Source organism: Passer domesticus, chromosome 3 (genome assembly GCF_036417665.1).
Source record: "Passer domesticus isolate bPasDom1 chromosome 3, bPasDom1.hap1, whole genome shotgun sequence".
Lineage (NCBI taxonomy): Eukaryota > Metazoa > Chordata > Aves > Passeriformes > Passeridae > Passer > Passer domesticus.
Window position 1 is genome coordinate 26,738,785 of NC_087476.1, and position 1,153,433 is coordinate 27,892,217.

General features: G+C 35.6%; 5 protein-coding genes and 14 long non-coding RNA genes across 63 annotated transcripts; 13 read left to right on the plus strand and 6 right to left on the minus strand.

The window, feature by feature from the left end:
- Positions 1 to 610: 610 nt before the first annotated feature.
- On the minus strand, positions 611 to 21,841 carry LOC135297972 (uncharacterized). The gene is made up of 4 exons (XR_010359918.1): positions 21,756 to 21,841; positions 7,583 to 7,669; positions 7,123 to 7,206; positions 611 to 3,384 (listed from the first exon to the last, which is right to left on the minus strand). It is a non-coding gene; the product is annotated as an uncharacterized LOC135297972 (long non-coding RNA).
- Positions 21,842 to 25,684: 3,843 nt separating this feature from the next.
- On the minus strand, positions 25,685 to 48,620 carry LOC135296213 (uncharacterized). The gene is made up of 4 exons (XR_010358262.1): positions 46,979 to 48,620; positions 45,332 to 45,488; positions 31,213 to 31,320; positions 25,685 to 26,710 (listed from the first exon to the last, which is right to left on the minus strand). It is a non-coding gene; the product is annotated as an uncharacterized LOC135296213 (long non-coding RNA).
- Positions 48,621 to 67,953: 19,333 nt separating this feature from the next.
- Positions 67,954 to 75,208, plus strand: LOC135296212 (uncharacterized). The gene is made up of 2 exons (XM_064412280.1): positions 67,954 to 68,087; positions 74,657 to 75,208. Exons 1-2 carry the CDS (start codon positions 68,049 to 68,051, stop codon positions 74,750 to 74,752), a joined length of 135 nt encoding a protein of 44 aa, XP_064268350.1. The 5' UTR covers positions 67,954 to 68,048; the 3' UTR covers positions 74,753 to 75,208.
- On the plus strand, positions 75,067 to 80,989 carry PTP4A1 (protein tyrosine phosphatase 4A1). The gene is made up of 5 exons (XM_064412279.1): positions 75,067 to 75,207; positions 76,384 to 76,476; positions 76,852 to 76,982; positions 78,418 to 78,492; positions 79,567 to 80,989. Exons 1-5 carry the CDS (start codon positions 75,103 to 75,105, stop codon positions 79,682 to 79,684), a joined length of 522 nt encoding a protein of 173 aa, XP_064268349.1. The 5' UTR covers positions 75,067 to 75,102; the 3' UTR covers positions 79,685 to 80,989.
- Positions 80,990 to 89,454: 8,465 nt separating this feature from the next.
- Positions 89,455 to 141,368, plus strand: PHF3 (PHD finger protein 3). 13 transcript variants are annotated; one of them, XM_064412289.1, is made up of 18 exons: positions 100,600 to 100,724; positions 107,921 to 108,057; positions 109,369 to 109,485; positions 109,715 to 109,789; positions 110,047 to 110,208; positions 111,275 to 113,090; positions 123,702 to 124,026; positions 125,077 to 125,254; positions 126,778 to 126,928; positions 127,055 to 127,211; positions 128,233 to 128,349; positions 130,287 to 130,418; positions 130,843 to 130,975; positions 131,459 to 131,651; positions 133,227 to 133,374; positions 134,467 to 134,556; positions 135,710 to 135,905; positions 137,056 to 141,368. In XM_064412289.1, the coding sequence occupies exons 5-18, from the start codon at positions 110,067 to 110,069 to the stop codon at positions 139,227 to 139,229; spliced, it is 5,952 nt and encodes a 1,983-aa protein (XP_064268359.1). In that variant the 5' UTR covers positions 100,600 to 100,724; positions 107,921 to 108,057; positions 109,369 to 109,485; positions 109,715 to 109,789; positions 110,047 to 110,066; the 3' UTR covers positions 139,230 to 141,368. The 13 variants fall into 13 exon arrangements, with proteins under 13 accessions (XP_064268368.1, XP_064268357.1, XP_064268364.1 ...); XM_064412291.1 differs by lacking the exons at positions 100,600 to 100,724; positions 107,921 to 108,057 and adding an exon at positions 90,684 to 90,700; XM_064412290.1 differs by lacking the exon at positions 107,921 to 108,057 and having other exon boundaries at positions 100,584 to 100,724.
- Positions 141,369 to 141,640: 272 nt separating this feature from the next.
- On the minus strand, positions 141,641 to 939,482 carry EYS (eyes shut homolog). 5 transcript variants are annotated; one of them, XM_064412281.1, is made up of 50 exons: positions 939,344 to 939,482; positions 852,138 to 852,994; positions 849,868 to 849,981; positions 809,270 to 809,463; positions 807,294 to 807,421; positions 802,282 to 802,396; positions 788,867 to 789,026; positions 784,699 to 784,797; positions 774,188 to 774,292; positions 773,786 to 773,925; positions 767,104 to 767,270; positions 759,082 to 759,335; positions 748,498 to 748,602; positions 675,559 to 675,672; positions 673,203 to 673,325; positions 660,321 to 660,425; positions 635,452 to 635,574; positions 634,188 to 634,301; positions 632,910 to 633,023; positions 632,355 to 632,468; positions 616,710 to 616,907; positions 614,236 to 614,357; positions 589,025 to 589,146; positions 568,688 to 568,947; positions 561,175 to 561,271; positions 559,925 to 560,032; positions 559,200 to 559,345; positions 548,540 to 548,711; positions 547,939 to 548,017; positions 535,916 to 536,115; positions 480,012 to 480,136; positions 476,330 to 476,454; positions 472,803 to 473,055; positions 401,478 to 401,668; positions 399,678 to 399,766; positions 383,566 to 383,716; positions 355,518 to 355,630; positions 330,919 to 331,148; positions 285,396 to 285,560; positions 277,998 to 278,151; positions 248,658 to 248,766; positions 245,631 to 245,851; positions 193,637 to 193,809; positions 183,358 to 183,540; positions 178,057 to 178,223; positions 177,722 to 177,866; positions 171,022 to 171,196; positions 163,714 to 163,886; positions 154,395 to 154,556; positions 141,641 to 144,413 (listed from the first exon to the last, which is right to left on the minus strand). In XM_064412281.1, exons 2-50 carry the CDS (start codon positions 852,892 to 852,894, stop codon positions 143,215 to 143,217), a joined length of 8,952 nt encoding a protein of 2,983 aa, XP_064268351.1. In that variant the 5' UTR covers positions 852,895 to 852,994; positions 939,344 to 939,482; the 3' UTR covers positions 141,641 to 143,214. The 5 variants fall into 5 exon arrangements, with proteins under 5 accessions (XP_064268351.1, XP_064268353.1, XP_064268352.1 ...); XM_064412283.1 differs by lacking the exon at positions 849,868 to 849,981; XM_064412282.1 differs by lacking the exon at positions 784,699 to 784,797.
- On the plus strand, positions 160,749 to 169,231 carry LOC135296220 (uncharacterized). Of its 2 annotated transcripts, none has more exons than XR_010358269.1 (3): positions 160,749 to 160,819; positions 163,725 to 163,895; positions 169,160 to 169,231. It is a non-coding gene; the product is annotated as an uncharacterized LOC135296220 (long non-coding RNA). The 2 variants fall into 2 exon arrangements; XR_010358268.1 differs by lacking the exon at positions 169,160 to 169,231 and adding an exon at positions 164,402 to 164,516.
- On the plus strand, positions 205,167 to 209,522 carry LOC135298260 (uncharacterized). Its single transcript, XR_010360273.1, has 3 exons — positions 205,167 to 205,298; positions 207,716 to 207,784; positions 209,483 to 209,522. It is a non-coding gene; the product is annotated as an uncharacterized LOC135298260 (long non-coding RNA).
- LOC135297973 (uncharacterized) lies at positions 256,062 to 262,530 on the plus strand. Its single transcript, XR_010359919.1, has 4 exons — positions 256,062 to 256,124; positions 258,693 to 258,763; positions 260,209 to 260,296; positions 262,272 to 262,530. It is a non-coding gene; the product is annotated as an uncharacterized LOC135297973 (long non-coding RNA).
- On the plus strand, positions 308,024 to 310,673 carry LOC135297974 (uncharacterized). 3 transcript variants are annotated; one of them, XR_010359922.1, is made up of 4 exons: positions 308,035 to 308,279; positions 309,271 to 309,411; positions 309,877 to 310,026; positions 310,239 to 310,673. It is a non-coding gene; the product is annotated as an uncharacterized LOC135297974 (long non-coding RNA). The 3 variants fall into 3 exon arrangements; XR_010359920.1 differs by lacking the exon at positions 309,271 to 309,411 and having other exon boundaries at positions 308,024 to 308,152; XR_010359921.1 differs by lacking the exon at positions 309,271 to 309,411.
- LOC135296217 (uncharacterized) lies at positions 412,598 to 434,339 on the minus strand. The gene is made up of 4 exons (XR_010358263.1): positions 434,211 to 434,339; positions 433,887 to 434,014; positions 419,643 to 419,735; positions 412,598 to 413,337 (listed from the first exon to the last, which is right to left on the minus strand). It is a non-coding gene; the product is annotated as an uncharacterized LOC135296217 (long non-coding RNA).
- On the plus strand, positions 430,609 to 493,227 carry LOC135296221 (uncharacterized). The gene is made up of 3 exons (XR_010358270.1): positions 430,609 to 431,390; positions 492,080 to 492,157; positions 493,036 to 493,227. It is a non-coding gene; the product is annotated as an uncharacterized LOC135296221 (long non-coding RNA).
- Positions 570,326 to 601,631, plus strand: LOC135296218 (uncharacterized). 3 transcript variants are annotated; one of them, XR_010358266.1, is made up of 3 exons: positions 570,326 to 575,576; positions 576,686 to 576,749; positions 601,441 to 601,631. It is a non-coding gene; the product is annotated as an uncharacterized LOC135296218 (long non-coding RNA). The 3 variants fall into 3 exon arrangements; XR_010358264.1 differs by lacking the exon at positions 601,441 to 601,631 and adding an exon at positions 593,436 to 593,779; XR_010358265.1 differs by lacking the exon at positions 601,441 to 601,631 and adding an exon at positions 577,530 to 588,287.
- Positions 703,210 to 709,542, plus strand: LOC135296219 (uncharacterized). The gene is made up of 3 exons (XR_010358267.1): positions 703,210 to 705,261; positions 707,640 to 707,747; positions 709,407 to 709,542. It is a non-coding gene; the product is annotated as an uncharacterized LOC135296219 (long non-coding RNA).
- LOC135296222 (uncharacterized) lies at positions 796,940 to 802,275 on the plus strand. Its single transcript, XR_010358271.1, has 3 exons — positions 796,940 to 797,238; positions 799,932 to 800,007; positions 801,166 to 802,275. It is a non-coding gene; the product is annotated as an uncharacterized LOC135296222 (long non-coding RNA).
- On the minus strand, positions 859,696 to 874,579 carry LOC135297975 (uncharacterized). 2 transcript variants are annotated; one of them, XR_010359923.1, is made up of 3 exons: positions 874,497 to 874,579; positions 861,329 to 861,419; positions 859,696 to 859,833 (listed from the first exon to the last, which is right to left on the minus strand). It is a non-coding gene; the product is annotated as an uncharacterized LOC135297975 (long non-coding RNA). The 2 variants fall into 2 exon arrangements; XR_010359924.1 differs by having other exon boundaries at positions 861,355 to 861,419; positions 874,497 to 874,554.
- Positions 874,681 to 876,749, plus strand: LOC135297976 (uncharacterized). Its single transcript, XR_010359925.1, has 3 exons — positions 874,681 to 874,779; positions 875,002 to 875,174; positions 876,738 to 876,749. It is a non-coding gene; the product is annotated as an uncharacterized LOC135297976 (long non-coding RNA).
- A 29,860-nt stretch (positions 939,483 to 969,342) lies between the features above and the next one.
- LOC135296225 (uncharacterized) lies at positions 969,343 to 1,000,300 on the minus strand. The gene is made up of 8 exons (XR_010358287.1): positions 1,000,186 to 1,000,300; positions 995,514 to 997,418; positions 979,081 to 979,223; positions 976,213 to 976,292; positions 975,672 to 975,758; positions 974,812 to 974,898; positions 974,252 to 974,312; positions 969,343 to 969,712 (listed from the first exon to the last, which is right to left on the minus strand). It is a non-coding gene; the product is annotated as an uncharacterized LOC135296225 (long non-coding RNA).
- Positions 991,598 to 1,050,964, plus strand: LOC135296223 (uncharacterized). 23 transcript variants are annotated; one of them, XM_064412301.1, is made up of 8 exons: positions 991,598 to 991,725; positions 997,177 to 997,276; positions 1,000,578 to 1,000,722; positions 1,002,683 to 1,002,733; positions 1,018,447 to 1,018,494; positions 1,044,518 to 1,044,555; positions 1,047,533 to 1,047,590; positions 1,049,962 to 1,050,964. In XM_064412301.1, the coding sequence occupies exons 1-8, from the start codon at positions 991,709 to 991,711 to the stop codon at positions 1,050,228 to 1,050,230; spliced, it is 726 nt and encodes a 241-aa protein (XP_064268371.1). In that variant the 5' UTR covers positions 991,598 to 991,708; the 3' UTR covers positions 1,050,231 to 1,050,964. The 23 variants fall into 23 exon arrangements, 8 of the variants coding, with proteins under 8 accessions (XP_064268371.1, XP_064268374.1, XP_064268379.1 ...); XM_064412304.1 differs by having other exon boundaries at positions 1,050,031 to 1,050,964; XM_064412309.1 differs by having other exon boundaries at positions 1,044,518 to 1,044,550; positions 1,050,031 to 1,050,964.
- The last annotated feature ends 102,469 nt before the right edge of the window (positions 1,050,965 to 1,153,433 follow it).

Sequence of the window (1,153,433 nt, forward strand, 5' to 3'; positions counted from 1 at the left end):
AGAATCTGAGCATCAGATCCAGAAACTGATGGAAGCTTATTTCAGATATAGCACAACACACACATTATTGCAAAGAGCATTGTTTGGTCGGTAACACTCGTCATTTCACATCTTTGGGAAATAAGATAAATAAAGACAAATCACTGCATCTCCTGAGAAAAATCCAGGGGTTTATTAAAAAAATGGCTTCTATATATACATTCAGAAAAGCAATTTCTGTAACTAAGCCATTGTAAAAATCTGCTTTCAAATAGATATGGGAGTATTCTTCCTAAAAAAAAAAATCCTCTCTACAGTCTTTCTAGTCTTTCCAAAACAGAAAAAAACCCAAAACCAAAACCAAAACACCCCAAACAAACAAACAAAAAAAACCCCAAACCACCCACCCCCCCCACCCCCCCAAAAAAAAAAAACCAAAAAAACAACACCTACAGAGGAAGGCATCCTCAGAAGGAGAAGTATTCTGACAATAGAGAAAAGGGAAAATAAAGTTAATGGAATATTGTTTATTTTACATGTATCATTGAATTATGCATGAGACATTATAAGTAGTGAATTCCAAATTCCTGAAAACCCAGTTTTCATTTTGTTTTCATTTCATATTGGCCATAATAAGAAAGGGTGAAAAATTAAAGAGCAATATTTACTGCTTGATCAGGAACACTGCTGTGAGAAACAGCCGTGCCGTGCTCATCCACCCCTTGTTTCCTGACAGACAGATGAGATGGGTTGGAGCAGATCTGCCTCTTAGGCTTGTCCTAAAATGCTTGTCTCATCTTTCATCCCCTCCTCCTTTTCCAATTCATTACAGAAGAGCCTTCTCCAGTCCTTAAACCCTTCAAGTAGGTGTGAGAGGCCTTGAGATGGTTTCAATTTGGCATTAGCATAAATGTGCTAAAAATGTTCTTTTTCTAGCTATACTGGCTACAGAACAGTTTTTAACATCATTAAAAGTAAACCAAATTTCTCAAGGGCATGTATGGTGCAGATTAATGTTTTCACATTCATATATATCCTTTGTGGCATCACAGGAAAGGGAGTCTGAGAAGAACACCTCAAAAAGGTGTTTTCTGGAGGAGAAACAAAGATTTACACAAAATAATCCCTTTATTTTAGAAGTAAAATTGATACCGTGAGTTTGCATAATTATTTCATTTGATGAAACATAAATATACAGGGCTTTAACCACAGTTTATCAAATACCAATATAAAAATCTAGACACTTCAGAAATATAATACAGAACAAATGTCACAAAAGTGGTTACTTAATACTTTAGCTACAGATACTTTGTATGCACTGTCTATGATGAATAAGTGCTAATGCGAAAGTGCAAACTACTCATTATCCCATTAGTACTTCTTCAGCAGCTAATAAAAGAGAACCAGCTTCTCTGGTAACAGCTACTGCCAACTCAGGGGAACGATCTGCTGGTGAGTTGATGGGAGCCTTCAGACAGACTTCACCGTCATTGTGGCTTTAAACTACTTCTGATTACAGCTACTTACAAAAGGGTGGATTTTTTAATGTATTTTAAAAAATAGTTAAAATTATCACTGCTTGTACTCTCCTCCCATTTAATTTGGTTCTCCAAGAGGAAAAAATTCTATATGCTCTGAATTAACATAATTTTAAACAGCAAAGAATCAGGCTTTGTAGCATCCATGAGGAAAATATTTTTTCTCCTGACTAGTGCAGGTTACATTCAGTTGCTAAAAAACATTTTCTCCCATTTCAGAAACCTTCAAAATAAAAAGCCTTTTAAAGCTGTTTAGCATTCCTATAATGTGGAGATTTCCAGACTGGTGCCAACAACACAGTACTGTATGGATACACAGGTTACAATGTGTTTTGGCAGACCTATTGCAGGAGTCTTTAACCAAAAGACTCTTGAACCCTCCAGTTTCAAGGCTGGCAAAAGAAGGTGTTCACTAAGTCTCTTCCATATCATCATAAAGTTATTAAGTTCTGTGCTAATACCTAAGGCTAGTATTACAATGACAAATGCAGAATTTGAACATTGAAATCCCTTCAAGTAAATCTAACCTAATGTGCTCCTTCGCCATCAGGACACATTTCTTTTACCTCTAACCCTGTGTCTTGCCATCATTAATAAACAACACTGTAACTTCTATTCACAGGCCTTTTTCTTTGCATTTTTTAAAAGCTGATATATTATTCAGCATCAAGATCAAAATATTTCAGCTAATTAAATTCCATATTGCCATCTAGTAAAACAGATTGTTAGGGCTTAGATTTGCATTGCAATCTCAACTACTGTAGCTACATTTCTCCTAGGTCCTCTTAAATTTTCCTCATATGGCTTTCTCTTCCTGCATTCTCAAAAGGTAGACACAAATGGTGCTCACATTGAATTGGAACCAAAACAAGACCATGACTAGAAGAAAAATTCCTGAGCCCTGAGTTCTATCTAATACACCTTCCTTCTCCTCCTTCACCTCTCTGCTGGCAATGTACACTCACTTCCCTGGCAGTCATGCATTGCCGCAGCGCAGCTGCTGGGGTGGGTGAGCAGCCATAGAGCCATGCAGCAGTTAGAGAATCGTGCCCTATTTCCTCTACATGCCTCTTCCAGCACAGTATCACATGGGAAGGCTGCCTTGCAGTGTGGCCCTACTCAGAGCTCGTCACCCTATGGGGAAGTATGACCTGTGAGAGGTGCTCCAGCATGCAGGGCACAAGACACTCCTTCCAGTGAGCCTTGTGGCTGAACCTGGCCCTGCAGACTGTAATTAGCAATTAATAAGGATTACAGTAAATTCAGGTAGTGCTTGACATTCTAATCCTGCAAAACACATCATGTGAGCATTAGTACCATTGTTGCAGTTTTACAGCTGCCCCTGTAATTCTGTCTCACTATGACATGCTCCCTGAGGTGAACCACAAGGAGCTGCACAGCAGAAACTGCATAGCAGAAGCCCTGACACCATCTGTGGCAGCTGGGATTTTCTGTCTTAATATACCACGCAAATTCCTGGCAGATGTAACAGACCTTACTTGACACAGCAACACAGCAGTATCACTGGCTGAGCACAGCAACACAGCAGTATCACTGGCTGAGGTTCTGTAACTACAGATATTTGCACTCTGTGTAAAACCTTCATGATTTAATCTGGAACCACACTAGGGAGGCCATGAATCCATGCTGGAAGAAGGTTTGACGGTTACCATTAGTTGTCATCATGGACCGTGACCAGTGCATCATCATTTGACTCTTTTTGCCTCTTGTTACTTGCCACCACCCTCCACAGATATATTTTTCCATATACAGTCAGTCTTCAAGAGCCTTTTGACATTACACCTACCAACACCACTTTAGCAGAAGGCTGGAGAAAATTCATGGCATCTTATGGAATCTTATGGCCCTCTAGGGAAACACAGCAAGATATTCATTACACCTCAATCACTTCAATTTTTCCGGGATTACCCCTGCTTGCTGGAAAAAGAGGAAGAAATTGTCTCTTAATAGACTTGGCCTTTTACTTAGACTTAAGATGGGAGTTCAGATGTGCCTCCACACAGCTTCCAAATTGTCCCACTTCAAAGAGATGGCCAGCTGCCGTTAAAGTGCACTAACACTACAGTGAGAGGTGCTCCACAGCAAGGCATGGACTTAAGCATGGATATCCAGTGTCTCTAGGCGGTGTCCCAAAACAAATGGAATAAGAATGTTTACTGCCTCTTAAGGTAAATGAAAACTAAAAACCAACTGTTCATATATTTGTAAACACATTTCTGCTGAATTTTTTCTCTTTGATGTATTTCAAACCTTTGTAACATTGTTCCAGATGTCTGTAGTCCTGTTTCTGTGCTGTTAACTTGCCATCACAGTTGAAAATCTCATTAGAAAGAAAAAGTAAAGGGAGAAACATTCCTCAAGTACAAGAGGATCAGACTGATCCAACCTCTCTGCAGTGTGCAAACATGCCCTGTGTGGTAGATGATTTGTCAAGTATTTTTCCTGAGGAACCATCAATGGTTTCTTTGCAGACAATTATGCAAATCGCTGAAAGTACTGTATGAAAATGATTATATTTAGTATGCATTAACAATATTCAATGCCATTCATTCTGTAATCCCTCATTTTCTAATTATATGTCCAAAATTATATATTTTTATATATATGAGATAAATAATGATAAAATAATAGTATCTTCTACTTTAATTGGCACTTATAAATTGGCAAAATCAAAGAAATCAAACAAAAAAAAAGCATATTTTCCCACATAATGTACCTGCTTGCCAAAAACTCTTTATATCCACTAACTTTAGGGTTTTTCTCAGGTAACATCTGGAATCTTAAATCTAGAGGATATTATCTTTCAGATTTTCTTTCCAATTATTTTTAACATTCTATAGCTGAAGAAGAATTCTGCACTGGGTGTTATGCTTACTTTAAACTTTGGTGCACCTGATGATTAAAACTTGACAGAAAAATTATTAGCCTAATTACCTAGATATTTTAATGTATTTGTGCTATGACATAGTTCCAGTACCCTTTATTTTGATTCCCTTGGTAAATCTGTCCACTCTGAAAGTAAATTCTCCTTTATGCCATCTGCATGCATAAAACATTCTGGCTTACTTGTATTCATATTCTTTTTTTCCTTAGTAGATTATTTGTGTTCACACATAGAGCATATACTCCTTCTTCATTCAATAAATTATAGTTATTCAGGGTACAAAAGATATGGTTTGAAATCAGCTTATAGATATGGCTTGAAATCAACTTATGCCTGAATGGATTTAGATATGTAATTCTGCTCCCTTTACTGATGCCCTTAATAACAATATTCATATCTGTGTTTGATGTATATTCAAATATGTGAGGTTCAAAATTAAAAGTAGGAAGCATTTCTTTGCCAAGATGGAATCAAGCACTGAACAGGCTTTCTAGAGAAGTGTTTCATGTCCCTAGACTGTCAGTATTTGAGGCATTTGGACAATGGCCTTGATAATAGTAACTTGCAACTTTTGGTCAGTCCTGAAATAGTCAGACAATTGGACCAGTTGGATTATACAGCACTTCCAGCTAGAACTATTCTATTCTATTCTATTCTATTCTATTCTATTCTATTCTATTCTATTCTATTCTATTCTATTCTATTCTATTCTATTCTATTCTACTGCTGTTGCTAAATGAAGAGATAACAAAGATGCTTAGTGCTCCTTGTTAAAATTGCTCTGCTTGATGTAAGCTGATTAAAAAATCATTGGGTCAGACAAAGAGAAATAGCATGTATAAGCTTAAATCTCTATAACTAGTGAAAGATTCTTCCAGACAGACGGAGAAACAGCTTTAATCTCTGTCCTGGTAAAAATTATATACTTTAAGTTGAGGCTGTTTTCTACTCACCTTTTCTGCCAGTCAGGTTTTAAATTCTGTTAGCATAGAATAGATGCAGTGGTAAAATTAAGAATCTCTGCTTTCATTTAAAATATGCATTTCTACCATGTTTTCAAAGAAGCCTTGAAAGCAAGCTAGTGTGAGAGGAAACAGAAGGGATAAAGGAGTACTAAATTCCTAATCTTTCAATCCTTGCTGGTAATTTAACAGCATCAAACAAAAAGTAGCTGCCGTGTTCTCTGCTTACATTAGGTGGCACTATCCTCACAGAGTTATTGTTTATGTAAAAAAGCTTAAAAACATTAATTCTGAACTTATGTCAATTCGAGTACAAAATACCTTGATAAAGTTGATGCTTGAATTGAAACTCAGAGGAACATCTGACATTATTTAGACAAGAAAGAGTACTCCGTTTTTGTGTCAAAGAAATCTCCTTTGCTGAAGAAAAGGTGCAAGGAATAGCTAGTAGGAAAGCTGGAATGCTGATGGATTTACCCATAAACCTTGCTCTGTAATAGGCTTATTAAGAAGCCCACAATTCACTCTTCATCTCTAAACAGGTTTTGTTCCCAGAAAAATAATAGGGAAAACCTCTTTATGATTCAACTTATTTAGCTGGGTTATGATATTTTGCCAGGAACTATCCATTCTCACTTATCAGTGGAAGAATTTCTGAAAAAAGTTGAGAATTTCCAATTCCACTTTGCAACATTCAACACTATTTCATAGTGTGGTTCTCCTTGCATTAAAATGAAGCTAGTACTATTAGAAATGGAATGAAGGAGAGGGTAAATGATAAGAGTAACTAACATCAAATTCAATTAGGATCAGCCTCTTCTTAAATCATCTCTGTGTCAGGCTAGGCATGGACTTAGGCATGGATATCCAGTGTCTTTATGTGGAGTCCCAAAACAAATGGAATCAAGTAAGAATATTTACTCTGTCTTAAGGGAAATAAATAAAAAACAAACCCTTTTTATATTCTTAAACATATTTATGCTGAATATTTTCTCTTTGATGTATTTCAACACTTCGTAACAGTGTTCCATATGGCTGTAGTCCTGTTTTCATGCCATTAACTTGCCATCACAGTTGAAAATCTCATTAGAAAGAAATTCTCACAAGACTCATGACACTAGGGCTCCTGAACTTGAGGAGAATTCTTGTAAGAGCTTAGCTTTAAAACTCAATGTTTAGTTTTATCAAATTTGGAAAATTATATACAGTCCATCAGATAGAAGCAGGTAGGTATGAACTGCCTAAATATTTTAGGATCTCAAAAGAGAAGCAACTTTCTGTTTCCTTGTTCCATCTCTAGGTTAATATACTAGGAACTCATTAAATCAGTTTAAGTAACCTCTTTGTCATGGCCTTAGGAGCTAGAATGAAATTTATAAAGGCAAATAGATGCTATTTGAAATTTTCATCCACGTGTCTCACTGCTCTTATTGCTGATGATCCTCTGATACCAAATTTCACCCCAGTGTGCATTTGTGCCATTTACCAAGGTTCACAGAGACAGGTGACTCAAACAGCCTGTGATGAATATCCCTCCACTCTGTTTATGTCAACTCAAAAACCAATGACAATTCAAAGTTATTACCTTGGGTAGATGATTAAGGTAAAAAGAATGCTGAAGTACGGAAGGCCCTAGATACCTAGCCATGAAATTATTATTAAATCTATTATATATTACCGTATATGTATAATTATCATATTTTATTATTATTAAATCTATGTATAGTACAGTATGCACGTAAGCCTGGACGGATTACAGGATGCACACAGTCTGTTTTCTTGCCCATATTGCTGCTTCAGAGCTGAATCAAGGATGACTGATCTATTTATTGAAAACAAAACCAAGAATTTGTCTCAAATAACAGTGATAAAAGTTAGAAAACATTGCAAAGTAATTGAGTATGCATTTTCTATTGCTCAAAAAAAAATACATTAGTGTCACTGTTAAAGTGTTTTCAAAGATGTGCAGCAAAATGTTGCTGAAAACTGCTTTTAGAAGTTCCTTTCTACGTTCCTACCGTTTGTAAGATTGTTTACAGAGCAGATATAATGGGTCACTTGGAGAATGGTAATACATAGCTGACTAATGCATGGCATTTATACAGGTTACAAGTAATCTGGATGTGTTTTCAGTAGAGCAGGGTAGTCCTAGAAAACGGATTTGCTCCCACAAACCAGTGTATTTCTTACACACTTACTGAGGTAATAATACAGTCCATACCCGGAAGGCAGAGGAAAGAATCAGAGGCTTGTTCTATAGGTTGTTACTGGGACAGTATCTGCAGCTGTAAAAAAGAGTCTTGGCTATAAAAAACCAACCATGTCAGCCAAAAGCAGTCAATACATGCAGCAGCACATACTGCTGTACGGAATAAAGTGAGTGTTCCTTCTTGCTGCAATTTTGCATATTTACTTGAGCCAGGTAATAGAAGTAGATTTCACAAATGTCATTTATCATTTGTCCTAGTGCTTCAAGCAAACATCCTTAAGGCTGAGCCACTGAATGAAGTACTCATCACCTACTGGAAGTAGGAACTGGACAAAGTAAAGCTGTTTGCTGCCTCTGATGCCTCCTAATACACACATTTAGTGTTTCTACCCTAACCACTGAAAGACCACTGGGTCAAGGCTATACAAATAGATTTCTATACTGCTATTACTGTTCTTTTAATCTTTTAAATAAGGATTATTTAAACTTTAACAGGTATTCTAACAATGGTATGGAAACTTCCATGTGCATGACAGATGAATGGATTGAAGGCACACCCAAATCAGTTTGAAAGACCCTCTAGTAGTGCACTCGTGGACCATCATTCTTCCTTGCCCATAATGGACTGTGTTTTGTACATGTTCATGTGCCAGGTGGCATTCAGGACTCAGAACAGGCCAGGGATCATTTCTAATAAGTGGCATAAATATATCAAACCCATTTTGGAAGGCACAAGCTGTTAGACATACGAGGTGAAGGAAGAAGTTCCAATCAGCCTGAGGATTCAAGAGCTGTTCTTGGCAGTATTTACATACTGATTTACATTTAATCCAACAGTGTGGATTAAGTGTGGGTGGAGGAGGAGATGGTGTAGCACATAAAAGGCTATCAAATATGTTGCTCCTATTAGCTCTGCCATGGCTCTTTGAAAGAATTTGGTTGCCAGATCATTTCCTGATACTCTGATAAGAGCAGTGAGGGACTTGCCCTTCTGTGTCACAGTCCGAGGTCATCACTTAGTGCATTTTGAATCTCTGTAAGCTTTTTGTAATAAGCGAAACAAAATTGGCATAGATTGTTAAATAAAGACATAGCATAGGTGTAGTTTCTGACTGATTTTCCTTGCTGCCTTATCAGGCCAGACCTAACATATCTTCTCTAAGCAAATTATTTGCAGTGCCATAGGCAAGTTTTCTTTCCCATATCCAGTCCAATGGTTCAAATTTCCATTCATAAATAACTCCCTTTACCCTGTAGATGTTTCTAATGATAAATGAATACTATTCGTAGATAAAATGAAACTTGATATTCAACAATTTCCTGACCTTTCAAATACAATCCAGAGAAGTAATGAGGAAAGACTCCCTATCTGCTTAGATGAGGAGGTGCCAAATCCCCACTTCTTTACTACTGATTCCGTGTAATTTAGAAGACAATTTTTTTTCCAGTGATCCATATAGCAGGTTGATCTAGTCTAGCATATAAACTCTAGATGTAGGAGCCTGAGGCAAAAGTCATTACAAAAACAGCAAAGAGGAGCCTGACCTGCGTTGCAGTGAAGATTCCAAGGCAAACTTCATGGACAGAAGTGCTCTGCAAATCTTTCTTTTACTCAGATAAGCACCACTCTGTGTTGGTTCCCCTTCTAGACACAGAAAGCCAGGATAGGGTTAAAAGTGTTCCAAGACATGGAAAGATTTTCTGAGTTCTCCCAAAGTCATTGACAGAAGCATATTTATTCTGTGAGAAAAGCACGTGTTACACCTGATCAGCCAAGAGTAAAACGACAGCTTAAAGTAACAATGAAGCTTGCAAAGTTTTTGTGGAAGATATCTAAAAAGCTTAAAGCTACAGCTTGCTCACAACTTTCCTGAACCTGTATGAATTGTAATTGACATAATCATTATGACCTCAAAAATAACTGGGAGGATTTTCACAGGCAGGAAGGAAGGTGTTGCAGTAATGAACGACATAGGGACCCCAGGCAGGTAAAAAGGTGTGCTCCTTATTGCTAAAAAACTGACCTTTTTAAACAGTTATCTGGTTATCAGTTTACATCATTTTAAAGCACAACAAGCCCAAGTGAGCCAATGACCATACACCACAATGTGGACATGTGGCTGTCACACAGCATGTCTCTCACATCTCTCATGTCTCTCTACCCCTATTCCAGCTGAGTCACTCTCCCATAGTTCCCTTCTACTTAGCCTAAGTAACAGGCCAGAGCCGTGTTACAAGGCCTTCCTTTTATAAAACCTTACCTATCGGTAACTATTCCCCCTTCTTTGTTGATGTGTTGCACTGCTAAAACTGTCTGCACCAGTAAAGCCATTATCTTATAAAGACTACTACTGATCATTTGCTGCACATGAAATATAATCCATGGGATACATATCACAATCATTAAGAACATACCAAGGATAACTATCCTATACATTACAAAGTGTTTAAACCATGCCTCAAAGCAGAGGTTTTCAAGCTATGAAGACACCCCCTCACCAATCACCTCCATCGTGTTACAGTAGCAGTTTACTGAGCTGCTTAAGATTACTGATACTCTTATAAATGGACTTTGAATGGTCACTTAAGTTCATGCAGCACATGCCGTCAAAATCTTCGCACCTATGGCCATGAGCCAGCAGTAAGAAATCAATGGCTGCCTTGTTTTGCAGTGTTGCATATTGCAACGATTTGATGTCAATCAGAATTGCTGAAAGAGCAGCACTAGTGTTGTTAGCTTCCTTTGCAAGCCAGCAGCTGAGCTTGTTTAAAGAAGACAAAGCATGAGCAGTACCAGTTGCTGGTGTTAAGCTGCCAGAGATACATTCTGCAGCGTTCCAGAAAGTCACCATCGGGTCGCACTTGTCTCTGAGAACCCGTGTGCTGCGCCTGACCCAGTGCTGTGCTGCAACTGTTAGAGCTGTCCAATTTGGATGAAACAAGGTTAGTTGGCCAATAGTGCAACAGCTTTGCCTGGTATACCTTTTTACTCCCTACACATTAAGAACAAGTCCAAGACGAGAGCAATAGCACTGATGCTGGATATCAGTCGACTTTCCAAGGTTCGATTATACCACAAGGAAGTATTGCTGAAAATACCTTTAGGAGAGACATCAAAGTTAACACTGTTCATATGAATATCAAATGTATCATCAATGTAAAAGCCTAGCAAGGTCTGCGAAGTCTCTATCATATCTAGTTCTTGTGGCTGTGAGAGCAAAGCTGGAAAGACATGCATTCTTCTCAGATCACTGTACCATGTCTCATCCCACCCTGTGTTCTTCCACCAGGTGTCCTGTCACCACCACCTGGGCTGCCAGATACTTGGGGCCATGCAGTTTTGCTGCACGTTTTCATTGTACAGCTTACCAAAACGCTCCTTGCCAATGGGTACCCCTGCCAAGCACGTGTGAAAGGGATCCCCAGGGGTTGCCACAGCAATGCACCTGGTATCAGTGTGCATAGTATTTGCAAGGGTGATCCATACATTTGTGCTGCCCAGTGTAGGGGGTAAGACACTCACAGTGCCTTCACCAATCAGGATGATGCTAACAAATTTCATGTGGTGACCTGTGGAGACACAAGTATAACCCCTTCCCCAATTAACAAGTCTAAAGGTCCTGCCCACTGCCCTTTACCATCACTGGAGGCCTGGGATGAGCCTTTGTATCAAAAGAAAATTGCCTTTCACATGCTGTTTGGCCAGCTCCATCCCGATTCAGGAAATTGAGAACATACAGGGCTTTTGCTAACCTGTTTGCTAACCTGTATGCTAACATATCATGTGGGCACTCCAGGAAGGCTTATTTTTGACATGAGAGCTATCTCTCTGCCAAATGTAGAATACCTGCAGGGTGGTGCTGGAGAAATTTACAGAAAAGACCTCAAAGTATCAACACAAGCAAAGTGGCACTTCTTTCCTAGGCTCATTTATTGAAGGAGCTGAATTATTTGACTGAAATATTCTGGAATTCAGCCAGCAGCACAGGAAAGATATGAAACATATTGGCTTAAACTTGGTGTTTCAGAAAGGTATAAACAATTAAAATCTGTATGGTATAATGGGAATGGAGGCTGTTTTCAGTGGTGTCTTCAGTGGTGCATAGTGAGTGGTGCTGCTACACCATGTGTAACAGACAGACAGAGCTCTCACCCTGCTGCGCCTCTTTCTGCTATTGCAGCAGGGAAAATGATATTTTGGTAGAAATGCCAAACTAGTGTAAAAGGTCATTAATGATCCATTCTATGTAATATTAATTTATGCTCCACTTAGCATTCCATTTTAATTAGTAGCTTAAGAACCAAAGAGGAAATAAGCATCATCCGAGGGCACTCCTAACATTATTCTCTGGGACATCTCCACAGTAGACCACAATCCTCCCAACAGGCTGAGAGACAAGAAAATATTTGAGAAGTAAGTGATATATATCAGTCTTTCCTCTATGCCAGCTAGCAAGATGTACATGCCACTATGACTCAGCAGCAACAAACCTGCAATTTCCTCAGGCTTTGGGCATTTGACATTAGAATGACTCATTGTCCATATGGAGAGCTGAGGAGTCATTTGTATGACTGCACTAGAGCATCTTTGAAAGAACTTAGGGAAACAACTGTAGTTCCAAGGTGGTTTTTTTCTGATAAATTTTCTTAGTTATTTCAGTTACCTCTCTGTGATTGTTTTATCAGTGAGATACTGCTGCTGATGGTGGCTCCACAACTCTTACAAAACAGTATTGCATATCTTCTTAGAAGTTCTTATGGCAGCATCTTTCCACCAAATCTTTGACATTTGACAATACTAAAACAACTGATACACAAATATGTTAATGTAGGTCGTCACTGAACTGTGGGGAAAGGGAGCTGAGCCATACCCTACAGACCATGGCATTTTACATTGCTAGGAATGAGAAGCAGATCCCACTACACCCAAAGAACAGCCTGCTTTCAGCACCAGAGCAGCACCAACCTTCCTGGCACAACCACACAGCAGGCTCGAGGACCTCCCTGCTCCATGAGGAGTTGAAATTAAAAACATGTGCTAAAATAAGCAAATCGCTCCACCCATGGTTTGGAAGGTGGCCACAGCTGTCCATCCTCAATCAAGAAGTGCCACACAGAGCACAAATTTATTCCATAGAGGAACCACTCTTTGTTACTCTTTCTCCTTCATCAGGGCATCTAAGCATTAACACCTGGACTAATATCCCACAAAAAATAACATATCCCTGTTGTCCAAAGTTCACCTACATCAGGCTTTGATGTCAGTGATCACATGAACAAGAGGGTTCTAATCTGACTGAGGTTCTTAAATTGTCACATAACAAAATATTTCAGTCACCTTTTCAAATCAATAAAGTAACTAACTACAAAACTACAATGTGAATATAATATCACTTAGGTTGGAAGCTCTTTTGCTGTCATTTACTATTTCAGCCATACAACTATGGCACTGCAGCTGGTGTGTGACCATCCATGGGGAATGCAGGCTGAAGAATTGAGGTCTGACACTGGAAGACAGGAAATGTCAGATAAATTATTTCCTGTCAACCTTTATTCTGTTCCTTGTACAATTGTATTTCAATTCAGTCTTTAATTAAGTAATCATATTCTATTCTTCCCCTTTTTTTGCCTCTAATGTTTAATGCAGAAAATTAATTCACATGGTAGTTAGATGTAGGTCTCATGGGCAACTCTTGTTTGTGGTGCTCCCTAGCTTCCGTGCAGCTTGATCTTTCATCCTCAACTATATTTTTTGCAGGTTTGTTTTTTATTACATGTGAGCTATTATAAAGAGATAACATCAAAATTAGGTGCTTTTGAGTGCCTTTTACCACAGCTTTGCAGGTGGCTAGCAGAGGCACTTTTTGCTTTTTGTGTATCCCAGGCTTGAACAATATACAATGACATGAGAAAAGTTTCAATATCTTGGTTGGTCTGTTTCCAGACAAAAGCTATTTCTACTAAACAATTAAATATAATCATTTTTCATGTGGGATGCTGCATTTGCTCTGAAAATTGTAAAAAAAAAATGTGATACAAGCAGCTGAGCTGCAGTTCTCACAAGACATAAAAGTAACATTCAACATAAAATTCCCATAATTTTAAACATAAAAGTTTGAGGTTGAAAATTGATGAGGTAGAGCTTACACCTGAAGCATTCAGTATTTCACTGTAAAGCAAATATATTCTTCAAGGGAACAAAATCAATCCTCCTACTAATTCTGCTTCCAAGTGTCTGCCTGCATTATGTGAAAATGTTACCAGACAATGGCAAGTCAGCACAGAACAAATGAAACAAAATTCTCTTCTCAGTATACTCTAACTTCAACATGAATTTTAAGAGAAGAAACTGTAGTTTTGCTTATATAGCCTGTATCAGGTTCTTTCTTTACAGTTAAAATGAACATTTAAGGGTGGAATGACCTCCCTGAAGAATACTATGTTTCTGTCCCTGACAGTCCATGTCTCCAAGTATTGGAAATACAATCTTTTTTTCTTTTTTTTCTTGGCAAAGGAAGAAAATCTGATATTTGCTGTTTATGTTTAATGCCTGCTTAAAAGCATCTTTTCCAACAAATCACTGATCAAAAAACCTGTAATCTTTTTTGATTGTCCTGAGGAAGTTAATCATTCTGCTTTAGTCTATGGATGATATAATCCAGACCTCAGGTTTGCACTTCATAGAACTGTGTGATTCAGCTGTCAAGACTACTTCTATTTTTGTGTGTCCATAACTTCAGCCTGTGCTTGTGGGTTTGCTGCAGTGTGTGTTTGTCTGCATGCAGAGAGATGTTCTTCATTTTAGCCTCTCTTTTCAGTCTCATAACTAAGCCTAAAGTGAGACTATAAAAGAAACCAAATACTCCAGGACTCTAATGAAAGACAAAGCTTTCTTAGATGTCATTAACCTGTGAAGCTATTTAATCAATCAAGGAGATTCAATGCTACCATATGGAACATAGGAAATATTTCAGACAAACTGTTATTATGTTACAAACTTTTGGCTGATGGGCTTTTGTATTAAATTCTTTTACAAATATTGAGGAAATCCGATTTTTCAATGTACAGCCCTGAGATTTTGTTATGGCTCACAGCAGATATCCTGTGCCTGGAGCTAATAAATAGCTGTGACAGCAAAATTTGCAAGGCAATACTGTAGATTCTTATGGCAGTGTTTCTTTCCAAAAGCTATTGAAATATCTTTTTCTCCACTAAAGTCAGACATTTTATCAGAAGTGGTTTGATATATATTGTCTATACTATCTAATTGCTGTATTAGTTTATAGGACAGGGAAGCTACTGCACACAAGATGCACCTCAAACTAATCTGCTCAAGAAATGGCACTTAATAATTGCTTTTGCTCACCTTTATCAAATCCACTACTGTGCACTGACTATGACTCTTTCAGACAATCTCTGTTGCTTTATGTAAACATTTCTTGAGAAAAATGTTCTCTCTTTATGGTGTAGTTATAAGTTATTTTCTTTTTATTGTGTCTCTCATTTTTATTATTATGAAAATAGACGTGCATGGAGGCAGGTTTTTTATTATTTGAGAATTAATCAAAATACTACCAGGTTTTTTGCATTTATGTAATTATTTTTATGTTTGAAGAGCAATAAAATATAAGTTAACTATCTATCATAATACTATACCACAAATTAATTCTTTGTCCATGAACATCAAAAAGGTATATGTGATATTGCAGTAGACTGTCATGAACAATACAATTGTAATGCATATGTTTATGACAATTTTACCTGAGAAATAACTGTACCAGGAGGTGAACTTCAACTCCTTCTAATAAACTGAGGAAAAGCCAGCAGAGCACAAAAACTTATTGACCTTTACTGCCTTCAGACAATTGCTGCTTCCTGCAGTCCTGCTTTGGAGTTTTAATGTCATGTGTAAGTGAATCTAGGGTTCAGGAATGGGATCCTGCTTGCAGAAGATACCAAAGGAAAAAAAATTTTACCAACATACTTGTCCTCATTTTGTTGCACAAGTTGTTACAGCCATTGCAAAATTATCACAAAGAAGCATTTTTAGAGATTAATTATCTATCAGAATAAATCATATTGTTAGCTTTTAGTGAACAAAACAGCTAAACAAGAATGCTTCCATCATTTTTGTGCCTAATGAAGCTTCAGACAGCTATTAATTTACAGAGGCCTAGCACTGCAATCAAAACTACTATCCCTTTAATCTTCATTTTCTCATAATCAAGGCCTTGAATCAAGTTTTTCAATTTTCTAGTACAGTCTACTTTTTATAAATACAGACTGACTTCTGTCAATGATGTAAGGGGAAGTACAGACCACATCATGTATCCTCATGATGATGTTTCCTATTCCTCAATACAGGCATATCTTAATCACCTTTAAAAAGTCCCAATTATTTCTGCTTGAAATCCCCATGAAAAGCAGACCATATGTCACAAAATAATGTTTTCTTTACATTGATCCCCTTACCTACAAAGCAAACATTTCATCATTGATGCTCTTTCTCTTTTTCTGTAAAGCAGAATTTTCATTTAAAGAATTTCCATGTGATTTAAAGTATATTTTAGACTTTTCAAAAAATTCCTCAAAACCTTGCCTAACTCCATGTCCCCAAGCCAAGTTTCAGATGTATCATAGAGGATTTTTTGGTTAGTTCTTTCTTCCCTAGAGGAATTCATAGAAGCTTTTTTCTTCTATGTGCTTGAAAAACTGAAATAATTAAAATAATTTTTGAAAAAAACTTACAACTTCTTTTTGGTTTTCTGAAATTCACCTGCCTAACAATTTTGCCTGTCAATTTTGATGATAGAAGATAAAATTAGTGCAGAAAAATAGTTATTTTTAATAGAAACATCCGTGCCCTTCCACATCCCCAATTATATTTAGTTCTATGAGAAAGTAAAAATTTTGGAGCACTGAAATGTCTGTTTTAAATGTTTTATTGTCATGCAAATTAGTCTTCTTGGCCTATCTCAGGTCAATGTACCCAACAACAAACAATGTACCTTTGTTTAGAAAATTTGCTGCTGCTGCTGCTGGTTTGCAAAGGTAATTTGCCTACCAAGTTTGCAGGTCATGGCCAAGTCACCAAGTGGTGCTTTCTGGCTGATTAAGCTGTGGGACACGTTCCAGTGAGCAGGTCTGAAAGCACATGCTGACCCTATCTAAATCTTTATCCAGATGAAACCTGGGAACACCTCAGCTCCCCCCTGCTTCCCTCTGAAGGCAACCTGGGAGCCTGGCCCAGAATGTACCCAGCCTGTGCTGTGGGTCCTCACAGGAAATGCTTCTTCCCCTTTGATCAAACATAGCTGAAGCCTATGAACACAGATGAAGGAAGACTTTTGTTTAAACAGCTTTTCATTACAAACACAAGTTCTGCAAAATCTGGAAGGCCAATTGAAAAATTATTTTTTAATGCAAAACACTGAAACATGACAATTCCCTTTATCATGAACATAAAGGTTTGCTACACAATGAATTCTAACTATATCTTCAGGAGCCTTGTCATCTAGAAGCTGTAATACTCCTTTGCCTCCTAGGAAGCTTCCTGGACAAATAACATTTTCCATGATTTACTGGAAACATCCTTTCCTACAGTGAAGAATGGCATTTTTAAATGAGAACACAGATTTCATCTGATGAGGTTTTAATTCTATTCCTCTCTTTCCCCTTATTAGACCATATTTCTGAGGTGGAGGACTGGGACATCCAGATCTGAAATTCATTCACACTTCACAAAGTCTTCAGGCACAGTTGGGCCTTTAAGAGACATGAGTTGCAAAATGATGCACCTTCCCTATGGTAAATTCACAGCATCTGTTGAGCACCCTGTCATCTTTAAAGTATCCAAAGTTGTGCCTTACCCTAAAGACTGGCTATAAAGTAGAAAGCACACAACACATTTTCTCTGACTTCAGATTTCAGTATACCACCCACTGGAAAGTCCTGGATCCATCAGCCCAGGCACACACTTGGAAGCCCCAGATTATTTACAGATGATGGGCACAAAATTCCTCCCCCCCCACCCCGCCTTTCAAAGAATCCAGGACCCAGCAGGCAAAGAAAGCCAGCAGAATATTTTGATGTGAAGTTGAGGTCCAGAGATTAAGAATGGTGATGATGGGCAGAGACCACTTGCTGGTTTTACTGCTTGGGAGGATTAACACAGAGAATGTTAAAATCGGTTAAAATGTATCAAAATCTGAGCTAGCTGGATAGATGGGCTGAGGTCAATGGTATGAGGTTCAAGAAGACCAAGTGCCAGGTCCTACACTTTGGCTAGAACAACCCCAGGCAGCACTACAGACTGGGGACAAGGTGGCAGGAAAGGGGCCCGGTGGGAAAGGACCTGGCAGTGCTGGTCAGCAGCAGCTGAACACGAGCCAGTGTGTGCCCAGGTGGCCAAGCAGGCCAATGACACCCTGGCCTGCACCAGCAATAGTGTGGCCAGCAGGACCAGGGCAGATTGTCCCTCTGAACTCAGCACTGATGAGGCCACACCTCAAAATCCTGTGTACAGTTCTGGGCCCTTGTTGTAAGAAAAGACATTGAGGGGCTGGAGCCAGTCCAGAGGAGGGCAACAGAGCTGGTGAAGCATCTAAAGAGTGAGTCCCATGAGGACCAGCTGAAGAAGCTGGGAGTGTTTAACCTGGAGAAGAGGAGGCTCGGAGGTGATCATATGATTATCACTCTCTGAAAGGAGCCTGCAGCCAGGCGGGAGTTGGCCTTTTCTCTCAGGCAAACAGTGACAGGATAAGAGGAAATGGCCTCAAGTTCCACCAGGGAAGGTTCAGACTGGACATCAGGAGAAATTGTTTCACAGAAGGGGCTGTTAATGGAATGGGCTGCCCAGGGAGGCGGTGGAGTCAGAATCCCTGGAGTTGTTCACAAAATGACTGGATGTGGTATGTAGTGCCACAGCCTAGTTGACAATGTGGTGTTTGGTCAAAGATTGGACACCATGATCTTGGAGGTCTTTTCCGACCTAATTCCGTGAAATCATAGAATCACAGAATCACTAGGGTGGAAGAGACCTTAAAGATCATCAAGTCCAACCCTTGCCCTAACACCTCAACTAAATCATGGCACCAGTCTTTTTATAAACACATTTGGGATAGTGACTCCACCACCTCCCTGGACAGACAATTCCAGTACTTTATATCTCTTTTGTTTAAAAACATTTTCCTAATATCTGGCCTGTATTTCCCTTGGTGCAGCTTAAGACTGTGTCCTCTCATTCTGTCTGTTGCTGCCTGGACAGAGAGACTCCAACCCTCACCTGACTACAGCCACCTTTCAGGAGGTTGTAGAGAGCTGCTTTCTCTCTTTAGTCAAACTACTGTTAGTTCAGTAATATTCACTAATCTTCTTAAGGGATGACTCGCATCCAAGCCTGAATTTCCACATATTTCAGTCTGACTCATCACTGTTTAAGTTGGAATTGTTCTGTCTCACAGTTTTTGCAAATACACTGTCATTCTTTGCTTACTCATATTAATAGCTTTGCCATGGCCTCATGTCTCTCCCCTCAGTACCTTTCCAGCATCTGTGGGCAAAACCCAATGTTTTCCGGTTGAGACAGGCTGGAAGATTTATTGCCTCCTCCATGAAAGAGGAATCTTTCCTCCTCAGAAAAGCCAGTCACAGCTTTATCGCTACTTGCTGCTGAAAGTACACTACAGTTGATCTAAAAAAGCCTTGGAAGGTGATTGAGAATTAGAGCTGCTGGCAAAGCAAAGAAGTGGCAGTCACTCCCTGCCGCCTCCAAGAATTCACATTCTGCAAGGGGGATTTTCCTCTCATTTAAGCCTGAAAACATTCCTGAGAGGAACAGTTTGTCCTCAAGTTGGCATAATGTTGCATTAAACATTTGCCACTTACTGTTCTGCAAGCTGTTAAGCTTCCTGTGAAAGCAGTAAGATACCACAGAAGCACTCTTTTGTAAACAGAGTCCTACATCATTTTATTAAAGAACTGTGGCAATACTTATCTGGGAACAAAACAAGGGGAAGTTGCATCACTATGTGGGCTGTAAATAAGGCAAGGGGAATTATTAGCCTAAATTAACACAGAAGAACTAATTATATTCAGCCGAGAAGTGTTTTACAAGGAAGAAGATGAAAGAGGAAATTGTAGTTTTCTTTACAAGGAAAGATACAACTTTAATGATAAGCATAAGATAGGATATACAGATTAAAAGAAAGGAAGGGTATAATTATAATGCGAAATAAAAAGAATACCAATGAAAATTTCAATACACTCTCAAAAAGGCATAGAAATAAAGGAGAAATGTCCTTATTACAAAGATTCTGGAGAACATTCCAAGTGAGCAAAAAGTCCCTTCTTTTATAACTGTACAAGGATACCAGCATCATACTTGGCAACATCAGTCCCTTGCTTTGCTAAGGCCATTTCTATCCTTACCCAATAAACCATAGATCTTATTAGGAGTCTTGAATGATAACCCTAATTACTATGTGCTTTACAAGCCCCCTACTGCTAACAATCCAATTACAACACAAGAATTGACAGATAAACACAGAAGAACATCCTTTAGTGAATCCATGTGGTACCTTCTAGCCTTGAATCTCCATAAGAATGGGAAATCATGTTGAAACTTTCTCATTCCCCAAGACAGACATTGGTTGAAAAACACCTACATCCTAACCACTACCATCTGAACTATAAATGCATTTCTTGCAGGTTTCTGTTTTTCTGAGTGGATCTCAGTAAATGTAGCACAGTGAAAATCCTGTACTTGTCTACATCTCTGCAAATGTGATCAGGCTAAACCTGCTCAAGAGGTGGCAAGTGAACAGTTAAATAAACCAGTTAAAGCACTGCACTACTTTACAGAAGATTAAACATGCCCAGAACTTTTTTTTTACCGAAACTGGCTAGACCAAAATATCTAGAATGGCAGCACTAGTGACCACTCTGTCTCCAAAGCACTGTAGATTACTTTCAAACTGCCTGGAGGGAATAGTGTCTGTTCTGTACAAACTCCCAAGTAGTGCCCAAGAACTGCTGGGAGGAGCCTGAGCTGATCCAGCCCAAACCAGGGACAAGGTTAATGATCTAGCACTACAGATGACTGAGTTTATTACTCTGGAAGATTCAGAGTAAGAGACACCTCCCATGGCACTAACCTCAAGGAAGCCATGAGCAAGAATTAATCAGAAAACAATAGTGCTTTCAAGGATTTACTGCAAAAGCACATTCATTAGACTGCACCCCTGAATGTACCAGAGGCCAAAAACAGATCAATAGTCCAGAAAGCAACCTCCTAAAGGAGCTCTTGTTCAGCAGAACACTGCTTGGAAGGACAAACTCAGGACTGTAAGTTCAGAAAATACCTTCTTTGGTAAGTTTCTACAGCAAGGCAGCTGAGTGCTGCAGCAGGGGAGGCTGAGGAGGAAGACAAGGGCATCCCTATTTACAGACAAGACTGCACCAGAAGTGCCTGACTTACATAAGCAATTTGTTCTCTTGTTTGTGTAAGCAGTTCAGCTACACCACAAATACCGTCCTGAGTACTCAGGTGAAAAGTACTTGCAAGTCATTGTTCTGAGAAAATGCTCTGAAAAGCAGAGCCCAAGGCTGTGACATCAACTGCAGACCTCTGTATACCATGACTGGATGCTGGTGAGTCATGGCATGCATAAAACAGCAGCATTTGGGAAGACCTTCATAATCAGGTCCAGTAAAATTTATTGTTCTAAATTTGCAATTAAGTCCGTTTAAATTGGCATAATTAGGAGAACCTGACTCATAGCCTCTTTATAAGTGTGTTTTTAAATCTCATTTATAAGATAAATGCATCTTCTGTTTCTGAAATGACATAAATATTACTTTTTTTCTTAAAATGAAGCTATGCTTCATTTCACCCAGTAAAGAAGCCAAATCCTAGTTTATTAGTACTTGGTCTATGTCTGGCTGAGAAGTGAATCAATACCCTTAAATCCTGCCCTAAATGAACTTTTGTGCAAAGTTGTGTCTTACAGCACAGCTGAGGATTTACATCAACACACTGACTCAGATCCTGCCTGGAGCCACAACTGGATTTTTATTGCTGTTAGAGAGACCAGAGACTTTCATTGGTCCCCTCCCTCTTCTTTTTTTTTTTTTCATAAGAAACCACCAATTCTAATTCTAACCTGGACTGCACAGCAACTTCTCCTATGTCAGGGGAGCTGGCCTGGGGTGGCAGCTGGATGGGGCTGCACCGAGCGGGAGCTGAGAGCAGGGCTCACTCAGCAGCGTAAGGAGGCGTCGCCAGGCAACGAAGGTAACCATGGATACCTGCATCCCCGGTGGCCCGCGGGCTTCTGAGATTAGTCATTCATCTGGAAAAACACTTAAAAAAATAAATAATAATTAATGTGTTACAATGCAACACTGTCTCTGCATAAATGTTGTTATAATGACGCGGTTCAATTTAATAGAACTTACTTTACTGGGACCTGGTGTTTGCTCCACCTGAAGACTCTGAGAACTCTAGGTCATAAAATCATGGAATCACAGAATAGTTTGGATAAGAAGAGAGCCTAAGGGTCATCTAGTTCCATGTCCCCTGCCATTGGCATGGACAACTTCCAATGACCAGATTACTCAAAACTCCATTCAGCCTGGCTTTGAACACTTCCAGTGATGGGGCATGGTCACTCACTTTCAAACATTGTGAGCTGCAGCATTAGTGACAGAACCAGATCTCTGGCCAAGGGTCACATGTTTTTAAATCCTTCATTAGAGAAATACCCTGAAGCTTAAAATGCTACAAGAAAAGTAGTAAAGTCTTGGAGTCTCTGTGGTCGAGATGACCCTGAGGTGTTAGAAAGTCACTTTTTCCCAGCCCAGCGATTGAAGAAGGAGTCGGGATTCCTCGGCTCTAGTTTTCAAGGTTGTTTATTTTTCCTTATCTATAACATTCTTTTTCTGACCTGCTGAGGTATGTCTGGCAGGTTGGTTCATGGCACACTGACTGCCCTTGGGGCGGTGTTAACATTTTATACTAACAACTATGTGTACTTTATTTAGAATAATTTTCCAATACCTATCACCTATGTTAGACAGTCTGTCTCTACTCTAAACCAATACAAAAGTGCCACCAGCACAGCACAAGATAGAGGCCAAGAAGAAGGACAGAACACACCCAGATTACTCCATCTTGTCTCTTGAACGCTCATTCTAAAACCCCCAAAATTCTACTTTTTTCACCCTGTGTCAAATTAACTATCATTCTACTTAAACTCTCATCACTTGTACACCTTCGTACAAAGCTGGTAATTTTTTCCATGGGTTGAAATCAAAGGCACAGGTGTCTTTGACTCCATGCCAAGGTCTCTGAGCCCCTTGTCAGGGTCTCGAGTCCTCCAAGGCAGCCAGAGGAATGTCCTGGGTTCCAACAGTGGAGTTCCTTTGCGTAGAAATTGCCCAGTGAGACTGACTGTCCTTTCCCCAGCAAGCTGGCATTGGTGTTTGGTTGGAAGGTATGAATGCTGGCTGATTAATGTCAAAGTTGCCAGTAATCATGTGCCCACAACTAATGCTCTCCCATATTTCACGTGTTGGAAGTTTCCAAGTAGCAAAGGCGGCTCAGAAAGAGCAGCATCCTGGAGGCCACAGAGTAGGACAAAGAGCAACCGAGGTCACCAAGCACCTTCCTTTCAGCTCTTGCAGGAATGTGATTGTGGATAAATATATGTGCACAATTTTAGCAAATCTAGAAAACCTCCAAAATACTTTGCAGTCTGTAGCCACTACACCCTGAGCAAAATTCCCTCTCAGCTCCAAGCCAGGGAACCCATTCAACCCTGTGTTTATGTGCCTCATTGCACACATCACCTGCCATACTGGTATTACCAGTCTCTTTCCTACTACTTCTTTCCCCTAATGCTGAATACTTGAGTCAATAAAATCAATCTGTAGTTGGCATAGGCATTTACAGGAGCATGGATTTGTCCTTGCACAAGTGGTGTACTCACAGTGATTAGCTCAGTCATTCTGGATAGGGTCTTGTAAAAAAAATTATTGATTCCTGGGTGTTTGAGGAATGTTGATTAGAATTAGAGTTTACAGCAACAGCTCATCTTACTTCATCAGAAGAAATTGTGAAAAATATATCAAGGAGATCAGCTGCTTAATAAAAAATAATCTTTCTTATCTGTGATATACTGGCCATTTAAAATATTACTGCAAAGGAATAAGCAAACCAAACAATGATAACACACATGCTATATATATTACCTATCTTGCCTTAATTAAAGTAGTTTACTTTGTTTACTATTGGAATGAGGCAGGCCCTGTGACTTACTTTAATCTGCTTATTCAACTTCTTTATTAAAATCATGCTTTTCAGCTGTGATCACTAAAGCACATAATACACACTGTGAACAAAAAGCTTATGAAAATCTGTATAAACTATTTTGATCAGTCTTAACAAAAAGTCGAATTTGGCTTCAAACAATGAACCTTTTTTTCTGTGAAGCCTTTTAGAAAACCCCACTGCAAAAATTCTGAAGCTGAAATGGTAGCTACTGAGGATACAATCTGCTTGCTAGAAACATTTAGAAAATTTTATTTACTGAGCATCGTAGAAAAACAGAAAAAATTTTCTGGATTCATTTGTACATTTGCAATACCGACACAGTCATAAACTACACTTTGATCAATCTTGTGGTTCAGCTTCACTGACGTTGACGTCCTTGGACAAAAACACTTGAAGTAGCTCCATAGTTTAATACGTTTTCCTTCATGAAGCCTGAATTTATACACACATCTATGCAGTGTCCTTGCAATCTCACACATACTTGCACAGTTAGCAGAGATTCTGATTTAGCAATCAGGAAAAAGCTTTTCCTCAATCAGAGTTGTTAAGAAGTTGAAGCGTGAGCAATGGGGCCTTTCATTGTAAATGATGCATCGTGGAGAGCGAAAGGTTTTAGACGAGATAATTAGGATTCATATATTTTATGTTTAGATAACAGCCATCTAAAAATAACCCAAAGAAAGTCTGGAACAAAAGACACTATAACAGATACATATTATCAAAACTTATTTGATTTAGTTGCTGGACTATAAATCACATGACAAATTTATTTTCACATGACTGCCCAGACTTTCTGCTTTAGACTGGCTCAGAAATGCCTTGGCCTTTCTCATAGTGTTACTGAATTTCTTCTCCCCAACCCAGTCAAAAGCAGAGTCATATCAGGAATAAATTATTTACTAAGTAAAAAAAATTATATTCCTGAACATTGAAGTTGATAAAGCCTACTTTCATTATAAATCTGTGCCTTGAACTTGTTTGATTTTGGCCAGACAAGGCACAGGAAACACTGCTTTTCACAAACTGTGCTGCTCAAATGGAGTTTTTCGTTCCAGGCTTCAGGCTCCCTTTTCATGCACATTCTAATAGAGCATACATTCCTGTTGCAGACTTTAATTAACAGACTTCCTCTCTTCTAACTGTTAATTTATTTGCATAAATCTTGGGGCTTAATTGTTTTTGAAATGTTTACCACTTTATCAGAGTAGTAGAAGTCAGACAGGACTTTCCAGTTATTAGGGAAGATTCAAAAAAATCACCATCTATGCAGAATTACCTCACCACATGCAGTTGCACAAAGCTAATTTATTTTTGACAAACAGAAAACCCAAACCGAAAAAGAAAAAAAATTATAATTGTGGATTCCAAGACTGTTTTATTTTTATTATAATCTGGCTTTGGCTTATTTGTGCCATTATCACCTGGGAAGGCTTTGAAGACTGATTCCTGGTTCAGATTCCCCAGTGACAGCTATTAATCTCTTCATATCTAAACTATCTCTTAAAGGATGGAAAGCTTCTTTCCCACATCTTCTCTTCATTATTACCTATTCACAGAACTGTTGGAGTTGGTTCTGAATGCTAAGCAGGAGCAACTCATCTTGCTAATGAGGACAAACACAACACCAGTACAACAGTGACTAGATTTAGAAGAATTTTCTGAGGTGATAAAACTGGTTCTTTACACAAAAAAGTGCTGAATATTCCCATGGAAGCAAAGCAAGTTTGCGTGTTTCTTGTACATCTCCACAATATTTATTTTTGAACACAGTGTTGGAAAATACAGCTCATACAATGTGATCAAATCAGTGTTTTACATTTTAAACTGTGTTAAATGGATCCTATTTCACCCCTACTGAGATTGTGGCTGAGAAAAAAATTAGATTTCTCCCCAAGAAAATGCCTGGAATTGTCTGTTTTTCTTAATAATTTATTTCACTACTTAATGTCCTTCAATTTAATAAGCCAGTATCTGTAATAAACTGCATTATTAACATCTGTTTTCACAACACTTTCCCTATGGGGTTCCATGAAGCCCAGCACTATGGCACATAGTTTGTGAAATACAACAGTTTACAGAAAAATTCAAGCACATTAGAGTCAGGGTGGCCAAAATTGATCCTATAATCTGGATTTTGGTGCTGAATGTGCCTGGACCAGAAGTGACTTCTCATGCTACTTAGATTCCCTCACCTGCAAGCAATATTACAGCTGCTGAACACAAACAGGACCCTCATGCCTTATGTACACCAAGTTTGTCCACATTTGGTGCCTTACAGTGTGCAGTAGCCTGGGAGGGAAAACACGAGGGCCCATGTGTCTTCAGCAGTGTTTTCCCAGTTCCCAGTCTGAGTTCTACCACACCCATTTAAGGGACATGGGATAAAAAAGCACAAACAGTATTGGGAATACACATTTCCTCATTTTACATGAGGTTTTGTCTTCCTGGGTCCATGATTTTTTTACAGTCTTTTTGGCATAGTGATCCAACTTCATCTGCACTGTTGATTATCTGCCAGCCTGGTGCTTCCCCAAACTCTGACACAAGGAAGATGTGGGTTCATCACCTCCCAGAACAAGGGTGATGGCCAAGGTCTTGCATTTCTTGGGCAAGTGCTCTAATTCCCCAGCTGCTGAACAATGGCAAGTATTTCTTCAAATGCAACTCAGGGCTGGGAAATTCCAAGGTGGTATTCCTGCCTGCAGTGAGTCCCTCCATGACAAAGTTTCAGTCTCTAAACAGAGTGTAGCGTAAATGACCAAGCTGTGCCCAGTGTTCATCCTGCTGAAAAAAGTTTTTAGATCTTAGGAAAACACAAACTTTTAATCAGAGGTAAAAAGCAGCTCTGGCTCACATAACAAGCACAATGCAAAATTGCCAGAGCTTGACTCCTCAGTGATGGGTCCACTATAGTGGCAAAGTAACAACCTCCCATCTAAGATATTTAGCAACAATATGATGTGGCAACAAATCAAGCGTGGTCTTTTCTGTCCACTGTAACACTGATACAGGTCAAGATGGCATTGGCCTTTTTGGCCACCTGGGCATACACTGGATCATGTTCAGCTGCTGTTGACCAGCACCCCAGGGCTTTTCTGCTGGGCAGCTTTCCAGCTGCTTTGTCCCCAGCCTGCAGTGCTGCCTGGGGTTGTCCTGACACAAGTGCAGGAACCAGTACTTGAGCTGATTGTACCTCATTCTGTTTGTCTTGGTACATTGACCCAGTCTAACCAAATCCTTCTGCAGGTGATAAATCAGATTAAATTTTCATTGGGGAAATGTATGGAAGATTTGATATTTGTCATGATATATTATTCTTTATAAACACAAGTGGAACACAATAAAGACAAATATTCTAATTTTGTATGTAAAAGCATCTGATATGTATTTATACATATCAAGTATTTATATACACTTAAGGAAAAAGGAGGTAAAAACATTCCCCATCTAGCCATCTTAAATTAGGAGTTAGGCTCATACATTTCACCAGAAATACTGAGAAATCTGGAGGATGAGCAATTGGCAGTTAAAATTTACTTAAATCAAATTGCAAGATAACTGTTGTTTAATATTCTACTTCGATGTAGCTCATTTTCTGCTTGACACATCTCTTAAAAGCTGTAAATTCAGAACTCAGTGAGAATCTGAAAGCACAGATTACTCATCACCACCTAATTTGCTAGGGATCACAGGAAAGTACATTTTTATTCCACTATTTTACGCCACATCTGAGGCATACATATTGTAGTTTAGGTCACAAAGTACATGACAGTGAAAAGGTAGCATTACAAATTTAACAAATTATACAGGAGTGATCTTTTCTTAGATGGTTGAAGATATTGTCAGTCCCAGGCTGGTCATCTGTCTGTCTGTCTGTCAGTCACTCTGTAGGAGGCTGTTGGTGCAACCTGTGAGCAATCCCCAGTTGACTTCAGGCAAAAGTGCTTGGACTGGTATCACCTCTGTCATGAACTATTTTGTCAGTCTTGTCTGAAAGTAGATTAGAAATTGAATGCACAAGTGTTTTGGCAGCCAAGTCACAGAGAACTAAATAGCACATTTGGGGCCATTAATGGCTTCAGCTGAGACAGGTTCAGAAGAGACATTCTGAACAGCCTGGTTGATGCCTTTCATGTAATTTGACTTCCTCATCCAAAGAGTCTGAACTTTCTGCAGGCAAAAGATTTGTACTAGAATGTGTTTTGAGTACCTTTCTGCATCTCCCATACCCAAAAGTTTTCTAATTATTTTTTTCTTGGTTTATTAAAGCAAATGGGACCACATGTGGTCATATTCATGGGCTGTGACAGTATATGGTGCAAGGATCTTTCCTTCCAGGAATTAAGCAGTGGTGCAAAGTTGGGGTATCACTTTCTAAGTGACCTGTACACACATGACCCCATCAGGCACAGTGCACTCCAGGGTTTATGGCAGAACAAAGCAGCCAGAGTTACTGACACAGAAATGGATTAGAGAAAAGCAAAACAGTGCTGAAGAAACAGCACTGTTTCTGCTGGTCAAAGAAATTACTTTAGAGCAGCATTCCTCATCATCCAGACCTGAATATTGAACTGCTTTTATAAAAGCTTCTGCCATAGCCACATCCCTGGACAGCATATACTGAGCTCTACAGAACACTGCTTGACTCATTTTATTACACTTTTTTATTACTTTTTTTCCTTTCAGGTGGAAATATATATTTTTTTAATCTAATGTTTCAACATGACAGTATTCGATTATGCAGAGCAAAGAATTAGTCAATAGAAAGTGGCATTTAAGCATTCTGTGAATAAAATATGCCCACTGTTGGCTTCATTTTTCTGCAGGGCTGCATTTTTTTTTTCTTTTTCTGCAGGGCTTCTTTTTCTTTTTCTTTTTCTTTTTCTTTTTCTTTTTCTTTTTCTTTTTCTTTTTCTTTTTCTTTTTCTTTTTCTTTTTTTTTCTTTTTCTTTTTCTTTTTCTTTTTCTTTTTCTTTTTCTTTTTCTTTTTCTTTTTCTTTTTCTTTTTCTTTTTTCTTTTTTTTTCTCAATTCTGGCAAAAATTTCCCCTTGAAATTACCAATTCCAGCTGCCAAGCTGCAAACAGACCTGAAACCTGTGGTGAGATGCATTGGGACACAGCCAACACAGAGAGGTCACCTGGGAGCTGGGGGTGGCCCCAGCATAGGGAGCACCATGAGTAGAACAAAGCCCCGTGGAGCAGGGACCCTCAACAGCCACAGCACGAGATGCACCAGCCCAGAGGCCACCCAGGGTGCTCAGCCAGGAGCACTGGGGTCCATCCAGGACACCAGCCACCTACAGCAGAGGTCTAAGTTCCATCCAGGAGACAGGAACACCTGCTCCACAGCTCAGGCTCAGGAGAAATAAAGGGCAGGGGTCCTGGGGGAAAGGTGGGGGTCCCAGGAAAGGCTCATTGGAGCCATTAAAGTCAACTCATGCTCTCAGGCCCTGACACGTCTCACCATGCAGCAGCAGCAACACTTATTACAAGTCTTTTTTATTGCAGTTTTCTTACAAGTAAAAAAAATTCAGTCCCAGGGCTATACCCATATCAGTGTTATCAAAAATATCTTACAAGTTTGACAGTAGAAAGTTTTATCTGATATTACATTTCATCGATCTTGAAAACCTTCTAAATGATTATTCTATATCTTAGTACTGGATATATCAACACTGGACATAATATCTTATCTTGCCATGTATTAAACTATTATTATCTATCCCTTATAGATGTTTCAGTTAAGGTCTATGCTGCTGGTGCTGTGCAATATAAAATAGAAAGTAATTTTTTTATCTCAGCAGAAGTTCTTTAAACATAGCACAAGGCATTATAATAAATACAGTACATTAAATACAGTTAGTTGTGGGGAAAAAGGGAAAAGAAAAGACAAAGGAAGTCAAATTGTATGTTAACAAAAGGCAGCAAAATGAACCTGCAACATTTTGGTTTAATTATTCAGTTGAGAATCATACCTAGTTGTCAGAAACCCCCTTTGGATGTTTATTTTCAGTGATATTTCTGGAACACTGTTTCAGCTCAGTATAAAATTTAGCTTGCATGATTGTTTTATTTCTTTTCCATGAAAAAATTTTCTAGTAATAAGAATTCCTGGCACTGCATTTAAAAGAAAAATATTTTCTTGATTGCCCTGGGATCTGACCTGGCATTATTAAATGTCCCCACTGCTGACTGGCTAAGGTAGTGTCTTGCAATAATGGAAATTAATGGAAATATACAGGTCTGCTGTTTCTGAAGAGAAGCAGCCAAGAAATGTGAGTTTTACAGGAGCTACTCTGCTCTTCTGAGATGAACTGGGAACACAGATATCTCTGAGATACTCTCAAATTGTACAGATCTGCAAATTTGCGGGAGGAAATATATAATAGTCACAAATCTTTAACATTTACAGAAGATAATATATAAAATATATATTTATATATATTTATTTTATATAATATATGTATTTTTATATACCAGATATATAAATATCTGGTCTGCTAGATACCCTTAATTTGTAAATAGCCTATAGAAAAAGGTAGAAGTAGGGAAAATGGAATCATCCCCAACACAAACGAATGCTAAAAAGAAGTTGTCTAAAGTCAGCCAAAAGGAACTATTTTTTTTTTAAGGCAGTCTGATCTCTTTTTTGGACATTTGGTTCCTTTCTTAAACCAGTAGTTAAGTTCATCTATCCCCAGAGATCAAAAGCTAAGACTTACCCAAAACAAATGAAAACTGAGGACACAAATCTAACCCTTAAATTTTATGCATGAACATTAATTTGATGCCACATTTCTTTTAGCAAGATGGAGGTGCAATCTCATCACTATCCACTGCTTGAGGAAATTCAAGCCCAAATAATTTTGGATTGTACCTTGAGCACCAAACAATGGACTAACTTAATAAAAAGGGTACTTGCCACCATCTTGCTCTAGTTGTCATTGTACACAGAAGAACATAGTGATTTGGCCACAAAATACAAATGCATGAGGGAATATGACAAAGTTGGCATAAGCACTGTTTTGGGCAAACAAGAGAGCAACACCTCTGATACTTTTCCAGAGGCGTTTTACATATATTACCTATGATGCTCTAGTATCAACATTCATCACAGAAGCACTTCAAAATTCAGGTCACTCTTCTCCCAGAGCACAACCTAATTATTACCCTATGGGATAAAGATCTCTATTGTCTTCAGACTTCACGGCTGATGAAATGGTCTTCATTCTCTGAATGCTTTATTTCCAGAAAAGGAATGAGCAGAATAATTTGTTGCTCTTACCACTGTCCACAGTAGGCTGAAAGCAGACTGCAGCAGAGCAGATAGAAATTATCCTTTCCTGAGATTTGCACATCTTTTAGACATAGTGTATCATCAGCCCTACAAAAACTGAAAAGATAACAATTGTTATAAAGAGTAACAATAAAATATTTAATAACGATAAATTCCCTGAAATCTGACATGGAAAAATTCTGACTATTTTTTGTTGGAACCTTTACTTACTTTCTGTTCTTGTGCTTCTATATGTGTTGGCTTTATTCCCACAAGTCACCCACAGGCTAAGTGAGTCTCATCTATCCATCTGTACCTGACTGAAGGGCAGGGAGCACTGCTTCTCACAGCAGGAGGAAAATTCCAGGCAAATTAAGGCTTTTGGACTCTTTAATACCTTTGGCTCTATTGTAGTTACTTTTGGCAGGAGGAGGATAAAGTGTAGTCTAAATCTTGGGATTTACTGAAATAAATATAAGGAGGTCAAAGGAGTAGCTCTACAGAGTCCAGGCCAGCACAGTCATGGATGTCAGATGATATTTAAGAAACCAGGTATCCCTAAAGTCAGCTTGCATACTCCAAAAATATCAGTAACAAGTACAAGGGCAAATGTTACTCAGTTTTAGATGCAAACTATTGCAGACTGACTGCTGAGATGCTTGTGCATGTAACTGGGTTAGAAAATATTCCACTGTAAAAACTTCTGGAATTCTGGATAATTTTCTGAGGGAACAATATATGTGAATACTTACAGATCTCCAAACTTTTTTCCTGGTTTTGCACAGTGAAGCAAAGACACACTTGGCACCTATTTCCTGCAGTTAATGTGCAGAAAACATACATTCACATTTTGTGTCATTTCTCCTTGTTTGTTATCCCATGATCACAAAGGGGATACTTTTATCAATGTGCACCAGTATGTCTACCCCATAAAGTAAAGAGCAATAAAATAAATCAAGAGAGGCCTACAGGAGAAAAAGTATCTCTGTTGGGTAAACACAGTGTCTTGTGGAGCCAAGAATATAAAATACACAAACTGTAGCTCTGGTGCCCAAGAAAATGGGAAGAGGTTAATCAGATTCTCAATCAGACTAGCTTCTCATAAATTTGAAGACCCCTTTTTTAGGGTAGCTTTCTATGAAGCTGATCAATCTTAGGAAACTTCTGTTAATAATCAAGACATATTAGTTGCAGTGATGCACATACTGATATTTATCTCTGGTTACAGTGATATCCAAGTCCTCTAAATTTTTAGTTACTGTAAATCTCTAGACACTTCCTATCTATATCATGATTTTAAAAAGTACATTTCCCATCTTTCATCCTCCCATGTTAATCATCTACAGGGTTGCTCAGCCCACTGAACCATGAACAGGCAATCAGCTGAATACATTGCTTAGAGATACTCAAAAACCAGCTTTCTGCTACTTAAACTTTTCTCCATGACAGATTAGAGTCTTGCTGGTTTCAAGTCAGGACTTTTCAGAAGTGTAAGCATGGCTGAATTCCACCCCCAAGCTAGAACTATAAATTATTTCTATTATAATGAACAATAATTATCTCAATTAATCAGTATTTAATCTCCTCAAAGAATTTATATTTTTCAAGAAATTTTTCAAAAGATTCTGTCACAAAGGCTCTCTTAAAAAAGTTCAGTATCAAGAGAGGAAGAAGGAAATTCCTCTCATGGTAGCTAGTCAAAGAACAATCAGCTAGTACTAGAAAGAAATGGCAGGTTTTTCATAAAGAAGGTGCCAGAAGAGTCCCTCAGGTATCTGTGTTTAGACATATGATATTAAACATATTCTTAAATGATCTGGTTAAGAAAAAAAAAGTGAGGAAAAATCTCCAAATGGAACAAAATTAATTACAAGAATCAGCACTGGAAATAACAAGGACAAATTTCAGAATGGCCCTATATGCTCCTACATATGCATGATAGAGGGGCAAATAAAATTCATCATTCATGAAAGCAAATCCATAACTACCATTGAAGGGGAACAAACCATAAGGTCACAAACTTAAACTTATAAATACTAGACTTCAAATGATCATGAGGAAGGTGATTCTGGAAGAAGATCTTATGTAAAGTTCTCTGAAAATGTATTTTCAATGTTAAGACATGATCAAAGCCAAAAATAGAATATCAAGAACTATTATGAAACCAGTAAAGAATCAAATGGAAACAAGGTACTGTGATCCTACCCCAAAGAGCCACAGTAAAATCAGAAAATAAATGTAATTGGAGATTTGGAATTAAATAAACTAAAATTCATGGCAAAAAATGGGGAAATTGGAGATAACTATGAAAGAAAAAAAAAAAAAGAAATTCGAGAGAAGTATACAGAAACTGTTAAAGGCATAGAGAGGGTGAATAGGGAATAACTATTTATTATTTCCCATAACATAAAGACAAGGTGGAACACAATGAAATTACCAGACAGCTGGTTCAGAACAAAAGGAAGTATCTTTTCATGTGACACATGATAAAACTGTAATACTCATTGCTATAGAAGGTTGTGGATGCCAGAAATATAAACAGGCTCAAAAAGAAATTAGACAAAATTAATGGATGAATTAATGTAAGATCTCCATTCTGAAAGCCCCAAAGTCAGACTGGTCAAACTTATAACCATGGGAAAAACTAAGTACGCCCTTGTCTTTCTCAAAATATCTACTAGTAGCCACTGTCAGAGACAGATCAGTAAGATAAATAGATCTAACAAAGTTGTTCTTATACTTCAACACAAGAATTCAACTCTTGTTTTGTTAGATGTATGAACTTCATTCATATTCTAAAACAGATTTTTTTTTAAACTCATGGTTAGACTTTTTATTAGTGGCTAGATAGAGATTGGATGGTGGTTGCAAGCTAGTGATGAAATCACTAGTTTGATGTTGTCTCAACTCTGGAACTGAGTAGAAGCTTTTGTCATTTGATGGCTGATTTGTATGATAGGGTCAGTCTGATTCCCAGAAATGAGATGGTTTTTGGATGGAATCATACTCACAATAAAACTCTGAATGAAAAGCCCATGAGTTCAGTATACTTCAGCCCTCTTCGTTAGCAGGGCACGTGGATTGGGGTACATCACAAGGCCTGCACTCACAACCTTGTGTGTAAGGTTGGCACTGGCAATCTTTTATGCAAGATCTTAGGATGAGCTTCTGTAACCCCTTTGTAATGTAACAGAAGAGTAATTTTCCAAAAATTATTGATACTATTCAGGATTATTCCCTGCACCTAATCAGTTCTCATGCCTGGAGCCCTTGTCTAATTTTAAGTAGTGTAGGGAATGAAAATTTCAGACAATTTCTCCTTTCCATGGAAGAGCTCCAATCTAGAGCATAGCAAGTGACAAGATAGGTATTAGTGGAGGGAATATGAGTGGAGCCCATATTAGCAGACTTCATTACTTTGAGTGATGAGGCTGAACTGGAGTTTTGCCTATTCTTTTAGTATGTGATTTCCTAAGATAAGAAGGCATTGTGCTGTTGAATAGCTAAGGGAAGGTGATAGCCAAGGCAGGAAAAGGAAAAAGAAATGGAATTCTTTCACAGCTTTATTACTAATGCTTAGTTTACAGGATGCCTCCTAAACAATGTGAAGAGCTTAGAAACTATTGAAAACCAATCATAGAATCACAGAATATTAGATAGAAGAGACCCACAAGGATCACTGAGTCCAACTCCCGGCCCTGGAGAGCACCATCCCCAAGACTCACACCTTGTGCCTCAGAGTATTGTCCAAACACTTCCTGAACTCTGTCAGGCTGGTGCTGTGACCACTGCCCTGGGGAGCTGCTCCAGTGCCCAACCACCCCCTGGGTGAAGAACCTTTTTCTAGTATCTGACTTAAATTTTTCCTGACACAACTTCAAGCCATTCCCTTGGGTCCTGTCAGAGGTCACCACCTTCGGATGTTCTCTAATAGTTAACAATTTTCTTATACTGCAGCAACCAAAACTGCACACAGTACTCAAGGTGAGGCCACATAACTAGTCCAGAAAAGAGTACTACTGAGACTTCTTGCTAATAATCAACAATTTATTTTGTCCATGCTGCGTAACTCCTTTTTATTTTTCTGCATTGTTTTCATTTTCTCATTGTTTCAAGGAGAAAGTGTGCTTTCTCCTTGGCTATTGTGAGAAATCTAAGTATGGCAATAATTATTTTGTGGAATATAATTGTTTTTCATCAATGTTGTTCAATAGTCTTGCTTGAAAGACAGGCAGATTGCAGGACATGGATTCTGAGGTGTATTTTGCTCTGTAGAAACCATCACTAGCTATTCAGATACCACAGATGATAAACCAGATAGAGACACAGAAGGGATGTTAGATAGATCAAGTTTAGATGGTTTCAACACTGAAATCCATACCTACAAGATTCCAAGAGAACAGAATAAATAAGACTGTTTAAAAATAGTTTAGAAAAATTTTGTTGGGAGGAGACAATCTCTTGATTCTTGTTAAATTCCAGATAGTCTGAGACGTGACTAGGATCCTTTCTGCCAGTTTGTGCTTACTGCACAGCATCGTTGTAATTTAGGCACCAGATCGCTGCAAGTTTGGCATCAATGTCAAATTTTTACTTACTGCTGAAATGGGGCTATGAAATCTGAGGTCCAGAAGAATAGACAGCAGTGGGAGGATGGCAGGAACTGCTTGCACAGACATGGCATGGGGGTTGGATTTCATGGTGATCAGCATTTGAAAGACAGCAGCAAGCAGCTAATCGTCGATAAATGACTGCATTCATCAGTTCCACAGGGCAAATTCTAAGCTAATGATACTTAATTTCAATAGCCTGCTACACAATCAGACAGACTACAAATTAAATCTTTTAAAATTACAGCTTTCTTACAACAAAAGCAAACAAATAAATGAGAGAAAATAATGTTTTCATTTGTAATGTTTGCACATTGATAGATTTCTGAGGTTTAGATTGACACAAATGCCACTTAACACTTCTGCACTCAAAGAAATAGATTGATTTAGCTGAAATATTGTAAGAGGTTTTCACTCCAGCTATCCATTTCTGTCCTCTCAGGAGATAACTGCTTACTTTGCACAAAGTTGCAAGACCAGCATACCACTAAATGTCTTGAACATATTTTCTTAATTCATTTGTTTTACTAGTTTTGCTATTACTTGTTACTTAGAACTGAAGTGCATCTGCAAAAGGTGTTAATTTTGTTATGCAAATTTTTGGTAGGCTGATGTATCTATAAAATAGGAAATAACATATTTCAATCCTATTTCTTATTCTCTCTAACGATATGAACACATCACTTTCCATTACACTTTTGTCTTGAACCTTCCCCATTGGTCTGAAATAAGCTTGTTCATCAGTTTTGTATTTCTATCCTGCTGTATCTTCTATGTCTTGAGAGGCACAGAAATGAATCATTTAATATTGTATATACTCACAGAGGTGTTTCTGCTTGTACTGTGGCTACACTTTGTCTTTGCCATGTAATGATTGCTTGTGCAAACTCTTTGAAACCCAGTTCCTAAGCAAAGAAGTAAGGCAAGTATGCTGCCTCTCATTTTTTTCCTGTTAGGTTTTTAACACTGAGTTTTTTTGCAATAATAACCTGTTGGGAATGTCAGAGTTTATTAGACATTAAATACTTCATTGGCAAAGCTGGTCTACAGCAAATATTTTGATAATCTGCTAATAAATGCATTCTGATAAATGTAACCTTACATCCTGAGTAGATAGTAAACAAGAAATAACTGCACATTGGTGTCTTTCAGATGCTGATACCTCACCTGAAACATCTTCCTCTAAACAAGGGACTACTTGCCTAGGGACTACTGGATCAGGCAAACCACAACAGTTGCCTGAGAGCAGAATAGCATAAGTTCTGAGATACAGGGCCAGTCTAATGGAATTACACACTTCTGTGGATACCTTTTATCTGCATCTCTTGTGAGGTATTAAAGCTGTATTCAGGCTACTAACTCAGTGCTCTTAAGTTTGACACCATGAGTGCAGAGGAGGATTAAATGAATGTTTGAAGCTGTTACTGACTTATGCTGTTTGCTTCACACTTTCTTTGAAGGACAACCATGGACACCTCATGATGTCAGCAAAGAAAGGGCATTTAAAGGTTTGCAGCAAATCAAATCAAATCTTCCAGATTATATGAAAATGCCTTCATTCTTTCTGGGGATGGTGGCCTTGTTTCTGGGTTTTTTTAACAGCTTTTCTGAAGAGCGCACAACCATCCTCTAATGTGTAAGGCTATTTACTACAGCTGAAACCAAGGAAAATTAACTTCAGTGTCAATAGGGAACTCTACAGCTAGCTCAGGTGAGCAGTACTGTTGTTTCTCCTCCATGAGTATGCAAGGGTCTCAATCTATATGTGCTTTAGCTTCTAACTTTTTTCCAATTTATGGGCACACAACGGGGCTCTGGGTGTTCTGCAAACAGGGACATCTTATGGGTTGGATTTAAAATCTATTCTGCCTCAAGAGATATAATTATGAAGTGATCACTATGATCCTACCCCAGGTCCCATTTTGCCTCTGGAACTGTGTCCTATCCACACAAAGACCACATATATCACGTATATCAATGTCCTTGTCACATTACAGCCACTCAATGACTGATTTCACAGATTGAACATAGTCTTTCCTTCATGTGCAGGTACCAAGCTTGTTCAAACAGTCACTTGACCTATCCTATCATCTCTGTAAATTTTCCTCCCCAGCAGAATCAGTTAATCTCCAGGGAATAATAACCCCCTCCTTGCAGAAGGACATCTAGCTGAAAGAAACCTATTACCAATCATAGTAGTACACTTTGCAAAACTTTGCTTTTCCAGTGACACCATATTCCAGATGATACTATTTCTTGCCTGGATGCTTGCCTGTCCTCGCAATATCATATTTTGATACACTATTAGACAAATGGATCTAGTCTTCTCTTGGATTAAGCAAATGGGTGTTTTCTTACCCTTACCAGGCCACTTGCCTCCCTTGCTGTGCTACGGTTCACCATGGCCTTAGGTACTCCAGGATACCAAGGAGAAAGACACACCTAAGCTCACAGCAGAGCATGGCAGGAAATGAAATCAATTTTCCCATACCTAACAGAGGCTCAGGTAAAAAATTTCTAGCAGTCACTCTTTCTTCCTTAGCATGTGATACATGGGAATGTCACTATCCTCATTTAAAACTTCTGCATCAACTCACAGTCATTCCAGTATAACTAACACCCATTTTTCTCTTTAAAAACTCAGAAATTGAGTGGAATGAGAATGGGACCAACACAGATGGTGATGAATGTCTCAGCCAGACAGTAGGTCTGGACTGCACACTTTCCTTTCTCTAAGTGTCCCACTGAGCTCAGAACAGATTCAGAGGCTGGTACTTACCTGCAAAAGCCCTTCCAGGGCAATGTTTATGTTCTCACTCCAGCCCAGGTGGGAAGTCAGACAGAAGCAGTCGCTGCATCTGGTAGACTCAGCTTCCAGGGCAGCTGCCTCTTGGGGCAGCAGCTGAGCTCTGAAGCAAAAAGCATATGAGACATGCTGGATATCACAGATTTGTGGAAAGTGAATAGAAGATTAGTGTGTTGGTTTTGACTGGGACACAGTTAGACACAAGACAAGAATGATCACACGAAATACACAAGATAAACTAGCACAAAATCATAATACATGATTTTTCCAATGCAAGCAGGGAGCCTTCATGACCTGACCTTGCAAGCACATATTGAAATGGGTCCTAATCTGCTCTACCAGATAATCTGGCTCTGCACAATAAAGTATAACTGTTCTTATCATTAAACTTCATATCTATGTCTAAAATCAAATAAATCCTATGTTCTCAAACCTTTTTTATAAATTCATGTTCAAATTACACCTGATAGAAAACACAGACTGCTTTGTGTTAATGGAACACAAGATTAATTTTTATTACCACTTCCTGAAAAGTATAATCTGAGAAAGAGCTTTTGCTTTTACATCTATTTTCATACACCAATTTGAGAGTTTTCCCCTGACTAACAAACTGTGTTGAGTAACAAACTGTGCTGCCCAGAGAGGTGGGCAACACAGTATTCAGAGCCCCATCCAGTCTTCTCTTGAATACTTCCCCATCCCTGGAAATGTTCAAGGGCAGATTGGACAAGGCTCTGAGCAACCTGACCTAGCTGAAAATGTCTCTTCAGGGGGTGAGACTAGATGGCCTTGAAAGGCCCCTTCAAACTAAAACTATTCTATGATTCCATAAGAAACAATAAAGCAAGAGCTAAAACAATGTCTCGTGTTGATGGCAAAGGACAAAACTGACAGCAACCAAACTGAGAATGACTGAGGAATGTGGTTTTGCCAAGATCAGAAGGTCTGTGGTTGATAACAGAAGAATGGCAATAAAGATAACATCTTGTTGTATATATCATTCCTGTTATTCTAAAAGCAAGGCAGTCGGTAAGCTTAAGATAGCTCAAATAAGGAAACATACAATGGGCAACCCATTGTCTAAGAATTATGAAAAGAGAAATTAAATTCTGAAACAGAAGAATCACCCTGAAATAATGTTTGATTTTGAAATGGTAGTGAGAAGCAGTCCAAAGAACCCATTTGATATCACCAGTAAGTAAGAAAGGAAAAGAAGTAGTGAGGAAACAACAACTGTATCTGTCCCCATTGCTATAAACCACAGATGATCCTTGCCAGACCACTTAGACAAACACATTTGTGCTTTTATGTGGGTATGAGTACTCACTCATAAAAAATCTAGGGCTGACTGAAAATCTAGGGTTGACTGAAATCAGGGGGTTTAAATAATTTTCTCTAAGTTCTCACAAGTAGTTTTCTCCATAAATTTCCTACAAAGCTGAAGAGAAAAAGGATGTGACCATACTATGACATCAAACACCTAAATTTAACTGTTACAGGTATCTATGCTGTGGAACTGTTTTATTTGCTAGTAAGGCCATAGCCTTAATGTCTGCTCTGAGGTGAACTAAATTGCTCTTTTGACTCCAACTGTGTTGATTACACTTCCATTGACAATAATGGGGCCATAGGCATGTCTATATGCATCTAAACATGAAAAATCTAAGTGGAAGGATCTTAATATCTAGCCCAGTATCACTGTTTTGTTCTAGATGTCATCTTTCTTTGCATGTGTCTCTAAATCACAATTTAGCAATTTTTTTTTTATTAATGTCTCTCTATTTTACAGTGTAGACAACATTTTTTATGTGACCAGTTGGTATTTTTTACTACTTTGTTCAAGTAACAGCATGAAATATCCTTAATTTATGCTAAAATTATGTATTTCTTGAATTCATGTTTCATTTTGTGCAGTTGAATTTTTTCACACTTTTAAAAATTGACATATTCATAACTGCTCTAGTTCTTTGGTGTTATTTATGCTTAATACAAGAAGGTTAACGTTGCCTGGGTTAATACTTCCTGAAGGATTAACAATGTACAGATTATGTAAGGTGAAATTCAGCGTATCTGGAGCAATTATTTGCTGTTTAGCTCACATAAATTTTCCATTTTTCAGAGATAACATGCCATGGAAAAATGTTCAGGTATTTCCATTGAAATAGAATGGATTGCATTTAACTTTTTATAGTGAGAGTAAACACCTGTTCTTCAAAGTCCTGACAACAATGATATCTGAAATCTTTTGTTTAGGCACATAGCAACATTCATATTTAATGATAAAGTAAATTCATCCGCATTTGGCTGCTGATAGTTTAAGCGCTGAATTAAATACTTCCTTTTTCACAAGAATGTGATTAAATCTTTTCTTTCTTTCATGCCACTCTTGCTTGTAAGCTCACTATGACTATACAGTTGTGAGAGTACACGTAGAAATCAAACTTTGGGGTTTTATTAGCCAGTTTTTGCTGTACCTATGCTGTACCTTAACTTACATTTCTATGTTTCTTTGTGTGTGGTGTTTATTGTACAGTCCAAAATCTCATATAATTCAGTATGCAGATAAATTCTAACAAGTCTTGTAGCTTGCAAAATGTTGTTTTTTGAATCTTATTTACCCATCTTAAACAATAGTTGATTTTAGAATAAATCCAAAATCACAGAATGGGCCAAGTCAGAAGGGACCACAGTGGATCATCAGGTCCAGCCTCCCTGGTCTAGAAGGGTCATCCTAGAGCAGATGTCAGAGAATTGCATCCAAATAGACCCTGTGCCAACCCTTGGGGACCTGCCATTCAGCCAGTTTTCAAGTTCTGATAATTCTTCTTGCTGTTACACACAAGTACCCTTCAAAACTTCATTTTGATTGTATTTATGTTTGCCTTGATCTGGTCACTACAGAGAGCTTCAGGAAGAACAATCTGCTTTGCTCCCTCACAGTGGCTGTGGTATGAAGCCAAGGAAAGAATACTGCACTTGCAGTGCAGGAGGAATGGGAGTGCTTCCTCCTGAAGAGGCATCCCCTTTCATCCCTTTAACTGGAGCTGGAACCTGTGGAGTTTTCCAAAAAGCTTGGCATCCTTCCATCCACACACCTTTGACAAAGCTGAACATGGATACAGATGTGAGCAACCTAATCTGGTTAAAGGTGTCCCTGCTCACTGAAGAAGGGTTGGAACCAGGCGACTTTTCGAGGTCCCCTCTAACCCCAACTATTCTATGTTTCTACACCTTCTTTGCTGATTATAGTGCTATAGTGTTGGGTATTTCTGCACAATTTTAGTAAAGATTTATATATTTTCATTTACACCATGAAGCAGATGTCTAAGTACAAGGGAAATGCATGCTAGAGGTGATAAAGAAAGAGTTCTCCTAGTCCACGTATATTCTGACCATGATATAATGCACACATGAATTTTGATAATAATTGTTTTTTCATGTTTGTCAGGAGAGGCATGATGTAAAAAACATCTATGGAAAATGAAAGAGGAGTGGCAGAACATGAAACTCTTTTCTTTCTTGATTGCAGTAACAGATTTGGCTTAACCCGTTGCCATTTAATTTTGCCAAAAATGCCAAAAGTCACTACGTAAATTACCCTCAAGAAGAATTGTCCTAGGCCTAAAGTTTGAAGTGATTCTTTTCCTGTTTTGATACATATCTGCCTACTGTGATTTTGAAATAGATGATTTTTTTTTCATATGTAGCTTTTATCCATAAACTGATTTTACTGGTTTGTACCATTTTGCCAAGCTCAAAGTCTTTATTTTTCAAATTTAAAAATATAAAATATATACTAAAACTGAAATCTAAGCCTAACTCCCTTATAACCCACTTTAAAACTGCTCTGTTGTCTTTTATTTTTCAACAAATAAATAATTATTTGATAATCTGAAACTGTTCAAATGTGTCTTTTTCTCTCCTAAACCTAGCCCATATTCTGTTGATTAAGGTGGTCTCACAGAAAAGGGGAAAATTGCCTCAGATCCTGATATATTAAAATGAAATTTATTTTTTTTTACCTCCCACATAAGTGGAAAAAAACCCCAACATTGCTTTTGTGAGGAAATTAAAATATCCACTACCACACACTGTAAAAGTCTTTCTATCATTCATTGGAAATGGTATAAAAGCATCCTCTAAATTGGTCCCCAAAAAAAAGACAGCTGAAAAGATGCCTGGTTTGGCAATCCTGCAGGAGATAGTTTTCAGTGTAGGTGAAAGCTATGCAGTGTTGTCCAGTTATCCAGTCCCTGCAAGGGGCAGAAGCGGGTCAGTGGCAGAAGTTCACACAGTACATGAATTGCAGGATTATGTCTCTGCAAAGCTGAAGAAGTTGTTTTACCTGAGTGAAAGATTTTTACATTAAGTACTTTTTGGTATTAGACATTACTGCCTCATTTAATGGAGAGAGCCATTATCTGCCCACCTTGCAGGGACTGTGGGGAAAATTCATGCCTTAAAAGTTGCAAGGTTCTGAGTTCAACACATAAATAATGGCTTGCCTCACTTTCTAGGATAACACACTGTGTTCAGGACCTATGAGAGATGCTGAGTCTAAACAGATGGACAATGCAAAATAAGAAGCTGGAAAATTTACAGATGGCACAGAAATATTCTGAGGAATCAAGCCAACATTTTCAAGTTTAAATTCTCAGAAACCATGCACACAGTGAAAGAAGCACCTTTGAAGGAAGCCGCTCAGAAGTGTTAATTCCACCAATGCAGACTGCCCCTGATTATTTATTTCAGATTTAAATTTAGTTTTAGGACTTAAGTGAGTATTCAAGCTTGAAAATGTTTGCCTGTTGCTCATTAATGCTTCCAACTAGGAGTAAGGTGGGTCAAGCAAGTCATGCCATGACTATGAGTCAATCAGCCTGACTCCCAGGTATCAAGATCATTTTCATTATCTAAAGAAGAATTAGAGCATCCAGCACTTGTTACTCATGGGCATCAACTCGTCATTTTGGACAAAAGTTTGTTCCAGGAAAATAGCAAACATGACAGTCTGTGTTGATGTAGAAAACACTTTACTGCAAGATTCTCTTTCCCTTCTTTTAGTTTTCTTATTTTGCTATATTTAGTTTATCTTTTCAATTTTTCTCATTCTATTTTTTATCTCATTTAACCTCCTCCTAAAATTGTATTTCCAAATGAGTCTCCTATTTCTCTAATCCTCACTCAGTAACTCCTACAATGGTGTAAATAAGGCTTTGGAATCAGTGTACTAAAATTCTTCTGTGATTGACAAGTGAATGGATAAAGTGCATTCAGATTTCTGAAGGTGGTATTTCCTACCTCTGACTGACAGAATGAGTTCAGGACAGATGATTTTAACTTCCTCTCATTTTTTTTTCTTCTTTTAACCTAGCCCAGATCTTTATTTTTATTCAGTGCCTTACAGGACTAAAATTTCTCATTTCTCTTCTTTTCCTCCTCCTGTTCTCTTTCCCAGTGATGTCTTCAAAACCTTATCTTTCAGCTTTCCTTTTTTTAGTTCTTTAAGAAAAATATCAATTTAACTTACACTATTTCTTTATGGTTTTTATTAATATTTAAGAAACAAAGCACTCTGATGGTGCAAGGAAGGACTTTTTAAAGTTGAATACAGTCATACAATTTTAAAAATTGATGACAGAGAATCATACAGTATTTCACTTAGTTTATGGAGTTCAAAAAATAATGTTATGCATTTTAGAACATGTATCAAAGCATCTGGTTATATATGTACACAATGAATAGACATAGAGCCATATGGAAGGATGGGCAGGTATGTGTGTCTGTGGATATATATTATAATTTCAAAAACAAGACTATGAATATGAAATGGAAGTCTGTCATAAAAACAGATAAAGGCCCCAAATGACTGAACTCTTACTTTCCAAAAAGCAGCTGGCTTATGATTAATTTCTGTATTTATTCCAATAAAATAGAGTGGTTATTAATTTCTACCCATAAATTAATGCCTTTGAGTCGTCTTTTTCTGCACAGGTCATATGGCAGCACTTTTTTTTTTTTTTTGAAAAGAAGATAAAAGTATAAAAATCAAGAAAATGTCAATGTCTTACCAAATTTGGAACAGTTTTGCTATTGCTAAGGGTAAATTCCATGTACTTTCAGCAGAATTTGTCCTGCAGAGTTACGGATTCAGTCCCAGTATTTCCAGTGTCTCACCATGACAGACAGAGAACAGTGCACTTGTAAATAAAGCCATCTAATTAAACCCAAGACATTTCTTAAATCATAGCATATTTGAAGAACAATTAATTTTCTATGCCAAAGCATTATGAACACATGATCTTTGAAATTTATTCCCGAAGTAAATTTGGAGACAGACAATCATATCTTTTTGTGGAAAGAACAAATTTTTTCTAAATGTTGTATCTTCTATTTTAAAGCCTTTGACAGTATGTTTAGAATAACTACATGTCAGACAGTTATTTAAAGGAGAATGAGAAATTAGCAGTGTGTAATTCAGAAAGGAACCAGAATACCACTGAGTTTGGAAATCCAGAGAAGAAAACCCCTCTTCCCAGCCAAGCTTTGCCTCATTCATGATTGCTACACAGCAGCAGTACTCCTTCTCCCGGGCAGTAAAAGAGATTTTTATGGAACAGTTGGTTGAACAGGCATTTTCACCTTACCCTAAGTTACAATGAAGAAAGAAGAGTTTATTTGAAGAAAGAAGAGTTTATTTGAAACTACTCACAGAGCAGTTTGAAAAACTTCCCATGTTGTTTTTCTCAATCCTCTGTGGGTCTTGGGCAAGCAAATTGGAGGATGGCTTTAGAAAATGCCAGTATAGCTCGGACAGAACATGCATTCTCTTGATGGAAGAATCCCAAGAGGAGCAGCAGAGCTGACATCTGAAACACATAGGTTATGAAACAACACTTCAGGGAGTGTAACAGAAGTGGATTTCACAGCCATGCCTCAGCTAATAAAGATGAAGTGCAGTACCTACTGTACTTAGTAACTCTACTGGAAAGTTAGTTATTGAGATCATATGGAAAACAATCCCATTTGCTGACAGCTTTTCAGATCACTTTCATTTTCATGCAGAGTGAAAAGAAAGTAGATTTTTTTTCCCCCAATTAAATTCTGTTGAAACAACCCTTTAAATTTCAAGAACTCAAGTGTGATCACTAGTAATAATTAGAGAGCCCTGCCAGAAATTCATCATACTATTAAATTCTGCTGAAGATTTATGAAAATCGACACGTCTGAGAAGTATTTCAGCCATAGTAAACTGGATATTTGAACACCTTTTCATTTTAATGAAATTAGTTCTTGTTATAATGTAGAAAAATAATGTAAATGCTACCACTCCTCTCCAGCAACAATGCAACCGCTTCAGTAACATGGATCCTATTTTGCAACTTCTCTAAGAAATTAGTTTAAAGGAATGGGAGACAAACGCAAAGGACAACCAGAGATATTCTGTGATACTCATTCTTCATGGGTTAATTCAGATCTCTTGTTTTCAGAAATTATAAATTTTTTTTATTTGACATTATTTTTATTATTTGCTATCATATTTGCACTGATGTTCTTTTGCAGAAATTAAAGTATTTTGGACTTGTACTGATGTAATTTGAGGCAGAGTGAAGTCCTAGAATTAGAGGGAGGGCAAGTAGCTGAGATAGCCATAGCCAATACTTTCCAGTAGAAGTTGGATCAGATAACTTTAACTTGCCAGTTAAAATGTGTTTAAACAAATGTGTTTAGGATGACAGTTTCCATACTAAAAATCTGCCTGAGTCTGAAAGCTTTTAGAAAAAATAGCAATAATACTTTGGTTATTTGCAAGAAGGAAATAAGGAAATCCAGATGGTTTTCTAAATAATAATAATAATAATAATAATAATAATAATAATAATAATAATAATAGTAATAATCTGAGGTATTTTCTTGCCAATATTTTAGCCCAATCTCACACTTCCTGTCTTTCTCTCTTCCTTTATGACAGGCTGAACCTGTCCTTGTGAAATACCATCTTAAATGGCCACATTATAAACTTTAAAGTCCCACTGACACATACCCAGAGAGACTTGCGAAAGAGAAGTCAAAATCCTTAGAAATTCCATACTCACTGAACACATTTAAGCTATACAAGACTTGTAGTGATGAGTAACCTGTTCCTATATCATATTCACAAAGTGAATGATTTAACACAAGTACACATTTAGATTTTTTTTTTTTTTTTCATTTTCCTGGCTGTCTCAGCTGTTCTGCCTGGGACAAGAAGTGAAAACTGCAACCATATAACCTGTTTTTTTTAAGTATTAAGCACTCACACTGTAACACTTGTTAGAGGAACCTCTGCTCTAGACATATGGCTTACTAAAAATACTACCTTATTTGAAAAATGAGGCCTCAGTCTTCTTGGTTAGATACATGAAATTAATGGATCCTTTTGACCTTAACCTCTCCATATTTCAGCTTCCTTCACATCAGATAAGGGTAAAATATTCCATCATTTCACATGGCATAAAGTAATAAATCAATGCATTTTGTGGTGCTTCCAGATGCAAGTGATACATCTCATAGAAAAATCTGTGAGAAAGGCAATGATTCAGAGAAGAATTTCAATAGTATGCACTGTCAGCTGTAATGAATTAGGTAATATTTTAAATATGTGCTTCTGTGTCATAATACATAAGCATTGTGATGCCAAATAAAGACTGTAGATGCATTTTTCATTTTGGCACTTACAACCTTTTCAGTGCTTGGTTTCTCAACCTTACTCACATTTTTATGCTTGTGCATATGCCTGTAGTTTTTAGAACAGTGGATTTTGCTTCTGCAGCACGATAAGTCTGTAGTTAATGACAAGTTCTACAGACTCTGGATAGAAAAGGACTTATTTCTGAGTGCCAAAATTGTTTTTCCTTGTAATTGTTATTAATCACTCCTGAGAGTACTTTACATTTACAGTTTTTCTCACTGTATGACCTGCCTTGCATGTTTGCAACTCCTGTGTGAGCTAAAGAGACACTGAAGAGATAATGTCCCTTACTGTTCTGCAACATAGTCTTTCAGCTGCTGACCATCAGGAAAAATAAATTATCAATACAGTAATGGAGAAGGGATTCACTCTCACTACAGGCTATGAAATCACATAAATGAACAGCAGAACACATAACAATTTATCATTTCTTGCCATTTCACCTCTAAAGGACATTTTTACTGCACAATTTGTTTTAGCATCACTTGACTTTGAAGGTTAGAAATTTTTGTCTGTCCTACATGGCCTCAGACTTTATAGCATTTTTAACTGTTGCCAGCTAAAATCAGCCATATAAGTATGTCCTTGATGGTAAATCCAGAGACGTGAATGGAGTTAGGAATGTGAATGGAATGTATTTTCAACTTTCTTTTGCCAATGGCTTACTTGTACAAGGGCTTAATTAATTAGGAATAGATTAACCTCGTAAGAAAGTGCCATATTTACAAAAACAGTGTCTAAGGAAAGTCACAGCTTGATGCTTCAACTAGAATTGGAATACACTAGAAACTGCAGTATTCAATATCTTAGAGTTGATAGAAAACTACATATTCATTTCAATACCAGAGCTAAAGCCAACACAGAAAAAGACCAAAAGTAATAGATGCTGTGGCAAATTTTGCAGGAAGAACTGTTGTTTTATTTGTATGCTGTTCAAGCAGGCAGATTTCTAGAAACAGCCTTTTAAAAAGTGCATAGCCAAAAAGACTGAGTCTCAACATAATGACAGCAAGTAGGTCACCAAGAAAACAGCAACACAACAAAAATAAAACAGAAATAATCCCAAAGAGGAAACCTACACACAAAAAAACCCCCAAAACCAAACAAACAAAATAAAAAAACCTCACTCAGGGATCTAGCTGAAACAATCATTTAAATCCTAATGAAAAAGAAAAAACAGGTTAGACAAAATAATTTCTCTAAGAGAGGTCAGTATAAATCCAGATCAACAAAGATTAAAATAGAAACAGGAGAAGTTCACCATAGCAAATCACTTTTACAAAGCAAAAGTCCTTTATCTCAGTGTTAAATGAGAGACAAATTAAAAGCATGCAGAGAAAATAATATAAAAGAATAACTGCAACCTTTGGTGCAATGCATGAAAGTTAAGCCTGGAAAACTATCCATATTTTAGCAAATGTAAAGATCAAACATGCGAAGAGAAGATAAACTTTTGATGAAACCTGTATGTTAGAAATATCCCAAAACCCCAGACAGAAACAGAGTCCTGTGTACAGAGAAACTATTCTAAGCAATGCAGTAAAAGCAAGATACAGATAGAACTTGTTTTATTCATTTTAACTTTTCCACAACAAAAATGATGGGGTTTTTCAATAGATTTACTTTCCTGCTGCAAATTTATCCATAATAAAGGTTACACAAATTATGGGTGTTATGATAGCATGCAAATACATGTGTAGTAGGCATTAATTAGACATAGTAAGCTTCTCAGGAACAAATAAAACGCCACAACAAAAGAACAGCTTTTAAACATTATACCCTAAACTTGCAAGAAGTTCAAATTCATTTGACTGTGGACTGCATTGTGGTTCCCATGTTACATCAATAATGGCAATGTTTTAAACTTTACTACAAAATGCATAGAAACCAATTGTGCTACAGCTAGAAGAGAGTTTGCATCACACATTGCATCTAAAATGCTTCATCAGAATTCCCAAAAGACAAAAGGAACTTTAAAAACACATTGAAAGATAACAGGACCATGCCATCAGCATTGTTCTCCATAAATTCCCTGTAAATACCATCCAGACAAATGTGCTGTTGCAGGTCTGACTTGATCACATGTCTAATCTGCCTGAACTTTTCCAAATCTTCCTCCAGAGATACAAATGGTTTTATTTTGTTAGAATATTATCCAAAAACTGTTTCCCCTTTAATTTTTTCTATTTGATATCTAAATAAGATAATGATCATGATTCCATCAAGTAAGCATAAAAATGTTTGCAACTCTAAATAGCTGCCATCTTGTGACTTCAGTTACTGAGAAAGTCCCTTAATATGGCACAGAATTAACAGAAGGCATGTAAGTGATAACCAATGTAAACAGCACTGGACCAACTCAGCTCATGGCATAACAAATACTTGTAGGATGTACCTCTAACATGAACTTCAGAAACAGACTCCTTAAGAGGTTTCTGCCCCATTCTTCTCCTTTTTTTAATAATAATTTTCTATTTACATCCTACTGACTTAAATTCCAAGGTCCTGTCTGACTAAGCTCTGACCTCAGGAGAAAACCTCTACTGCACAAAGTTTCCATTGAGTCTTCAAAATTAATTCAGGGACATAGCATAGATAGTCTACTCTTTCAGCTACTCAATGATTTATTAAAATTATGCTGGTCTTAAAATATATCAGTATTTTCTTCTCCCTCAGCATACAAATGATTCAGCCTTATCTAGGGGCATGGAGACCTTACTTAGGAGTAAGGATGAGGAATACAACACATATACAAGCACTGGTATGTGAAAGATAACTTTAAGCTAACTTGGGCAAGTTCACCAGCTGTCAGTACTTCACTATCCCAAAGGCCAGTACTAAGAATTTAATTTGATTATGGACATTGAGTTGAAAGAGAAGTTACAGTTGGATTCTAGGCTTTTCCAGCCACTAACAAAAGTTTAGGAGGTCTTTGCTACAGATTGCTCACCTACATTAACATTTAAGCAGGTAGAGAATATAAATACATGCAAAAAATTGCTGAGCTTTTAGAATACGCTCTGTGTTTGTAGCTTTAGAATGTTAAATAACTGATTTGATTTCCTTTTACCAAAGAAGAAAGAAAGTTTGCTTCAACATGGCATTTTTACACACATTAACAGTTATTTCTTCTAGTAAAATCTCATAGATTAAAAAAATTCTCAATAAGGAAGTTTCTAACTTTCTAGTTAATCTAGCCTATTCCTCTATTAATGAAATATTAGCAATGTTAAAAAAGAAAATATTTTTTTAAATATGTATTGAAACAAAACCAGCTCTCTGTGAATATCAACATTTGTTCATTTCTATAATTTACTTACAATTAGCAGATGGCAAAATCATTGGGTTGTTTTGTAATTATATGAGAGTACAAGTTTACTTAATCCTCATGGATATCAAAAAGGATATTTACCCACTTTTTTTTTTAACTTCATGTTTTTATGCTACTTTTCCATTAGTTCTCTTGACAATCTGCACAGCTGAATTGAGTCTCTCTTTGCCTTTCTCATCTCAGGTCTCCAAATCACTAGACAGTGACAAAAGGTGCTTGTCAACTATTAACAGGGAGTTGTCTGCACTTGTTTTACATTTTACAAGTGCTGCATAAGTTGCATTAATGGCATCTTAAATGGTATTTTGCAGAAATTAAGAAGCTATCATTTTCTTAACTATATTTTCCTAGTCATAACCATGGAAGAGTTAAAAACAGTAATTAGTCTGGTGCTGACTAACTCCTCATTGCCTCTGAAGACACTTGTGTTAAATCAGTTATAAACATATGTTTAAAAGTTATTTTAATAATGAACTGAGCAGTAATGTATTGATTTTAATTTCAGTTCAAAAAGTTTGCAAATCAAAACTGCAAACAACTTTTTCCATCATTTTAAGATGGGAATAAAACAGGTTGTAATGTAATTTTGTTGCTATGTTCAAATGAGAGAAAGTATCTTACCAAATGTGAAGAGTTTTCACAGAATCAAAAAGCTTTTTCTGTAGAAAACATAAAATTATATATTTTAAATACTGTTTTGCAACATCTCTTTAGCAAAGGTGGGTTCCAGTTGCCTGTTCTAGTTACAGAATCTACTAGTTTGGTAGGAGCTCAAACTAGTGCTAAGTCAATCTGCTTCTGTCAACTATTTCTACAGAATTTTAGCCCAGTTCATCCAAAACATATGAAAAAAGACTTTTTTTTTTTTTTGTTGTTTTCTTCTTCTTCTTCCTCTTGCAAGTCAGTATTTGCCAGGAAATAATTCCAGGCCAAATTGCTCCAAGCCAAACACCATAGCTCTTAGTGGCAAACAGGCTAGAGAAGGTTTTTCTAAGAATTTTCTTCTATGAAGTTTTGGAATTGTATCTCCCTTTGCAAAGAGCAAATAACACTGGAAAATTTAGTTTCTCCACTCCTTTGTGCAGTGTCTTTTTTAACCTACAACAAAACAAAGGAGAAACAGAAAAATAATATCTGAGATGGTCATTTGCAAGCAAAATGCAAACCTGCTAGAACTGCACTGAATTTTCTACTAGTGCAAGTTTTTTGGAAGACCTGGGGTTTTTTTTCTCTTAATGCATCTAACCATCTCACTCGGCCTCTACCCTCTTCTAAAAATAACTCAGTATTGTAACAACCACCTTCTGGCTCTCTCTGGTAAATGGCCTATCAACTAATTTCACAGAGTTAAAATTAGAGGCCAAAAAGCTTTACTCATCTTGGCAAGAAAAAAAAGTCAAAAAAAAAAAGAAAGAAAAAAAAAGAGCACAGCTTCACAGCTTTTCAACATAACTTTGTTTATTTTTATATGTAAGAAGACATAAATTAAATGAAGCCAAGCCTGTGTCTGCAAGACTTCAGTCACCAAAATACCAGGAGCATTACAATCATAGAAACAGGAGTCTGTAGAGGCCATCCCAATTTAGCTGAAGTATTGCTCTCCTGACACTGTCATCCCATAAACACAAAGCTCTTCCTATTCTCAGCTCCCACTCGCAGTTTATAAATAGCTGTGGTGCGTTGTGCAAAAACAGGTTGCAAACAACATGAAAGGAGCCAGCAGTTGGAAACAACCTACTTTTTTCCTGGGGTCTAATTGCTGTTTGTACTGCTGCAATGACCAGAGTCAAAGCACTTCAGTGTCCTGTGTGCTTTATAAATGAACTATGTCCTTTCCCTCTTCTACAGGATTTTGCGTCATTAAATTGGTGGCCATTAATATAAGTTGATCATAGAGCAGTTGAAATTAAAAACAATCTTCCTTATTTTTTTCTCCATACTACCACTCCTTCATGATTCTCCAGGCAACATTTCTGACTGGCACAGACACAGGAAGTGAATGTTTGGTGGAATGAAGGCAAAGGAGTACATACTGTCACTACAGCAATTAGGAGGTACCCTAGGCCCCAGTGGCAGCAGGAGCACAAAGAGGACCTACCACTCGCAGGCACTGGCACACAGCCCATGTCGTCTGGGCTGCCTGAGGAAGGGCGTTATCAAATTGGACTTTGTCTGGCCAAGACTTGTGGGACAAAGAGCAATTTGTATAGGAAGCAATGATATTGAAAATCCCAGTAGAGAAATGCTGGACTTCTGCCAGTCAGTGTATTCAGAGCATTGGGAACTTTTAAAGTGGTAAGTTTCCCCTCACAAGGGAACTGCCCTACACATGTACTCCTCTGCTTTTATTTTTTCACAGAGATGCTATTAACCTTGCAAAAATCCAGTAAGCCTCTAGTAAGACAGTTCTTCCCCCAGAAGTTCAACTAGGTCTGCTCTTAAGACTGAACAGCACCTGTTTTTCCAGTAGTTTGCTCCTATGCCCTCCCTGTCCCTGGTATTTTCAAGTGGACACTTAGCCTAAAACCTCATTGCATCCTCTATTTAAAGAAGATCTGAAAAGAGACCCAATAAAAATATTCAAACAGCTGGTCCCAGGAGCAGCTTTCAAAACTGAGGGTTTGGCAACCACATGACATATATAGCACATAGTGGTATGTAAGTGACTAAGAATGACAACACAACGTGATACCCTGCTGCCCAGACCATAAAAAAATCCTAGGATAGTGACATGTCTGAAATCCATCCTGTCCAGAAATGTTGTGTGTGATGCCAGACAACATGCCAGACAGGCACTCCTGCCCCTTTACAATCCACAGCCATCAATCCTAGCTTGAGAGTAGGCTGGAGCTGTATTTATTCCTTTCCTTCTACACTGCAATGACACAGCTCCTGCATAACTGCCTTGATGTTAATATTCTGCTAAAGGAGGGAATGTTTTAGATTTATATCTGCCTTCAGACTCATATATATATATATATATATATATATATATATATATATATTTCCTATTTTCTAGAGAATTTCCTAATTGACATGCTAATGGTAGGTGGTAAAAAAGTTCCAGAAAGAATTTTAAGAATTCTAAAAAGGTTACAGAAAAAATATCTAAATATTAAAAAGGAGGAATAGAAATAATGAGGAATTTGCAAGCCAGTCAGCCAGCTGCAATTCTCAGAAAAAGCATTGTAATGAACAAGCAAACAATATGAATTCCTTTAAGAGACAGCCTAAAAGTTTTTTAGAGAGTCTCTAGCTTTAATCCAATTTAATCTCCTTCTAAACCAGGCCGAGATCACACATATTAACTTACAAAAAGTTTCTTGACACTTCCATATTATTTTATTAAAAGCAATCGTGCAAAAACATGGAACTAAAGGAAAATAGGCACATAAACATTTGGGAAACCATTTCAACTATTTATTTTTAAATTAAAATTAATAATTCATTGTCCAATATGAGAGATGGTTGAGTATAGAACCACAGAAATTTTCTTTATACCAGATTCTACTCAGTAATGTGAATAAGTAAATTATCAAATAAAAAAGTAATTTGTTAAAGTTATACTTTATATTAGGCTTTAGAGAGTACACAAGCAGACTGAAAGGCAGAATCAGAATTTGGTTGCTTGAATAAATTGGAGGATAGGTCAAGAGAAAAAAAAAATTAAAAAGAAGACAAATGCAAAGTATTACTCTGTTTAGAGTTTACTAAAAGTGCAACTGCAAGATGACTTGGCAAAATTTCCTCAAAAAAAGAACCTGTAATTCACTGAGGTTCATCAACCAAAGTGAATCAAGACTGTCTTACCATTGACATAAGACATACTGACATGCATAAACAACAGTATTGCAGATACTATATGAGTAATATTTGACTATATTAGTAAATTCATATTAAATGATCCATTTTGACCTTTATAAGTTAGGGAAATATTTATTGAAAACCAAGGCATTTATGCTGCATGCCTCTTTTTTTTAACCAGATTACTAACTGCTACCAACGGGAAGCAGGGCATTAGCAAAGTCTTTCTTTACACTCTTATTTCAGAATAAAAACTTAGACAAAAAGTAAATAAAAACAATTATTTAACTATTAATAGTCTATTTAGACTTTTTAAAAATTGCACTTCCAATTTACAAAGGCCTTAATACAAAGATCTGAAATTATCACATACTTAGTCCCGTGAGCAGAAAAAGTGTGTACTTACATAAAGTGAACTTAATTTTGGATTATAGGACTTCCCTCCCAAATTACAGGGAGATGTCAGACTTTGATAATCAAACTATTACCGGCATCAAAACGTGTAGAAAATGGTGCTTCCTAAGGTCTGTATTTCATGTTAAAAGGCCTGACAAAGGTAAACTCTTTGTCCAAAATTATACCTGAATTATTTAATTTCAACACTGTGTATGGTTGAAATATTTTTGAAAGCATGTTTAAGGACTGTGCTATTGAACGTTTTAGTTAAGCAGAGGAAAAAAAGATTCAGTCTGGCTGAACGCCCCCAACAGAAGGCAGTAAACAGAATCCAAATTCCTTTTTGTTTCACACTAACATTATATCTATAGTTCAAGTCAAGTAAATTCACAGCACAGAGCTTCATTAACCTTACAGTTGAGGGTTTTGTCCCTTCTGAATTGATATTGATTTGACTGCTAGCCTTTTAGAGTTGAGTCTTATGCCAGATTGTTTAAAATATGTTTGAAATATATTAGACCTCCTTGCCTTTTAAAATCCATATTTTAGAAATAAATTACTAGTTATTAATGCATTTTTCCTAGAATGTTTGAGACTTCTGTTTAAATCATTACCCATAAACAAACTGATGTAACTTCCTACTCAGGAGAAGAAGACTGGCTACTAGAATTCAGAGCAGAATTCATGATGGGGCAGTTGGTGTACTGGACCATTGATGATACTGCTCCTTTGCGATTATAAAACACAAATGATCAGTGAACCAAAGACCAAAAGAGTAGAAAGGCAGACAATTCACTGACAGGTTGGCATGTGTACTTCAACAAAGGTTTTTACATCTTGTTGGAGAAGCTCTGGTCACTCATTATGTACTGAAGACATTGTGCAGTCTGAGAATTAAGGGAGTCTTCTAAGAGATGCAGACTCAAACCCCAGAAGAAAGATGAGAGGATTAAATTGAAGGTCTTGCACTCCTATCAAGTGTGCTGATCCTTCAGTTTTAGGCCAATACAGGGACATAGTTGTATTTGGAAAGCATGCGAGGCCCTTTGTTTTCTTTTGTTGGTCTTTTCTCTTTTCTTTTTTCTTTTCTTTTCTTTTCTTTTCTTTTCTTTTCTTTTCTTTTCTTTTCTTTTCTTTTCTTTTCTTTTCTTTTCTTTTCTTTTCTTTTCTTTGAAGTACATAAATTATTTTATGTCAAAAAAACCTTTTAGTGCTGCAAAAAATGAAATGAAATTATGGTGGATTCTGTTCTTTGTGGTTTCTAAATCTTCTCAAGGAAAGGATAACAAAAAAATTAACCTATTACTTAGGACAACTCAAAGCATCAGTCAGAGTATGGGAACAGATACTGCTCAGAACCGATTTGGACACATAGCATGGTTTTAGACAATGATGAGGTACTTTTTTTGGATAGGTGATATATTAGAGCCATTGGTAAGGAGCATTCATGCCACTCTGGACTGGTAGGATTCAGGTTACCTCATTTGACCAGTTTGAAATATAGGCGCTTACCCTAATTGCTCATTCTTTTTTCTACAGTCATGATAAATACTGCTGAAAAGCAATTTATCCCATCTTTAAGACTTATGCCAGAACAGGATTTATCAGCCTCTAGAAGGACTTCTCTTGCTCTCTGAATTATAGAAAAAGCCTAGACTACTCTCTCACATTTGACACCTAACTTATGGTAGGAAAAGGAAGCTGGATGTCTCCTACTATGGCAGGTTTCTATGAGGTGCAGTCCAACATTAGTTAGTCTGTTTTTCCACTTGAAGGGAAATTATTTTGATGTACCTTTAGTTAAATATTTGAATTTGTGTAAATACCAATTAATAAATTTACTTCTGATTAGGGTATTTTATAATTTGGTTTCCTGTTTTGTGTTATATTATGCAGACTAATGAGTTTCCCTGTAAGTCACTCTCTTAAGGCAATGACAGTTACTTTGGAGATAACACTTTACATAATTTTTTCCTAATAATAATATGACAGAAGAGAGACCATAAGGATACAAATATGTAAACCGGAAAGGACAGGTGAGGTCAGGGGAATTTTGTAAAAACAATATAGAAGAAATATAGAGCATGAGGGAGAAGACCAACTGACCCCTAAGATTAAATGTAAAACTGTAGTCCTGATAATTCAGAAGGGGGAAATAGAGAAATACATTTTCTGAGGCTGAAGTCTGTAATCCTTGAAGAGTGTTCTAAAGAACACTGAGGTATCTGGGTGCACAAGACACAGGCTTGAGATGACAGGAATAAATACAAAATAAATATGCAGTCTTGGGGCAAAGATAAATAAAACAATATTGCTGGTACCTATAATGCCAGCAGACAAAAAGCAGAAGGAAGGGTTACCAAACACAAAGAAAGCGAAAATCCTTAAAAATACAGATCTTGTGCTGTAAGTAGAGAAAGCAGTACACAAAAACAGTTAAGATAATTCATAATTGCATCAGTGAAGAATGCATGCTGCTTTAGTTTCTAGAGAATGAATGGATTTGAGTGAAGCACCATGTGAACAAGAAAATTGTAAGCAGGAACTTTTAGGACCCTTTTTTCCATGACCATGATGGATGAATGGATAATTTTAAAAATTAATTTTGTTAAAGCACTGTTATCCTCATAGTGTTAGGCTGAAAAGTGTTTATCAATTGACAGGAGCAGTTTGCTGACAATTTAATTTTTTTTTTACCTGTAGGCTGTATTGATATCTCTTCTCTTTTTGAGTAACTATTCAACATTTTTAAAAATATTTTCTTAGAAACCATAGTATCTTTTGGAAATGTATTTTTCTTTAAAAATATTAATTTTGTGGTTATAGTCAAGAATTTTATCCCCATGTTTGCCTATTTTTTCCCCTCCTTTTGACTGCAGCCTGGTTAAAGAAAGTCAGCTTCATCCTCTAAGAGTTGGCCAAACTAATTCAAGTTTTATTTCTCCCCACTATGGTTTTTGTCTGCTGCATTTTTCAGTGAGCCATGCTGACTCCTACTGATTCCATTTTTTGTCTCCTAGTCCTTCTCATGTTTTGAACAGGAATCTGTAATGTGTAATTAAGGGTGTGAATTCCCTTTTGCTGGGACTGTCTAAAGTTGAGCATCCCCAAGCAACTAGTCCCTCAGAAAACAGGACTTATGCTCTAAAATAATATAGATAATTTTGAAAACTAATCTTTTAAACTAAAGGACAACTTCCAAAGGCAAAATATACTTTTTGTTTGATCAGAGATGAAGTCAGTTATTTGTTTTCAAAATTAGTATCATATGCTACATTGTGCCTGAATAAAGCAGAGTAAAATCTAACTAAATACTTCAGGCTATTTACTGAAAGAAGACTAAACAGGATAATGTTCTTCCCTAAATAAGGATAGTGAAATTAATAGAAACTGGGATATAGTACAGGGAAAAAGCCCCAAAATCTGAGCAGTGAAAAAGTATTTATGATCAATTTTATTTGTAATGGTAACTTTAAGAAAAAAAAGTCAAGGTTCCTGCATTACCTTGCAATGTATTTTATTCATTTTGGAGAGAAATTGGTAGCCCTTATCTTGTACAAGCAGTGCTTGGTTCTGAAAGCTGCTGTTCAAGTCGAGGCTTACTGGATCACTAACAGGATGAGAGGCTTCAGAGAACATAAGGATGAGAACTGCCTTCTGAGTCTTACAACAAAGGCAGCAGAGCATCCACTGAGCAGCATAATGAGCTTGTTTCCAGAGGTTGTCTCCAAGTTTGTAGTGTTAATCCTTAAGAATAGTGTCTGTAATGCTCATTGCTTAGACATTTGAAAATGTCTCCAGACTGCTTCTTGCTTGCTTGAAAATGATCAAGTAAAATTAGATCTTGAATTGTATATTGAAATTTTATTATGTTTTCAGCAATGGAGTTTATTTAAATACTGGCATTTCTAATAAAATTACAAGCTACAAGAAAGATGTCAGTAAATTTTGGGGTCTATTTTCTTTTAAATTATATTTTATGTAGTGAAAATGTGAGAGTCTGCTTCTAAGCATCCTTAGTTATCCTAAAGTACTGCAGAAAAAAATTATCAGTTTTACACTAATCTTGTTTGCATCCTAAGAATTTTTTGTAATAACTAGGAGGCCTCTGCATCAAGGTTCTTTTGATATTTGAAATGTTTCCATATGTGACAAAGAACGTGCAGAAAATAGTTGCTCTACTGGCAGCTTGAAGCTTCTTCACTTTTTTCTATGATTACAAATATTGTTAATCTGAAATACTTGTTAAGGCCTGTTTAGTGAGACTAAGCACTTAGCTCCATATCTGTCTACTCCTTTTTCCTCCCTTCCAAAGGCCAGCTTCAAGGACACGAGTTTCACTACATACAATTATCCACAGTGGGGTGTGTCACACGACATTTTCACATCTACTCAAGCAACCTTAAACCAAACTATCACCAATTATCTGTACTTCCATAAACCAAGTACATCCTGAATACACAATGGTGCACTTGCTTACTCCAATGGTTATTATGATATCCAGTTTACATAGTGCCCTTCTGAGTGGTGTGTCTCTAGGAACAAAGCAATCAGATTATTTTTCCTTTATGGCTCTAAGGCCAGTGGTTGTTTTAGGTTGCCACCACATACATCTGAGGTACTCCTGGCCCTCACAGCTCTGACTATTCCCCACTAGCATCAAAAACACATTAAACATGTTGCCCCAATTCTAACTGTTTATGTTATGATGCAGACATCCATGTGACGTTCCATGTCTCTTGGACAGAACCGAAATGTGAAATTACCACCATAACATTTTCATGACAAAATGGGAGTTCAGGAAATTGCTGGAATTGTTACTCTATCCCCAAGAATACACTGGTGTTTCAAGAAGGAATTGTGCAATTCTACAATGAGAACATTTAAACACAGAGAGGGAAGAGTTGTAGAGGCTCTAGAATTTTGTATCTAAGCAGATGTAGAAACAAATGTGACCCACTTTTCTTGGTGTGGGGATGCTAACTCTCATTATTAAAAAACAATTATCCATGTGGCATCAGAAACATGCTGAAGCAATAGTTTCAGAGAACAGGATTATTGCTGAAATGCATATGCCTACAGCTGGTAGTTCTGAGAGCACATATGAATGAGTATGTGAACTGCAGGAATATTAGACAGGAACATACAGTTTTGGGCTTGATGGCAGGTTCAAAAATATTACTTTGAAACATTTTAAAAAGTGAGTGGCACTAGGGGCACAAAAGAGGCAGTTCTGCATAAAGAAATTTACACAAGCAAACTACAGTGTATTCAGTTACATTTTCAGTGAGGTACAGCTCCCTACCATTAGTTTGGTATGTATTATTTTGACCAATAGTCAGCTGACCAAAGTAATATTCTGACTATGCAAGCCCTGGGGAAAAAACCAACATCATCACACACATAGCAAAGGCTGGTGCAGAGTTTGTGTGGCAGATGGGAAGCAAAATAGCCTAAGACCAGGAGTACCATTGGAATGTCATCTATGTCACAAAAAGTACATGTTTATTGATAGCCTGACACAGTGTACCTGCTCTAAGACAAAACAAAAGTATTTTTTTATGACAAAGACTTAGCATATTTTTGAACTGCTGAACCAGTTTACTCAAGCAAAAGGCAAAAGAAATTAGGGATCCAAAAGAATTCCAGCACTAGACCATGGAGGCTGACAGTTCTCAGATTCTTTCTTGTTTAAATCCAAATACAAAAGCCACTACATTTTCTTAGGATATTTGAAGAATTACTTATCTTTTCCTAACATCTTACAGCTTCCATCTTGATTTTTAAACACATGTAATTTTCTTTGTTTAGATTAATAGTAGTTAATCTCGCTTGTGATCTTTAGATCATAAGATTACACATATTTTGGTTTCCAAGTGATTTGCTTTTCCTGTTAAATTGAACACAAGTATATCTCCCTTATAATATAAGACAATTATAATACTATACAAAAGAGAAATGTTCTGTAATGAGAACATTTAAACACCAATAGGGAATAGCTGCAGAGGCTACTACTAATCAAAGAAACAACAAAAGGACATGTATAGATATCAAGAAAATATATGTTATATTTTCTATGACATGTTCTAAATTTCTTCTTGTATAATTTTGTCATTTAATGGTATAAGGTCATATTTGAGCATGGAATAGAATTGCAATAGAGCTTCCATTACCAACTTTAGCTTATATTTTTCTATTTTTAATTCAATTCTCATAAATAAAATGAAAGGCAATGTTTTTAACAATAATGGGATTCCAACAGTAAATGACAAGATAAACTTGTAGTCCAGTGACAGTATAGCATATCAGCTAACAAAAGAATATAGTGAGTTATACAAGTGGATGTGCAAAATTTTCCTGTCTCAATAAATTGTTATTTTGCTGCACAAAACAACAACAAAACCCACAGAAAAATCAATGAGCATTCCTCCCTAGCAACAGAGGGGAAAAAATCAGGAGCGGTGTGAAGAGGGTGGTGAACAGGCAGTAAGTGACTGATAGCTGTAGTAATCTGAACAGACTCAGCAAAGAGATTGCAGTTTATTTCTGGCTGCAGCACTAATAATGCAAGGCAATAAAATATGTGGTTTACATTTTGAAATGTAAATACATAAATGAATTTTCACACTTATCCAAAGAAACTTTTTAAAAAGGAAAAATTTCCAGTCCTTTTAATTGCCGTATGCTCTTGTAATTGCCAAGAACATATTTTATATTACTATTAAGAGTACTGGTTTAGCAGTTTTCATTGCATTGTTGAAAAACTGTAACGCACAAAAATGAAGTATTTCAACACCAGCTGTATAGGATCCTTACACCAAAATTTCCTAAAAAGTAATAGTAAATATGGAAAGCACTATTAGCAGCTAAGGCTCTGTTTGTCATCCCTGTGGCAGGGCTATGATTTGCCACTAACATACTTGAGAAAATATCCCCAGGCTGTCAGCTCAAACAGCTTCCTGAGATAAATGCTGAGATATATCCAGAATGTCAAACCATTGGACTGTTCCAAAAAGGGAAAAAACCTAATTAAATCAAAAATGTCTAGTTTTCCTAGTGTAGAGACTTTTACTTCAATAGGAATAAAGTAGCAGATATGTTGTAAAAGAGCCTAACAACAGAAAACTTACCTGTAAGCAATATTGTGCAAATATTTTCTGAAATTATTCATCTTTATAATTACTCCTGTAATGCTTAAGTACCATCTACTCAGATTACATGTTGTCTAAAGTCCTATTATGAATGTTGAACTTGCCAAGTGACTATTACAGCATATGCCTGTAAAATATCATAATTTCTTCAGTCATGAAAAATCCTTCTTTAACACATCTTCACAGTTTTAATACAACCTAGGTATTATGGAGACAATTCTTTTATTGAACAGACAGAAGCAATATGAGAAATTCAACAAATGTTTCCAGAAAACAACAGAAAAAGGCTTCACATTGGTTGCATTTGTGAAGACTCAGTGGTAGTGTTCTAATCCCTCTGACCAGTCCAGGGCTAATGCATATAACCAGGGCTCCAGAAAGAAACTAAAATGACCTTCTCTTCAAAATACAGAAACCAGTTTTGGAGCTGAAAATGGAAAATAATTGTCATTATCACAAAACCATATAGACAAGATCTAGCCCAAGATCATGAAACCAGAAACCTTTAGCATAACCCATTTTGTATATGAAGTGCTCACTTCCATGAATGGTGAAAAGGCTGTGTTAAATCCTCATAATGAATTCAGAGCATTTTAAAAATAAATATAAAAAGCCAAACAAATATGAAGAATCCACTGCAAAGTCTTTCAGTTTTGATAGTGTGCTAGAGCATCACAAATAGACTTCCTAGTAAAAACCCTGTATCCCTCTTCTAGCTCATCAGCATAGAAATGTCCACAGCAGAAAGGCTCCCCTCTAGCACAGGTCAGTGCCCCCCGTCTCGCAGCAGAGCAGGGCTCCTTAGGTGCTGTTTGCCAGCAGTAGAGGGCTCCATGTGTGCTCGAGACCATGGAAACAGAACCGCGTCCTGAAGGTGCTACTGACCGAAACTGGGGACACAGGAGAGAAATTACCTAATGTTAAACAGTCATGAGACTTTTTAAAGAACCAAGCAAAATAAAGAAGCTTGAAAAAAGATTTTGACTGAAGACATCCATCAAAAAATAAAGAGGAAAATATGCTGGAGGGGAGAATAAATGAGACCAAACTGCAGAAATGAAGCTGACATAGTAAGAACAGACAACAGCAAGAAACGCAGGATTTTGCGGGTTTTTATACATACAACAGAATTATAATCAGTGGGAAATTAAAAAGAAGCATTCATTTAAATTATTTATGTTATTAAACTTTAGAAATATTAAAAGCAGAATTTTCAGTTAAGACACAATATAAGAAATTCTACAGCTCCATTGAGATAAAAATACCATAAAGATTTTGAACTAATTAAAAAAAAACTGAAATAAAGCATTTTTACTACAAATCTTCTTTTGCTGCTAAATTTGCACTTCAAGATGTAAAAATCTTTATTTTACAGTTTATGATCTCATGTGCATCACAGCATACAAAATTTCACCCAGTAACTCCTGTACTGAAGCCAGTAACTTGTATATTCAGTAACTTCAGACCAAGTGAATTTGTCATACATTTACAAACCAATCCACTCTTCAAATTAAAAAACCTTTGGGGCCTATATTTTCACCTTGTCAGATATCACTGATCTACTTTTTGAGTTAAACAGGAAGAGTCCTCTATGTGCCTCACATTCTTTGAACATTTTCTGCAGATTTGCATTCTCAAAAACCTATCACTTTCTCTTCTATGACATGGCTGTGGACCTACCACTCTCAAACACAATTTGACACTGCTCTGCAGTCCCTTCCACTCCATTATCCTGCTCACCAGAAGATCACAGAATCCAAGAGACCCCACTGAACTGAACCCAGTCTGAAGAGGGAGGCAAAAAAGGGCTAAGAGGTGGGCCAGTAAGTATAAACAAAGGAGTAGGTAGCAGGGCACACAAAAAATGCCATACACAGGCTCCAGATGAATTGGTTGGGATTTTATGTATATCAGAAAACCAAGTAAGGTCTGTGGTCAACAGATTTGCACATGGTAATTCATTAGTATTGATGCTATTAAAAAAATCCTCTATTCCTCACAATGTAACTATCTAAGGATCACAGAATGATCATTCTTATTGTTAACAAAGCACTGCCCTGGGAGTTCATATTGACTCCTCCATTATCATCCCTATACTCCTTTAAGAGTAACAAAAGTATTCTTGAAAACTTATAAATCTTGCTTGTGTTCCTTGTTCTAGGTGTATGACTTTGCAAATGTCGGTACTAAACTGCATTTTTGAGTGAATAAAAGTTACTAAACAGCCTAGATTACTCTGAAGAACTATGCTGGCATCGTTGCTACTCGCTATTCATCAGTATTTGCATCAGTCACACTTGTTTTTTAGACTGATCTTTGATTACACTCCTTTGATAAAACTGTTTGAAAACACAAACATGTAGTGGTACAGCTATGCAGTTACTTTTATGCCAATCTTGTAATCTTATCAAAGCATTAAGTCAGCTTTCTTAGCACTAGCTGTTTTCCCTAGAACTACATTGATTTGCATTACTTATGTTCTTTTCCTTTAATTATTTTTTGTTTTAATGTGCTTAGTCATGTATGAGTTTTCTATTAGATGACAGTCTAAGCCAGTGACAGTCAACTCACTTCACATTTTTACACATTGTCATGACATAGGCATTACCACTACCTTCAGAAACGTCAACACAAAAGGCTACAGTAAATATCAGAGATCTAACCAGTAGAACTTTAAGTGTATACATTAATTCTATGCATATAGACTAGTAATATACATGCCATCAAGACCTATATAAAAACCCCAATTCTACTAAAATTTAAAATAGGATTAGTCCATATAGACACAATGAAACTATGTCCACCTGAACAAACTCAGATTCTCACATTTCTTTCCAGTATAAAATTGTGGGGTTTTGCCCTAATGTTCTGCTACAGTAGACCCAGACAAGTATTAGGAACAACTGACTGATTTTTAGAGGGACTGAAGAAGCTAAGTGTCTGCAAAAGACAAGGATATCAATAACCAGTACTTTTATTTAGTTTTTGAGTAATATTTTTATAAGTTGCTATATAAAGATATGTATTTAAAACATACAAGTAATATTTTAAAGTTTAACTTCCATGAATGCCATAGAAGTAGCATTCTCAAAAAAGAACATATATAGTGACAATGAATTAAAACCATTTCAAAGCAATACATGGTCTTGATGTGACTACATGTTGAAAACGACTTCCTGTTCTTGTCCCTCTGACTAAAAAATAATACAATGGAACATTTATAAGTACAGAAAGGTTGACAAAGATGACCAGAAATAAAAAACTTCTTCCTAATTATATTAAGATTCCCCTTCTTTACAAAAATGACTACCAAAGCATATAAAATATTTACACTTTTACATAAAGAGTATGAATAGGGATTTTTTTTTTACTATTTATTTTTACTATCCTTAAGAGAAAATAAAGCAATCATAAGGTATAACTCACTATTTGAATTTGTGAAACTTCGGTATACTTTAAATTGACTGTTTTACTGCACAACTGCCTATTAAAACTTTCAAAAACTCTCAAGAATAGTCGACTAGGCAAGGACAGTCCATACCCACATTTTGATTTTCATTCCCACTGCCTCAAAAATTTATTCAAGCTTTTTCCTGTTATAGCCTCTTATCATAAAACTTGTATTAATCTTCTTAATTGCACATGATGGTCATGATCACATCTTTGCTTTTTGTACTGGTAGTATCAATCTCTTCTGATTATACCCCACAAATTTCTCTTTCCAAGCATTTATTTCTTTCTTATATTTAAAGTTCCTTAGGAGTGTCATCTCTTTCTGCTTCCTCAACCCGCTTTGTTTCATCACTTCATTAACTGGCACCTTGTAACTATCCACCTGTCTCTCTCTCTCCTACACATACCTCTGATTCTGCCTCATATTATATGAAATAAGAGATTATTGCAGTCTCTAAGTATCTCTTGCCACCTCAGATCATAAAATACAGGAACTGCACAGTAAGTGACAACTAGTATGACATAATTAATCACAACTAGGGGGACAAGATAGGGTCAATCTAATAAAAATTATTAATATATTGTTAAAATGATCCAGCCATTCTTTACTCAAGAAAAAAAATCCTTTTAGACCAGAAGTTTTCAGAGCTAAATATTTTCTTCTTTGGGTATATAATTCCAGAGAAACTGACAGATATTTTCAGTGTAAACTACCATGCTAGAGCACTCAAAGGATGTTGCAGCAGAAAGTAATTTGATTTTAAAATCCTGATCTATTTATTGTGCAATGAAGCAGTAAACAAACCCTTGCATTGTTGGAGAAAAAACCAAACAGCATGGATTAAAGCAGGTAAAGAGCTGTTTAATCACAGACTCTGTGATTCAGAGCAAATTCCTGAAACTTTACTAATGGAAGAAGTTATGTTGACTTTATTTCTTCATTCCCAAAACCTTCCTATCATTGCAACCACCGAAAAGTAAACAATATTCTAAGTACCCATTCACCTTGGGATCTTATTTTACAGGATTCTGATCACGTTTTCAAGAAGTTTTATATGGAGAAGTGGAAATAGCTGTGGGTTCACCAGACACGTGCCCTAAGTCAGTAAATACTAACACAATGTAAATAAATACAGCCCAGATCTATTTATAGCCCGGAGAAGCTAAGTACATTATCCTAGCAGAGACAGTGGTTAGAGATTAGCTCACGGCCTCCTGAAGCCAGGTGGAGTGAAAGAAAGACAGTACAGACATGTTCTGCATAGACCGTGTCTCACCATCTCAGATACCATGAAAACCTGCTCTGGACAAGCCACAGCTTATGCAGATTCTACAAACCCAGGACATTTGAGCAGAATCACAAACCAGCCATGCCTCTGTACAGCGCAGTAGTAACTTGAGGAGACTCAGAATGGGGCTCTTTATTTTTTATATAAAAAACCAACTACTGCAAGCTCTTGTAATCTGTAAAGCAGCAAAAAAATATCATGCAGAAGAAAGACTTAACTAGTTAAATACAACCAGAACAGCTCCAGACGAACCCAAGCTAAAAATAGGCGGTTATTCCACAAAGCTGGCAGTGACCCACATGGAGGTGTTTCCCGGGCTGGCAGTGTCCAGCCGGGGACTGCCGGCCCTGCCGCTATCCCTGAGGCGATACCACCGCAAGTCTGCCTTCCGGGAAGCCCCGTGCCCGGGACAGCTTTCCCAGGGGCGAGAGGGAGCGCGAGGCTGAGCGAGCCCTGTTGTTCCTCACACCGCTGCTGGCCTCCTGGGCGGAGCTCCCACCTGCAGCACAGGGACCACTGTCCTCATCTCGACTTAACAGACACGGGGTAATCAAGCAGAACGCTCTAGGAGCTTCCCGTCGGTACTAAACTCGCCAGAGCGGTTTTACAGCCCGCGGGCGAAGGGGCCGACGGATTAACCCCACGCGGGGCCGGCGCTGCGCCACCCCGCGTCCTACGGCCCGCGCGGGAGCGGCTCTCCCGCCTCGCCCCGCCACGGCGGGCTCAGGGCTGCCAGCGGGCCGGCCCGCACGGGGAGCACCCTGGAACTCTCCGTCCCGCGGGAGCGGGGGCTCGCGCCAGGCGCTCCCCGGCCAAGCCAGCGGCGCGAGCGGGCGGGGCGCGCGCGGTGTCCCGGCGCGGCCCCGAGCAGCGCTCCCCGCGCCGGCCCCATTCACCAACCGGTTCCCGCCGGCCGCCTCCGCCTCTCGCGCCCGCCCGCCCCGCCTCCGCCCCGCCCCGCGCGGCCTCGCGCCCGCCCCAGACGCGCCGATGGCGCCGTTGATTGGCTGGGCGCGGCGCTCGTCAGTGACGCGCGCGAGGGGCGGGGTCCGGGGCGCTCGTGCGGGAGGCGGCGCCGAGTGTCGCTCCTGGTGCAGCCGCGTCCGCCCGGCGCCGCCCGCAGAGCCGCCCGCCCGCCGCAGCCGCTGTATGGTCCTTCCCCGCGCCGCCGCCGAACCCCCGCCGGCAGCTCCGCGGCCTCCAGCGCCTCCTCCTCTTCCTCCTCCTGGTTCTGCTCCTCCTGCCCCCGGCGGTGGCGCCCGCACCCCGGCTGTATGATCAGGCTACAGTCTTCAATGAGTAACCATATTCCTGTGAGTGCCGCTCGCCCGCGCCCCCCGCCCCGGCCCCTCGCCCCGCTGGCCTCCCGGCTACCGCGCCTCTCCCCTATCTCCTCCATATTGTCTCTTTGTTCTGTCTCCGGGGCCGCGCCGGCTGCGGGCGGCTTCTCGAAGCGCTAGGCTGCGGCTCCCCTCGGGCGGGCCGCTGGGGAGCCGAGCCCGCCCGGCTGCGGCACGGCTCGGCCTTCCTCCCCGCCGGCGCCCCTCTCCTGCCCCCGCCTGCTGGCGCCCCTCTTCCGTCCTCCACCGAGAAAGGAGGAGGTGGCGACCTCTCCGCGGCTCCTGGGCGGCCCGGCCCGGGCACAAAGCCGCTTTGTGAGCTCGGCTGCCGCTTGCCCCGCCCGCCGGTCCGGCCTTCTCCCTGCCGGGCTCTGTGCGGCGGAGTCCGCCGGTGCAGGCCGGGCCGCCCGCCGGGAAGGGCAGCGCCTCCGCGCCCTGGGCCGCGCCGGGAGCCCTCTGCCGGGGGGAAGCCGAGCCGGGCGGCGGCTCCGGGGGACAAGATGGCTCCGCGTCGGGAGCCTGATCGAGGCGTGATGCGAACCCGTGACCGCCGCAGTCGGGGCGGCGGCCCGGCCTGGCCCGTGGGGCGCTGTCACGGCGGGGACGGTGTCTCCGCACCGAGGAGACACTGGGACACACCGGCCGGGAGCCCGGCACCCCGCGGCTGCGGGGCGGCCGTAGCCCGGGGCTGTCCGGACAAGCCGGGGCTTGCCCGCGGGCGGCTGGCTGCCAGGCTAGTTGTCAGGCTTGGCTGGCGCTCGTCCCCTGCCGCGGCCCCACGTGCGCGGCGGCGGCCGGGGCGAAGGCGGCTGGGCGGCTGCTTTGTCTCAGCCGTGCTCGGGCGGGGAGTCAGTGCCGGCTGCGAGCGAGGACGTGAGTCCTTTCCAAAATGAGCTCTATGCAGTAGAGGTGGGGTATGCCCGAACTCGGGTGTGCAGCCGGTATTGTTCGGTAGGAAAAGTCCGCAGCCGAGTCATTAAGTACATGTTGGAGCGGATGTTCCTGTAACAATCTGCCTGAAGCCTCGAAAGCTCACGAATACGGTCAAGTACCTTAATTTTGACCGAAACTGCTTTCAAGACCTTGCCACCTGTGTTTTCAAGGAAGGCATTTCCTTCTGGAGGTCGATCGTAGTTCAGCTTTGGAAGATTTGACTTGCTGCTTTTTGGTTTGTTTTCCTTTTAACTCACCTGGTAATCTCGGTGCCTGTGCTGCGTAACATCTGTGACTACAGGGCACAGTGTGTATCTGTGCAGTAAAAAATCAAACAAGGTACGGCTTGCTGGTGGTACTATGCCCTGCAAAAGTAGGGAAGCAAGAAGGACAAGGAATTAACAAAATCAAGTCGTCTACGACAACAGAAGCAGGATTGTTTGCTCACTGTTAGCCAGCTATGCACATTCCAAGTATTATGAGCTGACAATTGTACAGTTTGGGTGGCATGAAGGTTCTGTAATCTGATGTTTCTTATTTCTCCTGGACACAGCTTTCCAATATGTCTACCTGCATCTGCTAAGTCTTTCAAAAGCAGTGACTCAGAAGTATGAACAGTGTCTCTTTGTAATCTCATAAAACTGCCAAATCAGGAAACCTGAAGATTACACCTAAATGTCAGCTCATATTATTCCATTGATGGAACAGCAAAGGGTTTTGAAATTGTCTTAACAGAACAGAGTCGTTTCAGGGGGAAAATGTGGAAGACGTAATACAGAAATTGCACAGCCATGAGAGGAAATATGAGAATGAGAAATAAAAAGTGTGTGATGGATATAGCAAGAGCCAAGGCAACAGGATGTCATTGTCTTACTGAAACTAAACGTTGTCAGTAAGACAGTAAATAAATAGTAGTTAGTCTTATCTAATAACTTCTATTAAGTGAAACTTTCCTGTTCTGACAAAATACATGCCACATAAGAATGCTGGATCAGTCCCAACGTGTAGGCTGACTGTAAGCAATCACTTGTTTTAAACATTAACCAGAAGACCCAGATAAGGGTATTACTGAACCCTAAACAACAGATTGTCACCTTCTTCGAAAAATTAAAATTCATTCTACTGGATCAATACAAGAAAGAATTCTGTGTTAAATGGAAGTCCTTACTACTTTCTTCTCAGTTGCAACTTTTTGCTAGGCATTCATTACTTAATTAAACTCGATTAAATACATGCAGACATTTATTGCTGTATGTGCTATATTTCTCATGCTATTGCTTAAAACATAATGAAATAATTTTTGACAGGATTTTCTGCTATTGAAATGACAGTGTTAAGTCGTTTGGAGATTCCTTGCTTTTAGAAACTCAGGAGAAAGTGCTAGACAAGGGGATGGATTAGTTTCTGTGATGTCTAATTTTTTCCAATATCTGTTAAGGCTTCTTTGCATGTTGTTTTTGTGGTCCAAGCAGAAGAACTTTGAACCAAATCACATGGCTTGGTTTCATCATCTCTAAAAGTTGCATTGACTTGTTATGCAGGAAGTTTTGAGATAATTTTTTCTTCCCCCTTCTTGAACCACAAGAATATCCTTCCGGCACAGAGCATGTCACAGCAAATTTATGATAAACCTTTGGATTCTCCCTTCCCATTGGTGAGATATGAATGTATTTTTATAGGCAGTGGGTCACTTTCTGTGGTCTAAAATGAACAGTGTTATCACTGGATATTATAAGGACAGGCATTTATGTACCCAGTAGATGGGGGGTGCATCTTGTCAAGAGTACCGTATGAAGGTGTGCCTCTACCTTGTTTAATGGCTTTGCAGTTTGTACCCCTTACCCTCCCACTCTTCCCCGTCTGCTTTGGCAGTTGCTACGGGGGCTTTGAATAGTAAGAAGAACTTGGAGGTATTTGTCATTCAGTATCTTTTTGTTGGGTAGTAAGTTAGAACAATGAACTTCCTTGCAGGTGTTCTTAACTTGATGTGAAACTTAGTTTATTTTAGTTTTCTGGTGTTAGTCCTGTGGTTTCAGTAGGTGAGTGTGTGTAAGGTCTTGACTTAAGAGATTGTGAGACCATGTAGTTGGTTCTGGGTATAAATGTTTTCAGTCTGTGAGTCGGTGGATTGAGTAACCGTGAACAATCTTGCACATCTTCTGAAGGTAAAGTGTCATATAACTATGTTAAGAAGTGCTTTTGTTTGCATGCTTTTCAAGGTGCAACCGAGTTGTGAACCAGAGTGTCAACAGCGTGGGATAACCTTGCATCTCTGCTTTCCCCATATCAGTAATGAATTAATAGATTACTTTTGTAAACCATTTTTGTTAGACATGAGTGATTGTTTCAAACCCCAAATAAACAGCCATGTGAATCTGCTTGTCAGTGATGACAGATCTGTCCCAGAGAAGGGCATGAATTAAAGCCTTCCTTTTCAAGATGCCTTCCTCCTGCTTGAACAGACTATTCTCTATTTTCTATCTTGAGTTGTAGTGGATCATGCAGTCATAATTAATGCAGCTGTAATGGACAGGTTACCTTCTCTCAATACAGGGTCCTGGTATATTAACCCTAGTTTTGTTTTCGAAGTTTATTTTGGTGGCTCTTAACAGTCTAAATGTTGGGCTTTCTATTGGGATAGAAACTGCTACTTTTTCCAAAATCCTTCAGTGTTCAATTTCCTCAAGGAAAATTTATATGTAAATTGAAAAGAACATGCTGGTTTAACATACCCAGCTTGATGGTACAAACGATGTTAAAGAGCCTTTTACTCTGTTAAAGAGCCTTCTGCCTTCAATACTACACGTCTGAATTTCACTTATGCAACTTTTTGCTTTCATGCACTGTCTTGACTGTTTTGATAGCTTACTACCTAAACTGTGTGAGACGATCTAGTAATTTTAAAGCTGTATTTCCAGGCCTTTTGAAAGTTCATGACATCATTTGAGTTTCCCAAAGCCCCAGGTCATCATAATTACTGCAACACTATTTTTTTGTAGTGGATTTCTTATCTTCCAGGTCTTTTTGCTGAAGCTGGATGAAGCCTTGTACTATGGCTTAGCTGCATAACAGAAACAGCATGCCCATATACTACTCATCTTTAATTTTAATTTGACTCCCAGAACATAACGAAACTAGGTTGGCAAAGCTGTCTTGGGATAGTACAATGTGTTTCTGCCTAAAGGTTGCCCTGTCTGAAACTTTTCTACCAGATTGGTGAGAAGTGACGGCATTCACATCAAAGTAAACTCTGAGCTTTGGTCCTCTGTAGTGTGGCAGCAGTGGTTGCCAAGGCAAACAGTGAGGCTTAAATACATGCTTGGTTAGGTCCTTAGATGTGTGAATTACTAAGGTTCTGATGTGTCTAATACTGACTGTTGAGTCAGTAATTAACAAAATTCCTTTGTAAGGGTTAATAACACATGGAACTGAAATGTAACATTGCATAATCTACTTGCTTCTGCTTTGTATAAGAATTTGAACTGTGCACTTAGTTTCTAAAATGTCATTAGCAGTCTGCATTAAAAAGAAGGATTTTTTGCTTAACTAATTGTTTACTGCCTGCCCTTTTCTATATTTACTGGTTTGCCTGGTATCTTGAGTACTCCTAGTTGCAGACCTATGACAGCCTGCCTAGAAGCCTGGATGAAACCTGGTTACTCCTTTCTTCCTACCTGCTGTGGCATGGCGACACGTTAAATGTTCTTTTCTCCCCAAAAGCTCCTTTTTGCCAGTTGAAAGGTTTTCACCCTAATGACTCCATTCTGTGTCCTCAAGCTCACTTGCATGCATTTGTGTTTCTTATAGTCCTCACTCCCTCATCCTTTAGCAGAGCAAGCGTCTGTCTATGATTCTTCTTAGCAGTCTTAAGAAGAGATCGACAAGAGATCTGCCAGTGCAGTGCAAAAAACAGCACAAGACCTTGTGCAGCTATATCTGCTTAAAGCTGCCCTGTCCTTTTCTGCTGTTCTGCTTCTTAAACTAATTGAAAGTGACTTTAAATCAGTTACCTTCAGTTCTTTTTATTAGTTGCTATTTTAGCCGTTCCCTATATCTGGTCCTAGGAGGCTTTTAAATGCACTCCTGCCACCTTGCTAGAGCATGGCTGGTGAGTCAGATGATGATTCTTGGAGTTCTTCCGAGTCTGAATTCTTCTGGTTCCTGTTACTCTGTTGACCTTTGACTTAAGAGGATCCTTCTTACTCCTTTTCCATGCCTATTATATTTAGAGTTCTTGCTCTTTCTCAAGTTGTTAAAGGTAAATACTGAAGTAGCTTTTTTTACTAGAAGCTGGCAAACTTAATCCTGTAGTTTGCATCACTACCAGGTGATGGTAGTATTTCTGGAGTGGAAGCAAAGTGGATGTGAAATTGTCATCTTAGTTTCTTTCTGTTAACTTCATTCTCATGTTTGTTGGTGGGTTGCGGTTTTATTGTGTGTTTCTTTGTTTTTGTGTTTACAAGTCATGCTGTGACTTAACACGCACGTTAAAACTCTTACCAGGAGTAAGCTGTCTGAAAACATGAAAGTAGGTTGTCTGATCAACATAAATAACTTATTCTGCTAAATATTTGTAGAATTGATTGTGTTTCTCTCTAATACCTAAGTATATTTAGTGGACATGTGGTTCAACTTGTACTTCTCTTTTGGAAAACAGAACTCCCCTCTTCTTCCCTCCTGTGCCCTAGACAGGTATAAGGAATAATACTGGTAGAGTAGCTGGGCACAAAACCTAATGCATCTATCTGCTGTAAGGGTTTTACGAGTGTAAAAAGCACATATGGGTGGTTTGTTTGCAACATCTGCTAATAAACACACACCTTGGAGCAGTTCATTTGCTATCTTAATTCCTGTTTGCTTCTTCCAGTAATTATATATATAAATTCAACCATAGCTAAGTAGCATACCAGTGGACAGGAATGACCTGTTCAAGAAACTTGCCTGTGTATGTTTTTAGCTAGAGCATTACTGTTTTCTGTGTATATTAATGAAGTCATGGTGTAAAAATACTGTTAAAGCATGTGAAGGTTGCCATTGGTCTTTAGCCTTTAGTATGTGAAATGTTCCTTTGTTAGAAATGTGTGTGCCTCAAAAGCCTCTGTTCAAAAGCCCACATTGTATTGTTAGGCCACAAAGACTGCATTTGCTTTCAAGGCCTACTACTTGAGTCAGGTGGATTTATATGCATTTTTTTCTGTAACTTTAGGTGCTGTAACTTTAGTAGATATTGTGATGTCTCTCAATTCAAAGTGGAGAAGGCAGTTGTATTGGTATCCTGGAAGACCTATTTTTTTATAAAAATGAGGTTCTTAAAACTTGTAGCTGTGTTTAGCACATCTGAAATTGGTATTTTAATCCATTACAGGATTTGGTGTTGCAAAAACCCTACATGGAAACTTTGTAATAGGTAAATGTATTTATTTTCTAGTAATACATGCTAAAAAAAGGTAACAAGATTCTTGCACAAACCTAATTCTTGGAATAAAAAATAAACCTTGTGAAACTGCTTAGTTGCCGTGTTTTTATTTTTTTATTTTATAAAGCTTGATGTCTTAAAACTTTGTTTCACCTGTACTCATTATGCTTTTCCCCCCTCCCTCTCTTTACAGCAGTTCTGTGGTGTTCTTGGTCACACATTTATGGAGTTTCTGAAGGGCAGTGGAGACTACTGCCAGGCACAGCACGACCTCTATGCAGACAAGTGAACTGTAGAAATCCATTACTACTCCACCAAGAAGCCCCCCTAAGAGTGGTTGACCAGGATAAGAAGTGTTGAATTGAAATCGGCAGAGCATTTACCAACGGAATTCAGACCTGGATGGGGTAAACCTCAGTGCACTGCCTTTCTTTTGCCTCAGTATTACTGGATTGAAGAATTGCTGCTTCTTGTTAGGAGGTTCATTTCATTTCCCATTGCTCCCAACGTCATACTTCCAAGCACTGAGAATTTCACGTGGAGTATAGTGAAGTAGACTTCAGTTTCTCTACATCACTTCTGTATTAGAATTTTTTTTTAATCCTTTCATAATCTTGTTGCATGTTTAACTAAATCAATATGGCCCGAATGAATCGCCCAGCTCCTGTGGAAATCACCTACAAGAACATGAGATTCCTGATCACACATAATCCAACCAATGCAACCTTAAACAAATTTATAGAGGTAAGGCCGGTACAGAATTCTTACTGATGTATTTTTTTAATCCCTGAACTGCATGCTATATTTATATATAAATAAATATATATTTACTAGCTGATAACTGCTGTAAAAGCCATATGAGGAGGTACTATGACTATATATTGATTTTTCTTTTCAAATACTGGTGCTGTGCTTTGAAGATCTGTAGACAAATCTGCAGATATCTGCAAATGTGCAGACAAATCACATATACTTTGGCCTTCACAAATGTAATTCTGAGAGTGAAGTAATAATTATACTGTCTAGTACATGGTACGTTAAGTACATTGTTTAGGTCTGAAAACAGGAATTATCTGGCAGAGTTATATGCAGAACAATACAAACATCTCCTAGTGGTAGGAGCGCACATTCAGATTGGGCTGAGGTAGTGTAACACTTCATTGCACTTCCTGCATAGTGATACATAGTGTGGGTCAGAACCTTAGGAACTAGTAACAGGATTGCAATAGGCTTGCACTGCCTAGCTTCCTTCACTATTAGCAGATCGTGGTTTTAGTTTTACCCCATCCCTCACCAGTGTAGCTTAAGAGGACCCTCTGTGTCATAGCCTCTACGTGAGTGAAATTTGTGGCAATAGGCTTAGACTGCACTCAGAGCTGCTGAAGCTACTTCAAGTGCTTTGGTACATGCTGCTGACTAAAGCCAGTGGCTTAGCATATATTGCTAGTACTGAATTTATCATCTAAACCATGTATTTAGCATGGAACTATTAAGTGCATGGTTGTATAAAGTGTGTGTGTATGCTAATAAGTTCCTTATAGAGCTACTTCATGGGAAGGTTCAAGTTTGCTTTGCAAACCAGGAGCCTTCATGTTCCTTTAAGATGAATGATCATTTGGAGATGGACTACTTGATTAATCAATATTTATCAGGATCTGATTTTAAAAGAAAAAAGTCTAATCCAACATAACAAAACTTAGTCTGCATGTAAGACTATGTTTGCAGAAAAGCCTAAAGTATCTGGTGTCAGCACACAAGTTTTTAGTCATTTCAGCTTTCTGTGTCTTTTCAGGATGGCAAGCATTTGTATGAGTTTTGCTACTGAGAATTTTGGAATGAGTTACTAAGTTAGCTTATCCAGAAAATTAAATGGTTAAGTGAAACTAGTTTACTTTTACAGCATTTTTTTCCACTCCTTAGGAACTTAAGAAATACGGTGTTACCACAGTGGTAAGAGTGTGTGAAGCTACTTATGACACTGCTCCGGTGGAAAAAGAAGGCATTCAGGTTTTGGTAAGTAGTGTAAAAGCAGAGTTCGAAACCAACGCATTTTGCTGTTCACTCTAACCCCTTTCCCCAAAAAAAGATTATTTGCCACCTCTTTATTAACTGTAAAAGTGTATTCCAGCAACTGATGGAGGAAAAAGATGTGGAGACATCTTTTCTTGTCAGAAAAAAAAAATTCAGTTGTGAGCTAAATCATGTGATCAATGAAAACTGATTGAGAGGAATCTATTTGTAATATTGCTGTAGTTAGACTGCTAGAAAATTGTAGGTTTGAGTGGTTTTCTCAGCTATCAGCTCTTTGTCCATTGTGCCCCCTCCTTTTTTTTACCTGTGCATACAGCTTACAAGAATTCTGTATGTGTTTGTCACCCTGTGTTCTAGGACTGGCCCTTTGATGACGGTGCTCCACCATCCAACCAGATTGTTGATGACTGGCTAAACCTCCTTAAAGTTAAATTTCGTGAAGAACCTGGTTGTTGTATTGCTGTACACTGTGTTGCTGGTCTTGGAAGGTGGGTGAAGTTTTAAAGATGTGTTGAATTGTCATCCCTCACCAGACTTGTTAAGATGCAGTGCAAAAGTTTACTTGGGCCAAATGTAAAATAGTCACATATCCAGTATTGGAATGACCTCACCCTTGAAAGTAGTTAAGATGGCAGAAAACTGTTGCATGTATTTATTAAAGATCTTTAGGTCAAGAGATGATGGTTCAATCAAAGCTCTCACAAAGTCTACAGAATTAAGTTAACAAGTATATTCTTGTACCGAGTATGTTGTTGAGTGCCCCATTGAGATTTTTCATGTTTTTCCCTAATGGATTTAGGTTTTTGTGACTTGTCTGCTTTCTCTCCATCTCCATTTCAGCAGTATTGCCAGTCTCCTTGAACGGAGGGCACTGTAACCATTAACCACAAACAAGTGGGTGGTTCTGGCACATCAAGACCAGCTTTCATCCACAACCTATCTGGGGGTTGAAAAGTGTTTTCCAAAGTCCCAAAGCTGTTTGTCTCTAAGTGATATAAAAATTTCTAGGGATATGCTACATACTCATTTCTAAGTGATAGGAAAATTTTTTGGGATATTGCTAAATATTCTTCTCTTAGTCCTGTTCCTTCTGTCTGCTGTCCCTACTGTAGTGAACTTTGTAGATGAATGCTACCAAAACAAGTCCTCTTCTGCTGCTTAGAATGATATTGTTTTTTTCCTCAAAACGGGACAGTTAATTAGTTGAAGACAGTTCTATCTTTCTGTCATGTAAATTTCCTTTTAAATCCTTGAACATACGAAACAACTTAAAGTTACTACTGTATGCACGAGTCTGTTGCTAGTATATGCTGTGAGGTTTAGTCTTGTGGTTTTTGGGGGGTTTTTTGAGTCATAAATTGCTAATGTATTTGAGTTTGATTTGAGTCAAGCTTTTGTAACTGAAAATTGATTCTATCAGAGGAGGAACACCATGGCAAACAAGGAAATTCTATGGGGAGTGTAGCAACCTGTGGATTGCATCTGTTCTCAAAATTTGTGACACTAGTTGTAGGATTTGTCAGTTCTTACTGAACTCAACCTCTCTTCTGACTTTTGTTTTGGCATCCTGACTGCTTCTAATGATGATTTATTTTGGAGAATAAAAACCCATATGCAACTCTTCCTCAGAATCAATTGATTTGAAACAAATGGTTAAAGACTGCTTGCATTTTATTTCTATTGTTCTCTCATGTACCTAAAGTGAGATGAACAAAGCTAAGTTTGACCAGAGTTAATTTAAACCCCTATTTAATGAGAATGGCTAACTCAAAACCAGGTGATATTATGTTTCAGTGAATATAGGAATGCCTTCTGCCTTTTCTGCTTTCCCAGTGAAGAAACATCATATATGTAAAAAAAAAACCTAAATTGCTTTTCTGAGTATGCTTTGACAAAAACTAAACTGTTTTTTTTTTTAACCAGAGCTCCAGTCTTAGTTGCTCTTGCACTGATAGAATGTGGAATGAAGTATGAAGATGCAGTGCAGTTCATAAGACAGTAAGTGTGATGCTAACGTGTAGCTATTCCCAAGATTCAGTATGTTTCCTTGGTCACTGTAGGAAATTCTGAATTGTCTTTGATGCCTTTTTTTTTTTTTTGGGTAAGGTATTTAATTTAGTACAGCTGAAATTGTAGTGCATACAGTCAGAGTTGTAGGATTTGGATCTGTGGAATGGGTATTTTTCTGTTGAAACCAGAATCCATGCGTAATTACTTGAGGTTTAAAAAAAAACCAGAACAACCATTAACAAACCCCCTAACTTTCAGTTAGATTTGCAGAGTTCTCTTTATTTATTTTACATCTGAAAGGCAGAATACCTTTGCCTGTTCTGGTGATCTACTGAATGCTAACATTTCCTTGGATATTGTAATCAATGTATGTAAGTTGGAGGAGAGCAGTTTTAGTCTCAATGTTTTAATTTCTCAGGTTTCAGGTATATTTAAAAGAAGCTGCATCCATTATAAACAATAACAAAACACTTCTTGCATAATTGCCTGGCCTTAGAAGAATTGAATTCAGCTTGTACTTATTGTATATGAAATAAGGAATAGGTAGCCAGGTACATACTCCAGTCAGGCAACATGTACCTTTTTTTCACATACATACAGTTTGAGAAAACAAGGGAAGCTCAAATTCTGTTCAGCATCTTTATTATGGGGACTTTAAATGTTTATGTACTTTCTTACAATTGCCATATTCTTCATAATTGTTTTGAGAGAATGAATAACTTCAGCTCTCAAGAAGACCATCTTGCATCTGCTCTATAGCTTCCTTTTGAAGTTTCTTCTAAAAATCTTAATGTAAAATCTCTGACTTTGCTTATCATAGGCTAGAACACTGTCTAAAATGCTATGTACTCCTTTGAGGATTTGGCCCAGCAAGGTATTTGTGAAAGGAAGCTACCACCCTCTTTCCTGGCACTTAACTTCCAATTATTCTTACTTTGGTTACAGCCTTGACTTAAAGGTGGCTTTTTTAAGTGACCTAAAAATATTTTTATCTGGTTGATGATATTATTTCACTGGGCAGTAGATTAATGTTCTGTTTCAAATCTGTTTTTTTCCATCTAGGAAGCGGCGTGGAGCTTTCAACAGCAAGCAACTTCTGTACTTGGAGAAATACCGCCCCAAGATGCGTCTGCGCTTTAAAGACTCCAATGGTCACCGAAATAATTGTTGTATTCAGTAAAGCTCAACAGCCTATAGTACTTCTTTGGAAATAAAGGATGGAAACTAGAATTAAGCAGACTGCATGCCAAAGACATGAGTCTGGTATTTTTTAGTAGTAAAGGAAGCTTCCTTAGGAGTATTTATTAGGCTAAAGGCTCAGTAGAAATGCAACTTCTGTGTTTAGATAAATATCTGTCTATTTGGAGACCCAGTAAATGTTTTTGCTGTACCCTGTTTCTGAGCTGTCTCCTTGTTCATTAATTATCAGATCAAATATCCTTTAATCATGCCATTGAGTCTTACTGACCTAGTTTCAACTACTAAAAATTGGGGTACTAAAATAAATCAATCTGTAGAGAGATTAGGTGCCAAAATACCCAGCATATCAGCTACATGTTTTTCCTTAAAATGGGCATAGTTCTGATGATGTGAGAACTACCAGCTTATCTGGACCTTACTATCTTTTTTTCTACAGTCATTTCAATATTGAAGAATATGGCCTCTAAAAGTAGTCTTGCCTGCTCACGGTATGTTTTGTCTCCCACAATCGCACTAGAATTATCAAGATTTGCACAGTCTGTCTTTTTAATACTATGAATTACAGCAACTTTTTACCCCTGCATCTGTACTTTTCTGTTACCTGAACCTCTCCATATTACAAGTCATTACTCTGGTTATTCATGTAGAAGATCTTTTAAATTGTACTGAAGCACACAAGTCTTTAATGTCTCCAGACAAAAAGCCTTACAGTAAAATTAATGTTGGCACTTCATGTGCAACTTAACAGAGGGCCTGAAAAGGTTGGGAGGGGCTATTTAATATTTCTAGTAAAATGTTGCCTTTGTCTTGTGCAGGAAGTATAGAATATGCCCTTTACTTTAGTAAATATTTTTTTAAAACGTAGAAATGCTTTGTTATTGTAGCTAAAAATTCTTAATCAGAAAATTTCTGAAAAATCTTGTAGTTTTCTTTTACTGTACCTATTGACAGTTGTTTACCAACTATTGCTTTGTTGAAAGTGTGATCTTTTTCTTTTCTTTTCATTTTTCCTCCTTGAGTTTCTGCTATGACTTGGGCAGACCTCTGTAATATTTTGTATGCCTTTCAAGCTGCGTAACTTAATATTTGGATACTTGATAATTTGTTTTATTATGTAATTGATAAAATGGTGATGTGTATTAATGTTAGTTCAACCATATATTTATACTGTCTTGGGAATGTGTGGTAATAGTTCTGTGGGAGAAATACTTTTGCCAGTGTTCACCAGCTTGTAAAATCTAGTGCGAGAGCTTAAAACATCTAAATAAAGACTGAAATGCACTTACGAAGTTTGCTGAAATGCTCCTCACTTTCACTTATTTTTGTGTACTATGTTAGCAACCTTGAGGTGCCTAAATTCAGAATCTAGTCAGGCATCTGTTTTCTTTTTTTTTTTTAAATCTGGGCCTGAGTGTCCCCTTTGCTGTAATGTTTGCTGTTTGTTTTACTCATAAATAAATGTGGATAAAAGTTAATGGTAGAAAATGCAGTATTTTTTCAGTAGCTTACTTGTGACTTGCTGTCCTCAGTATTAAAACAGCTTACTTAGTGTTCTTGAAGCTGTTTTTGCAGTAAAGCAGAAGAGGATATGCATCAGTAAAGCTTAGAGAACACTTGAATCAGTACCATTAGAATTCAGGTAAAAATAGTGTGATAGAGTGCTTCGTTGTCAAGACTGAAGCTATGTACAAGCAAGATGTTCTAAAAAATGCGTGAGATTGGAGTTTCCAGAGTGTTGACTAAATTCTGACGAGAACTAGAAGGTGCTCTTAGTAGCCAGCTGAGGTGGTTGTGTGCATATCTGCCTAAACTTTGGTTAATACATCTCTTCCTTTCTAAACAGTGAGGTGGGATCATAGTATATCAGTCAGTGAGATTTCTGAAGGATTGCTTTTGGAGAAGTTACAGCCTTATTATAAAGAGCACTGTATGATTTAAAAAGCGTAAAATATATCACAATCTTTGAAGCAGCAAAATAAACTTTGGATCATCTTTCCTCTGGAAGCTGAATGTGGTTTAAAAGGTATTTTTTAATGGAATACAGCTTCATTTGACTGAAAGAATGAGATGTTATGCAGTGACATCTAAAGTCATCAATGTTTCTGTTGTCAAGATGGACTAGATTATAGGAATAATGACAAAGACAAAATCTTCATATATTCTGTAACTTATGCTAGAGTGATTGATGTAAATACTGGTTTAACACAGATCAGTATCCAATTCAAGTTAAGAATTCTGATTTGGTTGCCCATGAAAATAGAAGTCTGTAAAACAACTACAAGTAAAATGCCTGGAATTTTTTAAATTAAAATTATTAATGCAATTTCTGTGCATAGATCAGATTTTGCTCTGTCTACAGAATTCATCATGGCTAAGGAGAGTTGTGTTTCAGTTACGAGCTCTGACACATTAGTGATGGAAGCTTGGTTCATTGAACTGTAAACTTGAGACTGGCTTGACTTCAATTGATTTCAGTAAACAAGATGAAAAATTTGCATGAGCGTGTTTCTATTGAAAGTCAGCTTCTGAACTCTCCCTGTTTAGACACGACTCTTAGGAACAGAACATCTTTCCCTCTTTTGTAACAGTACTTCAGTTGTGAAGATAGGATAGCAGATGGAGCTACATAACACAAGTTGAATGAAATTCCATGTAAAGGGTGTGGGTGTGTATATATATATATATATACACACATATTTACAAATTCAAGTGAATAAATGCTTAAGCAGAATTACTGTATCTTACGGCTAAAGCCTGGCGTTGAAAACAGGTTTTAATGTAACATTTAATTTTGGATGCTTTCAATGTGTAACTGCTTAGCCCCCTCAAGAGGTATGTTGTAGTACATTCCTGTCATCTGCTAGACTGGTTTGTGCCGTGGACTTAATGGCTTAGATAATGTGGCATGTAAATGGTGGCAGTGTTTACAGAATTCCATAGCATGTAGCAGAAATGTTCATGGGAAACGGGGTGAGAGTTTGCAATTAGTGCAGCAGAAAACTGATGAATTTCCTATATTGTTCTGTCATATGGTCCTTTAAAAATTTGGAGGAAAAGTAGTCAAACAAGGTACTTTGTTACTGATTATCCAAAATTAGGTATAAAATTGAATGATTTTCTTGAATCTAATTCTTAGAAGTGTTGAGCAGTCAGTTTCAACTTAAGTCTGTAAACACTGTACTTAAATATATATGAAATTATGTGGAAGTCTGTTTATTAACAGTCCTGAGCCACTTTGGACTGGACTCAAAACTAATTAATACTTCTAATCTCCCTGTCTTCAGTTATCGGTGTATAAAAATCCATTCTAGTCCTTAAATTAGTGGGGCGGTTCTTGAGAGAAGCAGTTATTTCTGAAGTAATCAGACCCATCTGCTTTATTGCAGAAGAAACAATGAGAAAATGTGTAATTTGGTTTTGAGGCTGAATCCAAGGCTAGACTTAAGGTCTTTGGCAGTAAGAAAAGTAGTAAAGCTCTGCTCATTTATGTGAGCATTGTTTATCCTTACAAATGAGATGGGGGAAGAAATCTGTAATTAAATAAATGTATTTGAGAGGGCCAGACTAGGGGTTCATAGATTACCTTAATTGTTTTTAAGCTTCTGAGTGCTTGACTGCAGCATTAATAATACTGTTTTTCTTTTTTTTTTCTTTTTTAATATGTGCAACATGATTTAAGTAATTACTGAGAGACAGTACTCAAAACAGTATCTTAGATTTGCTGGGATTTTGCTGTGTCATTAATAAGCGAGTATTTTCTGTCAGTATTGGGAAAGTTATCAAACCAGAGATGGTGTTGTTCCAAGAAGATTACTATTACCTTTTTGTATAATATTTGTGTAATTCCACTGTAAAAAAAATAGTAATACTTCCCAAGTTGAATTCAGTTCATAAAATAAGGCTGAAATTTGGTGGGGTTTATTAATAGCTAGGAGGGACTTAACTGAAGAAATACAGATTTCTTAAGTGAAAGGAATTTTGCATTTAGGCATATCTCAGATCTCCTATGCTAAGAGATACCTAAAATAAGTTAGATGAAGAGAGAGCATATTCTGTAAAGGCAACATGGGATGGCAAATTCAGCTTGCAGTATTGGTATCTACAGGTAGATTAAATAAAATTCACCTAACTTCTTTAAGTGCAGTAGTTCAAAGTGTCAGGTAATGTATTTCTCTCCACATATTCTGCTCTTAATGTGTAATAATCATTGACAATTATAACCCAATTTTATCTTATTAATATGGGTTTATGCTACAGGTAACCACAGCAAGTGGCATTAGTTTTGCCTGCATGACTGCTGTTCATTTTGATACATACTGTCCTAATGCATTAACAATTATCTCAATAACAACACAAGTTCCCTATCGGTTGAAAGCCTCTTTGTGAGGTAATAGTGTTTAAATAGTGATCCGACAAGAAACGATAGGGACAGTGCCAGAAGATCAAATTGCCTGCTTCAGTTTCTGATTCAAATGAGAACTCTTAGAAGAGTAGCTGAAGAAAATCAGATACCAATGTTTAGATACATAGGAATGCTCAAGACAGAAATACTCACATAGTAGAACACATTCAGTTTCAATATTACATGTAAAAACACATGTAGTATTGAGTGTGTCTGTAAAAAAACCTAGATGTATAGAATGGGTATTTTCTAGTGGGCTAGAGTCTTAATCTCTGGTGGAGTAACAGCAGTAACTGGTTCTTATCCTTTTATAAATTTGCACATGCTTTATCATCACGTTCCACTGATGCTTGTTCTGAAGAGGACAGAACTTGAATTACATTTGGACTTTAGAGGAGCAAGAGTTACAGGTGATGAACCCTTCCCCATTCATAGGAACATCGTTATGATATGATCTGAACAGGACAGTGCTGCTCAGCATTGTTACGCACTTCCACAGTGCTAGTAGGAAGCTATACGCATTGAAGAAGTTTGCCTTCTTCAATTCCCCAGTAAATCTGTGTGTCTTTAGGTAGGGCATGCAAACCCTGAACTTGCCTTTAAAATTTCAATTCAACTCTGACAACTTTCAGTTCTTCATAGTAAAAGCACATAAAGACAAGAGGGCCATAGCAGATGTGCAAAACCATGGAGTTCCCTCATACTGCAAGTACACTCATCCCTTTACACTTGATATACAAGGTTTTGCACAGTAACCTTGTCTGTTCCCTGTCTGTCCCAGGGGTGAGCTATCCTACTCTTCTCTCCCTGGTTTTGTACAGCAGTATTCTTACTTCTCCCTGCCTTCCAACTGGGACTTCCTTGTAGGATGCTATGGAGGATGGGTACTTGGCTGGAGCTATACACCCCTGATGCTCTCAGATCTACCTGCTACCTCAGGCCACCCTACATGGAGTGTTTCTGCACCATGTCTTTATTCAATAGACAGAATTTTGCTAATGGGCAGACTTTTTTTCCAGGTAGACAGTTGCTGGCTGTTTCCTATATTAAGCTAATCAGTGAGATAATTTTAAAATATCCAATCACTTTGTGTTGTTAAGGTTATCCTTCTGATGGAGAGCATGTAAACTTTGCCATATTTGTGTTAAATCACAAACTTTTTTACTTCTTCTACTCTCATACTTCATACAGTTGCCTGATCTTGAGTTAGCTCTTTGCTGCATAAGGTTTATTTCATACACTGAGAGTCTTTACCTCCCCAGTTCTTGACCTTATTTTGTTCCTGTTTTCCCTGTCTAGAAATTCTTAGTCATTTGTATTTCACTTGTCTACTTCTCATCAAAACTCCCTTCTGGACTTCCTTAATTCCCACCTGGTTTTCTTCACTGCAAAAAAAAAAATAAGTACTGTTCAACATCACTTGATGTTTACATTCCTGTCTCAATTGTCTTTCAGCACTAGCAGAGTATTTATGCTACTTTGAAGTTGGGTCTCAATAAGTTCTATTCCAAGCCCTTTGCCTTGGAAGAGGTTCTGAGCCGAGTCCAGGAAGGGAATTTGAATTATCATATGTTGTTGGGTTGAAGCATTAGGACATTTTTGAAGGAAATCCTCTAATTGTGCCATTAAGAATATAGAGTAATTTAGACTGGACAAAACATTAGAAGATGATCTAGTCCAACCCCATGCTTGAAGCAGGGATAACTTCACAATTAAATTATGTGTTATTTAGGAGCCTATCGAATCAAGTTTTTAATACGTTCAAGGACAGAGATAAGAGCTCTTTCCCAGTATCTGTCCCTCAGCTGAAAACTCTTCCCTTGGGAACTATTCAGAATCTTCCCAGATGCAGTTTCCCTGTTTCTCACATTTTTTCACTGTGACTTTCAAGACACTGTCTCTTCCTCTCTACCTTCATCTGCCAGGTAACTGACAGAGGAAATTTGCCTCCTCAGTCTCATCACGAGGGTGTAGAAGCACAATACACCCTATGCTCTAAGCCTCTAATAATCTCAGTGGCCCTCTACCAGGGTTCCTTCCAGTTTGTCAATATTTTCATGTACTGGGGAACTGGACACAGGCTACCATATGATTGCCTTCATAGAAGCTAAAAATTAAGGTAAATAGTATTGGAGTGAAATCTCAGCTATTCAGAGAATTCGTAACCAGCAGCACTTCCATAGACAACCACCTGCAACTGGTGTCTGATTTTCTGGGATGTCTTTTTTTCAGTCTTGAATGTGTGTATTGTGTTGAATAATGCTTAATAGCTTGTAGCTTCTACACCTTTTACCTCTCTACATAAATCTACCCTTAGTCATAAAATCAATGGCTAAACATCTTTTGCCTTTATCCACCCGGCTCTATGGGTAATTTTAAAAGCCTCAGTCCCTTTCATGCATGTTTTTCTGCTGCTTTCTAGAGTAGGACACATAACTTATGTTTGATCCAACAATGGCAGCTGCTAATGAGTCTTTTTGTGGGGAAAGAGAATTATCATGTCACACATAAATTTGGTGATAAGTGAGTAAGGGGGCATATGTTACTGTTCCTGTACTAACTAAAGCAAGAAGGAGGTAGGAAATTAAAGGGAAAATAGTGTCAAATTGGATATTCTTAACCAAAATATGTGGGTTTCCATTATGAGATTAGAAAATTTTAGATTATTGGTTCTTATTGTTCTGCATTTGAAAAAGTCAATTCTTATTACACAAGAAATAGAAAAGATTTGAAGAACAAATATTTTTAAATTTTGCTAAAGATATAATTCACAATAACTTAAAATCTACTTCAAACAAGCTAACTATGGAGCCTCCTGAACTAGTGATATTGGCAAATCCCAGGTATTGTGAGCAGAGTGTCTGCTGTTCATCCTGACAAAAATCATGGCAGTGAGCTATGAAAAACAGTTATCTAATTATTAAGGGGTACCAATGTAGTATTTCTGACTCTTTCAGAAAACAGTAATCAGAAAAAAAATATTAGCTTGTTCAATATTGTAAATTCAGCAGATAAATGTAACTGGTGCTGGAGTACCTATCAGTTTATTTCAGAAGTCTAACTCTGCTTTGTATAACATTTTAAATTATGCAATTTACAAAGTAAATGCAGCACTCGGGTTTTAAAATAATTTAAATCAAGTATCTTGCAGACAAAAGAAAGATGTTCCCGTGAGACACTGTTTGAATAGTTAATGGCCTACTGCTGTAACATTTCTCAGCTTTTTGAAAGTAGCAAATACTGCCCTACGGCAGGGCACTGCCATACCCAATACATTCTTTATCCAGATAAGCACATGGAGCAATCTAACTCCTTGCCACATTTTGACAACCCAAGCATAATTAATAGTCAAAAGCAATCCATGTTTAACACCAGTGTGATCATAATCTGACTGCATAGAGCATATTTTCAAAAATTCCATTTAGACCAAAAAACATGGAGACTATAAAGAATATAATTCACAAACCTCTTGGGAAGAATTGTGGATAAATACAGACTTGGAACTACAGGCAAAGAAACTGCCTTCTGCTGCTTTTTCTTGTGTTCAGGGCACTAGAAGACTTAAAATAAATAGGTGCTGGTGTTGGCTGTTACTTGTCTCTGCCCCAGCACGGGAAAAAGTGGTTCTGGGGAGGCCGTGCTCTCGAAGAAGGAGTCTGGACTCTTGCTTTTAGGTCTTCAGTCGAGTTTATTATTTCTTATCTACAAAGATTTTCTGTCTGTCCAGCCGAGGTCTGATCAGCAAGACAGCCACAGGCACTCTCCCCCGCCCACGAGGAGGTTGTCTCTTTTATAATGAAAACTACTTATTAGATATTTACCTTTAATTCCCAATACTTTCTGCCCTTGTTGGCAAGTGTACTCTTTCTATGAACCAATCCACACATGCCAACATCATCCTGAACATGGATGCCAAGGAGAAGAAAGAAGAAGGACAGGGCATGCCCAAATTCCTCCATCTTGGGACTCCTGATCCATGCACAGAATTCTAGACCCCCCTGTACAACACATAAAACCCCCCTGTACAGTGCATTCTAACTTAAGTTCTAACAAGTGAACAACATCCCCTCACCATTCAGACCTGAAATTCTCTCATCTCCTCACCTTCAGGTGTCATTTCTTTAAAAGGATCAAAGTCAAGCCACCAGGTACTTTTGGCAACATTCCAGGGCCTCCGAGCCCCCCAAGGGTTGTCTTGGTAGCTCTGGACATCCGGAGTGATGTACTGAGTTCCCACAAATAGGTTGCTTTTCAATGGAAACAACTTGCAAGATCTGTACTACTACCAAGTAGCTCATGTATAAAGGGATCATGTGATAAAAATATTGCTAGGGAAGATAGCAGAGGGTCAGCTGTAATTGTATACACCTGGTGTGTCACTGTACACAAAGGCCTCTGTAATATCTACCAAATTTGCTATTGGGGTGTTTTTTCTTTTTTATGCTGAATTTCAACACAGGTGCTTCAGATGGTCAAGGTGATTACATAAACAGAGTGGCACAGTATGGCCATGGCAAAAGAAAAGTGCACATACTCTGTTAAACTGAGATGGGTCACTGGAGTTATGTGACTTCTGACAGTGTAAAGAAAAAACTGAATAGAGCAGTGAACAATGACGAGATTACCAGCAATGCTTTGCCTGCTGCTTGTGTCAAAAGAAATGAAATCAAAAGGGCTGAATGCTGGAAAATTTGTGCAATGCAAATTCTGCTTCTGACTTTTGCTTCAGAAAGTAATTTCATTTCTTTGTCTAATATCAACAGTATTTTAGAGGGTTAACACCTTGTTGAAAGTTCTGTGCCTAAAAAGCCTTTGAAGAAATTAGTGCAACCAACCCAGTAGTTCAGTTCTGCACCATCGTAAGAATTCAGGTTGTTTGGTGGTTTTTTTTTTGGTTTTTTTTTTTTGTTTTTTTTTTTTTTTTTTTGTTTGTTTGTTTGTTTGTTTGTTTTTTGTTTTTTTTTTTGTTTTTTTTTTAATGCTTGCTTTGGAAAGGAGAGAGACCTACTGAAACAGGGAAAATATAGGAAGAAAACTGGAAAAAACCAACTTGTGGTAATGTGCATAACTAGCTTTGGAAGGACAGGGAGAAAAAAAATGCTGCATAGGTTTAAAACTGCTCCACTTCAAAACTGTTCTGTTGCAAATACCTTGTGTATTGCCTGTAAATACTGCTGTGTTACCATGCCTTCAGTTTAATGCTTCCTTTCTTAGCGTGATGCCAGCAAGTGAAGCATTCAATGTATTTCAGCCTTCATGGCACCACAGAAAGCCCTAGAGAATACAATCTCAAAGACTCAAAACAGAACTGAAAAAAAGGAAACTACAGGAAACAATCCGGTTTTTGTCCTTATATAGTTTTTATTTCATTACAAAATACTAGGAATATGTAAAGGCAGCGTTAATATAGTAATACATAACGAAATTCCAAATTAGATTTTTAGAAATACTAAAAATCAGTTTCTCTTTTGGATGTGCTGAAACTTGGTATATGCTAGAACCAGCCTGCACTGCATTTCATGCCAGCCATCACAACTGAAAGCAGTGTAACGAATGCAGCATTCAGCCAATGCTGTAACACAAATTAGGAAACAGTCCTGCTCTTTGGTAACATCACGTGGAGACCAAATTACTCCAGGTTCTGATGTCCCGACAAACGCACACCGCGACACCCCCTTAGGTGTCGATTCGTGCGAATGTGCGCCACAGGTCCTGCAAGGCACGCATACAAACTGTTACCAGGAAAAGGCGAAAACGCGCCTGCACCAACAGGCAGCATGACACACCTCTGCCCGGGACCGAGCGACTGCGGAGACTTTCCTGTCCAGCACCTAGGAACCAGGAAGAGCCTGGCGCACGGGGAGCTGCAGGAATGTGCCGGGGGCCGACGGCGCCCAGGACAGATTAACAAGCAGGTTGTATAATACGGGCTGCGCCGAGGCGGGGGGATGGCAGCTGCTCTCCGAAGACAAAAGGCCACATCATTACACACGCACTAGTCACACCATGCGTGTCCTCAGCCAGGGTCTTAGGGGAAAGCCGCCGAGCCTGCCGCCGCCCTCCACCCGCCCTCCCCTGGGCCCAGGCAGGCCCGTCAGGCGCACGGTCCGGCCCGCGGCTGCCTCCGAGCGCCTTGTGTATTGCGGCCCCCGACTCCAGCGAGGGCACCCAGGACACCTCCGGCTCCGCCAGGAGAGCTGGTTCCGCTAAGGGAACCTTTCTGGAGCCTGTCCGGGCCAGGGCCACCGGGGCAGCTCAGTCCCGGCCCGGGATCCCGCGGCTCTGCCCCGCCCCGACCCCTCCCGCCCGGCGCCTGCGCAGCGCGCGCGCCCCCGCCCGCCCCCATCCCTTCCCTCCAACAGCGCCGTCACGTGAGCGGCCGGGCCCGGCGCGCCGGACGCCGCGGGGGCGCGCACCGGCGGGGCAGCGGGCACGCGGCCACACCGGGCCGGGCCGAGCCGGGCGCGACCACCTGGGCGGGGGCAGCCCGCGCGCGCGCCCCCGCGGAGCTGCGCGCGCCGCCCTCCCTCCCTTTGGCGCGGCCGCCGCGTCCCTTCCCCCGCGGCCGCGGGGCAGCGCTGGGCGGCGGAGCGGGTGAGTTATTGCGGGCTGCGGCAGCGACGGGGCAGGCAGGGAGGGCGGGCGGGAGCGGGGGTGGAGGACCCCGCTGCGCTGCGCGGCCTCTCCAGCCTTATCCGGGCCGGGCAGGGCCGGGCCGGGCCTGCGGCGGCAGAGCCGCGGCCTGTGCTGGCCAGGCCCGGCCGGGTGCCGAGGGGCGGCCCGGCGGGACGCGGCAGCTTCCACCGCGGGGCCGCGGCACGGGCTGTGCGCGGGGGCGGCGCCGCCGCTGGCGCCTGTGCGCAGGCCACCTGCGGTCCGGCCGCGGGCCCGGGGGAGCTCCCCGAAGGTGCTCCCCGGCCGCCTCGCTGTGCCCGGGTGCGGCCCCGCGGCCCCGGCGCGGTTGTTGCGGAGGCTGCCACCCGCGGGCCCCGGGCCAGCCGGGCCAGGCCACCTGGCATGGCGCTGTGGCCCCGGCCTCGCTGCCTGCGGCGGCCGCTCCCGCCCCGTGTCCGTGCGGGACCCTGCCGCAGGCTCCTTGCCCGGAGCCGTGTTGCTGCTGCGAGCTCGCCCACACTGCCTTCCCTGCTGTTGCTACGTTTCGGTCCTTGTACGTTTGTCTCTTGTCACCCCTTGAGCCGCTGATGCCATGTTGTCCCATACCAACGAGAGAAACAATCGCCAGTTTAGACCCTGCTCTTCTTGCTCTTGGTCTGACCTGTTCCGGGTGCTTCCTCCCGTCTTTTAAACTTAGCATCACCAACAATTTCTGTGTTCAACTCCTGTGTATAGTACCCACTGTAGGAAGTGCGAGAGGAAATGTGGCCATCAGCAGTGCTGTGGGATTCAGTGGCCTGGTGGTATTTCCAGATCCTAATCTGGGATGAGGTGCTGTTTCTGGGACAGTGCGTTTATTGCTTGGTACTGGGATGCACGTAATAACTCTGAGGCTTTGGAAGAGGCATCGCTCATGTGATTGCGAGTGTTCGTTCTGTATGGTGTGCGCAAGGGAGACCTGCTAGAGCCGTGAGGGCAGCGTTTGGATGAAGAGCATTCTGTGGCATAGTTTAAATTAGTAAAAATAGCTTATGGAGTGAAGCGTAAAAACCAGTAAGGAAAGACAAGAATCAGGGGTGACAGGAGCTGTACCGTGCGAATTGTAGTTGTGATTTCTTTTATGTAGTTGTTAATTCATTATGCAATTTTTATGCAGTTGCTGTTATCAAAATGAATATTAGCATCACTAAACAGTGGAAATATTTTAGGATTAAATGTAAGGATGGTAAACATATGGCATCTGTTTAGTACCACTAATTCATGGTTTGTTTTGCTTAATAAATTAACCTGTTGTGGTTTGGGACACAATATAAGGGAGCCTTGAAAACGTGGGTTTTTATATTTCCTGGAGTAATTCCACTTCTGTTTACACTTAATGCATGTCCTGCAATGAAACTCTTCTTTTTTTCTGTAACAAGCAGCTTCTACTTTTAATTTCTATAACTGGCTTTAAAGATTATGCATATAAACATGGAGTTCTGAGCACCTATATTTTTTTTCAGTTATTGTTGCTTGTTACTCAGTCATTCAGCTTTTATGTGCCTTGTACATTTGCAAACTGAAAGGGCATCTAACTAACAAACCATGTTGGCTAGATTTAATTTAACACAGTTCGCTGAGGTAATTCAACACAGTGGTAAGGTGCTTTATGGAAAACAGAAACTCTACAAATTCCAACCTATTGTATTTCTACAACCTCTCTTAAAAAGAGACTTACCTCTACCACTTGTGTTGTTCTCAGAGTTAAGCTGATGAATTTCTTTAATTGTTTTAATTTTTTTCCATTAATTTTTCCTAGTCAATTTAAATATTGTTAAATACAAGCTTTAAGGAGAGCTGTGTTATATTAGAAGCTTTTTTTATGGTAAGGGGATATTTTTGAAAGGTAATGCTATAAAGTAGCAATGATAAAGTTCACTGAATTGGGGTATGAGAGTTCATTTTATAGAAGCAGAAAGTGAAAAATACAGACAGCTTGTCACATTCTTCTGGGTGGTGTCAATATAGCTATGTGATGGATGGCATATTTCTGTGAAAAACTTCGCAAGGCTTAGCCATTAAGCTTTTAACTATTGCTAATAAAAATCCTAACAAACAAACCCGAATTCTAATAGGTGTTTCCAAATGAATCTTCATGAGAGAGACACTGACAAATTCAAAAGATATTACAAATGAAGCTATTGTCTCTGTGACTGACAGATAATCACAGAGATAATCAGTGTAACCTGCTGCACAATTTAGCATTTTTTACTATATTCCAGCTGAAAATACTTGAAACAAGTATTGAGAAACCTGAGGGTGGAAGAGTTCAAGAGAATAGCACTCAGTAGTGTGGAAATACAATCTCTCCTCATCTTTTCTTTTCAGTGAAATGTCTCTTGGTAGTGAACTTACAAATTCCCGAGGTATATACAGCAATGGAGAGAGTCATAAAATTGTGTATGGTCTTTGATTATGCCTAATTTTGGTGGTATTCAGGAGTATTCATTGGTGAGACAGTCCAGCAAAGGAAAACAGAGTACTTAATGTTTCACAATGTAAAAACTTCGCATTTTACATTTACATACTCTCCATTTCCCACTGTGAAGGTGTTTTTTGACATAATACAAGTTTTAGTGAAGCAGTATGTGCCTCTGAGCTATAAAGTGAGGGTGTGAGAGCTGTTTTTTTGAGGAGAGGTTATACTCTTCAAAACATAACTGTTAAGATGATTTTCAATGATACAATTTGATATTTTATGATTAAGAAAATGTTTCTCTATTCTTCCTGCATTTCTTTGTCTTCTAATTAAATGATTTTTTTGGAAATTTACTTTTCCTTTCTGTTCACTGAGGTATGCAGTGACGTACAGTTATGGCTGGTGAGTGAGATATAAGCAGGGAAGGTTTAACAAAGCAAGTATCTTGAGCTGTCTGCTTTCTTTAAATACCATGATAGCAAGTAGTAAGATATGTGGTCTGTCATTGAGGGGAGCAGCACATAACTTTAGATCCTCGATAGATTTTGGGAGGTGATTATTATTATGTCTCGAGATTTTAGTAGCAAGGGGTTTTGTGTCCGTTGGTGTCTGAAGACTTCAGAGTGAGGTAAACAGAAAGATAGTATAGAAGAGCTTCTTAACAATTAACAAAATGCTCAGATTTACATTTCTTGTTTTTTAGTCTTTAGTGGGGCTTTGTTTTGATGCCACTAAAAGCTAGATCTTAAATTTTAAATGAGGGATTAAATTAATAAATAATAAGTAGGATTTACATAAGGGAACAGGTGGTGTATGGATACCTAATGGGTTGATGTTTCAGTGTATAAGTTTGTCAGCGAAGTGTACCTGGCCCTCCTTTACTCTAGTACTGATGATTCAAATATACCTATTCGCATACGTGTTCCTGTTAGGCAGGTTTTTGCCAGTGTCCTGGTTTTTGGGAGATAAGTGAATGAGGAAGGTCAAACTTGATGATGCTTAAAAATTAGAGCTCAGTAAACCATATTCTATATAAGGGTTATATCTGCCTTTTTTTTTTTTCTTTTGACAAAGGATGCTGAAATCTTCTTTTTACCTTCCAGACATGTTTTTGTGGCTAGATGGCTGTCCATATGCTCATAGATCACATTGTTTGTTCTGTCAAAAATATTTTGTGGATTAATTTAATTCTCAAGGACTGCCCCAGATGATGGGATTTGAGCTAAAATGAACCAGAGCAGAAAGCACATTGATATGAGAGTTGTAAACTCACCAAAAAGTTGTCAAGTTGATATCTTCTTACTGATGCTGCCTCTGATGCACTGTCTGATATTGATTTTTCTCTTTAATCGAATGATGTGTTTGGACTGTGAATGCTATTGGGTAAAATCTCTTGCTACAGAAGATGTTGATCTCTGCTCTGGCTTTTGATGCTGTAATATCCATGAACATAATGCATGCAGCTTCTGGTGCTTAAGGCATGGCAACATGGATACATGGCAACTTAGTCTTAATTTCCAATTAGGTACTTGGGAGCTTAAACTTTATAGTTTGTGTAGGAGGAAGGAGGAGGACGGTAGTAAAATGTGCATCAGGGCTTTGAAGTAGCATTGTTTGGTAGGTGGGTTTTAAGTGTCAAGGTATCAGTAAGCCTATGGAGTGGTCTGATATCACAGCTCCAGTGAACAAAGGTAGACATTTCATACCTTGTGTGTCCTTTTGGGTTCAGCAGTTGCCGCACAGCATGAGTAAAGGTTTGGTTTGTGGTTTTTTTGGTTTTTTTTTTTTGAAAGCTGCTTGTGTTGTACCTAATTGCATGCCAGTTAAGATGCAGTTCCTCTCTTTTGATGAAAAGTTTTTCTTCAGTTATTGTTACTTATTCTTCTGTAACAGTGCTGAGTCAGCTTTTCCCATTTGTTTTGATATCTAAGGTGAGAGTTGTCCAAATAGCATGTTCCTTTGGTTTAGTCTCCTTCCAGAGTTTGCTGCTTGAAGAAGTGCATATAATATGGATCTTTTTAATGGCGTCTGTTAGAGTTGTTGCAACTAGTGCTTGCTGTTGGTCATTTGGTGTACATCAGCGCAAGATCCCGAGACCAAGTGTTGTATTTTGAATGTTGAAATGTCTCCCACGTAGTCCAGTTAATAACTAGATGTACAAAAGCTTTTAAAAGCACTAGACAGATTTGGCAAATTGGAAGTGACAGACACATTCAGAAAGGTACTTCAGTGAAATGGAAGGAATTGTAGTATTGCTATGCTATCTTCAGCAGTTTCAGACTCACTTATTCAGGGAGGTCAATAAAGAACACACCACAACAGTAGATAGGCTGTTCAACATCTAGGATTCTGAATATCCAAAATAAGCAGTGTGAGGTTGTTTATTTTTTTTTTCCCTTCATTAGGTTCCCTCAGGTTTTTGCCTGTTCTTGTTCCCAATTCAGGCAATTATTTTTTTGGTAAAATATCTTTGTAGAAATGTTGTTTTGTTTTTTGTTTTTTTTTAAAGTACAACTTCTGAGGACTTTCACAAACCAGATTTATTTGTAAATTGACAATTATTAAACATACAGAAGGTTCTATTTTATATTACTATAAACTAAAATATGAAAGTCAAGTTTAAAAGGTAAACTGATATATTAAATTCAACCCCTGGCCAGAGAGGGAAGAAAAGAGAGTAATTATGGTGAAGCCTGACATCTGCTTTGTAGAATAAATGTGTGACTACTGTAATAATATGAAAAAAATGAATGTAAAGGAAAATAAATAAAACAAGAAAATATCAAGAAAAATGTATCATATATCCAAATATGTAGTTGAAAAATTAAACCTTAACATGCTGCAGTTTAAGGGAGACTTAGTTTAAAATGCAGTCAAGACTATGCTTGGCCTGTCTATCAGCTGAAAAGCACAAGGAATACTTAGTGGTAAGTACAAATTATAATCACCCCTGCCTGAGGTGGATTTTAGATAAGATGATAGAAACATGTGGATGCAGTTGGAGATCTGCACTAAATTATTTTTCTCTGGTGTGATTAAGAAAATAGTATAACAGGAACTGAAGTGGTTCTTTGCCACTTTCATAGACAAACTAAACAATGAAAAAGCTTAAAGATGTACAACATCTCTTGTCCAGTTTTTAGTCTTCCTTACCTTCTAAGATTAGTTTGGAAGGATACGCTTGTTTGAGATTTCAGTTTCTTTGCTTAGCAAGTGAGCATTCTGACTATTTACCTTTTAATTTTAAAAAGTCATGCAGAACTGTTAAAGATGTAATCAAAATATGGTGAAGGGGGAGAAGATAAAAATGTGCTGTGACAGATCCTACAGTGTGTTTATTTCATACCAGATTTGTTGGGATTTGAGACAGTATTGTGGCATACCTGGCTTAATAAACTCATTCAACAGTGGAAGAAATTATTTCTTTTAAACTCAAAGACTCAGACTGTAGAAGGAAACAATGTTGAGAGCATGAAGAAATTTTATGGTAAACATAATGTAGGGGAAATTCTAGAAGTCATATTTGGCTGTAGTGCTTTCTAACAGGGTTGTTTATATTATTGGATCACTTAATGACAGATATTGGTTGGAGTTACTTTGTAATTGTTACAATATTACTTCTTTAATTGTTGCTTCTGTTTTTACAGTGGAGGGGCTTATAGAAGCAAATAATTTTCGAGGGTGTAAGAGGAATGTATTTAGTGAAATGAAGAGAATGCTCTCTATACTTCAAGCTTTTCTTGATGGTGAGCTCTTCTTTTACCCAGACTCCTCCTGCGTGTTGCTGTGCTGTAACAGTCTCACTAGGTGCTCTGATGCTCCAGGAGCCAGTGGGTGGGAGAAGTTTAATTGAGCCTGACTTGGACTTGATCCTTTGCCTCATTTATCAACACTCCTCACTGGTTCTGCGTGCATAATACTTTCCATATTCTGTTGCTTCTGGTTAGCTACCCAGCGGGAAAGCGCTTGTGCATGGCTGTGCGGTGGGAGTACGCTCGGAATGTGCGCATCTGCTGGGAGCCTTGCCGAGGCACTGGCCACTAGGGTTCAGGGGGAGGACACAGCTATGTTCCAGTGGAGTAATGCATTCTTCCTTTGAGGGGTTAGGATTATCCTTGGAAATAAGTGAGCATGAAAATCTTAACTGTGATTTTACCTCTACCTCTGGCTATTTTTCCTGATCTTCAAAGTGTTTCAAATGCAAAATAAACCGTTCAAAATTCATACACCGAAGGCATTGTGCAGGGGAAGATTTTTTTTTTTCTTGCAGCAACTGATTTTAACAGCTGTCTATGTTTATCTTTCATCCTTAGTCCCAAAGATTCTACACTTCTTATAATAGGTAATCTAGTAATGTTAGAAATAACTTTTTTAAAGTAGCTTGGTAGTGTACCAATTATGAAAAGAATCACAGAGTAGTTTTTTGACCAAGGTAAAGCAAAATTTTGATTTTTATATATTTTGCTGGCATAAACTTTGTATTTTAAAAATGGTAGAATGAGTTCTTTAAGTAGTATTAGTATTTACTAATACTCTTAGTAGAGTCCTTTGTACTTTTACTCTTAGTAAAATACTAAAGAGTACTCTTAGTAAAGTACTCTTTAGTATTTTTATGCAAGCCCCCTGGCTTTTTGATGCAAAATTTGGGTAGAACTTATACTTGATCATAGGCTTGTGCTCCAGGAATAAAGTTTTCAGTAAAATTCCTCTTGAATTTTCTCTGCTAGCTACGTAGGTCTCATTGAAGGTGTCTCTGGGCACTGCATGTATAGTTGCTTTGACAGTTACTTCTCAGTGCTTTTTGTGTTCTGAATGGCTGCATGGTAGTCTTAAAAAACTGTATGTAATCTTTTTCTTCATCACATCACTGAAGACAGGTAAATTTCTGTTAGGAATTTTTGTAGCAAGAGCTAATATTCTTAAGTTTTACTTCTTAACATTGCTTTTTATGAAGTGGTCATCACTGCTTTGGGAACAACAATGTTTGAGTAAGAAATATATAAATGTTCTCCTAGCCAGAAAAAAGGCTTGGGATATGTTATTGTGTCTTCAAAGCCTTTGCCACTTTTTAATGTTGGATACAAAGTGTTTCTTGCATTCTCACAATATGTAGGTGTTCTATTGCAGTGTCACTGACACTTGTTAATGTAAGGGTTCACCATAATTTTATCCTGTGGCTGTTATTCTTGTGCTCAAGTAATGCTAATATGAAAAAAACCCAAAACATTATTACAGGAACGTGCTTTAAAGTACTGTATTGGGGCATTTGTAATGATTTTCTTACTTAGAGCCACTGCATCTCTTGTAGGTTATTCTGTGTAGTATCAGGTTATTGTAACTTCTTGGTATAAGAATAAAAACAGATTATACCATGCAGCATAGTACTTACTCCATTAGTTTGCTTCTTCATTTGTTGCCAGATTTGGAACTTCAGAAACCACGGTGGCTGTTATAGGTGCTAGTTGGTGTGGTGTATATGTAGATGCACTGCATTGCTTAATAAAAGCAGTCAATTTTTTTGATGAGGGTGCTTTCAAATTGACTTACTGCTGAAGTCTATTATCTCTTTACTAAATGCACGTGATTTGGCCAAACTTCCCTTCTGGCTGCTTGGTCAGTAGGACCTTGTGTGTTAGACAGCTTTGTTGTGGTTAGTGTGCAGAAATTGGAAAGATACCATGCTCTGCAGAGACACAGTTCTATACTGATCATTGCTTTCTTCTGACCTGACCTATGGGAGAAGGAAGAAAGACTGTCATGTTTGAAAATAAAACCTCAACAACCCAAAACCCCACAAACAAAAAAAAACAAAGAAACCCCATAAACAAAATGAAACACTGTTCATGTTAAACCAGTAGTTTTTGTAAATTTGTGAAATAAAATGCACAAATAAGCTTCAATTTGTAGCAGAGCCCTTACATGTATCTGGTTAGGATATTCCCAGTTGATTGCTAAAACAGAATTGCCCCATTTGTGTGTCCAAGGAAGCATACTTAATATTCTATTAAGCATGAGTAAGTACTGGATTTATTTAGTGGCAGGTTGCTGGATAACCATCTAGAAAATAATTCAAGCACTGCAAACTCCAATTCTCACTTATCATTTTCCTTTAATTAGTGTGTTCATTCTCAAAAAATAATAATTGTCTCGTGTGGGAGGAGGATGATGAAAGAAGGAGCAGGAAAGTATTTTCGAAAGTGTCCTTTTGCTGTTTCCAAAAGCTTTAACAGCCTTGTGTGCCAAAACCTGGCCTTTGACAGTAGCCTGTATGCCAAATTAAGCCGGCCGTACTGCACTGCTTCATGTTCCTTACCTGTCTGATCATATTTATTATACCTTTCTCCACTTTGAGTAAATGCTGAAGCAAAACTTCCGAAGAAGTGTTTTGCTGACTTTTTTCCATTCTGTTGTTTAATTATACATACTTACTACTTAAGTCTTTGCTTCAGTAGTTGCACTTCTGCTGCATTGCAAAGATCTCGAAAATAAGGAATTCCTTGTAAAATGCAATTGCTATCTTTGTATACAATTCCTTAGGTAGACTTCTAGAAGTTCATTTAAGCTTCTTCAAAATTGAAGTTTCAAAAGGCTTCTCCTTTTGTTGCCAGCTCAGAATTTTCATGTACTTGATTGAGGTTAGATTTTTGTATAAAATTTATGTAATTTTATTGACTGTATTTTATCGATGAAAAATAATAGCAATAAAACCTTGCTGTTTAAAAATACTAACTTGCTATGAAGTATGTGGTAGTTGCTCTTTGAACAGAAATACAGTTCTTCTCAGTATTATGCCATATTAGTAGTGTGGCACACTCTGGAATCTTCTCAGCTCCATTGATGTTAGTGCAAGCTGGCCTCACATTTTTACATTTAAAAAGAGGACCGTCATGGTCACAGTGCTGCTATCTCCAGGTTCGCTTGTTCTTGATATCCTTCTCCTCTGGTGTCCTACCTGCTTGGCCTGGTTAAGATTTTAACACATTTTAGAAAGGAGTTGTTTAGCTGCCTTTGTTATTCACACTCTGTAGAAGTGTCAGCACTGGGATGCTGATAGAGGAGATTAGCATGGAATTTCTGTTAAAAATAATCAGGGAATTGATTTTTCGTTATGCAGTGAGCCATACTAAGCCATAAGCAGTTTTTAATTGGTTTTTATAATTCTGAAATACTTTAAGCATTCTTTATAAAACACAAGAGCCAAAAAATTTGCTGGTGTCTTAGGTGTTTTACAATTTGTAGCTTATTTTCTTATGGTATTTTTCTTGTCTTTCTATAGGGTTGAAAGACACACAGGAGTCTTCATGGATATAGTTGATACATTTAACCATTTAATTCCTACTGAACAATTAGATGATGCCCTATTTCTAGAATCCAACCTGGAGAATGAAGTCTGTGAGGATTTTAGTACAAGTCAAAATGTCTTAGAGGATTCGCTGAAGAACATGCTCAGCGATAAGGATCCTATGCTAGGATCTGCAAGTGCCCAGTTCTGTTTGCCTGTTTTGGATAGCAATGACCCCAATTTCCAGATGCCTTGTTCTACAGGTAAATCTTAAAATTTTTTAAGATTACAATTTGAAATACTAGTTTCACTCTAGTACCAACCCTTTTTCATAACGTAGAAATAATAAGTTGGGATTTCTGTCACCTTGCTGCCCTTTTTCAATGTGCTTCATACATGCTTGGCACGTAAACTATGTGCAGGTCTTGTTAATTTTGTAGTGTAACAGTCGAGGAAAGCTCCTTGTGTGGATGAGAAATGGCCTAGGCCTTGTCTGTCAGTTACTCCCAGTGAGAGTAAAGATTGGTTTAGTGTAGGTACTGTGATCACTGAAGTCACTGGTTGGCCTAAAAAATACCCTATTTCTGGATTAGCAGTAGGAGCAGGAGAGTTGTACAAATTACTGCTCTGACATCAGGGTTACTCCGTTAATGCTAGGCCTTCTGGTACTGAGATTCTGGATTCTGGTTCTGGATTCTGGGTTTTGCTTTGGTTGGCTTCAAGACCCTGGAATGATAATAATTTTTTTTCTTTTACTGTTTGGAATACCTGATTTGGGAACAATTTAGACCAAAGTTTTAAATAAAAATAATCTCAGAATTTACTGAGTAATTTTAGAAGAGTAAAGAATAAATGATGATCCAATCCCTAAAATTATTAATATTTATGAAGAGTTGGAATAATTACACTGAATTTGATGCTAGAGATAAAAATATACTCTGTTCTTAGTGGAGTTCTTTATCTGACTGGAAGTTTAAAAAACATTATTTTTTAGCTTCACTAGCAACACTTTACTAGAAGTGTTGTAGATTATTGCAGTTACATTATCTCAATATTTAATTTTTTTGAGTGCGTTTTATAACTTTCTGAAAGTCTTTTTAATTTCCTTATATAATATATATTTTACTGTTACTAACAGACTAAATTTTCACCTTCACTAAATTAGGTGGTATTACATAATGGAAAACTGTAAATCAAAGGTTATACTGTTTAAGGTGATGAAAAGTGAGCTATCAAGCCAAAACAAGTTATTTGGCATTTTTTTCTTACTTCAGAAGAACATTTTTGAGGCCATCTTTAATTCCTTTGTGTACTCTTGCAATAGTCTGTATTTCTATGCATTTTTCTCTGTAACCAGCCAAACAACAACCGTATCACTCTCAATATGCATAAGACTGTATAATCTACACAACTAAGCCAAACTCCCTCTCACTTGCAAATTCTTTGGTTGTATTGCATCTTGTGCATCCTCCAGTAAACCTGTTCTGCATTTAAAATTCTTGAATTAACCGATAGGGTACAGCTGGTTATTTTGGAAGGTATGGAGAAACTGTCAGGTGTTTCCTGGCATGTATTTGTCCTGAAAGTGATCAGTAGTGCAATAATTAATACTATTAATACTTAAATAATCACAATTCAGTTTAAGGTCCTTAAAAACAATTGAGCTAATGCATTTTACGTGGGGGCTACTACTTCAGGCTGTCAGAAGACTAAGGGATTCAAAGCTGATTTGATTTATGCTGAGTTTATGAATTTAATGTATTGTTTTTAAATCTGAAAGCACCAGTAGAGCCACATTTCAATGAAGTAATTAAAATGTGTAATTTGGAATTAATGTAGGTATCAGAAAGAACATGAAATGTTCTTGTTGTTGCTTGTTCTTTGTAGGTCTTGATAAGAACTCTCTATTCTGACATGGCAGGACTGCTTAAAATTTGTAGTTAAGAATAATGAGTATCAGTTTAAAGTACGGTTTCCTTGCTTGTCTTTTTTCCTTGAAAGTTCATATAGTTGTGATTTATTTGATTTGTCTGACACTGTTGGTGATCTAACACTGTTGATGTAGTCGACTAGTAAGAATGTGGTTATTCAAGATGTGGTAGTACCCTTTGTACGAATAAAGCCATGCAAAAGCTATTTTTCCCAGTTTAGGTGAAAGCTCATGGGTACACCAAGTTCAATTTGTCTAAAAAGTAAAAAAGCATAACTCTCTTGACAGAACTGGCTTCAATATATTTTATATTTTGCATTACCCATGCCTAGACTATTGAACAGTTTAAAAAAGGGAGCAGAGTGCTCATTAACATTAATTCACAGGACTAGCAAAGGACAGATTTATCATATTTGATGCTTCTTAATAACTAGAATGCATTCTGTTTTGTAGAACTTTAAAAGTGGTGCAGGTTTCATGCTGCAGCTTACTTGATCGCAGTAAGCAAGCCTAAGAGATAAAGGTAGTCGTAGTTAAACTGAGCACAGGTGTTATAGCTAAAATGGTAATCAGGTCTTCTAGATAAAATAGAGGAGCAGAAGGCATGGCTCCCTAATACTTCTTTGAAAGCAGATTTGAGCTGAGTTCAGGAGTAGAAAACCTATGCACAAACAAAATACTATCTTTATATGCCTTTAACCTGTGTAAGTGTGAAATTTCTTATGTGGACATGAGTATATGAGAAGAGCTTGATTCAGGCCTGCTTCTTACCCACATGCCTACTTTATCAAGATTGTGACATTTTCTCTGCTTTATCTTGGACATCATGTTTTTTTTTTTCCAAAACAAAAAGCTCTTCTCTCTTGCTCTTATGTTGTTTTTGAGTGTGGGTTTGCTTCCTGCTCTTTTTCTTGCTGCTGCATGGACATCAGTTTTTGTTGGGAGTTTTTATGGCCTGATCCAAAATTTTTACTCATCAACATGTTTTGCTCAGCTTTAGGGTTTATATTGCGCATCATTCATCAAGAGCTAAGCTTTTTGTTAATACTAAGCTCTTTTTGTGGTGAGTTACCTATTGCCTGACTGTATGTGATGGATACTGGTAGCAATTGATTGCATGTCCTTTAAACAGTTCAAGTGCATGCCTATAAGAAATACAGAGATGTCTATCCAGAAAACAGTAAGTTGAATTATAACTACATCTCCTGGGGAGAATAGTAGCATAGAATCATAAATGATGTGGTTTGTAAGGGACCTCTAAAGATCATCTAGTCCAGCCCCTCTGCAATGGACATGTTCAACTAGATCAGGCTGCTCAACCTGACCTTGAGGGTTCTCAGACATGGGGCATCTACCTCATCTCTAGGCAGCCTCTTCCAGTGTTTCACCACCCTCATAATGAAAAGGTTTTCCCTTATATCCAATCTGAAGCTACCCTCTTTTACTTTAAAACTATTACCCTTGTCCAATCACTATAGGCCTTACTTAAAGGCCTGTTCTTATCAGCCCCTTTCAAGTACTAAAAGGCTGCAGTGAGGTGTCTGCCTATTCTTCAGGCCAAACAGCCCCTACTCTGCCAGCCTTTAGAGCACAGGTGCTGCAGCCTTCCAGTCATTTTTGTGGTCTCCTCTGGACTCACTTAACCAGGTCCATGCTGTTTTTGTACTGAGTGTCTCAGTCAGCAGTACTGGTATATGACAAATAGAAGGACAGTGACAGTGGATGTTTGTTGCCTATCTCTTGATAGGCAGAGCTATATCAGTACCAATAAAGCAGTCTCATGTTTATCTCTTGGCCTGAATCCAGATTGTGCTGGATTGAGATAGTTTCTTTAGTTAGATGACATTGTTGGTCAGACAAAGACCAGCAGAAACCAAAGACAGAACAGACCAAACTTGCTGAGTTTGCTCTGTAATTAACACTGAGTAACAGAACGGGGTTAGAGTCATAAAATGGGGTTATCTTTTTAGCTTTGATTGAATAATTACATATTTAGAGAAGAGAACAAGATTCTTTGTGGGTGACCCTGGTTATGACTTTGAGCAGAGGTAGACATAACTCTATGACTCTCACAAGCTGAATAGGGTAGAGGTCAAATTATGCTGAAATCCTTTTAGAATTTGTTAGCGAAGGGTGACTGCTAAACTATAAAGATGTAGTTAGTTAGGTTGCCGGTTTCTGGAGCTAGACTGAGGAGAATGCTGGTTTTACAGCACAGTTAAGAAGTTCTATTACCTCTGTGAATCAAGGTACAAACTATGCACGTCTTATTCACTGCAGCTCATAGAAGCTTAGCAATTAGGGAGGGCTCTTCCTGTCCTGAAGTAGGTATCAGAAGAAAGACATCGTGTCCATAGTAGAAATTCATATAACTGCTCTCCTTGCCAGTTAAAGGACAGAATTGGAGAAAATGAAACTTTTGAGAAATAAATGAAATCCAAATTCTTGAAGCAATCGGAAGTGTCCCAAATCATGTTTTAGGTGCCTCTCTGCTTCTTTTTCTTGGTTTGATTGGGTGGTTGTTCCTACAAGCTGTGCATGACCAATGTGGAAAATTATATTGTGTAGGACAGCTCTTGGCTGTCTTAAATGTTTGAGTGGGGTGAGTGGGTGTGGAAGTATTCTTTTGTGGTTGTGTTGATTCTTTTTAACCTTATTGAGTAATTCATTGATAAGAAGTGGAAACTCTGAAGTTTTGAATATGACAGAACTCTTTTAAGAGCAACACACTTCTTTCAACTTTGAATGGTACCCTAGTGATAGGTTTTCTGGTTTTGTTCTGGTTTTGCTGGACGACATGCTAGAAGCTTATCCACCTGTGAGCATAGCAGGTCATACTGGTTGCATGCCAGTGAGCTAAATAACTTAGCATTCATACTAAATTGGTAATTCTTGGTAAATTAAATTGGTAATCACTAGCAGTGTAGCTTTTCAGGATGTCATTTACTGGGGTAGTTTGATTTGTTATAATACAGGGAATGGAATTTTAATTGGATAAGATTTGGAGACATTTCTAGATTTCGTATTAAAATCAAGCTTTTAACTCATTTAGTTTATGGGTATGTTTATCAAATCAGGTACTTACCATAAATGATAAACAAGACTGATGCTGTAAGAATTACAAAATGTACAAAATATGTTAGGGACATCTTTTTAATTGCCCTTTTTTTTTCTGTCCCTCTGAATTGCTGCTGGGAAGGTGTTTCCCTAAAGTGCAGTCTGCTTTTTCTAGTTTTAGCCTGCATTTTCATGAGTATTGTTGAAAGCAGTGTTACCTCTGCTAAAATCATTGTTACCTACTAAATCTTTGAAGCCAAACCAATTTTTTCTTTAGCTGGTGTGATGTCTGGATGTGTTAGGTATTTTGGGCTCTTTTCACTAAGGCCAAATGTACATGTATTTTTCCTCCTACATTTGAAGTAATTTTGAATGTAACTTTGAGATTCCAAAATTTGGTTTATAGTTGTTTCTCTCAGTTTTCTTACCTCTTTATGCCTTCCTTCTTCCAAGCTGTCCATATGAACAACTACACAGTGTTTTATGACCAGGCTAGTAACTCTTCTGTATAAAATTTAAATTTACTGTATTGGTATTGAGAATCTGGAGAATATTTATTTTGTGCCTTTTTCTGTTTGTGGGTGGTAAACTACCTATATTCCCCAGCGTAGGTCCTTCTGAAGTATTTAATTCTGCCTTTGGGTCAGTTTCGTGGGTGGAGAGAGGTTGGATCTGTACTAAGATTTGCAAAGCAATTTAGATTAGCTCTCTGATTTGTGAATACATGAAGACTCCCTTCTTAATAAAATTAATTAATTTACATTAAAGTGCTTGGTTTGATGTGGTGTTTTTACTTTGTTATTGAAATTCGTTTTTCTGCTCCCTATTTCCAATGTAACAGGCTTGTTTCACTAAAGAACCACTATTCAGTAGGCTTGTGATGTAGCTCCATCTTTTTAATAAAATGAGCATGCAGTTCTGTGTGAAGGTATATGCTGTATTAAGTTTATTTATCCTAGTTGATTTTCATATATCTTTATTCTAAAAACTGGAAAATTGCCTCTTAACAACGCACACGTTAATGGAGAATGGGAGCAAGTGTTTAGTTAATATTTCATGTTAGTTACTGTGATTAATTTCTTTCACTGGACAGTCAGCTCAAGGTACTTGCAGGCAAATTCTCAGTTCAATGGATTACAGACAAACTTTTGTAAAATGGTTGGAGTTTGATGTTTCCTTATGTAAGTTATGTCATCAGTCACATAATTTCTTTTGAAAATATATCTTCTTTTAACAGAATATATTTTTAATCTTACTTCTTGAACATATGCATCTCAAATGTCAATAGGAAAAAGGTTTCTCATAGAAAGTATACCATCCTCATTTATGTTCTTGAGACTTACTGACAAAATATCACTATCTTTATATGTTTTGTTGTTTCACTGGAGTTTGTTAGCTGTTCTGAAGGCTTACCTAGATGTGTTAGTTACTGCTTTAGACTGTAACTGTTCTTTTCATTGAAGATTTGTGTTACATCTCTGTGTTATTCCCATGTAGTGCAGAACTTTTACAATGTTCAACCATTTCCATATAATCTGTGATGCTTATATGGAATCTCCTGTGATTTGCACATTCCTACCATTAGTGTGATTCAGCTGGACATAATATTCTACAGCAGTGCAAAACAGAAACAGCAGTAATGTTCTGTTTGGTGTGGTTACCTAAGCAAAAGAAATGTTAGCAGGGCTAACATCTACAGAGAAGAAATTCATGTCTACACTTGATATTTACCCTGGTCAGTGTGTCAAAAAACTGAGTATTTCTATTTTAGTTGTGGCTGAAAATAACGGAGGAAAGTCTTATGTTAATAAAAATAAAGATTTATAAATGTCATAGTTTTTGATGATGTAGTTAGGAGTGTTTCCTTTTCCTTACGCTCTCTTTCACCAGAAAGTAAAGCTTGTTTTCTTAAGTTTTGCATAGCTAAAGAATTAAAAAATGGTCATGCTTTTGTTTTAGCATGGGGAAAACATTGCTTTAAATTTGCAAGTAGACTGTTTTTACTGAATGTTGTTCTATTATGGTGTAGCATATATAAAAGTGAGTCAGTAGTACAGCCCAGCAGTTTGGAAGTTTAGACACTTGGCAAGTAATAGAGAAACTTAAAATATTAAGGTGAAGGTCAGTGGTGCCTTTTCCAGTGTAAATATGTTGAATGTGACTTGTACTTTTCTTATTTGCAATCTGTTCAGTTGTACACTGATGTACAGCTCTTCTATTCAGATAAGTTTTTTCTTTATTCCTTTTTTATTTTTTCCTGTTTTATTTTTTAAATTTCTATATTGATGCTGAGATAATATTTAGATACTTGTTACTAAGATAATTTCTGCTTTTTTTGTTCTTTCTGATTTTGCTTTTGTTGGTTTACTTTTCCTAGGGTTGTTTTTTTACCTCCACTTCATCTTCATAATTTACTTTCCTAGTCCTCTTTATATCTATTGCTGTTCTCTGTCATTTTTCTCTTCCCAGCAGGGTCTGTGTGGAATGCTCCTCATCAGGGGCCTCATGAGACTGTCTTTACTAGCTGAGTTGTAGCTCAGGTGGTTTGAAATTAGCAAGATTCTGTGCTTCAATTCCTCTGTAAAATTAAAGCTACAGCACAGAGTCTTGTAAGTATGAAAACACTTTAATTCTAATATTTCACACTGTCTGTCAATAATGCACTGAATGTGTCACTTGTTATTAATAAAGAGGAGGGTGTAGAAATTCCATAACTCGAGCAAGAATGTTGTAAAGCCCAAGACTAATGTCAGCCCTTCAACATGCTCCAGAGTTGTTTCAGAAGCTGTCATAGTAGTTTTTATTATTCATGCTGTCTTCAACAGTTTAGTAGTTTAGTTCTCACAGGAAGAACAGAAGTGGATGTGAAAGGAGTCTCTTCTGTCACAGTCTGTTCCCAAAAGCCAGTTTCGTGTTTTGCAGGAACACTATGAAAACACAAATACCAAAGTGCAGAGCTGCTGGGAGGATATAATCTTTGAGAACACGAGATTGGGCAGCTGGAGTTAGAGTGAGGGTCCTTCTCATTCAAGTTTCCATCTTAGACAATGTCCAGTATTAAATACTTACTGGGAAAATAATGTCTAATGGTGCACTGTACTTTTTTTGCCAGTGTGTCCAGTATGTAGCTTATAGCAAATAAGTGATAAAGGAACACTCTTGAGTGGAGTAAGACCAGATTTATCAGCCTCATGCACCTTGCATGTGATATCTGTATGTTTGTAAACACACACAGATATAAAGGTGGCTCTGTGGATTGGAGAATGGAAGTGGACAGTAATTGCCACAAACACTTTTCCTTGTAATTGATGTGTACAATGCAGTAACTACAAATAATGGTTAAAATAAAATAAATGACCACAAATTGTAAGCTTAAGAAATTCCTAGCTTTCAGCTCCTGGCACCTATCTGATTACAGAGGTTCAGAATGCTGATTGCCTGTGCCATGATCAGCCTTCATTAAGAGGCTGATAAAAAACTTTCTAATATTTGAAATTCTAACATGTTGCTAGGTTACTTTATTTTTTCATTTGTTTTTTAAAATTGCAATAATTTCAAACTTGAGAAGGACCAGGAGTTGACAGATTTTCTGAGGTGGTCTAAAAATTCTAACAATTTTTAATTTAACTTCTTGCTTTTTTACTTTTCTGATTGTTGTGTTAATTTATATAATTTTAAGTAAGCATTTTTTAGGAATTTTTAGATATCTTAAATGTATCATGTGAGTTTATCTTAAAAATGCTTCAAGGTTGTGTCTTAGTAGAGAAAAACAGGCATACTTGATTGTTTGGAGTCTCTGTTATATTTGTCAGACCTTCCTATGTGTTTTGTAAAGTCAGTTGGGTATTTGGCTTGATTTCACAAATTTTGCATCCCATGGGGACGAGGATTCATTAATCACACATAGGATCTTTAAATAGGAGAGGCTACCACTGCAAGAACCAAATTTAGAGCAAGTGAGGAGAATGGCTGGTGTAGTGACCTGACTGCCTCTTAGGAAACCTGTTTTCAGGAGCAACCTCTGGGACCTTTCTCAGGTTAGTGGAGGATAGGAGTTCACCAATGACAATGTTCCCTGTCTCTCCTGGGGGGGTTAAGTGCTTGCTGTACTTAAAACGCTTCCAAAAAGACATTACAGGCACAGATATGTGATATGGGTGGGGCTGAGTGTTTCAAAATGGTATCCTGTCAGAAAACTGTGATTTTTACACTCTGCACTTCTGGATCAGCTCTTTTTGCTGTTTACCTTTCTTCACTTTTTCTTAGGTGGGAAGGGACAGTGAGGGGCAGCTGATCCTCTAAGACTGGGGACCTTCCTGTGGCAAAAAAACCCAATAAAATGTGAGTCCACAAAAAAGCTATGAGGACTATCTACAGAAGTTTTAAACTATGGGTGATAGCGTCTTCTACACTGAAACTGCCTCACATGGGAGTGTTCTGTCCTTTATTTCTTCATTTATTTTCTCTTTTGTTTGATTTTAGGTGGCAAATTTATTTTTTTTTAATGTCTCTTCCCCTGTCTTGCTAAGCATTATAGCTGCAACACTTTTTGACCATTTTAAGTTTTAGGCTCTTTATTGTTTGTTTGTTTTTTCCAGTGACTGGTCTTGATGATACTATGGATGAAGAAGGAGTTAAAGAGAGTGGTAATGACACCATTGATGACGATGAGGTTGCTTTGCCTAATAGGAATTTGAGAAGCCGTGCTGAAGAAGCATCAGTCACATCACCAAGGAAATCACCACGTTTAATGGCGCAAGGTGATTATAGATTGTGTTTGCACAGTTGAAGTAAATCACATCTTTAAAATCCCACCCCCAGCATTTATAAATTTAACTTGATTATGTGAATCCCTATATAGAACATACAGAATATATACACTGCAGCTAGAAGCTGGCATCCATAGGGTATGAGTCAATTAGAATCTTGCTTATGGTTATTAAACTAATTTTTGACATTTTGATCCTTTTACTTACATAAGATTAATAATGTGGTTCTTCACCAACAAAAGCATGATAGAGTTGCAAAACAGCATTGGAATATTAGGTTAGCATGTCTCTATTCCCAATTTAAGTTTTGATTCTGTTTTTATTTGCATATTTTTGTTTTACTTTAGGTTATAGTAATTTAGTCAAAAAGTCTTTAATCAAAATATCTCAAGATACTTAATATTCTATTAAAATACTTTAATTCTTTCTGTTAGCTAATTTATTATAGTTATGAGTTTTCTAATTTGTTGAGCTGGAGTTATTTACTTCTCTGCTTTTGTCTCCTATAGAGCAGGTTGAGTTAAAAAGATAAAATTATTTAATATGGCGATCAGAATTTAAATAAGAGCCTGTGGTACAAAGCTGGTGATTATGCTGTTTAGAAAGCCACTGGAATGGTTACTTGTTTAGAAAATATAGGTTGTCATCAGGTGAGAATGTGACTGGATCTCAGATTTGTAGGCTGTTTTCTAAAAGATTTTTAAGCTTCGGTTATATTTCTAATCACAATATAGCTTGTGCAATTTTTGTTTGAGGTAGAAAAGTAGAGTTAGTTTTGATTTTCTTTCTATTGTTGCTTGTGTTTTGTATGTACTACTTAGAAATTCCATAGCTTTTAGAATAATGGGGTTTTACATCCAAACTATTTCAGTGTAAATTTGACATGCAAGTAATGTAATTTTGGGAGGGTTTTTAAGTTTAGTAAATAACGGAGTTTTAAATCCTCTTTGTATCCAGTAAGCTAAATTGGGGTAAGTCACTTTTGTTCTAAGCAAATCTTGTATTTGCAAAAAGAAGGAAGCAGAATAGCTAAGAGATTTTCTTTTTCCCTTCCTAGAAGCAGTACGGAGTCTGCGTCAGAGCACGCTAGCCAAGCGTTCAAATGTTGCTCCTCCTCTTAATACCAAGAAATCATCTGTAAAAAGTGGATCTGCTCCAAAAAATGGACAGAAACAAGAGAAAAGTCCAGTTAAAGAGACAGATGTTGCTGCACGCTTGAAAACAGAGCAGCCTAGAGAGGTTAGGCGTAGTACAAGACGATCAGGACAGGTGGAAGGAACAGCAGCAGTAACAGCATCCCAAAGTAATACAAAATGTCTGCCTGGTCCTGAAGATGTGAAAGAAGTAAAGTCTGAAACCTCTGAGCAGGCAAAAGTTGAAGAAACATCCCAAGAGTTAAGTTGTGCTAATTTAACAGAACCCTGTTCTCCTTCTCCTGGAGAAACAAAGGAAATAGTAGAGGTTGCAGTGAACACTGACTCTGGGAGTGCTGAGTCAGTTTGTTCAGTATCTGCAGATACTGAAACGATTCCAGTTAAAAATGAAACAAGTGATGTGATTGATTCACTGGGCTTGGAAAATTCTTCAGAAGAAAAGACTGATAATAAAGCAGAGGAATCAGAGAAGAAAGCAGAAGAGCATAATCAAATTGAAGTAACTGGAAAAGATAATGATTCATCTAGTGCTTGTGTGAATACAGATGGCATTTGTAAGACCTTTTCAAATGTGTCCAGCTCTGTGAAAGAGGGGGTTGATTGCAGTTCAGGTTCCCACAACGTGGAAGTTCGTGATGAAAATATATTGTCAGTAAAGGAATGTGTAACAGAAGCTGGAGGTGATGACAAGGGAATGGAGAAAACTGAAACTCCATCTGAGAAACTATTGGACAGTACAGACTGTGATAATAAAGACTTGAAAAGCAAAGAGTTTGCTTCTGCTGATGCAGGAAATAGCATTTTAGAAAGCACTGTTGTTGACCAGTCAAGCCAAAATGTACAGCAGATTTGCAGTACTAAAGTAGAAGGTACAGAGACATCAAAAATTCAGGATGATGAGAAACAAACTGGTATTTCAACAAAATGTGAAAAGACCATTGGACCCCAGCATTGTAAATCTGTAGTACAGAATAAACAAAATCTGACTGCAGGTACTCGGCAGAAATCTGGTTCAGTGCAACAAGAATTGACACGGTCAAGAACAAGAGCTGGTGTTGCTGTTTCGGGTGTTCACAGTCCCTCTTCAGCAAGTCTGAAGCGAAATGCAGATGAGCAAGAGAGTCATCAGCATCCAAATAACCCAGTTAAAATTAGAAAGAAACAATCTGATCTGGGTTTGAAAGCAAAGAGTAGCATTTCAGGGGTTACTGTAAAAAAACAGACCAACACGAAGAAGCTAAAGAAAATACCCCGAGTCCAGGCTTCTGGGCAAGCCCAGAAGTCATCAGTTCAAAAAGGAAGTGAGAAATCTCCTACTCGTCAAAGCTGTTCTAAGGATACCCACCACTCTGTGCATTCATTGTCAGGTCATGTTTCACATCCTGGTCAGAAGCAAGCCAGCAAACATCAGCTTGCAACTGGGCTAAAAGCAAATAACTCTACAAAGGAAGAGGCAGAGACTAAAGATCCCTCTGTTGCAGAACATCTGAAGGAGGATGATAAGGAGAAAAACAAGTCAAAAAGAAATGATAGGAATCTCCAACCTCGCCAGAGAAGAAGTAGCAAAAGTCTTTCACTTGATGAACCTCCGTTGTTCATTCCAGATAACATTTCAACTGTTAAAAGGGAAGGCTTGGAACATACCTCTGCTAGTGAAAGCAAACATATTTGGGTGCCCAGCAAGCAGTGTGGCTTTTGCAAAAAGCCACATGGCAACAGGTGTGTGTGGCAGTGTGTTTTAGGAATTTATCACTGGTCTTGGAAGGTAATTTTTTTCCTTCCGCCAAATGTTTAATGCTGCTTATGTCAAAACAAAGTCCTAGTCTTGCAATACAAGTCTGTATGTAATACAGTCGGTTAATTTCCTTTGCACACGTACTTTTTTTTTATAATTTAAACAGAGCATTAGAAATTAGTTTGGACCAAAAGTTTGAATACAAATGTTTTATTATATGAGTACATATTTTGATGAATATATAATTCTTCTGTGTGGTTTAATTATGCACTTCAAACTTGACTTTCTTCATAGAAAAGAAATTAGATATCTGTATTCCAGGTTGTCATTTCCTTCTTTCCAGAGACCTCTTAAGTGGAAGGATCACCATCAACGAAAAAAATCAAATAGTTGTTTGCTTGTGACTTTTACCTGGTACAGGTCCAATTCTAATAGTAGAGATACAGAGATTTTTTTCACTTGTGTAATCATTGCCATGACATTTCATGTAACTGTAATTAAGTAATTGCTGGGGAGGAAAGAAAGAAGAACATGAAAAAAAACCCACAAAACTTCCATGTGGGCATATCTGAAATTGCCTTTAAACATAGTAATGAAGTTGCAATCTGAAGTTGATACTATCTCTCTGTGGCAAAATTTGTTCTATACAGTAAGTGAGCTGAAAAAGACCATTGGGTTTCACTAATGATCTGTTAATCCAAGAATAAGAATTCCTTTATTACACATACTGTTTTAATATTTAAGTATTTTTTGTTGTGGTTCCACTACTAGACTAGTTTTTAGTTCTTTAATGTCAAACTGAAGATATTTGTGATTAGCTTATGAGAAAGTTTCAGTAGTAACTTTTAGTGTTTGTGCTTTAGAACTCCATACATCAGAGTGAAATATGGAACAATTACCTTTGGCACCTGAGGAGTTTTTTTTGCCATTTGTTTGTATCTAAGAAGCCCTTCTGACCTTTATTGACTCATTGTATCATATTTGAAAAGCAAATACATGAAAATTAATTTACTGTACAGTAACTGCATCATTGTGGCCTACTAGAAGAATTAGTAAGAGGTTTACTCTGCCTGGTTGCTGAGGATTACCTGATTGAAGGGGTGCTCATATTTAGTTCCCTGTGGTTTTATTAAAAAAAAAAAATCCTTTTATTATTAAGACTCTCATGATCTGTGTCTTTGTAAGAGTGTTTCATTTTAAGCAAGTTGCATTTCCTTAGTTTTTGTCATCTTAGGCACTTCCATGACAGTTAAACTGTATGAATAGCCTGTATTTCAGTGAATTGTTTACATCCTAAAAAGGCTGCTTTCTGGATAAAAAAATGCTTCTGTAGATATTTTTAAAGCAAAATATGATATTTGTAATTTAAACTACTTGATAGCTGTTAAAAATGCAGCTTTGACTTGAATTTGTGCTATACTCTTTCTGTTTTTGCTAATATTTTAAGCATTCTGTGGTTTGGGGTTTTTTTCCATGTCTTGTTAGAGTTCAGAAAGTCTTGATTTTTATTACTAAATGGATCTAACCAGTGTGGGAAGATGTGGCAGTGATTCAGTTAGATCTACTTATTTTAGTTTATAAAGTCAAAGTAGCATTACAGAAGATACAGGGATACACAGCAATATAGGATTAAGTTCAGCAAACCCAGTTTTGCATTGCCAGTTCTTCCTGCTGCCAGAAGAATAATATAGTGTATGAGTCACAGCTGAGGTTGCATTGAGACAGCCCATGAGTTGCCACAGATGGTAATTACAGGTATCATCAGTTTTGTAATGCCAGTCTTCAGTGTTTTAGGGCATTTGTGTTGGAATTGTGTTATTTTTTTATGTCTGCCTAGCAAAACTGTTGGTACAACCAGTGCTTTCAGCAGAAGATAATCAGATTTGCTAAACATAGAAAGATTTTTTTAGCACATAAACACAGAATTTTTGTATATAACACAAAAAGAGAGAGACACAGTAGTGGAATAAGGAAACTTGCACTATTGAGCTTCATGCCTAATAACAGAAGATTTGAGACTGTCAGTGCATGACTTTTTATCATTACTAGTGTAAGTAATAAAATTTTAATTTGTTCAGATTATTTTACTTTTTAATTTTGTGCTACAAATAACTTAAACCTTGCAGATTCACTTGCTGTCCATTAAGATACAAGAGGAAGCAAAACTTGTATCTCCTATGCCTTGGCATTTGGTCCTAATTTAACTATTACTGCAAGAAAAAGAAAATATTTATAGTACAGTGCAAAGGAGAAGTGTACGATGATAAATTTGCATTCTGTCTCTTGGAAACCCATCAAAACTATCAACATTTACTGTAATGAAAAGGGGATTTTAATTTGCTGTTTGGACTACTTTTCAAGGAAATGTGTTTTCCTTTTGAAACCACCTAGCTGGTCACTCTTACCCTTTTTTCTCATTGTATAAAAGAAAATGAGAAAGAGTAAGCCACAAATGCTGTCAAATGGCTGTATGGTCAAGAAATGTCAAAGGCAGAACTAAGATCTGAAACAACATTTTTGTTTATAGTTCTATAGTTATTTCAATTTTGGAAATTTTATTCAATGCTGTGGTACAAATTGCTTATAGGAAAAGAAATTAAACTGAAGTTGCAGCCCTCAAACTGGGAAGTGATTTGCTAAGAGCTTTGCAGGATGTCATGTTAAAGTAACATATTTAAAATTCAGGATGCAGAGTAGTAGTCACTTGAATCTTTGTGTATTCATCTAATAAATGTAAAGCCACTAACTTGTTATTGTAATACCAAGCTTGGAGAGTTAGTTCAGGTTGAAGGTAACGTGTGGAAATCATGGCATCAGCTTTCTTTGTGTACAGAATTCCCAAAGGTCAGTGCTTGCTTAGGCCTTACACATACACAGTGTAATTTTACTCTGCCTGTTAGAACAAGAGTAGAAGGATGGTACTTTACTGTTGTTTTATTTCAGATCAGCACGTGGCAAATGGAGTAAATTTATATCTTTAGCAATACATGTAGTAATTTGCTACATGCAAAGTCAAAGTATGCTTATCTTGTACTGCACATAGCGTGGGTTTAGGAAAGGAGGAATTCTGTTTTATGAACATGAGTTTTGCATGATCAAAAAAGTTTACAAGTTATAACTTCTTGCTTTGTAAGAGGCACTGCTTGCTTGCTTTCTGTTAGTAGATAATCGTTGTTTGACACCTGAGCTTTGAACAATGACTTCATGCTCTCTTTTCCATTTGTCTTGAAGTTTATAAGCTGTAACCATCATAGCTGTTCTATATATATATACTTTCATTACTCAGAGAATGGGTTGCCAGTGTTTGGCTTTAGGATTCTCTCAGCTTGTTTACTTGATGTATTGTGATGTATCTTTCCTACATAACTAAAAAGAATTACTCTTTCATATGAGAACTAAATCTTGTGTTTCTGCACAAGTCAGTTTTGGAATTTTCAGCATATCTGAAAGGGTATTTTTTCAGTTCAAGGTTTGAGTTGTTGTTACTCATAGTATTATTTTCAACATGTTTGACTTTGCCAGTGTGTTCCCATATTGCTGTCAGATGTTTTCTAATCAGCTAATACCATAAATCATATGCAAAATGTTTCATTTATCTATAGATGAAAAGTGTGTATGGATATGCATATCACGTTGAAAAAGTTTAGATTGAAGTTACTACTCAAATTCCTAATGAATCCAAGTGATGCTGAAAATACTAAGCTTTGCCACAAACAGTACTTACATTTCCAGAAGACAGGTTAAAGTTTGTTATAGGTTAGTTGAATTTTTAAAATAATTTGTAATTTCTTGGCATAGTGCAAAATGAAGATGGTAGCTCTGCAGACATTGAGAAAACTGCTAATGTAAGATTTCTCTGGTTTTCACTGTAGATGTTCAAATTCTCTGCAGCTGGAAGGCTGAACTCATTCCTTGCTTGTGCAAATAGACAAAATCTAACAGGCATTTTTCAGATTGTCTCCCTTGTCTGTAGTCTGTCTTTAACAAGAAGTTTGATCAATTTTGGATGAATAATTCATAGTATACAATTCAAGATACTCAATTTCTAAGCAAATATCTTAGAAAACGTTATTACAGAGCAAGTTTGTAACTTATTTGGTGATTTCCTCTTTATTTCAACAGTTCCAAGTAAGATTTTTTTAATAGGCTGTGGAAGTTTGAGGTTTTTCTTCTGGTGTTTTTTGGGTTTTTTTTTTTTCCTGGTTTTGTTTTGTTGTTGCTTGGGCTTTGATAATCCAGTTTGAGTGGTCAGGCACAAACTGACCTCAAACCTCACAGAAAAATCAAGTGATACAGGAATATATTTTACTTAGGGTATTTCTTCCCCAAACATTTCAACTATGCTTTAATATAAAGGAAAAGTTAATAAGTTGTAAAAAGGTAGTTAATTGGAAAATGCTGAAGTTAATTTAGCAAAGGTGTACACTAATTCCTGATTTCTTGCTTATATTAGGTATATAATTCCTAAAAAAGTTCCTTTGGAACTGTAGTACAGAAAAGTACTTTGGCTGATGGATGCAAACTGCAAACCATTTTTACCCATACTAAAGATTATTAAGAGATTTGTGTTTTAAAAATAGTGCTAAATGTGAGTAAATTATAGTGGATCTGGGTTATCAAACTTTTTGTACAGGCAGTGCAAAAGAGAGTGGTTGAGAAAGGAGCATCAGACTCCAAACTTACAACCATCTGTGAATTACACATGCATACTTTTTTTAGGGTGGTGATGCCTGGCATCAGTGGATAGTATACAACAAACAATTTGTTGTGAGAACATTCTTCACAAGGAACAGTAATTAGAATAATAATGGTGCCTGAGTTCTAATAAACGTCCATTAGATAGTATGAGTGTGTTAAGCAGCAGATTATGCAAGACATCATCAATTTATAGTAATGGATGATGCTTTTAAATTTCCTGCCTCTGCTCCTGCTTTCTTCTTCTGTGAAAAGCCTTGCAACATTAAAAGCTATCATGCTTTTCCACCCACGGCTGTAGAAAAACTGAATGACAGTGTAAACAAAACAACATTGTAATGTATAATTAACAAAGGAAAGGACTCCACTGTGATTTTTATTTACGGTTACGTAATTGCACTTGTAGATTTTATATAGATTATGTTACTATGCTGCAGTATTGGCAGGATTATTATTAATACCAGCGGCATTAAGGAATCAAGTGAATAGATACCATAAGTTGTCTAAAATAGTTTCATAAAAGATGAGCATAATTACAAAGTGCTTATAAATGCAGTTTATAAAGCATATGATGCTTATCCTGCAACATGCAACATGTGTAGAATCCACTGGTAATGGAGCTTCCTTTAATGATTATATATAATATGTATATTTGTGTTTGTATATATATGAATAATTTTTAGTGCAGGTTTGTAATTCATATTAGGAAACATACTCTTATTTTCAGGGTTTTGGGAAAATTCAGTGGTTTTGGCTTTGCTGTTTGGGATGTTTCATTAATTCATCTTTAATTCAAAAAGCATAGGGTTGTTTGTCTTCCTGCCGCTTCCTTTTTGGAGGGGGTTCCTGTAATCTAAATAGCAAAGAAAATTATGTCTTTAAGAAAAAAGAAACTTCTGGCATAAAATGTGGGTTATTGAAAATTAGTACTTAGGCAGCAAGTTTGCAGTGTCTTTTTCATATGCAAATTCCATGTAAAGAGATCTGCTGCTAGTGATTGAGATAGGTTTGTGGTTTTTTTCTAGAAGATCAGAATTTGAAAAATCATGTCACTTGTATTAGACTTTGTCAAAAAGGAAGCAAGTGGAACTGCTCATGTCTCTGTGCAGTGCAGATTTTTTTTTTTGACAGACCATATTTCATTTGAGCTTTGTATCAAGCCATGCTACTTCACTGATGTGGAACATACACTCTGCTAAAGCTGACTATCTCTGCCATGCCATGAATATCTTGTCCCTGCTTTAACATTGGCTGGACTGTAGCATCAGTGCAGCAGAGAAACAGTTGAAATATTAATGCAAGTTTACAACAGATCTGTAGAAGATTGGTGAACAGTGCCATTAAGGGATGAAGTGCAGATGGGAGACTTGCTTTAAATACTGAAGTCTTTAAAAAGTGAGCAGTGGGTTTACTCCTGTTAGGTGAGTTTGTGACTAGGGTGTTACTTTGAACAGCTTGGTTTGGTTTTTTGAGGTTTTTTGGGTTAAGTTTTGAGTCCTGTTGTGGTATTTTTCCCAATTGCTATGTACCACAAACATGAAGGATTACAGAGAAGCAGTTGTTTCAAAACTATATGATTTTCTGTGGCAATGCATTATTAATTAATCTTAAAATGCTGATTACTGTCCCACACTGATGAATAACTCTTGACAGGTCCTGATTTTTATTTTGCTTTACTCAAGTATAGCTTTACAATAAAAAGCTGTTTTATGAGTAAGGTGGTTTCTGCCCATTTTACAGTAATGCTTTTCTCTGGAAACTTGCTGCTGTTACATAACTTGAATATATGAGGGTAATTTTAAAATGTGGTCCATATATTTAGAAAATAAATTGTCTTGAGTTTTTCATCTAACAAATGAGTTTAATTTATTACAAATAACACACCAAAAGAGGTATTTCAATCCTAAGAGAGATCATGGCAGGTTTGTATTAATTATTCTGTCTATTTTTATGTTTCATCTGTTACTTTCTGATTTTAATGTGTCTCTTTTTATGCTGACATGTGGACTACCAAGGGAATTCTTTAAAGGAATGAAACTTTAGCATACTCTATGCAGAAGTCCCAATGTGCTATAGTATTGTGTGCTGTCACCTGTCAGTTTTTTTAAAATTTTTTCTTCCAAAAAATATTTTTATATTAAAGTCCAATGAAAACAAGTCTTTCATTAAATGTGACATGATTTAATATTTTAAAATATACTTTTCTTTCTCTTTCAGCTTTACATCTTCCAATCCAGCCTTACAACATGGGTAAAAGTCCTGCACTTCAGATTTGAAGCAATCTGCAGTCAGAAACTTTGATGTTTTACTCTAGTCCAAGATACCAGAACTGCTTCAGTCAAAAATAACAACTGTGCAAAAGGACATCCTTGAGCCTTCAAACCAGGCTTCAGTTTTTCTTGACTCCTCTATTTAGTTTGAACATTGCCCATTACCTAATCATAATTGCTACAAATCATAGTTATTTTGTGTGCAGATGAGCGAAACAGGCAGAGATGTAGAAGTGGCCATATGGTCAAAAGGATTATCTAAATTACCAATATCAAAATCAGTATGTTCTCTCCCAGCCTCAAAAGTTGCAGTCTTGCATTTGACTAGTGTGGAAAAAAAGTCCCAATTAGTAGAAATAGTGAAGTTTTTTTAGGCAGGCAACACCAGTATTTTGATTACCATTTCGTATAACTAGGTTTAAGCAAAACAACTGTAAACAATACATTGTGTTGCATTGAACAGGCGTCAATATTTCCTACAATTCTTTTTGTAGTCTTGGTTTCTGAATCCTGAATTTTGAAGTTTTGTTGTGTGTGTTAAAATACAGTGTAACTGAAACCTTGTTGTGAAGACTGGAATGAAGTCAAATGAATCTTCCATCTTCAGTAGTATGCTTGAATGACCTCTCTCTCGGTGTGCAGTCCTAGCAAAAATTATCTTCTCTGAGCTGAATTCATTGTAGGGTTTTTTGACTTAAAATTTTTATTATTTATTTCGTAGACCTGAAAATAAAGATTTAATACTGGATACCTATCCTGGTGCCTTACTTACACACCATCTCTATTACCCACCTTAATATGTGTGAGCTAAGCTGAAAAATCCCATGTGCTGTCAGTTTAAAGTTGAAGGTGTGCAGCATCTTGTGTATTTTAGTTTAATCTCTTCAGCAAATATCCATTTTCTAAATATGAATCAAAAGTTTGTTTTGGTTAGTGAATGCTACAATCTGTCTTCCTCATATAGCAAGTTAGTCTCCAATGCATGAATTTACAAACTGAGGAAAAAAATACATATATTTTAATAAAAATTCAATTAATAGCAGTGTGGTGTCATGATGGTGTATTCTTGTTTTCCTTTTTTTTTTTTTGAACCACAGGCATTAATTCCTTAAGACACCAGAACACCCTTTAAGCATGATACTTTGGCTGTGTGGTTTGACTTTATTGCAGCTTTTGCAGAAAGTCTCACATGGGGAATTTTTGTAACCAGTTTCATTGTTCCCAAAGCTTTACTACTGTTTTATTGCAGTGGTACAAGATGTGTTCTGTGTAAAGCACCCACTGTGGACCCTTGCAGTTATGAAATAGGCACTCACCTTATATTTTCTGCCCATGCATGTTTGGCTCCAAGCACTCAGAAAGGAGCAGTGAGCTTTGTGTTGCAGTCCTGTCACTTCTTTCTTGTTTTTCTGTTGTGTCTATAAATGCTGTGGTATTACTCTGCTGAGACCATCAGAAGTAATTGTGCCCTAACATTACCTGTCTTGTTTTTGCAACTTGCTGGAATATGAATCTGAAAAGATTGAGATACTGACAAAACATGAAGGAACCTCTGCCTTTCTAATTAAAATTATGAAGTAGATGGGCAGATGCTGTTTGCTAGTGACAAGTAATACTATTAATGTACTTGCAGCTCAAAAAAAAATTCAAAATAAGAAAATACTTTTCTTCCCAAATGAGTTTAAAAACCAGTTTCTTCAAATCTAGCAAACATCATCATAGGCTTTTTCTCAATCTAATGGACCTCTAAAACTTCTCAGACTCATTTTGCATCAAAATAATATTTTCTTCAGCAGAATCTAATCCTGACATATTTTGAGTAGGGAGGGACAGAACATAATGACGTGTTTTTCTTTTGTTTCAAATGTTTGCTGTTAATAAGACCTTTCATCTCTGAGGTAACAGTAGTTTGAATACAATACCTGAATGAAGCCACCTGGAACATTCATTTACAGTTCTGGAGAATGAGAGTTGCTCTAAGCACATCCTGTAATGTTTATATGGTTCTACCAAGTAGGTAAGTCAGCAGATAGCAGATCCTAGCCTGAGTGGGGGCATACCTAAGTTAGGTATCATTTTGCTTAGAATCACCTTATGGAAGGGATCTATAAGATATTAGGTTAAAGAAATAGGGTTTGCAGGTCAGCGTGTTTAGCTGTTAAATATATTGCTGAAACAACCAAGTTGTCATGAATTACTTTTTCTAAGTCAGGTATGTCTTCTATGAAATTCAAAACGTAGGAATTCAGTAAATAATTTTTTAGTGTTACCAAAGAACTCGTACTTTGTTTAATACACTTACATTCTTTTTGGATTTTCTTCATCTGGACTATATGTTAAGGTACATATCTTGAATATAGTTTATGTAAGTATAAAACAAAATGAAAAGAAGAAATAAAAATTAAACAAAAAAAACCCCCAACAAACAAATGAAAAACAATGAGCAATCCCCCCTGCTCCCTGCCCCATCAAAAACATGAAAGGGGAAAGAGAATGTAAATGGATATCGCAAGAGATCTTCCTACATCCTTTGAAAGCTGTTCCTTGGTGCTGGGTTCATTATTTTTAAAAAATAATTCCTACCACCTAAGTCTCCTGAAGAGACTAGTTGGTTTTTAGCCTGAGAAACTTTGAAATTCCACATCATTCCCAAATACTTGAACTGGAAATTGTACCTATCAGTGCGATTAGGTGTTCGTCATACCTGATGAAGTTTTCAAAATGCTTCCTCAAAACAGTCAGAAATTATGCTTTTATTTTAGACCAGGTGATCTTCACAATGCTTTGAAAGTACTGTCTGTATCTAAAATTGATTCTGCTTTTAAAATAATGCAGTTAAGTGAGTTGTGAATTGAAGGGTGTCCTTTAAAATGACTGTCTTTTAGTGTTTGAAGCATTCTTTAAATAACTTAGCTCTGAATAAAATGGCTGAGTAGCGCAGAAGTGTGTACCATGTTTAAAAGAAAACAGTCACTGCAAGCTGGACAGGTGGTTTTGGAAGCCAAACTCCTGGCCCCATCTTCAGCAGTAAAGCGAATGAAAAGCAACTTTCTAGAAATAATTTAGTAGTGATGGTCTAAGGAATGAGATATAAAAAACCAACTAATTTAGAATAGGTTGATATGCCCATTGTGTTTGTCAAAACACCTCATACTGCTGTGGAAGATTGCAGCTGCTGATGGGTTTGTGATGAATGATGACAATCATATTTGTAGGCAAGCAAGGATATTATCTTGCAAGAAAAATTTTCCCATATTTTCAATCAAATTTACTGTTTCTGAGAATTGCTGGATTTTTGGTTTTGGTTTTTAACATTCATAAGAACTTTTATAGTAATCTGAAAAGAAGCGTGGTAGGATTTGGAAGCAAGTTACACAAACACAGTGAAGTTTGATAGTCTCTTGGACTACTGTAAGAAGCAAAAAGTTAAAAAAAAATACCTCTTGGGAAGATCATACCATGTTGTAAGGCTGGAGATGGATGTAAAGCACCAAAGAAAATCACTTACTGGGTAAGAACAAATAATTGAGATGCACAAATCAAAATGGTTACGATATATCCTTCTGAAGGTGCAGTATCTTTCATAGTCTTTCACAGTTTTCACTGACTTATATTTTACTTTGTTTTCAGGTTTATGGTAGGTTGTGGTAGATGTGATGATTGGTTTCATGGTGATTGTGTTGGACTGAGCCTTTCTCAAGCACAGCAGATGGGTGAGGAAGATAAAGAGTATGTATGTGTGAAGTGCTGTGCTGAAGAAGACAAAAAAATGGAATGTTTTGATCAAAATGTACCAGATACTCAAGTGAAACTTGAACATAAAGAAGAAAAAGTAATTGAGTGTGAAAAAGTGGGGGTGTCAAAGCAAACACCTATTTGTAATCTAAATACAACGACTGAAAAAACAAAGCCAACAGAGGACACTGGGAAGCACAAAGTCAAAATCTTCAGACGGGTGAGTCTTATTTAATGTTTGAAGTTCTCTTAATTACTGGGGTTGTAAGGTTTCTGTCTGTGCCATTGCCAATTAATAGACCATGTTTCAGAAATCTTTGTGAATCTAAATTATTTCCAAAGTTACTTTTTAAGTAGCTTGACTCTTTCAAGAGGGTATTGCTAAACTCTTCTTATACTGAGCAGGGATATGTTCACATCATATGCGTATAGAACATCCTGAGTTGGAAGTGACACATAAATATCGTTGAAGGTCTACTCCTGTATGTGTATATAAACCTATATATATATATGTATATATATAGGTTTATATATATACAGGTGTAGAAAGAAATGGTGAAGAACCTAATGCATATTTCTTTCAGATTCCTAAACATATTATAGGACATCTGTCAATTTGCTGTGTTACAAGCTTCAGATAAACAGTAGGAAACAATACAACAGTATTTTAGTTTTGATTGCTTTTATTTCAGATGGTATATAGAAAGGAATGGTTAGTGCTTTGATTGGGGTTTTTCTACTTTTTTATGTCTAATTTTACTAACCAAAGGATAATTTACAAAGACTATTGAGACAATTCTTTAGTTTGTTAGTATATAATGTCATATTCATGATGACATAATCATCAGTAAGCCTGTGTTATTTCTGAGTAGTAGTATTGAAATTCTGGAGTGTAAACTGTTCTTTTTAATTTTAATTTACATATGCTTTCTAAACATCAGTGATCTATGTAGCTAAAACTGGTTAAGGGATGTTCATCAGTATCCCTGACCTTTTAAAATAACTTCAAACTTAATGGTTGTCAGCACAGAGCTTAAATGCAAATTGTCTGTGCTGTATCTTGAGCCAATATTTAAAAGAGATTGTTAAGCAATGCTTGGCAGTAATTTGGGATATTGTTCAGTAATTCTTTAGAAAACGATATGGTGACACATCCAGGGGATACATGGTACAGTGTAAAAAGGAAAAAATGGGAAAAATAGGTGGTAATTACGTAGAGGTTAATTGTAGCATTCAGTAGCATGCTAAGATGTGTAAATGTTTCTTTCAGGAATCTGGGGATGGGAAGAATTTACCAGAGTCCAGAGACTCAGATACTAAAAAAGGGCAGCATGTTCCTGCTCGGAAGGGATCACAAACTACTGCAACTCCTCGACGGTCCCCTGAAGATAAAAATGAAAAAATAACTAAAGAATCCCTTAGTACAGTGGAAAGGTCCACAAAATCAGGTACCAAGGTTTGGGGATGTCCTCCAGGCTGCAGTTCACATCTGTGTACTGTGAAGGATGATACCTTTCTTTATAACATCAGTTTTTCAAATTGTGTTCCATAGTGGACCTGATGATGATCTGAAGAGCTGTTTGTTTCCATAACATTTATGATCTTTATTTCTCATTTCTTTTTCAGTTTTATTTAGTAGGTAGATGTGTCCTAGGTAGACGTGTGTTTCCTGTTTCAATAGTAGAGGATGCTCACATGATCAAAAGTGGGAGAAAAAGTACATAGACATCTCTGTATTAAACTTTATTTTACATTGTATGAGACTTTGAAATACTCTTCCGTAAAATACTATGAAATGCTTTGGATACATAAAACTGGTTTAATTGCTGTATAAATTATATTTTGACTTACTGATGTATTTTGATAATAATTAACAAATTGACAATTTTGTCAACTCATTTCAGAGGAATTATTTTACTTGCTATGTCATCAGATTTTCATATAAACTTCATTTGAAAGGTTGAAGGGACATATTTACCCTCCCAGCAACCTTTGTCCTCTCCCCAGCTGCCATCCAGGAAGTATTTTTCTTCTAAGGTCATTATAATGTGAAGTTGTTGTTATTTGGGATTGAAATCTCAGCAGCAAAGCAAGTGAGATTTCATGTGAGAACTGTGTCTTTTACTCTGAAACTCAAGCTTTGAATTTTTGTTTAAAAATAAATAACTTAGCTATTCTGGTCTTTTGCCAGTGCTGAGGCATTCTAGAAATCTTTATCAGTCTTCAATTTGTTGGGTTTTTTTCTGAATATAAACTGAAAAAAATAATATTACTTAGTTCCCATTTCTTCCCTGAATTGAAGGGTGCTGCTCAAAATTAGTGACATGTTCACATGCTGACACAAATGAGCTTTCAGTTGACTCTCTGAAAATCAGTAATTTTTTCTTTAATGATTTTAGTTTGATTAGACTTATCCATTATTTGAATTATTTATGACACAAACCTTATAATGACCTTGAGTGTTACCTGAATCAGAAGATGAGATTATTATAATTGAAATAATTTTGATGACTAACAGATGCAGAAATGCTAAGTTTAATGTAAAATGGTATTTTAAAGGCTTATTGTGCCTATATGGGCTTCATACTATATTATTTCTTAGTTTATTCATTGAAAAAGGAATCTATGCTGTTACAAAACTTAGAGTCAAAAACCATACTTAAGATCAAGCTAATGAGCACTGGTCATCTTAATTTAGAGTAAATGAAAATACTGCAAATCAAAGGGCAAACTCCCTGTTTCTGCTAAGGAAGTTTTTGTTCTGGATTAATCTAAGTAACATAAAATCCAAACCAAAGAAGAAAAAAACCCCAACCAAACACAAACCATCCATCCTAGCGGTCCAGTCCTTCTTGAGGATCAATTCTTAGCAGTTTAAAAATAAAATTTCATTAAAATAATTCCATCAGTAGCAAAAGTTTCTAAATAAACCTACTTGAGTATTTTCCAATTTTTAACTGTGTTTTGATAGGTGTGCATGAGAAACAAGAAATTAAGAAAAAGAAAAATGAGAAGGGATCCATTAGTGCAACACACCTGCCAGCTGTGCCAGCTTCCAAGCCTTCTGCTGATCAGATAAGACAAAGCGTTAAGCAATCTCTTAAGGAAATTCTTATGAAAAGGTAAAGATATATTAAGAAATTAAATTATTAATTTGTATTTATAAATAGTTTCCTTTGGAAGGCAAAGGAAAAACTGTTAATTATTTGGATGCATTTTGTAATTTTTTCCATTTTATTCTCTTACAGATTGACAGACTCCAGTTTAAAGATTCCTGAAGAGAGAGCAGCAAAAGTTGCCACAAGGATTGAAAGAGAGCTATTTTCTTTTTTTCGAGACACTGATGCGAAGTATAAGAACAAATACAGGAGTTTAATGTTCAATCTCAAAGATCCTAAAAATAATGTATGTGTGATTAGTCTGTTGTCCTTTGCAGAAATCCTTGATTTGTTGTAGATTAAAGGAACAGTCTTCAGTCTAGGAACATTATCAATCCTCCTGCAGTTTAACCAGTTTGGGTTTTTTTGGTGTCCGTAGTTTTTTGATGTTGTTTGTTCTTTGGGCACTGAATGTCCTCTGCGTTCTTCCCCATCATTAATTCTCCAACTACTTGCTCCCAGCATACAGTTTTTTTTTGTTTGGTTTCAAACTGTAGTAGATATAGCTTGCCTAGTTTTTGTTTCTCTTTACTGCTGATACGTTATTTAGATATTCCTGTCTCCCCCATAATTCTTTGCTGTTTACTACACCTACTGTTTTTCTGTCCAGGATCTCCTGACTCTGCTTTTTGACACCCAGATTTCTCAAGCTTGGTCTTCACTCTCTGTTCTGCTTTCTATGAGCCCATTATTTTAACATCATACCTCCTCAGCTTCTGCCTTTTGTCCTGTATCAGTTATTCGATCAAGTTACTTTGTTTGTAGTATTTTGCCATTACAGTTAGCCAGTTGTGAGAACCTCTATCTTAACTTTTATCTTACAGTTAACTACTGTTTGCTGATACTGCTAAAGTAGTTGGTTGTCTTGTTTTTTACCCTAGGATTTCATTTAGTCAAGAAGCACAGATACGTTCTTTGATGGCTTCTTCTCTTTGTTGTGTAATGCAGAGGATTTGCACCTTTAAAAACAAAAACAGTGAATTGAGTTACTGCTGCAGTGGGCATAAACTCTTACTCCTTTGAAGCAGCAGTTAATTATACATTTAATCATTAAGGGTATATGTAGATACATTGTTATGTAGAATAAATAGATCTCTGGAATTAAGCTTTTTATGTATCAAGTCTAGTACTTCTTCCTGGAGATAATTACAAACCCACACACTCCATTTAGCTGTACAGAGTGTGTTGCATGTTACTTCTCTAATTTATTTCCTGCTGCGAACTATTTTTGTCTTGATAGCAACAGTTACTTTTCTTCTTTCTTCTAGATACTATTTAAGAAAGTACTGAAAGGAGAGGTTACTCCAGATCATCTAATAAAAATGAGCCCAGAAGAACTCGCTTCCAAAGAGCTGGCTGCATGGAGACAGAGAGAAAACAGACATGTGAGATTTGTCAATTTACGTTGCTTATTTGACAGCCTAAGCATGTGTAACTTCTGTTTTCAGGTTAAGTGTATGCAGAAAGAGCAGAATGGATGTTGCAACCGAGCAGGAGGATCTCTGTAATAAATTCAGTACTCAAAACCCAAAGATGTTGATAGGACAGAAGTGAAAGGACTGTAGTCAGTTCCTGAGGGGAGGAAACTGTGCACTTTCCTTTGCCTTGCAACTTTGTTGCTGCTGGCTGTTTCTTCTTTCTGTCTCAAAGAAGGCTTCTTTGTCCTTATTTTCCACAAGATTTTAAAGCTGTTGCTGGAGCTTTAGAAACATCAGTTTCTTAAAGGAGAAACAGATATTGGACAAACCAAACCAGAGTGAACTGGTGTTGTTTCTAACTTACTGCTGAAGCATTACAAATCAGTCCCCAAGAAGTAAATCCATAGCTGAAGACCTGATCTGCCAGTTGGAAAAGCAGCCTAAAGGGACAACGAACAAAAAAAACAGGCAGCAAAAGAAACCCAAGAAAGTGTAGGAAGTTTACTAAGAGGACCTCTATTATTTTGATAGAAAATTCCTTTTTGTTAGACATTGCTCCATTTATTTGTTGGGCATTTAGTCTGACGATAATTGCAGCTGCTTAGAAATGGCCATTAAAAATTTTATAGTTTACAAAATCTGGATTTAATGTTGACAGGATCTTTGGTATTTATATTCCACATTATAAAACCTAAAAGCATGATGTTTGGGTATTGTAAATTCATCTGTGTGCTCAGAATAAATGTTTGGTATAACTAATAGTAGAGTGGGATGCTGTTTTAGAAACTGCAGTGTGCTTTGCAATAGTAGTTATTCCTGTGTTTTGTCCTTGTCATTGCACATTGTGGCTAGACCTGTTTATGAATTACAACTTTTTGCTACTTTCTGTGGAAAAACACTTGTTGATTATCTTGTTTCAAAGGCCTAGAAAGAATGAAAAGTTTGTTTATTCTGTATCTATCCAAAGCCTATCTTTTGTAGTGGAACTTTTTTACTTTTATTTTTATAAACATCAGTGAAATTCTGAAAAGAGACCATGCAAAATAAAATTTCATTGCTATGAGAAATATCTTCCCAAAAAATGTATGCTGCTCAAAAAATTGCTGAAGGCTCCTAATTATTTCAGAGAAATGCTTCAAAATTTCTAGAAACATGTAAAACAAATAGCGATCACTTGACCATATTTTTCATGTTAATATTTAAGCAAGGCATTGAGACTGCTACTTAATAATTTTTTTTTTATTTCCCCAGGATGTTCAAAAGTATGTTGATATTTTTCAGACAGATAAAGCAATCATAGAATTCTTGTTTCCTTAGTAAATTAGGCTTGAGATATTTGGCACAGCCAACACAACCCCTTCCTGGTGTAAGAAATGGAAATGTACTTTAAGAGGCAATATTAGAAATAATGGTTTATATTTTATTTTATTGCAAGAAAGCAAAGCAGCAGTGCTATCGGAATTAGTATCTCCATTACTTTTAAAACTATCTTTAAGTTTTTTCTTGAGGTAAAGCATTAGGTTTATGTACTAAAAACCAAAATGTTGAAAAATAATACAAATTTGTACATATTTATATCCTGTTACAGGAAAATAATCGAAGTATTTTTTTTCTTTAGCTCTTGGGAAATCAGAATTACTGGTATTTTAATTCAGTGTTGAAGGTTTGCTTTATAACTTATTTAAATGCATGCCTGGTAAGTACTTGCTGCTATGCTGTAGGAGAAGTTAGACAGGCTGCTTCCATGTTTGCTTTTTATGAAACTACTTGACAATTGCAAAATAAGAATGTATTACTTTTCTTCCTAGAGGGTTTCTGAATTGCAGTACTGTTCTCTCTTATATTTCTGAATTTTCAAATTTTACTGCATGGGAATAATTACACATAGCTACTTGTTTTCACAGACAATTGAAATGATTGAGAAAGAGCAGAGGGAGGTTGAAAGAAGACCTATCACAAAAATTACTCACAAAGGAGAAATAGAAATTGAAAGTGAGACACCAATGAAAGAACAAGAGGAAGTAATGGAAATTCAGGTAGAAAAGAAAGCATGGCATTACAGTGTGTTTAGTACATAGGCAATATGGTTGTGAGGTGTTTTGTTTATGATTCTGTTGTTCAAGTCTATAATTATCTGATACTTTTTATTTTATCTTAACTGACTTCTTGGCCTGGTGATTTTGTTGGTTTCTTTCCTTCTATGTTGTGTCTGTGTCTGTATGATGAATTCTGGTAGTAGCAGAAATTAGAAAATATTCTGAATGGTATCTGAATATATTTGAGAATACCAAATAGTTATTTTAATGAATTTGAAGACTTTTTGATAGAATTTTAGGCTGTGTAGCTGAAGGAAGAGCTTTATGTCTGAAGGGAGGAAAATGCTATAAAATAATAAACAATGTTAGGAATATTAACAGAGGGATTAAAAAACCCTAACTGAAATGTGTTTGACTTTCTTAGGAACCTAATACAAAATTGTTTGAGAAGTCAGAAGAAGCTGAAAAGGATAAAGAAATAAATGAATCTGCATCTCCGGACACCACAAGTCAACATAAAAATCATCTCTTCGATCTAAACTGCAAAATCTGCATAGGTAATTTGGGAAAGCACATGAAAATAAATAGATGGTACTTCTATAATTTTCAGTCATAAATCTCAATATACCTCAAGAATTTAAATAAATGTGGGTTTTTACTTAGCTTGCTGATGAAGTTGTGGAAGGAATGTTTTACTTCATAATTTACAAAAGAGACTATTAAAAGGATAGTCTATTGGCATAAACTTGTCTTTAAAAAAACAGCTTCAGAGAGTGCAATCCCTATGGTGGATGTACATACTACCGTTGATTCCTCATTTCTTTATTCTATGCCATCATAGTGGCAAAATTGTGTTTAGTACTGTATAAACATAAACAATGTAATAATTTATACAGGGTATAAACATGTGTAAAATATGTGTCCTATCCCACTTCAGTGGCAGTATGTAGTATTTTTGGTGTGTCTTTTCTATGTTCAGAGGAAGTCCTCTTTTTGTTTCTTTAATAAAAAATGAAACCTGTTTTGCTTCCTTTCTGCAGGCCGAATGGCACCACCTACTGATGATCTGTCAGGGAAGAAGGTGAAGGTGTCTGTTGGGGTTGCACGGAAGCAGTCTGACAATGAAGCAGAGAGCATTGCAGATGCACTCTCCTCCACATCAAGTATTTTAGCTTCAGAATTACTGGAAGATGATAAGCAAGACTCATCAAAGTCATTCACACCTCTCCCAAAGTAATATAAGCTGTAGAAACAGTATTTTTAAATGAAAGACATTATTAATCTTGTTTAGCTATTATGTCTAAAGCTACGTTTTTAATCACGTTCCATTAATCCATTTGGGTACTTGAAGTTGTACACCTTTTTAGAATGGAGTTCTCTGCTGAAGTAAACACTGTTCATTTATATACATAACACTACATATATTGTTGTGATTGCAAACTTCTAATTACCACATAGTTTACTTTTCCCGAAAAGCCAGTATTTTCTGGTGCAGCAAGGTTTAAAAACAGTTCATATTACAAAAAATCAGTATCTAAATTTCATATTGTCTTTTGCTGTTAAGGCACATAGTGTATATATAGTGCTGCATTTAAATAAGCATGTCTTTGTATGTGCGTATATATAAATTCAGGGAATTTGATATTGCTCTAAACAGAGCATTTACACTGATAAATCAGGCTAGTTTCAAATTCCAAAGTAGTGCTTTTCTAGAAATGGCAGGTAACAGCATAACAGCAGCTTGTTTGATGTTTTGCTGTATTTGCTGTCAGCTCTCTCTTCATTTTCTTCCACTCAGCTACTCGCTAGAAATGAAATTGCTGTTTATGAGGCTGTTTCTTTCTGGTGTGAGAGAGGCTTTTCGAGAAAAACGTCCACTCCCAATTGTTTAGAATTGACCAGAGTTCATGCTGAAATTTTGTCTTTATCAGGACAGTGTGGTCTTTTACCAAGGATAATGAACTTTGGTTTTTTAATAGCTTACAGCAAGTTCAAGGTAATTTCCAGTGTAGACAGAAATAGATAGGTCACAGTGTTACTGTAACAGCACAACATCTGGTACTACTGGGCAGCTTAAAACTGCTAATAGCGCGCCTAGAATATTTTGATAGCAGCATGTTGAAATGTGTAGTCTTTATCATAGGGAAACTCTCAGGTTGAGAAACATTCTCCTGTGAAATTATTTAAGTCATCCCATTAATTTCTTCAGCTGCTTTGTTGACAAAACTAAGGCTTTTTTTCAAAGGCAGGAAAACCAGTTTTTTACATGTGGAATTAGGAGGAGGGACTCACAGAGGTTGTGGAAGTGATGCATAGATGAGAAGACACGAGGAGCCAGCTCATGGTGCAAGGAGAGAGTAGGGTGACACAGGCATTTAGCTGGTGGACAGACAGTGGTGGCACAAAATGTAGGAATTAGGAAAGCGGTATAGGCCAGCAGGCAGTGTGTTTTCATCTTTTACTTGTGGCAGGGGAACATCTCTCTGGCTCTGCAGTACCTGTATGCATTTGTGTCCTCTTGAGTATAGCATTTGATAGTTCTCAGACTAAACAACATCTCTGTTTTTAAAAAATACTGACTACGGAACTAATGTGCTGCTCGTCTGACTATTCCTGTACCATAGAGCTACTCTACTGGAAGATAAGAAACGTGGTTGTCTGCCTGTCTTTTTTGTTGACGCTTCAGTATGCTTAACTGAAAAAGAAAATTCTTGATAATACTATATTTCTATGATAAAGAAAAATTAGGATTTACACTGATATATCATGCTGTAAACTGAGTGGCCTTTTCGTTTGTCCTTTTTTTAGGTCAGAAACTCCTGGTACCGTGGAATGTGAAAGTTTGTTTCTGGCACGCCTGAATTTCATCTGGAAGGGCTTTATCAATATGCCTTCAGTAGCAAAATTTGTTATTAAGGCTTATCCAGTTTCTGGCTCCTTTGAGTATTTAACAGAGGTATTTATATTTATTGAAAAGAATTAATTTATTAATTTTACCAACTTATTTACCTTGTAGGCTGATATTAGTATAATGATGGAAGACAGTGAGGCATGATCATTGTAGTGAATGAAGTATTTGTGGGAGGACATAGATTAAGTCTATATTTGTAAGTCAAGCATTATTCATTACATGAACCTCTGGTTCATATTCCCATCTATAACAGTAACCTGTGTAACAGAGGGGGATTTTTTGCCCATGTGTTGGCAATTCTGGTCCTAACCTTGCATTGTGTAACTCAATTGTCCCTGAAAGAAAAGGTTTATGTAACATTCTCTTCTGTGTCTGAGAGAGTGGAAAAGCATGTAACTGCTTATAGTAGTTGTCTTCATGTCACAAAATAAAGATCAGAGAGCTTAGAAGGCACAATTTTCCTTCTTGACAGCTACACAGGATGCATCAGCTTTCTAATTAAAAGAACTTAGGTCTTCTGTTAATAAGATTGTCTTTACTTTGCTGTAGATCTTCAGGGAAGTGCAGGCCATGCAGTAATCCTTAATACTAAAGGATAGTTATATGAGTATGATATGCTTTTCAAAACCCTTTGACTTTATTTAAAAAAAAATATTTTTCTGAAAGTCTGTTTATTTTGCTTAGGAACAGTGAACTCAGTAGTATCCAAGAATTTATATCTTTGTATACATGCACATGGTTACGTTTTCGCCTCATGATGACAATTTTGAAAGTTTATTATAAACATCGGTGTGGAGTTCTCATTGTGGTGTGATGTGATGAATAGCTTGAGTGTTCCCAGAGCACAGTACAGTTGTGTTTGCAGTTAATGTTACCAGAAAGGATAATTTTGGCAAGGTATAGATGAACAGTATCGAATGATAACTAATTTATTACATATCATTAACTTTGTATTGAAAATCTAAAATGTCCAAAATTTAATTTTTTTTTCTGTTGTAACTTCTATTGATATTTTTAAATTACAATTTAAGAAATAAAAGAACTAAGTATGTTTTGAATTTTTATGAAACAGATACTGGATGAAGGACATATCACAAGATTTATTTGGATTCACATTTCTCTTGTCCTTTCTCATAGGATTTACCTGATAGTATTCAAGTAGGTGGGAGGATATCTCCCCACACTGTCTGGGATTATGTAGAAAAAATAAAAGCTTCAGGGACCAAGGTAAGAATTTTACGTAGTAAAGACTTGCTGTTCAATATTCATCTTAGTCATCCTAAAGATACTTGGGTTTTTTCTCTCTGAAACATTTGCAAAATATGTGAACTTTAGGAATATCTCGTGGTTATGTTGAATGGCATGGGTAGCAGCTGCTGGCATTTATATTCTTCCTACCTAACCTTAAACTGTCACCTGCTGTTTGAGAATACCTGTCTTTGTTTGACACAGTAACTCATCAGGAATGTTTGGATACCACTTTACCTCTCAAGTGTTACCCTTTCATAGGGTAGTGTTACATTGTGCAAAACCATCTCAGTGGCTCTTTGACGGACTTGTCCCACTGTGTGCTGGTTGTCCTTGTGCTGGGGAGCCCAAAACTTGAAAGTCCTTTCCAGGTGGTGTCTCACAAGTGCTGGATAGAAAGAAATAGCTGTTCTGACACCCAGATTGCAGTAGGCCTTCTTGGCATGGATGCATCACCAGTTCATACTGGGCTTGTTCACCAGGATCCCCACATCATTTTATGCCAAGCTGTTTTCCAACCAGTCAGTCCCCCAGCCAGTCCTGGTGCATGGGGTTACTCCAGCTCAAAGTGCAAGATTTTGCATTTTGTCTTTGCTGACGTTGACAAAGTTCAGTCTTTTATTTCAGCCTGCTTAGGTGCCATCTCAGTTTTGCAGAGACTGTTTTGTCTAATCTTCCAGGCTGTTCAAAGAACATCAGCTCCTGAGCTGGGCTTTGGGCATAATTCTGGGATCTGAATACTGGTCTTCCACTATTAGTAATGGATGTCTTGGACACAACAGACTACAAAACACAGCTTTCTAGTAATGTTAAGGGTAGAGAATGGAATAATTCATTGGAAGCTGGCAAGCTTCCCAGAAACTTGTTATTTAGCTGGCTGTTAAAAATATTGGCTCTTTTGTCATGTACTTCAATTAATTTTTTCATACTAAATGCTTTCTACTTGTTTTATCTAGTTCTGAATTGTTTTTGGCCATGTTTCTGCTCCTTTTGTCTCTTCTATTCTCTGCCATTTTGGCGTGGGTTTTACTCCTCAGCACTGCTCTTTTAAATAAAGAGCAGTCAGTAAAAAAAATAATGTTTCACAGAAAAATATTCTTGACCATCTTTTTCCCTCTCATTTTATAAACAGGAGATCTGCGTGGTTCGCTTTACCCCAGTAACTGAAGAAGATCAGATCTCCTATGCACTGTTGTTTGCCTATTTCAGCAGTAGAAAACGTTACGGTGTAGCGGCCAATAATATGAAGCAAGTGAAAGATTTGTACCTCATCCCTTTAGGTTCCTCAGATAAAGTCCCTCATCACCTTGTGCCTTTTGATGGGCCTGGTAAGTACAGCTTGGAATTTGGAATTTTATTATCATAACGTTACTTAAAGAAGTTGGCAACAGAAATATAGGAGGAAATAAAATTTAAAAATGCTGGTTTATTCAAATGTTTAATGAGTTTTCCATAGTATTATTATATTAGTTTCCTTGAGAAGACACTAATTTCCTCTTGCTAGATCATTGTGATACACAAAGATGAAAAAATTAGTGTTTACAACCTTTTTTTTATGTCTGCTATCTTCTTTCTTTATTCTAACACAGGAGGCTTTGTAGGTTTCAATGTCAGTAAACTGAGTCACACAAGTGGACTATGGTAGAAGGCATAAGTTCCAAATTGATACTCTCAATTTAAAGTAGTGTTTTTCATTATTTGAATTGTTTGTATCTTTTTTCTCAAGTATTCCAAAGTTCTTTGCAAAAAAAATACATTGAAAGTTTAAAACATAGATGGGCAAGTCCTGAAATGGCGCTCAATTGATCTGTGCACCTGAGTTACTTTACATCAGTTTAGCTTGGTTATAAAAATTTGTGGATGATCTTTCTTTTTGAGATAGGCAGGGCCAAAATGAAGAGAGAATGAGCTACAACTCATTTTTCTAGCATTAAATAGAACAAAATAGATGGTGAAGAGGTGGGTAATAGTATGCCTTGAAACACAGCACCTTTCCTGGAATGAGGGAAACATTTCGGAAATTTGCTCTTGGTAAATCTTTGAAGAAGTATGTCTAACACAAATTGATGAGGAGACTTATTGTTTGCAAGTGCTCTGTTTACTTTTTTTCCCCCCTATTATGCTTTGCTACCACTGTTACCATGTTGTAGCTGGGTTGGACTTACTTGATGTTTAACTTCTGTGCTGTTTCTGGTGAGATTAGATGTCCTAGCTATCTCATATTCTCTGTTTGGAAGTTATAGTCTACTTGAACCAATCTTAAGTTGCAGTGTTTGAAGTCATACTTTTAATACTGGAAATACTTTTTTTTTTTTTAAAGTGTTGTTAATGTTTAACATGACAAGCAGAACAATTTCAAATGCCATAAGATTAATACTTTTCATAGTATATTTAAGTATGTGAGGGTTATTTTTGTTAAAATTATTGCTTTAACCAAAGTACAAAGAGATGATAAATTGCTGTTGCACTTTTGTACAGGGATTGAAATACATCGACCAAATTTATTACTGGGATTGATAATTCGCCAGAAGATGAAGAGGCAGATTACTGCTGTTTCAAGTGTTACCAGTAGTTTTGCAGATGAAGCTGCTGAAAGTACCTTGAGTAGCTTGCCACCAGAGAAGAAAAGCAAGCCAAACAAACCTGAAGTCTCACATCATGATTTGGCACTAGAAGAAGAAGAGGAAAATAATTTTTTTAATTCCTTCACAACTGTGCTACACAAGCAGAGAAATAAACCACAGCAGTCTAATGCAGATGATGCTCCAGCAGTTATTGAACCATTGGTGGAAAGTACCAAACATGAACCACCAAAGCCTCTCAGATTTCTTCCTGGAGTCCTGGTTGGATGGGAAAATCAGCCTTCTACTCTGGAGCTAGCAAATAAACCATTGCCAGTGGATGATATTCTTCAAAGCCTGTTGGGTACGACAGGGCAGGCATATGAGCACAGCAAGTCAGAAGCAGGTCCTAGTGAAGACATACCATTATTAAATGAACAGGCAACCTTGAAAGAAGAAACCATGGATGTTGCTGAGGTAACTGCTGAAGTTGGTGAAGCAAAGACTGGTTTGGATGATCCTCAAGAATCCACTAGTGCTGGTGCAACTGCGGATGCAGCAGCTGTAGGGACCTCAAGTTCTGCAAAAAGTGCTGGTTCTTTGATAGGGCTGAGTCTTAAGGGAAAACCTCCAGATGTTTCCACAGAAGCATTTTTAGCAAATTTGTCTGCTCAGGCACAGAATAAGGAAGCTGAAGAAAGTAAAGAAAATGACTCAAAGCGACAGATACCGGACAAGGATAGCGTTGCACAGGAAGTTAGAAGGAGCACAAATTCCAGCTTTTCTTCCTCATCAAATTCAGGAAAAAAGCCCAGTGAGAACAATGTTAATGTAGGCTCTGCTGAGGGTACTACTGCTAATACCTCTAAATCACCACCATTTATTAATCTTAAAAGAGACCCACGACAGGCAGCTGGACGAAGCCAGCAGACTAATATTTCAGAAAACAAGGATGGAGATGTTAGCAGAAATGAAGACCGACAAAATGCTTCAGGAAATGATCAAGGAGAACCAGAGAATAAACAACTTTCTGGAGAAGGGGCCTTAAACCTGTATCAAAGTGAGGCACAAACCACTGAGACACAGTTCAGTTCAGCTGCAGCTAAGGCAGATAACGCAGTTGCATCACAAGCAGAAGATACCAAACACTCGCAGGAAGATGGATTGATGCAAAACATTGAAACAGTGAACTCATTTAGAAGGGGACCAGCCGTAACTTCATCTCATTTTGAAACTGAAAACTCTTCTCGTTCTGAATTTATTTCCAAAGTCCCAAGCCCTATTGCAAGTGGCAGCTTCCCATCTGTTGGACCTCCACAGCAGAATTTTCAGCATTCTAAATCTAATCCACCTGGATTTCAGTTTCAGGCTCCTGCACCTCATAACTTCCCTCCACAAAACAACCCTATGTTTGGGTTTCCTCCTCATTTACCACCTCCACTTCTTCCTCCTCCTGGCTTTGGTTTTCCTCAAAATCCGATGATGCCATGGCCACCAGTAGCTCATTTATCAGGTCAGCCACCACAGTATGCCGGACCCATTGCACAAGGGCTACCAGTGGCTCACAAACAATCAAGGTTTTTGGGACCAGAAAATTTTTTTCCGAATAAAGACAGTAGGAGACCAGAAAGACGCCACAGCGATCCTTGGGGCAGAGACGAACAGCATTTGGAGAGAGGATTCACTAGAGGAAAAAATGATCGACAAAGACTTTACAGTGAAACCCATCACCAAAAAAAAGACAGACATGAAAAAGAGTGGAGCAACGAAAAATACTGGGAGCAAGACTCTGAAAGAAACAGGCGCAGAGACAGAAACCAGGAAAAAGAGAGAGAGCGGAAGAGTAGAGAGGAAGGACAGAGAGACAAAGAAAGAGTGCGATCCCCACACAGTGATAGAGCTGCTGATGGAAAAAGCCCCAGAGAGACTAGAAATCCAGAAAAAAAGACAGAGAAGCCTAAAAGTGATGAACAGGCTCATGAAAAAGATAAGGAGAGGGAGAAAAGCAAAGACAAGCATAGAGAACGAGAAAGTGAAAAGAACAGAGAGAGACATAGGGACCACAGTGACAGAACTAAAAGCAAAAGGTAAAAAGATGCAGGCAGTCTTTTAAAATCCTATTTAAATAAACTGTTAGAGTAATGTCATAAAAGTTTGTATGACAAAAAAAAGAAGAGAGCCTGCTAGGATTGTGCCATCGTTTTTTATTCTGTGTTGGTGTTTTGCAGAAACAAGTCTGTGTTTTGGTACCACTCAGTGTACCAATACTCATCCTTCTTTTCATTATACCAACTGTCGCTAGAAGTAGGAGTTTAATATTTTAAAAATTTTACATTGCTGTATATTCAAAATTTTAAAGGTTTCTTTTTATTAATATGCAATAAAGGCTTAGGAATTTTCTTAGCTGAGGAAGTTGGCTTTAGTCAAGTCTGCAATATAGTTACTGCCTTTGGTAATTTGTGCTCTCTTCTGTTTTAAGATGCCCTGATAATTTTCAAGGTCGTTTTCATACAATACCCTTGTTTTTAAATTGCACTGTTTTTAAAGACTGCAGCAAAGCCTCAGAATCCACATGTTAAACAAAATGTAATATGCTTGGTGGTGTGAAGAGTTTGGGGTTTTTTTTAAATTATTCAGTAGTACAATAAAAACTCAAGTATATTTCGTTATATTATATTTCAAGGTTTTCCTAAGCATATGAAGCAGTTTGTGACCAGAAATTGGAAGGCTGAGCTGCTCGAATGTTATTTCTTTAAACTGCACTTGTTTTAATAAGAAAGCATTTCTAACCTAAATTCTTGAAAATTATTTGTAGTAGTAAATTCATTTCTCCCACCATTATCCATGCTTCAAAAACTTGAATACCTAAGCTTGTACATTACTTTGTGTTTTGCTATCCTTTTTACTGTAAAATGTAAATATTTTAAGGGATATTTTGATTCTAAAATGATAAAACTTTCTCACATACTGTGTGTGTTTGATTTCATAGCTGTGAAACTGTAGGCTAAATGAATATATAAGGCTGAATCACAGAATTCCACATTTGTTGTACACTTTATAGCTCAGTTTGTTTTGAGTTTTGGAGAACAAAGAGGGGGGAGAAGGGCAAAAGTGTTTGTACACTTGGGACTTCTGGTAACTTGGTATTTTGTGGGCTACCATCCACCAATGCCAAACAACATGCAAATGTGAAAACAAAATCACCTACTCTTAATACTTTTTAAAATACACTGGGCATATTATTGAGTCTGTCAGAAACAACAAAAATATTCCACAGTATAAAGAAAAACTGAGGTTTATTGTTCTGGTTTTCAGTGTTTTGTTTTTCCACTTCGAGTACACAACCTTACTATGCTGCTGACAGAGCATTTTGCACTTTGCTGTAGAAAAGCCTCTTCTTTCAAGAAAAGTCTTCCCAGTTTAACAACATCGTAATTGTTAGTTTTCATTATGAATATATTTTAAGGTAAATTTTTACTTGGATACCTTGCAAGTAAATTCGTGGTCAAATTGGCTAAAATTAAAAATCTTGCACTGAATATAGGAGGTGGTAGACTTTTTTTAAGTGATAAGTTTCTTCAACTCATCGTTGAGAAGACTAATTAAAAAATTCTCAGTACTTAAAATGACATTCAACCATCTTTAAAATAAAATTAGTCTTTTCCAAATAAATTCCATAGTCTGTAAAGCAGTAGTGCTGTTGAATATATCTGGTAGTAATATACATGTGTTTTGTTGTTTAAATATTTGCACCAAGTTCTGTAGGTACAGAAATGCACCAAAGCATTGTTCTCATGTTTGGAGTAAGTTTTAAATTGACAGCTCTGCATATGAAGATTTTCTTTTGATCCATTCAAAAGTATGGTCACTGGCGATCTTCCTCTCACATGTGCATCCATATCTGCTCTGAAAATAAACTGGAAGCAGTGAAAATTGCAACTGCCTGTATGGAAAGGATTTGAATGCTTTCCGCCAGAACTACCAGAAATAACTTGTTTAACAGAGTATGTAAACATTTTTCAAGTTTGCTGAGTGCTTTGCCACCTGCCTTGTGTATGTAAAACCTGAAGAGAGCCACAGTAAAACAGCTCTTGAGGGAGAGTTTTGTTAAGTGTTTAAATTAACAAACAGCAAAAGTCTCCAGGATTTGTTCCTAGGATGTGAGTTAGTGTAATGGGAATAAATCCTGCTGCTACAGGAATAAAGGATTTTATTTCTGCATTGCCTTCAGTCACTCTCCTTCCAACATTTGTGTTAGCTGGAAGCGCTCTGATTACTTGTTCCTTGTTTTACACCGAACCACTGCTCAGATCACACAAGGCAGTGTGAACTGCTGAGGAACTGCCAGTACCCCAGAAGCCCCAGAGAGAACAGGATGAACAAATATGCTCCCTTCTCCAGCACCACATGGCTATAAAAGGCTCTACTTAGAGAAACTGGAAGAGAAGAATCTGGGGACAGCTCAAATGCCAGGTGGGCTTCATGAGCTGCATTTTGGGAAGAATTGCAGAAGCTCTGTTGCATCAGGCTGATCAAATGGGGGCTCAGAGCAGCTGAAGATAGAATGAACCTCACAAAGATGTTTGCAGATGCTTAATAAAACGTCCTAGGGTAGCTCCCATGCACATTACTTATCTTTAAGTCACCTGTAACTGACTTGACAGTGCTTTCATTGCTACAGGTTAAGTGTGGTGATGTGGAAGCAAGTGTGTGTCACGTAGTTTTAGGTGCTTATGGCCTTTGCTCCATAACACAGACCCCATCCTCACTTCCCCCTCCACCCCAAAATAGTTATTGTTTCTGACAGGTGCATGCTGAAGGCTTGCATTCAGTTTCCATGCAAGGAGGTAATTTGCTATGTGCTTTTAAACAGTAGTAAAGTGAAAGAGGAAAAGATACTAATCAATCACTATTATTTTTATTTAATAATTTTACTTATTTAGTAAGCCAGCAGTCAAATGATAAATGTAGATGCCATCGTACATTATTGGTATAAGCACATTAAGATAGAATTTTAATTTCTTTATTGCTTCCTAAAGTAGAATACAACACAGCTTTATGAGAAGGAATTGATTTTTTTGTATTTGTGTATGAACAGCTCTAATGATTTTTGAGATTATCAATTAATGAAAAATATATTTGTAGAAATTTGGTTTACTATGACCAAAACCTCTGTACTCATAAAATTTTGAAATGCCATTTAGGGCAATATAAGTCAGAAAGGTGTACATAAAGTAGAACAGTTCTTGGACTTTTTAAGGTCTTAAGAATAAGAGTTACTTCTAGGCAGACTGCCACATTCCAGTTATAAATCATTAAAGCCAAAAGTTTTCATGTGGTCAAATAGGGGAGACCTCTGCTGGAGAAAACGAGGAGGCCTGTTTCCTCTCTAAAATGATGTATGTTTTTTGTTCTTAAAATTATTCTTTAAGAGTAATATTTTAGCAGACTTAAGAGAAGCTTGAGTTCTACCCTCTTACATATATACATACAGGATGGAGACAGATAAGGGAGGGAGAACAACTTCATTGCCTGATTAGAGTCTTTGTGGGCTTAACAAGTAATTATAGCTGTTGCATTTTTAAAAATTCTCATTACAATAAATGTGGGTTTTGCCTCAAGCACACTGTTTCTTCCCCCACCAATTTCAGTTTTTAGACTAGACCTTAACATTAGAAAAGAAACATTTTAATAATATTCAAGAGTTAAAGAAACAGGTAACAGTTTTCTGTTCTCATAAAGCAACAAACAACACTTGAATGATGGTTGGCTTTATAAGCTAGTCCCTACCCTTTTTTTACAGTGCTATTTCCAGCACAATAAAGAAAAAAACCCTTCAGACTTTCCCATTATTTTAAAGTAAATGCTAAAAAGTATATATAAATAATTCTAGGAGGAAAACAATTGATCATACTTTATATGTATATGTTATTAATACTCCACATAAACTTGTCCCTTACTAGTTTTTAAGTGCTTTCCTATGTTGGTTGCTGAGTCATACACTGCCAGCTAACACAATTAACAGGAGGAATAGGAATTTTATCCTTTTTAAAAGAGTCTCGGACAGTTTTTTCAATTAATTTCCAGAATTTCCATCATGAATGTTGTATCCTTCTGCTTTCATTAGCTGAATCTTTTTAGAATCTTGGAAGAGCACTACATCTTTAATCTTACCAATGAATTCTTCCGTAAAAAGCCCTGTAGTGACTATATTGACTTTCCTGCCAATTTCAAACCCACCAAAGTAGCAAATGCCACCATAGTTTAAAGCAGTGTATTTCCTTTGTGGGTCAATGTCTTCGAAAAGGATTAGTTCCTCATCAAGATAAACCTTAATACAAGTTTGGTTTTGAACTACAGTTGTGAAATGCCATCTTCCATCAGAACAGGTTAAATACTTCCTATGAATTAGAGGAACAGAGATTCTTTCTCCAAGATTAATCACAACTTTTAAAGTTCCATTGGCAAGACCAATGGCAAGGAAGTCATTATCTTCATCTTCACTTTTTCCCATCCAAGCTATTAAGCCTTCAGTTTGATTAGTAGTAAAATTTAAGGAAAGGCGGCTGTACTGGAGGTCTCTTTTTCCATAAAAAGGATCTGTGTATTTAATGTGGGAGTTACCAACAAACTTTGCTATGTAAAATTTGATTTTGTTATCACAGTACTTACCTGTCCAGCCTAGTGCACATGCACAGGAATATGAAAATGAAGAAGGTTGAGGAATACAAAGCCCGTGAGCCCCACACATGTTTTGTGAACAGTGAATAGATTGTTCACACTTGGTCCCTGTCCAGTCTCTTGGGCAAGAACAAGAAAAGCCTGAGTTTCCAACTTGACATGTTCCATTATTTTTGCACACAGTGTAACCACAATCTGTTCCATCACAGTCACCAATGTTGGCTCCACCCTTGGGGTCAGTCACAGTAAGATTCAGTTCCCTGTTGTTTATAACAATTTCTCGAATACAACCAGTGAAACCTGTGGGCTCATTTTCTATTGCCATTGGATTAACAAGGTTTAAGGAGGATACCCCTCCAACAAAAAAATCTGAATGTGTGTCTAGTGCATTCATTCCAGGACTAGCTTTCTGAGTAACGTTGATCCCATCCAGGTCCAGGTAGCCTTCATTACCAACTCTTCCTGCACTGAGTAAGTGCCATGTATTTCCATTTGTGTGGACCTTCTGAAGGGTCTGTAGGATGACTGTTCTGTCTCCAAGGTTGTAGCGTAACTGTGTAAATCCATTTACTAATGATATACATAGAAAGTCACCTGTAAGAAAACAGTATAAAATATTTTTAATTTTTAGAGGGGTGCACTGAAGAACAACATATTAATGATTCTGATGTTTTCATGCCTGCATTTCCTTGTACCATCATTATATCTAAATCACACAAAGAGAAGTGTTCCCTGATGAGCTGCTTTCAGCCTTTTTTTTTTTTCTTTCTCATTTTTGGAAAGTGAGCTTATGTTTGCCTCAGAATAAAAAGCCCAGCCTTCTGAAATGCTCTGCTTTTGTGCAAAAACTAGACAACTGAGGTAGGAGGAAACAGGATCACTTTGGTGTTCAAAAAGTGTGAATCAGTGTTCCCATGGAAAAGAAAAAAGTTTTGACCAAGTTACGAAGGCAGAAATACTCTCAACTTCAGTATGTTGAATAAAGGCTTGATGGATTTGTCAGTTTAATGAACAGTTTTGTCTGCACCAGACATACTCTGCTTTCCCTGAAGGCTCCTTTTCACAACAGGGATGTTTTGGGTTTAATAATGTGACAGCTATAGGAACAGATATGCTTTTTATTGCATTGTTCTTCTAGAGGCCTTTGTGACAGGAAGTATTAGAAGGGAGTTCTCTCTTCTTGTACTATCAGTGTTTCTGGCCTTACAGGCAGTGTAAAAGGAGAGAGAGTATCACTTAAAACTGTACTTCCAAGCATGAAGAAGGAAAACAGGGAAAGGATAGTAGGAAATGGGAGCTGGAGAAGTTTGTAAGGACAGCAATAGAGCCTAATAGGGGAAGGTGACAGGGAAGCAGAAGAGGACAGCAGAAAAGTTTGCAAATTAAAGTTATGTTCTCAAATTTGTTGAGGTTTGTCTGTTCAAATTAACTTTTATATCTTACTTTTGGAAATAATAGGCATCAGGTTATTATCAATTAAATACGTTTGTTAAATTTGAATGCAAGCTTTCGTGATAGTTACCAGTCCAGTTTCCTTAAAGATTCAGCATTCCTAGGAGTGGACCTATGGTGAAGTTTGCTTTCATGTGTGTTTAAGTTTTGAGTATTTCTAATACTTGGATTACATTGCTGGTAATTGAATGGCTTAATTTACTGAAGGCTTGTGAAAATTGCCAAAAATTACACCTCCCTATTCAAGAGATGATCAGGTTGCAATTTAGGCAGGCTGGAGATGTTTCAGTGGTATTAGTGGCTGTAGAGTGCATACTTCATGCCTCACCTTCCCTGCTCCAGATGCCCATGCCAAGAACAAGAGAAAAGCTCTTCCTTCTTTCAACTCTGGTAATAGCAGAGCACTCCCTTTTAGCTTGCTAGTTGCAGTTGTTATGATCTGGTTTACTTCCCTGTATTTGGTGTTCTTTTCGAGGACCTTCCTTGTTTCTTTTTTTCCCAGAAAATTAATGTAATTTCCTTCACTTATGATTTCTGCTGCTTAGTAATGTGGCTTTAAGTGCTTGATTTTTCAGCGCATAGTTTGTATGCACTGATCTTGCTTTGTTTCAGCAGTGTGCATAATCTGCTTGTCTATGTCTTTTATCAGGCCCTCAATCCTAGGGTGGGAAAGGAGCATGAGGAAAAGTTTCTGAGCTACCTCTTTGGCAGCCTTCAATCCCCTCCCCTCTCCTCCCTGGACATGCAGACTTGTGTAAGGACACAAGTACTCATACTTTGCTGTCTAGGAAGGAGGAAAACCTCTGACCAGGGTTGCTGTTGCATCTGACGTGTAATCAAGACCTGGAGAAACTGGAGGTTCTCCAAGACTTCCTGGCCTGCAGGGGAGGGTTTTGGTGGCTTTGCACATTTGACAGTGATCTGTTTTGGAATCTTATTTAGTCGTATTGCAAGAAAACAAATCTGTGTTACTGAATCTGCTGTCTACAGTGTAAAGAGGTTATCACTGAATATTCTGTTCTGGCATAAATTTGAAGACTCTCTTCAAACTGGAGTAACTTCTACTTCTGAACAAAAAGTTACACTTCCAGTTTCACCTCTCTCTGAGGCCTTTCTTACTCCTCTGGTTAGACCCTCTCTTTTCACAGATGACTTGCAATTTTAGTTATTGGCAAGAACAACAGAGTGTTGAGATAAATTTTAGGATCTGAAAGTTGATCCTAGGGTGCAGTCATTATTTCTCCATGAAGTTTATAATAGGTATCATAGGTACTACTAGGGACAACTGGCTGAAAACATCTTAGGACTGTCATGTAAAGTGCTGTGTGTTCACTGTCCAAGAAACTTCCTCTTAAAGTGAAGGGGAATGATGGGCTTGTCTTTGATGCTTTTCAATAAGTATTTTCAGCTGAGGATCTACATCTGCCCTGTCTCTGAGGGCCAGATTGCACAGCTGGAGCCTGTGTGGGCCGATGTCATCATAGGAGTTGTAACACCAGTTTAAACAAATGTCATTCTTGCAACTGATTTTCTCTTCTCAGCAGTCTGTATAGGAGACCATGAAGCAGGGTGGTTTTTTACTATTTCAATTTGATCGTAGCTCAGACCTGCCTCATTTAACCTGTGGCCAGAGACCTTTCTGAGGAAATTGACTTTGGTTAAGCATGAAGGACGTGACGTCCTTAGTTTTTCCAGCACTAGACTGTATAGCTGGTCCCTACTTCCTTGAAAAGACGATCTGTGCACAGGACAGACAACTTTACTTCTGGCTTTTTAGATTAGCAGCTCATTTATTATGGGCTATTCATCTCCATCAGTGGCGTCATAACAAAAACAGAGAGACTCCTGAGACAGGCACTCACAGTTCTTTTGTTCTGCATGGAAGTCTTTGCCCAACCTGTTGGATGCAAGGAACTGTAAGGCAACCTGTGTCAGTAAGGTTGAATCTTTTTTTGAAGTAGGCCATTGTAGCTTTGCTAGGCCTTTAAACTGCAACATGTCAAGACCCTGGGCATTGAACAAAATTATTAACAACATTCAGTTCTGTTCTTATGCACCTTCTTGCCCCTGTAATATTCCCTGTTTCACTAAAACAGTGATTTTTTTTTTTTATAGCCCAAATGCTAATTTTCCCTTCTTCTCAAGGGAAGGGAATTTGTAGCAGATATTGCCTTAGGGAAGAACCTGTTCTGGAAATAAAACAGCACTTCTACCTGCAAGTCCTAGTTTGGGGTTTTCACCAAGTGACTGAAGGTCAGAGTTGCTCTGCCTCAAAGTGGATTGTCTCTATTTCATATTAGAAGCCAGAACTCCAAAGCAGGGGTGAATTTTTCTTCGTAACTTTATTTTCACATTTTTCTCATGTGTACAAGTCTCATCTGCTGCCATATTGAATGTCAGAATTCCCAGAAGGCTGGTCAGCCTTGTGTCTTGAGCTGTCAGTTCCTAAAACTGGGAAATAATGAAAAGTCTCCTAAAATTACATCCAACTGCTACTGTGAGATCTGGATTATCTGTAGTAGTATCTTCTTATATGACTCCTTATGATTAATTCTGAGTGCATCACAAAATTTTTTCAGCTTGCTACTAATATGAATATGTATGTAAGTCTCTTCAAGAAATTGGTTACAGTCTCACAGTCAAATTCTAAGTGCTTCCAAATTGTGACAATGCCCTTTCATGTTCAGTCTTTATCTGGACATGCAAATGTGTCTGTATACCCTTATTCTAAGATCATGCTCAAGTAGTATCAACTCTCCATGCTTCTATGTTACCATAGGAAACTCATGTACATCGTAATTTGTCAAAACTGGTACACTTGGAAATGCATTCTAGGAAAATTGCACTCTCTTTGGAGATGTCCTATTCAGGCCAGAATCATCACTGGAATAAAAAATGTGGTAGTATGCAATTAACACAGCTGTGTTGGGCAAAGATCTCTGCATTTACTGCCTACACTACCAAATATGCCTGATACAGATGTATTTCCTAGGAGGGATGAATACAGAGTGTTTCAGGCTGACACACTATGAGCTGGAACAGCATTCTGGATGGTATTTTTAATATTTCTGTTTCAAGGTCTCTTCCCCACAGTGACTTCAGTCTACCTTTGTGCTCTGGTATGTGTGTGTGTAAGGAAAGGCCTTTCTTAACCTGTTAAAAGAGTACCTGAGGTTTTTCCTATGCTCCACTGAAAATTAAAAAGGACTTCCCACTTGTTTGCCAAAGGAACTTCCAGAACATATTTTTAAGTGACTTCTGTAGTACTGGATGCAATCTTGTACTCAGTGGTGTTCACTTTTTTGCTGCTATTGCCACAGTCTCAGTGGTAAACAGATGCAAGTGTCTCTGAAGTCTCTCTGTGTGCTCAAAAGTCACTGATTAGTCCTGAACTACTGAAGATCTAGATTCCTTTAAGCCATGTGTTGCTTGTCTTTTGTCTCATCCTGTGTTACTGAGCAGGAGCCTCTATGCTAAGCTGCAGATAGAGGCTTTGATGAGCTCAGTGGTTCAGCAGTTTCTTGCAGCTTAAGCATCCCAGGAGCCCTACACTGTGGTTTCCTGGTTACTGAACATCTACAGTCTTGGTTCCTTTATTTGTTTCAGAGCCCTGAGACAGCGCCTCTGGGTGTATGTTTGCATCTGTGCCCTCTGTTGGTTTTACCTCACCCTTCTGTCCTCTAGCTCAAGCCCAGAGTGCCAGTTTCTATCACTGTGGCATTGAGTAGCACTTCCTCCACTCTCCTTCCACCATTCTTTCCAGAAGTTGTTATTGATCACTGGCACCATCTTGGTGGCAGGGCGAACATTTGGGCCTTTTATCCTCATAAGCAGTAACAGTCATGGGAATCACTCCCAATTAATGAAACCTCTTACTCTAGGTTCTGCTATGTGCTCATCTTCATTCCAAACTGACCTTGTTAAGCCACTGTAATGAAGTGCCTGTGTCTCGAGCAGTATTGCTGCCTTGTGTTGGCATGATGCATTCTGTAATCATCACAGCTCCAAGAGCTATCTGCTCACTGCTCCTTCCTGCCTTGCTGAGCTGAGTTCACATTGCTTTCATTCTTTTTTTTTTTTTCATCATTCTGTTCTTCACAGTTTTCCTCTCATCCTGCTCTCCTGTGTATTCCATGGACCTGAACCACAATCTCTTACACTGTCATGCCATACATATTCTCCCAGAAGCAGAACTTTTCTTGTCTAGAAGGGGTTGAAATAGCCCTATCAGCCTCCAGCTGGATGGCTACAATCTGTGGCCAAGGAAGGTGATGCACGCTGGTGTCCACCTGAGAGGGAATCTAACTGACCAGTGGTTGTCCTTCACATGCCTCCTGAGCATTTCCAGTAGCCAGAGTAAGGCTCAAGGCCAAGGAGAGAAAACAGGGAAGAAAAGGAAGGGCTATAATGGGGTAAAATGAGGGAACAAAGAACAGAGAAGAGATGAGCCTTTTTCCCCACCCTCTGCAGCTTCTGCTGTTAATTGCTAGCTGGTAATATGTCAACATGGTTGAAACTGCCTTCCTTTAAGTTTGTTAACCTTGTCTTTGCCTTTGTCTGAGTGTGTGCATGCATTTAGGTACCATCTGGCTGACAAGGTAAAGGAGCTTGTTGCAACTGTTGTAACTTGGTCTTTTACCTAGGGGTGACCATATCCAGTGCCCCTTACATGCACTTAAAGGAGTTACCATAGATATGCTTTCATAGATTATTATAATTTATTCTGCTCCATGTGTGGAGTTGTAGCTCATGCAAGACTGAAAACTGATGTCAAGTCAAGCCTGTATATTTTTCAAACCATGTTAAAAATCAGTGTGTCAATAGGTAGAGTCCAGCTTCAGTTTGGAGCACCATCCCATAGCAGGAAAGGCATAGCTGGGATCCAGAGCAACCCTGCAGACAGTGATGCCCATGCATCTACAAGGGATAGGCACTTATCTATTTGTAGATTAGACTATTCGGCCTCACCTTTCCAAAATGCATTTACTCTTTGTGAAGAAATGCACTGTGCTTCCTTTAGTCATCATTGTCACCCTGGCACATTTTGGCAGCTGGAAGGAGCCACCTTCCTTCAGCAGCCTCAATTTGCCAAACGTTTTTGGTTTGCTTGCCAGTGTCAAATGAGTAACAATAACACTTCATATGAAACAGATTTCAAGACAGTGGGGATGTCTGTTCTGTCACACAGCTGGCTGCCAGTTCTGCTTCCTATACTGCAGTCTTAGTCCATACAAATGATTCCAAAACTAGTACAAAGCAGAAATTATGTCCCTGTCAGCTAAGGAAATATGGCTGCAAAAAGAAAAACACTTAACCACTCGAATTCCTGTTTTAAAAGTGAGCGGGCGATCAGTTTCTTTCGGATTAGGAAAATAATACTCGTGCCTTTTAGGTATTTAAAAGTTCTGAATATTTCCAAAATATTTTAGTCCAGTTCCATGATTCAGTTTTCATCATAAGCAATGTTTTAGAAAATCATGCAGACATCACATACTTGTATTGGCATTCTCTTATTTTCATGTTATAGATTTATAAACTGAAATGCCTTAAATACCAGGAGTTAAAATTTTTAGGTTTTTCAGACCAGGTAGGTGACAATCTGGCTAAAGAGAGACAGAGAACTGCTGTTGTAAATGTTGAGTGTCAAATTTAGCATGAGTCATCCAATGACTGACTTCATTCTTAGTCACCTGGCATGACTGTTCGTTCTCATCTCTTTGGGGAGCAAACCTTTCCATCACCCTGGCCTGAACTCTGGAATAATGCAGGCAGTCTATGGCATATTCCACTTTTGCTAGGTAAAGCTTCAGTAGTGCTGTGACTCAATAAAAAAGCAAGGCTCCTTTTAAATTGCCTTTTACTCAGAGTGCCAAGGCCTCCAAATAGATAGAGTGGCTGCTGTGTAAATGGACTGACTTATATACCTTTTTCAAGCACTTGGTGGGCATCCAGCAAGCCCTGTCTGAATTAAAGGCTGTTTAATCATTAGGAGTCTCATGCTTTCATTGGTAAAAATAGAATGCACTGCCCTTGAGAAAATGTGAAGTGAGCTGGCCTTCTACAAACTGTGTGCTGGACTCCACATGAGTTCCATGGTGTTTGCAGAGACCTTGCCCAGATGCAGTGCATAGAGCAAGTAGTCAAAAAGGGAATAATGTTCCCTTGTCTTCAAGTTTCCTATCTTCAAGTTTCTGAAGTCAACTCAATGTTGGGTTGGGTTTTATCGCCAGCTTATTATTAATATTGACAGCCACATAAATTTTGTCAGACTTTGGAAATTATTTTCTTAGGGCCTGCAGAAATCCGTAGTACCATACTTAGAGTCATGATGCACATTCAGAAACAGCTGACAGAGCAACAAAATGGATGACTGATAATTATAGGAAATTAGGCTAACAGATTCACAGGATGTTTTCCATTTTATGCCAAATTCTGAGGTGTTTAAATGTGTGTACTGGAGTAGTGATATTCTTAGAGGAATAGAAGCTAGAACCAGCAGATCAACTTCAGAATAAGGAGACTTGCCCTTTCTAGAAAGTTCTCTCGTGTTCTTTGGGAGGAACAAAGCTGGAAGAAATGTTTCAACAGAAGTCTTATGTTTTTTTCTTTACCTACTAAAAATGTGATTTTATTGTTAATGATGGGAGGATTATTTGGTGGTATATGCTCCTGAAGGAAAAGTCCCAGTGTAGTGTTTGTATGGGTGACAAACCAAGCTGATGCATAACTGTGCTACTCAGTATCAGTGCTAAATTAGCTGCATAGTCAGCTCATTAAAAAAAAAAAAACACAAAAAAAAACCCCAAAAAAAACCCAACCAAAACCAGCATTGCCTAGTGAGGGAAAAATTCTAATTATTTGCTATTAAAAAGAAACTTTAAAAATAAAATCCTGTGATTTCAGCAATTAATTTATTAACTCTTACATAACTGTCTAGAAGAAAAAACTTTATTTGAGTGCTTTCTAAACTAATCTTCAACAGAAAGCTCTATCTCATCTGCTGGCAGCTAAGAATACTTCTAGGTCTTTCATCAATCTAATTCTGGCCTGGATTTGACAGGATTATATGAAGGCAAAAATAAAAAGCCAGGTGATTGGTTTTTCCTGAATTTTTCAAAATTAGAGGATAGTGAAAGTGGAAATAAGAAATTTGTAAATAAATCTCTCTGTATAAGAGATATTTTAGGAATTTTATTTTGCAGAATTGCTATGATTCTAGAAAGTGATTGAAAGAAAATATTCTTTCCTGTGCAAACTAAACACTCAGAAATGTCAGGAGAATGAGGGCATGCTCAGGCTACACCAGTCCTGGCCCAAGTTAAACATACTTAGCACTTTCTTTGATGCTTCCAAAGAGGTATTTAATTTCATTAGATGCTAGCTGCTTCCATGACCTTTGACTATTCTTTCTGAGAGAAATCCTTTTCCTCTCCTATTTTTCATGGCCCATGTAATGCTTTATTTTATACAGGAGTGAAAAATTCACCAAAAATCTCAGAATTTGGCCTGTTAGTAATAGAAGTATAAAAGATTAATTGTAGAAGACAGAGCTCTTTGTTAATACATGTATTTTTATTACAGATGCTCCATATATTTTTCTTTGAAGCTTCTTCTCTGTATGTGGTTGCAATTAGAATAAGGCAAACAGGAGTTGTCAGCAGTGTATGATGCATTAGCAACCTGTTGAAACATCTGTGTACACAGTAAGGTGCTGGTACATTGGACATATCTGTGTTTCTATGAATTTGTGGCTTATTGTGTTTATTGAAGTATCTTAGAGCTTTAGACTTTGAACAAAGGAATGTAAAAACATATGATCAATAATTAACTTGTTTTGTCATATAAAGCATCATTTTTGCATAAACTACTGCTTAATACAAGAGAAAAATCTACTCTAAGATGATGTTATGGATGACACAATGCTTCTGTTTAAAATCCTGCAATCAACATTTAAATGCAATTTAGTATGTTAATAAAGTAACTACAAAAAATGTACACCTTAAAGACTAAATTTTAGAACGTACTTACACTATCAAAGTAGGTTTTCTTGACATGAAGTTTTAGGAATATTAATTTAATAAAATTTAAAATACTTCTATAAATAATTTATTTAGATTTATTTGTCACTCTGCATATCTGGGAAATGCAGAACTTGAATGTTTTACATGCTGCACAGGCACACTTTTCAACATTATATAATAAAAACTACACTTCTGAGAAGCCTCGTTTGCTCTGTTCACTTTCACTTAACTTGTTTGGTCAGTTTTTATATTGCTTTGGTTTTGGTAATTTAAAAGACTGGGCCAGCTCCCCAAAGTGAGAATCTTAGTGTAGCTTCCAAAAAGCTGGTTGAAGTAACTTTCAGGGGGAAGTGCTTTTCTGGACCATTAAATAAGTTCATTAAGTACTTGCTGGCTTTGCACTATCTAAAACTTCAGTTTTGCATGTTTTTTCTTATGACCTTGATTTTTCACAATTCAAATCAACTGTACAATACAGTTCTGGTGTCTCCGGCATAAGAAGGACATGGAATTACTTGAGCTAGTCCAGAGAAAAGCCATAATATTGATAAGTGGACTGAAGAAACTCCCCTACAAGGACAGGCTGAGAAAGTTGTGGCTGTTCAGCCTGGAGAAGAGAAGGCTGTGTGGGGACCTCACAGCAACCTGCCAGTATCTGGAGGGGGCTACAAGGAAGCCAGAGAGGAGGACTCCTCCAGGAGTTCCTTTGTCAGGAACTACAGCACAACGAGTAACGAAAATTTAAAAGTGAGGGAATTTAGGTTAGGTATTAGAAAGGCATATTTTACTGTGAGGGGGGTTGGACACTGGAACAGGTTACCCAGGGGGCTTGTGAATGCTCCATGCCTGGCAGTGTTCAAGGCCAGCTTGGACAAGGCCTTGATCAACCTGGTCTAGTGAAAAGTGTCCTTGCCCATGGCAGGGGACTTAGGACTTGATGATGTTTAGGGTCCCTTCCAATCCCTTAACGTTCTACAGTTCTGTGATAAAACCCAGCCACCATGGGCAATGAGTTACAGAGACTGAATGCCTGAATCACCCCATTGTACTCCCTTTCTTTTACACAAAAGTACCTGGCTGTGTGATGGAGCAAGCTGCTTACCTGAGTGAGTACCCAGACGCTGTGCAGTGTAGAACAGGATACCATCTGGAGAGAGAGGCTGGAACTGCAGTTTTATATGGGTCTTATACCGGATATAAAAGGGTGCAAATGACATCCATGATGATTCATTATTTCTGAAGGATGCATCACTAATGGAAATATCTGCAAAATGCAAGAGGAAATGTCTTCTGAAAGATATTTTGAGAGGACTTCATTATTATGGAACCAGTTATTTTGTATAGTACTTAAATACTGTACATAATACTTCCCATTCTTCCCTTTTTACAGAATAAAAATAACCTAGATACAAAATAAAACTTAGATAATAGCAAATCAATGCCATTGTCTTCTGGGTTCCTTATTTTCCTCAACAATCAAGGCTGCAGTTCTAATGCAAAATATGATCTTGTTAGCACTCATTTTCAAATAAGTATAAGTGTAAATTTCACATTGTTTAAAAATTGAAATGCAAAATACTGTTGCAGGAGTCAAAATAAACATTTATTTTCTCACCACACAGATGAAAATCCTAGTGGAGGATTTGTAATGTAACACAATTGCTTTGTGTGTTATAAGAATATAACTTTTAAGTGGGAAGTGTTCATTGATTGTTACCAAAATTTATTTTTACGATAATCATACTGAGATGTTTGATAATTCAAATTGTCCTATCTTATAGTGAAAGAGAATACTCACACAATTTCATTAAGTATACAATTTCATTGTTTTATAGTAACTTGCTCTCAGTCAGATATCCCTTCAGGATGCTTGAAATGTGTTCGGAGATACCTTTTGCTATCTTTCCACACTCAAGTTTTCTGCCCAGCATCTGCTGATGAGCCCACTCACCCCCCAGCTGCCCCTTGCACTGCCTATCACAGATGGGCCTTGGATATGAGGCTGGAATACAGCTAGCATGCTGCAAGCTCTTGTGCCTTTGTCACACCACCTCCCTCAGAATAGGGTTCAAGGTGTCCCTGGTGGACAGTGTCCAGCACGCAGATGCATCACTAGAGAGGATCCAGATCTCTCACCTGTTATCAGCATAACCTGACCTGAGGGTGCCTCTAGAATGGGCAGTAACTGCACAGCTGACCTTTTTATTAAATCTCCCTGGTAGATTGCAGATAATATTTCTGAGGAAGGTACGTGGATTTGATGGCACAAAAATCTCAGTAAGGCTAAAAGTAAGTTTTAATCACTGGAATATCAATTATAATGGATTTATTAAATGCTTGAAGGATCAGAATCAGGCTTTTTATGGGCTGTTGTTCAGTCTATGTATATATTCTCAAATCACTCCCATCCTAAGTATCACAATAGCTGTTATGCATGCTATCAAGGCTAGGCAGTGTCTGTAGTAACATATTGCACAATATCTAAAGCACAAAGTTCCTGGCATCTATACTTAAGGATTCACAGAAATAGAAGTATTTAGAATAGCAATTACCCTCAATGATAAATTGTAATAAAGCTTGCTAAACAGATTTGGTGCTGTACTTTACATCACTAAAACTTATAAACACTATAAGATACAAAAGACAGAGTAATACTTATTATTACACATGGATTTTTTTTTTCAGTAGGTAATACAAGGCTCTTCATTAGTATTTAAAATCCCTATACTGATGTCTTCATATTTAAAAAACAATCAGTAATAAGAATTCATTTTGTACATAGACATTTTTTCTTCATGCACAATTTGTAAGTCAGTCTCCCTTTAGATTTTTGCACAGTGAGACTTACATGTGGAGGAACTGTGCCACAGTGTTCAATCTTACATGAAAATGTGCTGCTGCTTAAAAGGCCGCCTTAGGCAAAGGGTGTAATGAGGTGTCTGAAAGTCTCTGTGGCAGATTCAGTTTCACTTTATCAATGTAGTTAATTCTTTGCTGCTTGTGGAGGAAGCCTGGACAATGACTAGTGTGAGAGCAAAATCAGCAGGATTGAAATGCTACATTGCTTGTCATTGAGAGGGATATGAAAGGAAGATTGGTATGATAAAAAGCCTTGAAGCAGAGAAAGAGAACAAGGATAAAAGGTGATTTTATAGTATCACTCAGGGAAAGAATTAAGTCCATGGTTTCATATTTCGGATAGAGTATTAAAAAATAAGACCCACAGCTTCAGCAACAGATGTCAGAATTCTTTAGTAAGGAGATATTATCCTGATTTATAGATATCAAATACAATACTCTATTTAATAGACTTCATCCCGGAACTTCTAAGATACAAATATTTTATTTTCATTAGCTTTAAAAAGTATGCTTATTCTCAATAAATGCATCTTACAAGTGTCAGAAAGTGACATATTTTGCCACAATGCAGCAGGAAGGACTAGAATGACTTACAGTTTTCTTGTAAATGGCCTGTAGATCCTGCGAGTACTGATGATATGCATGGAAAAAATCTGGTTTGATAGGTCCATGGAACCCATCCATGCACACATATCCCAAAACAGAATGCATTCATTCTACCACAGTGCACAGAGGTGAGCAGTATGAAATTTCATTTTTGCAAAATTGCTTCTATAGACAGACAAACTTTTAAGGTGAAGAATATGACAATTTAAGCTTTTCAATTTTCTTTTATGGCAGGCATATACACAACTAACACATCAGAGGGTGAGGTACTCTAATGATGTTTTCTTGGCAGCAAACTTAGTTCTTTACCTAAGATAAGAAAATAAAAAGTTCAGCTAAACTTGCACAAGACAACGCCTGTGTTACATATGCTTACTCCTGAGAAACTCTTTGCTAAAACAAATGAGATAAATGGATGCCTTTGCTGATCCTATAAGCTAAATTGGTAGGAACTTTGCTGTGTAACTACTGCATTACTCACTAGAACACTTAGCACCGTGGGATGCATTGTAACTACAACAGGTATTTACACAAATACTTCTGTATCTGACTAAAGGCTCTGTTTTCTAAGCTGAATACTGGTGTCTGATGATGCTACACAGAATCACAGCATGGTTGGAAGGGACCACAGTGCACCTGGTCCAGCCTCCCTGCTCAAGCAGGGTTATCCCAGAGCCCATGGCACAGGATTGTGTCCAGACAGTTCTTGAATATCTCCAGTGACAGAGACCCTACAGCCTCTCTGGGCAATCTGTTCCAGCTTCCATCAAGAAGGCAAAAGGAAATGTGAGTCACTGATGAGAGGAGTGAGTACCTAATAACAAAAGACATAGAAAAAGCCATTTCTGGCTCATTTCTTCACTTGGTAAAGCCTGATGAAGCCTCTCCATGCCTGATAGCTGAGCTAGGGCAAGTGAAACATCAGTTCCACAGTGATGAGGCAGGTGTTGAAGTCCAGACTGCAAATCAGTCTGTGAGTCAGGGTCCAGATCAAGTGGGTCTTGATGCTGCTACAGTGTAGTTCAGCACAGGATCATGGGGTATTTAAAGCTGTTCCTGGAGCAATGCAGGAGGAAACTCCTGCTGGAGGTCCTCAGCAAAGCTGTCATTGGGACCAGACTCAATCCTATGGCCTGAGAAACGCTCTCAAAGCTTTAAACTAATAATGGGAACTTAACATATTGAACTCATATTTAGACACTTAAATCTAGGTGCTTTGATTTAAAACCAGTTCCCACCATTAACTACCTACCTACCTACCTACCTACCTACCTTACTCGGAACACCTTCACAAAGTAAGGTGGCAAGCACATTTCCACCTAATCATTCATGCCCATACAGGAAGTCTAAGTAATTTCAGAGTCATTCTGCTAAGTGCTAGTTAGCTGGTTGGATCTTGTTCTTACTCAGTTGGGTGAGTGGAGGGAATGGTAAGTAGATGATTGAATTTCTGTTGGGACATCACATCCCATGATGACGTGGCTAACTTGGTGTGGAGGGTATTATCATCTCCTTCATTTTATCATACATGACTTCCATTTGGGTTTATATATGATGTATTTGAATAGGTAACTAATTTTATTCTACTTGACATTTTAAATTATGCAGATAAATATTACAAATGCATGTTTCCTTGTGCCTGCCATAAATATTAAATTTACTGGACTGTTAATGATAAGCCTTAAAGCTTAGATGGCTTTTCAGGTAAAATTTAGACAAAGCATTTTTTCCTTATGCGACATGAATACTGTGGCTACTACTTAAACATTTTCTCATGTTGCCACAAATTTTCAAAAAATGTCACTAGAAACAAAGCTTGATGGGTTTGGCATTGCTCAAATTACTAAAAGACAATAGTGAAAAAAGTCACAGTGACTCAATGACAAATTGTCCTTGTGGTTAAACATAGAAACAAAAGTGTCCAAATGGTAACCATGAAACAGACCGTGCAAGTCTAACCACGCTGTCAGGTAAACCCAACATAAATGTACATGACTGTGTATAGAAGGTGTCTTGACATGTACAAGTTGAGCTAAATCTTACTGTGAATTGATTTATCACACAATAGTAGTCAAAATGTGTCAAGTAACATTCTATACTATGTAGAAAGTAAAAAATACTTTTAGTAAAAATTATTTCAAAAGTAAAGGATTTTTTTTCTGTCAGTTTATCAGGTATTTTCAAAAATTTGCCAGAACAATGGAATTTGACATCAAAATAATGTGTAGGAAATTGACTTGAGCTGAATAAATATGGCCCAAGGAAGTTGTTCGCCCTTTGTTCATCAAGGCAATGGCTTTATTGCTTGACAAGTATCTCATTAAACAAGGATGGAACAATGAAAACTCTATACATTTTCTTTCAGGTCTTCAAGAGTTGTACATTGACAGGCAATATTAGCAGCTATGGAATTCACAGACTAATATGCAGTTGAATAAGTCTATTTATTAACTTGTTTCTTTGTGAAAAAGGCAGTAGCATTCTGTTATCATGCCTTGAAGACAAGAAAAAATATCATAATAGATTTTATGAACCTATGTGGCACAAACTATTCCTGCTAAAGAAAACTGCTGAATAATTTAAAATTCATAGAAATACTGTGATGAAAACCCTGTTTATTTTCACCACTGGCAAGTGCTCTCCAATAGTGCCATCTATAGAATCTTTCAAATATTACATTGCTGTTCCCTTAAATAAGAACATTATCAGTCTCTGTTATTTCACAATTAACTAATCTGAAATTGTAGGTCTTCACTCCTCTACAAAATTATCTGGGAAATAAATATACTCAGTACCTATAGAAACTCTATCATATGTGTAAATATATCTCCATGTGTAATGGAATGTCAGAGGAACTTTATTGACTTAAAATTTACTTTTGTTCAAGTTTTTCACAGTGATGCTTTGGTGATGCTGCTTATGACAAGATTAAAGACTTGATTTAATCCATTAAGATAAATGGCAAGAAAAAAAAAAAAAGGTAAGCAATAAATACTTAGATGCTAAAAGAGTGCTTCAGGGAGATATTGTATATAGTTTCTTCATCTAAACCTCCATTGCTGGCCACTGCTGGAGACAGGATTACTGGCCTCACACAGGCAGACAGTTCTTATGAGAGGAATAAGCTGCTAGAATAGGATTTAGTAGAGAATTAGAATATAAATGTAGACTGTAATTATGGATAATATCTGTAATTTTAATGTTCACATATGTTAATAATTACTATTTGTGAAAAAAGATATTGTGTTCACCTATGTAACAATGTGGTGTATAATCAAACTACCTGCTGTAAAAGGGTTTTACACTGTTTCCTCTTTCTCAGGAGGAATCATCCTTGACATTTGATCTTGGCCACTGTTTCTCACAGTAATAATCACAGTGAAACCAACAAGTCTACTATATACTTGCAGAGGAACTGAAAAAACAGGTCCTTAGAAACAACTCCCTCTTCAGAAGCCCTTTGAGAGATCTAATTACAAGGTATTCACTGGCACAAATGGAATAAGCTGGAATTTGGCATGCAAATAAATGCAGGAGACTCCCCAGACAAATTACTGGAAACTCTTGTTAAGTTTTGAATATTGTGTGTTCTTGAAATAACTAAATTATTATGCTGCTGCAGGATGAATCTTCCCTTCTTAATCAGAAGAAAAGTTAGAATTGTCTAGCGCTTCAGTTGCAAACTTTAAGTCAAGTGACCCAAAGATTTTATTAGCACCATGTTTTGATGTCATGGAAAACATAACTTCTTTAAAAAAAAACCCTAGATAAACCACTTCCCTATATTCCCAATCCTTGTGTTTATGGGAGTGCTAACTAAGAATTAATGCTGGGCCAGATCATGGCAATATTTGGTTGCCATTTCTGAACCTCAGGAGCTGGGCTGGCTTTGCTGTGTTGCTGTCACAGCTGTGACCTTTTCAAACCAGTGGAACATGATTTGCTGCTTCACGTGTCACAAAGAGTCTCGGAAGTGGTTTGAGTCCAAGTGGCAATGTTCACACCAAGTAAAATAGACTCCTCCATAAATCTTCCATTTCCTTTCCATTTCATTACCATCAAGTAATACATGTATACATTAATAAGGTTTCTGTTTGTATTACCTTTCTAAACCTTACAATCTTGTTTTATGAATGATAACAGGCTTGGACAACACAGTGCACCCAAGAAGTGGAGTTTTAAGTTCTTGAATGAGTGTATTACTCTGCCTTCCATGACAAGGCTTTATTTCTTGGGCCTGTTCTGATCTAATTTACAGCCCTGTCCTTCTTTCCTAGTGCTCATTATGGATGCTTGCCTTCCCAAAACTGGTCTTAGATTTCACAGGCATCTTCCTATTTGTCAGTCACCAGGGTGCTGTCTACCTGCTGAACCTCTCGATCTTTCTCTGAGAAAAGCAAGTCCTGGTACTTGCTTTGTCAGGTTGAAATGTACAATGAAATATTTGCTCTCACATTTCAGACTACAAAATATCTCTGCACTGCTTCCTGAATATGAATTGGTTTTGCACAGCCAATAGGACATGCAGAGTAATTGAAACTGCTACCTTCTCTTTGTCAAGTTGGTTGATTTCTTCTATTTCCTCTAAAACATATGAAATAATACATATCTTTCTGCAGCCTCCTGAGAGTATTGCTCAATTTACGTATTGTCAAGGGTCACTGTGAGATATTCAAGTAAGTCCTGTGAGTCTCGGGCCATAAGTACCATGAAAACTGTGTTCTTTCACTGGTCTTTCTCTTCCTGTGCTTAGTCTTGTTCTTAGTTTTGCAACCACTGAGCACTTGCTAGTGGAGCTCTGACATCTAAAGCTTAACCATAATGTACTCTCTTTCTGTGCTGACAGCCATTGCATCCTTGGTGGCTTGAGCTGATGCTCTAAGCAGGACTATCACAGTGAAGAACAACATCATCCTCATCTGCTCATATGCTTTCATCTCTCATCTCTCATGTACATAGTTGATAAAGAACCTCAAATATTTTTGGTGTTTGTCAAACAAGTTAATGCTCGTTCATTGACGATTTATGCCTGAGTACCCTTAATACTTGTGTTCAGAGTGCTCTTGTTTATTATTGTGGTTCTACCCCTATTGCCCCATTTTCTTGCTTCACCTGACCTGTTCCTGTGCAATCCATACTGTTGTACTGTCTTTACCAGTTGCTGGCAAACCCCTGTTTGTTCTTACCCTTTGTTATTCCACTCTATGCTTTTTTTGCCTCATAAATCTCCTATGTCTTCTTCTCACACTTTTTTCCTTCCTTCTGGTACATTCATTAGTCTTCATCCTTTAATTACCCTTTGTTTCTCCCAGTCCCTTGGGCTGTTCATTGCTCTCTGTCTCTTTTTCTTTTGGCTCCAATAACCACCATTAATCCAGAGATGAGATATTCAATCTTGATAAGCAGCTGTTTTTTAGCAATTTGACATCCACTAAAAATGCAAACTGCTCTTTGAAAAATCTCATGATAATTCATTATTCTGCCACAGAGTAAGGTGAAATACAGGGCACAAAGTTTGGTCAGGATCCATGATACCTATTCATAAAAGGAAAGCTTTTAAATAAAACAGAGGAACACTCTAATGTGTTTATCAGGTGAAGAATTACTACAAGAAAGACAATCTGTAAGAAATACAATTTTCTCTTGCTCCAATATAAGTTTTGTACTAATAATGTGGCCATCATAAGAAGACCAATATGTATTCTGGAACCAGAACACAGGAGTGTTTACCTGATTAATTGCCTGCTTTGTGTATAGCACATATCCTGATGATCAGTGTCCTGAATCCAGATGGCATTACTTTTGAAAACTTCACTTGAAATGAGAATTCAAAATTGAAAAGTTCATATAAAGAGCCTTGAACATCTGTTGCAGCAGAGGCAATAAAGCAAGCACATTCTTACAAGGAATAAGGAATTCAACAGTAACTTTCCAGAAGCTATGTTTTTCTTTAATTTGAGCCTACCAATTCCACATGTAATGGGATTTAAGAACTATCCATCTATAGGGTGAGGAAGACTGCAAATCAGGTCAAATGCAGTTCAGCTTGTCAGTTTTGTGCTTCAAACTCACACAACAAGGGAGATGAACCTTGACAGGCAGTTTGGAAAGGCAGCTATTTAACAGTAACTGGAGTTCTGCAAAAGTCTTACAGAAAGCTTCTCAACAGGAAAACATAAGCTTGTACAAAACTAACATGAATCTAAGAGCTGTGGAATAGAGGGTGTGGATTGTACTTCCTTACACACAGAGGCACTTCAGGGACTTTCAGGAAAAGCCCCTGAGCTTGCAGCACCTGTGTATCCATATCGTTGAATATTCATTTGCACAGTCTCTCAGAGAAGAAAACAGATAAAGGATTCCTTTACATGAGGGTAAGAAATGTAAAACCTGCAAACTGAGGACGTATTTTGAGCATGGCATGTTGAAAGAAAGTCAGGGAGAATAATCACTTGTGGATTTTTACAGTGATGTTTGCAACTCTTGTCATCATTATCAGTGCATCCCTACCAAACAGGCTGTGAAGTCAACAGGAACCTCTCCATTAGGATCAGTAGAAATTGGATAAGGGCCCAGCTGCTTCCCTCTTCTGTACCACTAGTGTGATCTCAAGTGTATTTTCCATAGTACTTCATTACAATGAGCTTGGGAATTGCACTATGAAATTGCTCTGCAATGCTTCCTGTCCCCTTGGTGTCTGACAAATCATGCTAGTGAATTTGGTTGATTTATTTGAAAAAATTGAAGGAAAAAATGGCATTAAATATAAGCAAAATAAGGAAATAATATCTAACAATTCATTGCTTTAAATTACTTTTTCCAACCACAAGGAACATAATTTTCTTAAATCTATTTTGTATTTTGTGTCTCTACATCACATTTAATTGATATATTGAAAAATGCTGTGGTTTTACATCACATAACTGTGTGTACAATGTCCTGTGCATTTAACATACCTTGTTCACAGTAGGTACCAGTTGTTCCAAGAGGACAGTGACATGTGTAACCACTAGGCAGTGGCACACAGGTACTGCCTTGCTGACACCGATGTGGAGGATCATGCTCAGGTTCACACACTGACACAGTTTCTGTGCAAAATGCACCTTTCCATCCAGTGAGGCAGTCACAGCTACAGAGGGTAAGTGAAGGGAAAGAATGCAGCAGTATTACCAAATGAAATCAACATGTCAGTAGCAATCTAATCAAGACATTTTCAAGTTTGGATGCCTATATTCAATAACCTGATCCAAAATGGTTAACAGAAAAAGAAGTAACCAAGTTCCTAATTTAACTTTTTTGTATCTTAATTTTATTATAAAAGAAAAAGGTATATAATAGGAAATATGGGTTTTTTTAAATATTAACATGAAAATATTAACATCTGTTTAAAAAAAAAGGGTTGTAGCTTTTGTATATTTGTTTTGCTCTAGAAATAACTTCAAAAGGCCTGGCTCATAAACTAGGAGGAGTTAAAGTGGGCATTAAATGGGAAAAGCAAGCAGCAAAAAACAGTCATAAAAATAAAACCAGCATAATGGAATTGCTAACAGTTACAAATTTTAGCTACTAAAATTTGAGTCTGTCAGCAACTGCCTTTCACTTAGTCATTGTTAATTTCCTGAATTCTTATAACTGACATATCAGCTCTAGGTTCATTGAAGCACTTGACAGAAAAGAATAGTGGATATGGCCATGAAAGAGGTGACAATCTGGGTTTCATATATCTATTATTGTAAATCTATACAAAAATAAATAATTGAACTTGTTATTGCCTGCTACACTTTATGCCTTTCATCCAGACTAGGGAACAAACCCAAAAAAGTCACACTAACCTATAAATTTAAATTAGTATGAATTCTATAGAAATTGTTAAATGCAGAATACACTTGGCATTGTTGTTTAAAATGCCCTCCTTACTAAAGAGTTAAAATTACATATATTAGACCTATTTTTATTCTAGCATTTTGCATCACTGTATGATTAAAAAGTTATTCCCTTGAATAAAAACACATGGATTTTTTCACTGGAATTTTTCTCTCTCAAGGCTAAGAATGAAAACTCATATTTTAATTGGGTTTTCATTGGTCCATGTTTGTTTGGCTTTTTGTTTTGTGCAAACTCTTGAATTTTTCTTTGCACCGAATTTCACATCTTCCATTAATCAGCCCATGGTTTCTGCATAAAACATAATGAGGAGCTTGTGAAACTGCTGTTTCACCAAACCTTCAGATCAGCGAACATGTAAACAAAGCGGCCGACAAACTTCAGAGTGATAAACAGACATTTGGAATGAAGGGGGAGAGAGGACAGGACCTTGCAAAAGCAAAAGCACCTCAATTCATCAAAGTCAGCAATAGAATGCTTTCTGTCTCAGCTATGAATGTTATGCTTTGATCCATGAAAGCTGCTGAGAAGGGGAAGTGATTTAACTCCTTGAGTGCAAATAGCAGTGCCCCTTCCTTGTGCCGTGAGGGAGGCTGCTGGAGCTGCTGCTGCTGCTGCTGCTCGTGGGCATTGTACATGAGGCTTCTCCCCCTTTCCCTGGCTTGTGTCTGCATATGTCTCTTTAAATTTCTTTTAATTATGTCTCTTATGACCTAACAGAAATCAGGTTTTTAAATTAATTTAAAAGTATTTGCACAGAGATGAACCTGTTTGCTTGCCCACAGTAGCAATGATCTATCAACAAATGAAGCCTATGCCTAAGGAAGTTGGACTGCTGTTGAGAAGTCAGATCCAAAATTTCCTAATCTTTACAGAGATGAAGAAAGAGGAAGTGTTTTAAATATTTTCCATCATGCAGCCTGCCATGCTGCTCTAGTTTTCTCTGTGTCTTCTGATTTTGGTTTCTTGTTTTTCCAGACCAGGAGAGCCCAATAGCTTGCTAGTGACTTGAGTATCAGGGATTTAAAGACCCATTTAGAATCACAAAATACCTCAAGCGGGAAGGGACTCATAGGGATCTTTGAGTCCAACTTCCTGCTCCTTGCAGAACTACCTAAAACTAAATTGTGTGATTAAGAGCATCATCCAGATGCTTTTGTATTTCTTTAGGTATAAGAGGTGAGATTCACTCTGAGATCAAGGCAGTTAATTTCATATTATATCAGGTGCCCAGCTGGGTTCCAGTTGCCCTAGAAGTATATGAGAGAGGCAGCTGTTGGCCAGGGAGACAACTTTCTGACAGACACCCGACAGAATGTTCAAGTCAGGCAATGGGATCCTGGAGTAACTGCCTGAGCTCACCTACTAATCAATTGGTGGTGACTGGGCAGGAACAGCCAGGTTACCTGGAGTGCTATCCATCCCACAAACCAGCACATGCATGGCCCTAATGATAAAGTCCTGCATTCAATTGCCTCAATACAGACTAAAGATATTTGCCTTCTTATCCATGGTGTGTTTGAGAGATGTGTGAGCCAGCAGATAAGACAGAAGAGCTGCAAAAGACTCGTGCTCCTCTGGAGTGCTCCTTTTCTGTGTTCCTATGAAGACCAGAAAAGTATCCCAGGACCTGTGTCATTAGAATGCCAGGGTTTAGACAACTGGAAAGGCCTGGATCTCCACTGACTCTAACAGGATTCTACACATTTAGCTCACCTGGAGACACTCTTAAGTTTGTGTGTCTTAGGAGACAATGTCACTGCAAGATATTCCTATTTTCAGGCTTTTTGAAGAACATGGATTAAATTCTGTAAATATCTCTTCTATACTAAAGATACCAGTATCTCAAGAGCAACTGCCATTTTTTTCCCCTCTTTTCTAAAGCATAATTTTAGGTGGGAAAGGATAGAAAGGCCTTCAAATGCAACTTTGATTTTGTGTCAGAAAAGAAACTGTATAATCTTGAATCACTTGGTTTTGGAAAGGAATCTTAATAGGATGAATTTCAGAGTAAGTATGGGGCAAAGTCAGCCAGTTCAGGAAGAAAAACAAACTCATTTTAAATTTTGGAAATTCAAATACCACTTCACGTTATGAAATATTTGTATTTAGGAAGCTCAAGGATGATTTAATTTAATGGTATTTTCTTTTTTGCTTCTTGTAAAATGCTTAAAAGAGTCATGCAGTATTCATAGAATGGTTTATTCAGGTTCAAAGTTCCTTACCAAAGCCAAAATTAGCTCTCAAACAAATAACAAGTTTCTGCATAAGCAAGGATGACAAGTGTATGTCGCTGTTGATTATGAACCAAAACCCAAAATTTTTAATCAAAATTCAGGCAACAATAAAAAAAGTAATGAAAAGTAATCTTGCACATAAAATATGTAAGAAGTGATTCTGTGTGTTACTACACAAAATCCTGATCCAACTTTCTTGAACTTTATAGTGAAATAACTCAAGATCTTAAAGGAAGAGAGAAGAATTGAAACGATTACTTAGATCCAAAATGAAACAAAAAACATTCTTCCATTAAATATGGAAAATATGCAATTTAAAATGTAATTCTCAATGCTAACAAATATGGAATTTCCCATACCTATGCAAATGTGGTGTCAAATCAAACAAGTAATCTTATAGCAGAAAAGGAGGTGTTCAGGTCTGCACATTCTGACACCTGAATTTAGGATTGTAGATGCAAGATGGGCATATACTCAATGGAGATCAGAAGCTTAATTAATTTATCAAATTAGTTAGGCCAACTGAGTTTAGGCAGATGTTTAGTGATATCTGAAACTCCCTAGGGTATCTTGTCTGACCTCCAAACACTTCTCCAGGAGGAGGTGAAACATATCTTAACATCACTTAAGTATCTCAGATAGTGCAGGGCATCTCAAATCCATATTGGCATGTATTAGCCCCCTCAGGCTGCCCAATTCATTGGACATTTCTGGATACAGTTCTTGAATTTGTTTATAGTGGAAAAATTCTGAGCAAGGAAGGAAATTTCTAAATAAGAGTGTTTTCAAATTCACACAGTGGAAAACCAGAGCATTAACAAAAACCAGTCTATCTTCAGGCTGGGAGAAAAGGATGGAGCCTGAAGAAAACAAGACTGGAAGAGAATCAGCCGTATTTAAACAAGGAGAACCATGGAATGCTGCAAAAGTGTCCTATTAAATAAGGCAAATTGGATGAAAAATTTTAGATAGCAAATTCACCCCCCAAAACAGAACCTTATATTGTTTTAAACCATTATTATTAAACAGAGAAATGTCTTTTCCCTTACAGAGTATGGAAGTTATGTCCTTATGTTCCATATTGATTCTGTCCTTGCACTGCAAATTTATTTTAATTGCATCTGGCCTAATAATGAGACCACAGAAGCTCCTTTATGGGCCACCCCACACATATGGGATATGATTTGATTTCTGGAACCTGAGTGTCGGTTGGTCTTTGAAAGATATAAAGTACTGAGAAATCCGCATGAGGCTTAGAGATATGACAGAAAACTTATTCAAGTCCCAAATTCTTCTGAAGCCACAGCAAATGGCCAAACATCTACCCAGGGGTGTCTAAAGTGACATTACATGCTCACATTTAGCAGACTGAATCCTCTCCATTTTGTCTGATCTGTTCAAACAGCACATAAGATACACTTTTTTCTTACTTCGCCAACAAGAAGTAGCCATAACACCTAGCAGACAATCTTGTTACATGTAATTTTCTATTTTCCATAATTTTGCATCACAAATTAAATAATAGGGGATATTATTGTCCCTTGAAAATTATATTCTTCATTTTAATATTCAAGTAATTCCCCTTTGTTTTGTTAAAGCACAGCAGTTGTGCTCTGTTGCTGGCCAGAATGTAAAGATTAATGCTGCATATTTCTGTTTCTATTTAAATCAAAGCATTATCCCTATAGCAACTGAATCTACAGCTTAACAGCACTGCACACTTTCTGGCAGGGTGGTGAAAGCAAGACATAAAAATAGCTCAAAACAGCAACCAAAACCTCTGGAGAGATCTCATTTCAGCAGAGAAAATATTTGAACACAAATCCAGTTCCCTCAAGGACTCTGCTCTTCAAGGAACACAGATGATTTGAAAATAGAAAGAAGTTCCCTCTGAGAAAATATATTGAGACAATGTTGACAGCTACTGCACTATGACAGAAATTATATGTAAGCTACATCCACGCCTCTTTGGCAAGGCTTCAGTTTTCTGTGAGAGGAAAAGGTGGCCATTGTTGGTACATGCATGAATATATACTTGGTGTGTGAAGACCCAGCTGAAATATGGGGACAATAATAGAATTCAGTAGTAGGTCACTACAAATTAAATGCAAACAAACAAACAGCAGAAAAACCAAATTATGCCCTCCTTCCTCCCCTCCCCCCTTCTCCTAATGCCCCAGAAATTTTAGAATAATCTGTAAACTAATCTGGAATACAAACTGCAATGATGAAAAAGAACTTTGCCTATAATACCAAGCTTGCTATATTTTCCTGTCACCAGCTGCCATTCTTGCCTGCCACCTGCTTTCCAAACGTGCTCTAGATGCTGCTTCTGGTGGTTCACCCTATGGACATGAAGGTGACTTAGCTGAGTAAATTGCTGAAGCAAGGATTTAGGTGGGTGGGTGGGAGTGGGATGTTTTAGTCCACATTTATGCTTTTTTTGGTCTTGCAATTTTGGTTTTGTATTGCCTCTAATATTCTCATAAGAGCATAAGAATACCATTATCCTTTCTTGTTCCTCAGAAAGACCAAATGTCAAGAGTTTAACAGCTCTGGGAGGATCCTTCAAAGTGCAGCAGTTGTGACATGCAGCAGTGCAACAATCAGAAAGCAATTCCAAATTATGTTTCCAAGTGTTTCCTTCATTACTGTATTTAGGAGAATATAAATACAGTCATAAGGACAGTGGGGAGCAATCTGTGTGCTAAACTTGGGGTTAATTTTCCAAATATCAATACAGCTTACTAGCTTTAGAAGAAGGGTTTTTGTACCAATTTTCTTACAGGTGAGGATTTGTGTCACAGGCAGGAAAACCAATTACCATATAATTCTCTCTCCAATACTGAGTTAGTAGATTGCTTTTAGTTTGACAGATATGTAAATGTTTTTCTTCATAGCACACAGAAGGACAGGTTTTTGTTGGTTTAAGAAGCATCATACAGAGGCTTCACAGTGTGAAGCCTTTTTTCTCATTCAAATCTGTCTCACTATCTGCAATGTTTTCAGTCAGTATCTTAACAAGTTTTAAATCAGCACTTTTCTCTTTTTAAAAAAATTATGCAAATATATGGAAACAAATGAACATATGTGAAAGCACATAAGGGGAAGCAAGCATAATTAATCTTGGCAGATACTTTTAAAATAAAAAATCCTAATCAGCAAAGGTTTTACAGCTGCATTACAAAGTGTTTGAAAACAAAATTTATTACAATAGAAGTGTTGACACTCAACAGCAATTTGGAACTGCAAATGTGCTTCCTCCTTCTGTACATACAGCCTGGGCACTCAGCTCCATCTACTCTGAGACAAAGCATGAAAGACCAGCAACTCAACTTTTGGGCAACCTCTCCTCCCCCTCTCATCCCATTGATCAGCCAGGTGAGCAGCTTAGAGATGAACTGACAGACTTTGAACAATGTTTGGAGCTCCTACAGATTTAAAATGGCTCAGAACTTTCTAATGTTGGACAGTCAGTGGTTTATGCCACAAAGGGTTTTTTAAAGGAAAATAATAATTCCCAGGAAACAGAAGTTACCTATTTTTGCCCCAACAGTCACATTTGGACATTAACTCAGTCAAACTGTCCTCTTTATTACTTTTTCTCTGCTATCCCAGCTGATCACTTAGTTTTAAAAAAAAAGTCACACATCTAATTCTTCCCATGCATTTCCCAGTAAGTCACATGCCAGTGACTTTACTGGAGCAGAACCAGCCCATGAAATTTCTTAAAAATATTCCCCAGAAATTGTTGTAATGTTATTTTAATAGTTTAATATTAATGTGTTTGTCTAACTGAATAAAATTTCATCTCCTTCCTTCCTTCCTTCCTTCCTTCCTTCCTTCCTTCCTTCCTTCCTTCCTTCCTTCCTTCCTTCCTTCCTTCCTTCCTTCCTTCCTTCCTTCCTTCCTTCCTTCCTTCCTTCCTTCCTTCCTTCCTTCCTTCCTTCCTTCCTTCCTTCCTTCCTTCCTTCCTTCCTTCCTTCCTTCCTTCCTTCCTTCCTTCCTTCCTTCCTTCCTTCCTTCCTTCCTTCCTTCCTTCCTTCCTTCCTTCCTTCCTTCCTTCTTCTGTTACGAAAACAATAAATTACCACAGTTATTACTATGCTGTGTCTAAAAACATATAAATACATATATACTTACTAAACAGTAGAGCCACTTTCTATGCACTTGCCACCATTTCTGCATTTTATTAAACTGCATGGGGAATCTTTACATTGTCCAACACTGCGACCAGAATTGGGGTGTCCTTCTGGAGTTCCTGGTGATTTGAACCCTTTATTAAGGCTGGTGCGAACTTGAACATCAAAAATGCAACCTCAAAAGTAGAAAGAAAGAAAGAAATTAAATTTAAACAGATAGCAAAAAGCAAAACAAACTGAACCACGGGACAGTGTTGACCCTCAGTGAATGCGTTCCTCTAGAATATCTTCAGAATGGGCAACCATACCATCTACAGGAGATAAAGGTAAGCTGGTAAAGGCCAGCTACTTTCTGTTCAGGCAAATGACTGGATCATCAGAAGTTCTTCATTTAATGGTGAGTAAAACAAAATAATTTCTTAAGGAATAGACAGAATATAAAGTCAGTGACTAGGTTCAATTTTGTGTTTACACACTCATGCTCTTCCAGGAATGTGTCTATATCAGATAAAAACAGTCACAAATCCCCAAAAAATATAAAACACCAAAAAGCCAACCAATCAACCAACCAAAGCCCCAAAAAACCAAGAAAAAAAGACAAGAACAGACAACAAGAAATCTACTTAATATAAAATATAATAGAATCCAGATGTCATCAAATAATATAATGCAAGTAAGGAATGTGACTTGAATTTCCATAGGCTGAAAAGGACCCCTTCAGGTAATGACTCAAATTCTTCCCTTCTCAAGTGAATGCTTCTGTCCTTGGTACACGCAGATCACGTCACACATGGCATTTTAAGGTTGACATTCTTCAGGCCCTTAATCTCAGAAAATAATTTTAAAAATTAATATATACTAGTAAGGTAAACACTTCTGGGCCTGCTGCTCGGTCCTGTGGCCAAGTGACCTGGCATGGCCACAATTTTATTATCAAACTTTTATTATTTTCCAGAAGAGTACAGCTGCATGCAGACTGCCACTGGGAAATGATCCAAAGATTATTCTAAGTCCCTGAACACACTAAAGAATTGTTTAGGAAAACAATAATCACCATAAATATTTGTCAGGGAATACTGTAATAATTTGATTGTAAAGATAAGATTTGTAAAGATGATTGAGTGTCAGTGCCTGGATCTATGCTCTGATTTTCTTTAAATATCATAATCCATTGGTGTCCCAAGTGAAAGGAGGAGCTAAAGCTTCTGAGTGAAGCAGAGGTGTTCCCTACTTGCTCCTTCCCACCAGCTGCTGCTCAGCCTGTGAGCTTTCCAGGGACTGCCCCTTTGGAGAGACTTTGCTCTTCCTGGTGCTGTCACAAGATAGTCAGCCTTGTGGCTCAGGCTGAAGTCACCAGTATTTCTGGATCATGTTTATGGCTCCATGTGCTTATTTCTATACTGCAAAACTGAAGATGATGCCATATAATTATATAATATAATAGTTTTTTGGATCAAATCCTAAATGACCTTTCAAAATATACCCCAGCACCCAAGTGATATATAGTCACATTTAAAGGTAGCCTTAAACATTTTTAAAATGTCATCCAGATCTATACATAAATATATATATAATTTCAAACTAAAAATCGGGGTTTAAACCACATTAGTTAAACTAGTACGTTGATTTGAAAATCCTCAGAACATTCTAAACATGATTTATAAAATTTAGCTGAGACATAGTGAATTCCTACAGTGCCTGAAATCACAAGATGAGTTGGAATTCAGCAGTGCTTATCAGAGGCTCTCTGCTTAATATTAGAAGCAGGGAAAGGATATGATATGATATGATATGATATGATATGATATGATATGATATGATATGATATGATATGATATGATATGGAGATTGCAAATAATCATTACACTGATTTTAAAAGCATCACTTAACATGAGTTTTTGCATGATTCCCTGAAATCACAAAAGAAGTAGACTTGCATCTGAAAGACCCAATGAATATTCAATGTGATTTTTTGTAGTTACATAATTTTTTGAACAAAATATAAGTAATATCTACAAGCAAGATAACTATTTTAACCACAGTTTCATGACAGTGAAAGTAGCTTTCTTAAGCTATTTCCATATTTCACACATTTTGTAGCTTTGTCTATATTGACACATAACTGTTAATTCAGAAACTCTTAATAAGTAATTTAAAAATAACCTAGTTTGATGATTATTTCTAATCTTTGCATTATTGCTTGTTTGCTTTTTACAGGGTTGCTTTTTTAGGCTGCCTTATGCTTGGTAAATCCTAACTAATGTTTCATCTCTTTATCAGTAGCAGATAAAGCATGTTCTGTTCTCCTGGGTCTTGCTGGAGTGCTAAGAAAAAGCAGCCCAGAGCTCTGCATAAACAATGGAAAGCACAGTGAGTCCCCAAGGACTTTAAGGTCATCATGGAAAATAAACTGGCATTTGTGTTGATGAATAGTTTGAGTGTACCAACCACAGTTTAACTGTGCCATCTAGGTTAGGAACAGTTCTTGAGCACTGGTAAACAAAGCTTGTAATAGGTACAAGAGTGTATTGGCCCAGCTGAGTTAAACTGAATCTTTTATTTAATGAGTCAGAGCAGCAATTTGAGCCTGTTGTGGCAAGCACTATACAACCTTCTGCACAGGGATCAGCTGATGGATGTGCCTTGTTTCTGACCTAAATTTCCTTAGCTCTGCCAGTTTTGGGCCCCTTTTAATGAGAGACTGCCAACTATTCTGAATAATGGAGAGCTTTCCTGACACAGCCAAGTTAGCAAGACGAACTGGAAGTTCCCGACTTTGTGAGTTAAACTTGGCGTGATTCTGAACATCAGTTTTATGCAAGTAAACAGAAATCAGACACCAAGACTGTACTCTCACAGATGGTATACTACCCCTTTTTTTGCAATCTTTTGAATTGTGTCTTCTTAGACCACACCTAGGCCTTTCTACTATCAATTTATTTTTTGACCTTTTTTACCATCAATTTATTTTACAGCTTTCACCCCAGTCAAGCAGAGCTCATAAACCACTAAAGAGCCACTAACAATGGATTAAGTAAACTTGGTTTACTTAATTATAAGTAGTTATAATTAAAATATAAATTATCATAAAATATTATACTCCACTACTCAGCTTTACATTTTGTTTATTTTTTCTGATATATCCTTATCGCACAAAGAATTTTTCCTATAATTTCTTGCTAGGATCTCTTGCCCACTTGTAAGCACTTGGTGTTAATTTGGCCGAAAAGTACACAAATCAGGCCTTTTCAATACGTACTAAAAGTGCAGCAAGAGAACTGACAGAAATGGATACATTGATAAATATTTTGTATGTGAATGAAGTACTGAATTTACAGATTTCTTAAATCCTACCTATCCTTAAATGCTTTGCTTTTCCCTGTGTTTCTTTGCTGTTTGTGAATAATGGGTTGTTGGAGTGCTGGTCTAAAAGATGGCCCTGACAGTCACTACTCAGGTCTTAGAGCTGTGACCCAAGCACCCAGAGGTACCTGTATGAATCATACAGCACTGACTGAAAGCCAGTTCAGAGCTCACTTTCCTTCTGTGACATCGGTGCTGCAGGAACATAAAGATAAGTAGTCTTAACCCTGGCAGGCTTGTAATACATTCTAGCTTATGAGCTCAAACTTTCACTGAAAGGCTATATTTGTATCTGTTTGGAACTCAGCTGTGTTCTGGCTTTACTCTATTTTTAAAAAGTGACTGCAGTACCTGCAATTTTATTTACTTTGCAAAATCATTTATGTGAAGAGATGGCTCTTTCAGCATGAAAGTGGTTCTTCAACAGTTCAGCTCTGTGGTAAGAGTTTCTTTAGCCTATTTACTCCTTTTAATAGTATTTGTGTCAAACAACAGATTAGTTCTATAGTCATGTTTCATCCTGCTTAGGAACAGGACCACAGGAACAATCAGTTGCTCCTCTTTCTCTGCTCCTCACTTATTTCTAGATGCAAGCCCTGGCTCTCCATCAGTTGGATGGATGGCTAGACTGCATCCTGCAGTCATGGTAGCACAGAGCATGAAACATCAGAACTCTCCCTCTTTTGTCCCTGATACTAGATTTCTCTCTGCCTCTTTCAGAGATGGAAGGTCTGGAAATTCAGCTGTAATTTCCAGCTTTTCCCAAATAATTCTGTCTCATTTTGTGTAGGTGAGTCATAGTGCTGAGTTGTGCAGACCTTTGAATGTGAGTCAGTTGGTTTTATACACCCTTTTCAGATTGTCCATTAATGACCAGGCTGAGTCTCTTTGGCCACAAGACTTTCAGATACCTAAACCTCACATTTGACTTTTTAGAGAATCTGCAGTGTGCTCATAAAACTCTCAAGGTCCCTTAATTACATTGTTATAGGAAATAAAAAAAGGCTGAACACTTAAATAAACCATGCCATTTACAAAAAGTTCCTGTAAGCCTCCAAGGAACCTCAAATTCAGATAAAGTGCAAAGAGCCTCAAAGTCCACATGAACTTGGCTTCTTCACCTGAGCTCTACCTTTACCAGTTTCTTCACCTTCTCACAGGGACTTTGAATGGTAATGAAACTTTGCAAATTGCTTACACTACCATCAAACATCCTTCAGCATTTCAAATTAATCTTGACGTTCTGATTTCCTAAATTAAAAAAACCCTTAACTATTGGTTATTAAATGACAATTTATTAAAAACATTTGTGTTCAGTTTCCTCCTCCTCTGTGGAAATGTCTTGAACAAGTGCTAAAGGCATGCAGGTCAGGGTAGAAAGGGTCTGAAACTGTAGCTGTACAGAGTAAAAATCCTAAATTATTGCACACTGACACTGGGGACATTTAGTCTGCAGCAGTAAGGCTGGTCTCAATATTTCTTCATCCAGTAGTGATTTCTTACAAAAGGTGAGGTACACTCTGGTGTTAGAAGCAAAATGGTTTTAATAAATCATGTCTTTAAAAGGAGCCAACAGCAGGGTTCCAAAACTCTGAGTGGTTTAATCAACTACGTACCAGATAGATTTATCTTGGCTGTCACTTCCAGAGTTTCTGTGAGTTCCCTACAGCTGCAGTTTGGCTGAAGTAAAATAGTGCAAAATTTTCTTCTCTGATAGTGGTATTGCAGTTCCCACTCTGGAAAAAAAAAAATCTATGGAGGTTTATTTCTTATCCTGAAGAGCCTGAGAACTGGAACTGGGGAGAATTCTGAGCTAGAAGAACAAATGAGATGCTGACTACGTAAGAAAACATTGGAAAATTGATCACAGGAAAGTGTAGATTCCTTGAAAGTCACTGTGCTCTGGAGAACAGAGACAAGCTGCTTCTGGGAACAGGAGCATGGAATGAATTAGCAAATATAATAGTCTTAATACTGTAAATGCTAGGGACAAAGAGAAAGTTGTTTATATGCTACATATTTCCCAAAATTTTGCAGTAATACTTCTTTTTAAGGAGCATGAAAAAATATCAATAAATAGTATGGTAACTAGCACTACATGAACTTTGTGTTTTTTTAAAAATTATTAATACTGAATTTGTAGAAATTTGGTCATTACAACACATTTGGAACATGAGGAACCTGGAAAACTCAAAATATTTTTGCTTAAGTAAAGCACTAGAAATTCCTGTTAGTCACCCCTAACATTAGCATGTCTATAAAAAAGCCCAAAGTACTTCACAGATATTGACCCTATGAAAACAGTTCCACAGACATTAAGTTTTATGATATGCCAATTTTCAATCTGCAAAGATGCTATGAAAAGTATAACTATACAATCCATGCTGCCTGAAAAGACAGAGATAGATGAGATGTTAATTAATATGACATTCTGAGTGAGAAGTTGACTATATGATATGAAATTGAATTTGCATAAATTTCAGTGTAAGAACAAAAAGTGAAGTAAATAAATAAAGCAGGTACATGGGCTTAATGGAAATGCAGTGTTTTAGTGCATTAAAGTGAGTTTTATTGCTATGATTGAATTTCATAACATACCCTCAGTTTCATAATCAAGAACTCAAACTGTTTTACTATTGCAAAATGTTTTCTTTTCATTTGAAAGGCTTTCCAGTGCTTAAAATTAATTGAAAATTTACCTTGTAAATATCAAGAACATTATTTCTTTGGAAGTAAAGAATAAAAATAAAGTGTTATGAACAAGTCCTTTTCTTCATTGCTGATCTGGTAGGAGTTGAAAACAAATTAATAAAGCTTCAATATAAGGTTTGAGGTAAACATTATTATCTGCTTGATAAATATTTGCAAAAGGAATTAGCTAAGTCCTGTCTTGAGACCTAGATCATAGTGACAGGAAAAAAAAATCAAATTTCTTTCAGAAAGAAATTTTCAGCATGAAATCTATTACCCAAACTACCACTGCTAATCACAGTGGGAGAAAACATAAACTACTTCAGAGAAAGGAAGTCCTTTCAAAGTAATGATGTAGAACAGGGACACATAAGAAGAGATTACACGACAAACATAACAATGGAAAAGTTTTATTTTAGAAGAGACAGAAAATATTAAAATTACATAGCAAAGCCTCTTTTGCATCATCTTAGTTATCTTGGTTTCTTAGTTATTATAGTGAAATAATGAAAAAGCCACAGAAAATTCAGCCAAGGAGATTCTAGTTTGTTTCCTGATAAGGGAGAGATTGTTTCAGTTGCCTATGAAAGAAAGATATACAATCTGATGCATGTATTAAATGGAATTGAAAATGGTGCAATCTTTACCTTGAAAGCCATTCTTAAATCTGGGTCCCTTTGGTAGGAGTTCTGGAGTATATTCACGATAGCCTCCTAAATAAAACTGACTGAAGACATTGAGTCCAACCAGCCTCCCAGGAGAAGTGACAGTTTTATTCTTCTGATCATCCACCTTTCAATGAAACATTAATACTTGTTACAACAAAGGGATTTGCCTTTATTTAGGAACTCCTAGCGAAGAAAATCCTCCCAGCTTTATACAGAAGCACAAAAAAAAATTTAAATTTTCCATGTAAAATGCAAAAAAACACAGAGAACACTTTCATCTAAAGGCTGTCCTTAAGGATATCCTTCTTTTTTACCTTCAGCCAGCCTTTCTGGAGATTTCTGCCAAGATGGATGACATGAATATTGAGTGTCAAATCAAGTGGTTTGCTAATGATTGTTGCTGTGCCAGAACCTAGATTGTAGCTATATACCACTCTCCCATTACGGAGGCCTAACTCCAAGAAATCATCTCCATTCAGACCTGAAAAAACAAAAGAAGGAAAACTACTTATTCCAGGATTTACTGAACATCAGTGTGTAAAATATACTCCGAATCCACCGAAAAAATAGCAAAATATTAGCCAGGAAGCCTATGAGTTTATTATATAATTATAATATTCTCTGTTTAATTTCTAATGCTATTTCCAGCCTTCTTGTGTATTTAAAATTGAAACTGCAGAGATTTTAAACATTTATAGGATTTCTGACAGAAGATTTTTCTTCATACTGCAGTTAAGTGAGTGACAAAAACCTGTCAACCCTTCAACCCTGGTGGATTTAGCAGCCATTGCTGTTTTCAACTTCCTCAAAAATCTAAAAAAAAAAAAAAAAAAAAAAAAGTTGAAATTTCAAGTTGTAGGTGAGAATAGGCCCTGACTTAGTCCTGCTCCATGATGATTTCAGCTTTCATTATAGGTACTTCAAGAGCCTCAAAACCAGAGGACACCTGCTGCTCTAAGGCAAGGGGAGTAACAGGGACGTGGATAGCTCTGAAGAAGTTCTAGCAGCTTCTATCAAGCTCCTTCAGCTGCCCTTGACTCAATAGCACCTGGAGACCTTATTGCACCTGCCTCTGATTAAGGCAGCTCTAGGATGTTCATTGATGCATTTTCCTTGGTCAGCCATGGGCTTTAATTCTTTAAGCCGTCCTAACTTTCAGGTTAGAACTGATTGATTTTCGAGTTTGCAATGAATAATTTAATTTCTTTACATTTGGGCCTGCATGTTATAAGTGTTGTTTGTGCTTTTAGTAACTGCAGTGTAAAATATCATTTGAAGGATTTTAAGTCTGACATGAAATCATGTCAGTCTCATGAGTAAGAGTTCAATTCCTGGACCTATTCCTGGTCATGCAAATAAACACATTTTTCCACTGTCCTCTTTAAAGAGCATTCAGTCTCTCTTCTCATGCAGGCAAGGGAGGAACCACCATTGTTTAGAGAAAACCTGATCAACTTGTTTCTCTTTATCAACCCCAACCTTTCTTTGTTTACAGTAAAAGAACCAGGATACAAACAATGGTGAAAGTGAAGAATGTTCTCACTTGTGCCTTAGGATGACCTGAATTGAAATTCAAAGCCATCAATTTATTTTCACAACTCTCCTGTGAATTCAAGTAATTCAGTGCTCAGTTTCATGCCCATATATAGGATTTTATTTGATATTTTCTTCTGTTTTCATAAGGCTGTATTGTTTTGTATTTTTTTCAGGGAAGGTCTCTTCCTATTTGTTACTCCAATGCCACATGGTGGCCCTCATTTAAAATGTGTGTTTTGATGCCCCTGTCTCAAGTGCATGGGAAATTTTGTTCATTTGCAAAAAATGAAATAGGTTTTTCCCCAGAAAACAATGCTGCTTATATGGTCCTCCCACTGTAGCTCTGCACACAGCTGCTTCACAGCCAAAACTGACATATTCCCCTTGTTTCATATCCTGGAAATGAATCTGGGATGTACTGTGCTTTTTCTATACAGAAGTTTGTTTTTTTCTACAGAGTTACTATTCCAATGCAATGGGCATCTATAGGAAAAAAAGGAAAAGTAAATCCTTATTCCAAACACTATAAATCCACCGCCTCTGTAGAAAGTGTGCAGCTACATTCAGTTGTATAGAACACAAACACTATTCATTTTTTATTACAATGATTTGTTCATGATTTATTTATAACTGAATGAAATCTCATTGCTTTCAGTTACACTGGCATGTTACCAGTGAAGGTTACCAGATTTCCAAACTGAAAATAACAATTCCTTTTTAAAAACCTTTACTAAAGTTTCTATTTTCAGCAGTGTCTGCAAAGTACTTATGTCATTTGACTGGAAAAACTAGGGGAAGCACATTAAATGGCAACTGTTATTTGAAAGGCATTCTTATTTTTTTAAATGCTTTTTCAGAATTAAAGTATATTAAAGGCATGCAACAGTGCCAGTACCCTACGAAACTGACTTGATAGTGAAGATAATAACGGAATCATAGACTGTTGAGAGGTTGGAAGGGACCCTAAAGATTATCTAGTCCCAACACCCACTGCCATGGGTAGGGATACCATTGACTTGATCGAGTGGCTCAAGGTCTTATCCCTGGCCTTGAACTCTGTCAGGGTTGGGGTAGATTAAAATACTGTTAATAGTTTCCATAAATGAGACAGCTTTTAACTTTAGCTATGTATTGGGACAGAATTTTATAGTAACTCACAAGAGATTAGCTATGAAATTGATGCCTGTGGTATGGGCAGAGACAACATTGGAGGGGAATCAGGTAGGGTGCCACAAGAGAATGTTAGCTACAAGAAATGGGATGAAATGGAGAAAGGGGAAAATTCAAATTAAGTATTAAAAAGTGCTTTCTTATGGAAGATCACTGGCTGTGAAAACCCTCATGCTTCTCCTGTTGAGAGTGCTATTGCTCAACACTCAGTAAATTGTTAAAACTAGAGCATCTTCTTTTTTAAATAAGTAACATTCCTTTGGTAAGAAACTGATTTTGTTGTTAAAATGTAGCGTGCTAAGTCTCCCCAACCATTTAAACGAAGGAGAAAATCACAAATTATCAGTAGCATTTTGCCATCACCTCATTGTTCTGTGTTGTTTGAGCCTTGCACCTTGGCAGGTGTGCTGCTGCCCACCCGTTGTTCGACACGGGGGTGCAGAAACACCTGTCTGCTGTACCACAGTGCCCTCTCACACACACAGGTGATATGAAAAGTAATAAAAAGCCAGATTTCTGCCTGGCAACTGCATAATAAGCCCAGAATGCTAGTATTCTCATTAACAAAATGACACCATTAAGACTTTTTAAAAAAACTCAGTTCAGCCAAATGTGATGCCAAGACCTACATTCCACAATGACTTCTGACAGTGCAGGGTACACCCTGCAGGCAGGCCTTTTTGAGACAAATGTTAGTGCAATGTATCATTTATACTTAAGCAATTTTTTTTGGTGTTCTCCTTTGGTTATTTTAATTGAAAAACAATCAGATTATTTCATACAATTGGTGTTCTACATTTCATGTTTGCATTTTCTCCATCCCAAATAAAGTCAATGAACTAATTGGCATGATTTTTGTTTGGTTATATTACATACAGTTGGAAATGTTCCAAACAGGTTTTTGAAATTCAGTTCCCAAGGGTTCAGAAATATGTCTGAATGTGGTGGTTCATTCTTGTAATTGAAAAGAATGTTCTAATGATTTCTTTGTGCTCATATTACAACAGAGTTTCTTTTAAAAAATTTAATGATGCAGACACTGGCTTTTGAATCCTGTTTTTTGAATTATTAGATAGAAAGGTTTTAGATAATTTCAACTCTGTGCACCATTTGTGCTCAGCTACCCAAAAAAGAAAGACAATATTTCATCCATCTACAAAAATTAAGGATAGCAAGTGAAAGGAAAAGTTGCCTACAAGTGCATGGTGACTGTCACAGAAATAAAATGTGTCATGATGAGAGTTCTAGCTGGATGTAGTTAAAATAATGTGAATGTAGTTCAGTTAGCAGGATCCACCAGGTTTGACCATGTCTCCTGCTGAAGTTTGTGAAAAAACTTATCAAATGCTGATTTCCACAAAGACAGAAGCAGTGCTAAGTTTTGAGTTTAAATCCATTCAGAGTGGTTAATACTGATCTGTGTTAGGCTAATTTGGGTAATCAACCCAATGAATTAAGTACCAGGGTCTCATGGCACACTAAAGTGCTGCTGAGCTGCACTAGCTAAATTTGACAGGATGTTTGCAAATGAAAAGTAGCAGACTTAATTATCTCACAGATAAACTGCTGAGCTGTTCTACACTAACAAGTTCTCGTTTGCATTGCAATACACTAACAGTCTGACTCCTGCAAGTCTGCCACAGGGAGAAAGGGAAAGAAGCCTCAGAGGGTATAGGAGTTTAAGTAAAGAAATGTAATAGAAAGAACGACCTAAGAAAATATCAAATGTATTAACATAGCAAATGAGGTCTCCCCTGTATCCTCTTGATGTGATATGCTGCAATTGTTTTGTTGGATATATATGTAACTGCATAATGCCTCCTCAAAATTGATTTTTAATAATGCATTTTGGGAGCTCAGTATCTTAAAACACCAAATAATAATTTCTCCCCTGCTTCATCCTTCTGAAGCATTAATTTTCTGATACTGCTCAGCATAAGTGTAGGGTTCCTGTAGGTCAAGGGTCATATCTGCAAAACTCATGTGATGTTTCAGATATGGTAAAAGATATAATAAAGTAGTAGAGACTTCTATTATCACACCTAAATCACTCCCCTACTGTGATAGGTTTAGACATATGACACATCATCCAACCTCCATTCTCAGTTTCAACAATTCCATAGGACAGCTCCAGACTCAAAAGTTTGTCATGCTCCAATTGTAGAGATGATTAAGATAAAAATAAGTTTTACTTCTTATGAAGTATCTATGACCTATTTCTGCTTTATGTCTGCATCAAATTATATAACATTTTTCTCAACTTTCATCAGTATTATGGCTTCTGTTTGGAGTAATACTGAGATGGACAGAACACAAGTAGTGTTACCCATGCCATGCTGATGCCATGCAGCCTGCCACAGAGGGCTGCTGTGGAGAGATACCTTAAGTATTGTTAAAATCTTGATACAAATACTCTATGTAGATCTACATAACTTGCTTCTCAGCTGTATTAATCAAACCAAACTGAATGATTTGCTGCACAGACTAGTTCAACTTATTCATAGCTAGCTTGGGTTACCTTGCATTGAGAGATCTCAGGGTTGAGGGTCTCCTATTTTATGTGAATAACACAGAGTTCAATGATCAATAATGAAATTTATGTTAACAACTGAAAAAAAGGGAACCTTGGTCTTCTGGTTTCCATTTATTTTGTTCAGAAATACACTACCTCAGATCAATTGTTGACTTCAATTACTGGAAGCAATTGTATTTCTCCTTAATAAAAAGAAATATTTATAAAACCTGATAGATTACTCTGTCTTTATAAAACAATACAGTTTTGAAGAGATTATTTTCCCACTAATGACATTATATCTTAAATAGAATCAAGAAAAACCCATGCATATTTTTATCCTACTTTTTCAACAAGAATTTGAAAGCTTGTGATAAGTGATACAAATAAAGCCTACCTTGGCCCTTTTGTCCAGTGAAAAAAATCAGGTTATCTTGTAAAGCTGAATGGTGGTTTGCCAAATGAAATTTCAAGCGAAATTCATAGTAGAAGGTGATATTTGGGATTGTAGAATAAGCTAGGAATGAGGTATAGCCAAAGACATCTGTGCCACTGAAACTTGGTTGAGTAATATTAATAGCTAGATTAAAAAAGAATAAATTCAGTGTTAGGGCAAAATGTTCAACATAAACTTATTTTTAAAAATGAATTATTGACAACTACTGCCATCTTCTGGATTCTATGTAACATTGCTACAAATAACAGTACACTAATATTTAATCAAGACTCAGACAAAAGAAAATGCATAAAGAAATGTTCTTGTTAAAAGAAATGCCATCTCTGACAGGTATTTGAGTGAAAGTGAGTACAAGAATGTGCTGATGAGGTTATGGAATAATAATTCTTCACAGGCAGAAGAAATAAGAAACAGCAACATCATAAAAGTATGAATTTGCAGCACAGTGAACACGACCTACATGAATTACAAATAAAATCAAGTCTGTACCTGTCTGTAGAGAAAACAGAGTGCTGGTACTGAGTACCCACATGGCTCCTAGGGCTGGCACCCAGTAGCCAGACTGCTGTGGTCAGTTCCTGGAGGCGATGCTCAGAGATCACATAATTATTGTATTGACAACATGGTTCAGTAAAAACAGGAGAAAGAGGAATGACAGCTTAAATCCTGAAAGATTGGGTCTGGGACTAGATTTAAAAGATTCAAGCAGTTACCTCCAACCAGCCTGCACACCAAACATGACTGGACACAGCTTAATTAATGAAGGCAGGGTGAGGGACTGGGGGAGGAAGGAATACAAATCTGCACCATGCACAAACCAGATGGGGAAACACTAGTAAAGGATTATAATACTCTCCAGGTAAATCTATATTAGCCTAAGTACATCTAAGCACCTAAATGCTTACAGGGTGGGGGAAACAATAACATATAATTGTGAAAATGTCATCACCACCTCTAGAGTGTGGAATCTGTTTCTAAATTTGCAGCCTGGGAAAGCTGCCATATTGGCACTGATGTGGCAGGCATTGCCTTGGTACCTGCATCTGAGAAAAGGTGCAGACATGGGCATGGCAAACATTTTCTAACACGGATTTGGAATTTGCAGTGGTACAGTGTGTACCGTCCCATTTTTTTGAGCACTCTCCACACATATGGCACATTATGCCTTGCTCTTGATCTTAGATAGGAGCCAGAAAATATGAAACAGTGGTTTTGTCCTTATTAGCAAGACACTGAAAATGAGTCTGACTGAGCACAACCTCAAGCCTGAGACCTCTGTGAGGCATGGACTGAACTGGAGGCACAACACAACTCCCCCATATTTAAATCTCATGTTAGTTTCAATCCACCCATATTCCCTTAGATTACTTGAACACAACTGAAGGAGTCTCAAATTCTGTATTTTTGCCAGTTCAGGAAAATATGACACACAGACTTCTCCTTTGATGCAAAGTATTTTTCTTTTCTTTTTTCCTTTCTTTTCCCCCTTTTTTATTTTTTGTCTTTATGTTTATTTAATAAACCACAAAATATTTAAGAGATGAGAAGATTTTAAAATAAAGGAGTAATTTGTGTTTATTGGTTTTTCCTTCTTCAATTTATAATGGGAAAAGCAAATTCTCTCATGTACCTTCACAGAGCCAGGTAATTTGGTTTGCTGGCAGAGATCACTGAAGAGCCTATTCCTGACAAGTTATTCCCAACAGGGATAATTCTTTATGCCCAGGATGAGATGTGCCATTGTCTCAGCTGTTTCCTTGGAGCATTCTTAGTGGGGAGTTATTTTCTTGCCTTTCTACTTGCTCCTTCAGTATAAAGCTAGATTAAAGATTGACAAAGGGCCTCCAATGCACGAAAGCCACAGACCTGTTGGAACAAGTCCAGAGGAGGCCACTAATTCGACGACAGGGCTGTAACACCTTTCCTATGAAGACATGGAAGAGTCTGAGAGAGCTGGGGCTGTTCAGCCTGGAGAAGAGACAGCTCTGGGGAGACCTCGTAGCAGCCTCCCAGTACATAAAAAGGGCTTACAAGAAAGCTGGAGAAGGATTGCATGAGCATCATATGGAGCTATACCTTCATCAGGCATGTAGTCCTGAAAGGGAATAATACTTTTTAAGGCAATAGGAGTCCCATGGGCACTTGTAATGGAAACTGTGACATACTATTTTGGTTTATGGATTCACAGTTTTCTCCACTGTGCTGAAGAAGTTTCTCACACTGGTAGAAGTCAGATGAAGTATCCAATTAACCACCCTATCCTTAGCAGGTAGGCACATGTTTGCAAATGTTAGTCCTCTCTATGCTGGTCTTTGTAGAGCAAAATGTATTTAGAAATGTTAATTAGTAATGAGTCAAAAGCTTATCTTTCTGGCTAACTCAATCTATCTAGCTTGACAGCTATTCCATATTTTATCTGTCTCTGAACTGCCACTAATAGATTTTATACCACATTTTTAATCATGTTTCTTCTCTACACCAAGTATTGTTTGTCAAGCGATCTTTATCCAATCACATAAAAAAGTGAAAGGTCATCAGTAAATGTACATCAGTGTTTGAGATAAATTTCATACAAGGACCTTCATTAATTTGATTTTAATGCAGACTAGTTTATCATACTCGCACATATTTTTAACTTAAAAATGGAAAGAAAAAGCAATAACTCTGTATGAAAAATACAATGATTGGCAAAATCATGTGAAACAAAACAGCTCCACCTTTCTTTTTATTCTCTACCTTTTCATTATAAAGCTATGGAGCCAAGACTGCAGAAAATTGCAGAACCTTTTCCTTGGAACACACTCCTTCTAAACAGTATTTGTAAAATATTTGAGGCTGGTTGAATTAGCAGAGGGCACAGCTATCTTCATTGGGTTATTTTTCTTTTCCAGTCTGGACATCATCCAAACTGATTTCTACTCTTGCTTTTGCAGTGCACAGTCTGAAGTGGTAAAGAACAGAGATGTGTCCCAATGACTTTGATTATGAGCCTTGCTCACACATTCCAAATTAACACTGTGACTAAAATACACATTGCTCTGACGGAGTACTGAAGTCTTTTATCAACTTTTTGTCCTTGATCTGGTCCTGTGTCTCTCTGTCAGTTCTATGTCATTCATCATTCTGCTTTCCTGTATTCCCAGTATTGAACAAGTAATAATGCATGATATGTCCCATTGACTCACAAACAAACAAAGACAAATAATCCCATTAGGTAAATGTATCAATATGGTTGACTACTTACTTCCCTGATATTGTATATCTCATCAGAACTGAGCACAAAAAATGGGAGTTAGAAAAAATCAACTATACTTTGAAAAAAAAATCTTAACAAAGTGAAGAGAATAAAGTGACAGAGAAAAAAAGAGAATAAAGGTTTTGTTATCTTTGAATTTTCTGTTACAAGGTAAAATTAATATTCCTTCAGCATTGACTAACAATACGTCTCAGACCACATCTTTAAAATACATTGCAAAAATCAAGACACACTAAGGGGGTAGAAAGAGATAAAGACTTCAGGCCACAGAACTGCCATCAGATTATACACTTTTTATATTACCACTGACTAACTGTGAACAGTTACCAGCTCAGTATCTGGCTCCAAGATCAGCAGCTATATACAGTGTGGGATGAATAGTATAGAGTTCTCCTAAAGATTTGCTCATATTTCATAGAATCACAGAATTACAGAATCATCAAGGTTTGAAGAGGCCTTCACAATCATCCAGTTGAGCCAAAAACCTGGCACCACCATAATCACCATATCCCCAATGTCACATCTAGATGCCTCTCAAATGCTTCCAGAGATGGTGGCTCCACCACATTCCTGGTCAGCGTATTCCAATGCCTAACTCAATTATCTCTTTTTGGTAATATCTAATCTGAATCTCCCATAGTGTAATTTATGGCCATTTCCTCATGTCCTGTCCCTTGAAACATGGCAGAGGAGACTGACCCCCACCTCCCTACAGCCTCCTGTCAGGTGGCTGCAGAGAGCAAGGAGGTTCCCCTTGAGTCTTCTCCAGACTAAACATCCACAGTTCCCCCAGATGCTCTTCACAGGACCTGTTTCCCAGACCCTTCAGCAGCTTCACTGTCCTCCTTTGGACATGCCCCAGACCCTCAATATCTTCTTTGGTGAGAGGCCCAGAACTGAACAAAGTGTTTGAGGTGTGTCCTCATCAGTGCTGAGTACAGGGGGGCAATCACAGCCCTTGTCCTGCTGGCCACACTGTTGCTGGTGCAGGCCAGGATGCCACTCACCTTCTTGGCCACCTTGGGCACACGTGGCTCATGTTCAGCTGCTGCTGACCAGGAGCCTCAAATTCCTTTCATTTGAGTAATCCTCAAACCAGTTTTCCCTAAGTGATACACAAGGCTGCTGCAAAGACAAATTTTTTGCAAAGATAATATTGAAAAAAGAATGGAAATTACTACCAAGTATTGTACTTTACAGTCTTCCAAGCTGTGGTGGGTTGACCCTGACTGGACACCCACCAAAGCAGCTAAATCGCTCCCCTCCTCAGATGGACAGAGAAAATAGAATGAGATTATGTAGCTTGTGATAAGGACAGGGAAAGGCCACTCATGAATGTGGCCATCATTAGAACTTGTGGGCCAGAATACGTCTTTAAATTTAAGGTTCTGCTGAATTCTGAGGCTAAGGTAGGGCTGGCTTGTCTGCTCTCATCCCATGACGACCTGTTGCTGTCATGGAAAAAACGGGCTTGACTTGGGGAAAAACTGTCAATCAAATGAGTGTAGGGTAATGAGAAATAACCAGTTCTTAAAATATTTGCCCCCTCCCTTCCTTTCTTCCCGGGCTCAACTTCAATTCTGAATTCTCTTCCTGCTCCCCCACGACTGGCACAGGGTGATGGGGCATATGGACTGTGGATGAGGCCTCTGCCACTCCCTCCTCCTTAATGAAAGAACTATTCATATCTTCCCCCATTCCAGTGTGGGGTTCTTCCCACGGGAGACAGTCATCCATGAACTTCTCCAACATGAGTCCTTTCTGTGGGCCACAGTTCCTCACAGCATGAGTTTTCCACAGGGTCCTGCCATCAAACTACTCCAGTGTGGGCTCTTCTCTTCATGGGTCCACAGGTCCAGCCAGATCTTGCTGGGGTGCAGGCTTCCCATGGGGTCACAGCCTGGGATCCTCCATGGCCTGCAGGTGGATATCTTCTCCACCGTGGGCTTCATGGAGGAACCCACTGAGGGGGACAGCTGCTTCACCATGGTCTTAACCATGGGCTGCTGGGGAACCTTGCTACTTAAATCCACTTTGCCCACTGGAAACTCTGGGAAGTCCAAGGAGGAAAAGATAAGGGCTTCTAGAGCTCCAGGGTGGTGCAGTGCTAGCTGAGGGTTCAAAGTGGTAGTAAAATACTCCTGATGTCTGGAAGACTGTTGTATCAAGAGTTAGTGATCCACTTAATGGGTCATTCAGGTGTATCGCTTTCCCTCCCCACCTCTAGGACTTACGGATTCCTTTTATCTGTCTTGTGACATCAGTAATCATGGAGTCATCAGTTTTAATTTGGGAACTGAAATTTGAAATAATAAAAGTGACTTCACTGCTCAGAGATGAAACCATGATTCTGAAAAACTGATAGTATAGCAGTGATATTAATAGTGTGAGAGTGTGTCTATATGTGTTTTTTACAATTTTTATGACATTCGTCACATTGGAGGCGTGGGGGAAATTAAGGCCCAGTGAAAACAAGATAACCCAGAAAATAAATTCTCTTAAACAGTAAGAAGAGCAACCCTGCAGATTTTTTAGCTGAGGAAATTCCCTTTGGGCATCTGCTGCCACCGAACTGCACAGCTCAGTCTGCAGACCCACACAGCTCTGAAGGTGACATTGAGTGCCAAACATAGCTGCACAGAAACAATTCACTTGCAGGCTGATTTTCACTCTACAGAACTCAAAGCAAGTGACTATTCCCACTTTAACACTTTGAAATTAATTTTATACACGGGGGAATGCATCCCACAAAAAACCTGCTGGAATTCTTGGGGCTGTGAAACATTACCATAAGTGTTGCTCAGAAATGTTTCAAGGAAGAACCTTACATATTGCTGTGAATGACCCTTTCCAGGGTGTGTTTGCTAAATACAGTGTCACAGTTAGGACTCTGCTTCATGTTGTCACATATATGAGCATATGTGAAACTAAACCATTGAAGTTTGGTCTAAAACACTGCAAATGACACAATTATTCATTTTAAGAGTGCACATGCCTTTGAAATCCTTCTCCCTTTAAATCTGCATTTGTACCTACACTGTGCTTGCCCTTGATTCTCAGCTCAACAGAAGGCCTCATGTTATGACTGACATCTTCCCAAAAGAGCCCCATTTCTTGTGCACCGTATTATTACAAACAATACCAGGTGTACATTTCCAGTCCTGGTGAATGAACCATTCCTGCCTCACTTGCATTTAGGAGGCCATTACCATCCCACAGTGCAATGATACACTGATATTTACTATTTAGGAATTCTGCATCTTATATATCAAAATTTCTTACACTCCTGTACCAGGAGATGCCTCTATTCTGTGCTTAGATAGAATTGTAAGCAAAAATGGAAAAAAAAGAAAACAGAAATAAAGGCTGATTACAGAGATGGTAACAATTTAAGAACTCTAATCAACTCTGTGATACTAAGCACTGGAGGAGATATATAGTGTGCAAAAACCAAAATGCAAGCAACTTTTGTTAATTTAAATGTGAAAGAACATTTATCAGACTAAAGGCTTGAATGCTGGCTGCTTTCACAAAAATCTACTGAAAAACTAGAGCTCAATAACTGGACTCAGTTTAAATTATATAGATCCCTTTATGTGCGCTTAAAGAAGCAAAGTCGTTTGGGGGAATTTCAGCCCTAGTGTCAAGGTGTGACACACCCCATGATGAGTCAACACTGGATCACCTTTTGGACAGAGGGGTGTAACTACAATTGGGTATGGGACACATCATGAGATGTAGGTGAAGAGCATTTTGGAATAGCACAGGACTTATGGGCATCTAAAAGAGAAAATTAGGTGATTTGGGGAGGAACAAGTGAGGAAAATAGAGGGATACAGAGACAATAAGGGTGAGGCACATGTAAATAGATCAGAATGCTTGTCTGGCCATGTCCTCCACCTGATCAATGTGGCCTGTACTCTCTTCTGTTTTATATTATCATTCCCCCTCCCCTTGGCCCATTGTGCTGTAGCTGTGTAGGTTCTTGAGAGACATTTCAATATAACTTACAGTCAAAATAACACGGCCATCTAATGATACAAGCAAGAAAAATATGTAGTGAGAGATAATGCATCTTGTTATGTATATTTGGAAAAATGGATATGCTTTTGGAAACTTTTATTGATGTCTGAAACAAGCATAGCATAACAAAAATAAACTCAGAGCCATTATCATCAGCCAGCTTAGACTGCAGTATGCTCCATCTGATTCAGAAATGTAAGAAAATTCCTTGTTAGTCCCAGACCTTGTCTATTTTTCCAAATTTATATAGGTTTGTCTAACAGAAGTTACTATCTGTCCTTAATTTTTGCCTCATTTGTCATATTTACAACCATCCTATAATCTTCACTTTTTGAGTGTTATGCATTTTGCATAAAATGATGTTCTTTTAGCTTGTCACAATTTGGTTTTTCTTAGTTTTTTTCTATTTCTGTTTTTTTTTTTTCATTTAATGGTGACAATAGTTTTGTTTAACCCAGTCATTCTGTGAATTATAACTTTTTCTTACATATATTGCTGTTGTTCTTAGCATGACTTCCAACCCTTAACAGATGGCAATTGGAGCTCTGATCCAGGAAAACCTGTATCTGTGGGCTCATTTATGGCTCTGTCCACATCTTTATTTATCCTTACTGTGTCTTTTGTAAATAATCTCTGTTGGAAGGAGCAGCCAAGCTGGCATGAAATTGCAATTCTATTTGGTACATTAGTTATGTTCATTTTATCAAATAATCACTGTGACATCTCACTTGTTCTGTGTTGATGAAGACCAACTAGTATTTGATAAATATTTTGATAAACAGCTTTTCTTCAGTGTTTCAGACACAGAATAGCAAGTATGAGGTTGTAATCTGAATAGCAGAGACAATATTATTGTGTATCTTAAACAAAAAGATGATTCATTTAAAATCTGTGTTTCTATGCCTTAATTTTTTATGGATCATTTCTTTCTATTAAATTTATTATCTGGGACACACATTTTGTCATAGTAAACAATTAAGTTCGCCTTCTGCTTCTGAAATAATTTAAATTGTTCTATCATTTTAATTAGGCAATCTATCATTATCTTCAAATATCTCCCAGAAGTATGGCTTTGATGCTGCTGGGGTTATCCATAAGGATACACCCATCTTCCACTGCATTGTAGCTCTCTTTCTCCCTTCTTAGCTTTAGAAAATGTGATAAAGGGCCTCTTGAAACTCATTTTAAGACTTCTGTCTTAAATGCTCAGGTTATTTCTACTCCTTCTAAATTGTTAAGATACAGTTCAATAAAATAATTTTTCATATTCCAATAATAGTTTCTTATGTTGTCAGCTGATCACCTTAGATTTATGTTCTGCAAAGCTGTGTTCTTGCCCATTTTGTTTGTTTACAGTGATGGTCCAGACAGTTTTCCCTTTCTACTCATTAAAATTAATTCTTTCTGTGCTTCTAAAGACTCCAGTTTTGTAGCCCAATCAAACAAATTAATTTCTGTACTTTCTCTCAATCTAGGCTCTCAATTTTTATGCAGTCTCTCAATTTAGAGACAATTAAATAGAAAGATCTGCAGAAGAGCCTCATTGAACAGCTACAGGGAAAAAACATTAGATGATACTCAGTGTTGACAGATGTAAATTGGGGTAGATTACAGAAACAGTCCTAGCCTTAAACAGAGAACAGTGGGCTCTGACCTCACCGTCAGCTTTCAAAGGAGTAGGTGTTGGAAATTTTAATAAGCATTTTCATGAATATGTCAGTGTACTCATAAAAGAAAACAGAAAGAAAACAGAAATGGGTTAAGTAAGGGCAGAGAGTAAGACAGAAAAATGTCATACACCACTGTATAAAGCAGTGCCATTATCAGACCTTAAATATAGCACCTTGAATCAGCTCTGGAGCCTCATTTTAAAGAGGATGCAGTGGAATTGAGAAGGAACAAAGAAATGCAGCTTGGATGACTAGGGATGCAGCAAATGAAGTCCCAGTGTATTTCTACTGTAAATTAGGAAAGGTTACCAAGAAATTATCATACATGTTTCATATATTCACTTATACTATTTGCTATCAAGTATCATGGTTAGATGAAAGCAGATACAAAATAAATGTTCATCTACCGAAAATTTTGGAAATAAAAATTTTAAATAAGACTTAAATATGTACATGATATGACAAAACCCAAACTGATCATTGTTTAATATTTATTTGAAAAGGCTCTTCATGTGTACCACTAAATAAGCTCAGAACCAGTGATTATTTTCTATATGTAGGTTTTTCAATCATTACTTCTTGCTGCATTCACTGTTAGGGGAAAGAATACCTTGCGTGTTCACACACAGGAATTCCTGACCTAGAACAATCATTATAATCAATGCTTAAAGAATAAAAGTCCTTCCTTTGTGACTTCCAAAGTGACCTATTTCCTTTGCTATATTATTTTCACTTCATCCTGTTTCACAACAAAGCACTTAGTAAATTTTAAATTGTCCTTCTTTTTGACCTGAAAAATTAATCAAATTATAGTATATAGTGGTATTTTTACAATCTAGAAAGTATTATTTCTACACTGCTTTAATATGCAAAATGTACAAAGTAATGCTTCTGTAAGCAGATGAAAAAATCAAACTACAGAAGAAATCAACTTCTCCAAAGGAGCTCTCACTTGAATCTCTTGGTTTTTCTCCAAGTGATTTACTAAAACATCAAATGCTACCTGGTATCTCCCAGCTTCTCTGAGTAAACTCTCAGATTCTTTGATCCCTCTGTCTACCTTTCTCTGGCTGGAAATTTAATGAAACCACACATGGGAAGGATGATCAGCTTAGCCATTCTTTGTGTGTGACTGGATTTTGGGCTGTGTTTTTAGGAGGGGAGGTCGTGACTTTCAGTATTTTACCTTCAAAACCTTTGACATGTCTCTTACCACAGATTTTATGAATGATAGAAAGTACGACCAATGCACGAAGAAAATCTTTCTTACCATCACTGCAGAGGATGCCAGACCTTCCATACGGACACAAGCAAACAGCATCTCGCCTGGACTTTGGAAAACATGTAGCACCATTTCCACATGGATTTTCATCACATGTTGCAAACTGGCAGAGTTTTCCAGTGTAGAGTTTAGGGCATTCACAATACCAGTTTTCTTCATCACTGACAAATTTAAATTACAACAAACAAACAAAAAATGTAAGTACCAAAAGGCATTTAAAACAAGCAGAATAGGATTTACACTTAGAAAAAATCTGTGACATCTGACTTATGATTGTCAGATGTCACAAATCTCTTTTTACTAGTGTTACTGGCATTAGACATGCCAGAATGTTTTACCAGGACTTTAGATGACATCTTCTTTTCAGTTTAATTTTAAATTTTAATTTTTCTTTCATTTGCTGTTAGACATATGTGACTTTTCTAATGTCTCACTAGTTGTTTGTGCTGTTTATTTCATAGCATAATCAAAATAACTGCTACAGAAGAACGGGTTTTCTATTATGTCTAAAAAATTGAAAGTATGTGAGAACAAAAAATGATTTTGTAAATGGGAACATTATTTGTATATTCAGGTACTACATACAGTTTGTATCTATACAGTAGGATGTACAAAATCTTGAAATATGAACACTTGCAATAGTGATCATGGCGAACTGGAAAGAGAATAAACAGGTATATCTCTGCTATCATATAACTTATGTTCTCAGTCATAGAAAGAATATTAGAACAGGCAAGGATAAAAATAAGTTGTAACCAGTCTTGAGGGTTGACAAAGCCAACATTTAGAAATGTATATATTCTGGTTATACCAATTTTTTTTTAGTAGTACTCAAAGATTGCACAATGACAGATATGGTAGGAAAACCAAAGCAGATGGGAAAACAAAAGAGTGCAAGACATTCCGATCTATGACTTATTATAAATATAGTTTCACAAAAAGTCTTATTTGATTTTTCCTTTATATTATGGCTAAAAGTAGATGACAGCTAGATAGGTCAATTCATGTGGTTGCTCAGTATTCACGTACATCCTCAATATTGAACAGAAACATATCTGCCTTTTACTTGAAAAGGTCACATGTGCCCGTGGGTATAAATGCAGAAGACATGGTGCACGTTGTATCAAATCACACTCATTGTGTTTTTCCAATAATAGCATAATCATTAGGATGAGCACTGATAAAATTTCAAATACATGTGATTTCTAAAAATTCATTATCTGCTTATAATAGTCACACAATCAGGTTAAAGAAAATAATCTGGAGCTGAAAGACCTCCTGTATTTTATAAAAGAGGGAAATAAGTAATTCTTGTGACAGTCCTTGCTCATAGCAGTTGATTAGTGTGTTCCTAAAGTGACCACCCGCAGAGCTGGGGAGTGAGGATCTCAGCTTGAGAGTCTACCAGAATGAATCTCATGAATAATGCCTCCAGACACCTTTGCAAAAGAAAATTGCTATCAGCTGCAATAATAAATTTCTGTGTGTAGCCAATTCTATTTATAGATCTGCTGCAGACAGCATGAGAGGAATCTAAATGAGCTACTGGATTGCTTTCATTTGTGCAGTGCTGAGAATCCTGCTTTCAGAGGTTTTAATGTAAACATTACAGAGTTCAGTTAATTAAAAGAGCATTAATAAACTGAATTTTTCCTGGACATCTACAATTGTGGGTGATGATTTTTAGTTATCAAATGTATTCAGTTTTTTATAGAAAAAAAGGTGGATCATCGCTGCTGACTGCCATAAGACACAGACTTTAGTCTTCAAATTTAAAGAAAAAATTTCATACATTATTTTAATGCCCTGTATATGTGTACATTGATCATTGCTTTTTATAGTCTTGCTTTTGCTAATGTGGAGACGATTAAAAATAGCAGGTTTCATAACAAATGGTGAGTAGTTTATGGTTTACAAAACGACCAATGTTATGACATTTTATTATTGGTGCTGTAAGATTCTAATAACAAAGAAGAGTGATTCCTGATAAGGCAAAGAAAATAGTTTTTAAAAAGCTCTACAAAATATAAAACTTGAAAATATAACAGCTAACCACAGAGAAAGAAAATTATCACATCCATTTCACAAGAATTAGTATTCAAAGCCCCAAAATAATGTATTCTTTTTCAAAGCACGCTGTAACTGTCCTAGGCTAAAAGAAGGACAAGTTCTACCATATTCTACTGAATTAATCTCAGATGCAAGAAACACATAATGCTCAAATGACCAAGAACTTTTGCCAGGTAGATTTCACAATTTCATGATGGTCTGCTACCCTTTATGAATGCAAGAAGCAAATGAAAGGGGACAGAAAATCAGAACAGTAATATCTTTTGCCTGTGCTGTACACCTGTGAGTGACTTCAAGAAAAACTTATTGGACAATTACATACATGAGCTGAAAAAAGTGAAAAACAAGGAAAATAACAAAATTTTGACACTGCAGAACAAGAAACAAATTTGGAATGTTTTGTGGAAATGTTATATGACCATATTAATGTTTGAGTTCAGATCCAGAGCATGGTTTTGCAGAAAATCTCCTGGTTGTTCCTTGTTGAAATGCCTTGTTCCACATTGTGTCTCTACAGTACATGAACTGAATTTCTTTCTGATGATCCTGCACCAGAAGATGGTCTTACAGCTCAGATTGCTTCAGCTGTATGGACTTGGCATTCAGACCCAGACCAGGTCTAGTGTGAGTCAAAGCTTCTTCAAACATGAATAATGGGAATGTTGGGTCCTCAGCCCTAATTGATTTGACCTGAAAATCTATGCCTATTGAACTACATTACCTACTAATATGGATGCAGATTTTTAAGCCATTGAAAGAAAATCATGCAGCCATGGTATATGTTACATACAAAAAACCCTCCAGATTTTACACTAGAGCACTGACAAACTCCAGGAGTAAATAGAGAAATATACCCCAACAGCCCCTAACTATTCAGAGACATATGAAGGAAGAAAGACACAAACAGTGAAAGCAAATGGGAAAAAAGACACAAATAATGTAGAAAAAGAGTGAAAGAGACAAGAAGAGTGATTCTAGAACACCATCACCTCATGCTTCCGGGATAATGATACAGGAAAAAAAGTGTAAGGGGGAAAAAAGTGTAGGGAAAATGAACTATTCCCTGACATTCTTATAATCCTCTGAAATGGTAAGGGACATATTTTGTATTACAATTTCCCATGTTAAAATATTCCTTTGGTCTTTGGTTTAGATATTAGATTGGAAAGAAAGTCACCAAGAAATATGATATGACATGGTATTGGTAATTCAGTAATACAATTTCTCTCCTTGAATCAAGGTTACAGCAGTGACCTGATTTAATGAAATCAAAGTTTTCTATAATATTGATTATAGCTTTGGGATGCCAACCCAGATTATAGTAAATTATTTATTTTAAATATTGCACAATACAGAAGAGGCTAGATTGTAATACATTAGTAATCCAGTTACAGTTACAGCTGTATTTAACCAGCTGTTAAAACCCTGCTTTTGATTTAAATCAATTCTGTTTTTGAAAGAAAAATTATAATCCCTCTTCACAATGTGTCACAGACATCACCTGTACTCTATTGACAGTGTTGTGTATGCCCAAAGCAGAGTATAATTTTCTATATTCCTGTGCTTTTTCCATCTCTAAAGTGGGAGTACAATGAAAGCACATGCCTTTTGTGTTGTTTTATGCAAGTGGGCTTCCCTGAAAGGTAGCATACTCAACACCCATTAATCATGATTTTAAGGTCCCTTCTAATACAAAGCATTCTATCATTCCGTGATTCCATGGTTGTACTGTGTGCCACAATGGGTTCAATATTTAATGATATAGGTTCTTTTCATGCCCTCATTATATTATCTGTAACAAAGCTATGGAAATTGGAGGGAACAGCTCCTTCAATCAATAAGTAGTAGATGTACTTCAGTTTATTTTCAAGTTGTTACTCTTATGTTTTTGTAGCACTCTTTTGTTTTAAATTACTGGAAAATGAAAGGACCATCATACATTCTCAGTTTAAGCTTTAAGTTGAATTATGCTTCATGCAAAGATTCATTAAATTGCTTTCCAGAAAACACCAGCATAATGTAAAGGCAATTACAATCTCCCTTTGAAAGCTTTGTGTAATAGACTAATCCACAGAAACTCTCTGCAACCAAAGGGATGACCTTATCTCATCAACAATCTTAAAAATACCAAAGGACAATATATAAAGGAGGCTTTTTCTTGTGCACAGCAGGTGTTTTTAGAATGTTATATATCTGCCTATCTTTCCTTTCATTATACAGCTCCCAAAATCAATTCAGCTTTCACGCTGCTTTAGTACTTTTCACTCAGGTTTCCTCAATTACGGTATCTTGTCTAGCTCTGAATGCTTTTGTTATCTTTACTGTTTCGAATCATTTTTTTCTCTGTCTGGAAGCATTATTCTGCAAGTTCTGTCAGTTCACTTTAATTTGCCTTACCTTTCACTGAAATAAATTTTGTATTGTGTTTGTGTGATCAGGTTTTGGTAGTGGCAGGGACCTACAGGGAGGGCTTCTGTGGGAAGCTGGCAGAAGCTTCCCCCATGTCCAAGGGGACATGGCCCCGTGGAGAGAGGAGCCGTGCTGAAACACATTTGTTGGCAGGACTTGTGTCCCTCTGCCTTGGGACACACACTGGAGCAGTTCTGAAGTACTGCAGCCCATAGGCCTTTGCACACAGAAGAAGTTCATGAAGGACTGTTTCCTGTAGGTGGAATCCCACATTGGAGCAGGAGAAGAGTGAGGAGCCCTCCCATTGAGGAGGAAGGAGCAGCAGAGACTTGTGATGAAATGACTGCACATTCCCCACATTCCCCACACCCCTGTGCCACTATGGGGTTGAGGTAGAAAATTCGGGAATGAAGTTGAGGCCAGAAAAAAGGAAGGGGTGAAGGGAAGGTGATTTAAGATTTGGTTTTATTTCTCTTTGCCCTACTCTGATTAGATTGGCAAGAAATTTTTTTTTTTCCCAAGTTAAGCCTGTTTTGTCCATGACAGCCTGACCTACAAGTCTTTCCTTATATCTTCTCTCCCTTCTTCAGCTAAGGAGGATAGAGCAGCTCTGATGGGCACCTGGTGCCCAGCCACACTCAACTCACCACAATTTTCTAAACTGCTTTTCTTTATATGAAGGCTGTCTTTAAACAACGACTAAATCACTAGTGAATTAAGTTGGTTTAGAAAACTCATAGGGAAAATGTTTTGAGATTGGTTGGGTGCACTCATGGAGGAACTATTTGGCTTAAAATTTTCTTTGGGGCAGACCTAGAGTTATACTGGTTCTTTCACAGATTAAATAGGCCCTCACTTTTAAATGATGCTTCTGAATTATTCAATTTGGATTCAAATATTGGAGTGGAAAGGTTACAATCCCACTTCAAAAGGAGAGCATGAGGGACAAAAATTTTCCAACAGCTTACTTGCCTCTTGTGTGATCAGGATCTCCTGTGATCACACAGGAGAAGAACATTGTGTACAAACTGATTCAACTCTAGCAGAAAATTAATTTATAGGACCCAAATAAAGATTTATCTATCCCAGTCAGACAGAAATGAACATCTGCTCTATATTACCATTAAGCATATGAGTTTCCTGGAGCAAGAACACACTCTTTAAACAATACCTAAACTGTAGAAAGTTTCTTGCAGTTTGATTTAGCTGTGATTTAGGACAGAATTTGATTTATGGAAATAATGAAGGAAGAGAAACTCTTGCTTATTGGCAGATTTTCTATTTCAGACCTTCAAAAATGCCATTATTTTCAGGAGTTCAGGATGGTTTTAATTTATTTTGCAGTGTACTAATTGAACTTACTAATACACTACTAACTTTTCAGGATTATGAAGCCTACTCTGGTGTCTTTTATAAGCACTCTCTAGAATCCATTTTCCACTCACTTGGTCAACATGCAGAATTCCATAACCATACCCATAACCACAACCATCCCATGAAGGATACGTATCCACTAAAATGTATGATACATAAAAAGTTCCTGGCTGGTAACATGTCAGCTATGATCATTCCTGTCACAAGAAGATGCACAATTGTGGTATCAAGCACTTCTAGACGTGTAACGCTTAATGACAGATGGTTAAGGATCCCTCAGAAAAATTACACAAGTAATCGTTGGTAAAAACAATCTATCTGGGCAGAAATCCATTCCCTGGCCACATCTAGGAAGAGAAATAATGATCTGTCGGGCTGGATCCAGTGCAAGGGGTATAATTAGCTCTGACATTACTCCTTTCCCCAGCCTCGGTCTTTTCAGTTAAATCTACATTTTGTCCTTCCTTGTGTTTATGCGAAGAAAAGTCAATAGATGTTGACATATGATAAACGTATTTATAAAAATGATTTTTCTTTAAAGTTGAAAGGCTATGATTTTGATAATGGAAAATTTGGACTATGTGAAATGCATCCAGGGAAGCATATAAATATTTTCAGCAGCATAAAGTTGAAGGCAGATCTCCACATCTTATTGAAGTCACATGCAGCCTAAATTCTGTTTGTCCTTCAAAAATCTATCATAATTCCTTATGACAGAGGATTTCCAATTGCTCTCAGCAGTCCCTAGGGCTCTAAACAGCCTTTGCTTCAATATCTCTACTATTTGCAGTAGGAATTGGGAATACCATATCCAAAGCAGTGACATTGAACATTGGCCTGCACCAATTGTTGCACTGCTTTCATTAAACTTGTATTGTATTCTATTATTAATTTCTATTAGAAATTTAAAACAATATTTAAGCACAAAAACACTAACTTCAATTTTAGATGAATTTATAGGTTGCAGAACTACATGACAGTATTTTCCAGGATTTCAGCCTCATTACACACCAGCTGCAGTTTGCTAGAGTAATCATGAGAAGACAGGTAACAAAATTGCAGGGCAAAATCTTTAATAGTTTGTGAAATAGCAGCATTTCCTTAAAATACACAACATAATAACTTTGAACTAAGATGGCTATATTCTAAATCCAGAACCGTCTGCCTTGGAAAGAGGAAAAAAATTATAGTGCAAATCTAGGTGGTCATTATGCTTTTCTGTCTTTATCAGTTTCTCACTGATTTCTTTTCCTGTTTCTAAAAAAGGTTTTTTTAGTTATGTATTTATTATTTTGAACTTCCATAGATGAAAACTACTCTATTCTGAATTCAACTTACAGAAAGAAGCTTCCATAACCAATTCTTGATGATGCTGTTCTACCAATTTGCAACTTTAATAATCAGTGGTCCAGCACCTCTTTCATGTCTTTTTAGCACCTGTTACCTTTTCTGTTTTAAAAACATTCTGAATCACAAGGCCTTGATCATCAGTACTTTCTTTAAGCCTGATCTATGTACAAGGCTGGAAGACACAAATCTCTTAAAAGCTCACATAAAAAGGTAAGTTAAGGTTTGAATTTGTAGGGCATCATTACCTTCCTATGGTGATTTGCCCTGTCCAACTAATTTCTTATACCTCCTGGTAATTCAAATTTAGAGCCTCCTCTTCAGTCCTAGGTACCTCTTCATGTCCTAGTTTCAACCCAAGACTCCGAGGTTTCTGTTTATAGGTCAAAAAAATGGAGATAATTTTTCCATATGCACATAACACAGTGTAATATTTACAGATAAGAATTTATGTTTATAAACATATAAAATGTATTCTAAGCCATGAATGAAAACAGCAATTACTAAAGGCTCTATGAAAAGTTGACAGCATCGCAAGTGACCAGGCAAACCACAGCTGCTTTGAATGACAAAACCTTTACCATTTCCTTTGGATATTCCTTTTCCTAACTATCCTAAAAACACTACAAGAGAGAAATTCTGAAGGAATGAACTTCATGGAAGAAAACCTGAATAGAATCTTTCTTTGACGGTTCATCTTTTCACATTAAATCTTCAACTTATTTTTCTCAATGATTGCCAAAAGAACATTTGTATGTTGCTTTTTCATTTCTTGTGAAAACACAAAATTGGGCAGGCACTCAGCTTTTTCTCTGAACAGCTAACAGAACCATGAGGTAGATCAAGAGCCACAACAGAAAGAACAAGTCCCTATGGATAGTGCTTTTCCATAGAAGGGAATGACTATGAGTCATACTGTCACAACAATATTCTAGCCTTAATGAGAAAGTTGTATCTCTCCACTTTGCCAGTAAATCTTTTACATAGTTTCTAATATTTAAATTCTATTTTTTGTCTACCCATGGGCTATGGGAACTCTTTTTTCCTACTGATTCTTTAAGTTAAGGAAGAAGATAATATTCCTCCACATAAATCATGCTTCAAACCAGTAGGCATTTGCAGACTAGCATCTGTGTTTGCCCAGTGGCCAGTGAAATGTAACCTCTTGCTTCTTCTGACTATGAATCACTAAAAATTTGATTCTATAATAACATATACATGTATATTAAAAGATGTACTTGTACCATGCCGTGGTAGTTAACATATTAGAAATGTACCACTGATCTAATCAGTAAAAATAGCACTGCAGAACCCTGCCCAGACTTTTGGACATTTTTTGAAAGAGTATTTGAGCTATAACTAAAAGTCATTTGTTAACAGAAAATATTTTTTCAAAGTATTTATTATGTATAATATTTTTTCAAAAAACCTCCTTTTTTCAACCTCAATTGAAATTGATTATGATCTATACAGAATACTGAACTACAGCCTCTAAGACATGAAATCCTAGGAATCTTGTAGGCTGAGTTAATTTCCATTAATTTCTATTTCTATTATCTATATTATATTATATTATATTATATTATATTATATTATATTATATTATTTCTATTAATTATATTATATTATATTATATTATATTATATTATATTATATATGTTATATTATGAAGATTGAGGTGATATATGAATGACACAAGCAATTGCATTTGCCATATATTCTACAGATTTATTGCTTACAAAAGATGGTAGATTAGCCAAAATTCCTTGGATGGTGCAAACTAGGTAATGTAAGTTTCCTTGCCAATGACCAAGGTGATTTCTTTCCCTCAGAAGGTAATTGAAATCTCTGTGCCTTTTCAATCTGTAGTTTCTTTGACTGTCCAGGGCTTTAACTCTAATACAGGTAAGTCCTAGAGCTTTAAATAAGACTCTGGAAATTTCCCAGCCTTCAGACTAGCGCATCATCAGTCACACGATGTGGCTGAATTGGTAGGTCATGTTTGAACACTGGTTTTCAGGAATCACCTCACATATACTGGTACATAAAGTCTAGAGTTAAATCTTATCTCAGCCCAACAGTGGTGTTTCATCACTGCAGATGTATCTAATTACACTGTAAGCATGGAATGTGTGATGCTGAAATCCAGAGCAGGAGAAAAAAAAATCTAAAAAAATCTAAACACCCTAGACCTTTATGTTGCCTAGAACAAGACTAGTAAAAATTGGTCTGCAACCAGGCCAATTCACTGTTACCTGAGTGTAGTATAAAGACTTCTCACAAAAACAAAATAGCGTTTTTCTTTAGTTCCAAAAAACCCCCATCTCTTAAAGCTCCTGGGTGTCTTTCCCCTGTCTGTCTCTCTTATCTCTTTGAGATTCACTGTCTTCCCTGTGTAGTTCAGATATTTTCTTCTGCTGTCAGGAAAAAAAGAGGAAAAGAAAGCCTCAACACTGTATCTTGTTCATCCTTTCTCTGAAGTACCAGCAGCTCTCAAAAGGAGCAAGCAATTCCTGCATCAGAGGACTTTTGTTTATACTTTAACTGAAGTGTAGAAGGTTAAGGACAACTTCATAGATTCCATCTGTCCATGGCTCTAACCAAATTTCTACAATTAATTCAATCTGAGCTATTTCTTTAAATGACATCAAAGGTAAGTCACAAAAACTGAAAATAAAAAGCAGCTAGAAAAGTAAGTGTGTATGAAGGACCAAACCTTGACCGCTCTGTCACAGTTTTCTCCTACTAAAATGAAAGGTAATGTATAGGAGAGTGCACAAAGCTTTTACAAATAGTAATTGCTTAAGCTTATACAACTAATTGACCATGAGAAGGACAAAAGAAATACTGAGTACTAGAACTACAAAATATTGTCTGAAGGGAAAAGTTAGCAATCACCGTGTGCTTTCAATTTTGTTACAATATGGTTTTTATCAATAGCTTGGGTTGTTCCATCTTGTAGGTTGACCTTTTACTTTGATTGCTGCCTCAGCTCTGAATTTCACACATTCCTGGATGATGGCTATGACTTTTGAAGGACATAAAATGCCCTAAAAACTGTAGAATCAAATACTATAAAACTCAGTGTTGGCATTTTTCAAATGTGCAAGAACTGTAACCGTTAAGCTGTCCCTTTGCTGAGAATTAGCACAGTTGGTGACGCACCCAGAGAAACTGATCCAAACTGCAACAGAAGTCTGATTCGCAGATGATCTTTATAGATGGTACAAAAGTCCATTTAGTGCACCATTTTCTCAAACAGGCCTATCTTTAAGTGCTATGTCTAGCTTGTATTCAAGCGGTCATATGAGTCAGGTCATCTGACTTATTTGCAGCAAAAGCTACAAAAGCTAAATCATTATCTTGAAAAAGTAAATTACAGGAGAATATACAACAGAGGGAAACATTTGCATCATGACATCATTAGCAGTACTGTTATTTGCTTCCAGATTCCCTTCAGAGAAACTCAGTTTCTCTTGATATGACGCTGACCCAATTCTATACTTTTATGTAGAAGAATAACAGGAAGTTATTCTGTCATTCTGTCTGTACTGGCTATCTAACCTTGCAAATTTTTGGGGAATGGAAATAAACAGTTATTTTAGATAAGACACTTGAACTTGTAAATTAATAACTAAAATCACCTAAATTAAGATGAGAAAAGCATATGTAACAATCTACGTATAATCACAGAGGATTTTAGAAAAGTTTTGTCAATAAAGCAGACAAATAATTTCATGTTATTTTCTGGATATAGAGTGTCTTTAACTAAGATTTAGCAAGGCAGTGCCTGTGACAATATTAACTTTTGAAGGTAAATGAGTTTCTTTACACCTTCTGAACACTTTTTATTTTCCAGTGTGCATCAGTATGATGTCTGTCCATGTAAAATGAAAGTACTGGAGAAATTGCTAGTAACAATCTATGTGATATTACACTGTCTCATTCTAATGTCTGAATATTTATGCATGTATAAATGCATATATATCTATGTATTCATGTATAAACTCTAATGCATTCTGTACTCTTCTAACAAAAACACTTCTGATTCAGTACCAAGGATGGTGATTTAAAAAATGTATCCATATTTTTGCCATAATGTTTCAATGTGTCTGTGGCTACACAGCACAATGAAAAGATCATGGAAGTGGAATTAGACATATTTGACTTTATTCTAATTAGCATTGCTACCACCTGCAGTGAACACATGATGGGATGTTTCATTCTGGAAGCTAAGTCTAAGCTAAGTGCTTTTTTCAGTTTACTAGCATGTATACTTATTACTACTCATTCTGTCTTCATGAAAACTACCGTAGTCGCACCTTTTCTGTAACCATTATCTCTTTATTTTGCTTTATAGGGCTGGCCGCTATGTATCCATAGAAACAAGCACAAAATGAACTGTGATGCCTTGTGGTCACATTTGTTTTGAAGTTGCCACATAAAGGAAGTAAGAATGCCTTATTAGAAAAAAATAAAATAAAAGAAAGGATTTTAAAAAAGAAGACAGAGCTCTAATGCAAAAAGAGGAAAAATTAATTTTAATCCTGCGTGTTTACTTCCTTTAGTTTCTAACAAATACATTGCAAAGGCATATTGGCTGAAATATTAATGAAGGAATTCCTTCCTTCCATTCCTTCCTATTCATTGATATCAATGCTCCTATAAGTGCAATGCACATTAAAGCTAGTAAGAGAAACTAACACCTCAGTTAGGCTGTGAAAGAAACAATCTGTTTGTGGTTGCAGAATAATTTAGTAATTAGAGTAGGTCCTTGGAGTTTTCCCAGGCTTTCAGGTTCACTTGACCAAATTATGACTGCACTATTTAAAACAGGTGATCTTGAAAATCGCAACTTTTCACACACTGTAACACAAATAGACATAATTAAAAGCAGAAATTTAATTTAAATTCTCAGTTGAGAGAAGGTGATCTGGAATTCCATTCTCTACTTCTGGACTGCTTTGCTTTAATATTAAGGATTTGTTGACAAAAAGTAACCCTGGAGTACCAACTAAACCTCAGTTTTCCCAATTTCTGCCAAATGTCTCTTCAAAGGTAGGGCCAGATTATACCAATTATTCTGGTTATACTGATTATTTCTGATTCAGAACAACAGACTCTTCCATGCTTCCACTGTTGGCTTCAACATTCTTGGTTTCTAAAGAGAAGGTGAAAAATGCTCCCAGAAAACTTCCAAGACACTTGGGTATTTAAAGGCTGACCCAAACCAGGGTCTGCAGTCCAAAAGTTAATTCAGACCTGTACCATAAATTTCCCTGGAATCCTGAAAATTTGATAGAATCTCAGGTTATGTATCATTCTTACTTTACAAGTGTAAAATTTAAGAACACAAGTGTCATCTGTGCTATCCAAATGAATTACACAACTCAAAAATGAAAATATTTTCTTTGTCAACTGATTCAATTTCCGGATGTGAGGGGATTTTCTGCAGCTTTTTAAAGACATTCAGAACTGGAAGGTAGTTCTCTGGAGTCCAGGTCCTACCATATCTGAATAACTTTCACATAAAAGAATGTTTGTCTTGAAGCTCCCACCCGTAACTGAGATTCCAACATAATCTTGTTTAACGTGTGGCAGGGTCAGATCACAGTGTGAATGTTCAGCTTGTCTGAACCAGTTGACAGTTTCATGAGGATCATTATCTTAGCACATGCTTTAATGCAGACAATGATATGATCTCTATGAAACCACTTAGGAGCTACAGAAGTTGGTAAAACAGCTGAATTTTTGATGCATGTGCTTCTTCTCTTTGAAAAAAGAAAAAAAGTTCTTCCTTTACTCAAGGCTATATAATTCTGAAAAGTTAATATTAAAAAATATACTGTTGTGTGACAAATCAGGATATGATACAAATCAAATTACTCCAAAATCAAAATAAGAAAGATTAGATTTGTCTGCAGAGTTGATAATTACATTTTGTTGTGTATTGGATATTGAAGAAAAGGATGCTAGAAGGTGGGAATTCCTGCTGAGGCACAGCTACCATTGAACTGTTTACTCTGCCATGTATATCTTCTATGCTAAATTGATGGGCATTCAGTGGTAGAAAAACAGTAAATGAAAAAATGTCATCAAAACCAAATATAGTTTATTATTTGCTTGCTTTAAAATGTTTTAAATTAAATGTGTAAAATCCTAACTTTGTTAACATTCACTTAGAACATTTTATATGTTCAATGTAGTAGTGGAATATCATAACCACTGATATAATCAGGCCAGTTTGACTTTGTATCGTCTGTGAGATAAGGTCTTTAAGAGATCTTTTGTTAGAACTGATATAAACCATAGTTGATTATAACCACTTATTAGTGTTTATTATTTTTTGCTGAACTATTTCAAATATAAGATAAACACTGGAGTTAACTACTATCTTCTATTATATGATGAGCAAATTCCTTTTAAAATCTCACTTTCCTATTGTACCTACACTGATTTCTTTTTAAAGCTGTTAAAGAGATGAGTAACTGAACCATTTTAAAATATGTTAATATTCATCATATTTTCATTTGTCAAGCTGAAGTAAAAATTATCTCGCAGTGATTGTGGGATGGGGATCTCTGGCAGAGGTTTTTGCTAATGCAGATTAAAAGACAATATTTCCATTGGGATTGAATCTGCATGATAATTGTGGAGAAAGGAGAGCAAGAACAGTTTGTGTTGCAGTTGTTGGCTTGAATCCTCCAAGATTTTACAGTGCACAAAATAATTTCTGGCAGAAATTCCTGTAATTCATATGGCTACCCTTAAGTGTATTTTCTGTGTGTAACATAATTCTGTGTCTACTAGTACTATCTAAAGGACTGTTTGTGACAAGATATCATTTATGTGCTTCCTGTGTTCCAGCACTTTCTGTGAGATGGGAAATCGCAGTTCTGGAAGAATGGAGTGATTCATTGCTCGTGTATTTCTATGGTAAGATTTTCTGCTGCTGTAACTGTTCAGCTCCACAGATGGTAGCTATGGCAGCATCACTTGTGCAGAGAGAAAACCATGCAGCTTCAGATGTTTTAGGGAAGGTTAAGTTTTTTATTATTAAAGCAGTACTATACTACCTATATATGACATTAATTACAGTTACTGTTAAAGACTAGCTCATGCACAGTGGAATTACCTGTAATAAATGCTAAAACCAGAAAAAATAGACATGGAGTGATTTCACTAAACAAAGAATAATTGAAGCTGTACAAAAAGAAATTATAAGTGAAAGATACTTAAATAATGGTTGACACGACTTAAAAAAGTATATAATATATACAACGGCAAGAAAGATATTGCTATATTTGTCCACTTTATCTAAGGGTCACCTTTATCTACAAAGTGGTGCAGCTATGCCCCAAAAAGGCAAGCTAATCTATTTAACACAGGACTCCATAAATCTCAAATTTTAGGGAAGACAAGAAAACCAGATTTTTTGAAGCTCTTTATCACTCTATTTGTTATTTATAAATTTTTTTTTGTATAGCTATGGCAGTGTGATTCAGTAAGACGCAAAGAGCACTAGAACCATGAATTCACCTATGAATCACGAGCATAAATCACAAAGGATCACAAAAAGTGCATTAATCACTCCTTCCTCCTACGTCACCACCTGCCAGGGGATGGCCACTAATGTGCACTCTCTCATTCTCAAAGAGTTGCAGGCAGTGCCTGAAATAGTATTACGTCCTGTTTTATGAAGGTTAAGTATGCTGGAGAAAAGGCATCATCCTCTTACTACCCAAGCTATTAACAATCTTCATCCCTCATTCATCATAATTTCAACAAATACTTTGCTCTGCAGTCACCGTGCACTCCTGCCTGCCAGGAAATGCAGCCTTGTCTGAAGACAAGAGTGTAACCTCAGCACATTCCTACCACCTGTCATAGTGCAACAACAGAGCTTTGTGAATGCACACCAGAGACCCTGTGAGAAAGCCCCCAAACAAAATTTATTGCAGCCAATCTGATGACAAGAAAAAAAATCCCTTCCCACTGTCTCAGAAGAAATCAACTCAATGCTCACAGAGGCTCTCAGGATGCACAGCTGTGCTCTGACCTGTCAATGAAAACCACTGATCTCCCAGCACGAGTTGTGGCTGACGAGGCAGTATCACACACGCTTTGTTTTATGAGATATGAAAAAGAACTGGTGATCTATCTGAGTCATTTTTGACATGTCTTACCAATTCACCAGAGAAACTCAGACCCCTTCCTTCAGGCAGGCAAAGCTATACTCCCTTTTAGCTTACGTGACATGAATTCCTGAAATGGAATATTTTTGCTTCAAAGAACTGACCTGTGGCCAAGCACCGTGACACCAGGCTATGTTTTCTCCCCTGAAACAATACAGGGTAGCAGAAGCACACACCATTTTTCTCTTTTACTACACTGGTAATGTTTCCTATTTTGTACTATTGTGAGCAGCAAAGATAAAAGAAGTGAAAAGAGGTGCAACAGATCAGATTATCAAGCTCTCAACATTTATTCCAGTTAGACATATTGGATAGAGTTAATATTCTGCAAAGCAGAAGGTGTGGTGTTGTATTGTGGATTTGAAACTGAAACAGTGTTAAAGTGTCAATGTTTACCTACTGTACAGAGTAATGTTTTATGTTTTCTCACTCTGAGCAGGCTGGGAGAAGGCAAGAAGTTGGGAAGGAACTAAGGACAGCTGACCTGAACCGGTCTCATATTCTAAGGGACTGTGCTCAGCAGTGAAACCTGGGAGCTCATCTTTCCAAAGTAGCTGTTGCTGGGAGGCTGGCTGGGCATTGGTCTGCTGGGGGTAAATGATTGCTTCTGCATAATTTTTTTTCCCTTTGTTTCTCTTAATTTACTAAACTGTCTTTATTTCAACACACCAGTTTTCTTGTTTTTGTCCTTCCATTTGCCCCCATCCTTCTGGAGGTCAGTAAGTGAGTAACTCAGCTGGCGGTTAGCTGCTGGCCAGGGTGAACCCACCCCACTGAGTAAGTGACAAATTCCAAATGTGTCTGGGAGCTGCAGTGTCAGGAGCTGCAATACAGGCACTCTACAGAAGTTTGTATTTGGCTAGGTACTCAAGGACAAATGATCTGCCCCAAAGACTGGAAAATCTGGACTTTGCAAGGGACATTAACTTCCAGCAATTCTTTTGCATTTTGATATCAGAAATTTCTCAGAATGAGTTCACTAGCAGGTCAAGATTTGTGTGACAACCAGGCTGCAACACATTTAATCAAGGAATAGAGAGTAGAAATGATGCCTATCCCTAAAGGTTTTCATACTCAACTTTGAATGTGTTCCTGCTGGTCCACAGCAAACTCCTTGCCCAGGTTCTGTGATGGTAAATGCAGAAAACCCACTCCCCTGGAATCTGTACAAATCCCAAGGGCATTCCCACAGAGCTGTGAATATGTCCTGTGAATACAGAAGTGTAACTGAGGGGGTCTGAGCAGCTCCCCTGGGCTGGAAATCTGTGGAGACAGATTTGCTTTTCCTGGTGTAGCCCTTGAAATCCAGGAACAAAAAGGACCACAAGGGAGGCAGGCTGCATGCTGTCAAGGGATACCATTATGCTGTCTCTGACAGTGGACATCTCACAGTAAAGGATAATTTTAATGCAACATTGACATTCATCATCCCATGACCTGCTGCAAAGGACATCTTCAGACAGATATGTTTCCCAGTCCTTAACAGATACTCCTATGTGAACATGTCTGATCACTTTATAAACCTACGTCAGCATCTTCATTGCATTGCATTATTCCACTGCCTAGGTATGAAATATTTCTTATTATCTACCTCTGCTGTCTTTGAATTTTTATCTCCTTTTTTTACATGAAGTACACAAGTTTTTTCCATTAGAAGGCAAATAATTAATGTCTGTTTGTTTTCTTATGTCTCTCCTGATGTTGTAGACATGTCACTCTTCAAACATCCCTTTTCCGCACCAGAAAACTTCAAAGTAATCTGGAAAAATTCCATTTCTTCCATCATCCTTCTCCCTTCTTTTCTTTTAATCTCATCACTAGTCTTTTTGAGAATAAAATGACAAAGTTAATGAGAAGTAATGGAGCCTTATCAATTAATATTTATGCATCATGACATTTTACCCTTACCTTCTAAGGAGTTACTCTGTACTTTCATAATTGTTACTGAGCACAGAGCTGGTCCATTTAATTGATTATTCAGAAATTGTTTCAGAGAATATTAGAACCTATAAAGTTCCAGAACCTTTCCTGAAGGGTAATAGTTGGTTGAGACCACATCCTTCCATTTGGACAGTTAAGATCTTTCCCTCTTTCAATGTGTTTTACTTCTCAGTGTGATTTACTTTTTAATAATTTTCCATACACATTTATTTATCATATGTGTTATCCCCAATGTGGAACCTAGATGAGATCAACCTCTTGCTGCTGTGGAATTCTGCAAAAATCTTTGAATTGGTGGGACTTGTTGGTAATGGTACCTACGGGCAGCAGTTTTTCTTCCAGTCAGAGAAGAGGAGGAAATGAGGACACTTGAGGGAAAACAACATGGTGGCACCAAGGTCAGTGGAAAAAGAAGGGGAGGAGGTGCTCCAAGTGTCCGAGCCGAGATTCCTCTGCAAGCCATGGTGAGGACCATGGTGAAACAAACTTTTCCCCATGTGATCCATGAAGTCCATGGGGAATGCAGAGATCCATTCACAGCCTGTGGGAAAAGTGCTCACGCCAGAGCAGGTGAGTGCCAAAGAAAGCTGTGATCCAGGGAGAAAGGAACAGACAGAGAAGGCCCCTGCTTCCAGAGATAAAGGAGCCCTTACTTCCAAATTAGAGCAGCCAATCCTTAAAAGACTGCACCCTGTGGAAAAGTGACCCACACCACAGCAGTTTGGAGAAGAGTGCCCATGGGAGGAGTCCCATGGCATAGCAGAGAAAAACTTCTCTCCCTGAGAGAAGAGAGGAAGATCTTGAGTGACAAACTGGCCAAAAAACCCCATACCCCATCTCCCTGTGCTGTCGGTGGGAAGGAGGGAGGGTCTAGGAGGGAAAAAAGGTGTTTTACAGGCTTATTTTACTTCTCAGTACTTTTCTCAGACTATGTTAATAATAATTTTACTTTATACCTTTACATTTGAACCTATTTTGGCGTTAGAGTGTTCTTCTCCCTATTTTTATCTCAACTCATGAGCCCTTCATTAATTTTTTCCCTCTCCTCTGCCCAACTATAGCAAAAGAGGGTGAGCAAACAACTTTCATGAGCCATTGGCATTTGGCCAGTGTCAAACTATGACAGCCATGGGTCAGCCTTTAGAGGTAAAGGATTGGATAATATCAGAAAAATGTTACAGTGGACCTTGAGCAGGGACAAGGGCCAAAGTGCAGCAGAAAATATTGTATGGCTGGCCTACTTACCATGAACTTAAAGAAGGATAACAAACACGGGGATCTAGTGAACTACATCTTAATTCTTTGGCATAAGCGGAATAAGGTTTGTTTTGTTTTTATTTTTAATAGTTCAAATTCTTGAATAAGTAGGAGAGCAAGTAAACAATATTAATGCACCAGCCACATGTTTATGCTGGGTTAAATGATATCTCTGTTATAGTGTAGTTGCAATTTTGTAAGGACTTAAGGAGCACAGTTGCCTGTCTCAAACACTGTTAAGACCCCAGAAGTACTTTGCTATGAGATAAGTGCAAAGTGGAGCAACAGGCCTGGCAGAAGCAAGGTCTGGTTACCAGCACATCCAGACAAAAATTCCCACTGTGGCAAACTGTGCAACTTCTTGTAGGCCTATCACCAGCCAAAGAAAGATGACCCCGAGTTATGGGGCAGATGGCACCTGTGACCACCAGTGACCACCAAAACCCCCTTGAATAGGCCTCTCTGGATACCTGGAACTTTAAGTTAAAACACCACAATGGGAACTCGAGATAAGATAAAGGTACTATTGTTTGGGTACAATCTTGGACTTAGGGAGAGGTTAACAAGGTTGGGGTAGAAGAATTTATCACTGATAAAGGACCCAATGAATACAGAATTTAGAGGGTACAAGGAAAGTCAACTCAGGAACTGTTCTGAATCATCTCTGATTGCTTACAAGGTATTTCCAATGAGGGGGGATAATGACCACCAAGTCATAGCCCTGTGACACAATAATGAATTAAATCAAGTTAAGAAAAGGCCACTTTCTGTATAGTAAATGCAGTGAAAATTAAGTCTTGCTTATTATGTCATACCCTGTCTGTTTTACAAAGCTGCTAAGTATAATCTAAGATGCTTTGAAGTAAATAGTGAATAAAATAATATTAGGTCTGTTTCTGATTGTGTCTCCATTCAAGGCAGATTAAAGCAATTTATCTCAAAGAGCTGTTGTGCAGAGATGATGAGGTTACAAACACACCCTAATGGTAAAGGGCCATTGTCCATTTCTGGAATATTAAGGAAGACATTATTATCAGTTAAGCTTGAAAATGATGAAAAACATGAAAAGAAAACATGACATCTACCTAGAATTTTGTATATGTACATTTCCATCTATCATGTTTTTTTTTTTTTCCTAGAAATCAGCTAATAGTGCTGCCAAGGCAGACAAAATTGCTAACATCCTACACAGAATTTTTGCTGTCTAGTCCCAAAGTGTCAGTAGCAACACATTCAAGTGTTAAAAATTTTCTGTAGGCAGAAGAGTCTCTTGTTTTGATGACTGTGGTATGTGCCATTCTTTATGGAAGTTGTCAATGAAAATTACTTTTTAAAACTGTTAAGAAAGCAAAGAATGAAGCTACCAAAAATTGGATGACTGCTGCTCATCTACCTTTTGAATAAAAGCTTCTGAGGTTCATTAATGCTCACTTTCTCGTAAGACCTGCTGTATTGATGCTAAAGATGAAGTAGGATTAGAATATGCTACAAGATATATGGGAAAAAATACTTGCTCTTGCCCAGATTTTCAGACCTTGGGCAAATCTCTTAGATGTTTTCACAAAAGAGAATACTTAAGACAGAAATAGCTTCACTACAACATGCCACCTGCAGAGCAACCTGATGAGATCCCTCTGCTATCGCTGCCAACTTGAGTTAAGAAAACACTATATGAAAATTTTTGGTAGTAAAGGAATTCAAGTTAGGAGCTAAACACAACTTTGAATCAGAATAATTTTTCACCTAAGGGAAGACAGGGTTTTTCTCAATGTTAAGGCTTTTCAGCTGTGAAACTGGTATAATTTTGTTTTCTGGGTGCATTAAGAAGATCAGCATGAAGCACTGTGGAACTATGATCCAGATGAGCCCTTAGTGAATATTTAAAACAAATTCAATTTTAACAACTTTTGCTGTTTGCTCACAGACCATCCAACACTAGTGATTCAGTTGAATGGACAAATATTTCTTCTTCTATTTAGCAACATTTACTTCTTGGCCTTAGTTTCAGAATCTTAGTAGGCCGGCTGGGGAGAAACACTATTTTATTGTCTTTCAACAGGGAAAGATTTCTGTTTGGAATGAAAAGGTGAAAATTGCTGAATAAAAAATTACCCTTTTTATTCTGAATTAAGAAAATTACTATGATTACTTTTGCATTTGTGTTTAAAGCCAGGCTCATAAATGCAAGCTTTTAGAAGCAAAACCAGTAATCTTGTAGCAATCCTAAAGTTTTGTAAGGGAAACTTATTAAAGGTATTTTCATGCAAATGGATGCCTGACTTCCTTTCACTAGCTTGCTGAAAATGGCCTTAATGCCAGCCAAACTAGCCAAACACCAGTGGTATGATACTGGCTTCAGAACATTCTCTACAAGGCTGTCCGAGTTCTAAGGATGTTCCCACATTCCCAGAAAACTTTTCCTTAAAATAGTATTGCCTTCATTGAAGTTCCTGCACAAGCTTTTCTAGCTTTGATGTGTTTGCCACAATAAACCCTTGTTTCAGAAGAAACATATTTTTTTCCCTAAAAGAATAGGAACTGTGGTTATTATGAGAAATCTTTAAAAAAAAAAATCTTGCATAGAACAAAATAGTTCTGCTTAGAAAAATATCAAATGCAACTCCCTAATAGTCTGAGACTTAACTTCAAGCCACTGCTGTATCTAGGTCAGATCAGAAAGGACAAAAAGGACAATAAGTAGTCGACAGGTATCACTATTATGAGCAGACATGCAAGCTTATCAAAAGCTGAAACAGATGAACATAAGGGTATACATGATGATATACTGGATGTAACATCTTAGGAAAAGATTCTCATCCACTGCTTTTTGAATAGCTGTCAATCATTAAAGAAAACAACTCATAAGGGTAGTTGTTTGAAAAATGTCATAATTACTAAATGCAGATGATAGCAAAACCTGTATAAAAATAACTTGCAAATAAAGATTGACCACCCACATCCAGTGGAATAAAAATGGTCACCCCCTGAAAGGATACCAGAGTTCATCTTTCAAAAGATGAACTTAGCTGGGGAAATTGAAAGTAAAAATGCTGCTGAAAGAAATTGATTTAACAGGTCTGTTTTTAGATTCTCTAAACTGACATAAAATTACATGTGAAAGACCGTAAAGTCAACTAAAATTATTGCAGTTTGTATGGAAATGTCACACTACTATCTACTTCACTCCAGTTTTTCTGTTGAGTCCACATGAAGACTATAGGTTCTATGCCCATTTAATTCCTTCTGAGAAAACTGTGAGATAGTATGTGCCATAATAGCAAATCCACCTTGTAACAGCCTCTTAAAATTGCTAAATATTATCTTTATGCCTTCATTTTCTTACTCCTTTTCCAGATTTTAAAAAAAGCATGTCTCTTTCCCAGTGAATTTGATGTGTCCATGAAAGTGTGTTAATGCTATAGGTTAATAATCACTCAGACAGTGCCTTGTGAAACCATTGAGGATTGGGTCCTGTTATAACAGGTATTTAACACACAGAAATATTCAGATTGAGCAATATAATGTCTGAACACCACAGCAATGGCTCTTTTGGAGCAGTTGATGAATTATGGGGATCTCAGTGACATAAACAAGAAGGCTGAATATGTCAATAGCTTGTCAGTCTTTGAAATTCATATGCTTCTTTCTCTGTAATCTGGAAAGATGCAGTGATTCATATCCCACTCCCCAAATCTGTGTGTAAGCAGAGTGACATACCTCACACACAGATTCCTTAACACAGTTCATACTGCTGAGCATGTTTTTGCATCTCTTCCACATCCCAAAAGGGTTTGTACCTCTCGAGCATGATCTGCAACATTAATTCCTGATGCTCAAATGCTTGAAAAGTTAAACAAGTCTGGTAATTTCATTGTAGATACAAATGTGGAATGAACAAATTTAGCAATTGAAAGTCTGCCCAGCATGTTACAAATGCTTTGTGCTTCTGCAATTTGTTATTAGAGTGGAACTGACTGCTTCTGACTTTGGTATCCATAGCAGTAGGCCAAAGTAGAAGGCAGCACAATTGAGAGCCTTCATCAGTCAGGTTTCAGGATCTTGTTATGACTATTTACAACATTTATGATTCTGGAAAGTGTCTGTAATGTAAACTCCATGGTCATCTAAATAAAATAATGCTCTTATGCTAATATGGTAAGGCAAAACTACTGTACAGAATTTATTACATATATTATGATGCCCTTGGTTTGGCATTATCTTAATGTACTTCACTGCAATAAGGCTCTGTACATTTGCAGTAATATACTGCAATTTTATCCAGTTACATAAAAGCTTTATTGAAATAATACTGCACAGCTTTTTATGCTATTCCTAAAATAGCAGAGGCATAATGTAACACCAAAATCATAGGCTATTTAATAATGCATGAGATGTTAAAATTATGCCACTTCTGTATTTTAAACTGTCCTTTTTTTTCTTCATCTTAGTGTCTCAGATGTTCTCTTCTACACTGTACTACTTCACCCTTCTCTGATGTTAATGCAAAGTATCATTTTGCAGCATACTAGTGTTATGTTTTTCCTACCAATCTGTAATATATTATAAGAAGCTGTTAAAGAATAAAGGACTTCCTGTTGCCCCACTTCTCAAATTTGTTTGCTTCATTTGCAAACGTCCAGAAAAAGCTAGAGTAACCAACATGTTTATCTTACTGAATACTATTTCAGACCTTATAAAATCAAGAGAAGGATTTAGGTGTGGTGTTAATCTCATGCAAAGTTTTACTGTCCTTTGGACACCCTTAGGTGTCAAAAGTTGTGTTGGTAGAAATTAGACACTCTCTGCAAGTCTAGGAGTCTGTTTTTCAGTCAGCTTAAAGATATTGCTGACATGTTAACACAGTTTACCAGGAAGGAACACCCTTTCCTCTTAACTCCTGGAGTAGTCAGGCATTGTCTTAATGGTAAAATGCATTTCTGTCAAAAGGGGAGCCTAAAGCAGTGCAATCTTTTTGCTTAGCAATATCAAGCAAACGAGATTAAAACAAATTATCTTCATCCTATTTTCCTTTGCCCCTTTACTTATTTCTTTTCTGAAATAGCCACAGACACTTGTGACTAAGCCATAAGCTTATCTCCAGATTTTTTGTTCTAAGTATGAAAAAGGCACCTTTATGCAATCCTTTAATAGAAGTACTAGCCATTATCAAATGTTTAAAATTATTGGACTGCTACTAAAACAGAAAAATACGCTTAACAAAAGCAGCTGTCAGATTCAGATCCCTTAAAAAACAGGGGAACCAATATAAGTACCAGAAGCAGATTTTATTGTTCAAAGATGAGAGAATCTGAGAATGGTTGAGGTTGGAAGGAATCTCCAGAGGTCAGCCAGTCCAACCCCTCTGCTCAAGGTCACCTACAGCCATTTCCCCAGGACCGTGCCCAGAAGGCTTCTGTGGGCTCCAGGGACGGAGACTCTAAACCTCCCTGGGCAATGTGTACCAGGAGTACCTGAGCTAATAATGTGATACCAAGCAATTTATAGTTTCAGAGTATATTTTATTGCTCATTTCTCTCCTTATTAAGATAGCTATAAGGAAAAATTAAGAACGCTGGCAACTTGACAGACAATCACTTTAATTTCAAGAAAGATTTTAGCTATTAATAATTACAGCAGTCAGTCAAATGGAAGTTGCTTACACAGGTGAAATAACATTAGATCAGGCCAAATGGACAGTGAAGGATATTCACTGCATTTTGAGCATTTTCAATGCTGAAAATACTTACTTGTCTGTTGGCTAACTGGCATTCATAATCAAATTTTCAGACTTGCTGTGTCTTGCAAACAAATGCCAAGCAAGATATGTTTTTCAGAACCTCAAACACCCAGCTATTGAACTGAATGCTTGTAATTTCAGAATGTTCCATTTCCCCAGCATTTTATGTTTCACAAATAGTTCAATTTTTATTATTTTATGTTCTACAGGAAGATTGAAAGAATATTCATAAATGTATACCTAACACGTGAAAGATCGCAGAGATCACAGATTATTCTAAGTTGTAAAGTACTGAAATTCTTTAAATGAGGCAAATGATGCAGGATCAAAATAACTGAAAAATGCCCAGTCTATTACTCAGCATACAGAAAGAGCTATGGAAAGAGCAGGGGAAAAGTCTTTACAGTAAGAAAAAATATAGTGTATTTTTTCTCCATTTTTAATTATAAATCTCAACACTGAATGGTGTGTCTCCTTTTACAAGCCTTTCCATTTTAGCTCGGCTATAGGCTATAAAATGCACTAGATGGCAGCAAAAAGCAAGAGAACAGATCCATAGTGTTAAGGTACAGAGTTGTGGTACAGACAGCTTGAATGATTCCAATGTGGAATGAAGGTAAAAGAAATTCCTTCATTCTTTTGCTTGTGCTTTCCATTAAGCAGTGCAATGCCTAAGCCAGCTGTCCATTGCACTATTCATTAATCCATGTCAAAACTGAGATGTTCACAATTGCCTTTCAGAGGGCATGAAATTCAGAGTCAATACGTGGCTCAGTGCAAAGAAGGTGGGTAACAAGCTCAGCGGTGTTCATAGATGCACAAATGATTGTGTCATCTCAACACTTTGTGTCGAATATTTCAGTTAAAATGATACTCCATATTTAAATATAAGAAAATGGCAAATACTTATTCCAATATAAGATTTTTCTTTTTCAAATTGTACTGTTGCCTCCTCTTCAATATATTTGAGTTTCTATAATTAAGATTTCAAAATGCAGTCATGCACAAGGTTCTCAGAAGTCTTATGTGTTGACCAGTACAATCTGATTACAATTGGATCTCTTCCCTTAAAAATCCCAAACAACAAAAACTACATAAAGCTGTAGTTTACAGCTAATGTAGTTTTTATTACATTACACCTAATTCTTGTCTAAAATGGTTGCCAGAATATTGGGTGTAGTACAGAGGACATTACGGAGTGTAATAACCTTACACTCTGAAAAACATTTTGAAGTTGTCACATTGTACTTGCTATGGTTCATTTTAAGGCTAATTGGATACACTTAACTGCTTGATTGCCTATACAAGAGATGCAAAAAGTTACAACTATTTTAAAAAAGAATAATATAATTCTTACTATTTCACAAGAGGGAATCCCTTAAAAATGTTTCTCTACTAATGGAAGTAGGAAGCCTTCAAACAGAATAAAGGTTAAGAGGGAAGCAATACTAATGCAAATGTGTAAAGCAGAGAAATTGCTATTTATATGGATTTTTATATTTTTATCTTTTCATATCTTCCCTTCTATCGTGGTACTACAGACAATGAACCATTTTCAGTAGCTCACAGTTTCCACCCCAGCATGTTCTCCTGAATACTCTTCTCCCACAGGGATTGCTTTGTTTAGGAGTGGAGAAATAGGGAAAAGGAAAATAGAACAGAAGGCTCTGCTTGAAGTTCATATAGTGACTTACTGAATTTCAGTTTCTTCAGTGTATACTGGAACAGGCATTAAATAATCTATTGAATAATTCAGGATCAGAGATGATAAATCTTTCTTGCAAATTTTATGTACTATTTAGCAAATTCATCATGTGTAAAAACCACAACAACTATGTTGAAATGTTGTCTTTTGGTCACTACATCAAATCTGAATTAACCCGTAGACTGTAAATTTAAACTACAGATGATCCTTCTGTCAAAAAGTAACAAGACCATAAGAAAATATTCCAGTCCAAGTGTGTGTATAAATTAATCACTGATCTTACACATAATCTTTAATACTAAAGAACATAAGTTTGAAGCTTCCATCAGGCTAATGAGGGTAAATTTTCATATCCAAAGATGAATTTAACCTGTATTTATTGTAGCATTTTTCATCAACATATTCCAACCCTTAATGCTGTGATTATCCATTTTTCAGAAAGATTGATAAAACTTCCCTACACTACAGACAAAACGGTTCTAATTATAACAGAATCAGATGGCTTCTGGCATCTCTGTTTCCATGCATGTGGATATAAATCTATGTTCTCTGTCCCTTTCCTGACGTTTCCATAACTTGTGCCATGAACAGAGCTTGGTTTTCCCTTTCCTCTGTTTTCTCAGAAGGAATTTCTTGTTGGTGCAAATTTTGCTGAATTCAACAAGTTGAAAGGATATTTCTGTTGAAATAAGCACACAGACAAACCCACATCCACTTTTTTTTTCCTAATGCTTTCTAATTAAGATTAATTTTCATTAATTTTGTGCAGTACAAACTGGAATTTTTTTTTCCTGAAAATCTAGTTTTTTAGTGAGGGCTGAAATCTATAAAAGATTTTACAGACAATTCCATGTGAAATTTTCCTCTTTTGAAATTGTTGTTATATCTATCTGGATGAAGTTACACTCTCCTCTGGAGAGATGAAGATTACCTTTTCTGTAAAAGGCTGCCAGGAATTCAGAATCACTAAACACAGCTGATGATGGTAAAGAAATTATTTGTGGATTTTGAAAAAAAAATATTTTCTTCAGCTGATGCTCTAAGGAAGAAGATCACAGCCAGTTAGAAAAAAAAAACAAACAAACAAAAAAAAAGCGCAAGATTTTACTACTACCTCTAAAGAGAAGTAACTCTTCAAACCCATTCAAGAGCGAAGGTTTTGCTGTATTTTGAAACAATTCTCCAATACAACAAATGACACTTCTCCATTTTAACTCTTTTAATTAATATGTTTAATTTAGGAAAAAAACCCCAGCAAAAACCAATGTAATCCCCAATTGAAAAACAAACAAAAAAATTCACTTTTAAGAACTTGAAATGGGGATACAAATTTGGTCATAAATTGTATTCTGACTGTATTTTGTATAATAAAGTGATTGAGTGTCTTTCTAATGTGTGAAGCTCACCATAAGTTATTGAACACAAAAGCACAATTCTTGAAGATAATAAATCAAACTGAAAAATATCCTTAAAGGATACATTTCTTTACCATTGAAGGGTGGATTTTTTAGGAAGGAAAACAGTAGTGGCTGAAAGAGGACTGAACATTTGGACAGAAAATGATAATTTATTTGGGTGTGCAAGCAGAACTGCAACAATCTCTCTTGTTTTTCAGACAGTAGTTTACTCATGTGTAAATCTGCCATATGTATTTTTGAATCTAGCAAATGTCTAATAGCTTAGCAACTAAGGCAACTAAGACTCATGCCCCAGTTGTCATTCAAAAAAAAATTTCCATATCCCTTAGTATCAGAAAAAGATATTTAACCAGAAGTGATTTAAGAAGATGAGTGTTCCTTGCTGAATCAATAATGATGATTCTTTACTACTTGGGTCTTCTGAGGAGGTTTCATATTTGAGCACTAAACCAGCATCACATAGCTTAAGAGTTTTGACAGTTTCCCTGCAAAACACAATATGCCCACAGAATACCTGCACCTCTCATACTCTCCTACAACCTCTCATTCTAAAACAAAATTGTTTTTCTATTCCTCTGCTTCCGCTTTTTAAGTAATTTGGAACTTGTAAGATCCTTTACTGATATAGTATTGCAAACCGCAATGTCTGTTTTTAGGTAAACACATTTATAAATGAAGCTTTAAAAATGCATTGTCATTTTTTTCCCACATATTTCAGAGGCTTCCTTGGAAAGAAAGTATATAGACCTGAATTGAAGAAAATTTATTTTTCTAATATAAAAAATAAATTGTAAGGAAGCTGTTAGGAAGTATTTTATAATCAACCTTGAGGCAGAAACCATTTAGAGCAAAATTGGTAGAATGCAGGCTACATAAAAACTCAAGATGGCATTAAGAACATTTATGATTGTTGCAGCAGAAGTCCAATTTACATTGAGTTAAAGCATGGTGGAATTACCAAGGGTGCATATAAGTTGAGCAGGTCAGAACAGGATCAGGGTCACACCTTCAGGTATGTCAGATGTAATGTGTAATAATGTATTATTTGAAGGATTTTCATGAAAACTGAATCAGATCAAGCGAACTGTTTCTAATCTGATTTTCACTGTAGCAGACTCAGCCCTACCCTGAGATAATAAAGCCAATGAAAAATAAAGAAAAATAAATAAGCAATGATCAGTAGAGTGTAAAAAACTTCAATCTGCAGGACCAGGAGTCAAGTAATAACTTTCTGTTATTAGTTGATTCCCAGCTTGCCAAAACACTTACACTTTCAAGACAAATTAGCAATTGATAAAAAACGGCCCCTTTACCAAGAACTGTCAAGAATTACAACCCTTAGTTGGGATTTCTCAAGCGGAATATGTATTATTACTTTCTTCTCACCATCAAATACTCCCTCAAAACTGGCACTTCTCATCTGTAATTAACAAGCAGAACGGAAGGTAAAATGCCACAGCTATCAGTGGTGCAAGTAATGATGTGAAATTGTTTCCACAGGCTCCAGATCCTTTGAGAGGAACAAAAAGGCTCCACTACATAACCCTCTCCAGACCATTTCAGACTCTAATCCTGCTTCTCTCCTACAACACAATCCTCTGGGGCACTGGGAGATCCTGAATTAATAACATTGATTTCTTTTTGCAGTAGCCAGTTGATTCAGAAAACCGCATCAATCAAAATTCGTTTTTCTATGGTCTGTTAGTAGTTCCACAGACATTTCAAGCAAGTTGCTGTGAAGAAAAAATAGCCTCAAGAATGCAACTACATTATGCAGGGACTAATAAACTGGCATCTACAAAATAAAAATGTGTTTACAGCCTGGGGTTAACATTTGGTTACGTTCAGCCGAGATAAAGGAATATTTTGACTTTACTTGACCTAGTGACTTCACAGACTGAACAGTCTAGAAAGATTTTGCTAGAACTGATCGCTGACCTTGGCTGGTGAAAAACATATATTGATGGCAACATTCCTTGCAATATACCATTTCTAAATTTTGAAACCTTTTTTGCTGTAGTTGGTAAAGTCAAGGTAAGAGTGAATAGTATAGGTACCTCCAACTCTTAATACCTTGTCTAGTCTTAGGAAGTATATTCACAATGTTTCTAAATTATGAAAGAAACAAAATATCTCAGTTTCCCAAGGGCTTCAGTTTATATTTTACACTAATTAATAATAATTTGTCTGAGACTGTTCCTTCTTATCTGTTATGCTGGCTTGTCATATTTCAGCATCTTCTCCCATCAGCCCCAGAGAAGCTGAATCAACCTTCAGGTTTTAGCACTATGTTCTTTTAAATGTTGCAGTTGGTAACATGACTTCCAATTATTTTTATGCAAATGTATATGACAACAACCCACATCTATCTTACCTCTCACTAATTAGATTCTAAGTTTTTAAAAACTTTTTCAGCCTTTTAAATTTTGCAACATGCTTGAAAAAGTATTATTTCTGTAACATTGCTCTTCTTCAAACACTGCAGCTCGGTCTTTCTAATAGTTTCCAGATAATTCTTCCTTGACATATTTCTGCTATATGATATGTCATTCCCTCTGGGCTTTTAAAGGAAAAGTATTCTCCACAAGAAGCCCAGGAAGACATTTACTGCATAGCTGCAACTGCCAAAAAATTACTATTCTTATCATATTGCTGCTTCTAAGAAAGAGCATGACTTCTTTCTATAAACTCAGATGTGCCAGTTAAAACTTGAAAGTCCAACTTCATTTTTATTATTTATTTTCTGTTTTTTTGTCCTTGGGTCTCATCTAAAGTTTGACCTTGTTCTACATATTTATAGATGCATACTATACGTAGTGCCATGAATCCTTGATGACTATGTAAAAAAAAAATCTCATTAATGTTTCAAAACAATGGCAGAAATTATTTAACATTATATCTGTCTTATCCATAGTTTCCAAGTATATTTAGAATATTCTTGGTGCAGAAGAGACAAGAATGTGACCCAAGGTGGCCAGGATGGTTTTACTAAGGGCAGATAGTGCCTGATCAATTGGGTGGCCTTCAGTGGCAGAGTGACAGCAACAGTTGACAAGGGAAGGCTGACAGATGACACCTATTTAGACTTCTGTAAGGTTCTTGAGATCATCCTTATCTCCAAATTGGAGAGAAATGGATTAGATGTGTGGTCTGTTTAGTAGGTAGGGACTAGCTAGATATATGCAACCAGAGTCTACGGGTGACCTGGATGACCACACAGGAGCTGTGCTCAACAGCTTTGTGTCACAGTGGAGGCTGGTGAGGAGCAGTGTCCCTCAGGGCTCTACTGTGGACTGGTGCTCTTCAGGGTCTTCATCAGTGACAGAGTGAGAACTGGGTACCTCATGAAGTTCAACACAAAGTCAAGTGCAAGGTGCAGCACCTGGGTGGGGATAATTCCAGACATGAGTACAACCTGGGAGAAGAGCTGCATGTGAACAGACCAGTGGAGGAGGACTTGGGGGTTCTCATGGATGAAAAGTTGGACCTGAGCCAGCAGTGTGCAGTCACAGCCTGGAAGGCTAGTGGCAACCTGGGCTGGATCAAAAGAGGAGTGGCCAGCAGGTCAAGGGAGGGGATTCTCCTCCCCTCTGCCCTCTGGATTGTTGCATCCGATTCTGGGGTCCTCAACATGAGAAAGACATGACCTGTTAAAGTGGATCCAGAGGAGACCACAAAGATGACCAGAGGAGAATACTTCCCCTATGAAGACAAGCTGAGAGAGTTGATGTTGCTCAGCCTGGAGAAGAAAAGACTTTGGGGAGGCCTCTCTGTGGCCTTCCTGTACATTAAAGGGACCTATGAAAAGGAGGGAAAAGGTCTTTTTATGTGGGCAAATAGTGACAAGAGGCAATGGTTCTAAACTGAAAGAGGGCAGGTTTAGATTAGATGTTACAAAGAAATTCCTTACTCAGAGCATGGTGAAGCATTAAGATAGGTTGTCCAGTGAGGCTGTGGATACCCCATCCCCAGAAGTGTTTAAGGCCAGGTTGGATGGGGCTCTGAGCTACCTGGTCTCATGAATAGCATTCCTGATAGGTGTAGAAGAATGTGTGCATGATAACTCAGTTGTATGGAGAATTGTAGCTTCAGGGTAGGGAAACTTATCTAAAAAAGCCCTAGTGACACCCCCTGGACCGTGAACACCTTATTGGCCAGATTGATGCTGGACCCAGGACTAGTGATATCCTTTACTTTGTCTTCCCCGTTTTAAAGAAATTCTTTTATTTCTATTACTACTAGAAGATATGGGACTAACTTATTCCAATTTCCGTGACGTAAGCTTTTTTTGGTTTTGACCCTCTGGCATTTGTTGTTCCTTTTCAACCATGGGCATTCACAAATCTTGTGTTCCTTTTCTCTCAGGAGTGGAACACCACAGACATGTAGATTAGAACAGTATTTATTTTCATATCTGCTGCTTTCTGTTTTTCACATTATATGAAAGAATATTAGACCATACACATATGACACTCTTCTTTATATTTTAATGACAATAACTAAAAGTTATTGTCAGAAAAGAGGAAAACCAGCAAGGTAGTGCAATATTTCTTAGCAGACACAAAACCTCAGCTTTTAAATGCAGTGTTGCATTGTATTAAGTCTGAAAGAAGAATGAAATGTGGGACATCATCAGAAGGTTAAACCCTTGGCTATACCAGCTGCCTTGAGAGAAGAGTGACACTGCTCTATCTCAGGAAAGACAGAGGTACATTAGTGAATTTCACTGACTGCAAATATTACCAGCCAATACCTTCTTGCTGCAAATGTGTCAGAAAGCACAAATTATGTTGGAACAGTTAAAAGGACTGAAGGCATTTTACAGGATATGCTATGGCTAAACCAAAAATAATAATAAAAAAAGGCTTAACAAAAAAACTCTGCTAAATCTAGCAAAAACCCCCAACAAGGGAAGGTAAATTACTGTTCTGCTTCTCTGATCTCTGACTTTCATGTACTTCATTATCAGTCAAATTGGCCATGAGTCTCAACCCCTGGGTGTCAGTAGCATCCCCTATTGAAGGCAGCACCGCCTCAGGACAATCTGTAGGACAGAATGGGTAACCATGGTTCGGTTGCTTCTCTTCACAGCTCAGTACCTTAATACAAACCCACCTGGCTCACACTGAAATGCCAAACTGGGTGATGAGATGCAGGCGTATATTCCTTCATCCAACACAGAAGTGGAACAGACAGCTTGAACAGGCACTGCCAGCATTATCTGTCAGAGCTTTGAATGAGTTCATCTAGAACTGGAAATTTATACCAGACAAGGGCAAGTTTATGTGACACCTTTCTTTTTGAACTCTAGGTGTGTATCTAATTGGGAAAACAAATATGACAGATACCTTAAATAATAATGCTTATGCAAGTGTATTTTGCTACAGTTTGTCTTAGAAATGTTAAATTACCACTTTCTGCATGCTTTCTGCAGCTATACATAGATAATTTGATATGTCAGACTATGTTTCTCTGGTCCTTCTTGTGGTAGTTTATTGCACCGTTACACTATATGTGATGCTACAGAATTATTTTTTAAAATCTCCTTCAAAGTTATTTTTAAACAATGGGTTCTGATGATCAGACTTCTTCATAAAACTTGATCCTGTACATACTCATTTTAATGCCCATAAACAGTTTTTGCAGCTCCTCTATTGATTGTTAAGTGCAATTTTTTTTTTTTTGTATTTTTTTAATAGTTGTCCAATCAGCAAGATAGTACTTCAAAACTAAATCAGATATTACCAAGATGCCTTGCTTCTGATGTTTTGTACGGTGCACATGACGTGCTAAGACATTGATTCCTTCACTGCACCATCAAAAAGGATGGTAATTCTCTTTTTTTTACTTAAGTAGGCTGTTATCACTCTCTTCAACTTTCTGAGAGGTGGTTGTAATCAGGTGGGGGCTGGTCTCTATCTCCAGGCAGCAACTGACAGAACCAGAGACACAATCTTGAGCTACACCTAAGGAAATATAGGCTGTATATTAGGAAAAAATTTTTACAGAAAGGGTGATAAAGTTCTGGAATGGCCTGCCCAGGGAGGTGGTGGAGTCACCATCCCTGGATGTGTTAAAAAAAAGACTGAATGCCGTGGTTTAATTGAGGTGTTAGGGTATGGGTTGGACTCAATGATCTTGAAGGTCTCTTCCAACCTAGTGATTCTGTGAAATCTGTGAATTCTGTGAAAGTTACACAGCTAGACCAAGTCAATAATTCACCTATGTTTGACAGTCAAATATGCAGAAAAGTACTTCTACAGAAGGATTTGGAATCATAGAATGACCTAGGTTGGACCTTAAAGTGACCTTTCGCTAGCCCAGTTGCTCAGAGCTCCATCCATCCCGTCCTTGAAGACTTTCAGGGGTGGGACGTACACAGCTTCTCTGTTTCAGGGCCTCACCAGTCTCACAGTAAATAATTTTTTCTTAATATCTAATCTAAACATACTCTACTGAGGAGTAAGGACATTCTTCCTTGTCCTGACATGCTCAGCATCCACATCTCCACAGGATGGGCAGACCCACGCTTCTCAGTGTTTGCAAAATCCACACCGCCTGTGAGGAACTGGTTGTGCACACCCTGCGTGTTATAAATAACTAAGTTATAAATTTCCCTAAGTTATAAATAACTTAGAGAAAGTTTCATGGAAATTTTTTCATGTTTATTAACATGCTGCAGTGTCTGATATTGTGGTTTATCAGTGGCATTGCTGATACTGATCCTGAATTCTTCGCTCACTTATTGTCACTCTTCATTAATAAATCAATAATTATACACCATGAATAAATCAATAAATACATTTATCCCAATTTAAACCACATCAATTAAGCAGCTTTCCTCTGTGAAGAATACCTGTGAAAATTTGAAGATGGAAAAAGAACTGCCAGTACAGTGTGCATCTAGCTTCTTGTACTATATAATTCTGAACATGCACAGATTGTTGTGCTTATGCATTTAGGAAAATCCATAAGTCAAAATGAAAGTACCAGCTAATTTTACACACCACTTGGAGCTAGGAAGTTGTTGAAAGCAAGCAATCTGAATTACTGTCTGAGACAACTTAAAGTTTGTCTAAATTGAGAAAATAGGTGGAGACAGAAAAAATTGCAAATGTTGACAACTGAATAATTATTAATATTGTACTGTGGCAAATTTGTTTCCAGCTGAGTCAAACATAGATGAAAGCACTTAATGGGAGAAAATCTTTGAAGCATTCAGGTATCTAAAACCAGATGCAAAGGTTCACAGTGACATTCTCTGTAGAAAAAAGGAGAGCCCTCCCTTTTTCAGAGACTCTGACTTTTCAGACAGAACTAATTGGTTATTACATAAGATTTCTGTTCTCTGAAAACAATCAAGCCACATTATTTTTCTTTTCCTTGAAAAAGAACTGTATTCAAACCAGAGAAAATCAGGCAAACATAATGCTATTTGCCAGTAGCTATGGTGACTGCTTGTAGCAAAAGGTAAAATGTTCACAGATGAAAGAAAAAACCCTCATTGTCCCTTCTGTAGGATAAAACTGAGCCAAACAAAACTATTTAATTTGTTAATATATATTTTTTTTCCCAAGTAAGTGGAGTGGGAAGGAAATTAGCTTCCTATATTTAAATGCTTTAATTGGAAAATTCTTCTAGGAAGAGTGGTATAACACTTCAGGAATGCTATCATTATATCAATCCTCTGTGCTAAAGATCACTGTAATAGCTGAAAGCTCTGTAATAATTAACTCCTTCCAGAAAGCAGGAAGATAGTGAGGAGGGAAAAATGTTAATAATTCATTAAAAAAATCAGGATTATTGACACACTACCATTATAAATAATTGAATCAAGTAAGTCTCCTCTTGGTAACATATCCTTGAGGTGCTGGATTCTTGTACATATTGATGTGGCTCTGGGACATAATATTGATTAAATCATCATTATTAAATTATTAAGTCAGATTGGGAAAACAGGCCAATTCTGTACTCCTCTATGTGTTCATTCTTAAATAGGGAGACCTGAGAATGTTTATTTGCAATTGTCCTCTTTGCACTGCACTTATTTAGAAGCCATTTTAGGCTGGAGCACAAAAAATGTTGGATTTCATGAGCTAGTATGTATTCAGCTAACAGTGGATTCTAAGGAGCACATCAAAGCATTGTACTTCACCTACATTAAATACACATTAATACCTAAAATATTGAAAGACAAATGTGACAGAAGCGGCTTGATAATAGTTTACAGCTTACAGCCTATCCCTGCTGTTATTCATCAGGCCTGCATGGTTCCCTTAGCCACTCTGTAGTAAGGGTTGCAGTGTCATTTCATGGTGAAAAGAATTCTTTTTTCCAAAGGATGAATTCTCAGACTTCTCAGCAACACATACATTTAACTATGACTGCCATCACTAGAGGCAGAACAGGTTTTGCCCTTTTCTTTGTTCCAGAAGTGGGAGGCAAGTGGATTTCTCTTTTTCCTGGTTTCACTAAGTTGCCATCCACTGGTATGACACACATATTGGTAGCAGCAAGCTAGTGACACCACAGCAATTTCTGTCCGACAGAGAATTAATCTAGCAGTCAAATTGTACTTTATTGCCCTTTTTTTCTTCTCTTGTACCGCCTTGTCTCTTATCTTCTAGCTGGCTATACTCTGAAAGGAATAATTAAATTTGGACAAATTTTTAATCAAGAGAATGGCAGTGGTTTTGGTGGTATTCCCTCTACCCCAACTCTTTACCTTCTATCCACAGAAACCACGTTAAAAGTTCCAGACATTTTTATCCATGAGTCTGAGTGCAAGTTCTTCATTGATTTCTGAGGATGATCAAGCCAAGTATGGCAGTACAAAAAACACCTTAACAACTTTTACTAGGTTCTAATTGAGACACTGTTTTTCAGATTTCCCTCCTGTTGTTTTCTGTTCAGTTCTATAATGCAGATCAATACAATCCAAAGTTATTCCGGGTAAACAAAAACTGTTGAAAGTATCCAGCTGTGGTGTTTGATTAGATTTTCATTTCAGTAGTATAAATCAGAGTAACTCTACATAAGGCAAGGAAATCTCAGTTCTCTCAAACGGTGTAATCTCAGACGTAAAACCAGAAAAAAATTCCATTTTTCTACTTTTCCACTGGCAATGTTACATCCCAATCCTGCATCAGAAGATTAACCTCCTTTATATGTAAACACAGAATTATACAATTGCTAGTTATTAACTAATAGACTATTTAGACAGAGAGGAATATGCTCTTAGCATCCTCTGTCAAGAAAGATAATTGGAGATGCTGCCTGAAAGAATATCATCCTCTGTGACTCAGATATCAGTGTATAATTTCTGTTAAAAGAAAGAAAATTTTCTCAAGAAATGCTGATTACAGGCATAAGTTAGCTCAAACAAAAAGCAGGCTGGATGATGAAGCATAGCTGGAATATGTTGATTTTATTTTTTTAATAACACAATGTGTTCCTGCAGTTTATTCTTATGCCCATTCTGCTTTCAGAAATGAAAACCAGGTCTCAAGCCTAATTTCAATATTATAAACACAAGATAAAAAATTCTGCTTTCTGCACTGCAAATGAAAATAAAGTAGCAGTGATGTGCAGGGTCTTGCCTATGTGCTTACACACCTCACTACGAAAGAATAATTCCATGAACACAGCATTTCTCCTGAAGTACGTAATTTGCTACATCTCACTGGGACTATCTGCATAAGAAATCCTTTATGGGAGTGAAGTAGCCTGATGGGTCCACACAGAGCACTCTTCTTCGCTGTTGCATAGAAAACAAAATGAAATCAGGAGAGCAGAGGGAAAAGCCCCTCAGATACCACAACAGTAGTGAAAAAAGAGAATATACTTGAATGGAAACAAGCTAGAATTTCCCATCCTTCCCATGCACACAGAGTTTGTCATGCCAATATTTACTAGGTTAAGCAGAACAGAATAATGTTTAGATGGAAGAAACCCTATATTTTCAGTATTGAAAAAAATACTGCAGTAAAGCTCTGAAACAATAAGAGCAGTCACAGAAAATGGCACACCACTGGGCACTATTATTCTTTCTCTCCTGAGGTCTTAATCTAGAGCGCGACTTTTTTTTTTTAACAGCTGGAGATATATAAATGCAAGGGGAGGAAGGACAGACGTTACAGGGGACAACATTCTAAGCATCTTAAAATATTTGCAACACACAAATCACAGTGACTTAATATACCCCAAGAAAGTATAATCTTACTTTTTTTTTTTTTTTTTTTTTTTTTTTTTTTTTTTTTTTTTTTTCTGGTAAATCTTAGAGCGTTTCAAATGTTAACTGACACAAGGTTTGTCAGAAGCTGAGTTTTTTCTCCTCTCTATGAAATTTATTTCTGCAAGCTACTGCCAGTAGGAAGATACTTTTATGAGAGGCAAATTGCTTGAGTATGCTACTGGGGGATTTACTTTCTCTGCACCCCCGGTTTTATTTAAATGTCATAAGGAGCTGGCAAAACCCAATTACTACCAGCTCTGCACAGTCTTCCTTCAGCTCACGTCTGTGATCTACTGCTTTTTGTCCAGAGGGCCCTTAGTGCTGGGTCCATTTCTCTGGCAGGGAGCCAGTGACACTCCAGCTGTAGGTGGCAGCAGCCCACAGTTCTTCTCTCTCGCAGCCTGGTGAAAGCCTAAAACCAGCCCAGAGACACGGAGCCGTGTTTTCCTCAAGAGGCAACAGGACAAAATATGGTAATAAGGATTTTTCACAGCCAAGGATTGCAGGATTTCCCTGGCAAAGAAAAGAAGTTTATGAAGCACCCATTTACTTAAGATTTTGTTTGTTGATTTTCTTTTTTTTCTTTTTTTTCTTATTTTTTTTTTTTTACTGGAGAAAAGCATTATTTTGCACACACAAGCCCTTGGACAGTGTATAATTGTATAATCAAATGTCTCCAGAGCATGAAGATGAGATTTGACACAAACCCAATATTTCTCATTTTGTATTTGATTTTATTTTTGTAAGTTGGAGCATTCTGTGGTGAGTGGCTTTGGGATGCCCTATTTTTTTTTGGGCTTCTGGCTCAGGTTGCAGTGTTCTGGTCTAAGGAAAGCTAATTGCACATGTACCTGGCTTTGTAGTGTAACTTGATAGAATACATATGCAACCATTGTAAAGGAGAAATACATATATATTGCCCAAGTTACTAAAAAACACATATTATCAAGTCTAGCTTATAGAAAATATGTGTCAATTTAACCAACCAGGAATTAGGAACTGCCCAATTCATACTAAAAAAATCCCACCCAAAAATATGGGCAAAAACTGATACTAATAAACAGCATCAATATCTATGCTTGTATACCAATTTGCCTATGAATCCACCTTATAAATATATTTTCTCCTATATACATACTATAAAGATATAATAATACTCAACTGGTTTTGGTACTACTCAAATATTTACCCATAAAAAAAAATTGATGATTTAACTATATTAGTAGGCAGATTAAAAAAAAAAAAGATATGTTCATTTCAATTACCATTTTTTTACATATTCTGCAACTAGAAAGATTAGTTCCTAACCACAATTGCCATCTTGTTCATATTAAATCACAGCATTTTACTATCAAAGTACAAAACAAATGCCCTCTCATTTTAAAACTGAGTGTTATAACTCTACATCTGCTCTTGAATCATCGCCCTAGCTTTAAAAACCTGATTGAAAACAAACAAGCAACTGTCCATAAATAAAAAGTGTCCAGATATTGAATCTCAGTATTGACTCTTGCTTTGCAGTAGCTTCTGTGTAAAACATGCTCTCCTACAAGTGGAATTCACTTGTCCTTGCTATTAAGTGAAACACAGCAGGACCCAGAGAGCATTTGGTGAAGCTGAAAACCAACGTTACAATTCAGCCTTGAATTTTGAGCTGGCATAACTACTACCTTATAAATCTGGATGCTGAGTCTCAACATTTGTAAAGCTAACAAAATAAACTCCTGATTGCTTTGTCTTTTCCATTGCAGTTTAAGCATACATACTAAAGTTACATTTCAGTGTTAAAAATGTTTGTCCACTCAAAGAATTTTAATGCCTAACAATTAAATAGGTATCTGTGAAACAGTTTGTCTACCTCATTGTTCTTTAAAGCAGGGAAATTGTAATGATACTCAAACACTGCAGCAGGATTTTAAATATGAGTGGCTAATTTGAACTTACTACATGTTTATATATTGCTTTCTTGCTCTATCATCCCTGAAACAGTGACAAACAACGAGCTGTTTACTGTGTCCTGTGTCCCACTTCAGCTGTGCTTCACGCTTTAAGTGAATCTTAAGTAGGCAAATTTCACCCTGGGGAAGGTGAGAGTATAAGTATTGTACTGCCTGAATCAGAAACCTAGAGAAAGCATCAGGAAAAGGAAATGGTTTGGAACTCTTTTCCTGTGCATTCTCCAAGCTGGGGAGTGGGAGTATTAAGACCTTCTGCCTAATTTACAGGTTTGGTATTAATCACCAGGGAGGATTTATTGTTGTTGTTTTTTAATACCATTTTTTGGATAATAGGAGAATACGTTTGTATTAGGCATGACCTGAGAGGAAAAAGGAATTCATTAAATTAACAGCTCTAAATGTATCATAAAATTTGGAGTAAAATCTCCTCATGGACTGTGTGCCTGAAGGAGCAGAGCGGGAGATTCCAACCATTTGGCAAATTTTCACTTTAATTTCTCCATGAAATCTAGTTGAGGAGAAGCTAAAAAGAGTTTTAAAAAGGCAATCCCCTTTACAATACACAATTTATTTGTTAATGGTTCTTAACTGCAAATGATTTTCAGTTCAATTTACCCTAGGTTTTTCTAAACAGTTTGTTCTCTCCACTACATTAGTATTTTTTTCCAGGTAGTGACTCTGATCCATGTAACAATATCCTGAATACTAATGAATGCAAAGAAAAAAAACCTGGCCTGCACAAAATGACAACATGATGAAAATGAGCTTAGTGTGAATTTTGGGATTTAAATCAATCTCTGAATATTTTGGTAAGATATGATGTCCATAATTAATCCCTGAAGGTATCCAGGGAAGTGCTTAAGTCTGGGTTAATGAACTACTATGCTTAGGTTTCAACCTAGAAATATAATGCACTATTTCTGGAAAAATGAATGAATTACTGGGCAAATCTGACAACTGAAATACAATCATGTTATACTAACATATTATGTTCTACTGCAAAGAAGAATAATTAATGGATATTATCCTGGCTACAGATAGTAGTCTTCATGTTTTATTTTAAGACTTGAGCTCAAAATGCTAACCTTTTGTAACTCCAACCCCTTTTCTGTGAAGAATTTGTTTAGATTGAACGTCTCTGTTATTGATGATATACCATTCTCTAGTTTATTTCTATGTATTTTCCTTTGTCTTTTCCAGACCCCATGATATGAATAATCCAGAAGAAAAAAAAATTGAATTAAAGATGTGAATAGGAGTTGGCAGTGTGTCCAGGTGGCCAAAAAGGCCAATAGCATCCCAGCCTGTATCACCAACAGTGTGGCCAGCAGGACCAGGCCAATGATTGTCCCCCTGTACTCAGCACTGGTGAGGCTGCACCTGGGTGCTGTGTTCAGCTCTGGGCCCCTCCCTCAACGCAGGGACATTGAGGTGCTGGAGTATGTCCAGAGAAGGACAACTGAGCTGCTGAAGAGTTGGTCTAGAGAGTAAATCACAGGAAGAGCAGCTGTGGTAGCTGGGGTTGCTTATCCTGGAGAAATGGAGTCTCAGAGAGACCTTATTCCTCCCTTCAACTCCCTGAAAGGAGGCTGTAGTCAGGTGGGGGCTGGGCTCATCTCACGGTAGAAAGTGACAGGACAAGAGGAGATGGCCTTAAGCTATGTCAAGAGAGGTTCAAGTTGGACATCAGGAAGAATTTCTTCACTGAATAGAAAGGTGGTCACGCACTGGAATAGCCAACCTAAGGAGGTGGGAGAGCCACCACCACTATCAGGAAGTAACTGGAGATGGCACTCAGTTCTATGATCTAGCTGGCAAGGTGGAGATTGGTCAAAGGTTGGACTAGATGATCTTGGAGGTCTTTTCCAACCTTAATTATTCTATTATTCTAATTGCTAAGATTGTAATTGAGAAATATAGAAAAAAAAGTATTTTATTTACAGGACAGCACTCACACGTCTTGAACAAATGCTGTTCATTTATATTTAATTGATAGAATTCACTCCCAATGCACTCCAGTTCATGTGTCTTTTTGGGATTTTACCTAATTTCTCAGTGTCCTCATCTTTGTAATTGGGGTGAGATACAAAATTTTAAAAATCACCATTAGCACCCTCACCAAAAAAATACTGTAAAACCCAAAAGTATCATGAAAACAGGATGATTTTGGAGAATGGAGCAATACATATAGCACAGCTATATTCAGCATATAATTTGTTTGAGTGCATACGTATCCACATGTGTTTGTATCTGTGTTTTCACACAGATATTTATCACACACTTCACAAATTCCTCATGATTACAACAAGCTCAAGGCATGGTGACTCAATAATGAAACTTCACATTCTTTTAGTAGATTCAAAGACTGTTTGGGAACAGAAAAGTGATGTCATGACCAGAGGTTTTGAAACGGAAGGCTTACACATGTCTCTGAAATCCTGAGAAAATTTGCTTGGGAATGTAGAAAGAGAACTCTAATGTGGATAAGAGTCATTGAAGTGGTCAATGATAATTGTGGTCTAAGTCGATGATGAGTGCTGAACCAGAACAGAGGTGACTCATCCACACTTAGTGAGAGTGAGGGTTCCTGAACGTTCCTGCCAGCAAAGTGAGCCTTGCTGCTGTGCTCTTCCTTGGAATTGTCCCAGCAGCTGGTTGTACTTGGCCAGACACTCAGAAGGTCACGGGGCACCAGTCTTGATCTGACCAGTGCAGAGACCCACTTCTAGATCAGTAAAGAAGGTGTCGGCTGTCTCTCCAGGGCCATGAATAACCATCACACCCCAGCCACTGGACTGGGCCAGCTTGCCAGTGCAGCCCTTATGACTGGCAGTTTCAATAACTATTTGAAACAAAACTTCTGCCTCTGAGTCACTGGTTTCCATCTGGGATTTTCACCTTGCAGACTCCTGAGGCATCCACTTCCACTGGGATTCTTTAGAACCTGATCTCATTTCTATTACAACCTATTCATGAGGGTGAAAACCTGCTAGCACTTATGTGTTCTTTTAGGTACACAGAAAAGCAAAGTATCCATTAAAGTACTCTATGAATTAACATATACTGAAGTGTTTCATGTACAGACGTGAGTAGGATGTTAAAAAACTCATATGACTATGACATCATATATATGAAATATATATCCCATATTATCATCACGGTAATGAAATCAGCTTTCAGGGAGCAGTGGTGTAGTGATTTGTATTGTTCCTCAACAATACTAGACGTCTCCACTAGCTATGGAGGGAACTAATGACCCAGGCCTTGTTCTGACCTCCTTTACTGTGAAGTAACCTGAGAGAGGTCCTGGTGAAGGATAACAGGATTTTTGTGGTTCTAGGGTCCTTTTACCTTCATATTTCCAAAGAGACAGATTTCAGAAAACCAGTCTTCAAAAGCAGTTGTTTCATACATATTTTTTATCCAAGACAGTCTTTCCTGAAGAGGGATGTACTAATTTTCTAGCAGGACACCAGGTAATTCTTAAATCTCTGGACATTTTGAGAATAAAATAACATATTGATCTTCTATGTTCCCCTTCACTTCAGAGTAATACAAAACTTTAATAAGTCTTCCCTAGGAAAAAAAAAAAAGAGGTCCCTTATCCACAACATGCAAGACTAATATATATCCTGTTATAACTGGAGTGAATTGTGACGAAGACAGTATAAACACCTTTGGTACTGGCCCATTCCAATGTGCTCTGAGAAAAATGAGGTACTAGTGCAGTTACCTTTGCCTTTGAATAGTCAGCTGGACACTTATGGATCCTTTGGCAGAATGTCTTCTCTATTTCTGTCTTTCTGGTTCTTAAAATCTGTCTTTTAGCTAGGTTTGGCTGCTTAAAAGACACCTCATCTAAATTCATTTTATGCATACATATGGAGCATGAAATTAATGTGACTGTCGTGGTACCATTATGTATATTTATCTTTTCAGATGATAACAAAGTTGGCTAGTTATATTAAATCCAAAAAAACCATGGTCTCCCATTAAAAAAAACAAAAAACAACAAACCAACAACAACCACAATTTATATTTCTAAAAGACAAACTTAAATAAGTGCTTTCTGAGAAAGAAATAATTTACAAAACCAAATTTGGTGTCATGATAACCTTCATTATCAAGGTGATACTTCATATCCAGACTTCTCAAGTTCTGTTTGAATACTAAGCATGTTCCTTGAAGCTAACAAGATACCAAAGGCAAAGAAAGCTTCTCTAAAACATAATCAAAACCTGTTCTGTTCTGTGACCTCTGATAAACTTAATTGTTTTTTTTCAATGATAACCTCCCAAACAAGGTTTCATAACAATGAAGTTCTAACCCATTCAACATCCATCAACTACACTAGAGGTTCTCAATCTGTAATTTTCAGTACTTGAAGTATAGAAATCTATAACTAGTAAGTAGGTGTGCATGTTAGGTCAGCAGCAAAGGAAGAAATGTTCTGACATGTGTTACAGATACTGCAGATTATCTGGTGGTTTGTTCACTTTCCTGGGCAGGCTGTTCCAATATATAAACTTTTTGCTTAATTTTTTCCCCTTAATATCCAACCTAAATCTCCCCTGCTGCAACCTAAGGCCATTTCCTCTAGTTCTGTCATTTATTAATTGGGAGAAGAGGGAAACACTCACCTTGTTACAACCTACTTTCAGGCTGTTGTACAGAGCAATAACGTTCCCACTGAGACTAATTTTCTCCAGGCTGGACAGCTCCACCTCCACTGCCCTTGTCTGGACACACTCCAGCACCTCCGAGTCTTACAAGGAGGGCTCAAAACTGAGCACAGGATTCAAGGTGTGGCCTCAGCAGTGCTGAGTACAGGGGACAATCACTGCCCTGTCCTGCTGGCCACACTATTGCTGATACAGGCCAGGATGACAGTGGCCCTCTTGGCCATCTGGGCACATGCTGGCTCATGTTCAGCTGCTGTCAACCAGCACGCCCAAGGCTTTTCTTCTGGGCAGTTTTCCAGCTACTCTGCTCCAAGCTTGGATCTCTGCATGGGGTTGTTGTGACCCAAGTGTTGGACCTGACTCTTGGTGCTATTGAACTTCATAAAATTGGCTTTGGCCTATGGATCCAGCCTGTCCAGGTGCCTCTGCACAGCCTTCCTGACCTCAGCAGATCAAATCTCTCACCCAGCTTGAAGCTGTGAATTTACTGAGGGTGCACACCATCTCCTCATCCAGATCATCAATACAGATATTAAACAGGACTGGGCCCAACACTGAGTCCTGGGGAACCTCACTAGTGACTGGTTGACACCTGGGTGTAACTCTGTGCACCACCACTCTCTGAGCTTGGGTCCTCAGAAAAACTTATACTGGAAAGATTATCTATGTGGGATATTGGAAAACCACTAGTACAATTAATGTGACACACTAGTCAGTTTTCATACATATATTACATGATGCACCTTATAGCAAACAATCTGAGCTCTACTATTTGTCAGGATTCATAGTTAAATGAAATTCTTGTTAAGAATCTGCACACTTCTTCTCCAATTGGACAAAATATTATGAATAGTGTTTTGAGTATTTCTACTTCTGCTTAAACATCTCACTTGCCTTGGAAAAGTATTCCATTAATTTTGCTGCTATTTTCTATTTTAAAGCTTCAAACTAGATATGCTTTCTGGAATTAAAGTTATCATAAATGCTGATCCAGTTGTGCTGTAATTTGCAGAAATAATGCTACATAGAATTTCTAGGCATTCAATCAAAACATTCCAAGATGACTGGTATAATAATGGCATTTACTGGTATTTCAATAATCCCACTAAAATTTTAGCAATGGCAGCTTCTCTGATTTAAGTAAAATTCAATAGAGATGATATATAACATGATGTGTAAAAAATTTTGTGCACAGCCTGCACATTATCCAAAGAGTCAGGAATTTGGAGCCCTATATATTTTTGGTCTTTGATTTTCTTATGTGCACTGTTTTCAGTGTGCCACTTTTCACACTAATCGGATACTAAATCTGTGGATATGAGAACATAAAAAATTGATTTTCCCACAAACATTTTTAACAGAATCACTACAATATCACCTAAATTAGAAGCAGAATGCTTTATGGTTTGAATATCACTTTTTCTAACTTGCTTGTTTTGATTATTTTTCAATTGCCAGAATTTGTTATTACAACAATATTTCTAAGATAAAATTATGTTCTGAAGCAAATACCTCATTTTAATCACTAGTAAAGAAGTTCCATATTTTAAAAATGTTTATTTGAAAAGAATAACAGTTCAATACTAGTATATACAACAAAATTTATGATTTTATATTTTTCTATGTTCCCATACATTATTATAAAATTTCCTGAGGTCTTTCAGATGTCTTGTTTAAAATCTAAAACATCATCACTTAATGCTGTCAGCTTTATGGAATATGGCTTTGATTTCTTTGTCCAACCTTTCCTCCATACTACTATAATCTGAGGAATACAATGCCTGAGAAATTAGATAAAATAAAATGGGAATCTATTTCTGATGCAAAGAGTAAGACACACCTTGTTCAGTTAATTCAGTCTTGAAACAGATATCCTAACAAAATTGAAGATTAAAACAATTTACTGTCTAGTCTTCAAGGGCTAGAAAGCAATAAATTTTAGTTTTCTGTTCTTATTTACGGAAAATTAATGGAGGAGAAATGCAGATTTTAATCAGAAAAACAGTGTGCAGAGTTTTTATATTGGCCTTAAGCCAAATTAATTCCTTCTACCAGAAATATCAGCCTAGGTAAATGAATTCTCTACCTCTTAATACCTAGTAGCAGGAAAACTAGAAATGAGGTTTATTTCTTTTGCTTATTTGACTTGTGAGAATATGATGCAACAAACACACATCCAACAGGATTTTTGGTCATTATGGAATTATCTTTCAGCCTCCTCAATTCTATTTTTTTCTTAATAAGAATGGCATTAATTTTTCCAAAGATCATGAGAAACCATAAAGGATGAACAATCTCTCTTCCAGAAAAAGGAAACAGCTTGTAAATAAATTTAAATTAATTATTTCATTCTCCAAAATCAAATTTGAATTAAGTAATAGGAAAAAAAGCAATCGATTTCCAAATGTGAATCTCTTTCTTAAGTACCAAACTCCCACTATAATATCTAATCTCATAAAAAGAGCAAGACCCCAAAAAATCAAGTCTCCTAACTAGTCTTCCTAAATAATGGTATGTGTAAGCATGAATCATTACATTATCATTATCATTATCACCATCATCATCATCATCACAACATCATTTTCTGGAGTTGTAAAATGTGAGCATCTTTGGTATTGAGAGATCTGCCTAAAAAGCACCCCTTTAAAAGGAAGCAGGTTACTTTCTTCATACAAATCAGCACACATAAGTGCATTTGCTGTAATTTCTGAAAAGTTGTCAGGGTTAACAATGCCCATCTGGAAATTTTCTTCATTTGAAGATCAACTAAGATGAATTTTAATCCCTTTGGTTTATCTTTTTGCAAAACCTGAATATGGTGGAATTAAAGTATTAATTCTGAACTTGATATGGATGCTGACTAGGATTTAGATTGGTAAAAACCCCAAAATAACTGATGTTCCCACAAATATGTTGACCTGTGTCTCCTAGTCTACGAGACGCATGTATAAAATTTTATTGATATAAATTCTGTTATTTATGATTAGCTGGTACCTTTCTTACCCAAAACCACCTACAATTAAAGCAGTGAGAGAAAATCTATGAGCAATTCTAAAAATTTGACCTGTCATACTCTCGCTAGTTTTGAAGAAATGCTTCAGTGTTCCTTAGTTTGAAGGAACCTGCATATTCTAGGGTAACAATTCTATCTTAAGGTCAAAAACACACAAACCAGATTTAACAAGTTGGAAGCAAACTGAAGCTCTGTGCTAAAAATGTGAGAAAAGAATTAATGAAGGCATACAAGCCTATCTTTAGATTAATACTTTCAGCTGAAACCTTCCATAACGCATACTTTTGGCTTATGGGCACAAGCAAATATAAATTCATTTTTAGCACATGGCTGGGAAAGGATCACCAGGACTAGCCTTTGAAATGAAAAAGGAGATTAAAAAAATTTGGAAAAAACCATTTTAATGTCTCCAAGGTCTACAGTTTAAGGTTTTTCTTTTTTCTCTTAAAAAAGCACATTCATAATTACTCTTTCTACTGTTTAATTAATATTCAGGATATATACTAAAAGGACACCACAAAATTTGTTAATTCACTTCATCTGGTCTCCTCAGCATTTACATCATAAGATAGTCTATCACTTAACCAAGTTCAACCATAAAATTATCTTGTACTTATAAGCTAACCTAACTTTGAACTCATTCTCCATTTTTTTATTAAAAGACATTAAAAATGTTGTCAGATGAACTGTAGAAAAGAATTTGGTTGAAAATTTTCATCTAGTGATCTGCTCTTAAAGGTTAAAGAGGAATTGCATGATTTCCCAGAATGCAGAAAACAGATAATTTCTGAAGTATGTTTTAAAATATATATTTCTCTATAACTAAAAAGGTACTATTCAAAAGAGACCTACATATCTAGGAAGGTATCTCTTATATTGTCAGGAGATGAAAATTGAAAATTAAAATTCCTCATATATTTTTGTTGATTACAGCATACATGGCAGTTGAAATCTGAAGATAAGCGTCTCTCTATTGAAATTTATTGCTAATTGAGTTTGATTTTTCAGTCTTGGTTAATTGATTAACATTAATGGACCCATCTGCTGCATCAATACATGGGGAATAACAACAGTAGGAATAATCACTGTGAGAATAGTGTGAGACACTGCAAACATGATTGTTTGTGGGAGCAATTAACTTTGAGATTGTATTCTACAGCATAAAAGCTAAGCTTGTGTATGTTTGCATTTTTTGAATCTTTATAAAATTGAAACCAAATGCATTAATCAACTGCTACTAGTGTAGTGGCTGACATAATTGTCAAATCATTGGTGAGGTAATTTTGTGAGTTTATTTCCCACACACAGATGTGTCCTCTTAATTAACACTAAGCTTGGTTTGCAACATCTGGCTCATATGATCAGGGTGCCACACAGAATATTAAGAGCTTCCTAGGTTAATCTTTCCAAACCCATTTCAAACACATTCAAATCCAATGAGCTTTGAATTCCATAGAACTATGTGGCATCAAACCCTCAAATTTCCAGAATAGTTGACATTTTTCCCCCTCTGAAATTAATCTGGAATTCTACCTTAGCACAAAGTTAAAGTGCTGTAAAAGAGCTAGGGAACTTGAAAATGTTTTTTTAAGAAGTAGAGCATTTACATAGTTAGATAGTTGTTTTGGTTTTTAATCTTACACATAATGACTATGTAAAAAATAAAAAATTTAGATTTCTACTGAAACATTCATCTGATGCAACATATGTTTAAACACTTTCGAAACTAATGGTTTTTATTCTATTGTGCAGGCTTTGGCTGGGATAGAGTTAATGTTGCACACATTAGCCCTCTGGTGTGGGGTTGTGTTTTACATTTGTGCTGAAAACTGGGTTGATAATGCAGTCAAGGCCTTTCTGCTCCTCACCCCACCACACCAGTGCAGAGGCTGGGGCAGCACAAGGAGTTGGAAAGAGACACAGCCAGGACAGCTGACCCCAACTGACCCAAGTGATATCCCAGACCATATGAAATCATGCTCAGGGTATCAGACAGGGGGTAAGAAAGAGGATGTGGGGCACGTTTGGAGGTACATAGTCTGCCTTCCCAAGTCACCATTACACATGCTGAAGCATGTTTTTCCGTCACCACTGCCCTGCCTAGATAATTTACGGCCGTGTCTGGCCCTTTCCCCCTTTCTGAGCTTGATCCTGATCCCCTGGCTGATGTCCCAGTCCTGCCTCATCATGTCACTATACCCAGAGATATCCCCAAACCCCAAAGCTCAAGGGCTGGGTATGTCCTGATGCCCTGCCTGGTGCAAAGTCTTGCCCTGACAAATGCCAAGGGAACACCTGATACAACCAATGACCAGAACACAGGGTCAGCTGCACCCTGAAGTTTCATGTCCGAAAACTAGGTACATTCTAATGCCTGTCTTCTTCCACTAAAATGACAAAGATTTTTTTTTCCTTTCAAATTAAAAAACTTTGCATAATCATTGTAATTAATAGGCTACAGTATAGTAATGAATAGGCTAAAGAACACTACAGTAGTATTTTTTTTCTAATGATGAGAAAAGGCAAGTAAATATCTTTTCAGAACATCTGCAAAAATGTTTCTTAAAAAACACACCTGTCTATACACAGCAATATGAGTTGACAAACTCCAGTCTTAAAAAAACATGACAAAGATATTTGCTATGTAATACTTCATGGTCTTTCAGAAGCAAACCCAATAACTATACTTGCTAAGAACCTGAAGCATTAGATGCAATATATATATAAAAAAATCTAAATATATATTTTTTCTTTTTGCCATTAAGCATCGCAATTGAAACACGTGGCAAAAATCTTGCTGTGACATCAGATAGTTCACTCATCACTCTCATGTGTGAATCCCACCAGGTCCCACAGATATATGTCCAATTGATTTAAAAACTCTCTAATCTGATTCTCAGCCACTATGTGTAAATCTTCCTTTCTTCAGACTTTCTCCTACAGGAGAGGAATAGGATTCCTGGAGCCCAGTTATCCATAAAGACTAAGGTAAAGGTGGCACTTCAGTCTTCCCTGAATCCTTTCTCCCAGAATTTTTCCCCATTCAGCAGCAAGCCTACATTTTCCTAGGTCTTCCTTTTGCTGCTGATATCCTTGTAGAAGCTTTTGGTTTTGCCCTGCCCATCCCTGCCAGGACAATTTCCAGATGGGCTTTGGCTTGTTCCATATCTGTGGAGCTGGATTTTTTCTCTATACTCTGCCCAGATCATCTGGCCATGCTTCTATCTCTTGTATACTTCCTGTTAAGGTTAGAGTTTTGTCAGTAGCATTTTATTAATCTATTCAGGCTTGCTGACAGTTGATTTCCTGCTTAGTGGATTGAATAATTCTTGGGCTTGGAGAAGGTGATCCCTGAAAATCAGTTGGCTGTTGTAGAAAATAATGAAAAACTGTGTTACTGCACAGCAACTTATCCCTGGTTTGCACATGCCCAGTCTTCCATAATGCCTCTGGGCAGAAGAGAAGTGGCCTATTTCAAAACAAAAACATTTCTGAAAAAGGCCCAGGCCAGCAGCTGGCAGGAAAGCAGAAAGGCAGGAAATAAATCCAATCCTCATGAATTATTCAGAACACAAATTCAAACGAAACAGTATTCCATAATGTCATCTGACAAGCCAAGCAGTAGAATGGCAGAGATGCAGTAAAGACCAACAGAGAAAACACAGATTCATTACTCCAAAGTACATACTCAGTTTCACCAGACTGGTAGGCAAATTGTGCGTTTTCATAAAACTGCCTTGCTTTCATTTGTGCTCTAGTCAAACAAGACTTAGAGATCAAAGACCTATTTTGTGTTCTTCGTGTGTTCACATCAATCAAGAGACAGAAAAGTCCCTCAAAAATTTGTTCAAGATCTCTTCAATCTAAGAAGGACACAGTGGCCTAGAACATCAAAAGAACTTTAAACTGTTCTGTTCAGCATTTGCCTTGAAGTACAATTTTTTTAAAATTTGGCAGCTACTTCATAAATTCTATCATTTCTAAACAGAAATGTGTTCCTAAATGCTGAGTTCCTTAGATAATGATCAAGTTGCTATGGCTTAAAAAGTTACTTGGCTCCTACTGAACCATCATTCAGCTGAACCATCATAATCTGTTCTTTCAACTCATGTCTCTTTCAGACTCCATTTCCCCTTTCAGCATGATGCACCTTAGCTTTCAAAAGTTCTTTGACAATATCTTTTCACATATGCTGAAGTGAACAAGAAAGTAACTTGTTAGTCTTTCCATAGCATGATGATGAACATTTGCACCCAGGAACACACCATGAAGATGAGTGAGGGTACACAACTGAATAAGATATGGAGTTGTTAGGAAAAAAGAATGACCTCTTATGTGCCTTCTGTCCAAACTGTCTAAAGAAATGTTCAGATTTAGTCTTGTAACAGTACTGATCTGGTTGGTTGCAAAGGAATTCTGGCTTCAACAAAATATATATCCTGTGTGGACAATGTCATTATATTTCATATCACTTTTCATGCAAGAAAATAAAGTGTAACATCTCTCTGGCTGGCATGAAAATGTCACATTTTCTATTTGAAATTATCAGGACAAAGGATTGGTGATTATTTAATTACAGAGAAAATTATAGTAATTTTTCATCCAGAATGAATGATAAAAGGGGTAAAGGAATACCTCTTACCTAGTGCAGGTTCCACCATTGTGACATGGATGATAATCACATATTGGAACATTGCAGTTCTCAACATTCCTTCCTTCAAGAGCCTCATCTATGATGAACAACTCTTTGTGGTTAACTTGAAAATCTCTAATGCATCCTTTATAGCCATGTATCTGCCCAGCACAATGATGAACCTCCTCATGAACAGGAACCTTTCCAAGGAAGATTGATCCAAAGCTGATCTGCAGAAACAAAAAGAGAAATGTGATTTGTGATATTATTGTAAACAATGAAAGAATAATAGATACTGATAAAGGAAATAATCATTACTTGAAGATGACCCAGAACTCTGACACTTTCTGAAGCTATTCTTTTAAAAAATGTTTTCTCTCTCTCTCTTTTTTTTTTTTTTTAAATAATCCTTACAAAGAGGGTGGTTTAATGTGTGTTCTTATTTTCAAACATATAAGACAACATACATCCCTTGAAACACAAATTGGAATTCCCAGCCTTAATCACAGGGAACGGGGTAAGTTTTTTACATAGATTCCCTCATCCTATATGATGAGTTGTACATTCATGGCTGAAGTTTGGTGCAGGAACACATGAAAAGCTGAAGACTTGAAGACAATTCCTTTAAGACCTGGGACTTACAGGATCCCAAGATACAGGGAATACAGGAAAAAATATTTTCATTTTTTTAATGAGTGACAGAAAATAGACTGCTATACTGAAGCCCAAGGGGGGAAAAAAGGAAGCTTTCACATTTCCAAAAGCCTGGAACATCCTTATAGAGGTGCAAAGAAACAATCACAAATTGTTCACATAGGGTCTGACCAAATCATATTAGTGCTCACTATGGTAATTCCTCTGTTGCCTGACTTAGAATTCAATATCTTAATCATCACATATAAATGATCTGTGGTTCATTTAACACTCTGAATTCCACTCCTCAAGCTAATTCCTGACTTTCTGAAATTCTGACATGGGGCTTCATCATTCCTAAGTTCATTTGCTAACTGTCTGCCAATTCTTGGGAATTGAAAAAAAATTGTACTTGTATCACACAGTGATGCATTTATTTTACTATTAGTCCAGAAAGAGGGTGACACTTAGCCCATTCAAGTCAAGCAGGAAAAAACCAACAGAGTCAGAAATTGTCACAGCATATGTAAAACATGTGAGGGGGTAACTTATAGTGAAGAGGCCCTTCACTGTCATATTCAGACACATGTGAAGAAGTAGAAACAGGAGGAAAACATCCCATTTATTTATCTGGAATTCACACATCCATATGATTTTTGCTTTGCTGTTTCCACCATTACTTTTGTCAGTCCTGGAGCTATTTTGCTGACAATTTCAAGTGAAATTTTGTGATACAATGAATGTGAATACTGTCAGATATTCTTCTACTTAGTCTCTTTCATTCTGAAGGGAAAAATAAAAACACCTACTTCTTTTAGAGCATGGATAAATTAAATGAGATTTTTCATGCCAAAGGAATTCAAAGACATTGGCTCTGCACTTGTTGAATTCATTTCAGATCACTTGACTTTATCCCCTTTCAAACAAAGCTATGAAACACCACAGTGATAGACAAGATTTGTAAGTAGTGTTTGCAAACATTTTCTCTCTGCTTGTGAATCTCTTTCAAGAATTAAGCAAAGCATTGGACTGCATGATAAAGTGTCTGTGATTAAGAACAGTGTTTTTAACACTCCGCTGGCAATACCATCTCCTTTATTATTTGGCTTATTTTACAAAAGCACTAATCTTGAGGGCAGATCCAGTGTATCACAGAACAACTTGAATAGGCTTTGCTCAGTTTCTAGCATCACTGGATTTTATCATGATGTATTTGATGTTCAAGCTCATGTTACTACACCATAATGCACATAATGCACATTCTTTCTATAAAGGTCCTGTTCTGAATTTGACTGACTTAACCAGAGTATATTTTAAGGAGACACAAAGAAAGAATTTCTGTAAGTCTTGTTAATAACATAAAAGGTTCAATATAGCATTATATCAATAACTTATGTAATACTCATATTTAACTTTTCAAATACTAATTTGAAAATATCTTCAGTTTTAGCCTGAGTAGTAAAAAGGATTATCTTGGGCAATAATGGGAAGATATTCATTAGACCTCTTAGCGATTAGAAATGTCTTTTTATTCTTTCTCTGTAAATAGAGGTTCTGGGAGATTAGGAGCAGATGTGTAAAGTGTAATAGTTAGTCGTGAGGATTTGACATTCAAAATGCATACCACATTAGGGAAGAAATTCTGTTACAAACCAGCAGTGCATACTGTGAGATGCACATCAATATTAGCATCGCTACAGATAACTGACCTGTCTTCTAGTGAAGAAACTTATAAAGCAAGCCATCAATCACAGTTCAAATTCTTGTCTAAAGACATTTAAAAATGTTTCATGCAGAAATAATCTTGCAATGAGAGAATGCATAACAAAGGCAATAAAAAGAAGACAAAGAATAACTGAAAAAATCAAGATTTGGGAAAGCTGACCTCTTGTCCATTCAGAATGAGTCTTCTGATACCAGTTTCAAAATGGAGACAGATATTTTTACAATACTATTCAGAAGCCAAGTCCTAGCAAAAAATACTGACACCAAATTATGATGATTCATAGCTGTCCTCCACTTGACAGTGTAGCTTGTAACTAAAAAGTAACTAGAATTACTGCTTAATGATATCTGAATTATTTCTAATAACCCCTTTACCCCTTGGGTAAATGAGACTGCTAATATACTTTTTTAAACTCTCATAGCATCCATATCCTTTTTATGGACTTTGTGCAGTAGGAATAGAGGCTTCAGAGTCAAATGAATGAAGAAATTAATGGATGTGTTGTGGTTGCTGGATGAGAAAAGACCTATTAGAAAGAATGATATTTGAAGAGGAATTATATTTCCTTCTTTAGAAGAAGTTAGAATATATCTATTCTCCTTTGAAAATAACTGTAGCACATATGCTGAAGAAATGTTCAAAGCAAATAGCTATTTTTTGATGTTTTGGAGACTCACCTGAGATGCTCGATGTGAGAAGGAAAGTCTGTGCTGTACAGGGGAGTTTCCATCTGCAGCCACTTCAATCATGCAGTAACCTTCAGGACTGCCCACAGGCAACATGTAGCTGTAAGGAAACAGAAGATCCCATTGCTGCTTATACTGTTGGTCACGGAGTATTCAAACCTCTCACGGCAAAGGTAAGGTGAAAGAGATGTTCATACTTCCATAAAGTATGAAAATCTTTGAACACTACTAATCTCAGTTTCATGGCTATTGAATTACTTGAGAAAAAGATGCAAGTTTCGTCCATGAATGTCCCTCTTCTGTCTGCCTTCTTGCTATTCTTGACTAGTATTTGCAATATGTACAGAGAAAAGAAGAAAAAAAAAACTTTAAATATTTAAGTGGGTATTGATAAATTTTAAGTGCTAGCTCTGGTTGACATAGTCTCCCTAATACAGAGGATTGTTGGACAAGTGACATCAATGTTGAATGATGCTGAACAGCCTGGGCTGAAATTTCTTTTTCCTGACCTACAGAGGAAACAGAAATGGAATAAGAGATGAAAGGCTGCATACCTCTGAGCAGAAATGATGCAATTATCACTACTTGGAAAGTGTGTTAGTGCAAACTTTGGTATTGAGCCTTGGAGATAAAGAAGAATGTGAGATTAAGGGAATTTGTGAAGTAAATGCTAGTGAACATTCAATAAAACACTAAGAATTTCAGCCAAGTCACTATAATTATGTTTCTGGTATATGACTTTTAAGAACAACATTACATTTTTATGCAATATTTCACAAATGCTACACAACCAACTTAAAAAAAGTTTCTGAAAAGAAATTTAATTTATTTATATGGACTATCACATTTTCCATTTCTTTTAGCTGAATGGTAAAGGTAAAGAATAAATGGTAAAGGACAATAATAGGGATCTCAGATACTGTTTTTTGTTGGGATAGATGAATGTTTATGTTATGCCATACACATCTGAAAGAGTTAAAATATTTTAAAGCCCATTGTGATCTGTACATTAGAAGCATTTCTAATCATAGAAATTACTTCAGCATTGATAAGGACAAATTTACTCCTGGAGAAAACACATCAAGATGTACCATACTCTCAAATGGTACCTTTTTATATATCACCACCTGGTTGCTTGTATGCAGCTGCCATGGCATGTTTTATTTCAGGTTATGCCTTGAGTTTTGTGTCTCTGCTTCTGTTTCTAAAGTCTTGCTTTTTCATCCTTCTCTCTGTAGATTCATTATGAAATTTAGAGTCTCAGTTTTCACCTCTGATGTTGTTGGGAACATTGTATTGACATAAATGGATATAGTACTGTATAGTATGGACCCCTAATGAATATTTATCAATTCGTTGCAGTGATTTCTGAGTGGGTAGGACAAAAACAGTGCATTTACTCACTCACCTTATAGCCAGAACATCCACATCAGCAGCTGATCCTTACATATTCATAAATCCCACCTTTCCAATGGTCATATCACTGCTAGTTCACAGCTAAATCAGTCAATATTAATTCATTGACTTTTCACTGTACTCCAATACATGGGGTTGAAATGTGCTAAATTATTTCTACCTTGTAAGCATGTAACACATTCATTATTTTTGAATCTTTCTTTAAAAGTCTGAGATGTTTGAATGGCATTTTTTATTATTGCCTTCTGAAATGTGATCTACAACTCTAGACTACTCAAATGAGTTTGAAAAATATTCTTTTTTTATTTATAATTTTTGGCTAAAATGAGTCATGTTGTTTAGGTATTTTGAATTGCATTCCTTCTTGAAAAGTCTGAAGTTAGCATAATATTTTTATTTTAAATATAGGGAGCCAGAAACAGTGCCTGCTGTTTTGAAGACCATCTGATTTGTACAATTTCATTATAAATAATGAATTCAGTAAACAGAAGTTTCTCCTTAATAAACAATGGATATATTGACAGATATTTGGTGATTTCCTTTTAGGTATTTGAAATAAGGACAGTTTTGGAGAAAGTGCTTCCACTGTTGTGTTTTCCAACCAATTCTTGAAATATAAAATATTCTTTGAATTTGATTTATTATTTCTACTCATATTTAAGTTGCTGGAATTATCTCAGTAAGTCAGAGTATATAAAGATAACTTTCTTAGATAATAGAAAATCAGGTCATTTAAGATTCTCTCTCAAGAGAAACAAACTCACAGCCTTTCCTTGATGTGTTCTGCTCTGAGTGGATACTGTAGTAGAGACCTGACACACTCATAGCAAACCCACCCTCTGCTCCTGCCTTGTTCCTGCTTTTCAGAAAGATTTCTGAAGTCTGCATGCTTCTTTTTCTAAATAACCTGTTATAGCACATGTTACAATGGTCCAGCCCACAAAGAAGGAAAGTTTAAGTGAAGTGGCAAAATTAATTAAGAAGAATGCTCATCTAGAGAAAAATAAAGAACAATGAGGTCTGTGTCAGTATGACCATCTTCAAGCAATTAGCCAGCCATTCAGCATTGTAAGCTTCCATTGCAAATGCCTCGTGTACACATTCTCACTGTTTTGTACACAGCATTTATATTGTTTTTGTCCTTTACTAGAGGAAAAAAGTGCAAGATTAAATATAGGTGCAACTAAAATAAGCCTTAAAGACTGCTTGATACTGAAAAGTTCTTTATTTTAGGAATCTTTAAACAGCACCTTATTATACAGTGATTTTGATCATTAGATCTTAACTTCACAAAGGACATAGAGGTGTTTTTCTTTTTCTCTAACATGTGGCAATGAAATCTCAAAGAGCAGAGCAGATTTGTTTGATGTCAGCCAATAGATTTGTGACTGAGTCATGAGAATAAAACCACAGGCTACAAGCAGAAACCTACTGCCCTGTATTCTGGAGTGCATGTTAGGAACGCACTCCATGCTATTTCTTCAGCATTTGTTTCTTTGTAAAGATTTCCAATGAATTAATACTTGACATTTTTCTCTGGCTTGTCATGGTAGAGAAAACCTGTCATTTGAAATGTGAACAAAATGGATATTTTTCATGCTTATGTTACCACAAAATTAGGACTGTTTGAATTTGCTAGATTACTTAAGTATGCCTAGAATAGCTTTTAGAAAGAGACAGACCATGGAAAATAATAGTCCAAAAGACAGATTTCTTAGAATATTATAAACATTTGAAAAAAAAGTCAATTAAACCATAAATGCTGTCTCAGTCTTTATTTTAGCATTAAGCCCAGAAAGTGCTACGACATGGAAACATGTAAAATATAATCATATTAGTTTTTTAAAACAATGATGGAAAAAAGAAGGGACTTAAAATATTCTGTCACAGAAATTACTCAAACTAAATTACCATTAATGTTGCTCTATAACCTGGTTATAATTTTCTTATAAACTACATTTAAATCTGTCTTAATCTTGCAATTGAATAAATGCAGTTGTATTATTTCATGCACCTCACAGAAGATTGAAATCCATTAGAAAGCAGAAAATGAAACTGATGATTTATTCTCTTGACATTTTTTCTTTATTTTTCTAATTAACCTCATATTATGAGATACTGACCTCACATTATGAACACCTGAGATGAAAGTGGCTAATCACTGACATCTTTAAATTTTGAAGCATTTTCAGTTCAGTGGTGCTTTTCACTCGTTTAGATGCTGAAGGCATTTCAGTCCATCTGCCTTGCATGTCAGTGGCATATTCTGGCTGCACTTAAAGCCAGCATATTTTTCCCTCCAGAGACAGTGACAGGAGAGAATGCAACAGGATTCCTATTGCAGGATAATTTTGTCAGGCAGCAGAATTGTGATTCATTCATATCACACTCATAATGGTAAACAAAGGATTCACAGGGAGGTAAAGAATTGGGTGTGTGAGAAATAGTTATAGGAAATGTGTATATGTGGAGGACATATGGGCAAGGTTATGCAGAGTAATCTTAACAAGTCTGGAACCATGTGAAACCCAGCCTGTTCCTGGAGATGGTACGATAAGGCCTGATGAGTTTAAATATTTATTTCCACAAATTTGAAATGAGAAGGTGTTCAGCCTTATTATTTGCTCTAGGCTTAGAAAATCATGATTTTTTTCATAGTGGCTGTGGATTTTATATAAAGTTAAGAACAAGAATTACAAAGGATTTGCTATTTTTTTACAAAAGACTCATGAACTTCAACAGGTGCAAAACAGCAGTTATAGACTTTGTCATTAATAGTTGCATGTTTATTAATTATGTGCATGAACACTGGATTTCTAACAAAGTGCAATGTGTACCTCACACACCCATGACACAATCTGGATATTAGGTATTGGATTACTTTAGGTCTGGAACTGGTAGTCAAATAAATCCTCTTAAGCTTCCTAAGATTGGGGCACCTCTAAATCTGGTATGATCTTGCTCAAGTAAATGTTTTAATTTAAATTATCATAGATTTCTCCAGCTGGAAATAAAATCATACTTTTTTTCCTTTCTAGCTAGTCACCAGGTGGCAGTAAAGGAGCACAGTGGAAAGCCTGAATGCAAAATGCCTGCTAATGTCTCTTCTAATAATTGGAAAGACTGACTTAAGGTCTAATTGATAGCATGATTGCTTCAGCTTCCAGTTATATCAAGGGAAACACAGTAAAGTATCTTAAACTGATTACATATTTTACAATATGGATGAGAATAGGTCCAGAGACTGGAACTTCTGGAAGACTTTTAACTGCTTTCATGCATTACAACTACTCAATGTAATCATGTAAAAATGGTGCATTCACAGTTATGTAAACACACTTGAGAAAGTTGAGTTTATAGCAATTATATTTTCTATATAATGCTGAAGGTGCAGCCAAATTTATAAAAGATTAAGGAGAAGTATAGCAAAATTAAATTGTCATATCAGCAGATATAAATAACCCCAGGCATTATAAAGAGAACCTTTGTTTTTATCCAAGCTAAATAATCACAGTAAGAGTGTTTCTGAACAACGACCTCACACTGCTAGCAAAGCAGGGTTTATGGTCTTCTGAAAAATTATTAGAAACTAGCTACACCACTGTCCATTTTATAATGCCATAATTGGAAGACTACAATTAGAACTACTCGCTATTTTTCTCCCTACAATCTGAAAAATGCTAGCCCAGCTTAACAGTTGAACTCAGAAAAAAAATCCCCACAAAAATCTCTTTACTAAAAAAGTATTGATATTAAAGACATAAAATAAAAGGGTCCTGCAAAACACTGAAATAGCGGCTTCATTTATACCCTTGATTTACCAGAGCAGTTGTCAAGGGAACACCTAACCAACTGTCAAGTATTACAGGTGATTTTTCAAGAATGGTGATTTTACTTTTGACTGAGCATATTCAATTCACAAGCGTGAAAATATGTATTGTGCCTTGCAGTTTTAATAATCTCTTAATACTTTTCCAAAATTCTTGCACTTACTACCTTTAATCCTCTTAAAAATATATTTCTAAAAATTCGATTATTTTAAAAACCACACCTTCACTTCCCAAAAATTAACTTTAACATAGTTCTTCCGTGGAAATGTTGTCATGTCTCTTTATCATCTTTTATTTCAGTAAGGTCAAATTTTGGTATTTCTTACCAGTTTCAATTGCAACCCTCAGAAGTGACAATTATAAAAATGAATGCTGCATTTTATGTCTGACATTTTATTTGAAATCAATGAAACATATTTCATAACTTCCAGCAATTCAACATTAATTCTCAGGTTTTCTAGCTGCTGCAAACTGACCAAATAGTAAAAGTGTACTATTAGAGGGATAGAGAAAAGGAGACCAAGGAGAAGAGTACATGAAAACATGGAAGATGGAAAACCCCAAATTACTTTGACTCCTGAAGTGTCTTGCAGGAGTCCCTTGATAGCTCTTTCTTTAGGAAAAAAAAAACAAACAAGCCACACACAAAAAGAGGTGTGTGTACTTTGGGAACATATTAGGGAATGATAAACTTCCAGCTGACTGCGGACTTGTTTGAAATTTGCTGCTCCAGCTGTATGTACATAAATCTCTGGGCCCGGTTGGGACTCATCCCAGAGTACTGAAGGATGTGGCCAGTGACATCACAGGACCTTATTCTGGGAATTATTGTAAAGCATCTGAAAAACAACAACCTCGCTGGACAGAAATACCATGGGTTCATGAGGAGAAAGTTTTGCTTAACCAACTTAATCTCCTTTCAGCACTAGGTCAGCCACCAAGAAAAAAAAGTAGATGTGGTGCATTTGGATTATAGCAAAGTTTTCAGTATTATTTCCCAGAGTATCCTCCTGGATAAAATGTACAGAGCACAGAGAAATCCATAACACATTGGCTGAACAGTTGGCTCAGAGAGGTGTTAAAAGGGGTTGCATCAGGCTGGCAGCCAGTTGCCAGTGGGCTGCTCAGGGCTCAGTTTTAGGGCCAGTGTTCTTAAATATTTTTATTAAAGATCTGGACACAGAAATTAAATACACATTAAAGTGAATTTGCTGACAACACTAAACTCAGGGGAGCTGTGGACCCCTTCTGGGGCAGAAAGGCTTTACAGAGATGTCTGGATAGACCAGAGAGCTGGGCAAGCACCAACCATCTGAAATTTAACAAGAGCAAGTGCAAGCGTCTTCACCTGGAATTGTTGTTACGTATAAAAACTGGGGTTTGAGAGGCTGGAGAACCACTCTGTATGAGAGAAATCTCAGGATCTGAGGTCATGGCATGTCGAATACAGGCCACCAGTGTACTCTGGCAGCCAAAGGAGACAACTTGGGGTGCATTAGGCACAATATTGTGAACCAGCTGAGGGAAGTCTCACTCTACCCTGTAGTGGAGCAGACGCATCTCAAGTACTGCATGCAGTTTTGAGGGGTCTCAGTACAGAGGGATGTAAAGTTATTACAGTGTACTCAAAGGAGACTGACTAAGATGGTGAAAGGCCTTGATGGCAAGACTTAAAAGGAGTGTCTGAGGTCACTTGGTTTGTTCATCTTGGAGAAAAGAAAGATGAGGAGTGACCTCATTTTCAAGGGGAGCAGGGTAAGGCAGATCATGCTCTCTCTTTGGTGACCAGCAGCAGGACACAAGAAAATGGAATGAGCTGACCTGCATCAAATGAAGTTCAGATAGAACATTAGAAGAAGTTACTTCACTGAGAGGGTGGTCAGTCACTGGAGCAGGTTCCCCAGGACAGTGGTCATGGCACCTAAACATCAGAGTTCAAGGAACATCTGGATGCTCTTAAGTGTGTAGTTTAATTTTAAGTAGTTTTGTAAGGAGCAGGGAGCTGGAATCAATAATCCTTAGGAGGCCCTTCCAATCTGAGAAAGTCAAACAATATCTTTTTATCATAGAATCATAGATTCATGGATTCAAAAATTGAATTGGGTTGGAGATGACCTCACAGATCACCTAAATCCAACCTCTCTGCCATGGCCCTTCCAGTAGGCCAGGCTGCTCAAAATCTCATTCAACCTGGCCTTGAACACTTCTACAGGTGGGGCATCCATGAATAGTCTGGGCATCCTCTCCCAGTGGCTCACCACAGTCATAGTGAAGAATTTTTGCCTTGTATCTAATCTACATCTGCCCATTTTCAGATTGAAGCCATTCCCCCTTGTCCTGTCACTCACTATATGTGCTTATAAAAAAGAACCTGTTTTCTATTTTTGCTATGGGGGTACTAGTAGAATTGAAGAAAATAAGGAAAACAAATACCCTTTACCTTCCCAAATACTACTTACTTTGCACAGAAGATGCAATTTCTTCCTTAATATTGGTATACAGGGTTTTTTTGGTACATTATACGAAATCTAAAAAAAACCAACCCAATCCAATGTTTTTGTATAAGCATGTTAGCAGCTGAAAATGGTAATACCTACATTAGGTGAAACAGATACTGTTTATGTTACATTCTACTTAGCTTGGTTTATGCTTCATTTACTCCAGCTCTGCTAGTCCAACAGTCAAGTTTACGATCCTTTAGTATACTGGCTAATGGGACTCTTTCTAACGCATATATTGCCAAGCATACTACAGGCAGCATACACCCAAGGATCATTTATTTCAATGGAATGCTTTCTTCAACATATATATTTTATGAATCATGACTTTAAAGATATGTGTTCCCAGAAAGGATATTTAAAGGAAAGTATAAATTCTGCTTTTAATAATATCCTTGAAATTCCATTTACTTCATGGGGATTTCACTGGTGTAAACACAATACATCACTGTGCTGTGACAACCATCACTGTGCTGTGACAACCATCACTGTGCTGTGACACCTCCATTTTACACATGCAAGAATGGGAATAACATAAAGATTCTGGAATAATTAGTGCTAACATTTAGGCAGAGTTTTGAAGTTACAACAAAATTGAACTTTTATTACAATCATTACCACAGTCATTATTGCTGTTCATGATCACGACAGTATTGAAAGAACAGATTGTTACAAAATTGATCCTGGCAGAACACACCAAGTCCTACAAAAATCTTGTGCTCTAATCTGAGTTTCAGGACTAGAAGTTTGTATATAGAAGAATAAATAATATATACTGTACTTGTATTTATGTCTGTTGGATCATAAGACTTCATAGTGCATATTGTGAGCTTTTTTGTCTGTTAGAAGAGTTAGTTGAGATTTCCTGCTGATAAACACCCTGTGTTTCTAAACCCAGTATCCACCTTCAAGACTGAATACCATTGCTTTCTCCTGCTTCTGACTGCTTTGCCTCAGGTTCATCTACCAACTGGGTATTTGCTGCACTTGAACAAGGCTGTTTAATTTTTGTTATGGCTACCTTTACCTTCTCTTTGAGTCTTCATTATATCAAAGAAAAAGACTTCTACTCTTCTATTCTTTGGTGCTACAGAGATGAATACTCCTTAGGGAAGGTGCTTGTGGTCTTTTGCACAGCTCATTCTTACCATGTAATCTAGCTTCTCTAATTCACTGATTTTTAATATAGGTGTAATTGCATTCAAGCAATTTTATTAAAAATTATATAATGTCTGAAAAGAAAGTTGGCTTTCCTCTTTCAGTAAAAAGCCTCCAGATAAAGCTTATGCAACAGCTAGTACAAAATATGTAAGACATGAAAATTCAACTATAATCTTCACTGAAAGAATATGCTGGTGTGAAAATAGAAAAACCCTTTTTTTTGAAGAGTCACTAGATAATAAGTTTTGGACAGTTCTTCCCTTAAATGGAGATGAAATAATTTTAGCAAACAAAATGACTGTGATAACCTATTACCTCAAAAGTCATATGCCTTTGTCTCTGAGAAATGGGAAAAGTTGTCTAGGACTAATAGGTAATACTGGGGAATTAATTTAGAAAAAGCCAAAATAGTCTTTAAGTGCAATGATGCAATATGACAGTGATGAAGACTGGAAGAATTTGGAAGACTTCTGCTAAATAATAAATAAATTTGATTGAATAGAACATATGAATGCTAATTAAAAGAGTACCCTAAAAAGTACCAACTCAGATGTCTTTTAGTCTCAAGCAAAATGTGACACTATCAAACCACTCTGACCACTATTAGGCATTTCCATCTTTTAAAGTACAAGATCACTTGTGTAGAGTGATTTGGAACACACTGAAAAGGATCATGTGTTTGGATCATGTTTCTGTTTAAGAAAACATTAATATCAGTAGAAGCAGAGTATAACTTCATATAAGAAATATTCAATATTACCAGCTGGTGAGCAAATAAACAGTGTTGTAAGACTGGCAAAATGTGAAAAGAAGTCTTGGTAAAACTTTAAATTTCAAAACCTGTCTGCATTGTTGCTTTGGTATCACATCTTAACACTATTTTTATGCTATTTATCTACCTACCAGGTAACTAAATCTCATGGATATGAATAGATTGTGAAAATAAAGAGAAACAAGAGAACAGTTTATGTACATTTAGAAGCAATGGTCTCATGTGAAGTGACTATGAGATGCAAAGATTGAAGAAAGTACGCATATACAAATATTTCTGACAACAACCAACGTTTAAAAATTTTTCTTATGTGTACACAACTTATGTATGCATAATTTGTGCTTTTTAGAATGGTTAAACCAGAACAAAGAGAAGAATAAAGGGAAATAACATATCCAAACCACCATATTTTGGGCAGGGGTAAGTTTCTCTCAAGACATTAAGAAAAAGGTGAAATCATACAAATGCTAAGGGTTCAATTATTTTAACACCTCACTAAGAAAACACGACAAAAAAAAAAAAAAAAACATTGGAAAAGTGCTTGAAGGGACACATAGCAAACAATCATCTCCCCTTCCCCTAGGAGGGCTGTCACCCCCAGCAGCAGAGAGACTCTTCTGGAGCTAGCAACAGCTTGGTATTGCACTAGAGCATAGGAATTAATTATTATGTTTAACCATCCTCAGATATAGTCTTCCATCTATTGTCTTACATAAGTCTGATCCTATGAATGAAAATTAGGAAGCCACTTGACATGTGAACAAAGCTCAATCAATGCAGTGTTGTACAGATAATTGCAATACTACAATGATCTCCTGTTGAGGATCTTTTCTTACCTATTACAGACAGAAGAAATACAGTAACATATATTACTTCTCCCAGGCAGCACTAATTAATTTTATTTTCCATACTCTGATGATCTAAAATGAACTGTTTCCTCACCTCTACACAGGAAAACTATGAGAAAAATAGGTTAAGCAATGCAGTTAATGAGAATGTAACTCTTCAATTTGAACACCAAGAGAAGGAACAATTTATATACTAGTACAGGAAATCCTGGGTAGATTGAAGAATAAAGACCTTCTATTGCCAACTAGTGGAAACCCTGAGATATTGACTGGCATATTTATTAGTACTCAGGACCAAGAGACATCCTGCTGTATTTCGGTTTTACACATATAAGTATCAATTGGGAAAAAAAAAAAAAGATAGTATTTTGCTTTCAGACTCCTTAAGGCTCATGTCTTCTAATCCTTTGTAATCTTAAGCCTTTGGACCTTGGAGCTACTGTCACATTTCTCTAATTATGACTTAGGCAAACTTTATGTGCCAGCTTCTCATAGTGATTTTCAAACAGCCTGTTCTTGGTCCCTTCTGGTGACATTCTCAGAAGCATGCCAGTAGGAAGAAAGAAATAGTCAGACACTTAATCTGTTTTATAATTCACAACTGCTGAAACAACTATATCTTCTGCTCAATTCTTCTATAATGTTCTGTGCATGCCTAATTCAGTTGAACCAATTAATATCAGGTGTAAATATGGCAAGAGAAAGTGAGTCAGGGCATACATAGCTAAAGGTAACTTCTTAAAACAGGACATTTAGTTCTGCACTGTATTGCTTAAGAATAGAATGTACAAATATATTATTGCCAAATAAAAGTTTTCTATTTATGACAAGAATTATCACTAGCACATTATTTGTGTTAAGCATTACTTGTGCTGTCACAAGCAAAGGGCCATGGAAACTGCAGAGAAGGGTAATGCACCATTTGTAACCCAAATAAAACTGGAAATGAATAACTGATCTTTCATATTAAGCCATAACACTAGTTAAGACAGTTATCTCTTCATCTGCAATCTTTAGCAACCTTGTGTCTCTCCATTTGACACCACCAGTAAGAAAGAAGGTAAGGCCTTGTCATCATAATCCCTTCAGGCCCTCTTCAGTACAGGTAAGAATAACTGATTTTTGGAGAAATGAGAGGCATCATTGCCAAAAGTGCTGGTCATGTTACAAATCTTTTTTCACAAAGCATGGACAACTCACCTGAAGTCAATAATACAAGGCAGAGATATTAAATAACACTCCCACTTACCAGACTTAAGATTTATTGATTTGTGAAGCCTAATGGCCACAGAATGTAGCCAGTTCATTGCATTTAAAAAAAAAATGGTTTTTGACAGATATTTATTGCTTTGAACACAAAAAGGAACAGAACAAAGCACACTTCTGATTTCAGAATACATTCATAAATACAGAATTGCACAGAACTTGAAGCTCATTGTTGTCATCTAAACTGTTTAAAGTTCTGTTCTCATCTTTATCTGGACCAGACTCATTATGTGTTTTGTTACAGTCTGCTTTTGATAACACATGTGCTGCATTTTCCCCCATCAGAACAAAAGCATGAGCTTTAGAACTGCTCTGTCAAAGAAATTAAGAATCTCATAACAATTTATTGTGTATTTTGTACTTGCACCTATCTATATCAAAGCATCCAACACGAACAGCTAAGAACATTTTACTAAGCTATAACCAACTATTTTTAAAGAAAAAAGAGACTGCTTTATGGTGGGGCATTTATACACATTTTAGCTGCAATCTTAAACATACATGAGTGTACAGGATGCTTATTGCCTATTTGAATATCAAAAGGCATAATATAGTTTACAATGCCATTTGGATGTGCTTCAGCAGAACCTACCTAAATAGCCAGATGTATTTTCCTAGTGTATTAGAAATGTCACTCCTACTGTTTCTGTTCACTTTGTTTGGTGATATATTTGAGCTGAAATGTGTTATTTGAAAAATAAATACTGCACAAGATTCGTGAATATAAACTGCAAAAAAGAAAAGCAAGGTAAATATAATACATTTACTTTGTAGATGTAAATGTGTATTCACAGACCATCTTTTAGGAAATTTTTTGGTTTTTTTAAACAAAATAGATTGCTTTCATCAGATTGTAGAAACAAAAAGTATGAGTTCATGAAAAAAAGCAATCTCCTATGATGTGAAATGGGCCACATTTCTTCACGGATAGTCAAAATCTTACATAGGCCTTTCAACAAGATTAAATTTTATGAATGTAAGTCATTAAGGAAATTGTGGATGTGTAAACAAGCACCATAATGCCTGTTGCTGTGGATGTAAAAACTAGTTTTGCTTACAGATGAGGTTCTTTTTTTCTTAGTTTTGATGCCAAATTTTCCACTTATATATTATAAATGCAACTACACACATATTATGTTTGGAAATGTTAGAAATTATTTCACCACAAAACTACCGTGTGATTAACTATATCATTTCAGAGAGCTGCCTAGTTGTATTAACTATGTAGATACTTTAGGTCAAGATTGAAGCACTGAAAAATGTATCAATTTATCAGAATTAACATTTCTAAGTGACAAAAATTAACTTTAGATTGTCTCTAATTAGCAACAAATTAAATCATGCAAATCTGGGATTTACCAGTTACCAGTTATATTCTCTTCTTTGTAGTGTTAGCCCTAATAGAAAGCATTTTAAATTAGTATTTGCAGAGCGGGAATCTCTGCAGACTGAGGCAAACCGTAGGAGGTTGTGCTGGAAGATTCTTTTCCTCTGAAGGACCCAGTGAAAAACTTCATTATTTCCCTGGCTCACACTGAGCAGTAAGGGATGCCATGGGTAACTGACTTCCAGACAGACAATGCAATGCTCACCAAGAAATTTTTTACCCACTTAGCTGATCTTGATATGAGGGCGTTAGGAGAGCCTTGAAAGGAATGCTCAATCTGAATGGCAGTGTATTTTGGGAAAGACCTTTACTTATCCAACATAAGTTATTTTTAGAAATTATTTTAGTTTTCATCTATGTACCCCAGAATCCTGTGAACAATAATGAATTTAATAATAAAAAGATCTCTGTAAATCTTGTATCACAGGGAAGGACCTGATGGAGATGAACAGACTTGCCCAAGATGTTGTCTGAAGAATGCCACATGTCATGTAATGAGTGCAGGTTCTGTGATTGTCATGCTTTTATTGATCTGATGTGAATTTGCTGGAAATTAGGATGAATTAATCTAAACAGAAATTGATTTTAAAGAACATACCCATTGCACTTATTAAATTGCAGCAGTCGAATAGTTGCTTGTTTTCAGTCAATATTAAGTGCTTTTCTTAATGATGAACCTGGAAAACTTCACCTGCTATGCATCTGCCTCTCATTTGTGTGCCAGAGGAAGACAGCTGGCAGGAAGATAGGGTGAGCAGATTAGGTCACCTAATTCTATCACTGTTTACATTAAACAACTATTGTACTGTTTTTTCCAAATTAAAAAACAAAACCCAAAACAAAAACAAAAATAAAAACCAAATAACTACCAAAACAAAACCAAAAGCAAAACAAACCAAACCAAAACAAAACCAACCAACCAACCAAACAAAAACCAAAACCAAACAAACAAGGAAGTAAACAAACAAAACCTCCAACCGAAATAGGCTGCTGTTTGGTCAGGAAAGAAAAAAAAAAGCCCACACACCTGTGCCTGACATATGAAAGGCAGGATACCTGCTGATGATTCAACTATAATATGTGCTGCACATAATTAGATAAGCAGAATACATTGTGTAGAGAATCAGTTATGGAAAATCTACTTCACAAGTACTTTTTTTTTTAATTTTCCCTGTCTTCCTTTTATCATAATTTCTTATTCAGAAAAGGTTGAGGGAGCAAAGGAAGTTCTATGTTTGTCCTCTGTTGTCAGAGCTGAATATTGATGCAGCAGCTTGGGCAGCTAGGCAAGAAACCAACCTTATTTGGCTTGAATCAGATACAAACTACATTGACATAAAAAGAGAGCATTATTATTTCTAGAGGGAAAACTGAAATGGAAAGAGGAAAAAGCTTATTAAGTAAAGTTTTAATTCTCATCTTTGATCAACTGAACATTTTGGAATCTTCTATACATGATATGATTTAAGGCACAGTATTTTTACAGGAGATGTTTGTTGGAGCTCATAGGAAACCATTCTCAGCTATCTGGGATTAAAATGAGCAGGAATACTCTAAGCTACTGACATGTAAAGTATTTCAACAACTCAATATGCAGTTTGGAAGAGTAAAAGAACTGAAATTTTGTCTGCTTTTTGTTTAAAGGTATGCAAAGTGATTTGGAAAGTATAGAATATGTACACCAAGTTTTCCCAGTTATTAGGCAATGTAATTTATTTCATCATCTGAAGATGCACAGTACTATTCTGTGAAAGTTGTAGGTCACAAAATGTTATTTCATGTTTAGTCCAAGAACTTGTGTAGGGTGAGATGAGATATATATTAGTTTCTTTCAGCTCATCTTGAATTTAAACTGAACAATTCTGTGCTGCTTCATTTCCCACTCAATCTAGCTGTAAATGTTTTGGCCCTTTGGTAGCCTGTACTCAGTATTCAACCTTTGGTCTACTTAACTGTCTTCCTGCTCATAACTGAGAAAAATGGCAGCAGATTTTGAGTAGTTTAAAAAGAAAAAGTACAAAAGGAAAAAACACAAAACATCATACCAAGTGAGAGCAAAAACACAAGTTCAGCATTCACTACTATAATAGTACATGACCGAGGAGATAAAAGTTACCAAAAAATCTCACAACCTTGCTGCTAACTTGTCAGACAACATGATTAGCTATAGTAAAAATTGTATGAAAAAAAATCACTTAATTACTTTAAATCACAAAGCAATGATATGAACTAATTCTTATAGTGTTGGATGAATTGAATAATGTTTGTCTTTTACACATTAACTCCTCAGAATAAGAATGAGAGGAACTTTCATAATCTAGGCCTCTCTTTGGATCCAACTGCCATAGTTGCTTGAGTGGTGTAATATTTCATATTTAATCTACTGTTAATAAAGGGCAGTTTTATTCAATATGAAACTGTGCTGCTGCCAAAAAGAATGGTGCCCAATTGAAGAAATTGTTCAGGGAATGTAACTAGTGATCTGACCTGACTAAAAAAAAATTTCCAAATCCCTCAAAAGATAATTTTGTCATCAAATAAGCAGCATTTCTACAGCAGTTCATAACTAATCAAACCAAGTTAATAACTTTTCTGTTTAACTGCCTGCTTAGTAAGACTGACATTATCTTCCTGAACAAAAAGGGCTTTAATAAGAGATATTAATTCCAAAAGATGTAAGATGCTGATCAGTGTAAAACACACACATATATATTGTCTGAAAATACATTATGTGAAATGCAATATATGCAATAATAGATGGCTATTTACTATTCCATATGAATGAATGTTCTTGTATTGGAAGGTGTGAATACCTTAATACTATTGGATTATTTTTTAGCATTCCGAGACTCTTTGCAATTTTAATATAGACAAAAAAAAAGGCCATACTGAGAGCATTTCTTTATTATTAAATAGACAATTTCACAATTATTAAATATGTGGTTTTTGTTCTGAAAAAACAGAAAAGAAAGAAAGAAACAAAATCCCAAAAATGAAACCCAAAAACTTTCTGGTTGAAATTTGAAGGTTAAAGTGTTTTAAAAGGAACCAGATGAAATTATATGGACTTTAGAAAGCATTCATAGCCCCTGGAGACAAATGTGGTATTGTTGGTTAGCAAGACCTACAATACCACATCAACCCCAGTGCATCACACACTGACTCCTAAAACTGAAAAATGCAGATATACATTTGGCATAGGCTGCTGCTGAGATTGTCTGCATCAAGCAATCAGCAAACTCCAGGCACGTGTTAACTTGAGCCTTTTTTCCTCTCATATATGCCCACCTTAAATTTCCAGTAAAACTGCTTGTGTTCCGACTTCTCCATATAAGAATTGAAGAAATGTCATTTAAAAAGCAGTAAAAGTGTCAGATTCACTACCCATGAAATACATAAAGAAATCTTGAAAGATTACGGGTTTAAGTATTTGATTGTAATAAATCCATAAAAACAAAGCAATGTGTTAATTTCTTCTTTTAAAAGTGAAATAAAAACTCAGTCTTAATAATCAATACCTTCCTCTTTGTCTGGTTGAGGATGAGTACCCTTCAGCCAAGAAAAATATTGGTCAGAGCATACCTTGGCTTGTGCCAGGCACAGACTGGCGTTCAGTTTTGTGTTTTTCACATTTGTTGTTGAGCAAAACTTATACCTGCCCCAGAAGGCAGGCAAGCATAATCCTGTTATTTTCCAGATGGATGAACAAAAGAGGTTGTAGAAGATTGTTTCTGACAGTGTTGGGAACAAAACCCAGGGGCCAAACCACATGTCAGATTTACATAAAATGTATTCAAATCAAGAGAAAATGTATTTTCTGAAGGTGTTTTGAACGGCTGCTGAGTAATTTAGTAGCAACACAGCATGCTACACTGTAGCTCTCACATTCACATCTTTCATTACTATTGGTCTGCTAGGTGCTGGCAGCTCTGACAAGACAATGTGAACTGTAGGGGGGATAAAACAATTTCTGTGACAATGTATAGATCCCTAGCTCCTAGTGTTCTCACTAAAACCCCTCAGTGCAGTAGAAGTCACATCCACCGTTGCTACAAACAGCAGAGCAGTGCTGCAAATTGCATGGAAGCTGGAGAAGAAAAACCACAGGGACACGTATCCCAAGGCAGAGGTGTGAATCAGTGCCATATAAACACCATTTGCCCAGACAGGGAAATGTACAGCAAACATGTGATACTGCCCTTGAGCAAAGCCTCCAGAAAAAGCAGTTCACAACTGGAAGAATAATTTTTTTTTTTTAATGTACTCCAAACCTCCAACAATTACATGTCAGTTTAATATAGTTCATTTGAAGTGTGAGCTCAAAAGCAGATTTGGCATTACATAATGTTTTGCTATTTTATATCAAAGTACAGAAAATCTGTTTACAAATGATTGAAAAAGTTACTTTATCTGGAAGTGCTCTGTAATGCAGCAGATATTTTTCACACCTCTGAAAAGGCCATAGCACCAGCAATGTGAGACAATAATTACTCTTCTATGTTCACTATATGCTAACACTTACTTATGACTACAAGAATTCTCCAATATACTCACATTTACATTCTGTTGAACAACAGAATACAACCTTATTCAACACAAGACAGCACTACTTATAATTCAAAAGATTTAAAAAACAGAAGTATTCAAAATAATTAAAAAACAGAAGAGGTCACATATCTGTTACAAAATTTTGCCTGCACAATTACACATGGAAGGAATGCAGGAAATCATGTTCAGTATCACTTCCCTGTTCCTTCTGTGGTGAGTTGACCTCAATCAGCTGCCAGCTGCTCACCCAGCTGCTCTCTCTCCCCTCCCTCCCAACATGACAGTGAGTGTGGGGAAGCATGATGACAAAACTCCTGGGCCAAGCTAAGGACAGGGAGATCACTTACCAATTATCATCACAGGACTCACATGGGGAAAATTTATTTAATTTATTGGCAATTGAATGTGTTTGGATGGTAAGAAACAAAGAGAAAAATTTACCTCCTGCTCCCTAACCCCCTTTTTTCCAGGCTCAGCTTTGCTCCATTCCCAACTACTGTATCTCCCCCACACAAGCAGGGCAGAAGGAGGATGGAGAATCAGGCTCAGTCTATAAGAGCTCCTTTCTGCTGCTCCTTGCCTCACACCTTCCCCCTCATCTAGTGTGGGATCTCTGTGGGTCCCAGTTCTTTCAGGAAATATCCACCTTCTGCAGCCCCCACAGCCAGTGCCTGGGCACCCACACTCTGTACATCTCCTTTCTATAACCTCTGTAGCACTTTGCTAAAATATTAAGTAATCAAGTAATGGTCACAAAATTACAAAGCATCTTTGGATGAAGCTGATCACAGATGTAGCAGCAACATCACTAACTCCATGGAAAATATGGAAAATAGATCAGCAGTGCTAAAGAGAAAGGGACAGGAGGCAAGTTATACAACATGGTGAGCAAGCAGAGAAGAAAGTTTCCCAGGCACTTTACAGTCTAAGAAAAAGCCAGGTTAATGTGTGCTTTAAAGAAAAAAAAAAACTAATGATAGTGGCAATCAAAGTGGTGGAGAGATAAATAAAATAACTTCTCCCATCTGAATTATTGATACCAAAATATAAATTCCTAATGGAATTGGTGTACTTCAGTTAAAGGAAGAGAAATTATTTCCTTCCTATGATGAGTTCCACAAATGAGTTTCTTGCAGACTCAGAAAAATGCAGTGGATGTTTCTCTCTCTCTCTCTCAGAAAGATGACATTGACATCTCTCTCTTTTTTCCCCTCTCTCTTTCATGACTATCAAGGGGGACTATTTAATAAATGTGTGTGTGAATTTTAATGAATATTCTCTTAAATCAAGTGACCCAGTTTGCAGCACCAAATTTTCTTACTGCTGGTATGCAGAACTAGACCTAAACCAGCTAGTCTTTAAAAAAACAGCTGTCTGATATCCTGTTTTGTTCTTTCTTCTCTGCCTATGTGAAAACTATGTATTAAACATCTACCTGACATTTATTTAGAAAGCAAGAATTTAGAAAAAATAAGATTATAGCTATAAAATTAAATAATAACAATCTCTGTTTCTTTTTTCCCTCAGCCCCCATGAAAAAGGTTATCTAATGAACTATATGAAACAGGGATCCCCAGGACACCTGATGTCTTATGAAAATTTCTAGTCACAGAGATGGACTGAGTATAGTGAAAAATACAGGTCATGCACCAGAAGCTCAATGTCACATTTTAAAAATTCTTTGCCTCAGAAAATGTAATCTTTTGAATATGTTTCGGAGATAGGTAAACAGTGCTCCCTCTTTAGAGTTGTCTGAACTAAGATTAACCAAACTTTTTGAAAGCACATTGAAAATTTGCTGCTGAGCTAGGAGCTGCCCACCTAGACCAAGAACTGCTCCCTTCTCAGCAAACTGAAAAAATTCAGCATAATCTCACAGCAGTCTGGACTGCATGACTTCACTGCCTGTTTCATTGTTTGTGGAGCTCTGACATCTAACTTAGAGGCCATCTATCTGTCTCTGTGGTTATTGGTGCTCATGAGATGAATCAAAGAGAGCCAAATTGGCTTGTTGAGAGATAGACACATTTTCTTGCCCTTCCCTCTACCTCTGCTTTTTTTGACATTCATACAAAGGCTGGCTGACTACTGGTTTTTATTTTCTACTGATTTTCAATACCTACAGAGCAAATAGTACTTCCTGTTGCTCTCAGCTAAGGCAAACCTGAAGAGAATTGCCAATTGTTACAAGCACACTGAACCAATTTTATTTCTGTATTGATCTTCCACATATAGAACAACAGGTTTGAGGAAGAGAATTAAAAAACTGGTTGCTCTTCACAGTTTTATTTTGTTGTTTAGCTCTTCAGAACTCTCAAATACAACAGTGTAAACTACCATCTCACTTAGGAAGAAGGCAACACAGCACCTTCATATGATATTTGGCTCTATACTCTAATGCTATAGTTCCATGTGCTGTGCCAAACCAACAGAAAGTAAAATGCTGTCTGAAAAGTCCTCTGTGTAAATCACTGGGTGGTCAGACATAGATGATGAATTTTAGAGAATTTATATACATTAGAAATGAAAAAAAAAGAAATTATAAAAATATTTTACAATATATCTAATATTATCTTTTTAAATTTTATTATTTTATTATTCCTTCTGCAATCCAGTGACTCCTTTTTTTTCCTTCTTGTCAATAATATCTAGACTGTTTCATGCGTAGTGCCTGGTGTCCTTGTAGCAGTACTGAAGTCCTTTCACACTAGCATGTATGTGAAATAACTGTTATTCCTTCCAAGCGGATCAGAAGGGCCATGCATCCCACTTCCTCCCTGAAGCTGTGGGAGTAGCCAAATATTTTGAAATCTTTGGTTTTTCACCCAGCCTGAGTCAGGCACAAAAAGATGGAAAAGTGAATCATATGCAGTCACTGTCTATGTAGAGAAACCACAGTGAGTAACCAATCACATCAGCAGTACCTGGAATGCAATGCTTATTCAGCACATAGAAAAAATTGTGTACAAGTCTGCACCATTAAAGCAGTGTCTCCTTTAATACATAAAGGGAAGGTTCTAAAGAACTTAGCAAATTTTGGAAATTAAGGTTAAGTTTAGAATTTCCATGATATAACAAAAAATCTCTTACATATGATTTATCTGCAACACTGCAACATTGAAAGGCAAATAATACAATTTTCAAAGCAGATGTATCCAGAAAAGAGAAACTGGGTTACACAGAATATTAGAACTTTATTCTTCCTATTTTTCTAGCAGAAACCCAGAGATTCTTTGGCTATTGGAATTTTAAAATTATAACACATAGCCAAATCTAAAAGTAGAAGATAAAGAAATGTGTATTATTTTGCTGTATAAGATATACTTTGATTCTGGTGAATTCACAACTTACTGTCTTTGGAGGACCCGATAAATTATGGCACAGAGAGTCAGTAAAATCTCATAGAGAAATATCTGCTGTTAACAGCATCACGCACAAAGAAAATAAAAAATAATTACTGCAATTGTCAACAGCACATTGAAACTTTATCCTTAACATAATTATTAATCTTACAGCTTGCTTTGGAAAAAGAAATTTTCTGGTTATTCTGAAAATCAAAGTAGCTATTATTTTGTCATGTTTGATAAGAGCGTCTGATAAACAGGAAGGCTTTAGAATTTTCTGAATTATACAATACTTTAGTCATGCTTTTGAAAGTTGTAGCATGAAAATCTAGCGATCTATTCACATATCTAATTACCAACATATCTTTAATATGCTTAACGATGAAATAATCAACATACATTGGAGATTACCATGGTCATTGAACATCTGATTCTGTTTAAAAATGTTAAAATTGGTATGACAAGTCTTTTAAGCATTCCTCATTAGTCGTTTTCATTTTACCACTTCTGTAGGAAAAAAATACAAAGTAAATATCCTGTCTTGAACCACTTGTTTCAAGTGGACTTTTTTAAAATCAATAACTGGAATAAATGAAGTTCAGAGTATGAATATGAAGGATATCACTGAAGTGTTTGACTTATACTAGGAAAAAATGGACATAATAAAAACTTTGCTTCATCTTGATAATATCAATCTTCATTATTATTTTCAAGTCTGATCCTCTACATTAGAGAGGGAGAATGGTGGGATGTGCACCTTAAACATAGTAAGTATCAAAAAAACCTTTCCATTCTACCACTAGTGTATATAAGCACTCTCACTGGGAAGGTATATATAAAATATAAAGTTGGACTCATATCAAAATGACCACTGACATGACGGAATTTTCTTCAGAACTATGAAATTGTTTTTCTCTCCATCATAAAACTTTTTTGTATGTCTTGCAAATTAATGGAAAGTTAAATATCCAAGTCTTTGTGGTGAAAGATTGATTATTCTGCATAGCTGTGAGCCACTTATGCCTATCAGCAGCTTTTAGGATGAGTTAATTCATCCTACAATGGTAAACACAATCCAAAGTAAAATACTGTGAAAGTTAGTGCATTTTTTCTGTGTTGCTTGATTTTGCTTTATTATGTTTAGTTAAACTCACTAATAAATACAAATACCCTTTAGCAACATTGGTAATTCAAAGGAAATATGTTATCTTAAAACAGATAATATGGTTAAAATAATAGTTATCCTTTTTCCTATAGGAAATACAGTCATCTCTAGCATCTCTTATTCTATCAACTAAAAAGTGATGGATACCTTCAGAAATAAATATTAAATGATGCTCCCTTATTTTTTTTTCAGGACATGGAACTGTAAACAGGAATTTACTAAGTCAATTTCAAGTTCATGGTTGAAGCATCTTTTTGAGCCAAACTCAGCATTTCCCCCCAGACAGAATTTGATTTAACAGAATGCCTGATTTGGCATAAAATTTAAATACATAAGATTACCAACACAATTTAATTTTTCAAATTCCATGATTGACAGGAGATTGACAGGTGTGCCCTGCTAACAGGACATTCCAAATAATATTTTCCAGTATTATTTTTCTGTGATACTAGAGACATTTACAAAATATATTTATTTCATCATTAAGACTTACAATAACAAAATCTTGAGTTTTAAGTAGGTTTGAAGCTGCAGTAATTGTAACAGAAAAAAGGGGTTATCAATGGGATAAAAGATTGTGAGAAACAAAAAAATAGTATTTTGCAAACCAATTTTTCTACTTTTTCAGCTTATTTACCATTTAACACTGAGCACTCAGGGAGGTAACCTAAAGACAAACTGTCAGTTTTTAGCTGAGTGTCGAAAATTTCTAGTGAGCAATAAATGTTTGAGTACTGCATTAATTTTTAAATTTTCCCATAAATCCATGTACTTATACAGACAAACTCCTTTAGATTAATACCTTTATTGAAAGAAGGTGAGGTTAGATGGAGTAATTATGACTCGTTGGAATTTTTCTTAAATAATGTAAGTAATCAACGGCCTCATATTTTTTCAAAGCTACATATTTGAAATATGGTAAATATATCTCGCTTTTCCTTGTTGCTTCTATGGTTCCAGGTAGGTCATATCACTCCAGCTGAGACTCAGAACTCAGTTCAGTATGGAGCTCTGGATGCCTGATGCTACTCTGTATTATTTAACTGCTCATACAGTTCACACTCTAACACTTATATAGACATGAATAACTTTGAAAAAGACTGAAGAAAACTCACACCTTGCAAGAGAATCTCAAACCTTCTTTAATCCATAGATTTTGGTGAGTATTAGCTTTCGGAATACACATCTTTATAGGATCTCAAATGGCGTTTAATGCAACTCTTTAATTTGTCCATAAGAAAACACAGCAGATAACACCTATTTTGTGAGATAGCCTTTTTGTCTGAGATAAATGTATAATGACACACTATGAACTGGAGGATGAAAATATTATAACATCATATACTGCAAACTAGTCTGTGGCGAGCCACTTTACAATAAACCATCCAAAACCAGTTAAGGATTTTTTTGTGTATCTCCTTACAGAATATGAGACACAAAAACTAGCCCTTGACTTATTATAAATATGATTTAGCAACAACCATAGCATTCATGTGGTATTAACCTAACCCTCATACAGAATGCAAACACAGCACTATACCAGGTACTAAGAAGAAAACTCTACCCCTGCTGAAACCAGGACAGCCAGCTTGAGCAGGAATGTTGGAAGGACCTCCAGAGGACCTTTCCAGCCTAAAGAATCACTTTGTCCTTCTGAGTTCTTTGGTCATTCCTCTAAGGGCAGTTAATGTAAGAAAATCTAGCATAAACCCAGAGCATGAAGGGTACAGGAATTCAAACATCTGTTCTTCAAGTCAGTAGCTAATGAGCTTGAACAGCCATAGCAGTTGGTTTGTTGGCTTTGACAGATCACTGATGAAATATTGCATACTGCTGATGAATGAAGGCAAAAAAATGTCTCTGAAAGTGGCTTATGTTTCTGAACACACTGAATGTTCTGTTCACACACAAAAGCTGAAATTGAAACAAACACAAAAGGTAATGTTTTTTATATTCTTTATGAGAACCCATTTTCTTATTTGAGTTATTCCAGATAATATGCCACATGGAATCATTTAACTAGCTGATTACAATGTTCCAAATTTTTGTAAATTTTAATTGCATATACAAGAGTTTGTATTCATTAGCTTGATTGAATTCATCTCTTATGGGACTATTTTTAAGACTGAATAGATGAAGTTATTACGTGTGTAAAACTGTAACTGTTTGATTAATGAAACTGGGATTAAGGCTTTCAGAGAACAAACAATACATAGGTGTACAGGGCAAAAGCTTTCCTACCTTAGAGTGGCAAATATGATGATTTTTATGAAATTTTCAATTGCTATAGAAAATGCAGTAAACAGAAATTCATGCAGTTGTATATATGTCCTTCTAGAAGTAATCACAAATTTTGTTCAAAATTAAGTATAATTAATATCCTAAAGCATTTCCAGTTCTATGCAGCATAACATGGGTATAATTCATCTACATGCTGATTTAAAATTCGAAATTAATATATAGAGTGTGTAAAATATACCTTTTTAAAACCACATCTAAATGTGTTTTCCTCAACAATTTTATAAATTCATATAATAAAATAAAATTTCTTAAATCTATCCCAGACTGCTTTCACTGTTAATCTTCAAATAATTTTGAAAAGGTGAGGTGTGTTAAGATGACAGCAATATTGCATGTAGTTGTCATTTACCAAATCACCTTTCCATTTCTCATTTATCACATAATTGATTATGTTGGAAATCAGTATGGCCCGTATGAAACCTAGGCTACACTATGTACCTGCTGAGATACAAAACGTGCTGCTCAGATGTTTCCAAATCATCAGAAATCATCCTATATTGCTAGGTAACTGGTAATGATGGAAGCAATAGCAAGATATAAGATAGTTAAGTTTGGGGTTTTTTTTTGTTTGTTTATTTATTTAATGTAATTTTAAGTAATACTTTCACACTATGCAGGATACCCAACACCTGTAAATAACAATAAAAATATGCACTAATATGAAAACATATATATCTTTGAAATAATTAAATTAAATAGGTAAACACCATGACTGAAAATGAGACATGTTGTATGGATAGTGATTTACATGTTTTTTTAGAAACACATTTTCAGAATGCACATGTATGAAAAAACTTTGTAGAATAGTTCAAGCAATGATTTTCTTCTTCTGTGGAAAGGGAAGAAGTAGAAGTGTAGGAAAAATCATGGACACTGATAATAAAATCATGTAACTAGTACTTAATACATTGCACCTGCCAAAGTTTCCATGTGGAGGTACAAAAACATGCTGAGGAGTTCCACATTTCAGAATGTGCCATCTGCTTTTAAAGCTGGAAGACCAAATAATAAACTTCAGCAGCTTCTGTACCACTGCATGGTCTAGGTGATAGTTGGCCAAATTAACTGGATCATGTATTTAACAAATAAACCTTTTTAAGGACAACTAAAGGTGTCCTTCTCAGCCATGAGTAAATGCTCACATCCATACTACTGATTAAAGTCTGACAGGAAACTGGAAACAACTGCTTCCAATATGTTCACTTGGAAGATACATGAAATGTAAATGTACGTAATAACATGATATAGTTCTGTGGGAATGGGCACTATGTTCATTAAATTCCAGAGAAAAATTCTGAAAGTTCTGCAGACGAATAAGATTGAAGAGTGATGTTGTCACATATAGGGAAGATTTTAATTAATGCTTGCTTGTAATCTCCTAAACGGAAAAGGACCCGCTCAATCACATCACTGTGCAGAACAGACAAAAATAATATTTAGAGACAAAAATCTAAGATGTCTAAAAATATCAGTACTCATATTTTAAGAGCGACAATCCACCCTACTATCTAGATAAATCAAAATCATGATCACCTGAGTATTTCAATCTCCTTGTTAAATTTACCTTCCTTCAGCCACTGAATTGAAGAAACACCATTTGCCCCCATGACAGTAATATCACTTTAATCACAAGCAGAGCAAATTTTACATCAGGCAAATTCATCTCAAAACCTACTCATGGGATGAAATGTGTTTGGATTAATGTTCTTTGAATAACTTTAAAGAACAAATCCATAAAACCAATCCAAACTACATTTCAAGTATGTGCTCAAAGCTTTAACTGAAAAAAACCTGTACATTCTCAATCATGAAATCACAAAAAATTACACTCAAATGAATGCACATTTTCAAACCAGTAATCAAATCATCCTAAAATAAACAGAAATGGAAACACAAATGAAACTGCATCGAAACACATTTCTATTTTCTTTAGGCAAGGCAGAAAAAAGTAAGCAATCAGAGCTTTATTGACTTTCTTCTATAAAGATGCCATTTCACAAGTATCATAAAGACAATGACTGAACATTTAAAACTCATTTAATCTTCATCAGGTTTGAGAAAATGGCCATATCTAAGGAAACTAATCATACAGTTAAAAGAAAGCAATAGCTCCAAACTATGGGAATGTATTTGTTTCTTGCACATGTGGATTAAAAAACAAAAGTTTGAAAAGGAGAAAGTCTGTTTCTATAGGTATTGGATGTGCTAGTTGTGGTGTTTAACCACTGCAGTCGTAGTTGCATCCAAAACCGGAATAGCTGTCAAAGATGATCTTCCAAACTAACTCAAAGTCAAATGTAGCCAATGTATTTTTCCCCTGTTGGAGACCTTTGAAACAGTAACAAAAAATGGTCATTTATTCTATTATTTGACTATTTTCCTGCATTATAGGGGAAAAAACCCCACACAATTTTGCAAGGAAAGCATACAGATAAAATTATCTATCTCCAACAGCCTCTGAGAACACAAATCAACAGTTTGTCATGGATTCATATTTTATATGTTATGATACAAGAGCATGGGAGGCTACAATTGCCTTGTCAAGTTTGCCTTTTCGTTTGACAGAGGTTAAGGATGACTGCTGAAGGATTACAATTTTATTGCTGTTTGCTGAAGGATATACTGCTCTCTCTATATTTTAGAAGGACTCACAAGAATAATCACAAGTCATTTTGAAGACCAAACCCATAAACTCAAATTCATGTAAATCCCTACTAGTCACAGTCTACAATCACACCTTGACAGTTATTTAGTATGCCGCTGTTTCAAAGATAGCACTATAAAATTCTGGTAAACAAAGGAAATGTGTAAATTGAACTGACAGTATTTTTTAGTGTAACAACACAAAGAACGAGGCCATAAATACAGAGGTGTTAATATTAAGATAGAAAAAGAAAGAAATAAAATTTTCAGTGTGAACTTGAACTCTACACCTAGAATCAATTTTTTGTCGTTTAGCTGCATTTGTTGCTACAATATTATTAGGCTTTGAAATCTGTATGGCATTTTAATGGCTTAAATGTATGAAGCAAAGACAATGCTACCACAGCTGATGCAGTGCAAACAATTATCTGACCAATGTCTCATACAAGAGAAGCTTCTGGGATTAAAAAACAAACTTAGAATAGTTGATTAGTATTGAGCTGTATAACTCTATTGAGTATATTCTGAGAGAAAAAAACCTCTTTATCTGCTAGATAAAAAGGAGGGGAAGTGATATACTTTTCTTTGTAAATTTTGTATGCTTTTGCAATCTGTACAAAAATCCTAAAATAACTATACTGCCAGCTAATAAGATTTGAATGTATGCTAGGTGACTTTGCTGCATTAACACTAGATGTTAATACTAAGCATAAAAGCAAAACATCCCTGTTTTAAATGTAGAAAAAAGTAATGGAGAGACCTGTGGCTGAAAAGAAAGTAAATATATAAACAAAACAGTTTCTTAAATGGCAGCTCCTACTAGCCTTCCATATATTGAAAAGAGGATTTATATTCTAACAAGTCTGTTTCTAAAAAAAGCAGTAAAGCTTATGGGTTAAGCATACAATCTAACAAAATACGCTGAACATTCTTCTCCGCATATCAATCTACTATATATAATGAGATTAACAAACCTCTGTAATTTCAGAATTTATCAACATTTACATCACAGAGAAATAGCTCAGAAGAAAAACAAAAAAATATTCAGATTTTGCTTTGATTTTTCTTTTTTGATAGTAAAAGGCAATTTAGAGAAGTCTAACATACACGTTTAAAGATAAATTTTGCAACACTCTCCTTCACAGACTATCCTCTAACAGCAAAAATAGTCCTAGTTAAGGTTTTCTTTAATTTAATTTCATAATTTGTGTATTACATTCCCTCACGTCACAAATGTTTACAGTTCAGGTGCAGCAATAAATACTTAATAATATTTAAATGATGTAAAAATATATTATCTTAATTACAGTAATTTGATATTTATATGGGTCAGAATTATTTCTAAACATTTCTGTAGTAAAGATTGAATACTTTACAATTATTTAACCTTATTAATATAAATATAACAAAAGACCCTATATTATTTCTGTTTTACTTCTTACCTAGCTTTCACTAATTGCTTGTATGAAATTCCATAACTGGAAAAGAGTTAATTCATTACCAAAGCATGATACCAATACCCATCTCAATATGATAAATGAACCATTTTGAGAACTATCTCTTGTACAAGATGAAAAATGACAGCAGTGATTAACCATTCTTGTACAACCCTGATAGTACAGTGGCAAATGTAGATATGACAACTTTTAGAATCATAGTTGTTTGGATAAGGCTTCTAAAATCACACCAAGTCCACCCTGTAATGTAAGATGCTGTTAGCATGCCCATTTTTAATTTATCTTAAGCAATAGTTTAGTCTTATATTTAGCACTAAAACATGATGACAAATCTAGTTTATTCAATGTGTTAACGAATAAGCATAAAATATGAGACCCCCATTTGTAATTTCAAAAATTATGTTTAAACAGTTTCAGTTCTCAAACTGACATAATCTGTATCTGTAAATGTATCTGGACTTTGAAGACTTGGAATGATTCATAATTTCTCCAAAGGATTGAAGTAATCTGTGTGAACAAAAATGTATTTTCAATCAAGGAGAATTGAAATTAAATTATATCTTCAAATTTATGAAAAAGTTACCAAATTTGCTTTCCAATTTTACTTGCCTTTTTATTGTCCAAAAAAAGAGCGAAATTATATTTTATTGCTCAATAGAGATGACCAAACTCTTTTAGTGTAACCCAGTTCTTACCTTATTGTGATAGGGACAAGGAAACCTTTGCTGACAGATTGGTTCAGGGATACAGTCAGAATGTTCTGAGAGTTTCCACAGCCTAATCGAACTGTTGGTCTTCCCTCCACAAGATACAAGTGAAGAAACTGCTCTCCAAAATTTTTTTCACCAGCTTTGAAAACAAAAATGGAGATAGTCACACTTCTGAAAATGTAGGACCTCACAGAACTAAACCACACTACTGGAACACCATCATCAGACACTATGCCTACGTGACCTTGGGGACTCTTCTGTCAATATACAGGACTCTTCTTGAATGAGTGTGAGAAAAAAAAAATCAGACTGTAAATCTCTGTATTTAGCTGATAACAGTAAAAAGTAAAAGAAAATAACTAAAAGACAAAATTTACTTAGTACCATTGCAGTGGCATCAACCTTACAGAGATCTTACATTAATTGAACTTCTCTCTATCCAGCAGTGTCATTAAGGCAAACAAGGATGACAATAAAAAAATTCACATTCATTCAGTTTTTCACATAAGTTATAGAAAACAAAAATTATAGGAGGATAGCTCTTATAAAGATTTAAAGATTATGAAAAAAATCACCTTTCCCAATTAATGATTTATTTCAGAGTAGAAGAGAAGAACATCAAACATACTATTACTTGAACTCTTAAAAATATTAATGAAAAATATGCTTAGAGTTCACTTCCACTAAATAGTATATTGTACATTGTAAAAATGACAGCAAAATACTTAAGTGATGAATGATACATGGCTTTTCTACAAAAAAAGGACTGACACCTACAGTTTCAAATGATGTTGGATGAATTTGTCCTTTGAATTTAACTGCAATTTACTTTTCATAAAAGGTAAGACAGTTCCTGTTTACAATTTTTATTCACCTTTGAGACAAATAGTTAAAATGTTAATCTGTTTTTTCACTGCATTTTACTATTTTAACTGTATTTAAAAAGACTCACTGACTGGGTCATGAAACTGAAACTACTGCATGTATTCTTTGGTGTACTACTGCCGCTGAACAGGAGGCCCTGGGTGCTGGCATGGGTGCTAACAGGGAGAAATCTCACGCTAGCATTTTGGGGACCCTCAGCTGTGGAGTGCCTGGGTTTGGGTGTGTGAGTCTTGAGTGAGTCTGCCCATGAACCACGAGCAGGAGGCCCTGGAGTGGGTCAGCAAGGCAGGGATCTGGGCTGGGTTTCAGCTGCTGGGTTGGAGCTCCCAGGCCTGGATCTGCTGCAGGGGGCCACAGGTCAGAACATCCTTTATTATTTTTATTCAGAAAGGTAAAAAAATAGGCCATTCTTGGGGCTTAGAAAACATACCAATTTGTAAAAACAAAATAACTTTATTTTGGAGGGAAAAACAAAAACAAAAAACCAAAAAATGATTCTTTAGATCAGAGAGAGACAGCAGTGCTTGCAACTGCCTGATCAGTTCCTTTTGTATAGTTCCTGGCAGAAACAGTTCACAATGTAAACTCCCTCCTTGAGAGCAGCTTTCTAGTCAACATTGCATTTCTTCAGTCTGTTACAAATCCTGATGACCTACTCAAGTCTTTTATGCTTAGACATATTTTGTATTCTGAATACCTAATTAACGCCAAAGCTATTTTAATTTGACTGGATTTCATGCCTTTGGCTTTTACAATTTTCTTCTACAATAGTCTGATAATTCTCTTTCAAAATATATTGCACTATTGCACTGCTTTTTAACCACCATATAACTGAAATACACACGTATTGTACTTTTTGTTTCCTAGTCTTCTCCCCTCCCTGCACATGCCATTCCTGGCATTTCCAATTTTTACCAGTAAGTAGATCTGTAAATCACATTGATTCAGAGAGAATTAAGTGGATGTATATGTACATCCACATGTCTTGAAAAAGTGAAGTTACAGATGAACAGCTTGTTTCCCTTCTTCCAGTGACTCTGTTTGTCTATTCACATTGCCCACTCGTAAAAACTTGGAAGCAGGTCCTCATTATTACCAGTAAAGTAAAAAATCTGGGACAGCTCCCTCAAAGGCAGCACTACTTCTTGAAGCTTCAGTGAGTGTTGCTGCTTGAACTTCAGTCTAGGGAGCACTTTTAAGTCACACTTACAGGTGACTAACAGCATTCTTCACATTATTTGCTAGGTGGTATGAAATCCTTTGAAAGGACAGTCCTTTAAATCTTTCTACAGTGAACATGAGGAGTAAGAGAATTTTATTCTGGCAATGTGAAAGAGCATATACTACCTAGTGCATATGATGGAAGTTACCTTCATAGGAAAAGCTCGAGTCATAAGAGAAACAGACAGGTTCTGGGAAGAGACAGAGATCAGGAAATATCTGAGTTAAAAACCTTGTTGGATATTAGGGGTAAATCATCTTGACCTTAGTAGAGATTATGTGAGGGGTTCCAGCAAAAGAATCTCAGCAATCATCCCTTCACAGAAAACGGCGAGCTGGAAGGTTATTTTTGTACATCAGTATGTCAACAAGCAGATGGCCATTGAGCTTAAATGATTCCCTGTCTAAGAGACAGATTTGAAGTCCCATTAAAATATGGGATAACCTTTATTAAGAAAGAAAATATATTTTGACACAGAGGAAGGATACTGTGAAATGCTCTACCTGAAAATGCCAGCCGAAATCAGAGATAGAGACTGCATCTGAAACACCTGAATGGCCTCTGGCCTCTGTTTATTTTCCTAAGGTTAAGGGGAATATGGGAAGATCTGGGGAACAGAGCTCCTGAGACAAAAGGAAATAATTTATGAGCCCAGCTTAGGAAAAGAGAGCTGTTGTCCTTAAGGAATGCTATAAACATGGGCTGTGATATCTGAAATCCAATTGTCAGAAGTTATAGGCTACCATATATAGCAGAAGCTAAACAATCTACCCTTGAAGGGATTGTGAGCAGCATTATGCTGACTCTCTTAAAAGTGAAAATGATGAAGTAAAACTTTACAACTGTATCAGGTTTTTACGATCACTAGCAATTTATTTTGCTTTGTGGCTAAATATCACAATTTGCTTTGTCGTGTTGATGAAATTTAATCATGCTAACAAATAAAATACTTAAGGAATAGAATAGAAATTTTACGAATGCATTCTGTAGTCAACAAATAAATCTTCTCAAACGATGGCTAATCTTTATTGGCACAAATGTAATTGTCACATTGTATCAACTATTTAAACATAACGTAACAGCAAAAAATTCCAGAGAGTTTTAGTCCATTTGCTGTTAACATTCTTTAATGTATGTATTTCTTGAATACATACTGAAATAATTATGGAAAATGTCATTATTAAGAATGTAAATGCATTTTTCTTTGTATTAAGACAGATGTATGTATAGTAATTTTCTATAAATCACACATAGACTTTTATGACATCCTATCTCTTTCCCCTTTTTTTAACAGAAAACCTATTTTTGGAAGCCTCAGAAGTCCTTAGTACTTGTTAATTTCAACCAACAATTGATGAAATTCTTGCTAATAAAGGCATCAAATAGGAAATTGTTTTTAACAACAGTATGGTACAATTTACTAAAGTGACATGCTTAGCACAAGTTATGATTCTCATATTCTGCCTATTGGTTAGCCTATAAGCAAGCTTTCTTGCTGTATTCTCTATATTTATTTTATTTGTCTTATATATATATTTGCAATAACTGCTGAAAGGTATTAAAATAATGCATTGATAATTTCTGTGTTCTTTTCTTTTTATTTAAAGGCATGTTGACATGAAAATTGAAGAAGGTACAGATTTTTATTCTTCACTGGCTAATATACTAGGTAAAGACAGATGCATGTTTCAATCCTTTTATATTATCCTTATGATTTTGACTTAAAAAGTCTTCTTATGCATACTTTCTGATACAAATTCATTTGGGTATTAGTAGCATCTTGTCTGAGATTTCTCCCTGTAATTAAATATCTAATAATTATCTGCCAGAAAAACAGATGTAACCCCACCACCACCTGGTAAAAACAGGTGTGTTTGTAAAAAGCATAATCTGAAGGTGAATTAATTAAAAAAAAATCAAAAATGTACAACAATTTTCTAGTAAACTTCATCTGAAAGAAGCATATGACTGTAATGATCTCACTATTTTAAAAAGTTATTTTGATGAATAGAAAGGTTTTTGCTATATGAATATGGGAAGCTTATTGTAACCATAATTATTAAAACATTGCTAACATGCATAAATTTACAGAATCTGAAAATGTTGGGAACATTAACCCTTAGAAATGTGTGGTTCTTGTACCTTGTGAGTGCAATAGCCTCAACTTGGCTTTTCGATGATGGTTCATTCCTTGGATGTTTGATGGTAACACAGTTTCAAAAAAGCAGCAGTAAATGCAGGAGTTGTATTACCATCAAAAACAGAAGAGCTGACAGCAGCAGCTTCTCTTTTGTAGTAGTTAGAAGTGAAAATGAAAGACAGAGCAGGGAGAAAAAATGGGGATGAAGGAAATATAAAGAAAGCATATGGGGGAAATCACAAAAGATATTTATCTGACAGAAGAATGTACAGAAATAATTTAAAAATTCTCAATTATCTGTATAGGCACATGGAGTTCATTCATAAAACAGTGGAGAGATTTTTATTTACAAATTTATATAATTTTTTTTAATATTCATGTAAAACCAAATAAGAATATTGATCTGAACCATTATAACAAGCACTTGTAATATTTGGAAAGGAATCTAATTACCAAGGAGACACGGAACTAAAAAAGAAGGAGTAAAAACAAGGAAAATGTATTGGTGCTACAAAAAGAGGGGAAGAGATAGTTAAAGTTGAAATGTAAAACAAAGATCTATCTAATGTGAAACACAGTATCAGAATTCCACAAAAATTCTGATAAGACACAGAAAGTAATGGATGACTTATCAGAATTCTACAAGAATTCCGATAAGTCGTCCATTACTTTCTGTGTCTGTGGCCCACAGCCAGGCAGAGATCCAAGATTTACTTATTTACTTATTTAGCTTAACAGAAATCTATCCTTAGAAAAAACCCTACTGTTCACTAAAAGAGCAGAATATTGCAAATCAGTTAAAATACCATTTTAGGGGTAACAAAGGGAATGAGGATGCAAGTATGACGTGCTACTGAGAACCTATGAAGAAAAGGTGAGTTTTCACGCTGTGAAAATGTACAAAAATTATCCTGAGTTCGTGGAGCTACCCCAGCTCAATTTTAGGGTGAGAACTGAATTTGTAGCACTAATCCTGACCCACACTGCCTCCTTTTCGGAGGGACAAGAAGTGAGCTGTGACACAGTCCATGGATGTCTCAGACATGGGCAACTGGAAAACAAAAAACTTCATTCTCTCATTAGTTCTCCACTAATGCCATTATATCTTTCCAGAAAGCAGAAACACTGTTATTCTAAAGAATATGAAGTCCTCAAATACTGCTGAAACAAAATCTCTGCAAACACCTGAAAAATACTATATTAACAATTTTCCATAGACAGTATGAACTAATAGCTGGACATCTTATATTAGGTTTTAATATCTAATTAGGTTAGATGCAAAATGAGTACATTACCTAGAAAAGAAAATACATAGTCTTATGAATTGGTCATCTAGCTCACCCCTAGCAATGAGCAGGAACATCTTCGACCCGATCAGGTTGCTCAGAGTCTTCCCAAACCTGACTTGGATGATTCCCGGGATGAGGAATCTACCACCTTTCTGGGCATTTTATTCCAGTACATTGCTCCCCTCATTGTAAAAAAAACATTTTATATCTAGTCTACATTTACACTCTTTTGGTTTAAAGACATTACCCCTTGTCCTGTTGCAACAGGCAACTAAGAAGTTTAGCCCCATATTTTTTATAAACACCCATTTAATACTTAAAGACTGGAATGTGGCATCTCCAGAGCCTTCTGTTCTCCAGGCCGAACAAACTCAACTCCTCTAACTTCAAAAAACACCACTTCCTCCTGAGCATAGCACAGAATCTTCTTTTTTTTTTTTTTTTTGAGATTTTTGGTTCCCAGAGATGCTTACTCAGGGCTTATGTGTAGACAGCAAGATTAACTTTGGCTGGAGCCAAATTACTTTGCAGTGATGAAGCAAACAAAATCACTAAATGCCAAATATATTCAAAGTACTTCCAATAACCTCCACTGAATTCTTCTTCAAGGGCAAATAACTCCTTTTGAAATTGAAATACCTAACAAGTATAAAACATTTTGATATAAAGAACTGCAACATCACCACTTGTCCATGATTCTTGGCAAATTTTGCCTTGCTGTAGATTAGGCAGCTGCAGCAACAGCCCAGATATAATATATAATATACCAGGATTTAAAATATTAGTTTGAAAAGAGGTAAACATTAATTTTCAGTTTGGGGCTAGAGTGTTTCACATCTAAAAAAAAATTAGTACAGATAATAAAAGGCATAATTAAATAATGCCACAAAGCTTATATTACTTTTAACCCTGGTTTATAAATATGTACATAGTTCAGGTGAATTCACATATAGTACTACTAGATTAATATAAATGCAATAAAATTTAATCACAATTATTTATGCTTATATTATCAACAAGATTTCTTGTGTAGAGAAAGCCTAGGAAGCTGCAGTGAACTGAAAATGTTCCTAATGATTTTGTCTTTGTGGAGTAAATCTATCAAATAATCTTATTTTTCTAGCTCTTCTTGGGAAGAAATCACCTCACTTTCCATGTTTTCCATTTGCAAGAAATTGCAAGATAAAATATATAATGAAACACTCAACTGGCAGAGAAGTCTATTTTTTCTTGCTGACTAGTGAAAAGTGTACTTCTGTCTCAGAAGTTTATGCCATATATTGAGGAATGAAATATGCAGACAAGAAGCAACTTTTTTATGTAGTATTAACAGGCATCCATCCAAGTCTGCAAGTATACTCTCTGGGGATCACAAAAGAATTCTCTGAAGTGTGAAATCACAGTAAGTACTTCAAAATATGGCAAAACTGCAGAACCTAAGATAGTTCTATAAATGAAGAATTTGGAACCAAGATTACAATTATAAAAAATGAGATTCAATCCAACTATGGAGAAGTTGTTTCTCTATATGTTGTTCAAAACTTCTTCAATATTTGTATTTAAAGTCATATGCTTACTATGTTCTTTCTTGTCAGGAAGCAGCATTTTCTCTTGTAAGTTATGTTTTGCTCAATGAGTCATAAATTAAAGAACTTTCCAGAGGAACACAAGGAACAATGGTTCAAATTTTATAATGCAGCATGCATTAGAATACCAAAAGGCTTCTACTGCATTTTAATGACTCATTTTGCTGTTGAAGAGGAAATGCCAGCTGATGTACACTAAAGTTAATAAGGACCTGAAGGAGCTAAAACTGATACTTAGCTTCAAGTATCTTTGGTACTCACTGTAAAGAATTGTGCCAGTTAGAGCAGTTGTTTTCACTGTCAAGTACAGAGTTGTCAGATTGCTTGTTTCCTCCCCAGATGCAGTCTTGGTATCAGATACGGATGTCAAAGAAGGTAGTTCCAAATAAGAATTTCCAGTGAAGGATGGAAAAAACAGTGCTATGTCTGAAATGAACAATAAAAAATGAATTTTATTAATTTATTACAAAATAAATTAATAAAATGCAAGCACTTTAGAAAGATCCATTTTTTTATACCTGTGAATAGCATCATCATTTGCTGAGCATGTATTTCTTTAATTTCAAGCATTCAAATCAAATACACAGAAAATGAAAAGGTACTAACATCTGCCTATTACCAGAAGTGAAAAGACCATTGTAGGAGGGATGACTGCTAGAAGATGCAAATTAAAAAGACTGTCATAAATTTTCTTCTTTACAGATGTGTCAGTACAGAACTTTTGTCCTATGACATCTCCATGAAGGAATTTTAATTTTTATTTCTAGATGGGAAACCTAGTTTTTCTTCATTTGCAGAGTACTCAGATTTGTGGGGTTTGAAATTACAAAGAGAATGCCATTGGGCAGAATATGCATTTTTCCACTACACTACTCTGGAAATGAATAATTGTTAAGAGAAAATTTTTAAGTGTGAAGGCTTAACATTTATAATGTTTATTGCATTCATTACTTTAGTCATTATGGTTTTCAGGGTTTTTTTTTACCCTTAAGACATGATAATAGTATCATGAATGCAAGAAGAAATAAACTAAAACTAATTGAGGTTAGGCAGAATGTCTTCCCAATGCCTTAAGAAACCTATTTCAGCAAAATATCTTGAAAATTTCCCAGACTGATCACCAAGGATATGAATAAGGGATAACCATCAAGAAAAAATATTTTGAGTTCAGGTAATATTTTTGCAAAGAAATTTTTAATTTAATGAACTATAACTATACAATGAATCTCTAAGTGATGATTACACATAGGCATGACTAGCATTTAAAAAAAAAAAAAGTATTTACTTTCTTAATTCTTTCTTTGTTTGTGAATCTGACCTCTGTTTATCCTCGGCTGTTTCTATTGGACTTAAGAAAAAAGGGCAAAAGGAAAGGCCTAGCTAAATAAGCACATGGAGAAGGACAATCATTAAAAAACCCCACACCCTGTCAGTAAAATAAAAACAGGATGACTGCAAACAGGATGACAGCAAAAGAAAAACAGCGATGACTAGTTATGCTTCTAAATCATAGGTCTGTAAAAGTCAGGATTGTTGGAGAAAGTGGAAAAGATATGGGATGAAAAAAGGTCAGTGGCATTGCAAATCAGAAGCAGACCTACATGATTATGAGTATTTTTTGCCTAATTAAATTCATGCTTTCAAGAGAAAACGGTACTAGGAGATCTAGCAGTGTAGTGCAGGGCCACACACAGGATTACGGGCTAGGTTCTCTTTCACATGAGGAAAGGCTGAGAGAGCCAGGACTCCTACAGCTGCAAGAGAAAAAGTTCAGGTGGATCTCAACACCTGTCTGTAAATACATGGGGATGGAGAAGGGGGAGACAAACTTCTCTCAGCAGTGCTCTTGATAGCAATGGGTACAAATCAAAACCCAAGAAATTACACCTGAAAACATGGAAACTCTGTTTCAGTGTGAGGATGGTCAACATTGGCAGAGGTTACCCAGGGAGGTTGGTCAGGTCTCAGTTCTTGGGGATTTTCAAAACCAGACTGGGCATGGTTGTGTGAAACCTGTTCTAGGTGATCCTGCTCTGCTTGAGCAGGGGGTTGGACTTGGCCTCAGTATGACGGTCCCTTCCAACCTCAACAAATTGGTGATTCTGTTATCCCTCACAAGGAGCTTCTGTGCACTCGACCTTAATTATTATTCTTCAAGTGCTGTGCCTTTGGAAATCTCAGTGTAGTTCAATACTCACAATATAGTGGTACACTGAGCAACAAAGCTATTAAAATGTCTTTTATTAGATAGTTTAAAAAAACCCAAAAAACAGTCAACTTGGAGAGTAACATCTGCAATTTATATTCTAAGTTAAAATTTATCTGTGAGGTTTCTTTCAGCTAAGTGAAGGGAAGGGGGAGAAGAATGAGGAGGGAAAGGGATCATGGTATGTCTGGGCAATCTTGAAAGGAAGGATAATCTCATCAGTCCTTTAGGAACAATAGCTCCCTTCAAAGGAGGGATCTCCCCCAAAGATTTAAAACTTTCTAGGGAGTCCAGCACCTTGCATCCAAAGAAGTTTTTGCATTGATGTATATGCAAAACTACTGAGAAAAAAATGCTATTTCAACAGTCCTGTCTACATCTGCAGTGCTGTGCTCAAAGCAGCCTAGGCTTCCATCACCAGTGCTGTGAAGTCCTCTCAGAATCAGCAGAAGAGACACAGCAAATACAGCAACTGCATCAGAAACAAATGCATACCTGGAAAAAAAAAGCCATCCAGAAATGCCAAGATGCAGAGCAGATTCCCTTCCCTATGGTCTGCAGGTTATTAGCCTGCTGATCCTTAACAGTCATTTTCTGCCCTAAAGCTGTACAACAGCTGCAATCTGTTGCAAGGCTTCAACATCAGTAAAGAGGTTACTGAGAGCACTGGGATTAGTCTTCTGCTTGGATGAAGGGTCTAAGTGGGGGAAAACAGATTGAGTCTGTGTATTAAAAATCTAAAACCTATGTCTGTGATAAAGTACACAGATAGAGCACTATGGGCAAAGCTGCCAGTCTGGACAAAATTTTTCCACTTCCCCCATTCTATTAAACTCTGAATTAGCAGAAATTCAAGTCCCATGAAGCACTGACCATGTCTGAACTCTGGTAGGATCCATGAATCAGATCCAAAGAAGGGTATCTGCTGAACTATTATGAGCTAATTCTCTACCACATAATGAGAATATTTCAGTACTGCTTCCTAGCAAATTTAGTGTTTAATATATTTCACAGGACAGGCTAACAAGAAGAAGTAGTTACTTAATTCCACCCTGGGTCCACTATCTGACACTGTCACCTCTGTCCATGATCACAAGGGACTCTTTTCCACTGAGGCAATGGTCTCCAAGTGAGTACCTGCAACCTAAGGGGTTCTCAAAACAATTAACTAGGATACAGGAAGGAAGAAATATAAACTTTCTCACATTTTAAGGGTAAAAAAAGATTACAAATAATTAAAGAGAAAAAATTTGTAAGACAGACCACAGAGCTGGGTCTGAATTACCTCACAAACACATATTGCTAAGAATTATGCTTTAACATTTTAAGGAAAGACTAATTTTCTACTGAAATAAATAGATTAGCTGGGATATTATTTACGACAATTTTCACAATAACACTATGAAACAAGAAAAAGTTGAGAAAAACCAACAAGTTTCTATTATGTCCGTACCTGATTTTGTCTTAGTCAGAAAATAAAGAGGGGTAAGGGGAAGGATATAATTTTCTACTGCTACTCAAATGGAATCAATCTCTTTCCACTCCTACCTCTAATCTTCCCTTTGCATTCTTCTTCTTTTTTTTTTTTTTATTACAAGTCTGGCTTAGCTTGAATTTGATTAAATTCTGTTGAATTCTTTTTAAAATATATTTTTCAGTCCTACAGATTTTAAGAGTCATCAACTGCACCAACCATCTCTAAATAAATTCAAATGAGAACCAAGAAAGACTTTTAACATCACAAAATCCTAGAAAGAGAAGAAATGCATTAATCTTCTGGTAGGAAAATCAGACCAAATGTCTGACTAAGCTTATCTACAATCTACAGGGTAGATAACTTCATTGAATGTACCTGGTCCTCTTCAATAATGAAAGTAAATAGCTAATCCTAGAATGTGATTATCCTCACCCAATCATGACTTAAACCTGTCTATTTCTCTCTATTTGCTATAAAAGGACTTGAGGGTCAATAGTTCAGGTGTAAACATGCATGCCAGCATCATCTGAAGGCAGATGAACAATTCTCATTTTTGTTGCTTATGCATCAGAGATAGACAACCTGCAGAAAGATTTTCCTTAGGCAAAACCAAATTAGTACAGTAGTTTTGAGTTGAAATGTTAAAGATGTGAACTGAACAGGATATCAGAGTATTTAGTCAGGGGATTAAACTCTGAATTTGCTGTTTTATCTTTCAATTACAATGGTAAACATCCTCTGAAACCTATGGACAGATTCTGTGCTTGTTCTTTTCCATCACTCAGAGAATGTAATAGAAGCACAGGTGATAAAAACTTTTATGAGCAGTGCAGCAAACCTTTTCCATTTTATCAAGAATGGAGGTGTTCCCAGCAGGCAGAAAGTCAGTTAAGAAGCAATATCAAGGGTCTGATGAATACATGATCTGTTCTATCCATGTCATGCTCACAGAATATCCCAGGCAACCAAATTTAACCACCTTAGAGTAATGCATTCTTTTATCTTATGTTCATGGTGTGAAGAAAATCAAAGTGAAATAAATATGATTCAGAAAATTCCCAGGGATTATGTCTGGTACATATGAAATCTGACTTGGGTGTTTCATAAAGCATCACATGCACCTACAACAGTACAGAAATACAGAAATCATTTCCTGTGAAATAATTGATTAGCTGAGTTCAGCTGTTTCAAGACAATAAAATATGAAACAAAATAAATCTTACCCTTGCTGCTTGCATTCATTTGTCTCAATGCACAAAAGCCTCTTGCCTGCTGTAACTGAACTCCAACATAACAAAGCACAAAACCCTTACAAAATAAAATGTACAGGCCTTCCTCTATCAGGCCAGCCTGGTGCCTTTTTGATAATGCTCTCTGCTGCCAACTGGGAGGTCTGAAATCAGATCACTGACTTAATCTCTTGCTTTGCAGACTGCTAGGGCCTTTGAATGGTAGAAAGACAGTACATTTAATAGTGAAGACTCAAGAGAAAGGCACTATGGGCAATGGGTCACACAAGCAATCCTTAGAGCAGGACATCAATTCATTTTCATTGAAGGAAACTGCCATATAAGTGAAACAGTAATAGAAGAAAAGACATTAAAAATAGGAAAATAAAGCAGAAGATATTCAGCAAGCATGCATCTGCAAAGGTACAATGAAATACAGCACAAAACAGGGATGATCAAAGGGATGGCATTGCTTCCAAATGGAGAAACTGAACAGGCCTATTCAACATGCAGAGGAAAATGTGAGTAAGAAATGGCAGCTCCATGTCTTGGAACACAGCAGGTAAAGGCATTCAATTACTCAATTATTGTCACTAAAAGGTCACAGGCTTGCACAACAAGAGGAAATTCTTGTTAACTTTTTGCAGAAAGTTTGGGGTAGTTTATTGCCAAGAGATATTATGTTGGTCAAAAGTGTATTAAAAAAAATTGAAAAATTAAGAACAATACAAGAACTAGGGAAAATAATCCACCAGACTAACAAATATAACAGAATCATAGGTCAGGACACCTTAGTCTCATTGATTGGTAGGAGCTGAAGTAATACACTTGGGGAAAAATCTCTGTTGTCCTGTTTTATATATTCTTTTTAAAGAGTGGCTGTTTTTTCTCTGAGACAGGATATTGAGCTAGCTCAATCCCTCCTGGCTTGATCTGGCTTGTGATTTTTGTGTGACTTGTTCTGCTCTGTATATCACTACTAGGATTGCATGACAGAAACTAAGAGAGATGCAGACCATTTAACATAAAAGAAATTAATGGTTTGGTAGATATCTGAAGCATACAGCAATTGTCAGCACCTAGTTCCTAGAGTTACCCATCTCCTTTGACAGCTGTATTTCAATAGTCAGATCAATGCAAATAAGTTATTAGATTTATTGCGAGAAAAAAATTGTTGATAGTTTTAGCATTCCTTAAGTACAAAGAATTTGAAGAGTTAGCTGCATGTCTGAAAAATCAAGATCATAGTAATTCAGTTTGATGTTAACATGCTTTGTGGAAAAGAGACACACAGAACAAAGAAATAAATATTTTCATATTCTTATTTTGTAGCTCACAATATCCCTCTTCCAATCTCACATTTTAGGAAGGATGAATAATTTCAATTTTTTTTTTCCCTATACCCTCAGTTGTTTTACATCAGCAAAGTTATAACTGCATTCATTTATAGAAGATCATTTAGTCAACTACTGTGTTTGTGTGAAAGGATGAAAATTACCTGTCTCAGAATAAGAAGAATTTTATTCAGTTGATGGGCAAGAAACATTATAAATGTCCAGGTGAGATGTGCTGTGTAATTATTAAATTCTGTAAATTTTTCTGGATGTTGCATAGACATGTAAAGTCCAGGTGTGTGAGCAAGTACAACAGACTGACATAAAAAAAGAAATAAAGAAAATTATTAATTCATATTTAGCTCAAGATTTTGTGAAAATAGAAATGACACCTCCACAGAAAGATAAAAAGTAGTGAAGATGTTTTGCGTTTAAAAAATCCCAAACAATCTAGTCATTGTTAGCCCAAATCCACAAACAGAATTAGCCTCTTACTGCCTGTTTTTTCATATTTTGAAAACAACACAGTGATTTGTCTTTTTCTGTTTGATTAGTTTCATCTCAAAAATTTATTACTTTTCTCCTAAGTGCATTGGATTTCGAAGCGGAAAGAATGTTCTTAATTGATACTTGTACCTAATCAGATGTATTTTACCACCTGCATTCAAAATGATGCATAAGTGCTTCTCTTTTCCTGAATTTGACATGGAGGAAATTGGGAAGCTATTATCTAATATTTTTTCAAGCTGAATATATTTGACAGGAAATATGATCTTCCTGCAAAAACACCAGAGTTTTATCTATTTTTAAAAAGCACCCCATCTAGGAGGGAAATGAATGTCCTTTATATCTTAATTTATATATTTCTATCTTTACCAATTATGGGCAAAAATGCCTAAGACAGACTCTTAATATGAAACCATAATTTAAACTGGAGCTGTCATATTGCACTGCTATATTTGGTGCTGAAATGCTAGTTGCTTTGAAGGTCACTGTAACACATATTATGGCAAAATTTAATGAAGCAAGACTTGTAAAAATCTTTTGAAGCTCCCTCAATAATATATTTGTTCTGTAAAATATCACAGATCTACTTGAACTTAGCTTTCACAGTTTTGATTCATATCTAATGAACTGGTAAAAGAAGAAAATGAAATAAAGTATTGGTTTTCAGTGGGAAAAGAGGCAGCTGTCATAATATTTTTGAAAACTCATACTTTTCATAACAAGTTGATGTACTGGAGATCGTCATTGCAATAAGCACTTTTTGATTCCACAAATGAATGGGTCAAATAGCTTAATTTTCTGTTGGTCTGCAGTGGGTCTCAGCTGACTGTGTATATATTTTATTTGTATGTTATAATTCTTATGCTTATCAAAATTCCAAGGCCTTTTTTGTTTTGTTTTGTTTTATGTAGTATGTGTTTTCAGCCATTTTAATTTTATATCTGCCATCTAAGTTTAATTTTATTCTTCGCAATGGTTCTTGAACACATAAACAAACATTCCTATCCCAAAGGATCTTAGAAATACTTGAAGAGTAATTGGCTATAAAGGTTTCATTTGGAAAAATATTCAGACTTTTTTCAGTGTTTGTCATACTTAGTCAGTTGAAGAGGAATCTTCCATCTGGATAACATTGCAGACTAATTTGTCATATGGTTGGCACCAGATATTAGATGATCAATACTAAAAGTGAAATGCAAGCTGTAGTTTCAAGAACACTAAATTTAATGTGCTCATGTAAATAGCACAGTTTATGTATTGCTACGTTGTGTATGCAACAGGTATTTATTACTTTCCTGGGAGATTTTGATGAGAATTTGATTAGAATTTCCTATTATTATTTAGCTATATAGGTACATAATTTAAAGAATTGTGTAAATCTAATCTGAGCTTGTTTTTACAGGATCAGGGTGCAAAAAAAAAAAAAAATAGGAATGTGAAAGCAATTTAATATCCATCTCTTAATTTCTTACTTCTATTAATATCTTGCTATGTCTTCCTTTGGGAATCATGTAGCTAACTCAATGGCTTGGTGGAAAAAAAATCAACAAATAATGGGCAAAGAAGGATATTTAAGGGTTAAAGTCGCTAACAAATTAAGTTATTATCAGAGCATGGATTAGAAAACAGATATTTCACTCTGTTTGCCCTTTCCTTTGAGGATTCAAAACCCAGTATTTTTCTGCCCCCAGTTTTGCTAATGCAATTTATTTATTTTAGGCTAAAATGCTAAAAACATAAAATGGAGAACTATCTATATAGACAACTTACCTATTCCTTTCCTTTATTTCCTAACATTTAGCACTGTGGTACACTGTTACACATTTAGCACTATTTATGGAATTATAAAGATAGAAGCATCACTTACATATAATGATCACTTTAAACATTTACACTACAAGATATGCAATGTTGGTCTCAGAAAAGATTTTCCAATTGATTTTTAATATATTTACTGTGTTAATATTTAACAATAATAAAAAATCTGAATTGTAGTAACTTTGATTGTTTTCTTGGCAATTACACGACAGCAATATTGGGAGAAGAATGTTCATTTGCAAATATTTATGGTTGCTTAATCCCAACAGCACTAATTTCAAAGTATTTTAGTTGGGCTCAGTGTTGTGGGCACACAAACCAGTTCAGTCACATGAAATGGCTAAAGAATATTACAATCAAGCAGGCAAATTTATCTGGATTAAAATAATGAGGTGGCCAATTAAAAAGGAATTATCTTCCATAATTCCTAATTTTTAGCAGTTTTATTCAGCCAAGCAATAATACTCTGACATCTTAGGTTTTATCTTGGCTATAGTTTTTAACTGTAGAATCCTCATTCTCCCTCTTCCAAAACATAAGTGGTAGAAGTTCCAGATGAGATGGATGCTCAGTATTAAAGCTTTCAGATCATCTGTGTGCTTTTCTTCCATTGATTTGATGTGATAGTGTTAGCAAACCTTTACTGTGGGTATAGGTGAAACAAAGAGAGAACCTCTTCAATATATCTGTACATTGCCTTGTTTGTGCCAACTCTGGCATGGATTTTTAGACAGGGCTTTGAGCAACCTCTTCTACTTAAAAATATTCCTGCTTTTTTTAGGGGGAGTTAAACCAAGTGGCTTATAAAGGACTCTTCAACCCAAACCACTTCTGATCCTATGATGTTATTAAAGCAGAAGTGAGTGAGCAGCAGACAAGACACTAAACTGCCTGCCCATAGCTGCTGCCTCTTGGGTCAGTGCAATCCTTCCTGAGGAGGAAGGCATAAGGAAGGGACAGACTGCTTTCCTGAGGAACAGAGCAAGCTCCATTTGGAGTCAAAAGAAGCCTATAGCATGGCTGTAAACACAGCATTCCCAACCCCATTTTTTCCCTGTTTTCATTCTTCTTGACCAAAAATGCCTGCCTGAATTGATTCCCAAAGGTACTAAAAGGCCTGTGAAGAAAACCACCAGTTTTGAACAGAATTTTTTGCAGCCTTTTTTTCCTTAGGAGAGCAGATCTGACTTTTGTATATACAGGGAGTTACTTAGTGATTTATGTTCCATGCAGGATAATTTTAGACAAAGATTTCTTTCATATTTTGGGGTTCTGTCTGAAAAAGCAGCACAACAGTCCTTCAACTCTACCTTTATCTAGCTTTACTTGAAAATCTGAAAAGTGGTTGCTCCAGACTAAAACACCTGGTTTCAAAAGCAGTTCTGGTACTCTTTTCCCACTCAGTGCAGAATATCACATGCCTATTGATTTCACCACAAGCCAAAATCTTCCTTTTTTTTAACTATGTAGAATTAGATTTTAGCACTATTACTACTACCTGCTTTGCATTGGTGAAAGTACATCTATTCCAGCAGGCTACTGAAATGGAAGGAGTAGCAAGGTGGTCAGTGAAAGAACAGAGATAATTTTATCCTACAGAAAAGTATGTGCACACAAAATGTTTCCTTTTCTCCATGGCTTACTGCAGATTTTAAATACACTGCTTTCAAAATAAGCAGAACTTCTGCTTGATAGCAATTCAAGTCCAGGTGTCCAAGCTACAACACTAGAATATAGTTTGGAAAATGCACTGATTGAAATGACACAAATGACGGAAAGCAAATAACAAGTTATTTTCCAGCCAATAGTTTGCCAATAGTTAAGAAACAATTTCTTGTGTACATGGATATTCCTACAAAGGATTCCTAGGAATCCAAAGGAGGTGAATAATCATCTCTTACAGGCAACAATACAAATACAGAAACATTTTTCATGGACTAAAGTAATCCTTGTTCCTCAACACCATTGAAAAGAGAATTTCTTAAGCAAGGTATGAAGCAGCAGTAGATCTCAAGTATATCTAGCTTCATTTTGAAAAACACAAAGGTACTATTAAAAAATTGCTTGATTTTTTTCTGTTGTTTTGTTAATTTTTGAGCTAAGAAATTAATCTTATGCTATCTTATTTTCACTTAAATACCTATTTTAAAATAGGTGTTTTGTGTCATGTGCTGTGTTGTGTTCTGTCATAGATCTTCAAACTGACTACTTATTTAATCGATGTCAATGATTTTCTTGTGTAGTGGGATGACTTTCACTTTATTTTTAAGGAGAAAAAGTGATAATTTCAGCAGTTTTCTGCTATGAGACAGAAAACTGTCTGTTGAACAGTTGAGCAACAATTACAAAAAAACCCCAGCACTGCAAAGCTGATACTGAACTCCTTGTGGAACAGACGGTGAACTTAAAATTTAAGATTTTAATGTTATATAAAATCAGGACAGTCTTCCCTGCAACTTGATAATGAAAAGAATGGGAGATAAATAATCATTATTTTATAAGATTTAGGAAATTCTATATATTTTGGAAGTGAGGCCAAAGTAAACTAAGTATACATTTGAAAAATGGATGACCCCTTCTGCTGCTTTGCCAAAATACTCTTCCTTACATTAGTACAAATGTCTGTGGATGGTCTGAAAAAAAAAGCCTATCATAATGTGCACACTTTGCTGCTGGTAAATATAACAGCGGAACTCACAGGACAGAGGCCTGTTTTAGATAAGAGATGCTTAGGTACAGATTTACACCATGTGAAGGAATCATGCTCCCAGCTAGAAGGAAAACTGACTACTAAAAGAAAAGGAGGAATGACAATTACGTTTAAAACATGACTTTTAAAAAGTCCTCAGACAGGCTTTTATCCCTCATACCCATCCTAAAAAGTGACCTACATGGAGCTGTCCACCTGTTTCCCCAAAAACCCAACACAGATCAGGAAGAATTTGGACTCTGTGCTGTCCACAAGGTCAAACTCCTTACTCAGTATCCAAAAATCTGCAATTGCCCTGGTCTCCAGGTCTGAGGAAGGAAACCCTACACTTCTGGACACCCATCAAGTCATCCAGGAGTTTACAGATTATGGTCTATTTGTTCTGGAGACTAATTAATTTCTGCAAGATTGAAGAACCACCTATCTCAAGTTTGCAAAAGCATTGGTGAGTTTTTGATGGTAATAATCTCAAAGTACAGGTCCCAACAACCATTTAATTTTGATTTTATTGTTCCAAATTGAAATTAGAAGAAAAAACCCAAACTTCTGAATTTTTTCCCCACAGTTGAAGAATGTATTTCTCCAGCAAATCTTAAAAACTATTCATGGAATACATTGTGAAAGTGTTAACTTTTTTACTTGTACATTTTTATTTTTTTCTACTTTATTTGTTACTTTTTCACACTGCACATTTTTATATATGCTGCTTCCATCAACCAGGAGCAGATAAAATGGAGTACATTTTTTTTCATTCTTGTTTTTAAAATGTAAATTTTCAGGCCAGAAGTTTAGATGGAAATACAGGCATAAATCCATCCAGTACATTCCAGTATTAAAGAGAGAATGGAACCAACCATAAGAATTTATATGAAATAAGAATTTATATGAAATATATTAGTTTACTTTCCATATTTAGAAATGCTTTAGAAGTTAAGTTATTTGATAAGTACACCTTTCCACATAGCAGTTTCCCAAGGATATCCTTGATGTATTAGAATAAGGAAACAAGTGAGAGTAATGCCTTCCTTTCCAAAGTAAACACTTCTGATTTTCTTCTATTGCTTCCATCCATGATGATTCCAGAACATATATTCTCACACATTCAAAGGCTGAGAGATTAATGCTTCACCTCAGGTTTGATATCAATTTTAGATTTAGCTTTCACAGTCTTTCCATCAGCTGCCTACTAAGGCAGATAGAAACACATGAGGAAGATGTTCATCAGGATTACGTGATACCAGAAATCCCAAAGTATTTGAACTAGAAAGTCTGCTGCTCTCACTAATGGAAAGCTAAAAACCCTTGCAGGTTCTCAGCTGGTATATTTCTGTTTCTGACCTTAGAGCTGCTGACAAAGGACATTATATGCAAGAGGGCTGGTCAGCATTTTTTTAACTCAAAACCACTGATGTCTACACTGCAGCAGGAGTTTGTTAGCAGAAAAGGTTTGAAACTCAAATACTTCTAACTATGTCATATAGTATAATTGGCATTTAGCAAAGTAAACCTGAAGGCTGATATAATGATAAAAAATAACCAATATTTTACAGATGGCTATTTTTTACTTTGTTCCATTTATCACTGGCTAATGGCTGATACCTATTAAATAACAGTTTATTTGCTATTTTACACTAATTTTTTTCTGTTACCTAACAGAATAGATAACATACTATCAAAATATAAAAAGATTAAATTTGCTTTTGTATAACTTATATTAACCAATAATTTAGAACAGAATTAATTGTTGAACAGGCCAGTCTTTTGCTGCATTAATTACAATGTCAAGAGCTACTTAATGAAGTTCAGTACTTTTCTTGTTGTTGTTATTTTTTCAGTTTTAAATCTCAGAGGTTCCACAGTAAATTTCAATGGCATGACTGCCCTGGTTTTGGCTGTGATAAAAGCATATCTGTGTGGTGCTATATTTTGGTTTTGTGATGAAACCTGTGTTCCTCTCTTCTAGCTTCCATTTCTCTTCCCCATCCAACTGGGAGGGAGGGACAGAGGGAACAGCTGTACTGGATTGAGCTGCCTCCTGGGCTCCTTAAACTACAACAGTGTTCTAGGAAAAATACTTTCAGGCTCTCTAGAAAGCATTGCAATGCAGGTTGTTGTCATTTTAGAAACCAACTATCAATAATTCTGAAGAGAAGGTGAAGCTCTTTGCTCAGCCTTGGATACTGAAAATCATAGCTGGTAAGTATACATCTGCCTACAGTAATAAGGCTGAACGGGAAACTTGCAAAATCATCATTGACTGGTAAACGCAAGAATTTCTAAAAATGTCTGAAATGTCTGCAGTAACAGAATTCAGAACAAGAATATCTAGATTAGAATTAATTGAGGTATCACTCTGTTGACAGTCCTCTTTGTATACCAACATTTTTTTTCCTCCAGCAAAATCTAAAAAGGCATTGAGGATGACAGGACTAGTAAAATGCAATGTGAGATATTGAAAAGGAGAAATAAAGGAGGCAGATAATATTTCTGAGAGCCATTATAAAAATAAAATGAACCACACCATTTTAACTGCATCATTTGTGCAACTAAAGAATAGCTAGAGGACGCACCAAGAATTTACTATAGTCACTTTTTGTTTCACAAGCATAGTTCAAATAACACTTTTAATTCTTTACCTCCAAAAAGTATGGACCTGAACTGTGCAGAGAGGAGCCTCTGGCTCTGCTCTTATAAAACAAAGCACAGTTACCAACAATTCCTTTCTGATAGGACATGGTACCTTAGGATGGGAAATCTTACTTAAAGTAGATGCAGGACTAGAATTAATTTTCATTTTGAGAACTACCTGCACTACTGTAATATAAATTTTCTAAATTTTTTTCCCAATCTAATAAACAATTATGAAATAACCTTACAATGTCACAGCTGTGCCACTAATGTCACACAATATCATGGTTCTCTGGTACATGAAAACAAAACCTACCTGAAAGTAGAGAATAAAACAATACTGCAATCATATTTACTGCTACTTTTAAGTACACATTCCCTGTCTGCCTTACAAATATCTGCTAGGCTATAAATAGTAATTAGGAAATTACTTATTTTTCTAATCATAGATGAAAAATTGGTGTGAGAGGAAAACACAAGGTTTAAATGAACTATCATTTGGCATAGCTCAGATGCAGCTCAGAACAGTAGCAGTACTGATTATTCCTTTGAAATAAACACAATCCCATGACACACTGAAAGGGTGACAAAATCAAAGCATCCTCAGGAGAAAATGTCCCAGCATAAGGAACACCTGCTCTTTTAACTTGTGGTATCTAATTATTAAAAAGTGCTTTTTGAGTTTTCATCTTTGAACTATATCTTAAATGTAGTCACACCTCAGATATTTTCTCCCTAACAGTCTCAGTGCTGATGGATTTCATATTGGAAAATGTAATTGCTTTTCTGGATTTACATTCATTTGGTAACAAACCTACTAAAAAGTACCACAATGGGTGAACTGCAGGTAAATGATCCAACACAGCTTTAATCCAATTTATCTGCTAAATCACTTTAATTAGTCTTGGACTGTCAGCTATTACTTCCAGATTTTTAAAACAGAGACACGAATGAAAACACTTACTTGAAAAGAAATACTCCTACACACTTTTCTCAAGTCAAATAGCCTCCCACAAAGTAAAAAAACAAGTGGAAAAAAACCTCGTGTCATTAGTATAGCACTTTCATTTTATAACTTGAATATAAGGCACAAAATAACTAACATCTGTCATTTTGTAAAATGCTGTTCACCTTTATTGTCTAATGTCTAGTAGGCTCAGACAATGAGCAGTCTTGTTTAGATTGATTTAAATTCACGTATATTTTAATGCGTGCCTATAAACTTTGAAATTTGCCATTTGGCTGTTTTTTCTGCTGTGCTTACTTATGTCAGACACAGTAGTATAAATCCAAAATAAAGAGTCTGTAAAGCAATGTACGATAGTGACTATTACCACTAAGTGTGGGCAACCATTTTAAACAATATAAAATATCATAAAAATAAACTTATTCTCTTTTTATATCTTCGACCAAAAGAATGAAAACTTTTTTTTCTTTTATGCACAGCATGTAAATAAACAATAAATGTTTAAAACTCATTATATAGTGCATGTTGCTTTGTCTCTGAGCACCAAATATTTTGAAAGTAGTTTCATGATGATCATAAAGAACAAATTGTGTGAAATAAGTAGAACACATTCAAAATTATATCCAAATATAAAATGAATTTTAAAATCATGCTGGCATTGCTAAGAGCACACAGTAGTGGTCTTGATGAGAGACCATGTTGGCTTTGTTAGACTTGCTTAAAACTGTAGAAGAGGAACAAGAGAGAAAATGATAACACAAACATAGAATAGCACCTTACCCAACCACCTAAGTCTTATAAGTGGACATAATTGCTTTTTAATTTATGGGACGTTTTCATATATATTAAGAACTGTGTGCCTCCTTTGGCAACAAATGAATTTATCTGCTACTATGACATACAGCTCTGCCATGAAACAAGAAAGAGTGGTGACTAAACTGAAACGACTGCTGTAAAAATGTACTGCCTGGTCTTCAATTTAATTACCATATTTACATAAGGAGTTGTCTAGAGTCAAAACCTTTTGATTCTTCTTTTCTTATGTTTATGTGTCAAGGAGACAAAAACACAAAGTCCTGATCAACAAACTAAGTTAACAACTTTTTCTCTTCAGTTAGAGAAGAAATCCTTCTGTTCTCCTAGGAGGTGTGGGAACCAGCCACTGCAGACCATACATTAAAGCCCTGCTAAGAGAAACATCAGAAATGGGATTTCCAAATGGAGAATTATGCAGGAGGGATCTGAATTTTTGTGCCTAGAAATTGCCAAGTTGTTACACAGGTGAAACTTGTATATGAGCTGAGCTGAAATCTTGGTGTCAAAAGAAGAAGTTGTGCAGCCACAGCCTAACTCGAGAGATTCTTTTTATGACGGGGGCTGAGTGGACGTCACAGAGGAAGAGAGAAACATAGCAAGTACACAGTGATGCTTCTGAAAAGTATTCTGCCAGCCTTCAATGATTTGCAGCTTGTAGACTTTATGGGACAAAGATTTTTCTCTCTACATTTAATGTCTCCTAAGAAACCTTTATCTCATGAATTTATACATATTGTACTTTGAACCCATGTGTAAGAAGTTGATCCTGGCTGGATGCCAGACACCTACCAAAGCCTCTGTATCACTCCCCTCTGCAGCTGGAGGGTCCTTGAGTGGAGATAATGAAAAAGAGATGATTCACCAAATACTGGCATGGGCAAAACAGGCTCTAATTAGAGACACTAATAGAATAGTGGAAAAAAAAATCAGAGTAGGATAATGAGAAGTACAATAAGACCTTAGAAATAACTTCCCAGCTCTAACTCCTCCCACCACAGTGGCACAGGGAGACAGGGAATGGGGATTATGGTCAGGTCATCACAAGGTGTTCCTGCCACTGCTCCAGTATAGGGTCCCTTCCACAGGCAACAGTCTTCTAAAAACTTCTGACACGTGGGTTGCTATTCCATGGGGTGCAGTCCTTCAAGGACAGGCTGGTCCAATGTAGATACCCCATGGGGTCACAAGTTCCAGGAAATCTGCTCCTGCATGGGCTCCTCTCTCCATGGGTCTACAGGTCCCAACCAAGAACCTGCTCCAGCACAGGCCTCCCATGGGGTCACAGCCTCCTCTCAGGCACCCACATGCTCCAGTGTGGGGCTCCTCCAAGCCTGCAGGTGGATCTCTGCATTCCCATGGCCCTCCATGGGCTGCAGGGGCACAGCTGCCTCACTGTGGGCTGCACCAGGGGCTGCAGGGGAATCTCAGCTCTGGCACCCGGAGCACCTCCTGCCCCTTCTTCTGCACTGACCTTGGAGTCTGCAGAGCTGTTCCTCTCACATATTCTCACCCCACTCTCCTCTGGCCATAATTACATCTGAGCAATAACCTTTTATTTTCTTCTTAAATATGTTATCACAAAGGCACTACCATAATTTCTAATTGGCCACCCTTTGCCAACAGGATGGCTGTCTTGGCTAGCTGGCATTGGCTCTGAAGGAATCTCCTGGCAGCTTCTCACAGAAACCTCCCCTGTAATCCCCCTTCTGGCCATGCAAACCCAATACATTCCACCCTGTGAATCAGATATATATGAATTATTAGCAAAAAGCCACATTCATCACAGAACCTACACTCACATCAACAAAACTAACTAAACAAAGCAAGACAAAAATTCCACATACAAAAGTAAAATAACATAATCAGAGCACTTAATGAAAATGGACCATTTACACAAAACCCACCCCTTGTCCCTTTGGTGCTGTTACTCAGATGTCATGTCACTCACACCATTATGTAACTTCTAGTATCTACAATTTCCTACAAATAAAAAGTCTCACTGCTTAATTGCACTACATAAAGAATACAAGCAGAAGAATCTCAAACTATTTCAGTTAGGCTGAAGGCTTCTTTCCTCTCTAAACACAGTGTCCTTGAAGCAGCAAAACCTGTGGGAAAATATGAATTCCATGAAATAGTTCTTTGGACACTCTTCTAGCAGACAAGATATTAGTTCCAGAACTGATTTTTTTTTTCTGAAAAACTTTATATTTATCTTAAGAATCTGAAAATTCAAAAACTCTGTTATAACTTTCAGCACATTTGCTGAGGATAATGAGAGAAAACAAGAAATTCTACTGTTGCCAACAACAAACTAAAAAACATCTTGATGACTAAAAAGTATATAGGCATAGCAAAAGTTAAGAAACCACCATTTCTAATGTCAAAAGAAATAAAAGACAGTATCATCTGTTGTGAAACTGGTTTCTACCAGCATAAGAGCTCAAGAAGCCCTGAAACCTCAATTATTTCTTCACAGTATGCATTCTGGTGTCATGGGAGAAATTCCTGGTCAAAACCCTCATGTTCATCCAGACACATCTACTCTTAATTTCTCTATCTGTAAATGAAATTTAATTCAGGCCCCAATTCATTGCATTTTTATTCTTCTCAATAATATTACCATCTAATGAAAGAATTGAAGTTTAACTAACTCATCTGAAAAAGAATTCCAGAAGACATACATAGACAGAATAGGAACTTGTTAATTTTAAAATGACAGAAGGAAAATCTTTTTCCAAATGAGCTACAATTTTAGAAGTAGTGGAAATGCTGATACTATATTCATGTTCATTTATGAGTTAGATGTATTAGCTTAAAATGTTACTGTTCTTCAACTGCTCATTACTATGCCCTCAAATAAGATCTAATCATATGAATGATGATTCCTTTTAGTACATTTTAGTGCAGAGTGAAACACGTTAATTTAAATCATACAAATGAGAGCATTGCAGAATCAACGTTTATCACCATGGATTACAATAATATCCTAAATTAGGATAAATTAGGAGAAAAATTAGACAGTAGACTTATGGTTTACCGAGTCTTTGAAAAATATCTAAAAATATGTTGTTTGCTTCATGCATTCAATTTCATGCTTTCAACAGCTAAATAAGTGTTCAGTCTTTTAGAAAATAGAAAATTTGGAGATTTAAAATTTTATACAAACCATTAAATAAATATTGCCTTGGGCTGGCATGTGGAAACTATGGACTTCTAAAGAACCAGAACACCCTTGATGGCTTCATTAAGCCCAAATAAGAATAATGATAATAACTCCTAACACACTCAGCAGAATCTTCTATGGTCTTTGTGTCCTGTTCTCACTTAATGAATGCTTTCTGCATTAGATTATATTTTATATTATTACAATCCAATGGCTATCATTGATAAACTCAGTTTTTAAGAATTCTTACTGTCTCATGCATAATGTATTTTGGAATGGTCCCAATCAGAATTTTTCATACAAAAGAACCCCACAAGACTCTCAAATATGATGAGGTTTGCACTGGTTATATTTCAGATAATCAAAATTGTGCTATATTTATGTGAGTGTATTGTCACATGAAGTAACAGAAATAAATTGCAACATTTTTTTTCCAGGATTCTGTGTTTTACAAAGAAATTTTAGTAGCACAACTTTGTGTGAGAAAGTCTCTGTCATTGTTATGAGACAGCTGATATTGCAGTCCAATCTCTACATGTATAACATTGAATATTGATGTAAATTGACCACTAACATTTGCTATAATAAATTTTGTTCCAGACTTATTCTATTTTCATACTTCTACTTAACACTTAAAGGTGGGATAGGTATTGTATCATGATATCAGTGGGGCATTATTTCACAATGTGAGTGTCTGTCCGAAACCTCCCTCATTTTTTGCCTCTCAATCATCATGAAAGCCAAGACCACCGGGGAAAGGAAAAGATCCTGTTCTGAAAAAATCCAGGTCTGTCTAGTCCACCAAGACAGATTATTGCCTACGGGTGTGTTTGCTCAACTCATGGAACACTGCACCCAAGGAGGGGTAGTGTGCTCTCCTTCGCCTGCATCACCTAGCAACACTAGTGCTGGAATTTCTCCACCCTTCTGACTTGGCTGGACTTTCTCTCTGGAATGACCTTCTCGATGGTCACCACTAAAAGACCCTCCATTCACCGTACATCAACCACCATGACAGATGGACTGAGATGGGAGAAGGTTCTCCCATCAAGGACTGAGACATGCGACCCCTACATGGAAAAGCTCCCCTCTTCTTCCTGAAAGGACTGAGACTGAAATCCCTACTGTAGGGTGAGGGAAGGCGTGCGTGGGGACTGAAGCAAGTTTTGCAAGCGACCACTGGACCGAGAAGACAATGGTTCTTGCCTATGACGTCTGCTGCTGACGACACCTGCTGCTGATGGACTACTGATGGACTCTTTGTACCCTTTATCAATAGACTATTTTGAAATGTGTCCCCTTCTCCCATTTCAAAAGGACTATAAAAGAGGTTAGAACTGACTGATACCCTGGAGATCTCCCCTGACGTGAAGACAACAGGCTCTTCGTCAACCGGACTTCGAGGGACTTTGTCATCCGCAGGTCTGGTAGCTATACACCTCCTTGCCTTTCCTCTCTTCTTTTCCTTATTCTTTCCCTTTTCTTCATTCCCCTTCTCTCTAACACATCTTTGCTGTGGCTATTCAATAAAAGTACATCTGTTTTGATTTTACTGCAAAATCCCCTTGTCATGTCAGTTTTTGCACCTTGAGATCAGTGAAAAAGAACCTTCACGAATCATGTCTTTAGGACGGATCGTGTCACACATTTACTAAAAATATATTTTCAGTTGTTCAGCACTTTTTTAAATGAAAAAGAACCTGAAAATTTTGACCATGTAAAATCTGACTCATTTCCAAAAGATGCTTCTAGAATGCTAGGATTTAACTGTAGAGATTTATAAGAAAATAAGAAAATTAACATTCATAGATTAAGTCTGGCTAGACTCAATTAGCTTTTATTCCGCAGAAGTAATAATAATCATCCACACTTAGAATCATAAAATGGCTGGGGTTGGAAGGGATGTTTAAGGATCCATCTAGTTCAACGCTCATCACTTGAGTGAGAATTGTTGAGGGATGTCCAGACAATTGATGTTTCCATGTTGTATGTAAAGCAGCTGGGAAGTAGATTGGGTGACACCATACATTCATGCTCAGGGAGGCAGAGCTCTGTTTGCCACACACTCACAGCACCAAGAGCTGCCCAATCTCAAGTTGCTTATACACACCAACTAACCATGGCACTGCGGACATCACTGAGCTTTCAATGATCTACATACAAATAAAAAAAATAATGGTGGTGCTATCTAATTTATGATTCATCATCAGTATCACACCATAACAAGTTGTACTATGAATAATTTTAAATCCATCAGTTATTTTGGAGGCAGATTTGCCATGTGCTAGAGATAAATGCTTTAAATGTTACTGTCAGTAATTGGCTAGGATGCTAGTACTGATAGTGCACTTGTTGAAAGTGTTCTGCTCACTCATGGAGAAGAAGCAGGGAACTTACAGTTTTGCTACATGAAACTTCAATCCTGAAAAACAGCCTGCCATTGCAAAGGATAAATAAATTTTAAGAATGATCTGTTTTTTAAATATCATCACAATTTCTTTCTTTCCATTTTAAAAGAACTCTACTAAGTACATTAATTTTACTATTAACAGTGCAGCCCAGATTTCTGTCACATAAGTATATGGCTGTAGCAGCGAAGTATTAGTTAGGACTGGAATTAGCTGTTTGGCTTGCAGACAGACACTGCCAAAAGCTATTGAAAGTACACTTAAAACTTCTAATAGATTTTATTTTTAATTTTTCATCTTTTTTTGACCTAGATGTTTGGTCAACTTGAGTGACAGTTATATTAGGCTGCATTGTGTCAGCAAAATTAACTGGTTACAAATAGATAGATTCCCATCAAAAGAACAAAATCTGCATTTGTTCCTGAAGAAGAATTGTTGCATCAGTACTCTCTTCAAATTATTGACAGATGCCCTGAAATGGAACCTGACACCTAAGTAGGCAAGCAGTAGAAAATATGTTGGTAAATACAAAGTGTTCATCACTGTAATAAATAAAATATACTTTACCCCACCAAATAAATAAAAATTGCATTATCAGGCAGAACTGATGACATGGAAGACTGAAAACAAGTGGAAATAGAACAGAACAACACTCAAAAATGAAAGTCAGCAACTGGTTTTGTTGTTTTGTCATTCTTTTAAAGGACATATTTAATGGATATTCCATACATATCACTTTATCATTTTCTAAGTTTATGGGTAAATCATAGACCAGATACATAAATAATGAAAACAATATGGCAATTTAGATATGAAGTATATGCAAGTGATGACAAACACTGAGGTGCCTTATGACGGCCAGTAGGTTTTGAGATGCACTCTGCATGGTAGTATTTTTCTCTTGTTCAAGTATTTTCTACATATTAACAGCAGTTGGAGATGTTTATTTTCTGCAAAGTTTTTATGATTAAGTAATCGTAACAGAAGGCACATCACAAAATGAGTTACAGCATATTTATTTCATGGTACCTCATTTACTGGGAGATAAGAGCCAGTTTCCTCCTTGAGTGGAAAACTTCTATGGATGATGTTGTACTGCAATAAGTTCTTTTCATAGAAACTCTCTCAAAAAATTATCCAAAAAGTGACCAAAGAAAAAGTGCACCAAGTTTTGCATCATAAAAATGGGGTATTTAGTGAGAGAATGTTTAAAAGTATTACTGTATCATATTCCCCCAAGAGTTCAAGTGAAAAAATTGCTTGCCAAGTTTCATTTGATGGCCCTGAGTCCTAAAAGAGTCACCTACAATTTTGTCAGAATCAGCAAATCTTTCATCTGCATGATGGCATAACCTGATATATCCACATCTTACACTAGAGATCCCTTCTTTGTTGATGGACCTGTATTTTATTTTTTAACCATCTTTTTCAACTGTTCAGAACATACTCTAAAATGTACTTGTCTAGACAGAGTGAAAATTTTCTTCAAACATTCAATATTATAGTCTGTGTTCATCTTACCTGAAAGCAAGTTGGAAATGCTTGTGAGACAATGGATTCCTTTATGAAGTCATGCACAGTTAGCTAACTTCGGCATATTTGTAAGGTGAAATGTCACAGAGACTTTATGAAAAATGACCTATGCCCATGAGAGAAAAATGGCACAACCATTGGAAAGAGAACAGTGATCCAGAGGTTGAAAGACTTCAGTTTTGTTTGGGCTTCACTATTAAGTGAAGATTGGCACTGACAGTAAGTCAAAATTTCCCAGCAGCAGCTGCATCACCATGGGATAATTTAAGCCTGCTGTATTTGGCAGCCTGGGCTAGAGTGACAACAAAAGCAAAGGGCAGTGCAATTGGGGAAAGTGATTTTAAAAGTAAGGTGACACTTACGAATCTTCTTATATAAAGTTGAGATAAAGCACTTGTAGATTATCCCTTTTTGCTTTTTGCTATAAATTAAAAACTTCAGTTTTTATCAGAAATGTAAGAGCTGTCCCTTGCATGACCCTCAAGCATGTTCACACCTTTCTTTATCTTTTAATCCTTCTGTATATCTCAAGTATTTAAAGTGTATCTGAAAACAAAAAAGTTGTCAAAAAAGATGTTTTCCTGCATCTTTGCTTCTATTGAGTGTTACATTAAAGTAATAATGAAAGAATTCTGTTGTTTTTGCCTTAGGCTGATGTTGCAGCCTCAATGAAATGAGGGCTCATTACAAAATTTCCTGGTTTATTATTTTTAGTGTTAAAGGAATCCAAATAATGTCAATGTGAAATATATGCAGATCTGGGCTAAACAAAATCCAATGAAATATAACAATTAAGATTCACCCGCGAGTTTACCATTTCAGCATCACGAAACAATAGACAATTTCCAAATAATCCTCTTAAATAAGAGGATTCCTTATATAGTGGAAAAGCAGTGTTCCTGCTCAAGTGTTTACACTCATGAAGAGTCCTGCACATCAGGGCAGTCAGGAAACCTACACCTTCAGCAATGGCCCAACAGGCTCAAACAGAACACACTACTGTCTGGATAACAATTACAACTCAGTTCTTGGTTTTAGCTTTGAGTTTAACTCTCCATTGGATGGATTAAACCCTGTTGACTCTCAAAAAACCCATCCTGTCTCTCAGTGCTAAAGGCAGCTTCAATCTTGTGGAGAATCCTCCAGAGTGAGAGGTGGGGAGTGCTGCCTGCCATCATCTGCCATGGGAATGTGGCTCAGTCAGAGCCAGGTATTCCCTCTCTGTTTCTGTGACACAGAGGAGCTCTGGTCACTGAGGGACAAAGAGCTTTGGGACTCTGTCTGGCTGGGAATGCTGTCCTGACCTGTCGCACCTCCTTTCCAAACTTTATTCCCAGACACCACCGCCACCACCATCAGTACTCCTGCCGAGGGGCCAGAGCTTTCTGTGAGGAGCATTTACTCTGATCTGCCTGGCTCCTCTATGAGACTGTCCCCTCTCCCCCACCATGGGCAGGGAGGCTGGTCCCTCATTAGTGGTAAGGACAGACCTGCACTAGCACTGCTCCTGTGTCTGCGTCCATTTGGTCTCCACATGTCAGCTCAGTCTCAGATGCTTTTATATCCCAATTTACTGGTTATTTATAGTGCTCCCAAGGAAAGGCTACTAGAAAAGGACTTTCTGACAATTATAAAGTGATTGCTTGTACTGCACTGATTGTATAAAATTCTGACATAATTAAATTCCTTGCAAAGTATGTTTTCAGCAAAGTCTATGACCAGTGTGGCATCACTAAGATGTTCTGCTTTCACACTCAGCTCTCTCCATGGTACAAGCTTGACTGTAGCTTTAATTGACTGCATAGACAAATGCTGTATGTAATATTGTCAAATGAATTATTTTTACTTAAGGAATAATAATTTAAAATAATATCAATATTTTCAGTGTTTGAGCTTGGTTTTAAAGTCTTGATTTAAGCCTGTCTCCCATTCTGTTTCTATAGTTTTCTGTGCAGTTGTCTCACAACTGCCTTCCCTTAGACTGTTCAGCAGAAGAGTAGTTTCAATCACTGAAGACGCTGGTCTAAATCTTAGCAATCAAAGTCTAACATTTTCTGGAGAAGTGTTCAGTGTCCTGCGCTGTTACAGCTAAGGTACATTTACAGTTTCTGTGTTTTCAGATTTGAAAAGAGTATGTATAGACAGACGGGTAAATAAAAATCTTTACACACACTTTTTTGAGTTGCAATGTCCATGAAAAATAACCCTGTGGTGATTTAAGACTGAGCACCTTCATATTTCCTAAATTCCTTTAGCATCTTATAAAAAATATTTCCACTTCTTTTGTACATCTCTTCTTTTGTAGGGTACAAACACAGCTGGTGAATCCTTTCTGCCAGTGGCAAGCAATGACAAAGGTATCCAAGCAGGCGAGAAAGCAAATGTGCAAGAGGATATTAGGACAGTTACTTCAGAAAACTCCTCAGTTTTAAGGATTTTACAATTGTCTTGCTTCCCAGATTTACAATGCCTGCACAAGAAAGAATGAGGAAGAGAAGGAAAGAACTGTGTTATCTGCTGTCCCTTTTGGCTGGGCACTGATCCATTCAGAAAACTGGCTCTGCACAGTGCTGTGTGAAGTCAGAACCACTAAGTTTACAGAAGATCCAGAACAGACTGGAGTTTTGGTGATGCAGCGAAATAGGAAGAGCATAATTGATGAGATCTATTGCTGAATATTTCTACTAGCAGGCAGGACAGTGGCCTGACAGGTGTAGAACTGACTACATCTGGCCTGGAGTGTAGTATGGTGAATAAAGTACCTATGTAGCTATACAGAGGTATGATGGATAAACAAAAACACAATGTACATTCTTAATTAATTGAAACACATCTTTTGACAGTGCATGAACAGTAGGAGTAAAATATATGCAAGCTATCACTCAGTGAGTAGCACATTTTTCATATATTGGAGGAGCAGAAGACATTGGAAAACTCATGCCATTGTTATAACAATCCAAGCCATTGAATTTTTAATCATTCAAGCCATTTGAATTTTTAATAAATCTCAAGCCATTCTCTTGAAATCTGGTAACAATAGCTAACATACATCACTAATTCTAATTATCACGAGACTATGAGAAAAAAATTATCAGGGCCTGTATCTGCAACCCCTGCCCTAAACTATCTAAATTAAGCTATTTAATAATGGATCAAATTGAAGGCCCCTTCAGAGTTTCGGTTAAGTCTTTTTTTAATTAAGGCTTACAGATTTCTGTTTGCATTAGTGAAGACTTAGCTTAATATCACAAATACAATCCTAAGTATCAGAAAAGCAGAGGATATTCAAGCCTGAGAAACTAAATCTGTGGGACCTCACTGCTTCTTTGAAATTACACTGAGGAATTTGACATCATTAGTTAGAGCTGCTGGTAGGTTTGAGCTAAGAAGACAAGACAATTGTCCACCCTGTAGAGCTCACTTTCACAATTACACCTTTGCATAGAGGGGCTAGGATGAGTAACTGCATGCAGTCAATATTTATATATATATATTTATATATAGACATGCCTAAAAGTGAGTTACCATGGCTTGTATTGTGTAGGATTGTGCTACCATAGGTTTCTTCCTATCATAATGAAGCACAGGTTTTATAGATGAACTAATTAGAACTGAAGTGTTTTCAAATATTATTGATGCTGTTTTCTAGGCTCCTCTGTTGAGCAAGCTCAGTACAACATTTTTCGAGAGCCTACTTCAAATGCAGAAGTTTCTGAGGAAAACAAAAGAGCATGCTTAAGAGCGATGCAATTCTTTTAAGGCAAATTTTGTCATATTAGAAAGTCCATGGATCTAAGCAAAGTAAGAAAGTATTTTCTGGAACTTTACACTAGTGTTTGACTAAATATTATCCCTCCAGCAGTTCAGGCTAAGTATTTTAATGACAAATTACACATTTGATCCAAAACAAGGAAGCACTTAATTTTTGTTCTGTTTGAACTAAGAGGTATGTAAAACTGTCAGTGATTTGAGGACAGGATGTTAAGGGGGAGAGTGTATAGGAATGTATGCCTAAAAGTTCAGCAATAATTTGTCACATGCTTAAAAGTTTCATCACATTAAATGTTTCTGTTGCTGTAACTGTTTGCTACATCAGTACAGCTTTGGCATTTTGTGTCAAAGAAAGATGCAACTAATATAATTGTTATATTAAAAAGATGAAAGTTCATGCATACTGGGGAAAAGTGATCCAATCACTTTATAAATATGCTTTTTCAACCCTTGTTAATTATTAGTTTCCTAAATCCTTCACACCTTTAAATCAAAGACTTGAAATATAGTTCTTGCTAAATGATTCTTGTTAGGAAAAATTATTAACATGGGAAAGAAGTTGCAGTACATTGCACATTATTTTGATCAATTTGTAGAGCAAGCACAGTCTTCTAGCCAATTTTATAGGCTGAAGATAAAGAGAGAGACATTTTTCTTTTAAACCTACAGACTATAGTCTCACTGGATATCAGCCACAAGAGATAAGTCATGTGGGCACTCACAAAACACCCAATCTTAATTAGTAGAAGAGACACCAACACACATCACCTATCTTCACTCTATGTTCCCTTGGTTCTAACTTAAAAGCATTGCAACTCCAAAGCCTGTAAAGATCTCTTCTTTCATACATAAACAATCTGAAAGACAAATACTTACTTCTAAAAAGCTAGGAAAATGTGCTGTCTGGTTAAAAGCTAGTCTTCTTCCAGTTTGCTTTTTTTCAGAAGATAAAGTTTCCTTCCTGTCAGGATACATAGCACTGCACATCAAATAAAAGCATAATTAAAAGGACAGTGGCAGTAGTGACAACTTAGCTACTTACCCAGCTGTCAAGTTTTACTTTATCTTCAAACTGCTGTACTTACAAAATTGCTGGGAAAACTGCATTACTTTACCTTCTAGTGAGTAATGTTTGCAGTGTTTTAGTTATCCCATCCTCATGCATCTTTTTTTGCCTGGAACTCTGGTTAAAATAAAGCTCTCCTATATGGTTTTCCAATGCAACTTTCCATTTTTACTAGTCTTTTTAAAGGCCATACTCTTTGAGGTAATGGTTTTAAGTGATTTACTTAGTGTTAGACCAGGGGGAAGAAATCCCTGAGTCTCCTAGAGCAGCCACACTTTTAATCAAATATAACTCATAAATCACATTTACAACTTTCAGAACTCAATCAATAAGATACTTTATAGTCTGTAAAAAAATAATCTGGAAAGTAGTAGAAGTACAAGAGGGATGTTACTAAGGGACCACACACATCGAGGCTCTGCACATTGTCTGTCTTTAGGGACTAAACTGCCAATTTTAACAATGACTGATTTGTCCCAAAACTCTAATGCATTTATAAGCAGTGCATAGTTGGCTGATAATGAAGCATTTCAGGAGGCCATAATCAATAGTACCAAAGCAGAGTAAGTTTACTGTTCTGCTTTACCCTGGTTTGGTGACTATTATTAATACTTTTCTCATCAAACTTTAGCTAAGGACTTTTGTTCTCTTGGGCAGAAGTTTTCATGGCTTTTCTCTGAAGCAATCTCCAAGTAAGTTACAGAATACCAAGGACTTCTCAATGCTAATTCAGTTACATGTCTTCCTGAAGTTTAATTTGCATATTTAATATAGAAAATTCTTCATCAAGTGTTTAATTTGTATACATAATACTGAACAGGCTCCTGTAGCAAAAATTACCCTATTACACAGTACTTCATCTAGGACTGACACATAAGTCAAAAGCAAGTTCTGTAAATTACTGCTCAAATATCTGCATAATGTCAATTATATAGTAGATAACTTTCTCATAATTTCTGGACCATGCATTAAAAAAAAAGAAATTAATCACCTCACATTAGATGCTTCAAAATGTGTTGCCTCTTTGTATATTCCCCTAATGACTCAAACATAATGTGTATATTTTGTATGAAGATTTATTTGAACTTTTTTTATGCAAGAGACACCACAAAATTGTTGTACTCTATGCTAAGAGAAAAAACCCAGAGAAATATTATCTCAGCCTTTTGAAGATCTAATGACAGCAGCTTTCATGAAATATAAACAGATGCCTGCAGCTGTTGTATCAATATTCAAATTGAACACATACTCCAGTGATACCAGAGCGTGGTGGCTAAGAGACTTTGAAGTGACAGACTACTCAATAACAAGTTTTCATTCAGATGGAAATGATCTTATCGGACTGAGTTCAGACAGCTTTGCCTTTCATTCCTTTTTGAGACATCTGCAGAAAGTACTGGCAAATATCTGGATGATTTCAGTTTTTGAAGCCAGAAGACTAGAACAAAACAGAATATGTGAGAGCTGTTAGCAGCTCTTACAACAGAGAAAGAAAAAAAATTAGGATATAATACTGATACATTAAAACTTTGCATTAGAATGTATTCCCGTTATTACTTTCAACAACTTAAATGGCAATTTTGTGTAAAGATAGATGACAAGTAAAGTGCAATCACAGCTCAGAAATCTATTTTCTAGTCACACTGCAAGTGACTTTTAGTGTTAGCTCTATGAGGGATCATGCTGTCACTCATTTAAGACAGTTCCATAGGCTGAAAATGTTAAATGAAGTTCCTAGCAGTGACTGAATTTAATATGTTTAAGTACTTAGCCTTTTGAATCAAAACTGCCAATAATTTTGCTTTAAGAAAGGACGGGAGAAATTTGTTCGACAAAAACAAATTCGCAAATAGTGAAGTTGGTAGCAGCCAAACAATCTTTGACCAAATTTAATGCCTAATTGCTCTATTTCAGTTTTAATAAGCTCTCTATAATGGAAGGTAACAAAACCTCACTGGAATCAGAAACCTACTGAGATATCTCTGTAAATAACATGAAAAGCATCCCTAATACTGCATGTCCTATGGCTTTCTGATGGACACAAGTGAACCTGTTTGTGATGTTTGTAAAAGATTGTCTATTTACAGAGCTGCTTTGTTTTGTGATCAGAGATTCAAGTGGAATAGCAGAATGTTGAGGAGGGGAGCTGAATGGAATTGAACTCTAGAAAACAACTATTTGAATCCTGCATAGCATCAATGTTTTAAGAAATAATTAGAGCCTAAATATATACACACCTAAAGCTATGTCCAAGTCTTTAAAAGATATGTTATCATACAGAGCCTTTGATTTTCTACTGATGGTATGAGGAGAGTATATCTGCTAAAGTTTTCTACACGGTTTTCTGTAGACCTGATGCTAAGTCAAAGGAAACATAATCTGGTTTGGGGTGGTCAACTTCCAGACAAAACCTCTTCTCATCCACATGGAGAATATGGCATATAATAAAATTACTGTATTTATTTATATACTATCATAATCAGAGTCCTCTGGGGGGAAGTCATACATGAAAATCTTGACAATAACATATTTTTTGTATTCAACAATTGGATAGACATACAGAGGCCTGTCTGCATGATCTTACACAGAAAAATACTGAGTAATTCAATTTCTATTCAAACTTGGCAGGGCATGAATCAGATCTGACCTACAAGGCATGATGCTGCACTAATGCACACAGATGGTAGTAATTCTGCCAAATGTGTGAATTCCTATGCTAATAAAATCACATTATTTATGATTTCTTCACACACTGCTTCAAGACAAGTGATTTTTCAGATAAAGTCAGAGCATGACCATCTGTCACTGATCATAAGGACATGCATAGAATGGAGCAATCATGAAGCATCTGGTCAAAGTATGATTCAAAAGGCTAATAAGGAAACATAGTCTGGAATATGATATGAAAAAGTTGTATCATAAACCAGACATATAGCAAGATAAGTAATACTTATAAGTATGAGATCTGGTTTTTCTTCCATTGTAAGAGTCTGATACCTGTACCAAACCAGATAAACTCTGAATTTAGATTTCTCTCCAGAGAAATTACATATCAGAGCTTCTTCGGGTTTCTTAACATGTTGAGTATATGATGTGTATCCAACTTGTAAGATGATGTTTTCTCTTGTGTAAGCCAATCACCAAGGAAGGATGCACCAAGATAAAGGTTTTTAAAAATTATTTGTATGATCAGTTCCATTGAAACTGAAAGAAAGTACATTTATGTAACCACTAGACAGGCATATTTGCTATTAATAACAAAAAGGATTTGTTGTCAAGAATGAATTATGGATACTGGTTATATATGGAGAATGTTAATATAGGAAAATTTATATTTTAAAACTGTTCAGTGCAAATGAATCCTAAAGTTACTTTTTCCAATTAATGTATTGAATTTTAAAATCCTTGAGGAAAGAAATTTTCTTCTAGGAAAATAAAGAAAAAAAAAGTCACCGATGACATGTTTGTGACTGTTCCAGAGAAACGAAACAAAAAGCTTGTGTTTTGTGAAAATACATAATGAATCAGATCCTCTGTGGCTGGTCTTAGGTACTGGGTAGAGGATTTAAAACTGTTGATCAGAAGTGTCTGTATCCCCAGTCTGATGTTTCTATTACAGGCACTGTCAGAATGAGCGTGTCTGTGCTGACGGTTACGGACAGTGGGTTCGGACTACAAGAACACTGACTCCCTCTGGGTGATCTGCTAATCCTTTGGAAAAAATGGATTTAGAATTAACCATTGTGGAATATGATTGGTGTCAAATATGTTTATTTGATGGATTACAGCACCCTGTAACACAATTTAACATTAATAATCAATGAATTAATATTCATTGAGCTTCCTGCTCTTTATGATATTGTGTTAAATTTCAAAGGCAAGTGATCTGAATTATCAGACAACCCATGATTAGGAAAGGATGTAAATAAAAATCTCCTTGAGGCAAGACTAGAAATTTAAAAGCCCATCTAGATAAAGAATGGACAAGTGAATTATTAATTAACAAGCAGAATCACATCATCACAATCCCACAAAAAAAAAAAAAAAACAACAAACAAACAAAAAAAAAAAAACAACCAAACAAAACTGCAGAAGAAAATGCAGGAAGAATTGCAGTGAGGGAACAGAATTCCAAGGTCATAGAATGAGTCTGAGGCTAATTCAAGAATACAGGTGAACTTGATTTTTAGTCTCCTATGCTATTTTAAAGTACAGTTTCTGTGTCATGCACTGTATTTTTTCAGACTACAATAGAAAATAAAATACATCCATAACTGGAAAATCAGTTATTACAGAGCATGCATTGAGCTGCTTCTAATGTCCTGACATAGTCTGCTTAAACTGCTCCTATGGATAGGTTTTTGCCCTGTGAAATGACTTTAGGTGTACTTGGAGATAGAGGCAAGGATGCTCTTTTCACTTTTTTATCTGGTTTTTCTTTCTTTCCTCAAATACACTGTGTTGACTGAGAAACAGTTGAACTCTTTGATTTGTGACAGTTCATTTTACCTTCCTTTCAGAATATTTGGCTTTGTTATTTCTTCCCTTACACTGAACATTGTCAGTGCAAGTACCCTTTCTACTGTTAATATCAAACAATTGAACAGTTTGCTTCAGGAAACTAATTCTGCAATTCTACAGGACATCATCTATCTCCAAAATTTATCTCTTTCAAGTCAAACTCTTTCTCATATAATCCAATTTCATGAGGGTATTTTTTCTTCGCTATCTTTGATTCAGCTTTATAATCCACTATGTATAGCCAAAGAAAACTATTTTTGTGGTCTCTGAGTGATTAAGTTAATCTCAGTATATATGTACTCTTCCTCCTTAAATCCTTTCCCTCTTTCCTTTATCCTTGTTGCAGCTCTGATATGACAGAGAGCACCAAGTTAAGTTGGGTGGTGGAGTCTATTCTCTGCTGTATCATATGTGTGATGGTCGAGTGGTCACAAAAACAAGGAAAATAAGCAACAAGCTCCTGCAGTTTTCCAGAGAATGGCTTATGGAACCATCAGAACAAAAAGTATAGGCCAATAGATTTTATGGTCAAAGAGAGAATGAATAAAGCACAGTGATTGCTAGTGTCAAATTGTAACATAGGTATTTGGATATACTTTCTGAAATAATCTGTCTGATAGCAGTGATCGTATTCAGAGTTTTATTCAAATTCTCCAATTATTTCCTAGCATTGTCTCTTTAGGTGGTGTATATGTTAACAAAATTTCAACCCTAAATTTTCATGGAATTCTTCCCTTCCACTTCACCATTTTTCCCGCAAAAAAAATTTAAAGATCACAATGGCTGCTAATTAAATTGAGCCCCTTGCTTGATATGATAGCATATTGGCTCTTATAAGCCAATGCTCTGCACGATCAGACATCCCAGGGTTGGAAAAGGATGTAAATAGGACCTCACAATACTGCATAGTGAAGTGTTAACTGGAAAACTCACTTTTTCCAAAAAAAAACCCACTATTTTTTCTACACATGTTGTCCAAACCCACTCATATTTTCCACAAAAAAAGAAAGAAACTCCATAGTTCAGTCTTCATTCAGTGATGATGTTATGGAAATGTTCAAGGACTTTTAAGAAAAACAGTCCAAGTAGGACTTGGAATAACATTACTAGTTCTGAAATTGCACCCAGATTTATACCAGGAAATATTACCAAGAAATAACTGAATTGAGATTTTGTTTAGTAAGTATTATCTCATTTTCAAATTTACTTTCATTATCAATTATAGACAACCACAGAGAAAACAAATTATGTGTCAATAGCACACAAAACCAAGAAGAATATTGAAGGAGTATTTAAAGTAAAAGCATTTTATCTGCTTAGCATTCAATAACACATCAGTAGCCAAGAATCTCACTTTCACTTCTATTCTCACCTACATTCCCCACTACATGGCGCACACAGTAATCCTACTGACCTGCCCTCCCCACCACAAGGACCACTACAAACACCTGTAGCCACAACCAGAGTGAGCACCTTTATCACAGAGTGCATCTCTTGCCGACTCATGCAAAATGAGGGGCTTACTTCAGAGAAATGCTACTCTAGGTGGGTGCTGCATGGCCCAGACTGCGTCTGAAAGCAGTGTGGCAGATGGTACACAACATGCTCACATATGCTTTGCTGCATCTGTAAAATTAACTTAACTTTTAACTAGTTAATTAAACTGGTCTGCACTGGAAATCAGAAATGTTTTCCACGGATTAGCAAAAGAGCAATGCAAGTTTGTAACAGTGGCCACACACCAGAAAGGAGACTTCCACCTGAGTGGAAGAATCTACAAATGAAAGAGTGACTCGGCTCTGGTAGCTGGACTACTGTGTCCACTTCTGGGCTCCTCAATATAAGAAAGACCAGGAGGTACTGGAAAGGGTCCAGCAGAGGTCACAGAGAAGATTTGGGGTCTGGAGCATCTCTCTTATGAAGAGACACTTCAAGAGCTGGGCCTGTTTAGTCCAGAGGAGAAAAGATTGAGAGGAGTTCCCATAAATACGTATAAATATCTCAAATTCTGGTGTCAGGAGGATGGTGCCCGGCTCTTTATGGTGATGACCAGTGACAGGATGAGAAGAAATAACCATAAAAGAAACCACAGTAAGTTTCATCTCAACATGAGGAAGAACTTTACACTGATAGTGGCAGAGCACTGGAACAGGCTGCCCAGGGAGGTCACATAATCTCCCTCTCTGGGGACATTCAAAATCCACCTGAGTATGTTCCTGTGTCGCCTGGTCTAGATGACCCTGCTTTGGCAGGAAGGTTGGACTGGATGATCTCCAGAGGTTTCTTCAAAGCCTAAAGGTTCTGTAATTCTGTGACAAAGAAATTGTCAAATAGAAGACGATAAAAATGTCCCTTTCTTTATATTGGGGCTCAAAAAAAAAAGACATGCTGAGTCAGCTTCTTTTATTTCTGCTCACACTGCCCTGGGGAGGTTGGTAAGCCAAAAAGGACTGTAAAAGCTACAACAAAAATGAGGGAGAATAAACAAACAACAAATGGTGGCAGGAAAAAATACAAAACAATTATGAAGTTGAAATTTAGAGATTCTTGTGTTTTCTATAAATATACAAAATAGCATATAAACAGTTTATTGCTATTTGGGAGAACAAAGCCAGAAAATAAAAAAGGATATAGTATATAGTATTATGGGGTCTGTAACATAACAGTAAGGAAGAAAAGAAGAAACAGCATTGGTCAGGGTCAGTAAGAAACATTTCTGGTTTCAAAAAAGAATCTACTTGTAATGACATTTCCCAGTATTGTCATAGATGCTTTCGGCATTTTTCTCCTTTACTTTTTGGTTTTTAGTAGACAAATATTGATTGTAACTTTCTAAAAGACTCATGAATCAAATATTTAGGGGAAAGACACTTTTTGTAAAGGGAGCACCTTTTAGAGCAGAAAATGAAAATAGCCATGCTATGAGCAAAAAATCGTGGCATAGATAAATGAAGATATTGCCGGAACTTATAAAAAACAATGTCATAGAGAGTGACTAAGCCTTACTGATTATTACAAGTAAGCTTCAGCACTACTTACAGAGTCCTGTATGTTTTTGGCAAGTTGTTCATGTGAAAAATAAGCTACAGCAATATAATAGGAAAGTATTAATCTAATGTTTCTGAAACTGTAACAATGCAGCAGGATTTCAAAGTTCTGCTACTGGGGTCAGAAGAAAGAATAAAGAATGTTGTGGTTCTGGAAATACGGAAAACATGTGGTGTATTTTTCACAGGTAACAGAAAATGCAAACAGGTGCAGGGATTGGTAAATCTCCATTTGAAGTCTCTTTTTAGCAACTACAAAGTGGCAGGCATTCCCTGCTCTGAGATATGATGATTAACACTGCAAGCTGAAAGAGTTTGTGGAAAAGGAAAATAAAAAACAGTCATTTTCTTCCTCAGAGAGTTCTGAGCTTTTATTAGCATTGCTGTGACAATTTTTTCTTTATCCTTTTAGGGGAACTTCAGCTGGATTAAGTACAATGCCGATGACTACTTTTCTTTATAACTGCTCATTTTATTTTCCTTTTCTAGATTTGTATTTTAAAAATATTTTCATTGTTCAGCTGCCCTATCACACAACCTCACAAATATGTCCTCCCTGCTGTTAAGTGCACAGTAGTAATTCCCTTTATCCTCTTCCCTCCTTCTTTTCTTAAATGTTATCAACATTTTAGCATATCTAACTGGGACCAAAGGCTTAAGAACCTTTTTAATGGACCTAAAATCCTAAACAAAGCAAAACAAACAAACAAGACTCCAGGATGCCCCTTGAAAGAAACACATTTTGAGCCAATATTTTGGATCAAAATGTTCAGTTCTGACAAAATGTATTTTTACTGTTTCTTTTAAATCTTTTGCTTCTGCAGCATCTCTGGATAAATTTTAGACCCACAAGCATCAGTGGCTGCATTATTCATGGGAATGTTCAGGCTTTAAATCTGGGCTGACATTCTTTCTCTTATTCTCAATTGCACTTGGTTGGTCTCCAGAAATGTCGAAAAATGGGAGACTGCTTCTGATTATCCAGAAATGAATTTCATATTCTCAGTACCTCTCTTGAGTGTCTCTGAATTCAACTTTAAAGGAAGAAAATTATGTAGTCTGCTGGATCTCAAAGAACAAAGAATGAAAGGTCCCTTCATACTCTATTTTTTTAATGCATGGAAATTCTTGATTTTTTTCTGCACCTTTTCTCTACATTAATTTTTTCATGAGTGGTATAAAATGCTTTTATATCAAGGGAAGAATTAATTTAATAGGAATTTCTGTAAAACTCCTGTATAAGAATCTCTAAACAGAGAAGGCTGTGTAGTAATTCTACAATGCTTTTAGCTAGACATTTGATGAAGTTCACATGTATTTAGTAAGAACATTCCCACCTTATGTGGTTTTTTTTCCTATTACAACAACTCCATAATTTATACCTCAGACAAACCTACAGAGATAAAACTTCTAAATTTTGTAACTGTGCTGCATAAAAACCCAAAACTCAGTAGCATACTCCCTTTAATACAAGAAAATGCATGTGAAGACACAGATATACAAGAGGGTCTGGACTTCTGCTGTCAAACTCTAAAATAAATTTAAAAAGCTTGTGGCTGTACACATTGTACACATTTTACTCATAGAAATATTTGATTGATTTTTGCTCTTTATTTTGCTGACATTTACCAATTTCTGAAGCCAACTGTACATATGAGTAAAAAGAAAGCCATTCATTTACAATTTCCCTAAGATAATATTAAGAATAAGGCCACATGTTGGAAAATAGCTTTGGCAGTCAGATGAATCTATAGTTTTCCATTTTAGTTGGTAGAATCTAATAGGGCTCTTGTATTTCTTTTTTCCCTGAGTTTTATTTTTCATATTTGCATATTTTCTCTAGTATTAGATATCCAAGTGTCTTTTACTGTTTGCTTACAATACAGTAGTTTGATTTTTGTCTTGTATAGGGATAAAAAATCCATTAAATAGAATTCTTGACATAGAGAAATACAAGTCATATAGGATTCTTCTTTTCTTTTGTGGAAGTCATTGTTTGAAGCACGAATGTAACAGAGAATCTGTTTGGGCAATGTATCACTCCTTTTCTCTGTTTGATGATGTATTCACTATTTTCAGTAATTCCACTAAAACACAAGGAGACTCTATATGTTGACAAGTTTTGAACCTCTCCATGTTCTGAACAGAACTTATTTACATCCATGTAGAACTTAAGTATATAAGTATATTGTGCTACTAGGAAATTCACCTTCTGAATCCTAGATATCCTGGGTTACTAAAATTCTAAATCACTAAAATGTTTTTGCTTGCCTATATATTTACTTGACTATTTTATCACCACAAACTGTTATTACTAAAATATAAAGAAAGTGCAATGGTAGAAAGAAAACCAAGATTTTATTTTACATAAAATAAGTGGCTTCCTCAGAAGTTAGGAGGCTTGAGCAGCCTCATAATGGAAACTTCGTAACACCTATATTATAAATTTTTCTCCTCTTTAAATGCCAGCATTTTAAGATTTTATGTAAATGCAGGCACCAGTGTTCCATGAAGATGCATGAAAAAGGACGTGTCAGGAACCCTTAATTAGAAATAATGTGGGGTTTCATGTTTGAGTCAGAAATTTTAGGCCAGGAAACAGCAAAGCCATTTTCTCTTTAGCCACATTATGTAAGTAGCCAACATCCTTCCAAACTGGCCACTGGCCTTGGGAGGTGGCATGAAAGAATTGGCCAGATGATATGGTCCTGAGCAGGACAATTTACTGAGGTACCTAGAGAATCCTGATGTTCACTCCACTCTCTCATCTAGCTGAAAGTTCCTGAGAGTGGTCTGGGAGCACACCCACAGCTTCACACCCTGTGTGAAGGAATGAAAATCCCTCTGTTTTCAATCACAACATTCTTGAAATCAAAATGTCAAGGTGGTAAAGCATACTGTTATCCTAACTCAGTACCACAGATGATTTCTAACTAACTATTAAATTAACTGTGCTGTAGAAGCACACACAATCTTCTATGTCTCTTTCTTACATGTTACATAATAAAGCTCAAAAATATTATTTAATACCTCACCTGCTTTATTACACAGTATCTCTTGGGGAAGAACTCAGTCAAGTGCAGAAAATAAGCACTGCCAAACTGCCAGGGGAGACACAGCATTTTTGCAGATGACTTGATTATAAGCAAGTTAGCACAACAGAACAAATGGTTCCAATTCAGGAGTTACTGAAAGAAGCTTTTCCCAGAAAATGCCATAAATGGAGAAGTAAAGCAAGAAAAAAAGCAAGTATTTGTCACTTACATGACAATGATTACCTTCAAATGAAAAATTACTCAAAGGACTGGGACATTGCAGCCTAATACATTGCAAGCTTTAGAAAGAACCAACTTTATACTGACGTTTTCGAGTGGAAAATTAAGGGAAGAAAGCTTGTTCCCTGCAAATTGTAAAAGCATCATTATTTCAATTTCTGCTATCTGTTGCCCAGAATAGAGTTTGTTATCAAATTGTTACAATTCTCATAAAAATTATTATGACAAGAAAACATTCATCCATGCACATTAAAGAAATAGTGATTCAAAAGCCAAATGCTAGAAATGGCAAAATTTCACAGGTCTGGTCCATGTGATGAGGAGATGTAGATTTGTCTACTGCTTTTATAATTTGTTTTTTCCAGAAATGTTCATTAATGCAAATCCTTATAGCAAAATGCTACAGCTATCTAATTTTTTATAAAATCTGAATAAAAATTAGCAACTTTAAACAACACTTAAAATATTTTAAATGGCACATGACTGGATGTTGAATGGACGTGAATAAAAGACAGAGGATGTACTAGCACACAACTCCACAAAGAATTTCTATAATTATTAACTTTTTTCACCACAATCTCTGAAAACAACTTAGGCCCAACAGGCTCCATAATCTATTTCAAAGAACAGACTTGTGAAATATATATTACATCTCTGTTAAATAAGAGAACCCTATAGCTCTCCAGTATAGCATAGAGCTCTATATTATATGCTATAGCAGTAGACTCTACAGATGTTCTGGAGCTCATTGGTTGTGGGTAGATGGCAGCAGCAATCATAAATAACTTTACAGGCAGCGGGACAGCAGTTTTTAAGATTTTGTTGGTGCTTTGAAGAGCTCTTTTCACATCTCAGCTCTTTCTGATTATCCTTCCTCTAGGTATAATTAAGGTTTAATCACATATTTAGTCTTAACAATCATAGAAAACTGTCACATCCCTTTACAATTTCGTTAAGTCCTCTGGAGGGATTTGAGATGCAGGTTCATTTTAAGTAATAAGCTTATATGAGTGACCAAACAAGTAACGGAATGGAGAGATCCTAAATCAGGGTCTGATGTAGTAGAATGCCTGCATCCTGAACATAAATCCCATGAATCACAGAGGTTCCTTACACTCCTAAAATTAAATATATGTAAAGCTTACATGCTTCACTGAATCTGGGACATAATATCTAAATTGGATGAAAATGTAATATTAAGTTGTATGAAAGCTCATACTTACACTTGTTTCTGAAGTGGCAAAATTCTACAAAAATGTTCAGGAGAGCATAAGAAGGATTAGTCTAAAATTGCTTCACCTCTTCCTTGTGATCTCATTTTTTTTTCCCTGAAAATCCTGTTTTTCTTTGGTTTAAAAACACTTCAGCAAATTAACCCACCTTAAAGTAAAACTGATAGAACAAGATGCAATTGCATTGGGGATATTTCAGACATCTTGAAAATGTTTTGTGAGCTAGGAGGGAAACAAGCAAGGACCATATGCTAAGTCCAGAGACTGTGAAGCTAATATGATTACTCATAGACACAGGGTATTATAAAGTGTTAACAAGTTACACTTCACAAGGTTTGCATTGTCTGATATTAAAATGCACTATATTCTCAAGTGAAAGTTCAGTGAAGAAAATTAATTTATACAATTTCCTTGTGCATTGCGCATCCAAATAATATTTCTGTTGAATTATATTGAATGGAACAGACTGTGGGAATGGCTAGCTATTTCCTATGAAAATTGCTATAATCTCAACTAGTGTATCAAATCCAGCATACAAAGTTAACTACTGGATAAATACTTCATTGTTCTTAACTAGCCTACTGTGTTCTTAATTTTCAACCCCATTCCCTAAAAGAAAAAAGACTGAAGAGAAACCTTACTACATTTTTTCAAATCTAGTGCAAAAAGCTGGAGAGTTCATTTGAAAGTTTTACATACACAAATAGCAACTGTGGGACATCAATAGGTATCTCACGAGTCTAGATATAAGCTGAGGTTAATGACATGAAATTAATGACTCTGGGAATTTATAGAAATCTCTAAACATTATTTTTTCCTGCTCACAGAGTCTTACAAGGTATGAATCATTTTGAAGGAGGACAAAATGAGTGAAAGAACCCTTGAACCCTGGAAAAAGAGAGGTTTTGGGGTAACCACATCCCATTTTTTCTTTCTGGGTGCATCAAACTGAAACCTGAATGTGGAGATGAAATTGCAATCGTCTTTTCTTAACCTCTTGATATAATTTTCACTGGCTCACTTTTCTTTTTGATTTAAAATGTCACAGACTTGTTTTAAATCATAAAGAGACAGTATAAATGTTATTAAGGAGATAAATAGTTCTACTGGAGACATGAGATTGTTCTAAATATGGCCGAAATAAAATAAATTGGGCCAAATACATTTCTTTTCAAAGCCAAAGACAAAACTCCTGATACTTGTCTGAGATGAATTATGGTAGTCAATGACACAAGCCAGAAATGTTTAATTAGGAATGACATCTAGAAAAGCATATGTAAAAGAAACTTCTAATGTTCAGGGTGATATTATCAAGTGTTTCTCAACAAATCAGGAATTCAGCAAGTGTATCCTGGGGAACAAATGCAGCAAAGTCTTTAGTGTGACTGTTCCAACCTCAGTGCCTGCAACAGCCTTCTATTTTACTGTTATTTTTGCAGCTTTGTCAAAGGAGTTGACCTTTAAGTAATGTACAAAATATACGCAGGCAACAAATCAAATTCAACAGATTTTCTGGTTTTAACACATGACATTTAAATACACTTTTTATTGAACAATTTATAAAATTTGTATGGATTACTAAAAATTTTGGAGACTTAAAAAATGTTAATCTTATAATTAACAGTCAAGGATATACTGTCTTCACACATGCAAGACACTGATATTCCAAACTATTGCTATGAACTTTCCAGTAATACACCACCATCTGCTTTCATGCTAAAGCAGAGCCATAGCAGTTTTTTTCCACTCGTGAGGGAATTTCACAATGAAGCAGATAATACAGTTTAGCTAATAAAGAAAGAATGATATGTTTAATGTTAAAGTAAAAAAGTTTATTTATACAGAAAGGAAAAATAAAAATGGGCAGTGCAGAGTACACTATCTACCCTTCATACCCTATCTATAAAATCCTCCCTTTCTATTGGATGAAAGCACTCTTGTAGCACTCACCACTGAGCAATGAAGATTAATTTTAGGTGACAAACGTATTTTTTATGCTGCATTTTAATAAAGGTTTAAAATACATCTTGTACTAACTTCTAATTTCTTATTAACTTTGGTAATTTGTAATTAAAAAATAGAAAAATGGAAATACTTGAAAGCACTGTTAAAGAGAACAGAGGCCTCAGATGGTTGCTCTTCCATGCTCTATACTATATCCTTACTTTGGCCTTGGGTATATAAGCAGTGTTGATAACTTCAGTTTCAATTTGGCATATACACTGATTTGTATGAATACTTTCCTATTTCCTTGGAAAAATGGAGATAGACTTCCATTTTCCAAAACTGTAATTTAGAGATATTTCAGAGGTATCTGCTTAGAGTAAGTACACAGTGTATTTTGATAAATTGCTACGGTCTAATATGTACATAAGGACAATTATGACTTGAATGTATTTTTATAAGGGCAGAACAACCTTATAGAGCTTACTTGTTGAGGAACAAATGCATAAAACCAAGAAATTGCATTTAATAACACTCTTAAGTTAAAACAGATCACTGATAATGACATTGACTTGCTCTTTCTCTCAAAGATGTTCTTATACTCTGTAACAAAAATAGTTAGCAACCAACTAAGTGTATCTTACTGTAGCTATTAAAGCAACAAATTCATCCATTCTAGTGAAGCCATGATATCCACAGAGGGTTTGTACGTAAAACCCTGTGTAGCTCATGTGCACTGCTAAGATGCCAGGTAAGCGTACAATGAGTTTCTTGCTGAAATTTAGTTAATGGTAGGTAAAAGGCAGATCACAAACATGATTAATGAAAATATATCGCTGAAAAGTATAGGTGTACATAACAGCATGTTATATCACAGGTATCATTAAGGAGTGAAGAGAAAATTTCCTTGACTGTCATAAAGTTTCTGTATTTCATGACAATTTACTTTCTCCATTGGAAAGTCTATGGTAAATAATTATAAAATTATTGCACATGCTTTTGTCTCCTGTAATTATGAGCTCTCTCTAGATTTCTTGAAGAACAGGTCTCTGAATATCAATGGTTTATAATCATATTTCAGTTGGTCAAATTGTGGTTTCATTAGACTAAATTATCAATCTCATTGAAAAATTAGTATTAAATAAGATCACTCTATGCTGTAGTTACTTTTCAGCTACTAAATGCAGGATCCATCAAGACATATTCTGATCTACATAAAGATGCAATGTGACAGCATGAGCTCTGGGATGCAGCTGCCCCAGTGAGCTCCCAGCCAATGAACTTGTTCAGATACAGCAGCCCTGGCTGTTCCTTTTGCAACTAGCAAAAAGGAAGAGTTCCCTGTATTGAAGAGAGGGTTTTAGAGGGTAAAAGCAGAGCTCTGTGAAAAGAGAACTTAATTCATCTTCTCCACACAAAAAAGAAAAGAAATGTCATTCTTCCAACGCTAGAACTGTTAGACAACGTATGTGGAAATATTAATCTCTGTTAATATCTCAACATCAGGAAAGCTGCAGGAAAGCAAAAGGAATCTCTTCCACTTTTAGGGACAAAAATAGATACACCATGGAAACTGGGTGTTTGGCCGTTAAAAGGATGATATGGTTGTACAGCTGAGGCTATCTTCTCCAAAGGATCTACTTGTTTCAGGGTTTCTTTAAGGCTTCTATTCTGTTTTATTGAATGGAATGGTTACTGCTGTACCTTATGCAGAGTCAGTCCTAACAATCAGAAATTTGGTTACAACTGCAAATTAGTGCAAGAGTCCCTTGCTTTTAATTCGCTCTTGGGGTAGTCATAATTCAGTCATATTTTCACACGTGGTTTTTGAAATGAAATCACAGAAAGGAAGAGAAAAGAAGTCCCCTTCATTTACACGACTAAGATAAACTTCCTTGGAAGACAAATTTCCTTGGAAGTGTAGTTGGCGGTCAACTCTTTCCAATGTATGAATTCTGCTGGCCTGCACTGGCTAAGCTGCAAAGAACAAAACCACTTAGAATGCTGCATTTTTAAATGAGCAACAATACCTTTTTTCAACCAATGAAACAGAAGGTACTTTCCCTAAAGTCTGTAGCACATGGAATTACTCCGCCCAGATAATACAATTCAAACACAGATCATGTCAGTTATCATTAAAAACAAGAAACCAGAGTAATGCCTTAAGTTTTAGCTTTCACATTTTTCAGATTTTGTGCGGCCTTGGTGTGTAACTCTGAACTTCATATAAAGTGTTTGCAAGTTCTCTTCACAGTTTAGTTAGACAAAACAATCCTTTTCCAGCTTGAGAACCAAGGACAGCTGTTACAGCCTCAGGCCCAAAAAGCATAAACAACAGCGAATTGAAGAGAGCAAACTGAGAGGATGGGACTTCATAACCTGAGGCTGTAATTGGACAATTAACCCCAATATGCTAATGGACCAAAACTTATAAAAGCGTGAAACCTCATGACCGGTCATCCATTTTGTGAACATTTTGGGTCCATCTTGAGTGTAGCACTGGCTAGGCTCTTGCGCTGGACAAGGTGTTTCCTTTAAGAGCATTTAATAAATATCTACTTTATTCTTTAACTCTGTCTAGTCTCTGTTCTAGGTCAGGCATCCATAGAAGGCCCTTGGGGGCTGAGATGAGCTGGAAGGTCAGGAGAAAGCAGCAAACACTGGTGGAAGGAACCAGTGGAGTTCCACAGAGTGCTTATGCACACATACCAATATGGCCTATTATCACAGGATGTCTGTCAAACTCCTGCTTAAATTGAACATTGCTTACTTCTGGCATAACCCATACAAAAAGCCAGAACCTGCCCTCATCCAAAATAGCACAGATGATGCTGATAAAGAGGATGCCAACTGCATTTTTTGGAACACAGAATGAAATTCTGGCACATAAAATGTATGTAAATAAATAAAAAAACTTTATTGAAATGTTGAAAACACTTAATTGAAGCACTAACTAAATATTTAATGTTTTATGGAAACACACATTTTTAGTTTCATTATTTCATGTTGCAGTTTCCACAGCTGCAGTGTATTGTAAGCAACTACAAAGAGTATCCTCAGAGACTAAATATGTGGAAAATACTCAAGGGATTAAATTTTAACACTGAAAATGTGCAAATATATGCTTTATTATAAACTTGAAAAGGCTACCTGGTAAAATAGTCTCTGATATCTAGAGAAAAATGACTTTTTTTTTTTTTTGAGGTGACAGTCAGTGACTGCTTTCACATATAGCAAGTGCAATGACCTATTTTTAGACAGTAATACAATGTGATGCTAACTCACATACACTAACAGTCTGGCAAGGGCATTCTTAACTCCAGTTGCTTTTACTTCTTACCATGGGAAGTTCATTAGGAGGATGATACAGTTATATAACCATATTCTAGATATTTTTTGGTTCTTTTCCTGTATATCAGTAATGCCCTTTAGTGTCATGAGAATTATCTACTGCAATTCATTAACCACACTACCTTGAAAACTAAAACAGTTTTTTAAGCCAGCTATGAAACTGACTCTAAAAAAGAACTTTCTGAAAAACAATAATGAAAAGCAATTACAATTACAAAACAGAAATATTGATCAGTTTGCCTTATAGCCTTGATTAATTTTACAAATAAACCAAAATTATTAAAATAATTATTTTTTATTCAAATTCTAATTATATTTATTTGATTTGCTTTATGTGCAAAAGTAGTAGAAGTATAAATGAGTTACAGAGAAAAGGAAAAGCCTTTTTCAACAAAGGATCTGATACAGTAATGGAAAAACCCCAGTCTGTAGAAATGGAAAACATAATCTTTTGAGGAAGTCAACTTACTTCTGTCACAGAAATAAAAACACTGAAAAATGTACATTGTGCACTACAATTTTGCACAAATAATGTAATGTTTTTTTCATTAACTCAAATTGCAACCCTTAGGAGTATGCCTGACTGATATCACCTAATTTACACTGCAAATAAGTATTATTCGAATTACCTCAATGAATTTGGTCCTCAGTTAACTAAAAGTAACTGGGATAAAAAGCAGAGAAATATGACAATCAATACCTCTTTTCTCCCTTTTCATCTTCAAAGCAGAATAAGACTTTCATTTCATAAACTAGAGAAAAAATTAATCACAATTACCTTTTTCACAGAATCGCCCAGTGAAATGTAGTGGGCAGTCACACTGGAACGAGGTGGCCCCAGTAGGCAGAGAGAGAGGGTGACAAGTCCCTCCATTATGGCACAGTCCTTCCTGGCACACAGATGGAAATGCAGGGGAAATCTGAGAGGGCACACCAGGGTCAGGCAAGTGAGGCACATCAGAAGAAACCACAGGGAGTGCTGCTGATAGACGTGTGGGTAAAGAGACTCTGAAAGGAGAGACAACACATCAAAACAAAAAAACTCATGAGATCTAATTTTGTTACTGCACTTAAGCTTCAATTTATATTAGTTTTTTTTTTTATTAAATAGAAATTCAGACTATACTTAAGAAAATATGAATATATAAGTAATTCCCAAATCTAGTCCCCATCCAGAAAACTAGCAAAAATAGAGTGAAGGTATTTTTTCCTGTGAGGGAGCAAGGAATAGCCTTCATGCCAGAAGCACAGTTTTTATGTGCTTTCAAAATTCATTTTTGGTGGATGTCAACAACAGTTAAAAAATAAACACAGGCTTCACTTATTAAATAACTCATTGCTTGAAGCTATCAAACCTTGTAAAGCAGTTCTATAGGAGACTTCCATACAAGTTGATAAAGCATGCATAACAGAAGGGAAAAAGCTGTAGTACAGAAACACAGTATATTTTAACTCACAGAAGTATTGGGGAGAAAGGGGAAAGGCAACAAAAAATGGACTTTTTTGGTTTAGTATCACCTGTTTGTCAACTCTGTTTGAAAGAAGCCCATATATTGGCTCCTGCTGTGCTCTTTCTTTTCTCTTTGGCACCTGCTCTTGTATCAGCTAAAACTTTTGCTTCACCATGTTCTAGAGTTGTGAATATGTCTTAAAAATAAGCATTGGAAAGTGATGATGCACTGTTAGATTGCAACTGCAGAAACAACATAGGTGGGGATGCATTCAGTGTGACATTACATTCACCACTCCATGCATCTGTCTAGCTTCTTCTTAAGTCCATCTTCCAAATTGTTAAACATATCCCATTTACATGAAAACTGATATCAATAATTTATTTTTTTAAATCCATATTTTAGAAAGTACCAACACACTTCATAATATTCTGAAAAAACTCTGCCCAACAAAACGCATCACAGGTAAATAAGTTGTCTGTTAAAGTCACTATTAAAAATCTGCTTCTGTAAATTATCAATACAACAAAAAAAAAAGGAAACATAATCAGAGGCAGTTAGGAAAGAAAAGGAGGTGGACAGAGGAAGGAGATAAAAAATTCAGGGCAAAGTAAATATCTAAGGGGACCCAAACAAAGGCACAGTAACTGAGAAAGGAGTGGAGCCTGGGGAAGAACAAAAGGGATGCAGGGCTTATGTGGCTTATGTAAAAAGAAGACGTGCAGGACCATAGTAGTAAAGAAAACATTAAAATGGAATACTTAAGCAGGGATGCATCCAAAACACAAAATAGCAAAATACACATACTGTGGTGCTTAGCAATGAGAATTTCAAGGCAACAATCTACTTTATATGAGAGAAAAGTATCCAAAAATATGGCAGTCATCAAGGTGGCTGAAAATAAATCATTAAAAATTTTTTGAGGCAGAGGACTTGGTAATAAAAGGCTTGAAAATTTTAGAAATTAAGTGACTTACTGTTTATTTCCATTTAGATGAATTGAATAATAACATTTCCATTTATATAAATACAATGAAAACAACATAATTGATGGATTTATAACAATACTTTTCTCCTAAGGGAAATAACTCTGTTGAGCTTCATGTAGGCTATTCCATTCAGAGCAGCATTAAGGGTGCATTAACATGTGTTGTCTTCTACCAGCAAGCACAGCAATTCTTCCATTTGCTAGCACAGTGAATTAAAAATGCTTAGTCACCTGCTGGGATTACAATCTCTGATTAAAAGTAAATAAACCAAAAATCTTGATTTTGTCCTCAAGCATAACCTAAATGTTGTAGAAACTCTGAACTAATAGCAGGTTTACATAAAGATTTAGACATTTACAGGATACATTTTTTGGGAGCAATTACTGGTATTTGTTGATTTTTCTGTTACTCCTGAAAAAAAAAGGTCCACAAAAACTACATAAAACCTGCGGAATGAACACAGTATAAACTAAGCTCCTATTACTAGCTATTTGAAAGACCATTTTTCTAATGACAGATAAACCTATCTGTCCACTGCAAAATTTACTCCTCTGAACCTGGTCACAGCTACTGTCAGGGGTAAAATGCTGAACAAGAGGGAGAGCTGTCTGACTGGCAGGTGCATTCTTGTCTCTGCTGAAAGCACAGATTTCCAGCTGTGGAAGTTTCACATCCCCTTTCTGATGAGAAGCTACTCTTTTTCTCTAAAATAGAATCACAGCAGTGTGCTTTAAATGAAATTTTATGAGCGCAAGTAATGCAGCGTTGCTTCATTTTTTGGTTGACATTCTAATCTGCAGAGGAGAAAGGAAAGCTACTTGGTAGGCTGATTTCTCTCTGGTTCATTTGCTAATTTTTCACAGGATGTCAGCCTTTGCAGTGTTGTTCTGGATGTTTTGCTTCTAGATGGTGCCTGACTGTGCTCGTGCCAGCGCTGCTTCCAGGCACCCCGCAGCTCTCTGCCTTTCCACAAAAGCAAGGAAGAGTTTGCTGGGGCTGGTTAGTGGGGCAAACATCTGCAGCTGCGCTCACAAGCCGTTCAGGCTGCTGCTGTGAATAAGCAATGACATTGTCTCAATGAATTTTAACTAAAACACTATTTGAATAAAGAGCTGGGAAGCATTTAAAGTAAAATAGTAATTGAGGTGTTGAAAGTTTTGACAAAGTGTAACAAAAATATATCAGGCAAAACTTGATTCAGTGTTGCTCTGCAACAAGGCCACAATTCTATATTTGTTTTTATTCTTTTTAATTTCCCAGCCTGTCACTGCCTCTCAGGTCAATAATGCACACAAAGATCTTCTAACTTGCTGCAAGCATCAACACATTGTTTTTAATCTTACAATGAGCTCAAAAAGCTGAGCTTTAAAGGTCTGCAAGCTTGTGCTTCATAGCTGAGTGCATGTAAACTTGAAATGCTTGTCTAAACATAGACATTAGTGTAATGTGAAGTCTTGTTTATTGTATGTTATATTGTTTGTCACCCCTGAGATGTATGATGAACTGAATGGCAGGAGTATAGTACTTAGAGGTCATGTTCAATGTTATGTTATTAAACCAAAAACACACATACCCAGACCAGCTGTTCTTCCTTCTCCCATACACTCTCCTCTATCCAGCAAGAGCCTGAAACTATCAGTATGTGAAGTTAGAGGCACTGCAGCTTAAAAAGTTAACAAAACATCTGGGATGCCCTGGTCTGCCTGACCTGGCAGTGAGAGGCTCAGCCTCGACAGGGCTGAGCTGTGTGCTGCCAGTTTAGCCCCTGCACCAGGGCCAGGAGAGTTGTTCTGCCTGAAGAAAGGAAGGCTCTGGGGAATCTGGCCAATTTGTAAAAATACCTAAGGGAGAATGAGAGGGGAAAGGATGGAAGCAGATGCTTCTTATTGGTGGCCAGAACACACAGCAATGAACACAAACTGAAATGTAAGAAATTCCACCTAAATTTAAGAGTGCTTTTTTTTTTTTTTTTTTTTTTTTAGGGTCATCTATTTATATAATGGACTTCAAACTGAGACCTGTAAAGACAGCAGACTTTTCCCCCAAGCAATTCATTATCAGGCTGATGGCAGATGTGTCTACAGAAGCACTCTGACATTTCCCATGAAGCAGGTGGATGAGACAAGCAATGGCACGGGAGTCCCCATGATATGATAGCATCTCCACTTCCTATATCTTCTGGTACTTACGCACTTAACATTTTATTACTGGAGTAATGGATTTAGCCTTATCTGATATGAGTAGGATAAGGCAGTTTGTATTTTTATCTTGTCCATAAAGTAGTTTGTGCTGGGAAGCAACTGATTTTCTTCGTAGTTTTCTTCAGTGTACATCTGCCATTTTTCTTAGGTTGTGACAGAACATTATTTTAAGGGAACATTTTAGAATTTGGAGACAAAATAAGGATTTTTCAAGAGCATTAGCATGCATGGTATAATATAATTTCAAAGTTTATGAAACTGAAAACAACTGCACTTCATGGAAATGGTTGAAACAGGAATAAATACCTAGTACCTTGAATGCAATTTGGCAGGAATTAATAAAGCCTTTTACAGGCTGTTTATTTCACTGTTCACAACCATGTCAAGCAGAGTACTTTAAATGGCATCTCACTGATTTCAATGAATCCACAGAGCAGTGTATCTGTGCACTTACCCTCCTGGAGACACCATTTACATCACTCAACACAGTAATTGGGAAAACAATTCAAGAGGTTTCCAGATATGGATTGTTTATATTCTGCAGTTTTTATGTGAATCTGTTTTCCTCACTCATGATAATTTTTGTTTTAGTTGGAAGTGCTGGGGGTCAGTTTTCTGAATACAGATGATATATTCTCAGGCATATCTCTTAAAAAAAATAAATTTTCAGTGTATGTTCCAGACTGTGAGCCCATCTTCCTTCTCCTGCAAGCCACAACATTTGATAGCAGAATTCAGTGATACTGTAGTTGCAGCTTTCCATTAAAAATTCACAACTGGAATAACATCATTATTTGTAACTGCTTTTGCACAAACAGAATCTCATTTAATGGTGCAAACTCTTAGCAATGCAAAAAATATATTCAATATACAATGCTGTCAAGGATGTGAGAATGAAATTAACAGCTATAATGAAGTTGATGAAAGCTCTGTTTACAGATATGAAGAAAAATGTAAACTCCAGGTTACATAGTGGGGCTAGATATGGGAAGAAATGTCAGTTACAGACAGATGAAAGTGGAAAGAGGAAAAGCAAATACATGTACTGAGACATATTCCTGTTGTTTCTTCTGAAGCATATAGATTCCATGTACTTTGCAATGGATAAATAAGTAATTGCAACAACAATATGTTGAAAGTTTAATAGAAAAAACCTTTCTAAACTAGACATTGAAGTGAGTGTTCCTTAATTGATACTTGAAGAACACCCTTAGTCCCTTAGTTTAGGACAATTGTTAAAACAATGGTTTTGCTAAAACTGAAGAACTGAATTTCCAAATCCAGTCATGTATTTCTTGGCTTGCTTGAAGAAATAAGGGACCATTAAATCTTTCAGTAGTTCACACTGATCTTTACTTAAGTGTAAACAATTACATGTACCAATGATCCAATCATTAAACTCAAAAAAAAATATAAAAGGAAAGAAGTCAAACTACTGAACACTGAGTGGACCAGTGTGCAAATCTTACACTTTCTGAAGTTTAAATAAATCTCAAATCTGTGTGAACTTCAGCTTTCTCTTCTACATTTAGTCAATAATCACAGTTGGAAAACCACTTACCAGTTTCATCTTAGCTGCTATTTAGAAAAAGAGCACTTGAAAGGCCTAAGCACTGCATCTTTTTGTTGATTTCTGCAACTACTTTTGTTTCTTGGAACTGATGGTTTTGAAAGGAAATAAATACTTTCATTCTCTCTTTTAAGATTATTTCAGCAGATGAAAAATATTATTTTGGTGTTTTTTTGTTGTTTTTAATATGACACTGTACTTAAAGTTTCCTTCTGAAAAGGCTCTGTAAAATTAGAATATAAGTATTCTGTTCCAGTCCTAAATGGCTGAGTAAATTCTACTGTATAAATTGAGCTCCTGTCACAGAGATGCTATGACAGCTCCCTCAAAAATCACAATTCCAGAATGGAGTCACTACTGGTCACCAAAGATTCTATCTAAGTTCAAGCAGTTCATCACCTCATTGATGCCATCCATAATTTAGACTACAAAATGCATGAACTACCTATGCAATATTATTGCACAATGTGTCTGTGAGGAATAGAGGAGGAGCACTTCTTGATCCTGAATATACAATTGATTTCCTAAGCAATAATTCATTCAGGCAAGACTTCTGCATAGTAGTTTTTAGGGCTATAGTAGCCAAACTTTGGTCTTTGTCCACAATGAATATTCTCCAGACGGTAGTACCCTGCATTGACTAGACAAAAACCTTTAAATGCTTCAAGAGATATACTTAAAAAAAAAAACACAGTGGAAAAATACAAATCTGTACTCATGTAAATATTCTAGCCCAAGGGATGGGTAACCATATGTGAACACTCTTCCTTTATCTATTCAACCCAGTCAATGCTTATTCCATGCAGGACACAACAAACTTTGTTTTGGTGAGTTCTTACAGCACTTCTGGAAGGTGTTTATAATTCCAACAAGCTAAGGACAGAACTGAAGTCAAGAATTTGATAAACCAGAAGAGTGCTATTATCACTGATCTGAGGAATAAAAACAGAAAGAAAGGATGTACCAATACTGGACCTGTATTTTACAGTCTCATCTCAACAACTTCTGGGAATATTTAGGAGATATTCTCTCTGACACACACGAGTAAAATAGAGGCATTCTCAGATCCTCAAAAGTGTGAGGAGGACTCTTAAGACAATCAAGACGCTTTCAGAAATGAACTGCAGGCTAGAAAATCAAAGTACCCTGATTACATTAGAGATAAAGTGCGGTTTTGAGAGTACATGCTTTGCTTTTAGAGGTCTCACATAAGAATAGTTCAGGCCTTTAAATGATTTTTACAGATGAAAAGCCTTATTTCTTTTAGGATTAGTTTCCCCATGTGCTGAAAATAGTTCTTACCAGCTTAATAAAAGTAGGGAAGATTTACATTTCTGGTTTTGACTGGGATAGAGCTATAGTACCAACTGTGTGTCTATGTTTTGTATTCCTACTGAGAACAGTGTTGGTAATATAGAGATGTTTTAGCTGCTGCCACACAGTGTTTGCACACAGTCAAGGCCTTTCCTGCTCCTCACCCCACGGCACCAGCAAGCAGGCTGGGAGTGTACAAGGAGTTGAAAGGGCACACAGCCTGATCCCCACTGCCCAAAGGGACACCCCATCAAAATCAGCTGATTGTGCTGTGTCACAATCAGCATATAAAGCTGGGTGAAGGAGAAGGAACATTTGGACTGATGGCATTTGTCTTCCCAAGTCAATGCTGCAAGTGGTGGAGCAGTGCTTTCCTGGAGGTGGCTGAGCCTCCACCTGCCTGTGGGAAGTGGTGAATTCCCGGTTTTGCTTTGTTTGTCCGCCGTTTAGCTTTACCTACTGAACTGTCTTTATCTCCACAAGTTTTCTTACTTATACATTTTGGATTTCTCCCCCATCCCACCAGGGAGGGCTGAACAAGTGGCTGAGTGGGGGTTAGTTGCCAGCTGGGTTTAAACCATGATATTTTACAAATATTACTTAAGATTCCTGGATAGAAAGAATTTTTCTATTCAAGGACTCTGTTACTGGAGAGAAATAGAAATTTAAAAAAGCATTCTGTATCACGCACTATAGAAATTAACATAAAAGGTGTCCTGAAAGCAAGATGAGAATAATATGTAGAAATTATTAGTACAGAAGGAGTTAAAAATGCAGAGTACTGTTATGTATCATCTAGTCTTTCTTCCAGACTTAATTTCTAATTATATCTTAATGCTGGAGAATGGCTGACATGCATAAACACAAACATCATTTATTCATCAGTAATTTGGCATTTAATTAAAATATTACTGCATTCTCATTGAGTGCATAAGAAAGAGTGTTGTAAATATGACAGGTCAAAAAATCTCTGCAATATTAAATGAGAGAATGAAAAAATACCCTACTTGAAGCTTTCTAAATAGAATTTACAAAATAAGGAACTAATAGACTTCATGTAATTTTTTTTCTGGGAGGAAGAAATGATTTTACGATCAATAAAGTGCATGACAGATGAGGGAGTAAACAATAGCCCACCGTTAAACTGGGTATAGGGGTTTACTTAGGAACTGATGAGAATAGAGCTGTTACCCTAGTTTATCTCGTGCGCTCTTTTGTGCCCTCAGTTCCCCCATGCCCTGTTATGTTCTCTGAGTTTCCCCTTTCACTTCTAGTAGGGAGGTTGCTGGTGGTCTGGGAAGCTTGAGTGGAAAGTCATGTTGATTCACATTGAGCTGCTGTCTGTAGTAATTGGTCTTGACTCCTGCCAGCCATGGTCCCTGTGCATCCTCTGGTATTCATCCCCAGGCACCTCTTTTATCTTCAGTAGCCTTCACTACTTCCAGGATCTTTCTTCCAGCCAGGAGGTTTACCTTCTTTCCTGGCCAGCCTTAAGTCATCTGAGACCTCAACTTTTAGCCAAAACTGATGATAAATTATGAGAGTGGCTGCTGAGCTCTTCTGTCACCTGTCTTGGGTGAATCCCATCTGGCCACCAGACTTCAGAGTGCCTAAGTGGCTCAGCAGGTCACTAATTACTTCCTTCTGGATTATAGGGGATCTATTCTGCCCCTACCAGCTCAGGCAGCTGCTTGCCCTGAGAATAACTGGTCTTTCTGTTAAAGACTGAGGTAATGAAGGAGTTAAGTACCTCAGACTTTTCCTCTTTCTAGGTGACAATGTTCCCCTCCAAGGAAATGGAGATTTTCCTTGGACCTTCTTTTGCTGCTAATGTATTTATGAAAACGCTTTTTATTACCTTTCACAGCAGTGGCCAGATTGAATTCTAGCGGCACTTTTGCCTCTCTAATTTTCTCTCAACATGACCTAATGATATCCTTGTACTCTTCGTGAGTTGCCTGCCCCTTCTTCCAGAGGTCTTAAACAGTCTTTTTGTCTTAAGGTCCTGTGAAAGCCAGGCCACCCTTCTTCCCCACTGGCTCATCTCTTGGGACGTAAGGTTAACCTCCTCTTTGTTATCAAGAGGACCACTTTGTTATTAAAGACTGTCTTCTAAGGGACTTTCTGAAATAGAGTACTGAAGAGGCACCCAAAGTCTACCCTCTGTAAGTTCAAGGTAGAGGTTTAGTTGATCTTCTACCTTACTTCCCTGGGAATTGAAAACTCTACCATTTCATGGTTTCCCCAGACAGCCTCTGACCATCAATAGTCTCTCTGTGCAGAAATACATTGTGAGATCAGCCTCCTAAATTATGCTTTTATCTCATGTCACTTTATTAACTGCAGGCTTCAGGGTCTGCTATTATTGTTTGGTCCAGATACTGTCGAAGTGTACAACCACTCATATTGATTGAAGTAGAAGGTTTCTGTTTAAGAATTAAAAACTTCAGTTTTGGAAATTCAAATGTGTGTCCTTTTATCTGCTGGCTGCTATTGTTTACAATTTAATATTTTCTTTTCCCCTAGAACAATATAATATTTTAGCATGTCCCAGTGTAAGATGCAATGCTGGTAGGTGACTTCCCCTTCTTGAAACGACTGCAAGGGTACACTAAACAATGTTATGTTCTTACTAGCAGGATCTTCCTAAAGGAAGACTGCTAAATGCTGATATAAGTAATATTTATCTTTCATACAATTGGAAAACTATTTGAATTTTGCCCCACATATGTTTTTGTAACACTCTGACTTTACCTGAGAGTGAACAAATACTGTAACTATGATGTTGAGAGCACCAAGAAGAACCATAAATAACAAAGTAATTAAGAAGTTTGATACTTATGACTTCATGTTCAATCTCTTTTTGATTCCTAATTCTCCAAGGCATCAAAATGCCACCCAATATAGTCTTTCTCCTCCTAAATATTTGAAGAAATTTCATCAACAAATAAAACTCTAGGACAGAATTTGCTTTGTCAAACATTATCTGCCTAAGAGATTTGCAACTTGGCTGAGATGGCCACCATGGTTCTCCCAGTAAACAATCTATATGCAGAGAGGTATCTCCAGCTCATCACATTTTAAGAAAAGTAACCAATTTTCTCCATTGACTAGAGATGGTACTAAATAAAACAACTGCGATGAGTGAGGAAAGATTCCTACTTCTGCTCACTATGCCAAACTTAAAATCATTTGAGTTTTGATTGTATAGCTGAAAAACATCTCAAACCACTTTTACGTATTGAAAACACATCCTGAGGACATTTCCTATCATATGCCTTTGCATCAGAGAATGGAGCTTACCTTACTTTTTTACAACCTAAAGTAATCTCCCTAACATTTTAAGCAGCTTAAGTTTGCAACGAGAGACTGCCGTTACTTTACACGTGTAACAGAATGTGACTCTAACCTAGGAAAATCTTAAAACATGGAGAGATAGTAACAGGAAACATTATCAAGACTGAGAAGTTTTATTTTTAGTGTGAAAAACTGGAAGAAAAAATAACAGTCCACAAACAAGAAATAAGGAAACTCCAGATGCCTTCTCAGCAGATTTGTGTCTTCCAACATGTGAGCAATATTCAAAACTGCACAGGAAATAAGATCAAGTGCAGTAGAAGAACATGCCACTGCTCTGCATTAAACTATTCACTTTTGATTAAGATTATGAATAATTAAGGAATAGCTAAGGAGTTGACTTTCATTGATGTATATCATTTGACAGAAAAATATTATAAATGGGTTATTCACACCCTCCCATCTTCTTATCAACCCAAAGGTTGTGAGAGGGCAAGATCACAGTGAAGTAGAAAACATAATGAACTAAAACTCTGTTATATTGAAATTATCAGGTGGCCATGCTGTTCCAGAGTAACACTGGAAATTTTAGATATTTTTCATCCATTGATGCTAACAGCTTTTTATCTTAAACACTACCTGAACCCAACTACTATGTCATTGATGAGTTGGGTTCCCAGCTATGACTTGTCAATAGGCAACACCACTTGTAAAACTAATTGTTCCTTCCTACTACAAAGCAAGTCTCAAAACAAGAGTGAAAAAGAAACCTGAGGCAAATCTAGGAGATTATTCTCAATGGCAGACAATACATCTCATTTTTACATTCAAACTGAGCTATATTTTAAGCCACTCTTTCTTAAGTAACTTTAAATCATGAAGGACAGCTATGTTTAAAGCATTGACATTAGTGATTCAGCAGGTATTGTATCAAAGCAGGTCAGATTTAATAATATCAACCAAATGCTCATCATTGTATTAACAAAACAACCTTATGAATGCAGTCAGGCAGTTAAAAGATATAAGATGTATGTTTTGCTTACTTTCTTAATTAAAAAATAAAAAAACCAAACTTGCTTTCCTTGTGAAAAATTTAAACAACTCATTCAGTAATCAAGACTTAAAATATCTAAGCTATAGATTTAAATTATGAAAATAAAATGCACCAAGGTAAGTAGACTGTGCTTTGCCATTTGCAAAGGTCTTAGGAGGGCTTTGGAGGTACAAAGGTACCTTCTAATGTAAAAAATAGTAATTTTATTCAATTAATCCAACTTGATAAAAATCTGTCAAAGGTTGCAGGGACATGTTCCCAAATTTGAGAATTTACCATAGTCTGTTTATATTAGAAAGTTATTCTGAGGGGAAAAGGTTATTTATTGTAAATAAAACTAATCTAACTTGCAACCAGAACTACCTCACCACTTAAGAGATCTGAATGTAGCCAAATTTTTTTCATAGACTTTAATTCAGTCATGAATACTTTATATCTTCTGGTTTATGAAATGTATTTTTAAATTGATAAATGCTGGAAGCCAGTCACTGATGTCACACTTGTGTTTATAGTGCTCAGAAGAGATTTAATAATTTCCTATCATTTCCATACCATACTTACTCAATTTTATAACATCAGTGAACTATGTTAGACAGTTAGTTCTAAGAAATTAATGCATTTTCAATTGACTAATGTAATTTGGCCTCCAGCCTTCATCCTTGCAGATGTAAAAATCTCACATTATATCTCACTATTTAAATAAGGATTTTTTGGCAGTAAAGGAATGCCAAATCCCTTTTTTTTTGTAAAGTAGGACTTTTTATGGGTTCTAGAATTCAGCATCATCTCCTCTCTACCTCTTAATTTTAGCATGGGTATGGAGAGGGAAAATGGAGAAATCTGGCTTCAGAAAACTGGTCAGAAGTGCATAGATCTCAAAAAATTAATGCACTGCATAGAGACAGGTGTTTTCTTAAAATTAATTTTATTTATGTTCATGTTTTCTTTTTGGCACTGTTAGCAGTTTTAACAGCTCATGGTTTTATGAGCTGAAAACCTTCCTTCTCCCCATACATAGATAAATTACCTTAGATTCCTGCTATGGCCAACCACTGCTTTATTGTAACTTCAGAGTTTCAAAAGAAATCTGTATACCCATAACTAATACTGTGTCTAGAAATTTGCCAATGACTTTAGAAATATGTGGGTATGAGCTGAATGAGAGTAAACAAATCCCAAACTTATCTTTATATTATATATGTAATTTTGAGCAAATTTTCAAAAATATACATGAAAATGTACAAATACCTACAGTTTAGCACAGATGAAGCAGCATTTCACTATTCTCTGAATGTTCTACACATTACAGAACTTGGTCTTCTAAGAGTCGGAATTTTTTCTTTTTTATAACTATTCATTTTAAAGTTTACACATATATTCTCAATTTCTTATGCTTCTGATTCCTGCTTTTCACATGCCAGTGCATTTGAAAGTAAAAAAAGGGACTTTTCTATTCTCACAAATATATCAAGGTCTGTCTTGAGTTTTAGTTATATTTCTGAAGAATTTTTTCTTTAGCCGAGAGCTGCAATTTCATTTTTAAAGAAAGAGAGAGAAAAAAGGAAAGGATACAACAGGATTTAAAGCTGTTCTTTTTCTGAATAGTTATTTCAACAACAATCAATAGCGTTGGGGTTTTTTAACTGTTATACCAGTGTTTTAAGGCTGCAGGGGGCACTGATGCACTGTTTATCTACAGTACTGCAGAGCAAGAGTCAGACAGGACATGATTAAACAGTCCTGCAGGTTACAGATTCAGAAAAAAACATATAAACTATTTATAATCAATTTAGGTCTTGAGAAATTAGGCAATTGTAAAATATTTATATGAGTTTTGGAGGGAAATTCATGTTTCTTTTGCTGGTTAATATATTTGTTTTTCTGCTGCAATCCAGTGGTTGTGGAGATAAGAATGTTTTCTTAACTTTACAGCCAAGGTCCTTTGAAGGATGATATATCTTTCTAGTCTTGCATTACTTATTATTGCAACCTTAAACAAACAATCCCTGTCCTGCACAGAAAATAAAATTTTGCTTAGCAGCTCTCCAGAGAAGCCCATTTGTTCACTGTAAGCAATAACTTCCTCATATATTAATCAGCCAATATATATACTACCTGATTCACCAAGTCACTTAGGTAAGAATTTATTGCAATAAGAAATAATTATATTTGTAAAGAAATAATTACATATTAGTTCAGTTTATTTAATATTTTCTGTTATAGAACCTAGGAGTGAGGGCATCTAAGATGCAGAGATTTCTTGATAATAAGAATGTAAGACAACTTATGACTCAGCAACACACATCAGATATGCAGCCATGTCTCATCATGTGTTTTTCATTTATTCTTTACTGCTTATTTATTCTTTAATTCCTTTCTGCACATAATCACTTTTTTTTTTTTTTTTTTTTTTTTTAATGCAGGTTACATTACAGGTCAATCTCTTCTGTTCTTCTCAGGTCTTAGCATTTCCTGCATTTACAACTGTACTAAGGTATGGCTGCTTAGAGAACCCTTTCTAGAAAGACATGAAGAATAATCTTAAAGCAACAGGAAGAAGCCACCACTTCAATTGGTACTTTGGACCAATTATCTTCACTTATACCATTTTGGGGGGTTATAGCTATTTTGGGGGGTTATTACCAATTCAGGCCTTCAGTTACAAATTTCATCCATTGCTTCTAACATGCTGGTCTCTGCAGAGCTAAAGAAACCTACTCTGCATCCTGTGCTTCTCTCCATTAAAGAAGGGTGCTACCTTTGTATACACCATAATCCCCACAGTCATACTTCAGCAAAAAAACTGAGACACTGAATTACTAAAGTATCTTTCTGCATCCATTTTTATAAAAAATATCACCAATTTCTTTGCCGGTTTTTGAATTATATCTTTCACCTTTTATGGTTTCTAGGTTCTGCTGCATTGCACATCAGGACACAATGAAATACAGTACGACCAATATCACAATCAATAGGGTACACAGAAAGAAAATTGTTCTCCTCCTTTCTTGCTCACACACACAGAAATCACATTAGTCATTTGGCTCCAGAAGCTTACTTTGAGTTGCATGTCTAATTAACTAAAAGTAACTCTTCAGGACATTGCTCTCCCATTGCGGTTTAGCCTGTTTAAAGTAATTCAGATATGAAGCTTTGTACAAAATGAATTTAAAAAAAGTTACTAATATTGCCTTTTTTTCAGGCTTTTCAACTAAATCTGCAATGTTTGAGCAATTTTAGATGAGCTTTATTTTAATTTAAATACCTTTTAAGGTATTTAAGTCAATTAAGTCAATTGCATATAATAGATCAAATTTTGATTTTTACAATACATAACTTTGTAAAGAATTTATTTTTGATTTCAAGAATATAAGAGACATTTTAAAAAAATTCCCATTTTAAAAATTTTGATTCCCAATGATTTTTTGACTTGAAACAAACCATTATTATAAAAACTTCTCTGCCAAAGAGAAGTTCAAACAGTCTTTTTAATTATGGAAAAGATACAAAATAAAGGAATATTACTTGTGATGGATTTTATTTTCTAGAAAAACACACAAGGTTTTATGATGATGATTGTTTCACTTTCAGCTTTGTTAAATAAAATTTTTCTAAACACACAAATACTTTATAAGTCACAGAGTCCATGGTCTATTCAGCAACACAGTGAAGGACATAGAATGGATACCAGCAGAATGCTGCCAGACAGAACAAAACTGAACTTCCAAACTTTTCTCTTGTCATTCTGGCTGTTAGCAGTTGAATGTAACTCTGAAGATTTCTTATTACTTCTGTACAAAATTTAAAAGTCAAAGAGAAAGTGTTATACCAATTCAAGTTTGCAGTAGGCAAATAATTTCTTTCAGAGTGACTTTCATTCTCACTGATTCTCTCTAATACGTCTCTCTTCACAATGCAGCCTGGTATAATACCAGGAGCAACTGCAGCTCCATTATGAGGCACTTTCTGCACATAACTCGGAAGTCATGGAAACCTGCTCCAAAGTTTAATTATTTCTGAGTATATAGAAAACACTTCTCCATTTCCAGGTTTCTGTAATTGGAATGACAGCAAATGCTAGCACTAAAGTTAAGTGTGACTGTAATTCAATAGAGAAAGCATGCAAGACAATTTCCTTTTCCATTTGTTTGTTTTTAGACAATTCATCATCTTATATACTTAGCCTTAACCACTGCTCATAATATATGCAAGACTAGATATATAGGGCAATATTCTTAAAGCAAAATTTTGTCAAACTATACATGCACCCATCTTTAAAACCATGTTTTAAGTGGGCAGAACAAAACGGAGATTATTTTTTCTATTCTAAGAACGTAGAAGAAAAGGATTTTATTATTCACATACCTGTTTGGCTAGAAGCCCAAGTAATTATTCCAGGAAGCTACTGAACCCTATCACTTAATGTCTTGTGTCACTAAGATAACTTTTCTTAAGAATTTAGGTAAAGTTTTCAGAGCATTTCAATGGCTATGACACATGATATTATTAATACTGTGAAAAACATATGTAGCAAAATTTTAAAAACTTTGAAAAATAGCTGTAAATTTAGCTTCTATTGTGTGAATGTGCACAAGTTTTACAGTAAAGTTGATATGTTCTCAACCTTCTTAATTCTTGGAAATGCCTTCTATTTTAACATTAATAATATTATTTTGTTTTAGGGGGAAGCTGTGCTGAAATCTAAAATGAAAAAGTTACATTAATTAATGAAAAATGTAGAAAATATATTTATAGATCATAAATCTTTAAAATATATTTTCTTCTGCTTTTCTATGCTTTTGTATTTCAAAAGCTAGTAATGTTCAACCACTGTGATTTTTTTGGACAGAATTTCCAGGGAAATATAGATATTCAAAACAATTTGGCAAAAGGAAATTAACACTGTTGATAACCTAGAACAACCCAAATTTGTAGCAATTTTCAGTGTTTCTGGAACTATGATCCTTGATATAAAAACATTCTCCTTTACTGTAGCTAAAAATATACAGCTGAAATCCTACACCTCTCCAACCATTAAATAACCACATAATCCACAGGTAAGAAAGTCTGATAGAATGCCTTAAGGCTTTTAAACTATCTCAGCAGCCTTCTAATTCTGATCGGTCCTGACAGTGAGGAAGCTCCAGGTATGGAGGATTCATTCACTGTGCTGTCCTTTGGACTGTGATGCCTCCCAGAATTTCCCCGTGCTGGTCCACTGAGCTCTTTCACATCCTTAACTCTCTTACCTCTTTCATAAGAACTTGTCATGACCCAGTGAAGAGACATCTGACAGGCAATCTCTCTCACTTCCATGATTTGGGAATGTGCTTTGGACGGATACAGCAACTTTATACACCAAGCACAGTTTGTGGCGCTTTGAATCTACTGCGCGATGTAAATAAGCCATAGCAGGTGGAGACTCTTGAGGTAACAGAAGTCTTTAACTCATATTTTTCCTTCCTAAAATACTTTGAATCTGAATCATAAAGGATTTGGGTTGGAGAGGATCTTAAGGACCAGTTAGCTCCACCTCTCCAGCGTCATTGGCCAGGCCCTCCCACTAGACCCGGCAGCACAAAGTCTGATTAAACCTGGCCTTGAAAAGTTCCAGAGATGGGGCATCCACGGCTCCTCTGGACAACCTGTTCTAGTGCCTCACCACCCTCATAGAAAATACTTTTTTCCTAACACCTGCTCTAAATCTTCAGTTTAAAGCCAGTCCCTCTTTTCACTACATGCCCTAATAAAAAGTCCCTCCTCAGCCTTCTTGGAAACACCCTTCAGGCACTGGAGTGTCCAATAAGGTCTTCCCTGAGCCCTCCCTTCTCCAGGCTAAACAGACCCAACTCTCTCAATCTGCCTTCCTAGAAGAGGTGTTCCAGCCCTCTGATTAATGTAGTGGCCTCCTCTGGATTTGTTCAAATGGGTCCATGTCATTCTTGTGTTAGGCACCCCAGGGCTGGATGCATACTGTGAACAAATTTGGTTCTAAAATATGAGTGTTCCGCTAAAAGTGACCCACTGTGGTCCCTCCCAGCCTCACCTATCCTGTGTTTCTGTGAATGTGTGATTTTATGACTCATGAAGGGACCAGTTTATATGCAATGGTTTAGCATTTGAGGTGAAAAAACTTTATAAATTCCAGTAGTCAATTTAGTAGTCTAGAGTAAGAATCACCAGCAGCTGGAGACATTAAATATTATATAAATGAACAAAAATAGATCCAAAGTCGTGACTGGAGTGCAAAACCACCCCATCAATGGAGCCTCTTGTGTTAATACATTAAATCAATACCTTATAAAATAATGAAGTACACATAAGCAGAAGTAGAAATTTCATTTATAAAAATAACTGTGAGTCCTATTCACAAAAATATTTCCTTTTTCACAGTTGTGTCAGAGTGTTTTCCAAAATATTTGACTGTGATATTATTTATTTTTAGTAACACACTGTCTCAGGCATTGTATGCATACCTCGACATATGCCTCCTTACTTACAAATGCCTCCTTGATAAATGTGAAACAAAAAAACATGGTATCTTTTAATACTTGTCTTATTTGTATCCATGCAAGTACCTGGCAATTTCAGCAGAAATCACAATCTCGTTACAATTCTTCATTACAGACACTAATGGACAATAACTGCCACTGAATTCTGTTGACAGAATTAAGAAACAATTTTCTCTGGATATAATGCATATGCCTTGAGTTAGAGAGGCATAATTAAGGTCAAGATAAACATCACCAAGTACAATTAGTAATCTCTAAATAAAGAGTTTTCCTAAAGAAGATTAATAATAGTTTTGTGGTATGCTGATGACAAACAATCTTTTCCAAGAACAAGTAGAGAAATGTAATGTTTGCAAACACACATTATCTCACCTGAATATATCTGACACATGGATTTATCTAATATCCATCAGAAACTATTTTCACAGAATACTTCAAAAGATTGCGATAAAGGGCTTGTATAACATTTTACAGTGATTTTGAGTATTTATAACAGTAGGGAAGTTTACATATGTCACTTGTTTATTTCTTCCTTTTTTTCTTTTCTTTTTTTTTTTAACACTGAGGTCTATCACTGAAAAGTCATTATCTATACAGGAATGCGAGAAGAAGAAGAAAAGGTAAAAGAGGAATAGAATTCATATATGCACAGAGAGCAGAAAGGAAATTGTACAGGATGGCAAAACTCACAAAGGAAAAGAAAATATTGAAAACAAATGCAAAAGATAAAGGAAATCAAGAAGGGCAAACCCAGTAAAAGGATGAAAGCATATGAAAGCAAGCCAGGGCCTGGAAAAGGAGTGAGAGGCAAACACACAGAAAAGTTATCAGTGAGCAAAAGCAATAGATGAGAGAGAGGAAAAAGTAACAAAATAAATGCATAAAGAAGATCAAATTCTTGTTATCACGCTCTATGTTAGAATTGTAGAGAAATGTTATTAACATAATATCGAGCATCATGCATGTGGTGAATACAAATGAATGATATTTTTGAAGCTTTAACTTCAGTTCTGTAATTCAGAAAACATTTAGTCCAATCTCCATTTTAACCAGAGAAAGCTCACAAAACCTGTTGAATAAATAAAACTAAGTAGTGCCAGTATCCTTCGTTTAATAATTTTCTACTATAATGTTGATGGGCACTGCGTATTCCTGTAATTTTTTTTTGTGATTCAGAATTAAGTGCATAACTTTAAACTCTTGAGGAGAAGATAAAATGCAGATAATGTAAGAAGTAAGATGTTGGGATGTAAGATTTTAACTGGTAGTCTCTCACATACAACAGAAGCTACATGTTTTTTATAGGATCTTGCATTTATTAATAAACTAAGATGTAAGTGAACAGAAGAGCTTAAGCTTGAACTCTGTGATTTCCCTTTTGATTTTGAGCCAGCTTGTACTTTTGATGTTAAATTTTTCAATTCGGGTGGATTCATATGAAGAAACTCTTCAAGCTGACCTGAATCATCTATGGATACTTAGGATGAGCTCTAAAATACAGCATGCACCAGCATAACCACTTGGAAAGTGGAATGGTAACAGTAGGACTTTGACAATTGACTGAAAAATAACTTTCAGCAGATGAACTTTCCCCTTTTTAAAGTATGCAGTTCATTCTGAAGACAGAAGTCAAACACCTTCAGATGCCTGGTGTCAGATGCTCTGAGTTGTGATGTTTTATAATATACTGAAAACCAGGAAGTTCTACAGTGGAAAAAATGCTGAGATATTGCACAGGAGACTGATTTCATAAAGGTGTTGTGGTCTGTGGGGATTCCTGTAAAATATCACAGAAAACTACAGAATGGAAAAGGGAGTATTCACACATCAGGAAATGGTTTGGAGTGTGTTGGAAAGTGCATGACTGAGGCAAAAGTGGAACTGAGGGCTTACTGAAAACATGTAGAGCTCTCCAAAGTGTATTGCATAGCTCCTGAGAAAATTGCCATATATTAGGAGACCCATCAGTCCTCTTGATGGAATGGACCTTGGGTAATGCACTTTCAAGAGCCTCTTTCCAAAATGCAAATAACAATCAGAGTTTTTGCTGAAATAAAGCTCAGTTTAAGCCTAGAAACACATATTAAGATAAATTAATAAGAAAACAAAATATTTTAAAAAATCTACCACAGTTCTGTCCAATGGGCCGTAATGAAGAATTTAACTTATTAGCTTTTCTCCGAGAATCCATTTCACTGTTGTACATTTGCATCCATCAGTAAGACTTCTCTTAGAAAAACGGTTAACAGTATTTTTCTGTTTCATAGATATGATTCTTTCTTTTTTTAATGAAAAAACAGGGCTTGGATAGGTACAGCTATATATGCATATGTATATGTGTATATTTTCTGTGTGTGTGTTTGGAACCTTTGAATTTAGTACATGCAGTAAACTGTTACAGTAAACACTTACAGCAATATATAGCAGTCATAGTTCCCAGGCACTAAAACAGAAATGAACTGCAGTAAACACCAGCTTTTAATACTGGGACTCAAAGCTTCATTTATATCTGTCATGTGAACTCTGTCTGGAAGTGATAGTCATTTATCCTGCAAATCTATTCCAGTAACATTTTCTGAAACACTTGAAGAATCTTTATATTGCATTAACACATTCCAAGTATCTTCCTTCAGAAGAAGAAAAAAAATAGAGATTTCATTTCTTAAAAAATGTTATCAGGGATCCTTTATTTTCAATTGTCCTTCTACTACTACTATTGTTTGTTATATAATCTCCTTCAAAAGTACCTATATATTGATAACTCTAAGGTATAATTTAAAGACAATCATAACATAAACTTTGACAAGATTTACATAACTATATAGTCTAGCATAATTCTAGAAAACTACCTGTTGGAGGATTACCTTTACTAATTGATACAATTTCAATATAACCTCTCTTGAAAACCAAAGCTGCATAGCTCAGAGTACTTTATGGCTGCCATATTGCTCTCAGAGAGTCAAACTCCTCCTGCCTATGCCATTATTCTGCCATTTCCTGTTTCACCTTGGTTACGTTGAATGGCAGGGAGTTCTGGTGAGCTCTGAGCACACTTCATCCCTCCTACCTGCTCTCTGTCCTTGTAGTATTGTGTAATAGTGTACTTATTAACACAATGCTTAAACAATGATGCATGTGAATAGCAGAAGGATCTGGGCCAGATTAACTGAGTTAAAGCCACATATCTGAAATCTCAGTGCTTCTGAGCATGCACAGAAATCTTGCATCTTTCAGAATGATAAGGATTATTGCAAGTATCTGGTCTTTAATCATATCAAATTGCCTGGTGCTGCCTGTATCAATAATCCTCTTTAATTTAAGCAGAATTTAACTCCTGTTGCCAAAATGACATGAAAGGTAATTTCCATGATGCCCCCATTTCCAATTTTGCTCTACCAAGTTAAAAAAATTCTCTCTCCCTTGTGGTGTATTACATTTGCATTAAAAATATGAATTTTAAAAGAACAAATAACATTCTTGCCATAAATATAGCATTTTAGATTGTAGATAGTCAGATATGTATGCCAATGAAACTAATATTATGGTGTAATTTTTTGCATTTCTTAATTCTGAATATTCTTTAAACAGTAATGTAAATCTCTGAGGTAAGGGACATGCAGTATATAATATCCTGTGAAAGGTACTGTCTTGTTCTGATGTAGTGATTTCAATACCTTAGAGAAGGTAAATGAACTATGTCTAAAATAAGTTTTTGCAAGCTCTTGATATTCCTTGCACATATCAGATCATCATTTTAGTATTTTAAAATACAAATAGATACAGTTAGAAAGATGGCAGAACACAGCTGAGTAAATTTCAATCCTATGAAAAAATCATAAGCTTAAAATTTACTCACAAACCCATACATTTTAAGAAGTGTCAGCATGACCACAATAAGGAAGTAATCCATGCAGCTGGAGCACCAACAAGGACAAAACCCAGCAGGATAATTTAATGGCACTAGAGCATGCTAAATATGTAAAAGCAGGACATTCAATAGTATTATAAATCTACAAATAGGTGATGATAAGTAGAAAGCCAATTAAAGAAAAACCACCACAGTAAGAACAGAAACAGTGCCACTGAGTGACAAGTTCAAGGTTGTTCTTGCAGAAGAAATTGGATTGCTTTGTCTGCCACACTGTAGAGCTCTCTGCTACTATTAAGCAGCTCCAAATGTAGCAATACTACATCTGCAGAACCATGCAAATTTGAAAATAAAATATAAATTACACCATGCTTTTTAGTAGTCACTGCTACTCATTTGCAAAGTATATAATCTATTATTTCCCTATTTAAACAACTTTCTTCAATCACTTTCTCCTTGCTTCTCAAAACAAATCCATCTTCCCCAAAAGCCTGTCTTGCAAAAGGGGAATGACAGCTGAGCTTCATAGGTGCTTTTAGGGAAGAAGACTATATTTAAAGGCTGATGATGTCAAGATGAGTGTGGGTTATACCTAAAGTGAAAATCAAAACATGACGTTAGCTGCCAGGTGTGAGCAGCCATGAAATTTGTGTCACAGGGCAGGAATGAGTAAGGAGAATGTCTGCCAGGCCACCAAGCAGTCCATTCCTATGGCGTTTTCTCCCCATCAAGGGAAATTCAGAATAATTTCAAATATCTGTTAAAATTAATCTGAATGTCACTAGACTAAGTACAACAATTTCCATTGTTGCAATTCAGCTTTTCCCAGACAGGAATAACTGTGACTTGGACCAGGATGGTGTCAGGTCTGTGTGGACTGCATGGGGCTGGACACTGTTAGACATATCTGCAGCATTCTGAAGAAGCAGGGAGGGAGAGGGAACATGTTCCTTAGCACAGAGCATTGAGAAGGCCCATTGTTCTTTCAACAACCTTTTATGTAAAAGATTATATCCACAGTTCATCTGTACAAAGTCATGTCATTTTACTCACCTAATCAGAAACATATGCACAATAAGTATTTGCAAGAAAATGTCCTAGACTGTAATCTCTGAGTTCTCATTCAAATAAAGCAATCTTTAATGTCTGTATTATACAGTATGAGCCATATTTTTTGCTGATTAACTTTGAAGGGTAGAATCAGAATCAATACAAAACTCAATAAATCTTGGTGCATAGTTCTATAGATTATAATATAACAGATAACACAGCATTCTATAATAACGAAAATTTAAAAGGAACAAAGCTATTATTTTACAAGCCACCTCTTTCAGGTCTGTATCCCTCTGTCTGTGTTATATACACAGACTGGACAAAGCTGTTCTCATTGCTTTTTTTTTTTGCTTGTTGAAGGTTATTGATACTTAATAGAATGGTTATATAAAATCTTCAATAGGACAAACTGTCAAAAAGCTGAAGGGTGTAAGCACTTGTATCAATGAGAGTATTATTAAAGGGAATGAAAGAAAGTAGAAAAGACAGTAACAGTCCTGATTTTTAACTTATACTGTTTTTACCTGGTAGTTTAAAAACCAGAACTGCCTCTTGCCTGTGATTTAGGACATCAAAGCTCTAATGCATATGCAAAATAGAGAAAAAATTCCTAATCTAGTAACCAGAGGAGACAGCAGAGATGGTTTATGATTTTTTTTCACCATGATTCTTTAAAGTTAATACCTGAATGAAAGACATGAAATAGCTTCCCCACTTGCTTTCAACCTTATGAATTTCTGTTTTGAACAGAGGCATAGTTTCACACACGAGAGTTCATGCCCTCATTTGGGAAGACACCATAGCTCTGACTAGGAAAATTTCTGGTGAAACACTGTAGAGGAAGGCAGGAGAGGAGACATTGTTTCTTTGTTATTTGCGGTTTATCACAACAAAGGCCAGGGTTTTCTTTTTTGTGCAGGATTTAGACCCACTACCATTTGCTAAATGCACTTAGAGAACATATTCCAAGCAAAATGCTTTGGGGAACTTGAAGGGTACAAAGATTTATTTCTTCATCAAACTTGGACAAGGAGATGACACTGAGCTGCTGTTCTAAATAAAAATGGTGGCCGGTCTCTGCAAGCATAACAAATTGAATTTTGTGTCCAAAGTTTTATTGGCAAAAGTTTAAATGCCTGGGACTTGGGGCAGATAATTTGTTAGACAGTCGGTTTACTGTTGTACCTTTGTAACTTTGAGTGAGATGTGTGCTCATTAAGGGGTTAGAGGTGGAGGTGAGTGCAGGGTTCAGATCTCACCGATCTTTAACTAATGATCTAGCGGGTTACCACCAGCTTTTGAGGACACGCACATGAACATTAACTGACCTATTCTATAAATTCTAGGGAAAAAAGTCTTATGCTAAAAGCCATATATAATGTCCTCCAGGAATCTAGGACATGTGCATCCTATGACTGAAATTATATTCTCTCCCGAAAGACTTCATTATCTAAAAATGCAATTCACCTCTGTTTTCCTTTGCTTTCCACTTTGCCATGTTCAAACCCATCATATTCCAGAATAGAATCCTAATGTACACCACTTCCAGTGTATGGCTTTTATTTCAATCAATGCATGACCAACAGCAATGTGAACATGCAAAACTGAAATCAATTGGTGTTTTTAAATGTATTCAGAAACAATGCTTTCCAGCATTTCTCACAATCTCTTGTAGAGTAAATGTGGCATCACCTTGTCCATATTTGTTACAAGACTAATGAAAGTCCCAAAGACACAAGTAATACACAACCAGCACATCTCCCCACTTCCCAGTCCTGTATTTTCATGCAGATCATCTTTCTTAGTACACTGTTTCAGCATTCAGGGTGTGACAACTCACTCCAAATAAGCTATCAAGTTTAATTGAACTACTCTGAAAAAAATAAAATCTTCCATTAAGAAAATGCTTTAAAAGCATTAAAGAAAGCAAGATATCTGTCTCTCTGGGGATTTTTTTTTTCTGTAGCCATTGTTGAAATTATCTAAAATGGTCACCTTGTGTAAGGAAGAAAGCAAAATCAGCACAAAAAATTCCTTAGGATTTGGAAAGGCATAGAGGGCAGTTTACCTGCAATTGTCAACATTACTTCTTCCCACAGCATTAGAGAAGCTGAAAGGTCCGACGTTATTGATTTGTACGACTTTTATACAGCCAGTGAAATTGTAGACAGGTCCAGAAACCTATAAAAGAAAAAATGCACACAGTTCTTTTTCTTGTTGACATTGCGATCAAGGTATTTATTTTTCTATGGAGGAATACAGGTCATGGGGAATGGTAAACAGGGAAGATTTGAAATTTGTAAGTGTATTACTTCCCTGCTTAAAAGATTTTCTAGCACCCTTAATCATGTTTCAAAGATGCCTAAGGAACTACTGAAAATACGAATCACTGCAGGAGCACTGAAAACACAGAGAACAGTAAGCTGTTATGCACTGCCAAGGATTCATTTTTAACAATGAAGTCAGGTTTAGATAGTTGCAGAAAGAAAAAAAAAAACAAAACATATTTTCAGGAACAATTTGCTGAAAGCATAATGGAAAGCATTAAATGCTTTTTTTAAAGCCCAACAGGAGCATTAAGCCTGCTAGAAAAGCTTTAGGGATAATAGACCAGCTAAGTGAAAAGGGAATGTTCAAAGAGACAAGGCTCTAGCAGGAAATGTAAATGACTCACCAAATCAAAATTTAACGAAGAGTAGCTCTGGGAGGTTCCAGTGACTGAACCCCTTTTTTGTTGGGGTAGATCAGAGACCCGTCTCAAATTGACTTACTTCTAGAAAATGTTTTTTAAAAAAACCCAAAAAGTGAACAGTGGCAAAAAAGGAGAAAGATCAAGCAGTGTTTCTTTCCAGGGATTCTTATGGAAAATTACTGTGGCCATCTCTTAAAATGGCATCCAAACCATGGGAATAGTAGACATGGATTTTTGGGGGAAGGGGAGGGGGCTTGGGTTTTTGCTTTGTATGATTCTGAAAATGGGAACAAGACTAGGGCATGCAAGGACATACCTCAAACTACAGATCAGTAAGTCCCAATTCCATTCAAGAAAGTGATTATGAATTACACTGAAGACCAGAATTAACATACATGTAAATGAATGTAATATACAGGGGAATAGTTGAGAGGGTTTCCGAAAAGAGAAATTGTAACTCACAGAAGGAGCACTGACTATGAGAAAAAGGATGCCTTGGCACATAGTCTTTGATTTCCATAGAAATTTAACAAGTTTCTGTGTTAAAAGATTCTAAAGTAACTCAGTCTCCCTGGGATAACAAGGAAGGCCTTCAATAAATTAGAAGACTGGTTAAAACAGAAGCAGAAAAATTGTGAGCAAATGGTGAGGTTTCTTAATATGGAGAGTCCCTAGAAATTCTCTCTGCAAGTCTGTATTAGGGTCTGTGATCTTCAACGTATTTGAGTGGCTTAATGTTTTCTGCACTACTCAGGATAGCAAAACCAAAATCCTGAGAACAGGATTTCACAATGCTCAAAAGTGTCACAATGTGCAAAATTATAAGGCATGTAAGGATGATTATACATATGAGAGTTTCTGAGCAGAGTAACTGTATAGACCAGGGATCTTCAGTCAGGAAAACTCACTGTCAATGACAGACAGAAAAGAGCAGTATACAGATGAATACAGTTTTCAGTTTCTCAACATACAGAATCAAAATTACATGAAATGACATAAATTAGTGCGAAGATGAAAACAAGGTAAGGGGTTTGCTTTTCATGCAACTCAACATTAAATTGTGGAACTCTGCCATATCATGTTGTGGATGGTACAAGTGTAAATGTGGTTAAAAATCAATCATATTAAAGGGAAGAAGAGCTGTCTCCCTCCTCACAGACAGATAGGTTGCACTAGTACAATACAGCTGAAGCAAGGAGAATTGCTTTTCTGTGTACTGCTCAACAACTCTGGAACATAACACAGTGTGCCATGCCATACACTATAAACAGAATGATCTTCCAACCCATGGGAGGGCTCAAAGAGTTTACTAATAGTTTATTGTTTATTTCCTTAGCAGCAAAGGCTTACAGGAAATGAAGACTTTAAAAAAGATATATTATTGCACTGCAAAAATGTAGAAAGTTATGTAACCATCTATAAGGCGGCATTTAAAGTCAACACAGTTCAAATGTGGCAAAGGGAAGATGGTTGCTCTGTGGAATAAACACAGAGGATTACAATGAAGCTTCCTGGAACTTAAAAAGAAACAAAAATCTTATTAAAGAACTGGATGTGAACACTCTCGTCCAAGTTAAATTTGTCCATTAAGAAAACAATCCTATTTGATATTCCACAAGGGCTGGCAGAGGTTATTCATATGGATTACAAACAATAGAGCACTCTTTCTCTTCCTCTTTTTCCAGCCACTCTGACATGGAAATAAGTGTGATGGACTGCCAAGATGGACATACACTCAGCAGCCTGCTTTTGCTGCCATCATTATAATAAGATATAACAGATAATCTTTGAAGATGCCTTGCCCTACTAAGCTTCACATTTTAATTTTTATAAGAGATGCTTCTTATTTATTACCCCAGCCTTTTATAAATAGTAAATAAAATAATTTTCAGTTGAACAGGATGAAGGATCTGTTATAAATTTACTATGAACACAGACAGAAATGGTTACAGGATTCTGAGCTGGAAACTACATGGGACCTGTAACATTGCCCCCCACCAACCCCTGCCAAAATAGTCCTTTTTCTTGGGATTGTAAAAATGAACAAACAAAAGAGAAAACAAAAGAAATCAATAAATCCAAAGGGCAGGTACAATAAGATTTTATGATAGCTACTGTGCCAAGTTCATCCAAGAGCCTGGTATAGGGAAAATTCACTATGTCAGCCTATGGTTCATTTTGCACACTGAAGAGCAAATTAGTTTGGAAATCAACATTTAGCTGCATAGTTCCCCAAACAGTATAACAGTGAATATTTTAACAACATGGTTTCCTTTCTCTCACTACTGGCTGACTCCCTAATAATTTCTCTTGCATTGATATGGGTATATTTTGAAGGTAATGTATTCCTGTAAATCAATCTTAAAATTATTATTTTTTTCCTTTTTAACTATAACTACATTATAAATATTTTGGTCAAATAGTTACTTGCATTTGTTCTGCCATGCTATCTCTACAAAAAATCAATATCTTAGAGATATATAGGAATAAGAGCTTTTGGTATATATAATTAAAATAAGCGACTTTTATTCTTCTACATTTTAGAAGAGATACCTTTTGTGTATAGCAGAATATTAAAATGTAGACTTCACATATAGTTGAGTTCCCTTCCATTTGCAAAAATACATTAATATGCTGACAAACTGTAACACTTAAATTGTCTGAAAATGTCAGGGCCAGAGCAACACCAGAAATTTAGTTTAATAAAATTTGCTATTCACAATCTATTCAGATATGTTTGACATATAGTAACCATGCTCTTTAAACGCCCTTTATACTTGACAAAAATGAGTACTGATACTTACCTTGTAGGAAAAGTTCACACATATATGCCAAATAATTTATTAACATCCCTTACTGACTAGCCCAAATTAAGCTGCTGCTAGATAGAATTAACCTAGAATGAGTTCCTAATGAAATGAACTTACATGCTGTCAATTCACTACTGATTCATAAATAATATAATGAATTTTTGGCTTATGATCTGAGTATTTATTTGAAAAGTATGATTAACTGGAAAGAACACAAAGCATAGCACAATCTTTCCTCATTTGTCTCCAGTCAAGATAAATGTTATGTATCTTAAATATTCTCACAATAGATATTACAGTGTACCAGAATACACTATTTTGTAATCTTCCACATCTTTATGATTCCTGAAATATGTCTGATTTTGGAGTCTGATTTGTAGAATTCTCATCAATATTGCATAAATGCAATATTTCAAACTTAAATAAAATAACTCAGGTGCACAGTTTGGAATACTCAAATAAAATTTGAACTTGTTTTTACTAAAACCATGGTGAACCATTTGGAAATTAATAACTCAAAAATCACCTCAACTTAGGTAACAACGTCTTTACTCCAGTTTTGTTTTCTGCAAGTGATTAGAATAATATGAAACAGTCATAATAACCTTGACATTAAGCAAGCTATAATTTAACCTCTGTCTTTTCTTTCAATTTGCCATGAAAATTTGTCTAACCATCTCAGTTGTAAGCTCTTGAAGCCTACTGCAACTGAACTTCAATATCAATCCAACTAAAGGAAAATATGAAAATCAAAAGAAATATTTAAAAAAACCAAACCAAAGAAAAAACCCACATCTAAGTTCCACGGGTTGTGGTGGTAATGCTTCCCTCTAAAGAAGAATTTGGAATTTGTTCTTTAAAGGTGTAATTTTAAAACCCATTTTCCTCTCTTAGTTACTGAATTATATACAGCACAAAATAGAAATATACAGACTATCAAATTAGCAGCAAGACAATCAGAATGGGCTTAATCCAATAGGATATTATTCTGCCTTTATATTTCACTTACTGTACACTGAAACTTGCCTGCATTCAACACAACATGCTATATATGGAACGTGTACTTTCTTCAAGCCCAAAAGTTTTCAAGACTTTGTCAAAAATCAACATTAGTGACTCAGGCATCACCTTGCTGAAAAATGTAATTTGCTGATTTAAATTTTTTAAAAATCAATTGATAAAAATTAAACCTTATTAATTTTTACTCTGGTAGTTCAAGCAAAATTGACAAGGCTTGTCTGGTCAATTTGCATAGCTACTAATGAGAGAAAGATGTACCTCCCTTTGAGAACTCCTGCTGAAGTAGACAATGGCAGGGGAGTGTGTGTCTGTGATGTATCTATACTGTTCATTACTTCACTTCCTAATATTTACTTTTAATAACTCTTTCCATACTCAGTTCAAATTTTAAATCACAAGCATTTTTATTGTTAAATAATGGATTATAAGCCAAAGAGTTTAAAGACATTTCAAAATGTGTAGGAAAAGAAAAAGTAGTATTAGCTCTCCAACAAAAGTAATAAAAGAAAACACTTAAAATATGGGAGAGGGAATATTGCTTCAGCTTCTGTCCTGGCACTAGTGTAGAAATAGGAAGGCAAAATGGGAATATGCACTGGTAAAATTGCCTACATGCTATCATATCAATAAATTGGGTGAAACACAAAGGAACTGAAATCTTCTCCATCCTAACTCATACTGACTATGAAATGAAATACTGTATAAACCTATACATAACACCGAAGATTCATTCAATTAATATTTAAATACAATAGATGATTTTACACTGATATTGTGATACTGAGCCAAGCATCCCAAAATAATTTTAATGAAGTTATACTAGTGCAAGCAAAATGGAGCTCAAGTGGTAAGTGAAATCCAGATTTTTTCATCTACCTCTACAGAATTTTTTAAAGAATTTACTGTTATTACCTTGAATCTGCTTTTATTGTATCTGCCATGGATATCGAATCCTATCACTAGAATTTGAATGAAACAAGAATGGTAAAACACAATAATATAGGCAGAAGAAGGGGAGAAAATAAATCCCTAAACTGCTTAGTGTGGTAAGGTTTACATTTCTGCTCTTCATGTCTCATTTGTTCTAGCTATTGAAATCAGGGGTTAGAAAAGTAGCAACCCTGACAGCTCTGTTGTGTGAAACCAGCAAGTCAATAGTTCTTCCAGTCCCTTGTGCTGTAGAGCAGGTAACTGAGGCTATCCTCTCTCATTGGGTCTGAATTGTCAAACCATCTCCTGCACTGCTGTGATTCACAGTGCAAACCAGACTGGTCATCTGCCTGGTCCCAGACTCAGGGGCAACCACACAACTGACATTCACATTCCTCTTGCATAATTTTTTCATCTAAATTGACTGGCAGTCTAAATCTTGTGCATAAGAGCTTCACTGTAAATATTCCATGATCTTGACAGTTTTGCTCAGAATGGTTCGTTAAACCACGAAGGATTAATTAAAATCAGTAAGTCTGAAAGATTCAAGACTACTGAGAAATTCCCTTACCATTTTTATGAAAGTTCATCCTTGGCCAGGATCCTTATATTTTAAACTTGCTCTTGGCTTGCACTGTAACAAGTGCAATGCAGCATTTCAGAAGGGATATAAAAACTCTGATGTGAAGAAGGATATTTCTAAGCTTTGTGGCTAGCAATGTCTGCCCCTTTTGTAAACAATTTCAGTGTTTATGCTTATAACCATAATGCATAATTTGATTACTGCATTTATTATTGTAATTATTAATAAATTCAATTACTGTAATTTATCTTTCTCAATTCTCTCTGTTTAATGTGGTACGACATCTTACGACATCTTGTCCCTGAGGAACATGGAAAATATATTGGCCTGAGAGGACTAGTAAATGTAGAGTGAAATTTGGAAAATGGACATACCGTTCTTGAATAGTGCAGACTCTATCAAAGTGTGGAAATCAGTTCATATCCCTTGCACTTCACCTTTGCAGAGTGACACTGAAGTCACACCTGCTAACACATTACAGCGTTCCAGCATTTAGGGAAAGGTCTTCTGAGTCCATCACCATGAACTAGTTAGCAGTCTAAGTCAGTCTCTAGCTGTGGTTCTTGTCCAATCAATAGCCAATCACTCAAATCTAGAAACATTTAACCCAAGGGATGTTTGTATCGAGCATATGCGTTTATATGCTGATGGATTTGGTGATTCTTGTGGGTCATTTTCAAGTCAGAATATTCTATTTCTAAAGTAAGATCCAGTGTGAAACACTTAGTGAATTATAGATGTTGAGTTATGAAAAAGGGAAGAGTTCTAACAAGAAGTTGTGTATCTGTCTGATTAGAAGAGATAACACCTAATCTAAAAAAATGGGTATCTTCAAAATAAAAATATGCCTATAAAAATGAAAATAAAATAGTCTTTTCACAAAAGAGGCTTTTTTAAAATGAATATATATGGTATATGATATTCAGAAGGACCTAATTTTGTCAGACTCCTAAGAAAATTGAAAATTCTTTGTTGAAGAAGAGTGAGAGGAGATAAATTTCTTTATAATTTTTCATAATATGTGCTTTTCTTCTGTCAGTACACCTTTTAGAAATATATGCAACTGGTTTGTCTGGTTTTGTACATCTTAAATACATTTTTTTCCTAGCACAATTTCTTAAGACAAGAGGTATTGCATGATAACAGTATTCCTCACACACAAGGTAAGGAATATAACAGCTGGCACACTATGCCTTTCAATAAATGCCTTCACTTCCCCAAAATACTCCAGAGAATCCAACAAGGCATATATCAGGATCAGGTGAGAAGCAGTGGTTTACAGTTTTAAGAACATGGTAACGAGGAGAGCTGCCTGACACATAACAAAGGAGCATGTTGGCATTCCAATGTGACCAAGGTGTTAGACACATGTATTTATGTAATCAGAGGTGTATCTGCAGTAGACAGATCACATAAAACATTAACCATAATGTGCCAAAATGGTGATGAATCCATAGACTTCCAAAATGCATTTAATTATCTTACTGTTGTAAAACAGTATGAATTGTTGTGCTATAAACCAAATTAGCTCTATCAATAACTAACAATTTTAAAATTTTGTTAATTTTTAATGAAACAACTGACAGGTTATCACTCTTTTTTGTCTTCTCTGTCTTTCACTAAGGTGTTACTGCCCTTGTGACAAACATAGAACATGAAAGTGTACCTATAATTCATCATATTAACATAGATTTAGATTAATGGCAGTTTAACTTGGCACAGCTGAGAAGTGGACATATAATCTGGTGTTTTATATCTCTGAGGAAACACAAACTTTCAGTAAGCAGTTGGATTTGGTGACCTAATCCTTTGGTTTACCTTGAATTTCCATTTTGAGAGATGCAGTCCTGAGACACTTATGACAATATATGTTTACCTGGAGTTTTGAACTGTACTGCCCACTCACTCCCAAATTCTGGTGTTGATTTTTGTGGAGCATTTCCTTTTGCTCTAGCTCTAAATTTATTTTTCCCCACCTTGACTTGTATACTATTCATCTACTTGTCAAAAGATACACCTAATTCTAAAATCCTCATACTTGGCATGAGTTTCATGTCTTAGACTCTTTGCCTAAAGCATTTACAAATTTTATTTGGAATTGATAGTCCCCAGGAAAACCATAGTAAGCAAAAAGATTGGGCTCACATGTAACTACATTATGCACTATATGATCTAGAGGAGAAATCAAACTATGTTTTAAAACCTGGAAGTTTAAAGTAAGTTCTTCATTATATAAAAGAAAACGCATATTAATTTAAAGTAAGTTCTTCATTATATAAAAGAAAACACATAGTTAAACACTCATGGCAGATTCTAAACTGCTCCTTTACTTGATTCCATCACTCAGATTCTGGAAGTGACTTCCCTCCTCTCCTCCCAAACACTGCTGTAAGCCTGAATGCTCACCTGTTCTATTCTTTTCGAGATGAAATCTTACCTCTTCCATTTTTACTATCAACATACGCCAGGCTGTTATGCAGGACAAGGTCAACACCACAAGGTCAGCCACTTTCCCTTTCCAGAGATTCAATGCATTTGCATTCCTTTTCAAGTATATTCTTTCTTATTGAAAAACCCCAAAACTTTCCAAAAGTCAAAAAAGGTCAATGCTATTAAAAGCCCTTTGAATGAGGTTAAAAAAAACTCATGTTCATGCAATATGTATCCTACTAAGATAAAATAATTTAATTTTCTATTCAGTCTTCAGAGAGATTACAAGTGTCATAAATAACCATATGAAGATCTGGTACTCAGAATACTCAGAACCCTCCTTTCCACTATTCTGCAGCCAATGAGGCTTCTACTGCCACATCAAAGTGCATTTGACCATGTGAAATAATTCATGTTTCTTCTCCTATCATTTGCTTAGAAACAGAAATATTAGATGAGGGTAAAGAACCATCTTCAGCAGACACTAAACATGTATCCTACATCTCCATAGTAGCAACCAATACAGGATGATAAGAAAAAGAACAGTAACAGATAACACCATTGCTGAGGTTCAGAGGTTTGAAGGCGCCTCTGGTAGTTCCCCTCTTCCAACTCCTTCCTGAAGAGGTGCCACCTACCGCCAATAGCTTGGGGTCAAGTCCAGACAGGTTTTGAATATCTCATGAATGGAAACTCTCATAACAATCAGAGCAACCTGTGCCAGTGCTCAGACACCCTCACAGTGGAAAAGTTCTGATATCCGTATGACACCTCCTGTGCTTCATTTTCTGCCCATTGCCTCTGGTTCTGTCACTTGGCACTGCTGAAAAGAACCTGGCTCTGCCCTTTTTGGAGCCTTTCTTCAGATATTTGTAGAATATTGGTGAGTTTTCCTCCAGAGCTTTCTCCAGGCTGAACAGTTCTGGCTCTCTCAGCCTTTCCTAACAGGAGAGATGTTCCATTCCCTAACCAACTTTGTGGCCATGTACTGGTGCCTCTCCAGGAGCTCCATATCTTTCTTGGATTGAGGAGCCAAGAACTGGACACAGCACTCCAGGTGTGGCTTCACAAGGGCTGAGCACAGGATAGAGATCTCCCCCCTCAACATGCCAGCAGTGCTTCTCCTAATGCAGCTCAGGATACCATTAGCCTTCTTTGCTGCAAGGGCACACTTCTGGCTCATGTCCATTTTGCTCTCCACCAGGACCTCCTGGTTCTTTATTGGAAGAAATCTACATACTCTTTCCTGTAAACCTGTGCAAACCACAGGATGCCTGATGATCTCAGATATTTCTTCTTTCATGTTAGTAGAAGACTTTCCACATGATGAATTGGCTATTGGAATTTCCACATGATGATTTGGCTATTGGAATTTCAGTAGCCATAATGAATAAGCTTTCATATATGAATACACACACACACATGCACATGTCCATGCTCCCACACAGGGACACAGAGGTTTGCATTCATGCACTCATTTATGCTGTAAATCAGGAATCACTTTTAACTAAATGTCTGGATAATCAAAATCCCTCTCCTCAAAACCAGTTAAAGGATTTCAAGGTACTCTGCTGTATGGACATACAAGATGGACAGTAGGATCATGGAATGGAAAAACAATTTTCATTTTCACAAACTGATTGTAAGACAAAAGCAGTAGCATTATTTTTCAGATCTGGCTTACCTCTGAGCTCACTAATGGCAAACATCATTAGCTTATATGAATAGTCAGGATATTCCCATTATTTCAGGTTTACATTGGCATTTCATCTTATAATTAACTTGTGTTACTTTTTAAATGCATTCTATATATGTTTTAATTTTACTTCTTCCCATACTATTCAGCCCATGCTGAAAACAATTGTCTTTAAAGCAGTATTCTGTAACCTTGTATAAGAATCTGTATAATGAGATGTGACACAATCACATATAAATCTTTTCTGTTACTAATATACACAGAGAAAACAGCTTGCTGTATTTTTATATATGGTTCTCAGAAATTTGTAATCACAAGCACAGTAAAGTAAGTAAAATCCAGGTAAAGAGAGAGTTTTAAACCACAGAAGAGAGAGATAGGCATCAATAGAGTAACTTATCTTTACTCATTTTTGTTTTCAAAAAAATTACCATTAATACTAATAAAATTGGAAATTAAAGATTTTGTGCTAATGTTTCCCACAGTTCCATTTCATTAAATGATTCTTCCTCCTGCTCTATTCTTTTATTTCCAAATCTCATTTCATTTAGGTGAAAAAGCACGAAATAATAGTTGCATTTCCAATGTAGAACAGCTGCCAGTCCCTTTGTTCTGCTCTTTTTTTTTGTGTTGCACACCAAGAATCACAAATTTACAATGTGATCATCATGTTCTTCTCTTAATAATGACTCTTTATATTACAGCAGCTTTGTCAGCCTCTACCTTCAGAGCAGAGTGCATTTCCTGCTGGCTTGGCAAATGTCTTGTTTGACCACTGTTCAGGCTGAGATATTCCCTGCATGCCCAATAGCTACATTCAGATGCTTAGATTAGAGTGAAGTCATTAAGCAAACAGCACTGAAGGGCTTATTTGCCAGGGATCAGGAATGGCCTCCATTAACTGCAGTTTTCTATAAAATCTGCCTCTGCTACATTGTTTGCTATTGGGAAAAGGAATGAAACAACACAGCAAAATGTCAAAGCTGTCAAGTAACACAAAGTTAATTTATTGTTACTGAAATAATGGAAACTGCTACATAGAAGATCAATGAGAATGGGAGATCCTCTACTGAGAATGAATGCAGAGAGAGATTGCTGATATTATTAGAGTAGATTCTAGGCAAAATCACATAACTGTATGACTAACTTAGCATGCAAAACAGAAAACCAAATGCTTTTGAATTTGATAGTCTCTATTTCCCAACAAAAAAATATATGTCATTTTATTCATCAACTAAACTCTCAGCCTAAAAAAAAATACACCCCACAAATCTTACACTGTAGATTGATAAATGTCAATGACACTACAGAAACACTAATCACCCAGATTAAAGCTGGAAGGAGCAAACAAGAATCAACATAATTTAAACAGAGTCTAGGCAAACAAAACCACATCTTCAGTGGTGGTTTTCTTTTTTGGAAGGAAAAACCACAAAATTAAAGAGATCAGATAAAGAACTGAAAACATCAAAGATGGAAGGTGTGAAATTTCCTTAATTAAAATTGTATGAGTGTCTAGCAATCACCTGCTGGAAGAGGGTACTGGGAATAATGAATACACAGAAACCCACACACAAGGAAACAGCAAAGAATATAATATATGTTGGATGTAGAAAACATAAAGAATACAATATATGTTGGAAGTAGAAAGCATAAAGAATATAATATATGTTGGAAGTACAAAGCATAAAGATTAAATAAAACTTGTCAAAAACTCAAACTGAGCTGGACCTTACATAAGTTTCAAACACGTAGAGGAAAGAAGAGTGACAGACTACAAATAAGAAACAGGACCAAATTACAAATACTGCAGCTGTCACCAAAACCCTTTGTCATATTAACACTAGAAAAACAGTGCTAAAGCTAGGGTCAGGGTTTTCCTAGACAGTTGTGTATCCGTGTGATTTTGTAATAAGCTGCATATTTCATTTGCTGCTATTTAAAATTAGCATTATGATCCCTTAAGCACAAAATTTACACTGCTAGAAAGATAAGATTGTTTTCCACGATGAGCCAAATATAAAAAAAATATAAAACGTTTCTGGGTCACAACCTAGATGGAAGACAATAGGCATCACAAGAAACTAGCAGACTGCAGCTTCAGCAGAGAAACTAAAACTACTCTTTGGAGAAAAGAGCACAGAATCTGGGCTCAGAGATAATGAAGAAGAAAATAGGATCAAAGAAGATGCAAATTCACTAAATTTCACAAAGGAAGTGAGAAACTCAAAACCCACCTGCAAGATCATGGTGGGTGGGTGATGCTTGTCTAGTAATTTTTCTTCTACTTTGTCTGACTTCATTCTGAGCTTTTATTATGAAGACATTAAACATTATAGTTTCTAGACTATTCTACCAAAATGTGGGATGTTACTTATTTTGAAGAGTTTTGGTCCTTGATTAAAGAAAACCATGCAGAGTATATCCAGATAACTTCCTGCAATTTAGGTCAAATCAAGAGGCTACCAACTGTGAGGGTATTTATGCATCCTTGTGTAAAGATTCCAAAAGAAAACCCCAGATTTCAACATTCATTTCACTCAAAGATTAGGAAAGTTGTATAACCTCATATGACTATTTTCATATAAAATATGCAAAGAGGACTTTCTTCTGGCTGCCTTAGTGTTTCATTATAAAGAGGTTGTTAGTTCCTTGTAGAAGGAATGGTTCTAACTAGCTAGTCAGGCAGGGCACTCACTTCTGGAAATACCTTTAGCACATGGAATAGTCAGGCCTAAAAATTATCAATGATACCTAACAGAAGTATAAGAGAAAATTCTGTGTGTGATTCTTTGTGAGCACACACAAATTAGCCACAGAAATCCCTCTGAGGTGACAGTGCAGTTGAGGGAATATAGTGGGTAGAGCCCAGCTTGAAGGTAAGATCCCTCCACTGCCTTGCTCCCACCCCCCATCAGGATGATAGAGAGAAGAAGGGGAAAAATGAGCAAACAGGTGAGTTGTGATTAAGACAATTGAGCAAATGAAAAACACAAAAACAAAAGCAATCACCACCAGCAGGCAGTGAAACACAGTCCCCAAAGAGTCCCTGAACAACAACTACTTTGATAAAAGTTCTCATTTTATCACTGAATGTGATGTTACATGGTATAGGATATCCTTTTGGTCACCCAGGATCAGCTGTCTCAGCTGTGTCTCTTCCCAGGCTCTTGCCCACATCCTCTCTATTCACTGAGGGGTAAGAGCAAGGAACAGAAGGAAAAGAAGGAATTGATGCTGTGTAAACAGTGTTCAGCAACAGCCAAATAATCCTTGTATTAGCAACACTGCTTGGGTCACCAGTCTAGAACACAGCACCATACAAGCTGCTGTGAAGAAAATTAGCTGCATCCCAGCCAGATCCATAGGGAGATTAATACATATTGACACATTGCATTTATCATACAAAATTTCACAGATACATTATAATGTAGTTGATGCAATTCTTACTGTGAGTCATTGCATGAAAACACAATGGCCACTAAAGAGGTTAGAGAGATGCAAAGTCATACAGACACTAGTAAAAATGGTGGCAGAGGTAAGAAATAAAAATCCAAGATACTGTACCAGAATACTGTAAAAAAAAACAAACCTGCTGTGAGAGCAAAGATTTTTTTTTATTTTTAACCATTCAGGAGGCACTCCATGATTATGGAAAACTAAATAAACTACCTTAGTGTACCTCATAGCAACATGGATGTTTTTGGTAACTGAGTTTGTATTTATAGAAATGGTAACAATTTGCTTCATTTCCCATCCAAAGCACAGAAGTTTAATTGGTAAAAGTAATTTTCAATGGGATTTAGCAGCAAATTGTCTTTTTTTTTTCTGAAGAGAAACTCATGGATTTGCATTTTAATAGGATGAAGTTACACACCCAAAGCTTCATGTTTGTGGCATAAATCTCTCTGCTGCTGAAAAAAGTTTGAGAAAAATCACACATATATAAAATAGAAACAGATTAATATTCAGATCAGTTTTTATCTATTAAAATGTGATAAGAATTTTGCATAGCATTCTTTTTGTCTCATACAATTTGAGTATTGTTGTTAGATTGCTACAGCTGCTGCCTCAAAATTTACCTTTATCAAAAAACCAAGTTAACAGATGAGTAAATTGATAGTTAAGGAAGACTAGCTCTTGATCTTAGCTGTGTGTTGCGGAGAATGCAGAAAGAAACTCAAAGCAATATTTGAGCAGTCTCATCAATTGCATAAAGAAACAGTCTTCAAGAAATGATCCTGCAGTTGCCAAATACAGAAAAAGTGGGTGACAAATCTAGGGAACTGTTGGTTGAAAGCGTTATTTGGGTAATCACAGCATTAGTTGCCTGAATAATACATACATGCTGTCAAATATATCTCTGCTGCCAAGGAGAGAAAGCATCAAAAAGGCACTGAGAGTTTTATCCCAGGACAACTCCCATATCAGTGCACACATCAAGATAAGGTATCAAGGAGATGTCTTGCCAACAAGAATGGACTGTAGCTATTGCCAGGATCCTGTAGTAATGTGCAGGAACTGTGGAATAATGAACTGGCAACATCAACCATAAACTGAAGACCTTAATATCTGATCAACCTGGCAGCTATGGGAAAATGAAAGTCCTCAGAGATGAAAAACAAAAACTGATCTTGCAGGCCTGCCAATATCATTCAAAGACAAATGATCAGCTGGATTTGAACTTTCAAATTCATATAAGCAACCTGCATGCAAGTTCAAAACACTGCTATCCTTTTAAAAATGTTCTTCAAAATGAGGAAATAATTTCCACAGAAGCAGAATCATATTTCTGTATATAATCAAATCATATCTTTGCAAATCACTGAAACAGCATCTTTTTTTCTGATAAAGTTAGGATACTTTTGCATAGGGTCCCTGTGAGAGTTGATGAGCAAAAGGCCTGGGATGACATGACAGGAAGGCATTAAAAACTCAAAAGAACTGTCACAGTTCTTTCAGTGTTTTCTTATATGAGAGATGTTTCAACCCCTTGATAATATTTCTCTCTACTGGAGATGCTGCAGTAAGTCCAGATGTTTCTTTTACTGGACAGGTGTAGGATGGGTCCCATTAATTCAGATACAAACTCACCAGTACTGAATAGAGAGGATGAATCCCCACCCATGCCCTGTGGGGGTGCCGAATTGGCTGACAGACAGCTTGCTGCCCACCAGAAATCCAAGGTTCTCCTTGGCCAAGCTGTGCTCCAGTCAGCTGACACCACAATGTGCTTGCACATGGGATTATATTTCCTCAGCTGCAGGACTTTGCAATACTCCTTTTTGAAGTTCATGAGATTTCGGTCAGCCCATTTCTCAAGTCTGTTGAGGTGCCTCTAGATGGCAGCACAGCTCGCTGGAGAATTAGCCACTTTCCAGTTTGGAATCAATCTTAGATCTTGCTGAGGGTGCATTCTGTTCTGTTATCTAGGTCACTAATGAAGAAGTTGAACAGTATTGGACCCACTAGTAAATTCTGGGGCACCTCACTAGTTACTGACCTCCTACCAGACTTTGCATCACTGATCACAGCACTCCAGGCCTGGTCATTCAGACTTATTTTAAACTACCTCACTGTGAACTTCTCTATACATCTGTACTTTGTCAGTTTTTCCTGTGATGATGTCATAAGAGACAGTGTCAAAAATTTTACTGAAGTTGTAGACAGCATCACTGCTCTCTCTTGTCCACCAAGCCAGTTACCTAACTGCAGAGACTGAGGGGCTGGTCAAGCATGATTTCCTCTTTTAAATCCATGTCAATGACTTCTGGTTACTTTCTTGACCTCCATGTGTTTGGAAATTGTTCCCAGGAAGATTTACTGCATCACATTCCCAGTGACTGAGGTGAGGTTGTCTAACCTATGGTTTTGCAGATCATCCTGCTTGCCCTTCTCAAATATGATGCTATTTCTTCTCTTCCAGCCTTCAGGAACCTCTCCTAACTGCCATGACCATTCAAAGATAATTAGCAGTGACCTCAAACGGCATCAGACAGTTTTCTCAGCACTTCTGGGAACAATACATTAAATCTCAGAGACTTACATATGACAAGTGTGTTCAAGGGATCCTAACCAATCCTTCTCGAAGAATCACAGAATTAACTAGGTTTTGAGATCAAGTTCAACCTATGACCTAATGCCACCTTATGAATTAAACCATGGCATTAACTGCCACATCTAGTCTTTTTTTTTAACACTTCCAGGGGTGGTGACTCTGGCAGTGTTACGTATTTCTTGCTCCAGAGTTTCCCTCTGGTCTTAGGGACCTTCCATCCCTGAAGGCTGCTTTTATGGTTTCAGCCTGGTTTCAGCCAGGACAGGGTTGATTTTTGTAATAGCTGTGGGGGGGCATGGCCAGGACCCTAATGTTATTCCATACCCACTACCATCATTACCAGGGGAGAGGGAAAGGAACTCTCTCTCACTTCCCAGAAGAGTGTTCCTTCAAGTTAAAAAAGGTTGTGGGGCAGAATGCTCCAGTACTTGTTTATTGTCGAGCATTTCATCTCAGTGCAGTATGACGTGGTTGCAGACATTCTTGTATTTTAAATGCTGACTGATGGGAAGAGCTTGAACAGACTCCCTAAAGTTACTGGAATAGAAAAAACTTCTGGTATCACACAGGAATACATGACATGCACTTTTTATCAAACAGATTTTTTTACAGTATATCTATTTATCTGAACATGCCCACCAGTTGCTTTTAGAAATGGAATTATATAATACTTTTTTCCTTTAATTTATCTTCTATTTCCCAAACTCTTATTTCCCTCTATAGGAAATACTAGTCAAAAAGAAAAGGAAATATTTCTCCCCTACTAAACAGAAATCTGAATTCAAATGTCTTATTAAATTCTCCAAATACAGAGTTTGTTTACATCCCTCTACTCCATATGTTTTGTAGAAATTGTCTCAAGAGAACAAGAAAGAGAAATTATCAGTGATGCCTCAGTCTTTTAATTTGCTGTGGTTGCAGTGTGGTTAGCTTCCACCATTTAGTACACACCAGTCTGAGTTCAGGCACGGAAATGATGAAATAATTAAAATGCTTTTGAGAAAAATACTTCAATAAAGCCAAATTCTGAGGGGATTTCAGTGAGATAGTGGAACAACCATCATAATTTAAGATCAGCAAAAGATTTGGAATGTTTTTTTTTTCCTTTTCTTTCTGGCTCAAATCTTCAGGAGTTTGATTTTCCCATGTACACAGAGCTCTGGTTATTTCTAGCTGCATAAAAGAGCTTCTAAAGGACACAGTTAAAGCCAGGCATATCAAAATCTCATATAAACAAGAAACAGATATAATCTATTTGGCTCAGCACAGTGATTCTGGTGAGAGTTTTGGAGCACAAACTCATTGCTCTTAATGTTCTGATCCAGTGTGGCTGCTCTCAGCCATGGCCTGTTGCACAGATGGCCCTGGGCCATGAACTTCTTAAAGTTCACTGGGTTCTTTTCTGCAAGAATATAGTGTAGCAATAATATCACCATTTTGAGTGATTTGTAGATCTGAAATAAGTGTAATGATCTTGGCATTTCAGCATTATCTAATGAGAGTGAATTCCATTTTTAATCTCAGTTATGGTATTCAGTTTGTATTGTGGACTGCTGCTATATTATATATGTGGAATGCAAATGTTTTTTTTAAAATATAGATTTGTTGATACTAATAAGATTTTGCACTTTTTTGAAGAACAGCCTTGTCAAAGTGATTCAATATTTATAACTTTAAGTATCCCCTTTAATTTGATGCAGAAGATAATCAGTGTGCAAAAAACCTGATTTCTCACCAGTAATACTTTCTGGTCTGTTGACTTAGCACAGTGAAGGATATTTCTTTATTTCTCAGTTGAATTTATTTTGTTATGGTATTAGGAGACTTTATTGGAAAGTTTAATACACATTTTATTAAAATAATATCAGTATTTGAATTTTATTATGCAAATATCAGTATATGCATTTATTATTTATTTTATTATATTATTTAATAATATAATATTAAATACATGCATATGCACATACATGAATATTGCATATGTGAAATTCTAACTTTGCTAAATCAACTCTAATGAAATTTAAAATAGAAGCAGCAAAAATATCACAGAATACAGCTGGAAAATATACATTTTCACAATCAGTATGTCTGATATTATAAACTTCAAAAATACTTCTCTTAATATCTTCCTAATAAAATATGATGTGCAACCTATAACTAATAAAATCACCCAAATTAACATAACTTTTAAATATAGACTTATTAAGAAGCATTCAAGAAATGGTATTGAAAATCTTTACACTTACCTTTTTGTCTCCTATTTTTTTTTTTATATTATAATTTTGGAATTTATTAGACGTATTAGAAACATTTATTGTACTTTTTGATTAATAGCTTAGGTTTAGATTTTACAATAACTAGCAAAATTCAAGATTTCTGTGATCTGTAAAGCTGTTCTTGTTTACGAATCACGCAGTACTAATAATGATCTTCAGAAAGAATTCAAACTTGTTTCAAGTAGATAACTTAGTACTGAATTGTCCAAAACACTTACATGAATATGTTCAGATACAAAAAAAAAAGAATTAACAAATCAATAAAATGACTATAAGCATACTGAATAACCTAATTAGAAAAAAAAAAACCAAATAAAATGTTTCACTCTTCATTACAATGCTCCCTGCGCATACCTCTTTTCTATAAGTTAATATCTCAAATGCTGCAGTGTCCAAGATCATCATCTGCAGCCTTTTTAACACAGATTAACTTGACAAGAATAACACAAGCCAGCAAAACACTATTACAAGAATGTTTTGGCTTTCCTTTGATGGTATCACTTCTCTGTATTGTTTAGCCTTGAAGATCTAACAAGAACACATTTCTAGATGGTAAAGGCTACTGGCAGACTAGTAACAAAGAATCCTACAGGGCAGCATTGGATACTTTTAGCAAAATATCTCAAGACTCCTATCTATTTATTTTTTGATCAATGGATTATGCAAGAGTGTCTATTACGGATATATAGAATGATATACCATAATTACAGAATACTGAAATTAAAATAAAACTGATTTACTAAGATAATTCCATTATATTTTTCTCCTTATCTGCAAAAAGCTTTTTAAAAAAAATCAAAAATTCACATTCAATTATACATGGCAGAACTAAATATGTTACAAAAACTGTAATATGAACATTTGTGTAATAACATCTCTCTCTGCCAAACACTAAACTGTTATTTTCAAAAGACAAGTAACTGCCTATGAAAAAATACCTGAGTTCTAAAAAAGGAAAAAAGCAGTAAGACAGTAAGAATATGATAAAAATCTTGATAGTAGAAATATAAACACTGAGATGCTATGATGCAAAAGTAAAAATAAAGAAAGGTGTAGGCTGCACCAGAAAAAAGTAATATAATAAAAGTAGTCAAACAAATATATACAAACTGGCACAAATAATTTTGCACTAAATTTTCATGCAAAATTAAAAATATTATATTAGATCTGTATTATATATCACCAAGGTGATGATAGTATTTGTTAAATACTCTGGAAGGTTAGAAGGGGTAAGGCAGAAAAGACAGTAATAACAGGGTTTAATTACTCCAAGCAGTCTGGTAAGAAATCATAACAAAATATGCTGAAGGGACTACATTTTTAGATGCTGTAAATAATGGTTTCTTGGAGCCGTTAGAGAAACTATGAGAGATATAACTCTAGGCAGATAATATGTTTCAATATGTCAAAATATAATAACTAACCCCCCCCCAGCTTCCAAAACATTAAAAAGCCCCTGACTATAATATACTCAACTTCTGTGTTCTCCTGGGAGGAAATCACACTGAAAAAGCCACCAGAAGGTTTAACTGCATCAGGACAAGGTCATTAAGGATAAAAAAAAAAACCTAGAAAGCTCAATGGGTAAAATGCTTGCAAGTTACAGAAGAATACTTTTATAGAGTTCTGCATATATAGATCATAACTTCATATGATCAAGTAGAAAAAATCAAGCATGACTTTAAAAAAATAAAGCGAAAAAAGAGGGATTGATTGTCCAAGTAGCAGAATAAAGAAGAATATTACTCAACACTTTTTGAGCCAAAATATGGGTGGAGGTTAAAAAGAGTAATATGTGGTAAATTAAATCTACTTTAAAATGTTCTGTAATATATTTTAATTTTGGCTGAAAAAAAGTACTTAAGCCATAAAATCATAAAAAATCTCAGGCTGGAAGGCATCTCACTAGATGATCTGGTCCAACTTTTCATGTATAAGGGAGTTTAGATGAGGTTATTTAACACCCTGTCCAGCTACATATTGAAAACCTCCAGGGACAGAGACTCTATCATCTTCCTGGGGAGGTTGTTCTATGTTCATCAAAACTCTCTAATATGTGAAAGCTAGGAAGCCTGGAATTGTGCAAAAATATTAGATAATTCTTATATTAAATATGCTTGGTACCCATATAGAGAAAAGTAACAAATATGATACCAGCAGTTCAAAAGGGACTGTGAAAGGCCAAAATGATGGAAGCAAACTAAAACCCAGCAAATCTATTTTCAGAAGAAAATTCCCTATATTCAGAAGAAAATTCCTGAATTTTGTATTGAAGAATGTAAGTAGCAGAAACATGGGACAATATCACATAAAGAATCCAAAATTTTGTTTAAGGAAGTTATGCTTTTTATTAATATCTCTTGAACACATCAATGGTCTGATATAAGAGGGTCACCCAAAAACTGAGCCAACCTAATTTCCAAAGATGTTTTGACATTGTTACTAAGCAAAAGGTCTTCAAGAAAATTAGTAATTTTGGGAAGTACAGGAAGGGGGTTTCTTATGTGGGTGGTGAACAAACTGAATAAAAGAAAATACAAAAATTACCAATACCAGTTGAGTTTTCACACTGGTAAGATGCAACAAATATTTCCCACTAAGTCTTATGCTGTTAAACACATTCACAAATTATCTGACAATGTAAGAAGTACTGATGAAAAAAACCCGTGCTGATCAAAACAAACTATTCAGAACAGGCAAAACATCTCTCCAGTCAAGAGACAGGACCCCTGACTTCAGAGTAATGCTTAATTATATAAGAGCAGAGCTTGCAGACCGCGACTTACCAATCTAAAGAAGAACAAATACCAGAATATGTAATAATAGCCAATGAAACATTGACATATAGAAGTATTTTTGATGATGTGACAAATATCTATTTAGTTTATAAAAGTGCATAAATATTTAAAATATCTTGAGTAACAGTAAGCAGTGCTCTTAATTAAGATAAGCATTCAGGTGATGCAAATACAGAGTCAAAGCATATCCTAAGTAGGACATTAGAAAGTAAATACATGTCAGGATCTAAAGCTGTCATGCCAAGATTCAAAAAGAAGTCAGATTCTCCTCAGGATGCAAAATGCATTTCAAACCAACAAACACCCTGAAAGAGCCTTTCTGAATATTGTGAATCACAAACCTGACAACAGAGCAGACTTAGAAGTTGTATAATGCGTGTAGGGAAAGTCAAATTAAAAGGGAGTGGCATAAATATAAGGACAAAAAATTTCATCCCATTTTTTTGAAAAATACAGATTCTGGAATTGATGCAAACAGGAACAACTCACAGTTTCAGAAATGTAGCAGTAAAACCATAATGACATTCTGGATAAAAGAGTCAACAGTGTTCATTTTCATTTTCTCTACCACTGCAGAACCTTAAACTCTACTGCATAGCTACTACAAACTAAACACCTGTATTTCATTATATCTAGGGGGAAGACTAAGGCTTGGCAACTGGCTTCCACTTAGTCTATCATTAGCTAGATCTTAAACTGATGGATCAGATAATTCCTTAAATTATATGAAATATGAAATATTCTTTGGATAATTTCTAGGCAGATTTATGATCTTATGAAAGAAACCCATAACCACTCTCCCTAAAAAAATGTTTTAAACAACATACAATTTTAATCGTTAAATATGGAAATTTCAGATGTGCTGTGGAACTACAGTAAATGTACGGACATTCAAGAACTGCCCCTTTAAGGTTTCAAACTACCCATTCTTGCTTATACCACTATAGCAAGCAGTTGCAGCCATGTAACAGTCTAGTATGCCTTGCAATCCTGTGACAGATTGGATGTTCTTTTCTTTGTTGGCTTCCCCAGAATCTTCTCAGGCTGAACACTGCAGCCCAGGGAGCATTAATTGGGTCAGGACCACTGTAATTTGCTCACATCCAATGATTACTGTAGCAGGATGCTAAAGAATCATGCACATATTATATTATTATAAATTATAGTGTGAAAGCTGCTGTCAGAGCCCAAGATTTATCAGATAAGGTGAATGCCAGATAATCAAATCTAAAGCACTGTGCACAGATTGTACTAAATTCTCCCACTGCTTTGTAATGTTCTGGCAAGGGAAATGGATCATAAACTGTTTCTAACTAGACAGTTACAGAGGGGTTACTGTTGTGTTAGTCTATGGAAGCACAGCAGCTGTAACACAGAGCAAATTGCTTTTGGATCATTCTAAATTAAGGGTCTCATTCTGTATTTTGCCGCACCTGTTTCACATTGTCCATTTCTTCACTCAATGCCACTGCATTCTGTGGATGAGTTATTAAAAAAGAAACAATGTCTCTTTGTATGTTTTAGCAGTTGGTTATTAAAATGTTTAAAACATTTTTATCTACATATGTATATACCTGAGAATATCTTAAAACTAGGCAGTACATATGATTCTGATATCACATTATCTCTTTTTCATATAAAAAAACTATATGCGTTCTTACATATGCATATTTTACACATTTGTATTTGAAGTACAAGCCCTCTAGACTACTGTGTCTGAGTGTTTAAATATATAATAATTTCCACCTCACCTTCAACATCAACACACTATGATCCTGAGCATATCACTCAATTATCTGTTGCCATTTCCCCATTGGTAACATATTGATGTCCACATGTGTATTTGCACAGCTTCCCCTTAATATTTTATCTTTATTTAGAAGATTGCTTTCCTGGTACAGAAGTTTCTTTTCCTTCTGAAACTACCCTGTTTTAATACTTGCAAGGTTTAATTATAGTGAACGGCTTGAGTTGAAAAGGAATATGAAGATATAATGACATTTCACATTCTCAATACTAAAATACTATTAAGTCTAGAAATATAAATTACTGGAACAATTATAGCAGCAGAAATAACAGTATTACTCCAGTCAGCTGCTACTGCTGTAGATATTTGACAACAATATTTAATTTCCCTTTGAGTGTACCAATCTTCTCTGCAGAGAAAAAGCTATTGTAAACAGTTAAGAATACTAAAACTAGCATGAAATTAATTATTCTGAAACATGTCTTGAGATTTCAGAAACAATACCTTTTCTCAATTTCTGATCAGAAATGTTTTTTTTTCTCTGTGTAATTTGGTTTAGCTTCATTTTCTCTTGATTTTTATGTCCTAAAAAACAGTGATCATAAACAGCTTTGAAACTCCAATGTTTGAAAAAGATGACGCTATTTAACAGTTCAAATTATTTTGCCATTTACCTGTGGCAAGTCTGAACTATTCCCATCATATTCTTTAATAAAAAAGTAGGATAGAATACAAAAATAAATAATAAACAAAGCTGGCACAGAACTGAAGGGGATTTTATTCACTGTGGAGAGACAGCAGGACAAGATGTTTGCCAGCCAGCTATTCAGAGTTCAGCTTTCATTCTGACTGCTCAGCAATGGCTTCCTAGACTGTCAGATGACTCCACTAACCTTTGCAAAGGACAGTTTATAGACTCATAAAAACAATTTCTTGCTTTGCATAAAACAGATTGCAGTACTTGAACTTGGATGAATTAATTTAAGGTGTTTCAGTGCACGTATCTGTTGCCTTGATTTCTACCCACACCCCCATTTTTCATCCTTCTGTGCCACTCAGAGGTAGGAGACAGAGTTGGGAGTGAAGCTTCTGGGACATGAAGTAAGGATTATCCACTGCCCTCCCCTTGCCCACAGGGCCAGTCTTCTCAACAGGGAATGTAAGCATACTGATCAGGCAGAGTTTCCTTTTGGTAAATCCATGCTGGTTGTTCCCAAGGATGTTGTGCTTCATTTGTTTCTGTATTAGTATCAGGAACATAATGGTGCCATTGACCTGACTGGCTCATGGTTACCTATCTTCCTTTTTTAAGATGAACATAACATCACATTTGTCTTTTTTCACTGTCATCAGGGGCTTCCTCTGATTGCTCTAGGCTTTCAGAGGTGGTTCATCACCACCTCTGAGTGACGTGTGGCCTAGTCATAACATCAGCCAGGGGTGCATGCTTATAAGTGTCTCTCTGAATCCATGGTACTTTGTATGTCTGGTTTACTTAAGTTGCCCATAAATTTATCTTGCTTTTGTGTTTCTCACCACCAGTCACAGGCACTAGGACTGAAATCTGGGAGGTCTGAGAGCTTCTGAATAGTGAAGAAATATATTGGGTATTATGGCATTGCTTCCCCAGATGTCACAGATATTATTTTAAATGCATCACTGCTTGAGGGTAAGGCTCTGATCTTCTGAAGAGACTGTGGCAGAAACAAGAGAAATCAGTAGAATTGTTGCACCTTGCCTTACATGCTAAGTGCATTCTGACTCTAAGGAATACCAAATAACAAGCATACAGAAAACAAGAAGAAATATGTAGGAAGAATGCACGGACATTTCAGAGCTGATTAGGAAAATGTATAGGAAATCATCAGAGGAGACAATATTTTACCCTGAGGGCTTTATAGGTCATCTCAAACTCCAATCAAAATGAAACATAGAGGAATGTATCCTAGAAATGAATCATTTAACATGAGCCAATTCCAGAAATACACGACTCCCATGTCAACAGTTTCTGGTACTGACAGCTAAAAGTTCCTCTTAGTCAGAAACTGAAGAAGTCTAGGGTCTGAAGTCACTGTTCTCTGCAACTTCTACAATATTGGAAGGTAGGAGACACAGAGTGAACAGCAGAGTGAACTATGAGAGAAGGAGCTAAAACAAGACAATGTATTATTAGGGGAATACTGCAGATATCACAAGGGTCATTATCAAACTTGACTCCAAGAGCGATCAGAGCACTTGTCAGAAAAAGCTGAGTCTCAGCTGGAGCAGAAATCTCCCTTGAAGCAAACTGCAGGATGAAGGTCAGAAACAGACCTGTACTGTTTCAGGGGTGAGGAAGGTTTTATAATAGAAGCCTGACTGCCTGGGTCTAAACTGATGGAAAAGAAACTTTCTGGAGTGGTTTCCTACTGCTGGGGTTGAAAAGCCCACAAAAAGTGTACTTGGACAGGCAGTTCTCCATTCCCTGACAAAAGGGAAAAAACCCAGCCTTTATAGACTATATTTGTCTTGGACCCTACAGACTTTGACAGGGAAGCCAAGGAAAATGGAACTTCCCTGAAGCTAGAAAAACATTAAAAAACAGAAAAAAAAAAGAAAAAAAAAGAGATACTAAGATCAAAGTGATACAAAAATCACAAATATGCAAAGAAAATTAAGAGAAAGGGCTGAGGTCATCTCAAACAGAAAGAAAGCTACAAGAAAGCTCAGTGGAAAACTAGAGAGGCAACTGAGAGCAGAGGATATATTTTGCCTTTTTGGGGAAGTTATAGGAACATATGCTTTCCAAGTACTAATAGAGGTTAAGTATCACCAGCTTGAGCACTTGTACATGCCCCACATCCATTACCTAATGTAGATAACAATGATGAACCACATTAATCCTGCATTAAGAATAGAATTGAACTGCAACATTCTCAAAGAAGGAATGACAATGATATCCTCAACAGAGGATATGACAATCCAACCCATGCAGGCAAAATTTTTAGCAATACATTACTGGTAAAACACTGTGTTTAATTTCTATTTGAACTTCCCTAATGTAAATTTATTGTTCTGGATTTTATTTGGTCTTTAGCTACTAAAGTGCTATTTTTCATCTCAAAATTCATCCTCATATACATATTATTACTATATCCCTCAAAGAAATTGCTTGTATACCTGCTGCAAAATACACTATGTGAATTGAACTTCTCTAAGCCTTCACTATAAATTCTTTGGGGTATCCTCCAAAAATTTCACTTAGTTTCTACAAGAAAGGTCATTTAAACATTGAAAAAATATTTTTTATATATCTCATTAGTATGGATAAATTTTTGTAATAAGTAAAATTATATACACAACTGACGATAAAATATTCCAGATGAAGGTATAGTTTGTGTATGAACATTTGAGTTAAAGGAAAAGTTGTATAACTATGAATACTACTTGATGTGTCCTTTTAATGTCAGTATGAGTTACTTAGAAGTACACTTTTTGTGAAATACTTTACAACCTAAAAAGCACTTATTCACAAGAACTTTTAAGTTGGATTTCAACAGTCCTGTCACATCATTGATTATTTTGCAATTTATTATAAGGTGAAAGCAATCTAGAAATGCTAGACTACAGTAGCAGTATCAAAAACATGCTGGTGCTTGAAATGACTCTATTTGCCTCATGATGAGATGACTTTCACTTACTGAAGAATGGAACACAAATAAAAAGGTTAAATCAGTTGCACAGGGTGGTGCCTACCCTAAAGTATGCCTTAAAAAAATGAAAACTGGACTACATATGCCCAGTTTTTACAGTGCACTGGGGAACAAAACCCCTGCAGTCTAACTTTGCTCCAGTTGTGGGATGAGACCAATCCGAAGATCCCTGTTCAGATGATACTCACACTACACCATCTGAGTGTCACAGTTTAATTTATTTAATGATGTGGAAAGCACAAACACTCAAAGATACTCTTTATTATGTAATGATGAACAGTTTTACATTCTGGAAGCACTTCTGAGAATGAGATGAGAGTTAAATAGTCCAGGTAGCAGCACAGGTTGACTTTGGATAAGCAAAAGTGAGAGACCAGCTTGGAGCTATATAACTAGTGAGGTCACTGGCACCTTATGCTAAAAATTTAATTTAAAAATGTGTACATAGCTCTAACAATAGCCCATTAGATGCTTAGTTGTGCTCCCACTTGGGCACCTGACAACATGCGACCTTGCACTGGGAGCTGTGTTGCACAGGGAGCTGTGTTGCTGGAAGCTGGCCTAAGTACACCCTGGGCATATGGTGCCAATCTCAAATGAATTACAGGACCTGGGGCTTTGATCTGTTTGCATGAGTTAGAAGAGTTTGAGTGTCATAAACTGGAATAGAAATTGCTAACTACACTCATCCTGCTTTGGAAAAAAAAAAATGAATTGGAAATCACTTAAGTCATGTGTATCTGTTACTGTGACTACTCTACCCTAAAATCCTCCATAAGAACAATTGAGTAATGATCTGCATGACCCTGTGGGTATTCTTCTTCCCTAGCTCTGTACAAGCCCCACTGCACATTACTTCTTATCCCTGCATAGGTGGTGACCTGAGCTGCATACAGACCCCAACAAATTCCAGCTCCTGTGTTCTCTCTCATTCATTAATGCAGTTTAATGGGTTAACTTTCTCTTGCCTGCTCCATTTTTACATACACCCGTCTGAGTCAGCACAGGATGCAAACAGAACCTTCTTTGTTTTGGAAAGCATTGCAGTTATACTTTTCACATCCTCACAGAACTAGCACATGATGTAACAGGTACCTCCTCTAAATTTGATCATATTTGCTCCTTTTCTCTGCCTACTCAAGGCAAAAGTTACTATTTCAGATAGTAACTTTAGACTATAATGTCCTTTCAGTTCACTTACCAAAGTCCCACACATGAGCAGTACTTGCAAGGGACCATATACATCCCTTAGATGTAACTCCCAAAAAACTCTAATTTCTATTTTTTGCAAGGTTTAAATCTTTTCAGTTATATAGTATTCAACATGCCACTCCTAAAACAATACAAATTTTAAATGAAAATAAATAATAATAATAATAAATACCTGTTTTTCTGCATAAGGATGAGGCAAACCACCAACAAATATGGATCCTGATTCAAGCCAATAAGAACTAGACCAGAAATTTCTAGTTACACTTGTATTTGAAGATAACTTCAGGATTGACATTTCTGCTTCACATGGTACCATGCCTTGCCTGCACAAATTCAGAAATAGGCACATTTTACCACCATATATTGTTTACATTACTGTCTATCTGACAAATTAATTAGGCCCTTACTAAACCAACAAAGAAAGAAAATCAAGTAAATAGCTGCTTTGTATTATGGAACTATAAATATATAAAAGAAGCTGTTTAACAAGCTGTAAGTTGACATGTCTTTGGTGTTTGAAATTCTATTAAAATGAAGCCATATTGTAAATCTGGGCAGTTTAATTGCTAAAAAAGGCAAAGCACATAAATGGCTGAATAAAAAGAGTTAGAAAATTTTGAATAATAACAAGAAGGCTTCTTAATTTGCAAAAAAGACATCAATTGAACTGAAATATTTTAAATATCCTTCTTTCTCATCACACACACACAAATCACAAAAGCAATTTAAAACAAACAGCATTTTAGAAAGTGCAGAGGTACTATAATAATCTGTATTACTTATCTTCAAAAGCATCATTTCTAAATCTGAAGTTAGTAATATTAGGCCCTGAAATTGATATATACATTCCCATTTCCCTCCCCCACTCACATACCCTCTTAAAAATGTTGCCGTTAACAACATGCATAAATTGGCAGCAAAAAACAGAAGGTAGCAAGCAAACAATTTGGTTTCTTTCAATTTTTTTAAATGATGTAGAGGTCATTTGCATTCCAATAACCAGCTGGCAGCAATCATTTTATCTTTATGTAAGAAAGTGCAATAAGGAAATATCAGAACTAAACCAGGCTCTCATGGGGGGAAGTTCTTTCAGCCTATCCTTCTCTCTGTACATGAAACAAATGAGAGTTCTATCAGGTCTATATTTAAAGCTATCCAAGTGTCTTTGTAATATAGGTGCCACGAAAAATCTATGGGAAAATAGCACATACAACCCCCACCCCCCAAAAAAAACCCCAAAACAATAAAAAAACCCAAACCAAAATCACAAACCAACCACCCCCAGCTCTGTAAAAGCAATTTGGGTAGGATGCAGTAGGTATTGTAGCAATTCAGTTTATTTCTGATAATGTGAAACAACTTTCTGAAAATTCTTACAAAAAAGATCATTAAAAGCTTTCTTAATATATTAAAAGCTTTCTTAATATATTAACTTACTGTCATACAACAATATATGGATTCTCAAATATCATTTCATAAAGTCCTCTATGTGTTTTTTACAGACATAGTGGGGAGCTAACATTAGTAACACTTGCAAACGGTTCTCTATGTTTTCCATGTAACTCTGTTCTGAGATACTTTCAGAACAATAAGCAAACATGGTTATACATATTTACAGAAAGGCTTATAAATATTTGTGTATGTAAAATGGCCTGTTCATCATATGGCAAATAACTTCAGGTGTAGAATAAAAAAATCTTGGTTTGCTGCTAAAATCAAGAATGAAGAAGAGAAATAAATTGGAGTTTTGATTCTGTGGACTGAAAACAGGGTCTTAATGGATCAATTCAGGGGATTTTTTGTTCTCCCCTCAATTTTTTTGAACTTGATAATAACTAACAGGAATGCAAAAAAGGAGCCACATATATATCTAGAATGAAGGAAAGAAATGTTTTTCCTACCACGTTTTTTGAATATTTTACAATGGCTGTATGTCTAAGAACACACACAAGGTTCTGTAACACACCATTTTCATTAATGACTTACAAAGGACATTTGCTGATAATGTATGTAACCAACACAATCATTCTCTGTAGCTCTATTTTCAATGGTGAAGCAATTTTTACTACTGTTTGAACCCAGTATGACATCTTGGATATATCATTCTACAGAAAACAGTAGCAGTGAGACTTCAAACAAAAAAACATTATGACATTGTAAATATCTAAAATTACTTCTCTTCCTGAAAGAAATGATATTGTAATAATGAATAAAAACATATTAACAAGACGGCAATATTTCAGAAATATTTTAAATCAGACTTGTTTTAATGCAGCGTAATTCTCAAGATGGAGTGGAAGAGGGTCAGGGAGGAACTGCCTTTTCATTTTAACTGTTTCTCTGATATGCTAAGTGAAGTACAGCTGCTCAAACAACTTTTCTTTTGTTTCACTCTTAATTACTATTTCTTCTACATGTTTTCAGATATTAACACTCTAACTAGTTGCATGACCATGTATGTACTTCTATCACACAAACACCATATTGATGTTGTTCTTTGCACATTAGCTTTGGACATACATTTTAGCTTGTCCTTAATAGCTTATATGATTGATATGTAAAAGTATTTTTGTATGCATATATTGAAAGAATAGTTTGAAAATAATTCCCAGTATTTGGTTTCAGAAAACAAGTTAATACAATTCAAAGCATGAGCTGCCTTTGCCCTAAGCTTGTTAGAATGTCAGCCGTGCATCTCTGATTGTGTTTGATTGAATCTAGCTGGGTCTGGCTAAATTAGAATAATTGCTTTAAACCATTGTTTAGCATTTGCTGATGATACAATCACTGGGTCATATATGCACTCTATGAAATTTCCATCAGGCTTTTAAAATACTTTTTCTACAATCAGCACATTGGGTGCTTTAAAGGTCAAGTAAGAAGACAGGGCTTTTTGCATAATTATAAATGTGGAAATGCATACAGCAACTCTCAAGCACTTTTGCTGGGTAAGCTACCAGTAATTGTGCCTCAGTCCAAGCCAGCAGTAATAGTTCACAGTTGCCTCGTTTGTAATCACACAAATGTAGTGATTAAATACTGGCCTATTAATTATAACCTGAAGATGAATTCTGTCTAAACAGTACTAAATCCATTGCTCAATGCCTCGCAGGTTAGAACGATGGAAAGGTCAGACAATAATGTGATAACTATTGATATAACAGTCCCTAAACATGGCAATGTCTGCATGAAATCCCAGTTCTTTTACATAATGGTTTTACCTTCTGACATTTTTCAGTGATGATTAAATGACATTTTTAGGATTATCATAAAATGGCAAAAAAGTAACAAAACAAATGGTAGAAGAGGAGGAAGGAAAGGGGGATGATCAGAAAAGGTATTGTGTCAGTCATGCTGTGCAGTCTTGCTGAGAATAAAAATTCTTTTACCTGTTCTTTTCTGATAGAAAAGAGAAATCTTTTGTTCTAGAAACAAGATTGAAACTTTCATCTGTCTCTAGGAATTTCACTGGAATGTGGCCATGCTAAACAAAAATAAATAAGTAACTAATACCATTGAACTGTTTATGTTGTAATATTAGCATTCAGTCTATTATACAAAAGCAACAAGATATTTAAAACATCTATACCACATATGAGTTATGAACCAGCAGGACTAAAGAAGTTTTATTATAATATATTATAAGACAAATAATCGATAATTTTCCCAATTGTATTGAAGACAATTGTTTAATTAAAAGTGAGAACATATTTCACTACCATTGTATTTAGTTATTATTTATAGATTTATTGGCTTAAAAAAAGACAACTTGTTTTTCACTCAGTATCTGGAGGTTTACATTTTCTGGTTTCATACTCAAACTCTGCCTTGCAGTAGAATGTTTATTTTTGTAAAATTATGACAAAACAAACCTCTTGTCACTACAATCAAGAGAAACATTTTCTTAATGCACATTTACAAGGTTAGATCAATTTTTACCTAACACTGGTTTTGAAATCTTTATGGGTTTTCAAGGGTGTTTGAGCAACTTTAAGAATTGATCATTTGGACCTCTCTACTCAGAGAGCTTTGCAGGTTTCACTGTTGAAGGTTTACAAAATCCAGCTGAATAAACCACTGAGCAACCTGTTCTGACCTTGGCTGACCCTGCTTTGAGCAGGAGGCTGGGCTAAAGACCTCCTGAAGCCCCATTATCGCAAAATACCCTACAATTCTACAATCCTAAGACACCTTCCTTCAGCAAAGAAAACCCCAGAAATTCCATACTAATAACAGTTACAGAATAGAGCAGAATCTCTTATTACCCACAGTAGATTTATCTAGATAAAATATATACCAATTCAGTCACAGTCATTACATTTTCACTCTGAAGTAAAATGCACAATTTTAGACCGCTCTCATCTGTTGGTGCTGACTTTGCCCTACTGAGACACCAGATAACACACACTTCCATGTTGCAGATGAACTAATTGGTCAACAACATATTTTTTCTCACTTCTCTGATAGCATGTTTCCTAGGCCTGAAGCTGATTTATTGGTCTGGTCTTAGATTTAACTGTGATTTAACTAAACAAATAAGAACAATGATGCAAATTTCTCTAATAATACAAGAAAGGGAGGAAATTAACTTTGTTTCACATTCTAAGAAATAAATAAATAAATCTAGTACCCCCTTTTCTTTTCACAGAAATGATGCTTACACTGTGGAGACCCTGGGAGGTGTATTCCCTGGTCTAGGGAGACACAAGAGTCTTCCCTCAGAAAGCTGTTAGACCCCACTGGTTCCTTCCCCTGTTCCTATGTCTGTTCCTATGTCCCTGAGCCACCCCTTCCCTATTTCCTGATTGGCACTCATCTTTGTAATGCCCCTAGACCAGGGTCAGCCCTCAGGCCCCTGGGGAGAAAAAGCTGGACCTTCCATGTATGTGCATCTGGAACTTGAATATCTCACCACGCAGTTGAATTAAACATCTGTGGATATTATACAAAGGACCCTTTTGCTTCCTTACCCTGGACTATGCTAGCAGCAATTCAGCTTGCTACATTACACAACTACACTAAAGTCCACAACTTGAGTTTAAATCCTGACATGGAATCATCCATATTTTTGTAAAGCCATCACTGTTTCTGTTACAGTTACTATGGAAGTTACATATTATCTTCAATTCTGAAACTTATAAAATTCACTGGTTAGTGCAATTCAGAAATAATTTCAAACCCACCTTATCAAACTATTTTACCATAAAAAGTTTTTATACACATTACCTCAGACTTGCCAGTTGGCCTCAGTCCGGAGAGTAGCCTTCAGACTTTAGTTTAATTTACTACTCTAGCTATAGCTAAAGAACAACTATCTATGCCTCTGGCACTTTTTGTCTTTGCAGTTTCCTGTTTCTAGTTTCTTGCTGCTCACTTCATACCAACCATAGATACTACTTACAGAAATTAAACTTGGAAAACAGTATGCACTTATTTAAAGTTGATGCAGATGTAAGTCTAACTTAGGGAAAAGTTTGGCTCGAATGAGAGTACTGTATTCAAGTATTCAGACAGCAGAAAGTTTAGAGTTGGATTTAGACTTGCAACACTATAATTTTACGTGAATCTTACAGACTTTTTAATGAAATTAGTTACATTGTGGGAATTCATATTTACATCAACTCTGCAGGCCAGTCTTATTTCTGATCACTGTACCCTGTGTTCTCCTTAATACAAGTTCTATGTTTATAACGTGGCCAAAGAAACCACAGAACACTGAACGCACTTTTAGTATCCATAAGTACCCTATGATGTTCCATAGAAAATAATACAGAGCAAAGCCTGATGAATTGGCTTGTTATTAGAGTCTTATTTTACTGTTTTTATGTTTCTGTTCCTGCAATAAACTGCTTCAGAAGATAACGGAGAAAATTTTAATTCTTGTAAGTGACTAATGATCTCTTTTGAGATCCAAAGAAAAATAAAGTAGCTATGACAGAACCATTTTTAGCATTTTTAAAAATTAAACAACCTGAGGACGAAAACTTCACAAGACACAACAGATTTGTCACTTGCATGATTCTAAATTTTAATGAGTGTCTGCTTTTTGGTAGAGTTCTGAGAATGTGTAGAATGTGATTTGTACCCAAGATGTAGCACGACTAAGTAAGTTTTTATCTTAAAGTGGCTGTAAAACAACTTTAAGATAATTTGTATCAAATTAATTGGTAGCATTAAATCACTATTAACTGTTATTAGGATCAATTTAGTGTAATTAAATCCATTGCATTCAATGATATTACAAGGAAAAGGCAGTTGCTTATTCTCTGTTGATTCATAAGAAGTTTGTGAAAAACAGCCAGTCTGGAAAATTAAAAAATATTTGCAACATCTTAAATTTTCATTTCATAATGGGTTTTGATTTCAGTTAGGATTTTTTTAACATTGCATTGATGCAAAATAAAGTAAAATTACTTAGCTGAAAAAAAGTCACATAAGTTTCAAACTTTTGTTTTAGTAGAAGACTTGATCAGTGCAAGGTAGGGTTTTTTCCTGTACTCAGACAGCCATGTAATCAGAAAGTCTACTTTCATTATTCTCAATTTATTGAAACTAAATGCAAAATACAAAAAAATATTAATGTCAAGTTTCTCTGACATAATTTCTAGGTTTTATCCATTTCAACTATTCTTTTCTCTGTGGAATCTTTGTTCTTGCTGAATGAATAAAGTAATTGCTGTGACTTTGGAACAGCAAAAGATATTCTGCCATGTATGACAATGCAGGACCAAGATCATTCCTACACAGTTCAAAAGGAGTATCATCCTGTAGCATCAGCAGTATAATCCAATGTTTGTTTGCTGACAGAAATTTTGTTTCTGAAACAAAGTTAAATTGATAATTTAAGAAGGCAAACTTCAAGCTAATATTTTAAAGAAACTCTGAAATTAGTGGAGGGCTGTGAATATATACAGTAGATATTGTGGAGCCTGGATAATCTCACTGGCATCTTGTATAGTTACAGCTGAGGTTTGAATGGCATCTATATGAGCCCTGGCAACAGGGGTCAGTAGCTAAACCAAGAAAGAAGAAGAATAAAGTGGTTTAAACATGGAAAAAACAACCAAGACTTTTAAGGTCAAAAGTGTTCCTTTGACATTCAGGCATTCTGAATTGTCTCCCTTTTGTTAGAGTAACTTATTCAAAAAGTCATGTGTTCCCTCTTTAAGGATAGACTTTATTTAGCACACCAGATAAATAGTTTCTTAAAAGAATTTTTTAAAAAATGCTGAAAATGTAGCAATAAGTGTGATTAAATAAAAGCCTTGAAAGCAAATTTATTCTCTAACTTGAAATAAATTTTCAACTAGATACAATTCGTCCTAAACAAAATCTTCTTCTTATGTCTCTTCTTTGTCTTCTTTTTCCAGGATTTTCTGTCTGTGCTGTTGCTGCAGACTCTCTGCAAGCTCCATCCTGCCTTCGGGGAAAAAAAAAGCTTATTTGCTTTCAGAAGAAGTGCAGTCTCCCTGCCTCCAGATAACTCTGACTGAAAGGGATTCATGTGGGATAAAATAGAAAGCCAGCTTCCTTCTTGCTAAGTAGGAGTTACAGTGTACAGAATTCACACAACACTCTCTCAGTAAACAAGACTGTTATACTGTCTGTCCTGTTCTTTGCATATCCTGCTTTATTCAGAGGAGAAAAGGATTGCTTGCATCATCTTTCAAATACTCATGCTGCCTCATATCTGCAGCAGTACAATGACTCTAAAAAAAAAGAATGTCCTCAAATTTCTGGATGCAATGTGCACTGGCTATCAGCATTTCTCTCCCACTACAATACGGTCTAATTATTTTAATTTCTCCATTTTCTGGACATGTCTCAAATAACAGAGTGGTGAAAAGGTATCTAGCAGACAAAAAGATCTTTGAGGTGGGAGTGATTACACTTCTTATATGTCTGCACTGCTGGCTCAGTCCTGAGCATTACCTCAATACCTGAGACAGGGTTAGCAGGGTCAGAAGGGAATCTTTACCCACTTTTTATTTTCAGCTTTTTACTGAAGTACTGGTTGGGGTTTGCCAGACGGAATGATCTGTATACATAAACTGCCCACCAATGCTGTGGATTTAGGAAGAGGTGACCACAGTAAAGTGTATCTTAGGAAAATATTTAATAGAAGGGCTTGATTTAAATGAAGTCTATGTTTTTCATAGACTTCAAACAAAATATTGATCATTTAAGATATAGAAAAGGTCAAACTAGTGGTCCCTTGGTGGTCGAATAATATTCCCTTCTAGCCTGAAATTTGAAGCCCAAGAAATTTTAGAAATTTTAACTTAGATAAAAATGGTAGCTTATGTTACCTTATGCTGCTGCATATAAATCATTATATACTTTCATCCGTAGAGAGAAAAAGAAATTCTATAAAATATTTTTTAAAACCTACACTGTTTTTTCTCCACTTAGCTTCCTTTATGCATAGCTAGTATATTTACTCCATATTAATATGCATATATTGCATAAAATACCTTGATATATGTGAAAACCTGAGTTCTTAAAATCACTTTGATTACAAAATCAAAGACTTAAGTGCATTTAAGTGTATAAAAGAAAATACTAGATTGTATGTATTATAGATGTTATATATAATATAATATAATTCAATACTAGATTGTGTGTATTATATATGTTATGTCTGCTTTCCTAAACCCAAAATCCATTCAGAAATAGGATACTGATAAATTCTATTACTTTTTTATAAGGAAAAAAAAATTATAATGCAGTAAAAAAGATCAGCTGATAATATTACTACTTTATTTAAAAGTAATAGCAATTTTAATTATTCTGGTAAAAAAATTTTGAATATTCTGTGAAATTAATAATGTGAACAATAGAGTTAAGAACTATTGTATAGATCACATGGGATAGAACACGATTTAAATACTCTTAAACAGACAACCAGTTAAAGACATATCCTGAGGAAAAGCCTGCAGCAAATACATAAATTGTTTAGACAATATCTCTAACAGAAATGACATTTGGTGATAAACAGCAGTCTGTAAGAGAGGCAAGTTGTTTATTTGCTTTTTGTAATAAAGATAGACAAAGAAAGGCAATTTCTAGTAGGAGAAAAAAGGAAATAATAATTTCTGAATCTAGAATTAGAATAAACTTTAGTTTTTCACAATAAAGACTCTTCAAAGAACAGTAGAACCATTACTTGTGGTACAGTAGTTCTACTATTGAAGCTTAAGATGTTCTCTTTAGAAAAAAAACAACTCAGCCTAACTGGTATTTTAAAACTATCCAGGATTAATAAATATGACTACAGTGATACACTGTACTTGAAACTTATTTCTGGTATTTGTGCACAGAAGTGATCTTCAGCTATAGAAATCTATGCTTATTCATAAAGGAAATTGGGTAAATATAAATTCATGGATGGCCGATCTCTTTCCTGGATAATTGTTCAGCAAAAGATACAATAAATTCATTCTCCTATTCAATCTATGTATGGATTAACCTATGCATGGATCAGTTTTCTTATCTGTGTTTTTTAGTGAAATGCTGTTAGTGCTCTCTAGCATCTACAGAGTCATTATTTCCACAGTGCTTTAAGTCATTAAAAAGGGAGAACTATCACAGAATAATACAATAATTAAGGTTGGAAAAGACCTCTAAGATCACCCAGTCAAACCATTAACCTTATATTGAAATACTTCCAGTGATAGTGACTCAACCGCTTATTTGGGCAGCCTTTTCCAATGCTTAACAACCAATACTGTGAAGAAATTTTTCCTAATATCCAACCTAACTTCCCCTGGTGCAGCTTGAGGCCATTTCCTCTCGTCTTGTTACTTGGGAGAAGGTGCTGACCTCCACCTGGCTACATCCTCCTTTCAGGTACTTATAGAGAGCAACATGGTCTCTCCTGAACCTCCTTTTCTTCCAGCTAAAAAATCCCAGCTCCTAAATAGAAAGATAGATTAAACTACATTTAAATTATAAAGTATTTATGCGATAAAGTAAAAAATAAAATTAGTCACAGGAGAAAATATTATTGGCTTGGTTCCTCCTCTACTGATCTGTGAAAGGATTAAAATCAAATTAACTCTCTCTGAATGGACTGTGCACATTAGCAGAATGAACTGGAAAATACATATGTTCTGACTAGAAAGATTTCAAAATTTTCCTCTATTTAGTGTTTTTTGATTATTACTTGGCTTCAGTTTCACAGTTCATAAATCAGAATCTCCTTTGATTCTGTTGCTTCAATCCAGCATTACCATTTCTGTCGTACTGTTATGTTCTGCTAGCAGGTAGTAATAGTGTCACTGTGTAACAGAAATCTTTAGCCCCCAGAAATTAATTGACCACTTTTTGAGCTACTTGTGCCAATAGTCAATCTATACTGTTACAAAGTTAGTATCTTTTTTCCTTTCACAAATATTTCATAATACCCTTTTTTGTGGATATTGTTCATTTTTCCTGATGATCTGTGTGATAGTTACCATATGTATTTAATGTTAAATTTCTTTATCTTTGTCCAAAATCCCCAAACCAAGATGAAAAAAGAAACCTTCCAATTTTCTTCATATTTCATTATCAACTCATTCCTATCTTCCACTTTACAAATCCAGGTCTTGACATCAGTATCAATATTTCCAATGTTTTAATTATTTTCATTCCATATTAAATGAAAATGCCTGTATTTCTAAACTAGATTCTCAAACCCATTTGTTTTCAGTGACTTAGCATCTCTGCAATGTATATTGGATATTAAGTAGCAAATACAACCTACTTAGGATTTAACATACAGAGAATTTAAGAAAATACAAATGTCATTGTATTACCAGTGTTAATACATCATAAATAAATTGAACTAAGTATAAAAACCTGTAATTTTTTAAAGTAAGCTCCTCTGATCTGGGAAAAGTTTCAGACCATATAAAAATTAGAAATTATTAGACAAGTCAGCACATGTATTTCATTCACCCCTAGTTTTACACTAGGCACTTTAGGAGGGACTGAAAACAAAGACCAACACAACTGTGGCTAAGAAGTTTGTTTGTGAGGACCCCCTCCATGACCAGTGGAGAGGTCCAGCAACTTCCTAAATCTTTTGTATTGGTAATAAATACAAACCCTTCTGGACCCAAGTACTTAAACGTCTTGCAGCTGATGCAAGTCCATTGACAACTTTCTTGCAAGATGTGAAGAAAATTAAAAGACCTGAAGCTATTTTATATCAAGAATATATTTCTCACTGCATTTTATAAATATGGGATACAGTTCTCTAACTAAACAGCAGGAATTGCTAATAATATCTTTTGACTTACACTAGTTTTTGAGGTTATGGACCGTTAAGCGTGTTTCATTAAGTAGAATATATGACATTTACATGGCACATGAAACAGATGAGTGACGTCTTAACCCATATGCTGTCAAGCTAAAAATGAAGCTCAAAGTTCTGCACCTTTTTAATAAAATAAAAATAAGAATTTATAATAAAAGTGAAATAAAAATAACTAAAGAAAAACAAAACAGAGAAGCATCTGCAGGATTTGCTACCCACTTTATCTATCACATGCTTATCTTAACTGCCTAAAAGCCCTAGGGAAAAGATGAGGTTTGTAGCATGTTGTGAAGGATAATAAATACAGGACACTTTGCACCATATGGATTATCTCAGACCCTCATAAAAAGCTGTCAAAACCAAACAATATAAAAGCTCCTGAATGAGCATATGCCAAATTCTGGCATGATTATAAAGATCTTTCTCTGACTACAGGAATCAGAAAACTTTTACATCTCAAAAGCAAGACAATCAATCACTAAAAGTCCTATAGGTTACTAGTGCAAAGCTCAAATTAAAAAAAACAATAGGAGTTAAAGAAGAAAAATAAAACACTCTTTGAAAAACAATTGCCAGATTTTGCAGTCAGCTTCCGATGGAGCGCAGCACCAGATTTTAATCCTAATAATCTCAGACAATTAAAAAAAATTCAAACATGATAGATTCATATTAAATAATGAAGTTGTATTAATGACATCTATTGCATAATCAATTTATAAGTGGACAAATTTGCTAAAGCAATTGACAATTATAATCTGAGACCTCAATTATATAAAAATATTTTTTATATAATTGAGGAAACTTTTTGTATCTGTATTAAAATGGAGAATGCTGGGGCAAGAAAAGACAAATTTCTAATATTGCTTCTGCAGTTTGGTTTGTTTCTGCAATACATATTATTTTATCAACTTTTTTGATTAAAAGATTGAAGAAGAAAAATCTTAAAGCAGTTAATGGAGGTAGTTCTATAAAGGCTGAAATGAGAAGATTGTGGGCGAACATCCCCTGCATCACCAGTAAGAAAACTGTGTCTTCACTACAAAACCAAACATGTAAAATTTCCAGTGCTTGAGTCTAACATTTTCTTCTCTTCACAATATCCTGCAATAATCCAGTCCCTGTGGGATACTGCCCATATCAATTTTTCACTGTTGCTCACTCACTTCCCTGGTAACATTCTTAAGAAAACCAAAACAATAGTCAGAAATGTGAGTGAAACAGCTGCAATGAATTTCATTACCAGGCTTAGTACACAACCACAGTAGTTTATACATGAAATGGATCTCTCAGGCACTACTCTCAGGCAAACCTTGTTAACATGATGGTTTTAGCAGCCAATGCCACAAATTAGACTAATCTGAAGCAAAAAGGTATATCCTAATCCAAATTATCCAAGATATCCCAGATTTTGAAGCAAATACATTCCTTATATTGTACCAAAATTTATTAAATTATTACAGTTTGTGTAGTCACAATATTCTATCATCAGAAAAACTGTAATTCAGCAATGCTGCTACTTTTTTTTTTTTTTAGCATGAATACTGTGGTGAACCATGAGAACTGGATAAAGGACATTGCTTGACAGCAATATGCACATTCATTTGCAAACATTAGATGGTGTGTCATTTATTTTAATCACATGAATTATTTCTGTGGGATAAAGGAAGCAGTAAAATGTTCTCCTGTAAGGAGAGAAGGAAGATACTATCACTATCTAATTTTCACTTAAACTTGTATTAAACAGCATTCACGACTTTTAAGTCTACTTTCATTTAATATGATATTGTAGAGGCATCATGCTCTTTGAAGATGGTTTATCTTCAGTTGCTGAAACGCATTGCTTTTCCTTAATTGAAAGGACAAAATCCTTTCCATCACAGGACTACATCAGAAGAGCTTCAAACAATTAAGATAACATTAAATAATTAAAATTATCATTTTCTTAAAAAAAAAAATTAATTGTTATTATCCACAACGTCTGTTCATAATGCTTAACACATGCACAACAAAGAAAATCTTGTGTTCATACCCACTATGTTACAATATGCAGAATCTCTTACGTTCCCATTTAACTTCACTGGTTTCCCAGATACCATTGTTCAAAACTTAACTTATTTATCTCACTGAAAATCAGTTCTGAGAAGATTAAATATTTGCACGCCTCTAGAAAGTTGCTGAATAAGTTACAGGAATTTTTCACCAAAGTTATTTTAAGTTTTCTTATGCTGTATTACACTGCAGTTGATTAAATGAAATGTTAATTTTATAAAACTATTAACTCATATTTCAAGACTGACTCTATCAAACAATACAAAAAATGTAAAGCATATATGTACAGGATATATACTTTATAATTAATTCAAGCACATGTGAAAATGCATGAGATGACAGTGAGAAGCAACTCCAAATCTTTCTGACATCTACATTACTAATATTTTGAATCTTAGAATCATAGAATCACAGAATTGTTTAGATTGGAAAAGATCTTTAAAGCCGTCAAGTTCAACTGTTAAACCAGCACTGCCAAGTCTGTCCAACACTAAACAATAGCTCTAACTGCCATGTCTACATGATTTTTAAATATCTCCAGTGATGGTGACTCAGCCACTTTCCTGTACAGCTTCTTTCTGTGAAGATTTTTTTCCCAAATATCCAATCTAAATCTCCCCTGGTGCAACCTGAGGCCATTTCCTTTTGTCTGATTTCTTGTTAGCTGAGGACTAGAGACTGACCCCCACCTCACCACAGCCTCCTTTCAGGGAGTTGTAGGGGGGCCATAAGGTCTCCTTTCAGCCTCTTTTTCTCCCAGCCAAACGGCCCCAGCTCCCTCAGCCACTTGTCATAAGACTCACACAATTGGCCTTGACCCATTGATTCAGTCTGCCCAGATCCTTCTGCAGAGCTTTCTTGCCCTCCAGTGAACCAACACTCCCACACGACTTGGTGTCATCTGCAGAATGTCATCTTAAAACAGCATCCAAAACTATTTCCACTCTTCTAAAGTGAGTAGAATGATTAATTATTAATTGCTCTGTAACTAGCCTGAATCTCATAAATGGTATGTATGCCTTCCTCTTCAGCAGGAAAAATAAGTGGCCGTTTTCCTGAGCTGTCCTGAAGTAATTTCCTGCAAATGAAAATTCCTTTCTTTTTATGCTCAAAAGGAAAAGCAAAATATAGAGATTAGGTTGGTTTTCTTTTGTTATGGGCTATTGTCATGGGCTGATTTAGAGACTCAAGCTATTTTCTGCTTGATGGAGTAGGGGGAAAATGCATAGAATAAGTGTATTCCCATCATGGTAATTAATGGATCTCTGAGGGATGACAGTGACATCGCAGTTTGAATGCTTCTGCCAGGGGAAAGACTGTTTTTGTAGACACTTCCACATTACTGAGGGTTCAGGTGTTCGTACTTTTGCTATTTTCAGCATCTTAAATCTTTCTTAAAATGAACAACAAAGGAATAACAATTGAATTCTAATGGATTTCAACTATAGAAGTAACTAGAAATTTTATGTCTCCACTCATCCTCTTTCTGTGTCACTTGGGATTTGTCTTTGGTATCCTCTCTTACTTGTCTTTAATGGGCTTGCAGAGTACTTGAATATTTAGTCTCTATATAAGCTGCTTAATGATTTTATCATCTTTATATCTCTTCTCTAAAAACTATTTTACAATTTGATTTCTCTATTTTGATATGGAGAGAGAGTCATAACCAGGAAACAAACAGAACTCAGTATGTTATTAGATTTTAGAGAACCTCAGTTTTATCCATGTCATCGAGATACTTTTGTTCTACTGTGTTCTTCCTGTGTTCTCCTGTAAGAGGAGCTTACACTTGCTTTAGCTTCCATTAGCATGGCTTGGTTTGCGGGGCTTCTTTTTGAGTGATAAGCACAACCACAGTGCATTACTGGCTTTTGCTCCTTGTATTAATTTGTGTATGTTACTGAGCAGTCCTAGCCATGAGTGTGGTTTAACTTGCTGGAAAAAATTATGATAGCGATGGTAACTGAAATGCAAAAACAAACTTTGGTTCTCCTCACTGAGTACTTGCTGCCAAGTACTGAAGCAGCAAGGTACAATATAATGGATACACATTCCATTACATTTCCCATAGAAGGAAGCGGGGACTGTGTTGCCCTGCAAAAGTTCTCCATTTAACAATGTTTGCACAGATATAGCTATAAAAGGCCTATTCCAGTAAAAGGTTTGTGTTCCTTCTGCATTTCTCCACAAACATTTGAAGGACTAACTTACTCCTGAGAGACAAGCAGACAGCTAGCTTGCTTTCTTTTTGCTGGACAAGATGACTGAACCTATTTTAAGCTACCTAATAGGAACTAGGCACCCAGAGAATACACTAGGTGCCTAAAGTGAACCCAAAACTTTCACTTCCAAGGCTATGGATTCTATGAGCACAGATATTTGGTCATTAGATACATCTATGTACAAAAAAACCATGGAAAGCCTACTACCTACCTCATTTTCCTACCTCATTTCATTTTATTTTCCTTCAGTTGCAAGTCTCGTTACTTTTAAAGGAATAATATATCCTGTTACGAATTGCAAGTCAGTGACAGCAATGAAAGTCATGGTGCTGTTTCTGCCTATTTATTTTCCAAGATTTTTCTATGAGTCACACTCTCATTGTTGAAAATTCAATTATTTTCTGGACTAAGTAGCTTGGAGTTACTGTGCAGCATCTTCCCCGACTGAATGTTTATGTTTGCTACAGTAAATTATTTCCATGAGAATAAATTTATTTCCACTAAGCACATCAGGGATGTGATGAGGACTGTCCAACTGTAGTCTCAAACATTCTTTCCAAGGATGTGTTGTGGCCCAGACTACCATAACATGATTTTACAGTATGTGTTCAGGTATTATAGTTAATCAGATATAATATCTGTGGGATTTACTAATGGTCCAATCTGTGTAATCTTTGAAACAATGATAAAAACAGGAAACAGTAAACTTACCTAATCTGCACACTGTACCAGTGTCCATCGTCCACTCTAGCAGTGGTAGTGATGTTTTTGACTTCTGCTTCATGACATACGTACTGGTACTACAGATTGGGAAAAGGCTTTAATTACATTACTTCTAATAGTTAAACAGTTTCAGGCATTGAAATTTGAATTTTAAAACAATAAATGGTTAAAAAAAAACTGAAGAATATCATGTGTATCAAGGAAAATTAATGTTTCATTAAAAGTTCTGGATAAAGAACCCTATTGTACAAGAAATACACAAGAACACATATATGCTTCCTAACCTGCATGAAAATGCTGTAATCTTTGTGTATTGTACAATCAGATATTATGGGTCTGATTTGCAAGGAAGTCGACCATCTGCAACCCATCAGAAATTAACACTAGCCATGGGTGAATTTTACATAACATTTTATGGCTTCCTTACACTTCCAAACACGTAATGTAGCGTGCAGGCTTGAGCATTTTGGAGCACCATTTAATTTCCTATACTAATGTGAACAAGCACTTGATTTCATGGTTTGTCTACTTGTAATTGTAGCTTGATTGTGAGCTTAGAACAATTTGTTCATTGGGTTTTAAATCCACATTTAATTGACCAGCTTTGTGAATGATTAAGTGAATTCAATTAGTTTTAACATGGCACACTGGGATCTCTGAATAGATTTGTGTCAATTAAAGTACTTTCATATTTTATGGTGCTTATGATATGTTAGAAAAATATTTTTCCGCATCATTACTTTACCATGAATACAAGTGAGATGAACTTAAAGCCATCACCATTTTCTAAATGTTGGATAACTTCCTGCCCATGACTAATCTCATCTTTTTTTTCTGTACAAAGATAGTCACAATATATTAAAAGACAAAAAAACACAATATAAAAAAATAAAATAAAAGGTAATTTTATTCTTTCTATTTATCTTCTGTTGATGTATATGTTTAGTATGGTCATGGTCTTTAAACATGAAGGCAAATACAATACAAAAAGGCTGTCTCTAACAGACATTTCACAGTTCTTACAAAAGAATATAACTACAGGTACTTTAGGAAACATTTTGTAGGAAAATGAGAAATAAGTTATGAGAAAAGTAACTTTTAATATCTTTTTATAACCTCTTTAACATCTGCCTATCTTCATAAAGCTCTAGCTTTACCTCTTCCTCAGAAAAGATGGAATAATTTGTGGAAGGAAAAGATATACCATGATAAAAACTTTACTCTTTAAAGTTTATAAACAAATGTATTCCTAGTTAGTCTGTCCACAAAAGCCAAAAGAATGTTTTTTTTCACGGATCTTGTGGAACTGTGATTTAAGTAATAGATGAAGTGAAAGATTTCTAGTTAGAGACACATGGTAAAAAGAAACACTCTATTCCCTAACAGGGTAAATTTTCCTATGACTATTCACTCAATTTCTATGCCTATGCCTGTGTCATAAGCCTTGATTATGACAATTTTAATGAAGTTCCACATGAAGAAGTTCAGTTAGTTTAGATATAAAGTACAATAACTAAATTTGTACCACATATAAAGATAAAACCTACTTTTTTTGGTTTTGTGTTTTAATGTATAGTCTTGTGAGTCTTATTGACTATATTAGGCAAAAACTGGACAAAGCAGACAACAAGTTTGACAACTATCTTCCTTAAAATACTGAAGATGTCAAGAATCTCTGTAGCTTTATTTACTATCTTCTACAGTAAGAAAATGAAAAAAATATTAAAATTTTTACAGATTCAACTTTTGTTTACTTTTCCTTCAGTGGGGGAGATTGTAATGCCTTACCTGCAAAGTACTATTATTGATGACAAGTCGAATTAAAAAATGTTGCATTGTTTCTGGGTTCTGTTCAATATTTAGGAGGAGTCCATGAGGATCATAGGTCTTAAATTCCAGGAGGATGAAATTTTGCACATTCAAATGTAAGCCTTGAAATTCCAGGTAAGAATCGCCATAGTACCAAGCATAACTAAAATCTGTGAAAAGAATTTTGAGACATGTAAGAATATAAAAACATTTTTCTTCTTCACACACTTTCTTATTCTGGTAGTGGTAGCAAAGATATAGAATAATTGTTTACATCTTTCAAGGATTCATAAATAAATCTGAAAAATGATATTGGTTTTCTTCTGTCAAAGGTTAACACTGAGAGTTTATCTAACTAGGCATAAAGATTTTTGTCAAATTATATTAAGCAAGCATATAGATCAATCCCTGAAAGACTAGGCTACAAAGATGAAAGACTTGGTACACGGCTAGCCTCTTTGGGTCAACATTTTCTTCAAAGTTTTCTTCAATGTTTTCATCAAACCTAGATGCAAGAATAAATAGGTTGGGTTGGAAGTCTTTACAGAAACTACACTGTATGGAAAGGGAGGGAGACAGTCTACAACATAATTATGAAGTTGGCATCTCAATAATATATCAAGTATTTTTTGGTGCTGGGTGAAAGATGAAAATTTCCCTTGGAAATATGCATCCATCTTGTCTGATTTATCTATAAACCTCACAGCATTCAGCACTCTGTGCAATACCTGGCAATGGCAGATGCAACTCTTACTTCAATAGAAAAAGTATGTGAATACATGGCTTCAGGCCCACCACATGACATATGACTGCACTTAAAAGGGGCTTCCTTGTATTTTTTATTTCTTCCTGTCCCCTTCTTTCTTCTCATCTTTCCTTTCCCCACTCCTGTCCTCTACTTTTTCTGCTCCCTTCCCTTCCCTTCCCTTCCCTTCCCTTCCCTTCCCTTCCCTTCCCTTCCCTTCCCTTCCCTTCCCTTCCCTTCCCTTCCCTTCCCTTCCCTTCCCTTCCCTTCCCTTCCCTTCCCTTCCCTTCCCTTCCCTTCCCTTCCCTTCCCTTCCCTTCCCTTCCCTTCCCTTCCCTTCCCTTCCCTTCCCTTCCCTTCCCTTCCCTTCCCTTCCCTTCCCTTCCCTTCCCTTCCCTTCCCTTCCCTTCCCTTCCCTCCTTTTGTTTCTTGTTCTCTCCTTTTTCTCTCCTCCCCATTTTTGCTCACTTTCCCTCATTTTTTCTCCCTTCTTTTTCTTTCCCTTAGGGTGTTTTTACAAGGGAAGAGATGTGCACATAGGTACCTATTCATATGCAACTGCAGTCTTGCACTTAGGTTTTTTCACTTGCCAGTATTTAAACTGAGATCACTACATTTGACTGCTTGTAAAGACTAAAAAATATGGGTCCTCTTTCATATTTTTAAAATGATAAGTTAAGTATTTTGATTTTTGTAGAAGCAGGTATATGCTTTAGTCTCATAGCACGCAATTATTTGTTTGATCAGCTTCATGAGACTGATAAAAATGTAAAGAAATATTAACAATTCAGCCATCTTGTGAAAATGTTGGTGGAACAATATCAACCTGTGTACGACACACAACACATAAGTGAATTATTCCATTTCACTTCAATCATATTCAAATCATCTTTACAGGGGTTTACAGTATCTTTAAAGGTCACAGATCTCTTTTTATTTCCAAAATAGGTAAAATTTTAATCTGTTGTGACAACAGCTCCAATAGCAAATACCTCACTATATATATGATTAAATTCTGAACAAAAATTATACTGGGATAAAACAAAAACTGTTGTTGAACTTTTGTGTATCACTGTAAAGGTATGCTGAATTTTATCTTTTCACGATTTTGCATTAACCTATTTACAGTCTGAGTCACTGTGGTCAAATCTCAAACAAAGCTCTTAAGAAATTCTCAGTACTATATAAGGATCATCAACATATTCATACATACAACATTCAGTAAAATAGACCAAAAATTCCAAGCAATACCATTCAATAACCAGTGCTGCAATAAAAGAGGTTTTATATTTTTAAGTGTATTTAATCCTTAAAAACTCTTTTTTGAACTATAAGCCTGTAGGTGTAAATTTCAGAAAATTAAATTAAAAAGAAAGGCACAGAAAGCTTTTTACATTTTATAGACAGGACAATTTCTCAAATAAAAGGCTTTTGAGAATTATTGCCAATCCCTAACCCTTGTTTGTTTTCCTTCCTGACCAAGCCACTGAGCTCTAAATCCTTCTCTCATTCTGTTTGCCCTGAATTGCCCCTGAATATATTCTGTTTATCCCAAGGAACCACTCAGTTATCCCCACACTCCTGAAAATCTGATATCTAACCTCCTCTTTTCCTTGATCCATTTAGGAGATCAGCTTGGCTAAAGCACAGCAAAGTTGCACACAACATCCTCTTCCTGCAGTCCTAAATCCTTCTGCTACCTTCCAAATATTTTGGAGGTGGGTTGCTTTTACTGTTGGGGTGTTTTTCTCTCCGACATTGTTCAGCTTATAATAACAAAAAAGGTGAGAACAGGTCAAAATTATGTCAGCTGTTCAGAGATTTGCTAACACAAGGTATTTGAGACTCTAGATCTCACAGAAGAGTAAAATTTGTAATCATGATGAGGAAAAAAAAAAAAGGTAGTTGTGGGAACAGTTTATTCACAATTCCTGAAACTGTAATTTAACTCTGATACCTGAGGTCAGACTGAATTATCTACTAAAATTCAAGGAAGACCAAACAAGCACAAGCTAGTGGCATCTTCCTTTAGCTTTCCATACATAATTGTAGCAAGTGCACAGACCACTGCAGACAAAACTTGCTGCTTTATTCTGACCAACATCCATTTATTTTTATCTTCATATGACAAGTGATGATGTCTTGCAAGACAATACACTCCATTAGTCCATGGATTTGAAGCCAGTTTGGCTTCTTCTGGGAAATACATTCATGCTGCTAAACAGAAAACTTCTTAAACAAATCATCTGCAGTAAAGTTGCTACAATTGTTCTTGTCCACAAATATGGAAAGAGTTAATGAGAGAAAGCACTGAAGAATATTTAGCAGGCTCAGGTTTCTGTAAAATCCATAAAAATACTACTTCAATAACAAACAGGCTACATACTTTCCCACAACAGCTATTAACATAAACTGTAAGTGTGGTTTTACTTATTAAGATTCTCACATTGTTTATAACAGTACACAGTTTCTTTTTATAGAACAAAAGCTTTTCTTATAATCCCTCTACTGCACTTAGATGCAGTGTTTTCTTTTGACCTCTGGAGTTGGCATCCTAGATTGCTTTTTGTCCTAACGGAGAGGACTCATCCCCCAAGCCTTTAGAACAAAAAAAAAAAAAAAAAGAAAAATTGAAACCGTATCTCATCTTTCCCTAAGAAGGCCTAACACTTCCTTTCCTAAGAAATAGACAAGCCCTTTGCTTTATAAAATCCTCTCAGCTTTAGCTTGCTCCCCTGCGTACATCCAGCTCTCCATGGTTTTGTGTTTACTAGACTTCATATTAATGTCTGAATGTTAAAAAATTTGAGATTCAGCTGCAATAGTAAGCAGATACACAGGCAGGTCTGAAACCCAACTGACAGGCAAGCTTCATTAACTCTTGCCACTCCCTACTGGCTTTCTCTATTCCAATGAGTACCAGCTGTATCAGTTTCAGAATGGAGGCCTGAAAATTAAAAATTTTTTGAGAGCTACACAATTGTAAGTCTTCATTTCTAAAGGCAGGTAGAGAAAGATAATAAAAACTTTTAATATGTTCACGAGCATGTGCTCCTGGTGATTGAGCTTTTGTCTCCATGTATTTCTATGTATAATGTACCCCCTGTAGTTTGCATGGACTCAGGCACAAAGAGGATTATAATAATGCTCTTCTTCTTTCTTCTGCTATTCTTTTTGTTATGTTACACCTGGGAACAAAATCCTCCCATTCAAGCTATTGGTCTTCTCTTTTTCATGGACATATATTTCACATCTTTTGTTATTATTTTAATTAGAACTGTCTAACAACATTCAAATAGAGGGCATTAATGCCTATGGAAAGAACCTGTCATGAAAAATCAGAACAATTAATTTTCTATTTGAAATTTAATTTATTTTTATTAAGAAGGAACACAAATCTCAATAGCATAAAACTGGTCATAAAAACCACTGATGTTTGTTTAAAACTGGATAATTCCAAAAGAAAAAGAAATTAGAAAAGCAAAACAAGAAAGTCAGAGCAAGGACTATTTCACAGGGCTGTCTGCAGACCCCTTGAGCCCAGCTGATGACTGCCAATGGATGTCCATGTCCCAGGTTTACACAAACAACATGCAAGCAGCAGTGCCTCCACTGGGACAGCTTGTCAGCTTCCTCCATACAAACTGCCATGGCTTCCTCAGCCAGGGTAAGCTCCTGGCCCACCACACTGGGCATCCAGCCCTGCCAGCAACTCCTGTGAGCCTGGCTGGCAGGACCTAGTGCCCTGCCCCTCCAATGGCCACACCGATGGATGGCCGTGCCACTGGCTGCCATGCGTTGCACAGTTCCCTCCCACTCCTCGCTGCTGCTCGTGGTGAGGTCCCTCTGTCCTCTGTGGGCTCTGGCAGCAGCTCTGTGTTGTCTGGTGAGGGAGTTATAGAGACAGACAAGGCAGCTGCCACCATCAGGCACAATTTTGCATAAATATGTGGAGGAGAAGCTGAGTCAGACACAGAAAGGGCCAGAGGCCACAACCCCGCAGGCAGGGATGGGTGGGCTGTTGAGACAGGAGAGGCTGGAAACTTGTGATGGACCAGCAGACATGCAGCTGCTCAGGGCATTGCTGAAGGCAAACAAGGCTTTTCAGGAGACCCCCAGAGGCAGCTCAGCCCAGAGCTGGTGGAGATTGCTGGCTTGAAACATTTCAGGCACATGTGTGGGGTAAGGGACGAGTCATGTCTTGCCCTGGCAAGGTGCTGCCCTGCTCCACACACCCTGCACCCCCAGGTGTATTTCACTGTATTCCAGCAGTGGGGCCAAACCCTGGCATGTGGGAGGCAATGCTCCACACTCTGACCCTGGAGCCCCTAACCCAGCTTCTAAGTGGCAAAATGACCAGAAGTCCCGCCAAAGGGAAAGGCCTAGGAAAGCTAATGGGTAGGTAAGCCAGAGCACAAGGCACACACAGGTCTTGACCCTACATTCTCTTGGAATTTCTCTCAGGTGAACACCACAGGAACACCACAGTGGTAGCTATATTTGTTCTTTTCTATATCTCTTCTCTCTTTCTTCTAATTCATTCTTCTCAAAGTTTGAGTAACTTAAAGTCAGATGGGTTGGAATTTGATAAGTGGAATGGGCTTAGAATTTGCTGAAATGCTATGTGAAATGCTTTATGTTGATTTAATGTTGTTCTAACATAAAAAAGTTCCCAGATTTTCTGAAGTTTGACAGTAAAGTTTTTATTTGTTTGCCCTCTTGAGAATATCTTGTCAATGTTTCTCCCTTGCATTTAACTCAAGCTGCAAAAAATGTTAAATCCTTTTAAAACACTCATTGAATGAGCTCTGGGGCCTTACACCAATCCAATCTGATGTCCTCAGAGGCTTGTCTGTCAACTTGACTGTCAGAGCAAGGATCTGGGATTCTACACAGGGACCACCAGGCTTGCCCAGCTCACAGATGTTTAACCCTTGTTACTCTTCCCTTCCCAATAACACTGCAAGGGTAGCCCAATGCACCAAGAGTGACTGCAGAGCTCTCGGTGTGGGAGGAAGGCATGGGGGGCCTTCAGTCCTGCTGTTTAGCAAGAAGCCTTAAAAGGAGGTTATTGAGCCTCCAGTTGGCTCTAGATATTAATGACAGAGGAATAAAAGAAAATAGTCTTAATTTGAAACAGGTATCTTACCACAGTAGAAATGCAGTTGCTGTCCTAACTACAAAGAATTAATCTCCCTATTATTTTTTTTAATGTCACAGAATATAAAAGAGGGGTTAATGAATAATATTAGTCATATGATGCTTTATTTTTTTTTTTTTGTTACCACTTTTATAAATTTCTGTTTCAGGTAGCCTATGCATGTAAGAGTGGGATTTGGTTTTTTTCATTCTCAATGTGCTAAAATTGCCTCAGCTTTCATTTTCCTTACATTTGTTTTTTCTCAAAAAATCTAATTTCTTTGAAGATTCATATTTAATGAGTCATTCCAATCACTCACTTTTGCATCTAAAATAAGGTCAATCTTTCCAGCAAGTCCTGAAAAACAGCCACAGCAAAATAGTCCATGAGTTTTACTCTTTACTCCCTTAAATACAATAATCTACTTCATATTTGTAACCACCATTTAAAAGGCTTTCATTTATTTTCAAATGAGTCTCATTTACTTCCATACATTTCATTGAGTCTTTTCAGCTGAAACACCTTAAAGGCAGAACAGAACATTGTTCTCTAACCATTATTTCTATTTACAGTTGCAAAGCTATTTCACTGCAATGTGCTTCACCTTTGGTTCCACATAACAAACCCACAATTACAGTGAATCCATGTTTTATGCTGTCACAGAAGTCTGTGCTGCATGACTAGCAGGGAATTATAGTTATGTTTTTCTCTCAAAGTTGAAATGTTCTCTAATGTGGCGTGTTAGACAACAATAAAATGTGGTTAACATCCAGAACGTTTGCCAGTGCAGCCACAAGTAGCTTTCAAGCAAAGAAAAACAAGTTATGAATAAACGCCCTTTACTGTTGCTTTTTCATGCTTACACAGAGCTAGGGATTTGAGTAGCCTTTGAAATTCTTCTGAAAGAAAAACATATCTGTTTTAGAGCTCCTATTACTTCACAAGATTTTCACTACTAGCCTAAACATACACATACACACATGCAGAAACACATATATAGAATTCAGGTGCCTTAAAGGTATGGAACATCAGACCCTAAATCCCAGGAAGCTCCTTTTATTTCCCTGAAGTTATTACACATCTCTCCTTTCCTCACACATGTGTCCATCATGTCTGTTGATCTAAGTTTTGATTCTCAACTCCTACATGTCCAGCAGCCAATCTGTAATGTTTTTGAGTGAGGTCTGTACTCACCTTTGCTACTCATTCCATGAAGGGGACAGTAGGCTGCATTTTCTATTAATTCTCAGTTTTTCCCTCATTCTGTTCAAGAGTTACAGTTAGAAACAACAAGAAAACTACAGATATAGTATTTTCTTACACAATGAATTTTTCAGATTTTTAAAATTAAAATGCTGGCTGCAAAGAACTGAAAATATCCTCCTTGAACACAGGGAAAAGGGGGGGGGTCAGAATCTTCTAGCAAGAATCCATTTGAATTATATTAGGCACCTGGAATACAATTAGTACAGGAAATTGTTTTATTATGGTCAGAAAACTATTAATAGTTTCTAAAGTAGGATTCTGTTTCCTGGTGAAGTGTCGATTTTAAATTTAAATCTACTGCCTGTATCTATTAATTGCAGTAATAGCTTAGTGAGATTAACTGATACTTGCTTGACTGCTGCCTGCTAGTCCCAGAAGCAATTTTTTGACTTGTGGGCTAGCTCATCAACTTATAGATAATGGAAAGAGGTATCATGTTCGTGGCAGTCAGAAGGGAATAGAAGAGATTATCTCACATAAGGCATAAAACATACATACATATACCTATATATATGTAAAAATCAGGAAAAACATGAGCAGTGTGTGGTTCTGCTTCAGCAAAAGACTGTGTGTTTTTTCTTTTTAAAATGTACTAGAAGAGACACAGAGTGGATCAAGTAGTATTACAGCAGAAATCAGGAGCAGCTCTTACCTCGGGGATAATTTGGCTTGCTTCAGCAGAACTTCACAAGCCTTGCTAAAATCTTTTCCCCCTGCTGCTCTTTCTTACAAAGCACTGGCAGCTGGCACACAGCCAGCACCAAGCCCAGTGCCACTGCCTACATGTTGATAACCCCCATGGCTAGAAAGCATTAGAGCCACCACTGGGAGAAAAGCAGTTCTATCCAAAGGAAACCACGTTTTTTGCCCTTTACTCATAAACCAACATGCTGTTTTTCAGTCTCTTACAACTAGATTTTGAACAAACAGAACTGAACTATTTTTAGCGTATAATAACTGTTTTAAAGATTAAAACAATATTAATGGTCAAAGCAAGAAGAGTTTATAATGTGAATTTAAGATACCCTTTACAGTACTATAAACTATTCCAAAGGGAGTTATTTCCCATTATTCAGAATAAAAACAATTCATGTAAATAGCAAGATAATCAAGATCTTACAATGTATTTTGAGAGCTGCGCACTTAAAGCAGAACTTTATATGCCTAAGCTAAAAAAAAAACCAAACAAACAAAAAAAAAAAACCAAAAAAAAAAAAAAAAAAAAAATCCCTTACCCCCAGTACCAAGTCCATAATATAAGCAAAATATTTCCTGACTGGAAAATAAAACAAAACCATTGTGAAATCTAGAAAAAGACCATATTTATATCTGGTCAAATCCAATGCACTGGTAGAAAAAATAGATTTTTTAAAGTTTGTTTCATGGTATTCTATTTTTCTATTACAGTCAAAAAAAATCACCTTTATAAAGGTGCATGGACTATCCAACCATGGGTATTGCTCTAAAGTGACATGCACAATAATGTTGTCTATTCTGTGCATTTAGTTGAGGATGTATGTGTGGTATCTAGCAGGAATATAATGGAACTCTGTGAATAATTTGGTCTTGTTTGAGATCCAAGTATTCAGATATCCAACATTTTGATTTAGAAATTCAGCCTGAATTTGTTTAAGATTATGCAGCTATGGGAGAAGTGAAATTCAGGTGAATTGCTGACAAGTATTTTCAGGAGTGTGCTTCTTCCTCTTGAAGGTTATTATATAAATTCTTGTGAAGGCTTTAGATTCAAGTCATGTTTATCATGAAAACCACCTCTGTCAGTCACTGATGAAATACTGTAGCAAGATGGCAATCTAAGGCTTGTGAACTACCTGTGCTTGTTCCTTTTAATTTGTAGTAATTACTTTTACCTATTAATTGTGCACATGCCCCACTAAATTGACAATGAACTTTTATCTGTTCTGCATTTGGAAGTAACTATTGTTGTATTCACCACAGTTGTGATTTTGCATATGCTCCTAACTGCCTAGTGAGCTGCAGTTAAATCAGTCAAGTGCATATTTCTGTTTTCAGTACGCATTGTTTTGGTCACACCTTTGTATGACATCTCTCAGGTGGGCTAATATCAGCTGCACAATCTGTCTTCATCTTGGACACATAAGCCTGAAAACATTCCAAACTGAAGTTGTACTTTCAGATATGAACAGCATGCACAGCATTACCATATCAAGTTGTCTTTCACAAGCTAGGATGACACTCATGACCCTGACAGCAAAGCTATGGTGCTCTGAAAAAATACTTCATTCACTCCTTCTGGTGAAGTTGGGACTAATATCTTGCATACAGTACCGTGTTCAGTATTTCTGTATCCCCCTGCTTTCCTTTCCCCCAGTTAGACAGTGCAAATATGCAGCTGTCCTATGAAAGAAATACCAAAGGCTAAATTAAGAGTCTGGTGAGCATTGTTTCTGCTTCCTTCATCTTAAATAATGTATAAGAAGCCTGCAGTCTTCTAATGCATTTTTTTCTTAAGCATTTTATAATGCATTCTTATTCTAATGCACTGGTTTTTCAGTTGTTCTAATGAAGACCTGCATGCACAAAAAGCATCAACAAAAAAACACTTAGCAAATGTTAAAAACATGAATCATTCACGGTATTAACTTCTTCAATGATGTCCAAAAAAGATAGATTCATATGACATTTTATTTTCTATTTCACTTTCTGAATCCCAGTAGTCTAGGATCTGCTAACATGTATGAGAACTATGGAAACAAATGTTGCCATTAATATTAAAGAATACAAGTAAGAAGTGAGTCAGTAATAATACACCACACCAAGATTCCAACACATAAAAATCAGTGAATGTTTTTAAGATCACACAAAAAACCTTTAATTAAAAACAGGATCGGAAAATTTGGTAGATATAATTTACGATGCACAACCTTGTAGAGAAACCCAAACTCAAAACTTCAAATAGATGGTTTATAAATTACGGATATAATATAACATACAATACTGGCTGATCCCCCTTTCTGTTTTGTATGTGATTTAGTGCCTTGAAACATACACATGTAAAATTCTTTTTTGGTATCCTTTTAATATGGGAACTGACATTTGAAAGGATGGGGAAGGTTTAGAATTTTAGTGCTGCTTAGGTAACTTACTTCAAGATATGCATTTGCATTAATTTACATGCTGAAAAATTCAACCTTACATTTAGTGTCCTAATGTAAGTACTGTAGAATAATTTCCCCTGTGTAGAAAAACTTACTGTGTAAAAGAAGGCCTTCACATTTTCTATAGAGCAGATTCTGTACGAGTCATGGGGAGAAAATTAAGTGTGCAGACATGCGACATCGTGCAAAATAATTACATGTATGTAATTTGTTGGTGATAATGAAAAATTAGTAGTGTCTTGTTGCTTCAGAGCAAATAAATGGGTTTGTAGAGGGCTTGACTAGTATCTTTGGTTAAATGCAGATTGCACCCTGAAGTAACTACATCATGGTTGAGATAGAGGTTTGTAAATGAGAATTTGTGGAAAGATCCTCATCTTTTATCCTAAGATCAAGTTAAACACAAAACTGACTGGAAACCTAAATGAGGGGACATAGCTAGATGACTTAAAAATGCTGCCTAGATAGCAATCAGGGCTGCAAAACAAATATGTTACTCATATACCTTTATCTGTGATGGAAAAGACAAGTAAATATGTCTGTTATCAAGATGACACAGACAAGGTGGCAAAACCAAGACTTTTTGCTTCTAAAGAAACTATGCAAAATACATAATATTCTACTGTGTTAAGAAAGCGTATACTATACATGAAGTTTTCCTCAAAAATTAAGATGACAACATCAAAAGCTGGAAACACTGATCAAATTTAGAATACCTTCAAAGGCACACATGGAGCAAAGAACATAAAAAGGGCTCTCCTCCCTCTGGGGTGTAAGCTAGTTGACAAATTAGGAATATACTGTGTAGTGGTTTTGGTTAAACTGGGCAGAAACACCAGTTAAGTGTAGTGGTTTTTGTTCACCAATCTGAGTTTCCCAGCCAATGCACCAATTAATGTGGTGGGTCTAGTGCTGGCCTAACACCAGTGCACCCACTAGAATTATTTACTCATTTTCTGCTGCGAGATAAGGATTAGGGCGAGAGCAAAGCAGGCTCAAACCTTTAAAAGGTATAATGAAAACTTTATTAACAGAACTGAAAGAAAATTTATAAGAAATCAGAATAAACCTTCAAAACACTTCTCCTCCCCTGCACTTTTTTTTTTTCCCCACTGGCAATGTAAAGAGACAAATATGGTGTTTTCAGTCAGTTTACCACTTTTAAAATAATCTTTCTTCAGTCCACTTACAAGTTTTTTCTGCCATGCCATGGAGACTTTTCTACAAGAAAGAGTTCTCTTGTGGTTTTAATTTTCATGAATAGCAGCTGCCCAGATATCTGCAATCGTGAAGTCCCTCCCACAATTTTGTAGTTTTCCCACAACTAACACCATGGGTCACTTCAGTTTATTGGAGTACAATTTTAAGGATGAGCTGTTATAGCATAGAAACAAAAACTTCTTTTATCTCTGGAACAGAGGTTTTATTCTTTCATCCCTGGGGCAAGGTTTCTCATTTCTCTCCTATCTCTGTTCAGGCTTCTCACTGGATCACAGCTACTTCAACATCTGCTTGCCTCAACATGGGTGCCTCTGCTCATAGCTCAACCTTCATGAATTACAGGGAAAAAAACCAAAGTCTGATGTATCAATTGTATCTTCACCATTGCCTTTCAAGAGAATTTCAGCCCAAGACTAAGATATCTCCTCATTCTCCTCCCATCTAGGATTTCACTCTTTCTTCACTAACCTATGTTTTTTTCTTTATGTGTCTTCATCCTTCCCTTTTTCTCTCACTTGAGAGAGGATCAATGTCTGCAAGTTTCATGTGCACAGAAAGAGTTAATATCTCGCTCGGGCCTGCAGATTATTATGTGGTCTCTGCTGGGCAGCCGCTCTGGCTGCATAGCTGTTTTCCAGCCTCTGCCAAAATCATGCGGACAAGAACAGAGGCAGCCCGGCAGCCCCTGCCACATTCAATTTCAGCCTGGGGCTGCCGGGCTGCCTCTGTGATTCCTCCACATGATTCTTCCGCAGGACCAGCAGGATGGCTCAGTGGCTCCTGGAGCCTGGCTTGGATCCACCTGAAGCCGAACAAAGATGGCCTGCCCTGGCCTGCTGGCCATGGTTAGAAGTCAGCGGTGGCAGTATCTCAGCAGAGCCCTGCTGTGGGCTGAGCCGACCTGGCTGCGCCGAGGAGTGAGCGTGGTGCGGCCAGCGCCGCAGCAGAGCAGGGCCAGACCCATCCCCACCAGGCCACATGGGCCATGTGGCAGAGTGGGGCCTGGCCTGGCCACTGTCCAGCCACCTGTTCAAAGGCCGGAAGCAAGACAACTTATCCTGGGATTTATTCCTTTTTAAATGTGATTTCAGAGGCATGTTCAGCTTTCTAAAGTGGTTCAACAGGGTGTCAATATTCAAAATTAGCCAGCTGATTGGTTCAGCCAAGCCAAGAAGGAAGCTGCCAAGATCCCCACAGGGAACCAGTTCTCGTGGACTCCCTCCCAACTAAAAACCAAACTATGTTAAACCACGACATAGTGTGATTCCGATAAGAAAGTAACAATGAAGAAAACATGGCAAAGATCCTGGATAGTAAATGAAAGAGAGCAGAGAGGAGAAATCAGGAATGAATAGTAATGGAATCAATCACTAGGATGAGTGGAATGTAAGTATTAAGAGCTTCAGAATAAAGAGGAATATGGATGGCATTTCTGAAACTGCGAAAAAAAAAGGCAGGATTCTGTGTGATCAGAACTCAGGTGGAAGTACATTCAAAGTGTTTATACTATTTATCTGCAACTCCAGAAGAATTAATTCAGTATGAAGAAGTCCCTGTCAGCTTTATGCTTATACTTGCGCTGAAGTAAGATAAGGCAAGTAGGGGCAGATTTAAATTTCATGTCACACATACAAAACAGAAGTAGCTCTTCTTGCACTGATGATGTGGTGTTCCACAACGTAGAGGAAAACAAAGGGATCCCTAGAAATTCTAAGAGACAAATGAGAGGCCAAGTATTTAAAAGGATCATTGTCTTCAAAGTTTAAAATTTTCCAAATAATCTTCCCAGTACTAGTATTCAGATGGATGTATTCAGACATCTTATTCAGATTTAATTTAAAAAGGTCATAAAGTAATGGCCAGAATAGAAATTGCCATACTAAAATTTATAGTTAATTCTACTTGGTCTGGAATTACTTTAAGTGCAACTGGTGCATCTTAGAATCAAGGTGGAATTAAGATGATTACAACAATATCTATACTTGATGCTATTTATCTCTAAGGTAAAAATTAAAATAAACCTCAATTCCTATTTTGCAGTGAATATGATTACTTTTAGGTCTGCAATAGAGAAAAAAATTTTCACAGAATCACAGGATGGGGAGGGTTGGAAAAGACCACAGTGGATCATTTGGTCCAACCTCCTTGCTCAGGCAGGATTATCCTAGAGCACATAGCAGCAGATTGTGTCCTGATGGTTCTTGAATATCTCCAGTGATGGAGAAAGAAGTTCCTCCTCATATTTAGGTGGAACTTCCTGTGCATAAAGTTTCTGCCCATTGCCTCTTCTTCTATTGCTTGGCACCACTGAGAAGAGCCTGGAAACATCCTCCCGACACCCTTCCTGCAAGTCTCTTAGCCTTAAATGAAGTCCACTCTCAGTTGTCTCTTCTCGAGGTGGAACAGGCCCAACTTCCTCAGTGTTTACTCATAAGAGACATGGCCCAGCCTCCTAATCATCCTCACAACCTCTCTTTGTTTTATATTTCAGCTCTTACCTTAAGAAAAAAGTCTTCTTTATATAGGCAGTCTATCTTCACATATTAGAAGCCTACAGTCATAGCTACTACAGTGGTGTACATTACTCATTTCTGCTGAGAGTTCTACCCAGGAGATGCAACTTCAACTTCTCCACTAAGTTTTCTCAAACATATTTCATTATAAAATACAAATTAATCTAAAATATGAAAAAGCACCTATTTCTCTGCTTAGATTTAGCCCTGACTTTTACCAGAGATATAGCAAGACTCTGCTGATGTCCATATTAATCAGAGTAATTATCTTCCTCTGTTCTAGTATGTGGATTTAGACCACATTGTCATCCTGTTCAGTCAATGGAGAAGAATTCCCATTTCACTCAAACCCAAGAAGACTTTCTAAAAGAACAGAAGGAAAGCCTTCTAAAAGTACAGAAAGAAAACTGCAAAGCTCCCACTACTAAAATATTCCAGATCACCATCTCATCTTGGTCACTTGGGAAATGACTTATGTCTATATGGAAAGAGTCTTGACCTAGTAGAGATCAGGAGTTTTTGTATAGTTCTATAAATCTCTGTGCCTGCAATAGCAACACCACTTAAACTCTGATCTGCTTTAGGAAGGTTTCCTTATTGTTGTGAATTTGAAAGGACCAGATCTCTATAACTTCGGGTAATGTATTTCCTAATATGCCATCATCCTTTAAAGATAAAAATTAGAAAACAAGAAGCTGGGTACAGAAGAATCACTGTTTAAAAGTTATGTTTTGTAACTTTTACATAATTTTCTGATGATTGTTTATTTTGTTGAAATTATATAAAGTAGGAGTAAATCCAGTCTATTTTGATATCTTGTGCATAGCACTAAAACCAGTTTCCATATTTATATTCTAACAAATAAAAAACTTTGTAAATGAGGTGAATGTAAAACACAAAACTAATTTGCTTCAGAAATCTCCCATATCCATGAAATGTAAACAGTCAAACAGAAATATTTGAGGAAGGACTGAGGTACAAAATTACAATTTGTATAGGGGCTGGAAATAATCTAATTTCACAGTCAAGCCTTTGCAAAATTCTTAGCTATTCCTTTTCTGCTGTTTGGTCTTCTGCATAATCTGGCAATATGCCAAGTACTTCCATCTAAATGTATTTGTTAACTTTCTCAGAAATTTAAAATTCACCTCTGGTAAGCCCATGGTTTACACTGTCTATATAAAAAACAATTTAAGAAAAACAATATTGTCCCCAATGCCTCCAAGAAAAGATTACTCCGGAAAATCAAACTACATATACTCACTTATACTTAAATACCGCATAGCAAGAATCACTGAGAATTTCTTGGTAAACACTGAGTTCTGTTTTGATAAAAAAAGCCAAAAAACTTCAAAAATAGATTATTCGGGAGCTAGAGCATCCAAATTTAATTTCTTTTGAAAGTCAGATGGGAACTGACAGCAGATATTGATAACAAAAGAAAAACCTATTATTCACACCAAATAAAATTTGGAAGAAATGTTTATTGTAATTTTGGATACAATGACATTTCATTCATCCAACTGTGTTTAAAATTTTCTTCTAAGTCTTCGTTAGATTAGTTAGGAATTTTAGGCACACTAAATGCAGACAACTGAAACAAGTAATTTTAGACACACAAAATGTAAAAACTAAAGATAGCTGCATCTGAAAGCTATTTGTATGATAAATATGATTTTCACCAAAAATATTAATGTGAAAATCACTTAATTAAAAAGAAGCACTATTGTATTTAACATTCATTATTTTCAATTTCTAATATGCCAAAAGTAACAAAACAGTTGCAATACATTTTATAATAACAGGAACAAGTTCTGTGCACACTTTGGAGAGCAACAGATATTAATGAAAACCAGAAGGACCCTGGAATAAAAAATCTTTATCCTGAAAATTGATATTAGCTCTACACAGAGAAATTTTCAGTTTAATCTATTGTATGGTGGTACACAATGTGTGTATTATTTAGGATGGTCTTTACAGTGTTAGAGAAATATTGATTCTTACTGGTGATGTCATTAATTGTCTTCATTAATTGTTTTGTAAAGGTCCTTTCTTTCTTTCTCTTTATAGGCTGGGAAATTTATAGTCAATCTGGTTACCTTGAAATTTCAATCTAGCTGATAATGACTATCAATATGACTATTTCTTTATATCTAATACTATAAATAAATATTGGAGAAATATTAAAAATATCTGGAAAACATGTTAAAATTCTCTCACAAATATAAGGAAAAATTAAACATCTAGCTTGTGTCTTTTATAGCCCACTCCTAAGTTATTATTTTTCAATTTAATACTTTTAAATTTTTTGATGCTTTGTGAACCAAAACATAAAAAATTCATCTTATGTCCTTCAAATACTCAAATTCAATGTTTTACATGAAAGTAAAATCTCAGTATTACCAATTTCTAGTATTAAAATCTTCATTCTCATGAAGGAAACTCCATGGCTTATCTTTCCATGAGGTGCATTATGAAACTTTTCCTTTAGCATAGTTTCAAATTTTATCAACTTTCTAAAGACAATACCAAAAATGACCTGATATTTATAACTTGACTGTTGTCAGTAAAATCTAATGGATATCAGCTTCTCACTGTACTGGAAATGTGTTAACACAGCTCTAAAACAGCACACTGAGCTTCATCCGAGGACTTAGAATTGTCACCCTTATTTAAAGTACAAAGCAGGCTTCTCATCCCTTGGGAGCACAGTGCTAAGCCCTCTGAAGGAATTAAAAGCATTCTCTTACACGTAGCAGGCATATTGAATACATGACAATTCACAAACATTCACAAGCAAGGCAGAAACATACATATGACAAAACCCCTCTGCCTGGAGAAGTTTAACCTGCAGCTCCCATCTTCCTTAGGCATGTCATAGATCATATACATGTCTCAATAATGCCATTCAGCAGAAGTGAAAAATCCACTGGGACAGAGAAATGGGGTGAGATGTGCAAGACATCTCACTATGGCCTAGTGAATAAGGTTGTTGCCTGGCTAGAAACATCAGAATTGTAACAGGATATTGACTACAACTGTACCACCTATACAGAGAATGGAATTTAAGTTATCTTTAACACTAAGAAAATCTATGTTATAAAAAGAATGCATAATTTTTGGATTTGGCCTGAGAAAACATTTGTAAGAATCAATAAGAGGAGATACATTTGCAAATGAAGTGTATGACAGGCAATGGTCATTTTATATCATTTGCATTATGTCTAGAAAAACAAAAAGAAAAAAATAACATGGCTTTAGTGGCATAAACCTCTTCCTTAGTCTGACAAAAAAAGTAAAATCAGATATACAATGCTTCAAACAATGAAGACTACTGTAAAAATTACCTATCTAAAAATTCAGTTTGCTAAATAAAGAATATCCTTTTGTTTCCTTACATAATTCAGGGAATTACTGATAAAACAACTCCTCTAAAGTGATCATGACCAAATCCCTACACTCTGTCCTTCTGCCCCTCAAAATGGGATCAAGAAATATGCAGTAATTGTGAAATTAAGCATTTTCAAGCAGTAAACCAAAACAAAAAGTTCCTTCTGAAAATGAAGCAGGAACCTGTCCAGCACTATATAATAGTAACCAGGAAAAGCCGTAGCTGGGATGCTAAACCCTCCTCAGCTGCCAGGTATTGGATTAAGGATTGCATGCAGATCTGTCCACCTGGATGCTGAAGGCCAGAATTTTGTCCTGGGGGTTGACATGCACAATTGCACTTTCAAAGAACTAAACAGGGATCATTATTCTCTTTTACAGCAGTTCCACAAAGGTGGAGGCAGTGGCACTGTTCATCTTTTATGCTACAAAGCAATTATTATACTGTTCAGCCAGCGGAAGATCCAGGTTAATTTTTTTCCTAGGTCTGGGACTCAGTATCTCTGTCCTCTATGTATTAGCAAATGTCCCAGCTACTAGATAGAAAGCTAGCCCAGAGGGCATTTTGTCCCTTGGAGTGGCAAAATTAATGAAAAATGTAAGTGAGGAGGAAAGTATAGATTTTGTAGCCTTAGATGAGGGCACTTATCTGAGAGAAGGGAGGCACAGGATGACTCAGATTTACTTTATGGTGGATGAGGAGAGAGGAATTTCTGCAACATGATTTACCTGAATAATTTTAGATGCATTTCTTCAGATGAATCACATCCTAAAAACATCTATTTCTCTGCATAGAGGCAGTCTGGTGTCATACTTCAGATCCTGCCATAAGCAAAAGAGAAAACAGCACTTACGTGGGGACTAGACATCAGTGTTTTAAAGGTCTCATACCCTATGCTGTGTAATTAATATGGAAATGCTGTATTAACATTTGAATTGTTATATAATAAAGTTTTCCTGTTATCTGTCCCTTTTCTTAGCTGTTATATTCATCCTTCCTGTGTCCTACTGGGTCCTGTGGTTGACATTTCAGTCTTCCTCAGCAGTGATGAGGGTGAGAGTTTGCAGGGGGTCACAGTCAGCTGTCAACACCTCAGGTCTTCACCAGAAAAACTGTCACATTTCTTTTTTCCTCAAGCTTGGTCACTACTTTGGGTTCTTTTTAAATGTTTCCCTGTGACAGCCTTTTTCCTTCTCCCAGACTGCCAGCTCCAGCCTTACAGTGGCCTGCAGCCCCACACCAGCCCCATGCACACAAAGGGCTGTGCATTATCAGGCAGTGATGGTGGTGGGGGTTGTCACCCCTTCCCCAGTGGGGCCACCACAAGGCTAAAGCTGGAGCAGGGGAGGCAGCAGCCACTGGCCCCAGCACAAGGGTTAAACCAGCAACACCCAGATCAGGCCAGAGTGAGTCTAAGCCCCTGACTGCCAGGTCAGGGCAGACAGCATATTTACTGGGCTGCACTGACTACCTAGATCCCACACAGATAATATCGTTAATCTCCAAGGTAAGTCATGATGGTGTCTAAAGTCTTGCTAAGGACTGTGGACTTTTGATGATCTCTTAAATGATCATGTGTAAGATGAACAGTATCTCTTCCAAATTTTATCAGCAAAGCTGACTTTTCTGATTTGATTAATAGTTACCTTAAATGTCCTGGAAAGCCGGGGAGAGTAAGAAAAGAAGCTGCCTGGGGCAATGTTGGCCCTAAAACTGGTAAAAACCATCCAACTGCAAGGTTCTGAGAAGTATCTATTCATCATGCAGAACAAGAGAAACTCAATTGAATGAAATATTGACCTTCATCTTCTCTCACAGTTCCTCCAATCACCTAATCTTTTAGAGAAGGAAGTTTCAAATTCAAGGAATATGAGATGACCTCAAATCCAGTGAACATAAGAATCAAGCACTACAGTTTTCTGGATAAAATAAAGTCGTACTACTGCTTTTCTGTACACTGAAATAAGAATGCAATAATTAATTTGTCTCATATATTCATTCAATACATTCCTCCAGATTTTATATCACTGATTCCCTCACCCCATTCTTTGCTGTTTGTTTAAAATTCACCTGAAGCACTAAATTATGTAGTTGAATTTTGATTACAGAAAATTATATTTTTTCTGCTCAGCTGAAGGACAGAAGGGATACCACATCAGGGTTTTACTCATCACTGAATTGTTTCTAGTCCTAGTTTCTATGTTAACCTAGAAAGTAATAATATAGGGTAAAATTTTATCCACTGATGATTCCAAACAGAAGCCTCTGACATTACTGAACCAGTAATATTCTAATTTCATATTCTATGAAAAATAATATTTTACAGCCAAGTTCCTTACACCCTTTCTTTGCTGAACAAGTCCTTAAAATTTTAGGAAATTAAATGAACCATTTTTTCAAAGCCTTAAGAGGCTGTTTACTTTTCAGTCATCAGAATAAAATGGATTGTGTCAAGAAACTTCTCTCTAATAAATATATACATAATGCCAAGATAACAAGAAAAGTCACTTCAATCCTGGAAAATATTTTAGTACATGTTCAGTTTCATCTACAGATTATTCAGGAAAAAAAGGCTATTTTAAGGTTGATTCCAAGCTAGCAGAAAACTCAAGAATACAAACATTTCATGTTTTTACTACACTGTGTTGCAAATTGTCTTTCAGATTTATCAAATCTCTCAGAAGAACTACTCAGAGGTTTGAGTATGACAAGTCCCAAATTGTGGCTGTGTTTTGATCTCAGATAAGATTTCTAGTAGAAACCTAATCTAAATAAAAACACTGTCTGATTCACCAGTGTCTCATTAGTTTGTGTAAGTTAACATATCTGCTTTTCTGCTATCAAAAATAGCAGCCTTCAATAACTGTTTAGTGTTGACTTTATGCATTTTACATCCTGTAAAGGGGAAGGGTACATACCAAACTAACTTTATTGAATTTTTCTCTATCCTTATCTATTGCTTAGTTCCTGATAGAAAGATAATGTCTCAAAAATTTCATACACATAATACTTTAACAAAATTTAATTTTGTCATAAAAGGCCATCTTAGGACTTCTTTCACAGATTGTTCAATATAGATTATATGTAATGCTGAGAAGAACCATAATGAAGAACTGCATTGAAGCTGATGAATTTTCTCATAATTAATTTTAAGACAAGAAGAAAGAAAAACAGTAGTAGTACATATTGAATACATGTAACAAAATGGCTGTGGTTGCTTGGCAACCAGCATCAGGCTTATGGGAGAGCAATAAATACCTACAGCAAGCTGTAGAGATTTTCCTATAACAGAAAGATATAGTTGATATTTCTTGACAGGTTCATTTACACTCTATGTAAATTTTGTCTGTGTGTCTTTTAGTGATGAAAAGTTTGAATTTACCTGTTTAGATTACTGACAGTGTTATATTCACTTTATTTCTTCTTCTCAATCTCTATTGGTAAACAATAGGTCAATCTCTTGAGCAGATTTTATGTCCAGCATCCTGTATGACTTTGAATGTTTTTTGGAACGCTTTCATTTGCTCATTCAAGTAACTAACTTTGGGTCATGGCTTCTGGGAAGACATTTTCAGAATGGTGTCTCTTAACCATGGTAGTGTAAATGCGTTTGTTTGCTTTTGCAGCACATCTTAGACATTTATGTGTAAAATATACCCTAGACCAAAACTCTGTTTTCTACACTGTGAGGACCAAAGGCCATTGCAAGGTCCAGACTTGGAGGGCTGCAGGGAACTATAGACAAGACCTGCATCATTATTATTAAACCAACATGTGAACTCACCTTCAGTATGAATGGCTGGGATACTTTGTGCCTGGTCTATGTGGCAGACATTTTTGTAGCTGCTGCTCTCCTCTGTATGAAAGAGTCTTGAGCTTGGCTGCTGCAGAATTTAATGAGAGGGGTAGGCAGTACTTAAGCAATAGCTGCTCTCCAAGAACATGTCCTTAAAGAGCTGAATCAAGAAGACTGTGAACTGAAACTTTTTCCTGACCTAGCACTTCATCATTAGCATAGATACAACTTTTCTTGTTAAGTGAACTACTTCAGAGTTTTGAAAAAGAAAAACAAAAACTTGTTCTCAGCAAAAAATACAATAAATTCAATTGGAATAACTTCTTTTCACTTGGAATAACTGCAAAGATGCTCCACTGCCTTCTGTGTTCCAGATGATGCAGCTAATGTGCTGGTAAAGTATTCTCTTGCCTGAAGTAGAAGTAGATAATTTCATGACAGATTAACCTTGTAGCTGCTGTTGGCTATGTCAGGTGTGTTGCAATTGTGCATACATTTAGAGCTATGATCTTCACTGAATATGTGGAGGGATTTTCTTTAAAGAAAACTAAACTCTGAACCAAGTTCTCATCATCAGTGCAATGGATGTTTAACATATAAAGATAAAAAAAAAAAGCAATCACGGTGCAAAATTACCTCTTTTTTTTGAGGTTTCTTTCTGTAATTAAGTGCAGCAAACTTAAGTAAGTAAATCTTAACTTTATCTTTCCTTTGTTTACAGAAGACTGCTGTTTATATAAATGCATTGTTCTCTCACAATTTTCAATGTTGCCTTACAACTTTTACTTTTAAGCTACTCTCTAAGGTTCAAATTGCTGTGTTTTCAAGAAAAATCTTTAAAAAGGAATGAGAATATGGCACCACAATCATGAGAAGAGGAGAATTAATTTAAAACCTACAGCTATAACTTTCTTTAAGAGAATTTCCTCAGCAAGTTAATGCTCCCATCCTGTAGACAGGTTATCTAATGATAAAGGACAGGAGTTTAAATAACACACTTCTTTCTCTTAGACACCAAGGCAAAACTCAGTAACTTACAAGACTAAAGAATCATTAAAGGGATTAAAACCAGACACAAAAGTGTAACACTACAGAATAAGCAAGAGAGTGTTTTATTATCTTTTTCTTCCACCTGACTACAGTGGGTGAGTAAATCTAAGGTAATGTAATTTGATTTAACTGTCTGTGGAGAATAGTATGAAAGTAAAGGAAGCCATAAAAGAGTAAGCAAAAGTTTAAGTTTTCTAATTATTCTGACACATACCCATATACCCTACGTTTCATTAGTACATGAATAAGATTTTGGTAGATATGCTACAACATAGACCTGTCTTTTCTGTTTAATACTTTTACAGCAAAACTGTTTTCCATTAACGGGCACATACAGATTGCGAGAAATTCTTTATGGCTGTTTACAAGAATAGAACTATTGATGGGAATGCAAAAGGAAATTCAGAATTAGTCTATGTACTAATTCCAAATAATGCACTTAGTTTTTATTATCTCCCTGGAGTTCACTCTACCTTTGGTTCATCATTTAACACAATATCACTGAGCTGTAATACTGTTCCACATATGAGAGGTTCAGCAATTTAACTGTTTTAGTGGCCTTAAAGTGATTATACCTATAATGCAGAACTAGAAAAAGCCTTTTGATGCTTAACACCTATAAACCTGTCGTTGTAGATCACAGAAAATCTATTATAGCAGTGAATACTTTCTGCTTCAAATTGAGATGAGCAGGCAAGCCTTTTATGGCAATTTGAGAGGCATTTAATGGTGTGAATCGCTATTCAGAAGCTTTTTATATATGTATTAAGTCCAATATAATACCTGAGCTTAAGAAGGTGACAAACATTAGCTAAGAATTCTGTCTCTTCTTAGGTTGTACTAAGTGTTAAGGAAAATTGCATTGGAAGACTTAGCAGAAAATAAAACAAAATGTACAATAGCTACCACATGTCATTTTAAAACACCACACATAAATGACATATTATAACATTACAGATCATGTCAAAAAAGGCAAGAAACTGTTATAAAGGACACTGGTTAACCTTGGAAGTGGCACCTGGCCAGAACAGCAAGAACAGATTGACTGGATCTGCAAGATCAAGTGGAGAAGGAAGGCTTACAAGGCCATGACCCCTTTTTACACATTGCCAGTACTCTAAGAGGTGAAAGTTCTATTTCACACAATAAATGAGATTGATCCATAGCAAGCTCTAATACAATTATACATGTAAATTGCATGTCAGTAACTAAAATATACCTGCCAGTTTATCTCTACCCACTACCTTCAAAATTCACTCTAAAATACACCAAATGGATTTTTAAAAAGGTGATAGTTCCCTGCATAGTTTTTAAATGTGTAGTTAGCACAAAAACTAACAGGTCTTAGTTAATTTAACAGATCAGCATATCAGGTATCTATTAATAGTTCAGAAAGAGCCGTTAGTTGTCCTGTAGTTGCCATGGTTTTTCAAGGCATTGCACTTGGTGGAGGTTCCATTTTTGGCTATTACATTTGTCGGAAATGTGATGAAACACTCTTTAAAATGGCAGTGTCCACTGGGCCTTGAGGTCACCTCACTTGACAGAGATTTCACAAGCTCTGAGAGTATTTTCAAAAGAGATAAATATATGAGGGATCCAAGATGTAGATGCCTAAATGAAACTACAGACATTCTAAATTCTCACTATAATCAGCGACATTGTTGCTGCTAATAATGAAGGGATGAAAACATTGTGCTAAAAATGATTTATTGCTCAGATAAACATCAGTGTCAGAGGCTGTGAGATTTTAGAGGAGCAAGCAGTCCGCCATAGCTCAAGAGCAGTCAGAAGTTTCTTCATTACAAGGCGATATATAACTTTCTAACTCAATAGACAGTCACCACAAGGTTTATTTTGCTTTTTTGACCTATCACCTTTATTTAGTTTTGCTGCACTGCGGGTACTTTCATCAAATGGGCTTCTGTCTCAGGTCTACACAAATGCTTCTATTATAACTTCTAAACTCTTAACTTAATTTATACAACCACACCCTTACATTATAAAGCTTTCACCAGCTTAGCAATACAGTTTCTCACTTAAGGCATACTTTTACTTACAAATATAGAAATATAGGTTTATGATTTTTCTGTTTAATATATGTGTGTTGTATTTTTACATCAATCTAAGCTTCCTCCAAAGCTATGAATCAAGCTCTTCAGTTTTTGTAGACATTTCTATTTTTCTAATTCCCACAAATCAGTACTAACCACTTTCAGTTACCTGAAACTGTTAGCAATACCCTCATTCACTTTTCAAAATTGAACTGACTCTCAGACCATGAATGTCAGTCTACAAATTCTTTCCTTTTATTCCTAGACATCCTATGAGAAATAGCAGAGGCCACTTAGTTTAGACCTTAAGTATAATTAAATACAAAACTGAAAATCCTTTAAGCAGAATCCTATTTTTTATTTGGAGTGCCTTGATTAAATGTTGATCGTGCAATATGTGATCTCTGTTGATATACACAAGGCTACCTTATAAATAGATTTTTAGAATAAAGAAATGAAAGCCACAAGCATCTCAGTGAAGAGATATCTATGGGAATTGAGAGCTGTCACCCTTCCTAGATATTCTGTACTAATTCTCAGAGTTGAAATGGAAAACAGATTAAATCTCAGTATAGGAGCTCTACAACTCTCATGCAAATGGATTGGCTCTGCACAGTGCATCATGATTATAGTATCAAGAATGTCAGTGATGTGTTAGAGCTACACAGGGTACTGAATCATTGTCTCTGCTTATGACTTTGAGCTAAAATTGCAAATCATGCAGGGGTCTTGTAAGAATACTGAGGTCTGGGAAACAAAATAAAGAGAAGATATTTAATTTCCAGGACATTCAAATCCAACCTGATATTTATGGTAGAAAATTTTCCAGTTTCCATTTTTGACCCCCTATTTCTGAACCTTTCTAATCAGAAATGTTCTTGAGATAGACACATAATACAGAAAGGCTGAATTCTCCTTGGGAGTCTTTCGTTTCTATACTTAGTTCATCTCAGTGATGATGTACCATTAAAATTCAGCATTTATAACAATTGACATCTCAGGCTATCAATGTTCCCCCCGGGGTGTTTTCCTCAGTAACACACCCAAGCCAGGTCTATCATATTTTCATACAATCTAACCCAGAATGAGTTCAGAATTATCCATTTACATTGAAGAATGTCAGAAGTGTTCTAAGATATCATAGGCTCATTATCTTGTCTTACTAGATCTCTGACATTCAGGAATAAATTCAGGAATAAATCTGTTCAATCAATCTATTTTAGTTGTTAGACCACTGTAGTAGTTAAGTATTAGTTGACTATACTACTATTTGCATAAATACATAGAACTAAATCAAACATATAGAACTAAAAACTAGGTGCCATTAAGTCTGAATAACTTCTTCAGCTAAAAGAAAAGCTTAATGAACCTGAGTTACTCACAATTAGACAGGAATGGCATACAGAACTACTATTCAGTCAACTGTCCTCGTTTCTGCATGGGTCATGTGGATCAGCAATTTAATTTCATTCAGGCACAAACTTGTTCTGTCTTAGTGAACAACTAAGTAACAACTTAGTGAACAGCCTTAGTAAATATGTGATCGATATTCAGGGGTAAATAAATGTAACTTCTTGGAAGACTGTGTGCAAAACAGCATCAGCGAGATGAAACTACAACCCAAGATGAACATAACCAGAAAAAAAAATTAACCTCATAAAGGTGGCATTAGCTGAGGAATTTTCTGTTCTCAGTGTTAAGTAGGCTGAAGCAGGACTCTGCTATAGGGACAGACACCACAATTTGTCCATGTGAAAAAGGGAAGCTCAAAGAATGCATGGCAGGAAAACCCCCACAACTGAAGAATGCATGGCAGGAAAAACCCCATAACTGATAATTACAATGCAATCCACATCCCATAGGCTTGCACTCCCCTTCTCACTTTCGCTAATGCTGTTTTCTGGCCCCCTTTTTTGTCAGTTTTACAAAGCAAATTGTCCTTTACAATATCAAATGAGCTTGTAGAAAACATACAGGGAAAAGATGCCTGATATTACCAATTAATATCAGTTTTATAGAATACATTGCTTCAGGAGGTGAATTGGAAGATTTATTGAAAAAAGATAACAGCAAGCTCTTAGTACTCCATCATGATATAGTGCTGAAAACAACAATAAAGCACTGCTGCCAGTAAGCTGTTTACATACCTCAGGTGCCATAAGAAACATGTATGTGGAGAGGTCTCATAGTTGCAAACGAATATTTTCCTATCCAAGCCCTACTGGTGGGGATAAAATGAAATCTAAATTCTCCTCAATTGCTTAAACCATGATGTTTCAATAATCATATTAGTCAGTAAATCGAAATACTTAGAAGCAACAGGGTGAGTTGATTATAATTGTAATAGCAGCAGCTTTCCTTTATTCATCACAGTTTACATTTTGAATATAAATCTTTTGATAGACACTCATCTACATGTATCAGAAAAACTAGAAAAATAAATCATAACTTTGCAGTTGAGCAAAGGAATAAAAAATCAGCTGGGCTATCTCCCACAATATTAATGACCTGAAAAAAGAATATGTTGCAAAACTATCCTCACATGTATACAACCTTTATTTGTATTAGACAAATTTCTTGTGGAAATTAAGTAAAGCTTTCAACACAGTCATTATGATCACCATAAGTTGTGAGGAAAAGCATAGTTTTTGCAGTGAAGAAAGACCAGGAAATCAAATTATGTCATTGATATGCCCATAATTTTTTCATTGAACCTGAAAGATTTTTACAAAGAATGATGTGCACATCCACAGGAGAGGAAAAAAAATCCCTTTTACTTTAGCATGGTAGTCCAGCTGAGTAGTACATTTTTCCTGACAACAGCATGCCTTAAAGCCATGTTGCCAAACGTCGGGTCATTTTCATGACCAAGACACAGAGTGAAGACCTGAAAAACCATACTGTTCTGTGAGAGACTGAAATGTTGATGCATAATGACTTCAAACTCCATTTGCGGAGGCAGCAGGGTGCTTTTGTGAGGCCAGGTTTGCACTCTCCAAGATGAAGAGGTGAATTTTTGGGTGTGTAGCAGCAAGCCTCATATGACAGTTGTGTGAACACCCACCACCAAAGGCAACAAGCCAGGCTTTGAGGCAGGTAAGCAGCAGATCCTGTGAGGTGGGTGGGATAGTGCTTTTTATCATGCCACCTGTTCTCCCTCACACTCATTCCCCTCCTTGGGGAAGGTCACATTCACACAGAACATTCACATTCACATGTGGGATTCACATTGTTCATCCCTTCTAATGAGACATAACTGGCTCACCTGAGCTGACCTGAAAGGCAGCTGTCATGTCTTAGAAGGTGTCATAACCCATAAAAGACACCCAAAGCACTCCCAGACTAATTTCTGAAACCTTCCATCAGAGGACTTGAAGCTCCTTCTCTCAAGGGCGGTACCTGGGTGTTCCCACCAAGCATGAGTGTATATTCACCCATTGAATTCTATATTTAATGGGTTTCCTCTGCCCTCCACAGAGGAAGACCATGACCTTCACATTGACAAGACTATGACCATAACTTTTCGACAATCAAGTCTTATCACAGATCCATGGGTGATCGTATTTTTCTATTCTTATCCTTTCTTTATCTTTTTTCCCTCATACATTTTCTTAAGTGATATTTTTATGTGTTTATGTTGCTATCTTATTATAGATAATAATTACCAAAATGGCTACATACCTGATATCTATTGCAACCAAATTGTTCTAAAATAAACCCTACATATATATATAGTTACAAACACAATCATTCAGTGTCCTTTCACTCTAATCTGCACCAAGGGGTATCTTAACAGTCTGTATTACCTCGCCTTCTGGGGCTCGTTGTAACACTATCCTTCTTGGAAATCTCACTTTCCCTTTCTTGTCCTGAGTTTGGTATTCCCTTTTGTGTGCTGACACATTTTTTTGCCACCTCTGTGGTGAAATGGACTGTGTCTCCACATATCTGCAAGATGCCAATCTCACTTTCAAAGTTTCTTACTTAAGAAACTGTACAGATTACAGGGGAAGAAAAAAAAAGTAACTGTGTCATGTAAGTTAATTGAGTTGTATCCTCGAAGTTTCACTTTTCATACCAAAAGGCAGTTGCAGCTGGAACTAAAGCATACAGATAAAGAAGCCAAAATACATAGGAGAGTGATTTAGGAAGAGGAGAAAATGTGTCCTCTTCCACAGTGTATCCTGTTCCAAAATTTTTCGGGTTTGTTTTCATTTTTTACATAAAAATCCCTACAACCAAACAAACAAACCCCAAATATCTAAACAAACAACAAAACAAATTTCTTCGGAGATCAAGGTTATAATTTATCTTCTATTACACACTTCCTTATGGTATCTCTACTTCTATTCTGACTCTTAGCAACTTTTGTCTTCTATTTAAACATTCAACACCTCAACATATATAAATCCATTCCCTCAGCTGAATGCTGGCATTATTGCATCCCCATCTTTCCATGGTTTACAGAAACTGACAAATCACAGCTCTGTCTAGTCTAGCCCCTCCCCACCCTATGTAATTGTGTCATGATTACAACATACTGTAAAAATCCCAAAGACCTGCTTAGGAACCCAGTGACTTTTATCCAGCTCCTGGATTTCTCACCAAGTTTATAGATTTACCCACCAACTGTAAGCCTTGCAAAATTACTGCTTTTTCCAAGTTTGAGTCTGCAAAAATTTTCCCTGAGAAATTTCTATTGCTATTTTTCCCTGCTAAATGTTTTTTCCTTTTCCTAAGCCTGAAGGGTTCAGGAATTTTTTGCTCGACTGTAGCTGTATCACAGCTCAGAAGACAATGAGGTAGGAGACATTACAGACACTCATAAGTCCTATGATTGTATCCTTGAGGGAAGAAGTGATAGCAATCACATGAGAGGCACTACATTTTACATCTTTCTTAAACTCAGCAAACCCTGAGGCAGGCGGAGTTAAACGCAGGTAGTTTCAGCATTCTTGATCTAACTTTCAACTGAAATAACTCTGAAAAGAGGAGCATGTTGTTCAGAGGGAATGCTATATGCTTAAGGAAGCCCTCGCAATCACTGTAACATCAAAAAAGGTTTGTATCCCCAGAAGCATACCCTTTACACACCCACACTGAGTTAGGCATGCCTACCTTGGAAAACTCAGGCTATTCTTGACAACAAAGATGAATTGGACTGATGTTAACCTCAGCATCCCACTTTTTACATTTTGCTTATGGCACAAGGTCAGATCACTTGCTTCCCTTGCTTTTGCAAAGTGACAAAGGCTGACTGCTGGGAGAATCTATTCTGCCCGACCAGTCACTGTAACTCACTAATAGATTATAGAAAGCACTGCAAAAAAACCAAGAGTATATCAGAGAAATCTGAGTAGGGTTTGTGTTAAGGGTATGAAAATCTGCAATAAGAACATCATTTCCTTTTTAATTGTGGTGGGAGAACTTAACAAATCACCATGGGTGGTGCTTCTTTAAAGGACAAATGCAGAAATGACTTGTAGGAGTTCTTGGGAAAAGTTCTGGATATTTTTTCTTGATGGGGGGGATTTTTTTTTATTCTCTGGTTTTAAAAGGAAGATCTTGTGGGCAAGGTAAGACATAGCTAAATGCATCTTAAAGCCTATTTACATTTAAAATTTATTTAAATTTTTAAATGTTGAGTTTCTGTGAATAAATAAGATCAAATCCTTTGTAATGCAAAATGATCTTTTAACAGCTAACTTAATCTGGAGATGAAATAAGCATCAGCAGAGAAATCAATTGTTGCATAAAGGTTCAGAATTCATATAGTAATCAGATTACAAAAGACAACTGATGCAATCAAATGTAATAAATGGACATAAATAAAAAGAGTGAAGAATGAAGAGTAAGCATGGTTTAGCATTAAGAAAATAGTTATAAAATGCAACACAATAATGAAAAGCTATTGGAATTCAGACTATAAGCAAAACACGGCCATTCTGGTATCGATCTTTCTGATACTAACAGGATACCTGAAGAGGACATGGAGGTAAATTTACTTGTAAACTGAGTTTAAAAAGAGTGTACTCTCTAATATATTTTTAAGTGTATAACCTAAAAGCTTAAGAATTTAATATAATTTAGCTTTAAAACTTTGTTATTTTATCGAGACTAAAATAAAATAATAAAATTGTGAATGCAAAATATGCAAGTGCATGCTACACATATACTTTCAGATTGCTGAAACAAATTTCATCAATCTGAAAACAGATTTATTAACTGTACAGTCATTTGTAAGTATCTTCACAACAATGCCATGTTTTCTAATTCTGTCCATACTAATTCTTTGTACAGAATATATATAAATACATACACATATACACACATATATCTCCACTATATCATATCACAGGGTTTATCCAGAGCTGGCACATGCACGTAAGTGCCTCTAGTATAACAACAAGCTGATTTTACCTAAACGTAGAATTTTGGAATATATTTTATTGGCTCTTTTGAATACAAAGGCATGGATTTTTACTTTGCTATTACAAAACCTATTGGATACATAATTAATACTCTCTTTACAGCAGTACAGCCCTGAATATTTTGGGATTAACATGCCGAATACATATTATTCCCAAGAATACCTGGCTAGGAGTATCAGAAAATAAAGCACTCTAGTACACATTGCTTCTCTTGGAGCCTGAAAATCTTCTAATGTTTTTATAACAGACTAGGAATAATTTCATTCAGAATGAATTTCATTAATTATGAAAGTTTATTAAATGCTCTGAATAGTTATTAATTTGTCATCTGGAAAATAATAACAAAAAAGTGGATATATAATTTTCTGCCTTATTTCCAAGCATAAGGCTTGGGTTTCAAGATATTATATGCAGCATTATCAGGTTTGGAATGAACGTGTTGCTCAACTTAGTACTTATATGCATAGAAAACTTGATTTCTCCTTCTCTTAATGCTTATTACTTTATTTCAAACTTGGCTCAAATATACTCATTATAAAATACTTATGTGAAATCTCCTCACAGATGTACAGAAGACAACAAGGCATACTCATAGCCTTGCCCTGATCTGGAGTACAGTGCAGAGGTCAAATTTTGGAACCCTTTTCAAAAGAACACGACAAGGAAAATGACAAGAGTACAATGAGCCTTTATCGGTGCTGGGCAACACCAACGTAGGGAATAATGTGCTCTGACTCCACGATTTCAGAAGGCTGAACAAATGCATTATTAAGTTATGTTATATTACACTAATACTATACTATATTAAAGAAAGAGATACTATATTAAAGAGATACTATACTAAAAAAATACCAAAGAAAAACTCGTGACTGTCTGGAGACAGTCACGACACAGCTTTCACCTACTTAACCAATCAATCTAAACAACTATCAGCAGAATCTAATTAACAAACCACTCTCAGTAAACAATCTCCATAACACATTCTACATGTGCCAAACAACAAGAGCAGCAAGTAGAAATAAGAATTGTTTTCTCTTCTTCTCTGAGCTTCTCACTGCCTTCCCCAGGAAAAATCCTGGGAGAGAGAATTATGTTCTCTCTGTTCAGAGAATGAGAATATCCCATGCCTCAGCATGTGCCATGGAAAACAGTCAGGAAAACAGTAGCAGAAACTACTGGAAAGATGCATCAGAACAGTATTCTACAGTGATTTGATTGATGGTCTGTGCTAAAATCTGTCTATGAAGACACCACATTGCCATCCCAGTGTTTCGAGAGGTAATCTACAATAAATTCAAAGATGGGAGGGAAACATTTTTATGTGGGATGCAGAGGACCTGAGGTGCAGCAGTTTTGTATTTGTTCCAAGCTACTGGTTAGACCCCAGTACTCACAGTGGCCAGAGCTGTGCACTCCTGAGCTCAGTAATGCCTGCTCATCCAGCAGGAGAGATGCATCTCAGTTAATTGTGCATCTCAGTTAATTGTGCATCTGTGTATGTGCACAATGTTTTCTTTTTTTCTGTCCCCTTACTAAATCCAACATCTAAGTGGCATGCTGTGGTGTTCCCTTATTCTTTCCTTGTGGCAAAGGGGCTCCATGTGTTCTATCTCTCAAAGGTGGGAGACAATAACTATTTACCTATGAAAAATCCAAAGGAATTGAGAACAGGAACTGATTTACTTCAGTCTTCTTGTGCTGTATCCAATAGAAGCTCCCACAAAGCAAGAATCTTTAAGAATATGATGTTCTGACAACTTCTGGACATCCTGAAATTTAGAGATAGACAGATATCTCTGTTCTCTGCCTGAAGTAAACAATGCTCTGGGGAGATTTTGTTGAGGCCTTTCGATGCTTTTTGTAGCAATGGGACAAAGGGGTAATGATTTAAAACTAAAAGAGGGCAGACTCAGACTAGATACAATGAAGAATTTGTTTTACAGCAACACGGCTGAAACACGGTACCAAGTTTCCTGGAGAAGTGGTAGATGCCCCATTGCTGGAAGCACTCAAGGTTGAATGGAGATCTAAGTATCCTGATCTAGTGGAAGACATCCCTGCTCATTGCAAGGAGGTTGGACCTTTAAAGAGTACTTCCAAATCAGACTGTCTATTACTGATTCTATGACTCTATTCTGTTCTAAACCCAGCACTGTGACTTCAATAATGGAACCAGGTATCACACGTATCACAGCCATCAGTACGAGAAATATGATTTCCTCTATATCTCCTTTGGAACAGTATTTACAAGAATATCAGAAGAAGATATAAAAGATATAAAAGAAAATCAGAAAGTTTTTTTATAGGTAGTGCTTTCCTTCCAAGCACTTTCCTTTGATAAAAAGATATGCAATATCAAGTTACTGTATTGTATGTTCCTATTACCAGATATCAAAGTCCTTTGCTGGCAAGATCTAATATATTAGGCACACATTCCACAGATGGAGAAATGGACACATGCTAAAATTACTTTTATGAAGTCAACACATCAGAAGCAGAGAGTGAAAACACAAACAAGGCACAAACTATTGATGTTTTCACTGAGACATGATTGACATTATCTTTTCTGAGAACATTAGTAAGGCAGCTGAATTTTTGGCTTGTACATTGTAGGATTCACTTGACAGTCCTCAGATACCATCATTTGTATGAGGATCCATTCATCTACTCCTCTTTTCCTTATGAAGCACGACACATCTAAGAGTGTATTCAATCACACCCCTACCCCAGACACCAATGCAACCCATGAGACCCACACCAGAATTTTTTTAAATGAATCAAATAAAAAAAGGCCTGTACTGCCAGACACCATGAATTTATACTTATTACCTGCACAGTTCTTGTGGTATAGACTGTAATGCACAGTTTTTTTCTAATACATCTTGATGTAAATCTAATTTCTGCATGGGTTGTTAAAAATGTCTAGGAAAAAAGTTATCAGTTGCTGAAGCATGCAATTATATTTTTTATTAAAAATAAAACAAATTAAAAAAAAAACCCTCCAAACTTTTTAATGTTTTTTGTAAATGATATGAAAAGAAAATACCATGAGTGTAATTTTCTCAATTTAGATATTGAATATGCTGAAAAACCAGTAAAAGTAAGACTGTTCATATTTGTTAGTAGGAAGGGGGTTCTGGCTAAAATAAATTAATACAAACATTAAAAATATGCAGCTAATCCATAAACAGTGCTTAAAGACAAACCTAGCACTAAAGTGATGCACATTAGTGAAAATAATTAGGAGTTGAATCCTACGTGGTCTTATTAATGAACCTGTTAATTACCATTCAGGATCATGAGAAATCTTCTGGATTAGTAATGATTTAAATTTTTTACCCATAATAAATAGCTAAAACGCATAATTGACCATCAAATTAACTTTAATGTCTGTCTTTTAACTTTCTTCTCCATATAAACTGCAGCTGAAGAAAGAGTGAATTTATAACATTGAACTATAAAATAATCAAGAACTAATTAACAATTCTTCTGGCAGGTCTGCTGTGCTACAGGTAGCACAAAATTAAAAATAATGAAAATGTGTTCACAGGTAGGATTTTCCCCTGGCAAATATAATGTGTAATTTATATTCTTGTGGGGTAAAGGTAAATTTGTAAATCTTTGAAAGAAATAAATGGTTAATAATATTAAATTATTAACACAGGAACTAATGAGCTTTCTATAACTTATGAGCAAATATTAGTATCTAAAATGAAAGAGGACTGGGGAGAATGGAAGCAGCTAAAACAACAAACACTTTTCTCAAATTACTCAAGTATCTGCCACATTAATTTTTTTCATTACTTTAATTCTCAGCTGCTCGGATCCTGCAATTGAGATGGACTCTACAGCAGTATTTGCACTCCCCAGGTGGCATATCATGTCCAGTAAACAAAATATAGGAAGATCCTGTGGGTGTCCAATAATATCAGCCTCAGAAAGAGCTATTTTGAGATTCTGTCATTATAAGAAAAAACTCCTGTGCATTTCATATTCTCCTTATCAGTTATTTCTACCCATACATTTTAATAATATGTTATTTGAATTTTAAATGTCATGAAAATCACAGGCATTTATAGTCTCAAGAAGAAAAAAGTAAAAGAATGAGAACATAGACAAAGCTTTTTAATATCAAATGTCTTAATTGCTAGGTCCCCTTTTCCTGAAGGAAAGAAGGAAGGAGAAATGTTAGCATGGACTAACATCTATATATAGCTTTGGAGTTTTTATTGATGGTTAACAGCAAGCATGAGAAATTAAGCTTTAAATAGATTGTCAGGAGTCCACAGGCATCATGATGTATCAGAAATTTGTCATCTGTCATCAGATTTATCTTTTGGCTACTGTAACATCTTTAGACCAGCTATAAAGTGTGCCCTTAGTCCCTACTGGTAACGTTATTCTCATGGATCCTGGTGTTTCATGGAAGAAAGGTTTATAGTAACTTTTCATATGTATGAAAACATGCTTGGCATTATTAATTGGTCCTGACACAAGCAGTATTTTTGATGTATACAACTAAACAAAAAGCCTTACTCCCTGCAAAGCTTTCATCAAATTATCTACCAGTGAAAGCTGACAAGCTGATTGAAAGTGTCATTGAAAGGGGGAGGTGATATATAACAACACAATTTTCATTGCACAAAGTGGTATTTTTAGCCTTTGCAATTTGTACTGAAACTCATTATTCTTCTCCATTATGGGTAAAGGGGAAACTCTGTAAGTGCTGAAGTCTGTGACTTCTCTAATTTTAAATCTAGCTTAAATGACTGTTTTCCACAGGGAGATGACTAAATGATATACAGCCACTCACCAGGCATTTGTCTCCTGTTCACATTTAGGGAAAACCATCAAGAATTAAACTCTGTGCAGCCATTACAATGGTAGGGATATTAAAGCTAGGACTGTGCTACATTAGATGCAACATAATGAAGGATGTTGCATAGCAGTCTGTCTAGAATTGATGTCACTGGACAAATGCCTGTGTCTCAAACACAGAGAACTACAGCACCATAATTAGGTACCTGCACTTGGTTGAACATTTTTTGGCACAATATAATCACTTGCCATCCCTTTAGCCTCCTTTTGGGAATCCAAACAGGCTGATTTTTTTATTTTTTTTTAATAACAGCAGGATTTTATTGAACTGCCCGACATACCTGCACACAAAATGATTTAACAGTACTCATAATATGCACATAGATGAGAGAACTATATTAGCAGCTGATGGGAACATGTGAAACCGTTTGAGAAGCATAAGAATCCTTTAGTTTTCTTTTCTTTTTTTTTTTTTTTTTTTTTTTGTAAGTTAAATTAAAGTAGTCAAGTGGTAAATTCAAACCAGTAAAATCAAATCACTCATAGAATCACAGAACATACTAAGCCGAAAGGAACCCACAAGGATAATTGAAGTCCAAATCCTGTCCCTGCACAGGACAGCCCAAGAATCCCACCATGTGCCTGAGTGTGTTGTCCAAGTCCTTCTTGAACTGTGTCAGGCTTGGTGCTGTGACCATTTCCCTGGGGAGCCTCTTCCAGTGCCTAACCACCCTCTGGTTGCAAAACCTTTTTCTAATAACCAACTCAAACATCTCCTGACATGACTCCAGGCCAGTCCCTTGGATCCTGTCACTGGTCACCAGAGAGAAGATATTAATGCCTGCCTCATATGCCTTCCCCTCTAGGCTCTTCCCCATTTTCATATCTTTCATTTGGACACTAACCACTCACTGACCTTTTTATAGTTTGAGGGTTGTTTTTACTGATTGTTATTGTTATTATATAATATTATTATTATTTTATATCTGTGTGCTAGAAATAAATTCAAATCAGGGAATTTCAAACAAGTGTTTTCATGAAAGTGTATTACCCATTGTAAAGGCAATGAAGCACATCTATGAATTCTCTATTTAACAAGAAATATCTAGGTATAATAGATGCCTTCAATTTAAAATAAACAATTTTTTATAAAAAAATTAAAAATACTTCAAAGTAATTTTAATTAATTCCTTCTTTATTTCAGAGTCAGTTATTTGAAGTACTTACATTAAAACCACATGATAGTAAGACTGTACTGAAAAATAGAAAGTAACAGTGTTGACTCTGCAGCACTTTTCTGGGAATAATCCCCTAAAGCCACATGGCCACAGAGAAGAAAGAAATATCTAATCCAACTTTACACATAAACCAAGTCCTATACCTGACTTTTATTTCAGTGAACTCTTTGCTATACTGTGGACAAAAAAAAATTACAGGCCATACTTAGAAGCATGAAATGTTAGAGGCCTTCCCCCATGTATACCTCTATGTGTTCCTTCAGCAAAGCCTGTATTTCTGTCTCAAGTTCCTCACTCCAATGCAAAGTAAACTGAGATATGTCTGTTATTCAACTGCAAAAACAAAAATGTTTTTGTGTGAAATGTACTAAGGGAAAAATAAGCGTGCTGCGTTGTCTCCTCTAGCTTTTTCTATATTTCAGGATTGAGACAATTCAGAACAAGCATATACAGACCAAGGTTAGTAGCACACACAAAACATATTCAGTAATTATTAGAAAGAAAATAAAACAACAAAGGTATAAGTCACACTAGAAGGAAACTGCAGAAAATTCTTTAGAAACAAATAAATTCCCATTAATAATGAGGAATTGTTTTAGGAAGGAACAGAACCACCTGTCTTCTTTCTCCAGGCTGAGAGCATTAAGATCCAAAATTGTCATTGAAAACTTGCATTTGGGATGCTTGGTTTGTAAGTATGAATTTGGAAACATGTGTTTTCCACTGATGATCACAGAGTCTAGATAGAATCTTTACAGACCCTTCCTGTAACACCTGTTCAATGCTGAGAGCATCATTTGATCCTTTCATAGGAACATTGGAACTCAAATGTTTGTCTCTCCGTTATGTATATAAGTAAACCATATATACATAAAAACCTCCCCAAAACACTGTATAGAAGGACAAAATTTATGGCTCCATAACTTCTCATCTTTCAGAGATAGAGCTGAAATTCCCTGCATAGGTAGACAGTGGTCCACATGATGGGGACCATCAACTTTACCTCTGGAATTGCAAGACATAGTTTATAGTCTTGCAAGCCAGATATTCACCATGCTTTACTTCTATAGGAAAAAAGAACAAACAACAAAACCCAAAAAAAACCCCCAAAAAACCAAAACATTGAATCATGAAAAGGAAATTTTGTTTAGATTATTGTACTGTTCCAGGAAGCAGTTAGTGGGAAAACCCAAATCCCTTTTGGCTTTCTCCCCCTTTTTGCAGTCCATTGGCAACATTGAACTCAAAAGAGCTTTGCAACACCTATCACCCCAGCAGGCACCTGTGGTCCTTAGAACAGCTCTGGCCTCAGTCATACCGAGGGGAGTGACTTGAGCAATGGGTTGTGGGTTGTTTCTATCCCAGTTCTGTACTCATCCTCAAAACACAGTCAGCTAAATGCAGACATGAAATATTTAAAGCTATTTAGAACTTCATGGAAATTTTATACTACATATAAAGTTCTCTAGAAGTAGTTTGTGGTCATCTGAAACCTGTAAGTGAACTTGAGTACTATAGCATTACATTCAGCATTTGGGTTAAAGATAATCTCAACCCATTGTAACAGAATGACTTAAATGTAGTATAAGAAATAAAGACTCCAGAACAGTATAAGATTTTAACAAAATCTACAACACAACATTATTATTATTATTATTATTATTATTATTATTATTAGTATTAGTATTATTGTTGTTATTATTATTATTATTGAGATAACTCATTTACTCAAAGCATTGCCATTTAGAAGAATGTATAATTTTGTTACACATTTACAAAATTGCCTCTTAAAAATTCTGAGTTGAGCAAGTATGCTTGCTGAGATACTAGTATGAGGAGATGGAGAAGCAGCACATCAGATCTACCCACATTGACTTCATTTAGTATTTCCAAGTGTTTTTACCAGCAAAAAGAAAAAAAGCCTTTGCAGAATGCTGAAAATCAGCGGCAGCACTTAGGTTTTTTCTCATTTCATAGTGTATATTATTATTGTAGTCCTGCCTAAAGCAGCATACAAGTTGTACTTGCCAATTTATTAAGGTTGATTAAAAAAGGAAAAAAAAAAAAATATACCTACCAGGTTTGGGGTAGGTATATTTCAGAAACAGATGGCTAAGTTATCTTGTAAATTCTGTGCCTGGTGATACACAAGTGTTCAAAAGTTCATAAGAAAATTATTTCCTTGGTGGAAAGAGGTCAGGATCTGAAAGTCAACTTGATGTCTAGTCAAGAAAAAGAACAAAATCACAAGTAATAAAGTTTCTGCAGGTCAACTTCCTTGGGCAACTTCTATGGAAGCTGACTATTCCCAAAATAGACTTTAAATTACATCTTCACAATTCTATTATCTTTAGTATGGTAGAATTTGAGGATGCAATTTGATGAGAAATCCGTTTGATAAAAGACTTTGCAAATAAAATGGAGTTCTGATGACTATAAACAAAATAGTGTTGATTATAAAACCTCAGAGACCAATTCATTAAAACTGTGCCAGTAATGTACGTGGGAACATATAAACAAGTGAACATAAAAGCAAGTTCAATGACTTTTTTTAATTACAGTCATTTCAGGATTGAATTATGTATTGAGGGAAAAGAAGGGCTTTGTACTTTCTTTCTTTTGTTTGTCCTTTGCCCCAAGTACTGGGCATATATTGCTCAATAATAATGTTACTTATCAGAGGTAGACAATCTTTTGATTGAGAGCTACAAGGTACAGACACAGAGAATTACAATATGGGATGTTTTATAACCATCAGCATGTTTTAATGATAACAGAAGGAGCCTAGTCTTAAGAAAGAGGATTGAACAAACAAAAACAGGGACTTCTTAATGCCATTTTCTGATTTCATGTACCTGTAGATATAGATGAACATGAATTGGTAGACAACCAAAAAAACTAAGCTACAGCTAATTAAGATAAAAGAATGAGGTGTGCAAAAATGAAAGACTGCTGCCAAAGAACTGTAGATAAAATGTCTCCCCATTAATATAAAAAGAAAATGAGACCACTGACAGGGAAAAAAAAAGTAAGAAGATAAGAAAACAAGTAAGAAAACTAATGTATGTCTGGAATAAGAAGGAAGTCAGTTGAAAAGATTAATAACACAATGGTAAGAGAGTGTCAAAGACAAACTTTCTAGGGCAAGTGGCAGTTCAGAAGCATTTGTTCTCTACCTTGGAATCCTCTGGCAGAAATTGCTATGCATCCTTTAAAAGATCTTCCTTCTATCACTGCGTTCATTGAAAAAGCAGTAAGTATATTGGTTTTACTATCTCTGTCTCAGGACACTTTTAAGACATTTTCAGTGAACTCTCAATGAAAATTAAAACTTTAAGAATTGGAAACTATTAATGTTAACTTGTGAATTATATTTTCCAATTTTTATTTACCATGGGTGCTTTTAGGGACCTGATTGACAGTACTATTCTAAAATTCAGAAATTCCATATTAACTCCAAAGACTATTTTGATAATCTTAGTAACTTATTGTTTTGCTTATAGAACTAAAGCTGCACAATCAAGTGTGTCTCTCAGTACAAATTTGCTTATTCTGTCCAAAACTAAGAAACTGTTTATTCATCTATATCTACCTGTCTATTTATCTATTTCAAATCAGTACATGGATAAAGTACATACAAATCTAGTAAATGGATAAAGTTAATGGATACATTCAAATTTCCAGCTTGATCAAAATAACCACAAAACAGACCTTGAGCATACAAGATGAAGGTACAAGTGTATAAGGATTGCGAAAAAACACTTCCTACAGAGAAAATTGAATACAAGCTTTAAAAAATGAGTCAGATTAAGTATGAAGAACTTCCTTGGATATTTTTATATGGTGAGATGAAATTCTCTTAGGCTTAAGGTCTGAAAAGAGGTATGTAAAGGCTTCCAATACATGCAGAGTTTTGTTTATCTTGTGATAGCCCCATCTGGGTTTGATTTTTTCCAGTTCATGAAAGCCTTCTTTTCTTCTGTATTTTTGCAGTAACATTACTATGAGCTTCAGCAAAGTTTAAGATAATATATTTTCCTGTTTTCCTTTTGTTAGTGTTTTGATTAGGATTTTGTCATTACACTTAATATACAGCTCATTCACTCTGTTTGTTCTCTTCTGATAACACACTGTGTATTTAGTTTTTCCCAAAATAATTTTTAAATCATTTTAAGAAAATAAATTTGTCTCTGTATGTATGAATCTCAGAAGGATAACACACGAAACAGAAAATTTTAATATTCAAAAATTCATGCTAGGTTGAAAGAAAAAAGACACCTATTTCTGTGTAAGCTTAGTTTTAAGCAATCCTGCCAGATGTGGGACACTGCCTTGAATTCAGTGTATCTTATAATGAAACTTCAAATTACTCAGAGACAAGTTAGAGGTGTTAAAATTAGCATACAGAGATCTTAGTACCATGTCTACAGCTGTAGACTGTTATATCTCTCCAGAGTGACTCAGGTAACAGCACATTAAAGCAAGAGCAAGAGCAAAGGATACAAGGTAATACAACCTCAGGACCTGAATTATCAAAACGTAAAATGCTTAAAATTTTGTGTCACTTTGATAAGGTCAGGATTTAATTCTTCAGTAAGAGACAGAGGAATTCATTCTGTTTTAGAGAGAATTGAGTACTTTTAGCCAGGACAGTACAGAAGAATCCAAACTGGCACAAATTTCTGTTTCACCAGGCCATAGTGATTTCACTGGAGTTTCTTGTCAAATATCTATAGATATAGATCTGTGGGGTTCATACATTTAGTTTCAGTCTATGGAAGATTTTATCCAGTCATTTTCCACACATGGGTAGCTGCTGATGACTGAAGGAGATTCTGTGACTCTCACTGTCCTATTTAAAACTTTGTCTATGATTAGCTTCTATTATGCATCAAGATATGAATTTCATATACCCTGAAAAGCTTCTCAGAGTTGTACAGAAGCATGCCTTAGAAGTTATTTTGTTTCTTAGATTCCTTTTACCAATCTTCTGGATTCTTTCAAAGGACTAGATTCACATAAAGATGCAATCATCTGATCATTTGACATGATACTGTTTAATGTTTACCTTTTTGGTTCCTGGCACAGAAACCAAATTCTCTTTGCAGGTAAATGCTTTAAGAGAACCCCAAGTCAATTAGCAGAAGAATCACAATAGGCACTGAGGAGGATCAGTGTAAAATTCATTTCCTGTCTCATTTTGTCTGCGTCATGAAGCAGTGACCTGAGTTAGACTGGAAAATCACTGTAATTAATTTTTTCATTCAGTATTTAAATCTTTACTGAGGTATTTGTTACAGATTAAAATAATTGCATTAATCTGTAAAGATTAAAAAAAAAAGGTCTTAGCAAAACAAATTCAAAATAGAATTAGGGAGTAACTGACAGTAAAGGTTTTAAAGCCCTCAATAAAACCTGCTGAGATCAGATACAGGAGAACTATGTACTGACTCCTACTTAATTTTTTTTGAGTTTTATAATTAAATATTACAGAAGTGTAAGTTCCTGTGAGAGCACAGAAGCACCTAGCTGTATATGGCTGTACTGGAGTTTTACTAGGACAACTTCTTTGAAGAAATCCCAGTTTGCCAGTCCTCTCCTTTAAAATGAGCACTCTCTTGTTCCAAATTATATTTATAACTTTTTAATTCATACTACATTGGAGCATGTTTTCTTTGACCTTCCTGCAAATTTGAATTGAAACAACAGTTTCTGTGGCAATTTTCCATCTCTCTTGTGCAGATGCAGTTTTGTTCCATACCTATCCCCCACTCCAATAATAGAAATTATTATTGAAAATTCTGATACAGCTTTTAGGTTACTGATTGCAGCTTCCTGAAAACATTTTGCAGCTCTGGTAGAACAGAGAATCTACTGACATTCAGAAACCAGGAAACTGCAGGAACCAGCAATGACAGATTGTAGCCATGGTGCCATTTGTCATGTATCCAGCTATTGGGACTATATCATTTGAACAGAAACTCTTCAGTTGATAGGTCACTGTATTTTCAGAATTTCCAAATAACAAAAGCCATTACAGAGAGCTTAAGAATGGTGTATGTGTTGGTTTTTTGGTTTTTGTTTTCTGGGGTTTTTTTACTACAGTGTGCATTAGGAAGTCTAAAAAGTAATGGCCAACACATTTATTAATAACCACCACATTCTGAGAGTGCTTTCCTCTCCTAAAACAGAGAAGAAAACACATTTTAGTGTCACAGGAGGGTATAAAGCTGTCTGTAAGCCACGCATCACCAAAACTGTAAGTTATGTACATTGCTTATAGCTCTATCTTTACCTTTTACTGTGATTGACTGCTCCTCTCTTTTACCAACACATCTTCTAAAAAAACCCATTTCTGTTGATCAAACTTTGCCTTCCCTTTCCCTCTTCTAATGAAATGTCAGACTTCTTTTCTTTCAATTTCTCTCTGATCGCCATTGTCTCCTGCTACATCACACTTACAAAATTTTCCCCCGTGTGCTTCTTGTGTATTAAATACGTTGATATTTTAATTGTTTATACAATTATGGTGCTGTTTTACTGACATTAAATTCTTTACTGGATCTAGTCCTTGAACAAAGGTCCATGTTTGCACTAAAGTTCTTTCCACAAAGCCCATGAGGTGTCAAGCATCAAAAAATGTTCTGAAAACTGATGAACTCTAATTGGTAGGATAACCAGAATGTACAGGTGCTTTTGATTTACTGCTGCTGAATGTCAACTCTATCTGACAGATCCCTTCCTGAAGAAAGGGGTCAGTGTCTTCCTCAATGTACTTGGTAGTTATTTTGTTCTTTTTAAGAACAGCAGTGCTAGAGGTACTGCAGCTGCTACCCACTTTTCATGAATTGCTCAGAGTTTATGAAAGCAGATTTCAATCTTTGTGAACTAATAATAACTTCAGAAGCTTGAAGTTATCACCCAGAGCTAGAAAGAGAGTAGCCAACTTTGTTGCAGATTCAAATCTTACTGATCTGTGCTAAACTCTGAATGCAAAACAGACTGTACTCAAGAGTGTAGATGAAGAAGAATCCTGGAATCATTACTTTTCTGCAGTGAGAGGAGGACTAGCCATGAACTGTAAAAGTGCTCAGTGCCAACTCTTTGGTACAAAAGAAACCTGATATAATTTCTTATCAATTTGAAGAAGAGAAGTACTGAAAAGTGGACCATTTTGAAAAAGCCAACATTGAAACACTTCTAGGGATGATCCAACACCTGATTCATGACTGGGGGACATATATAAAACACTACAGGGCTGTGATTTATTATGTTCCTGCTTTAGTATCTTCCAGTGGCTAGACATTGTTCAACACTAGCTGTATTTCTCTCTTTTTCAAAAAAGCTAGAAATGCTATCTTTACCTCCTGCAGCTTCACTTGTGTTCTGGTTTGAACATTTTCTCTTGGAACTTTGATCTGTGTGAATGTGGAAGAGGGGAAGGAGGCAAAAACATTCTCTCTAATTTTTTTTTTCAGAGCAAGAAGTCAGTTGTCCTAATTGAAATCTCTCATCCTCTTTAAAGGCTGCTTTTAATAAAACTGTATGTGCAAATACTTGCATCAATACTGATTATGCCTGTCTTTGTATTTTGAGAGTTTAGATATAAATTGCACTCTTCCTGGGACATTGTTTTGCTAAAAATAAAGAATCTCATGTCTATCCTGCCTCTAATGAAGACCTGGAAATGATGAAGAGAGTCACTGAAAATAATGGTCTGATCATGAGAGCAAAGGATCAGAAGTCTTGACTGAGAAGAACCTGATCCTGACAAAGAGAGATTGATAAATTGCATAATGCCTGTGTGCCCTTCAGGAGGCAAGAAAAAAACATCATTTGCTACACACGTGCACCATACAGTTCACCTAGATTTATAATAGGAATTATGATTAAGGAGAAATTTGATCATAAACAGTGGCATAAAACAGTAAAACCTGGCATAAAACAGTTACTAAATATATTCCTACAATGAATTGTAATTTATAAAGTGCAGTAAAAGTCACAGTGACAAAAATAACCATGAACTTTCACTTTATTCTATTTTTAAAATCAGATGCTCACTATGACTCTTCAGCCTTTGTGGTAAAATCTAAAATAACTCCCTCAGCCCACAGAGCTACATTTACCCCTTCAGTTTTAGCAATGGCTAAGTTTCTGAGCTGACGCCTATTACATCAAAGGAACTGAAAATAATGTAGAAGGCTTTTGCAATATTGACCTACGGAACAACAAGACATAGAAACAGAAAGGTCTCATTAGGGTCATGTACTGGTGATGTCCCACTGCTATGAATACTCAGTGGTCTGGTCCAGCATCTCATAGATTGGCAGTATAGATCTGGGGAAACAACACAGAAGGATGAACCCCTTTTTACTAAATAAAATGGGAGGAATGGAAGAATAGTAGGAGAAAGGTCTAGAAAACTATGGATGACATGAAAAATGTTAATAAGGCATTTACTGTTTTCCAGCAGAAAAAACAGGGGCATTATTTTAAATCTATATTTGCTAATCAAGAAAAACTAGCAGAAAATGCACTGGTTTGCTTTAATTTTTACATTTTTAAATTTTTCCAGTCAATATCTACTGTTCTATTCTCCCAGGATAGGACTTGTTGTAGTAGATACTAAAAATTGTCTTTGGGAAAATTAGAAACGAACTTTAGGTTTAGTGTTGAATCTAAATGATTGAGGAGTGCTTATTAGTTGTCCTGAGCCCATAAAGAAGTATACTCATTTTCTCATTTTCTTTTTTTATAAATGCACTTGAAATGTAAAGATTATAAAATGCATTGAAAAGTGGTACAAATAAAAAAATTAACAAATAAATCAGTTTTTCTTAACTTGTGCAGTTAAGAATCTGCAGCTACTGGTCTTTGTTTGAAAGCAATATTGCACATTTATTCCAGTAATTTTCTCAAAATAGAACCTGTGCACTCTTGAGATGAAGAAATACTGTCATATAACCACCACTGCACAGAAAAGCCACAATTCCAAAGGGTGAGAGGAAAGGAAAACACTGAAGAAATACTCGGAATCTGTACAATGATGGACAAAAACCAGTATATTAGGTACATATCTGAAAATTTTACCTCCAAGTGTGTAGACTTAGCACTTGCTTAGATGAGCATCACTCCTTGGGCATCCTTTCTGGTGCATGAGCTTTACCACAACAGCCATGCAGTTTTCATTAGGAACTGCTCACACTCCTTCTGGATTGCTCATGCTGATGATGACTAGAACATGCTTTGGTCATGTACAGGTGCTGCCCATTAACAGGTTAAGTTGTGTATGTGCACTTTATTGTGTTGTCTAATGCAAAACAAAAGATACAACTGCTAGGTTGAAGAAGGCAGGGGGGTGGCAGGAGCATGGGGGTGGGAAATGAGGTGATAAGAATTCCACTGGAGTTTTCTCCCCAAGAATACCCACCATAATGACACCATCAGAATTTGCAGGAAGATGCACATGACAGTGACAGCACAAGAACATGGAAAACACACCACCACCAGCAGCACACTGCTGGCTCACAGTCAGCTTGCAGACATACAGGTTCTTCTCAGCAGAGCTGCAGCCCAGCCTATTTGCCTGTTACAGGCTCTAACAATAATTTCATTGTTTCTACTTCACATATACCAGCACACTAAGTGGACTGGCAGCACTGCTTCTTCCTAAGTGTGTGCTTTTTTTGACTTCTGCACAATCTTTTATTCCAAGATTGCATTCTGCATCCCTCCTGATTAATCTAGCTACCTCTGTGTGAAACACAGCTAGCTTAATTTACACAGCCCTGCCTTTCTCTGTAATTTCAGTGCTTATAGAAAAACCTCCTCAAGTTTAAGTCTTAGCATTACTTGTATGGTTATGAGTTTGCTCCTCACAATTGTATCCCTTTTTCAAAGAAGTTCACTTGGTTTGTTCATCCTAGAGAAGAGGAGACTGAGGGAAGACCTCATTGTGCTCTTCAACACCTTCGTGCGCAGAAGCAAAGGGGCAGGTACCATCTCTTTACTCTTGTGACCAGTGACAAGAGTAAAGGAAACAGCATCAAGCTGAATCAGGGGAAGTTCAGGCTGGATATCAGGAAAAAGGTTTTTCACCCAGAGGGTGGTTGGGCACTGGAACAGGCTTCCCAGGGAAGTGGTCACAGGACCAGCCTGACAGAGTTCAGGAGGTGTTTGGACAACACTCTGAGGCACAATGATCTGATTCTTGGGGTGTCCTGCAGAGGGCCAGGAGCTGGATTTGGTAATCCTGATGGGTCCCTTCAATCTTGGCATATTCTCTGATTCCATGATTTCTGAATTCTCACTTCTGAAACATTCCTGGACATGTAAAACCACCCAGAACTCAAATATTAAGCAGACTGACCACACTATTTACAACACAAAATTATTCTGTCTTTGAAGCTGTAACAACAGTTGTTAAAACCATGTTTTTCACTCTGACTACATGTAATACTATCACCTCACTTACAAAATCAGCAGAGCTTAGCAACCTCTCTTAATATAGTTTATGCTAGTCTTCTGCATAACATCCCACAGATGCTTAGAGAGCTTATCCTGTGAGAAGGGAACCTCTTTAGTTAACTAGTCAAATCATGAATAATTATTCTCTACTTGCATTCAGAGTAATGATCTCATCTGCCACAGGAAAGGGGCATAAGAAATGTTAACAATTTTTGTATATTGATTCAATTTCTACTGTGTATATTTGCAGCCAGAAAATTGTTGATTGGGCCACTGCAATTGTAGTTTTTCAGATGTTGTTCAGTATCACTGTGACACATCTTTCTGTATGAATGTTCTTCTCTGTTGTAGAAAATAGAAGGTAGCTGATTGCTACGAAACATTCAGAACAGTATGTAAGATTATATCCTCTGTCTGCATGGAACCATATCTAACTTTCCAGAGGTAATCAAAGCCACATATTCCTCAAACTTCCCTCACCTCTTCCAGGGCCTAAGCAGTAGCATAGCTATTCTCCAATATGTTATGCTTTAAAATATATTTTTTAAAATATGGTAGCATGTACTCTGAGAAAACAATGATGAACTGCAATCTATCACTCAGAATTACAGAGCTGGTACATGCATTCTATGAAGTTGATTTTAAGAAGTTTGACAAGTTCTCCTAAATACATTTCTACTTGTATTCCCTTGCTAAAAGTGTTGGAAATAAGCATGCCCCCCCCCCCAACCCCCCTCCTTTTTAAAAAACAATTACTAAAGTAAAGAAGAGATTAGGTTTCAGAATTTTGTATCTATGATGCATTCTTATATAGGCATACTAGCAAATTCATGTAGGTTTGGAAATATTTTTCATATCAGATGCCATAAATTACCACATATTAGTTGAGACCCGCTTAGATTGTAAATATACGGAGATCTACTAGGGTGATGAGTATCATCTCATACTGAAAGAATATTAAGAACTAGAGTTGCTTGAGTATTCCTTTTCTAATTCATTATTCTATTGTGAAACAGGAAAAAAGAATGGTACTGCTTGCAATCATAATTTCTGCTTTAAGCAACCAAGAAATGACATCATTCACAGAATGTGATATTTGAGGTATTAGAAGGGAGGTTTGTTTCCCTCTACTCTTGTAAAAAATAAGGAAAAAATGAAGTACATATACATTAAAGGGTTTTGTGTCTTGTTTTCTATTAAAAGGTAGATGCTACCTGGAAATTAGGTCAAGAAAAATCACAAACAATAAAAAAGCCCTTGCAACTTCATGTTCTTTTTATAGAATTTTACTGTGTTTGCCAAAAAATATAATTTACTGTCACTTAAGATTGACATAATCCTAATTCTTTCTCATTTGAGTGAGTGAGTATGAAATATGAATAACTAAACCTCTCTGGAAAGACGTAATTGAAACATAAAACAAAAACCCTAAACCTAAGCTCACTGGGCAGTGTAAAGTAGGTACTGGCAACTGATTGGCTGAACATTTTCATGCAATTCTGTTGTCTCTGATAAAATGAACATTACACAAGTAGCACTCTCAAAATATTATTTAAAAATTAACTGAATTGTTAATGGCCCTATTCAAGTGCAATCACTATGTTTTTTTTCAAACACTATGCATAGGAGTGGATTTTTTCATTGTTTAGATGTTTGCACAAATATACAAATATACAAACAGAATCTGAACATTTATACAAATATTCTTTGGTCACATAATATCTACTGAATTTCTCCAAAGCAAATGGATAATAAAAAATAAAATATGAAGGTGCTTTCTGCTTGATCTCAAGGTTGCAGGATAGATATCAATGTTTCATAGCTCTGAAATTAACTGCTTTGTAGGATTTTTAGGGTTTTGTTGACTTTTTTTAAAGTTGTTGTTGTTAACTGATTTAAATCTCAGTTTTATATGGCAGAAAAGAATGTCATTCACATCCTGATGCTAAAATGTACTTAAAAATGAAAGCTAATTCAGCTGACTCTTGAAGGAGGACCACTTGTTTATTTGCAACAGGGTTCATCAGTATCAGAAATTACATGATTTTAAGATACTCTATACTGTGAATAAATTGATTAACTTTTGATCAGAAGTTGTAGCAGAAGACAGATTCAGAGAGAGAGACAGAGACAAGGGATAGAAACACTGAATAAATAAGTGAGCAAGGGAGGCAGTCTAAAAAGCCCAGACTACCTTTCCTTTCACTGCCATTTTACCTCCATCGTATCTGCCCCAAAATCCACTCATTCACTCAATCTAATTAATAGGTCTGGGAGTGGATAAAGTACTCAATACTTCTCCTTGACTTCAAAAATACTGAGAACATCCACTTGAGAAAATATATTGGCTCTACTCATAGCTTGTTATAAGTCAAAACACTATCTAAATTCTATATTTTTCACTCTGCAAGATCCCAAGAGTACTTAAATTTCTATATTTTGGAGTATTTTCCCCAGTGATTGCTTACATGAATAGCTTTTTTCATTTAAGTCAGTGAACATTTATCCTATTTCCTTGACATTCACTTTGTCTCCTTTCCCTCTCCACCTTCAAAAGAGTTTAACCAAAGTTTACTGTGCTCAAAGACAGGTTCTTTAATGTAGACATTAACTTAGTGATGACAGAGGGTTTATCTTCTTTGTTCACAGTTTATCCTTAGAGGGACAACTCCCAGCAGCAAAGAGGAAATATCCATAAGCTTTTGCCCTTCTAGTGAGCAGAAACACTACAACGAAAGGAGAATGGTCCTTCCTCCAAAGTAAACCCGCCCCATTGGGATAAACATAGCAAGATTTACTACCAGTGGAGAGTTTGTGACAACAACAAGGAGTGAGAGGTGTCTGAGAAGATACCTGTTTTATGTTAGGACACTGTGAGTTTTCCCACATGGTTTTGGTTTACCCATGATTTTTTTTTTCCCACAAGAAAAGACAAACAAAATTCAACCCTGTGAAAAAAAAAATTACTAAGACTTTGGGTGTTCATGAAACATGAACGATATGACAAATAGAGAGTAAAGCAGTATTGCAAGCACAGAGCTTCATAAGAAGCTTTCAACAACTCCCAGCTAAAAAAAATAAAATAAATTCCTTCTTAAAATGTAGGTTTATACAGCGGGTATTCACTGCCATATAAAGGTGCTGTATTTTCAAAGTCTTAACAGGTATTTCTATACTGAGCAAAATGACCCATGGTCTTAGAGGTCTTTTACAAACAAAATTATTCTATATTTCTGTGATTTCACTTAAATGTCTATTTCAATGTAACATTACATTTGAGATAAATTTGGATTATTTTTTACCTTTCTGGTAGGCAACAAACTTTATTGGAACATCAAGAAATATAGCAGAGTTATGATTAAGGTTTACTAAACTTTTCCCCAGCTTATATGAAGCCAATATAATTAACTAGTGCTATCTTCTCCCTATGAGAGATTTAGTAATCATTCTCTATTACTGTGTGGACCTAGAACTATTTACATTCTGAACATTTTCACATTCACACTTATTTAAGGGTGAAACAGACTAATTATTTTACAGATGTTTTGGTTTCAGTTGCTCATGCATACACCTAATTAGCCATTAGTTGCACTTTAGCCTACTTATAACCTTAAACTATCAGAATCTACTTCTGCTGCCTGTTGATTAGATTATAAGGATACTTCCCACCTTTCCTATGAAAGATGTGAAACTGTTGTAACACAGAATACACAGTGGACTCCCTTGTCAAGTTAGACAACACTAGATATTTTAAAGAGTAACGCTCTTTGGAAGTTTAGAAAGAAAGATTAGATGGGCACTACAGTCTGGTGACTAAGTCTAGGGAAGAGAAGACTGAAAGAACTGAGAAAGGATCTCACTAAAGCATATAAATATCTCAAAGATGGGTGCCAAGAGGATGGCACCAGACTCTTTTTGTGGTGCCCAGTGACAGAATGAGGAGTAACAGCCATAAATTAAAACACAAGAAGTTCCACCTCCACGTAAGGACATCTTCTCATTCAGGGTGGCACAGCATTGGAACAGGCTGCCCATAGAGGTCATGGAATTTCCCTCTGTGGAGACACTTAAAATCCACCTGGATATGTTCCTCTGTCACTTGCTCCAGGTGACCTTGCCTCGGCAGTGGGATTGGATTATATGATCTCCAGAGATCCCTTCCAGCCCTAATGATTCTATGAATCTATGGTTCTGTGACAAGCAGAGACACATTATGAAATAAACATAAAAGACAAACAGAAAATCAGTAACTTTTCAAATATAAAATAGACCAAAAAAATCCTGGAAGAGTGGGAACACGCGAGTCTTTTTTGTTAGGTATGGATAGTTTATTGGCTGTTTTTAAGAGCTACATTTGCTTTTCATTTTCTAGAGTGATTTCGGCAGAAATCCTCAAACCTTGAAAAACAGGTTTGTGTTTGACTGAATAAGCCCTTTTCATCTACAGTTCTGTAACCACTCTGAGGGAGTTCAAAATGCTCATAATGATTTATATAACAAGTTGACTCACCTCAGCTGTCAAGGACAATTTCAGAACAAATACTGAAACCAGCATAGCTACTGTAACTTTCAAACCTGACACAGATGATTTTATATTGTTGCTTAGTTTTTTTTAAAAAAAGCCTAATTGGCATATTAAATTTGTGACTTTAACTGACCAAACATATCAAAATTTTCTATGTGGTGCAATTGTTTCATTAGCCCTGCCTTAGTTAACTCTCTGTATTCCCTTTCACTAGACAAACCTACTCTGCAGGATTTTCTGCAGGGAAAGAGAATATAAGCTTTTTTGACATAAACTATATCTCAACAGCTGTCAAGACTTGGGACATGTACTACATTCTTGCTGTCACAAGGAAGCCAAAATTTTAAGCTCTGTTTCTCTAACAAGATCAAAATTTTAGAAAAGGAAAATAAAATAAGTCCCAGGTTTCATGACACACTTTTCAGTTTCTTAATCATTGTGTTGGTTAAGAGCAAGACTCCTGGAACACTTGTTCCAAGTTCTTGAAAAAAATATCTCTTGCCTGGAAACTTCTGCTCCAGGGGCTGTGAGAGAGAAGAAATCAACTTGTGAAAAAATAAGGCCGTATGCCCTGCCATGTGAAAATCCCCATTTCTAGAGAAGTTATCTCTAGAAATTGACTTCAACTGATTTTATGCCTTTCTTTGAACTACTCACAGAAAAACTATAAAGGTAGGGAAGAGTATAATATAATAAATTGTTCACAGCAGTGTTGCAAGGATCTTAAAGGAAATGAGTAACAGTCTTTCAAACAGGTCTTCTTTAAAGCAGAAGCAAAACTATAAAACTATTAATGTTACTGTAAAAGGGACAGACTATGTTGGCATGTAAGGTAAAATAAGTCAACTACTGAATTGCACTTGGACAAGCCCCAAATGTTGTTTGTTTCTTTTTTTGTTTGGTTTTTTTTTTTGTTTTGTTTAACATTGATTTATGACAACCAACCAAGATTTTTGTCATAATGAGGATGAAAATCCAAATTTTATCACAAGAAGTGTGGCAACTGTTTGATTTCAGGAGTTTTCTTTCTCCAGAAGTCCTTTAAATGAATGTTTATAGAAGGGCAAAACCAGACCAAACATGCAAATCTCTCTGCAGTCTCCTACTATTCTTCAGCTCTGATACAGCTTTGATGCCTTTCACACTAATAAATTTGGTCTTTGATCAGTCGGTATTCTATTCCATTTCTCTAAACAGAGATGGGAAGGCAGAAACTTCAAGCATTCAAGATACTAACATCTATACTATATCTTTGAAGCTATAGAATATTCAGTTAATTTTCTTAATAGTTTCTAACACTTGATTTGTTTTTTTTTTAATGATTACTCTATGCTGAGTTGACACTTTATGCAAATAGCAAGCATGAACTGCTAAAACTGCTCCTTAGTCTGTCACTGTAAAACAAGTCAGGATTTTTAAATCTTCCTTCAGTACCTGTGCACCGTTACTTACGTTCGACTTCATTATGCCATTTTATAGTACAATCCCACAGTATCATAAGACTCTTTTTACTAATCTAATTAATTCTACTAATCTAAGTTAATCAGTTCTTCAAATGACCAACTTGATTTTCCCAGTGAACTGTTTTTCATTCCACTGATTATTCCATTTTCAAGGCATTAAAAATCTTACTGGTCTATCGAGTTTCACTACTGATCTTCATCTACAATAAACACTTACTGTTTTACTGGTTCCTACCCTCTAGCTGTTCCCTTTCCTTAAAAATCTGTTTTATGGAACTCAGCAGCAGACTTCTGAAAATTTAGAAAGCTTCCATCAATCCATTATTCACACAGCAGCTAACTCTTCCAAATCTGCCAAGAAGTTTTAGGGTAGAATTTATCTTAAAAAAAAATCCCAAACCAGACATATTGATTGCTCCTAACTAGGAAATATTTAGCTGTGAGTTCACCAATTCTATTCTTAAGTATTATTTCTATTGCCTTACCTGATACAGCAGGACATCAGTCTTATGGCTTGTAGCTTCCTGGAGGTATCCTAAAACCTTTTCTGTCATCACAGTTAGTATGTTGCCTGAAACTGACTTGTCATTGAAGACATCAAAAATTTCTAATGCTCATTTTCTCTGTTTATTCAACTATCACTCATGTAGTTTATTTTCCAAAAAAGGATTTTTTGAACACTCACATGCAAGAAGGAATCCAACCTAAACGTTTCCTCAGTTTTTTGCAAATGAAGACAGAATAAAGTGCAAAAAATGTAAAGTTTTTCTGTAATGTCCCTGGCTTCTCGATTTTTTTAATCTTCATTCATCAACCTTGCTCACTGACACCCGGCTCTTGAAATACAGAGGAAAAATGTGCTAATAGATAAGACACATTGTGCTAGTTGTTCTTCAAAGCCTTTTTGATTTGCCTTATATTTTTGTTTAGACTAACAGTTTCAGAATTTGTAATTTCTAATTTTCTTCATTTAGACAATACTTAGCCATACTAGTTTCCTGTAGCACTTTTTGGAGTCCATTTCTAAGTACTCCACAATGACAGATAATCTCTATCATGGCTGCTTTAGATCTGTAGAAAAAGAGCACTAAATATTCAGAGAGGTGGGCACCCAATTTTCTAGTTCTGTGAATATAGCAGACAGAACAGACTACTGGTTTCTATTTCTGCTTCCAGAGCTGTTTCCACAAATCATAAACACATTTTAAATGCAAATGTGAATGAGATAAAAAGCATGGCCAGAAAAGCCTTAGCTGATGAAGCTCTATTCTCCTTCCTTCCCTGCCATATTCAAGTATGTTGCACTGCATAGGAGTTCCTAAGTGCTTGTATTCTTTTTAAGTGCAAATTTATACTTTGACTGTCTGTGATACTTGATATCTGCTAAGTGAAGTGACAGGAGATTAAATCAACACCATGAGGCATCACAGTGGGTGTACCTTATAAACAATAAAACATCAAGCAGACTTTAGCTAATTTGGAGACAGTGCTTTGATCATACTGAGCAGAAGAAAGTTATAAGGAACGTAACAAATAAGTTATGGATCCTGACAATAAAAAATCCCTCTCTCATTAAATCCCTTGCTTTGCAAATACTTGAAATATGTGTGTGTTTTACTTTAATTTCATAGTTAACTGCCTTTCTTATGTTATTCAATAAATATGCCTTATATTACACTTAAGGTTTCTTAAACCATATTTTTTTCCTTTGCATTAGAAAACAGAAAGTATGCAAAATAGAAAGTTATCCTGATGATAACTTCAACTCTCAAGGAATTGGTACCACCATTGCAGAACTGCTGGCTAGCTTTGCACTTTTCAGCTCAGATAATATAAACACTTGTTTACAAACATTTCAGACTCAGTTAGAATTCAGGAGAAAAGGCAAGTTTTTGTTAATTGGAACTCTAATAAAATTCTGAGACAGTATTTTTAAACTATGCATTTTTGCTTTGATCATTGTCAGCAGTTAAAAAATCTATACATTACTACTGTTTGATTTTTTTTCTGTTAAATTTAAGTGTTGAAGCATTAAGGATGAGAAATAAATTCTGCAATGAGAGCTGGTATCTTGCCTAGGGAAAAAAAAGTTACTGATGCTTCTTGTTAAGGAAGCTGCCCAACCCTCCAGGAGCCACTCTGTCAGTCACACTCACACACCTGAGCTGGGACCGAGGCCCCTTCACAGCTACACCCCCACACTCACCCAGCCACACCAGGCTTCTGAGCTGGCTCAAACCCAGGCTTCCTACAGCAGAGTCTCAGATAAACCAATCCTTAAAATAATTGAATCTTGGTGCAATAACTAAATAACGGAAAATGAGCTTGAACTGGTGCCTCTGAGGAGGTGCCTCAAACAACAGGACTCCCTGAGCTTTCATCCTCCCACTGTCCAAGCACAGGAAAGTCTGGAACCCTTGGCCCCTGCTGTCTCTTTGAGTGTCTGGTCCCCTGGCCAGGCCACAGGTCCCCAGGCCCTTTACTGTACAAAGGGTCAGCGATTCCTGACCTCTCACCTTGGGTTCATTTGTCCCACAGCTCAACCTGGGGCTCCTGCTGCAGCTGCCCACCGAGATACTGGCACCGAATGGATTCCTCAACACTTCTCATTAGGACATCCTTTGCTTTTCTTAAACAAACTCAAAAGTGAAAACAGTTCAGAATGAAGTATAGTTTAGCTATGTAGCATTTTTTATAATCAGCGTCATAAACAACCTACAGTCACATTTTCAGGGGCAATTTTTTTCTCCTGCTTCATACATTGTCAGAAATTGTCATCCTTTCATACATTGTCAGAAAAGAGTAACTTTTTAGCATTGTGGTTGGTGTACTTAGAGAGTCAATACAAAGTCGGGGTCATGAAAGGCAAAAGGACCAAATGAAAAAACTAAGAACTCACAGAAGAACTAGACCATTCTAATACAAAATGTAAGGACATAAAAAACCCTGTATTACCAATAGGTCCAATTATCTTGTATAGATTTAAGTGGGAAAAGCTGAACTTCTAGTTTGACACCATGACATAATTACATTGTCAATAGGTTTTGCTAACTTACACAAAAATCCTTATTCAGCAAAAAGCAAAGAAAACTCTAGGACCATCCAGGAAAGAGATGTATATGTGTTTGATAACAATTAATCTAGAGACTTTTTTTCAATGAATAATGCTAAAATCTCATCCAAGTTTCACAAAGAACTCCAGGACTAGAGTACAATTTTTTAACTACTGTAACATATGAAATCTATTTTCTAGTCAAACCCAAAATTTAAGGTTGTAATACATATTTTCTTGATGGCCCTAAAAATTTTACCTTCTTTGGTCTTTATATTGCAAATATTAGGAGACTAAATGTTAACATGCAAGAAAAGTAATTACTGATCAGTCCTGTCTCTAGACACAGCAATTTTAGAATATATGGTAAGTGTCACATGCAATGATCTGTAAGATCAGATGTTTCATTCAGTTGTAGACTCAGGTTGTATATTTGCAGTTTAATTGAATGGGGTTTAATATTCTAATTAAAAATAATTTTGCTCATGAATAAAATAAAAGCCAATGTGATTAATTAATTTAAATACTACTGTAACTTTCTGAGAAAGGGCAGGAAAGTTTCTATTTGATTGCTACATTGTAGGAGCTTTGTTCACTTGATTTTAATTTTGCATTTAGAATAATGTGTTATCTGCCCAAGTAAAGCCTGTTAATCTAATTTCAAGTAAAATATCAAGACACTGAAAGCAAAAGGAATAGGGAAATTCCCACAATATTCAAAGGCAGTTTATTCTGAAAAGGCACGCAAGGTAACTCCTTGTTTTTCTCCAACTAATTTGAAAAGTTTTATTTCACAGTCTCTGAAATTCTGGGATCTGAAGGTAGAAAAAAAAAAGTTGAGTTCTGATGAAGCATTTAAGAATCTGCCAGTTTTAAGACGTTTAAATGCACTACTGCAAACTAAGGCAGTAGGAATGGCTGTACCCACACAGCAACTTTCTGTGTTGGTGAGTAGAGCTCTATGCAGTTTGTTACAACAGCAAAAATCAGGGTCCTTTACAGATAGAACAGGCGCACAATTTCTTGCAAAATCTGAGCTTAAAAATAACATTTATGAAACGTACATATTATAATGATTGTAAATATAAAATTACCACCTTTTCCCAAATGGAAAATGTTATTTAAAAGTTTAGTTAGTATTTATTTATTTTTAAGTTTGAACCTTACAGTTATGCATCTGAATTTAAATTAATCAAAAACTGACAAATATTAAAGTACATGAGGATATATTTTTCCTTTGAAACACTGCACTGTTTTTCTTTTGAGCCTGCTGGGACATTCAATTATGAAATCAAATCTCACCTCATCATCTGTCGTCTCCTGGGAAACAAAAACATGTTGACCTTACCTCCCACTGCTTAGAGGGATGAGTCATTTCTTCACTTCATTTCCACAGATGAAATGCACCTGCGTAAGCAGTTGCTTACATTTTATAGGCCAATGCTGTATTATGCCCAGCAAATTACATTCCCAGGCATTGCCCTATGCACTAGGCAAATGCTTCAGTACTTGAGGAATTTCTGTTGCTTTTCTTGTCACACTTACTGTGTTTTTTCCTAGCACAAATCTTAATTAAATAGTTATCAGCAATAACCTAATCAAGCTTGTATCACACTTGCATCATAAAGGCATTTTAACTGATTGATAAATGAAAGCTGCATATAATAGTAACCTGTAGTACTACAAAACCAAAGTAGTTTTTAACCTAAGTCATTATCTAGAAGGAAAGGTTTAGAAAAAATGTTCAAAAGTTTTATAATGAATGTGTTGATTATGGGTAGATACTTTGCAATCTCATCAAGGTAACGTTTTATTAGTACAACTAAAGGTATTTTACTGCAATAAATGCTGGTATTAAGATGTTTTCATTTGAAATTAGTAGAGAGCAATGATTAACCATTCATTACAAATGTAGTGGATTAAGCTTTAATAGCTCTAAAACATAACAGAACAATGTTTATCATGCTGGAGTTCAGTGAAGTGGTTATTTAAACAGCTTTTACAAATGAAGTCTAAGAACATCTGTATTATTTGTATGACCCACACTTGCTTACCCTGCAAACAGGGCATGTTACTTTCAACAGTTGCTATAGCAATAACAGTAATGATTTTTAAGTAGTAAAGAAGGTAATGATTTTTAAGTAGTAAAAAAAGTGCTTCAGTAAAAATCACTTTAAATAACATTATCTAATGATAATTCACTGAGATGTTATTTGTTCCTTTTCCCTAATTTAAAAAATACATTTTATAAAGGCAATTTTTAGTTAATCACACTAAGGCCCTGAAAAAAATATATATAAGAGTGATATATAATAAACTGAAAGAAAGTATCAACATTTTTAGAAAGAAAAACTCAGAAAACCTAGAAAGATTTTAAAATTGGTGTAACAAAACATATACAGCTAGCTGCTAGCTGAGGCTTACATTCTGCAACTTGCATACAATAAAATCAAGTTCATGACAAGAAGCATTACACCCATTAGCAAATACTTGTAGGACTGTACACAGAACTTGCTGTTTTATGAAATGTATACCTACAGAAACATAAATATTTATAAATATATATAGGTAGTCTTATCATAACACTGAGGAGTAAAAAAAAAAAAAAAAAAAGCCTTGCCTTTCAGATGAGAATTCTGCTAATAGCATTAAAGTAGTATCTTATTGTTAACATCGGAGCTCAAGTGAATATTTCTTATATCTAGTGTTATGGATAGGTTCCAGAACAAAACAGGCACAGGCAACCAAAACAAGAAACTTAAATATCAAATTAAAAATACCCCAAATTAATGAGTGCAACATCAGCTGTATGTGGATGCACCAATAAACTTTTTATGCTTACTATATGGGAGACTCCCAGGAAAAAAAAAGTTACTCTTACAATATTATTTATTTACTAGACAGGAACTGGCAAGTTTAAAAGTCTATTATAAATAATCAGAACCATTAAAATAAGTACTCATTTTTTTATTTGTACCTTTGATAAATGTTTCATTCATCTATTCAATGGAAGTATGCACACAGTTGTACCATTTATGTTCAAATCTAAGTAAATATTTTAGTGAAGTCAACTGGTTACAAAGAAATATAATTCTAAAATGTATGAGACTTAACTACAATATTATTTACAGTTGAGAAAGAGCAGATTATAATATGTACATATTTTTCTCATTTCTGAGCCTTTACTGACTCATATTAGTAATGATGAAGTAGGTTCAAGCTAGCAGTTACTGACACGAATTTAGAAATGCATAATGTAGCCAGTATTTTTCAGATGTCAGAAATATTTCATAATATGGTAAAAAAAGGAGGTTCTAGCTATCTTAATAAAACATACAAAGGACCAGAGCTGTTACTGCACTAAAGGCATGGATGGCCCTGTTTATGTCTATTTGCTGTATGTTTCCAACATTCATTTTATATAGTTACACAGCACAAATTAACAACTCAAAGGTTTAAGAACCAAATAAAAAAAGACCTCCAAAATCCAGAAGAAATATAGAAGATACTATAACCATAATTATAAAAACTGAAAAGGTAAAAAGAACTCTTTTCAAAACTTGGGATGCTGGCATTTGCAATGTTTTCCAATACTTCAAAATTCATAAATGTGTTAAGATGCCCCAAAGCACAAATTCCATCTCAAAAGTTGGAAAGCAACAGCTTTTCATTTTATGAAAACTCAGGAATTTCTATGAGTCCGAAGATGTCCAAACAATGTGTTTGTTCAAGTGCTTTGCTGTGCCACTGTGTCAGACATGTTAGTATGCTTTCAAAGAGAATAGAAACAGAAAGAGCATGACTTTAAACTAGAAGGGTGTCTACAGCCATTTCTTTCCCATGGTCTCAAAGACCTTTCCTGTGACCCCAGCAGTAATTTGGGGATGTAGGCTGGAGTAGGCAGACAAACAAACCCAAAGGTGATGAAGCAGACATAAAGGACATTGTATTTCATTTTAAACCAAAATTCAATACACAGTTTCTCTGCCAGTAGTGCCAATTCCTGATCAGCCATACTAGCTCATGGAAGAACAACTGCAACAAATTATCCAACTGATTATCTAATATACATTTTGTCTGTAGAAGCTGCTCAAGTAAAATACAGCAAATTTATACTGAAGAGCTCCATACTCAATGTGGGTATAACTTCCACTGCATACTGTGGTTGGTGGATTCAGGTGGTTTTATTCCTTAATCAGGAGTTGGCTCTAATACATAGAGCATACTAATAATATGAACAATCTAAATCTTAAACAAAAGTTTGAAGGCTGAATTTCTAACCAAGCAATTCTTCTGTTTTTATTTATGTGAGCTACTGAGGTTCATCGACTGGACTACTGACCATATAGGAATGTAAATTCTGAAATTTTGCCAAGTCCTTGTCCTCACATATTTTTTATACAACTCCTGAAGCCACTATCTTTAAGTGAATGGAAGATAAATAACAAAGTCTAACAGTTCTTTACTTGATCTTGAGACAGTCTATTCAATGTGGAAAAAATCCAGTGAGGTTACAGTGAAAAAAATCTCCCATAACTAAGGAATTTTGGTTGAGTCAGTATTATAGAACTTGGCTGTACTTTTCAGTCTTGAACAGGTACCTATCTTTCAACATGATGGCTGTCCAGTAGTCTTAAAGAAAAGCTGTAAGATTTAATGGTTCATAATTTTAGAGGTGGTCAGGATTATAACTTAGCACCGCAGCATCACTGATAGATACTCTATTTCCTTTCTACATTTGAGGTTAAGGAAAAAAGTGAAATATAAAAGGCAAACAATTACTAGAAGAAAAAAATAACATCGACAGAAGAATTAACTTAAGAAATAAGTAGAATAATAGGCCTATCTTCTTTAATGAATGATATGGAAAAATTAAATCCCTTCACTTCTTTCCCTCTATTTATTGCCTGTTGATACAGACCAATGAAAAAATAAGTATAGTAAATGAAGTTCAATTCTAATCTTGATAATGAAATTCTTAGTTTATATTCTTTAATTTTGAAATTCATGATTTTTAATTTCAAAGAACTAAAATAAATTCAATACAAAATAAAATATTTTTTTGGCCTAAAAGAACCTGTGTTGTAACCACATTCACATAAATCTAGTCAGTATGTGAAGCTTGTTTACCAGATTTCATATAGTCACAGCTAAAAACTGCAGTTGGGTGTCTAAACAGGTACTGATTCTTCCTCTTCCAATTTCTAGAAGTACTAATGGAGAGATAGGTGGGCTAATCAGATGCAATGCATCTTGGAAGAGGTCTGTAATTTTGGAGGCTGTTAGTCTTTCAGATTTGGAAGTCATGATATTTCTAAAGGTCTGAAACATACCCTATTTATATGAAAAGGGTTTGCAGAAGCCACAGAAACCACAAACATCAGAATAATTGAAACACCTGGTGCTAAGGTTAGTTTCAGAGGAAATACTAGAACATTACATAATATGAAATTTTAAAAATGTCCTTCGGAATAAGAAATGTGTAGCAGATTTTCGAGTATCAGAGAATTTTCTTCTCTCTTCAACAGAGAAAGGAATGCATACTGGATAGGTCTTACCCCTCAAACCAAACACAGATACTAACAGTCATGCTAATGGTTAAGTTAATTCTTAAAAGAATGTTTAGATATTTTTTATATTGAGGTGTATAAAAAAATCTGTGTTTTCTTCCATACTACTAGTAATTCTGTCTGTCTTTTTTTTTAAATTCCACTTCCTCAAAGTGCTTCTATTTTAAAGTATAAAGGCAATTAAATTCCTGTCACCATTAAAAATCCTGTTATTTTTAATAATATTTACAAGGATAAATATATTCAAAATAATCCATTAAAATTGATGGTTTTCAAGTGGTGTTTGGAATCCAGAGAGGTTGCAGTTAACTGGAAACTAGAAAATGTTGTCCTGGTTTTAAAGGAGGACCCTGGAAACTACAGACCTGTCATTCTCACTTCAATGCCCACTAAAATAATGGAAAATACTATTCTGGGGAATATTGAAAAACACATAGAGGACAACACAGCCAGCAAAGCCTCATGAACAGGGAGTCCTGCTTATTAAACTTGATTTCCTTCTACAACAGGATAACTCACCTAGTCATCTAGGGAAGCCATTAGGTGTAATTTTTTGGACTTCAGCAAAGCTTTTCATACTGTCTCTCCCTCTCTCCTTCCAGACCAAATGTCCAGAATTCAGCTGGATAACTGTGCTGTGTGAGAAATTGGCTCCAGGATTTAAAGACACAGTGATACCTATGATAGAAGTACACCCTGGAACAGAATTGCTGTTCTGTGTAAGGAAAAATATTCTTTCAGTCCTACTTATATCCTGAAAGACTGGATAGGAACTAGGATTTCTAAAGGTGACTACCTTCAGTATATTTTATCCCCTCCAAACTTTCCTGACCTAATTATTGTGATACTAAATAAATTCTGAACAGCGAATAGTTCTAAAAGGTCATTCTGAAATTATTCTTTTAGAGTTAATAGTGTAAAACCTACTTATGATAGGTACAATGACTGAACTGCTATATGATTTAGTGTTTGTGACACTTTAAACTGCAGCAATTCTTTGGTATTTGAATATATGACAGTTTGCTAAAAAGCAAATCATGATCTAAGTAAGGATTAACAACCTTGCACCTGCCCAGCTTGGAAAAAGAAAAAGAACATTTACAATAAACCATGCCAAGATAGGCTACATAATTTTTTTTTCTTTAGCCCACAAAATGGAAAATAGTGACTGAAAAGCTGTAAAATACAAACTTTAGACGGAGAGCAGCCTTTTCCAGCACATAAGAACAATGAAACATTTTTCATTTGATATATTCTTGATCTATTTAGATATGCAGAATAGGCATAGCCTTTCTCTTCTGCAAATAAGCACTTAGCAACTGCATAGTTATACATAAATGGACAGTGTTAGGAACAGTGGTTTAAAGGTATTTAAGACATCTCTAATTTCTGAAGCAGAGCTAAGACAACAAAGACTTGAGAGAAATTGAGTGAAGTGAAAGAGTGAAAAATGTGTTGTGTCTTTCTATTCAAGAAGAAGAAAAAAAGAAAAGCTATATATGAAAAATTGCTGGGAGGCCAAGCCAAGTCACAAGGCAGCTTACCGTTAATCAGGCAAAATTATCTCAAGAGTATTGAGTAATCAGTTTAATCTTTGTGACATGTTGACCCATGTGACATCAAAGGAAAAAGTAGGATTTGCTTATGAAGTCATTTTATGTTTTCCATAACTGCACATAAAGATTTACTGGCTACCTGAAACAACACAAACTCTCTGGTCAAAGGTTTGAGCTGCAAAAGCCACTGTTGTTCACAATTCTAGAAGGCTGTTAAAATTTGGGATAATAAGAAGGTAAAATGGTGAGGCAACATGACATACTGTAGAAGGGATACTGCTTTACTCTTGATTCCACCAGCGTAAATATGGAAATTTTTAAGACTTACACATTGACAGAAGCTAAGGGGTACTGAGGAAGAGTACAGGCACTTTATTTTTCTTCAGGCCAATAATATGTACTATTTCAAGTCTTGTTCTTAAACGTGTCACCCTGAATATCCTTTCCCCTGTTACCTCACTGTGTATACATTTATTTTGTCTTGTCCTGACCCTATAATTTCCCCATCCATCTACATCATAAGATTTTTCTTTTACCCTTCCTATCCTACAACTTGCTTCATTGCAAACACATATCACAGCATTTTGGAAGATTTGGGTTTTTTCCTTCTTTAATTTTCCAAAGCACACAAACTTCTTTACATGTGTACACATATGACTGACCTGAGAACAAAACCGAGACTTATAGATTTTGAACAATGTTTTTCAATTACAGGACTAGAGATCTTGCACTAGAATCCAATAGTACAACCCTCTTGTTGTGCTGCTCTCTTTGGTTCAGATCCCAGGTACCATCAGAACTTTCCACTGCCAGTGAGCAGCTACACACTCAAGGGAGTCATACAGGAACCTCTCTACTACCTCAGTTAAGATGAAGGAAAAGCTGAACTGACAGTGATTACACTTCCTGAATGCTGCTAAATCATCCTTAGGGATTACTTAACTCCAGGGAATGTAACAGTGCCTCTGAGGAGCAATCTGTGCATTTGGGATATGTTTCATATTATACCAAATAATAGGTTTTTCAAATAAATAATAAGAGACAGTCTTATTCAGAGGTTCTCATGACTATAAATTCCCTTCTTATTTTAAACTGCATAAGTTGATAATTATGATTTATTTTCAATATATTCAAAATAAGCTTTAAGAGCAAAGCATAATTAATTCAATAACTGCTCTGAAATGTAAATGCAAAGTGTGAGCTGCATGGAACACCTCATATCTTTTATTTTTTCAAAGAAAAGTAATCCTAATTATTTTAGGCTCCTCAGTACACACTACACAAATGACATTTTAAGATTTTCAAAACAGTACACTTGCTATGCTGATGAATGTTAGCCCACATGCTATATAGTTCAGTTGGTTCAAGAATCTACAATATAATTCAATCTTAACATAGAATGCTGATAGTATTCAAAAAATCAAGGAAAATCTTTTGAGTTACCGGAAAAAAAGCCCATTCCCTACCCCAGAAACACTTGTATTAGTCAATGTATTTTTTTCTTATTTTGTATTTGTTTTTGTTTGTTGATTTGGGTTTTTCCAATCATATGGAAGTTAACTATGCCTGTAGGGAGTTTCTTAGAGTAATACTTTTCAAACACAGAAGATGCTATTGAATATTTCCCTGTTCCAGGAGTAGATGATGCTCATAGATCTCCCTGGCTTTGAAACTCTAAATGACAGGAGATACTGGGTGGCATAAATACTGTTCACAAATTACCTCATACCTGAAAATCAACATCTGCTGTCTTTGGCAGGTATGCCAAAAGTTTTATTCCCAATATCATGATTCTTTCTGCTTTAAAGTAGCTGGGAATATCGAGCACAATGAACCTCTGAGCAGATGAAGAACGCATAGCCTAGAAGACATTTAGATATTACTAGAACACTTTTGATGATTAGAAAGCAGAAGATATTTATATTTAAATTTAAATTAATTTTGATACAGAAACCTAGAAAATATCAAATTATGTATAGTTTTTAAATGAAATTTTAATTTCTTAAATTTTTTTCTTGTTGTGACAGCCATTTACATAGAATTCCTACAGATTTTCCTATATATCTGGCTTGCTTAGAAGTCTGAGCACAAAGAAATCTGAGTAAAAAATACACTGAAAAGTTGCAGACTATCAAAATGCTTTTGCCTGCAGGGCAGCAGGTTGCACTTAAATAAAACCAGAACTAGGCCAGGCTTGTGATTATTCTTCAAGGTCTTCTTTATCAGAACTCTGGGGAAAATGACTGCTTGTGAAAGAGGTCTGGAAAGTTACCAAGTTTGAGCTTCTAACAATTACAAATAAAGTGCAAATAATGGATAAGTGGATAACAAGTGCAAATAATGGATAAGTGGATAACAATTACAAATAAGTGCAAAAAAGTGTTCAAAGCGCTCACTTTGCATGAAATTCCATGCTAACCTACATACATAGTAACTTCACTATGTCAAAATTAATTACCATCTTGATGTGGCAGATATAACAACATGTATTTAAAACCAGCATATGATTACAGATACTGAGAACAGGGAAATTACAACGGAATGAACAGCAATATGTCTGGCCGAACTGATGAAAGACAAAGTTTAGAGGAACAATGAGACTGATGACAAATCCAGTGAATATAACATAAACAATTCAATATGATAAAGATAGATTAGGAGGCAAAGGCATCATGTAGTTTCAACATTTTTCAGAAAGCAAGTGTACCCTGCTGTAATTGAAGAGAACTTGATTAAGGAGAAAGCTGAAAAAGCACTACGTTATAAAGAAAAGCATTGAGTAAAATCCAAAACCCTGAAATTTTCTTTATGCTAAAGGTGTTTAACCAGTAATGTAATCAAAAGCAGAATTTTTTGCAGAGCAAGATTTTAAACAAAATAATACTGAACAGGAAGAGCTTTGTAGAAATGTACCAATTTGACTATTAATAATATGTTCAGAACATATTTCATATTTTAGGCAATCTTAAAGGAAATAATGAAATATTGAACACAGGCAGTGAAAGTAGGTGACTCAATAGAGGGATGAAAATCCACTTCAGTAAAGCATTTGTTTAATGTATATTTTTCTCCATAATTAATGGAAGTAAATCCAGTTAGCTGCTGTGGTGTAGCAGATGTGGTAACATTCATATCTGGTTCTGCCAGGTTTTGTCTTTCAAATGTCTTTGTGAACTCTACGATCCACATACATTACAAAACCAGAACATTCAAAGCAATATTCAATTCCTTTGCCAAAACCAAAACCTTTCTGCTACAAAGAAGCAGAATAGTGTATATTAAGGAAAGGAGAAAAGTTTGCATCCTATCCCAGAACAGATATCTAAAGCAGATGGTGCAATTTTTCTTCATTTATTACAGTGTTATAGTTTACACAGATTAATGAATGGATTGGATAGGTAAGATGAATTCCACTCTTGGTGACTAAGTAGATACTTGCATAGAAGTAAATTCTAAGAGTCTTTATAAACAATGTCTGAAAGGCAATTGACAAAATGTCGATTCTGTCCTAACCATTACATGGTACCACAGAATCCCAGAATAACTGAGGTTTAAAGGGACTTCTGAAGTTTATCCAATTTAACCTCACCTGTTCACAGTTAGGGTCAGCTACAACAGGTTTCTCAGGACCTTGTCCTGTTCAATTCTAAAGATCTCCAAGAATGGAAACTGCAATCTCCCTGGACAACTTGTTTCAATGCTTGACTGCCATAACAGAAAGGAAGAAAGGAAAGGAAGAAAGAGAAGGAAAGTTCCAGGAAAGTTCCAGGAAAGGAAAGTTCCAGGGGAGGGGAGGGGAGGGGAGGGGAGGGGAGGGGAGGGGAGAGGAGAGGAGAGGAGAGGAGAGGAGAGGAGAGGAGAGGAGAGGAGAGGAGAGGAGAGGAGAGGAGAGGAGAGGAGAGGAGAGGAGAGGAGAGGAGAGGAGAGGAGAGGAGAGGAGAGGAGAGGAGAGGAGAGGAGAGGAGAGGAGAGGAGAGGAGAGGAGAGGAGAGGAGAGGAGAGGAGAGGAGAGGGAAAAAAAGAAAAGAAAAGAAAAGAAAAGAAAAGAAAAGAAAAGAAAAGAAAAGAAAAGAAAAGAAAAGAAAAGAAAAGAAAAGAAAAGAAAAGAAAAGAAAAGAAAAGAAAAGAAAAGAAAAGAAAAGAAAAGAAAAGAAAAGAAAAGAAAAGAAAAGAAAAGAAAAAGCTTTCCTGTATTCAATTTTTATCAATTGTTGCTTACTGGGGAATTACTTGCTAGCAGATCATGGGAAACTGAAAAAGTCATACATAATTTCACAGAGTGCTAGCAGACATGTGATTAAGAACTTAAGTCATCCCCTCTGGTCACGTGAAAACATTTCTATAAAATTTTTTTTTTTTTCCTAAGAATAAATGTATTTACAAAACATTATTTGCCACAAGCAATGTCATGGGAGTGGAAAAGCACACCTGGAGACCAGATCAAAAAATATATTTTCCTGCCAGATATATCTCATCTGTCATAGTCCTTTTCTAGAGATCACTGCTACTCGAAGGAATCTTAGAACTTGCTGTAATGTATCTACTGATTGTCAGATGAGAATAGCTATTCTAAAATATATGAAAAGTACGTAGTAGCAATTTTTCAGAGACTGCAAATTTTCTGGGTGGGTCATCAGTATTTTTTCTCAAGTTTTAGTAATAAAGATTATTAATAAATACACTAAATCTGTAATTATAGACCAGTACAACAGGTTTAACAGCTTCTAGTTATACATTTCTTCTACTATGGATTGTGTATTCAAGATCTTACTCATCCAAAAGCATTTCTCACTTAACTTTCTAATAGTCTTATTTTTTCCAATAAAAAAGACATAGATTTGCTTATGCATCAATGTAAGGGCAGCTATTAGTTTTGAGGATGCATTGTTGTTCCTTTTCTATTTTCTCCCCCAAAAAACCCAATCAAACTAACAAAACTCCCCAAAACAACAACAACAACAACAACATCAAATAAAATTCCTTTTAGGTCAAATCATGATCAGTTGGAAATCCATAGTGGTATGCTCAGACAGCTTGACCTCTTGACTATAGTCACAGTATCAGGAGGCAGTTCTGGCAGTATGAATTTGATCTGTATATTTATGTATGCATACTGAGAACAGAATCTATTTAGACATGCATTCACAAGAAAATAAATGTATTCTATACCCCATAAAAATGGTTTATTTGTCTTTTGGTGCCTTTATACATATCTTTCCTTGTCTAGAAATACTTTTCTCCCCTAAGTGCTTTAAATCAATGATATAAAGTCATTTTTTCCAACACAAGCCCTCAAGCAAAGAATGAAAAGCAAAAAAGTCTCTCCTTGGCTTTATGGGTATTCATTCTGATTTATAAAATTATAGTATAAAAATGTAGACCAAAGAATCAATATTCCATAATACTTAATTCCAGAATTCTTTGGTTTTCCCGTGTCCTTTCAATTCCCTGAATTTATTTCTGAAATGTTGCAATGTTCTAAAAGTAGCACTGCTTTTAAAAAATGCAGCCATCATTTGTCTCATTGTGAAACGAGAAATGTCAAGTTAATTGTACTACATACAAAAATAATTTATCTCAAGAGATATACACTTTTCTCTGTACCTATGTTACATTAAAAATGTTGATTATGCTTATATACTATATACTCATATATTATAACTTATACTGTAATATTATAACTACATACTCAAGAGGTAGAATTACCTCCTGGGTTTATACATAAGTATGATGAAAGGAACACCTGAAATCCTGAAAAGATTGTTGTAGTGAGGTGACACTTCAGTTGCTGATCTCCTGTCAGCATTGTAGCAGTCTCCAACCTGCTTCTCTACTGCTCGAGTAGCCTGTGTGGCAGAAGGTGAGGAATGGCCATCTGTGTCAGGTACGGCAGCAGCTGCCATATCAGCGGCTGCCGGGTGACAATAAATCTCTTCCAAGCACCTGGAAACTTCGACAGACACTTTTATCTTTGTATAATAACACCCCACCACCTCAAAAAGTTCTCTGAATAGAAATGAGGAACTCAAGAGAACACCAGCTGATAAAGGCCAGAACCTACTGCAGTGCAGATGTGCTGTGCAGTCCAGGTAACAGGGTGTACTCATGAGTTCTTTATCAGGCACAGCAGTCATTTGTTTCAGTACAGTATAGCTAATATATGTATACTATATGTATAAGGCTGAACTTGAAGCATGATATCAGGTATGTAAAAATAAATGGTTTGTCATTAAAATTTTACAAATTTCTGTTTGCACAGATGTGACTTGTGCCAATAAAACCAAGTAGGATATCTCATAATTAGGAATTCAAACAATGACAACTTTTCAGTATCCATCAGGAACTTTCTACCTGAAGACTTTGCAGGAAGAAGATATACATAAGAGCACTTAAAAATATCTTGAGTCTCACTTTTACAAATAGATGCTTTGAACACAGTTAACTACTGCTAACTATGTTGATGAAAAGTAGTTCTTGAGATACAGTATTCAGCTGAATATTTCAGAAAGTAATATTCTGATTTAATGAATGACAGATCTCCATGTCTGGATCATGGAACTGGATCATGGCAAGGAATAATTATGTTATGCAGTTTTTCTCCAGTACTAGTTGAATTTTGTCTGTTGTCAGCAGTTTAACATTAGCTAATCATTTTGTCAAGTTTATATTTGTCTCTTTAAAGAATATGAATGATAAAAATGATGATTATAAAGAGATGATCTTTGAAGGAAAATAGTCAGACAATATCAACCAAAAAATGGAAGATGAGTATATGATTCTTGTGAAGGAAAAGGCAGAACAAGCAGTTCGGTCAATCAATCACTCAATCAGTGAATCCTAAGAGAATTCTGTATACCAAAACTTAGCATCCTCTAAGACTCAATTACCCAAATAAAAAACTCAAACAAATAAAAACCAATAAAACTCAAACAAATAAAAGCCAATAAAACTCAAACAAATAAAAACCAATAAAACCCCAAACAAAAACAACATAAAAAACCAAAACCAAAACCAAAAGAAAACAAAACAAAACAAGCAAAAAAAAGACCCAAAAACCAAAACAAAACAAAAAACCCCCACCAAAACAACAAGACAGGACTCGGCTTATTTTTTATACAAATAATCACTTTGAAGAGGTATATAAGCAAAAAAATTCTGAAACTATCTGTAAAGAGAATACTTGATACATGCTACCTGTGTAATACTATTTTTAAGAAAATGAAGAGGCCACAATGAAGGTACAATCTTCACAATGAAATATTGCACTTCTGTTACTTTTGACATTTTGTAAATGTTTTTAAAATAACAGGATAAGCAAATTTTGGTATCCCAAAAACATCACTACAAACAATTAGAATGGAAGAGACTTTGAGAGGTTTGTCCAATATATATTTAGTCTAGAAACATATAGGTGCACAGAAAAAGAAGCACTCAGAAAACATGTGAATTAGGAAAAAAAGAATCAAAGTCCCCATGGAGTAAGGCAAATTATCTTTCTCTCCTGCTGACTAGCCAAGGAAGAAGGGAAGATTGGCATTAGAATCAGAGATTACTGAACACAATATGAGGCATATGAAATTGTACACTCTGGAAAACTGAAAACCCAACTAAAAGAAAGTGGAGTTTTCGTCATTGGACGTGAAAGATGGTGAGAAAAATTCATTTGAGAGATAAGAGTAATTTTGCAGTTACATATAAATGCAATTAAGAAAGAATGTTGGAGTAAATACAATAAAATTAAAAGGCAATACATGACATTTAAAAAATATTATTAAAATTAATATGTTTCCAATATTCTTACTATTTTAGAAGTATTTACAAGGAAAGAAGTTTGATATATGCATTGTTCAGAAGCTCTTTCTACTCACCTTGGGATACTTCTCCTGCATGTAAATCAGGAGAGACCTGTTTAGACCAAAGTTCCATAGACACAGCCAACATGGATGGAAGGTCATTGTCTGAAATTTCAGCAGGAAACACTTCAGCCACTTCACTGAGAATTTTCTTGCTTTGGGGCATAGTAGGTAAACAGGTGATATTGTTTATTCCATCAACACAAAGAAACCCAGTGGAGCAGGAGTATATAAGACAATCATTGTAATTAATCTCACAGCTTCGTCCCTGAAAGAGAGTTTTCAAATAAAAGACATTTATGAAGGCAATTTACATTTCATAGTGATGTTAGTTAAAACTACTGCTTTCTTTTGATTCTAAAATATTTTTTGTTTATAATAAACTGTTTACATTTTCAAAAGGAAATATTATGTGAAAAATATTCCTTAAATAATTTAATAGTATAGTTGGATATTTAAATTTTAACTGAGTGACATTTTGACTCTGATTATCACGAAAAATAATTTCTCTACAGATTTGTAATTGCAAAGTATCAAAGACAATATTGTTACCACTAATAAAACCTGGTTAAAATAATGATCTTCAGATAGAATGTAGGTATAAAAAAGACTTTTTACAAAGGACTTAGCTGTCTAAAAATCTATGGCTTGGTCTGACTTGCAAGCTAATGTTCTTTCCTTTTGCACACTGCAGCCCATTGTTTGTTGTCTGTTGTTACCAAATCTGCACACAGCTGCCTTTTAATACCTTGCATTGACAGATAGTGCTTAGAAAAGAAAAAAATATAGTGGCAGTCTCAAATTGGACCAAGCATTCATTTCCTATTTTTTTATCAAGAGTAACAATTCATGGGAAGTCTGAAATATCCTCCCTAGTAATAAACTAAAAATGATTATATTCAGTGGTCTGTAAAAAGGCAAGGAATAATTATGTGAATTAAATGCATTCTTGAAGTGTGAAATAAATATATTCTGAAGTCAGACCTGAGTTCATTTTATTTTCACTTCTGTTGCAATGAACTAATAGGCTGCATGAAGAGAGACAGCTAACAGCTATCCTAGAAGGATACTACATATTTGGATAACTATTTAAAATACAAACATTTCATCCCTGAAGACATACATCTCTAACAACATATCATCATGGCATAATTTCTGACTGAATCTTCTCCTGCAACTGGAGCATATGTAAAAAAATCCAAACCTTCTGTAGAGCTCAAGAAGCATGTGTTCATTACACACTTTCCTGCAGACAAATGCTTAGATAGTCTTTCATGTCTACCTGGCTAACTATTCACACAGAACTTGGGATAACTTACATTTTATGAGATCTCTGTCAACTCTATTATATTAATTTATGATATTAAGAAACAATAGGAAGGACAAGAGAGAGAGAGGGGAAAAATGTAGACATGAAAACTGAAATTACTTTTTTTACAAGTAGTTTAAATTATTTGGGGTTTAAAACAGAAGAGTTTAAATTGGTGGGGTTTGAGTAATTTTGATACATTCACGTTGTTTCAATCAACTTCTTAATTTCTTTCAGCAAGCAGACAAGCTATCTGGTAAATTCATGGCGTCTTATAAAATCACTCACTGTGTCAGTATTCCAAAGCACAAAGGAAAAACAGGGCAATTAATACGTCAGTTTCCATGCATTTCCTTCTTGCTCTTTTCTAATTCCACACATAGAACAAATGATCAGTTTGAGCAAGCTCATAATCATTCTTAATCCTATAAAACTTATGTTTCATTTTGACTTTCCTGTGACAGATTAGTACATTTTTATGACTGCTACATTTAATGGCAAAGAGCATTTGATTACGATTTTATGACTCATAGAAACAAAGCAGATGTGGATAACCTCCAGTGTGCATGAAGGGTACATTAAGTAGCCATAGATAAATTTGATAGCACTGAAAGTGCCTGTTAATGCTTTAACAGTTTCCATGCAGGGGGATGGAATAATTTAGCTTGTGCAGATTTGTATTTAAAAGTAGGTATATGTCTGTAGATGGTTCCACTTAAAAAGTAAACACTTATTTCATATACCACTGACTATGCTTTTCTTCTGAAAATTTATGAGAGATTTCACAATCTATGCTTTATGATCCATACTTTGGATAGCAGTACAGACATAGACTACAGAAGATTTACATACACACTGTAGCTGGAGTCCTTTGAATACCTATTTCTCTGTGAGTTTTGCTGTTTCCACTCCACACCTTAGGAACCAGAACCCATTGGGACCTAACAAATATACCTCTTGAGGTGTTTAGACCACAACTTCTTATCCTTGACACTGAAGATAGGTATGTTAAAAATGTTTCTATGGTGGTTCCCCCACCGTGTTTTCTTACTTTTATATTTCTTCCCAAAGCACAGTGGAATTGGAGGGACTGAAGATGGAAAAATGAATAATGAAATAAAAAGCAAAGATGATGCATCTTAAATTTCAGGTGCTTCAAAGGCTTGTTATTTTCCTTCTGCAAGGGCTTGCTTTTTCTGCAACATAATGTACAATTAATACTCAAGCCATGAACTAGTAGAAAAACTGCCCCCATGGGTCAAATATCTATCTAGCTCCATCATCAGTGAGCTATTAATGAATACTTTGGGAAGAAAGCAGGAAGAAAACAAGCAGAGTTAGCATCTGGTAACTCACCAGATATACCATTCCAACTTTTGGCAATAAGTAAATCAAAGACTCCCTGGGCCAGGGTAACATTCAGAAGAGTAGTTTGAATAACAATTAATGTATTCTCCTTCTAACCCATTTCTGGGTTTATTTGTTCTTCTGGTCTCTACAGTGTCACACAACACTGACTTGTACCAATAAATTCTGTACTAATTGAAAAAAAATTTCTCTAAACAGATTTTAATCTTTCTCTCTGGTGTTTTATTTGGTATTCAGAAGTTTTTTTGGGTTTTTTTTTGGTGAGACATAAATGGGAAAAAAGTTGTGAATCTGATCTTCTCCATTACAATTGTTCATGTAAGATAAGCATGAATATTTCAGGAAAAAATGAGATTATTGTAACATAAGGATCAAACTGTTTCCCATATGAAAAGACTGTGGCCTTCAAGTGATGTATCCTTCATCACTACTTGACATTGTTTTGAAAGCCAGTCTGCTTTAGAACACAAAAAGGCAGCAGTTCTCTGTGGGAAGTATCAATGTTACCCATACTACTCTCTAAAATCCACCTTTCAAAAATGGTATTAATTTTTATTGGATAGTTTTTCCTTCCCAGGATAGTTTGTCAGTAAATTTAGTCATATTGTTTGCATTTTTAAGATCCATTTTTACCTACCAAGCCCTTATGGTAAAATAAAGACTTTACAAAATTGTAGACAAAGAGTCACTGGAACAGGGAGAAATTCCTGGTGAATTCCTTGAACAAAGCATATGTCACTTCTGTGATTCCATTTAGTTCAAGAAGTATAATAACAATTCTGAGCAAGCTTAAAAATAAAAAGTATTTTCTGTGCAATTTTGAACAGCCAGGTAAAAGGAAAGATAAAGAGTTTCAGCATCTCACCACAAATCCTGGCTTGCAAAAACAGGAATAACCAAAGCTGGGCTCCTTCTGAACACAGATACCATGTATGCAGGGGTTGGACATGCACTCATCAACATCCAACTCACAATGGAGGCCTTCCCATCCTGTCAGAAAAAAGCAAAGCAAATCCCAAAGCAAGACTTATTAAAATCTACATCCATTTACTGAGGGTCAGTGGAACAAAGGTATGGGTAACTATCATCCATTCTCACATATATGGAGATATATATTATGGGGTGAATTATGGGTTTTTTGGGCTTTGGTTTCTCAGAGTTGAAAAAAATAACAGAAAAAAGTTTAAAAGAGAAACTCTGAGATTACTGTACCAGATCAATGAAGAGGACATTTTCTGAGCAAATACTTTGTGTTTGAACACTATGAGACTCTGTCTTCTCACAGTTCATTAGTCAGATTACTGGAAATTTTATTAATGTACATTTCTAACTAAAATCTCCTTTACAAGTAAGTACACCATACATTAGAGGCTAAATTCTCATCTTGAAACTGTGTTTTAGATCACGTAATTTAAGTCTGTCTCGAATTTGCTCCCTGTAGGCTAAGCTGAAATGGAATCAGTCCATTTGCTTGGTAAACACAAACCCAGAACTCTGTAAAATATGGCTAGTTAATGAAGAGCACCAGACTTTCTGCCATGATATTCCCACCACCCAGTAGAGATTTGTTTTTTCTCCATTTCACTATTTCTAAACAAACTAACAAAGCAAACCCAATGGCTCCACAAGTCCCCTAGCAGTTCTTGGCTGCTAAAAATCTCGTTGCCACTGCTCAGACTTTGCCTCAGACTATGCATCAAATGGATTCACCTGCCACGTTTCAGTCTTGCTTCAGCTGCCCTGGTAGAAGAGCAGCCTGCCCAGTTAAAGACTTAACCATGAGCCTACTATTAATTCCAACAGCTGCTGTTGTTGCTTTTGAGCTGTCTGAGGTGCTGTTAGAACACAGTTTACATCTCCATGCTGCTTCTGCACCTGAACAGCCTGAAGCTGCAGGCACAGAACCTGAACATGCATCTATTATTCTAAGGGTATGGCGCCTGCTACTGGGACAATAGCTGACAAAATTCATGATCCATTACAAAATGCATTTGTCAGAGCTAAATCCATTCCCTTTCCTGGTATCACATGCTGTCACCACATGCTTCACTTTGTTCTCTGGAGGTTTTTGGAAAGCTGCAATCATCTGCCTTGTTCCTATTTTAGTCTTGGTACCATCCTTTTTCCATTTCATTAAATTACAACAGGGAATCTGTTGAGAGGTATATTAGACTACCTGCCCAGTTGTTTCCCATTGTTGCCTTTATAGCCCAAAAAATCCTCAATCCCAGCTCCATATTTCTATAGGTGAAGCTAAGAAGAGAAATATAAAATCTATTATATGTGAACAGTCAGAGACTGCAAAAAATGCCAATTTTTTTCCCCCTAGGTATTTCTACTTTCTCTCTCTGGATGATTTTTTTTCTTCTAATCCCTTACTTCAGATGTGCAACTTTGAAAAAAGTTTCTCCTCTCAAAGGTTCCCCTGCCTCTCCAAATTCATCCCTTTTCAGAGCTGTAACATTCTCATATCTTCAGCTGTTTTAGAGACTCAAAGAACATTGGAAAATACCGTATTATTAAAAAAAAAAACCCTCAAGATATGTAAAAATTATGTATATACTTAATGCATGTGTTTTTTCTTCTGTGTTTTTACCTAATGGAAAAGTGATTTACAGATCTTTCACCCCTACTAACACATGGTATTAAAAGGAATATAAAAGAAAGTCAGCCATGCTTGGGTTGGGAGTATTTAAAACATGTTAGCTGTAGGGGTGAGTTCCAAAGCCCCAGAGGACTTTCTCCTACTTATACTAAAAGTTTCTATGTTGTACAGAGACAGCAGTCACAGTTCTTGGCTGGTGAGCAATTTTTAAATGCCTATATTAAAATATCTTTGATGTCTTATTTTAATAAGCTTTAAAAATAAGGAAAAAAATGGACTTGGCAATGTATTCTGTGTGAAACATTTTAATGACTGAAAAATACATCTTTAAGTTTTTAAGTCATTAATATTGGTGGAGGGGGATATGGTCATATGCAGTACCAGGTGGATATGTAGTACTGAAGTTAGGTCATGACTCAAATTTTTTAAGATCAGAAAGATCTTTATTATAATGAATTCTGTATGAAAAAGTCCAAAAAAATTTCACTCATTGGTTCATACATCAGAACTGTAGTGTTTTTTCTGAATTATCAAGTATCTCTCTGACATTAAAAAAAGTTGCTAAAAATATTAGGCTGTAATCAACATAGTCCTACACATAATTAGCCTTTAGTAAGCCAAAGATACTTAAATTTAAGTCTTACAAGTTAGAAAATCATTCTTTATTATCAATTAAACAAACTAATAAATTGACTATCAAAATGACTGCCAAACTGACTATCATTTTACACATGCATTTGCTTCAGTATCTTCCATAATTTTTTGAAGATCTTTTTTATATAGTTTTGTAAGCTGCATTAAGACAAACTCAGAATGAAAAAAAATGCAAAAGATATTCATATGCAGTTTGCTATGTGCTTTCTTATAAATGCAGAGCAAGAATGAGTGGAAAGACTCTAGAGAATTGTATGGTATTTAACTTCAGGAGAGTTTGCTAACATGTTTTTGCTTGTAAATTGAAACCAATAATGTGAACATATTTTGACACAAAGTAACTAGATCGGATATATGGAAATATTATGGGTTAACAGACTATTTATCATCCAGATACCTAAATTATCTCTAAAATTGCCAGTAAGAAACCTTGTGTCAGTAATATCACAGAAATCATTCAGCAGCAGAAGTGAGTAAAATATTAAATAAATTTAAACTGAAAAATTAAAGTTTCAGGAGACAGGTACTCATATATTTCTTAATTTAAGAGTAATTTATGGAGCAGAATGCTACTTATGTATATGGATTAGAAATCTTACTTATGTTGAGAAAATTATTTTTGTTAGTAGACATGACAGGAGATTTTAAGCAGTCCTGAACAGATTAAATTTGTGATTGCATGACAATGCAGGCTGATTTTGACCTTTGCTTTTGAATAAATACTAAATCTCTTATGTTTTCATAAGCCACTAGATCTGTTTTAGTTAGTCTCTGTCAGAGTTAGGAAACACTTTTTAAGCAAGTGCCTTTTTTCACTCTATTTTTAATGTTTAAAAAAAATTTATTTTAACCCCTGCCAGCAGAATAAGCATAGGTATGCCTTACAACACCAACACTAAGGATAATAATCAAAATGTTAATTAAAGTCTTCAGAATTTCTTCTCAATCAATCTCATTCTATGGGTAGTAAAGTTATTTTGCTGTTAAACATTGACTTTTTGATGGCTTGGTCAGTAAATTACATTAGCAAAGATCATAAACAATAAACCTGGCTCTAGATAACACTTCAGACTCCCTCAGTGAGCTGGCTTTACTTTGAAGCCTTTCTCCTATGCTTACTGGAGTAGCTAATTCTTTTTAGATTTCAGCTTGCCAAAGAGATAGCATTTTGTACCTTATAGCTCATATATAACAAAAGAGGTTGATGTGGTTTACTAATTTTCTCACTAGTAACACTGATAATTCAAAACTATCATTGTTTAAGATTGCTCTGTCATATGGCAGTTACCTTGTTGACATTTACAAGTGTATCCATTGATATGATCAGTACAGGTTGAGCCATGTAGACAAGGTGATGAATTACACTCATTAACTTCTATTTCACAAAATTGTCCAGAAAATCCAGCAAGACACCTGAAGAAAACAACATTTCAAAGTGTCAAACTATGCATAAACATCATATAAAATAGACCTTGTGTGGAAACAATGTGTCTAAAATATGTGCATTAACAAGACATCATATATTACTTTCTGTTTCACGGTATTTTACTGGAACACTTCCAAGCTTCATGTTTTGATATATGCTGATTTATGATGGCAAAACCCATCCAAACATTTCACATCTGGACTAAAATCAAACATAACAGTCTCAATTAGAGTGTACCGGTTCTATCAAGGTGAATACAAACCTTTCTTTATGTACTCTTGGGAGATTGTCTACTAAAATAATTTATCTAAGTAACTGCAGCCTGTGTTTGAAAAACTGCTTGCTGACAAATATGTACTATCAAATATAAACTACAGCATAAAAGTTAATCTTCAGGGCCCAAGCTTTAATTATTATTGTAGTTATAAAATATTAGTTTTCTTAAAAAAAAAACTCTTCTGTATTTTTGTGGTTGTTAATTCTATGTGATAATTATATCAAAGTAGTTCCATATGATTTCAACATATAGCTTACAAGACTTACAAGACCTTTAATGAAGTTAAATTAATAAAATTTACAGATGTGTTGGATACATGGATATATTTCACATGAGACAATGTTTTCAAAGAGTCCTTTTAGTAACTGGGTGGGGCACACCTTCTATGTTGTCTTGAGTCTACTGAAAAGGATAAAGGTTTATGCCTCACTTAAGAGGGAGATGAGTGCATTACCCAAGTACCTTTGAGTAAATCCAAGTACCCATGTCACCTATTCCTCAAGGTGCTACACTGAGTGAACTCAACAGGTATAATTAGAATGAGGCACCTGCAGTTCCTACCTTAGCTTTCCACATTATGAAGCAAAAGAGGAGGATGGACAATGAAACACATGTATGTGACACCTCCTGAGCGGTTATTCAACTGTGTATCAGGAATTGTACTTTGGTCTACTTTTTCTGTGACTATTAGATTATGGTTTTTTCACTTCTTATGGAATAAACTCTGGGTAATGGAAATTTGCAATCTACCAAGAAAATAACAACAGAACAGATTTGTCAAAGTCTACATCAACTACAGATGACAGCTATGGCACACTGCTTGGAAAATAAACGAACTGAAGTGTGCACTACTACTTTTCAAATATCTAGTCATAATATATGAGAGAAAAAGGATGGAAAATACACCTTAATGAGTGCGCCATAAGCCCATCTGCTTTTTGGTTGAAAAACATTGAAAAAAATTCACTGAGAAGATACAGTTTCGTCCTTTGATCCTATTTGTAAATGTCAAAGCCCAGAAGTTAGAACACAACTTCACATACCCAGCATTAATCACCCTAGCTATCCCACCCAATCCTATGCTCGATGGGATAAGGAATGCAGAGGATGATTCGGCTCACTGAAATCTTCGTTTTCTTCATATACCTTTGTCTTCACACTGTCTACAGAGCATATTAAAGAAAAAAAATTAAAATACAAAAAAAAAAACCAGATTGAAGGGAGCAAATTTTTCCAGACATGAAAAGGACAGAAAGAATATTCTATTAGGGGAAAAAGACAACTAGACACAGGCAATACTATGCCAGTTTAAATTCAATTTAACTTCATGCTTTGGTGCAATTATGCGTACTTTATCTTAACAATAAAAAAGAATTTGCAGAATAAATTGGGAAAAAATGTACAATTGTGTAAAACATCTGAAGATAACAACTACCTATGTGTATCTAACATATTTGAGGTTGATATTTTATTCTGTAAAAGTCAAATATTGAAAAAAGATCTTGTTAAGAACTCTCTTGTTGGCTGCCTCAGTTGGGCACATTTTGATATGTGGTGTATATACTTGCTGAGGAGTAGACACCAGTAAAGACTAGAACAGTTAACTGAGCTCCTGTGGCCATAACTATTTGGAGCAAAAATTATTAGTGGAGCAGGTTGCTATAACTTCCATGGAGAATCAATAGTATGGAATCAGCTAGATATTGCAGGTTACAGCCTGGATGAACTCTGTGTAATTTCCTACTCAGAAAAGCTTGAGACTTCAGAGACTCAAGGCTCTACAAAGCCTTGAAACTTCAGAGGTATAAACTATATAACCATGGGCCTAACTCTATAGACACTGAGGTAGAAAAATATATATATATTTATATATATGTGTGTGTATACATATAAATGTTTGGGAAAATAACATATTTTGTACTGCAAGATTTCCAAATATTTATTAAATTTATAATACCATGTAAAGTGATTGTGGCACCACCAGAAATGAAAAAGTTTTACAAATAGGACTTTGCTTTCAAATTGAAATTTAGATGGAAGGCTAAAACCCATGAAAGCACCTAGATATCCAGTATATCAAGTCTTACATATATCAATATGTACAAGGTGCCCTTTTTCCAATGTCAGACATTCATTCAACTTATAAAATACTTTAGAATATTGGAAACATTTAACAAAATGTTGTGTTATTTTTTTTTGTAAAAACTGAAAAAATTGAATATTACAGTATTCAATTTGTTTCTGTTGAAAAAGCATGATGCAATATAAAAAAAGTTTCATTGCTGCAAACACAGCCATGTTCTTAACTAAATTATTCTGAGCAACTATGAAGCAACTATGAAGCAACAGCTTAGTATCAGCAGCTTTCACAAATTTCCTAAAATTGCAAAAAACTTTACACTTTATTAAGAGTTTTAATATAGTTAACTTTTCTTAGGATTTGACAAGCGCTTCAATAATATTCAGCTTTTGTGCACTCCCACCTTCCCTTCCTTCATATCTATTCCTTTAAAAAAAAATAAAAAAGTATTTTTGTTCTGCCTCTCCACATTCTTACTTCCCTTCTGTCATTCCTTCTAGAACATTAGAAGGGACAGAAACAGTAGAATCTAAAACCAACTGATATTAGAAAGTTTAAGTAGGTATGGAATATGTTTCTTGTTGCTATAAATAGAAGTAAAAATAACTGAAACACTTTGCAACATTTCTATGTGTTGTTTGGGATATGAACATTCTGTAAATGAAAAACAGAGGCTATTAGATAGCTTTCATATGAAGGTATGATCATTGCAAATCTTGTATGTCGATTACCATCTAATAGAAAACAATGTATGTCTTTATAAGTAAATGCATTTCTAGGTTTATCAGCAAATAACTCCTAGGGCTTATCTAACAAAGTAAGCTAGTGCACTGGGAAGTCTGAGCTTTTAAACTTACAGAAGGATCAACATAAGATCAATACTTTTGTACTGAAAGGCAGCATAAAGTAGTGGTCATTTGCTGTAAGAATAATGCATTCACAATTTATTTATGACCAGTTTTAGGGATGTTGACAAAGATATTTCTCTTTTCTGTCATTCCCCACAGATTTTTTTATCTCATAGAAGATGCTGACATACTGTGGTGCAAATATAATCCCTTTTGTGTTGTGCCTTTACATCAATCATTATCAGGAGTAATTATCTTAATTTGAGCATATGCCAAAGCAATAGCTGAACAGAGACTGAAAGAGGGAATTAAATGAAGGATTTTGATCTATGAAAATTCTTGCTATGGTCAAAGTAATTTTTTTTTCTTTGTTAGTAAACTTTCAGCCTCAGAGAAAATCTACAAGAATCCAAACGTCAGCTGCATTTTTCTCTACAACACTGATTTATATTCTCTTGTAACCCACTGCTCTTTGAGTCTGTTTTGTATCTCATCATTTGAGTCCATTTTTTTTCCTGTACCCTTTTCCTTCTCTCTCCCTCTTATTCTTCATCTGCCTTGTGACCTTTTACAGCTTATGAATAATTTGTGTATCAGTGAGATATGAGGTTCAGAAAAAACATGGTTTCTACAGCACAGAAGTTTATTAGGTTTATCTGGAGCAATGATTAACAGCAATTGTACTTAGAGGAGAATGTTTATGCAGTAACCTTTACCTGCTTATGTGACTCAGTCAACCTGGTAAAATCAATGAATTTTGTGGATGAGTCCACACTATGGTATTTTTTGGGGACGTCAGTTTTTCTTCATGAGAGTTAACCTTGATGACTTTGTTAATGTTTTGCTAATACCTCCAGGTTAGATAATTAGGATATTGGGCAGAATAATAGATGAGTGTGAAAAGCATATCTCCTGAGCAAATGCCCTAGCTAAAATTGTCTTGTAAATGTGCAATCTCTTTTGACATTTGTCATGATTTTTTTCCAAATCTGCATTTTCTGTCCAAAATAAGTCTAGTTAACTGCTCTACTGTAACAGGCCAGATCTGTCACTGCAAATTTACACTGGGATTGCTATACATTATTAACAAGCTATGAAAAGTCACTGGCTAAATGTCATGGATGCTGAGATATAGCAGCACCTTGAGATTCATATAGCAAACAGTTTAGTTTTAATCATCTTGGATCACAAGGAGCCTTGACATTTGCAAGGTAACTTTTTCCTTTTTAACTTCCAGTGGAATCATGCCTCTATTATCACAATCATAATTCTTAACTTCAAATGTGATAGAAAGTTTTACTGTCTAAATTAAAAAAGTGAAAAATCAATCAAACATGGACCTTATAATTCATTTAATTGATACTCATGTGCCACCTTAGAAAGGAAAAAAGGAAGAGCAAGGAAAACCAGATAATTTAACCAGCTTCAGAATTATTAGAGACATTTCCTGTGAAATAGATGAACCTTAGCACTACTGAGGCATGACCTTCATGAGAAGTATTAGCACTACAAACTTCTGCAGAACCTTTTTAATTTTAATTTTAAAGAAAAAATAATTAATTTTAAATATACCTACCATTAAAAAATGATTTCTTAAAGCTTTAAATTTTTGGCAGGGGGGAATTTTTCTAGAGTGATAAATAAAAAATTCAGTCTTTATCATACTTTGCTCTCTAACAGCTAACCTTTTGGATAGTAAATTTCAATTTACCGGAAGCCAATGCATCATTTTTGCCCTTTTAAGTGGGATTGCTCACAGACAAAATATAAAAAACCAAACATCATTTTATTTAACTGAATTTTTCTCTCAAGATATACATGAACAAACCAAAATCCTGGCCCTATCAACATTCATTTGGAAAATGAAATGTCTCATTTCAAAGTTACAATGTGATGTTCATAAAGTTCTGAATGTTCAGATCTTTTTATTTCTTTCAAACTTAGCTGCTCTAATGTGTGGGTTTTTTCTTATCTTACACATCTGCCTATCTATATTAGCTCAATACACAAGTATATTCACATGTATATGTGAAGTACTGTCATCAGGTTACATAATGAATGACCACAACAACCCATTCCTCATTATCCCTAAACCACCTGGGGAAAGAAGTAGTACAGGAGTTGGGAAAAGGGAGTGAACTTAAGCCTGTGGAAAAAAAATGATGGAATTGTGGAAGAAAAATGGTTTATTTTTGTCATTTTTTTTCTTCTGACCATCTTATTCTATTTGAAATTGGCAACAAATTCAATTTCCCCAAGTCAAGACTTTTAGCCAGTAGTTCCCTGTGTTTATTTAGACCTCTGAGTTTCTCCATCTTATTTTCTCTCCCCATCTTACTGAGGAGTGAAAGAGTAGCTGGGTGGCATCTGGTAGCTTGCCAAGTTTAAACCACTATAAGGTTCTGTGTTTCAAATGATTTCTACATAAGTAGTGAAATTCTCAATTTCTTTTCCTGACTCAAGAATTAGTTCTGTTTATGGCAATTAAGACAAGTCCTCTTGAGGGCTTGCCAGAACCTTGGTAAGGAACCTATCTCAGAAAACACTAATATAACATGAATTTCCTCATGAATTGATCTGTACTTAAGGCATATTCTGTAAAACCTGAAAAACTAAACAAAAACCTTAAGGCAGAATTATAAAATATAATTTTCAGGAATGATTTGGGGTTGTTTTTTCCTTCTATTTCTCACAATAATACAGTTGACTACTATAACATTGAACTTGGTCATATAAAAGTCTATTGACAGTAGAATCTGTTATAGCATTCTTGTTTCATCTGTTCAAGTTACTGAAAGTTTTACTTTATTTGTTTCATTAAAAGTGAGGTTAATAGCTATGGGCATGTTACTGTGAAGCTGATAGAATAGTCAGAGAGGAAGTTTTTATAATCATCTAATAAAGGCCAAGCTCTTCATTGCTTTAGAATTAACTTTTACAGGCAAATCACTTCAACTGAGAAACCTTTTTTTAAAATGTTCCACTATTCCAAACTTTGCATCACACATTTTAAACACCTTTCATAGTGAGCTTTACCATGGCCTTCAACAAACACAAAATCATGGGTGCTGGACAGGTCACATAATGAGCTTACCTTGGTAGTCACTGTCCCATGCAGGTTTTCCTGGCTACAGATTTTGGGCTTTTATCATACCACACTCAGATGCAGGAATTCCCAAAGAAACATTGAAAAAAGGAAGGTATCACATGAAAGCAGATTATCTGCTGCATGGTCGTCCATCTAGTCTGAAGACTGTGGATACTGCTGATGAAGCAGCAGACAACCCAATCAATGTGTATGATATTAAATAAATACATAAATAAATAAATATGTGCTCTTCTGATCTTGGAGTCTGAAAAACTGAGGAGAAAAAAAGAACATTGACTTCTGTGTGCACATGTGTGTGACCTCTTAGTGATTGCTGGGATCCTGTGTTGGATCAGTATGGATCTTTTTGGTACTGTGGTTTCACAAATGGGTTAAACTGATTGTCTTCCTAAGACAAATGGCTCTAAGTTCAAAATAATAAGAGTCAGCTGCCTTATCACTAATACTACTGAAAATTTCTTCTCCTGATCTCCTTTGAAGCATGTTTTTATGGAGAGAACTTGAGAAAGCAGCCACTAAGGAATTTATACAAGTCTCCTGAGAGCTTTTCGGAGATTATTATCTCTAAAACCCTTCCCAGAGGTGATGCTGATATTTTTAATTTTAGAACACTGACAATGAAGCTTTCCCCAAGCTACAAGTATAGCATATCATGTTGACTTTTTTATTTCCTTCTCCTCCTCTGTATTCTCCTTGGATGTACTGTCTAGAATGAAGCAAGTTTATTTACTCTGAAGATAAATTTCCCACAGGATGAAGTAAAAATACATTATAGCTCTCCATGGTGGTCAGGAAATGTTAGTTCTATTTTAAAGAATATTCAATATTAATCAAAAAGAAAAAAATTGAATTAGCATACTTGAGTGTGCTAATTCTGTTTTAAAAGGTATACCATTTATTCATCTAAAGTTCTGTTCTTGTCATATCAGAATCAGAGTCCCTATTACAGATCTATAATCTGAAATAACACAAGACATCTTTTTTTTTTTTTTCTGCTGTATTTCTTAGATTATGGGAGAAATCATTAAATTATTAATGCAATTTAGAGTGGTATGAAAATAGTTATTGGAGAAAAACTAATTTGAAAAGAGCAGTACCCTATATAGTACAAGAGTCCCAAGTTCAGATCTTGTAAATTTTCTGATTCTGATGGTCAGGAACTTCTCCATATTCATCATTAGTTTACATTGAATATCTTTGCAAGGGTAAAATGAATTTTAACAATGTAATTTATAGTGGCATTCTCTAGCAGAACTTCTTTTAGAACAGGAACTACAAACCACAAGGTTGGAACCTTATCCATATGTTAACTATCTTCACTAACAATGAGAACTTATCATAGGCTTACAAGAGTGTCTGACCAGCTTAAAGATATTAGAAATTTGATATGTAATTACAAATGTATAATTACCTATGATTTATATTTGCAGGGGTAAATGTAAGAAAGAATGAATTAATATATCAATACGTTGTAAAGAATGAAGGAAATAGAAGAAGTTTATTCTTTATGCCCTTGAAAGGTGATCCTATCAGCATATTGAACTGGATATACTCTACTGCAAGGCATCCTTCTTCACACAGGAGGACTGCTGCATGTAAAAGTCCAAAACAGATTCAGATTGTTTAGGCAGAATTGGAGTTGGAAGCTTTGCAACTTTTCAGCTTTCTTTTTATCAACTTTCTTCATCCTTCTTCTTAACTTGTAAAAATGTTAATAGAACAGAGAACTAATTAAGTCTATAGAAAAGAAGAAAAAGACCATGGAATCATAGGACAGTAAGGACTATATTAAGAGCTTTATTCCTGACTATAATAATATAAGTGCAATGTGGACTATATAAAACTACTTTTTAAACTACTCTGAACACACAGTGTTACCCTGGAAATTGTTGACAGTTTAATTAATTAAATTAATTAATGTATGTCATATTAGAGTCTTTATTCTCAAAGAATGTTTTGGGACCATCAGAACACATACTAAACATTTGCTAATAAAAAGTTCCATTCTTTCTAAGGTCATTCTCATTACAAGAGATGTTAAACTTTTTCAGTCCACTTGGATTCAGTCTTTATTTTCCCTATGAGAAAAGCAGATTTTACTGCCAGTAAAAGCTCCCACTGTGCTTAACATGGACGTTCTTATTAAATGATAAATTATGTACTTGCTAAATCACAGTTGGTGGGGTGTGACAGCCTTAAAGGAAAGGTTAATCTGTGGAATATCAGGGTACAATGAATACAGTAAAATAACCAGAATGGCTAAGCCTTGATGAAAATATATTAGAGCTAAGAAACTCCTTTCTTTATTTTATTAACCTGCCCAGTTGGAAACTATATGTATTTCTTCACACACCAGACACCAGTAGTGTGGGCAGAATTAAAGGAGGAACAAGAATGTGTGCGTGTGTGTGTGTGTGTGTGTGTGCGTCCTTGTAGAACTGATGAAAAGCCACTATTCAGCTGTTTGCTAAAATAATCCATATTTGCAGTGAGATTTTATATAGAGGAAAGCTAACATCTGGTCAATCCTTTCTCAAACAGAATCTCTCCAAGCTTTTTATTAATAGTTCTTATACATGAAGGAATAACTTAAGACAGGTCCTTAGCTGATGCAAACTCCCATAATATCAGTCTTGACATACCTCTCGGCTTTCCAGGCACTCATTCAAAATCCAGGATACAAAAAACCAAATTAATATCAGGCACTATTTTCCTATTCTTCATTTACTTTTCCAATGTTTTTGATTTAAATTAGCTTCTGTGTGTGTGACTGTGTGTACATGACTATGTTGAGAATCACGCACATGAAAATGGAAGATTTTAATTAATAGAGTTTACAAAATCTGTTAAGAGCTCACAAAATGTTGCAGGAGAATAGGAGAAGGGAGCTGTTATACACAGTTAACCCTTCTGTTATAAAATGTTCTGTACCACTTTAATTTTTTAGGTAATATTTAAGACCTCTGCCCTTTCCAACTCTGATAATACAGATAAAACACTCATAATGCAGAACTGTGAGCACTTCATTAGCCGCCTGCTATTTCTTGTGAAGACCAACCTTCCTACTCCCCACAGTTTATTGCTAGAATCCCCAGGGACCATTTCACAGGGCTTGTCTCAGCTGATTCTTAGTGTTAATCATTTTGGATATGAATATGTAAAAAAAAAGTGAAGTGTAACAAATTGCATTTCAGCATATATTCCCAGTTTTTACAAATAATATCAACACAGTTTTTCCTGTGTCTCACTTTTGTAGTCCTTTGGTTCAGTAAATATGGGATTGCTGAAGAAACCACAGGGTTTGTTCTTAGACTGAAAGGCTGTAGACTGGGGCTTATCAAGCCTAATTTGTCTGGACTTGTTTTAGGCTTGCCTAGAGCTTTGTTTTAGCTTTTTTAGGTTTAGTAGACTCATATCTAATTTGTTTGAGTTTTGATTTTCATTGTACAATGGTGTGCTGATATGTCTTTTTTTATAATAATTCCAATATGGCTCAGATAGTGATAACAAATAGTATTCCAGTGACACTTATTTTTGTGCATAGAATAAATTATATGGTATTATGGAATGCAATACTGGATAACAGTTGATACCTTGAAAAATATAAACACAGAATCAGATATCAAGGCTATCAGGAAATGATCACTGAATAACTACTGGTCATTGAAGAGATTATATATTTGAAGCTAGGTGAAAATGTCTTCACGAGTAACAAAAGACAAGCTTCCAACATAAATAAAACACCACTTCCATTTAAAAAAATCAGATGTAACACAGAAAAGCAAAAGAAGCAAGGTATAGGACATATTAGAAATGCTTAAAAGTGTCCCCTAGCATAAGCCCCTCAAGTACAAGAATGAAGAAGTCCTTGCTGCATTCTCTTGGCAAAAGACTCATATTGTTTAGGCTGCCCCTTGTGTGAGGACACGAGGCTTGACTCCATTTTCATCAGAAGGCTGATTTATTATGTTATATATTATATTAAAATACTACATTACAACTATACTAAAAGAACAGAGAGAAGAAGATCAGAAGGCTACAAAGACAAGAATAGAATTGGAATGAATAACAAAAATCCTGTGACTGCTCACAGCCTTGGCACAGGTGGCTGTGATTGGTCACTAATTGAAAACAATCCACATGGACCAATGGAAGATGAACTTGTTGCATTCCACAGCATCAGAGAGTTATTGTTTACATTTCTTTCCTGAGGCTCTCAGCTCCTCAGGACAGGAAAAATCCCAGCAGAGGCTTTTTCACTAAAATATTATAGCTACAGACTCAGGATGACAATAACCGCTCCTCCTGAATGAAACAAATGGAAGTATAAAGTTTGTCTGTAAGTTTCAAGCATTAAACTATTATTACTGTGATTGAACTTCAGTATTTGGATAACTTGCATGGTAAGTTTTAGTACTTCTATAACTGGACTAATATTACATTTTTTGCAAGATTTATCATTCCAATTAGATCTACAGTAAATTCCTGACTTTACATACAAAGCATGTCTCTTGACCAGTTGAGACACTGAAGTTTTAATATGACCTACTAGTAGAGGCAAAAGGACTTAAATTTTAATTGAACCTTTTTTCCCCCAGCTCTTTTTCATATCTGTAGTGTATTTTACACCTACAGGCTCTGCTGGGTGCTTCTAGTATAAAGCCCTATGAAATTTGGAAACACTGACAAAAATTAATCCCTTCCAAGTACAGACTGATTTACAAAAGTGAAGCAATAGTGTCACCTGGAAAAAATGTTACTTCACAGAATATCAGGTTGGAAGCAACCTCAAGGATCATGTGATTCAACATTTCTTGGCAAAACACTGTTTAGACAAGATGCCTCAGCACTTTGTCCAGTTGAGTCTTAAAAGTATCCAAAGTTGTCCAATCCATCACTTTCCTGTCAAGATTATTCTGGTGGCTGATTGTTTTCATTGCAAAAAATTGTCCTCCTATGTCCAACCAGAATCTCCTCAGGAGCAACTTGTACTCACAACCTCTCATCTTTTCCATGTGATTCCATGAAAAAACAGTTCTCTCAGCCTTTCCTCATAAGGCAGGCTTACCAGTCCATGACCATGACTAATAAATAACTGCTACTGTTTCTTTGGCTGATGTGAGAAACTCTAAACTAAAAGTTTTCCCATAGTGAGGGTCAGGGAGAAGGCTGGTGAACTACCACAGCAAGAACAAACTGTGATATATAAAAAATGCCTTTAATGACTAGGAAAAACTCATTTAAAATCAAACCTGTTCCTTTAGATTTCCCAAAAGCATGATGAGACAACATTGCAATCTCTCCTGATTACTAGCATTCACAGTGATTTCTGTGGTGCAGACATTTTGGGAGAGCATATAGCTTCATTTAAGAGTAGTAGAGAACACTGTCAAGTCAGTTTATTTGTCAGGGGACGCATTTGACTGCCCACAATGCAGTTAAAGCTCTTAAAAACAGCATTTCCACAGAAAAAGACAGAGCATCTTTGTGAAACAATGGACAAAGCTATAATAGTTCTTGGAGAGCTAAAAACACAATAAAAGATATTAGTGGAAAAAGAAAGAACTGGGAAGAACCATCTTATTGACTGTTTTATTTGTAAAGTACTTATTCCAGATGACAGTTGAAGAATCATGTAGAGCAACATTACATGCTGCTTCTTGGAGAGATTGTATACGTGTTAATCGGCATGAGGTAAGTGTTGATTTTTAACTAAGAGCTCCACATGATAACTAGAATTTTAGTTGATTTTCATCTTATACTGTATAATTGCAAGATCCTGCATAGAAATAAAAAATGTCTAGAATTTGTAACTAATATATACCTTCCATAACACATGCATAGGCAGTAAAGCTCTTGGTAAAAGCAGAAAGCTAAAATAGATACTAAGGAAAAACAAGAATATGTATTGAAACTGGTACTCTCAATTTTTAATGTAGATGAAACAAAAAATGTCACTTTTTCCCATATTTTCACATCTTTCTTTTTCCTTAGCACAGGATATTCCCCTTCAGGGCAAGCATACCTATTACATATGAGAAGGAAATATTTGCATCTTATTTCATCTAGTATCTTACAAATATTAATGACTATCTGTGCTAAGTTACCAATGCTGCTGAAAATGGATCGTACCTAGTTCCTGATTAAAGCTAAGAATTGGATTCCTCTTCCCATTCCCATTCCCTCACCCTGAAATGGATAGAATGAATCTAACGATAAAGATGTTGTTACATAGTGCTCAGTTATAAACTGTATTTGTAAATTTTTTTGTGGAAATAATGTGTTATCTCTCTTAATCCATCCCTTTTCACTACCACTTACATATATGCTCTCCTGTCTACTTGAAACACTCCTATTACAACGCAACTATTTTCGTATCTTCTTGGACTAAGTTAGAGGTTCTTTTCAAATTCATATCTGCCTAAGTGCTTCCCAAACCTTGATATCTGCTTTATTTACTCAACTTTGTGCTTTCTACTTGTTAAACTATGTTTAGAACATTTATGCTAACTAAAGGTTTAATTATTGCCATCTGGAGTGTGTAACGCCTTGTGCCTATTTTTGTTTTCTAGTGTTTGGTTGCCAGCTATAGTGTTATGAATGGGATTCAGTCACCTGCATAGAGATACCAAGGAGCCATTTCAGCAGTCTAATGTATTCCATCAGGCTTTTTGCTACATTTACAGAAGTTCTTAGCTTTTCCAGAAGTCCCATACCATAGTTACCACCCTCTGTGTGTCTCAGATTCAGAAGGAAAATTATGATTACACAACACCTACTGTCCTCCAATGAATGTGGTTTGTGCCTTTAACTGTTAAATACAGGCCCTGTATTGACCTGGCACTGCAAAGTCTCAGGATTTGTCTCAGCTTGTTTGGGTCTGAACTGGTTTTTCTCTGTTGGAGCATCTATGCTGCTCTCAGCGACTGTTGCTTCCTCCATTCCAGCTCCAGCTCTGGGAATGCCCCTCTGAGGACAGTGTCATACTCACTGCTCAAGTGACTGCCAGACAAATCACAGACTTTTGTGTGAGTGGCTGCATTAAAGAAACCAAAGTGGATCCAAATAATGAGAAGAAAGAAACTCTGCCAACAGCATTATGCTTTATGCTCCTCTTCACAGAGAAGTCATCAGCATCCTCCTGGCTTGTCACAGCCTACACCACATTTTGCATAAGAAAGACTTTAAATGTCAGCCTTTATTGTACAGAGAAACATTGGAAGTGTATTACACCAAATAAAAGCCCAGCTATCAAAAAAAAAAAAAAGACAAAGGAAATTTTATAAATTATATAACAACTCTAATTGCATTTGCTAATGTGTTTTTTGGTATTAACTAGACAATTCAGAGCACCAGAATGATAAAGCTAGTTCATAGCTCCACTACATATTTTGTGCTCTTTTTCTAACCCAACACTGATTGCAAACCTTTCTAGACAATGAAATGCCACCCACAGGACAGTTCCCATGCCTTCAGTGACTGCCATTGTACTCCACAGCTCAACCCTCAGTCCGAAATGCAGTGCTATGCCTGACTTTATCTGATGAGGTGAAAAGCTTGAAGTTACTGTAACACCTTCTCTGCAGAAAGTGATATTGGAAGTTAAGATCTTATGACTGAATACTTGAGAACAGCAATCAGCATTTGCATCCGAAGATTTGATTTAACTGATTTCCTGTACTTTTATTCATTCTTTTCTGGCACTCACAGAGCTATCATAAATATCTGTTGAGAAAGTTACCCAACACTGCTTTTATTTATTTCATAACTTCTTCAGGCCTTAGTCTCTTGAGTCAGCCGTGTCCTTGGTCTGCAGTACTCATGAAGGTAAGCCACTTTGCAACTGAGCTGCAAGTTCACAGAAGGGAGAAAAACATAAGGATAACTTAGAATTCCTGGCTAACATTCAGGAAAAAGCTCTTTAAATGTGTTGTGGCCTTGTAAAAAAATTATTTTATGAGTAGCAAGTTTGATGTGTGTCTGACCACTATAAAAATTGGCTGATGGGGAGTGAGTGGGGGAAAGTGGAGACTTGGAGAAGAGGGGCACCCTCCCCTTCCCAACCAGCTGACCTACCAGGGAAGAACTAACAAGCAGGATCCCAACTATCAGGGAGAGATTTGGAGAAGCCATGAGCCATGGAGGGCCCTGGAAGCTGCCAGGATGGATGGATAACGACAGCTTGGATCCATGACATGGCTATCCCAGAGTAAGGGATATCCTGCCTCAGCAGTGTTGGAACTCTGCAGGGGCAAGGAAAAGCTGCTGGATGAAACAAAAGAAAAAACAATTGAACCAACCCGGCCCCCAACCTCAGCTCTGAAAAAAAAAGCACAAAAAGAAGACAAAAAATAAAATAAGTATAAATAACTCCCACAAACAATGTGGAAGGAATGCAAGTAAAAAAAAAAAAGGCAAGCAAAAAGTTCTCTGGGATAAATGCTATCTAAATAAAAACATATCCGCAGACTGCCTGAGAATGGGATGAGAATGGGATGTCCACCCTAAAAGCTGTTCTTGTAAGAGGGGAAAATCCCTACACAAACATGCCAAAAAAATTCCCTTTCTGCCCTTCTTCTGCCCCTGGGAGCACTACCTGGATGTACCACCAGGAGAGTCACTGCCATGTGCTTGCACAAGTAGGGGTTGATGAAGGAGAAAACACCTTCCCAAAGGGTCATTGGAGGTGGAGCACAAATGTGTTGAGTCCATGCTCTGGGGCATCCCCAGAGGAGTTTTCAGACCAGATGGTAACCAGAAATGTCCTGCTTTTTCCTCACTCTGTACTGAGGCTGAGCTAGGTTAGTAGAGACTGAGTAAACTTCAGATTCTGTAAAGTTTCCTCTGGGATTACCACAAACATAATCATTTTGGGGTGATGTTTGGCCAGAACGGAACACTAAAACCTGCTTCTTCCTCCTCATGTCAGTAAATCAAATTACTGAAAACCATATGTCTAGCTCTGAACTAAAACCCTTTTTTGCCATCTAAACCGCACACCAAACTTCAGTCTCCCCAAGCCTTCTACAGTACATTTTTCAGTTGTGTAAAAGAGGCTACAGACAGATATTTTATTGTTTTCACTGACTCTGATACTATGCTGAGACATACAGAAAGGCCCAAATTGCTCCAACCTTTAAAATGTTTATGCCTGCCTTACACTACTGTTCTCTTACTCCAAACAATTAAGAATGCTGGGACCTTGCATGACTAAACTGACCTGCTCATTCTTTTGAAGTCAGTAACTGCTTACCAGATAGAAGCCATAAGTAATATGTTTCTCTTTGTGCCTCTTGCTGACAACAAGAAAAACATTAATTTGAATTCTGTGGCTAAATGTGAACTAAAGCCTTAAAAAGAAAATTACTTCGCTGCTGTTGCCCTACAACTCTCAAAGAGAAATGAAGTACTGCAGGGATTCTAGAACAGTGGCTTTCACAGAAGAGAATCATTTCAGATACAATGTGCCAATCCATAAAAAAATACTAGTTCAGCCTTTATGCATATTATGTCTCCTTGACCCTGTTCAATTCTTAAAAGGATACATATATTTACAGGACTTAACAAACACTTTGTTTCCAGCTGATTTCTCTCTGGCAAAGAAGCCACTATTGAAGCGTTACTTTTTCTTCCTATAGACTCAAAATCACACTACTGAGAGATTTATTGCTGTCGCTCTTATTATCATTTGTATGAATGTAACATCAAAATAGCCAGTTCACAGTCTGTGAGTCTGTACACATGATAAGTGAAAATTCTAGCAGTATAAATAGATGAAGCCAGAGGAATGGGAGCACAGTCAAAGAGAAGTGAGATACTCAAGGTCATGCAAAGTACAAGTGAGAAAGAACTGAGGTTTTATCCCCATAAAAATTACTGAAGCATTCCATATGGTAACCTTTTTGAAAGTAACATAAACAAGTTGCCAAATTAGAACAATCTAAATTTAGGATGTTATCCTTCATAATGTAATGTAGCTCTAGTTTAATTTTTTCAGTGAATCTGTAGTGACTTGCTAGTCTGACATAAATACAGAATAATCAGAAGTAATAATCAGTAATTAATTCTGCTGTTGGTTTATGATGATTTATACTATATTTCTATACTATATTTCCTAACAGTGCCTTATAGAACATTCAGCAGCAATGCAAATGATTAACCAACATTAGAAGAGGAGATGTTGTATAAATGAACTCCTGCCTTTTTTCAATTTTTTTTTACATATATATATATATAATAGTGCAATAAACACTGAACTAATTAATAACTGAGTATGTTTATTAAGATATGTAATAATTTCAGATTTTTACAACTGCTTTTCTCATACTAACTACCAGGAAAAAAATTAAGCCATTTCTTGTGTTTTCAAGCTGCCTTAAACACATTCTACAGATGGCATTTTTGAGTAGTACTCAGCAGTAATGATTTATAAAAGTTGCATAGAGGCTTATGAACCCCAGTTAATATTTAAAGACTGCTTTCAGTGGCAGCAGGAAATGGTCCATCTATATCAATAGTAGAAAATAGCAGCAACAAAAGTTTCCTTGGGAGGTCTGCCCTTTTGACCACAGGGCAGTTCACATATCTTGTAGAAAACTGTTCAATGGGTACCCTGGGTGCACACAGTGTCTCCTCTTTTGTTTAGGCTCTATCCATCACACCTCAAATTTTCCATATATCTTCATCAAGTGTAATGTGGTTAACCTGTGTGATAGTTTGCACTCTCCTAACCTAAAGCAGAAATATCTTTAACTGCCCTAACTTCTGATTGTATTTGTATACCTATTACTCAATAATAGTTTTGATAATAGATTAGGTCTTTTACAAGTTTAAAAAGAGAGTATGCATACACACTAATATTTTTGGATTGAAGAAAAAACAGAAACTAGGAGTTTGCCCTCACAAATATCTCTGCAATCACTGTTTTACATTTTTGACTCTTCTAAGTCCAATGTCTCAGTTGAAAAAGACCCAATATTCATTTTTCTAAATACAGGTGTCATTCTATATTGCTATATCTAAAAAAACAATCAACAAAAATTAAAGTATATATAATATGGGGATAAAAGAAATTTTTTGCTACAGTAGAATTCTACTGTCATTAATAAATGTTGATCTGTTAAAGACAGAAACTGAAAACAAATTTCAAAAGGTGGAAGTTTCATATTTTTCAGTGTTCCTTCTCTCTTTGAGGAAATAAAGTCTTATCCTTAAGTGTGCATAGGCAATACATAGGCTTTTAAGGTAGAATAAGTCCCTGTGGGTACATAGGCTTTTTCAGGTAAAATTCTAAAACAGGGAAGAGATGAAATCTTTCAAGAGCAATCACTTTTTTTTTTTTTTTTAAGATAAGCAGAAACTATATTTCTTTGTATACATTATTAATTCTTTTTCATTTTTAAATACATATATGGACTTACATTCATATAAACACCTATGTGCATATTTAAACTGACTCTATACAAGGAAACTGATTTGCCATTACAAATGCTAATGTTTGCAGATGTCTGTTACAATTTTAGCACTGTGTCAGAAGAAATGCATTTGAAAGAGTTTATTTTCTGTTCTGAGTGTTGACTTCTGAATGAATTACAAGTTATCATTCTATGCAGATTCTCCAGAAATTATTAAGAAAGCACCTAAAAAATTTTAATACTTAGACATATCCAGACATTAAATCTTCTAAATTCATGAAACCTCTTTCTAGGGCAGGAACTTGATTTATGTATGCAAATGTCTGCAACTTGAAAAGTGCATGTGCATGCTTAAGCACATGTATTATTGCTGTGACCAGATGCTTTGATTTAAATTGAATGCTGGATTTCCATTTGCTTCTGAATGAAGAAGCTGCAGAAAACCAAACAGCAGTTGTCTAAAAAGGCCAGGTAAAATGCAGCTGAGAAGTAAATCAGCAGAGATATCAGTCTCAAGCACCTTTGCATACACAAACAGGAGACACTGCTGGTTCTATGACAAAAAAATAAATCCATAGACAGTTGTGTTAAATTATAAATTGACAATTGTGTCAATTATAAAGTTGCAGATGTTTCAAAATCTGGTTATGACTGACAGTCCTTTTGGTTTTAGGCCATTTATTTCAAATGAGTTTAGAGATTTGCTAGAAGGCATAGTGTGCAAATCTATAAAAATAAAAGTGCTGGGAAATTGCTCAGGGTATTAACTATAATCTTATAATTCAACAATTTTTTTGTGGGAAAACAAAATGCTTGATGTGGCAGTCAAATTTTCTACAAAGTAGGGCTTAGCAAACAATAAATATTCGGTGGTCTTTTTTTTAGATGGAAGATGGAAACATGATAAAATAATTTATCAGAAATTATTATTTCACGCTTAGCAAGAGTCATGATTGTATGGAAATTAAGAAAATAGTAATGAGAGTGGTATTATAATGTAAATAGATATATAAAGGTTCAAAAAAGAAAAAGGAGATATGGTTTAATTTCATAATTCACTAACACTTTTGTATTTTTATATCCTCAGTATCACATTAAATCTTTGTAATGGATAAAATTTGCAAAGTAGTAAGTGTTCCAAGTAATTCTTTGTCAGGGAAGCTGTTTCTGCGTTTCTTTTCTTAAAAAGAAAGAATGGGTGGGGAAACAAACTACTACTTGGACTTGAAGAAATAGTGAACATGTGTATAAGAAAACATAAAAAGGCAGAACTGTAATCCAAGTACAAAATACGGATGCCCAAGGAAAAAAAGTAATTTTAGCACTCCTTACTAATATTTTGACTTGCTAAAAATATTAAATAAATTATTGTCATACTAAGGCATATTCAAAGTATATCTAGTTCTATATTGCAATAGATTAAAAATTTAATTTAAACATGAATCACAGGCCTTATTACATTAGCATTGAACTTTTTCTTTTCTATCCAACCTTCACTGTAAGCCCTGCAGACTAATATATTCTATGCTCAGAGGGATTGCAGCCATTAGCTGTTTAGATTTGTGGGAAAAAAAAAACCAAACCCAAAGCAGATCATGAAACTGCCTCCAACAATTTATTTATTAAGCCTATCAATTTCTCTTTAAACAAATTGTGTACATAAACTCTCATTTTTAAAAAAAAATCATGTGTTTAATCCATTATTTTTTATTTAGCAGCCAGAAGGATCACTGCTTCAAGAACCTGATCAAGCCTCACAGTTATAGACAACTATATCTGTTAGAAATTTCCTTGTTCTTCAGCTGGTTTTCTTTATCACTTCTGGAATAATGTACACATAAACATTTTTCTTCCACTTCAAATAAGAAAAAAAATGCCATATATTATGTTTAAAAATTATATAAATCATTTTGCATTTTGTTTTAACTTGATTACTCATAGACTCTGTTCTGATCAGCTAATAATGTATTCTGATCTGCTCAGACATTTTATTCTGCTAGTAATGAAGAATCCCAAAGGAAGACAATCATCATTCAAGACTATATCTTCTCCCGAGCAAGGGTTAAGCCTAATTTACTTATTTTGCAGTGCTAATAGAAGTTACAGGCAAATAGATTAATGTTTAAGTATTCAAAGAGGCCATATAGTTCTATCTTCAATATTAAACTGTTTGCCACCTAACCTGGGTATAGAAAATGTTTCCATTTATTTCCTCTAACCTCATGGTACTTTTGTAGGTGTTCAGGGAAGGAGCATTTAGATCACTTGTGACTGTGACTAGCAAGAGAGGTGGTGATGATGATAGACTACTAATGAGCTATTTAAATATGCTAAAACTTAGTTTTGTTTCTATTTTCATTATATGTTCAGTTCTGCTATACAGCAAGTACCTGTATCAATAACAATATTCAGAGGGAATCACTCTGATGACTACAAAATGTTGATACAAAAATCATATGTGGCTATACATGTAAACATAGGGGTATATCCCTCTCTATACACACACATACACACGTATACATACATGCACACATATAATCTGTATGTATTTACACACAGAAACTGGAAAAGTTTAGCATTACAGAGAAATATTCCACATATACTTTACTTGGAAGAAATATACAAAAAAATAATAATAATCTATTAATAGATAAAATCTATTTCACAATTTGAAAAAAAAGTTTGGTAAGTAGTGTTTTCCAAGCATTATATTTTCATTTTGCATTTAAAATAGCAATGTAAAATGAGTTCATTATATGAAATAATAAATCATTTTCTACTATGGTTTGTGGGTGTTAGTCTCTTCTCAAGGAAGAATCAGTGAGACAAGAGGAAAAATCATCAAGTTGTACAGGGGAGTTTTAAATTGAATATTAGTGAAAATTTCTTCAATGAAAGGGTGGTCAAGCATTAGAACAAACTGCCCAGGGAAGTGGTTGAGTCTTTGTCCCTGAACATATTTAAAGACAAGTAGATGTGGCACTTGGGGAGGTGGTTTAATAGGGGACTTGGCAGTACTGGGTTTCTGGTTGGACTCAATGACTAGGAAATGATGGCTTATTGGCTTAGGAGGGAGAAACTTGTGAAGATTTACCCAGGATTACTTGATGATCAAGGCCACTGTCATAACCATTGAAATTAAAAAGCAATGAGTAGTAAAAGCAGTGGTCCCTTAGGGGAACATGTTTGCAAACACACAATGATGCAGTGGTGGTTTGGTCTGAAATAGAGACCTGCAGGAAAAGGCCAAACAGCCACCTGGACTGGGATAAGCCAGGAGTGACTGTCCTGCTACTCCAGGTCCATGGTGCTGGACACAGCCACACTAGAGGATTTGGGGCCTTGGTGAGTATGAATATGTGTGTGTGTCGGGGGTGGGGGGGTATGTGTGCTGTAGAATAAGAACTGCTGTACTGTTGTTATACTCATCCCACAAAGTAATCTTTTGTGTTACTGAGGAGTGTGGTTCCGTTCTTGCAACCGCACCAGCCTTAATTCCTCTGTTACAATCTGTTTGGGTCAACACTACACCAACAATCAATACTAATCAAGAATGCAGTTTGCCTCACTGATACAGCTTTAAATCAGTGTTAAACATGGGTGCCTAGTAACAGAAGGTATATGGACACTGGTAATTAACTTTTTTAAAAAAACACAGCCTTATTACTAAACTGAGGAAGAAGCAAGAAGTTTTTTATAAGGTTCAGTATAGGTCAGAGTATCGATTATAGCATACAGAGCCTATAGCTCTTAAAGCTGTTAACTTTTTTTCACAAAACAGGTGACATAAAATTGTTATCTCTAAGATGTCTTTGCTGACTTCACAAATTGAAGTATGCTCAATCCAGTAGGTAGTGTACACCTAGTATTAATATATAAAGCTAGGATTTAATTTAGCAAACAAATATGCTTGGAAACCTAAGGCTCAAACTGTTGGCAAGATGTGATCTGATAGGAGAAGAATTGAAGATCAAACTGTTTGATTCTGAGAATCTCACATTCTGACTATACATTTTTCATTATTTTCTTCACTGTTTTAAACTTTAAATTAGTCATGACCTAGTTCTATGGGCAAACCCATTGCATTCAGAGCTTTGCTTTTGGAACACATCTCATGTAGTTTCACCCAAATTAATCTTATTTGTGTACTTTGAGATGGCTTAATTTTATGAATCAAAGCATAATAAATCAGTCAATGAAAAGATATTTCAAAAATGCAATCTACATAAAGCAAAACATAATTTATGCCCTTTCTTATATCTCATAATACCTAATAAACCCCTAACCAATACAATTAGCAAACCACCTCAGAGAGATATACAGTTGACATGCATAAGGACTCATGACCTTAGTGATATGAGTCACTGACCCACTGCTTTAGAGGCTGAAAACCCAGACTGCTACCATATCTGCCAGAGATCTGTTAGGCTCTTGTGAAAGTTTTGGGTACCCTAGGGCATTTGCAATGGCATTTCTATGAATGCTGAGGCAACAGAGCCTGAACTAGACACTTGAGCTCCAGGTCTCCAGGGAGGGCTGATTTGCCTTTCCAGCTGCAGCAACTGCACTGTATTTCATTGACTACAGTAGCGGCATAGACAGCTGCTGGCTGTATATTTTTTAGTCCTAATCACAGGGACATGGAAACTTAAATGTATGTGTTATTCTGAATGTAATCACAACAATGGTCTCCATTGCACACAAAAAGATACATCATCACTAAGAGTGTCTTGCCACTTTCTGTACCAAACCAAACATTAATACAGGAAGCTAATTTTTTCTTGTACTCAAATGGCTGGTCTTTGCCAAGAGGTAGAATGTTATTGCTGGAGTGATATGCCAGATTTCACAGGCTGGTCTGTGTGGATGTGACAGTTTAGTCAGAGAGAGAAAAACAGACAGCTTTCCCAGGCATTGTCCTGGGGAAAATGGTGGGAATGCACAGAGAAGGAATTAAAACAATTCTTGTCTTAAGTCTCTGCAGCTGGTGTTTGTGAACATGTGGAATGTGTTATATGTGATGTTATGGAAAGATGATGTTGTTTCCAATGGACTAATGGTGTGACAGGTGTTATTAAGAACCAATCAGGTTCTGGGTGAATGATCTTGCCTATAAAAAATGTGTGATGTTCTAATAAAGTTCGCTCTTCTGCCTTCTGAGCACGGAGTCAAATGTCACTTTCTATCAGCCATCCCTAACTCAATAGCAACATGTTTGGAATGAAAGGGACCCTCAAGATCATCTTGTCCCAACACCCCTACTGTGGACAGGAATACCACCCACTAGACTGGGTAACTCAGAGCACCTTCCAATATGGCCTTGAACTCTTCCAGAGATGAGACATCCACACAAATACAGCTTCTCTGCGCAACCTATTCCAGTGTCTCATTGCCCTCACAGAAAATAATTTCTTTCTCATATCTAACCTGAACCCATACTCCTTCAGTTTAGAAAGAGTCACTACATGTCTGTCCTGTCACTACACGCCCTTGAAAAAAGTCCCTCTCCAGCTTTCTTGTAGGTACTGGAAGGGTTTCTGTTATTACTGCCTAGTCTATCAAAGCGCAAAAAGGCTTTTTCTCCAGAGAATTCTTCCTGACTAAGAAACACCATATGAATGACAATAAGTTTTACAAAGAGAAGTTTGTGGCAGCCATGCAGGAGTCTTACCAAAGCACAGGGCTTCAAATAAGTTTGTTTGTGTGTGTGTGTGTGTGTGTGTGTGTGTGTGTTGGGGGTTGTTAAAAGGCTGTGCTCAGCATCTTATGAGAAACACTTCAGATGGAAAGATGGCATAATCGCTTCATAGCACCCGTGTTTAATCTCTGCGGGTCTGGGTTCAAACACAGAACATCAGTAATGGAATGAGATGTGATCTTGAACTAATCTGTAATTGAAATTCACTCACATTTGAAACACTCACATTATAGAAGCACTTATTATACCTTGGTAGAAATAGGACTTTACTTAAAAGCACTGCACCCATTAAATAATTTGGAAATAGAGAGTTATGGAATACTACTAAGCATCATGAGAAGTCACATAATATTAATCACTGGGAATGTTGATGTAGACCAGGTGTGGAAAAATGTGTATAAGATATAGAAAACCTATTCTTCTGGATGCTTATTTCTAATGGTCTTATACAAAATCTTATGTCAAGAATAGTAAAAAACCCCCACAATTTAAACAGAAGTAGAAAAGTTCAAAATTAATTCTTTCTTTGATAACATTTTTTCCTTAATTTTACATGAAACAGTAATTCCTTCATCAAACTGTATACTTTCAGTGAATTCTGTTTCTTATATTCATTATGCTTTTTTTCTTGTTCCCAACAGGAGGAGGAATGAATAGCCTCCTAAAAAAACAGGAAACTTTTGTGGCCCGATTTTCAATTATTCGTTCTGCTATAACTGTGTTTCAGTGTGCAGATGTTTTAATTAATGCTGTAATCCTCTTTCTTAATGTTCATTGTAATTTAAACACCAAAATATGAGAAAGGAACTGTGTTTGGAATTGACTGAATAGAACATGGAAGAATGTTTAATTTCTAAATAGAAAGTTGTATAAATGAATTTCATGTGACATACCTTGTGTCTAGGATTTGGCAACCAACTTGATATTTCATTGTCAGGATTGTCATGCCATCTGCATGATGCTTAGCTAAAGACAATAGAATATTCCATTTAGTTGTCTTCCATCTTCAATTAGGCATTATTTTCCTGAAACTGAATGGGCTATTGAAGAAATGTGCCTAAACATTTAAATTATTTCCCAGAAGACTGACCCTTAAGCATAGATCTGTGTTGTCCAAGGAAAATCAATATGAATTTCAGGTTCTTAAATTAAAAAAAAACAACCAAAGAACCAACCAACCTCTGGGAAAAAAAAAATAGCACACATATTTTCTGTCATAATGTAGGAACAGTTTTCTGAATGCATTTGAGTGCACAAGATTGTGATAACAGCAGTGACCTAAAACTGCTGAATCATAACTTACATTTAAGTCTGGGTAAAATAATAGAAGCCTTAGTTTCTGTCGTAATGTGACAGGGATGTCAAGGGAGAGCCAGTAGGAAAACTTGTCAATGTGGCCCTTATGCTCAACTGCTTTCCAGACATTATGTTACACTGTACTATTGTTTGCCTTTCAGTGTGTGATCTGAGAAACTGTCTGACTGCAAACTGGCGTGTAAATCTTCATTGATGAACTTGCTTTTGAACCACCAAATAATGTTCTAAAGACTGTTCTAAGGCTGCCTGGATCTGTTTTTTGATGCTCTACTTTTGCAAAGCAGGTCTATACCCAAAGAATTATCCTGTGGGGTTTTCCTCAAACAAGCAGGTCACTGACTAGAATAACAGGAGCTCTAATATGCCAGCTCTCTGTTTTTGACAAAAAATATACTTTAAACCTAGTAAATCCCAGTTTTTAGTCTGTACTTATGACTAACCAACTGTCACAGAATTAACATCAAAATCTTGGAAGCCCTGAAATATCTGTTACAGGCCAATACATATTTTGCTTTCATATCCTTAAAGTGGAATTTTCTCAATTTCCCTTTTAAGTCACAATCACTATTTTTTGTATGTTTTTTAAGCTACAGTTTTGGTTTGTGTATTTTTCTCCATGGACTCTGTATTTTTTTTCTTCTTTTTTTTTTTTTTTTTAAGCATTGATGCCTTTAGAATTTTTTTTGAAAGAACATGTGCCAATTTGGGGGGGGGGTTACATTCCCTTGTTAGTAGGTATCAAGGGGGCAATCCAGTGTTACCAAATCAGCTGCTCTGAACCACCTCTAGGAAGTACATATTTCATGTTGTTATCAGCAGTACTGTGTACTGTGAACATCTCACCATCTCACTCTCCTTAAACAGACATCACTTTTATGTTCCAGAAAACTTCTACATAGTAACTGCATTCAGTTTCGTTGTGACATCATCAAAAAAGCCTTCACAGATAAGATAGAAAATACTCTTTCTTCTTTTTAAGTCCTACAAAAACGTATATTAAAAAAATCAGTGGAAATATTTAAAAACTTTTCACATAACAGATTGACTCCACCAAAGACAATAATTTAAAATTAAATGTATTGATTTTTCTCTATTTGACTATAAATTGCACCAGCCTGTGCAATGTAAATATCATTCTTTGTACCTCACTCAACCAGAGTTGAGTATTCAGAAGGATACATGAAATACAGTTAGGATGGACCAAATTAGAACTATTATTACTCATCAACTCACTAATATCATATATACTTTATCCATTAGTTTCTATTATATTGATCTTAAATAGAGTTTGAAAAAGAGGTTTTGTTTTCTTCCTTGGCAGCCTATACAAGTAATAGAATATAGCAGTAACAAAACACTGCAGAAAATTCTGATAGGAAGAGACAGATAGCAGACCTCATTTGCCAGGTAGCCCATAATCCATGACCAAGCCTTTCTCATGGAAACACAAATAAAAGTACAATAATAAAGGAGTTAATATAATGGGAAAATAAATCTGTGTTTCTCTACAAAATATATTTTCTCACACAATATATTGTATCCTGTCAGACAGACTTTTATCAGCCCCTGACTCACCAAACACTCAAAAGTAAATGTTTTTACATTTATTCACTGGTTTTAAATGACATGTTTTTTCTTTCCTAGAAAAAATATAGGAAAACAGAAAAATAATAAAATGTAAATATATAATCTGTCATTCTCTTCATACAGTTGCACTTTTTTACATATAACCCAAAATAAGTTACTTTGTCTTTTCTGAAGAATTTCAAGTTAGCAGCTAAATAATTCATAGATTTCTGATAACTAGTCTCCTTTTTTTTTCTTTTTAAAACTTAATCCTGTTCTCCAAATTTTTATTTCCCTTCTAAATACAATATTCCACAGGTTTCAATTGCTAGGAATGATGAATCACAAAACTGCAAAAAAACTTCATGGTGAGCCAGAAGAGCAAAAACACAACTCTCAGCTATCTCAGGATTTTAGAGTCTGAGTAGAAATTGAGTTTTTTCTCTATGCATTTTTTATTTAAATGCTTGCCAGAGCTTAGACTTCAGTAACACGAGATCAGTGAGACGTAAACTAAATTTTGCAGAAACAGCTGCAGGTAATGGAAATGCAGTTGAGGGTATATGTATCATTCCATATGTTCTTGGTGTTTGACCAGGTAGACACCTCAATATGAGCTTTGTGAAAGGTCACTGTCTTGGATGTTCTCCAGGATACACTGGCATCCATTGTCAGTTGGCTGAGAATCTAAATTTCACAGTCCATTAGCATGCTACATCTGGAGGTCTTTATGTACATTCTACATAGCTGTATTCTTTGCAGTCTACAGATGGGGCTAGAATTAAAAAAAAAGAGGGAAGACCCTTGTTTTTCAAAATGAAAAAAACCAAGGACTAACAACTTACAGCCATCTTTATTTGTGACATAGGTACTGGTAAATATTTCAGCATCATAGAGACCAGGAAGAAATAGTGATTTTTAATTAAAAAGACTCCAAAAAAAGTAAAAAAGGTTTTAACCCCCTCAATATATTCAGCAACTTAAAATGGTGTCAAGAACTTGAATAATATAGAAAATTGAAAGAATTCTGCTTTTGGTTCACTGCTCTGCAGTCAGGTCACTATGTAAGTGCACAGTCTATTTGAATTCCCATGGAAAATATAAAACCGCCTCCATGTCAGTGCTCGAGCAGATGCTCCCACTGGCTTGAGGGTATATACTACCTATTTGAGACTAGGTTTTCCATTGACTAGTGGCAAATGCCACTGAGCCCAAAGATTGAAAAACACTCCAGTGTAGAGAACCAAATCCTTTTGAACTTATAGAACACATGGATGACAAACCTAACTCACTTTTTAAAGACAGTTATTTACCTTAACCTTTTAATAAAAAAGTCTTGTCTGAGCAAAAACAACCCTACTTATTTTTATTCATACATAGAAATTTTTCCAAAGTTTACCCTAATTTTGTTTTTAAAAACATAATTGTGAAAACATAAGCCAGAAAAGATGCCTTCTTGGTACAAGATATTAATGATATCCCAGGCTCCATTAAGAGAAGCTTTGCCAGCATGTCAAGGAAGATGATCCTTACCCTTTGCTTAGCATTGGTGAGGCCAAATTCTGAGTGCTGTTCTGTGTTCCCCAGTGTAAGAGAGAAATGGACCTACTGGAGAGAATGCAATAAAGGGCCACCAAGATGATAAAGACACCAGAACATCTCTCCTATGAGAAAAATCTAAAAGACCTGCAGCTGTACAGCCTGGAGAAGAGAAGACTCAGAAGGGGATCTCATCAATGTCTACAAATACCTCTATGGAGGGCACGTACAGGATAGATCCAGTCTCTTTTCAGCACTGCTCAATGACAGTACCAGAGGCAATGGGAACAATCTGTACACATGTGGTCCTGTTTGAACATCGGAAATCACTTTTTCACTGTGAGAATGATTGAACACTGGCATAGTTTATCCACAGAAGTTGTTGAAGTTGGAGAGAAGTTTGAAATAATCCAAACACGTGTTTGTTCAGGTCCTGGCAACCAGTTCTATGTGACACTGCTTGGAACAGGGCCATTGGACAAGATAACCTCCAGAAATCCCCTTCAAACTAAGCCATTCTGTGATTCTGTGAAAGCACTATAGAGATAAAGCTGTGTTCTGCATAGTAAAAATGACAACCCCAGTCTACAAGAAATAATACAAGTATTTTAGCTATTATAATAAAAAAAATTCCAAAAAAGTCTCACAAACAAACCCAAACAAAAAACCCCAACAAACCAAATAATTCAGTGCCACTATGTCAATCAAGTGATAGCTAAAATACAAGTGCTACCGTTTCAAATTTAATCCATGGAGGTAAATGTACTGTATGAAGATGAATTTTATTCTTTGAAGGTTCTGTTTTGAAAGGCTATCATTCAGAGTCTTAATCAACATGAATCCATACAATCCCCATTTTAAAGAATTTTTTCTTAGATAATCTACAAGAAAAAGATATTCAAACCAATACAGCAGTGATGCCATTCATGTTTGTTATGCAGATATGATAGGCTGAATACCAGTTTAAAGTCTGAAACTGAAACTGACTCAACCAGGATTAACACTGAGTACACAGCTTCACTTGAAACTTGTGCCAAAACAAAAAGTTGTTGAAATTAGTTTCTTTAATGAAAATAGATACATTCAGTAGCAGATTACAAGCAGGTAAATAAAGACCAAAAACCAGAAGGTATTCAGTTGGTTCACTAAGCTACTCTATAAGCTAATCATAAAAAGAACAAAAATTATAGGATGATCATTGGAATACTTAGCTTTACAAAGAAACATCCTACTGAGGGCAATAACCAAAATATCATGAGTTCTTTTCAGTAATTTAATGCATGAAAAACAATTCATACAAGATGCTTACTTTATATGCACACTATAAATTCATGAAAAATATTGTAAAGCTTTTTTAAAGAGCAACTCAAAAAGCTCAGGATTTGGTAAAAGGCAGCATGTACTCAAAGTACTTACAGGTACAGCACTGAAAGCACATTACAAATATGGTCAGAAACAAAAATGATCATGGGATAGACTATCAGAAGTCTCATTCTTACACTGTCTTTTATAAACAGAAAGATTTATAGCAAAACCTGTCTATCTCTGTGGATATTATGGCCTCCATGCCTTGTAGAATATTTTTTTATTTAGTTTTGTCTTATTATTTGTTTCCTTTTGCTTCAGTTAGGAAGGAAAATAGAGGCTGTCTATAGCAACATTATTGATGTGAAATAGCTTTGAATTGATATCTGTATAGACTGGGTATAGACTGGTAGCTGTCTGATTATTTTATGGAAAATAGACAAAGTTAAAACAATTTTCATGAGGCTTATTGCAAGATCTTCTCCCCAAGTAGTAATCTGAGCGAATGATTTTTACATAGGCCACTGGATTTAAGTCTGGTCTTAATATCTTCAGAGAATAATTTAAGACAATATCTGAACAAAAAACATGTTGAAAATAGTTATTACATATCTAGGGAGAGACTCAACCACTAAGACACTATGAAAAGATGGAAAAATATTTTAAAATAATTAAGCTTCAAAAGTGAGGCCTGTTCAAAATATGTATCAGTTATTAACTATCCATTTCATACAAGTAAAATATTAACTTAAAAAATATAATAAATCCGCGTTCTGCCTATTGGAAAAGAAAAGAAAAAACAAGTAAGAACCATAGCAACTGAAAGGGCAGGCTAGCAGTAAACCATTGATTTATTTCTGTATGGAAAATAATCCTGATAGAAAAGATTATCTTACTATAAAGGTCTTATACTATACATAAGTAAATTTATCTCTGAAGATTAGACCATCAAATAGGAAACTTTTTATAGTCATATTTACAGTGTAAGGTTTGTTGACTATGCCCTGCTAAGTGAATGGAAAAGTAAGCACTGACTTGTACAGAAGCAGGATTAAGCTGTAGTACTTGAGGCAATATGTACCATTTCTGTGGGGATAATTCAAGTGGCACGTTATTATAGCAGGGGGAAAACAAATTCTTCACTGAGCTTTGCTGTAGGCCTGTGTGGTTCATTTAAATGTAGCTCAACTCCAGCTTTTATAATATATGTTCCAAAAGTAAAGTAGGGCATCGGTTCAGAGTGAAGCTAAAATGTTTGTCATGTGAATTGTAAACAACAAGCAACAAGAAGAAAAATGTAATGGAAGCAAAACCACACATCTCCACACTCCAGTCTTGCTACAAAAATGTAGTTTAAGCAGAAAAATCACTCACTTTAAACAATGGAGACTATCTAATAGAAACAGCACATATTAATACTGTCAGTGTGACAGATGGTTCTGCAGTACATAATAAAGTAAAAGACATTCTGACGAGAAAGAAGATGTATCTGATAATTTGCAAATCAGAATCCTGGCAGCACAGCAAGGGGAAGACAACTGAGTGCACTTTATGTTGGTGCATCTTTAATGCTTCACATTTCAAGACAATAAAGGAACGGAAGTAAATACAAGTACTTGGAGAACTGAAAGGGGAAACAAAAAATATGTTTATCTGCTGCGAACTATATACACTGTGGCAGATTTTGGTTTGAAAAAATAATTCTACATTTCTAAATAGCTACATATTATCTGTATGTGGGTATAGGTACACATTGAAAATATTCTAATGAGTAACTTTATTCTTAAAAAAATCTTTAAAGTTGATCCATTTAAAAAGTCAAAGTTACAAGTTAGGAACAAGTAAATTTAAAACATGCTTAGTGACAATAACTTCTGTGTCTAATACTGTTGTTTTAACTTACAATGTGTACAGGGATGCTCAAGATTTTTTAATCAGTCTTCTCCAAAGGAAATCTCTTCCCCAAAATACCAGAGAGACTTGAATTATAATTTCAGATATCTAGAAAAGGTTACAGTTAGTATATATTTTTACTGCATAGTATATATCCAGTGTATATCGTCCTTCTCCAGACTGACAAATTTCAAGGTTTATTTCTTCAAAATATACATTATCTAGTGAGCTTTTCAAAGAAAAAAAATGCTATGTACAAAAAATTTTGTCTGTGATATATTTCCTGAAGTTATCAGTTTGTACTAATATTTAGTAAATTTAATGGAGCTCTATTTAACACAATTCTTTACAGACTAATCACTGAGACTCAAGAGAAACAGGCAATAATGACTCATATTTTCTTAGCATTTTTGACAACATCTATATTATTTTGTCTGTAGACCTACACAGGTATTTTGTTATGAACATCTGCTATGGACGTGGATATTGAAAAATAGTCAGATCAATGAATTTGACTTTTATCCTGAAAAAAGAGGGCAAAAAAGATCAGAGAAGTTCAGTGAAGTTTCTAAAATTTATTTTTAAATTGTGTGTATATATACATGTATTAAAAATAATAAACCACTGCTGGCAGTTGTACAACAATACAAAGGAAAAAAATGCATAACCTCAGAAGAGGACAGAAACAGCTGCTACTGAGTTTCTGAATGGTGTGTACAGCTCTCAGAAAGATTTATGTTGACATCTGAGACTGCGAATTTCCATTAGAGTCAGACATAGGGACACAACTCTCATTTACTCTCCATAAAAATGTATGAGTCCTGCTAAAGGCATTTCATGTATCATAAGGATATGGGATAAAGGTGCTCTGAGAATTACTGCTCACTTGACCATTTTATGATTACAAACTAATGGCAATTGTTAGGCTGTAAACTTGTAGTTACATTAAGTAATTTATAAGGTGAACATTATGAAGTGCTGCTCTATCAAGCCTCACAAAAAGGTAAAGATGGTGTATCTCTACCCTTTGCAAAATATTCAAGTGAAGATTTCGAGGAACCTGCACATTAAGTTATTAAGTTAAGCCTCTAGGATCCAGGTGTCTATGCGCATATAGACACCAGAGGTGACCCATGGATTTTTTGCAGAGACAAATACTTTTGTTGCAAGTATCTTCAGAAACACAGAGAAAAATGGATGACACTACAGTGTGTATTGTAAAACTGGATAGAAATTTATTGGGTTTGTATGGGCAGGTTTTGCTAACCATGGAGGTTACGGGGTTAGCTGCCAGAATCTTAGAATCTTCCTCCCTGCCTGGAAGAGCCAATCCCAGGCAGCTCCAAGACTGCTGTTGGCCAAGGCTGGCCAATTAGAAATGATGTTAATGCCTCCATGAGAACATATTTCATACAGAAAATAAGTTATTGCTCGGATGTAATTTCAGCTGGAGAAGAGTGGCTGAATATGAAAACACATGAGAGGAACAGCTCTGCAGACTCCAAGGGCAGTGCAGACGGAGGAGCGCGAGGTACTTCAGGTGTGGGAGATGAGATTCCCCTGCAGTGCCTGGTGCAGCCTGTGGGGTGGCAGTTATGTCCCTGCAGTCCATGGAGGTCCATGGGGATGCAGAGATCCACCTGCAGCCCATGGAGGAGCCCCATGCCAGAGCAGGTGGGTGCCTGAGAGGAGTCTGTGACCCTGTGAGAAGCCCGTGCCAGAACATGTTCTTGGCAGGGACCTGCAGACCTGTGAAGAGAGGAGTCTACACTGGAGTTGCCTGTCCCTGAAGGACTGTACCCCATAGAAGAGTGACCCACGTTGCCTCAGTTTGTCAAGAACTGTTGCCCATGAAAGGGACTCACATTGGAGAAGTTCATGGAGAGCCCTCCCATGGGAAGAATCCAATACTGGAGCAGGGGAAGAGCTCCTCTCCCTGGTCAGCAGCAGAAACAACCTGTAATCACCAGACCATAGCCTCCACTCCCTGTCTCCTGGCACCACCAAGGAAGGTGGCTGAGCTGAAAAGGAGGAAAAGGTGCAGGGAAGGTGTTTTTAAGGTTTTATGTTGCTTCGTATTGTCCTGCTCTGATTTTGTTGGCAATAAATTCAATTAATATCTCTAATTTGAGTCTGGTTTGCCTGTGACAGTATTTGGCGAGTTATCTCTTCCAATTATTATCTCAACCTGTGAACACTTGGTTATATTTTGTCTCCCCTGTCCATTTTTGGAGGGGAGTGATAGAGAGGCTTTGGTGAGTATCTCGCATCCAGCTAGAGTCAACCCACTACAAGCAAGTACACACTAACTTGATTTAAGTAATTACGTTTTGAAGATAGTCTAGCGAGACAAGTGACATAAAGATAAAATGAAAAGACAATTTAAAGCAAGAGCCTGCAAATTCCATTTGACAGCATATAGAAGCTTGGTAGAACTATCTAAATTTAATTTATTTCTTCAAGTAATCTATTTTCAGACATGAGACTTTTCAGAGATAGGAATTAATACTTTAGGAAGTCAAAAATGCAGAAAAATTGGCCACATACAGTCAGGTTTAAAACTTTGCTGGAGTTTGTGTAAACAGCTGCTGGTTTGGCTTTGTTAATTTACTTCCTAGTAGCCGTTATGGTGCTACCATGGTTATGGTGTTATCCTAGTAGCTTTTATGGTGCTTTTGGATTATTGCTGAGCAGCTTGCATAGCCCCAGGGCCTTTTCTGCTTCTCCAACCGTCCCACCAGGGCACAGTCTGAGCATGCACAAGTAGCTGGGAGAGGACACAGCTGGGACCGCTGCCCCAAACTGACCAAAGGGACATCCTGTACCGTATGGTGTCATGCTTAGCAATGGGAAGAGGAAGAGAAGGATATTTGGAGTGATGATGTTTGTCTTCTCATGTCATCATTACATGTCACTGATCCCTGCGTTCCTGGATATGGCTGAATACCTGCCTGCCCATGGGAAGTGGAGAATTAATTTCTTGGTTTGCCTTGTTTGTGTGTGCAGCTTTGTTTTCCCTATTAAACAGTCTTTATCTCAACCCACAAGTTTACACAATTCTACCTTCATGTTTCTCTTGACATTATAACCCAGGGTTGTGAGAGCCACTGCATGAAGCTCAACTGCCTGCTGGAACTAGCAGGCAGAAATTACAACAAAGCATTCTTCTCCAGTAAGCATTAATTAATTTTCAATGAACTGCTTTTTCATTTAAATTTACTATGATGCATAGAGATATTTAAAATATATAGCAGAAAAGCTATCCTTGAAAATATGTCCACCAGCCTTTAGTAATTTGCACCCAGTACATGATACTGGTTTTTTGGGGTTTTTTTTGCTAATGAGTGAGATAAAGCCAGTCAGAATCAATCAGAGATAAATCTAACTGGTCAGCTCACTGATTTTTTCAGTCCTCCAATTTTACACACTGTACGGTATTAGCTAGTTCCATGACTAAATGTCTGCCTATTGCTGATTACTGTTTCTAAAGAAACAGTCCTTATAGTTAATATTTCTTCCCTTCTGCAGAATAGAACTGTCATTTGATTATCTTTTTTTATGGTATTTCAAATATAAAATTATCTGGATGCATTAATTTTTCAGGATTTAGTAAAGTTGATGCTGGCATTCTGTATTGTCAAGATTATAATGATCCAGAAATAATCTTAGAATATATGAAATAATCTTTCAAGACAGTGAGACATGTCAGTCAGTGGGTAACAGCAGTAACACATCAAAACTCACACAAAGAGGTGAACATTTTTGCTGAATAAACCAAACATGAAAAATAGGATTTAAACTGAGAAAAAGGTAGCATTAGATGCATAAAAATGACACATTTCTAAAGAACTGATTGTTCTGTGTAGCAAAGTATTTTCTCTCCCAGAGGGAAAAGTTAGTTTTGCAGTCCAGTGTAGCAAGTTTTAAGCTCAAATAGCAAGCATATGTATTTTAACTCTTTGCATCCTGGACTTCAATAAAGAAACCAAATTAGAGTCTATTAGAGTCTAGACTCCTAATATATGTACTTGACATCTTGATCAACTATACCATACTTATGCTAAAGGAAGAATATTAAGAAACTAGTTATATGAACAAAACATGAGTAAGTAATATCCGGAACTGCAACTCATAACACTTAAACTCATAAGACTTAAACTCCAAATTGTGTAGGGAAGATGTTCCAAATATTTAATCTCTACAGAAACAGATATAAAATTTTGATTGTAGGTCTAAATATACTTTTAAACTTTCTGTTGTACAAGTAAGCACTTGCAAGTCAGTCCCCACTTTCCACCAGAAACACACACACAATTCTGGGTGAGATTTAATGATGATAGGGTGAAACATAGTTCAATTAAGGGTCAGGAAAGGTATTTAAATGGGCAGTTAGGAGTTAATGAACTGAAAAATTCCACAGATAATGAGCAATTCTGAGAGAAAGATACTCCAAAATTATCTAATGAGATGGCCTTAACAATGAAAGTGATGTCACTACGTATGTGAGACTAAAAATGATTTCAATTTAGAAATTGTGGAGAGAGAAATTAGAGAAAAGATAAGAAAAAATAGAAAGAAATCAGATTAAACTACCATGGTGGGACTTCCAAGGTATCCTTACATAGAGGTAATATAGGAAGTTTTTAACTTTGGAGATGTTTGTGAAGAAGCTTGGGCTTAGGATACACAGCTGTGCTGAAAATCTAGAGCAAAGACAACAGAAAAATTATTCACTTCATCTGCATTAGAGAAGAAAAGACTGCTCATATACATACAAATTTGCTAAACGCCAAGCAAATATAAGTTCTACAACAATGCAGGAGAAAAACTATAGGGAGATATCTCTCCAATATCTCTCCTGTGTTCAAATGCTCAAGTTAACTGAAAAGATGGGTTGTCACTCAGTTGTAGATTGTGACATGTATGTGTGTTTTGACCTAGAAATACAGTTTGACTGAAGGAATGTCACCCTACATGAACAATAAATGGATAGTCAACATTAATTTCAAACAAGGAATTATGCTATTTCAAAGACTTATGAAGGAAAATATTATTTATTCTGTAATTAATAAAATGTGAATTTTGAAGAAGGACAACTATAACCCAGACACAGATTAAACAGAGTTCTTTTGTCTTCAACTATATGAAGATAATAAAAACAATCACTAGATTTGTGAAACAGATTAAATAAATATGAAATATAATGTAAAATCAAAATATATTGATTTTGTACTTTATTTAGCTTTGAATATGAATTTAACATTTTAAACTAAAAATTTAACATCTTAATCTCAGTCTTCCAAGGAATATCTGCTTTTAATATATTAGGGCCAGCATTTCTTCATTTTTAATATTAGACATTAAGCTATTCTTTCAAAAACTTTTACCTGATACAGGAAGGTAGTCAGCAAGGAAATGTAAAAGGATGAACTAAATAATTTAGTCAATGAGAAAGAAAGAATTATTCAAAGACAGAACCTGAAATTAAATGCATTTCCCCTTCCTCATAACACCTGTTTTTCAGAAATTGAAAATAAAAGAATGAAGGTAAGCTGTTTTTCTCATTGCTACTTGTATAACTTGTTCAGTGTTGCCCTATAGTATCATATTTGCCTCAACACAATATTTTTAAATATAAAAACACTGGAAAAGTGCTCCAGGTACTTCAACAGTTTTTATGGCCTTACAGATTAATCCAGAGGTTCAAAAGTTTCTTTGTATCCATAAATGTTATCCTTCATAACTAATGGCTTCTTTGGCTTTTATATTCGTGCAGAGGCAAATGATTTTTATAAGAGCTTAAGTTGGAGAGGAAGTGGGACTGAACTAGCTGATCTTTTTTAGTCGGTAAAACATAAGAACTGGAGTTCTCTTAGTTGACACTAAAAAATCCTTCACTTTTGGTTTAGGGCGATACTATATCTTGGGGCAACTTATAATGAAAGGAAATATTTAATATTTAATTTTAAAGAGATACTAACACATAAAAATATGCATTTAGAAATGGAAAACATTTTCTTTCCTGTTTCTCTCTTCTAGAAATATATTGTGTTTTCTAGTGTTTGTTTAATACTCCATGGTTTTGGGAAGAAAATACAGTACAAACCTGGTCATTAGAGAGGCCATGAATAGAATAGCTGACACCAAGTTCTTTCTGTTGAAAACTACCCTGTGTTACTATGAAATGAATTACCAGAAGACAGTGTCCTTCAGCAAGCAGTTAAAGGTAAGTAATGATTATGTATCTACTTATTGCACCATTTTCAAACTGATCAAGAACATGCACAGTTAATGATACCGTGATTCATTTTCTGCTCCCAAAAAAATGCACCCAATAACAATGAACATATTGTTATTTATGAATAAAGTTTTTGGGAATGCAGTGATCTTAATTCCGCAAATATATATCAAATGTATATTTTTCTCTTATTATTTGAAATATGTCACATATCTGCTAATTTGCAGAGAAAATGAATGTTTTAATCAATCAAAGGTAAATCTTTGGTCAAGTACAGATCAATTTAAAAAATTCACAAACAAGCTTAGCTCAGGATCCAGGTTAGCATCAACAGAGGAGGTAAGAACAGGTGGATTAGACAGATCTATGCTTAGAACCTATGTGGTTCACTTTTCTTCTAAGTGATTTATTAAATATTTGAACAAAGAACTGTGATGATCATTTGACCTGAGAAATTCATAGCTGAATGATCCTCCAAAGAATTCTTAGTAAATAGATTTATTTGCTTTTTAAAAATGAAACAGCAAAAAGATTTTCTTGAGGATTTGGTGATGCTATTCTGTCTACTACTTTGACTGCTAGATACTAAAGTAGTACTTGGTTTTGTGGTTGCAGGTTTGCCTGATCACCATGTAAATTAAAAGGGAGAAGAACTTAGGTGTTCTTCTGCTGCAGGTTGGTAGAAAAAAGATGGGGATAACAATTAACATAATTTAAACTGCACAATCTTTAAAAGCAGAAATAACTTGTGACAAGATAAAACGCAGGTGGGCAAAATACCATGTGAACCCACATAGTACAAATGATCTCACATGAATTTTAAAAAAAAATTACCATACACTTTGAAGAAAATATGGAAATCAACAGGGTTAAAATTTCAGCAATACTACCGTATTTCGATGTTTCTTTTGCTGCTTCCATTTTCTTGAAAAAATTGTTCATAGCATTACCAGTGATGATCCATGTCACAGAAAATGCCATAGTGGCAGTAACAAGGCCTGTTCTAGCAGGAACATTCTTACTGTACTGATGGCTACTTCGCACAGAAGGGAACTACTTAAATGTGAATGAATAAACATCAAAGACTAATAACACAGCAGGACTTGTTCTTTACACCACCTTGTGTAGTTAAAAACCGCTATTTCGTTATGCTAATCATTTAATTCCATCTGTTGAAATCCTGCCAGCCACATGTCTAACATAATGACAGAATTTGTACTTCAGAGTGCCATTCACATGTCTACCATGCCTATGAATTTCTTCCCATGGATAATGCTATAACTGTATAAAATAAACTGTAATACATTTTAAAATGGTAGGTGAAACATATCAATGGAGCAACTATATCTTTTTAGGACAAGTGACACAATATCTTAAAAAAAACAAAAACAAAATAGGCCTGTGCCAGCTCTGCAGACTGCAGAGCCAGGTGTCTCCTCCCCTCAGCAAGTAAAACTGCTCAGGCAACTCCCAAGTACTCCCAGTGCAACATATGCTGCTGCTGCAGCTGTTACTTTGGCAGCACTGTGAGCTTAGCTCTTAAAAATGTTCTTGCTCAGTTATCATTTTGTCAGATGGCCAAGTTTCTTCCTGAGGAGAAAGACAAAATGGTTGAGGTTGAACTCCAAATATTTTGCTAGCATAGACTGATTGAAAGTGGCGGGGGGTGGGGGATATCACATTTCTAACCAACGCAACTAGGGGGACAAGGAAATCTGTGTCATTCAAGAAGGCAGTAAGTCTGGTGAAGAAAAAGTTTCTTTTGCAAGCAGGTATATCTCCAGCAGGGGGCTTTATTGGTATGATTATCCTAAAACTTCTCACAGCCATAACACATTGAGATTTTGTAAAACAAGATTGGGCAGCAGTTTTGTTTTGCTTAACATTGAAGGCTACTCCAAATAAATGTTATTAAAGTCAGAATAACCTCTAATAATAAAATTGGTCAGTTTAAATGAAGTCCTTGACAACTTTATCATGTGTGTATATTACCATGTTTACAGAGTACACTCTTCCAGATTATCTGTACAGGATGGTACAGAGAGCTGACATTCTAAAGATCAAAATGCCAGATGCTCTGTATCGAAACCTAAGATTTAAAGAGGTGATTTAAACATCAGTAAACTTCTTAACATTTTATTTCTTTATAAAAAAAAGGAGAGGGATTTTTTTACCTGGGTAGACAGTGATAGGGCAGAAGTTTAGTTTACGTGTTAGGAAAAAATGCTTTACTCAGAGGATAGTGAAATCTGGAACAGGTTACCCAGAAAAGTTGTGGATGCCCTGTTCCTGGAGTTCAAGGCTAGATCAGATGGGGCCCTGAGAAACCTGGTCATGTGGGAGACATTTTTGCCCATGGTGGAGTTAGAAAAGTTGGAATGAGGTGTTCTTTAAGATTCCTTTCAACACATCTTTTTTTTTTTTTTTTTTTTTTTTCAACGATTCTATGTTGTGTTGCAAAGGAAGCTAAACTGAGAAAATTTCTTTATGAATTTTATGTTTGCTTCTTGTAAACTTTGCTTAAAATTTTAAAATGAAAGTATGTTTTCTTGCAGATGTCTATGAGGTTGGATGGAACTCTACTCTTCTCCTCTCTAAATAGCTGTATACTCAGGCTCTGGTAGAAGGAACAATTTGTCCCCCAAAGTTCAATAATGGGTCCAGTAATGTTTAGTTTATTCGTCAATGACTTGGATGAAGGAGCAGAGACCTCCTCAGCAAGTTCACTAATAACAAAGCTGGGAGGAGTGGCTGACATCCCAGAGGGCTGTGAATATCTTCAGAAGGACTTTGACAAGCTGGAGAGATAGGCAGAGAACTGTCTGAAACTCAAAAGAGGCAAATGCAGGGTCCTGAACCTGGGCAGCTCCACACAAAAAATTAGGATGAACTCTTTTGTTGTGCAGTGACTCGGCACTGGAATAAATTGCCCAGAGAGGTCGTGAAGTCTCTCTCTGGAGATATTCAAGGACCATCTGGGCACAATTCTGTGCCATGTACTCTAGGATGACACTGCTTGAGCAGTAAGGTTGGACCAGATGATCCTGTGTGACCTCCTCCAACCTGAAAAATTCTGTGATTCACACCCTGATTTCCATTCTAACCCCCATGATAATAAGTGAGGAGGAGATAGGCAGGAAGGTGTGGAAGTTTTGACAGTATATCAACTACAATTCCTGAGTCAGGGAGCTGAAAGGATGCCGGCCACACCTAAAAAAGGATTTGTTCACTAAAGGACTCAGGATGCTTCCCTGTGTGAGCAGAAAAAACATGGATCTGAATGGTAATAATTTATGTGGGCATACTGGCACCGTCCCAATATATTTTTCCTTGTTTGTGCTAGCTTCCAAAGTCAGACCATGGCTGTCAGATGTATTTCCTGTAGCATTTTCTATTTTCACAAGTTTGGATTAATTGCAAGCTTTGTTTTGCAAGTCTGTTTGCATCACATAAGTCTTAATAGACCGATCCTGCTACATTTTAAACAGAATGCTATATTGTACTTCCCATAGTTTTAGTAATTGCTGTGCTTTCACTTTCAGTTCATGTTGTTTCTGAACAAGTGCAAGGTTCAGAGTGGCCTATGCCTAATAACTTCAAAGATCTGCCTCTAGAAAATTCAGTGTGTAAAGAATATAAGTTAATAAGATGTATAAATAGTAAATGATAAGGTAATGCATGAGAAAACTGTTGAGTGCAGAATAGATCTAATCATGGAGATACTAGATGCTTCCTGAGAAAAAGCCAGTATTCAATAATGCTTATCTTGGCTGAAATTCAGTCTTTGATACCTTTTACAATAATATGATCAATCAGTGCTTGTAAGCCCTCAAGAAGACTATTGAAGTGTCTTTGTCCTCTTGATTGGTGTTTTTTTCCTTTGGCTATTTGTATATTGTGTGAAGGATACAAAGTCAAACTAACAGGAACTTCTGAAAGAAACACAAGGATCTATTTTGATTGGGGGAAACATCAATTCAAACTGGAAACAAAGATTAATGAAAATTATAACAGAAATTTACAACCTTATTATTTATAAAATGAAATATTGAATGTGTGTCACATACATTGTGGTAATGTTAAAAGATAATGGTAATGGTGTCAAATACTTAACATTTAACATCTTCTTTCATGCCACATATATCGTAGATCACAGAATCAGAGAATGGCCTGTGTTGGAAGGGACCTTAAAAATTTGCAATCCCCTGCTATGGACAGGGGCACCTTTCATTAGACCACATTGCTCAGAGCTCCACACAACCTGGCATTAAACATTTCTGAGGATGAGGCATCCACAGTGTCTCCAGGCAACCTGTTTCAGTGTCTCATAACTCCCACAGTAAAAATTTTTTCCCCTAGTATCTAATTTAAATCTACCCGCTTTTCAGTTTAAATCCATTTCCCCTTGTTTTGTCAGTACATGTTCCTGTAAAAAGCCCCTCTTCAGCTTTCTTGTAGATGCCTTTCGGGTACTGGAGGGCCATAATTAGGTCACCCCAAAGCTTTCTCTTTTCCAGGCTGAACAATCCCAGCTCTCTAAGCCTTTCCTGATAGGAGCGGCTCTTCATCCCTCAGATCTACTTGGTGGGCTCCTCTGGACTCAGGCTAATGTCCCTCCTGTACTTGGACCTCAGAGCTGGATGCAGCACTCCATCTGGGGTCTCACAAGAGTGGAATAGAGGGGAAGAATCACCATGTCAAACTATTTCAAAGTTATTATACATAAAATAAATAGTGTGAGTAAATAGTGACATTGAAGAACCACTAACATCTGCACTACCTTCAGTTTACGCTGTTATATTTTAATGCAACTTTTTCAATGCCTACATTTTCAAAAATAAAATTCAGTAGCTCTGAATTGAAGACTGTATATATTTTCTGAACAGCATGAAGATTTCTTGTGTATCAAGTCTTCTGCCCACATATTTATAGCAGTGTACAGAAGTCATTAGTCATCATTTGCTTCAGAAACAAAATTTATTTTTTCCATGTAAAGGCGCATTATTTTTTTTACTTCCAGTGATAAGGTTTAATATAATAATTTTAACATATATCTTAAAAGGGCTTATACAATATTTGGTACTGGAAATGTGAGTTATTCATTTATTTCTCCAGATAAACACTATTTTTGTAACAAAGTTGTGTACATAAATATGCATGCATGTGTATATATATGTAGTCTTGCTGATGTCAGTTTTCATAATGGGATTTTACTGTAGGAATCATGAGAAAAGGAGATGTCTGAAATAATATAGCAAAAGCAAATGCAGAATTCCTCCACTCCCTGCTAGCTATTGTTGGTCTCCTATTTGAAGGATGGATATAGCTTGGAGAGGATTTTCTTTATTGTTTTGAAGCAGCTGGCTCTGAATCTAAAGAAAACATCATGCTGAGCTACCAGGAGCTGCATTCATTCTCATTTGAAAGCAGGTCATGCATTCATCTTTGCTCTCAATTTCTGAATAATCTCAGCAATATGTGCCACACATGCTGCTTCAGCTCTCTCAAAAGACTCATACTGGTAGCATCCCTTCGCACACTTATTAGTGGTCTGGGCTTGTCTTTCTTTTACTTCAGGTTCTAAGTTTGCACACTTGCCGCAATGAGGCAATTGCAAAGTCTGCCTATGTCATTAACTGGTTTTTTTGTTTGTTTGTTTGTATTTTTTGTTTTGGTTTTTTTTGTTTTGTTTTGTTTTTGGTTTTGATGTTTGTTTGTTTGGTTTTTTTTTTCAGGTAGAAGCATTCAGCATTTCTCTCCAAACAAAGGGAAAAATAGAATATTCACTGAAAATTCTGTTATTGCTTTTCAAAAGGTATCCACCGATTGAAGCAAAACCAAATGAACTGTCAGCATAATACTCAACAACAGATTTAACAGGGCATTTTCATCTTCAAGAGGAGCTTTATTACTGAGAACTCAATCTGGGAAGCTATTTAGATCCTATCCCCAAAGGTGTCTATTGTTCTGTATCTGTCAGTGACATATTCAAATTAGTACCCAAAAAGCTCTCAAAAATTAGGAAGCATTGATTTTTACTTTTAGGTCTTTTGTTTCTATATTGTACATCAACCAAAGAGGAAAAAGAGAGTTAGCAGGAGCAAATAGTAATTTAGCTACATATGTTTGGTATATTGTACTCTTTTCACACAACTCTAAAGAATAAATTCAGGGAAGACAATGCAAATTGGACGCCACTAAAACATTATACAGACTACTCCATTTGTTCCAGTTTGATTGTATAACAATTACAACAGTGACAATCAACTAAGGCTGATCAATCAACTATTATTTGATCTCTTCTACTGATAGCCATTCACTGTCTGTATATCTGTGCTTGTGACTGAACTACAAGACAAGGCTCATGTTACTGATTTTACCACTCTATCCAAGTAAAACATCTATTCAAATATTTAGAGCTTATCCAGCTGGGTTTATAGTGTTTGTATGTTCTACAACCTCTGCAATGTTAAGCATACTAGCTGTTGGAGACAACCTAGAGAAAACTCAGAAGATAGAGAAGGAGACAGTAAGAACAAAAAAATGCTTCTAGAAGACATACCTTGGAGCAGCCTCTTTCCAAACACATCTATTTAACTTTCCATGAAATAAGTGTGAGAGAAAAATCAAACCAACAAGCAAACAAAATCAACAAAAACAAACAGCAAAACCAAAATCACAATGAAAACAAAATCACTCAAAAAATAGCAAAATAAGCGGTGGCTGCCATACTTCAGAATAACACAACAGATTCCTTTATGGGACCTCATAGGCAGTATTATCCATGAATCCAAAGAAAATAGTAACTGATTAAATACACTTTTCCATTAGGAGGCAGGCTACCATGATCATCTGGATTGCCTTCATTTGCTGTTCAGTAACCAATAGGAAAAAGATAGATGGATTGTGCAGCTGCTATAAGAGAACAATTTATATGTTGGTGTGTGTTATTGCTATCATGTTTTATAAAGATTACCAATTTTTAAAAAGTGTATACCTGAAGTTTCCTAACTGCTTCAGTGTAAATGAAGGAATCAGCAATGAAAATAGGTATTTCTCTATTGTGCTTATATCAGTGGTCAGCCACCCACAGTTAGTTAAGAAAAACAAAGATAATTTGTGAGGAAAATATAATGGCTGTTTTGGTACTTATCACAACATGGAAATTAAAGCTGTCAGTGGCCTTGGGTGATTTATTAGCTGGAAGAAGATTAATACCATGTTTACCTTTAAGAAGAAAAAGTGGAATGGAAGACTGCACACTATAGGCCAATTATCTTTATCTCTGTCCCTGGAAAGGTCATGGGCAAGTCTTCTTGGAACCCATTTCCAAACATATAAAGGACAGAAAGTTAATCGGGGCATTTAACAATTATGAGCTCCTCAGCCACTCCTCATTGAATTTACTGTCTAGACCCTTTTTCCAGCTTCTTTGGACGTGCTCCAGCATTCTGAACACAGAATTCAAGGTGCAACCTCACCAGAGGCAATAGCCCCTTCCCTAATCCTGCTGGCCATGCTGCTTCTGATACAAGTCAGGATACCTTTGGCCTTTTGGGCCACCTGGGCACAAAGCTGGCTTGTGTTCAGCCGGCAGTCAACCAGCATCTCCAGGTCCTTTTTCTCCAGGCAATTGATTCCTGTAACAACTGCAGTTACTGTTAAAGACTAAGGCAAAGAAGGCATCAAGTACATCAGCTTTGTGTGCCTTGGTTTCCACTGTTTCCCCACTCGCATCCATTAACGTACAAAGATTCTCTGTATCCCTCCTTTTATTGCTAATGTTTCTAGAAATATGTTTGTTTTTTTATGCCACTAGGAAGATTAAGTTTTACTTGAGCTTTGGTGTTTCCAATTTTTTACCTGCATAACCTCACAGCATAGAAAATCATGGAATGGTTTGAGTTGGAAGGGGACCTTGAAGATCATTTAGTTCCAACTACCCTCCTATGGACAGGGACACTTTTAACTAGGCTAGGTAGGCATCCTTGTAAGTCTTCCTGAGTTGCCTGCCCTTACTCTTAAAGGTCACAAAAGGTCACAGACTCTCCCTTTTATTTTCCTGTGTTCCAACCACAGCTCTCTGTTGATCCAATGTGGTCTTCAACCTGGCACATCTTCCAGCACATGCACAGCATGAGACAATTTATCCATTTAATTAAGATTTTAAATAAAAAAGGAAAATTTGCATTTCTTCAAAACAAGTAAAAATAGTATTTGTTAACAATATTAGCGTTCATACAATTTCTTCCACTGTCTGATTTTCCCTACTATCTAATTTCTATTTTGTCATTCAACCATATTGTACCAGAAAAATTCTCAACAGTGCCTAATGTATCATGTCTGGTGGCCTTCCCATTGAAGAGAATTTCAGGAAACAAGCCTGTAGATTGTTGGGATTACTCACGAGTAAACTATAAATTTAATTTCTCAGTTCAAACTGTTTTTGTTTGCCAAACATGGTAAGACTTAGAGTGAAAACCAGATGCTTATATTTTTTTCCCCAGTTCCTGCCTCTCCAGAGAATGTATTACAATGAGACAACTAAGGCATTGCACAAGGTTTATAGCATACTGTTTTTTTAAAAGTTTACTATTCTAAGCTAACTTTACTGCTCCCATTGCCAAAGTAGTGCCTAGAGTGCCATCTTAATTTCTTAATCTAGCTAGCTGCAGATATGTGAAACAGTTGAGAGATTTACAAAACATAGTACAAAACAATTGTTTTCACCAGTGTGCAAGTAAGAGTGGGATAGAAAATTGGCTTGCACCTTACAATTGCACCTTTAACCTTTTCTAAACCTTGGATCAAACATCACTAATAAATGAAAAAAATGAAATAAATGAAAATAGGAGACAACTCTTTGCTGGTGAAGAAAATAATGAAACATAGTCAAAGAATTGCTGATGACCACAGTCTCTTCATTCTTTTTTGGCCCTCTTCACATGTTATTATTTTTAGTTTTTATTACACTTTCTATATCAGTTTAATATTTAGAATAAAAAAATAAATATTTTAATTCCAACAGACCACTGGCAGTAAAGAATTATATTTTATGCTCTTTACTTTCATAGCTTTGCAATTACTTACTGTTGGTCCTCTACATTTACTTGGAAAGAAAAGATGGCCGAGTCTGAAGTCTTTCTGTTCTCTATTTAATATTTGAGAGAAAATAGCAATTAAATTTCTTACTGTAAGGCCATCACAAGTAGATTGTTGATGAGAAAATGAGAAAAATAATAGGAATACTTAGTAAGAACCAAAGTACCTAGTAGCTGAAGTGCTAACAGAGAAGAAGATAGAGCACCTGCAATCATGCAGGGACAACCGTCCAGAATGACTTATACTTGCTTTGGGTAAAACTGAGTTCTGGAAGAAATCAAAACAAGGAGACATATAAAGCAATATTTATGACCTACACAACACTATTAAAAATTAACAAATGAACACTTTTTAGTGGTAGACTTGTGAGGGAAATCTTAGAAATGTTTTGAAATTTAGTGGATACAGAAATGTTCATATTCAATGCAAAAATGTTTTAAGATAACCTTTATGAAAGATCTTGAACTTATGCTTCAGGGAAATCACTGCCTCCAACCAGTTAAAATGAGACCTATTTGTGGTGGTAGATGAGTTGTGGACAAAAATCTTTTTCTACTGAATTCCACTGGCATTCCTCTGAAATCAGTACAGGATTAGATAGAGAACAAAATGAGGTTGAGGTCTGACACTAAATGGCCATTCCTATCTTCCATTTTCTCTCCCCTAATTCTCTAACACAATAATGAGTACAGAGAACTATATTTCAATATTAGACAGAAAGTTATTGAAAATTTTATCAACAATGAAAATAAACTATTACTTCAATGCTCAAAGCCTGAGGAAGATTATTTTACAAAAGTTGTCTTGTTTCTAGCATTAGTGCTTCCTAAGTTATGGTTACTTCAGCATGAAGTAATTCAAGTGTACACAGTTGGAGAAAAAAGTAAATCTGTAGCTGGGTACTACCTAGTACTATGTACTACATTATCTTCTGAAGGGAAATGGTTATTCCCCTGGGCTGAGCTCCCAGGAAAAGAACCTAATTCACCAGTGCAAATTAATAGAAACTGGGAGAACACTGATCTTTAGCTGTGTCTTACAGAACTGAAATTGAGATTTTTCAGCATGAAATCTTCAGGAAATAGCAAAGCATTTCAGGTAAACCCATAAAAAGAAAGAATATGTAATTCCATTTACACTAATATACACAGTTTATGACACTTAAGAGAAATTCTAATAGAATTACATTGTGTGTTGAATTTAGGCATAGAATACAACGCCTTATATTTATATTTAAATTTGAGTAAGTACAAATAGTATTTGTAATTACTAAAGGGTTTTATGGTAAAGAGTATACTTCCAGTATTGCTACTCAGTCAGATGCACTTTTTTATATTTATTTATAAATATGGAATAAAATTCTAAGGTAGTAACTAATCATGCTCATGCATCGTGGCATAGACATGTGCTTGTAAAAAATTGTATGGCTCCCCTGGAGACTAATTCTGAAATGTCCATTTTAAATGCTGAACTTAGATGGAAAAAACATTTTTATTATGGGCTTTAAAATGACCAATTTACCTTCATAATACCCTCTTTTTTCCCTTTCTTTTTCCCTTATCTATGTCCTTGCCCATCTCTACAAAGCATCAATCTGAAAAATAATAGGAGCTTGCTTTTTAAGAGAAAAAAATTAAAATATGCTCTACATTTTTTCAAACCTACTTCATTTTCTCACCTTTTTAAATGCAAGCTACAGTGAAATTAAATAGGCGTAAGCTGCCCTGCAACTTTTTCAATAAGTGCACTTTAAAAAGCAAAATCAAAATCAATCATTCAATCCATCAAATAACCTGCAGAAATTCTGTTGCTTTAAGCAATGACCTGAAACAGGCTTTAAAATTTTTTGTGCTACCAAGGTCAATGGACAAGTTTAGAAGAAGCCTTTTATATACAGACAAGTTGAAATGGTAATACTTCTATTTTGGTCTTAAAATAAGGAGTAATATTTTCCATTTTTTAAATATTTATTGTAACAATTTTTATTGTAAAAAGTGAGCATATCATCTAATTATTAAAAAATACCCTCAAGGATTCTACAGTAAATTGTTGTCTTGTATTCTGAGTTAGCAGACCTCATATGAAGCACAGCCTTTTTTTTTTTCAAATTGAGGGCTGTCACTCAAGATACAAGGTAGTAAATATCTTATGTTTGCAAAATGCCAGAAGGTTTGAACTCTATAAAACAGTAAATAAGGGATTTTAAGCAATAACATATTAAACATTGTCAACTGTCACATTATATGACTTGTTAATATAATGTAACCAAGTACAATAATCTTATTTTTAAGTGATGCAAATTCTGATAGGTTTGTTGCTGCTTTTGTAAACAGTCACTATAAAATGCTCAGTCAGTTAACTCTTAGCAATATATTTTGTATATGTGCTTAGAATACACATTTTGGAAAGAGAAAAAAAATGCCACAAATATCACAAAGTTTTGAAGAATAACAGCAAAAATATCAATAGTGACATGTCTTTGAACCACTTGTGTAACATGCTTTAGTATTTCATATGGTATGCTGTATAAATAAACAGCATATTTTATTGTAAAGTACTGTGAAATTTTAAATCTTTTTCTAGGTCTTGGATTTTACTTAGGCATTCATGTTTTGGGTAAGTTTGAATTAAATATTCTTTGTGTATAACTAGAAAAAACCAAAATGTTCTGTTACAGGTACATTCCCACCTGCTCAGTCCCTTGTATAATGAGGATGTGACTGTGATTCCCACCAGCTATTTTTATTTGTCTTCCATATCATAAAACCACAAAACAACTTAGTTATAAAAACAAAGCCAAAACCCCAAACTAATGCATACATAGGGTAGAGGCATCCTGTGTCTTTTAAGGCAATGAATTTTTAAAAGGTTTGCTTAAAAAATAGAATACAACAATTGACAATAGCTATTCAGATGTAAGATTTAAAATGGTTTTATTCTGGAACTGGGCAGATGGGTGATTTGTATTAGATTTGTGTTTTGCTTTTGGGTGTGTTTTTATTCCTACTAGATTTTAGTGCCTCATTTCCAGACACTGCTGTCTGCATTTTTGTAGACAATGCTAATTCTCTAGCAGATTGCACTTTACTGTTGAATTTTAGGAGAGTAAAACAATAAGGAGAATGGGTAATTTTAACTAGATTAAGTACTGCCATTGTAAATATCACTAGTAAAGGCTGAAGAAAGATAGAGCATCCATTTATCTAAATAAATAAATAAATAAATAAAGTCATGTTTTGGATATGTGTCTTAACGCCTTGCCTTTCTTCATGCTCCACTTTTACTGCTTCTAGTAATTTTCAATTTTCTATATTTCCCCTTCCTTATGTAATTAGCTAAATATCACAGTGGGTATTTAAAATTGTTTGATATGTTTGAATATCAAAACACTCACTTGAGTGACAGAATGATAATTTTCCTCTGCCTTTGCCCAGAAGCTCTAGGAGACAGGCATATTGTACACATTAAGCATCTTCAGATACGTTATTTATTAGGTTTACATACTTATTCCAAATTCTGTGATCTTGACCTTCTGGTTAATTTGTTAATACAGGCACAACCTCTCTAAAACAGATCTGTTGCCTCGTTATGACTATGGTAGATTGCAACATCTTACATGCAACATCATACAAAAAGAACAACATATATATTCAATATTCTTCTCAAAAATATTTCTAAAATAATTCTGAAAAATAATTCACTGAGAAAGCTACTTTAAAAAAAATTACATGCTAACTTTTTGATTACAGTTCTGTTTATAGTTCAAAGTGCAGGGGCTTGTTAATAGTTATTAAATGCGGTTTATTAAAGTAATTTTTTTATTAGCAGCTATCAAGTGAAGACTACGATAGACTTGCTCTTTTTTTCCCCTTATATTCTTGTCATGTAAGTACGAAAATACAGGACATGATCTGCATTTTTATTGTACTATTTCATTTGATAGGGTTACAATTAGTATTTTTCACATGAAGACACCAGCACTTGTCATTATAAAATGGATAAATAACTAGGAAATAAGATTAACATAATTTTCTATTCTTATTTATCTGATGGTAAGAATGAGATTTTGATTAAATAAAAAAGTGTGATGCAATGAAAAAAATAATGTATACAAATATTTATATGCATTTTATATATATATATATATACATATACATAGATATAAAATACATACAGTAGTATAGATACATGCAGCATGCTAACTTTGTCTAACTATTCTCCATGGAAATTACATTTGAGTGATCAGCCAGATAATAATAATACTGAACACATGTGTTCCCTTTCCTCACAGCATCACTGAAAAGTTAGTTGCTGTTGTAATGGGCGGAATAGAGGAGGAGAAAAAAAACATGCCATTGTATAAATCACAGAGTAGGTGGCCCACAGCCTAGATACTGTGTGTACTTCTTGTCCTGTTCTGTTAGCAAAGGAAAAATAGTTATTAAAAGGCCTTGAAAAAAGGCAACAAGGATGACTAAAAGTTTGTGATGGCTTCTGAAGGAGGAAGGACTGGGAAAACAAGAAACCTTTACCCTAGAAAGGAAGAGGCATAGAGCAATGTGGCAGTGGCCCACAAAAACAAGGAAAGCTTGGCTTGGAATCATCTTTTCATTCTCCTTTTCCACACTAGATATGGGATAAAGCTGGCAGCAGCAGTGGTTAAAATTTTTTAAAAGGGAGATATTTTTCCATGCAACAGATGAGAGCTGTGGATCTGTTTGCTGTACCACATTGGCACAGAACAGCTGATATGGACAGGGATCTGTGGAGGTTTCCTAGTCAAACCCTCCTCCTCAGAGGAAAAGTTTATATATGTTCAAGCGAAAATGGTGCAAGTAGACACTCACTGACTTCTAATGAACAAATAAAAACAGGTTCAGGAAAACCTCATTTGAGAGAACATAAGAAAGTACTGGATGACAAATAACACGTGCATATTTCTTTTTTTTTTTCCTGGCAATCCTCTTATGGCCACTTCTGGAAATAGCATACAGGGTTATATGCTTCTTTGATTGAATCCATACACACTTTGTTTTGTTTTCCTGTAACCTAATATATACACACAATGCAAACACTAAAATATTCATGCTTCACTAAGTGTAAAGAACTAGGCAGTCAATTATGAAATCAGCTAAATCCATCTTGTTATCTTCATATAAATGGAGTGGCATATGTTCTCATAGCTGAAACAGTGTACTGCATATATATTCATATCTCATACAAATGTGAGAACCTATTGTTTTATGACTTGCCAGTTTTAAGATATTCTAATGGTCCAGTGAAGTTCCTTCTTCCATATTAAAACATGACTTGCTTCTTACATTTATTTCAGTGTGCTGAGGAACGTAGATGCATAGCTCTGTGTAATGTATATTCTGCAACTTTGGTCAGACCTTGCAAGCTGTCTTCCACCATCTAAATGAAATGAAGCTTTACAATTAGCAATCTTCCAGCAGAAGCAGCCTTTTCTGTTATCCAGCACACAAGACCTGAGTAAGCCTCAAAACAAATACTATACTAATAAGTCACTTTTTGAGTTGATGGGGGCACACAGCTGTGTAAATGTTCCCCATGTTAAGCCGTTGAAATGCAGGAGAACTTTTAGTATATTTCCTGGAGGTACAGCTGACATGAACAATTCCAAGAATTGCTGTATTTCCCTTGGGGTAAAAGACTGAATGTTCAGTACTGATAAATCACATTTCTGCTTAAAAATACTTAACAAATCCTAAACAAGTTTGATTCTGAAAAGTAACTTTTTTTATACCTTTGCCTAAGCTGCCCTACATGACTGCACTTCTAGGGTCCTCCCCCACAACTGTTTGCTTCATACTAGTAGTATATTGTTTATCCTATACAAGCTCTAAGACAAACTGTTCTACATTACCATTTCTTATCTTATATGCTGTCTGCATACTACAGCCACAGAATAATATGTCTTCCAGACTCCAGTTTTTTGCTCATACAGCCTCTCCATGCTTGAATTGTTTTAATCCTTTTCCTAGATCCTTATAGCGGTCCTAGTTAATTATGAGGACTGCTGCTCCTTGCTCAAACAGATCAAGAAAATTAGAACACGTAGGTAATTGAAACAAAATGCTCTAAAATCTAAACTCCACATCCTTATCAGTAGAATAAAAGAATAGATAGGTGTATATCATAATGAATGTTTAAAAATAATTGCACGTTATTTTGAGGAAATGTGGAATAACATATTCCTATTTTAGACTTTTATAAGATCTCAGGAACTGAAGGAAGAAAAAATTTTTTATCAGTAATTCTGTTGATCAAATATTCACACTTACCTGTCTTGAGTATAAAATAATCTTGTAAAGATGCTGCCAAAAAAGCTTTAGTTCTGAAAAAAAATTATGTAGTCAAATGTATTCTAAAAAATTTATTTTGAAAGCACCAGTCCTCCTTTGTGAATCAAAAGATAGGATCAAACTTGTGGTGCTACACATCTCTCAGACTCACAAACAATAAATACATTAAATTATAACTTATAACAATAACAATAAATTATTTTTAAAAGATTGAAAAAGACAGAATGCCATCAAAAGTTTCCTCATTTTTCCCTTAAAAAACCCCATGTTTACAAACCCATATGTTCTGTGAACTGCTGAAAAAGTACAATGAAGCTATAATATTCAAGAACATAATCTAAGGCAAGACCTGTCATAGGACTGTTGATATTATTTTCACCTGATCAGGCTGAAAGCACTACACAGATAATCCTTCCAAGACGCTATGACTTCTGAACCTAATCAACAAGAAGTACTTGAAATAAACATTTGAAAAATGACAATGCAAGAATTAGAGGGGAAGGAAGAATGTTTTTTCTCATTATTATGCTTACATTTTGAAATCTCAACTTAAATAAACTGAATGGTCTGGGACCAAAAGATGCAAAAGTGGAGATGAGCCAACAGTGGATTAAATACAATGAGAAATTTCAGGGTATTTTATATAAACAATTTCTCTTCCCGAGAATACTTGTAACATTCCATGAAAAGGCTTTGGAATTCCTATTACACATTCATTATATCAATCATATGAATATTGGATTGAATTGTCTTCTGAAAGGCCCCCTAAGCCCTATGTTATCTTTATTATTAATCTGCTTATTCGTATATTGTTTATTGTTGTGGCAGCCAGCACGCACTTCTTTAATTGAGAAGACTGCAATACAAAGGAAGGTAGGTGGGCATCCTTTCAGATGGTAATCTGTTTCCTGAAGCACTGATTCAGTGGCAATCCGCCCAGGATAGAACTGAATTACAACTCCCAGCATCTCTCTCATTTCCAATGAGTTGTTTTATTTTTAAACCAGGGGTTTGAAGACAGAAAGATATTTCAGATAACACACAATTTGATCAATATTTCAAAGGGTATTTCTCATACTCATCTCACAAGAAGCCTGTAGGGTTGTTAATATAATTGATTTACACATAATTCAAGGAAAGTTGAAGTGTTCATTGTACTACTGAGTAAAACATCACATACATCGTAGGTGAAGCTGGCAGTGGTGCTCACAGTTAAGGCAGCCTGACACTTGTCCATTACTGGACCATTTTCACTACTTCCTGTTTTTTGATCTACCACCCACAAAATCAAAACATCCCAAAACAGGAAGACTCTAAGCAATATTGGATTAAAGTCATTTTGCTGACCATTCCACAATGTTTGTGTTGTTTTGTTACAGTAAGAGATATTTCTCTCTTCCTTTTTTTTTTGCTGCTCAATTCCACTTTTCTATCCTCCATATAACTCCTATCCTCCAGTTTGTACATGAGCATTGTTCAGACTGCTTAAGACATGTGAATGGAAGGGTACAAAAGGAGTAGGGTTCACACCGTAACATTCACAGCACAGTAGCAAACCTGACTTTATGATCTTTTTATGTTTCTTACTTCTATTTGTAGGCATTACTTGGAACTGTAGCAACTGCTGAATGCTAAGAAAGGGAATTATGTCTGTTTTCTAAAGCATATCAATATAGGAGAGGAAATCAGGTGAAAAAAGTCCTTTCCCTGGACCCCATCAAAGGAGACATATCAAATGTACTTCTTTTTGCACAATCACAACTGTATCTTACATCAACCTACCTTACATTATTATGTTATATTTTATACACTCATGAAAACCTTTGTAATCTTGGCAACACTAAAAATTCTGATTATATTTCCTTTCAAGTTCCCTGAATCTGGTTCCATGAAGTCCTCCTGATGGTCAATGCTGGGCTCAGAAGCAAGTGCAAGGTAAATATCCTTACAATGTTTGGTATAAAATCCCAAGCAGAAGAGGAAAAAAATATAAGTGATTAAATTTAATTCAGAGGATTCATCCATGAAAGATGAAAGGGTGCTGCAGTACTTAAACTTGAAGAAATGAGTCTAGAGTGAGCATGAGCTGGGAAAGAAGAAACAGGACAATGCACAGGTTTGAATTTTGAAAGTGGCCATCAAACAATAATGAACTAAACAGGTTATGAGACATCTGAGTCACAACCAAAGTCTTTGTGCAGGTAATAGCCCACTGCAGAATCAAGAGTGTGAATTACTTTAGCATGTGTTGAAAGGTGTAAGCTAAACCATAATATTTTTTGAGTTGTCATGATATAAACACTATTTAATATCTTCATCAATGACATAGATAGTGGGATTAAGGGCACTCTCAGCCAATTTGCATATGATACCAAGCTGAGTGCTGCAGTTGATTCCCTGGAGTAAAGCACCCAGAGAGACCTTGAACATATGATTTTATAGGAGAATATATTTATGTTTCTCTCTTAAGAATGTTTATAAAAGAAGTTCTTAGTATTCAATATTTCTACAAATGTAGCAATTGAAAAGGGACTTAGATATTAAAATTTGTCATAATAATGTAAACAGTCTATAAAGTAGTCTAATTTTAAAACCATATTACAAGTGTCTAAGATATAAAATTAAGTGCATTTAGGCAGAAGTCTAACAGCTGGAGAATGATGATGATGGATCTTAGGATGTTGTTTTGGATATGTCTGTGCACATATAACATGTAAATTACCTGTCATCTAAATTTGATTGCAAGTTCATTTTCCCTTTGAGTATGAAACACATGAGTACACACATAACAATAAAATAATAATTCTAAATATTTTAATGTCACTTTATGTTAGACATTTCCACCCATGATTCTGAAAAGCACTAGAAGATAACTTTCCAGATATAAGATTCTGATGTTAGCAATGAATCATTTAAGATAATATTTTTGATGACTAGATTGAGCACCAAATCCATTTGAATTCATATAGTGCACATGGTATCCGTACTGCCCTGAAATATTAACAAATCAATGTGTATTAATTTGAACAATTATACGACAGTATTCATACTAACCTGCAATGAAACATTCTTCCAGGTCCATCAACACATACACCTCCATTGTAACAAAGAACTGAGTTCAGTGTGGGCTCACTGCAAACATCGACATCAACTTCACAAAACCTGCCAGTGTAGCCACTCAGGCAAACACAAACAAATGCATTGATGGCATCTTGGCAAGAACCTCCATTAATGCAGGGAGCAGATTCACATTCCTGAGAAGAGAAATAATAATACATTGATTACACACCTTTAAAACACATTAGTTTCTCATTCACCTCAACAAGTGCAAGAGACTGAATCTGGAGATTAGAAAAAGTATTGGACTATTTTGCTGTCTGATAAATAGAAGTCTCTAATTTGATGCATTTTTTTTTTATATAGAGATCCTTTGATTACAGCTCACACTCACTATACTTGTTCTTACTCATTAATCTTGCAGAGATGCAAATATAGCTTTATATAAGCAGTCTTACAACCAAAAGTATGCAATCCCAATCATGATTAAATTTTTAAAGCATGTTTTTGAGCCACAGTCTTATAATTATTTATTAGAATTTTTTATATTAGGGCCTACTGCTGTACAAGTAACACATTAGTAAGGCAATTATGGACAGAATAAAGAATTACTTATATAAATGAATGCACACAAGCTTTTTATCAGTATTTCCTGATAAATGTTTTCTCATTATCAATTAATGCCTAATTGCAAATAGAAACATGTTTATGTGTTCAGATAATAACAATTTCCTCTGATAAGGCTAATGTAAAAATCATCAAATTCAAACCACACAAATTAGCAGCAAGTTAATATTTCTCCAGAATTACAGGAGTTTGGTTAGTGCAATAGACAGTGTAAGAAATATGTGTTTGCCCTTGATCACAGAAACCTAGTTTTTACCTGTATCCCAAAGGAGTCGTATTTTGCAGCTGCAACCCAAATTGTCTGGCTAAATCCAGTATTTTAAATTTATTTTCACACTCCCATAACTTTAGAATGTTTAATTCTTTAAGGATATCCAAGGGCACTCACATTTCCTGCAGGTAATACAGTAGCTTTGACAGACTATAAATGCAGATATCCATGGGGAATTGTGAGAAAACAACTTATTTTCCTATAAGCTCTCCAGCTGGGTGTATATAGGATGATTTATTAGTGAGCATTACATAAGCTAATTGAATTATATATCCCACAGGAAGATGGAGATAGCCCTACAGACTGCCAAAATTTCTGTGTCTAGGTTCTAGAAGTAATCTTTTGCTATATTAATTACTTTTTTCTTTTTTTTTGGCAGACAGTAGTGTTCTTTTTGTATTTTAAAAAATTCTTAATTCTCAGTTCCAGCTATCTGACTTTTCTCTATTCCATTAACTTGTCCAATCTTCTTCATTTGTATTCACTTGTATTCCACACTACAAACCCAAAATTTATTTATTCTCATTAGCAGAGTAAATTAAATCTACACTAATTACTGGATCAAATTTTTACTTAATTATGATTCAAAAGTTAAAGTCCAAAAAATACTGAAATCATCAAAGTAACTAAGGATAAATTTAAAGCTCAGACTGAAGTTCACAGCTTTGTCTGACTTGTATCAAGTTCCAAGTTGTGCGAAGTTTCAAACAACACAAAACCTTTTTATTTTCTTCTGTGAAATGTATCTTCTTTTAAGATTTTACAGTCAGATAAATGTCAGACAGTTTGTAGGAAAGAAATCACTCCCATCACTTTCTAGTACATTCTGTTTTTCATTAGACTTGCAAAAAACCAGAGTACACTACTACCAGAGATATGCTAGTCTGTACTGCTCTTTACTCATGCAAGAAAATCGTGTCAGTGTAAAAACAGAACTATGTTAAAAATGCCACAAATAACTTTATCCCAAAGTTGATTAGCTACCACACTACCACCAAATACTATAGTTTTTAGTCTAAAGAACAAGGACATGAAATGAAGTTGCAACTGAAGTTGCAAGACAACTGTTATCAAGGTTTGCCTATCATAGATCCCAGCAGAGAATGATTTTACAGCAGGACACTAGGCTGGCTCTGCAGAAAATTCCCAGCTACACTGATTATCTCAATACAAGTTCATTGAAACACCAATGCTGTTTTCATTTTGTCCTCCTTTATGTAATAGGAGATTGAATCTTAACTATGACCCCTAACCAGACAGCTGCCAAGTTGGAGCAACAATAGGGACCCACAATCCTAGAAACATTGCCTCTCTTGTTCAGTACAGAAGGAGAAAAATACTTTCTTGGTCACCTCAGCTGCCCAGTTCCCAACCTAATAATATAAAATTTTAATATTTTCTTGTTTAGAAGTGATCAGATAAGGAAAATTGTCTCTGAACAACTAAGAAAAATGAAAACTACAAGAATAACATTCACAAAATGGGCCATTTTAGCTTTTCCAAAGCACAAATTTGTTCATATATACGAGTGTCGGAATTACTGATTTATTTATACTTAAATTTGTAGCTTCTTATTTTCATGGGGTCTTTTCAATCTTTACTAAATCTGGAACTTTAATTTGAACAGGATTTGAAAAATGCATACTTTTTAAGCTTCAGAGACAAAATCTTGATCTGATAGCAAACCTCTTAAGAATTTTGCAACTTCTACCATTAATTTTCTAGAAATAAATGTTTAGGAACAAAAGAAAAAAAAAAAAGAACCAAAGTCAGACACACAAAAAAACCACCCAAAACCCAAAAATACAACCAGCCAAAAATAAACCAACCACAAAGAAAATAATACCAAAATTAAACTCCTCCCAAAAGGCACAAAAATTACTTTCAGCTCTGAGATGGACTTCTCAACAGAATTATTCCGTTTAGAAAGCAGAGAACAGGCTGAGACCTCCAGGGCCCACTGAGCAGTGATAACACTAAGAGGTCATGGGGTAATACCAGTGACACCTTTGGTCCCCAGCTTGTTTTCTTCCTCAGGACTTTGTGCAAATGTCCAGCACTCCTTTTAATTACTATTCTCTCAGATTTCTTCATTTTTTTCAAGCCCTACTTTCATTTTCAGTTTCCTCTGAGAACCCTAAAAGTCTGATTGTATGAGACTTTTAGTCTCATACCCCACCCGGCCTCACCGTCCTGCTGTGCTCCGGCCCAAGCAGCAGTACACTGCTGCAGGCCTAGCAGATGGCTTCTTTCAACACAAAATAAACTGAGATAATTTAGGTTAAAAGAGCTGTTAAAATAGCTTTATTTGGCAAGGTTTTGCTTGCAGTGGGTGGGGGGACACTCTGTGAAGGGAGGCCAGGGCTGCTCAGCTGGACACAGCCATTCCCAGCTGGACAGAGCCAGTTCCAGCCAGATCCAGCTGCCCATTGCAGGCTGCGGCTGAGCCCACAGCTGGGGCAGCAGCAATGTGTTTAGGAAGTGCCTAAAAACGTGAGGAAAAGCATCGGAGACAGGAGTGAGGAAAAGTGTGAAAAAAACCCTTGCAGGTTGAAAGGTCAGAGAAGAAGGAGGGGGAGGCAGTGTCCACCAGGGATCCCTGGGAAGATCCTCAAGGAGACCATTGTGAGGCAGGTTGGCCTCTTCTAGCCCACAAAGGACCACGGAGGAGCAGGTATCCACACTGCCACATGTGTGACCATCACACCACAGCAGGCAGATGTGCCCTGAAGGAGGTTGCAGCCTGTGAGAGAGCCCATGCTTGACCATACTCTGGGCAGAAGCTGCAGCCCCTGCAGAGGAGACTCTTCAGGAAAATGTTTTCTGGCAGGTTGGAAGGAAAGTCTTTTAGTTTTTCTTAACAGTAATTTCAATTATTCTTTCCCAGGCTGAGACTGTTTTTCTTGTGACAATAATCAGAGATCACGACCAGTCTCCCAGTCCTTATCTTGACCCACAAGCTTCTCATTTCCTCCCTCTCTCCTGATAAGGAGGGGGAGTGCAGGAGCGGCTGTGCAGTGTGGATGTGTGGCCAAAGAGAACTCACTACACCTGGGTATTCATAGGCTGTAAAACTTTTGTTTCTGTCCTATCAGAGCAAGTAACCTGTCCAAATGGAGCTGTGATGCCTAGCTTTCCTGTGGCCATCATTGCCCTTTTTCCCTTTCTGTTTTGTTTGTTCCATTCAAGGGTAGCTTCAGTCAAACCAAGGCTACAGCCGTACACAAACAAGGAAACCAGGACAGAAAACTTCTCCTAAGGCCTTATCTTCTCTTCTTGCTCTGAAGAGGTTTGTTGCTTACACTGTCACCAAAATACCCTAAAATGCTCCACCCTTGACTTCAGTCGAGGTGCTCTGTTTATCCTAACCTTCCTCACATGCATAAGGGATGCCCAATACTCACACTTTGCAGCATATCAGTGCTTCCCTTCCCAGCTCACCTTTCAAACAATGTGTGGCTTTCATAAGCTCCAATGCAAAGAAAAAAAATTATTAAAATAATTAAAATTATGCAATTGTAATTATTGGTATAGAAGTTCCAGAATTCTTGACAGCTCTATGAGTGTTCTCATGTGTACATAATCAACAAAAAACTGAGAGAGAGATAATGGCAATGCACAATTATTTTCACAAGAACTATTATAAATTGAGCATTTAACTCCCAGAGATAGTCAGTACAAAAATAACCACTGGGATTCCCCAAATCCAGATATATCCAGTAAGAGATAAGGTTCAACTTGACTACTAAGGATCAGTCACTGTAAAACTGCTAAATGTTGATCTTCCACCTCATTATGTTTTAAGATAAAGGCTTGAGGAATCTCTAAAACATATGCTCCAGGCAAATAAAAGTTAAATACAAATATTAATTTTCATGGAGATACAAGTGAATGGAAAAAACACATACTTCTAACAGGAGAACAGAATGGTGATTTTCTGGATTTATTTTTACTAAACTATGTTTACAGTAAACATAAGTACTTATTGAGTTTTTTAGCATAGCAAGGCAATTTAAAAATCAAGGCAAAAAAGTGAAAGAATATTGATATTCCTAGTTATGCAGCTCATTTAAGGGTAGATTTATTAAAAATTCTTTGTTCAAAGAATGCCATACAAGATCCACTACATGTATTAGAGTAGTAGCAATAATTTATTATTTATTTTCTGTATTTCCTGTTCTCTGAATGTCACGGTGTAGTAAATCTAGTTTGTACTAGGAAGAAAATTACTGTCCCTTAAGAGAGTCCACCTTGGCATGGCATAGTTCACTGGTTCTTCTGGCAGGGAATTGTTCTGAAATCTGGACTCTAAACAAGTGACCTAAAAAGGCAATTTGCTCAAGGCATACTACTTCCATATCCAAATCTGTGGGTGCATACTGACATCTGTTTTTGAAAGTGAGGTTATTCTGTCTAAGAAAGCCCAACTTTCTACATATTTCATTATATTATCTTCAAATTCACAATCCATAGCTTGAAACAGCTCTAGAGGGAACATATTTTGGCAAACTAATAAAAATAGTGAAAATCTATTACTTTTCAAAATAATGTGTTTGTTCAACACTGTTTCTTGAATAATAATCTGGAGGTGCATTTTGGAAGTTAGGATATTTTTTTTATTTTCCAGCAGAAAGGACTGTTTTCCAGTAGTCTGCCTTGGAAATGCTTACTAAAAATACAAAATTATTTCTAACTAATCTTTAAAATCTATTTCTATAAAAGCGATTCAATACAAAAAAAATTGCAAATGTAGACTTATTTTTATTTAAGTGAAGTTTTGCTTTGTACCAGAAAGGTAATTATGAAGTGGAATAATTCTCAAGAGAACTCATTCAAATCCACTACGGTGATTTCAGGGGGAGGTAATGGGAGAAAAGAAATGGATAAGAAAGAGATTTAAAGACAATATTGTACCACAAGAGAAAGATGTTTTCAAGAGACATGCTTCTATTCACTTAATAATAGGACAACACTATTCTCAGGTCAAAACTGAAGGCTTTTTATTAAGCAAGAGCCATGTGGCTAAGAGTTTGGAATGAAATAAAAAAATAAAGCATATAGAAAGTAAAAAAGGCTGTAAATAAATGCTTTAGAAGCTAATTAATGTTTTAAATCAAAGTTTTTTACATACAGAATATAATATGTCTATGGTTGTAATTAATGCTGAATTCAGATTTTGAAAACAATCACCTAATTTTACAATGTATATACTTTGGGTTAAATCTCAATAGTATTGATGCCATATAAGAGTATGAGATTTATACTGAGACCTTTAGATGACTGGTCCAGATATATTACTATTTGATGTTTGTCAAAACTATAAATAAAATGTATTTTTCTAACGAGTAAAATTATTACCCTATTTTTTGCAGTTAATATAATCATGTATTCATTTTGCTTAACAATTTACTTCCCAAAACTTTTTCTTTTGGTAGGTTGAATATATATACAACATCTTGAGGACTGAACATGGAAAACTTGTGTCCACCGTTCAGAATGTTGGCTTTATCCAAAATAATTCAAAAGGTGTTCAAAATGAAAAGAAGGTTTTGCCTTGAAATTTTGTGTTATAAGCACAAGGAGAAGAGAAAAAATAATAAAAATAAATTTAATTTTGAGAAAATAATAGAAAGCGGAGTCATACTGGATCAGACCAGTGCTCCATCTGCCCCAGTATTCTGTCTACTGTAGTGACAGAGGGAAAGCCACTTTAGCAAAATCTATGTCCCATGCATCCTCCCTTCAGCAAGAAGAACTGTCTAATCAGACATGAAAAACTGATGGTATTTCCCTGATGGATTCATTTATCATTCACTTATGAACCTGGTGTCTGTGACCTGCCTAATTTGTCTTAACCTACTAAGAGATGACCAGACTCCCCAGCCTTTGAGGATGGGGCAGGAAGTTCTAGGTGTTCTCTGCTTCCTCTGAAACAAAGTAGTTTGATTTCTTCCAGATATTTCTCTGTTTATTTTTATCATGTCCCTCCAATTGTCTGTTCCTCACTACAGAATTTGAGGAAGTGATTTTCCATTTATCTTCTTCTGCAGCAGTTTTCTAAATCTTAATTACATTTCCTTTCAATTTCCCCTCTTTAAAGGGAACAATTTCAGGCCTTTAAATATCTCTTTACATATTGGCTAGGCAATTCACATAATATTTACTCTCTGTAGCTTCTCTAACTCTCCTTAACGTGCAAGGTCCAAAATGCAACCAATGTATGAGCCCACCTTGGTTTTATGTAGAAGGGAAACCCTGTCCTCTCACTTGTTCCTCACACTTTTCCTGATCATGCCCAGCAAGATTTTTTGCTATGCTTTGCTGTGACTGTAAATTGAGAAAATTACTTCAGAGAGCTGTCAATAATTGTTCCAAATCTTCTTTCCAGAATTATAACTGGCAATTGAATTCAGATGTATGAGGCTATTTCTCCCTAGAATATTCCTTTACAGTGAGGCTTATCTGCCACCTTTTCCCTATTTCCATTCTGTGAGGTTCTTGCATTGGTCAAATGCAAAGAATTCGCTAAGTTTCTCTCAAGCCTTGTTTGAGTGCACATTTTGCATTTTCACCATCAAGAAATCCCACTTATTCCCTGGTTCCAGAGTTTGATAGATGTGAATAAATTTTTATAAGTTAGAGTGCTCTTTAGAAGACACTTTCAAATTTTTGGTTTAGTTTTTTGAAGTTCCTGCCAACATTTGAATTAATATGTTTTGAAAATGTTTCTATTCTTTCCATATAGGCAAACTCTCCATTTATTAAAATGCCATTTTTTCCTTGTGACAGTCTGAAGTTTCCTTCTTAAGCTAGTCAGGGGCTTTGAACAACACATTTTACCTAGGCTCTTAACATTATTTGTTAATATGCTTGTGGGCCTCACTTTTACAAAGTTAATTTTCTTGAAACTGAATATAGTAATTTAATATTCCTGGGGTTTAGGATATACTCTGTTGCTAGAGTATCTGTGATGCGAGATCATACTATGGTATCAGTTGATAGGATTTTCTCATGTCATAGTTTTATATATTATAAATATGCCTGTCAGTTGAATGTCCTTAGAGGGCTTAGTGCTTTGGGGGTGAAACTCTTCTTCAACATTCTTGTAGGTCTCACCCATTTCTTTGCTTCACCAATCTATATTATCTATTTTTCTTATTACTTTCTATTTAAAAGACTCTCTAATTCAGTCACTCTGACTTCAAACAAACTTCCTATGTCAAGGCCAGATGTGTCTGAAGTATTACATGCACTGAAATTGTCCTGTGGGTCTGTAATTACAGATATTGTGTTTTGCACAATAAAGTGGGTATCTCCCTTTCTTCCCACTCTTAGATTTACCTATCTGCATCTTGTGCATAAACCACATTTTTTTTTGCAAAGTTAATCTTAGTTTAGTTTATTTCAAGAAATTACTTACTTTACCAAATGCTTTTTAAACTAGTTAGCAATAGGTAAAAATAATCAGGAGTCTGAAGTCTCAGAGAGATATCCGCCTTATCCGAGGGTCTTTGTACATCCACCAACGCTGCCCATACCCATGTCTTTTGTGCAATCTGCCTGGTCCTGATGAATAAATATTTATTTGCTTGAAGTAGCCTCTGCGTGTGCATAAGCTGTGGTGCTTTTGCACATAAAATTAGCTGATTTTCCTGATTTACTATTTGTTTCTATCTTTTATAAAAATAGTGATAAAAGATCTGTAAAATCAGATAAAATAAAACAAATCTAGGATGCAGCCTGATCACAGCTTTCTATCACATACAAGTCAAAACAACAAGCTGAATATTCTCCTGTGTAAAGACTCAAAATGTTTTTTGCTTCTTTTTTGACAGGATGAGCCATCTTAACTGAGCATGGAAGAAGCACATCTGTCAATCATGTCTCATACATCACAGCAAACAAAGAAAAAGCCCAAAAAATTAAGAAGCAATGTCTATTACTAACCATAATTGCTATTACTGCACATTTTATTATTCTATGTTTATCAGAGAGTAAAGATCAATTTTCCATTATGTATATTCATTTTATAATTTTAAAAATATGCAAATTTCAAAGGGAATTGTGTGTATTGAAATTGATTCATATAGTGCATATATTTTTACTGTTACTTGTTTTTGAATGAATTCCATAAATGAAAGCAATGAAAACTGTAGTAGATAGGGAAGTTCCAATATACACACTCCATAATTGATATACAAAAGTTATAGGCTATAATTACAAAGTGCTTATTTTGTACCTAAAAGAACCTAAAAGTACTAGACAATCAGAGAAAGTTTTGAAGTGTATTTTCTTGAAAACTCTATAGCCACACAGGCGAGAATGAAAAAATCCAGGGTAAAAAAGAAATAAAAATCAGGACAAAAAAAGTAAAGAAAGAAGATCCAAACAACACATATACACACATAAATATTATTTTTAAACAGGTTATTTGAATCATTTTTGTTGCTGATCTTGTAATGACTACCCAGCCATTCTCTCACTCTCCCTCCTCCTAAATGACAAGGAAAGAAAAGAAGATTACAAAGCTCTTAGATTGATAAGGACAGAGATATCACTTGCCATTTACTGTAATAGGCAAATCAGACTTGACATAGATAAAATATTAATTTATGTTCAACTACAAACAGACCAGTGAGAACAGAAAAAAGTGTAAATCCACACTCCTTACCAGGCTCATCTTCACTCCTCTATTTAAGTGTTCTACTTCCTTGTTTCACCCTGAAAAGTTTGGACTGGGTAAGGAGAGAGGGATCTTAGGTCACACCAGCTCCTCTCTGCTGCTCCTTCTTTCTCCCACTTTTCCCCTGCTTCAGTGTGGGGCCTTTTCATGTGCTGCAGGATGAAACTGCTCCTGCATGGGCTTCTCTCCATGCATCACAGTTCTTGCCTACAGCCTGCTCCGGCTGGGGCATTCCATGGGCTGCAACACTCAGGCCATATTCACATGGGGTCTTATGTGGCCGGCAGTGCAGATGTCTGCTCTGGCATGGTGCCCTCCATGAACTACTGGCAAATACCTGCTCCACCATGATTCTCTTCAGGGGCTACCGCTCCGACAATCTCTGTTGCAGCATTTTGAGCTCCTCTTCCCTCTCTCCTTCAATGACTGTGGATACTGCCTGGTCGTTTCTTACAATTATTCCCCTCCCCCCCCCCCCCCCCCCACTCCTTTCTTTGCTGAATAGTGTTTTCTGCTCTTTCTTAAATATGTTTTTACAAAGGTGCCATCATCTTAAGTGAGAGGCTCAACTCTTCCTTACAGTTGGTTGGTTGGAACTGACTCAAATGGATTGTTTCCAGCATGGTGCAGCCCCTGGCCTGTTCTCACAAAAGCCACTCCTGCAGACCCCCTTCTAAACAGAATCTTGGTTCCTGCGCCAATGAAATTGCATAGCCATTAATATAAAGAAATGTGCTTTCAAGTTATGAAAGAAAGAAAAATAAAAGATATACATATATCAGATTAAATAATGATTATTTTTTAAAATGAAAAAGTGGCTGAAGCTACTCTAGAAAAAAACAATTACAGAGCATAAACTTACTATGATTATTATGATATGCATAGCCCTACACAGTCAGAAAGCCTAGCTGATCACTGTAAGAGTTGCATAGGTATATGTCTGAGCAGGATGAATGCAATGATAGAACCTTAAAATATGACATTTGCAGCATAGTGTAATCTGGAAATCATACTGCATGCAAATTGAAAGACTATCAGAAAATGAAGTTGTTACTCTGACAGACTTATCTATCAAAGGTATATGTATATTGTTTCTTCCTATGAGTTTCTAATCTATGCATTTTCAAACATCTTGCTATGAAATATGATGATCTTTTGAATATAATTTTATTATGTTTTCTACAGGTCATTTAATCTCTTGTTCTCTTTAAATGGAGAAAAGTGTAAATCATGGATGCTTCAGGAGAAAATATTACCTAAGGGTATTCTGTATTAGCATTTGCAACAAATGATAAACATACAGATTTGCAAAACCATATCTTATCATATCATGATGGGCATTCTGTAGAGCTGGATTACTTATTACTTTCTTTTTCTTTCTGTAAAAGAGTTTGGAAGCTAATATACCAGCTAGAATTACCCCTTGTGTAATTCTCATGGATTTTCAACAGAAAAATTATGGACCATACTTCCTTTATGTAATATGACACATTTTTAGTTATTTAGTACTTTAAGCTGTAAATAAAAATTATGAAAAGTCCATGCATTCAGGTATAAAGTAAAAAGAAGCTTCTATAACATTTTGGAATGGTTTTTGAAAATTCAGTAGCACAATATTAGAAACCAGCTAGCTTGAAGGAAGGTTCATGCCAAACTTTCTCATGCCAGATTTTCTCATGAGATCAAATGCATTTAAAAGGATCATATCCCAAGATCATATTAAACTCCATTTGGCAGAAAACCTAAAAAAGTCTAAATCAATTCAATACTTCCTACAAAGTATAGTCAATATTGTAAACTCTGTTCACTGTTCTGCCAGACATAGTCACCTTCTACAAATGGATTTGCTGACCATGGGAATCTCCACAGCACAGACTTATGTATATGGATCCCTTCTTGACCACAGCCATTCCCCATGAGAACATAAAACTGTTCATGAACTTCAGAAGACTAAGTGGGCAGAGTATTTAGAACCTCATGGTTTTATACCATAGAATTCTATTATTGCATGGTTTTTGAAATTTAAATACAAGCCATGGCAACTTTCAGCGTAGAACATTGTACCTTGAGATTTACTATTCAAACATGCAGCTAAATTGCAGCAAAAGAGACTCAAACTCGCAAATTAGTTAATTATACTCTTCATCCCAAACGGAGGGACTAATGATATTCAGGTAATGTCGGCTTAGCTTGCTGTGGCTTTCCAGATTTATCATTCACACTTCACCTTTAAACTTCTTTCGACATTTTCTTAATGGTCTTTTCTAATGCACTGTCGTGTAAGCAAAAAGTAATGCACTTTTCAGAATGGATTTTAAACAACTGAATTTCTGTCATATGTTTTCGATATACTGACTTCAGAGGTTAACTAAATAAAGATGAGTTTCAACGACATATTACCCTTTACTCTATAATTAAAAAAACATTTTGAAAACATACATTAATATTTATCTCACATCTTGAGCTGGTCCATCCATGTTCACAAGAGCATTGATAACCATCAATAAGATCTGTGCATCTGAAATACAAAAGAGTGTTATTTAGCTCTTCACTTATTTAGTTCCAGATACAATACTAGTAGTATCATTCCATGAATTTCAAAATAGTGGTCTGGTGTAACTAACTGTAATGCATGATACTTTTCAATCATGTTATAATAGATTTCAAATGTGCCTGCTGTGGGTGCTGAGGCATTTTGTAAGGATTTTGATTGTCACATTAGAAGACATCTTCTCATTTCAACTGTTGGCATGTAACAGATAAAGATTTTTTCTCAAGTATATTAAACGCTAATTAATCCCCACTTACTGAATACTAGTTATGGTAATGAACAAAAATGCAGGAGAAATTGAGATAATATCACTATATTACATTAGATTAAGCAGGCAACATCTGTCATGTTTAAGTGTGCTTAAACTCTTACTTTATGGAAGAACATAATTAAAAGTATATTTATCAAACATCCCATATCATTAAGTCTTGAAAATTGTTAGTTAGCTACATTATCATGGAGATAATAATAGTTAAATAAATTAGACACCTTCCATGAAGACAAGGGTTTGGCAAGCATTCATTGACATTTATCTCGCAGTTTGTTCCGATGAAACCTCTCTTACAGTGACACTTGTAGGAACTGATGCCATCGATGCAACTTCCATTGTTGAGGCAAGGAGAAGACATACATTCATCTATATTTATTTCACACCTATCACCTGTTAAAAATCCAGAAAATGCAACTAAGTTTTAAATTCTAAACTCAAACCAGCACTATATTTATTAATATCAATATTTCCACATAATTTCTTTTAGTTATATAGATTGTTCATATAGCTCATCATATTCATCAATAAATAATATCCATCTGGAATTGCCTATAGTGTAAATACCAAAAGGATGCTAATATTGACATTCATAATGAAAAATGACAAATATAAAGTGATGACATCTGATTGATGTTTGATATTTGAGTGCTGCTTGAGAAGATTAAAAATTCAAGATACCAGTTTATGAGAATTGAATAGTTTGAAAAGACAAAAAGGAAGAACACAGAATTTTCTACTTGGTAAAGAAAAACAAATGCATGATAAAAAACCAATTGATTGCCGAGAGCATACTCAAAAATGGAAAAGAATAATAAATTATCATGCTATACTAATTTACACATGATATAGAAAAAAAAAAGAAAAAAGAAAGTTGGTCTTTCTCCAGTAACTGAAAATTTTATATCTTTTTGAAAATAGAAAGTACTGGGAGAAAAGGAGAGATTTCCTTTCAGAATTCCTCAGCAGCACCTAGTTCCCTTGTTCAAGTCAATTTTGGTATCAAATATTATAAGACTATTGACAAATACTTGTTACCATTCCATAGGATTTCAGGATAGACAGATGTGAATCAAATGATCAATTAATAGGTTTATCATATGTATAACCAATAATGAAACCAATTATGTATATTAACAAAAATCTATAGCATAAATCAAAGGAATGAAAATTAACAAATAAACATGAGCAGAAATACTAAAAAACATATTGCAGAGCATATTCCAGTTACAGAAAGAAAATAAATTATTTGTTAAATAATTTCTTACAAATCTAAAAACATACTTAAAAATAGTAACTGACTGCAAAGAATTAATTTTGTCACATTGACATTAATGTTGTGAAAAGAATAACATCCTTTCAACATCATTTAAGCATTGTCTCATTCAGTCTGTTATGAGTAAATAATCTATTAAGAAAACTTTTCTATGAGTTGTGCATGGAAAACTAGGGCTCAAAAGGTCACTGAACTTGTTTTTGTTGATTTCATCTTAAGTAAGATTTATTACAACTTAGTGACTAATACCAGAGATTTAGATTTTCTATTTCTATTGTTCTTTGTGCTAGTAATAGACTTATCTCAGGCAAATATTTCATCTATATCAAGTCAAATTCAATTTGTGCTGATTGGACTGCAATAAATTTGAAAGGTTGCCACCTATTTTGAAGTATCTTTTTCTTTGTTTAGACAAGGTTTGATTTCCACTACAGAGAACTTTTCAAGACAAGATTAGACCACAGGAAACAAAACAATTAAAACAATTAAAAACTTCCTTGGTTTGAAACTTTGACAACCTTTTTTTTCATTGAATATCAATTAGGGACCTTGAATACATATGCATGGCTCTTGAGAACTATATTTTGCCAATTAATTTAAAAGTGAATACAAAAACCAGAGGGATAAAATATGAAAATATCACTGTAGCTTGTACTGTTATTTAGATATCTGAACTTTAGACTGGAGCCTGATTTCTTCTCTTTGTTTGAAGGAACATGATACTGATACTTATTCCCCTAGTCTCGGGCTCTGCTTTGGTTTTGCTTTATACATTTACTGCTCCCAGGCTTCCAGCAGTAGCCTGGGAGTGGTGCCCAGACACCCCAGCCCCTCAACACCCCATGCACACAGAGGGCCATGGTTTGTCAGGCAGTGACAGGTGGGGAGTGTCACCCCCTCTCTAGAGGGGCCACCCCAGAGCTGAACCTGGGAAGAGCAGGCAGCAGCCACTGGCCCCAGCACAGGGGTTAAACCAGTGACTTGATAGGTCTTGGCAAGGCTGAGCCTTTGCACTGCTGGATCAGTGCACAGCTGGGGCATCCCCCTGCTGAATGCAGAAATATTTACTGAAATACAAAATGAAGAAATCAAACCACACCTAAAGACACAGCAGTTAAAAATTAAGATTTAGTTGACAGTTGAATAAACTTACAAAAAGAGATATAGAACAAGAAAAACCTGAAACCATGCAAGTAAGCCTATTAATTCATGTCTGAATATAGGAAACATTATAAGAAAATTAACATGGTTGTCAATATTTCTAGAGGAGGCAATGTCTCATTGTCATACCATAGCTGGGCAATGTGCAAATATCAATTCAATATCTGTGATTTCTTAACATTGACTTTAAGAACATAGGATTTAGTGGGATCAATGACTTTATTAAAAGTCATTGAGAAAAGCTTTTAAAACTGAAAGATAACTGAAAACTTGTAATTGAAAAACAAATTTCTAAGAAACAACGTATCTCTCATTTGAACTAATACAGTTCAATATGGAGAAAATTATTGTATTGGTATTTTGCACTGAATATAATAGGTATATATTTCCTGTGTTTCCTATATTAATATAAACACACTCATATATCTTGCAGATTAAAAAAAATATGTTTTATCCAGTATAGTCATTGTTTATTATTTTAACATTTGTGATATAAAATGACATGCAAAATAAAACTAAAATAAGGAACATTTTAAGAGCTGTACTATGTGTTAAAAGGCACAAAGAAAAAAATCACTGTCAGCACTCTAAGCAATGTAAGTATAGCTTTTTTTTTAAAAAAAAAAGTTCATATTTAATTCCAAATCACACTATAACTTGAATGATTCCAGGATACACTAATATTACTATTATATACCTATTATTATTATTATTATTATTATTAGTGTTATTATTATTATTACTATTAGTAGTAGTGGTAGTTTTGTTTATATTTAGCAGTAGTAGTTGTTTTGAATTTCTTCTCCATTAAGCATGTTTTAAGTTGTATGAAATGATCTTATTTAAAATGGAAGCATTTTTATGCATTTTTTAGTGTCAAATGACAATAAAATACAAAGTTTGTTGTTCAACTAAAAATTCAACTTCTCTTTCTCTTCTTGGGACACAAGAAATCATATTTACTATGAGTGAAGCAATGTATTATTTGCATTACAGTTTAAATATTCTATCAAATATGAGAACTGTTCTGTGCTTGGAGGTTTTCCAGACCGAACTGGACAAAGACTTCATCCTGGTCTGACCCCATAGCTAAAACTGATTTCAGCAAGCAATTGGACTAGAGACCTCAGAAGGACCCTTCCAACTTGATTTATTCTGATTCAAGAATGAAATTTCCCCTGTACAACTTGACCCAGTAATCTAGTCAATAACAAAATGCATAGGATCAGAAGTATGATGTGGGTGCAAGGAAGCAGATGAAAATGCAACAAGAATGTGATGATGGTATATGAAAAATGACTTGTGACTAGAATGTATTTTATTATACCCTTGTAATTTTCTTACACTTTTTAATAAAAATCTGGTCAAATTCAGCCTCTCCCATATAAATCCAAGAGATGCTATCATGGCCATATTTTTTAGGAATAAGATGTCATCTTTACAGGAACTGTTTTAACATATAGCATGTTGTGTTCTGCAAAATAAAACCATCTGTCAGCATTCATTGCTTCAGATATTTATTTCTGTGACTGACTGAAACATCCACAGGTTCTTAAGTAATGAATTGCTTGTTTCTATCTTACTAGTTATATCTGATTAATTTGTTTCATTTTTTTCTACCTCCAGTTGTTGTGGGTTAGAAACCATATTCCCCAGTTCAGCGCTGCCAATAGAACCACGCTGCCTCTCCCAATCCAACTGGAGACACAAAAGGCAAAGATCAAGAATTGATACAAGAAAAGTTTACTGGAAATAGCAATGATATAAGGAAATTAACAATATCAACAACAATATTAATTAAAAAAAAACAATTTACATGGAAAACCCATGAAAGTAAAGAAATACTGGACAGTTTTCTCCCCCAGGTTTTCTTGACTGGAAGGACTCCCTCTCCCTGGAAGAGTGACTGCCTTTCATCCTGCTCCTAACAATGACCTGAAGTGGTATAGAAGAGCATCCCAGCCTTAGTCATACCCCTTTCTAGCTACTACAAAAATTAACCCAGTCCTGGCTAAAACCAGTCAGGAATATTTCAGTGCATAGTAAAACAAACAGCAGCATGAGAAATAGTTATTGTAATATTCTTATAGTTTATTTTTTAAATACTACAATAATTTAACATGAAAGATATTAAGTACCTTTACAACTTACACAAAGCTCAAAGAAATATCATGGAGTCACAGAAGAATAGACTGGCATTATGATATGTAATGTTCCTTTGTGGTGTTGTCACATTAGAACTGCCTAAATGATCCTGCCTCTCAGTATTTGTAGCAGAGCAATTTGTGTGGAAATTGAGATTTCAATCCCCTGGGCCTTGGTAACTCTTAAAAAATAGAGACTCCTTTAAAGCACGCACAATGATATACTTAAATTCATTCAATGATCCCTCCCAAGTTACACCAGATGAAAAGTAAAATGACTTTCCTAGTTAGCAATAATAGTTAGGGAACAACTCCAACAGCTCTGGAGCTCTTAGAAGTACATGTCACTTATGATTTTAGCATGGCTTTGATACTATCTCCCACAATATTCCTCTACACAAGTTAGGACTTTATAGTCTGGAAGGGTGGACAACTAGATTTGTAAAAGGTTGGTTGTGGTGAGCTGATTATATTCTGTCAGAAGGCCTGTTAAAAAAGGAGTATCCTCAACTCTGCCACTAGGCTTAAAACACTGGAAGGCTTAAATCTGATCTTTAATCATAAAACTTGAAGAAAACTTTGCATGTTGCAGATTCTTCCATGTCTTTTGTCACAAGGTCCCCCACCCCACTGAGAAATAGGTCCACCTTTTTTATTGGCCTTCCATTTGCCCCCAATGTATATATAAAAGACTTTCTTATGGCTTTACACATTTTCTCAATTCTCAGCTCTAGTTTAGCTTTTCCTTTCCTAATTTCAATTCTAAACACTTGGGCAATGACTTAATATTCCTTCTAAGTAGCCCATCCCTACTCCTTTCATTGAATGTGTGTTTCCTCTCTGCATCTGAGCTCAGTCAGGTGTTTCCTGTTCATCCTGTTGGCCATACCTTCTTAAACACTGTCTTCCATGAACAAGGAGGAGCAGCAATGAAGCAAAGCTGCTACCAGACTAAGACTTAACTGTTTAAAGTATGTCTTAAGGCTCTATTTAGTAGACCATAAGTCATTTTGAGAGGAAAAAGGATGTTTATGCCCTTACCTTGGTACCCAGGAGAGACAGCTAGAAGCTTCGATTTGTCACTTCAAACCAAATTCTCAATGAGGTTACACCTCACTGTTCTAGGTTCTTTCTGGTCTAGGAAATCTTTACTGAATTGTGTTCAAGTTCAACAAGTCCAGCAAAAGCTTCCCCTCCTTTCCTCACAGATCAGAATACAGCACAGACATTACACCACTTCTCAGGAAAATGCATAAAGCATATTTGTGCCATTCTTATACTGTGTTCACCAAACCTAAAGGCTCTAAAGTTCCCCAAACTTATGTAAGTACTCTAATATTAAAACTAAAAGACAGACACCACAAACTACATTTAGTTCAGAAATGCAGATCTGTCAATCTGCATGTTGCATTTGTTCTCTCAGTGTGCCAGTCAGTTTTGACCTCTTTATATGTAAGCTGTCTCTTGCTTTAATGTCTTAAGGAGCATACATCAGATTCCTCCTATCTGACTAAATAAGCGGTCACTTCAGTTAGTAGTGTAGTTACTCTTCTTCCACTGGATATCAACAGCAAGAAATGCCATGAGGCTTGAGGATTGCAGATGGAATAACTACCGGAGCTGACTGGCAGTATAAAGCTGTACAAGCAGCTGGGAAGACAAAAAGACAAAGTAAACTTCTAACTGATTAGATTTTGTGGGACTTTTTTTTGGGTGAACCTATTGTATGAAAAGTTGAGCAGTTTCCATTGTCACATAGATAAAATGAACAGCAGGGTCTGAGACTGATAATAAGGAAGACTGGGCCTCAAACCTGAAGTAAAAGATAAAATACAAGCTGAGTTATTTAAGCCAAAATTTTTATTTCATTTAACATATAACTTAAGTAAACACTTAGTCACTTCCAAATGTCAGTTTGTACTCATCTCATAGGGAAGATAAGAAAGAGAGACCTGTGCTTAACAGAATAACTATTTAAAGCTAAGGCATAATTATTGCTCTGCAAAAGTGACTGAAATCAGTGACTTCATGGTACTTAGTTATTTTTTGGCATCTTTTGGATGATAGCCAGATATTTGCCATTTGAATGAGAATTTTGAATTATTACAGCTCATTTTAACACACATTCTCTTTTAGCCACTGAAATCTTATTTTTAATATTGACTGGAGGTGAGAAAGTGTTGCTGGATGAGCTGCAAGGCACCTTCTGTAAGAAGAGACCAGGGATTGCCTCATGACAGACACAGTTTCCTCTTTTAGTTCATAACCATTCCCCCTTGTTCTATCATTATGTGGCATTTAAAAAGTCCCTCTGTAGCTTTCTTGCAACCCCCCTGTACACACTTGAAGGCTGCTATAAGGTCTCCCTGGTGCCTTCTCCAGGTTTAACCTTTTGGCCTGTCTCCACAGGAGAGGTGTTGCAATCCTCTCACTATTTTTTGTGACCCTCCTCTGGACTTATTCCAAAGGGTCTGTGTTGTTCTTGTGCTGGGTCACCTGAGCTAGACACAGATGGGAGTTCACAGGAGCAAAGCAGAGAGGGAAAATCACCTCCCTCATCCTGCTGGCCACATTGCTTTTGTGCAGTCCACAGTATGGGTGGCTTTCTGGGCTGCCAGTACACACTGCCATGCCATGTTGACCTGACTTCCCTGTCAACAACAAGTTTCATTTTGGGATTGTCCTGACCCACATGCAAGATCTTGCACTTGGTCTTGTTGAGCTTTGTGAGGTTCCCAGAGGTCCATCTCTCCAGTGTGGCAAGGGCCCTCTGGATGGCATTCCTTCCCTCCAAGCAAATGAGTACCACACAGCTTGGTGTCATTGGCAAAATTACTGAGGGGGCACTCAATGTTACTTTCTATGTTGCTGACCCATGAGATTTTTCATCTTTACGTTCTTTTTGAAAGGGACTGAAAGAACAGCTGGATGATCAGCTGGCAGCAGGACAAGCAATGCAACACATTTAAAAAAACCCAAACACTTTGGTCTCTCAAAGAGATCTTAAAATTGTTTTCTTAACCTCAAATAAAGAAAACCAGAAAGTAAAGTCTAAGGAATGATCAAGTCTTTCAATGAAGACAATTTGGTAATCCTAGAATCCTTTCAAATTAATCAATTAGAAATTAACAAAGTTCTAGTGTCAAAAACATATTCTTTTTAAATCCATTTTACAGCAGAGTTGGTACCCAGACACTTATGGTTTATACTTGAATATAAAATAAATTTTTCTTAACATGAAAATTATTTCACTTGAAGCATGTCTGAATCATCTGGGTTATATTTTGACATAAGATTATTCAGATGGCAAGATTTAGAAAAGAGATTAACACCTCAGTCATTAAACTGACCTTGAGGGCAAGAGATTGCAACACATTGTGTTTAAATATACATGCCTTTTAAAATGTTATACCGAGCATTTGAAGTGAAATTAATATTAGTGTTTTTTGCTATTTTTTTAGTATCAAATTCATTGAAATATTGAGATTGTTTCTTCTAATTTTATTCTTTATATAATTTTATAGGAGTGCACACTCAGAATGCGTCAGACAGCTTTGCATCAATGAAGATATATCTGTACTCCTAAATTGTATTTTGCTTCTAGTTTTAATTTGCTGGTTAAATTACATTTCATTTATAATTCCACAAATAGTCATGAAAGTTCCACTTGTTTACAGTGTATCTTCATATTCCCTCACAAAGAACCTTGGTAACCTATCAAGCCAAAATAATTGTTACATACCCTTTGGTGTCCTTAGATTATCAACAAATTTCCTGTATTTATAGTAACATTTACAAAATCAAAGGATTATGGAATCATGTAGAAAAAAGCAGTCCCTGAGTAAGACATATTTCAAAGACTATCTTAGTGTAAAGAAGACCATGGAAACACGGTGTTTTCTTACTCAAAATATCTGTCCTCTATGCACATTAAGTCTCATTACAAAGCAAAAGGTTTAGTTGTTAGTTTCTTTAGATTTGAAGTATAAATTCAACAGTTATTGATGTAAGCACTAACATTCAGCACTAACTCCAGCCAACAAATGCCTGTCTAGACAAAACAGATTTTAGATTCAGTGACTCACAAGGCATCTTCCATTTTGTGTTTTTATATCTAGCACTCTGATACCACCAACGTACAAACAACAAGCAGCAACAGCTATGATCTATTCTACCTAGGACTTTCAGAACTGCTTTGTGAAATCACTTTGCTTCTCATTTTGCTCTAGGAAATAAACAGTTTCATACATGCCCAGATCACCAAAGTTTTATTCTCCAAAGTATCTGGTGTAAGGGTTTTAATCAGGGTGCATTAGTGATATTTAGAGCTTAGGAAGATCATTGTTGTTGCCAGTGAAATCACGACAGAATACACCTGTGCATTTTTACTCTGAAAGGTGATCATATTTTTTAAAAGTCTATATATGCAAATCATTAGATTTTATATTAGCAGTGTGGATAACAACTATATTTTAATAGTTTACAAATTATTTCTTAAGTATTTTTTATTAAAAATCTATTTAAAATGAAATAAACTTATGAACAATGTAAAATAAATTCAAAATAACATAAATCCATGGAGGACTTAAAATTATATTTTACCTTAAATAACTTAAGAATTTAAAACAAGAGATACATTATATGCCAAAATTTCAGAGGCAACAGAGCAGAGATCAGTTTCTAAAGACTGCCTTCTCTAAGACAGTAAATTATATGATGACCAAAAAAACTATTCAGAATATCTAATAAAAGTTAGTAATTTTAAAATAAGATTGAATAAACAAAATGAAATATATTACCATAATTAGGCCCAAACAATTAAATGCATTTCAATTTGTTTCCAGTTTCCATTAATTATAAGTGTATGATATTTTAATAGTTGATGATTAAAGTTGGCAGTATATAAAACATTTTTTAAAATTCAGCTGATCATTGGGAACAATTCATGCTGTCATCTGTCTTAAAAGGGTCTTCGAAAGAAAAGTTCTTCCTGAATTACAGCTAATTGGAAAAAAAGAAACACAAAAAAACCCAGAACAAAACCCAACATCTTATCCTTGTTGGTTAAATATGTTAGAGAGAAGCACTAAAGTCAAAATGCTTTGTCAATAATGAAAAATCAAGACAAAAGTACACCTGCAGATTGCTTGTTCCTTTTCAAATTCGAATCCCCTAAGTGCTCATGTTCATGTGTCTTGTCTTTTATAAATATAACATGGAATTGTTAAAGAAACATGTAAATGAAGTTTAATAAAACTGTTTTAACATTTATTAGAAATTACATCTGCAGCACCACTGCCTAATGAACTGAAATTTCTGTGACACCCAGGAAGTACTACTTAGAACACAGGCCATCTGAAAAAAATATTGCAGGGGAAGGCTTTAAAAGATTTAGGCAGGAAAATTATATAGATTTTTTTCATTTTTTACTGAAATGTCAAGGATAATTTTGAAGAACAGTGCACAAGTGATATATGGACTCAGATTTGTGGTGAATGGAAGAAGGATATACAGCTATACAGAAATTCCCAAAACTGTACTTGTTCTTTGTTCTGTGGAGAATTACATTCCTCTCAGTTCAGTGGATGCAAATTGCATCCTTTTTTATCTTGTACTTTATGTGGTGTTCATCACAGGCTGGAATAGATAGGAAAAACCATTTTATGCAGAAAAAAATTCAGAAATTATTCAATTTGAGAAAACAACTGTAAATATTTCTGCAGTCATATGATCCCGTGTGTTTTCATGTTGCTTAAGATGGATCTATTCAAACATTGTGTATGAACTAGCTCAGCAGCACACTGAGCATTTAAATAAAAGTCAACATAATTTTAGTGAAATTTTACTGCATTTCTACCCATTGAATATTTTGTCATGACTCTGTCAAAATGTAAAGATCAGCACTAAAGGCAATGGTGTCAATCAAACGGGTCAAAAAGTCAAGGTGTTTCTATGGTGCTGTGCAAATTCAAATGACAACATAGCATTTTATTGTTTGTAAAATTTACTCTGTATCTATGGTAATAATTTTTTTTCTGGCTGAATTAAAATGAATACACAATCATTTTCTTTATATTATACAATAATTCATTTCAGCTGAATGTATGGGTGATTAAAAAAATTATAATTCAAGTCTTAATATAAATAATCTTAAACTACTTCAACAGAATTAGATAAAATTATTTTTAAATTAGTATTGATTTATCCTCCAATAAGGAGATTAATTTTGGTTCTTGCTATAATATTAAAACCATCCAAGACCTGTGAGATAAGGTTCTTGGCTGAAAGAGTAGATCATACCTGTGAATCCGGGTAGACAGAGACACCGATATCCTCCAAGCCTGTTTATACAGCTTCCTCCATGTAAACAAGGCAAAGTTTCACACTCATTTACGTCCATCTCACACAGAGACCCATAGTATCCAGGTGCACAGTTACAAATGAATCTTTAGAAAAGGAAAAATCAGGTATGTCCATGGAAGTAACAACGGGATCTATTGCAATACTTTAAAGCCTTATGAATCTCCTAATACCAAAGCAGTGTCCTTAATCCTCACCCATGTTAAAATAATGAACAGAGTTTTCTCATTTCTATGTTTCTGGAGCAAAGAGGGTGACTTACTTTTTGTTAAATTAATGGAACAATTTGGCACAGTAATTTTAACTGAAGATATAAGAAATTACTTATCGACTAATGATCTTCTGACACAAGTCTCTGAATAACTTCGAAAGTGCTGTTGAACAAACACAGTGCTTGCAGCAATCTAACAAGATAAATTTTCTTCTATTTCAGTCTTTTTTCCAAATTAAAAAAAAAAAAAAACAAAACCAAAAAGATAAGGAGGAAAAGTACAAGTGCAGAAGACCTTTTCCCTTCTATCTTTCTTTAAGGTCATATAAGAAAAAAAAAAAGAGTTAGTAGCATTTGCTTACTCCATTTTAACTTGTTGTATGGTGAAGGTCCCATCCAAACCCAGAATTAACACAAGGAAATCAAGGAAACTTGTAATTTAGTAGTAACTAACCTGTTTATGAGATCCAGGCAAGTTCCATTGTTCTTGCACGGTCTTGATAAGCATTCATTAATCTCCACTTCACATAGGGTCCCAGTAAAGCCGTGTTGGCAGGAGCACCTAACAAAAAGGATGTCACTACTTACTTTTTAGATCATTACAAAGATTCTGGAAAAATATGGCAGATGTTGAGAGATATTAATTAAATAGCACCAAAATCATGTTTACTTTTTACTGGTAACTGCAAAGGGCAGTACTTTAACAAGCAGAACTAAGTAGAGTGTCTGAAGCCTGGCCTGTAGTTATCATTAGCCGATGGCCACAGGCTTTGTGCTGACCCCACTGTGCAAGGGTTTAGAACTTGCTTTGGCCTGAGCTGCTTTTCACTTGTTTTGACACCTGCCCTGAAGTCAACTGACTGATGCCTCTCATGCTATAGCTTCAGCTCTGGAATAGCATCTATGGTGAGGGCATGAGACACCAAGATGACCACAGTGTTACGAATAACAGCCATTTGTGTTCCACTCCTGAAGGATGGGATGACATCCAGAGGAACCTAGACAACCTTGAGAAGTGGGCCCTTGGGAATTACATGAAATTTAACAAGACCAAGTGTCTGGTGCTGCAGCTGAGTCAAAGCAACCCTGATATCAACACAGGCAGGGCGACGAACAGATTGAGAGTAGCCCTGCTGAAAAGGACTTGGGGGTGCTGGTGAATGAGAGGCTCCAAGGAGGTCTGAGACTGAAGATGAGAAAAACCCCAATGTGAATATCATAGTTCTCCTGACAAAGACTTCCAGATGCCAATGACCTGCAGTAAGACTGCCAGTTCTTGAAGAAGAACAAAATCACTGATCACAGGATGCACACAGACACTGTGAGGGTAATCATAATCAAAGATACATAATTGCAAGATTTATTATATTACACCTATAACTATATCATTCATAAAGTTTTTGTATTGTTTTCCACTCAGATTGTTTGTACTATTGTAACTGGACTAACAACAACTCTGTTTTTTAAAATTAGATCCTTATGATTTTAATTCACTGTGCAATAAATTCTTGGGGTCATATTTGTGTATATGTATTACTTTTTGCACACAAGAAGATTTAGATTATAATGTAACTGTCAAACACATTACAAACCCCGCCCCCCTTCACTGAAGGTCAGCAAACATTAGACATTCAGAGTACAAAAGGAAAAGATAGATGATAAAAATCCATGTATCATATCTGTCACTGAAGTAATTTTCCTAACCTGTAGTGGTTGACCCCATCCACACAAAGACCTCCATTCTGGCATGGATGGGAGATGCACTCATCACTGTTAACTTCGCAGTAAGTGCCCTCAAATCCTGCAACACAGATTTAATTAACAGTGAATGAATGAACTCACCTACTTCATGTGAATAAAAGGGTCACAGATTCTTGTGGACATTTGGCTAACCGAGCCCACGACTAACTCAGACAATGAAAGTGGCAGCCTGGGAAACCTCAGCTGCACTCAAAGCTGTTTAAGAAAAGCCTGAAAGAAGCATCAGCAATGGCTACCTGCTCTCTTTGGGGAATTTAAGCTGCAGCTCTTTGCCCTTGGTATCTGACTGAGCTGTGTTGCAGCCATGGCCAATGCCTAGCTGTGTAGTATGCTGACTTTGGCCTACAGGCAGGTTCCCTGGCTTGACCTTGGATCTACCCAATTCCCTGTAGCCATGACTGGCCCCCTCTGCTGCTCCTGGACACAGCCACCAGTGGTGTCCTGCCTGCCTCATTCAGACTTGTGGCTGACAATTACTTCTGAAGGAGATAGCTCTTACTGCTCACTGACCCTAAGATCAGAACCACAAGTAGAAGTAACCCTGAAAGAGCTTTCTCCAACTATTTTTATTCCTTAGCTTCAGCAAGTTAATTTCCAGACAGTATATGAGGTCTCAACATAGTTTAATGAATCAGTGAGAAAAGATTTGGATAGAGCATCTGAATAAATATACTGGGGAAACGCAACCCATTTTAAAGGACAGAAAAGCTTCTTTGTAGAGTGTGGTACAAAATCAGAAATGAAAAGCTAATTCAGTAATTAATACATTAGAGAGTAGTGAAAGTTAGAGGACCTCACTATTCAAAGCAGTCAGTAGCTGAGAAAAAAACTCAACTGGTTTTATTTTTAAATGAAGACAAAATGTGATTAAGGTCTTATCTGCAGAGTACATCACTTGCATAATACATTACATTTGCCTGTGTAAGTGTTCCAGAATATGTACTAAAATGAAATATGACACTTTTAAGTGATACATGAACCCTCCCTATTTTTGCTCTTAGACAGCAATTGGTGTTCTCCTAAATGCATACTAGTGGTGAAATTCTATACATACTGTGGAGAAACTATAGCTACTCAGTTGAATTTTGCACAAATTCGGTATATTTGTTTAACATTGATGGAAAAATGAAACCATTGCAATGAGCAAACTATTTGCATTGTATGACTAATATGTGAGTGCTGATTGCAGGTTGCCTAAAGACCATTAATAGAGTTCACCAAAGTGATTTTGAACATCACTGAGATTAAAAAATTAAATTGAAACAACTTTAAATTTAGCTATTGAAATTCAGTATATATTGCTATAAATATGGAAAAGTTTCTACTGGATTCTTTATTAAAACAATAAGCAAAATTGTTAACTGTAGTATTCTAGATATTTGAATAAGCATAATATTTTTTGTTATGTTTTGTATTTGTGGTTTTCAAAGTACTTAATGAAGGTGAGGAAATAATGAAAGACCACTGTTAGAATAGTATGGTTTATTTTTATCTAGAGAAAATCTTGTCTGGAAGAATAAGTGTCTGGGTCAGAGTTGCAGAGAAAGCTGTAGAAAGAAATCTCTGCTGGTACTCCATATATGATCTAAACATGAGCCCACATCAAAGCAGTCAATATTTTTTTCTTATTAGGATTATTTCTATTCAATAACTTTCGGGCCTGACTGAAATGAGCTCTTAATATTTGTGAAAGTTTCACAACAATGTTACTATAAAACTGGGAAAATAAAGCCTGGAACATTCCTCAAACTAGCCTTTAAATTATAGTCATTTATGCTGTTATGATTTTTTTCAGAAATTGAGCATGAAAGGATACTCTCATTTATTTTCTACTCATATGTTTCACAAAATTAAAACCTAACAACAAAAACAAAACCAAATGAAAACAAAACCAAAACCAAATGTAAACAAAAAAGTCCAAAACAAACCAGTAAAAAAAAAACCAAAAAACACCAATTCCCCCAAAAAACTGTAAAAGAATTGTCATAGTAGCGAGAAAAATTCTGTCTCAGTATACTGTTTTGAAATATATCCCTCAGCACCGAAAAAAAATTGTATTCTGGATGGCTTAGTTTATTATGTGCAAATGAGCCTAAGCCAGAGAGAACCACCCATACTTTTCTTATCTGTGGCATGAATAATCTGCATCTTAATGCTGCTGAACCTTCATCTATTCCTGCCTGTACTTTGATTAAGGAAAAAAGAAAGATAAAATAACTATAAACTAGTACACCACAGACCAAGTTAAGTACTAGGCCTGGTTATGTGAGTCGGCACAAGTCACTGACACAAAATATTCAGTAGGTGTTTGATACGTGCCATTCAGTGCCAGAGAGTAAGAGCAGAAAAGATGACAGACAATACATTTCTCTGGTTTAATTAAGAAATTGGAGGGCACAGGGAATGTAAACACTAGAACTCACAGGACTATTTGTAGTCAACTTCCTCACATGTCGTTTCTCTTTCATTTGTAATGTTTGAAATTTCTAAAACTAAGTTTGATTACTGAGTGGAACGCTGTCAACGGGCACAAAAATGGAACTTTAATGAAAAGGACACACTAAAGGTAAACCGATGTAACATTATAAATAACTCACAGATATATAGATATATTTTAGCTTTATAATGCTATCACAAATAGTTTAAAACATTTATTTGTGAATGTATTGACTACATATAGATATATTTGAGGAAGTATCTCAGTAGGTTAAATTTTGTAGTAACATAACACAATCAAGACTTTCAGAAATTAAGAGAGATAAAAAACAACTGAAAATTACTACAGTTACTTGTGTTATAAAATAAAGTCTTATTTCTGTCTATTTTTAATTGTTCAGGTGGCATGAAAATTAATGATATGAGGTCTAGGAACATCTGGAAAGCTGTTACTTAAGATGAGACAGATACTGTTTTTACTTCTGCTTCTCTGAAATAGAGAAAATACTGCATTTTTCAACTCTGTCTATGTGGCTTCTGGGAGTTTCAAAGTGATGGAATATGAGGAATATAGAAGCTAAATAGTGGCTGCCACAGTTATGCTCATTTCCATCTTCTTATTCCATTGCAGAGAAATATTACAGAATTGACCCCTGGAAGTAACAGAGGATTCTTTTGCTCTAAGCTCTCTACTGTTTCACTCATCAGAACAGTGCCATGGATGTTTCTCTCCTTACCATGAAGTATTTATGAACCAATGTTTGCAAACAGCAGAGATATCCTAGCAGTCCCATAATCATTAGTTCAGGTGCTTAGACTGTTCAGTATAACATAAGTAGGTACATGAATCAAAATCAGAGGTGTGTAAAATGTTAGGCACTGTAAAAAGGCTATTTCCCCCTGTAAATTATGTATGCGCGTGTCTGAAAAAGAAATTGGCACTGAAAGACTCAGAAATCTGACAATGGCAAACTCCAATTTAAACAACTTGGTTTTCATAATCTGTTTATTATTTCTGCTTGGTATTATAAATTTTGTACATTATGATAATTTTCACTTAGTCTTGTTTTAGGCATTGGCTGAAAAATATTTTGCCTCCGTTCAAATTTCTAGGTATAAGATGCTATAGACAAATAAAAATGATCACTAGCAACTAGAACAAAGAGTAGGTGTCATGGGAAAGCTACTGACAGGAGACTGATAAAAGAGGTGAAAAAGTTCAGAGAAAATCTGTTTAAAACAAGGACTTCAGAAATTACCTTGAAGCATCAAGAATGCATTGCTTTTAGAAAGGGAAAAGTAAAAACAGGATGCATAATTCCAGTAAAAACCGTTGCTATTGTTTCTCCTTAGAGATGAGTCCTTTTCATAGATTTCCCTGGAACAATACACATAATTTCACCACACCCTAAAACTGATGGCTTTAACCTTAAGCCCCATGCATAAACCAGTTTTTCAATTTCTCAGTTTCTAGCTTTATATCCTTAAAGCTGCAATGAGCATAAATAAGATGACAAAGCTTTTGTGTACTTGTGTTCTGTAATGACATCTGTGGCTACTCTGTTCTTTCTACTATTCTCTAAAACTGTGTGCTTCCAAAAGCTATGAAATTTTTAAAAAAATTACAAAAACAAAACAAAACAAAACAAAAAAAAACAACAAAAAACAAAAAAACCCCACCCAAAACCAAAAACAAAACCACAACCACTTTACAGAAATAATAAAACAACAAGAGGCAACTGGTCAAGAATTCAACCTGCCTACCACCTGAAAGATTTTCCTAAGCTGGCTAAATAGTTGGCAGAGTGACATAAACATTTCTACAGAATTAGCCATTTGACTTTGTATGTGTGCTTTTGTGTGAAATAAAGTACATCAGAAAATAATACTTTCTTAATGTAATACTGTGGACATCCACAATCCAGATATTTCTGTTGAAAGTTCTTTCAACAATACACACATTATTATATTGGTTCAATCTCCCTTCTACCATATCTCATTAAGATGTTACTGAGTTAACACAAATGCTGGCCAAATAATCTATATTTCTGAAAAGAGTAGGTAAAGCTTTGATATGAACTCTCTCTATATGTATGCAATACCTAATGTATAATACATAGCATTTCCTGATAATTTTTCTATCACAATCCAACATGTTTATGGAAAATTGTTTCCATTGTAATAAGGAGGCTGCACGAACATCCCATCTGTATTACTTGGACCAATGAAGGAACTTCTATATCTAATTTTAAACAGACATTCATTTCTACCTTCTAAGAAGCAGGAATTCTAGGAACCATTTTAATTCAGTGATCTTGCCCTTCTCTTCCTCTCTTTATGTCAGCAACAACTCTATCTGCCTTTCCTACTAGCTTGCCTTGCTACTATACCAATATGTACCAATAATTCTCACAAAAGAGTAAATCGCAGTTAAAAATTCTTATTAAAAAACACTAGATATTTTATGGTTGTAAATTATTTTTTATCTTGTTATTCTCTGCAATACTTATATGCTTATAATTACACAGGTTGCACACCTTCTTAAAATAGTTATATTTTATCTCCCATTTAATTATTAATTAAACTTGTTCTTCATCAGTTCCAGCCAGAGAGCTGATCTTACACTCAGTAGTTGTTTGCCCTCTCATAGTTTTCCTTCATTCTGAATACATTTTTTCAGTAATTTTTGTTTTTGTCTTGGGACACAAATCTTCTCAGAATGCGTCACTATTTTTACCAAACTGTCCAATCTCTCTTTTGGGTTGCCTCTAAAAAACTAACAGTTTTGTGCTTGCATTATCTAGAAGAGCATGGTCTAATGCCTAGACTCTTGTTTATTTACCCTCTATTTTACTTATATATGCAGTTGAATTGCTCTTTGGATATTTCTCATGTAGACCTTTTATGGAATTTACGAATACTGGCCAAGACTCAGCTACAAATATTTCAACATTATTTAAATTATATAGTCTTGCTTACATCTCCTGCCTTGCTTTTCTGTTACACTAAATTTTCACTTCTATTAAGATTAATTCTAAGAATGGAGTTCTCTAATACTGGAAAGGCATGTTGATAAATTAGGCAATAAAAATTCTGCTATTTGCCCTAAGTTTTCCATTCCTCCTGTTTTCTTTTCATTTAGCGTGTATTATTTAAGGAGATTCAGTGCTAGCTATGTGATTAAACCCACATGTCCTCCCAATTGTCTTGCTCAAACCCTTGCTTATTAATTACTGGCAAAGTATTTAAGAGGGGTTTTCTCTACACCTCTTGGGAAATTTGTTCAAAACCAGTGATTCATAAACTTTTGCAATAATGGCCCTCTCTACAACATTTTTTGCAACCTTGAATTGTAATTCAATCATGCAATTGTAGAGATCATAACCTTTTAAACTGTTTAACCTGCTTCTGTGGACAATTTGACTTAAAGACATGGTGTAATACTGTTCTATGATCTATGATATGAGAGATCAGTTTTGTTACACAAATATTATCATCTACCTCTGAAGGAAGAAAACCTCTGTATCTAGGGCAAACAGTTCAAGAGGAAGTTTTACTTTAACAGTATTTATAGAATTTTAGAACTTGTTATAGAAAAATCAGACAGCTATAGTTGCTGATGCAACTTTGTTTTATACTGCAGCTAATCTTGACTCCATCACCTTCCTACCAATTTCCTGTGGTAATTCTGTCCTAAACTAACATCTTACATCAACTTTGATGCTGCCCAATTCATATTCTATCTATTATCTTCTCTGACCTAGCCAGCACATATTCTCTTTTTCTTCTAAATATGTACCACTGGTAGTGGCATAATTTATGGTCCTGTTGTACCTATTTCAGATATAGTGTTCTATAGATGTTAAAATTTGGTAAGCATTTCTACATTTTGTGATTCCTGCTGTACCACACTCAAACTTTCTAATGACCAGACTGTTAGCTAGTGGGAAGTTTAATCTACGTGCCATTTACTACTAAATTAAGTGTCTTGGATTAATCTACCAATGTTTTTGAAAAACAGTGCTTTCTTGAAGATGCTTCACTAAGCAACTTGCATAGCTCCCCAGTGATTTTTGGGTTTTTTTACCTCAGTAGTCTGTAGTAATTTTACCTTCATAGTAAAAACCCCAATGTATTATATGCTCCTCATTCCTAGATATTATATCCATACCTTTGTAGCTTAATAAACAAAAACTAATAGTATTGTCATGTAACACTGCAGTTATCTTCTAGCCTTTGTCCCTAAGAGACCCCCTATCTTTATAGGCATAACAGTGAAGACCTCAAAATCCTGCTCCAGTTTCAGTAATTGTATTTCCCCGCTACTTAAATTTTCTACCTTTTCAGTACAGTTGTTGATTAGTTAATGTATTCTTCAATGCCTACATGGAAGTGTATAGCAATGTTCTGCACAGTTAAACTGTTGCTCTGTTCCACCTTAGCAGTTCTGGTACATTGAGGGTGAGATTGTGTCTTTTAAGCCATGGCCCAGGGAAGCTGTCAGCACCTGCTGTGATCTGGTTCATTGTACATACAGGTAGAAACCCACTATACCCATAAGCAAGGGAAGATTACTTCCCTGATGTGCCAGGCCTTCCTGACAGCCCAGCAGGAAAAGAAACCATTTCCAACTTGCTCCAATTTTTGTACTTTCACCAATCTGCATACATTTTTTTCTAAATCCGCCTGTCTGTTTTGTCAATTTAGTTTGTCTTTGCTGGCCAGGTGCATGTCTATCTCTATGTCATTGTAACAATTGACTGAAAAAGACTGATTGTCAGTGCTGAATCCACAGATTTAATAAGTATTGTAAAATAAGAAATTAATAATAAGTAAACTGACAGCTGTCTTTCTAGTCTTTTAACACAACTGATAGACCTGCTGCAATTCAAAATGGTTTTATGTGCTTTGAAACATATTCTTTTCTACTTACATTAAAGATAGCGACAAATTCAACATATATTTGCAATTTTCCAAAGCACAACAGAAAATGGAAGAAATTAACTATTCCGCTTCTCACCTGTTTTGCAAATGCACATTGGATTTCCATCTACTTGTGCCAAGCAGGTTGAATTGTTTATACATGGATTGTAAGGCAGCTCACAGGGGCTGAAGCGCTGGTGGCAGAAGTCACCAGTATAAAATGGAGGACAAATGCACACAAACTGCCCCGGCTTCACAGATTCAAAACAGGTGGCTCCATTCAAGCATGGTTCAGATTCACATTCATTTATATCTTCACTGCAGTCTGGCCCTGTCCATCCTGCTGTACATGTGCATCTGCAAGGGGAAAAAAAAAAAGAGAGACATCACTGACATGGCAAAAATAAAAATTAATAGCTTGGCCAAATCACTTTCAAACCTTTTTCTTTTAAAAATAACAAAAAAAAAACAAACAAACCCAAAACGAACCAACAACAAAAACCAAAATCAATAATACATTTCTGCCACTAGCTTTTGTTTTCCTGGTAATTGTATGAGAATGCATTATGAATAAAAGTTATATTCTGGTTATTGTCCTGGAATTTATCTGAGTAAAAGCAAAATGACTTATCCTAAGTCACAGCATCACTTGGAGAACCGTCTGGTTTAGGAAATGCAGACAGAATCTTGTTTAGATAACTTTTAAGATTAAACAAGAACACAAATAATCAAATAAAAAAAATAAATCTTCTAAATGTTAAGGCTTAGAAGGACATCTTTTCATATGTGTGAAATTAGTAAGTACTTCAATTTTTGGGGTAAAGTGCATAAAGGAGCATCTCTAGTACACTTAAGAAAGTAGGAATCATGAAGGATCCTAATTTCATTTTGTTCTTCCTCTTTTGTGAATGCTTTTGTGAAGATCTGTTAGTGATAACACAGAGGAGAAAACTTCAACCAAAATCTAAATTACATCTGATTGTAAGGAACCTATCTTCATGGATTAGATAAATGGCTTTTTTTATTCACGATATACATATGTGGTTTTGTAAATTCAAAGAAAACAATTTGTGAATGTTTTCAAAGCTTGCAGAGCCAAATTTCTTCACTAGCTGCAATAAAAGAGGCTTCTATGTACTTTAAAAGTCATACATTCTTGTTAATTTCACTGTAAATAAAATTGAATTTAATTTTATTTTTGCAGCTATTTGGCAGGACAAGAGACAATATGAAAGATTAACTATTCCAGCTCTTGTCTACTTTGATCAATATTGATTTCAGGTATTAAAAAATTCAAATATATCTTCATAGTTTAATTTTATAAGAAAAATTGTCTTAAAAAACAGCTCGTTTAATGGAGAATCTGTTATGTAGTTCTGTTCTGTAAGGCACAGGTATTTCTTGCCTCTTAAGTGGCAAATTTCACCCAAACCTTCTTTCTTTTCAGATGTTTTGTGTTCTGAGTTATTTGATTGTGGGATACAATTACCATGTGTCTTGGTTTGAACTGGAAGTGAGTTTTTGGAAAAGTTGTGGTCAAACCAATCAGTGGCCAGATTTGAAATTGGCACTTGGTGTGGCCACTGGGGATTTGGATACGCCTCTGAGAACACACAGGGGTTAAAAGCAGAGCATTCTGAGAGAAACTCCCTCGGGACCCGGCAGGTGAGCTGGTCTGACCTCCTCCCCTGCCCAGCTGCGTCTGGGTGGGGGAGGCCGTGCGGCCTGAGGGAAGGGAGGCCGGAGCCCCTGCAAGAGGCAGGGGCAGAGGAGAGGAGGACATCTGGGATGGTTTGGGCAGCTGCCCCCCGGGAGAGAATGATAGAGACTGTGCTGGCTTGGAATTTGATATCTTGTGCCAGCACCACGGCCAGGAGGAGAAAGGGTGGGGGGCAGGGTGCCTGGCCGCAGGCAGACCGGGCTGAGCTTTTAACGCTTTTGGTATTGAAACAATGGAAGCTGTAAAACACTGATCCTCCCCAGCCGAGAGTTTAGAGGGGATGGAGGATGAGAAAGAAGATAGGGTTTGAGTAGATGAAGAAAATGCCAGCAGATAAGAGTGCCCTAGATGAAGGAGATGATTGGAGTGGCTTTGGCTGGACTTTTCTCTTACATAGCCATGGGCAAAACCAATTTCTTCCGATAATGCAGAGACTGCACCTTGGGGGAGGCGGTTGGCCGGAAGCCAAGAATGATAAGGCTGCGAGGAGAAGTAGAGTAGAGAGAACAGAAACAGAGGGGGAGGGTGTGGTGGAGCCCTCTGCCTTCAGCGAAGGATCTCTGTTCCCGAGACCCAGGCCCCAGGGGAGTGAATATGGGGGGGACAGGTGTCCCAAATGGTGAGAGGCGGCCACTTCTTGGAACTAGGCAAGGCATTCTTAAAAGGACCTAAGGAGCAGTTTGGATCCATGGCCGGTGGTGAGAGCACGGGGCATGGAAGGAAGATGGTCACCACAGCAGATTTTCTCCGGGCGGCTGCCGCGTGTGACACAGAAGCACAGGAGGTTCCACTGTGTTTCCTGGGGAGGCCCATGGTGCAAGAGAGAGACTCCTCTCTCCTAATGAACTGGGGGGAGCTTGTGTGAAGGAGGGTATTGGACTGAGATTTGAATGTTAGAGGTCTGGGGGGAGGAGGAGTGTTTTGGAAGTGTTCCATTGTGGATTGTTGTGTGTGTTTTTTTCTTTTTTCCCTTATATTTCTGTGTTGTGTTTTTCCCTCCATCCCCAAGTTGGAGCCTGCTTTGTTCTGTTTCTGGGTCACAGTAACCATTTTGGAAATATACCTTTCATGGGGGCCCTGGCATTGTGCCAGGGTCAAACCATGACCCGTGTCACATAAAAAGAAATGGATGTTACAAAGGAATTTTATTTATACTTTTAAAGGCCTGAGTATTTTAGCATTAAGGATTCAAAAATCAGGCTACTGTATTTTTCTCATGTTAAAAACTGACAGTCTTTATTATCAAAAAGCATTCAGACATTATTAATTAACTGACAAAAGTCACATTTCAGGTCTCATAATATACAGTACTTAAAACATACATTTAGAAATAAGGTTTAAATATTTTTTGTTTTATTCTCTGCTTATGCACAACAAATATGCCTGCTTTTTCTGTACATGGCAGAATACATTTATTATCTGGAAGCAATATCCACTGAATAACACTGCATGCCCAAACAGTGCTTTACTGAATTTTCCCTTAAGTAGTCAATATATAAAAGCATCAAACTCTTACAAATTAAGCATCTCCAAATGTCTCATAGTGAACATAGGAGAATGCTCTGACCCAACAGATGTTAATTGTTTTACAGCTGCTCTTTTTTTGTCGGCTTCTTTTATGGAGTTGTGAATAAATTACTATTGATGCACTACTACAAATTGGTATGTAGCACTTGGCTATGCTCCATTTTTAGCTTAAAAAGCTCATTAAGTGGAGAGCCTTTCACTCTGTATTAGGAGAACACAGTTCAGTTCTGACCTGGTCCAACTTTATGGACATAACTGAGGTGCAGAGGAGCAAACATTAAACACATTTCATTCCCTTTTTTCCCCTAATGAGTTTCATAGCTGCCTTGGAGCTCTCAAAACTATTCTGTGTGACTGCAGGGAACACTGGGTCACTGAAACACAGCAGTTATCTACACTGCACAACTAGCCAGTCCTACCCTGGCTTCCTGCCAGCCACCAGCTGAGATGCAACAGTCAATATTAATGCAAAGGGGACAATTAATAACAGAGCTTTTTGTACTTTATTCTGGATTATTAAAAAGAGTTACTAAAAGCCTCATTAAATATGAAAAAAGAAAAATAAAACACATAGAAGCATCTATCCTGAGGCCCAGTTTTAAGACTCAAGACAAAAGTTTAAAAAAAGGTAAGGAGGTGCTAGGACTATTAAAAATTAATTATAAATTAAGCTACTATAGCTGTTATTCTTGGAAATTAACTGATCAAGTGGCAAAAATCCAAACACTTTTTCAAAATTACTAATTTTTTTTTCACTTCATTACAAAAATCAAGATGACTTCTAGAATTCTCAGGGGAATATAAAGGCTGATACAGGCTTTTAAGAGTCCATGTAAAGATAGTAAGAGCTGAATTTCTTTCCATTGTTTTACCAACTTGCCAACATCAGTATTTTTTTTTCCAATAACCAAATCCAAATACACTCATTGATATTAGAAAATCAAGTCATGACTCTTTTATGTAAACTATTAATTTTAATAATATAAACCCCATTAACTACTTAGATTGTGACGTGTAGAATTGCTCCAATACCTATAAATCAGCTTCCATAAGTATTATCTCTTTATTTTCCATACATCTCTCCATAAATTGAAAAGCTTTCTATAGAAAAATAACCAAAGGGAGAGGGCAATGAATATACACAAATTCATAGCTTTATATTTTACTGTCTGTATTAACATTAAAGTCAGAATTAAAAATTGCAAGCTATAGTAATGAATTGTATCCAGAGAAGTAGTGTTAATGTAATAAGTTCCTCTGTCTCCATATGGTGAGTTAAGTATTAAATTTGGTTCTCACCTGCTTTAAAACTCCCTTTTTACTTTTCACATTCCAGTGAAATAGATATGTGTCACCTGCCTTATATCCTACATTAAAGGTTTTGAGGAATTAAATAACAGGGAAGAATTTTAGGAATACCTGAACTGTTGATTTTGGAAAATATTTCTGAGGTTCATCTGGACTCCCCTGCTCAAAATAGGTACAACGAAAATTTTCTCAGGTCTGTGTCCAGCCTGGTTTTGAGTATCTCAAAGATGGAGGCTCCACAACCTCTTTGTAAAATCTATCCCAGGACGTGTCCACATTTACATTAAAAAAAGAAGCATTTTTTTTTATCTTCATGTGGAATTTCATGTAGTTTACCTTCTGCCCACTACATATTTTCCTGTCACTGTATAACCCTGAGAAGAGTTTGCCTCCTTTTTTTCTTGCTCTTTTTTACCAGTTATTTGTACATATCAGCAGGAACCTCTCTAAGCCAAAACTGTTTTTTCAGCATGGTAACTGCAGAGGCAGTCTCTCCTGAATCTTCAGAGTTCTAAAGTGGCTGTCTATCAATTAGAAAATCATATTCTAACTTAGCTCTGGAAAATGCCAAAGCTTGACAAAAGCACATGTTGTGACTCTTGAGGATGGTCCTGTGCAGTGGCAGGAGCAGAATATGATGGTCCTTTTTGGTCCCTTCCAACTCAGCATCTTCTGTGATAAGCAGTAATATAGATGAATATTCCAGAGTAGAATAATCCTTTTTTTTCCTTTTAGACCTCTTTTTTTAATAGCATAAAAATGCAAGAAAACTGTCTTTTTAGTCTTCTGTATAAAAAACATTTCAGAAGATATCAGTCAGAGCACTTACTTTTACCACAGATAAAGGTGGTTTTGTAGACAAAATTGCAATATTTAAGAAGCACCAGAACTGCATTTTCCTCAGTGGTTCAGTCAAAGCAACAGGAATCCTAAACTGAACCCTCAGCTACAGTGTGCCCATCATTCAACTGCCTCTTTGACAGATTTTTGATGAGAAATGGCAAAACATTCAGTGAAGTTTAGGTCAGCCTTTTAGCCATACAATACATGCAACAATGGGCCATTCTGCAGTAAGGATTTATGGTGTTTAGTGCATTCAATCAAATCAACGAACAGCCTGAGAAACCACAGTGCTCACTGACAAATTTATTCCTTGTAAGCTAGAGGCTATTGGATCATCTGAAGTAGAGAAATTAGAGCTTGCTTTCAATACATGCAGCTTGAAATTTAGGGCACCAACACACACCACAAAGCTCCAAGGACATACACTTCTAGTCACTACAAAGGCTTCAAACACTCATGTTTCTATCTCTTCTTTCCTTCTACAAACGTGTTTTTTTCTTTCATGCTCTGAAAGTTTATTATGTTCTTTGTTCCACAGACAGCTACCAGACCTCTTTCACCAGCTTCAACCTGAAAAACTGTCATGAGTTTATCTCTGGAGTTCTTCTTGTGCTCCTAGTTCTTTACTCTCATGTGCCACCCTCAGATGATCTCAAATTTTCACCTATGTCTCTCCTCCTCTCCCCTAAATTCATTTGAGCCCGCCTTCACAATCATTACCACAATTAATTCCCTACTTTATTCCTAGATCTCTCAGTTTGTAACCAATCAAACGTGACACCAATCAACTAATTAGGGAAAGCATTAACCTGTGCTGCAGTGCTTATGCTCTAATGGAATTAACAATCTTGAGAGATATAGGACAGCAGTGGAGTAGTCAGGACCTTGAATTTTAGGAAAGGAAACTTTCAGTTGATTAGCAGTTTAGATTAGATTTCAGTATTTGGGTCCATGGGATCCCCTATGAAACTATCTTCAGGGAAGAGGGATCCTAACAAAGCTGTCACCTCTTTAAAGACCTTTTTTTTAGAGCACAGTTCTTGATTTACCCATGTAAGAAATCAGGTAAAGAATGCAGAAGACCAGCATGCCTTAGTAAGTGTCTCCTGGGTAAACTGAAGTGTTAGAAGGAAATACACAGGCCAGGAATAAGGCACATAAACCTGGAGAGAATAGGGGATGTCGTCTGGATATGTTGTAGCGGCATTAGGAAAGCTAAGGTCCATATAGAGATTAATTTGGCAAGAGCTGCAAAGAATAAGGGATTTACAGGTACATTGCCACAAAAGTAAGGTTTAAGAAAATGTACCACTGCAATAAATAAGACAGGAGCACTGGCAACATTCAATAGAAAGAAGACTGAGATATGAGATAGTCAACATTTTTTTTTGCCTCAGTTTTTACTGTTAATCTCACTTCCCAACTCTCTCAAGCTCATGCCAGGCACTGAGGCACTGAAGTCCTTCCCATCCTAGGAGAAGGTCAGGTTTGAGGAACCTGAATATACCTAAGTGTGTGGAACTCCATGAGATGCACCCCAGGGGTCTGAGGGAACTGACTGATGCAGCTCTCTCCAAAGGATTAATCAGTAAGTAACCAAAGAACATTTTGTCCACCACTAAGCAAATTGATAGGTGAACGTAAATTGCAAAAGGTATACAATAAAGAAGTCCACCTGCCTTTTTACACTGTTAGAATAAGGACATGAAGCTAAAATTAGGGGAAAAAAAACGATTGTTATCTTTGTCATACAAACACATGCAATTTTTTAATTTAACTGAGATGTAGATACTAGCTTATGGGAAGTATATACAACACCTGCAGTCTACAAGTTGAATCTGAAGTGGTTGCTAAGAAAGCCTAGATTAAGTACTTGGGGAATGGTACCAGGTAATAACAGACATAAATGGATCTTGACCCCAAACTGGAGAAGAATTAATTGTGAGGTATATTGTTGGGAAGAGAGATAAAAAGATTAAGTTTCTGCTACTCTGTTAATATTTTCTAAGGGTTTTGCATATTTGATGCATACAGAAGGCCTTCAAAGGGCCTATGTCATTTTCATTCCCTTCCAGTTCAATTGCTTCAGACTTTGAATCACTGGTTGTTTTTGTGTTTTGGTTTTTTTTTGTTTTGGTTTTTTTGGGGTTTTTTTGTTTGTTTGTTTGGGGTTTTTTGTTGTTTTTGGGGTGGGTTTTTTGTTTTGTTTTGTTTGTTTTTGTTTTTATTTTCTTGGTTTGTTTTGGTTTTTTGTTTGTTTTTGTTTTATTTTAAAGGTATACTTTATTTGTTCTTTATACTTTCCTCCCATAATTCTCCCCTCATGTTCTTCCTTTGGTAACAGTAACTAAAATTTATTCCTCATATTCTGTATATTCAGGAACATTACGCTACAAAAAAAACCCAAACAGACATATTTTAGAGGAACAGATAGAGAAAGTTGTATTTGTTTGTTTTCCATATATTTTTTCCTTAATTCTCTATTTGAAGCTATGAATTCACACAATCAAAAGGTAACATTCAGCTCAATAAGACAGCAAGCTGTATTTCAGCTTCTGCTTTAAACTCTGTTTCAGCTGCAATGCACACATTTCTGTTTCAGGAAACAGAATTTTACATGCTACAAAGGGTATTTATACTTTCAACTCTTTTTTTTTTTCATGCTGCTGATTTCTTTTTTCCATTTTCCTGAACCAGAATATAAGATACATCTTGTATCAGGCTGGATGCAACTTTCAGACTACTGGACCCCAGAAATGAGGTACACACTCATTTTCTTTTTGGATCAAACTCTTTCCTTATTTATCTCAATAGCAGCAATTGGTCCTATCTACAAGGCCAGATGAATTTACATTTTTACCTGTTTCAGCTGGTAAACACTAAAATAATTAAAAGTATCTAGTCAAACTGTCTCATTTGCATGAGTGTGCTTTAAAAGCACAAGTGCTGAATACTTTGAATACTTTTAACTAAGAAAAACAAGAAAACAAGTAAAAACTATAATAAGCAAAACTGGAGATTGTTGTCATATGGGAGGATCACTTAGGTCATATGGCCTTGAACCAGAAAATAAAACATGTTTGATATCAGTAGTTCATAGACCATTACCATGGGGAAAACCATTGCTGAAGTTCCTTCCCATCAGTCTTGCCTACTTAAATTCCTATTTTAGAAGCAATAGAAATTAATATAAAAATATAAGAAAAATTACTCCACTGTTTGGGTGCATTTTTTACTCTTGCTTTACAATTTTGGTTATTACCTAAGGTGTTAGAAAAACTGTTTACCATGTTAAAGTTTTTTAAAATAAATTAAAATTATATTGAAGAATACTGAATCATCCCTTAAAATTTAGGAGCTTCCATGTCCTGAACTTACCATGATGTACAAAAAGGATGTCATAGTAATATAAAAATTTTGGAATGCAGTTTAGCAAGTTATCACACAACACAGGGTGAAGAGAGAAAGGTCTGTTTAAATTTGTGTTCTGTGTGTCAAACAATTCTGTGAGTAACACCATTAATTTCTTGAATTACTGCAGACCCCCACAGAGAATGTTTATGCATTTTGGCATGTGAAGCTTCTCTTTGAGTAACATCCTCTATTAACTAAACCCGTATTAGACTTCCTTCTGTTCCTGACAAAATGCAAAGGGAAAAGAACATAAATGCCTTTTTATCTTACCATCTCTGGTCACTAACACCAAGAGCTGCATTCTTTGCCTGTGTACCTTTCATCCCTCACTGGCACAACAATCAGTACAGCATCAACAAGATAATTCAAGATTTCACCACACAATCTGAGAAAAAATATGTAATTTGCAGTCTTTTTAACGGGCAGCACCTCTCCAAAGATGTGTCAAGGAGAAAACCCTTAATTTGTGATAACCGAGCATTCAGATGTTGAATAAATCAGGTATCAGGATGTATTTACATTTTTCAAGGATTTTGAATAAAAAGCTTCTATCTCCCCAGCTGCCTTTTTACTTGTGCTCCTCTCTTTTAATTTAATGTCGGTCTTTGATGACAACTGGGTTTATTGCTGCAGGTATGGAAACTGGTATCCTCAGCACTATTTCCCCTTGGAAATCTCTTCCTCTAACTTAAGATTGCTGTGTAAAGAGTGTGGTTGTTATGGAAAGCAGCTCAATGCCTTTTCTTGGTTTTTATTGCTCTGATATTTTCTGAGAGTTACAGGTAACTCTTACAGTATTTTAGTATTGATTTTGAGACAAGTCCTCTTTGACCTGAGAAATCTGAAATGAAGAAAAGTGCTGTGCTGAAAAAGTAGGAGCTATCACCTGAATGCAAGTAACAGCCCCTCCAGGAGAAACATTTGTTAAATTTAGGAAGTTTAGCAATGCAGCTGTAGTTCTGCCAATTGACCTCAAAGCTCTTCACCCTATACAGAGAGATTACACTGATTGCAGAAAAGAAAAAAATGAACCCTTTGAGTAGAGTGCTCACAGTGGAAGGGACTTTGCCTCAGGGGGAATAAAGGAGATCTTTTCTGGTCTGCTCCTTCCACTACAGACGATCAAAAAAGGCCAAATAAAGGTGATTACAATTGCAATCTTTATTAGCAATAATTAGCATGGCAACATGAAGTGCTAGAGAGCATGCTCCAACTCTGAAATTTTATGAAGCATGAACTGTACAATTCTAACTGTGAAGATAGATTACCTTGACATTTGAAGAATTTGACATGAGGAAAAATGGAACATAATACACACAACTCAGAAGTCTGTGCAAATGACCTCTGCATAATTATTTGAATGGATGAGCAAAGAAATGTTTATCTCCTTTATATTGCAGTTTTTCAACTCTGCAAGTCATTTAAGCAAGAGGTCTCTATATTGGTTTTGGGGGGGAGGGGGGACAACTGCTTCCAATATTCTATGGAAAATTTTTCAGAATTATTGATTTATGTTTACCTGAGGTCTACTCAAGTTCCAAGGAAGAGAATCACAGAAGAAACAATATTTCTATGGCTTAGTCTGACATTAAAGTACTATCTGATCCAAGAATAGAAGCAAGAGTATAAGAAAACATTGATTTGAACAAATGGGCTAATATATTTTTTCCTCTCTTTTTTTTTTTTCCTTTTTTCTTTTTATTTATTCCAAACATAGAAGATATTGAGTACTTTATGCCTAGAACCAATTAGATGCCTATAAAAAACGCATAACCAAGGATAGATATTGTATTTATTATGTCAGAATATATTAGATCACAATGACACCACTTAACCAGAAAGTATCTATACTTATATATTTGAAGAGAACTACTGACACATTTTCAACACAACAGCAGTCATGCTAACTTCAACATTATAACTCAGATTTTCAAAAGAGCCTATAGAAAATAAAACTTTTAGAAAGGCTAGAGAGTGTCATAATACTGGCAGTCTAGAAAATACTTTGTAAATAGATTAAGAAGCAGAGATGTCTCTGTTTTCATATTTGTTATTGGAATAAGAAAAAGAAAATAAAAAAGGATTTTCAGAAACTGACCTTCATTAATATGTCAACTTATAACCTTTTACCATTCACCTAATAGTGCAAGTGGATTGTAACCTTAAAAAAAATACCAGAGACATTAACATTTCATTTCAAGACTAAATTTACCAAAAATCACCTAACACAGATCATGATTAGGTTAGCCAAAGAATATTTATAGTAGTAAAACCTTGAAAATTTTTTTCACGGAATGTTACAATTTCCAAGCATATAAATAGTAAAAAAGAAATTACACATCTTTAAGCAAGACAGTACTTCTTAAAGTTATAAAAAACCCAAACAAGCAAACAAACAAATATATCTGCACTGCTCCAATACTGCAGTTCACACATGAGGTAGCTATTTCTCTACTGCAGATTCTGTTAAAAAAACAAATTTGACTTGACATGTCCTGGCAAATAGCATTTAAAAAAATAGCTTTGTCCTTATAAAGATTATTGTTCTGATATAAGGTGTAAAAGCAAACAACAAAAATTATTTGTCTCCAAGAATCAGTTATATCTTTATCTACCTTTGATATCTACTGTAATGTAAACAATCCAACTTTCTTCTATGGGTGTCTTGCTGAGTTATTTCAATAGGGCAAACCTATGAAAATTTTATGACTATCCCTTCCAGATAGGGAATGAACAAGTCCAAGAGACCTACATATAACAATGGTTATAGATGTTCATAGAGAGCTGTGATTTTTTGTATTTGTAGTCCCTTTTCTCCACCTGTGACCTTCAAAGATAAAGGCTCACTTCTATAACTCTGATAGATTTTTTTCATATATCCAAACTGGCATTTAGTAGAAGAAAATATGATGGTTACTGTTCCCGAATTAGTCTGCTTGCTATTGCTGAAGAGTGAGCACTGGTTTATAGAGAATCTCTAACAGTGTACAGTCTGTAATTTCAGTCTAAATAAACTCCTATAATGCTTCTATTGATCTAACAGAGCACACACAGTGTAAATCCCAGACAAATCCAAAAAGACAATTAACTAAAATTTTATTACCTGTAGAAACTAGTGGTGGGAAAGCCAATGTTGATTTTCTAATTGTGATGTGTAGAGTTTACTTACATTGGAACCATTTAATGTATAATTTTTACATGTGTATATATGTTTCATATTATACTGTTATATACAAGCAATTATTTCTAAGATACAACTGTTTTATCTGAGTAACTCATACTTTTTCAAAAGTGGTTTTCTAAATATACAGTAATGCTCTTCTCCAAAACCAATTTTGTAGTTTCCATCCCATTGTAATTTTTTAAAAGATATTGTGACTGTTATGCTCTGAAAATAATTCTCTATTTCAAAAGAAAAAGCCTTGTAATTGAAGATGAAACCTTGGTATTCTTCTGGCTGTGAAGTCATTTCAAGATAAAATAAACACAGGTAATGTCTTGACATTAAAACTGACACATTTAATTTACAAAAAGTTTGACCCTTGACCACTTTAGAATTGCTTTAAGAACATAGGAAAAAGGAACAATGCCTATGAAACCAATGAAATCTGTTCCAAGAAGTGAAACATAGATTTCACTAATGACCTCTCAAGTCAAAGGAAAAAGTACAGTTTTAATAGTAATAAGGATGGGATCTGCACCCTGTCCTTTTATGTGGAACTGTTTATTACTGATTCTCCATGGTTCAAAAGAATATAATGTCAGCAGCAATGCCCATAATCCTTGAAAAAATTTGTTCCTTTGTGCATGTATTAGACATTGCTGATGCATGAAATATCTAATCTGTAGCTAACAAAGACAGATGGTTTTCCCATTCATTTCTAATGAGCCATTTTTAAAGTGTCAGCAGCATTTTTTGTTTATTTGCTTGTTTAAACTTCCTATTTTATTAAGGTTTTCCAAATAAAAAATGTGCACGTTCTTTAAGGGAGCAGTTAAATGGAGGGGAAAAGAACAAGCAGGAATGAGTCTATTATGAATCATGTGCAGCAGAAGCATTATAATATTAGGATTAGAAATAATGTGGTAGTGAAATCTGTCATGAAAACTTTTTTCAGACATTCTTTTTGTGTATTGCCTATCTTATTTCTATCTATTGTATTTTTAATTCTCACCATCCCACACATCATTACAACCCACGACATCTCACCCAAGATGACTATGTGGTGGCAGCATTTTTGTTATTGACCAGAACTGTAGCTACAAAAGACAAGCCATTGAATTTCAGTTTTATTGTCATTGCTACATAATGTGATGAGAGGATGAATTATGTTGAATATGGCCTTTGTGTCCAGCAATTCAGCATGTTTTTTCTATGAGGCTGTTATGGCAGCGTGTGAAGTCTTGCTAAGGTCAAAAGAAACAATCCACAGTCCTCTCATTATCTGTCAAGCCAGCCATTTCATTGAATGATATCATCAGGATGGCTTTCCCCTTCGTGAAAACGTTCTCCTGAGCACCTTCTTTTCTATCATGTGTGTGGAAACAGTTTCAAGGGTTATTTTCTCCATCATCTCTCCAGGGACCAGGGTAAGGCTAACTTGACCACAGTTGCCCAGATCCTTCTTGCCTTTCTTGAAAGTAGCAGTCATTTTCTTCATTCCTAGCCTTCTTTTTTTCTTTCTTTGTCCATTCCACTCTCTGACATTTTTCCATAACCCTTCTTCTGATCCTTAAACACATCTCCTTGTCACCAAGATTTTTTAGAGATAATCAAGAGCGGCCTCACAAGGACTTGAGCTATTACCTCAGGACTCAGAATATCTCCTCTCAGCAGCCTGCAGCTGAGAATCTCCCAGTTTGCCATCACTCATCCTTCTGGTGCTGCCTCATGACTCAGGTTAAACTGATTGAGATGCTTCACTGGACAGAGCTTCTAGGTCATCCTCTGGTACCGGGTCACTGAGCCTACTCTGTAGTGGCAGAGCTCAGATAGCACAGGACCCCTCATCCTGTTGTCAAGGTTACAAGCTTCTAGCCTTCATTGTAACTCCATTTCCAAAATCTTATGCAAAGGCTCTTTCTGGTTCTCCTTCACTATGTCTGGGATTTCAGGTTCTTGTAATTGGAGGGTCTTGGACAGAATGATATTGTCCCCATCTCAGCTTCATATAGTGCTGACTGCCTCCTGAAGCTCCTTTACTTGGCAACACAGATCCTCCTCCGGCATACAAGTGCTTCCTCCAGGCAGGGACACTATCATCAGATCCCAGCCTCAACAAGAGGTTCCAGACATTTCTGTAGCTCTAGGCCTACAGAACTGCATCCTCCCTGAGGAGCTCAGTCTGGTTTGAGGTCTCCATTGGGCTGATCTAGTTACTCCTGTGGATGGTCATGACAGTGCCCTGCAGCACCTCACTACCTAAGTACATAGTGTCCTCAGTGGAATTTCTGGCCCCTTCTACTCTGTCGGCTGTGCTCTGGGCTTGGCAGTCATATACACTCTTTCTAGCATTTGCTGAAAGCATGCTTGGCTGTCCTTAATGTGGAGTCAACTGGAAACAAAAAGCTTCAAGTCCCCATAAATCAAGGAAAGTTGGCAACAAAGCTTGTGGGACACTGCTGCAGCTTGTTAGCAGTCACAGCCTTCTGTAGCTATCCCTTCTGGGGAGCATCAGGCACCCTGAAGCTCTTCAAAGTTTCACAGTAGTCCTCTAATGACCCCAGGAGTTCCCAGGAAGCTTAGCATATCATAAGCTAGAGCCCATAAACTGCTGTGCAAACTGCTTTGTTTGTTAGCTCTGCTCATGTATTATTAGTACATTATTTGCAATGAAAGTGTTTTACTGCCCTACAGCAATGATAAATTTGGGTAACACATTACATTTCATGCACTCTTAAAGCTATGCTTGAGGTACCTTATTATTTTAGAAACTGGTTTAAAGTCCCTCCATTTAACTCATGAGTTCATCGAATGATCATTTGTGTCTCTCAGGGTGTTTGTAAACAAAATAAATTATAAAAAAATTATTCAAAATATATCACCTAATGATTAAATAGGTGGAACAATGCTATTGTTCAGGAAGAAAAACTTAATAAGCTAATTTTGGAGGGAGGGGGGTATTTCCCAGATACTTACTGTGTTTTGTTTCAAATTTTAATATTTATTGGGATTTTGAAAAAAATGATCTTGTTCTTTGAGAAGACTGTTGAGTTATGGCTAAAATATGCCCTAAGGAGTGCAGAATGTCAGTGACTGTTAGATGATGCTGAGGTGGCACAGCAATATTTTCTTATTTTGCTAAAGGCAATAGAAACCCTAAAGATCATTTCACTGTAGTATGACAAGAAGCACAATACACATTTGGAGTAGCTAGCAGTATTACCAGAGAAGAACTATAAAACACTCACTATCTGTGGAGGAAACACCTTTTTGTGTTTTCATACATTTCTTTAGCTAATTTATTAGTAAATCTCCCGATTGTCCATATAAATATTTTAAAGTTGGTTTTGAGTAAGAAATACGTACATAACTTGGTACTAGGATGAAGGAAAAAAACCCTACAACTCCAAATGAAAGATAAGTCAGAAGCACAACAGACAAATGCTTTGGGAAACGTCTCTATAGCAAGAGAGGAAGAGCTGGCCAAAGAACCCTGAAGAAATGATGCATAACAGTTGCTGCTTGCAGTAAAATACTTAAGCATTGGCATCTGGGATCACTGAATACCAGGGTGATTCCCTTCTATGGGAAAAGCTGCTTCTTGCTTTTGGGGGGAAAAAATTAACGAAAGGTATAGCAGTAGTTAAAAGGAATGTGATTAAAACCAGAAGGCACACTGAACACAACATTATAATTATAATCATATTGTGACTTCCTTTAGAATTCCATTATGGTTTTAAAACTCATTCATTTAGAGATGAAAACATCTTTAAAATGCACTGTGTAAATAGGCATGCTTTTACTTACAGATCGTTCAGATATTTAACTTAGGAATCACCTGCTTCTACAACTCGGCACAGAGCAATTTTTGCATATTTCTGAGAAAATGCAGTGGCTGATTTTGACTTTGTTTTTCTAAATAAATCCTTTCCAGAAGGGGAAAAAAGAAGTAAAACAGTATGCTAATATTCTGTAACAGTACTGTAATTTAAGTATGTGTCGCCCTGATTTTTTAAGATTTTCTAAGCCTTCTGATGTTTGCATTCTTGTATGAAACTTTCTCACACACTTTCTGTAAACAACTTATTGTTTTGCATTCTTTTATGGAGGAGGGGAAACTTGATGGACTGTTGGTTTGTCCAGTGTCCCTGGAGAGGTGGTACTTTCACCCTCCAATCCTCTGTCACCTTTGGAAATCTATAAATGTAGGAGTCAGAAAATAAACGGGCTCTTTTTCCTGTCTGAGAGCAGCAGTGTGTCTGCATCATGTTGTCTTGTGTCCTGTAGCAACAAATATGCATGACACTGAATATATCCTAATAACTTAAAACCGGTCTTTTCTTTCAGAGCTTAGCACAGGTTACATTAATGAAAAACTATTTTATTATTCTGAAAACACGTGGCTTCAAATGTTAAGGATCAAAGAGGAAAGCAATAGGGCAAGATGTTTTACTTGGAAATGTACTGAGAAAGTAACAACAAAGAGGCAGGAAAAGTCTAACCTTAGTGGACAGTATGGTTATCCAAATTGCCAGTTGGCATAAATCATTACCTAAGTAAAGGCAAAGAAAGATGATCATGACATGGTTACTAATTGAAGAAGCATTGCTAAAGAAGACTAGCACAGTTTGAGATGAGTTCTGAAATCATGTAAAATACCCTCTTCTATGAGCACAAATTATTCTTTCAGCTGGAGTCTAAAGGGAGATAGGAAAACTATGGCCTCCTACAGGACAGGATAAGTACAGAAGAGTTTAAATGGAGAGAATTTAAATACAGATGACTGTTTTGCACACATTTGCAGCAATTCTCAGAAGTGCTTAAGGAACTTGAGCCTCAAATTTTAAGGTGATGTTGGCAGTTACCAACTTTTGTCCTTGCAGAACTTAGTGGGAAGGAGAGCTTTCAGCATTTTATAACACAGCCAGCCATAACTGTGAAGGGGTAAATGGAGATCTGTGATATAGTTGCACAAACAGGATGTAAGAAAATATGCAATAAGGAAAATATAAAGGATAAGAATGAGCAGGCAGGAAAAATGACTGTCTCCAAATCAAAGCAAACAAATAAAAAAAACCCCCAAAATACCAAGGAGTCTTGATTGCAAAAATAAAATATCAGGAGTGGATAAGATAGCATGAAGAATTGGACTTCAGTTTACACTGAGATAATAAAAAGGTGTCTTAGTGAATGGATTCAAGTGCTGACAAAGGATAACATTTCTGTATTCAACTGAAGCAAACACTGAACCTGTCACAAAACATAAAAGATAAATTACATAAGAAAATATACTTAGGTAGGTCTAATTTCCTGTTTGGTATGGAGAAGTCTATTTGTATGTCATAAGCAGAAAAGCGACAGCAAGGCACCATTTTTATTCTTTATAAAAAACTCAACGACAAGAATTGACAAATGCATTTGTGAATATACAGAAAGAACTGAGTACATTGGAAAGACACTTGGATTAATTCTCCAAGTTCTAATATCATATAGATTACAGACAAGTTCCAAACTATTCTACATCATTAGAAACTCCGGTTCATCCATAAAGTTATGTTGCCTGTTATTTGGCAAGAAGTTAAATAGATTTTCACTCAAAAGTTGGTAACAGCAAAGGAGACACAGGAGGTTTAATTAGGGTTTGATGTTACTAGGGCTAAACCTCAGAATTATCAATACAATAGAGAAGAAATTTGGAATTCGGCTGATACTAGATGAATCTGTCCATAAATCTTCAGAGCCATAGTTTGAGATTTCATGTTATCATGAGGATTAAAATCACATAGCACTGGAAATAAATGCATGAAATAAATGCATGAATTTTTTCTAAATTAACTTATTTAGCATGTGCCATGAGCCAAACTGAAAACTGAGAAGGAAGAAAAAGATATTTCTCATTTCATCAGCTGAACATAAATTAAGTCAAATGAAAGGTGACATATTAAAAACTATTCACATCCAACAATTCAAGCCTGACTACTGGTTCAGAATCTTTCTTACCTGATTTTTTTAAAAATAAAAATATGCATCTGAGAAGGCTTTATTTTCCTTTTTTTTTCCTGTTGGGATGTGATTTACTTTTCTATGATGGAATTCATAAAGAAAGATACTCAGTGTGACAGATTTGGTGACACTTCAGTTTTGCCAGATAGTTTTCATTTCAAGATTCAACAATGAATAGCCCCAGATAAAGAAAATCAACTCAAAAGTGAAATTTTAAATTAGTAATTATGTTTTGTGTAATTATTGTTTTATCACACATTTGAATTTGGTAGGAAAATATTTCCTTCTTCATTATATTCACTTTCTTTCTATACAAATATATTAAAAAATATATTTTTAAGCTGTTGCACAATAAATTACTTATTTTTTAAGTAAGTGATGTTCTCAGCTGGACTTACAAATATTTACAAGAAAGTAAGCTAATGAAGAATATCAAAGCATAAAAGAAAGCTAAATTTCTCTATCCTTTACATTAATTTAAGTTGTAAGTGGTATCAAGTACCAGTCATGGTGAGGCAAATTTCAAAGAAATTCAGAGTATTCTGAGTATTGCTGCCAGCAGCTCAACTCACAGCAGGAAAATAAACAGTGCCAAAACATGGCCACAGGCAAGAAAACTTCATTGCCTATCACTTGTGCATTCTCAGATCACTTGCTGGTCTCACTTTGGTCCAGGCTAATGCCTGTCCAAAACAATGCCTGAGCACAGCTCAAGAACTGCAATGATCTTTTCTGTTAGGCAACTATAATCCAGTTATCCTGTTTTAAAAACCACATTTACATTTAAAGACATGGCTGGATTTCCTCAGGTTCAGCTATCAGTTACTGCCACTGCTTATCTACTGTAACACAAACACTTTGTCTTGTTGATGTAGCTTTTAAGAGAAAAGTATTAGTCAAGGTAAAAAAAACCAACACATTTTTTTAAATTAAGTGTAATTATGATCTTTTAGCATCTCTGAATACAAACAAGGACAGTTCTATGATTGAAATGAAATTTCTTTATAATATAAAAATAAAACATTGAGCTATACTAATTTTCCTCGGTATTGCCATGTCTCAGAGACAACTCTAGGTATCTTTGAAGATATTGTTTTGTTTGGTGTAACCTACCCTTTGTATACGATGATTCAATGGTATATCTAATTTTCCTGTTCTGTTATGTCAACTAGAACAAATAGCTCTGAGAAAAAATATGCCTGGTGCTTACACTTCAAACCAATTTTCTTGTAAATATTTTCTGTAACAGTTCTGTATTTGCAAAATCCAGAAAAAATACTTCTTGAGCATTTTTACTCTCAATAAAAAATAGAAAGTCCTTGGATTTGTGTATAAGTAGTTGACCCAACTATGAGTAATATCAGAAGAAGTCCTGTCACCTTCTGCAATACATATAATTCTTTCTGGCTGGAAAAATTGGGAAAATGTAGGGATTCATGGCTGCAGGCTTTAAAAAGTGGAAAAATATAAAATAAAGATATTTTAACAGGTTTTCTCAAGATTGCTATACTTTATTTTATTAAAATAAAAATATTTTACCAAACTAAGAAATTTTATACCACATAAAAATATAGCTCTAGGATATCACAAATCATTGTGGTTAAGTTTTGAACATAAAATGATTTGACTTAGTTATGATTAGCTATTTGGGAAATAGTTTCTCCATTGTCAACTGTAGTTAGTTTCCTTTCTGATTATTGTCTATATTACCAGGAATATAATCACTGTACAACAGCTAGACTGTGTACCACATACAGTTATTACACTGAGCTGTATATGCAGAGTCATCAGTGTCCATTAAGAATTTACAAGACTCTTCTAGTATTGACATCATAATTTAGACGAACGCTGGCAAGGAGCAAAAACTGATTACTAGATTGTTAATGGAATCTTAATCCTCATGCTACTGAAATAAAATAACTTTTAAACCATAAATGCATGCATGAAATAAAGATTGGGGTTTAAGTTAAAGAAAATATGGTTAGTGTCACACTCTCATGCTTTGTCTGAGGGGATATAAATTTTAGTTAAATTACTCTTTTGTTGGTATTTTAAGCCACAAGGTGGCAGCAATGATATAATCTCCTCATCCAACTGCCCACTACCCCTACTTTTACTCTTCAAATCATCTCTTGTGTTTATAGGGCAAATATGACAGAAAGAGAAACTATATTTTCTTTGACAAAATACAGTTCCAAACTTCGTTACTTGTTAAATGTTTTTTAAATCATACATGTTTCTTTTCCTTTTTTTTAATTTTTAATTTTACATATACCATTTATTATATCTGCTGGCTTCACATGAAAATACAGGGAAGCACTGTGTCCATGACATAAGTCGTTTGCCCATTTGTGTAATAACATTTCCTTCACAAGCTGGGAAACAAAATAATGGCTGGATTCATAAGCCTGGCCTTCCTGGGACATGAACATATAGTGAAGAGGTGCAATTCTTACCGATAACTGTTGAAAAGGTCCGTGCAGGTGCCATTGTTTCTACAAGGCTCTGAATTACATTCATTTGATTCCTTTTCACAAAATTTTCCTTCCCATCCAGGCAAGCAATCACACTGGTATCTCTGTAATACATTAAGTAAAATAAACAATCTGTTACTCTTCGTATTTTAATGCAATTACAAAAGTATTATTACTAATTGTTGGAAGACATTAACATACAGCAAAACAACAGGAGTGCTTTAAAATCTGAGTACATAAATAAATTGCCACAGCATGATGGTGAAAAGTGTAGTGCAGCATTCTGGTATCTATAGGTGTTTAGAGACTGCAAATAAATTTGTTGCATTTTAGGTTTTTTGTTATTGAAATTTGGAAACAGACAGAGACAATTACGTTTCAAAGATATATGGGCTATGATCCTCATATAAAAAGCAGAAGAAGATTATTTAATTTTCTAATACACTTAAAAAATATAATAAATTTAGAGTCAGAACTCTGAAGGGAGTCCAGATTGAGCAATTGACCCAGACCTTTCTGTAATGATAGTCTTACACTCTCCTGACAAATTAAAAGATTGAAATACTTTATTGGAGCAAAGATAACAAAAAGAAAGGAAGTTAACAATTTAAAGTCACGCTCAGTATGATTGCCCGGGAGTGCGGCACAGCTCCACTGATACCAGTGGCTCAAATGAAATTATTTACACTCATATCTGGTCAAATAACTTTTGCACCAATCAACTTGTACATAGTGTATTTGTGATTTATATTTTCTCAACTCCATTCTGCTTGTTTTGTGCTCACATTGATGAACATCATTGCTGTGCTTGCTTGGGACACACCCATGATTTCTGTGACATGGATGTTCTAAATGCATTGATATAGACTTTGAAAATCAGGATATATCTTTCTGAGTTAACATAAGGCAGAGAACATGGGCAGATGAAACCAAGTTTTGTGGGAATGTTGGTCTGCTGAAGGATAAGGAAGGCTTTTCAGAGGAATCTGGACAGGCTGGATTGATGGGCCAAGACCAGTTGTGTGAGGTTCAACAAGGCCAAAGTTGGTTCCTGCCCTTTGGCCCATCACCCCTAGGCAGTGCCACAGACTGGCGTAAGAGTGGCTGAAAAGCTGCCCTATGGAAAAGGAACTGGGGGCGTTGGTTGACAGCAGCTGAACATGACCAGTGTGTGCCCAGGTGGCCAAGAAAGCTGGTGGCATCCTGGCCTGTATCAGCAATAGTGTGGCCAGCAGGACCAGGGCAGGGATTGGCACTGGTGAGATCACATCTGGAGTGCTGTGTCCAGTTCTGGGCCCCTCACTACATGAACAATATTGAGGTGCTAGACTGAATCCAGAGAGGGACAACAAAGCTGGTGAAGGGTCTGGAAAACAAGTCCTAGAGGGTGTGGATGAAGGAGCAGGAGTTGTTTGGTCTGCAGGAAAGGAGGCTGAGGGGAGACCTTATGCATCTCTACTACTACCTGAAAGGAGGTAGTAGAAAGACGGCGATCAGCCTCTTCTCCCAGGGAAGAAGTGACAAAACAAGAAGAAATGGCCTGAAGTTGCACCAGGGGAGGATTAGTTTGTATACTAGGAATAATTTATTCACTGAAAGAATAGTCAAGCTTTGTAACAGAATGCTTTGGGAAGGGGTTGAGTTACCATCTTATAAGTGCTCAAAAAACATGTGGATGTGGCACTTAGGGACACGATTTGGTGGTGAACATGGCAGTGCTACATTGACAGTTGGACTTGATAATCTTAGACTTTTTTTCAAATGTTAATAACTTTATAATAGGAGACAGAGAGATTTTGTTATTTTAAAATGTAATACAGAGAGATGAACTTGGAAAGAAAATAATTTGCTGTGAATTGTGCCAAAGAAAGAAAAAATGTACATTTGAGACAAATTACATTACTAGTCCACATGTTGGAGTTTCCTATTACATATTGACCCTGAGATTAGCTCAGTTGTTTAGAGCATGGTGCTAATAGCACCAAGGTTCTATTCCCATGTGGGCTACTCACTTTGGAGTTGGATTTGTTCATCCTTGTGTGCCCTTTTCAGTTCAGAAAATTCTGTGATCTATGATAATAGCCACACCCAAATATCTGTGTCAAATGGTAAAAAATGGGCACTACTAATCCATACCCATGAGTAATAATCAGACACTTCTTAAAAACTGTTCCATTGTCAGGTTAGGTTTTCATATATACTAGGAATGTGAGATAACAGCTTGTTTCCAAAAAACTCTTCAAGAAATGGATTACAAAATGAGAAGTGAAAGGAGGCTTGCCAACAGTTTTGTTTAGAAAGCAGCAGCATTTTTCTAGCCCCACTAAAATTATCTCTCAATCAAATGCTGAAATTCTGTCCTTTGCATGTTTTCATTACATGAGGATTGTCACATCAAGTACAAAACCTCACTCACATTTATGTATATCATTCATATGTGCAGAAAAACCTAAAAATTCTTACACAATATTTCATCTCTGTGTAGTTTTACAGTAATGAAAGTGCAATGTTGCAATAAGCAATATATAAACAGATAAAAGGGGGTTTTATAGATACAAGTCTTTGCGGAGAAGGACCTGTGAGGTCTGGTGGACACCAACTTAGACAAGAGTCAGCAATATGCCCTTGTGGCCAAGCAGAACAAGAGCATCCTGTGCTGCATTAGGAGGAATGCTGTCAGCAGGTTGAGGGAGGTGATCCTCCCCTCTACTCAGCCCTGGGGAGGCCACACCTTAAGTGCCATGTCAGTTGTGGTCTGCCCAGCACTTATTGCAAAGGGTCCAGCCAGTAACATTACTAAAAGATTGACATATCTCTCAGATGAGAAAATGCTGAGAGAGCTGGGATTGTCTGTCAGGGCATAGCTTACACCAACAACATAAAATGACAAGAAGCTGCATAGTAGAAAGCATGTGGTGGATCAAGCAGGAGACTGAAGGACTAGAATTTGATACCTATTTATATGTTGTCCCCTTTATTTACTGTAACTATGTATTACTCTTCATTGGAGACAGGTTAAAAAAATGGTACCTTTAAGTTCCTGCAAATTTTCTTTTGTTTGTCCTCTACAGAACACAATAAATGCATCAATAACCCTATAATAACTACTGGTATTCCTTGTACACAGCTCTTCCTTGTACAATATGTAGCACAATATGCTTAAGTAGAGTGGATTTTACCAGCTGGGGTAAAAAATGTCTGATCCCTTGAACACATACCCAGAACCACATATGCGCATGACCATGTCTTTATGCAATTAACTTTGTGTATTGTAAGACAGTATCATTTAAGAGCAATTGTATATTTCCCTTCTCCAAAACTGTAAATGAAGAATTAATCATTTTCTTAAGCCCTAGTCAATGTTACTTCACTAGGAAATGGCAGCTGAACATCTGGTAAACAGAAACTGCAATGAAAAATGTTCATCACACACAACAAATATCTAGATTATGAACAAATCCAGCCTGTCCTGTGTATATCTAGGCTGATAGATATTTTGATCATACAGATATACACTCCAGATATGTTTTCCATGTCTAAAGAAAAAAACTGAATCAATTTAATTTTTAAAGATACCCATGGAGTTGTAGAATTTTTTGGGGGATTTTAAAGTTTTTAATTCACAGAAAGAACAAAAAATGCCTCACCTGAAACAGAAACACACAAAATGAAACATAGAAACTTCCTTTTATTCTGTGTGTTCCAAGTTCTTCTGCCAGATTGTTTCTTGGGGTGCAACCCTTTATCCATTAAGGCCAAACAAGATGAACCTATTGTAAGACTATTTATCATTGGCATGTAATCGGGGATAGATTCCATCCTCTATAGAAAACTCATCACAAACTCTTGTCTGTAGGAATCAGGGATTTTTTTCCTACAGAAAACCTTCATGCAACTTCATTTTGTTAGTGCTAACAGCACTTCATTTAACCTTGTGAAATAAATGTGAACATAAAAATGTAAGCATCTGTGAAATCATATTTGCAATTGCTCTAAACCATATTGAGATCCTGACATTATTTATGCAGCCTTTTTTAATTTAAGGGTCTTTTCTGAGTTGCTACTTTAGGGCTTTACTTTTAAGTTATTATTGATTTAACCACTTGCATAATCATACATATTAACTGAAAAAATTAGATTGCCATTTATCATTATGGCATTGTTTTCATTGTGCAAGTCTGTTTGCATTTATATCCTAAATAAGAAAGCTTGTTTAAAAACAAAATAGAACAAAACAAAACCAGGATATCTGCTCATCTTCATTTGGTTTAACACTTACCTTTTTTTTTATTATAGACGTCTGATCTAAAACAAGACCTACGCCAAGTGAAGTCCCAGCAAATGCACTACTTTTCTGTCTTCTGATAATGAATTATTTACCTTTTCTTCACAGGTTGTAAAAAGAGTGAATTTATTACCCGTGCTGCTCAACAAATTAAGGAAATCTGACTTCTGACACAAAGAAAATCTGCAATTAGCTCTGTTGCTGTTACTCTAGAAGACATACACGGCTTGCTCTAATACTAGTTAATAACTCTGTAATAATCAGATTGCTTAACTCACAGCAAAGAAACACCTCTGGGGCTGAGTGTCATGAGGTTTGCTATATGGTTATTAATACTGATGTTAATTGAAAGAATGATTATAATAAGTGACATAAAAGAATAAGGTGGAAAAAAATGTGAAACATGGATTCAGAGGCAATGAAAAATTAAAATTAAAAATATAATTTCTAAACAGTACTACAAGTGATTGCTTCTGATAAGACTACTATTTAAAAATCACCAAAATTTGTTACTGAATCTAATTATTAGATTAGATTAATAATAATTGATAATAATAACTAATTGATGCCTTTTAATACATTTATTAATACTTTATTAAAATTAAGACTTTATTTTACTCTAGCTACGTAAGTTACAGTCTATGTGGTGTTTTGTATTAAGCACTTAAAATTGTGAAATAGTAGGGTAAAAAGCTTAATATTAAGTACTAGCTATCTACAGAAGTTGAGTTAGTATTAGGTAATGCTAGGTATTTTTAAATACTTCTAAATTCTCTATTTTTATGTATATATCCTTTCCTATACATTTATATGTTAAAGATGTTAAGCAGTATATTTATTTGTTCTTCCAAACCATTTATATCTTTTACAACCTAAGGTATTGTAAATTATATAACATCTGATATAGAGAATAAACCAGGTTTTCTTTAATTCAAATTTTAAGCAAGGCTTAGAGGAGAAACAAAGAACATTTTTAATTTGCTTATCTCTCTAAGATTTTAAATAATTAATAAGTTACATCAACAAGAAAACATATTTTAAACACCTGGTACAAGTAAAATCACGTAAGTTGTGATGAGTTTTTGCTTTACATTACAGTAATTATTTAATATTAAAAACATTTCATAAGTATATGCAACAAAGTAAGATTTTCATCATTTTTGAATAGCACACCATTAGTAAAGAGAAGCTTTCATTTTCATTCAGTTCAAGTTCTGGCTTAAAATATGGCTGGCATCTAGACATGCTGCGTATTTATAGCTCTAAATGGACTCTATTGTAATTTGTAACCACAAAGAAAATTATCTTAAATGGGAACACTTGGTATTTTCACTGCAGGTCTCTACACACAACCATTTTATAGAATGATTCTTTGTTAAAAAAACATTATTATTGCTGCATTTGATACTGATATTTTTTGAATTACTTTTTTTGTAAATATATATTTTAGTGAAAGTTTCACTCTCTCAAAATTTAATCACAGCTAATGCTAGCAACTGGCGTCTCTTAAATTTTTTTTGGATTTCATGTTACATTAAATATGCAAATAAATTCTGGCCTATGCCTTTAAAATTCAATCAATTATTTCCATCACTGCTCAGACATGACCGACAGTTCTCAAAGTCCAGTGTAAATCCTGTTGGGGTTAGTTTTCTGTGTGGAGATTTACCCATAACATGCTTGCTGGGTTCTTTTTTCCCGGGCCAGGTGTTATAAACCTTCAAAAGGGAAGCCAGCACACCCAAGGAGAGCTCAGCTATTACTTTTGGAGGCAAATAATGAGCAGAATGGCTTCTGATGCAGTGTTAGAAACAAAAAGGTTTAATAAAAGGCAAAATAACAAACAGAAAATCCAAGCCAGATACAGAGGTCTGCCCCTGGTATCAACACATTCACAAAAGCCTCATGGTTCTTTCGTCCTCCCCTTTTCTCCCTGATGGGTCAGGTGGGACTTTTTGGCTTCTGTCCAATTAGGTGACCCAGAGTTTTTAGTGAAGCCTCTGGGGTCCTACGAGGTGGCTTTTCACCTCATCGTTGAGAGAAACTTCTGGGCTTCGTTGCTTTTTTGGGGGACAAAGGTTAGCTTTGCCACTCTGTCATTAGGGGCCACTCTCCTACACATGCTGAGGCAAGTAAATATGCAACATGGCTTTTACTAGTATTGACACAGATATACCATTTGAGTATGGACAATGTTAAACATTATGTATGTATTATTTTTTGAGAAAAAAAAAGAAAAATAATAAATTCAAATCTTTTTGAATTTTTACTTTTTAGTCAATTTAAAATGTTTATGAGATGCTACAAGAAATATGGACATTTGAAGACCATAAAAGGTATTTAAGAACAATTAATATGAACAAATATTGCAGTCAAAGTGTTTTAAAAGTTGTTGATATGAATAAGGAAAGATTTTTCTAAGGAGAGATAAAGGATTTTAGGGAAAAAATAAGATTTGGTACTGGTCCAGTCCAGCAATAATTTTATGACAACAAACCAAAGTCAGTTGGAGACCTAATTAATGATAGGTGATAAGTCTTTTTTTGTCTCTACTTCCTGACTGCTGCCATTTATTCTGTTTATACCTTTCTTTTGTTCCTCTCCTAGAGAGCTTACTAGGAAATGTGCCAATCAAATAATCTTCAACATGACAGGTGCTGAACAGTGGAGGAAAACTAATGGAAAACAACAGCCTTAGGTTGTTTGTGCAAAATAAACCAAATAACTAATCCAGCTAGCAACAGACATTTGAGTATCAGCCTTTGGTCGGTGTATCTGTGTTGACGTTTAGCTCAATTGTTCAATGACTAGAGAAAGGTCATGAACATATTCCTGTTAAACCAAAGTACTGACAGGAACTTGACCCCCATAAAAGCTTGTCCAAAGCTTTCAGTTTGCTGTTAGATCTCAGGTAAGAGGAGAGCTGTGGGAATTAGCTGTGATATTCCATAGGAATAGTCTAGGTACTGACAAACAGACATAACATCTTGCTTTTGAATTATGAACCTGGTGTTGCAGCTGGTAACTTTTTAAATAAAGTAAGAAAATGCAGAAGATCAACTACTACTGGTTTCCATAAAACAAAGCTATCTCCTCCCTTAGCATAACAGCTCATTCAAATTCAGATCTTAAGCATGAAGCCATTATCACAGCAGTACACTTCAGTCAGGACAAAGTGCCATTTTTGCCAATCTTAGGCTCAAAAGTAGGGGAACATTGAAGAAACAGGGTGCTCCAAAATTACTTCAAACTAAATATCCTTAGAAGCACCCAGAGATTCAAAATATTTGATGTCAAGTCTCCTTTTTTGAACTTTCACTCATCCCTACTTTAAATTGATAGAACATTTCATTATAATAAAGCATATTACAGGAAAGTCATTTTGAAGAATGAGAACATGTATCCCCACTCATCTGAATTTGCAACTCTTGTGGCTTGGCTGTGCTTGTTTTCAGAGATATGCCATCAATCTTCACTTTTTAAATTAGAACAATGAGCACAGAATTTTAAAACATAGTGAAAACTTTCCCATGTATTTACCTCATACTTCTAGACAGTTGCTAATGCCCAGGTAATGTGCATGTCTTTGTGAGAAAGTTCAGAATCTTTTTATCAAGAGTTTTGTCGTTCTGAGCTCAGTGTCACAGCTCCTGGAAGGACATTGCGTACCTGGAACAAGACAGGTTTGGTTTCCCAAAACAGAAATTCCAGTGTCCCCAGATTCTGAGGCACTAGACACAGCCTAGTTTTCTAGAATTTACTCCAAGACCAAAGGAAAAAATAGTGTTTCTGGTGTATGATACATGTTCTCTGTATTGGAAACTAAATATCAGCACTCTTTTCACCTTTTCTTCACTCACAACATTCCATTACTAAAAGAGTATGCAATGCTTGATAATGCATAACTGAAGTTGGTTCATACACTAAAAACTTGGATCAGTCTGTTTATCAGGGTCACCTAGTGATAGCTGCATCCACAAATGAAAAATTCATAGCAGCTTCTGATTGCAAGGGAATTTCTGTAATACTTATGGTCTCAGAATGGCTTGTTATAAGAATCAATACTTTCTGGGAAAAGCACAAATTGTGTCCAACAGTCTAATATAGTTGTTGCATAACACAATTTAGAAATAAGCCACCAAAAGTCAAGTACAAACACTCTTTTGAAATCCAAATTATTTAATGGAAAAATCAATGAGAGTTTACTTTTGAGGTTTTTTCTTAAAACTATGCTTCACTTAATAAATTTAGAAATAAGTTGTCAGATAAGAAGTAAAAGAGATGCATTTTATTTTGCCAAGTGTTCCCACCATTTTAAACATGCAGTTTCCTAGAAGAAAGAGAGAGAGAGAGAGAGAGAAAAAATGGAACTGTAAAAATAGAAACAACTGAGATAAACTGAGGGATAAGAGCATTGCCAACCCTCCTCATTTTTATAAAACTATACCAGTGTCAGTTTTTCCCTCTCTACTTTACAATGTCTCTCATACTTTGTCTTAAAAATCAGAACATGATTTTAAGAGCACCAGCTCAATATGTTAGTAATATGCTTCTCCTTTTCCTGAAAATTACAGGTTAATTATAGATTCTTCAGCGTACTAAAGGACTGTTAAGAAGAGATTTCCATTATGAAACATTTGTACAGATAAAAGGGAATAGTATTCCTACAATAAAATCCTAACTTAATACTTCACATTCAAATGTTAAGAGCTGTTTTCCCTTCTTTATCTATTTTCCTAATATAGAGTTAAAATTAATTTTAGTATTATTTAGGATGAGGCAATAAAATATCAATAATTTGTGCATTAGGTTGACTATACTGTGAGCTTAAGGAAGTAATAATTTAACAAATTATGACTTTGGATTTTATGGTTCAATCTGTATTTGGTATGGTAGAGGTTAACCACTCTTTACCTGTTAGCTCATATTTCATATGAGAGAAAAGAAGGCTTTTCTCTCCGATAGCAGGAAGTTTAAAGACTTTCATTCTAATCTTGTAAGGCTATAAAAATATTTAATCTTAGCTATAACTTTTTCTGTCTCATTTCCACTCCCTGGGAGAGCTTGATCTTATTAAGGGCAATCTTTTGCAATTTGCATTTTTCTGGCCTTCCTGGAGTTTCCCTCTTATTACTTTAATGAAGTTCTATTTCTGGATATTGAAGGTGCCTGCCTACAAGACTTCAGGAGGCTCACACTTTTTAATGGTATTGCAAACACGGTACCCACTAGCCCTATTTATTAAATCTATTACATATTATGATGCTGGTGCAAAGTTAGAGCTTTTCTTCATGCTTTGGATTTCAACAGCATATTGATGGGATCAGCAATTCATCAATAAGCCATACAAAAAGATCATGTGTGAGTGAAATTTTTATACAATGTGATATATTATTTTTCTTTTCCTATTGGTGTGATTGCAATTGTGTCATTATTACACCACAGACCCTCTCTTTCTTTTCGTCTCTTCTGCCTTATCTCCCCTCTCTCCTCTCTTCTCTCTTTCTCCCTCCTTCTCTGCACCCCTAAAGATGTATCCTGTTCTTCTACTCATGGAATTCTACCCAGGTCCTGGCAGGAACTGGATGAAGGGTAGGGTTTGTGCAGCCATTGCAGCTAATGGGATGATTCTGAAGGATGCCATAAACCAATAGGATTAAAAAAAAAAAAAAACAAAAAAAAAACCAAAAAAAAACCCAAACAAAAAACCAAAAAAACAAACCCCAGATTTAAAGTGCAAACCTAATAGAAATGTGAGGAGACAGTGGTGGATCCTGGAGGGATAAACTGAATCAGAGAGATTTAAATAAGGGAAAGCACTAAATAGGGGAAATCATGAGGCAATTGATAAGAAGTGCACCAGAACATTTTGCTGTTTTGGTATTTCATTAAGCATGCATACTCTGAAGAGAAATAAAGAATATTTGCTTACTGATATATGTGGAAAAAGCCAGTATAAGCACTCTTCTGGATTAGCTGCCACAATTGTACTCAATAACAGATGAAGAAGGAGGTTTCAATTTTCTAAGACAAACAGTATGGTGCTTATTTTGAATACAAAGCCAAATCCATAAGGAATAGTCCATCTAAAACATGAAGATGAGAAGTCAACTGGGACTTTTACATAAAAAGGAAAAAAAAGAAAAAAAAAACAAAATAAAAAAAAAGAAAAAGAAAAAAAGTAAGAAAATGTTTGGAATGACCATTCTATCAGAAAGAAATTGCAGCATAATAAAAAGTACTTGTGCAATGAAGCTGGTGAAGGGTCTGGAGCACAATTCTTATGAGGACTGGTTGTTTATCCTGGAGACATAAAGGCTCAGGGGGACCTTATCACCCCTTACCACCCTGAAAGCACAGTTAACAATGTGGGAATGGGTGTCTTCTCCTAAATTACACATGACAGGAATTGAGGAAATGGCCTAAAGTTGCACTAGGAAAGCTTTTGGTGGGATTTCAGTGGGAAAAAAATAATGGAAAAGGTTATCAAGCACTGGAACAGGCTGTCCAGGGAAGTAGCTGAGTCACCATCCCTGGAGGTACTTAAAAGTTGTGTAGATATGGCACTGAGGGACACTGTTTAGTAGAGGACTTGGCACTGCTGGATAAACAGTTGGACTTGAACTTGGAGGTGTTTTCTACCGTAGCTGATTCCATGACTCTAACTATGGCCTGGAGACATCCCCAACATACAATTTCTCAGCTATAAGCACATAAGCATTGCTGTGACTTTTACATTTCTGGAGAATGATGTTTCCTAAGTGTCCTAGTTTGGATGGGATAGAGTTAATTTTCTTCCTAGTAACTGGTACAATGCTGTGTTTTGGATTTAGGATGGGAATAATGTGAATGACATTTTAGCTGTCACTGAGCACAGCTGACATGAAGTCAAGAACTTTTCAGCTTCTCATGCTCTCCTGCTACTGAGTAGGCTGGGGGGCACAAGGCTTTAAGAGGACAAAGCTGACCCTGACTGACAGTTGTGATGCCATTCACAATATATAAAATTGGTGAAAAACTGGCCAGTTTTTGGGTAGCAGTGCAGGCCACTGGGCATCAGTTGGTTGGTGCTGAGCAATTGGTTTCATTTGCATCACTTTTCTTCTTTGGATTTAATATCTCTCTCTCTCTCTCTCTAATGATTTAATTTCAATCATTAAACTTTTCTCAACTCCCAAGTTTTCTTTCTTTTAGCCCTTCAATTCTCTCCCCCACCCCACCAGGATGTGGAGTGAGAAAGCAGCTCTCTGGTGCTTAATTGCTCTCTGGGGTTAAACCTTGACATAGAAATTAAATCTGCAGAGCATTTTCCTCTCAGCTACAGGTTAGAGACAAAAAAAGATAACAAAGATATTCTGATATACCCTTGCTAAATAAAGACTGTGTTTGATGTGTGTTCTGCTTATATCTGACAGTTTAGAAACTTCAGGAATTTTGGGGATGAGAAGAAATAGCATCATAAGAAAAAAACTATACATCTGACAGTAGCAATGAAATAATTGGGGCAATTCAAAAACATAAAAGATATAGACAACTATTGTAAGGAGGAAATATATTCAGTAAAGACAGGGGAGAAGAACCTAAGACGGCAAAAATCTGGATTTTCTTAGCATCCATGACATTCAATACACTTCAACTGGATCAAAACTGGTATTATATCAAACAACTATTGTTTATTAATTACCAAGTTTTAAAATCAATTTCTGATTTTTTTTTTTTTCCTGATATGCATTTATTTGACCTTTTTTTGTCTAAACACAAATGTAGTCTAAAATTCTATCATGCTAAGCAGTTGGGAATGGAGACTCCAGAAACTCCACCTAAACTGGTGGGGTCTTGATGCACGTCATGATTCATTCATTATGCTGAAAGCCATGATAAATATTACAATTTTCCCTTTTTTTTTTTTTTTTTTTTTTTTTTTTGGCAAAGGGATGTTCTTATTGCTAGAAGATCACAATAAAATCTTCTTTTGCCCAGTTCCTTTTTCTCTCTTTGGTCAGTTGCAATTCAGCATTACATAGAACAAACCTAAGATTCTTTTAATATCTTTTAATGAAAGGCACACAGGTACTAATAGAAATAGTATAGATTTTTTTTTTTATTGACAAAGGTTTAGTGGAGAAAAACTGAGAGCCTGGAAGGTAGCAAAACAAGCTGGGAATACAGCCAAAACCAACAGAAGTAATATAAAGCTGAGAACTTGGAAGCTACAGATGTACATAATAAGGCTGAGGAGAAAGATCTGAGTTTCTACATGGTAGCAGGTACTGTGAAAAGGTGTACTTGGCCTACTGTTCCTAATTACAGTTACTAATAAAGTTGACATATTTAAAGCATGTAAAAAACACTGTCTCAATTATTGTTCATTCCTCAAGCATGAAACAAGTATCACAACATGACTAAAAAGCATATGTCCACAGCCAGAGGAGACTGGGAATGCTGCCTAGGTAATAAAATGAAAATGCCAGACTCTTTGATATGCCTTTTGTGTCTTTCCCCTGTGGGTACACATGCAGAATGTGCATTTTTGTTCTCTATAGCACTGGGACTTTTGCTTGCAGATGCTTCTCAGTTTTGGACGTATTCAGAAATCATTTAGTGACAGTCATCCCAGATGTATAACTAACCAGCAAGTGGCAACAGAGTAAATCAAAAAGTGTATTGTGGTTTTCTCTGCTGTACAAAATACATTGTTTTTCATAACAAAAGACCAAAAAAAAAAACCAAAAAGAACCAAACACCTCCCCACTCCCCCACTCCCAAATCAGCTCAATATACGAAATTCAGTCTCTTGCGCTACATTTGTATTTTCAGACTAAGCTAATTTTAACAGGAATTTTGATATTTCTGAGCTTATTTTTAAAAATACTGCATATATTTTATTAGAGTTTGCAAACATTAAAATCAGAAATCATCTGATAATATTAATCCTACATGAGAAATTTTTTTTTCTTTCTTTCTTTTCTTTCTTTCTTTCTTTCTTTCTTTCTTTCTTTCTTTCTTTCTTTCTTTCTTTCTTTCTTTCTTTCTTTCTTTCTTTCTTTCTTTCTTTCTTTTTCTTTTCTTCTTCATTGTTTCTATATCTCAGTGATTGCATTTGAGGTAGGCTCTTGAGCAGTATTCAGCACCTCAAGGAACATGTATCAAGAAACAAAATATCTTTGTAGTACTCAGAATTAAGGAACTGAAAATAACTCCTTACTAGGCTTGTTTTTCCTATCACTAAATAAACTACACCAAGACAGATGTTACACTGAGATATAAATCAAGCATATCATGTTGTGAAGCTACCTAAGGCACCTAGGCACTCACCTCTCAAAGAAGGCATGGTACTCGCTATGGTATCTGTCAGTGCAGTGCTAACAGCTAGCTGGTTCCTTCATGGTTCAGTTCAGATCAATAGTATACCTCTGCCAACAGCAGACTGTCAGTAAGAACAGTCTAAATCTAGTTTCTGGCATCTTTTAGGGCTTGGAACAATATGCAGAGTTTTTTCAAAAAACAAATTCTGGGTTTAATTGAAGTGGTATGACGTGCACTGTTATGGACCAGTAAGAGTTAAACTCTTTCAATCACTTGGCACATTTTTTCTGGCTGTGTTAAATGGATCACTGATTTTCCAGTGGGCACAAAACCAGACAAACATATGGACAACATTTATAGGCAATCAGTACATTTTCACTTAATTTGAGTATCTCAGCTGACTAATGAGGGACAGACTTAAAGCCAGAGATTTCCAAGCTGTTGTCCATACTGAGATCACAAACTGCTGTTTCAGAAGACTTGTCCTTTATGAATCTGTTGGCCAAAGAAATTTAAAACTGACCATGTGTTCATATGCTTCTTGTTGTCACAATTCTTATGGTTCTGACTCATTAGTGTTTTAGTTTACCCAAGGACTAAGCTTTGGACATGAATTTCTCATTGGTCCTCAATTAATTGTGCTTTGGTATACAGTGGTCTCAGTGCACACAAATCCAATAACTTTTGAAAGAAACTGAAACACAAAATGTGTGCACTTAATGCGCTCCATAAGTCCAAAATATAGCAAGCTCCTCCCTCCAAACAAGTATATAGTTTACATTCAGGTCTCAATCTGCATTTTTTTTTACTCTGGGGTTATCTGTGTTGCTTGCTAACGTAGTATTACCCTTAATTCAGGTATTCTATAAAATATGAGTGAAAAAGAGAGAATTTTTCCTTTTTGAGTTTTGAAATCTGAAACGGGTTGATATTTCTGGTGCTCTGATCTACACATACTATGTTTACACACACTGTGACTACTTCATGCTTTCAGTGAAGTACCTACATAACTAAATTTACAGATCCATTTACAGAACATTTTTTGTTTAAGAAAAGCATAGAAATGTGACCTTAAGTCACATATAATATAGTGACTAGTAACTAAAAGTCTGATTCTATCCTCACACAAGTCAATCTTAAATGTTTTTACTCTAAGGGTGTATCAAAAGCATTTGAGCTTCCTATCCTTGGATACCCATTTGCACTCAAGTCAAACAGTTAAATAAATTACTGCATTTTGTAAGGAGATATTTTGGTGCCACTTTCTGCTGACATAATTTTCTCCACCTAAGTCATTTTAACAAGTGTTAAAACCACCTTTTTATAAATTCTCAATGTATAATATTTCTGCAATGCAATTCTAGGACTCCATTTTTAGTTTTTTTCTATGTCTGTAAAGCATTCCCATAAAGTTTTGTATCAATGTTGTGAAAGTTATACATTAAACTGCAGGTGTTTTGATGAGATACAGGTATCAAGTTTCGGTATTGGAAAATCATACATAAGTAGACAGGAAGGGACCTCTGGATATTGTTCAGTTCCCTTGTTCCATTGCCCTGTTTACAGCAGGGTCAACTATATCAGGCTGCTCAGAACCTCAGAATCACAGAATTTCTAGGTTGGAAGGGACCTTTAAAATCATTGAGTCCAAACCATGTTCTAACACCTCAACTAGGTCATGGCACCAAGTGCCACATCCAGTCTTTTTTTAAACACATTCAGGGATGGTGACTCCACCACCTTCCTGGGCAGATGATTCCTGTATTTGACCACTCTTTCTGTGAAAAACTTCCTCCTTAAGTCTAGGTTCCTTCTTCCTCCTTAAGTCAGCCTCATCCAGTTGAGTTTTTGATAAATCCAAGGATGGATACCACACTTCCAGGCAACCTATTTCAGAGTTACCTTTATACTAAAAAATAATTTCTTTACTTTTTAATGGACCCGGCATTATTTCAGTTTGTGGCCTTGGCCTATTTGACTGAGGACCACAGTGGACTGAGAAGTCTGGCTATGTCTTCTTCACTTGCTGGGGTGCTGCAGGGGTTAATGTACTGGCATCTCAGATAGACACACAGTCAGACTAATTTCTTAGAAAAAGTGTGATAGTTTTGTTCATGTCCTCTTGGCACCTCCTTACTTTTGTGTATAGAGAGAAGTGGGCCCTCTGCAGTCCTAACTTGTTTATCAGAAGGTCTCTCTAAATCACTTGCACCATTTGTTTGACAACTGAGTTGTCACTTCTTCATTTGATTTTGGTTGGCCAATCTGTTGTCAAAGATACTTCTGTCCCTTTTGATCGACTCAGTCCCACATCTTCCTAGCCTGAATCCTGTGGCAAGGTCCTATGGCCCTGAAAGATGAAACTCTGTTATCTATATCAGTTATGTAAGCAGTTGTTGATGAACAGCATTTACCCACACTCTTTCAAGTACTTCCTCTCATTGTCAGGATTGTAGAGAAAAACACTGGGACACCCATGTCCTTTACAATGCTTCTGGAGACATGGAGTCACCTGTGGTGTGTTCCAGGTCTGCTCTGGCCACATCATTAGTACCTACATGGAAGAGCAGCAAGAAATGATAGTCCCAGGGATGGACAAGTCTTGTTAGTCTCACCATGGCATTCCAAATCCAAGCCCTTGGAAAGCAGCAATCCTACTTAAACGACAGGTAGTACTGGCAGATGGGGGCCTTCATCCCCAGCATGGAGTCCCCCCATACTGCCACTTGATGTTCTTTGTTGTGCTGCTGAGCGCTTCAGGCTCAGCTGGTTGGGACACTTTTTTGGCATAACTCCCAGTCCCTCATTTGCTACAAGGACAGTGAACCTGTTTCACATATTCATTAAATAAAAATACATAATGAAATTAATAAATTCTTTTCATGTTTTGTTGGTTCTTGGTTTCACCTCAGGGGGAGTTCTGATGAAATTCTCTCATACTTTTTTCTTGGTTTGTTTTTGGGTTTGGTTTTTTGTTTGCTTTTTTATTATTCCCACTACAGAAAGTCTAGCAATTCCTGAATAAAAATTGTGTCATTAATTGGCATTTCCTCAGTTAGAAAAAAAGAATAAGGAAAAGAAAGGGGACAAAACATAGGTGGAATGCAAAGAATTCATGTCACCTCTGTATCTCAGTCATTTTTGTTCTCCAGACACTCAATGGTTCCACTGAGCATGTGTGAATGAGTGAAAACCAAACATAAAATTCAGAATTTTTCCCAGGGAAATTGCAGTGATATTTATACTTCAGACTACATTATAGGTATTTGATAAGAAAAAGAGTATATATTAATGTGCTGAAGCTTTTGCTTTTGCTTCAAATAATCTGCTTTGCCTATAAAAAGGAACATGTTTCTATACAAATTAAGCTCAAAAAGAGTACTAGATTGAATATGAGAGATACAGTGTCAGACTAGAACAGAATTAATCTGGATGGAAACTCATTTTATTGAGACTTTCAGGGTGTGCTGGCTGGTATTAAAGCTGTACTGAAACAAACATAGTAAAGCATTTATGCAATATGTCAAATCTTTTCCTTAGCATAAAAATTTCATGAATTATTAAAAATGTTAGTAGAGAACTCTAAATAAGCTTTCTTTTTTTATAATAGATCATAAAGGTGATGAAGATGCCTAACTATTTCAAAGCCTTGGCATTATGTCTCAAAGAAGAAAATGCATATGTAATTACTGCTTCAGAAAGCTTCTGGTTAACCACTAGTTCTGATAGGTTTATGTGCAGGTGTGTCCATGCTTAGGGCTTCAATAGCCCTTACAAAACATGTTTGAAGGCAGGACTTGAAGTGATGTGGGAGAGTAATGAGGAAATATTTAAAGTCTCTTGATTATTTTGAAAGGAAACTTTGGTCAAGGGTTTTTATTTCAGTCCAACCACATCTGGCATAATCTTGCATTTTCACAATTCCATAATAGACATGCAGAAATCAATTAATATGATTACTCACTAAATGAATTACATGTTTTCCCAGTGCTTTCAGAGTCAATTTTCCTGTAAAAGGATAAACTATTTATTAGAATAATCTTGTAAATTACTTTTTCTGGGAAATATCTCAGCATATTTCAGAATTTTATGTTGTGCAAATAAAACAGATTCTATACAACCACAGTATATATTTAATAAAATTTGGCTTTTTTTTTTTTTTCTCTGAAAGAGGTTAGCTAAGCAACAAAAACAAGAGAAACTGACTCTTACAACAGGTAACTCAGTGCCTAGTAGTACAAGACCTGGAAAATTGTCACAGTGTTCTTCAGCTCCCTCTTTTCTATTGTCATAAGTGAAAAAGGATAGGGGTCAAATGATAACAAACAAACAAACAAATAAACCAACAAACAATAATACAAGATACGGACCCTGGGCAGGATCACCTTCCACTAGATCAGGTTGTTTCCAGGGATGGAGCATCCTTAGCTTCTCAGAGCAACCTGTTCCTGTGACTCATCACACTCACAGTCAAAAATTTTTAGTCTGAATTCTTGGAACAGAATATTAAAATCTAAAGGAGGACAGATTGGAGAACTCTAAAATAACTAAAAGAAATGGGATAACAAGTCTTTCTCTGGGCTATTTTCCTTTCCATGTGCTACATAATTTTCCCAAGCCTGGAGAGGTTAGCAGCTAAAGAGACCTAATGAAACTAGGAAATGACCTCCTAGTCTTTGGATGAAAAAGATTAATACATAGCTTGTCAGTTGTACACGTTTATGTGAATTATTATTTTTTTTTAATGCAAACATAAATGAGAGACTGTTCTTTATTCCTGCAGAACTTATTATGCGAAAGCGACACCATACTGTAATTCATAATTGGTGGATTGGGAGTAACAGTCACATTTTCTGCAGAAAAGCAAACAGGTGCAAAGCTATTTAATATACTTTAAGCAAACGAAAACACCCTTGCTGCTATATGGAGAATTTTTTCATCTTTAATTAATTCTTCCAATTACTTATTGTGTGCTGTGTGGCAAGGACATATATCTGGGAAGCTTTCAGAAAGTGACTGAGCACCTATGGATTTCACCATTTAACTTCTTTCAGAATAAATTCCTTCTGGACCCATACCTTTCCATGACCTTCTGCTCTCTAAGTCGGCTAAGTACATGCCATTATGTAATTCTCTGCAGCGAAAAGTCCTTTTTTAGAATTCCCTTCCTTATGAATCAATAACATTTTTATAGTTCCAAGTCTCTGTAATACCATTGATAGTCTTTTAATGCCTTGAAAGATACAAACTCTTCATTTCCCACCTCAAGCATAGTGTTAGTCTCTATAGAGTGCACAAATCACATTTAGGGTTGTGCTTTCCACAAGCAGGCCACAATTCTCCAGCTTCTTATGTTGTGAAGTTCTTCACTGCTTTCCCTGCTGTCACTGATTTTGTCTGTCCAGCCTCCTCACTGTGGGCAAAACATAAAGCACACCATCTGGGACTACCTTCCTGTATCTTTACCGCATTGATTTGCCTTCTGTTCACAAGTCTCATTGGAAAACCAGTCTTTAACTTCCTCTTAATCTCCAATTCCTCCATTCTGTGACAGTTTTATTCATTCTGTAGAGGACTTAAAATTCAGTTTATGAAAAAGATAATAGAAGGCTTTCACTCCTATGGTATTTAATGGTACTGGTTGAAGTTACAAATTTTGATATGAATCTGCATCTTCTTTCAAAAAGATCAAATTAAAACATGTTAAAATAATGTCATAAATAAAACAAATAAATGGAAATATGATACTTGTTTGCCAAAATCATCCTTCAAATAGATGAGTAAAGCATAAATATCATAATCACTCTATCCAAGTAATGTATAATACCACAGATCAATACCAAGGACATTATCCTAAGTCAGTAAATCAATAGTTAATTTTGTGTATTCAAAAGTCTTTGACTCAACTGGACTTATTAGAGCATAAAGGAGTATACCCAATAATGACTAAGTTTTTAGTCTTTTTACTGTTATATTCACTACAGTACAAGGCAGAGGAGGGAGGCATTTCAACAGATCTTGAAAAAACATTTTATTGAAGAACTATGAAGACACTGTTCTTTTTTTTTTAGCTAATTATAAATTGAAGATGGAATATTTCAGGGATGGCAAGTCAAATCTTCAGGGCAGCACAATGAGTTGTATCAGCAGCAAAACTTTGCAGAAGAACTGCTGCAGTTGCCAGTTTTTTGGGTGAACTACAGCAGCTGTATAGCTCTTCTCTAGGATGTGTAATTGGCAATGTGAAACTTATTTGTCCTACATTCACAGTTTCACCACATAGGTACTCTCAATGAGGTCAATACATAAGTTTAAGTCACATAGATGTCAATTTGAATTTATTTGGCCTCGGAACTATTACGAGCTTGTCATTTTTTATGTACACTGGACGCCATTCATGGTATGTGGTCTGACTTTTAGTTAAGTTGAGGTTTCAGACCCACTTCAGTGGCAGTGATTCTTTGCTTTATTTAAAGCTTAGAGAATTTCCACTCCCACAGAAATCTAGAATCTTCATTGATGCACACCTATCTAACCTTTTACTTCTTGTCAAATGTCAGATCACCTGCTCTCATCACCTAGGAAGATGATCCTCCTGAAGCACTTTGAGTGCTTCTCGATGGTTTAAAATAACTTATAGGTTCTAAAGATCATTCTTATTCTTTTCTCTATTTAGCATAAAGTACAAAAAATTCTGTTTTACAAGGAACTTAAGTGTAGTGTACCAATTTAGGGAATTGTTTTAGGTTAGTCCAAAGATCTGACTAATTTCTTTTTGGGTAACTCATCTGTTAACAGTTAGCTACTATGTACTTTAGTCCTCAATGACAGAGTTATTTTCAAGTCTTTTTCACAATTTATGAAATGAGCTAAACTACTTGTTCTTGAAATTTAAACTATCTGTCAACTCTATTTTTCTTGGTATTAAAAAAAAAATAGTAATCATCTCTCTCCACCCTTCATATAAGGCTTCCATACAACCCAGAACATAAGTTCATAAAAGACCTGAGTTATATGATTTCACTTTGTTGTATGTATCCTTCCCCCCCCCTTACCAATTTAAAAACATAAATCAAACAAGAAAATATTTCTTCTTCTAGTTCAAATTAGCATCATTGTCAATTGTTTTTATTGGAAAGCTCATTTCCATAACATTAAATGTTATTGAAAGGAAAATAATTGTCTTTAAAAACAAAAGGATAGAGTTAACCACAAGAAGGACATGGAACTGCAATACAAGCATTATCATATAACTATAACTTTACCTCCAGTTTATTTTTTTTTTTTACTTGACTGTGTAGTAAGTACAGAGAAATAATAGCTTCCAGAAACAAAGCTCTGAAAGAAACATCTATTATAATTTTCTGCATGGATCTCCACATACACTGAAGTGACAGGATTTGAATTATAATTTGACATACAGAAGAACACAAGCAAAAGCTGAATTCAGAGCTATTGTGAAGATACTATTTTCTTTTCTTTTTTTTTTAAAGGCAAATACTTAAAGTTTTATGTTGTATAGATTATATACACGATTTGATCTTATATAAATCATTAGGGACAACATATCTTTGTGTATTGTTCCCCAACAATACTTTGAATTAATTATTTTGACTTTTAAATAAGAATTTGCAAATTACTCTGGTGAAACTCTACCATAAGGTGGCCATTATTCAAATGCTGGCTGGGCATCAGTGTTCATATGGAAGGTGTGAGCAATTGCCTTTGAATCACATGATTTGTTTTATTCTTTCTTCCTCCTTCTTCCTTTGCTTTTTAAACTATCTCAACCCACTAGTTTTCTTCTATTTGCTCTTTTTCTTTTGTCTTCACCATCCCATAGAAAGGACAGAGTGAATAAGTGGCTGTGTGGTCTTTAGCTGGCAGCTGGATCAACCCCTCACAAGTTTCATTCTTGTGCCTGTTCATTCTGATGCATTGCTAAGACAACATTGCTGTCTAATTTCAAGGCTCTATATTATGCCACATTACCAACACCAAAAATGAAGGATACATATTGCAAGTGTCATTCTGACAATGGTAATTCATCCTTGCCTTGAAAAAATGCATCAAAATATTTGAGCTGCTGGACTGCAGAATGAAGCTTTTATAAGAGTAGCTGATTAATTATTTCTAAGCCACCAGAGGGTTTAATATGACTGACAGTGGCTTGTTCTGACATATAATAACATGCTGGTAACTCTTGGAGAACTGGAATTTTCAGATGCAGTAGAAAATCAGAATCTCCTTATGCTGATGCATTTTTGTGATTAAAATTTGTATTTCAGCTATCCTGATCTCCCACCAGAGAAGGTTTAGACTGCATATTAGGAAAAATGTCTTCATTAAAATGGTGTCAACAGGCTGCCTGGGGAAGAGATTCAGCCACCATGCCTCAAGGTATTTACTAGGTGTGTATGTGTGGCATTTGGGGACGTGGCTGAGTGATGAACTTGGCAGCATTAGCTTGCAGTTAGAGTCAGTGATCTTGAAGATCTTTTTCAAAGTAAATTATTCTGTGATTCATCCCACAGTCCAGTTGTTTAATGCCACCCCCTACCTGGAGACCCAAGGTAAAGTCTGTGAAATATATGTTGCAATTAGAGCATATGTTAGAATTCTTTCTCATATTCAGATCTTTGGTCTTTGGTCTTGTATAATAAGGCTACTGTAATATAACTTTGAAAGAAAATGGTATTTGATGCAGAAATTATGAAACTGCTGAAATCTCCATCTGTTTTTAAATCTTCCTTTATTATGCTTCACTTACTTCCTATCCTCCAGTTTTTACCTTTTGGAGGAGGAGGAAGAGAGCCTGTATTGTTAAAAATTAATTTTCTAGGGGATTGTTAATTAATTATCTGTCCTTTTAAAGCTGCTGAAGAAGAAAGGATGAGTCTTCTTCCATTTTTATGAAAGTATGTTAATTCATTAATACTCTTTGTGTTGATCACTGAGGAATCTTGACATATAAATGGATAATATGATTTGGAAAAAATTTGGTACACTTTGATAATGAAAAAGGACATAGCATGTGAAATAATATAATCACATATAAACTGAGTAATGCAATCACTCAGTGAACACGTCTTTTAGGTCCCTTTCTAGATTCAACTTAAAAGATGATCCACATGAAAGTTATTTCAGAAAAGTGTATGATAAATGTTAGTTTAAGTAAATATACTCTGGAGAAGAATAGAGAAGGAAAAATTTAAATATTGAATAGAAATTAATTAACATTGCTATAGCAAAAGAATACCAGAAATTCCCAACTTCTTTTCAAAATAACTTTTCTACTTAGCAAACCCCATGCAAGGGAGGGGGGGACAGGGGGCGGGGTTGAGAGTGAAATTTTGTTGCATTTAAAAATGCAAAAGAACAATCCCGTAATAAAAAGAAATAGTGAAAATTTTCAATGTGTATTAGCCAACAACAAAATTAATCCTTTCACATAAATGATTGCTGCAATATTGACAACATAAGTGAAAATTTTTGAAAAAGACTGCAAAGGATCAAACACAGTTTAATATAACACCTTGCCATTAAGTTTCTACAGCATTTATTTTCTGTAGATACTAACTGTATCAACATTGATATTTTGAATGTCATGCTTTCTCAGAAAGTAGTTTGAATGCCTCTCACTGATTTGCTGTGCTGTGTTCCATTTAAAATAAAATTGCATAGGTCTGTGACAAACAAGGTGAAAAATATATAGGAACTACAGAAAGAAAAATAAACACAAATAAATCAAGGTAAAAAAAATGGATGACAGACATGAAGAAAAAATTAAAACAGTGTTTGAAATTGCAGTGAGCTACTATTCTTTGTCATGCTAAATTTTGCTCAAATTGCTAAAATTTCCTCGATCAATATTTCAACTAATTTGGTGAAGCATAGCCAAAATTCTCAAAGGGTAAAATATATTAATTTAATTTAAAAATCTGTATTTTTCTCCATTTCCGGCACCTTGTTTTTTGGGAAGAACTTTGTTTAAACTGCATATAAATCCTGTAATGAAATGCAAAAACTGCATATAGTACCTGTAATGTCAACAGTTGCAACACACTCTCCTAGAGAATAAGAAAGCACATGAATTGGAGGCATAAAATTTGTTTTGTGGCATGCTTTCTAGTGTGACTTTAAGATGGCAATATGTGTCCAGTATGGGATCTTGAAATATTAACTGCAGTCTAGTGGTAGAAAAATACACATTTACAATAGCATCCAAAGGCAATAACAAAAGTGTCACAAACTGTGGTCTCCATATAAAGCACTTGATTTTACCTAAGGTGTTGACTAGTTCTTGAAACATGTTAAAAAACCCCCTCCAAAATATTGTACAATACATAAAGTGTTCTAACTGTGTAAAGAAGAAACAGTTCTGTGAAATGGAGAATTTGAGAAAATTGTTTTGAAGCAGCTAAGTTTGGTTCAAGCTTAGGAAAGAGTGACAATTGCAGGTTACCCTCAGGATTTGTCAGAAAAAAAATGCAGTTTCTTTATGCATGTCCTGAGACAAGCAAGCAAGCAAAAACAAACAACCAACAACAAAAAAAAGCAAATCAAAAGAACCAAAGAAACCAAGCAAGGAAAACCCCCCAAACCCACACCTCTCATACACTCCAGGGTTCCTGAAATTGCAAACATCTTCAGCAATAATGCAGCAGAATTGTTGTTGTTCAGTTATCCCAAAGTGACGGTTCAAATAGTGGGAAGCTGAACTATGGATTGTGCTGCCTACATCCTCAGCAATCTTTGGTTGGTGCTTAGATGTTTAGTTCATTCTATATAGAGTAACCTACATTTAAGCTTCATAATATAAAATTGAATTCAACATTTATTTGTTTGGTATTCTCACAAATGAGCCTGTAGAAACTGGAATAAGAAAGAAAAAGCTGTCCTTTCTTCCACTTTTTCTTTTTTTAACTGGTAATTTCTCTGACAGCCTGAATGTTTCTTAAGGAAAGTATTCTTACTGTATGATCTTCATGTCTCTGTTGAGTACATTGAAAACAAATTGCTTCTTGACAGATTCCTGGAAGGAGTGACAGAGGTCATGGGCCACCTCAGGTGTTGAAGTTTACACCATGTGAATCTGTCTTCTTTCCTCTCGTGGAGGAATCAGGTGATAGAATGATTTTATTTCTAAGACATGTTATTTTTAACACACTTCATATCTCCAAAACTAATATATCTGTGGAATTTTTAAAATAAATGCTGAAGTTCTTGAAGTAAATCAGTTTTCTTGGGTAAGATACTTTTTAAGTCCTTTTGAAGCCAGTGCAATTGGTATAAATGAGTATTCCTGTCATTTATAATGAGATCATAAACACACCCAGTAGAAAATTTTCTGCACATTTTGAATTCCCTGTATAACCACATTGACCCAGTAACTGCTTTTAGATGATAAAAATACTCCTCTTTCCCACTGCCTATAAAATTATAAATAAACAAAATTACCAGTGTCTGGAAAGTATGATTATAAACCCTTCATATGTGTATGTATGGATCAAAAGGAAGTTTAGAACTCAGAAAAATATCGCTTTAGATTTTAGAACAAAAACTTAACAATAATTTTAATTAAAAGAAATTTGCTACTAACCAGATGTAGGTCAACACATGTAGAATTGTGTTCACAAGAGTTAACTATGCAGTCATCAATGTCTTGGTCACATTTCAGTCCTGCATATCCTGGATTGCACAAACAATAGAAGCCATCGACAACTGCAAGAGAGATCACACTTCAGTACTGAGAGTCATGACAACTGAAGGTAGTAAATTTACTAAGTTCCAGTTATGAATACTATCTGGAAATTATTAAGACCAACTTAAACAGTGTGGACATGTTAAAAAATTGAAATAAATTAAATGTGGTCTCAAAATATCTTATAAATATGAAAGCAAATTCATGTACTGAATTTTACTTACACAATGGAAATATTTTGATTCAAGAGTTATAAATCAATGAGTTAAAAAATGATGTTATAAGTAATGAGCAATTTTCTATCACAAAACAATCACAAAATACATATGATCCTATCTTTAAAATGATATCAAAATAAGATATGGAAGTTAAACAATGCTTGGTTTATTGGTTGCTTTTAATGTTGTTATTGTTTTTGTAAGGAATGCCTCATATTATACCACTATATTAAGGGAAAATATACTTGAGTTGAACTTTTCTATTATGTATTTCTTAACAAGATAATCATAAGAATCCTGTCTCTTTTTTTTGTCATTAGTAATCCAAATGGCAAGGAATCTTTAGAGTGCTCCATCCATATATGGAATTCATGACAGAAGAAATCACGCTTCTTGCAGGCCTGCATTTATTTTAACCTCAAAGGGGTCCCTGAGTTCTTCATTATCTCTGAGATTTACCACAGAATCTATTCTACCATCGTGTCTGTACACACAGCAGCTACTGTGTTCATTAAATGCTTCAAGTCCTTCAGCACAGGAGCATTATTCATATGCCAAAAGCTTCCCAGCTTCCTTAGAATTCCAGTTTTCTGCAGCCAGTGCACATAGGGTAGAGGAACTTAAATGTCCACATGATAAAACTCAAGCCAGAGTCACCACAAGGACAAGCTGTTCTCCAAAAAACTGGCACTTCGTCAGCATGAAAAACTTTAATACAGCTCATCTGAATTCCAGTTCAAAAGTATCTCTAAACTAATGTAGACCACATAGAAAACATCTGTAAATGTAATAGGAAATAGTATTTTCTAGATGGAAGATAAAGTCACTCACCTTATTCCCAGATCAGGAATGAGAGAATTTTCAGGACATTTTATTGAAACTGATTTTTATATTTTTATTTTTATTTTTACCAGAAGAGTTTTAGACAATGATGCATTTAGTAATTTGGGCTTAGTTCTTTAAGATCTCATTTGAAACCAGTAGGCTGATTAGGTTGTCTGCAAATTTTTCTAAAAAAATATGAATTTCATGGAAGCTCTTAAATCATCATTCTTTTTTGAAAAAGGATGTGAGGAAACAGGAGAGAGATGTAGAAGAGCACAAACACAGTTACTCAGTGCTTGAAGTGTGGACCCTAAAAGTTGAGCAGGCTTGCTTTGTATTAGGCCTTTAGGGAAGTGTTCATAGTGAGAGAGCTATTTAACAATAACTTCAAGGATACTTGCACAAATGACAAAACTGAAATCTCTTAGTAGTACTAGGAGATACTATGAGACAATGGCCAAAGTTACAGCTCAGGAGATTTGGATGGGACTGGAAGAGTGTAGGAATTGCCAGAGTTGTTAACCGGTGGAATACACTGTCCCAAAAGGTTTGTGAAATTTCTGTCCCTCTTTGAAGGCTTTCAAAACTCAGGTAGAAAAATCCCTGACTGACCTGTTCCAGCACTGTTATCAGTCTAGCTTTGTGCAGGGTTGCCTACATGACCTTCAGATGTTTTTCAGCTTTTCAGTCAGCATTTTAAGATCTTCTGAAAATTACTACTTCTACTTTTTCTTTTTTTTTTTAACAAGTGTAGAAAGTGTCAGATAGATGGTAAGAGCCCTATAAAATTTTCAAATAAGTACTCCATGCGAAACTTGGCCTGCCAATCCAGACAGAATATAGTAGGGTAATCAAGCTGCTTCTAAAACCTTTCAGTACATCTTGCAATGAAAGAGTAAGTTACACAGTTACATGCAGAAGGTAAACAGGTGCACCTTTTTACATTGAAATTAAACAGAATTTTTTGTCTTATTAGACTTATGACATGTAATGCCTAAGTGCTCTGTGAACTCTTTTTCAACACCTGAATATTGTCTCATGAAATGCACAATGTAAGATGTTTTTGGTTAATTTAGGTATCAAAGGAGACAGCACAAATCTCATTAAAATTTCTCATTAGCTATGATTCTGACCCCCGAACACAAAAACCCCAGTGCCGGGAGTTGAGGCATTTTGGCAAAAATAATCCTTCTGGTACAGGCTGTGAAGCTTCAGACAAGCTAAATTTCAGTAAATTATCCACTGTTCTCCCCAGAGCAGCTCAGCAGCTACAGAAGCTTCAAAAGAAAGACTACCCTACATTAAAGTGAGTAACCAGACTGAACTCACTGTCATAGCAGTATCCGTGGAGGCAAGGGTTAGAGCTGCACTCATTGACATTGATCTCACAGCGTGGACCTGCAAAGCCCTTCACACACTGGCAGTGGAATCCAAGGGGAAAAACGTCCAAATTCATTTCTTCTATGCACACAGCTCCATTCTCACAGGGATTGCTGGCCTCACAAGGCCTAAACTCACAGTTCAAACCTGAAAAAGAAAACGGCAAAGCTGTCAGTGTTAAAGTAATGAATATATCCCTGCAGCTGCTGTCTATTATGAGCTATATTTTCTTAATAGTCCTGGTTAAAATTGAGTAGGAGGGTCTCAGAGGTACGTAGATGTATATTACCATACGGAAACATCTATTCGCTTGGTATCATTAAAAAAAAAAAGACAATTTATATTTTGTTTATATTACTTTATATGATGCAATACATTTTAAAATCTTATAGCTATCTCACAGTTTTAGATACATAGGTATATTTTCCATCTATTATCTTAACCCTTGTGTATTGAACAGCTCAAAAATGAAATTTTTTAGAATGTATTTTAAAACACTATTTTGATTGAAGCTTCCTGCTATTTTGTCTTGACAACTTGTTGTCACAACTACCACGTGAATTGTTCATACATTAACCTATAATAGTGAACATGAATTAAATGTATGTAACATTGTATAATAATTCCACTTATCAGCAATGACTGAATAACAATTATTTTACTGAAAATATGTACTTATTTAATCATTATTTATAAAAATTTCATACAACAGAAAATCTAGCACAGTCCAATTGTACTCTTTCCTTACTAACACTCTTGTATAGCAGAGTACATACATTACATACATTTATCTGGGCTACCCAAGGAAATGTATGATTGTGGATCTTGGGTCACAGATGCCCTCATCTAAATCTTTAATTTAAAATAATTACATAAAAAGAGATTTAAAGGTCCTATAAATTGAGTCTTAATTTGTTAGAACATAACAAAACTGTTTCATGTTTTCCAGTACTGATATTGGAAATGAGGGTGGCAGAGACAACTGAGATCAAATGGGTTTCGGTTTGTAAATCTGCTTGCATTTTCAGTCAGTGCTGCTGGAGGCAAGTCTGTTCTTTTAGGCTTACTTTCAGACAGTGACTAGTGACTCTCAGGGCTGTAACAAACCGTACACAAGCCCCTCTGAATCCCTTTGAAGCCTTTCCATAACTACTGAAGCTGTGTCTATCCCATGCTTTCTGGTGGAGCTTCCCAGGGTTTGCTGTGCTCCAAGCCTTCTGCACACCAGTGCCCTTGCCTCCACTATGGTTGTGCAGCCATTCCTTTCTGCAGCAGTTTCTCCCTGTCCCAAAAACCTCTCCATTCCTCAGGCAGGCTGTAACCTTAATCTAGTGATGGGCAGTGTGACACTACAAGACAAAACACCTGGGTAATCATGTAGAAGATATAATCCACACAGTTACACTAGAGTGGGTTGGTCGCTGACTGATGCCCATACAGCCGCTCTGTCACTCCCCCTCAACAGGCAGATGAAAATAATAAGAGAGAAAACCTTGAGGACCATGATAAAAATAGGGGCATCATTTACAAATTACTATTATGGACAAAAAGAAAGAACTTGAGGAAAACTGGTTGAATTAACTGCCAATTAAAAATAGCACAGGATTGTAAAAAGCAAACACAAAGATAAACCCACCTTTCTCCACCCCTCTTTTCTTCCCAGACTCAACCTCACTCCTTCTCTTCAGACTCCTCTATCTCCTCCTTACCCATGAATAGCACAGGGGGATGGGGAATGGGAGCTGTAGTTAGTCCATGACAGCTCTTTGACCCTGACACTTCTGCCCTGTGTCAGTGCAGACAGGCCACAGGCCACAGCTCCTGCATATTAATGAAACAAACACTGTCCAAAATGTCAGCAGGATCGTAGGTGAGCTGACTGCTTACTCTAAGATTGCAATTTAAGGGCTGAATTCTAAATATTTTTAATAACAAGTACCACAAGCAGGAACAGAACTGAGGTTAAAAAAATTCAACAGCCCTTTGACCCCAGTAATGATGCTGACAAAAGAGGAAAAAATAACACAAGTTGTTCCCTGTCTTTATGCTTATGATTTTTCTGATGCAGGATGATCCTGCTACAGACAGCCAGCACTTTCAGATCTGGAATTCATGAAATTGCACAGCAAAAGAAGCCATATGGCTCATTGAGATTTTGCCCTGAAGTTTCCATATTTATCTCACAACAGCTTGACATGAGTGAAAACCCTGCTGACTCCTAAAGTGGAATACACAAATAAGCTTAACACATGGCTCACAATCCTAAATGGACACGACAGATGATCCAGTAATGCAGTACTTAATTTTCTTTACCTGGAGAAGCAGCTTTACCTTTGCATCTCCCTTCTGTGCACTTCCTTTTCTCTTTAAGCTCATTCAGGAGCCCATTTATCTGTTTTTCAGCCACACCTGCTTGAGTTCCTGCACATTGGAAAGAACTGTGCTTTGAGGAAATGGTCTTTTAAGATAAATCAGTGGGCTCAAGACAAATCCTTTTTCCCTTCAGTGCAATCTCTAATGGGAGCTTGCCAAACAGATTTCTGAGCTAATGAAAACCAGCTCACTGAAGTTTGGAATCATTATTGTGCTACTTGAATTTTGCATTTCTCTTAAGATTATGAACTCTGTCATCTCACTGCCAGTATTGCCAGAATTGTTTCCTACTTGTACATCCCAAACTTCCTGTTGCTTATTCACAAATACAGAATACAGATAAATATCTCCCCTAGTTTTCTCACCCTGCAATTACTTAAAAAATTGTCAATATGATCAATTATTTGTGTCTTTCCATGTCAGTTTTCAGCAGAAGTCAGTGTGGTAATATCCCAAGGAGAACTAATGTTCCTAAGTCTTTTTTCCAATTTCCTAAAGATGACTTAATAAAATTTTCTTGATCAAACTATCTGTAGAAGATATCCACCACAACATCTCTGTAAATGCCTTTCCACTCTGCCTGATCTACCTGAGTGATGTATCAATGAAGTTTTGCCTGTGACATTAATCAGATGTTAGCCCCCAGGATGCTTAACTTCCTATCAGCAGTGCTGGGAAAACTCTATCTTTGCCCCTGCTGCTGGATTCTCCTTGTCACCTTGGATATGCTCTGGGTATCTGCTGGCATTGTCATTGGTGCTGTCCTGGACAAGCAGCAAAAGCAAGCAAGCTCTGGTAATCAGCCAAACTCTGGTGATCTCTTCCCCACATTGAGATCTCTGACATGCAAATAAACCTCCACATTTTGATCTCTGACATGCAAATGAAGCTCCTCAGAGATCAGGTCTGGTCACCTGGTACCACTCTCCCTCAGAGAAGTGTTTTATCAACCACTGCTTTGTTGCAGTGTGATGAGGATGCATGTGTCAGACTCAGACAGCTTACTTGGCCTTCCAGATAAAACCTCTCATCCAAGTAATCAGAAGGAATCTTCTTCCAGCCTTCACAGATGTAGAGTCTCTTTCTCACCTTGGCTGAGTGCATTCTCTACCTGTCCTGATCTTCTCCTCCCATCCTGCTGCTGTGGATATCAGTCTTTACTCCTTCAGAGAGCCTAAGAAAGACTTATTCACCTTTTATTTTGTAATCACTGCTCCTGTGTAGCTATTATTCAGCAGGTCGTTCCCTTGTCAACATGGAAACTAAGCCAGGATGCATGGAGAGGAGCTCACATTCCTCTTTCCTCCCATAGTGTTCTGCAAACAGGAGCATGAACCTTGCTCAAAGTAGCTCCCCAGAAGAGTATGAATTACAGTGAAATTTGTGTAGAAATTACACCAAAACTACTTCCTGACAAAAAATAGATTTTTCCCTTTTTAAGGATTAAGGGAAAACAAATTACTTCTTTCATTCTAACTATAGTAAAGTAGAAAAAAAAATTAAATTAGCCTGACATTTATAAAGAATGATAAATGAAAATATGGCCATAAAAATTTTACCAAGTGAGGCTAAGCCACATTAATAGCAAGCCAACTTGCTATTAATATTATAATCTTTTTAGTGCCTTGTTTCAAACAATATTCACATTGTTTCAAACAATATTCAATTAGATAGTCTATGTCCTTTTTCTTCCACCCAGCTTTCATGCATATCATTGCATGAAAAATCTTTTAGTCTGCTACTGTCAGAAATGGCAAAGGTTTTATTCCTGTTCTAACTGGAAGATTGGTAAAACAAAAAAAATAAAATAATAAGACTGTCCATCTCACTCAATTCTTTTCCCTGAATCAAATAATTTGTAACTAACAGTGTTGAGAGTAATAAGTAAAAATACTATTTCCTTACTCAGAGAATCACAACTGTTGATATCATCTTAATACATTTTTGTTAAGTAATTAATTATTAATGCTAATTGATACAAGAAGCAAGAAAACAAGAAAATAAAATTGAATGAGTTAATATAGAATTTTTTTTTGAAAAATTCATATTCACACAAATATTAAGGGTGAACAGGAGTAGGTTGGATAGGAGTAGGTAGTGGTGGTTGCACACTTGCAAAACAAGCTCATTTGCTGTTGCTCTCATACCAGCAGATTTTTACAAAGCTGTAAAAAAGATGTATGATTAAGGATAAAACAAACAGAAAACAGGTTATAAGTTAATTTTTTAAAATAAAAATACCTTAATCATAAAGCTGTTTTTATGTTTTCAGCATTTTCTCTCTCTTCTAAATATTCGTTAAAGAATTTCTGTACAAATATTTTTGTACAAATGTTTTACTGTAGCCGATTGACTTCAATGCATCTATTTTGTGCTAAACCGGAAACTTCTCACTTGATCTGAAAAGAGCATGTCTGTGATTGTTGACAGAAAGTAATGCTGTGCCAGGAAAACAGTTTATAAACTGCCTTCTCTCCCTGACATATCAGAATTTTTAAATTCAGAGTAAAAATGTAATGCTCACTAAACAGGTAAATGACAAAAAAGAGAATGTCCAACAGATGAAATGTGAAAGAATCCATCAAGTCAATTAATTAATTAATTAATATGTTCAGGTCATCTTCACAACTGTTCTTATTTCCTTTAGACCGATTTTGCATTTTTGCTTGTTTAATTCTTGGCTACATTTTATTGATTGCAATAATACACTGTCTTTAATGGACAACTAAAGGCCTCTCTATTAGAAGAATCCTCAAACGCATATGCACAAACAATTAAATTAACAGTCAGCTGAAGAACAATTTCCTTTAAAGTTGCACAATATATTGCAGTAAGTATTATATGTCTTTATCAACATTTAAGCATATACTAATAGCATACAGTATGCTCCTCTGTTAGCATACTATATATCAAACAATGAATAATCTGTTTGGAAAATATTCTCTCGCTCTTTTTTTTTATTTTTTTTTTTAGGAGTGAGAAGCATAGTGCATATTTAGAAACTTCATTCTGCTGATATTAATGAGTTTGCTTTTCTTATTTAAGTATTGCTTATAATACTTCTAGGGTAGAGTTTCCAAATGAAACCATAAATGAACACTGAAAATAGATTTTATTTTGTTGAAATACACTGTCCTTTTAAGGCTATTACTGAAAGTCAAAAGCCTAATTTATAAAAATTACATAGAAAATAAATTGCCTGATATAAATTTATATTTCTTTATATGAAACTATTGATATTTGTTTGTTTTATTTGCTCAGCATAAATGTGTACATGAAATGTTTTGATGTGTAGTACTGAAGTCTCCTATAATCAGAAGTGACATCTCTTCAATGTTGCTATTCTTTATGAAAATAATCTAATAAATAAAACATTTGCTACTAACATTTTGTGGAATGAAATCTGACAACAGTTTTCAAATTCAGCATTTTACTGTAAAAGTATGGCCTGCAAAATACATCTCATTTCAGACTTATGGTACAATTATGACAATACAGTGAAAATAAAATATCTACCAGAAAAACAAGTGTGTCATTTGGATGGCAATTTCCTAAATTACAACAAGAAGTCTGGTAATGATGTTAAGTACACATTCATGAGGACAAGCAACTTTCAAGAACAACAAGAAGGTAGCAGCACCAGCACTGCGGTTTTGTGATCATAACATCATTGGAATGGCATTGTTTCATTCTTTTTTACTTACCTTTTAACAACAGAGCTGAAAGACTCTTCTAACACTGAAATGAGTCACTACTCTTTTCCAAGATAAATTAGACAAACTGAATTCTTTACAACAAAAATAAAATATATATTTAGTTATAGGAGATAACCCAGTGTTCAAAGGCAAAGTTTTATATAAACATGCCTGCCCACCCCAGTCCCTGCCCCCAATCTATATGAAGCTTACTGTTTTTCCCAAGATTATCCTTTTGTAATGAGTGGATATAACAATTTTAATTCAAAAGTTATTTAATCACTTCAGAGAAATATGTGGTTTTGTTTTCATCACCTTTACACAGCTTAGTAGCTCTTGATCCCAAAGGTTTTCATAGACTTGCCATAAAATCCCAGGAACACTAATGAGCAAGAAGTTAGATACCTAACATCTGAGTTTTTTGCACCTTTAAATATTAAATGTCTTAATGCTAAAGATAAAATTGTCTCTACTAAAAGTTCAAAACCTTGAGAAGCTTAAATGAACCTCTAAGCTTGCCATTATTTTAAAAACTGCCTGCTTGTCTTCATCTGCTGTGGGACATAAGAAAATATTTCAACAACTGAGATCATTAAAGTCCAGTAAAAGTAAATAAAAAACCCCAGAAATACCCTGAAAATGGATAGGGAACAGTAAAAATAAGTGGAACATGCATATCTTTATATTACTTGAAATTAAGCTGAGTATTATAATGTTTTAAAAACTTAATAGTTGTTTTTTTGTACTTCAAGTTTATAGGAAATTCATTATTTTCTTTGGAATCCAAATTCTACTTTTAATTAAATGAATTGCTTTGAGATTCTGTGTATAAACAGTGTAAAGACATTTTCTATGAAATCCATACTGATTTCAAATCATATATTTTTTTTATTTTTAATGGATGAATATTTGAAAAAAAAAATACTTAGCACTTTTCAAGTAAAAATACATTTCCTTAATTATATATGATAATGCAGAGCATGCAACAGTGCTAAAATAGAGTACAAGAACGACCCGCATCACAAATTTTAGAATGAAGACCACACAGAGATGTATATATTATTGCTCCATACCTGTAAAAATTTCTGTAAAGATAGAAGAAAGCAGAAGTTGAATATATTATTTAGGTGCAGTTTTTTTCTTCAAAATATACCAGTTTAAAATGAATAAACAATGAAGAAATGTCTGTATGCACATTGGTGAATTTCACATTTCACATAAAAACATGGCTCACTCTTTCTCAGAGACCAAAAGAAGTATTCCATTATGGAAAACAATTTATAAAAATTTATTTCAGACTGAAATATATGGGAATGCTTTTCTTTTCATTCTTTATTTTATCTGCAACAGCATTCATCTGAAATTAATATTAGGTGTGGGAAACTTACAGAAAACTTGTATCAAACTTATGTTTTCCTTATGGCTTAGGACTTTTGGATGTCAACCATGAATTACAGTAATGGCTGCCTTTAGTTCTGGTGGTCAAACTCTTCTTTGTTCCAAGATCACACTTTCATTTTCTTAAAGTCTGAGTGATTAGACAGATATTATTTATAGCATTTGACACCAAGATTACAATTTTATTACTTTTAGTTTCTGAATTGGCAGATGACCCTATGCCATAAATAGGCTCGCTATGTAGAAAAATAAAGATAAAAACATTTGCATCAGTAGTCAAAAAAACCCATCTGAAATTTGGTAAACTTTTGTTTGAGCAGCAGCAATTCCTTCATAATTTACAGAGCAGCCCTGGAAAAGGTAACCATGTTTTAAGTCTTTAAAAATGGTGGTTTACACATACTTTCTGGAAAAATAAGGGCCAAATTTCCATTTGCAATGAAGAGAACTTGTATCATCTCCATAACTTAAATCTGTTTCCTGAATAGAGGAACTTGAACACCATTCTCACAGAATGACTGATGAAATTCAAACCCCTTGATCAGCTGTAGGTGACTGGATTTACACATGAAGTATTCCTAGATTACTTATGGCTGTATAGGATTAGAGAATGTTTCTTGTGGATCAAGATGTGTCCCAAGTGCAAACTAAAAGCAGAGTTGAAACTGCAGCACTTATCTCACTGAATTTGTATGGACAGAGTTAAACAAACACAGTTTTTAGAGATGCCTTTGTGTTCTCAGCGCCGTTCTGAAAGGCCACAGCTCTGCTACAGACCTTGGCATATCTGCCAGACCCTTGTGGATATCTAACATACCCAAAAGCACCTAAACAGATACTAGAAATGGCTAGGAAAAAGGCTTTCTCTCTGAATTGTTTCATTTTGGAGACAGAAGCAGATGAGAATATTCATTTAGATGGCAGCTCTTAGGAACAATATATAACTGAATAGAAATATCAGAAAAAAAATCCAAAATCCTCCAGTGACTTCATAAATGAGTCAAAAGCAAGTCCCAGCTCATACTGATTTCCATTCAGGCATTAAATATCCTTTATTGTTCAAAAGCAATGAATTTCTTGGTAATATAACCCAAATATGGACATTCTGCTTCTCTTCCCTCAAAAAGCTCCTATGTGATACAGATTGCCCTTCATATATCTATGCATCAGTTTCACTTTTTCCCCTTAATAAAATTTTATTTGGCTGTTCAGTGTCAAGAGAGTGGCCAAACAAGATTAAACCTGATGTTGAACAGAGTATAGTGGTTTATGGTCTAACACACAGTTATACTAGAAAGAGCCAGAGGTCTTGCAAACCTGCCTGCTTGCATGGGGCTTGGCACAGGAAAGGCTGAATTTGGCCTATGAGCACTGGAAAAGTAATTGCTCTATTATCTCTACTCCAGCTTTTTGCCTTCATGAGCACTTACATTTCTTACTTATTATCTGTTTTGTAATTAGCTGTTCTCATAATAGAGTGTCCTGTGAAATCTCCATTATTACTCTTGTTTTTGATAGACTTAAGCTTTTTTTTTCCTGCTGAGTTGCCTTTCTCACTAGTTTACTTTCTTTTGCAACATGTTTGATGGTCAATTACCATTTTTGCTTTGATCTTAATTGGAACACATTTGGAGATGTGTCATTAAGGCTGCAAGAAATAAGTAGACATTTCCTCAGAACTGAATTTCAATTTTCCTCTACAATTGTGTTTATTTGATTTAAAAGGTCGTGCCTATTAGCAAATCTAGACAAAATACATACAGTGCATATTTTGAAAGAAGTGATGTAAATAATTTGGATACAACAATAAAAATCTTTGCTCCACTCATTAAAAACAAGTTACTAAATAACTGGTGTTTTTTCTCCTTTCTTTTAAAGAAAAAAATCATGCCAACTCTCATAGGACTATCACATATCCAATATACAGTCTCTAATTGAAACTAGAATTTTAATGCTTTCTTCCTTCCTTCCTGAGCTTTTTCTGGGATGAGTAGATTACTGGCTCAGTCCATGTGTCACAGAAATGTTGTTTGTTAGTTTCAGCCTTGCCTTAAATACAAGTGTAGAAAATGGAGAAAATTTGCACTCCTGGCGTGGGACTGCAAGATCTGTTCTTAGTTATGAATAATATCAAAGAAGAAAAAGCCAGCCTTTTAAGTCTTACTTTATCTTCTGTAAAAATGAGCTGGTCTAGAAACTAGTGAGATTCTTCACCTTTTTCATGATAAGAATGCTGAAAAGCAGCTTGCCTTATACAAGGACAAACTCGCTCTGCTACACTCTCAGCAAGGACTGCTGTCTAATAGTTGTGAGTAACTTCAGTGATGTGGCTTAAAAATGTTGTCATTTCAAATCTCTTAACAATAAGGTTCCATAAATTACTATGAATTTGGCAATTAAAAGGATATTTGAATATAGCTCAATATTCTTACAAAACACTAAAACCACCAATAAAACCAGCATGGATATAAATACAGGCAAAGCTGTAACCTTACTAATTGCAGTGGTTTTGAACATGTTTGAATTTTTAATGGGACAACTCAGTGTTTTTTGATAGAGCCATGGGAGCTTTTATTCTACCTTCTGTGAAGTTGTTAGGACCCCTAAATGAGATACAGCCTCATCATGTTTCTCACTCCTGCTCTCTACCCAAGGATTTAACATCAATTCTCTAATAACTGTGATTCTGTTATAGAAAGGCTTCAATTTTAGAATCAATATCATAGCAGAAAAGTTACTATAATAACTTGCCAGTGTATAATTCCTTCCCAGCTAGGACACTCTAATGGAATCAAATGCTTAATAATATTAATAATATTAAAATATTTTGTCTAGCATCCAAATCAAGTTTATCTTCCTTCCTTCCTTCTCCCAGTTCCAGGTGTTTGTCAGCAGCAAATGCAACAGCTTCTGTCTCCTCTGTTGCTGAAGAATTTCAAAATGTGCACTGATACAAAATGACTGATATACATGACTATCACTGTTGTGCCTCACTTATGATACAAAACAGGTGGAAGTGCAGATATTTCTAAAATGTGTATTTTCAGGTATTAATATATTACAACCAAGCAGAAGCAACTGTACCAGATATATTAAGGATAAGACTTATATGTAAAGAACATCACACAGCATTGTATGGAAGTGGCAGCATGGCCACTTTTAAGCATTTCAGCTTTAAAGCATGAGGTGTGATAACGACTTGTACTAAACAGATTAGTGGCAGAACACTGCTGAAAACCAACAGAAACAAAGAGCTGGGCTTTTATAAGTGGATTGTCATGTTTGATTAATTAGACATGTTCACAAACACATACAGTACTTCTGGCATAGATAACTATTATAAATGACAAAAGCATATTGTACAGACCTATATGATATATATAATTTTTTTTTCTCTCTTTAACCGTAGTCACAGCACAGACTCAGAGGGGATCAGTAACTTCTAGGATTTCTGTAGTTTTACACAGGAATCTCTTTCTCTTATTAGATTAATAACATAATATGGTATAGATTTTCTTCTGTTAATCAAATCTTGAGCTTCCCCAAATCAAGGTCAAAAGAATTATGATGTAAAAGTACAGGGAATTTGAAGTTCATTATTTTGTACCATATCAGGACTACAGGTAAAACTCAATAATTTTGGAAAACAGAAAATCAATTTTCAACTCCATGAGGACAAGGAACTTGGCTGAAATAGGATGAAAATTCTTCAGCTATCATATTTAGTAATTAGAACATTATTAGATGTTGACAAGATTGTTATTTCATATCTGAAAGTCTTATAGGTTCATTCCTTTTTCTCTTGAATTACACATAGGTGGACTGCTAGTACCCTCAAGCTGTTAGTGTGAACATTTGGGAAGTCAAAGGTAGTAATTTCAGTGGCAAATGTCCATTGAAATACTGGAATTTATATAAAGACCATGATCTACACTGCATGGGAGGAAATCTACTCTCAGGGGAACACTGGTAGAGAGGAATGCATTAGTTTTGTTAGGGTTACACCAGCAGCATTAGAAGATAGAATTCTCCAGTGTTCTCTATTCACATTATGAAAATTGGATTTTCTAAACAAAGAGTTGGTGCCCACAGAAATAAAACTTCATATCAGACTTGTAGAGTTAAGTCACACAACCTGGACTAGAGACATTTGAAGGAAAATGTAGCTATATATCACTGCCCAAGCACCATTTTTGTTAAAAGCCTTTGATGTCTTTCATTATTCTATGCAATCCAATGGAATGAATTAAAACATTTTTTCTAAGTAGAAAAATCTATGCTTTGAAAAAACAAAACAAAGAAACCCACTGCTCCTCCCAAGAAAAATACAAGAAACTATGAGTACACAGTAATACCTTAATTAAATTTCTGATGAATTTTCATATTAATGTACAACTATTATAAAAGTTTTAAAATATAAAAGTACCAATTCAGGATATCATAAAGTTTGCCACACATAAAAATGAGTAGCAGTTATCCTGCTCTCAGAAGACTTGAAATGTGAAGAAAGAAAAAATTTGCTTTTCCTTTTTAAAAATCATGAGGAAATGAAGGGGAAGAATAAAGAAAAAAATCAAAACTTTCTGTCTTTCTTAGTCTCCTTGTCAAAGTAACAAATAAAAATAGTCAAGGAAATAAAACCAAAAGCATGATAAATGTATGTAAGCCAGTTTCTATATATAGAATCATTTTCTAGCTTAATCTGACAGACTATCTTTTTTATGAATGCACCTGAATGCCCATGTTATGCTCTGAATTCTTTATTTCTACATTCTGTGTAAAGGGTGTCTGCTGTACATCTGATCAACTGGTACATGTTCCTGACATATGTTCCTAATAACAGTGCATGCCCTTCAAGTCAGATTTTGTGATAGAACAATCAAATCATTGCAATATACTGTGGAAATACATCTTCAGATTGCTTTCCAGGTAAATCACAGCATTCATAATGCAGAATTTATTGTTTTCCACTGAGAATATCAGAAGGAAGAAAGTCTGTGAAAATACTCAAAACCAAAACAGGTGTTCCCTTATAATTTTTGCCATTAACATCATGCATGTGCTTTCTTGACTAAGTAATTCTGTAATCTGTAATTAGTGCACACAAAGCTGTTCATTAAAATGCCCGGAATATATCCACACAATTAGAAAACTAGTTTAACTAGCCGTTATGTTGGCTTACTGTGAATCTGTTAAAGGCTACATTTGCAGCAGTTTAACACTAAATAAACAGATGGTGTGAGACCGAGGTAGCGTTTTCATATAAACCTAACCTACTTCTATTTATACCCATATAAATCTAGACAAAATGAGTATAAGAATTTGACATTGGAAGGTGTTGAACAGAGCTGTAAAGAAGTAAACAGATTCAGACAGCCTGTACCAAAAATACTATCATAGAATGGAGTCATAAAATAAATTATGTTTGACCAAAATGACCTTCAAGATCATTGAGTCCAACCTCTGACCAATTACCTCCTTATCAATTAAACCACAGCACCAAGTGCCATTTCCAGTCTTTTCTTGAACACCTCCTGGGATGGCAATGCCGGTACTTCCCTGAACTGTCTATCCAATGCTTAATCACCCTTTCAGTGAAGAAATTCTCCTGGTATTAAACCTGAACCTTCCCTGGTTCATCCCTTGTCCTGTTGATGCCTGCTTAGGAGAAGAGGCCAAGCCCCACCTTGGTACAATCTCCTTTCAGAAACTTGTAGAGAGTGATATGGTCACCCCTGAGCCTCCTCCTCTACAAGCTAAGCAACCCCAGCTCCCTTGGGCACTCCTGGTACGACTTACACTCCAGAACCTTAACCTGTTCTGTTGCCCTCATGTGCACACTCTCCAGCCCCTCAATGTCTTTCTTGTAGTGAGGGGCCCAGAACTGGACACAGGATTTGAGGTGTGGCCTCACCAGTGTTAAGTACAGAGGGACAATCCCTGTCCCGGTCCTGCTGGCCACACTATTGCTGGTACAGGCCAGGATTTCATTGGCCTTCTTAGCCACCTGGGCACACACTGGCTCATGTTCAAACTGTCTGGCCCAGGTTCTTTTCTGCTAGGCAGCTTTCCAGCCACTCTGCCCACAGCCTGTAGGGATGAATAGGGGTTCTGTGTAGGACCCTTCACTTTGTCTTATTGAACCTCATAATAATGACCTTGGCACACTGAACCAGACTGTCCCGATCCCTCTGCAGAGCCTTCCTAACTTCCAACAAATCAACAATCCCACACAATTTGGTGTCATCTGCAAAGTGATTGAGGGTGCCCTTGAGCCCTTCACAAAGATCATTGACAAAGATACTAAACAGGACTGGACCCAATATTGAGTCCTGGGAAACCCTGCTAGTGACTGGCCATCACACGGATGTGACTCCATACACTACCACTCTCTGAGCCTGGCCATCCTGACAGTTCCCAACCCAGTGAAGAGTGCACCTGTCTTAACCATGGATTGCCACCTTCTCCAGGAGTATGTTCTTAGAGACAGTATCAAAGGCTTTGATGAAGTACAGGTAGACAACATCCACAGCCCTTCCATCACTCACCAGGTGGGCCACCTGGTTAAAAAAGAAGATCAGGTTGGTCAAGCCGGACCTGTCTATCCTAAACCCACATGTTTGGGCCTGATCCCCTGGTTGTCCTGTATGTGTCATGTGATCACACTTAAGATAATCAGTTCCATGACTTTGCCAGGTGACAAGGCCAAGCTGACAAGCCTTTAGTTCCCTGAACCCTCCTTCCAACCCGTCCTGAGAATGAGCATCACACTGGTCAACCTCCAGTCATTTTTGACCTTCCCAGTTAGCCAGAACTGATGACAAATGATGGATAGTGGCTTGGTGAGCCCTTCTGGCAGTTTCTCAGTACCCTCAGGTGGATCCCATCTGGCCTTACAGACTTGTGATTGTCTCAGTGGCACAGCAGGCCATTAACTACTTCCTCCTATAATGTTCTCAGAGGATCTCAGTTACATTTTATGAGTCTTGCCAGCAGGGCTTACCTTTTCCATAAAGCATATGAGACACTGCTAGTCTCTTGAAGGATGACTACAGAAAGGTTGACTTTCTGAATTTTTAATTACTTACTTAAATATCTAAATGAATACCAAAATCTGCTGGAAAGCTGGTTCCTTTTGCAAGATGTACTCAAGAGACTAGTTTTTCTAACCATGTATTGAAAATTATTTTACATCTTCCTGCACAGAGGCAATTCTGATACTGCACTAGTCATTTACTTGTTATTGTACCGGATTTTATTCAGTAGAACATAAATTAAAACTAACAAAAATGACAAACTAAATTTTGACCATTAATTAAAATAATAAGAACAAATATGAGTGGTTTTTCATGAGCTCATGAATAATGAATTCTATTCAACCATCTTCCCCAAAGGGGAAAAGTCCTGCTGTCTCAACATACCAGGAAAATTGCCTTTTAATGGTTATTCTGGAATCCTAAGCAAGTATCATTATATTGAACTGCTGGAGGCAAAATGTGTTTATATTTAATTTACAAATCAATAGGTGCTTTTAATTGAGACTATCACTTGAACTATATTTGCTCACCACAAAATTTGTTTCTTTAAATTATTTTAGCAGTAAGTGTTTAAAATTTAACCCCAAAATTTATGCAAAAAAATGTCACAATAACCTTTGCAATTTAACTGTATTTCTTTTAAAAGTATCAAGAGAAATAATCACACAGTTTCTGGATTCCAAGATAGCTATAAATTTTTTTCTCAAAATGATAAAATAATGTAGAGAATGCCAATAGAATTAGAGAGAAAACTGTGTAGAAAATCAACCAATCTTTGTGATGGCAGCTTAATGGGTATGTACCTACTATTACCTGTGTAAGCAATTCTATTCTGTTAACAAACTGATTTTAAAGTATCAATTTTGTTTAATAAAGAAACACACCTAGCACCTACCAGATGTACAAACAATGTTCCCTCCACCTTAGTTGCAGCTGAAGGCATATGTATGGCCAGTCACTTTAAAAGCTTTGTTTGGGGAAGTGAAAGACTATTAATGCTATAGGAACACTGAAAAGCATTTAAACAAGTGATAGAAATGCCTTCTAAAGTTAATTATGTTTGTTTTCCCCTCTCCCTTGGTGTTCATTACCTTTAAAAGGATCCACACATTGGCAGAAATAATTGCCAGGTTGGTCAATGCAGGTGGCTCCATTCTTGCAGGGAAATGAAGCACACTCATCTATATCTGTTTCACATCTTGCACCTTTGAAAAGACGAAAGTTTTGAACACTTACTAAAAAAATCAGGTGTCAATTTCTAATTCATTTGCACCACAAAAATCTCAATTAACTTGTGAAGATAAGTTAATACACATTAGCCAAAAAAAGAGCCACACTACTAATTTCAGCATCCATTTTGTTCTTATATCCACAAATGCACACCAGCTTCTTTCTGAGTTGCTAACTGGTAACTAGTCTTCCTTAGGTGTGCAAGCTTTGAAGGCCTTTTTAAATGCAGACTAATTTATATTGTGCTATGTAGTTTACAGATGCAGTCAGTGTTCCAGTTAGTTGGAATGCAAATTAAGCATTAGATCAGGGCAGATAAAGAGAAATGACAATAAAGCACGAGCAAATTAGTCAATAATGTCTTAATGGATTACTGGCTGTGAAAAAAAAAAAAGTTTACTATGAAAACAACTCACCAGTAAAACCAGGTAGACAGATACATTTATAGCCACCAATAAGGTCTGCACATGATGAATTATGAAGACATGGAGAAGACTGACATTCATTTATATTTGCTTCACAAGCTGTACCTATGAATATAGAATCAAGGAAAGGGGGAAAAAGTTATTCCATGGCACCTTTAGGTAAAGACTGACATTTATTTCAACTAAATATAACTCACATAGCAGAATCTATTTGACACCCTTTTTATAGTCAGATCCAGGTGTTTATGACAGATGTTCATCTTCTGAATGATTAATTTGTTCACTAATTTTTCAAAAATATTAAAGTACAGTAATCAGTTTACTAAGACTTAAAGCAGAAAGATTTCTTTTTATATAAACAGAGAAGAACAGAAACCAAATTACAATAAGTATAATAGACAGCATTGCAGTGGTGTGAGAGGAAATACTTCTTATGTTCATGATAAGGCAAAATTTGTACTCCCAAAAAACCATGAAAAAGAAATCCATTATAGACAAGAAGAAAATTTATTTCAATGTAGACTATAAAAAACCCACATAAGTATCAAATATAAAAATACTTAATTGCTAATATTTTTCAGTGAACCAAATTCTTTATCATTTGAAGAATCATTGAAAAATTGCATCAATTGCATGATTTGGGAAGTTAAAAGCATTTAAAGAAATAAAAATGCAAGTGATAATTCTTCTGAATAGATGAGTGGTAAAAATGTACTATTTTGCACTGAGACATCTTAATTATGGATTGATTTGTATTTAAATTATTAAATATCCATGATGTTTAAAAAATTATGCTTTAAAAGGAAAATGGATACACTTTAAATTCCTGATCTAAGCTGAAATCATAGCTGCAGCTATTAATGCACCCACTTATCAAAGCTATTAAATTTTTCATATAAATTGTACAAATATGACAAAACCAAAACCTTTACCACACAATTGGATTTTTTTCTCAATTCGAGAACATTAAAGCTTCAGAATATTTTAAAATCTTGCAGAAAAAAAGTATCTCCTATTTTCAGAATTCACTGAACCCCACAGTTCCATTTTCAACAGCCAAGACACCTGTTAGCAGAAAATACCTAATTTCATGCTATCATGAAAACAAAATGGGTAATTTAGTCAAAATATACTTCTAACTGATATGTTTATGACTTCAGATGACACCCATATGTGAATACACGCATTTTATCTGATACGTTAAAAAAAATGGTGTAAAACTCTGAGTAGATTTACAAAGTTATCATTCTGTGGAATTTATTTTTTTACCTTCAAATCCATCCTGACAAATGCAACTGAAGGCATTCAGTTGATCAACACAAGTAGCTCCATTGTGACAAGGGTCACTAAGACACTCATCCACTTCAATCTCACAGTTATGGCCTGGAAACAAGTGGAGGATTCATTTCATTAGAACAGACTGCTGGCGAATCATCAGTGCAGGCAGCAACAACAAAATGAAATAACTGAGCTTAGGTACAGGGAGCTTTTAACAATGAGCCATAAATTGCCTTTGGGGAATTCATTTCTTGTTGATTAAAGGAAACAAAGAAGAATATAATGTTCCACAAATATTTTATAGAGTCCTTACAAATGTACTCAAAAACTTGAGTATTTTCAGAATTTAAGGGCAAGAAAGCCTTGAGTTTTCGTAAAATATCACAAATGTAAATATGGTTTCCAAGAAAAAAATTAAAATTATGTAATTTTTCTCTATTATATTATTTTTTCATTAATTTATTAATTTATGGGTTTGTTTTAAAGATCAGAGCAGCAAGTTAAGAGGTATGCAATCTTCTTAAAATCTCAATTTTTCTGGTTATCTCCTTGTCTCCTCTGGTGTCCTCCTTGACTATTGAGGAAGATTTCAGTGTCCTCTTATTCCTGCTTTTGGAGCCCTCTCAACATCCTTGGAGTTAGACAGGGTGGATCTGGGTAGCACAGCTGATCTGCCACTGGGAATTCCTACTGCCCTTGATTATTTCACCATATAGTTGATCAAAAATGCCTGCATGTGTATCTAGAAAGATTTTTTTCTTTTACACTGTCATCTGAAAATACCCTGTCAGTATGTCAGTATGCTGACAAACTAATTTTAATCTAATCAGTGTAATGACAATGGTCTGCAGGGTAGATGCAAACATGAACAGTTAAACCTCCCCAGGATCTTGGATGTATGTTTGGCAGTTGAGACCCTTGTTACTGCAGCCTTATTATTACAGAGAGCACAAAGGAGATAAATTAAGGCCAACTTGCATATGGCTGGGAGTTCAAACCACATCAGTGTATGACAGACACCATGTCTAAAATAGTATAAAGAGTAATTGGAGTGGAAATAGTCCCTTGTAGTCAGTAATTTTTACAGCTGAATACTTTTACGCAGCCAAGTACTTTTGTGTGCCAGGAAACAAAAGTTGTTTCTGCCTGAATCAGAGACACACTGCTAAATTATCTATTGCTACTTTTGGACAAACTTCTGTTCTCTGGTATAGGACTGACTGAAACTTGTTTAACAGCATTTCTATGAACTCACCTATAAAGCCAGGTGCACAGAAACAAAGATAGCCACCCACAATATCTTTACAGATGCTGGAGGATCCACATGGTTGTGACAGGCAGGCAGCAACATTAGCTTCACATAAGTCACCAGTAAAACCTGTTGAAAAATAGAGTAACAGAAGAGTTAGGAAATTTATTACATTTAATCTGAGAAAACAGACAAGTGATAGACCAATTAAATGTGTTCTTTTCTTATGTTTTAAAATCTTATTTAGGATAGGGTAAAATATTGCAATTTCATTGAAAGTTTCAGTTTCATACTGAAACAACTCTAAATGGAACAAACTTATAATGATAAAGTCAATGATAAAGGTGTACTTCAAATTCTAATAGAAACCCTTCAACATACAATGGGCATCAAGGAAATCATAATTTTCGTTGATGACAGAACTTTTCTTTTTGAACATACACAATAAATAGTTGCAAGAAAATATTCTTTGTTGGACTGATTTTTTTTCAAACCACATGAATATATTTAACTAAGTGATATAAAGCAGTTGAAAAATCAATCCATGTGTGTGGAGCTAGTATCAAAATGCTGAATATAAACAAAAAGTTTCAAATTTTAGACATTGTGGTTTGGTCATAAAAACTTGGTGAGCTAAAGCATAAGAAGCATAGTTTTCTGGTCTCCTATTAGCTGAGCACTTAAAATTTTCTAAATATTTTTAGTGCAAAAAAGATCAAAACAGACTAGACCAATTTATTATAATTTAACAATTGCACCATGAGCAGCCATTAAAGACTTAAACCAGAGATTTGGTTCAGTGAGTTAAATATAATGAATTCTAGTGTCTTGCAAACTTAGATACCAAGTCTGTCTGAAGATCTGAACTTCACATTTAATTTAAAAATATATTTATAAAGCAATGCCATGCTTCAGCAGCATTGGTATTGCTATGACAGATTCCAGTGTACCATTGAAATTCCTCATACCTGACATTGTGTTAGTCAAATTTTTAGACAGAGAGGAAGACTCTTTGGCCAAAGGTGTTCAAATAAATCTACATTCCTACTCTATGCCATGATAACTTTCAAAACTAAACAAAATCTAGTTTTAATAGTGTTTATTAAGTGCAGTTGACTAGAATTACAAAATTTAAGAAGTTCAGTACTGCATGGACATAGTCTTCAAACTAGAGGAAATGGAAGCCGTGTTCTTAAGGCATGACTGAAGAGCTCCTGATCTGGTAGATTTTTTAACTTTTGAACATCTTGTTACATGAAAGAAGAGAGCAGCTTCTGGCCATCAGGGTAAATTGCTGGAACATGCTGCAATTTGCAAATTCTGGCTTGTTGAACAACCCTTTGAGGCATAAATACAAGGCAATGCATATTAAAACTGCCCTACACATTCAGTCATTTTCGTTTCTATATCAGTAGATGCAGAAAAGTGACTTTAAGCTATGTTTCAATTCCATCCTAAACACCAGCTGTGCAACATTCTTGCACAGCTGAAATTTTCTTCTTTGTTGATTGCCATTAAAAATTTAAGTCTCTCATTTTTGCCTTTGTAAACAGCTCTTAACATCTGCATAATGAAGTACTACATAAACCTAATATAAAAAATTATGATAAAGATATAAAATGAAAACGTTGATCAATGATGGCAACAGCTATACACAGATTTATCTATAGTTGTTGCATGTGTGACTTTCATCAAAAAATCGATAATTAATATAGAAAAGCCAACAGTTTTTTTTTCCTTGATGAAATAAAAATTATTATTCATAATTTTATAGTTTTGAAATAAAGGTCTTAACCTATGTATCCTTTTATTTCTATGTTTTGAATTAGTTATTGAAGTACTACAGCATGTATTATTGGGCTTTAAGCAATCTGATCTACTTAAAAAGTCACTATACTAAGTTGAAGAACAAAGAGTAGTGGTTTCAGGGCTCAATTTTAATATTATACATCTGATTATGTAATAGGTTTCTCATCAAAACAAATTCAGTTGCAGTACTTAACAATACTTAACATTTCCTACAGAAAGAAATTAGTACATTTTGATTTTTTTTTCTGTTACACATATCCAAAAGATACTTCATAAGTTTAGGTAAGAAAAATTTAGCAACAGAGTATTTAATTTTTTTTTAATGCCACATTTACATTCTTGAGACATTTCTTTTTGACAAACCCAAATGCCTCATGACAAAAGTGATTTTTACTAGTCAGGCTGTGACACTTAAACTCTCCAGGGAGATCACTGAATTGTGATCCATTCTGACATAGTCCAGCCACACAGTGATTTATGGCAATTTCACTACATGGCTCCTTATATTCTGGATGGCAGGTACATCTGAAACTATTAAGTGAAACCTCACATTAAGGGTTATTGTCAGAGCCAGCAGGATTTGATGTGCATTCATTCACTCTAATTGAACAAATAGTACTTCTGGGGAAAAAGTTTTATGGTTGCTGTTGAAATTACATCTAAGAAAAGCTTAAACAGAAAAAGAAAGAAAGAAAGAAAGAAAGAAAGAAAGAAAGAAAGAAAGAAAGAAAGAAAGAAAGAAAGAAAGAAAGAAAGAAAGAAAGAAAGAAAGAAAGAAAGAAAGAAAGAAAGAAAGAAAGAAAGAAAGAAAGAAAGAAAGAAAGAAAGAAAGAAAGATGCTAGAATTTAATATATTCATGTAAAACCTCAACAACATTTTCATTGTCATTAGGATTCTTCCATAATAGGATTCTTTCATAATGGGTTGCCAATTTCTCCTTATTTGTACTGAATGCAATAATAATTAGATATAAAACCATTCCATTCACTTGATTTTTGGGATAGAGTGGTTGCAATTGTTTTTGTCATTCAACACCTCTCATAGTGAAATTCTGCTTGTGCTTGGGTCCTCTGGAATTTAAAATATAAAAATTGTACTCGTCAAAAAATTATAAAAAATTTAAAAATTGTAAGAAACACGCAATTAATAATAACTGTGTTGAACAAAATAAAGGGTAATAAAGTTGAAGAATCATCAGCTTGTCATGTGTATTGTGTTTGCTTGGCCAGGTTTTGGTAGCAGGGTGGGCGTTTACAGGGTTGGCTTCTCTGAGTATTTTCCAGAAGCTTCTCCCACGTCTGACAGAGGCAAGGCCAGATACCTCCAGGACAGACCCCCTGCTGGCCAAGGCCAAAGCCATCAGCAAATGGCAGTAATCCTTCTGCTATCATATTTAAGGAGGAAAAATCTGATTGTGCAGAGGTAATTGTGGCCAGGGAAAAACGGGGTAAGAATGAGAGGAACAGCTCTGCAGACACCAAGGTCAGTGCAGAAGGAGGGGCAGGAGGAGCTCCAGGTACCAGAGCTGAGATTCCCCTGCAGCCCCTGGAGCAGCCCATGGTGAGGCAGCTGTGCCCCTGCAGCCCATGGAGGGCCATGGTGGATCATGTTACGTAGGGACTGTCATATTTTTGTTGGCTTCAGGTGCTTATAAATAGTTCAACTTCACATTTTCTCCAGTACTTTTTTCAATAATTCAAGTTAGACCTGACAGTTCTGTACTTCACTTCTGCTCTTTTCTACCTTTATGTAACTTGGCCTAACCACAAGCCACAGCTCTGAAATTGCTCTGAATCCTTTCTAAATAGCACAGTTGAAGCTGTAGCCAAACAAAGAGATTTTACAGTATACATTTTCATTTGAACACACTAGGTTCTTCTGTAACTGATAAAATCATTAAGAAGATTATTCCGGAGTTATAGAAAAACACCCGAAAAACAGCACAGTATTGGTCACCGCTTCATGAGGGGAAAGTCCTGCTTATCAAACATGATTTCCTTTTAGGACAAGGCAACCCACTGTTGATCAAGCAAAGCCAATTGGTGTAATATTTCTGGATTTCTGCAAAGCTTTTGATACTGTTTCTCACAGAATCCTGCTGGACAAAATGTCCAGCATATAGCTGGATAAACATATCATGTGGTGGGTGAGGAACTGGCTCAGGAGTTGGGTGCAAAGGATTATAGTGAATGGGGTGACACCAGACTGGTGACCTGTCACTGGTGGGGTTCCTCAGGGCTCCATCCTCGGCCCTGTGGTCTTCAACATCTTCATACATTACTTGGACACAGCACTTAAAGGTATACTAATTTTGCCAATAATACTAAACTGGGAGAAACTCTTGACTCCCTCAAAGGAAGAGAGTCCCTGCAAAAAGACAGAAAAATTAGAGTACTGGACAATCACCAACCACATGAAATTCAACCAGGGAAAGTGGTGGATTCTGCATCTGGGTCAGAGCAATCCTGGATGAATGTACAGACTGGGGAATGAAGTACTGGAAAGCAACGCTGTGGAAAGGGTCTTGGCTGACAGAAAATTGAACATGAGCCAGCAGCGCTCTGGCAGCCAGGGTCAAGCCTATGCTGGGAGGGCATCAGACACAGCATCTCCAGCTGGGCAAGGGAGGGGATTGTCCTGCTCTGCTCTGCACTTGGGCAGCCTCACCTCAAGTTCCATGTGCAATTTTGGGTGACACAATATAAGAGTGTCCAAAGGAGGGCAACAAAGATGGTGAAGGATCTTGAAGGGAAGCCATATGAGGAATGGCTGAGATCACTTGATGTGTTCAGACTATTGCTTTTCAAAGGTTCTTCATCTATTCTTGAATATAGTGCCAACCAGCAGAACAGAACTTCTCATCAAAATTCTTTCAAAAGGAGTAAATCTGACCTTTCTGTAATTTTTTTCTCTCTTCATTCTCCCCCATCTAAAATTTCTTTCTCCCAATGAAGGCTCATGAGTGCACCATGTCTCTTTTAGCTACTTGACTTCAGTGACCATTTCTACTGCTTTTAGACAAGCTGGACCTTAAGCCACACACTTAACTGAGAAGGTGTAGCAGAACTATTGCTCTGCAGTGTTTTTCTTTTAAAAAGAAAGTCCTTTAGCCTATGCAAAGGGACACAATGGCTAGATACATCTTCTAATACTGTAAGAATATTTTGTTAGTTCCTCTAAAACATAGGTTAGAACTAGAGAAAAAGGATTAAGGAAAAACAGAGACATACTCTACACATTTTACAGTAATACACAAGACTTACAGCTATTACAACAGAAGTTTGATTACTGTACCACAGCAGGCAGTCTCAGAATCTCTCTTATTTACACTAAGAAAACACAGAATAAGTTTTTATTCTAACTGTGCTTGCTGGTTTGAAATGTGTCAGGCTATTCTATAATTTTGTGGTATGATGCATTAAGACAGCACCTAATGATGCTTTCCACCTGCAGCATAAAATAACTTCAAGAGTAGAAAAAAAATGAAAACTTTATGAAATAATATCTGTTATGAATTTTCATTTTCCAATGAGGACTGAGAAGTTGTCAATGTTTGCTGCTTCTTTTGTGATGATGTCAACATCTGCTGAGAAGGTGATACATATTGCATAACATAATTTGATTGTTATTAGGAATAGATAATTTATTACCCTGTCCTATATAACATCTTCCTGTAATTAATATGCAAATCCTGTGGTATTTACAATTCCCTTATGGAAAATGAAAAATGAGAGTTCGAAATTGCTTAATTGAAATAGTTTATGACAGTTAGAATTGAGGTTTTGAATTAGAATTTTTTTTTCTGATTGCTGCTAGTAGATCAGAAAGGAAAAAACCCAACAAACAAAAGCAATGACAAAAATATAAACAAAAATAGTCATCATTAATATGAATTACCTAACTTCTGAATTACACAGATTTTCAGTTTAACATCTCTGTAAAAAGTTCAGTGAAATACAAAGCTCCCAATGAAATCAGCACATGCAGTGGGCAATGTTGCTATTCTTCCTCAGTTAGATCTCCAAGGCAATCCATGCTTTCAGATTTTGTGTGTCAAGAATGAGGAGATAAGAGGATGAGCTGACCCTGCATTGTGTAATACAACGGTGGATTAAATAAAGAGCTCTTCAGTTCAATATGATGAATTATCTATTCCTAATAACAATTAATTTGTTACAGAAAGTAAGTTCAATGACTTTATTAAAAAGACAATGGTTTCAAGTGCCACATAAAGTCAGGTATGAATTTCCTTAGGATTGTAAACAATTTTAAAGTAGAATTTAGGAAGACAAATATAATAATAAAAACATACTTACATTGGCTTGCTGTTCATGCCATTCATGGAATTAAGATTGGCAGGCAGTAGCAAGCAAAATTTTGGTGTGGAACTACTTCTTAGAATTTGCTGATAAGCAATCTGTTTGACAGAGGCAAGGTACATAGACATTTCCTGTCATTGACCATATATTTTCTAGTCTGCCTTTTGTAAAATTTAAAAATAATATGAAATCCAGATATGATCCTTCATTTTTCATCTGATTAGAACACCATATGGCACTAGAAAAGTTGGGGGGGGGAAAGTAATTGATTTTAGTAACAGGTAAGTAAAGGAAAAAAATGGTGATTAAACCACATAAAGCAACAGCAGTGGAATTTGCTGAAGGTCTAGTAGGGCAATTTTCTTAATTGCTGAAAATTTTATGTAATATTGTTACTCCTTATTGATGCAAGTAGAGAAATAGATTATGAGAACTGAACAAATACTAATTATTTTTCAGTACATTGTAGGATCAGAAGATTTCTTGGAAAGTGAGTTGTCAGAGAAGGAAATTATTTTAGAGAAGGGTAGAGAAGCATAAAGACAGAATAAAAACATAGATAAAGAATTAAATGAGTGGAAACTTCAAAGAAAAAGAATAAATAATATCCAAAATAAAGACTGTTAATATTTCTTTATTGCAGTAGAATAAAGAGTGTTTCAGTTTTGGCTATAAAATTACACTTCTGAATTATTACTTTTTTTTTAAAAATCAGAGATGGCCAAACAACATAACAGATCATAATTTGAAAACCTTTCGATCCTTTATTAGAAATTTGAATGTATTTAGACATGTAGACAAATAACCTATTAATTATCTCCTTTTCAGAAATAGATGTTTTGGAATGAACAATTTTTAAACATTTACATCAAATATAAAAAATATATTAATAGGCGTAGCATACTAATATCAGGAAAAGACAATAATTTGATTATCACATTAAGTAATCCATGAAATGTATGATTTTAAGCCTATTGACCAAACTTTTTAGCAGTTTTCTGGAATGTGATGTCTGAAAACAAATATGATCTGCATTTCTAATGTCAGAAATGGAAAAAGGTAGAGAGGAGCCAGAGATTACATAATTGTAAATATTATTAATTTCTTATTAAAAGTGATTTGAATGGGCTCTTTCTACAACCGAGAGGTGCTTAACCATGGGAACATATTCCAAAAATGTATTAAAAAAAAAAAAAAAGAGATACCAAAACATAAGAAGCAGAAAATTAAAAATTAGTCACAATTGGCAAATGAAATCCTTTATAAAACAATGTAACATTGGTGAATTGTGAAATAGAGCTATGATGGTTTTAACAGGTCTTTAAAATAGCTGGTTAGTGTCATAATCATTCCGTTCCATCCTGTTACTGCCATTACAGTACTTTTAGAAATAAATAGATTCAAGCTAAAGGCTGTCATAGAGATATTTCCTGACCTGGGAGATTTGTAATGGGTTATTACAGTGTTCCTCAAGACATCACGCTTTTGTGTCTGCTTTTGGTAGCAGTAACTCAATGTCTTATTAGACACTTTTGAAATAAATAGTGTTGTTTTTATCAGAAAAATGTCAAATTTTTAAGTCATCTGCTAGGGTTGGTGGATTGAATTGACATTACAAATGAGCTATTAATCAATTTTCTTCCCTGTATTTTTAGCCTCATACATGACAGCATATTTTTTTAAAAAATGAGAGGAAGTTGACAATTTTTACTTGTTCTATTACAGGAAAATTTTTTTTACCACTGGCATGAAGCGCTATACTGCAAAATAGAAAAACAGGTGGAAAATTTGAATTATAAAAAAAGAAACTTTCTTTATGAAGCTATTACACTTAATAAGGTATCTTTTTAGAATATCAAGAAATTTTCCATGTGATCCCTTCACCAAATTTGCTTTCTCTTTCTTCGTAACAGGCTGCCTTAATAGCAAAATGTTATAAGAGACTTTTTAATGAGCTTTTCAAAGGGTGTTGCTCTTCTCATTTGTCCTTTCCTCCTTCCTATGATACTTTTGGATTCCACCTTTTCCTTCTGCTACACTTGGGTGCAAGTATATATACATAGTATGTGTTAATGTATAATTAATTGTTTTCAGAGTCATTTTGTGAAATTTCTTCTTCTTTCTTCATTTAATTATTTTCATTTTAAAACTGTAATTAAAGGTATATCTAGTTCAAGATTTTTTAAAAAATAATTCTATCTTGTTTTACATCTTTTTAATTTACCAACCTTTTATATATTTCAATCTTTCCATACAAAAACTCACTAAATGCTTATTTCTATAAGAGTAATATAATGAAATCTCACTGAAGTAGAAATTGCAGAGATTCATTTTCTCCTAATACCTTTATGTCTAATTTCTAACAGATAATAAAGATTAGGTTTAAAATTTTGAATCTTACTGTGCTTCTAGGAGCATTTTGGACAAATAGAAAGAAAGTACAAATGCCAGTGTATTACAGAATGCACAGTCAGTATTACATCATAGTGCACACTTTGAATACACAAAGCAATTACATCTCCCCTAGAGGAATGAGCTATTATGCACTTTTCCAGCAGCATTTTTGTTCACATAAATCTCAAAGACTTTTGTCTGCATGAAACATGTATATTAAGGTTAGCATTACAACTTCAAACATGCATGGCAAGTTAATCCAAAAGTATAATAATTGCAAGTGAGGAAACTTAAGACTTTTCTGCACTGTCCTCTTGCTTTTCTTGTGAAAATCGTGAAAGTAGAAACAGGCATGTATATCTTGAAGTTTGATTTACATAGACAATTAGAAAGGAAAAAGTGAGAAAACTAGTGATTCACGTAAAAGACAAATTAGTGGAAAAAAAAAAAAAAACCAAAAAAAAAATACACCAAGTAATGCAAAGGCACTCTTCACCTCCTCCCAATGGCCATATTGTCTCTAGCAACAGCTACTTTAGAAAACTCTTTCCAAGATTTTATGGCTGACTATATTATTGCATTTGGAATAGAATATCTCCTTGGTCCTTTGGTGTCAGCTGTCCCAGCTCTGTACACTCTGCGATGTTTTTCCACTCCAGCCTACTCACTGTCAGGGCAAAATGAGAAACTGAGATGGCCATGATGCTGTGCAAGCACTGGTCAGCAACAGCAAAAACATTCCTGAGCTAGCAACATGGCTTTGGGCATAAATCTAAAACACGGGACTGTAACTTCTCTGAAGTGGATTATTTCTGTCTCAACCCAACCCTGTATGTAGATCCAATAAATTCTTAGTTTGGGGGAAATACCCATTAAACATTAATTTTCCTGTGTATTATCCAGTCTTTCTCTTCTGATAATGAGAAGATCAGGGGCTTTTTTCCAGAGGGAAAAAACAAAGAATGGCCTTCAATGCTTTTTTTTCCCTACTTCCTAATATTGAAAATGCTATAGAATACTTCTGAATTCTTTTTCTTTATAAAAGGGAACTCCCAACTTGTGCCAATTTTAGAATTGCTGCCTTTTTCAGCTAGGTAATTTATGAATAAATTGTTACGCATAATGTAAAAAAGTTTAACTTTTTTACATTATGTGTAACAATTTATTCATAAATTACCTAGCTGAAGTTTTTACTAATATTATAAAAGGCTCCATGAAAAAAAATTAAGTAAACAATCCTACCTTCAGTGATGAAAAATGCTTGGATATGCTTAGGAATATCTTTATTAAAAAAATCTTAATTCACTAAGAGTCTTAAAACCACAGAAGAATTACTGGGATATTAAAATATATTTAACATTTCACAACTATCAGAGTAAAAACTACTAGTTTATGGAGGAGCTATAAACGTAAGGAAAAACTCTTGGGGAGGACCCCTAATAATGTTCCCTGTCACTCACTGTTTCCAGATACTGCTTTTACAAGGAGCAGCAAAAATGGCAGGTCCTGGAGACCCATCCACATAACCTCTGCTCTCCAATATCTCTGACTTTAGGTGGCCTCAGCCTTCATCCTGGATGAAGAGCCAACACAAATGTCATGGATGTGACTGTGTACAGAATTCTCAGTATTAAGACTTTGCAAAAGAGACAACATAATACAAATATATTGGCCTCTGTTTCCCTATAATATTGACTAGTAGTCAATTAACTACTGCTACAAGCAATTTTGTGCTATTTGCTATATGAATACTCAAAGTATCTTCTGTGTCAGTCTACTGAAAAACCTTTCTACAGGTGATTAGATGGAATTGTTTAGAAAGAATTCTATCCCAGTACAAGTTAGGTAGAAGAGAAACATGATTTACAAGTTGCAGAATTGAATTGTGACTTGGAGCAAGAAATAGAGAATTGGAATTTTAAGCTACGCATCAGGCAGTTGTCTTGGCAAGCAGAGCAAGAGCTTCATGTGAAAAATGCTGCACTTTCTGATCAAGAAACTTTGAAATCAAATCAAAAAATATCATAACAAATTCTGTGTTAAGGATCATTGTGCAGCAGCAATGTGAAGAATTGAATGATTTTGTAAGCTTTCTTCATCTGTAATTTTGATGATTCACTTTATTTTTTGAGTCACAGCATGCAATAGTTTTTCTAAGGTCTCTTCCTTGCGTAAAAACTTTCAAGTATAAGCATCTACTTCATAACAAGGGTTGCCAGAAAGGTTTGAAAGAAAGTACAGTCTTATTTCATGGTACACTAAACTTTAATAACAGCAACACCTTCTGAAAAGGAAGAATTTGATTTACAATTTCTCTGTGTGCATGTTTACTCTTAATCAGAAGTACTGCTCCTTTGATTCAGTGTATTAAGTTGAACAAAAATTTATTTTAGGTTGAATCCATCTTCTTATAGGATTTTCTGCTTCAAAATCAGTCTCCTTTAGTAATCATGCTAATCATCCAGTAATCCCATTAAAAAAAAAAAAAAGAAATAAATATTTACGTATTCAATTAAGTATAGCAGGAATAATACATCACTGATGCACAAATAGGAATGGGAAAGAAATTGTGTAGAAGATGTAATGTTTTCTAAAAGAGAAAAAATGTTGCATCCAGCCTACAACTGTCTGAGAATAGAAGGAAGGGAGACTATTTATGGAAAGATTATTAGTTTAGTAACTTCTAGCTGCCTGTTCCTTTTGAAACTTCCAAATATTCCGGTGTTTTAAAAGTCAAAGGATTCTTCAGTATTGACTTACAGATATTTTGGTTGTGAACTTGTCTAATCCTTTACCAAAACTTCCAAATAAATTCTCTAGTTATATCCCATTCTGTGGTAACAAATAGAGAAGTGCAATGTCAACTGTTTAAAGTTCTTTATGTTTCTAAGATTCCCTCATGCTTGTCTTCTACAAACTTAAACAGTCTTCACATTTCTGTAAGGATCTTGCTACATTCCATTGAGGACTTTTGCTGCCTTTCTGAATATTTTGTAAAAAATACAGCACCTTGTAGGTTAAAATTTCCATAAATATCACAAAAATGTGGCCCGTAAACACCTTATATATTTTAGAAAGCGGTTCCTCACTTCTTTCTCAAACTGTTCTTCTCTACTTGACCATTTCAAGACATGGTTTCCAGAAGACATACTGCTGTTGTCATAAAATATAGCCCTTGTTTTTAACTTTGTTTCCCCTCTTTTCTAAATTCAATATACACAGGTAACCATTTCCTAGTGAAATAAAAAATTAATATTCAGGAAAAAAGTGATAGTTGATAAATTCTTGAATACTCATAAAAATCTGGTTTTGGAAAAACATTTCATATAAACAAACAGTTTTATTCTTTTCAGCCACAAACTTGATAAAATGTAATGTTTTATCATTAAGAATATGCAGAACTTTTTTAGATCTGCTCAAAATGCTTACAGTCTTAAAGACTTTGCGTAGGTATCATTAGTTCAATTCAAATTCACCTTAAAGAATTGTATTTATGTAGTAAAACTGGGCTAAGATCCCTTATTTAATAATAGAATCACAGGAGAACTTGAGTTGGAAATGATGTCTTGAGGCCAGCTAGTCTAATACTCCCTCACAGTAATCCTAGCTAGATCAGGCAGCTAAGGGAACTGTCCTGTCAGTATTCAAATATGATAAAAATGATTCTATAGATGGGGATACCACAAACTTTCCAGAAAATATGTTCCAGTAGTTAACCACTTCCATAGTGTTTTTGTTTGGTTTTGGGTTTTTTTTTGCCTTAATGTTGCATTTTCCTGCATTTTGACTTGTGTCCATTGACTCTTGTCCTGAGAGAATTTTAACCTGCAAGAAAAACCTTCTTCTGTCTTCTCTGTATCCTTCCAGGAGGTAGTAGTAAACTCCAATAAATTGTCTTAGCCTTTTCTTCAGTGTGAACAGGTCCAATTACTTCAGCGTCTCCTTCTATATCATGTTCTCCATTTTCATGGTCCTTTGCTAGACTTGCCTCAGTAAGGAAATGTCCTTCTTTTAGCAGAGAATGCAAAACTTAGAATCAGTAATTCAGATGCAGTTCCACAAGTCTGTAGCAGGGCTACTCACCCCCCACAAGAATTTATCAGTTTGTTAACCAGTCAGGTAACTCAAGTAGGAAAAGCTGTCTTGTAGTGAGTTATTTTGGTGCCATGGGGTTAACGCTGGTCTGGCATCTCCCAGCTGCCAATTAATATCTTAATGTTTAAGTGATATCTGGGACAATAAATCCGATTTTGACTGACCTTTTGATACCTCTTTTTATGACTATAAAAGCAGCATCAAACTTTCACAAAGCCTGTACATTTTTCTGAAACTGTGTGGAGTTTCTCCCATGAGTAGGGATGCTTCACTGTTACTCCCTCGGGATTAAGTGAAGAAATCTGTGCACATTACTGTCATTTCAGTAAGTCACATTCAACTCCTAATCAATACTATATCTTTCTTTATTTTTAATGTCGGTCCCTTGATATAGTGCACTGTTTTCTCTTATGCTGTAATCTACTAGTAGTTTGTAGCAGGCACAAGGCCTGCAAGGCCCTGGCGGTCAGAAGCCTGAGCTAGGAAATACCAAAGTCAGCATGACTAAGGTTTTTAGAAGCCCCTCTCTTCCGCCTTTCGGACCCTGTTATCTCTCTGTATATTCATAGGTCACTTTTCCCCTGACCCTTACTATTGGACAGTTTTCAATCCCCCTATAAGGTATAAAAACCCCTAGCTCTGCCCGGTTCAGCAGAGGAGAGCTGTCAATGGAACCTTCGCGGAGACCCCAATAAAAGAACCCTGCGGAACCCACACAGCGCTTCCCTCTCTCTCTCTGCGTCTGCTGCGGCGATACCCAGGGTGACGGCCCCAGGCGAGCTAAAAGAGCTGAAATCACTAAAGAGCTGACTGCAAATCACTATAGCTGCCTGGGCTGCCTGAACCCCCCGCTGGGCGATCCTGGACCCTCGTTGAGCTATCCTGGACAACCGGCCTCCCCGCTGGGCTTCTGCCCTGGGGGCCATAGCTGGCGCCCCGAACATAGCCGACGCCCGAACAGCGAGGGGCCCCTGGGCCGACATCTGAACCGCCATGATAGCCTGGCCGCGGAACTGAATGCCGGACCTGGCATTTCAGAGGAGCAGCATTTCTTCGTGAAATTGTCACTGCCTCCGCTCGCCAGAGATCCTGGAAGGAGAAGCTCTCCGTTTTAGCAGGACTCTCCTGGACAGGAGGTCAGCCGACCCGCACCCCGATACCTGGGCACGCGAGTGTCCGCGGAGGCTGACGAGCAGACGACCCCCAGCAGAACTTTGACCCACAACAGGCTGAAAAAGTGTAAGTTTAACACAGCCTCTCTTGCGCGCAAAAAATATTTTTTCCTTGGGTCCTTTTTTTTGGGTTTTTTCTTTTTTTTCTCTTTTTTCTGCTGGCGGGAACTGAAACATGGGATCAAAGCTTAGTAAACGATCCCAGAACGAGAGAGATTTATATTCCCTAATCCTAGAAATCCTATCTTCTAACAACTTTTCTTTTTCTAAAGGTAACCTTTCAAAAACTAACCTGAAACGTTTTATAAAATGGATTCTCTGCCACTTCCCAGATACTAATACACAGACTATTACCTTAGACTCCTTTTGGGATACAATTGGGACCACGATATATAAGTTTCAAACTAACCAAGACTTTTCTGTAACCCAGTTTTTACCTATGTTTCACGCTATCACTAAAGCTGTAGAAAAAACTAACAAAAAGATTTTAACCTCAGGGCTAACTTCTGTCGAACGAAACGAAAAGTTCTTATCTCACTTAACAGAAGCGCCTATTTCAAATGCTAATGGAGGAGATAACACCCCCTCCACCCTGGATTCCAGCACTTCGCTGGGTCCTAGTGTCCCGCCATCTGCGCCGCAACCCCCCGACCCCAGGGCGCCCACGGCCCCCGCCCACCCCCTCTTCCCCCCCGCCTTCCCCTCGGGAGCCACATCCTGCGCGCCTCCTTGCTCTGCGTTATCTCCGAGAGCATCTGCGCCAGTTCCCGCCGGGACTGACCCAAACCCCACCCCTCCCCCTGCTCCCCCCGACCCTACTGGGGCCACCCCCACCCCCCTTGCCGTCCCTCCTCTCCCTGCCGCGCCCGCCCCCTCCCCCGCCCTCGCCCCCCCCCGCTACCATCGCGTCTTTCCCTGCCCCCGGCATCATCCCTGCTGCGGCAGGGGATCAGCCCGCCTGCGTACCCGCGCCCCCCCCCCACCACCGCGCTTTTGCCTGCCGCCGGAATCGTGCCCGCCGCACCCTCCCTCAATCCCGCCGCCTCCTACATCCCGCACCCCCCCTGCCCCCATACCCTCGCTGCGCAACCCCATACCCACGCTCCGCAGCCCCCGGTCGGGACCCCCCAGACTTCCCTCAGTTCTGCCCCCCCTCCCCACGCCCCCCAGTCCTGTGCATGCTGTATCACGCATTGCACGGCCACCCCGCCATGTGCCACGTGTAGCCACGTCCTGCCATGTGCTGCCTTATACCCGGTCCAGCCACAGGCACCTCTGCCAAATGCAGCTCCAGCCAGCCATAAGAAACATAAGGCACGACCTGCTAGCCCTCACTTGCCGTCATCTGATGACAGCAGTGACAGCGATTCTGATTTGGAAATAGAATATGTAGATCCTTGGGCAAAAATAAAAATGGAAGCCACACAGGCAGGGGACTGGCAATTAGCTCAGAGAATTACTGCCTTTCCAGTAGAATATAAGAAGGGGAAAAAAGGAGGTGCCACTAATAGAAAGACATGGGAACCTATTACAAATAAAGAACTTGTGCAATTAAGAAATACAGCCACAGAACATGGTAGAAGTTCACATATTTTTAGAAATTTCCTAGAAGCTACGTTCTCAGCACATGTTCTGGTACCCCACGATATTAAAAATATTGCCCAGTGCCTCCTTTCTCCCGCCGAGTACATGCTTTGGGAAAGGCATTGGAAAAAGCAATTAAAAACATTATCAGATAACTATGCTGCAGATGCTGATAAGCCAAATTTTACACTCGAACAGCTGGCTGGTGAAGGGGATTTGCAGAAACCCTCTGACCAAGCTGATACTTTACCTAAGGCAACATTACAAGACGTGGCTATAGCAGCAAAAACCTCCTTACTTCTCACCCCAGATGATTCCACCCCTACCCAACATTTTTCTACTATCAAACAAGGAATAGATGAAAGCTTTATCAAATTTGTGGATAGAATTAAGGATGCTCTGGAAAAACAAATAGAGAGCGCAGAGGCAAGAAAAGAACTGTTGTGTAAACTTGCCATGAGTAATGCAAATGAAAAATGTAAAGCAATTCTGAGAGCCTTACCCATAGACACAGAACCTACCATAGAGCAAATGCTGGAAAGCTGCACACGCCACCTGTCCACTGAAGATACAGTGGCACAAGCAGTTACTAAGGGTGTTGCAGAAGGAGTTTCTAGTGCATATGCAGTAATAGCTTCTAAAGATCAGGTCCGCTGCTACCACTGCGGAGATTTTGGACATTTTATAAAGGACTGTCCAGAGAGGTCACCTCCCAGGCACCCTCGCAATTTCCACCAAAGGCCCCAGAATCAGCAGTACTATCAGCCGCATCCGGGAAACTTCCATCGGAGCGTGGTGGGGCCCCACGCAAGGACACCAAATCAAAGGCCACCCAGACCCAGTCACGCACCATCCCAGGAGATTCCAGACCACATGAGGAGGATCCAACACACGGAGCAATACCAAAGGGAACGCGCCGTCAGCTGGTAACTGCACTGTCCATTGACTTTAAAAATAACAATGTTTATCGTGTTCCCACAGGCAAACGTGGACCAAAAGGAGGTCCTTCTAACATCCTAATTATAGGTGATTCTCTCCATAGCCCAAAGGAAATATTTGTTGTTCCAGAAGTACAAACAGTGCACCCGGGACAAGAAATCTTTGTCCAGGTGTACTGCACAGACTTACCATATTTTCTTCCAAAGGGTACCCCATTTGCACAGGCCTTTCTACTCCCTAAGAATCACAGGGAACAGCTTCCTCTCAACCCCACAGCAATGTGGATACAAGTTGTGGGACCGAGTAAGCCTGTCATCGAGTGCGGTCTTACCTGCAGAGGAGAGAAGTTCCACCTACCAGGGATGCTGGACACCGGTGCAGACGTGACCATCATCGCCCGCTCAGAATGGCCAGCACACTGGGAGCTACAACCTGTGGCAGGCATGATCACAGGGATCGGTGGAGCTACAGTTTCCATGCGGAGCAAGAACAACATCCTCGTCGAAGGGCCTGAAGGCAAGTTGGCAACCATCCGCCCATTTGTGGTAAGGGCCCCCATCACCTTGTATGGACGGGACATTTTATGTCAGTGGGGAGCCTCCCTACGTATTCCCAGTCCGGATTTCTAATTGGGGCCACTGAGGAGCGCGCACTGCCAGACACTCCTCGTCTCACCTGGAAATGCCATGACCCGATCTGGATCGAGCAGTGGCCCCTCTCTAAAGTCAAACTGCGCGCACTACACGCCCTTGTGGATGAACAGCTCGCCAAAGACCACATCGTAGAGACCACCAGCCCTTGGAATTCTCCAGTCTTCGTACTACAAAAGCCTGGAACGGACAGGTGGAAGCTCCTCCACGATCTTCGAAAAATCAACGAGGTCATCGAGGACATGGGTCCCCTTCAGCCTGGCCTGCCCTCACCATCGATGCTGCCTAGAGACTGGACACTTGCTATCATTGATATTAAAGACTGTTTCTTCAGCATCCCGCTGCATCCCCAGGACGCTCCACGGTTTGCCTTCTCCGTTCCCTCTCTTAACAGAGAGGCTCCACTCAAGAGATATCATTGGCGTTTTCTTCCACAAGGACTAAAGTGCAGTCCAAGTATATGCCAGTGGTATGTTGCTCACATCCTGTCTCCTGTTCGGGACCTATTCCCAGGTGCGATCATCCATCACTATATGGACGATATCCTGGTCTGTGCACCAGAAAAAACGTACTTGGACAAAGCGGTTAAAAGGACTATTGAAACCATAGAAAAGGCAGGATTTGAGATCCGTGAGGACAAGATACAGTACACCAATCCATGGACTTACCTTGGACTCCAGATCCGGGAACGGACCATCGTACCCCAGCAGCTCGCCATCCGAGACGACCCAAAAACCCTGAGAGTCTTACACAGTCTGTGCGGATCCATCAACTGGGTACGTCCACTGCTAGGAATTACAACAGAGGACCTCGCTCCACTGTTCAGCCTTCTCCGGGGCAAGGAGAATCTGGACTCTCCATGCACTCTAACACCAGAGGCCCGAGATGCCATCACCAAGGTCCAGGAAGCCCTGTCTTCACGCAAAGCCCATCGCTTTGAGCCCAGCCTGCCTTTCCAGTTCGTCATTCTGGGAAAAGCACCTTGGTTCTATGGACTGATTTTCCAATGGGACACTCAACTTCGAGACCCTCTACTAATCCTGGAGTGGATCTTTACAAATAACCAACCCACAAAAACCATTACCACCTTCCAAGAAATTATGGCACATTTAATAAAAAAGGCTAGAACTCGCCTCCGTTCCCTTGCAGGGTGTAAGTTCACATGCATATATTTGCCAATGACCACTGGGGATCTGGAACATTTGCTCCAGACCAATGAGAGTCTCCAGTATGCCTTAGATAGCTATACAGGCCAAATTTCAGTACATATCCCAAAACATAAGCTTTTTAATCGTGACGTGACATTTCATCTGACTCCAAAATTAGTCCAAAGTAGGACACCTCTCAAAGCTCTAACCGTCTTTACAGATGGCTCAGGGTCATCCCACAAGTCGGTAATGACATGGAGGGACCCTAAGACCCAAAATTGGGAATCTGACATAAAAATAGTGGAGGGATCTCCACAGATTGCGGAGTTAGCAGCTGTTGTCAGAGCCTTTGAGAAATTCAAAGACGAACCTTTTAATCTGGTCACAGATTCAGCTTATGTTGCTGGCATAGCTATGAGAGCAGAACATGCTCTTCTCAAAGAGGTTTCCAATCCAAAGTTATACCAATTGATTTCCACATTAACACGCTTAATTTCCCACAGAAAACAACCTTACTATATAATGCATGTGAGGTCACACACTGACCTCCCAGGTTTCATTGCAGAAGGGAACAGGAAAGCAGACACCTTAGCCATGGCAATAGAGACTGCTAATGTCCCTAACATCTTTGCCCAGGCAAAGTTGTCACACTCATTTTTTCACCAAAATGTGCCTGCCCTTATCAGAATGTTCAAGCTTTCAAAAGATCAGGCAAAAGCTATTGTTGCCACATGCCCGAACTGTCAAAACTACCAGATACCATCTGTGGGGACGGGAGTCAATCCCCGAGGTTTAAACAGCTGCCAGCTGTGGCAGACAGATGTAACCCACTTTGCACCTTTTGGAAGGTCAAAGTACGTGCATGTATCGGTTGATACGTTCTCAGGAGCAGTATTTGCATCAACACATACAGGAGAAACTGCGCAGCACACCATAAAACATTTTCTCCTCGCATTTGCAACCCTGGGAGTACCAAAGGAGATCAAAACAGACAATGGACCTGCCTATACCTCTCGTAAGTTAAAAGAGTTCTTCAGTGAGTGGGGAATACAACACAAGACCGGTATACCTGCAAACCCCACAGGACAATCCATCGTGGAAAGGACACATCAGACTCTCAAAAGAGTCCTCAATCAGCAACAGAGAGGAACAAAAATCACCTCTCCAGTTGAAAGACTTTGCAAGGCTCTCTATGTCATCAACTTCCTGAACTGTACAACCTCAGAGCCTGATCCACCAATACTTCGCCACTTTGCAAATACCACCCAAGCAAAGCTCACAGAGAAACCACCTGTGCTGGTGAAGGACCCAGAAACACATAAAGTCTCTGGACCTTTCGAACTCATCACGTGGGGAAGAGGATACGCGTGTGTTCTGCTACCATCTGGTCCAAGATGGTACCCAGGGAAAAACATAAAACCATACCTAGGCACTGCAAATACCACTTCCACAAGCAGTGACAAGAATCCTCCTGAGTCAAACACGAGACCTCCTCAAAACCAGACCAGCTCGGCCTGGAGACGAAGACGTCGCCAAACATCCACAGGTGGAGGAGACGACTGTCCCATCACACAGCAGCAGACAAACCAGAAAGCTGAACAACATTCTGTGGCATCAAGCCCTAGACCAGGCACAGCCTGAAAACAAAACTGTTCTTTGAATTAGATGTTATTACCCTTTTTTACCCTAAAAAACCCTATTGTCCCTTTTATCTGCCCTTACCAAAAGCCTCTAACCTTTTACCCACTCCCCCACCCTTAGTACCATAGAAAAAAAAAAAAAAAAAAACAGTAAAAAACTAAAAATAAAGGGGGGAGGTGGGAGGAACAGAGGAAAGGAACATGAAAGGAACCCTAACCCTCCCCTCCTACCATAAAAATAACAAGTTTTGCTTATATTCCCTATCAGAAGCCCCATTCCTGCCCAAAGATGAAAAATATCTCCGTTGGCGCTGTCCTCACTGCTGCCTGGATGTTCCTCACCGTGCCATGTGCCGTCGGTTGGATCGGCCCACAGCCGAGCCATAATGTCTGGGTAACCTTAGCAAGAACATTAAAACAGGATAACATGTGCTTATCCATGGGGAGCGTTGATAACCCACTTTCCACATGTCTAGTAGGAATTCCTTTTGTAGCCGATGATTGGCCCGCCTATAATTCAGAGCTTCTCCGCACCACAGGTAAGCGACCCCACCAGGTAGAAACTTGGGACCAGTGGACAAAAATACTGCCCAATGCTCTTGAGGAACCTCAAGAATTGGATCTGTTGGGGTCCTCTAAGGCCACCTTCTGTGTCAAATTTTACTTTAGACGTCCAAAGAATAATTTGCCTGAAATTGATCTGAACAAAAACACATACCGAAAAGACATATCGCCAATTAACAAAGCCTACAACCCTCACGATTGGTGTAATTACACTGCTCGTGTGATCTCTGTGTCCTCTCTCCATCCCAAAATTCTACCCAAGGGAACGTTTCTCATCTGTGGTGACAGAGTATGGGCTGGGATCCCCTCACGACTCCAGGGAGGTCCCTGTACCCTAGGAAAACTTTCCACCCTTACTCCAAATATTACCTTGTTGCACAATTGGAAAAAAGAGAGCGAGTTAAAACGCCACAAAAGGTCCTACACAGCATTTGATGAAAATTGCGATCCCAAATTATACGATTGGAACAAACCTAAAAAGATAGCAGTCTCTATATTCCTACCATGGGTAGCTGCAGCTAAGGCCCTGGGTGACATAAATCACCTTGGGTGCTAGCTCAGTAAGCAAGCTAACGCTACTTCTGCTGCCCTGAGTGATCTCTTAAAAGAAGAAGAAACCACAAGACATGCCTCCCTCCAAAATCGAGCAGCAATTGACTTCCTGCTGCTTGCCCACGGACATGGCTGCGAGGACTTCGAAGGGATGTGCTGCTTCAATCTCTCTTCACGCTCGGAATCCATCCACGCCAACATCCAGAAACTGAAGGGACTTGTGAAGGACTTAAAAGTAGAACAGACCCCAGACTGGGTCAATGATCTCTTTGGTCAATGGGGATTAACGGGATGGGCTGCATCTTTGGTTAAGGGAATGTTGTGGATTTTTCTTGTAATTGTCATCGTGTTACTTATGTTCTCATGCCTTGTCCACTGTTTTAAAAGAACCATAGGGAACGCCTTTTTTCTAAATACAGAAAGTGGAGTTGTAGCAGGCACAAGGCCTGCAAGGCCCTGGCGGTCAGAAGCCTGAGCTAGGAAATACCAAAGTCAGCATGACTAAGGTTTTTAGAAGCCCCTCTCTTCCGCCTTTCGGACCCTGTTATCTCTCTGTATATTCATAGGTCACTTTTCCCCTGACCCTTACTATTGGACAGTTTTCAATCCCCCTATAAGGTATAAAAACCCCTAGCTCTGCCCGGTTCGGCAGAGGAGAGCTGTCAATGGAACCTTCGCGGAGACCCCAATAAAAGAACCCTGCGGAACCCACACAGCGCTTCCCTCTCTCTCTCTGCGTCTGCTGCGGCGATACCCAGGGTGACGGCCCCAGGCGAGCTAAAAGAGCTGAAATCACTAAAGAGCTGACTGCAAATCACTATAGCTGCCTGGGCTGCCTGAACCCCCCGCTGGGCGATCCTGGACCCTCGTTGAGCTATCCTGGACAACCGGCCTCCCCGCTGGGCTTCTGCCCCTGGGGGCCATAGTAGTTCTTTAGTTTTACACTGAGTAGTAAGTAATCCTGATTAAGGTCTTTCATCTGTTGCCTCTGTAGCCCCTCAGTTCCAAAATTCTGGCTACACAAACCCAGAATGGTTGAAGTCCTCTATGAGAACTAGGGTTTCACTAGGGTGAATGTGAGGTTTCTCCCTTCTCTCTACAGAGACCCTCAACCACTTGGACTCCCTGGTGGAAGAGCCTGTACCAGACTCTCAATGAAATGTCACCTGTCCCTGTCCTTTCTTTAATCCTGACTCATAAACTCTTAGCTGACTGCCCATCCTTCACCAGCCAAAGCTCCATGCATTCCAGCTGGACATTGGCATAAAGTGCAAACGCTACCTCCTTGTCTGCCTTGTCTGCCCTTCCTAAAAGCCTTTATTCTTCCATTGTAACACTTCAGGAGTCATTCTGTTGTGTCCCTGTGATGCCAATAATGTCATAGCCGTGCAGGCATGCATCCATCTCCAGCTCAGCTCCTCCTCTATATTCCCCATGCTGCATGCATTTGCAGAGAGCCATTTAAACTGAGTTCCTGATAAAGCAAATTTATTAGCTGAAATTCCTTTGTCCTGTCTGTCAGGTGCTATATTGCCTTTCTACAGTCCTAAATACTGTCTAAACCATTGCTTTTCATCCTGTATTTTGCAGATGGGTAAATTCTTCACAAACACTGTATCTAACAAGTGTTCAAAATGGTAATAGAAAATGTTTATAGTCTGAGATTTCATATGTGTACTTCTTACAGCATTTCAGTATTCATTTCATGCATATGATCTCACTTTTTAAATACAACAGGAAGATGTTTTCATACTTATTGTTGTGTTTGTGATTTCACAGACCAAGCTACACTGACAAAATGAGATGTGACATTTGGTTTATCCACAGTGGAAGGAATGATGAAATATAGTCACAGTCTTTGCAACTGAAAAAGTAAAGCTAACTTATTACAGCACCATATAAGAATTCAGCCTTAAAAATTAGCCAATAACAATAATAATAACAATAATAATAATAATAATAATAATAATAATAATAGTAATAATAAACCTTTAATTTTCTGCATCTTGAAAGTCTATTGTAAGACTCATGTCTCAAAAGATAGTATGAAATGTATAAGTATGCACATGTATAATACACAGATACATATACTGCTATATATAATAATATCCACAAATATTTATACATATATTTAAAATATATTCTTGCCCTTATACTATTACTTAGTGACAGTGCTGGCTGCGAGTTCCTGTATTCTACACATCAATAACTTTCAAGGTATTTGCACATAAGGCTTGAAATAGCACGTATACATTTTAAAAACCTGTATAGGGACATAAAAAATTTTAAACCACTTATGTTGTCTATCCACTTTAAGTAAATATTTCAGTCTAAATACAAGATTGATCATTTTATCCTTACACTGTTAACTTGACATTGTAGAATAAGGTTTAATGCAATGTAATTGACTTAAGGTATTAAAAAACTGCAAGTGAAAGAGTATTTTGCTTCATGTTTTGCTCACTACTTTCCAATTAGCTGACAACCAGTCAGCACACAAAAAAGAAAGCAGGGAATTAAAAAAAAAATTAGTCATGTTATGCAAGTGTCACATATTAAATTAGCTGGTTATATTAAAAGAGACTACATTTCAATGTGTAAATTCTTGCCCGTAGCACCAATCCACATTGAAAAGCCACACTGAAGCATAAAGGTTCATATATCAGTATGATACTGTTTATTTGTTGGACTCTAACCTCAGAGGGTTTCTCCAACCTAACTGATTCTGTGATTCTGTGAGTAAAATTATGTATGCCACATGAAGATAGAAAATTGATCTACTCCTTTTGACAAATTCAGATATTGCTGGCGTCTCTCATCACTGCAAGTAACTGAACTGGGTTTGCACGGCACTGTTTCAGTGGGTGACAGGTACAGGTGTGGCTTCTCTGAGGAGCTGCCAGAAACTTCCCCTTGGTCTGATGGAGTCAATGCTAGTCAGCTCTGGGATGATCCACTGCTGGCCAAGGCTGAGCCAATCAATGATGGTGGTAATGCTTCTGGGATGACAGTTAAGATGAGGAGGGAAAAAATGAACCAGGCAACTGCAGCCAGAAAAAAATGTGAGGATAGCAAGAGTAACAGCTCTGTAGACACCAAAATCAGTACGGAAGTAGAGGAAGGAGGTGTTGCAGGCACCAGACCAAGATTCCCCTGCAGCCTGTGGTGAGGCAGCTGTGCCCCTGCAGCCCATGGAGGTTCATGGTGGATCAGAGATCCACCCGCAGCCCACAGATGACCTCATGACAAAACAGGTGGATGTCCAAAGGAAGTTGTGACACTTCCTGTCTCTCATTAGAGCCACAAGTGCTGCCCAAACAGGCTTCTGGCAGTATCTGTGGTCCCATGGAGAGAGAAGCCCATATTGGAGCAGGTTTCCTGACAGGAGCTGTGGGGGACCCACACTGGAGCAGGCAGCTCCTGAAGGACTGCTCTCAGTGTAAGGGAACCATGCTGGAGCAGTTTGTAAAGAACTGCAGGCCATGGGAAGGAATTCATATTAGAGAAGTTCTTAGACAACATTCTCCCTTGGGAGGCAGCCCACACTGGAGCAAAGGAAGAGCATGAGGAGTCCACCCCCTGAGGAAGAAGGAGCAACAGAAATGATATGTGATTAACTGACTGCATCCAGTGAGGGTCAACTCACCACAGTAACCATTATGACAACTGCTGTATAGCTTATCCATGTTTTCTTTCAAAATTTTAAAAATAACTTTTGCTAGTAGAGAAGATGGAAACAAAATCATGCTACTGGCAGAGTTGGTTGATTTTTAAGGCTCTCTATTCAAAAGTTTGGAAGGCAGAACTTCCAGATTACAAGTTATATTCCTTAAACAAATTCTGCTGACACCACCTGCATAACAATTGTAGCATATGCTTAAAGAATACTAGTTCATCCTTCTCTCTTTTGCAAGCATAATAAATTACTATTTAGTTGTGTGCTTATGAAAAACTTGGTTTCTTTTTTGAATACCACAGAACATTTCTCAACTAAATGTGACTTCTTACCTGGCAAACAGCTACAGTAAAATTCACCAATCAAATCATGGCAATGGCCTCCATTTTTACAGGGCTCGGAGGAACATTCATCAATATCCGTGGAACAGTTTTTGTCTGACAGAAAAGAAAATTAAACATTAAAACTATAAATCATGCTGGGAAAGTAGAAAAGTTGCTTCACAATGCAAGTGACAACTGCATAGTTTAACTTTTCCAGGTTGGAAACACTATTTTATTTCTGCTTGATGGTTTTAAAACTAGAGATATTCATAGATATAGTCGATAGTCAAGAAATTATATATTTTAATAGAATAAATATGAACAGCATTTACAAAAAAGTCCTTTGTATATTCTAGCATCACAACTCAATACCATAAATACTAGAGCTATATGCTACTTTGAAAAAAATTGTTTTAGACAGTTAATAACCTTAGTAACAATAGCAATAAAAAAATATTTCTCAAGGTTGCATTCATATTTCCAGATGAATGAAGCCGTTTCTCAGATCCAAACAGAAACCCGCAAATTCACTCAGCTGTTTCTTCATTTTTCTGCTTTTAAAGAGATTTAATTGAGCTGTAATTCAGATTCATTCAAATCTGAAACAATAAAAATGGAGGCGAATATACAGAAGATACATAGAAGGGAAAATTTAGAAGACAATGGAAGGGTGGCTTATGAAAACAGTTAACTCATTGGACATACCAAATAAAATCCAGTCTCCCGTTTCTCTGTTACATTAATTTAGGGTAATACCTACCTAGGCTATTATAAATAATACTGGGATCTTTCGGAACAAAAATTGATCAAAAATAAATGGGACAAATATTTGGACTAGGAGCTCACACTAATACCAGGGGTTCAGCCAGTTATAGAGAAGGAAAGCTGTAACTATCACTGATGTGAACAAGCAGAACTTTTGTTGGTGTTCTGTGTAGAAATTATGGAACGTTCCTTGTATCACTCAAATCAGATATACCAGACAGGTAATGAATCCCAGGGACCTCAGTCTAAGGAGCCGAATTAAAGGATCATGTGGGGTTTCTGGGGTCCCTCTTGGACAAACAAAGCTGGACAATTATAGATTCACTACAACAATAAATGCATGGATGACAGAGGGAGTTTTGTCTTCCTTAACCATAGGATGTACTGTCAGCTAACATGTAAAAATAGAATGTATGCAAAAATAAAATTAAATGGGAAGGAGAGAAAGTGAGAAGACAGAGGAAGGGAAGAAAACAAAATTAAGAAAAAGGTTTAAAGGGATGGTAGCAGAAGCTCATAGACAAGGATAATTATAGAAACCAGGTAAGACTTTGACATTTTGTGGAAAATACTGTACAGTCACATACAAATACTGTACAGGCTGTGTTAAATGATTAAATACAGATCAAAAATCCAGTAGAATCAGTCTGAAGGAACCTTAAATTTTTTATAGCTTGTGAGTTTTTCTGTTGTTGTTTTGTTGTTGTTTTTAACTAGCTAAAAGAACTAACAGAATCCTTAACAACACAGGACTTGGACCCATGGGGTATTTAATTACAAACCCATAATTTTTGAAAGGAATCATTGTTCAAAGACACAAAGATATTAGAATGCAATATTGGTAATTTTTCATGCCATAGTGGAAAAGGTAAGTTAAAGGGAAAACTGTTCTCTGACTATAAGGAAAGAAATGTGAAAAACTTAGCTGAGAGGAGTCAAAATCCATGGTAAAGGAGAGGAGGTTGAGTAATATAATAAAATATTATATAAAATATATAAAAATTATAATATAACAATAGAAAATATAATAAAAAAGGAATTCAGAAGAACTGCAAAGAATGCAGAGAAGTTCTGATTTGAAGCCTAAAAAAGAGTGAACATCTTACCTTAAAAAAGTAATTATGAAAATTGCTGTTTGCTACAATTACACAAGGAAAAACTCTTTTTGCAGCAGAAAGACCCTGGATATTAGGAAACCAACATGGCACTTCATGGCTTTCAAAGTACGAAAAAAGCCCAATTTACAAAAAAGCAGGTAGAGTTGCTAAGGATAAACTAAAAAGTACGACATAAATACGGAGGCATGAAATCAGATCAGCAAAAGCATGTAGCTGTTATAGGATGGTCAGGGTAACAAGAAATTGTGCTGTATGTACTTCATATCAAAGATGAAGGAGAGATGTGGTTTCTCATCCAGAGAAGAAGGATGGCTACTGATAATGGTAATCATACAAAATTGTTCAATGCTTCTTCTGCCTCAATCATGGTAAAAAGACCAGCTGAAAAGCAGGTCATTGTGATAATTAATACTTACGATTAAAGTGCAAAACTTCAGTGTTGAATACAGAAGAAAAGCTGTAGAATTTTCAGATGAGTTAAATATTCAGATAGGCTGGTCTGATGAACTATACCCTTGGGTACTAGTGAAAAAAACTCAATAGTTTTCTTCGTGAACATATGAAAAATAGGTAAGGTACCAGAAGACCCACTAAAATCAACCTTCAGGAAAGGAATAAAAGGCAAAGACATGAAATTAAATCCATTTGTGAAAATCCTGTTCCTGGAAGAAATATTGGGAAAAGTTTTAAAGTGTTTACTTGCAAGAAACTATAAATAAAAAATAGATCCATAAAAAATGGTTCTTATATAAGCAAATTTATTTCCTTCTACATTAAATTTACACATTTTGTAGATAACAAAATCCAGTAGCAAACGTCATGCTTCTTTTGTTCACTAATGCTATTTTTTGTGAAATCCCAGTAATTGGTCTACATAGAAACCATATGAGCATATTATCAAATGAGTAAAACTTTATGGAAAGCCATATTCCTGCATTAGTTATCAGTGTTTTTGCTACCAGACTGGATGAATGAACCACAGAGGTTTTGAAAGAAATCTACTGCCCATTCAATTCTGCTAAATTTTTTTCAACAACCTAGATGGTGGGTAGCAAAGTAAACTCACTGATGGCAACACAAAAAGGTACATTGAAGAACAGGGTTAGAAGTCTTCATGAATTTCAACCAATTGATGACAGATTCTGATATAACAAATGTAAACTGATCAGAAGAGAAGATACAAAACAGAAAATCACAAGTAGGAAAAAACATCAGAATTTTGTTTTAAGATAAATCGTTTGCTGGGCTACATAAAAAAGAACATATCCAGTTAGAAGCTTTACTGGAGTAAAGCTTCTTTTGGAGTGCTTTGCACTGCACTTTGTGCAGTGAGGTGCATTTAAGAAATTTTTGAGCCAAATAAGAATCCATATGAGCATGTTAGGAATGACAAACAGCTCAAAAGCATGACCTTGTAGGATGAACAAAACAAATGGGCCTATAAAGCCTAAATAAGGAATATTTGAATAGAAATGTGATGGCAATCATAAACTAAGAAAGTACTCTCACAAAATTCATCAGTTTGCTGTGTTCATAGTAGGCAGGGTGAGAAGTAATGCATTTAAACTGCAGTGAAATATTAGACAATAAGGAAATCCTTGTAGTGGTTAGTATAACATCACACTGGGAAGATTCTACCAAGAAAATAAGGAATTATTGGATTTCTTTAGCAAGATACATAGGTGAGAAAGCAACATAGTACATTATATGTGTTTGGCTGGGATAAGAATGAAACAGATTATAGTTAGTATTTTGTTCTAGTGTTGTGATTATATAATTTACAGGATATTTACAGGAAGGATGTCCAAAGACTTATGTTTGTGTAATGAGTTGGATTGTCTGGAAACTTGCTTTGCCTTATGGTAAAGGTCTTAAGTTATTTGGTGTGTGATAACTGTGCTCTGATTTTGGAACCTAGGGCTTCTATCCAAATCTCTGCCTTTACTCTATTTCTCCATCAAAACATGTTTCTACATTATCGGTATTCAAGGAGAGGTGAGCCCAGGCTTGCAGCAGACAAGAGAGGTAGGATACAAGTGTTAACACCAGCAGGAGGAGAAACACACAGTCTTCCTGCACACCATGAATGCACACGGTTGAAATTACAGAGTGACAGATACTAAGGCCTACCCTTCCAAGAAAGCAGTACAGCTTTTGGCACATTCAATCTGAGTTCACCCCTCAAATCTTCCTCATGAAAAAAACATAGTGAGGCAATTGAGGCATTTTATACTTCCATGTGTCTCCTTTTCTGTAGGCAAATGTGAAAAGTCCTTACTCTATTATTTCCACACTGACTTTTAAAGAGATAGCTCATTTCCACTCTCACTTCCTTTCCTACATCTCCTTTCCACAGGGCACCAAGCATATGCACCAAATGATATCTTGTGATAACTTTTGTTTAGCTAAACAGTACATTTTTCAATGTAATGCAGGCCACTTCTGGTCACTTGTAGTTTTCAGATACAAGCACAGAAAAAACCATGCAGATTAGAGCTACTGAGCTGTTGCTGAGCTGTATGTGGGAAAACAACAAAAGCAATTTGAAAAGGACTGCTGCAGACCTCAGCACATGAGCACTATTGCAGTGCTGTGAGAAAAAAAATCTCAGACATATTTAAATAAAACAAAAAGCGAACATTGATGTGTAAAATATTTCTGTATAAAACATTGATTAGAATGTTCCATATTTAAAAATAAGTGGGAAAGATGCAAGAAAAGCTACACAATTTATTCAACAACTGAAGAAAGCATGCTATTGGCAAAGGCTTAAAGAGCTCCATCTGTTTCATTTAGAAGAAACAAAACCAAAAAGTGACTTGATTACAGTGTGCAAGTATCTTTGCAAAGAGAAAATACTTGAGTAGCAAGAGCTTTTTAATTTTGTGTAGAAAAGGTAATGAGGTGCAATAGATCAAAGCTGAAGACAAAAATTTAAATTAAATATTTAATATAAACTTCTAAATCTGATGGTGATTACTACTAGAAAAAATGCTAGCGAAATACTGGCTTCTTTTCATGCATTCAAATCAGGATTGAATGCTTTCGGATTCATTGTCTGCTTTAATCAAAACTACAGTAATTAGGTTCAGTACAAGGTGGTTAATGGCCAACATTAACTTCCTTCTGGTACACAGACCTAATACAGAGCATATAACCAGCAATCTATGGATTGTTAGAAGACTTGCAGAATATATATGCTCATCCTGTAGCCCTCTCTGTGTCTTTCCTGGGAGAACATCACAGCAATCTAGTGAGACGGGTATATTTCTGTGATAGTAATAGCCTACCCTGTAGCATCGCTGTCATCATGTGAAATATGTATGTCCTGTAACTGAAGGTTTTGGAAGTTACTAGGAAAACTGGGTGCAAGGTGTTGCTCTGTTACTAGAGCAAATAGCCAATGCTATTCCATTTCTTGCCTGGTTACCAACGTGATAAGGGGGGAAAAAAAAATTATAATAGTTGTGTAAACAGCTTTAAAAATCATCATTCTGCATTTAACATTTCCCCTCCTGCCTCAAGGCTCCTCAGTAGTCTCTGGTCAACTCACTACTTAAGGAAAGAGAGTCTTGCTGTGGTGTAATGTTCCCACTATGACCACTGCAGCCCTGAGGCCCAGTACACATGGCACTGGCATTGCTAGCCACTGGTCAAGTCTCAAGCTGGGAGCAAGGGCCTCAGGGGCCAGGCTGATGTTAGCTCCATAGAATCATGGCATGGTTTGTTTTGGTAATAACGTTACAGATCACCTAGTGCCAACCTCCTGTCATGAGCAGGGACACTTTCCATGAGACCAAGTTGCTTAATGCCCCATCCAAACTGGTCCTGAACACTGCTAAAGATGGGATATCCACAGAAAATAAAGAAAAAAATAATGACAAAGAAGAATTCCAAAGAGTAAAGAAAAAAAGAGTCAACAAGATGGCACCAAATAAGACTATTATTTAGTGCAATCATACTAAAAGTGACTGTGTCATACTGTGTATGTCTCTATCAAAGCAAAGGATGGCAAGAAACAATTGTTTCATTGTCTAAAACGGCAACCCAGTATACACATTGGTATATATAATTTAGTATCAAATGCTCCAGTGTTATGTAGTTGGTATGGTAGAGGCAGTGTTGAATAACAGAGCTTTTCCAACATCAATGATTCGCTGGATTTTTTTAAGAAGAGGAACTATATACTAGAAAAAAACCTAAGCACACCCTAAATATTACCATTCATATCCAAGATGCCACTTCTGTTTCTCAAATTCATTAACAAAATGTCTGTAAGGGATGAAAAATGTGCACTGGGGAAGTTGCTTGGAGGTTGATTTTTTTCTGTGTCAGGGTTTATTCATTAATTGCTCAGGTCATTGCAGAAAATTAATTCCTAACAGGATTCTTGAGGCAGCTATAACAAAAATTTTGATTGAAATTGTGTCTTAATAGCCATATGTTATTTTTCAGGTGCACTCAGATGTAAAACGTAGAAGTGAGCCTTCACCCTGCTGGCATATTATTATGTTTCTTTTTCTTGGGCCAGGTCTCATAAGCCCTCAAAAGAAATATAATACACCTTAGGATAGCTCAGCTATTACTTTGGAGGCATAAAATAAGCAGGATGACTTTTGCTGCAGTGTTAGAAACAAAAAAGGTTTAATAAAAGGCAAAATAACAAACAGAAAATCTCGAGCCAGGTGCAGAGGTCTGCTCCTGGTATAAACACCTCACAAAAGCCCTTTAGCTCTTTTGTTCTCTCCTTTTCTACCTGATGGGCCAGGGAGGACTTTGTGGCTTCTATCCAATTAGATGTCCTCAAGTTTTTGGTGAAGTCCCTGAGGTCCTATGAGGTGGCTTTTCACCTAATCATTAAGAGAAACTTCTGGGCTTCTTTCCTTTTTTGGGGGACAAAGGCTAGTTTTGCCACTCTGTCATTAGGGGGCACACTCCTACAGCATATTACTGTTCATTGTATGGTGTCATCAATGACATTAACAAAGGAAAAATATGGAGTTAAGGAAAAATTAGGTTGATTTTCCGCAGTAAGTCAGGAAAACTAAAAATTTCAGCCACATGTTCCTGTGTCTTCTGTGTGTGTTTTAATCACTGTATGAGCTTACCTAGGCATGATTGTTTTTCCTTTTTTTTGTTTGGTAAGAGCCTCCTAACAACTGACAACAGTTTTAAAATTGAAAATCAAGCCTATTCATATAAAATTATTATTTTCCAATTTATCTTAAAGTAATTAAGTACATAGTCCTGCCCAGAAAGATATTAATGGATATTCTACATACATTATGTAATGCATGACAGTTGGAATCACTACTAAAAAACCCTACCATTATATCTGAAATAATGGGGATAAACTGGAATACAAAAATAATCTCATAACTTCTTCAGAAGAGCAAAGATAAAGTAAATTCCATACAAGCTAATTAAAGTTTTGATTGAAAAATTAACTTCTCTTTTGTCAGGTGGTTCCAACTATTATTATTCACCCTCTAATTTAAACCAATCATGCTTAGTATTTGCAGATGGAATACTCTTGGAGGAATGTGCTCATATTAAAAAACTGAGGAACTTTTCTTATATTTGAAATGACTGGAAAAAACCAATTGGTTTGCTTTTCTTTCATGCAATTCATTAACTTTTATGTATTATTTTATCAAAATTTTTATGCAATGTAATTTGCAGCATGATGAAACTTAAACAGATTTTTCTGCACTCTACTGATTTTTTTCCCAAATGTACTAACCTGAATTCCTTCCAAGCAAAGCAGGCACACTTACACATGACATGACAATAAATATTCTCTAATGACTCAGAAGTACATAGTGAATACATTTCCATGTATGCATAAATGTTGTTTATTTTCCAGCATGTTAAGTTTGCACACCCCACTGTGGGAAGCCTGCCCTCAGTAGCTTGCTATTTGCAGTGTTTGTGGCAACCAGCAGCCCATCCACGCTGCTCCAGATGAACAGGGGAAAGGAAGTCACTTCACTCCTCCATGGCCTGCTATGAGTCTGAGCTCTGCTGGCCAGGAGCCTGGGGAACCATCTCTCTCTCCAGCTGATAGCTTCCGGGTCTTGTTTTGGTTTGAAAACCCACAGTGCTTTGACTAGCACTCAGAAAGAGGCATGTTTAAATGAACTCGGTCATTAGGGAACATCACAGAAAAAATCTGGCTTTTGAGCTTCCTCAGTGATGGCCATAAGGGCTGATTGATGTGGAACAATTATCTAATGCACAAGATGCAAGCAAGACTGAATTTCTGTGTCTGACTCTAAGGATGGGTGAGCATCCATAGATCACAGAATCAATCAGGTTGGAATAGACCTCCAAGATCGTAGAGTCTAGCTTTTGACCAATCACCATCATGTCAACTTAAACCATAGCAATAAGGGCTATGTCCAGTTGTTTCATGAACATCTCCATTGTTCTTGACTCCACTGCTTACCTGTCAGACCATTCCAATACTTGACAACCCTTTCCATTAAGAAATTCTTCCTAATGTCCAACCTGAACCTCCCCTAGTGCAGCTGTGTCCTCTTCTCTGTCACCAGCTGTCTGGGAGAACTGGCCAACACCCACCCTGCTACAACCTCCTTTTGGGTAGAGGTAGATCTCTCAGGCCAGTTTTTTCCTTTGAATTGTTTGGGAAAGTACTTTTAATTAACAAGAAAAAGAGGATGTAGTGACTCAATATTTTTGTACTGTGCAGTTCTGCTGATAGTAACTAAAAGCATCCAGATCAAGCAAAATGTGTCTAAATAGACCAGCTTTTGCAGGCTTACTGAAAACAAAATTTAGAATAACACAGGAAAAGAGTACACAGGAAAGGTTTTTGAAAGCCCAGAGAAAGATATCATCTTATGTCTTGTGATGGTTTGAGCTGAGCTGCAAGACCTTGATGATATTTGTATAATTGTGGTTTTCAAATGTTCAGTGTTGCAGTGCCCACTTGCTCAGCCACAATATCTACTGCAGGATTCCTAAAGCCCAATAGTATGAGACAGAACAGAGGAAACTATAAAGACTTGATCTTCAGGGAAAGGTTTGCACATTTATTTAGTCTCTTGTGTAAATTTAAGTCAATGTGTTACTGATGGTAGATACTGACTGTTGATTCATACTGTTTATAATGGAAAACATTAATGAGACATGGGGAAAACTTAGAGGGAGGATCATTCTACATGTAGAGGATTCATATGGACCTTGATATAAGTAAGGAAGTCAGATTAAGAATTTCATGCATATAAACTACAACTACAAAATTCAGTGCTAAGTGATGAAGTAAAAACCACTTTAAAATCAAGGTTTTTTTCTACCCAGTATTCACTGGTGTCTTCTTGCTAGCATAGGGCTTATCCATATACATGAACAGCTTTGAAATCTTTCCAATAATTAATTAAATTAATTAATTAATTAATTAATCTCTTCCAACATTTAAAAAAGAAAAAAGGTTCACGATGGAACAATATAATCCCATCATTTATTAAAGATTAAAACCCCATGCTTTCTCATCCAAAACCACTGAATTACAGAGTTCTTTAGTTCCAATACTTATATTGCCAGAGAAAATCCCCTCAAATAATGACAATAGTCAGTAGTCGTATCTCATAGAAGTGCCTCTTCCTTCTCTATCATTGATGAATTCAACACACTCCCACTGATGTTTTAATTCAAAGTGTCTTACTACCTAATGGACTAAAGGTGTCCCACTGTTCAATATTAAAATTCTCTACCTCACCTGTCTTCAGGTTTGTATGTGTTGGGCAAGATGTTTTCTAATTTTCGGGGCTGGACAGTTTAACAGACTTGGACTGCCTTTACCTATCTCATCTTCCAGATGTTCTCAGACACCCTCTAATTGGCAAAATCAAATAAAAATACTGTGAGGGAAGGAGGTTGCAGTTTTGCTATCTGTCCATTTGTCCAGTAGCTCTTTACTACTGCTGTAATCCTGTGTATGCAGATTACCATGGGAGGGCATTTAAGAGCAAGCTTTTGTTGTAGAGAAAGTATTTTCCTGGTCTTTCTCAGGAGCTGCCTTTCTTGGACAGAGTAAAAGAAATTCTTGGAACAGCAAGCTCCAAAGGCTGCCAGAATTCTGGTGCTCACCCTTTCAGCAACAAACAATTCAGCTGGCAGCGGAAGTTGAAAGGGCTCCCTGTTCTTCTCAAGACCCTCTCAGATGATCTGGGTGTTCCTGTCCTTCTGTCTTTGCTCAGCAGGAGAGACTTGCTTCCTCCACCCAGCTCTGCTCCCTGTTGCACATGTTGCACTGCCTCTCCCCACCTCTGTTCTCAGGGAAGGACAAAGATCCACCACCTGTGGATCAGCACAGCCTGGCTCAAGCGGGATTCATCCAAGGCCATTCATGGAGCCCTCCTGCCCTTCCATCACAGCAGTAGTGCATGAGGCATGTGATCCTAACCAGAACTGATGCCACCTCACACAGATAGTAAACAAGAAAATAAACAATCAACCAGACCTAAGACAATTTTGTACCTGACCAGCAAAGATACTAAAGGTAAACTTTTTCTGAAATTGCTTTTAATACGATAGGAAACCAAAAGTGTGTTTAAAAGAAAATAAAAGGTAGAAATCAGTCTTATACACTTAGTAGACTTTTTCAAATGCTACTTCCTGATCAAGTCTAGTCAGAAGGCTACAAGACGTGATTGGCAGGACATTAGGAGATCTGTTGATGAACTTTTTAACATATGCTTTCATCAGAGCTAATTGTTATCAGCTAACTGCTCTGTTTATGATGTTTTTCTAAATTAATTATACAATTTCTACAATTATACAAATTCTACAATTTCTGTTTAAATATTAAGTGGATAAAAATGTTATATATATACACACTATGTTTCCTTTAACCGTTAAATAGCTTTTGAGTGTATCACTGTTACTACAACAATATATTTGCATACCATAAGTATAAATCTTAAAACTCAGAAGAACACAGAACACTCTTTTGACATTGCCTTTTGTAGAAGATAGAAGCCAAAAAATCCAGTATTTTGCATTGCAGACTTATTCTAGAGAGGCTGAAGCCTCTCTAAAGGTTGGAAGGCTTGGAGAGAGCAGACCTAATAAGATCCACAGACTGACTGTGAATTAATTGTACAAAAAGCATGAACACAAACAAAAATATTCAGTGTAAATCAGGAGGATCCTTGTCCCTACTCCTAATTCCAGTCAGTAGGCTGGCTTACTTTTTTTCTTGTGGGAGATGCACTGTCTCACAAAAAAAGCCAGTATGAAATGAGATCAATAACACATTAGTGATGGGAAGTCTCTTTCCTATTTGTGATAGGAAATGCAGGAGAAAATTGAGCTTTTTTCATATTAGCCTATTATGCAGTCATGTGAACTTCTATGACTTCAATATAGGCTTCAAGGTATTAATGAAAATCTACTTATAACTCACTTGTAACTTTTTTACTGTTTACAGATCCTGAATCCTGCTTGTCTTGGAATGAACAAGGATGTTACTGTTTGCACCAGTATGATGCATATATATCCAGAATATAGGATAAAGAGTTCCTCCTAAGGAACACATACTCCGTCCCATGCTTCCTTAGTGACACACACACATTAATTTGTAGTTCTGGTTCTATAATGTGGACTCCAACACATCCCAAAATTGTGTTGCTGTTTTTCCAAATGAACAGCTTTCCCTGCATTACCCAGTACAAACTGACTGTTACCAACAGTCTGCAAAAAAGTTAGACATTGCAAAATATACTGCAAAAAAGTTAGACATTTTCTGGTTTGATTCTAGCAGTACAGGAGAAAGTTTCGAAAGCTTCTTATTTTAATTTTTTTGCATTAAACTTCTTCTATCTATAGGAACAAATACTTTGTAATCATCTCTGTTATTTTCAAAATTGATGCAAAATAGACATACTATGCAAACTCATGACAGCAAAGCAGTTACCAAAGTACAAAGGAGCATAAGATGTTACAGGAACTATATCACATCTCAGTTTTATAATGCTGAATAATATAAGAACACTTCTGCATGAAAACTCACAGAAGTCAGAGACAATTGAAACTACCATTACTTCCACAGATTCTAAATGTCTCTATATTTTCTTAGATTCCTTTTCTCTCATCTTCCTACTTTTAACTATTGACAAAATATGAATGAAGAATTTCTAAACTGAACATCACTGGTGGTACTAACAACCTGAAATATTTACAACTAACTTAATTCTGCCTCCTCATCTTCACTGTTCTACTTCTTTAACTTTTAATTTCTCCATAATAGATCTCTTCCATTTTTTTTTTCCTTTCGTCTCAACTGGTCCCCACCCATTTTGAGCTCTTTGGACAAACTTTTTTGGCTTTTTATTACAAGATCCATTAACTGTGTATGATTTCTTAGACTGCCACTGCTTCTTTTCCTGTTACTGCTTATGACTAATGCTGCTCCATTTGCATCTCTGAAATCAGCAGCTGAAAGTCGGTGTTCAGTGCCTGACATTGATTTTTAGATGGCGTATTTTTGGAGACAGTTTTATTGATTTCCCCATGATCCTGTTAGCTGCTTCTGGCTGAAAATAGAGACTTGAAGACTGTCCACGATGCAAGAGCTATTTTCTTAAACCTATTAGACATGGCAATAATTGTGCAACTTACAAGAATTTATCATAAGGATCTGATGGCACCTTTGTTAAAGAACAAAGTGTAATCTTTCTAAAATTGTGTTCTTGTTACCATCTCCATTAAGTATGGCTGTGATAAAATCTGAGAAATATAGCACCAACTACCTGCTCACCTATGTTTCATAGACTAGGTGGTTTTGAACAATTTTTTTATTCTATGCAAAGTACAGTTTTGCTTTCCATACACACACTGCTTTCATTTTTATCATATTATCAATCACACAGAACCCTGAGTTGATTGTATTTTTTTAATGCTGAAACAAAGTGCAATTAATTTCAGGAAAGAAAATGAATAGTATAACTATTTAACTAATTTTCCAAGTTAAAAGAAATCTTACCAGTGAATCCTGGAGGACAAGCACAGCTGTAGTCTGCAACCAGGTCTAAACAAGTCGAATTGCTTTTACAGAAACCATAAGTGCACTCATCAAAGTTGATTTCACAGTTCAGGCCTTCAAATCCTTGGAAATAAAACCAAAGAGTTATACATCATTCAGCTATATCTGTGCTTTAATTTTCTAAAGCAATGTCATTAGGTCCCTTGTTTTCAATTTAGTCTTGTAAAAAATGATCTTGAATCCTTATGGATTCTCATTCTAAAAGTTTTTTCTCCACTGTTATTAATAGGAAAAAAAAAATCCTGTCAAATATACTTTAAAAGGACTCAATAAATGAAAACACAAATTTAGGATTCAGTATGTTCATTAAGACTTAAGAACTTATCAATTATGTATCTGCTGCTATTTTGACAACATTAGAGATGAAATGAAGCGGGGATTTGGATATCTGCTGTCAAAATAAAAATCAACTCTTAAAATCAGTTCTCAAATAGTTGCTTTTCTACTTTTTTCTTTATTTGTTTTACAGAACCCCTGAATTATCAAGGCTGCAAGAGGCTTTCCAGATCATCCAGTCCAACTGACAACCCAGCATCACCACACCACCCCTGAACCATCTCCCCATGTGACACAACCAGACACCTCTCTCACTCTTCCAGAGATGGTGACTTCACTATCTCCCTGAGAAATTATTCCAGTGTCTAACCACTCGTTCAGTGATTTTTTCTTAGCTAAATAATATCTAATCTGAACCTCCCCTGGCACAGTTTAGGGCCATTTCCTCTTTTTCTTTAACTAAAGACATGTCAGGATAGATAGACCCCCACCTCAATAAAACCTCCTGTCAGGCAGTTGTAGAGAGCAGTGAGGTTCCCCTGAGCCTCCTCTTCTCCAGAATACACAACCTCAGTTTCTTGTGTTATAATGACTTTTAGCAAACTCGGAGGTCCAAAAATGGGTTTTTTTGTAGTTGAAATTGCTAGAAAATCTCCTCTCCAATATCTGACTTTTCATGCTCTTGTAAATGTATTCTAATTCATGGTCATGCTACAAAATGAGTGTCATTAGTGCTGTAACAGGCCATGGCTGCAGGAAGACCATGACTAATGCTAAGCTATCAGTACCCTCAGTGCAAGCTATATTCTTATAATTTCTCAAACTGACCATAGAACCAATTTCCACTGATCCTTAAGTCATAAAACTTTAGAATTGCCCTTAATTCATTAATAATGTATAAAATAACAGCTCTTATTTGCATTTAAAGTTTAATCAGACCCATGTCTCACAGGTAACATGTAAGCCACAAAATTATCAATGTGGATGCCAAGATTTATTTTTGTATGAGCTGGTCAGGCAGGCTTAAACAGCAAAATTATCTTTTCCAAGGTTAATTTCCAGCTACTTTCCAATATCTGTTTTGGCTTCTAATTTAAGCTGACTAATGACAGAGACTGTACTTATAAAAATTATTTGTGGTAATTTCACCTCTTGTGATGAGTTTCTGAAGTTATCACCACTGGAACACCTATATTAATACATATATACCTGAATTATTATTAGCTATGAAATCAGCTACCATGAGTCCATATATAGAAAATAGTAGAATTTGAAGATTAAAAAAAAATTAAACATAGAATGTATCAAGTTATAAATTACAACCTTGGCTTTATTTTTAAATAAAAACACATTTAAAAATATTTGTAAGGAAGGCATTTATGAAAGCATTTCAGGAAGAAACTGTGATTTTAAGTGCTTTAAAACATTTTTGTTTTCTTTGATTAATTTTTTACTACAATTGCTATGTTTTCATACAGTACTGATAATAAAGAGCAGTGTGCATTTTTAAAGAAACAGACCACAGGTGCTGAAAATCGTATTATTATTCTCCATTAAAGTTCTAATAGACTTTTTTAGTGATGGCCTATTAAAGTCATTGTGACCGTTGTGGCTTGCTATGATCAGTGAGAAATATGCATATTATTAATGAAGGTAAAAATACTTTTTGTAATCTTACTGATAATGTTTTCGAAGGAATTAATATATTGCTTATTTGTGTTTTCTCCACTGCTTCAAACTTTGCTAAAATCATTATGTTCTGCCTGAAAAAAGGTAGCATTTAGGAATATATCTGTCTTCATTCTTAATTTGTCTCCAATCTTAACGATCATGGTTGTTTTGGTAGATACATTGACTTGGTGGACAAAGATGCCAAAAGGACTTCGGAAAGGAATGAATGACTTTCATGGAAAGGAAGTTTTAGTGATGACTTGAAGCCTGTCAAGAAGATGTTTGCAAACTGCAGGCACTTTTGAAAATTGTCAAAGATAATAAAAATAAATTATTTTGAACAACTTACCTTCAGGGCAAAAGCAATCATAGCTGTTGACATCATTCTGACAAACAGCACCATTCAAGCAGGGAGCTGAATCACATTCGTTCATTTCTGTTTCACAGTACTGGCCTGAAAAACCTGCAAATGAATTAAGATAAGCTTTGATTTTCTTTGTCATTATGTACGTATTAGCATGAAACATGTATTTCAAATGGTGTTCTTTAATCAAAACCCAGAGATCTTACAATTCATATTCCCCTGGAAAAGGAAACTTTAAGCCAGAGTTTCTGACTTAGATTAAAGTTAAATTTTATTCATTTCTTATTCAATATTACAAATGCATCTTGATGGAATAAAGTAAAAAATGAAGCAGCAAATGCTTCCAGAATGCAAGACATTCATAGATGTAAGAAAACAAGATAGTGATTTTCAAGTGTTTTTCTTGTATTAGAGTAATTTTAGTATTTTTGTGATATAATCCCAGAATGTCTTGGGTTGAATTGACCTTAAAGATTAACTAGTTCCAAGCCCTCTGGCAGGGCCAGGGACACTTTCCACTAAACGAGGTTGCTCAATACTTTTTCTTAAATTTTGCCACATCAATATGAGAAATAGTACATCAGTTATATTCTATCCACTGTGTTGTCCTTATTGCTGTGGAGAGTAACAAAATACAGAGGACAAATATACTGAGGCATAGCAAAGATGTGCTGGGCAAGTCAGGCCTCAGGACATGTAAAATGCACAGCTCAGTTATGGTACATAAGGGTGTTGGGTTTGTTCCTGGAAGACAGAAGGTGTACCTCATTAAAACAAAAATCTGGAGACAAATTAAACTTGCAAAAGGAAAGAGTAGTTCAGTTTTTTCATTTCTTAGAGGTACTTTGAGACGCTGTACAGGGCATGGTGCTGCAGCACCAGCAGTGGGGGTTGCAAGGGGGTCCTGTCAGGAAAGAAACACAGGGATAGAAATTGTTTGGTTGATCTACAAAGCAAAAAAAAAAAAAAAAAAAAAAAAAAAAAAAAAAAAAAAAAAAAAAAAAAAAAATTAATTAGCTTTCATTGTAGGAAAACAGGGCAGAGTTACCCAACTGCTAGATGAAGACAAGATGAATTGGTATTTTCATTAATAGCAACTAAAGGGACAACATTTATTCTGAACTATAATGAAGAATTATTCTAAGGGGCATATAATGTGAATCGAGACCTATATATTTTAATTTGTTTTGATGATACTCAATATTGAAGAAACTTTGTGGGGGTGGGTGGGGTTAGAAAATTACTGACATCAGTGAAATGAGCTTGTACTTTATACGCTTAAAATGTAAAATTCAAGGAAGAAGAAAATAAGTACAAAAATCTGGTTTGCATGTTAGTATATTAAAAAACTTCAGGAAACATTCTTTTTGCCAGTGGTTTAGAGCATTATGACCTTAATGAAAATAAAAGTTGTTAGGCATAGCTTACAACCTACTTTAATTTAGCTGTTACAGATGATTTTTTTTAAGTCTTAACAAGTTAGAACTGTTTTCTGTTTTCTGTTTGAAAATGTTAGCTTCTAACACCTGTAACTGAGAACTAACTCCCTAGCTGAAAATTAATTGAGATTGGAAACTTAACTATCTGAAATCTGACCTAAATAAGGTTTGTTGTTTTATATTTTTCTTCATTATAAGGACAGAAAATTATCAAGTACAGAAGGACAGAGAAGAGCACCCTCATCCTAAAAAATTGAAAAAAAAACCTTTTTGAAGCTGATTTTTAGCCTTTATGCCTATTCATAAATTATTTTTTGAAAACAAGACCTGGTAGAGATCTTCTTAAAGGAGCTACTGGGAAGCATATTAGGACATATTTGAAATAAATATTTAGCATTTTTATAAGTCTTGCTGAGAGTGTTAAAATGTTTTAGAAACCACTGTTGCCACTTCAGGTTCAGAAAAATGCCCACATTTAGATCCTACCATGTGAAACAGTGTGAAATCTGAGAAGTGACTCAAGAGCTCCCAGATCTCAGCAGGTCTGGCAGTGACGTTGCAACAACTCCCTGTGACAAGTCCTGACCGGGTCACCCTTTCCTGGGAGTATTGGAAATATCCAGCAGCTGCACCTGACATTCTGAGCATTTACAGCAGGACTGGCAGGCAAGGAGAAACATCACAGGGGCAAATGCAGAGCTGCAGGTTGCAGAAGCTAATTTATAAAGCTTTTAATTTACATAGTTTAGTTCATTGCTGTTTTATAAACTTATGGATTAGAAGGGAAGAAATTAAAGGCATAAATAGAATCTGCTTTTAATAGAATTTGTTGCATACAATGTGAATTATCCACTCTGAAAGAGCTGAAAGGAAAATATATTGATAGAATTTTATTTCTTTTTGTTGCATTCTGTCTGAATATGTCCTTCAGACAGAAAGCAATTTAAATGTAGTTTGTATTTTTCTTAAATTGTTTCTGCTGCTATCGAATTATTAAAATATAATATAATATAATATAATATAATATAATATAATATAATATAATATAATATAATATAATTCATATAATATAATAATGTACTTTGATTATGTTTATTTCTTGCTGATCAACAAATGACATGTCTTTCACAAATATTAAATAACATACATAAAGGGCTGAAAGAACATGAGGGAAAATAAGCTTCATTTGTATTATTGTAAAATCAAGAATGAATTTAGGAATGCTTTTAGCTACATTATAATCCATGTATTCTTACTAAATTATTTGTGATATAACAACATTAAGTTAGGCAACAAAATAGAAGAAACTAGTCAATTAAAATATAAATATTTATGCATTGTTTATTTGATACAAGTTAATCAGTTCCATACATTTGAAAATATGAAAATAAATTTCACTGTATGAGTGCTCCAAACCTTTGGGCTCTACCCTCTGATCTCATAAGATGACTCTGGCAGAGCCAATACAGTGCTCTATGAACCAGGAAAAAATTCCATTCCTTCGCCCATCCAGCTCCCCTCTCCATTAGCCAATGATAAGAGATATCAGAGATACCTATTCCCGAAAAAATATTTCCATGTAGTCAAATGAAAAGCCATGTGTCCCATACATAAATTCTTTCAAACAGTTGAGAAGGCATTTATGGGAATCCTTTTATGTAAATATGTATTGATATTATTTGTGGTTTAATCTAGAGTCTCCCTTAAAAATAATATAAAATTATATATATACATATAAATGTATAGAATAGTACAGTACTGTACAGAATAGTACAGTACGTTTTTATCTTGTCACATCACATCATAACCAAGTGGAAGTTTATCATAAGGAATTGTGTGTTTATATTAGTATTAAAAGTAGGTAAACAAATTATATTCTCCAAAAATATTTTGTTATTGCCTTCACTGAGTGGCAAATCGCTATCATCAGAGAATATAATAGATGATGCAGCTGTTGCAAACTTTCCCTACACTGAAAATGCAATGGTAAAACACATCTGAAAGATTAATTAGAAGTATTAAATTATCTTGTTTCAATTATTGCAAGGAAGGAATTCATAACTCAGAGTTTCTAGGGTCAGAACTGAAAAAACATATCACAATTATTTACTAAGGATATAATTTCATTATTTTTAGTCAACACATACACTGCAGTAAATATTTTCAGCTCTCAAGCTTTATAGGTCTTTATTTGGACTTCCTCCTCAGATGAGGATGAGATCTTTATTTCCACTGGCACCTGTCATAGTTTCCCTATCTAATGTCAATATAAGATAAAAAATAAACAGTCAAGAAAAGTAATTAAGATTTACTGCGAAGTAATTTGTGAAAGTAACATTGTTTGCAGGACTTTTACATATATGAAGTTGTTCCAAAAATAGAGTAATTTTCATAGAGTTGTAGATATTCTCTTAAAATATGTATGCAGTTATCTGACTCATAAACACATTTCATATGTAAAAGCCTCAATGTTATTTTCTTTTCTTTAGCCTAATATTAAGGGATAAATCATATATAAGGAAAAATATTTTCTGTGTGTCATAAAAAATTCTAGAAACTCTAGGTCAAATCTAAAAAATAATTTGTTTCAACAGAAATATGAAATAAATATATTTCTAATATTTAACAGCTGAGAATTATGATTCCACATTCTCATTCTTAGCAAAAAATCCTCAATGAAAGAAAAGGAAATCTGCATTATCAATATGTCAGAAAAGTGGGACACATCCTCCCTGGATGCTTAAATCTACTAGATCTAATCCTTATTCATTACTGGCAAGAAATCTTTACTATTAAATTTTATTTTTAATAATACCTGTGTTTGTAAAAATGAAACAACATATGTCTAACTTTTGTATGGCTCTATTATCTTCTACTAAATTTTACCAATACAAATGTGGTCTAGGATGATCTAGGGGTTTGAATGCAGACACTATACTTCAAAGTAATAATTTTACATAGTGGTAAGACTCCTAGACATTTTTCAAGGATGAAAGCATAAAACTGAAAATATTTTATGTTGCAGTCTTTAAAGTCTCAACACTTAAAATGTCAAGTTAAGCCAGTAACTAAAGTAGATTATATGTGAAACTCTTGCACACAGGTTATGCATTGAAAGATAAGGCGTATTGGGAAATGAACTGTCTAAACCTCAAGTAATGATGTGAGAACTCTGCTTGTTGAGATCACATTTTTTTATGGTTTTGTTCCAAAGGAAGGTCATTACTTTATTAAAAACTTTCTCTGAGGTTAAACAGCATCTCAGTCCCCAGAGCTGGTTGAATTTTAGGCAGACAAATGTCACAGTATTTTCTATTTCAAATGCATATTGGCAAAACAAAAGGAAGGGTCTCAGAGAAAAGCACGGCTTTTTCAAGAAGATGTAATGAAGATCTATCTTACAGAAAAAACCTTCTGGAACATCCTCCCAAAGGACATGGTAGGTTTACCATCACTGGAGGTTTTCAAGAGACAATTGGGCAGGGTGCTAGAAACTCTCACCAAGGCTCTCTTTCTAATCAAAAGGGATCTTCTGAGGTCCCTTTCCTACTTGGCTGTTCTATGGTTCCATAACAAAATCCAAAGCCTGTAAAACAGGCTGGTAGAATGACCAGGGAAATAGAAAGCCTGTCCCAGAACAGAGGACTCAGAAATTCTAGTTTGTCTGGTGTAGCAAAATGTAGGCTGAAAGGAGATACAAGTGTTTTTGTTAACTTTGTCAATGAGAAAAATTGCCAAAAAATGTGAACAGCTATTTAAGTTAAAGAATGAGTATCACAGGTAAAAAGTGACATTTTCACAAACAAATTTAAATTACATAGTAGAAAACCTTATCAACAAAGAGATTCTACCAGTACACACATTCATTAGAGGTTGTTCTAGAAGTACTCATCATTCTCATGAGCTTCTTAAATTTGCATAAATGAATTGTGATAACATTTAAAATTAAAGAGTGGATATAAAATTCCTTGCACAACAATTTTCATAAGATAACATGCCAGCTTTGTATTAAGAACACATATTAGTAGCCTGAATGTGATTAAAATGAATTCTCAAAAAATCAAGATTAGATTTATAATTGAACTATCACTGCACCCAATATTATAAAGAAATCTCCTCAACTGCTATAATCCAGCAAAAAGCAGAAAAAGGAGTTATTACCACTTAATCTAACATCTTAAATAATCCTCTAAATAGAAACACAGCCAGTATTCTGATATTTAACTGACATGTATTGGAGTACAGGTATAGAAACAACATAATGTAAGCAAAAAGTAATTGTTCAACTTCAGATTATAATGTATTTACACACAGAGGAACAGAGATGGTACAGGAAATCACACTGGCAACATTAATTCTGGCTTTTCCACATATTGAAATCTTAATCACTCTTTTAATATGATTTGTGGGTATATGCATACTAGGTGCATTCACGTATTAAGAAGCAAATAATAAAGTTGTGCAAGAGATACAATATAGCAAACTGCTATGCTTTTATGAAATTCCACTGACCTAGATTAATCTAGAAGACTTAAAGAACAAATCTCATCTACCAGATGTTTCAGTGTTCTAAATCTGCATATAGATGATTTGTTTTACATCTGGCCATTCAAGGTTAAGCCATTACTATCTCCATGGGGTGAAGAAGAGGAGGGGGACATCCATAATTTAGTTATCTTGTCTTCTGTAAACTGCTCTGCTTCTATAATAGGGTTCATCTAATATTTTTATTTTTTAAGCCTTCAGTTTTGTCAACCTAATATAAAAAAAGAAACCACAGAAATTTTCAGAATAAGGAAGAACTGCCACATTAAAATTATCTTGTACAAATGTCAGAATTATTTGTACAGGAGATAAAGCTTTCTTGACAGCCAGTTGAAGACTGCTAAACAAATTTCAATAGGAATTAAGAATAAACATATAGCAGACCGCACAGGTGTTCCATTATTTAAAAACAAACCAAACCAAACCAAAACAAAAGAATACAAAACAACACACCTGTATGATTTGTCCTTGCAGAGAAAAATTAAGACAGATTTGCAGGTGGAAGATGCTAGTCACACAAAACATACAGTGGGCCTGAATAGAAAACTATGTCCTCTGAAAGGATGATTTTCTAAAAAACTTTGCCAGCTGAGGCTTGCTGATTTTATTTATGCTACAGCAGGAGATGTCCCAAGCTTTTCTTTCAACGTATTCTAATTTTCCAAAATCCCATTAAATATTTGTTTAAAGATGAAAAGCATCAGAGTGGTTTCTTCCATTCCATTAAAAATCTTTCCTCATTTTCCCCCCTTTTTTTTTTTACTTTTACCATTAGTATCTGTCTTTTTGAAAGGATGTCATTACCTCAGACAAGTTTGTAAAGCCATATCAAAACGAAGGGCAAAGGAACAGCATCTGGGTACCTCCCACAGGTAAAAAGCTGCCATGACAGGACAAAGAGCTCTATTCCAAGACAGATGTTAAGCATACCTTTTACCACAGGTAGCACAGGGACAGCTATTATTTCATTTATATCTCTAGGCCTGAGGTATCTCTGCTTACATTTGTGATTTTCAGGACTTACAGCTCCAGTGAAAAGAACAGCAAGATTTATAGCTTAAATATAAGTTAAAAAAATATGAATTTGTGGAAGCAGTTGTAAGAAAGTACAACACATTTTTTACACTCAAAATTTGCCTTGGTGAAAATGCATTGGAGGTAATATAAAAGGATTTAAGGAGATGTTTTTACTTGTCATTCTTTCATTTGGGTTTCTGCTTTCTTTCTCATAGGGGTTGTTTTGGGCTTTTTTGTAGAGATGTCTTACTCTATTTTTCTAACAGATTTAAAACTGACGTCAATATAAAATATTCTTGATCAATTCACTGTAAAGAAGTGGAATGGATAAATGGCATTGGAAATAATAATTGTACATCTTGAGTCTAATAACCACATGAGCACTTTTCTGTCAAAGAGGCTAAAATTATCATGCAAGAAACTGTGACATTGTCATTGCCCAGCACATGCACAACACGGATGTCATTTTTTTCCCAGATAAGTATCTCAGGGGACATGAAGCATTGTTAAGTTCTTTTAAATAATTCAACAGTCCATTAATGAATTCACATATCTTTAGATTCCTAAGTCTATTTAAATTTGCTGTCCTCATAAGCAAACTATTCAGATCAAAATTTTACACTAGTAAAAACCCAAACAGAAGTTTAGAAATAATCTAATGATTAACCTTAAATATAAATGACAAATATATCATAGTATTTAGGATTGAACTAAGCTGAATGATAATTTTTGCCTCTTGCTGGTAAATTCAGCATAAATTCTACCATGTAAAGAAATAATGGAATCTCCCTAATTTTCCATAATTTATAGAGGCAAAGTTGCTGAGCATGAATCCCAGTGAAACTGGTTAGATTGACACCCCTGAAATTTGGTAACCATTCATCAAAATAGAAATCCTTAGTGTGATTTTCAGAGGGGAAGAAAAAGCTCAAATCATAAATGCTAGCAGACAGTAGATGATTGGGGATTTGGGTGTGGGTAAACATCTCAAGCAGAAGTCTGCAAATTTTGTCTTCATTCATCATGTGGCCTTAGATTAAATGTTGATAATATTGTAAACTTTGATAATAAAAGTTGTATTTTTTGAATGCAGTTAAGATGCCATCAGAGCATCATCCATTCAATCATATGTTGAGACTGAGAGAACTGGAAAGGGGAGGGCAGTCCAAGCTTTCAGAGAGAGTTGGTGCTGAACAACGGTAGCTCCTGCAAACAAGAACTGGTGTTGAAGAGAAGAGGTGTGGTAAGAAAGAAGTTGAAGAGCTTGACTGGAAGAAAGATCCTGAAGTATGGCAGGAGCCCGGAGATCAGAGAGATGGGGGTGGGGGGGGAAGCCAGGGTATGCACAGGGACTGTTCTTGGTAATGCTCAAGACTGATAACTCTGAGCAGCAGCTCAGCATGAAGCAGCATGTCTTTCTGCCTGAGTTTCCCACAAAATCAAACCAATGCAGACAAAGCACTGAAAGGGTGGGTATAAGTGGGATAACCAGCTACAGTAAGAGCTCTTATCTGGATTGCTCTTAAATAAAACCCATTATCCAGATTAATTTTGGACAGTCATTTGTATTGTTGCCCATGACCATGGCTGGATCGGCACCAAACATGTAATTTTGAATAGGCTCAAAAAATTTGGCTTTCCTCGACAGGGAATGTTGCTTTGCTTACAATGAAAAAAGACCATACTGGATAATACACTTATCTTTAGCACTCTTAGATGTATTATTAATATACCAAATATATTTTGTTTGCTAAGTACTCAAAGATAGTCCGGCTCATTTTCACACCCTTCTGGTACAGAAAGATGCTTCTTTCTAGTTGCATGATGAAAATGGGAGCTTTTATTAAATAAAAAAAAAATTTATCTTAAAGCCAAAGAATTTGAATCAGTGCAATTTTTTCTCTTACAGAAGCAGGATAATTAATTTCTCTTTCATCTAGGATTTCAGTGAACTGGTGTGCAACTATGGTCAGGATAAAAAAAAAGAAAAAAAAAAGCCATTGGAAAATGAATATCCAAAAAATTAAAAAAATTAAGTAAGTGTCCTCTGAGGGGGGTAACTGAGCTGTATTTAAAAGGAGAAATTAAATAATCATGAGTAAAAAAAATCCTGTTAGAGTATATTTAAAATGGCTTGAAAATCAAGGCAAGCTAAAGTACAATAAAAAAAACAAACTTCAAAATTCAGTACTGGAGTTGTAAAATGTTGGTATGATCAATTTGAGACAGCTAAACAAGCAAAGAAAATGGTTAATTGCTACGATCACTTACTACTGAAAAATGTTTTCCCCTCCCATATAAATAAATGAGTAATCTGGTTTTACAGAGCCACTGAGTATGGGCAATGAAGTCGTTATTTTTCACAGCACTGAAGATGTACTGTCACCATTTCCTGAAACAGAGGATTTTAACAGTGATGTGACAGTTTAATGCAAGACCATGGAGACCAACTGCTTTCGGTGCTGTTACAAGGTGAGATAACCATGACAAAATGATTTCTGTATGTGTCTATAGGGAGCCCATTATGAGTCTATCATTCTGGCACTACAGTGTGAAATTATGATGAGGAAAAAAAGGCATTCAAATTTGTACTGCATGACAATGATGCTCCAGCACAAGTTAATGATATATAGCAACTGAAATTCAAGCCTTTTTTTTTTCACTGTATACTGAATAAAACTACTTAACCCCAAAGTTTTTATTTACATGTAGTGCAAGAGAACTGGATATAAAATAAATTATTAGAATTACTTTCAATTAATCTCTACTAAATGTAAAAAATTCTGGTTTTATGCTGAACCTAGATGTTTCTTTGCAAATTCACCAACAGAAATTCATCTTGTACAGATAAAATACACAAACAGACCCACACAACTAGAAATCAATTATTTCTGTCCGCATAATCTAAAAAAAAAATAGAGTGTAGTCTCCTCATTTACTCAAATTTCCATTTGCTTTCTCCAATCCAATTATTCTTACACATCTCCAACTTTGAATTCTTTAAATAAAATAATTTTAATCTTGCTCTTTCAGGTATACTAATATATCTATGTATATATTTTCTAATATCTCATTATGTGCCCTTTCTCATCAGTGATTTTCTTTAACGAACCACTAATTCCTTACTCAAAGACTGTTTTCTTTTTCTCATAAATGCCTAAATTACTCAAAGTATGTTTAGTCATCATTATGGGTAATTAATATATTAATAGACATATTTTTCTAGGACTTTCAATTAAAAAATGTGTTTCATGCTGCTTCTAAATTGTAAATTTTCTTTATCACTCCTCTGTCCTTTTCCTTTTTTTCTAGAGTTCATTCTAAATTTCACCTCTTTGCATAGTTCATATTTGGTCAATTTTTTTTCTTCTGCTGTCTTCCATTTCATGCAATACTAGTCTGAATGTCCTTATTTAGTGAACAAAAATGGTAAAAATTCTGTCTGTTCAAGATAAATTTACATAGCATGAAGACTTCATTTACCATTGTTTCATATCTCATGTGCCAGGTAACAAAGTAACTTCCTGACATTGTGCGCACGGATTCTTGTTTCTGAAATAGGTGTGGGAATATGGCAGAAAGCAATGGAGTTTGAAAAGCCAATATTTCTGAGTTCTCTTAGCTATGTAGTTGGAAACTTTTCATTTAAAAAATCAGCTTAATGCTGGTAAAAATATCAAATAAACGTTTTCTAAAATACAAGCATTCAAGTTCAATGATATCCTGCAGGATTCCTAAACAATGTGACTCATTCAGCTTTTGGAGTGACCTACTTTGAAAGTTAAATTTAATTTCATTTTCCAATATATATTATATTTTATTATTGAAACTACCTAGTGGGAAAGCATGACATAGTAAATTAGGAAGGAAAGAAAAATAAATAGCTCTCTGGTAGAGTACCAGAGAGAAAAGGATGGTTTGAATGTTAATGTAGATTTGGGATGTGATGGATGAAACTTAGCATTTTGTTGTCCACACACATCCTACAACTAACTTTAAGTTTAGCTTTCTAAGCAAATTAGTAAAAAAATATATAGAGTCCATAATGCAAACAAAAATATCTTTCAATTGTAAGCAGTTTTGGCCTATCCAAACTGAATATGGATTTCTAGAAGTTGCTTAAAGATTAGTGAACACATCCTATACAAGTTTTGAATATGATCACACTAATTATATGCTTCAATTTAAAAATTAAAAGTAGGTTGAAGCTCGTAACAGATCTTAGAAAGACAGTATGTATTTCTTCATGGAAATGTTGCAGGAATCAGCTAATTTCAGAACCACCGTAAATCAAAGAAACACATAGCTGTCAGGAACTACTGAAGTCATTGAATCAGTCACCATCTCTTTTCTCACTCCTGAAAGCTTCTGACTGCGAAATAAATGCTTCCTTTGGAAGAGTTAACTTTTTCTTTATATTTCCTTCAGAAATATTTTCAGTACACTGTCATAAAATTAGCACCCGTGACAAAAAAATCAATTGCAGGGAGAAGGGAGGACACCAGAATTAAAGGTCAATATGCTGGCTAAAATGTTAGATATAGCAACAGCAGAGAATTTATTAGATAAAATGGTGTGTGTTACAGATAAACACTAAAAGTATCTAATGTTTATAAAAGAACCTGACACAGATGAAATCTTAAAAATAATTAACAAATTAAACTACTTAAATATGTGATCTGTGGTGTTACTTTTAGTAAAATCTGGTAGTTCTCCCCAGCCTACTTTGTGAGCGGGCAATCAGCTGTTTAACTGCAATTAGGAGTCAGTGGAAATCAGACACTTATGATCTTAAGGTGCTTTGGCAACTATCACCTTGAAGACAGAAAAATGAGAAGATTTCATTGAAGTATTTTTGATAAAGTAAATTCATGTGGTTAGATGTAGCATGAAGACCACAGGAAAAACTCAAGGATTAGCTACCGAGGAGCTAGTGTCTATTATCCACATGCTTTAAAAACATTATTTTGAGAATTATCATTATGGTGTATTTTAAGATAAATTAAACATTAATAAAACAAATAAAATCTGAGGTCATGTCAGACCTTGACTAGTCCCATCAAAAAGGAAGCGCAAGAGATCTGCCAGCAGATCAAAAAAGATTTATTGAATCTTTTGCACAGGGTTTGGTCTATATTCACATTCATTTCCTATCACCGATCTTAAGGCCTGTGCAAGAAGACACCTGTCTCTGTTATACAAATAAAGTAAAAAAGTACTGTGTGAGATCCTGAGATCTGCTTCAGTTGCTTTGTCCTTCCATAGTCTAACAGGACATAAGAATTTCACTTTATTTTACAAGGACTTAAACCAAATCCTTTCCATCCCTTTTGCTCAGTCCATGAGCACTGGATCATGCATAAAGCTTATCTTCCTGATTATAAAGTTTTTATTCAAAGATGGTGTACTTTAACCTACTTTTCAGTAGGTTATATATGTATTTCAATAACCTTTTCTTGTGGGTGATGAAGTGCCGCCCCAGTACCTGACCCTCATTTCCCATAGCTCTGCTCAAGTGATAACCAGTGGTATCAGTTGTGATGGGTGCACCACAATCACAGCCTATGTGAGGGAGAGAGATAACAGCACAATAGCCAAGAGCCAATCTGAGGCCCCTCTTGTTACCCAAAAATAACACTGGTCAAGATCTGGCTCAAGCCAAGTGTGATAGAAATTAACTTTTGTGGGCAGCATGAAGGTATGGCTGTAATTCAATTACCTTTATAAACATTTGAGCTCTCTTGCATGACAGTCAACTGCACAGCAGGATGTTTCTCTTAATAGGGGCACCTCTCAAGGTTACTCCTCAAGTTTGAGACACTCCTTGCTGCCACAGATCCTTAGTAAGTGATTTATTGCATATTAAAATTTGAAATTTTAACTGATATAATTGATTGATTGTGCACCCATAAACCTTTAGACATAAACATTGAATAAGTTTCAGACTAGTAGAAGATCAGTTGCACCCAAACTCCCCTTTGAGAAGAATTGTAGAATAAAAGGGTGTCCTTCCTGAATCAGAGGATATCTCCCAGATAATTTTGTCTGACTTTATTTTCTATACAATAAATAATCCAGCGTACCTTTGCCATTGAATCTTGTTAAACTACTGTCATTTTTACTATCAGACTTGGTTAAATTGCTGTTTTACATCAATAAACATATTTTTACTTCTCTCTTATGAGTGAAGACATCCCATCTGTGGCACTGTCATATCAGGTTTTTTATGAAAGGGTTTTTGCACCTATTGAAACAAAACAGGAGACCCTACTATTTTTTTTTCTCAAAGCTGTATTTCTTTATTCAAAGACAAAATTTATGTCTAGAGAATCAAATCTAGATGCCCATTTCTAAGTATTCCTACCACAAACTTGAGAGCAGTTGTGACTAGAAATTGCTGCTTTGTCCTTCTCAGTAATCCATTCCATCAACAAGTGCTTACACAGTAACTGACCAAGAGTATAACATCAGTTTAAATTGCTCTTGAACAGGTGTTCAAAATTGTGTTTGAATAGGTGATATTTATTTACTTAGAAATTATCAACACAGATGCTCTCACCCACCGTGCACATTCTTTGTTTTCTGAAATGATTTAATGGTTTCTTATACAGAAGTAGTCCAAGACCATTAAAAAGCTAATAAATAGTCACAGTGGAGGGTAAATTGCCTTTCCGGCTTTCAAGAAGCATGTGTGCAACTATAAGATAAGATGTTGTCAGTTTGTTAAAATCTCAGCACAATCTTTCCTCATCAGATGTTTATAGCAGAGCACATCTCAACTTCCTAGAAGTACTGAAGGTCATTCTTCCACACAGTGTCATGTCTTGAGAGCATGAACAAAACAGTATTACTTTTGACACTACAAATGCAAGTAATAACTTAAAAATCTTTTACTTCAGAATTGACTAATAGATCACTTTTAATTCATCTAAGTTAAAATACAAAGACATAAAACTGTGATTAATATTAAATTAATAATAAGATAATTATTTAGCTAAAATGATAAAATACTGAAAAGGAAAATGTTTTAGATAAGGGCATACTACAAAATTATCTTAAATGCATGCAAACTTATTTTTTCCTATACTTTTTAAAGCATTTGTCAAAAATAATGTGAAACTCAAGAGGTAAGATCAATTTTTACTTTTAGCTTAGGAATTAGTCCTATTTATACAGTAATCATGGAATATTGATTATTTCCTTAGTGTTACAGTTAACATTAAATGACAAGTATTCAATTTCCTACCTTTTATAGTCCAAGAAGACATGGAATCCTCATTTAAGACTCTGAAAATAATTACCTGAGTCATCCCTCATAATTAATACTAATTATAATAAAATTTAGAATAACACAAAATCTTTAGAATTTTGAAGGGAAGAGATATACATTTTACTGCTACCTCAAAAGTCCCAATAAGAGGGCTCTAGAGAATTGATATTTGTTACCTTGGCAGTAATTCCAGAAAACAATTAGAGCAAGATTTGGAGAGAACTTCGAGACAAATGGAAGGACAACAATATAATTGAAAGAAATTATCATTATTTTTAGGAAAATAAGCAATATCAAATACAATATCAGATGGTATTTATGGCATCATCACAAGTACAGTTAAGAGAAAGCGTGGTGGTGACAGAAAACCATCATAGATTTATAAATGATCAGTATTGCAAGCGACCTTAGTTCCAACACCCGTGTAATGAACATGGAGTTTTCCAGCAGAAATGTGTTTGGATTTTTTGTTTGGTTTTTTTTTTTAAATCTTGGGATCATAAAATTCTGGAAAACGCTTCAATGCCATCCAGAGTATGGGGTTCCAAGATTTACTGAAATTAAAATTAGCTTACTGAGACACAAGTGATTTTGACTGCCGTACATCTGCACAGCAGAAATCTTTTAGTCAGATATAGAAGAAGTTTTTTCTTGGTCTGAAGGTATTATGTATATTAATAATAAAAATTAAATAGGTATTAACTAAATTTGCACTTGGAAGTGGGCTGGAAGAGAATAGTTATTGATGTAGATGTACAGGTCATAAAATTCCATGGATTTGTAAGATGAGTGTCTGAACAAACAGTTCCAAAATCAAATGCTTAAACTAAGAAAGTAGGCCACACTTTCAGGTAAGGTTTAAAACATAGTTCAGAGATACCTACAAAGAGCTTATGTATAAAAAAATGACATGTTGTATGTAGGATGTCAATGTAGGAAGAGAGAGGTTAAATGTGACAAGGAAGGTACTAGTGAGACAATTATAGCAATTCTCTAACCCAGTGCTCCGGTTGGTATTTTTAAAATTATTTGTGAAGGCTTCGAATCTCTCGAATTTCTTCCTGCAAAGACAGTCTTAAGATCCACAGTCAATCTAATCTGAACAGTTTAAAATATTGCATTCAAAGCAAAGATGAAAAAGACAGCCTCTAGCAGCAAACTTCTTATCATGTATACTTTTTGCCTGTTCCAGTAGTCAGAAAAGCTTTTGATTGTTACTGATTCTGTTTACATTTAGCTGTTTATTTTTAAGATGTAAATTTGTAGTTCTGCCTTCCAGCCAACCAGCAGTTCTTGCTAGGACTCACAAAAATGGCAGTAATAGTAAGCTGTATAATTTTCTTCAAGTTTAAATGAAATCTGCATAAAATTCCATTATAATTAATCTTAATTCATTAGAGTATAGGGAACTATGTAGAAAAAATGAATTAAATATATCCACATTTTTAATGAAAACAGGCTTCTCAAATTATTTAAAGGGAATCAATAGACATATTGAATTATACTTTGTTTGTTTATAATTTTTGTTAATGTGATCCATTGACTCAACCTGACCTTATAAAATGAGCAGGCATCTGAGATGTGAACGTTTTACAGAAATACACCTTTATTGTTACATTTCTCTGAAATATGAAGAGACACATTTTCTAATGACAGTGTTTTGGGCCTGAATCCAAGAAAGCACTTAAGTAGGGGTACAATTTAGGTGTGTGAGAGTTGGTATTGATTTTAGAGGAGGCACTTATATAATTAGAGTTACTTGGGTGATTAAAAATTCTACTGGACTTGGAGCCCAATGATGAGGCATAAAATTCACCTTTATGGAGAAATTCCGTCAACAGGATGAAAAAAAATCTTACAAATATTTCAAAATAAGGGCTCTATTGTGAGCTTAAACTCAAACTTTTCATTTCTGGAGAGAGAACACCAGCCCAGCTGTAAAATAAATTGCATGGATGAAGAAGGATGTGGCTAAGTAGCAACTCTTTTTGTTTAAGATAGCCCACATTATTTCCCCTGCAGTCATCTTTCAAGCAGACCACTCCCAGAGTAAACCAAAGAATAGTCTACACCAATGAACTTTCAGAAGATGCTGAAGAGTACAGGAAACTGACATTTGAAAGTGGGAGACTTTGTATGTTGTGTTTTGGGAGGGGAATGCATGAGTGGGTAGGTTGCACACTAGAAACGCAGATATTGGTGCCCTCAGGAAGGTGCTTATGAGGCTTCTCAGATTCTGGGAGGCAGCAGCACAGTGCCTCAGATTTCTACTAAAGAGACACACCATGTCACTCAGAAATGGGGTCAGAAATCCATTGTGGCCCTAAAGACTGGAAGGGAGGATGTCCTGTAAGACTATGCAGAAGAAAAAGGCAAAGAATTAGCAGCAGAGTGGTCTAGGGCAGGAGCTGGTTGTTCGACCCTTGCTCAAACTGTGTGGGATTTGCTTCATCCTCATGTTGGACAGTATAATCAGTTCACCATTTCTCCTAATCTAATATTCATTCTGGTTCAAAGTGGGGCATAAAGCTATAGCATAGGCATTATAGCAATTTGCTGTCATTTGACATTACTGAAAAGAGGTGAGAGATGTCTGGGTCTGAGGCCTCTATATCTCTGCATTAAAAGTGTATGCTAAAAAAAGATCAAAAGATTTATACAAACATTATTAGTGGCAATAATTTAGAATGCTATAGCATTTTAGTACATGCCTTCTTATAGTGCTTCAGTATATATCTGTAGAATTTTCCAAACAAATTTCTCTCTGAGGTTACCAGAAAATCTAGATTATTGGGATTTTACCCAATCTGATTCAACCTCAAATGCCTCCACCTATTTGTTTTTCTGTTTATAAAAATACTTGTAGAACGCTTCATGAAGTCAAAGAACTGATGAAGCAGTTTGCTACAGCAGACTTATTTAAAGTTAAAACATGCTTTACAATTCAGTAATTAAATTGTTCTCATATTTTTGATTCTTGTCATTATAATTAATTTACATGATTACATAATTAATTATATGAGAAAATTTATCAGCACTACTTCTTTAAACTGTTATTTGACACAACTGTAGCTCTAGATTGCAGAAATAACTACACTGACCCTAGATAGTATTTACTCTCATCTAGTCTATATGCATTTTTCTTAATCTGATTAAGAACTGGTCTAGAAATGGTCTAAAACTGGATGTAAATATCTATACTTACTTTTGGAGTTTAGCTGTTTCACGCCTTCATTTTCGGATCTTTTTATTTAATATTTTGGTGTTAGAATAATTATCTGAAATACTTTTCTATTCAAAATACATTATCACTCAAGGATTGACTACAATCTATTCACTCTTCCTTTGTTCTTTTTTTTTTCAGTTTTGCACTATAACTTGTATTTCTGTTGGGTTTTTTTTAATAACTGCCAAAACTGAGGAAGTATTTAAAAATTCTTCCAGGCATCCAACCAAACAATCTTGTTGATGAGAGATTTTTAGGTTTCATGCATATTTTACCTTTCTCTCTTTTACAATATTGGTTTTACATTATTAGTTAAATATGATGCCAATTCCAGTTTGTTCAGATGTTTAAATTAATTTCCCTAAATGAAAGTGATATATTAGTAAGAAATTCTTTACTGTGAGGCTGTTGGGGCACTGGAAGAGGTTGGCCAGAGAAGCTGTGGATGCTCCATATCTGGCAGTGCTCAAGGCCAGGTTGGATGGGCCCTGAGCAACCTGGTCTAGGGGAAGGTGTCCCTGCCCATGGCAGGGGGATGGAATTAAATAGACTTTAAGATTCCTTCTAACACAAGCCATTCTATGATTCTATGGTTCTGTTTGTACAGATGGCCCCCACAAAGATGGCAGTACTAGAATCTTAGAACTCACACAAACAAGACAGACAAAGGAGAGAAATGGAAACAGACACACAAAAAAACAAACCTAATTTCTCATATCTTGAGAAGGTTTGAAAAGTCAATCCAAGCTTCACTTACATTATTCATAGCTTTGGCAGTGTTAGTTCTTGTTTTTACAAATGAGAAATGAAATGAGCAATGCAGTACAATGGCTTCAGAGGGAAAAGAAGAATCTAAAAGCCAGTAGGTTGCCCTGCAGCTCATTAACCACTGATGAAAATGTTGCAGCTGAATGTCTGTGCAAGATGCATAAACATAACAGAGGAAGAAAAAGAAGTTTGCAATTTCTGTAACTTGAAAATGAATGAGAAATAGTTCAAATATTGTTCTCCATGTCAGAGTCTTCAGAAAGGCAGTATTCAATACCTAGCCATTTGCAGCTAGACTCTGTACTAGAGGAGGCCCACAGCTTTATCCAAGAGCCAAAATAAACAGTGCCCAGCAAAAATCAGTATTTATCAATAAGTAAAACACCTAGCTGCATAATGTACAACAACCGGGTTTTATTTGAAGAAAAAAAGAAGCATAGGACATATGTTGCTGTGGCTATATGCTATTAAACAAGGAATTAATTCTCTACAGAGACAGATTTCTTAAAGATTTTACAGCATGTAAGCACTACAGAGTCTGTAGCATAGTTGAACCATGTGATGGATTGTAATGTTGGATTTAGGGAACAGATTTCTTAGTCATATCAGAACAGCTATAAAATTAGGATCGTTGCTATTTGGTAACATGTTTTATAAAGACAGATATATTAATCTTGGTCTGATTCCATGAATATCCACAAATAAACAGTGTGCTGCCACATGCGACTAGCATACATCTTTCCAGTTATGCTGATAAAGTCATTTTAGTCTATTATTATCGTCTAAGCAATAAGCAGTTTGAGATGGCCAGAATAAATCTATCAAACAAAGACAAAAAGCAGTAAGGTCCAAGCATCTGAAGAGTTTAGATAACTGAAAAGAGTTTCTAACCTGAAGCATATAAAACAAGGAAGCAATCCAGCAGGTTTATGACATATTTGTTTTTATTATCTGCGCAAGAAAACTGACAAAACTACCCTGTCTGACAATTCCAGTGCCAACTAACTTGTAAGTGCCAACTAGATGACTCTCCACGAAAACAACAGTTCCAGCCTGGACAGAAGTGGTTGCTGTGGTTAACCTGGCTGGAATTGGTGTCCTTTAGGTTGCTCTCCAAGGACTTGATCCCACTGAAGCCAATAGGGTTTTCTCTTTTGTTTTAAATTGGCTTTGGCTCACACCTTAACCTGCCCAAGCCAGGGACTCCATAGTGAAGATTTCACTTGCTAGTCTAACAGCCAAAGCTCAGCAAGATGACACAGTACTTCATTGGGAGGCATTTGTTAAACTTTGGATAATAAGGACTGTTTTCAACTTAAATTTCTCCACATTATCATTAAAATAGCTATAGCTGTGCATAAAATCCTCTGTCACACTATCAGATATTTCCATAATTAAATGTTAGAAGATGACTTGTCCAAGCACAACTGCTAGGTTTTTAACAGTTTCCACACATTTTCATATTTATGACACTTTCTGTGATAACTCGTCCTAACACATTAGGCAGAATCTAGTGAAAACTAAATAAGATATAGGGAAGTTAACAATTAGGTTTAAAATGACATCAGAATAAAAGGATTTGTTATAAAAAGAACTGGTCTTATTCTTTATTCATAAAATTTGCTGGAAGGATCATTATTTGTGGTTGCATATAAATGCTCAAGAGTACTTACACAGATTTAAATTTGCTAGTGTTTGCTAGAATATTAATTATGTGAAGAAAATTACACTTTGACACTCTTTTAATGACTCTTTTTGCAACATATATGCCTTAAGAATCAAAATAGAAACAATGTAAGGTTTTGTACTACAACATATCTTACCTGATATACCTTATAGATATTTTATGTTTAAGCAAATACTTTCTTTAGTTTCAGTAGTTCAAGTATTTTAGTCTCTTCTCTATGGGTATCAACAGAAATTCATCATAATTCCTCCTGACAGCTCAGTAGCAGATATGTATCTAGAATAATCACAGCTTTTTGTGTTTTAAGGCATTGTTCTGTATTCCCTGTTCAGATTCCAGTCTATTTAGGTCCCCATTGTGTGATGACAGTAAAAACAGTTAATTATATACTTTGCCAGGGATTCTTTTTCCTCATTTAATTTTATTTCTATACTGAATGTACTTAATCAAGGGTGAAAAGCATTTTGTTAGGAGTTTTATATTAGAAAATCAAAAATATCCAGCAAATTAACTGCAAAGCAGGCAGTTCCAGTTGCAAGTAGGAGTAAAAGTATGTGCATTTAAAGATAAAAAGGAAAGAAAACAATGAAAAGGAAAATCTATGACTACCTTCAATGGGTACTAGGAGGATATGTCTATTTAATTGTTTGTATGAGGAAAGATAATAGATGATTGCAGTATGGATATGCAGGCTGTCAGATTTGCTTCAAGCCAAATACATATAATAAATGCACTGAAACTTTATTTATTAATTTTGTTGATCTGACAGTAAATCAGGTGTTATAATTCACTAAATGTTTCTAGTATGCTGCATTTAAAAATTTGTGTGACTAATTATGTAAACCATATGACTAATGACTTCTCTACTGTAATTATTTAGCACATAAGATACAAGGCTTTCAAACTTTTAATGTTTAGGACTAGTAATATTTATTTAACAGGTAATAGAACCAAACATTATTATCAATTAATAAAACATAAGTGTTCTAGAAAACCCTTCACTGCTGAAAGACAATGGATCTCCTTTTTGATAATGTTCTTCTGCCCATTTCAAGCAGATGTCTTTTGATTTGTTTTTAATTCTAATTGCATTTAAGTTTTTATATATTATTACTCAAATTCTTAGCATTGCACTAATTAAAAACATGTATTTTATCTTTACACTGTTATTATAACTGGAAACTATAAAATAGGTGTATATGTCTTTCATCAGTGTGAATGGGAAACTACATTTGAGTAATAGACCTGACCAGAATTTAAAGTTAACTGAGGACTCTTGTATAATGCTGAATATCTTTGTACATCTGGGTAGCTCTGCAACAGAACAGAATTTTACAGAGATCAGCCATGAACAAACCCCAAGAGCATGTGTGAGAAGCATCACTAATTTAGAAGGGCTCTGCTGGGGCAAAGGGCTGTCAAAGGTCATCACGGTGTAAGCAGGAACTAATCTGCTGCTATCAGGAAGCAATATAATTGCGCCTTTGTCAAAATTATGACAAGTATTTGCTGTGGCATAAATTAATTTGACAAACTACAAACTATGCAGTTAGATTTATTAGTCATGCTCAGCAATTTAGAGTGGTGTGGTGACCCTTCATCCCTGCCCTGCTGACATCAATTTGTGCCTAGGTCTCAGGATGAGAACCTGTTTTTGCTCCTGTTGGATACACTTTCCCTACACAATGTATCTAAATGAGTTACAATGGTCATTAACATGTCAGCATCTAACTGGAAGAGATGGCTTCAAACTTGATGGGGTGAAAAAACCTGTCCATGCTCACTTATGCTGGGATAAATTATCTGGAATTTCAACTAATGTCAACCTACAATTCTGAACGAGAAAAATAAGTCTCATTCTTTACAGGTTATGTCTCTGCAGATTGTCCAGATCTGTTTGTTGCTACATAAAGAAAACAGATAAGGTAGAAATCAGTTATACCTTGCTGATCATAACAAAGGGCTAGTAGAAAATATACTGTATTGTCACCAAGACCTGTTAGGCTGGGGGAAGAAAAGACAGGACCCCCAAATTCTTTGTCCCTCCTCTTGCTGTAATAAAGGAAAAAAAATAATGAAAATAAAAGAGGAACTATGCAAAAATTCCACTCAGCCCTCCTCTCAACCTTTTTGTTTTATTCAGTTCCATTCCAGCTGTTGAGCTCAGATCACACCAAAAGTGATGGCTTGGGCTGAGACCATCTCTGTGTTCAGCAGCCCAAGCTGACTAAACAGCGCTATCTGAACTTGCTCCGCTTCATACCAGGAGGTGAACTAAACAGAGTGAGATAAAACTTGCACAAAGACAATATTATGGGCAGTCTCTGGACAACCTTAATGCAATATCGATTGAGGCAGCAAGGATCCTTCCTCATAGATATGGAAGATGGGTTTTTTTTAAGGATTGTTGGTATAATGGGCAAGGTTTTATATTGGGAGGGATGATACTAAGAAAACTTTTAAAAGCTTCAAATGAGTCACACAAGATGCTTCATAGGCAATGAAGATTGTTGAGAATCTGCACTGGAAGTACGGGAGGAAGAAGGGAGGTTTGGGCTGGACACCAAAAATGCTAGACCCATAACAGTCGTGGAATTGGGATATATAAAGGAAACTAATATGGATTCTCTGCACACATTTTGTTTGACCTTGCCCAAATGATTATAATAAAGAAGAAAGGAAATCTAAAAAACCTTATTACACTACCACATGAAGGAGGAGATACGTCAAATCTCTTATGTATATTTATTAAGACTGAATTTTCATTTATACCTGAATTGTAAACTGAACTCTGTCTACTATGAAATCTATAGAGCACATTTCTATAATTTCTAAATTAAACTCTTTTTCACAGGAGTGAAAAAGTGTTCATGCTTCACCTGCACTCACAAACTGATATTGTCTACAGAGCTGAGCAGAAAGTCCTCCATGTCATCACAAAGAGACCCACAACATTACTGGACACAATCAGCATCAGGAGTCTTGAATATAAACCCAAGGGAGAACAGCAGGTGCCTTGAAGCCAGCATCTGGTTGGGATTTTTTTGAATGCTTCAAAGCAGGAGCAGACTGAACATAATCAGGAGCAAAGACTAAGAGGAATCTCAGGACTTCTTTCATTATAGAGTCATGATTCTTACTGGTTTAAAATATATTAAAGAAAAATACTGAACTTTTCATCCCAGCCAGTGAAAACTGTTCTGCTGAGGACATTATTGTGAATCAATCTTCTCTTGAAGCATATTCTGATAGACAAAACCCATTTATAGAAATATTTCAATAGAGTTAGATGACTTTGAAAGAGAGAAAATATATACAATCCATTACTCCATAAGTTTACTGAATTTTCCATATATCTGTGGGTATTGTGTTCAAGGCAATGTAAGTCCTTCTTGTTTACATTACATAGATTTACAATAGAAATCCACTTCATAATATTTTTAAAAATTTAAAGCAGAAAAACCATACGTCCAGATTGCTGGAGACTAGCCATGCCAAACTCATTGAAACCATGCAATCCAGAGTACCACCAAGAGCTATTTATATATAATTTTTCCACATAAATGATCACTGAAATACTTTATTCTTAGTGTATAAAATCTCAGCCTTTGTTAAAGACTGAGATCCTTCCTACCATTTTATTCTCTGGGTACTTACTTTCACTGATTCCAAAATATTAGGTATTCTTTAGTCAGATAAATATAAACTGGGTGTGGAAATTATAGAAAGCATAAAGAAATAAGTGACACATAATAAGTTATTTAAATGATCAACTAGCATCAAATTTGCTTTATATTCTCAGAATTTTAGTTGGAGGGAAAGCCTTGAATAGGCATAGAATCATAGAATCCTAAAATAGGAAGTGTTGGAAGGAACTAATGAGAATCATCAGTTCCTACTCCTAACCCTGCACAGGACACCTTAAGAATCACAGATGTTGTCTGAGTCCTTCCTGTGTGTTTGTTGCAGAAGTAAGAAATAGCAGTCACTGTCTTGAAGTAACAGAATCTGCTTTACTGCTGGGATGTCAGTGACCCAGGCCTTCAGCAAGATGAAGCAACAGAACTAAGGCTAAAACTTCCTGCCACATAATCTTAACTCCAAGTAACAATCCAAGGGACATTTTAACAGTGAAACCCTTTACCAAGCTCTTCCAACATTGCTCCATTCTTGTTTTCAGAAGAATCTTCTTATCTGACTGCTCTGTTGCTCTTTTACTGGAGCAACAGTAATGTTTAAGTGTTTGCTTAGTGAGACAAGCAAGCTGCTGTGATAACTCTGTTTTCCACGGACTTTGTTTTGGGAAGAGGTACCTGCCATCCTATCTGATGCAGATTGCTCTGCAAGCTGAAGGGAAGAAGGATGGCATCAAAATACCCATCCAGACAAATCCACTAATATCCTGATGACCTCCAAAGGTTGTTCATACTCTCCTGTTCCTCAGCTGTCATCAAAACATGGGCAGAAATTTATATGTATATATTTATTTACAGAAGATGAAACAGGGAGCACCAAAATACTCTACTGCTGTACCCACCAAGAAAATCCTGTATACATACTAGTGGTCAGTTTAATCACTGTATTTGTATTTGAGAACAAATTTTTCTTAACTCTACATTGCCAGGCATGTCAAAATTTGTCAATCGTCTTTTACATTAGCGGTTTGTTGGGTTTTTTTTAATGGCACCAAATCAATACATTCCTTTTAACATTTTTACATCCTTTCAAGAGTTAAGATTGTTTTATCTATACATTTCCTTTCTGAAAACAGTCCCCTACAACTGTACGAGAGGACTGTGACGTTAAATCTTACTGATTAATATCAGGAGGTAAGAGGAAGATGAGAGTTTTTAATATGAAAGTTGAAATAGATATTTTGATTATACTTTCTGGTATAAAACTCTGTATAACATTTCTTCTTCACCACTTTCTCACACTGTTAAAATAAAATAGAACATCAATTCTCTTGGATCATCACTCCCATTTGACTTATGCTTATCATCTGTTCTGGATAACAGAACATTTATTCTCATTTAAATAACTCTCTTGTAAGTGGTTTTGTGCACAACTTCCAGACTCTTACCTGAAGTTAAAGTTTATTGGTGGCTACCAGCCAGGCCATGGCTGGTGGGGCTGCCTTGGCCAGCATAGCTCAGTGGTGCTCTGCACAGTGTGTCTGAGCTCCCAAGCAGCTGCTAGCTGCAGGCAACCTAAGCAAGCTCAAGTAATATAAGCTCTTAGTGATTATCAGCTCTTTGTGATTTCAGATCTTTATCTTGCTAGGTGCCACAGCAGATACCGGGAGAGAGAGAAGAAGCACTGTGTGAGGTTCTGAAGAATTCTTTATTTGGGTCTTCCATGAAGGTTCTCAGTGACAGCTCTCCTAGTGAACTGGGCAGAAATAGGGGTTTATATACCATACAGGGGTTTTGGAAATTTTCCAATAGTAAGGATCAGGGAAAAGTGACTTATAGGCTTACAGAGAGATGAGCAGGGTCTGAAGGCAGTAGAGAGGGGCTTCTAAGGCCCAGTCATCATGACTTGGCATTTCCTAGCTCAGGCTTCTGACCTCCAAGGAGCCATTGCAGGCCCTAGGCCTGCTACAAAAGTTAACATTTTGAGTCACTCTGGACATATCTTTGACTATTCCTGTAACATTTGTTTTCTTTTTCTTCTTCTTTTCTTGGTGTTGCTTTCTTTTTTCTTTTTTTTTCTTTTTTTTTTCTTTTTTTTTTGGGTTTTGGTTTTGTTCTGTTTTGATTGTTTTTTAATATACCTGATACACCTAGTTTGTGCCTCAACTTTCTGCTGCCAATGATGTGGAGAGGAAAATAATTTTTGCTTTACAACTGTAAAAGTCATCTAAAGTAGAAAACGCCAACATTTAAAATTGATAATCTGCCCATAGAATCATAGGATGGGTAAGGTTGCAAAGGACCTCAAAGATCAAGTCCAACCATTGACTTGACACTGCCATCTTCACCACTAAACATGTTCCCAAGTACCACATCTAGATATTTCTTGAACATTTCCAGAGATGGTTGTTCTACCACTTGCCTGGGCAGCTTGTTTCCATGCTTGACACCCTTTCAGTTAAGAAATTTTTCCTAATATACAATCCATCCAAGACTGATCCCCTACAAGAGCCATTTGATGTTACTCCAGACAATCTGCTTTGTAACCTTTCCCAACACCAAGATCAGACTGATAGGCCTGTAATTCCCTTCTTCTGGTCATTCTTGTAGATTGGCCTCACATTTTCTCATCTCCAGTCACCTAGGGTCGTCCTGGTTAGCCTGGACTGCTGGTAAATGATGGAAAGTGGCTTGGTGAGCTCTCCCAGCAGCTCTGTCAGTAGCTTTGGATGGATGCATCCAGACCCATGGAATTTTGTGTATCTAAGTCACGTAGCAGGTCACTGACTGTTTCTACTTGGATTAAGGGGTCTTCATTCTGCTCCCTGTCCCTGTGATAATTTATCTTGAAAAGACAAATAGAGTTACCTTCATTCATATTCTGCTATTTTTGTAGACGGTATTTATATAATGTTCTTTAGAAACATTTAAATTTGTCTTCATTTTTTCATTTCAATAAGGATTAACCTTTATTTCTCACCTCTTTGTCCTGACTTCAGAGTATTGCAAAGTTGTTTGCTGCCACAGATGCCAGGATATGTAGCAATTACTATTATGAACAACCTTACTTTTTCCTCTAACAAAGCTTAGTGCCCCTTGGCAAGGTCTCTGCACTCAAAATGTTATTCCAGACAAAGTGAACTTGATTATCTATTACTTAAAAGCTTGTAGAGTAATTTCTACTTCTGTATAGTGTGTATGATGTCCTGAATTATTTTACATAGTTTTAAAGGGAATATATTCACACAGGAAAGAGATTTTGCCTCAGAAAAATTATGTGTAGTACAGACAGCAGAAAATTTGTGTTTAAACGCTAAACATTAAAAAACGAAATGTAATTGGAATAAGAAGAAAAAAAAAGGTTGAATGGAAGGAAAAAAATCTCATAATTATTATCAATAAATTATTAACTACTTAGGCACTGCTAGCATCATAGAATCATAGAGTGATTTGGTTTGAAAGGCACCTTAAAAGATCATCTAGTCTAAGCCCTCTGCTGTGAACAGTGTTACTTTTCACTAGACTGGGTTGCTTAAAGCCCCATTCAACCTGGTCTTGAGCACTTCCAGGGGTGGGGCACCCTCAGTTTCTCTGGGCAGTCCTTTCTAGTGTCTCATCACCCTTGTAATAAAAGATTTCTTCCTTTTATCTCATCTAAACTGACAGTTTTCAGTTTAAAATTATCACTTGTCATATTGCTGCAAGCCCATATAATAAAATATCTCTGTACCTTTTTTATAAACCCTCTTTAAGTATTGAAAAGCCCCAGTAAGGTTTTCATGGAGCCTTTTTTCCCCCAGTCTCAATAATGCTATCTTAGCCTCTCTTCACAGGAAAGGTGTTTCAGCCCCCCGATGAAACTCCTGGCAAGCTCCCAACATGTTTTACCAGGTCCATGTCTGCCTTGTGCTGGGGTCCCCCGAGCTGGGAGCTCTCCTTATGAGTTCCTTCCAACCTGGTTTATTCTATGATGCTGACTCTATGATTCCATGATGTTCCAGGAGAGTACTCCAGGTGAGGGCTCACAAGAGCAGAGTGACAGAATCAGCTGCTTTGGCCTGGGGACCACTCTTGTTATGCAGTCTAGGATCATAGACTCATAGAATAGTTTGAGTTGGAAAAGACCTATAATGTCCAAAGTCTCTGCAATGAACAGGGGTAATTTCAGCTAGGTCAGATTGCTCAGAGCTCTGTCCAACCTGACCTTGAATGCCTCCAGGGATGGGGCATCTACCAGCTCTCTGGGCAACCTTTTCCAATGTTTCATTACCAAAAAGGATACAGTTACCTTTCTGAGATGCAAGTTTCTAAAACATTCCCATTTATTCATCCACAATTAGCCTCAATTCCTTCTCTGCAAGGCTGCTCTAAATCCAATTGTTATCCACACTATACTGATACAGATTGAAGACAATAACTTACGTCTCTAAGGAAATCTACATATTTTAAAAATATTTTTACTGGTAGATACTTTACCTTGAACAAGCTATATTTCGGTACTCACTAGTTTATTTTAAATTTAAATTAAAGCTAATTCATGAATGCAAAATAATTTTAAATTTCAACATAAAATCTAATGAAATAAAACTTTAAAAAAAATTATTCAGTCTAGCTAAGAAAAGAATAAGTGCCAAAACATCCATAGGGAAGTAGTTTTGTATCAGGTAGGAAGATGAAAGAGAAAGCAAGAAAGGATACCAGAATGGATAAAAATACTGATATTCCTTAACATAATCTTATATTGTAGCTTTGTTGAAAATGACCATCTATGGTAATTGTAAAAATTTAATGGTATTGGTACTTTTACAATTGTTTCCACAATTAAAATGTTGGGTTCTTTAAAAGAAAACACAATACCCTTATTGCTTTTTGATATATGTGACACTATTGATGCTTGGCTATAATGACATCAGTAAAAGAACTTGACAAATTTTAAACAAAATACAACACAGACCATATGCCATAACAAGATAATATACTTTTTTCTTTAAAATTATCCATCTCATTAAGCTAGAACATTAAGTGTATCACTGCTGTTGCAGGTTTGATGGTTTGTTTGGGTTTTTTTTTGTTTTAATTAATATGCATTAACTTATTTTGATTTTTCTAGTGAGAACTGAGTAATCTCAATTCGCTTGAGGCATCCAAAAGGACAAAAAGATCAAGAGAACAATTTGCCAACAAGACACAAGAAAAAGGCTGTTTCTCATTCATGCTGAGAACAAATGTCAGCTGTCAACTTCAATAGTTACAGCCACAAGGCTTGTCAAGTTAGGGTTAGCTGTGAAAATCAGGGAGTACTGAAAAGTCCAAGCTGGATGCAATATTCTGGTGCATTCCCTGACATCTATAGATTAGCTAATTTTGCCTCCAATTTCCAGTTCAGAATTACAAATTCTGAGTTACAAATCTGGAGTTTCACATGAGAAGGTGAAATACTGAAAGCACAATTACACAAGTCTAGGACAGGCCACAGAGCAAAGCTAATTCCTGCACAGGTGCTGTTTCTGAGTTGTTGTGTGACTTGGAAAAATCGTTCTCAATCTTTTTCTCTGTCCCTTTTAATTTGTTTTCCTTCACATGTAAATCAGTGAGTTCCCAAATACTCATGAAGCATCTAGCCAGAAGGAAAACTTGTTTAAGGGCTTAAGGGCACAACAACAGTCACAGATATTATTTATATGCTAAAACAATAAAATAAAAGAAGGAGCAATTTGCCCATGCAAAACTTTTGTGTTCTGGAAAAGAAGCTCAAATTCCAGGCAACATTTGGTAGGGTAGAACAGGAGGCTTAAGCAGGTCTGACAGCAGATGAGTTAGGTCACACTAGATCATAGATGGTTAAGGAAGATAAATCAATTTTAGAACCGATGGAATAGAAACTTGAAAAACAATAATTATAGAAAAAACTGCTTATGATATTGACAAGATATATACACTTCTCTTCTGTAAATATAATATACACCTCTCTTCTGTAAATGTTTTAACATAAAATTTATAATTTTTTTTCATTCCAAACTGTTACAATTATTAGATGATACAGCTTTCCACTCAACTGCAAGGACAAAGGAACCTGGATACTCAGTGAAATGGGATGAGAGGTGGGATTTTCTATGGTCATCAGGGCTTTCTGACTTTGGGATCTTTTTTAGGTTTCCTGGAACCTCTGCAAATTCAGTTCAAGCCACAGACATTGAAAGATTGCTATTCCAGAAGAGTAGAACTCTAGGAAAATTTCACAATCAGAAGTTTTTTTAATTCAAGATATTTCTATGAAATATTTGGCTTCTACAAACCAGAATAGAATACAGACCTTTGCCAGATAACTTACCGGTAATTCTTATGGTGATTAGGCTCATAAGTTGAGAGCATTTCAGTATCTAATTTTAATGCCTTTGACTGAAATTGATAGAAATTATAAAAGTTTACCATTCCTTAGATATCATTCCATATAAAGTCTATCTAGTAGAAATAAATACTAATTCTTATAATCACAACTTCATGGCCTTTTTTTGTTAAATGTTTTTTATCTTTAAAATGACCCTTGGGTTTGCTGTAAGAGTGTTGTAAAAAACTTTGATCAACTTTTCAAGATGCTTCATTCTGAACACTCATACAGTGAGAAGTGGTCCTTGTCATCATATGCTACAAATTTCCCTTGAAATTAGCCTTTTCATTTTAATGCTTTAATAAACTTCATGGAGAAGACCCAGCTGCCAGTATTTTTCACCTCAAAATTCAGATAAAGATTCTAAAAAAATAAGATTAACTCTCATTTAGACATTTGCCAGCTGAGAACTAAAAAAGAGAGTGTAAGACTCTGAAATTTATTGTAATGCCTTAATCAGATTATTAGTTACATTTTCTTTACTGGAATCTGTTTTAAGTCAGAATTTATCCCCAAGTTTATTCTGTGTGAGACAGCACAGACTAAAAAGCAGCATAGATCTGATTTAGTAAGATTGTCTTCAAATATTAAAACTACAGCAAAGTAGGAATTGAATTACAAGCAGAAAAATATTTTAAGTCAATACAAAAATTTTAGAAATTGTATCACTGACATCAAGAGTCATTTAAATGCCTCCTGCCCTAACAAACACAAAGCCAAAATCAAATCCAAATTATTTTCTCTTGTACAATGTCACAAGCACATACATATACATCAACTTAACTCAGGATGATACCAAATCACTCAAGACAGATTTCTTTTAATGAGGTTCCTTTTTTGTGCCAAAGATTAATATGGAAGTCATTCCTTCATAAGAGAAGAACAGGTACATATTTGAACCTCTCACTGCTGATTGTTGAATCACAGCCACTTTTCAGAATCGGAGGACAGAAGTTAGTTACCACAGAAAAATAAGTATCAGATAATACCTTTACAAATCTATGGCTTTACTTTGAAAGGTATTGATGTTTGTTCATACAGTGAAATATTTGAAGCATTAGCATGTGAGATGCATAATCTGGAAAAGAGTTCACAAAGTAGCCCTACAAGCTTTTTAAAACATGTATTAGAGAAAAGAGAATCAGTGATTATATTTTTACTCACATCGTACAAGCTTCATTACACCTAAAATAAATATTTCAAATGTCACATGAAACTCAAGGGGTGCTCCAGAAAATAGTCATACTAGTACAAGAGCAGCAGAATGTAGCTCACTATGTCTGCAATTTCAGGCAAAGTAGAAGTTGCCTCTGATTCTTATCAGGTCAGATACAGTTAGTCCTATATTTCCATGCAATGCATTACACTGAAATGCCTTTCATTACATGGTTCTGTAGTAGCTTAGAGTAGATAATTTGATAGATATGGAAAGCCAAGAGAGCTGCAAACACTCCAGAAAGTCCAGAGATCATTTTAACAGAGTTTCATCTCTGCAGAAAAGGATGTAAGGCTCCTGTAATTGAGGCATGTTTTTCTAATATGTACCCAAGAGAATGAGAGGCTACTTGGAAGCTCTGAACAATTTCATCATATTCTTGGCTCTACCAATCATAGTCTACTGTAAATATGACCAGAAACTTCAAGAAACAGCAGCTATCTTTTTTTTTTTTTTTTTTTTTTTTTTCCCCACAGTAACTTTCACTGTCTTCCAGCTGCTATTTGGACTTTATATCCACTTCAGAAAGCTCCAGGGCAACAGGCACTTTAATAGCCCAAAGAACACTTAGTCTACCTGTGGGGTGCAGTTACAAAGTCAATTCAGTTGAGATTCATTGAATCTGAATGTAAAAAACACAATAGGAAACATTATTGGTAGCTAAATCCAGCTGCACAAGATTTAAGTGTAAAGCCAAGAAGTCCATTTGCTCATACTGACTTACAGATGTTTTTGTCATAAAAATAAAGGAAAGAAAAAAACCAAACAAACTAGTTTTCTATGTGATTAGGACATGACAAAGATAGAGAACAGTCCTCTCTCTCCTCATGCAAAATCCATTTATTTCTTACAGTGCTAATTTGTCTGCCTTTTAGTTTAGCTGTATGTAGGACCAAGGTTTAAATCAAAGACCTTCATCTATGAGAGTGATGTTTATTTTTCATCATGAGAGTCCATTTGAGTGGCTCAGTTGGCTACAGAAGGTACTGCTAAAATGCTAATTTATCCCTGTCATCCCTGTACCTAAAAATAAAGGTAGCATCTCACTGAAGGAGTACATAATTCTGTGCTGTGTGGCAATATGTGAAATTACTCAGGCTGTTCTGAAGTTGAGAGTCCCAGTTTTGGGGTTTTGTTTTATTTTGGGGTATGTTCTGCTTGTTGTTGTTGTTGTTGTTTTTTTTTTGGGGGGGGGGGTTGTCTATTTGGTTTGGTTTTTTTGGAGGGGGGGCAGGTTGTGCTGTTTTTATTGGTTTTGGTTGGGCTTTTTGGGTATACAAAGACTTAGGAAACCCAGATAAAGAGAAAGCAGAATTTCTTGTGTAAAGGTTGACAAAAGCAGACCTCCACGGGTTTGGAAATTTAGCATTTTAGTACAAAATATATGCAACAAAATGTGTAAAAATACATTTGTTTTTGTGACACATACACTTGATAATAGTTGGTGAGTTTTTTTTATTCTAATTGTAATGTTGACAGGCAATACAGGAGAACAGCTCAAAAGTTTGTTTTAAAAATTTATTTAAGCTATAAATTCTGAGAAAAAGGGAAAGATCATTAACTGCCTTTGTTATCATGACTTGTTCATGCTGTGAACATGTGAAAGAGTCTTCAAATGTGCTAGGGCTTAAACTGTGTAATTTCCTTTTTGGTCTGTATAATATTTTGTAATTTTCTTTGCTTCAGAAGGTCCATTTTCTAAATGTCTCTTGTTTTGCTTTGACGATATGAAAGATAATGAAAATTATAGAAATACTTTTCACTGTTTAATTACAAAAAAAACCCTTTAAGCAACTCTTAAAGGAAAAAAAAAGGAAGAGTGAATATAAATCCCATGAGAATAGTGCTGTCTTCTACAAGATGTGATCAAAATATTATGCATTTCTGGTATATATTTCTTAACATTTACAATTAGTTTGCATATATTGAATTTGATGAGTATGATTGAATATAAAAATATTTTATAAGTAACTTTTGCAAAAATGAAATACCAGGGCTTGATAATAGGCAAATTTCTTGTTGGAACAAATAATATTTTTAAAAGATAGAATCATTTTAAGTACCAATTCTTCAGTTCTATTTGACAACAACACCCTATATGTCATACAGAATAATTAACAAATTGTCTGACAAGGGCTAGAGAGACAAGGGTTGTAGAGACAGCAAAAGCAATCTACACAAGAGCAGTGTTCTTAATAGCTACAATGTGTAACAATAATAAGGATATTTTGGCAGCAAAATGTTTCTTTTTAATGGCTTTATATTTAGTTCCAGGTACTCAATTAATTCAGTAATAGGTAGCAGAAAACTTAGTACTGTTTTCAAAATAAAATTCAATATGAATTTCAAAAACAACACAATGAGAAGAGATAAAGACAAGATAAAAAGTAATTTAGGGGAAAAAAAAACCCAAATCAAACCAATATAATTTAACTGTTCCCATTTTTACAATTGATGTTCTACAAGCTGAGTCTCAACAAGGTGGATAAAAATGCCTTTCCTCCTGCCCTGCCTATGGCATGCCTTGGGATCAGGATATGATCTGACTCTTCTGACACTGAATACTTTAATGTAAAACCACTGTTATTTTCTGAGCTATTTTCCCTCCACAATATTCCTGAATTCTTCCTTTCTTCTTCCAGTAATAAATTACATGAAGCTTTTGGCAGAAAAGAAGCTGAAAAGCCACAGACATTGCAGCTTTTAGCAGCCTTCAAAGTCAACGCACCTTTGAGTGTTACTCTGATGAACCTCATTGTTTTCACTGACATGGATTTTTAATTGGTATGCTTTTTGCTTCTTTTCACCTAATAAACATTTAAAGACAAACAGTGGCACAAGACCCAAAATTATCTATTAAATGTTCTAATCTTCATGGTGTTCTAATCTTCATATACTCATCTACCTCATTTTAATATCTTTACTTAAAATCTTTTTCTCAGTGTCAGCTGAGGCAGCCAAAGTTCCCATTCCAGTTCCTCCAGACACATCCTTGGGAAAAAAGGAGAGGGTTACAGGATGTCTAGAACACAGTACCTGCAGGTTCTTGGTTTGTTTCCTGGCTGTCTCCAGCAGGGTGTCTCTAATCAATACTCAGGTTTAATTGTTGGAGCAATTAATTTCAGGAACTGCTTCCAAAATTAAAACTAATAGAACTGAACCTGTTTGGGCTCTTTCAGCCCTACAAAGCCCTCTGTAAAAACAACAGAATACTCTGCTCTCAAATGCGACCTCATGCATTCATATTGTATTCAAAGTTAGGTAATATGTATTTCCAATTTCAAGTGATTGTGCTGTACTTAGGCCGTAAATTTTGTCCGGTTGAAATGCAGCTTTTAGACACTTTGAACTGAAAAATATTTTCTATACCTGTAGCTTGAGAAAATATAACCAAGTTCTGTGGAAGAAGCCTGTCTATTTTCACACGGATCTAGCCCCACCCAGGGTGGATACAAGTGTGTGATATATACAACAGCCCCGAGGCTGAAGCTGGATCAGGTGAGGCAGCAGTCAGTTTTTGGGGTTAAATCAAAGACATTCATCTCAGGCCATGGCCACGCTGAGCCCCTGCACTGCATCCCCTGATGGAGTCTATAATCATATTTACAGGGCTACAATGTCTGTCCTGGCACTGATCTTTTGTTCTGGTAGCAAAACATCAAATTCATAAAGACACATTGGTTTTCATAGACCCTTTCTCTGAATAAATCCTTACTCATTTAATGATTTTTCAATCTTTATTGAATGGAAACTCTTCTACCTCCTAAACAAGTTATTTTGCTTACATGTGCTAAACTTATAATGAGAATTTTTGCCTTTTATTTTTTCTAACTTATTATGAACCACAGATTTGGGAAATATGAACTCTAGAAAACTAGATAAATATAGGTGAGATACATGAAGCCCATAGTACACTGACTAAAAGTAAACAGCTGAGTAAAAGTAACATAAAATCAGTGTTGGTAAAAAATAATCAAAACATCCTCGTGTGGATGGTTTTGCATTTTAAATATGTTCTGAGGGACAGAAATAATAATAATTAATGCTTTGCATTTACACGAGACCTATCATCTGAAGATTTTGAGTTTTGCACATTATTATCTCATTAAACATTACAACACCCTTGTGAAGGAAGAAAGTGCTTTATTATAGATACTTTACAGAGGTATTAATTTAGGAAAAAACATGGAAATGCCATAGCAATATTAACCCATACTGCCATATGTGTTAGAAAGCAAATGCCACAATTTTGCCCTTTAAGAAAGAGCAGAAACAAATAAAGAAGTGATTAAAACTATTCTCGCAAAAATAGATAGGCTTTCATTTAAATTATTTTAACAGCTTTAAATAGCATTTTGGAAGGACTGCTGCAGAAGGCAAAGACAGAGAAAGGGCTGCCCAGAGAAGCAAGAGATGTTCTATTCTTAGAGATTTTCAGAAATGTACTGCACAAGATTCTGAACAACTTGTATGTAGCTCTTTTTTGATCAGAAGTGGGAAAAATTATCCCATAAAGGTTTCTTCAAACCAAATTGTTTTGTGATTTGTTTATAATACATAATACACTTCAGACATTGAACTCTCAACTACATAAAAATTTTTGATAGAAATTAATCTATGTTAGCCATTTACCAAATACGCAATGGTAAAGAAATATCCTACCACAATTTTCACTCCAAGGAGAGAATAAATCATAGATTTCCTATGGGGTTACAGGCTCCCTGGGGCACATCCACCTGCTCCAGCATGGGCTCTGCTCTCCTTCCACAGGCTGCAATGGATCTCTGCTCCCTTGGGCTGCAGAGGCACAGCTGTCTCACCATGGTCTGCACCAGGGGCTGTTCTCTGTTCCAGCCCCTGGAGCACCTCCTGCCCTTCCCTCTGAACTGGCCTTGGCATCTGCAGAATTGTTCCTCTCACTTATTCTCACTCCTCTTGCTGCAATTGGCCCTGCACAATAACTTTTTCCTCTTGTTAAATCTGTTTTCCTGGAGGCACTACCACTCTCACTGATGGATTCAGCCTTGGCCAGTGGCAGATCTGACTTGAAGCCAGCTGCTTGTGGCTCTGATGGAGAGAGAGGAAGCTTCTGCAGCTTTTCAGAGATGTCAGCCTTGTAGCCTCCCCTGCTACAAAAACCTTGTCACAAAAATTCCAGGAAATTCTTAAATTTAAATTATTTAATTTAGGCTTAGAATTTTTTTCTATCCTTTTAATTTTTATAGCATTATAGCAGATATAGAAAAATTTTAGACACTTACTACCCATATAAAACTACATATGTCCACTGAACAGTTTGATTATTGGGGTTTTTTTAGTAAATTTATAAGGATAATGATAAATAAAGTATACAATGGATAGAGTTTATTGACAGATGGGGCTTCAACTCTTTGTAGACAGAAGTGCAGTACAGTTCACTTGGTCCTTCTAGAAAGACATAGCCCTATTTACAGATACAGATAGAGAATACAGAGGACTTTCTTGTATTTTATCACTAAAGAAACCACTGCTGCCTGTTTTCTACATCATAGAGGTTTACTTACAAGCTATGACACAACACTTCATTATTTCTTCCTGATAACTGAACCCTTACATCTTCCTCTATAGACTGCTTAATCAATTTTAGACATTCAGCACTGTCCACTCCAATTTTTCATCAGACTTTTGAAAATAATCAGACAGTGTGCTGTCCTGACAATGTCTCAAGTGTAAGGGATACTGAATGTCCATACTAAACAGACTTTAGTTTGTCTATCTTGTCCAGACTAATAATCATACTTCTAGTAGACTCGAGAAGTTCATTCAACATGGCTATGTAACGGAGGCACAATGCAAATAACTTCCTTTAGCCATGCTTACTCCATCTTCAGCACTGGCTACTGGCATTATTTAAGTTTTTATATTGGGTATATTTTTAGCCTATCCTCTTTCATTATAGAGAATAAAAGAAAAGAAATTGCCATTGTTTTAAACTTTGTTTTGAGCTGATGAACCGAGACTTTTAACAACAGCAAGAGTTATTGCTTCTTTTAAAAAATGAGACAAAACAGAGCATTAGCTCACACATTAAAAAATTCTATCCTAAAGTTAGATGTCTAAAATATATTTTCCTGGTTAAAACTGGAGCTTCTAAATTACATAAGTGCTTTTGACAATTGCCTTTTTAAACACCTTGAGATTAATCTGCTTATGAATTATTGATGGTGAAAGAGAAGTTGTGATAGACTCTCTCTTAAAACTGCTGTTAGCCCAAGCGTTTAGGCCATAACTACACATATACCAGAAAAGAATTAATATAGGAAATGAGAGATACCATTAGTTTTGAAGAACTTTGAAGCACCTAAAAAAGCAAATGGATATACCAGGTTTATATTGTGAGGGTTTTTTCCAGTGCTTCTTTTAACAGTGTCAAAGTTCAATGCTAATGTTTCTCCCAAAGTACTAAAAATAAGTAAAAACAGGTAACAAAGGGAAATATAGAGTAGTGAAATGAATCCAAAATTAAAATTCAGGGACTTCATAAATAAGCCAAAAGTTGTCCTAAAAGTATAAGTATATCAGGTGCCAAATTTAAAATGGCCAGTCAATTGAAATTATTTTCCTCTCTTTTCTTTCTTTAACGTGAGTTTATTTTTTTAATTTTCCTCAGGGACAGGTCAAAACTGGTTGTGCAGGTAAGAAATAGGAACATTTGGCAGACTGAAAACATTTTATTTCAGTCATTTAATATCTACAGTTTTTTATTTATAAAAATTGTTTTTAAAAGTGTTAACTTTTAAAAACCTTTTACATTCCTACTACTTAGTTTCTTACAGAACAAGACAATGATATATCTTAAGAAAACTACAATTCTTAAAATAAAACTAGAGTAATGAAGCTGTAAATGTACAGCTTAGATTATCCTGCTTACTAATTATCATAAATAGTTTAAATTGTATACAGATTTTTTTTTGCTGATTATGTGTTCTTATAGATAAGCCCAGACTCCCAACTCTAACCACTCCCTATACAAGTTCTGAGACCACCAGTTGATGAGATCAAGGTTCTTTAATAATTCTCTTTGTTCCCAGACTTCTTATTTTTCTTTCTATGATAACATTGTTAAACTGTTTAAGAAGAAAGCTACATTGCTTCTACAATCAATCAAACAAACAAACAACAAATACTATCCAGTTAACTTTTTTTAAATGAGTTTTGACACCATAGGAAAGAATAGCAGGAAAGGTTGCTGTGACAGGAAGGTCAGCCTCATATATCAGTACATATAACGTCAGATATACTTATTCTCTGTTTCCAATTACAAATGTTGTATATTGAAACTATTGAATATTTGCATTACTTTCAAAATAGAATGTTATTGATGTCTAGGGGTTCAACCTGGCTTGCTGCTGACCTTGAACAATCTGGTTTTTCGGTTAATGATCATATGAATAGAATTAGAAGTAAAAGGTAATATAATTTACCATTCTTCTTTTTCATTGCGATACAGTAGAACAATCTTTTCTTCTTATTTTAAAATGAGTTATGGCTTGATCTAAACCCTTCTGAAAACAGCCCTTGCTTTAGAACAAAAGGAAGGCAAGCTAAATTCCATTTCATTTAGTAACAATCTAAATAATAGAGGTCATTGTACTCAATTTCAGCTCCCTGTCATGATTGAACAGCAGCTTAGAGACTTAAGGTACTTTCCAGGAAATTATATAGCAAGATGAAATCTAGTATATAGATTTGGCACTACAGGAGATGAAAAAGTTTAGCAATAGATAATGCAGTCTGTTGTAAATCTTATAAGAATCTCACTTATTTCTGTATAAGGTTGACATAGCCCCTTGGGTATTAACTGATATTTGGCATAACTGCTGTAATTTTATCACTTTTAGTATGAGATATTTTCCCCTGTTCTAAACATCAATATCTTAATATATAAAGATTCTGTGAGATAATCTGAGCAAACAAAATGAAAGTTACCAAAAATTGCTAAAAATTATCTTTATAAGCAAAAATCTCAAGGGGTGTTATTAACAACTCTTTATTCATAATAAAAAAATTTTTGACTATATAAACTATTCTGCTAAAACCAAAAAAGCTAATTATAGTTGTAGCTCATAAACAAGATTAATAATGACAACCGCATAATGGGTTCATATTAAAAAGAGAAAAAAGTCTACTGAGCAGCGAGAGCAAAAGGGAGAAAGCAGTATTGCAAACAGAGATTAAACTGAATAGAGCTTTTGACATTTATAAAAACTTCACAGGTTTTAATCCCAAGCAGACTCTGTCCTTTTTCACGTAACACTATGACATTTTGTCTGACCACTGACTTCTCTTTGCCAGACATCTTTTCTTGACTTCATATGCATGAAACAAAACTAAATCCAATATGTATTAAATAAATTTGTGTTGGTAAAGAATTTGGAGAAAAATCTAAATTTCTAAGTCTGAGACAGTAGCAATTAAAAAACTTTTTATGATATATAATTTCAGCTCATGACTCAATTCCTCCACAATCTATATGCAGTCAGATGAGCTTACTAATTAAAAAGAAAATAAGTTTGAATTCTGGCACAAAGACAGTTTCTTAACTCTTGTAAGTTAATGCATTTGAAATATAAGTTATGTATTCAAAAGTGTGTTTTATATGGTTAATTTTTCAAAAATTGTGCAGTATTCACAATTCAAAGTAATTGCAAAGCATGCAGAATTGAGTAGTTTGTTGTTGCCACTAGTATTTCATGCTTAGTCAATTAAAGTAACACTGTATTTTTTAAGTGAATGGAAACCTTAGACTTACTTCTTTTTTTTTTCTTTTTACTATTTAAAACTAGAAAAATGCCTTTCAGTTATTTCAGAATGCAGTAAATGTCTGGGGAGGACAATGGTCACAATTCTAAATTTTGCAAGATACCACATTCCTCTTGAACTGATAAGTACTCAATGCAAAAGAGCTCTATTAATCTAGAGTGTGGTTGATTGGAAGTTAAAAAGTCAAATCAAATCAAAAGACTGATATTTTTCACCCCAATTTAATTTAGAATATTTCATTCTTGAGTTCATAGCTTTTAAAAGTAATGTTCTCTACTGTAATGAAAGTTAACTGAAAAAGAGGTACTTCAACTGCCTTTATTCTGTTCTTGATGCAATGTGACAATTTATGTGTATCTTCAAAATGCTCATGCTTTCCTTCTTAAGCTGTCTTCAGAAAGTCATCTGTTACACAGTCTACTAAATGACCTCAAGGTTAAACTCCCAAAGTGAAACATGAGAGTTCTCATACCAGGATTTGAGATGACACTGGTACTGTGAATAGGCAGTAATCAGATGCCAAATGGGAAATCACCTAGAACTAGATGACAAGAAGTATCTTCAGAAGGCCATGCCTTGAACCCCTTTCTTCCCTCATATCTGACTCTACCCTCTTCAAGAGTAAAGCCTCTAAAGAATCAATCACTCTACTCATCTTTCAGTGTTTTAAGTGGTAAGACATAAGAGAGTCACTGTCTGAGTATTGCGGGCTGTAATAGACTTTTGTGACCCTGCTCAGCTACTTTGCTGCTTTCTCTGGTACTTTGACACGGCTCCATGAGCCCCATTTGATCCCAGTACCTTGTTGTGGTCATGCCATAGGAGAGACCATGTCTCTGGTGTCTCTGTGTTGTCTCCAGAATGGACTTCAGCCCTACAATGTAGGTAGGTTCACCCTTCAGCCCTACTCGGCAGTACTGTCTGCAGTCTTTCCACTGGCCTTTTTTGCTTCTGGCTGAACTTTTTCAATGAATTCCAGACTTGGTTCATCACTCACTCTGGATTGCCCTCTGCTACCAGTCCCTTGCACTGACCACAATTTTCAGCCCCTAATTGTGTAGCACTGTCTGTTCTACTCCCTGACAGTGTTCCTCTTCCTTTTTAGCTTTATAATTTGAATCACCACCAATTACATTAAGGAACATGATTTACAGAGTTTCAGATGCTGAAGCTATTTGCACTGACATAATCTATTACCAGGAGAGTGTCCTAGCCTCAAGGTCATCAAATATCTTGTGAAAGACGCAATCTTCACTTTTTTTCTTCGTCAGTGAAGAAAGAGTACACAAAATAATGTAAGAAAATGTGGAGATAGAGACAAAAAAAGAATGGATTTTTAGCCTAATGCTTAAAAAACTGTTAAGAGAGAGAGAGTTCTAATGGTTTTGACAAAACTCATGTCTTTTCAGAAAATCTATGAAAAACACCTTGCTGGTGTGAGCCAGCCAACTAAAAGGCTACAAAAGCAGTCCGCTTTGGTTCTCAGGTAAAGCAATCTTCTTGAAATCCCATGTTGTGGCTGATATGTCCCTATTTTGATTGAGTCTTGCTTTAAGATTATTGCAGAATTTAAACCTAGAGCCAGTATTACAGGATCACAGAAAGTTTTGGGTGGGAAGGGATCTCAAATCCGATCAAGTTTCAATTCCCCTGCCATACTTGGCACCTATATCCCAGTGATACCATGGAATTTAAGCAATATAAGAATGGAATTGTAATAAAAGTGGAAACTATTTTACACGTTAACTGAATACTCAAGGTGGAGCAATTTTAAGACCAAGCCTAAAGGTTCTCACATCCCTAAAGGCATCTGAAGTCTTCCAGGTTAGCCTCTTACTAGTTTGTATCTACAATGAGCATTGCAGATACTACATATCGCAGTATACTTCAGTGTAAGAGGTTAATAAAAACATATTAACATGCAGTATAAATTACCACTTCTTCTATCAGGTCAGCCATTATATATGATATAACAAGCTCAAAACAGCTTAGAGTATTGAGTCATTTTTATACCACAAATGGAGGTTCTTAATACTATATTAAATTGTTTTCTGTGCACTTATATGAGAACTATGGTGGTCTGAAAACTCCATATCAAGAAAGTCACAGAAAAGTTGCAAATATGTACATTACAGACAGAAAGAGAGAAAGGGAGAAATAGAGCATCAATTTTATAATGCATTTGTTTCAGAGTAGCAAATGTGTTGGTGTTTACTGATGTGCTGATAAGCATGAGATACTCCAGTTTAGGAAGAGAGCAAAATACATCTGTATCTGCTATTCATGCATATACATCCCTATAGGTGCAATCTTTTTCTAATGCATGAGAAATATTAAAGGCTTATGGAGAAAATGCTCCTTTTCTCAAAAAATCTCCTATGAAATTATAAATCATGCAATATTAATATCTGCAGATAGAGAAGTGTGGAATAAAAATTACCTAACACAGACATTAGCTCTAAGCAACATCAGCTAGCAAATCATCCACCTAAGATGCAGTGGTAAGGACATAATTTCAAGCTACATTGAATATTGCATGGCATAATACAAGCCATTCTGAAACAAAATTAGATATATAATTTTCTATACAGACTGCATAAGAAGTCCAATCAAACTAAATTCGTTGTTCTACTGACATATTTTTGCTATCTGTAGTGTCAGTTTCCTGCAATTTTTTCCTCCCACTGTGTTATTATTTTTGGTAAGAAAGAGTGCCACAGAATCATGAGGTACATCTTATAAAAATCAATATATTATAACAGCTATGAAACTCATTTACAAAAAAAGACTACATAAAGTTGGAAGAAGAGACAGTAGTGAGCACACACATAAATTCAAATTTGTAGGACTGTCTCTCACTTTTTTCATGTGCCTTCCATATATTTTAATTTATAACAAAGGCAGAAATTTTATGATATACAGATGACTGAGACATTTATAATCACATATTAGTGATGCCAGAACTGAAAAGTTCATATAAACTCTACAGTCCTTATGAAATAAAACAACAAAAAGAACTTTCCATCAGGCTTTCAAGTCCTATGTCTTCAATATGTTTTTCTGATAAATTTTATTATAAATTCTGGGATCAAACTGCAAAAATTATGCCATTCCAATGAAATAATATTGTTTTAAACCAAATCAGTAGGCCTATTCTCCCTCTCACATGTTCATTTGCACTTACATAATTGACGGTTACTCAAATTATGTTCTTCTTGTTCATGGTAACAAATATGTGTACTTTATACTAAGCATAGTTAATTAATTTCAGTATTCATAATCTTCAGAGCTTTCAATAACCAGAGTTATAACCACAGTTATGAATTTAATGTAAGTAAGCCTGCACATGTGGACTGAATGCCATTTATCTCTGTGCTCTGTTTTCTTCAAATTATGTTCATTCATTATGTTCTCAAGGCAGGGGGGGTTCAGTTGTGGCTTTTTTGTTTGTTTGCTTTTTCCCCACAGGTACAACAATAACATTATGTTATTCTTGAGTTTTACTAGGTTGGGTCTTTGGGTAACTGAACTTCCCCAGTCACACAATAGAATCCACTGCTCAAAGCTGTGTGTTACCCTCTAAGCAGGAATCGGAGACAACCTGCAGCTCTCAGAGTTCTGGGCAGCAAGTTATAGGAGTCAATAGGAAATAGGAAAGTGATTTCACTTCAGATATGAACGTTCTGTGTTGAACGGAGATATGCATACCCGAATGAGCACAACAAGGGTTGAAGTTAAGGGAACAAGGACTCTTTTGTCCCAAAGGACAAGAGACAGTTTTTTATACAGTTTTGTAAGAGAGCACTCATGGGAAGAAAGCATCATGTGTCTTGTCAATTAAACATATTTAAGCTTGACTATTGCAGTAGCAAGCCCTGTACAGCAGGGTTACTCCAAGATTCTTCTGCTGAGCTTCATTCTGGGAATGAGCAGCAACAAATGCAATATTCGGGAAACAAAACTTGAAAATATAAGCTTGTGTCTGATAGTTCACACAGGGTTTTGACTATACTTAATCTAGGTCAGACCTGTTTGAATTGGGGTACAGAAATATTTGTCTGAACAAGAGCTGAACACAGCTGAACACATGGTCTCAGCAGGAACACATCAGTACTAGGTTGCTGAGACTTAGTACAAACTCTCTTACATGCTTTTCTCACACTTGTAATCCCTGAATCCCTCACTGTGCAGTGGTAGGGTTGATACAGAAGGGGTTTATACAACTTGCCCAACTCATATGCTAGTCCAATAAGTAAGGCTTGGCATTGTTCTCAGTAGTGGGAGATGTAGGCTGAGAAGGAAATGAAAACTTTTCATCCTTTTTTTTCTGGATGAATGGATGATTGCTTTAGTAAGTAGGGCTGTTACAGAAAAACAAAACCAAAACCACCACACCAAACAAAAAAACTCCATATTTTTTCTCTATTTATTATTAAACAAAAATGAAAAACATGTAATTTTTCTTTGATTGATGAATGTTTTCAGTCCTCATCCATCAAATCTTTATCCTATCTATGCACTTTCCCAATGTTACTGTCTGATTAATAAATGAATACTAAAGCAGCTGAAATGTTAAGCAGGGACTTGGCTTTGAAATCTTGCTTAGTCTTTCTGATAAGAACATATGGTGCTACATATATCTGCCTAATATGACAAAAATGGTACAAGAATATTTTTGTCAATATGATCTTTGTATTAATTTATTTCTTGCCATTAATTTCTCCATCAACTGACAACCAATACCAAATACACAAACACGTAAAAATCATGAAAGGAATTAATTTACACCACCAATGGCTTTGGTTTCATACAGTAAATTCTGAGAAATACAGTGCAGTGATTCACTCAATAAATCACCATATTCCAAATTTAGCAGCAGTTGAAGTTTCTTAATTCTTTTTGCCTTTTTTATAGACTTTAAGTCTATGTGTCACATTCCTTTCAGAGATGCTTTGCACCAGAGGGAAACTACTTCTACTTCATCTGAGGCACTGTATGCTACTTTTCTACTACAGAATGTGTAAAATTGCAATAATTCATCTAGTAGTGCATTTTCAGTTTCTTTTTCCTTACTATGTCTTAATTATATCCAGCAAATGACGAGCTATACAGTTTGGTTCCTTATCACCAGACACACAGAAGCAAAATATCTTTATATGTACATTGTTCTCTTCTGACAACCCTCACAAATCTGATTTGAAACAGTTCTCTACAGGGAGCCTAGAGAGATGATAATATAATCGTTTGCAATTGGAATGTAAAGAAAATTACTGATAGGTTCATGGATGGTGCTAATAAAATGACTGCACTTCTCATTACAGGATTCAGCATTTATGAATGCGTTCTGACCTAGTTTGATATACTGAGTTCTCAAAGCAAAGATTGTTACATAATGGTACCTTCATTTAGGACCTACAGCTTGAGATACTCAAGACTTCATAAAACAATATATAGAACTCACTACTAGGAAAAAGCCTGGAATACTACGCTTACCTTTATGTAAGCTTTAAGATATCAACTGGGTATCATATGGCTGAAGTAAGCATCAGCTGAAGGGACTGTGCAATGGCAGAGCCACTTGCCCCATTCTGTGCCTGGGAATGAATGCCTTTTGAAGAGGCAAAACAGAGGATATACATTCCCTAAATATCCACCCTAAGAAATAATCTATATGCAGAATAGAAACTATGAGAATGAACATTCCTTCATCTTACTGCTTTTCTGCTGAATGGCAATTGAAATAAGGGTTCTATTAACTATTTTCCACTTGAAGGGGCATTCTGTGAGGTAACATCTGTATATGGCCTTGATACATTTATCTTGTCTAAATTTACCTGGGTACATAAGTGGATTCATACAGACAAGCCCCTCCTGCTAAACTCTAAATCCCAGCAGCAATATCCAGTCTTGTGTACAGCAAGATTAAAGCAAAAACAATGTTTGCTTTCTTCAGCATACACAAAAATCAAAACAATTATGAATAAAGAATATAGGAACATGTTAAAAAATGCAATAACATATCTGCAATTTATGTTGCAGCACAGTGAAGCATTTGCACAGGAGTACTACTACATTTCATTCTAGCACTCCAGGGAGCAGGCAGGCTGTGCCTAGCTCTAGCCAGCCCCCACACAGTCACATTCATTAGCTCCAGCCATCTCTGATCTGGGTCTAGGGAGAGTATCTGTGAGTTGAATCCAAGCCTCCTTGGCTCTGTGTATCTGTGAAACTGTACTATGCTACTGTGCCAAATGAAGAAAAAGTGGTAGATCACCACACAGCACTTCTTTCTTTTACCTAATTTCATGCATACCCCTTTTTCATTTTCTATTTCCTCCTTTTGGGTTTATTTTTTACAAAGATGCTCTCTGGGTTCAGTCATGCATGGACAAAATGAAAATGTATTAAGACCACTGGGAGCTCTATTCTGATTGAAACAACAGCCATGTAGAACTCTGGCTGCTACTAAAAAAACGGTTGATTTGATTGCCTAATGCTAGCTGAGCAACTCATTATCTTCTAATGACAAGTCTGTGCACCCCCTTCAACAGACTTCTGGATTTGGAACATTAAAAAGATGTGTAAATGACAATGGAGAGATATTTCTCCAGTACTTGGATGCCAATAAAGGAAAAGTGACAACTGTTGTGTCTACTATACTTTTAATAAATTTATGCTGATACTATTAAAACTTCAATGGAAAGAAGAGCCTACCATTTAATTTTGTGCAAAATTACATGTGATAGGCACCTTGTAAGAGTAAAAAGCCATTATTTTTCTTGAGAAAGTTTATTAGAATAAATCTAGTGAAATTAAATAGAATTCTAGCAAATGAATCTATCTCTATATTATAATAACAATCTGCCATGAACAGGCATTACAGACATACACAGCATTTCTTAAGGAACATTTTCTGTACATACTTGTACAGACTTTTTTTTAGGATGCACAATCTTTTCTACCCTCGCCCTCCTTTTCTCTCTCCTCTACTTCCCTCCTTTCCCCTTCCTCTCCCCTCTTCTTCCCATTCCCTCCCCTTTCCTTTCCCCAGCCGTTCCCTCCCGCTCAGTTACTCTTCTTAAATGTCCAACTGCAAGCATTATTATAAACTAGCATATACAGCATGTTGAAAATTAAACAAATAATACTAAGACTGTCAGAATTAACTACACAGAACTGAAAGCACAGATCCTTTAATGTACTTATTCTGAACACACAAAAAATATTAATCAAAGAGGGATATATTTGTTACTGCCTCCTGTGTGGATTATTTTCTCCTATATAGTTCTACACTTATTATGACTGATGGCAATAATATATCATCACACTCTAAATTCTGTGAATGGAAAAAGCATGTGTTTCCTGGATTTAATTTGCCACTGTCAGATTGAAAAGGTATATGAGATTATAATAGATGCATCAGAGAGTCTCTATTATGTGAATAAAATCCCAGTAAATTAATATTGGTATGATGAATTCATGAATATTTACATTGTCCTTGAAATTGATTACAAGAATAAATATTTGTACAAAATTTATCAAAGCAGACAGGTGCAAAAAGATGATAAAATGCATTTTCATAAATATAGGAATATATTTCAATGCAACATAAATTACAATATACCACTTTATTCTTTTAACTAGAAAGTGAAATTTTAATTTCAGAATATGTTGATAAACCTGGCAACAGTAAATGCCGTGCTGAAATGCAAAGCCAATGGAAACTGTAGAAGAGATGTTGGAGTACCCAATATGCAGTTATTCTGACATATAGCAAAACAAATATGTGCTGCATGTTTTAAAGTACAACTCAGTGAAGTTTAACTGATACAAAATAACGTATTTAAAAAGTATATAAATGGCAGCACTCTATGGAAAAATGCAGCTGTAAAGTGCATTTCAGAGGTTTTTCTAAAAGTCATTTTTTCTTGGAAAAGCCAGAAGCTGAGTATTTAATGACAAATAAAACAGGACCTTTATGAATTAAAACACTTATTTACCTCTAAGAATTTGGTAAGGTATTGAATTATACAATGGATAAACAGGTAATTAACATATTAACATCTGAAAAGCATATCTAGTTGTTGCTTAGAAAAGAATTCAGAGGAACTCAAATTCACTTACAGTAGTTAGATTTTAGAAAAATGGAAGTTGCCTAGTGAAATCAGGAATGGACTAATCTGGTACTGGCAGGTGAAACTGGTCATCTACAGATAGGGTTTTCTCAAGAAGCCCAAATCAACACACTTCTTATCACATAATCATCTATTAATTATTAGATCTTCAGTCACATTCATTTCACAAATGATTCTCCTGTTCATATGATGCCTTGTGAGTCGCAAAAATCACATATATATGTACTTTTTCCTTTTGTACTGAAAGGCATCATTTTTTCATATACATGAATCACATATATGAATCTTTTCATATATTTATTAAAAGCTATGTTGTTCACTATAACAGGACATAAAAAGGTTTGGATTTTTTTTTAACAAGCGGTAGAGGCATCTAACTATGCATTTGCATCACAAAACATATTTCCATGGTAAGCATAGTATTGGTAGACAAATAAAGTGGTACAAACTGGTTGTGAATGAAAAGAAATAAGGTTGTCACCCATAAAAGTTATTGAATTTTCATACTTTAAATGTAATTGGTTGGTGTACTGGGTCATGACCAGGTTTTGGTAGCAGGGGGGGCTACAGGGGTGGCTTCTGTGAGAAGCTGCCAGAAGCTTCCTCCATGTCCAACAGAGCCAATGACATTCAGCTCCAAGAAGGATCAGCCACTGGCCAAGGCTGAGCCCATCATCAGCAGTGGTAGTGCCTCTGGGATAAGGCAGTTAACAGGGGTGGACAAAAACTGCTTCTCAATGGCAACAGAAGGCAGGGGTATGTGAGAGCAACAGTTCTGCAGATATCAGGGTCAGTGAAGGGGAGAAGGTTCTCCAGGTGTCAGAGCTGAGATTCCCCTGTGGCCCATGGTACAGACCATGGTGCAGCAGCAGCCCAATCCCAGTGGAGCAGAGACACACCTGCAGCCCTTGGAGAGTCCCACATGGGAGTTGCTGAATGCCCAAAATGGCTGGGAACTCCTGCTGGAGCGAGCATGCTGGCAGGAGTTGTGTGACCCCCCACCCTCCTGTGGGGGATCCATGCTGGAGCAGCCTGTTCTGAAAACAGACCTATGCAGGAGCAGTTCATGAAGAACTGTAGCCCATTGGAGAAGTCATAAGAGAGATCCCATGCTGGAGCAATTAACTCATGACATATGAAAATGGAGGCAATGATAGAAATTTCATGTTGTGTCTAGATAAAAAATAAAAAGGTTTCAAGTATGATTGTGAAAAATAGGTTAATGATCAAAAATAGGATTATATACGTAATGATACAATTCATGGATAGTCCAGTTTAAACTTAATCAGTGATCTGAATTACTCAGAACAAATTTTAAGTGAAGTCATAATTTAGTCCAGTCTCCGGGATACTTGCAGAGCTCATAGCTACTTTTCTCTGCATTTTCATGCCTTGACATTTTCCTTTTTTCACAGACATTTTCTTTGCATTGTCTCTTCTGTCTAGGTTGTTTTTTGAAATACTGGTTATTCCATAGACTGAATTGGCTGACAGGCAGGTCCAACCCATTATTTTAAATTAAGCTTTGCTCAAATTTGACCTTAACATCACCACTTCAGCACATGATCTTTGAAGAACAGTATCTTTTCAGGTTTCTAGTACTGTCTGACCCTCAGCCAATAATGTTAATATATTTAGACTAAGTATATTCAAATTTTTTAAACAAAATTAGCATGCATGCTTTTTGACATATAAGGTGCATTTGTAATATGATTTAAAATGGCTGAGTTATAAAGTTCTTGGAAATTAAGGTTAATAATGAAATCATGGAAAGACACTCGAACACAGCAATAGTAGATAATGGCTTCTTGATGTATAAAAGAAAATTCATATTATCTTTTAAAATTCCTAATGATTTTTCATTACGCTTTCTCAGTATCCCTGAAGTACAGCTTCATACCCTCGAAGTACCATCTAATAGAGGCTTCATCCTATCACTATTTGTCATCATTTAGAAGGTGTCTCAGGAAAGAACATATTAAAACACCTTCACTTCCTCTCACTAGTTCAAGCCTTTATGGAAACTCAATTTTACAGAAATTGTATTTCAAAAAATTTATATCTGCAGTGTTACAGCAAACAAGTACTTTACCTCAGCAGGTAGCAAATCTGAATGACTCATATTTACTTGCACAAAGGTTTCTCTTCAAAGATAAAAGGACAAGGAGTGTTCTTTTATTCTCTTAGCTCCCTTTCAAGGACCTTAACAAAACCTTACTTTTTTCCCATTTTAAAAAATAGTATCTTTAAATGCTACAGCAGAAAAGTACTAACATAAACATGTCCCCGGAAGAGATATCAGTACACGTAAATTAATTCTGTATTAAATAGATACAAAGGAATTGCTTGTTAACTCTGAGAAACTGCATGAAACTTCTGGGTTTTGTGCTAATTGTAAGAAGCAGATCCATTATGGAAATAGCATCAGAAACAGTTCAGAAAGCTTCACAAGAGGCTCTGAGCTCTTGTGTGTACATTCATATTCTAAATAATTCAGGTAAGAAGCTTTTTAAAGTTAAGAAGAGAAAAGGATCACAGACAAAAATAAATCATGGATTGTCTTCCAAACTGGTTTAGTGGGTAATAGGGAGAAGAAATAGTCAGTCAGTTCAATTGTGAAGTAATTTAAGTTAGAAGGAGAGGGGTTGTCTAATTTAAGCCTCCTGCTTAAAGCAGGTTTACCTTCAAAGGTATCTAAAGATGCTTAAGACTATGTCAAGTTGTATTTGAGAAACTCAGAGGATGTCAATTCTGCAGTATCTTGGGAAGTTTTGCTAAAATTTCTGGCTAACAGCTCCTGCCATTCTGTTGTACACGTCAGTGAAAAGTCTGCTCCACCTTCTCTGTTGGACTGGAATTAAAGCCTTGACTGCTTGACTTCTCTTCCCTGAGCTAAACAAACAAAGCCTCTTGTCTCCTCTCAGCTTATGTATTTCATCTGTCTAACTGCCTTACTGATCTTTGGATGGATTTGGCTTTCCTTTATGAACATATTTCTTTCCCTGGGACCCAGAAGGAGACATATTACTTCAGCTGTGGCCTCCCCTGTGCAGGAACAACTCCCCTCAGTCAGCTGGCAATAATCTCACTAATACAGCTGTGCTGGCTCTGCCTGCCATGGCTGTGATTCCATTCATAACATCTCCTATAGTGCTGCTTTGATATTCTCACCAAGACAGTGTTAACACACTGGCATGGCTGAGCAATGCTTTCAGTGTCAAGACCTTTTCTTCTTCCCAGTCTGCCACCTCAGAGGCTGGAGGTGCACACAAAGCTGGGAGAGGACACAGCCAGCACAGCTGACCCAGATAGAGCAAAGAGATATTTCATGCCACACGATATTGTGCTTAGAAGTAAAAAATCAGAAAAAGAAGGTAGAAGTGGGGACAGGGCATTTGTGGTGTTTTTCATGGTGTTTGTCTTCCCAACTTATGTGTGCTGAAGCCCTGCTTTCCTGGAAGTAGATAAACATCTGCTTGTGATGGGATGTGGTGAACTCATTTTACCTTGCTTGCACAAAGCAAGCATTTCCCGCTTTCCCCTTCTGATTCTCCCCCCATCCCCTTGCAGAGCAATCAGTGTGCACACATGGGGGAACTTACCAGCTGAGGTCAAACTACCACAGCAGCCTTGTGTGCGTTTAGCCTTTATCACCACAAGAGTGCAGTCCTGGCTCATGCTAATTGGTGCAAGACACACACCGAGGACCTTTTCTGCAGCCCTCTTCCCAGCACATCCGCCTCAGCACTGATGCTAGGGGTCCTTTATCAGTGGCTGAACTTCCCGTTTATCTCTGTTGAACTTCCAGAGGCTCGGTTGTCTTATTTGTACATCTACAGCTATTCTACCATGAACAGCAACACCTCTCTTCAACAGACCATCTCTTTACACCAATTTGGGTCATGCATGAACCTGCTGAGGAAGTCAGATGTGGGTCCCTGAATTACTGGAACAGATCTCTCAGAGAGTCTGTGACACCTCTGCCAAAACTGGAGGTTTTCATCTCTTTAGTGGAAAAGCCCCTCAGTGGATTGATTTAACTTTCAAGTTAAATTTTATTCTGACATAGATCACCTCTTGAAGTGATCACCTCGCAAAACCTTAATTATCTGTAGAAACAGAAAATACAGCACAAAGCCTGCTTTTTCTCAGTTTTATAAAGTTGTATCAGTTCTCTAGTTACAGAAGGAATAATTAACTATTTACAAAAATAATAATAATCCAATTTTTGCAATGTTTTCATTACACCTCTGGTAGCTTTTGTTCATATAAAATTGATTTAAAAGAGACAAGACTTAGCAAATCCCTGTTTCCTGAGAGAAAAAGTGTGTTTTCTAACAGGAAGATAGAAGAAGAAAGACTCCACAATCATTTGAGAAAACCAGCTATTTCACATGTTACCTTAATTCCATCATATGGCCGTGATGAACACCATTTGTAAAACAAATTATGTTATTTACATGATGCTGTCAAGAGGCTTTCATTCTTCAGTTTCTTCTTGAGGATGATCCTAAAGATTAACATGTTCTGGTATTAACTGCCACTGGCATACCAGAAGTTTTTAAACCTCTCTGTGTGTTCTCATCATGAAAAAACCTTTCCGATCCAAAATTTCCTTTACAGTTAAAAATCATACCCAAAGGCATTCGTATAACTTCTTGTTCCTCTTTCGCTATTCAGAGATGTTAGAGTTATGGTTTTATTCATGAAGGAAGGGTCCTTATAGCTCAAAGGATATTCTTTGAAATTCTCTGAGTGGCTCAGAGATTGAGCTATTCTCAATATCTGAATTAATTGGTTAAATTGCACACTCTCTTATCTTTGCAGTCCTGTTCCAGTGCAATGGGAACCCAAGGCAGTCCAAGCTGAATTATAATTTCATGTCTAGCACAGCCACACAAACACACAGGATGCCTTAGGAGAAAGTTAAGATAGATAGAAGAAGATACAATTATTTTCTTCCAGACATCTACATTTGCTGAGAAGAAGCTGTTCATAAAGTTTTCAAATAGGATTGATTTAAAACAAAATAGACACGTAAAAATTATTAAATTAATCATTCTCTAAAAATATCTCTTTCCCCCTCCTTACTACACAGCTATGTAGTTTATCCATGACTATTTCAGAAGATGATAGCTCAAGATAAATTAATTTAATACCATCTCTAGCTAAGGAACCCATATTAGGTACTAACAAGATTGTTATTAGAGACTCTCCACGTGCTTCCAGTTTCTGATGTTGTCTACAAGGTGTGGTACTCTTTGGGCTATTCCACCAGGATGAAAGCCTCATCTTATGAAGATATCTGTACTGTTATCATTATCATTTCAAGGAAGTCCAGCAGCAGCAAAAACACCTGTTTGCTCTTGAGAGAATCTGGAATACAAAAAAATTTATTTCTAGTACACTATAAGATAAAAAGGATTCCATGGAACTTGATACTTGCAGCATTCACTTTGGCTTAAACACGTGCTTGCCCAGAATCTGATTAAGGAAAACTGAAAACTTTTAACTCCTAATGTTAAAAAATCCTGCCCTATTTTATATAATTGAAAAAAGACTGAAGCTATTAATAGCTCACATGTTTACTAGATTGATGTTAACATGACACAGTCAAGTACTTGATAACCCTTTTTTTTTCACCATAGTACTTTCACCATAGTACTTCTCCAGCTCAAAACAAAAATTATTTTACACTCATGTTGTCTGAGAATTAAATTTTCAGGAAGGAGTTCATGTATTGTGATTTACCTCTGAATTGCTTGGCACAGTTAGTTACCAATGAAATTAGGAGCAAGATCTCAATCATTCACAGGTTTATGTACAAAACTTTAATTTGTCTTAGCAAGATTAAGAAAGCCATATATTGTTATGATAAAACTCTGTACTTTTGTTGATGATAGTGCACAAGTTTGGATGCACTGGTTTATATTTTTATTTTTTTACAACTCCCATGACTAGAGTCTATGGAAGCGAAAGCTTAGAAGTGCAAGATTCAATGCAAAAAATCCCCCAAATACATAAATACACAAATACAAAAATACACAAACACACAAAACGCATCCCCCCTTCCAAGCCTGATCTCAAAAAATCCCATGTTCTAAATGTTTTGGGGTTTTTTTTCCACATCTGTGAATAGGAGGGGTGTTTGGTTTGATTTGAGATCTTTGGCCGATTTTCTATTTCCTGTGGGCGCTGCAACGTCCCTGCTCATAGTCTAGGCAATGGTACAAGCTGAGATGTTGGTATGAGAGACACTGTGCAGAGAGAACTGAGAGCAGATACTGGCCTGGCTATACCAGAACTTACTTGTACAGAGAATTCCTAGTGCACAATGTTTTCTTGCTGAGCCCTAGGGCAAAGACTGCAGTATAAATAGTGATAACAGATGTGACCTGCCTGGTAGACTACTATAAGAGCTGATCTTGTATGTGGAACAAATACTCACTGTACCTGAGTTTTTTCTCAGGTCAGTTATAGCATCCATTCTGTTTATCATTCAAAGAAAAAAAAATCAACATCAGCAAAATTATTGCACCTAATTTGTTTTGCCTTTTCACTTGAGGAGTTATATTGGGTCCTTCTTTATTAGCACTTTGGAAAAGGCAGATTGAGGCACAGGAAAGGGGGAGAAATATCTTGTCTACTGGAAGATTAAAAAAGAGAAAATCTGCAATTCAACCATTTCTTTCCATATAGGATGTATTTCCTCGCTAATATAATGGAAAATATTGTTATTATATTAGCCTATTTATTGGATATATTTCGTCATTCACATTTCCATGAAATTTTGTACTTACATGCATTATCTATAATGATCTGTCAGATTATTAGATCCTCTCTAGGAAACGGCTTGATGTAGAATGCACCAAATGATTAATTCACATTGATACTGTTTATCCTTTATGCCCAGTACTCCTCCTCCATCTTTTATCTGCATTATTGAATTATTGTATAACATTTGTACAGTCTTTAACATGCTCACTATTAAAAAGTCAATGAACTTTAATAAAATTAATTTTTTAAAATATGGCATACAGGGTATTCTCTAAGAAATTATACCTTGTCTATAAATTTTTTCCCACACTGTTTGGCTAGGTATAATGTTTGGAATTTTGTTTTAAATAAATAAATGTTTTAGTTAATAAGGAAAGCTGAGAAACCACCTCTCTTGATCTGCTCACCATCTGCTAGATGCTGCAGTCCAGGATGTGGTTTCTGGCTCAGGATGTCCATTTCTGAAGTATGAAATCAAATGAAGATATGCTGAAGTAAGTCCCACAGGCTGAAGTGCAGCTTGAAATGCACTCTGGTCCCAGTGCCTTCCCAGCAGAGATACATTCCCACCTGCTTGCAGGGGTAAAGACCCCAGCTCATGCTGCTCTTTGGGATTATTCCAGTTTCTGGACTTTGTATTCAGCTCTGTTGAACTGTTGTGATTCTTCCTGACCCAGATTTTCACGCCTGTCAAAATCTCTCCTTAGGGGCGCTCTTCCTTCTAACTAAATCACTTCACCCAGATTAGTGTCATGCACAAACTGCGTGATGATGCATTCAGTCCTGTCATCCATATAGTCTAGAAAGATATTGAAAAATATTGAACCCTGAACAAACCCAGTCATGAGTGGTTGCCAGTTCAATTTTATCTACCCTCATTGTGCATAACAGTATAGGTCATTTTGCTCCAATGCTGGTCTATCTGTGCAGTCCATTTCTTCACCAAATTGTCAGAAGGGATGTTGTGGGAGGCTGTGCCAAAATGATTTACTAAAATCAAAGAAGTAAATTCACAGCTCTCTTATAATCCAGTGAACAAACTGTTTCATCATTGAAAGCAATCAGGTTGGTTAAACCCAATTTACCTTTGTTAAATCTGTGTTGGCTTCTGCCAAAAAATCTGCCACATAAGAATGTAAACCCACACTGCTCAGTAGTCAGCCTGTCTACAAACAGCAGTGATGCTTCCAGCAGGGTGAAAGGCGGTGGTTCTCAGTCTGTGTTGACAACAAATATAATTAAAGTGTTGGTGGTGGCCTCAAGAATTCTTTCAAAACATAATTTAATCATATATATCATATGACTTTTAAAAAAATCTAAATTACAGTTCTTCACTTCCACTGAAGTGGGTGGGGAAATAATTTAGCTTTATTCTGTACCTCAATTTCTCTTATACTTCTGAGAATTTTATTTGGGTTCTTGAAAAGTTTATTGTCTTGTAATATTAACCCTCAATTTTTGAGGCAGAAATTAAGCCTTTAGCATTACTTTCCAAATATTGCTATTGAACACTATGATCACAATTTGGTATTAATTAAAGGGTAAAAGTTACTATAAATTAAAATAAATAAGACCTAAAAAGGATTCATTTAGTTAAAAAAGCAACACCATGACATAACTATATTTTAGACTTCATGTCCAGGCCATCATGTTCTTTGGGAATTAATCTCTGTTCTGATGCACGTGTCCTTAGATCTTTAATTGTGTTCAAATATAATTAATTATGTTCAAATTGAGGTAACTTAATATATAAGGGTCAGACTCTTGATCCTACAGTCCCTGTGTGCCAGGCAACCAACTTTTTAAGTTACATTCCTTATTTTCAAATAGCAGTTGAATTGTGTGACTATTAATATAATTCATGAGTGATGGACTACTAAACATGGTGGCAATTATACACTGCAATGATTATACAAGTAATCATTGAAATTCAGATAAAAGAACAAAATTCCCTAATAGCATAAAATACATTTTGATTAATATCCCTAGCATTATGAATACATAAACTGTCCTTTCAAAAATGTGTGTATCATCCAATTGTAAGGAAATACTGGAGCAGTATGTTATTTTAGCTTTTTCATCATGGCTAGTTAACAGCTTGATCCACCTTTTCGCGTGCAGGACACCATGAAGCAGATGTGAAATAAATTGATTTTCAAGTCATCTTAATAAGAATAGGTACCAAAATATACAACTAAACTCAGAAATATTTGGAGGAATTTAATGTTTTTCTTCACTGCATTTCTATTTATTTCTATTTTGCACAGAGCGTGAACCTCTATAACAATTTATTGTAATATGTTTGTTTAGTTTATAAGCTACATTTATTAAAAATACTATATGCAATTGATATATATTTAGATATATATATGAGAAACAATCACTTGAATGACAATAAAGCTTTTTTTTTGTCATATTCTTCTGTCTGACATTTAGATGAAAAGAACATTTATCAGTAAAACTGGGTGAAGAGACAGACCATTTAGAGGGAACCAGAAAGGGTATTCTGAGAAAACAAGACTACAGAAATAGAAACAGTTCTATCTTCAAGATGCAAACTATGTAAGATGTTACTGATTTTAAATATTATAAGGTCAGTTACCTTTCCTGTTAATACATAGGAATTCTGACCTGCATCTAGTCAGTGTAGTCACCCACTGAGCATGCCATCTCCCCTTACTGCAAAGAAACCCTAACACAACTTTGTCTGGCTCATAGACTTACATTTTTAATAAAAATATTTTGCACTCTATTTTTACTATTACTTTCCTCTCATGTTCTTTCCTCCTCTTGAGGAAAGTTATGGTTTTGGGTGTGTAGGTCTACTACTTTTCCCAGCTGAATGTGTTTTCTGTGTTACCATGATTTATCCTGGCCACCTCTATCTGCTGCTGGGTGTACAGTTCTATCCATCCTCCAGCTCAGCTCTCTGCAGTTTCCTTAACTTAACACCACTTTAGCCAGATCCATACCCCAGGCTTTAAAGGTATTTTTCACATTCTAGTTGCTTTCCTTAGACCTCTTTCTTGTACTGCACTGTTTGTCCAGCCAATTGCTCACTCACATTTTGACAATACACAGTTCACATTTGCTTCTGTCATTTTGTCGGGGCTAGCATTTCAATTTTAACAATCAATTGTTTCAGCAAAACAGCCTAGTTTGTTGAGAAAGTTTGACTTCAGATGACTGTTAGATGTAGCTGTGAGACTCAGAAGATGCAACACGTATCTCACAAAACATGAAGATTATAATTTAGCATTGAAATACAATCAGAGGTAGTAAGTTATGAAAGAAATAAAATGAAGCACCATGGTAACACCACTTTTTTGTTGCTGTTTGTTTGTTTGTTCATTTTAGTTTTAGTTATAAGGCATTTTTCTTCCAAAACAATTTTTTCTATTAGAACATTCTTCTTTTTTTTTCCTCAGGAAAATACAGATGAACTGTACCCAGTTTGACAGTCAAGATATTTAAGCACTGATATTTTCCCAGTGATTCTAAAGCTAGCATTTCATAAAGTATTCTCTTTTTCAAAGCTACATTCATCTTGAAAAATGCATTATTCACTATAAATAACCAGTAAAATACATAATGTTTCACCAGAATCAAGATTTCAACTTGTCTTTCTGAGGTCTTTCTAGTAAGATGCCACTTGGTAGCTACACCTAATTGTTGAACAGTTACTGTATTTTTCCAAAATAAGTATTTCAATAAAAGCAGTTACCTACAATACAAAAAAAAAAAAAAATCCCAGGACTTGGAAGCATGACTGTGTTACTTGGTCTTCTATCAGTAAGAAATTACCTTCTAATATTACTAGGGATTGTTGGGGATTTTTTTTTGGGGGGGGAAGGGGGACAGGAAGTAGGAAGTTAGCACATATTGCAGAGTAGCTATGATCTGCATTATTTCCTATAAAATGTTCTATTTGTGCAATTCTTTAGAAAAGCAGACTTTTAAATAGGTTTTGAGTGTCTCAGAGTATAGAAGTGAAAAGCTAGTTGGACCTTTCTGACATTTGTGATACTAATTTGAAAATCTGCTAAACCTCATAACATTGTAGATATAAAGAATAAAAACTCTAAACATCAGTTTCAACTTGATATACATCCTCAAGAAATCTAAAACTCACTGTTATTCTTTCCCTTGCTTTCACTTGACTCCTACCTTAAAAGTAGGAATCTCACATGCATTTCACTGAGGAATAAAGTTTGGTTGGTAATGACTGTTCTTTTGGTGATCTCAAATACATTAATTCTTTTGTAGAAAATGAATAATTAGAAGACATTTAGTACAACTAATTATTTGTCAGGATTTCATTAAGCAGAATAAATAATTATTTAATTCAAAACATGCACAGGTAGCAAGTGCAATTATCTGATCAATACACTTTCATAAATGATAGTGACATAGAAATTGGCATTTTGCTGATATTCCTGGAGATGTTCTTAAAACCATCTGCCTTTATAAAAGGCAACAAGATAACTGGTGTATTCAACTTAATAGAAGTAATTATAGCCTATCTTTTATAACAGGTATAAATCTTCCTGAAATGCATGATTTTTCTTTTCTTTTCTATAAATTCTAAAAGAACTTTCAATGAAATATTGCCTCATTATTTCTTTAGAGTCTTGACTATCAATTTCTCATTCTAAAGCCAGATAATATTTCATATGCTAGAATATATGCAAAAATCTATTATTTTTAACTTGTCAAAAAGTTATGTCCTTGTTATAAATTTCTCATATAATTAAAATTAGTAAATGGAGACTAAGAAATTATACTTTAAGCATTTAAACAGTTTATTATATTTATCCTGATACCTTTAAAAATAAACTTTTTGAGTTTAAGTTTATGTAATAAAGCTTTTTGCATGCTAAAATCTCATTAAATTCAATGGGTAATTTCAAATTCAAAAAAGTCACAGGTCTAAAAGTTCTATTTCTGTCTACTCCATGGATGGTAAAGTTGTGTTCTCATGCTTCTAATGACTGAAAAGCTCTGTTATTAGCTCTCCTTTTTGATCACAGTGGAGAATTCACAATAGACTTTTGTCTTAAGGTGGCTAAAATTGAACGTTACCTTAAATGTAGAAAAATCTAATCTATGATAAGGAAATCACAATACCTAAATATGCAATTACCACTGTCAGTCTTTCAGCTCTCAGTGAGAACTTATGTTATCTGTCCCAAGCAAAAAACAGGAAAGAGAAAACTATTCCTAAAATGCACCTTTTCAACATATTTTCTTAAAGAAACCCAAAAAAACCCAAAAAAACCAAAAACTACTAGCTCAGAGATATGAGAGAGGAAAAGAAAATTTGGATAAGTAACAGGTTATGTTGCACATATGTGATTTGTGCTACCAACCATTACTATTTACAGCAAGCATTTATATCATATAGCTGATTTAGTCCTCCTTTGCATCCTTGTGGATAAAAATCTGTACAAGAGTCATAGTGTGCATTCACATCCCAGAAGACCAACCACAAAAAAAAGCCCATAAACTCGGTAACAAACCCCAAAAGCTGATTTAAAATAGGCATGGACAGTAGAACAACAAAGGATATTCTCCCCCTCTACTCTTCCCTCTTGAAGCTCCCACCTGGATTACTGTACCCAAGTCTGGGGTGCTCAAGACAAGAAAGGCTTGTTAGAATGGCTCCAGAGAAGATCCACAAAAACTACCAGAGCGCCTCTCCTATGAAGACAGGCTGAAACAGTCGGGGTTGTTCAGACTGGAGACGAGAAGGCTCAGGGGACACATCATTGTGACCTTCCAGTACCTTAAAGGAGTTTATTAAAAGAAGGGAGAGGGATTTTTTTATACAGGAAAATAGTGATAGGACAAGGGGCAGTGGTTCTAAACTGAAAGGGGCAGGTTTAGATTAGACATTGGGAAGAAATTCTCCATTGCAAGAGTGGTGAAGAACTGGAACGGTTTATTCAGAGAGGCTGTGGTATGTCCCATCCCTGGGAGTGTTCACTTCGACTTGATAGGGAGTTGAGCAAGCTGGTTAATGAGAGGTGTCCCATGGCAGTGGGGTTTTGAACTAGATGATCTTTAAGATCCCTTCCAACCCAAACCATGCTGCATTAAAGCAATGCTAAAACAATCAGTTTATGATGCTGCATTCAGTTTACTCAGTTACATTAGAATAAGTGGAGAAAAAAGGTTTAAGAAAAAGGTAAGTGTAACTAGTGATGTTAAACTCCCAGTGTTCAATTCATAGCTATGGCTATATACATTTACCACAGCAATGGATAAAGGTAATCCTCTTTGCACTTTGAAGAATACTTAGAATTCTTTTATTACAGAAAAAGTCCAGGAATGAAATGAGTATTCAGTCTCATAAAGCAGAGAAACTTCAAGAGGGAGATGCATTCTCTCTTGTAGTAGAGTATGTGGGTGGCCATGGGTGACAAATTAGATATGAGTTTGCAGTGTTATATGACAGAAAAGTGCAATTCAATAAAGATAACAAGTCATGGAGGATGAAGGCAGTTATTCTATCCAGCTCATGTGGTATACAATCACCCAAACATGCCATTCTACTACATGTACCTTGACATCAGTGAAGTTGTTGATATACAGCTTGAGAAGATAATTTGTGTTGAAGGACTGTATATTTGAAGTAAAAAAAAAGAAAAAGAAAGATTATTAGAAAGATGTAGGTGGGTGGACAAGAGGATTACTCACTGATAATTTCCTGTATATACCTGAAGAAAGAAAATGACTGGTGGGATTAACTATTTGTTGTGCTCCTGAAATGCTACTGCAGCTCTGCAACAGCAGAGCTAAATTTATCTCAAAGCCTACCAGAATATGCAACAAATCTGTTTCACTAAAATGTTGACATATGAATGCCTTTATTAATCTTTAGAATATAACTGCATCATATTTTATGGAATGAAAACAAGGAGGAAAAGATATAGTAATGTGATTAGTTAATGTTGGTGGGCAGCCGAACACAACACAGCTGCTCACTCAGTACCCCACAGTGGGATGAGAGAGAGAACTGCAAGAACAAAAACAAGAAAAACTCATGGCTTTGGAAAAAGACAGTTTAATAGGGAAAGAAAAGCTGTGCATGCAAGCAAAGAAAAACAAGGAATTTATTGACTGCTTCTCACCAGCAGTCAGTTGCTCAACCATCTCTAGGAAGCAGAGCTCCATCATGCCCAACAGTGACTTGGAAAGACAAATATCCCTCACATCCTTCTTCCTTCATTTTTATATGCTGAGAATGATGTCATATGGTATGGGACATCCCTGTGGTTAGTTGGGCTCAGCAGTCAAGCTATGGCCTCTCCCAAGTCCTTGTGCATCCCCAGCCTACTTGCCAGCAGGGCACTGTGAGAAACAGAAAAGCCCTTGCTGTGCAAACACTACTTAGCAAAGAACATTGATATAATATCAACACTAATTTTGTCACAAATCCAAAATACTGCATTATATGAGGTCCTATGCGGAACATTAACTCCATATCAGCCAAAAAATAGAAAATTTTTAAAAAGTAAAAGTTTGTTTTTGATGACAAGGAAGTTAATTTAATGAAGAGGAAGCTAAATGAACTTGCTTAAAAAAAGAAACTTGAATTTAACCAAAAAGTTCAACTAAAGTTTAACTAAATCCCAGTTAGCAAAGCTGAATAATTCTCTTGGAATTATGTGCAATCTGTACTATGCTCTATTTCTCTCCTGGTTGATGTACAGACTCCCCATCCAGCTGTCAAAGCATGCTTTTAATTCTCTGAAAGTCCAGCTGACACAGTTGGCACAGTCTGAGTTACAAGCTTAAAGAAGAAAGCTGCTGAATCCTCTCAGGGAGTACTTGCAGATTGGTTTTGGGCTGGATTCCTCCATAAAAAGTAGAAAGAGTAACCAGATATTCAGTTTCCTGTCTAACCACAGTTTATGCAAAATAGACTGGAGAGAACAACCATGCCTAGTTATGAAGGCAGACTAGAACTTCATACAGATCTTCTGCACTGCTAACCACAATGGATTATTACTTCATTGTGTGACAGTGCTCATCAGTGATAAATATGTCATTCAAAGTTGGAGTGCAAGGATATCCTTTTTCTACAAGGATAAGGGTTTTTCCCCGGCCCTTTTATCAATTCATAAACAATAAAGAAGTAAAACACATCTGGCAAGACTGCACTAACATACAGGTGTAAAATAAATGGTACTAAAAGAAAGCAAAGAAATGATACAGTGTGATGACATATTCCCATGAAGTACAGCATGGCTTAACAACCACATTCAGGTAAATAAAACTATATTTCTTATTCAATTAAAAAAAATAAGGAAGACAAAAGAAAATTTTTCACAGGGTAAATAAGTAAGTTTACGTGGAATTCAGTTAAAGGGACATTTCATAAAGTTTCTTGATAAGAAAAATTCATCACTTATAGAAAGGATAAAAGTCAGTGCATTTTCTAATGAAATACTTCCCTGAGAAATTACATACAGACCTTTTCCATCAATCTATAATTTTGTTTGTTTAATCAAATAAATTTCCATAAGCAATTTTGATTACATGAACAGTCATAAATAGATATTAATAATAGGCATCTAGAGAGATATTATATGCATACTTTAAGTGGTATTATTATGAGTTTTTGTTTATCTGAATGTGGTTTTATCATTGATATGTAAATTGAATTTCTAGGTATCATAAGGAATCTGCAAAGATGAAACTGAAACGACACATATAACCAAGAAAGTTTATTTATTTATTAAATAAATATGAATTTATTTAACAAAATGTCAGTAAGATGCAGTCAATGGCTCAATGTCCAAGCTGAGATTAGTGACAAATGGAATTTCTCAGGGGTCACTATTTGGACCAGCATTGTTTAACATCTTTGTTGGCACTAGGACAATGGAATTTAGTCAACCTCAGGCAATTTTGCTGACTACGCCAATCTGTGTGGTGCAGCTGAGATGCTGCAGGGTAGGGATGATATTCAGAGGGACTTTGACAGGTTTGAGAAGTAGTTAAAAAATATAAAATGCAAGATTCCATGCCTGGGACAGGGCAATCCCAAACACAAATACAAGCTGGGCAGAGGACAAAAAGGACAGAAAAGGACTTTGGATTATGAGGGTATGTAGTGAGAGGACAAGATGGGGACAAAAACCTAAAGGGGTTTTTATGAAAGCAAGGGAGAAGGACTTTTTCTTTGGGTAGATACTGACAAAGACAAAGGGCAATGGTTTCAAACTGAAAGAAGGCAGATTTAGTTTAGATATTAGGGAGAAATTCTGTACTGTTAGGGTGGTGAGGCACTGGAAGAGATTTTCCAGAGAAGTTTTGAATACCTCATCCCTGGAAGTGTTCAAGGCCAGTCTAGGTTAAAAAATTTGGTCCAGTGGAAGGTGTCTCTGCAGGAGTGCTGGAATTAGATCTTTAAGGTTTCTTCCAATCCAAACCATTCTATGATGTTGTGCAGATACTAGTTTATAAAAATATCCGTACCAAAGAAAAACATACCCAGTCACAGGGTGCACAGATGAACAGGTTGTCTTAAGTGTACAGGCCATATGTAAGAAAAGATAAACAGAAGAGTAGTTGATATAATATTCTATAATTAGAGAAAATGCTGATTCTTCAACAAAAATATTTTCTTGAAGAATCAATTATCCTTGGAAAGGGATCCTGACTTAACCACGTAGATCATCATTAAATTTGATTATAACTAGGATGATGGCTAAAACTGCCCCTACATTTGATACATAATGCTTTAATAAACTCCACTGAGTTATGCAGGTGTTCTTTTCTTAAGAAACAGTTATGCAAAATTGATCATTGATGACCTTTATGTTATTGCTAACTACATCAGCATTGCTTTATTATTTTTAAAGTGAACTGTGAATCTAGTCTCAGAACATTCTGGTTCTGTTTGGACTGAATACTATATTTGAGGACTGCTTATGGAGGTTGGATGCAACAACAGATTAATAGTGTGGGCAGCCTAGGCTACAAGGTAGCTGGAGTATTAATATTATTAATTCATTTAAATTTTTATTTTTCATTGCTGAAGTCATAACATATGCAGATAGGGTGCCATTTGTCTCAAAGACTGCGCTTCAATTTGGGCAGCAGCTTCACTATTTCCATCCTGAGTTATCCTTTTAAAAGGACTGACAATTATGTTGAACATAATAAAATTGTGTGGTAGCTTTTGTGAGGTTTCATTTTATTGAACTTTTTAATTGTGCCTTATTACAGCTAATTTTAACTGTTTGTATGGACTGCAATTCTGCTCTTATCATCCTGCTACACATATCATCCTTCCTGTTATTTTTTTGATGATTCACATTTAGTTATAATACATACACGTTTTCTACTTGTCCTTTTTAGGTCCAGACAGTGGATAAAAGCATAACATTGTACTTTATTAAAATAGAGGAACTATTTTAAGAATCTTAAAATTATAATGAGAAGAATATGGAAGACAATTATGCAAATTTAAAAAAACTCAAAAATATTTGTAACGATGAAAAAATGGCATCAGAATGATGCTAAGGAGACCTCTGTCCACTTTTACTGCAGTGTCTTTAGTGACAGAGTAAATCACATCAGCTGGTATTCATCTCATCTATCTTCTGCTGGCTAAAAGTTAGTTTTCTGAATGCAAGGTCTCCCAGTTTAAACTCTGATACAAAAGACTGGTACCTGTAGCAAAATGTTCATCTCATCTGCATTACTGCTTTCTATACAACCACAAAATAGGGAAATTAAACTGTGGTATATCCAACTATTTCCTATTTTGTTTGCAACAACAAGGTTTGCCCTTCAAACAAACAAACAAAACAAAACCCATTGAACTCCCTGGATCATATTAACACTGAAAATGAAAACAACATGAAGAAAGCATGTCACATAAGTGCTCCTAATATAAATCAGGCATCATGACACTATTGTATTACAAGTAGAACAATACTTTCTGTCACATGTTGAATCCAGAAGTCTATATGAATAAATGGAAACATTTATCCATTTAAATAACATACAACAAACATGATGAGTAGCACAGGAGTAATGCAGAAATGGTTTTTGAAACCTGAGAAGGGAGGTTGTCATGGAAACAGCTGGGTTAGAAATCTTTTTGTTGCTACAATATTATTCAGCTGCTGATGCTTATTCTTTATGTTATTTTAATATATTAATCTTCCTGAACTCATCAATGACTTTAATTTTTTCAGAATAAAGAGTTAGGTTAAGAACTTTTCAGATGTAAAGAAAAGACTAATGGCATATTCATGTGTACTGAAACACACAAAAATGAAAATTTTCAGTTTACTCCTACTCTCATCTAGCTGAAAGACTGAAAGGAATGGTGAGTAAAAGAGTGAGTCATTCCCTGCATAAAAGGATATCATGACACTCTGCACAATATTTTGCCTCAAGTGAACTAAAGGAAGAAATAAACCTCCAAAAACAATCTCACCAAATTTGAAATTATTAAAATATTTATCCTACATGAATAAAACAGGTGAACTGAAAACTACAACTAACAAAACTCATCTAAAAAAGTAATTTAGAAACAAAAAATGTTTAAAGTAAGTAAAACAAACAAGTAGCAAGTTAACCAGAAAAATAATACATGTACTCAGTGACAAAAAAAAAGAAGAATTCTTTTCTAGGCTAACTAGCCTGTCTGCAAGAAACAGAAATTTAATTAGTTTTTATGAGCATACCTGCAACAAATACAAGTTTCTAAATATTTGTTTTCATAGAGAAAAAAAAGGTGAGTTACCAATGGAAGCAGAATGGAAAGGGTAATAAGTGGCACATCTACATAAAACAACCTGAAGGATGCAATGCAAAACAAATTTGAAAGCAAACCCAAAGAATTAATAGTGTTTCAATGAGCAATATAAATAGCCAAAATGAAAAAAACCATCAGGGACTAATAAAAACAATCTGAAGACTGAGCGACATAAAAGAAGAAGAATGTACAAAGAAACTTCAAGGCAATAAAACATACAGGGAATGAATCCATGGGATTGAAAATGTACATTATTTCTTGGAACAAGAGCTGATCTAAGAGTCTCCATGGATACCTTTTTCCCTGCTAAACATGCTGGTTCACTGATAGGTAACAAGTTTTCTGGATACATTAATCTTAACAAAGGTTGGAGCAGAACACAGGTCCTTTAGGACTTTCTCATCAGTTACCAGCCCTTCCATTTTTTGATAGATTCTGTGGAGAATTATTTTCACTCTATATTGAGCCAACACCATATTAGTTCCAAGATCACATATTAAATCAAGTATCAAATAGTAGCTGCATATATATCATCACTTAAATTTCCTTGGCCATTGTCTCCATCACTGAAGATGGTATGAGGTTGCACTTCTATTACAGTGAATTCAGAATACCTATTAATCAATACTGATCAGTCCTTATGTTTCCAGTGATAAAGATCACATCAGCAAGTGATGGCAAGAGACAGTGCATATAATTTTCCTCAGTATTTTTGGTACTGATAGGAGGTTTTCTCTCCTCCAAGGAAAGAAGCTGGAGTTTCTTCCAATAAAATTCATGAAAAACATCAGGTGATATTATTTAACAACACAAGATACCTTGCTGGGTTGGAACACAGGTTTCAGACTCCTTGGAATACCTTGGTTTTCCAGTGTCATCTTCCAGACAGAGCTGCTATAGGTGCAGCACTTGGCTCTATCACAGTACTGAGCAGAAGGTTTATTTAGAGCCTTTCCATTCTGCTTATAGGACTTAATGTTACAGTGCTTTCCCCATATTTCAAGAATCTTATAAATTTTTTCTTATGTTACTTGTAGCAATAAAGAACCTGAATTTAAATATTTTAGAACTTTCTTCCTACAAACTTCATCCTTTGTTGCAAGAGAGATTAGAGGACACTAAAATAATGAAGGTTCCTGTTTTTACTTTTCTTTTTCTTAAATCTGCTGATTCACAGCATTGATGCTTGTGGGTGTGTGGTAGATTCACCCTGGATGGCTTCCAGACCTCTACCCAGCTAGCTGCTTTCTTACTCCCTCTTGTCAGCAGGACAGGGAGAGAAAATTAGATTAAATATCTCATTGGTTGAGATAAAGACAGAGAAATCACTTGCTAGGGAGAGTTATGGGAAAAATAAACTCAACTTGGAGAAAATGAATCTAATTTATTGCCAGTTAAACCTAGAGTAGGATAGTGAGGAACAAAGCAAAAGCTAAAACATTTTATACTTGACCTGACCTGCCTAAAATTCAGAAATAATGCCTGTAAAGTCTCCTGTACAAGGTCATCAATATATAGCAGTAACCCATCACCCAAGCTATATTATTATACAATTACTTTCCGGAAAAACAGTTTCAGAAGATGTTCATCTAAAAGAGACACATGTATTTTACTAAGAGAGAAAAGGACTTCGGTAATGATTTCATGGAGTATCTTAAGATATTGTCTGATTCTATTTGATCTATCTGTTTATTACTCCCTCTTATCTTGAGGTGCAAAACTAAATATCATGTTCTGTCACAAAAATCCACAAAAGTAGACCCTGAACAGTCCATTACTTAATGTAACCTATACCTTTCGATGCATGGGCTTCCTAAGTTGTGTTAATAAAATAAGAATATAGTACAGGGAAATGAGAAAAACAAAATCAAAAGTTAAAAAAACAAAACTGAGCAAACAACAACAAACAACCCTTCCAAAAATAAACAAAAACCAAAGCCAAAAACCTCAATATCAACCCAAATTGCTTACAAGGAAATTATTTTGTGTAGTTATCTACTTTTAAAATTTAACTCTAGTCATTTCAGGTTTCCAACAAAGCTGAGATACAGTTATGTGCATTAATGATCTGTATGATTAAATGACCTCATTTCATCCTATTTAGTGACAATATCTTATCAACAGCAGGATGGACTACAGGAATAATTTCTAAGAAAGGTCTCAGCTGTATTACAGAGAATTGTAATGGATTATTCTTAAAGCTGCTGAAAGGGGATTTGTCATATAAAAACAGTTTGAGTATTAAAATTGACCACATATGAAGAAATTGAACTACTTGAAAGTAATTAATAAAGCATAAGATATATTTTCATAAAATGAGCTCATACAATTAAATGCATATATTTTAGATTTGATAAATATATAAAGTTCTCATTTATTGACAAGGAAAAACAATTGTGCTTCTCAAGGATGAATTAACTCGGTATGTAAGTTTGAAAGCCTAAACTAAATTGCAATTTTTGGGTCATTTTAATGGACTGTGTAGGCTACAGAAGCATTTGGGGTAGATCTGGGTAATTCTCTAGAAGAAAAAAACTGTCTTGGAAAGTTCATACAGACATAAATATGTTTGATTGATTATTGCCTTAATATAGCACAGATCAATTTGCACATTCTGTGTGCTTTTCCCACTTTAAACTCTTTAAATAAAGTAAAACTGGAGGACCACAAGTCTCAATCAAAAACATTTCTATCCGATTATGAATCTTCCCTGGCAATTTAATTCTCTTAACTCCCCCCAATGGCAATATGCTAGTTGCTCTGCATTTCTTAATCACTCTACTTTATACAGACACAGGATCTGAAAGATCCTACTTATTATCAGAGGCAGCCTAAGTATTACCATAACATTCTTGTTGAGTTAATGACCCTTGTTTATTAATCAGGCTAATCAGCTTGCTTTCTTCAGATACAACCAAATATCTACAGCACTCATTACTGTGAAGAATTCAGCCTTACATTTGTCATACCCACGTTCTCATTGGGTCAGGTATGCATTTTCCAGATGCAACACCATACCATGTGTAACCAGATGAGCTTTTGGAAAAATATATATCTTTATAATAAAAAGTGCTAGCCTTACATTCCATACAAATCCAACTTTGCATGGAAATTCTATAAGATAAAGAAAAAAATTCTATTTCCTTTCAAAACATACAGGTTTATTCTATGTTTATTATTATACAGCATTTGTTCATTATTAAGCCATGTCAAGATAATTAATTAAACTATCTTCACCCATTGCTAATGCAAAACTCCATATCTGTCTTAGTTTAGCATTAATGTTTATGTAAGAAAAACTAAAAAGAAATTAATTCTTTCCTTCTAAATTGTACTTTAAGAGGACTTATTTTTTAAATATTCAAATAAATAACAATACTGTTGCGCCATAATTTGAAGAAGAAATATTCAATGAATTTTAATTGTGATTACCCTTTTAATGTATGTAACTTCTAACTGTGGTTACCCCTGAATTTTTAGTAAAAGGTAAAAAACATTGCAGCTCACTTATGACATTGAAGAAATGTTGACATATTTCGTGCCCAACTAAATTATCTTAAGATGTATCTAGTAAAATAGAGGTACTATTACTCATAAAATAATAACATAAATAAAATTAGAAACAGAACTTTCACTGAAGACAGAGGATATATTTTTATGTTCATTGTTTGTAACATATTTGATATTGAAAGGTCAAATTTGAGAAGACATAATTATACATCTAAAATAAGGTGCAGATACTATTTTAGACAACGCAGTCAAAGCAGAAAAATGCAAAAGAAACAGCTACCCACATAATGCTTAATAATGTTATTGGGCTAGTCAAACAATTACAGATACATTTTTTTCATTTCATTTTTTCATTTTTTTCATTTACAAGAACTTAATCATTAGGAAGTATCAAAATTCTCTGTGTTCCCTTGTCTATTGCTATTGAACCCATGTGATTTATTAAATATTTTGGGTTTTATTTACTCACTATTATTTAGTTGCTAAAAAGCCAACAACTACAGTTCCTCTGAGAAGCAAAAGGGTTTTTTTTTCCAGAAATCCAGTAGTACACTGGCTGTCAATGAAGGTATGGCGGATAAATTGTCATTTTTCACTTAAAGATTAGCTCAAGTCAGCTGTGTTATTGTTTGAAGTGATACTCCTGTTAGAACTGAACTAGCAGAAAAAAATATCAAGTAACATAGCTACTTGTGATTTCAGGCAATTTACAAACATTTTTTAATCATAGCAATGTATTTGCAAGATGGTTACATTTGTTTATCTGCACCTTTACCTAGAGAATATGAACAGGGATAATAATTAATTTAGCCAAGGGCACAATTAGAATGTTTATCACATTTGTATTAAAATTCTCCTCTTTTAAGCTCATTGTTAGTTATTCACATTAGTACAAAATTTTCCCCTTGTCTAATTCAGTTTGCTATCATAATAATAATGTAGCTGCAAATTACAGCAAGTCTTAATCTTTTCACAAATAACTGATCATTTCTACAGATGACCCCTGGTTCACCATGAGGTTTTTTTGATCATTTGACTGATGATGATGAAGATCCACTGCTATACACAGCATTTTTTTAGAGTCATTAGAATGAAACTCATAATTTTAGTGTATATGTCCATTACATAAACTTCATTGTTCCAGATGACACACACACACACACACTGGGAATTATCACAAAAATTAACTAGGTAAGGAAACCTTTACAAAGTGACTGGTCTTTCTTTCAAGAAAGAGACACAGATGATTAATAATACTATGCCACAACAATTTTGTTTCCTGTCACTGACATGCATTCTGCTGTATGAAAGAGATCTCCTTTTAGATCTGTGAAAATAAAGCAGGAAGCTTCTGTATAAAATCCATTGTAGATAAAAGTGTTGGTGAACACCAACAAGAGTCAAACACAAGATAGCAAAGTGGTGCATTGAATGTGATAATCTCCATCTCAGAAGAACAAAGGAGATAATGTTTGTGTTAATGTTTTGCTACAGCCTTTATTCAGTGAAACACCTGGCAGGCTTACAATTGTCTCAGTGAAGCAACAAACTTGAAAGCTTCACCTTATCTTTGAAGATATAACTCAGTATTGTCTTCAATTCCCAACTCAGCACATAGCAACGTTAAGACATTTAAGGATCTTATGTTACTAAATACATTAAAGCTCTCTTTTAAGAAGTTATTCAGTTTGAGAGGGTTCATTGGAGACCTGTATTTCTGACATTTCTGTCAGACCAGTACTCTGACATTTCCAGGCTTTACTGATCACCATGACTTTATCCTCAAAACACCACAGTACTATACATACTTCTCAGTCCATAACCATATCAAATTAATTTTCTTGACCTTATTTTCCATAGAAACAATGAGCTTATAAATACACATGTAAAAACAAAAACCATTATCAGTAATTTATCATCCATATTTATGAATTAACAAGTTGCAAAATCAGTACCCCAGGCTCCTTTGGTCAAAACAATTTCTAAGGTTAGGAATTTCTAACCCACCCTTTTCTATGTTTTCTTAGTCAACACAATATAACATGTAAAATCTCAAATTAAACAATACATATATATAATTAGTAAAACAAAATCTTCAGTGTCATATATCTTCCTCCCTAATTTTGATTGATATTTTTGCATTGTTCTTAGTTTATTTGCCACCTGGCCTGATGCATCTTGGATGTCCCTTATACCCTCTAGCATATCTTCCAGCCCATAATACCTTGGATACCTCAGGACATTTCAGATACCATGAAGATCAGGCAACCAGATTGAGGTCATACAGACCTAAGAACAATGTTCAGTTCCTTTGGAAATTAGTAATTTGGCCAGTGAAATAGGATTTGAAAGATTGGGGGATTTATGTTTGCTAAATTTCAGAATTTTGCTGCCTAAACCATACATTTTTTGAAATAATGTACTGTTGTAAGGTGTCTATACAAATAGATACTAAATGATTTAAAATCTTAAGTTCTGTCATATTTCTTTCCCAATATGTTCCAGTATTACAACTACTTTTTAAAATCTAAGTAATCTATAATTTATAAGGATTTCTTATGACAAAATAGGGAAAAAAAACCTCTTTGTTAGTGTAAATAACTAGCTCTGTACATCTCAAAATGTAAGCAGAATGCTTGCATTGTACAAGACTTCATAGCACTTGAGTAGCAAATACTGTGTCATATTGTGCCAACTTAGGAATGATATAAAAAGTATAATGCTTACCAAAGGGGCAATTGCATTTGAAGCCACTTATGTCCTCTTCACAGGTTCCTCCATTCCAACAGGGTCTGTCTTGACACTCACTGATGCGAACAGAACATGTTTCTCCTGAAAATTTGAATTTAAAAGAAAAAAAAATATGCTGACAAATATGCTGACATGTTCAAATCATAGAGATATATTTGTAATGAAAAAAGTCTATGGGATTGTCACAGTCCACGTGGTGACCCCACTGGCCACAGCACACCATGTACACAGGACTACTGATAGTCTCCCTGTGTCTCATGAATTTTTCTGCTTCATTTGGTACAGGGCTGTCCATTTTGACAGGCAAAGTTGGAATCATTACAGTCAGAAAAACAGAAAGCTTTCCTACTGAGGTAATACATAATCCTGATGCTTTTTCCCCCCCAGTATACAAATGTACAACATTCAAAAACAATTTTTGTACAGTTTTGTCAATAATTTCTTTTCATTTTGCTCTCTGACACCTTTAAAATGGAATTGTGAAGTATCATTGACTATGAAAATAAGGCCAATACTAATTTACAGACATTTATTTGCAACAGAGCAGTTCAGCCTATGTTCTACAGCAAGTTGTCGGTACTGTAGTATTGGACAAAGGAGGAGCAAGAACAAATCACTAAAGAACATTTAATAAGGCAAAATGCAGATAAAAGGGGACAAAATAATTAAGAGCAAATCTAGGAAGTAAAGTGAAAAAATATTTTTAATTTACAAAAATTATTATTTTCATAAGTAACAGGAAAAGCTATTTCCAATGTATTGGGTTTGTGTGGCCAGATTTTGGTAGAAGGAGGAGCACAAGGATGATTTCTGGGAGAAGGTGTCAGAAGTTTCCCCCATGTCCAAGAAAGCCAATACCAGCCAAGTCCAAGATGGGTGTGCTGCTGGCTAAGGCTGGCTGGACTAATCAGAGATGTTGGTAAACACCTCTATGATAAGACATTTAAGAAGAAGGAAAAAAAGTGCTTATGCAGTTGAAACTGCAGCCAGAGAACAGCTGAGTGAGGATATGTGAGGGGAACAGCTCTGCAGACACCAAGGTCAGTGCAGGAGGTGCAGGAGGTGCTCCAGGTGCCAGAGCTGAGATTCCCCTGCAGCCCCCAGTGCAGCCCATGGTGAGGCAGCTGTGCCCCTGCAGGCTTTGGAGGAGAGCCATGCCAGAGCAGGTGGTGCCTGAAAGGAAGCTGTGAACCTGTGGGAGGTCCATGCTGGAACAGGCTCCTGGCAGGGACCTGCAGACCCATGGACAGAGGAGGAGCAGGGTTCCTGGTATGACTTGTCACCATGTGGGGTACCACACTAGAGCAGCCTGTCCTTGAAGGACTGCTTGCCATGGAAGGATGACCCACTGAAGTAGTTTGAGGAAAACTATTTCCCATGCAATGGGCTCACGTTGGAAAAATTAATGGAGAACTATTTCCTGTTGTAAGAATCCCATGATGGAGCAGGGAAAGGGCTCCTCTTCCTGAGCATCAGGAGAAACCACAGATGATGAACTGACCATAACCTCCATTCCCTGTCTCCCTGTGCTGTTGGCAGGGAGCAGGTAGAACTGGGAAGGAGGGATGGGTGGGGGAAGGTGTTTTGAAAGGTCTTATTTTACTTCTCATTATCCTGCTCTGATTTTATTAGCGATAAATTCAATTAATATCTCTATATTAAAACAGACTAATTCTAGTCTGTTTCGCCTGTGATGGTATTTGGTGAGTGATTCCTCCTTGTCTCAACCCATGAACCCTTTGTTATAACTTCCCTCCCATCCAGTTGCGGAGGGGAGTGATGAAGAGGATTTGGTGGGTGCCTGATGTCCAGCCATGGTCAACCCACTACATCCAGCCACAGGAATATGGAGGTAAATCACGTTCAGTAGTTATAACAAGTCAGCAGTATGGAAAGCATGCTGGGCTTTCTGTGTATCTTCCAGCAGAAGATAAAAAGAAACCAAATACTGATATTCCTCTGAATTCTTTCCATGGTGAAAATAATTTGTTCTCTTCTCTGCAGCACACCTACATGCCATCTCATGAACCAGGACTCTTGGTTCTCAAAACCTGTGTCTATTGGATACAAAAGGTCTTCTTTGGAGAAATGAAGCACTAAGATTCTCTTCCACACATAAGCTTGTGATAGAAGGGCTCCTATTGGGTTTTTTTCTGCCTCTAAACATACTCTGCATTTTCCATAAGATTTGAAGATATATGTATGAAAAGGAGGAGAAAAAGCATAGTCCAGGGAGAGTTCAGGTAACTCAGTAATCTAAAAAGCTTTCTGCTAAGAGCAGCTGCTAAATGCTGTCTAACATATGCCATGGCACCAGTGAGCATTACAGCAAGGACTGGCCAACATATAAATTAATTTCTAAGTTCTTTAATTTTTTAAAGAATTTTCTTTGAAGTGTTGATAAAGTAATGGCACTATATGCAACCTTGCTGATCTAATTCTGGTATTTTGCATTCCTTTTTCTTTCCAGTTCAGGTCCCTGATTATGGTTGGATTACTATTTATCTCTTTTGAGGGAGATAAATAAAAATGCATTGGCATCTGTTCCTCTGGCTAGGCAGGTGGAGAGTAGCACAAATAGCACAAACAGAGTTTCCTGCAGAAGTAAATTATCTGGCCACAAGCCATGGGCAAGCTGAAGCATGTATGAGAAAAAACTCCTTGAAACAGATTCTTTCATCTCCTGAATTCTTAAAGGTTAAAGCAAATGCAGTTTCAAGGGAAATAATAGAATGAGAGCATCATCATATACTGATGATATCTAAGATATCATGCAAGGGGCAATTTAGGAATTCATGTTCTCAGAGTACAAAGGTAATATGTGGGCAGTATTTAAAAATATTTCAGAGAGAATCAAAGACTCTATGAAGCTACTGTGAGACCATATTTTCTGAGTATTTGAGACATGAAAAAAGCTGGACAGATAAGAGAAGCCTTTTTTGTTTTCAGCATGCAGCTCCCCTCAACTACACATTTGAAATGTATGATGAGAACCTTCATTGAAAGTCAGATAAAAATTGTTAATTGGCTACAAATTACTTTCAGCATCAAAGTACGTTAATATAATTTTTTTTTGGTTTATGCTTTTAAGGTTAAATTAATACAACACATTCCAAACATAATTACTAGTAAAACATAACATTTAATTAGCTATTTAATAAATCATAGCTTTAGGTCTGAGATCCTATACATTTTAAAGGCATCATATCACCAATTCTGAAGTACAAAGAGAATGTTAAAAATTACCATGAGCCAAAAATTAATACTTCGATTAATGCTATAGAATATTTTATGCTGTATAAAATTGCAGTGTTCTCAAATATATAACAGATAATTACAGGAAAGTCTGTCACTTGCAAATTGCATTGCCTGATCTTTAACAGCAACATTTTCTACCAGCACATTGATGATACACAAGACATTATTCTGCAGGATCACAAAGGTGTTGAGAAGAGCATAAGGACCTGAGAAGGTGATTACTAAAAAAATTAGCAAACATATTTCATCATCCTAAGTGTTACTGATATCACTTACTCTCTTTAAAATAATCATGTTATTTTAGCAAATGGAGGGACTCTGAAGTTCTCAGGTAAATATAACTACAGACAAAAAACAAGAAAAAAAATTAAGTTTCATAAGTCTGATGGATGAACTCTCATTGAATATTCCTCACCTTCAGAAGTGCAATTCAATAAGACCACTAGATGGAAAGTTTGAACATTTCAAAATTTGGATGCCTTTTTTCTGCTTAACTTAAAGACATTAACTTTGCACTTTATCTGAACTTAGCAAACTATTGTTAGATTATGTAGAGTATCCACAAAATTGAGGGTTTTTTGATATCAAAATAAGTTCAATTTCAAACTGTTCTCAAATATAATATTCAGAGATTAGAATAAATATCTGAAATTCATTCAGAAATTAGAATAAAATTGTATTTGAGAGCTTATTTTCTTAAGATAATATACATTGTATTTAAAGTATCTCTTATTAAGTCTCTTATCTCTTATTCAGACATTTCTGTCTGAATCACAAAACACATGAAAAAAGATAAAAATACAAAGTTTATTTTAAATACTGTTTATACCAACTATTGTTTTATAGACAAAATGAAATATAAAGTTTGACAATCTAAAGGAAAACAGAATGACCACAATGAAGAAAAGGATGTTTAAGAATATTTTTGAAGTAAAACTCCTTACTTGAGATACTCAAGACATAGAATTGACCTTTCTATTCCAAAATCAGATGAAAAGCAAATGATTTAAAATTCTGCTTAATGTAAACTTAATGAAGTACTATTAAAAAAAAAAAAAAGAAAGAAAAAAAAGCAAACCACAAGGGATTCATAAAGTTCAAGAAGTAGCCAAAATATTATCAGTGTATTTGAGGATTGTCTTCACAACAGCTCTGTCTTACTGTCCACCATTTTATAAAATGTGTATAATTGCAAAGCATTCCAGTAATGTACCTGATAACAAATTGTGATATTTTGTTGCTTGCTAAGCAACTAAGCTATTCTGTTAGATAAGAGATGCATCAAGCTGAGTAATGCTTCTGCTGACTTTGCAGAAAATGCAGTTATGTATAAGAAAGACAGACGGTCCAGGTGAGGCTTTAGTGTACTTGACAGACATTTCTTTTTCTTAACTATGTTGTTCTACACACTTGATCATTTTTAAATTTACTTTGAGGTCTTATCTGCGTAAGATATTGTAGTACTTAAAAATCCAAAACTAATCTAATTTTATTTACCTCATACAGAGTAATCCTTTCTGTGAATGTCTATTACAGATTGAAAATTTATATCATGTGTCAAACCACTCCATCTTCCTAGCTTCCACGAAAGAGTATTAACTCAGAGAAAGTCTATGACTCTTCAAATGTAGACTGCCCTGAGCCCAGCTCATCTATGTCCATGGGATTACATTGTACATCTGACAGGCTGCTCTGGCACAATCTGCCAGCAATAATCAATCTTCCCTAGCAGCAAAAGCCAGCCAAAGCCCCTGAAAAGGTTGCACTACCCAATGCCCTGAGCTGCAAGCCCAGCCCAGCCTCGATGTGTGGTGGAAATGAGGGAACAGACATGAGCTGTGCTTCTGGGATGGTCTACTATTGAGATAAGAAATGTACGAATGGAAATGGAAGCAGGTGTTTCAAATGCAGAACAGGTGTGGGGAAAAAAATGAACCTGTTTGCCTTCCTTTGTCAGCAAAACAAATGATTTCATGTTTTCCAGATGACCCTGCTTCAGGCAATTCCTATAAAGCAGCTATCAGAGTGCTGAGAGCACTAATATACCCAAACTGTCTGCAGCAGACCCACCAATGTGCTTCCTACAGACCCTGCCCATTGTCAATGACTTCACCTGTGGGTACCCTGATCTGCCCTTAACTGTTCTGTAGATATTTTGATTTCCAATCCTGCTTCCCTCTCTGTCTCAAGAGTGCTCTTGTAAGGCTTTTTTCTTCTAACTTGCTTCCCTAGCTGGATCCTGGATCTGATCCATTGCTTGTGCTGTCTGGGGCTTGCCAGGGACCCTGTTACCAGACACTTTTTCTGACTTCTCTGTGTAAATGCTGCAGAAGTGTTCTTTGCTTAGTGGTGGCAACATTGCACTGCGATGAAACTTGGATTCTAGTTTGTGACTCCTCTCATGGAGCAGCCTTGATCTTGCTGCTCCCTGTAAAGAGGTTCAGTCATCATAATGCGTTAGGGTGTCCATCAGCTGTTCTAGACTTGATTTGTGTAAGGGATTAAGTCTTCTTAAACTTACTTGTGTCAAAAAGGATTGGCTTTCACATAACTTAAAGTACTTTCCTTCAAGATTTGTTTTACTTGATGGCATGGAGGATATACTATCCACACCTATTACAGAAGGAGGAAACTATTTAAAAACATCCAATGACTGCTAAACCAATTAATAATGTACTGTAAATACAAAACTAAATATTTTCTCAGACTGCAGATATCACATGGACTTCTCCTGTGTATTTGTGGAATAAAAAAAGTAAAAACAAAGCCCAGAAATTTAAAGTAATGGAATGATTTCAAAAAGACCACATGCTATTTTTCCCTTCTTGGGCAAAAAGAAGAATGATGAAGAGCATGACATGTAGAATATATGAATGTCAAACTCAAAAAGTCACTGTGAGTCCTACATTACTGATGAGCTTTAATATTGTTATTTATTAATTATACACAGGTGAAGCAATGACAGACCATATTTTGCTATGTGGGGTACAGTATATATTCAGAATGAAGAGATTTCCCAAACCTTAACTCCACAATCAATATTACAAAGATACAAACCCTCAAGAGAAACCAGTGAGTCAACATTGCCTATCTGCCTAGAGTAACTGCCTTCACATTTTTGTGGGCATCTTAATAGAAAAGAGTTTTAATGAAGGACATGTTTAAATATGGGATTTTTTTCCAAATAATTTGAAGAAGTAAATAGAGTGCTATTTATTTAGACTTACCAATCATCATGAAAGATGGAATTATTTAATGCTGAACATTGATTTATATATTAAGATATAGTTACCACAAAGATATGGGAGAAAGGACAGACTAGGAATTAATCTGAATGTGAACTAGGAATTGCTCTGAAGCATTATGCTACGTTAGAAGGACTGAACCAGAAGATGGCAATATAAAGAGTCACCACATGAAAAAAAGTTAAAAAATATTGGAAAGTTATTAACTTAATTTTTAAAATCATACTGAAAACTTTCAAGTTTGACATGTGTGAAGTTCTCTTACAGGCAGAAAAGGGGAATTTGATATTTAATCTGAAAGTGAATTTACTATTTATGAAGAAAAACGGAGTACATCTGGATTTGTTAAAAAGCTAAATTACAGAGGAACAACATAACAAACACACAAAAATGAGATAAGAATAAATGTGGGGTTTTTAGTTGTACACAGAGATAAAAATCACTGATTCATAACATGCAATTATGACTGAACTTAAAATCTGTTTTGTATGGAAAAATATCCCAGGATTATAAACCCTCAGAGATTATGAAAATGTAATTGCCAGGGTAGTGATAACATTTTTATAAGTTTAAACAGCTTTTTATTAATTGTTTGTGGTTTATACTCTGAAACATCAGAAAATATTTTCAGTACATGTGGTAATGTCTTACACCTAATGGGTAACATTATGTTATTTCTATTTTCTTTCAATTTACTTCTATGAAAATGCAATTATATAATATCTCATTGTGTGAAAAGATAAAGATTCTTTTAAAGGGTTTTCCATCAATATATAATTATACCATTTATATAAGCAATTCCCCACAGCAACAGTCACATGGTTGAGATTGGAAGTGACCTCTGAAGGTCATTTTGTCCAATCTCCCATTCAAGCCAGAACACCCTGACCGAGTTTCACGGAACCATGTACATGGTATACTTGGAATATCTCCATGGATGGAGACTCCATAGCCCCCTGTTCAATCTGTGGCAGTGCTCAGTCACCCTCACAGTAATAAAGTATTTCCTGATGTTCAGATAGCAGCATCTGTTTCCCTTTGTGCCAATTGCCTCTGGTTCTGTCACTGAGCACTAGTGAAAAGAGCCTGGCTCCATCTTCTGTACCCCCTCCCTTCAGGTATTTGTATACATTTATAAGATCCCTCTCTGAGCCTTTTTTCTTCATGCTGAAGGGTTTCAGCTTCCTCAGCCTTTCCTCATGGAAGTTAAAAAGGACTGGATCCTCTATTGACTCCTGGAATACACCACTGGTTACTTCTGGAAAGGTTTATTCCATAACAAACATTTCCTCTGAACTTGGCCACTCCTCCAGTTTTCAGTTCACCTCACTCTCTACTCACCCAGCCTATACTTCATCAGCATTTTCATGAGGATCTTGTGGAAGATCACACAGAAAACTTTGTTAATGTCAAAGTGGACAATACACATTGCTCACCCCTCATCTACAAGGTAGTCATTTCACTTCAGAAGTTTATCAAGTTGGTTAAGTATGACCAACCCTTCCTAAAACCATGCTGATTAGTTCAGATAATTTTCTTGTTCATGATTTCCAGGATTAACTGCTCCATTACCTTAATAAGGATCAAGGAAACAGTGAACTGCTTGAAGTTTTCCAGGACTTCATTTTTGCCCTTCGTGAAAAGTGACATTTGCTTTCCTCCATTCTTTGGGTGCTTCTGCTAATCAATATGATCTATTAATGTTAAATGACAGTGACTTTGCCATGATATCTGCCAGCTCTCATGTAATTACATATCCAAAGAGAGGCACAAAACTGGTGAGGGGTATGGAGCACAACTCATATGAGGAGCAACAGAGGAAGCTGGGGTTGTTGAGCTGGAGAAAATAATGAGGGGGAATCTTATTACCCTCTTCAGCTGCTTGAAAGGATGTTGTAGTAAGGTGGGCATCAGTCTCTTTTAACACATTATAAGTGACAGGATGAGAGAAAATGGCTTCAAATTGTGCCAGGGGAGGTTTAGAAGAGATATTAGGAAAAAAAGGCTTCACTAAAAGGGTGGTCATGCATTGGAAAAGGTTGTTAAAGTACGTGATGAAATTGCCACCCCTGGAACTGTTCATAAGGTATGTGGATGGGGCACATGGGGATGTAGTTGAGCAGTGAACATGGTGGTCCTATCTTAACATTTGGACAGGGTGATCTTAGAGGTTTTTTTCTGCTTTAATAACTGTAAAATTCTATGATGGTACGATTTGTGAGTGCATCCCAACAGGGCCCATAGGCATACATATTGCCTAAGTATTTCCTGACATGTGTCTCATCTATCAAGGGTGTGTCTTACTTGCTTCAGCTCTTTCTCTGGTCTCCAGGATGGTGGATTTTTGAAGGACAATTTTTCCAGTACAGACTGAGACAAAGGCAGTATTTACAACCTCAAACTTTTCCACGTCCAGTCTCATTAAGAATGGGACTACATTTTCCTTTCTCTTCCCTTTGTCACCTACATACTCATAGAAACTCTTTTTGATGTCTTTCACATTTCTTGTCATATTCAACTTGATCTTCTCCCTTCCTAAACTTATTGCTGCGTGCTCAGATAGTGTGTCTCTATTTCCTGACAGGTTACCTGTCCTTGCTTCCACCCTCTATTAGTATTGAAGTTCCCTACGAAGTCCAGCAAAGTACAAAATAAGGCTTGAAGTTTAAGCAGCAAGATGGAAATACATTGTGTTAGATTTTGCACAGGTGAGCTAAGTACTGTGTTCTTCACTTCTATTCAGGCATACAGTTCTGCTATCATAATGTAATTTAAGTCACTTTAGGGACAATTCTCTGTTTTATTGCACATTTATTAATAAATGAGCATGAACAGGAAGAAACATCTTTTATTAAATATGCAAGAAAATTACCAAGAGCTTGTATAATCAACTAAAATTGAGGACAGCAAATCTGCAAATGTAGATCATGTACATAAATGTGTAAATGAATATATGTAAATGAAATATCTAAATGAATATAAACATATTTGAAATTAAAAATGTTAGGGTTTAAATGTTAAAAGTATATGTATTTAGCCAGAATACAATATAATGAAAATATAATTAATATAATTAATATAATGAATTTTTATATAACAAAAAATAGCATTGAATTTATTATTACTTAGTATTTCAGTGGTTTAACTTGGACTTAAAAATCTAGTACTACACACACACTCTGGACTAGAGCAAAAGCCATAAACAGCTTGGAAGAAGAAACTGTAAATTTATGTCTAGTTAGTACACATGACACCATGCATACTGTGCTATTTATTTTTACCTTTGTTAGTGGTAGCACAGATTGTCAATAGAAAAGCATTTGGAGTATTAATTGCCTGTTCTTGGTGATATAGACTAAAGGCTGGAAATGCAACACTTTGGTATTACTATATTCAAAATTATTTTCTGTCTCCCACATGTAGTCTGACTATTACTATTATTCACGCAAAACAGAAATTAGTACAAAACAAAATCAGAGCATCAGGTTGTGTAGGATTTCTCTAATGCAATGCAGAAATCTACAGCCCATCTCTTCCTAGAAAAGATGTCTAGGACAGACAGATGCCCTATCTTCCTCCAGTGTATAGAAAGGGAGTCTGAACAACTCACTCAAATATATCTGATTATATTCTGTACATGCAAAGAGATGGTACTGCTGATCTCATTCCTCCTTAAGCTCACATTTTCCTGTTCTGTACCAAAACATTTGTTCTTATCAGCCTGTGTATGACTGAAGCCACAACATGTAAGACTGCATAACTGTGAAATTAAAGTATTGCAATTAAAACTGTATTTTGGAACTTCACTGATTTTTTTCCCAACAGAATCAAAGCTAATACTCAGAATTGTGCATTTAGAGGAGGGAAGGTCAGCTGGGGAACTGTTAGGAGGCACAACATAAGAATATCAATTAAGTTAAAGCTCCAGTGAAATGTATAATCACAAATGTATGCATATTCATATATAATTGTAATTAAACAGTCATATAAACATTGCTTGCATAGAGCGGGACAAACACATCTATAATACAAGGCACTTCAAAAGAGCAAAACTTACCTGTGAACCCAGCAGTACATTGACAAGAAAAGTGGCCACTTAAATCCATACAAGTAGCTCCATTTTTGCAAGGTGAACTTGAGCATTCATTAACTTCAACTTCACAGAAGGGTCCTTCATATCCAGGCGCACAGTAACAGCTGTAATTATGCAAGTGGTCCTGGCAGAATCCATATTGAGAGCACTGGTTTCCAATGCAGTTGTCTATATCAAGTTCACAAAATGTGCCAGTGTAACCAAGGGGACATATGCACCTGTTATTGAAATGAGAGGAGAGGAGGGAGGAAAAAAAAACAACTAAATCACTAGTCTGGAATATATAGGTCAATTATCACTAATAATGTTAACAATACTCTGCCTTTAAATTACCCACAAATGAATCACAATTTTTTTTCAATCTTCTCTCCTTACCTTTAATTAGTCACTAAGTAACTTCATTTCACATGCACTGCTAGCAATAATTAAATTAAAATCTTAGCTATTTACATTAGAAAAAGTAGGAGCTATATTCATATTAAGCTTCAAATGAAAACATTGAAAGAGAAAACTCTTATAAATATGAGTATTATGCATTTTAATTGTTTTTTTCTGAAAAAAATGGTTAGCTGCTACAGTATCTCTAGGAATAAGCAATATTACAACTTGTTTGGATATAAAATCAGTATTTGTGTATCAAAAAGTGCTTTGTCATTGGCAGTAAAAGTTACAGTTTCTGCCTAAGCAAAGAAAAAGTATCTACAGAATACTATAGATATTTTTCATTATATTTTATAGAAATTGTTCAGAGTATTTTTTCCAAAATTTAGACAGACATCTAAATCATGTAAGGCCAGAGATTACTTTTTCATGGTTACCCTTTCTACCTTTTTGTTTTCTTTTGCTGTATGAATGAAAACAAATCTGGATCATCTCATAGCTGACCCACATCTCATAAAATTAGAAAATTCCTTTTACTTGGCAATATATTCTTTGATTGATCCTCTCCTTAACATGTCCAGAGGTGTCCTCACACATGAGGTAATTTTACTATAATACATATTCTTGACCCACAGAGATGCTACCCAGAAGATGGAAAGAACTAACAAGTTAAAGAAGCCTTGATTATAGTAATTTTCTCTACTGATCCATCTGGCAGAAAGAGTATTTTTCCCTTTATTTTTAACACAAGTGAATGCTCATGTGGCTCTTTGCTTCTGTCCTTGTTTACAGTGCTGCATTTTTTATGGTAGACATATGGAAACTAAATCAGGAGCTGTGTGCCTTGGAGTACAGCTAATGGACACCAACTGCTAATGGGCTTTTAGTCCATGCACCAAAATAGAGCTTGCTTGAAGTAAGCCCTCCATATCTCACTTAGCGTGGTTGTGAGCCCTTCATCACTACCATTTTTGCTCTACAGATCCATTGCTACTGCAGTAATGACTCAAGTATATATATCTGTTGCATTCTCTCTTCCAGCCTCAGTCTCTTCTTAGTAAATGAGAAATCTCTCCCTTCTCTTGAGAGCTTCTCATGCAAGTTGATTCTGTTTCTCATTTTTAAGGGAATGGAGTACACAAAAATATCATACATACTTTACTGTGCTGGTTTTGAATGCTGTAGAGTTAATCTTCACAGTGAATAGTACTCATCCTCTTGGTTTCAATACACTGTGTTGGATTTATGCTGGGAAGAGAGTTGCTGATATAGAGACGTTTTTGTAATTGCTGAGCAGGGCTTACACAGAGCCAAGGCTTTTTCTGCTTTTCACATTGCCAGCCTGGTGAGGAAGTTGGGGCTGCATGGGAGGCTGGGAGGAGACACAGCCTGGACAGGTAACCCAAACTGACCCAAGGGATATTCCAGACCATGGGACACCATGCTCAGTATATCAAGTGAGGGGAAGAGGGAAAATTGAGGGACATTTTGACTCATGGCATTTGTCTTCTGAAGTAGCTGTTAACGTGTGATGGGGCCCTGCTCTCCTCAAGACAGCTGAACACCTGCCTGCCCATGGGAAGCAGTGAATTCATTCCTTGTTTTCGCTTTGTTTGTGTGCATGGCTTTTGCATTTCCAGTTAATGTGTCTTTCTCTCAACCCATGAGTCTTCTAACTTTTACCCTTCCAATTCTCTTCTCCATCCTGCTGGTGCAGGAGTGAGTGAGTGACTGCATTGGGCTTGGCTGCAGGTGGTGTTAGACAATTACATTTATAGCCGAATATAAATTTTGACTTGCATAAAATTTCATTATGCATAAACATTAAAAGCAGGTGTGCTTTTCGTTACCTTTAGTTGCACATTTTCTGAATCAGTCTACAATATTATTGTAAACAACTAATCATATTAATCTTCCTGGTGCAGTTGATCACTTTATTTCCTTTTTTTTTACAGTAACAATTAGTGTGTGCACTGTAAAAATGTAACTGTTCAATCATTCCTTGAAAATATGATTATTATCATTAGCATTGAATGGAAAATTTAACTTAGAGTTCTCCTTAACAAAAATATGAGGATGAAGAATTTTCTGTCCTTTCCTGACTATTACTAGTTGTATAGTCTATTTTCAGAGATGAAAGAAGAGTTACATATAAACAGATGTGATGTAGAATCTTCTAGTTTAGGTTTCATTCTTCTGATTCCATACTACAAGTAATGATGTCGTGAATATCCTGTTTTTCAGTGCTTTGGTGTCTGAAGAAATCAAAAACAGCTAAGAATGAAATGCACTTTGTTTTTCCTAGTGAAATTATACCTGGATGTATTTTAATTTAGTATGAGTCATCTCCTACAACAGTATAATTAAGTTCTGTACCATTATTATTATTGTTATTATTACTATTACTATTATTACTACTACTACTATATTTTTTTATTCTAATTAATTTTCTTTTTATTATCTTTAGCAGTACTAAAATACTCAGCATGATATCAGAAGTTTTGAGGCATGGCTTGATGTTCAGTCTTATTTGATTTGAAGCGTAAATGTTTCTCTACAATAAATTTTAAAAAAAATTGTATATAGATACATACAATAACAGCATTTCTATTTGTAAGTGTATTTCTAGCTCAGGGAACTTGTATTTTGTCCGTATCAGAGGGACAACTTAGCTGTGCACTGGCAACTCAGCAAAGAGGCTCTCCATGGTCTGTCTGGGAGACAGTCCCTGTGCTGGAGTCAGTAACTCCTTCCTCTCCTGCTCCAGCTTCAGCTCTGGGATGGCCTGTCTGGAGTGTGTGTGTGAGACCTCCCAGCAGAGACCAGGAAATGCTAATGACAACTCCACAGCCTCTTTCTTAAGGAGGACTAAAATGTCAGCCTTACAAAATGGGGGAACAGTGAAAGCAGAAGCATGGCACCAGAGAACCAGCATTTGAAAAGGTTTTATGTTAGAATTAATGGGAACAACAAAACTTTCTTAGCTTCACGGATGTCCTCTTTCATCCACAGCAAGATTTTGAGGGTAAGAGATACTAAGAGAGAAAACAAATACCTCAATGCTTTTGCTACAAACATGGATGTTAGTAGTGAGCAGCAAACGCAAGTCATTTGAGGATCCCTGTGCTCCCACATATATGCAGATGACTGTAAGTTACTGTTCCAGAGCCGAAACATAGTGAATGTTGCACGATAATTTGATATACTTGTGAAATAAATGTTAAGTGGAGATGCAAAGACAGACATTGAATTTAGTCTAAGAAGGAATGTGTTGCTAAAATGAGAATGGTTATGGCACAGATGGAATGTGTTTCTACCACCATTTTATCACTAAAGGTCTCAAATGGCAGATGTGTGGGAAAATCGGTTGGTGCAGGTTTGTCCAGGCAGTGTAGCTGTCAAGCTGTCACCATAGGCTGCCTGCACTAAAGATGTAGTGTGACTTGTGTTATTGAGTAAATAATTGTGTACATCAAATAAATCTTTAAAGCGACTGCAAAAAGGCAAAGACCAGACTGAAGATGTGTCTATGCTAACCTGTGCTAGTAGATGACCTTGCTATTGTCTATATTGATACAAGAGGCATATAGGAACACTAAAACCTGGAGTTAGCAAAGATTTCCCAGAATCCCTCTACTTTTTTTTTCCCATATTTTCATATTAATATGTTTTTCTTCATATTTATAATTCTTATATATATGCATATATATATATGTTTCTTAGTATTTGTCCAAGCATATTAGCTGCAATTATTCATATTAATTATCCCTTTTTGCCATTGAAATGTGAACTGTACACACATAAGTTGTCATAAAGGTTATTTAATTTCACTTTGACTTTTTATATGCATCTTTATTCTCTGCAGAAAAGCTGTGGTATAACTTATTGCAGAGGTATTCCCTAAGAAATTGTGACATATATTCACCCATCTTTTGGAGTTCTAGAAATGAGGAAAAGTATTTCTCCTCTTTCTCTACTGGAAGAAGCCTATTATTGCTGCAGACAACTGTGTATATTGCAGTACTAACTTTATATGGCACTCTCAACTAGGTCCTGCAGTCAAATTGCATATATAGTATAGGATGAATAAACTTGTAAAAAGAAAATTAGATACAAAAAAATATTCTAATCAAACAGCTCAATTTACCCAGCTGGAAGAAAATGGAAAAAGTCAAGGATGAATAAAATAATAGGAGCTTTAAATTTTGTGATACTCAGAAATCATCTAATTTATGTTTACTTGTCACAATCTTGCTGGCATCATGCAAAGAAGTGTTTCATTTTCTAAAGCATTTTACTCTAGAATGTGTCACTTTACTCTTTTGTACTGAGATTAGTTAATTATTTAATTGTGTGCACTGAAATTTGTATACTGAATGCTGAAGAATGTGTTGACAGTTCAAGTTTTACCATACACCAAAATTAATTTCTTAATGAGACATTTTCCTGCATAAAAACTAAGGAAATGCTGATGTCAGAGGTATAGCTACTGACTAAAATACATTTTTTAAATATATTAGTTCATAATGACTTTTTAAACAGTGGTAAATCCTGCAATACAGCTTCAACATTCCCAGTCCTTCTTGCATTCCTGGGTTTGTGATAAATGTAGCACTTCATCTGAACACACCGGACTGAAGAAATGGGAAACAGGACAGGTAATGGAAACTACACTGAGTTTTAAATTGGGTCTTTTCATTCTGTTGTTCCTTTCCACTGAACAGACAATAGTAAAGTATCTACTGTTATTGTCTTATTTCAGTTAGGATCTTGGTTTTCCAAAATGTAATATTGACAAGAAAAAAATTACAAGGGTGAATAAATCAGAGTAATAAATTTCCCCTTGGATCTCAAAACAGGACATTATACTTCTCAAAGATCTCTTTCATGTTAATTGTTCATTAAATGCTTCTCATTGAAGCATATTAAATCAGTTCTCTCTCTTCTCCTATGCAGAACATAATCAAACAATGCAGGTTCTTTAGAAGAGAAAAAATTGTTATTATTTTCTTTTTAATCTAGAAACATTTTCTATTTGCTGAGGTAATGAATCTTATCTGTCTTTTTTTCTCTCATGTATATGTAAGCAAAGGTCAAGAGATTCTTTTGGCATGTGGATGCAATTACTCTACTGCATGGTGTCTGCCAGATTCATATTGACAGCTACACCATCAATCCAGTGGCAAGAGCAACAATTCTTTGAAGTTATCATTTTAAACACATGCTGATTGACTTACTTCATGGTATCACAAACAGCACAGACGCAGCTGGCAGTGCAACAATTAATTTGAATTAATTACAGGTTTTGTGTCACTGTGATTGGGGCCACTTTAGTTGTAAAAGGCTCACTAAACCAAAGGAGTAAAACTCTTAAGACTTCTTACTGTAATTATGAGGATCTTAGTATGCAGCCTAGCTGAGAATTACACTGTATTAAAATTTAAAAGTCCCCTTCCTTACTTACAGCAATTCCCCAATTTGAGCTCAAAGGAAATTTTTTGCATATATATAAATATACCTCTAGGTGACACTACAGTCTGGAACAGTATTTCAAAATGGGAGGAGAAAAAGAACATGCCAAAGTAAGGGGACAAAAAGCTAGAGACATTTCCTTCTGTTGACAGCTTATTTCCCATCTGGAAAAAAAATGATGGCTGGCAAAACGAGATCTTACAGGAAGGGGATGTTCCTGAATCAAAGTTGGATATTTTCTAAGATTTCCTAGTGTTAGCATTACTATATCAGCTACCGCTAGAAAAATACATTATGACCAAAATTCAATATTTTAAAATTTAAGATTTCTTAACTAGGAGAAAGGTCTAGAGTTTTATAGTAATTTTATTTAATTAAATTCTAATATACATAAAATGTTGGCATATCTCTATCTTCTGCACTCATTAAGAGAGATTTTGAATGGGTGTAATAGATTTAAAAATGGATCTCTGTAGAGTTCTTTATGGCACTTATACATTTGATTTTCCATATATTCTGCTGACAGTTCTCTTATGTCTTCCTGAAACTGCTTTGCATCAAAACCAGCTCTTGATAAATACTTTGATAAAAAATTATACCCATTTTGGACAGAAATGCAATTACAAATCTTTAGAAAAGGTATGTGTACTTACATTCAGCATTTCCTCTTGTATTCTTTTGGTTTTAGTCATGTATTGGAAAGGGAAAATTATTTTTGTTTCACTTTCTAACAATAACTTGGCAAACATCATTCTTTTTAAGGCAGGCATAGTTTAGTTACTAAAAAAATGCTTCACTGTCATTGAGAAACCACCACACTCTTTCAACAGAGCTGATATTTTACAGTTAAGTTGATACACTTTGTCTTGACAAAATAACCAGTTGTCTTCTTTTGGGGCCAAGTTCTCTGCTAACAAAACCAAGCATCTGAGATTCAGATCTTAATGGTGTATTTTGCTGTTCCTTATATAAACAGACTGATCTGTCAATTTAATTTGTCTTTCAATGACTGAAAAAGTAAGAATTAAGTGCTTTCTGTCAGTAAAGTCAGTCTGGATTATCAAGTTAAAATCAAAAGTTCTTTATTACGAGATATCTTCAGAACTACTAATTTCTCACTAAATGCTAGTGGAATTTGCAACACAAACATAGCTTTGTACTTCTATCAGAATTATTTTCCTAATAAAGAAAGGAAAGCCACGGATTTAACAGTTAAACAAGGTGCTAAAATGTGGTCCAGTAACTTGATACAAGAGTTGATTGCAAGGTGGAAAAAAGGAAGGATGTTTATTTTGCAAAGATTCTTTGACAAAAAACTCCTTTAACTCTGATATACTGAGAATCAATCACTTTTCTCCATTTGTGTGCCTGTTTGGTGATTTTAATTATTTTTACAGAAGATACTTTGAAAACAGAAGTGAAGTTGAAGATATCTTTAGTTGCTTCTATTTTTATTTTATGCACAATTGCAATATTTTCTAAGTAGAAACATTAAAGCATACTAATTACAGTGCTTCTAAGCAGGGCATGGCACAGCATAGAATAATGTCTTTCAAAATAAATTTGCAGGTATTATGGAGAAGTTTTATTTTTTCTGGATTTTGTAGAGGAAAAATAAATAATTCAAGTCTGATAAGAACAGCTGAATTCTGTTTATTGAAGAAAACCTTCCCCATCTATTTTTTCACCATATTTTATAAAATCTCCTTTTTAAATATCTACAGCATGTTACAGTTCACTTAGGAGAACACATAGTTTATGCTTCTTTCAATAACTGAAATGATAATAAATTATCATTCATATATTTATAATCCACTTATGACAGAGTCCAGGCTCAAAAAGAGTTTGCCATTTAATAAAATAGATTATTTGTTTATGTGACATTCTGCATAGCTGATTTAACTTCTTTGACCAGCAAAGAGGAATATTTGTGATTCCTTCCTGCAACACTTCAGAATACACAGTTTTACTGAATGTATATTCTTTACGAAAATTACTATTCCATGGCATTATTAATATGAAAATTATATTACTGCACTAACAACATCCTTTATAATTCTTTCTGAAAGTCAAAATATCTTCATATGGCATAAAACACTTTATGAAGGCTTGCACAGAAAGCAACATTAGTACCTGTATTTATTAATTCCATCTTCACATGTGGCTCCATGTTGGCACTGGTTTATCTCACAGTCATTAATATTCTCCAGGCATGTGTTTCCAGTCCATCCAAGAGCACAGACACAGTGAGATCTCTGATTTTCTTCATCGTAGAAGCAACTACCTCCATTTTTACATACCTGAAGATGAGAATTACAAATACACTGTTCGGTTTGCATGATCAGGTTCTCGTAGTGGAGAGAATGCTATAGAGGTGTTTTCTCTGAGAAGCCAGAAGCTGCTCCCATGCCTGACAGATGCCAGCCAGCTCTGGGATGGACACACTGCTGGCCAAAGTCAAGCTCATCAGTGGTGGTGGTAGAGCCTTGGGGTAACAGAGTTAAGAAGAAGGAAAACACTTATTTCACAGAAGTACAGCCAGAGAAGAGCAGAGAGCGGGAACATGTGGTAGGAACAGCCCTGCAGACACCAAGGTCAGTGCAGAAGGAGGGGCAGGAGATGCTCCAGGTGTCAGAGCTGAGATTCCCCTGCAGCCCCTGGTGCAGCCCACGGTGAGGCAGCTGTGCCCCTGCAGCCCACATTGATCCATGGGGGATGCAGAGATCCACCTGCAGCCCTTGGAGGAGATCCACACCAGAGCAGGTGGGTGCCCAAAAGGAGGTTGTGCCCGTATGGGAGACCCATGGTGGAGCAGCCTGTTCTTGAAGGTCTGCATCCTGTGGAAGAGCCCTGCACTGGAACAGATCAGGAAGAATTGTAGCTCTTGTGAAGGGCTCACACGGGAAAAGCTTGTGGAGAACTGTCTCCCATGGGAAGGAACCTACTATGGAAGGGGAAGGACTCCTCTCCCTGAGGAGGAAGTGGCAGCAAAACGGACATGTGATGAACTGACCATAACTCCCATTCCTCATATCCCTGCACCACTGTAGGGAAGAGGAGGTAGAAAATTTGGAATAAAATTAAACCCAGGAAGGAGAACGGAAGGGGGGAAGGTGGTTTTAAGATTTGTTTTACTTCTAATTATCCTGCTTTGATTTTGTTAGTAATAAATTCAACTAATTTCCATTAAGTAAAATCTGTTTTGCATGTGATGGGAATCATTACGTGATCTCTCCCTGCCCTCATCTCAACTTATAATCAATTTTCTCTCCCCTGTCCAGTTGCAGAGGGCACTGATGGAGTGGCTTCGATGGGCACCTGGCATCTATCCTGGATCAACCCACCACATACATAAGAGTTTTTTCTTTACATATTGGATTTTTTCCCCCAACATTTTAATGGCATAAGCCATTGATAATAAATATGGTTATTTAATCTTTTTATGTTGTAATATTTAAAAGATACATCTCCATGAACCTAAAATACTGAATGTTATTAAATCAATATATTAATTTATTGTTTAGTTGGTAAAATGCAATTATGTTTTAATTTAACAGTACCATTTTTACAACTGCCCTTAAAATGTGCTTGCTTTAGGAGGGACAATAGTGAACTAGACTGTTATTTTTTCATTGATAGAGTAGAGCAATTGTTCCTGTGTGGTATAATTTAGCTTAATGTGTGTCTATCAGGAAAAGACTGATTTTTTTCTTTCATTTCAATTATAATGCTGATTCAATCTATCCTTGAATCTTTATGTGTTTATAAATTACATCTATGTTGTGGGAAAATCAGAAGCTACTTTATTTTCAATTTGCAGATACTGAAAGATTGATAAATTTAGACTGGAACAGCTTTTTTTCCTTTTTATTTTTAATTGCTAATATTACTTACTAAACCAATATTTTTTATATGCTTCAAAAATTACGGAAAATTGTAAGTCCGAGTTAATGCTCCTTTCCTCATTTAACTTTTTAGGTTCCATTCTGATTTCCATTAAAATTTTGCCAGTATGAAGACAGATAACTACATATTCATTTCAATGCAATTAAGACCCCTCCTTCTAATCAATTGGTTTTTAAAGAAAATGGTGTCTATAAGATGACTTAATGCACTACCACTTCAGTTTGATTGAGTCTGAATCTCTTTTTAATGTCATTAAGATTTGTAATAATAATAGTCATTGGCAGAAATATTTTAATATTAATTTGTCTTTGATTAAGTTTTAAATTGACCTTAAAATGAAGAGATTTTTGTTATACTCCCTGTACTGAATTTTAGACTTACCTTGGAATACTTATTCATTATAACAACATATTGAAAGAAAATGCAGTTCAACGTAAATGCAAAAGATAGCCCTTCTATGGCATGGGAATTGTTATTTTTAATTATTTTTATGTGTTTTCTTACTTTTGTATTTATATGTTTTTGCTGGATTTTATCCTGATGCTTACTATTTTCTCAAAGCTCAAATAGGTCAAATAAGCTCATACTCAAGGAAACCATCCAGAAAACTTTAGGAGATGAAGACAAACATTTCAATATTGTCACATTATGTTTAATTTATTCTTATGTCATTTTGATACTTAATATTGTGAAGAAAGGTGCTACCCTTTAAGGTGTTAGTGCAATCTAATGATTTAAATTGAAATGAAAGCTATGGAATGTATTTAAATACAAATCTTATGTTTCAACAGGCCATAAACAGGTCTATTCTTGTCAGTCTGACCACCATACTTCTGTCTACAGCAAGTACTTTAACACAAATCCGCCTTTTTGTGTAGTCGTGATAAAATGTAAGAATCACTTTCTTCCAAAATCAATCAGGAGACTTTATTTCAGCCAGGAAATATAATTAGCCCTTAGAGAATTTTATTCTTCTCCTATCTTTCCTTTGCGGGAATTGAGGAATACAACTATATGTCTGTCTCTTCCCTAAGTATCACATGTTGTCAAATGCTCAAGATAAGGTGGCAGTCATTATTTCTAACCCCTCTTTCATCTTACATTTTGTGGAATTCTCTTCAGTTTAAATGAAACTGCATTTTACATCTCTAAAAAACCACACACATATTGTATTTTCCCCCAAGCATACAATTTTTCTATAGTCTTCAGGTTTTATTACTGCAAAGTCAATTGTCCCCGAGTATTCAAATTTTTCCAGATGTGCAATTTTATTTAATCTGACCTATATTCTTTCCTAGACTAGTGGTACACTAAGCAAGTAGATAAAATGTTTGTCTTACAAATACTGAAAACAGAAACTGCCTTACTTTTACAGATGAGGAAATTTTGTAAAATTGCATATAAGGACCAGAACAAACATGGAAGTGGCAGCTCCTCTATACACTAAATATATACTGAGCATATAGATATTTCCATTGAAAAAGTTGGAACTGTGGCCTTGACTGCAAGTACAACATGGGATCATGGCTCATAAAAAGAGAAAATTTTCAAGTAAAATATGCAAATGGAGTTCCATAAATTTCAGTATTATAAAGCTATAGATAGACACTGAGAGAAACACTCACATGTGGTTTAGTTCCTAACTCATATGGGATTTATTTTTGACAAAGTTGATGTCTGCTAAGCAAGTCTATTTACATCTAAAAACTGCAAAGAGAATGAAAAATAATTGTAAAGTACTTTTTAATTTCTATTCCAAATATCTTTTTAAAAAACAATAATCATTGGTCAAGATCTTGCAGTTCCCATAGCTTATGGTTACACTTTAGAATTTTTCATAGTAAGAGCTAAAGAAAACAACGATTTTTTAAGATTGCTGACAGAATTTTGAAAAAAAAGTGTTTTAAGGGAAGCAATAATTCTTAAGTAAGATGTAGCTGTAGCCACTAAAAATAATCACACATAGAATCATAGAATTATGGCTGGAAAGACTTTCAGGATCATTTAATCCAACCCTTGATCAAACACTACCTTGTCAGCTAAACCATACCATTAAGTCTCACATCCAGTTGTTTCTTGAGCACCTCTAGGGATGGTGGCTCCACCACCTACCTGGGCAGACGGAGGTGGTGGAGCCCAAAGTTTAACAGCACTTTCTGTGGAGAAATTCTTCCTGCTGTCCAACCTTAACCTCCTCTGGCACAGCTTGAGGCTATGTCCTCTTATCCTGTCACTGGTTGCCTGGGAGAAGCGGCTGACCCCCACGTGGCTACAACCTCCTTTAATGTAATTGTAAAGAGTGAGAAGGTCTTCCTTGAGAATCTTTTTCTCCAACCCAAATAACCCCACCCCCCTCACTGCCACTCATAAGACTTTTCAGACCCTTCACCAGCTCTGTTGCCTTTTTCCGGACACCCTCCGACACCTCAATATCTTTCTTGAAGTCAGGGGCCCAGAACATCTTATAATGCCTCTTTTTTTGTCATTGTTTGGGTCACGGGTAGACTTTCAAGGCATGTAAACTATTCAGTGGTGCAGTACCTCTGTCACTGGAGGTTTTCAAAATGTGATTTATAATCTAACCAATGTTTTTTTTTTCCATTAAATGTTGGACTAGATGGTCTTATGAGATCCCTTCCAGCCTGGGCCGTTTTATGGTTCTGTGATTCTGTTACTTAGGCCTATCATGTTGCACTACAATTATTTGTTATTATGAGTGATCTTAGCAATTCTCTATGAGCTATCTTTTCAATTCTCCATGAGCTCCTGTTAATAAAAATACTAAAATTTGTAGCATGCATTGAGTATTCAAATGAAAAAAAAAATAATTCTTTTTAATGTCTACCTGAGTACCTTACAGAAGAAAAGGTGTTATAACAAATAGTGGCTAAATTTGGGCCTGTTGGAAGTCACTAATTTAAAGATGAAAAAATTTTTACTTATTTAAAGTTCTTTCATTATTCTTGGTCCAGAGCAAGCAGGAACTATCCTAGTTAAAAAGTTAAGATTTGGTTTTAAACTTTAAAGGCAGATACCCTGTCTTAATCTGTTCACTACATTTTTTTTTAATATTTGTTTGAAAAAAAAAGAAATTAAACACAACTCTAGTGTACTACTTCTTGGGCTGGGAAAGAAAAAAACAAACTCTAATGCATAAATATCATTATATATTTATACAGAGATAGAAAAGCCCCAGTTAATTACATCTATTTTTTGTTCAATAAGAAAATATTACAAATATTCAATCTATTTTGCTGAATACACAGAAGTAAAGCAGTTCAGCTTAACAGAAATACCACTGAAAATGTAAATAAATGAAAGAATGCAAAAATGTATACTTATTTTCTATCCACAACAAATAAATTAAGAACTCAATGCTGAATAATGAAATTTGATTAATACTAATCTTTAATTTCAAATTATTGCTTACAGTATTTCAGAAATATACTAAAATATTAGTTTGAATACAGCCATTTGTTTTTTTCCAAGAAGGAAATGATATAATTTTAATGATCTGTAAGCCAAGGAAACAGGTAAAACTTAAGCATATAGATCTATAATTTTATTTTCTATTCCTTTTCCCATTAAAAATATCTACTAATTATTCACATTAGGCCCAAATCCAGCATCTTATAAAGTGTGTGTATATTTTTATACATATACATATAAAATTACTTTTTTTACCATATGACATTTATAACAGTATTTGAAAAGTTTGTATGAATAAATTAAATATGTTTGAGGGATTTTAAGTGAATATTACAGTAAAATGTTTTACTAGCTCCCATCAGCATCCTTGGCACAACATCACTTCCTATCCTAACTAGCCATAATGATGATTGCACCATTATAATGCTATACCATGTACTTGCCAATATATTTGCACTCAGTATGACACTTTAAATCATAAAAATGTTAAAATTTACCAGATGCCGAACAATTTAAGGATAAACCTTTGAGCCAGTGTGTTTTTCAGTGCTATATTTCATATTCACTGCTAAGTGTCTACTCATGGACTTCAAGGTGACATAAATATTGATTGTTCTTTGTAAATATGTTCCCTACTATGCATAGTATATTTTTATGGTGAATATATTTCAATAAAAGAATTGATAAAGCCTGTAAAACACTCATTATCATGTTTGTGTACTTGTTTGGAAGGCTAAATAGCACTGTGTATGGAGCTTTTAAAATAACTATCAAAATAAAAAAGTGCAACAATATTTTACTTTAACCCATACCAAAATCTCATAGCCCACCGTGATATGATTTAATCCTGTGCAAATGTAATTTAAAAGGTCATAAATGATTGTGAGAAGGATGCAACAAATACATTTTTTTCTACAAAACTTTGAAAGTGCAAAAGTAGTTTTTATTTCCATATGCTGTGAGCATTGAAGAGGCAAGGCAAATCTCGATTTCTTTTTCTAACTGCATTTTCATCTCCCATGGAAGTGAAATTAGTCTTGCCTTTTTGTTGTTGAATATAGTTTTTATTTTTGTTTGTAATGGAAATGAAATTTCTATCATTCAGCCTTCTATGTGTTAACTTTAAAACATATCAAATATTGCAAAGAGATTTTGCCTAAAGTTCTTCAAGTTTCATGATACAGCAGCAGCAAGTACGGGATAGAAGGAAACATCAGTGACAAAACCTATACAGAACAAGAAAGGCAGAGCTCAGACATTACGTGGTTTTTGGGACAGTGACCAGACTAGTCAGATCATGCACTTTTATATGCATATGTTACACAGAAAAAAGGAAAATTAGCATAAGAATATATCAAGAATGAACTACATTATGTTTAGGAAACCCGTGTGAAATGAGGCTTAATCAGCTCACTGCTATTAGAATAAGTTGTTTGATTTCCCAAAAAAACACTGGGGGGAATATATTGCTTTATCCTACCTCTGTGTTTCCAATACATGGTGATAAACATGTGTAATTAAATCCATGAGATTTATCCATACACAGTGCTCCTGGGGCACAGCTTATATTGTTGAATAAGCAGGCATCAATATCGAGTTCACATCTTTCACCTTCAAAACCTGCACCACAAAGAGAATGTTTAATCACAGTTCATTCAGAATATTGACATTATGTCTGTTCAGGGTGTTAGCAGTTAACACCACTCTAGTAGAGTTATTTGGCAGTTTTATTTTGTGAACAAAGAGAAAAAGGGCTTTGCTTCATAAAAATGTTCACTGCATTTGTTGACATACTTTGCTATTTTTATGTTGCTATTTCTTAACATAAATATTTGGATGATATTTTATTTGTTTTGTTAGAAAAAATTACCAATTGACTCACCTATAGGGCAAGTGCAATTAAAATTATCTTCATAGTCAACACATGTTCCCCCATTTTCACATGAATTGGAACCACAGTTGTCAATTTTTACCTCGCAGAATTCTCCTGAAATAGGAAAAAATATCCTAAAATTATTAGGAATTTATATCACTTTCAAGGAAACACCGTAAGTCATATTATGATATTGACAGAATAACCTTCTTTAAATGAGATCTCTGGGATATTGGTTAAAGATCTTGTGCATGCTTTCACAATTTTTTTTTTCTCCACTTATACATATAAAAAATGGATTTCAGTGTTTCAAAAAAGGTCAAACCAAAAATACTTTTTCAGCATTTGAAACAGTCTAGGATGCATCCAGGAGGGGATACAGAGCTGGAGAGGGTGTCTTTTCCCTGGAAATAATTAGCTGAAATGGAGGTAATGCCCAATTATATGTGTATTTCATTATGTATTTTCTGAGCTCTATTTTGGCTAGGAAAAGGCTAGTCCACATTTATCTGAGGTAACCTTTAGTGTGATTCATTAAACAACTTGCTCATTTAGCTGAAAACTACTTTTAGCCCAGCAGGAAGAAATAATTAAATTTGTAACTGGACAGTTCTGAAAAAAACGTACTGAAGAGAAATAGGTCTCATACAATGTGATATGAATCAATAAGGAAGATGATCAGGTTTACCATTAGTCTTAGGAAACAACTAGATTTGACAAAAACAAAGCACCTTCACTTTTTATTCTTATTTTTTTTGGTACTTAATTTAGTGAATTCTGTGTATACATTCTTGATTTTTTTCACCCCTTGTTATTGATGTGCTTTGTTTAATTTTCCTTGATTTTTTTTTTTTTAAATTACTATTTTTACAGCCAGAATTCAGAGCCGGGGTGGGGGGAGAGGGGGCAGAGGGGGAGAGGGGAGCAGTTTCCAAATTTTAAAAAGATAAAGAATAGAGAAAAGAAAAAAAAAATCTTTACTGTTGACAAAAGTAGAAGAAAGTGCAGGAGTTTTGAGATATTTTGAAGATAAAAACTTCAGAAAATACAATAAGTATAAATTACTGATGTTTTTACCACCAACTTGTTTGTAATCAGTGCTCTTTTATGGCTTAAGAAGAAAACATAGAAGAGCTGTACAGGATAAAAATGCTTGGAAGGAATATACAAGAAATGTGGATAATTTCTTAAATCAGATAATATGTCCTGTAAAGTTTTGAGTCAGAAATTAGTGTTTTATTTGAAATTATTCATATGTAAAAAAAAAAAAAATACTTCAAATAACAAAATTTTGAATAATTTATCCTTCTGATCTAAAGCTAGAGACATCAGGAAAACACAAATTAATATGATAAAATTTGATAAGAAATTACTATGTCTCTCCTTCAGTATTTTCTGCCAGTTTAATTCACTTTTAGTATGCTAGAATGGAGTGCCAGATTAAGACCTAAAGACTGTTTCTTATGGACTTCTGTAAATTCAAACAGGAACATGTTCTGAATTTTTAGCCAGAAGTCCCTATTTTGGGCCAACAGGTGCTAAACCACAAGTGCAATCTCATGTTTTTATAGCGAGGTTGACCAGCATGCTTTTAAGAATTTTTAACATTTACTCTATCCTTTCAGTTCTCAGTTAAAAATCACCCACTAATAACATCTACCAAATTTTTAACAGCCAAGATTATATTTTATTATAATTTATAAAGTCTACTGAGTTTAAAATGTTTTTAATAATATGTAATACTAGAGAACATAGGAAAATAGGAAATTAGATACTTGCTATTTATTTTCTATTATAATATGTAATATTACATGGGAAACTATGGACAACCAGGCCTTCCATATACAAGACTCGCATTTGCTCTGTTCATATTGACTCTAATGGCAACCCAAAGTATCTCCATTTCTGGGGAGATTTCATCATGATAAATATTGTTGGAAAGCCACTTTTCGTGTAATAGTGGCCAGCAAAAAGACATGCTGACACATAAATAAACATTTTCATTCCAAAAGCAACAGGATGCGCTAAGGCAGTTTCAATCTCCTAGGAATTGTGGGGTTTCATTTGTTTTGTTTTTTCTTAATGAGGTCTGGAAGGCAAAATCAGGAGAAAAAATAAAAAAAAAGCTGGGAAAAATACTTCAACTCAATATGTATTTTGGATCATTTTTTTCATGTTTATTCATGAGGATGGAATTGTCTTGTCCAAGAAACCCTTATGAATAAATATTAGTGCAACCCAACAGGCTTTAAGAATTATTTTGCTATAAATCTGAAATTCTTATAGTGGCTGTATCCTTTAAGCAAACTTTATGACTTTTCCCTGCCACAATGAGGTCAAGAAAACCTAGTAAATTCAAACTGTTATAGAATTTATTGGAATCTGAATACTGCTGAGAAATGCATAATTTATGGTATTAAAGTCTGATTAAGTGATAAATGGATATCAGGAGAGATCTCCACAGTAATCCACTTAGCTTTTAATGCCTAATTATCACTTCATAGTGAGTAAGGGCTGAGTAATTGAGAAATGTAGTACTTAGAGAACTCAAACAAGATTTTTGTGCACAATTAAGCATGTTATTCTTCTATCAGGAATAAGTTCAGCAGGCCCAAGGAACAAAGGGGAAAATAAAGAAATTTTACAACATTAGGAGGGAAAAAATTTGATTAAAGACTACTTATTAACTACTGCTGCACTGTTTATTTTTGAAATAACCTTATATATTATTTATCTAAGGATGTGTTCTTAAAAGTTAAAGTGTTTAAACATTTTCCTTAATTTTCTTTTACTGCCAATATATTTAGAGGAAACTTTCTTGTCCTCCTTGATTCTTGTTCTTTTAATTTCCAGTTTAGCTTTTCTAACTCCATCCATACACAAAGACATAATCTCTCAATGTCCCTTTTATGCAGCTTCCAATTTCCACTGTCTATGTACTGTGGGATAAGACATTTAATTGCATTAACACACTAAACCTGAAAGAATATACCTTGCTTCTCATCTATGTATTTTTTACCTTTGAATCCATGATTAGCTAAAACAACTACATAGCTTTGGGGTTCATACCAGCCAGCTAAGAAACAGTAGACATAAATTAGTGTACTTATGCCTATACCTGATAAAAAACTTACTGTTAAATTTAAATGAATAACCACAAATAACCTAATCCAGGTAAAATTCACCAAAGAATTTTAAAGCGACTGAAATGTGACATTGCTGAAATCAAGAAACATCAGTAGAGCGCGGAATCCTTTAAACAGAGTTTGGGACCTGAAGAAGGAAAGATGACAAATTCAGTACAAATTCTAAAAGCAATTTGAGGGATTTTTTCCTCACAGCCCTGCAGAACAACACTGCCTTTTCTAGCAAAAGACCTGAATTTGCAAGAACTGAGGGTCATCAGACCTTCCTGCAGTGAAGTTTTACTTGGCCTAATTGTGACAATAGATTTTTCTTCTAATATGATTTAGTTTATTTATCTTTACATGGAATAACCATAGGTTTAATAAATAAGAACAAATAGATGTTATAAGTACGACTGCATTTACGAGCCAAATGCAGTGCTGTATACAAATAGAGGGCTGGTACCATAACAAAACATCTTGAGAAGCAGAGATATAGGATGTGATGTTAGGAACAGTGGATGTGAGGATCAGAGATGGGAGACCCCATAACGATAGGCAACTCACCAGTGCCCAGTGAATGAAGACCTGTAGCTGAACAAAACTTGTCTGAAGGCTAACAAAATGCACAAAGAAATTTTATTTAATATACTTTAGACCCACCATAAAATGTAAATTAAGATCTAAAATAGAACTGCAGTCCAATGAAAAAAAATGTGTAAGTGGACAAATAGAAATGACCCCAAGTGGATCTTGAAGATGAAAAAGAAACCACCAGTGTGAATGTCACATTCCTTCCAGTGAAGGACTACAGATTCTGCAACACTGCTCCCAACAGAAGCACTATGAAACCATTGACCATAATATCTGGAGGAGGAGGGAAAAGGGTGAGTATAATATCATAAAAATATATAAAGCAAAAATTGTGTTGAAACAGAATTTCTACTAATTTTCTGCAGTAATTAGATTTGTCCTGATAATTATTTTAATTTTAATATTTCAGTTACATCATCAATACATTTCTGGCTTTACATGCATATAGGGTGTGCTTTTACCCTGCACATAACAAAGATTTTCAACATAACAAAATAATTTAGCGGCTTATGTACCATTAAGTCTGACTTTATCACATATGTCTCTGATAGTTCTTAAAAAGAATATAACTCACAGTTGCATTCTGTTTTGCACAGTGTAGTAAAGTCAGCACTTCTAGTGTGGTTCATTTTTAATTCACCCAAACATATTAACCTATAAAACAGAATTAGATTCCCTCGGACTTTGGCTGCACTTACAGTTGCTAGAGATATTTTTAGTTTTATGCGATTTTCTTTAGTCTATTTTTGTATTCTGATCTAGCCTATATTTTTACTTCTCTCTCAATTTAATATTCTTCTTTTTTTTCAGAAACTATGTTAACAACCAGCGTGCTAATACAGAGTGTGTAGAGATGATCTACAGTAAACATTTTTAATTTTCTGTGCCATGCGGTAACAAGTTTATCAAAGAAAGAGAATACATGATATAACAATTCACTGCACAAGTACTGGATTGTATCATAATTATTTTTTAATGTTTTTTCTCCAAAGTAATTTTATGAAGCTACAGCTCATTTTTTTGTATGTTTCTTTGTTCCCTGATTTTGAAGGCAGTTGCAACACCCAATTAAATTTATTGCATATGCACATGCATGTGGACATGCTGAAATAATCACAGAACCATTTACCTTTCAACCATTAAAACCAAGAAGCTAGTAGGAACTTCAAAAAGCATGCTCTTTGACAGAGTACGGGCAGTCAAGTTTCACTCTCTCAAAAGTTGGCTTTTACATCCATGCTATTGAATTATAGGTCATGAAAAATTCCACTTTGTTGTATGATTTGTCTCATCCTGAACTCAGTCCAAAAAGTGTCATATTAGTGGAGCTTTCTAAAATTCTCAGCTCTTTCCATGTATCCTAAAGAGATCAAAGAGTGATAAGCCTGATACAGACATTGTAAGCACTTAAAACTTACATGTTTTATTCAACTTCCTGGAAATCTACATTTATTTATTTATTTAATTTTTATTTAATGTATTTATAAATACATTAAATCCACTTAGAGTAATATTTATTGAAACCACTAAATAAGTTTCCATGGATTCAGAATATTTCCTTATTTTCTCTTGGAGCTGTGTAGAACTGTGCAGATAAATCTAGGTATACCAATAAATCTTTGTGATTTTCTAAGTAAATTAATTTCAGTGAATGAGAAAGGAATTTAAAAATAGCAGAAATAAAAAACTGATCTGACATTCACACATGTAGGCGTTCAAAGTTCTGCCTGACAGTTGAACAATCAAGCTTAAATGACTTGGTTTTGACACTAGAAAACCTCTTTTATAAACTAGTTAGAAAAAATATTCAAGTGAAGATTTATTTAAAATTAATATATGTGTGTTTTCAGGTCTTCTTAGAACAGAATATAATCATATACTGCTAAAAGAAATATTTTATCTACAGCTAAACATTAAAGAAAGGATCACATCATTGTTCTCATTGGTGGAAGCATTTTTGCTGTATGTGGGTTGAGGAAACATCAAACTGGAAAATGCTCACCAACTACAGATGAAATCTAGCCAACTTATTTAGACTAAATTATTAAATTTTAGATTTCTAAAGTACATCATACTGAAATTGCTCATTCATTGATTATCACTACCATATCCCTGTATTTAATAAAAAAAAAAATTAAAATGATACAGCCATCTGAGATGGCAGCTGGCATCAGAAGGAACATATTTATCTACAGTGTTATTTGAAAAATAATTTAAAAATATTTATTTTGTTGAAATTTGCACAATTAATTATATTTTTTCTGTTATTCTACTACCAAAATTCCTTTGTATCTCCATTTTAGGATGGTGTTTCACAAATCCCTGTGAAAAAGAGTAATTCTTCTGAGAGAAAGAAATTAAATAAGGTAAACCCAATAACAATGCAATAATAATTTTGTAATGACACATCTTTTCTAATTAACATATAAAGGAGATAGTTTCCATCAGCTCATGAAAAAGAAGAGTTTATTTGGGTTGGAGATAATTCCAAGACTGGAACTCATCATGCACTAAGTCTGATTAGATTTTGATTAGGTGTAAATGGTTAGGCATATTTACACCATATCATGGGCCAATGTTCTAGAAAACTATTTCCTTTTTTGGGAAAGCAACATAACCTTTTCAACATAAAGACATACATGCCCAATAGGTAAAGCAGCCAAGGTAAAACACCTAAGTTCATTAGGTACTGTTCCAGCTTCATAGGCTAAGGGGATACAAACTATAATAGGAACATTTTCCAGTTCAAGTAAAAATTATTATGCTTATTCTTAAAATTTACCAGCTATCATAATTTATTTACATGGAGCTGAATTTAAAGCTTTTTGAAAAGATCAAAAAGACTTCCACTGACCACAGTCAGCTTATGACTTAGTGCAGTTGTCTGCTACTGCATGAATTATACAAAGTCAAATGTTAAATACGCAATTAAAATTTTACCTTCTCCTGGTTTAGAATACAACTAATCATTTAAGGGCACTTAGGAATAGTCCTTTCTGGAAGTTCTTCTGCAACTGTTGGTTAAGCACAGTCTTTAGCTAATACGTTTTACAGAATGTCTTTAAATTTGTTTGAGATGTATTTTAATAACCTTGGCTCTTAAGTGAACTCATTATTCTGGAACATGCAATTAGACTTCTGACCATTTAATAGATTATCTGTCCTTTCTCTTAGCTGCATTCAGGATTTAGATGGAAATCTGGTCATAAAGATTCATCTCTTGGCAATGTCTTTTGCAGACCTCTCTTTCAAGGAGCCTCTTATTCTCTTGTGAAGGTTTTGTTTGTTTCTTTGTTTTGTTGTTGGTCAAAGTACCCTTTATATGTCTCATTAAAAAATCTGGTTCATGTAAAAACCACAACAGGTTACTAGGAGAATATGCAAAACAATTTTCATGCCTGGAACACAGAAATTTCATCTAGCTTGATCCTTTTTAACTCAACTGAAATATGAAATAACACAAAACAGTCATTCACAGACGCACCCACTGAGAGAGGTCAGGTTACAGAAAGAGCATCCTACCTAGCCTGCATAAAAAAGCAGCATACTTGCAGGTCCCTCTGCTCTCTGGAAGACACTTGAACATCACTGTTGGGTTCCAGAGAGGAGGCGGAGCTTTTTTAAGTTTTAAAAAATATTCCTTGGCAAATTTGCTCTAATTATTTAGATACAAGGATTCTGGATTGAGAATAGATAAGAGTTTATGACCCTGGAGTAAAGATAAATGTCAGTGCACTGAGCCAACAGTCCAAATTTGGGTGGGTGACATAAAGATTGATCATGGGATAATAGAATAGATTGGGTTGGAAGAGACCTTTAAAGATCATTTAATCAAAGCCTCCTGAAATGAGCAGGGACATCTTTAACTCAGGTTGCTCCAACTTGTCCTTGAATGCTTCCAGAGATGGGACATCTATCATATCTCTGGGCAACCTGGTCCAGTGTTTCACAACTCTCATTCTGAAAAAAAATCCTTCTTATATGTAGTGTAAATTTACTGTTTTTCAACTTAAAGCCATTACCCCTTCTCATTGCTACAGATCCTTGTAAAAAGCTCCTCTTCAGTTTGTTTTCATTTGTTTTTTTTTTTTTGGTAAGCCGCAGTATTGAAATGCCTCAATAAGGCATCTAGAGATTCTTTTCTCCAGGCTGAACAACCCCAAACCTTTTAGCCTGTCCTAAAAGGAGAATTGTTCCAGCCCTCTGTACTGGCTCTGTGTCCTTCCTGTGCTGAGGGCTATAGGACTGGATGCAGCACTCTGATACAAATTCAATATTACTTAATGTTCTTATCTGAATTGCTCTGCTCTGAAATGTAAATTAAATCTCCTATACAGAATTTATACTAAATTGGTGTCAAATGCTGAGGAGAAAGGTATCATGAAAACAAATCTAAAGAAGTCAAATATTTTGAAGGAACACATTTGTAAAGTGAGATATCTCAGTAAATAGAAACGGAGGCAAGTATATTGCAGAAAAAGTAAACCTGAGGAAATCACAGAGTCCCAGAGTGAGGGCCAAAGTATAGAAGTTGTTGCTGAATGTAAGTTTCTGATATGATTCGGGTTAAAAAACCTAAATAAAGAAAACCAAATAAAAGTGCCTAAGTCTGCTTATTTGGCAAGAGAAATATACATTATAAGAGATATCATTAACACAGCTGAAGTCATGCTTTAAATCCTTAACAAAGTGGCATTGTATATCATATTTCAACAGAATGTATTTGGGTTGTTATTGGTTTTTTTTTTTTAATTTTAAGGAACAACTACTGAGCACAAAGGTTGAAATATAGAATAAGGAAGTCTAGATTATTTAGTTCATAGATTAACATTATTCCAGCTTCAGTGGAGATACGGTAGGCTATGCCAGCTAATGATGGTGTACATTGTGCTTGTGAAAAAGGAAGCAATATAGGATTTGCCCGGTTATCCATACTTTAAAGAGGAAATTTGATATTCAAAGCTAAAAGATGTAAGTCTGAGAACATTTAAAGAACTAAAAGAGAGAGATACAGAGATCAGCTTTGTAATGAAAACAGCCACTAGATCTACACTATAGGGTTATTCATCTTTCCAATGCATTATATATTTTTAAACATGCTATAATTATATCTACACTGCCCATCTTATAATGTTTTAAACCCATTAGTATGATAGGTGATTTGTAATGCTGTTGACAGTTTTTGTACCTTGGCAAGATCTGAATTTGTGTACTTGGCTGAGTAAACACAGGTTCAGCTAAGAAGCAGAAAATAATGTCTCTATGGTTATTACAGTAAATTAACTTTTTAAAGCACTTCAACTTGTTCAGAAGACTTTTTGACTGATTTTATATAAAAGACCTACAATCCTCATGTTTCCTATTGATGATGTGATGGGGTTTTTGAGGTGATATGTAGCTATATGGATGCTTGCTATCTATCCAGTTACCTCTCAGAATGTTTAGAGAATGCTACAGATTCCCTTTTCACTAACAGCAGATTTATATATTTGGGAATAAGAATGAATAATACAGTGGTTTTCTCAATAAGAGACTTATAAACTATCCATGGAAAAAAAGAATCTTTTAATTTTTGCTCTGAATGAGTTAAAAAAGAAAGTATAAACATCAATAGCTGTAAACCCAGAAGAGCCAGACAAACTAAAGCAAATCAGTACAACTCTAACTTCTTGACACGTAAAACTTTGAGTTGTATGCCTTAATAAAATGAGGCATGGTAGATTGGTAGGAAATAGGAAGCAGGAGAATAAAATGGTAGGCTCTGTAATATGCACCTGGACTTGAGGTCAAGCTTTCACAGGAATACGTTGTGAATAGGAAACACTCCTGCTACCCTGGAACTTTGCTACTTTTAAAATAGTCAGTCAATTTTGTAAAATTCCTCTTTACTTTGAGTTCTGGGCTAATAGTCCCAGAAAGTCAAGTCGCTTGTACTTCTCTTAAAAATACAAGGTTGATAGAGGTGGGTGAAAGTCATTTTGGAGTCCATGAGCAGATGTAGCTCTCTGAAGGATTTCATATGCCAAGTTTTATGGGTGTATTTTAAAGCATGTCTTCCAGTTGAGAACTTTACTAATTATGTGCTTAGAAATCCAGACCTTGATACAGCCATGCTTCTTAAAATACAACAGCGTCTTTAAGTTAACTGTAACCATTCTTAATAAACAAAACTTCCATCAAAGTTCCTACATACTCAAATGGGCAAAATACACTGTGCACAGCAAATTAGACCAGAAACTGAACTATTAGGAAATATGAACATACTTATAAATATCTGCCTGCACTGGGAGCATTTTGTTCCATTTTAAAAGCTGGCAGAACTTAAATACTGATATCACATTTCTCCTTGAATTTTCATGTAGAACTTTTTAATAGTCTTTTGGCTTTTCATGCAATTGCTGCATGCCAAAATAATAGAAGTAGTTCCAGAACAAAATTTCAATAGCTTTAGTAATTTTGTGGAAATTAATACCTGAGGGGAAAAAAAAAAATGTTGACTTGAACTAGATCAGAGTCTGCTTGGAGTAACTACAATATGCTACATCAGACATTAGCCGTAGCCCTCATTTATTGTCCAAGAGTTTATCTGCTTCAAATTAAATATTATGCCAGTATGGATAATGTCCTTTTTATTTTTTTCATTGTTTACTTCTCTATCCTTTCATTGCAATTAGTACTGTTGAATGCCCTAGATAGACTGAAACTGTTGTGTTTTCATGTAATTCATCTTGCTATCATCCTAGGTGAGAGCTCTTAGTACAGACCGGTGTCCTTACAACACACTTTCTGGAAAGGCATCACCTTGAGTCCTGAGTGCAGTTTTTGCTTTGAGCACCACAATATGAGATGGATATAAAGCTATTGGAGAGCATCCGAAGGGCCATAATAAGGTGAAAGGACCTAGAAGGGAAAGCACATGAAAAACAGCTGAGATCACTTGACCTGTTCAGAAGAGACTGAGGGGAGACCTCCATGTGATTTTCAACATCCTCATGAAGGGAAGAGAATGGGCAGGCACCAATTTCTTCTGTGTGGTGACCAGTGACAGGACTCAAGAAAATCACATGAAGTAGACTTGAGGAAGGTTTAGGTCAGGAGAAGGTTTTTCCCCCAAAGGGTGGCTGGGCATTTCAACATGATCCCCAATGAACTGATCACAGCACCAAGCCTGACAGCACTCAAGAAGTATTTATAAAATGTTCTCAGGCACGGGCTGTGATTTTTGGTGTGGTCCTGTGCAGAGCCAGGACTTGGGCATGGTGATCTTCGTGGATCCCTTCCAATTCAGTACATGCTGTCTTTCTGGCTTATAGAGTCAGTGTAACTCATATTTTATCTTGGTCTTTTACGAGCATTGGGAGAGACCTGCATTGTGAGCAAAGTTAAAGAAACAGGCTAGCTAAAACCATTTTCCTTTCACTCTAACTCATGCTATATGGACACACCTCCTAAAAGGTATTTTAAAAAGCAGGTAAGGTTTCTGGGCATCTGCTGAAGAGGATTAGAATGAGAGATACTTTGGTTGTTCATATTGCTTTCTGTCAGTTATCTCTAAAAGGTCTTTAATAAAAAACTAAGTCTCCTGAAAAGCAACAAACTGTTCCCTTTTTATTCACCTATGAATGTAAGTATTCTGAGTGAATTCCTGTAGCACTCCTTAACAAGTGACTTCTTTTATTCCATTATTTCACTACATGGTCATTGAAGTTTGGGATCTATGTGCCCTAACCATTTCTCTTTCAGAAGTGACAATCACAATAACATATAAAGCGCAATGAGCAAAGCTTAAAGTGGCAGCACCTGCTGCTGAGACAGATACTGATATGTAATAGCAGTACATTCCTGTAATATAGGTACCTCCCATGATGTTTCAAAAATTCCTCTACTTGCTCACCTTTACTATAGGGATTAGAGCTGTGGAACAAAAAGGTATTACTGTTTTCATCTATTTGAGTTTTGAGACTTATGAGATTACCACTGTACTTTGACATGAAATAGAGACCTTCCCCAAACATTCTAGAAATGGCTGAACTGTTGCTTGCTAACAGCAAGTACTGAATAAATTTCTTATTTTGCTTCACTTATGTGAACAGATTTTGCTTGACCTAATGATTTATCTTTATCCCAACTTTTCTTACTTTTGTGCTTCTGATTCTTTCCAACACCTCACAAACAACCAGATGTTTGGTTAGCTGTCCACCAGGGTTAAAATATGTCACAATGTATTCTTGAGAATAAAAGAATTTTAAAATAATTTTAAAATGTCAATTTATCCAGAAAGAAGAATCAAAATTAGACCACGTAACTTCTTTTTTTTTTCACTGGTAATAAACGTTGCCTTAACTACACTGTGAAAGACATAGGAACTTTTATATCCCATATCTCATTCTCTGGGACATTAGTTAATCTGGCAGCAGAGATATCTTCTACAGAATACTGTTTCAAGTATCCTACACAGTTCAATAGGGAAATCTCCATCAAAGTATCTTTATATACGTTTCCCATATACCTGTAGAAATTAGATTGGTCTCAATAAAACAAAGACAAAAAATAAATGGTGGATAAATCTATGAACAATCTTAATAAGTGTTATAAAAAGTTTTAAGATAAGGAAAAAGTATGCAATTGAAGCAGTACTTTAAACTGGTTGGTGAGTTGTCTTCGGATTCAGTTTATTTTAGCAGTAGTAAGATTATTTTAGTTAAAGGACTTTCATGTGAAGTGAGAATGAAGTGTCAAACATGCCAAATCAATTCCTGCCAATATGATTGCACTACACCCAAGGAAAGATAGCAATAAATTAGAGGAAGTTCAGTCAAGGACAATTGGTCTACTGTGCAGGACATGTGAAATTGCTGATATAGATAATTTCAATGCCCTAAGACGTATTACTTACAAGCACTGATGAAGACTCAAAGGTTTTTATCCAGAGAAGAGAAAAATTAAAATAAGAAACTAACAGTAGAAGGAAATTAAAAACACAAAAAAGACATAAATTCAACAAAAATAACTATATTTTATAACTCTTTATTCTATGAGCATTTAAACTTAACATTTACTTTCTGAGTAAATGACTCAAATTTTTTGTACATATAAACAGAAATAAAATCTATAGTTTAAAATTTCATGTATATATATCAAGTTTCTACAAGGTTTTATTAAAGAGTATGGAACGAAAAGGAAGTGGGTTTATTACTTTTTAAATCAAAATTCTGCTTTTCACAGCTGAGAATGTTACATCATGTCATATTTTGTGTTCCCTATGATATTTGTTCCAATCGTGATTTGAATGTAATGCAAAAGCTGCAGCTGTAGTGTTTATAATTTAAAAGCACGATTAAGAACCAATATATGTGAAACTACAATTGCTTTTCTGGTTGTAGAAAATATGTAATTCAGAATCAAGTAGATGTACCAAAATTGCTACTACATTTCCCTTCCCTTTCCAAATACATAAAGGAAACAGTAAACAGGTATAAATTAATTTTTTATGGATCAAGACTGAAGAAGTAACTGGCTATTAAAAAGCAGAAAATGTGGGAAGAAAAAAACTATTGCAATATATACAACCTCTTACAATAAGAAGTCACAAAAATAGAATCTTGGCCTCATAGAAAGATGTCTTTGAACAAGAAAGTTGTTTCCTCTTGAATTCAGCCATGACTCAGTGTTTGGCAATGTTTAATTCTATTAATTGCATATATTTATTGCCATATATTGTAACCTGCTTCATGATCATATTGTACACTAGAAACCTTAAATTATCTCAAAAGCTTTGAAGCATTGTAGTGAAATATTACTTTTATTCACAGTCATAAGTGTCACACCAATTTAAAAAGTCAAGCATAGGTTGAAAATATAAAACCCTAAAGGGGATAATGGAGAAGTGAAAAGAAAGGCTGATAAATAAACACTGGCTTATTCAACTATTCTTTTTCAATGGTAGTAGATTTCAAGTCAGTTTTCTCTGTGTATTGCCATCAGTTCTTTACATTAAATTAATTTTAATTCTTTGGGTAATAAACATTGTTCCTATATTTCAATTGTCATTTTTATATTTCTCTTTAACATTTCTGGCACTTATCTTTAAATGGATGTACATGTGGTTAATGTCTCTTTCCATAATATTACCTAAACCTTCAGTGAATCACATTTGAACCTTCTCTTTCAATTTCCTCTCTAGACAAAGTTAATGAAGGATTTTAGAACCCAACTTCCACGTGCTTTTATTTAAGGATAAGGCTGGAGAAAAAAATCAGAAATTATTTTCTTTGCCACTTAAAAAAAACCAGTGTGTTTATCATAAGCTACTTTTTAGTCTTCTTTTGTATCTAATTAAAAGAGAAGCATTGCTGAAGAAATTGTGTCAATCACTAACAAATACCTGATGCAGTGGTTATAATCCCCCTCTGAAAAAGTGACTTACTGACAATACAGAGAACTTCGAAGACTGGGCTTTAGTTAAGCAAAATGAATCAGGTAATCCCACACCAAATTAAATTTCATAAATCACTGGTGGTCCACTAAGATATTTAAATAGAAGGTGAAATTCAGCTCTCAAAAGCTGAGTAAAGTTATCTGAGTAAATGCAGGTTGATAAAAACTAAAAAACTTCCTGAACTTCATTTCTCTCATTAATTAGATATCTAGGAACTATAATTAGACATCAGACATGTAGCTCACATGCAAAACTTTTATGTGTAGACATACACTTAGCCTCTTAAACTGAAGCTATAGCTTATTCTAGGACTATTCTTACTGTAACCTTAATTGGAAGACTCAAAAGTAACCTGTAAATTCCATTCAGATTTTATAGGCATCACAGCAGTGGGCATAAAATGCAGAGAGGTGTGATTACTCTCCAAATACTTCTTTATCTTTTTTTTTTAATCCAGCATACTTATATTTGAATATTTAAAAGGAAATGAAACTAGATTATTTAGGTCTACATGATTTGTATATGCCTTACCTGTAAAATCACGAGGACACAAACACTGAAACAAAGGTTGTTCTCTCAGTTGACTCATATCAATGCAAGTTGCTCCATCAGAACAATTATTTGGGAAAATTAAACATGCATTTTCCGCAAATTGGCAAAATTCTCCTGTCCATCCAGGTGCACAGAGGCACTAGACATAAAAAACACACAAACAAACAAACACAGGAAACCCAAAATGAAAATGCAATGTGAAGTTCATAGAATTTTCTTTGTGTTTTCTATTTTACAACCGAGTAAAAGTGTGGTAGAATGCAGTGTTGCACCCAGCTTAGACTATTCCTCATGCCTGTATTTGTGGATGATAAAACAGTTAAGAGAGGCAAAACTCATCTACCATTAAATTTTTTTCATCTATTGAAAAATTGGGGGGAAAAGAAGATGCATGAGTTGGGGGAAATGGTGAGATAATTACTGGCTGTAAGGGATAAAAACACCATCAGGAACAGAAGTACTGAGTGTCCAAAAAGTATTTTAAATTCATAGACATGAGGGAGAAACTCGGCAGTGAATGATACCAAAGCTTGCAAGACAAACACTGTCACCAACCAGTAATTAGAAAACATAGTACAGGGTTTCTGTTATACATGCAGACACTACCTGTTAATTAAAATAAATTAAAATTACTTATTCGGAAGAAAGGGGGAGATCTGAAGCTTATATTAGCTTCTCATCAGAGTCCTGTGAAACTCATACAAGTGCGCTCATCGAATATAATTAATAGCTTGCCTTGCATCCCATTACAGGGGCAACAAAACAGTAGAGCAAACAGTAGCATGCAAGTATTTCAGAAGACTGGAATGGTATACCAGATTCACAATATATAAACATTTTACATTAATAAGTGTAGGTGTGACCACCAAAGACAAAGAGATGCATTGTAGTGACTCATACAAGTAAAAAGAAAGTTGCCAAAGGACAAGATCAGCATAAGGCACCGAAAACAGGCAGAATATATTGCTGACTACAGAAAAAAAAAAATACTGTAAAAAGCCTCAAGGCAAGTAGTACCAGGAGATGATCATCATTTTTTGAAGGGTGGGAGAATGCTTGGGTGGAGATAAAATATTGCCAGCCATCAAATCTGTAGAGGAAGGATGGAGACAGAAGACAAGTTCAATTCACTAATGACTTCTCTCATCAAAGAGTTAATGAGACAGATTACCTTGACCTTTGTTGTTAAGTACCACCAGGGACTGTAACTGTCAGCATCATTCTTTGGCATCAATTCCATAGCATTGTATGATCACAGAGAATTTAGAATGCAAAGGTTACAGAGTAACAGTATATGGGTATACTGACAATGCCTAACAATCTTTAAAACTACTAGCATTAGGTATGCTGTTTGTGAATTAATTCATTCAAGTTTGTTTTAAAGTTTAAAACTGGCTGTACCTCTCAGTCTTTTAAACATTCCCTTTACAGCGATCTCTGATTCCCTATCTGGCATACATATTTTGTAAAAATGAACAGTGCTTAGGTGGTCAAGTGAAGGCTTCAAGAGAACTGCACTGATGGGAATACCTTACTGTGAATCTCTGCATTCCGTGATTGAAACAGCAGATAATAAAATAGGCTGCCGTCTCCAAAGTGACCTAGCTATAAGAGAAGCATGATAGCCTACAGAATTAGTGTAACTTACCTTCCAAGGCCTGGAAGAACACAATTTTCTCCAGCAGCTGTACATCCCTTTGTATCTTCTGCATTTTTATTCCTGCATCACTCTGTTGTGACAATACGCATACACGCCCACGACATTTCCTGATTTTGTTCCCTTTGATGTCCAGGAACACCTTTCACTGCTATGTACTGTGCTTACAATTGATGTTATGTTTGATTAAATATGACACTACTAGGTGAAAGGTAATAAGAGGTAAAAACAAGATAGCATTTTTTAGGTAACTATCTTAGTCAGTTCACAAAGCTTATCCCAGGCAAACCTACAGAAACTTTATTTATCCTGTATGTCAATATATTTTACATTCATATGACTCCAGAATTATTTAGGTAGAGAGAGACCTTTGAAGGCCATAGAATCCTACTCCTTGCTCAGAGCAGGTCAAACATTAAATGCAAGCTGGTTGCTCAGGATCTTGTCTACTCGAGGTCTTAATATCTCCAAGAATGACAATTCCACAGCCTTTATGGGCAACTTGTTGCAGCACTTAAGTACACTACTCACAGTAAGTACACTGTGAACAATTTCTTCTTACTACCTAGCCATAATTTCCTTTGTTGCAACTTCTGCCAGTTGCCTCTCACTCCAGTGCCATGCACTTCTGAGAAAAAATTGCTCCATCTTGTTTATGATCACCCAGTGAGGAGCAGAAGAAAAAAATTATGTCCCCATTCAGCTGTCTGTTTTCAAGCTTAACAAAGACAGATCCTTCAGCTTTCCCTCACATGCTGCAGTTTTCATGATGTTGATGACTCTCTGTTAGACTTATTACAATTTTGTCAGTCTTATTTTTTGTACATTGAAGTTCTACACCACAGAGAGAACTCCACAGGTAGCTTATCAAGTGCTGAGCAGAAGGGACTGATGACTTGACCTGCTGTCTATGCTTTCATTAATGCAAGCCAGTATTAGATGAAGCTACCTACTCTTTATCATGATTTAGTTACATTGGCCCACTCTCTCATCTTCCACAATGTATTTTTTTCTGCCACTGTACCTATACAAATTTATAAGATAGATTCTCCTTTATGAGTATTTTTCATGAGGACTTATTTGGAAATTCTCCTTGACTAGACTCAATCTTTTACCTACCCAGTCACTAAACACTTCTACTTATTGATAAAAACTGTTTAGCCAGTAAGTTCATTCTGTAACAAAGAATTTCAAATAAGTTCACTGAAGTTCAACCCTATTTCTAGTGGATAAATGTTAACTTAAAAAAATGTTCTCAGGGATGGAATTATGACTGTAGCCGTGAAAGCTACATTTTCTTTTCCTCTAGAAAAGTGACTTTTCTGCACCTGCAGTAAAAGGTATTGCTGTCAAGACAGCATTCAGGACCTAAATGACTATTTCCAGATAATGCCTGAATCATTTTAAGGATAATTGAAGGACAAGTCTTAGGGATGCTTAAGCCAGCACTTTCCACAAACATTAAGCAATTTTTTAAGCTTAATTATAATCACCTCCATGGTATACCGGTACAATAACCTTTCTTTTTTCCTACACGGTTTTCAACTGCCTGGTAAGACAGCTTGCAAAATGAGGATGTTAATGTGCTAGACTTTGCTCCTTTTAAAGTACATGGAGAAAATTCCAACTCAACCCAAAATTTAGGCATTAAACTGGGTATGAGTGCTTTCAATTTTTGATTTAACTTACATTATTCTGTTATGTTGTTTATTCCTATGCTCAGATTTTCTTCTTTGCCCACCACTCCTTGTTACCCCCATTCCACAAATATAATCTGAGTTATGTGTACATCCTTAGAAGTGTTTCTATTTTAAAATTTTTCTATAGGTATTTTTGACATTAGGAGCTGGAGAGACTGGCTTGTGACAAAAAGGTTTCAAGAACTCCAAAGATGCTGTTAGGCTAAATGCTTAAAAATAAATAGTATTTTTATTTTTATGCACTGATGAAGCTCTGAAAATTGTTTAAATGAAGAAAAGAGAATCCTTACCTTCATTAAAAAAAATTCTACTTACATTTTTTTTTTATGTAAAGTTCATTCCTAACTGAAATTCTAGAAGTCACTCACACTGGAAAAAATAACTGCAAGAAATATATAGAAATTTAGCTCATAACCAACAAAAGTGCAGCTTCTTAGCGGATTGAGGGATTTATTTGGGGAGAATGTTTTACTCACTTCCTTATTTGAACTTAGATCTCAAAGCTTTACAATATTGATCATTAACCTACAATACATCAGGGCACATAAGTGACTTTAAACCCTAAAAGAGAAAATTAATTGGTCCTAACTTACTATATCTGTCAAATTTGCAGACAACACCAAGCTGAGCAGTGCAGGTGACACACCTGAAGTACAGGACATCATCCAGGGCCCTGAACAAGCTTGAGATGTGAGTCCATTGGAACTCACGGCAAGTTCAACAAGGCCAAATGCAAGGTCCTGCACATTGGCTGGTTCACCCCCAGTACTGACACAGGTTGAGGGTAAAGGGATTGACAACAGCTTAGTAGAGAGGGTTGGAGATGGTGGTGGATGAAAAGCCAGACATGAGCTAGCAATGTGTGCTTGCAGCCCAGAAAGCCAACTGTACCCTGGGCTGCATAAAAAGCAAAGTGAAGAGCATGTCATGGGAGGTGATTCTGTCCCTCTACTCCACTCTGGTGAGATCCTACCTGGAATGCTGCATCCAACTCTGGGATCATTATTACAACAAAATGATTGACCTATAGGAATGGGTCACCTGGCGAGGCACAGAGGCCTGGAGCAGCTTTCCTAAGAAGACAGGCTGAGAGAGTTTGGATTGTTCAGTCTGAAGTAAAAAAGATTCTGGGGAGATCTTCCTGTGACCTTTCAAAGATGACTGGCTGTAAATTTAGAGGAAACTGAGACGTTATACCCACATCCTAACAGAAGTTAGGTATGGAAATAATAGGGTAAAATACAATCATTGCATGCTCAAAACCTATTCCATGATAATTCCCAATACACATGATCTGGAACTATAGGCAGCTGCTAAGGTGGGGTGGAATGGAGGGTGGAGCAGAGTGGAGGCACCACAGCCAGGTGTTGTTGAAACCCTTGCAGGGAGGGAAACTCAGTGGTACTTTGCAGTTGAGAAACTGCATGGTACCTGTCAGCTAGGGGAGATAGGGAAAGGTATCCTGCTGTTGAGCCAGCAACTCTGGCAAAATCACATTCCTCAGATGAACTTGTTTTATTATAGCCTGATTGTAAGATTAATGCACACCTTCATCACAAAGTTATACCCCTCCAGCATATGACCCAGACCCACAAGGTGTGTGTGCTCTGTTTTTTTAACTATATCTTTAAAAGTGAAGTGAGAGAATTTTACACCTATCAGTAACAAAGGTTTGTATGACTAGAGCTATTCAAGCTCCACCTTAACACAGAGAGATAGTATAAAGGTAAGTAGAGAATGGGGGTAAAGTTACGGAACTCTTTCATAACTGCTAGGATCAGTTGATGGGCTGAACCTGTCTTTTCCCCCATAGGGTCACCTATTGGGTAAGAACTGTACTCTGTCCATGCTGAATGTTTTCACTGGGGACGTTACCTTTGCTGTGTATTGCTTTGAACATGTTTTTGCAGTCAGATACTACCAATGACAATTGTTGAAACTTGACCTTTCATAGTTTTGTGTTAATAAGGAATGTTGTTCCGTGAACTGTTGGTGTAAGTCCTTCACAGGCTCTGGCAATCTCCAGCAAAAGGCAATATACTCAACATGGTGGAAGACCCAGTGAGAGATCACAAGGTGGGAAGACCTGCTGAAGGATTTTCTTCATGCTGTTGGTGTGTGTCCCTGAATGAGTCAGTCAAGCCAATCTCCAATCTAGCTGGACTGCTCAGTGAAGGATTCTCATAATGGGACACTGACAGGCTGGACACAAGGGTCTTGGCTTTCCTGGGGTGCTGACAGACAAATTAAATACTGAGGGCTGAGTAAACTCCCCACATCAAGAGTCAAGGAAATCTCCCCTTTTCACATGACAAGGGCTTACAAGAAGAATGGGGACAAACTTTTTAGCAGGTTATATAGCAATAGAAGGGATAATGTTTGTAAAGTAAAAGAGGATAGATTCACTTTAGATAGGAGGAAGACATTTTCCACAATGAGACTTATGAAACACTGGAATAAGTCGGCCTGAGATGCGGTAGATGCCTTGTCTCTGGAAACATTGAAGGTCAGGTTGAATGGGACTCAATAATCTGACATAGTGGAAGACGTCCCTGCTCATCCTTGGGGATATGGACTAAATGACCTTTGAAGAGCACTTCAAACCCAAACCATTCAATGATACTATCATCGCTGATATGACGGGCTCCTTCATATAAAACCCTGACTGTAGGTAAAACAATTAGAAGTCTCAGCAGAAATATGTCATAACTTTAATTAATTAATTAGAAAAAAGATTATATTCTTTCATTTCTCAAGTGAATATATGGGTAAAATAGAAACTAGAATTCTATCCATGTACATCTCATATGGAAGTTGGGAAGATGAAGTTATCTTTTGTGAAGTTTGAGCAGGTGCCATCTCTTTATATATGATTCCATAAAACAATGAAATTTTATTAGTATTTAATTATGACTTAAAAAGGCAAATTAAGAATGTGCATTTTTGAGTTTTTGGTAGTAGATGACAAAAGGGCAAATACTGAAGAATGAAAAATAGTCATCAAGAATGTCAAACTAGAAACTTACTGTACAATGCTGGAAACAGCTGCCAAAGACACCACAACACTTGCACAGCATACGGAAAATGTGTGTCTGATCTTACTGGCATTAATAAACAGGCAAAAAAAAGATAAGTTATGTGCTTCAGAAATGCATAGTGCTGAGTTGGCTGAGTAAAATTTTATGGACTCTTTCTACAGATATTTTCCTTATCTCAAGGGGCCAGCTCCTTATTAGATAGGGAAGTCAGTGAAGAGAAATGTGGGAGATTTCTGTGTCTTTGAAAAGTGGTTTAAACTTGAGCACAGGCTTGATTTTAATTTCTCAGAGGTTGCATTTAGAAGTAAACCAGAGCATTTCTATTGGTTATATATGGTGTGTTTTGCTGTCCATTTATATTTAATTATATGTTCTTCTACTGTGTAAATTCAGATCCATTGTACTAAGATATCTGAAATGATTAGATGATCACAGTTTTAATTAAATGCTTTTAATTTAAATTTTCTTTTTAAAAGAAGGATATTTAGTTTATTACATGAAGACCTCTACTGTTTATTAACTTCTTTACAGCTCAGAGATAATTAGCAGCACATATGAAATGTACCTGGGGTGCTTTGATGGTGGTAATTTCATAGAACAAGAAAAGCAAGAAAATTAATTCTGACAAAGTCAAAATTAAACACTGAAGAAGGAAAAAATTTAGGACATTTTAAAATTTATGTGAACTCTTCTGTAGAATTACTGCTACTGTGTGAAAGAAAATTGACTAATTAACTTGTTTAAAACTGGCCCCTAATGGAAGTCTCTGACTTTGAACTACTGCTGTTTTGAACACTCAGCTGGAAGGACAAACACAGGAGAGACATCAATAGAATTAATGATGGTGGCAAAGTGGATTTGCAGAGATGAAACTATAATGTTCTTCTATGGTCCATGGGGAGAAACAGTAGGAGAGACTGTAGATTTTTTTAAAAAGGAAAATGACAATAATCTATTTGATATGTTGTACATAAGTATAAAAATCCCATCTGAGAGCAGTAGACTTTGCAGTGCCAATTTTCATTGCTTCTAGCATTGGTCGTAGATCTCTTATAAATATTCATAATAATTTTTTCCCTCTAACCAACTGCTTTAATATATAACATGCCAAATATACTAAATGTTTGTTTCTTTATGGCTTTTTTATGCTCAGAAAACAAACGGTGATAGATGCAGTGTAGAGGGCTTTAAAAAAGCCCCAGTGCATTTTTCTTAAAGAACTGGATTTGTTAAACAAGGCAATGTTTTCTCTCAGCTATACTGCCTTTTAGTTCTGGATATGTGATCTGGAAGTTTTTTTCCTCTCATGCAATAAATACAAATAGCTTCTCTAAGAATAAGTTGGAGGCCTGTCACTGCACATGCCATAGTTGAGGCAGCTATGATACACAGAATAGCACCATACAATTTCAAAAGGTTTTAAGAATTGCCTATACAGAATAACACCATATCTCATCAGAAGACCTCCAGCATGCACCCATACAGAATAACATCATATCACACCAGAAAGCTGCAAGCATCTGGTTCTTTTGTTCTTTAGCCTAATCTTTCATACCCCTCATGTTCATGCATTGCACCTGTGTGCTCTCTGTTCCCTTTGGTGGTTGGTCAGCGTACCTGGGCACTCAATGGCTCATTGCTGTCAATGCTGCTCACCTGCTGCTCACAGCTGCAGCCCATTGAGGATGAGGCTCAGCCACAGCCCCACTCCCAGTTACCACAAACTCAGTGCCTACAGAGGCCTTCTTAGGGCTGTGAAATCCAAGCAGTATGACACAGCTCCATTTTGGAGTTCACTGTCAATTCTGCATAGACGTGTTTTGCTTCTGAGCTATAAATGCAGCCAGACTTCTATGGATAAAGTATTATCAAAAAGCATTAGGACTGAGAGTGGCTCCTTAGGGAAAAGCTTACTAAGAGGACCAGAGCAGCAGACTTTCCACAAGGGTTTTTCAGGTAAGTCTGTGGAGCTTGGCACTGCTCTTCTGTAAAGAAGCAATTTGATTCCCAGACTGACAGCTGGCTGATGGGCCTGGTTCTGCACTCACAAAGGCAAATCTCATCTCAAAGGGATGAAACCTGGACCTCTGTCTGCCTGGTTGCAATTTCTGTACAAGTTCTGCTGAATGAGGGCCACACATCAGCTTGACATGGGGAAAAATCGCAGGAGAAAGAGATGTTCCCTCCTCTATCCTCCTTCTCACATTGCCTCAGAAGGAATATATTAGCTTGGTGAAGACTGTTTCCTGTGTTAGTATGCAGTCTCCTGCTTTCCTAGAGAGCACAGTAGTCTTTGGGCAGAACATATTTGCTGGGGTTTTTATCTTCAACTACAACAATGCGACCCATGGTGTTACTGATTATTAATGTATATCATAATTTTACTTTATCAACCATATATCCTCTTGGTGCACAGCTTGTTGTTGAAATATCTCAAATTCACCATAAAGCTCCAAATATAAAAGCTATGGCTCCATTATATGTTTGTGAGAAAAAGATCAAAAGAGTATAACATGAAAAACCACAGAGCCATCTGCAGGGTAAGATTTTAGATACCAATATTTTCTATTATATTAATTTTTGTATCCTCTTACGGTAAAGCATGCTATTAGATAAACATTATTAAATATATGTCCATATAAGAAAGCAAAATTCTGGTGACTGGGGAACAATTTTCTGAAGTGAATTGACAGGAATGCACCTGTTATCATTAATCAGTGTTCTCCAGGCAAATTACTTGTAAAAGTTAAAACCATTACTCCTTTTTGCTTAGCTTCACTCTCCCTTAAAAGAACAATCTACTTGCACTGCACTGTAGGAACACTAGTTAGAAATCAGCAGCATTTCCTGTTCCTCTTGCTGAAGGTACCAGGGCATCCACTGGCAATTTTTCCAGCACAAAATTCCACATGCAAGTGTCAGTGCAGCTTCTCAGAGAAATTTCAAACATTTTCTTTGAATGGTCAATAGTAGTGTAGTGGTAAAATCCAGAATGATACCGGAGATTGTTTTCTCTTTCTTTAATGCTGCCCGGGTGTGCATTGCTTGCCAACACAGCTCTGCTGTTCAGGCAATATGTATAATTTGTTTAGACTTTGTTTCAAGTGTAGTGCTGACAAATGGAAATAGACCTTACATTGCTTCCCCTTCATATTTCAGCCTCAGTTTTTTGAATCTACATAACTCAATTTCTTTGCTGGCTGTAAGTACACAGCCTCACACGAATCAGTGGTTTGTCAGGATGATGGGAGAAAGGCATATTGACAAAATAGACTTGGATACACTATGCAGATCATATAAGTTGAAAGATAGTTGCTTGCAGCATAGTAAGGAGCTGTTAGGCAAAAAACAAAAAAATCTTAAATAAGCATTTTTGCACCCTACAAGAAGTGGAAAGCATTTTTAATTTGCATGCGCTTCCATGGAAGTGTATGGCAGGTCACAAATGGGAGAAAGTTCAGCTCTACAGTGGTTGCTACACATTCTTGTGCATCAAATGCACTTCTGTAAGTAATCATAACTGACCTGCAAATTCTGTCATTTTCATGCAATTCAATGGTTTCTCCCTGGAAAGTAAAGATGGCTAGTATGCCAAAGACTTGACAATTTTCATACCTCAAATTTCCCGCTACCGTGTTTTCAAAGCCGTGTTCCTTTCCACGCTTGTAAACTCCAGTAAATTATAGTTCTATTCTCCTCAGAATTTGCCCTGCATTTATTTAACATATTTTTTCAGTATGTTTACTTTGTTTGGTTGGTTTGGAGGTTTTTTTCCAGTTTAATACTAATGATTTAGCAAGAAACGGGATCTTACGGAGAGATAATACTTTTGGCCATGATCTACACTACTTGCTGTGAATAAATAGATAGTTAAGGTACTTGATCTGCCCTTAGGACCCAGGGAAAAGCTTTACATCCACAAGTGATTTCTTGTTTGTGTACTCTCTATCAGCTTTCACTGCCCAGTCATGTGCCAGAGGCTTTACTGAAGCCATTCTAAATCACGGGGTGAACCCTACTCAAGCCACTCCATACCCTGAGGTGGTTAGCATGTGGCAGCAGTATGATTAGCATGAAACAAACAACAGGTCTTTTTTCTCTACCACTTGCCTTTTGGGCATTGCTCATATTTTCCCTGTCTTCAGGTAAAGATAAGGAAAACAGATACCTACAGCCATAAATTGTTTAAGACAATCAGATTAAAAGCAATGAGAAAATACTATCAGCTGCAAAACAAGAACACTGACTTTTCACTTATGAAATCCATGTAAGAGAAAGAAAAGTTGTGATGAGAACAGAAAAATCTATTGAAAAGGGTATCTGTGGGTAGATACTGAAAAATATTTTTATGAAGCAAGTTATCGTATTGTCAAAATAATGTAGTTAAAGAGTTTTAATGAATAAAAATCTGCTGAAATATGAAATTGATTTACACATTAGTATTTGTATAAGCATGATTAATGGTCTACTGTTTCAGTTTATTTCTTTTGTTAAAACAATGTCCCCTGTCTTCTAAGTAGGTGGAGTTATTATAAAATTGACAAACCAGTACATTAATTTAAAACTTTCCTATGGTATGGATATAAAAAAAAGAAAGTGTTATATTATATTTTCTTTAGAACATTTACAATGACTATATTTATTCTTAGAAGCAGTTCCAACATTGCAGCTGCAAATCAGGAGAAATTCAATAGCAGACTTCTGGCAATAATTGATAAATCAATAGTAAGTAATAGACTTTTAATATCAGTACTCTTGAGAGAGGAAGACCTACTCATGTTCAAACATTGTGTTTGTCATCTGTTAAAATTATATGTCCACATGATAACCATATTTCTCAAACTGAGTCAAATCTGCAGTGTTGTCTTTTTGTGCTTTAGAAACCAACAACGTAAACATCATATCTTTTATCTTCTTCAGACCCCAAATAAAATGGGGGAATTTATGTTTTCATTATTCATGGCAACTTTGGAAAATATAATCCTTTTCCTAACCTTTTAATATCAGTGAAATATGTGTGCTACATTGACTACTAGAAGCAATCCACAATAAGGCCTTCAGCCTTCTGTGGGAATTATGGGGTTTGGATCCCACAGTAGTAGATCCTCATGAAATTTAATATCTGGTGAAATTATTCACAAGGACAGGACAGATGTGACCTGGCACTGATCTGATGGGAAACTGCTAAAACACAGCATTGGACCATATTACCTAAAAAAAGCTTTTGAAAGTGTTCCTGCTATAATCAATAGTACATAGAAGACGCAGCTGCTCAGAACTACGCACAATACTTTTATCCCTTTGTCACTAATATGGCTTCAAAATTTTTAGTACCAACAGTTGAGTATTTTAAATACAATTGTTCCTTTTTTCTTCTGAGAAAAACTGATAGACCAGGGACTGTTTTAAGATTGCAAATCTATGTGCACTTTTGAGAACATAATTTTAAATTATTTCTTTATTTTATTTCATACACCTCATTTTTAATAGTTTTCCTCATTTGCAAACTTTTACAACAGTTTAGATGATACAGCTGCATATGATGACTCTTCACTGACAATCAAAGAAGTATGACTACTGAAAAATGCTTCTATATATACAAGTGCTTATTTTTGACTACATGGATTGTCCTTCTGTGTTCATCAATGGTGTTGTGTCACATTTTAAAATTCACTTTGAGCTAAAAGTTGCCTTCTTTGTCACTGGCTATTAGGAACACTCAGGACTGTATAATTCCTATTATTTTTTGTATGAATACAGCCTTGAATTTGCCTCTCATAGAACACACGTTTTCCTAAAGTAGTGTAGTCCACCTGGAAATACTTATCATATTTGTGTATTATTAACTACTTTACCATTTTCTGTGGTCACTTGCATACACAGGGAAGGAGACCCCAGAAACTACAGCCTGTCAGACTCACTTCAGTGCTTGTAAAACCATGGAAAATAATATTCTGAGAAGTATCCAAAAGCACCTGGAGTGCCTCCGTCATAGGTCACAGCCAACACAAGCTTCCTGCCTGTCAAGTCTTGTTTCCCTCTATGAGAGGAAAAGCCACTTAGTTTATCTAGGAAAGTGAGTGAATGCAACCTTCTCAGCAATGCTTTGGATACTGCCTCTCTCAGAATCCTCCTGGACAAAATATTAATAACCAGGTTACATGATAGTTGGGCAACTGGCTCACAGGTCAGGCACAAAAGGTTATAATGAATGGTGTGACACCAGTCTGGTGACCTGTCACCAGTGGGGTTCCACAGGGCTCCATCCCCAGTCCTGTGCTTTTCAGCATCTTTATGAATGACTTGGACAAAGGGCTTGAAGGAATACAGTATAAGTTTGCTGCTGACACTGAACTGGGAGGAGCTTTAAACTCCCTCAAGGACAGAGAGGCCTTGACAAGTTAGAAGGCCAGGCAATCACCAGCCATACGGAGCTTGACAAGAACAAGGGCCAGATTCTGCACTTTACTGAACGTTTTCAGGAACAATTTAGAGAGTTAAAACAAGCCGATCTAATATTTTCCCCAAACTGTCTGTTGGAATGAATGTCACCACACTACAGTTTCATCATCAAAGTTTTAAGTTTGTGTTTATTTTAAACATGTTTATGTGTAGACAAATAATTTGATTCTGGTTAAAATAATGACAACAAATGCTCTTAATTCAAGCAATGCATTTTTAAAGGCTGCAACACAGCTGTGATTATCATCTTTGTGGGAAACAACACTGGACCACAATTAGTTATATATTCTTTTTACTATAAAAGTACCCTTCAGTTATCTTACTTGATATAGTACTAAACATTATCTCAGTAGAAAAGTAATAAAAAATCCATATTACCCAAGTGAATTGCCCTTGTGCTATTGATTAAAGTAAATAAAACCTATAATATTGTGCCCCTCTTGTCTCTTAGAGTAATGAATGCATTTCAAGTTTGCTTGTCTGTAGCTTTTATACTTTGGAACACTGAATTAGTTTAACATGTATTAAATTACTTACAGTGAATCCTCCAATTACATTAAGACACAATCCTTCATTCAGACAGTTGATGCTGAGCAGCCTGCAGTAGTCAATTACTTCCTCACAGTTCTTTCCCGTGAATCCTGGCATGCAGCTGCAAATACACCAGTGTATTTTAGAGAACTTGCATTTTAAAAGTTAATTGTATTTAATTATGTTCCATAATTCTATTAAATTATGTTCTTGCAGTAACAAATCTCTTATGTTATTTGAAATAAACAGAATATATTTTCAAGAAATTAGAAATCCCTTGCATGATTCTGAATAATTTTGCTTTTTCATAAATAATTTATTTCATTAATTAAATTATTTTAACACCAATATTTCATGTAAACTTCCAGGAAAAAAATATAGAATGAGGTAGTATTTAATAAACAGTTATTGACAAGGTAACAAGATTTTGGAAAGCTATTAGAAAGGATAGGTAAATTTAAGCATCAAAGAGGTTTAAATATAAAAATAAAAATATGATAAGTGAGGAATAAACATCAATCATTGCTAATGAATAAAGAGTATTATAAAGAGTAAATAATGACATGCTTAATTATGTAAATAACAATCTAGAGACAACAATGCATAGTTGTTTATGTGTTGGCTTAATTGTAGTGCACTATTTTCTTTAAAGAAAAAAAACCTAGCATTCGATTTTTGTGACTGTTAGTTCCATGTGATGCCAATGGAGTGATGGATAACTCATATGTAAAAGGAACTGCAGAAATTTCTTCTGCTTCACGTCAACACTTACTATTAGTGGGAGAAAATCCTTTCCTGATGTAGCCCTCCCCTGTTAAAAAAACCCCTCATATACACAAATAAAAGAGATTAGATTCAAATGGATAGTAAAGAAGTCTTATCTAAAATCAGTAATGGAATGATGTAGAAAAATATCTGAATGCTTATACCCTGATAGATAGAGAATCCTTGTAAAACACTCTCACTATGTTCTTATAGACACAGCATGTTCCCCTGTCTAAAGGCCATTTCTGGTATCAGAGAAAGAAAAGATTTAAGAAAATAAAGGAAATTGCCAGTTAGCTGAAAATTTGTGTTTGCGAAATAATAAAAAAAGAATAAATGGGAATTTCTTTAGCTGTACTTAAGAGGTAGGTTTTTTCAAATTATTCAGTCCAGAAGCTGAAAATTATGAAGATTATACAGAATTGCTTTTGGTTTTCCTATGTTCTTGCTCCTAATAGATATGAGATCCAGATGTGTTGCTTATGTTTTCTCATTTAGAAAAAAACCTATCCAATTCCTGGTTTCAAAATTCACGAAGCTTCTCATGTAGTTACGCAGCATACTACAGTAAGGGGTATATTTTCCACAGCAACTTCTTGGGCAACAAGACTCAATAGAAAGCAATTGAATTAACCAGAATTTCTAAACCAGTTAAAGATGTCTATCTGTGGGTATGGCTCTGAGGAATGCACAGACACATTTAGCATGTCCAGAGGCTTAAGTAATTTATTAACGTTAGTGAAGTGTTTAACTGGTTTGATTTAATCAGAAATCTCTGGAAACCAACCACAATTCATACATAGGACCGTGTGGGCAGAGGTAAATGGATATGGAAAAACCTTCTGTAAATGGTTATATGCTTTGAGGCTGGTATAGACACAACCACATAAGAACACCTTAAGCAAGTTGCACTGCACCACATAATCCTTACCTTCCTCTTGAAAAAGATGGTAAATGCAATAATATTTCTACCATTTTGTGTACTTAACTTCAAAATTCTTGTAAAGTCTATTCTTAAGAAAGACAATCTAGAAAAACAATTTTAAGTGGCTACTTCTAATTTTTATATTTTCTCATTTTTTCTGGATTTTGTTTTTTTGTTGTTGTTGTTTTGAAATAAACATACTAATGTCAGGAAAGGGAAATGTAAGCTAACAGGAAAAAAGTTGACAGTAAAGTTCCAAAGATGGCACCAACAGAACATATGTTCTCAGAACACCCTTCCACATTTTTTGTGACTTTTTATTATCATAAAGTACATGGACAATAGAAGAAGATAGAAAGCAAACAATCATAGTTGATTTTGATGGATATGCTTGTTCACTGCCTATTTGAATTCACCTTAAATTCTGACATTTAGGAAAAAATTCAACTATTAGATTCTTAGCACATAGTTGTGTATGCTATCAAGACTGAAAGGATGGAATTAGAATACAAGATGGTCATACATCATAACTGAAATGGGGAAAATTAAATTGGTCCTGGTTCATTTTATGTTTGGAATGGAAAACAACAGTTTTTCCAAAGAAGGAACGACATGTTGAGAAGAAGCTGAGACTTTGTAGGATAAGAATGCAGTTTGGGCATATAGAGAACAACATAGCATAGGTGGAAGCAAAATAAAAAATAATGAAGTAATAAGTTCAATTCAGCTATTACTTTAACTTGCACATGCATATGACCTAAAGACCATTACATTTATTTATGATGTTAAAATGCTATAGAAGCGAATCATGTTGCACTATGATATGTAGTATTACACCAAATGTAGTATGAAACACATGCAGCTTATTGTGGAGTGACTAGACAGAGATATAACATACAGTATTTGACAATGATTACTAAAAATGAATCAAATCTTCACTTAAAATGTTGATGAGCAGCTACAAATCTCCCAAATTAAAACAACATAATTAATGGTAGATTTCCTTTGGGTAAAGTGCATTAAAACATGAATCACAAGCAGATTTCTAAAATCACAGGTCCAAGCCTGGGATTTTAGAAAACTGAAATTGTCTAACCACTGTTCCTATATGTCTTCTGAAATCCTCTGTTGGTCAACTAGGTAGTGCAGAATATGAAGTTAAAAAGAAAATTTTGAATTCTTAAAATGGTGAAGCCTGCTGGCTGTTGGATTTCTCTATCTGTCAACACCTCCTTTGCATTTCAGCACTTCAGCAAGATTGCAGCTCTCACAAACAAAACTACTGAATGTGATCTCCTTGTGAAAAATATGTAATTCATACTACTTCAAATGCTTTCTCTCACCTAAATGCCTCCTTTCAAGTAGAGGCATAAATACTTATGTTAACTATTTCAGGCTAAGTGGTGAAAAACTAATTTTCATTTCACAAAAAAAGAGAACAATATTTTGTATTTATTTTAAAAAAATCATAGAAATTATTGCAATCAATAATTGAAGCCTTTGTGGACTGAATGGCAAAACTAAGGCAGAACACTGGCGATTTTCAACAAGCAGTTGGACAGGGTACTAGATAATCTCATCTAAACTCCCTTTCCCATGAAAGGTTGGACCAGAAGATACTTCAAGGTCTCTTTCAACTTGGGCTGTTCTATGAGTCTCCATCAGTATTGTATATTTATTTTGTTCTAACATTCTGTGATTGTACTGTAACCCTCTACCTTTGGACAAAAAACCTGCAAATTTGTGTAAGATGTGTCAAGGCACCTATTCAGAATATTCCTCTGTGGAAGATACGAGTCACTTTCTGGAGTTTTCCCTCATCATGAATGTCTGGTGGGTAAATTGGTTGCTAGGGTTGACTATGTGGATTGAACACTATTCACAGTGTTCTTTCTAGGTTGTCAGCTCCCTTTTAGAGCATTCTTAATGTTAATGAGCTTATAGCCCACCCCAATGTAAAAAATGGGCAATTAAGAATCAGTTTATGTCTGTTACGTTGATCTAAATAATGACATCCATGCTTATTCTCACATAATATTAGTTCAACCACAATATTTTCCCATAGACATTTTTATTAAACAATTCCTATGGTACAATGAAGTTCCTGGTACAGACCATTTCTGCAAATACTTTGTGGAATTGTAAATGATTCAATATGAATAACAGGGCCAGGATAATTTTTTATGGCTTCTTTTTGTGGTTTGGTTTCTGTTAATAAAGGCAATGTACATCTGGATGTTAATTGTTCATGTTATGAATATTTTTAAATGTAAACTTCAACATTTCATAATAATATAAACATATTGTGGGAAAGACTAGCTATATAATAAATTATTAGCTTATATCTCAGTTTAAAGAATTGGAAAATGAATGAGCACTCTTGTTCTGTGCATTACATATCTGTATGGGAAGATCTAGCTTTATATGAATTCACATATGTATGTTTGTATGTATATCTGAATTTGGGAGTGAATAAGAATGAAATTGCTAGGATTTTCTTCTTTGGGAAGATTATATTTTTATTTCAAGTCTTGTCAGTTGAATCTCTGCTGATGCACTGTAACTCTGTGTTCTACACTTTTATATTTCTTTGAAGTTTCTAAGTTCATTCATAGTACGTTGTCAGGCTTTTTTGTATCACAGCTTTTAATTTTCTGCTTTTATGAATATCCTAAAATTTGAAAAATGTTTACTTTAGTAATGCTTATCAGAATTTACCCAGGCAGCAAGATAAAAACCAAACAAAGGGGAACAGCATAAATTGTACTCCTTACTGGCATAGAAAAATCTAAAAATCAATTTAAAAATGAAATTAAATTATATATTGGGTCACTTCTGATATTTTCAAATGGATAATTTTTAGTGTGGTCTTTCTGAATTAAACAGTTTTTCATATGATACTTGAAAAATCAATTTAAAGTCAACTAATGCATCTCTGTGAACTATAAATTAAATAGATTCCCTTATCTTTTCAGAAACAACATATGTTTAATGCAACTTGAAAGGCAGTGGCACATGTAGCATAACTGTCTCAATTGTCATCAATGTTTTAAAATTTGTATATATATTTTAATAGTATTAATAATGAAAACATTTATAGCCCTTAAATGCTTTAAATCTTTTTTTATTGCTCCCAGATTTTACAAGTTTACAAAGTTTACAAGCAGCTTAACAGAGTAAAGCACAAAAGATAAATACATATTTTTAAAACAGAAGTTTATAGTTTTCTGTGTTCTCTGTGAATGATGATGTCTTTTCTTTCTGCAATCTGTGTGATATCATCAAGTGAACCAACAAAATAATGAAATAAATTAGTTTCCAATCTTACCGGCAGTTATAGTTTTGATGTTGAGCTACACAAGTTGCGTTATTTAAGCAAGGCAATAATTCACATGGATTCAGAATTTTCTCACAGAACTTGCCAGTAAATATTGGCATACAGATACATGCCACATCCTGTAGAAGAAAGGGAAATTAGAAATAATTTGTTGTACCCAAGACAGTACAAAATTTAGTGTTTATGGTGTTTACATCCATTACTAGAGAGATCCTAACTAGGGCAACTTTTCATTATACACAGCAGTCTACAAAGACAGAAGAGTTCTAGTCTCAGGTTACAAACTTAATTTAGGACAAGTAGAACAGGCCTTCCAGCACAAATTATACCATACTTGAGTTTGCTAGATGGAAATATCCCAGCTTTAAAATTACAGTTTCTTATAACTGAATCAAGAAGGAGTTTTATAATTAATTTGGGGAGTTTTCCTCATTTCTGATTTTGTTTCAATGTAATGTTTGCATCTATTAAACACTAACAGTACAGAAGGTACATCAATAACCAAACTGTTGTTAACTAGAGGAGGAAAGAAAATTGTGGGTATCCATTTTCTCCTTCAATATAAAGCACAGTCTATGCTTCTCTTTAACAGTATAAGACATATATCAGTTACTGCAATCTCTAATTTTAACAGTAAGAAAATTAAGTTATTTTACAAAACAAAATATTTCTTAGGGCTGACAGTCCCACACATATTTTCCTATGCTCTTTATGGGCCTTTTGAAGTCAGAAAATAAAGGGAAAAGTAAAGGGGTTTGTTCTCCTAATGAAATTGGAAGTTCTTAGGTTTTTCTTTAGAACCAGTCTTAAAGGTATAATCAGGAAACTTCAACTCCCACTGAGACATTTCTATACATGTGAAACAAACTACTACAACTGTTTGCTTTTTGCACAAAAAAAAAGCCTATATATCTAGTAGACAAAATATTTAGACAGGTTGTATAACTTAGAAATCTATCAATTTATTCAGTAATTTAGATGTCTCTTTTTCTCCCTGTGTATGAATATGTATCACTACTATGTGACAACTAAGCTTGTGAACTCTGCTTTCACTGTTTTGATTCTGTACGATCACTGCTCCTTGCATTAGATATGCTAATGAAAGGACATCAACAATTTATTTTGACATACTACCAGGCATGACTTCATTATTAAAACTTCATGAGTTCTGCATGAATTTATTCCACCTTACAAAAAGAAAAATGAAAGAAAAAAAAAAGGTATAAAAAATTTATACTGCATGAAAAGCAATAACAAGAAAATAACTAGTTAACAAAGATCACATGATGACTCATGTTTGCGTCAGATTATTTTATTAGGGAGAGGCAAAAAGAAATAAAATAACATGGGTAGTTCCTTAAGCGATCACCATGCAACTGACATGAAATGGGGAGTTTGGGGGGTTCTATAAATATAAAAATATTATAAACAGGACACATTGAGGAAATGCTGTTTCTTCACGAAGCATGCAAAGCTAGTTAAAAAATTTACATTGGAATTAAATGTTTTGACACTTTCATGGAACAGGTCCTCCTGTAAGGTATGTCAAAGCATATGGATGACAGGAAGGTGATTAGAAACAGACAATATGTCTTCACAAAAGGTAAATTATGTCTGAGTAATGCTGTCTATGGTCTAGTAGCTGCATTGATGGGTAAGGGAAGAGCAACTGATAACCTTTACCTTGACTTCTATGAGACATCTGACATCATCCCACATATCATAATTTTTGCTAAATTAGTGAGATAGTGGGAAAGTTGTAAACGCCCTATCCCTTGAAGTGTTCAAGGTCAGGTTGGATGTAATTTCCAACAACAACCTGATCTAGAGCAGAGGTCTCTGCCCACTGCAGCAATGTTGGAAATAGATCACATTAAATGTTCCTTCCAGCCCAAACCATTCTATGATGCAATACTGCAATTACATGATTATCTGTTCAAATAGGGATCTCTAACTTTTATACTTACATTTGGCAAATCAATACATGTACCTCTGTTCTGACATGGCCTTGAAGAACATTCATTGATGTCAATTTCACAGTTGTGACCAAGAAAACCAGAAGGGCAATTGCAATCATAGCCAGACTGGTTATACTGGCATATTCCTCCATTTAGGCATGGCAGAGAGGCACAGGGATCACCATGTTCCTCACAAAATGGACCTAAAAGAAAGAAACATAAAAAAATAGAGATTGTTGGAGTGATGTGAACTCTTTGACATTACTTTTTTACCATGTCATGTTTCCATATTATTTCTTGATGTTGTTGTTACTGTTGAGGGATTGAGAGTCTTTTATTAATTGTATGTCTCTTTCTTATACTGTGAAGCTCCAATTACTGCCTGGGACATCTGTAAGCTATTACCCTCTCAAAAGCAAAGAATTTAACATATTCCGAAATGCTTTGTTTGTTTTGGTCAATTAACATGGTAGGAATCTCTGGGAGCAACTAATCCTATCTGTAGCAAAGGAAGGATATGCCTGGAGCCATGGTCCGGTGAGATGCTGAACAGTCACTGAACATCTCACTGCAGCTATTATTAATGGAAGCTGAATCCAGTGGATTCCCAGACCAGGAGGCTTCTTCTCATTCCTATTTACAGATCAAGCCAGTACTGAACCTGAACATGCTTTCAGTAAGAAAACACACAATCACACACTACAAATCTGCTGGCCATGTGATTCACATGAGGAACAGTGTCTTTTCCCTTAGATAAACATGAACAGCAGACAAATGAGTATAAGCAGCAATGATGGCTCAAACTTTTTCCCTATCTTTGGCTAGTTAGTATTGAAGTTCAACAATGAACATACACACTCCTTCATTTTCTAAATATACAGACCCTCATTAGTGGATGCCTCAAGAACCAGCATAGATTTTAAGTCTGATTTCCATATCCAGATCCTGAATCTCTTGCTGACTTGCTGGCTCAGAGCTTGAGTTGTTCCAGATCTGGATGTCATTCTGGTTTCTGGCTAGTCTAGTTCAAAGGTCTATCACTCCCCACTACAAGAGGTATTAACACAGAATTAGTAAAGAAGAGATTGCTACTCACCCATTTTTGCAATAAAATAATGTGTAAAATTTCCCCAAGTCACACTCTTTAATTATTTGAAATTTCCATGCCTCACAAAATTCTATCTTAAATGTCTGTGAAATTCTGTCCTCATTCATGGTGGTCTGTGCAACATTTGTCAGCCACTTATCCTGTTACTTGTTGAACTGAGCTGTTTCTCACATTATGTCCAGTAGCTTCCCATGTTCTCTTAAATTCTTGTAACTCTAGGCAGGATTTACCTAATCTGTCTGCATACCTTAATATTTATGAATTGCCTAAGTATTTTTGACAATTAACTCTTCTTAATCCTGTGACATCAAAGATAAAAAAGAATTATATTATCTAAGAATTTATTTCAATTTACTTCTGGAAAATGATGTATCAAATATGCTTTGTACATACATGCTACTTTGGTGCACTGATTCAAAACACCTCTCTAATACATACTTACAAATTACATCAGAAGAATTTTTTTAGCCATTTGCTGTAAGAATAATACAGCTTTGTAATAAATTCCTTCCGAAGTAGTAATATGTATTGATTCAACATTTTGTTAGTAATTTGAATCCACTGACTTAAAAATAGATATTCATAAAAGAATAAATTATACTTTACAAAAAGATGTATAATTTCAAAATAGTAAACAAAATACTTTTACTCAAATAGTAAACTGCAGGATAAACATAAATAATTAATTACAAACCACTTAATAGATAAGTATGTGAACCTTCAATAATTTATTTATTAATAGAATAGCTATCTAAAACAAGTGAAAGTATGTGGAGCAACATTTACCAAATGATTGAAATATCACACTGTCTCCATTATATACCAGAATGGCTGATATGACAGGGTCAAAACATTTTCCTTTTTTTCAAATAGTTCAGTACAAATAGTTATTCCAATAAGGCAAAATGAATTGCATCTATCTTTTATTACATATTATTCACTTGCCTTTAGCATCAGAGGACACTCAAAGAATCTTTCAAAAAATTTTTGCCATCCCTCATCACCATTGTAACCAAGTTACAGTACATTGCAAATTCCAGATGTTAGGTCTTGCTAATAGGGAAACCTAAGGAGACTATTCCTCAGAAAAAGGTCATTAATTGGTATTAGTGCATATATAAGAGAACATTTGCAACATGAAGTGAAGGGGATTGGTCAATTCTCTCTCATTATTCAATTTACTATCTAGCTGTCCTGTTCCACTACTTCAGTGGAACATTGTACACCAGCAGTACTCACAGATGAGGTTATATATCAAGGCTCACCGTATTTTATCTCCATTATTAGTCACATTTGACAATAATTGGTGCTCCTGTCCCATCCACAATAATAATCAGAAGGAAAATGAGCAAAACAGTGACCCCATTTGCTCTACCCAAAGGAAAGCCAGAAAGTGAAGTCTCCCTAGGTGAGCGGAATAATGAGGTTTTCCTGCCATTGTTTCTACCCCTGAATCTATTCATCCTTCCATGGCTTATTGTGCTACCATTACCAAGCATTTCTTAGTCTCCTGTTTAAAAAAAAAAAAAAATGGCTCTCAATGGGATTATTAGAACAAGAAAAGACTAAATGAATAATATAGGACAGAACAACAAAGACCAGTGGGGAAAATCAGATGAAAGAGATGCCTTTGATAATGTTATGCTCATTGGTAGCAAAACAGTATTGTTCTGCCAAAAAAAAAAAAAAAAAAAAAGTTAGTGCCACATTCTTTTCAAAGAAGACTAAAGCAGCCAGAAGAGGAATAAAGAACATCCTGAGAGTGGATAGGGAAACACTGTCAATCACATAATGAGAAATATATGAAGGAAAACTGCAGGTTTCAAGGATGGCAAAAGAAAGGAAAAGATATTTAGCTAATTATTCTTTTCTCCTTGGCATTTCCTTGCAAAGGGAACAAAATTTTTTTTTTTTTTGTTAATTTGGGGAAGAAAGGTGCATTTAGGTGAAATTGGTAGCCAATTATCTAACTAGGCGAAGGCATATTAATTTAAACGAAGATACTGACTCATTGTCTAAAACACAAGTCACATCTACCAACATCTTTTACGAAGAATTGACTCTTGAGCTGGAATTTCTCCTTACTCATTGACAATACTTATGTCTTTGTTGCTCTTGCTTTTTGCATAAGATGCTGAATACAGGGAATTATAAAGTAGAGGAATATCATTCTTTCACCTGAACATCCATGCCTGATGAGTTTGACAAATCAAGTCAATAAATGGAATTCTGGAGAATTAATGGTTTGAGATTTTTATTCTATCATTCCCAAACCTAATGTCACACTCAATCTATTTGCTAAATAAGATTAAAAGGTGACTTGATTACAGCTCTTGGATGGGGAAAACATTAACCACTAAGGGGATCATTAATTCAGAGAGAAGAGTGTAAGAAAAGCAAGACTGAAGAGAGAAGCAGAATGATATAATGTGAGAAAAACCTCACACATTTTTACCAGAGATCTCTTTATCTGACTACCATGAAAAAATTGAATTCTAGATTTTCTGTCTTCATATCAATCCATATTAAAAAAAATACTTCTTTATCTGCATACAAGAAGGCAACTATATAGAAGAGGATATATGTAACATAACAAGCTTTGGTCAGAGGAGATGAATGACTGGTCCTCTAAACTTGCAAATCTATTTATCTACTTTGACTCCAGATGTATACAAAACCTTTAAAATGTTGTGTTTAAAATCATAAATTAGTTCTAATTTTTTTTTACTGTAATATACATGTTTTGTCATTACCAGTGGCATTCTAAATGTTTGTACATCTTCTGAAAACCTGAGACTAAAATTAAAAGAAAAAAACAGAAAAAGGCAAGGAAGATTGTCTAACTGCACAAACTTGATACCTAACCTGCAATTTTAATTTGATATCAATAAAAAACATAGTATAGGCATAGTATGTGCCCTAGATGCTGTGCATTTCTGTTGCCAACAGAAGTAATTTTTCCCCCAGTGAGACTTAAAAAGAGACATTTGCTGAAAATATTCAAGTCCCATTAGCACTCACTGATGAATGATCAGCTACTCAAAGCTTATTCAAATTCTCAGGAAGACAAATGTAGAAACCATGCTCTAATGGGAGATGGTTGATTCCAGAAAATTTGGTGTAGAAAAAAGAAATAGTTATCAGCTTGATTGAATACACTGATTAATAAGAAAATCCCAAGAAATTAAATGTATCATCAGTAGGACCGGTTCACCTTTGTCTTTCAATATAATGAATTCTTGTTTATTTTACTTCAATAAAATAAAAATTGTGGAAAATTAAAAAACAGGAACAAATGGATAAAGATTATCTGATAGACCAAAATGAAAGCTAATGAATTTTAGTTTAAGGAACTGAACTTGACTTCCAGCATCCTCTGTTGTTTTTACACATGAAAGGAATAAATTCTTTCACCAAACCAAAACTAATGCCAGAAGAACCCCAGCTTGCCCTTGTCCAATTTGACTGTCTCCCACCTAGTCTTCCTTTCTATGGTTTAATTACCATGTTATAGTGATAACCCATTTAAAAACAAGGGACATTCCTGACACCATTGATAAACATCACACAAGTATTTGTTAAGATATCGCATAGTGACACATAAATATCTTAGCTTATTGATTAAAATAAGTAGTTTCTATTTCACTTGCAGTATTTCTGGGCTTCACATTTATGGAAACATTTCTCTGCCCAAGCAGCAAAATATGTTGAGAATCATATTAGCATACTACACTTTAATATGATACAAGTACTCTCATTTTGTTGTTCCTCTAATGAAAAGTCAGCATTTCCTAGAGGAGTCATGCATAAGGCAGAGTAGACTGGTTCAAACAGTGTATGTTATAATCAATTATTTGTACTTGTCTCAGAATAGAGCAATAATATTTCAGGGCTAGGATAAAAAAATTAAGTATGTAGTGGAAGAGAGATTTATATTCAGCATAATTGAAGCAAGTGGCTGCCACTTGATGCAATCAATGACCAAGATACACAATAGGCAGTAGAAAGAGTAAAGACTAAGTATGAAGACAAGTATGAAAATTTAATTGTTTAAACTACTGTTAGTATTTTAATATGTTCAGCTTCTATCTAGAATAACAGAAACCTGCACAATGTCCTTACACATGCTATTAATATGTATTATGTAAACAAACAACTAATTAGTAAACAACTCTTTTAATCTGATGACCATCAGATTTCAATCTATTCAGTTGTGAAAAAATGTCTACAATTACATAATTCCTATCTTTTTAGTTCCTTTAAAAATTTATTAAATTTAGTTTAGTCCAGTCCACTTCTTGTTTTCACCTTCATGACCTTTGTCAGATGTCCTTCCTTTTAAATGTAAAACTGAAAAGTGTTTTTAAAATTTTTCTCTGTAGATTTTATGATTTTATTTTTTCTGTTCAAAAATATCACTGAATCACAAGTTTTGTCCTATATATCTGGACCCTGAAATATATCAATATTTCTATTACTGCACTAAAATCATTAATCTTTTAATTTCTTTTAAATACAGTATTTACATCTTTATATACATTTCTAATCAAAACTGAATGATACCTTGTTTTTCATGCAGATGGAGTTTCAGTAAAGTATGAATCAAAATGAAATCTACTTTAGGCACTGTAAATCTAGGTCTTTCATGGAGTAAAAATCTCAGAAAGATTATAAGGGGGCTATAGTCCTAATTTTAGACCAAAAAGGCAGCATCAAAGCTCACTGATGTGCTTTATAGAAAAGCTCCAATCAGCATACTCGAAAATGGACATGTTAGAAATAAATTAATGAGAATATTAGCTTCCATCAGAGGGAAGCCTATTAGAGAAAAAACTACAGTACTGCTGGAAAAACTCATCAGGAGTCCTTATAAACTTTCAGCTTTACCTCTTATCTTGACTAACCACAGTGTTCAAAAAACAGTATAAGCTAAAAAACTGGTCTGATCCTGAGCAGATGCCACCCTGGCTGCTGCTGATGCAGTGTGCATAGGCTGTCCTTGCTTCTGGAGGGCTGTTATTCTCTGGGCAAGAGCAGGGCATCACCCTAGGTGGTAATCTTACACCCAGAGCATCACCCTAGGTGTAAGAGCAAACACCATTGCTCACCTAAAATCACATCCTAGTGCCTCAGTCTATATTGCCATCTTATTGCAAATATTTCATACCTTCTTGGTGATTTCTCATGGGCACCTCCTCATAGCACTGACCCCTCCTTCTTCTCAGCACAGCCAACAAACTCCACCTTCTTTCTCAACCAGCCAACCAACTCTTTTACAATATCCATCCTAGCTGGATCTGGCTGTGGCCTATTAAGGGCAGGCCTGTTCCTAATGCTTGATCAATAGCACAGCTGTAACTCCTTAGGGGTGAGATTGCCTTCATCACTGTCTCTATTTTCTTACATTCCACCCATCCACAAGTCTGTTGCAGAAAGGGGTATTCAAAATGTTGCTAGGGACATCAGGATAAGAGCTATAATGTTCAGATTGACAGTTATGACTTTTGTCCAGAACACCAATGCTGCCGAACCACTGAATGCCCAGATTTAAAATGGTCTTTCTCTTTGGAGCCAGCTGAGGATGTTCACCACACAGAAGAATATCTGAGTGTGTCCATTAGCAATGAATTCATTTATACTTAATGGGTTTTATTACAGTAAAAATGATATGATTTCTTTCCAAACATTTTTTGGAAAGATGGTTTCAAAAATGTAATGATTAAACAGTGTTTTCTCTGAGGCAAGTTTCTTCAGAAAGCATTAGTTCAATTGCTCATCTTCTCATCAAGTGATAAGACCTTGTCTATACTCCAATTTAAAGCATGTTCCTGATGGCTCATAAACTTCTGTGAGAAGCTCATTTTTTTCAAATTCTGAGGAATTACACCTTTTAGAGATGAGGTTCACCTGGGATTCATGGACTTGCATTGTGCATGTGGTTTCTCAACATGGTTTATAAAGGTATGAATGGGAAACACACTTCTGATTAAAATCCTAAATGAAAACAGATCAAGTCAACATGCTAAGCTGGACAGACATTTTCTTCATTAAAATGAAAAAGTATATGTGATTCCAAAGTAAAATAGGTTAATAAATAAAAATTTTAGAAAGTAAGATACATATGTCAACCATATATTTTCAAAAAAATTATTGGTAAATCTCTGCTAACAGGTTTACTTTGCATAGTAATTTATTCTGAGTGCCTTCTTGACACACTTTTCTTTGCCAAAGTGATATATGTTATATTTGTTGCATTATTCTTAATTCAGTTATGTAAAATGTTACACCTCTCTTTTTTTCTGGGCAGTCATGATTGTGGTTATTTATTATTTATCTCAACGGAACCTCACATAATCTAGTGTAAATCAGAAAAATCCTATAAAACATATTGGACTGATCTAGACATAAGGCATCAATATATACATTAGATAGATTTTTCAAATTCCTTGTCTCTCTTTCTTTAGGAGCTGAACTCAACAGATGAGGAGTAAAATTTAGATATTTGGACACCAAAAGCTATAGGCTAATACCTATGGAGAGACAAATAAACTAACCTGCAATTGAAAGTTCAATTAAAAGTTTTTAAAAATTAGCTGTAACATGCCTATATTATACACCTCAATATTATGACAATGTCTTAATAAATGTACACCTTTAAGAATTGTAAAACTATTCAGAGGCTTTTTGCTGTTGTTGATGATGATGATAATTGCTATTATTATCCTATTGGCGGCAATATTTTCAAGAATTCCTCTGACACTAAGATAAATGAAATGCAATAATTTATATATTGTCAGTGGGCAGTTCAGTTAGTTATGTGACTCCAGAAAGAAGAGTCAAATAAATCAGCTATCAGAAAGTTGATACTCTTTTTATTTCTTTGCTAATATGCTTTTTAGAACAGATTACAGGTGATTAACTTTCTCCTCTCTCCTCAGTGCTACCACAGCCAGCTGAGTGATGGCAAAAGATGCATGGGCTGAAAAATCATGTAGTTTCATGAGAATACCCAAACACTTTCCTCCATAAAAGATTATATTATGTGTGGCATGGTCTTTTCTCTTGTTTGCAGTCAAAACTGTGTGAGAAGACAAAAAAAGCTTGTATAAACATGTGCCAAGCCACTTGGAACTTTGTACATCACCTCTAAATAAGCAATATACAGCTATGGCAAATGCTGCATATTGGTGTATATATATATATATATATATATATATCTCACAGCAATTGCATATTATGCACAGTTGCAAATACTGAATTTTAAAATATTGAACAACTTTCACTACTTTCAAATTTTCAGATGGGAATATACAGTTGTTTAAACTCTTTAATTTCCTCAAACAGCTTGAACCTTTGGAATTCACTAAGTTGTATGAATTCTTATTCCCTTAACAAAATTCTTGTCAAAATCAGTTTGATGGATGTGAATAACTGAAGCCTGTGATTCAATTGTTTCCATAGTTTCACAGCTAATTATTGTTAAAGATTATATATCTTCTTTTTTCCTAATCTATAGTAGTGTGGAAGCAGGTATACAATGACTCAAGAAGAAAGAAATTCACATAGGGAATAGTCTTTTCAAAGGATAATTGATTTTTCAAGTCTTTGACAAAGGAGTATATTCAAGATATATACATTTACTTTTGTTTCATCCTCAGAAATCAGAAGTCTAAATGACAATATACTTCTGTTACAGTGAAAGAGAATTTTGGCTGAGATGAATTCCTACTAAATTGCTTAAAAATATTCAGAAACATGACTCTAGGCTTGAGAAAACTACTAAAGACCCGGGAAATGGATCTTCAGGAGATATAGCCACTTGAAATTCAATAACCGAGGTAAGGGTTGAAAAGAAATGTAAATTATAGGAATATATTCTGTGAAGGTGTGCCCTTGGGCAACCGCAGAGTCTAGGGATGTGTGCTAAATAAGGGGAAGTCTGAGACAGCACAGGGATTGAATATTTTGAAGAGAAGCAGGACACTCCATGTGATATAGAATGTGAGAGCAAAAGGAGACTTGAATCTCAGGATGAGAAAAGCACATCACAGTAACTCAGATGCAGTAGGATGGGCTGAGTAGTTACCAGTAGTCATGGTTTGATACCTTCTGTATCAAACAGAGGGAGAGAAAAATAACTTTGAGAATACATGTTTAAATAAAAATAGTTTATAACCTGTATGTTATTGGTGAGGAAAATAGGATGTTGGTGTTTTATCTTGAGTATTTTACCCTAGCTATAAAATTTTAAGCAAATAGATTGTCAAAAGGTCTCAAGAGGGTGCAGTAGGGTTAATGTCTAAAATGCAGGCTGGTCAAATGGATAAAATGTAGGGTATATTATCAAGTGACCATATTACATCGTCTCATAATCCAAATTTATATTCTATAGTATGCATTAATTTATCGTAAATCATCACTCTTGAGAAGAAAAAAAAATCCCTAGTAGTACATAAAAAAACCCCAGAAAAACAAAATAAATATTATTGAGATTTAACTAAGTTTGTACATCTGTATATTCTGTTAGAATTTTGATGTGAAGATCTGCTTATTGTTCAATTTGTAACATTATTAGATACTGAGAACCAACACAGTATTATACTGTTTGCAAGTAAACCAAGCTTTGAACATTCAAAATTTCTCAGAACTGTAACTTTTAATCTCCAATGACCTTGGGTATATTTCCATTTCTTGACATCCATCAGCATTAGTTAATGGGATAAATGGGTGTGTTCAAATCCCTGCACATTGCACTGAGTAGTGTAAGCACCTGCCAGTTCTGGAAGCACTGTAGAGGTACAACGTGCTCAGAGCTGGAATAAATGCCAAGGCACTAATGTTGAAAGAAGAGTGGAGCCTGAGAGTCTTTCATAAAAATATTAGTCATTCTCAAAAGCTGGTAATATCAACATGGGTTTATGGCTCTAACATTGTGATGTAATTTAATAGAATGGTAAAAGAGGCCTTGAAAATTGCAGACACAGCATGCAGTATATGGCAGTACACGTATGGAATATTTGGAGACAAGGCATTCTCTAAGCCCTGGAGACCCCACAGCTGTAAACAATTCATCAGTGAACAGTCAAAGAAATGCAGACCTGGAGGTGGACAAGAGTGGTCCTAGGGGCAAGAGAAAGAACAATATCTAACATCTGTTAACCCCACAGATTGTAAATTCAGATGTTATTTGGAACTACAGCCCAGTGATGAAAAATAAAGGTATATAAGGATGTTAGAAAACATATGCATAATATCCTGAGTGGATCCTAGAGCAAGAAAGGTAGAACCACCAGCACGAATGTCATATTCTTCCTGGTGAAGGACTACAGATGCTCACAGAAACACCCACCATAACACACCCCAGCTGGCAACGACAGCAAAAGGAGCAGAGTAAGTTTGAGCACAGCATCTAGAACAGGGTTGGAAATTAGGAAGCATGTATATATAAGAAGTTTACAAGTATTATTATTAAAATATTTTCTGCACAGATGAATCTTAAGATTTCAAGTATACCATAACTCTCTGGCTTTATATTTATAGTATTTTCTCCAGAATCCTTCCTTTAAATGTCAGTACATAATTGTCACAGTCATATTTTCTGGAAAGATCTCTTTGTCCAGGATTTTGCTCCTGGGAAGCTGAGAAGCCTCAGAGAAAAAGGAAAACAATATTATCTTGTTTGTTTCTCCTGTGTTTTGCTCCTTTAGAATGTAGCTGGATATTGTTTATCAACAGGTGATTGTTTCATTGGTTTCTGCTGTGAATTGTTTTGACTCATTGGCCAATTGGAGCCAAGCTGTGTCGGACTCTGGAGAGAGAGTCACGAGTTTCATTATTATCTTTCTAGCCTTCTGTAAGTACCCTTTCTGTATTCTTTAGTATAGTTTAGTAAAGTATTCTTTAATATAATATAGTATCATAGAATGATAAATTAGCCTTCTAAGAAAATGGAGTCAGATTTGTCATTCTTTCCTTTGTCTGGGAACTCCACACATACAATACATAATGACACATAATGATGTGTAGCAAGATATTGGCAGCAATATAGCAAACCCAAATCTGATGAAATACATGGAAAGTGGAAAAAAAATTCATTTTATGTAGAAGACACTTGCTGGATTGATGAGAAGACCCCTTCAGTATTAAGTGAAAATTCCACAAAAGACTGTGTTTCTCTCCTCATTTTGGAGATTTGTGCTCAGTAATATGTAAAAAGCAAGATCATATGACCTAATTCAGCAATTTAAAAATTAGATGTTCACTCTCACCCCTGTTAGAACCAACAGTTTAAAATGGACACCTTTAGAAAATGGTTAATTCCATCCAAAAAACATATCTAGGAGTAATTGTTCATGGGATGTTTGCTTTTCTTCTAACTAAACATGGCAAACTAAATAAGTGTTTCAGGTTAGATACCAAACTCCAGACATCCGATGTTTCATAACATGCAGTCAGTCAATGTAGGATACCTCAAAGTTTGCTAAACAAATAGATTCAAGATAATCAGATAATAGACTTTTACAACAGATTCATCTTCAAAAGCATTCCCATTCTAACAATCTCCAAAGGCTAATTGATAAAAATAGGTTTTTTGAGTCTGTTGCTTTTACTGCCAAAGTGGTAAAACGTATTGACTTCTGTTTGGAAAAAGGTCCCATATCTTGGAAGAAAAGTAACTTAAAATATGAGTTATTCCTACCTATCTATTTAGGGATTTCATTCACACATATACTTACTAATCAATTAAAATGGGCAATGGTTATACAACCTTCCATTTTCATATATGGTGTTTTTATCCGCATCTGTAATTTTGATTCATTTTGAAAAATGCCTTAGATTTAAATTATCTAAGTTTGTTTATATTGATACTGAGTTTGAACAGTGCAGCAAATAAGTTTTATTTTTATGTATAATAAAGGGTTTTAAATATCTCAGCAAGAAAAACCAAAGGAATTCTCAAAGATTTCTCCAAGGTTTGAAAACCTTTTGAAATAGTGACTCTGTCATAATTCACTGGTGGTCATTATCTCCTTGTAAAGTAAATTTGGCTTTTGTCTATTTAGTAGTCTAGAAATCATGGATGCACAACATGGAATTCCCTTTAAATGAAGACAGACATTATTTTACTTATATGTTTGGAGCAATATTGATTCTATACACTGGACTTTATCCCTCCTGGAGATAGTGATATTGTTTGTAAAACTGTTTTGTAGCTAATTCCATAAAATAAGTAAATGAGTCCTACTAAATTTGAAATGTGTATAGCCATCAGATTTTCAAAGTGAAAAAAAAGAGAACTGCATGCAATCTTTTATGTTTTCTAGTGTTTCAATTTCATTAATGAATTAAGTAGGTTAGGTAGATTAGTTGTGTGCTGTTGACACATGGTAGGACGTCAATAAACATTCAGCTACTTTGAAGACACATTGTCTATAACAGTTTAGTTGTCAACACATTGTCAAACCATCAATTTCCAGACCTTGAAATAAATCATATTATGCTATTATAGACTCTAAGTCCTATGGTCATTTGCATTTTAATTAATTATGAAAAATATTATAATGACCACCATACTCACACAATTTTGAATTGATTGCCTGCCATGGAAATATTCCTTCCAAAATTTTTATTAAATATTTTTAGAAAGCTATTTGCTTACCTTCTTGCATGTGGATGTTAGACCTACTTGCTTTCTTTGTACTCATTCACGTCAAAGAACAGAAGACTGGAGCTATGACAACAGTCAGGAAAGAGTACATTGTTACCAGAGTACAGCCTTGTACCTCAACTCAAACGTTAGTCATGCAGTCACCAACTTTCTTGGATGTTGCCTCTGGGTAGGTATGGATCTGAGGGTATTCTGAAGTATGGAAGAGGAATTTGAAGTTGAGATACTATTAGAGTGGGAAGACAAGCCAAGTGATGCCTGGTTTGGGAAAGTGATCTTTGATATGAGAACAAAGGTTGACTTGCTTTGAGTGCACTGTGGTGGCATCACAGATCCTGTAGCACAGCCACCCTAAGGTTTCAGGACCACTGCTCACTTCAGTTAAAAGGCTGTATTTTCTCAATAAAGCCCTCACTGTGAAAAGCCATAATTTATTTGTAAATGTAAAAGGCCCACTATATATTCAGCGTCTGCTATTATTAACTAAAGCTGCAAGTGTTTGGTGTGTTACATGTCAAAGATAGAACTGCAAGAAATATTGAGTCATTTGTAAATGGTAATGGTAAATTCAGATGTGATGTGGAACTGCAAGCCTAACCTTAAATAATTTGGTTTTTATTTATATTACTTAATAACTTGTACTAAACCCTTTATTTTGAGATTTTAAACATGCTCATCTTTCCATGCCAGTCCTGAAGAGTAAAGAAATCTGTGCAATAAATTCTAATATCCTTTCTCCATCAATGGTAATTAATCACTATCCTGGGGAGAAAGATTAGTATACTCCATAGCAGTGTTATCAGTCCTCTGACTTTGTGTCTGGAAATATTTCCCAAAGCACAAACTTCTGGTGACATGTCATTATGCAAGGAACTTCACTTTAATTCTTAAAGGAAGTTTGTATGATAGGTGAAGAGAGTTCCAAGTGAAAAGGTTAAGTACTTGTTAGTTCATTTTTTTACTAGATATAAAATGTCAGTATAAGTTAGTGTATGTTAAATTATTTTTAAAATTATGTGACTGAGCAGCATAAAGGAATGCCATCTGTCTTAATTTTTAACTTTTTTTTTTTTGTCTTGTCACAAAAACCTTTAAAAAACAGCAGAATTAAATATTTGAGAATTAAGAAAACAAAACCAAAATTCCGGTAGCGATAGGGAATATATGTTTTTTTTTCCCAAGTACTTTGCTTACAGCTGCCTATCTGATTTTAAAACTACTCACATTTCAGAGTAGTGGTTGAGGTCAGATATTAGGATGAAATTCCTTACTGTGAGGATGGTAAGGCACTGGTATGGGTTGCTCAGAGTAGTCATGATGCTCCATCCCTGGAATTTTCCTAAGCCAGGTTGGGTGGGGCATTGAACAACCTGATCTAGTGGACTGCCCACGGCATGGGACTTGGAAATAGATTATCTTTAAAGTCCCTTCCAACACAAACCATTCCACGACTCTATGATTCAAACTGAAAAAAACCCCAAATGCAATCTGAATTAGTGAATTTAGCCTTACACAACATGCAGTAATATCAGTCAGGCCAGCTCTGTTGAAGCTGCTATGTTATTTTTCATTGCATGAATTTTTAGAAATTAACTCAGAACTGTAAAAATTAGCTAAATGAATTTTTGAGCTATTTAAGTGCTACATGATTGTATCACTGAATCTCATGCTACATGGCTAGAGCTAAATCTCCAAAGACACTGCTCTTGAAAATGGAACAAAAAGCAAGAAAGTTTCTAATTACTGCTTATTGTCTCACTTGTTATTTAACGACAAATGTTATCTTTTTGACTGTGTTTACACTGAGGATGAGCTGGGACATCAAATGATAAAAGTAGTATGGATATAAAACAAAGAACTAAAGGAAATAACAAAGTGGCATAGGGAACTCAAAGCTCCATATGGTGTAGACTTCTGGGTTACAACCATGATGTTTGTAGGAGGCATTTCTTCCTCCTATGTCTCAAGTCTGGAATTTGTGTGTGTATTTTTGTTGTTGTTGTTGCTGCTGTTTGTTTTGTTTGGTTTATTTTTATTTTCCATTATTATTTTTATTTTAAATACACTTTTCTAATCACGGACCACTTTCTTTTCTGGACTTCAGCTGAAGCCTTATCCCTCAGGCATGAAGAGCTATTGTTTGCCTGGCAAAGACTGAAGGATGGAAGTGTGCCCTCCTCCTCAGGAGCCATCTCCAGAGATGAAGCTGGGACAGGGGAGGCAGCTGTTATGAAACCCAGCTCAGACCAAGGTGAGTCTGCACTGCTGGGTCAGTACAGAGCCTGAAGCCTTCTACAGTTAATGGCAAAAATCACATATTCACTGCACTACACAAGCTTTACATTTTCTCAAAGGTGTAAGAAACTGCCAGCCAGCTAATCAGTAATGTATTTACCCTCTAACTGGCAAGACAAAAAGGCAATCTGGTGTAAATACACTGAAGAATTTATGATATCCTCTTTAGAAAGCACTTCAGATTATCCATCAACCTATTGTCTTGTTATCCAAAACTGTATCTTCTTGATTTTATTCATTCTGCTATGGAAAAATGTTCAGTTGTCATTTTATGCAGAGCACTGATTTACAAGATAAAGACTCTTGTAAAGTTTCATCCATCCTCAAAGCCCACATGATCCAATAAGCCAAAAAGCTAGGGGGGCTTCATTCTATTTTCACATTTTTAATTTTTTCTGTCTTCATCTCCTTGCTTCTTTACTAATTTATAAATATATTCTGTTTATTTTTAATTAATATTTTTTCTAGAATAGAGTTATTTTTCTTCATAATTATATGTATGAGGCTGTGTTAAGGATTTGTGCTAAAAACTGTGTTGATAAGACATGATGGTTAAGCTAAGCAGTGCTCACAGTGTCAGGGCCTTTTCAGGCTGTGCAGAGAAATTGTGGCTACCCCATTCCTGGAAGTATTCAAGGCCAGGTTGGATGGGGTTTTGAGCAACCTGGTCTAGTCGGAGTTGTCCCTGCCCATGCCAGGAGGGTTGGAACTAGATGATCTTTAAAGTCTCTTCCAACCCAAACTATCCTATGATTCTATGATTCACACAGTGCCCCACTATCAGGTGTCCCTGAAGAGGTAATAATTAGCACTGATACGATGATTCTCAGAAGGTTGATCAATCACTTTATTATACTAATTAAGAAACCCATTGCCCTTACAGACAGACAGAATACAGGTGGACACAATTGGTCCTTCAATCTAAACATCATTACCGTTGGCCAATTAACAAATCATGCTTTGGCAAACAAATCTCCATAAGACGTTCCACGTGTTCACAACAACAAGTGCAACAAGTAAAAATAAGAATTGTTTCTCATTCTCTTCTCTGATCTTTGCACAGCCTTTCCCCGGGATAATGCCTGGGATAGTTGTGTTTTGCTCTCTGTGGCCAGAGAGCTGCTACCACACCCCACCAGTGAAAAGGCTGGATGTGCATGACAGGGGACAAGAGGGGACAGCTGACCCCAACTCAGGTTGGGAGGGGACACAGAGGGGACAGCTGACCCCAACTCACGCCAGGGATATCCCAGAACATATGATTCTGTACTCAGCAAGAAGAGCTATGGGCAAGAAGGTACAAGTGGAGGGACATTTCGACTTCCTGCATTTGTTGGCCCAAATGTAACATATGATGGAGCCCTGCTTTCCTTAAAACAGCAGAACATCTGTCCCCTGATGGCCACCACTGAATGAATTACTTGCTTTGCTTTTCCTGCATGAATGGCTTTTTTCTTTTCCTACTGAACTGTCTCATCCCATGAGATTTTTCACTTTTACCTCTTCAATCCTTTCCTTCCTTTCCACTTGGATGCCCTGTTTCTGGGTTTGATTTCTTGGCTAGCAGTTCAGTCATTCTAGTTCCTAGAAATTTCCCTCCAATACCACTGACTCATGTCTATCTGATGCTTACTCCTCTCCAGTAGACTTTTCATAAGCTGCTGTAAACTGCCTTTTTCTCCTATTTGCTACACTGCCCCAAGCCTGCTGAGTTTTTCACTCCGGAAGAAACAATCTTTAGTCTTTTTTTAAATAAAAGGGCATGTGAATTGAGATTAGAAAACAAGAGTAACTATTTGTTACCCCCATTTTTCAAGTGCCCTGGTGGATGGGTGCTACTATTACATAATACTCATTTTGTTATTTTAAAATTATGCTACTGGCGTTGATAACTCTGACTTATTTACAGTCTACTCTCACTTCAGCCTGGCCTGTGACTTCCCTGTTGCATAGTATCATTAAAAAATTGAATATTTGAATACTTTGAGTGCTACAAAAATTAAGAAGCTATTGCTGATTTTGCATTTCTCTAAACATGAGATATATTTACAATTAATATTATTTCTATAAATAAACATATGGAAGATGTTTTTTTAAAGAATATTCTCTTTATCTCTCTAAATCTCTTATTCTCAGAAGAGAGGTGTGTGTGCATTTGTATAGAGAGGCTGATTTTAGGAGATTCTCATAAGCAAAGATGTTTAAGTGCAGTAGTTATTGATGCAGTAATACAATCAAATATATGAGAAGGTGCCTATTAGCACAAGAAATTTATTTATGCATTTACAGATATTGATTATGGGCATATACTTATGAACATTGAATAAATTGTGATTTTTTTTTTTACTACGTAGATAACATACGGAAATATTTAGAATGTTAATACATGTGATAGGTTTTGGTGTTTGGGCTTTTGAACTAGGTTCAAAGTTACAGTTGCTTTTTTGTGATTGTGATCAGTATGCTGGAAGGATTCAAGGGATTTATATGCTCAGAACACTGTCCTATCATGTGTATAAATCATTGTGAAGAAAAATTAAAACTAGAACTGAACCCTTGGAAATGTAGCAAAATTGCCAGGGTCTTTTTCTCCCTGAAGAGTGATAAAAGATCTGTATTAATGGCTTGTTCAGAACTAGTGGAATTATTTTGAAGCATAAACTAAATAATCAATCAACAGCCATTATCTGCGCTGCATTGAACTTTGTCTGTTTTGCAGGCAAGACCAACAGTGTCCAGGATGGATTCCAAATGAACCATGGGTTAAAAGCCATTTGCAGACTATTTAATTTTCTTTTTTATTTTTAGCTCTTGATATAACTACTGTAGAGAAATAAAATGTACAATCATGAATATATAGTCCAATAATTTGTCCACATATTAATGGACAAAGCATTCAGTTCTAAATTGAAATGGCATGACAAAAGACCCAAATGAATTACAGTCTTTAATTACATAATGCTTCTTAACACCATATATTTCTAGAAAAAAATGTAGCTCCTTTCATTTGCGTTCATTTGCAGGAATGCTGGTCTTTTCAGTTGTATATGCAATTAGCTTCTTGAACACATAAACTTCAACCAGTCTTCTGTTCTTTTGAAAGGATGTAAAAAGATATTTTTTAAATGACAGACTGCCTGATATAAAAAGATAAGTGACTTTGTTTTCAAAAGGCACAATTCTATATTTTCATGACCTTGATTCATTACTATATGGACAAAGTTAAAGAAAAGATAGTGCTGAAAGGTGCACTATCTATTAACTTCAGAGTGATTAATGACAAGACAAGTTATCAGGTATCTCAGAGTTGAGAACCCATTAGCTTGGGAGAAAGTTGAAAAGCCAGGGGGAAGAAATAAGTCATAGTAATAAAATGAGATGAAGAAGGAATGCAGTTCTCTTGACTATAGATTGATATGCTCTTGTAGCCATACTTAGTGCCAAAAAGAAATTCAAATTACTGCTCATGTTCAATCTGGCTTTACATTCAAAAAAACTACCATAAGTTGATCAGTAAGCAGTAAGTGCTTAAGTAAGAGAAAATAACAGATGCCAGCAGCAAACCAAAGAAATTATTCTCTAGAGTGAGTTCATAAAACCAACAAGAAATAGTTGAATATAGGAAAAAAAATTATTTAATAATTTTCCCCTACTAATATAATTACAAAAAGAAACCTAGACTGTATCAAACAGAATTATAAGTGTACAATATAATTTAAATAAATAAACCATGTACATAATTCCTTTTTCTTCAGATTCTAGAATTCTTCAGTCTACTCAATGTTCTGTTTTACAACTATTACAAATTTGCCTTTTGCAAGGATATCCATTGAAGAAAAGGAAAATATTTAGAATTAATTAATCTCAAGAGGAATTGTATGATATTTGCTTTACATTTCTAACTTCTCTGTATTTGCAATGATCTCCATAATTAAAAAAAAATCCGAAAAACACATCATTTCTCTACAGGAATGAACTGTAGTATCAACTCCATGTATGATTTCTTGTGCTAATAGGCACCCTCTGAAGTTTCTGTATTTTACAATAGTTTAACACAGTGTATAAAGGATTTCTGTGTTTTGAATAAAAATGGTTTCAGGAACAGTTCTGATTATGTTTTCTTTTTATAAAACTATAGCAACAAAAACCCCACTGATATAAGCATAACGTGCTTTAGTTGTCAAGTGTTGATAAAATGGGGCCTACAAAGTGATATTCTATGAAATTAATTGAGTAAAGACTACCTGCTGGCTTTAAAGAGCAATAATAACAGTAAGAAACTGTGAAACTGCAGCTTTTTGTACTGAACACTTATTAAGCTCTTTATTCCTGCAGTGAAATAGATTTCTTTAGGTCAAATCAAGTGAAGAATGCATGCCTGTGTTCTACATCAACACACAGTCATGAAAGACCTAAGGGTGCAGTGACATGCAGGTCATGGCAGTGACAAATCAAAGCAGGGAAGACTGCAAGTATGGAGAGGAAGCAGGCACTGCACTCTAGAGCTCATGGACGATTCTAGATTGGTGGCAGGACTTTAGAAAATAAGTTATCTCTCATCAAAACTGTGATAAAATACCCTCAGAACAAATGCCACCTAATCATCAAGGCACCCACACTCTATAATGATTTTGACATTCTATAATTGTCTAACATACAGTTGACATATTTAGGCTCAAGCCTACCTGATTTGATGTGTTTGCTGCCTTTCTTCAGTGATGTAACTGAGATAATGGAGTTAAATGATATTTATTCACTTCTAATTAAAGTAACATACTCCAAGGACATCAGCTTATTTATTTTTTGACACACTACAAACACACATACTACATACCTAAGCTCAGTGAAGATACAAGAAATGGGAGGCTCTCTACCCTAGAAGTTTGACAGGCTATAAATGATGCGGGAAAGTCATGCATATCATCAACCAGGAAGAATTCACTCCATGAAAAACAACAGTTTTGGGAAATCACAATTAATTTTATCAAAACAGAGCTATGCCCACTTATTGTGGGGAAGATCATATTAATTTCACAAAAACTTACTGCACAATGCATGTATCTTAAGTCATGACATTTTGGCTTGTTGTTAAAACATATATATTCAGAGATATCTTTATTTAGAAATAGTTATAATGGTCCAATACTATTGGTAGATTTGATACATCAGTGACGTACTCAATTGTTATAAAAGGACAATGAATAATAAATGTGTATAATTGAATGCAGTTTAATTTGGGCAAAATAATGAATCACAAAGAAAAAGAAAAACTATGCTGAAAACATTGAGTACACAGTGAGTAGATGTGGTTTGACTATTTATGTTTTTATTCATAAAACTACATAAATGCTTAAGCGTTTTGTTCCTTTTGTCCAATAAATCCATGGTTATCTTGGAGCTGCAATTCAGTACATTCAAAACATATTTCTTGCACTTCAAAATGTGTATTCATTTACAGAATGCTGTTTGACTTGAGGTTTACAATTTTTTGTAAATGATCACTGAACGAAATCCCTAAAATTATGTTGGTCACACTGGAAAATGAGTCTAACACAAATGAGAGTCTGTAATTACAAATTATTGAAATTTGTTGGGGACAGCTTTTGCTGTGGATGGGTTTCAAAATACTACAGAAAAATAGGATGTAATCCAGTGAAATGTGCAGAGTCTACAATTAGATAAGAATACTCATCTATGCAATAACTGAATAAACAGTATTTAGAAATTAGTTTCATGCATTTAGAGCTTAACAATCAAAAATGTGAATCAGTAATTTTTGTCGTTCCAAAAAAATATTTGTTTAAATGGAAATACTTTCCTTATAAATAAAATATATATATATGTACTGTAACTTGTGAAATGCATTCTCATCTACTTTTTTTTCATTTAGGCATAGATAGTAATTTGAGACCATCAAATCATAGACTGTTTTGGGTTGGAAGGGACTTTTAAAGGTCCTATTGTCAAACCACCCCTGCAAAGAGCTGGGACACTTTCAACAAGATCAGGTTGTTCAGAGCCCTGTCCCACCTGGCCTTGAATGCTTCTGCCTAGCACCAACCACCTGAATACATAAGTAGAAACCACAGATAGGAAAACTGAAATGGGAATATGAAATTTGTTCTTACTACGATCACATAATTTTCCATGTATTTTCTACACTCTTCCTTTTATTCTTGACTATATTAAGTTAAGCAGTGCAGAAAAGTAGAAAAAGTAGCATGCCAATGCTGTAGGTAGAGTTTAAAGTGCTTGGCCACCTTAACTGGAAGGCTTTGGGCTGCCAAACTAGAGGAAGAAAACAAACAGTACGTGATTACTGACAAATCCATTTTTTACCTAAGGAACTGGTAGGCCAGCTACTGGTTACACAGAGGCAGCTGGTTATTTTACTGCTCTTAAAGGTAATATACTAACTATGACAAAAGAAAAAAGGAGATCAGAAAAGTGTATAGTGTCACAAATTTGACGGCATGAAATGGCAAACCTTGAGTTCTTATTTAAAGAAGGGACCTAGATAAGCAAGCTCTAGGACAGAAAATAAAAATAGCGTACTACTGAGTTTCAGAACACTGGTCATCATTACTGTGGTACTTTAATCAGCTGATAAGGAAAAAATATATCTTCATACATTGTCTAGGCATAGCAGTTTTCTAGCTAGATCATTGAGAGGTAGTTTAGAAGTTGCAGATGTCAGAATTACCTACGTAACATGAAATTTGAGTGCAGATATCAATCTATAGGTTGCTACAGGTCACAGGATGCCTGACAATTATGATTTAAATACCAATCATAACACATTAAAGGGTTCAGATTCAATTAAGCAGATAAGCAGAGAATAAGAAATTAATGGTAGCATTCTTAATGTTTATCTTTTTAAAAGATCAAATGGAAAATGTAATCAAACTATTCGCAAATACCTGGAAGACAATAAAGATACCATAAAATAGCAAATAGACCACACAAGTTGCAAGCTACAAATCTTGTCAAACTAGTCTATGTAATGGAAAACAACAAGTATGTTAATGACATTTATATCACATTATTGTCATAGAGCATTTAACATTGCTTTTCATAAATAGTTGAAGAAGACATATTCTCATTCTACCTCAGATTACTTTTCAGTTGAAAAAACAATGTAAAATATAAAGGGAATCATTTTAGAAACTCCTGCTTAAAAGAAAAAGCAGCATCAAAATTTAAATGAGCAGGTTTCACAAAGACAATTTGAATAAAATTGAATTAAATTTAAGGAAAAGAAAAATAGTCTTGGAATAATGTGATGACATCTTCCAAATACAAGAAAGATTTCATTATTTTTCCTCCAAGAAAATCCTGCGGCAGCATGAATGACCATAATAGAGTAACCCAATCCATAGACTGAGTCAGCATGGAGGTCTGCATGGTGTGTTGAGGACTGTTCAAAACAACACAATTTGGGATTACCTATACAGATAAGATTGTATCTATACAGATAAGATTATGCATACTATTTTATCTTTTTTACTATTATTATCATTTTGCTAGCCATTATAGATATAATTTTAAATTATCATTTAGCATAAGGCTTTACAGACCCTGAGTGCCATTCTTCTTGGGGTCCTAACACCTACTAGCAAATACTTTCTTGCTAGGAAGTACTAGCAAAAAAAAGCTTGAGACAATGACTAGAAATCATGTACTGGTTATCTTGTTGCTGTCTAATAAGAGAAAATATTTTTTTCTTATAGGGAATGTTATAGTTATCCAGCAGTGGAAAAGAGTGATGGAGTAGATAATACCAATAATTAATTAATAATACCAATAAGTAATTAATACCAATACTGGTATTAATTTAATATTAAATTTCTTTGATTTTTTTCAGTCAGCATGGAAGTCAGGCAGCATAAACTAACTCAGAGGATGTTCTTTACTTTGTCAGAGGCAAATGTGAGACATGTTTGAGTTGTTTTAAAAATAATTTCATCAGAACACTCTTTAAGTGTAAATGTAGAATAAACCTAGAGTAAAATGTAAAAACTGACAAATAAACAAGCTGCTTACCATAAATGCTAAAATGTTTTAAAATGCTAATGAAAGAAAGTGTAATGTCAACAAAATGCAAAATAGTATCACATCAAACATCCTTGCAACGGCTTCAAATTATTTATGTACCTGTGATGGTGCTATTGCACAACAATTCAGTGGAGACGATCAAATTCTGTCAACTGATGGAAAAGAAATCCTAAATCCTGGTGCAAGGTGAAAAATTCAGTACCATTAAATCATTAATCTATCATTTCTGACAAAACGCTAAATGAAACTTAAGCTACCCGTCAGGAAGCAGATAGCAGCAGTTCCACCTTTGTGATATGCTTAAAACTACTTAACAGCTGCAATAGAGTCATTCAACAGAAACTTGCAGTGTTCCCACCAAAATACAGAAATATAGGAGACATTACTGATTCAGAAAGACTGTGCTTTTGACAAAGTTCATATAAAGAACATTTTTTCACTTGAAAGATAATGTTCATCTCTTCAAATAGAAAAATGACTCCTCAGGCATGATAATGACCATACTAATTCTCCCAGTGATAAAAATATTATTAGGAGAATTATGCTTGACAGTGCTGATCCTAATAAATTTCTAGCTACTCTGTTTAGTTTCTGATTTTACTGGTTTTGGCTGCTATCAACTCAATTTTATTCATAGCAGTTAGCATGGTGCTGTGTTTTAGATTTGTGACAAAAACTGTTCTGAAAAATCAGGCACGTTTTAGTTATTTCTGACCAGTGCTTACAAACAGCATCAGGGGCCTTTTCTGCTCCTTGCTCCTTATCAGTGCCACGATGCCTGATGGGCGGGAAGAATGATGCGCAGAACTCCATGATATCAGAAGGCTAATTAATTACTTTATTATACTATATTATACTATAACTATTACAGAATATTACACTAACAAGAACTATCACTAACTAACTAACTAACTAACTAACTAACTAACTAACTAACTAACTAACTAACTAACTAACTAACTCCTGACTGTCTCCAGACCGACAGTCCACACAGCTTGGACCTGATAGGCTAATTAATGTAAACAATCTTCACCAGAATCCAATTACTAAATTCCTTCAGGTAAACAACCTTCCCAGAACATTCTACACATGCAAACATCAGGAGCAGAAAATGAGATAAGAGTTGTTTTGATCATTCTTTTCTCTGCTTCTCTCACAGCTTCTCTCTCTTCAGATGGCATGTGAATACCACAGCCCCAGTCTGTTCAAGCTGGGGGTGCAAAAGCAGGTGGGAAGGAACGTGGCCAGGATAGCTGACCACAACCGACCAAAGTGATATTCCACACCATATGGCATCGTGCTCAGCAACAAAACACTGGGAAAAGAAGCAAGAAAAGAAGGATATGTGAACTGATTGTCCATCTATCATTTGTCTTCCCAAGTAACAATTACATGAGATGGAGCCCTGTTTTCCTGGTGATGGCTGAACAGCTGCCTGCCCATGGGAAGTGGTGAATGAATTCCTTAATTTTCTCTTCATATGTGGACAGGTTTATCTTTAGCTGTTAAACTGTTTTTATCTTAACCCATGAGTTTTCTCACCTTTACTCTTTTGATTTTCTCCCCCTTCTCACTGGTGGGGAGTGAGTGAGGCTGGGTAGGGCTTTCCTGCCTACTGAACCATAACCCTGATCAAAGCTGGTATGATTTTTACAACAAAGGAAATTTTAATATGCATCAATACAAACCACTCAGTACTACCAGCCGTCAGATTCCCTGGAGGTTCCAGGAAAAACCCATTACAAAGGCAAGATTACAAATATATTTTTTAAATTCATAATGGGTGAGACATCCTTGTTTAACGTAGACTTTAGGTCTTTCAGTGATAAAAAAGTTACAATGCAATAACTTGTTTGATAATAAAACCTGTACATTGTACTTAGTTGGCAGAAAGGAATCTGTATTTGTCAGCATATGTAAGAGAGAGACTTTGTGCTAATTCAAAATTTATATAATTGCTGGGATAGAGACTGTTCTTTGCCAATCATTATGTATGTATTAGGATATATGCCATATATCATCAACTCTTTTGATCAAAACAACAAGTGATTAAGCCTCCACATCAGCATCAAGGAAATTAAGGCCCTCATGCATCTTCATAGTTCTGAAGAGCTAGAAGATGCTGAAAATTCATTTAGATCTGTGCATTGCTACTGAATAACTTAGAAATCTGTATGAGAATTCAGCTAGGCTGACAATATAACTGATAAAATATACATGGATAACAAAGAGATGAATTTGAGCTCTGTTTTGGAACATTAAAAACTAATCATTCATTATTTTGAATTCAAGTACGTTCTATTCATTTTTTCAAAAACAGTTTTATGTAATGTGTAGAAGTTAAGAAGCTTGCAGTCATCAGAATAAGCATCTCAGTGTTTTCCGTATGAGTCTGTATGAATTATTTTGCTCATATAAAGTGACAGAATATAATTTTGACTACTGAGGAAAACAACACAGATGGATGCTTTTTAAAGAAGAAATTCACTTATGCAGGTGTCTCTATGTCGGGTAATAGACTGCTGCAACCTATTTTCACTGACCAGATAATATATACATACATGGCTGAAAAGAAGGGTGATGAAGCATTACTTGGACATACTGAAGATGAATCTGAAGTGGAATGGCAACAGTACCACCACAATGTATAAACCTAAAAGCTAAGAGTAATATGTTGTGTCAGAGAAACTATGTTGATATTTCTAAGGCCTTCAAGCAAAAATTGATGGAAAAAAGAGACTGCAGTGAAAAGTTAAAAATATTTTTATGGTATTTCTTTTACTAATTGGCTAAAAAATAGCATGATAATTTATAGTGGCTACAAATTATGTTGTCTTCAAAAAATGAGACGATTTTTTTATAAAGAAGCCATAAAACTGAATTTTCCCATATTGAATCAGTAATGGCTCTGTAAAAATACGTCTAGAAATGCAGTTTGAGATTCAGACTATTCTGAAGGAAATCTGGCACTACAGAGCTTTGGAGTGAGGGGGAGCTGAGAAAGAATGAGTAAGACTTACAGATTTATAGGAGTTGTGGAGGTAGTAATGTGTAGATAAAACTGTCCAATTTTTGTGTAACAAAGTGTTTGTGGACTAGTCCCATTTTTATTTTTATTTTAGAGATATATTTTCAAAATATTCTTCTGGAAAAGCCAAGTAACGTATAGGCTACAATTAATTTAGTTAAGCAATTACACCTACTACCATTTTCACCTGGATGTTCATGATGTGATTTAAAGTTGTTTTTTTTAAGTCTGACCTATTATGTGAAGACAGCCAGCACGATATTAATTTGTAGGGATGAAGCCAAGTGATATAACACATGTTTACATTAAGAAAATATTTACCTTGTCCTGATCTGCTGCTCAGCTGTTTTATCTCACATAGATGATAGGTAATTTGGTGTAAAGGCCTTTAACAGTATAACTTATTTCATCACAACTTATATTCATATGATACAGAGTCTCTCCTGCCAGGAAGTACTAATTTATTGATTTTACTGCAGTGGACAAGTCAGCAGTGACACCATTGCCTTTTACTTCTTATGATTACATTAGCAAGTATATTACCATGTTAACCTTCTGTTATTATTAATTTCTTTATTTTATATTTTACCTAGGGATATTAATTCATTTTGTGCTTCTTCATTAAAGATTATTAACTTCTTGAATAATTCTTAATTTATTCTAAAGCATCAACATGTTCTTAGAAAATTCTTGGTTTCCTCCACAGTACTCTGTTACAGTATTCTTTAGTTGTCTAATTTAGTCTTCTCTTTCAATATTTCTTTCTCTCCAATCATTTTAACTGCAATTAAAACTGCTCCTTCATATCTCCTTTTTCCAATTAGTCTGCCTTGAGACTGCTATTGAGTGAGCTGAATTGAAAATATATGGTAATAGCAGGAGCATATTATACTATATAAAGTATATAGTTCAGGCTGGAGGAGACTGAGGGGAGACCTCATTGTGATCTTCACCATCCTCATGTGGGAAAGTGGAGGGGCAGGCACTGATCTCTTCATTCTTGTGACCATTGACAGTATTTGAGGAAATGGCATGAAGTTGTGTCAGTGTAGGTTGAACATCAAGAAAATGTTCCTCATCCAGAAGGTGTTTGGGCATTGGAACAGGTTCCCCAGGGCAGTGGTCACAGCACCAAGCCTGACAGAGTTCAAGCAACTTTTGGACAATGGTCTGAGACACAAGATGTGATTCTTGGGGTGTCCTCTGCAGGGTCAAGAGTTGGACTTGATGGTCCTGATGGGTGACTTTCAACTCAGAATATTCCATGATTCTCTGATCCTGAAAAAATAATGCTACTTGGTGGCAAAAATTTGCATTGGTGATCCTAAAGTAAGTAAATCAAGCCAGAATGAGTAGTGCTTTTCTGGTTGTTTAGTTGCTACTTATGCAGGAATGTAACAGCCATCTATTGATACAAACAGATCCAATTTGCTCCATAGGAATATACGAACTAAAAAGCAATACATGAACTAAAAGACTTCTTGGACTGCAGAGCCCTATAACCTCTTGCTAATACTACGTTGTATATTCACTTTTATAACAATAAACAAGCTACATTTTGGAAGACATGGAATCCTGTTAAACAGGCAGGGCAAAGGTTTTATTTCCAGAATGATGATTGATTTGGACTTTAAACTAGAAACCAATAGAAGAGAGAGGGTTACCAGCAGCCTGTAAGGGAGTGACAGGTTGATTAGAGTCTAAAGTGATGAGAAAAAAAGGGAACACAAAATGGCTTAAACACGGCCACCTGCGCCATTTGCATGAAAACAAGAACGTACCTATAAAACACTATTATAGAAAAAAACGAGATTGTTTTTTGAAATAAGCACACTGAAGTGTTTTATTTCAGGTAGCTCTGCACGTGAAGAATAACATGAGAAACTGGAGGTCTTGCTGCAATCTTATTGGTATCACAGAGACTTGTTTAGATGGCTTGTTTCATGAATGCTTCAATGGAGGAATACAGGCTCTTCAGGATCAGCAGGGCAGACAAGGATGAGAAGTTGCTCTCTACGTGAGTAAAAGGCAGAAATGTGGAGCTACACCTGGATAGGAGCTCACCTGACTGAGAGCTTAGGTGTGAGGATGAAAAAGCTGAGTAGAGGTGACAAGTGCGTGGCTGCTATAAACTGGCAGACCAGGAAGAGCAAGTGGGTGGTGCCTTCTCTGGATGGAGAGAAGTAGTCTTGTGTTCACAGGACTTTGACCTCATAGGGAACTTCAGCTACACTGATATCTGCTCAAGGAACAGCACAGCAGGGCATAAGCCATCCAAGAGGTCCTTAAGGAACATTAATGACAACATCCTGACCCAAGTCATACGGGGCAAATGAGATGTTCTGGGTTCTGGCTGACTTCATACTCACAAACAAGATTAGCTAACTGGGGATTTGAAGGCTGAAAGCAGACAGTCCTCAAAACAGTTTATGGTTTTAAGAGATTCTCTCTCTCTCTCTCTCTCTTTCTTTTTTTAACTCATTACAAGTGTAACATTAACATATTTATTTTTTTTCGTCTTCCAGGTCACCCAAGTCTTCCTGTAAAATTTATCTAATTCTACTTTTTCTTGAAGGAATATTCTAACTGGTGTATTTAGCAAATTTCATTACTACAGCTTTAACTTCTTTAATCAAGTTGCAACTATTGTTTTTATCACCATTGATCATCTCTCATGCATATTTGCACACCTCACTTTCCTAACAAGCAGTATTCACCACTAGGTGTTAATTTCCAAGTGTAATCACCTTTCTATGTGGGTGTCTGATACAGACCTATAAATCACAATATTTAGAACATTTATAGACGAATATGTTATTTTATTGCTACAGGGTTTTCACTGGCAGTTTTTAATATTAACAAGGTGAAGCTTATACATTTTCCTATGAAAAGCTGCAGTAAAATCTGGAGATATAGAATAGTTTAACATTATAACATGCATTTGTATAGAAATATAAGCAATCAGGTACTGTGATTTCTATTGTTGTGCATAACATCTTTGCTATTGTAGGTCCAATAAGTAAACTTTCCTTTTGAGTTTGATTATTTTCTGTTGCTACATCCTACCTATTATAATACGATACATCAATATGATGTCTATCACATAACTCATTTATGCACACAAAATTCCAGTGAAGCTACAGTTTTCCAGTGAATAGGCAGGAATTCATGTCAAAACACCTGAGCTGTATTCTTGTCTCCTATGATATCCTGATAAGTGACTTAGGAGGTTTAGATATGGTTTCCTGGAATTCAGCTGACATTATTTCAGTCATAAAATCTTTGAAGAATATATATTTTTGCTTGCACAGTGCTTAATACAACAATGACTGAAGTTGCAGCTAGAATTAATGTAAGGGTGATATCTTCTATTTTTTTTTTTCAATTTCACAGTATTCTATCTTTTTTTTTTTTTCCTTCTCTGTATGCATTTCACATGATATTATTGTCAACCCACTGTAAAATTGTAACAGTAAAAGTTTATTTTTGCTCATAAACTAGGGAATTGATTTCAAACTTTTTTCTTTTAGAAATTTGTCACTTGCTTAATGCTAAGAATTTTAAACAGTCTTCTGTTCAAAGTGGCAGTAACTTTATTGCTGATGTCAATTTCATTATTTCCTGTAGAATGTCTTCTTTCTAGAATGACTATTATTTTTAATATTTGCTTTGTCAGAGTTTGTGAGATTTCAGTATGCTCTCTAAGCTTTCATATCACCTTGTGGATTTGGTTTTTTTTCCTCTTACTAAGTGTAATTTATAACACTGTAAGTGAAATGGCAGCACAGGCAGAACCAAAAAGAAATATTACATCTCTATTTTTTCATCAATATTAACCCAATATATTGCATTGTATGCTTTGTCTTCACCAATACAATTGTGATTGCTAAATATGAATAATGACCGTTAAACCATGAGCAATCTCTGTTGTGTTATCTACCTACCTGTCTATTCATCCATCACCTCACTATCCAATCACTTCCATAAAAAATGAATAGTGATATATTTTATGGACTTAATGGAGCCTTTGGCATGTCTCCCATTTCAGGCCCAGCATTGTGCTGAGGTAGAGTTCTTTTGTGCTCGGTATTTGCTGTGGTTTATGGTCAACAAAGGATGCCGTATTTCAGCAGCTCTCATTCATCAGCCCCATTGACTATCCTAGGTTCCCAGCCTTAAGCAGTATTAAGAACACTCACTTTGCCTGTTTGCAAAGAGTGCTTCTGGTTTTATTTCACCACTTTCATTACTCTTATTTTTCATTATTTTATGTCTTCTTTTGTTTTCAGGGTTTTTTTTTTCTCTTTGAATAGTAATCATGAAACTTAAAATGTCTTTCTCTAAATCCTCAGTTCTATTCAGTTTATTAGCTGATACCACCTTCTGAGCCTATCTTCTTTGAAGTATCACAAACACTCAACTCAGTTTTATAAAAACAAACCTCTTTTCCCTCTTTTTTCTTGTTTTGCCACTATGTCCTCTTTTGTGGTTAGATCCTATGTTCTTAAATTATACAAAAATTTATTATTAAATCTTGGCTTTAAAAGCTTTGAGTTCTACACTGATTAGGGTCACATGAAACAGTCTGGATAATGTATCTGTAAAGGTCTATCAAGAAAAGAAAATACATGTGTGCTTCTGGCCATATGGAAACGTTCTAGCTGCATTCTACTGCTTGTCATATCTCATATATATATATGTATATGTATATATATATATATATAAAATTAAAAAATATTATTACACTGGTGTCTTATAAAGTTGTAAGAGAAGCAGCATTCTTTCCCAAAATAATCTTTTACAGAACTGTCTGCTTCCTTAATAAATACTATTGGTGATATTCTCTTTCATTAAGTACCTAGTAGATGCTGAAACAATAAACTAAAATTAAAAATTAGCTAGAATCTGTGTCTAAACATTTTCTCATTTCCTATTTCCCCGTTTATTTACACCATTTGATTAATCCCCTTTTATATGCTAATTAAATGAAACTCGCAGAATTTCTCCATCATATTTTAGGCATTTAGCTGAAACATGCAAATTGCTATCTTGCTTACTGTGATATCTTTGTTGTCAGTGGAGATGCACAATTCTAGAGCAGACCAAGGAAAATCAAAATTAATGTCTCCACTGACTTCATATTATGCTTTTGCTAAAATCTGAAAAAAAACCGCTGTTGAAATCATACCGAAAATTTCAACAGTGACTCAGATGCTAATTATAATCAGTTGAGAAAGTGATACATATGCAGTGATAAGGTTTTAAACATCAGTGCTTTTCATTTTCATTGCATTTTCATTGCAAACTGTTGCAGGTATGTAAAAGTGAATAAGCAGAAGACTTTGGGAGGGGCTCTGGACAGTTCAAAGAAGAACCTTGGAAAATAAAGAAACATGTCTGACTGCAGTGTTATGCACACAATTGGCCAATTAATGACATAAAATTGTGCAACAAGCTCATGAAGCTGTCCATAAGTTGCAGCATGTCTAGAAGTGTCTTTAAAGTGCATACAAGACTACATGAAAAAGGATTGATTCTGCAGATATTGTGCTTCAGAACTGTGTATGCAGCCTGGTCACTCTGGTACCCAACAATGTATTACTACATACCTAAGTATTGTTCTATTGCCCTTAAGGAAAATTTTATTTAGTATTTGGTCTGAAGCTTTTCTTACTCATTGGTCTCATTACCCATATTTAATGCCTGTTAAAACCATACATGCTATTTGATATCAATAGATTTGAAATCATATAGCTAATTTTACCTTCTTCAAAAAATATATAAGCATCTAGGGGTTTTTATTCCACCATTGTCTTTTCTTGGTATACCAAAAATATTAATACACCTGTACTCAGTGTCATTCTGAGTACACCTTTCCTCCTCTCTGTCTTAGGCCTCACTTCATTCCAGACTGCTACACACCCTGCAGGGAAATACCTGCTCCAGGAAAGCTTTCACCACTAGCTGCAAGGGAATATCTGCTCTGGTGTCTACAGCACCTCCTCTACCTTCCTTTACTGGCCTTGGAATTCACTGAGCTGTTTCTCACCTTTTTTTTTTTTACTTTATTCCTCTATATGTGTGCAGCATTTTGCCCTTTCTCAAGTACATTTCACCGAAGGTGCTCCTACCTCTGCTGTGGGCTTAGCCATGACCTGCGGTGGTGGGTTGGAGCTGGCTGAACTGCAGCTTGAACTAGGCACTCTATATGATAAAAAATACAGCTAAGCCTCCTGAAAAAAGGGATGAGTGTAGATTACTTTTGGATATCTTATCCTCTTCTTTTTTTTCTTTTAATTTTACATCCTCTTAAAAATGATATCAAGTACCAGCCTCTTCTTTTGCACATATGAACACTCTTTGTAAAGATGGTGTTTCCTTTTCTCGTAGTTAAATGAGATTCTGAGAATCATATCATCATAGAATATGCTGAGTTGAACCCATCTGGATCACTGAGTTCAATTCCTGGTCCTGCAAAGGACAGCCCATGAATCACACCATCCATGTACCTGAGAGCAAGGTACAAACATTTCTTGAGCTCTGTCAGGCTTTGTGCTGTGACCATGTCTCTGGGAAGCCTGTTCCAGTGCCCAACCTCTGGGTGATGGACCTTTTCCTGATATCCAGCCTAAACCTCCCCTGACTCAGGTCCAGTCCACTTCCTCAAGACCTGTCACTGGGCACAAGAGAGAAGAGATACCTGCCTCTCCTCTTCTACTCGTGAGGAAATTGTAGACTGCAATGAGGTCTCCCCTCAGTCCCCTCTTCTCCAGGCTGAACAGACCAAGTAACCTCAACCCCTCCTTGCACGTCTTCCCCTCAGGGCTCTTTACCATCCTCACAGCCCCCTTTGGACAGCTTTTTATATTCATCTATACTAAAAGCTGTAGTTGCATCACCTGCAGCACCGTTATTCACACTCTTCTTTCTTTAAGAGGTTTAATAATTTGATTTCCTGTTTTCTATCATACATGGAATCTGATTCTGATCAGATTAAGAACAGTAATAAAAAATTTAATTAATTATGCCTACATCCAAAATATCCAACAATTTTGTGCTCTTTTTACGTAATGCAATGTATTTTGGCACTTCACAGGTCCTGCTATTTTCCAAAGTCTAAATTTAGTATAAATATTATGTAAGGTTTCTTCAGGAAGGTCTGTTTTCCAGAAGACCTTTGTATAACTGTCAATTGTGTAGTCATAAAGAGTGTTAACAGATTAACCACATTTTATCAATTCATGCTTTTGAGGACTCACAGTAATATTTTATATAGTAAGGCCTTTATTAACAAGCATCTCTTTTAATTCACATGAACAAAACTATTTAAAATCACTTATGCAAAAATATATTTTAAATATGTACTTTAATCGAAAGCACATCATCAATGTCAAGTGAAATATTTCTTTCAGTATACTTGATTTATTTTCTAAGTTAGAAAAGAAAAAGATGCCTGAATTACCAAAATGTAAAACAAGACACAAGAAAAACAACGTGAGATTTTTTAGAGTATTTAAAGTATAAAAGAGTAAATGGGCCTGACCTTATTAGTTATACTATATCTATTTTATTTCTTTCATTAAAAAATAGACCTTTTGCATACTTGAATGAACTTTCTATGGAGTAATTTGCAAATTAAATATAAAAATGGGATATTAACTGTTCAGATGTATAACTCTGCAGTCATAATTAATGATACTATGATACTAATGAAACTATGATACTGTAGTCATCACCAGTTGATATTTGTGCTGAGATTCTTCAGCCACTTTTCTGACTGGAACTGTGGTTTTTTTTAGAAATAAAAGAATAGAAAGTCTTCCCAGCAATATTGAGGATTGCAAAAGAATCTTGTATACAAGTCTTGTTACAGGATAACAAAATGAACAATGTAATGATATGATGAATGGATAAGTACCATTAGCTTGCAATCAGCTTTGATGCCATAGTGAGGCCTCTGAGACATAGCCTAATCTTCCCAACCTTTCTCCCTTTCTCCCTCCACACACATCTTCCATTCTACCCTCTCTATTCCTTTCTCTTCCTCCTTAATTTCTCCCTTCCCCTTCCCCTTCCCCTTCCCCTTCCCCTTCCCCTTCCCCTTCCCCTTCCCCTTCCCCTTCCCCTTCCCCTTCCCCTTCCCCTTCGCCTTTCCTTTTCTTCCTTTCTCTCCCACTCTTTCTTCAGCTGATACAGCTCAACTACCTACTAAACTTTATCTCACAGACCCAAAGTCTATAAAACAAGTTCTATGCTGGTGCCTTGTATAACATCAGTGTCACATTTAACTTTTTTGGGTATCTAGCTGAGAAGCAGACTGGTGCTAAATGAGATGAATCTCCAGAGCTTTGCAAGTTCAAACTCGATATTTCTGACAACTTTTTGCATGGGAGACCATGATATGGGTTTACAGGCTTAGCCATTCTGCTCAAAGTGTGTGTTAATGATGATGGAGTAGTATCTTAGACCAGGCTGACTTTTGCTCATTTAGGGCCTAAGAACACCATGTGTTCTCATAGGATAAAGGATAAAGTCCTGCCATCCCTCCTTAGGTAAGACTAAGGAATTTGGTGTCCTGTGAACAGGAAACACACATCAAGACTTTCTTAAGAGCCTGGAGTTGTTCAGTATCATGTTCCAAATGTCTATAGATGTCATTATTTCATTAGAGGATGAATACCTGTTTCAATCATAAACCATCAGAAATGTGTTAGAAGAACTACAACTCCAACAAAGAGTTATTTTTTTCTTTCTTACAACTAGTTACATTTGCTGTATTCTGTGTTTCAAGTAAGCATAATACTAGCAGATAACTAATCAAGTGGAAAATGTTTGTGTTTTTCAGATAGCAGAGGCAGTTTGGAGAAAAATAGGAAGGTGGAGGGGATAGAATTATTTGGGTATTTCACTACCACAGACACTCATACCGCAGAGTTTCAGTCATTTTAATATCTTCTACAGATTATTTCTAATTTGGTGTTTAGTGTTATCAGTATTTATTAGCTGATAGTGTCTGTAAATATATTACATCTTTTTTCATTACCTTTTGCAAGATCATGTGTAGGCATTACTTTGTTTTTCGTTAACAACTGTAAAAAATAACATTAATGTAACAGAAATTTAAAAATAACTAGTGAACATCTCGAGGGAAGGACAGATTTCCAAAACCTGAAGAGACTTTCTGTCTGTAAGGAGACAGGACAGATTATCAGTCTGATTTGTAGCCTGATGATACAATGCTATATTCTTATATCTATCATGGCTCAGAATATAAAAACTGTAAGTGGAGGTGCTGTAACTTCATAGCAAATTCATTCATTTAATGTGTATTGTGTGATTAATGATTTAATGCAGTTAAGATTTGGCAGGAATTACATTGCTTTTCCATACTAAAATAGTGTAATAACTTCTTTTAAAAATTACAATTAATTTAATACAAATAATCCCAAAAAAGTTATTCAGTTTAATTTCGTTGCAAAGTATGATATTAATAATCTTGCTGTGAAAAAATTCCTTCCCTTAAAAAGAATATTTCAGAAACTTATTCATATGCAGAAAAGTAAACTACAAGAATAATGCATACCTGGTGTTTTCCTAGAGTAATTATACTCATCAATTTTAAAGTGCTATGAGATATTCACTCACTACACTGTTGAGTTGATATACTCAATAAATATGACAATTACTTATAATTCAATGTAAATCTATTAATAAAAGGGAAAAAAGATTGTGAAATATGGAAAGGTTATCAAAACTAATATGAGTTTTAAACATAGACTGCTGAAGTGTGTAATCAAGTCATGCCAGGAGAGTACATTTGAGAAAACTTAAATCTACTTAGGTCAGACAACCTAATTCATGTCATTGGTGTAGTTTTGACAAAATCCTTTCATGTATACCTTTGTCACTAGCTAAGATGAATTGATCTGCATCATGTCTGGAAAAGTAAATACTAGTAGTAGAATTATCTAGCACTGAAGTGAAAGCATGTACAAGTAGACTAAGATAATCTCTTAACTGATAGGTGAGAAACTTCCAGAGTGAAACACTCTCAATGAACACCACAAAATGCTGATGACTTGGTGCAGTTGTTGTGCCCTCCTATTGATGGAGATGGATGGATTTCACCAAGAGGTGCATTGGGAAGCTTAGTACCAAAGTAAAACATAGATAGTAGAAGAGCTTTTTACACCATGTTTTTAGGGGTACTATTAAGAATTCTTTGGGTATTAATTTGGGCAAAGAGTGTTAGTACTAGACAAATTTAACTATTAGGCTGTTAAAACAGTAATTGTGCAAACAGTATATTCTTTTCTTCTTTTATATATGTGTAAAAGTATCTTTACTTTTATGACCTTTTTCATAAGACTCTGTGTGTAATTCACCAATTAAGCAAATTGACCATTTCAAACTAAAGCACCTGGATGATGGAATCTCTAGCACAGTGGCTCCAAGCAAGACCACCTCATTCTCATAGTGTCTCCTGTTCCTCAGGTGAGGAGGGAACTCATTATAGTCTGCAAAGAGGTCAGTTGGACCATTGGGGAAGACAGGAAATTGAAGTCTCTCTTACAGGAATGTGTGAAAAAATAAACTCAAGTGCTCTACAAAGGGTTGTTTTTTAATCAGTCTCATCTTCCCACATAAGGAACAAAACGCCACACCAAAAGATTCACCAAAACATATTCAAATGGAAAACAATTTCTCTTAATCCACTAGATTTTATCTAGAGTAAGCATACTGAGCAGTATCATTACAGAGTTAGCTAAGATATTGTTATTTCCTGTAGTTTATGGATGAGTCACATTAATTTTCTGTGCATCTTCAGAACAGAACAATAACATCCATCAAAATTGTTGAGACATCCTCTTCGTATAAAAGACACTTGGTCTGGTGGACTCAGGGGCCTGGAGAACCTCCTTCCCAGCTGCTAAATCCCACTTCAGTGAACCCAAAGACCTGGGAGACCCATCTATCCAATTACTGCAGCTGCTGCTTTCCTGTTGGCAGGCTCAGCCAGCAGCCAAGATGAACAAGTATGCCAGAGATGCACACATGCAGAGGACACTAATGCAGCCAGCTACATACACTGCTCTCAGCTAAAGCATTGCCTTTACCAGCACGCACTCAGAACTCACATAAAACATATGTACAAACAGCCAAATTTTAGTCCTCTGCTCTGACTGATAAGGATGGAAGCTTGCTAATAAAGACACACAGATCCTTATCCTTTATTTCAAAAGGACTAACACATTTATGAACTCCTTCAATACACAGCCCCTTATCCTCTGTTTCACAAAGACCAACACTTTTGAGAACCCTTTCAGTAGCACTGTGGGACCTCAGCTCACCTAATATTGATGCCCAAATCCTGTGCCTGCCTGTTCCAGAGTGCTAATGAACTGCACATGCACATACACATGTGCACATGCATATCTGTACACACACACTGAGAGACCACCTTAGAGCAAAACGTTTTATCTTCCAAGTGGCTCCTGCCAGTGCACACAGGCCCTGGCACCCTTGCTCCCCTCTTCATTTGCTGATGCTGGGACTCTCACATGCTCAATTGGCACTAGGCATGTGAGCCACTGTTGCCCAGAGTCTGATGCCCTTTGCTGGCACAAAATTTACTCTCTTCAGACACACACTCCTGCAATCTGTGGTCTCCCTTCAGTTTACTGATGCTGACACCCTCATTTACTCCAAATGCTGGCACCAAAGTTATGAGGACCACTACCACCAGTGTTCTAACTCAAACTGCAGACACCAAATTCAGGCACTTTTTTCTCTCCAGTTCTGGCATTGGAACCTTAGAACACATAGATGGGGAGAGAGTGAGATTAGATGGGGAGAGAGTGAGATTATATGTAAAGAGAGTAAAGAAAATATTTAATAAAAAGAATAGATAGACTAAAGTGATTCAGTGCAGGTGTCATTCAGACAAGAGTATGGAGCAGCAACTGCTTACACACTACCAGCTTATTTTTCTCTCCTTCCTCTCTGCACCCACCCCATCTTTATTTTATCCATATTTCCTTTCTCTAAACGACTTAATAAGTCTAAGGGTGCAAATTTTTGTATGAATCCGAGTATTCAAGCATAAGAATACAAACCTAATGCTAGCGGTTTCCTTTTGTGTTAAAAATCTTCCTTCAGTAAAGATTAAAGAGAGTTTTGAGAGTTCAGTGAATGAACAAATCAAGAAAAAAGAAAAATCAATAAAAAAGAAAAATATGCCATTGAAATGAGAATTCACATTGCTTGTCTAATAGACCCATTCTATCCATGTGAACATAACAACTTGGACCCAGCAACCTTTATGTATTTTGAATAAATGCTTTCAGAGCATTTTTACCTTATTATAATTTTATTTACTTCCCACCATTTAATAATTAAAATATTAAACATATGTGTTACTCCCATAGAGTAACACATATATTTAATATTTTCATTCAGATCATGTGAACTAGTTAGTGTTTGAATCATTTTAGAAAAAAGATAGGATAAAGTTTACAAAATCTTAAACATAATGTGTGCAATTTTGTTTTTATGTTTTGTTTTTAGCATGCAAGTTCAATATCAAGACAGAAGAATTGAATTTTCTGCCAATTTTTGAATTTTCTGCCAATTTCACACAATTAAAATAGCATTCATCTTACAAGATTCATAATTACACAACTCACCTTGGCTGAGACTAAAATACAGCTGCAATGGAACAACAATAGGAAAATATCTGTTTTCCTAGGAAAATGTCTGTTTCAACATAGTAGTATTCTTTTAGGTAGCTATTCTCCAAATTGCCTTTGTGCTAGCAAAAAAAGCTATTCTTTATGCAGGACCATAGGAAGACATGTAGCCTTAAACCACCACATTTGGTTAGTAAATAATTGTAAAATTATACTGTATGTTATTCAATCAATCCTGTTGTATTACAGAACCAGAAAAAAAATTCAAATCCTTCTCCTCCTAAGAGCCTTATTCTTAGAAACAGGAAAGGATTTCCCATTTTCTTTTGGCTAAGTGGAAAATAAAAAGGCAGCTACTTAAACTCATAGCCTCCTTTTTTCCTTCTCAATCCTTATCAGCTATTACATAATAAGTTGCAGTGTATCTTGCCCTCCAGTAGTTCAGAATATTAAACTATTTCCATGTCATTATGGATATGTATTTACTGCATCTGGAAGGGTGTTCCTCCTGTCTCATTTCTCCCATCCCTCACTATGTCAAAATTGCAAAGATAACAAAGACTTTTGTAGGGAAAATTTCAAAAGTGATGTGCCTACACAATTTGCATGAAAGGACAAAGGTAAATGTTCTAAAAAGATATGGACCATGAGGGGGGGTTGAAACCCAGTTCTAGAAAACTTTACTAATAATTTTTTTTTGTTCAGAAAAAGAATGAGTTTTTTTTTTTTCAGTTTTCTCAGAATTATGCTGACCATGGTGCTTCTATAGTGAAAGAAAGGGGAAAAAGGGAGAATAGCAAAGAGATTTAACAGGAATTTAGAATTCAGCAGGTCTATCCCATTTTTTAAAAACATATTTCTATACAGACAATTAGAATATAAACACGGGTCTTCAGTCTTTCACTACGAAAATGAAGATTGGCTTTTTGATCCCTCTAACTCCATTATGTTTGCTTTTTATTTCTTTTAACTCTTCATTTCAATGTAATTATTTCTTTATATTCTATAATTGACAAGATAAGTGATGCTTCCAAGAAATAGGCATTTTGAAAATTTTACTGTCTTTGGATATTCAAGAGCTAGCTTTTTTTTTAGCTCCTTCTTTAAAAAATATTCTTCTGAGTCCTACTATTTTTCTCACATCTGTACAGTGAACTGCAGTTGTGAAGCACAAGAATAAATAGTTTTTCACTGCTATCCTAACCCCCCAAAAAAGTGTTTACAAGAGGATGGTTTTAGATACATTTTTCTAGTCAAGCTTTTCTAATGAAAATATCTTATTTGCCCCATATATAATAAATAAAACAATTATCTTTTTAATCAAGTTGCACCCATAAATCATGACATTATTGACTCTTTCGATTATTTCCATTTTATATTTCTACTACATCTATAAGAATATATTGAAATTATGAAAACAAATGTGTTAAAATTCATCCACCCAGAAAGAGTTCTGATTCTTAATAACTGTGTATTTAAGAACCAGTGAGTCAGTGATTAAGAGTCTTCCTCTGTTATATTGCCAATAGAAGAAAGGTAATTGTGGATAGCAGCTGATTATGAAAACCTTCTATCATTTATATGTTTTTACTTCAGTACATGAGTAATTTGGAAGTCTGATTTCTATATTTTTACAAAATCTAAGGATATGGCAATATGTGGAATAATTATCAAAAAGAACTATTTCGATAAAGCAAAAGTTCATACCATTACTATAACAGGTAAAATTATTATTGTAAGAAAGGACAAAAAGGTGTTTCCTACCTGTAAAGCCCTTGTCACACTCACAAAAAAAAGTGTTTGGAGTAACATTGATGCAGTTACCATTTAAACATGTGGATGGCTGGCACTGTCCAACTATTTCTGTGCAATTTTTACCTGTGCCAAAGGAATAATAGGAACATGGGACTTTAGTAAATATTTAGGGAGTTTGGTGAATGTTTTGTACATGTCAAATTTATAGTTACAACATCGATAGGCAAATGGATAGAAAGGTGTTTATGCCAACATTGTTCATTAGTTTGCATCAAATTTACTGAACTTCTAAAGCATGTCAGAAATATATTAATCTACTTTTGTGCTCACTTACTGTGCTTAACCTCCTCTGACGTATAGTTACAAATTCACATATACCTTAAAATGCAGAAGTGCTACTAGAACTGTAGGATTTATTTTTTTTAACATGAATCTTACTTACAGTTTCTTTCAGCATTGAGAACAAAAGATGTTCTTATGTGGAGTGGAAATGTGAGAAATTTTTTTTGATATGCAGCTTTCTGGAATTTACAATTCCAGTTATAAATTGTTTATTCTATTATGGCATACAGGTCTAAATACCATTTAATTATGTTTGCCTCTTGAATTATTACCATGACATTATTCACACTTCAAAAAGTGTTCAAATTTTTAATAGACTTTATGTTATGGGAGGCACTTTTTTCTCCCTTACTCTTGTGTAGCCCTGCCCATAATATATGATGATTTAGTCTTCTAATTCTTCCTGTTTGCATACAGCTTATTTATGAGACCAGTATTGTCAGCTAATGGCATTACCTAATACTTTCCCATACAGGCTAAAAAAAATGTTTTAAGCATTGCTTGTTGATAACATTAAGCATGATGATTGCTTTTAACAGAATTGCTTGCAAATTTTTTCATTAATTTGAGTTCAATTAGTACTAGACACTTTGGGTACTGTTATTTTCAAAGAATTTTACACAGCCTCCAGTAATGATAAAGGAAATATAAAACACACTGCATACCATCAATGTTTTTCACTATCTTATTACACTGTTCATAATTATAAAAAAATTTTCTCACAACATTGACTTATTCATACCTGCATAATCTTCCATTGGTAAATGCTTTAGTAACCAAATTATTATGCACTTTGAAAAGCAATTAAAAATAAATTACAGCAATCTTTATGCAACATAAGCTTCATTTCTATGAAGTGTATTCTATGAACCTCACTCATTCCTAAGCTATCAGCTGTGCTTCACATCATAGCATCACTATTGTGAGACCACAGAAATTCAGTCCAACAGAGGAACATTTCAAAAATTCTGCTCCACAGATAGAAAAGGAGCTACAATGATTCTTTTTTTATGAGAATGAGTATTTCTGTGACTTTCTAAAAGATACCCAAACTCTCTTGGTCTGAAGGCAGGAACAACATCCCCATAATTTCCTTAATCCATTTTCTTTTCCTCCATGAAATAAGAGTAATGATTAGATAAGAGTTTACCCAGTTATATTGTGTTCTCTTGTACGGTAATCCAAACCCAAATTCAGTTTATCCGATTAGTTTTGGATAAGTGCTGCAATATTTCCTAGGAGGATATCTTGATTTTTGTTTTTACATTTGTGACATATTTTATTTGATAATAACAGTATGTTTAACAAATTGCCTTTGAAAACAACTTTAGGGGACAGAACAATCTGGAAGAAAGTACTAAGTATTTTGTTTTGATTGTTCTTTTAAGTTAAGGTTTGACCTTTCAGTTAAACTAAATGTTGATTTTAAAAAAATCACTAATGTAATCTGAAAGGTCTTTAAATGAAAATGGAGGTGAGTTCTGGCAGATTGAATGAAATCATTATTCATTTCAACAAAATCACTCTTTCTACCAGTTTGGTTAACTAGCTATTTTTGGGGGACCTTACACCAAATGATTTATGTTATTTGGTCTCAGAACCTGAGCTGCAGAACAAAAAAAGTAAAACAGTTACTTCTGTAAGCCAAAAAGCATTTATTTATGTCTCATCCTTAAGTAGGAAAGAAGCATGAAAAGAACTTATTCTGTTTTTCTCTATAATTTATTTATGAATGTCTGCAAGTATAAACTGTCTTCAAATGCCTGCACAGTCTCCTATAAGTGATACCATATAAAAGATACCCTGCATGTATGGTAGCAGCCATGGACAATCAAATGATACAAAAGTCTTGTTAGTGTTATTCTTATTGTTTTATCATCTCTTAAGGAAAGTGTATGATCTACCTAATGTTTACCCCTGGAGGAGAAAAGAAATACCTGAAAATTTTGGAGGACATGTGCATTCGTAAGAATCTCCAGAAAGTTCTGATTTCTCAGTGCAGGAGGCATTGTTATGGCAAGGCTTAGTGGAGCATATATCAAACTTCTGGCAGAACGTTCCCGAATACTGTGAGAAACAATGGCAATTATATGTTTTCTCCCAGATGTGGCTTAGACATTTTCCATGCCCAGAGCATAGTGGTGCACCCAGAGACTGTTGGCAAAACTGCTGCTTCACGGTAACGTTCAGACGAAGGCCCATGTGGCACAATAGCGGACCTCTCTTGTGAAGTTCTGCAAAGTAGTGAGTTCCAGCACCAAGCCAGTTAGGGTCCACTTGGTGCAGTCCTCTTATCTGGCAAACAAAAATCAACTGCTCTTGAAGAAAACCAGCCTTAGGGCAATTGATAAATTCTTCTTTGGAGACATTTACCAGATTCATTCCATAGGACTGAAAGGACGGCTCAGAGGAGATGAAGAGACTATCACCTAATTGAAGCTGTAAAGGGCATATCTGAGGGATACTGAGGTTATGTTCTTCAGACATTTCTCCAGTAATACTTTTATTCATATTCCAGCATTCAGTGTAAAAATCTGAACAAACATTTTCCCTTGGTGTCCATTTTATTATGGTAGGTTTTGGTTCTGTTCTCCATTCAGTGATCATTTGTCTCTCACATATTACCTGCCCATTGACAATGCAAAGTTGAAGAAAGCACACTACCATGCAAAATGCTGATTTCGTAGTCATCATTTCACCTGATCAATGGAAGTTTCCTTTCACATATGCTTCATTACTGAGGATAACTTAGAATATTTGTTCCTGAAGGTTCATATGTATTTTCCACGGCACCCTAGGAATTCAAACAGAGAAAAATATTTCTGTTTTCACACCAAATACAGTTGAATATTAAAAACACATTACAAACCAGAAAATGTACAACAAATCAAGGGTAACATCTAATTAGTAATGAGAAATTGGAATAAGTCAAATGGAACAATCAGAACTCCAAAACTGTAATAAAGTTAGGTTTTTTCCTATTTTTATTCCTGCTAAAATTTGATATTTATTTAGTGCATTTCATTGTACTTGTGTGCACAAGAGAAAGACATTGAAGGTGTACTTTTTCATGCTCCCTCCCTTTGATGATAAAATTAATGGTAAAAAAGTTAAGATAGGGCATCTGAGGCAAAATGAGGAACTAAACAAGAACATCTAAGGTCTAGTCATAAGCTTTAACCATAAATATGTTTCTGATAATTATTTAACAGTTTATTATAAAAGTAGATATTCCAAAAATGTGGGCCTAAGAATTTGTGCTTTTTAAAGAAAACATGCAATCACTACTCAACTCTTTTCTGTTCTTATACATTTAACAAAACCCTTCATTAAATCCTTACTTTTTGAAGAATATATTTGAAAAGTAAATGTCCCTAATCATATGCTTGAAACTTTTATGTATTACAGTCAAGAAAAAAAAATTACAGAGTCCTTCAGGACTATTAAATTAATAGACTAGCCTTTTCTGTCTCTTGAATATATCTAGCACTTTTTATTGCATCAAGATGAGTGATTACAGAAAGAAAACCAAAATAAGATTATGAAGCTTTTTCTTGGAGTCATAATGAAAATTATGAAAACCCAATGTTATGTTAAATACCTTAGAAATTTTCAATAGCTTTGTATTAGTAATACCTTAATTTGTCTTAAATACAAAGCTTTTTCTGTCTTTTAGTCTTTTTTCCCTTCAGTATCCTTATCTGATCCACTCAGATATTTATATTCCCCTTTAAGATAGTGGCCACTAAACTGATATTTACAAATGAGAAAGTTATTCTAAAGAAAATTTATCTTACAAGGGAAGCCATTCAATATAAATAAACTATAGTATTTATAATTTGAAATTTGTTCACATTGCTTTCATTTTTGCACAGTACATGTAAAAATAATGTAGATGCATATTTTTCTACACCTACACACATGTAGTTTTATTAGGTTTGCATTGGCTTGGTTTTGGTAGGGGGAGGGTTAGAGGAATGGCTTTCTCCAGTCCAGCAGAACCAATGCCAGCCAGCTCCAAGATGGACGTGACACTGGCCAATGCTGAGCCAATCACAGAAATGATGGTAAGACCTATGAGATAAAAGATTTAAGAAGAAGTTATTGTGCTGTTGCAACTGCAACCAGAAATGAGCAGAGTGTGAATGTAAGAGCAACAGCTGTGCAGAGACCAAGGTCAGTGCAGAAGAAGGGGCAGGACGTGCTCCAGGCACCGGAGCTGAGATTCCCCTGCAGCCCCTGGTGCAGCCCATGGTGAGGCAGCTGTGTCCCTGCAGCCCATGGCGGGCCATGGGGATGCAGAGATCCACCTGCAGCCCTTGGAGGAGCCCCACACTGGAGTAGTGGGTGCCTGAGAGGAGGTTGTGAACTTGTAGGACATCCAGGACACCCATGCTGCAGCAGGATCCTGGCAGCGATCTGCAGACCAGTGGAGGGAGGAGCCCATGCTGGAGCAGGTTTCCTGGTAGAACTTGAGACTCTGTGAGGAACTCATGCTGCAGCAGCCTATTTTTGAAGGACTGCACTCCACAGAAAACTATCCCTCACTGCAGCAGTTTCTAGACAACTGTTGCCTGTTGGATGGACTCACATTAGAGAAGTTTGTGAGGAACTGTCTTGCTTGGGAAGCTCCCCATGCTGAAGCAGGGGAAGGACTCCTCTTCTGGAGCAGCAACAGAATCAATTTGTCGTGAACTGACCATAATCCTCATTCCCTGCCCCCCTGTACCACTGGTGTTGGATGTAGCACTGGGGAAGTTGGAGGGGTGGGGGAAGTTGTTTTTAAAGTCTTATTTTACCTCTCATTGTTCTGCTTTGATTTTTTTAGTAACAAGTTCAATTAATATCTCTAATTAAAATCTGTTTTGCCCATGTACTTGGTAAGTGATCACTCTCTGTCTTTATCTCAAGACATAAAGCCTTCATTATATTTTCTCTCCTCTGTCCAGTGTGGAGGGAAGTGATGGAATCGTTTTGATGGGTGCCTGGCATCTGCCCAGGGTCAACACACTACACTGGTTTATCACAAAAGGGCATGTGGATCATGATACAACAGTATAATATTTCCTTAAATGTCCTCATTTTCCCCAAAGTGCTTCACGTGTATTTTGGTCCATACTCTGGACTAGACTGAAGCATCAAAGGACTTTCAAAGGACAAAGAAAAGACACTGTTTGCAGAAACTTTTAGATGAAGAATTTGAAAAAAATTAATGATATGATGGTAATTATAGGATAATATTAAAGGGTCACATTCAGTCTCTCCTATTTCTATCTAAATTGGGATGAAAACATCTAAATGTAGCTATGTCCTATTAGTAATATGTTGAACATGCCCCAATGACCTTTGTGCAGCAGAGTGGTCAGCACTGTTTAAGATATCAGAAAAGTGTGGACAATAACTAACTAATAGTAATAACAGGAGACTTGGAGTTAAAAATATTAAACTCAGAAGGGGTCCAAACTCTATTTTGACCCTTGTCCCAGAATAGTTTTAATTTTAATTTAATTACTGGATCCAAATTTTGTCTTCAAAGAGTTTCAGCACTCTAGCCACATAGCTCCAAAGCTAGGCAAGTATGTTAGTACTAATTTCCTCTCTCTGCCTTGTATTTTCACCCCTGGGAATTACCTCCCCATAGAAAGAAAGAAAGGACATGGATCTGCAAGAAAAGTACTATTCTTACTGCTGAATACTCATAGTCTTTCTATTTTGAGACCATTCCATTATCTTCATAATTTCATGATGTTCAAAGATACTATTAGATAATGGGGTATCAAATGTGTAGTTTGGGTCATTTAGCATTTTTTTTCTTTTAAGGTAGCAGTCTTGAACTATTATGTTCATTATAACTGCTATTACATCTGTTACTGTTATCAGGTGTAGAAGTCTATGATCTATATTACTGCATAGATTTAGAAATCCTACATTCAGCAGCCCATCTTTTCATACCTATTTCATAATGAGATTTTTCCAGGTATTACTAAAATAGACCTTTACAAAATGTTGGTTTTTTTCCTTTTAGACACTTCAAAAAAGAAAGCTATTGCATGTCTAATGCAGAAGAGTTCTTGCCCACTTAAATTTTGTCCTTCATTCAGGTAACTATGCATCATTCTGGTGTCATATACAAATTTCATTTTTACTGGTAATGAAAATGTGGTTCATTACAATATTTGGGATATGTAGATATATCCCATATACAATATATGGGATAGATCTGAACTATTTTAAAATAAGTAGTTGGCAGCATTTTAACTGTTTTTATTCTTCCCAACATCATTATTAGTCTTCATGCAGCTAAAAAATTATTGTGGGAGATATATAAAAAATAAACAAAATAAAAATAAACAATATTAAATAAACAAAAACATCCTATAAAAGCAATGAAAAAGACCTGAAGGAATATAGAAAAGAAATACCAAGGGATTGTTTATTTAGAAATAAAATCATGAAAGGAAAAAAATTATAGAGTGATGAGTATAAAAAGTAAAAAGCTCTGTATGAACCACAGTTACAATATTAACATACATTACTTAGAAAATCAGCAAAGAAATGAAATAACTGTGAAATGCCGAGGCCATCTCATGAGATAAAAAGATGTCATGAGATGAAATTTGAAAGAGATTATGACAGCTGTTATACCTTACATCTGCTTTAGGCAAGGATAAAAATCTTCCTATTTATAAACCCAGCTGGCTCCATGTCATTGATGAAGACTAAAAAAATTTCAAGACCAGGATTTGTATGGATACAGAAATACTTGAAGAAAATCTAACTCTTAAACTTACATAAAGATGAATGAAAAGCAGCACAATACTCTATTTTGCTCTAGAGGAGAATAAAGCAGGTAGATTTATGCAAAACTTCAACAAAAATTAATCCCAAATGATCTGTATTCCTGTCCAGCATTTTAAGGATTAAAATGTTCTTTCTATTAATAGCTGGTATTAATATACTAATAACAAAAAATATAGTGCATTATAAGTGAGATTGGAGAAATGCCCATGGACGATATTTAACTTTAACAATCTCTCAGGAAAAGAAAATCTGTCAAAGAAGAGAATAAACCAGGAAATGTTTAGTAACATCACACCACCATGTTTTGGCCAGGAATGAACATCCTCTTTCCACCTTCCCACATGTTGCATGACCCCTTTGTTAAATTCCTTCCTGTCCTTGAGAAGCTTTGGTAGGATGGACTGCAACCTTGGACCAAAATGATGTGAAGTAACTGAGAGGGTGGTGTTGGGGAGACGGGGGGTGGTTTGTGTGTGCTCCTTCCTTCCTCAGGAGCTGCATTTAAGCTCAAGTTCTGATCTTTGATACTCATCTGGGCTATGCTGCAAGTGAGCAGGTACTTGCCCCTATATCTCGATTACTTAGGCCTTGACCCTGTCCTAAATATTTGACTTACTCTCTTGAGCACCTGTCTCCTTGCTGTTTATGTGTCTGGGTACCACTGGACTGTTGGCTGTCTCTGAGCACCATCCCCAGACACTCTCTGTCCCATATGGGTGCTATGGGATGGTGCCTCTTGTCACTGATGTCACCATCACTCTCCCCTTCCAGCACTCCACCCTTGCATGGCAGCCCATGTTTGCTGCTCCCCAGTACTGTGATATTATGTTTGTTTTATTCTGATGTGTATTTAAAAACATAAAATTTAAGCATGATGTAATAGGTATAAATAATAAAGTGAAAGCCATAAATTACAGAACCTGCAAAATTTTACTTCTATTTCTGAATTTGCAATATGTACTAATGTTCTCAATTACATACCAAGTAGCCCTTTGTACCTTTTTATTTCTCATCAAAAAATTAATACCTCCTAGGAAATTCTGCATTATGTTTGCCAATCCTAATTATTTGCAAATGATTCCTTATTTACTAGACAACATTTAAAACATATGGCATTTGTTTAAGCAGTATTGAACATGCTAGAGAGTGAATTTGCCTACACCTCAAAATACAGAACCCTTATTTCTACCTTACAGTTTTACTGTAAATATAAACAGAGCAGTGATGCAGACAGTGTTGAACTTGCTTATCACAGTTTCTGGTGTCTAGTCTTTAAGGTAGGCATAACAGTATTAAACCAGGGAATTTTACTTTACTCTAGTTTACTGTTAGCTGACATGGTTTAACCCTGTCTGACAGCTAAGCTCAACACAGCTGCTTGCTCATTTCCTCTTATTGTGATGGGAGAGAGAGTTGGAAGGGTAAAAATGAGAAAATTTGTGAGTTGCAATGACACTATTAATATAAAAACACAGCATATATAATACTAATATGACATATACAACACAGTTGTAATATAATAATACAACACTAAAAATGCCCCCCTTTGTCCTTCTTCCCCCAGCTTTATATGCTGAGCACAACACCCTACACTGTGTATGGAATATCCCTTTGGTCACTTGGGGTCAGCTGTCCTAGCTGAGATCCCTCCCAACTTCTTGTGTACACTCAGACTCCTCATTGTGAGGTGAGGAGCAGAAAAGACCTTGGCTCTGTATAGGCACTGTTTGACAATATCTAAAATATCACTGTGTTATCAACACTGTTTTCATCACAAATCAAAAGCACAGCCCCACACTGACTGCTATGAAGAAAATAAACTCCAATCCAGTCAAAACCAGCTCACCAGCCAGCCTGAAATTCTATTTAGCGGTTCTGATAATGAGAAAAATGATCATGGAAACAACACATACATAGGCAATCTTTGTGCCCACACTCAGGTATCTGGAGCCTGTCCCAATTCTTCCAGGATACACAGAGAAGGTTTTAGTGTAGTATGTAACACAACTTTTTCTGCTGCCCTGTGCATTTGTATTTGTGCCCTGTGTATTTGTGATGCTTGTTTCTGCAGTCCTGGGACATTAAGTTGACCATGGCTGAAGTCTCTGAGGATATCTGTATCCATACATCAGAATGTCTGTGCTGTCTCCAGCCCCTATCAGCTACCAGTGCCTTCCATAGGTATGTCTGAAAAGGACCAGGAGTTTCTCCAGCTTGATGACAGCTTTGCACATATGGGTTTCCCCACCTAGAGACTTCAGGAAACATCTGTGAGGAACAGAAGGTAGTTGGCGGCCTGATTCTACCAGAACCCTACCACTCAAAACCAGTCCTCTATGCCTGTTATACCCCACACGGTTCTCTTTCACTTCACTCACAGTTTTGCACACCAAACAAAACAGTATAAGGACTAAAAATCTGCCAAAAAGGCAGCTGAAGAAGTTATAGAAGAAAAACAGATCCTAGAAAAAGTGTTTCACATGGCATGGCTTCCCCTAAATAAATCTATAAATACACAGTCTTTAAACATGTTTTCTTCATTGTAGTTTTCTTTCTAAGACCATGATGAAGCCCCTATGTGACTATGACTGTGACCTGCAGAGGTCAAAGAGTGAGTGAAGAAAATTATCTGTGATGCGAGATCGCAGCTATGAGGTACATTAGACAAATAACACCACACAGTTTAAATAAAGATTAAATTTCTATGTAGAATTTATTACTCTTTCATGTAGAAGTTGGCTGAAAAACACAAATGGCAAAGCAACTTTTGATGTGATTCTAGTTCAGTGTGTCTCTTTAGCAGTGGCCATCATGTACTTGAATTCCAAATGCCTGCAGGAAGAGTTAAAATGCAAAAAGGTCAACAGTTGCCCTCAGTTTCCAAAAGAGAAACAATTAATGAGGTAATTTGTTAAAAGAATGTTTAAAACTGCCAATGTTGTTAATTGCTCATAGGAAAAACAGAAATTATATAAGGATACTGTATTAAAAATAAATTTAAAAGTTGTATACCATTGGTCAGGGCTTGAAATAGATAAAAAGAAGCTGGTATATCTAAGAGTGTGGGAAGGAAAGCAAGAAGCAGACCTGTAAATAAACTAAATAAAAGCATCACAGAACCTTACAGGATGAATGTGAAAAAGAGATTCATATGCAAACACAAGAGGGGAAAAATCTTCCAAGAGCAAGTAATAGCATGAAAATCAACAACAAATCTCTAAAAAGACAGCAATAATAGAAATTCCAATAGAGACCCTCCATAACCAACAGACATTCTAATGATGAAGTATTTTTCAGTTATGATACAGTGTCATCCTAGATCATATTGACACTCAGTGGAAACTGTGGTTGCAGTATAAACTAGAGCAGAAAAAAACAATATCCCATGCTACTGAAAATTACATTCTCTCTGGTCCCACTGATCACTCTGCTGAATTTCACAGCTTTGTTGTATTCACTCATGATACTTATGGTGCCTGGGGTTAAAAAAAAAAAAAAAAGCTAGAAATATTAACAGCCGAAATTGTTAAGGAAAATACTGTATTCTTGTGGTGAAATTCCTTTCTAATGTTTCTTAATCTACATACTAATTTATATAGCTCATATTTAGTTTATTGCACTACAGCTGTATTAAAAGAGAGAAGGCAGAAGTGGTTTTAAACATGTTTTGTCCTTTAACACTGATGTATTTGACAACACAAGGTCTGCAACCATGAGAAACCTTGAGCCCTTATTAGTTATAGCCCAATCACAGAACAAGGTCGTGAAAGTGACCATCAAGGATTATGATAAAGAGCATTGACATTCATTGAAACATGTATGGAGTATTTACTTCAGTTAAATTCCTTCAAACAGTTTGTCAGACTAGTGTTGTATAAAGAATGAAGTGAAAACAGATAGAACAGAATACACATTTCTCATGTCTATCATCATGCTGCCTTTCACTTGTTTTTTAAACTTTGAAAGTATTTAGTCATGCCAGTAAAGCATGTACACACTTCTTTAAAGTAAAAGCAGGATTTTCAAGGAGAATGCATGAAAATTATGATGGGCAAAGTAAAACTGCAAAAGGATTCTAAATGCAATAGAAAAGTTTACTCTATTTTCTTGTTGTCTATAAAAACAATATGTATATTTAAACTGGATTATCACATTTTTTTCCATTTCTTTGAGGTTTTTGAGTTCCTCCATTTCAGAGGTGCATTTACAATAAACTTTTTGTTATGATCAAAAATATGCTTCTGAACTTAAAATTGCCACCACACAGCACACTTTAGTTTACTTAAGGCAGCAATCTCAAACAAGTCAATCTTCAAATGGAACAAACCTTAAAGAAACACTTGAAGAATATACCTGCTACACCCCAGTGAGTATGGATGGTTGATCCATATGTGTAAGGCTAGTCAGCAGGAAAACCCCTAAATGAAAAAAAGCATGAATATAATTTAGTGGTATCAGGTAGCTTCACAGCTTCACTGCTTCACTTTTAAAGTCCTCTCTTATCTCTCCATACTGCTTGAAAACATAGGCAAATCTGTGAGCTGTATGTGAACTAAAATAGAACTAGTTTCCTAACATATTCAAGGAGTTAAATTCTACTGGATTCAAAATAATTGATCCTTAATTAGAGCAATGGAATTAAGACCAATCTCCCTGAAAAACAGCAGAAATCATGAAAGGAAAATTAATTTTCATCAACCCCACCAGATAATACAGGTTAAGTGAATTCCATTCAATACTCTGTTAGAGAAAGCATGAACTTGACATTTTCATAGTTAAGGAGCCATATTATTAAAGATGTCTTGACTATTACAGTCCATTGTGTCCAACTTTAGTTGAGGCTAGAACTCAAGTTTAGTTGAGGCTAGAATAGAAAGGAAGAATAAGATAATTGGAGACTCCTAGATAGCAAAGAATCAAAGAATGCTTTTGATTGGAAGGCATCTTAAGGATCATCTAGTTCCAACTAGATGCCATGGGCAGAGACACCTTGCACTTGACCAGGTTGCTCAAAGCCCCATCCAACCTGGCATTGAACCCTACCAGGCTCGGGGCACCCACAATTATTGACAATCTATCGCAGTGCCTCATCACCCTCAAAGTACAGACTTTCTTTCTAACATCGAATCTAACCATTACTCTTTGTCATATCACTACAGTTCCTGATGAAGAGCCCCTCTCCCTCTCCTTTATAGGCCCCCTTCAGATACTGGAAGGATATTATGAGGTCTCCATGCAACCCTCTCTTCTTCAGGCTGAACAGCCCCAACACTATCAGCCTACCATCACAGGAGAGCTACTCGAGTCTTTTACCAGGTCCTCTATAGAAGCTCTGAAGACAAGGGGCTTTTATGCATGTCTCCAAACCAATAGCCAAATAGCTATGGAGGCAAGGAAGGATTGTTGGCAAGAACATGCTGTGAGAAAGGACCGGATGTGCCTGGAGAAGGAGCCCATACAGAGGCGGGCCAGCACTTTTCTGGGACAAACTCCTTGTGTTGGCTCCTGGTAGACCAGTAGGGGTCTCGAGACTGCCAAAACCCCTCTAAACCCAGCATGATAATGAATTTGAATAGAAAGAGAGAAACTCAGCCCCAGGGCAGGGAAGATTTAGGTGTAAAAAGGCATCCCTATGAAGCCCAGGTGATGTATCTACATATGGCCTTATCTGATGCAATGGCCATTCTTAACACCATGTGTAAATAGAATTGTAAAATCATAGACTCATTTAGGTTGGAAAAGACCTTTTAGGATCATCAAATCCAGCCATAAACCTAACAGTGTAAAGTCCACCACTGAGTGCACGCACATATAGGGAATACATACTAACTATAAATAACAATATTTATAATCTATGTTCCTCATAGGCCTCTTGAAATACACTAATATATTTGACAGAAACTTCTGTTTAATGATAGAATTAATAAAATCATTCCATAATTTAATATATTTTAAATTAAATATACAACAGTATATCTAGGCAACAAGAGAAATTGAATAACTGGTTTATTGTTGCTAGGATTTTGCAAGTTAGTTCTTTGCAAGAATTAAATCATCACTGCTTCTCCAACTACTTTCTCACTCATACTGACTTGGAGGGCTTGTTGCTACTCACGGAGAATTTAGCAAAGGTTTTTTATTGAACTTCTTAGCTGTATTCTTAAAATAACTGCAAAAAAAAAAAAAAAGAAAAAAGAAAAAAGAAAAAAGAAAAAAGAAAAAAGAAAAAAGAAAAAACAGGTACTTAATGCTGCTTGTTAGAGTTATATATAATTTTCTGTGGTTTTAGTTACCTCCCCATTAACTCTTATAGGAATTCACAAACTAAAGAATATGGGACAACTACATTTGAGGGATAATGCAACATCAGAAAGCTTACAATTTTCACCAACTGTATTTTGAAAAATCTGAGTAAATAGGCAGATGAGTCCATCCTTCTAGGTCTTTGGAAATCACTATTAACAATGAATATCAGCCAAGCCCTGCCAGTAACCTGAGTTCTAGCCATCTGAGTTAAGCTGCAGCAGGTATATGGGGAAAATCTTTTTCACATATGGCACAGAAAAACAAAATAAAACCTAAAGACAATCCTTCTACTAGTCAAGGTGAGATTAATAGAATTTTATTCTAAATTTTGAAGAAGGTGTCATGTGGCTTGTATAAAAGAATTTCAGTCTTGATGTCAAAATGAAAGAGCTAACAAGTATAATACAGAAATGAACAAGCAATTCTCCTAAAACATAGACAAAAAATGACTCTTAGGGAGTAACCAAGACTCTACAATAATCCTCAAAAGAGGATTTTAGCTGATGGTAGGAAAAAAGCAAACTGTGTATACGAAAAAAATTTTATTGACATTATTCTCCAGATTCTCATCACAAATAATGAATATAATGTGTTATATTTTGCTGCCATAAATGTCCTAGTGTTTCTGAAAGACTATTCAAACTCTCTGCTTGTGAGGAAACAGGTATCGTCACCTGTTTCAGCTGCAGAAAAGCAATATACCTCAGAGAGTTTTATAAAACTGGTGAGGTTATGCTTGTATTTAATTGCCTGGAAAGATCTGGTTTGGGCCTCATGCTGCTTTCATTCAAGCGATGATTTTATTCAACTGCACTTGCATTTGTAGTCAAAGCTGAAATACTTCTTGGCTCAGAGGTAATAGGATACTGATGCATCAAAATTAGTTTTCATTGGTATCTGAAATTTGAGGGAGGTTCTCTTAAAGCAACACTGCTCCAACAGTAGATTTTGGATCAGTAAAATACATTAATTTAACTCAGAATCTCATAATAACCTCAAAAAATTAATTTCTCACACAACTGTGAGAGATTCCTTGCAGTTGTCCTGATTAGTCATAAAAAAGTGGAGAGCTTTTAACTCTCAGGAAAGCATGCAGACTGCAATTTTCAGAACAAAGCAGAAAGTGGTTCAATGCTTCCTGCTGAAAGAACTTCATTTTCCCAGTAGGCTTTGGCAAAACTCAGTAGAGCTCAGGGATAAAAACCAAACCAAATCAAACCAAACCAAACCACAAAAACAAAAAATAAAAACCCCAGAGCAAAACAAAACAAAACAAACAACAAAACACAAACAAACAAACAATCCCCTTCCCAACTCTTAGAACACCTGATAAAGATGGAAACAATTTTTCCATAAATTGTGAAAACCTGATAGATGGCTCCTGATCCCAATCCACTTGCAGCTTTGAAATAAGTACATCACCTTTTCAGGTTTTTTTCAGCAGTGAAATGGTTTTGAATTTCTAGGATTGCTTGAGCAGGATACTTAGAATTTAAGAGTTAATCAGACAAGAAGAAAAGTATTTTTAAACAGCATCACCAAAATACCCACGTGTAACTGAATAGTATACTTTTTTCTGTGGTCCAGCAATTTTCAGAGGTCTTTTGGATTCAAAAACTACACTGTTGTCTCTAGTTAAAAAAATCAGTCTGTATTTCCTGTAGTCACTAAAACCTCCTATGTTTTCTTTCCAAGACCTTCCTGGCTGTGTTCATGCTTGGCAGTCCTTGGTACTGAGGTGATTGCTCACCACCTGCATTGTAAGAACATCTTCCAAGCTCAGAAGTGCAATTAAACAAAGCAGCATTTTTTCCTCTTTCCATAGAGATATCTGTATGCATCCATTGAGGCAGGAAATGCATATGACTCTATTCTCTTCTGCCCTGCAACACTTAGTTTTATTTCTTTTGAAAAAAACCCCAAACAAACAAAAAAACCCCACAAACAAACAAACAAAAACAAACAAACAAAAACAAACAAACAAAAAACAAACAAAAAACCCAACAAAAACCCCAACAAAAACCCCAACAAAATACAGGGAAAAAACAAAAATTTGCATCATCTTTCAGAAGCTGAGGGAGACAGAAGTAGAAACTTATAAAATCAATTGGTCAAGCTGAGAACTTTGTAAGTCTGAAAAGCAAACCAGATGATATATTGTCCAGCTCTTGATAAGATTCAAGTTCTATAATACTTATTTTGCCATTAAAAGTGTTATGCCACATTTGTAATGAAAACACTGGAATTTTTTTTTCATAAAGTGTAGGTTTTTTAGCCTGAGTTAGTAATAGCGTCAGTTGTGGTGCTGCCTTTAACATAGAGAGTTTTTAAGACTTAAAATCAATGAGCAAATATACATAGAGCAAATTTGGAATATTTGTATTAGCAATTATGAAAATAATATCTAAAATTAATTCAATTCACAGTAGGTAAAGTGTTATCCAAAGTTTTTCAGAATGTTTCATCAACATTCTTGAAGCTATGACATATATGTAAGCCACATTAATAGCTTTTCCACAATTATGTAATGAAAAAGGTTTTAGCATATGTATTGACTAACTCATCAGGAAATTCACCTCACATAATTGGGATTTACAATCTAATTACATTTTATTTTCACTTCTGTGTCTTGTAAGTTTTCTAGTATTTTGTTAGCTTGTTTTGTGCGTAAGCATTCTTATTCAAAAGGCAGGATCTGTTTAAAACATTTTTGTCTCTTGAATTCCATAACACATTGCAATTCATGAGCTATTCCTGGAAATTTAAATATCCATTTGAGGCATTTGCAATCACTTTTAGTTTATGTATGATTTAATTCATGATCTTGCATTTTTCAATAACATTACTCTACTTTTCCATCTGTGAAATTCAATTGTCCCAAATTGTCTTCTCTTCTTATAGTCCTTTATCAGAATTAAGCATCACTGTCTCTTAAAACTGCATATCTGAATAATATGTCTTATTTGGTCTCTCAAAAAAGTACTGGGTTTGAGGGTATTTTATATAAAATAAAGTCGAATTACTTCATCATAGAAATAATGCCAGCATATATATTTCTCAAATCTAGAAAATGTGACATTTCAGTACACCTAGTCTAGGAGCTGCCTATTATTTTATTAATCCTTCTTTGCACAGTCTACTGTCATGTGTCATGTGTAAGTGTAGACAGAAAAATTCTGAAGTAAACTTGGATTTTTAATTAATACATAATTTCTGAGAATATTTAGGCAATTTTATTTTGTGGAATGATAGCTGAATTTTTATTGGCTCTTATATCATCTGGAAGACTGAAGTGTTGGAATAGATAAGTTATTTCATTGCAAATTAAGATCTGTAGCACCTGTGCTTGGCTTCTATGGAAAAGACCGGCTGTAAAAATGACACCTAAGACAGGGAATCAAAAATCAAAGCTGAAGTATTACACTCAAGGAGGTGATACTTATGTCAACCTACAGCTGTAAGTTGTTGGTAATAGAATATCCAGTTCTAATGACAGAACTGTCATTTGAATTTAGAGTTCTATATTTGGCTTTCACAGAATCTCAGAATGGTTTCAAGGAGCCTCTAAAGATCATCCTGTCCAAAATTCCTGCTCAAGAAGTACAGTCATGTTTTGAATATGTACGTACATGGTGGACTTTCACAGCCTCCCTGGGCAAATCTCCCAAGTATTTGACCACACTCACAGTAAGAAAAGTGTTTTCTTTTGTTTTTCTAGCTTAGTATGTGTCTTCTCTGTGTCATTACATCTATTAATCTCTATTCACTAGTTATGAGGCGTATTATTGCTATAGATGATGATATAACAAGGTTCTAGCCCACTGACTTGGATAAATGTAGAAAAAATATCTATTACCATGTATCTTAAACTCAGTCTGTAAATTAAAAAATGTTACAGAAAATATTTATAACTGAGTCAGAAAGTTACTGATTTTTCTAGAAAGGCATTAAAAATGTATCTACCTGCAGACCTTCAGTGTCATCCCCCTTCTCGCTCCCCCAATATTATTTCTTCACATTTTTTCATGTGACACATCTTATTCTCAAAAGATTTCTGCATTCTCATCATATAGTGGTTGAAAGCCTCCTAATTTCCTTACTATGTCTTATTAATTTCCCCCATTTACAGCTGTTTTTTGAGTTGTACATTGCTATTACTCTATTTTTAGGCCTTGCCTTGGGGATGCACCTTTCAACTTTCTTTGTGGAAACACTTTGCCATCACAAAGGGACAGATTTAAAACTCTTGATTGTTTGACTCCTAAAGCCATCAAACCAAGGCCTGACAGAATTAAGGCTGAAACTCTGGCCTGACACTGGCCTCTTAGTATAAATCCCATCACACAAGTAATCCTCTTAAATAGTTCCTTTTTCCATGATCATACTTGTAGTTGAAATCAAAAATTATTTTAATCCTTTAAGCAGTAGAAGTACATTAAATTCAATTCTTTCAAATTTATAGTGAAATTATGTAGATTTACAGGATAAGAGAAGCAAGAGAAATGACCTGATTTATTACAGAGCCACCTCAATTTTTTTTTCATAAGTTGATTGCAGTATAGAGTATTTAGAGCAGTACTGATGCACTCTAGAATGAAAAGTCAAAAAAATTCAGATAAGTCATGATTAGCAACATACATTCACCTTTTCTACTAGCAGAGATGATCCAAAACTATTCAGTTTTTTTAGACATTTGGAGGAGAATTTTCTTCAATAAATTTTATTAACTTGCTAGGTTTCTTTGCATAAGAGAGGAAAACTTTTGAAAAAAATGTAAAAAAAAAGTTTTTAAAATACACCATTTCACAGTATTTTCCTTTTTCAAGTAGTTGTTTAATTTTTGGTTTTTTTGCATTTCTTTGCCCCTTTGTCTTCTTTTTCCATTTAAAGGGGGAGAAAATAGAAAAGTATATTAAAAATAAAATATTTTTGTTTTCCATATATTTTATTTTTATCTGTTAATGAAATAAAAATAACTCCCCAAAATTTACATTTTTTATTAATTACAAACCATTACATACTTCTGTCAGTACAATGCATGGATATGTTTTCTGCTAGCTCATTCCCAAAATTGTGTTTGGGTTCTAACCATCATCTCAGTCTCACACAATCAGTGTGAATTTGAATTAATTGAAAAGTGATGTATTTCTACATTTTTATTTGAAACACTTAATTCATTTAACAATTTTTTGGTTCAGATTTTTAACTATTGTTTTTTCATTATATGACACAATTTCCTATGCTTTTTGAATATTTGAGTAGAGAAGCAAATCACATGGCTTCTACATTTCTTTAAGTCACATGGCTTTCTCATTTCATTTTTGCCAGAGCTTACTGTACTTTGCTTTGACACTATCTCTGCACATTAGAAAACTGGCAACTGTTTCAGAAGTAAATGAGCTATCATTACTTTGAAAGGCATGGAAGGTTATTTAATATTCAAATGACAAACAAACTAAAGCAGCCAACCAAACAGAAGAAAACACACCAAAAACCCCCAAACCAAAACAAAAATAAAACCCAGCCAAACAAGAAAACCCAAACCAACCAAACAGTCCCCTGTAATCATTCAATTTAGTAGCATAGTAAAGAAATTGATCTCCTAAATCTCCTAAAATATTACATAACATCTTGCTGACTTTTCTATTAATTATTACATATTCTCTTGTCTTGTTGTCTTTTTTATCCTTCCTCTATTTCAAAAATAAACAGACTTGTGAGAAGTCTTTTGTAGATCTATAACAAATTTTTGCAATGGGTATTTTTAAATAGTCATACTATTCTTATATTCAGTTTTTTGTTATTTTCTATTTATATTATCATTTCAATATGAAACATAGAGCTTGGTATCTATGAAGCACATTAACTAAGCCAGGCAGCTTCTCTAAAATAAAGCTTTATAGTAGAATTATATATTGGCATATGTTGCATTTGGAAATACTCTTAAACTGATGATCATTATCTTAGACTGAACATTTAATGCACTCAAATAACCCTGTAACTTTTTCATTTGGGCTTACTGAACAGATGTAATACTGCATTGTCATGCCAGAAAAAAGTTTTAACTTGATTAATAACTGTAATAACAGTGTAGAAATATTTGTGGCAGTTCATATGTTGATGATACATATACAATCTTAATTTTTTCCTAGTATTGAAATTCCATAGATTTTTCTTAAAGATTAAGTTTCTAAAGTAATGTAGACAGCATATACTTCAGTGATAGTAGGGGAAAATACCCTAGAAATTTCCATTTTTCTGCATAAATAATTTTAGAATCATAGTTGGCAATCAACAGACCATTAAAAATATCACAGGAAGAAGCAAAAGAGTATTATATGATAGTGTGCGATTAGCTAACTTTCATGATAAAGTACTTCAAAATAGTCATGTTTCCTCATAATTTAGTTCAATTAAACATCTAATTCTTTAGACTTATCTTTTTGACATTAATTTTTGTTATGGGAAAGACCAGTATACTATATCCTATCTCACCATACATCTTTTCTGACTGAAACAGTCAAACATAAACCTACCACCTATTTTAAAATTAGAACTAATTTATTTGTGGCATGGAGTAGACACTGTATAAAAGCAATCATAATAGCTACTTAGAGCCATTTGTTACCATATAGAATCCTATCCTTCCTGCACTTACTGTGAAATTCCAAGAATTAGGAACTTGGTGTATGGCTAGTAAATTTCTTCAGGAATATATCAGTGTTAGGTTTCCCTACATTTGCAAAAGAGGGCAGCAAACAAAGCCTGTGTGAATAAAAGCCTCTCAAAGTAAATATGGAGATTTGCAACATAGGAGATTTTTGTCTGGAGAGGAAATGCTGTAAACTTAGATGTAAAATACATATTAAATTAATAGGAAGAAAAAATGTCCTTCAAGAAAAATCTTGCTCAGGTAAATGCGTTTTGTAGTGTGCAATATTTAAGACTATGTGTTTACTGGTCAGCTGTCACAATTTACAAGTCTTATAGCACCAGTGTTAGTCTGTTATCAGCTCAGCATTTGACTGGAAAAAGAGAGAGACAGAGATAGTGAGAAAGATTTATGCTCTCTTTCAAAACTCTCTATTCCAGCCTTAACTGAGTAAACTTCTGGTGTAGCAAGGATAATGTTTACAGAACTCACTTTCTCATGAATGTCTGAAGGAGTGCTAATGATGCCTCACACATATAGGACACCACTGTAAAAGATGAGTTTACAGAGATAAGTTACAGGCTTTGGGAAAATGAGATTTGATCATTCAAGCATTTCAGGTGATGATCATGAGAACAGTTAACAAACTTGAAAAAAGGTGTTAACTCTCCTGAGACAAGATCCTAGTGGCTGGGTGGTAATGATACTTATTTGCAGAAGCAATTGTAATAAGGCATGGCAAAGGGAGATTCAATTATACTAATTATCAGAAGGGTTCATATATGCTGCTGTATGATAAATACAAAAACTTATTACAGAAATTTTTAAAAGAAGAAAAATTGAGGTTTTATAATTTCTTATCTTAAAAATATGTGTCTACTTATAATGTCAAGGTCACGTGTTCAATCTGCAGGAGCCATTCATTTAAGTGTTTGACTCATTGATCCTTGTGAGTCCTTACAAGTCAGATCATTCATATTACTCTGTAATCTTTTCCCATCCAAGCAAAATATCATTGCAGGAGTTTAATTTTTTCCTGTTAACAGAATACAGGTGTCAATGTACCATTATTTCAGCATAATTCAGAATTCTTGAATAATCCAGACTCAACTGTAAGACTCTTGTGGCTGTTCAGAAATTTCACAGATTTTAATAACTGTTCATTTATACTTGTGTTTTTGGACCTAAACCGAATAAAGAGGATTTTAAACAAACATTTTATTATCTTTCAGTCACAGGGTTTCTGATTCCTATAACCATGGAGTTTATGAAAGTCCAGTGTTAAAAAGAGGGTGTGCTTGAAAGTTTGCTTAACAAAGTAACAAGAAGAGAAGGATTTTTAGCAGAAAAAGAGATTGCCAAAAGAGAGTTATTTAAATCCATATGTGGAAAGGAAAACAATCTGATTAGTCAAAGCAGAATGGCAACTAATAATTGTATCCGAGGCTTGATTATGTACAAAGCAGCTCAAACTTGAGAGACACGGCACTTTTTTTTTTTTTTTTGGTTTATTTTTTAATTGATTTCCTGTGTTTCTGGATGAATCCACCTTTCTTTTTCCTACTGTGTTAAGCTGGAGTGCCTGGCTATCAGTGAATGTCATTCAGTTAAGTTATATCTTGTCCAGAGACTACTTCTAAATTTCTCATTTTTACAGGGTAACTGGTTGCCTAATATAATCATAAGTTGCTTCAAAATGAAAAGATTTATCATTCCCCAAATGTTGCATATTCTGTTCATATCCATACTCTATGGCAAAGACATTGCTTATAGCTGTGCTCTCAGTGTACAAGACATTTTTGCACTCATAAGATGGTCCCTACCATGAAGGCATTTACATTCTAATGACAAAGAGAGAGAGAAGGTATTTGCATTCTAATGACAAGAGAAGGAGAAACTATGGGGGAAGTTATAGACTAAAATTCTCAAACAGAATAAAAAAGAAACATAAGTTTACTAGACTGCATGCTTTCAAGTTTACGGAATAAAAGAAATGTCTCCTTAGAAGGCCTGAAACATGATCAGACTGGGGCCTTGCACAACAAGCCACAGGATCAGATGCAATGCATAAGGAACTGAGTGACTGAAATCATGGGAAGATTCTGTGAGGAGCTGACAAACAGGCAGCCAAGGGTGACAATCAAGATGGGAGCTCTTTACACATGGCCGAGCAAGAATAAACTTTACAATGAAGCAAACATAAATAAAGTGACAGAATCTAGAAGTTTTTATACATGTTTTTCAGAAATAATATTGTAATGATGAAAAGTTATCTAACTAAATAGATATTGGGGGAAACTCTGAGTAACATGCTGTTGTTTTTCATAGCTTTTAACTACTTGAACCAGAGTGGAATAGGAATTAGTGTTTATTTATTAGTAGTGGTATTTTTTGTCTGATTTGTGAATACTTGGCTATGCTAATTTTATTTTCTTTATTAGCTTCTTCAGAAAACAACACACAATTTTAAAGAACACATGCTAATTTTTATAATTTGAAACAATCCAAACATATATTACACATATGAGAATAAACTTGCAATCCTTGATTCTGCTTTTAATAATAAGAGGAAAATTTTAGTCATTTGCTTTTGCAAACTTGTAACAGATTTGGTTTAGGTTTTGAATCTAAGAACCAAGGCTTTAATTTTTTTTTTTCACGTTCATATTATGGCATAGATTATTTGAACAGTAAGCTTCATACATACAGGCCTGGAACACACTGTCACTTTGGGATTCTCTATTTGTAATACAAGTAAAAAGGTATTCTCTCATAAAAGTATTTGACAGGAATTGCTGTCCAGCTCATTCAGGCTGGGGGTGTAGAATAAATTGTCCTCACAGTGGCTGGCATGGGTTTGTGTTTTGGAATTGTGCAGAACACAGGCTTGATAATAGATAGTTTTGTTACTATTAAGCAGATCTTACACAGAGCCAAGGCCTTTTTTCTTTTCATATGGCCGTGCCAATGAGGAAGTTGGGGCTGCGTGGGAGTTTGAGAGGAGACACAGCCTGGACAGGTAGCCCAAACTGACCTAAGAGTCATTCCATATCACATGTCATCAAACTCAGTATGTAAAGTGGGGGAAGAAAGAAGAAGGGGATAATTTTGGGTCATGATGTTTTTCTTCCCATGTAGCCGTTAGCTGTGATGGGGCCCTGCTCTCTTGGAGATGGCTGAACCTGCCCATGGGCAGCACTGAATTAATTCCGTTTTGCTCTGCTTGTATGCAAGGCTTTTGTTTTCCCTATAAAACTCACTTTATCTCAACCCACCAGTTTTTTAGTTTTTACCCTTCTGATTCACCTTCTTATCCTGTTAACTGGGGAGAGTGACTGCATGGGACTTGGCTGCTGGCTGGGGAGAAACCACAACAAAACCTGACGTCTATATAGAACATTCCCTAAAGCCAGCAGTGAAAATTAAAACTTTTCCACACAGATTGTTAAAACAGATTAAATATTTGAAATTTAGATGCTCACTTTGAAAAAGACTGTAACTGGAAAAGGAACTGTTTAAATAGGAATGACACTAGGGACCAGAACTTAGTGTAAACTCGTTAGACACTGACTTTCACTTTAGCACCTACTAAGGAAAACCAGCTGCTTCTGCACCTCAAAATAGACATTTTCTCTGCTCAGTGTGACAGGTAGAGCAGCTGTTCAAGGACAGTAGTTTCCCTAGGAGAAATTTGATTACAGAAAAATATATGATCCTAAACAGTCCATGACATATAACCAAAATTGTCACTGAAGTGTGATCAACAAAGCCTGCAAAAAGTGAACATGAAATTCTGAGCATTTTTGTGTAATTTTGTAGTGTAGCTTAGTCAATTATAACATTTAAAGCAAATTATATCATTTTCCCCTGTCCAGATCCAGCTTTTCACTGTAAAATAAATATATGTCTGTTTACACCAAGGACTCATTTATATTCACTGAAGTATTAGGAGAAAAAAACCAAACTTACTATTATCTATATTTCTATGAAAAGCCTATCCTACTATGTTTGATCAGCAGTCTTGAAATGACAATGTCATCCTGTGGTACCTGTTGAGATTCATCTGCGGGTACTGAGGGAGCTGGCAGATGAAGTTGCTAAGCCATTATCCATAATTTTTGAAATATCATGACAGTCAGGTTAAGTTTCCAATGACTGGAAAAGGGAAATATGACCTCCATTTTAAAAAGGAAAAACTGTAAGACACAGGGAATTACAGATCAGTCAATTTCACTTCTGTGCCAGGCAAGATCGTGGAGTAAATTTTCCCAGAAATCTTATGCTGCGACACATGAAAACAAAGAAGTGAATGGTAATAGCGAACATGGTTTTACAAAGAAATCATGCCTGATTAATTTGGTGCCCTTCTGTGAAGAAGCTACAGCACTGGTGAATAATAGGACAGAGAAACAGCCATTGTCTACCTGGATTTATGCAAAGCATTTGACAGTGTTCCACTCAACATCCTTGTTGCTGAATTGGAGAGAGATGGATGGGTGGACCATTTGTCCATGAAGACAAATAATAAAGAACTTACTGAATGGCTGCATGCAAAGGGTTGTGGTCACAAGCTCATTGTCTGCACAGAGAGCAATGGTGAGTGGTATCCTGGGGGGTCAGTACTGGGGATGACACTGTTCCACATCTTTGTTGGCAACATGGACAGTGTAATAAAGGACACCCTCAACAAGTTCACTGACAACACCAGGCTGTGGGGTGCAGTTGACAAGGTGAAGGGAAAGGACGACATCCAGAGGGACCTTGACATGTTTGAGAGATGGACCGATGCAAACCTCAAGTTCAACAAATTGAAGTGCAAGGTCCTGTACCTGGGTCGTGGTCATCCCAAACACACCAAGAGGTTGGGCAGACAGGTGGTTGGAAGCAGCCATCAGAGAAAGACTTGGTGTGATGGTTGATGAAAAACTCAGCATGAGCCAGCAGTGTGTACCTAGAAAGCCAAACATATCATGGGCTGTATCAAAAGGAGCACGGCCAGCAGGTCAAAAGAGGTGATTCACCCCATCTACTTTCCTTTTCAGGTGAGACCCCACCTGGAATACAATGTACAGTTCTGGTGTCCCCAACAAAAGAAGGACATGGAACTGTTGGAACCGGTCGAGAGGAGGGCCAGGAAGTTGAGAGTACTACAGCACATTCCCTATGAAGACAGACTGAGAAGTCTGGGGCTGTAAAGTCTGGAGAAGAGAAAGTTGTATGGAGACCTGATAATAATCTTCCCAGAGCGGGGGCTACAGGGAAGCTTGAGAGGGACTGTCAGAAACTGCAGTGATAGGACAATGAGTAATGGGGACAAATTGAAAGAGGGGAAATTTATGCTAGATTTTAGGGAAAAATTCCTTACTGCAAGTCTGGCAAGATCTTGGAACAAGTTGCCGAGGGGGATTGTGGATGCCCCATTTCTGGCAGTTTTGTAGCTGGGTTGGATGAGGCCTTGAGCAACCTGATCCAGTAGGACGTGTCCTTTGCCCACAGCAGGGGCTCCTGGGACAAGGTGATCTTTAAGGACCCTTCCAACCCTTAGCATGCTATGAATATGACTCAGTGTGATTTGTTACAACTAATAATCTCTTTACAAACTCTGCAAAGTAAAGCTGCACTAGTAAGAACTTAAAAAAGCATGTTTTAAATCAAATAAGCAATTAAAATATATCCCATGTCTTGAATATCACAGTTACACGATAGAAGTGAAATGTATTTACCTAGCTATGCTTAAAGGCATATCATATATTTGAAATTTTATTTGCTTGCCTTCATGAAACATATCTGTTGATTTGAACTTTTTCCTTGAAAACATTTCAGCTGTTTTTCTATTCTATGCTAATTCATAAAAGAGATCCAGGAAGCAAGTGCCAGGAAATAATCCACCTTCAGTGTTCATTGATCATGATCCTTCTGCATTGGATTTCATGAGATTTAGAAGATGATGCCATAGTAACCAGATGTGTTTACTCTATTTTACTGGAGGTGGTGGATGGGTAGGCCCATTAAATTTGTAGGTTGTTCTCTTTTCCACAGTGTACACAGAGAAATTGATAAACTGGGACATGAACATTACTCTCTGGCATCTCCTATCAGTCTTTGTCTTGACAAAATAAAATTTACTCAGTTGATAATTAGACCAAGATTATAATATTTTTCACATTAACTATAAACTGACTCTTGAGAAAGATATCATAGACATCAGATATTTGGTTTATATAATTTTAAATATTTGTTATCATCTTGCCAGTGTTCTGCCTTTTATGTGGGCAGTGGACTTAATATGATAACGCGTGTGTGTTCTTAACAAAGAATGTCAACCTGATATAAATCCCGGGATAAGCAAAGCTGAACAAAGATGATACCAATCACAAGCCAATAATCAAATAAAAACACTGGTAGATGATGAATGATAACTTCATTTTTACCACACCTCATTGGCTATAAGGCTATTTTATTTAGAGCAGAGTGGTACCCATTAGCCCTTGGGTAGATCTGTATAAATTGCTTCTTGACTTTTGTAGAAGCCAATAGTAAATACCTAGAAAACTGCCCATAAAGAGGGCTCTTTTTGTTATCCCAGATTTCTGAGACTTGCAGCCAAGGGCCAGCCTGAGACAATAGTGATAAATTTTGCATGTCACAGCTTTCAAGGAATTTCTTGATTTATGAAAATAATTTTTTAGCTCTTCAAGGTCTTCCTGATAAGATAGGAACATTTAGATATATATATGGAGGTATAATTTTATAATACTCCTCTGTGTTTTCTTTACAGTTTCAAATGGAGCTATTTCTACATTAAACTTCTCAGGAAAATATCAGAAAGAAGAATATCAATGTGTCAATCAACTAGTGTTTTGTGGGGGTCAGAACATTTGCATCCCAATATAAAGAGCTTTGAAAATAACGCTCTTTATTTACCAAAGCACAAATACAAACAGAAACTCCACACTTTAGATGCCTAGTTACAGTCATGGAATTCATATGCCTAAAACAGAGCATCTCCTGAAGAAATAACAAAATATAAATATTTCATTTTCTTCTATATGATTTACAGGCTTTATACGCTGCATTTTAAACTCCATTCTAAATACGTAAGCATGTAAGTTTCTGTACTGCATAAGAAATCAACTCTGAATTTAAATCTGAAAATGATGCACAACAGATAAATAGTCTTCAGTTAAAGAAAGTGCGACTGAAGACAGGAAAGTAGACTGTCCACTTCTCTGGCCCAGACCTTCACATCCTGCATGAAAACCTTCCAGGTAGTAGACTAGATTGAGCTCATTGGAGAGTGCTCAGTTTTAGAAAACTTCTATAAATGGGACAATATGTTCAAGAGGAGAATCTGCAATAGAAAGGACAAGGATATACAGCTGGTAAGAAATTCAAAGATAAGTCTCAGAAACGATGACAAGAAAGAAGCTTTAATGGGAGTAAGTAACCACACATTTTAGCATATAGAGCCTCTAAATCACTAAAAGCTTTTTTTGGAGAGAAAGAAGGCAGGTTCCATAAGAGGAAAATTATTTTCTGATTTAAAGTTAGTTTATTTCACCCAAAGAGAGGAGTATTTCACTATTAAAGTGTCACCTTTTCCCAATGTATTGATCTCAGAAATCAGAAGGTTGCTGCTATATGGTTAAAGGTTGTAAGGGACACAACGCCCAGAACTTGAAACTACCTGTTAACTTCTCTGATGATATTACTTAGACTGTAGGCACATGACAACCTGTTGAGGTTGGTCCTATTATAGAATGAGGATTTTGGCGCAGCTTTATTGAGGATAACATAGGATTGATGACACAGGAATAATTACATAGTGTAATCCCCTTTGAAAATCTCACATTTTCTCAGGGCGGGGGCTTGAGGGACCGGTCCTATTCATGACTTGAGTTGACTCCATGTGATCCTTGAAGAGATTGAAACCGAACATGTTTTCAATTTCCACTAAAAGAAAAAAAAAGGAAAAGGTCCCTGTGCTGCCACTGCTAAAACATCTCTTAATGAGAGAGTTATGCTTCTATACTACAGTTCTATATAATAAAAGTGTAGTACTTTTAACCTCAAAAGTGAGGTCTATGATTGGTTCAAGATTGCAAATGTACTACCAAACAATATCAAAATGTCTACAGAAATATTTTGCCAGTTATTGTCCAGGATATTCTGAAAAAGGATGTTAGGAATTTCAAAAATTATATCTGAGATTTTCTATTAGCAAGAGTAGAACAAACACTTTCTCAAATCTTCAGAAGTCTGATCTTCAAATCTTAAATACACTCTTTTTGTTTAAAACACCTTTCTCTGCTCTTGCTTTGCAGTTGGAATTCATATTATACACTTAATCTTTGCATGGTAGCAACATTCTACCTAGTGGTTACATATTCTGTTCTCTCCCTAAAAAAAAACCCAAAAAACTGCATCTACTGAGAAAAAAGAGAGAAAATATCTCTGTTCAATAGAGCATGTAAAATCTGCTCTCAGAGCCAGTTTTGCTACCCCTGCTAAATTATATCACATTGTTCAAAGTCCTACCAAAAGCATACTAGCTGTACATTTAGGAATAAACCAGCCTAGATTTCCTTGATAATAGGACTTTGGGGGTTAAAAATTAAAACAAAATTCTTGTAATTCTTCAGATTTTTAATATCCCTTGAACAAATTTCCTATTATAAGAGATATAAATAAAAATGTTATAAGAAAAAAGATATTAAAACTAAAATGTAAAATTAAGACTATAGAACAATTAAATCAGAACCAGCAGGAAAGCACAGAATTCTCTTTTTGTTTCTTTTTGAAAATTAATTTAACCTGCACTTACTGAAGAACTGTCACTCACAGATTGTTCCAGTTAACAGACTGTCACACTGAACACTATATGCAGCTCAGCAAAACTGGCACTGCTCCATAATTGAGACGCTGGATTTTAAACCTCTTTCAATTATATAATATCCTCAGAGTCAATAATATAAAAGCAGCAGCTTTTCTCATACGGATGAGAACGTTTACCATGTCTTAAATTAAGTAATATGCAACACGCTTTTGCATTTTAAAATCCTCACTAGACAAGTAACTGGATTAACTGTTCTTGAGGTCAGATTAGTGTGGACCAGGTCATAAAAGTAACAAATGGGTTATAGTGTATTCTTTGTACGAACAATTTCATGAATTATATATCTCAGATGCAAAAAGCATACCTAGCATAATTTAGGTACTCTATATTTGGGAGATAGTCTGTATTGGAGCCTTAAAAATTCTTTGTCTGCTCTTATTTCTCAAGAAATCACATTTAATCAGGAACTACATTTAGCTAATCCTATTTATATGAAATTGAGATTAAGAAATAAAGTACTATATGGAACATGGCAATTCATGCTCCCAGAAAAAGAAAAAATGCCCAATTCAAGGAATAAACTTGCGTATCAGATGTCATAAATTTCTTATATGATTGTCAAAAATTAAGTGCTCAACCTACTTCTAAATGTAGTGCTCATTCCTTTAATGTTGCTTTTCCCAGAAAAGTTGTAAGGCACTGGTTATTTTTTTTTAAACTCTTGAGATATGATGCAAAGCATTTAACACAGAGCCACACAGCTAATTATTCTGAAGTTGGAGAATGAGGACTGCAGTTGTAAGGAGTTTTGCTTCAGACTGAGAATAATAGTATACAAAGGGAAACCACCAGGATGAAAAGTAAATTCTTATTTCAGGCATCTCACAAATAAGAGCAAAAAGGTAGCAAAGTGTTAATAACATTTTCCTAACTCAAAATATGGAAAGCATCATTCATAGAAAGAATCAGAACAGGAAGAATTAACTCTGAGGGAGCAGAAATGAAAATGAAAAATGAACTATATTAGAATAAAGTGCATGATTGCTCATAATGAAAGTTTTTATGCATGGAGATTCTGAGTTGGAAATGGCAAAGGAGGACAAAATCCTGACTGCATTAATTCAGCAGCTAGCAGTATAATGGAGACATGAAAAAGTCATCGAGTTTGGTAGGGCTGATCAGGCCATGTGCTTGCAATAGGTAAGGAGTCGGGCAAAACACAAGGGAAATTTCATCTGAAATATTGGGAAGAATTACTATGACCTAATTTAAGGTTTTCAGTTGGAATATCATTATTTTAAGAAAAGTCAGCCTAGGCAATTAACAGAAACAAATAAGCTCCAGACTGTGTCAACAGTACTCTGAATTCTCATTCTAAATGGTCTGGGTTACAGTTTTATCTCATGAGAAACTATCTTAGATTCCTTAAACAAATAATATGGGCAATAGTTGTTGTATACATTATGGGTCATTGTTTTAAACAGATTTAATCAGATGCTGAAAAGGAATTATCATAGAAATAGCTTAATTTAGTCAAAAATACTAAACCATATTGACTTACTTATCCTAGTGAAATGAAGGCTATTCAGGTTTACAATTTCTCATAAATACATTACAGACCTAAAGTGCAAAGTTGGCACAAGAACAAATTGATATAAATGCAGCAGAAATAAATTCAAGAGAAAAAACCCAGTTATTTCTAACATTCAATCTGCCAAAGGTGGAGAGTAGTAAGTCAGTAAAATAAGTGGGACAAGAATATATTGCTAATTTTATTAGAAAGGTGAATGAATTTACAATATGGTTGCTTGCATTACCAGGGGACTGGGTTCAGTGACATGTAGAAATATACAACTCCTTCCAGGATAAGAGAGGCTTAACCTATAAGACACTGAACAATTTTCACATTTATTTTGTTACAAATAGTGAAGAATTGTCTTTTTTAAGTTCATGACATTGTTTTAGCTAATATGATTATTATAATTTACCATTTATAGTATTTCAAGATAAAAGAATTTGCCAGAGACTGATTTTTCTTTCTTAGTCATATATAAATTTCCACAATACTTTTTGTTATTCCAAGGAGGGAAAATGAAAAAAATTCTTTTCAGCTAATAAAGGGTAGACATATGTAAGATTAGTATTAGATTATTTTTTATTTTTATTTTTAGTTATTACTATTACTTAATTGTCTTATTAAAACAGTAATCAGGAGAATCTTCATAAAAAATCAGTTTTAATTTACCTTTACAAATACAGGGAGTTAATCACTATTACCTGTTGACATAAATAGCCCCATTCTTTCAGATCTAAATGGAAAAAAAAAAAAGGGGGCCTAGCATAGCATGCCATCTCAATGTTCTTACTATGTCATAAATAATTCATTTTCTCATTATGAGATGGCCTTCTTCTATTTTTTCAAGGTGTTATGAGAAATAGAGTTTGTACCTGATAATCGTTATGTTACTTGATAGTTTGAACTACCAGAAAGGCTGCAAACCTCAGCTATTCAGAAAAAAGTACTGAAGGTAATTTTAAAGAAAATACATTTATTTTACATACACTACTCTAGGAAATGTGTGCTTAGGAGAGTCTAGAAGAAATCAAAGTGAAATTAAAGATTGACAGGTTACAGATCTTATGTTACAATGGTGCAATTATGCATAATTTTAAAACTCTAAAGTATATAAAATAAACATATGAAATAGCATCATGACTGTGTTTCCTCATATTAGCAATATTCATCAAAGTCATCTGCTACTATTAAGTAGGCATTAGTTATATCAGTATTAGTATTATTTCGGTCATGGAAGTTAAGGGAAGCAACATGTTAAAAAAATTCTAGGAAAGTAGACCATAGTTTTTGATCTTATTTGACATGACTAAGCTTTCTCTGTAACCAGGTATAAATCTTGTATAGCTGGAAACAAGGCATCTTGGAGAACTGTGAATAAAAGAGAAGCAAAAATAGTTTTCAGACACCAAATAATCAGCCAGAGTGGGTACACTGCTCAGTCCTGCTGCAACAAAGCTCTATCAGCCTCAGCAGTCCCTGTTCATTTGCTATTTTCCATGACTAAGTACTCAGACAGTCTAACATCCCCCTGCCAAAACAAGCTTCACTGCTGCTTACACATGGCTCCAGCACAGAAGTTGTGCTTGAACTGCTTGACACCGGTGTGCAGTTCAGTAGTTCAATATTATTTCACTATTTCAGTATCATATATAACTTATCAACTATTAAACTTGCTGCATGTGTCTGTGTTCATGTGTTTATGGGGGGTGATGCCCTTGAGCAGTTGATCAGCTGTAGAGATAATTCTCAGATAACTGCTGAACTAGAAAATAAAGTAAGATTTTGAATGAATCTCTATTTCATGGGGTTCAGGAAATGTTTAAATGTTTATATGCAATTATACCCGCAAGGCTTTGTTCCCCCATATAATCCAAAATGGGTGTCCAAAGTAGTCTTGGAAAGAAAGGTGATTTAAAAGAAAAGTTCTACTTTCTTAGTGAGTACTTAGACAAATATAATTTAATGGCAGAGCAGCCACTAACAGATTTTCAAATCTAGTCTCAATTTGACTTTGCTTTTTTTGAGCAAGATAACATTTCTTAGCCAATTGAGTCCTCTAAAACAACAACAAAAAAGTCTTTATATTTTCATTTCTCTTAAAAACCAAAAAACAAATACTATTTCTGCCTCATTTGATTTGATTAAAAAGGATCAATTGCATGTGCAGCTTTGGACTTTTCTTAGCTTCTACTCCTTCTTCATTTGTAGCTCTTTCAGGAGAGTAATAGATTGGTCATGTATGGGATTGTATGTGTTAGAAGCACATACATTAATTTTTTGCAGTTTATGTTAGGAGCTTTCTGTGTACCCTAGAAGAAGAAGAAGCAGGAGTTACAGTTTTATGACTAAGTGTACTGTTTTCACCATCATGATTTCTTAGAAGTCATTAATTTAATCTCAAATTCTGTATTCTGCATTTGTAATTATAACATTTGTGCCTGTCCCACAACCACTTGTCAAGCCATTTGCTGATCGTCACATTATGTGTACAATTTCTTATGCTAAAAGATTTAGATAAGAAGAATAAGTACTATTCATTGAATTTATTATACTGTTGCTGGTTATATCCACTCATCAGTAACATGCTGTTAATTATCCTATACCAAAGATTATCAATCTGTACATAAACTGCAGAGTGTTGTAACCTACTTTTCTAATGTTTACATTGGCCAAAATTTAGTATTCAACAGTATTTTAGACTTAATATCTCATGAGTGAATTCAACTGGCTTTAAACTGACTAACATTTCTTTCTCGAGCTCCAGTTGAACATGTATGTGCATCTATCTTATGGACTGTGATTGTGTTAATTTGTGTCCTCTTCAGTCACTTGGATTTCAATTGAATACAGTTTGTCGACTTCAGTAAGAAGGAATTTAGAAAAACACATGAGGACAAGGAGATTTCTCTTTAGTCTCCTGCTCTTTTGTAAATGATTAGAGAACCAGTTTTCTTCTGTGAAATAACCTCAGGCTGTTAATGGTACTAGTGTGATAAAATCCATTACACCTGGTAAATACCATTATGATAAGGCACAGGTTAGTCAAAGAAAAATGGAGGAACCCGCCATTTTACAAACATACTAAATAACTGTAGGCTACTGTTCCTTATTTAATGGTTTCCATTTAAATGTTCTTTTACTTGACAATTTATTTTGCTATTTCCTTACACGCTCTCTGCTAGATGTCTTCTTTTTAACAAATATTTGAGTTATTTTCCAATATTTTATTTTACTATAATCAAATTTTTACACTAATTGCCTCCATTACAACTTCATAAGCTTTCTATTTGCCTTCACAATTCATACAGATGGTATTTAATTCCATTTCCTCATTTCTGATATACTTTGTTTTGCTTTGAAGATTGTCCAAAGCCTACTAAATTTATGACAATTTATTTATATCAGAAGACATGCACCACTCAGGTTGATAACATCTGGAATGCGTGAAACGTTGCTTGTTTCTTTGGTTGCTCTTGCATTTAGTAGTCAAAGTCCACATGGTTGCTCAATATGTATATAAAGGTAAAATTCAGAAACAGATAATGATAAGATATGCTGGGAATTTTTTAATCACTCTACACTAAAGTTAGGAAGATAAACAATAAAAATAAAATTGTATTCAAACACACTTTAATTGCAACTCAGCCAACAGATGGCAAGTGACGTTCAGTAAAGAAAGACAATAAGGCTGAAGATCTTGCTCGTACTATGCAAATATTCTATGAATTGAAGATCCAGACAAACCTTTTTTCTCACCCACATAATTATAGAGTATACTCTGCTTCTGTTACTAGGGGAAGGAAAAAGACAGTATCTAATGCACCCCAGCAGTCTCAAGGGAAAGGCACTGAAGTCGTAAAAGGATTCCATTATAGTGAACCTAAAGGGGATTTTTCTTTTTTTACTGGATTCCCCAAATGTTAATTTGTTTATATTTTGGAGTATTTAATCCCTATTATTTGCCTGAGGATGCTGAGGGAGTTGTAATGTGAAAAGCATCAGAAATGACTGATAATGAATGCAAAATAATGCCTATAAAACATTAACACTTCAGCCAGGAATTAGCAAAGAAAGTAAGCATAGCACAAGCATGAAGTAAATGCTACAATAAAAATGACAAGTGACCAGAAGCGTGGTCAAAAACAGTGTAGAAAAAATAAGGATCAAAGGCCTTTTTACTTTTTATAATTCATCACAATCTGTTAAATTTAATATTGGTATTAGAGAACAGTTTTTGAACCTAAAAATATAAATTACTATAAAAATATGAAATGTTTGATAGTAATGTAGTTATATGGTTCTGGGTGATTTTTTTTTATGCCATATAAAATCACTTTTCAAATAAGGATAATGTCTTGAAAAGGCAAAAGTCAGTTAAATTACCAGCAGCTTCTACCCTCTGTATGTGACCAAGCACATTGTGACATATGCTCACACCACACAAAGAAGAGAAAGAATTTCACAAAAAAAACCCATTCCAAGCTGTCAGCCAAACAAATGAAGACTCATCTAGATAAAGGCATGTTGTATTTTCCTTAGTTCAGAGGAAAATGAAAGTTATCACCTGACTTCTTCCCACATTTCTCAAAACTACTAATTGATGACTAGTGGTATCATGTTCTCTTGGCATTCTCTATAGGATGCTAAAAAGTCCTCTTTTTGAAAAAAATGCAATTAATCCTACTGTTTAAAAATTCTTCCTAATAGAGTGTATATTGGAACTGCATAAATAATTCACATTAGATTATATGATTAATTATCTGAATGGATACAAGGCAGGAGAACATAGGAAAAAGAAAGTATGCTTTTTTTGTTAATTATTAAATAACTTTTTTTTCTTTTTGCAACAGTAAAACACAAATTCTGATGTGAACACAACAGTAAAATGCATGGAGTAGAATCAGAAGACTGAAAGTTTGTAGAAACTTGATGTTAATTGGTTTAACAAACCTGTCAAAGCAATTAAAGCAGATGTGGGTGGTTTGAGAATGATGCAGATCTTTGATGGCCCATCAAAATTAACACAATCACAGACATATTTTGCCTGAGTAGCTCCTGAACAAGCCACCCACACAGGACAGATATTTCAAAAATCCTGAGTTTAAAAGATTGCAGTGAGTCACAAGAGAATGAAATGTTGAAGATTTTTTGGCTTCTAGCATTGGATATAGGATAAAAACTTTAAAACTTTGAGGAAGAAAGAACAAGTCTTCTTTTTATTATGACCAGTAATTAAAAAAAATAAAAAATAAAAAAGAACTTGTATTTGGATTTTATACATGGTGCTTCAAGATAACCAATAAAGTCAAAGCAAGATTTTTTCCTGTATGTATTTTTGAAGCATGGTTTATATTTTAGTCATATTACTTAAATTGCCTTTGACAATTGAAGATTTTAGTCAGACTTTAGTCAGACTCTAAAAGATTGAACTTTACATTCAAAATTTTAAAACTGTATTCAACTTGAGCAAAGATATTAAAGCAGAGTTATTAACACTCGTGAATCAAACCACTCTACCAGTAGTTGTAGGAGATGTCAGAATCTATCTCAGCTACTTTAAGAACTTGCCAACATTTGGAATTGCTTCTAGTTTCTGTATTCCCACTCTGCTTAAATAATTTAAGTGAAAATGTCTTTGCAATGACTTTAAACACTCAAATGCAAACATTCAATTTAAATATTTCAAAACATTTCTAGCCTCGTACATTGTATTTTTTTTCTTTAGTATCCTGATTTAAAATCCAAATTTGTGGCTTTTAACATTGTAAGTAGAGAAAAAGAAATTTAGAGTTTGCATTTTGGGACATATTTTGTCTTTATCTGTTCCATTAGTCATCCTGTTTGAGGGCCAGTAAATCAGGAGAGATTTCAAATAAATGTTTTTCTGAGTCCAAGATTTTGAGAGGAGTATTAGCTTTAAGTTAATAGCACTCCCGTTTTTATGTCCCTCCTGCATGGTATATCATAGAACTGTAAAAAAATGAGCCTCGAGCTAGCTCTATAGTAAAAAAAAAATTCTTAATTGAATTTTAGAATTTTTAAGTTTTGTTTTATTGAAATTAAAACCTCAGTCTTTTCATCCAGAAACATCAAATCTAATAATCAAACTAATTATCCACAAAGAACTTGGGAAATTCTTTTTCTCTGTACATATTCCCCATATGAATTGTAAAACTCAAATAATTCATTTGAAAACCAAATTTTCCTCAAAAAACCCCAAAACATGTCTTGTCTGTCTTGTCTGTTTGAACAGAATGAAAGCAGAACTACATGCTTAATCTGTACTGGGATCTTTATCATGCTGAAGCCAAAACAAACCCTCTCACATCAGAAATTTCTTTAGTTGCTTTGGTTTTAGTTTTAGAATTTTTCTGTGCTTTTTTGGTATTGTTTTTGTTGTTTGTTTTTGTTTGGTTTTTTTTTAATGGATTTCACACATTAATTCTATTTTTTATTATATTGAGTGCCTACAAACAACTCCTTACTTTTCATCCTTAGACTATGAATTACGAAATGCACAAAAAAAAAAAACCAAAAACCAACCCTGGGACTCAAGACAACGAGAAAATATAGTTGTTGTATATGGTAAAAGTAGATAAAGCTGATATATGCTGCTCAGTTATAAGATTATCTATAGAGAAATTATTTCAAATCTTTTGATCTAGATATTTTCCTGAGCACTTTGTTTTTTGAGAAGGGGTACTGTCCTCTCATGTCAACTGTGTAGTAATTACGTATCCTCTGAACAGAGGGAGACATGGTTCTCCCAGGAAAATCCTGGGAAGATCTGTAGAAGCTGTGGGAAACTTAGTGGAAAGAATAATCAAACAATTATCTCTCTTTCTGCAGTTGTTTATAGATGTGGTTCTTCAGAGTGTGCTATTGATAGTTCACCAATAGAGTGAGAGGTTTTCACTTTGAAACCAATCAGGTATCAGCTTAGTGAGTCAGACTCTAAAAGTCAACTTCATCCTAATAAAGGAATTCTATTTCACCTTCTGATGACTGGAGTCTTCTTTCTGTCCCTGACTCAACAGCATTGAGTCCCTATCACAAGTGTATTTTTTTTGATAGTTGTTTTTATAGTTGTATATGATTAATTTTTTTCTAAATAAGCTTGCAAGCCTATGTGAAAATTGGAATCAACTTTACTGAAGCACAACAGTTTTAAAGGTACATGGCATTGAATCAGGATTTTTTGAGAAAACCTGGAGTTCAGTTTTGTCTACCATTAGTAAAGCTTTTACTGTAATCATAGCCAAAGATTTTACCCTTTGGCTGTCAAAGCAATTTAGCTGCATCTCTGTTTCATGAGGCCAGGGATCCTGAAGCAATCTCTAACCTGCTGTAACAAATAAATAAAGTCCTATCATTTTACCAACTTAGCAGTATGAATAACAAAGTTAAATCACACATTTGTTGATGTCATGACAAATGAAGTAGTTTTTTTATTAACTACTGCATACATGTGAAAGCTTATTTTTTAGCTCCTTTACTGACAATGCACTTCTGCCATCTGCATCTTCAGACTTTACATCATATTCAAACTTCTTTAATTATGAAATATATAAGTCACAAAGGTTACGTATATTTAAAAAATCAGTTAAAACATAAAGTTTAGAAAATCTAAAATGTATGTATATTGCTAAGATTTTAAAGGCTTTCTATCTTTTAATAGAAAAGATAGGCTTCTTTACTAATTTTGGTTTTGGTTGTTTGTTTTTTTTTTAATAGATGCAACAAAACCCATCGAGACCTTTGATGGAAGTTTCATATAGATATCACAACTTTGAATCTATTTTGGGATATGTATGGTCATCTACTTATCCTAATAGATTTCCTTTCTTTTACAGAAAATGTGTTTGTTAAAGCTAAACAGGGTACTATTTTCATGTACTCACTGTTAATTTCTGCTACTTAGTCTAAGTACTAAAGACTAGGACTATAGTGGTTATACAAACTGAGTCTGTCAATCAATAAATTGCTCCTGGCACTCCAAATTTTTATAGTTCTTGACTAACCTTTCAACACCAATTGCTTGCTACAATTGAGATTTTATATGTTTTTTATGGGAAAAACAGGAAATAACACAGTTGCTTATTGCTGACCACAGTTTGAGAATTAATAATTAGACTCTTGTGAATCTTTTGAGTCTAACAATGCATTCTTCAGCAAGGTGAATAACATGAACCTCCTAGATGGCTTTTATGTATACAGTGATCATACCTTTAGAAAAAGTATCATTTTGAAGCCCAGCTTTATCTGTGAAGGTGTTTAAAAGAGGTATGAAATAACCTCTACCTCTATCAGTATTTAAGCATACTAAATTTAAGCTTTGCCTTTTAGGAATACTTAATTTCAATAAGTATTCAATAATTTTCTGTTGATTTTTTTCTTCTGAACATAGAAGATGGAGTGTTTGAGACTTTTCAATGACTTTTTTTTTTCATTTCAGTGTTTTAAACTAGTATTATGGCTGCAATCTTGTCACAATTCAGCTTTTTAGCTTTACGTCCTGAACTTTACCTCACCTTACCTTACTTTACCATACCTTACCTTACCTTACCTTACCTTACCTTACCTTACCTTACCTTACCTTACCTTACCTTAATCTGTTTTAGAACCAGCTACGCTTACCTATTTTTTGATGCAAAAGATGCAGAATGTCACTTCAAAGAGAATTATTTATAAAACTTCAAAAGCTATTTCCTATGAAACGTGTATTCAGATGCACAATGCAAAAAATAGGTAAGGGGTAGAAGCAGTGCTGTTATACAGAGATACAAAATAACAAGGGTTAAGTAAAATATTGGAAACTCAGAACACTTATAGACAAATTTCTTCTTCTGCATTTAGTTGGAGCACTTAAGTGTCTTGACATTGTCTGCCAAGTCATTCCACTGTCATTGCTGGTAGAGCATATTATGTGATTATTTTCTGAGAGTTTTGTTTGTTTGTTTGTTTTGTTGTTTAGGGTTCTGTATGCACTCAGATGAGGAGCTTGATGAGTAAAAACAGACCTGTCTTTCTGGGTAATGGTGGAAGGCTGTAGCTTCAAAAGGAAAAACATCTATATTGATATAAATATCTTTGCATTTTCACAAGCTCTTTCTGACACACTTCCAGATTCTATTAAAAATTTCTATGAAATGTTTTGTATCTACTTGAAAGGTTCAGCATCTCTCACTTTGCAGAATGCTTTGCACATGTAGATATTGTTAAGATGTAATTTTTTTTTCTTTTAACATTGCATTGCACCATGGCAATCATCCAGACTTATACAGTAGTAGCGTGATAGATGTGATATTTTAAAATACTATACATTATTTTTAAGAATCACTGACCAGTTGATTGCCTGCTTCCCTTACTGAATTGAAGGTGAATTTAGAAAGGTAGTTGAGCATGTGGAGACAGCTTCGTCAACTTCCTTTTTTGTAAAAGCTTGCTTATTCTTGGCAAGATACAGCTAAACCATTATATCTCCTGGATGAAAATCAGAGGGAATAATTGGTAGGAGAAAAGGAGAGGCATAAATGATAGAAGACAATAGGAACCTTCAGCTAAGATTTTGAATAGATTCATGTAGACACATTTTTTTCCCAACTCCTGCTCAAATATTTTAAGGTGATTGAATACTGTATGATTTTAATGAGGGGAATAAGATTTGTTACTTCAGCACAGATAGCACTGAATTGTAAAGAGTGTATTGCAATTCAAGTGTCTGATGGCAGCAAAGCCTAAAATTCATACTTTCCAAAAAAATGTATTAACTTTGTAGGCAGTAGACAAGAGTAAAAGTTTCTGAAGAGGAAATACAAAACTTCATCTTTTCATCTCCAAAAATCTCACAGCTTAATCCTCTGAACTTCATAAAATTTCTGCTTTCCGTGTACATTAGCCAAAAGAGAATGGAAAAAAAAAAACCATATCCAAAATGTTCTGATTCTGTATTTTTATTTATTATCAGAAAATGAACTTTTTACTAACTTCTACTTAAAATGTGGATAGAAGTGAAAAATAAGAATACATGGCAGCTTGTAGAATAAGTCAAACTGACAGAACAAAACACAAGTAATCTCTATCAGTGATTCTAATGCTGATGTTAAGGCAAATGTAATGGCAATGGAGTTAAGCAACAATGTTATTCAGATCAGGGACTCCTGATTTAAAAAGTTAAAATAAAACCTACCAGTAACCAGATTAAACTTTTTTATGCCAGAATAAATCAAATCTCAAAGTCAAGTCATTTTTCCCCATGTTTAGACAGGCTGAACTACAGAATAATAGGCCTCCAATAGCAGTGCTAACTGTATTTCTAGTTTATCTGAAGCTCAAAGGATTCTCTGGCCCAATACTCACCATTAATCCTTAATGCAGACCAGTGAATACATTTGTTACTTTTCTAAGGGTGAAAAACTTGCTTTATCCTACAGATTACATTTAGACATTGTTACAAATAGTAACAATAGACACATAAAAAAAGAACCAATATCTTAGAAAAAGCTATTTAAGATATGGGCAAACAGGTTAATCCACTATCTGAAATATTTGTTGAAAAATTCATAATCCTGAAGACCGTTAGTTCCTTCTCATTGTGGAGGTTTTATTAAGGCTTTTGGGATTATGAACTCTGTGTTGTTCAATTTTACTTAGGTTTATGGCTTAGTGACCTCAAATTTTATTTTCATAGTCCATATCTTCACACTTTAGGCCCTGGTTTCTATTTTTAAAGGGATTAAATTTCTGTGAACCATTATTCTGCTGCCAACATTTTTACCGAGACTAGAAAATGGATTGGAACCAAGACATTCCTGTGTTCCCTCCTGTCCATCCTCCTCCTCCTCCCTGAAGCAGTTTCTGTATTTCAACAAATAACACAATTAAAACTTTTTGTGAAATCTTACAATGGTGATTCACCCATTGTCACTAGGGCTCTCAGTGGTCAAATTACAGAGGTCACCTATTTTCCTTAATACCAAAGTTTTTAAAAAACTTGGAATTAAGAAAGGAGAAAAGTATGTATGTATGTATGTATCTATCTATCTATCTATCTATCTATCTATCTATCTATCCATATATTAACACAAAATCCCACAAAAGATAGAAAAAGTGTCGGCAGTTAATATTTTAAGGTCTTATTTTGTCCTGTAGCTTAATTGCAGATGTTTGTTCTCTCAATTCTACTGTATATATCTTATGTTTGATAAATTCTATTGTGCCAAGTAATTTAGAGGTTTACTAAGAATTTATTACTATGAATTTCTATTATAAACTAGGGGTTCTTAAAATGTCAGAAGAGAAATACAAAATAGCTACATTAGTATACATCATAGGATGTTTAAGAGCCAACTATACAACAACTACACAATATGAAAGAAAAAAAAATAAAACTTCTTATTTTTGGATGTACAGAGTAGCATCTCCAGAAGAAATGGATAAGTAATAATGTCATTGCGCATGACCTCAGCTGGCATATTTCCTCAAAAATGAAAAAATAAGTCAGGAAAAGTTAACATAGAATTCACAGCTGTGATCAAAAACATGGACAATTAAACTATGAATAGAAAGTAGAGGCTAGTTTGTAGTTTGTTAGTTTTAACTTAGGAAAATAAAAGTTCAAGAAGTTATGATGGATGTTTGATTGGCATAAAGGTAAATATTAGGCAAGATAAAGCTAATGTTGGAAATAGATATACATGCACCCTAAAAATATTAAAGCAAAATTTTTAAAAAAAAGTAAAATTAAGAGGATTAAGAAGACAGCCTTGCCAGCACAATAGAAGAAAACTCAACAGGTTTGTTGAAAACATGAAAACTCAACATAGAGCTGACATCTTCATTAGATTAGAAGATACATGCAACAGCATGCAGCTGGATAAAGTTTCTCCTAGTTTTATATTTCTCAGTATTGTTGTCCCATTTTAAGTTCCATTAGGAAACCATCATTACATCTTATACAGCTTCTCAGTAATGTTAGAACTGTATCAGAGGTATAAGTGTAAACAGGATGTTCTTGTCTTTAGTCCTCAAATTCTGAGATGTACAGTGTGCTCCCAACATGGTCTTTTAGGTCACTTTGTATATAGTTATTTTTAAAGATAAAAATTCTATCATATTCAGGTTTTAATAATGCATCCGTTTTGTTGAGAAATTTTGAAGGAATCTTAAGTAGTCTCTCTAAACCCCCAACCAAATCAAACCAAAAAAACAACCAAGCAGCCAAGGAACAAGGAAAGCCTGAGAAAGGAAAAGCTACAATACAGGACTGCATTGCAAATACACTAAAAATACTAAAAAATATCTTAAGAGCAATTGGAATGTGTTACACTGTCCTCCGCCTAAACCAATCAATAATATATCCTTTAAAGACTCAGGAAAAAAAATCAAGCTGCCCGGAGGTTTTGAAAGACAGTGCAACAGCTATGACCTGTAATGATGTTTCAGAGAGGTAAAGTAAGTTTTGTCCATCCCTAAACTAAAAAACCCTCTAACAGGTCCAATACAACATTTGCTACAAGTGGACTCATTTTATTTCCAATAAGTTTGGATCTTCTCTCTATGATAATGGCAGGTTTTTAAACTAATTATCACTTAATAATTATTTTAAAAGGAAAGTGTCAGACATTCAGTGAAAACCTCCATTTCCTGTCTGGTATTCATATTAGCTCTTTTAAGACAAGTGCAAATTTCTGAAAGAACAAAAACGTCATGTGAGGGTGGGGTGAGAGTGGGAGAAAGAGGAAGAGGAGATATTTGCACTGATGATGTTTGTCTTCCCAAGTCACTATTAGAAGAGATGGCGCTCTGCTTCTGTGGGGACAACTGAACACCTGCCTGCCACCTGGAAGTGACGATTAATTCCTTCCTTTGCTTCACTTGTCCGCATGGCTTTTGCTTTCCCTATAAAACTGCCTTCATCTTAACCCAGGAACTTTGTCCCATTTACACTTTCCAGTGTCTTCCCTTTTCCAGCCTCTTCACCATCACCCTGGGGCTAGTAAGCAAGCAGCTGTGTGGGCCTGAGATACCTACTGTAATGTTAGACATTACAGTCAGCCTGAAACTGTTCATAACTATTCATCCCTTTGGATGTATAGAAAGTATGTACTTCTAGTCTAAAAGACATAATTTATATTTCATTTTATATGCAATATTAAGGATAAGCAGTAATGTTGCAGGAAGCAAATTAAAGATGCCTGTAACTAGTAGGGTTAAGAATGTTTGAATGTCTTATTAAATTTAATTTAATTTCAAAGGGTACCTGAAATATAACTGAGCAGGTTAATAAATACATAAAATTATGACTATTTATACTTTTAGAATATTTACAGAATGATCATAATATCAAAAAGAAGAATTAATAAAGTGTTTCTAAATTACACAATTCAGAGTCTGATATATGTTTGGATTGACTTCTTCAAGTCAGTTTGAAGATCCTTCAAAAACCAAAATACAGTGCAAGGAGAATGCATTAATTAGAAGCAGTCAGGAATCTCAAGCCTCAGTAGTTCTGATATCCCACTACTTTTACAAAAACAAAAAGGGTTTTTTAGACAAGTAACCAAACATGTCACCTAGACAAGAAAAATTAAAAGTTCTTTGTATTTGATCACAATGAAACATGACTTCAAAGATGAAAAACATGGATTTCTTTTTACTGTATCCAGTTTATGTTTGAAAAAACTTATCTATTGTATAAAAGTTTGTTGTGGAGACTGTTTATTGATATTTTTTTTTCCACTGGAATGTACTTCCCAGACAAGTTACTTTCAACTGTACGCTATGTAGGAAGGAATTAATATTTCAGTAAATTTTCATTAAAATACCTTTTGATAAGTCTTGTGATGGTAAGACAATATGGCACAAGGGAATCCTAACAAGTTGTGTGAATTATTTCTTGCTATTGTCACAATACTTTTAAAGGCAGAACATTAAATCATCTTAAAATGGAAACTTAGGGAATTAAGTAATTAAAGTCTATGTTCATGGAAAAGGATATGATTGATAATAAAATATCTGCCCTTTTTGTGCCAATGAAAGTTATTTTAAAAATCTATGGTTCTCTGCTGTAATTTTAAGGTCTGTATTGACATATTGTAATGTCTTAGACATGTGACTTAGGGGTTTTTTATCATCGGCAACTATATTCTACAGCTACATATATGTATATTTAATTGTATTTATATTCTGTGTAGCCAGCACTATTTACAGATGCATAACATTTTATAACTTTATTCTTTTACCCCACCTTGCTAAATAAGGAAGTATGTTTTTTTAAAACAATAAAGCAGAATCCATAGGATAGATTAATAAGTGAATAAGGATGCAAAATTCCTAATTGCTCTTTTCCTAATCCCTGCCAATGTGTTAGTATTTTCTTTGCACTCTAAAGTTTAGGTTTTGTCTTCCATAAAATTTAAATCATTGGCACCTTTAAAAAAAATGTACTATCTGGATTCCTAAAATGTTTAGAGGACATCAGTGATCTTCAGATTACATGGGTTTAGTACAGAGAAACTAAAGAGTGACAAAAGGTTAATTGCTCATTGCTTGTGAAAATAAGGACATCAAATATCCTTATGTTTTATTTCGAAAATAATAAAAAACCAATGAAAACTGAATGAATTCTACATTTGTGTTAAAGTACAACTAAGCACATAAATGTTTGAAAGCTTGCTTAACATTTTTATCATTACGAAAATAGTAAAGTTAGAAGAATTGGATAAAATGTTCTTTACTTAGATCAGACAGGTAACTTCTTGAATAAAAAAGTAGAATATTGAGGTTTGAACTATGATGACTACCTAAGATGGAGCCAAAACTTAAACCAATGTGAAAGGACATATATTAAAAAATACCAAATTTACAAATAAATAAATGCAAGTATTAAGAGTCTTTCAGATCTTACGTGTCTAATATGCCAGACTTGAAACAAAAGTATTATATATTCAGTTAAAATACTCAAATACTAAAAACAGAATTTACTTTGGAGATGTATTCGATCGGCCTGAGAAGGAGTTCATTTTTGCCCCAGCAGCCCTCACACTGCAGTGCTCTGCATTGGTGGCTAGAAAGGTGCTGGTAACACACCTTTGGTTGGTGTTTTGGGCACTGCTGAGCAGCCCTGGCACAGCATCAGCTCTGTCTGTCCATCATTCCACCACCATCAGTGGGCTGCAGGTGGCCAAGATCTTGGGAGGGGACAGGACTAGGACAGCTGACCCAAACTGACCAAAGGGGTATTCCACACCATATGATGTCTGCTCACATTAAAAATCAAAGAAAAAGAAAAGTAAAGGGGGCTATTTATTATTTATAAGTTTAGCCTTCCAGAGGAACTGCTACTCATGCTGAAGCCCTGCTTTTTGGGAAGTAGCAGAACACTGCTTGCTGATGGCAAGTAGAGAATAAAGTCTTCAACTTTTTTCTTTGTTTTTCTACATTAAATCTTTCTCTTGTGCTTTATTAGACTGCCTTGTCTCAACCCACAAATTGTTTTCCATTTTATTTTCTGTCCCTTGACCAGCTAAGAAGGGGAAGTGATAGAGTGGCCTTGTCAGGCATGTGGCATCCAGCCAAGGTCAACACATTACAGAAGATTAATTTAATTTGATTCTTTTTAATGATGTAATGTATATTCACAACTTATGGGAATTAAGTATTGTTTCATTAAATTATGAATTGGAAAAAAAAATGTCATTGCCAAAGAAATTTCAGGGAACATTGTTTTTATTAAACTTCCATTTCTCTGCAATCTGAAGCATTTTGGAGAACATTAAGCTTTTATCTTGTCATTGGAAGTGACATAGACATATTAATATTTTTTATAATGGGTTGACAAGTTGGAATTACCTCTATATATTTGTTTAGATTGCTAGTATTTTTAAGTATCATAACGTTCCTTAGTCTATATGGAAACTTAACTGACACTGTAAACTAATTCCAAAATACATCTATAAAAAAATAACTCTTAGCACAAACTCTCTGCAATGCAATAAAATAAGACTCTATATCTTTAATTGTTCTTATTATTGACATAATCAAATGTAGTTGTCATTTAGATACATTTTAATCAATCTTCAATTAAAAATTATCTAAAGGTAAATATCCAAGGACTTATCTGAAGATAATTCTTAGTTTTGTTTCTATTTATTTGCCATTACAAAATGACAGTTCAATGTCTGAAGTGCCACAACCTTTAGTCGTTACAAAAAGAACATAGCAGTTTAAAAAAAATACTAATAAACTCACAGAAACATAAACCTAAACCACACAGCTCTATACAAGATTAACAACATCAGCCTCTGCTCCCATCAGTGACCTATACATGTCTCCTTAAACAGCTGAGAAAATAGATAGAATTTGTACAATGCAAAATCAATACACTATTAGTTCCTTATCCTGACCCACTGTCACACCATCAGGACTGAAAAACCTTGTCCATGAAGAGAAGATCCTAGCCTCTGGACTCTACTTCCACAACATAATATTTTTTATTTTCAACTTTTCTGAAACCCTTTCTTAATTAGAGTCAGATACAACAATAATTTAAACTAACACTCCTATCAGTGCAATCATTAATTTCTGCCCAAAATAAAATCTTTCCACTATGACAATGTGTTACTTGCTTAAGAAAAGGGGGAAAGTGTTTTCTGCTTCTGCCTACCTGCTGAGCTTTGTTGATGAATGACATTGAATTTTTCTGCTTTCCAGATGAGATTAAGCCTGTTTTATACAGTACAGTGAGGAAGATTCCACTTTTGCTGGCATGTGCATATTTCATAATAAAGTGAGTTTTTAGTCTCTCTGGAGTATATTTAGAATACTCTCTGTACAGTCCATTAACTAAAAAGTTGCATCCATACGAATATTTTAAGTGGTAATGCTTCATAGGCTGACTTCAAATGCAATGGAAAATTCTTCTAATATACATTAAATGATGACGTGACAATGTGGAAGACGAAGCTTCTGTTAAACTAGATAACAGCATGCAGGAATTAAGATATTGACCTCTGGGAATTTTTTAATAGCATATTATTGTGTTTTATGCCATGTATTCTCCACTTCTCAAAAACACTGGAATAAATACATGCAACAATAAATTTCTGCCTATGGAGACTGAATGTTTTTCTACTTTTTCCCTTTGTTTTTCTCCAAGATGGATTTTAGTTACATGTGGACCTAGAAAGTGTGTTATATTTCCTCTCAAAATGTAATTCTTACATAATTTAATACTTTCAGTAAGCTGGTATAATAGGTAAATGATGCTATAAAATTTAGCCTGTGTTATGCAAATTCAGTGTATTTAATTAACCACGTGAATAAAATGTTTACATCACATAAAATCTATTGGGATTTTAAAAAAATTAAATGGATAGATGAATTATGAAGTGTCTATAACATGATTAGCTGGTGCCAATTAAACAGAAAGCTAAATCAAATAAGTATACTTCAAAACAAGAAATGAAACTGATATTTACAAATTTTGCCTTCATAAAATGTATTGACTTTGGAAGTCAAGTCAAAATACAGAAAAAAATCAGAATAATTTTATACAAAATAGTATGGACAGAGAGTGAAGTGATTTTCCATTTTTAAGTTTTCACTAACTCTTTTATGACTACATTTTTCAGGTAAAAAAAATCAGGAAAGACTGCAAATAGAAGAACAAAACATATAAAAGCAACAAAGAAAACATATATCAAAATACTTAAATGAAGTACTTCAATGATTTCAGTAAGAAAAAAGATCGTAATTAATCATAGTTTTTAATTCATTTCACCAGAAAAAAACCAAATAAAACCAAATAAATGATAAAGGGCTTCCTAGGCTTAGAGAAAGACACAAAAAGAATCAATGACTTTAACTAAATTCAGATGTCTTTACTGAAGATAACATATATCTAATGGCTAACTGATCCTTTATTAAAGAAGAAATTATTCTATACACTTTTTATATAAAAATTTCCCAAAGCATGTTTTCCCAGTAAAAAACCACGAAAGTATTTAGCCTTATACAAGTGTAAAAAATCTGTTTATTACATTAATAATTTTCCAGCAATTAGGAACTTAAACTCTCATCTTTTCAGAAATATACATACATACATACATATAGACATTATCATAGTCAGCACTTCAAATACTACCTGGATCATAATATTACATAACAACATGTTGGTTATCATATACTGCTATCCAACATAAAGATTAATAGAGGGTACCAGAAATACACACTTTAGTCACTGGAGGATTAAATTCAAATCCTCATCAGTTCATAAATTAAATTCTATTTCTCGAGCTTGTCTTAGTCCCTGTGTGTCTACATCATCAAAACAATATGTCTCCCTGCATAATTGGGTTTGGAGAAAGGAATTTGAAATAGTGAAAGTGACAGTGTACTTGTCAAGCTACCTATTCTCTATTGAATAGAGTAAAATAGAATAAACAAAAGCAAAACTGAAATGTTTCAGGTAATATTTTCCATGGAAAAAGGGATGGGAACTTTGAACTACACTATCATGTACATGCAAACACTCTCTTGTTACATTTTTGCTTTGGCATTTCTTCTAAAAAGTTGTAATCAAAGTTCTTTGTTTTTTTCATTTTATATATATATGTTCCTTATTTCCTAGTATAACATGACAAAGTCAATTCCCATTTTTATCTAAAGTTATTATGTCAATTCTCATCGTAGTAAGTATCCAGCTGTCATGAAAAAAAAAAAAAAATTAAGATTAATGTGACAGATGTTTAAAAAGCAGTAATTCAGTACAGACTAGAAAACAAATATGGGATTGAGCAATAAGAGCTGGAGTCCTAGTGGTAAGAATCTACTTACAATGTATAAATTAATTTAATAGCAAAAGAGAGATTAAAATAGTGGCTAAATTGCTAATCATTTATAATATCTATTAAAAGATAGTCACTGAATCAGAGAATCAGTTCGTTTGGAAAAGACCTCTGAGATCATCAAGTCCAGTCTATGACTGAACACCACCATGTCAATTAGACCATGGCATTAAGTGCCACGTCCAGTCTTTCCTTACCATCTCTAGGGACAGTGACTTTACTATCTCCCTGGGCAGTCCATTCCAATGTCTAATTACCCCTTCTGTGAAGAAATTCTTCCTAATGAATATCCAGCCTAAACCTCCTCTGATGCAGCTTAAGATTGTGTCCTCTTGTCTTGTCACTGGTTGCCGGGGAGAAGAGACTGACCCCCACCTGGCTAAAGCCTGGTTCAGGGCGTTGTAGAGACAGATAAGGTCTCTGAGCCTCCTTTTCTCCAGGCTAAACACCCAGCTCCCTCAGCTGCTCCTCAAAGAACTTGTTCTCCAGATTCTTCCCCAGCCTCTTTTCCTTTCTCTGGACTCATTCCAGCACCTCAATGTCCTTCTTTGCAGTGAAAGGCCCAGAACTGGTCATAGCACACAACATGTGACCTCACCAGCAACAAATAAAGAGGAAGAATTACTTCCCTAGTCCTCTGGCCACACTGTTTCTGATACCATCAAGATATTTGGGAAGGAAATCTGCCAAGTCAAGAAATCCACATCACTGACTAAAAGGTAACTACTCAGGGAACTTAAACTTGATATTAAAACTGCAAGAGAAACATAAATAGATTATATTCTGTGGGTAAAAGGTTATTGTCTAAATCCTGGAGATCCTGAAAGAAAACACTGGGACTGGGAATATCAAGAATTTGAATGGGACTTAATTTTCAAACTCTTAATAGAGATGATCCTCCTGCTTGTGTTGCAAGGCTGCTGCTAACACCTGCAAGTACTTTGCAGCTGAATATGAATATGTAACCACTGTGTCTCTTTCACACAGACCAAAGCAAGAAATAAGAAGCCAAGTATCTGTGGAAGTTTTAATGGGAAATCTGTCTCACATAAAAAATATTAACATTGCTTCTCTGAAACATGATTGAACAAGTTTTAATTATTAGATGACCAAGTGTCAGAATTCTGACTTAAAAATTTTAGGAACACCTGAAGAGATTATCAAAGTAATAAGGATTCCAGTTGTTTCTAGATAATGTGACAATAACCAACAGTCTATCAGGCTTAAAATAAATGCTTACACACTAGACTTCAACTCTTCCTTTCAGCATTGAGTGTCAATGAAGTTCTACCAGTAAAATTCTTGAATAGTGATATAATTTATTTTAAAATGCTGGCTAGCTATTTAGAGGAACTTATATCTACTGTATTCATGTTATTCTATAGTAGTAGTACATTCATTCTTATATAGTAAATTCATATTATTCTATAGATTCTATTAATTTTTTTTTTATGTTCAATGCACCAATTAACTAAAGTGAAAAATAAGAATTTTATTCATGATTTAGTGATTTGAAGATGTCAGTTAGTTTATAAATTTTATTAGTATTCTTAATATAAATAAATTCTTCAAAGCACAAACCTCAGGAAAACACTAATTTTTTGATGTCTCTTCCAAGATGTTCTTGCAAATAGGGAATATTTTCTATATACTTCAATATATGCCTTTTTTTAAAAAATTTGGAATATACAAACTTTATTTCCAAAATTTTCATAATTCTAAACGGACATAATATCTAGTTAGATATTACTGACACTGGTCTAAAACATATCTCTATCTGAACTAACTAAAAAGTAATTAATTTTAAAATTATCCATTACGTATCTGTTTACATTTAGGAAAATACAAGATCAAGCTTTCTCACTGCATTTCACTTAAGTTATCTAAAAAATTAGCTTCCCAGGTAAAGCTAGTCCTGCTGGATCACCACATTATTGTAAATAGATAAATGAATATCCACCTCAAGAAGGTGCTTAACTTTTTTTTTTGATATTTACATCAGAATGAACTGCCCACTAGAGGTGTCTCCTAGCTAGACAACTTTTCCACAAACTTACTGGTTATAAGCAGCTGAGGACAAAAGCCTAAGTACACAAACTGATCATGGAATTATAATGAGCTATCAGTGTGGATCAGTGGATGCAAAATAAATTACAAGGTACTTCAGCTAAAACTTTCCCCATAAAATACACCAGTGATTCCGCTTCTGTTATATTCCAAAATGCTGAATATGATTCTCTTTCCTTGTGCTCAAGACTGATAGCGTCAAACTACAAAAGCTGCTGACAAAAGCAATGACAATGATAAAGTGACTACAGAGCTAATCTCAGAAGAGGAAATGGAAAAACATGGCTTGCTCAGTCTAGCATAGTATTTCTAATATACTGCCAGGACTCAGAATTCCAGTGTTAGAAGCAGCTTGCTGTAGATATGAAATGCGTGGACTTCCCATAAATATTTACATTAGCCAAAGAACTACTATTTTTCTAGAAGCCAGGCAGTGACATTCTTTGTATCAGAAGCAATCTAGCAAAAAAAGACAGAGAAGGAGTATGATACCTCTTTAAAAACAAATCAGGGTTAGAAGCATCAGCAAATAATAAAATACTGTTTAAGCCAGAAATCAATACTGACATGGTGGTAGAGATTATATGTTGGCTGTGGAAACATTTGAATCACAAATTAGAAAAATGTCTACTAGTTATTAAAATATGTCTAAGTATTGCTCTAATACAAATAGGGTTGGCAACAAGAAGAAAGAAGGAGAAAATCAATATAAAGGAAAACCCAACTATTTTAAATCTGGGAGGTGTGAACACTGTAATCACACAGGCTTTAGTTCTGAAGCCCAGGAGGTTCTTTAGAGAACTGTTTCTAAATGCATGATGGAAAAGCCACCTTGCTGTCTCGGGGCTTCTATTTTCTTGAAGAAAAACCCTAAACCAAATAATTTTTTAATTATGCTGATTTACTCTTGTACTTTGATTGTGTGGTGCAAATGAGTTATCAATCTTCTTATTAGCAATCTTCTACAGTTCAACTATTTATGAAGACAAAAAATGAGAACAATTGTAGACAAGAAAAGAAAGAGTCTTATTAATGAAAGCTATGCAACACATCTGCAGATGCTTTAAGGGACATCCTTAGTGCACAAATTCTTTGCTAAGACAGTGTGGCAAACATCTGGAGTTATGACTTTAAAAGTGTAATATATTATATTTTCATAATTATAAATTGTTGTGACTCATGTCAAGTTACTGTTAAGAACTCATTTTTGCTCTCAGATTAGCTTTATAGTCATAGGTAAAAAGTGATCATTATGCATAAACATTATAAAAAAGAGAGGTGAGATAAGCAATAAAACTATTGAATTTCATCTGCTGTCCATGGATCAGTCACTTTTTACAGTATTTGAATTTCTCCAAATTCAAAGACTTACAAAAATACAACACCATTCATTATGACCATCTCTAATACTGTCTGCATATTACAGTTTGCAATTGATTCATCTTATTTGATTAGTTTCTGACTCAGATGTTAAGGAAAGGTCTCATGTTTGCAAGGTTTCTGTTTCAATTTGCTATATATATTACAAAACACTCACCAAGCCCCAACGCAAACCCCAAATCCAGCTACATTAGAAAGTGACCATGCTCTAATACCAGTCACTAGAAAGCTAAGCCCCAAGAGTTCCTCATGAAAACTTAGCCCATCATATCCACCAGAATACACATTAAGATAGTAATTGTTTACCAAATCAGCCTTATTTTGTATAGCTGCTATTTATGTCTGTTAGCAAACCCACCTAGCATTACTAAAAAAGGCTAAGCTTTGTGGAAATATATACCCTTTAGCAGATGCTACTTTAGATTCATGTTACTTTCCCATTAAAATACTATTATCTGAATAATTCAAGTATTGCTAAAATGTAGCCTCAAAAATCTACTCAAAGCAAAAACGTGTGTAAAAGTATTATCGTAAGCCATTTGCATTCTGTAATTTTTGAGCTGACAAAATCTGCAAATTTCCTGAAAAGTTGCTTACTATAATAGTCAGCAAAGATATAAAAGTGTTAATTTAAATGAAAGAAAAACAGGAACTCAGTTATTTGCATGTGAGTGAACGAGAGGACTTTAGAATTTTATTATTCTCAGTACAAATAACCAATTTGACTATATAAGAAAAACCATAAAGGATACAAATTGGCCTAAAGTATCTGTGAAATGAAAATATATATTATGCTTCTATCTAAACAAATAGCTGAAATATTAATTTAAATGAAGAATGAAATATAAGCCTTTTCTTCATTAATTTCAAATTAATTCTGCACAACTGATATTTAATGTATTCTCCACATAACCTGAACTACAAGTACTTAACAGGCCTCATTGTCTTGTTTTTACATCATAACTGTAGTTACAAGTCACACATGTTATAAAAGTAAAATGTGTATTTGAACACAGATCTGCTTATGCATAGCATTAATCAGAAATTTTCTGAAAAGGAATTGCTGTCAAAAAATTCTAGTTGCCAGATTCTGAAAAATTAAGTTGGAAATATGTTATATGTAATCACATTTGGTCACTTGAAAATAGAACTTCAAGAAGCAGAACACAACGTAGCCCAGACAGATCAAATGTTTTACTTGCTGAAGTGCTTTTGAAAGCTGTAGCCCAGAACATCCAATTCTGTTAGGATTTCAATCTGTCAGTTACCAGCTTCAATGATCTCCTTTGGGGGAAAAGAGTGAGATAACATTTCTGAAATAACCTTTGTCACAATTTCCAGGGTTTTAAAGTGGGGTTTTTAGTTTTGGTTGGTTTTTTTTTTGTACGGTAATTTAAATTTAAAATTCTTTAGATGATATTGCAAAATAATCAAAGCCCATTAAAAAAATTTCTTCAGATCAACACTTTCCAGGTTTTCTCAATACCATATTTCATAGAACAAAATGACTAATTAGCATATATGTGCATGTTATAAAACACAGGTTTTTAAAAAACAAAAAATAATTATGACCTTAAAGTTTTAGTCTGTGCCAGCAGAATAGTTACTGACCACTTATATAGTGATAGTTAGGGATACATATGAGGAAGTGAAATCCAAACTTTTCTGATGATATACAAGAATTACTTAGGAGATAATACCATTTTGGAAAAGAAGACAGTAACAGATTTTGAAAAAGAAAAGGAGCACAACATACTAAGCCTATAAGAAAATGAGAGAATAATGGCTAACACTCAGACCCCAAGATATGTGTTCTAGATAGAACAAATTATTTGCGCTTGATAATTTTTCTTCCTCTCTGAATTACACAAAACAATCTCTTACAACTAAATTCTGCACAGACATAGGTGAAAAGGCAACAAAACAGGCCTAAAGCTATTAAATATTTTTATTTTTTATGTTTAAAATTGGCAGAGATTCTTTTTTTTTTTCACTATTCTGCAGGTGTATTTTACTGCTAGAGAGAAACAACTTAGTTCAAAGCTGAACTCAGAGGGGCTTACATTTATGTTTGGTAACATCTGACATGTGGTCAGTGCTGTAGAAATACTAAGTGCCGCCTAAGAGTTTGCTATGTGCCTGCCATATCTAAGTCAGTCTGAATTAGCAGACTTGAGCTGGCCCCAATATTTCTGAAGGAAAAGTATCTTTTCCTGGTGTCAACATGAAATGTTGAAAGAAAAAAAAGTGAATGATCTTTTAGTATCTTAAAGAATTTGCTTTGTAGTGATCTCACTAATCTGCTGTCGAATGAAGAGTGGGGCCTATGCTGGCTTTTCAAGTCTCATCTATGGATTCCTGGAGAACAGATGCACCTAGATGGGTCTGTTGGTATTCATCAGTTCTGATCTCTGCTTGAGTCTGAGAGGCCAGGGATTGGAGCAAATCCTCCTAGGGAGAATCACTGATGCCAAAGTGGCACAGGGTAGGATTTCTCATGCAAGGATCTTCAGATTCAGTGCATCAGCTCAACTTCTTCTCTTTGCTCTAGAACATATATAGGGCTGGAATGTCTGTTGATCAGTAAACATTCTGCACCAAATCTTACATTACTACAGGCAATTGCAAAACCACATTTATCTAACTAGTTGCTAGATGTTGGGGTTCTTTTGGAGTTTTTTTTAGGTTGGTTTTCTTTCTGGTTCTTAGTTTGTAGGGTTTTTTTTTCTTCTTTTTTCTAGTAATTTTTCATTTCTGTAAGGCTTTGATATGCTATTTTCCTTGGTCTTTGTCTAGTGAAGACTTTAATATTCTATTACCTTGTAAGTACAATTTGCACATTAGGTCAAATATCCAGTAATTTGCAGAGATCTTCTTCTTCCTTCTTAATTAACTATTTGACAATTCCATGGAATCATATAATAATTTAGGTTGAAGGACAATCTCAGGAAGTCATTTAGTACAACAATGACTGGCCAGGGCAAGACCATCATTATAAAGCAGAAGTTTATGACTGAATTTCAGAAAAACCTTTTCGAAAAGGGTAATGGGTAGGAACAGTATCAGGAAAAGGCGCAAGGTCACTTTTCAAGTATCTGGGAAGGAGGATCCTGTGAAATAGACAAGCTTAAGCTTAAAATATACATATGGGTGTCAATCTAGTTGTTTGAAGGCTTGACTAAAAAGATCTCTGTACCATAAAGTCAGTAAGGGTTCCATAATACAAGTAAAGATATACAAGTGATATAATTGTAAAGTTATGCAAAAAGCATGTCACAGATTCATAACGAAAATTATCTGGAATTCTTACCATTCATATATAGCTGGATTAATTTGCTAATATTACTAATAGAAATAATAATATTATTGCTGAAATAAATAAATACATGAAAAACAATACTATGATATGCAGATGGTTCCAGCTGTAGTCACATTGAAGTAAATAAGTTTTTGATGAGAGAAGGATTGTGGTCTGTCTGAAACACAGATGCCCCCTTTTTTTTTTCCTAGTCATCATCTTATATTCTATTTTGCTTTGAAAAAACTCCAAGAAAATAGAATTTGACAGGAAAAAAATACAGATAATTTATTATTATCCTTTTATAATATCCAATGAATTCCTAACAGCTATATTGGTGAGTAACAATTTTGAAATATACTGTAATTGCAGAAAGTGTAAGGATTTCCTTGTCTAAGATATTTGTGGTGTTAAAGTAAGGCTGTTAATATTTCTTGAGTTATGCATAGATTCTGCAAATAACCAGAGAAAATGAAGGTACCGAAGAAAACCTAACATGCATGTTAGTTCTTGTGGGGTTTAAGTTTTTGTTTGGTTGGTTTTTTTCTCATTATTAATTATTCACAGAATAAATAATAAACTCCAGGAAAAAATAAAAAAATAATATTCAGCTGAACAGAAAATCTGAAATATTTGAAAATACTGAACAAAATAATAGATGCTGAATGAACAAAGGATGCCTAATACTTTCCTCCTTTGAAAATCTAAGCAAAAGCTTTCTCAAAATATCTTATTTAATACGCTGCAATTTATGAGTAAAAGAGTAAAAATTTTTTAATGGATATATACTTTCCCTAAAACTGTATTTGAAGATCCCTCTGCTTCATTCCTCCTCAAGAATAAAGACAATTTTTAAATGCATAATTTTTTTTTTGTCTGACTGAAATACCAAGCCACCATTTTTTGGATGATAACAACATTTATAAATGTCATTGGAAAATGTGTTTATTTTAGCTTTACAATACAAAAGAATAAACTATAAGGTACTTTATCTTTGGAAGCAACATCAATAAAGCTTGGATATTACAGTAATTTCAAAATAATCTATTTTGCAAAGGAAACCTTCAGTGTTTTTTAATGTTTGGATAATAAAAAATGGTGGTATTTTATGGGCTTGTAATTCAGGCTCAATAAATTCCTCACTAGAAAAAGTCTCTTGGGAAGAATGTCTACATAATTAAGTAGTGTTATCTCTTGACAAGGAATTAAGGAAGATGTTTCTAGCACCTGTCATAGCTTTGGTAGATCATATATTCTTACTTTGGTAGTTTTATTCTTTTTACAGCTTACATATCTAGGTATAAAGTATAATCTACAACATTACATCTGTGGGATAACAAATGGAAGTTTCTGAAGAAAAACAGCCTGACTTACTCCTCAGAGAAGGAACCAAAATTATAAAATATGTTATATTCAACATTGTTATCATCTTTCTTATTCTGAAGAGACATTTTTCTGGGTCATCTAAAAATACTTGACAAGCTACTCTGTTATGAGTGCTGCAAGCTATGCTAATTAAAACTTCTCATTTTGTGTGTCCTTTTATGGGTGACAGTGGTCTCTTCCTATATCCTTGGAATTTGGGGCAACAAGAGTTCTGTTGTTTATGAAAGACAGGGGTACTGAACCACCTAACATGAATTCTGCACAGATTCATGAAGTCTTTTATACTCCAGAATGTGGCTTCTTGACACACTGTAAACTACAAAAACTGCTCAAAAAATTGTTTTAATAATTGTGTTTAAAAGATTCAGTTTAGTTCTTTTCTTGCCTGTTAATAGTATCAAAGTATAGTAATAATGTATGACAGTGATTGCTCACCTACTTATTTTCAATCAAAATAAAACCATGATTTAGAATATTTTAAAACACAATGGAAATAAAATATTTTCCAATTTACATATTTTACAAGTAGTCATTTTAATTTTGAATAAATGACAAATGTTGAGGTAATCTTCCTATTGCTTAGTAAACTGCTTTAAATTTCTCAGATAAGAATATAAGATTATTAAAATCACCTCATTTTGTTTACATATCATATAGAATATTAAGGTGTTTATCTTTTGTTTGAAAACATCATGTTCTACAGCACTGATATTGAACAACTGAACCACCTGAAATGTGATCTGTGCTCTTATGTTATGAAGTTTTACTTTTTCTCCCACATCAATTTCCTCTTGAGAACAGTGCTGAATAGCATGAAATGGTAGATAAAACCATAACACTTGACATTATAGCCATAAAAAGATAATATTAATTCATACTAGTATGCAAAACAGCTTTTAAAAGAAAAAAAGAATAAACACCTCAGGTGTTACCATTTCTTAATCAAAAACAAAGTGTTTCCTGAAAACTATTTTTCCACTGGCTAGCTCAGAAGAGGACAATACACATAAAACAGCTGTCCCTCAAGAAGTGTGGTGTGAGAGACTGGATGAGATTGCTAACTTGCAACATTTCAGCTGCATGTGTGCAGAAAATGGGCAGGTTGGGCCTTTCCCTGGTGAGGAAATGCCCTGCTCCACACACCCCACCCCCTGTGAAGCCTGTATCTATCCCCCAGTGGCCACCAGTCACTGGGAAGCAGTGCTCCATACCCTGACCATGGAGTCTCTATCCCAGATCTTGAGTGGCCAACTGAATGGAAGTCCCACCTGGGGGAAGAGGCCAGGATAGCCAAAGGGTACTTAAGCCAGAGCACAAGGCACACACAGGTCTTGATCCTACCTCTTCTTGGATTTGAGGTCAGCTGAACGCCACTGGAATCAGGAGTGGTAGCTGTTGTTCTTTTTCGTTGTTCTATAGTTGTTCTTTTTTAATGTCTTTTCTCTCTTTCTCTCTATTCTTCTTAATCCCTCTCTTCAGAGTCTTGAGTAACTTAAAATCAGATGGGTTCAAGGTATGTTAAGTTGAATGGACTAAGTTAATAATTCCTGAAAAGCTTTATGTCACTTGAATATTGTTCTAAACTTTTGCCAAAGCTCTCTGATTTTCTGAAGTTTGCCAGTAAAGCTTTTGTTGTTTTGACATTATGCATTTAAGAATATCTTGTCAGTATTTCTCCGTTGCATCTAACTACATTATTAAAGAAAGAAAACAAAACCTCTTAAAAGACTCATTGAGTGAGTTCTGCGGTCTTCCTTCTAACGTTCCTTTACCCTGGTCTGCTGGGTCAAAGATTTCTGAGGGCTTGTCTTATCAGTGAAGACTGATGCAAGCAAGCTGTTTAGTAGTTGTTCCTTCTCTGCATCTTCTTTTCCAGAAGATGTAGAAATCCTCGTTCTATTTAGTAATGATTTTCCTTAAAGATGTTCCTTCGTTTTCTTTTGGTTATTGATGCATTTGAAGCAGAATTTCTTGTTGTCTTTGACATTCTTGGCCAGATATAATTCCAGATGGACCTTAGCCTTCCTTGTCTCATTTTTACTTATTCTATTTATTCCAAGTGGTCTAACCCTGCTTCCATCTCCTACACATCTCCTGCTTAGGCTTCAATAATGACAGGAGTTCTTTATTCATCTACTCTTACCCCCTTTGCCCTATTTCTCTGCTTATTAGGATGCATCACTCTTGAGCCTGGCGAAAGTGATTCTGACTACCAACTAACTCTCTTGGACCCCTTGTTCCTGCAAGAGCTCCCTCCAACAGGTTTCTTCCAAGAAGATCCCTGAAAGGGACAAAGCTCTTCTGAAGCCCATGGTTTCAATCTCTCTGGCTGCCCTACCTCCTCACCTGACACTGAATTCCACAATCTCACTGTCACTGCAGCTGAGCCTGCCCCCAGAATTCACATCTCCAGTGCAGCCTTCCCTGTTTGTTTGTATGAGGTCAAGCAGCATGCCAATCCTTGTGAGATCCTCCACTAATTGTGAGAAAGTTGTCATCAGTCTCTCCAGGAACCTCCTGGACTGTTTGCGCTTTCTTGTGCGGCTTCTCCAGGGGATGTCAGGGTAGTTAAAAAGCCCACATGAACCAGCCTGTGACTGTGAGGCTGCTTCAATCTGCATTAAAAAGCCACATCTTCTTCCTGCTCTTGAATCCTACAGTGCTTAACCTAGCAGTCTCATGACACTGTTTTACTTGTATTGTGTGTGCATACTAAGATATGTATCAGAAGTATGGAAAAGTTTATCATATTGCTACCAAGGAAATAAAAAGAAATTTAAAGATCTTAGATTCTATAACTATCATCCTCATGGTGAATTAGGAAAAAAAGAAAAAAACCCAAACAACCAAAAGCAATGTCTGCTTTGAGAGAACTTGCCCTTTTCCTTTCTGTGCTCTGGTACTAAAAGGCAAGTAAATCTTGCTTGGTGAAAAAACAACAACAACAAAAACAACAAAAATAACAACAACAAAAAAAAAAGTAGTACTCTTTAAAAGTGTAGATGGATGGTTATTTCTAGTCCTCTAGTTTCATTAAAAGAGTTAAGCAATGACTTGCCTTAAAGTGTAATCCAACAGAATTATGCCTCTGCTTTAAGCCAGCCAGATTTAAAGTGATGTCTAACTATATATATATATAAAGTGAAATACTAAAGAGGACTTCTTTATAGACCAGATAAATTCAAGCATTAAAATCCAAAATACAGTGAGGTTTTTTTTTGTTCATTCTTATATTTCTTTGTCCCAATAACAATATGGAAATATTCACTGGTTTAGGAAGGAAAAATGAGTAAGAAACAGTGAACATTTTGAAAATTAAATAAGAACACTGAAATTTAGAGGCTGAGTTTAGGAAGAAAAACCTGAATAAGTATGAATAACATATTTCCTAAGTTACATAGTATTTCATTATACAGCTTTAAAGACATTGATGATAAGTATTATGTCTCATTTTGCAAGACAGCTCCCAATTATGGCCTCAGAGAAACTGAAGAAAATTTCAAAAGAAAAAAAAGGAAGTAACATGAGTATTCCATCATTTATATTTACTTAATGATATTTTTTTTCTATATTCACTGCCTACAACTGTGGGTGTTCAGTCCATAAACAAAAAACTCATTTTACAAATAGTGCAATATAATGAGACATTTCCTATAAAATTCCCAGACCTAACTGCAGTGGCAGGGGTTTTCAGCTAATTAGGCTGTGCTAATAGAATGCATATGCACATTTGCAGTAGCTCAGCTGGTGGGCAATAGCTTGTTAAACCACCAGCACACAGTTGCTTTTGTCCATGTCAGAGCCTTAGGTATAAAAGCATTCATTTCCAAATTTGAGATACAGGATTCTAACATCTGACTGTCATAGAATCATAGTGGTTAGGGTAAAAAGGAACCTTTAAAATAATCTGCTTCCCACTCCACTGCCATGGGCAGGGACACCTTCCATTAGATGGAGTTGCTCAGGGATCTGTCCAATAATTCCTGGAACACTTCCAGAGGTGAGACATCCAGCACTTTTCTAGGTAAATTGTTCCAGTGCCTCGGCATCCTCATAATGAACAATTTCTTATTTATACCTATACCTATACCTATACCTATACCTATACCTATACCTATACCTATACCTATTAGGTATATATATATATATATACCTAATATAAATCTACATGCTTTCAGTTTGAAGCCACTTCCCCTTGCCCTTGTAAAAAGTCCCTATCCGGCTTTCTTTTAGGGCTCCTTTAGGCACTGGAAGGCCACTTTAAGATTTTGCTGGAGCCCTCTCTTCTCCAGGCTGAAGAGCCCAACCCTCACTCTGCATGGGAGATGTGCTCTAGCCCTCTAACCATCATTTTGGCCCTCATCTGGACTTTGTCCACATCTTTTTATGTTTGGAACTCAAGAGCTGACCTAAGTAGTCCAAGTGAGGTCTCAGGAGAGCAGAGCAGAGGAGGAGATTTCACCTCCTTTAACCCACTGGCCACCCTTTTTAATGCAGCCCAGAATATGATTTGCTTTCTGGGCTGCAAGTACATGTTTATCTTGTCATACTTCAAGACCTCCAAGTCTTTCTCCTCAGGGCTGTTCTCAGTCCGTTCTTTGCCCAGCCTGTGCTTGTGCTTGGGATTGCCCTGACCCACGTGCAAAACCTTGCACTTGACCTTGTTGACTTTCATGACGTTCGCCTAAGCTCTTTCCTCCAACATGCTGATTACACCACAGAGCTTTGTGTTCTCTGCAAACTTACTGAGGCTGCATTTGATCCCACTGATGACGCTAAGATAGAACTTTGCCATTAAATGAGCTTAAGCTAGTGAACAGTGTTTGATAATACTTTTTCCTTTTAAAATAATACTTTTTCCTTTTAAAATTTCCTTTTAATTATTTACTGTAAGTCAGCAATAAATCAAGGTACATAGATTTTTGAGGAGCCCAGGGATACTGGAAGACAAGGAGAAAGGTTGCAAATTTTGGTATTGGATGCAGGACAAAATAGACTGAAAGTGGATGTGGAAGTCTATATATTGCAACACGGATAATACAGTGAATACTTTTTAAGGTAGGCTAATTAAGTTTTGATATGATGGGGTTAGTTCTTTATTTTCTTTATAAATCAAGGGGTTGCTTAACAAATTAAATCCAGTGTGCTGTGTTGACCCTGAGTGGGTGCCAGGTGCCTACCAAAGCTGTTCTGTCAGGCCTCCTCCTCAGGTGCACAGGGGAAAGAATATAACAAAAGGCTCTTGGGTCAAGGTAAGGACAGGGAGAGATCACTCACCAATTACGGCCACAGGCAAACTAGACCAAATGTGGGGGAAAATTACTTTAATTTATTACCAATCAAATCAAAGTAGGATAATGAGTAACAAAACCTGAGATCTGATAAAACACCTTCCACTCACCACTCCTTTCTTCCTGGGCTTAACATCATCCCTGAATTCCGTACCTCCTTCTCATAAGCAACATAGGGGAACAGGAAATAGTGACTGGTGTCAGTTCATTGCACATTGTCTCTTGCCTAAATTTTCTCTTTAGGAAAAGGACCTCTCACACCCTTTCCCTGCTCTAGAAGCCACCACTGCAGGCCCCCATTACCAAAACCCAATACATCCAATCAAGACAAAAACTAATTCTTTATACTCAAAATTTTGGGACTTTAAAATGTAATTAATTAGCAATCATTATAGGTTAATAGGTGTTTGTCAGTTGTGGTTTCTAGAAATTGTTTATTTGTTTACACATCATTCTGCAGCATGCTTTGCAAGCACCTAAGATGGATATCTATACTAGGAATGTCCACAGATTATGCTCATATGCTACTGTGTACTTATGGTGTTGCAGTGTGTCTCTCTGCTTGTCAGCTCCTCTCAGTGCTCTTGGTGTTTCAGAGAGACCTCTAAAAGCAGAAAGGAGGTCAGAAAGGGGTCGTGCATTTTAAAAACACATCTTGAAATTCTTCAAATTGGTAGAAAGAAACTTTGCATTATTAATCAAAGGTTTTTAAACATTTTTGTTGTACTTAATGGTTCACAACACATATGTATGGATATGTTAACCAGTGATTTTAAAGTTCAGAGAAAGAAAAACCTCTAAATAGTAAAACATAATTTATTGGAAGAAGTTTGAACCCTGAATGTCTGAAATTACATCTGCCCTAGCAAAGCAGAACACATAGCCAGAATATTCTGTACAATTATGTTACAGTACTTGTGGATTTCTGGAAACCAGAAGGGCTCTAAAATTAAGATTACATAAGACTCATAAAAAGATGAAAGCAATTTTGAAGCTGAAGTCTTTAGATTAGAGAACACATAATGTAGTAGAATTTCTAGAAATACAGGAAAGTATGATCTCAGCTATTCCAAGAGGACAAATTTCTCAGGATTCACAGAAACAGGTGATAGTTCTTTGTTTAGCTTGTTTGTTTGTTTGTTTCTTCTTGTAAATGTCTGACTTTAAAAGAATATTGACAGTCCCAGATTTGAGATAAATTTTCTGTTGCTGAACAAATAAGCAGTAGGTACCATCATCACTGACTTGGTGAGGCTTAGTGCCCAATGAGGATTACAGTCAGCTGTTGCAGTGAGGATATCAACAATACTGGAGGCAGTTTTTTCCTTTAAGTATGAGTGTTTGGTCTACAGGCATCTTTTCAAAACCAGATGTCAGGCTTCTTACACAGAAATGCCTTCACAGTCCCTGGTATTTGGAAAGTGGCTTTCTGAAAGATAATGAAAAAAATCTCTTATGATGGAGATAAGAAAGCAGGGTTACTACAAAGATCCTCTGGCATAATTAAGCCAATGCAAATTGGATGTCTCTCAAAATAGGTCTGCTGTTCCCTATTTCAGACATAGAAAAGAAATGAAAACATTACTCATGGAAGACTGAAACTATATTTAGAGAAAGGCACTGCCATAGGAAAAAAACTAAGAAGTTTAAAATAAAAAGTTATGAAGAGATCACATAATCAGAACTGATCTGACCTTTCCCTTCCTGATTCTTAAAATGTGAATGAAAAGGAATGAATCCAAAATAAATATAAAATAAAGCTAGTCTCTTGCACCAGTAATCTAAGTGAAGATAAAGAAGACAGGGAAAAGTGTGAGCACGTTTTGAAGAGTTGTGATGCATACACCTAGAAGGCAAACATATAGATTTCAAAGAAAAGAGACTTTTGCTAAAGGGAAATTCCCCAAAGCTGCATATGTCATAATAGCTTTATGAAGCTAAACAGCTGTTGAAATTCTTTATTTATAGATTAAGCGTGTGGGGCATTCAGTGTGTATTTGCTCTACAGGCTGTCTCCTCATACAATCCAGCAATCCATCATAAAACAGTCTGGCCAATATACAATTTCTCAGCAGGAATTGATAGAACAACAGGCTGTGATAAAAAAGTAGTTAGCAGAAATCAGTGTTAAGAGTTATTTAAACATTTATGTAATAAAGTTTTCATATTTAAAAATCCTCTTTGACAGCAAATAGCTTAGTTAGCAACAATAAAAAAACATATATTTAGCTAGAAAGAAATCTTTAATATTTGACTGTCTTTTTGAAATAACCCGTTATTTATTAATCACTGTAAGAACAGAAAGCTGTTGAATCATTTCCTGCAGTGGGCAGAACAAGACCTAGGAAAGATCACACTTCTCTGCAGTAATGAACTTGCTGAAAGAGAGATCATAGCATAGCTGTTATGAACAGCCACTTCTATTCTTAAAGTTTAAGTAGTTGGCAGGAAGAAATTTGCCTGAAACTTCTGAGCTCTCTTCTGGTTTTGGGGGGAAAAAAACCAAACCTGAGATAAGCAAATTTTCTTAAAATCAATTCTTTTACCTACTAGGTCTTCATGTAGTCTTTGAGTTTTAATCCTTAGATATAACCTTCTGTTAAACCTGAATCTATAAAAAGAATAGGTATTTCTAATCTGTTTCAGGTGTTAAAGGTTGTGAACTCCAACCTAACGCCTTGGGAGGTAATTGAAGATGGAATTGATCCGAAAGTTCAATTAAATAACAGAGAAAGAAAATGAAGAAAACTATCTATTCTCCTGAGCTTGCTCACGTGTAAAAATAGAATGTGTGCATGTGTAAATACAAAAGTTAATCCGTTATTACATTAATTAATTAAAATTTACATGTGTATATATATGCAGCTAAAAAGTTCATTTCTTGTTTTGTATTAGTGTACATTATGTAATCTCTGGTTATTTAGCGGCGACTGTAGTAGCAATTTCTGAAAAAGAAGACTGATGACAAATTAAATCTTCACTGCTACTGTAGGAAAACCTGCAGTTATAGTTTTCAGAAACCAAGGTTTTTAATTGTGGGTGTTAAAAGACTTCCATGACAGAATTATTTGAAAAGAATCCCTTTGGGGTTTTTTTGTGCAACTGGAGGCCTTTTTTCTCTGTTTGTCATTCTAGGTGGTCAAGTCAGGAAAAGCTATGGGCTCCAGACTGGTTTTCCTGGCTTTCTCACCTTTCCTCTCCAGAATTAAGACGAACTGTGTGTAGACCCTGGGGAGGCATTCCCTGGTCTAGGGAGACACAAGAGGCTTCCCTCAAAAAGCTGTTAAACCCCATTGGCTCCTTCCCCTGCTCCTATGTCTGTTCCTATGCCCCTGAGCCACCCCTTCCCTATTTCCTGATTGGCACTCATCTTTGTACTGCTCCTAGACCAGGGTCAGCCCCAGGCCCCTGGGGAGAAAAAGCTGGACCCTCCATGTGTGTGTGTCTGGCACCTGGACATCTCACTGTGTGGCTGAATAAAACATCTATGGATATTATGCAAAGGACCCTTTTGCTTCCCTACCCTGGACTATACTAACAGCAACTCAGCTTGCTACAAATGGTGCATTGAACAGAGACCTCTTCTAGAAAATATCTTCACTAGACCACCCCAAGAATTTCATTGTCTTACCCCAATGTGGTGAGTTTGAAATTTTAGTTCCTTCCTCCTTTTACTCTCTGGTGGTGGGAAGAGACTGGGTTAAGATGGAAACACTCACCCACACAGAACAAAAAGTTCACCTCCACCTTAAAAAGTATTTTCTTTAAGATTTTGGTTTTTCAGAGGGGGAGTTGAAGTGTTTTATACACTGGTTATTTAAGCATTTTCCCTATATTTCACAGAACGTTGTCCTAACCGATGACTTTCTGGAAGTAGTTTGGGAAAAATTAAGACCTGAGGAAGAACTCCATAAAGAATTCTGTCCTTTATTTCAGTGTGTGGCCACAGTGACGAGACCATGTCCAGAGAGGCCACAACCCGACAGCAGGGGAAACAGATGAGACAAGTCCCTTTGCTGTTCAGCACAAGAGTCCATCCCATTCTCCCCACAACCCTGCACCGGGAGTGGGGAGGAGCGGAGCCCAAGCAAAGCCCAGAGAGCCACCAGAGAGCAGAGAGATCACAGACCCAGCCCGTGGGGTTTTATCAGGTGTCCCATGGGAGGAGTCTTAGGATCAGATTACAGCCTCCTCAGAATGGAAAGGCTCCGCAAACTGTGCTACAGAAAATTACTGAGTGAAGGAAAAATAGAATCCCAACTACACAGTAAAGCAATTCTTCCCTGAAATGGGACACTGTTGTTTAACAGTTTTTCACATTGTAATTCTATTTGGTACCCAGGAATAGATGAAACATACTAATTTTCTTAATTTCTGCAGAGTTCTGGCCCCACTGTTTCTTATATACAAATTCGTTTGTGGCAGTATTGTATGTGAGTGTGTAATTTTGATTTTTTATTTTTTTTTCTCAGAGGAAAGAACCAAAGAGATGTAGATGAAAACCAGAAAACTCCACCTTTTTTCTCCCACAAACTTGAGAGACTAAGTGCTTTGATGGAGTTGAGAGGAATTTAGCTTGAAAGAATAATTATTAACCTATTGACTTGTGTAGGTACACTGTTGTGATTATAGTTATATTTTCATGCTGAATATGGGGTTGCAAAAGGTATTTATTAGCATTTTATGATGTTAGAGAATAGAGCATGACCTTAAAAGCAGTGATATAATACACAGATTTTCACTGTAATTTCTGTTCTTTTTCTGTTTTTCAGTTGGTTGTTGCTTGGAAATTGTTTTGGCTGGTAAATCACAAATGTCCTGTGAGGATAATTCTTTGTGCACTGCATTAGATTATAGGGACACAAGTTGCACTAGATTAAAAATAAGCCTTATAACTAAAAGCCTTGGTCTTCTAACTACTAAGGAATCTAATACCTCAGTCAATTGGTGTTGTCTCTATTAAACTCCATATTGATTTCTTAGATCAGAGAGCTATTTGAACTACCTTGGGAATTGTTTAAAAATTCTTGAAGCAAATGGGTAGCCTTTTGTAATTAAGAAGGCAAACCTCATTAAACCTCTTGCTACAACATTCACACTATCTTAAAATCTTTATTTACAAAATCAATCATTGCATACTAAGAATCTGGTCTAGCTTATAGACTTACTTGGGTACGTTTAGAGCATGAAACCTCTAGATTCACATATAAAATGTGTATTCATCTGTCTTAATACCAACAATAACAGCAATAGAGTTAACGTAAAAGTCGTTAGAACAGAAATTGCTTTCTTCTATCTTGTTTATCATCATCTGGATTTAGTTTTAACAGTTAAAGGAAAGAAACGGCACCTGAGTAAGAGTACACAGTAGAAAGCTACTTGATACTCACAGTTCTTGTCCTAATTTCCAACAGAAAACTATGTTGCAGAGACGTGAAAGATGTTTTTGTCAAAAAACCATGTGCTGTTATTTGCAAGAAATAGCTTAATTTTCTATCTATAAATACCTGACACCTTTCTCATGAAGATTATTTTCTCTTCCATTTGAATGTCTTTGTGTGGCAGATGACTGGCATCTTCAGAAAATTACTGGAATCTTATTCTTTCAAATTAAAAGTTTCTTTAAAATTTTCCAATAACCATGCTGATTTTAAGGAAAAACTGATACTAGTGGAAGAATTTTGGAGAACGATGGTGATTTGGCATTTTAAAAAGTATTTTTTTTCTGCTTCTACTGAGAAGCATGATATAGAATGTTTGATACATATATTTAACTGCCGTACCACAAGTAAATATTGCTTAGGAAATCTGGACACAAATCAAAGACAGAATAAACTGGGGTATGCAAAAGCACACATTTATATAGTAATCTCTTACATGAATATATCAGTAAGAAAAAAAATCTGAAAGTGTTATTTGTTAAAGTTACACAAGTATAGAAATTAAAACTTTTTATAAAGGTGTGCAAAAAAGGAACAAATACAGTATAGGTTTTACATTCTATATTTTATAATGAAAAGTGAAAAGTAAAGGATCAAAATATACGAATTTTCATTGGTCTTTTTCTCAGTGTTGTCTGTATAGTATAGGAATTGAAATTTTGCTGTTCAGTCAAAAAACAAACAAACACTGCTTTACAGAACACAGAGTTTTCGATAGGACACTGAACAGGCCATCAGCACAAAAATGAAAAATCTGTGAATGTTAGGATAATATATTATTATTAGAAATTATGCTCTATACACTTTACCAGATAATCAGCATAACTTATTAAGTATGTAATATAATTAATTTGTCTAGTCACTGTAGAAACAGTTCTTGATTAATAAATAAATAAGCTAAATTATTACACTGTTAAGCAAGCAAGCTACATTTGATATACAGTAAAAGTAATTTAAGATTTGTCTCTCATTAAGAATCAGGAAATAAACTTTAAAATTGTTTTAAAAGGGGATTTTGGTTTATTGAAATATAGTTAGACTGGAAAAAGAGATAAGTTTCCCATGGTTCCTCCAGAACAGATTCGTCATTTATGCCACATGGTAATCTTTTAATAGAAATATTTTTAATAACCCTAAAAGATTATGTTATTTATGTATCTCCTATAATAGCATATAAAAATACATGTCAGTCTCTTTTTTGCAAACACATCTTTAAAAAAAATTACAAATACATTTATATTTGCAATTTCATCTAGAAGTTGTGCATTTTTTCATGTCATCTAAGTCAATAATTCCTACATACTGCAAATTGTTAAGGAATATGTTCTTATGGTATAGGATCAAAAAAAAAAAATTAGTTTATTGCCCAAGATATTTTTTTTATAATAGTTCTTTGGTACCTATTGAACCTGCTCAACTTACCTCCTCTTGTAGGGGCAAAGTGGCATTTTCAGCTACAGGGAGAAATATTTATATAGAAAGTACATCTAAACTATTTGAACATGAGAAACTCTTAACAAAGAGAAAAAAAAATACACACAAACCACTCAGTAAAACTATTCAGTACTTTTAGAAAGTTCAGAGAAAGAGTAGCAGGACCAATATGGCCGGCAGTGGGAATATAGACCTTAAAGATGATGAAGAGCTGGTTAAGTCTAGAAGTATAGAAATAAGAGTTATTCAGAAGGAAAAAGAACATGAGTGAAGCAGACTCAGATGACATAAACTGCAGGAGAAGCACAAGTCCTCTAGTTACTCTTATAAGACCTGAGAAACTTAATTAGATGGCTGGAGGGCCCAGATCCTCATTTTATTAATATAGCATTTCCAATATATGTTTATTATATTATATATAATAAGCATATATATAATTTTTAATTTCCTCAAAGACAGGATATATTATATCTCACAACTCTGACAACTGAATCTAAAATATTTAGTTGTGTCTTTAAAACTACCATATGTAATTTCTTTGGACACAAATAAAAAACCTATGCTACTTGTGATGCTTTTCTAATACAATAGTTAACCATGATTTTTCCCCACATTACATTTCAAAAACTAGACAGTTAAAAATCTCCTTTGTTTTCTGTAAGTTTATATGTATCTCCCTGCATCATATCAAAAAAGTACAAAATCCTTTCTAACAAGTTTACTTACTAACAAGTACATGTCTTTTCTATAAAAATTTCTAACAGACAGAAACTTAAGAATAAATTATTTTTCTGATATTTTTTCTACTATTGTTATTGGAATACATTACAGGTTGGGTTTTTTTAAAGAATTAACATGCAATATAAAAATAAATATAATTTTTATTAAATATCTCATTTTTAATGTTCAATATTATTATAAGTTACCAACTTCTAAGGGCTTAGGTAGATAATATTTTTGTTGCATTAACAGGTATATTATAACATAAGAATTAGCAAGGATATGAAAACAATGAAGGAAGAAAGAATATTACAGAGCTGTGGCTCATATATGCATGGAGAAAACGTGAAAGGCTAAAACAACTCAAAGTTGAAACGGGCTGGTATTGCATGAGACAGGAGATGCTTTTGTATTCATACTCATTTTGAGTAGAACCTTTTTTTCCATATTGTTTTTCCACAAACCTTAGATTGTTTTAAGGCAAGTTAGGAATTACACTGTACACCCACAAAGAGGTCTCACCTTCCAGAAAGAAAAGATTTGAATAAGATCTTTATCCCATTTGTGAGTACAGATCATCTCAAGTAGGCCATAGACCTCATTAGAACTTCTGTATTTATGGATGAAACATTAAGAACTGAAAAATGCAAGAAATTCCATTATTTGAAGATAGTTTAATATTACAGATTTTATGCTTAAATTAACACTAGTTACAATAATATACAATATATTCTGATAATCTTATTTCCTATTTTTCATCAGCACAGAATAATTGCAATTTATAAAAGGGGTGGAAAGTTTATACCTTTAGTAGGTGCAATAAAAATAAAACACAACCAACTACAATTTCAGAGTACACCTCACTTTTGTCAAAAGTTCTTGGCTCATAATAAAACCTTAATCAGGTATTTATTATGCTGCCATTATTACAGTGTATGCATAATTTTAGCAAACAGGTTTATTGGATTAAATATTTTATGAGTAATACATTTGCAATAAAAATTAATACAATCATTTGTGCACTTACATAATTACTTTCAATAACCTGAAGTAAATTCTGTAAGCATGATTAATACTGATTAGGTAAAGTTATTGGTATTGTTTGATTATATGGAAAAGTTGAAACAGATGCATTTGATTTTGCAGAACACAGTTCTTCAAGACTCATGGTATTATTTTTATTATTATTTCTGTTGGTATTATTTTTATTATTATAGTATTAATTCTACTATTACTACTATTATTACTATTTTTTGGTTTATATTTTTTAGAAGAGAGGATAATTTCTCTTCAAACCAAACCACTAAACCCCAGCAAAAACAAGTGGTAAAAACAGTCCCCTCGAAAAACCCACTGCCCCACCTATCATGTGACTCTATCAATATCTATTCAAGTAAAAACATCATTAAATTGTTGAACTTCTTTAATGTCATCTTCCCATACATTAGCATTAAACTAACAATTAAATGACACATTAATCTTTGCGTATTTATCAGAAGTACTGAAAACTTCTGAACACTATATTCACACTGGATAATACAAATGTACATGAGTATTAAAGATGGTAGGGAATTGTACATACAATATTCCCCCCATTACTTAAGAAATGTAAGAATTTAAAATTTTTCTGAAACAGCTAAAGCTTTGGTTGGGAGAACTTTAAATAAATGCAAATGCTATTGGCAGTATACAGCAGATCTGGTTAACCATGTAGAAGTAGTGGAAAATGTCATTTTATGTGATAAACTTTTCTAACAAGTTCCTAGATTATTTGCAATGAGTGACTGTTGATTTCTCTGTCAGTTATAATAAGCTGGAGACATTGGATTTATTTTGTGTATTGTCTACTTTCATATTGTTTTGCCTAACTTTTAAGTCCATATTATTCTGATGTTATAAAAAATGAATAGTTTTCAAGTTTCATCACATATTGCAGAAAAAAAAATAGTGATAATGACATTCTTTGCAAAAGCTCTTTGAAATCTGAATTCTAAAAATATCAGCAGATGTTTTGCATCAGTAATATAAAAATACTTGTGTATATTGGATTTTTTATCTCAAAATAATCTGTTGGAAATGCAATTGTTTGGCCTACTCATAGATTTATTCAAAATTAGTAAAACCCTGGCTTTGCAGATGATCAAAAACTATAATAATTTGCATTCTCTCATATGATACTGTAACACTGTTTCATAGTAAGTGTAACAATGTCAGTGAAAGTTATTAAAGGTGAAAGCCCTGCATCTTGTGTTTATTTTGGAGATTTTCATCACATAGCATCAGAATGTGCATAATATAGAATATTTTCTTCAAGCACTGCCTTGGAATGTGAGGTTATTCCTAATTTATTTTTTTTTTTAATACAGACACTTTTACTACAAAACTATCCCATATATTATGATCTGAGAACACATGAATGTCATATGGAATAGTCATATGTGTAATGTAAACAACCTTATTTGACAGCTGTGAGTTTAACATTCTACAAACAAATGGGTCTTTAGTACTATCAATATGGTATTAAATAGCAAAACATGCCTGTGCTTTTATCCTTCAGTGAATTTAAATTTAGGAAGATCAGAGATTACTGAATAGTCTAACAGCTGATTTTCAAAGAAAGTGATTGAATCTTTTTTGAAACAATTATCCTTTACAATTAAATCACTCACTTGTGCATATAACAGCAGAGTCATTCTTACCTGCTTAGAAATTAAATCCTTGTGAAAATAACAGCCACTATAATAAAAAACTTGCCAATCAGTCACTATAGAAATTAAAATCTGTGAAAAAAATTAATAAGGAAAATTTGTCATCTGTTTTCTTCTGTACTGCACTAATTAACAATTACACAAGAAGCCTGAATTTATAAGTATTTGTGTAATTAATATAATAACAATTTTCTATTAGGAATCTAGGGGTCTGCAAAAAAAAATTAAAATTAAGGAGATGACTACAGATGATGGTACTCCAATATGCAAAAGAAAAGGGAAAAAAAATTGTATGAAGCCATATTTCACTCTAAATGAGATGTCGTTAAGCTTTTTTTCCATTTCTATTTTTATGTGTATGGAATGCTTTTTAATTAACAGACATTATGAATACAATATATTTAACAGATGTAGTTTCTAGAGAATCAATTCATCTCATATTAAAAGTAAATTCTACCATCTGAGATAGAAATAGAATCATTCTGTTCCATACAGCAGTTTATCTTGAGAGCAGCTGCACTTCTCTAGTCCTTGAGAGAAGAACATGCTCAATGTCGTAGAAGCAACCACTGAACCTTCTTTTCAAATCAGTCTGATCCTAGACAGGTTGAAACAGAATGAGGCAGCCACTCCTTGCATAAGTGAGCATGAAATGCCTCTGTTCTTCCAGTTCGTGGATGTGGCACCAACTATAATTATCTTTCGTGGTAATACTTCAATTTTTAAGCACGATCAACACTTTGCCTCTTTATATTTTCTTAGATCTTACAGTCATCCTGTCTGATGGAACAAGTCCACAATTCCTAGGAAATTTTTTCTTGGTATTTGTATCACGATAGTGCCTTGAATCTTCCAGTCATTAACCAGAGTCCCATCAAACCAGTCAAAAGTAAAAAAAGTGAACAGACGGGTAGGCATTTCACATAAAGCTCGTGACTGAGGGATCATTTGAACGAATCACAAAGATGAACAAAGGCCTAACTTGAACAAAACTCTTTTCACCTACAATGTCTACTCATTTAAAAGGAAGACAAAAAAAAATTTGGAAGATGCCTTTCACGTTGACACAGAAATGTTTTCTCCATTTTTTTCATCACCTGACACAGTCTATTCCTTTGACTCAGATTGCACAGCAAAGAGGAAATTTGAGCAGACTCTAAGTGAGGATTTTTTTATAGTGGGCTCTGAGGTCAGATCCCTTTTGCTGAATGTGCTTCACAAGTTCCAGGAAAGAAGACATTTCTCACACTTTTACAAATGCAATTTGTGTTGGTCCTTAGCATTTTGGGATATGAAGCCAAAGTGGGAGAGCCAGGCAAGAAGAAGGTAAGAAGATCAAGAAGGTTGCAAATACATAAGAGCTTCAAGGAAATAAAAGTTGAAAGATGAATAACATCTACAGACACTGAGTACTAAAATCTATGGTAGATATTCTGATTCTATTCAATCAATCCAATTCAATCAATTCAATTCAATCAATCCAATCAATAACAAGTGGGTTATGTAATTCATTGGCATCTATCTGAGACACTGATAGCTTCAATTTTGTGTGTTTATTTTTAAGATATTATATATTAACATAAAATATATAATACCTTATGTACAGAAACAAATGTGTTCACCCTTAAAGAAGTCTAAAACAATAGACTGTTGATAGGTCTAATCTTAGCATCTCCATCTGCTTTGCAAATGTTAGCTAATTAAAATCCATTTCCACCCAAGGTGAAATCTTTCTACTTGATAATTTATCTAATATGCAAATAGATATTCTGTACATAAACCCCCTTCACATATAGCTTTGGTAAATTAGGATTTTACATTGCATTTTCTATACAATATTTTATACAAGAAAGCTACACAAGTAACTGGAAGAAATAGATAATATTTTCTCTATGAAAACATTGAGATAACTCTCAAATATACAGTGAATAAAGTATTTGTAGCTTATTTGTCTGTGACAACTTCCTGTCTCTTCAGGGGCTTTGGAAGCTTTTCAGCTCTTTCCTAGAATTTTTATGTGACACATCAGATGTCTTAATATTGCTGGGTTCTTAAGTAATAATTCAAATCGAATAAAAATTCATAAGTAGACCTATAATGTGGTACATTAAATATATTAAGTATTATATTAAATATATCCAATGTCATCTAAAAAAGTTGTTTATTAAAGTACAAACAGATATTGTTTCCATTTTAAAAAGAAAACTTTTTTCTTTCCAAAAGAAAAACCTTATAGAATGCTTTACCAGAATTATCTCTCTCTGAAATACACTACTATAAATTAAAAGTGTGTTCCATGTATTTCAGAAAATAAGTTACCTCTTGATCTTATGGAAAATGACAATCCTGCATGGATTTAGTACCACATTTAACTGAGGAAAAGATATTAACTATTCTTTTAGTCTTTTTGTAAACTTACTTTGTTAATGGCTTATGGCTAGTCAGTCTTGTGACTCCAGCTGATTTTTATTATTTAGTTTGCAAAATTAGAGACCTAACAAGTCTTTTGCATAATTTTCTATATATTCAGTAAAATCTAATACCAAAATATGTAATATCTAACATTCAAGGAGAAATTAAGAAGATACAAAAAATGACAAAGTATTTATAACTTATTAGTTGGGAGAAGTTCTAATCAGTATAGTGATTTTGATCAGCTGATTAGAACTTCTCTAGTTCACCAGCTGATTAGACATGACTTGAGAAAATTACTGATAAAAGGAAAATTCCCATTTCTGATTATTGCTTGTGCTGTCATTTAACTTTTTAATCTTTTTTAACAAATTTAATTTTTTAAACTAATTTAATTTTTAGTTGCTGACAAAAGACACTGAAGTAGGGATAAAGGTACAGGAAAAGGTTAAGCATTCAGATGACTTGTAAGGGCATTTTTATTTCTAAAAAAAATAGGTACCATGTCTCTCAAAAAATTTGGCTGCTAAACATCTAAAGAATACAACAGATTTTTTCCATATTCAGGTTCTGGTAAAAGCATTTCACCAACTTCCTATGGATACCCAGTACATCCTTTTATTTAGTGGTCATGTTCAGTCTTACTTAATAAAAGAATAAGGACATTAGTTTACATGGACAAAGAGAGTTTCATACATTTCCACTGCCCTAGTTAAATTATCATGTTATTTTCTTTCTCCTTTCAGGACATAATTTTCAAAGCAAAAAAAATTCAGGTTGTAAGACATGTAATTTCAATGTAGTTATTTTATACCAAAAATAAAGAAGTTAAAAGAAAGAAGAAAATAAAAAAGAAAATTAAAAAAGTTATTTTATAACTAAATATGCCATTTATGTATCTAATATGGAATATAACTATATTATAAAAAGAAAAAAATCCCCCAAAAATTAATGTGCTAGTTCAAAATTATTGTTGACTAGTGTAATTATTTCTCATATCAATGAATAAGTTTATATACATATATTAATAATTGTATTTTTCTTGAAGTACTGTCTTTGCCAGTTTTTTTAAGGTATATTTCATTAGGATGAAAACCTACTGGGTTTTAATTTTGGTTGTTATCAATACATTATTACTTATTTTCAAAATTTCAGTGTTTAGCACAATTATCTGTGCTATAAGTATGGGGGTTTGGCTATATATCCCTACATTTGCTTACACAGGTAAAACTAGATATCAACCTATGTCACTTCTCAACTATTCACTAATGTCCACTGGTATTGCAGTTCTGTACTTTTGACTGCTCCCATTAAAAAGAACAGCAAGAAAAAAAAAAATTCATATTTTGTCATCTTTTTTGTTTTCTGTGCTTTACTATTATTGTATTAGTAAGCATTACCTAGGGTCAAACTATCCCAACCACCAAAAACAGCTTAAAGCCTGCAGGGTTGTAAAAGTTTTACATGCTTCTGTGAACTCAGTAGGACATGAAAAATTTGATGCCCTGCCTTTTTGACAAAGATTAACAGGAACAGAAGATGACTTGGCATGAATCCATTTTGTGACAAAAATTGCCCTGAGAATACAAAATAGTACAATATTAATTCATTTTCATGAAAATGATGGCAATGAAAATGAGAAATGGCATCAGCTAAATCCATTTTCATTACTCTGTTATGATTGCAATCTTGTAGCTCTCAGCTAGTGGGCTGAGTGAAGAGATCTATATTTTTAACCACATTTTTAATGTCTTTGATGAGAATCTCCTTGTCATTATGTACCATTTCACTCTATAGTTTGAATTCTTGCTTTAAAATTATTTTAGATCAGTTTTAGTTATCTAAATATGACAGTATATTTATTAATGATCCTTCCTATGAACATAGGAAGCAGTCATGAAGCTCTGAAGAAACTGGCATTTCATGAGCTGATTTGTGAAAATGCAGAAACCTCCATATTTGTAATACATTTATGTAAAAAAGCCAAAGAAGAGTAAAATAATATTTCTTACAATCAAATTTCCAAGTTAATTCACATGGAATTATTTTTAGTTTCTTTAGATTTTTTTTCTGAGTAAGCATAGAAATATTTTCTCATTACTGTAATATTAAACTTTGATTGGTGTGAATTAGGAAGAAACAAGTCAAAAAATGGCATTGCTAACAATAAACCTGCTGTTAAGTTTTTGTATATTAACACAGAGAGATTTATACAATTTATAGAAAATATATACAATTTAAAATCCAGAAAGATCATTCAAAAGAAAATTCCAAAGAAACACATTCTGATTTTAACTACCTTAGTTATTAACTATATTTTTTTCCACCAGCTCATTTTGTACAGTAAGATTGCTTCAGTTGTATCAATGGTTTTACTCAAACATGTCAGCATTTGATTTAAGAATGTAAAAATAATAATGTAGTTATTGTTTATAAAAGAACAATATAAATTTGTACGTATGCTCCACTCTTTAATATACTCACATCCAACATGTTTTTAGTTTTACACTTTTCATGCTTTTTTGCAAAGGTTAAACAACTCTCTCTTCTTCAAATTTCCAAGCACCACAGAATCTGTCAATCTGAGAATAGGATTGACTATATTCCATAAATACAGCCCAATGTTCCAACAGAAAAAAACTAAGTAGTCTAACAGATGCACGCCTAATTCAAGCATTCCAGCTAGAACTTTGACATTCCAGTTTTTTGGCTTTTTGAATGAGCTTCCTTTGTGTCCATGGTCTCTCAGATTTCCCTTCTATTACTGCAGGACAATCTCTGCAAATTAAAAATCCAGGATATTCAAACTCTTTCCTTGTCATTTTGTAGATAGAGAGGGCAAAGTACCTTATTATCAAATTGTCTCAGCAAATTGATAAAAATCATTTTTGTGACTGATGACTAAAAAGGGCCTTCCAAATACAGAATAGAGACCTATGACACTCTCTTTTCACAGTTCTCCCCATACCATCAAAAAGTTGGTGGCCAGAAGCTCTTGATAGTGATACCAAAACTATCTGCCTTGGTAGTGTGTCACAAGCCTGCCTGAGACCGTGTGACACAAAAATGAGGTAGGTCTATCTCAGCCTGGCCATCTCCTGCAGCTCCTTTCTGTCTGGCCTTTTGAATGCACACTGACCAACATGAAATCAACTTAAAAAGTAGGACAACAGAGGTCACCCAAAGACCTGTGTGGAAGGTTTGTCCATCATGCATTAAGCTTGTGAAAACAAACACCTCAAAGTTTTAGAATACAATTTATTTCAGAAAAAAGATATTTATTGCAGTTGCAGTCTGGATACATATGCTCTTCTAATATCCGCTTCCCTTTTTGTAAAAAATAATTTATGCAATTTCTCTTCTTAAAAGGTAACAACAGCATAAATCATTGCACTATACATCCATATCTTCTTGTGTGTCTGAATTTAACTTGTTTTTCTTTATGATAGTTTCTGTGAGCTATGGATCATTGTATCAGTCATATTTTTTTATTAGTCTAAATGCTGTTTGCCTTGCAGTTGAAAGCAGTGGCACATTTGCATCAAAATAGTATATGGAAAACCAGGAAAAATGCACAACTTTTAAAGTGATTTCATATAATTTATTGGCTGTGCAATTCTTCAGAGTTCTCATGACAAAGCACCTAATGAGAATAAAACCTAGCTAATTAATCTACTCATTTCTCAAAAACATAATAAGAGTAAAAACAACCTAAGAATGATTAACATAGTGCAACTTTTAATTAATATTATAGACTTGCCTTGTCCCATACACCTTACCCTTCAACATTAAATCTGACTTTTTATCCTGAAATCCTAATAATACTCAGAACTGACTTATTATCTTCAATGTGTAATCACCATTACTCTTCTTTTTTTTTGTCTTTGCAGTTTCTAAGTTTTAAAGTAAAAAAAAGCAGATAAAGTATATTGATTCGGAATGGTATTAAGCAATAGTTCTGCTCGGTACTTTATATCATCTGAGGAATTATGTATTTTGTAAAAAAAAGTTGTTCCATCTTCACTTGAAAAATAGTTTACACATTTAATTGCAGTGACTTACCAAGGAAGACTGAAATTCTAATACATTATATAATGCCCATTTCAAGCTTTTATTCAAAAAGACCCTTGAAATATTAGCTATGTTGGCCTTTGTCTCTTTTCTTACCCATGGAGTCTTTGTGTCAGTGCTAGGTATCTATCTGCTTAAAGATGTCAGGGTGCTGCCTCATGGGAGCCAGCTGATACAGTTCCCCTAATGAACAAAATGATCTCTGCAGGCAGTGACATCAGACACTGTCTTCAAGGTGATTCAGGCTCTCATGAAGAGTTACTGCTATAAAATTGCATATAACATTTCTTGAAAGTCATATCTAGGGCAGTTTTTGAAGAGAGCTGTACCAGTGTAGACAGCAGGGAATAAGAACACTCAAATCTCAACGTAGTTAAAATAGAACTACTTGAACCAAGTGAAAGCTGACTGGCCTGGCCCATCTGAAAATTGGTCCTGAACACCCAGTATCTCTAACTGAACTTCTTTGTGTAGGTTCAGTGATTTTTCCAAGGACAGATGCTATATTAAGTTGTAGTGCCCTTCACAAGGTTCCTGTGAATAATACTTGACAAAGTACCATTCTTCTATTTCCACTGTGCATTTTAACACTCAGCTCGTAGCCAGGAGACATGATGGCTCCGGGCTAAAGAATTCACAGGAAACATACAGCCTTACAAGAGTTGTGATTATATGATTTAAAGAGAAACTTCGAAATTATTCTGTCACTGAATCTAATTTATTCTGTCAGTAAATCTAAAGTAATAGATGGACTTAGGTCTGATACTAAATAAAAACCTAATCCCAAAACAAGAGCCAAATGAACGAAAGAGAAAAACAAGGTGTGTGTATATACATATATATATGTGTATATATATATATATATATATATAATTTTGGAACATATACTTCCTTAATCCTCATTAGGGAAATAGTATTCTGTATAAAATATGAAAGGCATTTCACTGAAAAGGAGTTATAGGGTATACTAATAACCTCTTACAGCAATGTTTTTTTTCTTTAGGAGATATTAAAAACTAATTTCCATATCAAACTTTTTTTCCCACCAATTTGGGGAATTAACGTGTGCTTATGTGCATTTAATTAATTGTTTCTGATGTAATGAGTTCTTTTTGTTGTTTTCCTGTTCTCTGGCCATCCATGTTTTCTTAGATCACCTGTTTTTCCATTAGAAAGAGAGGAACTGCTGGTTTTGTGTGACTGAATCAGGCTGCATAGGCTTTGCCTCAGTGGAACAGTGAAACAGGTACAACAGGCAAAGCCACTGATCTGTAGGAAAGAAAGATAAGTAGCTGTGTGTTCACAATAAACACATGTAAGAGTGTCAAAACCACAAGAACTGAAGAAAAACGACTTGCTGCTTTTGAACAAAAGCAACTTTCCATTTTCATTCTTGTTGAAAGTGATGGGAATTGGTCAAAGGTTTAAAAAAGGCATCGCTCAAAGGGAATCCAAAGAGCCAGGTTTCTGTTCACCTTCAATTCTGTAGCAGTGTAAATACCTCTGAAAGTAGGTGATAGTGATATACATATATACTTGAATATTTTGGAAGCTCTGTAAGTTTCTTGAATTGGCTATGACTGTACATATATGTAGATATATGCATATAGATACATAGATATATAGATATATAGATATGTCAGAAAATCCACTGCAAAACTGTCTACATAATACTGTTGCAATATAGCACCAACAGCTTAAAGCAACATTCTAAGTTAACAAGAAAAATGGCAATGCATGTGTTTTGATACAGCAAAATTTCTGTAATTCTTTTAATTTGGGAATACTGTAGATTACTGTTTCAGACTGTGTCTGACACAGGTAAAAACTATGCTTTATGTCTGTTTAAAAGCAACTGAAAAGGCTGTTCTTAAAAGTGGCAGGCAAATTATGTCCCGGTACACTGGTGACAAGATCTCAGAGACTTTAGTTGCTCTCTGCCCTGGTTTTCATTACTGAATCTCACAATTGTTTTACCCTTAGCTGCAGTAGTGTTAGAAACAAAACAGACCTTCTGATGATGAAAACTAGCCTTGTTTTGCAGCTTCTATACAATACAGTGCCTAAATTAGTCTCTGTAAGAATATGGTTTCCACAAGTATAAAAAATAATTCCAATCCTGCTGATGTGGTAGGTATAAACAGTTTACACCTTGGTCTCAAGTACTACCATTCTTAGAGGTCCAGAAGTACACATATCCTCTTAGAATAGTCTCATTAAATATGTACACAACAAAAAACCAAATTTCATAAAAGCAAGAAAACAAAAAAAAGAAGACTATACCAAGTGGTTGCACTAACACCACTAGTGTTCACTGTGTTCAGTTTTCATCTGATACAGAAATAGATTAACACTGACATATTTTATCAATTTTTGTGTCAACATGAGATGCTGCCAGTAACACAGCATATAGATGCTTTAAAACATGATGTAATGGATTTTCTATATAAAAGAAAATCCAATGAAAAAAATAATTTAATGTCCTGCCTTAAGTACAGGATTTCCTTGTGTCATTATTTTTAATAAAGTACTTTTTGTGTGCAATCCTTGTATCACACAGTTTCTGACTTAATGTGCAAGGTGTCTTAGTATGGCATGGTTGTTTTTTTACTTCAGGCAGCTCTCCAGCTGTGGGCCAGCACTTGGTCAGACTGATCTGTTCTTGGCAGGAGGCTAAGAACACATAACACTTTCAGCTGTACATCATGACTTTGGGGGTTTGTTGTGGGAAATAGCCAAAAGTGTTATCTTAATCATTTCAACAGTGTACAGTTTGATCTGCTAATCAGTCACAGCCTCTGCTTTTAGAAAGGGGCAGATTAATGACAGTTTCAGAAAATGCTGGTAAAGTTTACAGTGGTTTGGTAGTCTTTGATCAACTCCATACTAAATCTTATGATTAATTCTTATTCCTGACAATTATTGTAATCAAATCAATTACATACTCCTATTTTCATGCAATGATTGTAATGAGAAAAGAAAATTGCACATAATTAATCTTTTCTTGTGATAAAGATTACTTCAAGGATTTGACAGGACAAAAAATTAAACCCACCCACTTAATCTTGAAATTGTCTTCTGCTGTCTGATTCAAATCCCACAAGGGAGGTGACTTCCTGGACATTCATTCACAAAAAAGAAAAAAAAGCAGGCCTGTGTTTCCTTCAACATAGACAATCATCATTCAGAGACGATAAGTAAGTGATAAAGGCTGCTATTATGCAAATTAATAAACAGGCAAGAAATGAAGTCTTTTAGGTTAGCTAAATAAGAAGGGGAGCAAGGATGACCAATCAAACTTTAGTCAAATTGACATGTTTGGTAAAAATTCCTCTTCTTTCATATTGGGTTGAAAACTGTGTATTAGATCAAAACGGAAGATGCTTAATTCATCCTGCCAGTCGAAGTTCTAAAAATGATTTTCCAACATGTAGCTCTTTTCACCCTCTTCTCTCACTTGTAATTAAGACTGCTACCTGTACTGTTACCAAGGTAGATGGAGAACAGTTTTTTCTTTGTTTGAATGAAATATGTTGGCAATTAGTGTAAGAGACAATATTTCCTCAAGATAAAGAATATATTAAATTATTCCAGTTTACTAACCTTGTGTGAATAACGTACCTTAGTCTTTTGCCAACCTGGAAACTGAAAGTTCTGCAATTAAGAGAAATATCATGGCATAGAAAGCATCCTATATGTTGAAGTCATGGGCTTTTAGGCTCTGTAGTATTGGTCAGTGAGCATAACAACTCATTTAGTCATATTGCTGTACTGATTGATTAGGATGTATTAACACCAATGGGCTAAATTTGCAAGAGTTGATAAAAGTAGTTCACAACTGAGTTAGCCTGACATAAACTTGAAATAAGGAAGCTGAAATGAATAATTAAAGAAAAACTTGACTAAATACACCATTATTTAAATAGTTATTCAAGTATTGCTTCAAAATGGGAACTGAATATCCTTTCTTTATTTATAACAAATGCACATCTCAGGAATATGGAAAGTTAGACTGATTTTCCTCTACATCACAACCTTTATGTAAGAAACAGGTAGGTTCTTCATGTTCACATACAGCTAATGATTCTTAAATGCAATTCATAGTACTTAGTATGAAAATCAGTGTGTTCAAGACTATGTTGTTGCTATACTGCACTTGTGGTTATAAAAGGGGAGAGGTCATTTAAGGGCAAAAGAAGAATATAGACTTTTATGGCTTTTTTAAAACATATATTCTAAGACTATTGGTGTAAATGAGGTAAAATAAGCAACTCAAGAGTTTCAGGATCCAATTCCAAAAAAATCAGTTGTCTCTTAGGTTAAATAGCAATATTATAATCTATTTTAAAGCAAGAGAACCATTCATGACTCTGACAAGGTCATAATGTCCTAATACTTTTCTCCTTTAGATTATAAATCACTATTTAATTTTCACAACATAGATTCAGCCTGTACAGATGCAAAATCTGACAATGAATGAGAATAAATTATTTCCTGGGTGACAAGTGGGGAAAATATGGACACATTGTAACAGAAAGTGATTCATCCATGTAGTTGTACAATGATAAGGACATGCACTTTTAAACGATTAGTTAGCCTAAAGGTGTCTTCCTTCCATGTACATGAGTATAAATAACTACTGCGCTTCCAGCAATGAATAATTTATCTGCAGAGGGAAAAAAAAGTGCTGTAAAGCAGCAGGGACAGAAAAGAAATTCTGATCAATAACATTGCAACAGAGGTACCTTATATTTTGCAAAATGTCAGGAGTGTCCAATGAGGTTTTCACCTAATTTGAACATAGGGTAATACTGGTAACACAAAGAGATGATGAGAAGAGCAGTGGATATCTGTCTATACACCAAGTTTAATCCCCGTTCCATGAACAACAAATAACAAGTTGAAGTAAATCTGATGAATATAGAGATCATTATAAAAGGAAAAGCCAATGTTCCTATACAATGACAAGCTCTTTAGTTTAAAAAAAAATTCTACGAAAACTTCTAGGAATAATTGTTCCCAAAATTTGTAAAGATTTTCAAGCCCCTGATTCCTATAGGTTTCATAACCTTTCCCAAGAATGCTGCATTTAATAAACACAACTTAAAAGGATGAAATAACAAAAGAAGGAGTTACAAAGGTAAGTGGTAGTGTTTTTACACTTCCTAATTTTCCTGCCTTTTTTTTTTCTTTCTTTTTTTTTTCTTTCTTTTTTTTTTTTTTCAGTTTCCCCAGAACGTTATCCCCATAGACAAAGCTGCAGCAAATACAGGAGGAGAGGGATATAGTAAAAACAAGGGCAAATATGTGACTTCTCATGTCCATAGCTGTTAACTAGCCACAAGTTCATGGCAAAGAGGGAGCATGGTAACAACTAATAGGTTCCAGAATGTCACTCTGCAGCTCTGCAAATGAAATTTTACAAAAAGAATGTAGATCAAACAGAAGGGTGCACTACTCAGTAGAAAGATTGTTCAGCTCTTCATTTTGGTTTTCTGAACACGATTTCAAACACTTTAGTGTATAAAGCAATGGGAAAGTGCAGGGCTAAAGCTATAGCTAAAGGTAGAGCTGTGCTACACAGTCTTTACTGTTGGATGAGGAATGTGGTTTTTAAGTGAATATCCTGATTGTTGCTCCTTACAGTGCTTCAGATCATATCACGTAGCACATGAATAGGATTCCTTTCCAAAGAAACTAAACCAGAACATGCACTCCCAGTGTGTAACTAATAAATCCAAATGCTAACAGGCATTCAAGTCCCCAGGTAGAAACTAGAGCTAATCCAAAAGAAAAAATCCTGAACTGCATAATGCGAATTACAAGTCTTCCACATGAATTGTTTTGTTGTCAAGGACCATTTCAATACTTGTTGTGTTGTACTTAAGCTTGCTGGACAATGCTACCAGAGACACAAAAAGGCAGAATGTCTGACATTTGCACACAATTCCCAGCACTCTTCCAAATTTCTTTTGAACAACTGTTGTGTTTTATCTGAAAAACAAATATTCCTCTCAACCATTTATGTTTCTCATTAAAGAGCTGTGAGTAGGACCAGACAGAATTTGAGTTGAGACATTCAGAACTCTATTTAATTTCTATTTTTATCTGACAAGCTCCATTGGTAGCACTTCTCCTATGAATATTTCTTTTTGTGCCTGAGCAGTAATTGTAAAGTACGAAACAGATTTTAACTCTGAATTAACTCTTTTAACTCTGAATTGTTATCAGTTTACACTGAAAATTACCTTACATAGTGGGCTAAAGCAACACTTTCATATTAAAAATGCCAAATATATAAAAATTCTGAAGATATTAAGAAAATATCATTGATTCTTTCCGTTTTCACCCACAGAAACAATTCTTGCTCTTTGTATGAACATGTTTTTTCAGGGAAACAGATAATCTTATCTGATCTTCTGTTATGCTTCTTTCCATTACATTTCAGTGTGTATTTAGAGTTGCCAAAGTCATGGTTTGTAGAAAAAACAATCTAGTCCTGTGGTGGACATCAGACACTGGAAACTCCATTGCTTCCATTTCTTTGTTCCATATTTTCCATATTCTAGCTTTATATTCATAGAAATATATCAATTTCTATGTTATGCATTAACAATAATGTTCTATATTATTTGAATTTTTTTTTTAATAGAACCCACTTGATTCCTTTTCCTTGGAGTGATAGTATGCACTGGCCGTGATCTATCGGTATGCTGTTAGACATGCAAGAAGCATCCACCCAGTCTGTGAAGCAACTGGTATCTAATGAATGAAAAAAGAGGCCATATATTACCCACCTTGCAGACACTTACTTGTGTGAGCAGCTTTCCACAACCACTGCTTTCAGGCTGAATAGTGTAATTACCCTGTTCAAGTCCTGTTGTATTGATAAAGAAAACATCTAGCATCTTCCAAAGGAAGATTTCCAAAAGAACAAACTCCTGGGAGTCATACAAAAACAGTAAAACCAGTAAAAGTTTGGGGGATCAGAAGGGTCCTACAAGCACAGCAGTGTTTTGGCAATGTAAGTATGCCAATATATTTTTCAACCTTCATCAATTAATATTGTTCAAAAATATGAAAATCTTTGTGTCTTGATTTAATAAATAGTTATTATCATTTATAATTGTTGCTATGATTGGACCAATCCAGAAAGTCAATGTTCAACATATATTTATAGCTAATAACAACTTCTTCATTGTGTACCTTGGAAATCTTTATTAACCTTAAATATCTTTCAATCTGTAGTAAAAAATTTATGCTACATTCATTTTAGGATGAAGGTGACTTTTACTACAATTCTTGTCTGAGGCATGCTTTGCAATATACACATGATCATCAGCACTTTGAGTGACAGATTATTATCTAATCTGGCATTCCATTTGCACAGGTGGTTTTCCAGTAGATTTGACATTGATCATCTGTCCATTTGATTTGTTAACTTCATAAAAATGTGTTATTTCATGAAATGACTAAAAGCTTGCAACTCTATATAGAAATGTTGTTATTTTATATTTTATTTCATAATAAATTTGTTTTCCAGAGAAGTGGCTTTGGTTTGTGAAACCAACGGCATTATTTTTCTTTCTCTATCAACACTCTACAGCTAAATAAGCCTCTGGACTTTGGGGTTCAAATGTGATTAACTTGACTGGCACAAGAAAAGTGAAGCAAGACTGACAGGATGGGGAGATAAAAACAAAATGCAGCAGTATGGACATGAAATCCTCATATTACAGCATGTTTCAAAGTCAGTGTCTGTCGGCATGCACCCTGTATAATAAATCAAATTTTCTTGTAGATCTTTTCTTTATCTACCAAATGTTTATGAAAAAAAAAATCAGAAACCACAAATCAAGACAATGTATGACACTAGAAAGAAAATCAGCTCTCTCAAATGGTTTTGGGAAGACAAGATGTCTAGGTTTATGTTTGTTGAATATATACTATGTAATTTTTAACATTCATCACACAGCATTTTCACAAAGAGGATGTCTTTTTAAAAAAAAGTAAATATTACAGCCTGCCTATTTCTTCACTATTCTTGCAAAAGCTCAATGATATGATTTAAGAATGTGCATAAAAATGAATGGACCTGTGTGCAAATAGCCACACATTTTGTGCAACATAAGTGTATATAGGAAGGAAATTATCCCAAATTTGGCAAACACATTCATAATTCTTATAAAATTTACTCATAATTCTTTTTTAGTAGTCTATAATCTAAAAAAAAACAACCAAAAAACAAAAACAAACCACAAAACAAAATAATCAAGATTAAGATCAGTGAGACAGGGAAGATTAAAATCCACACCAAGCAATATACTAATGATAAAAAGAATTAATTATGTTTCCATCTGACCTCAAATACCCAAGCGTGTTTCTATGGGCAAAATTATTAGTAAATATTTACGTGTTTTTCATGTGATTATCCTCTCTCTCATCATGCCATTCTTTAGCAAAAGCCAGCTACCACTGATATTAATTGGAAAAGGCCCTTGGAAAATTACCCTGATTGTCCTGATTTCTTAAGAAAAGATTTCTTAAGAAAACCTTGTACTAGATGAATATCGTATGTTAGTAAAACTTCTGGAAGACTTCTTACCAGTCAGCAGAATTATTAGCAAAATATGTAAAAATTAAACATGAAATTATAGTTATGCTTTAAATATCATTCATAGTTACATAAATATTGGTCTAATGCATAATGATATTATCTTAGTGCAAAACAAATATATAAAGAAGTCATGTCTGGAGATGCCTCAAAAAAGGTAAAATTATCGATTCTGTGAAAGTTCTTGATACTTGCTACAGTATATCTTCATCTCAGAGATGTCCCTTCTAAATAAAATATAACTAAACATATTTTCATATGTGTATAAACAAAAATGCATACTCTACCTGTGTTGCCTTTTTTCATCAAATCTTCAGAAGTATAAAGGCACAATATCTTGGTTCAACTTGAGCAATAAAGGCACAGTAGCAGCTGTTTGATTCAACCTATGCCATAGCTTTCATACTTACCATGATCAAATTTTGTTCACCAAAAATTGCAGTAGTTCATGCTGATTTACAACAATGTTTTAAAAATAGTATCAACTACATTTTGAATTGATATTGCTTTCATAAAATGGATACTGTATCTAAGTAAAATTCCTTAAAACAATCACGAATATTTTGAAATCATACATTGCAACAATAATATAAAAATATAATGGCAAATAACAGATAATTAGTAAAATGAAACCCAAAACTCCTCTGGTATGTTAACTCTCCATGCTATTTGATTAGACTTCTAATGGCTTTCAGAAAATTTGTCTGCCTTAGAAATGAAAAAAATTGTTTTTGAAAGACACATTCTTTGGTTTCAGTGAACAAAGAAAAGCTCTTATTTAGAATATGCTAGTAGGTACAAATATTTGATTTCTAAATTTCCTTCAGAATCATTTTGCATTTTTTCTGTAAGAAAGCCATATATTTTTTGGGTCACAGGTTTTAATTACCATTGCATATTTGAGTCAAAACAGTTGTCTGTTCTGTGAACACTAACTCCTAAACTAAGCAAACTCAATATAACCTGTATATGGTTTGCTATCGTTGGCCTGGAGAGGGATAACAGTGTGAAAACAGTAACATCAAAACTAACTTTAAACACCTTGGGAGTATATTTATCCTGTCACATCTATAATCAAATAAAAGTAAAGCTTTTCAAGATTTGCTATTTTAAATAAGTACTAAAAGCTATTATGCATTACAAAGTAAACTCTTAAGCTGGTGTGTGGGCCTACATATAGCCCAGACGTTATCTTTCTAATCTGGTGATGAATACAACAGGCCACCATCTGGTGTGCCTGTACATCAACAACTACAACACAGCCCCACAATTTAATAATCACAAACTTTAACTGCTACTTACCACTTATTTCCAGCTACAGGTGGTCTCTGATTTAAGCTGTCAAATAAACGTAGAAAAACAGCATAAGATTAACTGTTTTTGTTCCAGATTGGGTTTCACATGCAGACAGTGAAGCAGAGAGAGCTTTGCTGTTGCTACGGAAACCTGACGCTGAGGATTTAATGACAGCATCAGATGGTATTGTACTAGAGATTGTCTGCTTGAGGGATGAGACAGCATGCTGCTGATAAGAAATAGGAATGGATTCAAAATGTTTTCAATTTGCTTTATCAGAGGAATCCTTTCATTGCCTCAAATATATTAATTTGATAGCAGATACAAAGAATTTATATTAATGTTAAAAAAAATTTGAAACATAATCTGCCTGGAAGCTCTCAATGCAAGTAACTAATCTTCCTAAACCCTTATTCAATATGTAAATATGTAAAGTTTATAAAATTAATATGGTATTTTAGTCTGACAAATATTTAAGTCATATATATATATTTGTATGATTCCTGAAAGAATATGTTTTTAAACTGAAAACTTATAAAAATTTTAAAAAATTAAGTTCATATGTTTTAAGTTGATTAATTACCGCTAAAAAAAGGATCCAAAGAGGAGAGATTTCCAACAAATTCTAGATTCACAGGGGCCTAGAACTATTAAATTTCAGGGATTTATTTCATATTCAGTCATTTAGCTTTGTAAACATTTTTATTTTGTGATAAAAGTTTTAAAATACTCTTACAACTCAGAAGCAGTATTTCTGAATACAGGCAGTATGAACTGTAAAGTATCACCTGTGATAATGCATGTATTTGTCTGGTAAACATTTTCTTCTATAGTCTCTTTCTACTTCTCCAATCTTTCTGAACTTCATTTACCTCTATGGTCAGTTGATTGTTTGTAAATTAACAAATATTAAAAAAAATATTCTCTGAAAACAAACCCCATGATTCCTCTATAAAATGTGTCTCTTTTGGTAGTTCATCTGAGCTCCAGGATATTAGTTCATTGGGGAGTTTATGTAAATACACAGAAAAAATATTTTATATTCAATTAAGGGTCTTCTGTACAAACACATTTTCCACCACATAATATTGGAAAGCCTGTTGATAGTACCCACAAAACCAACTCCTTTCCTTCAAAGATAAGGCCACTGCAACTTTACTCTCCAAACAGAGCAGAAAGGACTGCCATTTCAAAGGTCTAAACCAAACATCACACAAGACCATTTGATCAATATGGCTTTGAAGGTTAAAGATTGATTCAGTCCTACTGGGATTTTAGACTGCATCTCCTGGAGCCTTAGGTATTTTAAACATGAAGATAACCCCATCAACAGACCTCTCCATTAGCATCAAAGAGAATTTCTGATTATGTCAATAGTAGGGCCAAGAACTCCCTCCACCTACTATGCCCAAAAAACCCCAACAAACCAAACCAAAAGAAAACTAAAAAATAAACAAACAAGTCTCTCACCAAACACACTGGCCAGAGCAAGGAGAAGCCTGTGAATTTCCTTATTATGAATTTCCCCGCAATATTTTCTCTTTGGATCCAAAATAATACCAGGGGAAAAAGTAATAATTGTTTACACATAGCTAAATTAAAACTTTATCACTGATGTTTTCTCTCTATTGGTTTTTGAGCCAGATTTAGAAAGTTCAAGATAAAGAGTAGGGTTATCTTAAAAAAAAAAAAAATTTAAAAAAAGCAAAACCAACAGAATAATATTCATTTGGAGTCAATATAGGTAATCTGGGCTTAAATGCACTAATGCTTTTTAAATAAACAATCAATATAAACTTTTCAGATGATTTTTAAATAAAAAGTGTTTTGAAATAAGAATTTATTTTTGAATAACCAAAATAAAATGTGTTGACATTTCACCAATTAACTACTTTCTCACTTTCTAAAATTCTTCTATATTCTAGTCCAAGCTACTCACCAATTTCTATCTGAGTTTTTTTCTTTAGATTGATGTCTTTCTGATTTCTTTGGATTCTTTTGTTTTGGGGCTTAGCTTTCACAGATCAAGAAGAAGTATACCAATGTAGATATCATATGAAGAAAAATTCTCCCTGACCATCCATATTGCAGTCCATATTGTCAGTCCTGTGATTTGCAACAGACATTACTTCTTCCAAACTCTCTCTCTAAGCTCCCTTACTTCTCTAAAAGCCCCACACCTGGACTATCTATAAGTAATTCTATTCTCACTTTATTATGCACCATTTCTTTTTCTTTCTTTGTAAAACCTGGTCTCTTTCAGGCAAGGGCTATATATTACCTCACTCCACTGCTACATGCATATATTTGAAGCGACATAAAAAGGTTAAACAATGAACAATAGAAAGCAATTCAGAACATTCTCTTACCAAAACTTAAATCTGGCAAGATTTCAAGAAAACATTATTGGAAGCAGAGTAGGAACAGACATCAGTGAACTATCTATAGATTTATCATTTGCAGTAACTTATAGCAGACAGGTCTTTATCTATACACATATTGCTTCACCTCATCTCATCTCATCTCTGTCCTTCAGTATATATACTTATATATGAAGTATAATAAATAAAATAAGCACTTCAAGGAACCTTGGTTCATATTGTCATATTCTGTATTGTCATGCCTATAACTCAGACACTGTGTAATGGACACACATCATAGTGCTATAGTATTTTATATATATGGCATAGTGATTAGCATTTTTATACTCTGTTTAATAAGAAGATGAAGATCCGACAACTATCAGTTTCATTATCTTACAGTAAATAGAGTTGTACCTTTTTATGTAAAGCCTGTAAGAAAATATTGAATGTTTTGCTGCTGAGCATGATTTTTCATCTCAGAATTGCAGTTTGGTTTGGGTTGGTTTATTTTTTTTTTTTTTCCACAAAAACGCCTATATCACTTAAATTTTACTTTTTTTTCCCCATTTTCTGCAGAGAGATTTTGACAAATTAGAGAAATTGAAACATAGGGCATTTTGCAACACAATCTCAGTTTGTAGGACCAGTGTAAGCATGAAAGAAATGAGAATTTATTTTATCCAGACATTCAGATTGACACAGAACTGGGTTTATTGTTGCTATTGCTTACACCTCTACTTGGCTACACCCTCGAGAGCTAGAGAAATTGAGTCAGAAATCTCATCTCAAAAACGGTGGTGTTGATAGATTTTCCCTAAAACAGGTTTTCTTCACATTTAGTTCTTTACATAATAGTTATGTTTACATTTTCCAATACACAGTTCGGATTCTGGTTTAATAGGCCAAGATATTTTAATTTTACAGATGTGAGTGTATGTGGACGTGCTACCTCAGGAACAGAAAACAGGATGCGCTATTGCTTAGTTTGTTACTATAGAAGGAAATTTAGGTGTTATTCAGTCAAAGATAAGTAGATGATCTCTCTGATGTCGTCTTGTGGCTTTCTCGGAAGTGGAGTACTACAGCTATTAATTAATAGCATTTTTAAGATTGTTACTAAAATATATATGTAGACTTCAATAATTTTTTTAGTAAAACATTTGAACCATTTGTCGACAGCAAGAATAGGTTTTATTCATTTTGGCTTATTTCTTCTGAATAATAAGCAGTTAAGTCCTTGGTAATAAGGGATCAAGAATCCTATGTCAAGTTATGAAAATATATACTAATGTGTCTTTCCTAAACTCCTTGCTTAATGCTGGAAAAATAAAGGAACACTGTATTCTTGTAGTAAGTTTATCAAGTTGGGGTTTTTTTCCAGTTACAGATGCTTTTTAGCAAATATGTTCTTTTCTAAATGGTGACAGAGATATATACTTTCTCTTTGGTCTGTTTCAATAAAAGAATTTAAAACTTTTTTTCTAATGAAAGGAAGTATGTTTAGTCTCTTTCCTTATTCCATCTGCAAGTACTCAGAATAGTTTTTCTCCCCCTGGGTGATGTCGGTGCACATTTTCCAAATAAAATCACAGAAAGAAAGCATATTAAAAATAAAAAGAACCTAGGCCTAGATATCTGGGTGTGTTAAGTGATGGGTTTGAACTGCAGGATACTGAATCTTAGGCAGTCTCAGTCTTCAGAACAGGATTGTTTAACTATGCCAGGATTTCCTCCCTTCCAAGGAAACAAGGTTGCACACAGGGGGGATACATATCTAGTTTTTATCCTGACATGGATTCAGAATATTTTTAAGGTGTAGCACTGAGCATAAAATGCACACCTAAAAGTGTGGATACCATCAATTCAACCCTGAAGACTTATGTTTTTGTTCTCTATGCCCCTTCTGTTTGCCCTGCTAGAAGTCAAAGTTACCTACATGAGAAACACCGGTCACCTCTTTGTGCCCTTATTACACCTAAGGTTCAACGTAATTCACCAACTGAGAGTTTTCCTACTAATCCCATCTACAAGATCCTCCCTGACAAGCCAGGAGTTCAGTTCCAAAATATGAAACCACTGTCTCCAAGCTGACTTCATCTCCCAGAATTTTTACTGAAATTTGAACTACTCTCAGAAAAAAAAAAAAAAATCTTTCTGACAAGTTGTATGACATATCATAATTATTTGTTCTGTTGATTAGTGATAATTTAACAATCTTATATTATGGCATGACACCAACAGAAAAAATAGTTTCCTATTGTACTTTTTCATAATAATCATCAAGCACTGTAGACTGTGCTGTAGCTAGACTAATTATGTGTACAGAGCAGATATTTTTCAAATATTTACTTTAACAATATGTTTAAGGGACTTGAAAATGCTGTCTTCAAATCTTTTTATTTTAGGAGAATGCCCTCATCACATAGGAATTTTAGGAACTGCTACTCTTTCTTTTGAGAAAGAACAAGTGGTTATGTGTTCCAGGTAATGAATAAGCCAGCTTATTTTATATTTCATTCTAAACTTTTAGCGCAGTGAAAAGACTGAAAGTCTTCTGGAGCTGGGAGATGATATCCAGGTAAGATTTTGTACCTTATCCAATGCCATTGGGTAAGTTCACAACAGAATGAATGCAGGCTGAACTTAAAATATACATTCATTTGTCACCATCTTTCATCTAAGCTCAGTTTCACTTGGGATGAATTCAGACAATTACTTGTTCAGTCCCAGTAATTTCAAAACAGAAGAGAAAATATTATTTTCCAAGAGGCTTCATTGTTGTTTTCCACTTCCTCTTGTTCTACAGTATAAAATACAGCTATGTAATAGAACTTACTCCAGTTAGAGTTATATTTTGTCTGTTAAGAAAATAAAAATCCCTATGTTTTTAGAAAATAAAAGAGAAAATGAATATTATATATTTACTAGATGAAAGAAAGATGTAAAATACAATAAATTGTAAAATGTGATTATTAACATTCATTGAGTACTATTTTAGCAATGCAATTTCATGTAATATATACTTGAATAACAACTTGAAAATGTGTGGGTAAAAATGTAATAGAACTCCTTATATATATATAGCACTTAAAAAGAGTGACCCTGATATCTAGGAGATTATTCTCTCTTTTCAAATCAAACCTTTGGACACTGTTCCAACTGTGAGGAGACTTGAGTGACTGCCATTAATGATTCAACCTTAAAGAGTACCCCACTGTTTTGGAAGGACAGGTATATTTCTGCCTCATTTTCTCTTTTTTCAGTTTTACCTCTTGGAAACCATTATTCTGGCAAATGGTATTAGGCTACCTGCAAAGAATGCTGAAATATAATAAAGTGTCAAAAAATTTCAGACAAATTCAAAGCTTAGAAAAGCAAATATGCAGCTCATGCACTGATACAAATAGTTATGGTTTTTAATTTATGTTTTAAGCCAGAGGACAGAGTATTTGGTCTCAAGAATATTTATTTGTAAAGAGATATTATGTCATCACAGACAGCAACATCAGATTGTTTTTTTTTTTATTCCGTTAACTTCAAATGAGCTAGTAAAACACTAAAAAAACCCCAAAAAATAAGAAATTTTATATGTGCTTTCTCATACAACCAATTATACAAAAGTTATATTTCAAATTTTTCTTGACATGTTATTCCTATCTATACTTTAATTTGTGCTATTTAAAAAAGCACTTATAAAAACCATGGTCTGTAATTTTTAAAGTTCAGAATAATAAGATATTATGTTGCTGCTTCAATTCTTCTCTGACTAGTTTTAATATTTTTAAATGCAGTAGGAACAATATGAGGCTCATATCTCATTTACCATGACTTAGATCCTTCTTCCAATAATTCATTCCTCTACTCCTTTGATATCGGATTTTGTAAATGAAGAGTCTTTTTATATATAGACATTGGTCCCATTAATTTTAATAGTAAATGCACCTATGCAACAAGAAGAGAATATAAGCTAAATCTTTTATTCACTCTCTAGAATATATCTCTGTAAATTCACAGCATACAAATGTCTGGTTGATGAACTTTTCATTTTAAATTTAAGTGAACTAGTACTATATAATGACTTTAGACACCCATATAACTGTGACAACACTGGCAGTTTTTTTCCAAGGTATTTTCTAGCTAGTGGAAGGCACTTCCTGTCTCTTCTGCCTGCTCTTAGATATGTACACATAGCTCCTGAAAAAGGGAGCTCAGATTTCAGCTGAATTTAGAAAGTCTAGTAGGAAAAAACCCCAAACTACAAAATATAATATTTGTTGTGATTATTAATATTCAGTAAGGAACATGAATAGATCGCTAAACAAACTTTGGAAAGTTGTTGTGGTTTTAGTGACAGATGAAGTAAAAATGGCTATGACAGAAAAATCTAAATAAACAAACTTGGTCATGCCATGATTCTTGTGCACATCTTCTGGAGCCAATTCTTCATTATCTTCATGTCTGGCTTTGATCACTATGAAAGGACTGAATATAAATCTCTCGTTTGCAATGAGGCTTTATTTCTCCTTTTTTTTTTTTTTCATTTTAGAAGCATCAGCTGAATAGAGTCTATTTGTTGACAGCAAATGTCGTTTGCATTTTTTCTGTGGGTGTATCTGGAATAATGAGGAACAACTCACAGGTGTATTCCTCTCTAAATTCTGTTAAACTTCAAGAAACCTCAAGAAGCCCTTCCATGCATTTTACCAGAGAAACAATTTTTTTACAGGAAAAAGAATTAGACATCTTGAAAATGTTTCCTCAGAAGTGGATGGTAGTGTGTGAGTTTCTAGAAATTGGAGTTCTTGATTAAATATTTCATAAAAATAGGGAAAAAAACCCTTTCATTTCAAGAACAAGAAAAATTAAAGCCAAGAAAGAAGTGTTTCTGTCTACAATTCCTAAACATTTATATGATATTATTGCTGTCAAACCTTAGGAGAATTCTGTACTCAGTGCCTCAGACTGTTATTCTCCTCCATGGATGAGGTTCTCCAGTACTCTAATTAGTCTAATAGTCTAATTGTTATACTATCATCAGCTAGATTTAAGAGGTGGAAGTTTCATTGTTCAGTAAGAAATTTGCTTTATTTTAGTGCAGAAATTTATTGTAGCCTTCCTCCACACAGTTTGCAATTCCATTCCACTATCAAAACCACATTTGAACGCTATTTGTGTATGCCTTTTGTTGATGGAAGTGTTTCTAGAGCTGCTATTTAAAATTATCTGATTCACTGCCCATGTAAGTCAAAGGAAATCACCTGTCTACAGAGCTAAGAAAGGTGCAATATCTACAGCCAAATTTAAAAAACCAAGTTTTTGGGCAAAATAAAAGCTGTCATGTTGTTTTTTTCTTGTTTTTTTCTTTTTTTTTTTGGTTTGGTTTCTTCGGGTTTTACAGGGTTTTTTGTGGGGGTTTTTTTCCTTTGTTTTGGTTGGTTTTTGTTTGGTTTTGGGTTTATGTTTTTGGGTTTTTATTTGTATGTTTTTTCTTCTCAAGAAGCATTGTTATCTGTAAAGAAGGAATGTGAAAACTACTGGGATCATTCAATAATCTACCCCTTTTATATATTCAATAGCAATCACAGATGAAGATGAAGCTGGTAAACTCCATGGCCAGGTTGGATGGCGCATTGAGCAACATGGTCTATTGTGAGGTGTTCCTGCCCATGGCAGTGGGGTTGAAACTAGAAAATCTTCAAGACCCTTTCCAACCCCAGCCATTCTATAATTCTATAAGACTGTATTTGCCTTAGAAGGATGGCTTGTCTTTTCCATCCCTCATTCTTTTTATCACACAGGTATTTAGTTTAGTGTGACACAAAATCTCTCCAGCCAATATATAGAATAATTTAGAGTTTGTTATTCTTATACAGCTTCTCAGAAATCAGCTCTTACTTGATCCTCTTGCACTTTTGCTGTGAGGTGAAGGGAATACATTAAAACAACCTTCAAAAGCAGCTGTCAAAGCAAAACTGTCCCTAAACGAGAAGCCTTTCTGAGCTCCACGTACATGACTTCTCTAAGTTGATTTCCTCTCTCCTTCTTTGCTTCTTTGCCATTTCACTCTTATTATGACTATGGTAACTTTAGAAAAATATATTTGGGAGTGGCGGAGGGTTGGGAGGATGAGCGTTATTATGTAATATATTGAAAACCTCAAGGAACATTTCTTTATGTTTCTGTCTGTACAAAGGGCAGAGGATAAGGACTCTTATCAGTTATCAGTTTCTGGGTTACTTACAGTGCCATGAATTTAAAAAGAAAAAACCCAACAAAAAAACGCAGCCAAAGGACAGCTTCTTTGGAGAGAGTGAAAACAGGTTTTGAGCTAAAGCTGATCAACCAATATAAAAGTACAGAAGCCTGGACTATTTTATAACTGCCTGTAATTCATTTTACCACATTATTTTAGATGGAGATAAATTTGTAACTTATTTTCCCAACAAGCAGCAATTGGGTACTCTGTAGTTTCTCACAGGCTGACTCCGAATGCAATTCAGCCTGTGCAGATGGCCTGCACAGGGATGACACATCACGTAAGTCTCAATTAGCTTCTCACTGCAGAATTTAAATGGGATTACGTGATACATAAAACCTCACTGGCACTGTCTGAAAAGTGGTGATCTACAACCTCTGCAGGCAAAGGCTAAAATGTAATGAACCAGCAATTTAAGTACTCTATCATTTTTTCTCCTAAAATGTAATTATGCTGGAATACAGTCCTTTTTTTTTTTTTTTTTGAAACCTTATTGAAAAAATATTTTGGTACATTCAGAAAGAGAGAATTCTAGTTCTCAAAGTCTGGCAAATGACCAGAAGCATCACATCCTCCTGATATGCTTCTAATCAGTGTTGTTGGAGAGGCAGGAATTTGCTCTGCAGGTGTAGGCTGTAGGAACTTAGTAAATGCAGATGAGGAGAATTATATTAGTTATGCATATATTCTAGTTACTTTTCTTTTTTGTCTGTTATGGTATTTTTAACCCAGAAACTGCAAAACTGAAGCTATCAGACTTTGCTCAACCCAGACTAAAAATCAGTAATGCTAGCTGAAATTTTTGTTTCATGTTTTAGTAAGGACATACATCTCCAGTCATCAAGGTAGCTGACAGTCTTACGGTCTTTCTAGATTGCTGTACTTTGACACATAATAGTTGTAACAAAAGGCAAAGACTAATTAGCAGAAAGGTTTTTTTGCATGTTACATTTATAACATTTTTATTTATGGCAAGAGTTCTGCAAAGGCACCAGTGAAAAAATAACCTTTCTATTCATTGGAAGCTGAATATTACATTGATTTTTAAATTATCCTCCTTTCTTTCAAGATGCTTTACAGATGTATTTTATTGACTGTCTTTTTCCCATATAAATAACTTGCCTCTCTATTGAAGTCTACTGAAACAGTGGGATTTACCCTTAAGCTCAAAAAAGAAAATCTGTTAGCATGTTCTTGTCTGGTAGAAATATTTTCTGAAGGCATTCAACTACCTTTAGGATATATATACCTGTTTAACCCTGGCCAACAAAACCTCTGTCTCTGCTTCCTTTGAGCCTGTGGTGTTCTCTTAGTATTCTTATAGGTTTATTTTTGGTACAAAAATCTCTAGTGGTAAACATGTTTTGAAGAAAGTTTCTAAAAGAAAGAGCTTGTCAAATGCTATGTGCATCCAGCCTAAATGGGCAGTGAGGTTTCAAAGGAATTTAGGAATAAAAAGAGGATGTATCATCTTTGGAAGGAGGGTCAGGTCCCTCAGGAAATATTTAAGGGGGTTTCTAAGCATGTAGGGAAAAAAATTAGCAAGGCCAAAGCTCAATTTAAACTTAATTTGGCAACTTTCATAAAGGACATTAAAAATGTTTTTTACAAATATATTAACAGCGAAAGGAAGGGTAAGACAAACCTTTGTTCTCTACTGGATGTGGGAGGGAACTTAGTAAATGCAGATGGGGAGAAGGCGGAAGTGCTTAACACCTTCTTTGCCTCAGTCTCTAGTAGGAAGACGACTTGTCCTCAGGACATCTGTCCTCCTGGGCTGGTAGATGGTGTCAGGGAGCAGAATGGTCCCCCTGTTTTCCAGGAGGAGGCAGTCAAAAAACTGCTGAGCCACTTGCATGTTTATAAATCTATGAGCTCAGATGGCATTCATCCAGGGTGATGAGGGAGATGGCAGATGAGCTTGCAAAGCTGCTCTCCATTGTTTACCAACAGTCCTAGCTCCCTGGGGAGGTTCCAGATGACTGAAAGCTGGCCAATGTGATGCCCATTCACAAAAAGGGTGGAAGGAGGATCCTGGTATTTATAGACCAGTTAGCCTGACCTCAGTACCCAGTAAGGTAATGGAACAGTTTTTATTGAGTGTCGTCACACAGCACGTACAGGATCGCCAGAGTATCAGACCCAGCCAGCATGGGTTTAGGAGGGGCAGGTTATATTTGACCAACCTGGTTTCCTTTTATGACCAAGTGACCTGTCCAGTGGATGCAGGAAAAGCTGTTGATGTTGTGTACCTGGACTTCAGTAAGGAATTTGACATGATCTCTCATGGCATACTCCTGGAAAATCTGGCAGCCCATGGCTTGGACAGGAGCACTCTTTGCTGGGTTAGGAACTGGCTGGATGGCTGGGCCCAGAGAGTGGTGGTGAACGGTGCTGCAGCCAGCTGGCAGCTGGTCACCTGTGGTGTCCACCAGGGCTCTGTCCCCCAGGGGCCAGTTCTGTTCAGTATTTTTATTGACCACATGGATGAGGATATTGAGTCTTTCATTAGAAAATATGCAGACGACACTAGGTTGGGAGCATGTCAATCTGTTGGAAGGTAGGAGGGCTCTGCAGAGAGGCTTGGAAAGATTGGATGGATGGGTAGTCCAATAGGATGAAGCTTAATAGCTCCAAGAGCCCTGTCCTGCATTTTGGTCACAATAACCCTCTAAAATGTTACAGGCTGGGAACGGTGAGACTGGACAGTGCCCAGGCGGAAAGGGACCTGGGGGCGGCTGGTTGACAGCCAGCTGAACATGAGCCAGCAGAGTGCCCTGGTGGCCAAGAAGTCCAATGACATCCTGGCCTGTATCAGGAACAATGTGGCCAGCAGGACCAAGGAGGTCATTCTTCCCCTGCAATCGGCGCTGGTGAGGCCACACCTTGAGCTCTGTGTCCAGTTCTGGGCCCCTCAGTTTGGGAAGGACATCTTGAGTGAGTCCCGACAAGGGCAACAAGGCTGGTGAGGGGCTTGGAACACAAGGGCTGTGAGGAACGACTGAGGGAGCTGGGGGTGTTTAGCCTGGAGAAAAGGAGACTCAGGGGTGACCTTGTCACTCTCTGAAAGATAGTGGTAGTCTGGTGGGGGTTGGTCTCTTTCTCTAGGCAGCAACTGACAGAATGAGAGGACACAGACTTAACCTGCATCAAGGAAAATATAGGTTGTATATTAGGAATTTTTTTTTTACAGAAAGAGTGATAAAGTTCTGGAATTGTCTGCCCAGGGAGTTGATGGAGTCACTGTCCCTGGATGTGTTTAAAAAAAGACTGGATGTGGCACTTGGTGCTGGAAAACAAGCCCTACGAGGAACGTTTGAAGGAACTGGGGTTGTTTAGCCTGGAGAAGAGGAGGCTTAGAGGTGACCTTATTGCTCTCTACAACTTCCTGAAGGGAGGTTGTAGACAGGTGGGGGTCGGTCTCTTCCACCGGGCAGCAACTGACAGAACAAGGGGACACAGTCTCAAGCTACGTCAGGGAAGGTATAGGTTAGATATTAGGAAAAAATTTTTCACTGAAAGAATAATAAAGCACTGGAATTGTCTTCCCAGGGAGGTGGTGGAATCACCATCTCTGGATGTGTTTAAAAAAAGACTATAGTCTAGTTGTGATGTTAGGGCATAGGTTGGACTTGATGATCTTAGAGGTCTCTTCCAACCTCATTATTCTGTGATTCTGTGATTCTGTGATTCTGTGATGGTGTTAGGGCATGGGTTGGACTTGATGATCTTGAATATCTCTTCAAATCTGGTAATCGTGTGATTCCATGAATTCCTTAGGCAGATTATCCCAGCTGGTAAAGCTCTTGGAAGCAGTCTCTTTTTAGACTTTAAACACTACACTAGCTTTAATTCCTCTTTTTTTGGAGATTCTTGATTTTGGTATGTGAAGAAGAGTGTCACAAAACTTCCAGGAAAAAATATCAAGTTGAACTCCTGCAAATGTTTTTCATTTCAATATAGTCAAGTGGACAGTGAAAAGACATTATTCTGGAAAAGGATTTAGAAGATCATCATGGAAGAACAACTACACAAGACAGTATCAACACTAAAAGAATAAAGGAATCTCCATAGAAGTATGAATTGTTCAGCAGGAAAATAAAAAGATATTTTACTTGTGTATTCAGCATTGATAAGACCCCTGTTAGAATTTCACAGTCAGAAATTTATTTTAAGAACTGATTGAGTTTTAGAACAATTTTCAAAAGTGACATGAGACCTAAAATACAGTGCATTGGATGTACAATTGATGTGTCTGTAATGTAGATTTCTACAAATGAACTAAATTATTAAGCTTACTTTATATTCAGTATGTATTTTAGGAATGACTGAATTATCTATACATATTACCCTGTAGGTATCACTCTAGGTGGTGACGTCTCTCCTGCATGTCTTGTGTAATATCTGCCATTCCTGCATGGCTACCTCAAATGCCTTAAAGTGTCTAAAATAGGTTGAAATATTTATAGTTGTACAACTGGTCTGAGGCTTTCATCAATATAATTGATGGATAAAGAGAGACATTTACTTCATTCTAAAATACACACATCTATATGAAGATTTTGCTAGAAGCGTTTGTGTTTAGATCTCTACAGACAGTGACAAAAGCTTAGACATCTATGAAATCTACATGTAGATACCTACATAACAGATATCTGGGTGCAAATGTCTGAGTCTAGAGCTGGATTTCATTCACAGTTTGCATGAGCATTCAGGAGAGAAGACAAAAGAATCATAACCCATCTTAAAACATGCAGAAGAGGATGCATCTTCTCAATGCAGAATATATGAGCAACAGCAAGACAAGTATAAAGCAAAGTATACAAAATTAAATTAGGCAAAAATGAAACTTGAAATTAGACACATTTTAAGAGCCAAAACAATAACTCTTGAGCCAGATAATAGACTCAGAGGGGGGTGATAGTGAATCTGATGGTCATCAATGGAGAGAGCTAAGAGGGGACATTGAGATTGGAGGCAGCCTGGGCTTCAGTGATCATACATTGGCTGGGTTTGCAGTCCTGAACAATATGGGTCAGGTCAGGTGTAAAGTTAGGCCCCTCAACTTTAGGAAAGAAAACTTCCACCTCTTCTAGGAGATAGTCAGTAGGATCCCTGGGGAGACTTCCAGGGATGAGGGAGTGGAATAGAGCTGGCAAATCTTTAAGGAACTCTTCCATGGAGTGAAAGAGCTAGCAATCCCCAGGAGTAAATGCACAGGCAGCAGAACAAGTAACCTGGGATGAGTATACAGGTGCAATTCAGTTGTGTAAGGAGGAGGTGAGAAGCTGGAACTAAACCTGGAAAGGGATGCAAATAACAAGCTTCTGCAGATGTGTTAACCAGAAAAGAAAGGTCAAAGAAGGTGGACCCCTGATGAAACAATGCTGGAAAACTGGTAACCATGGATGAGGAGAAGGCTGACGTACTCAACAACTTTTTGGCCTCAGTCTTCAGTGGCCAACTCTCTTACCTCACGTCTCGAGTGGGTGGAGATTGAAGGAGCATAGTGCTTCTCTTGTGAATGAAGATCAGGTTCACCACCACCTGAAGAGCTTGAATATACACAACTCTATGGGACTTGATGAGACATATCCCAGAGTCTTGAGGGAACTGGCAGATACAGTTGCCAAGCCACTTTTCAAGATATTTGAAAAGTTACGGCAGCCAGGTGAAGACACAGTTACTAGAAAAAGGGAAACACTGTACCCATCTTTGAAAATTGTAGAAAGACCCTTGGAACTGGCCTCCGTGAGCTGCATGGAAAGATCATGGAACATATCCACCTGGAATCTGTGCTGAGGCACATGGAACAAGGAAGAGATTCAGGACAACCATCACAACTTAACCAAGGGCAAATCCTTGTTTATGAATTGGAGAGATGGATTCAATGGGTGGAGCATTACATGGATAAGAAAATTATTGAATGGTCATATCCAGAGGGTAATGGTGAACAGCTCAGAACCCCCATGAAGATGAGTGGTTTCCCTCAGGGGTTTTTACTGGGACCAGTGTAATTTAATAACTTCATAAATGGCATGGACAAAGGGATTGAGGGCACTCTCCACAAATTTGTAGGTGACAATGGACTGAGTGGTGTGATTGATACACCAGAAGAATAGGATGTCATCCAGAGGGACCTGTAAGTGGCCCATGGGAATCTCATGTGTTTTAACATGACCAAGTGCAAGGTCCTGCAACTAGGTCTTTAAAGTTCCTTCCAACATAAGCCTATCTATGATTCTGTGATTCCATAGTTCTATTATTCTGTGATTCTATGAATAAAGAACTCAACAGTAGAGGCTTTATGGCACTACCAGTACAGGAAAAAAACTGAATCAAGATTCACTTAATTTTTAGCAGGTCACAATGCTTTTGTAAGAAATGTGTAACAGATTAGTAGCAAAAATAATGAATAAAAAAATTAATTGCTTGTTGCCTAAAGGCCGGCATTAGGCAAAATGACAGAGTGAATTATCATAACAGGGCTTTTGGCCATAAATTCTATTGCTGCATCAATGCAAGTTAATAAACAGGCATGAGATTGAGCTCTTGGCCATGACTGCCCCTTTCTTTGTTAACATAATCTCTGTCATGGCTTTGCTTCAGGCCAAATAACACTTTCCCAGACAATATGGAGACCCAATTGAGGAAATAACATATGTGAACCCTCTGTTGCAAGGGCACATTTGCATGTATTAAACATAGTCTAAAATGTCTAATTTTTTTCCCCCTGTAGAAGTTAAATACAAGAGCTGTTATCTAGCAGTATTTCAGTTTATGCATTTTCCTTACCAATTTATATTTTTTGAATAACTATTAAACTGTTTGCCTCCAAAATGCAAACTGTCTTCCAGCAGAACTGTAGCGCATCTTGTACATGAAGCAGCAGAAGTAACAGTGTGCATTTATTAACAAGTCATGATCAAACAGCTCTAATGGCCATAACAAAACATAAACTGGTGACCCATGACTGAGGTCATGATAGATGCAAAAATGCTAAGGCTAAGAAATGAAATTTAATGAATTTTCTAACTTTGGGTATTGCCAGGTTTTATATGAAAAATATAGAAAGTGATATATTTCTCTTCATTATTAATATAACATTCTTTGAATCCAAGACAATATTTTACCAGAAAATTGTCCACACGGTGGATCTGTTATATTATAAAAAGATGCATTATAGCATGCATTTTAAATTATGTGTTGCAGTTTCTCTGTAAAATATAAGCATTTCATGCTTTAACAAATGGTTTTCATTACACAGTGTGTATAACTTCTTTATGTGTATCTGCTACATAATGTGATTTATGATCTTAATGGCATCTATTTTCATACTCTTCCTTTCATAAAATCAAATCAAGTACTATCTGTTTATCTGTATCTGTTTTTTCTCATAAGCAATAATAATTGGAAGATGTCATGCAGATCTGGGAAATCTCAGGCTGTGCTGCTCTCACACGTTGCTGCATTTGGATCTCAGCATTTTCCATCCCTATATTCCTGTGCTTCCTGAGTTTTGAATGGACAGGAACAGTGCTCCTTCCTCTGACGTTTCTGCCTGTTAATCCTTCTCAGAAGTGAGACCATGATGTCTCTCTGCTCTTGCCCCTCAGATTAACAGCTTTGTAGGAGAAGAACATGAGCTCTTGGCTTTGCAGTGGTTGAAAATCTACTGTGTCCCACAGCTTCAGCTGGTGAGGGGAACACACGACTCGTCAAATATAGAAAAGACAGGATGGAAGCTATGAGGAGTAGGAGATCTCTCTCACGTGAGGAGATATGAGGATTCATGTGGACTCATATTGGGGAACATATTGAAGGAGAAACAAGAAACAAGAAAAAAGTGAGGAGAGACAGCAAGGAAAACTGTGAGAGGGAATACGGGCAGAAGCAGAAAAGAGAACACCAGAGGAGAACTGTGAAGAGGCAGAGTTTTTGAGAAAATTAAGGAGGAAGCAGAGAGACATGGTGGACAGGACACTGCTGGGCTTACAGCTGGATGCACAGTCTTGGAAGGAGTTCCATGCCATGAGGACAAATTCTTCTGAGAGGACTGGAGTCATGCATGACCCATGCCAGAGCAGGGACATCCCTGAGGGGACTACAGCATATGGAGTAACCCATACCAATACAGAGGAGTTGTAGAAAGTATACATGTACTGGTTTTGAGTGGTAAGGTTTTGGCAGTGAGGGGAGACCACAGGAGTAGCTTCTGTGAGAGGCTGCAAGAAGCTTCCCCCATGTCCAGCAGACCCAATGGCAGCCAGCTCCAAGGTGGGCAAGGTCGAGCCCATAGGAGACAGTAGTGGTACCTCTGGGCTAATGTATTTAAGATTGGGAAAAAGAACCCTGTGGCACAAACAACAGCAGTGAGACAGAGGAGAGCAAATCTGTGAAATCAAGGGCTCTACAGACACCAAGGCCATTGAAGAAGGGGCAATATGTGCTCCAGACACTGGAGCAGAGATTACCTGGCAGCCTGTGTGATGCAGACTGTTCCTGTTCCACCACAGTGGAGCAGAGATCCCCCTGCAGATCACTGAAGACTCCAAGCCAAAGCATGAAGGGGATGTGTGAGGAATGTCAGAGATAACGTGTGTGTGATGAACTGACTATAACCTCCATCCCCCTGCACTTCTGTAGGGGGAGGGGTAGAGAATTTGGGAGTGAGGGTGAGCCCAGGAAGAAGGAGGGGTGGTAGAAAGGGTTTTAAGATTTAAATTGTATTTCTCATTATCTTACTCTGGTTTGATTTGTAACAAATTAAATTATTTTTTCCCCAAATCAAGACTATTTTGCCCATGAGATTAACTTGCAAGTGATCTTTCTGTGTCCTTACCTCAACCCATGATTTCTTTTATAATTTTTCCTTCCCTTTCCAGCTGAGGAGGGGAGTGAGAGAGCAGATTTGGTGGGCACCGACTCCTAGTTAGGATCAACTCACCACAAGAGGAAAGTAAGTAAGAAGGATTTAACAGAAGGATACAACTAAGTCCAGAATCCACCTTCCTGTGCTGCCCATCACCTCACTGAACATATTGAGGGGCAGAGCATAACTCTGACAAGAGATTTCTATGTATTTGGGACAAACATGTTAGGAAACAGAGCAAAATGCCACCTTTTATCATCCAGACTTGGGGAGGCAGGGGAAGGAAAAATAAAAAAGCCAATCTTTTTTCTACAAAAGAACTTCACCCTAAATAACAAATTATTAAAGATCAAGAACTTTGCTACATTAATTCCTGCATTATAGAGTGGTGGGATTTCAATATAAAGTGGGATGTACAGAACTAGAAGTGGAATTTCTGGTTAGACTCTGAAAGAACTTATAAGTCCTCAATATTACGTATAACTCACAAACTGTACATAGAGAGGTTCCACAGAAGACCATTAATAACAATTTAAAATTACAGTAACACTTTATAATTTTTTCTCAGAAAGAAAAATATAAGCCAGAGACTGAATCTTTCTCTTAATTTTCATAAACCTGCAGTAAACAAACCTGCAATATTTTTTTTATTATAAATTTTTTAATCACTGTGCAATCTTCCAACATACCCCTGTGAATATAGTAAGATTTTTTTCAGAGTTTTTGATAGCAACTAGTTATCTTCCATTCTTTAGAACAAGTTAAAAGCAACTCATCTGACTCATTTTCTAATGAACAAGGAAGAATTTTTTAAAATAGAATTAGTTTTATTCAATGTGGATTAAAAAAAAATTGTGCATAGCTGCAGGGATTTAACTCAAAAACTGTTTTAATCAGGAAGCTGATTTTATTCTTTTATATTCAGAACCACTAGTAGTAATATTTTGAGAGCCATTGTGAAATCATGTTATTTGGTCAAAGTAAATGACTTTGATAAAAAGAAATGCTTGTCAGGGATGAACAGTGGTGTATCATTGATTCTAATGCCATAAAACAAAATATGAAGGAAAACAATAACATGAAATTGCAACAATGAATTATGAGTTTCATATCTTGTCTTCCCCGTCAGTAACCAAAGAAGAAGAACCTCAGGCCTTAAAGCTACACATAGTATTTAAAACTCAGCCTTCTAATAGCTGAGTTTCTTCATCCTATAGTTCCTTCTGAGAGCTCAGTTTGTGCATCCTATGAACAACAGAATGCTATTCTTGTTCATCCTAAAGTGCTGCAGTTCATGTATATTTTATTAGGCTGCTGTTGAATGGTATGCTCCACTGTTCCTCCTCCCACCAGGTATCTCCCAAAGCTGGTTTTCCCCTAAGTTGTATCCACCCCTGAGTTGTCCTTCATTGATTCCTCACCCTTTTCTCCAGCACCTTCCCTGCCTGTCATTATAACACTGCCTTTTGTTCCCAAACCATCCCTGTCAATCCTTCCTTGGACCAATCCTGGATTGTACCACTCCTTTGGAATTCCCATATTCCTCGAGGCCCCATTGGACCATGTGACCTACCATCTCATCCCATCAGTTTTAATTGGTCTCAAGGAGGTGACTCAATCCCTTCAATCCTTCCCTAAGGATCTCCCGTTAATTGTTAATTGTTTGTTGGTTAATTGTTTATTTCCACCCATTGATTTGCAACTGTATTTAATCCTGTGCACTTGGGTGCTCAGGGATTTTTGTTCTTGGTCTCTTCAACTATGATAAACTTTTCCCTGCTGGAGCCTCAAGACCAGGGAGTCGCCTCCTCCTCCTTTGCCTGATCCCCCATGTGGCTGTGGCACTCTTCAGTGTAGAGCAAGTTGCCCTTCAGGTTCAGGTGCAGGTACAATCCAGACTGCAACTGTTCCCCACTCTTGGCGTGGTGCTGGAGTTTCTCCAGAGCTAGCCCAGGCTCTGGTGGCCACCTCACTGTAGCAAAGAACATGAGGTAAAACTGTGAGAAGAATAAGAGTTAATATGGAGTATATTTGCCATTTTCAAAAGTGAGGCAATGGTATATTTTAAGTCTATTTTAAAGGCATTTCTGTACATTTCAGCGCATAAATTTGAAAAAAAAATCTTAGAAGTATAGATATTGTTACCATTAAGTGAGATTTAAGGCACATTTTCAAGGACACAGTTTAATATCCAGGGTACTTAATTTTTTGCAATGCAGAGATCATGACATCCAAATTTTTGGAACATTTAATCTCTCAAAAACTATCTGTCTCTGTCTCTTTCATTAGTCACTAGATTAGAGAAGGCAGCTGATACTATTTATCTTTGATGAAAAATGAGGAGTGGGTTTCTATTTTTTACTTCAAAAATAGTGAAAATTGTAACAACACAATTATATTTGCTGCCTTGAAAAGCACAGAGGCTTGCATGAGCTACATAAGAGAAATTTAAAATAAAATCTATATGCCAGTTTTTTCTTTCACATTCTGTCTTATACATGTTTATAAAAGCATTGATTGTAAAGAAGAGGAGAAAGTGATGTTCTAAAAATACTTTTTAACAACATTGAAAGATTTTTATGAAACATTTAATAATAATTCATTTTCAAAGTTAAAATATCTGCTTAACAATAGGAGGGTTACAATGCGTTTTGACATTCATAATCTTTTGAATCCCACAAAAAGTTGTCTATGCACACATAAAGACATGACAATTTTATAGCTACTTCTGCTCAACACCTATTAAAACATACCTGTTTATTTGCATATGATTTTTGTACTGTCACGTCTTTCATTTAGTGTAATCTGCCTTTTCATAAGATGAATTACAGCCCATGAAACAATATTAGCATACATTCAATTTTCAATACTTAACACAGATTAATTTTTTCCCAAATGAATTTTTCCCAAATTTTTTTCCAAATTATGTTAATAGGTATTAGTTTTCTGAATACACACACTGCTAAAACAGCAACATCAGAGAGAGTTTTGTTGTTTTTTTTTTTCCTAGGACCTGAGCATTTGTGAGTTCTCTTATAGACAGAGGAAAAGTTCTCACTGCAGATTAATGTTTTTCATATATTGCTTGCCAGGTCTACTTTCCAGTATATTATTTGGTTCTTCCCTAATAAGATTTTAGAATTGTATCTTAAGTAGAGAGATCCTATTTACAGAGCTATCATTTCAGATCAGAATTATGCAGGATTGTGACTATATTTGAAATACAGCCTTGAAGTGTTTGCTTTCTTCCTGCTTTATACTGATAGTGGTTCTTTGAGTCCTGACCTTCAATACCCTATACTTTCAATATTAGGTATGCCTAATACCAAGAAAAACAGCCTTTAGTGGATCACAAAGCTTTCTGAAAACCTGACATTTCTTTTTTCTTGCTAATACAGACCATTGGTAACTGCACACAACGGTAAATGCTATGCTACCCTCAAACTACAGTGAAAGCAGACTCAAACACAAACACCTTTCAGAGATTATCATTGCCTACATTATATCAGACATCAAATCAAGCCCCAGGTTCTACCATGTGAAACCATTAAATAGCTTGTGAGATTTTCCGTAACAGTAGGACCTTTAACCACAGTGTCCTGGACAATTTCCAGCAAAAGCAATTACACTGTGCCAGTAAATCCCCTGCATTTTATATGGACACTCCATTTCTTTCTCTTCTAGTAAAATATTAAGTGAGGTTTGCTGTGTATTGCAAACAGGTGCTGAGTTTTATCTGAAGCATCGTCACTTCAAGGATGTGTGAAATGATCTCTATAAGATGCAGTAATGGCTTTGCATATGAATTTTCAATGTAATTTGATAGCCTCTATATTAGAAATTATATTATGTGCCTTTTTAATTATTTTTTTTTATATTTATGGAGATGAGTGCTAAAGAAACAAGTATCTTAACTGTAAGTAGAATGCATTAAACTGTTCTTCAGCAATCATTTTATTGATTTTGATTGCATTGGGCTGACCATTTTCTTTCTCTGCATAATTTCTCAGTATCCCAACAGTATTCCTGTTTCACGGTATAATACAGATACTGCCTGAATAATTTTACTTATAGAAAGTAAGAATGCTTACATGGTGGAGTAACTAGTAGCTTGCAGAGAAGCTTTCAGCTTTCTGCTTATTTTGAACTACACTAAGGGCTTAATCTCCTCTCACTGTTTCTCTTAATCTGCTCAGTTTGTTCAGTTATTTAAGTTCTGGGTATTAGTTGATCAATTCTGAGTTTAAATCTTCCCCCCTGCAAAAATCCTTGAGGGGGTAAAATTGTAAGGTATGTTATTTTGGGATATTTTAGGGTTTGGGTTTTTTTCATTTTTCTGTAGCCAGGTTTATTCTCAATATTGAAATTATTTACCCGTGATAAATATTTTCAGATGCTTTATAACTGTTTTTCAGTGTTAACAAAAAAGATTCAAACTGTTCTCAGCTTGGGTAGATGCAACAAATTTACTGCTCAAAATTTGTTACCAATTAGCTATTGATCACACAGTGCTTTGAATGTATAAAATACTTTGGAAATTATAGGCATTTTTGCATAGAACAGAGTTCACTGCAGAGATAACAAATGCTTTTACTGTGTGACCTGTGGTCACAATCTTCTGTAGCAGCTTTATATTATTGTGCACAACAAGAAAGTTTGCATGATTTACAGAACTATTTCCTGAATGCATTCACTGCATCAGAAGTCTTTGAATCATGTAATTCTAGTCACTTTTAAAAAGGTAAATAATAGAACACCAATTGCAAAGACATTCATCTATAAGTTTTACAGTCCCAGAGAATTTTGGTAGGTGTTCAATAAGCTGTAGAGAGTTTTAAAATATTTTTTTTATTATTTTCAGGCAGAAGTGACAATAGGAATTTCAGATATCGATTAAAAATGAATATTTTAGTGAAATTCTGAAAAAAAGCAATTCTAATTTGTGAACTGGCTGCTTAGGTGGGCTAAGACACAAAATCCATCCCAGCTTCCACCACTTGCTGCTCTGAGGTGCTTAATCCTTCTTAGTTGGCTTCATTAAAACCTGGACTCAGTTTCCAGGTTCATGGCTCTGGCTGTTTAGTGAGCTGAAACATACAGACTCCTACCCACTGTATGCCTACAAAGGACACTGCTGGGTCCTAATTCCAGCTACATGGTAAATTTCAGGACTTTCTAAGTTAAATTAGGATAAATTCTTATGAAGTTTTCTGGTGTGTTCAGTTGTTTCTGAGAAACACACTATTTATGCTGCTTTTCCTCCTCAGGGAAGAGTTGCTCCTTACACTCTCAGCCTGCTCTAGTGTGGGGTCCATCCCCTGGGAGATCAGTGTGAGTACCTCTCAGGGTACCCAATTCCCAGTTCCAGAAAACCTGCTTCCTCGTGGCTTCCTCTCTCCACAAGCACATGGGTCGTTACAGGAATCTGCTCCAGCTTTTCCTGGGCATCAACCTGCTCCACCATGGACCTCCGTGTGCTGCAAGGGGTCAGCTGCCTCATCATGGTCTTAGCCATGAGCTGTAGAAGAATGTCTGTTCCAGTGCATGAAACAGCTCCTTCTGCTTCTCCTCTGGCCTTTAGGTCTGCGGTTGTTTTTTACTCCTGAGAGTCTGAGCTGTATTCTCCCTCTCCTGACTGCAACTGCTTCTGCATAGTACAATTTTCCCGCTTTTTAACAATGTTATTCCAGAAGTGCTGCCAACATCTCTGATGGGCAAGCTGCTGGCCAGCAGTTGGTCTGTTCTGGAGTCTGTTCTGGTTCTGCTGAACAAGGGAGAAGCTCCCAGCACTTCTCCCAGAAGATCCCACTGTAGCCTCCCCCTGGCCCCTCCCTTTCTTCTCCCCATCCACCAAACAAAACTTCTCCAACCCAATTTCAATACAAGTTTGAGCCTCCTGATAGTCTGGCATGGTTGGAGGGAGGCAGGTGGGGAGGGGTGGTCTTAGCAGTGGAGTAGTTCTGGGAGCATTTCTATGTCTTACAAATGAAGCAGATGTTTGCACTTTTTGATGTAAAAAGCATTGGCATACTTCAACTTTCTTATTCACCCCATGTTTGAATTAGTTTTGCAACTTCATTTTGGAGTATTTTATGGAAGAGAAGTATAAAGTTTGAAGCAACCTCTAAATTATTTTTATCTTAATTAAAACTAATTTTTAACCAAGGTTATTAGGAAACATTTTTACATAAATGTGTTGTGGTTTTACATATTTGTTAACTGATACACATATACACTCTATATTTCTTCTGTTTTATACTCTGAAGCATGTGCAAGAGATACATTTGCTTCCTCTATTTAATAGTGCGATGTAGTTGTTCTTGACCACATTAATGTAATACTCCTTGAGGCATTCTTTGTCTCAACATCCTGCAGGATGAATGCCTGCAGCAAATACCACATGTCCACTGCTTGGTGTACCCTGTCATTTAGCCCACTCCTTTCATTGCATAGTCAAGAAAGTGTAATGCTGGAAAATGGATTTTTGTCTTCAGTGTTTGACTTCTGAGGTACATTTCTTCATACATTTTAGTAAAACTACTACCAAGATTATGACTACAACTGTGATTACTACCAAAGAGAGCTGACTAGTAAAATGCAAAGTATGACTAAATAATTTAGTGTTGCAGTATGTTTCATTTTTGGAAAATGGTATAGAATTCCAGGTCCTCTTAATTTCTTACTTATTTTCATTTTGCAGGATCTTAATTCATCTCTACTGTTCAAGAAGATAACATCAGAAAAACAGGCTTTCTATATGTACAAGAAATTATACTTCAAATTATGAATATATGGAATTTTTTTCCATCAGCTGCAAGAGTGAATTAAAATTCACATTTGCCAAAATTCAATAATATTCTTACATGAATGTGAGTTTAAAACCTGTAGAGCTGTCAGTCAAAACAATATAAAAACATAGACTTAATTTGTGAAGCCATAATGCATGAAGAATAAACAACTTGGGGAATTATTTAGCAATCAAGAAAAAATATGTCAAGCATAAATAATGGATGCATTTTTTTATTTTCTCCATAAAACATAAACAAAGCGTTCCCATTAAGTCTATTGTTTGATGTAATCTCCTGTTTTAAAAGGATATTTCTCCACCAAGGTGGAATTAAAGACTTTCCAGCAAGTAAAATGCAATAAAATAAAATGCACTTCTGACAAACTTTTTCAGTGTCAGAAAAGAAAATATTTCTATCATTTTGTTGTTGAGTGTGGTTATGCTGCCTAATTTCTTCCACTTAGAGGAACTCCTTTATATAGATATAAAATATATAATTTATTTAGAAGATTTTCTACATGTAGCCCAGCCACAAAAATCAAAATGGAACAAGAGAGACTCCAGCATGGATATGGATCCAAGAGCCAGTGTATGAGGTTAGAGAAGTGTAGTCCAGAAATTTCAATAAGCTTATGCCAACCTACACCAGCTGCAATGTTGAAAACCTAGGAATTCTCCCGATGAAATTTGAAAGCATTCCAAGTAAGTAAAAATAGCAGAGTATAAACAGTTCTCTAAACATAACCATAGATTTAACTACCACTTCTTTGAAAGAACAAAGAAGCACTCAAATATAACTGTAGTACATTGTGTACATTTTATGCTCCATTTATTACTGTTGATGTGCTCAAAGTGACTCTATACTTTGAATGTCTTATACTTTGATCTTAATATGTTTTCATTGCATATTCAAATCATATAATTTCCTTAAGTGTTTTTGCTGTCACTTTGTTCTTTCTTTATCCTATTTTAAAATGTGTTTTTTGAATCTGATACAAAGTAATTTTGAAAATATGAGTACATAATTTCTCTTGATGAGAAATAAAATTTTTCACCATTTAAAATTCACTTTAAAATAATTGTAGGCATGAGGTTTCTTTTAGCAGTGGGAAAAAATTCTCGTTATTTTATTTCCATCTGTACTTCAGATTAATTAATAAGAATTAAGTTAATTTAGTTCAAACATTTAGGAAAATGTGATGTAATAGTTAATATTTTTACACTAACATTTTCTAGGTTATTTGTTTAATTTATTTAAATTTTGTGGTTTTATTTTGTTATTCACAACATGGATGGTAATATGAGAGGAGATACAGTCTAGGATAAATCGTAAAATAGAGTGGTTAATGTAAATAACTTGCTCAGCATATCTTAAGGTGAACTATGAGTATTAAATGTATGGCATGCTGCTGAACTGCATACAAACTCAGAAATCAATTAATATATTTCTGAGAAAAAGAACCTTGAAACTCTTGGGAATGGTGAGAATGTTACCAATTACGAAGCTGAATATTGGTCTGGCTTTTCAAATCTTTGAGCTCAGATGACTCTCTTTACAGGAGGAAAATGATAGAGTGACAGAAGTTTGGGAAGTCCTTCAGGGGATTTCTGTATCAGAGGCATCCATACAGTAATGAATCATTATGACAGCATCATAAACAATGACATGCTCAGACTTTGTTTGAATCACTGAAGCATTTGTTACGAATTTGAAAATTTCTTACCCATGGGATACAAGCATAAGAAAATCTATGCATATAGTGCTGTACAAAGAAAAAGGTCTGCTCAGCAAAGCTATTGAATATTTTTATCATTAGGTATGTGGCAACCCAAAGGGAAAAGTTCCTGTGGAAACAAAAATGTTAGTGCTACCTCATAGAGACCCTATGCCGTTCTCCAAACCAAGTACAAAAGGAATTTTACAATAAATAGCATTTGTGGTGACAACAAATATTAGAGTATGGTAAATAGATTTTAAGACATTTCATATGGCATGACTATAAGAAAACTATAATTATACCTACTCAAAGAAATACGTTTGTCCTGAATCCCAGAAATATTCTGGACAGCATTCTCAAAAGTACCCAATTATTTTTGTTATTACCATAATTTATATCCAGTTTCTTGGTATTTTCCTTTGAGATTAAGTACTTGGATTTTTTTACTAAAGAACTCAAAGTATATGTTAAGTGAAAAATATTATATTGGAAGTGATAGTACCTTACAAACTCAAATTTCATAAGTAAAACCATGTGAAGGAATAGTTCTTAGTTTCGGGTTGCACATACTTTATTGCACTGAAAGTCAGAGACAAGAAATACATATTTTTAGTAGCTATATAATCATGTTCAGTTAAACACCATACAGAATTTAGCAGCATACTTGAGTTATTTGGTGAAGGTTTGGATGACTGTAACCAAAACCTTTGATTGTTAAAAGTTATTATTATGATAATTAACAAAAAAAAACCAAAAGAAACAAACAAACAAACAAACAAACAAAAAAAACCACACAACCTTTTGGAAATACTCTTACCAGGGCTAAGTTATTCTCTTGTATAGGCTACTATAATGCCAACAAAACCAACAGTGGGATTTTTTTTGCTAAATGAGCTAGGTGTTTGTATCACCCTTGCTTCTGAAATCAGTTCAGCCTCTGAAATGCTCTTTTAAATGCTCTTTTCATTTAATTTTGGAGTATTTTGAAACCACATTTACTTCTTCAAATTGGAATCCCCTAATGAATTTTGGCATGTGGTAGAATATGGAGATTTATGGTAGTATAACTCATCAGAAAGCCTTTTATAAATATAAAGCAAGTCTTATACAGACATAAATTATGTCAAAGTAGCTGCAATTCCAGCTTAAGTAATGATGCAGTCTCAGACTGTCCAAGCTGCATAGCATTTAGGATGCAATATCTGAAACTTCGCACAATCAACCAATGCATTTCTTTGGTCAGGAAAAAAAAAATCCAAACAAAAAACAAATTACCAACCCAAACCTGTTTTGCTTCTCAGGGAGACTGATGGCACAATTATCAAGAGACAGGAAAAAAACAAACTAGAACATTCTGGTTGTTATTTTTTGCTAAATCTCCCTCAAATTACAGCAAACAGCTAAAAGGCTTTGCTGTTGTCATTACTGATATTCTCTGGGCCCCACAGCCATGTCGCTCTGTCACACAGTAGGGTAGTAACAAGATAATGAGGATAAGGCTTTTCAGAAATCCATGCCAGCATGTACTAAAATGGAGAACAGACACTGTAATTGATACTGCTCTGTGTCCTACTGTACATCAATTCCTTCTATTTGTTTTCCAGTACTGTTTTAGAAAAGTGGATATGATTACCTCAGTATTTTCAGTGTTACAAAACACATAAAATAGACCTGGAAAGGAACTTGAGGTATCATGTAATTGAATTGTGTGCCCTAGGACAGAATCAGCTGCAGACAAGGTATTCCTAACTTATTTAATTTATCTTTTTTTAAGAAGATGTCAATTATATGATTCTAAAAGCTCCTTGGACTGTGTGTTACAAAGCCTAATTACCCTTAACAATAGATAAAACCTTATCTTTTTTTTACATCTAACTTAAGTATCCCTCCTTGCAAATTAATTCCATTACTTTTGGGGCAATGGAATAAAGAACAATTACTTGTCTTCCTTTTTTCCAATAGCTTTTTATTTATGTGAAGGCTGTTACCTTGCTTCAAGGTCTTTAAATTTTCCTGAACACAGAAATACTATAAGAAAATAGAGCTTTGGGGCACATTAAAAAAACAAATTGTTGAGCAAGTCATGAAGATATTTTGGAGTAAGAAGTAAATTTTCTATGCATTTACTGTGCTTAACTAAATAGTTTCTTGGTATGAAGGGTCAGTAGGTTGAAAATCATATCTACACATAGATATGTCAAGGGACATTCAGTTGTATTTTACTGAGTTACTGAACATATTATAGAGAATCTATCCTCTCTGAAAATCTTCTATCAGATTGAGGTAATTTGTGACAATGAAAGGATAAACTGGTTGAATTTATCATAGTTGCATTATTAGTTTATTTCATATAAGGGAGACTAAGTTTAAGAAAGCTAATGAAGAGGCAGGTTAAAAGGAAGGATTTTGTTCTGTTGCTCAGATGAGAATAATTCTTATAAATAAAAGGTTTGAGTTTTCCAGTATTAAAATATGTTGCCAGAAACATTCTTTTTTTAAAAGCCTTTCCACATGAGAAAAAAAAAATCTGTTTAAAACAAACATTTTAAAATGCTTACAACATTTTTCAAAATAGAAACAATTTTTTAAAAACCCATGGAAATGTTTCACTTGTTGACTAGCTCTTCAGGAAATAATTTTTTCTTTTTTTTTAATCTCAGCCTTGAATTCATGTGTATCCAATACACTGTTCACTTTCTGTATCTCCCTGAACAGATGCAGAAACAAAGTATTCAAAAAAAGCTTTCAAAAGTCATTTCAGAAAAACTGAGACAATAATGCAGATTTGAACAATTAAGCAAATCAATAAAATCTAAAATAGAAGAGTCACAATAACTCTCACTTTCTTTTTCTGCAATTGTAATGAAAAATGAAGAACACAATGTAGTTATAATTAGCATTGATATTACAGGGAAAGTTGTGTTTTAATCACCTGACAGAACATAGTTTGATTTGATTATCTTTTCTATTCTTAAAATTACCAAAGTCAGGGACTGTGACACTCACCAGGTCATTAATATGAAACTGGAAACTTTTTTTTTTAATACCCTGAAGCCATGCTTTTACTTTGTATCATATTCACTGTATCTTAATGTATTTTTTCCTTTTATTTTTATTAATAATCAGAATGACTGTAAAATCTTTTTTTTCTCACTGATGCCTTCAAGGTTTTTCCTACAGAGTTGATCTAAAATCAGTCAAACTAAGGACCCATTCCTTTGGAAATTCTTACTTTTTTTGGTTGCTCACAACTGAGTTTAGCAGATGTCCTGACAAAAAAAAAATTGAAAGAAAACATAGATGAGAAAATTTAGCTCAAAGACAATAAAAGATCAGAGTGATGTGAACATTTTTGGGCTTACTGTTGTGTGCAGACGAAGGCATGACTGAACTTCATTACAGATGGTGCTTTTTGAATTGTTCTTGTCTAGTTTATTTATCTTTTTATGTGTTTATTTAGTGGAATTTCAATGCTTACTGACATGTAACTTCATTGACTAGCTATGAATGTAGAAACAGTGTTTCTGAGCTGAAAATTATGGATCTTTTAGAGCAGCTGAAGTTCTGCTAAGGACACACAAGTTTCTCTGCTGAAACCACATCTGAGTTTGACCCGAAGGCTTTTCATCCATAAAAAAAAAGCTTTCATTTGATCTGCAGGTTGTTACAACTCCTCATCCTAACAAAGAAGAGCTATGTGTGAGGTACGTGTTAAGACATGAAAATGCAATTCAAAGGAATTCTGAGTATGAATCCCATGGCACTGGGGCAGCACTTAAAAGCTTTCTGTTCTAGAAAAGGGGAAATGGTAGGATTTGTGACTTTCTTTAAACCAAGATCTGAAGCAAAACATGTTGGCTTCTCTCAAGAGGCTTCATTCTCCTATAGTTGTAGGAATTGATGGTTATAAATAGTCAGTGAGGACAGGAAGTGTGGTCAGAGCACGCTCATCAGGGAAATACAACAGTATATGTATTCCTATTGACGGGAAATTTATTGTATTCCTGTTGATACTGAGTCTGAAGTGAAAAAATAATACATGGGAAGCATTTATTTGTTGTGCTGTTTCCAGACTTCATGCATAAATCAGTGAGCATAGAACATCAATATCGGATAGAAATCATTAAAGGTGCGATTTTAATCAGACAGGGAATGGTGAAAACCCTACTTGGTACTTCATACTGGCTTGCCTTCAAAGTCATCCCCGTTAAGTTTCCTTCTATTTGATAAATCTAGCTGTTGAGCCTGTATTTCTTGCCTGTAATTCCAGCTTTCTTAGTTTTCATTCATAATCTGTACACGTCTGACAGCTGAGTGAAAGATGTGTTACGCATGTACTAACTTCCTCTTTCTCACATGTCTTGCTCTGGAGCACAGTCCTAAAAAAAAAAAAAAAAAAGTGTCTTGTCCCCTAAATTGTGATCAATTACACAAAGTCTTGTTTTGTCATTTAGTACAGGAAATAATTTATTAAGTCTACTCTTCAAACACAACATAGTTATTGAACCAGAACAGGTGGAAGGCAAACAATTGCAGGACTAGCAAATATAAAGAAAAAATGTATTTTTGCCTTTACATGGCCATTTTTATAGCTTTTAAGTTATTTCAACTTCTGGTCACCCACAGGCTTACCAGAACTACGACAAAAGTATATCGGCTATGAAGTTTGGAGAGGTTAAGAGTCAAGCATACTAAGTGGTTTTTGTTTAGTCTGCTTCCAGCATAATTCAATGTAATCCCATGGTCGGGTCCTCCAGAGCAAGGGAGGCAAAAGGAGCACGAGTTATGCCCGCAGCTGTTTTTCACTGATGGCTGTGAAACTTTGTCATGGCACTTGCCTGGATGGGAAATATCCACCATACATGTTGGACACCTGCGTGCAAATGTAATAACTGTTCTTCCTGCTGGAGCTGTACGGGATGCAGGTGTCCCAGAGCCAGCAGCGGGGGCTGCAGGGGCTCTGTGAGGGCTCTGGGGCAGCCCCAGCCAGACACAGCTGGATCCAACCACCCACCGCAGGGCATGGCCAAGACCATGGCCCAGGGCAGCCCCAACCAGACACAGCTGGTTCCAGTTAGACACAGCCGGTTCCAGCTGGACACAGCCAGTTCTAGCTGGATCCAAACGCCAGCACAGGGCATGTCATGGCTGAGCCCACAGCCAGGGCAGGGGTATTGTGGGGACTGCCTTTGTAACAAGGACACAAGAAGATAGTGGGGCATGGGGAGTAAAAAGGAATGAGAAGCAACAGAGGGAACAGCAAGGTGAGGAAAGAAGAAAAGGAAGAACAAGTCAGTGGTGGAGAGCTCTGGAGCAGCAGAAGAGAGGAGAAGGATGGATGTGCAGAGGGAAACTTCTGCCTCCAGTGTCCAACACACCTTGTGCCACTGGTTGCCTGACATAGGGACGAAGTGTTACTTGAAGTCATGTAAAAAGAGAAAATGTACCTGGGGTGATGAGGAGTGTTATAGATACATATTATAATATTGGCTTTTTGCAAATATTAAAATGGATTCTATATGTGTGGTGTTAAAGTAACTTTGTTATAAAGATATAGTTTTTATTTCTGTTGTAAATTAAGCTTAGACTTAGTAGTGAAATAGCCGATACAGATATGCTTGTGTTAAAATGCGATGATGATACCAGATATGTCAACTGCCAGCACTCACCATCTGAAGACAGAGTGGGCCGGGGCCCAAAAATGGAAGTGATGATAAGAATGGACTAAAACCACAACACATGCTCCAAAAAGGTGGACCTGAGGAGGAGCCATGCTAAACAGTTCTTGGAATAGGTAAATTAGTTTGGGGAAAAGTTTAAAATGCATGATTGTTTATGAATATGTAACAGGTTGATGCAATAGAAATGGTATGTAAAGGGTGTTTCCAGAATAGCAGGTGTGCTCTTGGCTAAGTGCCAAGATGCACACAGCTGTTTATCTTTGCTCTATGGTCTTTGTCTCCTATTGTACTTTACTAAACTGTCTAAATTTTTACAGGAGAGTGAACCTTGTTTTTCACATGGAATGTGGGAAAAGGGGAGAAAAGGTGATTTCCTCAGCTGTGAAATGTTTGTTTTTTTCCCTTGTTCTTTAATTTTAAATACATCAATCAATAATTAAACATTTATATTAATAACAATAAATGAAGCTAATTCCCCAAAACTGAATTTGTTCTGTCCATGAGAGTAACTGGCACTTGTCTTTTGTCTTTTTTTCCAGCTCTTTACCTCAAACCAGATGATTTCTTGTTCTCATGTTTTCTCCCTAGCCCCACAGAACAGAGCAGTAAAAAGCAGCTTGGTGGGAGTTTGGCTGCTAGACAAGGTTTATCCACCACAAGAACAAATTTTGTATCTGTGTATAGTGCCAATAAAAAGCAAGAAAATAAAGTAATTTGTGTGTAAATATTAATATATCTTAATATGTACTTATATATAGTGTATATGGATAAGGAAAAATCAGAATATTTATTTATGTTTTATTAGAATCAATAGAGAAAAGCAGTAACAAGTATCTAAGAAATATGATAAGTTGCAGGTTTTTTGGGATTTTTTTTACAGATAGTGTAGATTAGCTGGTCAAGGCTCATCATATTAAAGACCTCGTGAGAAATATCGCCTGTGTGATGATATCTTCACAGCAAATATTACTTAAGTTTGTATAATTCAAATATCTGCTTCTTTCCTGCTAGAAAGATATCTTTTATTCCTAGGCGAATATTTGTAACTATGAACAAATTCAGAAAAGTTACCACCTCTTCAGTATAAATTGAATTTTTGTTGATGGTAGATGTACTTAAATCCAAAGTTTGTCACAGTACGACCTGTAAGCATACTTGCTAGTAAAGCAAAATATAAACTTGAATACAATTTTAAAAGCAAAGGAAAGCTAAACATTATCTCATTGTATTTATTGTCATAAGGATATATGTATCATAGAAAGAAATATTTTGCAGAACACTGAAATCTTTTTTGACTACACATTGTTTAAATTTTGGAATATAATTAAGGTATTTCTTAATTCTTTCTAACTTAAAAAAAAACAACAACAAACAAAACAAAAACAAAAACGACAACAACAAAAAAAAACCAAAACAAAACAAAAAAAACCCAACCAACCAACAAAAAAAAAACCCACAAAAAAAACCCCCAACACCAGTTTTCTAGATAAAACTGTAAACTTCCTGAACACTATTTTTGGGATTTACTTTTTTGAATTTAAGTGTTCAATTGCAGAAATATGCCTGGATACATTTTTTTTTGCTTTAAGGTCATAGAAAGCAAGATTAGATGACTCTTCTCAGAAATCATTTGACAGTTTGAATATGCTGCCTTAGCAAAAGATTATTCAAAGCTTTTGCTGGGATATGTAAAATACCACATTATGAATAATCTGACCTGTAATCTGACCTGTTTCATGCATGGTTTTGGTAAATCAATGCAAAATATAGAAGACACATTTGAAAGATTTTGCAGTCTTGTAATTTACAAATACTAAATTCATAAAATTAGTACTGCAATTCCAAGTTATTGAGTGGAAGAATCAATCCCTGTTCAATTCATACTTAAAAAACAAAACCCAGAAATGCCACATTTCATGCATCCCCTTAATACAAAATTCAAAATTTCACCTAGGATGAGAACTGTCTTTTCCTTAAGGGAAAAATATTAGGTTCCACAAAGAAAATGAAAGCTTCAGGAAAGTTTTGTGTCAGTTAAAAATTACCCTGCAGTCAGTCTATGACTGTGAACATCAGTGTCCTTATTTTATAAAAAATATTTTTAGCAAAGTCATGCTGTCTAATATAAAGGGAGCATATAGTCTAATAGTCTAATATAAAGGTATCACAGTGATAATAATTGTATAAACTCAACTTCACATCAATTATTTCTAAGAAAATATAAATTTTTATCTTTGAAGATTTTACTCATTTTTTCATTAATTCAATTTGGCTTTTTTTTTTTTTACTTAGTAAAACTGGACATCTTTTCATATTTTCCTTGCCTAAACAAAAGTGCAGATGGTGAAACCCAGAGAGAAATTTTATGTAAATGTTTTTCCACAGTTTATAGCATGGAATAGTAGTTTATTTTCTAGTTGTTTAAAAAAATCATGTTATTGCTTAGCTTATTAACTCTAAAAATGTGCATTATTTAAGTACTACAACAGCGATTATGATTTTTATGTGAATATTTCTTATTTCATACGAGCTGAATCAAATTTAATGGTATAAATAAATGTGTGAATTACTGAAGGAGTAGAGATACAAAAAACATGTGCAAATGCAATTTATTTTAAATATGGAAAGTTGATTTGATCAGAAAGACAGCTGAAGAAGTGGCCATTTCAGGAAGATGCTAAAAGGCCAGACATATTAGAGAGATGAGTATTACATTTGATCATTGTTTTTTGAGTCACTTCCCCAGAGCCCAGGTGATTGTAGATTTTAGAACTGCTAATTAAAATCTCCATCAAATAGTTAGAAATAGATCAATCTCTGTCAAGCACAGTATCAGCTAAGGAGTGGAGATTTATTTCTGAACTTGTTTTGCAGGTTTTGATTCTCACAGCAAGAACAGCATCTGGAGAAAAGGCCTGCTTGGAGAAATGTGCTTACGCATAGTTATTATTTTTCTGGAATGAGTGTGGGTTTTTGTTTACCCACATGTGTCCAGTCTAGTACAGGCCAAATAAAATCTTGGCACATAATTTTGGGGAAAATAGCAACAAAAATAAAAATTCTGCTTTGGCCTACATTTCAGTGGGGCTCAGACATGACCCGTCAGGCCTGGCCAGATCTCTGCCTGTATGAGTTTACATTTAAATGTTAAAACACTTCTCGCATCAGTTCAGACTCTGCCAAGAGCTGTCATGTATAGTTACTCTAGAAACTAGGGGACAACTTTCATGGGATTACGTGTTATTCTCCAGTAACTTGTTCAATGTGAAATCCATTTCATTCTTTCTTAATTTCTTATCTGCAGAAATGCAATTGACAATATTTTTTTATTTACCTTGTGAAAAATTTGTGTAGATAATACACTTAAAACTTGTAAAATGGCCTAGATCAATTATAAACCAGAATGTGTTACAGAACCTAAGATAGCTAAATTTGTCTTCCATGAAAAGCATGAAACATGCAATTGTCATGGTAGACAGATAAAAAAGTTGGTAGCTAAAAATGAGGGAATAACCTTCTTCAACAGATGTTAGCTTGTGAGAATTACCTAGGGTTTGGAAAAACAGAGTCAAACCTTACTGCTTAGTACTATGTTGAAAGTAGTCACCCTTTTATTCCAGGCATAGTCTGTTGGCCTTCTTGTTTCTTTATAACGAAAATAAATTACAAGAGTTCATAATTTTATTCAAGAAATAAATAAATGCAAAATACTGAAAGCTTTTCTAAGGAGATTTTTTTTTCTGACTTAGTAGGGTAATGATTGTCTTCTAAAATCATAATTGGATACTGCACGTTACCTTGTAAGAGCAAGTATACCTTCACAAAGGACCCTTCTTGGGATCAGGTAGTCTGTAACCACTCTTGAATTTGGAATGCTGAGTGATCTGAAGTTGCAAAGCAAAGAAAAAAAAAGGAAAAAAAAAATTGTACTTTAAAAATAGCACTGGTAGCAAAAGTACTGAAAAATACTTCTATGGGACAAAAATATATTTAAAACACTTCAATGTAGATAGGAGACTCTATAAAGATTAAGAAAAGTAAAATATAATAATTCAAATATTTAAATAATGAGATTCTTGTAACTCATTTTCTGAAGAGGAGGTAGGAAAATAGAATATAAATTCCTTTATATATATATATATATATATATATAAGATACAGAAGTATAGCTATTAATATGACTCATGTAGGTGAATGTTTGGAGTATATTATAAAGTAAAAGGACAGTGGAAATGGAACACAATCATTTTTACTTAGATGATAATTTGAGAGAGAATTGATCCAAATCTATAACCATTACATAATTTTTTATTAAAAAACATATAATGTGTTCAATAAAATAAAACCAAAATATCACACCCAACTTTTAATGTTTAATTAAGGAAAAATTTTTGGCATTGTAATTTGTAATGAGAGTTTAGATAGACAATCTTACCTTCCCAAGGCTCTGAAATTATTAGAATCCAAATCAAGCTAGCAGGCTTTGAGCAACTTTTCACTTAGTAGTTACTTATTTTAAAATGTGAAGGTAAAGGCTCAACATCAGTTCTTTTACAAGGTGTCTATGACAATAGTAAATCCCATTAATGTCTGAAGTACTTCAAACAGGGAAGTCTTTTAACGATTTCCAGGTCTTCAAAGAATAAGCCTTTCCTACCTGAAAGCTCTCAGAAAGGTTTCATATAGTAAACTAGCCAGTTTTTCAGGGAGCTTCTGGCAGCAGAATGTGGTTAAAAGGGGTCACCTTCAAAATATGGAAAAATACAGAATCAGTTTCAGGTGCAAGAAATTATACCAAAAATCCCTTATTAAATCTGTGAGTAGAATTTCATCTCGTTTTTACAGTAATCGGCTCACTCACACAGGAATAAGAATATTTACATGGTAATGAGGTAGAAATTGTTTCCCCAAGGCATTCTCAATGATATTCTTTAAACAGTATGAATTTTCAGAAAAAAAATTTCTCAGCCAGTATAAGGGTTGTCCCATATTTATACACCTGACAATTTTTTTAAAAATAAAACAGTATCTGGAAATGAATGTTGAAAATCCATACAGGCAGCAAAAGAATAAGCCTAATATAATTTAAAAGCATAAATATAAATATAAGTTCTACTGTCAAGTTAAATGTCTAGGACTTGCACAATAAATTTTTCAAGGGTATCTCGGTAAGAAAAAGTAAAATAAATTAGACTTACATTCTTATTGCTAAATATGCCAGTAAGGGAGAGTGTGTGTGTGTGTGTGTGTAGAAACCCCAATTATGACACAGATTTACCTGGTAAAGAAGAATTGATAAAATTAGTTAAAAAGTAGTAGAAATTCCATTTGCTAGTAAGAATTATGTATTCCTCATTATTATGTGCTCTTTTCATTCTTTTGTGAGGCAGTCTCTCAAAAATAATAGAAACAAAACAAGAAAAGACCAGGAACCTTAAATTCTGTTTGATACCAAGTATAACTGAGATGTTTTGCCTGTGACAACTCAGGGTAGATAAACAGCATAAATTAGTTTAAGAGAGGAGAGACTATTCTTTGAGAGGTATGATCCCTGCTAAGGGCTATACAGCAGGTCAGGAGAGAACCCTGCAGAGAAAAATATATCAAATTATTATTTTACATTGTTTCAAATCAGGCTCATTTAATTTCCTCCATTATGACTTTTAGCAGTGCATATAGGAGAAGGATTAGGACTTCTGTTCCAGGGCAGGACGGTTGGAACTAGATGAACTGTAAGGTAGCTTCCAAATTTGGCCAGTCTGTGATTTAATGCACATTCCCTCTCAGCTGTTTGGAATCTCCTTTTAACTTTGGCTATACATAACGCTTTTGGCTGATAGGTAAACAGGCTTATATTGGTATCATATGTGGTAATGAACCTTGCAAAATTTGAGTACGTAAATTGTATTATTGAACTTTTTCATAGACACTGATGTAATTAAGATCCTCATATGCTGACTTTCAAAGGATTTCTTTGCATAAACTGATCATATCTGTAGAATATGAAAATACAAATTTCCTTTTAAACAAAAAAGGGTTTAAAATATGGAAACAAGTGTTGGGTTGTGTTCCTACTGTCACACTAACATGGTATAGTATTCTGTGTACCACTTGCACTGTGCCATTTTTAAACCTGGGTGGACTTTCTCAATTATCCCAACTTGTTGAGTGAGATATAAAGGTATAACCAGAAGAGAGATTATGGTTATTTCCCCCCAGAGAAATGAGAGAAGAAATTAATTAAAGTGATATTTTTGTTTCCCTTTTGTGCATAGTTTCAGACTTTAGAACAAATCTTCTCTTTCTGTTGACAATAATTAACAACATTAACAAGGATCCCTGGAGAGGGCTTTTCAAATTGAAAAGACCACTTAATGGGAAAAGAATGTAAGTTTCATCAGTTTGGGGCTTTTCATGAAAGCATACATGTATGGAACTCACCTGGACAGTAATTCTCTGTATGTGAAGTGCAGTACTAAAAATCATGGTATTATTCTTTAAAAATGAATAAAACTATCATTTACGTTAATTTTGTGACAAAATCAGATATTCTTTGTAGCACGGAGTATCTTAAGATAATGATGAATTACACATGCTGAAGGGTAGAAAGGGGGGGATAGTATGAGGGACAGGTTCCTTGTATAGACCAAATTAAATTATTTCCCAAGCATATTTAAAATACAGATCTATGTGACAGGGTCTCCCTGGAATGCTATAGCTTTGGTTCCTAATCAATAGAGACTGTTCCTATCTGATTGATTTACTAATCTCATTTATGTGAAATGGGTTTTAATTTGCTGAGGATTTAATTGCATTTATTGTATGATTAATTGTGGCAGGGTGCTTGGAGCTCCGGACAGGCTTTTGCAGTAATTTATATCTGATTTAAAGAAAAAAAATTAATAATATTTTAGGAACTCAAAACATTTCTTGCAGTCTGGGGGCAAAGTTACATCTCTCCTCTAAAAAGACTCTTCCATACAAGAGACATGATGCTCCTAGAGCAGATCTATTGGAAGAAAACAAAGATGATTAGGGGACTGAAGCAAATCCCTTATGAGAAGGGGTTGAGCGATTTGGGTCTGTTCAATCTTGAGAAGAAACAACTGAGGACCTCATCACTGTCTATAATAAGTATCTGAAGGGAGGGTGTCAAGAGGATGTTTCCAGGCTCATCTTGGTGGTGCCAAGCAATGGGCAAAACTGATGCACAGGAAGTTCCACCTGAATATGAGGAAGAACTTCTTTACTTTGCAGTGACTGAGCACTGGAACAGATTGCCCAGGGAGGTTGTGGAGTTTCCCTCACTGGAGCTATTAAAATCTGGACACAATCATGTGTGCTCTAGGATACCCCTGCTTAAGCAGAGAGGCTGTAACAGATGACCCGCTGTGGCCTACTGTGGTCTCTTCCACCTTGCCCCATTCTGTGAAACACATTGTTACAGAATAATTTTTTAAAATATCTTTTTAAGGCAAAGGTGGTAGCTAAGTTTGTGTTGAAATATTTACTGTAGAAAAGCTATTGCTACTTAGCAATCATTGAATTAGCATAATGTTTTCAGGAGCCTTATGTTTTCTTTGCTGTCCTTCTACATATTTATTATTCCCCCAATACTTTAAATTGTTTTTAAGTGGAGTGACTCTGCCAAACCAAACATGAATTGATGAATATACATATGGCATCAGAACTGGCTGGGATGTGGCCAACACTGCTCATAGCAGTCCATATAGTGCTGTGCTTTGTGTTTGTAGTTGAGATGTTGACAACACACTGGTGTTTTAGCAATTGCTGAGTAGTGCTTGTGCAGTGTTTAGGCTGTCACCCACACCTTTACACACATACACAAACAGTCACAGGCGAGTTGGTGGTGGGGCAGAAATCTGGGAGAGAACACAACTGGGACAGTTGAGCCAAACATGCCTGAAAGATATCCCATACCATATGATATCATTCTCAGTGATAAAAGCTAAGGGAAACAGTCTGTGTTTCTGGAGGAGGTCACAGAACATTTCATTACTGTTTGTGGTCTTTTGAAGAAACTGCTACATGTACTGAGTACTTACCAGAAAAAGTCTGAATATCTCCTTCTGATGGGAAGTAAATAATTTTTTTTTGCTTTGTTTCTGTGGAAGCTTTTGTTTTCTTATAGCAAGCTGTCTTTATCTTGACCCATGAGTTTTTCATCTTATTTTCTCACTTTCTTCAGCTGAGGGCAAAGAGTGAGAGTGGCTTTGTGGGTATTTGGCAGCCAAGGTTAATCCAACATGTTGGTCAAAAAAATCCCAAACTAATATCCACCTTTACTTCCTACATGAAATTCACAGACTTAGGATGACCCATGATATCAAAAATGGAGCCCTTTGTGGATTAGGGGGCACAGACTATCCACCTACATTGTTCAGTTCACTAAACACATAACCCTTTAAATCACCAGAAGCAGCCATTTATGGAATTGGAATTCCACAGAAAACTGTTCAAGATATGAAAATGAAAAATAAGACTAAAATCCTTGCCATTTCCATTCACTTGTGTTCTGGTTTAATCCAGCAGGCAGATAAGCACCACACTCTCATTCTTCTGCTTTGCTGTGGGATGGGACGAAAATTGGAAGGAACAAAAAATAAAACTCGCAGTTTGAGATAAAGATGGCTTCATAGGACAGAAAATGAAGGGAAACAATAATTATGAGCATACTAAACAAATTGTGTACAATGCAATTCCACCCACCATCTGATACACAGCCTGTTCCCAGGCAGCAGGCCCTGGGTCAGCTTTTGCCCTAGTTTGTACACTGAGCAGGGTATCATATGATTTGGAACATCCTTTTGGCCACTTTGGGTCTGCTGCCCTGCCTGTCTCTCCTACCAACATTTTGTGTACCCCCAGCATCCTTGTGGTGTGAAAAGCTGCAGTCTTTGACTTAGTGCAAATCCTGCTCACTGCATTATCAACATCATTCTCATCCTAAATGTAAAACACAGCAATTTCCTGTACCAATTACAGGAAGAGAATTAACTCAATCCTAGCTGAAAATAGGACATCTGGTCATACCACAGTTGAAATGTCTTCAGTAAAACCAAATTTGATTGTCAGTATGTTTCTCACCTCCATTCTTTATCTTTGAACCCCTTCTGACAGCTAGATGAGACCGATTGTGTAATCTCTTTCCTGCCTGTATCAAATGAACTAATGAAACTTTTCAATTATTTAATTAATTTCAGTCCAGTTAAATCACATTTTGAATGGATACCAAGTCTCCATAAACCCATAGAAAACACAGTTTAATTTTTTTTAATTATCCCTTTACAAAAGTAAATAGCACAAACTTAACTTCAGCACAAAAATATACAGAAAACTCTACATGCATTCATAGAAATTCTGACAAGGAATCCAATATAATAATTGTCATGCCATGTAAAGTCTCTGTACTGTTTGATTTTAGGTCCGAGGCACCTACAGTTTAATCCCTTGAATGCTAGAGACAGAATGCACTCAGTACAATAAACGTATCTCAAAATTTCTTTTTATGCTCACTCATTCACTCAATTATTCTTGTTGTTAACTTTCCATAACTTTTGACTCACATTCTTTTTTTTTTGTTTACTGAACAATATGATGTGACACAATGTAAGGCTACAATTTTGCCCAGTCTTCCTTTTGTTTGTAAGAGTAGTTTGACATGTGCCTCCTACAAATCTCTTTTATATGGGTTTCTGATCACACTTGCCACTGGAATAATTTTTCCAGTGTTCTATCCTGGTGTTATAATATGTATGGACTTCACATGTAGAGTTAAAATAAGAGGGTAACAAAGACACTTCACTTTGGTGACCTAAACCCCTTAAAACAATCCAGTCTGAAAAAGCTGAAAAAAAATCTGACCAAAAAAAAAGAATTCCACAAAAATATCAAAACCGCAGGACTAAAATGACTCTCTACAGAAACAATAAAGAAATTAATACAATAGTAAGTAAAGAATTCAAATGGTGTTTTTCTTCAAATACACACTATCTTCCATGTATCTAATTTTAAAATCTGTTTTATTATAACTTTCTTTGTTCTGGTAACTTTCTACATTGTGGGTTTTTTCTTTAGTCAGATTTTATCCTAAAATCTTACTGCATTTTAAAATAGTCCTTTTACACAGCATTATCATAAGTCTTTAAAAGTGTATTACTTCATGTTTAGGCTCTTCCCTAGTCTCTTAACATCCATATTGTTCAAATTTAGGTGGATTCTTATGCATAATGGCCCAATGACATTTTTTCTATGGATCCATCTCATGAGTAACCTTGTGAATAGTTTCTCATCTTGATCATCTAAAATGTTGTTTCCACTTACCCTCATGAAACACAAGCATGCCTTCCTGATAGACAGCCAAAAACCTAATACAAAGCTTTTTCTCTAGTCTGTCACTTTAATTTTATAACCCTTCTTCTACACTGTTCTATTGGTTGTTTTTCTGACAGATGAATAAAAATCATCCCAGTCAGGGATCTTAGAGGTTATATCAGCTTCCAATTACTATCCAGTATCAAGAGGATGATTCTTGTCTATGACTAGAGGTTTAGTTTAGCTTCATGAATTTAGGGAAAAAAAAGGAACAATGATTATTATGTGAGAGAAGCTACAAGAGTTGCAAAAGGAGGTGGGAAATTACTCTAACCTAGTTTGCTGATGTTTTAACAAATGATTCCCATGAGCACCTGCCAACAAATCACATAGACTAACTCTATAATGGGTTTGACTTTCCTTCTGACTAATTCAGTTTTCATGAAATGGGAATTTAGTCATAAGAAATATGCAAGCCCTTTGATAAGTGAAAATAGTTTAATCTTCACCTACTTTAAAATCAACTGTGGCAGTACATGACCTATAAGATACCGTTTGCTGAAAAATGCTTCATTTTTCTAAATATACTCTGTGAAATGGAAACCCTTTCTACTGCCATCTTAGAGAAAAAAGTATTCCTGGAGGGATTGCTCTAGTTCTTCTTCTTATCCATTATATCTTCTTTATTAATATTATACATTTCATTACTTATTTAATTTTTTATTTTCTTTTTTCCCCTTTACAGAGCTAATAGACTGGCATAAAGTACTAATGCCCTTTATCCATACAGGCAAACTGCTAGTTGTTGACCACGATCATGAACTAGAAAATACTCAGGTGATGAAAGTATTTTCCCCTTGAGATTTAAACTGTCAAAAAATTATATCTGTGTACCAAAAGGAAAAAAAAAAACAATCAAGAAACCACACCACCCAAACTTACACACCCCCCATACTAGCCTGAAATCTTAAGAAAACCCTGCACCAAATTTACTAACAACACAGAATATGGACTTTTTATATAGAGATAATTTTCTATTATGGTGGCTGCACAAATAAGGTAATTTTAACAGAAGCAATTCAACAAAGAGCTACTGTTAGTTTAGGGGAAATAGTAATGATATTTAAATACTGAGAGGCAATGGAGGAAGAAAATATTCTTACTGATTTTTCTTAAACAGAAACAAAAAATCTTCTGCATTTTTTCTTTATTTTGGTAATCATATAAACCTGGAATCACAGAATATCTCAAATTGGAAGGGATCCATAGGGATCATCAAGTTAACTGCCTGTTCCTTGCAGGAGACCTAAAACTAAAGCGTATGACTAAGACTGTAGACCAGACACTCCTTGAACTCTGGCAGGCTCATTGCCATAGCCACGTTCCTGGGGAGCCTGTTCCAGTGAGTGACCGCCATCTGTCTCAGTGAAGAACCATTCCTTAATGCCTGAATGCAGATGGAGTAGCTGATATGCTACTTGTGTTAATCTGCATAAAATATTCTTAGATATTTTTCTTTTCTTAACTGGATATTATCTGATGGAGATAAGTTTTATAGCACACAGAATGCTTTTCAAACTACTCTAATTTTTAAAGGTTATCACTCCAGTGGCTATTCCACATCTCATAACTGAGAAGTAAGCATCTGAACCCTTTGCAGGAGAAAAAAAGTAATTTTTATAACTTCTGGAAAAATACAATTGTTTTTTCCAGACATGGTTGTTTTATGAATTACATGTGAATTATTATAAATAATTATGGATTTTAATGCTTTGCTGTAACTGGAACACATTTTTCTTGATTGAAAAATCCCTTGAAAATGAATACAAATTTCTAGTGATGAAGTGTGATAATAAAGGAGGCACAAAGTGTGTGTGTGGTGGAATTGTCTTTTTCTCAATGTTTAATATTTAAAATTCTCATAACAATTCAATGTACTATATTTATAAGAGAATAATTATAAAATGAAAATTGCATATTTACTTTAAAGTGAATTCAGAAATTTTCATCAACCTCAACCTTCAGATAATTTGAGCATCAAGAGTTAGAAGTTCATCATTTGTTACACTAACTATTTTTAATAATTATATTCCTGATACAGTACTAGAAAGGTACTAGAGGGAGCTTTTATAACAAAAAAAAAGAAAATGAGCATAATCCTGTACTGGAAAGTGCTGTTCCACATTTATAATTGCTCTCTGAAAATAACTGTGAATCACTACATTGTTTCTGTGTGTGCAAAGTGGTATCTAAAGGTATCTGAAGTGCCAGAATTTCAATTCAGTTCTTCCATCGTACCTTAATAGTTTCCATACTCTTAGCTATTAAAAGGCGACAGTCAATTTTGTATGCAATAAGCAGTCATTAGCCCATTAGGGCTTTCTTGTGCTGTAAAAAAATATGCTTTGTATTACATCTTGGGTATGTTGTAACTTGGGTATGTCCTGGGTTGACTATATGATGCTTTTATCCCCAATCGTCTTGTTCTGTTTATACTGAATAAAAGTTTTACACCTTTAAGACTCTCTTCCAGACAGTGAAGAGGGGAGGGAAGAAGCGCGCAGTTTGTTTTCAGACTGCTCTCACTCCTCCACATTCCTGCTCCTGGACTGTGTTGTCTGCGGATGGACAGACAGCCAGACAGAGCTCCTTTTTTCCCTTTTTCTTGCTTTTAGTTAGTTTTAGCTAGCTGAGGCAAAGAAGTTCTCTGCATTGTGATTTTTTTTCCTTTTTTCTTGGACCTGTTCAAGCCTGCTCTGGACTGAACACCCAGAAGAGCACCAGCAGCTCCACCTGTGGCCCCCCTGGCCGGGCCTGGGCCATGGCGTTTCCAGCACCAGAGAAACTGATCAGAGACTGAGTGAGCCGAGCTGCAACCTGGGGAGGGGACTGTTCTGAGTTTACTTTCTTTGGAGCAGTGAGAAGTTTTATTGTTAATATTGTTTAGTTTCTATTGTTTAATAAACAGGTTTCTTTCCACTTTTCTCCAAGGAGATATTTTCTCCCGAACCAGTTGAAGAAGAAAGGAGCAATTAAATCTGCTTTTGTAGAGAAGCCCCTTTAAGAGTTATCTCCCAAACTTGCCCTAAACCAAGACAAATACAGCTAGTGGCGCCCAACGTGGGGCTTAAAAAAGTAGAAAAAAACCCTTTATTAATTGCAGATTGGTTGTGCTTGCTGTGCAATAAGTTAAAGTACCCAGTAGCCATGTTATTTGAATTTGTAATGTCTCTTGGGGAGGCTTTTATGTGGCTCTGGTCTCTAGACCTTTTTAAAGTTTCAATACCTTTCTGGTCACTAAGATTATTGTCCCTATCACGTAGTTTTTGCGGTAAAGGGGCACGAATTAGATTAGCTATTGTGCTGGCCTTGGTAATAATGATTTATAGAGCGTTTACAAAGATACTGGCGTCTGTTTACAATATGTATAGTTTATGGTTTCTTCGTCCTACCCTGCATCCCAGTTCTAGCAGTATGTTTTGGGAATTTATTAGTAATTACACCCAGCTAGTTAGAGGAGGAGCAGGGAATGAGGCTTTCCAGCCTTTCCTTTCCTTCTTCTCCTTTAAATCTGTTATGTCACTTTTAGAGAATGTTCAGTTTCCCCTAAATGTTAAAGACACCATCTTTCTAGTATTTAATCTCGTAAGCTTCCTCTATATAGTCTACAGCTTCTCTAAAATAAAGGCCGAAATGTCTAGAAAAGCTGATAAGACCCCTGACCCAGAAGTAGACCCACGTGTGGAGAATCCTGAGTGGAGTAGAAAATGAGAAAATATAAGCCAAATCCTGAAAGAATTCTCTGACCCTATAATCTGGGACTTTCCCCATAAACAAATTCAAAACCCAGCTGAAGTGGAGAAATATCTGAAAGAGAAATATCATGATGACCCTAAAGAAAAAAAGATCATTGCAGTGAGCTAAGCCCTAGCATATGCTTATCGCACACTGCTAAATACTGTAAGGCAACAGACAGAAGAAGGGAAGCAAGGAGATACATCATCAGCTATCCCAGTCGCTCAAGTTGCAACCAACACCCCAAGCTCAAAGCCAACAACTAAACCACATAGTGAGCCTAAGCCAGCAGTTAAACCAGACAATAAACCTCAACCAATAACTGTTGCTACTAACACTAAAAGTAAGAAGTGCACAGACAAAACCGATCAACCAGTAGATAATAATGATAATGATGCAGGAGAAGGACCCTCAACATTTCCTAACATAAAATCAAGAGTCAAAGCAACTAGCACAAGATCAGAAGCCAATATTGAGTCCTTCTCCCTAAAAGACCTGCGTAGCCTAAAAAAAGATTACACCCAACAATCTAATAAATCCATAATTAGCTAGTTAGTCCGTCTTTAAAATGCTGCAAGCGAAGCTACAATTCTAGACGGCACAGAAGCGAAGCATTTGAGATCCCTGTCACATAATCCTGTCATCGACCAAAGCATGATGAAGGGGACTAACCCTCACAACCTCTGAGCACGAGTCTTAGACAGTGTAGCACAAAAATACCTATGTGCCGATAATCTCTACATGCAGCAAACACAGTAGAAAACCATAAAACAAAAAATTCAACGCTTAAGGGAAATGGCAGTGGCAGAGATTATATTCTCAGATAACATAACAACTAAGAACCCAAACTTAGTACCATGCACATCTGTGATGTGACAAAAACTGGTACAACTTAAGCCACATAAATATGCATCTGCTCTAGCTATTATGAAGCAGAATAACACAAATGAGACCGTGCTTGACATAGCAAAGAAGCTCCGAGCTTATGCAGATGCTGTACATGGCCCAACACATGCCAAAATCGCAGCGGTGGAAACACGTCTACAAAAATTAAAAAATAAGATAGAGAAAAATCATAAAAAGCTCAGAAAAGAAATTAAAAAAAACCTTCTCCAAATCTCAGCAGTACAGATCAGAAGTTCTAGTACCCAACGCAGACGTTCCCCAAATGAAGAAAAAAAGTACACCCCACAAGCTGAACTGTAGTTCTTCCTGCGTAATTGTAAAGAAAACATGAAGCTATAAGATGAAAAATCCACTGCTGCTCTGGCCCGAAGAGTGCGTAAATTGAAAGAAGACAAGGCTCAGAGAAGAAGTTCCACCCCAAAAAAAGCAGCTCCAGTTACCCATAGCCAAACTGCCAAGTATAATGATGACGATGACATGTCTAATCCCCTTAAAAGAACCTCTAAGACATATGCCCAAAGAAAGAAAGATAACCAAGCTTAGAGGGGCCCTGCCTCTAGCCAAGTAGAGGCTAAAAAAAATCGTGTTTTCTAAACAGTGTAAATTCGTTAGCCTGACACATCGAAACCACAAGAGTATAAAGCTTTAGTCAACACTAGTGCACAGTGTACCATAATTCCATCAAGACATGTAGAGACAGAATCCGTTTCTATCGCTAGTGTGACAGGGGGATCACAAGACTTCACTTTAGTGAAAGCTAATGTGAGCTTGACTAAGAATAAGTAGAAGAAACATCCTATTGTAACTGGCCCAGAGGCCCCATGTATCCTGAGCATAGATTATCTGCAAAGTAAGTATTTCAAAGACCCAAAAAAACTGAAGTAAGCATTTAAAATAACAGCTGTAGTGACAGAGGGCGTCCAACAATTAAATACCTTACCTAAACTGTCTGAAAATCCATCTACAGTAAAGCTTCTGAAAAGAAAAAAGCAACAAGTACCAATTGCCACTTCCACAGTGCATCGTCAACAGTATAAAACCACTCGAAATACTGTAATTCCCATCCATAAGATGATCCGAGAGCTAGAGAGCCAAAGGATAATCAGCAAGACCCACTCACCCTTCAACAACCCCATCTAACCTGTGCGTAAATCTGAAAGAGAATAGAGACTAACAGTAGACTACCGTGCATTAAATGAAGTAACTCCACCACTGAACGCTGCTGTGCCAGACATATTAGAGCTCCAATATGAGCTTAAGTCCAAAGCAGCAAAGTGGTATGCCACTATCGATATTGCCAATACATTTTTCTCCATTCCGCTGGCAGCAGAATGCAGGCCTCAGTTTGCCTTCACCTAGAGAGGTGTGCAGTACACTTAAAACCAGCTGCCCCAAAAGTAAAAGCACAGTCCTACCATCTACCATAGACTAATCCAAAGTACACTAAAAAAAAGTAAAGCTCCAAAACATCTACAATATATTGATGACATCATTGTATGAGAAAAGACAGCAGCAAAAGTGTTTGAGAAAAGAAAGAAAATTATCCAGATTCTCCTGAAAGCCGGCTTTGCCATCAAGAAGAGCAAAGTCAAAAGACCTGCTCAAGAGATCCAGTTTCTAGAAGTAAAGTAGCAAAACAGACAGCGTCAGATTCCCACTGATGTCATCAACAAGATAACAACAATGTCTCCACCATCCAACAAAAAAGAAACACAAACTTTCCTGAATACCATAAGTTTTTAGAAAATACATATTCCTGAATACAGCCAAATCGTGAGCCCTCTCTATCTAGTCACCCGTAAGAAAAACACTTTCCACTAAAGCCCTGAACAACAACAAGCCTTCGTCCAAATTAAACAAAAGATCGCTCATGCAGTAACCCTTGGCCCAGCCAAGACAGGACCAGATGTAAAAAATGTACTCTATTCTGCAGCCAAAAACCATAGTTTGTCCTGAAACCTGTAGCAAAAAGTGCCTAGAAAAACTCGAAACCAACCACTGAAATTTTAAAGTCGAAGCTACAGAAAGTCTGAAGCCAACTATACTCCAACAGAAAAAGAAATTTTAGCAGCCTATGAAAAAGTCCAAGCTGCCTCAGAAGTAATAAGCACCGAAACACAACTCCTCCTAACACCCCAACTACCAGTACTAGAGTAAATATTCAAAGCAAAGATTCCCTCTACCCACCATGCCACCAATACTACATAGAGTAAGTGAATTACTCTCATAACACAGCGCACCCGTATTAGAAAGCTGAGTCGCCCTAAGATTCTAGAAATAATTACAAACTAGCCAAAAAGTAAAAACTTCAGTCTCACTGATGAAAAAAAACAAAAAGTGACACGTACTGAAGAAGCTCCTCCATATAACCAACTGCCAACAAAAAAAACACAATATGCTCTTTTTACTGATAGTTCCTGTCGCATAGTAAAAATAAATCGGAAATAAAAAGCAGCTGTATAGAACCCCACACAACAAGTTGCAAAAGCCACTGAAAGAAAAAGTAGATCAAGCCAATTTGCCGAACTCAAAACTGTTCAACTAGCCTTAGACATTGCTGAAAGAAAGAAGTGGCCAAAGCTCTACCTCTATACTGATTCATAGATAGTAGCCAATACTCTGTAAAAATAGCTAAAGAAGTAGAAAGAAGCTAATTAACAGCGTAAAAAAAAACCAATTTAAGCTGTTAAAAAGTAAAAAGACATCGCTACCAGGGTAGGGAAGCTACCTGTAAAAGTCCGCCATATAGATGCCCATGTACCCAAGAGTAAAGCCAATAAAGAGCACCAAAACAATAAACAAGTAAACCAAGCTGCAAAAATAAAAGTGTCCAAAATAAACCTAAATTGAGAGCACAAAGAAGAGTTATTCCTAACTCAATAAACCCATGATGCCTCAAGCCATCAAAGTAAAGATGCCACCTATAAGTGAGCACGAGACCAAAAAATAAATTTAACCATAAACAATATTTCTCAAGTTATCCACAACTGTAAAACGTGTGCTACCATCAAACAAACCAAAAAAGTAAAGCCCCTATAGTATAGTGAGCAGTAATCCAAGTACAAGTATAAGAAAACCTAGCAAATTGACTACATCACACTGCCCCAGACACGCCAAAGCAAGCGCTACGTACTCACAATAGTAGAAGCCACCACAAAGTAGTTAGAAACCTATCCTGTGCCTCATACTACTGCCCGTAACACCATCCTAAACCTTAAAAAACAAGTCCTGTAAAAACATAGTACCCCAAAAAAAATTGAGTCAAACAACAAAACTCATTTCAAAAACAGCCTTATCAACACCTAAACCAAAAAACATAGCATTGAGTGAGTGTACCATATCCCCTACCATACACCAGCTGCGAAAAAAGTAAAAAAGTACAATAGGCTGCTAAAAACCACCTTAAAAGCCTTAAGTAAAAAATCTTTCAAAAATTAAGAACAACATCTAACAAAAGCCACCTAGTTAGTTAATACCCGAAACTCTACTAACCAAGTAAGCCCTGCCCAATCAGAACCTTTGCATAGAGTAAATAGAAACAAAGTCCCAGTAGTACATATCAAGAGTTTGTTAAAGAAAACAGTTTAAATCAATCCTGCCTCGAGTACAAACAAACCCATTCGCGGAGTTGTTTTTGCTCAGAGACCAAGTTGCACATAATAGATAATGCAAAAAAATAAAAAAACACAATGTGTACCTCAAAGAAATCTGATTGTTAAGTGAAAACCATGTATAAATATCACTGTTTACTAAATGTTGCCACCATTGTCTGTGTATAGCTGTATATTAAATGTATAATGTATGTGTTTGTAGAGTTAAAATATATATATTAGTTTTAGTAATAAAGTAACGATATAGGGATAAAAAGTAGAATGTCCTGAGTTGACTATATGATGCTTTTATCCCCAATCGTCTTGTTCTGTTTATACTGAATAATAAGTTTTACACCTTTAAGACTCTCTTCCAAACAGTAAAGAAGGGAGAGAAGAAGCACGCAGTTTATTTTCAGACTGCTCTCACTCCTCCACATTCCTGCTCCTGAACTGTGTTGTCTGCAAATAAACAAACAGCCAGACAGAGTTCCTTTTTTCCCTTTTTCTTGCTTTTAGTTAATTTTAGCTAACTGAAGCAAAAAAGTTCTCTGCATTGTGATTTTTTTTCCTTTTTTCTTAGACCTGTTCAAGCCTGCTCTAAACTGAACACCCAGAAGAACACCAGCAGCTCCACCTGTAGCCCCCTGGCCGGGCCTGGGCCACGGCGTTTCCAGCACCAAAAAAACTGATCAGAAACTGAGTGAGCCGAACTGCAACCTGAGGAGGGGACTGTTCTGAGTTTACTTTCTTTAAAGCAGTGAAAAGTTTTATTGTTAATATTGTTTAGTTTCTATTGTTTAATAAACAGGTTTCTTTCCACTTTTCTCCAAAAAAATATTTTCTCCCAAACCAGTTAAAAAAGAAAAGAGCAATTAAATCTGCTTTTGTAAAGAAGCCCCTTTAAAAGTTATCTCCCAAACTTGCCCTAAACCAAAACAAATACAACTGAGATAAAACTGATTTTTAAGGAAGTGTCACAAACTTTGGCATAAGCATTAAGTTCACTGACAGCACGTGTACATCACAGAGCTCTAAGGTCCAGGATGGTAACTAGAAATTTAAAATTCTTCTTTTCATTTGCTAAGTCATCAAAATTTTTTTTTTTTTGAAACATCAGATTCTTCTGACTCCTAATGACTAAGTCACTATATTTTATCAGAATGAAGAGTTGTCATGGTTGAATACCAGCCAGCAGCCAAACCCCACAATGCCCCACAAGGCCTTACTAGACCAGACTTCCCCAAGCCCCATCCAGCCTGGCCTTGAACACTTCCAGAAATGGGGCTTCCCCAGCTTTCCTGGGCAACCTGTTCCAGTGTCTCACAACTCTTAAAATAAAAAAAAAAAATCTTCCTGTATTTAACCTGCATCTAACCTTAATCTGCCCTCTTGCAGTTTTAAGTCACTCCCCTTGTCTTGTCACTAAATGACCTTGTAAAAAGTCCCTCTCCTTCTTACTTGTAGGCTCCCTTCAGGTACTGGAAGGCTGTAATTGCGTCACCCCAAAGCCTTCTCTTTTTCAGTCTGTATAATCCCAATTCTTTCAGCCATTTCTCGTATGAGAGGTACTCCATCTCTGAAAGAGGGACCCAGAACAAAGAAATCCCTGGACTTTTATACCCTTCTAGTCTATGCACACATTCTTTACACATCTTGGATGCACCCTGAGCACACCTCTTGGTCCAATGGTGATTTTTGATCTGGGATCTTCTAACACCCTGTTGGATTCTTTCTCCATGTTCATGCAGGCAGGTCATTAGCTGTTCTTTTCTTCTGAAGTTATAGCTTCTAGTGATGACTGTAACCTCTTTATCTCCTGCCTTGAACTTCTTCTCCACTAACATAGTAAGCAGCACATGGAAAACTGAAAAGTCCTTGGTGTGGAATAGACACTATGTAGCAACTGCTGGAGAATCAGTTGCTATCAGCTTTATTCTCACACTAAATTTTAAACATGGCACTGAACAGGACAGTTACTAAGGAAATTAACTGTATTGTATCCAAAAGCAACTCTAGGTAAAAGTTCACAGTTTCCAGCCTAAGGCCTCAGCAAATCTATTTATTGATGCCGAGCAAGTTAAGGTAAGCTCACACCAAATTAAGCAACAATTGTGACTTATAACTCTCTTATTTGTATTTTAAAACAATTTATTAATCCAAACATCTAATATCTCTCAAAACTTGCCAAACTCTCAGTGTCTCACACTGTTACTCCATAAAGATATGCATTATACCATAATCCTCATTATTGCATTATACCATAAAACTCATTATTGCCATTTCATCTTTCGTTTTACAGGTGTGAAACCCCCTTTGTCTTTTGTTGTCTAATCAATTGACATTAATGATATTAATAAAGTTTTTTGAGCTATATTCAGAATGGGTTATGTATCCTAAAATATGAGTTGTAGCTTAAATATACATATATGAAGATAGTACAGTATATGTGAATGTCTAGAATACTCTACAATTATTTCAGGTAATTTCTACAAATTGTGGAGTAAAGAGTGAGTTGCTTTAGAGAAGGAGGAAAGCATTACATATTTCTCAAAATTGATCTATGTGTAATGGAAGGAATCATGAGGGATTAATGCTTTGTAGAAATAAACAAAGTTGAAAAGAGGAATTAAAGACAGTAATAACAAAAATTACAAAAGGAGAAATACAGAAGCAGCTTGCTGCAAACCTGTCCCATTTTGTTAAATTCAAAACTTAATCAATCAATGTGGGTTAAAAACACTGTGTAAGAGAAAAACAAAACAAAACAAAACAAAACAAAAACAACAAACCCACAGGATACTGTAAGATGCAGGGATATTGCTATAATCACATTAGATGACAAAAGAAATGTCTGGCCAATGTTTTGCACAAATTGGAGTGTGCAAAATCATTATCAGAACCTGACAGACAAACAACAGAATTGTATCATATTAAGCATTACCAATATCTATAACCAAAGAGCTTCCTTGAGCTGCAGAAATTACAAAACTTAAATTTTCAATTCTAAAGGAGACCTGCTACTTTAGGTGCAGCAGAATCTGTTCACATCCACTACTTTGTTTTTATTGCATTTTCTGCATTTGATTCTGCTTTCTTTGACTTGATTTATCTCAGCTCTGTTATGCTGAGATTTACATTATTGGAGGTGTTGGACCTGAACATTTTACAGCTGGCATACAGTCGGGAGAGGTGAATACAATAAGATCTAAAAATATGTTTTGTTTTCATTAAATAGCAAAACTGTCACTGTTTGCAACAGTGATCCAGGGCTTTGGTCACAGATAAGTTTGCCTTATCAACATTATTTCGGTGAATAAAAATCACCAAAATGCGACATAACAATATCTGTTAACAATCAGTGATACATTACAATGAGTGATTAAAGAATAGCCCTTTTCTCTTCTTTCTCATATTGCATTCCCAATCAAAAATAAGTGTCTTTGAATTTCATAGTTTGTTGGTAAAATGATCTCATTTTTTTAGTATTGTTTTTTCTATCTGTTCTGGAAGTTTCCCTTAGAAACCACAAAGTAAATGCTGCTCAATTAAGAAATCTACACTTGTGTTCTGCAGGCATCAGTTTTGTTTTACTCTCAAATTCCTAATGGAGTTTAAAATTAAAATTAATGTTTCTGTTTACTTTCCAGTATATTCGAAATCCTAATCAATGATGTCAACACATCTCAGTAATAGTGTTTCTCTATTAATGTCTGATATAGGCAATAAAGGAAGCATGGGGCACTGTTCAGTAGGCCAATCACTGGAGGATATTTTTTATGTTGTCAGCTGTGAACCAACTGAGCTGTAATAAATAGTACAATTAGTGGAAATAAAATAGCATGCTGACAAGACTGAAATGATATTGAGCAGGACACTTTGCAAATGCATAATCTTTTACCCAAGATGATTAGAATACAAATAGAAAAGGGAAAACAACAGCCAACCCAGAAATTAAAGACATTCCTATTCTCTCAAACCCATTTTACTTTATGTCTTCTAAAGCTCTTTATCTCACTAAAAATGCAGTGTTCTACCTTCCTTCATTTTGCTGAATGCCAGCTTTTGATGCATTGCAGCATTCACAAATGTTGACCAGTTATCATTTAAATATTTTCTTTAGATAATCTTTCATATGTACTTCTCCTCCTGAAGCTGTCACTCCATCATTTAAATCTGATAGCACTATATATAGACCATTATGTCTCCTCCATTGACATTCTTATACAGCAGCTGTTTTACAAGAGTGTCTTTTGTTCTCATGGTTTTTTCTGTTACCAGCACAGCTGTCTTAGTTGGACACTGCCTTTGCTGATTTCAGTTTAGTGAATCTGTTTAAATCAGTTGATAATCTGGATCTAAACCTTTTTGATCAACATAAGACAAATATTTTCCAGGGAAAAAACAAATAACAGGCACTTCAGCATAAGCCTTTCTTTTAAAATACAATTTAAAATATAATGTATCAATGAATTTCATTTGGAAATGAGAAAAAAAGGGAAAAAAACCCCAAACCTTCTCCCTCTTTTCTTCTACACAGCAAATTTAAATTATTTATTCCTAGAGAATTTGACTATGCAGTGTTATATGTGCATAAGAAACACTGTAAATTAGATTTTACTTCATTTTGTGAGTTAAGCATTTACATTCTCACCATCTGTAAACACTACAATGGTACCTGTGACTTCAAATAGATTCCTCTGTTAGTTTTAGGAGTTGTGCATTTTTTCCCATTAATCTAAAGTTTAGAGACATTTTCATTTACTGATACAAGTCTCCTAGAAATTCTGCATGAATTTGTACTGTAGATGAGATTCAGTTTGTGGTATCATTTTCTGAAATGTATGAATATTGTGCAGCATTCTGAGGACAGTAACAGAATTTACAAGGTCAGAATAGTATTCAGCTGTCACGATGGTTAAGGAAAACAACCCCCATCAATGTACCCTTTCAAAGTAGTTAAGAGCCAAACCGAGAATTGAATTAATGTAGCATGCTCTTGACCAATATGCCTGCTGACCATAAAGCCTTAAATACTGCTACCAGTACATTCATTTTCAACCCTATCAGGGAAGTCTTACAAAAATTTTCTTTAACTTCACTTCAGTGGATTGCAAACAATAATCCAAAACCAATGTAAAACATAGTAGATGACTATTTGTCTTTTAATGCTGAAGCCTATTGATATTATAATTGAACAATACAATAAGCTCACTTAAAGCACAGAACAACAGCACAAAAAATTAATTACTTCTCTACAATAATTAATTGATGAAAATTTACATTTTATAGTAAGAAACATTTATAAAATGTATAAATGAATATATTTTAAACATTATAAAACTTTTATATTATAAAAGTATATATAATGTTTAAAATATATTCAACCTATATTAAACTAGTATTAAACTAATACCTACTAGGATTGGATATTTATTCTGAAAGAACATACTGCAGCACAATACAAAATAAATCATTGATACTTTTTATCAAGGTATCCAATATAACTGTGTTCTCAGCATAACTCATATTTGTCTGACCACAGCTGACAGAAGAAAATAGCATAGATCTTGAATCTCAGAAAAGAAAGTTATGAAGTGAATATTAATGGGAAAATACACACAGCACTTTGATACTTAGTGAAATTTTATAACCCCATACATTAAATTTTTCCATTTTCAAAATAGACCTCTCCTAATTTCATTCAGAACTGAAACACATTAGAGGAAGAGGAAATCAAGATTAAGTTGATACTGTGAGTCTCTCTTGCAGGTTCTGTTTCCATCTGTAGCGGTAGCGGGAAACAAAGTGATGGACCCCCATATGCATCCAAAGGAGATCCCTTTATTGTAGAAATTGGCCCCTTTTTATACCTTTAATTTTATCCTGACATAAGTGAAACCAAACTGAGACATAACAGAACTTAAAAGAAAGAAGGCACCCATTGGCTGGCTCAGCTTCCACGCCGCTGTCCGCTTGTCCTACCATCCAATCAGCTTCCTGTTCATACGCTGTCTATGTGTTCCTCCAGCCAATCACAATCTCCCTTCCAAATGACTCTCTCCTCACTCATAACTGCCTCTCACTCCTCAGCTGACTTCTGCCCATCCAGCCTGCAGCTGAGCCTTTCCCATGGCACCTTCTGGTGAGCATAAGCCTTAACCACTCTAATAATTATCACCCCACATCCTACATCCACCCACATACTTTTATCATCAAGGTCACTTGTTAGATACCAATTCTAAAATTAACTTCATAACAATTATTAAATCTGGTCTTGTTTTACTTGATTATTGCAAAGAATAAATTCAAGTGCTTTCAATAAAAAGAACTATTCCCTTGATTAATGTGCAGTGCCTGTGATTTGTAAAATGCTTTACTTGGTAGCCATGTAAGCAGAATTAAACATAACAGTTCTGATTATTGCACAAAGAAATCTTCTTTCTTTTTTTCTGATTTTTGAAACTATTTTCTATTTCCTTTACATTTGGATTTAATCTATTTCATATGATCACAAAAAAATGTTCTTATTAGAAGAATGCTGCATCTTATCAAAACAGGAATGTAACAAGAGAAATAATTCCACCTGTCTTTGTGACCCAGTGATAAACCAATGCATTGATTAGCTGGGAGATTAGCAGCCAGCTACCAGCAGTCAGCAGTGATAGTTGCATAATTGTGACTGCAGTGCCCTAGATTGTTTTGCTTTCTGTATAAAAACCATTTCTTCATGAAGGAGAGTGTGTCTCTCAATACACTTTTTAGATATTATATATGAATTCAGTAACCATGACCCCTTTTGGCAATAACATGTGCCACTCACAAAGCTGGGAGCTCAGCACCTTTCTTCATTTTATTTAGATCAAACTGAGTCAGTCTGTGTCTTATGACCAAAGAGAAGAATGCAGTGGAAGGGTTTCGACTTTACAAATTATTAAAATCTTAGCCAAGTTTATGGATCAGTGATTGACAAGACTTAGTTAGATAACACACTTGCAGTCTTACAGAGACAAGCCAGGGCCTCATCTGATAACAGAAGCCAAAAGGAAAGCACCAGAGAAATATCCCAAAAGAGTTAAGGGGTTCACCTCTAGGAATGTGACACAGCCAAGACTCCAGCTTAGGTGCCTTTAAACCAATTCATGCAGCATGGGCAGAAACAGAAAGAATTGGAAGATACCACCATGCTGCTAGAAACCTATGACCTTGTTGCCATTACTGAAACTTTGATGGAATGAATTCCATGCCTGGAGTGTGACTTTCAAAGGCTACAGGCTATTTAAAAGAGGCAGGGGAGGAAGGAGAGGTGGAGGAGTTGCCCTCTGCATTAAGAGGTGGATTGAGTGTGAGGAGTTATTTCTGAAGAACAGCCATGAGAAGGTCAAAAGCCTGTGGGTAAGAATCTGAGACCAAGGCAACAAAGAAAACTTTGTGGCCAGTGTCTAGTACAGGCCCTTGATCAATGGGATCCTACTGATGAAGCCTTCTTGCTGCAGCTACAGGAGGCATCATGCTCACAGGCTCTTGTCTTCACAGGGGCTTCAGCCATCCTGACGTCTGCTGGGAAAGTTGCACAATGAGCTGTAGGCAATCCAGAAGACTTCTGGAAAACATGGAAGATAACTTTCTGACCCAGGTAATAGGCAGCCCTGCCAGATGGAATGTGATACAGGATCTTATGGTCACCATTGTAAGAGAGCCAGCTGGGGACACCAAGATTGGAGGCAGCCTGGGCTGCAGTGATCATGCCTTGGCGGAGTTTGCAGTCCTGAGGGGGCCTACAAGAAAGAAGAGAGATTATTTACAAGAGCCTTTAGTGATAGAACAAAGGGAAATGGCTTCAGACTGAAAGAGACTAAGTTTAGATTAAATATTCTCTATTGTAGAAGTGGTGAGGCAGTGGAACTTGTTTCCCAGAGAAGCTGTGGATGCCCCACCTCTGGAAATGTTCAAGGCAAGCTTTGATGGGGCTCTGCACAACCTGATCTAATGAAGAGTGTCCTTGCCCATGCATTAAGGGTCAGAACTAGATGATATTTAAGGTCCCTTCTAATCCAAACTATTCTGTGGTTCTCTATTAATGCCAAAAGGTCAAAACCATTTAGGCTTACATGTTTATTTTTATCTTGCAACTCTTTTTAAGGCAGTAATTCTAAGAAATAGCCTTGAAAAAACCTCTTGTCTTGTACACACAGTGCTGTTGATTTACAGTAGCAATAAGTTTGGATCTTAAAAAGCCCAGGAAGTTTATGCTATTAGCACTAAGTTTTCAGGAGAGGTAATAAACACTTGCTTTTAAATTCTAGTGAGTGATTTAAAAATCTCAACACAATAAAATACAAAATACTAAGTTAAGCTATTCATTAAAATCTTTATTGAGGAAAGACTGAAAACCCACTTCCCATATATGCATGCTTGACAGAGATTTGGGTCTGAGACAGTGGAAATCTGTTCTAATAGTTCTGAAGAAGATAAAATAGTCTATAAGGATTTTTCTCTTTTGTTTGTATGAGTTTGAAATAACAGAGCAGTAATCTCCACTGAATATCAGAAAGATAAATTTGTCTTATTAAAAAAAAAACCACAAAAAACTCTGGATGTCTAAATAGAGATATTAATCATGTGGATTCCATATTACTTTAATTTTTGATATAAACAATTAGTGTTATTATTATTTCTGCAATTGTAATTTTACTTTGTCCCAAGTGCAGCATTACTTTTCACATATCTTTATGCTTGATATTTCAGAATGAGGACTGTTACGAGATTTTTAGACTATCCACTATTGCAAGCTAAGAAAATTACTCATTTTGCACTTGATAATAATTGTATAAATGCAGGATAAGGACAAGTAGCAGTTTCATAGAAATTAGTTTGAGGAAATAATCAAGCTACACTTAAATCAAACTTTTATTTACCCCCATAGAAAGACAATCAATTTATTGATAGATAATTTTGAAAAAAATAAAAAAATGTCTACAAGGTATGGAAAGGGAAACTTCTTCTCTACCATACATTGCTGGGGGTCTATACTGGAGAACTGCATTCAGATCTGCAACTTTACACCCCAGAAGAGCCCAGTTCATACATCCAAATGAGACTAAAGTAAATTAGCAATTGTATAGAAATGAAATGTATGAGAGCAGGTTTAGAAAGGAACTTATTTAATTTCTAAAACTTAAGACTGAGTACAGGAGTGTTGATGCTCTCCTAATTAATCAAAAACTATTGTTATGAGAAAGGCAATAAAATGTTCTTTATGTCCATATTTAACTGGGTTTCAAACTGAAAAAAACAGATTCAGGTTACAGTTTAAAAATAGCATTTTGATGATAACAATAATGAAACAGTGGAATAGTTTGATATAAGTAGACTGTGGACACCTTTAAACAAAGGTTAAGTAAACACCTATAGGTAGGTTCATAGCTAGACTAATATTGCCTTAGAGCTTGAAGGTTAACTAGGTGACATACCAATCCTCTGTCATTCTATGCAAGCCATACAGAAACCTACATAGAAGAACAGAGGTTTGCCTAAATGTATTTACAACAAATGGGGTGAGGGGAGAGGGGATGAACCAAAACCAGCCTTCTATATATCATGGCTCACATTTCATTATCAGATTGTTATGCTTTTACCAGTGAAAACTGATAGAATTGGTGACTTTTTTGAAGTGTAAGAACGTTTATAATATAATAGGCACATGATGATAAAATAAGAAAAATACGTAGGGGTAAAAGCTACAGCAAAATAAACCAGGTTCCATTGGCAAAAGGATTAATGGTTAGATACTTAATTTCTGCTAGGTGTTCTTGTGTTCGCAAAATTTTTTAAAGAATTCTATTCCATCTAGATATGAAAGAGTCTTTATTTTCCCATCGATAAGTGTTAGACAACTTCATTTTCCTTTTCTTTTATGCCTTTGAGGATTTGGCCCAATCTGCAAATAACTATAAATCTTTCCTACACACCAATTAATACAGTTGAAGCACAAGTCAAGGCCAATGCAATGGTAACTTTCAGATGTTTTTGAAATGCTTCAGCACTGAGCTAGAGTTTATTTCAGATATACAATAGATAGAACAGGTGCTATCAAACAGTTTTATTTCCTTTATGACATAATGCCTCAATCCCATGAATGACAACCTAGGTCTTTCCAAATAGTAAACTTGCTGAGAAATGGAATGAAGAGGTTTGCAGTGATAATCTCAAGGCATAGAGGAGACAGTACTACAGAGAGAAATATGGAAACATCTAGCCTAACTTAATGTGGAAACAAAATGGGAAAATTCTGCATTTTAGATGGGTTTTAGGGAAAAGACATTTCCCTATCATACAATTTTTCCTGATAATGGTAACTTTAAAGAACAATAAACCAAATTTCACAATGAAAAATATTTACTTTAAAATAACCCCCAAACACTCTAAATGTTATAATTCAAAACGTTTAGAGCAAGGTAAATAATTTTCTTCAAGTAATTCTGTTTTACTGTTTACTTTGATACACCTTAACAGAAATGTATAGGATAAGAAATTAGTTCTTACAGTTATTCTTGATCCTGTCCCTGGGGAAGAAGGAGCAGCAGACACAATGGTGAACTGACTGACTCTCCCATTCCCTGCCCCCCTGCTGCATGATGGGAGGAGGTAGAGAAAATCAGGAGTAGCATTAGCATTAGGCCCTGGAAAAGGGGAGGGGTGGGGAAAAGGTGCTTGGGTTTTTTTTGGGTTTATTTTCTTTTTCTGATTATCCTACTCTGATTTTATTGGCAATAAATTCAATTCATTTCCCTAGTTGAGTCTGTTTTGCTCATGACTGTAACTGCTGAGTGCTCTCTCTTTCTCTCTCTCTCTCTCTCTCTTTTTCTCTCTCTCTCTCTTTTAATATCTGGACCCACAAGACTTTCATTATATTTTTGCCCTACTGTCCAGCGTAGAAGGGGAGTGATACAGCACCTTTGGTGGGCATCTGTCATCCTGCCAAGTTAAACTCACCACAAGGTAGCTCTGGTTTTGATGAGGTGCTTTTTGGTTACACTCAAGAATTTACTCAACTTAAGCAAAATCAGCAAATTTTACAAGGTAAGAGACTACTCTCTCACACCTTCCAAATTATTTGTCTATGATATTTATTAAATAGCTGGATTTTGATTTTAAAAAGACCCAAACCAAACAACCAAAGAAAAATGAACAAAATGAACAAATTAACAAAAAAGAAAAGTAGGGGTTTTTTTTCAGTTATAAAGACTTATTGCAAGAAAATAAACTCTAAAAGCTGACAAATCCAGAAAACTATTGCCTTTAAAAACAAGAGAAGCATTCTCTTTCACACTGAATAAAGATTTTAATGCTGTGTTAGATGAAATAGGATAAAGAAAATCAGGTAAGAATCAAATCTGGGGGGGAAAAAAACCAACCTGAAGAAATATCATTTATCTTCTTGTTTCCAGGCAAACAATTGAAATAGTTAAGTAGTGCAAGACAGGCAAGATAATGAAAATGAATACAGGGATTCATATTCATCCTATCTAATTTTGAGTGCATAAATAGTGTACAAACTTAAGAACTTCTATGCCTAAGGTTCTGTACAAAGTCCGTGTAGAAAGATAAACTCCTGAACATGGTGCTTTACTTCACTCCAAAACTTAAAACACTTCATGAAAACCACATATCTTACTAACTATAATGAACAACTGGGACAGCCAGTATTATCTAAGCATAATGAAAAAGAAGGCCTGCATTCAAATCAGGGAAAGTTAAAGAGAAAGGCTAGGAATAAGGCATTTAGAACATTTTAACAACAGGGATGAACAGGAATTATTCCCAAAGAAGGAAAAAAAAATAAAATTAAGCTTTACTGAGAACAGATGCTTTTACATAACTTTCAACTGTAAAGGTATACGAGACCTAAGAATGCAGATTTACAGAAATGTGGCCCCATTGATTGAAAGCAATTAGCCTTTAAGTAATTAGCTTGAGTATTCAAAGGCTTTCTTAGTTGTATGGAATTTCTTTGAACTACTTAAAATGTCTCACACCTTATTTTATGAATTTTGAAACCGTGGGAGAAATATGATCACAAATAATAGGGGAAACACTTGTCAATATTTTACACTCTATATTTATCTTATAATATAAAACATATTCATTAATTTCTATTCTTTCAAAAAAAATACAAAAGCAGAAATGTGGATATGGAACCCAAATTTTAATCTTCAGCTATTACTTTTTTTTTTTAGAGAATTTTTTGTTTTGTAAGGGGTTTTTTTATTCCCACATTTACATTTGATAATAGTACTGGATCTACTCTTTGATGCTCTTCAGCTTAAGAAGAGAACTGTTGAGTAGATAGCTTGAACTGTTGATTGAACTGTTCAGCAGATAGCTAGGATTCCATAATTTCTTCCCCTTATTCCAGATCTGACTGGAAAGATTGTCTACTCTCATCTACTGGCAGCCATCCACAAGAGAATCTTCATTGCACTTCCTTTTTCCTCTAAAATAAATGACAATTCATTTTTGAAAAGTGAAGAATTTCTCAAAGTGGAAGTATCTTCATCTCCACTTTCTTTGTACTACTGGAATATAAATAATACAGAGCACTTTTATTGTACCTATACTGGGGTTGCATGACCAGGTTTGGCAGGGGGAAGAAGGAGGCTACATGGTCTGCTTCTGAGGGAGGCTGCTAGAGGCAGCCAGCCCCAGATAAGGCTCCCAAACCCTCCCTCTCTGGGCCAAACCATTACAGAGATAAATGAGAGCTCTTGGCTAACTCTCTTGTTCCTCAATCAGCTTGAAAACAAGCCCCTATTCACTTGTCCATCATGCAACAAACGAGAAGAAATTAATTTAAGATATCTAGCCCATAACACCATATTAAATATGCTTTTCACAGTTCTTTTTTATTTTACCTGACTTCATAAAGAAGAGGACTATTAACATTATTAAGACTAGTAAGACTATTCCCAAGTATACAAAATTAAGATAAATCATACGTTACCAGTGAATTTGAACTAAGAAATTAATTTTCTGTTTGCAGTGATTGAAACATATTCTACCCATACTGACAATTTGACCACTGACTTTTTAGGTGAGTGTGACTAAACTTGCATGGCTCCCAATACAGTACCACTTTTAAAAGTATGAGGATAAGAATTTTTGAAAAATACTTTTTATGAAGACACAACTCAGTACTTTATGTATACATATAATATTTCAAACAATATTTCATATTAGAAATAGTTAATATTTGTGATAATTTTGACAGGTGAAAAGAAAAAGGAATTTTAGGGGAGTATGTGGTAAATGCAGCAAGCACAAGCAAAAGAAGAAATACACCGCTTCATCTTGATTGTACTGTATTTCTGTATATGAAAAAAAAAAGAAAAACAACAACAAAACAAGGTAGACTTTCTTTGATGGCACTGGTGAATATAAGAGACAGAGAACTAAACTATTTCTTACATGAGTACAACTGTCACCAAAGTCAATAAGAATCCTGTTCTGTGTGGATATTTGGCCCTTAGTGTCTGTGAGCAAAGTATTGTGTGGCAGTGATGCTCAACAAGCGTGGAAATGACAGCTGGAAGATGAATATAAAAATAGATTGGAAGTGACAGTGAGTCTGACTATATGTACAACCTTTTTTGTAGAAACAAGCTAAAAGTAACATCTCAAGTTCTGTCACTTTTCTTGCTACTAGCAGCTATTTTTATGAATCCATAATAATCAAAGTGATCTGTAGGTCAAAAGTTTCTATGGAGAATAAAAATGGAATTATTTCCTGAAGCTGAATATGATATCCAATTTACAGTACCAATAACAAAACCATCTGATTTTAATGCAGAATTTTGGGCACTAACATTCTCAAGGAATAATACTAACACTATCCATCTTTTCTTGCTAGCTGCGAGCAGACTCCTGATTTCAGATTGGGAGTAGAATAAGGAAATACTATATATACACATATATATATGTACATAAGCAATGGAACAGAATCAGAATTTAAGTAGCTTCAGACAGTGCCATTCACACCATTCAGTCTGGAAGTAGAAATGTTTCTCACATTTGTTATTCCCAAAAACGTCTGAAAAGAAAGTTATTTTAAGTATTTTAGATATCTTTGTTAATTTGTAGTTCAGGTGTTGTATAAGCTTAAATTAGAACTTCAAACAATGTCTAAATAGTTTTGATCCTGTTTAGATCCACTGTATTAATAGCTAAATTAATTTTTATTTAAGTTATGTGGGGTGGTTTTTTTGAGTTTTTTTGGTTGGTTGGGTTTTTTTGGTGAAAAGACAATGTGATAATTTTGGAAACAGGATTCTGTCTTTAGAACTTAAGTATACATAGTATACCCATAAGTAGGCTAAGATGCTTAATATTGTTGAGCATCTGTACTTCATATCAGTTTTACTGCATTTTGCAACTAAGCAAAACTAATTATTGTGAAGAGAATCAGCAATATAAATTTGGATGGGAATAAAATTCTCAGACTTTTACACCTCTAAGGAGACCTATTAAATTAATATTTACCTGTGGCATTTTGAACGCCAGTCACAAATCTTTAAAAGAAGAGATGTTACTTACTTCATGGGTAACAAGGGAAGTCTGCTTTGGGAAGGTTAATAGTTCAGAGAAGACGTTTGAAATTGAGTAATTTTTTTTTTTTTCTAATTCTTGAGGACTAAATTCCCCCTTGTAAGTATATTGAAAGATTAAGATAGATAAAAAGCAATGATCAGGCAATGTGGAATTTTAATTTCTTGTGGAGAAGGTAGGAAATAGGACTTACCTTCTTCCTTAAAGAATAGATCTTTAAAGTCCTTTTTGAGACTGACCATAAGGCTAACACTTGATCAATGCTCTTTTTACACATTTTTTCTCAACATTTACCATAATTACAAGAAAATAAGAGGATATATTTTAAAAAGTGTGAAAGCAGTTTTAATAATACAAACATAAAAATTCGTTTCAGTCATACTATCTGCTAGAAGTGAACAAAATTAAAACTGCTAACATCCATTATTAAAACATGAGAAAGTAGACAGAAAAATAAATCAAAACCCCCAAAACAACCAACTAACAAAAAAAATCCCAAACCAAATAAACAAACATAATGCAAAAAAAAAACAAAAAACCAACAACAAAACAAAACTAGGCACTGAGTTTCCAAAGGGTTTTTAGGAAATAATCTCAGCCATAAAATAATTTCTTACATTCATTTTAAATGCTGAGTCTCTTTGCTTTTTTAATAAACATTAAAGATTTCTTCAGCTCTTTCCTAAAATGCTGCAATGTGTGCTCTTTAATAAAAGAGCTCTGGAATAATATTCCAGTTGGCAAATTTAATAAAGCTCTAGGGTGCATTCTGAAATCCTTCCTCCAGTATGCAAATAAATGCAAGCTGTTCATAAAATGCTAAAAATCACAAACCTGGAATGACACTGGATTTGAATGGCTGCTGCTGAAAATACTATTTTACTTTAAAAATATAATTTGATTTGTACAATAGAGAACACTGTAGTTACTTATTAGCTAGTAAATTATAACTTTGCTTTGTAGTACGCCACCTCAGAAAATATATCTCTGTTTCATTTGCACTGGCTCCACAAATTCATAAAAATAACAATGTTTTTAGATAATAGGTAAAATCATGATATTCCAAATTTATAATAAACCCCAAAACATAGTACTATTTTTTTGATAACTGGCAAGAATAGTAGAATAATTAAGGTTGGAAAAGACCGCATGACCACTGAGCCCAAAATCTGACTGAACACCATCACATTTACAAGATTATAGCACTAGGTGCCGTGGTCTTCCCCGAGCCTCCTTTTCTCCAGGCTGAAGGACCCCAGCATCCCCAGCCGCTCCGATAGGATTTACTCTCTAGACCCTTTTCCAGCCTCACTGCCTGTCTCTGGACACACCCCAGCACCTCAGCATCATCCTTGGAGCCCAGAACTGGAAAAAGGACTCAGGGTGTGGCCTCACCAGTGCTGAGGATGGGGGACAGTCCCTACCCTGATTCTGCTGGCCACACTATTTTTCATACAGGCCAGGATGTCATTGGCCTTCTTGGCCATGTGGCACGCTGCTGGATCATGTCTATTGGGAAGCTGAAAGACACCCCCAGGTTCTTTTCACCAGGCAGATTTCCTGCCACTCCTTCCCTTCCCATCACCATGAAGCAGCATGTAACGCTTCATGGTGATGTTGTAACCCTAGTGCAAGACCTGGCACTTTTGCCTTCTTGAACCTCAGACAATTAGCCTGCGGCCATCAACCCAACCTGTCCAGATCCCTCTGCAGAGTCTTTCTACCCTCAAGCAGATCAACAACGCAACCCAACTCATTATCTGCAAACTGAGTGAGGGTGCTCTTGATCCCCTCATGCTGATCATCACTACAGATGATAAACAGGGCTGGACTGACTCCATTCACCACCACCTTCCAGGCCCAGCCATTCAGCAGTTATAACCCAGCAAAAGTACACCTGTCCAATCCACAGGCTGCCATCATCACAGGCTTTATTGAACTGCAGGTAAACTAAGCCTATGGGACTGACTGAATGGGATTCACCTGAGGCACTGAAGCTCTGGAGCTGTTTATGGTTGCTTTAGCAGTGCCCTTACCATGTCAGCCTCTCTCCCTGCTGGATCTTTCTGCTTTCTCTCAGCTTGCCCTGACTCCAAGAAACCACTGCCTAACTCCTTCAGGTGTTTTGCCCCAGAATTTACCATAGTCACTGCTGTTGTCGCTGTTGTCACCATGTACCTTGTCAACTTTTAATGAATTTATGCATTTAATGGATGCACTGTGATGTATTTAATGCATCCTAACTTTTAAATCATTGAATTTGTAACCTTTACAACATTTTGATTCTGTTCTATTTACAAATGTTTAAGAATTTAAAAAATAGGTTTATGTTACAAGCTTGGAAGTTTTCAATTGAAAAATATTTTTTAATATAAACTGAAAGTACATTAATTTTCTTTCCATTCTGTAACATTACATTTTTAATTCGTTAGGAAATTAACAGAAAAAAAAGATATACTTAAAGAAAACCCCTAAAATAATCTAATTCCAAAGGAAAATTCATTTAAATCAATACAACAAAATCTATAGGCCATTTTACTCCATCTTATGGTAATTAAAATAGGTGATTTTTAAAACGTCTGTATCATACTGCAGATTTTTACACAGAAGTAAAAAAAAAAAATTCCTTTCTTTTTAAAAAAATAAAGGAAAAATATTTTAGAAACTTAATATAGATGTCTACAACCATTCTACTCTCTCAAGACTTCCTCTTTTAGATACCAAGATGCACTTCAAGGATGCAGTTTGTATAACTTCTTTTAGACATCTGTTTAGGTTGAAATGAATCACATAATAAAATTACTTAATTTGCTCTATGACTATAAAGTCATTCTGTATTTATAATTTAAAGCCATGGGAATCTGAAATAGAGGTTAGTGTTTTTATAAACATTTACCCTGTAGCAAAGTTTGTTCACCAATTTTTGTCTCAGAAAAGCATATTTTATGGTTTCTGAATTTAAAGCTAAAATCCCTCTATTTTGTCAGTCAACAAAAGGTGTATTTAACAAAATCTTAGTAAGACTATGTCTAACAGAGAACAGAATTAAGTGCTTCTAACTTTATGGAGTACAGAGGAGCAGGATAGCACTTTAATTACATTCAAAAGGTACAGTTTGTGTACTAATAAAATCTGTCTTAACAGATTTCTGTTGCAGACACAGTAAGAGTTATAAGATTACCTTGTCCAATTATCTGTGTTGTGTCAATAAACAACCAGGCAAAACAAGGATAGCTTTGGAAAAATATTAGAGTCAAAATGCCACAGCTAGAAATTACAAACAGAATGAAAACTTAATCACACCATCACTTTGGAGAAAAGAGTTCAATACTACTATACCTCAATTATTCAGTGGTAGAAGTTGTAGAATTCACAGAACAGAATGTGTTTTAGATAAAGACTGCCAAGTTGCCATGAGCCATCTCATGTGTTAGGACTACTCTAACACAAAATGATTTGAGGTTACACTTAAATGGGCTAGGAATGCTCAAAGAGTTTATCTGTTGGCTTTACTGTGGGAGTGGTAAACTCCAGGTAAGTGATGGTCATCAATAGCTGCCACGAGTAATGTGTTCCATTACACCTACAGCATTCATAAGAAGATATGTCCCTTTTGCTGTAAAATCCTGACAAGTAACATGTATTTTCTACCTTTGTTAAAATGCTTAGTATAAGTTGCTACTTGGTATTTCAGTAAAGAAAGGATATGTCATTCTGTGCTAAAACTTGAAATGATTTGACAGTGTATTTAGTTCTGTGTTAAATAGAAGTACTTTTCGTCAATGCTTTGTGAATAGCAGTTCTGGCAATAGCACATGACACTGAAAAATGTAGCTTTTAGATAAATCTTAACATATTGTATGGAACACTTAATTGTTATTGCAAAATGAAAAAAAAAAGAGTAGTAACCTAACCAGCCACAATTAAGTACATTTTTCTTTGATGTTGAGTTCTTGAAGAAAAACAAATCCAAACTTTTAGTAGCTCTAGTAGAGGAATTTAAACAGTAGGGATTAAATCTGATTTTGCAATGAAACTGTAAGAGCTTCAAGTTGCAAACCAAGGTAATTCTCATGGGAAAGTAAAGGAGAAACTATTAAATAGTACAGTTAGTCTTTCTGTTTCATCATTTTTAGTAATGCTTCATTACTTGGAACAATCACTTCCAAATATATAATGTTTAAATTTATTATAACTTCCATTGTTTGTCCCTCCCCATCTATTTTTATGAATTTGTGAGCTTTGATGAGTAGGCCAGAAGTGAAAATTGTTCTACTAGCACATAGCACATACTTGTTTGATGAAGTATTAAGAATTGTCAGAACTGCATAAGCTTTTATGCATATATGTATGAGTTGATACACATGTCAGGTATCTAGACACAATTGTGATGACAAATTTAAAACATAATTTATTTTTATCTAAAATTATGCATTTACATGTTATGCAACTGGCTTACTCTTACATGATATTAAGTATTAATACTGGATTTTTAAAAATTTGTCTTTGGCATGTGTATTCTAAATAAGTTCTTAAAATACAGTGGAGCCAAAACTGTTTAATTATCATTGATATCTACAGTCCTGGGTGACTGTTGGTTGTGAAGCCCAGGAGATTGGTCCAGGGAGCTCATTGCTGAAAGATGTCAGATCTGAAGTGAGCCTGTCCTCTTTCTTCTCTGATTTTCCTGATTTATACATGAGGTTTCTGTATTGTTGTGCCCCTCACAAACAGTCTGTGAGGAAGTTTTATCTGCTCCAGATACTGCTTTTATAGTTTTTGAATGGAGCAGTATGTCTGAGCGCATCTTTCTTATATATTTGAATACAGAATATATGAATAATGCCTTCCCTATTTTTAATCTTTCTTTTTGCTTATCTCATGCTTCTATTGATTTTTATTACTTGAATTCGTTGCCTCTCTGGTGGTCACACAGATCATATACTTATGCAAAATGTTCCTACATTGTCTTTAGCTATGCCATAACTGTTTAACAGAATGCTTATATACTATTGCTGTTTACACTACTTTATACTACTTTACTATGCTTCTGTTCAGCTATATCCTGGCTAATGTAGTTAAATTTATAGACCTTTATTTTGTCTATGAACTCTCTCACCTAAAGAAAAATCATAATAATAATAGAAATTACATAGACTGAAGCTGTTTCATATTTCTCACTAGCAAAATTGTACCACATTTCTGATTATTTTGTGTGGTTACCATTATCCCTTCTTTCATTTTAGAGGCCTGATTCATGAGTTCATTAAGGTTAGTCAATGTTAAGCCATTTTTTAACAGTAAGTGCACTATACAAGTTAGTGAGGCTCATTATAAAGTTAAACCTTTGCTTAGGTACTTTGATGAGATGAATTTTGAGGCCACATCTACCCTCTGAAATAGTGCACAGTAGAGGCATTTTTAAACCTTTTTGATCTGTCAGCCTCCAGGATGAGAATTCACATATTCTCACGAATGTGGATTTTTTTCTGATTCAGAATGAAAGCTCTGTAGTCAGTGTGAAAAATTGCATCAATGGTTACACTGAGTTTGACAGCCTGACTTCAATCCCTGCGTGGATTTGAAATGGTTAAATGTGTTATCTGGTGTTGCAAAGCTGAGATGGAGTATTTTTTTTTTCTTGAATTAGAGAAATAATTTGAAATAATTTTTTATATCTGCTTTATATTGTTTTTGGTGGAAAAATACTATTTTGATGATATTATAAAAGTAAGTTTCAGTAGAAATGTAAAGCTGCTCTCCATCACAAAACATCCTTGGCTGTGCCAGGGTAATAGGTCTTTTCCTGGCCAAGTGGAGGAATAAAAGCTTCAACAAGCAGCTGTGGTAAAATGGAACACCAGGTCAGATATCTCCGTATTTTGGTCAGTTATGACTGAGTCTTTTTCTCCCTCAGCTGCAAGTTTATCAGCATAAGTTAGCTCTAATACTGTGGACATTAAAAGGAGAAAGTATAAAAAAAAGATAAAGATAAATGCCAGACAATTATTTTATGCTATAACATCTATTTAGAGAGAGATGGTAGTGTTGTAAGTCTAACTTTACCTAGGAACAGTCACGACTGCAGTAAAATTATTCTTCTTAATTATGTCAATATAAAATGTAATCTTGTGATCTGCATACAAATACTTACAGGCTGCCATAAAATTTACTTGAAAGAAGTACAGATTGTTCATCCATGTTAATTTTCTACGTGTTCATTGCACAGATTAGCAATGATCATTAAAGACAACAGAATCAATTAAGTATGAGAATCCCACAGAAGATGTATATGGAATGTGTAGGAATAGTCATAGCTTTCTATTAAAATCTTTCTGTCGCTTTGGCAAAAATTTAGGTCTTGTAAAGGACTAAAGTAAACAACAAAAATCTCATCCTCATTTGTTTGTGCATTAAGGTTAATTGTTTAGTAAAGCTACGTATTTACTCAGTTGAAAGACTAGATGCTTAGAGATTGTTTTTACACTGTAACAATAAACATTTGAATATGTCTTTTCACATGTAGTTCTGGTGTGGGCTAGGGTCCTAAGAATAATGAAGAATGTTGCTATTGTCTGTGAAATTGTAAACTATAAAAAAACCATGTTTATCACAACTTGCATTTCACAGCATTTTACTCCTACAGTATTATCAGTGAAAACTTGAGGAACTCAATAAGAAACATTGCTTTCTTTGCTTGTTTATTTCCAGCAGATAATAAACTGAGACTGCTGTGGTAAGGGTTGTACTGATATGTTTGGAAGGCATTTATATCTTGCTATGCAATTCTATCAATTCTAGTTTGGATGTTTCAATTTCTCAGAAGTGAAGTCTTGATAAAGTTCTAAGGGAGCTAGAGCAGCAGATTGAATATCTGCAAGGACAGAATTTAAAAGTGTTACTGTATATGTAATAGAAAGCAGGCTGTACTTCCAGGTATAAATGTCTCTAGGGGAATGAAGAGTACAAGAATATGGATGAAAAGTAAGTTGAGTAGTACTGTCAAATTTTTATATAAAAACGGTAATATTTTTTAATACACCAAAAATAACTAGTATTAGTGAGATTTCTATGGAATGTCTGAGATTCGACATTAGTTAAACAGTTATTTTAAGTTAGATTATTTTCTGCCGAAGGATATTTTTGCTCCTTTTTTCCTCACTATTCCTATTCACTATTTCCTCCTATTTAGTGTCCAGTTAAGTGAGAGATTCCGAGTTGTTGTTATTTCAATGACTTATTTGTTAGCTTTTCATTAATATTTTCATATATCATTTATGTTATGGGTTTATTATTTCTAAGTTGAGTTATTATTGAGTTTATTATTTACTTTTAGCACAGAAACATCCTAAGTATCTGTAAAGCATCATGACTTTGTGCAAAAAAGGAATAAACTATAGAAGAATTGTACAGAAATAAATTAAATATGCTTCAATTTAGTACTAGGAAAAGACAGTTGACAAGAGATAGTCAAAAGCTTAACAACACTTATACAGCATGAGCTTTTGAAAGTGCACAAAATTTATGTCTATATCTTGTTTTGCTTGATAATTTTTTTATTGAGTATATAAAATCATACTGAACATAAAAATATATTAAAATATTACCATATTTTTAATAGTCCAAGGTAGTGAGGGAAAGCAACAAGAATGAAAGTAATCATAGAAGAGGAGAGAGATAATGGAAAAAGGAGAAAATATACAGTGGTATTGCAATGATGCAGAGAAAAAATTAAGAAAAGGGAAACAGGAACCATTAGAAAGTTGCGTCCTGAATTATTCAGAGCTATATATTTATCTGTACCTTATTATTATGATAGCTATGAATACAGGAAGTCTGGAATGGATCTTCAAATGGTTGTGATTCTAATAAACTAAAATACTTGGTCACTGCATCATCTAACTCATTTACCTCATGCTTAGAGTGATTACAGAAACCACAAATCTGACAACCAATCAACAGTGGGAAAATATAACATAGAACAAAACTGGAGATTTGTTTTGATTTATTTCTTTTTATTGCATCATACACCTGTTGATAGAGGTTTAGGTTCATGCTTAGAAAAGATATATGTTTAGGTTCATGCTTAAAAAAGCGTTTATCCCCTTGGAACACCTTTGGTCCTCAAATTAGTTATTTTATTCTTAAGTTCATGGTTTATAAATTTGTTGTTGCCTTCCTGTGGTTTTTTTTGGGTTTTTTTGCAAGGTTATTGACAAGTACAGAATTAAGTGGAAGAAGTCTTTGCATTCTGTGTCTAATGAGAGGTAAAAAAATAAGGTGTGTGTGAGAGTGCTTAGTTTTATTGAAAGTCACAGACAGCTGTCAGAGATCTTGTACACAAAGCATATTTGCCAATGTCAGAGGCAGACCATGGGGCTCTGGAGGAGATTTGCATCTCAGAATTTATCTGCCATTTGTCTGGAGTTACTTTCTTCATCAGAAGTCATGCCAAATGGGGCCTAAGAAGAAAATGTTTCTAGATGAGGTGTTCCACAAACATACGTGTACACACACACACACATGCACACAAAAAACCCCCAAACAAATATTCAAGCCCCCCAAAACAACAAGAACCAAAAAACCACCAAAAACCAAACCAAACACAAAGACAAAAAGGAAGAAAAAAGAAAAGAAAAGAAAAGAAAAGAAAAGAAAAGAAAAGAAAAGAAAAGAAAAGAAAAGAAAAGAAAAGAAAAGAAAAGAAAAGAAAAGAAAAGAAAAGAAAAGAAAAGAAAAGAAAAGAAAAGAAAAGAAAAGAAAAGAAAAGAAAAGAAAGAAAAGAAAAGAAAAGAAAGAAAAGAAAAACAGAGGTGTTCTTCTAAGTGAGTATTCAGCATCTTTCTCAGCAGCATCCTATGATGAACAGACAAAAAAGAGAATCAGACAGTAAGATATGGGACAGCCTGCAAACAGCCTCAAAAGAAAGAACTGTGCCTGCCTTCATGTTATTAAACACATGCATGCACTTCATTTTGTTTAAATTGAAAAATGTTCACAATTCAGAGGCTGGTCATTAATGTGCAGTGATCTCAGTATCTTGGAAAGGTGTACTTAAATTTGTGACTCCAGGTAGAGAAAATGATAAAAACTAGCCACAAATGTGTTTAATGGTTTTAATATTTTAGTTTGAGACAACTTTGTTCTTTTGATGCAGTGAGAGGATAGATATGAATGAACAATAACTTTGGTTTGGAAATTCTGCACATAGTTGCACTATGAATTTTGTTCATCCAAACAAGCATGTAAAATAACCTCATGGAAGCTGGAGTTTCTATGAATAACAGCTGCAAATGTAATATAGCTTACCATAAAAAAAAATATACTCGGGGAGAAGAATAGATAGGAAAACATCAGAAGCACACTTTCATCTTGGGCTATCATAGCCATGAAAATTGTTGGTATGCAACAAATACATTATAATTTATGCAGTGGTAAATACTCTTATGCCTAAAACTTTAAAACCTACCAGGTTTCAGATGAACATTTCTACCTGAAGGCATCTGCTAAATATAGTTCAATAGCTTTATTCAGTTTATTATGCTGTAGATTGTATTCATTGGAGGAATTGAGCTATTGAGCTACATTTAGTTTTGAGTAGTTTTACTAATTTTCCCATGTCAAGAAGACTCACAATATAGCAATTTGCCTCTTAAAGAGGCGTTGACAGAAGTAACCCATGTGCCACTTCCTAGAGCAAGAAGGAAATGTACTATATAATTTAATTTTATACAGTCACCTCTGTATTAACTTGATAGGGGTGGAAACTATGCAGACTGCAGCAATAGTCTAATAAAGCTTTCAAACTTTTTTCAAACTTCATTAGAAATGAAGTTCTGAAGATCACTTGTTGAATGACAACCTAATCAAATCAAAGTCCTATAAAACTATATGACATTACCCAACTATATGTCTTCTGGTAACTTTTAAGGAAGTATTTCTCTTTTTATGTTGTCGGTTTTAGTTAATTTAGTTTTATTTAACTTGAAATGCAGTTTATCAATGCCTGTAATGAAGACACTGGCAAGGTTAGTGTGGAATGTGTTGAAAAAAATCCAATTATATTAGCTGCTGGAAGAGTAGCTTGATTAAGCTGAGAAATTCTCCTGTTGTAGCAGGAGATAATAAACAAAAAAACCAATCAAATGAATAACCCCCGTCCCCCACCTGTTAAAAAGAAATATATTGAAAATAGAGATTGTGGGACCTTGATAATAATATACACTAACATAGTCACTGACATAATTAATCTAATACCATGCATTTATCTTGAAAAATAAGAAGTTCTGTCATTACACAAGAGTTTCCATGACTTCAGATGGCATTATATGATGAGGCAAATCTAAACATTCTAGCTACAAAAAACTTTAGATGGAAGCAAATCCTCAGAAATTAGTTCCTTACTTTTCTGGGACTTCATTTTCAACAGCTACTTTAAAAATTAAGTTTATTTTGCAAGTTACTCAGAGTGAGATAATAATTATTTTGTAAGTTTGTTTAGTTTTGATGGTTTTTTTGCTGCACAGAGAGAGTTTGTATGTAGATATTGCTGATGAATGAAAACAGACATTCACAAACACATAAAATTGTGCTTGCCTTTGACAGAAGTTATGCTCATTATTGTTGCGACATATATTTTCTAACAGTAGCACTCATGCTGGGTTTGTACTATATCATCACTGTGCTGTTAAAAAACAGGTAACAAAAATTATTATTTTATTTTGTGACTTTTCCTAGACAACTAAAATACATCAAGATAAACTTTAAGGAAAAAAATCCCCTGTATAGTACTCATGTACACAAAAAATCTGTCACCTTTTCAGTCTTTGTAGAAATTACTTTTTAGAGGCGGTGCTAAAAGTATTTATTTCAGTGGAAGAAAAACTCATTAACATATTAACACTCTTTATGAGTATTATTTGAAAGTCATTACAAACCTGTCTGTAGAAGTTGGAATCACTGGGCTTTATTTAACTTTTAAAAGGTAAAATGCTAAAAAAATTAGCAGTGCAAGATGAAGTGCAAATTTCAACCAATGTATTTTTATTAACTTGGTCAGGTCTTAATGTTTATAGGTGTGCTTCCATGTCCTGATTATGTACTAATACCTTTAAGCTATATCTCACAAATACTCTATTTCAGCATTACTCAAGGTAATTTCCCTAATAATTAAGCGTAATAAATATGCCAGCTTAAATTTTTTAATTATCCTATAATTTGACGTTATTAGCTTTTTAACATCAAATATTTCATACTAGACTACCAGGCTAATTCTAAAACAAAGCTATTGAAATTTTCCTCAGTAATTAGGATAGTAAATTTTTTAATACTTTCTAATTTTGAAGCATCTGTGGAAAAGGAGTGTGCAAAAAGATATCTTCCTTCAGGCTTTAGAATTAGGCATAGTGCAAAGTATTCTGTCTCATAAAGTAATAGTTCTAATAATTTATTTATTGAAGGAATTAAAGCTGTAGCTGGAATACTGGTAAATTAATACCAGTGTTGAATCTTGCTTCAGTGAAACAGAGTATATAATATTTCAGTGTGTTTCAGTAGCAATATTTCTTATGAACAAGGTGCTTTTCTGAAATAGTGGGAAATTACTTGGGTGTTTGTGGTATTGGTGTGGGAAGTTTCTTCTCTCCACATTGTTTGTTGCAGGACTAAATTTTAATACTCATAATATACTTTACTAAAGCTGGTTTGCAATGGCCTTAACAGCCAGCAAGCAGACAGCCATTTCCAGATTTCAGGAGAAAACTTGTGTCCTGAAATCATGACAAAAGTCTGACTGCAGAGGAATGGGTATCTCATCCAGTGTATAAATTTCAGGCCATTCTGCTGTATCAGAAACATCCTGAAGTCACAATACCAGGATATAAAATCATTTGGATTGCCATGTGACATAAAGAAAATGAGTAAATCTGGAGCATTTCAAGCAATGACAAAGCAATGCTGACTTTCAATGATGGTATTTATTAATTTCTTGTCATGTTATCATGCTTTCATCTCCCTTATGGAATAGATTACAGTTATTAAACAGTTAAAACTAATCACTCAAGTGTTTGACTATTCATTACACTATGCCATTAAAAGCAACTTTTGTCCAGAAAACATAAGATAAATGAAAGCATTGATTAAGCTGACTAAGTGATGTTGCCAATGATTCTTCAGTAGTGTATCTGTTACTTAAAACTAATTTCAGGAAGTCCGAGTGACCACAGACAAGCATCAAGCTCACAAAAAATGCTAATTTCCATTAAATTAAAAGCTAATTTCAATCTTGCAGTGTGGAAAAGCATGTTCTGACAGCTGCTTTCCTTTGCTGTACTTGCATCACCCATGTAGCAACTGATGACACCTGCTCACAGCACCGGCGTTCAGTTACTTCCTTCAGATGGTGGTTGGGCAGGTTTCGGTTGTAACTGAATCTTTGGCCAGAAATGATGTGTTTTGAGAATGTTCCCTTTTTTTCTTTCTCCTAGAATTGAAAATTCCCTGTTTAATTACAAATAGGTAATAAAAGTGATTTAATAAAGATGAGTGAAATTCCTGCGCACAGTAAGAGTTGGACTAGATGATCTTAAAAGGCCAAAATGATTCTATTATTCTAGGACTTCAACATGCTTTGGATATTTAGGACTTTTCCTAATATTTGCATATTTTTCCCAGGTGTATTAATACAGTCATTTAACTCTTAAAACACTTATGTTCATCTTCAAAGGCTGAGTCTTTCTCCAGGGTTACCTCAGCTCAATGATTTTACACATTTTTTTTTCTTCCTTATGCCACTACAATGTTACAGTATCCTCAGTCAAAAAGAACTTCGTTACTGATGAAGTATTTTTAAGAAAACTGGAGACAGAAATATGACATCAAAATAAGCTGAAAATAGAAGGGCAACAAAGCAGTACTATGGTCCTTATGAAGAGCATTTTTCTCTGTACCAGTCTGATTGCAATCTCTTGATAGTGTTTGGAAAATGCAAAAAACCCTACTACTCAGTAGGTAGTATGCCCAATCAAGTGGAGTAAATGCATTCCTAGAACTACCCACTTTATTGTTGGATTTAATGCCTTATTGATTGAAGCACTGTATTTTGACAAACTCTTATGATGCTCTATTTAAAGCAAAGATCTGCCAACTGCTACACACATTTATTTCAGGGCCAGCACAATGCAGTTTATTTTAATGTCCATACCTATAGCTGCTGAAGTGGGAGAGAAAAATTATTTAAGTACTCAGGACTCTTTCTAAAGATCATGTGGACACTGAGACACTTGCCTAGGACAGGCACAGTAAAATGCAAGTGCACCAAACACAATTCATTATTCTGCAAAGTGCTATGATTACCACAGCTTCTGAGTACCACAAAAGGAAACATGCATGTGACTTCACATCCGTTCTCAACAGAGCATGTAAGGCAGGTTCAGACACTATGTGATAAAAGCAGATGGCTGAAAATAATTGTTCTTTGGGCTGATTATCAAACTAGTAATTGGATTAACCTGGAGAAGGAGCTAAATATGGCTCTTCAAGTCAATAGGGCCAAAACATTCACATTGTGACCCCAGGAAAATCAAACTTTCTGAGCCTCCGATTTTCCAGTTACTTCCACTGTCATTTGTTCTGTACAGTGAATACAACAGCAAAGGATGATAATAGTTCAATGAGTACATCAGACTTTTAAATAGCTAATGTTATCAAACTTTTGAACTCATCAAGGTGGAAATTGGTCAATCAATCATGATCATATAGGCTGATATTCCCAGCACATTGTGAAGCTTCATTTGCTTTTTCTTTCTTTTTTCCCCATAGATGTTACTGAATAGCAACTTTTTATTGGGAAAATGTACTATTTTAGGGGACCTTGCTGGAAATGCATACCCCTGGATTTTAAGTGTACAGCTGAAAGGTTTACATTGAAATAATTACAATTTTTTTCACTGAATCAGCAACACTACTTTCATTCAAGTGATAAAAAGAATAGTTGTTCTGCATATATATTAATCTACTTTTTTATAGTTGGTTTGTGCTTTTATTATAATACTGTGTTATACACAAAAAAACTCCAAACAAAAAAACACCCCATGTAAATAGCAAGAGGACCATTACAAAAGAAAGAACAAAACACTTAATACAGTTTGTAAATGTATTCATTTACCGTATTTTAAAAATTACCTCTCTTCATTTTGTGTATAGAGCTTCCTGTTCTTTGCACTACACTTCCTCAGTTTCATCTCTCAGATGGTAAGTTTATGATTTCATATATTACTTAAACATATTTTTCCAAGAAAAATATTTGTGTTGGTTGTGTGGCTTTTTCTTTATTAAGAGTGTAAATATGAAATATGTTGCATGAAACTTGATCAATTCTACCTGCTTTCCCAGATGATTTTGAATATATTTCAGATTTCAAGAGAAAAGAAACAGGAACAAAATTGGGTAAAGTTATCAAAAGAGAATGTGAAAAAGCTAACATATTTTAAATTAAATTTTTAGATTACCTTAACTTTTTATAAGGTCTTCTCACCATATGCTATGAAGAAAACCTTAAACAAAATGGAAGGAAAAGAGAAAAATAGAAAAGAAATAAGGGGACAAATGATAAATTTACCTTTTTTTGCCATTTTCTTTTTATATGGTTATTTCTGTTTCTTCTTTATTTGGCCCTAATGGCCATGTAATTAATGATATTTTTCAACTAAAACAGAAAATCTCAATAACCACAAAATTATAGCAAGACTGCTTCAGTAAGTACACTGCTTATAATATCCCTAACACAGCTAATAATCAGCAAGCGCCTATATCCTTAAATCCTAGATTATTATATACCATCTGATTGAAAGAAGGAAAAAAACCCCAAACCATGTAACTCGGGGGGGGTTGTTTTATTTTATCTACAAATTAAATCAGTGGATGGTGTGCAACTATATGCAGTAGCTCAAAGTTAACTCCTATAAATAATTTATTGTGTTATTTTGGAATGGATATTAGTCACCCATCGTTAAGTCAGATATATTTGTGCAGAAAATAATTCTTGCCACTATAATCCTTGAAGTTATAAAAGTAATCAGATACCTCTGCTGTGAGAATGGCAATTATTCCCCTCTGCATTTGAAAAAACATGTATAATAAAACAATTGTAATAATAGTATCTATTTAAGAGTTCATACATTATAGACTGAAATTTCTGACACACATATATTCTCTTCAAACTTAATGTTATGGGACTCTTAAGATTAAAAGGAACAATCAGTCAAATTTTTTTGAAATCTTTCTAATTGTCCATCTGGGGCCTGATGTAAGGTAAATGGAAAACACTTCTGGATATCAATGTTTCCTTAAAGCAAGCCACGCATCAGTTTACAATAGTTGCATCAACTTTGCATTGGAATTTTTGGAAAAAAAAAAAATCAGTAAAAACAAACAAATATCAGCAGTTACACTACATAGTTAGAGAATCATCGATGTTACTCAGCCAAGGAAAGTGTCTATAAAATACAGGATGCTCCCAAAAAATGGTTATATCCTACTAAAAATAAATTTACTGGAATTGAAAAATTGCCCTAAAAATAAAAGAATCTGGAACTGTTGACAAATATTGGTTAACTGCAACAGCTTTTCCACATTATGAATAGATAAAAGGAAAAATAATTGTACGTGTCCACGTACACTTCTGTGTGTTTGACTCTCATTGGATCTTTCCAACAAGCTTGTGCCTGGGAAAAAAACCCACTTCAGTGGAAAAGACCTTTGGCAGAACCATTAGGATACACAAAATGGGTATTTCCTTCTCCCCAGCTGAACAGATGACAGCAATATCTCTCATCTGCTTGAAACACATCCCAGGCGTCTGTGAGAAATTCTTAGATCCACTTTTGCACTATAGACTGTGGAGGTTTTGCTGCAAATTTCAGTTTATTAGTAATCCTAATTCTGATTTTATGGTGTGAAATGGGGTAGTTGAGGGATATTAGGTGCTCATTAACACCCAAAGTAGGACTATACAACCCAGGGTGAATGTTTCCAATTGCTTTTGGTGCTTTAAAACAAAGCCACTAATTACTTTGTTGCTATTGTATTTATTGTATCTTATTTTTATGGTAGTGTAGTTGGTAATTTGCAAATAATTATTATCTTCTATCAAAGGATATTAATTCTGAATAGATGAATAATTTTTAAGTAAAATGCTTAGCGTGGGAGCTGATCAAGTCTAAAAATTCCAAACAAATAATAATTTTTTCCATGCTTTTTAAAAATATGCTTTTAAAATGTGCTATCATGCCTTACAATACTGTAAGTCCCTTAGAAGTTCATTATCTTCAGAGTGGACAAAAACAACTGGAAAGTGGTTGATAAACAAAACCATTAACCCAATTTTTCCATTTACTTTGAGGATTCAGAAGCAGGTGCTGCAACACAAACCCTCATTAAACAGCTGTTTGTTTCATTTCCAGTAACAGTATAACCACACTCCTTTATCTCAGGACTGTAACACTGTTACACAATTTAATATAATTTAGGGAATAAATTACCATCTCCTTTGAAAAACTTCAATCTGAATGGGAATACATATTCAATGTGAAGATAATAATAATAACTAAGAGCCTGCTCAGATTCTAATGTCTTTGCACAGTGAGCTTTTTACAAATTCCAAGTGGTAGATAGTTGTACCAGTGAGGTTGCTTCATCTCTTTTGTTGACAGTTAGGACTAAAGCATATTTTGATATGTTTTTTTTGTGGTGTATAATTTTTCATCCTCTGTAAGGTATATATGTAGCATGTAAAACAGACACCCCAAGAAATCCAGACTACAGTATGTTAATGAAAGATAATCTATATTCATTTTAAGGCAGACCTACGTTATTTTTTAAATTTTTATTTCTCCAATTTTACTACTAATACATTGTTGTTACAGTGATTCTAGTGGTGAAAAAGTCATAAAATTTGCATGATCTCATAATAGAATTTTCACTAAAAGAATATCTTATAGCACTGTTTGAAAGAACTCGAGAACAAGACCAATACAGGCGCAGTCTGGAGAAAACAAACAAACAAATAAACAAACAAACAAGTCGGGGAAAGAAATTCCTATTTAGTAATAAAAGTTGCAAATAATAATGAGAATCAGTAGCTTGTGTCAACTCTTTCTAATACAGATAATGTTCTGTTTCTAAAGGCCTCCTGCTTATGGCAGACAATACCATGATATATTTGCAGATGCTGGCTGCCTACAGTTTCTTTTTGCTTGTCTAAATTCTGAAAGGGGAGAAAGAAAAATAATAAAATCCTCAGGCAAAAAGAAAAATAATATAATTTATTTATATACAAAATATAAATATGAAGCCCATATTGGATTAAATATTTGATCAGACCACAAATAAATATTATAGTCAGATAGATGATGGATAATTTGCACTCCAACATTAATCTCCTGCTAATGCACAACCTCTGGGGAACTTTGCTATTATAAAGAATTTTAACTTAACCATTTTTCTACTCTGGAGTTTCTTATTTTCTCCAAGTATATGCTGAAAATAGCTAGAATGATAACAACATAATAATGACCAAAATTATTTCTTTTTTTTTTCTTAGTGTTCAGTTTTATTGGATGGATCGCACTAAGAAGATTTCTATGTGTAAAACAGTGCAAATAATACATATGAAGCTAGGAATTTTTTGTTCGTCCAGTTAATGTTTTAATAGTTTCATTAAAATATAGTGAATAGATATTGCTGGTCAACTTAGTGACACTCACAGTCATGGTCCAGAGTACTGCTCCAAGTCTCAAGAACATAAAGATGTTACACCAAAACCAAATCAAACAAAAAATATCTTTCTAGCAGATACTAATTTGCTCAGATGTGTCACCCCCCAGCCTTCCCTACACACACAGGACTATGGTTTGCCAGGCAGTGACTGCAGTGGGTGAGGTTATCATCCTTCTGCCATCCCTAGGGACAAAGCCAGAGCAGGGCAAGCAGCAATGCTGTGTCAAATTAGCGACAGCCAGTTCAGATCATGGAGAGGGGCTGAGTCCCTGCACTGCTGGGTCGGCATGCAGCCAGGGGCCTCCTAACAGCAAAATCACACCTGTGAAAAAATGACACTGCAATGTTTTTTGTAAAATACTAAATGTAGAAGATAGATAAACACCTATCTGACTTGAATAGAAACATTAATCTGCCTCTCTTCTACAAAAAAAAGCAGTACCTCTATTATTGATAAATTGCAATTTCATTTTCTCATAATCTTGCTTTCTGCCAAAGTTTTCATCATTTATACATGTGTATTGGTACTTTGATCTTTAAATTTACCTATAACCCAAACATAACAATAACATGATAAACTGTAACTTTTAGTAATTGAATTAAACTGATAACTATCTGGTGTAAATTTCTGTGCTTTTGTTCATAATTTTCTCTAGGTCTAGTAAAAATACATTGGAAAAGATGTGAGCTTGCTTTTAAAAACACCTGCCATATTTCCATGAGATGCTGGGAAAGATTTTTATATAAATTTCTTTCTAGGTTACAATTCCTGGGGGACTGGACCCACAGGACATAATGTGAATCTGGAGAAAGCTGTACTATCCCGCTAAGTATTGTGCACATGTCAGGGCTCACTTAGCCAGAAAGAGAGGCTGTGGAGAAGCAGCCATAAGATCTTCATGTGATCTGATTGTTAGACACCCCACAGAAGACTGTTGGTACAAAATGTTCCTCAGTGATCTTTGTCCTGTTCTGACAGTAAGGACAGGATGTGTGCTACCTTCTTCCCCCACATTCTTCTCAGCACCAATAGCCTGTGTGAGATCCGTAGGCATGTCTGCATTAAACATTATACAGGTCATGGGCAGCCAGCCTATCCATGATTACTGTGTTTTATGATGCAGGCTTTACATTACTGTTGTGAAAGTGAGTGCTAGTTACCTCTACATTGTTATTGGATCTGTAGTATAGACACAAAAAGACACGGCAAAAAAATTTCCCACTCCTTGTGTAATAAAGGCCACACTCCTTTCTTAGAAATCAACCTGTGCCAACCTGTTACCTAATCTACAAAAGGAAACAATTAAAGAAAATGTTAACTCCATTCTGATATTTTCATTAAGTAAAACTCTTTTTATGCCATCAATAGCCTAGGGTTTCAATCCATGTGTATTTTAGGTTATTATATTATATCACTCATATAGATGATGACTAAACAGCTAAACTCCATAATTCATTAATCTAACTGCCTGAACATGAGATGTATATTCAAACACTGTGCGTGTCTTAGTGACTGCTCTACTGGTATCCAAAAGCCAATGGACTCAGATGTCTTCAGTAGCTAAGAGTCAATGCAGCTACTTTTCATAATGTATCTTTCCTACGCTGGTATGCTGAATGCTGGTAAGAAATTGCTTTCTGCATTCACTGAGAAGAGGCTAACAGTCTTCTGTACTGCAGCTCACAATTATTAGCAGCAGCAAACTCATTCTGCCTAATAACAAGTGTCTCATTTTTTTCCCACATGGCTGGCAATGGTAGTTGACATAAACAGAAATTGCCTCTACTTTAAATGTCAATTGAATGGGGCCTTAGAAGAGCATAGATATCCATTACTGTACTAATATCTACAAAAAACATGCATCTGATGCTGCAAAAAAGGCTAATTTTAATTAGTGCCTCATAAAAGCAATTAGAATGCCTACTGGGGGAAATATAGAAAAGTTCTGTTTTGTTGTTTCATTTTTTCATGTATTTATCGTTTGTAGAATGATTATGCAAAACATCTGTTGCATTGTGAGACACATCAGAAAGAAAATGAAAGTACGAGAGACGGAAATATGAAACATTTTCATTTTTAGGTATTTCTTAATTTCAAAACTATTACAAAAAGCTACATTCTCCCTAATACTTTTACCAATGATCTCTTAATTTTCAAATGATAGTCAGCCAGCAGCAAAAAGTATTGATGCAAATTTAATGAACGAAATTTCTCAGCCTACAAATCAAAGGAGAGAGAAGAAACGCTCTTCATCTTCTTTTCCCTGGGACATAGTTTATATTCCCTTAATATCTTTGAGCCAGGATTCAGCATGATAGCTAACACTCTGGGACAAATCTCTTTTAGGTATAGATCACCACTAGCTAAGGATCATTTCTGTAGTGTTTATTTGGTTGGGTAAGAGGGCTATGGTATTGACCTGTTCAGTTTATCTCGGTAATACAAAATTTGATAAAAGAAGAAGATTATTCCATTTAGTGTAAAAATGTTTGTTAGCCCTTGGAAATAAATGCAAAGAAAAAAAAATGCAGTTTTTCAGGGATTTTTAATTGCTTGTGGAACTGCAGCACTAAACTGTAAGCTTACATGTTAGGAACTTTTGGCCTGATTTTCTAATCTACTGCACATCTGAGCATTTCAAGGAAGGGAAAATTAAACAGAAAATAATACTGTATTGCTTTTGGTAGTCTTTTGCCTTTTCTTCAAGCCTATGGAAATGCCTTTATAAAACAAAAGAAATAATAGAGAATCAAGCCTTCTATTTCTGGTGCTCTTTACAATTTCTTAACCAATTTTTCTTTGGAGAGGATGGGCTTCCTGTGCTTTTATGAGGAAATTGTCAATAAGCAGACAATTCATCTCAACACTACAGAGTTATAACATCACTTGCAGTTTGTCTATTTCAAACATACTCTTTCAAACTTTTACAGAATTTAATAGAGTTAATGGAGGACTTTAAAATATAAAACATGCAGCATTCAGGAAAAATATAGTGAAAATGGAAGCACTGGCTTCTATCTGTTAAATGCAAAAGATATAGAAGATATAAACCAAGGTAAAATTAACTATTTATGTGTGCATATGAAATAAATATTTGGGAAAACCTATTTAGAGAACTGTAAAGATGAGTTTACATAATGAGGCTATTAAAGCGTAAATTAAAGCAAGCAAAAAATTCAAGCTAAAAATAGCATTATGAAAGACAAATTTGAGCCCTAAATGTCTGGGTTCATATCTTTTTAAGTTATTATACCAAGAGATTCGTATACCAGCATTGATTTTTGAGGATGCATATTTTGCAAAATCATCTAAAACAGGTGGTTTGACTGGAAATAACCATTGAAAAATATGGCTTTTCAGATTTCACTTTGGCAGTTCTGACATATCTGATGAATTAATGGATTCATATGAATTACAAGATCTGTTCTTTAGAAAACTTTTTTTGAAGGCTCTATCAGAACATTCTTCTAAAACTATAATAACAAAAAAAAAAAAAATAGCCAGGTAACATTATGTTTTCATCTGTTCTCAAAAAATACTCCAAAATACAATGCTACCCTTCTAAATAAATAAAGGAAAATAATTTTACAGAAAGACATGCAAAATCATAGCTCAGAATAATCATACTGAATTAATCAGAAAATTATATTTAAATATTTCACATCTGAAAGATGTATTTTTAAAAATTACTATTACTTTTTATTTACATACACATGGTATGCTTGACAATGGTATAAGAGTTCTGGTCAGCTGTATTATTTACTTTGAATAACATGTATCTTCCAACAACTGTGTACTGCTTCTGTTTCAACTTAATTTCCAAGTGAGATACAAATTGTTTTCCCATGTTATTAGAAAAAAAATATTATTAAAGGAAGAAGCTTGTTAGAGAACCACAGTTTATGTGAACATATATGCCTATATAATCTTGGTAAACACATGAAGATACCTTACATATGGGAAAAAAGGTCTTGTAGAAGTAAAATTATCTTCAGGCATTGGGTCTAGAAACTTTTGCCCCAAACTCTTAGTTTTTAGCCATTTTAAGTAAAGCTAAACAAATAAATGTAAATAGGGTTGGATAATTGAATAATTCAGGTTGGAAAGCACCTAAAGAAATCTTTACTTCAACCTTCTGCAGAAAGCAGGGTCAGATATGAGGTCAGATCAGATTGCTCAAGGCTTTATGCTGCTGGGTCTTGAAAACCAGGAGTGGAGACAGCACAACCTCTAAAAACAACCTTCTGTAGTGCTGGGATGACTTCACAGGGGAAAAGCTCTTCTTTATAAGCCAGTCTGAACCTCTCTCCTTTCAATTTATGACCACTGTCTGTCATCTTCCTGTCAGAGCCTGGCTCTCTTCTTTTGATATTGTCAAAATATCTCTTTTCCAGATTAAATGAATTTGCCATCTAAACTGAACCTCAGCAGAGTGGCTATAAAAAATATATACTTTGTTACTTTTATATACACATATAGCAAATGTATAGGCATAGGTCCAGGTCTGTGTACATCTTGCCTCCTAAAATAAAACTTTATTTGCTCAGTTAACAAACAACAAATGGAATCTAGCCATCCTTCTAGCAATATATGAATATTGTTGAAAAAAAAAGCACAACAAAAAAAAAAGAAAACTACCTAAATATAGAAGCGTAAGGAAGCTTAGTGTGGTTCACTGAAGTATAAAAGACATATCTGATGGCTTTTAAAATGAGAGTCCATCTCTTTTTAGCAAGTAAGTCTGTTTCACAGCCCTGGGGAGGAATTATGGTAGCCATGTGGCAGGATTCATCTGTTTTTTCATAGTATCGTACCTTTGATATCTAGAGTGCAATCATCTATACAGAGCAAGGTTTTCTGTGTACTGTTTAAAAAGAAATACATACCTCTAAGGCATAATTCATTCAAGCTGTCTTAGAGATCTACCTTACAGAGGTCAGGTGAATCCTGGCTGGGGAGTATACAACATATATAGGTGTTATCCACATGTACCACCTACATGCGTAAATAGGAGCCTATGACATGATGTATGCAATCAAAGGCATATATCAAGACCAAATATAAAGTGTACCACATTGTTTTACATCTACTAACATGAATATGTTTCCATGAAATATGACAGTAGGCAATATATACTGCATCTTTTCATTCTTAAAAATTACCTTAAACAGGAAAACAATTTGATTTAATTTGTAATGCAATTTCTCTAGAGATATGAAATGGGTATCATGCAACAAATTCAGGGGCAGTTATTTAACCTCATTTTCCCCTCAAATGTAATTCTGTGTAATTGTTAAATTTTAGAAGATATATTAGTAAGACAGCAAATATAATTACATAATACATAAAAACCTAACAGGACTTGTATTTCTTTAAGTTAGTAGTGATTCATATTTCCTTTTTTTTTTCTATTGGAACCTAACACATTCACAGGACTGATACTGCATGCTTGTTAGTTCTAGAGAAAACATGATTTCCATGTGGAAATATGTAGATGTATAAAAATATGTTTTATTAAAAAATAATGCTCTTATTTATGTAAGACTGGGGCCACCTGGTTTTCTGGTGCAGAAGCTGAATCACAGAGAAACACTGAACCTGCATCCAAATGAAAATAACTTCTTTTTCTGAATCAAAGAGGCTACCCAAATTTTTTTATATAACTCAGCTTTGGTTGCAGAAGAATGTGATGTATTATACACATATTTTTAATATGCCACACCTTGCATTAATTTTTCCCAATATGAGTCTACTTTGTTTGTTATCAGACTTGTCACTAGCAAGTGATCTCCATGTTTCTATCTTGATGTACCAGCTTTTCCATCTTATCCTCTCAAATGTTTGCTGAGAAGGGCAAGTGAATGAGTTGCTGGTAGGGGCCTTGAGCACAACCAGGCTTGACTGTCACACCTCCACAAAGAGACCAGGACAGCCTCCTTTCCTCTCCCAGCTGCAGTCTGGCAGTGCCTCACAGATGTCCCCAGCCCCATGAACAGAGAGACCCATGGTTTGTCAGACAGTGACAGGTAGAGAATATCACCACCTCCCCAGTGGGGCCACCCTTTGCACTGCACCTCAAGTAATCCATGTCCGTTTTCTTGTAGTCACTAAATTTCCCAAATTCTTTTTTCTTTTTCTTTCTTTCTTTCTTTCTTTCTTTCTTTCTTTCTTTCTTTCTTTCTTTCTTTCTTTCTTTCTTTCTTTCTTTCTTTCTTTCTTTCTTTCTTTCTTTCTTTCTTTCTTTCTTTCTTTCTTTCTTTCTTTCTTTCTTTCTTTCTTTCTTTCTTTCTTTCTTTCTTTCTTTCTTTCTTCTTTCTTTCTTTCTTTCTTTCTTTCTTTCTTTCTTTCTTTCTTTCTTTCTTTTTTTCAGTATCCATGCCATGGCTCTCATATCTTCCCCTCAAAGTTGTGTCTTCCTCCTTGACATCCTCCCCTGCTTTTGCAGCATCTGTGAGCTTAGTTTTGGCATCATTGGGTCCTTTGCACTGCACCTCATTTCCTCACAGACCATTTTCTTGCATTCACTAAATGTCTAAATTTCATTTGACTGTATCTCCTTCCCAGAGCATTTGTAAATCTTTCTTTTCTGGGTCACCAGATTTTGTTTCCCTTCCCGAAAGGAAATTTCATTTCCTTTCGAGAAGGGAAATGAAATCTTGCGATTTCAATGGGGATCAATTGGGCAATCTTTGGTCCATGTCCCTGCACTTCACTGCATCCCATGCCTTTTGATGGCTTTGAGTTTGGCCATCCCTAGCACAGGGGAAACCAGCGACTTTATAGGCCATGGCAAGGCTGAGGCTTTGCACTGCTGGATCAGTGTACAGCTGTGGCATCCCCCAAGATCAGAAACTGTAGTGACTGGGCTACAGTCTATTTTTTCACATAGACATAGTTTCTTTTTTCATAATTCCTGTATATTTCACCTTATCTTTTCTATTATAGCCTTGCAGAGAGGCCATAACAAAAATGATACTTCATTCAAAAGATGTAGACTACCACAGCATGAAACTCCCAGTGATAAAATGACACACTAAGTTGTAATTTGTATTCCTTTTGTAGCAATTTCTGAAATACTGCTTGCTTTTTTGGACTATTTGTTACTTCTGACTCTGAGAGACCTATTCATAATGGATCGAGGATATAATGTAGGAATGTTACTAAGATATTTAGCACATTTTCAGTATGTATGTATAATTGGAATTGTTTTTTCCTCATATAAATGATTTTATACCAATTCTAAATATAATTGGACATTATATTACCCAGTTATTCAGCTGTCATGAGATCATCCTACAACTCTTCATAGCTACCTTTAGTTTTTCTACACTGAACAGCTTTGTACCAGTTGCAAACTTTGCATTTTTTACATAATTTTCAAATAATGAATGAGAAAATTATAACTTTTCATCACTTAACAGCAATTTGTCTATTCAGTCCTCTATATTCCTCTTCAACCAACTATGAACCTATTCGATAATCTTGCTTTATTGTTATGAATCTTTTTTAATGAGATTATTGTTCTTTTGTACTTTTAATTATTAAATATTTATTGATCAATACTATCCTTTACTTCTTCAAGAACGTTGATAGGTTGGTGAAGCATGACTTTCCTTCACCAAAGCTGCATGGATCTTCTCATTATATTGTGTGTAACTGTGCATCTACTGATACTGCTCTTCATTATGGCATCTATTATCTTGCCTGTAGTAGAGTTAGATTTATTCATCTACGTTTCCTAAAATCATTGTTAGAGGCCTTTCTAATAACTGGTGTCAGTTTAAATTTTCATCTTTCATTCCTTTGGTACTGAAACTGATTTAGCCAGGGAGTTACAAACCATAGTCAATCTTTCAGCAATTTCATACGTGAGTTTCTCTGCAAGTCCTAGATGAATATCATGTGTCTCTACTGATTTATTGTTTGCCATAACAGTTTCCCCTAAAATTTCTATCTTGACAGTTCAACTTGAGATAATTCCACAATTTATCCACTCAATTTATCTGAACTCACTTCAGCACATAAATGTCTTTCTTGAAGTGAGTGGCCCAGGACTGGACACAGGATTGGTCACACCTCACCTGTGCTGAGTACAAAGGGAAAATCACTGCCTTTGTCCTGCTGGCCACACTATTTTTTATGCAATCCATGGTGCCACTGCCATTGCAGTCTCCTGGTCACACACTGGTGTATGTTCAGCAGGCTGCTGACCAACACCGCCAGGTCCTTTTCTGCTGGACCCCTTTCCAGCCACTCTGTCCCCAGCCTTTAGTGCTGCCTGAGGTTGTTGTGATCCAAATGCAGGACCCAGCACCTAGTCTTGCTGAACGTCATATTGTTGACCTCTGTTTCTTGATCCAGCCTGTCCAGATCCACAAACTTACTGAAGATGCACTTGATTTCCTCATCCAGATCAACAGTAGAGACATAAAATAGGACTGGCCCCAGTGCTGAGTTCTCTGGAACCCCACTAGTGACTGGCTATCAGCTGAGTGCAGCACCATTCACCATCACACTCTGGGCCTGGCAATCCAGCCAATTTTTAAGCCAGTGAAAGAGTGCACATGTCCAAGCTGTGGGCTACTGGCTTCTCATGGAGAATTCCGTGGGAGACAGTATCAAAGGCAGCACTCAGACATTCCAAAACAAACACGGAAACAAAAAACAGGAAACAAACTCTGCCAATTATACTAATTAATGGGCTAGCAATAAACTAAAGGCACCACTTTTTGGAACATCAACTTTGATTCTGGTCAGGCTGGGGACCTGGCAATAGACCTATCTGGTATGCTCAGGGAGACTTGAGCACTGTTTGCCAGGGAGCACAGAAATGGACTGACCACTGAGTTAGGGACACATGGGACAGGTAGGAGGGTCTAGGATCTGGGCATGAGTGCCAGACGGACATTAATGCTGTGCTCAAGGCATCCATCAATGTAGGTGCTTGTGAACCTGGAGTGTTTTTTGTGCACTTTTGTCTCTGCCAGCCCAACAAAAGAAGAGGAGTAAATGGCTCTGTTTATGTATTTAGGTGTTATTCAAAACAATACCTTGTTTGTGGTAATCTGTGTGACCAGCCATGTTAGCATCATCACTGTGTGTGACTCTGGGACTCATGCACATCTTCACTACTGATTGAATCTACACACAGGGAAGAAAAAGCTGCATTCCTCAACTTGCTCAGGTCCCCAGGGCATTGTCCTGGGCTGTGTGGCCAGGCAGGAGAGATACTTGGATCAGAGCAGCTGGGAAAGGCAGCCATGCTCCTAATATCTCTAAACATTCTTAAGTGACACTACTTCTGCTTTGTGAATTTTGGCAGGTTTTTTGTTGGGTTTCTATTTGGCTGAGGTATTTTAGTCTGCTTCCATTGCTCTAGTAGTTATTTGGAAATGGTTTTTAACTGCAACTGGCAAGCAATGTATTGTATGTGGGCCTCTGGTTTGGTACTTCTTAATGCCCCATTTTATGATCTAGTTTTAACAAAAACTAGATCAAAATTATGGAAATAGCAGTGTAGATGTAGGCACAATTAAAAAAAACTAAAGAGAAACTGCAGTACATTTTCCTTGTAAAACACTCCAAAGTGTATTACAAGGAAATGAAGGATCAATATTGGAACTCAGTTTCAGACTAACAGCCACAATTTAGGTGCCTCTTAACAATGCATTCTTATTTAAATTCCTATTTTATACAAGGTGATCCTGTGGAGGAAAAAACCCCAAAACCCTAAACAGTGGCTCAGTTCATTTATTTTAGGATAGTCTTTTGGTGCCATATTGATGATTTAATAGGATAACCTTTTACAAAGGCAGAACTCAAATCTAGAGAAGTGAATAGCACAAGAGGAAATCTAAATCTTTTTCCAAGCCCTGGAACATTATACATTATAATCTCTTAAAATGTTGAATTAAAGGGCAAATTCTAGTGGATTTAGAGACTAAAGAAAAACACCAAACACATATGAGTTAAAACCCTACAGAAAACACATCATAAACTTTTGTATATTTCAAAAACTATGTAAATGCATCTTTTTTCAGCAAATAACCTGATTTTCCAAAAGATGCCTCATTCCTATTGATCTTCAATTGTGGATCAGTAGTTCTGATTTTTAACTTACAATTTAAATTTAAAAATATTTTTATTTTGTTTTGTTTTTCTTTGTTTTGTCATTATTTCTGTCTTACAGCAAAAGATAAATGCTTTTTAATATGATATAGAAGATGACACTGTAATTTTGCAAATTTTGTGTGTTCCAATACTAAATTTTACACAATCAGAAACCCTCAATGGAATTATTTTCATTGGACAACTTTTGATATTAGGATTATATTTTTAGTATCTCTACAACATGATGAATTTAACCGCTTTGTGGTGTACAGCATGTGGTAAAGAACTTTAGTAGAAGATTATTTTCAGCCCCAAGTACTTACACTACTCAGAGGTTCCCCTAGCCATTATGATATAAAAACAATACAAAGTGTTGGTTTTTCCAAAGCCAAGAACCATCAAAATGACTTTTTAGCCTGTGGATTAGTTCCTTTTTTTAATGACACACTGCATATCTTTGCCAGTAACTTCTCTATTTCACACTTAATTTCCTTCACAGCCCTCAAATGAATATTATCTGGTTTTAGTGATTTACTACACTTAATTTTTTAAGTTGCTCTATAACTTCCTCCTTGGAGGCTATCATTTTATTAAGGCCACAGTATAATTTCCCATGAAAAGTGCCCTTGGAAGAGTGATTTCCCTCTAGTCCTAGATAGTAAAGACAGATGCAAAAAAATTAATTTAACTCCTCTGCTATTTTACCATCCTCTCTAATTGCTCCCCTCACTCTTTATTCCAATACATCCAGTATCCCGTATCTTCCAACTTTTTATGTGCAGCATAAAGTTTTATTATTTATATTGTTACACCTACCAGTGGTGAAGTGCATGCTATGGAAAAGCATGTAGAGCAATCTTGATGCTGCTCAGCAGAAAACCTCTTGTGCCTCCTCAGTGACCTTGCATTTGTACTGACACTTAGATCCTTCCAGGAGGGCAAAACACTTCAAAGTAAAGGTAGCATTTTATAAACTCTGCTGAATTAATGTAAGTAACTATATGGAACAAAGAGGAGAAACTCTGTTGTTGAACAAAGCCCTTGTGGATAGAAAACTAGAAAAGAAAAAAGCTTGACCATTAAGTATCAAGTATCCTTGTCTGAATGGGAGAAATATGTTTCACAGTTCGTTTTTACCAAAGCCCTTGCTGACTGACTGTTAACGGCACTTTCTCTGAAGTGTATTAGTGTATTCAGTGGGGTAAAGCCTTCTTAATGTTTCCTTACTGACTTACAACGTGCCTCCTTCTTAAAGAGTATGGCAGTGTGGAGGGAAGAGTGGATGCTGATGAGAGATGAATGCTGAAGTAATCAATATTCAGTCCCCTTATTCTATGGTCAAGACTATGGTCTCTGGACTGCGGTCTCACAATGAAACATGCAGCCAGGAGAAATCTGCCTCTTCACTTGCAATGAGTCCCGATAAGCAGGATAGGTGGTGGAGTCTGTAAATATGTATGTCTGTAAATATGATATCTGCCCTTATCAGTGGATGCCATGGATGTGTGTGCCACCAACCCTGAGCTGGGTGTCACTGGTTTAGAGCCCCTGTCAGTGCCAGTGACTGCTGCCTCCTCTGCCCCAGCTTCCCCTCTGGGGTGACCCAGCTGGGGAGGGGCTGACATCCCCAAACACAGACACTGTCTGCAAACCATAGCCCTTTGTGCCCACGGGGATGGTGGGGATGGAGGCAGGGTAGGGAGAGAACCCAACACAGAGACCTCACTCCCCGAGCAAAGCAGACAGAGTATGCAGCAGTTATTTTGTGCAACAGTTCATCCCACTTTGTTACTGAGGTTTACCCTGTGTCAGACCAATAGGACTATTCAAATATGAAAATGTTAACAGGACAATTAGCATCTATTATCCTTGCCTATCTGGTGTGGTCCCTTTGGCCAATAAAATCCTTATCCTAATCAGCTCTGTCGTTTCATCACTTGAATATGGCTCTGATATTAGGGACAAGAAGGTCTGTGCTGGTTGCAGCGATGCCTCAGGTTTTAGTTTTTGTATTTTTCACATTCTATTCTGCTTTAGTGTATAAGTCTAGGCTTCATGTTAGGGGGTAGTAAGCTCTCTTCACAGAGTAGGTAGACAAAACAATACCTTCTCTAGCTGGGAACCCAAGGACAGCTGATCCAGATCTCAGGCCCAAGAGCATAAACAACAGTGGACCAAAAGAGAAAAACAAGAAGGACGGGATTTTATGAGCTAAAGCTGTAATTGGATAATTAGCTCCAGTATGCTAATGGACTAAAGCTTATAAAAGTGTGAGTCCCCATGACCTGTTATCCATTTTGTGGCCATTATGGGCTGTGCTGCCCAAGGTGGATCTATTTGAGACCTCTTAATAAATAGCTACTTTATTCTTTAGTTCCATCCAGTCTCTGTTCTAAATCAGCCTTCACAAGGCATCAGCAGGATGGGAAGGACAGCCTGATGATACATGTCCACTGCCAGCTGAAAGGCTAAAATGACCTCTGGAAAAATATCTCTATGAACAGTGTGCCTTCAACATAGATATAAAAACCAGTGATCATTATGTCATGTTTGCTTTATGCAGAGAAACTCTGTCCACTCTTAGAGAACCTGCTTTTAATCCTGAAGCAGTAGATACAGCATATTATTTTTTGCTGGCTTCATAGTTCTCTTCTTATACATCTCTTTCTTCAGAAGGGGATATTAATTACTGAATATGAAAATAAGGATCAGATAGGCTCATGACACCGTGAAAAAATTAATTTCATAGATTACCATGAAATCCTGTTAAAGATGTGAAGTTAATTGAAGTCTGTTGACAAGTTCAAGCTATAGAGAAATTAGAAATTTTGAAAGAGAATGAGAAGGTTGAGTCTCATAGATATCACTTTTAAATTAGGAATATATGAAGGAAAAGGTTTTAGATAAATCCTTTAGCTGTTTGCCTCAAAATGCAGTTGCACAAAGTCCCAGGCAGTCTGATCTAAGCAGATCCTGCTCTCATTATGGAGTTGGACCAGATAAGCACCAGTAGTCTCCTCTAGTCCATATAGTTTTATTGATTTATGTTATTATTAAAATGCTTTTTTTTTTCACCTAAATAATGTTCAGAGAAACACAGACAAGGTGTTACTGGATGTGGTTCCTCCTGCTAGAAAAAAAATTTGTGTCTGGTTTTATCAACACCCCTCTTGAAAAAAAGAAAGGACAGGCCATTCCAGAAAATATTTCCTCATTGTGCTAGTGTTAAATAAAACATCCAATAACAACAATAAAAAAAAAAAGTTCCAAAAATCATAGATCACCTGTAAAAATATTCCTGTTAATAGCTTTTTTTGATCAAGGTCTTTTATAATAGACCTATTTTAAATTAATTTATGACTGATGAGCAGAACAATTTTCTGTAAATTATAATTCTGTAATCTTTATTATCAACCTAAATCACCCACTGGATATCCCCTTCCTGACATATGAGATTTGAACAGATTTAATTGTATTTCTGCAATAATTACTATACTATTAACACAATTATAATTTCATTGCTAATAGAAAACTTTTATCATAAAAGTCAATCTGGTCCTTCTAAAGACAGAAGAGGATTGGATTGTAAATCAGTCATGTACACTGGATTTTTTGATTATCATTAATAAATTCATAAGTGGAATTGAAAAAGTGTTCTTGGCATTCTCTATGATAAATTTAAAGCACAGAATCCATTGTGTCCAATGGTCTTAATCTTTTCTTTAATGGCCACTGTTAACCATAATGCAATATGTTATATAATTATTGTCAGTCCAATGCCAAAGAAATAACAGGGTTGTCCTCTGAATGACTAAAAAACCAAAGCCTTATGTCATGACAAATGGTGGAACACTGAGCCGAGAAGTCAAAATACAATGTAAGGTTTTCGACAATAACTGCTTTCCTGCTAGTTTAATGCATGTATGTTTATTAAAATAAAAATAAATCAAAACATTATGATAAAGCAAAATAGGCATTTTAATAACACAGAACAACTTCAATGTAGATATTCCAGATTAGAGCAGAATGAGCTGTATTTCAGGTTTCTTCCATATGATGGGTAATTGTAGTGTGTCAAAGACCACATGACTTGGAGAAAGAGGTAAAAATATTGGAGGAGGGAGGAAAGCCCACAGCCCACTTTTCCCAAACCCAAAGTTTAAATATTTCTTAGGGCTTTTAAAAATACAATTATCAATTTAACAGCAACCACAGAATGGTAGATGAAATTTCATATCTCTAAGATCTACATTGAAAAAGTACTACAGCAGATACTATTTCTCTGTATCAGTTCTCAGTTTGGTTGATGATATGTATTACATATACACCCCAAACTCAATATTTGATCAAGATTTCTGAAGAAGAGAGACCTTACAGAAAGTATCGAACTTTCTGACGTTTGATGTACCTAGCAACTCTGCAATATGAGCTGTATGGGTACATAGGAAATTTCCCTTGGGCAACATTGAAGAGGAAGTGCCACAAGAAATGCAGAACTATAAAAAAAGATAGTTATTTTTGTGTAATTTGAATAATTGTAGTAGCAGTACTAATCAGTATTCATTGTCTTACTAGCACTGATGTAAGGAAATGCAGGAAAATTTGCCCTGCTGGATGAGTCCAAGGGTGTAGTGGAAAAGCCTATATGCTGCATTAAACAAGATTCAGCAATGTTGCTGCCACAATCCAAAGGAGTTCTTCTTCAACATTGGTGGGTAATCCACTGAGTATGATAAACCTTGAGAGGGATGGACAAGTCTATTTAGATTTACATCCATCTACAGAGAAAAAAAAAATCAACAAAGGTAAGTTCTCTTGTGTTAGACCTTTGCAAGCATCTCTAAAACTGTGTAACTGAGCATTGTGTATACACAGGTACGTGCACATGAGAAGACAAAATCACTGAATATAATATTAGCTCATTATACTTCTGTCCAGCATTTACATTTAAGCCTTGTCCAGGTATTTTCCGAGTAGAGCAAAATGTTTTCCTGAACTATTTCGGATCCAATTTGTATATATTCTGGCAAACTCTTATTCATAATAGTGCTTGTGGGGCTGTTTTAATAAAGACTTTAAAATGAAGTTTAAATATCCCTTTGGGTAAAATGAAAGACATAGATTAAAACAAAATTATTGATATAATTTCCCTTACCTTATCTTTTTTTTGTATAAAAGAGAAATATAAAGGTCTGTATCGAATGTAAATGTGAAAAAAAATATCACAGCTTAAAACATTAGCCTACTAAACTATAAGCTGCTAATGTCTAACTTTTCTAATCACAGCTTAATCAAGTCAATTATCTCTGGGTAAGAGAAAAGGCTTTTCAGTTTCTCTCTTACATCATGTTTTCCAGCTTGTTATTTCAAGAGTTACAGAATTTAGATAGATTACAGCATTTATTGATACAAGTCTGATATATTCTTTCAAAAAGAAATGTATATAAATGTTAATTAGCATGTATTCCACTGAGTGCCTGCTGCAGACCTGGTCCTTAAAAAGATCATAACAAACTGTGACTATGGAGCATGATAATTTATTTTCATAATGTGCTTATAAAGCAAAGAAATGCTGGAACAGCTACTTTTCCTTCTGTTTTATATATATATATATCAATAATATTGTTCTTTATAACCTAAAAAAATTTAAAAAGCAAAGAAACTCAGATTTATTAAATATCTGTGGTTATTTCCCATTTCATATCCTTTCATACTCTTCTGTTGGTGGGGGTACTGCTGGGGCAAAGAAGATCCCAAAGAAGAGACCTTACTCTACCAAAATGATAGTGTACACAATGCAGAGCAATGCATTGTTACTTCAGTTATGGTAGCATAGTCACGAAAACACCCTTATATTTGCAGAAGTTCTGTAGAGTTTAACCAGATCATGCATCTGCTAAGTGTCCTGAATCACACAGGAAATGAAGCTCATTAAAACTATTCACAAATAATATTAGTGGATTTTTTTCTGTCAATCACTGAATATGTTGTTTAAAAAATATATTTTCTTTCATTAATTGAGTACATCTGAGATGAACATATTTTATATTTTTGCTGATTCATTGTGGCATTCATAATTCTTTGATAAACACATTCTGTGAGAAACTATTTTAACCCCTTTTTAACATTTAGGTGTTGGGTTTTTTTTGCACTAATCTGCTCTGAGTTGCTTATTTAATTACAATTCATATAGAAAAAGTAAAATTTGATTCTACACTTCAGAATTATTATGTACTTTATTTGGGAAATGATTGCCATTCTTATAGTGAAAAAATAGAAAGGGACAGACATTCAACATGAAATACAGATTATTTGTTTCAAATTTGATTAATACAGGTTTAATCTAATTACTTTAGAGTAAGACTGGGTTTATTGTAATAAACTCACAATAGCATGGATTTTTATAAACTTGGTAAAACAAAACTTATTTGGTTTCTTTTGGCATGATTTACATGAAATGAATATTTGTTTTTTGATTGCTATGCATTGTTTTATGCCAAGAAGTAGTTCGCAAATAAAGATGAACACATGCATGCCATTTTTCTTTGAAAAGCTTTGTTTTAAACAATAATTTAGTTCTGCTAAAAAGGAAAAAACATCAGTCATTTATCAGGGATCCAAGTAGGGAAACTTTTTCTGTTTACCTAATTTATAAATGCTCTGGAAAAGGGACCAAACAGGGACACAGTCAGCTATTGGTACAAGCCTATTTTTAAAAAGCATATCCAAGGCCATGTTGAAAAGAACAGCAAAATCACTTAACAAAAGTGGGGAGGCAGGAAGGGTGAAGGGAGAACAATGAAAATCACCACCCCCACCAAAAGCAACAAAGAAATTCTAAACTAATAGATGAAATTAAAAATAGATAAATGTAAGCAATTAAGATGGATAAGTAAAAGCCTTGCTTTGCATATAAAGTGATGGTCTCTGACTGACCATTGCCATTCTGATTCAAATTTTAGTTTATGATACTTCTGTGCAAACATCAAACTTAGTGCTTGGTGCAAGTCAAACTAGAGATTAAATCCTGGTCCTCATGGGTGATTGCAATTAACTGGGCATTTTGGGGGAAATAACCCAGCAGTGCAAAAGTCTTTCATCAGGTTTCTGGAATGAACTGAGAAATATTTCCTACTGCAGCTACTGGATTATGTGACTAGGAACCACCTACTGCTGGATTTCCTGCTCATAAACTGAGAAGTCTTACTTGCCAACGTAACTAGTGGTATACCTTGATATACCTTGATAATACTCTTGAGCTTAAGATCAGGCTGGAAGGCTGTGTCAGGAGAGTTACAGTCAGGGCCTTTATTTTCAAGGGGAGATCAGTTAACAGGTGTCTCACCAAGGGTTCATACTAAGATGAATGCTATTTAATATCTTCATAACATATCTTTAATATCCTTAATGACATAGACAGTAGGATCAAGTGCACCAATCTTTGTGCAGACCAAGCTGAGCAGTGGTGTTAGAACTATGGAAACAGAATGTCCCAAGCTGTAAGGGACTCACGAGGATCACTGAGTCCAGTTCCTGGTCAGGCTCAGTATTGGGGCCAGTCCTAATCAATGTATTTATTGGTGATCTGGATTAAGAGATTTAGTACACACTCAGAAACATTGTGAATGACACTAAATTGGGTAGGAGCATTGACCTGCTGAAGGGTAGGGAGGCTGTGCACAGGGATCTGGACAGGCTGGATGGATGGACTGAGACCAACAGTGTGAGGTTCAACAAAACCAAGTGCCAGGTCCAGCACTTGGGTCACAGCAATTCTCTGCAGTGCTACAGGCTGGGGACAGAGTGTCTGGAATACTGCCTGGTTGACAAGGACCTGGGAATGCTGGTTAACAACGGCTGGACAAGATCCAGAATGTGCCTGGATGCCCAAGAAGGCTGCACTAGGGAAGTAATTGTCCCTCTGTACTTGTTACTGGTGAGTTAGCACCTTGAGTCCTGTGTCCAGTTGTGAGCCCCTCACCAAGAAGGACATTGTGGTCCTGGAGCAAGTCCAGAGAAGGGCAATGAAGCTGGACAAGGGGCTAGAGAGTAAGACCTATGAGAAGTGGCTGAAGGAGATGGGGTTGTTTAGCCTGGAGAAAAAAAGGGTTCAGGGGAGACGTTATTGCTCCAGTACCCCAAAGGAAGTTGTAGCAAAGTGGGGGTTGGTGTCTTCTCCTGGACAAGGAAATGGCCTCAAGCTACACTACGGGTGGTTCATGTTTGACATCAGGAAGAATTTCTTCTATGGTAGGATGGTTAGGCATTGGGATGGACTACCCAAGGAAATGGTGGTGTCACCATCCCTGGAAATGTTTGGGAAATGACTGGATATGTCGCTTGGTGTTACGGTTTAGTTGACAAAGTGGTGTTCAGTCAAAGGGTAGACTTCAAGATTTTGATGATCTTTTGCAATCGTAATGATTCTAAGATTCTATGATTTTTGTAAATTATACAAAAAAGCACATTATATTTTAGGGTCAAATTTGGAGTACAGTGAAGGAATTGAAAAATATTTAGCTTTTTATTTTTATGAGAAAAATGGGGAAATCTGTTGGTTTCTGCAGTTTTGTTTGTTATCTTTTTCCTGTTTAGTTAGTTAGTTAGTTTGTTTTTTTGTTTTGTGTTTTTCTTTAATTTTTTTGGTTGGATGTTTCTGTTTTGTTTGTTTATGGTTGGTTTTGATTTTGTTTTGCTTCAGTTTGGGGTTTGAGGTATTAGTTTAATAGCTGAATCCAAAAGCTTTATGCATTCATAACTCTTATGTATACACTCTCTTCTCCAGGTATTTATGAGACTTCTTTTTAATCCCTTGCATACACTGAAGGGCTATGGCTGGCCTAATTTTGTCTGTTTTGGCCAAATGATTTAAGCACAAAACCCGTTAGAAAAGTCGGTAGTGATAGAGAAATCAGAAACAAAAAAACAAAAAACCATATCTACACACTGCTGTTTAAATTAAATGATAGATCAGGGCAGATCCTTCTTCTAAATTACTGCTCATTTCTAACTCAATTTGAACTTCACTTGCTGAAGACCCATGTTACAGTGAAAATTGCAGCCTTCTAAATGTCTTTCATCAATCACTCTGTAGACAACTATTCAGAATAATGTATGTCCTCTGATGTTTGTGCTTTTGGTACTAAAACAATTTAGAAGTCATAATGTTTTTTCCTTAATTCTCAAAGTGAAAAATTATCTTGTAGTTCTTTTCTCTAATGTAATATTGCCATTGTCAGCTGAAGAAAACACAATTTTGAATTTCATATAGATAATAAGGTACTGCTGAATGAATAACCACAGCTGGAAATGCTGTAATGACCTCTCACCAGATGTCCATGACATTTCCATTTAAGATAGTCTTCTTACATTCCTAAATCTTGGTTCCTAATCTCTTTCACATATACTCCTATCTGTGCAATCTTGCTGGTTGCTCGGTATTATCGTTTTCTTATCTCAGAGATGGATGTGGTATGCCTCTGGCTTTTGAGGATTATATTGCAGTCTGAATCCTACCCAGTTTATCCAAAATAATTCCTTATGGCTAAGCTTTCTCACTGTTTCTGAGTATTCTAAATAAATCAGATATTATTTTGTCTCAAACTTACTATAATTTGAACTTCAATTGTCATATAAAGTCCCTAAATTTACATATTGGCCAGTAAAAGTAGTCTCTACTCCTGAATCCCCACTTAGTTCAGTGGAGGTCTGCATAGACTGAAGCATTGGCTAATGACAATATGCTTGCTAGACTGCTTTCAACTGACACATAACTAAAATTTGGTTAGACAAGATTTGATGTACATTGAATAGTAAACACTGCAAATGTGAAGTATCAGCTCTAAAAACATAATTAAGGAACTTGAAATAAAACTTAGAAATTAAAACTCTTAACTCATTCATCAAAAGTTATTACAAGTGTCTAAATGGTTACAATGCTTCATTTCCCACCAGTAACTACTCCAAATACATAAAATTTGTTTTTGAACAGAACCTCCTATTGTTGTCAGTATAGAAAGTTTTGCAGTGCTTTAGAATCAAGATATTTTTTATATATCTTTTTATTGGTATTTTTTATGGAGGGAAAATGTATCATTAAATTTTCTTAGAGGATATGAAATGATGAAAGGTAAATTAGTTGGCAAAACTTAACAAATAATGAAAAGTGGAAACTTGTAGTGGTTACTTTATTATTTAAGGTTAAATGATTTAAGAAAAGGATGAATTTGATTTAAATCCCATGTGGGGAGGATTTAAAGTTTTTTGTCCTTAAATACTTCAGCTACAAATTGATATGCTGATTGGAAATTTTAGAAACATCATTAGTAGATTTCCTCTTGAAGCTACTTTAACTGTCAAAAATGGAAACTATATGTTTGATGAGACAGGAAATATAAATAACTAATGAGTGCACCTGAATGGTGATGTGTAAACACATCTACACAGGCTGTTCATCGTAAGGCACACAGAGTGGAAAACCACCAAATTATGAATTTGGATTGCTCAGGTACACAATTCCATGTGATATCTGGCAATTTGAGCTCCATCACACTGCAAAAACACTTGAAATCCATTTCACATCATGAGTGAATGCACTAACTGCAAAAATGTTCAGCATATTAGAACAGAAGAGGAGATTGGTCTTTCTGCTTTGTTTCAGAAGACACAATTTCCATTTGATGGGCTTAAAAAAAGTTGTTTAATTTTAGGAAAAATTTAAAATTAGGAATCTAAATTGGAAGGAGATAAAATACTTTCAGATATCGACATAGTGGCTGTCCCTTAGAGTATAAAATTTTTAGAATATTTGTGACTATTAAGTCATAATCACAAAGTACATCTAAGAGTAATTTCCTTTTTGTGGGCAATGATTGAGGTGCCATTTTTATTATTGAGTATTAGGCTCAAGATTATGGCTAAATAATAAGTAAAATAATTATTTTGCATATTTGAGAGGTATTTTCTCTTCTTTTGCCACTTTTTGGTACCTCAGACATATAAAATTTGCAAACGCGATTTAATGATGTTATTAAAAATACAATAATTTGTTTCACTTTTTAGCTGTACAAAAATCTGAAGTAATCTACCATACAAATGAAGAATGCTGTCACTTAGACCTTTAGTTCTGAATCAAGGAACTTAATTCTGTGAGGTTTTGTTCAATGTCAATCCATTTACTATAATAGAATTTTATGAGAAATAAATGAGAATAGCACTGCACTCATTATATTTGTGCAAATTTCAGCAAGGTTAGTTCTTTAGTGTTTGGAATATTACCAATTTTCAAGACAACTTATTTTCTCTTTGAAAGAAAAATCACAGTAGAATTATCTTTTCTTGATAGCCGAATTCTTCCTTTATAATTTTGGTCAAAAGAAATAAGACACTAAAGAAGGATGTAAACTAGGGTCAAAATTTTTCCATTCATTCAGCAAGCTTTCTAAATGTCAATGCTAATCTCAACTTTCATACATTTTGAACAAGAGAATGTTACCAACTCTCTTGTTGAGGACATAGACTCAAAAATGTCAGCTGATTGTAAGAGATGTAAGATCCCTAACGTGTTACCCATAAATGTTATATCCCTGGGTGATGCTATATTGGATGAATCTCTTGTCTAGGATGGAACAGACATGCTTCCTCCCCACCGAGTCCAGCACACTATGAACCATAAAAGTTATACCTCCTGTAATGCTTTGTTCTTTACTGACACAAAGTCTCACCAGAGCACAAAGGCAAGCAGTCCTGTGAGAGTCTGTAACTATGAGCAAGTATCTAATATGGCTCTCTTACGGATTTCACTCACAATCTGGTGCTTTCTAGATGGCAGACAACTTTCAAAAAGCATAGGAGTGACAGCATGCTACATTCAACACATACTCATCTTTTAAACGACATTATAAAAGTGTTCTACAACCTTTGATAAAAATCTCTTTCTCAATTCCGAGGGTAATGCTAGCAGTGGAGTATATTGATTATCTTCAGAATACTGGTGAAGGTGTAAGAAATCAGTCACAAAGTGGCAATACATACCAATTGATGAATCCACTTGAAATGTATAAATTAATTTTTTGCCATAGGAAAGGTAATTTAACTTTTAAAATCCTAGTCTAACAGAATACAGTAGCCTTGGAGAATTAACAACGCTGTATAAGGACTTTATTGACAAATATTTAAAATCTTTACCATGGGGATTTTAAGCATTATAAATTACAATTTCAAGGACTATAAGGAGATGTTTTCCATATAAAGTACTTAACACACAGTTATAATTTTTTGTGAGCATCCTGTAAAATAAAGTATTTTTCTGTAGTGATGACATGACATATTATATTCTTATTACCTATTAGAGGAAATTTTGTTTTATTTTTACTTTTTTAACTGCAGGACCAAACCATATTCCTGGTGAAGGAAGACAGAGTAAGGTAAATATTAAGAACTTTGTAAATTCAAAAATTGTAATATTATTAAACATTCCTGAATATTTAGTGCCCAGAAAAAGAATAACTTTTTTTGACGAAACTAAATACTAGTAAAATGTAATGGTCTGAAAATGATTAAGTTTTCCATGTAAAAAACTTACTCAAATGTGAGACTATAGAGTTAGAGAAATATCCCAATGCATTATTCAAAATATTTGTTTTTAAATTCTCTCCATAAAAGGAGCTTCATCAACAAAATTTCTTGTGTTCATAAATGAAAAAGAGATGAGTTATGCAAAAAAAATTCTTATAATTTAGAATTAAACATGCAAACCTCTAGTTCACTTGTGATTCTTGGACATGTAAAAAAAAATTATAGATAAATATATGGTTTTCTTAAATTTAATAAATGTATAGACATTTATTCTTTAAATGCACATCTTCATATTCGTTTAAATGTTCACTAATCATCTTGGCATCTTTTACAAGAGAACAAAGTTGATAAACCTTGCCAAATAGATGGCTATTTTACAGAAACAGCAAATAAGAGATATTTTTATCTTTTCACAGCATTAAAAACTATTCAGGCAGTAAACTGCAGGCTATCACTTGTATTTAATATGCATGAAAATATCTAAAACATTTAAAATATTTTGAAAACTGAAGTATGTTTTCTACTGCTAACAAAAAAGAGAATGCAAATTACTTTAAATCTGGGGCGACAATGAAGATTTTAAAAAAATCCTGTTTCTTCATTTCTTCCAGAGACTAAGCATACAGAAGAAGAAACCACCAAAAAAAACCCTAAAAAACAAAACAAAACAACAACAACAACAACCAAAGAAAAAAACCACATACACACACACACAAAAAACCCCAGACAGAACAACTGAGGATTACTTCTCAAACAGAAGTGTAAACACTAAGATTCTGAAATGCTAAGAACGTATCCATCATGTAAGCTAGTAAGTGACAACTTACTAGCTTACATTTTAGCAACAACTAAAATGACATTTCCTGAAGAATATTTTGATATGTTACATGACCTTTTTGCATACATCCACCAACCTTTTTGTTATATCCAGTCACTAAATATTTGAAGTTAAAATCTATCTTCACTAAGAAAACGAACATAAATTTCTTCATTAAATAGATTTTTTTTTAATATTAAATATTTAAATAGCAATTTGGACCCATAAAAATATCGTTAAAAGCTTTTGTAGAGGTGCTTTCAAGGACGTAATTACATCATAATTCATACATAAAAGTATTTAAAGTTTAATTACAAAATTTAATAGTATACTTTTTATCTTACAGTCTTTATAATTTCATCATGTTTTCAGATATTTACAGGAGCAGCACTTCTTCTCTGAAAGAAGCTTTGAACAAGCCAATATTGCTTAAATTTTTCTTTATATGCACCTAAGAAAAAGCCAGGCTATTTTGTAAAATATTAAAAAAATTGTTGTTAGATTTTGGTTAGTAAATGACTTGTACTTTTAAACTTCTGAAGAAATAATTGCTCTACATTTCTCCGTCATAACATTCTCAGAATAGACTGAAGACTGCTTATTTTTTTCTTTCCTATATGTAAAGGAATTCCAAAGAATAACGTTGAATTGCAAAAGTATGGTAGCACAACACAAGAAACTACCACGTATCAAAGACACTCCTTTGCGCTGTCCTCCTAAACAGAAAGCTTCCCTTACATGACTTAACAAACACTTATGGGTCAAGAATCACAAGTTGTTTACCACTGGTGTATATGATGGGTAATATAATAAGAGAAAAAAATTCCTAGGTCATCCTATGCTGCACCTTAAAATTAAAACTTAAAAAAGAAATAAGTTGAGCCTTAATCTGATTACTTATATTAGTGTTTGAGTTAGAAAGATTAGATAAAGTATTATGTCCTTTATAGAAAGGTTAATAGCTACTTTACACATATCCTTCCACCTCAATCTGCAAAACAATGTGTATTTTTTAAAGGTAATTATAAAATTCTGTCTTACAACAAAATTTGCATTGTAGAGAGTATAGAAGAAATAGAAGACAATAAGGAGAATATTCATATTTTAACTCTAAGTTCTGTCCCTATTTTTATGATCAAAACACTTCATTCTACCCTGTAATTGCTGCTATTTGTAGTCAATATTTAATGTTCCTTCCCAAGTAAAATCAGCTGTCTTACATCTAGAAAGCAGAGAAATACAAAATCCATTTGTTGCTAATGGGAGTCGTGAAGCTCTTTTCCACTGTTTCCTTTGAAAAATAACAAATTTTTAAAAAGGAATTGTAGTTATATTGATCCATTCATAGTGGATTTGCATTAAATAGTAATATAGGTATGACTTCTAACCAAGTCTAGCACATAGTCATAGTGTGATTTTGATTATGACTATTTATTATGAATATTTATTTTTAATAACATATAATAATAAAAACTTAATATTTATGTTTTGGACAGAAGAAAACAAAACCAAGAAAAGCTATCATCTCTGTCATTAACAAGATTCAATATCATTGCCATAGGATGAATTAAGAAAACCCAAACCTTCTCAGATAAATAAACATTTGTCATGAATGGGATTTAACATTAGGTCTGTATAAAACATATAAAAGATCGTATTCATAATTCTATTTAATAGCTGATTGGTTGTGTTACAAACATCTTAAGCTGGTTTTCAAATGTAAGTGTTTTGTTGGGGTTTTATTCTCTTAAAACAAGAGTAAACTAAATTCAGCTGATTATAAAAATTCAATTTTTTACACAAAAGTAAGAAGAGATTTCTCTCTGAAGGTTCTGAAATTTTACCTGGAATTTATTACATGAAAGAAAAATTACATTTTTTTCCTGGGGAGCAAATCTCTGTTTAAATACAAATCCTGATGCACCCTTATTTGAGTGAAGCATATGTTACTGCTTCCATCACCTCTTCCATATTAAATTATGCTGGTATCTTCTCTTTCTTATTGTTAGCCTGGCTTCATTTTGTCCTTAAACCTGAAGATAAGAAGCACCTTTATTCTACAAACAGGTAGTAGCACTGATGAAAAATAATATACATATATGTAACATATATACAAGCTGCGCTATTTTTTAATGGGAAATGTCACAGCGTAGTCTAAATTTCATACTTGCCCTTGCTTGGAATATAATAATTGTTTTCTTCATTTAATGCTCTTACCTTTTTAAATATTTTAAAAACTTGTTCAGGTGATTACCTTCTTTTACAACAAGATTAATTGGAAATGTTTTGTGTGGATTGAAAGCAAAATATTTAATCACAGTTTTTGTGTTTTCTGGCTATATTGAAGTAAATAATTATTTGGTTTTTGTTTTTTGAGTATTTTTTAGACTTTTAGTTGTTTTTCCCTATACTCATACCTCAGTGCTCAAATCTTTTGTTTAGTTGCTCAGGGCCTTAAAATATGTCACCTTAAAGGTCTGTTGAACTGTGTATCCTGGTGTTAATAACATGAACACACAAGACTAAGGCACGCAGATAGTTATATTTACCATGAATATTCTCCCAAAGATCAATGAATCTATAATTCAAGCACTGTTTTAGACAAATGTGTTCTAAGAGATAATACTGCTCTCTACCAAGAGTAATTCTATTGGTCATGTCATCTCCATATTCCTTGGGACCTCGAATAACATCAGTGTAGAAATTGTGTCATTTCAGATCAAACTTAACTGCTATGGAATAAGTGACAGAACATTTGCACAGACATGGAAATTATACTTGCTGCATTTCTTTCTAAAGATAATAGAAGTATGGAGTTGTTTGAAAAGATTAGGGTATGTCTAAGTGCCTAATGGAGCTGATCATTATCTAATAAGGGAAACCAAAAATGTGCCTGATGACACAGATGATATGGAAATTTACATACTTTGTGAGCTTAGTTTTTCCAGGCTCAGCTCTGCACAGACACAAGTCATGTGTAACCATTTTAGAATCTAGTCAGAACACAGGACTGTCTGCATGTTCCTGTATAGAAACCTTTTCTGTTTGTACAGATCCTTCAGACGTGTGTAATATTCAGTTCTGTCTTAAATATCTCATGTATTCATTGCAAATATAAAATTTAGATTGTGTAAATATTGTTTGCACATATAATTTTAATAGCACTTTTTAAAAGCTGTGTCTTTTCACAACAACTGTTCTTTATTTTTTAAATACTAAAACAACAACAAATATAACTTTCCTTGGGATTAGTGTTTAAAGATACTCTTTAAAGGGAAGGAGATTATAAGAACTAGAGGATGTGTCAAACTATTTCCCAATTTTTATCAGTATTCTGGAGAGGTGGGATTTCTGTGGGTAAAAGAAATCTCTTGGATATGGACACTGCAAAAAAAAGTTTAGAAGAATATAAAAAATCCTGTAAAATATATATTTGTCTTTACAAATTATGCCTTTGTGCTGGATCAGTTTTTACACTGATAGAAATATTTTCTTAATATTATTAAATTTGAAATAGGTTTAGCAATTTTCTAGAGGTGAGTGATATAGCATGGCTGAGGATTTGGGATCAAGGACACCATATGATTCTTCTCTGTCACTTAGGTATTAAATATGAATTATAGAAAGTGATTACATCTGTCACCCTTGCCTGAAGCAATGATATTAAGGTTTTACAGAGCTATCAAAAACCTGCTGTGTCAGAGATTAGCATGATTTCAAATTATCATCAAGCGTGGGAGGATAATACTTTGATTCAAACTATATTTGAAGAAACAGAAAATATAAAGAAGCTTCCATGTTGTCTAAGTTCTACTTAAATGGCAGCTCCTATGAGAAAAGTGGGGTTATTTTCATTCCTTTTTTTATGCATACATAACTTCTTTATTTAGGTGGTATAGGAAATAAAAAATTTCACCAGAATGGTGAAAACAAAACTTTAAATTAACCTAAAATGTAGTATGAATGTTGAATAAGATAATCTGTAAATGAGACAGTAGTAAAACTGGATATCTATTCTGAAGATATACTGCTTCTATACTGAAGCAGTATAATACCTCTTCACATATAATGACAGACAGATATAGTTCTTATTTGAGCGTCTTTGTCACCCTTTCCTGAGCAATCTGTAAAGAAGCAGGTAGATAAAAAGGAAGTAACTATGATAACACAGCAACATATTTTTTATAATTCTATTGATAAAATAGACCTAAGGTCCAAATATATCTATAGGCTAGCTCCTCTTTTCCACCTGTCCTGAGTAACCCAACAAATGTCTATTGTATTCCATATTTTTTCTATGCCAATCTGTCCAAGACTGGGATAGTCACTTTAAGCCACAGAGGACAGAAGCAGAGTCAGATTTTCTTGCCCTGGGTTTGTGTAGGTAGAGTTTTTAAAGTCCCTTTAGGAATTTCATAGCCCTCTTTCTTGTCCACAGCTGCTGAGGGAAACCCTGTGGGAGCTGGGGAGAACATTATCTTTGGACTTTTTTTTTTTTTGACTGCAGCCACTCAAGACAACCACACCAGGAAAAGTCGGATTCCTGCACCCCACAGTCCACCAGTTCCAGCTGCTGACCTAGTTCCAGCTGCCACTGTAAATGGACTTGCCACCGCTGGGAGAGACCTTGTCTGGTGGCACAGAGCAAACAGCTCAGCAGCATTTGACTTGTTTTGGACACCAATCATTCTCCACATTTCTTTCTAGGGTTTTTTTGCCCTTGTTTCACATTGGTTGTTGGTAGAAGAAGAGGGAGTTTTGTTATCATGGAGGTTCATTTGTTGTGGGCTGTTTTTTTACATTTGTCTCTCTCTCTACCACATGGTCAGGAGAAGGAGGCTTCTCTGCCACATTGTCTTTATCCCCTGGACAATGCAGTCAGCTATGGAGGCTGCCATACTGTTGTGTTGTGCTAGATATTATTTAGTTGTTGTTTCGCACTGGGTGATTGGAAATTTGCACAGAGTAGTCTTTATATTGCACTGAATAGTTGATGTTATATCACATGGTTTGTTCTTTCCCCCACCACATGGCCTTTCCCTCATCCACCCAATTACCCCCCAGTGGTCTCTTCCTGGGTTACCCTTCCCCTCGCCACTCCTCACTGATATCCCATTCCTCCACCCGCCATTCCCCCGGGTTAAAAGTCCCCTGCCACTGGGGAACGCACTCTTTCTCCCATGTATTTTTTCACCTGGTGTGTCTCTTGGAATAAAGAGAGAAGGTCCCACATGAAGAAGAGGGTTTCTCAATCTTTTACTTTCGTCTATGAAATATCGTGTGGGCACAGGTCTATAGCTAGCTGGAGTGGACCCCAACAGCCTGACAGAGACACAATAATACACTTCCCCACATCTTGTTTTCCTTTTTTCCCAGGGAGTCCATGGGGTTTAGCACGTTTATATCTAGTGATTATTACTGTTTTCTTGGTCGTAGCTGTTTTGTGCTGGTTTTTGTTTTTGTTTTAGTAAACTGGTATTTTTTCATATATCTTCTTGTATCTGTCTCCTTATTGGTGAAAGGGGTGTGGTTAAAACTAAAAAGGGAGTAACTCCTTCTGAGGTGCCGGCCCTATATAAATTTTTTAAACCAGGGCACTACCATACAGGTGAAAGCATCTAAAAATAGTCAAAGGCTTTTCAGAAATTGAATGTCTTTAATTTTTAACTGTTTTAGTAGATCAGAGTAACCATTCTTATTTTACAGACTGAAAGATGTGATTCTTTTCAGCTAAATGTACCTACCTTAAAGTTAGGTTCTGAGATTAAGTCCCATGATTTTCTCTTGCATAACTCCACTTGAGAAAGACAGAAGATAAAAGAGAATAAAGCCATATTTTCTGTGTGAAAGACCAGTGAAAGATGTGCTGGTTTGAAATACAGTAAGCAAATTTAACCCACTCAAGCTTTCCCCTTTCCCCCACTTGTAAGGCGTCCTTGCTCAACGAGACACTTTAAAGGGCTCACAGTTTCTCATGTAATCTGGGTGAGACACATAGAAGAAATACCAACAAAATATTCTCAAGAGGTCAAAACAACAAAAAAAGTGTACCAGCAACTTTAAAATATCAGCGAACTTGGCAAAAGTTTTAGAGCAGCATTCAATCAACATTAAATCAACATTAAACATTCCACAAAGCATTAACATAGCCCCACCTCTGATGTGGGTGGTATGGAATTAAACTGTGCTAGAAATTCCACTCCTTTCCTCTATAACTTTAACATAAGCACTTAGCCGTAAAATATGAAAAATAGGGCAGGTCTGTTGAATGATGTAGGGCAAGATCAGAAGAATCACCATCAATTGATACATTGTGGTAGTGATCTGCTATCTCTGTACAGACAATACAGTAAGGGAGGATTGAGGGGCAAAACCTTCCTCAAGTCAAAGAAGCCTTAGGTCTTCATGCTCTGGTTCCCAGGAAGGACTTCAGTTATATTGTTATTATACTTTTATTTGCTAGGAAAGGTATACAGTGGCACGTAAGCAATTCAGTAGATCTCTGAAATGTATCAAGGACAATTTCCTTGCTCAGTTATTGAATATGCAAGCTAGGAGAGGTGTTCTTCTGGACCAAAATATAAAGAGCTGTTTCAAAACATAACTGTCAATGGCAGCCTTGTTGCACTGACGGTGAGATTACAGAGTTTTAAGATCTAAAAGATTATGAGGAAAACAAGTGGACTAAAGACCTGGAGTTCATAATGACAGAACTTTTTCAGAGAGTGACCCCAGGGAGTCTGTGATGAAGTGCAAATGAGGTAAGGAATACTGGGAGAATTTCAGAAATATGTTTCTTAAAGGATCTTTCCACTCAGCGAGAGAAGGAACAAGCATAACATAAAGACCATCTTGGTTAGGGCTAGTAAAAGAATTTTAAAACAAAACCAAGTAAGCAAACAGCAACAACAAAAGAAAAGCAAACTTCATCCAACTAAAAAGCCCAAACCAAACCAAAACTCTAAAAACAAAGCAACTGTGAACCCTACCAAAATAAAACAAAACCAAATCAAACCAAGAAATAAGTATGGAAAGACTCCAAAAGAGCTATATAGAAATAGTGATTGAGCATTCACAGGCGACATTAAAAGGCCAAAATCTCAGCTGGAGCTCAAACTTCTAAGATCAATTAAAGAAAAATAAGAGTTCTTTACTATGTAAGTGGACAGCACATGTGCAAGGACTATGTAGGTCCGCTTCTGAATGGGACTAGCAAATCACTAGCAAATCACTCACAAATAACATAAAAAAGTTGAGGTACTTAATGCCCTCTTTGCCATAGTCTTCATAGTTAAGGTCAGTTCCAAATTATCTTTGCCAAGAGCAATGATGAAACAAAGAGCAAAGAGTGATCAAGAGAACATCCGAACAATTTGGACATATACGCACCTGCGGGCCTGACAGGATACTTCAGGGTGCTAAGAGAGTTGTATGACATCCTTGAAAAATCTTTCTCTGTCGTCTCTGAAATTCCAAAGGGAATCCTGAATTACTCTGGAAAAGAGAATACATCCATCTATGCACAGGGTAAAAAGAAAGTTCCAGGAAACTGCAGGACACATCAGTCATTAATTAATGACAATTAATGAATAGGTCCTCATGGAAGAAAATTCCCAGTACATGAAGGACAAAGCAAATAGTAAAAAGTGATGCGGAAAGGCAACACAGATTTACCAAAGGTAAATTGTCCTTGACCAACCCCATTGTCTTCTGTGATGTTTGGTGGATGAAGGCAGAGCAGTGGATGCTGTGTATCTTGATTTTAGCAAAGCATTTGACATGATCTCCCCAACATTCTTGTCGGCCAGCTGGTCAAGATACAAAGTGGAAAGAAAGACCACAGAACAGATAGAAGACATCCTAAATTGCTAGGCTGAAAGAGTGGCATTTAATATTTCAGGTAATAACTTGTTCATGAGTGGAATTTTTCAGAGATTGATACTGCATCTGTTAGTATTTGGTACCTTTGTATATGATTGGGATGATGAGATTGAATGCAGCCTCTAAGAGGGACTCTTCCAGTACCTAAAAACAATTAGAGAGCAAGTGGAGAAAGATACATGATGATAGGTAAGAGGGAAAATGCATAAGCTAATTCAGGGAAAATTCTGTCTGAATGTAAGAGGAAATTCTTTATCATGAAATCAATTATACATAGGATTAGGTCACTCAGAGAATGGGTGAAATCTTTGCCTCAGGAATCATGCCAGAATTAGCTTGATGCTGCATGACCTAATCCAAAGCTTTTCCTTCAGACAAAGGTTGGACCAGATGATTTTCTAGACATCACTTCCAGAATAGACTTTTATATGATTCTTGCGGTATCTTCAAGAAATATCTCTTAAAACTAAAGATGACAAGAAGGTGAAAGAATGTGGTTGACAGAGGTGCAGCCCCCGGTTATAAATCCATTTGAAATACAGGATATACTTGCTCAGATTTGGTATCACATTTATCTAACTTTCTATGTAATTGCATATGTGATTCAAAGGTAGGCAAAGCTTATGGGGTTTTTTATATTCTTGTAAATCACTATGGTAACACTACTACTTAAAGCACCTTTGTGGTGGCAAGAGGCAAAATAATCTCTCCCTCTTTTCAACTTTCAAAATGTAGGTATCTAATCTAAACTAGCCTTCCAGGATCTCATCATCGTCGGTACAGAGACACAGATATCTCTGGGAAAAAAATATCATAGACAGCTCCTGCAAGCAAGATACCTATCAATAAGGCATGGCTAAAATTAAGTGAGATTAATTGCTTTTTTTAAGTAACATGCCCAAGTGTTATGATCAAGTTTAAACCCAGAAAGGCAAAGAAAATTAAGTCTCTGTGTATAAAACATAAAGAACTTAGAAGGTTCCAAATATACAAAAAAAAAAAAAAAAAATTAAAACCAAACAAGGTTAGATGTTTGTGCCAAAGAATTGATGTATTTTATTTAATAGTAAAAGAGGCAAAGAGAAAGAGAGAGAAAAGAAAGAAATAGAAAGAGAAGTGTGTGTGGGGATTGGGGGATGGGGAGAGAGTGTCAGGGGTCAGGTGGAGGAAGATCACCTATCGGAGGGTCCCAGTGATGTCTTGTTGCTCCCCTCCATCTGGTTTTCTTGGTGGTGGAGGTTCTCTGTCACCATCCTGCAGGGCCACGTCACCACACACAGCACCAGGCCATGGCAAAGAGCACAGAATTCCATAGATTAGTACATGCTTTGGGCAGGTGGGGATGTCCAGGTTCCTCCCTTGTAGGGGCCCCGTTTGACACTGTCCCTTGAACACTGAGGATTTGTTGCACCATCTGCAGTGCTCTGGTCCAGGGTCTGGGGACCCCACTGGGGGCCCTTTGATGGGCTGTGTCACCCCTCTGCTCTTCCCAGGGTGAAGGGCCCCTCAGCTGGGCTCCTCTGCACAGCAGAGGATGGGCGGTCACTGCCTCTCACCAAAGCTTTTCTAACACATCCCCAAAGCCTCTCTCCCCCACCCTCTGGTGGAGGGTCTGTGCAAGCCTGGCAGCTGATAGCCCTGGGGCTGTCATCTCCTCCCTGAAGGTGCTAAGCTTGTGCTTTGTGAATGTCCCAAGACCTCAGTTTTATCTTATCTTCATCAGGGAACTCCATCAGGGAACAGGAACTCACTCCAAAGGCCTGTTCAGGGAGTGGTAGTATTCTGTGCAGCTTTTGTAACACAGTTCTGCTATAATAGGCAAAAGTCTTTCATGAGAATGTTTAAGTCATAAACTATAATATTTCAGTCTCTGACACCAAGGTAGAGTAATTCTGTCTTCCAAAGTAATTCACTCTGATGTTTTTCTGAAAAGGAGTAAGCTCTAAAAGGGATGCACCATGTACAGATTCATGTTCTGACTGAGAAAACAAATGAATTCAGATATTTAGGCAGTGTTTCTTGTGGGGTGTTCACCACAATGTTACTAAGACCATTATGGGGCTGTACAGAATCTGCTAGTAATGGAAAAAGAATCTCATCAGAGATAGAAAGATAGCAGATTTAAGTCTTTGACAAGACAAATTTGTTGGGAGTAAGAGAAAGAATCCTCAAATTTTTTGTGTGAATAGTGTGCCTAGGTATAATCACTGCTATTCTAGGCCTTTATGTCTTTTTTGTAGGTTATTTTATACCTAATATAGCAGAATTTATCTCTGGTTAGTAGTATAATAATTTTGATTGGTTATAAAGGAATATTCCTTTTTTTTAATGATCTGTGACTTTCTTAAAAATAGAATAAACAGTTTAATACAGAATAGTCCTTGCCTTGAAAACTACTTGATTTATTCCTTGCCAGGAGTTCTGCACCTAAGGTCTTATTTAAAATATGTTGTCCACTCTTTCTGCCTTTACTCCTTCAGTTTCTTTCAAGAGGAGCCAGAATTATTTGCCTTGGGCTTTCCACATAATTGTGGTCCTTTGATTTCCAGATCAATTCCTGAGGCAACACATACAACCACTGCAAATCTTCAGAAACAATGCTTTATTGGCTCCAGAAAAATCTGCTTTATTTTCAGGAACAAGTATAAGGCAGAACCCATAGAATCTGTGGCTGTGCAGATCAGTTGGGCTTAAAAAAACATTACTGCTTCTTCTTATTTTTAGAAGGGGCTTTGGAACATGGACAAATTGACAAAATGAGATCTCTATGTACTGGACAATTTTGTAAATAATTTACATCTCTGTTACCTAAATGGCAAGTTTAAGAATTATTTTTAAATTATACCTGGTTTATGGATTCTGAACTCTTGAAAACACAAGAGTGTTCTGTTATTTGTGATCCACATGCAAAACAACATCTAAAATTACATTCATTCTGTAGTTCTCTTAGCTACATGGATATTCTCATCCTTGTTTTTTCAGTCAAATTATATTAAGCAAAAGAAATGATAATTGTAAATATGAGAGGAAAAAAACCCCAAAACAGTACAATTAGATGGTTTAGCTTCTTAGCTTTTCTTAGCTCACTTTTTAGCCAAAGTGAAGATTGTATTATGATCTATTTTTATATGCACAACAATCTTTTGCAATAACTGAGGCCCTTACTTCTGTTGTCATCTGAGCTGAGCAAATTAGTTGTGAGTAAACATATGCTTAATTATTCTTTTAACAAATCTTATTAAGAATTAGAAAAAGGAGGCAGAATGTAGTAGTAATAACAAGAACAAAACTTTTCAGTTATTGTGGTGTGGTGTGTTGACTTCATTGGCCTCCAGCTGCCCACCAATGCACTCTATCATTGCCTCTTCTCAACAGGAGAGGGGGAGAAAATATGATGAAAAGCTTGTGCATCAAGATAAGGATAGAGAACACATACCAGCTACTGCCACAAGAAAATATGACTAAGTTTAGGGAAATTAATTTATTTCCAAATAATCCAAATAAGATAATGAAGAAATAAACCCAAGTATTAAAAACATCATTTTCACATCCCTTCCTTCTTCTAATGTTCAACTTTCCTTCTGATTTCTCTACCTACTTCTGTCTGAGTGGCATGTGTAGATGAAGAATGGGGGATTTGGTCAGCTCATAATATATTATCTCTGCTACTTCTTTCTCCTCACCCTCTTCTAATAAATTATGGGCTTTCACCCATGTGATACAGTCATTCATGAACTTCTCCAGTGTCAGTCCCTGCCACAGGCTGTGGTTCCTCGAGAGCTGCTCCAGCTTGGTCTCTGCTCCATAGTGCCACAGGTTCTGCCAGGAGCTTGCTCCTTTGCAGGCTTTTCACAAGATCAAACCCTCCTTTGGGAACATCCTTCTGCTCCAGTGTGAGCTTCTCCCTGGGCTGCGGGTGGCCATCGGTTCCACCGTGGACCTCCATGGGCTGCAGAGGGACAACCTCCATCAGTTTCCAGTGTCTTTTCATGGAAGCAACCTGCACAGCAACCCCTACTGTCAAACATAAACCAAATACATGTGGACACTGCATAAGGACTGCAACAAGTCTTTAGACTGTAAGAAAGTGTAATCTTAAGTCTGTAGACTAAAGCTGACATGTCAGTTATAAATCTGTGTACTACCTATTCAACCAATGTCATATCTGCTTTGGTTTTGAAGCAATACAAAATAAATCAAAGTGGTTTTACAAAGCAGCACTTTTCAGTTAAGAATCTCCATTATTAAATAGCCAATTTGCAAGGAACAAGATATATGGGCTCCAGGTCTCTCAGAGTCCTGTATCATCTCCTTTCTTTACTATCATACCATCTTTACAGAAAATTACTCCCACTTAAAGTGATCAATGCTTGACAAAGTGAAAACCTATTCTTTAACAGGGATTCGTATTCCAGTGCAACTGTAGAATAGCTTTGTACTTTGTTGTCCATATTTTCTCGCATATATTATGTTCAATAGGTTTCTGGAAATTTCATGGTATAGCTATAATATTTTATGAAAAATACTCTGCTAGGATTTTTCCTGTCCTGAGGAGCTGAGAGCCTCAGGAAAGAAAGGTAAACAATAACTATCTGCTGCTGTGGAATGCAACAGGTGCATCTTCCATTGGTCCATGTGGATTGTTTTCAATTTAGTGACCAATCACAGCCTATGCCAAGGCTGTGAGCAGTCACAAGATTTTGTTAGGCATTCTATTCTATTCTATTCTTGTTCTCTGTAGCCTTCTGATCTTCCTCTCTCTCTGTTCTTTTTGTATAGTTTTAATGTAGTATTTTAATATAATATATAACATAATAAATCAGCCTTCTGAGCAAAATGGAGTCAAGCCTCGTGTCCTCACACATGGGAGGATCACCGCAAGATCATGGTGTTTTTTATTATGAAGTAAAAAAAAATATTATTCATTATAAAAAAGAGAACAGCAAAGCAGAAAGCATTCTTGTGGTTTGCATACCACAAGAAGCACAGATGTGAACCCTTACTAGCAACAGATCACAGTATTTTTATGGACAAATCTAAATCTAATGCTCAGCCTAAATATGATTATGTTTGTTTTTTCTGTTGGTTGCATCTGGTACTTGCAAGGATTTTATTCTCAAGTGTTAATTTGCATCAACAAAATAATTCATGATTGTTGTTGTAAGTTATTTGATAATGTGTATCATTGTGTTTTGAGTTTGACACAGCCACCCAGGATGAAACTAAATATCTTGCATCTGTGATCCCAATTTATGCAAATTGTATAGGCTTCTAAAATTGGCTGTTTCTAGGCCACTTTTTGTGACTACATGGGCTGCCTTTCTCCTATGTGTGCATGTGTGTTTGCAGAAATGTGTGCCAATGCATCTCTGCTTTTCCTTTCTGACACACATTAGAAAACAGAGGCATATTGTGTTCTCTCATATATAACACTGACATACGCAATTGGTATCTCTTCTTTTTAGTTCTCTTTTTTTAGCTGCTAACGGTTAAGCGTTACTATTTGTCCCAGTTTAGGGCAAATTTGGAGGAAACCTTCAAAGGAGTCCCTCTAGAAAGTAAATTCTGAGAAAAGTGGAACAAACTGTTTATTTAACAAGCAAATTACTCACAAACATGGAAAATGAATAGTATTAAACAATGGAGCCTCTCATTGTTCTGAAGAGATGGCAAATTCAGAGAGTCCTTTTGTGGGGTGTAGCTTGGCTCGCTTGGTCTCTTGTCAGTCCCTCCTGTACTGGAAAATGCCGCATTGTGATGGGCCACAGGCATGAGCTCACAGTGCTCTCCTGGGTGTTCAGTCAGAGCAGGGCTGATCAGTTCCAAGAAAAAGAAAAGCCAAGTCCAGGGAACTTCTCTGACTCAACTAGCTAAAAACTAACTAAAAGCAAAGGAAGGCTCTCTCCTGCTGTCCACTGCAGGCAACACAGTCCAGGAGCAAGAATGGGAGGGAGCAAGTGCAGTTTCTGATAGCAAACTCTGCACTCCTTCTCCACCCCCATTACTCTCAGATCCAGTCTTAAACGTACAGAACTTAATATCCAGCATAAACAGAACAGACAACTGGGGATACAAGCATCATAAAGCCACCCCAGGACATAATGCTATAAAAGCTATTAAAAATTATATATATTTCTGTTTATAGTATCTTTTATTTTAAAAATCTATAAGTGCATGTTCTAATAATTTCTTGAAGTTGGTAGTATAGCCATAAGAAAAATTACTTTTGAAGAAAATAATCTCCTCTGGTAATACATATTTATGCTTTGAAATTGCTTCTTTTATTAGTAATTTTTTATCATCTTAGTATATTTAGCTTAGGAGGAAGTCCATTTTGTTGTGGAGAAGAATGGTTTCTCTTCTACTCTGTCTTTCATCATATCCAGCACTTTTAGCTCTGAGGTTTTTTGGGGTTTTTTTGTCCTTAAGCAGTTCCCAAGAGGAATATTTATAAAATTACTTTGAATACCAGCAAAATAATACTTTCTAGATTGCAATATTTTTTCATGCTTATCTGAGTGGCAAATGTGATTTAAAGTGTATTATTCTCTTTATTAAGCTCCTATGTATTTTATTTCCTGCTGCTGCATATATTGATAAAGATTTAAAATTCCCTCTTTTATTGATCAAGACTTCAGTGAATAGTTTTGTTACAAAGTTCAGAATTCATCAAACTGAAATAATTCAAAGGCCTTTCTCACAATGTTTAGACCACAAAATAATTAGTTTATTTATTTGTTTTGCTGCTGAAACCATCACAGCATGCATTGTGGAAGACTGCAAGTACACAAGACAGAGTACAGCACAACTGCATTTGTTGATGTTGATGTCACAGTTGTGTAAAGAAGAAAATAAAGAACTATGGAAAAGAAAATAATTAAATGGTGTCACCAAGAATTAGATACCTAGATGGTTACAGGATAGAATTAGATTTTATGAATGAGAGGTAACAGCATTCCCACTGACTTACGAGCAGTAGGATGCTACCCAGTGTTTGGGAACTGCAAAGGTCCTATATGACACAAGAGGATAGAAACACTGTTGTATTGTCTTCAGGTTTAGAAAGATAAAGAAGATGCAGAGCACAGTGATAGAATTAAAATTGGTTTTGCAATTTAGAGAAGTAAAAGACATTTTAGAGGAAAGAATATGTATTTATTTTTGTTGGCAATTTATTGACCTTCTTTTGCAATCAGTTTTTAAATTCTTTTGTGTTGGCTCAGAGTTTCAATTCCTTCTCCTCCATTCTTTAACTTTCTCTCAGTATTTATTCTGTATGTGCATACTATGGCTATCAGTTAGGCTGATTTCCTTTTGTATTTCTGCAATGCTTTCTGAGACACTGAGGCAAAAAATAGTGATGAATATGAGAATGGCAATAATAGTGTTAGTATTCAGGAAAGGTAATATATTTTCTTTTTTCCTCTCTTATATTTTTTTCATTCTGAAATTCAGTAGAAACTGTTTGGTTTCATATTCTTTCAAACAATATCCTTAAAATCTAAACTTAATAAGTCTCTGATGGAAAGTTAAATAAAACTCTAGTCAGTGTAGAAGATGTAGCATGATGATGGCAGTGGGGCCTGGGGCTGCCCCATGCTGGACACAGATGTTTCAAGTAAACCCACCCACCACAAGACACAGCTGAGGCCACAGGTGAGGGGGTACTGGCTTCAGGAAAACACAATTAAAAAATGGGGAAAAATGTTAGTTAGTGGAGGGAGACAAAATGAAAAATGATGAGGAGAAAAACTAAAAGAGGCAACAGCAAGGTGAGAGGAGAAATCTGGGAGGTAGTGCTCCAGGCACTAGAGCAGAAATTCCTTTCAAGCATGTGGTAAGATCCCAAGTCAAATCTTGTTTGCCCATGACAGTAGCAGGCAAGGGACCGCTATGTCTTTATGTGAACTCGAGAGCTTCTTCATCTCATTTTCTCCTCTGCTCTCCTGAGGATGCAGAGTGAGTGGCTGTGAGGGAATATGTCAGCCAGACAGCATCAACCCATTACACAAACACTAGATGTAACATAAAAAATGTAGGTAAAGCAGAATATAGAATATAGAACATAAAATACCTAATATCATATATATTTCCAGAATTACACTGATTTCAAATTCAGGCAAAAAAATTCTTTATGGTAGCTCCATGAAAAAAGAAAAGGCAGCTTTGATGCAAGGCAGCACGTTTTGATAATAAAAGAAAAAGTTATGTTCTTCAGATTGCGATTGAAATAATGAGCAAAAGAGTGAAATTGCCCACAGAGACAGATTTTGTCAGGGCCTCAAGAGCAGTGCTAGGACACAGTGTCCCTGTTCAGTGCCTCCCTGCCACTGCCCACACCCAGGACCCCACATCAGCCCCCGGGGGTGTCAGCAGGTGCTGCTGGGCCCATGGAGCTGTGGCAGGGCTGGCCTCCAGCCCCCATGGCCCTGCCCTGTCTCCAGGCCATGGCCCTGCTGGGCTGGGCTCACTCTTTGGCTCAAGATGAGCCTGTCCACAGACTGTGCCCAGGGATGTGCTTGATGCCAGGGCTGAAGCTTCCTCAGTGTCCCTCCCAGTGTATGGTACCTGGTTGGGGTTCTTTGTCCCCATCTTCTCCAACAAGTAGGCAAGATTTTGGGAGGGATAGCTGGAACTGATATACATATCGTGTGACATTGTGCTCAAGTAAAGAGCTCATGGAAAGGAGGAGGAAGGTGACATTTTCATGGTTGTATTGCTTGTCTTACCAAGTAATTTTACCCATGCTAAGGTGCTGGTTTCCTGGATAGCCTGAGCATATGCCTGCAGATGTTAAGCAGTGAATAAATTCCTTGTTTTTCTTTGCTTCTACATATATCTCTGCTTAACCTGCTGATCTGTTTTTGCCTTGCTTTTGTCTTCTGGTTCTCTCTCTCATCCCATGGGAGTGGCATAACAGGATGGAAACTTAGCTACCAGCTGGGGTCAACACACCATAGGCACATAATTGTCCTGGCTACAGAAGATAATTTAGTATTGTGCTATAATGAATATAAAACTACAAATTCTGCACAAGTAGTATATGAGTCTAGAAAGATTTGTGGAGAAATAATTAGGTGGTATCGCAAGCAAGAAATGAGATCTCTTAGTGCAAAGTGATATATTTTTACTAGATTTTAAAAGAAAATACTTTTATGGACTTGTACATATTAGCAGAACCCTGAGATCTTTTTCTAATGATTCATGGTCTTGTTTTACTTATGAAGTGGAAAATACATATTTTCAAGACAGGTTGTTTCCTGGTTTGGTTTTTTTTTGGTGTTTTTTTGTTTTGGTTTGGTTTTTTTTGTTTTGTTTTGTTTTGTTTTGGTTTGGTTTGGTTTTGGTTTTTTTAACACACGCTAGCTTGTGATCTACATGCAGGATATCATTTTTCTAAGGGATGAATTGGAATGCATTTTGCTTTCTCCTCCTAGTGCAAGGAGCACATCACTATTTGTTTACATGCCTTGGTAATTAATACACCCACCCCTTGTAGGCCAGGTAACAGATTTTTTTTAGTAGAAACCCTTGGGGCAGATTGGAGTGAAATAACAGTGAATGGCCAATGCATATACACATTTCTATCAAAGAAAGAAAGAGAAAGATAAGATAAGCATTGGGAGTGCAGAGGAAAAATGCCAGGTGACAGGATCAAGAATGCTCACTGACTCAAACAGATTTGACTTCTGGGAGCTGACATTGTTTCCTTGACTTTAAAGAGGTGTCTCTCATCTTGCATTACTTAACTTAGCCTGACTACTGACTGCTGTTCATCCTTGTAATGCAGCTATTCTGACCTTAATGAGGCCAAATTCATCATCACTGAAAGGATGCTTACTTAGGAAAAGTGGATGTGTTGAAAACTTAAAACCTTTATGAATATATATATATATATATCAAGAGGTAGAAATAGGTATATATACACTTTATATGAATAATATTTTCTGTGGTATTGCAGATGGTAAAGTGATAAAGGGAAAGCTAAAAATTTTAAACCTGGGCTAAAAAAAAAGAAACTTGGTAGTGATTCAGAGAGAGTATGTTCACATGAGTTTCTTAACTTTCTAAATACAGTGTTAACAGTTGTGGTTCTATATCTTTCTGTCCAAGGTGAAATTCAGGAGCACTATTGGCCTAATTTTTCTGCATTCAGTTTGCACACATTCTGCCTTAATAGCAAGATCTGTGTGCCTACCTCAAGCCATACTATTCACACAAATCTTCATCTAAAAGGAATGATGCGTAGAGATGGGAAAGAGTGTGCTAATCAGGAAATAGAATGGAATCATAGCCACAGGATATGCTAGGTTGGAACCCATCAGAATCATTGAGCCCAGCTCCTGGCCCTGTGCAGGACCGTCACCAAGAATCACACCATGTGTGCCTGAGAGCATTCTTGAACTCAGACAGGTACTGTGACCACCACTTCCCTGGGGAGTCTGTGCCAGTGCTCAGTCACCTTTTGAGTGAAAAACTTTTTCCTGATCTCCAACCTAAACCTGATCTCTCAGCTTCAAGCGGTTTCCTTGAGTCTTGTTACTGGTCATGGAAATGAAGAGATTGATACCTGCCCCTCTGCTTAAGAATCAAAGACATGTCTACACATGGATATAAAATGAAATTCAGGTTAATTTTTCCTAGTCCAGCATTCAATTCCCTGCCCACTGGAGATACAGTTTCATCAATGTCCTGCTGTCAGAGTCTCTGTCTGAACACTGCTTCCTATATGAAGATACAAATGAAAAGTATTCCTATTTAAGGCTCTTCCAAAACATACATTTTGATAATTTATGGAAAGAGGTTTGGTTTTATTTTGGTGTCTGCGTGATAAATAAAAAAGACAGAAGGAGTGGTAATGGGGTTCTTAAAATTTATGAGCTTATATGAATGGTTGTGAGCTGTTTCACTTAATCTGTCTGTGCTTCTTGTTAGGTGCTATTTCTAAACAATGTATTAGCACTTTTCATAATTATTTTTTACTGACTGGGCCTGGGAAGATCTTAAATAGATTGCTTGTGAGTCAGTAGATAAGTTTTTATTTTCATGCAATAATGCAGCTACTTGTTTTATCTCATTAGTGCTAGGATACATATTTCAAAAGAATCTCCAATGACTTCTACATGCAAATCTCTAATACAAAACCTGAATAGCATTAATGTGATGCAGTATACTTCTACACATCAAAAAGTCACATAGGCATTCCTACAAAAAAATCCTACAGAAATGTTGTTCAATTTATTGCACTACAGGTAAGTTACTATTATATTTCATAGAGTATGGCAGTTAAATTGACTGTCATATCTGGGTCTCATTCAAAGAAAAGAGGAAAAGGAAAATTTGTATATTTTCATGTCAAAGGATTAAAGGAAAGAATAAAGATATAATTCATGGTATCAGTTGCTGCTCTTTTAAAAATGTAATATATTTTTCACTCTTTAGAATGACAGCCTCTGATACAAATACTAGCATATTTTTGATTCGTGAGATATTTGGAAAATATGTTTCATTTGCTTGTCTTAGTAGTCCTTCAAAGCTACATCCTATAATAAAGAAATCCTTATTCATAAGGAAACAGACCATCTACATATTCTTCTACAGTAATCTTTTTCCTTTTCCCTAAATTCACCCAACAAACAATTATGAAGACATGAATAAACGTCTCCATATGTTTTTCTAACCTCTATACTTTTGTCAAATTGATCTATTAGTTCCTAAATGGCAGGTAAATTTAAAGACTAAGTAGACATTTTGGCTCTAATGAACAGTAGCTAAGCAAAAAATTGCTGTGCACTTTGTTTCTACAAGAAAGGAAAATAGCATTCACTGGCCACGTGGTCAGTATGCTTGGCTGCTGTGCAGTACAGATGGTGTATTATGGTACAAACAAGATTAGAAAAGGTTAGACGACTTTGTTTCCTCAAGATCCCCAGTTTGGTGCTTTATAGAAAACAATAAAAAATCATAAAAGATTTGAATGAGATTCACTGGAAGAGGTTTTTTTCAGTGCTTTACTGGTAAATATTGTTTAAAGGTGTGCAGGGAATTCTCACGAAAATAATGTTCCAAATATTCAAAAACATTTTCTTTTGCTTGCTTGCTTGTTTGCTTTCTCTATTTCATTTTCTTTCTCTCCTTCTTCCTTTCTTCCTTTCTTTCTCTCTTTCTCTAAATTGTATTCTGTAGCAGCAAACAATATTTGGTATGTTTTTTGCATTGTCTCCATGTTAATTCCTTTTTATTTCTCATTGTAGCACACAGAGATTTAATTCAGAGACAATAAATAGTAAGGTAGCATACCACCAGATAAATTAGGTCTCTGGAAAAGATATCATGCCAAACCATCCTTTAGCACAAAGTTATACCTTGCAGGAGTGTCCAAGTCTTTAAAAAGCTTTTCTGTTAGCTTCAGTGAAAAACCATCTGAAGGCAAGACCTGCTCTCAGCAGGTGCTCAATACCTTGCAGGATGAAGCTTTACTGAATATTTCATCAATGATAGGAGCTCTTTTTCATATGGTATGAGATTTAATATCTATTTCTAACAATCACACAGTCCATCTATCTGACCATAGCGTTTCTGCAGTTGTGACTCTGGACTGTGATTACTTCTTTTTATGGTCATCATATATCTTACCATAAGTCACAGTGTGCCAGCTAAATTGTTCTTTACAGATGGTTTTCTTGGCATCAATTTTTTTAATATATCATTTTTGGTCAATCAATAGGCACTTCTTCTAGTATTTTGTTTAAAATATAGAAAATATTTTAACTCCTATGTTTTTACTTCATCAAGAAAAGGCTACATAAATAAATATAGATTGTTAATTCTGTCATTATAAATAGAGTGGGAAAGCTGACACAAGGAAATTAAGGCAAGGAGTATTGTTGCAATAAAAGATTACATATAAGTGGTACTTCTTTCTACTTTCAGGACTTTTAAAGAATCCAGGGTTCTTGAATGATCAATTCAAACTGTGGTGCTGAAAATAGCAAAAGACACCCCACAGTCAGTCAGAAATATTGATTATTAGAGTTTACTGAACAGTGGCTCAATCTTTGTCTACTTGAAAGCCCTGTTCATTCTACTAAGCTCTCTAAGTATGATACTATTCCTTATAGAAAAGTGACCTTTAAACTATATAATACCTTCAAAATTATGTGCAGAGCTCTCATTGACTTGAAAGGGAGTTCTGAGTGTAGTGGAATGTAGCTCACAAACATGGCAGGAGACAGTTAGCTGAGGCTTCTTAGTGAAGTTTCCTTAATTCTGATAACCCTTTGGGGATTTATATGCAGATGCAGAGATGGATGACAAGAAAAAAATATTAAAATAATTTTTGTATTGTTCTGGTTTGTTTTGTTTTTTTTTAATGAAAAATAATATTATCTTTAAAAACTACTGCTCAAAAATAAGAATATTATAATATGGTTTATATGATGTAATTAACCATTTTTACCATTGCTGAGCTTCTTTTTGACCAATACAAAGCAAATTTTCACATAATACCATGGTTTTAGTGCAACTGAAAATCAGTAAGGATTGTAAAATCAAGATTATTAACTTTGTTTATCTGAATTTAGTATGACAAAAAGCAATGCAGGATGATGGTACAAAAGATATCAGTTTGTGAATACTAACAATACATCTCCCTAGACATCTGCTTTGCATTTTATTGCATTTGTATTATTTATTTATTGTATTTTTTATGTATTATTTATGTATTGTATCATATTATTGATTTCTTTTTATTTGTTCCTTGCCTTATTATGACAAGATTCATTTTAAACATTAGGATAAATTCTCACATGTAGGTAGTATTCTTACCTGAAATTCTTACATATATTTCTTTGTGGTTTCAAATTCATATCAGAGCATACTGTATAACACCAGTGACAGCATTACTATATTTTTATTTTCTATTTTCTTATGCAATAAAAATATTTGTAGAAAAGAGTCCTAAGGAAAATACCAAAAAACAACCAACCTTTATTTTCCTTTTTAATTGATAAACAAAGTCACTACATTTCTGAAAAAAAAAAAAATAAACTCTGCATAAAAGCATACCTGCAAAGCAGTTCTTTTACTTCAGACTTAAAAGTCCAGAACTTTACTTTTGTATCTTTGATGTGAAAGTAGTTTGGCAGTTATTTGTGAAACACCAATCCTTTTCATGGGGGAGCAGAAAAAGTAACAGAGAAGGCCTTGAGAGTCGTTGCACAGTGATTAATTGATTCCTAGTGCAGTTACAAATCCTGTTAAATTCAGGGAAAACTTTGCTTTAACATAAGAAATCGTATCATACACTACTATACTTGGAGAAATTTGGCCAAAAAGGTTCTACATATCAAATAAATTGATATCCAGGTAAGATATTTTTGTCTTTAATCTATTGCTTAAGTCCTATTTGTTCTGTAAAATGGGGATAATATTTCACGTGACTTGCAGTTTATGATAATAAATGAAGCAATTGAACTCTAAGGATGAATGGCCCAAGAGAAACAGCATAAAGTGACTAATTCTGTGGCTATGTTAGTGTTTCTTGCTTAGGCACCAAGTTTTCCTAAAATTTTAGAAGCCAAGTGAAATAGTTCTCCTCAATTAGGTGCTTATGTTATAACATAAACATTGGTGGAGGGGACATGACTGCACAGAACAGTTGAGAGCGGGCTAATACCAGTTTTTGATTTTCTGCCTCATTTTTAGTTGTTTTGTTGGTTATTACTTTTTTTTTTCTTTTTGATATATTGTATGGCTTTTCATGGTATGCAGTATCACAGTTCACAAAATGCATATTAATTAAATGTGCCTCTGTCTTCAATTTCACTACTCCATTTTATTACAGAAGCACAGCTGGAGTTTGAATGAGTGAAATTGTGAAGGATTTTAATGTAATGCATTGCTCTGTACAATAATTTAATTTATGAAACATGACTCACTTATTTTTTAATTTAGCCTTTCTCTGAAGAACATCTTCTTGATGGAAAGACAAAGCCAAATTGTACTGTGTTATCATTCATAAATCATACTTTCTTTTCAAACCTAATTAAATATGAAGTGTCACTAGAATATTGTAAAAAACTTATTTCTTAGTACTTACACATTTTCTTCCTTTCAGTTATCATTAAAATATTTTTATTAGTTTTATTTTTTCAAGGCAGTGACTTAATATAACTTTTGCAACATAATCTGATTATTGCAAATTTTTTTTTCTCATCTCTGTTTTTATATTGAGTCACAGTTTTCCAGCTTGGAAATTGGAAATCAGCTCTTTAACTGTTCATGGTTTTTGTTTCTTTCATTTTTTAAAGTATTTTTCTTCCATTTCTCAAATGAAGTATCAATGTTATGTTGCTTGACATTTTTGTAACAAACCTGTAGGCTCATTAAAAATATAAGATTTCAACTGGATGTGGAGATCCTCTCCATCCCTTGGTACAACCTGTTTTGTCTCATTCACGTGGCCATGAATGATATTGCCAGGGAAGATTCAGAGAATAACAGCAGGAAGTACAGAATCCAGGGGGCTAGTGTGAAAGGAAGGGAGCCCAGGTGATGGTGAGTTTGGCCCTTGTGGTGAAATGGAGGAGCTTGAACAATGCTGGATGCATCTTGTGAGTCAGTGCCGGGCTACCCAGACATTGCTGCTGGAACGACTGGGGCTTAACAATCACAACACCCTCACTGAGCAGCAAGAACATATAAAGAGAAATAAGATCTAGATGACAAGCAGTTAATTAGTCAAAATTTAGGAGAGTTTTGTAATAGGTTTGTGAAAAAATGGTGAATAAATACTGAAGTGTAGTTAATACACCAGACGCAATGAGACAGTAACCACGAAATGGTATTATGTAGGTGGCTGTCACATTTCTAAGAAATTAGTGTAAATGAACACTCATCTTTCGAGCCTGCTTACAAACTTACAGTATGGAAAAAAACGAAGGTGGAACAAGAGCTCTGTGTGTATGTTTGTTCAGAGCATTCCTCCTTTTAGGGACAGAGAGACATGGTAGGATAGACTGCAAACAAATGTGTTGATGTGGATATATTTCAACTTTATGTTTAAACTTTTGAAAAAATACAGGCAGAGAAGATGAGGAGTTGTTCTATTCCATGCATGGGTACAGCTTCAGTGTGTTTTCCATTACTAAAGAGTGCTGAGACAGTTGAGAACAAATGCTTCCCTTATAGCTGCCTATCTCATTTTGAAAGTACTCAAGTTTCAGAGTAGTAATTTAGATTAGATATTCAGAAGAAATTATTTATTGTGAGGCTGGTAAGGCACAGGGACAGATTGTCCAGAGAAATTGTGAAGTGTTTAATGCCATTTGGATGGAGCTTTGAGCAAATTGGTCTTGAAGAAGGTCTCCCTGCCAATGGCAGAGGGTGGAATTAGATGATCTTTAATGTCACTTTCAGCCCACACCATTCTGTGACTCTGTTGGGAGTGTCTTCATGGCCCACCGGTGGTAAATTACCTGGATGAGAGTGAGTGATAAGATTGTGAATTTAAATTTTAAATTTTAATTTTTTTATGTGTTTACACATAAGCAGTCAGGTTGCAGAGGAAGCTAACCACTGCCTGGTTTCAACTAGACACCCTGCAAAAAATTAGGAAACAACAGTTTTTAAAATGACATAGACTAAAATAAGCACATTTTGCAGAATATTGGAACACAGACATTTAAATTCTCTTTACTACATAATTTTTAATAGAAGAGAAATTTTTCAGTGAACAAAAAATATTGATTCTGATTAAACCAATTGTAAGACTCTTTTAAATATAGTTTTCTTAAACAAGTATTAACATTTGACTATATGTTCTTTCATCAGAAATGCTGTCAGATCTACTAATCCAAACAAAATTTTTTACTCAACCTAATAAACATTTAGACTAATGCAATGCATGTTACAATTATTTTTAGGCCATTTACAGCGAGGCTCATTATGGACACAGAGTCGCATATGCTCTCAATGGCAATTGCTATCAAATAACAGCTGTATTGCGTCAATGGAGGGAGGAATATCTGAGTTTTGATGCTTTTCACATCTTACAACACCAAGAAGGATGCCATTTGATGTTGGTGGCTTAATGATGGAGACACCTGTTCGCTTTCAGCTGCTGTGGGTAGATAAAGCCCCATAACTCATTCTGCATGAGCAGTAACACAGAACATCTATCAGATGGTAATGATTTTCAATCACAACTAACATGGAATTAATTCAAACCAGAAACCTAGTAGTAAAACCATGTACATTATCAATCAGGAAGTCCGTTAAACTAGGCTAAGGTCATATAAGAATGGAATGACAGATTCACCAAGGCGCCTCTAAAAATTGGATGATATTGATTGACATTGAAAAAAGGACCAGAATACCAGTGTATATCTTGCTTCTAAACAGTAAAAAAGTAAAAACTTTACATTTCAGTGTCCTTAATTTGGCAAATTTAGAAATAATATACTAATGTTTTATTAAGGAATGACATAAATTACTTTTTTAGAAAATAAGACAACATTTTTCTTTAAGTCATAACTATGCAGGCTATAGATGATCATTTTCTGATAGAAAACAAAACCAAAGAGAAATCCGGGTGTAGACAGCTTCCTGTAATCTCCTACATTGAGAAATTAATAAAAGTGCTTAAAGGGTGTGAATTGTAGGATATGGTTTGAGATGTTAGGTCTGTAAAATATGAAGGCTATCTCCAGTTGATGGAGCAATCTGTAATTTTCCTATCAATGTTGCATTCACATACACAAGAGGGAAGTTCAAACCTCAATGAATGACATTTTGAGGTCTGAATTAAAAGGTAACAAAGGTAGAAAAGTTAAGGAAGTAAATGCAAATACTTACAGTGAACTGAGTAAGTATCACTACTCAGAAATAATAATGAACGAAAATAGAAGACTCATATGGGTAACTAAGTAATAAAAGCTATCAGGATGGGAAAAAACAGCATCAAGTTACATAAAATAAAATAAAACGACTACTGAGAAGATTATGAAGTAAAGCCAAACAATTTGTAAAAGCTAAAAGTGGCATGAGAGGATTGCCCAGGAAAAGAAATAAATAGTAGAAGATTTTTCTCATATAATGTGTTTATATACAGGGCAATACAGTCAACATGCAAATCATGGGAATCCTAATCAGGATTCCTGGAGGGCCCTCAAAATCCTTTCCAATACAGACATTTATCCTCCCAGAAGGGTCCATTCTGTCATAGAGAACTCTTCTGTACTTTTAATTTGATTTCCTTTTCCCAGTGCATTAAATATCTCTTGGAATTTTTATTTCTTATTTTCCTCTTCATGGACAAATACATAACACTATCTTCAATGCACAAGGAAATTAATAAACAGTAACAAGTCGTGTTATCTCCTCATGTTATCTCCTCTTAAAGTAACAATAAAACAAATCTCATGTGTCTAGAATGGATTCCATAATGGATTCAAGGTGAAGATGACAGTATATTTCAAGAAGTCAGACAATGAATTGATACAGTAACATGATAATAAATAGAATATTGAGAACATAAGTAGGTTATTCCTCCAATAACAGCAATTCAGAGCTCCAATGAAGAACCAAGGGCTGTGATATTAATCAAAATGTGGACGTGCTACAATTATTAGATGAGTTATTATATTTTTATTCATGTCTATTCATATTTAAGGCATATAAGTTTTTATTTGCTTTATTATTTTGAGTTTTAAATTTAGAGAATCGAAATAATATCCTGTTTGCATATTTGTAATAATAATATTGAATCTCTGCCCAATCAAAAAGTGCCTGCAGAAATAACAGGCTATATAAGGGAAAGAAAAACAAAAGTAAATCACATGGAAATATTTATTCTAACACTTGTTATCTGCATGTTATAAACTTTTCAATTATGAAATTAGTGGAGTTGATACAGACATGAAGCAACTTCAGGGACCAGATTAGGAAAATAATGCCATGAAGAAGGAACTTGTAGAAGATATGATAATGATAGTAGGTGATGAAGACAGGCAAGAAAGGAGTCCCATAGAGCTTTGCTAGCACAGCAAGGCTGGAGTGGGGTTATGTAAGAGCTAAAAAGGTCCTTTAGATCAGGACCACTTTATTTAAACCTGAACTACACAGGTGACTTCTTCAGAACAAGTCCATTAACACAGCTGTTTTGCTGCAGAGTGTGTGCTTGTGTGCATGAGTGTATTTATATCAGTTAAGAATTTCCTTTGGCATGGCACAAAGATATACTGCAGTAGAAAAAGAGGTCACAAGGTTTCCTTGAAGAACTTAGATTTTACAGCCATTGCTCCAGTTTGGAAGCATTTATCAGTGTAGAAGACTCATACACATGATTAGTTGAATTAGATTTCACAACTACAATAAAACTAAACTCTACTAGCAAGACTGTGAACACAGGAGTCATGATGAAGGGGAACTTATAACTATCTGGGAATTCTATCTGTTTAAAAATGTTGGTTATTAGTCCTAAATCTGTGAACTAATTCCTCCCCTATGACCTATTGTAAAGATTATTTAATCCATTTAATCCATACTGACAGGACCTTTTATACTTTCTCCTATTCTGTAGTGTATAAAAATAATGATAGTGCATTTGCTACCAAGAGAACCTTGGGCTGTTATGCTTGATTATTGTACACTCAATATCTAAGCTTTTTTTCTTCCTTTTTTTAAACTATTTTCTTATTTTTTTTCTTATTTTTTCACACTTTCTTAGAGACAAAACTCAGTGGAGTGAAAGATAAAATTTTGTCTTTGAACTTTGAAGATTCTATATCTTTAGATATTATTACATGTAATCTAAAATGTTAAGTAGGCAGTACGACATTAAAGTATCCCAAATATATTAAAGTCAGAAACCATTATTAGAAAGAAATTACATGTTCAAATGCAGTGCCTTGCCAAAATTATGATTGGCTAAAATGGAAATAATTTTTGTGAAACTGTGATGCATTATGATTTTATAAGGCTAGAGTATGGCATTAGACATACAGACAGGGATGATCCATCCAATATCATCAGCCTTGCAGGCACTCTTCACAGAGGTGCCAAACATATTTAAATGATGTCTGTTAACTTGTGAGTTAGCATGTGTTTGCAATATTTTACTGCTTTATTAAAAAATACCTTATATTTGTATGTAGGAGTAATTTATTTTCTATATAATTCAGGCCTCTTCCTGAGGCACAAAAAGCTCTTATTTCTGTTATATTTCTCACTTGTAAGAGTGTTTATGGTATATATATCTTTTTTTCGCTTTTTTTTTTCCTTGATATATATATTATATTGAAGTTAAAAATTCTTTTATGGAGCTTGAAAAATAAAGACCACTTGTTCGTGATCTTCCTGAATCATATGATTTTTTGGTATTTATATGGATCCTACTCTTCCTCTCTCTTCCTGTTCCCCCCCCCCCACCCTTCTCTATCCTACTTTCTCCTCTTTCTTGATGAAGCACTACTTTGTGGACCTGTAAGAACAGAATGTATGAGAAAAGTCTTTCTTACTTAAGAAATCTTGCTTTACTTTAGATGCAGTGTGCAAGGTTGAAGCTGGCATTCTTGGAACATGAATCATTTTCTGTAAGGGATTCCATCTACCACCATGACATATGTGTTTAAACACATCTTTGTGTCTGTGTGATCTAATCCTTTTCAGAGATATAACACTTTTATCTCTTTCATTCTGGTCAGTGATATAAAGTACATAAGACAACTGAAAGTGAGTAATGAATTGATGTTTTGTTCTTTTTAAGCAATTTCAGCATTTAGCACTAAGCACCTCTAAAACACTAATAGAAGGAATTGTTGTGGGGCGAGCTTTTGTTGGTGGTTTTTGGTTTTTTGGGGGTTTTTTTTGGTTGGTTTTTTTTTTGGTTGGTGGTTTTTTTGTTTGTTTGTTTGTTTGTTTTGGTTTTTTTAATATTGCTTTCACTTTCCTTATAAGAACAACACAATATCTTACATTTCCTTAACTGGAATTTTCCCATACTGTTTTATCCACATACATTGACATAATATTGGCAGTACAGATAAAAACCAAATACTATAACAAGTCAGTTTAACAGATACCAACAATTAACAGAATATTTAGTGCTTACTGGATTAATTGCTCTTTCTAAAAGTGTGTGAACAGCTAGTGTACAATTGTCCTACTATGGCCTCTGCACAATTAAGCAATTTATCTGAGAACTCTTGCAAGGTGAGAGACACTAAGTGAAACAATAAAATCCTCTCAAAACCAGTTTATAGACCTTCACAACTCAGGACCTGCTTGTCTTTTCTACATGTGAAGTCACATTAGGGAAAGAATTTGATGTTTAATGTACTTGGGCAAACTTGGAATTTAGATAATAGGAAGATAAAATTTAATGTTGATAAGATCATGCATGCATGCATACATAGCAGCATTATACATGACAATAAGATTAATGTGAACCGACCTCAGTAAGATGGAAGATTAAGGGAAACTTAATTCATTGGGAATACTGGAAAAGATCTCCATAAATATCATATTATTTTCCTGCTAGTCTTCACAGAGGTTATAGGAAAACAAATGATATTTTATTTACAGTATGAAAATCTGCAGATACATAAGCAGTATCATTGTTCTATTTTCTGCTGCTGCAGGAAGTTTAGCCATATATTCTCCACCAGTGCCTCATTATTTCTTATTTTTGAAGGAAAAAAATGTCTGTTACCCCCTAATTCACTCCTTAGCAGAGATAACTTACTCAGGACCCTGAGCAAGACTCAGGTGTGTTTCATAAATTGGATATGGGGATGCTGTTGCTTTGAATTAGGAAGTAAATAATTTATAATAACTGATTCAATAGCTGCTGACAGCCAATTTCAATATTGTTGGATTTGTTTTTCTAAAATAATTTACAAATCATATTCATCTTTGTTGCCTGTTTGGAAGTGGATGATTAAAATTTTTTAATATTTGGATTTTGAATTCAGTTTATAATTTATTAGTAAATAGATACACAACAGTATTTCTGTACTCACAGACAGGGGAAGAGTTTGGAAGCAAAAGTGAATTAAGTCAGTGCTGGAGTTGTAAAGTTTATGATTGTCAAAAAAAACATCTCAGAGGCGAGAACTCAGAAAAAGGCCTGAGTGAAAAGTGCTTTTCTATTGCTTCTCTTTCCTTATTAAAATTTCTCTTAAAGAGTCACTGTTTCTGTGATAAACACAAAATTGTGTTTTTATATTTATGACACATGAAACCTGTGGGATTTAAGGCATATTGTCTGCATTTTGTGCAACTACTAATTATTTTGGGAGCTCTTTGGAAAATATTTTTTTGTGTCTATTGCAAGATAATCAGAAATAGAAACAAAAATTTTGGTGTACACAGTATGATAGTCAAGATTTCCTTCCAATTATAATCAACTGTATAAAGTGAAAGGTACAGGGAACTGCAGTTTACTCACATACTGTAGCTCATAGTATTCAACTGTATTTCTTGACTCTGTAGCTAATGGCTGAGAATTAGTGACAATTTGCCATCAAGGAGATAGATAGGCACCTGAAAGAGGATTTCACAACCCTGTTGCCTCAGTTAACGAGGAGAAAATTAAAAGGAGCAGATTAGGCATATGTGCTACTCCTTTTCATTCCCAAGCATCCAAATACAGGGCAACTGGAAATTTCTTCCTCCACTCAGCCGTAGGACACCTCAACATGAGGCAGATAAAATGAGTATGCAAGCCTAATTTTTAATGGCCCAGAATTGGTTGTAATTGAAGAGATTTTGACAAGTGCATAGAAGTATGTGGCCATGTACTCAACTGAATTTGTATGAGACTCAGTAAAGATATGGTCTTATGAGCTGCAGACAGTGTACTGAAAGTGAAATACCCACTAGGAGCACCTTGGACAAGGGCTCTTAATAACATTACCAGATGAAAAATTGTCTACACTTGGTGAACTAACAAAATGCTTATTCTTCAAAGCCCACTGGTCCACGGAACTGCACAATCCCCATTGTGAGAGAAGGAGAACTGGAAGGCAACCAGGCCCAGTTTTCTGCCAAATTTATGAGGTCAGAGTCAGTCAGCTATAACTTTGGGGTCCCCAATCACTAGGGACCACCAAAGTGATCTCCAGGATGCAAGATTGCACGCCTAAAGGGGAGAGAAAATATGTTAATGACTTTGGGGAAATGATTATCATATGTCATTATTATGATTCTGGGACAATCAATGAGTGTGTTGTAAAGCACAGTATATAAACAGAAACTTGCCTGTACTCCGCATGCACAATTTTTGGAGGAGATACCCCCTCAACAATCTGGCCAAATACAGAGTGTCTGCTTCTTAATGCTATGTTGTTGTTAAAGTGTTTTTTTTTTTTATTTGTACCTAATTTTTGGTAACAATATTGTAGGGATGGGTGTGACTGGATCCATTTCCATCATAAGTAAAGATAGGAGGGGAAAACACTGCTGTATAGTTTTCATTCTTGTAATGATTTTAAGAAAGACCATTAAACCAGAGGGCAGCAGTGGTGAGACTAGCATCACCTCATTAAAACTGCAAATCAGCACTATCAGAAATGTTGGTATCTAAAACATTATAGCAACTGTGAGGAAAAACTATAAGGTTGGTGTATTTTGCTGTTATATACATCTAAGTCCTTCTATCCATTAGCTTTGAAGTATTATTTTAGTTAGGAAAGTATAAAATGTCTCAGTACCATAATATATTATTCTTTCAAATCACTATATGTTATTTTTCTCTTATTTTGTTCTTCAGCTCTTGGAACAGGATTCCCAGTAACACAGTTGAGACGCCACACATGTGTTTAACAGACATGTTAATGTGATCCAAAAGGACATGATTTAGCAGAGGACTTGACAGTGCTGGGTTAATGGTTGGATTCAAAGGTCTTTTCTGACCTGAACAGTTCTATGATTCTATTCTTCTCTGGATATCTTTTCTTTACACACACTTTAGACTACCTATCATTGTTTCATGGAAAATGGAGGATACATAGATGAAGTAGAAAATGGAAGGTACATAGATGAAACACAATGGCATGTTTACCAGCATTCAGATCCTTATATATCCTGCAATTGCTCTTTTGGGTTTTTACAATCCAGGATCACAGATGTTGATGTGTAGGCACTTCACATGACTCCAATAAACATTTCACTATTAGAACAGAAAGAAATCATTGCTCAAGGCTGCATTTCCAATGGTCTGAGTCATCTCTTTGCAAGCCAGCATGCATGTTTCACTTGCACGCTTTTGAAAACAAAAGGGAAAATATTTCTAATTCTAAATGTGATCTGCATTGTTTAGAAACACTGTCCTAAGGAATCTACATGTGTTAAAAATATTACTACCTTTGTACCATAGCCTTTGGCCTTCATTCCTTGCTGCTGTTGTAACTACTTTTTCCATTACGTCAGACACAACTTCCTATCACTTTTAGGCAGATTTGGATTATCTTCATTGGAAACTCGATTCTTCAGTACTCTACATTTATTTGGTCCTTTTGATGGATAAATTCAGCTGCACTATAATACCTGAAAGCTACATTGTACTCCTACCACACAGACAGCGAGTAATTGGGGGTTTATTGCATGGTATATTTGTGAATGAGGGGGAAAAAAATAAAAGATACTTTGGCCTTATAACCCCACAAAAATGTGTATCTAAAATACAACTGTCTGTGACATCTACTTATAGTAGTATAGTAGTAATCACTTACTATTTTCTCTTATAATAATGATTGAATTAACTTTTGGTTTTATATTTCTAGTATAAAAAAATACTTTTGTATTGTAAAATAGATATCCATATTTTCTGATTTTGCAGTCTGTGTGAAAACAAGACTTCCTATTATAGTTACACATTAATGTATTCCCTTATTTTTAATCTTCACTGGTGCTGAAGGCAGAAGAAGAATGCATTAGGCAGAAGAGAGAGGGATTAAGATCACATGTTTTGCAGCAATGAGGACTTAGATCGGCTTATATTTGGCTTGAAGTGGCATTTCTTTAGTCTGCATTTATTCTACCCATGGACTTTATATCACTTGCAGATGTATAGAGTATTATAACTTTTTTTTCTTTCTAATTTATAGTCCCCCTAAAATCCTGCCATTAGTATACGGAATATATTGTATCCTAAGAGAACTGAAAAAGCAATTAATTTGGTCTGAAATTGCATGTAAATCTTTCTGTTTCCAACTTATTCTAATTTACCTGTGAGTGTAGCTGATCAGAGACCCAGAAGTATCTCTCTCTTTCATCTGAGGAAATGTAAATAAGTACTTCTGTTGAAGTCATCTGAAAGGTATGCTCTAACAACAAGAACTTATACATGCAAAGAAAGAAACAGCATAAATTTAAGTTCAAAACAAGATTGTGTATGTACAGCTGGCATTGGAGCTTCATAAGAAAGAATAAACTACAGCGTTTCTCATATTTTTCAGTTGATTCATTTTTAAGAACCTTGGCTTACTGGAGGATATTTGTTAACAAGCAATTTCTATTTTTATTTTAGTTTGATTGTGAGCTATGTCTTTCCCACCCACTTTATCCAAGACAGTATGATTAAAACCTAGCAAAATTATTTTTTCTGTTGTTTTCAGAATTAAATTCAGGTTGCACCAAAATGACCATAAGTTGAAAGATATCCACAACTGATGAATTGTTAGGTCATATGCAATAAAATAATGTCTTTTGCTGTGTTCAGTATAAGATAAAACACCTTAAGTTGTAAAACGTTTTACAATGTTTTGGTGAGTGAATTAAAAAATGAATTAAATCTAAGTTTGGAGATTTGCTGTACGTTTTACTTTATCAGCAGATTGATTGTGATTTTTTAAATTTTTGCCTAGGTTGTCACGATCTTTCATGAACAGGGTCTGGAAATATTTCCTGCATTCTCACTGGCTTCCTCTATATTTTATTATTTATTAGTGAATGTCTTTTTTGATTCTTGAATTGGTCTCTGGTTGTATTAAATTTGACAATGTGGGCAGGGTATGAAAACTGTCTTTTTCCTTTCATGCCAACATGTGTCATAAGAAATGCCAACATTTGTTTTCTGTGTCATTTTTTCATTATATTTGAGTAAGAAAATTAAGAATTCCAGACACTTTCACCCAGCTTCCTTCTGCTGCCAATGATTGTTAGACAAAATGTTGTGTGGTATGCTGTAGTTTTCAGAAGTGGTTCTTACATCACCTCTTAACAACTAAATGAAAGTCTTAAAAATCAAGAAACATTTCAAGACAAATATTAAAATCATCTTTACACAACTGTATGTAATACTCTAGTTGCTACAGTTGTTATATGGCCATTGTGAACACAATGAAGCACAGTATAGCACATAGGTTTAAACTGCTCGGAGCTATCTCTATTCTTGTATGCTGAAGAAGCTTCTCAAATTCCCTTTGTGCCCTTCCAACACTCCTTTTCATCGTGATGCTGTTGAGATAACTATTTGATGAAGTGCTTTGAATGCTGAATGAGCAGATGTTAGCTCTGTGGAAGTTATGTTATCCTCCTTGGTGGTTGGACACATAACTTCTAAAGGGAGGGATTGTTCAATAAATAATTAATAACAAGAAGCTTTCCTAGGTAGATGAGAGACAGATCCTATTTAAAATGATTCTGTCTCAGTGGTTGATCTGTCTAACTCCAGGGTTATTTTATCTCAATCTTGTATTAGTTCTGCTTCAATTAGCATTTTAGTCCCCAGTGGGGCACTGCTGATTAATTAGTTATTATTTAGTAGCTTCATCTTCTTGTCCTGACTCCAGCCACTCAGTCTAGTGTGCATTGATCAGCCTCTGGATCTGTGGCATGTTCTTTTCAAGGCTGCTAAATGTCTGATTGGTCTGAGTGAACCAGATATTGACCTTGATTTCAAGTCAGTAACATATTTAAACACATACCTATGTCTAAGAAGGAAAATAATGCAAAACATATAACTAAACTATTTCTTTCTGCCTAAAGTTAGGCAGATACTTTAATACTACATTGTAGTTGGACCTTTAGATATTTGATTTATTGGTGAAGTGTCCTAGCTGGTTTGAAGAGTAAAACCACTGAAAGTTGGACAATTTTTACCCATCTTGTCTATCTTAAAGTCTGAGTCATATTAGATACCTCCAATGTACAAAAATGTTTGCCATGGACAAATTACTCATAGGAGTTTTTTCTTTCTAAAAATTTGACATCTAATACTTTATGAAGGCCTCAACAGAAAATTATTTCAAAAAAATACTTGTATTCATTCCTCCTTATTGGTAGAAAGGGATTGGTTAAAACTGCAATGGTGGGAAACTAATTTTACAGTGTCTACCTCTTGAATTGTCTTAAATCAAGACATGAAGAAGCAAAGTTTTTATCCCAGGAAGATTTGACTTAATGTAATTTGTTTTTATGAGCTACCTGGGGCACATCCAATCCAACTATGGAAATGTGACTGAGGATCACAGTTAGGAATCAGTGGTTCTGATTCCTTATATAAACAATGCATTTATACAACAAAATTAGTAAGTGCTCTGAAAGAGTGGCAGAATTTCAGGGGAATATATTTTGTCTGTAAGTGTATCTTCCTCTATTCATTGTCTTTAATAGTCATTATTATCTTTCTTTCATGTGCTTTGTATTAGTGGTATTTCTATAACTTTGGACAGAGAAATTGTTGGCAGTCCCCAGAAAACCAAAGCGAAGGAAGTTGTGTGCTGAGAAGCAGTGTCTGAAAGTTTCCATAGGATTTGTAAGCCCGGAAGAGCAGCTGATTCTTCAGGAATGGATAGTCTTGGGAGACAAAGAGGCTTCCTCCACATGGTGGTTGCATGGTTGTGCAACTTAGGCTGCATCTAAGAAGTTAGGGACTGCTTGAATGCAGGTGAAAACTGTAGGGTTATGAGTGGTGAAACAGACCTCTGACGCCCTTTATAAACAACTCCATACGAGACACTGATGTGTCCATAACTCTCTGTCCCTGATACCTGGGCAGATAACCATGAGAATATCTGTGTAAGTGAGCTTTGTGTGAATAAATGTGTATGTGAGTGTTTTGGATGTGTAGGTGTTTTCTTAGCAATCATGTTATTAATAATACTATTGATAATAACAACTTAGTGTTTAAAAGCTTTCGTAAGAAACACTGTGATCTCTGCCTGCCCTCTGATTCAAAAGAAAGATGTACACTAGGAAGCCTCATAGTTGCTTAGTTACCTAATCCTAATACCATGGTATCATATAGTTACCTGCATCTAAGTAGAATGGGCTTGGGACATTTTTTTATCCCCCTTTTTCTGATCTTTATAGCCCCTATTAATTTAAGAAAATATCTTGCACCTTGAAGTGTTAATGGAATAATAACTTTTTTAAAAGTGTAATATTTTTGTAATTGGGCTAGTGATGAATACTGGACATGTGTTATCTATCTAGAAGTCCTATTTAGCCTGAGTATTCCTTAGCAGAATGCAATATTTTTAAAATAAATCAGACTAAACCATGCTCTTCAAAGAAATTTTGACTATGTGTTTATGAAGACAGCTTTTTCACATCCAAGAATATCTGGGAATGGAACTTAAGACAGTAATTAAGTTGGTGTTTTTACCCATGAAGTGGAAAATCTAGCAGGTATCATAGAAAAGTGGAAAGCAAATATAATGTTATTAACCTATGAAAAATGTTCTAGACACTTGAAGTACAGTTCATTTTGGAACTGCCTTCACTGATTTTTTTAAAATTCTTGAATTACAGAAGGGGAATGGAAACCTTGTCCAGGTGCAGTCCAATTCCTGTACAAATTTTGATGTATCCTTCAACACAGTGAGTTTCTGAAGTGATGGATTCAGAGCCCCATCCTACACTAGCATTTGAGCATTCTTCAGTCTAATTTCCCCATCCTACCTTTTGTTTACACATGCCATGTCAATTTTTGCTGCTAAAAACACAAACAAAAGTCCTCTGCTCACCTTTCATGTGATGTTCTTAAAGGAAATAGTTATTAAAATCCAAGAAGCCTCTCAAATCTGTAGCTTGAATAAAAGACTTTCTCGAAAACATCCTAAGGTCTAGTTAGATGGCTATGTAAGCAGACATAACATTTGTTTTAAGTAATTAAAACTTTCCATACGTAAAGATTTTAGGAGAACAATTTAAATAATTTTGTTTTGCAGACATTTAATTTGATTTTCTCATTTTCAGTATAGAATAAATTATATCAGGGATACAAACAGCATATTAAAAAACCCCTAACTTATGGTGTGATAGAACATTTAGTTTCACAGTTTAATTTATAATACTGCACTGAATAGGATAGTTTTCCTTATTGCAGAAAATGTAAATGCTGTAGGTCTTTTTCATGTTATTATGTCTTGTTTTTTTTTTTTTTTAGGTAATCACACTTGAAACTGGACTAGCAATAAAGAGTTCCAAGTGAAGGTTGCTGTGATGAAAGCCAAGAAATAGCATGATAAATGATAAATAAATAATCATGTTGATTTAAATCAGTGACACTTAACCTGGAACTGCTGCAAGGCACAGTAGCATAAAATAGAACCACCCAAGAACCACAATATATGCTTTAGTAGTGTACTGTACAAAAAATACATGTAAAAATTATTATAAAACAAAGGTTAAAATATTCATCCCTTGAATTACATATAATTTGCTGTGCTAACAGGATTATTTATGATAGGATCAAAGTGGTTTCTTGCATTTTAAGTCAGAAGTGAAACTGCAGTGATGTTAGTTGAGGGTGGTTAGTTGTATGGCTGGTCAATTGTCCGATATCCTCAGTCTCCAGAGTGCCTGCAGACAGAAATACTAAAGTGGGCATTTGGAAATTTCCTTATACTCAGAAGCAAATTTCTGCTATTTTGATGGTCAGATTCTTTAATGTTGTAAACTGCATTTAGGTGAGAATTGTTTTGTAAGTACAAGTCTTGTAGATCTTATCATTAGCGTTGTGCACACTGCTACGTTTTCAATAATTGTTAGATTGTTCTGTGATGTGATTTCTTTTTGGAGAGCAACAAGCCACAAAAAAATCTCTCATAAACCATGTAAATTCTTGAGACTGTGTGAACTTAGACTCTCCCCAAGGAAATAACATTTCTGACCACCTTTTCTTATCTTTGGTATACAAAATCTTATTAGATTGAAAAAAAAAAATCAGAACAGTTATCCAAGTTTTTTCTTCCATTGTAAAATAACTATATATGTTCATGGACCTCCCAGCAGCTGTAATTGCTCTGATAAAACAATGGGCATAGATTTTCTGGCCTTCGTCGTTCTCTCATTCATCAAAAAGCTAATTGCATCACAACTATATGTCAGCACATACTGATGCTGAAGGAAACACTGAACTGTTTAAAAAGATAAGAAGGAAGAGAAGTTATCCATATCGTAATCAATATCCTGAATTAATAACAGCATAAATGGAAAGCCAAGAAAACACTGCTGGCCATGCTCTTCCCACACTCTGAATTCAAAATTCTTCCTTCCTAAGTGTATGTTCTTACTTCATTATATTTAATGGTTTCAATCATGTTCTCTCTCATTCATGTAATTTTTCTTCTTTTCTGAAGAGAGTAATCATAATGGGTACATTGAGGATAAAGGTGCCCCATTGTGTTTTGCAGCATGTAGTCTGCAGTTGTTTTAAGGAGATTGAAGGATTTGCATCAGTGTCAAAAAGAGCAAGCTGTTGATTCTTTGGAATGTCTTTGAATGTGATTGACTATATTCCAACTTCTGGTGACCACAAGATGACAAGTTCCTAGAGAATACAAGTCCTTTCAAATGTCTGGACTTAATTTCACCATACCCAGAAAGCCGTGTTAACCCTCAGTGTGCTAATTATTGGTTACAGTCATGACTAAATTACTTTTTGGCCCACACATTTTTACAAGAAGTCCAAATCCAATTTTTAAACTAAACTTGCTAAATTTTTCACTCTGTCTCTGGGGTGCAGTCTAAGAAGCCAAGTTTTTTGCTTTATTATTATTTTAATTTAAAAACACTGTCCTTAAGGACAATCAAATGTGTATAGGACCCGGTGAAACAAATCTGCTAGGTCTGCATTGACTGCAATTAATTCTGAGTAAAACAGCATAAGGTGTCAGTGTTTCAGAACATCACTACCATGAAGATGGCTGCAGATTGAATAGGCAAGCATAGAGACAATCAGTATTAACATATCTTATTCATGAAGGTTAATGCAGCACTTTACTGAAGGGTGCACAGCTCTTGATACAAGAGAAAAAGACTCAAACAAATGCAAATTGAACCTGAGGCCACCTCATTTCTCTCACAGACTTTACAAACCATGAAAATGCACTTTAATGAAAGCAGGCAGGGGCTGAGCTTCTCTGTCTCCAGGTAAGGGGTCTGAACTTTTAATATGTGCATTATTTACAGATGTACTTGTTTCCTTTTTGATGGATGTAATATTCTTGAGGTTATAAAAATTTCTCTGTTTCTGATAGTATGCTCTTCATAGAAGTAAAATCCATTAACATGTCAAGGATTTAACAGTATGCTGTGGTGTATATGTGACTTCAAATGTTGATTTAATTCAATGGATGTTAGTTCAATGACTTCATTTCACAACCAAGTTAGGTGACTTAAATGCATTTTATGATACTTTCTTTCTTAAGTTCTCTTTAAAATTATAATACCTCTTTGAGACAAATACGTACTTCACAGAGGTGGTGTGGAGGAGAATTATTTCTGCAGAGCACAAATTTAAGCCAAAAATCTCTAACAAAAAAATTTATTTCTTGCTGAATTGTTCAAAGAAACAGAACTCAAAGACACTACAAACAAACTTCTGCACTAAATTCAGTAAGATTCTTTATCTAAATGAGAAAGTATGTGTTTATCATACCTGTACAAACAGATAAGGGTGATAACAAAGAAAAAGTTATACAAGGTAAAAAAAAAATATAAATTATTGAATTACATTGTTCTTAAAAAATAAAAGAAACTTAAAAAACAAGACAACCTTTTGTCTGTATATCATCAAGTTGACAGAAAATTCCTTCTCTCTCTTTAGTAATGCCAGTCAGTGACTGTGTGTCAATATAAAAGAATTTGTTACTCCGAACTGAAATTGATTAAATTTGAATGTACAGTGTGTTGGTAAAATCAGATGACAGTTCCTGGTTTTTAACAATGTGTTTAGATGAGATATTCCTATAAAATCAAATATCCTGAAAAAATGTACCAGAGATGCAATTCAACTGCACTGTTGTGCAACACACAGGGAAGTAGAACATTGGTGTTTGTGAAATATATCTGACTCCTTCAATAATGATCTGTTCTTTCCTTCTATATTGCTGGTGATGTGTATTACTCCTACCCATTTTGTAAATGGTGTCTGAAACATTTTAAGTACCATTTTAAAACATTTTAAGCACCAGAAAGCAAAAGGCACCAAGGTCAGAGCTCAACTGAACTCTTGCTTAACCACTTTGAGACAAATGAATGCGCATGAGTTATTCCACCCAAATGTACCGTGTGTAGTAAAGCAAATATGTCCTCAGATAGCTTTTTTTTAATCAAGTTCCATTGAATTTCACTACACAGTATCCAAGGATAACCTATTCACATGTTCCGGCCTGCTGGTGTTCTCTAATGGATGTTGTGATTTATCCATTTCGAAGTCCATGTACATCTAAATGAGAATGACCTGTAGAGTCATTTTAATTAAAACTCTCATTGCCCACTTGTTGGCCTCTATGATTCATGCATCTTTACTAGTCCTTTGACAAGATAAGTTAGATACATGTGTGATTGCAGTTTTTACAATTTAAATTTCATTGAAAGAAGATTTGCAAACAAAAATCTCTTTAATAAATTCACACTATTTCCAGGCCTATAAAATCTCTTGATTTACAAAAAATTGTAGATTTTTCAGCACTGATTATTTTACTGTTCCTTTGAAGATACATATCTCCCTTTGCTTTTGTTTTAAATTTTCATAAATAGAGTACCTTAATGAATCCTTTCATCCTGACTGATAAAAAAAGTCAGTCAGTTTTAATTATCAGCTTTCTTATTAAAAATTTTTTCAAGGGGTAAGATTGAAGTAAAATTAGTACCACCTGATTTAAAAGGATTTAAATGTGTAGGAACAAGTGGCAGAAAATAAGCCCATTCATAAACTCTTCCAGAAGAGAAACTCTTTTAGAAAAAGTATGTATTTTTACCTGAGTAAACAAAATTTAGAGTATATGAAGAAAGTAAAAGAATTTAAGCTAGAATCTGAGCTACAGCTAAAAAAGAGACTTCTAACAGGAAGTTACTGAGGTAGTAGATTTATAATAGCTGAAGTGCTGTTCTAGCAAAATATCATCTGCCATGTAAAGCTTTTGTGCATAACTATTTTTAGTGCTTAAAAATGGAATAAACATCCATATGAAGATAAAGTAGAAGAGAATTGTAATTCAGTACTCATAAACAGACAGTTGATATGATGACTTATTGAGAAAAAATTGTGTAATTAGTCTTGTTCAGAACTACAAAATAGATCTATTGGTGCATATGGTAACAAGACAAACCCACTGATGAGGACTATAATTTAGAAATAAAAGTGTATATTAAAAATGTCTAATATGACATTATGAACCACACACAGGGCAGCACTAGTAGAGCAGGAGGATTGGAGAACTTGACCTCCAGTTAGTCCCTTCCAATCTCACCTTTCTGTAATTCTGAGATTCTGGATGGGTTGAGGGATTTGACTTCTATGATTATAGGGTAAAAAGAAAATAAACATGTGAGGTTTTTGTCGAAGTCTGCTTTTATGTGACATTGAAATAAATCACAATCTTGAGTCTTCTATTTGCTTCCAAAATAAACCACAGTTAAATCAAAGGGCTGGACCCAGTGGAAAAATTTCTTATGGTGATAGCCAAACTTAACTAGAATTAGGCCTACATCAAACATCCAGAAAAATATATTGTACATAACACCAAGAAACAAATCTTGTGCTGGGCAACATTACCAAGAGTATCCAATCATTTGATTTTTCTACATGTAGTCATATTTATATAAACATAGAGTTTTTCTTCTGCCAAAAATACTTAAAGTCTACAAAATTTTATAGAAATCTTTCATATGCAATACATATGACTGTAGTGGTACTCCTAACATATCTAATGAAAGTTCAGATTATTTTTTTTTTTTGTACTGAAATTAAACTAGTTTATACACTTAAGTTCAATGTTAAAGAATAACTCATCTTAATAGAACAGCTTACTCTTTGCTTCATAACACTTTCTTAGTAATATTTGATAATAAGTTGGAGAGCTTTCAATATTACTGAAAATGTTTTCATTACTTGGAAGGAACAGCAAACACTGTTCTATAACAGAATGCAAATCATTCTTATCACTTTCTGGTAATAAGACTTCTCAAATTGGTCTCCTCTAGCTTGATTGTTAATGTAAGGAATTTATAGCTCTGGCTCAGTGTTGCCAATGAAAATGAAGAAGACTTAAAGAATCACATTAACATGTGATTCACTTTCAGAGGTGAAGTACTCACTAAAGACATGTATGGAACTGCTTTGATGGGAATTGTCTGTGTGGGAAGGCAAGACCCTTAGTGTAACCACTTTCAAGAAAATCTATTAATGCTATGCTAATACTGAGAAGATTTTACTGGAAACATAGCTTCCAAATAGGATTACATGCTAAACCATTTAAAAAATTTGCTTTCAATGGAGATGAAAAGGAAAATATTGCAGAACAACCTGAATTACTGGATACTTGGATCTTTACAACCTTGGGTTTTTGTTCTCTGAAACTCCTTGTATTTTCAGTCTTCACTTTCACTCCACACTGTCTTGCATGTCCCTTCACTTCAGTCTTTCTCATGGTAATATCACAATATAATTTTATTTTGAGAATATTCCCTCAGTTGTCTCCCATTTTCTACTTAAATTTTATATTTGTTGCATACAGATAGTAAGCAAAAAAACCCCTTATTCCTTTGCATATAAGAGTTGGTATTATCTAAAAGAACTAATGGTGACAAACATTCCTTTAGATTTCTCTTCAATTAGAAGTTTGATCAACCTAGAGCTCTAAAAAAAAAATTCCTGCAAGAAAATTTTTAATCCTGCAGGATTTTCATACATATATTTTTCCAGACTATTGAGTGTCACACAGCGGTTTAACAATAGTTCAAAGGTTCAAAGGTTGTTCTTGCAATTGTGAACTACTTTTTCTGCTGAATTATGTTTTTACGGTTGGGTTTGGGGTTCTTTTGGGTTTTGACTTTTTTTGGTTTTGGTTTTGTTTCAGGTTTTTGTTTTGGTTTTTTGTTTGGTTTTTGTTTGGTTTTGTTTTTGTTGTTGTTGTTTGGTTTAGTTTGGGTTCCTTTTTGCAATAATGCTTAAGAATATTTTAAGAAAAAAACCTGTTTTAGGCAGTTACTGAAGCATTCACATTTAACTAGTCTTATCTGAAATGAAAATGTGTTCCATCCACTTCCTTCCTGTCATGCAAAAGGAAAGTAGTGAAATAAAATTTTAATAATAAATATATTTTTGACCATACATTTTCTTCCCAGTATGCTTGACTGGAAATAGAGACCCAGCACATCTAAGTAAAAAATGAAACTCCCAATAACCATGCCTTTCACCGGTCCAAGCCCAAACAAATCCATAGACACTAGTGTACAAATACAATTCTTAAAGAAATTAAAAAATTATTTGGTATAATATAAGCCATGATATTCTTTTCCTGAACATTTTTTTTTCATTCATACCCAAGCTATACTCTTCAGATCATTGTAGACCTCCCTTTAGCAATGGTAAGTGTGTAGAACCACAGAAATATTTTCCTTAATCCAAGGTAGGAATTTTACAATCCTAACCAAAGTAGGAATTTTACAAGCCCTGCTAAAGAGATAGATTCTTCTAAGCTTAGAGAGAGATAGAAAATAATTGGTCCTGGAAAATATCAGGAAAAAAATTAAAAGGAAAGGGAGAAGCGCAGGCTTACTAAGTTGTAGTAGGTATGGTAGTGTAAATGATAAAGATGGAACATAAACACTTAGAGACTAATGTAAAATAATATGCTCTTATTTTGATCAACCTGTAAAAGGATAGCAATTCCTTCCATGTTTGATCTTGAACGTGTTAGTGCCATAGTCTGCACAGAATGAAATTGTCCTTGTCAGAGCCTGGGGTCATTCCTTGTGAGAGAACTGGGATCTTCGGACAGCAAATTTACTGGACCAGAAGCAATCTGTGATACAACACTGACAGAAGGAACAGCAAAACCCCAGGGAATCAACAGACATTAACACAGTACACAAGACTAGTCCAGGGACTACAAGTCACAAATAAGCATTACAGTTGCTGTTCTTAAAACAAACAAACAGACAAACAACAAAACCCATCAGCTCATAGTGCCCTAGTGTTGCAATAAAACCATTTCTTTTAGTACAATGAAGCTGCTCTTAAATACAATAAAGAAAGATACCTTTTTACTGTGCATAAAGAAATATAGATAAGACTGTCTTTTCTCCACAGAGCATTTCTATTCATCCCTGAGGACAAATGTAATGTTTACTTGGTCAGAAGCAGAATTACTAAAAAGTAGTTTTCTTATAATAAACACAGATGAAAAAACTTCACCAAAATTTTTCTAAACTTTTTAGATGTGCTTCTCTATTGGTTCATGCTTCACATAGTTCACATCTGAACAAAGACAGTGAAAAGTGTGTATAATAAGTCAACAAAATTAGACTTTTCATATTCCTCTGCCAAAATGACAGAGTAAACAATAAAGGAAGCTTGGATGCAAAGTACAATTTTTAATATTCTAGCTCCGGCTCTAATGAATTATAAATGTGTGATTCTAAATCTCAGTTCAAGCATTCAAGAATTGTAGTTTGGAGTTTTTTTGTTTTTTGTTTTTTTTTTAACCTAGGAAATAACCTAGGAAGAAAATCTCAACCTTTTTTTTTCCCTTCCCTTTTATGACCACCTCTGCTTTCTGACAATGCTTTGAGTAGAGTGCTAACTGACTCAGGGTAGAGTCCAGTATTTCAACACTGTTTGCAGCAAATGGTGCTTAAGCAGCTGCCCTGTTCCTCTTGCAGAACAATGCCTCTTCAGCTGAGCCTGTCAAACTTACTGGAAGATTCACAATGACCTATGACTCTAATTAAGATCAGCAAAATTAAAATACTCCATATACAGGGTTTCCTTCCCTCCCTCACCCCTCCTATAAAAACAATATTTGGACCAATTCTGGCTTGGTTTCTTACACAGGAACCTTACAGTAATCAAAGTTCACAAGTTACACTCCAGGGGACTTTCTTACAGTTTATTTTTATATGCAAGGAAAGTGGTTCACTCTAACAGGACACTAGGGTGTATGGAGTGGAAGGTGCACAGAAGTGTGTATAAGATTGAAAATTTTAATTCATACACACTAGGATTTCACCTGAAATGCTAATGTAGTAGCATCCACAAAGAGTGCAGAGTGCAAGAGCTTTAAGTAGAATTTAACTCCCAGGAATTGATTCTTCTCTTTTCTTGAGAGAAAAGTTCGTGGAACTTTCTTTCTGCCTTAGTCTTAGTGTTTGTACTTTGTAGATTCACTCTTAGCTTCTTATTAAACTCTATTTCATTGACTTGCAATGTGTGCACTTCCTTTCTGGGGGAGCTACAAGAAAGGGAGAGGGACTTTTTAGAAGAGCATGTAGTGATAAGACAAAGGAGTAAGATTTTTAAACTGAAAGAGGGTTGGTTTATACATTAGGAATTACTAGGCAACCTGGAAGATGTCCCTGTCCAGGCCAGGGTGTTTGGAACTACATTATCATTGAGGTTCCTCTCACTCAAACCTTTCTATTATTCTTTGATTAAGAATAATACAGCATTTTGTATTTTTAAAGTATTTTTAAAATAATTGCTAATCAAGTCTCATAAGACTGTAGTGAATTTTTTTTGCATTTTTGATACTATTATACAAGTTTTCTTGCTAAACCTAATGATTGGAATTGCAATAGGAATTTAGGCACCAAAGATTTCTTCAGGCAGTGAAGAAATTTTTATAGTGACTAAGTAATAGTGATAGTAGTGACTAAAATTAGTCACTATTACTATTCACTTTTCACCTTACTCTTTGAATTTTTATAGTTGATCTTAACTACCAACACCCTCAATTAATTCATCTTGTAACTTAAAGAACACAAGAACAAATAAAGTTAATACAAATTGACCTGAGAATAAGTGCTTAATAAACTTTGGTATTTGGGCATAATTGCCTGAGTCCTGAAGAGTGTCAAAACTATTTTTTTGTTAAAAGGACCTAGCTTCACTCCTTAAGCTGCTAGATAAACATTCTAACAGCAGAATACAGCAAAAACTAAGATCTTAGATTTGACTTGTTTATCTTCTGTGTCACAGTTAAGGGATAAATTGCTGAGGAGCAAGAACACTCTTGTCTATCAATGTCCCTAACTACTGGAAGAGATTATTATTTTAACAATCAACACACTTCTCCATTGAATACTTATTTATTCCAGGACTTCTTTGTCTTCTACTTTCTTAAGGCTTTCTCAAAATTTGGTGTCACAACATATAACTCTTAAAAAATTCAGTAATCTCTAAGCCTAGACAAAATATAGACATATTATTTCTTACTAAAATTAATTTTCTTCACATAAACACTACTTATACTTATCTGCATGGTTCTACATTACATTTTCCTGAGAGGAATTTCATGTCACATACAATCAAGCTTGAAAGTCAATAGCTTTACATAATGGAGATTTTTGGCCTTCAGCATAAGTGTGAGGAACTTGAAACAGTCCCTTCTCACAGCTTTGACTCATCCTGTCAACACTGTTGGATCAGGAATGTGCAAGTGAGCACCATATATCGTTTGATCTGATTGGGCACAAAACTAACCTTGGCACTGGATTTCAAAAAGATAGATTTGATACTTTTCAAAGCCTATTACTGACTGATTGTTGAATGCCATTGTCTAATAGATGATAAATAATGTCTTTGAAATATAATTTTAAGACAAATCCAACTAGAATATCTAGTTCTAACTAGAAGTTACAGATCTTCACCCTTGCTCCAGTGAATTGTAGACATTTCTTTTCAGATCAGTTTTATCCTTATCTACTTTAGTTCAACCTGAATTATCCCTACAGTTATAACTTTTTTTTCTCATTTGTTATAAAACCTGTCATTAATATAGTTTCTCTATAGAAAACAGTTTCTCTCATCTATCAGATACTATAGTATTGGGAAATTTATTGAATGCTATGTAACAAATTATCTATAGGCTTAATCTATAGCTGCTCAAAATTGAATCTATTACAGTTTTTCTGTAATACACACACTAATAGTTTTTAGGGGCTTCATGTAGACTTCAAAAAGATAAGGTACTTTAGGTTGCATTTGAATTGGGCACTGGGATAGCATATTGCTTTGGAAAAGTAAGGCAAATATATAAGTTGTGTGGTCAAGCATTTTAGGCCTGCATGCCTTGTCATGTTTCTCTCAATCCATCCATTAATGATAGACAAGTCAGTGACTGTCTAGCTTGTCAATTTATTTTTTGTGGTCTGTAATTCTTCCTCCTCCCGCGTAGAAAGACATGGTGAATATTTTTTGTCATATTCAGACTGATATTTGGCCATTCAACTTATGTAAAATCAACAGTTCAATTTTTTTATTATCTACTATAGTAAAAAAAAAAAACCCTAGTAATTTTTTACTATAATAGAGTAAAATTTTAAATAGAGTAATAGAGACAAGTAGTCAAGCAACTAATGAGTATTTGACACAGATTTTGAGAAGAAGTAAATGTGCACTATACATCAAATAATTCTTAGAACATTTATTTTGTTGATTTTCCCCTTTAAACCTTCATTCATGGTCAGGGGAGAAATAATAATGATAATAAATCAATAGGGTGATAAATTATCCATGACATTTTTCATTGAAGTATTTAAAATCTTTAGTCTATAGAGAAGACATTGTTTACATCCTTTTGTCAAACACACATAAATAATTATGTTTAGATTTTTATTTCACAATATCAATCTTATTCAATAGTAAATTATCCTAGATTAAACAAGCAGTTATATACAATGTGTTATTCCCATTTAGACACAATCTTATATAATTTTCCAATTGTTTTTTTGATTCTATAGTGATTTCTGTCATCTATTCTGTGCATATATCTCATATTTTCAATAGTTTTATAGTCCTGTTACTGTCATGAAATCCTACAATTATTTTCCCTAAAATATTAATCCAATCTCTGCTATAAATTTATTTATTTACTCACCTGTTTGTGAAGCAGGTCTTGGATAACAGAGCTTCATCTTTGTTTTCATTAGTAACTTCCTATCTGTCTTTACTTCAAATGTTTCTGCTTCTGTAGTTAATAAGAACCTTTTTAGCTCTTATTTTCTTCCCTCAACCTCTCCCATTTACTTTCTTGAGTCACCACTCATGAACCTGTATCTTGAATAAGATCTGTTGTTCCCTTCTCTATTTTTGAGAAAATTCTCAAAGCCTCAGAATATTTTGGAAATAAACACTATAACCTCGTTTTTTCCTCCACTCTATTTTTGGGATTTTTTGTGGGGTTTTTTTTTTTGTTTGTTTGTTTTTGTTTTTTTTTTTTTCATTTGGTTCAAATTTTTTGGTGTTGTTTCCACTAATATCCACTGAACTATTTGAGACATAGCACATCCAAAAAGTGGTAGAAATTTTGGATAAAAATATGTTGATGTGATGGTAGAACTCCAATATTTCTTCTGTTGGAAAAAATCTCATTTTTCTTTTGGACTATGAAACTAAAACTAATTTCCTTTGGTGTTTTTGTGGATACAAACCCAAGAAGATGAGTTTCTGATCCATAGGATAAGTTAGGCAGTTAAATGCCTAACTTTCTAGCACCCTTTATTTGACAAAAATGGCAGCAGTGAACATAAGGCATTATATCTTTAGCTTAGTCTGAACCTGAAGATAATGATTTCATCAAAAGTTATTTTGAAAAATAGCAAAAAGTGTAAGTCAATCAGTGCATATGCCTTTCCTATTTTGTAATCAAATAAAATGTAATTAAAATGAATGGCTGAAAGTTCCTTGGCACAGGTCTTGGTACTTGTTTATATTCTGGAGTCTATTTTTCCTGTCTTACTTATCATCTTTAGTTCAGCTGAAGATCAGAATATTTTTTATCTCATATGCATGTCAATTATTTACTTCAGAAAACTTATTTAATAATATCCAGCAAAAGGTCTCTTATACAGTCTACTCACATTTTGCTTCTACAGAAAAAAAATATGAAAATCAGTTATTGGCAGATTTAAATTGTTAATGCCTTTTGGGTTATGTTCCTGCATAATTCACAGATTGAACTAAATTTTGAAATACAAAGTTCTATCTGAGCACCACAGACATGAAAATACAACATAAGAACAAAGATGTAAACATGCATCTGAGATGAGCTTCAAAAAAAAACAGTCCTTTTGCCATTCCAGAAAGAGTTCAGCATTCACTAGAGGAATGCTCTTTTCTGTACTTTGCTGTAATGTCTCATTGTTGAGGATAGATCAGGGACTGTGAAGCCTCAATAAGACGAACAGCACTGGTGGTGAGGCTGAATCTGGGGCTACTCTGCATCTGCTACACTGAGCTACCACCGTGAAAATCTTTGGCTGAGGTCAAACAAATCCCAAAAATGACAACAAAATAAAATTTTCTAGAACTGGCATACTGTAGACTATGGTTATGTCATATAGAGAAAACAGATATCTAAAGCCAAAAAATTATAGAAACACCGTTGAAAGTTCTATGAATTAAAAAAAAAAAAAATCTGCCTTCATTGCTACCTTCCTTTGGAGAAATAAAAAGAAACTGTAAAGATTTCAGACATTTAACATTTCAGAATTGTAATAAATGCTGTGTCCAAAAGTGCCTACCATCTTTATGTTTGATATTTCTATTGCTGTTTGCATCCCCATGACTCCTTTTTTCCTGTTCTTTTACTTCTGATGGTTGGTTGGTTGGTTGGTTGGTTGGTTGGTTGATTGGTTGGATGGTTGGTTAGTTGGTTGGGTGGTGGGTTTGGGTTTTTTTTTTTCCTGTGGTTTGATTGGGTTTTCTTGTTAATTTGTCTCTAATTGTGATTGTTCTGAGTTTAAGTGTGAGTACACTTAGAGTTCTTAAAAACTGTAACACTCCATATACTTTCAGATTTTAATAGACTAAAAGAGCTCACGTTCTTCTCTGCAATTACTGTAAGATAGTACCCAATACCAAAAAGTCATCACTTGGTACTGCAAAATTGGCTTTAAATTTCTCTTTGGCTACCCCTTCATCTTTCTAATTTCAAAACAAACTGAACACTGGCTCATGAAGACTGCTATTTACACAATCCATGAGGACATCATACCCATAGTTTGCCTCTCCTTCCCTATTTCACAGATAATCAGTGGTATGATTGATAATCAGTTGTTCCTCATACTCCCTTATTCCAGCAGTATCCTTCAAATGATTAATGTGAGTGTTTTTTAACCAAGGCTTCTTTTCCCCAGTGAAATCCATGAATTCTTAGTCTGGGGAGTATGAAATTCATGGGATGTGTACCTTCTTCTATTGTCAACAATACAGACCTGCCAATAAGATGTTCGTAACTACTAAGGTATTACTTGTATTCTAAGTGCAATAGCATACTAGCAAGTACAGGTTGTACTGTCTACATAATCAAAGGAGTTCTTAATTAGCAACTTCATATTTTAATAATAAACATTTTCAGGAGGATCGCAGTGAAAGGCACACTCTTTGTGTTTTATATCCAGTCCAGAAGAATTGTTCTGCTAGTAGTATTCTGCCAACTGCACCGTGGAGTGGGAAAGACCATGCAATATAAACTGCATCACTTAAATATGCTATGACATCTCTTCTTCAAAGCAGATTTCTTTTTAACATTTCCTGAATTTAACTTTGTAATTTATTTTGAATATCTGACTAGGAAATGTAGAGATAATACAATGTGACCATACTATTAAAATTACATAATGAAACCATGCTATCCCACCAGTTAGTTAACTCATTTTTTCAGGAAAAAAAAAAAAACCAAAACAAACAACCAAACCTGATCTTGTTCATGTGCATTAAAATTATTTGAAAAAACCCAAACTCAACACTTTAGCAGTATGATAGAAATATTTTTTAGTTTTTTTTTTTTTTTCTGAATTGAAAAATGTAATGCAAATGCTAGAGATTAAACTGTTGAACTTGCCAGTTCTGAAACACACTGCCAAGAGGAAAATTCTGCTCAAGGCAGAGAAATATATCTCATGGGACGGAGGTACTGTATGCCTTGCCTCAATTTCTAGAACATGCGTTTTTAATATGCTGCTGAAGGGTAAAATATGTCTCCCAACAGAACATGACATGATTCTGCTCACTTTATTTTATGCTTCTAATCTACTGCTTCATAGACTGTTAAGAATGAAGCCATGTTGAAATTTATGGTTTCGCTCACCTGTAATTTTGAAAAAGTAGCTGGCTGAAGGGATTCATCCAAGCATGAATAAATATGAAATACAGAAAAATCTTTGTAAGAAATAAATTATGTAAACACGTATCTATTGCCTTTACAGTATAATGGGAATATATGTGTAATATACATATTGAGTGTTCTATAAAGTTACCATCATATAATAATTTTTATATTATGATAATTTGGCATGTTTGGTTTCTGTTAATAGGGAAAAAATGCTCATAGCACAGTGCTATATTTTTATCTCCAAGTTAAGAGGTCCTTAGTAAAGCATCTAGTGTAAATTAATATTTCTCTGGGGAATAACTAATAAGGATAAATGCTAGCACCTTGATGTTATGAAACCTCTGATTAGTGAAACATAATCATACCAGTGAGCTTTGCAGAATCCTGAATAAAACAAAGCATTATGTAAAAACAGGATATTTCATTTAAGGTTTTCTTAGTGTCTTTTGTGACTCTTGTTTTATATGACAGAAAATGCACACAGTTAAAATTGAATTGCACATAAACATCTTGATAAACCAGTAAGATTTTAAGGCTGTTATTTCATAATAGTGCTGCATATTAGTACACAAAGAAACCCAAGACTTAGATAATTACTATATCCTATATTGTGTCGAGGTGAAGGTGGAACAAGAATAATGCTTACTTCCAAAATAGCAGTATCTTGGCGAATATTAGTGAATCATCTTGGTCAGATTACATTTATTTATCATCTGATATCAATTAACAACTCAATCAAGTAAGGGTTCCTGAAACCAGATCTGGGGGCATAGTTGCCTGTGGTGTTATCCATGTCCATATTGTCAATATTTATACATTTTCTATGGAAAACATTGGTAGAATTAAGGATTGTATTTTGGTAGTAAAGTTCTTCATGGTGAAGTAATCATTTTTATTACACTAGCTAACATAGTTGCAAAACCAGATTGTTTCTCTTTCAATAATCCCATGGTGCAACAGGTTTGAAAGAGAAATGGCCAACTTCAAAAGGAAACATAAGTTAAGAGCAATTGTTCAAAGTTTAACCAGATGAAATGATCTATCTGCCCAATGAAAGAACAAAACTTAGTCCAAATGGCAGGAGCAAACTTGGATTCATAGCATCACTATTATTAACAATCTCCACGAAATTAATGTAACCAGCGTGGGTCCTACTTTAGTCTATGAAGAGACCAAACACAGTGTTACACTTCTTCTAGGACTCAAACTTTGCTGGAGATATCTCTCTGAACACTGTGTTAACATATTCTGAATCTTAATAACACTTCTGGCATCAATTCATCCATTTTGGGTTTGCCTTAGAACCAAAATATTTTATTATGTTAAAAACTTCCCGTTAAGGGGGTCCCCATGAGACAAAATTTTGGCCTTAGTGCCCTGATTTATATTCAGTATTATGTTTAGTACTTGAAATGTCAGATATGGTTGCAGGTAAGGTATTTGTGTTGAATAAGAAAGCAACGATCTCATGTCAACAAAGCCTTTTCCTGGTGCACTGCAGCAGCAAGAATGTCTAAGTAGATTGTTTACTTTGACTGATAGAGAAGGCTTCCATAAAATATTCTAGTCAATTCATGCTTTGAAATGACTTCTCAATGATAAGGTTTAGGAAAAGATTAATTCATCTTATGTTTTATATATGACAAAAATATATCTATTTTATTTTGTTAAAATATTTTAAAATAAATAATATTTCTTTATTTAATTTTTAAAATTAAATATTTAAAGTCACTATTTTCTGAAATTACATGTATTAATCAATGATCTGGAAAGAATCAGAAGACCAAGTGACCATTTTATGTTCATTACATTTCTTAAGAAGAAGGAGAGATTGATGGTGACTCAGATTAATGAGGAATAGCTAGTAGTCATAAGTAAATAAATAAAGTGCTAAGATGTTACTTATTCTACAGTTTTTCATTCACTGTAAAAACTGTCTTGGTAGTAGGGTTAACAGTAACCTGTGCCATAAAAAAATTATCCCTAATATAACTAGAGAAAAATGAAAATCATACTAGAGCATCTTCAGAATATTTATACTGAAAGTGTCTATGAACTAAGTATTTACATGTCCCATGAAATTTAAATCTTACTCAGTTCTTAGAAAAAGCGACAAATCTTTTCAGTATTGAAATATACAGGAAATGCAGCTATAAACTGAAATTTTTATAAGTTTGAAAGCAATAAATATATTAGCTTAAGAAAAATAAGACAACACCAAAAAATCTGAAATGGTTAATATAAAAAGAATGTGCTTGTATCTCTAAAATGCAATAGATGTCTCAATATTTGTTCTCTTGGTGAAAATACAGCTTTTTTATTGTTGGTATAGTCAGTGTGAAACAGCAGTTTCATAGAGGTCAGCTGAGTAGAATAGGCCTTTCTTCTGCTAATACAAGTTTTGTATTGGACTTTAAAAGAAACTTTTATTATATATAAAGAAACATTTGTTGTATATAAAACTTTAATGTGAACAGTCTGAAACCTGTGTGTATGATCCTTACACCCTGTTTGGTTTTGATGTTGCCATCTGAGTTTGTAATCATGGTAAGATACCAGATGCCAGGTAACTCGACATGAATGAGCATCTTTAGAGAAACAAAGCTGTAATCTACTGTGAAGTTAATGTTTTGATACTGAAGCTACAGTGTTCGAGAAGCAGGTTTTCAGGTCGTGAGGTCAATATTAGCTTTTATTCAATCTTTATTGGACCATGCTGCCTACAAAAGTTATGCAGATATGCCTCATTTTAAATAGTTGTTGAATGATAGGATTTATATATCATATTGGATTAATTAACACATTAGAAGGGATAAATTATACCTTGAATGAATACATGGGGAACATGAATGCAAAAGAACATCTCTAAACAGCCTCCATCATTGCAACAATCAAGTATATCTAATGTCCAAGGAGCACAAAAACAGGGATTAGTTCAGCAATTCTTAGATTACTGTTCTGTTCCCTTGTGCAACCCTATTAATTGAGCTAAGGATCCTAATTATTTTTTTTTTTTTTTTTTTTTTTTTTTTTTTTTTTTTTTTTTTTTTTTTTTTAATACAGACTACTATTTTTGTGACTTTTTACCAAGCCTGGAAGAAGCTATAAGAAGTAATCAATAGCCATTTATTCTGGTATGTTTAAGATGCACATCTTTTGCCAACTCTAATAAATGAGAGGCTTCAGGCACTAAATATGAAACCACCTGGCACATATTAACTTGTGTTTGAACAGCTACACTCTCCTTCCAGCCAAAAGAGAGTGACCATAACAAAACTGTCTTTGGAAATGAAATCTGTCTTGCCCTTAGCCCTGTCTAGACACTGGCTGAGAGACTGCTAAAGATAAATACTGCATAGAACGTGCTCACGGTCTGCCAGTCTTCGTGTCAGGAGTCTGGAACTGTAGTCATATCAAGAAATTATAACTGAAATCCTAAATCTGTTTCGAATAGTTCTGCCTCAATCTGTGAGTCTGGTCCTAACACAAAGAATTAATGAGTTGCTTCTGTCATGAAAGAAAGAGAGAAAACTCTTCTTAAAGAAGTTTTATAAAAGCAGGTCTGAAAACAGAAACATTATTAGAACTTTGCAAAGAGCAGAGCAAGATTCTGCAATGTGGTAGAAAATTCTGTGAGAATTTGCTCTTAAAACTTAATGATTCAGGGATTCTCTGTAGTAAGGTAATTATCTATTTGAGAACTGTAAAGATGTTAAGTGTACCTTTTCAAACTCAAATTCAACAGAACTTTGGTTCCTTCACTGACAATTAAACCTAATGAGAGAAAGGGATTTAAATGTTGGCACTAATTTTTCACATTAGTGAGGCAGTAGGAGAAATGACATATGCAAAGCAAAATTTCTATTAATTTATATATTTACACATTTGCACATTTGTATAAATTCTGAAATACATACTCTTTCTCATGAGTAACTGTGAAAAGGAGCTATATATGGTTAATTTTAGACTCAGAGCCAAAGGGGAAACTGCTTGTCACAATGGAGTTGCCCTGCTTGCAGCACAAGTGTATGAACATTGTTTATATAGAAGTGAACAATGATGACACAAATTGGGCAAAGGCAAGGAAAAGTACTTAAGTCAATAGAGAAAGAGTGAACAGCCATGTGAGTGACTTGAAACTATGTCACATCCTTGGAAAAATATGTTCTTAATCCTGAGATTTAGAAAATTGGAGATCAGAACTGTTGCTAGGTGATTGCATTTCCTTCTGAAACAATTTATGCCACTACTGTACTACCATAAGGAAATTATAAAGTCGTTCTCACTATAAATCTTTTTGCATACAAGAAGAAGGATTTTATACAGATTTATAGAGTCAATGTTCATTCATGAGCACCCAACACTGTCTTGACGTGCCATCTGTGGGACATTATCTTCCTCTTCAGAATGGCATAAGTCTTTCATCCATTGTCAGCAGTATGCAGATGCCTTGAATACCTTTACTGTTTGAGAAAATCAGCTGAGCTTGGATGGCTAATGCACATGATTGAATTTTGTTCACAGTGGATGATGAAGCAAGAACAATCTGTGGTTTTTATAACCTACAGAAGTCTCTTCCAATTTTACAGATTCTCCCTGTTCTTTGGTCTGCTGCCTGCAGGAGCCATTTGAATAATTAGCTAGAGATGTAACCTATCCTTCAGGGCTGAGTATGTGTACCAAGATTTAGAACCAGCATCTATGATCCATACATTTTACTGGCAAATGCTAGAGTCTTGTTAAGTATTACACAGTCTGACAGAGAAGTAACTTATGATTATACAGACTGTTCTCTTTCTTTACAAACAGTAACTAAAACTATTGCTAATGGATTGTCATACCTCTTAGCACAAGTGAATCATATTAATTCCTTTAGTATTTTTCAATGGGCATTTCCAACCACCCATGAGTCAATGGAAAAAATTCTTGTGTTTTCAGAGAATATTAAATGTGCAGGACCCCATTAATGGTAGAGTTTCTGTTGTTCCATATGCCAGCTTTTCTGATCATTGTTTAGAGATCTCTGTCTGACCAACATACCCACAAGCTGCATAAATGCCATAGGGAGCAGTTAAAAATGTGAGGATATTAATTTCACAAGAAAAAGAGAGAGAAATGCCTTTGAGTAGACAGTGGTCTTGTGAATTCAGTTACAAAGTCTGTATTTAATACTGTGTCCGCCTGAATAAGCAATGCTTTCTAGTCTGCAGAGTACCTTTCATATAATACAGAGGGAAATGGCTTACATTACATAGCAGATATCCTGTAATCAGGAAAGATAAAGTAACATTTGTAAACTGAAAATCCATAAGAACCTAGATTTGGGAAACATCTTTGGTTGAGGATTTTAAAGCAACTTGTCTATCTAAAATTAACTGTATATACAATAGCCAATGTGCAACACACAGATAAGACCTGCTGCTAATACTTTCAATCTGAATTCTTCTTCACATTATCTTTTTTAGGCTCTAATTTGAAAATTAGGACTGAAAAAAATTTTCAAAAAGCTGAATTTTGGAATTAAGTACACAGATTTTAGAGGCTGTCAGAGAAAAGAGAAATAAAGTTCTCTGTATTTGGAAGAGTGAAAAATAAAATATCACTGAACACAAGTCCTGGAAAAAAAAATTCTCCTTAGAGTATTAGTTTCCAGATGAGAAAAATATGCTGAAGTAATGAATCAGAATTTCTGGTGGGCAAAGTAGAATTGTCCAAACAAAATGTGGTTAGTTGGATAACTAAGTTTGAAAATGTGTTATAGGACTTCAACCAATCTTCTTAAACAGAATTTTTTTTTAACATTTTGTTAAATATACAACACCCTACAACTTCACCTTTAGTGTTATTATAACAGTTAATTTTTTCTCTTATTCTCTGTCAATATTGGAATGCACTTAAGTATCATTCATCGAGACAGAACCTTTTCTCATTTCATCTACCACCTTTTTTCATTTGCCAGACGCAATACTGCTGCCTTTGGTTGATGTTTAAGTTTACCTAAAATAGGGAGTCATCATGCACCATTTGCAAATGCATTGTGCTGAACTGAATAATGGTTTATTCATGATTCTGAAGCTACATTCATACATGGAAAACTTTTCTACTTTTAAAAGTGAAAATATTGCTAAAATACAAGACTATTTTCTGTAATGACCTGTGGGAACATCAAGGAAATATGCCCAAACAGACTCATGTCTATTAGGTCTCCAGTAGTATGAAAATCAGAAAAATAATCTAATTCATATTGTTTTACTATTTAGTATTTTTTTGAGTAAGGGATTGGTTCTAAAGTTTTCTTTCTGTCTTCAGGAAATTAAGTTCAAACATATTTCTTCAGCATTTATAGAAAGCTTTTAAGATGTTCCATAGAAGCCTTTTGAAAATATTATCTTCCCTATAACTTCAGTATATATTGAGAAGTCGTATTGAAAACTAATGCTTAGAATATTCAGTGTATTTCTAGCTTCTCATATGCCCTTCACTGAATACAGTCATCAAGCATCTAACATTTATACGAGCAGCCAAGTATTCTGTTAACTTTATTTATTTTCTGAGTCATTAGAAAGTGGTGCTGTGGAATTCAGTATTAAAAATTATGGAGAATATCCAAAATTTAAGGATTCCTAAACAGAAGGCTGCCATTAAAACATTAATGGAAGCTCTATCTACTAATTTGACTTACTGCCCTTCAGGGACTATCACATCAATTATTTTTATTTTTTTATTCCTCCATTTCTTATGTTCATCTACTAGAGTTACACTTGCTTAGCAGTTTTCCCAGGATTTTCCACAACACATTACTTGTCAGGGTCTAGAGATAGTCATATCCTGGCAGCCTGTGCATTTAATACAGACTGCAGAAACTTCTGCAAATTGTTGTGATCATTGCTTACTTTACTTTAAATTTAACTAAAAAGTAATGTCAATGGGATATATCTGTTTTAAGATGACTTTGGTTGCTTGTTGATCATGTTGCACAAAGGGGAACTGAATTGATTTTGAGACACATGGACAAATATTGCCTGACTGATAAAATTAAGAACATATTTTGTGATACAGAGTTCACCTTTCTTTACTTTCTTTCTAAGATAATATTTATGAGAAGAGAGGTAAGACTTTTTGCTCTGTGAAGGACTAACCATGCATGAAAATAGAAATATTTGAATGATTGCCCAGTACTTAGAAATATTAGACTAGCTTTTCTCTAGAATTTATTCTTTACTTCTGTGTTTATTAAATATTCATAGCTGTATTGTGTATCAGGAGTTTTATAGCAGAATGTTTCTTCTTTTATAATTGTGTAAAAACCCCTGGGGGACTACTTTTGTGGAAGGCCTTTTTTAACATATAATGAGCAACACATCAGCTAAAACTGATTGAGAATTAATTTTCTCTCTCTCTCTATTTTTTAAGGTCTTTTTCCTGTATATGGTTTTGTAAAATCATCATATGCATCAGTAAAATGATCTTATGCTGATCACATCAAACCAGGCTTTCTACTGCTTTTATATTATACTATCCAACCATAAGACATAATTATATTCTTTGCTAATATTTTCCAGGGTTTTTTTTTTTTCCTTCTGGCAGTTGCTTTTCTCTAGTCATGTATTAAGACACTTGCAGAGACATCAGTCAGACTGTCTCACATTCTATATTTCTGAGCGTTTTAGCCTATTGCATCCTAATTATGGTGTCTTTCAAAATTCCCTGGCTGGGACATTAGTTCAGTACTAACCTATATAGAAGAGTGTCTCCCACTGAGTCAGTAGCACTAAAAAACTTGCTACAACACTGAAGTGTTCCTTAGAGGTCTCCCACTCCTCTATTAATTCAGCCTGAATGTGCTTAGCTTGTTAGGTCTGACAGGATTACAGTCCATGGTAGCACAACTGCCTGAGTTCACAGACATTCACAATGTAGGAGATCTAACAGTTTTTTTCAAGAGAATATCTTTCCAATATAAGACTGGTCATTCCAACATGAATTGACTAAGAATCCCAAATGTAAATAAATTACTTTATTAAAAAGTTCACAGTAATAATTTATTTTAAAGATGTGAATTATATTTAAAAAATCTTTTTACTATGTATTTAATTTGCAAATATCAATGCAATTGAAATTTCATTAAAAAAAGATTTATTAATTTCTTATACATTGCATACCTAAATATATAGATTTTAGACAAAAAGGCATGAAGAAAACCTCTTGCAAAACAGAGGATTCATATTACATCTTAAACCTCAGAATCCTCTACATTTTTAAAAATATGTTATAATATTTAGTAATACATCTGAATTAAGTAGTTACTCTGAGGAATGTTAAGAATTGGTACAAATTAGGTCTGAATAATCCTGGCAATCGACCTCTAAGTATTCTAGTTTAAAAAGGTATTTTCGCTGTCATTTTACTAAACTGAGTCATTAAAGCACTCTCTAAGACCATAGATAGTCTTAGTGATTTCTATATATCTAAAGATCATTGACAAAATGTTGTAGAAAACCTTAATGGTTTTTGAGGAAACCTTAAAGATCATTGAGCATGGTAATGTAGGAAGCAAAATGAAAAACAGTAGCAGCAGTCGTAGTCATGACTGTGTTAGTTCTTGCTGGAACAAGAAAGGTAAATGGCATCCTAGACCTAAAGTATGCTAATTGTATTTGTTAATGGTTATAACAGATCCATGATTACACTTCTGGAGAAGGACTCATTCTCTGTTAAATCTGCTAAGCATGATAGAAGAAGAATTTACCATTATTTTGCAGAACTCATTCCCTGAACTCATGCTTCTTGGGTATTTTGAGATTTATGATAACTTTTCTCAAGTACATGACAAAAATATTTGAACTACCTTCAGAACTTCAATTGTCATTTATAACTTGACATAGGAGTTCACATACCTTACAAAACCTTGAAATCCAGTCATTCTTCTCATCTGTATTGGTAAGTTACAATGCTTACATCTTATAATAGCAGTTTTTATCAGAATGTCTCAAGGTGCATAACAGAGGAAGCGAGCTTTAGTTCTTTAAATAATTGTCATACAAAATATATTCTTGAATTTATAAGCAAATGAAAGCTGCCTTTTTCTCCTACAGAAGTGGTTGTTACTACTTTACACCATTGACACATTGGTTATGTGTTCCGTAGTGCCTTTTTCGGTTGTTTTTTTTTTTTTTTTTCATGAGTTTGACTAACTATCAAGAAACTCCAGTTAATGCTACTCATTTAACAAAGACACTCTTTTAATAGCTGCCCTGACAGCAGCTGCTTTCCAGAAATGACATCCTGTAAACCTTAATTTATCTGACATTAAGGCAGCCTCATACTACTTGATTTTACTGAAACGAATAAAGGTACTATACCTCTAGCTTCACCAAGTCATTATTTCTGATGTAGAAGATAGTGTGTTTCAACAGTTTATGCTCAATTTTTTGTTATTATAATAAATTTAAATTTTCTAAAAAAAATGCTATGCGTGTAAAAAAAAAAATTTGGTCAAAAGATTTTGCTCCATTTTTGCTCAAGTTTCACTTTACATACTTTTCTTTAGGTAAATTTTTAAAAAATTGTTTGAGGTGTCATAGCCCAACCCTATCCAGCAACTAAATACCACACAGCTGCCTCACTCATTTCTTGCCAGTGGAATGTGAGACAGGGAGAATCACAAGGGTAAAAGCTGGAAATCCTAAGGATTGAGATAAAGATAATTTAATAAGGAAAGCAAAACCTCCTATGCAAAAAAATTAATTCACTGTTTCCCAAGGGCAGGCAGGTGTTCACCCATCTCCAGGAGAGCAGGGCCCCGTCATGTGTAACAGTGACTTGGGAAGACAAACTCCATTACTCCAAACTTTCCCCTTCTTCTTTCTTCCCCCACCTTAAATATTGAGTGTGATGTCATATAGTATGGAAAATTCTTTTGATCAGTTTGGGTCACCTGTCCTGGCTCTGTCTCCTCCTCAGGCTCCCATGTATTCTCAGCCTCCCTGTCAATCCTGCTCAGCAATAAAAAACCCTCTATTTTATCAACCCTGTGCTCAGCACAAACATAAAGCATAACCCCATACCAGCTACTGTGAGGAAACTTACCTGTACCCCAGTCAAAACCCACATGAATGGTTTGACCTTCTTCTTTCTTCTGCATTTTAAAATGTTTGGTGGTGTAATGACATAAGCAAAGTTTGTATTGCTAAAGGAAAATAAGCACAATTACATTGCTTTTGAAGTCCTGTATATACATGCATGTCTCTTGTCTTTTAGGAAGCTTGCTATTGCTTTGGTAACATTTTAGCAAAATGCCTGAAATAAAAAGGAGTTAATTTTTTTTTTTCTGTATATATATTTTTTTTTTCTGTTGTTCAGCTCTTGTTCAGTTGGAGACAGAACTGATGAAAATTTCATGTTTTAAAAAGATATGTAAAAATAAAGTTGTCAAAACATGCACAATAATACATTTAACAAGAATCTCATGGAATTAGGAAGTTACATGTTTGTATAGAAATTATCATGTTAAATTATGAGTACACAGATTATGCAAAGAAATTAATTAACTCTCTACTATATAAAAATGCTTACATTAAAGCCGGCTTCCAATTTATCGCTGTCTGTGATAAATTTTCATTGCAAGCCAAATCATCACCCTACACATATTTTTGCCAATAGCCCTCAGCAAAGGGTCGGATCTCTGCTGTATAATGCTGAGATCCTCCTTCTCTAGCATAAATGTATGGAGTTTACATCAGGGAGAAGAATTTTTCTCTGGTGCTCTATGTCTGAATAATTGTCTGAACAATGTGTTTCCATACTACATCTATTAGAAGCAGATGTACTAAAGGATAAACTATTATTTTATTTACATTAAGCTAAAGTGAAGAAGCAGAGAGTAGAAGTAAGATATTTTTTTCCAAGCCTGAACAAAGTGAATTGACATCCCTTCTTGAGGGTAGATTTAAGGTCATTTGCACGTTAACTAACTGGTTGTGGGTGTTGCTAAAGATTTACACACCTACATTCTTAGCTAAGGCAGTAAATAGCTGCTGTCTATTTGAAACTGAATTTCAGGAAACTGCTGAGACCATTGCTTGGAAAAATCTCGTGCTTTGAGCAAAGTGCAATGACACAAGCAAAAACAAACTCATAAAAATATTAGTAGCTCATAACTAAGCACTGGTTATCTAACACTGATAAGGTCTTAGAACCTAGCAGAATAGGAAACAGAATCCTCACAGGCCTGCTCTTCTCTTTGACCACAGGAGTCCTTAATAGGACCTAAGAGTTCCAGTCTGACCTCACGCTCCAAATCAAGGGCAAAAATCATTATTGACCTCATTGATTTTTTTTTTAATTTAGCATCTCAACCATTAATACTACAGATCACACAAGGTTGCTAGGAGCTCTCTAGGGTACCAGCTCATTGGAAAAGAAGCTATAGCCTGAAATGAGCACTTCCACATAATAAGGCATGGAGAATGAAGCTTTCCAGAACAGGATTACAACAACGACACAGCAAATAATGCATAAATCTGCTCATTTGGCAGACAAGCAGTGTTGACTTAAGAACCTATGCTATCTGTTTTTTTACAGAGTAAGTCTAAGTAACAGGATGCCACTATTTAAGACTCATATCTTCCACTATTTTTTAAATTAAGTTTACTTACCAACAGCTAGTGAAATTAGTTGTAAATTTTAAAACATTATTCTCATAAAGATGTTTTATTCTCTATTTATAGAATTACACAATTTAAATAGAGCTGGGAGAAAGAAAAACAAAACAAAACAAAACAAAAAATTCTTATATGCTTTAAATTTTCAAAGGTCTTTTGCTCAATAAGAAATGCTCTTTGGAAAACCCCATTCTGTTTGCAGTTCAGTGTGCCAACCTCTAGCATTGGAAGCACATATTAGTGCAATCCCAGTAGGTGGATTTTAATGAAAAATATGTGTTAGAAGAGTATGCAAACACATTTTTATTCTTAGTTCTTTTTCCTTTGACATTAAGTTTCACTGAGAAACTAGGTCTTTGTCTCCTAAAAGAATTAATTTAGTATTAACAGAAAATTCTTCAGAAAAAATATTTTCTTTGAATTCGTTTTCTTTCTTTGAGTCTGTGTCTATGATTAATGGAAGCTGGATTCTAGTGGTATGTTTTGAGTGTGCATATTGGAAACCAATGCATGTGTTTTTCCTTTTCGTATTTTCATTGTTTTGTATAATATGCTGTTTAAGGTCTTTTACACTGTTTTTAGATATTTCCTTCAGCAAATATTTTTTTTCTTTCTCTCCTCCATACAGAAGATTTTTTAAGTCTTCAGATTCTTAACACTTTTATAGTAATGAAGATATTTTGTAGTGATAAAAAAGTGCAAAAAAAAAGTAAAATGTAAGATAGGAAGTATCAAGTATAAGATAGGAACATGCATCAGCTGCATGCATATGTGACAGGATGTAAAAAATGGTGTGATGTTGTTACATAGATATTTATAATGATGGTGGATTATGCCAATCTGTCTGACTGCCACAGTATGGTCGAGCTGCAATTTGTCAGTGCTCACAGGGGCAAATTGTCAGTCACAGCAAACAGGTGTCAAAGGAGGGGAGAACTCTGGACACCAAGACAAGATGGTCTCTCTGTGGCACATCAAGGCAAATGCAGGCATGGTTTCCTTGGAGTGCTCAGGATACAAGAAATACTGCCATGGGATAAAATTGTGACTGTGTTTAGGACTGATGAACAGTAGTGTTGCAGCCAAATTGGAGGAAGGCAGATAAAAAAGAGATTGAAATATGTGGTGTATCCATAACATGCTGTCGATAATGTGGCTTCCCATCTTCAACTAGGTTAATTCCATACACTGTTGTCTACCTGGGTTTTTGTGCAAATGGCCCTTCTAATTTTTGTATTTTCACATTTTATGAACTTCCCCACTGTAGAGCTTGGGCAACAATTTTTTTTATTAGAAACATTAAGAGTACATTAATGTTTTATTAGTTATAACATAATTTCAGTGACACTTCCAGTCAATAATTACCTGTGACTCTTCAAGAACTGTTCTTTTATCTTTGATGTGGCCAAAGTGTTTTAGGATATTTACTAGAACATGACCTCTGCAGCACAGGTTTTTGAGCTATATCAGAACCAAAGTATAAGTAAGTCAGATGCAAGGCATTGCAAACTTGCTATGCTGTGGTTTACTATAGATGTCATTTAAAGCAGGTGATATACCCTAAGCTGTTGCAATGGCCGTCATGATAGTAACTCTTTATTAGAATTAGTTTAACAGCTAAAATCCTAGCTCTTGATTTCACTTTTGGTGTTCAAAACCTTAGAAGATAACAATTATTTTTTTTAATAGATGTCCTAAAATGCCTATTTCTGCTATAAGAGGCTAATTTTCTACAGAAAGTCTTTGCCACTTTCCACCTAATATTGAAAGTACTAAAGAAAAAGTAAATATTTGTCATGGATCCAAAGAAGCCAGGTTCAACCTTGTATTCACATTTTCCACCCTCAGAAGATATTCTACACAGGGAGATTTTGTTTTAATATTAAATGTATTTACTGTGATTTAGATTTACCAATACAGCAGTTCACTGAAATTAAAAAAAAAAAAAAAGCAAAAACAAAAACAAAAACAGAAACAAAAAGCAAGTACAACACTGTCTTTCAATGCATGATTGGATCACAACACAAACTTGATTCTCATTACTGGTCTCTATTTGTGGTCATGATTCTGGGCGATCCAATCACTGGGAAAGAATACATGGTATAAAGTCAGCTCAAATCTACCCTCCTCTTCAAAATTATTTCTTCTGGTTTTTCAGTTTTATACTCTATGTTGGACTGATCCCCCATGCTGGTCTGGCTCACTCAGAAACTTTCACACTTTGATTAATCCAGGAAAGGCTACATACACAGCCACCTGATCCCAGTCAACCTATTCAGACCTTTATCTAAGCAGAGATGACCTCTGGTCCTCTGGTCAATTTTAGGCACATTAATAATAGGGTTTTCAAGTATTATCTTGACAAGTTAGACTGGCTTGTTGAAACTCTACACAGACTAACAACAATTACATAGATCAGTATATGTGGAGTTTTTTTCCCTTTTTGGCCATAATAAGATTTTGGTGTAACAGATTACTGTACACTTTTATCATTTGACATATGGGTCATTATCGTGTTAATGGGTAGAACAGTACATTTAGTGTCATAGTAGTCATAAAAATAAAAATTCTATGCTTTTTTAATACTAAAATTCAATTAAGCGAAGCAGTCTGAATACTAAATTTTCATACGGCCTTTTTACTTAAAAAGGTATGTCTGAGGAAGTGAAACATATTTTTTTTTTCTAAATGAAATCCTATCTGAAATCCAGAGTAGTTCTGAAAACAATTTATTTGTTATCTAGTGAAGTAGTGAATTATTAACCATTGATTAGATAAAATATATTAACCTTGATTATTTTGCATTGAGACAAGGATCTGAGCCTCATTTTAATAAGTTGTCTAGTTGTCTCTACACATTTATAGTACATATTTCTTTAATGCAAGTACCAATGAATTAGTTAGAAAAATAACAGAAGTTAATTAGAAAAATAAAGATTAAAGCCAACTGACCTCAAAGGATACTCTAAGAGTGTATTTTCTAACTCAAAATCTTAAGCATATATAGACAATTATAAAACAATTGCAAAACTGTTAAGAGCAGGCCCATTTATATTACAAGAATAAGGGTCCAGTTTTCTCCAAGGATCAGTATTTATATTTCTAAATTGTGTTAAGTGAAAGTAAAAGAAATTCCCCACGCTACACACACTTAGGCTTTATTGCTGTTTGTTAATAAGCTTACATAAGGTAAACACTGACATTGGTGAAATAATTTGGAAGTGTTTTGTATACCAGCATGGTATAGTACTGTGTGCGGCTTACTTCATCACAGCTCTCCTGAAACTAAAGCAGATTTGTACTACCTCCTATTATATGATTTATTAGCTATGTTTTGCTTGATTGGAAGAAAAGGGATTTAATGTATGTTGCTGAAGTCAACCTTTAGCATGATGCCATAAGAAGGTAGTGCAGTCAGCAAGAATCCTGAACTTCTAACCCATCCCTTTGCTTTTTTCCATCAACTTAACTGTATCCAATAATTCAATCTGTCACAAACTGCCGAACAGCATAAATCTGTGTCCTGTGTGACTAGTAAGTTAAGTTGTCATCTTTCTCTGTAATAATTTATTAATTAGTTGGAAAAACAAGTAGATGAAAATAAATGTACTCAGGTTTCCTGCAACAAAAAGCAGATGGTAATTTAACTCTGCTTTTCTCATTTTAGAATAATTTTTTTAGAAAAGTGAAGAGAAAAATAAGGGAAAATCATCATATTCTGTGTAGCTATTCTACAGCAACCAACAAAGACTTCACTAGCTTCTGAAGCAAGAGAGTGTTGGACTTGTTGATTTATTTATACACTGAGAAGATTCAATTTTTGAAACTTCAAATTAATATAGGGAAGAAAGATAATAAAAGGACACTTCTGAGAAGTTTAATGTAGACATACAGAAATATTTGGGATCCTAAAAAAGCACCAAGATACTTTTGAGAGTTAGGTAATTAAAGATTATGTCAGTGTTTCATTGGAACAGTATATGGGTAATGAAACAGAAAACCTTAAAAATTTTTACTTTATTAATCTGATCCAAGTCAACAAAGTTACCAGAAGTAAAGATTTTACTGCCAATTTCAATGTTTTGGAACACATTTGATGTCCATTTAAAACTATGATGTAATTTAAGAAGCAGTTCCATCAGCCCACAGAACGCTCACACTCTTTCCATTAAATTAAATTTATTTTGACCAGTCTTGTGTAGAAGTAACAGTTTTCTATTCAGAATCTGCTAAAGAAGACTAACTACTGAGAATACAAGTGTCATGTTTTAAAGAATGCATTACTTCTTCAAAAGCCAGCAGAAACGTGTAATCAGAATGAAATTATCTTTTCATTATTTTTGAAAAATCAACTGTTGTGACTGCCTGTAATCTTAAACAAAAGACATTGATTACTATGGCTTATGCAATGGAAAAAGTGTTGTGTAAGAGAAAGGGTTAAAGTAGTTGATATTCAGGAACAAGGACCTTGTCAGTGCTAATGGGTTGCTATGACATTTACTTAGTGCAGAAATAAAACAAAGAAGTATTTGCTTTTCTCAGTAGCCCAGCTACCAAGTAGAACACGAAGTGAGAACAGCTGTGATGCTGAAAGTGATATGCTTTCTTGATTTATTCTACTTTTTTCACACTGAATAGTTGGCTCTGGCTCAACAAGCTTTCATGCATACATGTCACTGTGAGCAAGGGTAAGAAAATGACCCCTTACACTGAAATAAATATTAATATGCTATTAATGACTGCTCCAATAAAATGATGATTATTCTCACACCATAATGTATTTGCTTCAACATCCACAATAAAATTTCACAAGCCGTAACCTCCTAATTTTACTTATTTGGAGGTTTTGGAAAATGAAAATGGAAAAAAATTATCAAGAAACTATTAAGTATTAGGAGGAATGGGAAATACGTTTTTGGATCAGAAGAATGAGAGAATACTGTAAGGAGAGAGACAGCGTTGTGTGCATTGGGACCCAAATCCCCTCTCGAAAGTTGAATTACACATACAGTCCTTCTCATACCTATCAGCTTTTGCTGTCATGAAGATGTTCATTTTCATTCACTAAAATATGTTCCAGAATGTAAAAGGCAAAGGAGGAAATCTGACACTGGAATTTGATCTTGCAACTTCTCACTTTCTACTCTTAACAAAGAAAAATACAGTAAAGGAAATCAAACCACTCATCTGAAAACAAGGTTCTTCCTGAAGCTAGGTAGCAGTAGTTTCTTTCCCATTCCATGGATCTGGACTGCAGAATAATAAACTGGAATTAAAAATGATAGTAATAATACAAAAGCTCTGCTTGAACAACTTCTGACCCAGATATGTTTGTAGACATTTGGAGAAAATATGTGATGTATATATTCCATCAAGAAACCAAAGAGAAAGAAAAATACACAGAAATAATTAAAGAGTCTGTGGAAAATAACCTCATGATACACATAGAAGCTGAATTTAATAAGCAAATAAAATTTCAGGATATATAGGAAAAAAGAAAAAAATATGAGTAAGAAATACCTTTACATAGCTGTGAATTTATTAAAAATTACATTTATTGAGGGAAAAAGGAATTTTTTACTCTGACACTCTCTAGCCAGGTTATTTTACATATTCCACATGTGGAAAGTTTAATATTTATTATCAAATTTGCTTATATGAATATAGTTGGTATTGCATGATATTTCTGATTTATCAGAGTGATTAAAAATATATTGCATAAACTAATACAAATGTAAGTAAAATTTAACAAAATAAATCAATATCAATAGACAGTTGGATCACAACACCAATGTGTTCTCCATTTTTGGTATCTATATTACATATATTGTCAGGATGCTAGGAGTCCCCAGCTGCTGGAAAGGAAAATGTGGATTGAAGCCATCTCAAATTTATTGTTGTTTTTTAACTTCTTTTGGCACTTGTCTTGTTTTATACTCTACATTTTATTCATTATCCCCATGCTGACCTGGCTAGCTCAGGGAAACAGTCAAACTTTTAGTGAACTTGGAAAAAAAAATTATAGAGCTAGCAGATCTGCTGAACTGTTGGTAGGTGCTCATCTAAAATAAAGGCCACCCTTTTGTCCCCTTTGTGATAAGATGAAGTCAATCTCCTTGCAACATCTGTGGTCAGTCCCAGCCTGCATAACTTTCTGGTCCTCATGGACACATCTCCCTTGCTTATGTCCTCTGAGTCTTTTCCTATTTTGGGGATTTATTTCTCAGTCACAGAAATAGAATGCTACAAACCTCTGAAAAAAGTGAATATGCTGTGTGTCAACAACATCTAGAATCTGATAAATTGTTACAATCCAACATAATATTAATTGAGAAAATAACAAAAAAATAAATTGCAAAATATTTATTTCAGTTTTTCTAAGTGAAGTTGGGAATGTTATTAATCCTTATCTTTTTACGAAATTAATAATCCTAGATATTTCAGCTGGAAGTGACTGAGCCTTCTTCAAGGGAGCAGAGAAGAAATATCTTAAAGGGAACATTGCATTATAGGTAGTTGATAGCTATGTAGGACTTCTCATAACTTAGTTACCACAGTAATTTCATTTTTTAAAATCTTTTTACTGCGTGATATCAAACAAAATATCCAGCAGTTCATTTTAAACATGAGATTGCATGTTCAGACATAGTGATCATGAGAGGTTTACAGTGTAATATTCATAGAAGGCTGTGGAAAGTCCAACAGTTTGTAAGGGGCTCATATCAGCTGGTTAAGGTATTCACTTGGGATGAGGAAGGTCTAGGTTGCTTCAAGAGCTACTTATACATGTTATCCACTGTCTGTCTCATGTAAAATGTATAGACTTTGGAATACAGAACAGAATCCCAGTCTCTTTTCTCAAGTGAGATTTGAAACAGTAGACTACTGAGTTGTCATTATGCTTCTCTCTTTCTGATCCTATAAATTTTAATTATATTCTGCACAGTGAAACGGTTTCAAAAAGAAGAGGAAAAAATATTTTTAACCCCAGTATAGCCCACAGCCCAGATATCAAGTTGAGAGGCTTGGATGTGATGCTGAACCTTCTCCTTACACATTCTTATATCTCTGCTGTATATGGGGACATAATTTGGGTAAGTACATGTGACTTTTTCTCTCACTTGTGCTCCAGAAAGGGAAGATACAATGATTTTTGGAGCTGTATGCACATCATAGTATATCAAACAATTATGGACAGTATTTGGAGAAATCACCAAATCTTCATTCTCATTGTACTTATATATTTCATGAGTTTTGAAAACAAAAAAAGCAGAATGTAAAAATACATGGAAAATAATTGGAAAAACTTGAAGCATATATTGAGTTCACATTATGACTAACAGGCTGAATTATATCTACAATTTACATGAATCCCTTGTACATCTCAGGTGCAAGCCCTAGCTTTCTGAGTGATTATCTTAGAGCTGAACTTTCTCTGCTTTTTTTTTTTTTTTTTTTAAGGAAAAAAATTGGCTTAGCTTCTTTCCAACCAGTAGAGTCTTTAATTTTGAATAGCCCTACTTCTAACGCATAGGAGATGCATACTAACCTGAGCACCTACACATTTTCATGATATCACTTTCAGGTATAGTGAGAGTGAGTGAAATGCATACAATTTTATTCATTATATTTTACCAAATTTCTACTAATTTATATGGACAAGTGTATCTGTCCTTATGAATTGCACATTCTATGATCATATCCACTGTCATAAAGAAATATAAAATTTAAAATACAAAAATTACCTTTTAAAATAATCTGGGTATTTTGCAAATTGAAACTGACTAGAAATAAAATATTTTTTAGTTATTAGTTTAATTGTTGGGATCAAATGCTCAGAATTTAAAGTCATGAAGTGATGAAGTTTCATAGAATTACCTGGCACAGGAATTTTCTAACTTTATAACTATAATTGTAATCTCCCTATTCTAAAGTCTAATGAAGTCAAAACTCCATTTAGTAATTATCTTGCCTCATGCGTTATCCTTATAACTTATAACTATCTACTTTTAATTTGTCTCCTTACCAAAGCATTTGTTTAATTACATGGGCAAAGATGAAAATAAAATCAGAAATCACTGAAAAGAAAGAGGATACGTGTGCCTGCTTTAAGATCCCTTGACTACTTAATGCCAAGCTTACACAAAGACACTTCTTGTTGTCATTCATTAGATATAGGAGCAGAGAAAATTTAATTTCTCAGGCTGAAGGCTCTCAGTCCTGCTTTACTGACAACAACAGTGTAGTGGACCCAATGGAATATTGGGTAAATGAACAGCTTTTACATAATACCCGTCTGTTGTAAAAAAATGGTACTGAAAAAATAAGGCCACTTTTGTAGGTGAGTCTGAAACTCAAAAGTTGACCATTGGACCTGTTAAACTCTACAAATCATGCAATAATTCAGGTTGGAATGCACCTCAGGGTGTAAACCAATCTCCTGCTCAAAACAATGTCCACTACAGGTTCAGATCAGATTATTCAGAGTTTTGTCCAGGTGCATTTTGAAAATCCTCAAGGATGGAGGTGGCAAAACCTCTCTGGGAAACCTGCTCTGCTGCTAGAAAAATTGGGTTTTACTTATATCTTGTTTTATATTGTATCCAACTGTATAATCATTGGCCATTTCAGCAAACAGCCAAACAAATAAAAGCCCAAAAGGTAATTTTATCTGTATTAAAATTGCAGGATAAGGTCATAGAATAATTGAGGTTGGGAGGGACCTCAAAATGGAGCCAGTCATGTAATCAGACCAGGTTTATCAATGCCTTTGCTTAGTTGGGCCTTTTAATTATTTGGCAGGCATTTTCCTTCAGTAAATATCACAGAATTTTAAAGAAAACACACAATGCTTTCTGAATGGCATGCTTGTGCCTTTTATTCTGAGAAATTATCCATATGATACTGTACCCTTTATGTTAAGCTGCTTGATTAAGTTGAAAAGGCACAATGTGTTATTCAGTTAACCATCATTTTTCATCTCATCATTTGGATATCTTCTTGCAGCTGATGTCCCTAATGTAATTTAGTTATTGGTTTCCACTTATTCCTCTATGATTCCATTTGTTAAATGGAAGCACACTTCTTTGTGCTTGTTGTTTCATGCAGTTACTGAGGATATCAAACTGCAGTAGTAGAGATGATCTTCTGTAGCAGAAATTTGAATTTGAAATTTGAAAAAATCCTTGATTAAAAAAATTCCTTGATACTCATTTTAATATATTTTGCGTATGGTATATCTTTAATTCATTTTCTCCTCCTCAAAAAGAAGCAAGCTATAACTCTGTAACCCACTCTGTCCTTGGGATTTTAAAACCTGGAAATTCTGAGGTCTTTTAAAATATTTATGTTCTATATGGAAGGACAGAATACTGCTAACATATCAGCCAGTAAGTTCACATCTGTTTTCAACAGAAAGGATGCATAACTTCCCTGATGATTTTGCCTAAAGCCTTTTTCATTCTTTTGACTTTTTACCTGTGACAGTTGATAATTAGAAAAGACGATAGCAACTTTTTTAAATTAAAAAAAGACTTAAAATAATTAGATTAAAAAAAATAAACTGTCTTTTTTTTTTTTCTGTCTCAATATGTATGATTTCAGATATTCTATGATTTTGTAATTATTCCTGTGAGGTGCAGTGTACAAGCTGTTTATATGAGATGAATGGAAGCATGAAAGGTAAATGCTCCATTACACTCCTAGTGTATTGCTTCTTAATTTATATCTTGCTTTGGGCAATGCAGGGGATTATTTTGGCAATTTCTGTAAGGCTGTTTCAATTTCTGTAGATTTATCTCCCAAGGCTGCTTTTGTTTCTGATTTGAAAAGCGTTTGGTAGACAAATTTCACCATGCGTTTGTCAGATAAATTTCCTACTTATTTTATTTTGCTTATGGCAACATAGTGGTTTAAGAGGGGAGAGAAGCATAATGACCATGAATTTCTTTAATGGGACAGGAAAATGTAGAGCTTGAAGACAATGAATATAACTACATTTTTATGAGCAGTCATATAAATATATTGTTAAACTTTTTCTCTTAAGCAACATACTCAAAATGAGAACAAAAATTACTAAAATCAGCCTGAATAGATTTTCTGTATATTTCCCAGAGTATTCCTTCTGTCTAATCCAAACCCAGTACCATTGGAAACCGTTAGTTAAATGAACCTTAATCGCAATAGACAAATACGTTTGTATACGAAGCTGTTTTCTCAGCATGAGTCACTGTTAGATGTGAAAAACCACTTTGACAAGAAATAACAGCCTGACAAAGAAAATGAGCTATTCTTAAGATTCGCTTTCTCCATTTGAAGCAGATATATTGTATATCTCTAGCACTCATATAAGTAATTTTTAGATTTAGTAACTGCAAAAAATTTTTGTCTAGAGGAATTACTCTTTCCTCAATGCATTGAAAGATCTGGTGGAGATGGGAAGGACCACCACTCCATGCCAGGCATAAAAATACAATAGCTGCTTTTGCTGGTTTTGGGTGGAATAGGGCAAAACTTTCTTCTTAAAGCCCACTTCTTAAAGGCAACAAGGAAAGAAACCTTCACACTTGTTTAAAAGTAAGTTTTTTGTGAGTTTGTCTACACTGCAAGTGTACAAAGCATGGGGAATATATTTAGTGACTTTCAAGGTTATAGGACCTAGTTTTGAAACTCAGAAAAATTCATGTAAATAAAATAGCTACTTACATTTTTTAATAACTGTTAAAACCACCATGAACATAACAACATTTACATTATTTACATTCCTGTAGGAAATATTAACAGCCAGAAAGTAACCACTTCAGCTTTTATACACATATCTGGATAGAATGTGTAATGTGTAATATGTCCATGTCTGGATTCTCTGCCAGATGGAGGAAGACATGAATAGAATTTGTCAGAATTATAGAAAGGTTTATGTTTATGTAAATATAAAGATATCTTGCAGCTGGAGCTGTAAACACGAATAAAAGCAAGGACATTTTAAACAACTATTTGCTAGTAACATTTTTTTAAATAATCCTGGAATTTCTTTCAAATATGTTAACTACTTTCACCGTAACTCATACTCATATAAGAGGAAACATAATGGATAGTTTTCTTTTATGCAGTAGGTTACTGACCTGGGTTCCTATATAGAGAGGTTTTGAAAACTACATCTAATTCAATATCAAACCATAGTCAAACTGACTTAGGTATTCTGTCCTAATATCTTTCAGTCTTTCAGACTGTCTTACTGTTTCATATCTATCAGATTACCCATAAAAAGTAGAACTTTTGTAATGGGAACCTAGAGAAATAGTTTCTTAAGTGCTCAGCAGTTACAATGTTACAAGTAAGGACTGATTCAAATACCATGTCAAATCAGAATAAAAGGTTCAATGAGTACGAGTTTCTAATATTATTGATGAATGCTTCAGCTACCATGCATTTTGATGTAAATCTTTCTAGCACTAGATATAAGGCTATATATAAGAGAGAGAAAATCCATTTTTAAAGGCAGAACCCAAAGGCAGTAGATGCTATGATGTTTCAAAATGAATGCTGTCTGCATCACTATGCCTTCATGCTATATTACCTTGAGATAATTGAGGTACCTTGGACATGACAGCAGCAAAGACACACAATATCATATACTTCTAATCATTCTTTTCCTTTGCTTGTTCATAATTTATTCACTTCTTTCTTAAGTTGTGATTCCTAAAGCCAAACAGTGTAACCTTTTTCTCTGTGGTCCCTGCTATAATTTCTCCCCCGAAGGATTTAGCTGTCATTTTACAGGGGTTCAGCTTTGATACATTCCATCTGTGGAACCTTGACTCAGACTGCTGAGACAAAGCCATGATACCATCTCTAAAGTTATAAGAAAAGTCAAAATTACAGAGGACTGCTGATATCTGCAGTCATTGTTAGACCAAAAATTCAACAGAGAAAACAGTGACAGGAAAAGATAAAATCTTAAAAACAAAACAGTGCAGAGAGGATAGTTGGAGGGTGACTAGTCCAGGATAGTCAGGATCAGCTGTGCTGGGTTCAGGCTATCAGGGCTGTCTGTCACTGCTGATGGAGCTGGACAAAGGTGACAGTCTTTGATGGCTCCCAGGAGCCGTGACCACTGACCCTTCCCTCCTCACCAGCCTGGCTAGTGAAGACTCTCCAAGTGCTGTACCATCACACTTAACTTCATAGTTTGCTAAATATTATCTGATTTCAACGTGCATTATCTACTACATAATTGATTTAAAATTCTGAGTTACACATATTCTGCATGAAAGCTCTTTGTGCCCAGCTAATGATGCCTGAACAAAGCCATCTTAAATTACTTTAACAGCAGTGTCCACAAACACTGATCTTGCAGGTCTTGACTGGGGTGACTAATTGCAAAACACTGCATTTTTCAACTGCTTTTGTCTTTGTCTCCATAAATCTAAATATTTTAAAACAAAGATAAATTGAACTACATATAAAATATTCACAATATAATCCACACACTTTATTTTAGAAACGTAGGCCCTAATAATGGCAAAAGGACTGTGATAAATGTTAATCATGCTGTTCAACAAACTCTTGGTAAAAGAAAAGCTTGTTAAAAACATTAAATATTAGACAAAATCAATTTTAATTATTTTAAAATAAGGGATTGATTTGGCTGTATAAGGAAGTAAATAGCAAGACTGTACACAAACAATTCTGTGTAGGTGGTGAAATGAATAGTCAACTTTGGATCCTTACTGACAGTTACTATTAAAACAGGCTGCTTTTTGGGTCTCAGAATAAAGTTCTATTCATTTTTAATTTTTCTTTTAATTGTGAGGCATCAGGGAAATTCCTAAGCACTAAGGAAGTGCCTCTCTTCTGTAAAGGCAGTTTCTCTTACTCCTATTAACAATGATGGACGGTTTAGGCCATTTTGATAAAGGGCATTTGTAAAAGCAACTGACAGTTTTCATAACCTCTCTGCCTTGAGAACAATAGACATTTTAAGAAGAGTGTCCTTGAGGGAATTAATTTTATCTTACTCCCCTGCTGTTAAAGAAAACAGAATACTAGTAAAGATACTTGCAAAGCTCAATATTGACTGAAGAAATACTAACTGAAAAGTCTTTGTTGTTATATAGAGATTTTTTATTATATTAGGATTTTAGCTATCTATATAGGTTAATTGCATTTGAAATTAAAATATCAATGTATTTTAAACTGGTGGGTTTTTTTTCTACTAATATATTTTGAATTTCTTTTTTAATAATTAGTTTGCTTATGACACTTCGGGCAATTCTTCCCAAAGGCTAAATGCAGTATTCATAATATTTTGTATTCTTTTAGTAATTATGTCAAAATTTAGGGACCTCTCTTTAAGGCATCAGCAGTCTTTGAATGGCTTGTTTAATCTGTTAAAATAATGTTGTGATATATATATATATATATATATATATATATATATATATATACACTTAGCAAAACCAGTATATTTTAATACAAGTTTATTTTGGGATGATTAATGATCTAGTCCATCATGACTGCAGCTCTATTTCAAACCCCTTTGTTGTTTCAGACTTGTTCAGGGAAAACACCAGCTAGCTGAATACCTTTCTGATCCTTTAACAGTGTTTGGGGAAGTTTTTCACTCTTAAACAGCAAAATGCAAGGTTTTCTTTTATTATTTTCATGTTGATATAGTAAATAACTCATATTCCAGATTGTTGAATTTATTATTCAAATCCAATAACAACAACTTGTTCTTAAAAAATTAAAAGCCTATAATTTTTTTCTGTTTTCTCTATTTTCCTGCACCTAGTGACAGCTTAGACAATTGCTATATTAATCTTGTGTGTTTTCATTCCCCTTTTAAATAACATTTCAAAAGTAATCATGAAAAGATCTTCTTACTGTCAGCCTATACTAGGGCAGAATTAACATCCTGAGAAACTACTCTGAATGTGAAATGATTTTCTCATGGAAAGAATTTAAAGGCTAAAAATCTAGTTGCAAGCACCCCATAAAACATGTCACTGCAGTCAGCTAGCTTTGAATTGTCTTACATGGAAGATAATGATTCAAATAGAACTAGTTTGTGTTACTGGGTATCAAACTGATGCCAGATCGAGTCAAATATATAAATTTGCCCTAAATGTCATATTTTAAGTAAAATTTAAGTGTGCAATATAGTATGGTCTCAATTGTTTTATCTAACAAAGAGTGATTTTCACTTCAGATATTTGGTCAAGACTTAGTAGAACCGCATGAACTTTTTTTTTTACCTGAATATTTGGTTCAGAACTCTTCCTAGATCTACTTTTCAGCTTGATCATATGTTTATAACTATACAAATCTGGAATCTTGCACTACAATGGCAATTGCCCAAACCCATGGTTTATTGAGTCATATCCAAAGTCTAGGAATGACTAGCTTTTCTAAGTATCTGTTGGTCTATTAGAAAGATGATTCCTTGTTCCATAGGGCATATTAATACCTAAATGTAAGGAATTAAATAACACAGTGCTTACACCTTACTTATTGATACTTATTTAAGGCAAAATTTCCTTAATAAAACTGAATTATCTCAGATATTGAAGTTACTGTAACAATAACTGGTTTGTTTGTTTGTTTGTTTTTTTATTTTCAGATGCTTACAGTTACAGCTTTGGTGCTCACCTGCAAAACTGCTCACGTTTTATTAACTCTCAGGCTCATATCTTTGAAAATGGTCCATTGAAAACAGCCAGTGGATGCAACACTATGTTCAGTTAAGTCCTTTATTTGAACAAAAAATGTCCTTCCCAACATCAGGAAATTCAGGGCTTTATTGTTATTGTCAGTGTTCTGTAATTTTGGACCTTTCTGCCAGTGAGTATTCTGTTATTTTTCTTCAGTCCAATGATATACTGTGCTATTTTTCATTTTTTCCCCTCTAGGTAACTATTAGAACCCTTGTAAATTCAGCTCTATATACTACCATTTTTACATGGAAAAAAATATTTAAAAAAAAATGTAGGAATTTCCCAAATGCCTGTTATCATTCCTGTTACAGATGGTTGAACAATTGAGGCAGACTGCGCTAATTTTGTAGTATCTGCCTATATGCAGCTTCAAAATTCTTTTTGGTGTTTATGACGATAGGACCCCTCACCTAGAATCCCTCATCAAGGTGGCAACTGGAACTCTGATAATATTCTGAAAATGTCAAAGTGTATAGAACTGATCTTTTGCTAAGCAAATTTGTTGAGAACTAGTATTTGTTCCTTAACTCCAAATATTTATGGAGTTAGAGAACAAAGGAAAATGGCTCAGTCCTAGAAGGATGATTTTGTTCATCAACTCTGCAGGAATACACCTTACATTTGGAACCAAACATGGATACAAAATTACTTGAAATGCAGAGTATAAGTAAAATGGCATGTGTGTCTGGAAAACAAGAACAGTTTAGCCACAATATTTATTAAATCAGCTTGGCTGGAAGTCAACCTAGAACATATCTAGAACATGTCGTTAGTAAGCAAAGACAGAATCTGGAAGTGCTGAAGGAATATGACCTCAGAGCATATATTTAAGGTGATGATAAGAACAATGAAGATAAAATAGCTCAGGGTTTCTTATTTTTTGATTGTGGGTTTGCTCTGTTTCCTAAGTACAAGGTATTTTATTTTAGAGTCATGGTAAGCCTGCATGTATTATATATCTCAACTGTTATGTATATTTGAGGAGCTAAGTTATACACTTAAAGGCAGGTTTCAAGAACAGACTCAGCAGAGGGTTTAAGAGATCTTCATTGTAGAAATATTGGCACACAGGTATGTAGGTCTTAATTCTTCCCTCTGTGCCTAGAGGATGCAGTAAAGTAGACAAGGAAAGAAATTTAAAAAAAAATTAAAAGAATACAAGTCTAATACTTATATGTACCCTGCAATGAGAATAAAAAGCAGGTGTAATAGCTATTTTCTTAAACCAATGATCTTGACTTTCAGATGAAAAAAGACTCAATTCAAAAGATATAATCAGTATACTGTGAGAGTAATTTGTGAAGAAAAGGCAACTGAATAATATGTCAACCCAGTAAGATCAACAATATATACATTTTCTGGTATAGATTATTATGTCTTCTCTTTGATCCTCACATTCTACGGCTTTCACATGTGGGTAGGTATTAGCTTTTACTGTTTGGTACTATTTGTCTTTTACTCTATTATATAGATTCATATTGCTAAAGTTCTCAAAAGTAAGAAGCGGTGAAGATATATAGCTGTATACTACACTGTACAAGAGCCTTCAGAGTGCTTAGGCTATGAATCATGTTTTCCTACACATGGATATGTTATGACCCGTCTCTGAGGCAGAGTAAATGAGGTTCCTGTTAATAAAACCCTTGGGATCCCCTGGAATCAGAGTGAAACGACACTGAATGATTGGTGAATACATATAAGGCAGGGTTATTTTAAAACAAGCTAATTAAAGTGTGAAGGAGCTGTTTTGGTTCTTTACTACAAAAATATAAAATCATAAATACAGGGAAAAGAAAGAAAGAGAAGTATAGAGTAAATAGTTGAGAGGAAAGATATCACCACCTGTGGATTCAGCAATGAGTCTTGATTGTTGACATGTTGACTTAAATGTAAATTTGATGTCTGTGAACAAAGTAATGGTTGCACACTCAATCTGTTTGTCTGTTTACATACATTCAAGTTGCCATGGGAATACCTAGATCTCCACCCAGGGAGGGGATTCTTCATGTGTGGTATAATACCAGGGGGCATGCACAACCTTCTGATGGAGAGCTCCCAAAAAGATTTGAGAGAATGTTTTGGGTCCTTGGTGGTCCATAGCCCCCTTTAGGGATATGACTACTGCTTGACACCACCTCTGGTGATCATGTGGTGTGTCTTATGATGAAAAGGAGGAAGTTGACTTCGAAAAATCATTACCCCACCTCCAATCTTTTTAGCAGCTGTGCCCCTTGGTTGAAAAGAGTGTGTTTAAGGCATCACCATCCCAATTGTCCTGTATGTTTTCAACCATAGAGCAACCTAGACAGTGGTTAGGTTGCCACAGAAAGGAAATTATGTATGCACACATATATAATTGTATATGTGTATTTATGTCAGTAACATTGAGTGTAAAGTGTTCAGCAGACTACAAGTAACTGAAAGGCCTGAGGAAAATTATTTGCATATTTTCTTAAAATGGTAATAAAAATAATAGGAAAACTAGGATACTACCAGTCGCTTTAGTTTGGAATTTGCTTTGTGGTGGCTGCTTCTGACTCCCTTTGGCTTGTTTTGGCAGCAGGATATCCTGGTGGGTGTGGATCCTCTTGGCTTGTTTTCTCTGGCCTAATCTTGAGATTATGGCAAGACACACAGTCCTGCACAAAGTACTACTCTAGTCTTACACTATTTAGAGACTCCTTTACATGACCTGATGTCAGAGCTGATCTCTCTTTGAGCTGCAGGTTTAACTACCAACCTTCTGCTGTCACTTGCAACTTAAATTGTATGTTCCTGTGATGATACATGATTGTCATTTTAATATTTTCCTTTTGACATGACGGTTATGCCAGGGCTTGATGGGCTACTGAATCTGCCACATCATGAGTACATACCAAGGATGCAGACACCTTGAACAAATATGGCTGTTTCATATTATCATGTACTATGCAAAGCACATTTTTTAAATTATTTTCCAAATGGGGAATTTTTATTAAAATGATTGTTGTGGTTTAGCCCATGGCTAGGACAGATTTAACATTTCAGCATACATTCCTTCATATTAAGGTAAGTGTTGCACTTCTTGCCGTGACTGTCATAATTCATCATCACTTGAAGATGTGTAATATAGAAATGTAGAACTCTATTTTAAGCTTATTCTCCTAACCAAAGTCTATGGGGAATATTATGAAATATGAAGCATGAAAATATGTCTTTTTCTTTGCAATGTAATTTATTTTACCATACTGTCCCTAGGATAAAATTTAGAATTAGAAAACTGGTTTTTTTTAAAGATTGTTTTTCAGTCTGGTAAGAATTTTTCCTAAGGGTACAAGAGTAGGTTTTAGTGACATATGGCAGTAGGGGTTGCTATGGGAATTACTTATTGTTACTGAACTGTAGGGTCATAAAGCAAATTCCTGTGAAAAGCTTTAATTCATGTGCTTCTTTTTTTTATTTTTGAGATTAACGTGACTTTTCTTTTAACATGTGTGGTAAAACCACAAAGTCAGAAAAGTACTTTGAAGATAAAAAATGTATCTGTTCACTGAGTAGTTTTGATTGGTTTTCTGTTCATTTACCTTTCATTTATGTTCTGAGTTCAGAATTAAAGGACCAAAAGCAGGGAATGTGTAAAATACATTATGGTGCTGATAAATTACAACACTACAGCTTTGATGAGCTTTGACAGCTTGGAGAAGAATGATCCAGACTAGCACCCAAAAGACACAAAAAATACTGTAGGCTCAGAATCACCCTATAGGAAAGTTCTCTTTTTGGTACAGCATATACTTTTAATCAGTGCTTTTGGAGCTTGTGTTGTTTAAAGCAGTTCACAGTAAATGCAATAGAATTAAAATTATTTTCATAGACAAATAAGAATATTAGGCACTCATTTTGAAAAATTTGCTTTTCTCAAGTGTGACTTTTTTTTCTTTAAGACAGACAACTGGTAGGGGAGGGGAAAAATTTTTAAAAAGTTTTTTCTATTTTCATAAAGGTTTTCCTGTTATTATCGTGAAATTTTATATGTAGCAATGATATGTATCATTTGCATCATGCACCTGGCTCATATATTTGTTGTGACAAAATGGTATGCAAATCCTTTAATTATCATAATGTGAACTGTGGACAGTTTCTCTTGGATTATGATTACACTGTCCTCCTCAATGCAGGGTTCTAAAATGTTATAAATGGATTGTGGTATGCAAACCTATTATTCTCACATGAATTTAAAGAGCTCTGTGGAATACCATTTCTTCTGTGTGCATAACCAATTTTAAAATCTGATCAAGAAGATTGTTCTAGCTTTAGAACTGGCACTGATAGCACAAAGAGGAAGGAAGTAAAATGATTATGAAACTTTACAATCAATAAATAATGAATAGTAATTCTTTATTGGACAGAAAATCAATGAAAGAAGATTGTGCCCATTTTCCTGTTGTCACAAACACAACAGATAACAAGGCATAATCGATTCAAAGCTGATTTCTAGACACAGAAGGAAGTGATTGATTTTATGAATATTTATATGCTCAATGCATCAAAGTGGTATAAACTCCTGAGCAAGTCAAAATTTTTTAATTGCCCATGCTTATTCTTATTTCAGTCATAGCCTCTGCATAATAAGATCAAATATAAATATTTCTGAAAGAAATTCTACAAAATTTTGTACCTTTTTTTTCCCAGTTGCAATGCAAGTAACAGAAAATATGTTATTAACAAAGGCTCAGCTTCCAGTTAAACCTACATTTTTGTTCTTGTAAACATATTCATTTGTGAAGAGAAGTTTCTATCAATATAAATGTTTGACACTTTCCAGGTGTTAATCAGGTGTTTAACAATTATTTTGAAAAACATTTATTAATCAGTAAGTAACTGTTTAGATATCAGTCAAAGGAAATCATAACATGGTCATGTAAAGAGCACTGAAGAAGTGTACTTAATAATCCTTTAACATAGTCAGAAATGATGCTGCAAATTATCTTGCCTTTTTTTTCCTCTATCACATTACGAAAGACATGAAAAGTCAAATAGAACTTGTTATTTTTTAAAAATGCAGTGAGAAAACATATTTTCTCTGTTTTCCTTTTTTTTTCTTTAATTCATAGATATATAGAGGGTGTTACACAGCAAGAAATGAAATTTACATAGCAATATATGGCTGAAAATCACTATACTCTTCTGATCCTGCTGGTTTGTATAGATATCACTATGTATATTTCTACAGATTACCAACTTTTTAGATCAAGTCATTTTCCAGCTGTGGTACAGACAGGACAATGTGGAAGTACAAAATGTGATGGTACTAATTAATTACCTTTATCTGAAGTACTTCAATGAACAATTGCACTTATTTTTTTAATGGTCCATATTCAATGTTGAATAAGTGCAGTCTGTATGTGTGATTATACACTTAATTCTGCAAGTTAAAGAATTCATGTGCCTGACCCACAAAAGAAGAGAAAGGTCAATGAGATGGATTGCCAGACCATGCTTTGCCTTAATATGATTGAGAAAATAGAGTGCACTATTTCAAACTGGTTAGAGACATAATATGATTTGTATACCATGCTTATATTACTCTTCCAAATTATTTGAATGTGTTAGGCAGTAGGTCATACCTAAATTGTAATGACTCATTTTGCATTTACATCTATCTAGCTTGCTAGCTAGGAGTCATCACCATTATATTTCAAGGGCTCTCAAACATAGTGATTAAGAGGAGAACATTTTTATGTGCAAGCAGTGATGTAGCTTTGCAATAAAAAAAAAGTAGAATGAGGATTATCCATAACACATTTTCCACTTGCCATAAGTAAAAGCTCCAATCCATCAACAACTTATTCCAGAGATACACTCGTGACAAGGCAGAATCATACTGCCAGCATCAGGAACTTGCCTGTCTGCAGTTTCTTCAGAAACTGATGTCAAAGGGAATATTCCTCCTGGTCAAAATGCCATAATTAAATTCTATTCATATTTTGGTTTCAAATGTTAATTTACCTAGATATAATTCTACAGTAAAATCTGGAGATTTCTGGAACTGCTTCACCCTCTGATGTATGCTAAAATTACACTTCACTTTATATGTGCCAGATACACAGCACACTATTGGGGTGTGATTTCATCAGGAGAGTACAAAACAAATAGAATATTTTGTAGCCCTAAAGTTGATGTGATTTGCTGCTTCTATCCATCCTTATTGAAATGGACACACAAAGAGAGAACATAATCTTAATCTAATAACAAAACCATTCCAGAAATTTCTTACCCTCTAATTCTGTATCTCAAGTCAAAATGGTAACCTGGATCTTCATACTTATTTCTATTAAAACATTAATAAAAACTAACTAAAAATACCTCCTTGTTCTTTTTTTTTTTTTTTCAGACAGAAGTATATAGTCCTTAATTTTAGTATTTTAGTTGCAATGTTGTCTCCTAAAGCACTGTACTCCACAAGAGAGGTAGCAGTGAACAGAAATATGAAGAAACAAAGCAGACAGGAACAGTGGAGGGAATTACTTACAACTTGTTGCTTCATTAATGAAAGTATTAATGTAGTTTGACTGTAAATTGCCAGGGCATTTTAAACATTATTTGATCTTAGTCAGTGGTGGGTACAGCAAAACAAGGTACAAGGTGATGAACCTAGGACTTACAAGGGTTTGTTGTTAACTCACACACCATTGTCTGCCTCCCAGGTCCCCAGACAACTAACACTGTGATAGTTTTAAAGGATAAAGAAATGCAAGCAGTTTTATGGGAATTAATTAATAAAAAACCAAACAAACAAACAAAAAATAAAAAAAAACACCACCACCAAAACTTTTCTCTACACACAGTCCAAAAGATGTCCAATATATAGACGAAGGTTTGCCTTTGAGTTTCCACTGGATGATGCCTAATCAGTCATCTGAGAAAGTGGAGCTGCACATTTCAACTGCAGACAGTCCTTCTAAAAGAACAGAAAAGTCAGTTGCACATAAGATTTTATTATTCTGTATAAAGACATTGCTTCTAAATTTTGCTTTTCAATTCCACAGCTACTCATGACATCACAGAAAAGATAAACAAGGGAGATTACACTTAACATTTCTGCTGTCTTGTCACTTTCAGAAGGCTTAAGAGATATTTAGGAAACATATTTCTAAAAGCACTATACAGTGCAAATTTTAAGACATATCTAGATGCTGAAAATCCTATTCAAGAAATTTGATAAGATTTGATAAGTTAACAGCACCTGTACAATTCAAAGGCAATGCTTACAATATACAATACTGGAACAGTGCAGAGTGCCTGAGGCTTCTCTTACAACATCTACTTGATATAATGTCAGTGTATTATATTTTTATCTGCAAAAAATAAGAAAATAAACACTTGCCTTCATTCATAAAGTTAATGAGTAATAAATACAAGATCCTTGGAAGAATCTTGTACAGATAGTATTTTCAGGATTCAGATCATTGTCTCTTAGATGATGATGAAGGAACAAATTATACTTGAGAGGTCAATAATTTATTTTTAAGAATTTATCTGCTTAGTTTTCACACCCAAATAGTCCTAATTATGTCAATAATAAAACTAAAAATCATTATTAAACAGTCATTATATAAACTCAGGATTCTACCTATTTCTGATTCTACTCCCTATCTTGCTGGCCATCAAAAGGGGGAAATGAACAAATGGTTGTGTGGTGTTTAGTTGCTGGTTGGGATTAAACCACAGTAAGGCAGAACAGATACAGAGAAAGTTTATACAGTGTCAGAATTAACACTTTCATAGTAATAGAGAAATTTGGGTCAAAAAGGAACTTCAAAATTCAAACCCCGCTGCAATGAACAAGGACATTTTCACATGTTACAAAGTTATTAACAAAAGTCCACAGGTTGTATCATCCAGAAGTCAGTGTAGCATTGACCTTTTGGAATCTGCATTATAACTCAAATGTGAAGTTTAAACACAGATAGCGCCAGTCATTATCTGACTGAAACTATCTCTCTTTCTTGTAGATTTTTCAGCATTTGATTTTTTGTTGTTTGGTAAGTTTGCTTTGTTTGTTTTGGTTTTTTTTTCTTTCTAAGCTCAAAGTTAAGAACTATATTACTAAGGAATGATGCAAGAAGACATAGGAAATGTAAGGCTAGTCTTAAAAATATAACTGTATTCTTAGCTGTTTTCACAGCAGAATTTTATAAATTCCTGCTTTCATTACTGTACTATGTGGCTTCAAAAAACATAAGACATAAAACTTGACAACCATATAACAAGAAAACATGTTCAACATAATTTCAGAAAATAAAGAAGTCCCCAAATAAATATTTTCTTTCTTTGACTCTTTCTTGAGTGAAAGAAACAGGTGACTTACAGGAAAATCTCAGTTATCAAATAACTGTGACTTCAGTGTGGCATTTTGAGTCTGCTGTCTGCTTTCAGTTTCTGAATTCACCCAAGACTTTTATCCTGGGCTGACTTACTAGGTAATATTTAAAAGTATAAACAGTAAGCAACAATTGATCTTTGCTCTGATAGGTTCTTGTGATGGTTCATCCTTGGCTGACTGACAAACCCACACCAAGCTGTTTCTCTCACTCCCCCTCTGTAGGTAAGCAGTTAAGCATCACACAATGGCTTGCTCACTCCCTCCCAGTGGGATGGATGAGAGGACGGGAAAAGAAAATAAGATGGAAAAGCTCATGGGCTGAGATAGGGACATGGCATTTACTTAGTGATTATCATCATGGTCAAGACAAACTTGGATTGCGAAACCTTAATATAATGTCTTGCCAAATACAAATAAAGTAGGATGGTGAAAAACAGTCAAAACTAAAAGCACGTTCTCCCTGCACTTCCCTTCATCCCAGGCTCAATGAAAATGATCCATTCCTGACTCTTCTTCCTCCTCCACCACCAACAAGCGGTGCAGAGAGATGGGGAAATAAAAGTTATGATCTGTCCACAGTAGTTCTATCCTGCTACTCCTTGCCCCTTTTACGTTTCTCTTGCTTCACCATGATCTTGCCCCAGGCTGCAGGGGAATTTCTGCTCCAGCAAGTGGAGCACATCCTTCCCCACATTTTTTGTAGCTGTTGACATCTTCATGGCTGTTTCTCACACGTATTTCTCAAGCCTTTCTCACAGCTGCTGCACAGCATTTTTATCCTTTCTTAAATATGTTATCACAGGGGCACTGCCAACATCACAGATGGGCTCAGTTTTGGGCGTCAGCGGGCTCATTTTGGAGTCATCTGAAACTGACTGTTCAACATGGGAACATCTCCTCATCTTTTTTTCGTAGAGGCCACACCTGAATCCTTTTCTTATCTTGCCATGTAGACCAAATACAGTTGTTTTGGCAACTTAATGATCCAGAGATTTATTTTTGAAGTCTGAATTTGAACTGTTTTGGTATTTTAATGAAAAAACCCTGAGTTTCTATGGTAAAAGTACAGCCTCTCAAAATGGAAAAGAGGCAAGTAACTACTGACTGCGAGACTAAGAAGTGGAAGGAAGATTATGAGAAATTACAGAAAGGATCTAGTAAAAGACTTGAAAAGACAGAAGACTGTAGATCAAATATATGTGAAAGATTATATATTTGCATGCCTTTGCATAACAGTTCACCATCATTATCATGATAACTGAGGCAAATAATTAAAATGCGTGCAGTATATAATGCAATATTATCTCTCAAATATTTATATTGTTATTGCAAACTCTGTTGAATTTGCAACTAATAACATTAAATATGATAAACACCCTGTGAGCGTACTTTGCTTCTACTAAAATAACTTCCTTTGCTTGTATTGTGTTACCTCTGACCTTCAAGAGGCAAGAATATTGTCATTACAATATTCTTTAATCTTGTGCTTTATATTTCCAAATGAAAACACTGTGCATTAGAGTGCATTAATTAAAATTCTATGTATTCTTCCGTATTTTGCTATAAAGAGAACACAATATTTTAGAGGTCTGACATTGTTGGTAAAATCTTTTTGTATCAGAAATTTAGTGAGAAGGAAGAAAAAGCCTGCCTCTCCCTTTACACTTTTGTGAATTTCTTTCATGTCTAATTGACAGTTCATTTTTCTGATATTAAAAAAAAAAAAAAACCAGTAATGAGCAGCTGAGAGCTGTGTTCAGAGGCTAATCAGACCACTAGTGGATATGTGGTCATTCAAGCTCTTTTCCCTAATGGCACAGTTATTGAGTTTCACTGGAAAGTATCCTCTATCTAATATTCTTCCTGAAATAGAAAGGTTTCATTAAAACACAGCTAGATGTGAAACTAAAAGTAAACAATTTACATATTAAACCCACATTTTTTTATAATTTAGATTGCTTTCAAAGCATCCTTCATAGATTAGCAGATTTAATTATTTACAACTGATGATACTGGTAAACATTTTTGGAGACAAAGTGGAAAATGACAACCTTAATCTGTATTTTGGGATGACTGCTAACAGTGTTCAAGGTAATTACTCTGCCTTAATTCCCAGATTGTGTCACATAATTCAGTTTACACAGCTGCTGAGGTTCCTGAGAGGTGATATGGTTCAAATAAAAGACCAGGCTTATCCCTAATTCAATTCAGCCTGTGATGCTCGAACTCACATAAAATACGTCAAATACTAAATCAAACTAATTCTATAACCACCAGCTAATGGGCATAAATTTCCCCTTACACTGAAAAACATCTTAAAGCACATACTACTGCAATTACACTTTCTGCATCTATAACAAATCATTCATTAACAAAACACATCAACAAACCACAGTAGTGGAAGTCTAATATCATTGTCCGTGAGTTATCACACATGTATAACAGTGAGTACCAGGCTCTGCAAGTGGAACCAAACAATAATGAGTACAATGGTTTATTTAACTCAGAGTCATCACCAAGGATGACCTACACTCTGCAATAAAATCACTTCCATAAAGGAAAAAGACAGCTCATTCTCACAGGAGAAGAGACAGCTCATCCTCTGCTGAGGGGAAGAGAAAGCCAAACATGCAGACTGGAACTACTTCAGGAAGCTTGCTGCCTCCTTGGGGCCTGGGATAAAGATGGAAATGAAAATCTAGCCTGGTATGGGCCTCAATTATTATCTATTATCTATATAATCTGTTGGCTGCGAAGTGGTCCTAGTGAGATTAGTTCAGAGATAAATGCCCAGATTGTGGGTGTCTAAAATGTTTCTATATTATCAATGGATTTGAATGAACACTAATTAAATTTATATCCCCACCTCCCACAAGTAAATTTTGATGACCATTTTCTGGTTTTGTCTAGCTAAAATTCTCAGCCTGCTAAGTAATCCTTACTACTCTAATCCATTCAAAACACTAGGTTTCCTGAGTTTTCTTCTTTGTCTCAATCACTTTTTAGCATTCACCTACTCCCCCTTACCCCTTCTATCAAACATCACCACTTTGTTTCAAATATGTAGTCTATTCCCACCCAATCTTCCTTCAGTGTGAGTAGGCTAGCTACTAAATCTGATCAGAAAATGTTACCATACTCTATACTGGGTTTATACAAATTGTTCTCTCTCCCATGTTGCTTTATATTCTGAAGAGGCAAAAATCTTCCAATAAAAAAATAACGATCTAATATCACCTTCTTTTTTCTTAAAATGCCTCTTCAAAACGTTTTAGTGAGTTTAGGCAGACCACCCAAAACCCAAGAAGTTAGAAACTATTTGGCTCCAGATATAGTGACACTAGAGCCTGTCACAAGTAATTTTGTCTTCATATTCCTTTATCAGCTTCTACTAGCTATTTATGCTGTACACTGAAAAAACCTCCACAAGGCACGTGTCTTATTTCTGCTGAACATTTATATGGCAGTAAGGAAAATTATTTAACTCCTTTTGTATTTGTGTGTCCAAAACTACTACTACCACCACCACCACCACCACTACTACTACTACTACTAGTACTACTACTACTACTACTACTACTACTACTACTACTTCATTTCAGTGACAGAGGATCTTGTTTCTGCACTGCAAAAAGTGGAACAACAAAAACTTAGATATTGAGTCTGAGCTGGAATCAATGTGACCTAAAGGGAATTAATCCGTTTTCTTTCAACACCTCTAAGTCCTTAAGACTAAATTAGTAACTCCTGAAAGGATTTTAATTTTTCCCACATAAATTTTATTTTGCTTACATGTCTGCTTGTAACTACAGAATGTTAGTTTTAATAAATGTCATTTTTCAGAACAAATTATATGAAGATGACTTTAATTACTTTGGAATAAGGCTTTAGAGACATTGGTATTCAATGTAGGTTTGTAATCCAAAATCAATTGTGTCACAATCAACATTTCTAACAATGAAACCTTTGTCTGGGAGTGGATTTGGGTGATTAACAAAGCAGGATTATGCATTAGAATGACTATTTCTTATGTGAACACCAGTGGCAGTACTAAGCCAAGGTTGTGTACACCTTGAAAGAATTTCAAAGCTTTAAAAATAATTATCTCCCACAGAGTCTTCTGCAACTTCCTATGACAAAGATATAGCATGATAGAATCAATGCCTAAACATTCCCATGAGTTTCATGTGTATAAATACATCCCCCCTTTGCCTAGAAATTGTGGCAAATCAGTCTTTATTCCATTGCACTCTGAAAAAGCTTCCTTCCTGTTTTGACCTCAGGAGAATTTTGAAAATTGTGGACAGACAGAGATGAAATTAAGACATTCTTTAACCTTTATCATGCCACAAGTTCCTCTTTTTGACCAAAAGCTTTATCATTTATGCCAATTGCAATTTTCTTTTGGTAAATAAAAGACAGGAACAGAGAAAGTTACTGCTGGTGACTATGTAGAAATGTTCAACCAGAAACAATCTGCAGTGAACAGCTACGAGGAAAGAAGGAAGGAAGGAAGGAGGGAAGGAAGGAAGGAAGGAAGGAAGGAAGGAAGGAAGGAAGGAAGGAAGGAAGGAAGGAAGGAAGGAAGGAAGGAAGGAAGGAAGGAAGGAAGGAAGGAAGGAAGGAAGGAAGGAAGGAAGGAAGGAAGGAAGGAAGGAAGGAAGGAAGGAAGGAAGGAAGGAAGGAAGGAAGGAAGGAAGGAAGGAAGGAAGGAAGGAAGGAAGGAAGGAAGGAAGGAAGGAAGGAAGGAAGGAAGGAAGGAAGGAAGGAAGGAAGGAAGGAAGGAAGGAAGGAAGGAAGGAAAAGATTCCTGTAGATTTAGTCCAACTAGCTCCCTTACATGGAATGCAACAACTTTAATTACAGTAAAATTCTTATCTAATGACTGAGCCAGGCCTGAAATTTTATCTAGGAAATATTATTTGGTAGAAAGTAATTATGAAGTTAAATGTATGAAAGTCACAAGTTATGAATACTCCTATTTCCAAAAGTAAATTTCAGAAAAAAATGGCCATTTATATTTAAAAATTTATAACAAGTTGTCCCAAAACCAAAATAATTTAACATGTACTATCTTTCAGGAAATCTAAAATTACAAGATGATTTTAAGCAACTAGCTCCGCTGGCCTGCACAATTTGCTACTTGGAAGCACCTCTATAATGCATTTCAGGTGTAACATATCCCCACAATAAGGCAGAAGATTATAGATATTCTCAATACTGTAGTTCATCGAGAAGGCTCAATCAGCACAGGATGAAAACACAGGTCTTCTTTTTTGGTCAGTTGCACAAAACAGAAATATACAACGCAAATAAATAAAATATATAAATATATAAATATATAAATATATAAATATATAAATATATATAATATATATAAATATATTATATATATAAATATATTTGATATATGCTGCAATATGTTACCATGCATTAGGGAAAGGTTAAAGAGAAGAAATTCTTCCTGAGAGAGAAACTGCTTTGCTGGATCATGTCAAGCATTCTGCCATTCAATGTGTTGTGCTACACGTCTTCCCTGTGCTGCAATAGACTGTGTTCAGATGTGGAGATAAAGGATTCTGCAGAGAGTGATCACTGATTTTTGTTCTTCTGTGCCTAATATTCAGTGAACAAATTTTACAAATACATGGTGTCCGTCTGTCTACCAAGTCATACCACAAAATACAAGAAATAGAAAACTTTGTTACTTAGTCTGCAGCACTCTACTGCATTTTCCTTTCTTTTCTCTGTCCCTTCCTCTTCTTTGCTCTCTTAATTTCTCCATGTACATGTGACTATTTTCCTAGCAGAAAACTTAAATACGACAATGTTGATAAAAGTATCTTGTTTTGCTTTGATACCAAAAAAGCAAAAAACTTTGGCACATCTTGAGGAGAGTGATGACCCCATTTCCTTTTACATCAATTGAATGCCACTGAGAAGACGATACATATTTCTTACAACTTTTCTTATTGTTGACTAAATCTTTGGCCATATAAATATACATGGTAGTGGAAAGAATATAAAGAAATACATCAAGATTGTAATACATCAAACATTTTTCAAGAACTCCAATTCTCCCAGTTCTTCTTCTGAACATATGAATTGGCTCACAGGAAATTTTTGAGGAATGTAAAGACGCCTTTTTGCTTCAGTCATACACTTACATATACATAGATGAAACTGGTAGAAATGTTTTCATCTTGAAAAGAAATAATATCACCATGCAATTAGACTAATTCTAAAAAAAAACCTGAGAGAGCTCAGAGGAAACATGATTTTTTAAGAGAAGTTTTGATTAAGTAATATAAAAATGTTTATTATCAATGTGATCAACAGATATTTATAGCAGAAAACTGCATTTAAAATATCTTGTCATTAAGCTTACTAGAGTTGTATTAAATATTACAAAGCACGTGCGTCAAAAGAAGTTAAAGGCAAAAAAAAAAGAAATATTTATCTTTTATGATGATTGAAATTAAGCAAGAAAACCAATGTTCAACAGGTGCTTGTCAGAGATTTGTCTTAAATGAAATTTCTTAAATGAAATTATTCTTAATGCAGAAAAATTGTTCAATATTTTCCAATCAGTTTTGAATGTAGTGTTTTGAATTTTTTTGCTGAATGCTGAATTTTTTTGCTGAATGTAGTGTTTTGAATTTTTTTGCTGAAGCATCTAAAGCTTATGAATAACATCACAATTTCAATATACAAAAATCAAATGTGTGAGAGTAGATCATGAGGAAATTGTTCTGGATGTACTCCTGCTCTGGGGAGATTCGGTTGTTATATGCAACCAACAAGGTCAAAGACAAGAAGAGAAGAAAAAGGAAAGTAGATGACATTAGCCTAAAGGGTTACCTGAAACAGACAGATGCAAGAATCACACTCATGGGACTCTTTTTTGCTCTGAGTGAATCACTTAAGACATTGAAGACATTTATAGCTCCCAAAGAAGAATATTTTGTTTTCTTATAAGAATAAAGGAGGAGAGGAGGGAAGAGAAAGTGAGCCTTCTAATGTCAGTTTTTAAAACTCCCCATCTATCAGATGTATAGGCCGGTTTTAACAATAAAAGATGCCAAAAATCTCTCTCATCTGAGCTTTCTTGATAAAAAGACCAATTTCTGGTGCTGGGGGAAGACGGGAAAAAAAAACCAAAAACCAAACATACTGTCCTTACTTTTAACAGCAGCAATTATCGATTGGCTGCTTTCTGAAGGCCATTAAGGATTAGATCCTCCTCTAAGGCTCCTAATTGAAAAAGCAATGGGAAATGTAGACAGGGTAGATATTTACTGAATTTCACTGGATTTTAAAATGTTGGAATTCTTTCCTCTAGTTGGATTTTTTTTTATTTCTCATCATGTATCTATGAAATCATAAGCAAGAAACTGGACAAAGCTCAAAGACCACCTCTTAAAGGAAGCTGCCTGAAGAGTCCAGTTGTCTGATTTCTTTATTTTGTTACCTTTCTTGATATCTACTTCTTAAAATGGAAATTTATTTGGCTTTGAAATAAGTATATTAAACCATTGTGTTTGCTTCAGTTTTTTTAACAGAGATCTTCTACAGCTACCCAAGACAATGGTTAGGGTTGGTCTTTTTTTTTTTTTAATAGGAAACAATTACCAAAACTGAGAAAACAAACCACATTTTCTATTAACTAATCAGTAAAAGTTATTGATTTTACAAATATTTGGCTTTGCTAACAAAACATTTATGATGCTACATCCAATTGCAATTGCATATAAGGAAGCTTTAAGATTTTACTACCAGATCAGTAACACTTTTTATGTAATCCCATTTATTACTGTATCAATGAATAATTTTTATCTTGCATCAGTGTTGCTTGGATTCTCCTGATTATCTATTTTAGTATACAAAGTCTAGAAGGTAAAGATCTCCCAGATTACATAAAAATTATGTTTATTAAATTAGAATCTTTTGTTTTGTCTGTTTTATTATACCACGTGTTTATGAAAGCAGCTGATACAGTAATTTTAACATTAGTGTATACAGTGGGAAAAGACAATTATGGAAATTATATTCCAGCACACCCTCTTACCTCCTCCCAGAAGGAATTTCTTGACTGTAAAAGTGGCCATAACACATAAAGCAGAGTTCACATTTCTATTGTCTGTGCATATTCACTTTGTATTCTTTGAAGAAACATGATAACACATTTCCCCTTTACTTGACAAAGCATTTATGTTTCATTTTGTGTGTCTTTGTTAAGTGGAATTAGGAAATGCAATTCTACTAACAAGTTATTGCTGCTATAGAGCCACAGAGTGTTTTCTCTGGCTACTTGCCAAAGTTTGACATATGAGATATCGACCCCATCACTTGGCGCAAATTGCCAGAGCAGTCATGGGGTCTCATGGTAGGCAACATTTGTATTGCAGCAAGTCTGAATTTTACATTCTTAGAAGTGGGTGTGCCCTTTATGTAACATCTTCATGTATTTTTGAATCAAAATTGTTAAAAAATTAGAAATCTATATGACTAGTTATATTCTATGTTTCATCTTGATTGTCTGAATGTGTTTCTTAGGATAACCAGGTATTCCATTTGTACCGTATGAGGACATTTTTATTCCTAAGTGGACTTTTGACTTTAAATGAGAGACACCATGTTGTAGTATAATGATTTCAAAGACATGAATATTACGTATATGTACAACACCAAATGAAAATAGATGTTTGCTATATAGGTGGGAATTAATACATTTCATTTGATTTTTATTTTTCTTTCATTAAATACTGGTCTTTTATAAGGGTTGCAGGAAATTTTATCATGCATCCTTAAAAAAGATGACTACTTTTTACACATTCCCTGGATAGTTAACTATTTTTATTGGTTTTGTTTGCAATGCTTTTTTAGGTCAGGCTTTCATTTCTTCACAGTATTTGCTAAGGAGTAATTTGCTGTTTCCCAACAAATACACTGGTTTCAACTTTCAGCTTTAAATGTTCTCTTCTGGTCTATTATTGCCCTCCTCAAGGGCTTGATAAGCATTACTGCTCCAGCCCCAATCCCTTTCCTCATGGCCCTGCTCCAGCACATCCCCTACACTCAAAGCTGCAGGCAGAATAACATTTGAAAAGAGCTGTGTAATGTTACTATATTTATTTCTAAATCTTACAAAAGACATTTTGAAGACCAGGGTATCTTTGGCCCTAGTAACCTTCTGACACATAGTGGGGAGGATGAGAGAACAAAGGTGTGGCCGGCACCACTCATTTATTTCTTAAGTCATAAAAGTATACATTTAATGATTAATAGAAGGCAACTTATTTGGACTATCAAGGCACATTCAGACAATCAGAAAGGAAAGTAAATTCTAATTGTAATTATAATTTATTTGTGTTAAAATAGATTCAATGACAATAAGACAGAATCCAGCTTTTAAACTATGTTCTGATAAGCATTCAAATGCTGGGAAAAAAGCTGGGCCATTTATTCTGCTGGATTGACTTTATATGTTCACATAAAAAAACCTGACTCTCATTTTGAGTGATATATTACAAGACAGTAAAAAACCACCATTTCTTGTTGAGATGACATATTTGATCTTAAGTATGATTCAGCTGCCTAAAAAATACCTATTGTCATTTGCTCTGTCCCTCAGTCTCTAACTCATCCTGATGACACAAGGTTGAAAAGAGATGTGTGCCCTTCTGGACTAAGAATTCAGAGCCAGGAGGAAACCCCCAGGGCATCTCAGCTATCCCTACCTGCCTATCAAATCAGACTGAACTGTCCTGGTAGAGCTCTCTTTTGCCCATTAACATTTCAGAATGAATACTTATTTTAATATTTAATAGTTTCAAATATCCAGGTAAAATCCTGGCATTGTTAAATTACTGAGAAATTTGCAATTTTAATGACTGATGTGAAATCCGCTGTTCTGAATAGTTGGTTCAGAAAGATTAGCTACTCGTGAAAGATTAACAAAATAACAATGTGCAGCAATATGAGTTCAAAAGAAATAACTTCATGTAAAAGGGCAACCTTAGTGCTTACTTTTATTACACAGAAATAAGAACTTGAACAATGTTAGATAATTCATGAAGATGTCAAGTCACTGTTTATCAGCAATTAAAAACGCAGAAAATATTGAGGTAGTAACAGAAACAAGTAAATCAGTGAACAAAACAAAGAACATTGTTATTCTGCTGTAGAAAAGGATAGTTGTCCTACCTTTAATTATGTTGCACAGTAAATTGAAATGAAACTTTGAAATTGAAAGTTGAAATTTTGTCCAAAAGTTACAGGCATATAATGAATTTACATTAGGAGTGGCTAAGTAAGCTGTAATTTTTATAGAAAAAAGGATAAGTGAAAGGAAATGAGATGTAGAACAAAAAACAGCAGGAGTGTTGTGGAGAGATGACAGAGATAATTGTTTGTAGTCTTTTACTATGCAAACATTGTATCTTTCAACTCTCTTTCTCCTGCTTACTATTGCTGCAGAATGGTGCTAGGATGGGTGGACCTTAGGACAACCCAAAAGAGATCCTGGTGATCTTAGTGCCTTGCTTTGTTCTTCTATTTTTTCTTTATAAGCCTTGATGCAAATGTAAATATTTTCAAATTAATATGGAAAAATCAAAGGTCATGTGTCTTCCAAGAGCTTCTCAACATTTTATATTGACGGTGTTTCAGGACAAAGCAAAATCTAATTACTTCTTAACAATATCCACGTACTTTATGCCAGATTTCTGTTCATTCTTCTCTTAGAGTCATAGAATAACAGAGTAATTTGGGTTGAAAGAGATCTTAGATCTCATCTACCTCCAATCCCACTGCCATTCTCAGGGACATTTTCCACTAGCAAAAGTGATTCAGAGATCCATCCAGCTTGGCCTTGAACACCCCCAGGGATGGGCCATCCAAAATTTCTCTGAGAAATCTGTTCCAGTGCCTCACTAGCACCACAGTAAAGAATATATTACTATTATCTAATATAAACCTATAGTCTTCCAGTTTAAAGCTGTCTCCTCTTGTCCTTGCATAGCTTTGCAAAATATCCCTTTTCAGCTTTTCGTGTATATATTTAGATTTGTCTTTATTAAGTGCTTAAGGGAAATAATTTCTTATTTTTTTAAAGTATATATAAAGGTCATGTGCCCTTAAGAGACATGGGAAGCTAACATCAAAAAAATGTAACCTGTTGATTTTACTTGAAGAAACTCAGATTGATCTTCTTTCTAGTTCTTTAAAGTTTGGTAAAATGAGACAAAAAAGTGGAAAATATTATGAATCTTCACTCTCCTAAGTAACTCAATAATACTTGTCTTACTCTAATGAAAATACCCATGTCTACCAGCTCCATTTTTTAAGCAACTCAATGGTTTTGATCTTGTTTGGGATCCTTGCGTACAATTTATCAATGACAGAGGAGAACTACACTGTAACAAGATTTATGTCAGTCTATGGTTTCTAAATGGTATGTTTTTGTGGACATAATATCTAGCTTAAGTTATCAGGAAGACTCCAATAACGGCTTTCTAGATTGCTCTCCTGGACACAAGCATGTAAATTCTGTCTACGTCTCAATTTAGAAAGTTTGGATCTGGGTTCATGACACTCTTTTACAAGTCTTTGACTAGAATCTTGTCTTCCTCAAGTTTCTGAATAGTTTAATCTTCCACAGGAAGGCACACCTTCTACTAGACCAGAATCAGAGCTACCAGGATCCAATCTGGCCTTGATGGTCCAAGATGAGGACATCCAAAACTTCACATGGTCCCCCAGCAATATTCTGCTCTTTAAATTGGAAAGAGATGGATGCAATGGGTGGACTGTCAAGTGGGTAAGGAATTGATGAGACAGTCACATCCAGAGGGTGGTGGTCAATAACTCAGGGTTCTAATGGATATCAGTCACATCAGTGGTGTCCTCCAGGGGTCCTTATTGGGACCAATGTTCTTTAATATCTTCGTTAATGACAGAATAAAGGATACAGTGTACCCTAATCGAGTTTGCAGATGACACAAAGCTCAGTGGTGTGGTTGACACAGCTGAGGGGTCCAGACATCCAGTGGTGCGGTTGACACAGCTGACATCCAGAAGGACCTGGTCAAATTCAAGAAGTCGAGCCATGGAAATATTATGAGGTTAAACATGACCAAGTGCAAGGTGTCACAGCTGGGCTGGGGAAAACTCCAACATCAATAGACCTTGGGGGATGAACAGATCGAAAGCAGCCCTGCCAAGGACTTGGAAATGCTGGTGGAGGAGAGGCTTGACATGAGCCAACAATGTGCATTTGCAGCACAGAAAGCCAATTGTATCTTGGGCTTAATTACAAGCAATGTGGTCAGCAGGGTGAGGGACATGATGCTGCCCCTCTACTGCCCTCTGGTGAGACTGCATTTGCTGTGCTGCATCCATCTCTGGAGCACACAGCACAGAAAGGATATGGATCTTTTGGAGTAAGTACAGAAGAGAGTTACTAAATTGATTAGAGGGATGGAGCACCTCTCCTATGAGTGAAGTGTAAGACAATTGCAATTTTGAAGCCTAGAGAAGAGAAGGTTTTGGGATGACCTAATTGTGGCTTTCCAGTACTTGAAGGGAGCCTACAAGAAAGAGGAAGACTTTTTACAAGGGTGTGTAGTGATAGGACAAGGGAGAATGGCTTTGAACTGAAACAGAGTAGGTTTAGATCAGCTCTTAGGAATAAATTTTTTACATTGAGTTTGGGGAGGCATTATAACATCTTCTTCAGAGAAGTTCTCAATGTCCTACCCCTTGGAGTGTTGAAGGCCAGATTGGATGGGGCTTTGAACAACCTGATTTAGCTAAGTGTCTGTGTCTATTGCAAGGGAGTTTGAACTAGATGGTCTTTAAGATTTTTTCCAGCCCAAGCCATTCTATGATTCTCAGAAGACAGGATTTATAAGCATTTCCCTACAGTTTGTGAGGACTAATTCATAGCATTGCAATCCACTTTTCTCCCACTCAAGAAAAACAAATATGTTCAAGAGAATCTCAAAAAATTCAAAAGAATGTTCCCTTTTTATCTCAAAGAATAGAAAGCCATAAGAGCCTAAAAAAGAGCCATGGTCTGGGCTTTTTTTTTTTTTTTCATGGCATAACCATAACAGTCTGTTCAGTTCTGGAGTTAATTTCCAATGGACTTTAACACATCAGCAAGGGTGTAGCTATTCCTGCAGATTAAACAAAGTAATTTTATCCTGGACCTTCAGATAAGTATAGATTTATTTATATTTTTTCTTATGTAAGATGAGTCTTACATAAGACTTGTTCATGGGTGAAATGTCTGGATGATGTGAGATTATCAACTATAACCAGCAAGGATATACCAACAGTGATGAGATTATTATTACCAACCACATTGTTATTATCTTGACATGGAAGAGATTTACAATTAATAAAGAATCATATTCTTGCATCACATTCTATTAAGTGCAGCTAAGACATATATTATACACTTATGCTGACTTTGGCTTTAACTAGATAGCTGTAAAAATGGTTTTCAAAAAGAGATAGAAAATTAGCTCAGCCTCATAAATTTCAAAAACCATCAAATAATTTTTTATATTATTTATTCAAATTATTTTTAGTCTGTGAAGGAATATAAGCTGAAACTAGAATTGCATCTGAATTGCTGATTACTTTTGATTTGTGTTTGTATTTTCACATGAATATGCCTTTCAATATTCTGAACACTCCTCTTGCTAATCCTTAGTAAATTAATATGGAGTTGGTTACTATCCTTTATCTCCAAACTGAATTAGAAAAATTAACATTTACAGCCACCATTAAAAGTGATTATAAATAAGCATACTTTACAGATAGTAATTTCAAATCAAATTGTCTTTGTCTTACTTAGCATTTACTAATTGTCATTTTATAAAACCAGTTTTTGCAAAATAAATAGTTCTACTCAATTTAACTTAATTAATTGTGCACTGCATAATTATTCCTTTCTCCCCTGAAAGAAGCAACAGGTGGAAAGCAGGAGTCTTTCAAGAAAAATCTTTCTATGTTAAAGAGAGGAATCAAAAATGAAACTGCCTAATAGCAATGATGACTTAACCATTCAGAGATTTTTAAAAATATTTCTATCCAAAAAACCCCATTTATTTTATTATCATTACGTTTGATCTACAGCAATTTTCTTTATGAAGAAATAATTAGCATTTTGAATCTATATTTAAAAAGATCTTCCAGCAACCAAAAAGTCTAATTCGAAGTTGTTAGCTTTCAGCTTTCTGGTCACCATGCATATGCATTTAAGTAACTTTTACATTAATAACAAAATATAATCTGATGAAAAAAATATTCAGTTAATTATTTACAGATAAAAATATGTAAAATTGTAAGTATCTTGAAAGTTCAATATGAAGCTGTTTTTCCTTTGAAGGGCAGTTAATCCCTCTGATGCATATTGCAGTGAAGTCTTCTTTTGAAAAGTGTGTAAATTATGGGGATAATATAATTTAAGTGAAAATCTGATAATTAGCCTAGCTCTTGGAATACATATCATTTAAAAATGATAAAGTAAAGATATATCACATTCAATAGTTCTATGTACCACTATATGAGACTGTTTTGTTTGTCCTCTCTCTGTAAAACTGGCTGTGATGGAATTGTAGATTCTCAGAAAATTTAGATAAATATTCAGCAAGTGATAAAAAAATAGCTTTTTCTTTCCTGGTTTGCCAAAACTTTATACAAGTCTCTGGGGCAGGGGGTGGGGGGAGGAATAAAAAAATAAAATTAAAAAAAAAAAAAACAGCACCTTATCTGTACATGCTGCAAATTATAATTGTTTTCCGTTAAAAAGATATAGTCATTTGTAGAGTTATATCCTGTCTTCTGTGTATGGAGAAAAGGGATACCTGTCAAAATACATGTATTCAACAGATTTGTGGGTATTTTCTCTATCCAGACAAGTCATATCTCCAAAAAAAGGAATAAAAGACAGAGAGATGTTTGGGTGGAAGCATCAATGGGCAAGAGAAAAAGAAGTCAAAGTCCCTTCAGAGATACTTAAGGGCAGCACACCAAGATCTAGAACAAATAGATCTGTTTTTGCCTTCTGGGATTACCTCTACTCAGAGAGCACAGGAGAAAGACCTAATTCCCCAGCCCATGCACTGGTCTTGGTGCACTGGGCTTGGTTTACATGACAAGGTTTGGGGAGGTGAGTGAGGGCTTTGGGGATGTCATCTGTGAGAAGAGGCCATGAGATCCTCTGTACATTTGAAAGGCTGAATTCTTTTGAATTCATTTTTTCCTTATATGTACTTAAGAAACAATAAAAAATATTTCCCTGTCCAGTCTCTCTCCATGATGGTTATGGTCAAGTTATTTCCTTGTCTTTCTCTTGACCCAGTTGTTTTTTTTTATCTCACTCTCTCACTCTCCCCTGTAGAGAAGGGGGCTTAGACAGCAGCTGCATTAGCTGTCAAGTCAGCTGAAGTCAACCCCCCACATGCACTTTTAATTAAAATGTCTGCAGTATAGTCACCATCTTCTTCCTACCACATTAAGTTATATGATCTGATACAGAATAGAGATTGCAATTGTCATGGATAAGACTTTGGCTGTCTTTGCATTTCACATCCCCAAACCACAAATAATAACAAAAATTGCTATGAACCTATATATAATTAACCCATATATAATGAAATATGGGCTAATCCAGAATAATCTTGACAAACCATAAAAAAATACCTCAAACTTGACAACTAGACTTTCTGGTACAATCTGTCACGCACACACAATGAGAACTCTCTGGTACTACTCCCACTCCCCAAAGCCAGTCACTCCAATGGACTCACCCATGGAGACTCCAAGAGTCTCCTGGAACAGCCCTGCATGGAGCAGGAACAGATTGTCCATTCCTCTCAGGCATTCATTTGCACTCTTACGTGCCTCTGGGCTCTGCTCCTCTGGGTGGCCTTTGATGGTCTGGTGGGACGGGTCTAGCAGGAGATAAGACAGACTTTTACATGGATTTTCCCCACCACTCATTTTCTCTGTGTTCTCCTTTGTGAGTATTCAGGCAAGTTTTTCATCACATGATCTAATAGAAAATATGAAAGTCATACATGAAAAAGTGATGTAGATCTGATCTTACTTTCATTAAAATCAAAGAAAATTTGTTGCTCTGTGTTGTATAGCTGAGATGAAAGCATGTGGAATCAACATTAAAAATGGACAAAAGAAATTTTTGGCCTATAAAATTAACCTTTATACTTATAATTACTTTGGCACTCAAAAGAAGAAAAAATAATAATCAAACAAAAGCATAACAGAAAAAAAATGATTAATTTTCAATTTTGATGAATAATTTGTGGCAAAACTTGAATGTCTTTTAAGAAACAACAAATTTAATCTTAAAGTAGTGTACTTATTAAGACTTTTAATTGCTGCCTCTATGAACATTTGTAGAGGATGCTATGAGAATTTCATGAGCTGAATGTCAGGTTTTTCTGATCATCCTCACATCACATAGAAGGAATTTTTTCTTCCAAGTAAGGAAAATCATTACATGACACATAGAGAAAAGAATTTGCAGTGGTTCAATCCAAACTCAACTGCAGAATATTAGTAGCTTCTATTCTGACTGGTTGGTGGCTCCATATCACACTCTTTTTCTGCATGTTAAAGTATCGTCCCAGAATTTAGGAAATTGCAAAGTATGAAAAAATTGTATGAGGTAGTTTTGTAGGAGAATAGTGAGAATACACTGTACCTAATCATAAGGTTTGGTTATTCTTTGTATGATACAATAATTTTCTAGCCCTCAGTCACAGGACACAAGTAATTAGTATTGAATTACTACAGCACTCTGCAATGTGAGTAACAATTAGAATACGGGTTCACCGAAGTTTTTGTCCTGGGTTCATATTACTGACAATATCAGCAACTGACTGGAATAACCTAAATTCTTTTATGTGTGTATTCTCTAGACAGCATCCGAGTGAAAGTTGGTGCTCTTTCTTTATGGTTGGGAAATTAAGCTAAAAAAGGAATATGCTATTTCTAGCTTTCTAGAGTACAGAAATGTTGACTTATCATACTTTCTGGAGTACCCTTAGTACCAGACAATTCAATACAATCCTTTCTCAGCGTGTCTGTCTCCTTTGAGGATTAAGGATTAAAGTTCCTCATCTGACCCTGCAGGGGAGTGACATGGTGAAACCCACAAACATACGGTGCTTTTCTTTCTCAAACCAAGTAAATTTTGTTTGTAGGACATTTTCCCCAACCTTTAATGATTTAAAACTATGTTCAGACATTATCTGGGAGGTCCCTCCTTGTCTGAGTCAAAGTCATCACAAATGCTGGCCTAGAAATTAATAGACAAGCATGTATCAGTGCATGGGTCCATTTTCTGATCTTGGTATATTGTGTTAAATTAATCTTGTGACAAAAACTAAGAAAGGTTTGGTGATCATTTTTGTGTCTGAACAAATCGATGTTATGAGAGAGATGTTGCTAGACACATATTCTTCTGTTGGATGTGTTGTATCTATTTTGATATTGCACCATCATCAGGAATGATCTTTATAAACAGAACATTACACATGCACTCATTATTGTAATTTAAATGATTACATTTAAAATGTACTTACTAAGGCAAAAAATACTGTATTTTTTTCATGTGTTCATGTATTATTAGCCTCACATGTATTCTCAGGAGCACTCTATATCCAGATTTTGGAAAAAAAAACCCCATTGTTAGTATCCTCTTTTGAACTAAGGTGCTTTTCTGAACTAAGGATGTAATTTCAAACCATCAAAACGCAAGCAGACCTGTGTTTTTTCTGTTATTTTTCTCACATTTTAAGGTACTTCGTATCAATAAAGTAGGACTACTATCAGATTTTGAGTTTGATAGGATTCTTTTTTATGTATCAACCATATCTTGGCACCAGTAAGCAGCAATAGTGATAACTTTTGCTCTTCATCTGTTTTCAGGGTGCTTATTCGTCTGTTTCCCTTGTGATTTCCAACCATAAGATACAACATCTGCAAGAAAATGTTATTTTCCATTTTCCTGTTGTTTTACCTGGTTTTTGCTGTTTAACTTCTGTGCTTTGCATACAGTGATAGTGAAATCAACTGCAGTTTAGTCGATAATGAAAAAAAAATCCAGAATAATGGTTAAATTCTTTAATTTCCGAGGTTTAATATTGATAAAAATATTTTTGTCAGATGTTAACTAGCCTCTTTATTTTGGTTGACATTTATTGCATTTGATTTATTTGTCTATGCCTCAGAATGTAAGCTTTCAGGTGCTGCCAGTGCACACAATAAAAATTTTGCTGATTTACACTTAGAAGTGTCTAATGTATGTCTAAGATTACATTTAACATGTACATGTAACCATTTGAATTAGTGCAGTCTTCCTTGTGCTTAAATTCAGATATGTATTTAAATATCAGAATTAGGATGTCCAAACTTGCCACTGTAATATTTTAAAACACTTTCTAAATGTTATGGTAGGAGAATTTGTAATAAGAAATCATGCGATCATTCCTAGTGTACTCTTTTAATACCTTATATTTTTTTTCAGGATTTATTATTTTAAAATTGTATCAACACTATTTCCAGCACAAATCCAGAACACACCCACATACTAGCCATTGTGAAGAAAATTAATTACACCTCAGCTAAAACCAGCACAGATACAGAGCACTGGATGTACTTTAACATATAACTACTGTTTATTATTCTCTATGAACCTAAAAATACACTGTTACACAAATGAAAAAATGAAATACCTTGCTGGTTTAAGGTGCTTACAATTTCAAAGACAAAGGACAAAAAGGGCACAAAATTTCACTGTCCTTTCCTCTTCAAATGGGAGATGACCTTAAACAAATGTACTCTTTACTTATGGATGCAAAAGCTCCAATTAGTTATATAAGTGCTTTGAAAACTAGTCTTTTATGTCAAACCTCTTGCAACACTTCAAAATTATTTCCTGTCCCTGACTCTGCAAGGTATCTACTAAGATATGTAGTTCATCATCTAACTTATTTTTCTCATTTTGTTTTCTACTTTCTTCTCATAAATGTCATATTCTAAATATATGAGCCATGACAGAATGTACTTTATTCTATTACATTATTTTAGTCTTAATATTGTATCAAGACCATATGGAGTTTTCATCTACATTAAGCTCACTAAACTGAATGGAAAGCTGACAACTTGCTCCATTCAAGTCTTCATTTTCAGATGTTATTTCCTGATTATTTCCAGATTTCCAACATCTACTATCTAGTCAGAGAAGTGACTGAGAGCAGCACTGCAGAGAAGGACTTGCAGGTGATAGTTGATGGAAAATTCAACGTGAGCCTGCGGTGTGTGCCCAAAAAGCCACCCCTATCCTGGGATGCACAAAAAAATGTGACCAGCAGGTCAGAGGAAGTCATTCTGCCCCTCTCCTCTGCTCCCATGAAACCCCACCTATACCTCTGTACAGTGCAGTGTACAGTTCCGGTGTTCCCAGTGTAAGAAGGAGGTGGAATTGTTGGAGCTAACCCAGAGGAGTACTGTGAAGTTGATAAGGGGACTAGAATGCCTTGTCTATGAAACCAGGCTGATAAACTTCAGCCTGTAGAAGAGAAGGTTATGTGGTGACCTCACAGCAATCCTCCAGTATCTGAAGGGGACCTACAAGGAAGTCAGAAAGGAACTCTTAATCAGGACCTCTAGTGATATGATAGTGAGTTCAAACTGAAAGAGGGGAATTTAAGTTAGATATAAGGAAAAAATTCTTTATTGTGAGGCTGATGGCATACTTGAACAGGTTGATGTGGTTGTCCTGGAAGTGTTCAAGGCCTGATTGGATGGGGCACTGAACAACCTGGTCTAATGGGAAATGTCCCTGCTTATAGCAGGGGGTTGTAACTAGATGATTTTTATGGTCCCTTCCAACCCAAACCATTCTATGATTCCACAATTCTATGATGTCATGACCCCAACTTGTATATATGATATATTTTGTTATCAATTAGCAGTCTCAGGATGTTTAAACCTGAACTGAATGAAGTTTATGTTATTGTTAACAGCCAGCTAAATAATTACGCTTGAACGTAGCTTCAGATTCAACATATTTTGTCTATTGAAATTTTTCAGTAAAATCTAGATTCCAAAGTTAATCACTTTAGTTTATAGGGTATCTGATCCTCTGAGTTCCTGCAGAATCCATATATTGTGATTCTAGTGAAGACTTCAGGAAATAAAATTGTTCAGACTTTTGCATAAGGCTCAGAAAAATTTAGTTTAAAAATGAAATTTCTTTTATTAATCTAGCTTATCAAATAAGATTGGATCTAGCTCTAAAAACAAGCAGAATAATTGATTTAAATTCCATATATTCTTGCTGAACTGGGAGATAAAGCATTCTTAGGAAAAGACTTATTCTTTCCTTAATTAAAAAATGTATGTGCACAGAAATAACATGACATCTATCCAAGTTTGGATGGCACCCCTTCCCATGGCCTTGGATTTGGAACTATATAATCTTAAAGTCCCTTTCAACCCAACCATTCTTCTGTGATACTATCACAGTTAAGTGATTCTAACAGAAGGCCTGGCCATTATATAGGACAGAAAAAAACTGTTGTGTTGGTTCTCTAGGACAGAAATCCACTGAGTTGGAATGCATAAGTAATCACAAATTCCTCGAAAGGCAGTGCCACAACAAATAAAACTTAATAAACTCTGGCAATTACTAAGGTAGACCTTTTATTAAAAGCTATTTTGAATCACTGGAAAGTACACAATTTAGAAGAAGCATTCCAAGGTCTCCAGAGTTAGAGGTTTAAAAATGTTCAGCAAGTTCATCAATCATGTAAATTTACATTTGCCTTCTGAAAGTAAATGTGCTAGAAGCACTGCAGCCTCTCTCTCTAAAGGCTCATTTGCCAGCTAATCAACTGTCTGATGAACTATATTTGCAGTGTTTTAGATTCCATAATAAGGAATATAAGACAAAATATCCTGTGTAATTCATAACATATTAGGCACTTGCAGTTTTGGGTTACTGTATTCCTAAAGCTGTTTAACATTCTGGTAGTTTATAACAAAATTTGTTACACTCCACTATATGAATAATACACGCTAACAGTCTGTCTTGAGTATGAGCTGGTGATAGTAACTTGGTTTTTTCTACAGTCAGATAATGCAATCTAAATAATTGGGTCTGGATCCAGTAGACAAGTCCAGCCAGGAAGTTATGAAGGCAGATTTCATGATGGGACCTGGGGGCAGGGCTGAACACAAGTATCTTGTAGCATGGGCTGCCTGAGCAGAGCCTATGATTGAAGGCCATTCAGAGCTCAGTAGTCCTTAGGGTCCTGGCATTTTTCTTCCTGCATTGAATTTCAGAAAGGTGTTGTCATTGTTTTTTTTTTGTTCCTTGGGACCTCTTTTTTGGCTAAAGATGGGCACAATATTTGCCTTTTTCTAACCCTGAGGAATTTCTTCAGATCACCAATTTTTTCAGATCTACCCCTGAAGAAGACTATTGTCTGCTCACAGTCCGCAGAGGTTTATGGTGGAGCAGAGATTGATCTGCAGCCAAGGAAGGACCCCTCACTGGATCAGGGAGATGCCCAAATATTGCTGTGATTCCATGGGAAGACCATGTAGGAAGTAAGAGACTCCAAGCAGGACCTGTGAACCCATGGAGAGAGAACCCACACTGTACC

What these genes read in the sequence shown, in the direction of transcription:
- LOC135296212 (XM_064412280.1), top strand. Translation starts at nt 68,049, where the DNA reads ATGATCAGGCTACAGTCTTCAATGAGTAACCATATTCCT. An exon ending in CAATGAGTAACCATATTCCT is followed by an intron (nt 68,088 to 74,656) that starts GTGAGTGCCGCT and finishes CTCTCTTTACAG; the next exon opens with CAGTTCTGTGGTGTTCTTGG.
- PTP4A1 (XM_064412279.1), top strand. Translation starts at nt 75,103, where the DNA reads ATGGCCCGAATGAATCGCCCAGCTCCTGTGGAAATCACCTACAAGAAC. An exon ending in CCTTAAACAAATTTATAGAG is followed by an intron (nt 75,208 to 76,383) that starts GTAAGGCCGGTA and finishes TCCACTCCTTAG; the next exon opens with GAACTTAAGAAATACGGTGT. An exon ending in TGTGTTGCTGGTCTTGGAAG is followed by an intron (nt 76,983 to 78,417) that starts GTGGGTGAAGTT and finishes TTTTTTAACCAG; the next exon opens with AGCTCCAGTCTTAGTTGCTC.
- PHF3 (XM_064412287.1), top strand. Translation starts at nt 100,481, where the DNA reads ATGGATATAGTTGATACATTTAACCATTTAATTCCTACTGAACAATTA. An exon ending in TCAAAGATCCTAAAAATAAT is followed by an intron (nt 127,212 to 128,232) that starts GTATGTGTGATT and finishes TCTTTCTTCTAG; the next exon opens with ATACTATTTAAGAAAGTACT. An exon ending in TCATTCACACCTCTCCCAAA is followed by an intron (nt 131,652 to 133,226) that starts GTAATATAAGCT and finishes TCCTTTTTTTAG; the next exon opens with GTCAGAAACTCCTGGTACCG.
- EYS (XM_064412281.1), bottom strand. Translation starts at nt 852,894, where the DNA reads ATGATGACTACGAAATCAGCATTTTGCATGGTAGTGTGCTTTCTTCAA. An exon ending in CATGTATTGATTTGCCAAAT is followed by an intron (nt 807,422 to 809,269) that starts GTAAGTATAAAA and finishes TTTCTTCTACAG; the next exon opens with GATGTGGCATGTATCTGTAT. An exon ending in ATCCTTATGCAGAAAAACAG is followed by an intron (nt 355,631 to 383,565) that starts GTATTTATTATT and finishes TTTCTTTTATAG; the next exon opens with GTTTCTGGACCTGTCTACAA.
- LOC135296223 (XM_064412301.1), top strand. An exon ending in TCAGTTTCATCTCTCAGATG is followed by an intron (nt 1,018,495 to 1,044,517) that starts GTAAGTTTATGA and finishes TTTTAACTGCAG; the next exon opens with GACCAAACCATATTCCTGGT. An exon ending in GTGAAGGAAGACAGAGTAAG is followed by an intron (nt 1,044,556 to 1,047,532) that starts GTAAATATTAAG and finishes TCTTATTGTTAG; the next exon opens with CCTGGCTTCATTTTGTCCTT.